At 50.9% G+C, this 1,089,877-nt stretch overlaps 35 protein-coding genes, 2 long non-coding RNA genes, 9 other non-coding genes and 1 pseudogene across 108 annotated transcripts; 28 read left to right on the plus strand and 19 right to left on the minus strand.

Annotated features, from left to right (window-relative positions):
* Positions 1-925: 925 nt before the first annotated feature.
* On the plus strand, positions 926-21,139 carry SLC12A3 (solute carrier family 12 member 3). 2 transcript variants are annotated; one of them, XM_009678394.2, is made up of 26 exons: positions 926-1,591; positions 2,850-2,996; positions 3,388-3,463; positions 3,745-3,840; positions 4,636-4,775; positions 5,609-5,719; positions 6,210-6,321; positions 7,067-7,197; positions 7,717-7,801; positions 8,544-8,698; positions 9,243-9,350; positions 10,242-10,365; positions 10,507-10,608; positions 10,744-10,899; positions 11,208-11,307; positions 11,775-11,886; positions 13,653-13,793; positions 14,208-14,314; positions 14,968-15,050; positions 15,943-16,020; positions 17,098-17,199; positions 17,724-17,835; positions 18,421-18,507; positions 19,310-19,445; positions 20,040-20,107; positions 20,634-21,139. In XM_009678394.2, the coding sequence occupies exons 1-26, from the start codon at positions 1,292-1,294 to the stop codon at positions 20,773-20,775; spliced, it is 3,111 nt and encodes a 1,036-aa protein (XP_009676689.2). In that variant the 5' UTR covers positions 926-1,291; the 3' UTR covers positions 20,776-21,139. The 2 variants fall into 2 exon arrangements, with proteins under 2 accessions (XP_009676689.2, XP_068812185.1); XM_068956084.1 differs by lacking the exon at positions 15,943-16,020.
* A 1,310-nt stretch (positions 21,140-22,449) lies between these two features.
* On the minus strand, positions 22,450-28,113 carry LOC138068402 (uncharacterized). The gene is made up of 4 exons (XM_068955748.1): positions 24,035-28,113; positions 23,513-23,744; positions 23,156-23,279; positions 22,450-22,983 (listed from the first exon to the last, which is right to left on the minus strand). Exons 1-4 carry the CDS (start codon positions 24,071-24,073, stop codon positions 22,713-22,715), a joined length of 666 nt encoding a protein of 221 aa, XP_068811849.1. The 5' UTR covers positions 24,074-28,113; the 3' UTR covers positions 22,450-22,712.
* A 3,274-nt stretch (positions 28,114-31,387) lies between these two features.
* TMEM170A (transmembrane protein 170A) lies at positions 31,388-37,399 on the minus strand. Its single transcript, XM_068955288.1, has 3 exons — positions 37,229-37,399; positions 36,895-37,065; positions 31,388-35,643 (listed from the first exon to the last, which is right to left on the minus strand). Exons 1-3 carry the CDS (start codon positions 37,359-37,361, stop codon positions 35,513-35,515), a joined length of 435 nt encoding a protein of 144 aa, XP_068811389.1. The 5' UTR covers positions 37,362-37,399; the 3' UTR covers positions 31,388-35,512.
* A 433-nt stretch (positions 37,400-37,832) lies between these two features.
* On the plus strand, positions 37,833-111,817 carry CFDP1 (craniofacial development protein 1). Its single transcript, XM_068955296.1, has 7 exons — positions 37,833-37,950; positions 38,025-38,139; positions 38,908-39,133; positions 40,944-41,059; positions 60,559-60,663; positions 104,681-104,839; positions 110,960-111,817. Exons 1-7 carry the CDS (start codon positions 37,896-37,898, stop codon positions 111,048-111,050), a joined length of 867 nt encoding a protein of 288 aa, XP_068811397.1. The 5' UTR covers positions 37,833-37,895; the 3' UTR covers positions 111,051-111,817.
* On the minus strand, positions 111,051-117,377 carry LOC138068515 (uncharacterized; annotated as a pseudogene).
* Positions 117,378-121,476: 4,099 nt separating this feature from the next.
* BCAR1 (BCAR1 scaffold protein, Cas family member) lies at positions 121,477-135,096 on the plus strand. Its single transcript, XM_068955931.1, has 7 exons — positions 121,477-121,611; positions 127,090-127,791; positions 130,636-130,797; positions 131,041-131,145; positions 131,680-132,828; positions 133,177-133,266; positions 133,735-135,096. Exons 1-7 carry the CDS (start codon positions 121,600-121,602, stop codon positions 134,248-134,250), a joined length of 2,736 nt encoding a protein of 911 aa, XP_068812032.1. The 5' UTR covers positions 121,477-121,599; the 3' UTR covers positions 134,251-135,096.
* A 100-nt stretch (positions 135,097-135,196) lies between these two features.
* LOC138068455 (probable D-lactate dehydrogenase, mitochondrial) lies at positions 135,197-137,700 on the minus strand. Its single transcript, XM_068955932.1, has 4 exons — positions 137,593-137,700; positions 137,362-137,474; positions 135,984-136,125; positions 135,197-135,901 (listed from the first exon to the last, which is right to left on the minus strand). The coding sequence occupies exons 1-4, from the start codon at positions 137,653-137,655 to the stop codon at positions 135,653-135,655; spliced, it is 567 nt and encodes a 188-aa protein (XP_068812033.1). The 5' UTR covers positions 137,656-137,700; the 3' UTR covers positions 135,197-135,652.
* A 148-nt stretch (positions 137,701-137,848) lies between these two features.
* On the minus strand, positions 137,849-139,854 carry LOC138068405 (chymotrypsinogen 2-like). Its single transcript, XM_068955764.1, has 7 exons — positions 139,706-139,854; positions 139,517-139,620; positions 139,346-139,425; positions 139,155-139,233; positions 138,338-138,518; positions 138,113-138,246; positions 137,849-138,036 (listed from the first exon to the last, which is right to left on the minus strand). The coding sequence occupies exons 1-7, from the start codon at positions 139,779-139,781 to the stop codon at positions 137,875-137,877; spliced, it is 816 nt and encodes a 271-aa protein (XP_068811865.1). The 5' UTR covers positions 139,782-139,854; the 3' UTR covers positions 137,849-137,874.
* Positions 139,855-140,454: 600 nt separating this feature from the next.
* LOC138068399 (chymotrypsinogen 2-like) lies at positions 140,455-142,436 on the plus strand. The gene is made up of 7 exons (XM_068955712.1): positions 140,455-140,591; positions 140,677-140,780; positions 140,872-140,951; positions 141,064-141,142; positions 141,767-141,947; positions 142,039-142,172; positions 142,249-142,436. The coding sequence occupies exons 1-7, from the start codon at positions 140,516-140,518 to the stop codon at positions 142,408-142,410; spliced, it is 816 nt and encodes a 271-aa protein (XP_068811813.1). The 5' UTR covers positions 140,455-140,515; the 3' UTR covers positions 142,411-142,436.
* A 172-nt stretch (positions 142,437-142,608) lies between these two features.
* LOC138068542 (probable D-lactate dehydrogenase, mitochondrial) lies at positions 142,609-147,173 on the plus strand. 2 transcript variants are annotated; one of them, XM_068956414.1, is made up of 11 exons: positions 142,609-142,723; positions 142,831-142,943; positions 144,894-145,035; positions 145,118-145,259; positions 145,447-145,606; positions 145,697-145,896; positions 145,989-146,117; positions 146,229-146,356; positions 146,462-146,552; positions 146,660-146,771; positions 146,851-147,173. In XM_068956414.1, the coding sequence occupies exons 1-11, from the start codon at positions 142,661-142,663 to the stop codon at positions 147,014-147,016; spliced, it is 1,446 nt and encodes a 481-aa protein (XP_068812515.1). In that variant the 5' UTR covers positions 142,609-142,660; the 3' UTR covers positions 147,017-147,173. The 2 variants fall into 2 exon arrangements, with proteins under 2 accessions (XP_068812515.1, XP_068812514.1); XM_068956413.1 differs by having other exon boundaries at positions 142,616-142,723; positions 145,447-145,896.
* A 407-nt stretch (positions 147,174-147,580) lies between these two features.
* On the minus strand, positions 147,581-180,348 carry ZNRF1 (zinc and ring finger 1). 2 transcript variants are annotated; one of them, XM_068956415.1, is made up of 5 exons: positions 179,469-180,132; positions 151,014-151,109; positions 149,918-150,023; positions 149,575-149,665; positions 147,581-148,923 (listed from the first exon to the last, which is right to left on the minus strand). In XM_068956415.1, the coding sequence occupies exons 1-4, from the start codon at positions 179,893-179,895 to the stop codon at positions 149,608-149,610; spliced, it is 687 nt and encodes a 228-aa protein (XP_068812516.1). In that variant the 5' UTR covers positions 179,896-180,132; the 3' UTR covers positions 147,581-148,923; positions 149,575-149,607. The 2 variants fall into 2 exon arrangements, with proteins under 2 accessions (XP_068812516.1, XP_068812517.1); XM_068956416.1 differs by lacking the exons at positions 147,581-148,923; positions 149,575-149,665; positions 149,918-150,023; positions 151,014-151,109 and adding an exon at positions 157,166-167,516 and having other exon boundaries at positions 179,469-180,348.
* A 130-nt stretch (positions 180,349-180,478) lies between these two features.
* Positions 180,479-234,584, plus strand: WDR59 (WD repeat domain 59). 7 transcript variants are annotated; one of them, XM_068956421.1, is made up of 27 exons: positions 180,479-180,766; positions 186,121-186,170; positions 188,326-188,461; positions 192,109-192,194; positions 193,075-193,155; positions 195,090-195,127; positions 197,707-197,795; positions 198,261-198,377; positions 199,354-199,431; positions 199,883-200,039; positions 202,032-202,111; positions 204,333-204,465; positions 207,619-207,743; positions 208,633-208,797; positions 210,155-210,250; positions 211,543-211,699; positions 213,016-213,085; positions 213,377-213,530; positions 217,893-217,949; positions 224,117-224,250; positions 225,747-225,828; positions 227,991-228,103; positions 229,207-229,354; positions 229,447-229,519; positions 230,878-231,004; positions 231,448-231,590; positions 232,750-234,578. In XM_068956421.1, exons 2-27 carry the CDS (start codon positions 186,130-186,132, stop codon positions 232,983-232,985), a joined length of 2,916 nt encoding a protein of 971 aa, XP_068812522.1. In that variant the 5' UTR covers positions 180,479-180,766; positions 186,121-186,129; the 3' UTR covers positions 232,986-234,578. The 7 variants fall into 7 exon arrangements, with proteins under 7 accessions (XP_068812522.1, XP_068812524.1, XP_068812518.1 ...); XM_068956417.1 differs by lacking the exon at positions 180,479-180,766 and adding an exon at positions 181,202-181,292; XM_068956419.1 differs by lacking the exon at positions 180,479-180,766 and adding an exon at positions 181,202-181,292 and having other exon boundaries at positions 188,346-188,461.
* Positions 234,585-239,976: 5,392 nt separating this feature from the next.
* Positions 239,977-258,881, plus strand: FA2H (fatty acid 2-hydroxylase). The gene is made up of 7 exons (XM_068955946.1): positions 239,977-240,414; positions 248,136-248,225; positions 251,254-251,396; positions 251,529-251,635; positions 254,462-254,634; positions 255,558-255,810; positions 257,222-258,881. The coding sequence occupies exons 1-7, from the start codon at positions 240,166-240,168 to the stop codon at positions 257,299-257,301; spliced, it is 1,095 nt and encodes a 364-aa protein (XP_068812047.1). The 5' UTR covers positions 239,977-240,165; the 3' UTR covers positions 257,302-258,881.
* A 730-nt stretch (positions 258,882-259,611) lies between these two features.
* MLKL (mixed lineage kinase domain like pseudokinase) lies at positions 259,612-268,747 on the plus strand. The gene is made up of 11 exons (XM_068955945.1): positions 259,612-259,975; positions 260,519-261,092; positions 261,321-261,428; positions 261,956-262,130; positions 262,495-262,592; positions 263,219-263,354; positions 263,980-264,064; positions 265,025-265,173; positions 265,398-265,447; positions 265,957-266,097; positions 268,531-268,747. Exons 2-11 carry the CDS (start codon positions 260,630-260,632, stop codon positions 268,581-268,583), a joined length of 1,458 nt encoding a protein of 485 aa, XP_068812046.1. The 5' UTR covers positions 259,612-259,975; positions 260,519-260,629; the 3' UTR covers positions 268,584-268,747.
* A 650-nt stretch (positions 268,748-269,397) lies between these two features.
* Positions 269,398-294,627, plus strand: RFWD3 (ring finger and WD repeat domain 3). Of its 2 annotated transcripts, none has more exons than XM_068955901.1 (14): positions 269,398-269,487; positions 269,900-270,028; positions 271,815-272,190; positions 273,588-273,820; positions 275,578-275,675; positions 275,787-275,984; positions 278,303-278,394; positions 280,607-280,721; positions 285,390-285,618; positions 286,893-287,043; positions 289,358-289,534; positions 290,542-290,756; positions 291,070-291,287; positions 292,899-294,627. In XM_068955901.1, the coding sequence occupies exons 3-14, from the start codon at positions 271,817-271,819 to the stop codon at positions 293,040-293,042; spliced, it is 2,244 nt and encodes a 747-aa protein (XP_068812002.1). In that variant the 5' UTR covers positions 269,398-269,487; positions 269,900-270,028; positions 271,815-271,816; the 3' UTR covers positions 293,043-294,627. The 2 variants fall into 2 exon arrangements, with proteins under 2 accessions (XP_068812002.1, XP_068812003.1); XM_068955902.1 differs by having other exon boundaries at positions 269,409-269,487; positions 269,903-270,028.
* Positions 294,628-306,098: 11,471 nt separating this feature from the next.
* Positions 306,099-395,479, plus strand: GLG1 (golgi glycoprotein 1). 2 transcript variants are annotated; one of them, XM_068955393.1, is made up of 26 exons: positions 306,099-306,441; positions 347,097-347,129; positions 349,460-349,546; positions 352,785-353,000; positions 359,906-360,109; positions 360,762-360,833; positions 362,745-362,928; positions 364,741-364,955; positions 371,931-372,052; positions 372,709-372,810; positions 374,757-374,910; positions 376,583-376,720; positions 378,268-378,354; positions 379,265-379,327; positions 380,016-380,129; positions 380,507-380,595; positions 381,509-381,626; positions 382,608-382,700; positions 383,241-383,378; positions 384,723-384,846; positions 385,223-385,365; positions 385,601-385,702; positions 386,340-386,447; positions 387,115-387,235; positions 389,143-389,249; positions 389,760-395,479. In XM_068955393.1, exons 1-26 carry the CDS (start codon positions 306,115-306,117, stop codon positions 389,925-389,927), a joined length of 3,429 nt encoding a protein of 1,142 aa, XP_068811494.1. In that variant the 5' UTR covers positions 306,099-306,114; the 3' UTR covers positions 389,928-395,479. The 2 variants fall into 2 exon arrangements, with proteins under 2 accessions (XP_068811494.1, XP_068811495.1); XM_068955394.1 differs by lacking the exon at positions 306,099-306,441 and adding an exon at positions 320,564-320,708.
* A 281-nt stretch (positions 395,480-395,760) lies between these two features.
* PDPR (pyruvate dehydrogenase phosphatase regulatory subunit) lies at positions 395,761-425,214 on the plus strand. Of its 4 annotated transcripts, none has more exons than XM_068955854.1 (18): positions 395,761-395,851; positions 396,752-397,055; positions 401,058-401,191; positions 402,186-402,267; positions 402,359-402,522; positions 403,756-403,877; positions 405,087-405,204; positions 406,564-406,713; positions 409,487-409,679; positions 411,229-411,353; positions 414,090-414,245; positions 414,348-414,481; positions 414,894-415,042; positions 416,392-416,504; positions 416,912-417,006; positions 417,655-417,744; positions 418,016-418,198; positions 419,091-425,214. In XM_068955854.1, exons 2-18 carry the CDS (start codon positions 396,826-396,828, stop codon positions 419,493-419,495), a joined length of 2,643 nt encoding a protein of 880 aa, XP_068811955.1. In that variant the 5' UTR covers positions 395,761-395,851; positions 396,752-396,825; the 3' UTR covers positions 419,496-425,214. The 4 variants fall into 4 exon arrangements, with proteins under 4 accessions (XP_068811955.1, XP_068811954.1, XP_068811953.1 ...); XM_068955853.1 differs by having other exon boundaries at positions 395,772-395,824; positions 396,755-397,055; XM_068955852.1 differs by having other exon boundaries at positions 395,776-395,851; positions 396,755-397,055.
* A 3,765-nt stretch (positions 425,215-428,979) lies between these two features.
* Positions 428,980-452,442, minus strand: ST3GAL2 (ST3 beta-galactoside alpha-2,3-sialyltransferase 2). 7 transcript variants are annotated; one of them, XR_011143112.1, is made up of 9 exons: positions 444,426-445,123; positions 441,978-442,348; positions 441,351-441,809; positions 439,188-439,381; positions 434,970-435,149; positions 434,593-434,638; positions 434,039-434,158; positions 433,434-433,540; positions 428,980-433,259 (listed from the first exon to the last, which is right to left on the minus strand). XR_011143112.1 is itself a non-coding variant. In XM_068955292.1 (8 exons), the coding sequence occupies exons 3-8, from the start codon at positions 441,678-441,680 to the stop codon at positions 433,086-433,088; spliced, it is 1,044 nt and encodes a 347-aa protein (XP_068811393.1). In that variant the 5' UTR covers positions 441,681-441,809; positions 441,978-442,348; positions 452,346-452,442; the 3' UTR covers positions 428,980-433,085. The 7 variants fall into 7 exon arrangements, 6 of the variants coding, with proteins under 6 accessions (XP_068811393.1, XP_068811391.1, XP_068811396.1 ...); XM_068955292.1 differs by lacking the exons at positions 433,434-433,540; positions 444,426-445,123 and adding an exon at positions 452,346-452,442; XM_068955290.1 differs by lacking the exons at positions 433,434-433,540; positions 444,426-445,123 and adding an exon at positions 448,356-448,422.
* Positions 452,443-453,662: 1,220 nt separating this feature from the next.
* Positions 453,663-463,145, plus strand: FCSK (fucose kinase). 3 transcript variants are annotated; one of them, XM_068956155.1, is made up of 24 exons: positions 453,725-454,143; positions 454,277-454,428; positions 454,532-454,582; positions 454,733-454,858; positions 454,990-455,062; positions 455,323-455,420; positions 455,683-455,763; positions 455,864-455,983; positions 456,125-456,266; positions 456,543-456,670; positions 456,775-456,876; positions 457,070-457,240; positions 457,339-457,406; positions 457,586-457,953; positions 458,315-458,525; positions 458,674-458,840; positions 459,095-459,322; positions 459,449-459,498; positions 459,587-459,695; positions 459,978-460,097; positions 460,195-460,382; positions 460,697-460,796; positions 461,733-461,956; positions 462,212-463,143. In XM_068956155.1, the coding sequence occupies exons 1-24, from the start codon at positions 454,065-454,067 to the stop codon at positions 462,326-462,328; spliced, it is 3,273 nt and encodes a 1,090-aa protein (XP_068812256.1). In that variant the 5' UTR covers positions 453,725-454,064; the 3' UTR covers positions 462,329-463,143. The 3 variants fall into 3 exon arrangements, with proteins under 3 accessions (XP_068812257.1, XP_068812256.1, XP_068812258.1); XM_068956156.1 differs by lacking the exon at positions 459,449-459,498 and having other exon boundaries at positions 453,663-454,143; positions 459,552-459,695; positions 462,212-463,145; XM_068956157.1 differs by lacking the exon at positions 459,449-459,498 and having other exon boundaries at positions 453,756-454,147; positions 459,552-459,695; positions 462,212-463,145.
* A 403-nt stretch (positions 463,146-463,548) lies between these two features.
* Positions 463,549-481,547, minus strand: COG4 (component of oligomeric golgi complex 4). 7 transcript variants are annotated; one of them, XR_011143317.1, is made up of 20 exons: positions 481,046-481,284; positions 480,276-480,358; positions 479,407-479,521; positions 478,452-478,626; positions 477,537-477,730; positions 476,948-477,053; positions 475,354-475,511; positions 474,752-474,810; positions 472,687-472,820; positions 471,734-471,852; positions 470,617-470,783; positions 469,761-469,926; positions 468,241-468,303; positions 467,651-467,767; positions 467,058-467,148; positions 465,942-466,034; positions 465,549-465,632; positions 465,175-465,276; positions 464,650-464,778; positions 463,549-464,357 (listed from the first exon to the last, which is right to left on the minus strand). XR_011143317.1 is itself a non-coding variant. In XM_068956158.1 (19 exons), exons 1-19 carry the CDS (start codon positions 481,205-481,207, stop codon positions 464,223-464,225), a joined length of 2,361 nt encoding a protein of 786 aa, XP_068812259.1. In that variant the 5' UTR covers positions 481,208-481,547; the 3' UTR covers positions 463,549-464,222. The 7 variants fall into 7 exon arrangements, 4 of the variants coding, with proteins under 4 accessions (XP_068812259.1, XP_068812260.1, XP_068812261.1 ...); XR_011143316.1 differs by lacking the exon at positions 467,058-467,148 and having other exon boundaries at positions 465,175-465,428; positions 481,046-481,285; XM_068956158.1 differs by lacking the exon at positions 467,058-467,148 and having other exon boundaries at positions 481,046-481,547.
* On the plus strand, positions 481,430-514,159 carry SF3B3 (splicing factor 3b subunit 3). 2 transcript variants are annotated; one of them, XM_068956153.1, is made up of 26 exons: positions 481,430-481,595; positions 482,335-482,444; positions 484,147-484,473; positions 485,694-485,866; positions 486,860-487,001; positions 488,115-488,227; positions 489,010-489,147; positions 490,189-490,292; positions 491,514-491,679; positions 492,172-492,267; positions 492,811-492,883; positions 498,262-498,413; positions 498,822-498,977; positions 499,416-499,571; positions 500,519-500,662; positions 501,485-501,607; positions 503,092-503,246; positions 504,421-504,595; positions 505,388-505,593; positions 506,509-506,665; positions 508,117-508,242; positions 509,414-509,626; positions 510,637-510,735; positions 511,201-511,344; positions 512,107-512,211; positions 513,210-514,159. In XM_068956153.1, the coding sequence occupies exons 2-26, from the start codon at positions 482,375-482,377 to the stop codon at positions 513,348-513,350; spliced, it is 3,654 nt and encodes a 1,217-aa protein (XP_068812254.1). In that variant the 5' UTR covers positions 481,430-481,595; positions 482,335-482,374; the 3' UTR covers positions 513,351-514,159. The 2 variants fall into 2 exon arrangements, with proteins under 2 accessions (XP_068812254.1, XP_068812255.1); XM_068956154.1 differs by lacking the exon at positions 481,430-481,595 and adding an exon at positions 481,666-481,975.
* LOC138068546 (small nucleolar RNA SNORD111) lies at positions 484,790-484,871 on the plus strand. The gene has a single exon (XR_011143358.1). It is a non-coding gene; the product is annotated as a small nucleolar RNA SNORD111 (small nucleolar RNA).
* LOC138068547 (small nucleolar RNA SNORD111) lies at positions 488,426-488,504 on the plus strand. Its single transcript, XR_011143359.1, has one exon. It is a non-coding gene; the product is annotated as a small nucleolar RNA SNORD111 (small nucleolar RNA).
* Positions 514,160-517,851: 3,692 nt separating the features above from the next.
* Positions 517,852-526,169, plus strand: IL34 (interleukin 34). 2 transcript variants are annotated; one of them, XM_068956110.1, is made up of 7 exons: positions 517,852-517,940; positions 519,869-520,264; positions 520,515-520,618; positions 521,196-521,273; positions 521,576-521,749; positions 524,903-525,041; positions 525,188-526,169. In XM_068956110.1, the coding sequence occupies exons 2-7, from the start codon at positions 520,237-520,239 to the stop codon at positions 525,205-525,207; spliced, it is 543 nt and encodes a 180-aa protein (XP_068812211.1). In that variant the 5' UTR covers positions 517,852-517,940; positions 519,869-520,236; the 3' UTR covers positions 525,208-526,169. The 2 variants fall into 2 exon arrangements, with proteins under 2 accessions (XP_068812211.1, XP_068812212.1); XM_068956111.1 differs by lacking the exon at positions 517,852-517,940 and having other exon boundaries at positions 520,129-520,264; positions 520,515-520,593.
* On the plus strand, positions 522,564-522,634 carry TRNAG-GCC (transfer RNA glycine (anticodon GCC)). Its single transcript has one exon. It is a non-coding gene; the product is annotated as a tRNA-Gly (tRNA).
* TRNAG-GCC (transfer RNA glycine (anticodon GCC)) lies at positions 523,372-523,442 on the plus strand. Its single transcript has one exon. It is a non-coding gene; the product is annotated as a tRNA-Gly (tRNA).
* On the plus strand, positions 524,180-524,250 carry TRNAG-GCC (transfer RNA glycine (anticodon GCC)). Its single transcript has one exon. It is a non-coding gene; the product is annotated as a tRNA-Gly (tRNA).
* A 2,305-nt stretch (positions 526,170-528,474) lies between the features above and the next one.
* Positions 528,475-532,246, minus strand: LOC104147252 (C-signal-like). Its single transcript, XM_068955913.1, has 6 exons — positions 531,891-532,246; positions 531,249-531,300; positions 530,797-530,984; positions 530,442-530,600; positions 529,777-529,887; positions 528,475-528,689 (listed from the first exon to the last, which is right to left on the minus strand). Exons 1-6 carry the CDS (start codon positions 532,017-532,019, stop codon positions 528,576-528,578), a joined length of 753 nt encoding a protein of 250 aa, XP_068812014.1. The 5' UTR covers positions 532,020-532,246; the 3' UTR covers positions 528,475-528,575.
* A 963-nt stretch (positions 532,247-533,209) lies between these two features.
* On the minus strand, positions 533,210-555,871 carry MTSS2 (MTSS I-BAR domain containing 2). 10 transcript variants are annotated; one of them, XM_068955846.1, is made up of 15 exons: positions 555,745-555,871; positions 549,441-549,502; positions 548,929-549,002; positions 542,851-542,935; positions 542,615-542,706; positions 542,442-542,516; positions 542,028-542,036; positions 541,044-541,201; positions 540,583-540,690; positions 540,399-540,496; positions 539,306-539,432; positions 537,507-537,581; positions 536,843-537,019; positions 536,521-536,686; positions 533,210-535,204 (listed from the first exon to the last, which is right to left on the minus strand). In XM_068955846.1, the coding sequence occupies exons 1-15, from the start codon at positions 555,811-555,813 to the stop codon at positions 534,432-534,434; spliced, it is 2,148 nt and encodes a 715-aa protein (XP_068811947.1). In that variant the 5' UTR covers positions 555,814-555,871; the 3' UTR covers positions 533,210-534,431. The 10 variants fall into 10 exon arrangements, with proteins under 10 accessions (XP_068811947.1, XP_068811943.1, XP_068811942.1 ...); XM_068955842.1 differs by having other exon boundaries at positions 539,306-539,513; XM_068955841.1 differs by having other exon boundaries at positions 539,306-539,516.
* A 3,508-nt stretch (positions 555,872-559,379) lies between these two features.
* On the minus strand, positions 559,380-669,810 carry VAC14 (VAC14 component of PIKFYVE complex). 3 transcript variants are annotated; one of them, XM_068955540.1, is made up of 20 exons: positions 669,631-669,794; positions 664,263-664,413; positions 660,925-661,092; positions 660,185-660,247; positions 658,860-658,967; positions 657,491-657,600; positions 656,009-656,115; positions 654,922-655,056; positions 654,405-654,557; positions 652,509-652,569; positions 642,726-642,870; positions 641,832-641,897; positions 625,490-625,640; positions 609,509-609,641; positions 574,720-574,894; positions 574,494-574,538; positions 572,166-572,284; positions 569,680-569,759; positions 565,330-565,480; positions 559,380-560,440 (listed from the first exon to the last, which is right to left on the minus strand). In XM_068955540.1, exons 1-20 carry the CDS (start codon positions 669,732-669,734, stop codon positions 560,278-560,280), a joined length of 2,388 nt encoding a protein of 795 aa, XP_068811641.1. In that variant the 5' UTR covers positions 669,735-669,794; the 3' UTR covers positions 559,380-560,277. The 3 variants fall into 3 exon arrangements, with proteins under 3 accessions (XP_068811641.1, XP_068811643.1, XP_068811644.1); XM_068955542.1 differs by lacking the exon at positions 574,494-574,538 and having other exon boundaries at positions 669,631-669,810; XM_068955543.1 differs by lacking the exons at positions 559,380-560,440; positions 565,330-565,480; positions 569,680-569,759; positions 572,166-572,284 and adding an exon at positions 573,084-573,178.
* On the minus strand, positions 653,187-653,257 carry TRNAG-GCC (transfer RNA glycine (anticodon GCC)). Its single transcript has one exon. It is a non-coding gene; the product is annotated as a tRNA-Gly (tRNA).
* On the plus strand, positions 666,668-666,738 carry TRNAG-GCC (transfer RNA glycine (anticodon GCC)). The gene has a single exon. It is a non-coding gene; the product is annotated as a tRNA-Gly (tRNA).
* A 171-nt stretch (positions 669,811-669,981) lies between the features above and the next one.
* Positions 669,982-851,471, minus strand: HYDIN (HYDIN axonemal central pair apparatus protein). The gene is made up of 85 exons (XM_068956343.1): positions 851,460-851,471; positions 850,433-850,558; positions 848,628-848,747; positions 844,760-844,894; positions 837,462-837,661; positions 827,589-827,713; positions 813,543-813,744; positions 809,887-810,070; positions 799,688-799,787; positions 792,954-793,072; positions 790,233-790,456; positions 782,440-782,507; positions 778,880-779,115; positions 776,789-776,889; positions 775,056-775,191; positions 774,002-774,166; positions 769,717-769,869; positions 755,480-755,718; positions 752,294-752,549; positions 750,172-750,315; positions 748,298-748,441; positions 746,885-747,198; positions 729,949-730,047; positions 729,654-729,756; positions 726,964-727,080; positions 725,997-726,206; positions 723,743-723,880; positions 721,053-721,230; positions 720,424-720,554; positions 719,175-719,308; positions 717,987-718,123; positions 717,240-717,367; positions 716,932-717,123; positions 716,401-716,550; positions 714,950-715,189; positions 714,501-714,669; positions 713,345-713,536; positions 712,259-712,429; positions 711,463-711,636; positions 710,133-710,326; positions 709,734-709,835; positions 709,205-709,388; positions 708,515-708,656; positions 707,041-707,209; positions 705,622-706,263; positions 704,678-704,890; positions 703,691-703,893; positions 703,278-703,460; positions 702,844-702,963; positions 701,314-701,473; positions 701,038-701,210; positions 700,212-700,410; positions 698,908-699,007; positions 698,230-698,329; positions 697,562-697,730; positions 697,005-697,243; positions 696,546-696,666; positions 695,642-695,846; positions 695,004-695,239; positions 693,848-693,999; positions 692,911-693,103; positions 691,912-692,020; positions 690,985-691,245; positions 690,259-690,401; positions 689,555-689,773; positions 688,215-688,375; positions 687,239-687,351; positions 685,310-685,556; positions 684,392-684,604; positions 683,564-683,702; positions 683,054-683,219; positions 682,090-682,237; positions 680,871-681,078; positions 680,522-680,743; positions 679,752-679,921; positions 678,718-678,916; positions 678,400-678,558; positions 677,025-677,305; positions 676,348-676,567; positions 675,068-675,280; positions 673,408-673,571; positions 672,951-673,101; positions 672,286-672,516; positions 671,133-671,357; positions 669,982-670,588 (listed from the first exon to the last, which is right to left on the minus strand). The coding sequence occupies exons 1-85, from the start codon at positions 851,469-851,471 to the stop codon at positions 670,067-670,069; spliced, it is 15,249 nt and encodes a 5,082-aa protein (XP_068812444.1). The 3' UTR covers positions 669,982-670,066.
* Positions 851,472-889,134: 37,663 nt separating this feature from the next.
* Positions 889,135-900,010, minus strand: CMTR2 (cap methyltransferase 2). 7 transcript variants are annotated; one of them, XM_068955924.1, is made up of 3 exons: positions 899,772-899,877; positions 898,721-898,857; positions 889,135-898,212 (listed from the first exon to the last, which is right to left on the minus strand). In XM_068955924.1, the coding sequence occupies exon 3, from the start codon at positions 898,191-898,193 to the stop codon at positions 895,899-895,901; it is 2,295 nt and encodes a 764-aa protein (XP_068812025.1). In that variant the 5' UTR covers positions 898,194-898,212; positions 898,721-898,857; positions 899,772-899,877; the 3' UTR covers positions 889,135-895,898. The 7 variants fall into 7 exon arrangements, with proteins under 7 accessions (XP_068812025.1, XP_068812023.1, XP_068812022.1 ...); XM_068955922.1 differs by lacking the exons at positions 898,721-898,857; positions 899,772-899,877 and adding an exon at positions 899,931-900,010; XM_068955921.1 differs by lacking the exon at positions 898,721-898,857 and having other exon boundaries at positions 899,772-899,916.
* Positions 900,011-907,486: 7,476 nt separating this feature from the next.
* LOC104147182 (purine nucleoside phosphorylase) lies at positions 907,487-922,266 on the plus strand. Its single transcript, XM_009679660.2, has 6 exons — positions 907,487-907,632; positions 911,096-911,265; positions 912,091-912,194; positions 914,150-914,325; positions 918,052-918,242; positions 919,205-922,266. The coding sequence occupies exons 1-6, from the start codon at positions 907,610-907,612 to the stop codon at positions 919,420-919,422; spliced, it is 882 nt and encodes a 293-aa protein (XP_009677955.1). The 5' UTR covers positions 907,487-907,609; the 3' UTR covers positions 919,423-922,266.
* A 6,337-nt stretch (positions 922,267-928,603) lies between these two features.
* Positions 928,604-938,220, plus strand: CALB2 (calbindin 2). 2 transcript variants are annotated; one of them, XM_068956088.1, is made up of 11 exons: positions 928,604-928,794; positions 933,034-933,110; positions 933,607-933,696; positions 933,981-934,061; positions 935,116-935,172; positions 935,372-935,449; positions 935,707-935,762; positions 936,466-936,505; positions 936,595-936,648; positions 937,173-937,244; positions 937,628-938,220. In XM_068956088.1, the coding sequence occupies exons 1-11, from the start codon at positions 928,704-928,706 to the stop codon at positions 937,742-937,744; spliced, it is 813 nt and encodes a 270-aa protein (XP_068812189.1). In that variant the 5' UTR covers positions 928,604-928,703; the 3' UTR covers positions 937,745-938,220. The 2 variants fall into 2 exon arrangements, with proteins under 2 accessions (XP_068812189.1, XP_068812188.1); XM_068956087.1 differs by having other exon boundaries at positions 928,625-928,794; positions 933,604-933,696.
* Positions 938,221-940,433: 2,213 nt separating this feature from the next.
* On the plus strand, positions 940,434-954,888 carry GOT2 (glutamic-oxaloacetic transaminase 2). Its single transcript, XM_068956424.1, has 10 exons — positions 940,434-940,623; positions 946,248-946,404; positions 947,934-948,062; positions 948,591-948,650; positions 948,771-948,932; positions 949,251-949,355; positions 950,403-950,553; positions 950,841-951,006; positions 952,064-952,214; positions 952,702-954,888. The coding sequence occupies exons 1-10, from the start codon at positions 940,472-940,474 to the stop codon at positions 952,822-952,824; spliced, it is 1,356 nt and encodes a 451-aa protein (XP_068812525.1). The 5' UTR covers positions 940,434-940,471; the 3' UTR covers positions 952,825-954,888.
* Positions 954,889-955,460: 572 nt separating this feature from the next.
* Positions 955,461-965,826, plus strand: SLC38A7 (solute carrier family 38 member 7). Of its 4 annotated transcripts, XM_068955589.1 has the most exons (12): positions 955,510-955,535; positions 956,510-956,615; positions 956,913-957,378; positions 957,635-957,833; positions 957,930-958,074; positions 958,864-958,962; positions 960,215-960,272; positions 960,991-961,105; positions 961,361-961,508; positions 961,592-961,791; positions 962,269-962,323; positions 962,417-965,826. In XM_068955589.1, the coding sequence occupies exons 3-12, from the start codon at positions 957,112-957,114 to the stop codon at positions 962,517-962,519; spliced, it is 1,389 nt and encodes a 462-aa protein (XP_068811690.1). In that variant the 5' UTR covers positions 955,510-955,535; positions 956,510-956,615; positions 956,913-957,111; the 3' UTR covers positions 962,520-965,826. The 4 variants fall into 4 exon arrangements, with proteins under 4 accessions (XP_068811691.1, XP_068811689.1, XP_068811690.1 ...); XM_068955590.1 differs by lacking the exon at positions 956,510-956,615 and having other exon boundaries at positions 955,461-955,548; XM_068955588.1 differs by lacking the exon at positions 956,510-956,615 and having other exon boundaries at positions 955,462-955,535.
* A 6,869-nt stretch (positions 965,827-972,695) lies between these two features.
* Positions 972,696-974,820, plus strand: LOC138068385 (uncharacterized). Its single transcript, XR_011143187.1, has 3 exons — positions 972,696-972,872; positions 973,087-973,173; positions 974,203-974,820. It is a non-coding gene; the product is annotated as an uncharacterized lncRNA (long non-coding RNA).
* A 1,168-nt stretch (positions 974,821-975,988) lies between these two features.
* CNOT1 (CCR4-NOT transcription complex subunit 1) lies at positions 975,989-1,040,277 on the plus strand. Of its 8 annotated transcripts, none has more exons than XM_068955302.1 (49): positions 975,989-976,203; positions 982,855-983,131; positions 988,943-989,050; positions 989,741-989,839; positions 990,408-990,476; positions 990,577-990,631; positions 991,057-991,260; positions 992,776-992,944; positions 995,059-995,185; positions 995,475-995,585; positions 997,134-997,304; positions 997,899-998,026; positions 999,087-999,327; positions 1,000,854-1,000,973; positions 1,002,032-1,002,154; positions 1,002,389-1,002,540; positions 1,008,896-1,009,046; positions 1,010,416-1,010,617; positions 1,011,016-1,011,162; positions 1,012,257-1,012,381; positions 1,013,385-1,013,671; positions 1,015,095-1,015,173; positions 1,016,554-1,016,784; positions 1,018,154-1,018,294; positions 1,019,162-1,019,341; positions 1,020,445-1,020,561; positions 1,020,959-1,021,069; positions 1,021,678-1,021,755; positions 1,022,083-1,022,260; positions 1,022,787-1,022,917; positions 1,023,550-1,023,846; positions 1,024,801-1,024,941; positions 1,025,039-1,025,143; positions 1,025,782-1,025,901; positions 1,026,580-1,026,771; positions 1,027,999-1,028,141; positions 1,028,749-1,028,857; positions 1,028,956-1,029,125; positions 1,029,916-1,030,147; positions 1,032,940-1,033,188; positions 1,033,827-1,033,990; positions 1,034,269-1,034,386; positions 1,034,864-1,034,965; positions 1,035,269-1,035,442; positions 1,036,030-1,036,179; positions 1,037,393-1,037,573; positions 1,037,979-1,038,111; positions 1,038,216-1,038,350; positions 1,039,210-1,040,277. In XM_068955302.1, the coding sequence occupies exons 2-49, from the start codon at positions 983,030-983,032 to the stop codon at positions 1,039,286-1,039,288; spliced, it is 7,131 nt and encodes a 2,376-aa protein (XP_068811403.1). In that variant the 5' UTR covers positions 975,989-976,203; positions 982,855-983,029; the 3' UTR covers positions 1,039,289-1,040,277. The 8 variants fall into 8 exon arrangements, with proteins under 8 accessions (XP_068811403.1, XP_068811398.1, XP_068811401.1 ...); XM_068955297.1 differs by having other exon boundaries at positions 976,068-976,203; positions 1,029,916-1,030,168; XM_068955300.1 differs by having other exon boundaries at positions 976,068-976,203; positions 1,011,016-1,011,147; positions 1,029,916-1,030,168.
* Positions 1,009,374-1,009,509, plus strand: LOC138068550 (small nucleolar RNA SNORA50). Its single transcript, XR_011143362.1, has one exon. It is a non-coding gene; the product is annotated as a small nucleolar RNA SNORA50 (small nucleolar RNA).
* Positions 1,019,867-1,020,004, plus strand: LOC138068549 (small nucleolar RNA SNORA46). The gene has a single exon (XR_011143361.1). It is a non-coding gene; the product is annotated as a small nucleolar RNA SNORA46 (small nucleolar RNA).
* SETD6 (SET domain containing 6, protein lysine methyltransferase) lies at positions 1,040,273-1,047,671 on the minus strand. 5 transcript variants are annotated; one of them, XM_068955307.1, is made up of 9 exons: positions 1,047,554-1,047,650; positions 1,047,063-1,047,161; positions 1,046,596-1,046,757; positions 1,045,596-1,045,737; positions 1,045,031-1,045,225; positions 1,044,685-1,044,808; positions 1,044,038-1,044,218; positions 1,043,679-1,043,821; positions 1,040,273-1,043,131 (listed from the first exon to the last, which is right to left on the minus strand). In XM_068955307.1, exons 2-9 carry the CDS (start codon positions 1,047,097-1,047,099, stop codon positions 1,042,820-1,042,822), a joined length of 1,296 nt encoding a protein of 431 aa, XP_068811408.1. In that variant the 5' UTR covers positions 1,047,100-1,047,161; positions 1,047,554-1,047,650; the 3' UTR covers positions 1,040,273-1,042,819. The 5 variants fall into 5 exon arrangements, with proteins under 5 accessions (XP_068811408.1, XP_068811407.1, XP_068811409.1 ...); XM_068955306.1 differs by having other exon boundaries at positions 1,040,498-1,043,131; positions 1,046,596-1,046,740; positions 1,047,554-1,047,671; XM_068955308.1 differs by lacking the exon at positions 1,047,554-1,047,650 and adding an exon at positions 1,047,289-1,047,446 and having other exon boundaries at positions 1,040,498-1,043,131; positions 1,046,596-1,046,740.
* Positions 1,047,672-1,069,807: 22,136 nt separating this feature from the next.
* Positions 1,069,808-1,072,847, minus strand: LOC138068516 (protein maestro-like). The gene is made up of 9 exons (XM_068956344.1): positions 1,072,739-1,072,847; positions 1,072,552-1,072,685; positions 1,072,305-1,072,451; positions 1,071,822-1,072,004; positions 1,071,523-1,071,675; positions 1,071,201-1,071,323; positions 1,070,950-1,071,052; positions 1,070,756-1,070,821; positions 1,069,808-1,069,977 (listed from the first exon to the last, which is right to left on the minus strand). Exons 1-9 carry the CDS (start codon positions 1,072,845-1,072,847, stop codon positions 1,069,949-1,069,951), a joined length of 1,047 nt encoding a protein of 348 aa, XP_068812445.1. The 3' UTR covers positions 1,069,808-1,069,948.
* LOC138068478 (maestro heat-like repeat-containing protein family member 2A) lies at positions 1,072,734-1,076,857 on the minus strand. The gene is made up of 9 exons (XM_068956089.1): positions 1,076,547-1,076,857; positions 1,076,322-1,076,417; positions 1,075,735-1,075,839; positions 1,075,424-1,075,547; positions 1,075,071-1,075,186; positions 1,074,506-1,074,660; positions 1,074,093-1,074,255; positions 1,073,634-1,073,800; positions 1,072,734-1,073,003 (listed from the first exon to the last, which is right to left on the minus strand). Exons 1-9 carry the CDS (start codon positions 1,076,589-1,076,591, stop codon positions 1,072,859-1,072,861), a joined length of 1,116 nt encoding a protein of 371 aa, XP_068812190.1. The 5' UTR covers positions 1,076,592-1,076,857; the 3' UTR covers positions 1,072,734-1,072,858.
* An 80-nt stretch (positions 1,076,858-1,076,937) lies between these two features.
* LOC138068517 (maestro heat-like repeat-containing protein family member 1) lies at positions 1,076,938-1,080,056 on the minus strand. Its single transcript, XM_068956345.1, has 8 exons — positions 1,080,012-1,080,056; positions 1,079,719-1,079,863; positions 1,079,447-1,079,499; positions 1,078,872-1,078,979; positions 1,078,408-1,078,527; positions 1,078,118-1,078,213; positions 1,077,804-1,077,956; positions 1,076,938-1,077,431 (listed from the first exon to the last, which is right to left on the minus strand). The coding sequence occupies exons 1-8, from the start codon at positions 1,080,054-1,080,056 to the stop codon at positions 1,077,192-1,077,194; spliced, it is 960 nt and encodes a 319-aa protein (XP_068812446.1). The 3' UTR covers positions 1,076,938-1,077,191.
* Positions 1,080,057-1,080,119: 63 nt separating this feature from the next.
* LOC138068479 (uncharacterized) lies at positions 1,080,120-1,081,539 on the minus strand. The gene is made up of 3 exons (XR_011143309.1): positions 1,081,256-1,081,539; positions 1,080,462-1,080,621; positions 1,080,120-1,080,160 (listed from the first exon to the last, which is right to left on the minus strand). It is a non-coding gene; the product is annotated as an uncharacterized lncRNA (long non-coding RNA).
* Positions 1,081,540-1,089,877: the final 8,338 nt, after the last annotated feature.

Genomic DNA, 1,089,877 nt, shown 5'->3' on the forward strand with positions numbered 1-1,089,877 from the left:
CCAGATGTGTGAAAGACCCCCCCGGCCTCCTGCCCTAAACCCCGGCCCTGCCCCGGCCTCGCTCCGCTCGCCTCCGGGGTTTCTGGAGATGGCAGCGAGGCCTCAGCTCTCCGTCGCCACGGCCCGGGGCGCGTGCCGGCCTTCCAAGAGGTGTCCGGCCCCCGCTGAGCCGGCCTGGAAAGGGAGAGCGTGTAGGAAAAGGCTTAAGTGGCTTCCTAAACCTGGGACGTGATACGGGGGAGTCGTGGGCCGAGCCCCGGGTCCGGGCCCTGCGCTGCTCTCCGTGTCCCCGGGAGCCTGGGCCAGCCGTTGCGTTTCTCCGTGCCGCAGGCTCGCTCGTGCCGGAAAGGAGAAGCGGGGACGGGGCAGGTGGCAGCCCTGCGTGGGGACGCAGCGGTTCCCCCTCTCCACGGCGGACAAGCCCTGGTCCCCAGCTCTCAGCATCCTGCTTCTCCCAGGGAAGAAGGGTCATGGGCACCCTCGCCTCGTCACCCATCCACCGCCCCGGGTGTGCCAGCGGAGGGGCTTGCGTTGGCCCACCCTGTCCTCTTTTTTGTCCCCTTTTTTGCCACCTGAGATATGCCACCTCCTAGGAGCTGCTGTCGCTCCTTGTCTGCTTGCCCGTTGCTGCCCCTTTTCAGCCACTCCTCATCAGAGCCTGCCTAGGGACGTCTCTCGTCCCCCAGCCCCGTCTCGTTCCCTCCTTTCCCAGCTTTTTGCTGGGAGGAAGGGGGTCGCTCCTCCGCGCGCGCCCCGCAGCTCAGCTGATGGCAGCCCCGCCAGCTTGCACGGGCTCCGAGGCTGCCGCGGAGATGCCAAGATGGGTTACGAGATCCGTAGAGTTGGGGACAATATCTCAGGGAAGGGCGTATGTGCGTGGGAGCGTTGTTATTGTTTTCCATAATAAATCCCATTGGGAACAGCATGTTCCCTAGCTAGGGCCGGAGGCAAACTTAATGCCACATTTCTCTGCTGATCTGTCCTTGGGACTTAATCTCAAATCTGTTATCACTGCCCCGATCAAGCACTGGAAGTCAGCGATACTGATTACAGCATTTTTGATATCCCTTCAAGCTATTTTTCCCCCCCCGACCAGCTCGGGGTGGTTCAAGCCAATTACTTTCCCCCGCTAGCAATACTTGCAAGTCGGAGGTGGTTGGCTCGTGCTGGTTTCGCGAGGTATAAAACCTGCGTGCCCTTTCGTACGCCGCCTGCACCGTTGCCCGTCTCCATCCCTCGCCGGGGCCGCGTCGGCCGCAGCACCTCAGGAGGCGCCGGGGGCAGAGGCGAGATGGCCGAGCTGCCGGCCCCAGAGCTGCCCGCTGACCCGGCGTGCTGCAGCGGCAGGTTCACCATCAGCACCCTGATCGGTGCGGAGGAGGGCGGCAAAGCTCACTACGGGGCCGCCGAGGCCGCCGGCTACGACAGCGCCCATCCCACCCACCTCTCCAGCAGCACTCTCTACATGAGGACTTTTGGCTACAACACCATTGATGTTGTGCCCGCTTATGAGCATTACGCCAACAGCAGAGTCGTGGGCGACGCCAGGAAGGGGAGGCCCTCGCTGGCGGACCTGCACTCGATCCTGAAGGTAAGGGGGGGCTCTGCTCCACCACATGCGGTGAGGACATCTCGTGGCCTCTCTTTAGCACCTGCTCCCTGGGCCATGTCCATAGCGACCTGCTTGCTACCGCTGACTTCCTGGCTCTGTATCCCTGGGGGCCTGAGATCAGCTCCCGCACGTGGAAAGGTTCGGTAGTTGTCTTTGAATGAGAAATAAAAGCCCAGCCGTCGTGTTCTGTTTTGGGGCTGTTATATATCCAAAAATGAAATGCAGTGGATAAAATCCCTGCAAAGAGCTCGCTGGGTTCTGCTCCCGACTGATCCCAGCTCTGCGCAAGGGCGCCAGGAGGGGACTCGGCTGGCTGAAACCTTCCCGGCTGCCAGACCAGTCAGCGCCCGGCTCCGCTGTGACCTGGAGGGGAAGGTCTTGGCCAAAATGCCCCAGGCAGAGCAAAAGGGCCTTCTGCCGGGAGCAACAAATCCTGGGGATCCCTGCCATGCACGTGCAGGGGGAGCACGGGTTTGTCTTTGTCCTGGACAGCGTTCCAGCAGCCAGGCTCTTCCCCGTGCCTGGGAAAAGGCAGATTTTTTTCCCCTAACATCAGAGCTCGGATTCTTCCTTGAGGAAATCCTGCTGTTTGGAAGGGTGGTGCAGGTCTGCGCTGCCCAGGGCGCGTGCAAAGGTCTCCACGCAGACTCTGCTGAGGGCACCGACACGTCCCTCTGCTGAAACTTGTTATTCCGAAAGAGTTTCACGCTGGTGGATTCGGAGACAAGTTTTTATCCAGATAGTGGAGCCGGTGGGTGCGAGCCTCAGTGCTGCCCCTCGGCTGGGAGCTACCCGTGTGAGGGTAGCCATCTGCACCCAGCCGTGATGCCCATCCCGAGCACCGTGGCTCTCCTGAGGCTGCAGCAGACCTGCAGTTACTCTGTTTCTGCTTTCAAGCCATGCAGAAACAACATGTCTGGATGGATGGGAGCAGAAAAAGCCCTTGGTGCAAGAGTCTCCCACTGGGGAGCTGCTCGTTTGGTCACAAGGCCGGAGTCACCATGTCACGGGCTCGCAGCAGCCCGCATGGCTTTCAGCTCAGGATGGACCGCTTTCTCCCCAGGTGGCAGAGCCCAGAGAGCCCATCCCCTCTGGAAACTGCAGTCCTGACCATTCACTGCCTTTGGGCCTGCTGGGCTCAAAGCTCGAACCTTTGCAATGCGTCAGGGCAGCAAGGTGAGAGGAGGTCCCCCAAGAGCCCTCCCCGCCGTGACCTGCCTTCCCGTTGCCTCCACAGCCTGACACGAGCCACCTCCACAAGCCCGTGTACGAGCCCCAGCGGAGCAACGGCCTGCCCGATGGCGTGCCTGAAGAGGAGGCGGGTGAGGACCGCAAGGCCTCCCCAGAGGAGCCCATCCGCTTCGGATGGGTCAAGGGCGTGATGGTAAGCGTGGCCCCCTCCAGGCTGGAGGAGGCCGAAGAGCATGGCTCGCCCCATGGTGCCAGGGTCTGTCATTTGCCCCCTTCCTCCAGTCCCACTCCGGGATCCAAACCCAACCCTCCAGGTAGGGCATGGTGTGGACTTGGCCAGAATGTTTTGAATTTTTCATATATATATATATATATATATATGTATATATTTTGCAAGTATCTACACTCTTTGAATAATTTGCTTCCTTGATGGGTCATTTTTAACTCCAGGCCACTGATCTGGAGCCACCTGGAAGACTAGGACATCTAACGTGGCTGTCAAAGTTCCCAGGTGCCTGTTCCCTGCCGTATGGTCTGCAGCACCTATGCTCATGGGAGATTGTCCCTCTCTGTCCCCCCTCCAGATTCGCTGCATGCTGAACATCTGGGGAGTGATTCTCTACTTGCGCTTGCCCTGGATCACAGCCCAGGCAGGAATTGGTGGGTGCCTCTCTGCTCTCGCAGTATTGCTTAGGGCAGGCTCAGTCCCTGGTCTCTCTATGGCCCAAAACATACGGGATATAAGGTGGTGGGAGTGGAAGTGCTGGTGGCATTGAGCACAGGTCAGGAGTGGGGACAAAAGAGAGTCAGGGTCCTCGGAGGCACCCTGGGAGGAGTGGGTTGAGGAGGTGGACTGCAAAGGGACTGTGGGGCTGTGCGAGTTTGGGGCAGGCTGGAGGTGCCAACGAAGCAGCGAGCTGAGCTGGTCTCTCCTGCCGCAGCACTGACGTGGCTGATCATCCTGATGTCTGTGACGGTGACCACCATTACCGGCTTGTCCATCTCTGCCATATCCACCAACGGCAAAGTGAAATCAGGTGGCGTCCCCCCTCGCACTCTTGCCCACTTGGCCCACTGCTTGCTGAGTGTCTGGGGAGCCTCGGGTGCTACCCCAGCTGCTAACCTCCGACCGAACCATGGGGAGATGATCTCCTGCAGCCGAGGCTCCTCTTGCCCTGCTGCTCAATGTAGTGTGCTTTCAGCCTCGGGCTGCCCCCAGCCATGAAATCCCTGGTGCACGGTGTGACCTAAGGGCTGGGATCATATAAAGCAGGCAGGTCGGGACCACAGGAGACCACCCTTCTGTTCCACAGAAGGTCAACCCCACCAAAACCACCCTTAATAGCTGGATTTTTACAGCTTCTATTGATGCAAACTCCTTCCAGCCCTTGCCAACTTGATGGCTAGAGAGCCTCACCTGATGAGTTCTGCTTGTCTCCTTCCTGAGACATGCTCACAGTGAAATGCTGAGTGGAAGGGCGGTTTTATCTCAGCAGGGACCTTTGCTAGCGACTCTGTGATATTCAGCTTAGTTTGGGTCTCTGTACTTTGGAATGGATATCAAAATATCATAGAGAGTTCAGAAAGACTTAACAGAAGTGGGCAGTAGCCTAAAAATTGAAGTCCAAACAAGCCCCTCAGGTGGTAGAGATGCAGCTCCATCACCTGGAAATGCCTCTTATTGGTCAAAATTTCTTGGTTCCTCTTAAAACTGTCAAGAACAAGAGTTGGATGCTTTTAGTGAGATGGGGTGGGGGGGAGGACCAGGAGACACATATGGGGACAGGAGGATAGAAAGCAGCTGATTTCACAAGGTGTTTCTGCTGTGTTAGGGGGCACCTACTTCCTTATCTCAAGAAGCCTCGGACCAGAGCTGGGAGGTTCTATTGGTCTGATTTTTGCCTTTGCAAATGCGGTGGCTGTGGCCATGCACACAGTGGGCTTTGCAGAAACTGTCCGTGATCTGCTCCAGGTAAGAAGTCAGAGGCGTGCCTTCGAGATCCCACCCACAGCTTCTCTCTGTCTCTGAGTCCTTCATAACCAGCTCTTGCTGCGGTGCCTACTGCAAACCTGCTTTTTCTTCTCATTTTCACTACCTCCCTCTCCCTGTTTGTCTGCTCACAATGAAGCGCAAGGTCGCTAGGGCAGGCTGGGTGCTTGCAGCACACAGAGCCAACACAAGGGAGTAGTTAAGTTATTTATCAATATTTACGTTAATGGTGGAACATTGATCATCAGCAGTTAAAACTGAGCAAAATCACTGGTGGTTAAGTAAGAGAAAGATTTACTTACTCCTCTGTTCTGAACTGCTCTTAGTTCATGACTAACCCCTATAATACGTCCTTTCCTTTGGAAATCAGAATTAATATTTTTATTCTTTACATTTCTTTTCCCCACTATTTTTGCAGATGACTCCTGCAAGAGTTGTATTCCTGGATGTGCATTTACCAGTTGACAAACCATGATCTGGATAGCACTCAGATTAGCTTAGTGTCCCTTTGTACAGCTGAGAAGAGCTGCCAAGTGCCTTCCTGGCTGAGACAGGAGTGCAGTTAAAGGCCATAGTGTTGCACCATAAAACAGAAGCCTGGAAAACCACTGGATAAAGTGGGTTTAAAGAGGTTCCCTGTGGAAATGTGATAGCTTACTGCATGCTAGAACAAAAGAAAGATGGCTTTGTGCTCCCGCTTTAACATATTTTCTATAAGTATTGATTCAAAAATTTGGAGAAGGCTTGTGGTGAGGGCAAGAGGAGGGGATTGCGTCCCAGGGTGAAAGGACACTGATGTGTGCTTCCCTTCTCAGGAATATAACTCTCTCATCATAGACCCCACAAATGACATCCGCATCATCGGGGTCATCACGGTGACAGTGCTGCTTGGCATTTCTTTGGCAGGGATGGAGTGGGAGGCCAAGGTAAGTCTCATTTCTTAAGGTGAACCAACCCAGTCTTATTCCCAAAGGCCACAGAGTGTATTTTGGCCCATACATAGGCTACTATTTAACAGAGCTTGCTGCTGGTTGTTTCAATAACTGGCGTAGCTGAGCCTGCCTCCCACGAAGGACCTTGTGGAGAGCTGCTCAAGAGGCTCCTGTGGTTGAGAAATTGCTCCCAATTCCTGCATTTCCCAAGGCTCCCACTGGAGACGCTGCTGGAGCCTGTCCCTCAGGCTAGGGGGAAGGACAGGACCATATCACCAGCTCGCTGAAGGCAACAGAACACCACTGCAGCTTGGAAGAGTAGCGCAGGCAGTCAGAAGAATAGCTGGTGGCATGTTCATCGCTTTTGCCAGCTGGCTGGGGATGGACTAGGTTCTCCTAACAGGATTTTCACTCCAGCTAGCATTTGCTGTGGGCTCCTCACCAAAAAGCTGATCCCCTCCTCTGAATCTTTCTGATCTCTCAGGCACAGATATTGTTCTTCCTGGTCATCTTGGTTTCCTTCATAAACTACCTGGTGGGGACGGTGATCCCAGCCACAGCAGAGAAGCAAGCAAAAGGTTTTTTCAGCTACCGAGGTGAGTCTGCCGTGTGTTGTGATTACACTAGATGCATCAAAAGATCAAAGCAAATAGCTGGAGCCTGCTGTTTGTTGCCATTTCAGGAGAAGATTACTATGGAAAAGTGCTTATCAGGTGTGAGAGCTGATGGATCTCTGGTTGTGATTGTTTAGACAGCAATGAAATGTTCCTCTTCAAACTGAAGCACTTTGTCTATAGTTTTTGAAATAATCCTAAATCAGGCTGCTTCCCTGGATCAGAGTCTGCCGGCAGGCATCATGTGTTATGTCAGTACCCATCTCTCATTTTACATGCCCCTGCCTCCAGTTAAAGGATGAAAATAGCAAACCAAAGCCCACGTAATATCCTCTCCAGCTTCTCATTTTTGTTTCCTGCTCAGTCCCAAGTCCCACAGGCAGATCAGGCCAGGCGTGAGCCCTCCTTTTGGAGAGGGATGTTGCTCCTCAGACATTTAGATCCTCCAGGCCTCATGACTCGGACTGGAGCAACTCCTTGAAGCTGTGACCCTCATGTCTTTCCCTTCAAGTAGCACAGTGTGAGGCAGGAGTTGGAGTCAGCCCTGCCTGGAGCGGCTCAGAGTCGTTAAGGGCATGATGTATAACTAACTTTGGTCATGTTACAACGGCAGTTTGCCTCTGTAAGTGTTGTTCCAGCTGGGATGCTTAAATCAAGGGAAAGGTAAATGGGAAGACCCTACTCTGAAGAATTAAATGGAAATGCTTCTTCTTTGTTTCTTCCCCAGCTGACATTTTTGCCCAGAACTTTGTGCCCAACTGGCGCGGACCTGAGGGCACCTTCTTTGGTTTGTTTTCTATTTTCTTTCCATCAGCAACTGGCATCTTGGCTGGAGCCAACATTTCTGGTGATTTGAAGGTATGCTTTGACTATTCCTACCTGAGCAGACATTTCTAGGGGAAGGGAGACTGGCAGGGGCAAGATAGAGCTCTGGAACTGGTTGGGACAAGGCACGGCCAAACCTTAGGGGTCCCTAGCCTCACAACAGAATTGTTTTTTCCCCTGGGAACTGGTTCCAGTTTTGGTCCAACTTGTAGAGATGGTCATTTGTCTACATTTTTCCTTCTGAAAATTTTTGGAAAGGCAATTTGGAAAGTTAATACGTATATAAACCAAAACAGCATGTGTTCGGGAGAGCAGTGTAAGGGTCACAGCATGCTGGCCCAGGCCGTGCATTCATCCTCTTGCCTTCTCGTGTGGCTGTCTGCACAGCTGGCACTTTGCATTTGGAAATCTGCACCCTGCTAGGCCAAGAGTTGCTATGCGGCTTTTGGTCACAAGGAATTATAACTCCTTTCATAAAGCAGCCAGAATTAAATGCGACTTAGTGGCGCTCCAGGAAAGTGTTTTGTAACTCTCTGTGATTCCCTTGGACAGGATCCTGCTGTGGCCATTCCTAAAGGCACCCTGATGGCTATATTCTGGACCACGGTGTCCTACCTGGTGATTTCTGCTACGATTGGTAAGCAGCGAGCTGGGTGGGGATCCTGAGGGCGTGCTTGGGCATGGGAAGCCTGGCAGGATGTAGGTGGTGGATACGGTCTGTGGGAACTGGGAGTGAGTTGTACCGATGAGGGCTGATACTCTGATCCAAGTACTGCAGATGTTTGTGCTCATTCCTGCTCATTCCTGCTAGGTTACAAGGGGCAAAATCCTCTGAGTGGCGAAACAGAGCATTTTGGCGATGACTCGTGACTCTGTTCAGGCTCCTCAGTCCAGTCTCGTGTGGAAGGGCAACCCCACTGGGGCAATTTAGGGGTCTTAGGATACAAAAGGTCTGCAGGGACCTGGGCCTGGGTTGCACGAACCTGCAGCCAGCAGTGCAGACCGAAAGGACGAGCGCTCTGAGATGCCGGCCAGGGTCTGATGCTGTGCACAGCACATACGACCGCCAGGATGGGAGCCCAGGAGCAATAGGCTTTTCGGTGGCCAAAGGCAGCATTACTTCAGCCCTGGAGGGCATACGCCTTGCGGTTTCATCACAGCTGCCTTGCTTCTGGGCTTGGAGCAGGTCTGGCTCTGTGCCGTATTGTGGGGCCCAACTGCTTTACAGGTTTGTTTGAGCTCCTACCCAGAATTTGGGACTGTAATCCCAAAGCACGCTCTGAGCAATAAGAGATGTGGCCCGAGGGGTTTTGCACAGGGACAGACTGCATTGTAGGGGAAGGGAGAGAGGGGAAGGAAAAGGGGCTCTGCTCTCGCAGGTGCCTGCGTGGTCCGGGATGCCTCCGGGAGCCTCAACGACACCATCGGGGCCGGCTCGCTGGGCTGCGAGGGTTTGGCATGCAGCTACGGCTGGAACTTCACTGAGTGCATGCAGAAGCAGAGCTGCCGCTACGGGCTGAGCAACTACTACCAGGTACCACCATGCTGCCCCGGATGGTGGGACACCAGCGAGGCCAGGCTTGGACGAGCTTCGGCAATGTCTCTGGCTGATGGCACAGCCTCTCTGTCACCCCTTTGTGCTCATGAACTCCTCCTCTCTTCATCCTGCCACAAGCAGAAACCCTAGCCCATACCTCAGCGCTGCCAGGGACTATTTATTGCTGGATCCTCTCTTGTAAGAGGCAGATTTCCTGCACCGAGAATGAGGCAGCAGCCTCCTATATCCTGCTTTGACCTGTGCCCAGAGCATCCAGGGAGGAATATGTCACAGCAAGCAGGGAGGGGATTTTCTATTCATGCAATTAAAGGCTGACACGTAATGGGGACACGCGAGGGGGAATTTGTTCTGTGTGGGCAGAGCTCGCTTTTGGACGTAGCTGGACTTCACTCCTGGGTAGCACTGATGGAAATGGAGGGTTGTGGGCGGCACGGAGGGGAGCAGGCTGGGGGGCTCAGAAAGCTTTTGAGGCTGATGTGCTGGGGTGCTGCAGGGATCTGACCACCTGGTTTTCTGGTAGAGCATGAGCATGGTGTCTGGATTCGGCCCTCTCATCACAGCTGGGATCTTCGGCGCTACCCTGTCCTCGGCACTGGCCTGCCTTGTCTCAGCCCCGAAAGTCTTTCAGGTGAGGTGCGGTCCAAAGGACTGGAGGAGCAGGATGCTGCCGGGGGAGGCAAAGGACTGGGAAAAAGCTGCCCGCACCTCCTGTCGTCTCGGGTTTGAAAGCAATGTCCAGGAGTTCGGAGATATAATTAAAGAGCAGAGTGCACCCTGAACCAGGCAGATTTACAGGGAGAGCAGAAAGGGCCATCACCTTCCCATGAGTACCACACACTCCAGTGTGCCCTTCATGACAGAAGGGCAAAGGCTTGCTGGTGCCCCCCACCTGGGTCCCAGCCACTGCTCAGCCAGCTCCATGCTTCGTCCTGCCACCAGCAGCTGGAAATAACCGGCTGCATGGCCAGGTCTTTGCTCATGTGCAGTGTTCTGGGCTCCCGATCCTGTCTGGAAGTTCAGCACGGAGAGAGGCAGCACCCTTCGCTCTTGGTGCCACGCTGTCCTCGCAGCCTCTTTCCTTGGGCAGTGTGGTTATGTTCTGCAGAGTTCAGAGCTTGGGCAAGCCACGTTTGTGACTTGTATTAATTGTGGGAATTGATATAGTGCTGCCGAAGGAGGTGCAGAAAATATATGTCTGCAGGGACAGCTGTCCTCCAGGAAGAGAACGCAGCCAGAGTCTTTAAGGCTTTTTGGGTATGAAGAGGCCCTGGACAAAGATGCTGCAGTTTGTGAAGGTGTGAGTCAAAGTCTGCTCTTGCATCAGGGACATGTGCAGCAGCCCTGAGATGATGCTTTACAGGTTCGCCAAGAGCCTCATCTCGGAGTAGAGCTGAGGTCCCAGTTTCCACCAGCACCCCAACCCTCAGCTCAGACTCTCCCACCAAGCTTGTCTCAGCCGTAAGAGGGGTTGACAGAGGACGCAGGGCTCCTGGCACCTCTCACATGTTTTTTCTTGCAGTGTCTCTGCAAGGACCAGCTCTACCCTCTCATCGGCTTCTTTGGGAAGGGCTATGGGAAGAACAGCGAGCCCATCCGCGGGTACATGCTGACCTATGTCATTGCCGTGGGTTTCATCCTGATCGGTAGGTGCTTCTTGCGGACTCATGCACCTCTTGCCCCCAGCAAGCTGTGTCACAGTTTCCTCGGCCGCCTGTGTAACTTGGCCTCAGTCCGCTTCCTGGTGGCTCCAGGATGAAGGGTTTCTCTCCATCTCCTCCCTGCAGCTGAACTCAACTCCATTGCCCCCATCATCTCCAACTTCTTCCTGTGCTCCTATGCACTCATCAACTTCAGCTGCTTCCACGCCTCCATCACCAACTCGCCAGGTGGGCTGCACAGCACCAAGGAGACAGGGAATGCACCGGCTCCCAGGCATGCCGGCTCCTCTGCCACCACGGGGCTCTTCACCTCTTGGGACTAACAAGAGCCGGGCAGTAGCTGCCGTCTGTTTTTGCGTGCAGGGTGGAGACCGTCGTTTAGGTATTACAGCAAGTGGTCTGCTCTGTTCGGTGCGGCTGTGTCCGTTGTGATCATGTTCCTGCTGACGTGGTGGGCTGCCCTGATAGCCTTTGGCATCGTCATCTTCCTCCTGGGATATGTGCTCTACAAAAAGCCGGGTGCGTAGGAGGGGCTTCTGGCACTGCAGCCGTTGGGTAACACTGGTGTGAGGGACGATGGAGGGATCCCCAGGCAGGAGGTGGTTTGTTCCACCTGTGAACTGTGCGTTCTCCTGTCCACTTGCTTGCTGGGAAGGGAGAGGCTGTCACAGGGCAGTGACAGCCCCCATTTTTTGTCACCCTGGCAAGCAATGAAGCGTCGTTGCTCAGGCGTAGCCCTTCAGTAGCACCCCCCGTGGGAGGCGTTAGCTCGTGTGCTAACCCAGCCCCTCTTGCTTCTCTGTTGCACATGAACACCACCTCCACAGATGTGAACTGGGGCTCCTCTGTGCAAGCAAGTTCATACAACCTGGCCCTGAACTACTCTGTGGGGCTCAGCGAAGTGGACGAGCACGTCAAGAACTACAGGTGAGTGCTGCTTTCATTCGACACCCAAAACTCAGTGGAGGGATGCCAAAGGCAAGGCTATCTCCTCCTCCTGCAAACCCAGGACGGATTCCCCTCTATGGCCACGTCCTTGTTACAGCCCTCAGCACGTCTAGCCCCAGCAAAAGGGGAAGGGCCTGGGCTGACGGGCTTCAATGACCCAGGTCCTCTCTGCACCTTTGGCTTGCAGGCAGAACCGCAGGTGCAGGGAGGACCGCTCTCAGTACCTTTCCCAGCCCAGCTAGAGACAGAAGCATTATTTTCTTATGATCCAAAAGGATCAAAGAATAAGGATGGACCCTCAGCCATATGCTTTTTTCTCATCCTAAAGATGCTTCCTATGATTGCTGTTAGCCACATATAGGAAGAGAGATATGATTCCTTCCAGAGAGTCTTACTGACTTCTTACTGTAAAATAACAGCGTGCCTTCTGCTTTCTTTCTCTTTAGACCTCAATGCCTGGTCTTAACTGGCCCTCCTAATTTCCGTCCAGCCCTGGTGGATTTTGTTGGCACTTTCACCAAGAATCTCAGCTTGATGATCTGTGGGAACGTGCTGATAGTGAGTATTGGCAGAGCTCTGCTCTTGCTCCCTCAGTTAAAGGGACAACAGCTGTGAGACAGGATGTAAGGTCTAGCCAGATGCCAGTATTTGGACATCTGTCCAAGGCTGGTGGCAAGGAAGCTTTTCACTTTGCATACGGTGATATTAAAACCAGGAGGGTCTTTAATATGTACCTAGCACAAAGTGCGGTTCTTTATTTCTCTCTACTCCTTGAGAAAGAGTCAACTTAAGTGGGTGAGAAGAGGGCTGCAACCAAAGATTTCCATTCACACTGTAGCAGTAGATGCTTTTACTCCTAGGTGGCATAGTTTTTTGGCCTCATTCAAGGCTGAAGAGTTGCGTTTCAGGACCCAGGCACGCTGAGTTTCGGACAGCAAGGGCGCTGTGTGTTGGAACTCTGAAGCTCTGCCATGACTGTTGAGCCATGCAGCCATGGTGCCACAGCTGGTGACAGTGCAGCTTGCAAAGTCTTGGCTGGGTGAGAGAGGGAAGGAAATGATTTTAAGCCCCTCTGTTTCAAGATGCAGGTCCCGAGGTATCAGAGTAATCCACAGTCTGATCCTGGTGAGAGCAAGTGAGTACTCCCCCATCCTTTAACAAAATATTTCCATGTAATGGTTCTCATTTAACTAGCGAAAGGAGAAGATCAGGCCACATAAAAAATACATTTGGTTCCTGATCTTGGGGGAGCAAGCAATCTGTGGGAGGTGGTCTAGAAAATGCATTAGAAAAATCTAGATTGTATCTTGATTGGATCGCTGGGCCAGTGATTTAAATATGTGTGCTTATGTGCCACCTAATGATGAATTAAAGCAAGCAAGACTGTTCCTGCTGGCAGTCTCTCCGGCTCATTAAGCAATATTGGCGACGTGCTATGACATCGTTGTGGGCTAATGGCTTCCTGTCGCAGATGAATTGGCAAAACAAATATCAGACATTGCTCTTGTAGGAAAAGGATGCTGATCAGAGGACGGGGTTGTGCTCTAGTGAGTTCAGACCTTCAAGATCAAATAGTGACAAAGAGTTTTTTGTGTTCGCCTGAGGTATAGCAGGAGGAAGACTGCTCATGCTAAGCCAGATTGGCAAGAACATCATCATGCTCAGGTGGAGCCAGTGTCTGGCTCAGGGTGGCCTGGAGCAAGTCCTTTAAGCTGGTTTTTCCAAGCCTGTGGTTCAGGTATTCTGTGTGCATAAAAATCCAGAGACATGCTATCTACAGCGAAGTCTTCCAGCCCTCTCCCAGTATCCATTGAGTCACTTATCAGAGGAGATGTTGATATCCAGGAGATACTAGAACTGTCTCCATCCAGCATAATTGGCATTATTGGCCATTTTTCCACTGAGCAACCACTAGAGTCAAGGACTCCAGGCTTAGTCCAACTTCATGTTGGCTCCTGAGTAATAGCAACTTTTTTGTCTTATACCTCTGGTAGATATTTTGAGACCTCAGGAGCTGATATTCACATCAGCTGTGCAGAGGACATGAAGTATAACGAATTCCAGATGTTTTGCAAGAGGGGATTAATTATGTGACTGTTGGTATGGTATGTGTCAACTGTTAGCTATCCAAGTTCATTGATATTTTGGTACGACAGCAGCTTTCTGTGCATGCAATGGTTAAGTCCAGGACTTACTGATAATTCAGGAAGTAAGGAAATGGAGCTACTTGGTGATAAAATCACCAGTTCAAAGGGGGATCGCCTGTTATGTACGCCCAAAACGCTAATGCTGCTGTTGTGCCCTTTTCTCCTACTTCCCAACAGGGACCACGGAAGCAGAAGATGCCGGAATCCAGGCTGACATCTGATGGCCATACAAAGTGGCTTACCAAGAGGAAGATCAAGGCTTTCTATACAGATGTCGTAGCTGAGGATTTGAGAAGTGGAGTCCAAATACTTATACAGGTAGTGCCTCAAACCAGCTCAGCCCCAGCCTTGTTGGTAACGTGGGTTAGGATTGTTTTCCTCCTTCTTCTGATGGGTCTTCAGTCATTTCAAGAAGGGCAGATGAGGCTTGCTGGTGCCGCTGTATTTGCTCAGGGATGACTGACTGGAAGCAACAGCCATCCTCATACTCTAATTCTTCCTGTCCCTCCTCTTCCATCTTCTGACCACTCTCCCAAACTACCTGACCCCTCTTTACTCCCCGCTCCTTTTTGCAACACTTGCCTGCAGCCCTGTCCCTTCTTCTGACGTTGTTGTGCTTTGCTAGATTGGACCCAGTGCTCTCGCATGTGCAGAATGACAACACCCGTGTCTGTCCATCCCCACAAAGGGTCCTCAAAGAAAATGCAGTAAATATGCCTCCTTTTTTCCTAGGCTTCTGGTCTTGGGAAAATGAGACCCAACATCCTAGCACTGGGGTATAAGAGGAACTGGCAGACAGCCCACCCACAGACCATGGAGGATTACGTAGGAATCCTGCAGTACGCTGGGAAGCAGATGGGTTGACTGCTCATGTAACTTGCTTTGCTGATGGGAAGATTGTGTGAACACAGCAAATGGTGATGGTGGTGTCCATAGATGGTTGCTAGACAGCGAGCTAGATCTGTAGATCCACCACATGGCTCAGTGCCAGTATCTGCCTTCGGGCCCCTCGCTGACTTGGAGGCATGGGGTAGGACTGCTGTAGCACCTGGCACAAGGATGTGGGCTGATGGGTGGCAGGTGGCATGTGTGGGGTGAGTGCAGCTAGCCCCTGCAGGGACACTTCTGCTGCCTGGGGGGAACGCATGGGCTTGGTCTCTCCAGGCTGGTGCCTTCCCTTTGCTGCCTAATGATGATAAAGTGAAGGCAACTTATTTTCCTTAGGAGAGCAAGGACTTTCATGCAAACCCAGGACAGAAACTGCAGATATAGAGTGGTTTAGCTATTGGTCTTGGCTGGAATAGATGGATTGTCTTTCTCTCAGATTTCTATGGGAATCATCCTTAAAGACGATGGGCCTCACCATGACCAGACTCAAAAATTTCATAGAAAGGTTGCAGTCACTGCACGGCATGAACAGAATGCTGCCTGCTTGTGTTGTGCTGTTGGATACAAGTCAGTCAATGTTAACTACCTTTGTCTCTCCTTCCAGCGATGCCTTTGATTTCAAGTATGGTGTGTGTTTAATGAGGATGAAAGAAGGGCTGAACACCTCTAGAGTGATGCAGGCTCACAGTAAGTGTCCACTGGAACTTGCCCAGAAGGGAGGTGCTGCTCTTGTCTGGGCTTACCTCTGCCCGCGGTATGTTTCCCCATCCTCTTTTCTTTAGAGGAGAAAGGGAGCCGGTTTTGGGGCAGTCAGTGCAGCTCAGAGCCAGGGCCTCGGACGCAGAGCCTGGAGTGTGAGTGCTGGCACGTGAGCTGAGTGTGTAGTGCTGTGGGTCACGTCGGACAGCACTGCGTCCCCAGGCAAAGGCCATGGCCCCAGCGCCTCTGTGGGGCGTAAGTCCTGGGGCTGGTACCAAGGCATTCAGGTTGGGTACGCATGCCTCACATCATTGCTTTGTAAATCTCAGCTGCAGTGAAGAGTGGGTCAAGGGCATCTGTGTGCCTGAGATAACAAGGGGCTCCTCTGAAGAGATGTGGGCACACACGATGGGGTGTGTGGGACTCAAGGACATGGGACTACTTGGGACCACCCTAGTTTTGGTCAGCAGTCACCTGAAAATGCTGCAGGATGCTAACGTTGGGAAGGTCCCTGGGATCGACTCTCCTCCCTGGTATTCCTGTGGCCTGGTGACAGAAGCAGGTTTGTCGGTTGGTCCATCTACCGTGCTTCAAAAGATTCAGCACATTCTGGCTAAAGAAGAAATTCATCCACTTGCAAAGGGCTAATGCAAACGTTGGGGTTATTTTAGTCCCCTTGGAACCCTGCAAGGAGCATAGCAGGGGCCTGTTCCTCATGCTGACCTGGAGTGAAGTGAGCGCTACCTAAAGCAGACTCCACATTCAGTGCAAACTCGGTTCTGAGTGCCTGCATGGAGGTTAGCATGGCTGCAGCCCTGGTTTGTCTTTCCCAACTGCTCTGTTCTCACTGTCTTTGTTCTTCTCATTTCATCCCTCCTAGTTAACCCGATGTTTGAGCCAGCAGAAGACGCCAAAGAGAGTGGCATCGGTGGCACAGCAGCCCATGTCACAGGCACATGTCAGTTCTAATTAGGTTCATTATGAAGTGCTTGTTCTCGATATGCAATGTAACTGTGGGGTGATCTATGAGGCGAAGAGAGTGCTGGCACCAGCTCCAGCTCAGAGCATCCCGTGGTCTGAGGACATGTGTTTGGAGGGCTGGGTTTATAAGGAAGGGCAACAGCCTATGCCGAGTCACGTTTTGCCTCCTGCCAAGATTTGGGGCTATTCAGATCAGCACTAGCCTTGGCTCTAGATTGCTGTTTAAGCATTGGCAGGATAAGGCTCAGAGGTGTTTGCAGTGTGGGCAGTAGGCGTGTTTAATGCTCTGAATAGGAACTAGTTGGAAAGAGCAGACAAGTGTGGAACAGAAGCAACAGAAGTGAAGGGCATGGTCTCACGATACGCTTTCTCCATGCAATGGAGCATGTCCCCCCTCTCCCTTGCTGAGGAGGTCCTCGGCTCCCCTTGCCACAGATCTAGCACTTGCGCGATGGGGAGGTGAGCAGGGGCAGCAATTTGAGCTTTCCCTCAGCTCAGCAAGCTGCTCCGACTGAGCCTGCAGCCATGCTAGTGCAGCATGCGGGGCAGGAGGCGACACGTGGGACTGCCCCTGTCGCCACAGCTGGCAAGGGAGGAGGGCTGGGTAGCACCCTAGGGATGCTGCCCTCTTTGCAGCTGGGATTTTTAGTATGCCTTAGAGTAATGAATGTCACATCTTGGGCTCATCTTTGAAGATATTTTGCCCACCTCCCTGAGCAATGCAGGTGGCAAAGGCATGATCTCGCCACGCGTGTCCAGCTGTCACTGTGTGCTTGCGCTCTTCTCTGCAGGAAGTTATCCCCGGGCAGCAGGCTTCCCCCACATAGTTTTCTCCAGGACCTTTTGATGAGACAACCCTACTAATCAGTCTAATGCAAGCTATTGCCTCTCCTTGCCGACCTGGCCATGCTGAGAGCTGTTTTCCTTCGTGACAACCGCTCTGCTCACTCCGACCCTTGTACCACCGACTGTGGGACACCTCTGCTGTGTGCACAGAGCTGGTGGGGTTGTGGGTCTCTCTTGCTCATGCCGGGACGCTTTCTTGCCTTTCCAGTGCACCCCGATGCCTTGGCAGCTGAACAGCAGGCAAGCACCATCTTCCAAACTGAGCAGGGCAAAAAGACCATTGACATTTACTGGCTCTTTGATGATGGAGGTAACCTTTGCCTTTAATTAACACAGTCCCTTTATGAGACAGTCTGGCCATCTAACACAAACCCATCATGTCCTTTCCGTGCAGTCCCTGGGAAGCTCAGTCCTCGTTGCTGTGCTCCCAGCAGGGTGAGGGAACAAACCATGGAGCTCTGTTGCCCTCTCGTTGCAAAGACGCATGTCGTTAGCACCAAGGCGTCTCCAGCGTTCCTGCCCACGTGCTACCAGCGGCTCCATAGAGCTGGAAGGTCAAGGCTCGGGGCTGGGGGCTTTGCCGAGATACGTCCAGGAGGCTGTGGCCCAGCAGGGAATTGCAAGCAGGCTTCTTGTGCTGCAAGATGGGACAATATAATGAGCTTCTGCAAAGAGAGGCTGAGTACAGTAGGAATGTACCAAGAGCATCTCAGGTTGACAAAGCACTAACAAGGCCTCGGGGCCTTCTCCGTCTCTCGCGTTTGGAGGTTAGGCAGGCGTTTGGCCACTGAACGCGAGCGAGCGGGCTGAGCGCCTTGCTGTGCTCTCTGGCAGGTCTCACGCTCCTGATTCCCTACCTCCTCGCACGCAAGAAGCGGTGGGGAAAGTGCAAAATCCGGGTGTTCGTCGGCGGGCAGATCAACAGGATGGACGAAGAGAGGAAGGCGTAAGTGAAGGCCGAGCGGCAGTCGCTTTCTCCCAGACAACTCCTGCCTATCCGCAAGGGCCCCAGGTCCTAACGGGAGCAGGGAGGATCCCGGTCCGACTTGCTTCTTTTGCAGCAACGTTCACCTCATGCGTTAGAAAATACAAAGACATGAACTGTGAGAGTAGAGGGGGGGGAAAATGCAAACGAAAATGCAAACTAAGGAACATGGCAGGATTTTTCCTATGGGGATGAGGCCGGGAGCAGGTTGCTCACGAGCGACCCGAGCAGCAGTGCCCGGAGACGCGGCAGGGCGCCGCTGCAGGGCCGTCGCGCTGCAGGAGAAGCGCTAGCTGGCCGATGCCGTGTTAAACACTGCACCGTCGGGGCGGCACCGCCGCCTGTGGCCTGAGGACACCCCTGTTCGCGGCCACCTGGGAGGCCGGCTGTGCGGGTGAAGGTGTCTTCCTGGGCTTTGGCAGAGCAGTCGGCACGCTTAGTCCGTTTGTTCACGGGCTGTTGAGACGGGTGGGAAAACGCTTGGGAAGATTTCTTGCTATTTGGAGGCCTAATTGTTTTGAAGCTCCCTCCTTTTCTGGCCGGCAGGATCGTGTCGCTGCTGAGCAAATTCCGCCTCGGCTTTCACGAGGTCCACATCCTTCCAGACATCAACCAGAAACCCCGGCCCGAGCAGTAAGGCACTTCCACCGTTTTCTCCTACCCCGTTTCGTGCCGGTGACGGTGTGTGTGTCTGGGCGCATGCACCCGTAGGTGTCCACCTGAAGAGCGCGTGGGTCCCTGCTGCCCCCGAGCCCCCTCGCTCATGACTAACCGCGTTTTGCATAGGTCCCCTCCGCTTTCAGCCCCGAGGGTCATTTAAAAGCGCACAGAGGTAAGGAGGAGGTGCCGCTCAGCGACTGCCCTTCTTGGCATTCGCTTCTGGCTGGGGAAAGGGGTCCGCCGCTCTGCCGGCACCGCAAGGGGAGCGCCGCGGCGGCGCGAGCCTCACCGCGCTGTCTGTGTCGAAGCTGAGCCCCCAGTCTCGGAGCCGTGTTCTTATGGGAAAAACGTGGGTTTTTTGCATATGGGATGAGCGAGTTCATAGTTGTGTTGTGGGCAGGAAACAAGCTTGTGAAGGTGGCTAGTAAAAACAGAAACATCTAAAGGATTTGCAAAATTGGTGATTTTTAAAAATGCTTTTTTTTTTTTTTTTTAAATTTCCAATGTACTTGCTGAGCAGATGAAACCAGAGAAGAACTCATTTCAGGCTGATCTATGATGAAAGGGGCGGTAGTTTTCTCAGCAAAATGGAAAAAAAAAAGGGTGTAGCAGCAGAAGAGCCCACTTTCTGGGGCCGTTGACGCAAGGTGTCCCCTCCGCAGCGAGAACCAACCCCCCCCGACCCTCTGGCGGCCCCCTGGGTCTGGCCGCGCTTCCCCAAGACGACAAAAGCCCCTGGGGGGCCGTTCGCCGACGCCGTGCGCTTGTTTTGCAGCATCAAGCGATTTGACGAGCTGATCGCTCCCTTCAGGCTGAACGACGGATTTAGAGATGAGGCTGCCGTGAACGAAATGCGGCATGATTGTCCCTGGAAGATTTCGGATGAAGAGGTCAATAAAAACAGAGCCAAGGTAGGACTGTTCGCAGGCTTGGCGCAGGGGGGGCCGGCACAAGAGCTGGGTGCCCTGCTGCAAAGGGTCTCCGGATGTTAAGTCAAAATTCAGTCTTGTAGGAAATGGTCACCAGGCACGCAGGGGAGGGGGAGGTCGGCAGCTCGGTGGGTGCCTGGGGGTTGGTGGTTCGCGCACATCCGCCTCCTCGAGCAGCAGCAAGGAGAGCGCGGCAGCCTGGCACGAGCAGAAAGCTCTCTTGCTTCCAATAACGCTGCCGGTGGCAGCCGGGGGACGTGTATTCCAGCAGCGCTTGCGGTGCTGGGGGGGCTGAGGCACGTGGTTTTTCTCAGGCGCTTGCCCCCAGGCCCGTCCCACCGTTGTGCAAGCTCGCCGGTGCTCCGGGAGCCCCGCGCCGCCCTCCAGCGAGGGCTGCGACCCAGCGCGAGCCCATCGGGAGGGCTCAAAGGGGACACAGGGTGGGAGCCGCGGCGTCGTAGCTGGAGAGCCGCCCGGCGGTGGCGCGGGTGCTGGGCCGGGCGCTGGGTGCCTGGGCCCAGGCTGCTGCCGACGTGGTTGTCTCGCGGTGGTGACGTCTCTCTCTTTGCTCCTTAGTCGCTTCGACAAGTGAGGCTGAACGAGATTTTGCTGGATTACTCGCGGGACGCGGCGCTCATAGCAATGTAGGTGGTGATGGGCCTGAGTGCGAACGGCCGGCTTCCCGGCCGCGCTGCTCCCCTTCTCCGCGCTGTCTTTTGGGAAAACGGGTGTGCTGTGGAGCTTGTCTTTACACCGGGGCAGTGGAAACGGTCCCTGTGGTCTTCTCCCTCCAAGCTCGTAGAGCCTGGACGGACCCTCATGCCCTGAGCTGGCTTTGCCCACCCCTTGTAAGGGGCACAGAGCCGGTGCATCCCCGCGCCGCTGCAACCCCATCGAGACGCGCGGCACGGAAACTGCCCGCAGGCAGGTCCCCCACCGTGGTGTTAGCAGGGATTCGGGTGTCACCGTCACCAGCTGTGCCGCTGGCCCCTGCCGGCCTCGGTGCCGTCTGCCCCGGGCAGCGCTGAGCCCCGGCACCGCCTGTACCCAGCTGCCACCGAGGGAGTTGCCACCCAGCTCCCTCATCGTCCTGGGGTGAGATGGTGCATGGGGCTGGCCGAGGGTTTCTCCCGTCTCGTCTTACCTCGCTCCTGTTTTCCGCCTTTCCAGCACGCTGCCCGTCGGCCGCAAGGGTCGCTGCCCCAGCTCCCTCTACATGGCCTGGCTGGAGACCCTCTCGCAAGACCTGAGGCCCCCTGTCATCCTGACCAGAGGGAACCAAGAAAACGTTCTGACCTTCTACTGCCAATAAACCGTCCTGGGTCCCTGCTGACTTGGGATGTGGATTTTTCAGGCCACCTTTGCTCTCTGAGTGGACTTTCCCGGGGTTGTGGGTAATAACTAACTGACGCGGGAGGCGGCGACGGCTTGCTCTCCAAAATGTCTAGCGTACCCCAGCTGCGTCTCTCTTAGGAAAAAACGCATTTGGCTGCTGTCAGTCACTAGCGCTTCCGATGTCACGTTACTGTCCCTGCTCTCGCTTGGGTGCAGGGGCAATAGCGGGAGAAGACCAGTTGGCCCATGTTGACCCGTGAGATGCGCCAAGGTGTTTGGTGAGCGGAGCACAGCAGCCCCCTCGGGTGCCACCCTGCCTCCTGCCCGTGGCTCTGCTTGCAGCCGGGCAGCTTATACACAGGCAGAAAACGGTGCCCGGGCGGTCTGTATCGCTGCATGGGAGGTGAGGCTGGCGGGCGAGACGGAGGGCCCCGGCTCAGCTGGGCCTTCGCCTCTTGACCCTGTGGGCCACTCGGCCCCTTTGCCCTTGCGGCACTCCCCGTCACCATACGCCAACCCAGGGGAGCCGCAGCAAAATCCCCAGTGAGGGTGATGTAGGGCAGCGCTGTAATGCAAGACACCCCCGGGGGGGGGGGGGTCTCAGTCTCTGCCCATGCAGGGGAGGGCGAGCGAGAGCCCTCTGCAAAGCCCTTCCTGCCAGCACCCCGCGTGGGGCAGAGCCCAACGCCCTGCTCCAGCGTCACCGAGCTCGGCCGAAGGGTGATGCCGACCCCCGTGCTGCCTGGGGGTCCCTGCCTGCCCCGGGGCAGTGCAAGGATGGCCTCGCTGCACCTCCCTCCCCGGGCTTTGGATTGCAGCGGTTCTGCTTTGGGCTGGACCTGCTCCATTTTCCAGAAAGCGGGAGCAGAAGATGCCCAAAGGCTGGAAGCTGCCAGGGGCTGCAGGGGCGTTGCTGGGGGGCGATGGGATGCAGCTGGGGCTGGGGAGCAGCAGCCCCGGGGGCTGCCTGTGCAGCTGCAGCCGTCACCCTGATTGCCGCTGGCAGGAGGCAGCTGGGGGCCCCCGGCGGGCGCAGCTGGGCCCGCGAGGTAGGAGCCGGGGAGCTGCACTGCCTTCGTTTTGCAAAGCGAGGCTGAACCGCAGCGGCAGAGCGGAGCAGCCGCACTGGGCGCTCGGGAGCCGGCTCTGCCTCCTTCTGCGGTTGGGTGCTCGTTTCACACGGGACGTGGAGCCCCCGCTGCCAGGAGCGACCCCCCCCCCCATCTGTGTGGTGAGTTTGTTGAGCCTTGGGCAGAGTGAGGTTTGGAAGCGCTGGGGGGGGGGGGGGGGGGGGGGAAGCGAGCCAGTGGCGGCGTCAGGGGTGAAGGAGCCTCCCGCACGTCTGCGCTGGGGTCGCCCTCAGCAGGACGCAGCCCCCGGCCCTGCGCAGCCCCTGTTCCCAGCCCCGCGGCAGAAAGCCGCCCCCTCCGGGGGGGGTTGCTTTCCCCCTTAAAGTCTCTTAAAGGCTGCCAACCCTCCCTTTAAGGCAGAAGGGGGTGGCGGGGGCCTGACCCTGCACTCGCTGCCCTCAGGGAGTTGTGTGGGGATTAAAAAAAGCCCCCCAGCATATCTGCCCTCACCCCCGGCACTTAGGTACTTGTGCGTGCTGCTCTGCCAAGGGCCCGGGGGCCGCAGCTGAGCCGAGCAGCGGATGCTGCGCACAGAAAATGACTCCTGTTGCCACCCTGGGGTTGGCGCAGACAGCGCGGCTCGGCGGCTGCTCGGTTTGGGAGCTGGGGGACGGCCGCCAGGGCTGGCCTCGGCGGGGAAGGCCGGGTCCTTCTGCCCAGCATGCTGCTCCCGACCGACGCGGCTGAGCTCAAACCACGTCTCCTCCTCCTGCCCTGGCCAGCGCTTCAGGCGGAAACAGCCCTTTGCTGTCGGGGGGGGCTTGGGCGTTGAACCGCAGCAGCATCACAGTCTCCAGCACCTATATAAGCTCCCGCATCCCAGGAGAGGCTCTGTGTGCTGCTTTACCCCCTCCGCGGGCACGGGCACGCAGCGCCTGCTGCACGCGCCGCCCCGGCGCACCCAGGAAAGCTCCTCGCCACGGCACAGGCGCTGGAGAAGACGCTCCTCTGACCTGGCCGCTAGGAGCTTGCGTCCCCACGGTGAAAGCCCAGTTGGCTCCAGCTCTGCCTCATCCCGCTCACTTCCTACAAACGCTTCCACGGTGCAGCACAGGCTGCAAGGAAAATATAACACGCAGCTGCATTTCTCCAGGCCCCGAGCGCCCCTCCGGTGCCCACAGCCCGGGCACTATGCCACAGGCACCACCGGGGCGCTTGGGCACACCAGGGGCCAAAGAGCGGAAGGCGTCTGCCAGCTCTTTGCTCTTGCTCACAGCGCTGCCTTACCAGGGCACTGCTCTCCTGCGAAAAGGCGATTCGAGGGGCACCAGCTCCTCCCAGCAACCCTCCCCATCAAGAACTGCAGGGAAGCCAGAGCAATACGAATATCCCGGCCTCAGCTGCCGACAGCCTGCGAAGCAGAAAGGTGACAAGCTGAGAGGGAGAGGCAGGGCAGCCTTCCTCTCCTCGCCTGGCCCGCACACAAGCGGCGGCTGCCGTGGGCTCCGAGCCTGCTCGCAACCTGCCCTGGCCGGCGGAGGCAGCCCCGGCACCGCCGGCCGCTGCAGGGCGCCTCCCCGCGCTGCCCCGACAGAAGCGGCCCAGGCCATCAGCTCTGGGCACGCTGCCTGCGCCTTCGCTCACCGCTTTCGCTGCCCTCCAGCGCTGGCGCTGCACGGAAAGCAGCATCCTGCCGGACGCTCCAGCCGGCGCTGAGCATCTCTCTGGGCTCGGCTGGGAGGCACCGTGCCAAACAGGGCAGGACGGAGGGCTCCGGGGGGCACGGCCGAGGTGGCTGGAGCCAGGGCAGATGCTTGCGGCCACCTGCCGTCCTCAGCAACGTGGCGATGACCTCTGAGCTCCTGGGGCTGCTGGCCTGAAAGCGAGGGGAGAGGGCTCAGCTGGGAAATGACCAAGACTTTTCCTCCTGCCTGCAAATACAGAGCCCTGAAACCCCCCCATTAACCCTCTGATCTACCTGAACAATTTGGGAAACACTGAGGGGGGCTAGAGGCATCACTCGGCCCCCGTGTTGTTGCAAAGTAGAAGCAGCAGACCCCAGGGGCAAACAGAAAGGCATTCAGGGGTCTCTGGGAAGGATGAAAATCCTCCGCAGCCGCTCCTCCATGGGGACAGGCCCCCCGCAGCCCCAGGAAAGCTCCTCACCAGGGCACAGGCGCTGGAGGAGACGCTCCTCTGCCCCATCCCCTACGAGCTCGCACCCCCAGGCCGAAAGTGCAGGCCGCCGCACGGCTCGGCGTCTCACTCCCTGCAAACACTTCCACACTGCAGGGCGTGCTACAAGGAAAAGAAAACACACGGTGCCACAGGGAGCCACACAAAAGGGTAGGAGAAGGCTGCAGAGGCACGTTTGGGGACAAAAGCAGAAGTGGAGGTGACCCGTGCAAGGGGACATCGTTGGGGACATGGCTGGAGACGTATTTTTGGAAGGAGGTGCTCCATGCCAGAGGACATGGGCCCCTGCGGGCACCGCACCGGGGCAGGGACACTGCGAAGGGAGCGTGGCCTGTGCAGGACCCACCGGGGGGGCCAGGAGCTGCTGGGGAGCTGGAGCCCAGGAGGTGCGAGCAGAGGCCGAGGGTGTGGGGCTGCTCAGCCGGGAGAAGAGAAGGTGCAGGGGGATCAGACCACTGCCTGCATGTGCCCAAGGGCAGGGTGGTGAGAGGACCAAGCCCTCGGGCCTGCGGCGGGCTGCGCCAGCCAGCACCAGGCCTCTCCCCACCACGCGCGCGCCGCACTCAGCTCCCACGGCCGGCTCCCTGCGATGCACAGAGCGACCCCGCGCTCCTTGCTCGCCTCATCCCGAGGGCCTGCGACCATGGGCAAAGCCACTGCATCTTCTTCGGACAGTGATGGGCCGAGCAGCACCCCGTTCCTCTCATCCCGAATGGGCTCCAGCCAAGGGGAGACCTGCAGGCTCGACTCCAGCGGGTGCTGCCGGGGCAGAGGTGGGCGCTGCACGTTGCCGGCTGCGTCCCTGGGAGGGCCTCTGGCCCTGCTGCTGGGTGAGCTGGGGGGGCTGAGGAAGCTCAATTTGACCCAGATGGTGTGGACGGAGGGATCGCTCTCGAGGTGGCTCCGTTTTAACCTGCTTTTTCCAGCGTCGCCCTCCCTTTCTTTATCCTCGCTGCAGCTGCCTTGCTCATCCTGCGGCGCTGCCAGGGCTCTCAGCCCTGCTGCCACCTCCCGCTCCGTCTTCAAAGCCTGGTGTCATGGGCCCTGCCCTGCCAGCGCTGGGCCCTTGTGCCCCAGCCCACCACTGCCGCCCGGGGGAGCTGCCGTGCTGGCCGTTTTGGCAGCCCCCTTGCCCCCGCGAGCGTGGGGATCAGGTCCTTGCTGAGCCGCAGGGGCAGTGCTTTTGGCACGCTCAGTGGTCCACTCATGTGCTGTCCTTGCCGGTGGTGGTGGACTGCCCATGTGTGCCACCAGCCCCTGTGGCATGGCTGCACCGAGCTTCTCCACAGCTTCCTCCACATCTGCCTGTGCTGGCCGCCAGTTGGGGCTTGGGCTGACACCCTCAGCATGGCTCGAGCCCCTGCACCATGTCCTCCTGAGCCGCGGCAGGTGCTGCGGGGCTGTGCGGGGCCGGCCCCTGGCTCTCAGCCCTCGCTGCCATGCTCATGTCCCCCAGGATGCTGGGAGCGATGCCGGCCAACTCCGGTGGGGAAGGCGACATGACCTCCTCTTGGGCCACTTCACTGTGCTGCGTGGCCACGGTGTCTTCTCCAAAGTCCCCAAGCAGCACAGGGAGGGCTGTGAGCTCGGCAGCCTCCTCTGAAAGGTCTCCAGCCGTTGCCTGCAACTGCAGGGCAACAGCTGGGGCACATGATGCTGTTTCTCCCTGTGACACCTCTGGGAGGAACCCTTGCGGTCCAGGAAGCTGCAGGTCTCCACTTTGGGATGCTGAGGAGTCACTTAGCACCGAGCCATGGCCGTGTACCACCAGGTCCAAGGATTGTACCTGGGTGTGGGCACCTCTCATAGCTGGGAGCAGCCTTCTCCTTCGCGCATGGGCTGCTTCTAGGACGCCTTTGGCAATAGCAACCCCCACCTGGGGCTGTGATGGCCTTAGCAGCATCGGGCAGGTTGGTCAGGGCTCGTCCTACTGCTTGTGCACTGGCCTCCCCTCGCATCGCCCTACTGCTTGTGCACTGGCCTCCCCTCGCATCACCCCTTCAGCAGTGCTGTGGGTGTGCGGAGAGCCGCAAGCTGATCAGGGGAAGCACTGTCCTGCTACTGAGGCGATTCAACAGCCCTTGTGTTCCCAGCATGGATGCGGCAGAGCCAGGCCTGGATGCAGGAACGGAGGGGATCTGCTCTTGCATTGCCCTGGTGAGGGGGTGAGCATCCCACCTGGGGAGCTGAAGGGGAGGCCAAGAAAGGTTGAATGGCTCCTGTTCTTCTGCCTCCTGAGGCCAGAGCCATCCCAGCTCTTGCCTGAGCCCCAAGTCATCCCAGCACCTCTAGGAGAGGGAAGTTCTCCCTGGAGACAGCTTCTGGGAACTCCTTTGCAGGCCTTTGTCGCACCTCGGACACTGAAGAGCCAGAGGATGCTTGCAGGGGGGCAGCTTGGTTGGGCTTGCAGATGCACGTGCTTTCCCTGTCCATGCCCTCAGGGACACCTGCACCTGTGCTGGTGCCTTGGTGGGCAGAGGCAGCAAGCACGGCCCCAGAGGTGTCCCTTCTGCTGCCAAGCTGCTGCAGGGCTGAGCCTCCCCATGCTCCAGCTGGGCCCTCTGCAACAGAAGCCCCTGAGAAATGGCAAGTTATGGTGCTCCTCCCCCCCGTGCCCCATCCTTCCCAGCTGGCCAGCCTCCTGCAGCCCCCACAAAGAAAGGCACACGCAGCCCCATGGACGTGCTGGCTCAGGCCCAGCACGGGAGGCCCAAGGCCCACAGGACACCTCTGAAGACACCCTCTTGGCAGTCCTGGGCAGAGTCCTGGCCCTCAGAGTTGTTCCGAGATGCTGGGGAGCCCCGTGGGTGCAACCACCGTGGCACAAAGGGAAGGAGGAACCGCAGCACAGCCTGCCCAGGGGCGCTGATCCTGGCCCCATAAGGAGGCTGGAGTAGCTAGTGAAATCCAAGCAGTATGAGTCTCTCGGAGGGTGCTGCCTGGCACGATCAAGTGCAGCACATCCCTCGTCCAGCCCCCTCGCTGCAGGGCCTTGCGCCTTGGCCACGGCCTGTCATAGGGGCTGCGAGGCAGCTTGTGCAAGGAAGGGAGCTGAGCGAAACCCCAGCCTTGCTCGCACATGGCCGGCATCGAGGAGGCCAGGAGGGCTGTTGGTGCCAGGGAGGCACCAGCCTTGCTGCAGGCGCCCTTTCGAAGCTCCAGAGCCCTGCAGCTCCTGGTAACGCAAGCAACAGCACTGCTGGTGCTAGACAGAAAATCGTCACCACTGCTATACATCACCTTCAAAATCTGCTGGTGCTTTTCCCACGTTTGTAGACCAATTGCCAGGGCTTTCGTAACTGGGTCCGTTTCCTCTCCCATGGCCATAGTCTGACCCATTACATCTTGTTTGCTTAATTGCCCTCCTCTAGACACTCTTGTTAACGATTTCTAAGGCCATGCAATTCAACACCCCTGCACCCAGTCCAGCGGCTCCCCAGGTGCTGGAAAGCTCTCTAACTGCTGCTTCTCCAGTGGGGCTTAAGCCACTGAGCATATCAGGGTGGTTTCCATTGCAATCTTACTAACAGTCACCTTGTCCCATCGCATCTGAGGGGAAAACTCACGTGCTTCAGCGGTACACACTGCAAATCTTTCGGGAAATCTTTGGGCAACTATTACTGGTGTCGCCTTAGTGGCAGCGGGAACCAGGGAAACTGCAAAGTGCGTGCTGCCCACGCGAGCCACGAGCTCGACAGTCCACCGGCTCCCAGAAGGAGGCCGGGTGGCTCCCCTGCCTGCGGGCATCGCCCGCCCTTGCTGGGATTCGCTGACACTTTTACGTGGGTGCAGCTGTGTAAGACGCCAGACTGCACAGCCCCTTCCAGGGGAGCGGGATCCTGCTGGGGGCTGGTGTCTCCTCCTAGAACGTGAGCATTAGCGTCTCCGACCCGGCCCGCGTTCCTGCAGAGGAACTACCAACGCTTACACACAACGTCAGCTTGGGCGGGTGCTCAGGTGGATGCCTTGCTTTTTCCTGCCCCGCTAGTGGCTTTTAGATGCCCTATTTAGATCAGTTTAAAAGGCAGCTTTGGCTGAGGCCCATCAGGAACGCTTCTCCACCCCCCCCACCCCCCCCCCAGCACCTTCCCTCCCACACAGGCTCCAGGCAGGGGCGCCAGTGGAAACCGGCTCCAACCGGCCTTGCGGCACGAAGGGGGACGGCTGCTGCGTCCCATCAAAGGAAAGGGCTCCGAGCCTGAGCGCTGGTTGGTTGGAAGCTTCTCGAAGCTGCCAGGAGCCCATAAAAGGCCTCGTCCCCCAGGGCAGGTGGCGACCTGGGTGGTGAGGCTGCGGGTGGCTGTTGCTGCCATGCGCTCTCTGTTCTAAGCGCTGCAGAAATGAAGCTGCTGTTCTGACCCAACATAAAGGGGACCGAGGAGTCCTTCGGCAGGCTCGCGCAGCCTCCCCTAACTTTCTTCCCCAAGGAGTGTCCCTACTACCCCATGTGAGTTGCTGTTCAAGCAACCCTTCCCATCTTGCTTCTACCTCATTCTCCTCAGGTGGATGGGGTAGGTGGAAAGCCCACCTAACTCCACGCCTGAGACACCAGCCTTGGACTAACTTATTTTGAAAACGTGACCTGCCTGTGCCTCTTGTGCTAATTTGGACATTTGTAGCTCTTGGGGCAGTTGCGCAGGAGCAATGGTAGGACCATGTTTGAAGGCCTGTGGTCAGCGAGGGAATGTACCCTAGAGTCCCTGCCAGGTGTCCTGGCAAAAGGCACCCAAACTATCACCGGCCTCAGTGCAAGGTACTCAGAGCCCCCAGGGCTGGCCCAAAAGGGGCAGGGGGGCCCCCAGGCTGCACACAACGGCACCCAGAGGCCCCTCAGCTTCACCAAAAGGCACACAAGGTAGCCATGGCCCACACTGAAAGGCGCACAGAGGACACAGGACGCATCAGAAGGCACGCAGAGATCCCGGGCCCACAGCAAGAGCTGACGTAACACCAAAAGGCACTCCTGGGCCTTCGGCCACCCCAAAAGGCACCCTCGGAGGCCTCTCAGCCTCACCCAAAGGAACCTGGAGGCCCTTGGCCTGCACTGAGCAGTACTCATAGGCACTGCTGTGGCCCAGAAAGGCACCCGGAGGCACCTGGGCTCCCACAAAAAGGTGCTCTGAGACCTCGCGCCTGCTACGAGAGGCACAAGGAGCCCCCAGGGCTGCACTGAAAGACCTTCCGGTGGCTCTGGCCCCCACCGAAAGGCACGCGCGTGCCCCTGGGCCGCACCGAAAGGCGCTCGGAGGGTCTCTGAGCCCACAAAGAAAGGCACACGCAGGCCCCTACCCCCCCTCGAAAGGCACCCAAACTATCCCTGGCCTCACCGAAGGGCACACGGAAGCCCTGGGCTCACCCCAAAACCCACGCAGAGGCCCCAGGCCCACACCGAAAGGCAAGCGGAGGCCACAGCCCATACGAAATGGTAGTCAGAGGCTGCAGGTCCGCACCGAAAGGCAAGCGCAGGCCACTGGCCCGCAGCACCCATCACGGGCAGGCCCCTGGCATGCACCGAAAGGCACGCGGAGGCCCCCGGGCTTTAGCAAAGCGCTCACAGAGGCCCCTGGGCCACAACAAATGGCTCGTGCACAGCTGACGGGGCTGGCAGCCCTCCCAGGGGCACCCATCCTGGCCTTGTGTCAAGGCTGGAGCTGGGAGAGTGGGGAAGGGGAACGCACATGATCACGGTACTGGCTCCCGCCCGGCTGGGCTCCCGCCTCTGAGCGGCCCCACGGGAGCTGGGTTCAGCCTGGCTGCCTGGGGAGAGGTGCTGTCCCCTGGGGGGTTGGTTTGGGACAAGCCCTGCTGGGGGGGGTGCTGGGCCATGGCAGTGCCCCAGCCATCTCTGCCCGCTCCCTGCCCCAGCACAGCTCTGCTCCACGGCACCGAGCGCTCACCCTCGCGCGATGCCAGGCTGCTCCTGAAGACGGGATCTCCCCAGCTGGGCCTGGGGCCCCAGCACCCACCCCAGGCTGGGTGCACCCGCGTTGGGAGGCAGCCGCGGGGCTGCGTGTGGGGCAGGTGCCCTCGGCCCTGCTCAGGGTGCCCTGTCCCCCCGCTGTGCTGCAGACGATGGGCAGTGGGAGGCCGGCTGCGGGGCCCTGGGCGAGTTCCTGTGCTACGACTTCAGCTGCAGGCCCTGCAGCGAGGCCGCCCAGGAGAGGCAGCGACGCCTGAAGGCAGCAGCGTGGCAAAGGCCCTGGGCCTCCAGCGGGCCACAAGCGCCCTCCTCAGCGGGCTCTGGCCTCTGGAGGGGACGCAGCGAGCAGAGGAGACTGATTCCTCAGTGTGGGGGGCTGCCCCAGAGGGGCCTGGGGGCCCCGGGACCCCTCACTCCAGCCACAGCCCCCTCTGACCTCAGGCTTTACAGCCAGGGCGATGAGCATGCAGGGCCAACGCACACCCTGCCAAAGAGAGCCGTCAGCCCCAAGGCCAGCTCCCCCACCGCCCCGGGCTCGCGCACGGCTGACGGGGCTGGCAACCTCCCCGGGGGAGCCGATCCTGGCCCCGTGTCGAGGCTGGAGCTGGGACGGGATTGCAAGAGCAGACAGCAGATGCACACGAGCCAGAAGTGCACAGAGACCCGTCTGGGAAGCCTCCACATCATGGTGCAGCGATCACACGAGGTGTCCGTCCGCAGCCGGGTGGCCCCTGCAGCCCCCGCACCGCTGCGCTCCACCGCGGCCCCCAGGTACTTCCACACAGCGGAGGCCCTGTTCCTGCCGGAGGAGGCCCGGGAGGCCCTGGAGCTCCACATCCGGGCAAAGAGGCTGCAGCACCAGTGGAGCTTGTCCGGGGAGTCGCTGGCAGCACACGTGCCCCAGGCACCGCTCTCAGCCCCCCAACAGCACGGCGTGGAGACCCGCCTCCAGCTCGCCCCTCAGCCTCCGCCCTGCCTTGCCCAGGCCACCCGGCAGCACGTGGAGCCGCGGCCTGAGCCCTTCCCTCCAGAGAAGAACCACATCAGTGGGCAGGAAGAAAAGAAGCACCGGGGGTCGGACAGCCACGGCAGGATGGGCCACCTAAGCGACGCTAGGGAAGCGGTCATCTACATAGGCCAGCAGCTCTCCCTGAGCCCCAGTGCCGTGAGGCGAGCCATCCTCCAGGTCCTGGGGTTATATCGTCTGAGCAAAGGCTCATTCGATTAAACACAAAGCCCCAGCCAGCATCAGGGGAGCAAGGACAGGCGGAAGAAGCCGCAGGACCCAAGCCAGCAGGAAGGAGCACGCTGAACCGGCTGCAACTCCAGCCATCGCAGGAGAGCGATTCGGCTGCTGTCCCCGAGGCAAGACCCACCAAGACGGGTCAAGGAAAGAAACTCCGTTCACCTTAATCATTGCAGAATTTACTGAGAATCACCACCAAGATTAGACGTGTCAGTAGAAAAATAAAATTTACACCGCTTTCTATCCCACAGAGATTTGTTCATGACTGCTGCAGCAGTCAGTTAAATACAAAGTCAGGGTGGTCTAAAGCAGATCAGCGCACAGTAGGTCCACACCCAGAAAGCAGGACTGCGAATCTCAGCTCGAGCAGCGACATTTCTCCAGTGCGGAAGGCTTTTCTTTGACTGACGCTCCTGCCTGGGCCCTCTGGACAGGGCTTCACAGCAGCACCCGCTCTGGGACACAGAGGCACGTACATTTTTGCAATCTCTATACAGCTTTTGACAAGTTGGCACCACAGCGCAGCAAGAAACGTGTGCTTCCCCCAGACAATCCCAGCACGTTTTCCCAGGCCAGAGCAACAGCATTAACCTCTCTAAACACACAACGTTTCTTCACCTACTGCTCTGGCCTGCTCTAGCCTAAGCTGCTGCCTGGAGTTGAGCTGAGAACGAAACCTGCGGAGGCACCAAGGCCTTTGCAAACATGCAGCGTGCTCCAGAGAAAGAACTGGACGAGGCTGGCTGTACCTCACCGAGTTGAGGGGCTCCTTCCCTGAAAGACTCCTCAAAGGAGCTCTGCCTGGTTTTCTGCACAGCGCGAGGGCCAGCCTTCCTGAGTCCTTCCTTGTGAGCAAAGCCTACTGAAACCAACTGCCAAACTCACGCAATTCCTCTGCTTGCCTCACCTGGGAGAAAGGAAGGCCCAAGGGAGTGGCCAAAGCAATTGGAGACGAGGGGAGAAAACTGCCTGAGCGCTGGTCTGGTGTATCAATGCAAAACTACTCTTGCTCTAATTTTGTCCTTTGAGTTTGGATTTGCTTTTCCTGGAGAGAGGGCAGTAGAGAAGGCATGTAGGAGAGCGGGGCCTGCACAGCTTCCTGCTGTGCTCTAGGATCACTGAGGTGATACAGAGAACTCATCCCCCTAATACTCATTAAGCATCTACTTTTTCACCTTTTATACAAGAATTCCCTGAAAATTTCAGTGCACCTAGGCTCAGATAGGCCCCCTGAGATACAACCACCCAACACCCAAATTGTGGCCAAGCTTCAAACTCTTCAAAATGAAACAGACTCCCCTGAAAAGAGATTGTGAGAGACTGCAATAGACCAAAACCAGGCTGTTTTCAGGCAGCCCAGCCCTGAGTGGTGGGTGTCATAAAGTGATTTTTTTTTCATTTGTTCTGAGCTCTTAACAGCAAGGATTTGTGCCATGCAGGTCTCAGCCCTGTTACTGCAGAGGAATCCTCTACTGAGTGGCAATGAAAAGGCTTTTGCAGCCCCCAAGCCAAGACTCATTGCTGCCATGCCGTCTCTGTGACCCCCAAAGGACCTCCAGCAGCGAGGGTCGCAGGTCCCTGCCAAAACTCACACATTCAGGGTAAGCTGCTTCAGCATGGGAACCTGTCCAGCGACAAATCCTCTCCAGCCTCAGTGCTCCCTCTGCACTGTCCTCTCCCACACCTGCGCAGTCTTTACACTGTAACACACAGCACATTGGCAAAGTGCTTTCCCAGTGGCAATCGACTTAATCTTTGCTACACACTGAGGTCACGAACAAAGGAAACACAAGAAGGTGCCCAAGACACTAGTTTCTCGCATCATCTCAAACACAAGACCAAACCTGCCCAGTCCACGTCTCATAAAAGACTTTTTAATCCAGCCAGCAGAATACAGGATAGTTCACATGAATTAAGCCAGGCACTCTGGACATGAGCTGTGTTTGCAGTGATTTGAAATAAAAAGTCGGGAAGGGGAAAGAATTCTCGACAGATCAAAACCCCTACATTCCCGCTTTTTCACTTGGGGCAGAACTGAAGAGGGAAGGAGAGACCCAGCCTGACATCGCTCCTTCTCCCACTTTCTCCAAGGGGACTGAAGGGTAAGAAGGCCAGCTCTCTATAAGCAGCTCAGCATACAGGGCACTCAGAAGATCCAGTGTTTACTATACCTTATATAGTATGCAGGGTTAAAGCAGCATTTGTGTGCAGTTTGAACCTTACCCACCTAAGGAGAAGGATTCACATTAAAGTATTTCCTAAATTGCACAGCTTTATTCCTTGGATTATCACGGGCTATAATTTAAACTAATTTCAGGAAATAGCTCCTGAAGAACAACTTTCTCCACCAGCTGTCAACAGACAATTCAAGATGAGTCTTATCACTTCAAGAGAATTTCTTTCTCAAGATAAATACATCACCCTTTTAGGGTTGTTTCAGCACTGAGGACATCAAGTTCATGGAAGGTAAGTGGCCTTAGAAAATGGAGCAAGTTCAAAAGGCAAGCTGGTTTGGAAACCAAACAAGTTCAGTAAAAACATAGATGGGAAGTGTGTCCTTGGAAGCAGCTGTTCTGCTATGGACACAGCTTGCGCTTTCCTTCAGCAACCCAAGTGACTGTCAGCTGAAAATAGACAAACAAGGACCACGCTCAGGAGCACAGCAAAACCATGGGGATGGCTACACTGCCCAGCAAAATCCTTGAGATTCAACCTCAGCTTCCCCAAGGGCCCCCCAAAAACAAGCCCCCAGAAAACACACAGCTACCTGAGAGCCCTGACCGCATAGTGTGCCTCCAAGCAAGAGGGGAGAATTCAGAATTAGTTAAAAGTCACTTAAAACAAAAATAATTAAAACACTTCACTAGTAGAGACCTTATTGCCTGCTGGTAGAGTCTGTTTTGGGGATATGTTCATACGGCTCATCACTGAAATACAGCAATCACCCAGGCACTTCCTGGGACTCTAGCAGGCAGACAATCCCCTGTAGGCCAAATATTTATAATGCAGCATGCGCATTGCCTCTGCACCCGAAAAACCATGAGTCACGATAACCCAGCACCAGCCGTGCAGGATCTAAGCAAACAGTCACTGATGCAGCATGCTGTATTTTAAATATGCCAGCCATTGACATTTACAAAATCAGTGAAGATCTCCAATTACACAACACCAATGTGAATATTTTCAGCAATTAAAAAGACAACTAAGAAATCCAAAAATACACGTCTTATTCAAAGCCTGAGAAGGAATAGGACACACCCACCCACCCCCCGGGATTTCTATGGTATAGCCCTTGTTCAGCTGTGCTTTGCCTCTCTTAAAAAAAGTGCACAGTGTCTGAAGAGTTTCAGTGTAATAGAAGTTTACAAAAATAGTGATCCTTTTTAAATGGATTATTTCCCTTGCCTTAGCATTCACATCCACAGCTCTCAGGCACAAATTTTCATTTTCATCTATCTAAAATGATTTTTCCTTCTGCTGTTCCCCAACCTAACTATAACCAAGATCTGGCATAAGAAAGATGGGGCCAGAAAAAAACAAATTAAGTTTCTCATTAAAAAAAAATTCACATTAAAAAAGTTTCAGATTCACTGCAAACAAAGCAGCAAGAGGTTGAAGCATTGACTGAGCTCCGAAGACACCATGTCATTCTGTAGTAATGTTTCTACCCCGAAACAGCCTGTGTCACATTTTAGTTTCACTCTGTTACTATCACAATTCATCACCTGTGAAAGGTACATAAGCCTCCTCCAGAAGCCCTTTTCTCATCCTCCAGAAAAATAAAATCTCACTTGGCACTTAGTGTTACCAAAATGTAACAAAATCAACAATTTGTACCTTAACTTCAACCAAATCTAAAGCAGACTGCAGACCCATCTAATGGCATATTCCAGTTGGAAAGCATTCAGTGCTTGCAGCATTGCCTGTAAATACTTGCTTTTAGCAGCACAGCTTCAGCAGTGCTATAAGAGAACTAATCCAGGCATTATGGCTGGTACATAAGCAACGTAAGTTAAAGAAACCACATTCCCCAACGTATGTTTGTGGCACACAACCCTTCACATTAGAATCTGCAAAGGATAGCTTGTCTGTCACAGTTAAGGACTCTGCTACCATATCGGAGGCAGGAACGTGCCTGCACGCATCCTTCAACCAATGGAGAAAGCACACATCAAGGTACACCTCGAGGTGTGCTTCCTCATTATTTGCTTCACAGAGGCCGAGCGTCTGGCACATGCTTTGCTCTTCCTTTGATCTTTGATCACTAGCATCTGAAGAAAAGCTAGAGAGTGGCTAAAATCCGTAGAAAGGAAACTACCACCACACAGAATGTCTGACCCACTCCTAAAATGAGGGCTTCAAAAGGAATCATTTTTTTCCCAGCAGCTCTGTAAACTCCAGCAATAGCAGCACCTGTGTAGAGGGGGAAAAACAGAAATATTAATGTGTGACAGTCAATATGAGATACACACTCTTACAGAGGAAGGAACTGGGAATTCACACTGCTTCATTACTCTAACTTATTATTTAGGTTAACTGGGTTCCTGAATCGCCAAGAAAGTCAAGCACCATGTTTATACTTAACTCAAAGGTAAATAACAGAAAGTAGCAACTGAGATGTACTGCCCAAACCAACAATTATTAGCAAGCTGCTTAAGCTCAACATTTTAAGCCCACTAAATAAGAAAGTTATTTACTTGGAAAAAGTTATCCTGGTTAACTAGGTATTGAGATGAGCAACTTCTTCACTTAACACTGTGATAGCAAAGGCTGCTTAGTGAGAGAAGTCAGTGCGCAAGGTAAGACTATAAGCGGTCGATATCCAAGACTGCCTTTTACACACACACATAGTTGTTAACACCTAAGGAACAGTTTCATTTCTCAGCCTTCCTAGCAAGTGCATTGTCAAAACTGTACCACGAAGGTGGAGGTAATGGCATTTTATCCTGTAGGAGAATAAGAAGTCCCCTTCACCAGACAGATACTGTATCTAGAGCCCATTCAATGAGGGGATGTGCAAGACACTGTTTATAGTGCCAGAAGTCACGGGGAAGGCACTCACTCTACTACAGAAGGGCTGAGAGTCAAGGAATGATTATCTGGAGGGAACAGGGGTGCTATGTGGGAGAGGGATCTGAAACCCTGCGTACAAACTGGGAGAGCGGCAGATATGCCGAACAGGAAGGACCTGTCACAGCCCCCGGCCACAAAGAACCGTGTGCTGGTGGCAACACAAAGGTTTATTGGTAAACTGCTGGCATAGCCCTGCTGAGGCCTCAATAAGGTGCACAAGACTGGGCCTTCTTTGGACACATTCTCATCCTTGTCATGCAATACTCTGTGCCATGATCTTCACAGCCCAAAAGCTGGGAACACCATCCAGTTCCAGTCATAGACACCAAACCTGTAAGTGTTTTTTCTCTGAGTGCTCTGAACCCTGAAAGTCCCCTTGGCAGTCTGGCTCTGCATTTGACAGGCATGCTTAGTACCCTGACAGAGGGTTCAGTAGGTGAAATTGTCTTAATTCAACTCTTTCGACGTGGGGTGAGTGCAAAAAGCTAACTGAAACACCGATCTCCTCTCTACGCAGGGCAAGGAGACCCTGAAGGCAACCCCTGCTCGCCACACGGCCGCCTGACTGGCGCTTCCGGGCGCCGAGCGTACTTGTGAGGATCCCGGCTGTGATGGGTCCCACGATGCCCATCAGCAGGAGGCTCACGGACATGAACCTGCCGTACTTGTGATGCCGGAGCGTGAAGAGCGCCAGCAGCGCGGCGGGGATGTGGAAGGACAGCGAGGACACCAGCGCCCACAGGAACACGCCGTACCACATCTCTGCGGGGCAAGGAGAGAAGGCGAGTGAGGCCCCGCGGCCCGCTCCTGCCAGGCGCCGGGAGGCCCCGGTGAGCGCCGGCCGAGAGCGGCCCCGGGCCTGGCGCGGCGCGGCGAGGGGAGGCCGCCGCCGCCACGGCGAGGCCGCGGTGCGGCCCGGCGGTACCTGGGAAGGTGGAGAGGGGGCTGGAGTAGGTGGTGGTGCCGTTGCCCACGCGGGGCACCAGCCGGAGGCTGAGGATCTGCTGCAGGAGCCCCCCGCCGCCGCCGCCGCCGCCGCCCGGCTCGCCGCCCTCCATCCTGTCACCATGGAGCGCCGCCGCCGGCCCCGCCGGCCCCGCCCTCCTTCCGGCCTCGCAGCCAATAGCGCCCGCCGTTCTGTGACGGGCGGCGCTGCCCGCCAACCGCCGACCGCCAAGGCCCGCCCCCCCACTCGGGCAGAGCCGTCGCCACCCGCCGTCCCCCGCGCCCGCCGGCGAGGCCCTGAGGAGGGAAGGCGAGATTCGCCGGGCGCCCGAGGGAACGCAGGCGTCCGGGCACCGCTCCGCGCTGCCGTGGGAGCACCGGGAGCGGCGAGGAGCCCGCAAAACACGCCAGGCCCCCTGCCGGAAGTGCCCGTCGGCGCGCGGGTCGGCGCCACGGGCTGGGCCCTTTAAAGGCGCTCTAGCCCGCTGCTTCCTCCCTTTCTCGCTGCTCCCCGCGCTCGGCGGCGCCTGGCGGGCGCGCCGCCCCTGCCCGTCCCGGCAGGGGGCGCCCGAGGCCGCGGCCGCCCGGCAGCAGCGGCGGCAGGCGACGCTCTAGGCGGCGCCGGCAGCGGCAGCGGGGCCGGCAGCATGTCGGCGTCCGAGGAGTACTCGTCGGGGGAGGACGAGGACTACGTGCCCTCGGGTGAGCGGGGCCGCCGGCGGGGCGGGCGGGCGGCGGGGCCGGCGCGGCGCGGCGCTCACCGGCTGTGCTTGCAGGTGCGGAGTACAGCGAGGACGACGCGAGCGAGCTGGTGGCGGAGGAGGAGGCGGCGGCGGCGGCGAGCCCGCGGCCGGCCCGCGGCAGGAGGAGCCCCCGCCGCGCCGCCGGCAGGTACGGCCCGGCCCGGCCCGGCCCTCCCCTCCCGGCGGGGGGTCTGCGATGGAGCCGGCCCCTTGGGCTCCGCATCGCTGCCGAGTCCCGAATTAAAAGAAAAAAAAAAAGCCACACTTTTTAAAAAAATAAATACAAGCGTATATGTGTGTATGTATATATTTCGACCTGTTCTCATTTCCTGCCGTGTGCGGCGTTGGGGAGCTGATCCGGCAGCTGTAGGAACAGGCTTGGTTCTCTCTTTTTTTTTTTTTTTTTTTTTTCCTCCTTCCAATTCATGACTTAAAGTTGAGGTTTAAGAGGCAGCGATCCTCAGGACAGTGGCAGGAAAGATACTGTGCGTCTCAGCCCTCACCAGTTGTTAACTGGGTTTTTTAAGTATAAAAGGCTCTTTTGAGAGAAAGAAGAGAGAAGATAAAAAAAAAAAAAAAAAGGCCTACCTATGCTGCCTGTTTCAGGTCGCTTACTATCCCGTCCAGTTCTCCTCCCCCAGTGGTTTCTGCAATGTACTAGACCCCATTATATACTTACAAAGATGCAGATATGCACCAATCCATTTCAGTGGATTGTCTGCTGAAATTTTATGCTTGTGTTTTCAGAGCAGCGTAGGCTTTTAATATGTCGCTTGCCTCCAGGGTTAGGGAGAACTTCCTGAATAGAATCTCCTAGCAGGAAAATAAAATGTTATGTTGCTTCACCCATGCTTACGTTTCAGCTCTGGGATGATGTTGTAGCAGCTCAGCATTCTTTTTTGGCATCTGCTTCCAGGAAGAGGAAGAAAGGAGGTCTCTTGCTAGAGCCAGGTGAAAAAGAGGAAGAAAAGGCTCAGCAAAATGAAGAGGAAGAAGGAGTGGATAACTTAAAGCAGGCCGAAAGAGACAGAGAAGAAGAAGAAGAAAAAAAGAAAGAGGATGCTCTTTGGGCCAGTTTCCTTAGTGACGTGGGACAGAAACCTAAAGCGTTGGCTGCCACACAAGTGACGCAGACTAGCAAGGTAACAGAGGCCTGCGCCTCTGCTGAGTGGCTGGGGGTTGGGTCTGAAGACTTAAAGCACAGAGATGGAAAGTGTCGGTCTAGGTAGTAACACATGTTGGACAGAGCATTGAAAAAGCTGGATTCCCCCATGCCCGTCACTCTTAGCTTGGAGCCCCACCATGGGGCAAATTGGAAGCGGCTGGTTTCTGTGGAAGCTGGAAAGGTCTGTGATCTGATAGTGCTGCTTTTTGAGCTGCTTGTGGGATCTAAGAGTGTCCCATGGTTGGCTTCCCTTCCTGGTCGTGGATTCTCCTTGTAAGACGTAAGCAGCACAGTGAGGTTCTCTCTGCATTGCCCTTGTTGGGCATTGCCCAAGGCTGCGTGGCAAGGCTTGTGTTTTCCTTTGTGCCCTTGAAAGGGAGACTGTGCAAATGAAGTGGGAGAAGAGACCTGTGCTGACATCTCCATTCCTTGCTCTTCGTCATGGTCCAGTGAGGGGGGGGGGGGGAGTGTCTTAGAGATGCTGTGCGTTTGGGTGGACGTTTGTAATAAAAGAAAATCTAGTTTCCTTTGTAACCCCCCTTTTGCTGTCTGTCTGTGGAGGTTTTCTGTAAAGAGAGTGCTTTGTGTAGTTGGCCATTTGAAAGAGTCTTAAACTCATCTGCATGCAATTGCCCTACAAAATCTTTCACGCAGGAAGTGACAGAAGGGAGAAAGGAACCTAAACTAACTCTCTGGTGTTGGAGTTGATTTTTTTTTTTTTTTTGAGCGATCACTCCAAAAAGTCATAGAACAGGAGTCCTGACTCTTGGATCAGTGAGGCATGTTGAACACCAAGTTCTCCTCCTCATTGTATGAAGTTTTTTTCTGCTGCATTTAGAAGTTGGAGGACACTTGTGGTTGTGTAATCATTGCTTGTGGCTTTTAGAGGAAGAATTCTTTCAGCCTGAGCCCTCGGGCTTACTTTCCACCTGAACTGTTTTCTGATTGAACAGCTGAGGCAGTTATATGTAAAATTAGAGAGGGGACGTGGGAGAGAAAAAAAAATCTCTTCTGAGCAATGCTATTTCTATGGGCAGAAAATCCATTCATGCTAAAAACATGAATGGACTTTGAAAGTTCCTCTTTAGCCTAAAATAATTTCTGGACAGATACTGTTCCTCTGCTCTTCTTAGTGAACTTTTTAATTTGGACTTCTTAAGTCATCTTCTTGAAGACCTGTGCAGTGTGTGGTTGATTACAAGCAAAAGTTGAAGTTGTTGCTTTGATGTATATGGAGCCTTTTTTTTTAAAATGTACACCATTAAAAGCTGTAGTTACTGATTAAATTAAGAGGCATTGTTGACGTAGCTTAATCTCTTCAGGGTTTTCTGTGAAGGTCAGCCTTAACTCTTGCTGCTTATAGGTTGCGTTCTCTTCAATTCTTGGTCAAAAATAAATGTATTTCTAGGTAATCTGTGCTGGCAGGATTACTATATGGTTGTGCTTAGTTTGGGATGGAAAAATCAGCCTCCAGGCTTCAGCTTACTTGCTTTTTGAACCAGAGCACTACGTTTATGCTACTTCCTGCATTTAATTACAATTTCACTTCTAGTTTTGGGTCTGTTCTGATCTTTGACCTGCACTGAGAGACTGGAACCGAAGTGGGGAATTTCCTTCTAGCAGCAAGGGCATGTTTCTTTCCTCTTCTGTGTGGGTGACTTGCTTTGTAGAGCAAGCTTAAATTGCAGTGTGTTGGGTCCTTGACCACTTGGGATGGTAACTCCACAAATGCACTTTTTCCCCCCTTTTTTTTTTTTTTTTGGCTTTTTCCTTCATGTATTTCACAGGCTGAAGAAAAGAATGTGAACAAGCTTCAGGAGAAATCAAAAGAGTCTGAGAAGCCAAAAGATGCAGGAAAACTGACAATCACCAAAGTGTTTGATTTTGCGGGTGAAGAAGTCAGGTAAGTTGGCAGATCTAACACCTCTCAATTACTGTAGGCTAAGTGGGGGCGGGGGGGAAAGGATGCTTTTCTTCTGCTGACAGGCTGGACACCTGCTGTAGAGCATGGTGCATCAGCTCAGTTGTCCCGTGCACTTTCCAGTCTGGGTGGTGTACAAAACAGTTGGTAAAAGGAGAGAACTACATATGACCCCACAGGGATGACAGTAATGTGTTTTATTCCTTAAGTCTAGTTTCAGTGCTGTGGTGAGGGCAGAATATCTGCTGGCATTTGCCCTTGGTGATGTGCACAGTCCAATACGATGATCTGAAGAAGAGTAAGAGGTGTTTGGCAAAACTGAGTAATAGCTAATCCCTTTTTTCCCCAAGACAACTGCAGCAAAGGTGATGGGCCAGGTAAAGTCATCCTTTAGACTGAATTTGGCATGCAAGATGCCTCTTGGATGCTCTGCAAAAGGTGCAGGCATGTTATAACACTTAAGACCAGTAGTGAGGGGCCTTGGTTGAACCCCCTTGCTGTTTGCACTGTGACCTCGTTGCGGTGGTTATGGTGGTGCATTTCTTAAGTGTAGCTGATTGCAAGAAACCTGGTTTTGTCAGGCAAAAATGTCACTGTTATATCTTATGTGACAGCAGAGGGCAGCAGTTCCCAGCAATCATGTATGTGCTGGGTGGAGAAGGAAGCAGAGAGCTCGGGTTTCCGTTGCTTTTGCTTTTCACGGCAGCGTTGCTGACTGAGCTGCTTGAAAAATCCGAAGAGAATCATGAGTCACAGTAGCAACTCCCCCATTGCCCAACACAGTCTGGACTGTAGGAATACCCTTCATTCACTGATGAAATGACAAAGAGCTATCCCACTGCTGCTTACTTTTCTCGGAGAGAGTACCTCTGTGTCACATGCTTTCTCTGAAGGAAAAATGAAGTCTTTCTCATGGACAGATAAAAAAATTATAGCGGGATTACAGACAGAAGCCTTGTCTCGTGATACACAATCCCCCGCTCAGCGGCTGGATTGTTATTTGTCCCCTCTTCTCTTGAGGTCTAGGATAAACGTGTTTGGTTCAAATGTGATGCCCTATCAGGTGACGATAGACAAAGTCATAGAATTGCAGGTCTGTGCTACAAAAGCCTTGTTGCGTTCTGACATATCAGGCAGATGCATATGGCAGAGCTGCGTTTCTTGCGCTTTGGAGAAGCGTGAAATCAGTATGCAATCTTTTTTGAAGTCTAGACTTGTCCATCTGTGTGTTGTCATAGATAAATACCATGTCCTAACGTGTGTAGAAGTGTATCATTTAAAGGAGTGGTTTGATTTACAGGCAAACCTGCTTTGTAGGCTTACTTCAGAACACAAGTCTTCCACTTGTGGAAAGGACTCTTGTGCGTTACAGTTTTAAAACAAGGCTCTTTACAGCCCTTGTAGGACCTAGTAAAAATTCCTGCCTTAATGTTTTTTTCTTTTCCTGTGCAAAGAAGCTGCAGATCATTATGGCTGAAGTGCAGAATTACTCAAACCTTGGGTCTAACGTGAGCATGTGTAGTGACAAGTCATAGCTATGACTAGATCTTGCACAATGGCAACAGATGAGTTTTTCCAGTTTTGCCCCTGCTTATATTGGTAATACTAGTTAGGGAAGTTGGGGAAGCTTCTGTCCTGCCAGAAGAAGTGTCTTGCCTTAGGTGAACGTTTTTCAGGGCTCCTCAAACGTTGAGTTTGTGCTTTCAACATCAGTATCTTACTGATTTTTTTTCTTTTTTCTTTTTTTTTTTTTTAAATAGCTGTATTAAGTTTGCAAATTAGGTAAAGGCATTTTTTTTTTTTGCACTGGCTGCTTTTCCAGTGTCCTTTGTGCTGCTCAGTACTGACTCTTTGCCTTAGGGAATTGCAGGCGAATTGATCATCAGTTTCTACTTGATATTAATCAAATAGGCAAAAGCTGGAGCCTGGGTGACAACAGTAATATTGGAATCCTGCAAACCACCAAGGCTTGTCTGTCTGTCTGTCTGCAGCACTTGTTTCAACAGGTTACAGAGCTGGTAACAAAGTTTGCAGCAAGACCTGGAGGACTTCTTTCTGCTGGTGCCAGAATTATAATGTATCTCTCTCCGTAGTGCCTTAATAACAGAAAGATCCCTCATGTTTTTTGCCCCTTTGCTTTTTGTGACTAATGAGCCATAGTCAAAGCTGCAGCTTTGGTGGCGTTTGCTGCATGTATGCTGTTAACTACCTATAGAATATAAGGGTTTATCACTGCTTATAGCTATTGATACTTTTCTTTAACAGCAGTAGGTGAGGGCCAGAGGGCTGCTTTTGCTGTAGACTAGCAGGAGGTTGTCTTTGCGTGACCCTAAGATCTGCAAATGCTCTGAATACCAAATGCTGACTGACTTGCCCCGAGAAGCAGCTGGCAAATTATTGGTTACAAAGAACAACACGCTTTAGTTTTGTGTGTATCTCTGGACTGAAAGAACTGAAATGAGAGCTATGTTGCTCTGCTTTCTAAATGGTTTGAGGCTACTTCTGAGTGCTGCTTTTTTGAAAGCTTGAGAAGAATTTAGATCAGTATTTAAGCCCTGATAGATTCAGGGCACAAATTTTAACAGTCTGCTCGTTGAAGGTCTCAACAGAAGATCGTTTAGTCCTGATATCGTGTTGCAGAATAACTTTTTTTCTTCCTGTAAGAAGATAGTATAACCTCTCTTGCATGATTGAAACAACAGAGGTCTCTCGAGAGAAATCGCCTTCTATAGGGTCATACTAGAATAGTGAAAGAGATTCCTTTTTGAGCTATAGACTCCCGTGTATATTATTGTTGCTCTTAATGATACCCATTCTGCTTAGTCTGTTATAGTACTGCTGTTGCTAGTGGAGAACTTCTTAAGTTCAGTGTTTAAAATAACCAATTATGAAATTACTAAATTTAGTGTTTTTTACTTCTATAAAATACATGGTTTAGTATTGCCTTGTAAAGCCAAAGCTGTTGAATCCTGGAACTAGAAATAATTTTGATAACCGATTTCTGTGTTTTCCAGTTGTGACTCCTCTCTGCTTTTCGTTCCTCTTGGGTGCTAAGTAGATTGGGAGCAGCAGGTGACTGTCACCCAAATGGCTGTAATTGTGGGCAGGGAGAGCAATTTGCAAAGGCAGTTTACTGTCTAAATGGAAGTTAGGAGTCATTTCTCAGTGCCAGAGAAAATTTAAGCCACTTTGTAGCACTCTGTTTTATGAACCTGCCTCATGATGCAGGATGTGTGGCTGCATTGATAGAGCATCACATCCCTGGTGCCAGGCTTTTTTAATTATTGTTTAATATCTGTTGCAAAACGTAAATGCTGTATCATGGTGCTTATTTTTTGTTTTACAGCCCTACTTCTTTGGTCCCTGGCTTTCTTTAAACTGCTGCTGTGCTTAATAGATCAAAAGGGTTCTTATGTGCTCCTGCAGTGAAAGCCAACCTTGTGTCCATCCAGAACTGCAGCAGAATGCAGCTCACATGAATGGAGCTAGCCCAGCAGTTTGATATTGGTCACAATCAGCGTAACAACTTGTAAGGGAAGAACAAAGTCAGGTCATTGAATGTTAGAAGGGATAGATTTTAATTGGAAACATATTTTGTTTACCTTCATTTGACTTGCAAGGGTGTGAAGCAAAACTGAGAGGAGTAATGGTTGTATGGTGCAGGTGCTAGCTTGGCAATGGGAGACCTCTTTTGTCCTTATATTACAAATCCCAAGTAAAGGGGACAAAGCGGAAAGCATCTTAGTTGTATGCATATATGATTCGCTATTAGTTTTTAAAACCAAAACTTTAAGCATTCATGTTACTGTTTGGATGGGAATGCTTTCCTAATATAGCAGGGTCACTATGCTATACTGATAGTGTTGTGCTGTACCGGGAAAACTGGTTTGTGCTGCTTCAGCAGCTCTGCCAGTTACTTCCCAGTGTCTATGAACAAAGCAGCCAGCCAAAGCGGTGCAACAGTAGGGCTCCACTCTGTCTGTCACTGGGGAGCTGCTGTGCTATGTTCAAGTCAGGCGAGGCATTCCTGTCACAGTTCCCTTTACTTTCCCAGAAGGCTGTCGTCTTCAGGAGCGCCAATTTGGGACCCAGAAAGACTCCTACCAGACTGGGCAATGACCTCAGACCTCTTCAATGTGGTCCCTTCCTGTCCAGTCCTTGCCACTGGTAGGTAGCGTGCTCCTTGCAATTAGCTAACTTCTCGTAGGCAGTTGTTACTGATCCCTGGAAGAACTACACGATTTGAATTTGCATTAATCCTTGAGCCTTTTTCAAGAGTCCTTCTTGCGCTTGCATGCTCTGAGCATGTTTCTGTTTAGATCTCTCACCTGCCTGAGAGGTGTGCCTGTGATATGAGTAATACTTGGCTTGTGGCCACTTCTGTGGCCAAAGAAGTGATGAGAGCTGCACCTGTGGCTCCTAGCAGCATGCTGGGTCTGGATTCAGGCAAAACTGTTTCCGGAAGACTGACTAGGTTTCAAGATCGTCTTTCTGTGTTTGCAGTGTGAGCTCTGTTTCTATGTCTAGATGTCGAGATAAATGAGTGCAAAGATCCAGCCAGTGCTTTTTTGCATGCTACATGTCCTCCTCTTGCTAAGCAGCTGACAGCATCATTCTAATTGCTGTGTCAGAAATGGCAGATCACAGGGCTCTGAACCAGAGGGATTTGCAGCCAGAGAGCTGGGGTCTTTACTGTGGACTTTGCATAACGGGTAAATGTTTGCCCAGTGACACTTGAGTTACTTATTTGAAGGTGAGCAGATGGGTGAGAATTGGGTGAAATTGACTGAAGCTCATCTTTTCGGGTTAGGCTTGGTAATCTTTCTTATCTGCTGCTTAAGTGCCTGTTTGTTGATTGATTCAGGCTGCTTCTGAAAGTATTCCTCAGTGTTTGCCTGATTAAAGCTTGCTGCTGCTCTTTGAAACTCTGTGCTGGAATGCTGTGTGCAGTGGGGCGCTGAGCCCTGCATAGTGCTCTCGCTGGGAGAGCTCTCAGGTTAAAATCACAGCTATGAAAATCACCTGACTTAGGGTGGATTTTTTCTTGCTCCAAGGGGCAGATGATGACCCAATTCCATTGGTATTGTTTGCTTTTTTTTTTTTTTTAGACTGCTTCTAAGCAGGGTTTGCTAAGGCATGTAGTCCAGGGGTATACACAAAAGAACAGAAGGCTCTGATGTGTGTGTTTGAAGTCCTTGAAGGCTTTACAGATGTAAAAGGGGGAAAATCCTACAGAACTTTCTGCCCATGTCTCAAAGCACTTTTTAAAGAAGTGCTGTTATTCCCTATTTGGGAATATGGAAACTGAGGCCTGCTGAAGTTAATGGCACATACTGATTCACTGGGGCTCCTGGGTCCCCTGCCTCAGGCACCCAGGGATCCCATCTTCCTTTGTGCATCACTATACCAAATAAAACTAGGAAGGGCCAGGTCCCAAACAAGCTGGATGATGCACAGTGTCCTGTTGAATGTAGAACTTGCTGCTGGATATAATGGATACTTAGAAGTTCATACTGTGTCTTAAAAGGGATTGGGCAAATTTATGGCAGAAAAGTTCATCTGGGGCACCTGAGATGTGGGCTCCGTCTCAATTTTTCCCAGGCTGTGGATTTCTAGAGTTCTGGAACATGTTCTGGGACATTACTGTTGCCTGTGCCAATACTCTTCACTAGTCCTTTACAGTTGGCCATTGTATTTGCTGAATTATTGTCTCATGCTGATATTTAATAGAACTTGCACCTGCTTTAAGCTGTATTCCCAAGCAACCTGGCTCTGAGAAGACCTAGTCTCAGCTGCTGAGGGCTGCTGCTAGCTGTGATCCTGTGTGCAGGCTGTGCCTCAGTCAAGAAGGACATGGGCTGCTGGCGATTGTAGGAGACAGGACTTGCGGCTTAGAAGAACCTCTGGTCTGCCTCCTTATGACTGCTTGTATTTGTACGCTCGCTTTGCTGTGAGGAAATAGTGTGCTGGATACTCTGCTAAAGAGAGTGGAGAGGCAGCTTATATTTCAGATTAGGGGAAATAACAGTTCACAATGGGGCTGTTGCATCTTAAAAGCAAAATACAAAGCTTAGTTCATGTACCTTTTCGATCTGATTAATAACCAAATAGTTGCAAACTTGAATTGTTGTAGTAATTATTGGGGCTTGCACTGGCTTTGAGGTTGATATTTCACCTGCTGCAAGTTAGACATGCTGCCAGTTGCAAGTGCTGGGCGAAAAAGAATCGGCTTTGCGTCTGGTACTGTTTGTAAATGGCAATTCTAGGATATTCCTGCAAATAAACTTACTACTCATTCTGTGTCACTGCTTCATGGGTTTTTCAGCCTATTTTATTTTCAGCCTACTTTAAGGATTCAGGAAAAAAAAGGTTTTTCAGAGGAGGTTGTTCTTAAGTTGGACCTATAGGATCAGTAGGTTTTAGTGGTGAAAGGCATGACCTTTTGAGTGGTAGAAGTCAAGGTGGAGATGTGAGGTGGCTGAGGACAAGCTCTTTTCTGGAGCTTTTGGAGGCTTGCCTATGTTGATAAAAGCCCTTGTTTGGCTGATAATATAGATTTCCTTTGTACAAGAATGCCATTGACCCTGGGAATTGTGCAGGTGGGGCTACAGGCAGTGTCCAATACTTTTTTCATTTTCTTTTACTGTTCCACTCAGTGCTTGAGGTCCTGAGACTTGGGCCTGGTTGTCCTGAGTGGAGTGGTAAGGTCTGAGCCCAGGATGTGTTACTTGTTAGCTGGGCTCCTGGACCTTGCTCTAAACCCTTCACCTTGTTGGTGAAGGTCTCAGGAGAGCTGTGTAGAGCTGGTTAAGGACTGATTTATTCCCTTATGGCAAGGGAAAGTGACCTGTGCAGCAACAGAGCTGAGGTTATAATTTAGTTCTCTGCAGTGATACAGTGCTGCTTTGCAGAGATCTCTTTTCTTCTGCCTCTGATAATCAGAAGATTGGGGGTTTTTTAAGGTCATTGGGTGTTTTTTAAGGTTTTCTGCGTGCTTGCCAAATAGAGAAATGCCCCACATCTCCCAGGCTGCTCACCTGTTTCTACCCCTGGGTCTGCTGTCCTCTGCCAGAGCTCTTACCCCCTCCATCCCTACCCCTTCAAGAGAGCAGATGGGAACAGCTGGAGAAGCAACAGATCAGGCATCTGAAAACAGCCTTCCAAAAATCCTTGCTCAGCTTCTTCCTTCCTTCCCAGTAAGCTGTGGTGTCCTCCCTGCCACCTCGTGTGACAACTGAGGTGGACCAAATATGACACAGCAGCCCTGTTGGGAAAGAAAGGAGGTGCAAGTTGAGCAGTCCTGAAGACTACTTCCTTTTCTTATTGCTTTAACAAAAGTTAAGGTGGCTGTCAGAGCAATAGCCACAGTCAGGGCAAGTGTTGGCAGGGGTGGGGAGAACGCCAAAGATGATCTAGAGTTAATTTATCTCGGGGAGGGGGTGCGGGGGAGCAGGGAATTTACTCCCACAACTGTTAGGATTTAGAGCTGACAGAGCAATTTTAAAAACGTGTAGTTGTCCATCTGCCTCCTTGTTCTGTGATCTCAGCATGGCTCAGATGTGTTAGGCTAATAAGCTCTGATGAGCGAGCATGTAATACCATTAACTCTCTCCTTACCCTGTGATGCTTGTCAGGACACTTGGATGATGAATAGCGAGGAGCTGGCAGCGTGCTTGTAACTTTTGGTCATTTGTGCTCATAGCCTATTGTGCAACGTGAGTGAAAGACGGTCTCTTTTAAAATTAAGAGAAAGATCAGTAGCTTGGATGTACATCTCTTCATTATTGATGTTGAAGGCCGTGCGTGCTGCGCGTCAGTTCATGGCTGATGTTTATGTGCTGTGTTCCATATGTGCCTCTTCAGCAAGAAGCCTTTGTTGTATTGCTTATGTTTGAATGAGAAGATAGTTGAGTGTTAACAGAACCCTTCTTTGTCTTCTGAAGGCTTACGTTTGCAATGTCCTGACTTATCTCCAGGTGGAGAGACAGCTTCATCTAGATAAGGTGTTTAGGTGTGGTCAGATCGGGTAGGGCGGATAGTGAATCGAACTAACTGGGGCAGAGGAAGAAATTTGTCTTTGCTCTCCTTTTTACAATGATTCTGGCTACATCAGCAAGGAAGTGTTAGGAAACATTAGAAAAATGAACGCTAGTAGGCACCACTTGGAAAGCCACTCCAAAGTCTAGTCATTTTAAGGACTGGTAGATCTTGTCTCTTTTGTCTCACTGACGGGAGATGCTAACGTGCTAACAGGGTTTTATCCTCACTCCTCCCTGGCTAAGGGTTTCTAGAGAAGTATATTCTAGCTGCTCCCCAGTTTTCCAGGGATTGCCTATACTTTCTTACTGGAGGTTAAGGATTGCCCCCATCCTCAGACTTGTCAGAGTCTGCAGGTACCACTCTTCCAGCTGGAGAGGGGCTGGACAGTGTCTCTGGAGCCTGGTGTTGCTGCTGGGAATAACATGCTATTTCCTCCACGAGGCTTGCAGAGTCAGAACCTCACCTTTTAAGCACTTCCAGATGTTTAATGTGAATGGTAAGAGGCCAAAATATAGTTTTGTGACTGTTAGCTTTTCTGCAAATAAGCCCCGAAGTGCTGATCTTGGCATAAAGGAGTGTAGGCAGCAGCCTCCCTGTTCCTGTCCTTACAGTGTTGTTATTCTTAGAGGTCAGAGCATGCCTTGGCTATCCACAGTTTATATTGGCTTTTTTCGATTTCAAAAACAGCTGTTGGGATTTTTTTTGTTTTGTTGGGTTTTTTGGAGGCCAGTAAGTGAAAATATGATACCTCTCAAAAGATGCGTGAGAATGAAAAGGTCTCGTGGGCGTGTTCTGATAACCTTTCCTTTGCGTGCATTGATTCCCTGATGCTTCAAAATTTCCTTGAGGAGTCCTAATGCTGTATAATACTGTTTGACACAACTGTGGCCTGGAGATGAGGTCACTAAATGCGAGCTGGAGTTACCTTGTGCACCGCTTCACTTACTGAATGTTTACAGTTTGACCTCTGTGTCAGAAGTGCTGCAGAAATCAAAGCTTCCTAAACAGTGTAACGAGCCTAGCCAGATCTTTAGGCCAGAGCTCCTGCTGGTAAAGTAAATCATGTTCCAGTTTGCAGAGTGTGCTTTGAGAAGGGGAGAGGCGTAACGGACAGCTCCTATCCAGTATTTTCATTGGGTTATTGTAAGCTGATGTTCAGGTAAGCCTTTTGCTTAGATGGGGAAACTGAAGCACAGAGGGGCTGTGACTTGCAAAGCGTTGCCCAATAGGGCCAGCCTTGTTCAGTGCGTTGTTTGGCACTTGAGCATGCAGGTTCCTGTCGTCTTTCCTATATTACCTATGTTTTGAAAATCCCAACGTGGCAGAGCAGATGTCTAACTGAAAATCATCTGATGCTTCTAAACGTGGCTTGATGCTTTTAAATAAATAATTGATGTGTGCTGGTTTCATCTGTGTATTTATGCTGATAATCAGTATGATTTAAAAAAAATGGAAGCTCAGCTGTAATCTTTGAAGGTGGGAGGGAGTCTCAAAGCATCTCCAAAATGATAGCTTGACCTCCACATTAATTTAGGCGTTTCTGGTACTTCCAGACCTGTAGTATCTAGGCTTTGGGAACTGGAAGACCGGCTGCATTCTCCCATGTTCAGTTGGTGTTTCTTCCTATATGAAGTGTTTTCTGCCCACATGATGTGTGCAGTTAATGTGGGAATATTTATCAGAGGAGAAGCTTAAGAAAAAAATTCTGCCCTTCCCCAGTGCATAATGGAGGAGACATTTGTTTCTGTACCTGGCTTTCAAACAATTTTCCAATTTCTAAAAAAACTGGAAACCAAAGGCACTTAGTGAGCTGTTCAGGTCTCGCAGCTGCTCTTTTGCTGTTAGGCAAGAAGAGGTTCTTTTGTCCCTCTGTTTAGGCCTTTGTTGCAGTGGCTTCAGATCCAGTCCCAACATCTCACTGTTTGCCGTATTTCCCTAGCTTTCAAGCTGCAGTCTCGTTCCCAACAGCTCCAGGCTCAGAAAGGAGCTTTTGATGTCTGGTGAGAAGCTGGCAGTCTGCTTTGCAGCCCATGGGCTTGGGGGTTTCCCTACCAGAAAGTGCAGCTTGAGAGATGTGTGTGTGTGTGTGTATATATATATATTTTTTTTTTTTTGTAACTAAGATTCTGAAGCAGGAGACATGTAGGAGCTTCCTATGTTAGCCAAATTTGAAGACAAAGGTGTTCCTCTGCCCTGCTACCTTATTAACACACTGAGTCAGGCTTAGTCTGGCCTTTTCCTCATGAGGTTTCCTCATTCTGGTTTGTAGCACGTAGTGGCTCCTAGTGTGACCTGTGTAACCTTTTACAGCTATGAATGCTGGACAAAGTGCATTTTGAACCTCTGGCTCTTTAGATCCATGGTATCCCTTCCCTGGGCAAGAAAAGTGACCCATAACAACACCAACATTACGCTGCCTTGCAGCAGTTACCGGGTTGCAGAGACCTGTCTTGCTTTTGCTGTATTTGCAACTTGCTGTGAGCAAAGTCAGTGTTGTCACACTGACACATAGAGCAGCTGCATCCGTTCACCTGGACTGCTCAGAGGTGTGTTCAGTAATTTGATATTAATCTTTTGGGAGGTACAAATAAAAATTATGGGATGCCTCAAAGACCAAAATGTTAACTGCATATCAGGACTCTGAGGCAGTGTGGTTGGGTTGAGTGAGGGAATAGTATCCACAGATGTAAGCAGTGCTTGGGAAACTTAAAAGTAGGGTGGATAAAGCTCTAATCAATGAGGAGGTGAAAACTTGTGACCAAGCTGTGGGTCAGCTACTTCAGAGAGCCTTGTTTGATGTCTTCTACCTATTGCAAATCCCAGGGGGTTTAGTAAATTGAATGCTACTTTCCTTTGGATTTGGAGATCCTCTTGAGGAAGAAGCAAGCAGAGGTCCAAAAGGTGGCCTGACAGCTTGGTCAGCTTATGTGAGACGGCAGCGCTATCTGTTCGCTTCCTTTGTGCATGTCACAAGTTCTTTATCAAACAGGAGATGGAAAATTAGTCATTTCCTTAAAGGTTTATGAGGTTAGGACTAGCATAAAAAGTGCTTTTTAAAATACATTATGCTGAAATACCATTCATCTCTGCTTGTTTTCAGATGAATTGGTTTGAGATGCAGCCTGGGCTCACTGCTTGTGCAGCAGCACGCACCTGCTGCGAGGAACTGCACCAGGCAGGCAGCTCGGCCCTTGCCTGACTCCAGGAGTGCTCTGATCAGATTCTTTTCTTTTTAAAGAGCAGCCAGCAGCTTCCATGCAGATAGGCAGCCCACAAAATTATCAGTCATTCCAGCCTCATCTTGTCTGTGTTGCTTCAGGGAGTGGGCTCAGTTTCCCAGGGAATGGCTTCTCCCACCTGCTTTGAAGAGCAAGTTTTAGAAAATGCTGGCTGTTTTCTTGAGGAATTTTTTTTTTTCTTCCTGAAAGGCAGAGACTGATGTTTTAACTTGAAGTTAGGAACTGAGATTAAGCAATGGGGACCTGTTCATTCTAGTTCTAGAGCCAACCTGCCAAAGGGTTGGCTGTAGGGTTCCTAACATAGCTTTAACTAATGTGGCAGTGCATGCCCTGCTGTGGTGACCAGGAATAACAAGGGCACAGAAGTGTCCTTGTCACGTCCTTCCTCAGAGGAGGCTGTGTTGCCCTTGCTCTCAGTCTAATGGGAAAACTTCTGGGGTTTTTTTTTGTTTGTTTTTTACACCAGGTGAGCCAGCATGAAGGAAATACTTACCTTGTGCACAGACAAATGTGGCCTGGAGGTCCAGTTGTGCGAGGACTGGATTCTCTCCTGCAAGGTGCTGAACATACGTGCTTCTGTGGCTTCAGGATCTTGCAGGCGGGAGCCACCAGCCTCTCCTGCAGTACATTGGACTTGGGAAGGCATTTAAACCATGGCACCTTGAGCACAGTGGTGCCCCTAAAAAAAAAAGAAAAAAAAAAAAAACCCAAACAAAAAACCAAAGTGGATTGAGAGAGAATATTCCTATTGGCTCAGAAGGGCTTAGGTTTTTAAAACCCCTGTTGCTGAGTAGTGTTTGCTCCTCAAGTGATCATTCCAGAAGGCTGGAGACTGTTTAATGAGGGTAGACACAGATGGGGAATATTGAAAAGGGATAATTAGCCTCGTTTTTTTCCCCTCTGTCTGTGATTCCCCAGAGCTAAGAACACTAAAGATCAGGTGGAAAGTTTTATAATTGTGTCAGGTCTAAACTGGGGCAGGATTCCCGAGTGAGGACTGACTGTCCTGAGTATGAGTGGTAAAGAGAGCTGGCATTTTCCAGCACTTCCTCCCTTGCTCTCTCTTTCTCAGCATGGAGGTCAGGGGAGATAGTAGCTTTGTGCTGCTGCAGTTAGGGATCTTAATTGCTGCCTTAGCTCTCAAAGTCCCCTTCTCCCCAAATACCAACATGTGCTTTGTCAGCCTGATGGGCACCAGGCATTTTGATTAGGAGGTTACAGTTGTGAGAGCTACCTGGGGGTAAGTTGGAGGGATTTGGGCACCTGGGATGCATAAGGTGGCTCTTACACAATAGACTGTGGAGAAGAGCCCCATGAGCTGCCTTGATATAGCTGGTTCTGTGTCTTTCTCAGCTTTCTCTGTCCTGCCTGCAAGACTGCCTCCTTTTCCCCATCCCTGCACGCGTGCAGCTCTAGGGACATGTGTGGGTCCTTCTGTGAGGCCTTGCAGAGCCCCTTGCTGTTCTCTCCTGAGCCGGATACTTCCCTGACATGCAGGAGCCTTGGTGTCCCCTGTGCTATGCCTTTTTCTGGATTCAGCAGTGCTGTGAGTGGGAGCACCTGGCCACAGTCATGGGATATAACCTGGGGTGTGGGTGTTGTGCTGTGCAGTGGAAGAGGGTGATGTGATGGATTGACCCTCCTCTTCTCACCTAGTAACTCAGCCCCTGGTACAAAGACCAGAAAGCAGGAGAAAAGCTAGCGTATTAGGCTTTCTCTGCTACTGAAATGAAGGACAAAAATTTGGTTTTAAGCTCCTTGGCAGGACACCTGGAGCTCTGTGAATACAGTGCTGGCTTTAAACTGTATTCCTTCTTCCTTTTAGCTGCTTATATGGCTAAGTGGACTGTTGGGAGCAGACAGCAACTGCGTTTGTCAGGTTAAACTCTTGTTCTTGAATTAGGATTTTACAGTCCACTACTAAAAGTGCTGTGTGAAACGGCTTCTGGGACAGCCCATGACAGAATGTGGAAAAGGGGACAGGCCACTTGGGAGGAATACAGGGACGTTGTCAGAGCGTGCAGGGATGCGACAAGGAAGGCTAAGGCCCATTTGGAATTAAATCTGGCAAGGGATGTCAAGGACAACAAGAAGGCCTTCTTCAAATACATCAATAGCAAAAGGAAGACTAGGGAAAACGTGGGCCCGCTGCTGAAAGGGGCGGGTGCCCTGGTGACAAAGGATACAGAGAAGGCAGAGTTATTGAATGCCTTCTTTGCTTCCGTCTTCACTGCTAAGGCCAGTCCTGAGGAATTCCAGACCTTGGAGACAAGAGAGGAAGGCTGGAGAAAGGAAGACTCTCCCTTGGTTGAGGAGGATCGGGTTAGAGATCTTTTGTCCAAACTTGACATCCACAAATCCATGGGCCCCGATGGGATGCACCCACGAGTGCTGAGGGAGCTGGCGGATGTTATCGCTAGGCCTCTCTCCATCATCTTTGAAAGGTCCTGGAGATCAGGAGAGGTGCCTGAGGACTGGAAGAAAGCCAATGTCACGCCAGTCTTCAAAAAGGGCAAGAAGGAGGAGCCAGGAAACTACAGGCCTGTCAGCCTCACCTCCATCCCGGGAAAGGTGATGGAACAGCTCATCCTGGAGGTCATCACTAAGCATCTGGAGGACAAGAAGGTGATCAGGAGTAGTCAGCATGGATTCACCAAAGGGAAATCATGCTTGACCAATCTGATAGCCTTCTATGACAGAATGACTGGCTGGGTAGATGAGGGCAGAGCAGTGGATGTTGTCTTTCTGGACTTCAGCAAGGCTTTTGACACTGTCTCCCATCACATCCTCCTAGGTAAGCTCAGGAAGTGTGGGCTAGATGAGTGGACGGTGAGGTGGCTTGAGAACTGGCTGGATGGCCGAGCTCAGAGGGTTGTGGTGAATGGCGCAGAGTCAAGTTGGAGGCCTGTGGCTAGTGGTGTCCCCCAGGGGTCAGTCCTGGGCCCAGTCTTGTTCAATATATTCATCAATGCCCTGGAGGAAGGGACAGAGTGCACCCTCAGCAAGTTTGCTGATGATACTAAACTGGGGGGAGTGGCTGACACACCAGAAGACTGTGCTGCCATTCAGAGGGACCTGGACAGGCTGGAGAGGTGGGCGGAGAGGAACCTCATGAAGTTCAACAAAGGCAAGTGCAAGGTCCTGCACCTAGGCAGGAATAATCCCATGCACCAGTACAGGCTGGGGGTTGACCTGTTGGAAAGTAGCTCTGCCGAGAAGGACCTGGGAGTGCTGGTGGACAACAAGTTAAACATGAGCCAGCAGTGTGCCCTTGTGGCCAAGAAGGCCAATGGGATCCTAGGGTGCATTAGGCAGAGTGTTGCCAGCAGGTGGAGGGAGGTGATCCTGCCCCTCTCCTCAGCCCTGGTGAGGCCTCACCTGGAGTGGTGTGTCCAGTTCTGGGCTCCCCAGTACAAGAGAGACATGGCACTCCTGGAGAGAGTCCAGCGGAGGGCTACCAAGATGATTAGAGGGCTGGAGCATCTCTCCTATGAAGAAAGATTGCAAGAGCTGGGCCTGTTCAGCCTGGAGAAGAGAAGATTGAGAGGGGATCTCATCAACGTGTACAAGTATCTGAAGGGGGAGTGTCAAGAGGATGAGGCCAGCCTCTTCTCCGTGGTGCCCAGCAACAGGACAAGAGGCAATGGGCAGAAACTGAACCACAGGAAGTTCCATCTGAACCTGAGAAAAAACTTCTTCACTGTGAGGGTGACAGAGCATTGGAACAGGTTGCCCAGAGGGGTGGTGGAGTCTCCTTCGCTGGAGATATTCAAAAGCCGTCTGGATGTGATCCTGGGCAATATGCTCTAGGTGACCCTGCTTGAGCAGGGAGGTTGGACTAGATGATCTCCAGAGGTCCCTTCCAACCTAAACGATTCTGTGATTCTGTGATTCTATGACAGCGTGTGAGTCGTCTTTGAGGCCCGGTGTCCATTTTACGTGACTGAGGCCTTTTCCATGCAGGTAGGCTGCAGCACTTTAACTGGTAAATAGAAGTGAAGGGTGACAAGCTCTTCACTGAAAGTTGGAGAAAGTAATGTACCTGCAGTTGGCATCAAAACAGCACGCTGGGCAAGTACAAGCATGCAGCAACGCTGGCTGCATTTAAAATGCTGGGGTACCACTCCGAGCTCAGCTCAGAGATGAGAGGTCCTAAGACATGCGTATATTAGAGGCACTTAGTGATCTAGTTGGTAACGTATCTTGATTACAGTCACTTTGAAATATGGGAGACCTTCCTATTTCACAGTTGCACAGCACCTCATGCAGTGGTGTTTGTGCTACCAGACACCAACACTGTCCAAAAAAAATTAATAAAATGGTTCTGTGTTTTGTAAGTCTATTTAATAGCATAGTAATATAATGAAATCTTTATGGGGGAATGAGAGACAGTGGTTTTGTGTGTGAATTACAGGGTCTGCGAGTGGGCGAGACACTAACTACTTGTTTTATTGCTGACAATATATTTATTTTTGTGTTTATTCCTGGATTAGAACGGGTGAATAGCATCCCAGTAAACAGTCAGGCAAATAGTTACTTATCAAGTATTTAAAAGTGAAAGGTCTTGTAATTTTCCTTAGTAATGACTGTGATTTCTTCCAGCTGGATTAATGGCTCCCACTTCTACCCATGAAGAGCAAGAAGTGTTTAGGTTTCTACATGGAGAGTTATTGTCTCCTGTAATAACGTAGACCAGAGTGGTTCTCCCCGCTTCTTGGCCTGAGATCTGAGGAAGGATGAAATGTGCATAACCTGAGTTAATACCTTGTAAAGCCTTTTAATATTCTTTCTTTTGTCGCTCCTGTTGGAGTGATGCAGGAGTCGCTGCTGGCATCAGCCCAGCAGCAGCCTGTCTGAGTTGCTTTTGTTTCATTTTATGAGGCAATCAGTGGGTCTTGTGATGGAATTGCCCTGAAAGGTCAGTTTTAATTAGGTTTTTGGCACATTCCTCTGTCCCCAGCTGTGCAGTCCTGGTGGAACAGGTTGCACACAGCTTTGCAGCTCGGGGTTGCTGCGGGGAACAATTTCAGAAATATATTCTGAGCAGCTGCTGATAGGCCGAAGGGAAAAGAAAACTGTGAACCAAGTGTTTTGGTCTGTACGCAGCTCTTGCTGCTGGTACCCTGAGATGGGGGAGGAAGCAAGCATCAAAGCATAAGTAATCTCTCCGTAGCAACCTCTTCTGTGCCTCTGGGCAGCAAAGCAATTTCTTTCTGCTGAACCTACTGTCATTGAAGGGCGATGCCAGAACCTTCCTGAGCGGGATGTTAAGGGGGCTCACAAGTGCAAATCTCTCCTCTCCAACCTTTTCTGGAATTGAACCTCTTTCTGCTCTGAGAGGTGAGACTCTTGTAGTGCTGGCCCAGCAAACAGCATGCTGACCGTACCAGGCTGGCAGCTGGCAAATTCCTAGAACTGTTTTTCATATGCGTCTTAACTTTATGCTTTCCTTTACCTCTCCAGTTAGGAAGGAAATCAGTCCAGTTTGTCTCGCGTTGGAGAAGGCTGAAAGTAGTCGTGGTGTTAAGCCAGGGCTAGGGGGCCCTATCGGCAGATCTTTGCTCTGCCACAGGCTTTGAAGGTTTGCTTCAGGTCATATATGTCCAAATCCTACAAGCTATTTAAGTGCCAGATTCCTGTTGGTTTGTGGGAGTTGAGCACCCAGCACCCTGAGGAGCTAGGCTGTCATCCCTTTAGTTCAGACGTGTGGAGTTAATGGCAACGTGTGCTTTCTGTGACCTCTGCTTCCTTTCCCAACTGCTGCTTCCTCTTTGTCCTCTAGCCTGTCCTGTTCAAGTTCCAGAAACTTGGAGGGTTTAACAGCTAGGATTTAACTCGGGAAGAGGTCCCGTAGCCATCCTGAGGGCTGGGATCTCTTCAGAGGAGGCCAGGACAGAGGGTGGTTTTTTTTTTTTTTTTTTTCCAGGGTGTGTGGTTACTACGCTATGCCTCTTGAATTCCTGCATGCTCTGGGTCTGCCTGATGTTTCTCACGGCTGCTTGCAGGCTTCCTGTGTGCGGGGGGCGAGCTCTGGGTTGCATGGGAGTGCGCGGGGGTGACAGAGGAGGGGGGACCTTGCCAGGAGCTCACATTGTGCAGAATGCATGGGAACTGATCCTGCTCCGCTGCTGGGAGGGAGACTGAGCTGGCTCTTCATGCTGCTGCGTTTAAAAATAGACTGCGGTTGTATTAATCTGAACCTGACACTCACGGCTAGTGGGGCTCAGTGGGGATTTCTGGCTAATTGCTGCATAAGGACATTTGAGTTTATTCTGTCTAAGGAAATTCATGGAAGTAAAAATAACTATTGGTATATGGTTACTGCCTGACATGACTGCTATTGAGGGCTGTGGCTAGGCTGTGCGTTTGGGATATCTTAAATTGTGATGCTACTGGAGCAATGCTTTTGTTTTTTCCTGAACTGCTTTTTCATTCCTTCCCTCCCCTTTCCAGCAAACGCTTCTAAATATTCATTGCATGGGATTTGTCTCAATCGACATGACTGCCACCAGTTTGAAAGGCATGTGACAACAGAGGTGGGGGGAAATGGGGTTAATCTCCCCTTCTGCCCTGAAACAACAGGGCTGAGCAGGAGGCGTTCAACACGAGCACTGATTCTAGTTTCTGCGCGTGTCTTTCCCACTCTACTTGCCCTTCAGGGAGAAGGTGGAAGAACTGTTCCCCTTCCCTAACAGCTTCTTGCTGGATAGTCAGGGTAGTCCAGAGTCAGTGCAGCTGCACTCTGGACCCTGATTCCCTGTCAGCAGGGGACGTGTGCTGCATGGGTTCTGTGCAAGTGAGATTTCATGGCCTCAAGGCCTCTGGGCTTAACAGATAACTTCACAGTGCTTGCTTTGCTGCTAGTTTTCAGAACGGATACCCAGCTGGTTTCGCGGATCTCTGGGTTTCTCCGTGTCCATCAGCTGAATTCAAGCGTTCTGCAGCCAGCCTCTGCCCTGGGAGACGCTGGAGGTGCAGGGTCTGCATTTTTCGCTATCCCAGCTGGAAATTTTGCCTGACTCGCTCAGCAAGAGCTGTGTTGGCGTGTGCGGATAGGAGGGTGGGAAGCAGGCAGCTATGAGCCTGACTTTTAACCAGGGCAGAGCTGGTGACTGACTAGGCTTTTTAGCCTCTCATCAGCATATGCTCTAGACTGGGAATGAGCCTGTCCACCCTTCCTGGCAGCAGATGCAGCCAAAGGCCCAGACTGCAGGAGGGTGGGGAAGGGAGAGTTGTGCTTTCTGGCCCGGGCATCGGGGATTGAGGCTGGGCTGTCCAAACCGTGAGTCAGGCAGTTGCCTTTGGGCCTTTATTCTGTGCCGACAGAGAGTTGCAGGGCTCAGGGGAGGCTTCCTGCCTTGTCCTCTGAGGGAGCAAAACTGTTAGCTTGGCAAACCAGGGCAACCTCATTAAGAGCTGCTGAAAGCCTGAAAAGTGTGTTGCTGGAGGCAGGTCAGTGTAATTGAGGGGGCTAAAGTAGCTGGGATTTTTTAACAATTAATTATTGAATGATTTTCTGGAGATTCTCATTCATATGTTTGTAATTCTACAATACTGTAGATGATGTATTGCTTTTTTTTTTTTAGTTCAATATTTTATGCCCTCTGGGCCTCACACAAAAAGCAGCTAGAAAATGAGAGCAAATTTCTGCCTTCAGCATTGTCAGAGCTTTCTCTTTCATTCCCGAGCCCCCAAGCCAGATTCCTTATTCTGGTTTTGGTTGCAGATGTTGCCAACCCTGTGCGCTGTGGGCTGCGAGACGTGGGTGGCAGAACAGCTGTCACAGAAGAGCTGCCTCACTGACCAGCAAATGAGGAAATCAAGAGCCCAATTAAGAGATGAGAATTGCCCCCAGTGACCTAAGCAGAGTATTCAGTAGCTGTTAGTGAGCCTGTTTGAATGAATAAGTGTTCCTGTTCATTTGGAAAAAAAATCCCTTCCTCCCCCAGCTCTAATTAGCTGCTCTTTTCCTTTTTCTTCCATGTGTGTAGAGAGTTTGTAATTGGAATGAAATCTTAACAAGATGCAAGTTATTCGCCCCATCAGCTACAAGCTGCACAAAAATCAGGTGTTGTGGCCTGGTAGACTAACTCTTGTACTGATTGTCCGCGGTTTCCTTGCTGGATCTTTGTTTTTGCTATGTTGAATATACTGTTCTTCCTTAACCTCTGGTTTGTCCCTTCCCCTTCTTTCTTCCATCAGAGTGACTAAGGAAGTGGATGCAACCTCAAAAGAAGCTAAATCTTTTCTGAAGCAGCAAGAGAAAATACAGTCAGGAGCTCCAGCTTCCCTCCCAACAGTCTCTGGGTGAGTATGGTTTTTTTTTCTGCCCAGGTGTAGGTGGTTTGCAAGAAAGAAGGTGCTCCAATTGATGATTTAAGCTCTACTCTTCAGCATTTAAGCTAATGGATATTTGCTGTCTGCAGGATTTCAGTGGGAGCAAAATGAGGCCTGGAATGTGTGGTGTTTTGCAGGGAGGGATGTGGGGGTGGGGGAAGCAACCCATGAGTCCCAGTGACTCAATTCATAAGATCAGGCTTGAATTTCTCATTTCTCATAAGTCATTTGTCCTAGTAAGCAAACCCTGTTTTGAACATCTTGAGCAGCCTGATCAGACTGCAGGTAATGAAGGAACATGCCTGGGATTGCCTGCAATTCCTTTGGAAGGTACTTCCCTGGACCATAAAAAGCAGCGAGTGGCTGGGGTGTGACTCCTGGCAAACTTCAGGAGAGCATTTGCATGAGATGCTTTTGCCTCTTCAGTGTCCTGAAATGTCATGTCAGGGTGGATTTGTCACTTTGTGTAAGCTCTAGCACCTAATTCAGAGATTATCACAATGATTGTCAAAGGTGCGAAGAGGTCAGGTCCTCTGCACATCTGACATGCCTATCCAGGCAGTTCTTGATGCAGTTCTTGGAAGTTCACCTCCTCTCAGGAATAGATGAGATGCTTCTGTGTTCCAGCAATGAGTTTTATTTAAGTCAGTCATTTGCATTTATATTTGAAAGTCATAAGCTGGGTATAACTTGGTCATGCAGAAACAAGACTCATCAAATAAATACATCGTCTTTCCCATCTGCCAAAGAGCAGTTCTTCAGTGTGAGTTAAGCTGCCGTTCCCTGAGAAGGCTGTTATTCAGTTGCTGCAGCTGGATTGTCATTCATGTTTCCAGTTAAGTGTTGCCTAGCCTGCTGTTAGAGCAGGGTAGCGTAAGCTGAGTGTGCAATGTGATGTGTGACTCTTCTTAACAGCTGCTGTTTCCTGAGATAAACGAAAGCATAGATGAGCATAGTCTTGTTGCTGTTGTTGATGCCACGCAACAGTTTCGTCCCTGCAGAGCTAATTGGAGTTATAACTTGAATTTTGGTCTGGCTCACGGCATTTTGCACTGGAAAAAAAAAAGCTCCTCTTGAGTGGACTGGCCTTCTCGACTAAAGACGTGGTTTAGATGCAGCTGAAGCTAGGACAGCTCCTTGTCATGCAGACTGCCAATGCTCCAGCTTCTTCAAATCTGTGCCTCAATTCCTCCAGCAACAGCCCCTTGCTCTGAGAGCCTAAGCAGGTTCCCCGTAACTCACTAGGAAAGCCTCACGGGCTGCTCACTTTTCTGCGCTGCTGAGAAATCCCTATTTCCTCCTGCCTCTTACTGCTCCAGAGGAGGAGGTGTGTTGCCAGTGGGCCTGCAGCAGCTTAGTCACTGCTAAGATGAATCGCTGCTTGTGCTGCAGTTCAGCTTGCTCAGGACAAATAATTGGAGCCCAGTAATTCTGCCGTGATGGCAGGCCAGAAAGAAAAGCTGAATAGTGTTCCCCTGTTATTGTGCTTGTGTTTTCAAGGGAGGAACCCACATCAGATATGAAAACATGGAATAAAAATAAATACAGGAAATAATCAGTTCAAGAACTCCTTTAAAACTTCTCCAGTGTGATTGTGGTGGGAGCAGCTCAATTACGCGTTCATTCAGCCTGCTGATGTGTGAGGCTTCCCTGGCAGTTGCTTGCCCAGAATATGATGAAGTGGCCTGGCTGTGGGAGAAGAAAGATAAAGATCCCCATGGCTTGTGCATCTTGCCTTTGTTCAGAGTAGCAGACCTGATGCAGCGCAGGCCCGGGTGCCTTCCCTTTCACTCGCCTGCCGCAGAATATCCGGGTTCTGTTGTGCCGTGACACTATGGCGGAGGTGTAGCGTTAGTATTTTGCTCAGCGTGTGGAACAGACCAGCACTTCTGAGGGTTTAGCAGGAAACTAACTGTGGCAGCCTGACCAGTGTGTCCTCTGGTCTGTAAGTGCTCCAGGGAATTTTCCAGTTTAGAGTAGTATCCAAGGCTGGTCTCCGAGACCCTCGGCAAACATGCTTATTTTTGGGCTTAGAAAAGTGCTTCCATTGGGGAAGTTTGCCAGTGTGTTTTCAGATGAGAAAATTACTAAAGGCTTGCCTAATTCTGTAAAGCCAAAGGCAAGTCCCTTATGTTAAGAAAATTACAAAGACATGGTTCTAGATATAAAGCTAAGCCACTGTCCAAGCCTTGACTGGACTCGTCTGGAGCGAAGATCCACCAGCCTTGCTGATGTGCTAGAGCAGCATCTGGGGAAAGATGATGTCTGGTGTAGGCTGGCGTTCCTGTGCCTAGTGCCCTTTGGTTACTTAAAATACAAGTTTTGGGAGACAGAGTGCTCTTTTCCTTTGTGCATTACAAGAAATGCCCAGTCTGGATCGGTATTGTTAGAAGGCACCGAAAAATACATGATTTGGGATGCTAGATGGGTCTGCAGTTCAGATGGGTTCAGATGGGTTCAGATGGGTCTGAACCCGCTGTTCAGTGAGCTGTTGTCAGCCCCCAGCAGTTGTCAACTGTGAAAAGCTTTGCCCTGTAAAGTGCGGTCTAGCTGAGTACAGGGAATTCAAGTAGCTAAGAGTACCTTCTCCATCTGACTTTATTTTCTTCACCTTGCAAGCAGCTTGCTTTATTTCTGGATGCAGCCAGCATACCCTGTATTTATTTAATTTCCTTTCCCTAAACAGATAGAAGTAATCCAGGAACGCAGTGGTCACGAAACCAAATATCCGGTTCCTCATTTTCATGTTATAAACCATGTAGCTAACTGGCCTAGGAGAAGGGATGTTTGGGGCTGAAAGTGCATTTCCTGAATGTGTTTAACGTCCATACCGGATGTACTATAAAAAGCTAGATTTGTGCTTCTAAGGGACATGGGGGGTGGTTGGAGGAGAATAAGCTAAACACTTGGGTGTAATTAAAGCCAGAAGTACAGCACAACCCACCCTGCTCTCTCAGCAGCCTTTGCTAGAAAGGTCAGAAGTCTTTGGTTCCCAGGGATGTGATGGTTTCCCAGCCTTTTCATTACTCCCATCGTGTCCCCCCATGACACCCAGGTTTTGGAGCTGTAATTGTAGGCAGCTGGACAGTGTTCTGTCATCATTTGGTATTGAGTTGCTGGGGGGTTGGGTTGGTACTTTGTTCCAGCTGTGTTTCGGTGGTGCTGTGTGGCTGTATCGGTCTGTCGCCAATGCTCTCAGAGGTATTAGCTAAATGTGGTGAGGGGATCCATTGATTGCTTCTAATTTCCACCAATATTTTGCAGCAGAAAGGCTCTCAGCATTCAAAAAACAACAAAAAACCATTTCCCCACTAGGCTTTTTTGCCTGTCTGGACAGGTGTTTGCTTTAGGACCTGTTTCCTATGCCTGCCACCATACCTGGGCCTTTTGGAGCAAGGAAGAGTAGCCCCTGGCTGTAAGCACGTGACCCAGTGGAGGAGTTGGTCAACTCTGTGGGTGTCTCGGATGCTCTCATTGCTGCTTCTCACTTCCTCCATGGGCCAGGCAGGAGCACCTTGGAAACCTCCTGTGCAGAGGAGGAGGAGAAGGACCCAGCTCACTTGTAATCCTATTTTGAAAGGCCATTTCACGTTCAGAGGATACTAAAAGAAAGCAAATGAAGGCCTTTAAACAAGTAACTGCAAAATAAATGTGTACCTGTGCTCACAGGCACAGAGGAGGCTGAGCTAGAGGCTGGGAAAGATCTCCAAAGGTCTGTGCCCTTCTGCATCAGCGGGTGTGATCTGACCATCCATCCTTGCTGCTTGTTCAAGCAAGTGGCATTGCATAAGGAACAGTTGTTCTGTAGCCATCTTGAAAATGTATAAGATGAAAGAAAAGGTAGTTGACAGATTTTATTGGAGATTCTCCCCTAGGCAGCTCTGTTTGTACACGACCTGAATAAGAGCCAGGAAGAAAAAGGGAGGTTTTCCACTAGCTTTGTTCTTGTGTTTGCTTATTACTAAAACCATTTGTAATTAAACATGGACTTGTTCACTCAGCCCAGCTGTTGCTTTTTTTTTGTTTGATCCTGCCTGAAATTACAGTGGTGGATGTGTGACCTCCTAGGCCTTTTCATGCCTTGCAGGCTGGTATAAACATAGGGTAAGATACTTGCCTTTGAAGCAAGCAGGCACCGCTCCCACTGAGTTCTGGAGGTGTGGTGCTTACTGACCCCTGGGCTGAGTTTGGTCCACAAGGATTTGGACCTCGGTGTAAGATCTGGCAGGAAGAAGCTCTTCAATAAAGCTCTGACCCAGAGACAAATACTTGCTATGAACAAAGAATGTGAGATAAATTCTAGTCTGTTCGTCATGAACGCTTTCCTCCCCCAGTCTACAACACACCTTTCACGTCACTTAATGGTCAGTCTACGTGAACCGAAGTCAGGCCTTTGCTTTTAGAAGCAGTTTGCTCTGTTGCGTGCTAATGTTGGAGTAGATGAATTCCAGCAGGAGGACATCTGTGCGTGGCTTCTCTCCCACCTTAAACGTGGCAAGAGGAAGAACAACGGCCATCTTCACATGAGGATATGAATGGGCCACTTCCTCCCTCTGTCCTCTGAGATCTTGAACTAGTTATTTGCAGCATCCTGACTTGTTAGTGTAATCTTTAAGCTAACCTTCCCTTCAAGCCTGGTTATTCCTAGGAGCTGCTTGGCTTCCCTCCAGAGCTTTTCTTTTAGAGGATGCTCTGACTTGCTGCGTGACCCTGCTGGAGTTAATTGGATCCCTTTGCTATTATGACTAAAACTAGTTTCTTTGGATCTTAATGCAGCATTTTTAGTACGTGAGCCTAGAGCGGGTGGAACATGCAGTTCTTCTCAGGTCTTGGGCCTGCCAGCCTCCCTGGCATGAGGGAGGGTTGGTGCCCCTCTCAGAAGGGGACACCGGTGAGACAGGCACAGGCTGTGCTATTACTGTAAACCTCAGAACGTCTTGAGGAAATGCTGCAACGCTTGCATGTCTTCAAAGAGCAGTTACATTATACAGCAGCCCCTCTGGCCTTTTTTCTTTTGAAAAACAGGAATGTTCCAATGTCCAATTAATGTTCCAATGTCAGTTCTGAATCAACTGCAAGCACAATTATTTAGTTAATGCCTATGCATTTTGCTTGCATGGGGTGAACAAAGATGCAAATAAAGCAAATAATCAAGAACTCTTGCATAGCTATAGGTGGGGTTTTTTTAACAGTCTCTTAAGCGGTTGAATAACTCTGTTCTTGCTAGTAATTCAAGACTTGGCAGCTTTCTCCTGCACTTCCCTTACTGTGCTCCAGAGAGTGCTATCCTCCCAGGCCGGGATGAGAAACCCCAGCCCCCCCCCCCCCCCCCCCCCCCCATAGCCAAGTGTCTGGATGCGAGTAGTACATGACATATTTGCCCGTGCATAACAAGATGAGCCAGCCAGGGGCATTATTCATGTGCCCTAGAGCTAGTTTTACTGATTTCCTATTCATACACTTTGATTGTGAAAGATAAAATGTTTTAAATGTGGTGGTGGCTGCTCCAAGTGAGTAATTTCTCTTCAGGTCTTAGATTCTTTGTTTTTATTTTTGTTTTAATTATTCTTTGTTAGTGTCTGTCTACTGGCTTATGCATATCCACTCTTTGAATCAATGTGGTAATGAGGCTGGGTGCTTTTTCAGAGTATCTTACTTTTATTTGCTTGGTGGACTGAGATCAATTGCCCCATGGGGTTTGGAGTAGAAAGGTGCTTATGCGTGTGGGGAAAGGGGGAGTTTGTCGTTTGGAGAAAATGATGGCTGGTTCAGTATTGAAGAGAGAGGTTTTCATCAGCCACAATAAATAAGGCACTGATTGCTGCACACTTGTATGTAAAGCATGCCAAACAGCCCTCTCCTCTGAACATCTGCCTCCCCTCTTGAAGTCAGCATGAGTGGAGGCTTCTTAGCATTGCACAAGATCAAGCCCCTTGCTGAGCCAGCAGACGGGTAGCTATCTGCTGCAGTGGAGGTTGGAGGTTCCCCGGCTGGCTCGGGTACCAGAGCAGCGAGGACACCAGCTGAGAAGCAGAGTAAATCGGGCTCTGAGTCATGGCCACATTGCCATCAGTGCCTGCACTGGGAGCTGACTGCTACCTGCACGTGTCCAGGGCTGCTGTCACCTCTGAGGGTTAACTGTGCATGGGAGAATTACTGCTGTTTTGGTCTTTGCCCCCTTCTCCGTACAGCTCTTACTCTTGAGCTTATGTTAAGCCTTTCCTAATAAGAAAGGGAGCTGTGAGTGTACGAAGTTTTGTACCCGCTCTCCCAGACTCGAAGCAAAATGTGCACTAAACATCCCCCTTTTGTAAAAGAGGCTCTCAGGACTGATTCTTTCCGGTTCTTGGGCAAAATGAATCAGTGCCTTCTAACCCAGCCTCTCTTTTAAAACAGAGATGAATGAGACTTTCGCCTCCCTTCTGGACTGTCTTGCGGCCCTGCTAGCAAGCATATGGTTAACTTTGCTTGGGGCAATGGCATCTTATTGGAAAGAAGTGCTTGGCTTAGCAGGGCCTGGATGGCTCTGTGCCTTGCTTCAGTCCTCTGTCTTGATGTGGCTAAGCAGAACCTCCAGGCTGGACTAACTGGGATCAGCTGTTTCTTTTTCTAGTCTTGTCTGGGGTTCAGCAGAAAGGAATCTCAGCTATTTGAGGACTTATAAGACAAATGCTTTAGAGAGTATAAAATGCAAACAACCCCCACTAGACTGGGGCCTTTGATAATTCCCCAATGAAAGCTGTGGGGCAGTTTTCCCCTAGGGTAGTACAGGTTTTATGAGGCTTATTTTCATTTGCTTTCATCTCTTAGATCATGAGCATTTCTCTTTTTCCCTCCATTAAAATGACTGAGGAAATTAACTGCTAGTGGGGAATGAAGCCAGCTGTATTTTTATTCCAGACCCCTTGCAGGGTTGCAAAGGGAAACCCCTGTATCTTCCCATGGTAGGCTTGGTCTAATGGGAATGAGAGGTGAGGAGAAGCCTTGTTTAATGGTTAAAGCCTGGGATTGGAGGTGGATGCTAAGAGCTCCTCTTTCCAGCTGTGCCATGGCTTGGGGGTGTGTCTGCGGAAAAGATTGTTTCCACTCCTGTCTATTTTGCTTTTATAGTGCCTCCTTGCATATTAGCTGAGCTGCACCATATCCCTTGAGTGTCTCCACCATACCAGATGCCTGTGTTATATCGACTTGCTTTCCCACACTCGTGTTCCCCGTTCCTTGATGTGAAGGAAAAAAAAGAACTAAGTTTAGCTGAGTCGTTCTTCGTAAAATATGAACCGGCTAAACAAGGCTGAAGTGACAGTCGCAGCAGAACGATACTCCCTGCTTTCAGGCAGTGCTCTTGCCCCAAGGCTTTTGCATACTGGTGGCCTCATTCATGGAAAATTATATACTGGGGGCCTCGTTCGTGGAAAATCAGCACACCCAATACTTTCCAGCGCATCTGTTAGCCAAGACTTTGATCTGCCTACTAGGTTGTTAGTCTTGTGCAGGACTAGGTTTAGAGAGTAGACGTGCCTAGGCTGGCTTGTTTGATATCCAGATATGGAGTCAACCAGTTAGGATTAAATGGGAAAGTTAATGACAAAAATGCTGGCTTTCTCCCTTCCTGCCTTAAAGGAGATCTTGATGTGAATGTGAGCTTTTGAAGGGAGCGTGGTCTCTATTCAGGGCTATAACCTCTTTGTTTGGCAGCAATCTCTGCAACTGTTCTTTTGTTTGTTTCCAGAAAAAGCCCTAGAGTGACTGTGCAAGTTGTGCATCTGCCCCAGCCGCGGGGATTTCCTCTGCTGGTTTTCGGCCATGAGGATGGTTAGCATGGCTGGATTTCACTTTGGCTCTTGTTAGCCAGGACACAGCTCACGTGAAGCCCCTCCAGTTCTTTCCCTCCCCTTACTTGCTCCTGTCCAAAACCTGGAGCCTCTAGTGACCCCATGCACAGGCTGAGCTGAAAGGGCACCTTAAATAAGCTCCAGACTGTCTCAAGCTCTCCAGAGTGCTTTAATCTGGTTTGCCAAGCCATAGAGTACTTTATTTCCCTCTCCAGCTCAGCAAGAAGTTTCAAAGCCTTTCTAATGTGTTGGGTTACAGCCCAGTCTGCTTTGTTCCTGAGAGCAGCGCTGCCTTTGGAGCCGCTGACGGTCCGCTCTTTAGAGCAAGCGCAGTCCTTGGGGCGCTTAACGGTATCGACAGCCCCTCTGCTGAGGGCGATAATTGGTGTTGCGTTGGCAGCCGCCGTGCAGGCTTGCCTCCCCTGGTGTGTTAGCGCTCGTGTGCGTGTGTAATGCCGCTGTACCCGCCAGCGGGCGGGAAGTGGAGGGAACTGATTTATTTGATGCTCCTGTTGGAGACCACTCTGTTTTCTGAAAATACGAGGGAGAGAAGCATTTTGTGCACCACCACCTTCTCGCTGTTCTCATGGCATCCGCTATTGATTTGCAAAGGTAGAATAAATGAGTCTTTGATCTGACCTGGCGTGGTAGCTTTGATAGCCTTTCGCGAACTGTGCTGAGGCTTCAGCACTGTTCCTGTAATCCTCCAGGCAGCCAGTGGGCAATACAGACGTCTGCACCAGGGAGTGCAAGCGCAGAGGAAGCCTGCACCTTTTCTATACTTGGAAAGTACTTGTTGAACGAAAGCAAATGGCTGTTCTTTAGGTGCTTGCCTGAGATGCCTTGTGGCTGGGTATGATTGCACGTCATCTGCCCGTGTACGCTGTTAGCAGGTTGGCTGCGATGTTTGTTGGACTGCAAGGAAGGGGTTAAAGCGAACCCGTGAAGGCTGGCTGATTTCAGCTCATGGCTTTCATAACGCAAAGCCGGTGGGAATTCAGCCGAAGGCTTAGTCTCCCCCTACCCCCCTTCCCTGCTGCTAGAGGCGAGCTAACCTTCCCGACTCTTGTGGAACTGCATCTCTGCCAGTATGGCTCGCGCAGGGAAACACTGCAAAAAAGCAGAGGCGTAAGCGAATGAAAGATGAGACTGTTAAACTTTTCTTGGGAGAGTATTGAAAGGGTTGTTTTCTGGCACAAACTTGCCGTTTCCTTGCATGATGGCTGGTATGCAGCGTGCCTGTCTCTTCATCTATGATCTGCAGATTTCTCATTGCAGGCAATCTGATGGAGCAGCTGGTGTATACGGTGTCTCCAACTCTCTGGAGACTGGTTTGCGGGGAAGTTCTTGGCTTTGTCGTAGACTCTCAGAGATGCACAGCAAGTTACTTAGGCCAGAGCCCCTGAAGATGTTTAGGCTTTTAATCCTGCTCTTCCTTTAAACCTGCGGAAGGTTCAAGCACTTACTCCTGTGTGTATCTTGCCCTTGGCCTCAACACGTTCGTGAAGTAAAATGATGAGGACGGCGGCAGCGTGCTATTGCTTTGCCTTGCCTACAGAAACGTGTAAATCCCCAGAGGTGGAGGCTCACGGTCGTGGTTTGTACAGCACCTGGCACGCTGATCTCTGCTGCAGCCGTGAGGAGTCACTGCAATATAGACCCTTCTGTCGGAGCCTCCGTGTTGCTGTGTTTTGCATCGCAGCAGTGCTAGGAAGACAACGCGGTCTAGGGCCTCTTGTTGTGTAGCGTTCACTTTAAGGACAGCACCCTCATGGTATTTTTTTTCCTAATGTGTAAAATCTCTTCTCCCTCCCTGCTGTTTGCAATAACCCTTTGGAAAGCTGGAATGGCTCTCTGTTTCCTTTCCCGCTCACACGCGTGCACTTGAGAGCTTCGCCAGCACTGTTTGGCTGTTTGCGTTGTGGGGGATTTTTTTTTTTTTTTTCCTATTTTCCCAAGTCAAAGAAGAGTGTGTAGCATTTGTTTTGGAAACAAAACCACTTCTAGAGAATTACAGGGCCTCTGCAAACAGATTAGTACAAAACAGGTCATGTGTTTTGGGCTGTCCCTGAAGACTGTACGAGACAGCGCTCTCCTTCCTTGCTTTATGGTTTCATGGCTGTTGCATTTAACAAGGACTCTTGAGAAACCTTTGAAGGAGAAGTTGTACATGGTCAGCTCTACTAGTCCTACAGCACAGTCAAGATGTGTGGCAGCTTTCCACTGGTCAGTGCTGTGATTGCAGAGCAGGGGTTTGAATCTTGTACAGAGGTTGGAGTATCTGCACTCCGACAGATAAGCAGGGTTTTTTTCCTACTGACTGTGCTTCAAAACCTTCAGGTGTAAAGGTGTGTTGGTAAATATTAGTAAGAGGCCCTTGGTGATAGCTGCTGAAGGATGCTACAGAAGTGACCCTGTTTAACCTTCCTGTGTTGCAAACAAATGTCTCCTGGAACAAAAGAGGAAAAAGAAGTGGGGGGGAACTGCTTTCGGTCTCCTTCCTTTAGCAAGGGCCAAGCTGGATGGGAAGTAGATAGCACTACTGTTAAGAAGAGCACTTTCCTGTGTGCGTGGTGCTGCGTCTGTTCTTGCAGTTGTGTCCCAGGCTGCTGGGGGTCCTTTGGTTAGTTTTGACAACCTTCCGCTCCATGAACTGTAGTGGTGGTGATGTGCTGGGAAGGTGGGTTTTCATGCTGCATTGTCTTTAGCTGCTGAAGTCATCTTTAATGTGTGTGGAGCTTCGTGTCATGTCTGGGGTGGCTTGGGAGGAGGTGCAGCTCTTTTAGGACAACCATAGTCTGGAGAAGAGATCTTGGAAACCGTACAGTGCTATTAATTTATTTGGCTGGTGTCTAGAGTAGTGATTCGACAGTTCTCCTAGAGCAATGGTGTGTTCCCAGCCAGAAATGTTGTGGAGCGTTGGCACGGTAGGCATCTGTAAACAAACGAGTGAGTATCATCTTTGGCCATGACCCTTCTAACTGCGCTCTCCCTTTGGGAGGCAGTGAGATCGTGTTGACAGGACTGGGAATATAAAGTCCTGTGGGCTCTGCCCCAGGTTGTGAAAAACCTTGAGTGCAGTGTCCTGGGGCTTAAAACCCAGGCAGGAATTGGCACACTTGCTTCACGCACTCATCTTTGTGCCAGTGTTTCTGCTTTGTTTGATGCATGGAAAGCGGTGGAAGGGAGTGGTTTGATACAGAAGACTCTGCACTTGCCCTGCCTGATATCTAACTTACAAATCAGGAGAGCCTGGAACAGTCCTTGAAACTCCCGAGCAATGCTCAGGCTAGGATTCCTAAAACAAGCCCCGCAGTTGTCTCTCATCCCACTTGCTGTGCTTTTCCTCCCCCTTCCACACCTCCTGCGTAGCAGCTAGTCTCATGTTGCGTTGTAACATTGATTGCCAGTTGACATATCCTTGGTCTGTGCCGGGTGTGATTTTACTACAGGGCAGAACCATTAACTGGCGTCCTGGCAAGGCAAGCGGCGTTCGCTTTCCAGCAGTCTGTTTCTCAGGCTGACATGGAGGGCTTCAAGGGTGTCTATGCATTTATTAGTGGATTGGCTTCAGAGTTTACACGTGGGTGCAGTACACGAGGGGGGAAAAAGCCTTCGTAATATGCAGGTTGGTTGCCAGTACCTGATCTGTAGGAGAGACAGCTGGAGAAAAAAAGATTTGAGCCCTCGTGCCCTTAGAAACCCCAAGAACTCAGTAGCTGGGAGAGGTTCAGTGGGCTAAATCTTAAATGCTGCTTATGCTGGGATGGAGACCTGTATCGGCTCATATGCCTTCTAGCCAGCAAATGTGCAGGGCCTTAAGTCATACTAAAAATTTATTTGAAGTCAGATCCCTGCCTGGTCTGAGAGGAGTGCTTTGAATGCAGTCCAATTCTGTCCACACTGGCTCCCTAAACCATCTCAAACTTCTTAGCCTGAAGCGGCTTTAAACAGTATATACAGCTGCATGAGGAACACAGAGCCTTTACAAGCCCACCCTGGCCTCTCATTGCTGCCTCCTTCTTTTTTTTTTTTTTTTTTTTTTTTAGATGTAGTGAAAATGAAGAAAAAATGCAAATCTCAATACCCTTTCTTTGCTGGAAACTGGGCTCTGGAGGGAGGGCCCCTAGCCTCATCCTCCGGGCAATTTGAGCAGAAATAATGAGTTCTTGATGTGGGCTAAAGGTACTGATATGGTTACTAGAATAGGTGGAAATGCTCGGACCTGTTCTGTTTGTGTACTTGCTGAGATGCAGTTTGCCTAGTCCTCATCACTGAGGCACAGTGACTGTCTTTATCCTTACTATACTTCCGTGGAAAAGGGTGCACCAGCACTGTTGTCCCGTAGTATAAACGGGAAATCAGGGCACCAGGAGACTGATTTACCTGAGGTTACCTAGGAAGTCTGTCAGATCAGGTTTCCCGGATATGAGGCCGATCCCCGACTTCTGAACCACCTCTCTTGTAGGCTTGCCTTCAATGTAGCTTTCATGTCTGCTAGGTTAAACGCCGCTGCTGCTTTTATGTGAAGAGCTTGGTCATATGGGGAAACAGTTTAAAAAAAAAAATAATCTGGCTCAATTGGGCATGCCCAGTGTGGCAGGCTTGCAAAATAGCTCCTTTGTCAAGTGCTTTCAACAGAAATCTGTGCCTCACGATTAGCTCTGAAGGCCAGAAACGTTTGTGTGCACTCATCTGGTCTAAACTCCTGCACAGCACACTCTTCCCAGTCACCGCTGTGCCAAACCAGTGACCTTGCTTTGTCTTTTTGGTGGAGATTCTCCAGCTAATCTTAAGTCAAAGACCTCAAGGAACAAAAAACCCTTCCCTTTCTTTGAGGATGACTAACCATTGCAACAAGCTCTTGCTCTTAATTATAGATGCTTCTTTATTTTTTTGTTTCAATTTGTCTTCAGTTTGCCATTAGCTCTTTGTATGAAACTGGATTTTTTTCTATTGGAAGGGGACAAGCAAGAACCAGAACAAATTGTTTGAAACAGTTGCAAATACACCAGAGTGTCCCAAAGCATAGCAAATTGCTTAAGCTCTGCTCCCGTGGGTTTTATTTAGATGTCACTAGAACGTGGTACTATTTATCTCTGTTTAATTTGGAATACCCTGTTGCTGCCCCTTGTGCTCTTCAGCTCTCTGTAGGTCAGTATGTTGTACTGAGGATGCGCAGTGGCTGGCTGATGACACTTACCAACTTGACCAAGGGCAAGCTCCAGAGCAGTGTAGCTGTGAGCAATTTATTTATTTCTTCCTCATACATGAAGATAAACATCAGGGTGGGTGTCAGCCGTCTGGCCTTTGTATGTGTGAATCTGGGTTTTTTATACACACCTTGAGCCTCGATTGCGCGAATGCTTTCTTGCAGCGTTTGTGATAATTCCAGAAATATAGATTGTATTGAAAGGAAGGGGTCCCGTTGATTTAGATACTGATACCAGTATAACAGGGTTGTGCCTTTGACAATCTGGGGGCCTTGAAGCGTTGGCTTAGTGATTGGGCTAATGCCATGGGGAGTGCAGTGTTGTGCAAAGTAAAGAAATGGCTTTGCAAAGTGATAATATGCTTCAGATGCAGAAATAATGGGTAGGATCCTCTTGGGCCCACAGGCTGTGCAGAGTAGTATCCACTGCGTGTGCTATGTGTAGTAGACAGGTCAAAGAGAGAGAGTGGTTTTGCGTTCTCCAGAGCAAATGGGAAGGTGGTGGGGCTGAAATTGAGGGAAAAATACAGATTAAGGCTTAGGAAGAGGCCCCTGGCTGAGAGCTTTTTTTATTTACTTTGATTTGTGATGTAACTAAAAAGCAAGCAGCTGTCCAGAAATCCAGGCGCCTACAGATTGATTGCTGTAGAGGAAAAGGTGAAGACCCTATTCCTTGCAAACGTCCAAGGCATGGTGAGTTGGATGGATGTGGTAGGTCATCATAATCTCTGGTGTCTCTGTTTTGAGAGGACTGCATAGTTCTGCTGTGTCGTTCTTCATCAGCTAATCGAGTTGAACAGTCCTCTGGAAAGCATGATGAGGACCAAGAAGCTTTTTTTTAAATAACTCTTTGAGTGTTACTTTCTCATCTCTAATCCTTTTAGGATTTTGGACCATAGTCAAAGTTAATGTGCAGTCATAACCCTTTGTGTTTCTTGAATGTGCAGTTGCCCCTTTTTTCACAAGGGACACACCAAGTGGTTTGTGGATAAACGTAGCGGGTTGTCAGACCCTTGAACAGGCTCCGCGCACAGGGAGCGGACCTGCCAGTTCGTGGAGGGCTTATTAGCAGAGGCACAGCTTTGTGCGGGCTAAGCTGTGCGGCTTCCAAATCCACGCTGGCTTTGTGCCTTGCTGTGCCTGGTCTAATAAGCTCTCTGAGCGGGATTTGCTGGGTAGTGCCTGTCGAGGCACGCAGGCTGTGCAGGAGCGAGCAGAGCGTTGGCTGGGTATTGCAGCCCCCCTTTCCCCCATTCCTGTGAAAATGCGAGCGCTGACTGGAGTGTGTTTTCCTGTGTCTCAGTGCTGACTTTTATGTTAACTGATTGTAATAAGCGCAGTCTAAAAGATGTAACTAGCAATTGGTGATTATTTCATTTTTTGCAGGCTGTTCTAGTTTACGCTATAGCGCTTACTAAGAGATAGGTTCAGGTATGGGGGTAGTTGTGGATAGTTGTTAAGGAGGGTGGCAGAGGACTCCAGAGTACAGCTGGGATTTGCCTGCTCAAGGTAAAGCTGTGCAGGAGAGGAGCCACTTTTTGTCCCATGGCAGAAGAGTCTCGGCACATCCAGCGCACCAAGTAGCAGCGTGGGGGCCTGCTGTTGTGAGCAGGCAGCGTGCACGCCAGCTGCATACGCTGCCCTGTTGAGTTTGAGCACCTTAGCATGTTTAGTCAGAAAGAAAAAAACAAGCTTAAAAAGCCTTTTGATGACTATCTTCAGGTAAGAAAGCAAACCACATTGAGAAGCTGGGGGGACGATGCAACCCAGCCTTTTAATTCAACTGCGGATTTGCTTAATGTCGAGGAAGGCAGGGAGTAAATGAGGGAAAGGTGGTGTTTTGTTTTGTTTCTTCTCTGCCCAATTCTTTATTTAAATATAAAGGCTTTTTCTGGCTACTTGCAAAAAATACTGTTAGCGGAGTAGTCCCATGCATGACACTTCTCTCAGGCTGTGGTTCCACTGCAGCGTACGCCAGGAGATCTCGGTGCTGGCTGTGCTGTTCCTGCTATTCCCCCTGCGCCGACGCGGGACTTGCTGCCTCTTTCGCTGAGGTTTTCCAGCACGCTTTGCTGAAGCTACCCTGACAAAGATGCGCACGTCGACCGCCAGCGTAGCGTGCTAAACCAGCTCCGTATAAAAGCTTTGAGTGCTGGAGCCGATGTCGGGGAAGAAGTAAACGTAGTTTAAATTGTCAAGGAACTTTAGTCTTAGTTGAAAATTTTAGTCTTTTTCAAACGGGCATAAGATACGCTGAGGAAGGATCACCTAACACTTGCACTGTTTGTTGGGGGTGTGGGGGGGTTCTTTTTTCTTTTTTTTCTTTTTTCCCTTCTCCTTCGTGCATGGCCAGTGCTTGGCCGATGCTGGAGACAGGGTCATGGGTTAGATGGGACCTTTGGACAAAGGGTGACTTGCAGAGCAGCTTTCAGAATAGGAGATACCATGTGCATGTGTATTGTGGAAACTATTAGGATAACATCATCGTTAGTTGCTCAGAGAATTGCATGAACAAATAGTTTGTGTCCCGGTAGAGTCTCTCTGCTAGTGCTGGTGGTCTTTATGTTTGTAGCTCACTCAGACCTATTACATCGTAATATCATTTTCTTCAGCTTTCTGACTGAACAGGGGCTTGAATTTTGTACGTTTCTTTCCAGATTTCTTCAAAGCTCTTGTGTTCACCCTCTTCCCCCCCCACGTCAGCTTTCCCTGGTAGATTATAGCCTGCTGGAAAACATAGAGCACATTGTGAAGCCCAAAGCAAAAGCTGACTCAGCAATCCTTTGCATTTAGGCTGCTGCTGCTGTTCGTGGAACAGGAGGTTAGGCTTAAAATACTTCTGCCAAAAAATATTGCTGCTGTAACAGAACTGGTGCCCATTTTATTAGCTGTTACTCTGTCCTTTAACTTTAAAAACAAACAAACAAAAAACACTACTCACTCTACTAGTTCCTTAACATAAATCCTCTGGGAATGAGGGTTTTTTCCTTCTTTTTATATGCTGGAATAATTCTGATCCCCCCCCCCCCCCCCAAATGAAGTATCAGGGATCTCCTTTCCAGATCTCTGGAGAAAGGCTCTGTCTCAGGCACAGCTAGTTTCAATACTAACAGAGCAGCCCCTGCCCTTGAAGGATTTAAAAATTCATGTAAACGGAAGTCCTGGGAGCTGTTGTATCAAAATGAACGGGGCTTGCTTATAACATGAATTTCAGCAAGCAGATAAGCCTTTGCAGGTTCAGGCCCACCCGTGGTCCTTTCAGAACAGACCTTTCTCTCTCCTGTGGGTCATCTGCCAGATTCCATGGAGAGCTGCAAAGAGGCATCCACTTTCTGCTGGTGACCATTTCAGCTCCTAATCTGGGAGCCGTGTAACCTAGCTTATAGCAGGAGCGTCTGCACAGCTCTCCCAAGCTGCATAGGGTCGTAGGAGTTGCTGCTGGAGTCGGTGCTTCATCTGCTGAGGGGAGGTGGAATGGAAATGGTGCTAGTTGGGTCCTTTTACAACAGGCAATGAGCGATACAGGAATAAAACCCCTTCCCCCTTACCGTTCCGATCGTCCTTACTACCCAGAGCAGATGTGCTTTGGAGGAGATGGATATCAAGACCTGAGGTGTGCGCCCAAATATGATCTCACGGATGTACATGAAGCTATGGATGCAAACAGGACAGCAGTGCGAGACTTGCTATTCCAGTAAAGTGCTTCCAATATGAAAAGGGAAATGAACTGTCAAGTTCCTATATTCTCCATAAAGCAACCTGTGATAATTTGGAGTGATGTTTTGAGAGAAAGCAGTTTTTGAGGAGGGAAAAGGCCAGAGAGCGGTGCTTCACACGACGATGGTGGGAACTGTGGGTGTCCGTCATTCCCGGAAATATACTTAAGTGCCCTTTTTCCACGGGGGAATTGAGAAGTTATGCAGACTCGGCCTAGTTTCATTAATGGATTTAAAACAGGTTTTGGCAGAGAGCAGCCAAGCACATCAGGAATGGAACTGAAAATATTCTTCCCGAGTCCAAGAGCCTGGAAACTGCCTCACACACCATCTAGAGCAAGTGACAAATGCTGTTTTTTGTTGTAATCTGAAATCTTTCTCTTCTCTCCCTCCCCCACATCCATCTTGTGCATGAGTGCTTAGGCTATTTATTGGCAAATTTAAAGCCACAGGCCCAGGACTATTGTGGAATCACCCTAGGACTCCTGCACTGGAGGAAGAATGTGTTGCGTTAAAAGGTACTTGCAGAATTCGGGTTTCTTGATTGCTGTGGCAACAGTTTGAGGTACTTATTCATACTTCTCACTTTTAACCCTTATTTCTTCTTCAGTCTGATCTGCATTTTTGACAGGTGATTATTATCACTAAAAAAGCTGACAGTTCTGAAAGGACTTTTGCAGCACTCAAGACTAATGTTATTTTTAATGAGCACGGGTTGTCTTTGAATGTTTGGATAGAAAGGTCGTAGAAGGCTTACACAGTAAGAAATCTATCTGTCCCTCCTGGTGAGAACAGGAATGCTGTATGCTGCTCTATCAAGGCTTACCTTCCATGGTCCGAGAGCTTCTCTGAGATCATGGTGAAAGAGGATGCCTTTGCCGTCAGTGACGAGCACTTCCGGTTACAAAATCTAGAGCAAAATGAGACCAATATCACATGTTCTGGAAAATTCCTTTTGTAGGTGTTTATGGCACTTTCCCTGACTCTGCCTTCAGTGCGGTTTTCTAACTCTGCATGTCTGGTGGGAATACCTCCCTCAACTTGTCCTTCTCCTAGTGTTCCCAGCCAGGCTTCCCTGGTGCCAGGGCACATGCCTGGAGTTGCACATCACTGACCCCAGCTTCTGCTCTTGTTTTTCACAGCAGGTACCTGGTACAAAATTAATCTCATTGGTGAGTTATGTAAGTGACTTCTCCAAAGGAGAAGCTCGTCAGCATCAGACCCAAACCCAGACTGCCAGTGTGTGAATACCTTCTTCCTATGCTGAAAGACTGTAGGAGCACTCAAAATGAATGCTCAGAATATCTTAGTTATGCCCTGTTAAACATTGGGATAACTCTACTGCACGGGCTGTTATAGCACTTGGAGATCTGTTGATGGAAGGTGGCTGACGGATGTTGGGAGTTCTTGGTGGAGAACCTCAAGTACGAGGTCAAACAATTAGCAAGTATTAGGATGAAATTAATTTCAGAGGTTTGCTAACCAGAGGGCCCTATTTTAACTCCATAATTTTTGATAGACAAGTTTGACTTTTTAAAAAAAAAAAATTCTTCATGGTTGTTGTTGAATTTTGAAAGAGGCCTGCCTCGTGCAACAGAGGCCGTTACTTTCATACAGTGCTAGAGCCGGTTTCTCATTGTATGTTTTTTGAGTGTACGAAAGCTCTGAAACTTGTTTTTCTAATGTGCTGTGACTCTATCACTTGCTTCCCCCAGCCTTGGACTCCATCTGCACACTTCAAAATAGTAGGAGGAAGAGGGCAGAGAAAGAACAAAGGCTCATAATACAAATGGAAGGAAACTAGGGAAACGCAGGAGGAAATGGACAGTGAGAAATACAAAAAGATCCGGCTGCGGTGAATGCATGGGGCATGAGTGCATAGGGATGCTTTCTGCTTGGTGTTCAGAAGGGCAGAGCTCAAGACCTGGATTGTTGAGCTGAACTTTCCTTTGAGTCAGTGAGCTATTCAGGCACCTAACAATGTCCATTATGTACAGTCAGCTTGTTTGTTTATGCCCAGCGCTGGATTTTCTTACCTTTTTTCGTGTACAATGAAACAATATCCTCTGTGCAAAGTAGCCAGGCCCAGCTATTTTGCTATGTGAATGCTTGACTGCCTGCTTCCAGCAAGCACCTCGTTTCCCTCAAAGTTCATATGCCTAAATCGTTCCTATGCTGACAAGATGCCCAAGGAGAGCATCCTCTAACAAAAACGCCGTTTCTTCTTGTTTGACTGACAGCATCTCATCTCTTTTTATCCATCCTTCGAAGAAATAGGAAGAGGTGGGTCCCTGCCTCTCCAGGGTACTAGTGATTAAATCAGTACCATGAGGCAGCCTGAAGAGGTAAGTCTGGAACAGCATTGAGATTTGGTGGCAGAGCAGTGGTACCAACCCATCCTTGAGGTTTGCGCTTCACCATGGAGAAAAGACCCAGAGAACCGAGGGAGAGCATGCCCGCTGTGGAGACGCGAGTGGCACTGCAGCCTGTGCCCTCGCTGCAGGATCGGTGGGGCTGTTGGTCCACGTGAAGGCACTTTAGATTTGTTCTACAGCTGTAGAGAAACCAGCTGGCCCGGGTTTGAAGTACAAGGGAGCTCCCCTGAGAGGTTTTGTATGCACACAGCAGGGCTGGGGGCAACAGCTGCATCAGTACCAGAGTTTGCTTTACAACAGAGATGGGCTCTGTGACCTTGGGCAGCCCAAGGTTTTAGCCCTGTTACTAGGAAACAGCTCCCACCTCCGCTACAAAATATAACCCAAGTTGGCATTAGATTCTGTGGCTGCACCCTACCTCTAATTAACATGGGAGCCGCAGTGCAGCTTTCAGATCAGAAAGAATCATGTAAGATATGTTTTGACCTCAGCCTCTACTGTTTTACACAAGAGCATCGTTTTCAGTTGAGAGAGGCGCTCTTTAATCCAGCCCATGGAGAAGCAGCTGTAGGCAGTGACTGAAAGACCTTGAGCTAGAAATAAGGTGTATGTTTTGTGGTGAGAGTAACTTGAGCATTGGAGCAAGTCTGTGCAGGCGACTGTGCTTTCTCCTTGTGGTATTAAAACGGAGAAAGCATTTTGCAACTTCCTTATTCAGTCCTAGGCCCTTATTTAACCACTGCTCATTCCGTAAGAACCACTTAGCAACTTTCATTTTTTTTCTAAAGAAACTTCTTAAAATCTATGCATTCAAGGAAGCATCTGTCATCATTCTGAGCAGAAACCAGTTCAAACAGTCCTTGGAGAATGTGGAAGATCTCCAGTTTTTTACTGCAGCTGTGCAGTTACTTCTCAAAGAATAGACCTGGATATGGAACATAAAGAAGGTGTTTTTAGCCATGCTGCTTTATACATAGAAAATCAAGCAGTGCCTCTTTGAAGCCTTGAATTGTGTGTACAGCACAACACAAAAGGAGTCACAGCTCTGATTGTGATAGACACCCTTCTAACATCAATGTTGGACCAAGATTTTCAAAAGCAGTTAGTTTTGGGCCCGCTCGCGTGTGTTCTGAGGAAATTGCTTTGCTTTAACTCAAGCCCTTTTAAGTGTCTTAAGTTCGGCACCCCAAACGCTAGGCTTTACTAGGCGCATCTGGAAAATGCTGGCCTGAGCTTTATTCTCCTGACTCGTATCCTTGCAGTAAGAACTGAGGGATGGAGCATTTAAATAGAAGAAACTAGCTACAATGCAGCTAGATAATGTCAATCTTGTCGTTGCTTTAAATTCATTGCGAGGCGCAGCAATCAAGCTTTGTCATTTTTAAGTTAAGTAACCCTTAGTCCTAGTCGGCTTCTGTCTATATACATGAAAGGGATGACTGAGCCAACAGCTGCTAAAAGCATATCTCTATTACTTATATTTCACTAGGTTTTTAAAGATTAAGTCTGAGTGTAGAGGATGAAAGGGTTTTTATCTTTATCTTTTAATAAGAAACTTGTATTTGCAGATATGAAAAAATAGAGCATCTAACATGTTCTCTTCCCTGCTGTTCCCTCAGAGTGGGATGGGGGTAGGGGAACGTGTGGAAATCCTACAGGGAATAAAACCATGTCCGTCTTGGTTTGTCTCGTTTACCACAGCCCTGCCCCAGTTCCCTAAATTGATGGGTAAGGATTTGCCATTCTGCAGTTCTCATGATATAGCCATATTGCAATGCAGGAGATGGAGGGGGATACATGGGAATTGTGCGGGCTTTGTATGCTTTAAATGTGGACAGCCAAGGGGAGGATGATCTCTTCTCTCTGCCTGCCTTATGCCTGTAGTGCAGGGACCTTGAAAGATTCCTGTAGTCATTTAGTTTTGCTGTCTCCATTGACTAACAACCCCTTTTTGGAGAAAGGGCGTCTTCATTATTGTTGTGGCACTCTAGCCCTTCAATCAAAAAATAAACATCCTCGAGATCTCTAAAATATTTCTTAGTGAAAGCAGAGAGGACCAGGTTAACATTGTCATATGAAAAAAGCAGGGGAAAAGAGTTTGGAGAAGGGTTTCCAGCTGCCTATATTTAAAAATGGGGGCGGGGGGGGAAGGGCAGGGCACTGTTTCCAGTATAAAATAAAATCAGAAGCTTTCGTGTCTCCTTTAAGGCAGACACGTGTGGCATGAACAAAGATGCTCTCCTTGCAATAGCTGCACAGCCACAGAAAGGAGTAGTGTAAAGATTGTGTTTGCCCCAGCGTATGGTCAGGAGAAGGGTGTGAGCCGTTCCCACGCAACCCCCTCAAGAGCAGCCTGAAACAATATTTAGTGTCCTCCTGCCAGCCGTTCATCTTTACACCGGCAGGTTGAAACAAGTGATGGAGTTGCTTCAAGGGAATTTGCTGGTGAGCTGGCTGTGTGCAGCACGATGGACTCGGCTGATTTCTTGGGATACTTGTTTTGCAGCACGATGGACTCGGCTGATTTCTTGGGATACTTGTTTTGCTTGCTGCTCAGCAGCAAGGTCACTAGCTGAAGAATTGGATGTAAAAAGTTCAGACTTTGCAATCAGCAAACTGGAGGCGGGGGGAGCTGGGCACATCATTCCCAGTGTGCTCTCGATTGCAGAATTTGCATGCTGTGGTTGAGGAAGCCATGGAGAGCTCCAGCGCAAACTGAAGGAGTGTGGCTGCGTGATGGTACGCGTTGATCCTGATAGAAAAGTATAGCAAGGAGCCAGTACCCATCAGCTCTCTTTGGCCCTGCCTCTGAGTTTGCTGTGAGAATTCACTTTATCTCTATGTACCCCAGATCACAGGACGTGCCTCATTCACAGCCTTGGAGAGTAGAGGAGCTATGTCTATCCTCTTCTAAAGTAATTTAACTCTTGGGATGGAAGAGTGCAGCATTGTTTGTTGCAATGGTTTAACCCTGAGAGTTCAGGTCCCCTTTCCCAGGAGACCAACCAATACCACCTGTATTTCAGTCCTGGTGAATGACGCACAGCAGTACAGGTTTTCATGTCTGCAGGAGCATACGTGAAGAAGGTCTGGCAAGCTCTGGGCACGTGTAGTTCTGCATTTATGTACCCAGAGCAAGCTGGGCAGGGAGTTCCAGGCAGGGCTGTGCTCAAGACCCTGGGTCCCACCAGCTAACTGGTGCATGTGGCTAACTGAAGAGGCATCCAGCTGTATTTCATCCCTCTGCGTATGTGTTTGTGCTCTAGCAGTCCTCCTGAGCTTGGAAAGAAATGTTTGGCACTTCTGAGATGCATGCATTTAATGCTCAACCGAATGTGCAAGTTCAGGAAGCCGTCAGGGAAATTGTGCCTTGAACATGAGGCAGAGGAACCAGGTAAAACAAACACCTACCTTCTGAAGTGGTTACTTGAAATTGTACTGATACAGACTTTCCCATCTGCTGAGTCCTCCAGAGAGCTGAACGCAGCAGGGTCTGCTCAGGTAAGCATCCTACCTGGAAAACGTTCCTATGTGAGTTGACTAAGAGGAAAACTGACGGGGTTTTTTTTATTCATGAGGTAAGAGTCTGGCTTCTGAGCTGTGCCTTTAGGCATATATTTAAATGGAAAGCGCTATCAGTTTTACTTCTGTCAGAACATATTCTTCTAGTTGCCGCATTCAGGTGAGGGTGCACTTTGAAAAACGGCTGTCTCTAGTGGCAGTTTCACTCTGTAGCCTTTTGCAATTCAGAATTGGTCTTGTTTAGCTTTGCTCCTGAAAAAGGCTGTGCAGACAGTCTTACTTCACTTGTGTTATTTCTATCCCGAGTCAGCATGGCAGTGATAATAGAGGAGAAAGCAAGCTTCAATTTGTACTTGCACGCTGTCAGCAGACCAGCTATCAAGCTTCAAACATTGGTATTCCCCTGTTTCTCAAGACAGGAGAGTAAATCGGGGTCTCCGGAGAAGGTTTCAGCATGCAGACATTTGTGGTCACCTACAAGCTAGGAGGAACCCGAGTTTGACGCACAGACCTCTGCAGTTCTCTGTATTGCCCCTCTGCTGCGTTCCTAAGTTGTTCACCACGCTGCATCAGAGAAGTGTTTTTCCCGAAATCTCCAGGTTTTCAGTTTTTGTTGCTGTGCCATTACTGACAGCTTTCATACTATGCTTTTGTTGCTCCTCAGAGGACTGGGCTAGCAACTTTGTTTTTCCACACCTTTGTTTTTCCACAGCATTAGACTGCACTGCTCTAACATACAGAAGTCCAGAGGGACAGAATGGTCATCCAGAGTCCATAGGCAGTTTTAAGCCTTCAGCCTTTCTGCTGAAACCCCTAGAAAAGGAGCTCGGTTACAAGCACTGGTTTGGTGAGACGAGCCTTTCCATCAGACTCTCCAGGCTGGGTTGTGGACAAAGCTCACCTCTACTCTGACCAGCTAGGTCAGTTCTCTTGTTTTTGTAAATCCCCCGAGTCACCCAGCATCTTATTTAATTGTAGGAGGGGGTAATGCTAGCTGTGAATGAACTGCCAAGTCTTAAAACATATATTTTTTTAATTTTATTTTTTTCTCAGGTCTTGGAGGAAAGTGATCAGGTAAAGACCTCAGCTTCCTAGTGAAGAAACCAAAGTTTCTAGCTCTCATGACTGGAAAGGAAGGGGAGCTACTTTTGTTAGCTTAACCTAAGGCTTAGAAACTAGGAGCAAATTAATATGCTCTTTCTGTTTTTCTTATTTTTATGCAATGTCTAGCTTTTAAGCTAACCTCAGCTGGAGGGGATGCGGAGGCTGACTCATGACTTTTGAACACTGGAATTGGCAGCTCTGTAGAGCAGTGTGCCCATGTGCTCTTGGTTACGTTAATGTTCATGTGCCTATGAAATTTGGGTGCGTGCTCTGGTTCACAGTGCAGCCCTGCTTGTTACAAACACGTGGCTGGATGTAGGTGGCCTGCCCTCTGTTCTGTAATTTGGCTGGTACTAATATATCAACATGATGCAAATCTGCCTTTAGTTAGCTGTTTCCTTCTTACGTATGTATGACAGTGCATATGGGTTTTAGGTATTCAAATCATCAAGGGGAGTTGCTGCTGGAGGATCATGATTGGCCCTGTTTTAATTTCATGTTTGGAGACAATGCTTTATATTGAATTTTTTTTTCTTCTGGCTCCTGACTGTATCCAGTCCCTATCTATAGTCTAAAAATTTGCTTATTATCAGTAATGTTATTGTCCTATTGGACAATAGAACTAGAGTGCGATAAAAGTGCTAGATACCTTTTACATCTAGACCTTTACAGTCTTGCCAGTTAATCATGGGCTGAAAGCGTGGATCAGCTGTCTTGATTAAATAGCAAAAGCAGGGGAAAGCCAATGGTGTTGCATTTCTTGTCCGCAGTGATCTTTGGCTCAGAAGAGCGCATCTTTGCTAATTGACTGTTAAATGAGAGTGCTTGCTGAGGTGCACTATCTTGCCATTCGAATCCTTTAAGGAGTAACTCTGATCAGCTGTTCATAGGGCTCTTAAATATAATCTGCCGAATTACTAGAGGTCTTTGACCTTCTGCTACTAAAGAGCCAATGCTTTGGGCTACAAACCAAACCTGGGAGATGGCGGGCAGAGCTGCAGTGGTTTTATTTCTGCAGTGGTAATGTTCCAAACAGTCAAGGACTGCTTTTTTTAAACTTGAAGTGAGACTTGAAGGCAGCACAGCATCGTTCTGGAGATACGTCTCTTAGCTCAAGATTTCTAGGATTGGGCACACGTTATTGCATGTCTGGACCACCGGTTAGACACCTTCCTGGCCACAGATCCTCTGTCCCATTTGTTGTGCATGCAAATAACATGTGTTTATGTGCATTTCCCCTGTTTGGAAAAATCCGAGCCCTAAGGGACTGTAGCTTCCTTTTGCGTCCTGAAAGGGGCTGAGGTGAGAGCCAGCTGAATACAGGCTCATTGCTCGCTTGCAGAGATGCTGTTTCCAGGCCCAGATCCTGCAGAGTCTGGGGAGCTTGTGGAGCTGCTGTGCTGAGTGCTCGAAGAAGGACGGTTTGTCATGTTGCTTAGCAAGGGTTCCCACTGCCATTGTAAAGAGCTGTGCTGACCCAGGCCTGAAAGACGGCAGTTTCCGTTCCGAGTCAGGAAGGGCTGGACGAAAGGAGGGGCTAGCTGCAGTACTAGGCAGTACAGGAGGCAGGCCTGCTCTCTCCCCCTCCAAACCCTGTTTTGTTCAGCCCGGCCAGCATCTGGCACCAGCCCCGACAGTGCCTGTGCAGGGGAGGAATGCTCCTTGTTGTGGGAGGCTCAGTGCCTGTTCCCTGCGGTGTGGGGAGAGCACAGATTACTTGGATGCTTTCCGGTCCCGTTCCCCCCACACACACACACACTTGGTTGATCTACATCATCCCAAAGCCTTAATATCATGTAGTGATTGAAGCAGCAGGCTAGAAATGGGAAGAGGGACAAGAATCGCTCTTGCTCTGCTGCTGTAGAGTCGATGCTGCAGGAGCGGTTGGTATTTCATTGCTGATATTAAACCTGGATGAAGGGAGAGGATAAGGAATGTGGCTAATGCAGAACACCTGCCTTTGACAGATGCCCAATCCGCTAGAGACCCAGCGGTAATTTTGTAAATCACAAACAGGTTTTCAGCCCTTCCAGAAATGTGCCCTTTTAAATGCTAGCCATCAAATGGCCTAAATTACTGATCCAGTGGATTAATGCATAAATTGAGGTAGATTTAGAATAGCCATTGGAGAGCAGTGTTTAGTAGGTGGTATCTAGTTCAGTACTCTGTGTCTTGTTATTCTGACTCAATGAATAATGCAGGATCTTATTTTCATTCAACTGAAATATATTGTAGTAAGACTGCTTAACTCAGGTCTTTCTGAACTGTCGCACAGCGTGCATCTCTGGGAAAGAGAGCTCTGCAGGCAGCAACACCACAAATGAGCGCATGGGAGACTGCTGAGGGTAATGAGTGGTCTCCCACCTTGTGCCTAGAGTTTCAAAATCCAGCTTGCCCCTCTATTTTCCCTGCCTCTCTCTCCCTTTCTTGCTCTAGGAACTTGTAACCGGAGGTACTGAGGACTGGTTGTACTGTTTATGCTATAACCTTAAACCAAAGATCAGCCATGGGAGCGAAATATTCCTAACCTGAAGTGAAAGTAAACTTAACTAAAGTAGTCTGTGCTGCACATCCCACTGAGAGGAGAAGCAACTTGACTCATCTCAGAGGTGACATGACAGGATGTCTGTCTGCAGACTTTGGTGGCGTTTTATTTGGGAGGGGAGGGAGGCAATTTCCTTTACAGCAGCAAAGGCAAGAGAGATTGTTAACAAAGCATGGATACTGCAGCTGCTGGCTAGGTTAACAAGGAAGTGCTCCTGCTCTGTCCTCCTGGAGATGGGCCTTTTCCAGCTCCTCGCCATGACCTAGGGATGCCAGCCAGCCATCCATTCTGGTCTCTTTTCCTTTGTGCCACATTTTTAGATGAGAAGAATAATAGGAGAGACTCTTTTCTTTGCAATGCTTTACCTTTGGCTAGGCTCTTCTGCTGCTGGTAATATTTTAGGTTGGGCATAGAAGGAAAGGGCTCAGGAGAAAAAGTACTATAGCAGAGACATCGTGGAAGGGGTTGTCACTTTTTATTTGGTAGTAATTGACTCCAAAGACCTTTGATTCTAGACTCTGAAGAGAACTAGAAATTCAAAAGCTAAGAGATCAGAAGAGGAGGTACAGCTATTATATTAGTAGTGTGTCAATAAGCCTTTCCACCAAGGTGCATGTGTGGAGTAGGTGCGAGCTGTAGAGATCTGAGAGCAAGCCTGTTGAAATGCCAGATTCCAGCCCAGATATGGGCAACAAGAACATTTTATCCAGATTTTACTGAGATTGAGGCAGATAAGATTTTTTTGTTTGTTTGTTTTTGCAGAAGGTTTCTTTATTTCTTGCTGGCCTCCTGGGAGGTTCAGCCTGACCCTCTTGCATCCTGCTATTTACAGAGCCTGGTCTTGATGTTGGAATGCAGCTGTAGTATGGTTTCAAGTCAGGAGGTGTGCGCAGGACCTGGTTGGTCCAGCTTCCAGACGAGCGAAGACTGTATTATGTGGACTTCAGTAAAGTGAATTGGTATCCCTGCTTATGGGATGAGGGGAGAGCATGGAGGTGACTATAGTCAAATGGAGCCACCCATCCACCTCTCTCCACCCTTCGGAGATATTTTTCGCCCCCTTCACTAACATTAGCCTCTGAAATGTATCAGAATTGTCTGTTTGCAGGAAGACAGATTCTCCGCTGCTTGTTATCGGAAACCGCTGTGTGTTATGGAGCAGCTCGAGGCATTCAATTTGACAAGAGAGAACTCTAAATACACGTGTAACTAGATGCTTGGCATCGTTCAGCACGCTCTGTGGGGTGTGTGTGTGTCGGGATATCCTCAGGCAGCTCCTAGGCAGAGCGTGATAGCCTTGACCCTGGATGCAGTTGTCACAGATGGAGTCAAAGAAAAGGAGGGGTTGTGCTATGCATAAGACTCCCTTTCATCCCTCCCTTGCTCAGGAATGCTCTCCAGGAACCGCGAGAGGCAGGCTGGTGACAGGAGATGTGTCACTAGAAGTCTGGCTGGGTAGCTGGGGTACTGCGTGCTGGGAAGGCTCATCTGTGCCTTTGTTTCCCGAGGCACTAGACCTCATCAGGGGGGCGTCGCGAAGAGACTGGTGCCAGGGAAACGGAATCTGAAGTGAACAGACGGCGAAACTTTCACCAGGAGATCTAATTTGATGTAATTAAAAAAAAAAAAAAAGAGTTAGCTAAAGGGTGGTGAGGTTTAGCGGATTGCTCAACAGGTTGGATCAAAGGGAAATCAGCAGGCTGGGTCAGATCATGGAAACTGCTGAAAATTGGGGTTGGCCTGAGTGTCAAAAGGAGGGCAAAGCCCTCCTTGACATGGCAAGGTGCAAAGGGCACAGGCTGTGGTTGTAATAGCAGATCTGTTTGGATGAAAACACTGCCCTTCTTCAAGAAAGAAATGAGCTGGGATGCATGGTCCTGCCGGAAGGAATCAGTGTTACGAGGGACAGACCCTTGTATTTCGGAGCACTGACCTGATCACCTATGAAGTTCAGAGATGTTATTTTTTCAATGCACAGGATTACACAGTTGATTAAATGTTTTATGGGCTGATCTACCCCTGTTTCATCCTCCCCTGAGGCTTGAGGTTTGCTGTATTTCAGCCCGAATGTGCTCTATGCAGTGGGTCATTGGAGCAAACTGGTGCGGGAAAGCCTGCATGTGAGAAGCTAAGCCAAGACCTCAGCCCTGCTGGAGCAGGTACGGTATGAGCAATAGCAGTGGAGGCGCTCTACTCTCTGTATGATAGTAACTGTATGCTTCAATCCCGGAGAGCAAAGAGATGAGCAGAGCACAGCTGTCACGGCTCCCTTTGCGACTGCTAGAGGCAGCAAGTGATTTTTGTAGGTTGGTAGCTGTAAAGTCAGAAGTGGCTGCTGAGCTGCCTGCTCTGAACTCCTGCCTTAGCACGGGTCGTGGCATTTCCCTGAGAGCTCCCTATGAACGCTTGTGGTTGAACTACAGCCTGCATTTTTGAAAGAGGCATCCACTCGCAATGGAAAGACTTACAATTTGGGATCCACCACATCCTTTGGGAAGCTGTTCCCATGGTTAATGCATTTACCGCGTAACTGTTACAGCTCCCTGAAGGCGTCTGAATCCTCAGCTGGCCGAGCGCCTGCCTTATTCAGTGTTGCAACATAGCTCTCTGCCCCCTGAGACAAAAGACTTGTTACAAAACCTAAATGACCTGCCGGAGGTCATGCAGGCAGCCTGGGAGAACTGGGGACCTGAACCTGCTCCCTCCAGCCCAGAGTATGGGAGTAAGTTTTGTGATGCGTTTGTCTGTTCATTCATCAGCAGTCTGCGGATCTCGTCTCCCCCTCTGGATGATGTATGGATTGCTGGTTTGCCCTCAGCAGCTGGTAGGTCACACGGGACTTGAGAAACGGCTCTGGCATCGTACCAAGCAGAGGCTGTGGGACGTTCACCAGTGAATTCCAGAGATAGTGTGTCATGAAAACCCAGGCAAGGCCCCCCGCTGCTGCCGGGGGCTCACGGAGGCGCTGGGAGCCCTGCCTGCTCATGGTCCCCATCTTCTGTGGAGAGCCCCTGTCTTCTCCAGCAGTTTTTGGTAGGTGTGTGTTAACTGCAAAGTTCGCAGCTCTGCTCAGGAGCCTCCCAACTGCCTTGTGTGGGTGGAGGGGAAGCCTTGCTGTCACCCCTCCGCCTGCCTCCCAGCTGTAAGGTGACAACTGAGCATGTGGCTGGGAGAACTCAGCTGTTTCCATGTTCTTCCTCTGGGGACTTGAAATCTATTTCCAGCGAGGTGGGTCTCTAGGAAGAGGAAGGGCAGCCCTTCTAAGTGGCTGCTGCCAAAGCTGGAAGGCACTCAGACGTAGCGTTGCCAGCCGCAGGCATTCAAAATACTTGAGTCAAGCGCTGGAAAAAAGCACAAGATAATCTTAGTTTCCCCTCTAAAGTACGTTTTGAGCTCTTTGCTTTGCCTTCAGTTTGTTACTTTTTGAGCCTTTTCTGGAGCCATCAGCCTTAGAAAGTTGTATTTGAAAAGAACTAGTGAAAGGATGTGTGTTTAACTTTTTATTGCCTGCTTTCTCTTGGGTTGGTCCGCAGGTTTTATATGGCAAACACCTTTGAAGCTGTTAGAGTGTTTCCTTTCTGTCTTTACCTCATGAAATGCCTTCTTTGATCTGGATCATTTGGCAAGCTCTTAATCTGCAATGGAGCAGTTTTGTAGAAGGGAAGGTAATTCTGATGGATACCCTGGCAATGTTGACCCTTCCCAAAAGCAATTAATGTAATCGAGCCCTAATTCTGGTTGTATGCCTGTTTGTAACAGTGCCCAAATGTTTATTGTCCCCCATAGTCCCACATACTGCCAGGACCGACTTTCCACTGGAAGATAATTTATTATATTCAGCCCATGCTATTTATTTACTTGCATGGCACTGCAAAGCAGCTGCTCCGCTGGGCTTCAGGTCGCTAGTTTGTTACCCGTTATAGCAATACATTTATGCTAGGGAGCCCTGAAGCTTGTTCACACTGATTTAATTTCCTGGGAACTTTCCCTTACCCGAGGTTGTCGGGCTTTGCAAACATTGGCCTGTGGAAGGCAGTGCACTTGTTTTAATCGGAGCTGTTCTTACAGCTGTCACGTTAATTGTCGAGAGGAGGAGGGGGTTTCCTCCCCTCTTGTGTCTTGGCTTTCTCACCTCATTTTGATCAAAGCCGGGCATTGATCTGATACAGTAGGAAGCTAGTGGGAGCTAAAGGCCAGGCCGTATCCGAATCATTCGCCCTGGCAGAGCTGCAGCCCCCTGCATTGCTCGGGGCTGGTTGGGAGCTGTTTTCTCAGGCTGGGGGGGTGGGAGGGGGCTTGGGATGTTAGAGCGGCCTACAGCGCCGTAGAGAGCAACATGGGAATCGCACCAGCTGCGGTGCCATCTACGCTCATTCACTTAGAAATCCCTTTAGCGCTGGAACAATTCCACTAGCAGTACTTTTTAGCCGTGATTTGGAGCAGCTTCTCTGCTGGTTAGTATTGAGTCCACGCACGCCAGTCTAGAGGGCTCATCATAGCCGGGACGTTCCCCACGTACTTCAGGGCTGCTCAGAACTGGAGTCTGAAACAAAAGAGCCGCTGTTAGACAAAGGAGAAAGGAGTGAGGAAGAATTTCTCCTTGGTTTGCCAGCAGTTTTTTTAACTGTTCTTTTTTTAAGACTTGGTCACCAGTTAAAACCATGTCATTTTGCAGGCAAAGATGTCGATGTTTTTAAGGTTGCACGGTGAAATAATTTTAGCGCCGTTAGTTCTAGCAGATCTGAATGTTCTCAAACAAATGCCTTTTAAGATAAAAACGGTCCGTGCTTGGTCCCAGCCCAGAGTTGTGGTCGTGATTGTTTTATTTGAAACGTCTCAACTGAACCCGGTGAAGTCAGTGAGAGCTGCAAGTGTTTGAAAGTCAAGTCACACTTATTTCCATGCCTAAATATGGGCGTAACGCAGGGTGTTACTCTGCGCTGCTCCAGCCTATGGCCCGAGATGTAGCCCAGCAAGTATGCAATTTGCCACAGCTACTGGTGTTCAGTAGCTTCTGGCATCTTTCCGTTCATGAGCCTGATCGATCCAGGTACCCAAAAGCACTGCATCTTTTCTTTTTTCTCCCTCCTGTTGGTGCATGTGATGTCTCAGCCTCAGAAGAATGCAAGTTTGCTGGCAACTTGTCTGCCTATGCATCTTTATTGATTTACCTGCGTCGGTTCAAAAATACAAATAGTGGAAATAGAGTACCTCCTCCACACACATAGGAGCAGCTACGCCTTTATAAAAGTTACTTCTGCTATCAGAGATCTTTACTGGAAGCGCTAAGATACCAATTTAAATGTAGCCTACCCCCTTGGAGTGGATCAGGTGTATCAGACTTGTGTTGGTGGAGGGAAATCCATGCAGAACTGGTGCATTTATCATCCCAAATAGTTTACAGAACTTTTGGAGTGGCATTAAATAGATATGAAAAGCATGAGTAATGAGAATATTTTTCTATCAGAAAATAAATGCAAGTAGTGTTTGCAGGTTCAAATTAGTCCGTGTGAAAACAGTTTAGCTCAGGAGTTCTGACGCATGTATTTTTTAACTGGGAGTGTTTTAGTAATTATTTATAAGCTTCCCTTCCCCCCCAGCTATCACAAGCTTATCTATCTAATTGTCAGCGTCACCTTGTTTTTCTACAGCATAATAAACGCGAATGTTTAAAGTACATTGAGAACTTGTTTAGGGGCCAGCGCATATGCAGAAGTTGCATCACCTTTAACAGCAGGCACGGTTGGATATGCTTTTGCGAGGCTTGGAGAGTTACTGCTCGCCTCGAAGAGGGCACGGTGCTGGACCAGGTCGGTGTTCTCAGCACGCTCCCATGCAAGCCCAAACCGCGTTCAACTCTCCAGCAGTTGGAGCAGATCTGTCTTCCCTTACGCAGATGCCCTGGAAGGAGAGCTCGCGTGACGAGTGGCTCTGCCTCCCCGACGGAAGTTACAGCTTCCAGCTGGGAAGGGGCAACTGCTTCTGTGTTTGGCTGCAGTTGTGGTGCCGGGCTGTGTTAACAGGGTCATAGAGCTGGCTGGAGACCAGGTCCCAAGTCACAGGTTCTTACCCGTCAGCAGACTAGCGAAGCCATCAGACAGGGCTGGTTAGCACTGGCTTGGAATCGTTAACGTCTTTATAATATCAGAAGTCATTTGAATGCTGCAGCTCTTTCAATTAAGCTCCTGTTGAGCTCCATACGCAGATACTGTAATGTAATTGGCTGGCCCACTGCAAGTGCATTAGAAGAGTCTGCTACTGAAACAGCCTCCGTCTGTGCTCTGTGCTGGAAAGGAGCCAGAGCGAGCCATGGTCTCCACACAATGTCACACTGATTAGAAGGGTGTGAGATTTTGTTTTTGCTAAAATCGTTCTGCCAGTACAACCCGGAGGGCAGCTGCAGTTATACTAGTACAGAGGGGCTTTATGCCACTCTAAATTGTTCTCGGTTCTCACGGCAGTCGGTGATGCGGCTGGGAGTACCTTTATCCTGCTGTAACAGCCTGTGCATGGCGTGTACTGCTCAACTCCACAAGTGCAACTTTATTTTCTTGACAACCCCATAGCAACTATGTCTCAAAGGCATAAGGAAAATATTTTCCTTCCTCTGGCTGTTAGGAAATGGGCTTTCCATGGCAGCAGTCCCTGCACAAAGGGTTTGGTCCTGAGCAGGAAACTCTTGTCCATTCCCTAACGAGGTCTTCCTGCTGATAAGGGAGCCAGCCTCCAGGTCATGGGCCCTGGCCGAGCTAGTGAGCTCCCCAAGAGCTGATGTGCTTCTTGAGCCTGTCTTCCAAAGCCTGTGAAACGAAACTCCAGCCCCTGCTTCTCTGCCAGGCCTTACAGCGAGGTGCTATATGAACCTCGGTGCCTATAGCATGAGAGCTGCTAGCTCTGGCAGAGCTGTACACCTGTGTTATTGTTGCATGAAAGGGGAAGTAAATGAACTGCATCCTCCCTGTTTGCAAATCTGGGGGAAGTTCTTTCCTTATGTTTGTGATTCAGTGTGAGATCTCTGGGTGATCTGTTGCCTTTCTCGCACCCTGTTCGCAAGAAGGCGTTCTTCAGATGCAGGGAGCAACAGCTAGGAATGCGTCTATGGCTACTGTCTCCTGCTCCTGTGCCAAGGCATCTGATTTGTCCCCTGCTGAGCAAATATGCCTCTTGGTGTACCTGGAGGCCCAACTCTGCCGCTTGCCTGGCCTGGTTGTATTCTGGGAAGAACTGTATTTGTGTGTGTAGTATTGCTCTGCATCTACACTCGGGTCATTCCCCAGTTTGGGGAGCAGAGAAGAAAACAAGATGGTACTGCATCTGTGCTGTCCTGTTTCACAGCATAGCAGCTCTTAGGTCTGTGTGTGTCCAGCCCCCTACTTCAGAAGGGGCTAACCAGCACGATTCATGAAGTGGAGATGAGTGCCAAGTGTTTGTGCGTCTTGGGGAGCGCATGAGAAAAGTTAGTGCCTGGGATCTCTGCTGACTCTCTGCTACGTGATGCTCTGCAAAGCCCTTTACCACATGCCACTTCAGTTTTGCTGTTTGCAAACTGATAATCGTGGCACTTACTCCTCTTTTGAAGGTGAGGTGCAGTCTGCCATAGCAAAACAGCATTGTGCAACTTGTAAAGTTCCACACAAAATCACTGCACTGGATTAATAATAAATCTAGCAATAAAATAATAGTTGGAATATTAGAGCTTAGCCCTTTGACAGGCCATTACTCATCACCACTGGGAGGTGGGAATGACATGGTTTTTTTCCCTGTGACAAATCTCTATTCCCCATTGACTATATTAAGACACAAATGCATCCAGCCTTGACTATGCCCATGGCAAGCTCTGCCACTAGCAGTCCTCACCGAGGTAACGTCAAGCTTGCCGTTAGACTATCACATCTGTCCTTGCCTCTCCGCACCGGTGGAGCACGTGCCACCTTGGCCAGGCTTGATTGCTGGGCTGTTGAGGTGTCACAGTCTGGTTGTCCTTGCCTGGTTGTCCCTTTTATTGCTATCTCAAATTTCTTAAACTCTCTTCCTTGTAGACCCAGCCTGCTCAAGGCTGCAGGAAGGGCAGGCAGGGCGGTGCGTGGGAAGGTGGGATATTACTCTTGGTTCTTGCTCAGCTTCTGCTATGTCCGTAGTTGCTTTTGGGTCCCGAGTGGGTTAATTCTCAAGGGAAAGAAGCCTGTGTGGTTTTGATGGTTATGTGAACATTCCTCTCTCCAACCGCTGCTATCCGCTGGGGGAAGTTAGCATACACACGCATTGTTGTCAGCCTCCTCGTGCATTTGTAGAGGAGTATTCAATGTGGGGCTAAAGATGGCCAGGGCGATTGGAGCTGGAGGATGGGACGTATGCATTATTATTGTTATACAACAATCTCCTGCTGGGCCTAAAGGCTTGGCTAGATTAACCCTGTCATGCCTGGTGCTTTGCAGACGTGCAGCTCTTTAAAATAGGTTGCTGTAAACAGGAGCAGCATGAGTTCCTCTTTCGCTTCAGGCCCTCTGTTTCTGTAGAGTAGTGCCATTGCTATGGTATCTCATAGGGATTTAGAAATTTGCTCTCTGCAGATGCTTGTGCACGTAGAGACTGTTTTGTGGTGTGCGTCTGTGTTGGAAAAAATGGCAGTAAAGCCTTCTTCAGCCCCATGTGTGAGTTACATTTGAGTGCACCTGTGATTGGAGATTGTGGAGGGGAAGAGGAGGTGCTTTTAGAGGTGGACGGCTGTTGCTGGTGGGATGACATCTCCGCGTGGTTCAGGAGGCTGATAAGGAACATCGGCACGTGCAAACACGCAAGCTTGTGGGCTTACCTGGGTGACAGCTCAGGAGCAGGGAGAAACGGGCATCTTGTCTAAAGCAGCAGGGTGTGTTGCTGCACTTTGGAGAAGTTATGCCTTCTCTTGCTTCCATACGTATCTGATAGAAGTTGCCTTTTTTTTTGACAGTAGTTCTACCGCTCTCTGCTGCAGTCCTGGATTATCTCCTTGATTCAGCAGAGTTGGCGTGAAAGACTTCCTACAAGTGGAGAGAAGCTGCAAGCAATGCTGGTTACGTGGGGGTCTTTGTTATGGGGCTGTCCTGAGGCCTGGGAGAGTCCAGGTGGCTGGCCAAAAACAGACTGTCACAAACCAAAAAGGACTCTAGTCTCAGCTTAGCTCTTCAGGTTTTGCCAGTTTGGGTTGCAGCAGTAGTGAGGACAAGGTAACTTGGGGTTAACTTGGGTTGACAGGGCTCATGCCGTCAGCTAGAGTTGAAACCCACGTTTCCTGGTCGTTGTTGTAAGTGCTTCAGGCTGGCCCTGCTGCAGCAAGAGCAGCCACCTTTGGCAGGGGTGATCTTACTCCGGGTATTTCCCCTGGGAGCTGCTGTCAGCAAAGCCCTCCATAGACTTAAAGTAGAAATAGGTTTGTCTCAGTCTGTTGGCAGAATCACACAGCGCAATCGTGTTTTGCCAGCTTAGTTGCGTCTGCTGCTTCATTAGGATTTAGCAATCTCTGCCGCCTGCTCTGTGGTGTCGAGTAGCACTGCGAAATGTTTTTTGCCCCAGGCATGGCTGCTTTTCCATGCTGGTTTGTTGCACGTCACCCTGAGAAAGCAGAGCACGTAGTGGTCTTTGCTATGGAGATGCTGTTTTATACCACAGCTCAAAAATCACCGCTTTTGGAGCGTTTCAAGAGGGCTCGATGCGTGCATGCTTTAGTGATATATATGCTGAGTATCTGCTCCCACCTGAGCAAGCAGAGCGTACGGATGGGCACCAATGCCTGAACTGGCAGTGTGCTCTTCAAACTAACGCTGCCCTGGCCAGACAGGGGGAATCGGGCTGGCCTCTCTTCCCTGCCAGGCCTGGCCTGCGTGAGCTCAGCCCTGGACGCTGCCATCCAAACAGGATCATCACCACTTTTGGCTATCCAGCAGCATCCACCCTGCCTTTTATCTTTGTTTCCTCCTCGTTTGCTTTTTTTTCCACCTGGGATTTAAGTGTGTGTGCGTTTGGCTTTGGGGAGGCTTTCTCTTTTCAAATGCCTGTTGTGACAGGCAGGCTTGAGAAAAAGCTGATCTGTTCTCCACATCCCTCCGAGTGCCTGCTCAGGAAACGGTGCCAAGGGAAGAAAAGCAGCGCTGTTGGGTTTTGTCTGGGAGACTTTTCAGTCCTCATGGCGATGCACGGACAGCAAGCTAGGAGCCAGAACAGGAACTCAGGAGTGCTCTACCTGACTGCCTCAGCCGGGCAGGGCAAAAAAGGGGGAACACTGGGCATTTTGGGGATCTGCAGACCTGTTTTATCGTTCTAGGGAATATTTCTGCAAGCTTGCATGCCCCTGCATGCAGCCAAATGACTGTCGTCGTTTGACTATAGCCTACTTTACTTCACTGACAGGCCCGGCCGGACCATCCCGACCTTAAAGAGCAAATGGGACTGCGCTTCCCTTGTGCTGGTCATCTTCCCCGTGGGTGCTCCTGCTCCCGTGTCCAGGGAGGCAGTTCGGAGAGGCTGGGAGTGAAAAGCAGAGCTGGCGTATAGGCCGTGAGCCAGACTTCTGCGTACGTTCTCCTTGGGTATGATTACAGAATTGCTGGGGTGTGCGTCTTTGTCATACCCATGCACGTTTTTATTTGAAAGGAGGACAGTGAGGTGGGTGATCTGTGGTGCACTGGGTAGGAATCTTCCACTTATTAAAATAAAAGTATTTACTGGCTGCATTGATTGCCCAGCTGTGGTTAGTTTGTATGAGAACCATTTCCTGCTGTTAAGGAAACTATTCAGCTTTACAGCAGTTCATGGGTAGGAATAGATATTACTATTTACAAAACCTTACGTGCTCATCTTTTTGGGCATAGTTTCTCACTGTTGTGTTTCCCTACCATCCAAGTATTTAGGAGAGATCTCCCTGTTTGCATAACGCTCTCTCTGTTGCACACCAGACTTGCACCAGTGCTGTGCCTGAGAGGGAGCTCTCGGCTAAGTGTTGACCACCTGTAGCACTTGCTAAGAGCAACTGTGCCATGTCCTTGATGAGGGCCCTGTGGTGCCGGGAACCCAGCTGCCACATCTGTGCTGCAAGCAAATACTCCAGGCTCTAGTGGGAAAAGGGAGCTGGGCAGGAGAGGGGCTACAGGAAGAACGAAGGCTTGATGATGAACACAGTCCTGCTACCTTTTGGCACTCCATGTCGTTTAATTACTGATATCCTGTTATAATAGTGGGATCTGATGTCCTCCAAAGGGCTGCTCTGCGTCACAGGGAGCCAGCAGGGAAATGGTTCACATGGCAGCTTGCGTATGGGTTGTTTTTTTCTGCTTGAAGATCTGCAAAGCCTTTGAGCAGTACTGTTCACCACACCCTGGTGGGAGTCCAGTTCCGTGCAGAGGGAAAGCTGCCAAGTGAAGACCTGAGATTGGATACCTCCAGCTTGTCCTCTTGTGCCAGACAGTGTAAGTGCTCTTGCCCGTTGCCCTCTAACACACAGCAAACTATTTGTCTATCTTTGGGTGGATTCCTGGCTCTGAACCTCCCTTGAGGTTCAGAACCTCCCTGCTTCATTGGCATCCTATCTTGTGTTCAGTGTTTGCTTCTTATGTACTAAGCCCATTTAAGAAGTATTGATACAAGACAAAAGTAAGACCTTCTTGCTAGAGAAGTTATTTTCCACAGTAAGGAGGCTGATGCAAGGAGGACGGGAGAAGCAGTACAGGATTTGTGGTCTGCCTGCTTCCGAGGAGCCAACAGAAGCAGAGCAGTGGAGAGCAGACGGCTTATGATCTTGAAGGCAGAGGGTACCGCAGAGCTGCTGGAGGTTAAGCTGCTCTTTGGAGCTGAGGAGGCTGCTGGCTCCATGATCAACATCTGAGTAGGTTTCCTTTGGGCACCTTTGGGTGGTGTCAGACAAAGTACTTTCACAGCTCATCCTGCAATCTGAGCCTGCTAGTCCCTGCCTCCTGGCTGTTGGCTTGATCTTGTTTGGCCAACTGGTGCTTGTTCAGCTGCTGAGTTGCCTGCGTAGGTATTTCAGAGAGACAGGAGGTGCTTTCCCCAGTGTTACTCTTCAACAGCTGTGGCATGGTGTTGTGGAGGAGAGAGGCTGATTGGTGAAGGCGTCTGAGATCTGCTGCATCAAAGGAAACATGACGGCAAGTAGAGGTAGCACAGAAGAACCAATGTGAAGCTGTACATTTGGGTAGCAGCAATCATCTACACAAATTGGGGAAGGAAATAACTGCCTTGGCAGCAGTTGAGCAGATCTGAGTGAATCACAGGCTCAACATGAGTCAACAATGTCACACGGTTGTGAAAAAGGCACACATCACAGGGGGCTGTGTAAGGAGTTGCATGTTCCACAAGGCATGTGAAGTATTCCTTTTGCTGTCCGTGCTGGTAAAGCCGCAGCTGGAGCCCTTTCCCGTTTTGGACGCTGCATTTCAAGGAAGAGGTTGACCAATAGGAGAGAGTCCGGGGAGAGCAGTGAGAACAGTCAGAGGGCTGGAAACCATGAGGAATGAGAAAAGCTTGAAAGAACTGGGATTGTTTAGTCTAGGAGAGCGAAGGCTGAGGGGGGATACGAAAAGTTTTCAACGACATAAAAGGCCACTGCAAAAAGTAAGAGAATGATCTGTTCTCAGTAGCTACTAGGAAGAAGATAAGTTATATGCTTAGGCTGAGCAAGGAAATTCAAGTTAGACATTGGGGAAAACTTACGTAAGTGAAAGGCTAATGAAGTACTGAAATCTCTAGTGCGTGTGGGATTGATGTCAGGAGGCCTTTCAGAAGAGAGAGACTGATCTGGCTTGGGCTGCAGGGATGGACTAAGAGACCCTTTTAGTCCTGTTTTCCTATGGCTCTAAGAGTATTTTGTAAAACTAGTGATTATGAAGTCAGACTCACGTTTACGAGGCAGACTCACATTTCCAGAATGCTGCTGACCTTCCTGTTGCGAGACAGCAGAGATTATTTGTGACAGTGCCACTTAATCATTTGTATTGCAACAGTTCTCAAAGATGCTGGTCGGGCTCCTGGCTTACACTGAAATGGGAAGAAATCTAATTGTTAAGGAGAGGAATACAGAGTGTTTTTGCCAGTGTCTGGATAGCATTGGAGGCTTTTGCTTGCTCTTCGTCCCTGTGTCCAGCTGCAGTGGGTACCGCTCGGTCCGTGTCCTAAAGACATTGGATGGGTGCAGGGGAATCCCTCCACCAAGATGGAGCTCGCCAGCGTATTTGTTTACTGGTTCAGGGGCTGATTGGGGATGCACTTTTTAATTGCGGGGAAGTAAGAGCATGTCTTTGTGTCCTAAATAGACGATTGTCCTGATTGTCACCCCCAGGATCCATTATGCTTAGCAAATTACTTTCTCTCTTTTAAATGCCTTAGTGATTAAAGATGCCACAGCAGATACCCTTAATGAGTACAAAAAGGGTAATAATTCCTTTTGTTGGCACTGAATGCAATTAATCAGGCCCCTTTACTTGCTTTTGAAACAGATGAGGCATTTAAGGCCAAGCAAGTTTTTAATTGGACTTTAATGTCTCTCATTTACTTCATTCTGGCACAACCATAGGAATTCCCACCCCCAGGTTTACTGTTGGATTTTTTTCAGGGTGTTGAAAGGCTCAGTGCAGAATGAAGAAATGGCAGCGGATTTGAACATGTCCTTCAGACCATGCCTGGCTCTGTCTCATTGCCTGGCCTGTGCAAAGAGCACAGAATTGGCCAGGCAGGAGCAGAGCTAAGGATAATCTAGCCCAGGGGCTGTCTCCAACACGGGGCTGACACTAGCTGCTAGCAGTATTTTTGGAACAGCCGTGAACTCAAGGGTGTAGCATTTTCCATTAGGCTCCCCTGCTTTGAAGGGACCACTGAGTTGAAATTCTTCTTAAGGCTCTCCAGAAGCTGCTGACGGAGGTGCGTGTTCATATGCTCACCCCTGTAGCTTCAAAGATGAGGTAAATTGTATCTTATAAGGGATGTTCCTGAGATCAATGGCTAAGAGGAGGCATGGAGACCTAGAACAACATGCTCCTCTGCTCCTTCCACCAAACCAGTATTTCTCCTGCAGTCTCCCATGCCCACCAGCTGCAGCTCCCCTGCCCTGTCCTTCCATTACACCTCACCCTGAGATCCTTCCCCTGTGGTAGGAGAGAAGGCTGCACATCATGGTAAGAGAAGGGTGACAAATGGACATGCACGTCGACGTTAATGTACACCAGGAATTCCCATGGGAGACTAAGCCCAGCCTTCGTCCAACCCACAGACTTTGCTCCCTGCTGTGAAGCCCACGCTGGCTCTGCTTCCATCTCCAGGCCCGAATCATCGGTTCGCTTCCCTCCGCTCCTGGTTATCCTCCACTGTGGTTTGAGCAAGGCCAGTTGTCCCTCAGCGTACCCCAGTTTGTGTTTTGTGAAGGAAAGCGTGCTGCAGCCCAGCCTGGCTGCTTGCTGCAAGCAGCTTTTCCCTGCTGACAGCTGCCCAGGCTGACAGCCGGGGGCACTGGGGAAAGACATCAGACCTGGCATGCGTAAGCTTGCCTTTGAGCCTGTTTGTCACTCTGTAGGGCAGGCATTCCTTGAGCAGCCAGTAGAGAGCCCGAGGCTGTTTCAGGTAGGTTTTCCAGGCACATGCTGTCTGTTTTGCAGAGTTGGGCTTTGCCGTAGTGCAGTTGAAAGTGACTGTAGGCTTCCACCTACAGAAAAGCTGGCAGGATACAGGTGAGCTGTGACTGCCTTGGGCAGGTGAGATGGCTCTCTTACTCCACAAGTTCTTTTCTTCCAAACAATTTTGGATGCACCTGGGGACAACTGCCTGTGTCTCTACGTCCCTGTTTCTTCCACTTCAAAGGCAGGCAGAGAAGTGTATTTTTGGATACCTTGTGTTCATTCAAATGTCTTCTCCCCAAGAGAGTTGGGGAAGAGCAACATAACAAGCTGGATCTGACAGAGCACTTCTCCAGGTCTGTCTCTGGACTTCTTTACTCTGTCCTTTGCTAAAAAGCCAAGGTCTCTGGCTGCTGGGCAGATCCTGTGTCATCTCCTAGCTGTCTAGCACGTGGTTGTCTCTCTTGTGCTCAACATTGCCCTAATTATCTCAATGAATTAGCTTTATTCAAAACAGTTGTCTGAGATATCAGTGTGTGGCAAAACTTTGTCTTCCATCCTTTGGAATATCTTCAAATGAAAGCTGTGTGTGTGTTTCTCTTCTCCTCAGCCTTAGTCCCGTGCAGCACGGTGAGCCTTGTAGTCTGTGCTGAGAGCAAAGGCGACAACGCATTTTCCCAGTGCGGTGTAATGAACTGCCTTACGCAAACACGGGGCTCTGCGTTCCAAGCTGTTGCTCAGCGGGGAATGCTGCGAGGGATGCTTGCCCAATATCGTGTTTGTTTTTTCCTTCTTATTTGTCATAGTCCTCTCCTCCCCCTCCCGCCCCCCCCACAATTTGAACACGCATCCGATACTAGATTTGGCAGTTGCGCGAGGCTCACCTAATCATAGATAGCTAGATGTGAGAGCAGAGTCTCTCTGTTTTTATCATGCGATGAGGAGGTTTTTGCGCAGGCTGCTGGGCCAGGTGCCCCCTTGCACCACTTTCCTTTCCCCCACTACCTGCAGATAAGGGCCCTCAGAGCCATCAGGTCTTGCAAAGTGAGGGAGAACTTGGGGGCTGAGCGAGGGTCTGGGTTTTATTCTGTGGTCGTGATATGAGGGCTGTAGACTTCTCGATGTGATGTTTGGGGATAAAGGTGACCGATAAAGCATTTGGCTTGCTCTACGTCCCTACAATGTGAAAAGGGCTCTCTTGGCACATTCCCCTGCAGTGGGCAAGGGGAGATTGGCATGACTGGAAAGAAACGTGACCAGGTCCTTGGACACTTGCTTGTCTGGCTTGGCAGTATGAGGATGGACAGGCAGTTTTATCGAGCTGCTATGGAGCCTGCCAAGGTGCCCTTAGTCCAGGGTCTTGCAACTCATACCAGCAGTGGCAGGGAGCTGCAACCCCAAGTGACCGTGGCCAGTGCAGCCATTCTTGCTCTGAGAGTCTTCTGGCTGAAGCTTATAGAGATGTCATCTTCTTTGATTTAATTCCATATAAACTGTGGAATTATTTTTCTGTAGAGGCTTGCAAATTATGGAAGCATAAACTACTTTAATGCTCCGATAAGGACAGCTTTGGATGCTTTCCCAAGAACAGCTATCCACGGGCAGAGCATGCTTGCTTTCTGCCTGGAGAGTACTAAGCAAGAGCAGCCTGCTGCATTCACCTGGCTGCCTTCCTTGCGCCCCCCCCCCCCCCATCCCAAATTCCTCTATCTCCCTGGAACGAGAATCATTTCCTCTCGGGGTTTTTGCAGAGGCAAGGGCTTTGCAGACCTGAAGTTATCTCTGGAATGTGTGTAAACAGGGAGTTCAATGGGATGTTGTTTGCCCCCTTCTCTTGGGGGTGATTTAAGAACGGGTTAATATGAGTTTGTTTTACTGGTTCCTAGCTCTGAGAATCGTCTTCCTCAGACGGTGACCTAGCTGACCCGAGTCCTTCATGCCATGTGTGTGTGTTTCCCAGCACAAAGCGGAGATTCGGGGGCCCTGCCGCGTGGGTGGAATTTCGGTCCTCGTCAGCGCTGAACAGATGGGAATGCTGCTGTTTCGTGTCTCACCCCGGGCCTGGCAACAGGCAGCACCCCGCTGCCTGCGTTTGGCGTGGTGGTGGGTGGCTAACTGCAAACTGTTCATCCGAGAACAAGGAGATGTGAGCCGAAGCTGGTCTTCCTGCTAAATGGGGACCTGGCAAAAGAGGCAGGATCCCAGCGCACGTGCTTTGGGAATCAATGTGTCACATGATGGTGTAGCTAACGGGATTTATGCTATCCTTGGACAGAAGCAGACAATTGCGTTCAGAAAGATGTCTTACTTGGGGCAGGAGATTACACGCAGTTCTGGTGTCCCTGGTTTCAAAGGCTGTTGAAGCATAGGGGGATAAAATCTGAGAAATGATGCATGGGCTAGGATAAAATGCATTTCAATGAGAGGCATAAAGAGCTCCATCTGTTTGTCAAAAAGAAGATTCAGATGCACCTTCATTATGGTGTGTGAGTACGTTACTAATGAGAACAGCCTGGGCACCAGAGGGCTTTTAGATTTAGAATAAGCAGTGGCAGCCAGAAACTAAAGCTAGACAAAAATCAAGTTGAAATAGGCTTGTTTATAACAATGAAATGGTTAAATCCTAGATGTGTTTTCAGTGCCAGTGACGCAGTGAAGCTGGATTCCTTCCAGAAAACGATGCTTTAAACTGAAGACAAAGAGTTGGGCTTAGCACTGAGGTGATCAGTGGAATGGCTTGGCCTGAGATACGCAGCGGGTCAAACTAGATGATTTAATGATCTCTCTTGGCCTGAAAGCTTTCTGTTCTCTTTACAAGATAAATGAAAAAGCCCTTTTACAAAAAGATAGTGCTTGAGATGGGCATCTAATGAACTCTGAGTACAGGGGTACAACAGAGTAGGATCCGCAGGAAATGCGACTTTGCTGTCTGGAGGCTGCCTGAAGTTGGCAGCCATCTCTTTAGTGGAGATAGCTCACCATCATGAAGGCTATCACTTTTGCGTGTCAAATTTATGAGCTCTGTTTTTAATTGCTAACTGATGTCTCCTCCCTATACTGAAGTAGGCTTTGCTTCCTTGTCTCCATCAGGGTGAAGAGGCCAAGTGGTATGAGCAGCCTCCTGGGAAAGATTGCCTCCAAAAAGCAGAAGATGAGCACGCTAGAGAAATCCAAACTGGACTGGGAGAACTTCAAGGAGGAGGAGGGCATTGGGGAGGAGCTGGCAATCCATAACCGAGGGAAAGACGGGTAAGAGAGACTTTGTCTGATAATAGTCCAGCGTTTCCCACTGCTTCCTAGCATGCTGGGATTTGTTAAGAATTTACAGATATATAAAGGCAATAGCTGTTCCTGGTATCTTGGAAAGACTGGTGAGGTCTGCAGTAGCTGGAGGCAAGCACCTATTGCTCTTTCCAAACAACCTTCATAAGTTCAAGTCCAACTAAGGTGGAGTCTGGCTGTGCTTTAACTGCACTCCTGCTAGTGGCACAGATGCAGTATGAACCAGTCTAGTGCAGCACTGTCATGAGGAAACGCAATTGTCTGCCCTGTTTTTTTTTTTTTTTTTTAAAAAAAAAAAGGTCTCAAATTTGAAGGCATGGTTTTTATTCCATTCTACAAATGGCGTGTTCCAGCTGCATCCAACCTCCCTCCTCCTGTGTAAAGATGTACACAAGCCCAGAACAGCTGGCAAGGTGCATTGCAGATTATGACAGCGCTGGGTATTGATTGTGTGCATCAAGCAATGTTCACTCCAATGAAGTTAATAGAAATATCATAAAAGTAAATGGTGACGTTGTAAATAAAGCAGAAAGTTAATAACATGCACTGCAGGGAAGGATAATGAGATCAGAAGCAGCATTTCCACTACAAGTGCTTTTCTAGGCTCTGGGAAAATATAACCAGCTTAGTGGACAGCTCATAAAATGTATTTTTATTGTAAGCTGTCCTTTTACCCCGTCTGCAGGAAAGCTCAGAGCTTCTGAATTCCAGAGATTTGAGTTTATTTTTCACATAGATATTTTATAACCACTCCCTTTTCAATTTGCTCTTGCACCCTTCCATAACACCCCTCCTCCATTAAATCTATCCTGATCCGTGTCTGGAGACTTGCCGTTTAACAAATAGAGCAACAAAGCTCTGTTGCTAAAGGGATGGAGGCATTCCTTTGAGATCCCTGAAGCCAAAGATGATAAGCAATTTACGTTACATACAGACGTGGCAGAGAACGCATGCGGCAGATCATCACTGACGCTATTGGTGACTGCAGCGTGGCAAAAGTCACGTTCACGGTCCCTTAAATGAGGCTCCCCGTTGAAATGGTCTGTGCCAGGAGTGCGTAGGCAGAGTCAGCTCATGTACTAGGCTGTCTCCAATCAAGGTGGAGAAGTAGAGGGTGGGCTTCTTCCATAGAGCCCCATTAAGAGCTGAAGCCTTCCATAGAGCCCTCATCAGGAGCTGAAGCCATCATCTCCAGGGTTAGGAGGGAAGGGTCATGTTTGTCTGGTTGGTTGATCCTGATGGGATGTGGAGTGAAAATTTGCCATATGTAGACATCGGAGCAGCTGTGAAGTGTATTAATGGCTTTGGACCTCCACTGATCTGGACTGGACTAATACGAGTAGCATCACACTCAAAAACCAGCCATCTCCTATCCATTTTCATTTTTCTGGGACACACTATTCCTCTCCCAAAGTGACACCTTCCCAGTTTGTGAAATCAGCCTGAATTGGGGACCTTTAGTCTTAGCTGAAGTGTTCAAGCTCCAATCCAAAGGGTGGCCTACATGAATATTCTGTGGCATCTCTTTCTTTTTCAGACCTAAGGTGTCCAGCTTTCTTGGAAAGCATTGTTTTCTTTCCCACCCCATACAACCACCCCATACAACCATCCCACCCCATACAACTTTCTCAGTGCCTGGCAAATCTTTCCAGAGATGCAAATGTAATGGTCCTTGAAGGCTGAAGAAGGGATCAGCACATAGAAAAGATGAGCAAAGCAGAGCAGCAATTTTGAGAGTATCTATAAGCTTGAAGAGCTTTGGCTTTCGGTGCCCATCAAATCCCACGCTAGAGAATCCACTGGGCTATGGGCAAGTGGATTTGTCATTAAACAGACAAGAACCGTTAGTGCAATGATAAATTCAGATACTTCTTGAAAATCTGTTTGTGCTAGTCAGGACGTGAAAGAGGAGGGGATCATCCGAGTATCTGCTCACTGTGAATGAAATCCACCTTCAAGGGAAAGAAAGGGAAAAAGGGAGGGGAGGAGATGTGCAGCTCACCACATTACTGGTTACAGGCTACTTGCCAGTGCACGTGATGTGTAACATGCTGCACGTCTACGGAGCAGCTTGCAGGGAGAGCGCACAGACACGGCTGCCGCTGGCTTCGGGTCGTTTTGCATGAGCCTGCTGCCCCTTTCATAGCCTCCTGTTCGTCTTCAACGAAGGCTGAGAAGCCCCTGCTTCGATGGGCAGTCTCCATAAAAACATAACGAGTGGTTGTTAGCCCTTCAAACCAGGCCAGGTGGGAGTGGGGCGCTGCCTGTATCCCTGGTGCTGATGAACTTCAGTTCCCCTTTGCGGTACAAGCCTCTGCTCGCTGTTTGTCACACGTTAAGTCCCCGTGAGCCCTGCTTTGTGATCGAAAAGGTCTGCCTGGGGAGGAAAGCCACAGCTCGCTCCTGGAAAACTAGGGCCCGGACTGTCTGCTGAATGTCACACATACCCGAGACGCTACAGAAGTGGTCGCCATGTGTTGTGAGGAAGGCGGGAGGCACCTTTGGCTGGCGAGAGAAGGCAGGCTGCTTTTATCTTTTGGTGATACCCTTGCAGAAGTCACTGCTCGCAGCTCAGAGCCGCTCGCGCGAGCGGTGCCCTGGACCTCCCCGCGGCGGCAAGCGCCTTTGGCTGGCCCGACAACTGGGCTGCCGCTCCCGTCTCCTGCTAATGCCGCTCGTCAGCTGGTCGCAGCCTGGCCCCCAGGATTCCCAAGGCACAGGGGGACACGTGCTGCCCTGGGGCTATGTCTACCCTGCCCTTGGCTCTGATTTTCTGCCCCTTGCATCACCGTTTCCAGACTGCGGTTTTGTTTTTCCTGAGCAGCAGAATCTGGGCTTGCGCAGCCTGGTTGTGTCAGATCCCGGGGGCCTGTCCTGGTTTTAAAAGGAGAAGCTGAAGTAAGGCGAGGCGGCAGCTATCCCATTTGCTGCGGATCTGTCGTTCCGATGTATTTTCAAAGTGGAAACGCGCAGCAGCCTCTAAGCTGGGCCGCCTTTGTAGGGCAGGCCCGGTGGGGAAGCAGCCCCGCTCTGGGGCCGGGGCAGGACCGGTGCAGTCGCGCACCGCGTGATTGATGGTGGCTGGCAGGGGACGTAAAGTACCGACGCGACCCTCCCCGAAGCAGTTTGCAGCTGCCCTGATTAGCAGAGGCAGCCTCTTCTCCCAACAGATTTACCTTGGCTTGGCGTGGATCACAACTGTCCTGTTTCCGAGCCTACTGATTATTTACAGCATGTATCGATTAGGGTAATGAAGGTTATTTAGACAAACAGATCCTACCGTACAATCAGTGCTCGGGCCTCATTCATACGCTTTGTACTGCCGTTTGGCAGCATGGTGCTGCTGGCTGCTCAGTGACAGGCTGGGGATTGATAACGCAGCTGTGGCTCGTGCAGGGGCACAGAGGGGTAGGGAGGCTGGTGTCTGCCCTGCAGACCTGGTGCTTCCCTGCCCGTGTCCGTCAGCAGCTCCAGCATGAGAGCGCCTGCAGGATAAGCCAAACGAGCTTGTTGTTCCCAGGCTGCCTGCCCCATTAATCCAGGTGTGTGCACAGAGACAGTGGATTGCAATGTCCCCAGCTGATCTGCTGACGCGTTCAGCTTTGGCCCCTACAGCACTTTTCTCTGTCCGGCCAAGGACAGCTCCGTGGAGTCATGGTACAGTTCCTGGCTGATGTAAAGCCACTGGCTATGGCTCTGGGCTGCGAAACAGCATTCCTGGTTTGCGATCCGTATCGCTTACCCCCCAGGAAGAGACTCCCTGCCCACGTGAGAGAGACGAGGCAGCTGCAGAGGAGGAGGAAGGCGTTGACTCCTTGGTGGAGTTGGGAGAAGCAAGTCATGGAGGGGCTGAAGGAGCGGGTGGGCCTGCTTTCAAATTTGGGAGCTCTTGCTCCCACGCCCCATGCTCCGGGCTGTCATCCACGCTAGCCTGGGCCCCAGCGCGGGCTGCCCCGGGCCAGCAGAGCCGGGTGGCACGTAGGCAGCAGCTGAGGCTGGGTCTGTCTGAGCAATGGCAGCGTTTCCCCCCGGGGCACCCGTTATTAGCAGCAATAACCATGTTCCTTGCGTTCTCGGCCGTCGGTCGCAGCGGTCAGGCTAAGCGGTCTCCCCGTATGCGATGGAGGCGCCCCGACTTGCTGCTCGTTTCCCCGCCGGGAGCAGAGGGTTAGCGAGGCAGGTTGGACCCAGACCCCGGATCCGGGGGGCCGTTCTCCTTCCCTGCGGAGCGCCGGGAGGCAGGCTGGCTGTCTAGCCGGTCACACGCCCAGGCAGTATGACACATTGTAATATATAAGGTTCACTATTTCTCCCCCCCCCAGTTTCCTTCCCGTGGCCTGTCCTAGCCCCGCTTCAGGAGCGCGTTACCTCGGCGCTCGCGGGGAGAAAGGGAAACGACACTCCCCTGGCCACCTTCCGGAGCCGGCGGGAGGAGAGAGGGCCTCCTCGGGCCGCGAGGGCAGGTGCTCAGCAAAAGCCTTCTCCGAGACCAGCCAGCGGCTCTCTTACGTCGCGCGTGCCGGCCGGGCCGCTGCCCCTCGCAGCGGCGGAGAGGAGAGGAGCTGACCCAGTTCTGTCCGCGCGCGAGCCAGGCTCGGGCGGAGATGCAGACGGGGGCGATGGCAGGGAGGCGCGGGACTGGCCGCACCGCTCTGCGGTTCGGGGACAGAACCGGGGAGGATCAGTCGTTGAAACGAATCTGAGTTAACTCGTTTCAAACGCCGGCTGGCCGGCTGGCCGGCCGGCGATGCGGCGCAGCGAGGGCGAAGGCGCCCTTGGCCATCGGAGCACCTTCGGTCCGTTCGGACGGCTGCGGCAGAAAGCGGAGGCCTCGTCCTCAAAGGCAGAGCAGCCCCTCCATCCCAGAGGGCCTGTTCCTGCAGATGAGAGGGGGCTTTCACATGCAGTTCGGTCTTCAGGCAGCTTCATGCAAGGTGCCCCTTCCTTCAGCGAGCAGCCAGCCACCCAGGAGCTCCGAAACCCCGCAGAGCCTGCGATATCCATCTTTCCTCCCACCCGCTTCTGAGCGGTTTGCGGTGTTCGATGTCGCTTTCGGAGCGCGGGCGTCTCCGTATAGTGGGCACCAGCCGCTACGCGTGAAAAGCGGTCGCCGGCAGAGAGAAGCCGAACGCAGGGGCTCATGTGCCGTTCCCAGGGCCGAGTGTAATGACCTTGTCAGGACAGCTGAATGTTTGCCGCTGTGGAACAAATGCAAAACAATTGTGATGATTCAATTACAGCTCCTGTTTTGAATTGCAATTTCGCTCCCTCTGTAGGTTAATTAGTAGCACAGCCCCAGGCTATCTGTGGCAAGGGTTTGCAGCAAAGTGCATTAAAATTCAGCTGCGTGTCAGTAATGAACGGCAAGGTGCTTTTCGCAGGCGCACGCGGGCTTGCTTTCTTCCTTGCAGCCGTCTTAGGTGCCTCGCTGGGAGGGGGAAGTAGATATTCTGCAGTGGTTAGGGAGCTGGGCTGGGGCAAGGAAACCCCAGGCCTAAATCCCTGTTGTGCTGCAGACTTGCCAGCTGCTAGTTTGTGGCCCCTGGTGCTCCTCGTGCCTATTGTGCGTTCGCCTTGTGGGTGGTGCTGCTGCGGTCGGGTTTGAGAGAGGTGCCCGGCGGGATAAGCTTGGAAGCAGGGAGCGCAGCATCCGAGCTATCTCCTGCGGAGGTTTTCCAAGGACCGGCCCTGAGCCTGTCCAAGCTGTTGGTAAGGGTCGTTTCTCAGGCGCAAGAAGCGTTTGAGCTAGGAGCACCCAGCGCGTAGCTCCAGGCAGCCCGCAGGCTGCGGCGGTGGCCGACAGCCACAGCTCTGATGTGTCGCGGAGGGGAGACCGGGAGCGTGGCCGCTGCTGTGGGACTGTGCGCCAGGCTGCAGGGTGCGGGGCCCTCGCGAGCCCAGGACCGCGGCTGGGCGCGAGCAGGAGATGCTGAGCGCGGGGATCGGTGCTTGCAGAGGGAGGGGAGACGGATGACGTCTTCTCTTCCTGCTCTTCCCTTCTGGCCTTCCTGCGTCCCAGGCTGGGGGCAGCGCTCGCCGCTGCGGGCGCCGCTCACGGCGTCTCTGCCTCTCTCTGCTTCCCCGCAGGTACATCGAGAGGAAAGCGTTCCTGGAGCGGGTGGATCACAGGCAGTTTGAGATCGAACGCGACATCAGACTGAGCAGGATGAAGCCCTGAGGTGCCCGCGGGCGGCTGCGGGGGATCCTGCTCGCTTCTGTGCCTGAGCGCCGGCTGGGGGCCGCCCGCGAGGCACAGAAACTGTTCTCTACCCAAGACTCAGCCTGTATGTCTTAGCAGGTTTTTTCTTTTACTGTAACAGTTTGGGGAGGGTGTTTGTCGGTGGGCAGGGGGCACTTTGAGGGTTAAATTGCCCAGCAGCTGACAGAAGCGACTGGCATGATTCTGGCAAGCGGCTCTCCTAAGCGCCGGCTCCCGAGGAGTGACTGCGACCCTCGTCCTTTGCCAGCTCCGAGCGCTGCTGGCAGAGGGAGGAGCTGGCACGGCGCCGAAAGCCACGGCCTGGCGCTCGGCGTGGGGAGGGTGGGCACGGCGTCTCGCTCTGGTGGGCGCTGGTGCCCGAGTGCCTGCAGAGCCGGAAAAGCCAGGAGCGGCCCAGCCAGCGTGTTTGACAGCGAGAGAGCCGCTTGGAGCCGCGGGAAGGTTTCGTGGCCGCTGTGCGTGCGCGAGCGCTGGGATTCAGGGCCGGAGCCCTTCTCGAGCGCAGCCAGCCCCGCAGCCTTCCCAGCCCCTCGGTGCTGTGCTCTTGCCCAGACAAAGCCGGACTGTCTGTACTTGTTTATGGGGTCTGACGATACCGGGGGATTTTTAAGCAAGCTGATGAAGAAATCCTTCCTTGTTCACTCTGTCCAGAAGATGGGAGCAGCTGCCGCGGTCAGGACGGGCCAGGATCCGAGCGTTTACGTGAATAAAGTGTTCCAACCCGATGGTGGTGCGCGCCTGCAGCGTGGCTCATTTGGGAAGCGCGGTGGAAACCTAGATCCTCACCTTGCTGGGCGTCTGGGAGGAGAGTTGTCTTGAAACTGCTTCCAGCCAACGGACCGAAGGCATAGCCTTGAGTTTCTAGATGGGGAAAGAAACTAAGGGTCAAATATGGTAACGTGTGCCCATCGCAGACTGCGACTGTGAAAATCCCGGCTTAGAGGTGCCCAGTCCCCCAGGTCCCAATGTGGGCCTGCACAGCTGAGTAACGATGTCCGCCTTGATAGCAGCCTGATGGTTAGAGCAATTGCCCTGAACAGGAGTAAGGAAACCCATGGCAGCGCAAGAATATTCTTGCTAAATTCAGCAGCTCCTGATGCTCGCTCTGTGCCTGTCATTAGGGTAGAGGCCCTTTCCCGACGGCAGCCTCTGAGCCGCCTTGGCGGGGCAGCGCTGGCCATCGCGTGTTTTCGCTGGGCCAGGAGGAGAGAGGCACGAGCCCCATCCTGCCCGCTGCCAGCGCGCGCCGGCGGAGCGAGCGATGCGCGCCGCCGCTGGCCCCTTGCCCGCGGCTCCGAGCACGGCCTCTGCTTCGTGAGCTCCTGGGCCGGCCCTTGGCGGCGCGCGGGCGAGATGGGAACAAAGCAGCGCGTGCTAATGGGGAGCCGCAGCCTTTGGCGCCTTGTTATGCACCGAATAAACTATTATTGACCTGCTTAAACAAGCCTGAAATTTGACAGAAACAAACAAAGCAGCCGATGAAGTGTTTTAAGCTCCAGATGCTATTGAGCCGGCTTTGTCGCCGTTTGAAAAATCCACGGCCCCCCGCCGGCCAGGTTGCCCAGCTGGGCGCGCAGGGAGCCTTTGCGGGGAGGCTGCAGCATCGTGGGCAGCCAGCTGCTCTCTGGCTCGCTCCTGCTCGGGCTGGCCAGCCTGCCGGTGCTGCGCCGGCGCAGAGCCGAGCGGGGGGAAAACTAGGTTCGAAACGAAAGATAATCCTGTGCGTTATAGGTGAGCGTCAGCTGAAGTGAGAGGGAACGGGGGATGTTCGGAGATCCCGCGGGACAGGCCGGGGCAGTCGGTCGTGTAAAACTCCCAGTACGGAGGGCATGATGCAACTTTCCCATCCCGCCTGCGCCTGCCTTCCGGCAGCTCAGGCAAGAGGCCTGTGCAGGCGCCCTGGGCCCTGCTCCGGGTCTCATCCGTCACTGCATCTTTCCTCGGAGAAAGCCCCAAGGGACCCTCCTTATGGCATGGCAGGGACCTCCCTCGGGGACCCTCCTTATGGCACGGCAGGGACCTCCCTCGAGGCCCGTGCTGGGAGCCGAGGAGCGTAAGGCAGCAAGAGGGGAGTGAGAAGCCCTGCGGGGGGTGGCTGTGTTAGTGGGGTCCAGTCCAGCCTCCTCCGTCCCCACTGGCACGCTGTTAATTCGGGAAGGTCGGCAACCCCCAGTTTAAGAGACCCTGCCTTCCAGCTCTGCTCGCCAGCAACGCTCCGCGCTTTCTTCTTCCAATTTTTTTTTCCCTCCTTTCTTCTTTCCTTAAGCTGAGCAAAAGTGGAAATTTTTGAAATCTTGGAAACAACTTGACCTGCTGGAAAGCTGCAGTTGAGTCGCGGTGGCTCAGAGCCGCAGCTCCCCTCTCTGCCGAGCTGAGTCTCCGCGAACGCCTGCTGCTCCCGGCACCCAGCCCCGCCGTGCGCGGCGGCGGCCAGGCCAGACGTCCTCCCCGCGGCGCCCGCCCTCGGAGCCGGACTCGCTCCCAGCACCTCGCGAGGCCGAGACGGGCTGGCGGTGGGCACGGCGGAGGAGGCAGCGGGAGGCTGGGAGAAGAGGTGCGTCCTCAGGAAAGCGGAGGCCGGCAGGGAAGCTTCCCACGGCCAGGCTGGGAGCACAACCAGCCCTTGGGCCTCTCCCCCGGCCCTTGGCCGCGGGCCTCCCCGCAGCGGCGGCTGGGACCCAGGAGCCCAGCCGCCTGCTCTAACCACCCGACCGCACAAAAGCTAAAAATAGAGCTGAGCACCCGGCCGAACCGCCCCGTGCGCTAACCACCAGAGTCTGTTGCGTCCGCAAGCCGGGAGCGGGAGAGCGAGCTCTCTCCTGGCACGAGGGACGGCGGCCAGCTGGTTTTGGGGGGCCGAGTGGAGATGGCGAGCATCACCACCGACTCAGCCGGCAGGCACGGGGCTGACCGCCCGAATCGCGGCCGCAAAGGCGTTGGGCCGTGCCGGCGCGGCCTCCAGCCGGTGCTCCCGCTCCAGGCGCCCGCCGCGCGGGCTGGCGCGCCGGCCGGCCGGCGCACGGGGCTGGCGGGCGCCGGCTCCCGGCCCTGCAAGCTCGGACGGGCTCGGCGCGGCGGCTGGGAGGCAGCTTCCAGCCTTCGCTTGATTCCTGGCTTCCTCCGCCTGCCCTCCCAAGCGGCCTGCGTTTTTTCTCGGTTGAATCATGGATTTCTTGCCTCTCTCTCTCTCTCTCCTGAAGACGAGGAGTGATTTACAGGTCTCCAGAAAACAGGGCCTCGGCTGCTTAGGGGGAAAAAAAAAAAAAAAACCCACTCCCGCTCGCTATTTCCGTCACCCGCCCGCCTTCCCACGAAGGGGGGGCGCTGGGCCGCGGCAGCCGTCTGCATGGCGGGGGAGAGCTGGGGCCTCGCGCTGCTGCCCGGGGCCGCGTCCTCGTCCGGCGTGGGGGGGTCTTGGCCCTCCCCGTCTCTAAATCGCGCTCCCAGCCGCGCAGAGCCCGCCGGGACCCCTGGCAAAAGCCCCCCCGGGGAGGGGGGGGGAGGCTGCGGGTCGCTCTGTGGCGGCCCGACCCTCACCTCGGCCTGCGAGCCGGGCGCCGAGGAGCCGGTCCCCGCCGCTGCTCCCCCTCCCCGGCCGGCTGAAGGGGCCCCTTGTGCGGCTCGGCCTCGACACAAGGCGCCGATTGTGCAGGACGGGTTTCGGGAGGCTCGGCGGGGCCCGGGGCAGGGCGGACAGCGGGCTGCGCGCCCCCGTCGCCGCCGGGCTCTCCTCGCCTCGCCGGGCCGGGCCGGGAGAAGGGGGCTCGCCGCGGCGCTTGGCCGCCCGCGAGGCGCTCACCGCCCGGGCGGCCTGCTGGCTTCGCTTTATCGAGGCGCTGAGCCGGCTTTGATAAGGCAACCGGCGGAGAGGAAAGGGGGCCATCACGGACTGAGAGGTGCTGTCCTGGCCCGCGTTTCAAGCTGCTTCCGCAACAGGCAGCAACGCGCCGGAGGTCAAGAGCGGCTGCCCAGCCGGCCGCGTCCCCGCCGGGCCCTGACAGCGGCAACGATGGCATTCGGGCCCGGCAGAGCCGCCACGGGGCCAAGCCGCGAGCGGCCGGCGCGGGGGGGAGAGCGGCGCGAAGCCTCGCGGCCCGCGGAGGGAGGGAGGGAGGAAGGGAGGAAGGGAGGGAGGAAGCAGAGCTCAGCCCCGTCGGGAGCAGCCCTGCAGGCCTCTCCCGGCGGCAGGAGAAGCAATTCCCGGCGGTGCGCGCGGGGCCGGGGCAGAGCCGGGGGGGCCCCACGGCTCCTGCGGCCGCCGAGCTTCGGGCTCATCTCCGGCGGGGACGGGGATGGCGGAGGAGATAGGCAGGGTCCCGCCGCCGCCGGCACGGGGTCGTCAGTTTTAAAGCTGGTGGCCTGCCCTCCGCCTGGGACAAGAGAGGGCTTTTCTTTCGGCCAGGGGGAGGAGGAGGAGGGGGGGGGACGACGCGCTGGTCCTCTCCTAGAAAAGTGCCGCGAGGGCCCGAAGCCACAGCGAGCGGCTGGCGGCGGGCAGAAGCGCTCTCGGCTCCGCGTCGCCGCCGAAGGTGGCGGGGAAGCAGGAAACAGGCAAGCGACGTGAGCAGAGCGGACAGCATCTTCCCCGCGGGGCCGGCTGCCCGCCCGGCCCCCCCCTCCGCCGCTGCCGCCGCCGCCGCCGGCCCGGATCCTGTTAAACCTTAAAGGACCAGGTCTGATTTGAATCTCATGAAAGGCTTGCGTGTGCCTTTTCCTGCCCCCTCCGTTTCATGTCAGGAGATGAAAAAGCCACCCGATGCCTCGGAAAGGTGTCGGGATAAATCCTTGTTGTGATCCTGTTGGGTCCCATGCTATTACAAGCCAGGAGAAATGTCCTAATTATTTCCAGGATATTGAAGTCTAATAAATCCCGTACTGCCTTATAGGATTTATTTCTCCCTTCACTGCTAGGAGACTCAGGCCCGTGTAATCCTATTGCTGCGGCAGGAGGCGGCTTTCAAACGGCCAGAGCTGGCGGGGGCCGCGCGCAGGTGCCGCCGGCGGGCGGCTTTGGGCCGCGGGGCCGAGCCGGGCGAAGCCCCGGCCCTCGCCGCCTCGTCCGGCCGCGGGGAACGAGGCCCCGAGCGCTGCCACGGTTCGCTTGGCCTTAAACGGCACCGACGATTTTGAGCAGCTCCGGCTCGGCCGCCTCCGTCCCGCCAGCAGCCGAGGCTCCCCGGCTTGCTCCACCCCTGGCTGCACCGGGGAGCCCGTCCCCTCCTGGCATGGCACGCCGTCTCCCCCCGGACCCTGCTTTTGGGGTCCTCAAACACCTGCCCATGCCCGGGCACAGGGGGGAAGGCAGGGAAAAGGCAGGCGAGGCCGAGAAAATCCTTCTCCTGCTTCTCCCGCGAACAGCACGGCAGCCCGCCCCGCGCGCAGCCGGCCGTGCCCGGCTCGCCAGCACGCAGGGGACCCTCCGGACGGCAGTGATGGACACATGAATATGCCTGGAAATTTCGCTGCTGAGTGTTTTCTATAGCAACCGTTGCTGGGGCAACCTGCATCCCGAGCAGCATCGCCCGAAACTCCCCACCGCATCGGCCTCCACCAGCGCCGGCGAAGAGCGGCGACGCCACGAGTTCACCGGCACGCGTCGGGGCGAGCTCCTCCCGGGGCGTCGCCGACCGAAAACATGCACCCCCCCCGCTCGCTCTGTCTGCCGGCTCCGGTGGATTATGGCCGCGAAACGTTAATCCGGGGCGATTAGCAGGACAGAGGGGACTTTGTGCGGCCCCCCGGCCAGGGAAGGCGCTGGCTGGGCCGAGCGCCTTCGCCGTAACTCGCCGCCGCCGGCTGCGTCCTCGCCGCGGGGACGCTCCGGCTGCGCGAACGCGGCTCCGAGCGTATCTCGGAGTCGCAAGGCCCTAATGCTGCATTTTTTGTTTTCTTTTTGGCATTCGATTTTCTTGGAGGTGGGAAAAGCAGAAGGGAAACCTGTCCTTGCCTGTGCCCCCGGCGGGTGCTTCACAGCAGCGCTGCCACGACGGAAACCGGGGCGTTGCAGGGAGCCTTTGCCAGCGCCGGGTGCTCGGCAGCTCCCGGCAGCGATCTTGGCTCCAAAGCAGCAAAAGCGGCATCAAATATAGCCACAGGGCGCTTTGATCTGAGGGGAGCGTAAAATATTCCTGGTGCTTTTAAGCACCAAAGCTCCTGGGCTCGGGCGCTCGGCCACGAGCCAAACCCGGAGCCGCTACCTGCTCTGGGCAGAGGCTCCTGCAGATCCAGGAGCCGCCGGATGCCCACGAGCTGCGTGCACGGCGCGGCCCGGGGGCCGGTCTGCATCGTTTGCGATCTGCTGGGGACCGGGGCGGGTGTATCAAGGACGGGAAAGGGTTGGTGGGGGAGGACGGAGGAGTTAATCGCTGGCAGCGGCCGCTGCAGGCCTTTGATCAGGCTGCCGGCTGCTCCGAGCCGCTCCCCGCGCCGCCGTGCCCGGCCGGCTCCCGACTGAAGCTGTTCCAGCGCGAGGGAGGCCGGAGCCAGGCCCGACCCTCCGGCTGCCCGCGGGCCCCCGCGCCGGCCGAACCGAACTCGCTCCTCCCCAGAGCCAGCCGCGTCCCCCCCCCCCGCCCCCCGCCACGGGCTGGCCCGGGAACTGCTGCTCGCAGATTTATTTAATCAATACGTGACGCCTATTGCAAGCGGCACATCAGCCCGCGCGGGAGGCACCCGCCGCCGCCGCCCGGTTCGGCTTTGTTTGGTGTTTGGAGCCTTGTGGCACCCGATCGCGCCTCGGAGCGAGACTTCAGACGAGCATGAATGAACCACGCTGCTGCTGCTAGCCCTGGCCCCGGCCAGCGGGGAGCTCTCGGCCGGTCGGCGCTGGCCCCCAGGCTGGGGGGGGGGGGGGTTGCAGGATTTGGCCCACTGGCAGCACCCCCCCCCCAGCTCCCCCTCTCCCAAGGCAGTGATTTCCCGGAGAAGCCCCATGGGCTGGCCAGATCCTGCTCCATTAGAGGGTGGCGCTGGGGCAGGTATCCCCAGGCCGTAGCAGCAGGAGCTTTTACGCCGGAGCACCCGGACAGCGTTTCTCCGGGGCTGCCGGGACCTGGGCAAGCGCACAGCTGGGCACAGCTGGACACGGGGCAGATGTGGAGCAGAGAGGCGGCTGGGGCGGCAGGGAGCAGACGCGTGCGCGCGTGTGCGTGTGTGTCCAGGTGTACGCGCACGTCCTTGCGCGTTTATGTGGCTCTGTGTGTGTGTGTGCACACGCGTGTTCGCGTGCACGGCTGTGCGCGTGCCCCGAGCGCCGGTGCATGCAGCAGGCTGTCCCTCCGCCCGGCCACGCGCAAGCAGAGCCAGGAGCAGGAGCTCCGCGGGGCAAGGCGGAGGGGCACGAGGAGCCGGGGATGTGCGAGCCCCGGCGAGAGCAGCCCGGGAGAGGCGTTCGCGGCCTCCCCGCCTGCGCTCAGAGTTTCCAGGGAAAACCCGCCAAGGCCTCGTCCGCTCTGCCGCGGCGGCAGAAGAGCTGGTGGCGAGCTTTCAACTGCGAGCGCCGCGCTGCAGCGCCCGCCAGCTCTGGACGCGCAGACGGAAAAACGGGAGGGGAGGGGGAAAAAAGGGAAAGGAGGAGGAGAAGAGGCCGAGGGCTGCTCCTCGGGAGCGCAGCCGGGGGCTGCACCGCCCGCCGGGGCGCCCCTCGCCGGAGAAAAGGCCTGCTTGAGATGCGCCTGAAGACCCGCAGCTATTTATAGCTTGAGCGACCCTCCTGCCCGGCCCCTCGCTGCCTCTTTTCTCTCTCTTTCCTGCAGGGAGGGCTGGGACCCCGAGGATCCCAAAACGGGGGTGTCCTGGCGGAGACCGGAGCCTGCCTTCGGGGCTGCGCTGGGGCAGGGGCCAGCGGTACGGCCTTGCCCCGTGCGCCGCGTCGGCCTCGCCTGGCCCCGGGTGGCCGCCCGCCGCGGGGCCGGGAGCTGCCGCGAGCCGGAGCCGCGGGACCCGGCACTCGCCGGGGCGCCCTCCAAACCGCCAGCGCCTCCTGTCACGGGGAAGAGGAAACCATTTGCCCGCTGGGGTGGCTGCGGTTTCCGGCGCGACCGCAGCCCCCTGCTCTCGGCGGATGCTGCTCGGACCCGGCGGCTGCTGCCACGCTTCGCTCTGCGCCTCCCGTGCCTCAGTTTCCCCAGGCAGCAGCAAGGGGCAGGGGGGCGACTCGAAGCACAGGGAGCGCCGCCACAGCGAAGCGCCCGTCGCCAAGGGGAGGGTGTCGGGGCGCCGCCGCTGCCCGGCGCTGCTGGCGAGGCCAGGCCACGCGGCGCGAGCCGAGCGAGCCCGGCTCTTGGCAGCGGGGAGGGGGGCGAAGGGAAGGGGGAGGGCGGCGTTTGCAACGCGGCCTCGACGCCGCTGCTCCCCGACAAGGAGCAAAGGTAACCCCGGAGGGTGAGATTTCCAGCGAGGAAATACCATCGCTGGGGAACGCGTGGCCGGGAGGCATGTTCGCGGGAAGAGGTGCATTCCTGGCATGCCGCGGCGAGAGCGCCTGCTCGCTCGCCGCCGGGCCGCTCACGCACGCCGGCCCGCCTGCTCCGCTCGGGCGCAACGCCGCTCGGGGCCGCCGGCCGGGCTGGGCTGGAGGCAGGCAGGGCTGCCGCCTCGGCTCCGCCGAGCCCGGACCGGCCGGCCGTCGGGGCGCCCTGGCGGGGGCTCAGTCCTTCCCGTCGGGCTGCGAACGTGCCGGAAAGGCGCCCCCGGGGCTGAGCGCACCCCTCTGCCCGCGCAGCCTTGCCAAGGCGTCCGGGCTTGCTGCTGGGGACGGGGGCGACGAGGGGCGGCTGCGATGCCGCACCGGCCGGCCGGCCGGCCCCGCACGACGCCCCCCTCGACGCTGCCGGGGCGCCTCGGCGGGAACGCCAGCGCGGCGGCCCTGGGGGTGCCAGAGGGGACCCGGCGTCGCCTGCCCGAGGGAGCCAGGCAGGATTCGGGCCGAATTGCCCTAAACAAGCCAAGGTAAACAAACACACCTAGCGCTATGATGACTTTATCGAGCGTATCGCAGGCCGCGCAAGCTAAGCAACGCCCGTCGCTGGCCGCTGGAGCTCCAGCTGCCCTCCTGCCCTTTACCCGGAGAAAGTCCCAAACGGTTTCTTCCTCCCGACGCTTCCCATCGCCGGCGTTTCCCGGTCTGGTCGCCTCCCCGCCCGGCGCTGCCCGCGGGGGTAACTGCTCCCGAGGCCGCTCCCGCAGGGCGCTCGCTCCTGCCCTTGCTGTTCAGCAGCACGAGGCCACCGAAGGCACGGGGCCGGGAGCCTCGGCGCTCCGCTCCTGCCCGGGACTCGCGGGGCGCAGGCAGAGCACGGCGCGGCTCGGGGCACCCCAGACCGCCAACCGAGAGCCGCCAACCCCGAGCCGCCGTCGCGGGGCGGCAGCGGGCCAGGGCCCTTCCCGGCCGGCGCGTCACCCCCCCCGCGGGACGCCGCGGCGTTTTGGGACGCCGCAGGGCTCCGGCCGCCACCCCCCGCTACCTGCCCGGCGTACGCAAAGCCGTAGCGCTCCCGTTAGGCACACACGCCCCTCGCACGCCCCTCGCACGCCCCCGGCGCGCACCGCCCCTTACCCCGCTCGGTACCTGCCGTGCCCATCGCCCGCCGCCCGCTACAGCCGCGGTACACCTTCTTCACATGCGTTGTGCTTCACACCCCACCCCAACACGCGCTCCCTGTTGTGCGCACACACGTTACACGCACCCTGCCCATTACACACCCATTGCACACACAGCCCCGTTACACACCCGTTACACACCCCTGCCCCTTGCACACGGGTTACGCACACCCTTCCTGTCACATGCCCATGACATGCCTGCTACACACACACACACACACACGCCGCCTGTTAGACCCCCGTCACCTACACCCACACACCTTCCTGGCACGTGCCTGTAACGCGCACGCACTGCTGCCAATTACACGTCGTACACGCGCACGCACTGCCTGTCACACCCCCGTTACACGCCCCGTTGCACACACACTCCTGCCCCTCACACCGGGGTCACCCCCCCGCCTGTTACACACCCCTCGCACACACGCACACCTGTCACGGAGCCGTTACACCCCCGTGGCGCACCCCCCCGGCCTCCACAGCCCCGTGGCGCACACACGCGTGCCCGTGGCGGGCCCGGGGCAGCCCCCGCTGCACCGCCGCTCCCTCCCCCGGCCCGGCCCGGCCCGGCCCCGGCGGCGGCGGGCGCAGCAGCGCCGCCTCCCGCTCCGCGGCGGCGCCGGCAGCCAATGGGCGGGCGGCGGGGGCTGCCGGGACCGGGCTGGGCACCGCGCTATAATGTTACCTACGGCGCGGCCGCCGCCAGAGCGCCGCTCGCCCGCCCGCGCCAGGCCGCGCCGCCCGCCGCCGCCCCGGCCCCGGCCCGCGGGGGCTCCGCGCTAGGGCAGCCGCGCCGGCACCGCCACCGGCACCGGCACCGCCACCGGGACCGGGGCCGGCGGGGAGCCCGAGCGCAACTTTTCCTCCCTGCCGCCCGGCCGGGGCCTTCCCGCATCGCCGCGGCAGGAAAATGAACTACTTGGTGAGCGCGGGCGGCGGGGCGGCGGCGGCGGCGGCGGCGGCGGGGGACAAAGGGGCGGCGGCGGCGGGGAGCGCGGCCGGGCCCGGCGGGGTGACCTTGGCGGCCGCCGCGGCGGGGAGGCCCCGCGCCGCCCTCGGACGTGGCAGGCGGGGGGGGGGTCCGGCCGGTGCCCCCGCGGCGGCGCGTTCCCGCTGCCCCCGGCGCCGCGTGGCGCGGGGCGGCCGCGCAGGGCAGCGGGCGGAGGGGCGCGGGAGCGAGGCCGAGGCGGGCGAGGAGGCAGCGCGGCTGTGCGGCGGCACCAGCGTAACGAGCTCGCGCGTTCTCAGCCCCGCTGCCGCCGGGCTGCGTGCGCGGCCCCGGGCCGGCGGGCAGGGTCCACGGGGGGCGCAAGGCCGCGCCCGTCCCCTTGCTCCCCCCCCCCCCGCCCCGGCTCGCCTCCTCGGGAGCCTTCAGGCCGGACGTCGCTTTGGAGAGTCCCTTTCCCCAGCCGCTGACCTCAGGCCCGCCGGGGCCCTGCCCGGTGCCGCCGGGACCCCGGCAGCGGACTTGACCTTGCGGGCTCGGTCCCCGCGGGACGCGAGCTGCTCGCCGGGGTCGGTGCCGGCCCCCGGGGCTCCCTGCCGCACCGCGCTCCTCCTCCGGGCTCGCGCCAGCTGAGCTGACCCGAGATGCTCCCCGCAAGGCCAGCCCTGCGGTTTCCATCCTGCTCGCCCAGAATCAGGCAGGACCGAGGTCCCCAGCCCTCGTCCCCGGCTGCGGGCCGGCCGCAGGTCCCGGTTTTGTGGTGCAGCGGGGAAGGGCCGTATCAGGGCTGTCGCCTCAGCACTGGGGGTCCCTATGAACCGCCGGGTGTTTTTCGGTAATTGATGGCCCTGCCGGACGGGTGGGGGTGAGGTGGGACCCAGCCGGTGGGACAGCATCCTTGGGGGGGGGGGGTCAGTGGAGGCGGTTGCACCAGCCTGGCTCCCTATCCTGCCTCGGGGCCGCGCCACGCAGCCTGGCCCGCGGCGGACGCTCGGCCCCCCGCACCGGCAGCCCTCGGGAGTTCGGCCGGCCTCCGCAGGAAGCCGCTCGCTGAGGGCCGGGAGAGCAGAGGGAGCTCGGCAAGGCCGGTCTTCCTGTGGGCGTGCGAATGCCCTTCCTGTGCGCGTCAGCCCCGCGGCCCCGCCGCTGTTAATGATTCACCGGGAGCTAATCAGCGCAGCGAGGCCAAGGCTGGGGGACAGGACGGGATGGGACGAGGGGACGTGCCGGCCTTGCAGCACCCTTGCCGTGCTGGGCAGTCCCCGAAGCGCGGCGGCCCTGCGGTCAGGGTACCCGCTGCCTCCCCGGCGGTGCCACCGAGCGCCACCGCTGCCTGGTGCGGGCGGACGGGTGGCACGGGCAGCGTCACCCACGGAGGTGGGCCCGCTCCATAGGAGCGCCGTGGGGGGCTTCGGCAGCCCCGGGGGTCCGTGGCTCAGGATGCGCCCCTCCTGCCTGCTCGGCGGGGGGGAAGGCGCCCGCGCTCCCCTCTCCAGGCAGGAGTTTCCCCTGGCAGCCGGGATGGGCCCAGGCAGGGCACAGTCCGCAGCGGGCGGTTAAGCCAGGCGTCATGCGGGCAGGTTGCAGGCAGGAGGTGGAAGAGCCCGGAGCAGAGTCCTCTTCCCACCCCTTTGCCTTGGCGAGAGAGAAGCGCAGCGCCCAGGACACGCGTCTCTCCTGGAAAGCAGCGCCCAGCGTGCCAAAGGCACCCGCCGTTTTCGTGCCCTACTGGCACGGCTTTTCCCCTCCTCTCTAACGTCGTAGACGTGGGTGCCGGCTGGAGGCTGCCGTCTCCCCGGCTGCTTTCCCGCGTTGTGCCGGCTTAGGGCCCTGGGCTGGGACTTGCGAGCTGCCACCCCCCTCCTCGCGCAAGCTTGGCCCTGTCATTGAGTCTGCCGTGCCCTGGGTTCCCGGTGGCAGCGGAGCGGGGTGGCTCCTGGGGAGCAGCCTGGCTTGCGGCTCGTCGGTCCCAGGGCGCTCGCGCTGACAGCGGTGACGGGCTGGAAAGCGGAGGTGCCTCGGCCGTGCGGTCACCTGGTCTGCTGGGGCCACAGACCTGCCAGTCTGCGGCCAGCGGGTGATGGCAGCGCAGCGTCGGGTGGAGAAGGGGTGCCGGGGGGTCTCGTAGGCCGAAAGCAGCGCTGGGGGCCCTTTTGCTTCTCCGAACAGCTGGCCTTGGACACCTGGGGTGTTTGGGCAGCTGGAACTGGCCCCACGTGGGCAGGCCCCATCAAGACTGTGACTTCTAGCCCTGCCTGTAAGCTGAGCACCCTCTGGGCTGGTCCTGCTGCTCCTTGGGGCTCCCTGCAGGTCCCTTCGGTTGGGGGCCCCCACAGGCGCTGAGCTCTAGGAGGGGAAAGCACCGTGGCAGAGGGAGATGTGCTGGAAGGGTGTCTGCTGTGGGTGCCGCAGGGTGCTGTGCCACGCAGCTGTGGTCTCGGCTGCTGCTAGCCCGCTAGCCAGGCCCCGGCCCAGTGCTGCGCTGTAAACTGTGACCGCACGCCCTGAAAGCCCCTCCGGCCAAGGAGACTGTCTAAGCACTCGCTCCAGCCAGGGACCTGCCTCCGATGGCTCTGTTGGCTCCTGATGGCCATGATCCTGCCCTACGTGTCACAAGCTTGGCGGGCTCAGCCTGCACCTGGCAGGAAGAGCCCTGCGCTGCTGAAAGCTCCCAGCTGGTTGTGCTGGATCTTTCTGGTAGCTGATACCAGTTTTCTACCAACTCTCTGAGCGAAGGGCCAGGAGGCAGAGGGTGAGGTGGACGCACAGCGGGGCTGGAGGGCAGCGCCATGCTCCCTGCTCCGGCAGCTGGTTCAGTGAGCTGGCGCTTTGGTCCTTGTGTCCTGGCAAGGCTGCTCCGTGCTGGCACCCTCTGCCAGGACACAGGGAGGGACAGTTGTCACCAGTTCTGCCCCAGACACAGTCCTCCTGCCTCTCCTGTTGGCATCTCCTACGGCATGACATAGCCAAGTTATTTCCCTGCAAATCCCATCATGTCCCATCGCCCTTGCAGTGCTGAGGACAGGAGCTGGGGCCACCTGCCAGGCTCAGGCCTGGGTCCCCGTCTCTCCTATCCCAGTGTGTGCTGCTGGGGGCCTTTTGGATGGGGTGAACATGGTCATTGGAAAACCCCAACAGCCATCAAGCTAATATGGACAAGGGTCCATGGACCTGTGCTGTTCCCATAGAGATGTGGCTCCTTCACCAGCCCGGCAGGCCACGGTGCTGGGAGTGCGCAGGATGGGTGCACAGGCTTCCTGGGTTGCTTTACTAGCAAGTCACTGGGGCATATATGGGCTGGCGGTGGTGTGGTTAGCAGGGCCAGCCTGGTCGGAGGGCTCGGGTGGCTGGGCCACTGGGGTATCGCATCCCGAGGGCGTCATCCAGGACGGTCCTGGCGCTGTGGGAGCAGAGTCTGGCACAGACGGCCACTGCTCCCTGGGGTAGAGCCTGCCCACGGGGCCGAGCCCGCGGGAACACGTGCCTGCACCGGTCCACGTCTGGGGGAAGCGGGGAGAGCCGGCCCCCCTCCGACACGCAGGGCGCTGCGGCTCCTCTTCTCCCACGCGCTGCGTGAGGCCGTGGCCCCGTCCCGTGGCTTTCCCGCGGCGCGGATTTGAGGCAGCTGGCGTCGGAGCAGTGGCAGAGCTAGTCGCTGGTCCCCAGAGACCCCGGACGGCCGTCCGCAGAGATGGCACGGGGGCACGGCAGTTCTCCCGCTCTTGGAGCGGTTCTGGCAGCTCTCGTGGCCCGAGGCCACTTCTGTCCCTTGTGCACCGGCTCGGGGCTGCCTCCGTGCATGGGAGAGGCAGGTGGTAACGTGCGCGTCCTGGCTCGTGGAGCCGGGCTCCAGCACCTTTGCCCACTGCGTGCCTCAGTTTCCCAGCCAGCCCGTGGGTGCGGTGGGGAGGGGGGGAGTGTGATTGCCGCTGTGTGCTACAGCGGGCAGCAAGAAGGTCCCCGCGGGTGGCGAGGCGCTGCGAGGGCGCCCGCGGCTCTGTCGTGCGGCAGCTGGCTCGGGCGCGGGGAGATGAGGGAGCCCGGCGCGTTTGGCTGTTGGGATGGGGCTCCGCTGGCTGCTCTTTCACGTGGTCTTGCGAGTCCGGGGCAGCTCGTGGCCAGTCCAGCTGGGCCGCTCCGGCACTGGCAAATCTCCGCATGTTTCTGCCTTCCTGTCCCCATGGCTTGGAGGAAACAAGCCGGCGCTGGCTGGGCACGCTCGGGCAGCGGTGGGTGCAAAGAAGCCGTGGTCGTGGGGTGAACGCCGGTGCGGGCAGCGCCCGGGGCAGGCGGGCAGCGGTTGCCCTCTGCGAGCTCTTGCAGGTGCATCCGTGCCACGGCTGGTGCGCGGTCAGGGCTGTAGCATCTCCGCTAGCCCGATGTCTGCCGCGGTGACGGCCGGCGCCACCAGCTCTGTGCTTCTCGGAAAGGGCAGAGCGCCTGCCGCCTTCCCCTGCCCTAAACCCCTGTGCCCGGGGTGCTGCGGTGCTGGCAGGGAGCCGGCCGGGTGTGCTGCAGGCTCCGTGCCCGGCGGAGCGGGATGGGGCCGGCGGGCAGGAAACCGGGTGTGCTCGCGTGCCCTCCGCCTGGCAGCCGGCGGGACGGTGGCCGGCCGGCATGGAGAGTTCTCCGGCTGCGGCTGACTCACCGCCCTGGCACTTCCTGCCTAGCGGGAAGGGGAGGGAAAGGCAGAGAAAGTCCCCAAACTAGGGAGGGACACAGAAGGGTCCAGCATGTCCCCTTCCGAGCACCACCTCCGGGAAGGATGTGATGAACTGGAGCGGGGACGCAAAGTCAACCAGAGCTGTGTTAGGGAGATCTGCCCGGCAGGACCCCACTGCCTCTGCCCTGGGCGCTGGGGAGAGAGGGGGGAGCCCAGGAGTTGGGGAGAGCGTCAGCATTAGTCCCCACGTGCACCCCAGGCAACTGGGCGCTCCTCCACGCTTGTCGCTCCCAGTGCCCTCGCGGCTCGAGGCACCCGAGGGTGGGCAGAAGAGGCAGTGGCAGAGTTGGGAGGACTTTTCCCATGGGCTTTAGCCTGGCTTTGGGGCGCTGCTGAGATCTACTGGGCATGGCCCTTGGCTGATGGGATGATTTTCCCTCCCGGTGCGATCGGGAGAAACCTGGCTGAGAGGACTTTTAAAGGCTGTGAACCTAACAGGAAGGAGATAGGGGCGTTGGGGCCTATACGTCTGCCTACGCCTCTTGGTGAGCCCTGGGGGCTCCTGGCCAGGGCCACCAGGCTTGCGTGGCCTCTGGGACAGCAGCAGGCATCAGCCACCCCTGGGGAGGGCTGAGGAGCAGGGATCCCGTTTACTAGCCCCCTCCTCCCAGTCTGGGACAGGCAGGAGCATCGCCCAACTCCGGTGGTGGGCACTTCGGGCGGGCAGGGCGTCCGCAGCAGGGGCTCGCGGTGGTGCCGGCTCACGTGCCCCCTGTGCGGCTCTCTTGCAGAACGTGCTGGCCAAGGCGCTGTATGACAATGTGGCCGAGTCCCCGGACGAGCTCTCCTTCCGCAAGGGTGACATCATGACGGTGCTGGAACGCAACACGCAGGGGCTGGACGGCTGGTGGCTCTGCTCTCTCCACGGCCGTCAGGGCATCGTGCCTGGCAACCGCCTCAAGATCCTGGTGGGCATGTACGACAAGAAGCAGCAGCAGCAGCAGCAGCAAGCGCCCAGCCCGGGACAGGGGCAGGCGCCACCCCAGCCGCAGCCTCCAGCGCCCCAGACCGCTCTGCCTTATCACCACCAAGGGGGCTACACCCCGCTGTCGCCCGCGTCCCAGTACACCCCCATGCACCCTGCCTACCCACCCCAAGGGGACAATGTCTACCTGATGCCGGTCGCCAGCAAAGGGCAGCAGGGCCACTACTCGGGCTCGGCACCCGCTGGACAATTCCCGCCTGCTCCGGCTAAGCAATCGTCCACCTACCCGAAGCAGACTCCTTCCCACGCCTTCCCCAGCCCCGGCCAGGAGATCTACCAGGTGCCCCCGTCCCTGAGCCAAGTCGCAGACACGTACCCAGTGGGCTCTGCCAGCCCCCCCCAGGATATATACCAAGTTCCTCCCTCAGTTGGTCTGGCTCAAGAGATCTACCAGGTGCCCCCATCATTGGACATGAGGAGCCGGGATGGGCACAAGCCCCAGGGAAAGGTAGGACGGGGGTCCGGGTCCTGCTTTAGGTGGGTCTGAGGGGGTGGCGGGGATGTGGGTGGGGGTTGCTTGGGCTCTGGTTTCTCTGTGGCGCACAGCGCCAAGTGAACGCCAGGGCAGCTGGGCTCCCTTATCAGGCTTACCTCCCTGTTGCTGTCTCTTGGACTGGGTTGGTACCTTATGCCCATCGCTGCGGCTACGTGGTCACTGTTTCCTGGTCCAACGGCAAGGGTAGAGGCAGCAGGAGTCCCTGCTCCAGCTGCGATGCCCTGGTTGGTATGGGCTGTTTGTCTCACGCCTGGCCCAGTGTTTGGCTCTCAGGTCCTCTTGTCTCTCAGTGGTGGCTGTTTGTGCGGGCTCTGCGGGCATCATGTAGGGCACCTCAGCCGTGTGTGGGGCAGACTGGGGGCGCTGGGCGCTCTGCCCGTGCAGCTAAAGAGCTGTTTGGAGATCCCCCTCTGCCCCTTGGTCTGGCTCCACACCCAGGACAGAGAGGTACCTTTGGTACCCAGCAGATGCTGAGATGTTTCTTTGGGCTCCTCGGCTGAGCACCAGTGCCTGTGACCCTAGGGGCTCCCTTCTGGGGGCATAGATGAGGAGCAGGCTGGGCTGGGCAGGGGCCGGTATGCTGTGTCAGCAGGTCAGCCGTGCCAGGGAACGTCTAGAAGTTGCTGTTGGGTTTGCAACCAAGGCCGCTGGGGCGAGCAGCAGGCACAGGTGAGCCACGTGCCAGTCTGTCCCCAGAATATCTCCCTGGCTGCTGGGGCCCTGGCACAGTGCCCTTGAACCCTGCCTTGGCACCGCCTGGCCGGATCCTCCCTTGGGTGGGGTGGGTTGGCTGCAGCGAGGCCATGAGCAACGGAAGGGCCCTGCTGCCACCTCCACCTCGCTCGCGCGCTGCCTGAGCGGCCCATGCCCAGGGAAGAAGATGCATCCTCCTCGTGCGTTGCTGCCTGCCCCTGCCTAGGACGGCTTAGTGGCTGCAGCCTGGACACCTGGTTCCTTCCCGGCTCAGCTTCTGCCCTGGCACACGAGCTTTCTGTTCACCGGGGAAAGGAGTGAGGTGCCTTCACCAGGCGGCATCGTAGCGTGTTTTCCAGGAAGATGGCCCTTCCTCCAGCCCTGACTCATGGCGCTGGGAACCAGCCGGTGAGAGGGGCTGCCAAACCCCGTGACTCACGGCCTGGGCACTCAGCCGGGCAGGCAGCCCCGGCAAGCCCTCGTCTCTCCCCAGCGCGCGCGGGGCAGTGGCTGTAGCCAGCGGTCAGCACGTGAGCAGGACGGCGCTTGGGTGCCGGTTGAGGTTGGGCAGAGCTGGCTGCTCCCAGCCACGCCGTGGCCCAGGGGCCAGGCGGGGGCCGTTTGCCTGCGGCTGCCAGCCGGGAGAACCGTCCCGTTCCCTAGAGCATCCTGGATGTGCCGGGGCTCCTCCGGCTACCCCGCACAAGGAAGGCCTTGCCAGTACCTCTCCCCTTTGCAGGGTTTTCATCCCTTCTTGCCCTATGGTGCCAGCTGGGCAGGATGCCTGAACCCTCCGGATTTGGTTATGCTCCAGCTGCTATTGTGTCCTGCAGCCTGGCAGCTCACCTTGCCCTCGGCCGGCACGGGGCAGGCGTGTTGCGTGCCCTCCCGTGCCCCTCCGGGCTCAGGGCATGCCGTCCCCTGCGCTGCCTGGCACGCCGGGGCTGTCCCTACTGGCGTCACCACCTCTCTGTCCCTGCTCGCAGCCACCCGGTGCTGCCAGCGCCCGGATGCCCAGCTGGCCGTGCCACGCTCCTCCTGGATCGCTGCCAACAGGATGCCGCCACCCGGCGGTGCTGAGCGTCCCCAGCCGAGCCCGCATCCGCTGCTGGCGTGGCGCTGCGGGTGGCGCGATGGAGGTCGGGAGCCCTGCGCTGCTCGCGGCGTGGCGTGGTGCAGCGGGCACCGAGCCGTGGGCAGGGATCTGCCAACGCCCCACGGGCCTTGGCAGATCTCCGGGCCGCGCGTGCCCGCAGGGCCGTTGCCATCTGTGGGGCCCGGCCGTGCCGGCTGGGCTTTGTCTCTCGCCGAGGCCCTGCCGAGGCTCGCTGCTATAAATAACCAGTGATATCATCTCCGTCCCTGGCGTCGGCTGCGAGGAGCGTGGCGACGGCGGCGCGGCACGCGTGGCCGGGCAGCGCCCTCCCGTGGGCATGCACCGCTCGCTGCCGGGCGGGCCGGGCAGCCTTGTCGCGCCCCTCCTCGCCTGGCACGTCTCCGGCACCCGTCCTCTTCTCGAGCCCCCGCCAGGCCTTGGCGTCAGCGTCTGGGGCACGGACCGATCCTCTTTGTCTCGGGGACGCTGAACCCGAGGTGCTGGATCGTTTTGGTGCCCGAGGAAGGGGACAGTCAGGCTGAGGTCTCCGGGACTCTGCCTCATGCCCCTGCCCATTCGGTGGCTACTGTAGAGTGGCAGGAGATGGTCTTGCCCCCTCTCCAGCCTGTCTTTTTGTGTGGTTACAGCCAGATGCCTGCAGGGCTGTGGTGCGCCCTGGCCTTGGCTGTTCTTGCGTAGGTGAATGTCTCCCGTCCTCCCCGGGAGGCTGGGTGGGGAGACCGAGGCATGGAGAGTCTTGCCCAGGGCTGGGGAGGCAACCAAAGGGGATCTGAGCGCTGGGCGCTGGAACAGATGGCTGGGCAGGGGTGTCGCGCTGGCGGGCACCTGAGCTGCGCTGGCTCCATTTAGGTGCCCATTGCCCACCTGGCATTTCCCAGCCACGATGGGCATGGCTGGGCAGGGGGAAGGCAGCCTGGTGGTGACCCAGGGCAACCACTCGAGGTGCCTCTTGGCAGTGCCCACCTCGGCCCCTTCCCTCTTGCCAGGTGCTGGTGCCCACCCGAGTGGGGCAGGTGTACGTCTACGACTCCCCCAAGGGCGAGCAGGATGAATATGACTTTCCTCGCCACCTCCTCTCCTCGGGCTCCCAGGAGATCTACGATGTGCCGCCTGTCCGCGGAGGGCTCCCGAGCCAGTTCAGCCAGGAGGTGAGTCCCTGCAGGGTGGTGGGGCTGGTCAGCTGCCCGTGTCTACCCCCAGAGCGGGAAGAGATGCTCTGGTACAGTATGGGATCCATACCTGGAGGAATTAGGCCTATGGCTGAGCCCGTTAATGAGCCAGAATCCTTGGGGCTGCTTCTGGTTCCTCTGTCCTTCCAAGCAGGTCCCAGCTTCCTTGGGATGAGGTGAGGGCCCATGCTGTTCCTGACTCCCTCTCCTGTCCTCCTCCAGGTGTATGACACTCCCCCCATGGCCGTGAAGGGTCCCAACGGGCAAGACCCAGGGCAAGAGATCTACGACGTGCCCCCCAGTGTGGAGAAGAGTCTGCACCACACTGTAAGTGCTGCTAGCAAACCCCTCTATCCCAGGGCCACCAAAGGGGACATGGCAGAGGCAGAGGCACCACGGCCTCAGCAGTACGGCCATGCCAGCCTGCCTGAGGGAAGGGACACCCATGGGGTGCGTACTCCCTTCCCAGCGCCCCCCGCCTGGTGCGCCGCCCATGCCATCTCGCCTGCTCAGAGCTGGCTGCTGCGTGCACCATGGCACAGCTTAACCCTCAGGCGTGCACACGACTCAGCCTCCCTCCCACGCACGCGGTGCTCCCGCGCGCAGGGCTGCCTCCGACACGCACACGCCTGTGCGCGGCTCTCCCATGCTGGCACATGCCACCACAGGCTGTCTGACGCGCATGCAGGGCTCTCCCACGTGCGTACGTGTGCCTGCAGGGCCGTCTCCCCCCGTGCACGCAGCGCTGTCTTGGCCTCGTACCCCACCCATGTGCAGGGCGCCGTCTGATCCCAAGCGGCGCTGTGGGCAGCCGTGGGGCTGGCGCGGGGAGCCTGGGCGGTGCTGATGGTGCCATTGCAGGTATACGACATCCCGCCTTCAGTGAGCAAGGACGTGCCGGATGGCCCTGTGCGGGAGGAGACCTACGACGTGCCCCCCGCCTTTGCCAAGCAGAAGGCCTTCGACCCCTCCAGACACCCCCTCATCCTCACGCAGCAGGAACCCTACCTGCCAGAGGATGTCTATGATGTGCCGCCGGCAGCTGGGAAAGGTGTGCCCGAGCCATCGCTCTCCCACGAGATCTATGACGTGCCCCCTAGCCTCAAGAAGCTGGGAGGGTCGGCCTTCACCTCCCAGGAGGTGTATGACGTGCCCCGGGACCTGCATGCCCCAGGCAAGGGCTCGGTGGACACCGAGGGTGAGTACATCTATGACGTCCCACCGCAAGTGGACCGTGAGGCCAAGGCCACCGACACCAAGCGTCTCTCGGCCTCCAGCACTGGCAGCACCCGCAGCAACATCTCCACATCCTCGCTGGACATGGTGCCCGTGAAGGAGTCGGCCAAAGGGGCTGGCAAGGAGTTCTCCTTGGACTTGGACGCTGCCATGGAGATGCTGGCCAAACTCCAGCATGGCGTTGGCGGCGCCGTCTCCTACCTCATGTCCTTCATCAACGCCAACTGGCGCAGCCCTGAGCACATGGAGGTGAATGCTGCCAGCATCCATGCGGCGGCTGAGGGCGTCCAGACAGCCCTCCGGGACCTGCTGGAGTTCGCCCGGGGGGCAGTGAGCAACGCTGCCCAGGCCTCAGACCGCTCCCTCTACGCCAAGCTCAGCAAGCAGCTGCAGAAGATGGAGGAGGTGTACCAGGCCCTGGCGCGGCACAGCCAAGCTCTGGACAGCTGCCACTGGGCCCCTAATGCTTTGGTCGGTGGCAAGGCAGGCACAGATGATTTGGAGCTCTTCGTTATGTACTCACGCGGTGTGCCTGATGATACCAAGCAGCTGGCCTCCTTCCTGCACGGCAATGCCTCCCTCCTCTTCAAACGGACAAAGCAGGCATCGGAGGGCAATAGCCATGGGCCTGCTCACCCCTCCGACAAGGCCAGTAGCATCCAGTCGCGGCCCCTGCCCTCCCCGCCCAAGCTGCTGGCGCAGGAGTCGCCCGACGGGCCGTACGAGAACAACGAGAGCGGCTGGATGGAAGATTATGACTACGTCCATCTCCAGGTGGGCACGGGGAGGGGGATGCGATGGCCGAGCACACGCGGTGCGAGGTCAGGCTTGGTCCCCTGCATTGCTGCGTTGTGTCTGCGGCTCCCCACGGTCGCAGGGCAAAGGTCATCAGCAGTTTGCTCCTGGCGAGGAGCCCAGGGGACCCAGGCTGCCCTGCACTGACTGCAGTGGCAATTCTGCCCATGCCCCGCGGGCACATACTGAGGCTGATGTTTCCAGGTCTTGCCTTTACCCTCCTGCTTGAGGGCTGGGGGAAGCAGGGTCATCCCAGTGTTGGAGGGGGCTCGTTCCTGGTGAGGTTTGTGTTGCTTGCCCCACGTCATGCCCTTTCCTTCCCTTCAGGGCAAGGAGGAGTTTGAGAAGACCCAGAAGGAGCTGCTGGAGAAAGGCAACATTATCCGGCAGAGCAAGGACCAGCTGGAGCACCAGCAGGTAACAGAGCTGGGGAAGGCAGGCAGGCATTTCTGCCCTGCATGGCCCTGGGCACAGCTCACTGGGGTCCCGGGCTCAGAGAGCGCAGCGAGCTTCAGCTTCTGCTCTCCCTGCACCCACGCTGTCCAGTCCAGACCATGGCTCCCTCTTCTGTGGCTGTCCACATGGCAGTGTCTGGCATGACTCCAATGGCTGCGCTGTGCTAACGGCGAAGGGCATCAGCACTTTGCTCCCGGCGAGGAGCCCAGGGCAGCCATCATCTGCCTGGGGGTGGCACTCTCCTGTGCCTGCTTCCCCTGGGGCACGGCTGGGCACCTTGGGGCCGCCTGGCCGTGGTGCTTGGTTCTCGTGTTAGCAGCCACAGCGAACCCAGGCCTCCTTCCTCAGGGCTGTGCAGCCCCAGAGGAGACAGTGGTTTGAAGGCCGTCCTGCCATGGCCCTGCGCCCTCATGCCTGTCCCTCCCGCAGCTGAAGCAGTTCGAGCGGCTGGAGCAGGAGGTGACGCGCCCCATCGACAACGACCTGTCCAACTGGAGCCCCCCGCAGCACTACGGCCCGGCGCGGGGCGGCGGGGCCCTGTGTCCCGCTGACCGCCAGCTCCTCCTCTTCTACCTGGAGCAGTGCGAGGCCAACCTCACCACGCTCACCAACGCCGTGGACGCCTTCTTCACTGCTGTCAGCACCAACCAGCCCCCCAAGATCTTCGTAGCCCACAGTAAGTTTGTCATCCTCAGCGCCCACAAGCTTGTCTTCATTGGCGACACGCTGTCCCGCCAGGCCAAGGCCCAGGACGTCCGACACAAGGTCACGCATTACAGCAACCTCCTCTGTGAGATGCTCAAAAAGATCGTGGTGACCACAAAGGCGGCTGCTCTCCACTACCCCTCGCCTGCGGCCTCCAAGGACATGGTGGAGCGCGTCAAGGACCTTGCCAACAGCACGCAGCAATTCAGGATGGTGCTGGGCCAGCTGGCAGCCATGTGATGGCCCCACACTGTTTCCCCCTCCCCATGGCCCTCCTGCTGTCCTCAGACATGTGCCCCCCTCAACGAGAGCCCTCTCTGCCTGGTGTAAACGGACCTGTACATAGATAGAGACTGCCATGTGCACCGGGCACCTGGGGCTCCACTGAAACAGGGGTGATGGGCTGCAGTGATTGTCCCCCTTCCTGTTCTTCCTCTCTCCGGACAGAGGACAAGATTGGTTTTAGAGCTGTGCCCCTGATGAAGCAAAGCTGGGAGATGAATTCATGCCCTGTCCTTCCCCACTGACCCCTCTCCACCCAACACCTGCTCTGCCAGGGCCGGGCTTCCTGGCTGGGAGTGATATGGCTGTGTCCCATGCTGGTCACTTGAATCGAGTTGGGGGCTGCACAGCCCAGCAGTTTGGGGTGATGCTGTGGCTGCTCCTGTCTCCAGGGGGCTCTCGAGTGGTCTCGTTTGGCACATCGGTGGGCAGCTCTTAATGGTGTGGAAGCCACCCTCGCGGCAGACAGAAAACCGTGCTGGGTAACAGCATTAGAGGACCCTGCTGCGCTATGTCCCGCTGTAGGCCAGCACCTGGCAGGGGGTGTCTAAAGGGTCCCAGACTGACAGGGGAAAGGGTGAGGGGTGGGCTAGGGTTGGGGGGGGGGGCGGGTGGGTCTAACCTTTGCATTTTCATGTCTCGGGTTTTGCTACCGTACCAGCTGTAACCGAAACGCAAACTGAAATTGGTGCCTTTTGAACACTGGGGAAGCTTCTGCCGGTTCCTGGAGCTACGGAGTCGCAGCCCGCTGAATCTCAGCCCCGTGTCCCCCAGCAGCATAAAGATTTGCCTAGAATCCCTCCATCTCGTGGGTCTCTCTGTGTTGCACTGCCCCGGGGGACAGCCCCCCCCCGCCCTCCGGCCAGGACTCGGCCATCTCTCCTGAAAGATGGCGTGGCTCTTTGAAAGCATGTATGCAGGCATATTTTATTTGAGGTCTCCAGGATCTGTGACCTACCCCACCTAAGCAGTGGGGCCACTGAGCCCGGAGCGGGGGTCCCAGGGCAGCTGGCAGTGTGGGGCAGTGAGGCTGTGGCTGTGCCAGCCCTGGCCTGGCAGGAGCAGGACAGGGCTGATTCCCTGCGGCTGAGGGACTTTATGAGCAGTCGGGGGCAGCCAGGTGATTTTGGGGTGCCCTGGGGCAAAGGGGTGCCCAGACATGGTCACAGCACCTTCCCAGCGTTCGCGAGGTTCTTGGGGTCCAGTGCTCCTCGCCGGCAGCACCACGCGCAGGTTGAACACGATGGGCCTCATGGTGCTGTAGCACATGCCGTTGACCACGCTGCACAGCACGGTGTCTGCCCCCAGGTCTGGTGCCATGGCAGAGGCCATGGGCACTGGAGCCACCTGGCTGCCCTGCCTACCCCTCCCGGCAGCCCCAGCCCCAGCAACACCCCTGCCCCCCAGTCCCCCCAGGTCCCCCTGCTCTGCCACCGACACCCCGGGGCCCCAGCGCCCGTGCGGTACCGACGGGGAACCAGAGCCCGCTGGCGCGCAGGTAGCTGTTGAGGGCCTTGCGCGTCACCCCGGGCTCCACCGCCACCGTGAAGTCCTCGACGCGCAGCTCCGAGATGCGGTCCATGCGGCTCAGGTCGAAGCACACGCCGCCCTGGCGCCCACGGCCCACGGCCGGCTCAGACGGGCCCGCGCCGCGGCTCAGCCCGGCCGCCCGCGGCGCTGCGGCCCCGTACCTGCACGGCGGTGACGCCGCCCTCGAGGCCGGTGCCCGTGCCGAAGGGCACCATGGGCACGTCGCAGCGGTAGCACAGGGCCGCCAGCTCCTGCACCTGCGCCACGTCCCGGGGCCACACCACGGCGTCCGGGGGGGCGCAGCTGCGGCGACAGAGCGGGCAGAGCTGCCCCCGCCGCCGGCCACCGCCGGGGCGGCCGCGGGGCCCCTGCTCCGTGCCCGGCGCTGCCCGCCCCGGCGCTGCCCGCCGGCCGAGCTGGGGCCGCCGCCGCCACCCGGGGCCGGGGCCGGGGCCGCTCCCCACGGCCGGGGCCGCAGCCCGTGGGGCCCCCGGGACCCGCCGCCTCCCGCGGGGTCGGGGCGCGGGGATCCCGCCCGGGCCGCAGCCGCTGAGCCCCGGCGCTGCCCCGGCCGTGGGGGCGCCGCGCGGGGGGCCGGGCCGGGCCGGGCCGCCCGGGAGAGGAGCCGCGTGGGGGGGGGGAGATGGGCCGGGCCGGGCCGGGCGTGGAAAGAGCCGCGCGGGGAGGGGAGGCAGGGCAGGGGAGGAGCCGCGCGGGGGGGAGATGGGCCGGGCTGGGGGAGGAGCCGCGCGGGGGGGGGAGAGATGGGCCGGGCCGGGGGAGGAGCCGAGTGGGGGGGGGGGAGATGGGCCGGCCCGGGCGTGGAAGGAGCCGCGCGGGGGGGGGTGAGGCGGGACGAGGAGGGGGAGGAGCCGCGCGGGGGCGGGGGGCGAGATGGGCCGGCCCGGGAGTGGAAAGAGCCGCGCGTGGGGGGGAGGCAGGGCAGGGGAGGAGCCGCGCGTGGGGGGAGATGGGCCGGCCCGGGCGTGGAAGGAGCCGCGCGCGGGGGAGATGGGCCGGCCTTGGCGTGGAAGGAGCCGCGCGGGGGGGAGATGGGCCGGCCCGGGCGTGGAAGGAGCCGCGCGGGGGGGAGATGGGCCGGGCTGGAGGAGGAGCCGCGCGTGGGGGGGGCGAGATGGGCCGGGCTGGAGGAGGAGCCGCGCGGGGGGGGGGCGAGATGGGCCGGGCCGGGGGAGGAGCCGAGTGGGGGGGGGGAGATGGGCCGGCCCGGGCGTGGAAGGAGCCCCGTGGGGGGGGTGAGGCGGGACGAGGAGGGGGAGGAGCCGCGCGGGGGCGGGGGGCGAGATGGGCCAGCCCGGGAGTGGAAAGAGCCGCGCGTGGGGGGGAGATGGGCCGGCCCGGGCGTGGAAGAAGCCGCGCGTGGGGGGAGATGGGCCGGGCCGGGGGAGGAGCCGCGCGGGGGGGGGGAGGAGCCGCGCGGGGGGGGAGATGGGCCGGCCCGGGCGTGGAAGGAGCCGCGCGTGGGCGCCGCCGTTGCTTTTCGCGGCCTCGGCGCCGGCCCGCGCCCCGGGCACCGACCTGTGCACGGACTCGTCGCGGCCGTGCTGCTCCCGCACCGCCGCGGCCGTGGAGACGTGGGGCGCCCCGGCCACGGCCCTCAGCGCCTCCACGAAGTCGGCGGGCAGCGGGCGCTGCGGGGCGGCGCGGGCCCCGGTCACGGCGGGCTCGGACCGGCCCCGCCCCGGCCCCCCGGCCCCGGCCCCCCGCCCCGGCCCCCCGGCCCCGGGCCCGAGCCGAGCCCCGGCCCACCTTGGCGCAGCAGCCCCGGCGCCCGCCGGCCCCCGCCAGCCCCAGCAGCCGCCGCACGGCCATGCCGGCGACGCCAGCGCGAAGAGCCCCGGCCCGAGCGGCGGCGCCCGCGGCCCGGCCCGGCCCCTCCGGCCCCCCCGTGCGGCGCCGGCCCGCCCCGGCCCCGGCCCCGGCCCCGGCCCCGGCGCCGCCGCCTTAAGGTGGCCCCGACCCCGGCCCCGGCCCCGGCCCCGGCGCGAGCAGGCGGAGGCGCCGGGCTGCTGCAGCGCTTTATTGCCGGCCTCAGTTGGCCGCCAGGATGGAGTCGATCCAGGCGCGGAGCGCGGTGACGCGCGCGTAGACGCCGGGCACGGAGGGCGAGCACGAGCTGCTGCCCCACGACACGATGCCCACCAGGGTCCAGGCGCCGTCCTTCTGGCACACCAGCGGGCCCCCGGAGTCGCCCTGCGGGGAGCCGCGTGAGCGGGCCGCCGGGCCAGCCGGGCGCCGGGCCGCGGCGGCCGCGCCGGCGGGCACGTACCATGCAGGAGGAGGCGCCGGCGCCGCCCGCGCACACCATCACGTCGGCGATGCGGTACCCCCAGTACTGCTTGCACTGCGCGTTGGTGAGCAGCGGCAGGGCCGCCTGCTGCAGCACCGCCGGCGTCTGGGCGGCTGCAAGGCGACCCGCCGAGCGGCGTCAGCGCCCGCCGCGGCCCCGCCGAGGGCGGCGCGGGGCAGCGGGCGCGGGCCGCCGGCGCCTTACCCTGCGGGTCGGTGAGGCCCCAGCCCGTGGTGACGCACGTCAGGCCGCCGGGGAAGTCGTCGGAGGCCTCGGGCAGGCACACGGGCGACACGCGGGCCGTCAGCCGCGCCGGCGTGGCCAGTTTGAGCAGCGTGATGTCGTTGCGGATCGTCAGCAGGTTGAACTTGGGGTTCTTGAAGACCTGGGGCAGGCGGGCACCGCTCCCAGCACCCCGGCACCCCCGCGACACGGCCCCCGCCGCGGGGCGTCCGGCCGGGCCGCAGCGCCGACCGGGGCCCCCTCCCGGGACTGAGGGCAGCCGCGGAGCAGACCCCGCGACCCGGGGCGGACGGCGCTCCGCGAGCAGACCCAGCCCGGCTGGGTCTGAGAGGTGCCAGGGACATGCGAGCGGCCAGGGCACCCCGGGGACTGACGGGGCCGGACGGGGCGCGACCCCAACGCTCAGGACGGACGGGGGCGCCGGGCACCAGACCTCCCCGCCGCCAGGGCTGGCACAGCGCAGGGACCCGTTGGGCTGCTGATGACCCCGGGAGCAGACCCCAGCCCGGGGCTACTGGGGACCACGGACACCCCAGGGACACCCCCAGGGCCTGCTGGGGACACTGGCGGCCAGACCCCAACCCCAGGCGCTGACGGGTGCCAGGGACACGGGCAGCAAGCAGAGCCCACAGCTGGGGACCGCGAGATGGGGCCGGCGAGGAGCCGCTCTCCTGGCCCCGGCCCCGGCCCCGGCCCCGGCCCCGGCCCCGGCCCCGGCGGGGCTCTTGGCCCCAGCACCCACGCGGGATGCCCGACGCAGCCTGGCGTGCAACGGTACCTGCTTGATGGCCATCACCTGCACGTCCGCGGAGGACGAGGCCTGGTCGTACTCACCCAGCACCACGCTGTCAGTGGTCCTGGGCGCGGGGCGGGCGCTGAGCACCGGTGCCGGGCCAGCCCTGCCCGACGCCCGGCCCCCGGTGCAGCCCCGCGGCTCCTGCCCGGCGCCGCGGCGCGGCCGCTGCCTACCTGACGTTGCAGTGGGCCGCGGTGACCACCCAGTTCTCACTGATGAGCGACCCGCCGCAGAAGTGGAAGCCGTTGTTGCGCTGGCGGGGAGCGCTGCGGTGAGCGGCCCGGCCCGGCGGCCCCGGCCCCGCTCCCGCCTCCCCCAGCCCGGCGCCGCCGCGGGGCTCTCACCTGCAGGGAGACCTGCCAGGGCCAGGAGCCGGGCACCGCCGGCTCCCCGTTGACGATGCGGCTGTAGCCGCGGATGACGGGTGCGATGGCGGGCACGCCGCAGCCTGCGGGGCAGAGGCAGCCGTGGGCCGGGGGCTCCGGCCGCGCCGGCCCCGCGCCCCCCCCGCCCGGCCCCTGCGCCCCACGCACCCGCCTTGGGCAGGGAGTCGGCGGCGCGGGCAGAGCCCGCCAGCGCCAGGCAGCCCAGCAGCCACAGCAGAGCCATCGCGTCTCTGGCAGGAGCAGGCCCGGCCTGGGGCTCGCCGCCCCTTTATCCCCGGGCTCTGGGAAGGGCCCAGGTGCCGGCCTTCTGCGCCCCGGCCTTGGGAGATAAGCGAGCCCCCGGCCCCCGCCGCGGCGCCGTGCCAGGGCTGGCAGAGGGGTGCCCACGTGGCCCAGCTCCGAGATGCCCTGCAGCCCAGGGACGGCTCCAAGACAACCGTCCCGGGGGCGCCTGGCATTGCCCCCGCAGCCCTGCCCGCTGCACCGCCTGCGTGGCCGAAGCGGGCTTGTCTCCCCTTCTCCGGCCTGGCACCCTGCAGCCGTGCTGGCCAGGGCCGCGGCCGTGCCGCGGTGTCGGTGGCCCTGGGCGCGGGGCGCCCCACTCCCTCTGCCGCCTGGTTCTCTCCCCCGCTTTGCTCCAGCCCTGAGGTTCCCGGCCGCCCTCTCTCGCAGCAGGGCTGAGCCGCGGAGGGGCTGGCGGGGTCAGCGGTGAGGGGAGAGAGGAGAGAGGTGTGAGCTGCCTGGTTGTCTTGGAGCCGTCCCTGGGCTGCAGGGCATCTCGGAGCTGGGCCACGTGGGCACCCCTCTGCCAGCCCTGGCACGGCGCCGCGGCGGGGGCCGGGGGCTCGCTTATCTCCCAAGGCCGGGGCGCAGAAGGCCGGCACCTGGGCCCTTCCCAGAGCCCGGGGATAAAGGGGCAGCGAGCCCCAGGCCGGGCCTGCTCCTGCCAGAGACGCGATGGCTCTGCTGTGGCTGCTGGGCTGCCTGGCGCTGGCGGGCTCTGCCCGCGCCGCCGACTCCCTGCCCAAGGCGGGTGCGTGGGGCGCAGGGGCCGGGCGGGGGGGGCGCGGGGCCGGCGCGGCCGGAGCCCCCGGCCCACGGCTGCCTCTGCCCCGCAGGCTGCGGCGTGCCCGCCATCGCACCCGTCATCCGCGGCTACAGCCGCATCGTCAACGGGGAGCCGGCGGTGCCCGGCTCCTGGCCCTGGCAGGTCTCCCTGCAGGTGAGAGCCCCGCGGCGGCGCCGGGCTGGGGGAGGCGGGAGCGGGGCCGGGGCCGCCGGGCCGGGCCGCTCACCGCAGCGCTCCCCGCCAGCGCAACAACGGCTTCCACTTCTGCGGCGGGTCGCTCATCAGTGAGAACTGGGTGGTCACCGCGGCCCACTGCAACGTCAGGTAGGCAGCGGCCGCGCCGCGGCGCCGGGCAGGAGCCGCGGGGCTGCACCGGGGGCCGGGCGTCGGGCAGGGCTGGCCCGGCACCGGTGCTCAGCGCCCGCCCCGCGCCCAGGACCACCGACAGCGTGGTGCTGGGCGAGTACGACCAGGCCTCGTCCTCCGCGGACGTGCAGGTGATGGCCATCAAGCAGGTACCGTTGCACGCCAGGCTGCGTCGGGCATCCCGCGTGGGTGCTGGGGCCAAGAGCCCCGCCGGGGCCGGGGCCGGGGCCGGGGCCGGGGCCAGGAGAGCGGCTCCTCGCCGGCCCCATCTCGCGGTCCCCAGCTGTGGGCTCTGCTTGCTGCCCGTGTCCCTGGCACCCGTCAGCGCCTGGGGTTGGGGTCTGGCCGCCAGTGTCCCCAGCAGGCCCTGGGGGTGTCCCTGGGGTGTCCGTGGTCCCCAGTAGCCCCGGGCTGGGGTCTGCTCCCGGGGTCATCAGCAGCCCAACGGGTCCCTGCTCTGTGCCAGCCCTGGCGGCGGGGAGGTCTGGTGCCCGGCGCCCCCGTCCGTCCTGAGCGTTGGGGTCGCGCCCCGTCCGGCCCCGTCAGTCCCCGGGGTGCCCTGGCCGCTCGCATGTCCCTGGCACCTCTCAGACCCAGCCGGGCTGGGTCTGCTCGCGGAGCGCCGTCCGCCCCGGGTCGCGGGGTCTGCTCCGCGGCTGCCCTCAGTCCCGGGAGGGGGCCCCGGTCGGCGCTGCGGCCCGGCCGGACGCCCCGCGGCGGGGGCCGTGTCGCGGGGGTGCCGGGGTGCTGGGAGCGGTGCCCGCCTGCCCCAGGTCTTCAAGAACCCCAAGTTCAACCTGCTGACGATCCGCAACGACATCACGCTGCTCAAACTGGCCACGCCGGCGCGGCTGACGGCCCGCGTGTCGCCCGTGTGCCTGCCCGAGGCCTCCGACGACTTCCCCGGCGGCCTGACGTGCGTCACCACGGGCTGGGGCCTCACCGACCCGCAGGGTAAGGCGCCGGCGGCCCGCGCCCGCTGCCCCGCGCCGCCCTCGGCGGGGCCGCGGCGGGCGCTGACGCCGCTCGGCGGGTCGCCTTGCAGCCGCCCAGACGCCGGCGGTGCTGCAGCAGGCGGCCCTGCCGCTGCTCACCAACGCGCAGTGCAAGCAGTACTGGGGGTACCGCATCGCCGACGTGATGGTGTGCGCGGGCGGCGCCGGCGCCTCCTCCTGCATGGTACGTGCCCGCCGGCGCGGCCGCCGCGGCCCGGCGCCCGGCTGGCCCGGCGGCCCGCTCACGCGGCTCCCCGCAGGGCGACTCCGGGGGCCCGCTGGTGTGCCAGAAGGACGGCGCCTGGACCCTGGTGGGCATCGTGTCGTGGGGCAGCAGCTCGTGCTCGCCCTCCGTGCCCGGCGTCTACGCGCGCGTCACCGCGCTCCGCGCCTGGATCGACTCCATCCTGGCGGCCAACTGAGGCCGGCAATAAAGCGCTGCAGCAGCCCGGCGCCTCCGCCTGCTCGCGCCGGGGCCGGGGCCGGGGCCGGGCCGGGCCGGGGCCGGGCCGGGCCGGGCCGGGGTCGGGGTCGGGGCCACCTTAAGGCGGCGGCGCCGGGGCCGGGGCCGGGGCCGGGGCGGGCCGGCGCCGCACGGGGGGGCCGGAGGGGCCGGGCCGGGCCGCGGGCGCCGCCGCTCGGGCCGGGGCTCTTCGCGCTGGCGTCGCCGGCATGGCCGTGCGGCGGCTGCTGGGGCTGGCGGGGGCCGGCGGGCGCCGGGGCTGCTGCGCCAAGGTGGGCCGGGGCTCGGCTCGGGCCCGGGGCCGGGGGGCCGGGGGGCCGGGGGGCCGGGGCGGGGCCGGTCCGAGCCCGCCGTGACCGGGGCCCGCGCCGCCCCGCAGCGCCCGCTGCCCGCCGACTTCGTGGAGGCGCTGAGGGCCGTGGCCGGGGCGCCCCACGTCTCCACGGCCGCGGCGGTGCGGGAGCAGCACGGCCGCGACGAGTCCGTGCACAGGTCGGTGCCCGGGGCGCGGGCCGGCGCCGAGGCCGCGAAAAGCAACGGCGGCGCCCACGCGCGGCTCCTTCCACGCCAGGGCCGGCCCATCTCCCCCGCGCGCGGCTCCTTCCACGCCCGGGCCGGCCCATCTCCCCTCCACGCGCGGCTCCTCCCCAGGCCCGACCCGCCTCCTCCCCCCCCACGCGCGGCTCCTCCTCCAGCCCGGGCCATCTCGCCCCCCCCACGCGCGGGTCCTCCTCCAGCCCGGCCCATCTCCCCCCCGCGCGGCTCCTTCCACGCCCGGGCCAGCCCATCTCCCCTCCACGCGCGGCTCCTTCCCCGGCCCGACCCGCCTCCTCCCCCCTGCGCGCGGCTCCTCCTCCAGCCCGGCCCATCTCCCCCCCACGCGCGGCTCCTCCCCCAGCCCGGCCCATCTCCCCCCTGCGCGGCTCCTCCCCTGCCCCGCCCCGCCTCCCCCCCCCGCGCGGCTCCTTCCACGCCCGGGCCGGCCCATCCTCCCCCACGCGGCTCCTTCCCCAGCCCGGGCCGGCCCATCCCCCCCCACGCGGCTCCTTCCCCAGCCCGGGCCGGCCCATCTCCCCTCCACGCGCGGCTCCTCCCCCGGCCCGACCCGCCTCCTCCCCCCCCCCGCGCGGCTCCTCCCCCGGCCCGGCCCATCTCCCCCCACGCGCGGCTCCTTCCACGCCCGGGCCGGCCCATCTCCCCCACGCGCGGCTCCTCCCCTGCCCCGCCCCGCCTCCCCCCCACGCGCGGCTCCTTCCACGCCAGGGCCGGCCCATCCCCCCCCACGCGGCTCCTTCTCCAGCCCGGGCCGGCCCATCTCCCCCCCACGCGCGGCTCCTCCCCAGGCCCGACCCGCCTCCTCCGCCCCCCCCGCGCGGCTCCTCCCCCAGCCCGGCCCATCTCCCCTCCACGCGCGGCTCCTCCCCCGGCCCGACCCGCCTCCTCCCCCCCCCCCGCGCGGCTCCTCCCCCGGCCCGGCCCATCTCCCCCCACGCGCGGCTCCTTCCACGCCCGGGCCGGCCCATCTCCCCCACGCGCGGCTCCTCCCCTGCCCCGCCCCGCCTCCCCCCCACGCGCGGCTCCTTCCACGCCAGGGCCGGCCCATCCCCCCCCACGCGGCTCCTTCTCCAGCCCGGGCCGGCCCATCTCCCCCCCACGCGCGGCTCCTCCCCAGGCCCGACCCGCCTCCTCCGCCCCCCCCGCGCGGCTCCTCCCCCAGCCCGGCCCATCTCCCCTCCACGCGCGGCTCCTCCCCCGGCCCGACCCGCCTCCTCCCCCCCCCCCGCGCGGCTCCTCCCCCGGCCCGGCCCATCTCCCCCCACGCGCGGCTCCTTCCACGCCCGGGCCGGCCCATCTCCCCCACGCGCGGCTCCTCCCCTGCCCCGCCCCGCCTCCCCCCCACGCGCGGCTCCTTCCACGCCAGGGCCGGCCCATCCCCCCCCACGCGGCTCCTTCTCCAGCCCGGGCCGGCCCATCTCCCCCCCACGCGCGGCTCCTCCCCAGGCCCGACCCGCCTCCTCCGCCCCCCCCGCGCGGCTCCTCCCCCAGCCCGGCCCATCTCCCCCCACGCGCGGCTCCTTCCACGCCCGGCCCGGCCCATCTCCCCCCCCCCCCCCACGCGGCTCCTCTCCCGGGCGGCCCGGCCCGGCCCGGCCCCCCGCGTGGCGCCCCCACGGCCGGGGCAGCGCCGGGGCTCAGCGGCTGCAGCCCGGGCGGGATCCCCGCGCCCCGACCCCGCGGGAGGCGGCGGGTCCCGGGGGCCCCACGGGCTGCGGCCCCGGCCGTGGGGAGCGGCCCCGGCCCCGGCCCCGGGTGGCGGCGGCGGCCCCAGCTCGGCCGGCGGGCAGCGCCGGGGCGGGCAGCGCCGGGCACGGAGCAGGGGCCCCGCGGCCGCCCCGGCGGTGGCCGGCGGCGGGGGCAGCTCTGCCCGCTCTGTCACCGCAGCTGCGCCCCCCCGGACGCCGTGGTGTGGCCCCGGGACGTGGCGCAGGTGCAGGAGCTGGCGGCCCTGTGCTACCGCTGCGACGTGCCCATGGTGCCCTTCGGCACGGGCACCGGCCTCGAGGGCGGCGTCACCGCCGTGCAGGTACGGGGCCGCAGCGCCGCGGGCGGCCGGGCTGAGCCGCGGCGCGGGCCCGTCTGAGCCGGCCGTGGGCCGTGGGCGCCAGGGCGGCGTGTGCTTCGACCTGAGCCGCATGGACCGCATCTCGGAGCTGCGCGTCGAGGACTTCACGGTGGCGGTGGAGCCCGGGGTGACGCGCAAGGCCCTCAACAGCTACCTGCGCGCCAGCGGGCTCTGGTTCCCCGTCGGTACCGCACGGGCGCTGGGGCCCCGGGGTGTCGGTGGCAGAGCAGGGGGACCTGGGGGGACTGGGGGGAAGCCGAGCGCCTGCGATTGCCCTTGGGGCTGGCGGTGGCAGGGGAGCGGGGATGGTGCCGCTGGGGCACCAAGACCAGGTGTCCCCAGCCGCCACCCGCCGGTTTCCTGTCTCCCCAGACCCGGGGGCGGACGCCTCGCTGTGCGGCATGGCGGCCACGGGCGCCTCGGGCACCAACGCCGTGCGCTACGGCACCATGAGGCCCAACGTAGTCAACCTGCGCGTGGTGCTGCCGGACGGGCGCCTGCTCCACACGGCCGGCCCCGGGCGCCACTTCAGGTACCGGCGAGGCTGGAGCCGGCCGGGGGGGCCAGGGCCATGGGTGCAGGGGGGCGGCCGCCCTCACCCGGCCCCCGTCGCCCGCGGCAGGAAGAGCGCAGCCGGCTATGACCTGACGTCGCTCTTCGTGGGCTCCGAGGGCACCCTGGGCTTCCTGACGCGGGCGACGCTGCGCCTGCACCCCGTCCCCGAGGCGGTGGTGGCGGCCGTGAGCGCCTTCCCCAGCGTCCGGGCGGCCGTGGACTGCACCGTCAGCGTCCTGCAGGCCGCCGTGCCCGTGGCCCGCATCGGTGGGTCCCCGCGGGGGCCCGGGCTGGGAGCGGGACGGCCAGGCGGTCCCCCGTCCCCCCACCGCCGCTCACGGCCGCCCGTCTCGCCCCAGAGTTCCTGGATGAGGTGATGGTGGGCGCCTGCAGCCGCTACAGCGGGGTCGAGCTGCCCGCGGCGCCCACGCTCTTCCTGGAGCTCCACGGCTCCCAGCACAGCCTGGCCGAGCAGGTCCGGCAGACAGGTAGGGCCGGGGAGCGGGGGGATGCGCCCGGCGGCGGCAGAGCCCGACGGCGCGGCCGGCCCTGGTGACCGCGGCCGGGCCCCGGCGCCGGGCTGGCCGTCCCCGCCGCAGAGGAGCTCGCCCGGCTGCACGGCGGCTCCGACTTCGCCTGGGCCCAGGAGGCGGAGGAGCGCAACCGCCTCTGGGCCGCTCGCCACAACGCCTGGTACGCCGCCCTGGCCCTGCGGCCCGGCTGCAAGGTGAGCGGGGCTCCGCGGCCCCGGCCGGGCCGCCGCTGCGGGCGCCCAGGGCCGCCGGGGCAGGGTCCGGCCTGCGGCGACAGCTGTGCCTGTGCCCCTGCCCAGGGCTACTCCACAGACGTCTGCGTGCCCATCTCCCGCCTGCCCGACATCGTGGTGGAGACCAAGAGGGACCTGGAGGAGTCTGGCCTCACTGGTACGCTGGGGCCACCCACCTGCCCCCCGAGCCCTCCCGTGTCCGAGCCTGGGGGGGGGGTCACAGCCCCCGAGCCGGCCACCCCTGAGCCTCGCGTGTCCCCGCAGGGCCCTTGGTAGGACACGTGGGTGACGGGAACTTCCACTGCATCCTCATCTTTGACCCTGAGGACCCCGACGAGACCCGGCGCGTCAAGGACTTCACCGACCGCCTGGGCAGGTGGGTGTGGGCAGCGTGAGGCCGCGCTGGGGCCACCCCTGGCCCTTCCTGATGCCACACGTGGCCCCTCCTGATGCAGGCGGGCGCTGGCCCTGGACGGCACCTGCACCGGGGAGCACGGCGTGGGGCTGGGCAAGCGGGCGCTGCTGCGCGAGGAGGTGGGCGAGGAGGCCCTGGCCACCATGCGCCACATCAAGGCTGCGCTGGACCCCAAGAACCTCATGAACCCCGGGAAGGTGCTGTGACCGGGCCTGGGCACCCCCAGTCCCGGGGAATGACCCCCATCCTGCTCCCGCCGGGCTGCCGGCCCCCTGTCTCCCCCCCGGGGGCCCCCACTGCTGTGGTCTGATGGGCCACGGACCTTGGAAACCTCAAATAAAGCATGCGTGTTTTATCTCTGCGGCCCTCTGTCGTGACGTTTGGGCACCGTAAAGGGCCTCGGGCCCCGCCGCCGCCGCCTGCTCGGCGCCGCGCAGCTGGAGCCCCCTCGGCCGTGCCAGGCGCAGCGGCGGCGGCTGTGCCCAGCCGCACCAGGCGCTGCCAGCCGCCGCGCCGCCCTGCCGCACGCGGCCCGGCCCCGCCACGGGGCTGCCGCCCTTGCCGCCCGCCTGCCGGCCCGCGGGAGCCGAGCCGAGCCGCGCCGAGGGCGGCGGGCGGGCGATGGGTGCCACGGGAAAGCGCTCGGGCTGCAAAGGTTGAATCGCCCCCCCGCCTCCGCGCGCTCAGCACCGCGAGCGTCGCCAGAGGGTCGAGGGCCCGGCGCTGCAGCCCGGCAGGCAGCGTCTGCTTCACCAAAAAAGCCAGTGAAATAAAATAACAGTGAATATTTTATTGAACATTGTTTTAATACCATATCAAAACACCTTGACTAATGAAGGAAGCTCCCCCCAAGCTCTGAACTCTTGGTTTTTTTTTTTTTTTTGTTTTCCGGTTTCCGGGATTTTTTTTTCATATATAAATACAGAAAGTTTCCCGCAGGGGCACGGCCACCGGCGGGGGAGGTCTCACCAAAGAAAACATGCCCGCCGCGCTGGGAGGGGACGGGGACGGGCAGGGGGCACGGCAATAAAATGACTCGGCTTCAGCATCTCCTGGAAGGGGGGAAACACGTCAAAGCAACCCTCACGGGCCGGATAGGAGGCCACCGGCGTCTGGCCGAGACACTCGCAGTCACGGGGCTGTTGGGAGACTCCCCCCCCCCCCCCCCGCCATCCCCTTCCTCCAAGCTTTCAACTCACAAGGCGACGGAAAGAAAGGGGGGGGGGCGTTTTTGGCAACAGGAGTCCGACGGCGACGGGACGGGGGGGCGGCGGGGATGCTGCGGCTGTTCAGTCTCTGAGTGGTTATAGCTGAGTTAAAGAGTGACCAGTCTGTAAACATCACCGGGGCAGGGAAGCTCAAATCGAAGAACACGCCAGTCAACACGAAGCTTCGTTTTTTGTTTTGTTTTTTTTTGTCTTGTTTTTGTTGGTTTTCTCTTTTTTTGTTGTTGTTGTAAACACTTGAAAGACAGGACCCCCCCCCGCCCCCGCCCAGCGCCTCTGCAGGGGAAGAGCAGCGGCCCCGCTCCCGGCGTGGGGCAGAGTCCCTGGCTCACCCTGCCAGGTCCGGGTTGGCGATCTCCAAAAGGGAGACGGGACAGAGGAGAAAATTCCCGTTAGTCAGTGCAAAAGAAACCGAGCAGAGCCCCCGGGGCGCCAGGCGAGTCCAGGTGGGAGATGAGGGTGCCAGTGAGAAATACCGCGTGCTCCGTTTGGCCAGCTGTCCCCTGGCAGCTTTTCCATTCGTTTCGGGAAGAAAAGCCAAACATCATGGCAGGGTTTTGGCCGAGGGCGGCAAGAGCATTCCCGTGGCCTCCCTGGTGGGCAGGTCTCTCCCCACGCCGGCAGGTGCAGAGGCGAGAGCAGGTCGCTCTGCTTTTCTGACACTGTCTCTCCTGGATGTTATTTTTTTTTTAAATCCTTTAAATTAAAAAAACAAATAAAAATAATAAAATAAAATAAAAAAATTCGCCGTTGTCCCAAGTGGATTCAAGTTTCTGGGTTGTTTTTTTTTTTTTTTTCTTCTTCTTGAGGAATTTAAAGTCAGCCCAAAACTCCAGACGGGGCGGGTGGGACAGGGAGAGGAGGTACAGCAGGTATAGCAAGGTGCCCTGCGAAGACAGAGACAGAGACGAGCCCGTGTGAGCGCGGCCTGCAACGCGGATGCCGGAGCGACAGCCACCCCAGCCCACCCCGGGCCGGCGGGGAGAGCGGGGAGAAGCAGTTGTTCTTCGAGCTCTGCTTTGGCCGGCACCACGCCACGCATCAAAAGCAGCGCGCGTTGGCGGGGGCGCGGAGGCGGACGCAGCCGGCGATCCCGCTCGCTTTGCTGCGGCCGGGCTCACGTCAGAGCACTGTGATCCCTGCCGTCTCCCCGCAGCCTGCCCTTCTGCCCGGACCCCTGCTCGCCCCCAGCAAGGGGGTTTCCTGCTAGTGCAGCTCTCGGCACGTTGCCTGCCCCTCGCTGCCTGCTTCAGACACGTGTCCGTTCCCCTCCAGCGGCCAACACGCTTTGGAGCATGCTTGAAAAAGGACCCGAGACGCTCTACCCTCCTGTCTGCGCTGCGAGAGCGCAGGTCCTTCTACGAAAACCTCTTCTGGGTTAGCGTAGCTAAAAAAGCCCCACCGAAGGCCCAGGGCGAACACTACGTAGAAGAGAAAGCCCTGGAGCTCAGAGCAGTCAAGCGAAACGGGCTCATCACAAAAACAACCGCTCTCCCCATCCCCGCCACGAGGACGAGGCGGCGCGCAGCCAGGCTCACCTTAGAGAGAAGTCAGCAAGCACGCCCAGTGGGTCAATCAGAAGGATGCTCTGGGCAAGATCTGTTCACTTCAAACCATGAATCTATACAGCTGGAGAGAGGAGAGAGCGTCACGCGCCACACCGCACAGCGCCAGCCCTCGGGCTGCCCCCCCAAACCCCTCTGTCCGCTTGGGCAGGCCGCTTGGTGCTTTATGTGGACACCAGGGAGGAGCAGGCAGTGGCACGTGCCACCTGCCTGGCTGCTGTCCCCTTCCCGCAGCCAGCGTGGGCCCTGTCCTGTGTCCCGTCACCCCGGTGTCTCCCAGGACAGAGCTGAAGCAGGCGTGCTGCCTGCGCGGTACCTTTTGTGATAAATGCAGAGGCAGGGCAGCCTGGCTATCGTGTCCCCCTGCAGCAGCTCCTCCAAGCAGATCACGCACTCGCCGGCGTCCTTGGTCAGCACGTCATCTAGGAGGAGAAGAGAGGGGAGCGAGGTGAGATGCGCCACGGTCCCCTCCCGCGGCCGCCCGGAGGTGGGAGGCAGGGCCGCGAGGAGCCCCAGGCACGGCCCTGACGGAGGGGAGGCCGTGGCCACATCCGTGGAGGCAGAGCGGCTGGAAACGAGCAGCCGAGCGGCGGCGGCAGCACTATGCTGGCGGGAGGCCCAGGTGCGGACGTGGAGCGGAGACGGGGCTGGGGCGATTGCAGCACCCCGGGAGGGGGTGCCGAGGAGGGCGCTGTGAAAGGGGGCCCCGGCAGCAGCGGGGCAGAGGTGCGCCGAGGGCCAGCTCGCCCGGGTTTCCTGTTGAGCCGGGCCTTGCTGGTCCCCCATCAGAAGGAGGAGGTTGTGCTCTGTGGATGTGCCAAGCTCCAGCCCAGCGGATAAGCGGCAGCAAACACAACCCCTCTCCCTGGTTTCCAAGAAAGCGTCACCATGGAGGGCGTGAGCATCACCCCTCCCTGAGCAGTCGGGCAGAGCACAGGAGATGCAGGGCAACTGAGCCGCACCGAGCGAGAGCGTGTAGCAGAGCCTGCAGACCCCGCGCTCGACCCACTAGACCTCTCTGCCAGCCGGGCAGGGTTTAAATTATCCCCAGGAGGACCCTTGGAGCGTCAGCCTTGGAGGAGGACACACGTCCCTGCCCTCACCAGGCAGGACGCCCGCCCAGGACGGCTCCCTCCGGCACGGCACGCCACGGTGAGCAACACGGGGAGGGGGCAGCGCTCCCCGTGCCCCAGAGCAAAAGCGACAGGGCAAGGCGAGGAGCAGAGCGGTGCAGGGACCAGCGAGCTGCGGCGGTCAGCTGGAGCACGGCCCTCTTGGCACGCCCGCAGCGCCCCGAGCCGAGCCGTCTGGCCGAGCTGCCTGTGGCAAGCGTCTCTCTCTCTAGCCTGCTCGGAGCCGTCCCAAGCCAGCAGGACGCTGCGTCCCCCGCGCAGCCTGGCGCGGGCCCTTACCGTTGTAGGAGAGGCGAGGTTTGCTCAGACACATGATAAAGTGCATTTCCATCTCGTCAGAAGCCACGGATTTGGAGCAAATGGGGCACTTGAAACCTGGAGGGAGAGCAGAGAGAAGAGCCATGAGCGAGGGCGGGAGGAGAGCCCGGCTCCAGCTCGTCCGCGTCCGGGGAGGCGCCGAGCCAAGCGGCGGGCGGGCGGCCTGCGCCCTGGCCGCCGGCGGGAGGCCGCAGCGGGCAGCCCCCTCACCTGCCGCCTGCATGCTGACGCGCGCGACGCCACGCAGCACCCGCCGGCGGCCGGGCGCATGCTCATCCCGGGCGCGCGGGGGCCGGCCGCCCGCCGCGGCCCGCCGGCCGTGCCCGCGCCCAGCTCGCAGAGGGCACGGGGAGCGTGCCAAGGCAGCGCGCACGTGGCCATCAGCTGTCGCTGAGCCTTAAAGGGCGAGCAGCAGCCACGGCCGCAGCACGCAGGGGCAGCGAGCCCGTCTGGGAGCCCGGCGTTTGGGGGGGGGGGGCACGTCCCCCCTGCCGAGGGTACAGCAGCCGCCTCCGCAGCGGTCACCAGCGCTGCCCCATGCCGCCACACCGGGAGGTGGTCGCAGCCGTCCCGCGGCGGGTCGCTGCTGCCCTGCGCCGAGCCCTCTCCCGAAGGCGGCACCCGCCGCCGCCGCCGGCGCCCCGGGCCCAGCCTGACCGTCCGCCCGGGCTCGGGGCCCTGCCGCTGCTCCGCGCTCGCCCCCCGCTTCGCCCCCCCGCTCTCCCAGCCTGATCCCATCGCCCTCGGCCCCGCTCGCTAATCTCACCCCAGCTCTTTGTCTCATTTCTCTGCTCGCAACCGAGAGCAATTAAGAGCCAGCTGGGAGCTGCGTTTTGCCCTTTGCTTCATCCCAACGCTTTTTTTTTTTTTTTCCCCCCACCCCGTTCCTGGCGGCAGTTTTACACTTGCAGCTCGCAGGCGAGGCATGGCACCCGCGCGGCGGGGCCAGCGCGTCCGCACGCGACACCCCGGCGCTCAGTGCGGCCCTTTGCCCCCGGCTAAGCCCGGCCCGTCACCGGCAAAGCAGCTGAGCTGCGATGGCCTTGCGCAGAGATCGCTGCTGGGGACCCTGCGAAGGGCCCCTGCGGCCAGGGCAGCGCTGCCGGGGCCCCGGCGTCACGCGTAGCCCAGAAAGGCCCTGACCCGCCTCCCGCGGGCCGCCCGTGGCCCCTGCCCGCGGCACGCTCGCCTCCCCGGCCCCGTCCGCGGCGGCGCAGCCAGCGCCTGTGCCCCCGCCGTTAAGGACCCGACTTCTCAAAGCAGATCAGGTTTGACTGCAGTGCTGCTTTAAGAGCTTTCTTCATAGCTACGCAAAGCCTGGCCAGGAAAGACGAGCAAAGGAACGTATACAAATTATCGGAGGATGAATCGCATTTCTGTTTGCCGCCCGACGGCCGTGGGGAGGGCGCTTCGCCGTCCTCGAAGGGAGAAAGGACTCGCGGCTCTAACTGGAGCCGGTTCAGACCTTTGCTGCGCAAAGAGCCAGGATGACCCCTGCGCCCGCTCTCGTTAGCCACAGCGATAAATATAGATTACTTTGCAGTGCCCCGAATGAGGAAGCCTAGGACGGAGACGCCGACCCCCCGGAGGGTGGCTCTCTCCCAGGATTGCCCAGCAATGGTTTCGGTTACGGATGGTTTTGCATTGGGAAGAAGAGGGGGAAATCAGTGCTAAAGAGACCTGCAAAAACAGGGAGCCTCTCGAGTCTGGCAACCGGTGGCAGATAACCCCCAGGCCGGGGGGAGCAGCGGCCCCTCTGCATCCAGCCAGGGCGACAGGCTGGGCTGCAGCTTGATCCGGCACACGGCCACGAAAAGCCCCCCCCCGACCCAACTCGGGGCGGGGGGCACCGTCGCTTCCCCGCTTTTCACGCCGGCCGCCCGCGTCCCCGCCTGCCCGGGGCCCCCCGCCGCGAGTCCTGCCCCGCATCGGCGCGCCGCGGCCGAGCCCCAGCCCAAAGGGCAGAGGCGGGAGCTCGGTCCCAAGCCTCGTGGACGGCAAGGGTCAAACTGTCTTATCTCCAGCCTAAATTTACTCCTGACCGATTTATACCTGTCTCTTCTTGTGTCAGCAGCACCCATTAGCTTAAATAGCTTTTTTTTGCCGCCCAAGTGTTTACCCTGGTGGTATATTTATAGAGGGAGCTCAGGTCGCCGCCAAGCCTGCCTTTTGCAGGCCTGAACTAGCCGCCGCTTGCGAGACACGCTCCCCGGCCCCTCGCAGCCCGTCCCCGGCTGAACCGCTCCCGCACGAACGCAGCGGCCCAGGCGCCGGGCCCCGCGGCGCTGGCCCGGGGAAGTGGCAGGGACCAATTTCCGACAGCGGAGTCCCTAGCCCGAGCCTGCGCGGGCTGGAAAGGGCCCAGCGAGGGTCTCCGAGACCCTCCCCGCTCACCTCGCTGCCGAGCGAGCATCTTATCAAACCTGGAAGCTTCTTGCTTTCCCGTGGGCTCAGGCTGGGAAAGGATTTTTAAGGTCGGCAGCTTGCTGCCAAGCCAGAGCGCGCTTCGGGCTAGCGCTCGCGCGCCGATGCCGCGCGCCGTGCCGAGCGCCCGAGCGAGCCCCCACACGGGACGTGTTCAGCGAGCGCCCTAACGCAGGCCGCCAGCCGTCGGCGCTCGCCGAGCGCCTGGCAAAGCCCCGGCCGGGCGCTAGGGCTGAGCCCGGCAAACGGCCCTTTAAGACCTCATTTTCTCCGGAGCTGGCGGTTGGGAAACAGCCCTTTGTAGCCCCGGTCCCCCCCTTTTTCTGTGCCGATGTACTATTTTGAACAGCTGCCCCAGATCTGCCGGCTCCGGCAGCACCTGCAGGGATCGTGCGAGACGGGCAGCCGGGAGCGGGCTCCGGCGGGGGGGACTGCCGACCGCATCCCTGCCTCCGGTGCGGCCTCGCACCTTCGGGGCGAACCCGACACGCGCAGGAGTCAAGGAAGGAGCACGGCTCTTTGCAGGCACCCGGCGAGCAGCTCCCCAGCGACGGGGGACGCTCGCCTTGGGCAGCCCGTCCGTTTTGCTCGTCAATGAGCAGGTCGGAGCCGAGCAGCGGCAGCGGAGGCGGGCGGGCGGCTGCGAAGTAGCTCCCTTGCAGGAGCATCTCGCACGCAGAAGTCGGAGGCCAGGACGTGCCACGGGGAGGGGTTTCGCCCACCCCTTCTCCCCGGGGTGAACGAGGGGCCGTTGTCCCTCTCTCAGCTCATCCCTCCTCGGGGCTCCGGCCCCAGCCCCAGCGGCAGAACCGATCCGTCGGGGGGGTCTCGGAGACCCTCGCTAACCCCTTGACCACCTCGGCGACTCCCCCGGGGTGCCAGAGCCCTGCGCGGGGCGGGCGTGGGGCGACGCAGGGCCCCGTCCCCCCGCCGCTGGCTCTCAGCGTCGGCCCGTCCGCGGCTCGCGGCGGGCTGCCCTTTCCCCGCGGCACCGCAGGGAAGAGACGTTTCGGGAAGGGGAGGCTGGATAAACAGAGCTCATCTCCCGCCGGGGCTAAAAGGAGCAAGTGAGCCCGGTTCGAACCCAGGACGCAGCCCAGCGGGTTTATTTTGGAGATTTACTGCTGCAGGTCACGTTGCAGGAGGCACCGCATGGACGCAACGGAGCGAGCACGGACGCGCGCACCCTGTACGAGCCCCCAGACCCAGGCGGGCAGCTCCTCCGAACTTATGCCCGTTCGCCATAGGAGACAGGCTGGGAGAGCGCAAAGATAACAGGGTCGCAGGGCCCCGGGATGGGGGGACGAACACCTCCCCGCCAGCACGGCAGGCTGCAGCCGCGGCGCGCGGCAGAGAGCGCCCGTGACCGTCCCCCCAGCCTCTTCGGTGCCTGCCCCCGTTCAGCTCTTTTATCGCACCCAGCTGGCTCAGGCGTCGCCCAAACGGAGGGTGCCACGTTCAGACCTCAGCAGGCCGAGCCACTGCTTTGCACGCGGCGCGAGAAGACGGCCAACCCTGCCGAAGAGGGACCGGCGGCTTGCGTGACGCACCGACCCGCCGGGGCTTTGCCGCACGCATCTGCACTCTGCTGCCCGTGAGAAGCTCTGCGCGTGGTCACAACCCTGCTTTACAGCCCCGGAAGAAACGCACGCCGAGGTCGGTTAGGAGCTCGGTATGGATGCTACGGTAGAAAAAAAACACCCAAACGTTTGACATCCCACATACCCGGAAAACAATGCAGTACAGGAAGCAACGGCACCGCCGTAAATAGGTCCAACCGCTCCCGAGGTCTGCTCGATACCCGTGAAAGGCAGCGCGCAGCAGCAGCGTGCTCCAGCCGGCGACACGGGCTGCCGGACGGCTCGCGGGGCTGAGCCAAGCACAGCCTTTCCTGGCTCTGCGGTTTTGCGAGACGGGGGGGGGCAAAAAAAAAAAAAAAAAAATCTCAGGAAAACGCAGTCGGGCAAATTCCCGCGCCTGAGCCGGAGCGAGGGACGGAGCAGCCGCGCGCGGAAAGCCTTCCAGCGGCAGGGGCCCGCTCCGCGCCCCGGCTCGCCGCGCAAACGCTTGGCATCGCAAAAGCAACCGTTTGCGTCGCCCTCGACGCCAGAGAGGGGACCAGGAGCGGGGCTCGGCGCGATGAGGAGCGCAGCCTGCGTTTCCGGACGCAGGGCCGCGAGGGTCGGCGCGCGGCCCCCTGCGGCGAGGCTGCCGAGCGCAGCGCGGGGCAGAGCAGAGTTAAGCCGCCCTGGGGCTGGCTGGCTGCCAGCCGCCGTCCAACAGGATGTCTGTCCAAAACCCAGAGGTCACTGCTTCCTGAGTGACACGGCGGCTGTGACAAACGCCGCCCCGTGGGGGCCCCGGGGAGCTGGCCCTGCTGCAGCCACCCAGCCAGCGGGTGCGCGGCCTCGCTGGGCTGCCGCCGGCCCCAGGCACCCGCAAGCACCCATTCCCCGAGCTGCCAACAGCCGGGTTGCACGCACCGTTTGGTGGCACCTGAGGCACTTGGGGTGGGAGAAGTGGTCGGGGGCTTTCTATAGCACTGGGAGATACTGGGAGGGACTGGGAGGCAGAGCTATGGCAAAGGGAGGGCTAGAGCATCCCCATGCTTGGTGTCTCTGGGGAAATCACAGGTGGTGGGACAATGGCCTGGAGCTGGTGGCCCAATTAGCAGGATGCCACCACTCTACACCATGCTGGGAGTCTAGCAGCGAGTAGGCATCACGCACATGGAGGGGGTCTGGGAATGCCTGGGGCCTCCGGCACGGCAAGACAGGGAGGCCGGGACTGCTGAGGATGAGGCAGAGCTGATGCTCTTGAGGGTTTTCCCCATGAAGGGATCGGGCTACCTAGACAACACCTCCCCACCGCTTCGTGACAGCCCGGCAAGGGGGCTCGGACCGGCCAAAGAGCGCAGTGGGACTTCCGACCCCGCTCACCTGGCCCCACGTGCCGGCAAACGTGCTCCGGATGCAGAGCGACCTGCAAAGCTGCACGCGCTATTTGTACAGCTACATCCTGCCCGAGGCGAGAGGAAACGGGAGCTGGAGGCACCCCGCGCCCTCGCCTCCCGAGCGCAGGAAAGGGAAGGCAGACGAGGGGTCGGGCTCCTTTGCCCCATCAGCGGGTGACCTTTCAGGGAAGGCGGTGGAAGGCAAACCCCAGCCGGTCAAGCCCCTGGTTCGCAGGGACGACGACCCCCAGGGAGGAAAGGGTGCATCTGCCCGGGGAGTCTCATGCGAACGGGCACCCTGCTTGCGGAGCCAAACAGCCCCGACCACCAGCGCCGAGGCGAGAGCAGCCCGCGGGATCCTGTCTGCAGCTGAGTGGCAGCAGAAAAAGGACTTTGGCCCCGGGGACGCCGAGCCGTGGCCAGCAGGACAGCCGCCACCTGCGTTTCTCTGCCTGACAACAGCACAAGCTGAGCCTGGCACGTCGGAGCGTCCGTCTCCGTTTCAGGCAGCGAGACAGGCGTTGGGGCTGGGTCTCGGAGCCGGTCCGACAGATGAAAGCAGGCGCCCCTCGGGACCGTGGTATTTTCCACGTTCTCCGAAATCCCAGTTAATTTATCCTGCCTAAGCCGCCAGCCCGAGCGACACAGGAGATTACATTTTGACAGCTGCTCATGGAAAATTCAGCTCCCTCCCTCCCCCTGGAGCCTTTTCCGCCCTCCTCCCGCACACCTAAAAAAAGAGAGAGGAAGGACCCAGCTATTTCTGCTCGCCGGGGCCCCGTAGGCTGGTGCGTGGGCTCCGCGGATGCCCGTCACCCTCCTGCCCCCGGGGCCTGCCCCCCCCCGGCACAAGCTGGCACGGCTTCCCCGCGCGGAGGCAGATGTGCAGGCAGATGCCCGCGCGCGGCCGGCGCCGGCCTGGGATGTACGCGCTGCCAGCGCTCCTCCCGCTCGCCCTGCAAGCCGGGCGCCCCAAAGGGGAAGGTGGGCACCGGCGGGGAATACGGTGCCATCCCGCCAGCTGGCTCCCACAAGGCAGAGAGCCCCCAGGGCACAAGCTTGCAAGAGGGGACGCTGCCAGGCAGGAGGGACACTGGTCACCAACAAGACATTGATAGCTGGGGACAGATAAGGAAAGGGTTTGCTGGGGGAAGAGGCAGTGGGGCTGCTCGCAGGGCACCAGCTCCCTCCTGCCCCATTCGCCAGCAGCGGGGAGAAGGAGGAGACAGGGAAGAGGTGGAAGAGGGCATTTGGAGGCAGAGAAGACATGCCAGAGGGGAACAGGAGGAGACCACGTGCCCGAGTGGCCACCCTGCTCACAGCTCTCCGGGCCATTTCCCCTCTGGAGCAGAGAGATCTGGACACAGGCAGCAGGTTTCTCCATGATCTCCCCCTCCAAGCCTCTCTGTCTCCTAGCAAAGTGCCCCGAGTAACCCATAGGGCCACTTCCAAACAGCCTCGGGGCTGGCGGGGACCTGCTGCTCTCGGGTCCTCCTGGGCCCCACCAACACAAACTTCACAGGCGGTCTGTGGCACTCCCAGCTCCAGCCTCCCTCCACCGCCAAATCTCTCCTGGAGCTGCTTTTTCCCACGTGCCGGCTCCTGAAGGACAGATGACCTGTGAACACGCTGGTGGCACGCAGGATTTGAGGACAAGGTACGCCGCAGGAGACTTTGAGAAAGCCAAGGGCTTTCCAGGGCTGCAGACATACATTGGCAGGTGATATCATCTCTCCAATGGCTTGGTCTAGAAACCGTGAGCAAGCAGTACTTACGCTCTCTGAGGGCTAGTGCACTCTGAGTATTTTTAGGAAGGTTAGATGGTTAATTTTAGAGAGCCACATGAAGCAGAGCTGGGAACCTCTGAAGCCTCCACCAGGTCCTAACAGAGCTGAAAAAGCCCAACAGTTAACCCTTGTGGTGCCAAAAGTATCATAGCTCAGGCCGGGGTTGGGGGGGGGGTTAGGGTAGTGGGAAGCTAAAGAAACATTTCCAGCAAACACGGCCTTAAAAACACAGCCAAGGTTATACTTGATTTGAAATGGTTACTAAAGCGGGGATAGGAAACGCCTGCCTCCTCCAGCCTGCCCTCTGCCTTTCTCCACTGGTAGTCCATACCCAGTGAGTCCACCCCACAAAGCTGTACCCCAGCCATGCCCACACAGTGCTTATTAAGGACACTGGCAAGCCCCAAAATGCAGGGCCCCCCCACAGCGACTCAAAGTTTTCCTCGGATGCAGGGAGAAGTGCAGCAGACGGAGCAGTTGTGCTGCCACGGTCGCCCAGAGCCCTCGAGAAGGAGCAGACCTGACGTGGCGCGGCCCTGCACATCTCCAGGCGCTGCCATTGAGTTTGTGCTGACGCCCAGGAAAAGCAACACTTTTGCCCAGGAACACGGCTCACCGTGCCCCTCGTCCTGGGGCATGGGCTGGCCGGCCTCCCACTGATGCAGCCTTCTCCCCACGCTTTTCTCTAGGCTGGGCCACATCCACCTTGCCCAGCCAGGCCTGCTCCTTCTGGCCACCGAGCTTTGGGCCAATGAGGAATGTCTGAAATAAAGAGCTATTTTGGTGCAGGTTATTCTGCAATGGCCATTTCCATCAGTGCTTCAAGGAACTGGCACACATCTTCCCTGGGAAGAGCCACTGCCTGCAACAGGGACACACATGAACTTCTACATCGGTGACATATCATGCAGAAAACACATGACCCGTACAGTCTACTCGGTCCTTGCAACACAAAGGTAGGGATTTCCACGTGGCAGTAAAGCCAGGTCCCCAGGGCGCTGTGTTTCTACAGGTGATGCCTGCAGCAACCCCCATGGCTCAAAGAAGCTACCAAGCACTGTGATGGGGGTCAACTGCCCTCTGGCTGGCCTTCTCCTTCCCAAAGCCCTCGGTGGATGCCTCGCCTGGGTGCCACACGCTGAAAGACCAGAGCAAAACCCCCAAGCCTGCATGACAAAGTGACACAGATGCCATCCGCTTCTTTCCCAGGCAGACATCTGGAAGAGAGCAAACAGGAAGGACGTGACAGCCCATCACCTAGATAAAACAGACAGCGCGGCAAGACAAGAAGCACCAGGCAGCCCTGACAAGAGGATCAGAGGCGAACAGCGAGGAGTCAGCACGCCTGCCACGAGCGCTCGGCAGCACAGGTTATCTCTGGAGATGCAATCTGGGGCACATCCGTGAACGGAGCATCACCTTCACCTCTTGCCCTAGTTGCTGAGCACCAGCCCACACGGCGTCCCGGTTTGCAGCTTCCCCTCCGCCGCGACAGCGCAGCCTGCTCCCTCCGATCCCCAGCGAGGGGTCCCCACCCAGGCTAGCCTTGGCCAGGTCTTGTCGCTTGGGTTCGTTCCTAGCAATGCCAGGCTAGGCCTTGGGAATGGAAAATGCTGTGCCCGACCTTTTGAGAAAGGCTCCCTCTTAGGGGACAAGAGAGATGCCATCCACGAAAGCCGTAACACCATTCCCAACAGCAGAGAAAGGCACATACAGTATTTGCACACACTCTCCAAACCCTCTGTTAGTTAGATGTGCATCCAGATGGCCTATAAATGTAATCAGAGGCAATTTTATTAATAATTCCTTCCTTTATTTCTGAAATCACATCAGATTCCTCCGGAGAAGATGAGGCAGGGAGCTTCCCTGAGAGCACAGCGCAAAGCATCGTGATTATAACCCCTCTGCCAATGCTTTTGCTGTGCAAGGAGGCTGCTCCTTTCTCAGGCGAACGCAGCAGAAGAGCACACAGGATGCGCAGCGGCAAGAGAAAGCCTTCACGCCCACAGGCTGAGGCAGCACCCTCCAGCTGCAGCCCCGTAACCTGGGTACCGAGTCCCTGAAGTAACCTGGCGCAGAGCGCGAGGAGGGGGGTAAAGGGACCTCACAGGGGGATGAAGAAAAGGCTTCCCAACAGTAATATCTTTGGTGGTACCATCCGACACTTTGCCCTTGAAGCTTCACCTTGTGCAGGAGGCTGCGCAGCCACGCAACGATCCCAGGCTGCGCAGGGGCCTCTTTGGTCAACAAGGCCACAAAGTTTCCAGCCTTGCCCGCTGTGCCCAGGCTCTCCATAGATCACTTACAGGTTGAGACTAGGTCACTTCAGGATCATTTACAGCACTGGCAGGAGAAGGGGCATTGCCCAGGCATCAGGAGACCCTGGATCTATTTCTAGCAGATGGTCTAAATGCAGGGAACAGCATCTTCACCGCTGAGCTGCACCCTGAGCTACAAGAGGAAAATGCTCAAGTCAGAGCTTGTGGGGTATGACCAGCTCCGAAAGGAGGAGGAAAGCAGGAATCCCTGAGAAACCTGGCCAGGAGAAGGATGCATGAAACCACTCATTAACCATTTGCAGCCCACAAGCAGATTTGCTCCGTGATGCAAGGTCCAAGCGAACAGATACAACACAGGCTGGACACAGCCAACGCACAGCCTGGAGCCTCTCTCACTTTGGCTCAGCCTGCTGGTGCCTCCTGCCCCAGCCTGCTTGGAAGTGCGGGAGATGTAGGAGTGAACCAGCAAACAGAGCAGGAACTAGGAAGGGCTAGCTCACTGCAGAGGGGCCGGGCATACCCCAGCCCGCTCAGTGCTGGGCTGAAGCTTAGGTTAAAGTGTCATTAGGCACACAGGAGTTCAGCCCCCAGCTCCCAAACCGTTGACGACAGACTTGAACCTCGGTGAACCGTGAGCACCATACAAGACAGCTGTATGCAACAGGCATGAATTTGCCGTTTGACTTGCAGAGGTTTCCAGGTTCAGTCTCCTGACGCATCGCAGGGAACAAGTGAAAGAGCTCTCCAGCGTGGACTGTGGTGCCAGGGAAATCTTCCAACATGGATGCTCAGGAAGAGCATCCCCAGAAGCAGTCTCTGCCCTCTCCAGAATCCACAGGGAGAAGACATCCCAGCAAAGCTGCTGAAATGAGGATCAGATTCTGCTCTGTGCTCTTCTGCAAGGGTATTTCTCATTCGCGAAGGAGCGGCAGCTCTCGCAGCCTTTCGGTACTCGTTGTTCCTTGGAGCCTCTGGGAGTCTGTGCACGGCTGCAGGCGGTTGTGCGACGCAGATGTGTGTACTTACCAATCCCATGAAGTACAGAATAACATTTACAGAAGGGATTACTGACTGCCCAAGATCCCACCTACCGCAGCGAATGAAGCTAGGAGCCTTGCGAGCCTTGCTCAGCAGGCGCTGGCTAAACACACTCTGAAACAAGGCTGGCCAAAATACCCTCGCCCCAAGAGCAGTGCCTGGCAGCCACGTCACTCTCCCTGTGCCCCGTCACCCCATAGGACATGGCAGCAGAGGGACATCCTTTGAGCTCCTCCTCAAGACAGTTTAGGGTAAGCCTCAGGCTTTCAGACGTCTGTTGGAGGTCTGGTAACCTCGGCCAACCAACCCATGTCTTCAGAGAGCATCCTGGGCTCCCATCCATGGGCCTTCCCTCCAGCAGCTCCTTGGCTTCATGGTAGCCCTGCCCATTTACACCAGGTGAGGATCTTTCCTTACCCCTCAAGAGCACAAGTGCAACCCAGCACAGACCAGACAGGCTCTGCTACATCCTAGCTCCATCCCTGGCTCCCAGAGTCCCTGGGGCCTGGCAGGGGTCAGACAGCCTAAGTTCTTGCATATAGAAAATGAAGCACTACACGGGAATGGGAAGTAGTACTGGTGCTGGGACACATGCAGAGGTTTAACTCCACTTTTGCTTTTGCATAGTGGAAGTAGATATAGAAAAAGGAGATGACAAACATGATCAAAACAGAGACACGCTCCAACAGTGACAGGAGCTTGACAGGATCCTGCTGCAGCCCAAGGAGGGAAGTGATCACGGAGGAGTCATCCTCCTTGCTAGCTGAGGGAAGGAAATCGGCAGAGCCAAGATACTTAGACCCAACCTCTCCCACTTGGCTAGAAAATAAATTCCCTATTAGTTTAAGGTGGTCTCATTGTTTCAGAGCAATGGTCCCAGGACAGCACGTGACAAGGCACATGAGCAGAGCACGTCTCCATCAAGACATTTCCAGCACTACAGCAAAACCGCTTTGGCATCGCAGGGATCTGGTAGCTGAGGACCTCCACTGGGATCCTCTTCCTAGAGCATCACTCAACATCAAAGTGACATTCCACCGACCCCTGGACATCTGGCTGGGTCACTGAGTACTTAACATTCAGCTGCAGCTTCAGAGGAGGTGCAGGCACAGCACCTCCTCTGCACCTGGAGGAACAGCCACCAAATGTCCCGCCTAGAGAGGACATCCACCTCAGTCCTAGCTGCCACCCAGCCATCCTCTCAGAAACACTGAGCCTCCTCCCTACCAGCCCCTCATCACATCACCAGGGGGTTCATGACACTTGTTCATCCAGCTACACTCTTGTTAATTCATGCATGGCGTCACAAATATCCACCCAACGCTATCCTCCACCAGTGGCCTTCCATTGAGCCAGCCCAGCGTGCCTTTCCCGGAGGGTGAACGGCATCTCCCCACCAGCTGTCTCTTCCTCTTGTACAATGCATCCTGCATGGCCTCCGTGCCTGCCAGGGACCTTCCCACGCCACTAATCATCCCCTGCTTCATTCTGGACCGGCTCCTTCTCCCACTCTATCAATCACTGTTAAATCAGCTTCTGCGGGGACCTGTTTTCTTATCATGCTGGCTTGACTTGCTGTGCACAGTATTCCCCAAGAGCACAGCTTAGTACTCGCGGGGTAAACTAGCCACCTCATGCAAAGCAGCCCTCATGCAAAGCAGCTCAGAGAACAGAGAGCGGCGTGTGCTAACGGCGAGGTCGGGCAAAGAGCGCAAATCAGGGAGGGAGGGCAAAGAAGGAAGGACTTTCACTACAATAACTTTTGCAGTGACTCGGGTTTCTCCCGGAAGAGCCTCCACCGCAGAGTTTGTTTTCACATCACTCAAAACACTGATACATTACCTGGCCCCAAAGACTAACAGAAATAAATGCTGCCTGGACGAGCTGGGCGGCGCAGCACAGAGCGTTGGCAGCACCCAGGCTTCCCCGGCTGCACGCGCTGCTTCGGCCCAGGGCTGGAGGGCAGCAAATCCCGAGCAAGGCTGAAACTCTGCGGCACACGCCTGCCTTGCTGGGGGAGCAGTGGGCCACTGCCTGCTCATGCAACGCGTGGGAGGTGAGCACAACCCAGCACGCCTGCTTCGGTTTTCGTGAGCGGCAAGGTTCAGCCAGCAAAGCGCAGCACTAAGGAACGAGCGCATGGGAAACCATGCTGGTTCACACCGTTCCTCCACGCTGCAGAGCACCTTTGGTCTCCGTCTCTGCCTAACAGGCAAAAGCCCGAGCTGTTTCAAGATGAAGCTAAAGAAGCTCTCGATCCAGCTGTGCCAAAGCCAGGAACTACAGGAAAAAGCTAAGGCCCTGAGTGCAAGTCAGCAGCTAAGCAGGAAGTGTCTTCATGCCAGTCATGCCCAAGAGCTGAACACAGCCTTTGGGGACCAACAGGCTGAGGTTCAAGCCTGCCCGTGGCCGCGGGGCACTAGACAGCAAGGGAGGAGACCTCAGATCTAACCCTGGCCCCGCCATGGCCTGAGTCACTTCTGCTCCACACACCTGCTCGCTCCCATGTGAGCCGAATTTGTGAGCCGAGCTGGGCTCTCAGCAGCTGCGTCCGCGCCTCCCATACCATCGCCTTGGCCCATTTGCACCCCTGCGGAGCCCGGCGCTGGAGCGAAGCAGAGCAGCCAGCGACGCTGCACCACAGCAGGGCCCGCAATCCTGCCGCACGGAGAGCGGAGCAGCTCCGCGGGGCCAGGGCAACTGGCCGTGCAGGGAGGTGAACGCCGGAGGAGCCTGTTGCTCCAGGGCTCTTCTTGGTCTGCAGAAAGAGCCTGCAAAGCCCTAGGACTGAGCATACTTGCTGGCTGGCCAATGCCAGAGTTAAGAACAAGCATTCCTGGAACAAACGGCCAGAAATGGAGGAACTGGTTAAAAGCAAAGCTGGGCTCTGCTGCTTTGGGCATGTCATTGCTAACTGGAGGGGGATGCACAGTACAGACACATTTCTGCACGATTGCTGGAGTTGGGGGAGGCCAGGAAGCAGCTTGCAGCTGCACCAAGGCCCTATCCTCCAAAATGCTGAGCTCCCTCTGCCAGTAAAAGCTTTGTATTAATTGCTTGGAAGCCAGAGCACTCCGTGCCACGCAGGATCCGGCCTAAGCCCACTTCCCCTTGTGCAAGGAAATGGTATCAGCTGCAAGGTGCAGATGCAGGAGCCGGAGCCTGCTCAGAAACTGCTCCTTCGGCCAGAGCCCAGCACAGCCCAGCTTTCTGCAGGACATGGCGGCGCCAGGGACGCTCGCAAACGCTACGCTGGCGCTTGGCTATTGTGCTGTTGACAGCGGCAGCAAAAGGGTTCACGCGAGCGGCGACACGTAGGCAGGAAAGAGTAAAGCGCTTAAGCAGCCTCATTCACCGGCTCCTGAAAAGGGCCATATAAGTGTCCTTCCTTCCAATTCAAGGTTGCAGGGAGGTGGGGAAAGCGTAAAGAACAGGTCCACAGCAGAAGCAAAACATCCCACTTTCCTGAGCCCGGAAGGGAGGCAGGGCCGCGTGGCTGCCCGCCGGGGGGCCGTCAGTCGGACGGTCCCGGGTGACGAGCCAGGTAGAGCGCTCACTGCCTGCGCCGGTCCCTTTGCCCGTGCTCTGCTTTCGCTGTTGAGACAAAACCGAACTGTTCCTATCGCTGTGTGAGCTGCGTCTCCCAGGAGGAGGCTCTGGCAGCGAAGGCTGGGCAAGTCCCGCAGGGACGCAGCCGAGAGGCGGGACGTCCACGGCTTCCAGCCCCGGCTGCGCGTGAAGCAGCGCTCAGAGAGAAACCCAACGGCGCAGGCAAAGGTGAAAGGGACGGTTCTGCTCCGTCCTCATCCCACCCCAGGGTTTCCTCGCACCAGAATGAGTCAGTTCAGCTGGCTGAGCCAGCAGAGAGCGAACGTGGTTGTAACATCAAGCAGTACCCCAAGGGACGTGCTGCAGACTACAAAGCTGGACGAGGCCCATTCTGCCCTAACGCTCGAGGCATCAGGTTGTAGAGATGCCTCTGCCCGCTCCCACCCACCCTAACCCAGCTGTGTGTAAGAGATGCCGCAGCAAAAAGAGAAAAAGGAGTTGGTGCTTCGGGTATAACATGGACAAGTCACAAGGGCTGCATCTATCCACCGCCAGCAGGTTATGTTAAGGGTTTCCTTGTGCTCGCTCCTCAGTCCCTTACGGAGGGGATGGGGAGGGAAGAAGCAGCATGTCCCATGCACACACCTCAGTTTGGGGCAGAATCTGTGCTGCCTGACAGCTCCCAGCATTTCTCCCTCCAGCATATGCCCAGCACCATCGCCAGCCCTCCTCCTCCTAGGGCAAGGTGGCCTTGCAACCTGGCTGCAGGATGAATGGGGAGACTCCTCCAGTTGGTCCCTGCAGAGCAGGGACGGGAGAGCAAAGGGAGGACAAGAGAAGGGCCACGGACAACACCTGCAAGCAGGATGCAGGATTTGGAGCAGAGCGGATGGGTGGCATCACGTCACAGAAGCCCAGGACCAGGTTGCTGCAATTTAGGATGCAAAGATTTTTTTAGCCAGCTGGTTTCTTATGGGGGTGGCGTGGGAGGAAGAGAAGAAGCAGAACAGATTGCAGTACTGGAGCTGAGGAAAGCCGGAGAGTTGGGAAGGGGCAGGAGATGTAAGAGGAAAGAGAGAGAGCCCCTCAGGGACATTCGCTCTAGAGCATTCAAAGACATCAAGCCTCGGTACTCTGATACACCAGAGCCCCATAAGACACCTGCAGCACTGCACAAGGACACCAAGAAGCAGGAGAGCTATAATAGTCGCATGAAGCATGCGGTCCAGAGCCTTCATCCTTGCACGCATATCCTCAGGGAAGATGTGCAAATGGCCTCTCCACCCTTAGCACCCCTCCCCATGCCTGCACTTGAGTGTTGCCCCTTTTATGGCTGCAATTGCAATTTTTGGCCAAAATCACTGACAGGAGCGACCCAGTAGCTACAGGTGCAGCAAGCTGGGCTCAGCTTTCAGTGCTGGGGCCTCCCCGCTGGGAGCACGCAGCTCTCGCTCCCCCTTCCTCCATGTCTCCAGCCAAGAGCCTCTCTGGGATATGTTGCAAGATCAGTTCCCCCAGCTGGAATGAATGAGAAAAGCAAGCCTGGGGTCACCCTGCCTTTTAGTTAGTCCTATTTTATTGTAGAAACACTCCTCTGGCCCCTGAGAACAAACTTGATAAGGAATAGCATGTAGCCAAATGCTAATTTTAGCATCCCAGAGAACAGCAAGGTTAAGCAGAGGGTCCTTGCTGACAGCACAGCAAAAGCATTAACACCTTAGATGCCCACAGCTGGGCAGCAGGGCTTGAATGTACTGAATTACAAATTCATCTAGGGCGCAAGCTAATCACAAAACTGGCCTGAGGACATTTCACAGAGGACACGGCCCAGAAGAGCTGCAGGGCTACCCTAGCGCTATCTCCCTGCCTCAAGGGATGTCAGTGGCTGGACTCACTGGGCGAGCACTTTTAGGGGGCATCTTTTTAGAGGGGCATCTTTTAGGGCAGCCAAGGTAAGTCCAGCATCCCCTAACACCGGCTGGCTGCACATCTCTGCTTCTCTGGCACAGCAGCAAGGTACCAACCTCTGGGCTCCCAAGCAACCTGCAGGCATGCCTGGCAATTTCTAGAGTCTGTGTACCCACTTTTTTTTTTTTCAGGCACCAGGTATCTCAGCTGTTCCCAAGTCATCCTCCAGCCTCAAGGGCACAGACTTTATATATTTGCTGGTACCTCCAGAATATTTTATGAAGGGAAAGGTCTGACTGCAAGCCCTGCTGAGGACAGCAATCTTTGGTCTGTGCTCATTTGCGAGACTCCTGGAGCCACAGGAAGGGCCTTTGGGTCCCAACAGAGAAGGGCAGCACCGGCTCCGGGCTTGGCCAAGGCAGGAAGAGTGCACGGGATTCTCCGGAAGCCCAGAAGGATGTGATGACTTGGAAAGCAGAACAGAAAGGGAGAGAGCTGGACTTTTCCACTTGGCACGGAGCTGCAACTGGAAGAGAGCAGTAAGATGACATCAGATGGGGAACTGCGGCGTGAGTCACTTTTCTGACTAACCCATCCTTTCAAGAGGAACCCACGGAGTTCCTGTCTGCAAGGTTAAGTCACTGTGGAGCTCCCACGGAAACTCCTACTTTTGGAAAGTCTTAAGTGCAAAACCTGTAAGATCACGTTTCTTTTGGCCTGACTTGAGCCCCAGGGCACGACTCCCAAACCCAATCAGATTCAGTCCTGCAAGGCCCAGCGGCAACTTCCTGGCTACCTCCCTCTTGACCCTTGGTTTCTTTCAAAGCAAAAACGTGCCAAGGAAGGGAGACTTGGTGCTGCAGGGACATGGAGGCACTTCTGCCTCCTGCTCTGCCCTGGGATTCCCAGCTCCCTCAGGCCTTGGCACGTCCCTCCCAGAAAGCTGCTGGGAGATCTGCTGCTGATGGCTCTGGGAGCGGGCTCAGATCACTTCAGGATGAAGGGACGTTTTACCAGAGATGCACAACAGCAGTGACTGTGGCAGAGGGAGCAGGGCCAGGGCTACCGACCTTGCTGGCTGGGCTCCAGCAGTGCCTGAGCACAGGCAGCTCTCCCCAAGGAGCACGCAGGAAAGCTCATGTCAGCGGAGGGGAGACTTGGGCGCCTCCAAAGCCACGGCAGTGGGAGCTGCTGCAGACAAAACCAGCCTGAGGAGCAGCCAACATCTACCCGCGTCCCCCAGGGAACATCTACTGCTCTGACGGGACAGCCCAGGGCAACTGTGACCCGAGAGGTCCTGTTCCAGGTGACAGGAACGCACCAGCTCGAGCATCCCGGCTTCCCTTTGCTGAATGGTTGCAGCCTGTCGCACCCCTGGGGCCCTCAGCCCACATATCCTCTCTTGCTGGGAAGTGATCCCATCTGGCTGCTTGGGAGACACTTGGCAAGCTGCCTCCCTCCACAGGCCCCGTGCATCCCACAGCAACACCGCACAAATGGCTTGCTCGAGGGTCTCCCCGTGGCACTTCATGCCTGCGCCATGGGATGCTCCGCGCAGGTGGCAAGAGTTACTGTGGCAACTCATTTTCATAACTGTGAGCTGCTCCAACCTCCCGGAGAGCGTGGGAAGGACGGAGGTGTGCTGCTCTGGCCGCCAAAGCACTGCTTTTTCAGGGGAGAACACAGAGAAATAGGATTTTTTAATGTGGTAGGCAAGAAACAGAGCACCAAGGTAATGACAACAGGTGCATGGAGAGCCATCTCCACTTGCAGTTGCTCCCAACGGCAGCGCAAGGCTGCGAAATGCTTAGACCAGTCGACATGGGATGTCTCTGCAGTAAGAAAGATACCTTTCGAAAAAAAGTCTACGAGGGCATACACTGCAGAGCATGTCCTCAACCTCACCTGTGCCCAACCCCTTGCGCTGCAGGAAGGGAAGCACGGCAGAGAGAGCAGGCCTTTCCTCCCCGCTCCCTTGCGCAGTGGGACAGCAGCCACCCCGCAGGGCTGCCAGCTGCTCCCCTGGAGGCAGACAGCCCTCTGCAGCAGTCCCCGGCAAGCAGCAAAGAGTCTCTCTGCTGAGGAGCACCCGGTGAATCCCCGCAGGCCAGCAGGAAAGGAAATCACGCAGGGCACAGCCCTTCATGATGCTCACACACCTCTGACTTTCCCCATTGCCCCGCACTGTGCTGGGAGGGGAGGGATGCTCGATACCACTGTGCTGCCACCCCAAGCGTCACCCCCCCCTTCCCAGGGAGCGGGCGGCAGCTTCCCCCATCCAGCTGGATGCTCCTCAGGATGTGGGCTGGCGGTTTCAGAGATATCCTTGGACCACACCGTGCGACTCTCTCTCACCTCGGAGCAGCCCTGCCTTCTCAGCACAAGTGAGGCCTCCGGAGGTGGCTCCGGCAGACAGAGCTCGCTTGCAGACGCGCAGAGAGCCGAAGCCTCCGAAACACAAAGCACAGCATCTCTCTCGGAGGCAGGTTCAGCAGAACAATCCCTCCGCCTACGCCAGCTCCTGCCAACATGATGGCAGGGAGATATTGCCTCAAATAACCGGCAGCAGCTGGACCACTGCGCAGCCAACGCCAGGCTTGCTCGTGGGGTACAGTTACCGTTAGCGTTCACGCGGCGCTCCCAGCCACTAAACTCGACACGCATCAGTCACCGGCAAAGCAGTGTCCTTCTCTGCAATGGAAATGACTTCTCTCCTTGCATAAGGCACGGCAAACGCCCCCGCCCACAGCACCTGCCAGCTCCCCCCAGAAATAGATGCTGGCACCAGGAGCTGCTGCTAGCACAAAGCCCAGAGCTTCCTGCAGGAGACAGGCTCTGCGAGTGAGAGTCAGAGCGGTTTTTACCTGCCTCCAAACCAGAGGCCGTTCTCCAAAGGCAGGCACGCTACGCCGGCTGCGTGCTGCCCATGGCTCATCTCATCTCTTCTGTCCGCTTTGTTTCCCCGAAAGCGGAGGCAGGGGGTCAGGAAGGGTTGTACACCGTGCCGCTCGCAGGAACAACCAGGCCCGGCTCTCTCGCTCTCCGCCCCTGCCTTCAGCTCTGCTTCAGAACGTGCCATCCTCTAACCCGGGAAGAGGCTAAGCCATCTATCGTCCAGCGTTCGCTGGGAGCGGGAGGGAGCTACCGGGGCTGCAGGGCAGCAGAAATCCCAGCCCTGGGATTTCCACTCCTCTCCGTTGGCCTGGGGAAAGGAAAAGCAGCAAGGGCACACTCAGAGAAGCACCGCAGAGACAATCCAGCCAGGACACAGCCCAAACTGAGCCCAGATTAAGCTGAGCCTTCTCCCACACAGTCTGAGACTGAGCAGTTGGACCTGCAATTCCAAATAAAATCTGCCTACTGCTAGCAGGGCTGACTCGCTGGTCTGCCTTCTTGCCAAAGCCAGGCTCGGGCTCAGAGAAGACCTCTCACACAACTGCAGAGCACTCCAGTGCACGCAGCCCAGGGCAAAAAAGCCTGCAGCTTACCCCCGTCTCCAGAGCTGGGCAAGGCCTTGGGAAGCAGACGGACTCCCCCCTTGACACTCTCATCCACGTTACCCAGAGTGGAAGAGGAGTGGGTAGGCTGAAGTGGCGTGATGAGAGCCCACCCTCCAGGACCGGCCGCAGGATGCTGCCCGCACTGTGCCTGTCTACGGGGAACAAAGAGAAGTCAAAGGCAAGTACTAAAACAGGCAGAAGCATAAGATCTGGGCAAACCGTTAACAGTGGCAAACATCAAGGGCCATCAAAGCAACGTTGCAGTAAATAAGGGGTGGACAAGGGCTTCACACAGTGACCACCCTGCTGCCCATGGCACGCGTTGTGTGCGTGCTGCAGCCCTGGTTGGCCCAGAAAGGCAACTAAGAGATGCCAGCAGAGGCCCCTACAGAAACTCCACTGCTGTTTTCTTCCTCTTGTGTTGCAGACAGCTGGCCTCTAAAAATACCCAGCCATTGTCCACGCCGTCCTTCCTGCTCGGGCCAGATTACATCTCCGAGCTGCTTTCAGATAAATTCTTCATCTGTGCCTGCGTGCCTCCCCCTCCAGGACCTGCCCTAGCTTCATTCCTACGCTCGGTAGATGACGGTCTCTCAGGAACCGGGGCCATAACCCGACACAGCCTCAAAGAGCAAGAAGCCAATGGGAATTTCAGCCCTTGGAAAGTTCTGCTAGCATTGCTAAAGCTAATAATAGGGTAAAGGTTTCCATTGCATCTTTCTGATCTACAAAGCACCGTGAGAGCACCGCGCAAAGCGCATGGTCTAGTTTATCCGGCGGCTATCGGAGCAGTGTGATGAAAGGCCCACAGCTGCAGGGCGAGGGTGCGTGACAGTGGAGATCCGGGAATTTCCCGAGGCAATTCAGCAGGTGCCCTTCCAAGAGACACGACACCACAGCTATCCCAGGAACCCAGACCCGTCGCCGACGCGCCGGCCAGCACAGCTCGGCTTTGCGGGTCCCTGGGGCCGTGCCACGCTGAGAAGTCAAGAGCGGGGAAGTGGGGGAAGAAACGTCAGCCCCGCTTTGGAGGCAAATGCGGCAGGAGAACATGATGGAGCGCCACATGGCAAGCCACCATCCCTGCCACCAAACTATATCACGTAGCCAAACGCCAGCCACTCAGGGACACATCTGCTCGAGCGCTGCCGGACACACGCAGTGCTCCTCAGCACTGTTATCTTGCTGGTACAGAGAGAGGGGAAGGGCAGCAACTTTGAAAGCACCAAATGCCTGACACCCCTGTGATGACAGGAGCTCTAGCAAGCTCTAACCGCCTCTTGATTTTGTTCCCAGCCCCCAGGCATTAGCAAGCCTGTCAAGTCCACCCTTTCCCTGCCGCTGCCTCGGCGTCCCCTCCAGATCAGGCTGCTCCACAGAGAACGGCCCTGAGCCCCAACCGTCCCCGCAGTGGGGTGCCACACGTCTCCAAGCCGCACGGAGGGCCAGCGGCACGTCGCCCAGCCCCTGCAGCGCCCCGGCACGGGGCCGTCTCCCCGGTGGGGAGCACCCAGGGCTCGACCGCAGCTCTGCGGGACCAACACCCAGCCCAGCGGCCCGGAGAGCAGCCGCAAGGACCCTCCACCTGCCTGCAGCCGCCTGAGCTCTCCCCGCTGCCCTTCCCAAACCCAGCCCAAGGCCAGGCCTCCAAAGCGCTGGGCGCTGCTTTACTCGCTGCCAGCACCACCTTATCAGGCTGGCACACGTCAGGAGCGGAAAGCTAAATCGCATCAAGAGAAAAGCAGCCCCCGCCGCGGCCTCTCCGGGAGCCTCCGCGGGCGCTGCCCTCCCCTGCACGCAGCTCGGCAGCACCGGAAACCCGCCGGCAGCCCGGCTCTGCCCACGGGAAGCGCAGTGCAACGGCATGAGAAGAGGCCCCAGGCAAGCGGCGGCTTCCTGCAGCTGCACCTCCTGCCGCACAGCGCCCGGCCCGGCCGCGCTCCCCCCAGGGCAAAGGCTTGCCACTGGAAAACACGGAGCAAAAGCACTCAGCGCAGAACGGCTTCTGCAAGGGGACCGCTCCCCTCTCTGGAGGGGAAACAGCTGGCACCGGGAGAGGGACCCGGCCCGGGAGCGGCAGAGCGGGAGCCTGCCCGCATCCAAAGGATGCCCGGTGGGGACCGCTTGCAAGCGAGCCCCTTCGGGTCTCTCACCTGGGTGGAAGAGCGCATCGCAAGGCAGACGACGCTGCCCTCCTCACACGCTACTTCTCCTGGAGAAGAACCCGCTCCATGCCCAGCACGGGCACACCATCGCCAAGCGCCGCGCAGACCGGGGCCGGGGGAAGCCCCGCGGCACGACGCGCGGCAGCTCGGCCGCCGCTCCAGCCCCTTCACCTCCCCCTGCCACAGCTTCCCTCCCCGGCGTCGAGCTAAGCGACCACCCAGCAACGCAGGGGACCGCGGACACGGCACCACGGCCGCGCTCTAACCGCTCGCCTGCTATCAAAAGTGAAAGGATGGCTCTGCCTCTGCGCAAAGGGTCTTGTTTTACCCCGATGCAAAGAAAAATTGAGAGTAGGTGCATAAAACACTCCGCATTAGGGACTGCTGTGGACAGGCTCTTTTACCCCGTCACTCTAACCCTTCTTTCACGCAGTTTTCAGTAGGCAAGTTAAATTCAGCCGCTCGTGCAAATTACTCGCGAGTCCTCATGATCCAAGATTTCGATTTTCAAGAGAAATAAGAGGAAGCCGGCTCACATTCATTCAAATCCACATATTAGGCACATCTTGGGCTTCGACGTAGTAGCAGTCGGCGACGAGATGTGCCTTGTGGTCACCCACTGAACTGCCGGGGTGCCAAGAAATTGCTTCTCGCAGAGGGAATTCATTAAAACAAAGAGCTCTTTGCTGCCTGTCTGATTTGTCACAGAGGAGATTACATTGGAGGAAAAAAAAGCTATTTTTTTCCAAAGTGGATTTTTCTCCCTCCCTGCGACTTCCCTGCATTTCTCTTGAAATTAATTTTCGGCATTTAACAGCTTTTTCCCATGATTCTCAGGGGCTTCTCTGGCTGGGTGCCAGCTCTGGTATCATGCCTCCACCAAAGACATCTGCGTTTGATTGATTCTCAGGCCAGCGAACAAGTGAGAGGAACCCTAATAGCACATTAATAAATAAGAGAAGCCTTTACGGTTATTCCAGTCCTCGGAACAAACTCATCTTAGCAAAACAAAACAGCATGGGATAAACGTACGTCACGGGCCGGGAAGACAATCCTAGCTAGGAAGTGGGTCAGCCCAGAGAGCACGAGAGCATCGTCTGCAGCATCTCTGGAGTATACGTGTGTGGAAGAGGGAGAGCAAACACAGCTCTCCTGCTCTGATTCATGCACAGGTTTCAAGAGGAGCGAGCCAAGCCAAACCAGTTAGCGCGCACATCAATTAGCACCTTTTTCCTCAGCAAAGCAGCCAAGAGATTTCACAGGGCGCTAGAGCGGCAAGGCAGCGCAGCAGAAGCCTGCGCTAGCGCTCGCTGCAGAGCCTGAAGATAACCACTGCTGCTGGCTTCTCATGCACAATGCCACACGTTGACACACTTAAACTTCTGGTATATATTAAAGCGATGTTTGAATCTCCCATTTTCTACCCCTCAGTGCTTCTTTCTTCCGAGGCAGCTGTTGCCTCTTCTCCCGGCCCTGCCACTGGACCAGGGTCCACGCTCTCCTGCGGCCAGCTAGGAGAAAGCAAAAGCAGATGGGGCAACCTGTCTGGATGGCACCAAAACCAGAGAGAAGGCAGCATCCAGGAGTCCAAAAGCTGGATATTGTTAGTGTGGGGCATCACCAGGACCTTTCCTGCACTGCATCCCAAACAGCCTGGAAAAGCTGCAGGTGCCTGACCTGGCTAACAGGTAGTCATCAGCGCCAAGCCAACTAAAGGACTGAGCACAGTCTCCTTTGGAAACTTCTGCTAGCAAGAACAGATTCACAATGGCAAGTTTCTTTAGACCTTGGAGTGTCCTTCCCCTACTGTAGCCTCTCTAGAGGGAGGTGGGTAAACAGGTACTATGTCTGGATGTTGAAAAGTTGGAGCCAGGAAAGTCCATCAGCTGAGTGAGCACGGGCTCCCTGCCCACCGCCTGGCAAGCTAGAATTAAGTCTTCCCTTTTTGGTTTAGAGGCTGCAAAGACAGGACAAGCTCATGAGTGAGGATCATTAAACAGCAAAGAGAAAAGGCTCAGGACTTGAACTTTACAGAGCACAGTAAGGATATACTGCAGACATGCCTCTTCCCCAGCTGGGCAGAGAAGGCCTGCCTGGACTTCCCGACCCAGATGTTGTTACGTACACCTTCAGCTTGTCTTCTAACACGTGATCTTTATTTGTAGTGGATCCTTTACTCCAGAGTTGGATCAAACAGTGCTTCAGGCTTGTTTCACTATCTAACCCCTAGGTGTAGCACTGCCTGCAGAAGGACCCAACCCCTCACCCTGCCTGTTGTCTCTGCTCTGGATGTTTGTCTTCCCCACAAGCACACAGCCCAAGGCTGAACCCTCCTGCTGAGGTCCAGGAGACGCCGAGAACTCAGCAGCTCACTTGGCAAATGAGACCTCAAGATCTTCCCTGGCAAGACTTTGCTGCTTCCAGCATCCCAGACAACAGCTTATTTTGTCAAGTGCACAGAAAGCTTGTGATATTCCTGATGGCATTTCAAAGAAAGATGAGCTAGGCATCTCCTTGGGCTAGCTGACAGACAGGGAGATATGGATTTACTGGAGCTTCAAACACCCAAGGGCTTTGGGTGATGAGGGGGCTTTCCAGATAAACTTAAGCTACTTACAGTCTCTGCAAACACCCTGAGATCCTGTGATGAGGATGGATAACAAGACCAGTACTAAGAGAACCACAGAAAGCTGAAAACATACTGGTAGACCACACGCATCCTCCTTCTGTGTTCTTCCCGTTAGCCTGGGCTTTCCTGAGAAGATCTAGGCGTCACAGGGTCGAGTGCTAAAAGCAAACTCCAAAGTTGCAAAAGCTATTTTGTCATCTTCCACCAGCATAAAACACAAAGCAGATCTCAGAAAGTCTGGGCAACCACGGAAATCCAAGAGCAATTCCAGGTGGACCGCAGCAGTTATTTTGTCTTTTATTTGGCTGGCGGACACACCTAGGAAAGTCCCCCGTCAGGAAACTGGAACTACCTAATAACAAAGGGAGGTACCGTCCCCTAGGAGAGAGGGACTCGATCCAACACAAAGGTCAGAACCCTCTAGCTCACCCTCGCTGTTTGAAAGAGGCATTTAGGCTTCACTAGTCATAAAAGCAGCATCCCTCCTCGTCCAGCTCTGGAAGAGCTAAAGGGCTGTTGAGGACCTAACACTGCTCCTGCCTTTCTCTGTGCCTTGGAAGCTGTGATAGAGCAGAGAGTGATTCAGCAGCAGTCTCTCCTCACAGCACTGTCACGAGGGGACTGAACACACAGGAAGTCATTTCAATCAAGCGGGGCAGCCCTGCTCGCCACGAGGATGTGCAGGGACTGAAGCAAGCCCTCGGCTCATGTGACACCTCTTGGCACATAATAACGCGAGTCAGGCCTCCGTGGTAGCAAGCCATTGCAGAAGGAGAGATGTTGTTATACGTGGCCCCTCCTCAGCAGCCAGGAATATTGATGGAAGACACCAATGCTTGCACAAGAGACATGCTTGTTTTCTTTCACACAATCAGATACGGCAACAGTGCCAGTGTGCCGGGGGATTGGTATTTCTCTCCCATGACTAGCCTGTACTTCTGAGACAGTCTCAATGCAGGAGGTTAAGGGAAGACATCAGGATCTGTTCCTGGGGAACTGCCCCCTAAAATTGATACTGCAGCCCATGCTGGCCCTGGGGACCACTTCCCCACCTCCCTCAGCACAGGCTTCATAGAACGACCCTCCTCTCTCCTTCCCCGCACATACCTGGCTCTACTGCAAGCCTTCCATCATCGTGGGGAGGGGAAGGAGTGACACCAGTCAAGGAGAAGAGAGCTCAGTTCCTCCCCCAGCCCAGTCCTCTTGGTCCCTACTCATGGAGCAGCTGAGCCGTGAAGTAGCTCTATCCCAGCCCTGGGGAGTGTGTGGGAGGGGAGGCGCTGGCAGGGACGGCCAGAGAGACGCACAAAGCCAGCATCGCAGATAAAGAAGGTGGTGAGGCGCCAATCTTATCTGGGTGCTCCTATTACCACGGATGCTTCGCTGCAATGATAGCACCACATCACCAGCGTTAAGCCAGGGCTCCTTATTGCCCCACTGAGGTCCCCGCAGAGCCTGGGTTGCGATTTGAGGCTCCTGGTTCTTCCCCCTAACTCACATACTCCCAGAAGACCAAGACCAAGCATATAGCCTTCCCTGCACGCTGAGATCGGCACCATTCGGGTTTCAAAGCCCCTATTCCTTTCCTCCAGTGCACAGGCAAGAGGAAAGAGGCAGGCAGAGCAAGGATCCGCTCCCTAGGCCTGTTAGCCACAGAGCTTGAGAGGCTCCTCTCCTCAGCACAGCAACTCAGGTGGATCCTCAGCGGGGCCCAAGACCCCCAGCAACTGCAGGGACACATCCTCCCAATATAGCTCAGTGTGTCAGCAGGTCTCCTTATCCCCACTCTCAAGTCATTCTTCTGAGCAAGCAGGGAAAGTCACGCACACCAATGTCAAAGCTCCTCTTCATTTACCGAGGCGCTGCTGCTTCAGCACTTTCCAGTGGCTAATGGAGTGGTTCAGCTCTGCAAGAGGAGCAGGACGATGGGGGAGGCAGAAAGGAAGAAGTGAATACCTCATAACTGCCCTGCTGTAGCTTAACCATCTGCAATGGAAGATTAGCAGGAATTTTAGTAATCTTGAGGTAGCTTACTTCCTCTTTCCCTCTCCCCAAGGTCTCCAAACCATCCATTAACCTCTTGCACGGAGAAGAAAAGCGCAGAAGTTTAATAAGCTCCGACAAGTTTTCAGAATGGTTTAAGTGTCCTCCGCTCCTTCTTCTATTAATTAGCAACAAGGAAGAAACACCACCAGGAGAGTCTTCAGCATGGACTAAACAGCTCTCACCGTTGCCCGTGCACACTTCAGCGCAGCTCAAACGCTCTCAAGGGGCCCCAAAAGAGATACCAGAGAAACCCAGTTCCTGCAGCATTTCCCACAGCCTGCACTGCAATCTTTCAAGGACAGGGGGTTTAGCTTAAGTGTCTCACTAATTCACTCAAGTGACCGGAAAAAACTTACTCTATTTTGCAGTTGGTTTATTTTTAAGAACAGGTTTTGCCTCTCAGAGTTGTAGTTTGAGAACTATAATTTAAACGTAACTGATAGCATCTGACCCGTCACCTCTACATACAAATTAGCTATGCTGCACTTCTCTGATGAAACCTTACAAACAGTAGCCCTCATGCCAGCACCTGGCTTGCAAGAAACCTTGGCTGAAGAGAGGAGAGGAGAGGAGAGGAGAGCCTCTCTCCCCTCTGAGTGGGCTCAGAAGGCTCCATGGCACTCCGAGCACTGCACAGAAGCTTGCAGAATACCTGGAAGGATTCTGCACCTTGATTTCCTTTTGTGTTTAAAAACGAGAGCGGTGGCACAGTCTGTGCAAGGTCACGGATCAAGAAAGTTTGCAAAAGTGCTCAGTCTCAGCTCCCAGTCCCTCACGCCAGCTAGCTCTCTCCATCTGCCAGAGGAACGTAAACATCTTGCTTATCTGAATCAACAGGAACTGGGATTGGGACATTCTGCAATTGAGGTTTCAGTGAGAGACACACAGCTTCGATCTGACTGGTAACAGCAGCCCCAGAGACTGGGTAAAGAAAAAAAAAAAAGATGAAAGTAGGAAAATAGGCCTCAGAAGTCTTGTTTTGCACTTTGCTCTCATCCACTGTCTCGGTTTCAAGCCTTCCTGAAAATGAGGCATTGTCCCAAGACGTATTATGAAATTCCCAGAACCACGTCATGTAACGAGAACACTTGCAGGGTTTGAAAGGGAACACAGGGGTCGGGTGAGAGAGAAATCCCAGACTATTCCAGGAAATACAAGGAGACATCCCTGAAATGACTTCCCCTCCAGCCAGGAGGGGAAGGGAGGACCTCCCACCTCGCTCCCTGTACCCAGCCAAAACTAGGTCAGTGACACAGCCCTGCTCACAGACAGAGCTTCTTTCCAGACTGCAGGATGCAGGTAACGGCCCAGCAGGGAGGGTTAGGATGGGGGAAATCTTGCCCCCTCTCTTAGCCAAACGTGTTTCCTGTGAGAGTGCCCAACCAGCTCCCCGGCCCTGTTAAAGAGACAAGCAGTTCCTCCCCTGCTTCCTCCACAGCACCAGAACGGTGCCAGCTGGCATGAATGAGAAAACCCGCTTCAGCCTCTCCCTGGCCCTTTATCAGACGAAACAAAGGAGAAAAATTCCCACCTCTTATTTCTAAAGGCTTCCTGCGTCCCTTTCCTCAGTATCTGAGATATGAGAACTGCTGTACCTTACTGATCCCCTCACCATTCCCCTTCAGAAGAGGCAGGAGAAGCTCAGGGTGCTTTCCCCCAAGCCCTGGGGGGATGCCACCTCCCCGGCTCCCCATTGCAGGGCCAGAACAACATCCTCTCTCGAGGAAGCCTCCTCTCTTCACAACCTTTTCCTGCCTTGACCTTGACATGAGCGCGGCGTGGGTGCCAGCCCGGGGCATTCGCCCGCAGGGCAGGAGGCGGGCTGCGGCAGCCCATCCTTCGGCTCTGGGGACCAGCCAACCGGGGGGCAACCAGCCTCCGTGGCCAGCCGCAGGCCCCGCGGCCGCCTCCCGCACCCCTCCCCGCGGCGCTGCGGCCTCGGGCCCCCGGAGGCAGGTGGCTGCAGCGGGGCCGGGGAGGCCGCAGCACCCAGGGACCCCCTTTGGCAGAGGGGGGTTGGGATCCCCAGGGATAGAAGGGGCCGGGGAGGGACAGAGGAGCCGGGGGAGGGACGGAGAGGCCTGAGGAGGGACAGAGGGGCCCGACCCCCGCCCGCCCCCGGGGCCCCCCGCACTCACCGCTGTGCGAGCTGAACCAGCGAGGCGCGATGTGGAGGGGCAGCGCGTCGGCCAGCGAGGCCCTGGCGCCCAGGTAGAGCATCCCGTCTCTATGGTGACCGCCTCCCGTCTCCTGGTAACCGTTGCCATGGGCGTACGTGGAGTCGGCGCCCGGGCCGCCGCCGCCCGGGGCCCGCTCGGCCTCCCCCGCCGCCCGCGCCGCCGCCGCGTACAGCCCGAAGGGGACGGCGCCGGCCGCCGTGGGGTCCATGCCCATGCCGGCCACCGAGCTGACGGAGCGGCTGCGCAGCCCCATGGCGCCGCCGCCGCCCGCCCGGTAATGGCCGAAGTGGGGCGGCCCCCCCGGCGGCGGCACGGCGCTGTCATCCGTCGACACCCCCGGGAAGGGGCCCCGCGAGCGGGCCGCCGTGCTCTGCTTGCCCCCCATGGGCGCCGCCGGACCGGAGGGAGCCGAGCGACAGCCCCCCGCGGGGAACGGGCCGCGCCGCCCCCGCCGCCGCCGCTGGGAGGCGAGAGGGGGAGGAAGGAAGCGGGTGGGCGCGGGGAGCTAAGGATTAAAACTCATCCCCGCCCCAGGCATCCCCCCCCCGCCCGGCGCCGGGCCCGCAGGGGCGAGGGCGCCCCGCAACCGCCGCCACGGCCGGCGCCCCCCCGGAGGGGGGGGGGCGGCTAGGGCTGCGGAGGGCGCCGGCGACACGGGGCCGGGAGGGGGGAAGCCGCCCGGGTCCGTCCGCCCGCCCGCCCGCCTCACTTCTGCCTCGGGGCTCGGCCGGCAGCCGGGGAGACGCTCAGCGGCGGCCCATGGAGGGGCAGGGGGGCGGCCGGGGGGCGGCGCGCCCCGCTCCGCGCTGCACCGGCCACGGCCTCCGCTGCCGGCCGCCAGCCGCTCGGTGCTCGGCGCCGCGGTGGAGACAATAGAGGCCGGCAGCACGCATGCTCCCGCCCCCAGCCCCCCCCCCGCCGCGCCGCGCCGCGCCGCCCTTAACCCCCGCGCTGCCGCCGCCGCCGCGCCGCCCGGGCCCCCACGGCCGCGCGTGGGGTGGGTGCGGGGCCTGGGCTTCCTCGGCCTGCCCTGGCCCGCGCCGCGCCGTTCTCCGGCTTTGGAGACGCGGCTGTCGGGCTGGGTCACGCTTGGTCTGACTTTTCCCTACAGAGGCGAGGCGAGGCCGTTCCCCCCTCGCCGCGGAGGTCACCGGGGGGAGCATGAGTGCCGCCAGCCCGGGTAGCGGGGAAGCCTGGAAAGGAGGGCAAAAGAGCACGTTTCGCTAAGGAGAAGCTGCTCTCGCAGAGGCCGACAGGCAAGTCAGCGCTGCCGTGGAGGAGCCGAGGTTTCACCCACGGCCCGTGAGCTCCTCGGCTCCCTTCTCCCAGGGCGTCGCTTCGCGCACCACCACCGAACTCCCGAGCGTCGTGTGAGCCCCCCGCCCCGGCTCCTGCCCCTTGCCTGGCCGCCTCGCGGCCGGGGCCGGGGGCGGCGTGCCCTGACACCCCGCGCCCACGACAAGCCGCTGAGGCTGCTGAGGGCCCTCCCCGAGGGCCCCTCCGGGGGGCTGGGTCCCTGCAGGGCCCCCTCCCGCTGTGCCTGCCCGGGGCAGGCTGGCGGCCCGACTGCCCCGCGGCGGGCAACGGCAGTCGCGCTGCGGCCGCCGAGGACTACATTTCCCAGCCGCCCCTGCGGGCGCCTCCCCGCGCGCACGCGCGGCCCCCGCGGCTCCTCCCCCCGACCCCGCCCGCCGGGGCCGGCGTCGGGGGTTGCTGGGGCGGCGCAAGATGGCGGCGCGCTGGAGCAGCGAGAATGTGGTGGTGGAGTTCCGCGACGCCCAGGTGCGCGGTGGCCGCCGGGGGGGGCCGGGCGCAGGGCAGCCGCTCCGCCCCGGCGGCCGCAGGCACCGCTACCGCGAGCGGCCGGCCGGCCGGCCGGCGGCGCGGGGCTCCGCTGGGCGCCTGCGGCGGCCGGGCCGCGGCCCGCGGGGGCTCGGCTCCTGGTTGCGGGCCGCGGTTGCCGCCCCGGGGGCGGTTTCGCGGTGCGCGCCGCTGCGGGCGCGGCGAGGGGCCGCTCTCGGGGCGGCGGCGGCGGCGGCGGCGGCGGCGGCTGCCTTAACCCCCGTTTGGAGCAAAGCGCGCGCAGCCCTCCGCCGCGGAGGGGAGCTAGGCGCAGCGCCGTCTGGCAGAGAGCCCTGCCCTCGGTGCGGGGGGCCAAAACCGGAGCAGCGTTTTGGCTGCCTCCCCCTCGCCTTTTTTAAAAATCTATTTCCAGACAACTTTCTCTCTTGTTCCCTTTGTTCCCCGCACCCCGAAACCTTCAGTCATGATGGGTGCCCTGTGGCTTGGCCTCGTTTCTTTAGATTTCTCATGCAAACGTGTAGAGACGGGAACCGCCTTAATGTCCGAGGCAACCGGGCCTGCGAAGCTCCAGGTGTGATCTTTTGGGTATGATCTTTTCTGAAACTCGTCACCGCTGCTGCCAGTAAAATGAGGTGTCTCAAACTGAGAGCAGGTGGTTGCTAAGCACTCTGTTATGCTGAACACCTAAAGATAAGTACATATAATTGAATGTAACAAATTGAGGCCAAGTCTATTGCTTTGTGCAGTTGCTGGTTATCTGTCTATTTTGTTAAAGAGGTGGTAGCAGGAGTACGTTTTTTCTTCTCTAGTCCAACCGTATAAAACCTGATGTGCAAGAGAGCTTCTTTACAAGCTCGTGACCTAGCTGCAGTCAAAGCCAGTAAAATTTTAACGTGACTGTTCATTGTTTTTGTTAGCAGCGTTTTAGCAGTAGCAGTGTTTTAGTCTGGCTTATGGGGAAAACATCTTATTTCACGAGGCAGTTTATTTCTAATCTTAATTAGATTTTTAACATGTGTCTGTTTTTTCCAACTATATTGGCAGGCCTAATAGAAGACGTTACTTCTTCCCACACATCTTACCTTATTTTTCCTCTGAGGCCATCACAGCGACTTTCATGGCTGCAAGTATGAATTATTGAATATAGCTTGGTTAGCAGGAAAAGCAGTTTAGGTTTTTAAATAGCAAAAAGGGCAGCTTTTATTTTTGAAGTTGTTTACAGTAGAACTCCCTTAAGAGTTTGCTTATGTGCTTTCTTAGAAGCTATTCTAAGAAACAGAGGGTGTGTTTCTTTCTTTCTTTCTTTCTTTTTTTTTTTTTTTAAGATATTGGCAATTGTTTCACAAAGCTGAATAGAGTATGTGAATTATTTCAGTAAGATATCTAGAAAAATAAAAAACAGGTTTGCAGAATCTCTTATCTTGTAGTTCGTCCTCTTATGCTAAAGCAATATCCAGTCTACGTTCACTGTTCCTGATAGACGCATTGAATACTGTGTTGGTTAAATCCAGCCTACAATTTGTAAACTAACAAGTCTTTTCGGTTTTATGTCTGAAAAACTTTACATTAGTTTTGTTTTCCTCCTGAAAGAAATTCTTCTGTCTTGTCTAGAGACTATGACTCTGTTTTTAAAGATTTGCTCTCAAGAAACTAGTAACAAGATACAGAAGTATTTATTCCTGGATCACAGATTAAGCTCTCATCTGGCTCAGGAAAGTCACGGTCTTATCACTTGATTGCTTATTCATAATGATTTGTGTGTGGGAGCAAAGAGGAGAAAAGAGAGGAAGAAACAGGTGTTTAAATCCTCTTCAGCAATTGGTGTCAGTCTAGCTGTTGTGCTGATTTATGCCTTAAATAGGGAGGTATTTCAGTTGCTTCAGTTTACTCCAATGGTCATCCTTCTAGAATGGCTCTGACCTGCCTGTCCCCTCAAATGAAATCAGAGGGCTTCAGTCTCTTGGGCTGCTAGACTATTGCTTTCAAACTAATCTCATTTATATATGTTTGAGCTTTAGCTTTTTTAGGAGTTTGCATGCATGAAAGATTTTTGCAGAGCGGAAACCTGATCTTCAGAAGGAGAAATGCCTTGGCTGTGATCATGTAGGCCTGAGTTCTACCTATAGGCCATGCTGCCTCCAAAATCCCTATCCCAAACTAATATAACTGCAAAGAGAGTCAAAGAGTGGCCGGCTGTTGCATTTATAGGCTGTACTTGTCTGCAGGAACTGCAGTTACCTTCATTTCCAATGCCGAAAGCGTGTCGTGTGAAAACTACAGCACCTAATCTGCAACACTCCATCCAAGCAGAAAACCTTATGGTAGTTTGGGGCGAATGTTGTCTAGAAGTGACATTTTTTCTATAGAAACCGACAGAGGCAGCAGTCTGTGCTCTCTTCCAATTTAGATATGACCCACAGGCTCTTGTCAGGCTGTCAATACTGTCAAACGGAGAGTAAAACTCACCGTATCTGACTATGAAATCGTCAGAGCAACTCAGCGTGCAGGCGAGAAGTTATACTATGCAAACAGCTGATCTCTCTCACCAACAATTTGCAGTCTAAAAATCAATGTAGCCTTGGCAAATCTGTTGCTGTTCAGGTGAAGGTGTTTTCTGTGACTTGTCTAGCAGAAGTCAAATTAAATGCTAAGGTAGACGTTTGAAGTCTGAGAAGATACTCCCTGGGCTGTAGGCTCAGAGTTGGTTTTAACTGTGCAGTGCTCCTAGCGTTCACAGAGCTGTTACTTATAAACAGCAACTCTAGCTATCCTGATTATTGTTTTAGGATAAAAACTGTTTTCAGGTTGGTTGGTTGATTTTCAACCGCACCTTCTGGAAGGTTGTGCTGCAAAGACACATGTATCCGTATACAAAGCACATTAAATGCTGATTTTTTTTTTTCCTTCTGTTGCCTAGATAAGAGGCTGTAATATTGGAGGAAAGATCTTGCCATAAACTGACTTCATTTCTGACCCAGCAGAACAGCAGCCTGACACACAAAGCTTTCTACTGTCCAGTAATTAGTCATTACTTTTTATGATGGACAGTGCCTGGAAAAAAGTTTACCAGTGTTCATTATTGAAAAACAGTTTATAAGGATTTATGATATCCTTGTGCCAACACCAGGAAATAAACTCCGTATATGCAATTATCAATCACTTTAAATTGACTGGTAGATTTCTCCTATCTTGGGGAAAGATGGCCAAAGCTGAGTGAAATATGTCAGCTGACTAGCTCTACGTCACATGAGAAGGCCCTGATTTCAGTAACGTCTTCAGTGAGCCTCAATTTAATTCATCACAAATGAGATGTTTATCATCTGACAAAACGCTCCTCCTCTTTATTTTGTTATAAATGTAATAACTCACTTAGAACATTTTGCAAACGACATTTCCAGAAATCTGGGAAGCTGGAGTTGTTTCTTCGCCGTTTAGAGGTTTAAAAACTGGCCTCTTATTTAGAACATTAGTTTCAGGACTAGGAAAACCTTGCCGGAGGACTACATCTGCCGTCTAGAAAAAAGCAATAAAAGCAGGTAGTTCCTGAAACAGCAGAACTGATGAAATTTGTCTTGATAGGGTATCGATACAGGCATGTGGTATACTGTGGACTCCTACTGAAACTCTTCCTGGGGCATCTGTAGCTCTTTTCCATGTGCACTTTTGATCTCTAAAGAGTGAAGAGAGAGCTCGCATTGCAGTCTTTCCCTCACCTGGGGCGCTTGCGAGGTAGCGATGGGGCCTCCCTCTTGTACCTGACAGGCTGTTTTCACAGTGCTTGAAAAAATTATGTTTTTGTGGTGATTATACTCCTGTCAAATCTGGTTGAAATGGAATGGGATTGACATACTGTCTGTCTGATTTTAGTGATGCTTATAAGCAGTCACTGTGGAACGTCTTAAAGACTTGTTAAATCTGTACTGAGAATGCTTAGCAAAATCCTGAACAGCAGCAGAGACATCCTAAGCTTTCAGAGAGGTAGCTTTGAAGATGACAGTAGTTAGTTTGAAGTTGAGGCATGTTCTCATTTTTGTACTGTGAAGGCTAAAAACTCCATTGAAGTCAAATCTGCTTATGGGCTGAACTGCTCAGCTTTCCAAGTAAAATTTCCCTTTATTCTCTTGGCAAATAAATGAGGTGTTTGGCCAATACGATTCTAGAGGAAGAGGAGGATGGTATTCAAACAGTTTTTGGTTTTTGAGTTGGTTTTTTTTTTTCCCCCCCTCTCTTGTGGCACTTAAGTGATCTCTCAGCCTTCTGTACAAGCACCTCCAAAGTAAATTCTCATGCCTCTTAACCATCTCTCTTTTTTGGAGATCAGCCATACACAAATGGTTGCACTTTTATCTCCTGGTACATGTATAATTAAATCTGGCTCTGGAATGGAAGACAGAGAGACTGAGAGCGCTCCTGAGGGGGAACAGAGGCTGATTAATAAGGATTATTAGAGGCTGCTGATTGAAAGGCTGCAGCTGTGATTGCCACAGGAGGGAGAATGTAGCAAGGTCTCAGTGCTTACAGTGGTGCCTGCCATGTCTTGTTGATTTACTCTGACCGAAGACATTTTTTCTGTGCTATCCTGCATCCCTAAATCAACTGCTATACCCCATCACCCATCTGTGGTCCTTTAAGGGGATGTTGCATCTGCCATCCATGATGGATATCGGGTTTGACTTTCACCATAGCAGTTTATGCCTTGAAGATAAGCTGGCAGGTTTTCCTGAACTCCTCCCCAAAGCTGTGTGTTTGACTGAGAAGCTGACCTGACAGGTGTAATTTAGTTTTGTTCTCTGTTTCTCTTTAACAGGCAACTGCTATGTCAGTGGACTGTCTGGGACAACGTGCAGTACTTTCGGGGTGAGTGTGATGATTCCTATTAGAAATGTACGACAGCCATTTCCACAAGCCATTTCCACAAGCCAATCGGCGACCTTCAGGCTGACCTCAATTGAAAAGCTGATGTATAGTTTCAGAAAGGTGCAGCTGAATTCTAAGGCTTCACGAAAAGGATTCTGGGTCACGTTTCCAATGGGATACAGAGTTTAAAAACAGCAGCAACAACAAAATGAACTACTGCTGTGGCTTTCCTGATGCATGCTTTCCTGAATCCACTTGCAGGGGAGTGGAGCATCAGTTATTGCTGTTTGGCTTGTGTTTGAAATACAGATTAAAGCATTTCTGTAAGACAAAATTTACCCCAAACCTTCCCATAGTGCATTTGGGCAGAGGAGCCAAGCTCTCTGACGTGTTCCTCTGTTGATTCAGCGCGGGACAGTACTCGACTAGAGCCAAACTTCTGCTGCTTTGGCTTTCTCAAGATTCTTTTCTACCCTTTGTTCTCCCATTTCCTTTTATTCAATACATCTTTGTCACCTCTATCTGAGATGTAAGCAGAGCTGATCTGGCAGTAGCGTGCTCCTGTGAACATTAGTCTTTGCCTTATTTGCCTCTATACCTTAGATAAATCTGCTGTAGAAGGACTTTCTGAGGGACATGGGGTGTCCGTGGACGCTGAGGGACCGCAGTTGTTTTGTGTTGGTTATGGTCTTGCTGCTGAAGATGCGCGTGGTCCTGCAACCAGCAGCTCCAGTCGTGGAGGATCCCCTTTGCATGGCGCTGCAGTAGGTGCTATAGACTTCAAGCTGCTCAAGCTCCCAGGAGTGCTTGGCGTTATGTAGCTACCTCCAGGGCAAGTCTTTAAACTGCTCGGCTGGTGCCTGCCCAGCTGTCACCTTTCTGTGCTAACAGCAACTGCTGTCCCACTGCCAGTGACACAATTACCGCACCAATTAGGATGCTCATTTCACATTCAGAATCATGTGGATGCAGCTGACCTTTGGCTGTGCTCTGTTCCCCCCACCCCCCCTTCCCCAGTCTCTGTTTTAGAGGATATGGGTCCTTTGGTACAACTCAGAAGCCTTCTTGCTTCCATGCAAGCCTCTGTCCCCCAGTTGCAGCTCCTCCTGCAGCATGCTCAGAAGCCCTTTGGAATTTGCCTCCTTTCTTTTAATACCATGTAACAGCCTCAGAGGGCTTATCGTCTTCACACTTTGGAGTCGGGAGCCCTGAGGACTTGGTCTGAAAAGGCAGCAAGGATGTTCTTCCTGTTCCTTTTCTTGAGAAAACTCACAGAGCTTAGAGCTGTTATTTGCTTGCTATACAGGTGACGTACCTGATGCTTTTGCAGTTAGTTGTATATGGTTCAATACATTTTGGTGCTGGTCTTCCATTAAAGTTCAACTGGCTCTCGGTTATCCCTGGGCAGTTTATCTTGCCTGTAGATTAATCACGCTGTGGAAGAAATGAAACCTTAACTAGCTTCATGAGGAGTCAGCCACATGCAGCAGGATGTATTCGCTCAGGTTCGGCAGCATGCAAACGTATCTTTGCTGCGTGAAGGGTTATCTCAGGTAAGTAATCAGTGCAGTGCTGTGTCCATGTTAATAAACTTTGTCTCAGCTGAGCCAGCTCTGTGCAGGTGTATTTGTGGTGTCTGCAGAACCAAGCCCGCTGGACAGTGTGGTGTGGAAGCTCTCAGCCATGTAGAATCATCTTAGGTTTGTGAGGTTCATTAACTCTTGCTCAGAGCAACCTGTCCAAACTGAAGCTGGCTCCTGTGGAGCCACTGCACTGCACTTTCAGTCCTGAGCCACGTCAGCTCTGGTGCTGCACTAGACCAGTGAAGCATATTCATATGTCTTTGCACCATTTCCCAACACTTCCTTTTGTATCTTAGTTATCTGAGTTTCTCTGTGGTCTGGGTGCCCCATTAGATTTGCAGAACCTGACTAATTTCAGTGTCTCTTTTCCTTTTTTTTTTTTTTTTTTTTTTTTTTTAAATACAACCCTTTTTGAAAGATATGGTCGGATGTAGCATTTTCAGGACTAGTATTTTCCTCTGTCTTGTCCAGTGCTTCTCCGGTGCTCTAGGCAGAAGGCTGTAAGCTGCATGTGAGCTCGGAGTTTGGAAATCAGCCGTGTGATGCGGCCGCTTTGTGTCTGTGCCTTGCAGCCGCCGTTTCCTCTACATAGTTAACCTGGATGCGCCAAATGAGGGTCATCGAAAGATCTCCCGCCAGAGCAAATGGGACATTGGGACAGTGCAATGGAATCCGCACGACAGCTGCGCGTACTACTTTGCAGCTTCGGTAAGTTCACTCATTTAAAAGCTGAAACTCTTCGTCTTCCTCAGTCTTTCAGGGGTGGAATTCTGCAGGCTTGGAAGGCTGTACGTAGCTGGCAGAGGCATGCCTCTGTAAATCATATTGCAAGATCAAGGCCTAATTTTGATTTACTACCAGTGAGGTGTTTGGCTTGATGCTTTTCAGTTACTGGTCAGTAAGTGTTGAATCTAGGTGTTGCTTGTTTGTGTTCCGTAGAACGCCTTGTCAAATAAATCAGGCATCCAAATGATCCTCTTCCAGAAGGAAGGGTGGATGGGCTCCAAATGTTTTTAGCCTCCATTCTGTTATGAGATTTGTTTGCTTATTGAATTTCTTGCTCTGAACTGTTTTGTTTTCGGTTCCCTCCGTTACTGGTAGGATGTGGTGCACCAGGCAGTCTGTAAATAGCACAAGTCGATACTGGCTCACCACTGGAACAATCTAGGTTTGCAGAAGGGCCAGGGACCAAGTCAGTGAGGAGTTCTTATTCAGTGTGTGAAGTAAATAAGCTGGTCTGAAGAAGCAGTCATGCAAACCATGTCTAAACAGGGCTGATGTAGCAGTCACCTGAGGGTTGAGTTCAGTTTTTAGCTCTGATCTTTACTTGGTCTGTCGTGCTCTGTAACTTCACCTGGAGTGCCGAGTTTCTGCTAGCAGCAGTCTTTGCAGCAGCGCTGAGGTCGATGGCTAAAAGTACTAGCTGGACACGTACTATTCTCCTGGTGAGATTCTTTTCTGCCATGTTCCACCTGATTTTTTTAGACTGATAATTTTGGAGTAGCTGGGGATGGAGAGGTTTCCTCTTTTTATTTGTTTATATTTTTTTTTTGAGCAAGCTCTTAGCTGAATGTTGTTTCCTGGGGTTTTGGTTCCTTTTTCTTCCTGAACTGGCTACAACTGATATTAAAGATGGTTTTAAGAGTAGACTGGTGTTAATTAGGAACCTTTGCTTGTTAATTCCCAGACCCTCCCCCCCTCCTCCTCCTCCTCCCCCCAGCCCTAGTACATGACTGGCATCTTAAAGGTGCCTTCAGCAGCCCTCTGCTTCTGAGTGGGGAATTTAATAAAACTTGCAGAAAGGTGTCCTTTGGTGCCACTTCTGGATATAGTTTATGAAAATCAGAAGCAAATAAGGAAATGTGCTGTGCTGGCTGCAAGCGGAGCAGGAAAGCTTCTCAAACACATGCTGAAAGCAATATCCAATGATAGTTAATACTGAGTTGAGCAGGAACCTGTTTCAAAGCAGGGCAGTGCTGATCTCACCCCTGCGAGCACCCCTGTCTCTTGCTGCCCTGAGTGGACACAGGAATCTGTCTCGTTCCAGAACGATGATATTGAGGTTCTGCCTGTGCATATAAGCCTTCAGGAGCCATCCTTTGCTTAGAGTAGTAGTAGCTGGCATCAAACCTTGCCGTTCCTGTTTCCAAATGAAGATGTTAAGATGCTCTGGTGATTCAGATGCAGTTGCTGACACAGGTCAAGTGAGGAATCCCCAGGATGAGATCAGGCAGCTTTCCCACTTTGGGTCAGAAATGCCTCCTTCCCAGCCGTCTCGCAGGTGGCTGGCATTTTGCTGTTGCTGCAGTATATGCCTTTCCTGGAACTAGAATTTAGCCTGCCTTGCTTAGAAGGGGAAAGCAGACTTGTACCATACGCTCAGGTCTGCGTGTCCCAGGTCAGGTCTGGAGGCGGTGTGGGTGTGTTATGCAGTGCCATATCTAAGGAGTGAAGTTGTATGGAAAGGCTAAATTAGCTTGGATTCAGCACTGTGGAGATGCAGTTTTGCTACTTCTGGGCTCAAGCTGACTCTCATTCTCCAGAGAGTCTGCTGCTGAGGTGGTCCTGTGGGGCTAGCTCAGGTATACCACACAAATCTTGTAGACAACCCCAGGAGTCCTATCCCTCTGCATCCCTGTAGGTGGAAAAGGGATGTAAAAGACTACCAGTCTGATTGCAAACAACTTTACTGGGTTTGCAGTGCAGTTAATTAGAAGTGGTGCAGGCAGAGGGGAAGTCTGTCCTTGTGTTTGCATAAGGGCTTCTAATTTTTTGGCTTCTTTCCAGCAGAACATCATCTTGCTGTGCTTGGCTGTGATTGCTCTCTGGCTCAAGCACATTTCTGAGGACTCCTAAGCTGTTGTTTCAGAAATGCCATTGTTTTCCCTTCTAGGTCCCTCTTAGTCCTTTTGTGTGGTCACAAATGCTTGAACAAGAGAGTGATGAAACTGTAGGAAGTAAATGCTGATACTTATTATGAGACAGGCTTTTTAGAAAGTGCTCCTGACGGAAGAGCTGTCATTCTCCCACATCTGGTGCTAGAGACAACAATTTGCACATGAGAAGCCCCTCTAAGAGCTTGAGAAGCTTCTGATGATCATTATCTTTTATCATCAACCTTGGAGCTGATGGGGGTTGATTTAGATTGATTTAGATTTTAGCTGATGGTAGAGCTGATTTCACTCTACCTCCTTAAATCCTTCTGTCAATGAGAAGCTTGCAAGGAGTTTTCCTTGCCCCAAGCTTTTGTGCAGCCCTGCTGTGAGCTGTTAGAGAAATGCCATATATTATTGCTGAGTTAGGAGGAGACCTTCCATTTCAAGGAAGGGTGGAGTTTTTTATCCTTCTGCAAGCTCATATTCTTATGAAGTAGCTTTGGGGTAAAAAAAATGCTGCAAGAAAAGGAAGATAAGTCTGTTCTCTATTACCTTTTCCCTCATCTGTGTGTGCACTTGGAAATGAGGGGCTCATGAAGATCAAATTTTGAAGTGTTATTTCTGTTTTGCAAAATCACCATGAATTCCCACAGTGCTTGGTGCTGTATATGCACCCAAAAGGGCGCTTTCTGCTCCAGAAAGGTTAGAGCTGACCTGGACTACAGTGAACTTTGATTCAGGCAGAACATAAATTTAAAGTACAATATCTAGTTTCAAGTAGCTTTGTGTGTAGCTGCATTTTGGGAGGGGTGAGAGCGGTTATTCCTGGAAAGAGTGAAGAAGCCCTAAATAATCTTGTCATTGATCCATCTGGTTTGCTTCTGTTCTTTGCAGTTAGTGATAAGCACTTAGGCTTTTTGGGGGGAGGGGCAGGGGGAGGCTGGCAAGAATGGAAGTACCCTGGAGGAGGTGACCCTGAAGCCATTAGACCATACTGTTCCTTGTTTGGCAGTGGCCCTGATTAGTACAGAAGGGAATGGAGTGAGAGTTGAGAAGGACCAGTGGTGATCCATCATCCCCCTCACTGAAAACTCCAGTTGTTTAATCTGAACAGACTGGCAGGATATTTTTGCAGGGAGAATTTGGCTGCCTGTTGCCTGCAGTCATAGCATGTTGTTAGGAAATAAAAGCTCTGAGAACATCATTTCACAGAAACCTTTTGCAATGGGATTTTTCCCCATTCCTGTTTATCTCCAATTTTGAGTGGATGTGATCAAAGTTGACGCTTTTGAGATTCCTTGCAGTGTGTAGGTTCATTTTTGTTTTGCTTCTGCTTTGAGCGAGGACTTGGCTGTTCACAGGGTGATGCAGCGAGTAACTGAGGTTGTTCAAAGAGAAGGGAACCTGGTCCCGACACACGTGGATTCCTGTCCTACCTTGTTTGCCTGCCACCATTTCCTTTCTTCCATTTAATTTCAGAGCAATCAGCGAGTTGACCTGTATAAGTGGAAAGAAGGTAACGGGGAAGTTTGCACATCGTTGCAAGGACACACACGTGTGATCAGGTGAGGAACAAGCGGTGCTGCAGACTACTGGTTCAGTTCTGGCCCTCCTCAGGCTCTGCTCTGAGAAATTCAGTCTGTTTTTACTCACTTGTCTGACCGGTACTGTTTGCCCCTCTGTCCTGCCTTCCCGTTTGGAGATGATGTCCGATGTGAATCGGTTCACCCTCTCATGGCTCCCACCAGTATATCAAGTTAACCTTTGATGGCAGGGGTGTCATTGCCCTAGGCAGCTGTTCTCATAATGAACAGCAACCGTCATCTGGGAAACAGATAGCAGCATGATTATTAAACTGCATCCCAGCCATGTTTCCCAGTGACAGCAGATTAATTAAAGTAGGTCATCCCAAAGACTAAGTTCATAGCGTGTTACGCTGGTGTGTGGGAGGTGTTTACCAGTGGTTCTAAGGGTGCACTTTAGCTCTGGCCTGGAGATGCAAGTGAAGCAACGTTTTTCCTCGTGTTCCAGCTCCCCACTGTGAAAGGTAGTCACCGTCCCTGAAACGACACTTGCTTGGGCTGAGTGGAGACTGTTTGTGTGCTAGGTACACTTGGTGAGCCCAACAGGAAGGCACGCCAGAATGAAGGGTTCATCAGGCCAAGAATGCCTGATAATTGGGAACTCACTGCTATAGCGTCCCTTTCCCTGTGGAAGAAAGTGCACAGATATGATAGCTGTAAAGTTCAAGACTAGGAGGATTCTTCATTGTTTTATCTTAAAAGTTTACTTAGAGAAATTATTAAAATCTTGCCTTTTACTTAAAGGGGTTTCAGTGGATATTACGGAGTTGACATGAATTTATTGGAGAAATGTTTTGGAGAATTGTGAGAAGTTGATGCAAACTGTACTTTTCTCTGGCCTAATACGACTTTGCATTTGCAGTGACTTGGACTGGGCGGTGTTTGAGCCAGACCTGCTGGTCACCAGTTCTGTTGACACATACATCTACATTTGGGATATCAAGTAAGAATCTGTGCTTCTGCATTGCAGGGAGATTATTGGACTCCTTTCTGCAATTGGTAGCTTGAAGGGCAAAACACCCACTGATGGATGCTGTTTTTTCAGCTACGCTTGCAGGAGCGTCAACTGCTTCCCTTAATCTCAAAGGTGTTTTCGATTCCCATGCTTTCAAGCCAGTTCGGAGTCAATGCAGGGCAGTAGAGTGCTAAAGTTAAGCCACAGTCGTATGCTCTTGACTGGAAGGAATACCAATTGGCTTCACTTCCCACCCACTTCAGAGCTATCCTTGGGAGCTTTTTCTGGATCCCAAGTGTTCAACTTTTTTTTTTTTTTTTTAAGCTGAGTAAATGAGCAGATTCACAGTCCTGCAGCCATTTTCTTTTCCTCTAAATTCAGTGATTGCTGCTGACTCTGCCAACAGTGGGAGGACTGGAACTAGTAATTAGGAACCTTTTTCTGTTCACTCATTCCCTTGATTCCTGGTGTTTTGTATCGTCTGATTAATTTCAAGGTAACAGATCTTTCTAAAACCAGCGATATTAAAACCCAGCATTTGACACCTGAGGAGCAAGGAGCTGGCATTGGGACTCGGGAATTCTCTTGCTGTCTGTACAGCAACTCCTTATGACCCCTGGCAAGTCACTTGTTCCTCTCTGCCTCCCTTGTTCAGTTATAATAGGATAATTATATAACCCCACTGCACGAGGGTGCCCTGAGGCTTGTTTAGCTCATGTGAAGCACTTAGATCCTTGGTTAAATGGTGCTTGAGAATCACAATATATTATTAATGTGTAATTAAAAGACATAGACAGTAGCTGCCGGTTGTATTTTCCCATGGTGCTATCTTTAATGCCAAGCAAACAGACTTGTCTGAAGGTTGTATCAGAAGCCCCTGCTTGAACTGTATTGTGCCCTCCCGTCATTTTGTGTCTGCATGTATCACTTGTCCAGAGATGCTTGCTCATGCAGTCTGACTAGCCCCTAGATCCTACTTGTCCTAGAGGTCCTAGGGCTGCTGGCCTCCAGCAAAGGAACCTTTTGGTGAAGTGGCAGCCTCTAATGGCACCCTAGGGAGATAATGCTGCAGTAATGGTTGCTGGAAACTCCCCACTTCATTTTTCATACAAAATAACTGATTAAGTGGAAATTTTTAAGAGGGAAAGGTGCAGTCCTTTCCAGTAAATGTTCTGCTTTTCGGCAAACCTAAAAAGCTGAAGACCAACTTCCTTATTTTCCACTGACATTTTTCGTTAAATGGCAGGTGACTTTCTGAGGAGCAGAGTCAAGAATTGAGTTATTGCCTTGATCCAAGTCCTGGCTGCTATGAGTTGTCATGATGCCACACTGGCTTATACCGCTGCAGGATTTGGTCTGTAGAGTCTGCCCAGCTGGATTTATTTCCTACTAATGTTGTTATATCCTGGACATGAAGTCTTTGCTCTGAAGTCACTGTTCTGTGTTCCCCGCCTTCAGTCGGGGTCTGCAAAGGCTGGACAAACTCATCAGCAGGTTTTCTGTCAAATTCTCCCACAGCTCTGTTTGTTCTGTTTAATCCTCCTGGGAAAGGCTGTTTTGTTGCTTCCTGCAGCAACACTCAGTGAACCCAGTCTTTCTGTTGCCTGTCTGGTAGCAACATGCCACGCTGTGTGCCTGCCTTCCTCCCTCATGCCCCCTCCCACTCTGTCCAATGTCATACACTTGCTGCTGTAGGTAATGGCAAGACAGAACAGATGTTGTTCTCCAACTGGTCCCCTCTGTGCTGTATTCCCTTTAACTTGATGTATTTTAGCTCTAGATTTGCACTTTAAGTAAGCAGGAGGCATATTAACTTCCAAGGGCCAGCAATAGTTGGTCTTGAAGGAGCAAGGAGCTCACTGGAGAAGCTGGACCTGCGAGGCTGTGCCCTGGGTACTCACATGAGCAATATTGTGTTTCAGAGACACCAGGAAGCCTACAGTCTCACTCTCTGCAGTTGGTAAGTATGGTGTGTGCATGATATAGGCCTGTTTAATACCTACATTTAGTGTCATGTGCCCCTGCTGTTCCTCCTTCCCTTCATGCTCCTACGCTGAACATGGCAAGAGTACAGAACTGCCACCATGTGTAATTGTCCCATGTAGTAGCAGCCTGGGAGGCTGCAGCTCACAACAACTTTTGGAGGAGCAGAATGCAAGATGAGATGTCAATAAAGATGAGGAGGAGAGTTTGGTTTGTTTGTTTTTGGGGGGGGGTGCTACTGATTTGTAGGGGTGGGTGAAGGTACATTAGAGGGATGAGAGCAAGTTGAAGAAAGAGGCAAGTTTCAGCAGTGGCAAGTGAGCAAAGGGGGCCTCAGCCCAGTGACTGCCTGGCCTGTACGTCTCCATGAGCCTGGCAGTGGAAAGGGCAGTGTCCCACTGGTGTGTGCTGAAGGGGAGCTGCTTGCCTACCTGCCAACCAAATAGAGTTATAGGGCTTGCGGTGTGGAAAGAGGAGGCAAAATGAATTCATGGGGATGATTTAAAATGTGTGAAAAGAGTGGTAAAATGACGGGGCCAGGGCCTTCTGCAGGCTGGCCGCAAGGTGGGTAAGCCCTTGCCCCAGGTTCTTGTCTCAGCTCTTATTGACTCTCCCTTAAGCCCTTATTCAAGTTGCTTTTCAGAGTCTCCTATGGCTTAGTGCCTTGCAGTGGGACTGCCTTTGCTGTGTCTCCAGCCCTTGGATGTCCCTGGGCATGGAGAGCAGTGGCAGTGCCTGGGCTGGCTGTCCTGAAATTGGTGGGCAGTCACATTGTAGTTGCGCCATCTAGGCGTAAGCAGCTTCCGCCCTGCTTAACCACCCTGCTGCACTGCTCGTCTTCTCTGTGTTGCCTGTTCGCAATTTCTCCATGGCCTTTTGTGTTTGAATTAGCTGAGAAACTAAATCGCACCCAAAGTTGTGGTTTTGAATGATGCTGACTGCCCAGCCTGCCGCCCTACTTGCTGAGGGATTGGGTACATTAACAGGCTGTGTCATGCTTCTCTGGAGCGCCTTCAGCATGCTGGAAGCTGCAGCAATAACACAAAGGTGCTTTCTTTGGGCTGTACTTGCTTTGGAAAGGCATCTGTCATGGCTGTCAACAGCATGACTGTTCAGATGTCTTTAATACCACCTGCTGGCAGGTGCTGTGTGGACAGTCCTGACCAGCTGTTTGTTGAAAATGGGCAAAGTACAGATGACCAGAGGAAAACATGCCCTTTTCCTGAGTTACCGTTCCTGCTGTTACAGCAATGCTCCTAACACTCATTTCTTATATTCTGCTGCTTGGATCTCCTTAGGGTACACATTTGCAGTGGCTCCCCTTTCCCCCTCAGCTATTAAGTCACTGGACCACAGTGATGCAAAAAACTTACTGATCCGGAGCGGTGTTCTGTTCTTGTGCTTGGGGTGAAGTTTCATGAGTCAGCTGAGCTAGCCCAAGAGAAAGATTCCCTCCTCCCATGCCTGATTCTCTTTAGTGCTGGTCCATTTGTGTACCCCTCAGTGAGCCTGGATCAACTCAGTCAGCTGGTAGCCTGTTTGCTTTCCCCCACCCCCGACTAGTTTTTTGCAAAATCAGCAGGACGAAACAGCTCACCATGCAGCAGGAGGTAGGTAGTGAAGGGTGGGCATGGCAGCAGGCTGTGGGATTCGCGTTCACCTCTCTCATGGACCTCACCTTTGGTGCAGCTTTCCGATAGCTTAACGTCTTTTCAAAGTACTGACGGAATAAGAAGATAAGGATAAGGGAGCTATGTGTATTTCTCTTGCAATATCTGGACAGTCCACATCAACCTAAGCCTTATTTTGTTTCTCATTAGAAACAACCAACTTCTGATTTTAGGCTATTCCCAGGTCCCTCGTGGTATCTTGGACCATCATCCAGTTTCTTTGCAATTCCATTGATATCGTTGTTTTCTGTGTTTTGGCAGTGAGTTTCTTAGAGGGGTTTTCTCATTCACCAAGAGCCACCCATTGTGCACCCCTCATCTGGCCAGGCATGTGATCGACCTGCACTGTAGCCTTCTCTCACGTCTGTATTTTAGTAATATACAGGAAACCAGTGTTACTGGTCTAACCTCAGATAGTACGGAGGGAGTTGGGAGGTACAAATGAATCCTAGAGCATCAGGGAGTAGCTTGAATAAAAAGGGAAGAGATTTGGGGTGGGATGTGTTTGATGCAGCTGCAGTTTGTGTGTGGAGGAAACTGCTCCATCTGAGTTAACGGAAGTGAACGTTTTAATCGGGTACAAGCCATGGCTAGAAGTTGCAACGGACATTTCTAAGCACGTATGTAACTGCAACATGCTGGCGTTGAGGTCTTTGGGACACAAACGCTAAGCCGCAGAAGCAAGAACTAGTCATTTTTTTAAAGACAGCAGGATGCTGCTCGTCCACTCCCAGGCCATGAAGCAGAGTCATCTTTCACACCGACTCCTGGGATGTCTTTCCTCTGAACTACCTTTTCAGTGCTAGGGAGAGCTCTGCTGACAGGTCAAGGGTTTACTGTGCTGCTTTCTAATTGCTTGTCTTGACCTGCTCTCTTTGTGTTGCAGCTGGAGCTTCCCAGGTCAAATGGAACAAGAAAAATGCCAACTGTTTAGCAACCAGCCATGATGGGGACGTCCGAATATGGGACAAAAGGGTGAGTTGAGGGTCTCTTGAGCAGCCTGTGCATGTTTCCACTTAATGAATACAGGCATCTCTCCGGTTACAGATAAATACCCAAGGAGAAAAATGCACATCTTCATCTCCCATCTCTCTTATGGGTGGATTTAAAGTAGAGGCACTTGGGAGCCCAGGATATTGAAGAGAGCATATAGCCTCCTTTCCCAGAAATTGTACCCATTAACGTTTTGGCTTTGATTCCACAATACTTAACTATTTTACTGAGTATAAAGTATGGTGCAGGGCTGTACTTGGTGACTGTGGAATTTGTCACTGCCTTTCACAGGACCTTTCCTTCAACTACTCTTACTGAGCTATTAGCCTTTCCCCAGCAGGTGGGTGTTCTACCTCTTGCCCTTGTTGAAGTGTGTCCTTCTACACCAAAGAACTAGACCAAATTTCAGGAGTCCTGTGGTGAGAAGGAAAACATCTCTCCTTGCAGAAACCCAGCACTGCAGTGGAGTACTTGGCAGCTCATCTCTCTAAAATCCATGGTCTGGACTGGCATCCTGACAATGAGTACACACTGGCCACCTCCAGCCAGGACAACTCTGTCAGGGTAAGTGTTGCTTCTGGGCCTCCTACTTGGAAGATGTCAGGATGGTGATGCAAATCCCTTTCTCCTCCTGCTGAAATCTTTAAAAATGCTTGATATTGGCAAGAAGAGGATCAATTTTGTTTGTTTGTGTCTGCCATTCTGTGTGTGTGTGTGTGTGTGTGTTGACCCAGGGGTATGCTCCCAGAGCAAGCAGAGAAGTCATTGGAGGATGGGTGCACATATGCTTGCCATAGTTAATGTAGCTGTGATGATTTGGGCAGTACTGAAGCTGAAAACAACTGCCTCTGCCTGTCACTTGCCAGAGGGGAGCTGGCCACGCATGTCAGAAGAGTCTTCTCCCCAAAATCCAGTGACGCCAAGCCTCAAGCTGATTCCAGCAATTTGGCAGGAGACATACTCCAGCCCCTGAGGTTCCCAAATTTGTGTCAAATTGGGTTATCAATAAGAGACTGCCTGCAAGTATTACTATGCAGGGCCTTTTACCTCAGGGGAAATAGCATGCTTGATATGTCAGCCAGCCTGAGTTCATTCACATTTAGCTAAGCTCAGAGGTGAAACCAATTCATGTGTATTCTAGCAAAGCAAAAGGTTAGATTCTTCATTACAAAATTAACAGTAACAGCAGGGTGGGTCTGCCTCCAGTCTGGACTGGCACATTGGCTAGAAGCCTGCAGGGTACCTTTTCGATTTGAAAGTCCAAGCAGGCTGCCTGTCTCCCCGCTCTAATCACTCAAGCTAAGATCACTGTGACCATGACCCCAAGTCACTCGTTGTCTAAAAGATGCTGCTAGATGCTAATAGCTTGGTATTCATCCTTTGGGGCCATCTCTGCTGTTAATGAATGAGGTTACTAATGATGCTGTGAGCACGCTGGCATGTTTGTGACTCTCTCCTATCTGTGAGTCACATGGAAACTGCAGCCTGAAAGTATAGCCAGCTGACTGGTGCCTTGGCTTGTCTTTTTGCTTTGTTGAAGTTCTGGGATTACCGTCAGCCTCGGAAATACCTCAATATCCTTCCCTGCCAGGTTCCAGTCTGGAAGGCAAGATACACGGTGAGTGAAAATCGCCCACCAGCTGTGCTTGTGCTGTGAGAGTAAATGCGCAAAGGGACATTAAATAAAGAAGAACTGCTGAAGGGCTTCTCACCACTTCTGCTGCCGGACATCGTGAATTTGATTTTGAAATCCCTCTTGGTGCTTGAAAGGCCTAGAAAAGCAATGCCCATGACGGGGCGCTTGGGAGAAAGAATTACTAGCAATGTGAGAGCCCAGGCTTTGGCATAGCCCTCCTGTGGGGGAACCACCCCTGTGCAGGTGGCAATTGCCTTGGACCGCCCCCCCCGCCCCTCCGTCCTTGTTTTGAGCCTGATTCTGTTTAATGCTGAGCTCCGTTAGAGCCCAGGCGTTCTCGTCAATGTGGAAGGGAAAGAATTACAGAAAATGATGATAGCAGTGTGGGACCGTAACTCCCCAGGGCTGACCGAAAGGGTCTTTCTCTCTTAAGCCTTTCAGCAATGGGCTGGTGACAGTGATGGTCCCCCAGCTCCGTCGGGAAAACAGTCTCCTTCTCTGGAACGTCTTTGACTTGAACACACCTGTCCACACGTTTGTGGGGCATGATGACGTGGTGCTGGAGTTCCAATGGAGGAAGCAGAAGGAAGGTGAGTTCAAGGCTGAATGTGCTCTCTCCCCTGTGCTGCTGCCCTTGGCTTGCTGTGGGTGTGTAGGCTTGGCCCCTGACTGCAGTGCTCGTGCTATCACCCTTTGATCCTTCCCTTTCCTTGAAGTACCTCCTATCTGCTTTCCTGGCCTCACGAAATTACAGCTGCTTTGTACTTGTGTGATAGCAGTGGCCGCAGAAACATTACCCTATTGTTTCCATGCTTAAAAAAAACCAAATTTTTTTTGCTAAAAGCAAATCCACTGAATGCCGAGTGGGTCAACAGTGACTCTAATTGCCTCTGCTTTCCTTTGAGTCTATTTTAAATAGATCTTTCAGAATGAATTGTACAAACTATTAGATGGGAACCCTCCCCCTGTTCAGAGCTGCCTGCCTAACCAGCAAACCCCTCACATAAGTGCTTGAGTCAGCAGCCTCAGGCATGTCCTCCACCAGAGCACCAGTGAACCCGCCTTATCTGTGTGCTGGCAAAGGTAGGGAGGGGAGAGCATGGGATACAGAGGCTGCTGTCAGTTCAGTCCTGACTAAATTTTCCAGTGTAGGCAGTTAAATATAGGAAATTCCATATTAGGGGTTGGATAACCACACAGAGCACAGCTTTGTTGCCAGAACCTCAGCTGTCATCGACAAAACAAGCGCGTCTGACTTTGGTGTCCCCTGCGGTACTGCTTTGCAGCGCTCTATGTTAAAGTGCACGAAGCTAATGGGAGAGTCCAGATGAGCAGCGTGTTACCATGTGCCACACACAGCACCACCGGGGTGGCAGGACTCTAGCTCAGTGTTAAGCCCCCAGTTGATTTCCTCTCTGCACTATGGAGCTATCTGTGACTGCAGATTCCTGTACTAGCTCTTAGAGATGTTCAGTAATGTAATCTTCCCTACCCTTGGAGCCTGCACACCAACCAGTTATCAGTGGTGAAGGTGACAGCACTGGACTGGGATTTAGGACAGCTGAGTTCTGGTCCAACTCTTCCAACCAGCTGCTGGGGTAATTAAGTCACTTTTTTCTCTATGCCTTGCCTTTTTTTTTTTTTTTTTTTTTTTTTTGCAAAAGAGGAGAACAGTACAGACATGTTAGTATCTGGAGGCACGGGGTAAGACAGCTTGTGTGAATGTTCAGAGAGGCTAAACCCTAGTTGTGTTGTCTTAGGTAAGTTAACAGATAAATATCCAGGGCTAGTAGTCACGCTCTTAAGCAACGTGAGTCAATCATATGAGCATTCAGAGTCCGCTTTGATGCCGAGACTACCGGTAAAGATAGCTCAAATCAGAGCTCAAATAGAGTCTGCTATGCTGTGCTGAATTAGATAGCCACTGTGTCTCAGCTGAAAGGCGTAGGAAGCAGCTGGGCAGTTGTGAATTCTTAAACTGCGGCAGCTGTTTGACAAGGGAAGCTTTAGCTGTATCACATTGCCTAGACAAACAAGTCCGTGTACCTTTGTGCATTGATAGATAGTATGTGGCTTGATCCATTTCGTTACACCTGAGCTTATCTTGGCAGCATCCAGGTCTTTCAGAAGGAAAAGGGAGAAGGGTAGAACCAGCTGTTCTTAGCTTAAAAATGTATTAAGATGCCTGCATCTTAAAACAGTTATGAACTAGATCATATTTTGACTTTACAGTTGTTTTAAATGTAAATCCATTTCTCAGCTGTTATTTCTTCTGTTCAAATAGGTGGTGTAATAGATGTTGTTCATTCCAGATTTGAAAGCTGACATCACATTCATTATTTTTTCCATTGTGCTTTTCATCTGTAAACCATACCCCATTTAGAGGTGAGGTAACTGTGGCACAGGGAGGGCTGATGCATGTAAGTCAGTACAAAGCAGAGCAGGACTCGAGTTCTGCCTTCCCATTTGATGCCTTGTTCACTGGACCTCCCTGATGGCTTGCTGCAGCTTGTTTACACCAAATGCAGGGTTGAGATAATGTGTTTTCATCTGGATCCATAGGTTGTTTCTGTTCTTTTAAGGTTCTAAAGACTACCAGCTGGTTACGTGGTCCCGTGATCAGACTCTGCGGATGTGGCGGATTGACTCTCAACTGCAGAGGGTATGTAAACGCATCTGTTAAATTGTAGACAGATATCTTGCAGGATGAATTCACCTCCCTTTCTTTGCACTCCTGGTCACTCCTGTATCCTAGAACTGCAGACAGAGCAGCCAGCTTCCTCCTCAGCTCCAGCCCAGCTCTGTGCTTGAGGCTTCTTTGTGTCTGTCTCTCGAAAGCTTCTGCGGAAGTACAAGGCTGCTTGGTGGTGTAACAGTGAGTGGGCAAGTCCTTCAGGAAAGGGGGAGAGCAGTTACTGTCTGCATGGCCTCTGAAGATGCCACCTCCATGGCTGAAGGACTCTATGACTCTTTTTGGGGCATTCCAGGTATCAGATAAATGCAGAGATAGTGCCCTCTGCTTCCCCCCTTGTTTCCATTGGTTCTTGGCCCTGGTGCAGGCAGTGTGAATCCTGTTGTTGTGCTGTCTGGCAGCAATTACAAATTGGCTAATGTGGTTACTAGAACAGCTATGCTGGGTCAGACCAAAGGTTCATATAGCCAAGGTGGCCTGTATTGGCCCATCTATCTCATCTGCAGCTGTGGATATCTTGGAACAGAATAAGAATGAGGCAAGTGTGTAGTGACACTTCTCTCAAATACCCTCCCAGCCTCCAGTAGCTTGCAGCTTAGAGGTTTCCTAAGCCTTCTGTCTTTGTATTTGGTAGAGTTTGGTGGACTTCTCTTCCATAGACTCGTCCCATCTTTCCTTCAGCCTGTGTAAATTTTTTTTTATCTTAAACATCCTGCAACAAGGAGTTTCATAGCTTGTCTGCATGTTGTGTGGAAGAAACAGCTCCTTTCATTTGGTGGGTTTTGTTTTGTTTTGTTTTTCTACCTGTTAGTTTCATTTGATACATCCTAGTTCATATATTGGAAGAAGAAATGGGCAGCCAATCCTGTACCATCCTGTCTGTGCTACTCTTCATTCTGTAGATCTCCATCATATCCCTCAGCTTCCTCCTTTTCAAAGTCAAAAGGTCTTAGCTTCATCCCTTGTACAGGAACTCTGGTTTTTCTTGTTGCCTTTCTTGACCTTTTTCCAATGCCACTATATCCATTTTGGGATGGAAATCAGAACTTTGTTCGTTGTTTCTTCCCAAAGAATTCTGAACATTCAGTTTGCTTTTTAGATCATTGGGCATAATTTGATGAAAACATCAGCTTAGTTTGACCTCTACATCTCAGTCAGAACTTGCCATTTTTCCCTGTATACATTGCTTTATATGCATCTGTATTGAAATTCTTCCTCCGTTTTAAATGCAGTCACTCTTATAAGGTCCTTCTGTGATTGTTTGCGGTCAGCCACTCTCATCAGTACCCTAAATTACTTGGTGCATCAGCAAACTTGGTCACGTCACTATTCACCTCCTATTGCAGGTTTTTAATGAATATGTTGAGAAGCATGTGTCCCAGCACAGATCCTGCAGGAGTCCTGCAGGTCTGTAACCTACCTCCCCTGTGAAAAATAACTCTTTATTCCTAGCTGATATATTTGTACCAATTACTTTTCTATCCTTAAACCAACTGTTTATCTGTGTCGGAGCCTTAACTCTTCCTCTGCCCTGCCTCTCCACCCCAGTTTTTGTTCTTTGTCTTTGTCTCAGCCAAACTACACGCATGATGGTATGATGCCTGTGACCAAGGCTGTACTTTGCTATGTCACAATTTTACTCTTTCTTCTCCCTAACCTTGTTCTCCTCATCCTCCCTGTTTTCTTGTGCTGAACTTGAAACACAAGTTTTTGTGGTCTCTCTCTTTTTGAGACCGTATCTAGAGTGCTGGGCCCTTAGTATGTATCTGGGCCTCTAGATCTTATTGGACTGTAAATATCAAAATGAAAAGCATGCTACTATCGTATCTGTTCAAAAAAATGAAACAGGTTTTGACACACACTAATTCAAGTAATTACAAAAGGCAAATCAGCTTTAGTTTAGATTAAAGTAGAACCTCTGCTGTCCTAACTGGTCTTGTCAATTGAGGGGCTTTGTAAGTGAGCAGGAGAATTTGCAGACCATCTGAGGTGACAGAGATGAGGAGGCTGGAAAGTGGAAAATAACCTGTCTTTGTCACAGAAACTGTGCCAAGGTCTTAAAGCCATGACTGTTGCATGGACAGACCTACCTTGCAAATCCGGCTCCCTGGAGAAGTGAGTTATTTGATGAGGGCTCTTCCTGCAGTTTGGTTTCTGTTGTGCAGCGTGTGTCTGTGCTTGTTCTTTTCAGCTGTGTGCTAATGATATCCTGGATGGAGTTGATGAGCTCATCGATGGGATTTCTCTTCTGCCAGAGCCAGACAAGACCCTTCACCCCCAGGACTCGGAGCCCCAACATAACTCTGGACACGGCGATGAGGAAGGTGAGGCAAGTGATGGCTTGTGGAACTTCACCCACCAGCTCTTTCAGTGTTGGGAACAAGATGCATCTTGGCAAAGAAAATAACACTCTAGGCAAAGCACAAATTGATGCTGTTTCAGGGGTTAATGGATACCGTGTCTGGGAGGAGGGAGAGCACAAGGGACTTCTCAGGATGGTCCTACCAAAAAGGTTGTTTTTCTCTAACAAGATGATGTTAAACATTCTAGCTATAAATCAAGTCTTTTCCCTGTCACTAGTAGCTTTAGTTTCATTGTCTTTGGGTTGTAGTTGTGTCGTGCTGCTGAAAAAGTTAGATAACCAGAAAATCAATTCTGCCTCTTAAGAATTTAGTTCAATTTAAGCTGAGAAGTAAGCCCCAAGTAGGAAGAGGGTGTATGGATAAGGCACTCTGACACATGCTGGTTACATCACACCTGTATTTAAACATTTCTGTTGCAGTTACTACATGAACTGATAAAAGAAGGATGTGGAGTGGAAGGAATGTCTTTTCCCATCTACTAGAAGCAGTTTGGGGAGGTCTCCCACATTTTTGTTCATTTGTTGATAAGATATGTGGTTGAAGGCTTGCAAAACAGAGGGGGAAGGATGGTATCTCTAGCCTGTGAGTGCCAGACAGTTGGATGGGAATGGGTAGAAGCATTGAATTGGCTTTATGGAAGAGAAAGGGCAAACAGTGAAGCGATGTGAGTGAGGGTTTGTCTAGTTAAAGCTCTGGCCAGGGAAAACATTCAGGATGATGGTGTCTGAAGAACGTAAGTAGGAAAAATGAGGCTCACTCGAGGCCGGAGTAGAAGAGGTTGTAGCAGCTGAGGCCCAAGGTAATGATGCGCATGTGAAAAAGCGCTCTAAAGAGATTTCTGTATCTGATGCTGAGGAAAGGCAAGAAGAATTGGGTGCTCCAGTGCATGTGTGTCAGCCTTGACTTAAATGGACAGTTCCCTTATGCATTGTAGTAGGATGCTACAGTAGACTCCCATGTGGTAGTTTCCCATGGGAAAGCAGAGTAGCTCTCCCTTAGGAGAGAGGCTTGCCAACTAGCTGGATCGAGGTGGAGCAGGTGGTCTAATAACTGTCCTCTGAATAGAAGGAGCCAGCTTCAAGGTGCCTTTGGGAAGGCAGCTCTTCTTAACTGGAAGTTTCCTGCCCAGCAAATCCCAGTGGAGTTCTTCTCTGCTGCCTGTGTGGCAGCAGTACAAATCTCTTCCTAAAAGCTGTCAGTGTCTCTGTACACGTGAGGGTTTTGCAGCACGGCAGCAAGAGCCCTGGTTACCTGCGTTCACCATGCACAGCACTGCCTGGAAGCACAGCATCTCTTGCTCTAGGTGGGAGCCGTAAGAGAAATGTTCTCATTCCACCTGCCGGATCTCTCTTTTTCCATGGGATGGAGTTAACTCTTTCACTTTCCCTGCTGAGGTCACATTCATATGTCCTGTGCGGTCTGGGTTTAGTTCCGTCTCGTAAGGTTTCCTTTGTGGCCAAAGGGAATGAAAATTGCTTTTCTGTAGCAGAGTAGATTTTGCTGCAAATCCTCTGCAGGATCAATGTGCAAGCACGTCCCTAGGTAGGAATTTGAGTCCTTTCTAGCCTAAAACCTGTTGTGGGCTGCTGATGTACACTTAAACACTGCTGTTCACCCTGGAGGTGGCTTCATTTCGGCAGCAGACAAAGTCTCTGTGTTATATTAGTAGAGCACTTTGGGGGATCTTTGTAGCGAGCAGGGCTCTGCAGATAAGTCAGAAAGCCTACCAGCTGGTTTTCAGAATAAAACTCTCCCCACAGGCTGTTGTCTATAAAGGATCCTTAGGAATCTAGACAAATATGTAGGTTTTTGAGGATTTAAAAACTAATTGGAAGGGAATGGGGGAAGAAGAGGAAGGGAGGGCACTTCCCATATTGGGAACCTCAGCGATGGCATTTCAGTGGGTTGTATTGTATCTTGAGCTAGAAATAATCACTGTCTTCTCTGAGAGCCACTGATCTTCTTTTGATCCTTTTTTCAGCACCCTATTGTGAAGTCTATCTAAGCAATATAATAAAAACACAAATAGGAATGAGGGAGCTAAGCATCCTACCCAGTCAAATCAGAAGCCAGCTGGGCAGCAATAAAGCTAGATATGTTTGTCGCAGCAGCAAAGTTGGTAACTTTCAGGTAAACTCTTGTAAAAGGACAACTTCTTGTACTCCCCCCGGGAATAATCTGTAAAATATCAAGGAAGAGCATGACAGCTGAATAAATGGGACTTTCCTTGTGTCCTTGGAGCTATCATCAAAGGCTGCTTTTGGCCTCCTTAGGAAAGGGTGCCACAGCCAAAGCCCCTTCAGGATGAGGTGTCCCTGCCCTAATGGGGATATACAGCAGGAGTCAAGGCAAGCTAGGCGCAATAATAGGCAGAGAGCAATTATTCTGAAACTCAGTAAATAATTCCTTGTGTCCTGCAGGACTTGCCTCGCTGTTTTAGTGTACCCTGACTTTGAGGGGGTTTTTGTCCTCCTGAAAACCTGCGTTAGGAGAACTTGTCAGGTAGACTCAGTGTTTAGATGGGTGTGGAAAGATTGTTCACTAGATTGCTTTGCAGCATTACATGCAAACTGCTGCTACAAATGAATTAAGCCTCTCCTAGGGCCGGAAACATCCTCTTCTCTCTTCTGAAACCTTATTCATTAGATCGATTTGCAAGCACTTTCTGAAAGCCAAGATCAGTGGGGTGTGAATCCCGAAGACCAGAGCTCCTCCTGGAGAGTGCTTTGGCAGCAGTTTCTTTCCTGCTAGACCAAGAGGCTGCAGTTCAGTTGTTTGTGACTCTGGCAGTACTGCATGAAGAGGAGAAGGTTTCTCCTTCTCCTAAGTAGAGACAGACCATTTAGGGCCATGCAGGCTTCAGACAGCTTCTGCAGCCTTCCTGGGAAACCAATGTGCAGCCAGATTTGCTTCTTCAAAGAGCAAGGCTTCGCAGCCTTCCACTGAACAACAGCTGTGACTGTCTAGCTTGCAGGTCTTTCTCTGGTAAAACTCATACCTCCATGTGTCTAAAGAGCAGAGGAAAAGCTGTTCTCTTGGCTGCCTCCTGGTGTTGCATGCTGAAGGATCATTTATTATACCTTGTCTCAGCCTGTACTCCATCTTTCTTGTCAGCCTTAAAAGAAGATTTCTTGAATGACCTCCTGGTAGGAAAGAAAACAGACCAGCTGGGACTGCCTCAAACACTGCAGCAGGAGTTTTCACTGATCAACGTGCAGATCCGAAATGTCAATGTAGAGGTAGAGAGTTTTCTTTTGCTGGCTTAGTAGGAGGGGGATGTGGGTGGGCTGGCTCGTCAGAGCTTTTTGAGGGGAACCTCTTTGCTGTACAGTGACTGTTGGCTGTAAACAAGATTTATTTTGGGCTATAGAGATCCTCTTGGCCAGGGGTAATAAGAAAGAGTTTAATCCCAGACACCGGAGGTGAGGGAAGTATTTCGGCATGGTAAGTACACTGGCTCTTGTCCGAAGAAAGCTGGACCGTGTTTTCCTCTCTGTTTAGACTCCAGAATGGAAAGTGAATTGTTCCAGTATGTGCAGATCATCTAGTTTCAATTTCTTCTGAGCTCAGTCTGCTGAGCCCTCCCTGTCCTCAGTTTTGGCATCTCCCTTGCACAGCAAACCCTCCTCTGTGCATGGAAGCTTTTGACTGGAGACACAGCGCTGTTCTGGGGTGGGAAACTTGAGGCAGCCGCCTGTCTCCCTCCCTGCTCTATCCGATTTTACAGCTCATGGCATGCTCCTGATGCAACTTTTGAATCAGTGGTTTATGAACTTATGTGCAGCTTATTAGTGCTCCTCTGGGCCTGGAGCTCGCCACGGCCCAGTGAAGTGGGCTGGGGTGCCATGGCTGTTGGGAATGGAGCCTGATGCCTGCCACAGCCCCCTCAGCAGGCTGGGCTGGCTATAGTCTCCAGATGGTTGGTTGCTGGACTGGCAGTTTGCTGGCGAACACTGGCGCTGTCTCTGCCTGGTGTTTTTGCTGTCACTGTGTTCACTGCCCTTGAGAACAGCATGACTTCATCTTATGGGTGTGTAGAGGAATCAGCCCCTCAGCATGCATTTAAGCTACTATAAATTTGAAGGTCCTTGGAGATCTAACTACAGAGCATTGTTTTTCTTCACACAGATGGATGCAGTGAATCGTAGCTGCACAGTGTCAGTGCATTGCGGCAATCACAGAGTCAGGATGCTGGTGATGTTCCCTGTGCAATATCCCAATAATGCTGCGCCATCCTTCCAGTTCATCAACCCGACCTCGATCACAGCTTCAATGAAGGCAAAGCTGCTGAAGGTGTGTGGGGAGTGTATGCAGGCTGTATAAATATGCACAGGCTAGACACTTGACATCTAGACTTCTGGCATAGTAAAACGTTTGGCCTCCCAAACACACAGGTGGGCTGCTGAAGGCATACTGCAGAGCACTGCTTGAACTGTTATATTGTGGAACTTCTAGGTTGAGTCTTTGTTGGCCTTGCAGCCCAGCATTTGTGTTTCTCAACTGATGCTTTTTGAACACGTGCTCTCCAGTGCTGCTGTCTTCCTCTTGGTGATCTGTATTGCCTGAGGATCCCTAACAGCTGCCTCCTCATGCGGCTACATCCAACCATTATAGATAAAAAAAAAAAAAAAAAAAAAAGCTCAGCACTCTGCTGCAGAAGGATATTTCTGAGCTTGGATGTTGATTCCTGTACTCCCTTTTCATAGACTGCTTTTAAAATGTGGGGATTTTTTACATGGGTCCTGTTAATTCCAGACCAGGTGTTTGATCATCTGGTGCAGGAAGTCCTATTGCTGCTGAAATCCCCTGTCCAGCAGCAAGAGCTGCCATCCCTTGCCTCTCCTATAATAGTACTAGGAGCACACCTAGCACCTCTAGTTACCCTAGAACTGGGGAGAATGGGTGAAGCGGTGAGCTCTCCCTTCATGTAAAACAGATAAGGGCAGTGAGGTAGAATACTGCTGACTTTGTTGTGCTTTCATTCACTGTTTCATTGTATTCTGCCCTCAAAGCTGAGGGAAGGACATTTTCTGTTGTGCTTGCAGAGGGGAGAGAAGCCTTTTTTTTTTTTTTTTTTTCCACTCTGCTGCAGACCATGGGAATGGTCAGTATTTACTGAATGGAAAGGGATAATGAGAGTTGAGGAAGCAAGGACTAGGGATTTCTGAGTTTAATACATCAACGCATCTGGGTGCTTCAGATTTCAGTGCTTCCGTCCTCACAAATCTAACAGTGCTGTGTGCTAGGCCAACAACTGTGCTGACCACCTTGAAAGCAAGTTTAGCCTCAGGCTGAAGCTGAGTTTGGCCTCAGGTAGATGGATCAATCTAGTCTCCTTCCTGGAGCCTAAATCCTTATTCTGTTTGCTACAAATTGGTATGGGACATATAAGCTATAGTGAAATGGAAGCCCGAATCCTGGATCAGTGTGCTGAACCTAGGTGAACTCTCAGTGCCCTGACTTACAACTCAGTCTTTCCTCAAAGCAGGTAGCACATCTTTGGACCAGTGTGCCTCCATTTGGTGTTATCGGGTGGCTTTGACCGTTCAGGATCTCTGGAGCCTGGCAACTTAGCTGTTCTGCAAACAAAAAGAATGTGGGAAGATGTGGATGTAACCATGATTCAAGCTGCATCTTGTCTGTGTTCCAGATACTGAAAGACACTTCTCTGCAGAAAGTGAAGCGGAATCAGAGCTGTCTAGAACCCTGTCTGCGTCAGCTGGTCTCCTGGCTGGAGTCTGTTGTGGTATGGAGAACTGCACGGGCTTTCTGCCCCGGTTTGTTGTCTTCTCCCACATCCTGTGTTTCTGACTCTGAAGTGCAAGTCCAGCCTTGTTAGACATGTAAATAGACTGTTGTAACTGGCCATTACGTTTTGTAAGCACTTGTAGTTAGCGTTGGAGAAAGCTGATCAGACAATCAGTTGCGTTTTGTTTCTGAAAATCAGGCCCTGAAGGCTTGCCGCTTTGGGGAACTTGGCGTACTCACTAATATTCATGCTAGCAGGAATTACTGGGGGTTGGAACACCCTAGTGATGTGCGGTAGCTTCCCAGCTCTGAGGTGATCATACAGGGCATGGTTGTCAGCTGTGAAAGAAGGTGGGAGTCTTCAGGGAGCTGATGGTTTCATTCTCGTCTGAAAGGCACTGGCAGATGTCTTTACCTCCTTATTTCTAGCTAAAGATCCTGCTAGTCCTATTCTAGGGGTTTTGTTTTCTTCTTTTAAACAAAGCTGTGAAAATCTGTTTTTGCTGAATCCTTGTGCTGAGGTTTTGTACTGATGGTACTGCAGATAAATTGAAGTCACACTCTGCCCTTAGCTGTGAGATCTATGATACCTACTCAGCCTCTCTGTGTCAGGTATCAGGTCTGTGTGTGGGTGGAGTGTACTGGAAAGGGTGCTTTAAGCAGGAGAAGGCTAGGGAGTCTCCTCAGTTTCTTTTCCAAGAAGCCTTGTTTTGGTCACAAAGTAAGGACTTTTTATGGAAAGGCTGATCTTAATGTTGTTTGGTTTCAGCAGTACCGTTTTAAGAATGAGAACTGTCACCATTGTATGGAAATCTGATGACTTGAGCGCGATGCTGCTGCCTTTAAAGAATTCCTTTAGTCCTGAGCTGTAGTACTCTACCATACGTGCAGACTTCTGCCAAAATTCCTCTGGACAGGCCTGAGGTCCCCTGGTATCTCACAGGGGACAGTATTGTTGTGTGAGATATCCAGGGTCTGAAGGTCAGATTTTCTATACAGTCTTGCCTTGAGGCTTTTGTTCCCCCCACTAAGTTAAGCTCTGAATTTCAGCACAGCTGTGGTGGGAGAGCAAATCTCTGAGCAAGCAGCTGGAGAAGCACTTTCCTCAAAGGTAAATGTGCTGGTGAGTGAAGCTGATGTTGCCTTTGTAGCCAGACCAGTAGCCATGCTCTGTGCTTGATCTCCTTTGGCACCTGCCCTGAGGCTGCTTGGCATTACGATGCACGGTGTTGCGACTGGATTTCCTTTCTGTGGCATCAGGAGCGTGACCTTGGGTAACTTTTGTTTCAGAACCAAGAGGACAGTACCTCCAGCAATCCCTACGCTTTGTCAAACTCTGTAACACCCCCCTTGCCCACATTCGCCCGGGTCTCCAATGCCTATGGCTCCTACCAGGACTCTAACATCCCATTTCCACGGACCTCTGGAGCCAGGTTCTGTGGTGCAGGTTAGTGCCATCGCTGATATGTTTCAACATCTGCCAGGGGAATGGCCCTTCTAGTGTCTTGGGGAACACTTGCCTCTGAACAAGGCAAGGCTTTGGTCACTGCCCTACAAGAAATTAAGAAAATGTGTTAGAGTGGCTGTACTGTGATAACCTTATAGACAATCGCCCTTATTAGTAACTCTTACAGGAAGTGTGGCATGGAGTATTTTAGTATCTCCATCTGGAAATCCAGGAGTAATTGAACAGATGGCCTTTGGCTTGTGGCATGCCAGAAGCGTTGACAAACCTCTGTTTTGCAGAAGCTTGGGAGTTAGTATTTCCTCGTCTAGTCCCCTTCTAACAGCATCAAACTGCTGGACATGCTCTGGCTCTCAGTCTTCAGAAAATTCCTGTGACTTAAGGCTGAACTTACCCCTTGCTGAATCAGTATTTGTGTTATTAACCACTCCTTTTTCATTCTGCATCCTTCCCCTTGTCCAAAATAAATTTCCCGGGAGGTCAATGGGAAACTGTTCCCCCAAATGGAAGTTAGGGAACAGCCATGTTCAGGTTTCCAGGAGAGTGTGTACAGTGCAGAGAGCATCCTTAAGGAACCAGTCAAGGTGTGTGTAAGAGTGACTAAGTTTCACTGAGCTGTTTCAGATGCAAGCATGACTCCTCTGGATCTGACCACATTTAAATTTGAGTATGTTTTGAAAGATGCTTTATGTTCTTAGAGGCTACACTAGATTCCCAGCAAAAGTGAAGCCAAATAGTGCATTGAATTGGCTCAGGAAAACCTACTAAGCCCTGAAACTCTTTACAGCGGAGTGGGTGACTGGAGACATTTGAGATGCTAACAAGTGGGGTAAAGCATGTGAGAGCATGTTTTGGATTTGGCTTCAGATGACTGGGGTTATCCTTTTGAAGAGAAGAGTCTTACCAGCTGTAACAGTTTCTCTGCATAGCTGTTTATCACCACACTTTCCTGTGGAGCATCCAAGTGCTTGACAAATTCTGGTGAAGAGTTATAACACAAGAGTATGTACTTGTTTGCTCTTTTTCTTTTGCTTTCTTTTCTCTAACACCTGTAAGCCACTTGAGTTAGTGCTTTTAAGACAGTCACCTCCACGAAACGTGCTCTTTAATTTAGTGGGTTTGAAAGGAGAGGATTTGGCTTGAGAAAATTGGATTGTCCACTTGTAGTTTAGAAGTGCTCAGGATGATGGACAGGCAACCACCTGCCTGACTCTGATACCTTAAACCACCGGATTTCCCTCTGTAAACCACCCCTGCTTCTTGTTGTGTGATCTTCATGCAGTGTTCTGTCTCTGCAGGGTACTTGGTGTATTTCACGAGACCGATGACCATGCACCGTGCGGTGTCACCCACGGAGCCTACGCCCAGGTGAGTATCTTGTGTCACGTTTGAGATGTGCCACTGTCATGCCACAACCTGACGATGGCAATGGATGAGAAGGCAGGAGAATGTCAGATCCTCCACTAGAGCTCTACTGACCTTCAGAAAGTATTGACCTTCCCTGTGCCCTGGCCTCGGAGAGGCTGGGCCCTTCTTTCACTGGCTCTCAGCAGAGACCCCCTTCTTTCTACACGCCAACTGACAGCGTGGTTTATTGGAGCTTTTAACTCCACTACAGTTTGGATGCAAGCTCCTGAAAGTGTATGCTCTTGTTTCTAGGTCTCTGTCAGCTTTATCAGCATACCATAGTGGCCTCATTACTCCAATGAAGATCCGTACGGAGACTCCAGGCAATCTGCGTTTGTACAGTGGGAGTCCCACACGTAGCGAGAAGGAGCAGGTCTCCATTAGCTCCTTCTACTACAAAGAGAGGGTAAGTACCAGACCAAAAATCCTTTCTTCATGTTTTAGCTTTAATGACATGCGTTCCTTTTGTATGGCTGTGAGCGTTGCTGCTATGCAGCGTGCAGTAGTAACAGAAGCTTCATGTTCTTCTCGAGAAGGCACCCTTTTGTAAGCAGCTCTGTCAAAATGTCACATTGATTTGTCTTCTTTTAGTAACTTCCTTACTAATCCTCTCTAGCATTTGACCTGTTTATTTTGATATCTGTCTAGACTGACCATCAGAGCTTCCTTCAGTGCTTTACACTGTCTCCTCTTGTGTTACGTAGGATTAAAATCTCACACTTAAATTACAGTCTCCAGTTAAATACACATAGGCTGTTCTGCTTTCCTCTGCCCTCCCTGATAGTTGGAAAGGTTTGGGGCTCTCTGCACCTTACTGACAACCTCTCCTGGATTCCAGGGGGGTGTATTTGGGTTATTTCTGTTACAGGTGTCTTTCAGGGGCATGTGCCCCTTCAGACTGTTGTAAACAAAAGTAATTCCTACGTGATTCCTGCTCCAAAGAGCTTCCAATCCATGTACCCCTGTTTTAGGTATAGTTCTTGTTATCATTGCTGTGTACAAGTTAGACTTGGGAAGAGAGTGGGGTTGTTCCCTTTTGGGAGATAGGGGGTGAGGAAGACCAGCTGGTAATTGTAGGGTGGCCAAATAGTTCTGAACCAGTTGAGCGCCCAGTGTGCCTGGAGCAGACGCTATGGGAGTAATCGGCCATGCGGTTTGCTCAGAAACAAACTCTCTGCGCTTCAGCAGGGAGGGGTGTGGAACGGCTTACAAAAATATGGTAAGCTTCTTCCCCTGAGAGCCTGAGAATTCAGGACTTTCAAGTAATCTGCTGCCTGTCTGCATTGAGGAGGGTATATGTCTTCTGCAGTGACAGAGTTTCCAGGTATCCCAAGGAAAGCCAAGTGCTGTCTGCAGTCTGCTGCAGTGGAGCCTGGGAACCCCTGTCGTGGGAGCAGAGGGAGAGCCCTGAGCTCTTGTCCTTCCTTGGTACTGAAAGAGGTCTTGATTTTTCTGTAGTCTTGGACTTGACAGCTAACCCCTCTGGGGCTGTCCCCTGCTTTTAGTTGATCTGTGTCAGTCAGTATATCTGCCAGCCGTGGGAAGAGCCTCCATCCCCGCTGAAAGCTTTACCTCCGCACAGACTCCAGAAGATTCTTGGAGTCCCTGTCCTGTTCTTACTCCACACACACTTTTGTGATGAGAAAAGAAAATGGTGCTTGCCTGATAAAAGAATTAGTCTGATCTAGTCTATGCAGGAGAGTTTATTTAAAGAGCTACCTCTATCCTCTGCAGTGTGCTTGTCTCTGACACGTAGCTCTCTAAGATGACAGACAAGGCTAAAAATAACGTGTGGAAGCAGCTTGGTGCAATTTCATGTGACCTGTCTCCCCAGCCCTTGTATTGATGGTGACAAGATTTTTGTTGGGGGGGGGGGGAATCTGCAGAACAAAGCATATGTGTAGCCATGTCTGCTGAAAGCCAGAGAAAATTCCTACATTCCCCTTCCCCTGCCAAGCTGTCTCTTCACAGGTTATGTTAGAAGAAGGATAAGGGCCCTAACAGGGAGCTAGCTCAAATGTTCTCGCAGATGAAATCGTTTTTAAAAAAAAAAAAACTCTATCTCCCTCCAACAAAGGCATGGAGAAAGGTTTCCTGACTCTTCAGGAGTTGATCTCACAGCCTTTGTTAGATCAGTGCTAAGTATTTTTATATTGTTTCTTTGCCAGGATTTTAAGCCTTTAAAAAGTCTGAGTCTTGTTAGCTCCTTTCTCTGAAGCTTGATTTTTATGCTTGTTATTAAGTAAAAAATGAAATTTTGTGTGGTCAGCTATCATGTTATGTAACTTTAGCCGCAAAGCTGAATTTCTCCGAGAGAGAACCACGTGTTTAAACCTAAATCCCCTGATAACAACCACTGGCATTGCTACCATTAACAAAAAAAATGTAATTTTGCTAGACAGGAAATGTTCTCATGTTTCCGTAGAGGCAGGTGAGCTGCTGAAACCACCAGATCTCCACAGTGATCCAAAATGAAACTAAATCTGATGTTGAGCCTCTCTGTGCTCATTTAAATATGCATACACCCCCCCCCCCCATTTCACACATCCACACTCCTTTCTTCCTCCCTCTTTTTCACTCCTTCAAAGAAAAAAACACTGAAGAATAGTAGTCAGCAGAAAGGAGAACCTATATCTATACTTTGGCAATGCTATCAGGATTTCAAACCTAGATTTCTCTTAAAGAAAAATTACTGTTGTACTTGGTTACTGGGAACTAGAAACCTTAGCCAGGAAGATTTCCTTGTGCTGGAAGCTATGGTAACATATAGTGTTCTCCCTGAGAAGCTTCCAGAGAACCAGCCAGCTGGACTTCTGCATGGCCACAGAGCAGAGGTGCGTTTGCACAATTGGCGTTACAGGGCTGGGAAGACAAAAGAGCATTGCTCCTATGGAAAGCCAGCTCACTCCTGTCTTTGGCATTAGGGCTACTAACTGCCCAAATCCATCCCAGGTATAGACATTAAGCCCCCTCGATGCTCACAGGATGGTGAATGCCTTTTCCTGTGTCGTTTCTCCTAATCTGACAGCCTGCTGCCTGTTGAGTTTGAATCAGAGTTAGATGTTGGCGGTGCCCAATACTGTTGTCATCTCTGATAGCTCCCTTGCCCCTTTTGGGCAGAGTCTCTGAAGCCAGGCCATGAGCCATGCCTCTGGTGCCTTTTGGAGACAGAGTAACCATTGCTTGTTGCTGCACAGTTAGCAGGGCGTGGGTGCAAGGCTGTGCTTTTCCCCCTGCGCCAGTTACAGAGTAGTGCCAGTAGGAACCTGGGGACATCTTGACCTTGCCAGAAGGACGGCCATACACACAGGTGGTGACTGTGGTGTCCTTTCTTGGGCCTCCACATCATGCTTCTTCGCTGTGTGGAATCTGGCAGGGCCTGGAAACTGCTGCTTCTCAGGACTTCCCTCAGGCTTTGTCCTTGTGCCCACCTGTTTGCAGACCTTTCAAGCTCAAAGCCTGTGGGAGGGTAGCCATGAGTCCCATGGGCTGGCAACAGTGGGCTTCCAACAGGAGAATAGGACTTTGTGGGGGGATAAAGTTTGGTTTTGCTTGTGCTCTGCTATATTGAATCTCTTTCTACTAATCCTTTTCTCCTTCTCTTGTGAGTCGTGGTGGAGGAACACGCAACACAAGGTCTTCTCCTTGTCTCTGTTTCTGCAGAGCTGTACAACCAGCAGCCAACCAGTCCCTGAATGGAGCCTTGACCCTAGGCTCCCTGCCCTGCAGGGTTCTCCCAGCAGTGAGATGCAAGGGAAAGTAGAGGTTCAAGGCTGATGGTGCTGACTACCTGTTGTCAGCTAAAAGAAAAATTGAAATACATTGCACATCACACAAATAAGCCTGATCTTGCCCTTTTTACTACATTGTCTCTTACTGAACTATAACAGAAAATATTTTTTATTCAAGTAAGCGCACAATGTGCTTTGAAAAATCCAATTTGTTTTTAGTAGCTTTAAATACTGTGTTCAGTACTTAAATGTGCGCAAGTTTGGAAAATTAAAACCTACTCTGGAGTTATTCTGCATAGTCAATCAGTTAGTTTGATTGCTAACCCAGCTTGAGTAAATTCCTCAACCTGTAATGGCAATTTTCTCGTTGCCCTGCCAAGTAGCAAGGTCTCTAGATCCTTCCTAATATTCTGGCATTTGGCTTTTGTTGTTTAAAATGAAAGTGAACAGTTGCAGCAGGTTCCAGTGAATGAAGTCCTGGAGGATGCTGGACTTTAAAGGGAACGTCTGAGGAAGCAGGAGTATTTGTTTAGCTTGCTGCAGATCTCTGTGCCATGGCACTGGACAGCTGCAATAAAAACGATAGGACTGGCATAGCACTTAGCTGCCTGCCTCATCAGCCAGGAGGGAGGAAACTGGTTAAGGCAGGAGCCTGGCATGTGGAGCACCATGGTGTTGTCTTCTGCTCCACCACCGATCCACTGCAGTTCAGCGCTTGTTGCAGTGAAACAGCTCCACGTGGAAGACTTCATTCATGCTTGTAGTCGCTGAAGTCTTCCACAGAGGCTAGCGTGGGGCACAGACACAGCAGCCCACGCTTTGCCAAGGCTGTAGGTAATGTTGTGCAGTGCAATTGTGTGTGGATGAAAGGGGGGAATCTTGGTTTGCAACTGTCCGTTGTGTAACAAGAACCATTGGGAATGATGTCTTTTACTCTGCTGGTTCAGGGCACTTTTCATTTCAGTTTATTTACCTTTGTCTTTAATTTTCTTGGTGTCTTTCTTCCCTTTTCTTGGGTATAATGTTTTCACATACAGATGTCTCCTCGCTCTGCCCGGCGACGTTGGTCCATACAAGCAATTAACGACTTCCCGGTACTGTGTGCTGTGCTAATGCTGTCCTTGATATAACCCTGTCTTCTGCCCAAGGGCCCAAGAATAAAGTGCCACCTGCCTGACTTTGAGTAACCTGTACAAGAGGTCATTTCACTATTAGAATCAGTGCCAGAAGACAGACTAGGTCACAGAGGTGGGGGACTTGCACTCCACACAGGGCTTAGGATTCAATAAGTGTGCATGCATGTATAAGTGGACAGGAGCAGACACTAGTTGGAGGGTTACAAATCCTGAATTGTAACATATCTATTGTACCTGGCCTCGCAGTCAGGAAAGGATGCCGTGGAGTAATTTGAAGTGTAAGATAGGATCAGCCTCTCAAGAAGCAGAGTGCACTGCAGAGAAGTTAAATGATTATTATACTTCATCAACCAACTGATGAGACTGACATTAGAGCACCTCATTTCTGAAAAAAAGGAAGCCCTGCTGGAGAAGGAGTTGTTGCTGGAATATAACGTTAAAGAGCAGCCAGCCACTGGCTGGCATGGCATCCCATAAAAACTGGGGAAGAAACAAACTGATTGAGTTGCTGACAATGATCTGTCATCTCATTATAATGAGCTGCCTATTCTCAGTGCAATGCACCATAAACTCTTGTTTCCTGGAGCAATAAATAGAATTTCTCCCTAATTTGTGATCTTCTCCCAGCCTTTGGAATTGCACTGCCCTGCATTCTGTTTGAGTGGCTGCAGTTGCAGCTGCCCTGGCAGGCACTCCCTCCTGCTGGCACCTGTCCTTCCACAACTGCTTTCACAGACGTTTTCTATGAGTCAGGTCCACATGTCCCTCAAGTTTGAATTTCATTCATGTGAATGTCTTGATGACATCAGCATTGCTCAAGCTGTGCTGTAAATTTGTGCAATTACCTTCTCATCAGTCATCTGCCAAGCACAGGCAAAGCTTAGAAATCTCTATTTCAACTTAAAGATGATCTCTTTAGGTCCTATTTTCTTAATGTCCATGTGAACAACTGTTTTTTCACAGCTGCTGGCCTTCCTGCTTATCTCTTTATAAGACAGCAGGGAATAAAATAGAATCCTGTAACACCTGATTGAACTCGGTATAATAGGATCAAGCCTTCCTAATTGCTACAGCTCGAAGACTATACTGGTGAGAGAAACCAGAAGTAATTTACTTGACTCCATCAAAGGTTTTCTTGCGAAGAGCTAATAAAGAAATGTGAGCACTGGAGGCAAGAAATGAAGCTCTGTCTTGAATCAGGAATTGACTCCAAGAGAGGAAACCAAGCAAGAAACTTGCAAGCTTTTGATGTGGTAAACTGTGGTGTGCAAGCAGCCGCAGTTTAATTCACTTACCACTGATTTGGAAGGAAGAGTGTGTAGTGATGTGATGAAGTTATTTTGTGTAATGCATGCTTAAAAATGATATGTGAGTGAGTCAAAACCCAAAAGACCGTATTTGTGACGAGCCTTTGGAAGAGCCTAAGCCTACTTTGTAAGTGGGCAGTAGTGGCCAGGACGATGACACGGGTGTGCATGAATGAAGATGTGGGTTTTTCATGCAGACAAGGGTGCCTTCCTTCTGGAAGAAGAGCTCAGCATTGCTCAAGGTGCTCAGGAAAACAAGAGCTTAGCAAGATGAGAAGCAGAAATAATTCCTTCTTCCTAGATAATGACTAGCCTCCAATTTAGAAATGCCTGCGCTTCAGGGCATGTAACAGCCACTAATAGCTAGAAGCTCTAAAGAAATATTCCTGCTGTGGGACACTTGATTCAAAAGTGCCTCAGATTTCTAGCCCTTTTGTGGAAGTTGCCTGGTACTGTGGGAGATGCTGTAAATAGTAAATGTTGGTTATTTTTAAGAGAAACTCCAGACAGTGCTGCATCACCTACACAGGGGGTTAATCTGTAGACACTTGTTCAGAGTGCCAGGAAGATAGCTTTTGCAGGGAAGCAGCAATTTTTAAGCATAGTGCTCCTCGCTAGAATTTTTTTTAGAAACAGCTTGAACCTGATTTTGAGCTGGTTTAACTCTTTTATTTTGCAAATGCCTTAACGCAGCTTAATCTTTGGCATCAAGTCTGTACCCTTCTGTCCGCAGCCCTTCCCTTTGCCCTACTACTACCAGTTTATACCATGAACCCGGAAATTTTGCATATAAATTGTGAAACAGGCGCTTCACAATTCACGATGCTCCTTGCAGCACTGCCTGCCTCAGCAGGATTCAGAGACACACACCCAAGCATTCCGCATCCTTTCCAAGCAGGAGGGCAGCGTTTTGTAACCAGTTCTGCTGAGTGTGCAGTGATAATGGTGGTTGCTACGAAGCAGTTGGTGGCTTATTCTTGGGCTGTCTGTTTCTACATGTAACCCATTTACTGCCATCGTTATCACCTCAGATTGCAGCAAATTACAGCCTTGGGTACAGTAGTGCAGGTGCAGGCTGGCTTTTTTAGTCATTATTCAGTGCTGTTCCCTGCTGTCACCTCCAACCCTGTGATTGTCATAAACGCTCTGGTTTCTTTCTTTCTTTCTGGTGCTCTGCGGAACTGATGAGTCTTAATTTGCTGTCACTTACAGCTATTTTCTTTCTCTTCTTCCTCTCCTCTTAAACTCTCAGGAGCAGCTGGGTAGACGCAGTTCTCCCTGGTGTGGATTCTAGATTGCAGAAACAGCTAGAAATGCTGAGGGCAATACAAAAGGCCTGTGTTTTCCACCTTTAGCAATCAATAGAGTTAGCTTGGTGCATGCATGCTGATTTCTGCTTTAGCTCCAACCATTATGTTCCCTGCTCCCCTCCATGACCTGCACTCCAGCCCATAGGAAGAGATGTATTTTTTGTTCTATCCTAACACGTGAACCTCAGGGGCACTTTTCGATAAAGCCATAGTGAAAAATTCTGGGAGAAGAGGTAGGGCAGAAGGGGAGAGAGGAACCTTGTGGTGAATCTTGAGTGGGCAGGCCCAAACTAGAGCTCTCCTTGCCTCTGGTAACCCCAGTTAAAAGTACCCAAACACTGCCTGGTGGAGAGCTGCTCTGGTAACACACCAGTGATTATTTGGTTCAAAGTGGAACTTCCTCTGCTGTTAAAGGTGATGAGCTTTACCTCACCCGTGATGTTCCCATACTTCTGATTGTAGTTTTCTTCCCTGCGTTTCGTTGCTGTATCTATTGGAGGCAAACCTGAATTCTAAAAAACATTGAGATTTTTAGTGGTGAATGTACATGCAGCCTAATGATTTGCTCCTATCACAGCTCCATGGGCAGGAAGTGGTGGTCATGGAAGCGCAGAGTTGAGGGCATATGGCTGTTGTCTAACTCCACCCTTGGAGCTGCACCAAGAAAGAATTAGGGCTTCCCTTTCTGCCAATAAATAAGCACTGCTAGAAGGAAGAAATGAGGAAGATTTGGTTGAGAGTCCAAGTTTTCAAGAGGCTCTGATACATTTAGTGTCTTCATTTGTCTGGTGATATGCAAACAGTGAACAGTGGAAACCATTCACGGGATCTCTTTTTTCCATTCTCACCCTCATCTGTTGTCGTTCTCCTCAAATCAATAAGTGACTGAATTACTTGTGGAAAGTGATATGTGTTGTCCGTGTTTCTAGTCTTTGAAATGCCTGTCAGGAGGCTTCTTCAGTCCGTTCTTGCTGAAGGCGGGAGCAGGTTGGATCTGTTCCTGGTAAGAGGGCAGTGAAACTGCCTTGGTCAGAGGGAACTCCCCATCAGCTGTGGGTGCAGAGTAGGTTGAGTCCTGGGGGGCAGCTGGCTTACAGACGGTCCAGGAGGTGGCAAGTTGCTCTCCAGATTACCTCCCAAGCTACAGAAGGCCTTGGTGTTAGACTGGCAGAACGTGGTTCTGCTTCTACAAGCCTGGGTCCAAATACCTGTGCAGCGACAGCACAAATGAAGGCTTTTGATGGGCAGTGTTGTGAGTGAAGCCCGCTAGCCCTTCCGGGACAGCGTCTGCACTCTTGCTCTGCTGGCATGTTGTCGTGCTGGGGTTCTCAAGCTTACTTTGCTTAAGTATTGTTTTTGGCAGCATCAGCACATAGGAGACAGCACTTGGCTGCTCTCACAGGGAATGGGTACAGGTACCACAGTTATGTGGGAACCTTGCTGTAAAACAGTCCACGTCCTTCAGCATGGAAGAGGTAGCTGTTTCTAGATACTTTCAGAAGAGGTATAGTCTTCCTACCTGGGTAAGAGTCAGAGCTGATCCAGACAGTGACTTGATTAGAGAACTGATAGTTTGAAGAGAGTTTGACCTCCTCTCAGATCACGTTCTAGCTCACCTTCCACTGCATAGTCCTGTTTGGGTTGAGTGTTGTAGCAGGTAAATACTGAAAGCAAATTCTGCCTGGATTGGTTAGGACTTGAGGGGAGGTAGCTGAGAACAGAATTAGGCCCTGGTCAGCCACCTTTTCCGAAGCATTGAGTGCTGATAGTCCTTCTCCCACCAGCGTTTAGTGCCTCTGAATCCTGGGCAGCATGTGTGCTCTGCTCCTCTTTACTCTGGGGAATGGTGAAAAATTCCCCCCTCAATTTCTTCAAGTCTAAGACACCTCCTTTACTTACTGTCAAGCCTATGCCTAGGCCTCCGAGCCTCAATCACCTGCAGTGTCCAGAGCAATGGAAGGAACACATGCTCTTTGCTTCTTGTGGCACGTGCTAGCAGTATAGTCAACTATGTCAAAATTTCCTCAGCACGTTGGCCTAAGCTTCTGCCAGGCAGATGGTGAGGAAGGAATTAATTTCTTAAAATTCTTTGTTATGTGTGTGTGGTTTGGTGTTTTTTTTTTTTTTTTAGATGTTTTGTATCTGTGATATGCCTGCTCAGGTTCCTGTAGGATGGCAAAAATGATAGTCAAAGGCAAGTTGGCACCCAGCCATCCCAGAGCCTGCCTGGCATCCACAGTCCAGATGACCTTCCTTGCAGGCCCAAGTTCTGCTCTTCTTCTAGTCCAGCCTGCTCTTCAGGAGCATTGAGGTATTGCCTGAGCGGGCTTTGCCTGCCTTGCAGAGCTGTTGGTACAGGGATGCTCTGCTAGCCTGTTCAAAGGGACTGTTCTGCTTCTGATGAGGTGTAGGAAACCCCACCACAAGAGCATAGGAGACCCTCCGTAATTGACTACTACTAGGAAGCTCTTCTGTGTAGGAGCATCAACACCTTGTGTCAGTGAGAGAACACACCACAGGAGGGCGTTACAAAGTGTCCTTTGTTCTTCCTAGGAGCCCTGCGTAGCAGCCAGTGCTTCCCTCAGTAGATCTCCAGTGCCTTCTGCCCGTCATGCTGCACCATGTCCTCTCTTCCCTCCTCACCACTGTCCTAGAGAGTGAGGGGCTGGAAGAGGCCAGGATGCCAGCCAAATACTCTATTGTGTTTCATATGGCCAAGGTAACTTTATGCAGCTTGGCATAAGATGGCCTCTGTGTCTATCATGGGGAGTATTTGGGATCTTGGCTTCTTGTTTTTGTTCCCTTGTGTTGATTCCTCTGCTTCACCCTCCCCCACCCCCAAGTCCTGAGCCAGCAATAAATTACTCTGTGGTAGCTCAGCATCTTTGCTAGGAAGACCTGGGCCCGGCTTTATCATCTGCCAGTTATTTGTTTGAAGCTGTTGATAAAGCAGGAGAGGAGGGAGTCTTGTCCTGATGCTAAATAGAGGTGTACTCAGACCTTGAAAGCAGAGACTGAAAGAGAGAATCTGGACCTGTCAGCTTGTCCTGAAGCTCCAGGCTGAAGCTAATGGCAAACAGAAGCTGCCTCCTACGTGTTTCTGTGCTGAGTTTTGGCTGAAGTCAGTGGTGGCCTGCGTGCAGAGGGTTCCCAGACCAGATCTCTAATGAGAACAATAATTGAATGATCCTCCTGTCAAACCTTTCTGGGTTTGATTGGCGTCCTCATGCTGATTTGTTCTCTTATTGGCTTTCACAGGGGAACTCACAAAATATTTTTTTAAGTGAGTTAAACCTTGAGCTCGCTGCCTTGACCTGCTTTTCACTTCCTACAGATGGAGGTGCTTGTTCTCCTGGGCATGTCATGGATGTTTTCCAGGGTAACACAGAGCCTTCTGAAAGGCAGGTTTGGGTGCTGCTTGCATTATTCTTGACCCTAGTGCATTGTTCCCTGGCCCAGGAAGCCTGCTGCCCTGCTCCCTAGTAATACGTTGCCATTTGTTCTGCAGAAATCAAGGAGATGGAAAAGCAAGCGAGAAGGGACAGATGCCAACAGCCGACCAATCAAAGCTGCCGGGAAAGTTATTATCCAGGATATTTCCTGCCTGCTGCCAGTGCACAAGTTGCTAGGAGAACTCTACATGTGAGTACAGGCTGCGACCCTTTTGCGAATGAAAGCAGCCATCAGTGGCACTGCTGTGCTTTGTAATCCTGAATTGAGTCCGCACCGATCTTTGAATGTTTCCTTTCCCTCGTCCTCTGTTCCTGCCTTGCTGCTTTTTATGGTCTCTCTCTGCCTGTGAGAGGGGACTTGTTTCTTATAAATCTGAAAAGTGTGACAGGAAATTAATGATGGTGTATTGTATTCAGAGCTTGTAGAAGGGCTCCGGCATAATCGCTGCAAATCTTACAGGTTCAGATTTTCATCAGATAAAGAGAGAAATTATCAGTGCAAATTCTCTTGTAAAGTGTCACGTTAAAGAACTCCACAGTTAAATGCACAGGTTTAAAATTCCCTATAAATGCATATTCTCATACTCTAAAACTGTTCATAACGCAAGGATTTTTAACTTCAGAAGTTTTTGGGATGCCCCCTACTCTTGGAGATTTGTTTGTACATGCCAGCGTCTATACTGTGGGTTCTCCCACTTTAATCAAAAGGATGGAGAAGTTCTGTTTTTGAACAAGGAGACTCTTTTTCCAAAGTGTCCACTTCAGCTACTGAAATTCAAAAGCAGCAGCAAAAACAGTTAAACAGTCTCTGTTCCTCAATTCTTACTTCCTTAGCTTTGGTAATACTGTCTGGTCCTTCATAAAATTTTCCAGTTTGTACACATTCAGGGAAGAAGCAGGCTTCCCTTTTTAAAGGAAAAAAAAATTGAGAAACTCTCTTCCTTCTCTCTTTCCTATAGTATTAAAAAGATAGTCCTTCAAAAAGACCTGCTGGAACTTTCTTCTGGAAATCTCCTGTGTAAACTGCCTGACTTTGTTCTGTTTGCCTGTAAGAGTAAAAGTAGTAAAAAAAAAAAAAAAAAAAAAAAAAAGTAGTAAAAAGTAGTAAAAGTTTCAAGTGTCCAAGGAACATTTCTGATGAAGAGCAGGAAAGCCCTTGTGTTTCCTCAACCCACCTTACCTCCCTCTCCATCCTGTCAGGAGAGGGAGATGTGTTATCCTGTGCAGGATCAGGCTGAATACTAGCCTGCTCCTCCGTGGTGAACAGCTGTCTCCTTCCAGGTCAAGCAGAGTGGATGAACAGGTTGATGAGAACTGTACCTTGTAATTGATGGCACCAGCTTCTAGGGGCAAGAAAAAAATCTTGGCTGGATAGTATGCTGGCACAAGTTTGATGCGCCACTTCCAAGGAAATATTGCATCTTAGGATCAATCTCAGCTAGTCTGGAGCTGGACTTGATGCAATAAGCAGTCTGTTAGAGAAGCTGAATAGTGCGATTTGCCAGAGGGAGGGCAGTGATCCCTGAATTATGGGGGGAGGAGGGATGGGATCCTGATCATCTTGCAGGCTCGTATGGAGCAGGGAGTTCTGGTCTATTAGCTCTTGCCAGTACCACATCCCTTCCATCCCTCCCTGTTTCCTAGGTAAAATGCCAATCGGAGCTGAGCTATCTCCTTTCTTTTTAGACTGAATGTGAATAATATCCAGGAGACTTGCCAGAAGAATGCTGCCTCAGCCTTGGCAGTTGGACGGAGGGATCTCGTACAGGTATTACGTTGAACTGGAGCACTTTCCAATGTGGTGTGCTAACCTCAAATGGCTTACACTGTCACCTCGATGCCAGAACCATTACACAGCCAGGCGAGTGCAGCGGTTGTTCCAGGGAATCTCTGAAACGGTTGATAAACTGAGGCCTGGGGAGCAGCTGAGGAGGAGATGTTCTCCACCTCGTTGACTCTTGGCATCAAGAGATCCCTTGCCAGGGCTGCAAGTCGATTGTTTCATGCCCTTTGACAAACTGATTGAAGCGCGTTTTTCAGGGGATTCCTGCAGGCAAAGCTAGGAATGCAGCCTGCTTTTGAGTCAGCAAATGAAGTAACTACACACAATTGCCTAGCTGCTGTCAGCATTTTGATCAGTGATTTTCTATTACTTATGTAATCATTCCTGTTGTAATTAGCTCAGCATTCATCTGTGCTGGCACTGGGTGCTAACTGCAGCTAGCTTCTCCCCAAGAGAGCTTACAGTCTGAATCTGGGGACCCAGCTGCAGGAATGGGTTGGGTGATGACCTTCACCTAGTAATATGAGAAAAACGCCTATTGTGGCCCAGCCTTTTCCAGATGACCAGTCCATCGCAATGTGCAGCATATTTGACAGCGCTCAGGAGTGCCTTGAGAGATAGGAGTGGGCTAGTGCTACTAGAAGTTAAATGCTCCTGAGCATTTAACTCTCCCTAGATCGGGGAGAACAAGACATAGAGCCTAGAGCCTGGCTCTCCCTGCAGCAGGGAACAGGCATAGGCTTGCCTGGTCTAAGCAGAAATAAACTCAAACTGTCGTCTTGCTGTGGGATTGTTAGCTTCATGGTGGGTTCTGCTAGACCAGCAGAGAGAGGCTAGATCTAGTTTCCCTTTGTTTGTGCTTCGTTTTACTGTCTGGTTTGCCCATAAGTAGTGACTTTAGGATATCTAGTTCCTTCTGTTAGCTGCTTCAGACTTTTCCCTATCTTGTAGGTGAACTTTCCCATCGATTGAATTAAAAACAAGAACTGATGTTTAAGCATAAGACCTAGTGAGGCTACTTTTAGTGTTTGAATGTCAGTTTGTGTGTTTCTTGATTTGCTCAAAATATTAAAAGATCCAGTATGTAGTCAAGGGAAAACTAATTACTGGAATAACTCCAGCAAGAGTTTCTGTGATATCTCTGCTCCTTGCTTGTTTTCCCTGCCTCATGTAACTTAAGCCTGTATTGCATCTTGCCTTTTTCCGAGGCTTGAGCTGTAGTTAAACTTGCTCTGTAACAGCATAGGAAGGGGCCATCTTTGCAACTTCCTTTCTGTGCTCTCTTGTACTCAGGCCTGTCCTTGTGTTGTTTCTCTGCTTTTTTTTCAGTTCACAGTGAGCAGTTGGGGGCTTACTGTTCTGGGTGGCTGTTCTTTGTACTTGGAGCACTTCCTTCTTCTCTACTACTTTTCTGTGTTATCCAGTTGTCTCCTCTCTAATTCTCTTTCCAGCGCCACACGCCTTTTCCTTTCCTGTTCTTTTCTTGTGCCAAACTAGGAGCTTTGCTCTTCCTGGGATAGCTTGTACTAATTGCCTTATTTTAAAAAAGCATAGCAGAAAAAAACAGTTCTAGATTGAATGTAGTCACACACATTCAGTGGCATAGAGACTGAGAAGAGGGAACTTTTTTCAGAGGAGAGGGAGATAAGCGAAGGAGGAACTTGGCATATGAAATAGTTAAACTGTTGGGGTAGAAATGACAAACTGTACTCCGGTCTACACTGAGCTGCACTAGGAGAACAGAGGTGTTCAGTAACACTCACAGTGAATCAAATGATATTTTTTATGCAAGTAAGGATTCACCAGTAAGCTTTCTGCCACCAAGCATCTCTGAACCCAAGAACAGTATCAAATGTAAACCCTTCTGAGGTTTGTGAGTATAAAATACACTAATAGGTCTATTAAACTAAAGACTATTATTTTTCAAAGTTTAACCTAACTTCGAAACAAGTGCGACAGCGAGAGCATTTCCCTCCTGTTCATGTTGTTCTATATATTGTCCACCATAGAGAGGCTGGAACTGCTGCCTGTTATAGCAAAGCTCCATTATCTATCCGTGAGTAAATTTGTGTACGCTGATGCTCTGGGAGACTGGCTACTTCCTTTTCTAATTGCAGGTTTAATGCTTTTTTTTTCCTGTTTACCAGGTTTGGTCGCTAGCCATGGTAGCCACTGATCTCTGTCTTGGACCAAAGTCTGACCCAGATTTGGAGATACCCTGGGCGCAACATCCTTTTGGACGTCAGTTACTGGAATCCTTGTAGGTCTCTGAAAGCTGGGGAGGGAATGGGGGAACGTTCTCTGAAGCAGAGCCTTCATAACTGTGTACATAGCACAGCAGCATTTCAGACTTGGAGCCCTGCTGCAGTTTGTATTTCTTCTCTCTCAAGCCTGAGATGCATCAAGGAGCGAAGCTGCAGGTGCAATTTATGGGAAATAGGAGGCAGCAGTTGGCCTCTTATCAAGCAGCTGGTTGAGCAGTAGGTGAGGTGCGGCTGGAGTTCTGCTTTGCAGCATGTCCACAAGGCCTGATGTAGAAGTTACGGTTTTGGTTTTCCACTCGTCACCTCTTAAACGAGCGTTTTGGTTCAGCTGCTTGGTTCACCATCAGATCAGATTCACTGTTGCCATATAGCATATTGAGAAGTCATTCCACTGGTCTCTCGGATGAGTATTAGCCACAAGTGTCCTCCTGCCGGTGAATCTGTTCAGGAGGGGGAATAATTAGTAACTAACATTATCTGTTGATAGATTCCATTCAGAGGGGCAGGATTTGTGTGACGTGCTTTACATACTGTTGCTTGTCCTAGCCCTCTCCTGCTGTGAGGCACAGGTGGGAGAGGAGCACAGTTCTTGGTCGCTCTCGAACAGTCTTCATAGCAGACTTCATAACAGTCTTCATTCAGAAAACCTTTGGTGGAGTTTTGCCTTGTGACCTAGATGGGTGATGCTTGTGTGTCTCGGGTCTTCTCAAAAAGATGTCGTGCCTGGGAGTGAGTCTAATGGCTCCAGATTTACATCCAATTAAAATCGCTTTTGTGGTCCTTGTTCTTGAAGCTGCACAAACCTGAGATAATCAGGCCAACCAATACTGCAGAGGAATAAGAGGAAAAGATTAGATGCTCAGAATCATCTTTCTCCCACCTGTAAGGCCATGAGTGTTATCAGAATGAGGATTCAGCTTCTCAGGAGGGTGACTGAAAAGACAGCCCGGTCCTGCAGAGCGCATGTGCCTCCTGCGGGCAGTAATGTGCCCAAAATTAGTTTATGCAACAGGCTTGAAGTTAGTTACACTGGATTCTCTCTGCTTTTTCCACTCAACTCTGCCCAGTCTCATACTCTCTGTCTTTTTTTCTTTCCCAGGCTGGCTCATTACTCGCAGCTACACGATGTGCAGACCCTTGCTATGCTATGCAGCGTGTTTGAAGCCCAATCCAGGCTACAGGGATGCCTGAATTCCTATGGCCCCTTTCCTCAGCGTGCCTCCAACCTGGCCTCCCACAGCCGCTATGTATGACAGCCATTTCTTTCCTGTTTGTCTTCAAAATCTTTGAACATCTGTCATGTGGATGACGTAATTTCCTCTCCTTTCCACCTCAACAGCCCAGCTTTACTTCCTCTGGCTCCTGTTCCAGCATGTCAGATCCTGGACTTGGCACTGGAGGCTGGAGCATAGGTACAGAGACGGGGGTAGTAGACAGAGGAATCTGCCTCCCTTCTGGCCTAGGTCTTAGATGGCTCCTGTGGTGGGGAAGGAGGGGAATTAGTACTGGCAGTGATTGCAAGTGCTTTCTGCAGCTGGGCACGTGGGGTACCTGATGCAACTCCTTGGCCGGAAGCGAGCAGAGCTTGCAAACTGCGTTGATGGTCCTGCGTTCCTGCCCCTTCTGACTTCTGTAGCATATTCTGTCAGACTGAGTTTTGGAGGAACTGCTAGAAACTCTCTAGACATACTGAGCTAAGCCCCTGGATGCCAGATCAATCCAGAGCCAAGAGCTGCTTCTGCCACCTTTTCTGGTTGAAAGCAAGTAAAGAGAGAGACCAGTTTGTGCCATTTTGCTTCCAGCCTGGCTATAGCTAGCGCTCAGGGTGACTACCTTATTGCTCTCTGGTGACATAAGCTCTCCCCTGCCCTAGCACTTGCACGGTTTGAGGTTGTTAACTCTGTGCAGTGATGCCATAGTTTTCAACAGGTAGGATGCTGCCAGAGGGCTACCTTCTCTCCTGTTGCACAGGGTTCAAGGGGGGAAAAGATCTCTGTGCTTTCTCCAGTTGCTGGAACTCAAACATCGGCAGTTGGGAAGGCTGGGTTGTTGGTGACATGGATACCTGTGGGCCTAAGGACGTTTTTTGCTGAGCTGTAAACGTATCAAAGACAAGTCACTCTTAAGGACGCCTGTGTCGGAGAGAGCTAAAGCTGCTTACTGATTCCTAGTGATAATGCATTGCCTAGGGCAGCATCAGCCTGTTAGCAGCAAATCTGCAACCTTTCAGTGTAGTATCGAGGCATCTATGACATAGGGAAGAGTGCAGAGTTAATGGTGATGGTCCATCAGGTTAATGGACCTGATGACGTCCTGTAGCAGTTAATATCAGTCTTCTCCCTGCCCCCAGGGCAATGTCTTACAGACCAAGGCCCCTTTACGTTGACAGCGGCCCCGATGATGATGAAAATCCTCCCTGTCTGGGGAAGAGGAGCCCAGGCTGGGTTAACCTTGCCAAGCAAACTCCATGAGATTACCTGAAGTGGAAGGCAAAAGGGGTTCCTCCATGTTAGATTGATGAACCCCATTCCCATGCTATCATCAGGAGCCCAGGAGAAGCATTGGCAAGTAGAGAGGTTAGCTCTTAGTTTTCTGAGATGGAGTAGTGTTTGTAGGGGTGCGGAAAGTGATACAACAGTGTCTTAGAAAACCAGAGTGTGCGCTCTTCCGTTTGACTTTCACGTCTCTGCCCCCCGCCTCTACTTTTGACAAGATTGTGCTCATGAGTATTATGCTTTATGGTATGCTCATCGTCTTTTGATGCCTGCAGCAAACAAAGACACAGAGCAGGCCTCCACTCCCTGGTGCGAGTCTTCTCCAGATGACTTCCGCTATGGAAATCTAATGTATCCTGATCATCGGGAGCGTGAGAAGGATCAACATGAGAAAAACAAAAGGTAGCTTATAGCATGCCTCCAGGTTATTCAGGAATACGTGACTCCATGCTCAAGTCAACCAGTCTATAGCCAGTCACTCCTGGTGCTGTGAAAACTAGCAGAAAGCAAGTAACAAGCCTGCTTCTAGACCTTTTAATTCAGTAAGTAATTCGGAGAAGTGTCATACTGCAGATCAGTTCTGATAGGACTGCATATGATAAGTCTATAAGATGGCTGTGGTGAGACCCCGAGAGGACAGTCCACCCATATGGCACACCCTCGAGCATAGAACAAACGAAGGGCAGACCAGTCGATGTGTTAACAGTATTTCAGCAACACATGGCAAGTAATATGCTGCTCTTCTAGTGATGTGAGCTGGTTGTGTAGCCATCGTTGCGAAGAGTATTGCAGCCAGGGTCTCAAAGAGTAAGTCAAGCGGATGACATTGCAGTCTGTTCCCCCAGGCTCCTGGACCCTGCCAACACCCAGCAGTTTGACGACTTTAAGAAGTGCTATGGAGAAATCCTTTATCGCTGGGGCCTGCGAGAGAAGCGGGCCGAGGTTCTAAAGTTTGTCTCTTCTCCTCCTGATCCCCACAAAGGAATCGGTGCGTGCATGCTTCTGTCTTCTCCAGCTACCCAGGCCAAATTGCGACTCTGCCTCAAGGGTTTGGGAGCTAGCAGTTGGTGGGCATGATGAAAGTTATCTATGAGTCGGCACAGAGGTCAGCTCTGCCAGCAAACTATCAACTTCTTTGCAGCTCAGAGTGGAGATGAGATTTGCAGATGTTGGTTCAGTGGCTTTGTAGGCTGTAACATCTCTCTAGCGCACCTGCAAACACATGTACAGCTAATCTAGAGATGTTTGGCTAATTATGCTGGTGGCTGTTCTTTATTTCCTCTAAATAGGAGCACAGGCGCACAGTACCCTAGTCTCTGATTCTGGGTTGAGGTGTTCTTATAGTTCGTGTGTAAAATTGCAAGATCTCTAGCTGTGGGTGAACTAGACAGGAAATAGGCAAATAAAACGTTTCTTCCAAATTATTTTCAGCAATGTAGCTGCCCAGAAGCGCTACTCGAGGGCAGTTGCTAAAATATCTTCTTACTAGGCCCCTGGGAAAAGATGCACTTAGCCTGGGAGGAGAGAAGCAGGTGAAGGATGCCAGAGAAGCAGCGGTTGCTTGTTTAGCTCTTGTTACACTGTCTCACCTTATAATGTGGAATTCCTTCTGGAATGAAAATTGGTGACTTCAGCCGTTGCCTTTGCTCCTCCATGGCCAGTGGTCGCAACACTGATAACATCCACATTGAGTGTGCTATGCAGAAACAAAGGCTGTTCCTGTTCTTAGCTGCACTTCAGAGATGTGGGGTGCAGATGAGAACAGCTGGAAGCCTTCGTCTCCACAGCATGTGTCGGTATATCCCAAGCTAGAAATCTGAGGCTGAGGCACATTCCCAGCAGACAGCTGTTTAGCTGTCAGGGGAACTGGTGGGCCAGTCTGTGTCCCAGCACACTAATTGCCCATATTAATAGTGGCTGGCGATATCTCTTTGCTCCTCCTTGGAGGTCAAAATGAGATCTGTAAAACATACTGTTCTCCTACTCTGAAGGAGGATCCCTTCTGGGCTGATCCGAGGTAAATCTCTTGGGCAGTGGGTTCAGGGGGCTTTTGTGTACCTGCTGAATGTAGGGTTGAATGGAGGATGTTTTTGTCTGCAACTCTGCCAGGCTGATTGTCTTGCTCTCCATTTCTTTCCTCCTGCCAGAGTTTGGTGTGTACTGTAGCCACTGCCGCAGCGAGGTGCGAGGCACCCAGTGTGCCATCTGCAAGGGCTTCACGTTCCAGTGTGCTATCTGTCACGTGGCGGTGCGAGGCTCCTCTAACTTCTGCCTGACATGTGGACACGGAGGACACACCAGCCACATGATGGAGTGGTTTCGCACCCAGGAAGTGTGCCCCACAGGCTGTGGATGCCACTGCCTGCTCGAGAGCACGTTCTGAACAGTCGTGAGAGCAGAGCGCCCATGAACTGGATTTGATATTTAATTCCCAAGCCATGTTGAATCAGCTCTGCTGCGTGGTGTCTGGAGGAGGTGCTACAGGCTGCTGCACCGAGATTTCCTGGTGGTGCACTGCGGTGGTGTTTACGCGTGCTTCCAGTATTCAAACACTTCCCAGGTTGCTTTCAGACTGATTTGACCAAACTCCCTGTGTCCATTGCTGGCAATGGATGCCAGACCAGAAAAATCGCTCCCTCCTGCAGAAGGATATGTGAATATTGACTGGTCATTTTTTGGGCTGAGGGGATGTTTAAAAAGTTCCTTTGGAAAACACTCAACGGGCAGAGCCAAATTTGCTCCAGCTACATAGTGTCTTTCCAGATACCTCCTGACAGGGGCGGAAAGTGAGCAAAATAGAGAGTGGTCTTTGCACAATGAAGGTGGAAATAATTCACAGGCAGCAGTGAGCTAAAGAGGCTAATTACAAACTGTGTTTGAAGAGCACATAGTCCGTGGGACTTGCTCAAAGTTACTGAGGCGACAGGGTCCTTAATTTGCTGTTTACAGTGCTCTGGTTGTCCCATAAAACACAAGTATCAAACTACACTTTTCAGGATTATTTCCTAAATAGCTTCCTACTCACTGGTCAGTATCTGCAGCTGGTATCAAAACCCCAGCCATGTGGCCAAAATTGCTAGGATTAGTTGTTTTCTTCCAGCAATTTTAATAGTGTTACTCCTAAGGTGTCTCCGTTTTGCTGTTCTGACTGGGTGATACGATGCACTTTAACTTGCCCGTCCCTGCCTTGTCAGTGACACGTCCTGGTGGCTGGGAAAGGCCATCTGCCTTTTGATCTTTGGATCCACACGGTGTTTCCATGGATGGTGACGCTGCCTCCTCTGGTCCGGGCCTGGGTCTCTCGTTGTGCGTCAGGGAACGTATGAGAGCGTTTTGGAAGGCCCGTCGTTTCCTTGCCAAGAAAACTCGAGGGAGAGGCTCTTGGCCATGAAACTCCTTTCAGCTATTTTCTCCAGGCCAGCCCACCCTGTTCGTATGGGGGATCTCAAGGAGCAATTTGAGATTCGCTACCGAAACTGAGCTGTCGGTGTGCTTGAGTGACTAGGCCGGCGGGCCGGGGAGGCAGCAGCTTCAAGGGGGAAAGGGGTTTTGCCGGGTGGTGGGATTCACAGAGGCGAGAGGTTTGTACCTCTTCTCTCTGTGGCGCTTCGCTTTGCGAATGTGCTTGCATGGGCCGTCTGTTTTGTGAGGCTCTGCCTGCCGGCTGCTGGGATGCTGTTGTGCCGCTGTCCGTGCAGTTGTGCGCACGCATCGGGCGTGCAGCCCAGGCCTCTCCTAAGCAGGCTTCCGTCTTGAGCTTTGATTTTGGGCAAACGTGTGGTCAGGGGCTGACCCCCTGGAGTTACCCCCTTCCCTCCGCTGGCACCGGTCCTTTCCTCCTGCGCTCGCCTGCTGAGCAGGGCCGCCTGCTGCGCCCTCTCCGACCCCTTGCACCGACTGAGGCGGTGGGATCCTGCTGTCGAATAAACAGATGGTGTATCTTAAACATTAAAATTATTTTTGTAAGCACTCTTCTGATGAGAACTGTTGTCGCTGTGCTGGTTCTCCCTTCATGGGGAGCCCTGAGCGGCTCTTCCTCCCTGCGCAGCCCGGCGCCGCGTCGGTGGTGCCGCCAGGCTGGCCCGTGGCCCCCAGAGCCCTGCCGTGCCCTCCCTGGTCCCCTTACGAACGCCCGTGCTGGTGCCGCACGGTGGCAGCAGAGACCTGCGGTAGCTGGGGGGCTCCCTGGCTGCTGCCAGCACCCTCAGCCCCCTCCGCCTGGCTCTGGCGCGGGCCCTGCCGCTGGGCCGGACCGGGCCGCGTCGGGCCAGGAGCGATGCGACGGCGCGTGGGCACGGCCGCGCCTGGGGCCCCCCTGCCCGGCCGCGGCCTCCTCCGGGAGCTGCCCGCAGGCTGCGATGCAGCTCTTGCAAAACGAAGCCATGTGGTTTCTGAGCTGTTGGCCAACCCTGCATCTTGCGACTCAAACAGGCCCCGGATGACATCTGTGCCGCCAGCCTTCCCAGGACGGAGACGGGCCCGCTGGGCTCCTGTCTCGCGCCGTGGCCCTGGCGCGGGCGGGACTTCTCCCCATTGCTAGGCGAAGGTGCTCTGCTGGGAGCTCCTGAGCCCTCTGCCTTTGCAGAGAGAGGGCTCCCTGCCTCTGCCTCTGTACGTGGCAGCCCTGCAGCTCGGAAACGTTTTCATTTCCATGCTTGAGCGTGCACGTAGGTTGGAAGGGAAAGGAGACTTGTCATTTAAGGCGATGGACTGACAGATAATGGTACTTATGTGCATTATTACAGTTCATTACAGCATGTCTCTGGTATCTGAATACCTTCAAGGTGGAGGATGGCCGATGCTCCAGAGGAAGGCGGAAAAGCACTTGCCGTGGCTGTTTGTGCAACTCGGCATGTGTAGGTGGATTTCTTCCCTGTCGCTGTAGGCGTTTGTCTCACGCCCCGCAGCAAGCGTCGTGTGTGCTTTGGGAGTGATCTTGCTCGACGCAGAACGGACTACTGCAAGGAAACGGGAATGGCTTATTCTCGCCTGCATGGAGCTGGATTAGGCCAGAAGCGCATTGCCTTAGCTTGACACCCCCTGTCTGGCATAACCGATCAGAAAGGGGGCTTGCTGCTATACCCACACCAGCGTGTCCTGTTTCTGTCCTCTTACCAGCTGGCTATTTGGAATAACCTGATAAAGTGCAAAAAGCTTCACAAGCTGGCCGCATTTTAAATACTGTCTGAATTTCAGGCTTTAGAGAATGCAGCACCAGCGTTTGGCTAACCGGAGAGAACTGGTGGCATCCGAGCTGAGCAGTAAGTTTGGGAGGGCACTCGCTGTTGCAGGAGGGCAAGAGCGGGTAGTATCGTGTCCCGGGCAGGCGCAGCTCTGAGGCTGCGGGAACCAAATCTCCCGGCACAGAGAGCAGCAGCATTGCTCCCAACAGGCTCTCGGGACGCAGGAGCAAGTCAAAACAGGCAAATCAAATGATGGCGATTAAGAAAGGAACAGAGAATGAAATGAAAATACCATCATGTGAGTGTCTAGTGCGCCTGTATCTGGTACGGTTCTGCCTCTCGCATCCCCAGACCTGAATGCAGTTTGGGGGAAAGCAAAGGGCTGCAACAAAGCGTCCATCCAAGGGATGACTCAGTAGCCCGGGATGTTGCAGTTGGGAAGGACACAACAGGGGGGAAACAAGGTAGGGGCGCGTGGAGCAGGAGGCTCAGCTCATGGTTTCTGCTGGCACAAGAGCTGGGGGGGAATCAAGTTAAACTAGTTCGAAGCTGGTTGAAAACGAGCAGGCAAGAGAGTTCCTCGCACGATGTGTAGGAAGAGTAGGAAACTGCTTCCTTCGGGGCATTGCAGCCTCTGCAGGTCTGAGGGTTCCCGTAGACAAGTCCATAGAGGAAAACGATCCGGAGCTGGCAATGCTGCTCCCCTGCCGGGGCGGGAGAGCCTTGCCCACGCGACCCCGAGCTGGGAGCACCTGGGGGAGGTGTCGCTGCACTGTCAGCCTGTTTTTACGCTCTTCCCTACCCATCCGCTGCTGCCGTTGCAAAAGAAGATGCTGAGCTTGATGGACCTTTGGGCTGACCCGGAGCAAGTCCTTTGGCAGGATTTGCTGTGAAATTGTAGCAGCTCCCTGCTTAACACATGTGCAGGGGTGTTAACAGCGGCGTTAGAGCAGATCTGCTCAAGGATGATTAAAACCAAAAGCTCCCACGACAGCCCTCTCTGCCCCCGAGGTCGCTGTCGGCTTTTAAACCCGTTTTGCGCAGTGCAGAGAAATTAACAGGTTCTCTGCGGGACGAGCATGGGATCTGCTCTGCTCCCTTATTCGGAGAAACACCTTCACTGTTCTTGCTGGAAAGAAAAGCCGTTCTTGCTCCCTAGAAAGAGCAGGGGAAGTTTAATCCCCTGTCATCAAAAGTTTGGCGGAGGTATGAGCAATGATGGTATTGCAGAAGGTGCCAGGGAAAACCCAGCTGTAGGTAGTGCTACTGGCAGTGGCTGCGTGCCCGCCGAGCAGCCAGCGGGAGGGCGCAGGGCAGGACGGGGTGCGAGGACAGTGTGGGTGGCCGCAGCGCCGGGTGAGCGGCACCCTGCAGCCTGGCGCGGAGCCCTCCCGCAGCCTCGCTGCCCAGCAAGCTTGTTCCAGGAGCCACCCAGTCACCTTTGCTCCTACACCGCCGCGGCCCTGAAGGATGCCTTGGACCCACACCCTGCACGGCGCCATCACAGAGTCCAGCCGGGCTCGGGTCCCCGGCGCTGGCAAAGTGCCGTCTGCCAGCACCGTGCGTTGCTGATGGCCGCGGAGGGGGCTGCGTGGGGGCAGCCGGGGCCTGGGCTGCCCGATGTGGGGTTTGCACGCGAGCGCGTAGAGCCACCCCGCGTGCTGCCACTGCAGGCCCCAGCTCGCCGGAGCGGGGCACCGCGCAGGCCTCCTGCCACCCTGCAGCGTGGCCGTGCCCGCTGCGTCGGCAAGGCCTCGCACCCCCGGCCGTGCTCGGGGCCGCCGGCTCCAACGTGAGGCCCCAACAAGGGAGCCTCTTTCTCCACCTCGGTCTGTGGTGCACGGTGGGCAGGGTGCCTGCCTGCCTGCCCGCGGGGTGCCCCGGCTCTGGGACGGGGCCCGGGGTACCCACGGCCCTGCTCCCCTGCTCCGTCACCCAGTGGGAAGCAGGGACCTCCTTCCCCGGTGGGGACGGCTGGTTCGGGCCTCGCGCTGCTGCCGCCGAGCGAGCCCGGGGGGCCGGGACCGGCTGCGGGCAGCGCGGTGTCAGCGCTCCCGGGGCCGCGTGGCCGTGGCACAGCCACTGCCGCCTGTGACACTGCTGGTCGTGGTGCACCCAGCAAAACGGGACGGGAAGAGATTTGTGTCAGCATAGGGCGGTGGGTGTTCCCGCTTGGTGGCCGCAATCCCCTCACCGGGATCCTCCAGGTCCCCCCCCCCCATCACAGGATTTATAAAGAAACAAGGCGGTGAAAGAGGAGAGGAGCAAAAAAATCAAAATCATTTAATGGAAAATCAAAGCAGAGGGCAGGAACCTCCCCTTCCCCCCCCCCCCCCCCAGGCTGGAAACCTCCCCGGCCCACGCGGAGAAATTCCTGCGATGTCTCAGCGGGCGCCTGGGAGGAGACGGGCCCTGGGCTGGGGCCGGGCTCCCCGTCCCGGCGCGGCGGCAGCGCCGCGGCCGCAGGGGCGAAGCCGCATCCGCCGCTCCCGGTGACGAGGCGCTCGCCTGGATTCCGGGATTAATTAGAGAGGACGTTACACGGTGGCTAATGGGAGCCTTTTAAATCATCCCGACCGGCTGCTTCGCCCGGAGCGCAGGCTACGCTGGCGTTTTCTCTTTCTGCGTCGGCGCAGCATCGTTTCTGCTGTCAAACCGACAGCGCCGGCTCGGGGAGGCTGGCTGCGACGCCGCGGGGAGAAACGCCGGCCGGCGGCAGCCGAGAAAATACCCGCGGCGTAATTAAAAGGTTGCTAATACGCGGTTATCGAGGGAGCAAACGCGAACGCGCTGGGGCTGGCGGCGGGTGGCGAGTGCCATCCCCGGCCGCCCGCGCGGCCTCCGCGCTCCCGGTCCAGCGGCGACCCTCGTTTAACCACCCGCCCCGCCGGCTCGTTTGCTCGTAGCCTGCAAAAAAGAGGCCAAAAAGGGATATTGCCTTGGCGCAGGGGCGCCCTGCGGGTCGGGAAGCGCCGCCGCACGGGGTCTCCAGAGACGGCGGCCCGGGAGGAGGCGTCCCACCGCCGTCAGCCCTCGGGGGGACCGATGGGGCGACGGGGAGGGCTCGGGGCAGGCGGGAGCCCAGGGCGCAGGCGGGGGGGGTCTGAGCCGACGCTCGGCGCCAAGCCCGCTGCCGGGTTTCGCACCCGTCTTTATTAAAGGGTTTGTTTAACGTCCGGCCAAGCGATAGCGCCGGCCGGCGCTGCCCGAGGGACGGCGGCGGCTCTGCGGCGCCTTGGCGAGTCAGCGGGGGAGGCCTCCAGGACGCTGCCCGCGGCGCCCTCGGGCTGAGCTCGGCCGCGGAGCAGCCGCCAAGCGCGGCCTCGGCGCGCAGACCCGCGGGAGGCACCGGCCGGCGCTGCCCGACCCCTGCGGCCCGGCGCGCTTTCGCTCTCCCCGTTGCGTTTCCAGTACTAGACTCGGCGGCGCTCGGACGGGCGGGCATGGGGGGTCGCTCTATACCCCACGCCATACCCCACCCCGGGCTGTCCCCGTACCCCCCTCCGTTACTCCACCGGCTGCCCCATAGCCCCCCCCCGTTGCCTCACCCAGGGTGCCCCCCACATCCCCACCCCATTACCCCATTACTGTCCCCGGGGTGGCCCATATCCTCCTCCATCCCTCCCCGGGGTGCCCTATACTCCCCCATTACTGTCCCCGGGGTGCCCCATGCCCCACATTACTGTACCCGGGGTGGCCCATATCCCCCTCCATCCCTCCCCATGGTGCCCCATACCCCCCCCCATTTCTCCCCGGGGTACCCCATACTCCCGCGTTACTGTACCCGAGGTGCCCAATAACCCCATTACTATATCCGGGGTGCCCCAAACCCCTGCCATTCCCCCTTGAGGTGCCTCATACCCGCCCATTAGTGTCCCCGGGGTGCCCCATAACCCCTCATTCCCCTCCCAGGGTGCCCCATGCCCCCCATTAGTGTCCCCGGGGTGCCCCATACTGCCCCATTCTCCCCCGGGGGTGCCCCATGCCCCCCATTAGTGTCCCCGGGGTGCCCCCCGGGTGCCCCCTCACACCGCTGCCCTCTCCCCGCCGGCTCCCCCTGCCCCAGCCCGTCCCTCCCGGGCACTGCACCTGCCGCGGGGCGAGGCCCCGCCCCCGGCCCCGCCCCCTCCAGCGGGGAGGCCAATGGGGCGCGGGGGCGGGGCGGGGCGCGGCGGCCGCATTGAGGGGGGTGTAGGCGGGTGAGCAGGTGGCGGCAGTGCCGCGCGGCGTCGGGGCTCCGCAGCGGCTCGGCTCGGCTCGGCTCCGCAGCGGCTCGGCTCGGCTCGGCTCGGCTCGGCTCGGCTCGGCTCGGCTCGGCTCGGCTCGGCACCGGCACCGGCACCGGCACCGGCACCGAGAGCGGCGCGGCCGGGCCAGGCCATGGCAGCGCCGCGCTCCTTCAGCGCCGCCGAGGTGCGGGCGCGCTGCGCGCAGGGCGCCTGCCTGGTGCGCTGCCGCCGCCGCCTCTACGACCTGACGGCCTTCGTGCGGCTGCACCCCGGCGGCGAGCAGCTCCTGCGGCGCCGCGCCGGCACCGACGTGAGCGCCGCGCTGGACGGGCCGCCGCACCGGCACTCGGCCAACGCCCGCCGCTGGCTGGAGCAGTACTACGTGGGCGAGCTGGAGCAGGTACCGCGGCGCGGCTGGGAGCGGGGTCTGCGCCGCGGTGGGGGTGCCCTGGCTCTGGTGTCTATGGGGCGTGGGGGGTATGGGGCACCCCGGGTCCAGCCTCTGCAGGGTGTGCAGGCTGTGTAGGGCGTATGGGATGCCCTGGGATGGAAAACTGAGGGTCTGTGGGGTGCAAGGGTTCAGGGTGTATGGGACCCCCCCGGGTCCAGGGGGGTGTATGGGGCCTGAGGTGCACAGAGTGCCTAGGATCTGTGGGGCCTGAGGTGTGCGGGATCCAGGATGCACAGGACGTGCCCGGGGTCTGGGGCCTGCAGGGCCTGGCATCTATGGGGTAGTGTGGGTGGGTCCCGGGTGCCTGGCTCCGCTCCCGCCCCACGGTCACGTCTCCACCAGGGCGCTGGCTGCGCTGGGGAGGCAGGATTGCTGGGTGCCCCAGGCCTGCCTGGGTGGCACGGAGGTGTTGGGGCCTCTGCATGAGGCCGCGCAGCTGGGGGAAGGCCTGGCATCGCTTTTAGCGAGACCACGCGGCACGGGGCGGGCGGTGGGGCGGGACACCTGCAGTGGTGCCAGCGCTCCCGGCCGTGGGGACGGTCGGCTGGGGAGCGGGGCTGGGCCCCCGCGCGCTCTGGGCTGCCTGGTTCGCCCACGCCACCCACGCGCCATGGGTGGCCGTTGCTCGGGAGAGGTGACGAGCCGCTTCGTCACCTGTGCCGGAGCGGCGCCGCGTCCTCGCCGGCCCTGCGCTCCGCCGCGGGAGAGGCGGAAGGGAGAACGCCCAGCCGGGAAGCGCCGGCAGCCGAGCTGGCAGGCGGCAGCGTGGCACCGAGCGCCGCGGCTCTAATTACCGGCCTTCGGGCAATGGGCGCCGGCGGCCGGGACCGCCGCAGGCAGCCTCCGTGGGCCAGGATGGATTTGCGCTTGGGCTGGCGCCTGATCTACCCCCGGGCCTGCCGTCCTTGCATGGAGGCCTGGCTGATGACCTGCCCGGCACCCAGGGCACCCTTGCCAGGGAGCGCTGGCCGGTGCCCGTCGCCCGTGGGGGCGAGCTGAGCCCCTTTGCCAGCACAGCTGATACTTTTCTTTTCATTTTTTCCTCCCCCCGCTCTCATTCGGGGCCTGCCATCGTAGGACACCCCGGCGTGGGTCAGTGACCGGCAGGCTGTGCCTTGTGTCCCTCCTGGGGTTTTGTTTGCACTCGATGATTTTTTTTTTTTTTTTTCTTCCTCCTGGCCCTCGCGCCCAGCTCCGAGCGCGCCGCATAAGCCCGGCTTTATCGATGGCTTTATAGACGGGCCTTTGTTCGCTGCGCCGGAGGGCTGCTGCGAGCGTTTGATGCAACGCTCTTCCCCCGGGCTCCCGGCGAGGGTAACAGCTCTGTCGGGACGCCCTTGGCCGTCTCCCGCCGCCGGTGACTCCTCGCAGGCCCAACGAGCCCGACGGGTTCGGGTGAATGAAGTTACCGGCCGAACGAGTTCTTGCGCTGCAGCCCCGCTGGAAGGGCAACGCTGCTGCGCAAATGCAAACACGCGGCGTGATAAAGCCCGAGAGGAGAGCGCCAGCAGCGCTGCCTGGCACTAGATAAACTGTCCCCGCGCTGTAACCGGGGACAAAGTTGCTCGCGGTATGGCGGGACTCGCCTCTGCCGCGTCTCGCCGGCAGGCAAATTACAAAATTATACGGCCGGGCTCACAGCCCCTCTCCTAGAGACCCCGATAAGAGGGTTGTGGCAGAGGACCCCCGAGCGAGGGTCCCGAACTGCCGCGCTCTCCACGGCCTCGAGCGCCAGGCCGGTGGCTGGCCGGCACCGACCTCCTTGCACCGCGGGCGCCGGAGGCTCTCCGAAATCTAGCTGAGGGCCTGCAGGCTGCACAACAGGTTGTGATTAAACCAGGCGTGAAGCCGCCAGGCTCGGGAGCCCAGGGAAACCCAAGTTTATTAAATAGGAGCCTGGCTTAATTACAGAGCCGGACGGCTGGGTCGCTGGGGATGGCGTCGGCCTGCGGCTGGGGTGCCCGCGCCGGCCGTGTGGCAGCAGGCACCTGTCCTGGATGAATCACTGAGCCCAATTGTGCTAAACAGAGATTAACCCTGGGCTTATTTTTTTTAATCGATGCAAACAGCGTTTCAAGAGATTAAAGCAAAGTGTGATAATTATCCGAGCTAGACCGTGGATTTTAACAGCCTCGCTAGAGGGGAGACGGATCATATAATTATCCCTTCAATTTAAGCCACGGGAGACTTTCATCACAGCCTCTCTGGGGCTGTGTGACATATCCATGAGTCACTAAAACTCTCCTTTCCCTCTTACTGGCTACTGTCCTTCCTCTCGCCCATCCTCTTCGTGCGTAGGCTTCGCTTGCCTTTGCTCTCGTTCACGGCATGATCTCACTTGTAGGTAGGCGCTTGCACAGTATTTGACAAAGTGTTGTAATAATCAACCGTACATTTTCTCTCTTTATTTTTTTTTATTGGTTCAGCTACCTTTAACCTCCTTTCAATAGTTCGGCTGCACCCAGTATTTAATGCTGAGCCCTGGCATGGGGGAACCGCCGCTCGCGACCGGCAGAGCCACCGCCACCTCCCCGAGCGGCGCCTGGCTGCGCCTGGAGGCCGCCGGCTCCGGCTCGGTTTGGGGCCTCGCCAGCCCTCGCCCCGGCCGTGGGAAAGCAGGTTTCCTCGCGGGGCCGCCGCGTCCCGGGCGGGCGATGCAGCAAGGCGGTGGTGCGTGGGTCTCATTTTCCCTCCGTCGCATCAGGCCTCTTGCGAGCGCCCGCCGGCAGGACCCGTTCTCTCGGGGATGAGTCGGGCGGATGAGCATCACCCGGCCCTGAGCCGCGCTGGGCAGCGGCTCCTCGTCCTCCTCCGGCTGCCGGGACTGGGAGCAGCCACGGCGCCCCCGAACGCTCCTCGAAATGCTTTTGGGCAGACATGTCTTTGCCCGTTCCCGAGGAAGGCATGCGGGAGGGTGACGCGCTGCGAGGCGGCAGGGTTTCTGCAACGCCGGCTGCGTCTCAGCGCTGCGGCAGCAGCCGCGCCGTCTCCCGTGTGAGCTTCTCGGGTGCCAGCTCGGTGCTGGTTTTTTTGCAGGCACCTGCAGCCAGATGTTGGTAAAAATCCAGCTAGCTTGCATTGCAAAGGGCTTTGGGTGCCTAGCTTAAGCCTCGCTAGTGGCCGCCCAGCGACCCGCTGCTCCTCGCCCAGGCCATCGCCGCTGCACGGGCGCCTGCATCCTCGCCCTGCTGCGGGGTTCGGACCCTCCTCGCCGGCCGGCTCCGGGGCCAGGGTGCCCGCGGGGCAGAGGCGGCAATGCCAGGGATGCTCGGATCCATGTCTCGCTGCCGGCCCATGGCAGGAGGTGGACACCCCTCTCTGCCGGCACCGGCCGGCCCGAGCTCCCCCAGCCGCCTCCCCGGCCTCTCTGTCTGCCCCCTCTTTTTTTTTTTTTTTTTTTAGCTGTAAATTCCCTTTCGCCATCGCTCAAACGCGCAGCCGGTCTGGACGGGGTCGTCCCTCATCCTTCCCACCCTCCGCACTCGCCCTCCTCGAGCGGCCGCCGGAGGCTCGCGTCTGGGGTGGCGCGTCCCGTCCCCCCTTGTCCCAGGGAGGTGGCAGGGGGACGAGGAGGAAGAGGTGACGAGGAAGGGGAGGGGGCAGGCGGGGACGCCACGTGGCACGGCGGTGGCACCCGATGTTTGTGTGGCACCCGCGGCTCTGACCTGGCTGCAGCGTCAGTGGCTCCTCTCCTCCTAGGACTGCTTTTTTGGGGTGTTTGGGATTTTTTTTTGGTTTGTTGGGGGTCTTTTTGTTTGTGTTTTGTTTTGTTTTTGAACAGATCACACCGAGTCGTAGTGCAGGAGAGCCTCGTGCAGGCGGTGAGATTTTGGTTGCGTCGCTGGCTTGCAGACCCCATGGCAGCAGGGGGGCTGCCGGGAGGGGGCTGCGCTAGCCCCTGTCCGAGTCCCCCGTCATCCTCCCTGACTTGGGATACCCTGGGAAAAAGCTGAAGGTGCCGAAAAGCAGCCTGGTCCCTCCAGGAGGCTGCCTCCGAGGCAGGAGGAGCCGCCTCTGCGGTCCCGGCGGATGGGCAGAGCGAGCGGTCCAGGGCGGCTCGATTTCCCCGGTGAGGTGCACAGCTTGGAAGTCGCCGGAGCTCGGCTAGAGCAAAGCTGTGCTCAAGTGCTGCCTTTTAATCGGATCTTTTTTGATGCACGTAGCCCATGGATCCAATATCCTTGGGCAAAGCCGTCCGCTGCTTTGGTTGCTCCGGCTGGAAGAGCCGGGGCGAGGAGGTGCAGGCTGCCGCCCGACGCGCTCGCGTCTGGTGGAGGGGCCGCGTTCAGGGACGATGCGGGCAGAGGAGTTGCGGTCACAGGGACGTTTCGGAAAGGGCAGGAGAGGAGGGATGCTGGGCTGGTTGCATCAGCCCGGCTTTCTTAAGCATCCTTCCTGCCGGCGGTTGGGTGCAGAGGCAATCTCGCTGTGGGGCCGACGGCGCAAGCGTCGAGGCCGAGAGCACGGTCCCTCGTATCTCGGCGCTTCCTCTCCGGCATGGAGAAGCCGCCTGTATTTTAAACCAGATTTTTCTCCCAAAGCATCTGTAGGGAGCAGGGTAACCACAGCGCAGCTCTGCGGGGATAACCTGTAACTCAGCTGCCCGCCCTGGCTGCCTTTCAAGGGATGTTTCTCTCCTATCTTTGCATCTCGGCATGTGGCTGAAGGAAGGAGCGTGGGAAGCGTGAAATATTGGTGGAGCCCTTTGGAAACGCGAGGAGGGAGTTGTGGGCAGTCCACAGCGTCGGGTCTCGCTCCGAACCGGCGTCGCAAAGCACTCGCGTTAAAATTGCTGCGTGCTTGAGGCCAGCCTGGCGGGAAATAGCTGCTTTCCTGCCAGCGCCCGGGTGCCTCGAGGCAAGGGGCTGCCTCGGGGCTGGGTAGTGCAAGTCGCCTACCGGTTTTGCACCTTCTGGGATGAGGCTTAAATTCTGCCTAGCCGCGGAAATGGGTTGGGAGCCCGTCCGGCGAGGAGTGTCTGGTATCGGCAAACAGTCCCGAGGCCGTGCGTCAGCGTCGCGAGGAAGTTACGGGGTAAAGTCCTATCCGCCCCGTCAAGGTGACGCTGCTACTCCTGCATCCCCGGCTCCTCCGCGGCTGCTGGGGCTGGTCCTGCCGCAAAGGGGCTCGGAGCGGGGTTGTTCCCCTGCGGGGCCTTTCGGTGCCCGGTGCCGGCTCCCCTCGCCTGCAGCGGCTCCCCGGCTTGCTGGAGCAAGGGTTTCCGCGGGCTGCCCGTCGCCCCTCTCTCCCCGTCCTTCCCATTTAACTCTTCTCCCTGCCCGCTAGGATACGTGCAGCCTCGCTCTGGCTTAATTGCGGAGGCGAAACGCCTCCGAAGGGATGCGGAGGCTCTTGCTGTCCCCGCTCACGTGCGGGGACCGTCCGGCATCTCGTGACGATGCCCCGTCCGGGAAGGGCCGCCCAGAAAAATCCTTGCTCTCCGCAACCAGCCCACCTGGAAAACCGAGCGGGCACGGCACAGCCGGGCTGCTCGGCCGGGCCGGCCCCGCGGCCGGGTTAATGGGTAACTCGGAGAGCTGGAGAAAAGGCACGTTTGGCATGCCCCGTCTCGGAGCCGGGGCGGCTGGCTGCGCCCCCGCGAGGGGCACGGCTGCCTGGGGCTCGCGTCGGCAAAAGGCCGGGCTTGGCAGCGGCCTCGCCAGCAGGCGGGCAGGTTTCTCCTGGTTTTTCCATCTTGAGGCCGCGCGCTTGGACCGACGGGTCCTTCTGGGGCAGCTCGGCCCGGCGGGGGCCCTGAGCTGGTCGGCGGGGGCCCTGCGGGGTTAACGCCCGCGAAGCGCGCCGACGGCCCCGGCGAGGGCGCTGCCATGCGGCGCCGGGCGCGGGCGGCCCCTCCTCGCCCCGCTGGCGATTAGGGAGGCTTTGCAGCCCTCTGACCTTGACGAAAGGTGCCCTTAAGAGCCGCTGCCGGCTGCGAAGGGCGCTCTGCCTCCTTGGCCGCTGCGCGGTCCCGTCGCCGCGCTCGCCCGGCCCCCTCGGGGCTCTCGGCACCCCCCGGGGGGGGGGGGTGGCGGCGCTGCACGGGCCCGCGGGCTGGGGGGAGCGAAGCTTGGGCCCCTTTAGGGTAAATACCGGCTCGGTGGCGCCGAGCAGCGCAAGCCGGGCTGGTTCGGACTGGTGCTCGCCGGGCTCTTCGCCCGCGGGAAGGTGATCCGCCGCCTCGCACCGGCGCCTGGAGGAAGCGGCAGCGGAGCACCGGCAGCCTCCCCGCTCGGCACCGCCGAAGCGCCGCCCGGGGCCCCCCGGCACGGCTCTGCCGTGGGCATCGCCGCGGGGGGCGGCCGGCTCGCGCCCTGGCGCCCCGCTCTCCCCAAAAAGGCAGGCTCCTGCCGCGCTCGGAGCTTCCCCGCCCTTCGCCCGGTTAGGAAGCGAGAGGGACGCCGAGCCGCGCAGACGGGGCGGCGGTAGCCTCCCGCCCGGGAGCCCCTGCGCGCCTGGGAGCAGCGTCGCTCCTGCAGGCGCCGGCTCCGGGCAGCGCGGCTCCCGAAAGCGCCGCCCCTTCCCCCGAGAGCCCGGGGCGCTGGCGACGGGCTGTGCCCCAGGGTTCAAAGCGTAGCGCCGTGCGCCGCCGCCGGGGACCTGCCCGCAGGGATCGGGCGAGTGACACCGGTCAGGCTTTTCCCGTAGTCACTTGGCGGGCCTTTGCTCCCGGCTGGCCCGGCTCGAGCTCGCCACGATCCGAAACCGCGTTTGCCGCTGCCGCCTTGCCGCTCGAGGCGGGGTGCTCGCACCTCCCCTCTTGTTGCGGGGGCTCTTTTTGGGGTAGCTTTTTTTTTTTTCCCTCCTTTCTTTTGGGCTGGGGACTGGAGCGCTTCGCCCGCGTGGCCCTCGGCGCCCTGCCGCCGCTCCGCCTGCCGCAGGAGGACGCTTCGGCCCGAGAGCGAAACAAGGGGCCAATTGTTCCCGGGGCGTTTTCCAGCGGGGCGGCAGCCGTTCCCGCCCGCCTCGTGCCCCCCGTGGGGGTGTTTGGCTGGAAGATACCTCGCGTTTTATGCTCGGGTAACAAGGCAATCCTTTGTGGGGGGGGGGGGGGGGTAATGGTGAACTTTGTGGCTAGGCTTTTTTTTTTTTTTTGCAGTCTAAAACCAAACACAAATATTAAATTAACTCTCAGCACTGCGAGTGTGCAAAGACTTTGGACAAGTCTTGCTGGGAGCGAGTGCCCGGAGCGGGGAGCCGGCCCTGCCTGCCTCGGTGCGCCCCCCCCCTTGGTTTTAGGTGGCGAGCGGGATGGGGCGCGTGGGGGAAAGGTGCTCTCGGGCGCTCGGTGTTGCCAGAGCGAAAGCCGGAGCCGGGAGGGTTGGCTGGGCCCGTGCAGGCACTCTGCTTCGGAGGCGACGCGGAGAGGGTTTTGCAACCCGGCTTTGGGCTGCCTCCCGCCCCCTTTGCAGGAGCGAGGAAGCTGGCAGGGCGCAGAGGCTTCCCCAAAGCCCGGGTGTCGCGCGGGGCAGAGCTGGCGAGCTCGGCTGCGGCTCGTTCCAGCCCTTTCGTCCGCCGGAAGGGCAAGACGGCACGGGAGCGTGGAGCGAGGCTTTCCCAGGCGCCGGCCCCCGTTCAGCCCGTGGGGGAGTCTCGCCTTGGGGGGGGGGGAGACAGCGCCCCAAAAACGCAGGAGACCCACGGCGTTTTTCCTCTTTTTTCTTTTTCAGAGCCTCCTCGAGGAAGAGAAACTAGCGGATGTCGCGCCTCAGAGGACCAGCAGGATGGATCCGCGGTGTAAAACGGTGGATCTGGACACGGTAAAGGCTGGGGACGGGTCACGAGCACCCACGGGTGCCGGCACAGCGCGGTCTTTGCTGGAGGGCTCTTGCAGGAGCCCAAGAAGTGAGGGCATCGGTCCACGATGGCTCTGGGAGCTGAAATCCTGCCCGTCGCGAGGGTGCGGCGCTGGGGGAGGCTGCGCTCCGGTTTGGGCCCTGCCTCCCGCAGGGAGGCGAAGGGACGGGCGCCACGAGCAGGGCGCCACAGCTCGAGGAGGGGACGGTTTCTGGCCCTAGGACGGCAGGCGATGCTTCGGAGGGTGCCGGAGGGAACGGGAAGGTGAGGAGGGGGCCGAGCTCGCGGGACGGCGCGGGGCCGGCACCGCGCGGGCGATCCGGGCTGCGCCCGAGCTGCTCGCGGCCAGGCTGGAAACACGTCCGGGGCGCTCGGCGGCGCGCAGGTGGGATTGCTCTTGCTGTATCGCCCAGGTGCGGCTAGGCGGGGAGGCTCCTGGAGCCCGAGCGGGTGGCTTTCTCGGACAGCGGCTTCGCCCTTGGAGGCGGTCGGCGCTGCCAAGCCTCGCGCGCCTGCCTGAGCGCAGGCACGCGGCAGGCAGCGGTGAAGAGACCGCGTGCCGGGTGGGCTCGCCCCGGCGGCGTCGAGTGGAGGAAGGTTGAGCCCAGCCGTTCGGGGACTGAAAGGGGCTGGGAGTGGAAGCTGGTGCCGGCCGGGGCACCCGTGGGTCCTGCCGGTGGGTCTGAACTTTGCCTCTTCCCGGCTCGCTGGAGCCGGAGAAACCTGGATCTGCAAATCTCTGCAAGCTCCGGGTTGGGATTGAAGCTGCTAATAAAGCACAAGCTGAGCTACCGGTTATTCAGACAAGCAGCGCGACGGGTTGTCTCTGCGGCGCCCCTCCGAGACGCGACGGCGGCTCTCCCCCGAGGACGCCAGGCGTGGCTTTGGCAGCACGCGGGTGTCAAGCTAGCTCTACGGAGACCGGTGGGGCTGACGTCCCTCTGACCGGCCGCATCCAGAGCTGGGCTCGTCGGGAAGGAGCCGGGCTCGTTTTTTGGGATGCACGTGAAGCTGCCCTCGCTGCGGGCTCCCCTTGCCCGTCGGCCGGTACATCACCTGGCAGCCGTAGCTTGCACGGCCACAGCTCTTTCATGAGCTTCGGCGACTGTTTTATCCCTCGAAAGGTTTTTTGAGGGAGGCAAAAGCTTTCACAAGCTCATCCTAGTGCTTGGCCACTGGTTGCCTTTGAGAGGAGAGGAAGCACCCGTTGCTGGGGGAAGAGAAAATCTTCCCTTTCGGATTTTTCCCAAACCAGCTTTTTGGCTCTGGAATTTTCCTCTAACCCACCGTGGCTGGCGGAGGGCATCTCCGTGTCCATCCGTGCGCTCAGCGCGGGCTGTGGTTGTTTTGGCCCCGCAAGAGAGCGTCCATCCGCCCCCGGATGCCTGCTGTAGGTATGGGCGCTGGCGGCCGAGTCGGCCTCTCCCCACGCCTGCTTGTGGCTTTTTTGGCCGAAACGCTGCGTTCTTGCTAGGCAGCAAAGCTGTCTCGCTGCCGCTGCAGCGCTCTTCCCCGGCCCGTGGCGGATGCCCGCAGCCGGACGCCAGCCGCACCGACGCAGCCCAGGGCGCGCGAGAAGCCCGTTGAAGCCTTGATTGCCGCTTTCCGCCGGGAAGCCCGGTTCCTGGAGGAAGGGCTGGCGGAGGCCGCGCTTGAGCGGCGCTCTCCTTGATGGCCGACTTGAGCAAGTGGCCGGTGAGTCAGGCGGCAGCGACCCTGCAGCCGGGCGTGGGAACGGCGCCGGCGCCGCGGGCTCAGCTGGAAGTTGCCACATCTCGCCGGGCCCGCGCGGCAGGAGCAGGCGGTGTTGGGTGCTGGCGTTGCCGCTGCCGGATTACTCAGGGCGCAGCCCCGGCTGCGGGGTTCCTGCCTCGGCCCTCTCGCCGCTCCGAGTTCCTGATGGAAAACTGGCGGGTCCAGGGCTTGACCGCGCTTGCGCAGTATCTGTCCTGGGGCACAGGCGGGACGGAGAAACAGCCTTATCTAGCTCGTTTTGTGGAAGAGGCATCTTGGGAGCTGTTGAGCAATTGCAAAGGCTTCGGTAGGCAGCGTTGCTGGTTGGGCCTCTCTATTTTTGGCCCAGAGCTGGTTGCACTTGTGTGCACGTAATGGTGTGCACATACGTGCACACAACCATGGATGCCTGGATTCCTTCTCGCTTTGGAAGACGGGTTTGTTAGGGGCATGCAACCGTGTGCAGCGAAGAGTGATTTGAATTTTCCTTCCCGTCCCATGTCCTCTTCCCCCCCATCCCTTTTTGCTTCGCTCCTGGCAAAGCGAAGCAAAGCAACGACCCCAGGCCTGAGCGCACAAGAGTACTAAAACGGTTGTAGTCACTGCGTGCTACTGGGCCTTCTCCAAGGAGAAAGGTCCTTGGCTGGGAGAGCTGTCACAGGGACGTGTCCTTAGTCCTCCTGGCTGCTTGCCGGCCCAGCGACCGAGCAGGGAGTATCTCTGGTGGCTTATTTGACCTTGATAATTCAAGGGGAAGAGAGCTGTGGTTGCTGGAGCCGCCGCTGAGCCCCGGCAGCGCGGGGCAGGCCGGCCGTGGTACGGCGGCGTTCACCTTGAGCCGGCGGACGGTACCGGGGAGCGCAGCTCCATCTGCGCGGGAGGAAGAGCGCGTGAGCCAGCTCAGCCCTGCCTTTGCGGGAGACAGAGCCAATGTTTGACTCTGCTTGGCCGCTTTCTGCCTCTCGCTAGTGCTCCCGGCCAGGACCAAAACCCCACCGGGGTGCTCGGGGCTGGTTAAAGCAAGGAACAGCCGCCGGCTGGGAGCAGGGCGGCCACCCCCGAGCGTGGGAAGGCATTTGGGCCCCAGAAACGGCGAGGATGCCATGAAGCAGCCCCGGCGTCGCTGGCGGATCGCACCTGCGAGCGGGACCGTGTTTTCCGGGGCAGCGCAAAGCGGAGGGTGGCGTCGGGCGGGCGCAGCCACGCGGCTCGGTAGCGGCACCGGTAAAAACCCTGCCCCGTTCCCTGCTCTCCCAGGACCTGGTGGACTGGCGCAAGCCCTTGCTGTGGCAGGTGGGCTACCTGGGCGAGAAGTACGACGAGTGGGTGCACCAGCCCGTGGATCGGCCCATCCGCCTCTTCCACTCGGACTTCGTGGAGTCCCTCTCGAAGACGGCATGGTGAGTGCCCGCGGCCAGCCGGCTGCCCCTGCCCGCGGCTGGCCCTGCGCGGCGGGAGGGTGAACTCTCCCTCCGGGGACCGGTGCTGGAAGCTGCGTGTCGACCCTGCTGATGTCTCCTGCTATCCTCTAGGTACGTGGTCTTCATGGTGTGGACTCCTGTGGTGCTCTATCTCAGCTGGGTCAGCTACACGTCCCTCGCTCAGGGCAACACCAGGCTCTTCTCCTCCTTCACGACAGGTATTGAGCCTGCAGCAGCGCGAAGAGCCGGGCCCAAGCCGCGGCGCCTGGGCAGCTGCAGGAAAGCGTTGGGAGGCCAGCTCTGCAACAGGAGATGTTACCCTGTGGGCCTGGCTGGTGATAAAGGGGTGGGAAAGTGGTGGCGGGGGAGCTGACGTGTTGGCATCGCTTCCCCATCGCTTCCTTCGCTGCATGTTTGTGAATAGTTGCATGCAAAAAGCAGTGAATTAACCCCCCTATCCATACCCGGCTGTCGCCAGCATGCAGTCTCCCGCACGGCATTGCCTGCGCCGGTTTAGAGGCCGAGGTCGCCTGCCTCCGTCGTGTCCTCTTGCCTGAATGTTTCCAGCTTGCGCCTACGCCCAGGGCTGCCTGCCAGCTCCGAGCTCCCGCTGGGAATGCTGCCGGTAGGGACGGGGCGATCCCTGCAGACGAGGAGAGGGAGGATATAGGGATCAGTAGCTGGCACCGTGGGCTCACGTGCAAGAGCGAGACCCAGAAGTTGGGAAGAGACTGCAGATCTCAGCATCCTTTCAGGGGTAGGGAGGTCCGCGCCTCTCCCAGCACAGCTGTCCCCGAGGTTTCACGATCAGAAGTGCGGGGAGATCTCTCTCGTACTTCTTTCCGCCATGCCCGAGTAGCCCTGGGGGCCTGCAGGGCCCGGCTTGCCGTCCTCCCGTGTGCCACCCCGCGCTGACGCCCACGGCGGGCGGCAGCTGAGCGCGGCGCTGGGAAAGGGAGGCCGGCGCGCCGCGGCGGGGGAACAAACCCGGCTCTCAGCGCCGCTGGCGGGGCCGCCGGCTCGGCACAGTGCGGCGCTTGTTTGCCCCGAGCGCCTGCCCTTGAATCTGCCACTGTCTGCTCGGCCGGGAACAACAAGCGCCGCGGCGGCGGGGCGGCCGGGGGCAGGCTGTGTCCTTTGTTTTTTAGCGCCCTGTTTGCAGCCCCGGCCGCTCGGCTGCTTTTTGCGAGGTGCCACGCGGTGCCAGCGGCAGCTGTGCCTTGGTGGTGGGGGGGAACGACCGGAGAGCCGGTCCCCTCTCCTCGCCGCCGACCTGCCCCGCTCCGGGCACGCAGAGGGGTGCTCAGAGATAGCCAAAAATCAGAGCTGCTGGAAAGGGGCTCAGGGTCTTTGCTCAGCAGGTTTTGCTGTTTTATATTCCTTTTTGATGCAGAGTTAAAACCAGGGCATCTAAGCTGCTTGCAAGCCTGCTTTCAGGCAGGAGACGCCTTTGCTCCGTTAGCCCAGCGTCCGCCGCGGCGGCGCGAGATGAGAGGCAGGTTGGAGTTGCTCGTCCCCAGAGTATAAATTTTTGAGCCCAAACTGAGCGCAGTCAGGGTCCGGAGGCAGGACCTGCCACGTGCCCGACCGTGAGCGCTCCGTCACCCCGCGTCCCGGGCTGTGCGAGCAGGCTCAGCGAAGCCCAAGCGCTGTCAGGCAAGGGACGCAAACTGCGGATGGGTTTTTCTTTGCTCTTGAGATCATCCCAACCCGCAGGCCTCGCTAGCGTGGGTGAAAGTGGTGGAAAGGGTCTGCTAGCCCTCTCCAGGTGAACGCTGAGGCATCGTAGGGCTCAGAGGAGCACGCCTGCTCTAAGGAGATGTGTGTTTACAGGCAGGGTGGCATTGGTTTCTGGGCTGATTTCCTAGAAAGACATGGGAAAGGCAAGCTCAGGGGAGGAAGCAAAGGGCCAGGTGCTTGGTTTTGTTAGCATGGATCCCATAAACATCGGAGGAGCTGATCAAGAGGGGAGCGTTCGTCTCTCGGGAGGCAGGGATGAGGGTGGATGGGGTGCAGCGACCCTTGGAAAGGAGGCTCCTGCTCCATGGAAAGTGGAGTGGAAATGCCATGAGGAAAAAAGGGCCTCAGATCTGCGCGGTGGCGTGTATGACGGCAGCTGCAGCCTCCCTGCTCCGTGAAGGGAGAAATCGGCATCTGGGACCTCGCTGCCAAAAGCTTATTTTTTCCAGCTGCCAAAATGTACAGATTTGGAGGATCAGAAGTTGCTAGTGAAGAAGCAGGGCTGGCAAGGAGGAGGTGGCTGAAAAACACTCTTCAGGGGAAAGCTCCCAACAAAACCATTCTCTGCAAAAAGACAAGCCAGAAATACTGTCTTGCTATAGTGTGCGTTGGTTCTGAAATGTCAGCGTAGGTTAGGTACCTCCTGCTTGGTTTTTGTGGGCAAAGCAGCTTTGTGAGCACCAGGTTCTCCCCCGAGGCAGTCAGGGCCCTTCCGGAGCAATGACAAACCCCATATTTGGTGCATTTTCCCCAAAAGCTGCAGTTCTGGCCCATTTAGCAAAGCAAGGCTCTGGAGCAAGAGCCACTTGTTCATGAGCATATCCGGGCTGCCTGCTTCTAGCCCGTTTGGTATCTGCGATGTCAGGAGAGCTTGCCTGGGGGCTCCTTGTTGCAACAAGAAGTTTTTGCAAATAAATTATTGGGACCAAGCAAAGGCGTGATCGGGGCAATGCTTGGGGAAAATAGTCCTCCCATCACCACTGGCTGGGCAGAGTAGCTGCCTCCATCCATGTGCGGGGGGATCGTGACACTCTCTGGCGTGGCTGGAGCATGCCCAGGAGGTGGAAAGAGGCTGGCACAGATGGCAGGAGCTGCCATCAAGCTGTAGGTGAGGCTGGAAAGGCCTCTCGCCAGGTGGCCGGGGGGATCTCTGCTCGGGGAGATGCCGAGTGCTTCCTGCTGGGAAGACAGTGAATCCGGGTGCTGTGCAGGAGGGATGAGGGAAGCACTGAGGTGCAGAGCAGCTGTGTCTCCAGGGCTGTCCGTCTTGCTGGCTGCTGACTGCTGCATGTCTTGTTGTGTAGAGTACTCCATCCCCGTGCACAAATACTACTTCCCCTTCATCTTCCTCCTGGGGATGTTCCTGTGGTCCCTGCTAGAGTACCTCATCCATCGCTTTGTCTTCCACATGAAGCCACCTGCTAGTAACTACTATCTCATCACCCTGCATTTCTTGTTGCATGGCCAGCATCACAAGGTGAGTAGCTATGCCTGTGCCGGCTGCCTGCTGCCACGGGGAGCCCCGGGCGTGGGAACGACGGACTTTGCTCAGGCGGAGCCTGTCTGTGCGTGTTCAACGTGACTTGTGGCATCTTTGCCCTGAGCGGGGCCCTTACGTAATGCTCGGGAGAGATGGGCTCGGAGCGACGAGCTCCCCGAGAGCCAGAGTTAAACCTACCAACTCTGCTGACAGGGTGCAATGGAAAGACATAAAAGCAATGGGCTCCCTCTAGCTTCGTTGGAGGAAACGTCCCCGTTAGAGCTGGGCCGACCTGCGAGCCGAGAGCCGCCAGCCCTGACGGCCCCAGCCACCTTCCTCCTGCATGGGCAGGGGCTGATCGGCTGCCAGTCTCACCCCTAAATAAATCTGCAGGGAGAGGCTTCTGAGTGCTGCTCTGCTGTTGGCTTTTCTGAAAAAAAGGAGCGTCCTAAGTGCACGTACATAGGCCCGGTCCCTCGGCTGGGGTAGGTTGGCGCTGCTTTAGTGCAACCAGAGGAGTTGTCCCCTGCAGCACCGTGCCTCGCACTGGAGCCTGAAACTGGGCTCTGGTTTGGGGTTATCTTAAATACTTGCTGGTGCTGGACTGCTGTGTTCTCCCCTGTTTTTTTTTTTTCCTTCTTGGGACCGCCAGCAAAACAGTTTTCTGGGAGGCCACTGCTACGACTGCAGTGAGCTCCAGTTTGAACGTGCAGTGGCCAAGAAAGAGCTGTTTGGGGACAGGGTTTGCCCTGGGCTGCCCCAGTCCTGGCTGGGGTCCGCAGCAGGCTGTGCCCGATTCCCCGGTCGTGCTTTGCAAGCCGCCGGGCAGGACGTGCTGGGGGCTTGGGAGGGGGTCAGCCTGCTGATCGTGGGCTGGGTAGCTGGGAGCTCACTTTCTCACCATCTCTCTCTGCTTCCAGTCTCCCTTTGACAGCTCCCGCCTGGTCTTTCCTCCCGTGCCGGCGTCGCTGGTGATCGGCTTCTTCTACGGGGTCCTCCGCCTCCTGCTGCCCGAGGTGCTGGGGCTCTCCGTGTTTGTCGGGGGGCTCTGCGGCTACGTGGTCTACGACATGATGCATTATTACCTGCACTATGGCTCGCCAAAGAAAGGCACTTACCTGTATGGGCTGAAGGCTTATCACGTGAAGCACCACTTTGAACACCAAAAATCAGGTAATGGCGTGTTTCCAACACGCGCTGGTGTGGCAGCCCCATCGCGGGGGGAGCTCAGAGGCGTTGGAAACCACGCTTGCCTTCGGTCCTGCGGATTTAGCTGACACACTGAGATGTTTGAAGCTTAGCACCCGGTTGGGTCTCTGGGCTGGGAAACGCTGCACAGAGATGCCTGGCTGAGCTGGGGAATGGCGTGGGCTTGCAAGGGGAGGTGTGGCGTACCTGTGCTTCGAATTTTCCATCCGGCGTCCCTCATAGAGGCTTGTACTTGGGTTTATCATGCTGCTCTTCCAGTTTCTGCTGCAAGGCTGAGGTTAAGGTGTGGGTTCCCCTTTCTCCTCCCTGCCTGCAGTTACCCGAAGGGATGGCAGGCAGTCTGCATGGCTTGGGGCACCCCGGCATGGGCACCCCATGGTCGAGCCTTTGCTGGCCAGTGCAAGTGGGCACCTCAGCACTCGCAGTGCAACGCTAAAGTTAAATTTAGGAGCTGGTGAGCGTGCATCTGATTAGCATGTCAGTGATGCTCTCGGGGGGTCACGTTTGTTGGGACGGGGGGGGACGATGTGCTCCTTAGTCTTCCCCAAGAATCATGCATCAAAGGCTTGAAACCAAGCTTGGTTTTGGAGTCCTGGGTGTGCAGGTGGGGTATCCGGACCCAAGCGCTGCACCGCTTGGTCAGCAGCGTATGGGATGACATAGCTGCATGAGCCCGTTTATCGGCCCAGGAGCTGTGGGAGGGGGAACCGCAGCAAAGAGGCTTCTGGGCAGAAGTTTCCCTGGCGTTTCTGAACGTGTCAGCTCGGTCAGCGTTGAACGCGAGCCCGCAGGGCACGCTGGTGCGTTGCAGCGGCCGGGCGGGAAGCCTCTCCTCGGCCTGGCCGGCCGGGAGCAGCTCTTCTGCTGGCCGGTGCTGGCACCTAGGGGATGCCGTCGCGGAGGCAGAGCCCCAGGGCTGGGGGAGGCACCGTGGAGAGGCGTCGGCGGGTGCAGGGTGAGGCCCCGGGCTTCCCTCGGCCTGCCCCGCACCTTCCCCGGGCCTGGCACTTACTCAGCCTGCCCTTTGCCCGGTTTCCTAGGAGAAGGCACCCCGTTCAGATAAGTTATCGTGAGTGGGGCTGGTGGCGTTTCCCAGCCACCTCCTGCGAGCAGCCTTTGTTCCCCCCGCTCTTCCTCCTCGCCCTCGCTCGTCACCCCAGGGCTGGGCCGGGCTCGCGCCGTCCTCCCTCCCTGAAACACCAGCCTTCCTCGCCCGGCCCCCGGGGCAGCCGCAGCCGGCAGCCTCTGCGCCGAGCCGGGGACCTCCCATTCCGGCATGTGCCACCCCTCTGGGCCTCAATCCTCCCGGGGGAGGGCGGCGGGGCCCCGTCGGCACCGCCGTCCCCCTGAGCGCTCTCTCCCCCCTGCCCCGCAGGCTTCGGCATCAGCACGCGCTTCTGGGATCGCCCCTTCCAGACGCTCATCCCCGAGGAGACCTTTGAGAAAGAGGACTGACCGCCCCGGCGCGGCGCCCAGCTCGACAGCAGCGAGCGAGCGAGCCGCCTCCTCCTCGTCCGCCCCGCTGGCATGGGGTTCGCGTCCCTCCCCGGCAGCCGAGCGGCGCCGGCGGACCTCGGCCAGCTTGCGGTGAGGCGCCCTGCGGCCGGCCCGTGCGAGCGGGGCTGGCCCTGCCTCTCCTTCCCCCGGGGCTGCATGGAGAAGGTCGTGCCCAGACCGTCGCGCACCAGCCTGAGGGCGCACCGATGCCCCAGCCTGGCCTCCAGCCCGCCCGGGGCGGTACCGCCGAAACCGCTCAGCGGGTGGCCCTGGGTTTCCTAGCGCGGGCTGTGCTAGGGACCAGGCTGGCTCATCCGCCCCGTGTCCAGCCGCCCCAGAGCGGCGGCAGCGTCGTCCGGGGAGCCAGGAGCTGCTCTTGCCGGGGTCCGGCAGAGCCAGGCGGGGAAACACTGTGCTGCTGAGGTCTTTCGCCGTCTCTCGTCTTTCCCCCTCGCCCTTCCGGCTGCTTCTGCACTGACAATGGGGAGGAGGAGCTCGTAGGACTGGGCTCAGCGAGCCAGGGCACGGGCTTCCCCGACGCAGCCTCGCTCCGGGGCCGGGCGCTTGCCGTGGTTCTCCTGCTCCGCGTGAATCCCTGGGGCTGCTCCTGCCGTGCCAGCGTGCCCCTGAGCCCTCTGCTTTCCTCCCTGCCCTCCTCTCTTGTGCCACTGATGCACGGGCAGCTCTATGGCCTGGCAGCTGCCCGAGAGATGAAGTGCCAAACGCTTCTTGCTCGCCAGCCTTTTCTCCTCTGCCTTGCGCCTCCCCGCAGACGCCTGGAGCAGGGGCCCGACCTTGCGGCTGGGTTTCCTCCTTGTGGTGCAGCAAAGCCTCTCGCCCAGCGCTGGGGTGAGCAAAGGCAGCCGGGGCCGCCCCGAACCGGGCACCGGCTATCCTACCCTCGGGAGGCACCAGCAGATCCCTGCTCCTCGGCTCCCTGCAGGATGGAGGCTTCATGCTGCTGCACTTTTTTTGGGCTGAAGCCCTACCGCTCGCTGCCGGCCTCCCGGAGAGCAGGCAAGCTGCTGCCATGGTTAGCACAGCCCCGACCCACGGCAGCAGCTCCTCGCTCCTCCTCGACGCCCGGTCCTGGGTGTCCTCCCCGAGATGTACAGCACTCTGCGTTTCACAGCATCACTTAACTCTCCCCAAGGGGCTTTCATATCTCGGGTCAGTTGAAAAGCCAACGTCTCTTGCCCTGCTCCCAGCGTAGGGTTTTCCGGGGCCTGCCGTTCTCGGAGTGGGGATAGCGCAGATCTGTATTTTTGCCTTTTTTCTAACCAGCGCACTGTATCACTATGCCAGATTTATCATGTTAATGTTTTTTGTAGACATTGACTACTTGAAACTCAAACTCCAATGAACAGAATTGCTAAGAGATGCCTTTTTTGCTGATCCTGTGATTTGTTTTTTTTTTTTTCTTCCTAATGTTTACTGCAGATATTTAAAGGTTTGGAATAAAGTTATATATAAAACTGTAAACATTACAATTGTAAATAAACTGTATATTTTGAAAAATAAAACCTTTTAAAAAGGGCACGGCTGCGAGCATGGGTGAATGTAGCATGCAGGTACCACCCACCAGCGTGGCATCCAGGCACAAGATGGGCTTTTCGGAGGCTTTGGAGCTTGCGTTACACCCAGCTGCGGAGCTGGAGATGGTTTTTCCCGGGCGAGCAGCTCTCCTTGCGCAGGAGAGCCTCAGTGAACAAGAGTGACCTGAGTTCTCATTACCTGGAAGCTGGCCAGGGCTGTGGTTCCCTTTCTTGATTTCTCCGAAGTTATGCAAGGGCGTTACGTGCTGCCCTGGGCTTCCCAACATCAGGCCGTCTTTCGGATGAGCTGAGACGCTGAACTGCAAAATTTCCTGTGCTCCCGGCAGAGGTCAGACACCATTTCCTGCACTCATGCGCATGGATGGCCCCAGGCTTGCGGGAACCTGGGAATGGTGATCAGCACCCTGTTTCATCACTTAGTTTGATGCTGAGCAGTCCAGGAGCTAGTGACAGCAGGAAGGTCACAGCAGGGACAGGAGGCATTGGAAGGTCCCAGAGGTCTCTGGCATTTTACTGTCCAATATCCCTCGTGTGGGGACGGGTTTGGTTGCTTGTTGCTCAGCATGGAAAGGCCAGCAGGGTGCAGAGCTGGTGCAAAGCGTGTGGCAGGGCCTTGGATAGGCCCCATCATGGCTGGTGGGAAAGGGGGTGCAAGGTCCCCTGAAAGCACCACGGGCCCTATCGTCCAGCAAGCGCCGTCCCCCGCCGAGCCAGCACGGGCAGCGCAGCAAACCCCCAGCCCCTTCTCCCTCCCGGTCTCTGCTGTGCTTCCTGCGTGCAAGTCCTCCTGCTACGTAAAAACTGATGCAAGCCGTTTGGGGCTCCCACGGGCGCCAGGTCTGCCTTGTCCCCTTCCTCCACCACCGAAAGCAGCCTTCCTGGAAAAGCGTGGCTGCTCGGGGGAGCCGGCCCGCAGCTGAGGGCAGTGCGAGAAGCCGCGCAGGCTTGCACAATGCCCCTTCCGCCACCCGCAGGAAGAGCGGCTTGGGAAAGCACCCTATAAACTTACGTTTGCCCTTCGTTTCCTCCGCAGTCTGCGGCAGCAGCTGAGACGGAGGCGAGCGAAGCGGGGCCAGGTAAACTCGGGTGCTTTATCTCGGCAGGGAGCGAGCCTTTTACCTTGGGGGAAGTGTTGGAGGGAGCCGGAGGGGAAGGCAAAGCAGTCGCAGCCACGGGAGCACGCAGAGAGAATTTGTTTTAAAATCCAAAGCGGGCGATGCTGCGTGTGAATCCAGCGCAAGGCTGCAGGGAGAAAACACGAAGAATTAGGTGCGCTGGGGCTGCGAATGTATGACCGCTCTAATAAGGTGGGCACCGAAAGAGAGAAACGTCAATTAGGAAGGAAAGCAGATCTTTATATGTAAGATATATGTGCTGCAGGCAGAGCCGGGGAGCGCTGCCTTGGGATGACGCTCCTCATGCTATCGCTGCCCTTGCTTGTCTGTAGGTGAGCTACCTGGGTGTTGTTAATACTAAATTAAGTCACATAAAACGAGCACGTGCTCTGGGGGACAGGGTGCCGTGCTGAGGCTTTACGAAGGTAGCGAAGCAGCCGTAGGAGATTCAAGGGGCGATAGGAGACTGGGAGGGTTGCATGCCACGTTAAGGCTGTTCCTTAGGGCCCACGAAAAGCCTGCGGCTTGGCGTCCCGCTTATCACCGCGCGGTGCTGAGGCTCACCCCCCACGAGACACTGCTGGCCGGCAGCCCCGCTGGGCACCCACTTCGCATATGGACATGGACATCGTGGAGAGGGTCTTCGTCGTAGCCCAGGGCATCTACACCCAGTTCGAACAAGTGAAGTGCTGCAAGCACCAGTGCCAGCGCCTGGTGGAGCGCATCCACATCTTGCTGGAGCCGGTCAGGGTCCTCAGGGCTCAGCCAGCAACACACATCTCCCACCACGAAAAGGAACTGCTGAAGAGGCTGCTGCGGGTGCTGGGGGAGGCCCAGAAGCTGGTGACGAAGTACAGCCAGGCGAGCTGGATCCAGAAGTTCCTGCGAGCCCGCAGCAGCGGCGAAGAGTTTGTCTGGGTGAACGAGAGCCTGGAGGATATCGCCCAAGGGCTCTCGCTCCTGCTGCAGGCAGAGCAGAAACAGGCTTTCCTGGAGGCCTTCCAGGCAAAGACCTGCCGCTGGCAGGACGCCGAGGACCTGAGAAATGACAGGGATTTCTTGGACGAGGTGATTGCAAGTAAGTGTGCATTCAACAAGTGTTTTTTTTTTTCCCGAGAGAAGAGAGGCCAGCTGGAGATTGGCATCCCTCCCCAGCCACTGCTCAGCCTTGGCCTCCTGGTGATGGCCAGGGAGAGCCGAAGGGCTGGTTGTCTGAGCAGAGCTGCACTTCAAACTGCCAGAAAGATTAACAGCGCCCATCCTGCGCCTTCATCTGACATCTGTTTCTCTGCCTTTCTCTCCACAGGTACCGAAAACCCCACGGATGTGGACATCCATCTCGATAGGCAATGTGTGGAGAGTAAGGTAGACTGGATGCAAAGCGAGCTGAATAAAGTCGTGCACATGATGGAGTGTAAGTTGGTGGCGTGCCTCTCTGTGTTCTCCTCCCTCCTGCGTTGCTGCCATGCTCAGAGCCGGCCGGCGGCTCGGCCATTCCCACCGCGCTGGGTACCATGGTGCAGCCGGGCTCCTGGCTTGCTCAATCATTTGGCTAACATTGCAAAAAGGGAGCAGAAAAAGCCTTCTTAGAGCAAAATGCTTCCTCCCAGCTAGCAAACGATGAGCCAGCAGGTGATTTCATCTGCCCAGTGGATGTGCAGAGAGGAGAGAAGTGCAACTGGTTTCTCTGTCCTTAAGTGCATCAGAAAAGAAGGTGCTGGGGCCATAAACTAGGAAGAGATCTGTCCCTGTGCAGTGTCCCAGGCCTTTCTTCTTGGGGAAGAGGTCTGGGTTGACCACATCAGCACCACCGAACACTTTCCCCATCAAAAAGATTAAATGTCTGTGTAAGAAAACATACTCTCTGGCCGGCCTGAGCTGTGGCCTGTCCGTCCTGCTGAGCACTGCCTAACCTGGCCCTTGTTCCCTCGTGGGGAGCAGGTTTGAAGAAAGTCGATGTAGGTAAAAGAGAGGACATCACTGAGATTCAGCGGGAGCACCTCACCTTCCGCCGGCACCTGCAGGACACCAACAGCTACGACCTCTATGAGGGAGAGTATCTCAAGTACCCCGTCGCCATCAAAACGTTCAAGAGGCCACTGACCACCGACCCTGCGTGAGTTGGCCGAGGCAGGCTGCCCTGTCGCATGGGAGCGGAGCCAGGCAGTGCAGGGTGTCTAGGATGGTGGGGGGGGGGGGGCAGCTGCCCTGCTGCTGCCCACACCACTTTGGGTGCCACTGGCAGAGGTCAGCGGGAAGGTGGTGATGCTTTTCCCAGGGCAGAGCTGTGGTCCAGAGGGGAGAGAGGTGCACGTGCTGCAGAGGAGGTACCTCCTTGCAGGGATGCCTCGGCTCACTGGGACGGGGATGTTCGGGCAGGACGTGGTTTCCTGCAAGCGTTGGGGTATCAGCCAGGGTGCCAGGCAGGAGCAATGTTGCATCTTGCTCCGGGACACTCACTGTGCTGCAACTTTCTGCAGGAAGGTGAGGGACATTTTTGAGAAGGAAATTCAAACCCTGAAGAAGTTTGAGTCTCCAAACATCCTGCGCATGTATGGCATCTGCATCGAGGAGCAAGGTAAGGATGTAGCCTTAATTTTGCCCTTTCTCTGCCCTGTCTGTCCCTGACGCTGGCTGGCAGCAGACGGCTTGTGGCGGCATGGTCCCGCCCGAGAAGTGGCACAGTGGGCACAGGGGTGCTCGGTGACTTGCCTCAGCTTCTCCCCCTGGGAACGCAGTGCCTCCCGCACCCTGACAGAGACAGGGCAGGTCCTTGCCATCACCCAACATTGCTATAAAGTGCAAAAAATATTAAAAAACCATATGGGCCTAACTTAGCCTGTGGGGGCAGAGCACGACAGCAGCAGAACCAGATCCCCAGTGGACTGATGGTTTCATACCCACTCCACCAATAATTTCCACCATGCCTTTCACTAAGAGCAACACTCACTCTTCTGCATTAAGTGTCTGGGATGTTGCTGGTTATTTCATACATAACCTGAAAATACATCCTGGGCCAAAAAAAAAAATCAAATGCACGTGGCCAGTTCTGCTGTGCCAAGTGGAGCCCAGGAAGCACTGGCTTGCCCCGGGTGGCGCAGACCCCAGGAGATGTGGACGGCTGCCAAAGCCACCACCTCACTGGCTAGTCCTGGGCCAGCTCCTCCTCAGACACCACCACCAATGGACGTCTCTTTGGGACAGATCGGAGCCCTTGTTTCTCCATTGTTATGGAGTACTGCGAGCATGGCACACTACGCGAGGTGCTCAGCAAGCAACAGCAGCTCTCCTGGGAGAGGCGCCTTCAGATGGCCCTGGGAGCCGCAAGAGGGCTTTACCGGTGAGTTCCTGTCTGCGGGCGAGTAAGTCTGCTTCAGTCTGCAAGCCTTGCTTGGATCTCTGACACCTGTAAGCCAGCAAAGTGGGCAGTTAGACCCCATTTCTCCCACTTGCTAGGCCTATGACATTTGGAAAGGTGGCTGCTGGAGGCGTAGGAGGTGGGATGGGATATGGCAGTGCCCATCTCCCCAGGGTTGTTGGCCCATATGTATGCCTTGAAGCCTGAAAAGCCCTGGAAGGAAGAAACCTCCTCTCCTCTCTCCTGCTCAGTACCGCCAGGCAGCTTTCAGGAGTCCCTGCAAAATAGCAGTGGCAGTTCCCCAAACGGGCACTAAACCTGCTCAGCTGTTGCCCTCTGACAGCAGGCTGCTCCTCAGAGCCCCGTGGTGCCCTGCTTATTCTGCACAAAACCTCTGTGGCTTGTTATCTTGCATGTGGCAGCTCTTGCAGGGGTTGCTGGAAAGGTCAGCTTGGCAGGGCCATTGCACTGAAGCAGACACTGCTGCTAGCTTCCCGGGGCGCATGTTGGTCCGTCTCCAAGGCTCTCCTGCGCGGGAGGAGGGAGCCTGGAGACAGAGACAGGTCCATTACCAGTACTTATTGCCCTTGGCTCTGGCTGGCCGCAGGTTGCACCAAACAGAAAAGAAGTCCAGACTGCACGGATGCATTAACAGTAGCAAGTTCTTGGTGGCTGGAGATTACTGTGTGAAGGTAAGGACCACGCTCTGAGAAGCTTCGGGTAGTTTTGTATGTTTTTATGGATGTTTCCTCCCACTAACACAGAAGAGAATTATCATAGTCCAGAATAACAACTGGAGGAGATTCATCTCCCCTGTCACCTTAGACACTTAGGTCTCAGTTCATCCTTTGGCTCTATCTTACCACCAGTAGAGAACAGGGAGTGTTTCTGAACCATCCCCCTTGGGGTGAGATGGCGCTAGGGGAGGTGAATCCCCTACCTCCAGCTCAGGTTTAGCTGACAGAAAGAGCTGCGTACCCAGCAGCATGCACGGCTGCCCAAGGAACCTCGCTCCGTTTTCTCCAACTCAGGTCAGTCCCCAGCCACGCCAGAGGTTTCTGCACTGGGTGCTGTATTATAGACGCTGCCAGGGGTCCTGCACCTCTTCTGAAAATCAGGCCAGCTAACAACGATTAAAATTAATTTGTATTTTTACCAGGGGCCTGGCTCAGGACACTGGCTCTAGGTGCAGAGTAGAAAGATGGGGAGGTTACATTTAGCTGCTGACCATGAACATATGTGCCTCAAGGGCTGGCCTGAGTGCAGACGTCTCCATGTCAGCTGTCATTGCAAAACTGCAAGAGGGTTGTGTCCCTGGCGATCAGGTGTGTATCCAGGCTCACGGGGTGCAGCTGCACAGAGACGCCAAAACCACATAGGGCTCTCTGGCCATGGCTGGGTGCTGCAAAAGCAGTGCAGGTCCCGGAGCCACGCTCCAGGAAACCATCCCTGCAGCCTGCCACTGGTAGCTGCGGAGACCCGCCTGCTCTGCAGTGTGTCCCTCAGGGGAAGCCTGCTCTACTTGACAAGGGGAAAGGGAAGACCCACCACGTAACATAACCCAAAGGAAGTCAGGCCAGAAAGCTCAAGCTAAGAACCGGTGTCCAGCCTAGAGTTTATCCCTCTTTTCCCTTTCTCATCCTCTCAATCAGCTGTCAGGATTTGAGCTGTGTGAAACAGAGTCGTCCATCAAGAGGAAAGCCAAGAAGAACTGGAAACAAGTCTCTATGTTGGCTTACGTTGCCCCTGAGAACCTGAAGGACGTCTACTACCCCTATAAGAGGCCCTGTGAAATATACAGGTGGGTCTATCGCAGCCAGGCCTCTCCCAGGAGAGGTGGCCGTAAGCAGCTAGGTGTCTGGCAGAGCAGCTAGCAAGCTGTGGAAGGAGGCCATAATCAGACATGTACCTGTCATGCAGCCATCTGAGGTTGGCAAGGCCCGGCAGTCCCCTCCGTGAGAAGGGAGGAGGCAGGACAAGGTAGTGGGGGTCATTGCTGACGAACTCTTGCTTGTCTCGTTTCAGCTTTGGGATCGTGCTGTGGGAGATCGCCACCTCCAAAATCCCATTTGAAGGTGAGATAAAAGCATCTGGTCCCCCTGTGTGAAAGCAGCGGGGCCCAGCTAGATCGCTGGCCAGGGTCAGATACTTGTGCTCCATTGCAGAGCACCCAGAGGCATGTGGGTCCCCATGGCAGTGCCCAGGATGCCTGGGTCTGCCCAACCTGCAGCACAACAGCCTCTAAACGTGGCTTTTCCCAGGACTCCAACTCCAGCACAGTAAAGCTTTTCAGCACATGCTTAAACCACAAGCGTGCAAATGATTCTGTCTCTGTTTGATGCTCCTATGCGCTGAAGCATAAACACATCGCCTTGCTTCACTGGAGCCCAGTGGCGTTATGGCAGAGAAGAGGGGTTCACTGCAGACACAGTTCGGGCGGTTTCTGTGCTGGCTCCTCTGCGCTGTAGGCTGCAGGAAGGCTCTCAAAGTGGCCTTGCACTGGCTTCCCTGCCCAGCAGCCTCCTGTGGCAGCAGAGCTCTGCCATGCCGGCCTGACGTGGTTGGTGTGTGTGTGTTGGTTTAGGCTGCACTCCCCAAGAGATCAGGGAGAAAATCTGTGAACACCATTATCGGGAGCCTGTTGGGGAAGACTGTCCCAAAGACCTGGAGAAAATCATTGACCAGTGCCGGGCCTTTGACCCTTCCCAGCGCCCTTCTGCTGAGCGTAAGTGTTTCTGCGCGGGCTCATCTCCCTAGCTGTCTGCTCCTTCTTCCAGTCCCATGCTACCACATTTCCACATTGCTGGGCTGTCCTGCACTTCCGCTACCCAAGCCGAAGGGACCCATGTCTTCTGCTGCTGCAGCAGATGATGGATGTCTGCTCAAGAGCAGCAGTAACGTGAGCTTTGCCCCCTTGATGGGTGTGTGGGGGGGGGGAGGGGGCGAAGACAAATGCCCAGATTTGTCTTCTTTTCAGCAAATAGCTGAGCCCAGCTTTCTCAGGGCCTCAGGCTGCCAAGGTCAGCAATGCATTTAAAAGGGCTGTCCTGCTCTCCTGTCCCACTGGTGTGTGACACAGGGCTGATGGTCCTATGCAGATAACCCTCCTGCCTGGCCATGCTGCTTGCCTGACTCTCTGTCTTCTCAAAGAGCACGCTTCTCTTCGCAACCCCATCCATAGCCTGTTTCCTGGACAGGACCCGGTTGGGAAGGAATGGAGGATCAGTGGCAGCAGCTAACTCAGTGCTGTGGCCCCTGAGAGCACCAGGGCACCCAATGTGAAAGGGTTTTTTTCAAGTTGTCCTGTTACCCAGGGTGCTGCAGCCTTCATTGACCGGTTGAGTGAAAGCACATACAGTTTTAGGGCTAGCCTAAATCCTGCGCTTTCCAGCCTCTGTTTGCATGCAGACGTGTCGTGTAGGTGTCTCCAAGGATGCGCTTCCCGTGCTTGCTCAGTGCCAGCAGCACTCCAACTCCTCCCTGTCCAACAGATTTCCCAAGCCGACGGCAGCCCTGCAGCATAGGAGACCAATTGCAGGCAGGTGCCTGAGGCTGAAAGATTTTTTTTTTTTGCTGTTCACACTAGCAGTGGTATTTAGTGATAAACTCAGTCCTTGATCTCCCGGGGCAGAACATTTGTCAAGTGAGGCCTGGCCATCAGAAGTTTCCAACTTGGGCCAAAGGAAGAATTCTTACTAAGCATAGTCTAGATTTTAAACCCAGGAAAAAAACGCTGTGATCCCTGATCCTGTGCTCTCAATAACACAGAGGGTCAGATCCAAGAATTCCCTTGACAGGATCCTTTTAAAGGGGTTGTCCTGTCATGTCCGAGAGCTTTCAAAGGATGGCAAATCCATTCTGTCGCTCAGTGGTTCACAGAATCACAGAATGGCCACGGTTGGAAGAGACCTCTGGAGAGCATCTTGTCCAACCCCCCTGCTCAAGCAGGGTCATCTAGAGCACATTGCCCAGGATCACGTCCAGGCAGGTTTTGAATATCTCCAGAGAAGGAGACTCTTAATTTGTCCCTTTCTGCTTTCTATTTGAATTGGACTGGGTTTCTCTTTCAGCCATCACTCCTTGTCCTACCTTGTTATGCTAAGGAGTCCCCTAGCAATAAAAGTCTCTTTCTCCTGTAGATAGCATGATGGTTCACCCAGTTAACATTTGTCCATGCCATGAAAATAATCACTAGGCTATTCATTAGGCATCATGAAAGAGTAAGCAGTCTGTCAGACAAGCACTGGGCTAGGAACAGGAGCCATGGGTTGATCCTCGCTCAAATCCTGCAGCTCCTGTAAGCTGGAGGAGCAGTCACAACACAAGACAGGAACATTTCCTGCCTTGGGCTTTTAGCAATAAATTGCAATTTCAGGAATTGTTCTGCTCTGGGGATGATTTCACTGCCTCTGAAGCTGGTCTATGTTTGCATCAGATAAATAATTGATCTCAATCATAAGACTTAACAGATGCAGCAGAAAAAGATAAAGAAACCTTTCTGCTGTGCTTGAAGGCACAAGTGACTGAGATGATAGTACCTTTTCCTCAGTCCATCATCTTTCCAGGGGGAGAAAGCGTCCTTTAATCACTCCCACCACTACCAGCTCGATATCTACACAAGAGATTTGGAGAGTTTGGGTAAGAAACCCCCCCCAGCTCTTGCTGTGCTCTCTGCATCTCAGCCTCTGAAGAGTGGTTTTCTTAGGAAACCCTGCCTCAGGGAATGGCCCGCTCTGAGAGCTGCTGCTAGGAAATGCTGAAAATCCTCAGGTTTATTGGCTCCAGCAAAGTTAAACCGAAGACACACTGTGTCTTCAATACTCTAGTCCTACCCCATGCCCCCAGCCCGTTGCTCAGCTGTGCCTGCATGGTGCTGAGCTGAAGGAAGTCTTCTCACAGCTCTTTCCAGGCATCTGTCTGTGTCTACGCCTGCTTCTCTCTGAACTGTGCTCACGCGTGCCTCTCCGTTCAGGGAAGTCACACCTGCAAGGAACAGCACAGGCGCGCTGGCGCAAGGCGGCTGTTAGGCTGGCGCACAGAGCGATTTCACCTGCTAGTTTTTGTCAGCCAGGAAGAACTATCTATCTCATGAGAGAAACCCCCCCCCTGCTGACAGCGGATACTCTGTTTCCATTCAGACGGTCCTTGTGTTTTGCAGAAATCGTGGACTGGCTGGCTGACCTCAAGAGAAGCAGAAACCAAGGAAGCTAACTGCAAAAGACAGGCTCAAGTGACCCCAGGAAACCAGCCAAGCAGCTTCAAAAGCAAGAGAAGAGCAACGGTGTGCCTCCCTCCCGTAGGCCTGACGCGTGAAGCTTGCCCCTCTGCCCCCTAGTTGCAACGATCGATTGTTCAATACACCTTTTATGTATTTATATGGCAAGACTCGCAAGTCTGCAAGTAGTCGTGCCTGCTAGTTTGCGCCTTGGTTTCGCCACGGAGGTGGCTGGCGAGCGCTCGGCCACTGGCTTCCCGGTGCCTCCAGGTTTGCCGGCGGCAGGCCTGCGCCACGCTGCGCCAGGGAAGGCCAGGGGCCTCCGAGAGGATCCTTTCAGCCCGGGCGAATCAGGGGACCACGATGCGGCCAGCTCGGGGCTCCCTTCGCCGAGGAAACCGCGGCAGGCGCGGGCCGCGTGTCCTGGGGGAAGCGCCGCCACCGAGCCAGGGGCTCGCGACGGGGAGAGCGGGCCCCGCCGTCGCCATGGCAACGCCCCCGCCCTCCCGGCCCCTGTTTGAATCCGCTCGGGCTCCCGCTCATTTCGTCTGAGCTGCGGCTCCTCCAGTGAAAACGCACTTCCTGGCTCTTGGCCGGCCCCCCGCCACGCGCTGCCCAATCAGCACGCCGCTCCGCAGCCCCCCTCCATCGGCTGGCCAGACACCCGGCCAATCAGGGCACCAACCGCCTCTCCTCCCCGCCCCGCCCCTTCTCCCGCTGTCTCTCGGGCAGACGGACAGAGCGGCTCGCCAATAAAAAAGGCTCGTCTGGCTTCGGCTCGCCCAATAGAAAGCGTCTCTGCAGGTGCGGGAGAGGCAGCTGGCCAATAGGGCGGCGGGGGTGGTGCTCCAGCGGCGCGGCGCTCCAGCGGCGCGGGAGGGGCGGTTGGGGTCCCGGGAGGTGAGTGCGGGGCGGCCCGGTCCGGCCTGGGCCGCTGGGCCCCCCTGCAGCGGGGGCGGCCCGGGGGCGACGCCGCCCACGCCGCCGCCCTGGCAGGGCCCTCCCGGGCCTGGCCCCGCCGGTGACCCCGGGCCGGCGCGCCGCGAGGCCTGGGCGCCGGCTGTGCCCGGGGCGGGGGGCTTCACGGCGGCCGCAGGGCCAAGGGGGCCCGGAGCGCTGCGGGCCTGGCGCGGGGCGCGGCCCTGGCGGCGCTGCCGAGCGGGGCGCAAGGCCCCTGCCGCCGCGGGGTTTGTCCCGCGCCTTTTGCCAGGGCCCATCGCAGTTGCAGTATCCCCTCAAAAGGCACAAAGAAACCCCGTCATAGAGGTCGAGTTTCGCGGCGTGCTGAGTTTTGGTTATCTTTGTGTTAAAGCAGCCGTGGAGGAATAAAGGCTGGCGATGTGGAGGCAAGCCTGAAGGTCCGTCAGAGCAGCACGGCGCGCTGCGGCGGCCAGAAGCCCCTGCGCAAGGGGAAGCTTGTGCTTCAGCGTTAAGCTCTCGGGTTAGTATTACAGCCGCCTGTGTGAAGCAGCCTGCTGTGCTGGTACTCGGGCTTCTCTGCGCGAAAGCGCTCCGACTTTTGTGACCTGGGCCCAAGAAGCTTGGCTGTGGGGACATGTAGGCCCTCCCTGCTAGTGCCAGGTGACTGGCTGTCACGGGGAAGCACTGATCTTTACGCCTTTCACGAGGCTCCAAGGTTTAATGGTGCAGATGCCAGTATTACCTCGTCTTTTATGAGGAAATATGAATGGCGAGTTAGCCCAGGATGGTTAATTTATGTAATATTTTTAAGCCTCAGTGTTAATTTATGAGAAAATAAGGAGTCTCTTGTGCTTTTGGGTGGCAGTTTTATGAGTTTAGTGCTAGAGAAGCAGTATAGCTGAATGTTATCACAGGAACATGTGGTTGAACTTTATTGTATCTTGATTATATGACTGTTTATTCTCGTGGGGGGACAGGGTTTGGCATCTCCTCTTTGCCTAGCTTGGGTCGAAGTGTTATTTAGGTTAAGACTTATAAAATGCTTCATAACTTAGAGTTTACAAAAAGGTTTATAAAAATACATTACCATTAGTACATCTCCCTCTAGTAATTCATGTATATATTTTCCTAGCTATCCCTTGTGCTAGAAGAAGTCTTTGCTCTGTTTGCACACGGCCTAGCCTAATAAGTTTAGGTGTGTGCTTTGGGCTCTTAAATTTAAGGCTAAAGGTCTACCATCTTCAAGGCCTTTCAGATTTATGGTTGCCTAAGTATCTTTTGAAGATACAAATAACCTTCAGCATTTTGCAGAACTTGACCCACCCTCAAAAAAAGAGGATTGTTTGGTATACTTAATTATTCAGTTGAAAAAATCTTGCTTTCTTGTGTTGTAAGACTGCAGAACCACAGGTCAGCTAATGTGCTCTAATTCTGTGGCAGCTTGATTATTAGCAATGCACAGCCTTTTGCCTCTTCTTTTTTCCTTCAAAGCCTAACATACTACCTCTTTTTAGGAGGTTACCTGCCGTCTTCATCTCAAAGGTGTTTGGAAGGCAACCATGCTTAAATAACACATGAGTTTTATTGCAAAGTTTTATGTTTTTTTAGTGTCAGACTGGATATGGCTCCACAAATACTGATACTGTAGGTGCCTTACTATCCACGGTGTCTCTGTTTTGGGTTCTGGTATAATAAATACCCTTATTGGATTTGTATGGTGTTGATGAAGTAATTAAAAGGTGGGTAAGGTTCCCAGTGAGCTGTTATTGTAATGGAATTTTATTTATCTATGAAAAAACTTTAAAAAAAAAAAAAAACTCTCCTCCAGAAGGAGCAATGCAATGGACAAAGGACTGTGCTGTTCAGCTGGTTTCTGGCTGTGTTTGTAGGTGTCTGTGTAGCGCCTGTCGCTGTAGAGACTTTAGAGCGTGAAAGCATTTTCCAAACTCTGTACTCCAAGACCCAAATGTGTTTACCAGCAAGTAGATGATACCAGCAAGAAATCCCTAACTGTCCACTTTCATCTGAAAGCTAACTTAAGTCGACTAGGTAGTGTTGAGCCAAGGGCTTCAAAATCAAGGACCCTGGGAGGGCGCTGCCTTCTGTGTCAGCTAACATACAGCTTTCGACTTGAGACAGCCAGTTTAGCTTTGCAGCGTCTCTAAAGCAAAAGGACCTATGCTTCTCTAGTCTGAATTCTAAAGGTTTTTGTAGTGACTGACTGATGCACCCAATTCATGCCACCATAATGCTACAAGCAGGCACAGACTTGCAGGTACTAGTTGTTTTTTATCAACTCTTTACAGAAATGGCTCAAGAAGAGATGGAAGTTGATCTGCAACCAGTGGCTGGTTACCACGTAGAGAACCACCGGGCGCTTCTCTCAGAGCCCTCTCATCACAGAGTACCACATACTGCAGCGCACAGTGAAGAAGGAGATGTTGTTACAGTTCTTCCTGCTGATGGAGCTGTTGTGATATCAAACGCTGATACTACAAGGACTGCTGCTGACTCTGACCAGCGGTTGGGTTCTGCCTCGGCTCTCCGTGGACTGCAAAGGCTACGGGGAGCATTTGATCAGCATCAGGTATTGCCTGGGCTGCAGATCACGCAGCGTCCGCAAGTAAGAAGAGCTCGCAGGCAACAAAGAATTGGTGGTTCCCAGAGGACAGTCAGTAGCAGGTAAAGCAGAAATGGAATTGGGTCTGAACCCTGTCTTATCACACCTGTGATACCGGTTTAAAAAGCGTTGTGCTTCCCGGCTTACGGAGCCCAGCTCGGTCCAGTGTGTGATTATGGCCGAATTCTGTGCACCTCGCATCTTTTGACCTGTGTAATGGCACACTGTTGTCTGATCTCTTCTTGCAATCTTTTGCTCCTCATTAAATTAGTTCCTCGCTGTCTCTTAGGTTGGCAGTGTTATTGTTGACTTTTGAGCCCTTCCACTCTCTCTGACTTGCAGAGCTGCTGCTCCCTGAGATCTCTCTGCCCTGCCAGATTCCTGTTGGTATATCCTGCAGCAGTACTGACTCTCAGCAGTACCAGCCAGCATTTAGCTCAGTGGCGTTTGTACTGTTTTACATTTCATCTCTGATTTGGGATTGTCGGATTTAGGTCTTCTGATGATGACTGCAGAAACTTTTACAGACACTCAAACTAATATTTTTTTGTATAGTTTTTGTTATCTTCAGGCAAAGAAAATAATTATATGCCCAATACCATTTGTGATTGACTTTAAAGTGTGATGAGTGGGGATGCAATCCAGCTACAAAGAAATTCCTGTTTCTGTTTTTTGTTTGTTTTTGTTTTTTTTCCTTGTCTTTGTATCTCTTGTAAATGCCAAGGGTGAAATTCTAATTAACTGGAGAATTGCTTTTAAATTCAGTGAGGCCAAGATCTCCTCTCCTCCCAGACAATTAAACATAGCTGTAGTATTTGCCCTTGGATTGCTTGTGAAGGTCACTGCAGTTCTCAGGGCTGGAAGGCAACCTGACAGAGTTCTGCTTTGAAACTGAAGAATAACTGAGATGATAGCTGAACTGATGGAGGGGAGGGGATGGTGTTTCTTCCCTGGGAAGAACAATAGAAAGGAGGAAGATGGAAAAACTAGGCATAAAGTAGTAAATGGGATGAGAGTCTGGTACAACCCACGTGTATCTAGTATTACCAGTGTCTACAGGAGCCAAGTTGGAGTTCCAGCTGTAAGTACAGGTCAGTAGTTTTGTAGGCTATTAATGAGCAATACTTATGTCTCCCTCTCTTTTCTTTGCATCTCTACTGACCCCACCATCATGCCACCACAAAAGAAAACAGTAGTACTGCTGTAATTTGAAGGAGATTTTTTTTTTTGAGCTGAGCAAAATGAATGATTGCACTTCACTGATAAAGTGGGCAGTTCACTGTAGGAGATTGTTTGGTTGAGGGGCAAGGACTTTTTTTGTACATACGAGGGTACCACAATTATCCAATCAGCGCCTAGAAATCTTACTGCAGATTCACTTAGAGAAACATACTGAGAACATCTTCAGTTTACCTGAAATAACTATGTGGCTTTTGTTTTTTTGCTTTTCTGGAATCAGGGCAGCATTGGACAGTTACTTTCAAATCAGCAGGACTCAAGAGCCAGCTGCAGTATCAGTTCCACATCTGGAGCCTTCGCACATTCCAGGAGACAACCAGGAACACAGCTCAGATGAAACGATAGAAGTGAGTGACTCTGACAGCAGCACTTCTGAGGAGGAGGAAGAGGTGGATGCTGGAGCTCCACTGGTACCATCAGCCCAGGAGACACCTGCGCCAGCTAGCTTAGCAGGTTTGTGCTATATTTGCATTGTGTGGAGTCTTAGTTTTAGAAACTCGTCTCCCTGCTCCCAAACTCAGCAGGGAAATCCTTTTGAGCTTCACAACAGACGGTGCTAAGAGATCGTTATGCCCACAGCTGACAGGAGCAGGTTGCTACCACAAGGCTTTCTGGCAAGCAGTTCCAAAGAGCAGTAGCAGAAACGGGTGATTGTTGCTGTAATCTTAAATATAGTCTTATTCCTATTTGAAATAATAATAATCATGGAAATGTTGAAAATAACTTCAAGTTGAGAGATTGTTACTTAGAACACTTCCTCCTTTATTTGTTACCAAGGCATGTTACTGAAAACATCATCACATCTCTGGAGATGAGCCATGCTTTCAGTTTTCAGAGAAGGATCTGATCCAGAATTTTTTTAAATTATTTGGGACTTCATCTGCTTCAGTTAAGAGTTTTCTCTTCTTTCCTGTAACTTCTTGTAACACTTAGCTGAGGAGATCCTGAGGTACTTAGGACAGTGGGTGTTTTGTTTCTCTTCTTTCATCAGCTTTTTCTGGCTGGCAATTTGCAAGTCAAACTTATGTTCAGACTTCCACACGCTTTAGTGAAAATAAGAATGACAAATAGTTGTTTTGGTATTCAAGGTTAACTATGCCCAGAGAACATGCAGACAAGATTTTCTTTACTTCAGGCTCTAAGGAATGCCTCTGTTCTTCACTTTCTGCCCTCAGTTTTCCTTTTGATTGGCCAGCTCACCTTGACACCTTTTTGGGGTACATCTATGAGGTGCCTTTTGAACAGATTCATGCCAGTTGCTCTGAGTTAGTCTTACAAGTGACATGAGCTCAAACTGTTAAGTGATGTCATGTGCATGATACCACGTGAACATATGCTCTCTCTTGGGTTCTCTGGAATCCCCTTGTCTTTTTTTGCTTGTATAAGTACTGGTTTCTGTTCAACCAGAACTACAGAGGCTGAAAATCTCTTACTGACCTTAGCCAGGGTAAGGTGATACCTCCTTGCTGATTTCACAGGATCTGCCTTGGGTACTAATTGTGACTCATCTTGTGTTCCATCAGGAGATGGTGGGGAGGAGGCAGTGATTTCTGCTCCTTTTTTAGTATGCTAGTGATGATAACCCAAATGTAATGCTTCTGTGTGTCTGTGCTTCTGCAGAAGGGCTAACAGAGGCCAGCCACAAAAACATATGGCCCAGCAGAATTGATGGTTCAGATAACTCCTAGCTAGAAAACTGTTTAAGATAGGGTGAAGGAACAGACAGCACATCATAAATGCTTTCTGGGCACAAGAAACGTTCATGCTTTGATCTCCTGGCGAAGTAACTTCTACATATGGGCGCCTGTCTTTGGGCACAATGATCCAGGGTTGTAACCTTAACATCAACCTGGCTGTAGGCCTATATGAAGATGTGCTTGTTTTCAGCAGGTCAGGAAAGTCCTGATAACAACAGCTGCCTTTAAAAAGACCTCTCTCTTGTCAGTGAGCATGCTGTAATTCTGCTTCTTTCTATAAAAGAAAGCACAAAGTTCTTTAGCACTAACTTTGCGTAATAGAATGGCTTACACACACGCACTGCCAGATCTGCTGTATCCAGAATGTTAATCTGAAGCTTTGTATGTAACCTGTGTCATTATTGCATGGCTTGTCTGGATGCACTCATGATTACCAGTCAAGTCAAGGAAACTCTCCCCCTGAGAGAATATCTGTCAGTTCAATTAATGCTTTTCAATCAATGCTTTCTTTAGTTTCCAATCAGGGCCAAGCAGACCCACTTCCAGCTCTGCCTTCCTCTGCAGAACATGGAAGTCATGAAGGTGAAGAGGCTGACATCCAGCGAAAGCAGGTAAAGTTACCTAAATACTTTTAGGGACAGACTAAAGATGGTAAATACTGCATTTGTCTAAATTTTTCTCTTTTTTTTTCCTTTTTTTTAATTTTTATTTTTTAATCTTAGAGAACTTCACCAAAGAAACTGGAACCATTGGTTCCTGTTGCACCCTTGGATGAGGAAGAAGGTGATACCTGCGCCATCTGCTTTGAGCAGTGGACCAATGCTGGGGGCCACCGTCTCTCCGCATTGCGGTGTGGACACCTATTTGGATACACCTGCATTGAAAGGTGGCTCAAGGGACAGGCAGGAAAGTGCCCTCAGGTAAAAATGGACGTGTATGTGCGTTGAAGAGGACTTGCTATTGGGTAACTTTTGCTCCAGGCATGATCACAATAATGATTACAACTGCTTGCTGCATAAAGAATCCACCTTTGCATGCTGTCAGAAATAACAAAAATCACCATTATTTTGATGCAACTAGGTCAGGAACAACTAGCACTATTTGAAAGGGAGAATTTTACCATGGATTTCCTCCCTGAAGTAGAGTATTTGTGAGTAGCAGACTCAAAAGTTTGAGAGTTCAAGTGCTAAACCTGTTACTGGTTTCACAGTGGTCCTGGAGTGTGGGAATGGGAGAGTACACAGATTCCTAGAAACAATTAGTTAAGCATGAAGAATGTGTTATTGGACTAGAAATTTGTTGGAGGGAAGCATTTGCAGTAGATTAATCTTCTATTTTGAAGTGCATATGCTTTTGCAGCCTTTAAGCACGTCAGGTTGTTTAGGTAGTTTACAGAGAGGGAACTGAGAAGCAAGCTGCATCTTTTAATGTTCGATTGCTTTTTTTCCCAGGGGGGTGTGTGTGTGTGTGTTTTTTAGACTTATTTTTTTGTTTGTTGTTAAAGTTTTTGTTTGTTTGTTTCTGTCTTGAGTAATATTGATCCCTTTTGAGTAGGTCTACGCTCTACTTCCATTCCTAATTCCTTTTCTCTAGAAAGGAATGCTAACAAAAAATAGGCCAGAGTGCCTTGTAAATAGAATTAAATTCTGCTGCTTTCCAACTCTGTGGCTGGAAGCCCAGGATTTCTCTGGCTTTTTCATTTTGAGATCTTCCATAGCCTTGCCTGACTTTCTGCAGGATTTCCTCCTCCGAACAAGAAAATTCCTGACATGCGCTGTGGTTATACGTAACAAACTGCTGTTCTCATAGCAAAGGCCCCAGATCGTGTTTTTTTTTCCTCATACCTCTCAATTCTGTGTAAGTTTTTTGGAGTTCTGTGACTTCTTTCTTCTCATTTATTTACTCCTATTTTGAAATAAGGGGAAGTGCTCCAGGAAACAGCGCCACTGCTATACTGATTCTGCTGTGTTTTGTCAAATGTAATGTGTTGTTAAATAATCATCTGAGGGATGAACCCTAACAATTCGTAAGGGGTACTTGCTACCTGTTTCTCTTCTAGGGATGTAACTACTGAAACTTTCTTCAGATAACTTCTTGTTCTGGAGGGAACCTTGCAGCTAAGTCATTTTCTCTTCATTTTCAATTGCTGTTCTTTGAGTATTCTCTAATTGAATGGCAGAAAGTTGCTGTGCGTGTCGCTCTGTGTACTAAGTGGCTTGAGTGCAAGTTACTGTGAAATTGCAGCATGCCAAATCCTGCTAGTGACAGCTGTCGGCTGCCAGGAGAGCTGTCTTAGCCACTTGCTGCTTTACAAAGCAGTTTCTTGGGGGGGGGTGGGGGGGGGGTGGTTCAGATCTGGGACTACAATCCATATCTTCTTGCTGCTAAATAATAGATAAGTGTACCTTTTAAGCACACATAGTAATTCAAGGTTCAGAAGTAATTTAAGGTTCATTTGATCTCAGAGTTCACTGCCTCTTTTGTAATCAATAAAGCTTATTTTTGAAACAATAGACTTGCAGATATCATAATTTTCTCCAGGTCCCCAATTCAGGGAGGTTTTATCTCATTTCTGTAATAAAGAATCTAAAGTACTAAATGGTCACAGCCAGATGCACAAAAATCATTTAAATATCTGAACCCCCTTATATCACTGAAATTGGTGGGAGATCAGTGTTTCATATTGACATAAGAATGCTTTTGTGAATTTGGGCCTATGGGATTTGATCAAAGGAGTATAATAAGCAAATGATGGAGTTTAGATTCAGGGGTGCCTGAATCCTTGTCTGTTCGGTCGGAGCAGCCAGTCTTGATGCTCTCAAAGTAGAGGTAAGACTGGTCTTTTGTTTTGGACTTCTTTGTTTGACTTGTTTGTAGAATTTGCCTGACTATTCTGTGTCCCTGGTGCTTTAGCAAAGCAAATTTAGTGGGAATCAAGGAGATGCATTATTAAACATACAATAGGATATAGGACCTAAAATGTTGTAGTAGCCCTGATGAGAGCTCTAATGCTCTAATGTCTGTGGGAAGAAGTGCCTAGTAAACATCATGTGTTACCTTTGTTTCTATGGTGGTTTTTTTTGTTGTTTGCTTTTTGTCTTTTTTTGGTAAACAACCTCTCCCTTCAAAACTATAAGGCTATCAAAAGAATACCTAAGAGCTTGTAAGGCTGCGTCGTTTGGATTTAAATGAGATGTTTAATTCTTGTAGGAAAAGCTAATGCTTTCTTTTATTTTAGTGCAATAAGAAAGCAAAACGTTCGGACATTGTGATCCTGTATGCTCGAACTTTGAAAGCGCTGGATACCAGTGAACAGGAACGCATGAAAAGGTATGGAATCTCCACTCACAGATAAATCCTCACCTGAGTAAAGATCATACGTCAGGCTGCGGCTTTCTTTGACTCTTACTTCATGCTTTAATTTGCTGTATGTTCTATTTGTGCATTCCCTAACTGGGCTTATCATGAGTATGGCTTTCATAGCATACCAAGATTTTGCTATGTTTTTCTTGTGTTACTTGGAAGGAAAATTTCCTTTTTAGATAGGAATCATGGTACCTCATGGCATTGGAGTTGCAAAAGCTATCTTGTGCTGTATCCTGAAATGCCACCACAGGAGAATAAATGCAGAGCTGTTGCCAAAAAGCTGTATGTTGCTAATTCATCATTAGATGAGAAAAGCCAAGCATACATAGAAATGTAAGGAGGGTGAATAACTGACCTTTTCTGCTATCTTTTTCTGTATGCATTAAACATAGTAATCTCTCATATGAATCACTTTCCATCTTGCTTTGTCAAACTCTTCAAGTAGCTTTACTTGTAAAAGGTCAGCAGGCATTACTGTGACTCTGCTCCCCCCCTCCAACTTAAATGTAGACTCTTTACTGAAAAATGGGAAAAACAGTATAAAAACTACTACTGATTTCTGCTCTGTAATTTATGTTGCTAAACTTTGGTAAGACGCTGTCACAGATACTATCCTGAAATTAAAAGGCTGCAAATTTCTGAGTTCTCCTGAATCTTGTATTGAATAGAATTTAATTGGGGTCTTAACACGTGTCCCTAGGCACACGGCTATTCTTCTTTCAACATGGTCTGCATTTAGAGTACTACGGATATAGAAACCTCGCTATCCTAGTAATTATTAATTAGAAATATTTGTTCTGTCCAGCTTGCCACTGCTTGATGGTGTTTGAACTGTACCTTTAGAGGGATCGTGCCTCTTGTACTGGAGGAACGTCACAAAACAAACCATAAACAAGATTCTTTTCAAAAGGACAGAAGGCATTTGGGTATTTAAGTCTTGTTATTTCTCAAGGAGAGTTAGTTACCCAACTGCTGCTAATGCCTCAACCTTGCTGCTGCTCTTCCCCTTATCTTTGCCTCCTGTTTCTGCTGGTAGGCAGACAGCAATAACTGGCTGTCAGTCCAGCTAAGTTGACAATGGCCACTTTGTGGCACATAGCCACAAGTGGAGGAAGAAGGTGAGCGTTAAGGAAAAAACACATCAATATTTAGCCTCGAATAAGGTGTAAGATCCTGGTTTTGTTCCTCAGATGCAGTAAAGCACCTCTTCAGGCTCTGGGTACTTGTGTAAATAATGTATTTGTGATGGTTAAATATAACATTTCATCTGTTCTGAAGAACATAAAATGCATAAATGCAACAAAATGTTGCATAAATGCAACAAAAATCATGTGAAGAAGCTATAGTGAAATGGCAGAATCTTGTGCTGGGTAAACATGTAGGATCAGGTCTGCATATTTAAAAGGTGCTTAGGCAAGCCAGATCTTTCTGCACGTGCAATACTGAAATAATTGAATTACTGCAGCTTTTGAAGCGCAGAATGCGGTGGTTACGGTTGTAGGCCAAATGTGCAGATAACCTGAGGGAATCCTGGCATTTCTCTTCCCCTCTTTAATCATCCCTTTGTATGTAAAGCATATGTGAAAGAAATTGAAGTATGTTATCAAAACTACTTCTGTAACATTGCATATATGTACCTTTTAGGTTTGAGGTGAGGTAGTAGTAAGTATGGCTTCTATATAGGCCTTGCACAGAGAAATTATCTGTATCTGTATATTTTCTGGCACAGCTGTATCTTCCTGAGATACAAAATTACTTATTTGTAGTAGAAACAAGCTTGAAGAACTTCCTATGTTGTGACTTGCTGTATTGCAGGCCTAGTATGTTACATGAACACTGATGGTGTAGAATTTGCTGAACTGTTTCTGTAGAAAACATGGTGGTTTCTTTCCTCCCCTCCTCACTACTGAATTGGCATGTTCAGAGAGGGTGAGGAGAAAGGCTGTTCTTTCTTTAGAACAATACTTGAGTGAGTCATTCAGTACAACTGCATAACTGAGAACATCTTGAGGGGAATGCGCTGGGTGAATGTTGTATCAGATTTTCTATTACTTTTAAATTTACCTGAGCGTGACCGGTGTTGAAACAAAGCCTAAGGATGGGGGCCAACAGCCCAGAGAAGCATTCTAGGTAATATCTAGTCCTAAAGATTTCTTTTCTTCTTTTCTTCCTCCAGTTCTTTAGAAAAGGAGCAAATGTTGCGGAGACAGGCTGAGCTGGAATCTGCACAGAGCCGTCTCCAGTTGCAGGTTTTGACAGATGAATGCAGCAAACTCCGCAAGCAAGTTCAGGTGAGTCTCGCTGCTGCTGCTAATAGTGGGCTCCCTTCGTCTTCGACCTCTCTTCTTTCCTTGCTTCTTTAGGAGAGAGAAGGCAGGCTTCCAGCATTGACAAATGATGAGATTTAGTAAACAGAATTGGTGAATCATCAGGTGTATCCTAAGCATCCCAGGCTGCAGCGCTCTTATATAGCATGTGACACTGACTTTTGTTGCTTCTACGACTTAAGGAAACCTGCAAGTAGAGCTTAACAGTAGGGTTTTTGGGCTGCTGCTGCAGGTCCCTTGGGCTTTGTGGATTCCTGGCAAGTCCTGGTAACACAGCACCAATTTATTCTTTCTTTATCTTTCTCTAAATGTATGAAAATAGCTTTAAAAATCTTCATAGTAAACCTGCTGATGGGACCTACTATCACTAGATAGTGGAAAGCCTTTGAGAAATGGTTTATAAAGAAGTTTGCTTGTGGCCAGTTACAAAAAAAAATCTTGTAATTTTCTACTGTAAAATGGCTACTGAAGCAGACTACTCTCCTGCAGCATAAAGATTCCTATATAAAGTTGGTTTTTAATATCTAAGCGCCTTCCGTAGGTGCTTCCTTTCTTCCTTCAATTCTAGGCATCATCTGCTACCATCAGACGTGGGCCTGTTGTTAGAGTAGGCTGTATGTATAGGTTTGTGATGGTTAAATATAACCTTTCATCTGTTCTCTATGCAAAAAAAATCACGTGAAGAAGCTACAGCTACAGGCTACCTGCTAAGAGGCACCTCCATCCCCTTAGAACACAAAGTACTGAAAATAAACGGCAGGTTGCAAAATGACTACTTCCTTTCTGGATCGTGCAATACAGTGATACTTTGTCACCTGTCACAGCTGCTTGTGCATGTTTCCTATAAATTGTGGACTTTTCTGGTTCTTTCAGCAGTGAATTATCTGGCACGTTTGACCAGTATTAAGTTTTTCCAATGGCCTGCTTCACAGACAACTTACTACTTCTTGTATGTTGAATGAAGTAGATTATATCCTGTCTGATCTCTTGCTTAGTTTTATGCTGTTCTCTACAGCCTCACTGTTCATGTCTGTCCATTAAGCAGCATCCTCTTTGCTGAAGTCTTCCTTTGCGACGTACCATAAGGCTTTATACATTAATTGGCTAAATTCCTGCGTAAGGTTGTACGCTTATCGGGGCTGATGAGAGAATTGGCCCACTTAAACTTTGGCTTAAGAAAAATGTGACTAAGGTAAAACTGCAGGTTCCATAAGGTCTTTCTGCAATTCTATTGGTGTTAAAATGATAAAGTATCTGGTTTAACTGAATTGAAGTCACATATTACAAAGATTAAGCACCTTGTGTTCTTAAGCTCTGTTTCGGTATTTATACTGCATTCATCACTGTCCTGTAGTGGTTAATGTGAATGCTGCAGGCAATTTTAAGGTGCTTGTTTAGGCTATGAATAAACTGTTTGCTGGGGAGCAAGAAATCGGAGGGAAGCCTGGTATAAGTTTCCAGGCTGTTCAATTGTATTCTGAGCATATGTATAACTAATTCCTTATTTTATGAGAGGTCATCTAGTAAAGCAGCTATTTGCAAAGAATTGTTTAGGTTGGATGGGATTTCTGGAGGTTTCTAGTCCAACTCCCCTCCTGAGGGCATGGCTAACTTAAACATTGGCTCAGGCTACTCAGGGCATTGTCTTGTCAAGTTTTGAGTGTTTTTAAGTAGCTTGCAGAACATCACTGGGCAATCCGGTGTTTCGCCATCTTCACTGAAGGGGAAAATGTTTTTCTTTCCTAATAATCTCATCAGAATTTGCCTTGCTGCAGCTTGAGCCGGTTGCCTTTGTCCTTTCAGTAAGCAGTGTTACTGAACGCACAAGAAAACATGTTTAATTGTTTTCTGTGTTTGTTTATGACTGTGTGTGCCAAAGTGTTGTGTGGTTGCAAAAGAAATCCATGAAATGCCTTTATGTCCAGAGGGATATTCAATAATGCAAAGTTCAATTGCGTAGAACGTTATTGAAAAAAATTACACTATGTTCCCTGGTTGCACACAAGCCTCAGTATTTGAAGTCTTACGGAAAATAAATGCCATCTTTTTCCTCCAGAAAGTCATTGTGTGAACCCTTTTTTGTTACTAATATGTTTGAAAGCTGTGGCTCATCAGCAGTCATGTTTGACTGTCCAGTGTGCTAATGAAATTCTGTGTGCCAAGTCGATTTCCAAGGGTAAAGGGAGAGTTCCGCTTAATTTATAAGACCTGTTGCTGAAGTCTTTCAGTTTCAAGAAGACTGCTGTTGAGCTGAAAACTGAGTCTTGGAGCACAGAGCTTGGGTTTTCTTGTGTTTTGAACATTAAAAATTGTTAGAGAGTGTATTAATTAGCTGTTAGTATGCATAGCAAAGAGAACTCTACTTGTCAACTCCTGCCTTTTCTCTTTATTGAGACTGTGTCTACAGTAAAACTTCCTGCTTCTCTGAGGTTCATCCATTGCATTTAAATGTTAACCTTGAACTAATAGTCTTTGCATTTTTAACTATCTAGCTTTCTTTTAATGAATAACTTGCATATGCAATTCACAAATGACAACCCCAAATCTTGAAAATTCTGCACAGTTTCCTGTGGGGGCGGTGGGTGGGTCTCTCTCTCTCTCTCTCTCTCTCTGAACAGTCCGCCTTGGTGGTGGGAGACCCGTTAATTATGACTTTTTGTTCATTGGTATGCTTTTACCCTCTCTTGTCCATTAGTCACAAAAATAATTTATCTTCAGCTTTGTTATAAAAGTATTTAAGATGATTTAGACTAGAAAAGGAACATGGCTTTTTATCTTTAGGTATATGGAAGAGTATGAGGGAAGGATCTTTTAAGTTGCAGGGAGAGAGAGTAACTATAAAAGCTCTGGAAAAAAGTTCTCGACAGCGTTGCTACTGCAAGTGAACTTGTAGAGGATGCAGTGCTGAGCTATACGCTGCCCATTGCGTAGCAGGTCCAGGCTCGAGTTTTGGAAACGCTGCTGCTGAAGCCCTGCTTTTGCCAAAAAAACTTGTCCTCTGTTAGCGCAAAGGTAACATTTTCTCTGGGGATCAGATGTGAACTACAGTAGTACTCATCCTGATTCTGCCAGAATTTTTAGTGAAAGTTAGTTAAGGATGATAAGGAAGCCATCTCTAGCCTCCAGCCTTAATACCCAGTCGGATGGACAGGAGTAGGGGGCTCATTTTTGAGGGTGGGAAGCAATATGGACCAGTCAAGGGAGGATTGGCAGGGAGGTGCCAGGAGACTGCAAGCTGCCGTAGAGAAGACAGCAAGCGTAAAAGTAATCCTCACAAAGGTGAGTTTATGCTGCAGAACTGTGCTTGATGTAACAGAAAAGCTTTTACTTAGAGTGAGGCCTATTAAAAATGCTCTGTGTCCCTTTCCTGACTTCCTTTGAACCTGATCCAAAGGGAAGTGTAAGGTGGGTAATGCCTGTAGTGTGGCAGTGCAGCTTTAGGTTATAGGGTCACACACTTATCTCTAATCACAAGGCTCAGGCCATGTAGTGCGACATAGTTGGCGTGTCCTCTCTAAGAGGCCTGTGGGAGCACAGCCGAAAAGTGACAGTTATCTGTTAACTGCCTTTGTCTTCAAAGCTTCCTACCAGCTATTGAGACTGTAACCAGATGCGCGAAAGCAAGCTGTCTTGAATTTGTTGTAGCTGTTTCACTTTTCTTTTCAGTGCACTGTCCTGGATCTGCTTCTGATTCACACTCCTCAAAGAATTTTTGAATATCTTTTTTCTTTCCTTCAGCCATCTGACTGTGTTCACTCATCACAGCAGTAGTGTATGCAGGCAGAGATGTGTGCCTACAGGACCTTCAGTCCACAGCAAGAATTGGGAAAACTCTTCAAAAAGTGTTTTAAGGAACAGAATAGACTTATACTACCAGAAGAGCACTCTTTTGGGCAAAGTTGAAGAGTTAACTCATAACATGCCAATGCCACTACTCCTATACCCACCTCACCCCTGATGTGTCTATGGAAAGAAGAATTCTGGCCATACTGTGTTAAGTTGCTCTTGGTGGGCTACCAAAAGCTCTCCTTGACGTGGGCTCTGCTGAGCATCCTTGAGCGTAAATCAGTTGAGGTCAGGGAGAGTGGCAGGAGAAACGAGGCTGGAGCTCTGAAAAGGGGTGTCATTCCTAGAATTTGGCCAGGGTTTACAATAATAGGGTCATCTTCCTTGAATAGACTGACTTGTTTCCTGCAACACACTTTGTGTTGAAACTAGGAATTTTATTTTTTTATGGGATAGTCTGGGAAATAGTTCTAATTGACTTTCTCTTGAGGTTGGATTGCTTGTAATACTTGGCAGCTCTTTAAACAGCACTGATCTGGTAATAATTGTTGTTGACTTCTATGTGTTGCCCAAGAGCCCTTTCTTTTTCACAGGGTCTAATACATACAACAACAGACTTTGAGTAGATTTTTGCCAGAACTTGCATAGCTCTTTGGATGCTTTTGTTGCTCTCATAGTCAGTGGACTTGGAAATCCAGTATTTCAACAACAGCATGGAAATGGGAGCAGTCCGTGTTCTCTGCCCTAATCTGGGGACAAGTACACTTTGCATAGCTGGAACAGGTAACGCACAAAGTTACATCTCTAGTGATGCATTAAAGCTTTCTGGGGTCTTTTTCTTTGCAGGAGTTGAAGGCTTTGGTGGCCCAACACAGCGTGACTGCTTCTCAGCAGCCTGGCAGCTCCCGCACCTGCTTCCCAGGTGGTCTCCCCTCCAGTCAAAGCCAGCACAAGTACCACTTTGAGAAGGCCTTTGTGGTGTCTCAGGCTGGAAGCTGCAGGGTTATGGCATACTGTGACTCACTGAGCTGTCTCGTGGTATCACAGCCTTCTCCACAGTCAACTTTTATTCCTGGTAACTAAGCAAATCAAGATTTGGGGGTTTATATGTGGTATTTGGAGGCTTACAAAAATTAAATGTGTTCTTTGCTTGCTCCCCACTTCCCTCTTCTCTAGCCTGAGCTTTACACTGCCCTGTAAACTGGGAGTGCTTATAAGACTTCCTCTTAATTGTCTGGCCCCTGCTTTGGTAACTCTTAACTAGTGAGGTGACTTGTCTCCCCCCTCGCTTCTGTGGTAGACTGCTAGCAGAGGATCTCTGACTCTCTCTTCTGCCTAAATATCATCTCCATAGGAAAGCAAAAGGTATGTCTGGTACTTCTTGCAAAAATGAGTCCTCTGAAAGAAGAGGCCGGTACACAAGGGCATGCGGAGAAGTTTTCAGTGCTTGAATGAGAAACATTGCTTTTCCAGTTGTAGGTGGATTGACCTATGTGCCACAAATTGTAAATGCGCTCTAAAAAACTTTTTAAAATGAGTGAATCAAAGCAGTTTCCCAGTGGGGAGAAAGAGGAAGCCAAGAAGCCATGGACAGCCCCTGTTTCTGACTTACTGTTGTGGCCATGGGCAAGTGAACTGATGGCTAGACCTACATCAACTTTTTGTTTAAATGAAACAAATGTAGCATTAGAAGTCTGAGAGACTTTAATTGCAAAGTGTTTTGATGTTTTCTGAATGATGAAACTTAAAGGTTTGTTTTGTTTTTATTTGGATAACGGTTTGGAAATTGATATTTTATCTGGGCATGAGAAAATTGTTCCCTTAGTTCAGCTGACGTTTTTTTCTTTTTCTTTTCCCTCCTGGCTTTTTGAGGCAGGGAACCGTCTTGACATGAATCTCTGAATGGAGGCTTTGTGGTGACTCTTGTAGCACACAGGTTAAGTTCACCTGTAACTGTTCTCTGCAGTGACATTTTCTCTCTTAAATAGCCAGCTAATCCCACTGTGCATGTATTTATCTAGGCCAGAGTGTCTTTGAAGGAATTGAGTGAAGAGCAGAAAGGCTCTTGTAAAGCTATTTGTGTTACAATTCTTGAGTTCTCTCCTGCTGGTTGGGATCCTTAAGGATTTTGTGCTGCTGCCATTCAAATAAAAGAATGATATATGTTTTGGTTCCTGTCCAGAACAACAAACAGATTTGACATGTATATCCCACCACAATTTTTGTTATGGGCATTGTAGTTCTGACATGAGATTGCTAGTTCCACACTCCTCAGCAGTTGATTGTGGGTGGTGTGCCTTACACATATATAGCTTCTCAGTAACCTGCTTTATCCTTCTCCTGTGACAGGTTGTGGTGTTAAGATGATGAGCGCGGCCAACCTGAAGAGCAGTCAGTACATCCCTATCCATAGTAAACAGATTCGGGGACTGGCTTTTGGCAGTCGAGCAGATGGCTTGCTGCTGTCAGCTGCTCTGGACAACACTCTCAAATTAACCAGGTGAGTCCTGCTGGAGAAGAGCAACTTATCTCAGCTGAGCTTTGCTCTGTACAAGAGGCTGGATTTTGTTCTGTGTCACTCTAAATGTGCTTTGCAGCCCTTACTCTTTGCTTTTTAAAAGATGCTGGTAAAATGGCATTAGGGCTGTGTATTCTTCTTGAACATGGGCACTAACAGAGGCAAAGCCTTGCCCTTGCTTTCTGATCTTTTTTCCTGCTTCTGTCTGAAGTGCTGTGGAGTTACCTGTCTGTGTGATGTTCTCCCCATGGAGAACTCTGTGGAAGACAAGTAATTCAGCACAGATTGGCCAAGTTATGTTGAGACACAAGCGTAGCATAATGCATAGATGTGCTATTTCCTGTCTGCTTGGTTGTCTGTTGCTACAGTGAAATGTGGAGCATGGGGACTTATATGGCATAAAACAAACTGCTGGGAGGTGGTTTCTTTTCTTTTAGGGGAGTGTCTCTCTTCGTTGCTCTAATGTTGATTTCTCTGGCTAAACTTCTGGTAGATCATGGAATTAATCTAGCATATGAAGTGTGTTTGACAGGATCACTGAGCATGTGCTAGAACAACAGTGGTTCTGTAGAGCTAGAAGAGACTTAAAAGAAGCACGTTGGAGGCTAATTATACAGATGCTGAGAGAGAAAATTCTCCAGTCCTGGTGGAATTTACGGCAAATTAGTGTATTTCTTGCTAATCTGTACTGCTCTTCAGTCTTAAGATGCTTCAAAACTTTGTTGGCTAACTGAATCTTAGTGAGTTACAGGAACATCTTTATGCATCTCTGCCTGTCTGTTAGGATAGGGTTAGGCAGGATATGTGTCTATTATGTGAATGATTAGTCCCAATTCTTTCATGTGAGCATAAAGGTAACGGAGAGAACTTAATTCTGCAGCGAGAATTTCAGCAATGCTTGCTCTCCCATTCCTGTTGTCATGTCGAAATGTTTGCCAGGCTAGTTCAAAGTAAACCGAATGGCCTGTCTGTGATGCTAAAGCTGGCAGGTCAGATATTTAACTGATGAGTTTGGCACCTTTTCACAGCTTAATCTGGAGAGCGGCTTCTCATCACAATATCTGTTCAGACACTTGACTCCCAAATCTGCCTCTCATGACCTGATTGGATGTGCCAGAACTTGTGGTTTTCTTGCCTTTGCGCTTAATCTCAAAATGCGTTGGAAATGAGTGCTTGCTTCAGCAGCGCCTTCATACTTCTTTCAGTTCCCCCAGTGATGCTCTTGGTTCTGTTGCCTCTTTCTTCTCTAGTTACTAGGAAATTCTCTAGTGACCTCCTATTTCCATATTTCCTGGTTGTGCCACCAAAATGAATTATCCAGCATATCATTAGGTCTCCTGTTCTGGCCTTGGTGTTCTTCTGTTGTGGGTTTTTTTTTTTTTTTTTTTGCTGATCTGATACCAAAGTCCCCGTTATTATTTTTCACCAGTTAGTTTTGTCTTTGTGGTTGTTCCTCTTATGCTTACCTGGGAGCAATATCTGGGAAGTTGCTTCTCTGGAATTCTGAACGTAATCGTCCTCCCCAAGGAGAAACCTACATGTTGTAAAAGATATCCAGATTACTTTGTTAACGCACTCTCTTCTGTCTCGCGCTAGTGTCAATGCGCTGAGCCTATATTGATGATACCTCCCTTTAGTGTCAAAGTAGAACATATTTGCAGTTTCATCCACTATTTTGGGTTGTGCCCCCTATATACGTGCCCCCCCCTTTTTTTTTCCAGCCTTCCACAAATTGAATTTCTAAAGATTTAACAGTATACATTGAATGCTTTTAACTGTCTCTCTTTACCCCACTTAGTGGCTCACTCTTGTTTAAATTGGATTCTTTTGAGACATAAGTGCTGATCCTCTCATACAAAAAGACAGAGGGAAACAATTAGCGAGAGGCGTAATCCAAAGAGATGAGACCTGTGATCTCAGGAATATGCAGTATTAGGGGATTACACTAGAGTGGCTTCTCCTAATTGTTTCCAGAAAAGTAATTTAACTCTCCCTTTCCGGTAAGGCAGCTCAGACCCTGCTGTGAGATTTCCTTTCCCAGTCTCCAAAGATCAATCTGAAAAAGGAAGTATCCTCTTAGAAGAATTGTAAATCACTTGACAACTTCAAAGTGATGATTCTGTCTAGATTTTTTCAAATTCATATCTGGAGTACTGGAGGAGTTAAACTCAGTCTGAAGAGAGATATGCTTCTTTCTAAAGACTTTAAAAAGCTGCGTTTACTTACCTTAATTATGCTGTTTTCCTCATCAATAGATGCTTGTGTGAAGGGCTAACGCTTGGCTTTCCTCCTGCAGCTTGGCAACAAACACTGTGGTACAGACATACAATACTGGTCGTCCTGTCTGGAGTTGCTGCTGGTGTCTTGATGATACAAACTACATCTATGCTGGGCTGGTTAATGGCTCTATCATGGTATATGATTTGAGAGACACAAGCTCTCACGTCCAGGAGCTGGCCCCTCAGAAGTCCAGGTAGGGCTTAAGAATTTTTCACTGTCTCTCAGCTTCACTAGCCTACATTAAACACTGCTTCCTCCGTAAATCATACAGCAATTGTAATAGTGTGAATTGTTTTACGAGCATGTGCATCTGTTGTTCAAAAAAAACCTCAAATGAAGCACAGATGTGCCAACGCTTTCATAAGGTCACATGGTACATGCAGAATTTAGTATGAGCACGTGGCTCCTGCATCTTGTTAAGGCATGCAGTGGTCAGAAATGGACTCACCAGAGCAGCCTAATGTAGTATTACTATTACAGTTCTACTACTTTATGTTTGGGAGCTGGGTCTACTGTTTAATTTGGCGGGGACAAATTATAAAGAGATCTGAGAGACTCTGGCACTTCCATCTCTTGTACTCAGGGGATCAAATGCTGATTTAAAAGTGTATCTCGGAGGGATTTCCTGTAAGCTGTGTGTGGATCTACACAGTGCGAACACCAAAGTAGGCTGGCTTGCCAAGACGGAAACGGGCTGAAAGATTTAATACAAGGCAGGCTGAGGTGAGTCTCTGAGCTGTCAGAGATTCCCCATTTAAACCTCTTGCAGGAGCTGCTTTTGTCACTCAGTCGTTGGCCTGCCATTCATTAAAGGGAACACCTACAAGTACTGCATTGATGACTGCTGGAGCCTGCTGTCCATTGCACAGGTCTAGGGTGTTAAAGCTGTGAATTGTGCCAAATCTCATGTATGCTGTATGATGCTTCTTAAAAACATAAGGTTCAGTAGTAGTACTGAATTCCATAATCTTATTCTTGACAAACCCATTGGAGTTCCTTTCTCTAAGGGCTGTTTTGTAGCCACTCGTCTTATTAAGAAATGAAACCAACCAAATTAAATTAGGGCACGCTTTTTCTTCAAGCGTGCTGTAGATCCCTTCTCTGTAAAGTCGTTGGAAGGAGGGTAGCTCTGAAGCGGCGAGGCAGAACGCTGGCATTCCTGCAGCTGGCAGCACTGAGTCCTGCCTATTGTACTTCCAGGTGCCCCATGGTGTCACTGTCCTACCTGCCACGCATGGCCTCAGCATCATTGCCTTATGGTGGAATAGTAGCTGGGACCTTGGAAGGAGCCTGCTTTTGGGAACAGAAAGCTGGCACCTCTTACCGGCCTCATCACTTGCCACTGGAACCTGGAGGATGCATTGATATTCAAACGGAGATCAACACACGGCACTGCCTTGCAACATACAGGCCTAGTATGTAACGGGATGCTTCTACAGCACCTTTTTGGTGTCATTCTGTCCTGCCATTCATTGAGTTCAACAGCAGCTTTGGTGTGAGGTGCAGCGGAAATGTAGTACCTGCCTTGGCTGCAGTAATGAGCGTCTGCCCATAGATCAGAAATGGGGGGGAAGGAAGCTGCAAGGTGGTGATGCTTGTATTCCTACTTAACTCTGCATTGGCCCTCTCTTCACTGCAGTTTAACCCTTTTGCTGGGTTTCTTGTGCGAAAACTTTTGGGTTGGCAATGAAAATTTTCAAAGACTGCCTTTTTATTTCTACGACACAGGTAAAAATAATCCTTGCCTGCGTTGCGTGATGATGGAACTGACCTGCAGCCCACTGACAGAAGCCTCTGAAGATGTGGTGTGCTCCTCTAACCCAGTTCAGACTTTCAGTGCTGGGCCCACTTGCAAGTTGTTGACCAAAAATGCCATTTTTCAGAGCCCAGAGGAGGATGGCAGTATTCTTGTGTGTGCTGGCGATGAGGCCTCTAATTCTGCCATGGTATCTCATTTTCTTTTCAATGTGGTAGAGGGTTTTTTTGCAATGTTTAGGGGCAAGGCCTTATCAGGCACAGCATTAGTGTGTTCTGGTGGCAATTAGCTTGGCAAAAACGTCGCTGTGTGCAGGTTGGCAAGTATATGGGTTTTTCCTGCTTGCCTATAGCAGAGTAACTTCCTAATAGCATGGGATACCCGATATTAGCCAAGGCCCACTGTCTGCTTTCATGGAAACAGATGTAAGCAGCGAGCCCCAGCTGTATATCAGAGGAACACAACTTGGGCACATTGACATAATTGAGTGCTATAACATCACTGGAATAATTGAGACGTGGCAGGATAGCTAATGTGGTAAGTGCTGTGATGGATGGGTGCAGGCTCTTTGGGGAAGACAAGGTTGGTTGCCATTTATATGAAGGAGCAGCTCGGATGTTTAGAGGATGGACTGCATGAGAGGCTTACGAGTCAGGATCAGGGGAGAGGCCAGTAAGGGTGACATCATGGTGGGAGTCTGTTACAAGCCACCAGCCAAGCAGGGTGAGAAAGTGAACAAAGTAGTCTTTAAGTAATTTGAGAGTCTGCAGATCACAAACCCTGGTTCTTAGGGAGACTTTAATCTCCCTAATGTTTATGGGAAGGGCAACACAGCAGGGCTCAGACATTCCAGAAAGTTTCTGGAGAGCATGAGGAACACAGTAACACAGGTGGTCGATGGGTTGATACTTGCTAGGTCTGTACTTCAGCAAACAAGGAAGAATTAGACAGGGACGTGATAATCAGCAGCAACCGTGGCTGTAGTGACCCTGAAATAGTGGAGTTCAAGGTCCTGAGAGGGTATGGGGAAGGCAAGTAGCAGAATACAGAACCTGGCCTTCAGAAGAGGCACCTTGGCTTATTCAGGAAACGGGCAGAGAACTGATCCTGCAGAGGTGGCTCTTTAGGACAAAGATGGTTGGGAATGGCAGATTTTTAAGGACATCCACCTCCAGACACAAGATCTGTTAGTCTCAATGCTCAGGAAAATTAGTAGACAGGTTAGAGGCTGACTTGAGCTCAGTTGTGGGCTCCCTGTTTAGTCCAATGCAAAAAGGACCTTCAGTTCTAGTGCAAACCATTAAACGCTACCTTTAAAGCCCGTTGAGCCAGCCAGTTTATCAGCCATATAGACTGTAACATCAGGTACTTGCAGTTTGGGTAGAAGAATGCTGTGAGAGGCTGCGTCAAAAGCCTGCTAAAGTCAAGGTAGGTGACATCCGCTGCTCTCCCCTTAGTACAGGGGAGATTTAGTCATGTCATCGTAGAAAGCAATGAAGTTGGTGAAGCATGATTTACTTGTGTTAAATCCATGCTGTCAGTACAAAGGTACATCTAACCCAGGCTTGGGCAGGATGGCCCAGAGTTCCTGCCTTTTGCTTAGAGATCTCTCGGAGGGGCTAATGGCAACGTTTGCTCTTCAGGGGCTGAGGGGAACAGCACGGCACTGCCTCAGGGTGAGCAAGGGCTGAGGAAATGGCTGTGCTGTGGGGGGAAGGCAAGTCCTTTCCCTAGAGAAAGGGAGCTGTGTTTCGAATGGGAGAGGAGGATCCAACAGTCTTCGACTTTTTCTGTCCCCCAGTTATGGGATGCTGGAAGTGGCACCTTACTGCAGAAGCTGCAGGCTGACCTACCTGTGTTGGATATCTGCCCCTTTGAAGTGAACCAAACCCACCTCCTGGCTACGCTCACTGAGAAAATGGTCAAGATCTACAAGTGGCAGTGAAAGTAGTCTGCACACCTTTCGCAGAGGAACTTTCCAAACATGCTGCTGATTAACCAGCCCTGTTGGCCTACAGCAACAGCACAGTCCCAGATTTAGCTTCCCTGCACGTGCTGCTTACAGGAGATGGGAACTGCTGCAGCACCTCTCTGGCAGTAGACAGCAATTGGGACACAATGATGCCTGGAGCACTTTTCTTCTTCCTCCATCCTCCTTTTTAGGTCTGTCCTTGTTTCTTCTTTGGTCAATTTTCTTCAGTCAAACTCGGCAATTATTACTCAGCACAGTAGTAATTCTTGGACTCTCTCCAGTGTGCGTTGCTGCAGTCTTTTCCAGTGTGAATACAGTACAGGGACTTGCAAATCTCCTCTGTGCATCAACAAAATAAAAGGAACTTGAAGATCTGATGCTCCCACTGTACTTTCTCGTGGAGTCCTGCTGTGATTACTGGGTAATGAAAAAGTAGCGATTTTCGCATCTCCCTTGAATTGTTGATACTTAATGTTTAAAAAACAACAAAAGCCACCACCAAGTTTGCTGCTTTAGAGAACATAGTCCTATGTTCTTCCTTTGAAGGTCTATGGCAAAGGAGGCTGGCAGTTCTTTGCTCATGGGGAAAGAGCTGTCTTGCAGCCATGGAGAGGACAGGCATGGAAAATCTAGAGGGAATCTTTTTGTGTTTTGTCATGAGCATCTAATTTGCACTGTATCCCCTTAAATGTCTGTCCCCTGTTTACTCTCCCTTCTCCCTCTCCCCAACAGCCAAGGAAACTTGGACAATTCGATTGTGGAAAATGAAACCTCTGTAATACTAGAGAAATACAGATAAAAGGAAGGAGAACTTTTTTGTACTTCTGGCTGTTGCATCCATGATGTCCTTTCTTAAAGACACTGATGTACTGAAACAGCCAGTAACATGGAAAGAGAATACTAGCTGCTTCCCCCCAATAGAAACTAGTGGAAACTCAGGAATTTCATCAGCTTGCTTTCGCTGACTCTTTTTTTGCCTTCCTTAAATCATAGTTGTCAGCTCACCAGCAGGTCACAGACAGCTTCCAGCTATCTTTGCGTGCAAGCGTGCTGCGCTCTTGCTGGTATAAATCTGAGAGACAGTCCCCTGTAGAGCATTGGGTGGGATGACAAGTCATGAGATGAGTGTGTTGGGCAGCTACAGTGGGTTCTTAGCATCTTTACAGTAAACGTGCTATGGGGTATGAGAATGTTTAAGTCAGATCATGAAACAGGATTTATGTTTTGTTTTTTGTTTAACAAAAGCGAAGTTGCAAGAATCTTAACGTGTCTTGCAACTTCTTTCCCTCTACTGGAAGCCTCTCCCTCGGCACTGCTCTGCCCCAGCTGTGGAAAGCAGCATCTCTTGTTTTCACGTTCAGTGTTTTACCACTTAAACCAGCAGAACATTTTTTCTTTCTGAAATCTGGGATGTGCAGGTTACAATCCTGCTTGTTTTACCTCTTAAAAATGAGATTATGGGAAGATTTCTGCTTAACTTTATATATTTCTGTGTAATATTTTGTTCCTATATTTTTATATACTATAAAAATAAAGCATTTATAGTTACTAAATATAACTGGTGCTACTGTACCTTATGCAATGAATACTGTTGAGATGAACTTCTATCCTGTGAACATAAACAAGCCTCCCTGTATTCAGATAAGGTTTCTCATGTTTTGTAATATTTCCAGGGTGCATTGAGCTTCAGGTTGAAATGATATGGAGGCTTTTAATGACTGGAAATAGAATCCTCATCAAGCTGTATTTCTTCTCAGATCAGTTGAGGGGAAAAGAGAGGGCTGAGCAAAATCAGGTCTAATGGGTGTAAGAGGACTCTGTCTTGGGAGGATCCTATTTTCCTTTCTAGGCCTTTTTCTACGGTGGATACGTGGGAAAGGTAGGGGGAGGAAGGAAAAAACGGACAAATCTCTTGAAGCAGGCACGCTCCAAGTTCCCTGCTTATCCCTTCGAGAACGGTGTCAGCCCCTTCTCCTGTCCCAGGTTTCTCCTGTTTGGGAGATGGAGAGGGGTTTCCTGCAAGCTTCCTGCTGAAACGCTCTGGCTGCAGTTCCCACCACCTCATCTTTTGTGGAGGAGGCTGGTGTGAGTGTAGATCCCACACACACCTAAGTCTTGCTGGACTAAAACTCATGCAGATACCAAGTCTTTTCCTCTTGCTGCCTTGCCAACTCCGGCCTGGCCAGAGCCACCTTTTGCTGGTTCTCACAAGCCCGCGGGAGGTTTGGATTTCTGCTGGCGGAAAGGGAACCCAGCTCCCAGCACGTCCACGCGTGCAAGGTGTATTGTTGTCGCTGTTCCCACACAATTGGGGCTATGCCGTACCCCTGCCCCAGGTGCAGAGGCAATAGGAGCTCTCCTGGTGACCCATTACCAACCTGCCTGCCCTCCCTAAGGAGTCTCTCTGCGGTAGCTTTGCTTTACTTGCACCTAGGACATCCTTTTAACTTCCACTAGACTTACTGGCTTGAGCCTTTTTGGCATTTTAACAGTGATAGGAGCAAATGGTTAATATAAAGAATAATACTGTCAGAAGGGTCTTGGGTAATGCCTAAACTAAGCTAAAACGGAAGGGGCAGGCTGCTCTCCGTGAACTCAGTGCAATGAGCTTGTCCTTCACAAGCATCATTTAGTCTTGGTCCCATCCAACCCTTTCCTCCCAAAATTGTGAAAATTGAAAAGCCTATGGGAAAGAAAAGAAATAAGGCCTCCTAGCTTCTGATTTTATAAGTAGCACTTATTTTCTATGCCCTACAGGAATAAGAGTTAAAAACCTAAAGTCTGTTAAAAAAATAAATGGAAGATGATACGTCAACGTTTCAATTTTCAAACCCGGACTTCAAGAAAAATTCCAAAAATTTCAGACAGAAGGACATTGCCTTGTAACATTGCCTGAGTCGCAGGTTTGCAGCAGGCTCCCGAAAAGACACTTCAGTTGCATGCGGGAAGCTGTTAGCGTCAAGGAACGAAAAGGACGAATGAGTTACTTAAATATTTGCTCCTTCCAGCAGTCAAAGGGGCAGAGTCTGTAAAAATCAGCACCTCTGCAATATTCAAGGTGTGTGTGAGTAGAAGGGGGGGGGGGGGTTCATGGGTATTGTAGGCAATAAGCTACTGCTGTGGATCATTCTGCTTCTAGCTCTGCTGGGGAAGGTTTTGCTATCAAAGATCAAGGTGGCCCCTTTGCAATTCCTACTGTAGATTTGATGTGCAGGGCAGCACTGCGGTCCCGGCAGGTGGTGCCTTGCTGTTAAACTGTGCCTGCACGTGCCCGGCTGTTGCAGGACAGCACCTTTCCTGATTTTAGTTGCAAAAACGCCGGCTGTGGTGCGAGCACGGCAGGAAACCTGGAGGCCCCTCTGCTGCTTCCACACGCTGTGCATCAGATTGGAGATGGGCAGTCCCCTGTATGGGCAGCCCATCTTCGTCCGAGAGCCCATCCAGCAGGAAATTTGGACAACTCCTTGCTGATGAACCCACTCTTTGGAGCAAATAGATGGTTTGTAGCTGCTATGTACATGAGCAGAAATTCTGCTTGGGCTGGAAATACCGTGGTAAAGAAAGAAGAACAGGAAAAGGATGAGTTTTGCTTTAGCCTGGGAGGATTTGCCAAGCGAACGGGAGGCAGCCATCTTCCTGCCCGTTCCTGTTCTCTGCTCCCCGAGGACTTCATAGCATCACACCTCGTGTCTTAGCTTTCGGCTTGCAGTGACTCAGTGGTGAGATTTCAACAGAAATAATCCAAAATGTCATAGGTCATAAAAGAAAGTAGCTCTACAAGTTAAAGCAGGCGGCTAAGGAGTGAGAGCAGCCCAGTGTGCATGCGCGTGAGCCTGCTGCTTCCCGGAAGGAGGAGAAGGGGCTGCTTTGTTACGTGTCCCAAATCGCTTTGGATGAAAACCGGGCAATGCAGTAACTGAAATGAGAAGCTTAATCTGAATCTTGTTTCACTGAAGCAGCCAGAGCATCCTCCTGGGAGCTGGTTCTCCTTTTGTGCTAACGTAGATTAGTAGATTTTCCACTCATTTAGTGAATTCCTAAAGAGACCAGGTTTGAGGTGTTTTATGATGGATAGTGAATGTGAGGAAAAGGAGTTTGGGGAGGAGGAAGAGGAGAGAGGAAAAGGAAGGACTGAGCAAGCAAAAAGAAATGAGTTTTCTACTTGGTCTGACCCACGTCACCTCTTGGCAGAAGTGACAAATGCTACGGCTAGCAATGGGGAAAGGGCGGTTGTGCAGCAGAGGGTAGCAGGAAGGGAGGGCAGCAAGAGCTCCCCGCTTTGGATAGCATCAAACTGTTCTGTTTTCTTAACTCTTCAAGAATTGCAGGCTTCACCTAGGGCAAGAAAAATTTGTTTTGGGGGGGGAGGGTCTTTGGGCTATTCATGCATTTTACCTGGTTAATTGAAAGTCAAGGGTGACCAGTCTCCAGTAAAGGCTTTTTCCATCTAAAAGGTAAATTAGTTGAGTTGTTAAGATACCATCTGAGTCCAGCTACATCCCTCACCCTTGCAGAGGTGCCCGAGTCCCATCGCCTTCACAGCAGCACTGCCCCAGGAACAAAGCTGCTGTCGTCAGCGCATTAGCGTCAACATTTGAACCACCTTATCATCACTTAAGTTAGTTTTACTTGCTTTTGAACGGTCAAAACATAGTTAGCGATAACGCCGAGAAGGCAGAAACGCCTCTTTCTTTGTCTACTTGCCTTCACCGGAAGCTCAACAGCTCCCAGGCGGCCGGTAGAGCTTTTGCTGCTGGCAAAGGGGCTACCTGTGGGATACTCATGCTCAGGTACTTAATTCATAGATGAAATCTTGGAGATGGTAGTGGCATCTTTTGGGAGCACGTAGGGGATGGGGGATGTTGCTCCTAGTTGCTCCGCGCCCTGGGGTGCTTATCTGCAACCCTCGGGGCAGCGACAGAGTGAGCGGTGAGTACTTAGAAGGTGCCAGCGATGGCCAGGCTGTGCCGGTCAAGAGGGAAAATGCCTCAGACTGATTTCTGTGATTATTCCACCTACTGAAGCATAATTAATTTGAAGGTGCATGAGGGTCAGCCTTGCATCAAGTCCGATTCGATGTTTCCGCTAGCGGCAGAGGTCAGGGAAAGGAGAGGAGCCCCGCCGGCCTCGGAGAATGGCTCGGGAAGAAAATTGCAGTTGTGCTTGTGAAGGTAAAAGCAGCTCCTTTCTGCTCTGATGGGAGCTGCGCAAATGCAGGTGGGGGGCAGCGGGTCCACGGCCAGCAACCTGGGGCTTGCGATGCTCTATGGAGCGGAGATGTGTCAGCAGCGTCGCGCTTTGGTGCAAAATGCAAATGTCATGTCAGGCTGCATAAGCAGTTGTGTGTAAGAAGCATGAAGGTCCCCCTTGTACTTGGCACTCGTAAGGTTGTAGCTGCAATATTGTCTCCTGTTTGTCTACAGGAAAATAAATACTGCGATGGTCTTCTGATTATTTCCTAACAGAATGAGGCAAGGTACAGCGCTGTGGCCTAGGAGGAAAGCTGAAGCAAAATGGGGCTTTTTGGAGAAGGGGGTAAACTTCCGCGTGTTCTGCAAATAAAACAAGAAATGACAGGCTAGTGCTACAGCCTTTGTCATCGAGAAAAAATGTTGAATGTTAAGGGCAATGAAGCACCAGAGGAGGTTAGCTGGGGAGGCTGCAAAGCCTTCATCGTTGCAGAAGGTCATCGGTCAGGAACGGTACCCACGCAGCTGAAATTTGGATCCAGAAGGGTCTGACCCAAAGCTTTGGAGAGGGAGAGTCGAGCTAGGTCTCCATGCAAAGGAGAGGGCTGCAACAGCCCGTCGCTCCAGAGGCTGCGCCAAGATGCTGAGCGGCGCAGATTGCTGCAGGGGAGCGAGCGGTCTGCATCCAATTAAAAATTGGAGCCCTCCTCTCCCTGTAGACTGAGGAAGAGCTTTTATTTTCCCCGAGGTGGCAAGCTGGTGAGAGAAGAGATTGCTGGGAAGGAATGAGATGCATTGTAACAAATAACAAGGGGCACATTTACCCCTTCCTCGCTCTAAGTTAGTTGGAGGCTCGATAAAGGCGTTTTATCACTTAAAGCAGCAACTGAGACTGGCATCTGCTGTGCACTGCAAAAGCGGATGACTGCAAGCACCTAGTGCAGCACCTGGCCTCCGAGGGCCTTCCTGGCAACACGCTTAAAATGTTGCGATAAAGGAATTTCCACCGAGCCTGTGCCGAAGCGGAGGGTGCGCAGCTGCAGTGAGCTGCCGGGGCTCCTGCATGAGCAGAGATGTCGCTATAAGCAAAGAAATAACTCTTCTTTGTTTCACTTGCTAGGCGGACGCAGCGAGCATAGGGTTCTTCACAAAATGCTTATTTAACGCTGGATTACGTGGTACGTTAAAACAAAAGATTGGGGAAGAGGTTTCCAATGAAGCTTGGCTGATGAGCTGCTCAGCCAAAGGAAGCAGGCGGCTGCTCGTCCAAAAGCAATTCTCCGGCGAGCTCCCAGGGCTGCAGGACCCCAAGGGAGCCTGCGCTCAGGCTCTTTGCCCCAGGGCTCTGTTTTCCAGCTCTCTCATACCTTTTGCAGGAAAAAAAATGGCCTAATCGTAGTGTACCGGCCAACCGGTAGTTTTGATGCTGTGCTCGCTGCTGGGGCCAGCCCTCGAGGAAGGGAACCCGCAGGGGAGCCCCGGCCAGGGCTGGCCGCACGCCCCATTGCGTAACCCGGCTCTGCCACTCCCCTCCATCCTTAGGGAGTTTCCGTTCCAGTGAGTCCAGACGGCGTCTTTGTCCTCCACCACGTTGCAGCCTTGGCCAGAACAAGGCTATTCTGGGCTATTTCCATGTTGTCTTCTCTTGTGCTTCTCTTTATCCCTCCCGATGCTCGTGTTGTGCAAACTAATTCCCAGGGAAGAAGCTGCGAAGCGACCTGGCCATGGCTGCTGGCCAAGCAATTAGCCTGGGAAGGACCGAGGAGGTTTAGGGCTCGCGCCTCGCAGGATTATTACCATTGCCATAAGTGGCGCTGAATAAACGTGACCTTGTCGCGTCCCTCCTTGCGCTGGGTCTTCTGCACAGCTCGAGATGGAGCGGTCAGGGCCGCGTCGTCCAAAGCCGAGGAACAGGCTGCACAAAAAAAGCTTCTGGGGTCCTGGGTCACCCTGAACCTTTGCTCAGGAGAACAACATCAAACGACCCCATGGGACAGTGCAAAGGACTACGGCTGTGCCCCTGTGCGGGAAAGGGGAGCCGAGCCCTTCCGCTGAACTTCCCAAGAGCCATCAGCTCATGGACGCCCACTGGGAGCGTGCCAGGAAGGCAAGCGCCAGGGCCCAGGGGCAGTGGTGGGTGATGACGGGCTGGAAGATGCTCGATACAAATGTTGAGGGTGCTTATCCACTGCCTTTCCCTGTTTGCACAGGTGCTTTATTCCACGGGGGCATGGATTTGGTTGCTGCTTTTTTTTTTCTTTCTTCTTTCTTTTTTTTTTTTTTTTAACAACAACGATTGCTCCCTTTCCCTTCACATATTCTCATCTACGTGCAGCCTTGGAGCTTGGAGCTTATCAAAAAAGAAAGCAGCTGTATAGAGGTTGGTCCCTTTTGCAACCAGGGCAGGAAAACAGAGTTGTTCCTGTTCTGCGGTGGGGGGCGAGGGCTAGGCCAGGTCCCCAGGCCAGCAGGCGATGGAGGCCTGGCCACCCTTTTTGCAGGGCTACGTCAGCTCTTTTGGTGCATCCTATCTGCGCTCCGGCTCTGCATCCAGCTGCCCCAGCCGCTGGCATTTCGGACCAAAACCAGCCAACGTGACCCAGCGCTGGAACGAGGGTGAATTAGTCATCTTGCATACAAAAGACAAATTAAGTATCACAGCCAGCCCTGGCAGCTTTTTTGTAAAAATTATTGTATCACCTTGTACCCGGGGATAATAACACCGAAGCAGTCTCGGAAAGCTTTTTGGATTGGTCCGCTGGGTCTTGGGGGGAAACACAGCTAAAGCAGCCCTCCTGCAGGCTGGAGTCCTGGACGGTGGCCGCTCAGCCTGCGCTGGCGGGGTACCTGCGCCCTGAAGGACACGAGGGCCACACCACCTCTGCTTCTGCTATGGGTCTCCCGAGCAATCCTGCTGCAAACGGTCCTGGCATGGGTCAGCCCGGCTCCTGCTCTCACTCGTTCAGTGCAGGAGAGCTCCCAATCAGGCCCATTCCTGTGCTGATTTGCACATCTGCGTTGTGCCTCCAGCTCCCCAGGCACTGATTTTATGGGTTTTGTTTTCATTTTCTTTGCTAGCTAGACCCAGGGAGCTCCTACCCTGCGTGGCTGCCAGCAGTGCTGCAAAAGGGCTACTGAAAAGAGCCTTTTGCTCACTAGTGCGTGCTGCCTTGCATCGTGCGCGGGCAGGAGCTGGGAGCCTCGTCCCAGGCAAGCAGGTCCAGGGCTGACGGCCAGCAGTGAAGGTCCAGCGGCTTCAGGCCACTTGCGAGGGAAGTGCGTCAGGTCTCAAACCTAGGGCCAGAATGGGAGCAGCCCTGCGGCTGTTGGGAACAGAGGCTTCCTCCCCGCAAAGCCGGGCATTGCGCCTCCCCGAACCGTGCCAAATCCACCAGATTCCCAGAGGGAAGGTGTCTGTGGTCAGACACAGCCTTGTGCTGGGGAAACCGCTCCTGGAATCGATGGTGATCTCCCCCCATCTGCCATTGCCTTGTGACGGTGGAAGCAAAGCTGAGGTTTCAGAGCAGGGATGCAGCCAGCGGGGCAAAGCCTGGCCTGCGAGGTTGCCGTGAACTGGCCCGGCACGATCCTGCCTCTGGGCGACTTGGAGGACACTGGAAAAGCTACGATTCCTGAGCTGGCGGTGGGCCTGGGGCTCGCTGCTGCCGACCCATCCCTGGAGATGAGGGCCCGGGGGGAAGCTGGCATCTCGGGTAAGATGCGTTTGTGAGGTTATGGAAGGTTTCTTTGCGCTTTACAAGCATGTGCTCAAGGCGAGGCGGCTTTGAAGCCTCCTATTGCATTGCAGATGTTACAGGGCGACAAGGCTTCGGGGCGGGGAAAAACAAGAAAACCCCCAAAACTAACAAATGAAGCCCCCCCATAGCAGAGCAAGGGGTACAGGATGGCATTAGCCCATAGCCCAAAACCTTCCCAGGGAAGGGGGCAAGCGCCAGGCCTGCTCTTTGGCTGGGCTTTAACCTTGGCTCTGAGAGGCGGCTGCTTGCGGGTCATTTCGTTTTAAGCAGTGCTCGTTAAACATATTTTTGTGAAATTCAGAGGTTTGGCTCCTGGGAAAGAGCATTACCAAAACGGTGCTCCCAAAGGAAGCTGAGCGGTCGCCAACGCTGCTTTTAGCTGAGCCGATGCTGAATTTAGCGGGTGACTGGACAGGTTGTAATCGGGTGCCACTCAGCCCAACCAGCCATTTCGGTTAGACGGCTTTGCAGAGATTAAACCGGCAGCAAGAAGGGGAACGGCCAAAGCTTTCTGGGGAGCTGCCGAGGGGTCCCGGTTAGCTCCGATGTTTTAATTTCTCAGCTGGCAATACCAGGATAAACTGCCATATGGGGCTGTTGGGAATACTGACACTCTCATGTGGGGAAAGGGCTGTTTCCTGGGGTGGGAAAGGCTGCAGAAAAGAGCCGTTCGAAAGTCCTCCAGCTGACATCTGCTTAACGAAACAGCCCCTTCCCAAAATAACAGTGGAAAATTGCGTTTGCGCCGATTTCTTGGGTGGCAGCAGGTCTGGGAGGCGAGTGTGGATAGGAGGCAGCACCTAGTGAGCGGGAGGTGGCTTTGGCAGGCTTTTTGCCGTGCTTTCCCCTTACCTGGCTGCCCTGCTCCGACGGGACGTGAGCTGCGGGGACCGGCCTGCCAGCCGCAGAGGGGCAGCTGCCCCCAGCCAGCGGGAACGCGTCCGTGTGAAGCGCTTAATCCGGAGGGACTGCTGACATACGCAATGTGGCAGCCCGTTTCCCGGATTTTCACGCAGCCTCTTTATCCATCCAATTAGAGCCCTGTCCAAAGCCTGGGGGAGGGAGGCGAGTTGCACTTTAACTGCTACTAATCGCTCTCTTTTCAGCTCCTGAGCTTCATAGATCCTCTTTGTTATAGCTCCTTCCCTCCTCATTTCCGAGCCCCTGGTTTGATGGCTGCCTGTGCACCAGAGCTGTTGGCCAAGAGGAGGATTTGCTGCTGAAGTCTGGGCTGGAAAGAATACAGCTTTATTTCCAAACACCGACAAAGCAGGGCAGGCAGAAATCCAGTTTTTCTGTGAGCTGGCAGCACAGAGCCCGTACCCTGAACGTCCCAGTCCCTTTTAGGTGGGCTTTTTCTCGTGTCTCCCACCTTCCTGTTCTCGCACTCTCTGTAATTGCTTTCTTTTTGGCCCACTTTATTTTCTCTTGCAAGTGCCTTCCCATTCCACCTCCCACTCAGCAGGGCACAGCTGATATCTCCAGTACATGTCTTTTTTTTCCTTTCATCTTTTTACCCAACCTCCTTAATTCACATGAGACTTGAAGTCAGGCTGACAGGATTCGTTTTGCCTGTCTTTCAATGCTGGCATCTGGGCAAGTCATTTTGACCCCCTTTACAGCCAGCGGAGAGACCGGGGACCTTCTAGAGCTTGACTCCTCTTAGGTGTTCCAGATCCCTGCCTTGAGCGCAAGGCGAGTGCCGACTCTCTCCATCACTACGAAGGAAGCCTGGACGGAGCCTTAATGGAGCCATGATAGAGTGAGAAATGCCCAATCCCAGCCCAGAAACCTGGAAAACGGAAATCCCATCTGTTTTACACTGGTGTTTTACTAAGAGAAAGCCCCTTCCTGCTGAAATACCTCAGAGGAAGACTGGAATATGCCAGCTTTTGCGGCACACAGCTCTGGAGCTGGGTGCTGTCTTCTTCCTTGGCTCAGCGGCTCTCCCAGTGAGGACAGGGATGCCCCCAGTCCAGCCCCTTCCTGCAACAGGAGAGAGCTGCGGCCCAGCCTGGCAGGAAGATAGATGCTGGTCAGGGAGAAAATACCAGTTTGGCAGCAAACGGGCTCAGTAAACCTGGGTGATTTGCAGTGGAAAGGTGTCTTGCCAACAGCCCAGAGCTGCCCCAGCCTCATCGGCTTGCAGGAGATGCCCCGTGGCCGAGGCTTTTGGGCCAAGTCGGCTGTCCCGTGAGCTGAGCAGCTCTCGGCCGCGGAGCCGCGGCGCAGAAGGGCTGTGCTGCCCCTGCGCCCGCATCCTCTGCACCTCGCACCCCCCAAAATCTGTGCTCTGCCCTGGCTCGCGTGCCTGCTGGTTGGGGTTGCCAAGGTTGCAGCCGGCCGGGATAAATCCCAGCTCTCCCGCGTCCCAGCCCCTGCGGCGCTGCGGGCCCGCGGAGGGGCCGAGCGTCTGCTCACCCGTCCCTATGGCTGCCGCCGGCACGAGCAGAAGAGGACAGGAGTCGCGAGCTCAGCACCTCGAGTCAGGAAATGCCAGAATTAACGTTGTCTTGTGTCAATTTGTTTTGCCGCGTCTCTCCAGGATGATGCGATCTCTAATTGTGTGATTGCATTCCTTGTTTTTTTCTTTTTACCAGTGCCCTTGCCCATAAGCGTCCTGCTGGATGGCAGTCACTTAATGAGCAGCTATTCAATATTTTGTTTTTTCTTCGTTGTCCAGTATTCGGCCCCAGGTTTTGTTTACTGCGCGCTAGTCAAACCTTCCTTCGAGCACCAAATTATTCATTTCCTCATGGGCTTTCCTGTGGCCTCCACCAGCCTGGTAGCCAAGTGCTTCACAAACTTTAATTAATCTCCACAACATCCCTGTGAGGAGAGTGGGTGGCTATTGTCGTCTCCATTTCACAGATGGGAACTGAGGCGCAAAAAGACTGAAGTAAAAAAGTCTGGACGCTCGGCGCGGGCAGAGCTGGCTTGGGCGCACCCCTTCCCTGCCGAGCCGCGCTGGGCTCGGCCCCGCTCCGCTCCGCCCGCCTGGCAGGGGCCTCTCGCCGAGCCATCGCTTTCCTCATCGCCTCTTCTTGCCTTTACTGCCAGTCTTCCCAGGAGCCGCTTTTTCTTTCCTCTGCTTCCCTCCTCTCTGGTTGTAAATACAGCTGGACCTGGAAAGCTGCAGATTGAGCGCAGGCAGGCTTCCAGGGCGGGGAGAGCGCCTTCGGGAAGGAAAACAGCCAGGCGCCACGTCTTGATCATTCGGTTTCCCCGCAGCGAGGGAGATCGCTGCCCTCACGGCACGGGAGGTGAGGGAGTTGTGGCAGGGCCGCCGGCCCCAAATCCGCCCTGGCCTCCCCGAGCGACTTGGGCGGCGCTGAGCTCCCTGCCCTCCGGGCCCGGCCACGACAGAAGCGGAGGCGAGGAGCTGCCGCCGGGCCGAGCGCGCCGCGCCGGGTGCGCAGGCCTTCACGCCGCCCCGCTCGCCCTCGCGAGGTTGGCTGGGCCGAACCGATCCCGGCGCGCCGGCACCCGCCGCGGCAGGCACCCTCGCCTCGGCGCCGGCGCGACACGCCTGGCCGGCGGCTCCCAGGGCCGCGTGCGGCCCGCCGGGCGCCTCGGGGCCGCCGCCGCGCCGGCTCGCGAGGGCGGTCGCGGGGGGTTTTGGCGCGCGACGCGCCCGCGTGAAGGCGCCCCGGGCTCGGGTGCGGCGGGGGGCCGCGAGGAGGCGAGGGTGGCGCTGGTGCCGGCCCGGCCGGGCGCAGCAGGGGCGGCGGGTGCTGGCTCCGGCCAGGCCGGGGCAGCGGGGGGGAGGGGGGCGAGCGGAGTCACCCCGGCTCGTGCCGAGACACGGCTTTGGCACGAGCAGCAGGGAGGGGCCGGTGAAAAAGGGGGGTTGTGCCCTAAAACTGCAGCCGACGAGGCCGGGCACGAAGAGCGCCGCAGAGCAGCGCGCCAGGCTGCGCCCCGCAGCGGGGCCTGCGCGGCCGTTGCCGGCCGGGCGCCCGAGACCGCCCGGGCGGTTGGGCGGCGGAGCGGGGGGCGGGGCGCGGGAAGCCCCCGCCCCCTTGGGGGTGGAGCTAAATTTACATACGCCGTGCGTGCGGCGGGGCGGGCGGCCGCGCCGGGGGTGGCGGATCCAAGATGGCGCCGTGCGGACGTGTCCGGAGCCGCTGGCCGGGCCCGGCGCTCCTCCTGCTCGTGGCGCTGGCGGCGCGGCCGGCGGCCGGCGGCCCTCAGCCCGCGGGGCCCGCGGCGGCGCTGGCCTTTGTCCCGCCGCAGGGACAGGCGGCGGCGGGCGGCGGCCCCGCGGCGGCGGGCGGGCGGGGGTCCCGCGGCGGCGGCGGCTCGGGCGGCGGGTGGAAGCTGTCGGAGGAGGCGGTGTGCCGCGAGGACGTGGTGCGGCTCTGCTCCAAGCACAGCTGGGCCAACAACCTGGCCGTGCTCGAGTGCCTGCAGGACGTGCGCGAGGTGAGCGGCCGCGCCGGGCCTAGCCGCGGCCGCCCCGGCCGGGCACGGCGCCGCGAACAAAGAGCCGCCGGGCCGGGGAGGGCAGCGCCGCCGGGGCGGCGAGCTCGGGGCCGGCGCTGGGCCAGCGGCGCTTCTCGGAGCCGAGCCGGCGCGGGCCCGAGGCTGCCGCTGTGGAAGGAGGCGCCGGGCCGGGCCGGGCCGCCGTTGCTTGTGGCCCCCAAAGGGGCTGTTGGCCGCCGCGGTTCCGAGGGGGCCAGGCCCGGGCCGCCGCCGCTGCCCTGTGGTCGTGCTCGCACGCGCCTGCTCGTCTGTGTGTGTGTGTGTGGGGGGCTTCTCGCACCTCTCTGTACCCTTGGGCTGGGGTCCTGGCGGCTCCCTCCTTCGCAAACCTGTCCCTCCCACAAGGAAGGAAAGAGTTGTAGTGCAATGGCTTCACCCCCCCCCCCCCACCCCACACTTTGATACCTCACAGGTTTATTCAGCTTTCAGAGATCTTGGGAGAGTTTGGCAAGAGGATCTTTTACAAAGATCACGCGCTGCCCACTTAATGCCGAGGAGAGGTATCTTATTGATAGCAGTGGCGACTTGAGAATACTTTTTCAGCGTTAGTTTCCCACCTTCGCGTAGAGGAGAGTCCAGCTGCAGAGGTGACTGCCTTCTGCTGCCGTTGTGTGTTTGTGGATGTATGAAATTAGATATCCGAGCTTTAGGCCTGGATTAGTTTTTGCAGGGAGATTGACTGGGGCATCTCTTTTGTTACTAAATATCTGTCATGAATGATTTAGATGTAGTTCAAGAAAGAATTAGTTGTCTTCTCTGAGTCTTTTCTAGCCCCATCTTCTGACTGATAGTTCTTCCCCAGATCGAAGAAGCTTTTGGAGGAGCTGCCTTTGAGCTAAGGAGAAAGGAAGATTCAGTGCTGCGTCTGTTTGGTTCTTGGCTTCTCTGCTGTGAAGTCCAGGAATGTCAGGCTGCGTCAGTTCTAATGGTGTTTTATCAAGTGGAAACGTATTCGGGAAAAACCTGTGCTCATTTCTCATCAGTTATTGCAGAGACAGCAGATGGCAGTGACTTAATGGTTGCGCTCATCAAGGGGAGTCTTGAACTAATATGTCAGTGATTAATTCCTGACTTAAAGAACTTAGATTTTTATCTAACTTCACATTTTCATTGTGGACAGATATTTTAATAAGAGTCATGGCAGACTCATTAAATGAGACCTGATGCAACACTTATCGCAGTTCTGAAATGTTCTGGTATTTGCTTATTAGTAACTTGTCCCTTATTGTTTCTTCTGCTTGCTGCTGCCTGGAAAAGACCCTCTGGATTCCCTGTCAGGGAGGCACTGCCTCTGAGATAATCTCAGAAACTGTACTTTCAGGAGGTGCAGTGAGCTAGCAGCCTGCCACCAAAAGGACAAGGTCTTGTTGTTTGTGTGTGTTTTTTTTTTTCTTCCCCTTCCCAGTTGTGTGGCCACTCCTCTCTCTATTCATAGTTCAAGTACTTCTTGGTTATCAGCCATTTTAGTGAAGTAGACCTTTTTCTGGTCTAGCTTATCAGCTCTCTGCTGGGATAGTTTTGTTGTTTTAGTGAGTTGTATGCACTCCCGGAGGAGCATGAGTGCAGGAGCTAGTGCAAAAGAGTGTGCAGAAGGAAGCAGAAGATGAAGGGAGGTCTTGCATCACATTTTTCAGCGGATGCAAGCCCGTATGTTGGCTCTGCATAGTCTGGTGAAACTCCACTTTCTCTTTTAAATCTCATGTTGGCTTATGGTTTTCGTTTTTCAAGTTTCTTTCTCTTTCAAAGTTTGCCTGTATCTCAATGGTTTGCTTGTTGTTGATCTGATAGCCAGTGTGGAAGGTGAATCCTTCACTGGGGTGGTATCCCAGACAGCGGCAGGACATCCGGGGATTGTTTTGGATTGAGATTTCTCTCCTAAGGTGCCTGTTTGCAGCCACAAAAGACTCTTGTCCTTATTTGTCTTTCAGCCTGTAAAAAAAAATGTTGTCAGCTGGGCTTAGACTCAACAGTTAGCCTGCTGTAAAACTGTTCTGATGGGCTCTATCCTGGCATAAAAATAACTTCTGCAGAGTGCTACTCCGAGAAATGAATTGAAATAACTAACTTTTTTATATTGATATTGTTTAACTATGGGTACTTAAATTCTGAGTAAAAGTAATGAGTTGTCAACATTGGGTGGCACATAGTGTAAAGTGGAATGCATCTGTTATCTTCTCAGGCGTTTCCTTTGTGTTGGACGCAACACCTGAGGAAACGGTGATCTCTTTTTAGCTGTTATTATTGAAACAATTTTTAATTTTTACCCTAGGCCGTCTGACAGTATGTTTGGACAGTCCCAGAAAAATGATAGCTATGTTTGAAAACTGATGCCTGGCAAAAGGTGTGGGGGGGAACTAGTCTTTGCAAGTTCTATGAGCCCATATTAAAAAAAGTCAGAGTATAGTAAATAGCAACTTTCCAGAGTGTTTTCTGTGTGTGTGAGAGAGAGAGAGAGCGCCTCAGTGGTTTTGGACAGTCAGAGTTTTTGGACAGTACTTCACTACAGGTAGCAAGAAAGACTGTAAATACAATTTGGCTGCAGAAGCAGCCTTTTCTTCATGGGCTGTGTAATCTTACTTTTCTCATAATGAATGTTCCTCTAAAGTGGATATGCTTTGAAACCAAGAGCTTTTAAGCGCCTCAGTTGGTTTTTCTTCATAGTGTGATATGGAAGAGTTAGAACACTTTTAAATTAGAATAATTGGGTGGCGCAACTACTTAAAACTTTTTTTTGAGTTCATAAACTATAGGGGAAAGAGAAGATGTGCCTGTCTTGTTAGTCAGTGTGAATGTGATATGAACACTGCATTTCAGTATCTGCTGATTTGTTACCTTGGATACCTTCGAAGTAAGTCTTCCTGTTTTTTGCTGCGTAGTTCTGAATCTAAAGAACCAGGAGTGTTGAGTCCTCGGTAGATTAGGAGGATCTCTCAGCCTTTATAAGGTCAACGCTTGAGAGAAGCTGTTTTACACAAGTGTTTAGCAAAGAATAGCTTGGAACAAGATAGACTAGTCAAAACCAAATCATGAAAAATTTAAAACTTAGGCTTTTGAAAGGTTACTGGTAGATTATCAGTTTAAAGGATTTCTTAATTCACATATTTAAGCAATACACGTTTTTAGAAACGGTTACAAAATCGGACTATCGAACTGATTCCAAATCCTTTACCACGGATTTAGTGAAATGCTAAGTTGGCCTAGACCATTTTCCTCTTTTGCAGGTGCAGAACTCTTCTTCATTTCAGGTTGCTCACCTGTTTGAAAGCTAGACACGAAATGGTAATCATGCTTTCTTGCTTTCCTTTCTTAATACATGAATGAAAAGGGTGCTCTTAAGTTGGAGGATATGGTGATCAGAACTGGCTGGCTTAATCATCTTTATAATTGGTAAATGGAAGTAAAAACATGTTTTGAGTTTTCCTGCTGAATCTATTTTCTTCTAGTTAAAATTTTGTGCACTGGATGAGTTACTGTTTTGAGTTGCTTAAATTTTGTCATCAGTTTAGTTTCTACCTGAATAATTTTATGCCAAGATATAGAAGTGATAGAACAGGGGGTGGCGTACACTTTTGCTTTTGAAAAAGGTATTTTAAAGTTGATTTCAAAGTGTTCTGGTTGCCACTCTGTTTCTAGAGAAACTTCGGAGCTTGCATGTCATTTAGCATAAAAACTGCAGTTGTTAAGCCCTTTTTTGTGCCATGCTTATTAAACTAATTTTCATAGTGGTTATAGTATAAACCCATGAAATATTAATATATTTATTAGGTAAAATTTTTGCGTGATTAATGATGTTTTGCATTTAAAGCAGAACTAAGCTGTTAATGTTGAATTTTGAGGTAGGAAGATTTAGCAGGTATGAAAATATCTTAACCAGCGTAGCCTGCTTTTCTGGCTTATTAGTGAGCATAATTTTACTCTTAAAACATACCTTAAACTGATTATTCAGTGAATTGACTTGATACCATAATTGTTGAGCTTTCTTTGCTTTACGCTTGCAAAGATTATGTAATATTTAAAGCATTTTTGTGGGATAGCAATAGCAGTATATATTCATCTATATAATGTTACTGAGGCAGAAGGCTAAATAATTTTTCTGCCATCAGACAGTTGTGGCTAAATTGGGATTAGAGATCAAGCTCTTGGCCTCCTGCTACTTTCTTCATCCTGAATGGTTCTGTTTCCTTTGTAGCAGCTTTATGGCAGTGACAGTGTAATTGAGTCTAAATACTGTGCTTTCTGGAAAAATTATGTCTGTCTTAATGTTGAGGACTGGATTGAGAACAAAATAAGTTAATCTTACCATTGTGTGTTTTGAGAATAGTAATTTTCCTATTTCAAATGCACAGTCTGTGTCAATGTAAAAGGTCGGAATGTTCGTTTGTTGCAACTTAACAGCACAGAAAGCTTGTAATGTTTGGCAGGGGGCTGGGGACTGACGCTTTTCTTTCACGTAAAGTTGTATTCCTTACTGTTTAAATACCTGGCTCTTTAAACGGTCCATTACACTTCTGAGATGCCAGTGAAGTTACCAAGATCTTAAAACTGTAGACGGAAAAGAGTGCTTTCATTGCTCCAAGCAGTAATGCTCGCTTGGAATCTCCATCTCTTATGGTAAGACTGTAGTCGTCGAGAAAGGTCTTGTGCCTTCGGTCTGCATATATGTTGTCTAGTCTTTCTCAGCTGGAAATTTGAAGGCCTGCCTGGGTAGTACTGTGAAGTGGATAAACCTGATCTCTGGTAGCTTGATCTTTTTCTTTGCCCTTTTTTTTTTTTTTTAACCTCAGCAATTCGTCAAGTTAAAGGAGGTGGTTTTGTTTTGCATCGGCATCCAACATCTTCTTTTATTTGAGCAAATACTGGTGTTATTTCAGCTTCTTATGGCTTGTACATGCACAAGTGGTGGCTAGACTTTAAAGTGTATTTTTGAAACATCTGGGCTGTGGCAGCAAATGACTGTTTACCTGTCCGAAGATGTAAGTATAATTGAGGGTTGTGGATTAAACATAGCACATGGGTGGGTAAGTTTTAAAAAACTGCACATTGTGAAGACTTACCGTTGACTGAATTGGCCATCTCCTGCAATGATTGTAGTTCATTTTATGCTATTAATTCTGTAGGTGGCAACAGTCAATCTCACTTGCAGGTGAGCCCCTCCAAATAGGGGCATTTTCTTTACGGCGGTAAGTCGATAGGTGGGGGGTGGGCGCTGTTCTGGTTCTCTGATGCTTACTATTGCAAAGGAGAAGGCAGTTAGTATTGCAGTGATGGGCTCACAGTGCTTACAGCACTATCGTCTGGTTTGGATATCAACACACACAGGGATTTTTTTTCTTAAGGCAGCGATCAGAAAGCTGGGAAATATACTTTAAGCCTTGCCAAGGGCTTTGCTTACCCCCTCACTTTTTCTAAGGGAGATTGACTTGGTGAGGATCCAAAGCCACCTGTATGGGGCGCAGGGATTTGGAAACTCTGACATCCCTCAGAAAAAAGGGATAATTCTTTCCGATAGTTGAAGTTGAGCTAACTTAGAATAAAAATACAGTGCAATTTTAAGAAATGTTGTAAGTCAATTACAGACTTGTAACCTGATCCTTGATTCTCTATGAGTTAAGTCTTTGTTTGCACTGGAAATCTCCCTGCAAGTTATGATTCTAGCTCAAACGTGCAGGAGTTTGAACAATTCACAGTGGTTTATGGCACGCGTGTATTGGAACAGTCAGAATGGTCCCTTCTGCTTTTAAAATCTATAAAATGGGAGAAGGATCCACCAAAGCCTAGGGAAGGGAATGATTGGGCCTAGGAGAAAGTGATTGAAAAGATTAAGGTTTGAAAACACAGGAATGGGCAGCAACAAGAGGAAAATGGTGGAGACAAGGTTAGAACAGCCCCTGAAGCTTTTCTCCTAAGGCTTGGCGGCTTAACCAAGATTAGCCAAACTCTTATCATTAAGCTCTTGATTTTTTTTTTTTTTTCTGGTGCTTAGATAGTTAGATAGTGAAGGCCAATTTATTACTGGCTTTTGCAGCTAACTCTTACAAGGTAAAACTCTAAATACATTTTAAAAGTCTTATATGTAGTCGAATTACTTCCTTTGCCATCTGTGTCTTTGGCTTACGTATTGCCACATTCTGAGATGAAAAGTACCCTTTTCACCTCCATAGAGCTGCATGTGAGCTGACTAGAAAGCAGAGTGTAAAACGTTCTCTTGCCTGCTGGATCCTGCACGCTTGTTTTAATGTGAACAAAGTGTTAAGCCTAGGTTCTTAGTTTCCCCTGTCCTTAGCTGTCTAACAGCTTCTGCACTTCTACTGGCCTGGGATGTTTCCTTTTTTTTTTTTCTTATTTGGTTTTGGGGTTGGGTTTTTTTTTTTTTTTGGAGTTTGGTAATGCTATTGTGCTGTTCTTGGCATGCTGCTGCTTGTGGTAGCTGGTTATTTACCAGTTTGGCCTCCTGGGCTGTTTGGCTTAATAAAAAGGATTATTTAACAAATCTCTTTCCTTTGGTGAACTGGCACTTCTTGCCTCTTACAGTTCTTTGGAGGAGGATCAGGAAATACTTCAGGCTGAGTTTATGGCAGGGATGAGCTAATATAGCACAAACCACTTTGTATGACAGGTTTTGCGTTAGACATGTTAGTGGAAATGCTGCCTGAACGTGGAAGCAGTTGGAGAGTACGTAATGGATTATTTCAGGGAATTCCTGTAAACTTGGTGAAAGGCATGTTAAGTGCTTTGAAACGAAGGATAAAAGCTGCCAGCGTGTTTTTTATTTGGTTTTTTTTTTTCTCTCAGGTGTGGTCATGATAGGGAAAACGGGGGCAACAGGAGTGGATGAATGTCAAAGTAAGAGATGAGATGGAGAATGACTGCAAGAAACAGTAGGAGTAGAGAGCAGACTGAAAGACCACTGAAAAGAAATGCACTATAAAAAGTAGTGCTGAGGAGGGTGGGAGAAAGATGCTAATGTAAGTCGTAGCGGAGAGCAATGGGAGAAAACTGAAAAATATTGCAGAGGAACAGAAGTACAAAGGGAGAAGTAAAATTTGATGCAGGGAAGAGTGGTGCCAGCTGAGCAGTCCGAACCTGGCTGGCCTCTCTGGAGGGACAGAGGCAGCTGTGTTACGTGGAGCTCCTGCTATGAGGAAAGTGATTTTTTTTTTGGCCGGACAGTTGAATGTATTGAAAAGCAGAGACTTGGTCAATTATGAGAGTAGAAATAGATATTGGATAGTTTGTGGGCGTTCCCCCCCTCCCCGTCTCACATTCTCCTTTCCCTGAGGCTGGAGGAGCTGAGATCTCAGTGTCTCTGGTTCTGCTTTAGGTTGTCACAGTTGGAGTTGAGTGATCTGAAGAATTTCATAGCCAGATTGTGTGCTGTCCATATTTTCTGGTATGAAGATGATGTCTAGATGATCTTTATTGTACTGTAACTTTCCTGCATATGAGTATCAGTTTTCTCAGTGGACTCTGATTGTTTTGGTCTTTGGAAAACGTGCCCCTACTGTTGAAAAAGCTTTGAAGTTGTTCTTCCTATTTTTTTTTTAATGTGCAGAAATTAATGAAGCCCAAAGAACTGGATGAATAAAATGACTAAAAATAATCATTTCATTTTAAATCTTGCTTCAAAATATTTTTTTAAGCTTTTGACTGAATTAGTTTTAAGGCCTGTGAAGTTGGTTGCTGTTGCATAATTTTTTTTAAATTTTCTTCTGTTCTATTAGCTGATGGTTTTCAGTGATCACAGGATATTTTCACTTTCTGGTATGTTTAGTTCGTAAGTATCCATAGTACTGTCTTGGGTTATGAACAGAGATCCTCCCTTCCCCAGGTACCAGGTTATAGTGTAATGAAGCCCTCCTCTCCTCATCAAGACAGTACACGAAAAATCATTCTTTTGTTTTTGAAACTGCTACTTCAGAGCAAAGGTAGCACTCCTAAATACTGTGTCCTGGCATGCTGGTGTCTGGAAAACCTGCAATTTGGAGCTGAGGAATTTGCCTTCAGTAGTTAGAGAGTGCTCTTTCTTTGTGATGGTGTATCTTTTGGGGGTGAGGTGTTAATTTTATCTTTCCTGTAGATAAGTGTCTCTCTCTGCCCTGTCAGCTTTGTGACCCTAGATTTCATGTGTTTACATTAGAGAACGCATTACTTGGTTATAATATCTAAATTTTTGCCTTAACTTGAAATGTACATTTGAAATATTTATTGTCGGTGCTGTGGTTTAAGAGAAGTGGAACGCATCTGGTGTCTTTTATGCCAGACAACATAGGGACAAACCAACCTAAGAAGACCTAGAGGGGAATGTATACTTTCTGCGTTTGTTTTTATTTGCACCTTTGCCTGAAACAATGTATAAGAACTGCAGAGGTGACAAAAGAGCAATAGTTAATATATAAAATACTGGTGGTTGCTATACATGACTGCAGTTTTTTTAACCCCTTTTAAACTGCCAAAAGAGTAGAATTGTGTACTGTTCTGTGAAAAATTTCTTGTCTGAACCGTACAGGTGAATTGCTGTTGCCTAGATCTGCTGGGTGACAACTTTGCTGTCTAGAACTCTTGAATCTTACTTGGAGGCTTGCCAGCCGCCTTCATGCTCGGTAGTTTGATTATTGAGACTTAATTTTCTAACTTTTTCTAAATCCAGTCCTGTTAGTGCAAGGCAAAATACTTTCCACTAAGTGAGCTGCAAAACAAACTCAGCGGAGCATGCATTCTTTTAAGTGTTGAAGCAGTTGCCCTACAAAAAAGTGTGGATGGAATTAAGAAAAAAAACCCCAAAGTTTGGCTTGTACACTTAGAGTAACAGTCCAGACTTGATTGGAGCTGAGTCAACTTTTGTTACGCTATTCTTCAACTGAGTTGAAATAAGATTTGGAAAAAGTTGACAGGAAGTTCTTTCATTATCTGATTTATTTTCACTTGTTACACTGTCTCTCTGTGGACTATGTACCTATGTCCTGAAATCAAGAAAACTAATCATCTTCAGGTAAAAACCCTGCAACAACTCAATTGTCATAATTTACAACATGAATTGTATGTGAACTTTAACCAAGTTCATGGTGATTTAAACAAATTGATATCAATGTAATCCTTTTATTGTAGAATTCAGACAAGCTAGACAAAATCTGCTCTCCGTTGGTGCAAATGAGAGCAGTCTGAACTCTGACAAATATAACTTGCTGTAAGCCTATTTTATATTGTTATTCGCATAGGAAGTTATGTTGACCCTGCTACTTTTTAAATTCTGAATTTTGAATTGATGCTGTGAGTCCTTTCATATTTTCAGTGCTTTGATATTTGAGACCCATTACAGATGGGAACCTAGGCCTTTCACGATAGTATTGCCATTCAAGTTCAGTATGAGATACAGCTCGGCTGCATTAGTGATAATGGGAAGTACACGTTGATTGTATTTTAAGATGTTTTAATGAAGAATTTCCAAAAGCCAAATTTGGCTAAACGGCTATGTAGCTAATACTTGCTAGGTTCAAGGTAGAATTACAGTTGCTTTTTGAAATTTCATTATCTTTGCTAGTAGATAAAAATGCTACGCTTTTCCGTAAGTGTATTGGTAGTGCACTGTGACCAGCAGTACAGAGATCTTAGAGCTTAATTTTTACTGAAGTCCATGGAGTTGATTGTGCGTAAGCAACAAGTATGCTGATGCAGTTTTTTGTGCTGCCAGTCGTCTTCGGTCTGCTTTTTAGTAATGGAAATACGTTGCAGCTAGTGGTGGCAGAGAATTGTGGAAAAGTCTTTGATTTACATTTTATAGTTGACAATCGGAACTGCGTTCTTAATGACTATTGTATTGCACTATATATAGGAAAACAATTGTTTTAGTGTGGAGCTGGAGAAATTCAGTATGCTGTAAAGTGAAATGTGATTTAAATAGGAATTTTTATGGCAACTTTAAACATCCATTTTTTTCTCCTTAAAATAGCAACAATGAATCTTCTGCAACTGCCTGCGTTTCAGACAAGGGTTCAGCTAGGTGTCGGGTTAGTGCTTGCTGGAGGGATATAAAGGTTAGAAAATGTTTGAGGAGAGGCAGTCTTTGCTGGAAAGTACAGAGCTATTTGAGTTGCTAAATTGTATCACTATCTGCAGCACAAACCAAAGATCTTACGAATGTAGTAACACTGCTTATTTTTTAACTGGAGACTTCCAGATAGTGACTGGCGGCTGTTTTCACTTACTTTTTTCCTACTTGGTTGTATGAAGCAACCCTACTTTTTAAAGCAGAAAAAGCTGAAACGAACTTATGATGTGCTGCTTCCCTGCGTCTTAATTGAAGCAAGTGAGTACTGGAGTGAGACTGTCGTGGTGAACCGTTGTCCTGTGCCTGGAATTCCCATCACCTGTGAGAGCAGCATCGTAGAGGAAAGTGTTGCTTTAGGGAAATAACCCTTCTTTCAGCAGCATCACAGCTTTTACACTGTATGCTCCTTTCAATGTTATTGTCGATAGTCTTAATTAAAAGTATGTATGTAACATACTAAATGGAGGAGAGAATTGATTCTGTGCTCTCTCACATAGCACTAACAAAACCTGCCTTACTTTGTGTTTCATGCTCTTGCTTGATGGCTCTTTACTTGTGCTTTAGCAGGAAATGACTGTATGATGAACCATCGCTGATAATGCTCTCATCTCTGACTAGAGTAATAACAGCAGTATATAGGGCAAACTTGCCTTGAATAATGCAGAAGTTCTAGCTCGTATAGGACTCTTTCAGCAATGAGGCTTGGGCTTGTCCACATCAAACCCCTTCTTGTGGCCTCTGAAGCTACATTGGCTGCCTTTCTGTGAGCTGCTCAAAGGTAAGGCCGATGCAAAGGGGAAAAGCATGCAACAAGGCAGCAGCCTACCAGGTGTTTTGTTTCCCTCGCCTCCTTCAGGCATTTGTGAACTCTTCCAGCGTCCTGTTGTATAAAACTGTAGTCTAAACTTGTTCTGTTAGGGAGAACGCTGATGGAATTTAAGATCTCCTCTTTGTATGTCAGCTCTTCCCAAAATAATTTCCCAAATAATTCCCTCTCTTGAGACCTTCCAGTGAAATCCATCGTGAATTTGTCATGCCCTCAAAGGTTATTAATAAATGGTGTCTTGTAACGTCTGTTTTACTCGACGGGGCTCACAGCATGTTAAAGTTAGTGTACTGGCAGAAAGCGTTTTCTGCCAACTTCTTTACAGTACTGGAAAGCTCAGCTAACCTGGGTGGTATTAGCATGCAGCTGGGATGAGTATGGAACATGGAATTCTCTAGTGCTTAATTAAAAGAATCACTGTACAGTATTAGTGCTCCAGTCACTTTCCTTGCTGGTCGTTGGCCTGCTACAACTATATATTGTCTAATGTGTGGTCTGAAATGGATTAAGACAAATAGAAATAAGCAGAAATCCCCCTGTGGCTTGCAGTCGGATAACATGAATAACTTGAATTAACATGGCAGCCTGTTGTTGCCTTCCTAAGAGAAATTTTTGATAATGGTCTCTTGGGAGATGGAGTTTGATCTCTGACTGTAATCGCTTGTGCATTAACTTAAAGGGATGACTGAATTGGAATTCTGTTCAGGTTATCAGAGGTTTGGCTAAAAAAAAAAAAAAAAAAAAGAAAGCCCCTCTGTAAACCTAATATTGAGTCATTCGAGCAGAATGATAAAAAGGAGGGGGCTACAGACAAGGTAGCACAGTTGGTATCTAGCCGCTCCATAAGTTAAATATTTGAGGTTCTCTGTATATCTTCAACATTTGATTGCCTCAAGTGTGAGGTTTTTAAGTTTATTATTTCATACACCTTGATTGTTCAGATCTCAAACTGGGCCAGAAGAGTCTTTCCCAACTGGACTTTTGTTCTCAGAAACCACTTAAAATAAACTTGTGGATGTTGTCTGGTATTGCTCTTCGCTATCCTGGGGAACCATATTACTGAAAGCACTTCTGAATAACCCTTTTGGGGTTTGATGTTGGTTTTCTTTTAGCTCTTTGTTTGTATGTTGCCTGCTTTTCATATCATTAAAAGCCATAAAATAAAATTAATCAAGAGGTCATCTTTGAAAGGGTATCTAAAACAATACCTCAGAGCTCCTGAAACGTTCTATGCAAGTAATCTTTGGACAGTGTGAGTACAGTCCTATCTACTTCCATATTTACAGAACTCATTGTTTTGTTTTGCCCTGTAACGGTGGATGCTTCTGACACGTTCGTTATTTTGGGTCCCATCCTTTGATAGAACTATTTTGGATATGTTTTACTACACGTTCAGGGCTGAATCCAGGACTTCAGCACTGGGCTTCCTGTCTGTGCACATTGAACCTCAAGTGTGTGTAGGGTCGTCCAGAGAGGTGAGCTGTACCTAGAAAGCCGTAGGGACTGTCAGTAACCGTGTGCTTCTGGGAACACATTGGGGTGAATGAGGAGTTGAACAGCACTGTCGCTCTGCTGGGCCTGGAGCCTGCCTTCTGGAAGCAGAAGGAAGATGTTGGGACATTTGTTCTTCTCTCTGATCCTAGAAGCCTTTGGGCAGAAACCAAGAGGAGGATAATTCTCAGTCAGGCTCTGGTCTCAGGCAGGCACTGCTCTTTGCCACTGCTTCCTTACTGGGACTTTTATAGGATAAATGAGAGCAATGAATCGGTAGGCTTGTCATGCTGAGCATTTGGGCTTGTAACAGGCTTAATCGTCAAGGTAGACATTGGTTTTTCTTATCCCTTATTATTCAAATATCAAACCAAAGCTTTGCTAACCAAATCATCTTAAGTCTCCCCAGGACGAGGTACAGGAGCTGTTTTTCTAATTTGGTCTCATGTGGAAAGGATCTGTTTTCTTAGAAGTAGATTGTAATGTTCTATGAAAATCAGGTAACGTTCTGATACTGATGAAATCATAGAACTGGCCTGTTGACAGTAAATGCAGTAGTTGGAAAGAATGGATGATTTCACAGAGAAGCAAATAAGGTTTCTACTAGAACATCTTAATTTTTGGATTGCCTGGAATGTTGCTGGGATTTTGACCATGGAATTATTTGTCTTGAAGTTCTAATGTTTTTGGTTTTTGGCTGGGTATAATAATAGCAGAAAGATGCCTTCTGTCCCCGGTAGAGGTACGTGAACAGTTGAATCTGCTAGACTAATAATTTGGATAGGATTTCTCTTTTAGCTTTCCAGATAGCGGAAGTTGTTAGCAGCCACCTTCTAAAGCACACCCCACATCTTGTTCCAAGGATGGCTCTAGTCTTGGTGCAAGGGAAGAATAGCTTCTTCCACATCAGTTGCAATTCCTGTCGATGTACCCTGTGGATGGTCTCTGTTTGGGGCCTTGTGGTTGTTTCTGGTCTTATTAGATTGCTTGCATTTGTTTTTTTTTCCAGGTCTGGCTCTCCTTGCTGAAAAGTTACTGTAAATCTCAAAGGGCAGTGACATAGCTGAGGTTGGTAATGTTTTTTGGCTGGACTTGGATGAGAACCTCTTTTATGGTCCTGTGTTGCTTAAGGAACTGGGAGTTGCTGGTTAAAACAATTCTGCTTTGGTATTCTCGGCTACAGTAGTATAACGTACAGGCTGTATGCTATACTTTAGGCAAAGCAGTGAGTCTGTCTTGGCCTCGTGAGAGGAGGTGAATTTTTTCACTTTTCAGTGTTACAAATTCCACCGAAGTTGAGCTTGGCCTGTATAATCTTTGAAATGAGTAGCATCTCTCAATGGCTAGCAAATGGCTATTTTTTAAGACTAGTCTCTCAACTGAATGAGAGGTGGTAGCTATATTTGTTCTTCCTTGCACAAAAAATTGAACATATGCTTAATTCTTTTGCTTGCAAGTCCTGCAGTATCAAAAGAAAACTGTGCAGTGCACGAAGATCTGAATTACTTGATGTTTCAGGTATTATCTTATTGTCTGTTGCTAGCTCTAACGCATAGAAAGGGCTTTGCAAAGAACACGTAAGAGCTGCTTTTGTCTGTAGGCTCTGAGTCTTAAGTACATTGTGTGGGATTGAGATGTTACTTCACCCTTTTTTTTTTTTTTCTCCTTTGGAGCAAAACTGACTTGTTTTAGTCCAGCAGGAAGGAATTCTATGACTAAAAGAACAGCAATATTCTACATTTGTACAAATGCCTGAGGCGCTCATCAAAGAGAACTGCGGTATGGAGTAGGCTATTACTGCCCTGAAGAGCTTATCTGTTCCTAGCTCGGATCCTCACGTGCCTGGTAAGTATTCAGGATTCTCTCATCCTAGGCATTTGTCCTTCAAGAAAAACTGGAAATTCTCCTTTTAATGGAGTAGAGAGCCTAGGAGCAGCTGGCGAGGAGGGAAGGGGCACAAGCAGTTTGCCCACAAATTCTCCAGGTGAAGTTTCTTGCTCAATTTGTCTGGTAGCTATAGTAATGATGTCTATAAAGTCTCACGTAATCTGTAACAAGCTGTGGATGTGTTGGAGATGGTAAGAGTCTGCAATGTATGTGGTGAATAGCAGTTATGGCTTGGAGAATATTGTAACGCTCCGTCCTCTGCTTAGCTTTAAGACTGTTGAAATAGTTGGATAGCTTTATGAATGAAACTTGGAACCCGTTAGGTTGAGAAGAAAGTGCTTATTGAGAAATACAGCAGATTATCAGTTATCAAAATAACCCTTGCTCTCTGGAGAGATGCCAAGGAAGCGGAGAGGAAGGCCTCTCAGTCGGTTGCATTTGAATAACATGAAATAACGTAACATAAAGCAGGGTAGGATAAAGGGAGCAGGAAGACTAGACTTCCAGCCCCTCAGGCTTGCTTTGTATTTACAGTTTAGTCACTTGGGTGGGGTGTGTGCGATCTGAACAAAAAATTAAACATAACAGTTTTAAATCTTGGCATGTATTGGACTTGTCCAAGCTTAAGTAAATGGAGTATAGCATTAAAATGATGCAAATCTTTCATGTGGATGTTTTGTAGTTGACTACTAATGTGAGGCGACCTCTATGACTGCGGCCTAGTTTTTTCCCCCCTGAATTTTTACTAAAAGTCCTAACGAACCTAAGCTGAAATTTTCTGAGATGTTTAATATATTACTGTGTAAAACAACGTAACCTCCTGACTGACTTCGTTTAGACCATGTTTCTCTCCATCGTTAGAGATGAGGAATTAACATCCTGACTGATGATTTTGGTGGGTGTTTCAACTAGTTTATGCTGTAATTTTGGGGCAATCATAGCAGATAACATGAGGCATTGGACCTAGCTGTGAAGTGGCATGAGGGGGCATGTAAGCACACCTGATTTTGAATATTGCATCTAACAGTAGGTAATTATTATATTTAAGAGCTATGTAAATAATTACAGCTAAATCACTGTGTGAGGATTTGAGATTTCCCCTTTCCCATAAGAGGAAACAGGATTAGGTTGGCTTTCTTTATTAATGATTATTATTATTTTTTTACTGTTTCGGGAATAAAATGGCCTGTCTGGTCACTCTTCAGAAATGTTTCAGTGTAATAGTTGCTCAGCTGTTCTCCAAGGAATGATGTCTCTGAATAAAATGCTGCACGTTCAGTGTAACTTCCAAGTTGTAGATGTAGCTCGTGCACCCTAAGATCTTACTGCACTTGACTTACCTCATTTGTTCCCAGGCTGTTTTATTACAGTGCTTTTCTGTTTTAACACCCATTTTTGAAGAAGGGATTATCTCAGGAATGTATTTGGCTCGTAATGAGGATGGGAGGATAGCATGTGTTTCAAATTAGAGAAAACTTAATTTTTGCTCTTTGTAACACTGCGTTTGAAAGACACTGAGGTATTCAGTAATGACAGTAATATATGGGCTAATTATACATACATTTTTAGGTTTTTCCTTTCTTGGCTGAGCATTCTCTTTGTCTAGTGTTAAAGGACAATTAAAAGGTTTTAATCAGCCTTCCCTAGAGGTTTTCTGTGCTTCTTTAAATGCCTTGTTTGTAAGGTCAGTGTTCTTCGGGGATTTGCATGCCTCAGCTAACCCTCGATATCTAGCTCTTGTCCCGCTTCTTAGGTTGCCTTTGAGATGGGTTAAAACCTCAACATAAGAGCGTTCTCCTAAAAGCCGTGTCTCGCTTTATTCCGTCATACTCCCAGGAAGAGTGTTTTCAGGGATGACTCCAGTGTGATGGCTTGTTTGGTATGGATGAGGTTTGGTGTGGCCACTTCGGAGAGCGTGTAATGTGGAAAACCCTGCTCGGTACTCTGGCAGAAAGAGCTTCAGAGCTGCTAGGATAGAAATGAGACAAAGATGCTAAAAAAGATCTGGTCTCATTAGCATGAGCATCTGTATATAGGGAAGTAAAACTGAGGCGAGATCCGTTTGTGGCCACTCCATATTATTAACATAAATCATGGGGACAGGGTGCACTCAGGTTAGTATTTGACGCAGTTGGTGAACTGAGCACTGATTTGACTCTCAGATGCAAATTAAATCTGGGAGTAAAAAGTTTCTAATGCTTTGCAGTAGAAATAGAGTCAGGATCTGGTGAAGCCTTGATGGGAAAAGCCACCCATGGTATGGGAAACTGGGTGTAAGGGGGTTAAAATTTTGCACCTGTCGCACAAGGCTCCTGCAATGAATTCAGATTAGGTATCTAGGGAGGCTAATGGGAAGCATGTTTTAATGAACCCTGGCTAATTACTCTAACTTTTTGATCAATACACAGGAGACCTCAAACTACTTGTAGATAGTTTAAAATATATATATATATAGAGAGAGCGCGCAGAATTTTTAATCTTCTGCATATAATCAAAACAACTGGAGGCCCTTGGCTTGCAGTTTTCTGCTTCGCGTGGCTTTATATATTTGGAAGCCATCTGTAACTTAAAGCTCAAGACTTAAACACTTCCAAAAATATCAATTGTGAAATTTTTGACAGGAAACTCAGATGAATAAATGAGTTTGAGAGAGCAGATAGGAGAGAATGTGAGGTTTTTTAGAATAATTTTTCTGTTATAAATGTGCTGAAATGTGTGGGCCTGTTTAACTGAATTGTTTTAACGTGGTCTGTTTTCTGCTCTTGTGCTGGAACCTGTTTCCTATGCTCAGTGTAGACCAAAACCAGGCAGATGTATGTGGTTTTCTGAAAGAGGAAATAGGTCTTGTAAATATTTGCTTGTATATGTTGCATTCTTAGTGTCTATATTAAGGACCATCTCTAACATTGTCTCAAACTTGGTTTCTCTAGACTTTTGTATATGGATTTCAGTGGACTCAACGTTAATATGAAATAAAAATGTGTCAGGCAAGCAGCCAATCCTTTAAGGGATGAAGTACTGTGTTTAAATTGGTTTATATTTAGGAATATGTTTAGACTTTTCTTGCTGAGGTAATTGGCAAAACTGTATTGCATATTCATAGTTAATACATCAGTATGTCCAAAGGGATAATGAACGCATAGCTCAGATTCAAGAAAAGCAACCTGTTAGCAAACAGCTTACATCTTCCTCTCTTACAGAGTTTTCTTTCGTGAACTCTGTGCAGAATTCGGTTAGAAACGCCAAGTCTGATGTCGCACAGATGGCTTTTATGCTTGCGTGTACTCAACCCGTTGCAGCTTCTGGTCTGTGAAGCTGGTAGCAGGGCTGCAGATTGTATCAATAGAAAAGTACCTGTGCAAACTGCTTTGACTTGAATTGTGACTACGTGGCTAGGTAGACTACAGGTTTAGGATCCCTGTCAAACACGTTAATGTTACACCACTTAAAGGCTTGCCCTTTTCCTGTACTTCAAGGGTGGCAAAGGGGTAGGAGAAGAAAGGAGCCTTATGAAAGTAGTTAGGAGCCTAGTGGTCTCATTAAGGGAACTCCAGGGAGAGTGCTCACTCTCTAAGTGAACATCGGGTTGTGCTAACTTAATCACGTGCACGCACCTCCACTCCGTTGTGGCTCTCGCTCAAGATTATAAGCCCTTGCTGACTCAACTAAAATGATTTTGCAGTTAATTGACTGAATAGATCCTCTGCCCTGGAGCTTTTCAGAATTGAGACTGGTAGGCCACTAGAGGAGTGCGGTTCCCATAATAGGAACAGTCCACTTAAAAGCCTGTTTATTACACCCGAAGAGTTTGTTATTGTGGTAGAAGCCTGAAGAGGGAGGCTGTCGTTTGCAGCCAGTGTGATGAGCGTGGCCAGAGAAAGCAGAGCGTAGCTGGGTCACAAAGTTTATAAAGGAGGAGTCCCTGGAAGCAGGTGGTGTTTGCAAATGGAGTCAAGAGATAGCATGGAAATGACAGGGATTTTTTTGGACAGAATCCAGTTTTTCCTCTTGCAGATAACCAAACATATCCTGTCCGTAATTTGAGACCCTCCTGTCTGTACTGCCTGAGAGTAGCAGTTGCCTAATGTTATGTTAGCATACTGTTTCCTTGAAGTTTTCGGAAAGATCACCACACTGAAAAGGAGCAAGCGTGCTTTATTCTCTGTATTCCTTCAAAAATGATAGGGGGAAGGTTGGAATTCTATGCTTTAGCGTAGTTGAATAGTATATTTTCCTTGGTCTCTTATCTTCCCTTAAGTATTTTGCTGTTGTGCCTAACACTCAGTGTGCTTTGTTTCATTGTTCATACAGCTCTTGTTGGAAAAGCTGTTTTTATATGTTATCAGGAGATTGTTTAAGCGTGACTAGAGATAAAATTACCTAGCAAGTCACAGTGCTGTGCGCCCTGAGGAGTGGCTTGAAATGATAGCACACATTTCCATGCTCAAAATGACCATAGGCAGTGATATAAAAAGACAGTTACAAGAGAAGGAGTGGGCAAGGAGTGGAACTTCTCACCCAGTGATGGGTAAAAAAGGATACGATCCAACCTTAAAAGTAGTTTGGTGGAAGGGTGCCTTTTTATGCCCAAGTTTAATGAATAATTACTCTAGTTATCGCTCCTCAGTGTTTTCCACGCTCGTACGAGGCTTAGCTGATCTGGCTTGTGGCCTGGTTATTCAGCCTGTGCTGAACAGCTTCAGTAAACTATTGCCATCACTAAGGAAGCGTTTGTTTCCTGCAGTCTTGGAGTTAGGTGCTGTCAAGAAGGTGGGCATCAAATACGATGAATTGGTGCTTAGTAGCATTTTTTTTTTTTTTTGGTTAATACTCTTTTCACTTAGGTTTTGCAGGCTGTGCTTAAAGGAAAAGTAACAGCTGTTGAGCTGTGGAGGGTGTTAAGACTTCAGCTGTGCTAGGAAACTTTTTGAGCACAGGTAAACCCATTCCAGAGTTTGACTGTGGTAAGTACCTAGTGTAGATCCCTTATACTGGCTGAAGGATTTTCTCCCTGTGTAACTGGGTGTCTGCTTAGATTCTGACAGCACAGCTGTGCTGGCGAAGAGTCATTTGTCTAGTTCATGTCATCCTAGCAAAGATCTAGAAAGCAGGCATGCCATAGTCCTTCAGGCCTCGAAGGAGCAGAAGTGATGACATTTATGTGGTAATAGTAAAGTACTTTCATATAAGGAGCTCCGCTTGCTTTTTTCTCTAGTTCCTGGCTGATGACAATTCAGTTTTCATTTTTCAAATACCTTTTAGGTACTTGAAACAAAAGCAGATTTTATTTAATCTATTGTTGGCCATTGTATTCATTAATGTAAGCATTAACAACGCAGCTTTGTGGTATATTGATGGTTGTGTTCAGAAGTCTACTTAATTCTGTGTTAAAATCAGGTGCCTGGATGTGTTGCTGTATACAGGTGCTTTTGCCGGCTGTGTGTATTGTTCAAAAGCTGTTGCTAGTTGAACCACGCAGAAGCTTGCAGCCAGCTGACCTGGCATAAAGTACTTTCCTTGATCTCCCAGCAGCTTTTTATCCTCCTGCAAGGATGTCCTGGACCAAATAATAGGAGTTCACTTAATGCATTCAAACAGAATATACTTAAGTGAAGTGTCTTCTTTGCTCATGCTGGTTTAAGAGGTTCCTTCCTCTGCCACAAATTGCTGCTGTGCGCTCACTTACACCACCAGTACAGTGGAGTAGGGTAGATGCTTAAGCCAGCTTTGTCATGGAAGCTATGAACTGTGCTGTCTTTTGAGCTGCCTCACTTCAGATAGTTTGGTCTCCAGAGCAGCAGGCAAGATCTAGCGAGTCCCACACACATGTAGTAGTTAGTGCAATCAAGGAGCAAACAATTCCCTGAGATGGGGATATTGCTTTCGCAGAAGTGATCGTTGTGGTGTGCTTTGACATCCCTCCCTGGTTCCTGAACAAGCCTCTCTTACTTAGTAGAGCACGTGTTATAAGCGTGCAGGTGTATGTGAAGCTCACCATCTGGAGGTCTTATATATGTAAAGCCTGTTGGCTATGACTTTGTAATAACTGAAAATTAAAAGTACAACGTAATGTTCAACTGTGATATAGCCTTGCAATAGTCTTGCTCTCTGGTGTTGAGCCATGTGTTTATTGCCTAATAACTTCAAGTAATCAATCCTGGAGCTTCTGGATAAAATAAAGTGGCTTTTCAAAACTTGAGGTGCCTGTGAGGCTCACATGAGAGAGCACAGCAATGAGTTAGCTCTATTAGACCTGGTAATGTAAGACCCCTAAACTTCAGCTGAAGGGGCATTTGATTTATGCCATAATACTACAAGCATTAGTCTCTGCTTAATAATTAGAAACTGCATTTCCAAGAGGTTAAAATGTCCATGATGCCTTCTTTCCTTGCTTCTGCCTCTTCTCTTTATCGTCAGTGAATGTGAAAAGCGAGTGTAACTGGGTGAATGTGCAGACTTGATAGTTGCACCGGTGTAACTGCTTGCGAAGCTTTCACAGTAGCATAATTTGCATACACTTTATACTTAATTCTGTTTAATTTTGCACTTTGGTGAAAGTAGGAGGCTTTCTGGCTGGAACTATTTTGCAACCTTTTCTCTCGTCTATTTATTTGCTTTTCAAGTCTCAAAAACGTCTGATCTTAGCACGGTTTTAGTAGTCTGATACGCATGTATTGAAATGGATGTTCTGTCAACAAAACGAGTGCTTTGATTTGCGGTGAACTTTTGGGTGATTCGCCAGCAGATGGAAATAAGCTTAAAAGGGATATAGACTTTATGAAAATACTTCCTTGTCCTTTCTAGTCAATGTAGGAAGGTTGTCTGCAATTTTCTGGTGACCTATTTCTAATTAACATGCAAATTAACATGCAAATTAACTGCTGGGTGCTGGAGACCAGGTTTGCAAATACTAAATGCTAATGTGTATTAGACTGGGAAATCCCCGGCATATGTTAAAGCACCACCGCTGTCTACCTTTTTTTTGCAGCAACTGGGTATTTTCAACGCTTGTTTTCAGTGCAGAAATGAAATGAAGGATAGTGCTACCTCTAAAGAAAATTGTGAGCTTCAAACCACTGTAATGTGGCTTGTGGGAGATGAAGGAGCACTTAATGTGTGAATGGTGAGTGGGAAATGTTTAAGGTTTTAAGAATAGGATTTTGGTGGGAGGTACAGTGCCCCAAGTACGCACCGTGCAGTTTTATGAAGGCAGAACAGTTGCATCTGGAGGAAGGGAACCAAGGCAACTTGCTATCAAACGGCTCCTGTGCTTCGCTTTGAAAAGAATGATTTTTAATCTTATGTTTGATGCTTATGGCCTCCTGTAGGGAGTTATTTGAGTGTATTTCCAGACTGGTTCACCAAAACTGGCTGTAATGAAAATTAACAAGAGGGACTGCTTTAAATAGCCTCTCTGGAGGAGTTGCAGTTTTATGAAGTAACTTATTTTTTCATACTGGTGTTTCTACTTCAGTTGGCGTTTTTAGCGTATTCATTCCTGTTAGCGGTTACTTAACGTTTAATAAAAACTCAGTTTTGATAACGCAATTTACCTTCACTAAGCGGCTTTGATTTGACAGGTAGAGACAGTTAATTTAGTGAAGGAACGGTCCAAAAGTGATGATGTAAAAATAGCACCTTTGTCCTTGAGGCATTTGCTTATTTTGATGTCGCAAAACATCTCGTCTTTCCTCTGCAGCACCCTTGTGCCAACATTCCTCCTTACCAAAGATCGTAACGGGGGATTTAGTAACATTTTGGCACAAAGTGTATAAATATAATAAAGCCCACCCTGATCTTTTCAGGTCAGAGCTTGTTTCTAGTGTTGACTCGAGCAAGGAGAGGGTGGCAGGGTGCAGCAGGGCCAAGAGAGGAGGTAGGACTGGGCAGGCTGCACTCAGATCGGCTTTAGCACCCGCGTCCTCCTTCACACCACAAAACTGCACATCGCCACCAAGGCAGCCAGACGTGAATCTGCCTGCAGCTCTCTGCTGACTGTGGGACAGTGCACTGTATTGATAACATTGACTTGTGTCAAAACTTGTAGCTCAGATTAGGATAGAGACTTTTAGTGTATCTAATTAAAAGGAGAGAAATCTGAAAGAACGGCGAGAATGACTCTTAAGCTCAGGGGTGTTCTTGCATAGACTGTGCTTCATTTATTCAGGAGAGGCCTTAAATCTTCCTTCTAAGAAGAAATAAAGCATTTCAGCAAACTGCCTATCAGCACTTTACATTACAGCGCTGCTGTGTAAAGCCTGAAAGCCGGGCAGCTTTCGCGACTCTCCTGCCTTTCTAGTGTAAAGCATCGCTCTACTAATCCTACTTCCGTTGAAACTTCAAATAGAAGTTGTGGAAGAAAGAGCAAGTCTTCTATTCAAATAATTGATGGATTAACTCTGATTTGCTTATCTCCAAGGGCTGTAAGAACTGGCTTCTAGCTGTGAGCCCCACCTGCCTGAGTAGGTCTGGCTTGTTCTGACAAGGTTTCCCACCGCACAGCAGAGTTGCTTAAGGAGGCACGCTTCCAGAAACGCGTGGGAAAGCACCTCGTTTTTTTAGAGCATGTCTTAACGCAAAACGTCAGCAATCTTTGTGTCCCATCAGGAATGGAGTCTGTGAAATTGCTCTGGTTTTGGAGAGATGTATGGGAAGTTGGCCGCTCCAGATGCGCTGTAGTTGCTTGGAGAATCTCTTCCTCCAATTCTGAGGCCAAAGTGACCTGTTGTGATAGACTTGCAAAGCCTGCTGTTCTGAGGTGAGCTGAGACTAGCAGAGTTGTTGTTTGTCCCTTCAGACTGGACAGATCATGTTGCACCCCCCTGCCGCCCCCTTCCCTGAAGGCAAACCACAAATAATCTGTTTGCAGAAGCAGTTTATATTACCTCGCCACTGAGTTCTCATCGGCATGCTGCTGTGGATGCCGTGTTCAGCAAGTTACCCTCTTTTGGCCCTTTTAGGAATGGAGAGGCTGGACTCGATCAAGGACTGTTGACTGAAAAGCATTGGGGTCTTTAAGAGAGGAGTACATACTTTAATAGTATTTTTTTTTTCCCCTCAGTTCTGCGTTCCGCAAACGAGTAGAACAACTCAGGTTTTCTGAAAGCTGTTCTCTTGCTGTGCGGTAACAATAATTACTGGAGGATGCTAGGGCTGTCATCACTGAAATGGTGAGATGATGAAAAACACGGGTTACGCTCTGCGAAGCGGCTTTGCAAGTTCAGATGGGCAGAGGCCTTTCTTGTCCTAAACTCCTCCTAAATGTGTGAACCTGTGGGAAACTACGGTGATAGCTTGTGTAGGAACAAGCTTGGAAGCCTAGTCAGATCAAATCAGGCTCCATACTGCAGTTCTGGTCAGGTTTGATGTAGGGCAACGTAGCGGTTGCCTGCAAAACACTAGATTTGCAAGTCTTGGACTCTAAAATACGATCACAAATGCAACTGATTAGGAACAAGTTAGGTGTATTTTTTTTTAACCTCTGTTTTTTTAGAGGAACGCAATACACCCTGCACAGGAAAACGTGTACAATATTATGGTGAAGACTTCAGAACAAAACCTGAGATTTCCTAACGTTAATCTGTAATTCGCTATCACTTCTTGTCCAGATTGCCTGAGAAATTGGCAGCAGCTCTGGCAGAGCAGGATTTTTATTTATAAAAACTATTCTTTTGAGAGTCAGCCAAGCTGCTCTGTTGGCCAGTAAGTGTAATTTCCTAGCAAGATCGGGCCCTTCTTTGTTCTCTTACGATAAGAGCTGCTCCCAGGACTTGAATGTTAACATTGCAATTGTCTTATTGAATGTGGGAATTTTTGCTATCTCCTTGCCTCCTGTTAGGCTTTATTTGGGTATGTCTGGCTTGTGTCCTGTCCCCTCCCCCCCCCCCCCAAAAAAAAAAAAAAAAAAAAGAGGGAGGTCTGTGACAGCCCAGGTTGACTGAAGTTAGTCAGTCAACTGCCACTGTCCTGTGTCATTCTTCCCCGCAGCAGCACTGACTCTTGTTCAAGTCTGTTGTGAGCCACTTCAGCTCAGCAGAAAGCTCCTCGCAGAAGTTGTTAACTAGAAGGAGGAGGATGGTTTTGTGTTTTTTGCTGACATAGTCAACTGATGCAGCTCATAGGTGAACTGTTGTAAAACTACAGCTTGAGGTTTTGATAGGCTTCACCTAAATGACCTAAGTAAATCTAAAAAGAACTAAAGAAAAAACCCAAACATACTAAAACCCAAACAAACTTACTTTGTAATACAGGTACATCCAAAGCTCGTACCACTGAGAATGGGTGCGTGGACACTTAATTGTATTGCCCCTCTGTACATCTTGGTAGGGATCCTCCTGGTGTTTCCCACTGAATGCATGTAGCAATGAAATGACAGTGCTTTAACAGTGTGAGAGGCATGAAGACAATAGACTTGTCTAAATTCAGATTCTCTGCAGGACAGTTATGCCACTTAGTGACGTTGAATACTTTATGCATATCTTAATTTGGAATTAATTGTTTTACAGTGTGTTATGGAAATAGGATAAGCTATAATGGGAGACTTCCTCTTGTGCAGAAGTCGATTGAACTTGAAGTTACTCTCGGTATCTTCTCTACTGACACCAGTGTCAAGGCTAATTTAGTAATTTGCTAGATTAATAATATTAAAATAATGTTATTAATTTGGTTACTTCAGGTAATCTGGTACATGCTATGTTATTATCTACAAATCTAAATCTGAATTTACTGAATCCAGTTTTGCAGGCCTGAGGAAGCCTGAAAATGTTGCTTTTGGAATTCTTGGCCCGTGATTAAGTGAAAATTGTCTGAATGTGGCAGTTCTTAACTTGCTTTAGTGTGTTTCTGTTCTTGCTTCCTGTATTTTTAAGAGCAGTGAGGATGGAGAAAATATATTACTAAGCCCTACAGACTGTCTGGGCCAGGACAGCCAGCCATTTGTGTTGGTACCAAGCTTGGCAGTCATGGTGAGCTACACTTATTTTCAAAATGCATCTGATAACACACTAAAATCTCGCTCTCCTGTGCAAGGCTGTAATGTCTCCTTATTGCACCATCTGAGTTAAAATGTAGTTTATTGAAATCTGCGTGCAATAACTTTGCATTTGTTGGGGGATTGCATCTGAATGCTCAGTGATCACTGGAGAAGATCTTGCTGTTGGCTTTCTCCATCTGCTCTCATTTTCAGATGTCTCAAACTCTTGGCATGGCACTGAGCTCTTGCCCAAATGATGCTAACGGAGATTAGAATGCTCAATTCCAGTATATATTTTGCTGAGGCTTAGTTTTCACTTAATAAACAAACACAGTAGCACGTGTGTCATAACAGAGGTAGTATTAGCTGTTTCTGTGCCCAGTGTTGCTCTTTTGCTTACCGTGTGTTGCCTGGAAATATCAGACTTGTTTCGGGAGATCAGGAGAAAAATAGTTGCTTTTGGTGGCAACTCCGACCTACGCCTAAAGCATTCAGATCTCGCCTTGTTGTTGCAAAAGTTGCACTTCTCCACCGTTCTCTTCTTATCATTCGGCTAAAATCTGCACACAAGGGCTCGCATCGGGCAGAAAACTGTTCAGCTGAGAATATAGCTGTCAGCTTTTCCCCGGCAAGTCCCCAGAAGTATGTCACCGCCTCATTTTGGACGTGCTACCCACATTGTATTCTTGTGCTGTGTGATTAAGAATAGATTAGACTCAAAATGTTAAAGGGAAAACATGGAAGTGATTGATAGGAACTTCATTCTACTTTGGTATACTGAACTTGATCTTCAAGTGCTGTTCTCAAATGTCTGCTAAGGAAAATATGCTCGATTTCCTTCTTGGTCATGACAAAATAGTCTCTCCGTGCTAGCAGGTCCAGCAGTGGGGGCCTTCTCTGGACTTTGCCATCAACATAATGTGTAGCCATAAACTTGTTGTTAATGCATTGCTGGATACAGATCACCACCGTTGCCTGGAGGAGAAAATATTTTCTATCAAGTGACCATTGTTACCTACATGTGATAATGCTTAACAATTCTGAAGTCCTGCTTTAGGTATAATTGAAAAAGCAAGATATGGCAAGAAGTAGGTCTAGTGTTGCCCGTGCACTCGCCTGCAGCCCTGCTGACCTACTCTTGATGATACAGGTGACTGGGTCCTTTTAGGCCTATAATTGATTTTTTGCTGTTTGTCAAAGGTCATCAGCAGGAAGAATAACCAACTGATTCTAGAGCAATTGAAATGTTGATTGAATTCCAGCATTTTGACAGGTGAAAACTGTTCAGCAGTGATATTCCTGGTGATAACTGCTTGCTCTGTACCAAGACGCAATGCAATTCTCCAATCTGCAGTGGCAGCGTAGCACGGCAATGAGATTTTTGCTTTTTTCCTCTGTGCTTCCCTCCCCTGTTATTTTCGCTCTATAGGTATTAGCAGAGAAGCTGGAAGTACGCTCAGTGTTTTTAATTGTGGTTTGTCTTTATTCGTTCCTAGCTATTTAAGTAGGAGTTATGGAAACAGTCATTTGAAGGATTTGCATGCAGCTGTCTGGCTCCTCTGCCTAGCAGTAAGGCATCTTTTAAACGTTTCCTTCCAGAAATCTCTTTAAGCTCACTTTTAGGATCCATTATCAAATAAACCTTTTTTTTTGTTTTTTTGTTTAAGCTGCTCATCTGTGTAAAACTAGTTAGATATATTTTCTTCCTTTACCCTAAGGCAAAACTGTTTCTGATCTGGCTGCTTACCATGGGGTCACTTTAAATCCTCTGAATTACCATTATATTCCGAGTTTTAAAGCAAAATGCTTAGCTGACCCTATATAGCTATTGAGCCAAACAGTTCAAGCTGAAAAAGCCTAGTGCTCTTTGGAAAGGAGCTCTCAAAAATATGAAATCCACCAAAAGCTAAGCTGCTGAGCCAGAGGGGACAAGTACCTCCAGGGAAGTGTGCTGTAACTCGGTGCTCCTATCTTCTCTTGGGAGTGAGGCTAAATCAGACCTGTCTGACCACTGCAGGAAGTGCAGAGCATATACAGGGTTTTTTTTTTTTTTTTTCCATTGTTTTAATTCTTTTCTCTCTCCTGCTGTTTCTGTAGATAAAATATTTTCTTAGACCAAACTCGGTCAAATGACCTCATGTCTAGGAGAAAAGTCCATGCTAACGGAGAGGTCCTGCTTGGCCCCACTGAAGACAGGGCTTGCTGCATAGGAAGGCTGCAGTGTGTAAGCCCCTTGTCTCAGGGTGACATCTGCACTCTGAATTTGACTACTGCTTTCTGAATAATGCTGTGGTTATTAAAAGAAGGAAATAAATCAAAGGAAGAAGGTTTTAAAGCAGACTGTTTAATCAATATGCAGTCTGGCAGACTGACGAAAGAGCTTGGCTTCAGTACTGTGACAAGGCTTTTGTTTGCATGCTCTGAAGGCAAGCAGAATTTCTATTTGGTAGTTTGTTAATAATCCCATGGAAACCTTATCTTAGCAATGTCTCTAAAGACTTATTCATGTTGAATTTTCTGTTGAACAAAATCCAAGCAATTTAAACCTAGGTTAAAATAAACATTAGAATTTGCTTTTCTTCCAGTAATTTAAAGAAAACAGCATGATTCACCCAGGTTAAAAAGTTCTACCGACAGCGAGTGCAGTACCGCACTGGTGCTGTGCTTTTGAAGAAAGTCTGCCTAAAAACAGAAGACGAAAAACAAATGCATTTAAAGTAGTTTGTGTTTACATATAGTCTCTTAAAATGACTTGTAGCTTGCATCTGCCTTTTGCTTGTATTGTGTACGCAGATTCCTAAATAGCACAAATGCACAGTGTGCTCTACATCAGTCCTGCCAGTAGGTTGATGACTCACTTCCTTGTTGGTGCAGATGTGTATAGTAAAGGTTTCTGGATAACTCTTTTCACATGAAATGCAGTTCCCCTGTGAAAAGTGAACAGATAGCAATCACTTTCATTCTGTATGCCCCAGTACTCATTTCTTCTTAAGAAAAGCCCAAATGTTAATGCTTACTGAAGGCCACATGCTTAGTTCATAACAAATGGTAAGTCTTGCAAAGCGCTGCATGATGCTGCTTTAGGGTTTTTAGTCTAGTTTATCTTACTTCATTGTGAAGCTTAAAAACAAGCTGCCATTTATACCAGCACAATTCTTCTTCTGCTAAATGCTCCAAGCATTTATTTAATCCAGTGTTTCTTGCTTTTCAGCAAGTGCGTCTTTTGAATGGAGTGTTCTCACCTTTTGGCCGGGTAGAAATGAAATAGCACTATATTCTTCACTTCAGTAAAGGCATTAACTCTGTCGGCTTAAAAATATTTGTATACTGGATGTATACAGTCTAGGTGTGCATTGCTGAAGTATGGTGGTATAGCAAAGATTCGGCCATTGTGTAAAAAAAAAAACAAAAAACAAAAAAGGCATTAGCCATGCAGCATTGAATGAGCCTCCAGTTAAAAAAAAGTCCTTTCTGACTTTTATCCTGCTGTTGAGCACTGCAGCTGAACACTCCCCCTAGCAGTTCTGCTGTGTGCCCGAGGTCCCCTCTCACTGTGCCTGCCTGTGACCTGCCCAGTTGGCTTTCCTTGGTTAGATATTCAGAACTGGGTTTAATGTTGTAATGTGTAATCTGTCTGAATACAAAATCCCTAACGATGTTGTGAATCAGCTGATTTCACCTTGTCTTTCTGGTCTCTTCCTCTTTCAGTTTGTGGCTTTTAGAAAGGAGAACCAGACGCTAGGGAAATCAATTTACCACAATTTTTGTGTCTCCCAGGCAGATTGATTTAAGTAAGCAAGAAGCTTAGATTTGAATAATTTCAGTCTTGCTTGAATACTGTAGTAATTTTCTAGAGTTTTCTAGTCTAGTTAATTATTTTGTAGCTAATTTTAGCTTTTATATCTAAACTTGGTGTTTATTTTTGCTGACTAAATTGATATGCATTGTAATTGTTTAAGTGTTTGCATTTTAATGTTTACATCTTTAATGCTTCCATCTTTTTTAATATTGTTTAAAAATGACAAGACGTTATCTACCGGATTACTTTTTCATGCATCAAAGCTGCTCTTGGATAGAAATGGAAATTTAATTAAAATGCAGAAGAACAGTATTGTTAAAAGTAGAACTGAAATACTGGGCTTAACTACCGAATTAGAAAAATTGTTTTCTGTGGGAAAACTTCTTAAACTTTTACATGTATCAGTCTAGCTTTCTGGTCATGATGACCTTTGAGAGTTGACAGTAGCTAATTTTTTTAAAAAATGGATTAGGAACCCAAAAAAGTTTTTTCTATGTGGTGTTCAGCTTTGAGATATTGAACTGAATGCCATTGTCGCTGCAAACGTGTTTTGTCTGTACATGCAGAACAGGCTTATGTTTGTCAAAAGTTGTTCCTCAGTTCCAAGAGGAAGAAACTAAAGGTTTGAAATGGCAACATGTTCCTGAGCTATATACCGATGGTTTTAATAAAGAATAACCCATGGCGAGTCCCCTGTGACTTAGCTGTTCTGCTGCTAGTGCTACAAGAAATGTATTTTCACAAGCATCCTTGTGCGTTTTCAATCTGGTGTGTCTGCCTGGTCTTCCAAAGTTGGTCTTCCTGGTTTCCACAGTTGTCATTTATCAGACACTGTTCCAACCTAGGGTCTCCGTTTCTTGGAGCCAGTTTCCTTAATGCGTTCCCCCTGGATCTGTAAGTTGTGCTTTCAGTGGCATGTTTTAGCTCCCTTGTTTTTGTTTTTCAGTATACGTAGAAAGAGAACTAACGCTTCAATTCCTCAGTCAGAGAGGGGTAGTAGCTACCTTATCATGGCGAAGGCTTCTGTTGGCAGGTCAAGGCTGACTTCTTTTGTCTGGCTCTGTTTACGTTTAGCTGTAGTTCCTATTTCTGGGAAGAACTGCAAAAGAGGTAGCCAGATTGGTTTAATTGTGAATGTGCCACCAAAGGTGCCTTGCTCTGCAATTTCAAGGTCTGAAACTTCTTACATGCCCGCTCATCAGCTCTTTATAATGATGAAAGACAAAATTGGTGGTGGATTGTTCTCAGTTACCGTTTGGCAAACTCGACTCAGTACTGCTCTCTGAAATTGCCTCCTGAAATGCAGGAGAGCAAAGGGAGCAGGAATTCTTTTGAAACATATATTTCCCGACAGCTCTTCTAATATGTGATGTGAGGAGCTCTAAATGGAAGCAGGACATTGTGCGGTTTCTAGCACTGTCTAAAAATAGCCTACAGGCTTTTCCTCCGAAGTTCAGCTGGTGATGCTGAGAATCTAGCGAAACCAATCTCATGTGGGCAGGCGCTAATTTACGGTTGGAAGTGTCCTTTGAACCGTCAAGGCAGCGTTTAGCTCTCTGTTGGAGGATGTGATGCTTCTTGCAAGCCTCCATTGTGGGCTATGCTGTAAACCCTAATGCCCATTAACACTTTGTGCTTATTCCCCCTGTGGAGAATGGCAGTACTCTTCCTTAAAGGAGTTTATAGTAACCTTTGTCTGCAGTTTTTGCCTTTATGTTGTAATAGATGGGATGTGCTTTTTTTGCATAACCCAAAAGTTAGCTTTTTGAGTTTGTTAACAAGGTGTTTCTTTAGGAGGATTCAAATGACTAATGTGGGAAGTTGGCTATTTTCTGGCAGAGGTAATCTCTTCAAGTATTTTAAAACCCAAACTTATAAGTGGTGTTGAGTCAAAGAGCTTGCGTGCAGCATGACTCTTCTGAGCTTCCACATGCGTGAGAAACCTAAAAATGTTTGACACGACAGACTTTTCTCATGTTGCAGTGTGCCCTACCAGTGTTTTAAATTGCTGTTCCCAGAGCATTCAGATGCCTCAGGCCATCATCGTGTTTAGTGGGGTGGTATGTGAAGCATTTTCCAGTGAGCTTGCAAGTGAAGTGTTACAATAAAGTAAGAGCTTGTGGGTGCTTGTGGATTCCTGCTGTAAATTCTGTCACGTTTTGGCTGGTACTGTGACCGAACTGACACTTACTGGTAGTCATAAAGTGGGCGATGATGGTTAACCCTGAAGCGTGAGAACTGCAGTTGGGTATTGTGACCTGATTATTGCCCTGCTCGAAGGTCCTTCTTTACCTGCCTGCCGCTGTGGAAGAGAAATGAAGGATGTGGTGAGGCCCTGCAGATCTTCTGAAGAAAATTCCAATGTTTTCTTTCAAATCCAGCTGCTGGAAATGGCTGGAGACTACCTGTGCAAAGGCTGCTCTTGCTTTTTCGGCCACGGGCATAGCACGTATTCTCTCAGGAAGGTGGCTGGACTGACAGCCGGAGTCCAAAAGACTTCCAGCTTGCAGGAAACCTCTTAGTACGTCTTCCCCCCTGCTTTGGTGTTGCAAGATAGGAGGTTGTAACAAAAGAGATGTTGAACATTGCAAGGGAATTCAGGGAAGCAAACTTTATATGGAAAGCTAAAACACTCCCTTTCTTGTAGCAGTAAAGAACGTGGCCTTGTAGGTGTGTGCGAGAGCGTAAGATGGGATGAAGAGAAGTAGTGTAAGTACAGCAAGTACTATGGGCCTGGACTATCTGCCATCAGAGTAGGACTGTGGTTTGGCATTACACTTTTACATCTAGAAGGAGGGGTAGAAAGACTGCTGGAATAGGGGGGCTGGTGCTGAACATTGTGCAAGAACCTGCAGGCCTGTTTATCCATTTATAATGTCCAGCGGTTTATGGAAGTACTGATGCTGAATGTAATCATTCCTTTGTTGCTCTAGTGTGACATACTGATAACTCTCCTAGAGGTACCTCAAGCCTTATTCTGTCTCTAGCCTTAAAGAATTGAGGGGAAAAAGGAGAAAAAGAGTAAGGATCTTACTGGTGTCCTAAAGGAAAGAAGTAAGACTTCAAAATAAAACCACTTCTTGTGGTTTGTGGTTAATGTTGGAGCAACTTCTTTGAGGTATTTGATTTCCATTGCCTCTAAGTAGAAGAGCTGGCAGGAGCTAAAATTAGCATAGTTTACTTCCCACCTGTTTGGATGCTTCTCTTATTTTGGTTCTGAAGTGGAATGTGTGAATATAAATCAGGATTAAAGCCCTGCTGGTCTTGCCCCGAAAGATAGGCATACGAGATGCGTATCGTGTCTTGGTGAGGACAGAAGCCCTGATTGATTAGACAAATGGATCCTGCTGAAAGGGTGGTGGTGGGTAAACGCTCCCGAGCGTCTTGGGGAAAAATCTTTGGAAGCAATCTCTGGCTTTCAGTGTGGAAAACAGAAGTCACGAGGCCACAGGTTGAATAACAAAGATAAATGTGAATATCGGGTAGTTGTCTGTCTAGAGCGTTGTTCGCTGCTTATACTGAATGAAGCAAGAGGCTTTGGTGTAGAGAGGAAGCATGGTAATGATTAGGGATGCTATCGAAACGCACGAGCACTGGGAGGAGAATGGAGGTGTCCATGAATCGTGATTGTCAGAACTTGATTGCTTTACTTTGGGGACGGGAGTGAGCAGAGCAAAGCTCTGAAACCTGAAATTGGAAGCGCTGCACTTTATGCCTTTGGGACACGTGGTTAAATTGTAGTTTAGTATGAACTTTTCTCTTAGCTTCTGTACAAAGCTAATTTACCAAGGATTTTTGGAGATCCAGACCTTGTGCATCCAGAACGTTGTTCCCTGATAAGTAAAGGAGTATATTGAAGGCAATACACTCCTCTTGGGAGTTAGGGCTCTGTCATGCTAGCAGCTTTATATTTTGTGAAAAAACTGAATCTTCCTTATTGAGCTCTCCTTGGCTTTTTGGAAGTTTTATGTAGAGTTAAGCTCAACCTGCATTCCTACAGAGGAAACGCAATTGAAAAATGTGCAATCTCTGTATTGAGAACTAGAGATGAAGTTGGACTTACTAAGAGTTGATGATAATTACTTACCTAATAAGCACTTTTTCATTAGCTGTTACAATGCGAATAATTTGCCTGGGGCTCCATTCCTTTCCTAGCTACACTCATTTCTTCGCATCCGCCTGTGAGACGCTGCACAGCACTGGTGAAACCTATACCGTTCATTGTGCCTCTTCATTGGAAGAGTTATTCTGGGATGTTTCTGGTTTGGAGTTAAGGTGGAGTGTCTTCCTGGAAGGTAGTTTCAGAGACAGGGTGTCAGTGTAGTTGCATCTCTGCTTTAGCAGAAATATGGTCTTGCAAATGCTGCAGGTGGAGATCCTCACTGTCTCCCATCACATCCTCGTAGGTAAACTCAGGAAGTGTGGGTTGGATGAGTGGCCGGTGAGGTGGATTCAGAACTGACTGAATGGCAGAGCTCAGAGGGTTGTGGTCAGTGGCACAGAGTCCAGTTGGAGGCCTGTAGCTAGTGGTGTCCGCCAGGGGTCAGTCCTGGGTCCAGTCTTGTTCAATGTATTCATCAATGACCTGGATGAAGGCACAGAGTGCACCCTCAGCAAGTTTGCTGATGACACTAAACTGGGAGGAGTGACTGATACTCTGGAAGGCTGTGCTGCCATTCAGAGGGAGCTGGAGAGGTGGGTGGAGAGGAACCTCCTGAAATTCCACAAAGGCAAGTGCAAGGTCCTGCACCTAGGGAGGAATAATCCCATGCACTAGTACAGGCTGGGGGCTGACCTGCTGGAAAGCAGCTCTGCAGAGAAGGAGCTGGGAGGGAGTGCTGGTGGACAACAAGTTAAGCATGAGCCAGGAGTGTGGCCTTGTGGCCAAGAAGGCCAAGGGTACGCTGGGGTGCATGAGGCAGAGTGTTGCCAGCAGGTGGAGGGAGGTGATCCTGCCCCTGTCCTCAGCCCTGGGGAGGCCTCACCTGGAGTGGTGTGTGCAGTTCTGGGCTCCCCAGTCCGAGAGAGACGTGGCGCTACAGGAGAGAGTGCAGCAGAGGGCTACGAAGGTGACGTGGGGAGTGGAGCAGCTCTCTTATGAGGAAAGGCTGCGAGAGCTGGGCCTGTTGAGCCTGGAGAAGAGAAGACCGAGAGGAAATCTGATCAGTGGGTACAAGTATGTGAAGGGGGGGGGGTGTCGAGAGGCTGGGGCCAGTCTCTTCTGCGTGTTGCCCAGCGACAGGACAAGAGGCAAGGGGCATAAACTGAAACAGAGGAAGTTCCGTCTAAACCTGAGGAAAAACTTCTTTGCTGTGAGGGTGACAGAGCACTGGAAGGGGTTGCCCAGAGAGGTAGTGGAGTCTCCTTTGCTGGAGATATTCAGAACCCGCCTGGACGCGATCCTGGGCAATGTGCTCTGGAGGACCCTGCTTGAGCAGGGGAGGTTGGACTAGATGATCTGCAGAGGTCCCATCCAACCTCAGCCATTCTGAGATTCTGTGATCCTGCTGTGCTTTCCCAATATTGGCACTGGTCGGACTCCTCTGTAAGCCAATTCTTGCTAGCCTGGCAGAAAACTATAAAATATAAATTTTTCTCTTGAGTTGCTGGAGTTTTTGGACTTTTCTGTGAGCCAGAGCCAGCAGAGGAGGATGATGATGACTGAGCAGAATCCTCCTCACCTTCTGTATCAGGTTGGTTTAGCAGTCTTCGGTGACTTCACCCTAATCTTGAGTCAGTCCTCGTTCTCTTTTCTTCCTTTTTTTTTTTTTTTTTTTTTTTGACGCTACCAATGCCTGTGTTTAGATCTTTGGTAAGTGTTTTTGCTAGCTAGTTTTGTAGGATAGCTTTCCAGGCCCAGATGCAGCAGCCTCCTTGTTTTATCTGGACCTCTGTGTCAGTGCTATGCTTGGTAGCAGAGCTCTGCTGTGGAGGAGTGTTACGGGAAATGTTATATCTGGAAACAGTGCTGCCAAACTTCTGTGGCAAACAAATAATTTCAGTGTCTTGCTCCACGATGCATCAGAACTGGCTGGAATACCTCCAAGAGGATGATGAGAGGGGAGTCAGGGCAGAGCAAATGGAAGCATCTGCGATGAGTTTGCTTTGATCATGCTGAGTGCTAGACGTATTGAGATGCATGAGTTGGTGTTGAAATGAAAAAGATCCCTGCTAAGAGGGCTTAAGGGCTTGAAAGTCCCCTGTGCAGGGGGAGACAGAAGCAACAGGGACAAGAATAGCTTGTGTGAGAGGGCTGTTCTGCACACAGCTTTTCACTTTGTGCTTGGAGCAGCTGTGGCAGCAGTAAGCCTCAAACAAACCACCTTGCAGCTTTTTGCAGCAATAGCTGCAAGAAAATGACCTGCTGGTAATAAAGGATCACAATCAAAGATGTTTTGTTTTATGTGAGGTTAATGGAATCGGTGTATTTGCTTTAATTGCACCATAAAGTGTGGTCAATCTTCATGCATTGGAAATAAAACTTATGCATTTTCTGTCACCATCTTTTGTATTATGTATACAAAGTTCTGTATACATTCAGGAGGCGGTTGTTTGGTATTTGCATATAACTTGTATTGCAGTATTAGGTGTGCATAAACGAGGAGTGCCTAACCAAGGTGAAGAATGATGATTCAATCAAATGATTTGCAGCACTGCAGACCTTAGCTCTCTGTTTGTAGGTGGAAAAACTTACTTATGTGAAATAACCAAAGTATATGGAAGCTAGGAGCTTGATAACTTCATGCTAGTGCACGAAATATGTACAGTGTCATACTTCAGACTGGCTCTTTTAAAAACATGAATGATCAAATTTAGAGGCTTTTTGCTGACACGACAGCGTGTGGAGTTGTTTTTAGTGTTAACAGTTCAGTGGCGTTAGAAGATGTCTCAAATGCACCTTAGCCAGTTGAACTTGCATCATGTACTAAGCATAATTGAATGAGTCTTTTCTCATCTGTTTTTGACTTGAATATTATTGCCGGTTTAACTTTATCACATGTGACTCTTTCAGTGCTGCAGGATGTGTGAAAATGGTTTACCACAGCCGTATGCTTGCTGGTGCAGCACTCCAGCAGGTTTGAAGCATGAGGGGTTTTGTGTGTGGGGGGGGGGGGGGGGGCTTTTTTTTTAAGCTATACTTTTTTTTCTTGCTTAGAACACTATCTGTTCATGTTTCCCCTGCCTAGTCCGTATCCAGTGGTTAACTTGGGAAGAGAATTGGGTTTGGATCAAGTTTCCTGTACTGTAGGTCCCCCAGATCTCTCCTTGATCCCAGCCTTGCGTCCAGCCTTGCATCCAGCCTGTACGCTTTTTGGGCATCGTAAGCCTAAGATAGGTTGATACCTGAGGGTCGGATTGCCCAACTTACTGTGAGGTTTCCCAGCCTGGCAAGGTGCGTTCAGTGCAAAGGGATTGCTGTTGGCTGTGGGAAGGGCACAGCCAAGAAGTTATTTTCCCTTTCGTCAGCTTGATAGCCTCCTTGGTGGATGTTCTATGTCTGCAGGCCTGCTCTGCCATATTCCTGTGGGTAGTATTAACACATGTTTGCCTGTTTAAGTGAGAGTGGAGAAATGCAACTCTGGCAAAGAACTGAGCCGCCTGTACTGCGTATGCCTTGTGCTCTGCCGTGTCGTATATGTAACAGTGCAGTAAACTGGGAAACCCCCACATGCTGGCTGGACTTGTACCTGTCTTCTCTGTTATTGAAAAGTAGCTGGCTTCCTTTCCTAATTGACCTGTTTGATCTCTCTGCAATCTATTTCTGAATTTAAGGGAGAGAGCTGCCTGGCCTCCTGTCTGCAGCCAAATTCCCTCTTATTTTGTTGGTTTACTCCATGCTCGTTCTTGTTGGTTCTTGTTTGTGTCAGTGCAAAATGCATGGTCCTCAATGCCTAAAGCTTATCCATAGTTAGTATGTGCTGAGATATGGCTGATCGTTCTTTTCCACCAAGTGTACTGTTACTCTTGCCTCAAAAGGATAGTAGAAATGGCTGTTGTCCTCCCCTTTTCCCAGCTTTAAGAAGAGATTAAGATCTGGGAGTGAAGGCACCTGTGCCTTCAGAGTCTTCTATTTGCATGATATTTGCAAGGCAGTGAGGAAAGGAAGGTCAGGTAGCTGCCAGTGATTACATAGACAATTCTTCCAAGACCTCAGTGTTTCATCCACAGTAGCTGGTTATGAACCTTGCCTGCTGCCTTTTCAAAATCTGTCAACGAGAATTGTTTTTTTGAACTTGAAATGAGAAGACTAAATCAAGCCTCTTCTGTATAGGCAGCTGAAAGGGACTCTGCCTCCCAACCTGTTGGGGTGACAGTAGCCGCGTCCCAGGTGGTATCTTCACTAGATGTTAATGCCTGACACTGGCTGGTTCATGATATAGCTGTGACTAAATAAGCATTATTGGGTACCAGCATGACGATGGTCTGCTTCTGAAGCTGAAACACAGATGCTTTGTGCCTCTTCTGTGCTTGGTGGTAGCTGGCTGGTTTTGCTGTGTAATTTTGACCAATTTTCTCTCTGCTTCAACAGAGTTCTTTAAAATAGAGATGGCTGCTTTAAAAGGCCGTCATGGCTTGTTGTTTCAGTGAGTTGAGATGTGGATGAAAAAAGCCACCTTTAAACGTAGCAGCATTGATATCAATCTTGTCATGATACTACTTTATACAAATGTTTTGGTTTCTCTTTAGTGCACAATGCTAGTTCAGTATAATTTGTACCTGTTATATATGATTGGGTTGAAAGAAATGCTTTTCCTGTTCGAGTTGCCTATAGCTGGTATTTGTCCTAAACTGTGCTTTTTCTGGGAGGTAGGAAGCAGTATTCGTAGTTTGGAATATGCGTGTTAGTATGTGAACAAGTCTGTGGAGAGCTTTTTAGAGAAATGCAAAGAGATGCAATGTCATATGCCCATCAAAGCCGCTAAGCAGCGAGAGCTCCTGGAAGCCCAGCGGGGTATGCGTTTTCTGTAAAGCCTGTTTTTAATTCTTCAATTAGGAGATTTTAGAGGAGTCCTCTTGGCTCACTAATTAGTAGAATGTTCTTGTTTCCATCAGCCTCCTGCCCTAAACTGCCTTGTCTACCATGAAGTCCTGGTCTCCACTGTTCTCTTCCTTCCCCCCCCCGCCCCAGGGATCTCAAAGCATTCGTGTTTCTCAGGCTAACCGCATGGGAATAAAACAAGGCAGCTTTTCTTGCTCGTCAGCTTTTCTTAATAGTAATTTGAAGCTGATCTTTTTTCATGACTGTTACTTACTGCACAAGTTCCTGTTTGGAAACTGCTCGCGTGTGGAAGTTTTCCTGGGTGAATGAAGCTGATGGAGGGTCTCAGAATGAATATCTCCTTAGAAAGGGAGAGCTGGTGGTTGCACTGGGGAGGCTTGCTTTGATTTCCCCTTCCTCAGAATCAGTCCTCTGGTATATGAGAGAGAGAAAAAAATTAACTTTTATTTTGCTTTACATAAATTGGGAGGATCAGGTCAAGAGTGGCCCTGTACCTGCCTCTCCTACACTTCTCTTGCAATGGTAAGAGGAAAGGATTGGTTATGAGCTAGTAGGTGGTCACCTTATCCCACATTTACAGGGTTATCAGCTAGGTCTTATGTTTTTCTGCCTTTAGTACTACTGCACACATTCAGTTTAGTCTTTTTAAAGATCAGATAAGTTCCCATTTAACTTCCCTTACTGTTCCCAGAAGAGTAAGACTTGATTTTTGCAGAGCTGAGGTTTACTGCAGAGTACAGGGAAGACCAGTACTCTAATGCTGTGTATTTCAATTAAAGCTTGTTTAAATTTCCTACCTTAGTGAGAGCCACTGTTACCTTCTTGGGTTCGTCTTCACATAGGAGGTGAGCCTGAATCCTTGGTGGGTTTGAAGCAAAGGTCATGAGGCTGGAGCATGCAGAAACAACTGAATTGACCAAGAAGCATTTTGGGAAGGTGCTCTCTGGCCCTTGCAAATTCTGCAAATTCTGCAAATTCTTTCACTTGCCAGACATGTTGGATCAGCCTTGTCCACTGCAGGAAAATGACAGTGCTAGCCTGTATCCTTTTACAAAGAAACTGTCCTTGACTGAAAGACCAAGACAGCAACTTCAGTCAAGGGCATTCTGACTCTCTGCTTTTGAAATTAGCTTGGTCTGAAACTTCCAGCTGTTGCTGAATGGTTAGGATGGGTGCAGAAAATCCGGGAAAAGTCACCTTGTAAGGAATATATGTTGACCTTGGAGAGGTCCATCTCTGGATGCCTTGTTGTCTTAGCTTTGAGTTTCGAGCATCAGTTCTGCAGTCTGAGGATAACGAGCAGGCTTCTGTTGGCCTTTAAAAGAGGTAATTTTCACATTAGCAAAACTTTGGGAAATACTGTTTTAGATGGCAGCAGCCTGAGCAAGCTGTAATTAGTTATGTGATCCTCCAGGTACTGTTTGTTACTTGTATTCTAACTGGAGAGGTACTTTCTGCTACTTCCTGCTATACACAACCAAAGTGCTTTAGTTAATAATGGCTGTAATTAAGGACTTGGAAGCTTCTACTGTGCTCCTTTTTTCCCCATAAACTTCTGTTTGCTTACTCTGAAGCAACAATAGTGCAGGTGTTGGCATAACATGTCATGCAGCAGGCGAACGCTCAGACTGAAAAGCTCTTTGGGATGTAGGCTCTTTGCTTTCTGAAACATACTGAATGCTAGTTCCCTCAGGTCAAATAGCTGAGGCCTAACGTGTTAGTGTCAATGATGTTTTTAACTTTTGAATGGTTTTGAGTGTCTGCTGAAGAGCATGTCTGTCATGTTGAGCGTCAGTAGAAATCAACTGAGCCTGCGTGGTCAAGGTGGGCAGGTGATGGTATCCTGTGTTTGTACTGTTTTGCAACAGAGAGGAGTTAGGGATGTGTATAACTGGAGAAGGGCTCTCCATTGTGAGAGAGCAACTCGGGCTGAAAGGAGAAGATGATTTGTAATCAAACCTGTTTCCCAAAGTGGCTCCCTTTAGAGAGTGGATGTTTTCTGTCGAGGGCGTTAACGGAACGGGTATAGACCGTGCAGTTGTACTTGTCACTTGGATTGTCACGAGGACTTACTATCTTTATTACTTTAAAATCAAAAATGCAGCAAGTATCTTGAAAGGATGTGTGAATATTGGATGTTATCAGTATCTCAGCGTATATCTCAGGTCTATCTCTTTTTTCAGAGATACAGATGAAACTTACTTTTCTTTAAAACTCTACTACAACATCTTTGTTTTCCCACAGATGCTTTTTGGCTCCTTAGTTCAGGCAATTGGGCCAAACACAAGTGCATCCATTATGTCTGTGTTTTCTAATAAATGCAACTCTTGTGCAGTTTGCATGCTGTAGAGTAAGAAAGCATTGTGTCTAAAGTACCTGCTATTTCTATCTTTTTGGTACTAAGGTATTATCACTCTTATTATGCGGCTCTTAAAATTTCGTATTGCTTGTGTCAAATTGTTTCTTAGGTTAGAAAACAGTTGACACTGTATTAGTTTCTACAAGTTGATGCTCTTTTGTACCTTAAGTGCATCACATCAGTAGCGAACTGACGCTTCTTTTTTCTTTTTTCAGCCAGATAATGAAATCTCTTCAGACTGCAATCACGTAAGTATTGCTTTGCTTTATTCAGTCTCTAGTTGACTGCATTTGCACCTTACTTCCCTTATCCGCCCTAGATGTTTTGCATAGAGTTTGCAGAAGGAATTGGTACACTTTTGAGTTCTGGATGGCCCTACAGTGGAAGACAACCAACAGGGCAACTTCTTTAACCCGGTATAGCCAATACAGCTTTATTGGAGACTGCCGAATGGAATGTAGCTAAGATCTTTATACCTTACTTCTGTATCAGAGAGGAAGATAACAGGCATCTTTCCTATTTTAGGGGTGGAGGGTGGTTCCCGTGAGTTACTGGGAGCAATGCAATATGCTCTTTTTGGGAAAGATGTGAGCAATACTGAATTTAAATGCTCTTTAATTTCAGCTGTTGAAGATTGAGCCTTCTCTATTGCTTTCACAGCTGCTAGATTCTTAGGTTCACTTGGAAAATGCTGGGAGGGGGGTGTGATATTTAGAGGCAGTTTGAACCACTTGGCTAGTTTTAGAACAGATTTCCTCCCATCGCCTTATTTAACAGCAAGCAAACTGTTAGGCAGTTTTCAGCCTGTCGAGCTGACGCATAAAATCCTGAGATCTACTAGAAAAAGCGGTAGTAGATTTCCTTTGTCCTCCCTCATTGGCATTCTGGTAGAACGCACCACATCGGGATCCTTAATTGTTTGCTTAGCCCTGGACATGAACAGGCAAGCGCACACCTCAATGACAAGCTTAGTTTCAGATGTTTGAACAGCTATATTTTGGTTTATTGTTGGAAGATATACTCCAGAAATAAACCCAGCCATGCTGTACAACTGGTAATTTCCAACTGTGTTTATAAATTAACCTTTAGCACTGTGCTGCCTGATTTTGTGGCAGTTATAATTCTCTGTTGCTGGGAAGGTTTGGATCAGGTGAAGGGCACATAAAGTTTCAGTTTTAAGTTCTTGTGATTTTTGGTTTTTTTTTTTTTTTCTCTTTAAGAGAAGACTTAAGTATTAAAATGTATCTGACATGTAATTCATCAGTTATGCCAACAAATTACCTGAATGAGGGAAAAAAATGAGAATTTTAGGAATCAAAATTGGACCTTTCTTCTGCTAGATTAAAATGGCCGCTGCTTTGTCACAAGACACATGTTAGGCTATGCGGATTATAGAAGCCATTCACAAACAGGGAGTGTGGGCAAAGTCTTAGCCTCCCAGGCAGAAGTTGATGGGGAATGATTGAAAGCTAGATCACAGAGGTAATTCCATATCCAAACAATAATTTCTTTGCTTCTTTCTGCAGTCTTTGGTAGTCTGGGAAATGTTTCTCTTGGGAAAACATTGCCTACGTTTCATGTACAATTCAAATTTCATAGTCAAAGTTTGACCAAACTATTTACCATTTTTATATTAATTTGTTTTTCTTACAAAGGTAGAGTTATTGAAATGAATTTCAAAACTGACTTATCCTTTATTTTCATTTAAAATGTTTAAATGTAACATAGGTTCCTAGAGGGAGAAAGAAAAAAAAAAAAGAGCTAATAGGTGAGATGTTGCCCAAGAGACCCTCTATTAGTTTGCTGAGGTTTAGATATCCTGCCTTGTGTTTTTCACTTTGTGGTGCCTCAGGAGGAAACCTGGGACGTGTATATACATGCAGAGTGCAACTTGAGCAAAATTAGATGCATTAGATCAGTGTGCAAGAATTAGACTTTTAAATGAGCTAATCTCGTGACTTTTAGAGGAACAGTCATCCTTACTGAGGCGTTTTGCAGCCTAACATCTAGTGTATTGTGCTTAGCAAGACAGGAAGCCTATAGGTTTAAAGTATGTCTGTGTCTAATCACAGCCCTTCAAAGAAGGAAGTGAATAAGGGGCCACCTGCATTGTCTGCTTCCTTTTATGATAAATTTTTGTTAGGTTTTCAACATGACCTCTGCTCATGTCAATGGCATCCATTTTTGGTAGATCAAGTGTTGTGCAAATAAGCCATAAAGCAGGAGGCTGTGGTGGGCTAAAGATACTGCTAAATACATAGCAGGTGGCAGGCTAGGGCTTTCATTGTCTTATCCTTTCAGTTATGAGAGTGACTTCATTAGATATATTTTCTTTAAATGAGTCAGCTCATGACCTGATGGAGAGAACTTTAGCAGTCTGAATGTCTTCAAGATAAAATTACTGTGGAAATAGTTGTTGTCAAGGAGATTTTGCTTTGCATTGATTGTTGCACTGTAGAAAGATGATGATGATGCAGATTTGGAATAACTGATGTTTCATTCTTCTCTGAAACAAAATATCTATTCTTTCTCAATGGGAAGCTCTTAAACCTTCTTCCTACAAACAATCTCTCTCCAGCTCTTATGGAACTACAAGCTGAACCTGACTACAGATCCAAAGTTCGAATCCGTGGCCAGAGAAGTCTGCAAGTCCACTATTGCTGAGGTGAGCTGGAGAAAAGGAACGGACGCTGTTGCGGCATTGGGGGATTTTTCCATTTCTTTAGAATTTCTGTGGGATGGTGAATGAGAAAAATATTTTTGGGCTTGGGAAAGCTCTAGCCTTATAGGTCAAATTCCTGGGCATACTATACTTCATTCAGTCTTCTTCCAAAAAAGTAGAAGTCTAGTTTTGATTTTTTTTTTTTGTCTAGCAGAAAGGATAGACACATAGACATAAATAATGAGTCAGCATACTTGTTTATTCTAAGTTCAAAGTAAATTACTCCAGGGACACTATATTGGGTATTTAAAGTAGGCTTCCTTAGAAGAGAATTGGTTGCATGAATGGCAGGTTCTCTCCCCAGCCTGTTTGTGTCAGCAGTTTATTTTCCATCGGTCTAGTTTTCAGCAGTCGCTTGCTTGTCACATCAGCCTGTTAGGCATAGGGAATGTGGCAGCGCTCAGTGTAGATTTAAGACAAGTAGTTTTCCCGAGGCCTCAAACATTTGGAATCGCCTTCCTTGTTCCCTTTCCTTTACAGTGTTTTCGGTTAATTTGAGAGGAGCACGCAAAGCAGTCTGGCTCCAAAAGTTTGGGAAATAGTAGTTTAAGTGAGGGGTACTCAGTAGCTAGTTCCTCCTACCCTGTTTAGTCTTGTGCTTCCACTTCTTTTAGCACCATTTGAGTTGCAGTAACTGTAACGTTAGGAGGAAAACCATCATTTAGAAAGCTAGAAGATTAAACAGTGGCAGGTAAGCAGCTCACATTCAAGGATTATGCTGTGTTTGGAGTTCAGTAGCTCCCAAATGAAAGCGCTGCCAAATCTATTGAGTCTCAGTCAAGGAAAGACAAATGTTTTCTGTTGGCAACTTTGTTTTATGTCATGGAACTGCTGCAGAATTTATTTTGCAACCTAGGCATTCTTGAAAGCGCTCTCTTAACAGTGTTTAGTTACCATTTTTGTACAATGGCAGCCTGCTATTATCATAAACATTGTGTGCCGAATGTTGGATATGGTCTCTAAATGCAGTGGAAAAAGCACAGAATTTTAGCTATCTGCTAATCACCAGTATTCCTCTTATAATATTTGGTGGTGAATGATGGCCTGAACTGATATTTTGCCATTTGGTGAGTAGTTTTCATTTAAAAAAAAAAAAAAAAAAAAGTGAACTGGATAAGTAACAGTAATTGTAAATGCTTGATCAGTTGATTAATACTGATAAATGCTAAGGCAAGTGCATAAACCATTCCACTGAATAGTTTTTAGTAGAAATGCCTTAAAATCTTTAAGAACTAACGTGCACAATACTTGCCTATTAACATTTTTATTTAGTTCAAACTAACAGGTAGGTATTTTCTTGTTGTGTGACTGAGCTATTGATTTTAAGTATTGTCTCTTTTTTTTTTTCTTAAGAACAAAGTACAGCTAGAAGAATAAATTCTAATGATAGTCACCTGTGAATTACTGACTATCTCAATTCAGTGCTTTCTGAAAAGCCCACCTTTAATATTATCAACTAAATACCAATTTAGTGTGAATGTAAACATTGTTCTCGACTGTTACAACTTTGTGACTTCTACTTCTGGCTATAGTTTGAATTCAGAATTACAGTTGGCTAGCAGATAACGGCGGTTGCTTTCAAAGTGGCCAGCCAATAGCACACGTGACTGCTTGATCTTTTACACAGTTCCCTGACTCAGGCCGTAGAGCTCCGGATCTGTTTCTAATGCCAGGCTCTTCTGAAAACAGCGTGTGGCCGTTGCACGCTGGTTTGGCTCGTGATACGTCTTCTGAAGTAGGGCCAAACCCAAGACGTAGTTTTCTCAAAGCTTGCTCAACTCTCTCCCTTTCACCCTGCAGTGAACCACATGCGTTTTCACCTAAAGTAAAGATGAAGTTTATGCTTCCTCTGTAAGAGGAAGATCAACCTTTAACTACGTTTTTCTGATATGGATTAAATAGAAAGTGGTCTACCAGCCTATGTCTGCCTTCAAGTCATGTTTTTAAAATGTTGCATGACTCTTGTCTCTTTCTAGCAAGATCTTCCCCCTCAGCATAGAGATTCCCACTTGGTATTTGAGAAACAGATAAAATGGTTCACTATATGCTCTCTTAGCGTTATCCCTGTTTGGCATCTGAACAAGCCCAGCTTACTGGTTGTCATTGGTCTCCTTTTAGTTTGAGCCCTTTAGTATCAGTACAGGAGCAAAAACTCTGATGTAATCAAGTCAACCCCTGTATCTCTTGCTTGAAAAACTGTAGTTTCTGAACTCTAGTCTCTACTCTTTCTGCTTCATTCTTATGGCTTCGTTTTCCAGCATCCTCCTTTAATAGGGGACATCAGAACTGGACAAATATTTCAGAACAGGGTCTTCCTGAGGTTCAGAGAGGCTGTGTAATCCTGATGCTTCTTGGAGCGTAGAGCAAGGCATTGCTTTACTGCTCCTGATCGCAGTATTCCTCTGGGAGTGTCCTGAACAGATAGGCAGCTGTGTTTTTCCACGGCCTGTACCTTTTAGTTCTAAAGGTGACATTTTGGCCTTGTTGTCTGCTTTCCTGGGCAGTGCAGACTGTGATTTATATTGGGGACCTGTCTGTTTGTGTATACTTCTCTCCCAGTCTCTGCACAGCTTTCAGCTTTTATTAGCGATGATTTTTTTTTCAGACCACTGAATAAAATGGTTTAGTACCAACAATCAGCCTCTGTAAGAGCTTGATAAAAACAAACTTGATGAGGTTTTTCCTTTTAAGTAATGTTTTCAACTTCTAGACAGTTATAAACAGTTCAATAAATATGGTATTGACTTTTGAATCAATCTCACTTCTAGCCAAAATGTCGTACTGTACAAGGTCAAATGTTAATGGGGGCCCAAGTACAGTTTAGTAATGCTATAATATGCTCAGTTTTCTAAATAAAGGTCGTCAAAGTAGCATTTTTCCTACCAATCCACTTGATTGCAGGGATTCAGTATGATTATTACAGAAGATGATTATTGGGTCAGAAGACTGATAATCTTCAAGGTCACTGCATTTACATTCTCCAGATATTGGCACAAATGAGGCATTTCAGAAATATTCAAGTATTCTAACTTGCTGAAAATGAACCTTAGGTCTAGAGAGCTCTTTTGCCAGCAGTTTTTGAAACTATAGATGCAAGTTTCTATGCCTGAGGATATTTTAAGATGTTTAAATTCACTAGCTGCAGCCACTATAGTCTTAATTTTTTTTTTTCTTTGAACAGATCAAAGAGTGTGCAGATGAACCAGTTGGTAAAGGTTTCTTGGTGTCTTGTTTGGTGGATCACAGAGGAAACATCACTGAATACCAGTGCCATCAGTACATCACTAAAATGACAGCCATTATCTTCAGCGATTATCGCTTGATTTGTGGCTTCATGGATGACTGCAAGGCTGATATCAATCTCCTGAAGTGTGGCAGCATTCGACCTGGAGAAAAGGTATCCAGAGAACGTGTAGATTGTCAATAGGCTTGTAAAAGTGATTCGCTTGAAGAAGCTTACACGAGTCCTGCAACACTATATTATGGTGGTCTTAACTTGCAACTGTGAAAATCCATGCAATACTTAAGTTGTATGAAGAGGCTGATGTTGTGATTCTATATAGTTCCTTTATAATAAGGTGCATTCGTTGCTTTGTGAGGAACTGCTGTTCAAAGAGATGACTTTCTTTTGCCTGTTTTTTCCTTACCATACCACAGGTAATCCAGTAAGTAGTTGTCTTTTTGGTTACACTTGCTTAGGCTTGCCTTGATGTGATGAATCCAAACAATAGATTTAAGTGACCCATTGCTAAACTTATTTCAGTGTTGTCGGGTCTGATGGAAGAAAGTGATTGAGGTAACGTGGCCTGTGCTAACCTGTTCTGCTTTCTCCATTTGTAGATGATAGAATGGATCAAGAGTCTTTTACTTGTTCCCTTTCCTTTCCCCTGTCCACCCAAAAAGAAAAGGGTTGAAGGGCACTTAATCTCTAATGTCAGATTTTAGAAGTACTGAGGCTTTAATACTGTACTGGTTTTACTGAATAAATTGGTGTCCTTTTGCCCTATAAGAGTTAAGTGGAGGTCTGTTGCTGTTGGCTGTGGTGCTCTTGTAATTCTGCACTCTATTTCTAGAGTTGCATGTACCAGTTTGACTGTCCTTGTGTTTATGTTCATTAGTCCTCATTAAATCTTTCAGCTTCTGCAGCAGTCCCATTGCACTAGGAAGCCTCACAGGAAGTAAGGGGCAGTGCCCAGTTTTGAAAATCTGTATGTGTTAGGTATGTTATTTAATGACTGCACAGAAAATGCAAAGAGTTTGTGGTAAATAGAAGCAGGGTGATTTCAAGGCACTGCCTTTCCCCCTGTATTTCAGTGTAGCTAATGCAGGCATAACTATGTGATGCTGCGTGAATGAGTGGCTTGTTTTATGGTAAGGTTTTATGTTTAGGGATAAAGTTAAAATTAGACTATAAACTTTTTACAATGCTTTTTAATTATAGCTCTTACGTTTTTAAGAATTAGGTTCTTAAATCAGCTGCCAAGAAGGTGAAAAGCTTTAATGAAAAATATACCAGTTTTTTAGATAACAGAAATTGGATGCATCGCTATCTAATTGTTAGAAATTTTGTTAGAGTGAGAAATTCACTGCTATAAGCAAGTGCATCCATAATGTGTTAACCTGAAGTGCAAAGATACTCCGAAAGACTTAGCACAATTCGTGTCAGCAGAATTGTTTGTTCTTTCAGAAATGGGGATATGTGGATACAAAACCCTACATATGTCTATACTGCAGTATCAGAATTCAAATGTAAAAAAAATACAACACTACTGTTACCTGTGGTCCTGATTTTAGCTTTATTCTGTGCGCACATTGGTATCACTTAATTGTGCAATGGTGTAGCGGTTCACTTCTGCACTGCTTTTGCTCTTTTCAGTGCCCTGGATACAAGCTGGTATGTGATGAATGAAAGCTTTATGCGGGTTCCCCGCCTCGCTGGCTGCTGACGTTAAGAAGTATGGGAGTAAGACTGGAGGCTACAGCAAAAAAGGTGGCCTGGGTGGCTAAGGTAGTCAGACGCAAGGCATCTGGGAGAAACGAATGCAAACTTCTAGTCACCGAGTTTCTGTGGGAGAGCAAAACAAGTCGATAACTAACCTTTTACGGGGATTTGTGCAGTTTGTGCACTTTCCTCACTTTCTAGTACCCAACCCGGAATATTTTGCCTTGGTTTGTAAAAGTGCGAGTCTGTCGTATGATTTCTTTTGTTATGTTGTCATCTTTGGCACTTAGAGCAATTGAAGTATTTTATACTGCTATGGAAACAGCTATAAATGGCTACGCAAGCGTTTCTTTTGTTGATGTTCTGTTCTATCTCGTTGCTGCTTGAAAGAAATCTCATCTAATTTACTCCCATCAGACGCTCGTTCAGGTTTTGCCTCTGTATTGTAGCTTCTGAGAGTTGCCTGTAGAGAAATAGTCAATAGTCCTTTTGTGCGACTGAATATATCTGAGCACCTGAGGAAGAAGACGGGGGGAAAAAGATTCTTCTGGTGTTCATGGAGATGAGCACTGCTAGACCACTAGCTCCATCAACATCAGGCTACTAGTAGATGTTTCCTATGGTAACTTCGTGGTAACTGGGATAAACTCAAATTTTAACTGTAAAAGGCGCTTCACTGGGTGTCTTTTGGAATTACGTTGCCTCCTCAAGCACCTATGCTAGCTAACGATTTCCTATAATTCCTTAGTTTTTGTCTTAGGTTTCTTTCTACTTCCTAATTGAATATTGTTCCTGGTGGTGGGATTCCAGTGTGATGTTTCCTGTGTTTTCCCTTCCATGTTTCTTGTTGGCTTTCTGTTCTGTAAAAGCAGTGAAGTAGAGCTTAGTTAAGCTGCTTTAGACTGCAGACTTCGTTTTGTTGTATATAGTAGAAAGGATGTAGATGTGGTGTTTGAAAGCATTAAGTATCTTTTGTAACATGCCTGCTTTTTTTTTGGCTAATGGAGAAATGCTTAAGAGTGGCTTCTGTCACCCCTCCAATTGCCTGTTGTGCTTTTTGTGAATTTGGTCTCCTGGTATTTAAACCTTGCTTTGTTTTCATGCAATAGGAATCTAATTTGAAGTTGAGATGAGTAATTGCAGCTGAGCTTTTCTTGAACTGCCTCTCAGAATGAGCTTGTTGCTTTCCTGATGCTGGTACAGTAGAGGGGTGCATCAGTTTGATGCGTTTAGTTGGCTAGCTTGGATTTAGCCGTGCTGTCTGAGCTGGAATTGATTATTTGCCACGTTAAAAGGGACATAAACTTAAATTGCACATCTGTCATAGCATTTTTCCAGATAATAGTATTTTCCAGATTCCTAAAATGGATGCATTAGGAGAGCATTGTTTTCTCTTGTTTTGTTTTTTTCCCCAAGTGCTTTGACGACAGTTGGCCTCACTCTTTCCCTGGTTTCATAAAAGTTCTGGGCATAGAGGGGAAGCACGTCGAAATTGGAAGGTGTGATAGACTTTAGTTCGGTCTATTTACTTAGCATGGTATTACAGCGGTGTACTATCAACGCAAGTACTGAGAATTACCTAATCTAAGAGCAATCCCTGTAATCTTGGCCTCCCAGTTAGCCCCGTGATGTGCCAAAGTGAAACTTGAGATACAGCCACTAAGTACAGAGGCTACTGGTTTCTATAGCCTGACTGTTCTGCTTCCAGCAAGTCGGCACTGGCTGCTCAATGCAAGATGCTATTTGATAAAACAGGTCATGTTTTACCCTCCTGGGTGCTGCTACTTTGTCCTCTGACTCGTGTCTGTTCACTTCCCTAGTTTATCTGTGTAACTCTGCAATGACAACAATAGCAAGCTCAAGGCATGACAAATTTCAGACAGAGTAAAGTCTTTCTGGAGATCTTCTGAAAATGACAAACGGGAATTGCAAAGCCTAAACTATATTTAAAAAAAAAATCTCATGTGAGAGATCCCCAGACCAGGGATAATTATCAGGGATAATGTTTTACAGATCTCCGCATCTTTCAGACAAAATTCTCTATTTAAGAACGGTAGTGCTGGTGAGGCAACAGTTAACTTGTGTGGTTTTTTTTTAGACAGAAATCTTCTGTATTTCAGTGTGGTTTACTGGAGAAATGAAGCCTAGACTGTGTCAGTCCCCCACAGCAATTTTTGGAAGTCCTGACCTGTGAAAACAACTTAGAGATGGAAGTATTGAGTGTTATATAGGTTTTCTGACAACAGGGTGCTAGGTAGAAGAAAAGCTCATTAGAGCTCACCGGATGGAGGAGCTGCAGCAGACCTTTACTCCTTATTATGCAGCAGGGAGCTGGTGCTGGAGCAGGATGGCGAGGGCTCGCGGTGGGAAGCCGGCTCCCTTGGCATCGGCACTCCAGAATTTGAGCTGGCCCTGGCAGGACCGCTAGCAAGCGGAGTGCAGGTGGGAGTATGTGGCTGTGCGTCGTGCAGAGCCCCTGAAGAAATACAGTCGTTGCAAATGGGTGCCAGAGCTGTTGTGCCACCCTTTGGATGAGTCTGTCAAACTTCTGAGTGCCAGCTGCTGCGGAAAAAGATGGTTGTGTGCAGCCATATGCCCGTGTTTGCTTTCCCCTCCAGACTGCAATAAGAGAATGTACAATCTTAAATACAGTATATGTTAGCCTGTAATTAAAGCCTTGTGAAGTGGAGAGCAGTTATAATATACTTCAGTGTGGTAATAGGCATACGTCCTGATTTGGATTTTTATACGCCTTTTTGATCTGCGGTACAGATACAGTGATCTGGCAGTCTTTCACCTTGCTCAGAGCTCATATTCAGTATTTAGTTATGTTCACTCATGCTAGGCATTTGAGCGCAAAGCTTTGAAAACTCAGGTCACTTAGTTCAGTGTTTAAAACTAGTAACTGAACTGATGGCTCTCTCCAAGCTGCGTTTTAAGTCTTGTCTATATTCTTTGCTTGACCAGTAGCACGGCTGCCTTTGTGCACTTTTGAAGAAACAAGACTGCAGGTCTGTGATCTCCTTAAGCTGATGTAACTTGGTGCTGCCTCTCAAAGGAGTATGCTGTTCTGGTCAGTGCTAGCTCTTAGGGACCTGATCGGCCTGAAAATGAACCCCAGCTTAGCTTAATAAATCTCCCGAACGCTTGTCAAGTGGGCACAGGAACACTAGTGGCACCGTGAGAAGGTATGTGAGTGCTCAGGGGTAGGAGAACAGGCAAGATTGCCTCTTTCAGGAGCCAGCTATGTGGTCTTATATATATTTCCATTTTTACTGAGTCTAATATGTTTTTAAATTACTGTAATACATGGCAGCAGAGTAGCCAGCACTGCAAGATGATCTACCCAAATCTAAAAACTATATTTGTGAAATCGTGCAAAAAAATTAGTGATTTTATACTGTATCCCTGGAACGCAGCAGTGAATGCTCAATATCCTGCATATATAAATCAGCTTCTACGAGCTTTTACTTTCATGTACAGTATGAATCTGTTGACTAGGAATCTAGACCCACGCTGGGAGAAACCTGGAAACTCCTGCCCTTCCTAGCAGGAAAAGCTTGCCTCGTGCCCTCCTTGCTTGGTTGCAAGGGAAAGCCTGCAGGTGAGTGAATAGTCTCGGCCTGCCTTGCCTCCCAGCTGCAAGCTCAGCTAGGCTGGAGCAGCAAACTGCTGGAGTTTGTTTTCAATCGTTTAGTCCTGCCAACTTCCTTGCTGTAATTACTACGTATGAGTGACCACAAGGGTTTGAGAAAAACAGAGTTTGTGTTTGACGTGGTTATGGATAAATGGCAGTTTTAAGTAATAACATGGCAAACTTACTACTAGAATCTGTATATAATGAGATTTCTTTGAAGGTGCTGATGCCTGGCCAGTGTGTACACTTGGTAAATTCCCATTCAAAGCAAAGAGTGAACCAGAGTAGGATTTTTTTTTTGTGTAGTTTATTTTTGTTAGAAAACTTTCAGCTCTTAAGCTGCTGATACTTGCGGATTTTGTTTATTACACTGTAATTGGCCTATTCTGCTTGCGCTCCTCATGTAGCAGAGTCAAACTGGAATCACAGGCTGCCTGTCTGAGAAGTGTCACAAAAAGACTTGGAAGAATTGCACAGCTTTGAATAGTCGTGGCCATGGTTTATGGAGACTGTTCTCTTGCTCATGCTGCTACGGCAGTAATGGATGAATCTTAAATGGTTGCTGCAGATGCCAGGTTGAGTGATTCAGATGTATGCAAATGTTCGTGCTTTGTTGCATCCCTCAGATAGTAGCAATATCCTCTCACAGCAGAGCAGCATAAGTTAAGGAGTTGGATTTAAAATAGAAGATAGTCCTTGTCACACACACAACTTGCAGAAGCTGTGAGAAAAGATCTGTTCTGGAAAAATTCTCGATTTTAGAAGAATCAGACCTTTTGTAGGGATATATGGATTAGTTCTCTTCCTAACCACGTCAGAAAGATGTAGGAAGCTAAATGGAGTTTTGGTCAGCTTTATGCTGCCTTTTCCCTGTTTTTGCACAAAGCACAAGCTTGCTAAGTTTATCTGCAGTTGCTGGTCGTAGTCCGAAGTTGTCTTCAGGCTCTATTAAACTTGCAGGACAGCGGGCATGGGTTATAGTATGGGGTCAGAACTGCTTTGTCTGAGACTTCAACTGCTGCTGAATGCTTTGAATTTTTTAATTCCCTTTAATGGAAGAATTAGCATTGAGAATCCTAGATTGGTCAGTGCTTCCGTGTGGCCTTTTAGCGTTGCTAATTATCACTGCCCAAACTGACGGCTTGTCCCAGCGTGGAGTAACTATAATTTTTTTTCTCCCCAAGTATGTTCTTAATGTGATGCTGTTGCTTGCTGTTGCCATGGTGCTGAGAGTGCTATGTCAGATTAAAGATAATTTGGCCGTTTTGGTAAGCTGCTCTGAGCAGTGTGACTAAGGAGTGATAATCTCATTAAGTCACATCAAAACAAGCAGAGCGCATTGGAGGGGGTAATAGCACTCTGACCATCAGCAAGATGGTGATATATAAAATTGGGGGGGGGGGGGGCAGTGCAGGTCAAGGTGGTTGAAATAGGTGGGGACGGTGAAAACACAGTAGATCATCTTTGTTTGTTTGGCCAGCCGTGGCTTGCAGCGTGGCTGTAACTCCTCAGTTCTGACTGAGATGAGGACTCTCTCATGAGGTTTTTTTTTTAATTGTCGTTTCTGTGCCATGCATGAATGCACATGCAGTAGGACTGACATGTTCAAGTCTGAGTAGATGATCTGTCTGTCTGTCTATTTCTGTGGTGCTTATCTGGACTCATGGATCACTTGTTCGTGTATGTAGTCGGTTACAGGTATGCTCTTTCTCTTTTCATGTAGGATGCACACTCACAAGGAGAGGTGGTGGCATGCCTGGAAAAAGGCCTGGTGAAAGAGGCAGAGGAGACTGACCCTAGAATTCAGGTTTCTGATCAGTGTAAGAAAGCTATTCTTCGTGTAGCTGAGCTCTCTTCAGATGACTTCCACCTGGACCGGCATCTCTACTTTGCATGCCGAGATGACAGAGAACGATTTTGTGAAAATGTGAGTATTTTCCTCTTGCCTTCCATTCTACGTTAATCCATTAAAAAGAAATGGAAAAAGAATGGAATCAGAGTGGAACCTGAGCACGATTTTGTAATACTGAAAACTGGCACCTCTTAGCTGTCGCTTTGCAATAACTCTGGTATTCAGTTCACTAACCCAACAAAAGTGTGTTACAATTTTTACTGAGTTAATGAACTGAATTAGCTTATAAATGGTTTGATGGGCATCAGATTTGGAGTGAAATGTATGGAGCCGCTCGAATGGGTGAGGGAGGCCAGGGTGAGCAACTCCCACTTTCTGCAGTGGTAAGCTGTTGCACAAGATTAACCTCTTCTGACTTTACTTGCAGCACTCCTTACCACTGGAGCGATGAGCTGGAAAGCTGCATTGTTCAGTCTGTATTAGCTAGTATCAGCTGAGGGGGTTTCTCACTAAAAGGTTGATGAACCAGATCAGAGTAAAAAAATAAAAAATTGTCAGCAAGATTTTTTTTTTTTTCTTGGTAGTACAGAAGCCACCACAATCGGTTCAGGTGCTAGCTTTAATATATTTCTAGCTTAAAAAGAAATCTTTTTGGCATAGTTCAGCCTGCTTGTTAAGCATAATGTGTCTTATCCTTAATGGCTCATGTTACTGTTCTGTTTCACAGACTCAGGCTGGGGAAGGCCGAGTTTACAAGTGCCTCTTTAACCACAAGTTTGAAGAATCAATGAGTGAAAAGGTAGGTATCTGTCTCAGTGGGACAAATTCTTAATGCAGAAATGATCAGATCTTTCATCAGTCCAGACTGCATTGTTATTTTCCAGCGTTGAGGAAAATCTGTCCATCACCTTCGTGGCCAGATAAGACTATTTTAACAGATGCCTTTGCTGTGATAGGTTTTTGTTTCCAGCTACATGCTGATGGCTTGAATTAATTATGTTCAAGTTACAGCCTTTAAAGTTTAAGGATGTAAATAAATCAAAGCTTCTCTTGGGTGGGTAATTTGGGAAGGTAGACTTGGAGCTCAAGTAGCAGTGTGGTGATTAAGTGTTTAAAGTAGAAGTAGCATCATGCTGAGGTAAGCCTTGTATAAATCTTATACTGTACAGGTTAGAAACAAATTGTCTAAATGTCTCAAGGTAGGAAGCTGTATGGGTGTTTCACTTTTTTGTTTTCTAGGCTATAATTATCTGACTATTAAGTAGCAAATCATGTGGGGAAGATGTACAATTCAAAGTTAATGGAGTTGTGCTTAGGCTCTTCTACCTGAAGACACAGATTTTAACAAAAAAGTTGATCTGTAGAGTCAATCCCGAGAAGAGTTTCCTCATAGCTGTAATGGTGTGGGTGTTTTAGGAAGGCAGCAATGCCTTCAGTGATTCAGAAGCAGCATCATAGTGATAGGAACTAAATAGAACTATAGTCTGAAAGGATACGAAGCTGTATATCTGTAAAGCCCTTCTCGAAGAAGCTCTGCTGAAGGAGCCCAGTTCAGAGGCCTGCAGGGATCGGACTCATTACCTTTTCTTTAAATGCATTAGCTATATGAAAGCTTAGTTCCAATTAACAAATTCAAAACTGAAGGAGGAGTCCCTGACGGCTTGAAAAAAAGTTTCGTTTTATACAAGGATGGTTCCTGAGAGGGAGTGCTATTTTTGCTTAGTTTGTTTTTGCTTGTAGAGAGATAGTATTTTGCAGTGGGGTCTTTTCCGTGATGAGCTGTGTTACTTAAGATATGAATATGAAATGTTAGGAGTTTGGACAAAGCTGTGGCAAATTACCTGATAAGAAGAGAGAAGTGGATGCCCCAGGGTGGAAGAGCAGTTTGCAGAGCAGGAGGAACACGCAGTCTGATTTTTTTTTTTTGACCCTCGTAGCTGCCAAGGCTGGACCATGTGCAAAGTCTCTTCAGTTCAGAAGAAGCTGTTAGTAAAAAATTGCTCCTTGCTGATGGTGTCAGGTGCTGCACACACATAGGAGACAGTAGTTGATTGGTGGGTGACTTGTTTTGTTCAATTTGAAACTGCTCACCAGGCTCTTTTTTGAGACTCTTTTTGAATGAAGTTAGGGGATTGTTCTTGCAGCTCCTGGGACGTGTGGGTCAGGTTTGGTCACAGTGCATCCTCCTGAGTCTCACCAGGTTTGGAAAAATGGCTAGAAATTCCTGTGGGTAGACTGCATATCTGTGCTGTCATCTGTTTGGCACATTACAGTACAAATCCAAAGAACATACTCCTTTGTAAATGGGACTGGAAAAAAGTTGTTTCTTGAGGGCATGGGGTGAGAATGTACCAGAGCTGGGATAAATGTCAGCTACTGATCTTGGTTACTGAGAATGAGTCATGCTTTCAGCCATAGCTCTTCACAAAAAGCTAGATGAATGTGCAGTTTTAAAGGCAACAGTCCTCTGCAGATCATTTCTTAAAACCCTTGATCTGTTGACCTCAGATGTGGATTGTTTATTGTGCAGCTTCTATGAGACGACCAAACTTAACTGCAATCCAACTTAAGCATGTGAATTGTAGAGCACCTAGAGTTTTTTGAAATGCAAAGAACTTGAAAACCTTATCAGTAGCTGAGCTAGCACTCTGGCAGGAGCTGGCACGAGCGTGCTGAGGCTCATTCAGCTGTCCTAACGTGTCTCCTACAGTGTCGTGATGCGCTGACAACCCGCCAAAAGCTGATTGCCCAAGACTACAAAGTCAGTTACTCACTGGCAAAGTCCTGTAAAAGCGATCTGAAGAAGTATCGTTGTAATGTGGAGAATCTTCCCCGGTCTCGGGAAGCCAGGCTTTCCTATCTGTTGATGTGTTTAGAGTCTGCTGTGCACAGAGGTAAGAGGAGCTGAACTGAGTGATGTGTGGTTTACTGAGGTCTTGATTTTAAAAGTTTGTGTGAGACTTTGAACTAGCAGCTTCAATAGGCCTTTGTAGCCACCTTCTCCAAGTAAGCTTCTTTAAAGTTTTGGGTCAAAGAAAGGCACATTTCCTCATCGTGCTTTCATCACTGTTATTTTGAAGATTATCTAAAAATAGCTGAGGAAATGTCTGACAACAGCTCTTATTGTGTAGGCAAGAAGCTTAAAATGCAAAATAGCAAATCCCACTTGGACTGATGATGTGTAATTGCAAATCCTTCTATTCACTGTGAATTCAGACAGGCTTTTTCCCCCTCCTTCATGAAGTAAACATTAAGTATGCTACTAGTTTAAAACAGAGTAGGCCACTTGCTCATCATCACTCAGTGAAAGCCAGGGATGTTCCATCTCATGCCTCTTATGTTTCTTCAGTAGCTTGAGTAAATGCTTTAATTTCTGTAGCTCTTACCTAGTTTTTCCTGTGTAGAAGGAAAGTAAGTGCAACAGTGCAACGTTTTTTTTTCTATGCGTTTAAGTTACTGCAAGCTAGAGACATCCTAATGCCCATGGCCATCCCAAAGGCATTAGAGGGCCCTATTACAGTAGCACCATGTTAAACGTCCTCTGTGAAATTGTTGTAATGTGTAAAATGACACGTATTATATCCTCTGCATCTGTATTGGAGAATTGTTTGTTGCGAATGAAGGATTTGTGCTTCTGTGGCAGAGCCGCGTGCTGCAGTGCTGCAGACGCCGTAGGGAAAGGCTGCCATAGCACCGTAAGCAGTCTGTGCGTCTGTGAGTTTGATTAACTCATCCCTGCTGATTGATGTGTAAATGATGTGTGCTGTCTGTGGGGAAAGGTTTTTCTGCCCCCTGCAGTAGAGCAGGTGCGTTCCCGAATTACGTGCAGGAAACTGCTCTTCGGTTATTAACCTCCGCTTTTGCAGTGGAACGGGTTCGGCAGCGCATGGCTCATGCGTGAAGCGTAGCCCGAGAGGAGCGCTGTTATTCGCCTCCCCTCCACTTATTGGTATTACAATATCTGGGAGCCCCTGTAGCGGTGCAGGACCCCCACTGTATGGGGATTGTACCCCTATGAATAGGTGAGGAGGCACACAGCAAAAAGCTATCCCATTCCTTTTGACTTAAAACTGTTTTCGTGGGATTCTAGTAAAGCTTCTCAGTAGCAAATATCAGTATATATTAAAGCTAAATTTCTGTATGACTACAGTTGATTTGTTTCGGTTATGTCTTTGCTTTTGTTTCTTGGCTTCTGAGCAAGCGTGTGTTGTTGCTCTAGAAAACTTTCCTCTGTGTGGGAGCGTTTAACCTGCTGTCCAGACTAATTCCCCCTCGTTACCTAGAAAGCTGGAGGTGCTTCCGTTTCTACAGTGAAAAAATGATCACCTGAATGTACAGGGAACAGATAACCTGTACTACAGAACTAGAGATCCAGTGAGGGTTTTCAGTTATTCTTCAGAAGCAACTCCTGCCTGTAACGTAAAGTCCGCAAGAAGATTCTCCTAATCTTCCACAAGTTCTCTCTTTGAAAGCCTTGCATTGAGTCCAGAGAATGATTCGTTTACAAGTTGTATTAAGCGACGGAGCAGCAGTAGCAATTGGCTTAATCTCCAGCAAGTCTGCTCAAGTATGTTTGCTAGTCTAATATTATCCAGAATGTGGACATGGTCCCCAATCTTTTGATATTAGGGTAGCACTAAGACCCCTGATCAAGAAGGGCTCCGCTAGGCATTACTGCTAACTCATGTCTTCCTTTCTTGGCTTAGGTCGACAAGTGAGCAGCGAGTGCCAGGGTGAAATGTTGGATTACCGGCGCATGCTAATGGAAGACTTCTCATTGAGCCCAGAAATCATCCTGAGCTGCCGAGGGGAGATCGAACACCACTGCTCAGGCCTGCATCGGAAAGGTCGCACTCTGCACTGTCTGATGAAAGTAGTACGAGGAGAAAAAGGAAACGTCGGGCTGAATTGTCAGCAAGCAGTAAGATGCTTTTCTGTCATTTCAGTTCTAGGTTGTCAAGCTGGTAGAAGCAGTGATTTGTCTGTTAACGTTTTGCCTTGCGAAACTAGAGAATGCTGGAGGCAGTTGTGTAATTATCGTGGTATGAAGTGTGACTTGGTATCTAGCTGCACATTAGTAAAGCTCTTTTTCTTAAAATTCTTTTTCTGGTCTGGATTTCATGCTCGATCTCCAGTAGTTCTTTTCCAGCAGTTCTCAAGTCAACTATTTCTCTCCTGGGTGTAAGATATGGGGAAACTTGTTTATGTAAAATTTAAAATATTCTCTCCTCACGAGCCCTTTCCTTGAAAATGCACAAAATCTTCACAGAGCAACTTTCAACTGTTTTGACTTTTTTCTATTTCACTCCTCTTGAACGATGGGAATGGAACTTCAGTGACCGGTGTGATGAACTGCTGTTCATCGTTTCAGTTGCAGCTACTGAAAGGAATGGTCATTCTTCCCTAAAATACTTGTAAATAGGGCCTTTTGGCCTTTTTAAACTTCATTTTGACCCGGATTTGTCTTGTGTTTAGTCTTTTTAAATTGAAAGCAATTACTTCATATTTCTTCCAACTCATTAATGCTACTTCATGTGATTTTTACCTTGGGACTTAATACCTGTTTTTAATGACCCTTCAGCCTGTGTATATGACATGAGCCTGGAAAAGGGACGCCAATGCAAACATGGCAGAGGAGGGATGTACAGAATCTGTTATTGCTGATGCAGCAATTTGAGGAGATATATGCTCCTGACCATCTGCAGCATACGGAGCCACTGCAGCCCATTTTCAGTTTAAATGTAGCTTAAAGCCTGAGGCCAGAGTATTCCCGTTGCGTGTGTGTGTGAGCAAAGATAAATTAATGAAGAGCTGATGACATTTTATTTTCAGGCATTGGATGATTTTATGCTGAAGCTTATTCTGTATAAACACCAGGTGTATCGGTGCAGCAGCTGTGTGTTTTGAGTCATATCTGCAGTGAACTATAGTGAGTGATGCTTTGCAACATTTGTGTGGAAAAACTGGATACTTTTTTCCGTTTTTCGACTATGAAGCAGAACTTGCTGCCTCAGAACTGGCTTATCCAAAAATTATTAGAAGATTGGTTCTGCTTGGGAGTGAATTGCAGACCATGAAATGCATGGTGAGAGTAAGTCCTAAGTTAAGACAGGGAATTTCCCAAAGTGGGAGATTTCAGACTTCTGGGTGGAGAAGAATCTCTGTAGAAACCTATAGGTTTTTTTTCCAGATCTCTTATTAAAATACTACTTTATTTTTGTACAGGAAGTTGATGTGGTAGCAGGGCTTGCCAATGACTATCCTTTAAACTGAATGACCTGTGTTCTGTTCTCTGTACAAAAGACAGCAGGAGCAAATTAAATGCTAATTTTGTAAAATATGATTAGCTTGTCCATATTTTTGTGGACAGGAGGAAATAGATGATTGCAAGAATAAGATAAATGTTCCAATATTCTGGGTTCCTGAGGAGTGACATAATGCTCTTACATAGCTGCCTTCAACTTCTGAAGAACCTAAATCATTTATTGTTGATATTTTGTATGGGAATGGTGATGGCTGGACTGGTGATGGTTGTCTCAGCTGTCAGATTTTGTTCCATTATGATTTATGGTGCTAGAATGAGCTTCCCTGCTTTCACCTTTTGCAGTAGGTAAATTAGTTTCTGTGGAAGAGAATATTGTCTGAATGGCTTCCAGCTTCTGGCCTTCTCATGCGAGAGACTTGAACTCCCCTGTCGTTTGAGACTGGCCCATGTGACAGGCCACGAAGGTGGCACCTTAGAAGTCCAGCCCTTCCTAGTAGCTAGAACTACTTGAATTCTTTTCTGATACCTCAAGGGTCCATTTGATGATGGATAATTCTGCTGAGCCACTGCTGCTCTTTTGGAGTTGCTTTCTCAGATTCTTAGTTCGCGTGTATCAGTTGATGGTAGTACTGCTGCTCTGTGGTATCTCTACCTTTCCACCTGTGGAAATAGAGGACGACTGAGCAAAGCAGGCAGCGAAATGCTGGGTTTGGGTTGGTCGCGGGAGAGCTGGCTTCCAGTAGTGCTTTGAGTCCATCTCCGAGTATTGTCTTTAGTCTGCTGAGTCCAAATCTTCTCTCCCAGCAGAAGAGCTGGATAGTTCACCTCTGCTTTTAGTTGCTTCATAGGTAACACTAATACAGCATGCGCGTCTTGCCTAGCTCAAAGTGGTAGGGCTGCTTCTGAGAATTTTCGATGTAGAAGCTGTATGACGAGACCCACTTGCCTAGAAGGCTCGCTCGAGAAATTTAGAACTGGAAGTGTCTGATCTGGATCTCTTTACCTGGACTCTCCGGAATCTGTCAAGATGGGCTCTGATTCTGCTTGCCTTGCCTGATGAAAGGAAGATGTTTGTCCATCTACGCAAAAACAACAACAACAAAAACCCCAGTGCTTTTATTTTTCTGCAGGGGCATCTGCTTTCCTGCATTTGAGTGATTCTTTGTGCTTAAAACTGTCAACTAAATGCACATAAGGCCTTCTCAAACCCTGATTTCTCACTCTGACGGGTTTTGTTTCTTGTGACGTACCCCAACCAGACTGATCTCACATATGGGATTCTGTGCTCACAGTTAACCATAGCACTGTGAAAGAGGCATGCCTAGCCCCAAACTTCTAAATTGTGCTTTCCCCATCTTTGCTTTGCATGGTGAACTTGCCAAAATGCTGAAGTGCTCTACGTGGCAGGAATGGTTGCTTTGTGTAACAGAAATAAGACAGCGTAAGTTCAAAAAAAATTCCTGTTCTTTGCTCAGCCACCTTTGCCTAGCTGTAGGCCTGAATGTTTTGCTCACCCAAGGGTGACGCGGCAGCGTTTCACAGGTACGCTCCTGCAATGTGCCCTCGTAAGGGCCATTTTGCGGTTTGGCTCTGCCATTGCAGTGTCCTGTCAATTCAGAAGTGAAGGCAGGGACCGAATTTGAGGGTAGGGCTCCTGTTACTTTTTAAAAGTTCCTTGTCCTCAACAAGGCAACAAATACTTTTGATGTAGCTACATAGTAGCATGCATTTTATTAAAAAATAAATATATTTTTATATATATATGTAAATCTCTCTCTCTCTCTCTCTCTCTCTCTCTCTCTCTCTCTCTCTCTCTCTCTCTCTCTCTCTCTCTCTCTCTCTCTCTAAAACTTTTACATACATGTGTGCATTTGTTTGTCAAGAGGAGATGTTCCTTCTAGAGCATGCCTCTCAGGACAAAACAAGCTCTTTGCTTTGGGGATACGTCTAGAGCTTGGGTATACTCCGGTCATTAGGTTGTCTTCTGCAAATAACATTATGTTATCATTTGCAAAGGAGTTCCTGTGCATAGGGAGGGTGGGTCTGGGATGCTGTAGCACTTGGGCCATAGGCTGTAGGTCACTGGGAAACAAACATACGTGTCCCCTAATTGTGAACACCAACCCATAAAGGGTCTACAGCAGCCAGACGTTAGGTTACACATGATGATGTGGCTCCATGGAAGTAATATTCTGTACTAGAGCCACTGCTGACAAACTCCTTTTCCAATATGTTTTCTGTTGCTCTGGCCTCTGCTTTGTTTTTTCTGTTTATCCCTTGGGCATGAAAAACTATAGTTACTGCTAAAAGGGCTGATATCTCTGCTTTCAGCTTCTAATGCAGCTAATAAATTGATAGTTAATTGTTAATTTAGCTTCAATTCAGGATGAGAGTTCAGCGGATTATAAGGCTTATTCCAACTGCATTTCAGCAGCAGGCTAATTGTGGGAGGGAGGAAAACTCTATAAACTTCCACTTTTATCACCAGTGCCAAATTACTCACCTCGTCCCTTATTCGTGGGTCAGGGCAGCTGGCTCCCTGCAGTTTGCACTTGGTTGAGAATTTGATTCAGGAACCCTACGGTAGTTCCTGAAACGGCATTGCAAGGAGAAAGAGTTGGAAGCAATTTGGTACCTCTGAAACGCTGCCTCGCGGCCCGACTGCTCCCTATTGGGAAACAGGCTTGGGAGAACCGTCAAGTCCTTCTGCTCGTCCGGTTCGCCCCATCAGGCAACCGGACGGTTTCGTGAGCAAAGGAGATTCTCTGCGGTATGAAAGCTGTGATTACGAAGGCCATTTTTGCAGAAAACGGTATTTCAAGGAGACACAGATTTTGAAATGCCACATTGGTAGGACTGAAAAAAAGTGTTTTTAGGTGCTTGGAAATTGCTGGGTAAAATACTTTTTTCCAACATTGTTTGTGCTTTTCTTTGTATACATCTTTCATATCTTGCCCTGGGTTCTTGGATAAAAATAACCATAAACACCTAGAGGACTCGACATCAGGTGACGAACCTAGCTTTATTCAAGCTTTAAATGCCTCTATTTCAGATCAAGTATCCCTTTTAACTACTGGGAAGTGACTGCATGGCTATAAACCTGCAAACTGAATAAATGAAAATAATGCTAGGTTTATCTACTTAAGCAGTGTTTTCCTGGTAGCTAGACTGGTGCAGAGTCACGGGGGAGAACAAGACTTCCCTCTTGTTGCTCTTCCATTTGCAGTGCTGCAGGGAGAGGGAGCAAACTCTATACAAGCAGCTCATGGGAGCCTCCCTGTGAATTGGTATCCCAAGACAGGCCCGGTCTTCCCTTAAATGTCCAAAGTATGAAATTGTGACCTTCCCTACGTAGGGAAATGTGAGCGTATTGACTCGTGCAGTAGGATAAGCTATTTTAAATATTGAAAGAACTAAGAGCAGGGGTATGCACCTACATTTGCAAGTAAAGGTTGGGAGACTCTGATGGAGACGAAATACCCGGACTATGGTTGTAACGGTTTACTTCAACTCTACCCAGGGTATATTCTCTATTCACTTTGGCCTCTTCCACTTGATAGCAACCAGAATACTTTGAGGAGGAGTCTTGCCTATATAATGCTCTGATACACTCCAACTAGGTGGCTTATGTAATCTGCGCTTGTTAGAAAATGTCAAGTTTAGAGGTTTTATTCTTCTGTTCCTCCTTGAAGGAGTAATTCAGTAATTGTAATACTTGATCCCTTTTTATATTTAAACATGTGGCTTGAAGTGATCACAGCATTTTACGTACAGTGTGTGCACGCCAACAGAATTCCCGTCGTCTTCGCTATTACACTGACTCTTCTGAGGCTTTTAAGGTTGTATCACTTCTCAGTTCTCCAGCTGATTAAGGTGTATTTTTCTACTGTGAAGTGGGTTTAGATCCTGTGCTCTCTTCTATTTGACCCTGCCAGATTCATATAAAACTTGGCCCTTTTTTAGTGTTGCTCTTTAAAAAAAAAAAAAAATAATAATAATTTTTGCATCAGCACTTGTTTAATCTGGTTTGTGCCTGCCAGACAAAGTTCTTTCAAGTTGCCTGCGTCCCTTGGAAGCTGAGACTGGGCACAATGAACTTTGGGCCAAGAAGTTGCAGGGAAACTTATGCTCCTCCCAGGCAGTATGTAGTCTGTCTTCTCGATTACAAGCTTCCTATTGGATCAAAATAGTAATGCTAGCTTTTTTCTGCACTTCTGTGATGCTTTGCTCCTCTGGGTTCTGTGATGCTAGGGCCTTGCCCAGCTGTGCTTTTGATTTAGTGGGAATGAGGGCCAGTGACGAAAAGTCATGTAAGTAATTGTCCGGATGTTAAGTGTAGACCGTTTGATGTTGGCACGAGGTTACCTTCTAAATAAGCTCTCGTTTTTTTTACTCTAAATTGGTTGGCTAAAAGTGCTTGCCTGTAGGCTGATGATATCAGTCTGCCCGACATCTGTTTGCTCAGTCTTTGACAATTCATGGCTTGGTGGGAAACGAAGTGAGGCAGGAGTATCCAGGACTGCGTGGTGGCAGAGAAGGCTATCCTTCCCCTCCAGCACTGTCACTGAAATGTAATTCTGAGCTTCATCCAAATTCCATTTCCCTGTGCCCAGCATATCCTTCCCAAACTCGCGTTCAGATGCTGTGGGCTGTGTGAAGACCACTTGTATCAAACCTCATTTTGAACTTAGTGCTGTGGTCACTAACTGGTGTTTCTATGTGGAGACGGTTTTTTTCCAAAGCTTTCATCAGAATAACTGGCAACAGTGAGACAACTTGATTAAGTTATTCATACTGTACTTACCTATGAGAGTTTAAAGTATTTAGCGAGAAGACAGAGGTTGCCCATGGATATCATAGCATCCTTGATCTCTGAATCTGTGAAAAGTTTGCTTTCACTTTTGACTTGCACCATGACTTCTGTTAACAAGTAGTTAGAGATGGAAAACTGCTGCCTTTCTTAAAAGAGCGTATATTTTGTGTAGTATAGACGAAATTATGGTTACCTTGGTTTCCAAATGCTTGAGCTAGCATCCCTGAGGAAATCGTACCTTGTAGGTCTGCGGAATGGGACTTCGTATCCTGTATTGTCAATGAAACTTTTGGCTCCCCTCCAGCCAATTCAGAAATGTTTTAAAGCTCGGCTTAAATTTAAGCAACTGGTCTTTAAATGTTGATTTAGGTTTCGGTTCAGAACGGTAGGTAAGTTTCATGGAAACGTAGCAAATTTGCTTTTTTTGGTGTTATCAGCCTTGGTCACAACCTCATCCCATAAGATGGACCAAACCCACAATATTCAAATTTTACTAAATCTGTTTTGTAAATTGGTGTATAACAACATCAGGTTCACAGTTAACCTTCAGCACCTAACAGGTCTTGTCAAATGTACCCGGGCTGCTTCATAAGTAAAGTTAGGATTCAGCAGCCCTGGACTCCTGTGTCTTACAATCAAGCGGGCAGTGCAAAGTTTTCTAGTGCACGCAATTTGCCAGCACTTAAGTAACTGTAGAATAGAGTTCATATCTGCTAGTGTCATCATCAACATGGAACTGCCAGATTGAGAAGCTTTCAAGCATTCTGATTTAGAGCTTTATAATTCATGTTCTCCTGTCCACGTTTCTCCTCTTCCAGCTTCAAACGCTGATTCAAGAAACTGACCCCGGTGCAGATTACCGCATTGACCGAGCTTTGAATGAGGCTTGTGAATCAGTTATACAGACTGCCTGCAAGCACATACGGTCTGGAGATCCAATGTAGGTTGCTGTCTGTTACAATTGATTTTGTTTCTGTTGGGCATCCGTAAAGGTTATGTGGCTCACCAGTATAGATATTAATCTGTCCAGAAATGAGACTCCAAGCTAACAATTCGCACAGAGCTGAAGATGTGAACCAGGTTCTATCTTCTGTTCTTGCTGCATAAGCAGGCTAGTGTGTGTGTGGCAAGGCTGGTTTAGCAGCGGGGAAGGATGTAGCTATCTTAGGAGCTTAGATTAAATTCATAACACTTAATGTGCTGATTTCCTCTTACTATGTTAGTCTTTAGCAGTACTGCAAAGAGAAGTAACAAGCCTTGCAAGGCTAGTAACCCATATTGCAGAGACACATCTCCTTTATCTCAAGTCTGATATATATTGTCTTCTGAGCTAAATTTTGTATGAAACGTTCTTATGATTTTATCACATGTCAGATTTGAGTTAGTTAAATCAGTGGGTTTTAAGAGGGTGTGAATGTGGTATGTTGTTTTTGATGTAACCTCCTTCTTGAAGGAGGAGAAAGATTATCTTTGCTGTGTTTGAACCTCTTATCCATGGTTCGTGGGAAAGGCTGTTGATTTGGCAGCACCAGCTATTATGAGGAAGCTCAGCATGATTCGAACAGTCTCTTGCCTAACTTCTTCGTCTGTTTGCAGGATTCTGTCTTGCTTGATGGAGCATTTATACACGGAAAAGATGGTAGAGGATTGTGAGCATAGGCTCCTGGAGCTCCAGTATTTTATATCGCGTGATTGGAAGTGAGTACTGTAAAATAAGATTAATTCTTACTTTTCTTGATGCCTGTATCTAGCATGCATATGCATTAGCAATTCCTTGCATACTTGTATAGCTTATTTGTCTTCAAATGAGAAAGAGCTCTTTTAAGCAGGCCAGGTCTCTAGGGTATTAATATCTGTCTAGAACAGTAGAAGTAAGGGTGATGCCCGCTTAAATCAGATACTCATTTAGAAGAAATAGTGCAACCCTAAAAAGCCTCTCAAGTTTGAGCTCTGAAGTTCAATGCATGTTTAAAGCAAGGTTTTGGCTGAAGGTAAAGGTCACTTTCTGTGTAGGAGGCAGCTAGTTTTGTCTGCTTTGCGTGCTACTGCATGGGAGTTAAGAAAACCAAGCTACTAAGTGTAACAAAGAACTACTGTCTTAAGAGGTTCCCTGCTTCTTTCTGCCTTGTTTCAAATCCTGTTGGTGTTATTGCTTGTGGAGTGGATGTAATTCCCTTCAGAGCACTGCTTTTCAAACTTTTTTTTAATCAAAATATTGCAGTGCTTTGTTTTAAATATCCACAGAGCCCTTTGTGTCTGTTTGGGTTAAGATGAGTGGGAGGAGGATATAAATTTGGCATATTTGGTAAACGTGATCAATGAGGGAAGAATGAACGTTTGGCTTTTCTTCTAAAGAAAACTGAGAGGCAAGGAAGTCAGAGTACATCAAATGGGGTTGCCGCAAGGAAGGGAATAATTGTTCTGTGACTCTTAAGGAGTAAGTCAAGAAGCCATTGCCTTAAATTGCTGTGCAGGGTGTTCAAAATAGACATTAAGAAAATCTGACTCATAGCTGTACCTGTGGGCAGCGTCGCCAGTGGTTAAGAGCTGACAGATGCTCTGCAAACCATTTTTAAAATACAGGAGGTTCACAGACCACAGAATTTAGGGCTTCGTTACTGTTTGTTTAGTCATCTTGATAACTGCCTACTTTTTTTTTTTTTTCCTCCTCTCTTCTTCCCTGTTTCTTTTCCAAGGAAGAACCTTGCACGTTCCTCCTGCCTATGCCATGTTTCTGGCAGGGAATTAGTTACTTGAGCCCAACTTAAGTGATCGGAAGAAGGAAAACTGAGTGTTTGCATTTTGCTAGGAGTAAAGATTATTCTAATTCATATTGTGGGCTAGGCAAAATGGGCTCAGCTTTGTTGTTTAACCACTGTTCCCTAGAGCGGACTAACAAAAACCTTGATTTTAGACTTCTAGAAAGAAGCAGAGAATAGAAGTCTTCATGGTTCTTTTTACTTACTACTTTTATAATTATCTGTGTAACTTTATTCACAGATCCCACCAGATGTTTGCCTTCTAAAGTATCATAGTCTGAGGCTTGCATTTCAAACAGTTGGCAATATCTCTCTTAGGTTTAATGTAATTAAACATCATCTTAATCAGAGCAATTTTCTTGCACGCAAAAGCGAGGGGTGCTGAGTCTTCAGTTAAATCAGCCCAAATCCAGAGGAGAAGATAATTAATCTAATTCAGATTTTTATGAAACTGACATTTCAAAATGGCAGCAGTACAAAGTACACATAGGATATTATACAAGCAAAATGCTATGTACCTGCCTTTCTGCTGCTGTAGCACATCAAGGAGATGGTGTTTTTTTTTTTTTCTCATGTGTCAGCATTTGGCTGGCATGCTGTAGGAAAAAACAAGAGGTGCTTCAAGAGGTGTTGAAGATTTGATTTGTAATTAAAGATCCTAGTATATTTTTGCAAGATTAGGAAGGTAATTTCAAATTGAGTGACAGGCATTTTGCCCCCGATGGTTCAGTTGGCTCGATACTGTTGCTAAATGATGCAGCGGTGTGCAAAACTTAATGGGTTTATCTGCATAGAAAGTGTTTCAAAATATGAAAAACATGAGCCGCTTGAGTGCAGAAGGCACCACAGAAATTGAAGTGCTAGTGATAACTTTTCTGTTTGCAGGTTGGATACGGTCCTTTATCGTAAATGTCAGGGAGATGCCTCGCGACTCTGCCATACCCATGGCTGGAATGAGACTAGTGAGCTGATGCCTCCGGGGGCTGTTTTCTCCTGCTTGTACCGGCATGCATACCGCACAGAAGAGCAAGGAAGGAGGGTGAGCACTAGAGTTCAACTCCCTGCTGTTTCATCTGTGGTGTAAGAGTTGGATATATATTTGGAGGCTGGGCACACTGTCTACGAGGGCTCACAAAAGCTAGTTAGAAGCATTTGCTGTAGATATTTCTTGCGCTAGTGCACATGCCCAACTCCTCTTTCAGTGTGCCTTTGAAGGCTTATGTTGTTGTTCTGATAGGGCAAAATGGCTGGGTCAAGATGTGACAATTGCCTGCAGTGGAAACTGTGCTGACAGCTGCTTGTGTGTTAAGACACTGTGTAAACCCCCCCCCCCCTTCTCTTTCCAAAGAGTAAGTTGATTCCTTGCAGCTAGCCAGCTTAGTTGTAAAACTGCTTTTAAAGAAAAAAGCTTTCCAAGCCCAGCTTTCCTAAGCTGTTTCGAGTTATGTTTTGATTTGAGTGCAACTTAAGATTACACTCTATTAAACTCTTTCTGCTGGTGTAAAATGTTTTCAGTTCTTTGTACTGTACTGGTAAATAGGCTTATGCTGTCTTTAAAGAAGACAGATCTGCCTTGCAGTCTGGAGATCTACACCATAACCACATTTGTTTGGTTCAGAGCTTCTCTTTTCAAGTCTGCTGCCCTCTCGTGTCTCTGTCAAGGCACTGAGCCTACTGAGCCTCCAGCTCAGTACTTGGTTCCATTTCTTTTGGCGTTGTAATGTACGCAGCTCCTTGGAGTTGGTGGGATTACACAATGGCCTGGCTTAAAAATTAATTCCTACAGCTTGATATAAAAGGTCCTTTGTGGCAGAGGTCAGCTATCGATTGAAAGCTTCTCTTTTAGGAATAATTTTTTTTGAATGCAGTCTCTTAGTGTGCTGAGTTGACTTTTTAATTCCATTTTATATAGTGCTGACCAAAGAAATCAATAGCCCCCCTGCAAATAGTCTATCAGAGAGAGAGGGAGCGAGAAAAGACTCTCAAATGTATTTTTCTTGTAGAAAGTAGGCTAAGGGAGCAGCTGTCACTTTGAAATTTAGCATCTGAAAGCAAACTCATCGGATCAGAGCTGTCCTCTTATTTCCAGTGCTGTCTACAAAGTACTAGATAACTTTCAGTGCTTTGGATTTTTGAAATATGTCAAGTTTTTCGCTTCTGTCATTGCCTTTTAGGTCTGGCGAGCACCGTACTAGTGTCCCTTGATTTTCTACAATGTGTCTCTTTCCTTTGTCTTGACAAATACTGGCTCTGCTATGCTGCAACGGGGATTGCAGGAAGGAAATTGTAGCTGGACTATATTACTTGGTACCCTTTTGGTATCGAGGACGACATCAGCTTTCTTCTCCACATGTAGTCTGTAGCTCTGAGTGAAGGTGGCAGTGCAGTAGTTAGTTTAGGGACCCACTTTGACATCTCGTTTAAGAGCAAAGTGAAGGTTTAAGAATATAAAGTTTCCCTTACTGGAATGAAAGGAGCCTTCCTCCAAACTACAACAAAAGTCCAAACTCTTTTGGAGTCTGGATTGTTTGCCTGGGTACCGGTGTCATGTAACCAGTAGGCTCATGTTGAGCAGTACCGGACCTTTTAGGTACTTTTTGGGGTTGGTGGTAGCGGTCTGTGGTCACTTTCAGTAAGTCAGCTGTGAATATTTTGTGTGTGTTGTATGAATTTAGATACACCGTATGCTAAAAGCTCTTTCCTCTTTGCAGCTATCACGAGAGTGCAGAGCAGAAGTCCAGAGAATCCTCCATCAGCGAGCCATGGATGTGAAACTGGACCCGGCCCTCCAGGACAAGTGTATGACTGACTTGGGGAAATGGTGCAGTGAAAAAACAGAGACGGGACAGGTATGGCATACAGTACAACCATTTTGTTTGCAAAACTTAGTGGGAGGGGAGGGTGAAAGGGGGATGAAGGACCGTCTTGTAGCTAGCTGGGCTCTTTATAGTTGAGAGTATATTAAAAATGCATGCGTTTTGAAACGTGAACTACGTTGGACTGAAAGATGGCGGTGATATAAAGAAGCTTTGTACCTACAACATGGTTTCAGTATATTCCAATGTGTAGTGGAATGAGATGGGGAAAGGGGATAGTTAACATGAAGGACTTTGCTTCAGTAAAGCAATGCCGCCCCCCCACCCTGATTCTTATTTGTAATATCCTATTACAAGTTTGACGTTTCCCACATAAACTTTATCCCGTTTCCATTTGGCAAATACTGACATGCTTCCTGTGTTTATAAAGAACTGAACTAACATCTGCTGCTCTTTAACAAAGTTTCAGCAAATACTTTCACGTTACATCGCTCCGCCCTAGCATAGCTGTAGGGAGAGAACCATTCGATAGCAGATGCAGTAGAGCATTACACCACTGTCTTTTTGAAGCGTCTGACACAGATTGGTAGTTTGGGTAGTTAACCTTCGGTAAAGATAGTGGCAAAGGCAAACCGTAAGTGGCGTTCCAGAAGTGAAAGCACATCATGCAACTTTTGAGAGCAAGCTGCAAAAACATCCTAGCCTCACCTCCTCAGTCACTACTGTGTTTGTATCCACCCCTGTGCGAAACAAACCAAAATAACATTCAGGAGACGCTAATTAGGGAAATTCAAACTGGCATGGTTGCACTGTGTTTAAAAAGTTGTGTGTGTGTGTAATTGTACTTATAGAGGGGGGAATACTTTTGCATTTTTTAATTTGAATAGAAAAAATATGACTTTGCTTAGAGATGATATTATTTTCAAAGAGAAAAATGCCACATTTCCCATATTCAGAACAGTTTGAATAAACACATTTATTGAAGCTATGAAAGAAATTGCTTCAAAACAACCGTTTAACTGCTTTCACAGAGTACGCTATTTTGGGAGGCTGCTGCTTTTAGAGAAATGAAGGATCAGGACGGTGCTTGAGCGCTAATACGTACATTGCTAGGGTGCAGATTTTTGCTTGTAATATTGCTTGTAATCCTCAGTTTATCGTGGAAAAGAGGATCAGTAGTTTTACAACTTTTCCAAAGGATCTTGTAAGACACACAGGCAGGAAAGAAAATGGTACCAAGATACTGGTTGCAGAGCCTGAACTATGAAAGTGATGCTGTCTGAGGAGGATGATGAAGAAATGTCTTAACATAGTTCGTCAGCTCTGAAATTCTCATCAGCTCGTTTAAGTCTTTAGACCCTGTTTAAGGCCCTTTGCTTTTCAGATCAACCCAAACAATAAGATTTCCTGTCGGGGAAGGTCGCCTGATGCAGTGATTGTTCTGGGAGTGCCGGTCGAGGGGTAGAATTAAATGAGATTCTTCGTTTTTCAGAGGGGGGCAGTTTCACCTATGTGACTATTTCAGACCCAGATTTTGAATTTGGACTCTCAGATCACATACTAAATGATTGTCTTTATAGGAACTAGAATGCCTTCAGGACCACCTTGATGACTTGGTGTCTGATTGCAGAGACATAGTGGGAAACCTTACTGAGCTGGAGTCTGAGGTGAGCAGTTTTCAGCAGAGGATGAAGGGAAGAATAAAGTATGCCATTTTGAAAATGCTGGGAAAAAAAGAGAGATCAGAGTAGCTGCAGAAATGCAGCTCGCTGGGTTGAAGCAGGGGCCACCCTTTTTATGCTGTACAATTTTAGTTTTCATGGGGGGTTCCTGAGGAAGAGAATTGAACAACGGTTAAAGATTGTAAGCAGGAGGAAAAATGCAAGCACCAGCCTAAAAGTGGTGATGGTACTGAAGCTAAAATTTTTTGCACAGATGTTGACTTGTACTGAAAACAGGGTTATATGTTGGGGGGATTTAGTTTTTGGTCTTACCTGCAAGAAGTTTAGTACCATATTGCAACTTCCTTCTCCCTATCTCAAATGTTGTGCAAGAATAACAGCTAGGTGCACTTAGTGATGTGTGTGTTGGGGGGGGCGGGGGGGGGCATGTGTATGTGTTTGTTTTTAGGAATTTGGGTATTTTGAGTATCTTGACCAAAAGTGTTCCCTGTATATCTTAACTTTTACCTTGTGCCGTAGGGGGCACTTCCTTCCAGTGGTTACAAACCATTTTGCTCAGAACTATCATTAATTTTTAACTCCTGCCCCGATCTAATGGGGTTTCTAGTGGTGTAGTATGAGGTTTGGAGGAGGCTGGCCGAATTACCTGAGCAGTGAGTTTCTATCTGTGGAGACCAGGTTCTTCCCTTCAGTTGGAAGACTTGTCTTGCATTTGCCACGTTGTTGACAAAAGCGAACCCTGGATATTTCAGAACTGAAGAGTGAAGCTCTCTGGGTTGCATCTTAAAGCCCTGTAAACTGAATTGAGTTCAACTTGGATTGCAGTGTGGCAGAGCAGTTTTCCTTGTGTGCTGTCTGTTCACTGTGAGAATGAAATATTGCATGTTTTCTGCAGGACATTCAAATTGAAGCCTTGCTGATGAGAGCGTGTGAGCCCATCATCCAGACGTTCTGTCACGTGAGTTCTCTGTGATAATCTGAGTGGTACTGGGAAAGCACGCTGTGTGGAAAAGACTAGAGGTTTTTAATATTTGGTTCCTTGGTGTACTTCCTCCACTTCAGAAGTAAAACCAGAGGTAAAAGAATCACAGAAGTCTATGTTTAAAAGAAAAAGGAAAAACCCTAAATTGAGAATTCTTGGCTCCATGCGGTGCTGCTGCTGCTGTTGCGGAGTCCTTGCGTGGGGGCTAGAATAAAGGTGCCCTGTAATTAAAAAAAAAAAAGCTCTTCATAGTAGGTCAGACTACTTTTTCCTTCCCTTCTGCCCCCAAGCAGTGTGTCTAGCTGCTCTACTTTGTGCTGCTGCTCAACATTGCTGACGTAACTTCTTACATTGCTGTAGGATTGAATAGTCAAATAGCAGCGTAGGCACTGAACTGTAATACTTCATGTAAGCATTGACTCTCTGCACTGTGGTCCCCTGTCTGAATCTAACATGTGCATGTGTCTGAGATGATTCTTTTCTGAACTGTGTAAGTATATGCATGCAGCCACAAGACAGTTAATGGTGTGCACAAGTGCACAATAGAGTGGGATTGTAAATTCCATTGCTCTGAATTATTCCCTGGTCACGGTGGACTAAAGGAATACAAAAGTCATGGCTTGTAAAAGTAGCTTGTTTTTTAAGCCTTTCCTCCATCCTTCAGGAGGTTGCAGATAACCAGATTGATTCTGGGGACCTGATGGAGTGTCTGATACAGAACAAACACCAGAAGGAAATGAATGAGAAATGTGCAATTGGAGTTACTCATTTCCAGCTGGTAAGTAACACTTTTCTACACTATCAGCTGAAACTTATTGTGTTCATTGAGGTTGTTGATGGGAATTAGCTACTTGAGAAGCTCCTCCTTTTTTCCCCATTTTGTTAAAGGTGGTTTTCTGAATTTAGACAATAGTACTGGTATGCCTGCTCATAAATGGCCGCTTCTGGAGATTACTTCTTTTCAGGCCCTCCTCCTTACTGGTGCATGGTAGATAGGGTCCCAGCTTTCTCAGCAGTGCAGCTTCTCCTTTGCTTCCCCACAGATAAGTTGTGGCATTTACTGATTTTTGTGATTCAACAAGTGTTCTCTTGTGCAGCACTGATTTTTCCCATTTTTCCTACAGATGACCTCTCCTCGTTTCTCTTCTCTTGCAGGTTCAAATGAAAGATTTTAGGTTCTCTTACAAGTTTAAAATGGCTTGCAAGGAGGATGTGCTGAAACTTTGCCCCAACATCAAGAAAAAGTAGGTAACGCCTGAGCAAACAGCTATGTGATTATAGAAATGCAAAATAAGGTTACAACATTGCTTCCTGGTCTGTCAGGAAACCTTACACTTCCTCTACAGACTGGTGCTTTGTGTGTGTGTGTATTTTCCTATAGTGACTCTGTTCTGCAGATGCTTAAGGTAGAGGCATTGCCTCCCTCTTTATAAAAGTATTTCTTTTTTAGTCTTACATAAGATCATGTCCTCTTAATTGTCCTCCACTGGCTATTTTCATAGCAAAAATAATAATTAGTGGTCTGCATGCCCCAGGATGTTTTACACCCTTGCTAAATTCATTGTCTTCTAAGATGCAAGTTAAGTGTTACAGTTGCTGGTCTGGGAAAGGAGAAATCCCACTTGTTTTAGCAGACTTGTTCATTTCAGTAAAAGGATTTCTTGTTTAGTAGCCTAATCCAATAATGTAGGCCTAAACTGCACACAGGGTCAGTCCTGTTTGTGGATAAGACTGTATGTGCATTTTATGATATAAGCACCCTTCCCATAGTGCAAAGGGCTGTTTGCAATGCCATGTGTGTATCCGCTGTTGTGATGTATTCCTGAGATTAAGACTTTCTTAGGTGTTTCTGTGACTCAAGGGCATGTCTGCTGACCCACACTACAATTAAGACATCATCAGGTTTAGAGGGTTTATTTGGGATTCACATCCCAATGTGTATTACTTCACATAAAGCTTTACCCAGGCTAGAAGTAACCTTTGCACCAAGACTTTATGCTGTGTTTGGATTCCTGAAGTCAACTACTTTCTTCTGTAATGTGGGGATCCAATGTGTCTGTCTCCTCTCCCCTTCCCCCCCCCCCCCCCCCAAAAAAAAAAATCTTAGTTGATATAAATGAAGACTATATGAATAAGAAACTGTTTTATTTTCTGCAGGGTGGATGTAGTGATCTGCCTGAGCACAACTGTGCGCAATGATACTTTGCAGGATGCCAAGGAGCACAGGGTATCTTTGAAGTGCCGCAAACAGCTGCGTGTTGAGGAGCTAGAGATGGTAAACATGCATGAAACTTTTGATCTGCCTGCACTTCCAGTGAGGTCTTTCAATTATAGCTTCCTGTTTTGTCCATCTTGGGGCAGGGGGAAAGCTCATTCATAAGATGTGCCTAATCCATTTTTTTCCACTGGGAGAAAATCTTCTAACGACACCAGGCTGAGTTGCCTTTCCACAGTGAAAGTAATGATTGTCTGCTTTAATACCCTAAATATAGTCTCATGTTTATTGTTAGAGAGCAGCATGCTATGCTTGCTGACATCCCCAAGTCCTCTAGAATATAAGCTTCACTTTACACAGTGAGGAAACAAGCACAGATCAATCATTTTGACTACAGCTGCTGTAAGGTGTTCAGCGGCTAAAGAGGAGCATTTGTTCTGCTGGGTGATGCTGTCTCTCAGCTTCTTGGTGCCAGTACTTGTGGCAATAAACTCCCGAAGCCTTTGTCCAGTAGATTTTCTTTAAATGTTAAAGCTTGACCTTAAGTAGGCTCACCTCTGAACAGACAGCACTCTTGTCTTTGCGTGGAGGAATTTGAATGCTAGCCATCACTAAAAGCTGGAGACTCCATTCACGTACTTCAGATCATACTACAAATGGATGACTGTCAATACGTCCTTTCGCTTTCATCTGAAAAGACTTTAGCTATCTTAGACCTCTGTGTTGATGGAAAGCGGTGCCCTTTTAGGAGTAGTGAGAACAACCTGCCTGCTCTAGAATTTTGTTTAAATGGAGAATCCTCTCTTTAGCAGAAAAAGAAACTGATCCATTGCATGGATTTGCGTAGCTGATTTCCCGCTAACCCCTTTTTTCCCTTCTTACCCCCAAGACCCTTAAATTCAAAGAACCTGACCTGCCTGTTGTAAAAGTTGCTTGCTTTTTGTGAGCAGCGGGTTCTAGTTAGTAGACTAACAAAGCAAACTAGTCATCTTTTTTTTTAATGTCCTAATTAAAAGTTTGTGCTGTAATTTGGTCCTGCAGACAGAGGATATCAGACTTGAACCAGAACTGTATGAGGCTTGTAAAAGTGACATCAAGAATTACTGCCAAAATGTAGCCTATGGCAATGCTCAGGTAAGGGATCTTATTAATAATTCAGTTTAATTTTTACTTTCATTTTGGAAAAAATTCTGAAGAACGCTTTTGTCTCTGAATGCAGCTTTGGATTTTCATTTTTAGATATCACTAAAACCTTTTGTCAGTCTTGGAGCTTTTAAATGGTTTTCTCTGGTTCACAGGCAATAATAGTGAATGTAATGCTGTGAGCAAGGCATTCCTTCGTTAACATTAGTTCTAAACTATTAGCTGCTGGTTACTGCAAAGATTGTTAAAGAGATCTTAGCTGTAATGTCTGCAAAATGAGATTTGGGATGTGAGGAGTAGGTCCAGGTGGTCACCTGGACCACCTCTTCATCTTATTAAATCTCTTTGTAAGAAGAGGTGAGCTTTAAAACAAGTGCTCGAAATCAGCACTGGTCGTGAATTTTTTGATAAAAACCTAGGCATTGGAAACTTCAACAACTGCTGTCAAGGGAGCACAGCAGTGTTTTTGACTAGCATATGACAGAATCATGTCAACAATACATCTATCTTGGTTGTAATACTGGGTTCTAGATTATTGAATGCTTGAAGGAAATCAAGAAGCAGCTGAGTACCCGGTGCCACCAGAAGGTGTTTAAACTGCAGGAGACAGAGATGATGGATCCAGAACTGGACTACACACTCATGAGAGTCTGCAAGCAGATGATCAAGGTGATGGTAGTGTGCTGACTTAAAAGGATGAAGTTGGGTTATAAGAGTGTATTGGTGTTGTATCTTAAATTATCGGTTTTGAACTTCTCATAAAGACTCGTTCCAAAACTGCTAGGTTGTTTTGGAATATGACTGCCTTTATGCAGAATAACCAGATTCTTAACTCTGAATCAGGCTGAGGCTTCTTCAGGGCACTTCTCTTTCAACTTTACTTCCTCCAGATGCCTGTCTGATTAAAGCCTGTGCACAAACATATTTGTCTCTCCAAGTGCCAGCAGCATTAGAGGAGGAAGTCTGTGCTGAGGCTTCTAATACAGCTTTGATCTCATCAGTCCTCTTGCGGCAGTAGGTTGGCTTTTAGCAAAGGTAGAGAAGTTATCATGATTACAGAGGGGAGTAACCTCTAAAATTCACTGTTGGCCTAGTACAGACTTTTATCGAACTGACAGAGTAGACAAAATGATGCAAAAACTTTGATACTTAAGATAAGAAATGCTGGCTTAAAGTGGTGCCATGTAAGAAACAGCCGTGAATGTTAATACAAAACACTTCTGCACCCTGGCTAGAATTGCAAGCCCTGAAAAACTGCTGAGTATGTGTGTACTCGGTAGAGTACTTTGACTCCTTATTGTGGCTAAAGCATAATATCTCGAGTTTGTGGCTCTCCAAAACAGATTTATACTTTAAAAACCTATAACATCTTCAAAGGTGGTGAGGATTATCAGAATGCAGTAGCTCTGTCTTACAGCCACAGAATTAGTTTTGAACAGAAGGAACAAGTGACTCTAGTCTGAATTTTCAGTCAGCTAACTCACTTATGACTCTGGTTTAGGACAGGAATGGACAAATTAGTGTCAGGGAGTTGTTTGCAGCTCTCTGGTGCTACCCGCTCTTACCTTGTCCTGAGCGTAACCCATGGAGTATTTACCTGTCACTTTGTCCATCCAGCTGTTACAGAGAACAGCAGTATATGGAGTTAAAGCAGTAGTATATGAGAGATGATTTGATGGTGGTTTCTCACAAAGACACGTGGTAAGTTATGAATGGAGAATAAAGGCAAATTGCTTTTGGTACTATCAGTGCAAACTACAGCCTAGAACCTTAGCTAGTCAAGACTCTACTGCTCAGCTCACGCTCCATAAATGCAGATGTTCATGTCCACAGCAAGTTTAGAGAATGGCACTGTTCTTCCTAATAGGAGATGTTGGGGAGAACTGACTTCTCTCTATCCTGCAGGTGGATATTCTGTTTCGTGAATGTGATTTTTCAAGTGCTCAGTGATGAAACTTAGTCGGTCGGTCTGTCTGTCTGTCTCTCTCTCTCTCTCTCTCTCTATTTTTGTAGCGATTTTGCCCAGAGGCAGACTCAAAAAACATGTTGCAGTGTTTGAAACAGAATAAGAACAGTGAAGTGATGGATCCTAAATGCAAGCAAATGATTACCAAGCGCCAGATTACACAGAACACAGGTATTCTCTTCTTGTGGCAAGGGGGAAAAATTAACTGCTTGCCTGAGCTGATGGGTGATCTGCATGACTGGAGGACTGTTCCCTTCATTTTATTCTACTTCACAGTTGTCAGTGCACGCGCTTCTCTTCAGCCTAGTTGCTGAGAGCCAGCGTGCATTACTGAGTGAGAGCCAGCGTGCATTACTGAGTCTGCTTTACTCCTCTGAAGCACTTATTGCCAGTTAAAATTCTTCTGTAGGGGGAAAAAAATATTTTTTCCCCCTAAAAACAATGTTTCTGAGACATGGCCATTCAGGAAGCTTCTGTTAAAGCTTTTTTGGAGCGTTATGCTCCATCTGCAGAGATGAAGTTCTGCTGTGTTTTCTTTCCTGGTTAGATTATCGCTTAAATCCAGTGCTCCGGAAGGCCTGCAAAGCAGACATACCCAAATTTTGCCAAAATATCCTGAGTAGAGCCAAGGATGATACAGAGTTGGAGGGGCAAGTCATCTCATGCCTGAAGCTGAAGTACGCGGATCAGGTGAGTAGAGATGATGCGCATAAATGGAGACTGTGCAGGAATGTGCTGAGTGACACTCATTGAATACCAAATGAAACGTGGACTTGTATGTTCAACCTATGTAATGTACTGTATCTAAATGAGGTTTTATACTGCTGTACAGTTACTACAGACTGCATAGATTAAAATGCAAGTTGATTGATTTATGAAAAGAAAGCTCTCATGGAGTGGGTTAATGACTTTCTCCGCTTAATAGCGTCTCTCTCCAGACTGTGAGGACCAAATCCGAGTAATAATCCAGGAATCAGCTCTTGATTATCGGCTGGATCCCCAGCTTCAGATGCATTGTTCTGAAGAGGTAGGAGAAATAACTCCTCAGCTGCTTATTCAGGGTGAAAACTCTCCTCGGGAGCTTGGAATTGAGAAGTTTTGTCATGAAACAGACTTCATGTTTCTTAAAACGTGAACTCTGCTAATATAAAAACAAACAAAAAAATTTCAGCTGCTTCTAGCTAGTCAGGTTCTCTGCTTGTGACCTTTGCCTAATGTGTAAGAATTGCAGGTTCCTGTGCAGTACGAGTATGAAGTAGAGTTTGGCATTTGGCATCTCATCAGTACTTAGAACCATGGAAATATGTTGCGTTACTGTTGTGAAAAATGGGTATGTTCTCTGGCCTTGTCGGTTTTAACGGGAATACAGTCAGATTTTGAGCTTTTACTTTTAATAGCCTAATAATCCCTGTCTCAAGTATTGCTTATTTCATGTCTTAACAATATTTCTGTGCTGTTTTTCTCCTCGCCTTCCTCTCAGTACAGCGATACTGACTTCTTGCTGTTGGGTTAGGAAGGATATGCGTATTGAACGAGCCAGGCTGTGTTTGGCTCTGGATATTAGCCCTGTGATGGGCTAATGTGTTGAGATAAAAATGTGTTGAAAGGCAGAACGATTGTTGTGTACGACATATATTAATATTAAAATACTTCTTTCAAAATAGATTTCCAACTTGTGTGCAGAAGAAGCAGCAGCTCAGGAGCAGACTGGGCAGGTGGAAGAGTGTCTGAAAGTGAATCTGCTGAAAATAAAAACTGAAATGTGCAAGAAGGTAAAGGAATTAAATTGAACGTATGCCTAAAAGGCATCCCGGCCCTGCAGAAGTCAGTGTTCTTAAATAGTCTTCCAGATCACACCCCAGACCATGTTCTAGCTAGTGTGAAGCCAAAGCTCTGCAGACTTCTTTGCCCATCTCAATTCTGGCCTGCAGCAATTCAATTCAATTTCAATTTGCCAGTGAAAATTGTGCCTACAATGCAGTATACTTTGCTGCAGTATACTTTGCTGTTCCAGAACTTGGATCCTTTCTTGATTATGGTTGCCAAAGCTTCTTGTTACTAATCTGTTTTCTGCTGCTGTCTCAGTTGCAAGCTTCCTGAATGCTAAGTATGGCCTAGGCCCTGGCTGTGATCAAGTTGTGTAAACTGCCCCGATAGCTGTGGCATTTATTTCAATTCTAACTAAAGTAGCTCTGGTATACTGAGTTTGTATCTTACATTAATATGGGTATTTAGTGAACTTAACTATGCTCACCCTTATAAAGCAGGACGTTTAATCCAGCCTAGACCAGCATTTGTACTCTCATCTGGTAATGGCATTGTTTTTCTGTGATCATGGATTAAAAGAGTTGATCCACCTTTCAGAAACATTGAGTGGTATGATCTGTGTTGTTTTGTTCTCCCTCCTTTCTTGAGATGCACTTATTTCTCCTTCCCCAGGAAGTGCTCAACATGCTGAAGGAAAGCAAAGCAGATATATTTGTTGACCCAGTGCTTCACACAGCCTGTGCCCTAGACATCAAACACCACTGCGCTGCCATTCCACCAGGAAGAGGACGCCGTAAGTGTTTGTGCTTTACTCATGCAACCTGTTTATCCTGAGGGCCTTAAGCTGTATTCCCTTACCAGCATTATCTTAAGTGCCAGATATTTCTGCCAATCCTTTGCGGGTGATGCAGTGGAACGGCTCCAGAGGTGGTAGATGCCCTTGTTCGAGTCATGGCACTAGAAGGGTTGTCAGGAAGTGTTCTAGTTCTCCTTTGTGTCCAAGGCGGGAATCAGTTCTTCAATCCTAATATAATATCCTTGCAGGCTTATCTGCAAATTTAATAAGTACATGTTCCCTCATTCATGTCATTACTGAAAACAGTGCATGATACCAAATCTATAACCCTTCTGTAAAATCCCGTCTCAGTAAATCCTTCTATTGAAAAATGAGCTCTTAAGTACGTGGACTGAATTTTTCAACCATGTTTATCTCCACTGTGTATCAGTTTCATATAGGATACAGCTCCCAGGCTGGCTTATAACAGTGCTATATCAGACTCTCGAAAGCTTTCCTGGAATTAAGTTTTTCCTCTTTCAGAAGCAAGTCAGATTGGTTTCACAAGATCTGTTCTTGGCAAATCCCTCTTGATCCTTCTTTGTGTCAATAATTGTTCCTAGTTTGCTTTTTTGTTTCAGAATTTTTGATAGATAAAATTAAGTTGAAGTCTTTTTTTGATCCTCTTTTTTCCCTCCTTGCTTAAAGATGCATATTTTTTCTTCTCCAGTCTGCCAGAAGATAGGCAATCTTTCCTATGTTTTCTAAGTTCATGTAGCTGCTGAAGGCTTGGAGATTTCATCAACCATTTCAAGTCCCCTAAGACAGAGTTCAGCAGCTTCAGGCCACTTGAAACATCATTTATCTAAATATTTCCTAACCTGTTTCTCTTCTGTTTGGGATCACCCTCTTGCCTTTTGTTACTGCTGTTGTATTAACAGCTAGTATGTATGGCTGTTGAAGAAAAGCTAGTGCCAAAAAAAAAAAAAGTTTTAAACATTTCTATCTTCCTGAGTTTGTAGTCACTAGAAATAGCAGGCCACGTATTTTCCTGGTCATTATCTTTCTTTTATGATGGTTATTGAATGCCTTTCTGAAATTTTGCATTATCCTTTGTTTATTTCTTGTTTTATCTTAATTCTTTGGTGTGTGTTCTGGTGTGTTTGCACTGAAGATATGCAGAAGTCTAGCTTAGAGAGGGATCTGCCACTGGGTGTTTGAACTAACAATTGTGTTTCAAAGTCTGGGGTTAGTTTAAAGTTTACAGCCTGTTTGCCTGCTATGAACGAAATAACTCTTCATTGTAAAGCAGAAAACATCCAATTAGGGATTATTCAAGTAAGGCAGCATAAGTATAAAGGACACACGAAATGTCAGTGTCTCATATTTGAACTCGTAAAAAAGCTTATGAATTAGCCAAGACGGTCTGTAGGCACCCAGTGCGTTGTGATTCCGTTTCCTCTGCACAGGACTGTGAGAATGCAGGAAGCGAAACCTTTCCAGAGCGTTCTGTTAACCAAGAAAAATGCCTAGCAATCCTAGGCAGATCCTGTGGTTTTCTTCCTGAATTGGATCTTGGTTCTCGCTAAAGGATAGTAGCACAGAATTTGGAGAACAGCTCAATAAAGGTTCACGTTTATAACACTTAACCTCATATAAATCATATCAAGGATATATAATGTCAGACTCTTGGAAGTCAAAATTCCTTGCCTCTCAAAACATCTTAATTGTAAATCTTTGCTAAATTGCTAGCTTCAAGAGTAAAACAGGGTTTGGTAGACAGTTTATCAGATTAGCTAGTCTGTTTAAAAAGCTATGTAACTGTCAGTCTTTAGAATTGGAATGTCCCTTTCTGGCAGCCTCTTCATAGCATACCACTGAAGGCACTGTTTCTAGTTTATAATACTATCTTCTACACATTGCAGAAATGTCATGCTTAATGGAAGCTCTGGAAGATAAGCGCGTGAGGTTGCAGCCTGAATGCAAGAAACGCCTTAATGATCGCATTGAGATGTGGAGCTATGCCGCAAAGGTGAGTATGTAAAGCATTTCAGTAAACCATTTTTTTGGCATTGGTTCTTTCATTAAACCGATCTGTTGTAAACTGCTTATTAAAAGCCTGAGCTGAGCTGTAGTGAAATTCATGTGTCTTTGAAGGAAGTACAGCATTGAGTTTTAATTCAGAAATGTGAAATCTGGCCTCCTTTTTTTACTTATTTATATATTCTTTTTCTCAGTGTCTGGGATGCATCTGCAACAGTGCAGAATTAAATTGTCTTCTGGGCATGCAGGGCTTGGTCTCCTGCAGAGAAGGTCTAGGGCAATGAATGGGGTCACCAGAACTTCCTGTTGGAAAGCTGTCTCCCTGAGTGGTTGTTCACTTAGATGAATCATTACAGGCCCGCTTGTTTGTGGTTCAGGGCGAGTTTGACTGGGGGAGGAGGCAATAGCGGTAGCAGAGATTAAACCTCATAAATGACCTGTGTGAGAGTCCCGTGCAAAGCACAGTTCTTTGGCTCATTTGTTCTCTTCTCACCACTAGGTTGCCCCAGCAGAAGGCTTTTCTGACCTTGCCATGCAAGTTATGACCTCTCCGTCCAAGAATTATATATTGTCTGTGATCACAGTGGGCATCTGTGTACTCTTCCTGATCGGCCTGATGTGTGGACGCATCACCAAGCGGGTGACAAGAGAGCTCAAGGACAGGTAGAGCCTGGATTGCCTGCTGAAGAAATGCCTGCCCAGTGCCCAGTTTTGTACAGCCCTCCTCTGTATAGTCTACCCACCCCCTCTTGTGAGAGGAGAATAAAAAAAAAAAAAAAAAATAGAACAGCAGCAGGTGTTGGCTCAGTTTTCCCATCCTGGATCTCATCCACGGCATCTTCATCCTATGAAAGTTTGTGTGCAACATTGGCAGCCCAGCCAGCAGCTTTCGTTACCCCTTTGTTAGCAGACTCTCGTTTACCTGCCTGTAGACAAGTCTCTATTGTACTGTTGGAACTGCCTTCACTCTCCAAACCAGACTGACATGACCTGCAGCTCAAGCAGTTTTTAAGTAAATTTTTAAAGAAAGACATATATCTGCATACCAACTATATGATTTAGGTAATGGTTATATAGTCATTCTCTGTGGCTGGGTGAAATTGAGGCAGGAAATTAAAGGGTAAATTGCATTTTACACCACAGTTGGCCTTGTTTTGGACATCTTATGTTATGTAAAGCATCTTCAGAGCATAGTCTTGGACAACCTAAGGACACCAGTCACTGGTGTCATCCTCTAGTGACTATCGTGCTTTTGTTACTGTGGATTTTTTTGGCTGAAAAGATGTCCTCCCTTTCGTCCTCTGCCACTCGCAAGATAGAATAAAATATTGACCAGGATCAAATACCGTGCGAGCTGTACAACTTGCATTTCAGTAGATCAAAGACATGGTGTAGACACAAGGCATATAGAGCCTGTCAGTAGTGTACAGTGCTGCTGTCAGTGGGCATTAAGTGCCCTGATCAGTTACTCAGTCAACTTTATCAGTGATGATGCAGACAAATTTTAACACTCCATTTATTTTACTTTGCTGCTGCTAAGCTGTTACCCTTCTGAATTAACTGTCTACAGATGGTATTGACATACTGGCAATAGTGCGCTTTGCCAGTGATGTGGGACGTGATTGAACGCTCAGCATCTCTAACTGTAGAACAGTTGCTTGGGGGTTAGTGCAGTGGTTTGTAACTGACCTGTCTGGGTCTTAATTGCTTGAACTGAAGCACTGAAGAGTATTTTTAGTTTCCACAGCTACAGTTGATTAAGGATAGAAACTGGCATTTCCTGGGATGTAGGACACAGGTGCTGGTCTAGGATATCAAGCAGGAGAGGAGGGGGAGATTATAGTGTTGCACGAAGGGCAGAAACATCTGGATCTTTAAGGGAAATAGCTTTCGAGTTGTTACCACCAGTGCGCACACTTAGGCCATATATAGTTACACTTCCAAAAGCTGATAGTCATACCTGAAAGCCCAAAGAAGGTGTCTTGAAATAGCTACACCTTTAGTTGTGAAAGCTACTTACCACCATCTCTGTTCCTCAAATACAAGGAGTGGAGGTCTTAGACCACATGCTGTGGTTGAAACCTGAGGAGTTAGGCTGAGTGTGGTGCTGAAACCTAGAAGTGACTGCATGAGAGTCGACATGTACAATAGGATGTACATGTACAATAGGATGTTACTAGCCTTTTAGATGTGCTCACTTGTGTGTGCTGCAGTAAAAATCATGTGCCTGAAACTGTCCAATTTAGGCTGAAGCTTGAACTTGTCCTGAAGCTTAGGCTGAAGCTTTCTTTTCCCACTTAGTGCACTGCTAGGTAAGATCTGACATTTCCAATCCTCTGTGCTGTTCTCTAGAGGAGCAGCAGAGATGATCTGAGACACTTTGGATGTGGACCAGGATGTGTTAATGATGCTGTGAGTACAGAACAATGCGTACAAAATACTGTGATGGCTTTTGCTGCCTTTATGAAGTGCTAGAAAGGTGTACAAAATTAAGTTATTCACCAAACAGGTCTTTGTTGTCCCGCTCTGAGGATGGACAGCAAATGATTAGCGATCTAGCCGTAGACTTACAATGGGAGTCTTTCATGAGCTCTTCTGTTTTTAAGTCAAAGTGTTATGAACGCAAGGCAAACAATAGAGAAACTCTGAGCAAGGAAGATTCAGCAGAGAGCTGGTGTGTATGATAGGATCCCAGTTAAGTGGTAAGTAGAACAGAAATTAAGCCTCAGTTCCTTCACTCACCCCTGTTCCCTGGTGCCTAATGCAGGTTAACTGGCTCTCTGTAAACATGAAGTGGAAGAGAAAAGGAATGGTTGATCACACCTCTTGAGGTAGCACAGGGGTGTAACACTCAGATGTTAGTTTGGTGATTATAAAAGTCTACAGTTTCACTTGACAGTCAAAGTGCTGAAATGAATTACTATTGTAGAGATGGGGAGCGTGTTCACAGAGCTGCAGGGAAAGGAAATGGAATCTGTGCACAGAGTCTTGCTTGCTTGGCACAAGTCCTGCTTTTTGAACATCTATCAAGCCTAATTAACTTGCTCTTCAGTGGGGGAGGGTTTAACTGTTGTGACTTTTGAGGAAGTGTTTTGTAACCTGATTAGCCTGAAAAGCCTAGTTAGGTAGTGTATCATCTAGAAATAGCGTTTTTCCCTAAATTTCAAATGGCACCGCAATGAAGCGTTGCAAGTTTGTAGCCATAGTTCTGAACGTAATCCCTGTTTAGCTCTGAAAGTAACTGCTGTCTTTACTTTCCGATATAAGGCCTCTAGTTATTTGCTTTTTAATTGGAAGACGGTTAAGATATAGGAAGCAAGTTTCCTCTGTTTTTGTTGGTTTTGGAAACAGTGCAGTGATGTATTTTTGGCATGACACTTAAACGTTAGGTGAGTAAGAGCGGTGCTCTAAATGGTTTTAGAGTATGTGTTATTCCCCAGAACGTGTGGCTTCTTCTAGCCAGCACATGCAAGCCCGTGCAGTCGTGTTCTTTAAAGCAGTATTCTCAGTCCTTAACTGCCTGCAGTCACAATCCCTGCTGGATGACTTATTGCTGAGACTTTCCTCTTAGCTGGGCCTCTGTACTGCTAAGGAGATTTCTTAGCAGAGTTTCACACGGATGGAACAAGCAACAGACTGCCCCGGTGCCTGGGGAGCTGTGTTAGGAGGCTCCAGTCTGCGGTGTTTCTTACTGTCAGTAGGTTCACCTGGGAATTGGGTTTCACTGAGAGTGCTCAGTGGTGTTATGGGTATGCAACAGGAGGCCTACAAAGCAGAAGGTAGAATACCAAAATTTCTGCATGATTCCCTCAAATGCCCATTGTTGCCACAGGGGCAAAGACCCACCTTTTAAAGGTACGACCCTGGTCAAAGGACCCAGGCCATTTTGTCATTAAGCATTACACTATTCACATTTTAGAAAAGGGACCTCCTGACACTGCTGATGACCAAGTATGCTTTTTTTAATGACTAGAAATCTACCAATCCCAGTCTAGAGATGTTTGCCTACTTTTCACATATACCTAAACATCTAGAGGTCTTAAAAGCACAAGAAAAACCCTCACACAAATGCTCTTCCAAAAATAACCTGCTTGTGCTGTTGCCAGCACAACTTCTTGCCTGCAGGCAACCACTTTCCATTGCAGGAAAGAAATGCATGGTGGTAAGAAAGGTTGCTCTTTAGCTGTTAATTTAAGGAAGCCTTTTAACTTTAATGATCTATTTGAGTACTAGAAATACCTGTGTCATCCAAGAAAAACAGTTGGGGCAAAACTTCTGGTCTGCCTTCCTCCTTATGACCCTCGCCTCTTAGTGGAGAAGGCTGTGTTCCACCACATACTGCATGAGTCTCTCCCTGTCATAGGGACACCTTCTGTTTGAGAGCTTATTCTAGGTATGGTTATGCTGATGCTCCTGGGGATGTATGGAAAGGGTAGATGACTGATAACCAGCATGGCATGCAGCTCTCCTTTTCCCTCCTGCTACAAGGGCTAACAAGTTAGCTTGCATTTCCTAATTGACAGCATGTGTTTAGATGACATGGGCAAGGTGGATTGTGCATCATGTGCACCTCATCACTCCACTCTGCTAGCCCTTTAGTGTTTGTCCTTGTTGACTTTAAGGAGAAAAAAAAACCTTATTTATTGTTTACCTAGTCGGTCAAATCAAGTTCTTTGCCTTCGTTCCGACTTTGGATTCCCCTGCCTTGCTTTTGTCATTCAGGCTGTTGTAACTGATGTGGATAGGAACCATTTTTCTTAGACTTCGTGTAATGTCCAGCTAGTCTGAGAGTTGAGTACCCATGTGTCTGTGTCACAGAAAAGGGTCTGAAAAGCCCTCTTGAAGTTCAAATAATCCTCTAGCAAAGTCATTTAAGAATTTTGCCTGGAATCTGACATTTAAAATCCACGCAAATACAATCATCTTGCTCTGAAAGAATCCACAGTAGGCATATTGTGTGCAAATATCGGAGAGGGCTCTGGCACAGCAGTCTTCAAGTCTCAGCACAGAAACTTATTGTGTGTGGGTACAGTAGGGAGGAAAGCGTGACAGGTCCGAGATCCCTTGAATCTGTTGTGGAAGTGTGTTCAGGGTGGACGGTGACTTCTGTTAAAACACAACTTGATTATTTAGTTGGAAGGAGATTGTAGTGCTTTTTTTTTCCTTTGCCAGCTTTGATTTACAAGGGTAGTTTTGAGGTGTGTGCGTAAGCGTGGTACAAGATCAGAGCATTTCGTCTAACACTTCTGTCCCCATTAAAATAGCTCTGTGGACTCCCAACTGCTTTAGCGTTGGTTTGTATAAAAATACATTATTGCGTATGGTTTTTAGACTCTTACGAGCAGCTCCCAGGTACTGATCTTTGCACAGGCTTTCCACCTTGAGGCCAGAACTTAAGCTGATGGGTCCCTGCGGCAGGGCAGGTACGAATACCCAGGACCCCGCTCGCAGCGTGGGCTCGCCCGAGCGGGCAGCAACACGGACCCGCTCGGCGCGGCTGTCCCTGCCGGACGCGGGTCGCGCTTTGCCTGGCGTCGGCCGCGCGGGGCCCGGGCGGGCAGGGAGCGTCTCGCCGCTCGCGCTGGCGACGAGCAGCTGCCACCGCCTCTCTGCAGAGCGGCGGGGCTGGAGGTCGGGGCCGCCCCGAGGAGCGGTTCCTGGGCGGACGGCGGCACCCGAAACCCACCGCGCTGCCCCAGAACGATAAAAGCGCGTGCGTACAGAAACGGGCGAGGAGGGAAAGGCCTGACTTCTGCCCGTAGATGATGCTTTGACGCTTGTGCGTGCCGAAGGGGAGGTGATCGGAAACTGTGACTAACGTTTGTGTTGGACCGAAGGGGGGGAAATACCAGAGAAACTAGAAATGTTTGTCTGTAGGGGAGGGTAAGAGGGGGGTAATACAGGTACACTTAGTGATCTGACTAGCGTATAGGGACGATATTGCGAGCCTCCCCAGCTAGTGTACAAAAGAGACCCAGCAAATTCATATTGTACAGCAAAAGCTGTTTTGAACTTAGTCTTTTTTTTTTTAAATGTGACATTAACAAGACTTTTTTGTAAATTGTTTTCCTTTCTGTGTATAAAATCCTGGCCGTTTCTTGTTTTTACATGTTCATGCTGTGTAATTTTGAGATGTTACTGAGATTCTGAACATAATGTGCATTTTTTTCTGTACAGATGAAATGGGAGAATTTAATAAAAAGAGTCTGCAGGTTTTTACTTGTTGTTTTGGGATTTTATTTTTAGTTTTAATTTTTTTTTTTTTAAACGAGTCACCGCCCCTTGAACCTCAGCCTGGTCCATCTCGCTCATGGTTTAATTGCGGAAAGCCCTCGGGCCTCTCTAACGGCGCCTCCGGCCTGTCCAAGGGCGCCGCGGGCGGGCGGCGGCCCCTCGGGGCGGGGGAGGGGCCGGTCTCGCGTGGGGCGGGGCTTCTCCCCCCGCCCCCCGGCAACAAGCGCACGCGGCGGGGGGGAGGGGGGGCGGTGGCGGGCTCGGATTGGCGCTTGCGCGGTGACGCAGGGCGGCTGTCGCGCCCCGTGTGCCGGCCGTAAAGCGCGGAAGGTCAGTCAGGCCTCCCCCCTCCCCCAGGTGAGCCGCCGCCCCCGGCCCGCCCGGTGCCGGCGACGCGTACCGCCGCCGCCCCCCCGCCCCGGGCCCCGCCGCCCCCTCACCCGCGGCGGCTCCTCGGCGCTGGGCCGTGGGCCTGCCCGCCGGGGGCCCAGGCGAGGGGGCGGCCCCGGCGCGGGCGGCCTGCGGGCACCGCCGGGCACCGCCGGGCAGCGCGGAGCCTCCGCCGCTGCCCCCTGCCCGCGGGCGCTCGTCCGAGGCCGTTTCTCTCTGAACGCGGAGGGTTGGAGCGGGGCGCCGGGGGCAGGAGCCGAGCGCTGGATACGCGCGGGGGACAGCGGTAGCCTGGAGAAGAGGAGAAACGGGATTTTGGCTGCCAAATTCCGGCTTTGACTGCTGTCAGCTGTACGCTCTTGGCGGGCTAGGAGTCCCTGGGTAGCATCTTGCGAAACCAGCGCTGTCGGAAAGCGCCTCTCCAGCCCCTTGCCCTCGCTGCTGAGATCGCACCGTTAACGTCGCGCTTCTTTGCTCCCTGTTCACCTTAGCCTTTTAAAGAGAGTCCGTGACGAATTCCAGTGTATGCTCTGTGTGTGCTCATTGACCCTCTCTAATCTACCTGTTATTGGTATGAGAGCATTCTTGCTCCTTTTTTTTCAGCTCTCGTCTTGTTCTTTGGTCATTGTCAAGTTGTGCTGCCATCAAAAATAAAGGTGTGATACTCTATATCCATTACTTGATCTATCGAAGTTTACATTTTAAAAGCAGTACTGTTCCCCGGGGACTAGATAACTGCTGTCCTGTTTGTTTACTCATCAGCGTTCACATGTTCGCTTATACCCAGTACACCATGTGATATTTGCCACTGCCAACCTTGTATATAATAAGACAAGCAGGAATGTGATTCTCGTCTTTCCTTCCTAGAAGGAGTGGTACTGAGCTAACGTCTGAACGCATCTAGGGTGGTACTTTAAGAAAACTGACCAAAAGCTGCCAGGATGTTTCTCCGATTACTGTCAGATGTCCGGTGGCGGGCAGCTAACCCAAGATGGAGAAGAATGACGACGTGCTCCCGGCGAAGTACCTCAAGTACAGCAGAACCTCACCCACTTTCCTTGCCAGCACAGGCGCAGGTTGTCATCTGTGGTGGTGGAATCATGGGCACATCAGTGGCATATCATCTTTCCAAGCTGGGTTGGAAGGATATAGTCTTACTTGAGCAGGGCAGGTAAGGATTAAGGTTTTCTCCTCACAGAAATAAACAGATAGAATGTGCATGTATAGCAGCATCTTACGTAATGTGTTATTTTTACCTGTTATCTGGTATTGGAGCCACGGAATAGGCTTTTACTGAACATTAGTAATGAGACTTACTGCTTCTTCACACGCACAGGGCAGACCTGCCACGCACAGGGCAGTCTTGCAAGGTAAAGGCTATCCCTTGTATGATGAAGCCATAAAGGTTGCTTCTAAAAAATCCTGTCGCTCCCTTTTCCCTCCCCTCCACCAAATGAGACAAGAGGTCACAAACTAAAAAGACCTGAAATCTGAGCTTTCGCATTCCCACTAAGCTTCTACTCAACCAGCATTATGATCTTGCTAACTTCTCAACTGACTCCTAAGTAAAGAGACTCAGAGTATAAGGTATTTTCGTTTACTAGACTTTCCTCTGCAGACTCCCAGCCGTGAATGTTGAAGGTACGTGCGTGTAGGCGTGGGAAATAACAGGACAGGCAAAATTACTTGCACTTTTTAATGTGTGTATACGTTTGGAGGAGGTTTAGATTTACATTCAGGCCTGCCTGATGTAAGAATTTGAGCTGTAAGAATTAGAACAGCTTACATGCTTTTGCCCTATGAGAAACATACTGGCATTAGGAGTAGCCCAAGAGTGATATGACTGAAGTTTGTCTGTGTTTTACTCACAGGTGTTGAGTGTGCCAAAAATAAAAATAAACATACACAGCTTGCAAAGATGGAACATTTTAACAAAACATTTATAATGAAGTTAGAAGACCTAAAAATCTGTAGACACCATGCAGCCCCTAGTGACCTTCTCTATAACTGGGCTGGGATAGGTAAATGAAATGTGACACCACTAGCAAGACTTCAAAGAGATTGCAGGAGATGTGGAGGTTATACTGTAGAAACAACCTAACCATAGCCCTGTAAACTGGTTAAAAGCTTTATTAGAGGGATTTAGTGCCTCTCTGTAAAACAGTTAAGCCCGTTACAATTTGGTTGAATACAAGGTAGAAAAACGACTTTGTATACTCTTTGGCAAGTTGGATCTGAAGTCTGTGCCAGAGTACACAGGTCCTGTTTCAAGTTTGCTGTCTAGCCTTTTCCTGTTGTCTAGATTTCTGCTTCAGAAGTGAATCCTTGGTGTTTTCGTTAAGGAGTCTGGGGACTTTGGCGTGAGATATCGTGCTAACTTGTGTTTGGGGCTTTCAGGAGGTGTTTACCACAGCAGCTTCCACCACCCTAAATACATGCTGGACCGAGAATTTTTACCTTCTAGCTCAGAGCTTCCCACCTGATGCTGCTTTCAAGAGTAATTAGCTGTGGCTTCCTGACTTTGCGTTGCTGGGAAGCAGGGAGCGTCAAGGTCTTCACAGTTGCAAAGACAGGAAATTGGGTAGTCTTCTCTGAGACCTTGTAAGCAGTGTGTTTCTGAGTGAAATTAGCTGCTAAACTCCATTTGTGAGGGAATGTAGTCCTTACTGGTTTAGGTTGGGGCATGAATACCCCATTATAGCTCTTAATTGAGTTACATGCTGCACAAGCTCAGTCTATGTGCATGCTCGAGGAAGAAGAACAATCTTGCGTTAACCAAACCTTTAGCATTAAATTATGGTACGCATGGTTAACCATGCTTCCACTGTTTCTGTTGTGACTGACTTAAGGACATAGGAAAAAGAGCACTTTTCGCAACTGATTCTTGTGCTGAGTTTCTGTAAGAATGTGCAGATGCTAGACCAAAAGTAATGTTGTCAAAGGTTTGTCTAGCAAACGGGAAAGTACAGGATTGCTCTAGCAACAGGTAAGATGGCTTGGAAGTGCTGTGGAAGCAGGTTGAGTGAGAGCTATGCCTCAGTCTAATTGTCTTGTCTTCACTTGTTTCTGCTGCAGAGAGTTTTTGGTAGGTCTTCTATCTTTGCAGCAGCTCTTCACCACATAGTTTGATAGACAAGCGTTTAAGGGCAGTTTAATGAGAGAAAAGAAATAGGTGCATCTGTCTCATGGTAATTGTTGCACAGTAAGAGGGCCAGCAGAGATGTAAGACCCAAAGAAACCCAAGTTTATTTCCATTCGAAAGAAATCCCACTTTGGAAGAAGAAACAATCAGGTAGGCTTGAGCTTATGATAGAAACTTTTCTGTGTAAAATTACAGAAGTGAGCTAAACCAAAAGCGTTCTAGAGGTTGCACCTAGCCCTGCATCATCCCACTTACAGTTTTTAAGTTTCTCCCATGTGACAGACCTGTCCTGAGAGGCAAAGTTGACTAAACTGGTTAAGCAGTGGCATCATTTGACTGTACATAGTGGTATTTAGCTTGCAGTATGGACAAAGGTGGGAATACCCTTTTTCCTTCTTTTAGTTACTTCATTTTACTGGTAGGTACTTGGATATTTGTGCTTAATTAATGGCATTCTTTGTTTATTGATCTCCTTTGTGTCGCATAAATTTGCGGTTAGGGGAGACTGAGCAAGGGAGAGGCCCGGTCTTGAAGGGTGATCGTTAAGTGCGTGTTAGTCAATACGCTAATGTGTTTTTAACCCCTACTATAGTTAAGGCAAAGTTAGCACCAAGCTTAAGTCATGCTTTAGACAAGTCTAAGCAATTTTAAACAGAATTGTCAAAGGCTCAGCTGCCATCTTAGAATCTAGGTGTCCTGGGTTTCAGCATCTCTGTCTGCTTACATGCTGCTCTCCCAGTGGTATTCGCTAATGGTCCCAGCTAGTCTCAACTGACACCTTACTGCGTAAAAGAAGTAATGATATAGTACTTTTGTGACTGAATTGGATGACTGGAGAAGGAATTAAACACATGAATTAAAATAGCAGCAAATAGAGGGAGAAAACGGCTGCCTTCATTCTTTTTTTCCCAAAGGAACTTGGATTATGCTTGAGTACAACATACAACTTTTGTTCCAGGCCCGTGATTCTTTATATATTTTGTGTTGCTTGCTTGTAATAATTTTCTTTCAAGTAGAGGGTAGAGTTTATTAGTGTGTTAAACTCTTATCACCATAATTTGGTCTCTGAAGAGTTTATCTGTATGCTAGCAATTCTACTTGATGCAGTTTATGTGAGGCTATATTGTTTTCCAAAGCCCCTCTCATGTAGCTTGGCCTTTGTGCTTTGTGTTACTCCATGGCACAATGGGATGCTTCACAGCTAACTCAAAGTCTCTCTTGCTTTGGCTTGAAAAGAGTTAGGGTTTTATTGCCGTAGTAAACAGGTATCTGAAATTTGCTAGAGGTGACTGCTTTTCAACTTGTTAATTCTCAGAGGGGCTTATTTATGTACTCCTGGCTGTGAATTTCCATCTCTGTATTAAGTAGGTGCAGTTACAGGGTTTCATGCTTCTGTGGTGGACTCCCAGGCAGATTGTCACACTTTGGATTTTAACAGGGGAGCTTTTTGCAGTTTGCACCTGAGAAGTTGTCTGTACTGTTCAGTGCAGTGGGATGCTCGCATAACCGATTCAGGAGATCTGTGCTAGCCCCAAGATCACAAGGAGAAGAGCTGTCTTGCTTGTAGCGTTGTGCTGCTGTGGATCTGTGCCTGCACCACAAAAACGCCCTGGGCTAGGTTAGTAAAGGGGAGATGTGTCCACAGCAAAATACGAAGCTACGGGAGAGCTGCTTTTATCTGTAACAAAGAAAAAGTCTCTTTCCCATATACAGCTAAAACTAAGCTGGGTGTCAGGAATGCGTGAAAGATTTCACCTTTATCTGGGAGTGCAAGCATCTGATTATGGTATCTGTGGCTAATAGTGTATTCCAGAGGGAGAAGATTCTTGATCCATGATGCTTTGTGTAAGCTCCTGCCACCTGAGAACAACGCTGTCTGCTTCAGGGACAGTTTTTGGCCTCATACCTTTGAGGGAGAGGTTGTTGTTTGGCTTGTGCCGTCAGTAGAGCTGCTGGAGCAGCATCCTTGGGGAGGTTTGTTTGCTTCCCCACGTTAGCCAGATGAGGCCTTCTTTGCAACTTCTCTTGCAGATTGGCTGCTGGGACTACTCGATTTTGTGCTGGCATTGTGAGCACAGCCAGGCCAGTGTCCATAGAGCTCAAGATGGCAGACTATTCCAACAAGCTGTATCAGCAACTGGAGCAAGAGACGGGAATAAAAACAGGTACTGAAAGTGTAATCTTTGTGTAATTGAGGAATCTTTGTGAAGTTCAATCGAAGCGTTAATACTGAAATAATGTAATTTTACACTGTCTTAGAGTTGGTAGTTCCTGTTCCAAGATGATATACTTAGCCTGAATCAGATGCAAAGGAACGTTACTGATGTGGTTGGAAGAATGGGAGGAAGGGTATCAGATGCTCAGACTGAAGGCAGATTACTTGCAAACTGTGATCATCTTTTTCTGTTGTTTGTAAGGTGGACAAAGGTAGATGAATTTTTTCAAGGAGACTAAAAAGTGTACTGCAGAGACTGGAGCAAATGACCCAGTTTCTGCACCAATTCACTTGTCAGAAAACCAAAAGGGTTAACAGAAGTGCTAAACATAGGCAAAGCAAGTTACTATACCCTAGTCTCACTCCTGGAAACCTCAAGGAAACATTGTGTTGAAGTCCTCCCTCTCACTCTGGCCAAAATGCTGAGGCACACACCTGATATGGAGAACTTCAGCACTGATAGTTTCCTGGTTACAGGGACTTGTGATATGTGTCAAACTCACCACAGGTTAATAACTGTGCCTGTAATTAAGGTTAGTATTTAGAGGTCAGTATAATCTATTGCAGCTGGTGGAGTTGCCACAACATGTCATGCTTTTAGTTCTTAAGGTTTTCTTCTGATTGAGTAGTTATTAGATGACATTTTCTCTTTTTGTCAGTAACCTCTCTTCTCTTTTAATTGGTAGCACATGTGCAGTTTAATTGTTTTTATAAACACAAACAAAGGTAGTGCAATGGAGGGTTAGAACATAAGTCAAAATTAAGTTGCCTTTTTGAAATGTTGACTAAAGTTGTTGTTGATTACTAGTTGATGAGTGAACGCAGGGATCTGGGTTTCCCTGGCTCCTGCGTAATGGAAGCAATGGGTCTAAAGCAATGGGTCTGAGATTGGGACAGGATCTTTGAATTATTTTAATCTGACTTATCTTTGGTCATTGTCATAGGGTACATGAAGACAGGCTCTATTTCACTGGCTCAGACTCAGGATCGACTAATCTCTCTGAAACGCATTGCTTCATCGCTGAAGTACGTATAAGCAGGAAATATACCTGATCTCGACTTTGCACCAGCTCTCCTGCAGGACTAGTGACAGCATTTTCCTTGTGTTCTGTGGCAGTGTAATGGGAATACCTTGCGAAATTATCACCCCAAAGCAAGTGGCACAGCTCCACCCACTTATCAACATTCACGACCTTGTGGGGGCCATGTATGTGCCAGAAGATGCACTCGTGTCATCTGCCGATGTGAGTCTGGCTCTGGCAACTGCTGCCTCGCGGAATGGTATGAGGTCTTTTTTTAAATCTATAGAATGCTCTCCTGCGTGATAGGTGCCTTGTTTCCAGAAAAGAATATAATTTTCTGCATGAGGGTGCCATTGGTTTTGGGGCTGTAACTGGGCGTCGAAGACCAAAACTTGGTTATTTCTGTAAGGTTCATATTCTTTAAAACTCATTTTTTTCCTCGAACAAAAGCCAGGCTGTTTTTTTTTTTTTTCCTTGACATTCTCAGTCTGCTTTGATGGATCAAGCACCAGTTTACTGTACTCATTGCTTACATGTTTTTTTGAATAAACACACGCTGTTTTGTCATAAATACAATCCTTAATAGGACCTTAGTCAAAATTTCACATCAGAAGAGTTTAGTTATCTACAAAGCAAAAGGCATGAGACTCTTGTTGAATATTTCATTGGGCACATATGCCTTCAGTGGGTTTGGAAGTGAAGTGGTAAATGCTGTTTGGACAACACTGGCAAATTTGGAGAGGATTGGAGAGGATTAAAAGTGGAGTAGAGCGTAGATTCAGTGGCAGGGATTAGGCTCATTAAGCATGACAATCTGTCAGATTGGAAGAAGCTACCTTGGAGGAAGTTAGGTAGAGTCAGCAGTGGAGACAGGCATATAGAGCATAGCCGTACTATTTCCTGCATAGGGACTCTTGGGGCTGAAAACCAGTTGCTTTTCTTGCTCTTAAAGTGTTACTCAGCTTATGTGCTTTTTGTTGGGCTTTGGGGCTTTTATGACTTGATGCCCTTCTGAGGGAGGAATAAATATTTGGAGGCTAAAATGTTGCAAAGCTTTTTTTGTTGGCTAGGTTTTGTGTTGGCAAGTAATGGTCTTTTAGTACTGCTTTTTTCTGAATACTGTTAAACGATTTTTTCACAAAATGACTGACTTCCCATAAAAGAGCAAGCAGTCTTGCCACCTGAAGCCTCAGACTTTGTGGCATAAAGGAATTCTTGTTGAAGGAAGTCTATAGCTTAGAGATCTTTTTGTCATGTTGTTGATACTGGGGTGTATTTATCACCCAATGTCACATGGGAAAGAACACTGTAACTCTTCACACCCTAAGGCTTTCAATTATGCCCGTACAAGTTACGTGTATGCTGCTTTACAAATGACAGGGTTTCACTTGGGAATTATCGGGTCAAGCGTAAAAATTTTGTCTTAAGGAGAATATAAGCTTTTAAATTGGATCTAAGCTGGTGGTACGCTGACTTTCTTATGTCTTCTCAGGCGTCCAGATTCATGAACGGACAAGTGTCAGTCATGTCTTGGTCCAGAAGGGTCGCGTGACTGGAGTAGAGACTGACAGAGGACAGATTTCATGCCAGTACTTTGTCAACTGTGCTGGCCAGGTAGGATTATTAACATTTTTCTTTCTTTTTTTCCCTTTGGTTTAGAGTCTTCTGTATTATTAAAGGAGATCTTTCAGAGAACTCCAGAAAAAAATTATAAAGCCACTTTCTTTCCGTCAGACTCGGCAAACTACAAGCCAAAACTGTTTGCTCCACAGAACAGAAAAATGTCCATTTGTAGATCAGACTACCAAAAGGACAATAGTAGTCCTCCCACAGGACTGCCAGCATGTTGCAGTCTGAATTAATTCTTGGAGTAGCCACAAACGGTTTTAGTGTTGTCTCTTTTCCTCTCTCTGAAGAAGCGTTGCTCTAATTAGTAGAACTGAGTTATTGCTGCATAGGTACTGGATTCGAGCAAATTTTCTGTAATTAAAAAAAAGGAAAGAACACGTGCACGTTCTTCAGAGTGGATTTTTTTTTTTGTACTGTTTGTGCTTTGGCTTGATTTATTGAAGTACATCAAAGTCGTGTTATTTAGCTTCTTTGAGCAGCAGGGGTGTAGAGGAGGAAAGCAAGCGCTTGCCGTTTGCTTGGCATCATAGAGTGGATGTTAACCTGCTGAGGAGCACCCTGCAGTTTGGTGGTGCAGCTCTGCCTTTGTCCTCCCTCCTGGGAGGGACGCATGCTTCTGCCTTGAAGGATTTTGCTTTAGCCCATAGTGAGACAGTTCAGTCTCTCCCTATCCTTCATCCCACTGCAGGAAGCTTTTTTTTCTTCTTTTTTTTTTTTTAAATATTGTTACTTCTCTGCTGTGAAATCTGACAATTGCTGTTTCTCAGCTTGCAACTGGCTGTCTAGTTAATATGGGGTCTTAGCGGTACAGGCACCTAAATCTTGTCTATTATGCTTTTAGAGGCTGAGTGTAGTGTTGACATTGCTGTATAAATCTTATTTGCTTTTGTATTGTAAGTTGATGTTTCCTAGTCTTGAGTCAGGGCCTTGCTTTTCTAAATGTTATATGACGAACAGAAAAACAATTTTTGTCCCAAACAGTTCAAATTCTAAGAAAGCAGCAGAAATCTTCTTCTGTTTGAGGTTTAAGGGACTGAACCAAATCCGATTTGGTCTTTTATGAAAGTGAAACCACAGAGGTGATCTGTTTACTTGCTTTCTTTCTGCCTTTTTAAATTGAGTAATTGAGTTAGTTTTCTTTCTTTGTGCATTCTAACATGCTTTTTTTTTTTCCTTCCTCTCTTTTTGTTTCAGTGGGCCTATGAGTTGGGTCACTCTGGGGAGGAACAAGTCAGTATCCCAGTCCATGCCTGTGAACACTTCTACCTCCTGACGTATCCTTTGAAGGAACCTCTAGCAAGCAGCGTACCAAGTAAGGATTCTTGAGCTCTATTCCACTTTTCTTGATGAATTATATCTGCCTTTCCAAGAGGAGGTAGGTGTATTATGACAAAAAAACGTAACTAAGGGCTATCAGTTCTCAGCTCAATTGGGATTGTGAAGAACATTCCAGCTGACTTGCTCTTAGTGTCCTCTTTCAGTGGTAGGAAGAATCTCTCTCCTTATTCGTGGGAAAACTTTTACTGCAGGAATTGAGATTTTCAGAGTTTGTCAGTTTAGGGAGGAGAATGACCTTAACTCTAGCTTGACAAGCCAGTGTGTTTGAGACTTGGATTGTTGCTTTTGTCGGCTGGAGAGAGGGTGCTAGCCTTGCCACTATGTTTTCCTTTCAGGCTGCTGTCCCCAAACGGCCCATCTATTCCTTTCCTCCAACTGAAGCTAAGGCTTTACAATGGCATTTACATGTCTTTGAGCTGTAGGGGCAACCAAAGCACTTGAGGTAATTGCTCCTCCTCCCCCATGTTCTGGCTTTTGGCTTTCTTAAAGAAAAGCCCTTGTGCTTGAAAACTGTGATTGGGAAGTGGAAAGCTTTGCTTATTCACTCTCAGTCTTTAGCAAGAGCTGCTACTTCTGGGGAGTAATGTTTATGCTCTCCAGGGAATTCAGCTCTCTGACCAGAGGCTCTGAGTGCTTTGCTTTACTTGATTGTGTAAATTAAAAAAAAAAAAAAATCAACTTTTCTGTATGTGGAAAAGCTAAAATGGAACATATCAGGTGGAATTTCAAAAATGCTTCCAAGTTGACACTACCACTGAAAGAAGCCATCCTCACCTGGCTGCTTTTCCTTACCCCAGTGCTGCCCGCTTTCTTTGTGCTGGTATCCCTGCAGCAGCAGACTGGATCAGTGACGCGTGGCCATTAAAATTAGCTGTTCTTAACAAAAGAAGAAAAAGAGGGGGAGGACAGACTTCTGTTGGTGGACGGTCTGGTCTTGGGTGCAGCTCCAGTGGAGCTAAGCCAGTATAACAACTTCTTGGCGCCAGATGGATTATGACTCCCTTTTGTGTCCTCCTGCTCCTGGTAACACTGTCCTGCTGGCTTTAGTGCTCTTTAGATTCAATCCCACTTACTGTGCTGCCCGAAAGTTAACGTGCATGGTTGTGAAGGGAGTTAATGCTGGTTTAGTAACCTAAACTGGCTCACTAGAGGGTGACATGAGAACCAGAACTGATGTGGAAGTGGGGGGCTGGGGAACTGAGACTATCCCTTCCCATGGCTGCTAGTTTGGCCCAGTCTATCACCAGATCTCAACACAGTGTTTGTGCAACTGTGGTCTGAGGTATTTATCCCTCTCTCAATTCCCTTTGCACATCTTTTCTTTCCTCCCCAGCTATTGTAGACCCAGATGGCAGGATCTACATACGCAACTGGCAAGGTGGCATCCTCTCAGGAGGCTTTGAGAAAAACCCCAAACCTCTCTTCACAGAGGGACGGAACCAGCTGGAGATTCAGCACCTCCAGGAAGACTGGGATCATTTTGGTATGTCAGAGGGAAAAGAACCACTGCAGTGAAACATGTGGCTTCAGCAGAAGGCAGAGTTAGCAACAGGCAGGCTGTTACAGACCAGTTAGCATGTGTGTCTGCCTTTATCTGAAAGGTGTGGGAAAGATGAATGTTCTTTCAAATTCATTTATCTCTTCGTTTGTCAGTAACCCCTTTACCAAGGACTGCAGCAACATCTGTGTAGCATTTAAGAACACCCACTCACCTTCAGCATATATTTGTTTCCTCTAGTGCAGTGAAGTACCAAATAAACTTTCCAGCATTGTTCTTCCATCGCATTTGATTTTTGACTGTCAGTGCTGCCTGCAACTCCTCTTGTGACCCTGCTGATGAGCGCTGGTGACCTGCCATGTAGCCCTGGTATTTTGTTTCTGCAGCTCTCTTCAGCAGTGACTGCCAAGTGTGTTTCCACTGGTGGAAGTTTCTTTGTGGGTAGAGCTGTGTGGTGTTGCTTCCCAGACTTCATCCCACCATTGACGATATGGTGGTTTGTTATATTCCAAATGTTCTGTCTTCTTCTCCCTATATTATTTGATTCTATTCATATATTCTGTACGTACTTCTAAGGAGAGGGCTGTTTCTGTAGGAAAGAACATAGCTTGGTCTTTTTTTCCTCTCTTATGCCTCATAAGTTCACATGTGCCCTCTCATCTTCAAATTTGCCTTTTATTTAGGGGCAGAGATCTCCGATTCCCTTCTGACTGCCCATGCCTTTGTCTGTGACTCTAAGCACAAACAGACTTTCACTGAGCTCTTTCTGCATTCTTGCAGCTTCTCCCCAGTTTAAATTGATTTATCTTACTTTTCTGGATGGCACATACCTTACTGATACCATAAACAGCTTGAACTCCAGGGTGATGGGGCACAGCCAGAATGGGATGTGCTTTTGTGCTGGAATATGCTGAAAATGTTTAGATTTACAGATGACTACAGGCTAGCTTGAAGATACAGTTTCACTCATGAGTTGCTTGAGCTCTGCTCCCAGTTCTTCCCTTTTGATTTTGTAGATATTACTGAAACAAAAAGGCACCGCTCACTGGCACCCACAGATCACCTAAGTTTTTTGGAAGCAACTGCATGCTGTATTCCGCCATTACCCTTTTATAAATTCAAACATACTGGCAAGTTGAGCAAAGTCATAACTTACTCAGCCACTATTTGATCCTTTTCTAGGGCTACGGTTTCCGTGGTTTGAGCTCTTGTATTACTGCTTTGATCTCTTTGGTTGGAACACCTTTTGATTTTTAAAATAGCCTGCAAAGTTGTTTAAACATTGAGCTGGATATAAGGACAAATTTAACGCTGATCCATAACTTCAGGCTCTCACTCTAGAATTCTGTGCGTGAGAGAGGGAAGAAAAAGATCGGGTCAGAAAGACTATTTCTGTTTGTAACTTCTTAGGTTATGTGAAATCTGATTATCTTAGTGCTTGTATCTAAAGCAGAGGAGTGTTATTAGTGCTGAATCCTGAGAGCTTCTATCTAGAGTATTAGGCAGAGGTAACTTCTGGACAAGAAGAACAAAGCAGGTAGCTTATCCCCTTATTAATGCTCTCAAATATCAGGCTGAAGATTTTCAGAAGGACCTTTCAAGCGTGACTGGGTGATAAAGCGGCAAGGAAATTCAATGAGGATAAATATGAAGTGATGCACATGTGTGTGTGTGGTGGGGGTGGCAACGATCTTCAGCATACAAACTGATGGGCTTTGAGCTGACCTTGGGGTTATATTAGCTCCATGAAGACATCAGCTCAGTTAAAGCAAATGGCATGTTAAGAATTACTATGAAAGGAACAGAAAACAAAATAGAAAACCTCATTATGCAAGTCGAAATCCTTGGCTTGCCAGATACTAGGTAGTGTTCTAGGCTCCGAACCTTCAGAGGGTATCGTGTTACTAGAAGGGCCTTGAGGAAGGGCAGCAAGAAGATGATCAAAGGTTTGGAGTAGTTTCCAGATGAGGAATGATTGAGGGGGCTGGGAAAGAGCGATGACCAAAGGGAGGTAAACAGAGGTGTATGAAATCTTGAGTGAGATGGATAGAGTCGCTGGGGATCTCCTGTTCACTGTCTCTTCTTCTTTGTCAGCTAGGGGGCATCAAACAAGTTGAGCATGACTTTCAAAGCCAAAGGAAATGATTCTTCAGATAACAAATAGTAGACCTGTGCAACTCCTTGCCAATAGGTGTAAGATATTTTTGTGGGTTTGGGGAAGACTGGTCAAGTCCTTGGAAGGGAGATCCATTAGGGGTCGCTAAATAGACAAACTGTATCAGGCTTTTAGGAAGTCCTCTAAGCTGAAGGTAAGTGGAGATTGGTAGAATATGTGGGACAAGTGTCATAGATTTACCTGCTCTTATTCTTCCTGAGGCATCTATTTATGATGTCTGTTCCCGTTGTTTTCCCTAGCAAAACTAAGCACTCTCCTCCACTGTTGAAAACAATACTGGGCTAGATTAACTCATGGTCTGAATCAGTATGGCTGTTTTAATGATATGCTGCGTGATCCGTTTTGGGTAGTTTGATTAGGTCTGCTCATCTTCTAGTACAATCCAGCTGGTGCACTGTTTATCCTGTGAAGGTATTGAAGCATGGAAGCCATTTCCATCTGTTCAGATAATAGCATGCCCTCTTTGTCATGGTTTATGTAGACTAGTTTGTGTCCAGTTTGACGATGAAGGTGAAATAGCTGAAATGCTTAGATACTGAAGGCGGTGACTTTTTGGGTTTTTTTGTTTGTCTTTGATACCAGAGCCACTTCTGAGTGCCCTTCTGCGCAGGATGCCAGGTTTGGAGGCTTTGCAGATCATGCAATTGGTGAATTGCCCAGAAACCTTCACGCCAGATATGCGGTGCATCATGGGAGAGTCGCCCACTGTGCGGGGCTACTTCGTTCTGGCTGGAATGAACTCAGCTGGTATCTCATATGGTGGGGGAGCAGGCAAGTAAGTGGTTTATCACTCTTATACGTATAAGTAAGGTTTTAATGAAGAAAAGAGGCTGCTCAGATGATCCTTCTATGTAGACTGTTCTGGTCAGTATTTGAGACCTGTTCTCTGCTACAGAAAGAAGACTTTTTTTTGTTTCCCACTTGAGTGAAGGAGGGGGACAGTTGCCATAGTCTGATTATGTTCTCCTGTGTGTGTTCCAAATCGGTGTTGGACTTTTCTCCTATCCTGTACACCTCTCTTTAGGAACCACGTTTCAGTGGTCAGCAGTCTGCTGAAGACTGATAAGCTTCTTGTGGAGTTAGCTGGTTTAATTTTTTATCTACTGCAAAGAGATAAAATTCCCATATTCTCTCATCTTCTGTACTTCATGATCCCCTTTAATTTTTTTAATTGGCTGAAGTCCTTACGGCATTCAAGTTGACACTACAGTTAATTTCTCTGAAAACAGAGTGAACCTGATGCTAATGAAACACTGCATATGCCATGCAAAGTGCTGCCAATATAGTTAAAGATTGTCCTCTGCCAGTGAGCAAGGAATGTAATCATTTCCCAAAAAATCCAATTCCTGTGTTAATGCAAATACTTTGACAGGCGTATAAGTGCCATTCAGCAGCAAAGCGGCCTGCAAAATGGTCATGACTTCCTCTGACTGTCATTTGGTTTTGGCAACCCAGCATCCCTTCTGTCATACAGTCTTCTTAACAAGCTGCTTGTTTTCCATGGGTGATCTCAGTATGCATTTGTTTACACTAGTTTCTGTCTGTTGTCTAATAGCTTAATTCACCAGGGAAGGAAATCATCGTTTTTCTTTCTCGTAATAAAGTACAGAGAATCTTTGCAGTGAGGTTCTCTAAGAATTAGAATCACTTTTGAAGGTAAAACAGTACTTGTCCATGTGTTGCTACAGCCTCAAGATAAGCAGCTTAGCTTGCTAATGTAACTTTTAATGATCAGTTTCAAACCCCTTTGTTTTTCTGTTTACTGACTGTGAACAGATCCTTCTGCTCTGCTTTGGTCTGAGCTGCCTTTGTCCTTTAGCTCTGGAGCATGCCTTCCTCCTTCACTGCTAGAAGTGTAGCTAGACATAACTTGGCTGGTACCTCGTGCTGAAATGAATGCTGTCACTGATGGTTTGTGGCTGAGCCTACACCAGGTACTGAAAAATGACAAAGCAGTCGGCCTCCTAACTCCAACTTAAACATATTCAGCACTCCCTTTTGTAGTGTAGCCTGAGGACTTGACAAAGTGTCTGCCAGGCTACCTGTCCAGTCTCTGGCTTCATTTACCCTGTGTCCTTAACTTCCTGCTTTTCTGTACGTTTCGTCTTAATGGGAGATTAGTAATTTGGATATCTGGTGGATGGGTTTTATAAAAGGGAAACCTTCCAGATTCTACTAGTGTTTAGAAAACCATGTTAGTTGTGTTCTCTCCCTATTGCAAGAAATTCTCATGCCCAAATTGCCTTGCTTCTGGGCTTCAAGACGAGACTCTTGTTCGTAAGACATTGACTAATATATCAGTCTTTCTTTACTTCTCCAATCAGGTACCTGGCAGAGTGGATGGTAAACGGTTATCCCTCAGAAAACGTCTGGCCTCTGGATTTGAAACGCTTCGGTACTCTCCAGAGTAGTCGCACGTTCCTCCGTCACCGTGTGATGGAAGTAATGCGTAAGTGAGGTCTCTCTGAATTCAGCACTGCTTGCTGCGCTGTCTCCCCTCTGTCAACTGTCGTCATTCTGAGAACCATTTTCCTTGCTCCTGCCCTCCCTTGTGACAGTACAGCCTGTTCCCAGGAGAAAGGGAAAGGACGGTCTTGTTGTGTTAGCAGCGTTCTTAGTAACCTTTAATCTTAAAGAGATGCTGTTGGTACAGTGCTTTTTTCTATTTATGCGCTATGCCTTTGGTATGGGGCAAAGTTGTACATGTCTGGGTTGGACTCCAGCCTAATAAAACTGTATCACGGTCTTAACTGGGAATGTTATGCTGTCTCAAGCATCCTTATATTTTGAACATCACAGCAATGTGGAAATACCATCATGTCTAACTTAGGAATGTGTAACCCAGTTATTTTAAATGATTCAGGGAGTCTTGGTAGACACGTTCTGCTTTCTCACGTCAAAGTTTGTGATAAGTACCTTGCAGGACAGATTTTAGATGTCATTGTTCCTGTCTAAAGCCAAACTTAGTTTCATCCTGTTTGATTATCTTTCCTGAAATAACCTGGATGCTTCTTTATGAGCTTCTGTTAGAAAGTGTGAAGTACGCCATGAGTAGCAAAACAAGAACAGCTACTTGAACGCGAAGTCTGAACAATAATGGTGTGTTCAGGTGGAGGTAGAGAAGTTGGGTAAAGCTCTTAGACCAGATATATCCACGAAACAAAACAATCATGCTTTTGCCTTCCTCCCTTAAAAAAATCACTTTGTACTCTCTTGGCATTGTTCTGCAGTTGCTTTTCAGTAAATCTTGATTCTGATAACTACAGAATCTCTAGCCTTTACAAGGTAAGTACTGTGTTCAGTTTTGGTGTTGTGTTCCCATACTAATCCATACTTCCCTTTACCCACTCTTTCAGGGATAGCAATCCAATACCAAATAATGATAATAAAATAATTAGTTATGAGGCAAAACAGTAGAAGTATTCAGTAAGAATTATTGGGCTATCTCGTCTTCAGTCTTAAGTAGTTTTTGACCAAAGGAGATCTAAGTACAGTCTTAACATTTATAAAGCAGTATTCAAGCATCCTTGAGTATTGAGAACTGTGGATTGAGAACTGGCTGGATGGCAGAGCTCAGAGGGTTGTGGTCAGTGGCACAGAGTCCAGTTGGAGGCCTGTAGCTAGTGGTGTCCGCCAGGGGTCAGTCCTGGGTCCAGTCTTGTTCAATGTATTCATCAATGACCTGGATGAAGGGACAGAGTGCACCCTCAGCAAGTTTGCTGATGACACTAAACTGGGAGGAGTGACTGATACTCTGGAAGGCTGTGCTGCCATTCAGAGGGAGCTGGAGAGGTGGGTGGAGAGGAACCTCCTGAAATTCCACAAAGGCAAGTGCAAGGTCCTGCACCTAGGGAGGAATAATCCCATGCACTAGTACAGGCTGGGGGTTGACCTGCTGGAAAGCAGCTCTGCAGAGAAGGAGCTGGGAGGGAGTGCTGGTGGACAACAAGTTAAGCATGAGCCAGGAGTGTGGCCTTGTGGCCAAGAAGGCCAAGGGTACGCTGGGGTGCATGAGGCAGAGTGTTGCCAGCAGGTGGAGGGAGGTGATCCTGCCCCTGTCCTCAGCCCTGGGGAGGCCTCACCTGGAGTGGTGTGTGCAGTTCTGGGCTCCCCAGTCCGAGAGAGACGTGGCGCTACAGGAGAGAGTGCAGCAGAGGGCTACGAAGGTGACGTGGGGAGTGGAGCAGCTCTCTTATGAGGAAAGGCTGCGAGAGCTGGGCCTGTTGAGCCTGGAGAAGAGAAGACCGAGAGGAAATCTGATCAGTGGGTACAAGTATGTGAAGGGGGGGGGGTGTCGAGAGGCTGGGGCCAGTCTCTTCTGCGTGTTGCCCAGCGACAGGACAAGAGGCAAGGGGCATAAACTGAAACAGAGGAAGTTCCGTCTAAACCTGAGGAAAAACTTCTTTGCTGTGAGGGTGACAGAGCACTGGAAGGGGTTGCCCAGAGAGGTCTCCTTTGCTGGAGATATTCAGAACCCGCCTGGACGCGATCCTGGGCAATGTGCTCTGGAGGACCCTGCTTGAGCAGGGGGGTTGGACTAGGTGATCTGCAGAGGTCCCTTCCAACCTCCACCGTTCTGGGATTCTGTGATTACTCCCCAGTAGTAACCAGGGAGGCCATTAAATGTTTATTGATGTAACTTTTTTTTCTAAATAAAATATTGGGTGAAAAGGTGTAGGAGCCATTTCGAAAAGATTAGAATTGGAAAGAGCTGAGCTGCCAATATTTGAAGAAAGTGAATTAGATGATCCTTGTAGCAGTGGGCTGTCTGCTCTAGTGTTGATGTTGTCAGAATGATCAGAGGCTGCTACAGTTGTCAAAATGATCAGAGGCTGCTACAGTATGCTGTCAGTGAAGAACTAGGAATAATTAATGCTAGTCAGCATGGCTTCATGGGGTAAAAAAGAGTTCTGTTAAGTTATCTTGACAGCATTGTCCTGAGACCACAAGTATTTGTCAAATGTAATTGTTTTGTGCACATATTGTTACTCTGATTTTGAATAGCTATAAATGGATCAAAACAGTTTTGCTGATTTCCAAAAAATAAAAAAGGAAAGTCAGAAGTGTTTTGAGGGAATTTCATTGATGGTTCAACTATAAGTAAATATCTTTATAGGTAATCTGGAAGAAAATTTTAGGTAAAATAATCACTTTACCTAGTAATGGATCTTTGTGACTGTTGCAGCTCTCATTTGTGATCTGAAAGTTCCCCGTTGGGACTTCCAGACTGGCAGGCAGCTGCGCACTTCACCATTGTATGACCGTCTGGATGCACAGGGAGCTAGATGGATGGAGAAACACGGGTTTGAGAGAGTCAAATATTTTGTCCCACCTGGGAAAGGTGAGATCACATTTTCCTCTGCCTAGTGCATCCATATTGGTCTATGTGAGCTTTTAGTTCATTGAGTTTATGAATTGTCCCTTTGATTCTTCTTTACATTAGATCTACTGGATTTGGATCAGAGCAAAACCTTTTACAAACCAGACTGGTTTGACATTGTGGGTTCGGAAGTCAAGTGCTGTAAGGAAGCAGTTTGTGTCATTGACATGTCATCTTTTACTAAGTTTGAAATAAGCGTAAGTACCTCGGAAGTAACAAAGCTTCAGCCTCGTAAAGGCGGCCTTTTATTTTGCTATCAGCTGCTTTCCTAAAATGCTATGTCCTATTGACGATAGATAGAGGAAACCAAGCTGTATGACCAAATCCAGACTGTGCCACAAGATTTAGCTTAGAATGTTTTTTTCTCGTCCATCTAGGACTTAGTTTATAGAAATACCAGCTTAGTCTAAAAATGGAATTAGACTGACCTTTCTGAAAGCTTTGACACTCTGTCACCGTTGTATCCTATTAAGCTTGAGACATCAGTGTCCCGGTCATTATCAATTGAAAGAATTTGGGCCAAAATTTTGGGGCGATCGTAAACTGCCCCAGTGAATTTATATTGCTGAGGCAGCTTGTCTGACTTTCTCTCCCTTTCAATTCATGTAGTCCACAGGAGACCAGGCACTGGAGAGTCTACAGTATCTCTTCTCAAATGACCTGGATGTGCCAGTTGGGCATGTTGTGCATACAGGCATGCTTAATGAGCAAGGAGGTTATGAGAATGACTGCAGCATAGCACGACTGAACAAACGCAGGTATGTATGCACACAGCGTCTTTATCTGTCCATCACCCTTTTGATGTTAGGACCTCCAAGAGCCTCTTAGTGAAGATCGTTAGCTTATTTTTTTTCACCTGTAGTAGGCTTTTGCTTTTAAAAAAGTATTGATTCTTTGCATACATTCCTAATTCAGTAACCCAATGAAAGAGGGAGCCCCTGAATTTACCATTATTGGGAAAAATGCACCTTTTTCTGGTACCACAGGTAAAACACAAGATTTCTACAAAGTGTTAGGCCTTCAAATGTTTCTCAGTTGAAAAGGCAAATTGTTTTCAGCAGTCATTAGAGTTACTAATGTATGTAATCATTTAAAATGCAAACAGAATGTTTACATATTGGCCCCTGGGCATTAATCTCATTGGTATTCCATGCTGAAGGTGCTTCTTTGTGATTATTTCAAGTTGTGTTGCAGTGTGGTTACTCTGATTCTCAGCTCTGCACACTCTCGTGGTTCTTGTTTGTGCTCTCTAATGCAAACTAACATGATCACCTGACCTAATCATTAGATTCACTGCTTTGGGCTCTCTTGGCAATTTAATAAAAGCCTACTCGTTTTAAAAACTTTTTCACGGTCCAGCTCAGTGTTGGTTTTATTTCTCTAGCCCATTTTCTATGTATATTTTCACTGTGTTGGTGTAAAAGCATTCTCCTTTGTAGCTCTTAGAAACAGCTTTTCTTTCTCTTCCTCTTCTGTCTGTATTCATCTATTACTTGAAAGTATCATCCTACTCTGTGTGAAACCCTCAGCTTTCCCCCTTGTTAATCATTTCTGGAGATGTATTGTCTGTGTCAATAATAACTGTGAGCTACAGCATTACATGAAAGACACTGTAGAGACTTGCACTACAAATAACTGTCATTTTCACATAACAAATGGAGTTCTGTTTTGGCAAACTGTTAATAGGCACCATTGTGTATGAAAAGATTCTTGCTGAAACGAGAAATTGTTCTGAGAGCGAAGCTCTCTTTTTGACAGAGTAGCTAGAACCACTGGTCTTAAAGAGCTGCAAATACTTTTGCAAAATGATTGTGACTTTCGGGACGCCCTTGGTTCCTCAGAACTGCCTGCAGTCCATTCCTAGTACTTCTGTTCCCTTTTGTCACCAGGCTACGGCTGGTGCTTGAAGGCTGGGATTTGCTGTCGTGACATGCGATGACGTTGGTCCAGAGGGATATTATTCATGGTCATAGCAAACCAGCTTGTTTTGATCTCATGTTAGCTTAGAAGTTGCTGAATGGCTCCAGTAGATCATTGGCAAAGAATGAAATGAATCATGTTGTGGCTGTCCATTCATTGTTTCCTGGTTTCAATTTTTCTATTACAGCTTCTTCATGATTTCCCCTACTGACCAACAAGTCCATTGCTGGGCCTGGTTGAAGAATCACTTGCCCAGCGACAGCAACCTGACTGTGGAAGACGTGACCTGGAAGTACACGGGTAAGAAATCACCAAAAGCACACCTTGTTATGCCGACTGAAATCACAAATGGTGCTTTGTGCTGCATGCCAATTAATTGTTTAAGGTGTCTACAGTGGTACTTGAGTCTCTTTTCCAAACAGCTGGATGAAAACAGCAATTCACTCTTCCTTCCAGACAGCACAAACTGTATGACAGCTTTTCTTTCCTGCAGACTGTCAGGAGAGCCTAACTGAACCCCGTGACTCTTTCCTTCATTCCTGAATGTAAACATACCTATTATTTCGGTAAACCCTAAGACTTGCCCACGGCACAAGCTGCACAACTTCCCAAGGAGCAATAGAAATTGGGGCAAGGATATACACAAGTCAGAGACCTGGTAAGACCTGTCTGCTCTCATCCTAATACCCTTACCTTCCTCTTTCTAGCTCTCAATCTGATCGGTCCTCGTGCTGTGGATGTCTTGTCAGAGTTGTCGTATGCCCCAGTAACTCCAGAACACTTTCCCTCTCTCTTCTGCAAGGTGAGTAACTGTGCTTCGTTTCTCCTCACCCTATTAGGTTTTTTGAAGCATGGGTGGGAGAAGGGGAAGCATTCTGTTTTGGATAGTCAGAGGTGAATTTACAAACATACATATTTACTGTAGTAACTGAGCTAAATTGGTCGTGAGCTCACTAGGCTCACTTTCTTAACTACTTTTCTTTAGGTTCTATTTGCTAAACATACAGGTGAATACAAAGTTGTTTTAAGTATTGCCCTCGCTGTAGGCCGGGTGCTGTTTGGTATCTTGGCATATTTCATGTAGTCAGTTATGAAGCTATCAGTCAGAGGGGCAGCTGGGATCAGCCACTGTGCAGTCATTGTCTCCTGTTAGCTTAAAAGGCTAAGCAGATATGTATTCAACCTCTGTCTTGTCTTTAGAATACAAGCCTTTGTCCTGACCTAGTTCAAAGGGTTACTGCTGAGCGTTATGAAGTGATTATGAAGTCTGAATAATGTGGTTTCACTATTTAGATTCTTAAATTTTAATTTTTTGCACGTAGGCCATTGGTAAACTGCAGTGAGGAAGGGGCAAGGGCTGGTCGATGTGGTTTGCGTGATGGATTATGCTTCTTCTGGATCTCTGTACTGTGTTCCAGTTTGGATGTTTTCACCCCCTCTGATTCCGCAGGAGATGAGCGTGGGCTATGCTAATGGAATCCGCGTGATGAGTATCACTCACACAGGAGAACCTGGATTTGTGCTGTATATCCCTATAGAGGTAAGAGTGCACTGTAGCTGGAGCTACTTAAGGCAGTTCTGTGCATGCATAATGAGTAACGTTTTCAAAGTTGACTCAGGGTAATGAAATGCCTGCTTTTACAAGGGGAGAAGTCAAGCGGGAGGGTTTCCATGTTCTGTACTGCATTCTGACTGGCCAGACCTCTTGGGCTGCAGAGGCAGGACGCAGTAACGTCAGTGGTGGTGTGTTAGGTCCTGTCTGGCTTTCCTGGTGTTTGTCTGCAGCTCTGTGTTTTGCCCTTCACTCACAGTACGCCCTCCATGTGTACAATGAGGTGATGAACATGGGACAGAAGTATGGGATTCGGAATGCTGGTTATTATGCGCTCCGCAGCCTTCGCATCGAGAAGTTCTTTGCATTCTGGGGCCAGGATCTGGATGCCTTCACCACTCCTATGGAGTGTGGACGTGAGTTCCAGGTCAAGCTGGAAAAGGTACAGTGGAAACCTGACACTAACTCCTGCAGGGGGGTCTGCCAAAGCAGTAGGGATGGGCAGAAGAGCCAGACTACTAGACTGAAAGGCTACCATCTAAGGGGATATATCTTTTTTGTGGTGGAGCGATGTGAAGTGCCTAGCTACTTTATAAAGGTGCTAGAAGTAGCAAAAACAGTGTCTTCCTGCTTCTTGTGCGACTTCCCAAGCGCGCATTCCCATGCTGTGTAATGTGTTCTGCCTTGCTGATGTGCAGAAAGCTCAATAGAGTGGAGGTGCTGTTCAGCTTATAAGTGCTCAGAGTTCATGTTTCTCCCAGCTGTTTTCCCAAAAGCCAACTTGTGCACCGAGTGGCATTTGATGAAGTCAAAATCGTATGAGGGTAGGCACCAAGGGTAGCAGTTCTCTATTTTTTCTAAAACATGGAACAACATGGAGCTGTATCCTGCGTGTTTGTGTAGGCAGATGCCATCTCTCTCACTTGCTTGTTTTCTTCATTCTCATATCTTTGGACCAGCCAAAGCAATTGCTTGCATCAAATAATTTAGAGAAGAAAATGTAGTGGTTAGGGATACAAATTTCATGTGCTGTTACTGTTTTCCTCTAATTTTTAAAACATAGTGTACTTCAGGTGCCAGTAATATGGTGAAAACTAAAATGAATTTTTTTAAAGGCCCACTTCAAAAATATATTTTGGTGTCTTTTGACACAATTCAGTATCTGTAACAATAAACATGGCTGAAAAACCTCTGTCTGAGCTGGGTTTCTTGCATATAGAAGCAACCTGTCTTGACAAAGCATGAATACCGAGCTTAAATTACCTTGTATCAGTCAGCAGCAGCTGCTACAGTTCATATGCCTTTCATCAGCAGATGCTTCCTTCTCTCCATAGGGAATGGAGTTCATTGGCCAGGAAGCATTGTTAGAGCAGAAGCAGAATGGTGTGTACAAGCGTTTTACTATGTTCATTCTTGAGGACCATGACACAGATATGGACCTCTGGCCCTGGTGGGGGGAGCCCATTTTCCGCAACGGCCGCTACGTGGGCAAGACCACCAGCAGTGCCTACAGCTACACTCTGGAGCGCCACGTCTGCCTTGGCTTTGTGCACCACTTTGATGAGAAGACAGGAGAAGAGCTGGTGGTGACAACTGACTTCATCAACCAGGGCGACTATGAGATCAACATTGCTGGACAGCGCTTCCAGGCCAAAGCCAAGCTCTACCCCTTCAGCTCTCTCTTTACACACCGTCGCCGCAAGGATGAGATGGAACTGAGTGGCTACCAGAGGGAGTAATGCTGACTAGACCCATTCTTTTTCCCAAGCTGGAGTCTTCTGCCGTCATCTTCCAGGCCCTCTCCTCATCCCATATTTCTTTCATCTCCTTTCTGGTCTTGCAATTTTTAAACTTTTTCCAGTGTGTTGCATTTTGTACGTTTTAGAACTTTTAATTTTCAAGCTTTCTCAGCCCTTTGCCCGGTCTGTCTCCCTCCTTCAACCCTTCGCTTGCCAGGCTCCCCCCTGCCCCAGTGGATGAAGGGCAGTGTTGAGCATGCATCCAGAAGTCTACGGGAGTATACAGCGGGAAGCCTGTGTAGGAGTGAACACCAGAGGCCCTAGCCTTATGGTGATGGGAAGGGTTGAGGTGAACTCCTGAGGACTGTGCCCTTTCTGCCTCCTCTTTGGTGGAAGGCTTGCAACAGCAGGTGTTTGCTGCCTGTAGTTCAGGTTTCCTGTCCCCTTGGCTCAACTCTGTGTGACTTCACCTTGCTCTCCACATATCGCTTTGTAGAGGAGTCAGTGCATTGACACACACAGCAATAGAACGATCAGCTACCTCACTGGCACAAGACATAGCATTGCGTGAGCAGCAGCGAAGAGGCGGGTCTTGGTATATTCCAGCCTGTCACTGCCCTCATTTGTCCATCGTTTTTTCCCTAACAGGGAGTCAAATAGAGTTAATCATCAGATCACTGAAGTGACAGTAGTGCCGGTAAGCTTTTTGATTGTTATTGTTCGGATTGGGTTTTTTGTGTGGGGTCACTGAAACTAAACGGCTTTCTATAAACATAGTTGAAGATCAACATGTGTGTTCTACTTCTATAAAGGAATAGGTTTTCTGGAGTTTTTATTAGCAGAAATACTTATTTCTAACAAGGGCAGATGTTAGTCTTTAGTATTAATAGCACTGTTGAAGCGCTGTTTCTGTGTCAGCTGCACAGCGCACAGTCTCTTTGTGGATTCTCTTTCACTCTCTTTTGCTTATGTGACTCGATCAAGCCCCTCTGGCAAGGTTCATGCGGCAAATGCAAGTTTCGTATGAAACTTGTGTTAGTTTGAGGGACTTGAGCAGCAGGAGGGAACAACATCTTGTGTTTTCAGCTCACTGTGGCTATTTTGAAATTAGAGCAAAAGACCCAGCATTTGTCTCACCTGTGGTGCTGGTAGTACAGCAAGAAACGCTGTGCTTTTTCTGGGGGTGAGAGAGCATCTCCTGCAGGACTCAAGGAAATTGTGTCCTGTTTCTCCCCTCAAGTCTGTCACACTTCTTACCTCTCAGTCTTGGTAATACCTCAGCTGAAGGGAGTGAGTTTTTGTGCCAGGTCCTGAGTATAGAAGAGGAATTTTAAATTGCTTTTCTTCAGTAAAGCTCTTTGCCGTCATGCTCATAGAGATGCTTCAGACTCTGCAGTTGGGATTCACTCCTCCAAGTGTCAAACTATGCCCTGATTGAAACACTAATGGCAAATGGCAGAGAAGTGGGGGGAAAGCCATATTGTACTGCACAGATTTGCCTCTCTTTTTTTTTTTTCTTTTTCCTCTTCCCATTGTGAGCTTAATCAAAAGCAACGATTCTCTTTATTTACTTGAAAGAGATCTTTTGAACATTTTCCCTGTCTCTGGCACGTGCTTATTCTCCTCCTTATTCTCCTCCTGTCAAAGCTAACATCCTTCTGTCTGGAGTTCAGCCTTGCACTGATGTCTGCCCTGTCAGCCACGTGAGCTCTTTCCCCTGTCATCTAGAACCTTTTTTGGGCACTTCCTTTTCCACTGAATGGGGGAGCATCAGTAAGGTAAATGGGAGCAGATCAGTGCCCAAGACCTTACCAGGTTCTTGTTGTTTTAAGTTTGTTTCCTACTGTTTCAATTGCTTCAGATCATGCCTTGAGTTGAGTCGGATCTGCCAGTATGCAGTACTTATGAGCTAGACGTTCTCAGTATACAAAGGGGGTTGGATGGCTTTAAAGGCAGAAGAGGTGAAAGTCCAAAACCTTTACGCCTTATAATAGGTTGTCAGAGCAAGCTCCCCCATGCAGCGTGATAAAGAAGCTGTGCAACCTAGGAATGAAGAACTGGGGAAAGGGTGTAAGATGAAAAGAGAATTAAGGATTCAAGCATCTGGTGACAGGAGATGTAATACGTTGAACATGGATGTCACCTCTTTGCGCATGCTCTCCTTTGTAAATAGTGGATTCCTTTGTAGTGTGTGTCATCGTTAAGGATTTCAAACTTGTTTTCAAATTGGTTTGTAAAAATTCCCCTACCTTTGAAGTGCAGTGACTATGGTAGGATAGCAGTTTGAGAGCTCACAGGAAAGAGATGGCCACATGACTGTAGAAGGTGGAGATTCAACTTGAGTGTCATTCCTTCCAAATTCCTCTGTTACTGCTGTCTGAATTGAACTTCTGCCTGCCATGTCAGGATTAATGGCCTGTTTCACCTAAAGCGTCATAAGGCATCTAATAGCAAGTTAAAGTCCAGAATCACTTTTTTCCTGTCCTTCCTCCTAGATATTACAATCCCGCTATTTCCATCCTGGGTATGTGTACCAAAGAGGGCCTCTGCTCTACCAGCATGTTAGGTGGGAAGAATGCACAAGGTCTCAAAAACACTTGTTGGTTCTCTCCTCTCTCTGCCTGTTACATGGGACATTGCTGTGCCTTCCTTATCCAGGCAAAGAGGTGATAGACCAAAGAAAGAGTTTTATACTTGCCACTTAGGATGTGTCTTAGAGCGGCCCTTCAGATTAGCATTTATTGGTCATTTGTTGTCACTGGTGAGACATGATAGTTCTTCAGGAGAAAATAAAGTGTATTTCTGAGGCAAGCTAGAGTACTTAATGCAGCTGCTGACGAGAGATGTTAGCTTAAACCGTTCAGTTTGTTCTCTGGAGAGTTATGACTAGTTAAGACCAAACTGAAAAGTTAGCAGCATGTTGTCCCCTAACAACCATTCCTTCTTGAAGTATCTTTTAAGCTACAATCAGTTACATTCCTTGCTTTTCCTAAATTATGGGTGCCTGTTAGTACCTCACGTAACTCACATAATGTTACATCCCTCCCTAAGCTGTCGCGTTTTGTCGATTCCTTGAGTGGGTGCTGAAAGACTTGAGTAAAATCTGTATTAGAGAAGGACTCTATTGTTCATATTTAATGATCTGAGGATAAAACTAAAGCTGTCTATTTAGGAATGATGTTTTCTGTTTCAGGAAGGTGTATTACAGTGATTTTTTTCACATCTAACTTTGCCAGACTTATTTTCTTTGTCTTTTCTCTGTGCTGACTCCCAGTGTCCAGATTTGATGTGACTTGATGGGCAGTTTCTTCTTTTTATTTTGTGGCAAGGAGGGGAGGCTATGCAGTACTTGCACCAAGACTTGGAGATGAAGTGGAAGCTTGTATTCCTCCTTTCTGCTGTAGCGTTCAAGCTGTCTTAGTGCTTGTTGCTTTTTCTGTAACACCTCTTAATTCCAGCCTGTGGCTGTTGTAGATCCTCTTGTGAGCAAGGTTCCCCTCTTCGTTCTACCTGGTGCTTCATCATCTGAGCTAGGTTTGCTCTAAATCTGTCTCTTTGTGTCAAGCTTAAGCTCTTCAACTTTTCGATGCTGCGGATACCAGTGTCGTGACTCCCATGTGGATTTGTGGCTGCTGTCACCTGCTCCAGCAGGCCCTGCTCCGAGCTGCTTTACCCTGCAAACCTCTTCCCCGGCGGCTGCAGAACTCATTGTGTGGCAACCTGGACTGAGACCTGGTCGAGGTGAAAAGTAACCTGGAAATTCTTTTAATCATATCGGTTGCTTGATTCAGTCCAGCATGCAGCCTCTCTACTGGCGCAGGCACAATAAAAGAGGCATCTGGGGATGCCAAAAAGAGATCTTTTTAACAGCCTCAACCTTTTCATTCTGTTCCCGCCACCTTCTGTAATATAGGCCATGCTTCCACTGTTTAACCCTGCCTTCTTCCTGTGCTAGTATTTTCCTGCTGTCCTTAACACCTTTTTAATGTCCTTCCTCTGCTGGTGGAGCACATTAATTCCTTTTGCCACTCTGAGAGCAGGGCACGACGAGGTAGAAACAGAAAGGGGGATGGAAACCAGATGAGGTGAGAGGGAAGGAGAGGCATGATTGCAGTTGCGTCCTTTGTCCATTACTCATCCTCAACCACTTAAGACCGGTCTTGGAGAGACTACCAGCCATGATTTCCCGCTCAGGAAACGTGTTGCTCTGCAAAGCTCTGCAGACTTAGTGCTGGCCACACACTGTGAGTGATAGCTATGACTATAGACAGAATCAGGACAGCGTTATCTAGGAAACAAGAATGGCAGTGGCATCTGTTTTCCAACATAAGTTTCGCTCTATCACTTTTCATTCAGAAGAAAGTAAGCACGCCAAACTGGAGGCAGTGGTGAATTTGTGTAGCAGATTGCTTGAAGTACTTGTCTCTTTGGCACGTTCTTGCAGGTAGCGTCTAACTGCAAATGTACAGCATTGACAGTTGCATGCCCAGAGCTAGCCTTCGCCTTCCATCCCGCTTTAACTGAAAGGTCTCTTTTTCGTGAAGAACTCTACAAACAAAGTAGTTTCCATGTTTGAAAAAGAAAGTTACTTGCAAACACAGAATTCTTTCTAGTTTCAAAGCCACTAGTAAAGTTTCTAGCCACTGGTAAAGTTGAGCAAAAAGTTCACAATCTTCAGATTTGTCCTACCAAATGATTTTATTATAGTACCTGTTCAGGTTAATTTTAGACCAGTTTGGGATGTATTTCTGTTTTAAACTACCTTTTCCTTAAGCCATTGTTAGTTTGTTTTTGTTTGTTTGTTTTTAATGGAGGCAGGGAGCGGGGCTGGGGGAGGAAGGGGTTAATGTCATCAGACCGCTTCCACCTGTCTGCAGAAGGCATTTGGAAATTTTCTTTGCACTTTAAACTTTTCTTAAAACATTGTAATTGCAGCGTGCTTCTAACCCTCAGCAAGACTAGTCTTTGCGTTAGATGAGGGAAAAACTTGGAATATTTGTAAATGCCTTAAAGCTTTAGGTTAGGTACGTGTGCACTGATGGTATGTGCCATTTGATTTCTTACTGAAGGTCGGTGCTCTGAACGTACAGAGCAGATACAAACGTCAGCAGATATTTTTGAGAAAACACTGGGGAGGGTGGAAGCTAATGTTCTAGTACGTTGCTCATCTGCAGACTGGCGTTTGTCTTGACCTGAGATAAATCCGTTGGGAGACCCTGTGTAAATGCACCGTTTCTGTGCCTGTGCGACTTGTTTGTGCTGACACATGTTCCCCTTTTTCCCAGAAATGTATTTATTCAGTATATTGCTCATGCTGTAGTGGGTTTTATCCTTTGCTTAAAGGAAGAAGCCCTGGTTGGTTTAGAGTACGAGTGTCTCGTGGCATTAAAGGAAACAAAATTCTCTGCTTGAATGCTTTCTTTGCTGTATTAGCTAACATTTGCAGACCTGAGTCAGGAAATGTGGGAGCTAAGGCTTTTTCAGCAGTGGGGATCTTTTTGTGTTGCCCTTAGCGTTTGTTCAGATGACTCTGAGACTTCTCATCTCCTGTTTGTTTTAAAACTCTCTTGTATGGCTAATGTCAGGTTTGCTTTTGAGTGACAGTGTAAAACATACCACTTCTCTGCAGGTATGACAAACTAAGCTTTGTTCCAAAAGTATTGCCTGTTCAAAATAAGGTGTCTTCATGAAGAGGAGTGGGAAATTATAAGGAAAGAGGCACTCGAGAAAGGTGTTCACGGTCATGTTTATTAATTTGTTGATACTGATAAGAACTGATCTTCCCACACAAACACTTGGTGCCTGCAAGTTTAGTAGTTACTCGGAGCTGTCAGCCAGCCCAACTAGTGAATTATTCCATTTTGTATCTACAAAGAAAAGTCCTAAACTTTAGCCTTTCACTGTGGCACAGTTGGGATTTCTTCCGTGCTACAAATAGTTTTTCCTATGTGAGGCCAAAATCTGGCTTTCCTGTGGTGAGACGAGTTACATTTATACCTTTATCCCTACGCTAGCGATGTAATCTGAGGCAGATGGATTTTCCTGAAGTCGCTGGCTGATTCGTTTGCATCTGTGATGGTCAGAATTATAGCAGGGTAGGTGTCTGATATCCTGTATGATCTTCTGCAAGACAAAGGACGCAAGCTGCATTTGGGGGAAGCAAGCCTACTTCTGCTACTGAGCCTACTGCCTCCCGGTCAGCTGAATGATAACAACGTTTTGTGGCTCTTTACTAACAGTTTGGGAAAGCCCCTTTTAGCAAGATGTGGCCCAGATCGATTCCTTGCTGCTCTTAAGACAGCGTGCTTTCTTTTTGCCACTTTCCGTTCTGCTCCTGGCTGTGCGTGTGTGACGGCTCCCACTGCCGTTGACGCTGCTTTTGGAGGAGACCTGAGTTGTGTGGGAGAAGCACTTCCCGTTCTTTGACAGATGTCCAGTGTAGGATGTTAGTCTCCTGAGCAGAGACTGCCATCTTGCGAACCGCACACAGTACTGGACATCCCTTCTCAGCTGATAATTTATCTGAGTATCAGATGCACCTTGGTTGCCCAAAGTCGCTTGGTGCTTTTAGCAGTCTCCTGAGAGCTGATGTTAAAGGGCTGGGAGGACTTCTAAAATATTCTACCGCATAAATTTTAAGAACAACTGAAGCTTGAACCTGTGAAAATATTTTCTAGTGCCTTATTCTTGTGAATGTTGTGCAATTGATGTAACTGAGATGGGACAGAGCAAGGAGCAACTTCAGGAACGTAATTCCTGACCCACTACAAACACGTCCCTCTCCCCGTGCAGGGTCTCAGCAAGCAAACACCAACAGATCATTTCGGGCAGTACAGTGATGCTTTTTAATCCGTTTGAACTTTGGGATCGACGTAATGTTAGATTGTACAGTATCGCGCCGCATAGTCTGCCTTTGTGAGGAGCAGTAGCCTCACTTCTGTTGGTTTTGAATTTGAAGGGGTTTATGGAGAGACAGAAGCTGCTTTGATTATTGGACCCAGTTGGGGGGGGGGGGGGGGGAGACATGGACAATTGTTCCCAAGCGCACAAATAAGGGTGAGCTTGCTGCTGTCCACTGAGGCCATGTTATTATATATGCTGTATTTATATCATGCTTTACTTCATTTAATATTTTTGGTTGGCTTCAATGTTGCTCGGTTTGTATATTAATAAAGGGACATTTTAACTACTCTCGCTACTGGATTTTGACTGGCAATTTGTTACTCAAGAGCCTTGTGTATCTCTCAGGATCCAAACTGTGCGGTATCTGGATGGTTTTCTGTAGGGAGGCTGGGCCTGTCGCAGGCTCCCTGCTCCTGCCGTTGAAAGTGTGACCTGGAAGGTGGAGCAAGCCTTGGCTCTGCTCGGTCACCTCAGGCAAAGGGGCTTCCTCTGCCTGCACCTCCTTTCAAAATTACTTCCTTTCAGCCTAGTGAATCAGTGGTGGGGTGAAAAGGGAGGGCTTCAACACCGTCCTCCCATACACGTGTAATTCTGCTCCTGTCTGTGGCACAGAAGCCAGTTCTGCCTGCCCCCCAGTACCCACCACGATCGCTGCAGCAAGCTTGCGCTCTGCTATATCTCAAGAGGCAATAACTAGTGTAAGCCTCCTGGCTGACACTGTTCCCCCAGAGGAGGCTTGGGAGCGAGGATCCGCTTCAGCAGCGTCCAGGCTGTTATACCCTCTTGGCAGCATCCTCCAAGAGTTTCTCCATGACCTACCTATCCTGAGCTCATGCGTGCCCTGCTGGGGCTCAGGGGCATGGGCTGCGTGGGCTCGGCGCCTCAGGCAGGCTGAGCGTGGCAGGCTAGGACCACCTCTGTGTCTCACTGCAGGGTTTCAGCCCCTCTCTAGGTGACGAGTGGCTTTGCTTGGCAGGAGAGCTCTGTTCCCTTTCTCTCTGCCCATTTCAGAGCTCTTGAAGCAGATCTGTTACTGGAGAAGGCTGTTGCCCTCTGCCAGGGCACAGCTGGAGCAAACCTCTGGAGATGGACGTGGCATGTACCTGCTGGACCCTCCACGTTGAAAGGTGAGCGCTCTTTGCCACCATGAGGTGAGCTGATCACTGAGGTTGGAAGGGACCTCTGGAGACCGTCTAGTCCAACCCTCCTGCTCAAAGCCGGGTCAGCTAGAGCAGGTTGCTCAGGGCTGTGTCCCGTCGAGTTTTGAATATCATGGATGGAGACTCCACAGCCTCTCCAGGCAACCTGCTTCAGCATATGGCCACCTTCCGAGCAAAAAAGCTTCTTCTTATGTTTAAATTAAATGTCCTTTATTTCAGTTTGTGCCTATTGCCTCTGGGCACCACTGAAGAGGGTCTGGCTCTTTTCTCTCTCCCATCCCTAACAGGACAGGAATGGACGTTTGAGCATCCCTAACCAAAATCCAAGCTGAGACCCCTTGAGAGCTTGCTGACCAAGAGATGGTCCTCGGCAAAGGGCAGCTCAGGACGTGGCTGGTGCTATGAGACGACCACAGCTCCAGTAGGAAGCAGGCTGGGAGCTGGGAAGGGGCTCAGTTCACTGCGACACCATGACCTCAGCTTTGGCTCTAAGCTTTGGCTCACTGGGCACCTAGGTTGCAGGGAGCTGGGTTGGCTCCCTTGGCCAGGGATGACGGTGGCAGCGCCCGGGGCCAGCTCCATGTCCATCCAGCCTCTGTCCCCACCAGGGAAGCTGCTGTGGCACCCAAAAGCCCCAAAGAAAAATCTCCAAAACTGTTTCTGAGCCAGCAAAAAGACAAACGCTAAAGTCTGTCTCCCAGGGGAGAGGTAGGATGTATCTCGTCCCTCCACACGTCTCTCCCCTGGAAAAATGGACTGAGGATGGACACAAGCCCACTCAGCTGCAGGTCAATGCAGCTGCTACCTGGGGTAGGCAGACTGGGGACTGGGGCTGGTGCCAGCTGCCTTCATCCTGTGCCCTGCAAATGCTGCCTCCTCTTTCTCAGGCACTGAAGAGGGCCAGGAGGGCCGTGCAGGTCCTGGGCTCCCAGGGGAGCTGATCACAGCCTGCGGCTGATGTCTGGCACAGCCACAGCCCGCAGGAGAGCATCGTTCCTGCTCCCCCTAGCCCTGCCACCCCCCCGTCCTTTCCCCCTCCCTATTGCCCCCCCAGCCCCACCAACGGGCCAGGCTCGGGGCCAGGCATGCAGCTCCCGCAGGATGCTGCTGGGGAAGGTGTGACAAAGGGGACCGTCCTTTTGGCTCATAAGACTGTTTTTCCCTTGCATCAGACAGCAGCAGCTTCTGGCCACTGAGTCTTCAGGGGAGCTCGACTGCCTGCCAGAAGGCACAGACAAGCTTTTGAGCTGTACAACACAGAATCAAGGTAAATCTCACATTTAATTTCTAGGGGACGAGACAAACCGCAACTGCCAGCTCCCAAAACGCACCGGTGAGTGCACAGCACCCTGGACCTGAGAGTAAGGTCTAGCCCACGGGGCTGGGCTCCCCGCCTGCCCCAGAAGGAAAGCACAGCGCAGTTCTGATGCATGGTGTTTATTGACTAAAAAAAAAGGTTGTTTTAAGACAGTTGTGTGCAGAAGTACCCATGTAGACAGAGGCTATGGGAAAAGCTACCCAGCTGCTCCTAGCCCTAGGTCAGAGCACTGGTCTCCCTCTCCCAGCATGGCACCACATGACAAAGATGACCCCAACCCTCGGTTTCTCCCACCGTGCCGGGTGCCAGCGCGGTGTGGGCCAACCGCTCCTCCTCTGCGGGGAGGGCAAGGCTGGCAGCCCTGCGGCCTGGGGGACCCGGCTCATCGGCCAGAGAGCCAGCGGCCCCTGCCCGGGGTGCGCCTCAGCCCGAGCCCGACGGAAACCCTGGAAGCGTGAGTGCCGATGGCGAGAGAGGCCAGGGATGGGGAACCTGGCGCAATGGCTGGCGGGGGAGGCCTGGCTGACCCCGGGCCGCCAGCGCTTGCACCTTCTCCCACCCCGCACGCCTTGCCCGTAGCCTCTGCCTACATCTCCTCTATGTACAGTACAGTGGTACTCGTAGGCAAAGCGCCCGCGGCCCCCTCCCCGCGGGGCTTGCAGCATGCTCGTGCGTGTGTTCGTTGGCCACTCTGCCAAAGAAACCGAAGTGGTTGCAAGTCCTCATAGCAGGACAGTTTAAAAAAAAAAAGGGGGGGGGGCAAAGGAAGGAAATTAGCTGAAAAATACTGTCTGTGAGGGCCTCCTCTTTGCTGGGTGCTGGGCACAGCGCGGCACACGTGTTTGGCACCCCATGCCTCCTCCCAGCCCATGATTGTCTGGCCTAGCCTGGCTCAGCTCAGGCAGAAGCAGGCCCAGCCTTGTCAAACCTCAACAGCTGGATCCCCAGCCAGCTGTTCCCCCCAGGACGCCCGCTCTAGCAGCGTCTCCACCAAAGAAGCAAAGGTGCTTTTTTGTCACCCCCTCCAGCAGCATTTTCCAGCTAACGTCCAACCCAGCAGCACAGGGATAAGGAAGGAAGCAGATACGACTGCCAGATAAATCAGACCAACGCCTACAGCCCCCGCTCGCAGGGCAGACCAGCCCAGAGCCAGCGGGAGGAGCAGGCACAGTCCAGCATAGCCAACAGGAGATGGTCAAGGCACTCGTTGTTGCTCATGGTTTTGTTTTTTTTGTTCTCCTAAAAAAAACCCCTAGGACGGGTGGAGACCAGCAATAACCTTGCAATAACCTGCCTCTGAGTCCCAGGGTGACAAGCCAGGGGAGTGAGGACTGCGTTGAAGGTTGACCATCCTGACAGTCCTTCTCCGGAGCTGGTCTGCTCTTGTCCGTGCGGCCGGCACCGGGCAGGGGCAGCCAGCCACAGGGCATCACAGAACCTCTTCAAATAAAAACCTTCCGAGAAACTCGTGGATTTAAAGCCCTGTGGACAGAAGAAAAGACAAAGGTCCCCAGCCCAGGGGATGCTCAGTGCCTGTTCTAAGTGACCTGAATGCTTGTGTTTCATGATTGCAGAGAGAAATCTCAAAAAAGAAAAGGGAAAAAAAAAACACTGAAAAAACAAACCAAACCAGTGAGACAGGTAAGAGGTTGTTACAGAAAAGCCAGATACAAAAAGAAAAAAACTCAAGCCCAGAAATTATGGTGCTTGTTCCTTAAATAACTATTGCAACAAGGAGCTGGGGGCCAGGCAGGGCTTTTCTCCAGCGACCCCCCCCCCATTCAGCTCCAGCCCCACCGGCTCCGGCAGCCTCCCGTGCTGGTGCAGTCCGCTCTGGACAGCGGTAGCTTTGCCCCGGTGGCAGCGCTGCCATACCAGGCATCCCCGGGGTTTGCCCAACCCAGGCAGAGGACTGCCATTGCCTCATGTCCCCAGCTGTGCAGCTGAGGGTCTTTCTCCAGGAGAGACCTGGCCATGATATAGAGGTGCAGGCTTTTTCTGTTTGATCCCATTTACCACGATTGCCTTTTTATTGAACCTTCCAGCATCTCTGAAAGACATCTGACTGATTGACCGAAAAAAAAAAAAAAGTGTTTTCAATCACAGTTTCCCTATGTGCTTCACCCCTGTCCTTCCCGGAGGCTTGGCTTGCAGCCTGGCCCCGGGCTCTGCCTCCCTCCTGCCCTGCACCCACCGCCAGGATCTGCCACCTTTGCCTGCGACCCCAGCGCAGAGCCCTGACCTCTGGCCACGCTCCCAACACGGGCCCAACTGACCCCAGCCCATACGTGGGGATGGCAGCGTTGGCCCCAGGGACCGGGAAAGTCTGGGGCACACCTGTAAAACACTGCTGTAAAAGAGCCCGTGTGCCTCTGCCGCTCCTTCCCGCAGTGCAGCCAGGGAGCCTTTTCCACGAACCTCACCACAGCCCAGACCGACACACTCAAGTCCAATCCTGCAAGTCGTCCATGATTAAAAATGGAGCAAAAACTTTGGGAATACAGCTTCTTGACAAAGCTGTCCATTTATAACAAAACAACAACAACAAAAAAAGCACATTTCATTCACCCACTAAAGCTACCTCTAATCTGTTTTTCCCATTCTGAAAGCAAAAGGAAATCTTAACTTTTTTCTCCCCCTTCACTTGCAGCGCAGGCGAAGGCCAGCCCCAGCCTGCAGCATGTGCCCTCAGCATGGCCAGTCCCCACTGTCGCCTCTTGCATCCTGCAGCTGGTGCATCCCACGTCCCACAGCAGCATCCTCCCAGTGCCTGCGGGCAGCTCGTGCGTGCTGGCCCGCCTGCCTCTGCCGGGACGAGGAACCGCAGCAGCTTGAAGATGGTAAGTGACCCCGTGTCATGTTGGCCCCCCTCACAGCACAGGCACGTGGGACCTGATCCAAAGCCCTCCCTCTCGCGCCCTGGCTAGCCACGGCTGCTGTGCCTGGGGTCCCTGCCTCTCCTTCGAACCTTAGGATTGCCATAAATCAGAAGCAGGTCCTGCAGAGATTGGCTGGAGGGATCGGGACACCAGTCCTGTGGGATTTTAGCTGCCTTTTGCCTTTCCCCTCTAAACCGTCCTACCATTAATCAATCCTTAGACAAGGGAGCGCCCGTCCCGCTCCTGGCAGGAGGGGGAGACGCTAGCCCCTAAAGCAGCGTTTCTCCCGGTTCCTCTCCTTCCCTCCCAGGAGGCAGGTACCCCCTCAGCTGCAAACACTCGCTCACGCCAGCAGACGCCAGTCTGCAGCGGAGCATCGGCTTGGAGCCAGTGGCCAGCTCTTGGCTGGGCCGGCTTTGCCCTCTCGCCGTGCAGGAGTATCTGAATCCCAGATCCTCCTCAGCAGGCTCCCAACAGTCTGATGCAAACAGGCCACAAGAGTCCAGATCACCCCCCCCCCCACCTTCTCCAGCGCCAGAGCCAAACGATTGCAACTGCGCATACAAACAGATGTCTCCAGGACCTGATTGTACAATGGGAGGCTTCCTCTGGGAAAGCCACTGCGGCTGCCCAAGAGGGAAAAAAATCAAAACAAAGGAAGAACGAAGAAGCCAGCTGCTGCCACACTTGTGCTCAAGGACCAAGCAGAACCGGAGGAGGTCTCGGTGAGCTCAGCAGCAGCACGCGGGGTTAAATAACTCAGCCCCTTTCCTCAGGTTAGCCAGCGCTGGTGTCTGTAAGACACTAATGTCATTGCGTTGCGAGACGGTGCCATCAGGGAGGGGAAAACTGATTGTTCAAAAATCATTTCTACCTTGTCCCGGGACATGATTGCTTGGAGTTTCCCCAAAGTCGCCGGGTTTCTTTTTTTTTTTTTTTTTTCTTGTTTTAAAAAGAGCAGCATTTGGTTTGACTGTAAAGAGATGCAAGTCGGACGCTCCCGCCGTCCAGTCAGTCACTGATTGTGTTTGTAAATCCTTCTCAGCTGAAACAGGTTTCTTAATAATAATAATATTAATTAAAAAAAAGTCTCCTTTTTAGCTCTGAACCTGATTGGCTGGAGGCACCAAATACCCCGTGGGGCAGCTCCATCGCCCGGGGCTGTGCAAGGGCCACGCTGCCGATCCTTGCACTCCCAGTGATTGCTTGAGGATGCCATGGCAAGATTCACCCTCTGCCCTCGCCAGGGCAGGCGGCTGCGGGAGTCCCCCCGCGCCACGGAAACCTGATTGGCAAAAGCAAGCTGGAGGACTCGCAGTCGTCAGGCCCCTCAGTTGCCCCGGTAAACCTCGATCTTGCTGGTTTTGGCCAGCATGTCGATGATGTGAGCCTCGAAGTCGGCATCGTGCACCCCGGTCTTCCTGAACTCCCCGGCGTAGCGGTTGTTCTCCCAGTAGTGGTGCCAGTTGCCTCGGCTGTCAGCACCGAACCCGAAGACGTTCACCTGCCGGTGGCAAGGAGGGGACGGTCAGCCACATGCAGCCCTGCCGGCCCGGCGGGCCCCGGGAGCCTGGCTGACCGGGCAAAGGCACTCCGCAGGCGATCTGCTTGCTAAAGCCAGATGCCGGTTGCTGAACGAGCATCCACTTCAGTGTGGGGGCAGGATTTGGCACTGTACCGCGGGAGCCGAACATGCAGTTTCCCCCACACGGCCTTCCTGGATACCGCTGAAGCTTTAAAGATATTCACAGGCTGCCCATCGGCATGCTTTTAGGCAAACGGACCCTGCAAACAAGACCCTGCTCTAATTTTACCCTACAGCCAGTGCTGCCTCCCTCCTTAGCCCTGCAACAGCAGAGGCAGAGCTCACCCCTTCCCCGGGACTGACCGGCTGGAGCTGTGGGTGTCCCGAGGCAAGGGCCCGGGTGCTGCGGTTACGGGGGAGCTCCAGGAAACAGCTCAGAGGGTCTCAATCAGTGAGCAACGCCAAGGCGATGGGCCCTGGAGGGAGTGCTCTTTCCCAGACGTAGCACAGCAGGGAGCTGCCCGTGTCCAGAGCAAACCCACCCTCCCAAAGCAGGCCACTGCGCAAGGGTGAGCCTGGTAGAATCGGGGTGACCTTAGCAATGCCATGGCCCAGGATCCTGGTCAGGATCATGCAGGCCCTCCTGGCCTGCTCATCCCTCCCAGCGCAGCATGCAGGATGACGAACGTCCAAGAAGGAAGCGCACCAAGGAGCCCCATGGCATACGCTGAGCTGTCGGGGCTCAGGCCGTGACCTACCTCATCACAAACATGAAGCGCGAAGAAGAGCACCAACATGCCGGTGGAGGGGTATCGCCCATGGTGCTCCGTCCAGCGGTCGTGGATGTACTTGAAGAAGGCAGGGTTGTAGATCTGCACCTAGGAGGACAGGCCGAGTTAAGCTCTAGAGCAGTGTGTGAGGACTGTGGTGGGCACAGACTAATGGAACAGCCCAGGGTGCTGTCCCTGGCCACCCCCAGCCTGTCCTCCCGAGGGAAGACCCTGGCCACTGGGCCGGCCCAGCACCACCTTCCCTTCCAAAGCCAGCGGCTCGGGAAGGAGAGCCAAGAAGTTTGTCGGAACCCAAGGGGAAGATGCAGCTACTTCTGCAGAGCTTCTCTGCATGCGGGGAAGCCATGGAGAAAAGTGGGCTTGTGCCAACCTGGCAGCCCAGGCAGCCGCAGTCCCTGGGGAAGAGCTAAGCAGTGGGGCTCATCTCGGGAGGAGGCAACAGGCAGGACACTCTCCTGAGGCTTTCCCCACCCCAGGCAGCTGGCATGGTGGAAGAGAAGAGCCCGTGGAGTTGGCCTTACCTTTTCTTTGTCCACCCGCAGAAAAGGCTTCACGGGTGCATACGTGCTGGAAAAAAAAAGCAGAGACAGGTTATCTCCTTTGGGACGCAAGCCTACCACAGCCCCGACCCAAGCTAACAAGAGAAGGGAGACGCTTCGGTACAGGCGCTCAGATGTTCCTGGGGGAAAGGAGAGGAGAGAAACCGGTTGGAGCCCCAGCCAAAGCACCAGCAATGCATATTCATTGCTCCCAGCACGGTGAGCCAGTGGAAGAAGCTACACAGCCACTAGGCAGTGCTGCCTGCATGATCTAACACGGGGAGCATACAGAGGCAGGTACCATGAAAACCTGCGGCCAGCCGGGGCTGTTGCTGCCCCGTGCCTTGCCAGGTACTTACAATCTGATCTGGCCAGTGGAGAGGGCACTCGCAATCCAGAGCAGGTCCAGGGTTTTGAAGGGCACCAGCACAAAGCTGACATTGGCAGGCAGGTTCTTGGCACTTTCCGGGTACATGAAGTGATGAGTGGTCCGACTCCCCACGTCGCCTTCGAACCCCACCGTGGGGGCCTGGTTCATCCTGGGGAGAGTCAGGCACATGGCAGACACTGAGGAGGAGGATCTGGGCACAGGAAAGCAACGGGGGCCATCTACACGTGGCAGCTACATTTGGGCACGATCTGCATGCCGCTTGTGACGCTCGGAGCACCCCGTGTCTCTGCGTCACAGCTGCAAAGTGATGGGGCATCGCAGGCAGCGAGCGAGCTCAACCTCGAGGTAGGTTCAAAGCCCAGGGTCGCTTCTGCACGCACCGTGGTCCCTGGGGACGGTCTGCCGCACAGGAGTTACCTTTGCGGCCGCCACGAGCGCTCGCGTGGAAACGAGCAGGCACGGCACTTTACTACCCTCCCTCCTCAGTGCAGCTGAGTAATGAGGAAAAAAAAAATCACATCTGAGTATAAAAATTTACACCCAGTTGTGCCTCAGTTCTTCACGTTTCATTCACTTTTCTTTTCTAAACAGCTCCCATTTAGAACCAGGCTTGTGCTGTATTTCCAGGCACCGACTTTTCAATTGCATGTGGAAGTTTTAGGAACAAAAGAAACCTCAGCCATGACACAGACGTATTATGAGCTGAAAAATGGCAAAATTGGTACCAATACCGGCATGGAGACACATTCAGTCTCTGCTCTGTGTTTGGCAAGCAGCAAGATGATTTACGCTTCCCACCCAGGTGCACTGAAGTGCTTTCTAGCCCATTAGCAAGGGAGGAGGATGTCAGATCAGCTATGAGAGATAAATATTTAAAATCAGCAGGTCTAGGCTCGGACCCAGGAGCTCAGCTGATGAGAATTTTTAATGAAGAGCAGAATACCAGGGAAACTGGAGGACACTGCAAGACAGCTTGCGTTTCATCGCAGGGAGGGCGGAAGCAATGACCTGGATCTGGCTGGACAACAGAAATGGGAATGGGATGAAGGTGGATGCATTAGGGAGGCCAGTGATCCTGTACTGCACACGGTCCCGAGGAAGATGGGGTGGCAGAGGTCAGGATACGGGGCACAGGATGGGGCAGGGCCTCCCTGACGTGCTCTAGGGAAGATCTTGGGTTTTGCTTGGGAATGGTGCTGGTGAATCAGACACCAGAAGCACTGTGCAGCACTTGTGGGCTGGGCTTTTAAAGGAAAAAAAAAAAAAAAAGAGGACATTCAGCAATCCAAAAGTTGCAAGAAAGTCATAAAAATAATCTAATGGCGCTAGTGCCCAGCAGTGAGAAATGTAGAGTTTAATACGGCTCACCAAAACAACTGAGAAGTGGCTTGATTACTGTGTATGGAAGCCCCCATGGGAAAAAAAAATACAAATCCTGGAGGGCTCTTTATCTAGGGAGGGAAGGCAACCTCAGTCTGAGCCAAAGCCAAGCTGGGAAGAGGCACATTTTTCTGAGACTGCAGAGGAGGAACAGCCGGGCCCAGCTGTTACATCTCGGTGGGGCTTTGCAGGGACGTCTTTCCTCGAAGATGGATGTGTTACAGATACGAGCCGTTGAATGCAATCAAGGAGCGCTTCCCCAGATGGCTTATGTGCAGGGGGTCATGAGTTGAGGTAAGGGTTTCCTCCATCCTTTGGTCCCTTGGAGCAAGAGCCAGACGGCCCTTTCTGCCAGCCTAGGGGACCTGGCAGGCTCCCAGGACCAGGCTCCTGCCCCTAGTCCAGCCCAGTCTGATTCCAATTTCAAGCTACCTTTCACTGTTGCAGCCACTGTGGGGCAGCATCGGCGCTGGAGCGAGCCGGACTGGTGTGAGAAGCTGGGCCACAGCCAATTTTGGTGTCAGCAGAGGTCCTTGTTGCAGGCTCCTTGCACAGTCCTTTCCCCAGCAGGGCCTGCATGCACTGCCAAAGCAGCTGGCAGAGCCAAGTGCTCACAAGCCAGGGCATCGCCTGCATGCCACATCGTTCATGGCTTGCAGACGCTCGTCAGAAGACCTCAGGGCACCCTGTCCTTCTGCCAGCACCCCAGGGCTCTGCCCCGTTCCAGTGCCCAATAGGCCGTCAGGCTTCCTTGAACAAGGGGCTGTTACCTGAGCTTGTCCGGCCACAGTCGAGGCGATGGGAAGGGGTTCCCGTGATTTTCACATACTCTGCAGGAGCGCTGATCTTGGCCCAGTCTTTGCATCTATTCAAATGCATCTCCATGCCGTGGAGAAAAGCCTGCCTCGGACGTACAAGAGATCTGCCTCGCTGCAGGCGACAGGCACGCACACGGTCCTCACGTTCCAGCCCTGCTTAGCAGCTTGCTTTTGATATTCGGGTGAAGCAGGGGACCCACCGACCTCTCCAAGAGATTTGGGTTGGCAGAAAGGCACCGATGTCCCGAGGTGTTTTTGGAGCTGGGCTGTTGCTGTGGCCACAGCGTAAGGCACCAGAACAAGCTCCTACATCTTTTGACTGTCACGTCGAAGAAGGGGCCGTGCAGAGGGCCTCAGAGGCACAGCTGCACAGGAGCACCTCGTGCCGTGCTCTCATTAACCTGGACCGGTACCGCCGCCGTCCTCGAAACAGGAGGTGTCTCAGGGCAGGCACCAGGGTCCAGCTTGCAACATCCATTTTTTTGGTGCCGGGCAGGGCCAGAGCTTTGCAGGATGCCCACAGAGAAGCTGCTGGGGTGTGGAGCAAGGATGCTCAGCACCAGATGGTTCAGCAGGAAGCCTGCTAGCATCACCTGCTCCCTCCTAGTAAAGTCAGGGCTGCAGCTGCCAGGGGAAGGGAAACCCCACCAGAAAGACTGCTCAGGTCAAAGAGCCACTGAGGCTCCCGAGAGGCAGGAACAAGCTCCCCTTCCTGCACGTTTTTGTGACAGGGCTGTGACTTAGGAGCACGCTCCTGCCTGAGCATTAGTACGGTTGGGGCTGACAATCCCACACCAAGCCTGGAAGGGAGCAGAAGATGCCATCACACAAAACTAGCACACAGTTTTATTTTGGGAAGCGTGGGAGGGAGCCTACAGCAACAGTGCTGCCGAGTCCAGGGGAGTGGCACAGCGAGCCGCGCACAGAGCCGGGGCTGCCAGTGGGCGCTGCCATGCCAGGAGCAGCAATTCAGGTCACAAGGATGGCTTGCGTGGTTACGGGAGGGGTGGCGGGAGGCTGCCCAGCACTGCATGGGAGGAGCGGGGTCGCCCAGCGCTGCTACCCTTGTGGGAGCGGCAGGGAAACTGAGGCAGGGGCCGGGCCACGTCCCACCTTCAGATGTGAGCCCTAACTGAGATGCTCTGGGAGGGTTTTGCAGGGTAGGAGGGCCCTCAGTCAGACCATTTAAGGATGTCTGGCTTTGTTTCTTCCCTCCAGCTGATGACTGCCAGCTGGGTGGCACCTTCTGTTCACCACGTTCACCACGTGCAAGCTGGGCTGCTCCCGGCCGGGAGCAACCCAGGTGAAACACAGCATCAAGGGCGCTCCCGGGGGCTGGCCCACTTCAGCAGCAGCGTGCCTGACTGCCGCAGCTCCCACAGTGAACCCAGACAGCTCCGACGCCAAATCGGGACGAGCGGGTCAGACGCCTCCCGTGGGATCAAGGACCAGGTGGAGAAAGGCACCCCGTCCAGAAGGTAGGATCACAGGCCCAGTGCACCCCGCTGGTGCCGCATCCTGCTGTCACAGCCTTCCCGGGGCGGGGGGAGAAGCTGGCCCTGGCCAAGGAAACCTGTGCTCCTTCCTGCTGCCTCCAAACAGCCAAGAAACAAAAGGATCCCGCTAAGCGATCTAGCTGGTTTCCTTCTGTGCTAGCGCTGGACTATGCCCGCACGCGGTAGTGCTGGGGGTTAGCCGGCGAGAGCTAGCTCAAAGATACAGATGCAATCAAAAAAAAAAAAAGGTCACGTTTCTCCTTTCCCACTGGGCCTTTTGGGCTCACTTTTAAGGCGCGCATATGACGGCACAGTGTCAGCAAACCCCGTTGTCCCTCCCCAGGCTGCCACCTCCTCCGGCTCGGTCAGCAGCCTGCACACCTCCTGCCTTGGCGTTTGGCCGGATTGGAGGAGCGGGGCTGGCGACACGCTGCGGCCCGGGTGTCGCCGCCTCGCCTCCCACGCCGTCCCCGCCGGCGGCGCAGCCCTCACCTCATGATGAAGTCGTGCGCGTCGATCTCTCGCCCGTAGCCGGAGCCGCGCAGGTTGCCCGAGTTGCCCACCACGGCGCAGCGCCGGCACCGCCGCGGGTCGCGGGAGCTGTACGGGTTCTCGCCAGGCACGATCTGGAAGAGCTTGCTCAGGACTTCGTGGGTGTTGTGGGATTTGAACTGGGGCTGCAGCATCTGCGAGGGGCGGAAGGAAGGCGGTGGGATGTCAGGTAGGGCTGCGGACGCCCCCCCCCCCCCACCAGCGCAGACAGCTGCCCTCCCCGACCCTGCAGCCCCGGAGGTGCTGCTACTTCAGCAGGATGCTCTAGGAAATGTGTGGCCAGCTACAGGGCCCCGAAATAGCCCCAAATGGGTGATGGGTTTGGGGCAAGAGAGCCTGGGCAGTGAGCACAACAGGCCATAATGAAGAGATACCCTTACTCCCAGGCCATCTCGCGCTCGGCCTCCCTCCTGCTCATCCCTGCAGGCTGGGGAGGACTTAGCAAGGCCCTCGGGTCCCTCGGCCGGGCTCTTTCACTCAATACTGGATTAAAGCCATTGACGAAGGAGATGCCACAGTGCCCTGAAGTATTTTGGCACATCCTGTCCTCCTCCCCAAAGCCTCCAGGCTGCTGCTGCAGAGCAGCGTCAGCATGGAGCTGCTTCACCAGTCCGGGAGGACACCAGCGCCACGCCGAAATGCTGGGGTTTGTCAGCTGGGAACCGGTGGCCTGGGGCAGGAGCAAAGCGCGACGGTGGGGGAAGCCGGACTGAAAACCCTGGCTCTGCTACAGAGCAGCCGCACGCTTAACCCCCTGCCTGGCAGAGGCAATGCCCGGCTCTGCCACGACGCGGAGCGGAGCAACTCGCCGGAGCGCGCAAGGGAGCTCTGCGGGGCAGCGGCAGCCCGAGGGATGTCACCCGCCCGGCTCGCCCGGCCCAGCGCTTCGGGGAAGCCAGCTGCAAGCCTTGGGAGCACGAGAGCGCTGGTCGGGGGGGACGAGAAGGATGCGCCGCCCTTCCTCCCCGCTAGTGCCCAGCTCTTCATCGCTGGCACCACGTGGTGACAGCGGGCTGAGGACGGGGGAGCAGTGCTCAGACTCCGTGCCGAGGCTCAATTTCGCCAAGCTTTGGGCAAGCAGCCCATCCCAGTGGCGCCCCACGCCTCCAGCAAGAAAAGCCTTACATTTCGGTGCCACCTCGATGCCTCCGGCAGGAGACCCGTGAGGGTGCCTGCCAGCAGAGGGAAAAGCAAGCAGAAGAGCAAGCCAAAAGCCTGAAGAAGCTGCAAGTGTAAAAGAAAAAAAAAAATCCAAAATGTTGGGCCTCCCCCACACGACAATAAAGCTGTTTCGAGCCTGCACAGCAGCCAGCAAGGCATGAGAAAAGTGCTGCTGACAGGAAGGATGAATTTTCAAACAAGGAGGGAACCGGGACTGCCGGGACCGGCGATCCCACGGACAACGCATGGGGGTGGAAGCGGAGAGGGGACGGCCAGGGCTGGGCTCGGGACCCGACTAGCCCCGCTCCCCGAGAAGGTCCTTCCCAAAGGCTCCTCTCGCCCGTGGTGCAGCGGCATCTCGCCGTGGCCGTCCTCAGACAGCTGCGACTCGCTCAAAGCCCTTCTCGTTGCCTGCAGCCGGCCACCCTTCGAGGGCTGGATGTGCTTTGGCCCAAGCGAGCGCTGCTGCTCCTTGCAAGTAGGGGGTTTTACGTGGACCAAGCTGTGGCTGAGTGAGGGGAGACGAGAGGGGCCAAGCCTGCTCGCAGAGATGGAGATGAACCCCCAAAGGAGTCGGACGAGGGGCTTCAAAGCCACCCCTGGGGCTTGGAGCTGCCCATCTCTCTCCTGCGGCACCATGCTGGGACAGGGCTCGTCATGGGGAGGGCTGCCACCCGCCACGGCGGGGGACACCTCCCGCCCGGCTCTCTGGAGAGGCGCCCATGCTCGCCACGTCCCCGCCGCCACACACCCGGGCTCCACCGCGGCAGCAGCTCAGCCGGGGGCCATCCCGGAGCTTCGGACACCAGGGCTACGTGCTCAGCAGGGCCGGGAGCAGCGCGAGGCGCCCGGACGCCCGCCGGGCCGGTGCAGCTCCTCTCACAGCCGGCGGGCACGTCGTCCCGAGCTGGCGAGAGCGATGCGCCGGCGGCGCTCACTCACCATCCACCACCTCTGGACGTCCAGCGGCAGGTCCATGTTCTCCTTGGTCCACACCGGGGAGATGTTGCTGTCGTAGTGGCTGTCAAACCACTCGGAGGCTCCCGCGTCCTCCGTGCACCGGCGGCAGGCGCAGCTCTTCAGGTAGAGCCCCGCTTTGCTGAGCCGCTGCATCCCCGCGTAGCCGGGCACCAGCTTGACCCGGTGGATGCCGCTCAAGCCGCCGGGGTCCAGGTAGGTGATGCTGTGGTGGGAGTAGGTGAAGAGGAGGGACATGATGAAGACAAGCAGGAAGGCCGTCGAGAGGAAGCAGAAGCGCAGCGAGCACTTCATGGTCGGCAGGCAGGCAGGGACGACGCTGCCGGGCCGGGGAGGGCGTCACCGAGGCCCCCGCGGGCTGCGGATGGGCATAGGGCGGCCGACCGCGGTCCGGCGATGGAGTCAGCCAGCCAGTCCGGCTCCCTGGAGGAGAAAGAGCCTGAAATCACCGCGAGGGTCTCGCGGCTCGCCGGGGCCGCAAGGCCGGGCGGCGGCGTGCGGCCAGCGAGGAACGTGGGTGCCTCGGGGGGGGGGGGGCGGGTAATGCGACGCGCGGGGCCGGGGGCGGCCTGCCCGCACCCCGGCGCCTACCTGGCTGGCTGCAGCTTTCCATCCGCCTGGCCCGGCGGCGGCGAGGGCCCCCTCCGTCCCCAGTTGCCAGGGAGACAGCTGAGCGCCCGCCGCGCGCCACATCTGCCGCAGGCCGGGGGAGCAGCTGCCTCTCGGCGCGCGGGGGGCCGCGGCGGCGGCGCGGGGAGGGCTGGAGGAGGGGGCGGCCTCAGCCGCGGCCGCGGCTCCGCTGCTCGGCTGCACCGCGGGCTTCGAGGCACGGCCCCGGCTGGCTGGCGGCTGCCACGGCGCTCATCCTCCCCGGGGACGGCTGCCTAGGCCTTTAGCTAATGCGCTGGCACTCGGCCCTCGGCCGCTCGCTCGCTCGCAGACACGTCCGCGGTGATGCCGGCCTGCAACGGCAAGGAGGGGTTGGGGGAGGGGGGGGCGTCGAATTAAAAGACAGCTCCGGGCGCGCGGCAGGGCGATCCCCGAGCCCCGGCTCGGACCGCCCTCCGAAAGGGGGAGAAAGCCGAGGGGGGCCGGGCCGGGAGGGAGCAGCAGCAGCAGCAGCAGCAGCAGCAGCAGCAGCAGGAGGAGGGCTGCCGGGGCCGCGGCTCGGCGCGGAGCTGGCACGCGGTGCCGCGGCCTCCCCGTGCCGCCCGTTTGTTGCCCCTCGGAGACTGGGGAGAGCTCCCAGGGCCTCCCCAACACCGCCCGCGCCGCCAGCCCCCCGCGCTCCCGCCAGCGCGCCGCAGCCGCCCGCCGCACCCAGCCGGGCTCCCGCGGGGCCCAGCGCGGCCGCCGCGAGGGAAGGCCCGAAACGCCCGCACGCCGCCCCCCCGACGGCAACGGCCCGGCCGACGTTGGCTGAGAGAGTTATTCACGACTTCTGGGCGCTGTAGGTTCATTATATTTGGCCGACCAAGGCTAAGCCATTAACTTGCCTCCAGAGTCGAACACCCAGCTCCTTTCTGTCGCAACCAGCAGCTCAATCCTCCTTGGCCAGCCAAACGCAATCGACCCTCCGAAACGCCGCTCGCGGCTGTTGCCGCCGCGCACACCGCCGGCGCCAGGCTCTTTCCCGGCGCCGCGCGTTGCGCCGTGCCCCGTGCGGGCGAGCAGCAGCGTATCGCCGATTGCCACGCTCGCGCCTCCGAGTGCCGCAAAGCCACCCGCCCGGGCGTCCCCGGGGTCGGGGCGGCCGAAGGTCACCCGCTCGCTCGGGAGCCCGCCGGGTTAAGAAGAATAGCTCGGCCACCAGGGGAAGAGGAGCACGTGGCGAAGGCGGAAAGGACCGACATCGCCTTCTTGAGCCCGGCGCGCCAGCCGCCGAGCCGTCGCGGGCCCGTTAAGGCGGCGGCGAGGCCGTCCGCGCCGGCCCCGCTGGCACGGCTAACGAGGAGCTGGCAAGCCAGGGGTGCCTCTTTGCCACAAAAAACATCCTCCGGAAGAAGCTGTTTGGCTTAGCAGAGCCGAGGGCTTCCTCGCCCGCCGCCCGCTCCCGGGGCTCTCCAAGGCGCCGCGCCGCGCGCCACAGAGCAGAGCTCGGGGCGAAAAGCTCCCCCGCCGCCCCCCCAAACCAAAGCCACCGCTCGGAGAGGACCAACAAAAGAAGCCCCATGTACCCCGGCCCGTCACCTCCTTCCCGCCCGCGGCAAAACCAAGCGGCGGCGCTCGCGCGTCCGCAGAGCGAGCGGGCAGCCGGCCGCGCCGCTGCCTCTCCCCCCGCCGCGGCGCCTGCCCAAATTATTAACCCGCTTCCAAATATTTGCCTACACTTCAGCAGCCTTTAAACGAAGGAGCCAAAAGGTGGGTCAACACCCCCCCCACCCCCCCCCAAAAAAAAAAAACCTCCGCTCCACTTTCGCAACTGCTTTGCGAGCATCTTTCCGGCCTCAGCTGAGCACGGTTATGGGGGGGGGTAACCCCCCCTGCGGGGCACACGCATCTCCGCGGAGCAGCGAACGCTATTTTGCAGGCTCAACGTCGGCGCTTGCTCCCGCGCGGGACGAGCACTAGGTGCGTGCGCGCTGGGCGCCGGGCCGAGCAGCGCTCTTTGCTCGCCCCAGGGTGCACCTGCAGCAGAACAAGCTTCGGCGAAAGCACTCGCCCCCGTTCCCCCCCACCCCGGCCAGGAGCCAAGATCCTTCCCCAGCTCCACATCCCCGTGCGCGGATAGCCCAGGGCTGCTGTTGGCCCCCGCCAACGCCTGGAGAGCGGCGTGCAAGTCGGTTACCGCACGAGCACCAGCGAAACGGAGAAGCGCGGCGCCGCCTCAGCCCTGCAGACTCCAGCCGCCTGCTAACAGCCCCAAAGCGTACAAAATCTTGGGCTGGGAGCAAGCGCAGCTATTTTCACGTTGATTTTGCCAACGGAAAAGTGGCGGCGGCGTTTAAACAGCGGGTTTGCATCCCGGGGAATGTGGGATAAAGCCGTTAATAAAAAAAAAAAAAAGAAGAAGAAGAAGAAGAAAAAAATCAGACATACGATACTGGAGGGTTTCGAGCAGGGGAAAGAAAACGTGGGGCGGTTGCGCCGCTGAAACGGCCTGCGCTGCGTCAACAGCGGGATAACCTGATCCAGCCTCCCGCCGCAGCCGCTTCCCGCTGCTCCTGGGGCACGAAGGACTTCGCGAGGCGAAAGGAAACGGCGCGGCCCGTGCCCAGGCCTCGGCGGTTCGTTGCTTGGCCGGCCGGCGGAGGAGCGGCTCGCCGAAGGCCCCGGCTGTTTCCTCCCTCGCGGGAACCTGAGTCTCAGAGCCAAAACAAGAAGCACGAAGCAACGCCGGAAGTGACGGCTCCTCGCCGGCATGGCCCCGCGCTCGGGGCCCCCCCGGCTGGTGGCTGCAGCGCCGTCTCGTTCTTACAACTCTTTGAGCAGAGCTTGGCAGGCTTTTTTCAGACTGAGCCGTCCCGCCGAGGCCGCCGAGCCTCTGACCCGAGCGGGGCCTCTGACCCGAGCCGGGTCGAGCTGCGCAGAGAAACAGCGCGTGCACGCACGGCCCTGCGCCAGCACGACCCGCGCGCCCGCCGCCAGCTTCCACGGCCAGCGTTGATCGGGTGGTCACGTCTCGTCAGCTCGCTGCTTTTTTAGGGGGACGGCGATCAGACATTTGCCAGGGCCGCGGCAGGAAGGAAGGATGTTAGCGTCCCTTCTGCATCGCTCTGTCTGCAAGGCGCAAACGAGGCCCGGGCAGGAGAGGGGGGCCGGGCGCAGAGCCCCGCGCGCGCTCCTCGGCGGCCGCCGCCTGCAGCTCCCGGGCTGGCGGGGGGCCGGCGCGCGAGACTGCGCCGGGCTCCGGATGCTGCATGTCGCCGAGCCGCGCCTGGCCCCATACGCATTTGGGCCTTCCTGGCCCACGCGTGCCTTGTCCTCCGGGGCGCTTCGCCAGCCCGGCTCGGGACCTAATTAAACATTTATTTTAGCCTTGCCGTGCTATATGCAAAGCTCGGTCGCAGCTCATTAAAAAGGAGCCCCCCCCCCCCCCCCCCCAAATCCAGCCGGTACATTTTTTCCCCATGATTTACATTTTCCTGCCTGCTAATTTTGGAAGCCAAAACAGAACATGGGAAAGAAGTAGAGGCCCTTTCTCGGCTAATTGGCGCGTTGGCGTAACGGCGCTGCTCCCGGCGCACGGAGCTGAGCGATCCCATGAAAGATTTACGGCCGACCGTAGCTGGGCAGCAGGTATTAAGGCGCGAAGCCAATTTCATGGGTTTAAGCTGGGCTCCAGCAGCGCCGCCACACCGTAACAGAACCGCGAGCCTGGGAACTTCTTCTTTGTCCTTTTTAATTAATCAAACGCTTATCATCCCGCTCCATCAGCTAATTGCACTAAGTTAAATTGGTTTCCCACGCTTTAAACCATCCTTTCGCCCTTATTGGCAACACGAGCCTCAGCTCGGGAAGTTTTATTTAAGTTCCACCCCGAAGCGGTGGGGCAGGTAAGCAGCACGGGAGGCCAAATCGCCTTGGTTTGAGTAGTGCCGGACCCAGCGCGGAGAAGGACACCAGGGCGAAGCATTCGGGAACTGCCCCGGAGCAAGGGGACGGACAGACCCTCCCCAGCCCCGGAGGAGAGGGGTGCAGAAAACAGGCAATAAGGTCAAGGAGGGAAGTATTTTAAGCTGCAAGAGCGTGCCGGGGCGGCTGCGGCATGCTCCTCCTCTGCCCGTGCCACCGGGGAAGGCTGCCGGGCTGCAAGCACCGTGAGCGCGCGCGCACGTTTCGCACAGCAGCGAAGCTGCGGGAGGCTCGGAGAGGCGGTGGCGCAACGGCAGCTGGGACGCAAGCGCCCGGCGGTTTTTTCCCGCTGCAAAATGAGCTGTTTTGCCACCTTCGATGAATCAGCCCCCGGCGTTCACGTTGCTCAAGAGGAGCCGAGGCCGGCTGGGGTTGCAGCGGCCACGGGGTCAGGCTGCCCTGCAGCACGGCCAGGTCGAGCACCCCGAGCATCACCTCCCGCGCAGCCCCGGAGCCTCTCCCCGAGCCCAGAGAGGTCCCTTCCTCAGTGATTGCGGGGTGAAAGGGAGCTGCCCGGTGTGGACAGGCTCAGAAGGGGGTTCCCGCTGGAGCCGGGGTGGGGGACGAGGCTCGAGGGGGCTGGCCCAGCAGCGCCCCAAGCCACCCGCTCGACTGCAGCGGCGCAGCGCGGCGGGGATGCCGTAGGCGCCCGTTCCTGCGAGCCCAGCGGAAATAACCTGTGCCCCTTAGGGGCAACGTGCAGGGACGCCTGGGTGCAGAAGCTCCTGGGTCTGAGACCCTGCCCAGCTGCCTGCCCCCCCCCCCCCCACACCCATGCTCTTACAAGCAGAAGAGCCACCGAAGGAGCCCCCAGTGCTCGCACACAACTAGTCAAGACAGGATTATCCACGCGCACACAGCCCCCGCAGCTCCTATCCCATCGCCGCACAGGCAGACGCCTTAAGAAAGGACGCGGCTTGGCCATCTGCCAGCGCCGAGGCCGAACAGCCCGCTTCCCCCCGGCGCGGCCCCCTCCGCCGGCGCCCGGCCAGCCCTGCATCCTGCGTCCCCTCCACGCCCTAAAGGAGGGGAGCTGCTCCCCGGCGCTGCCGAGCGGGGCCAGCAGCCGGCCCGGGGCCACGCGCGCAAGCGAAACGCCGGGGAAAAGGGGACACGCAGCCCCCGCGCCTCAGCTCCAAGCGGACCTCGGGGACCTCTCCTCCCCCTCGCAGGCCGATAAGCCCAAGGCTGCGCTCGCTGCACGGCCCCTTTGCCTGGCAGCGACGCCTCCCACTGCAAGGACGAAAGCAGAAGCCTCCTCCCCGAGATGGGAAATTGCACAAGAGATGGGAAAATTCAGGCACCGGAGGCAGCCTCCAGCACCCACCACCCCTGGCCAGGCTACTCCCACGCAAGCCCCGGCCAGGAGGAAAGGGGCAATTGCTGCTCAGCCGGATAGATCAGGGATCCTCTCCCCGCCCCGACCCCAAATGCACACAAATGCGGCCAACCTGGCCCTGCTGCCGGCACCCCCAGGCACCCAGCCCAGACCCCCGTCTGCACCTAGCTGCCTGAGCTAGGCTGGGTACCGCCGAGCTGGGTACCACCGAGCTGCTGGATTGGGTACCACCGAGCTGGGTACCACTGAGCTGGGTACCACCGAGCTGCTGGATCGGGTACCACTGAGCTGGGTACCATTGACCTGGATACCACGGAGCTGCTGGATTGGGTACCACTGAGCTGGGTAACATTGAGCCCCCAGACTGGGTACCAGCCAGCTGGGTACCACCAAGCCTCCAGATCGGGTGCCACGGAGGCAGGTACCACTGAGCTGGGTACCACCGAGCCCCCGGATCAGGTACCACCAGCCAGGTACCAGCCAGCCCCCAGATCAGGTGCCACTGAGCCGGATACCACCAAGCCACATACCTCTGAGTCTCCAAACCGAACAGCACCGAGCAGCGGGTCGAGGTGGCTCCCGCGAGGGGGCCGGCAGTCCCCGGCAGCGGCAGCAGCCCAGGCAAAGCAGAGCGTGCAGAGCCTGGCGCCGGCGGTCTCCCGTGCTGGAGGGAAACGCTGCCTCGGCGTCACCTCCGGCATCCCCCGCGGCTCCTTGGGGCGGGAAGCCCTGCGGCCTCCCGGGGGCGCGTGCATCTGCGGGGACCCCGCTCCCGGCCCGCTTCCCGTTTCACGGGAGCCCGCCGTCGGCGCTCGGCTCTCGCGAGCCGCTCTCCCGAGGCGCGGGCGGTGGGGAACGGCACGCCAGGGAGCTGCTAACGGCAAGACGATGCCGCTTCGGTGCTAAAAGCAACCCTTCCCCCCTTTTCCGCTCCCTCCCCACACGGAGACCCGCAGCCGCTCGCCAGCGCGCTTCGGCAGCTGGGAGAGGTGGCAGCTGTGAAGCCACCCTGCTCCAGCATCCCACGCCCTGCTGCATCCCCGCCACGAGCTCACCAGTAGCCAGGGGACAACGTAACCCTTCGCAAGAGCAAAACAAGCTGCCGGGAAGCTTTTAAATACGACCCTGTGGGCTGCTGAGGGCCGTTTACGGACCTTGGGCTCAAAGTCTGTCTCCCTCCTCCATGGCAGCAAAAAGGGGCGTAGTTCAAGATCGATGCAAAGAACTGCAAGCTCAGTGCATGTGCTTCCCACCCCACGCCGCCTTGCCCACCTTTGGCAGGACGGCACCTTAAAACCAGCCGATTTCAGCCGCTGACAGCAGCGGCTAGAGCACTTCCTCGCTGGGCCTAACGCTTTTTCCTTTCCTGAAGAAGAGACCTGCGTTAGCCGAAACCCTCTCTGGTTTTTTAGCCTCTTCCTCCAGGCTCGGCAGAGGGGGAGCGGGCGCAAGGGGAGCAGGCGATGACGGCGGCGGGCGCGAGCGGGCAGAGGCGGCTCGTTCCTTCCCAACACGCTCCTTCAGCCGAGGGTTGCTCTCTTTCAGGAAGCGGAGAGCACTGGCGGCAGAGTGTCCTCATTAGGAGAACTTTATCTACGCGATTTCATGCGGGTGAAGCGATGAAACGCTCCCCTGGCAGAAGGGCGACAATTGCGACAAAGCCACAAGTACTGCCGGGGAGCCCATTTCAAAAGAAAACGAGATGAGCTCTACTCACAAGGGAGGCCGGCTGCGGAGAAGACCCCGACGGCCGTTAGCTGGAGACCAACCCATCCTCTTCCCACCTCCTCGACGGACGGCACGTGGCCACAAAGCCATCGCGTCAGCAAAGCCCCTGCGGGCGCCAGCCTCTAATTTGCTCGGCTGTGACTTGCACTGAGCCGCGTTCACGCAAGAGCGGGCGAAAGGAGCCCAAGCCTTGCGCTTGCATGTGACTTTTTTTCCTGCGGTAGCGGAAATGGCTTAGAGCGATGCTGCTTCTCCTGCCAGCAGGGCTTGGGCGGCCCCTTGGCAGCCGGGCAGGGACTCGGCGTGGCCTCCCTGCATCCCGCCCCGGGAGCTGGGATGGCGGCGGGACACGCGTCCGGAGCCTGCTGGAAGCAAGGAAGGAGAGAGGCACCGGGATCCAGCGTTTTCCCATGGCCCGCGGCGGGATGGGACGGCCACGGGGATGCCTTCGAGGTGCCTCTGCTGCTGCTCCCGCCAGCCTGAGGTGCTCCGGACAGGTGCTCCTTTTCGAAGGAAGCAGGTAGCTCGGCTGTCGCTTGGCTGGGGAAAGGAGCAAAGGCTCCTCCGGGTGAGTGTTTTTGCGACACTCCTGCAAGGCGGATGCGTGCGCCGGCTGTTTCTATGCACGAGCTGAGGCTCCGCTCTGGACACCCAGGGAGAAGTAAGGAAGGGGGAGCAGTTGCATTTTATTAATTAGCTAAATTACCGCTGCAGCTCAAAGGCCCTGCAGTGGATACTGTGTCGCTGGGAGCAAAATGACTGTCCCAGCCTTAGAAAGCGGCTCGCTCCAGTTTCTGAAGAGCTACTGTTTCAGGTTGCGTTGCAAAGCCTCAGCACTGAAGTATTCATGCAATAAGAAAAAAAAAAAAACATGCATATATATTATATGTGTATTGATCACACCTATATGTATTAATTCATGACCTACGTTCACCGCGCATCCCCGTGCGTTTTCGCGCGTGCCGGCGGGAGCCCCGTGACGCAGCGCCTCGCTCCCAGCCGGAGCATCCCGCCATCAGCTCCCTGCACGCGCGGCGCAGGGGGGAAGCGCTCGCCAGCGGCTGCGAGGAACCCGCTCGGTGGCCGACGGAGACGGACGGGCATGCGGGCCGGAGGAGGGTGGCCGAGGCGGCCCCCCCACCCCGCCCCGGCGCAGCCCCCGCATGAGCGCCGCCACCCTCGCCCCGCTCCCGCCTGCCGTCGCCGCAGAGGCAACGTCTGGCCCTGACGAAAGGGGAAAGGGAAAAAAAAAAAACCTGCCGAGCAACTTCCAAGCTGCACTTCCCGTCCCCGCTGAGCCGCCCCGGCCGCCGCGGCAGGCGCTGCAGTTTGCGGCGGGGAGGGCGGCGCGCGCTATCTGGGCCGAAACAGGCCCCAGTTTCAGGGCACCCTGCAATCGCTCTGCATTGGGGCGACAGACGCCCAGGCAGGCGGGATGCGCAGCCCGACTTCATCTGACGGCAGCGAGGTCTCCTGCCCTGCGCCCCCAGATGGGATCGGGTAATGCGGCAGTCCCAAACACCGCCCCCCCCCCCCCCGAATTCAGGCCCGCTTCCCCGGCGATGCCCCGCCAGCGCCCATCAGCGCCCGCCGCTAGGAATTTTTTGAACTGGCTGGTCACCGTCCTCCAAATTTGCCAGGGCGGAGAGAGTCTCCGAGATTAAATTTCCAGCTCAGAGGCAGGGAAAGATGAAGCCGGGCAGAGCCCAGCCGCGGTTTCCTCCGCTGGCGGGGAAGAGGTGAGGGCAGGAGTTCGCCCGCCCGAGGCGGCCGGGAGCCACCGAAGGAGGGAGGCTGCAGAGGGCGGGCGGCCGCCCCGCGCGGCGCGGGAACCCCGGGAGCTCGGAGCCTCGTGAACCAGCTGCCTGTCTTGCTGGAGGGAGCTCAGCGAGTTCTGCTGGTTGATTTATTTTTTAAGCAAGCTTTTTTTTTTTTTTTTTTAATTTATTTTCAACAGGAGGGAGCGTGTTCCCTCCTACGGCTATCGCAGCCCGTCAGAGCACGCTGGCTTGCGCGAGGGCCGTCTCGCCCCGCCAGGACGGACAGCCGCCGACGCAGCCGCTCGCTCCGCCGCCGTGCTCTGCCCGTTGGGAGGTTTCCAACAGCCAGCCCAGCTCTGCTGCCGGAGCCCAAACAAAACCTGCTCTTCCCGCCCCAGGACGAGCGAGCACAGAGCTTCTGCTCAGCTCAGCACAAACGCCATCAAACACAGCCCGAGCGCCCTTGCAAATCTCAGCCGGAGGAGGTCACGCTCACCAGCAGGTCGGACGCTGCTCTGAGATCGCGCAAACGGCCGTGCTGGCGCCACGAGCGAGTCCCCCTGGCCACGGACTCGCAGAGCAGAGGACATTGCCCTGCCCGGTGACACAACGTCCTGCCCCGTCCCCAAGGATGCTCGCGCCGCGTCCGTGAAAACCTGGCTGCCGCCACCCAGGCAAGGGACGCCGTGTGTCACGCCGCCTCTGCGGGACCTTGCACGCTGCCAGGCACCAGTGGGGACTGGGGGTTCCCGGTGGCACTCGCATCCCCAGACACCTACTGCACAGCCAGCGACGCCCACTGCAGCCACCCCAGTGTCCCCAGTGGGGGTCCGAGCCCCAGAAACGCAGCACCACCCCGGGGTGCCCAGCTGGAGATGGGAGTAGCACCACGCAGCCCTGGGGTGCACCCAGCCCGTCCTCCCCAGGGCCAGCGCGTCCTCCCAGGGCCAGCAGCCAGGGCCAGCACATTCCCCCGTGGCCAACACCAAGGGACGCAGGCCAGCACCGAGGGCCAGCGCATCCTCCCAGAGTCAGCACCCCGGGCCTGAGGCCCAGGGCCAGCACATCCCCGCGGGGCCAGCACCCCCAGACCTGGACCAGCACCTGCGGTCAGCCCATCCTCCCCAAGGCCACCGCATCCTCCCTGGGGCCAACACCCACGTCCTGTCTCCCCAGCCCGTAGCCTGTGCACCCTCTCTGGGCCAGCAACGCAGGACCCGGGCCAGCACGGAGGGCCACAGCATCCTCCCAAGTCAGCACCCTGGGGCCGAGGCCAGCACCCAGGGCCAGCACCCCGCGGCTGTGGCTAGTGCATCCTCCCCGCGGCCAGCGCACCCCCCCGCGGCCAGCACCCCGGCCAGGCTCCCCAGCCCGTCGCCCGCGCCCCCACCCTGGCGCCGGGCCCCCGGGCCCCGGCCGGCGCACCCCCCGGGCCAGCACCGCGGGGCTGCGGCCAGCGCATCCCGGCGCTGCGGCGACCGCATCCCCCCGCGAGCGGCAGCGGGGCCGCGCCCGTTCCCCCCCCTCCCCCCCCGCGCCCGCTCGCCGCCGCGGTACCTGGCGCCGCTCCCGCATGGCCCCGCCGCAGCGCAGCCAGAGCCGCGCCGGGACCGCCCGCCGCCCGCAGCCGCCGCCCGGAGCCGCCCCGCGCCGCGCCGTGCGGGGCCGCCGGCGCCGGCCGGCAGCCTGGGAGATGTAGTCCGCCGCCGCCGCCCGCCGTGCGGGGCTTGTGGGACTTGTAGGAGGCCGCGGGGCCGCCCCCCCCCCGCTGCCCCGGCGCCGCCGCCGGCACCCGCCGCCCCCGGCGCCGGCATCCGCGCGCCGGGCCAGCCGCTGCTCCGGGGCGCAGGGGCGCGGGCACTGGCCCGGCCCGGTGGGGAGCAGGGCTGAGGCCGGGGCCTGGCAGGGATGACCAGCAGAGCTGAGGCTGGGGGTGCTCGTGGCAGCAGTGACCAGCAGGGCTGAGGCTGGGGGTGCTCGTGGCAGGCAGGAGCAGCAGGGCTGAGGTGGGGCATGGCAGGGATGACCGGCAGGGCCAAGGCTGGCTGTGCTCATGGTAGCGATGAGCAGCAGAGCTGAGGCTGGGGGTGCTCGTGGCAGCAGTGACCAGCAGGGCTGAGGCTGGGGGTGCTCGTGGCAGGGATGAGCAGCAGAGCTGAGGCTGGGGGTGCTCATGTCAGTGATGAGCAGCAGGGCTGCAGCAAGGGAGGCTTGTGGAGTGGGTGAGCAGCAGGGTGAGACTGGAGGTGCTCATGACAGGGAGGAGCAGCAGGGCTGAGACTGAGCATGCTCATGGCAGGGATGAACAGCAGAGCTGAGGCCGGGGGGGCTCGTGGCAGGGAGGAGCAGCAGGGCTGAGGCTGGGGGTGCTTGTAGCAGACAGGAGCGGCAGGGCTGAGACTGAGTGTGCTCATGGCAGGGATGACTAGCAGAGCTAAGTCTGTGAATGCTCGTAGCAGAGATGAGCAGCAGAGCTGAGCAGCAGGGTTGAGACTGGGGGTGCTCGTAACAGGGATAGGCAGCAGGGCTGAGACTGGGGTTCCTTGTGGTGGGGAAGGAAAGCAGGGCTGAGACTGGGGATGCTCGTGGCAGGGATGCCTGGCGGGGTTGAGGCCAGGCGGGCTCGTGGCGGGGATGACTGCCATGGCTGGCTGGCCAGGGGATGCACAGGAGGTCCCCATCAGCTGGTGCCTGGGGGGACCGTTCCTCCGGCACCGCCCCCCACGGCCGCAAGATGCAGCACTGCAGCCCGGGAGCAGCGGCGGCTGGGTGGGGCGGGGCGGGGGGGGGGGGGAAGGGGTTGCGCTGTGCCTTTAAGGGGCCGGCGGGCCGCGCGCCGCAGGGCACACTGGGAGTTGCAGTCCGGCGGGGGGCGCCCGCTGCGCGAGGAGGGCGGCGGAGGAACTACAGCTCCCGGCAGGCCCCGCGGCGGCGGCAGCGAGGCCGTGGCGCGGCGCGAGGTGAGCGGGTTGCGGTGGGCTACATGTGCGCTGAGTTTGCTTGTGCGCAGCTCGGCTGCTCCTCCGCCGTGTGTCCGCGACGGCCGCGTCCCGGCGCTCGCTGCCAGTTGTCTCCCAGTGCCTGGTCAGGGCCGAGCCTGTTCCCCGTGGGTGACTGTGCCCTGGCGCCTCTGCGGCTTTTTGAGGCCAGGCTGACGGTTAAGGTGTGAGCAAGCTGCTCGGGCGCCTGGGTGCCCTGCGCCTCCGGCGGCTCGCACTGGCCTGCGCGTTTGGGTTGGAGGGAGCTGGCTCGGTGCAGCGCTGCTGCGGCGCCCCGATGGCGCCCGACGGGGTCGACTGGACGGTGATCGTGCTGACCTGCCAGCCCCGCGACTGCGTCTCGGCCTTCCAGCAAGGCAGGTGCACGGGCCGGCGGGGCCGACGGCGAGCCCTCGGCGAGCGGCCGTGGCTCCCGAAGGGGCGGCCGGCGTGGCCCGGCCCGCAGCTCCGGCGTGCCCGGCCTCAGCGTCGCGGCCTCTCGTTGCGCAGAGCTGGAGACGCGCCAGCGCCGCGGTGCCCTGGGCCGCCGCGCCGTGCTCCTGGCCGTGGAGGACCCCTCGGCCCGCGTGGGCAGCGGCGGAGCCACCCTCAACGCCTTGCTGGTGGCGGCCGAGCACCTGAGCGCCCGGGCGGGCCGCACGGTAAGCGGCGCGCGGGGCCCCCTGGCCTCGCCAGCAGCGCGGGGCGCGGGGGGGTCGGGCCGCGGTGCCGGCGTCGCCCAGCGTGCCCGTCCTGCCCGCGCAGGTGGTGACTGCCGACGTGCTGAAGGAAGCCCGGATCCTCGTCCTGCACATGGTGAGAGCCGGGCGGCGCTCGCCCCCACCTCGGTTAACGGAGCCAGCAGCTCCTCGGCGGCGTTTGGCGTGGGGCCCGTCCTGGGAGAGGAGCGGGGGGCTCGGGGTCCCCCTCAGCCGCCCCCCGCCCCGAGCATCCCTCTCCCGCCAGGGCCGCGACTTCTCCTTCGACGACTGCGGCCGGGCCTTCACCTGCTTGCCCGTGGAGGAGCCCGACGCCCCGGCCGAAGCCCTGACCTGCAACCTGGACAGCCTGCTGGAGACCTTGACGCGCCGGGTCGGTGGGGCCGGGCCGGGCTGGGAAACCTCCCGCCTCCCTGCCGGCGAGAGGAGGGTGCCGGCAGCCCCGCGGCGGTCGAGCCCCGTCTGCGCCCTGCCTGAGCGCCGGCGGGGCCTTTCTCTTGGCAGCTCTGCGTGGGCTCCCCGCCGGGCATGTGGGTTTGCAGCACGGACATGCTCCTCGCCGTGCCCTCGGTGCCAGGTGAGCGGGTGCCAGCCTTGCCCGGGCCCAGGGGACCCGGCAGCGCTCCCCTGCGCCGCCAGCTGGCCCCGTTTCGGCTCGGGCGCGCGGGATCGGCGCCCAGGCTGCCTGGAGCTGAGCGCCCCTCTGGGGCAGCGCTGGGAGGGCTCGGCGGGGCGCTCGGCACCCGCGAGCCTCGGCGCGCTCGCAGTGGGGGCGCCGCTGCCGGCGGTCCGCACGCCGCCCCAGCGGGGCGCTGGTCTCGCTGCTCCGCTCCCCAGGGATCGCCTGGGACGGCTTCCGGGGCGTCCGAGTGATCGCGGTGCCCGGCAGCCAGGCGTACGCCAAGAGCCACGGAGTCTACGTCGCCGACGGGCAGGTCCGTAGGAGCCGCTTTTCGGAGGGGGCGTCCCCGGCCTGGCGCCCCGCCGTCGAGGGGCCGGCGTTCGCCGCCGGGGGCCGTGCTGGGTGGGTCATGGCGGGCTTCTCGGGTGCGTTGGGATATGGGGAGGGCAGGGACTTCTCCCCGGTACCCCCGTCCTGGGGGACGCTGCCCCTTCGGACCCGACCGGCAGCCCGTTGGCCACCGGGGGTTGGCTCCGGGCGCCCCGAGAGCTCACGGGGGACCGTCTGGCTCCCAGGGGATGGTGAGCAACATCGTCTACAGAGGTACGGAGGCCCAGATCCAGCAGTGCGCGGGCCCCGACGGGACCGTCCCGCTGGTACGGCGCGGCTCACGGTGTCGGGAGCCCGGGCGTTGCGTGGCCGGCGGTCAGGCCGGCCCGCCCCGGCGCGCGCCCCAGCCCCGCCGTGCCCTCGCAGGTGTGCGGGGTGGTTTTCTTTGCCGCCGACGCTGCCGAGCAGCTCCTGGCCACCCACGTCATCCCTCCTTTGGACGCCTGCACCTACATGGGCCTGGACTCGGGGGCGCCACCCATCCAGGTGACACCCGCTCCGGAGGGCCCGCGACCCCCGTCGCCCCCCCCCCTTCCCCGTAGCAGCCCTGAAGGGCTCGTTTTCCGCCGCCGGCCTCGGGTGGCAAGGGTGGCCGGGGTGCACTGCGCCGGTCCCTTCTCTCCCCAGCTCTCGCTCTTCTTCGACGTTGTGCTGTGCATGGCGAGCGGGGTGACGGAGGAGGACTTCGTGCGGGGGGCGGGCGGCGCCGACGCCAGGAGCGCCCGCTCCGTGCTGTGGAGGGCCCTCCGCCCCTTCCCTCTTAGCATGGGTGAGCCGCGCTACGCCGGGCGTGCGGGACGTGACCCGTCCTGGGGCCTTTCCCCTGTGCTCGGAGCCCTGCATGGGGAGAAACGGGGTGCTTTTTGGGCTGGGTACCCCGTTGTTTCACCCCTCCCCGACAGCGTGTCCCCAGGTCTTCTCCCCTGCTCCAGCTTCCAGGCAAGGGGTGTTCAGGCCCGGCTGCCTCCCTCGGCTCGGGCAGGGACCCTCTCCCGGCCCCATGTTTTGCCACCCGCGCGCTGAGGGCTCTCCCGCCTGCCCGCAGCCTGCGTCCCCGACGGATCCTACGACTACCTGACGGCGGCCGCGAGCGACCACATCCGCAGCCTGACCTTGCAGCCCGGCTCCGCCAGCCACCTCCGCTTCCGCAAAATAGCCCACTCCCACGTGGACGTAGGTCTGCCCGGCCCTGGCCTCGCTCGCGCCTGCGGGCGTGCTCGGGGCGGCGCGTGCGGCCGGGCGAGCGCCGAGCCCACGCGCCTCCCCGCTCCCCGCAGCAGCCCCGGCTCCTGGCGGACGGCTCGTCGGTCACCAACTGCCTGCTGGAAGGAGCCGTGCGGCTGGCGGCCCGCAGCGTCATCCAGCACTGTCACCTCCAGGTGCGGGGCCCCCCGAGCCCTCGGCGCACCGAGCGGGACCTCCGCCAGGCCTGGGGCGGAGGAGCGAGGCCTGCGCGATTTGCGGCGCCCTTCCTGTCCCCTTTTGGCTGCCAGCTGGGGACCCTGGCGGCCGTCACCTGGGCGAGGTGGCACCACTGGGCTGCCCCTCAGGGCCCTGCCGCCATGTCCGCAGGGTCCTCTGGAGATCGGCCCCGGCTGTCTCCTCTCAGGCCTGGCCGCAGCCTCCTCGGCGGCCCTCCGGAGCTGCCCGCTGCGCGACGTCGTCCTGCAGGGCCACCACGTCCAGCTGCGGGACCTGCCCTGCCGCGTCTTCACGCTGACCGGCCGCCTCGACCGCTGGCAGGTGCGGGTCCGCCGCGGGGCGGGAGGGTGGCGCGAGGCCCCTCAGGGCTGTCCCTATCACGCCGCTGCTGCGTAACCGTCCTCTCCGTCTCCCCTCAGAGCCCTGCCGAAGAGGCCACCTACTTGAACGTGCCATGGCCTGAGTTTTTCCGTCGGACGGGCGTAAGGTAGGGGCCGTGGTTGAGCCCGGAGGGCGGGAGGAGGGCCGCACTCAGCACTCCTGGCTCCCTGGAGCGCCAACAGCATTCCCGACCTTGAGGGACAGCAGGAGCCGGGACAGCCACCCCGACCCCTGCCATGACGCCCCGGGGCCCGGCGCGGTGCTGACGGCATCTCCCTCGGGCAGGGAAGGGGAAGTGTGGGACGCCGAGACGCCGCCGAGGAGCCGCTGCCTGCTCAGCGCCCGCCTCTTCCCCGTGCTGCACGCCTCGGAGGCGCTGGGGCTGGAGGACGTGCTGTGGCTGCTGGCCCCGGCGGGGGCAGCCGGGCGGCTGCAGCGCTGGCGGGCCGCCTGGCGCATGTCCTGGGAGGAGCTGCTGCCCTGCCTGGACAAGGCGGCTGAGCTGGGCGCCCGCCGGGCCCTCTTCTTCCGGCAGGGCCAGCGCAAGGTGCGCCGGGTGCTGCTGGGGCGCCAGGACGGCAGCCTCCTGCCGCTGGCCCGCAGCGCCGTCCACGAGGGCTACTACGAGGCCGTGCTGGGCACGCTGGACGAGGGTGAGCGTCCCGGGACGGGGTTGTAGGAGCAGAGCGGGCACCGGCTGCAAACTGCTTCTGGAGAGCTGTCACGGGGGCTGCTCGTCCTGGGGGGGCCGCTCAAGCTGTCTTGCGTCTCCGGGTGTCAGGGCTGGTTGTTGCAGCCCAACGGCTCCTATAAACCCCTCCAGGGCTAGCAGCCCCTTTGCGGGAACGTGCCCACGGGGATGCACCTCCAACGGGTCCAACAAGCCAGGGTTGGGCCCTCTCCTTGGCAGTGGGGGCTGGAGCCAGGCCCGTTGCAGAAATTTGGGCCGCACGGGCTGGTTCGGAGCCAACATGCAGCCCGGCTACCGCCTTGCGGCCTCCCTTTGCTTTGCAGTTGCCTCCACAGCTGACGACGCAGGCATTGCGGCCCGGGCGCTCGCGTGCATCGCTGACGTGCTGGGCTGCATGGCACGAGGGGAAGGGGGCTTGCGGAGCGGGCCGGCTGCCAACAAGGAGTGGGCCTCCGCCTTTGGGCGCCTGGAGAGTGGGGACATCGCCGGGGGTGTTCGGGAGCTGGCCGCGGAGCGGAAGAAGTGGATGAGCAGGTGAGATCAGGGCTGGCGAGCAGAGAGGCCGGACCTGTGGCCACTGCCTGAGCCCGTCCTTTCCCTTCTGACCCCTTCCCGGGCATCGCCACGCTCGGAGAGGTGGTGGCAGGACCCTGCCTTGGCCTCAGCGCCCCTCTCTTCCCAGGCCGGCCCTGCTGGTGAGAGCGGCTCGGCATTATGAGGGGGCTGAGCAGATCCTCGTGCGCCAGGCTGTGATGTCCTCGTGCCAGTTTGTCACCGTGGGGCAGGCGGAGCCACCGCCCTTGGGATGCTGGGTGCGGGTGACATGTCCAGCCCGCCTGGACCTCTCCGGTGAGTGCTTCTCCCTGGGGCAGAGGATGCTCTTCCAGCCACCTCGGCTTCATCTGATGTCAGCAGAGAGGAGTTGGGCTTGGAGCTGGTGGGATGGAGGGGATGATGAGGCTGGGGGGTGTGATCCTGGCTTTCTGCTCCTTGGCACCATCTCAGAGGTGGAGAGGGTCAAGCCGGCAGGTGATGCTGGGAGGTGCCGGGAGGAGGGAAAAGCCCCAGGGCTGCCGCAGGGGACTGACAACGTGCCTCGGCAGGCGGCTGGAGCGACACGCCTCCCATCACGTACGAGCACGGTGGGGCCGTGGTGGACGTGGCGGTGCTGGTGGACGGGCGCCGGCCAATCGGCGCCCAGGTCCGGCGCATCGGCGAGCCGGAGCTGCGCCTTGCCTACGTCAGCGGGACGCCGCGAGGCGAGGTGGCCATGGAACTGGTGTGCCGCGAACTGGAGCACTTGCAGGATTACTGCCAGCCGCACGCGCCAGGTGAGATGCCGATCAGCTGCAGGGCCTGGCTCTGTATCCGGGTCTCCATCCAGGGGACGGACACGCATGTCCCCAGGCAGTCCTGCAGTGCAGCAGATATGGGGTTGACTTGTTGTGCCATGCCAGAAGCAACTTGCTCGTGGCCCTTGGGGACTAGAGCATTAAGGAAGCAGCAGGTAAAGCAAAGCTAGTGCCTTCTGTGCTTTCCGTTCCTCTTTTTTTTTTTCAGGAGCCTTGCTCAAAGCTGCCTTCATATGCACGCAGATCGTGCAGTTCCCCTCGCAGAAACCCTTACGAGCCCAGCTGATGGAGAGCTTCGGTGGTGGCTTCGAGGTGCACACCTGGTCTGAGCTACCCCACGGCTCTGGCCTGGGTACGTCTGCTGGGAAAGAGCTGGCGAGGGCAAACCCAACCCCTGCCAGCGGGTTGGGGACGTCCCGTCTGCTCCAAGCCCCAGGACAGGGCTTCCTACTCGCTGCCACGCGGCCGTAAGCTCAGCCCCGGCTCTTGCAGCCTGGCACGTGGCTGCTGTCAGGCCCAGTGAGCCTCTGTGCTGCCTCCCCGTGACCCACCGTGCAGCCCAGGGAGGGTGACGCGGGGATGCGCAATGCGAGTGCTGCTCCCTGCTGCCCTAGCCCTGCTGTGCTCCCTGCAGGCACCAGCAGCATCCTGGCCGGAGCGGTGATGGCATCGCTGTACCGGGCGGCTGGGAAGGCTGCCAGCACTGAGTCCCTCATCCATGCCGTGCTGCACCTGGAGCAGAGACTCACGACAGGTAGCGTCCGGGAGGAAGCATCCTTGCCCTTGCCCGCAGGGCAGGATGCGGCCCGTCCATGGCAGCTAGCAGTGGCTGAGGACCCTCTGCCTTGCAGGAGGTGGTTGGCAGGACCAGGTAGGTGGGCTCGTGCCAGGCATCAAAATCGGGAGGTCGAAGGCCCAGCTCCCACTCAGGGTGGAGGTAGAGGAGATCCCGGTGCCTGAAGGCTTCGCCCAGACCCTGAACGATCACTTGCTGCTGGTGTACACGGGAAAGACTCGCTTGGCCCGCAACCTGCTCCAGGTAACGCATGGGGCCTGCGGGCAATTTGGGCTCTGGCCTCTGCTCCCTGACAAGAAACACAGGTTGGCATTGCTGCCCCTCAGCCCCTTCGCAAAGTCCTGGCTCCCTCCATGGTCTCCGAGGCAAGATGTCATGCTTTACCCTCTGCCTGCGTGGCCTTTACATTTGGTGCCCGTCCCCTTTTTTGCCGCAAAGCTACCGTGTCCCACCGGGAGCCAGCGCTGAAGGCATGGCCACCGCGGGGGCCCAGGTGCTGCCAAAACCGGCTGCCTCCAGCAGCGTGCCCGTTTTGCAGGACGTCTCCTGTTTTGCAGGACGTGGTGAGGAACTGGTACGCCAGGCTGCCCTCGGCCGTGCAGACCGCCGACGCGCTGGTGAGCAACGCCGAGGAGTGCGCCCAGGCCTTGCGGCAAGGTACGGGCCCCCCTCCCCGGGCCGAGCGGGCTCTTCGCGCCATGGGGCCGCTTGCCTGCCCTCTGCTGACGGGGTAACGGCACGGCCTAGGAGGGAGGTGGCGGCGTTAGGGCCGGCCGCGGCACGCGGGCTGGCTCGCCTGTCCAAGCGGGGCTGGCAGCGGGCCAGGCAGCTCGGAGAGTCTGCGTTGCCCTCTGGGCCTTGAAGCGTGAGCCAGGCGATTCCCTGCCCAGCGCTGGCTCCCCGCGACGCCGGCTCGCCTCCGCTGCTTCCAGCAGCGCTAGGGAAAACCTGGCAGATCCTTATTAACGAGCAGAGAAGCACAAAGGCCCCGGGGGAGACTCAGTGCAGACCGCGGATGGCGGAGGCGTGGGGGCGCGCGGGCGATGCTGGCTGGCGGCCGGGAGCCGTGCTCAGGGACTGCGGTGCCGTGGGCTCTTGCGGCCGCTCTCCCTGCCCTCCTCCGAGGACTCCCCAGGCCCGCCAGCGTTTTTACAGGCAATGCCCTGAAATTGAGGCCACAACTGAGATGTGGCTGTTTGGGTGAGGGGGGGCGGGTTAGAAAAGACCGCAAGGGACAGGCTGCGTCTGATTGATTTTCTGCGAGTCGCCTGTGATGGGGCTGGGGGCTGAGCATTGCTTGTGAAGCAGATTCATTTGGCCTTTGGCTGCTGGGGTGTTGGCGGGGTAGGGGGAGATGCTGGAACATTAAAGCAAGCAAATCCTCCCCCTGTGGAGGATTAAAAATAAACAGCAGCTCAATAATGTTGGGTTTGCTTGCATGTCTAGCAGAGCCGGGAGGAATAGGGTTGATGAGAAGGCATAATTTAGCTCAGATTGAGCAGGGGAGGCATGCTCAGGCCTCTGCTCCTTGGGAGGGAAACGGAGACAAACCCTCTCTGTCTTGACGTGTCTGCCGTGTCCTCTCTCCACCAGGTAACCTGCCGCTCATCGGCGAGTGTCTGAACCGCTACTGGCAGCAGAAGAAATGCATGGCCCCCGGGTGTGAGCCGCTGGCCGTTGGGCGCCTGATGGATGCTCTCCAGCCTTATGTCTATGGGCAGTGTTTGGCTGGGGCTGGTGGCGGTGGGTTCCTTTACATCTTAACCAAAGCCCCGCGGCAGAAGGAAGCCTTGCACCAAATTCTAGCAAAAACTGAGGTGAGATGTGCGCTCCCACCCGGTTTGCTGTCGCGAGAGCCGCTTGCTCCTCACCAAAGCCTAGCAATGCAGGCAGTTGGTGGAGCCTGCCTTACCTAGCGGAGGAGCTAGGAGCATCTCCCCCTGCTGCCAATGGGGTGAGATTGCTTCCTGTCCCCTTGGCCCTCCCCCAGGGCCTTGCAGGCATGAGCCATCCTGAAAGGCCATGCGAAGCTCCCTTGCTGACTCCTGCCCCAACCCTTAACTCTGTTCCAGGGCTTGGGCAACTTCAGCATCCACAGCATCAAAGTGGACACAGGTGGTTTCTCTGTGGAGGTGGGGGGAAGCGATCCTAAAGGCAGTGCCCACCCTGGAGAGGACATGGCCTTGTGAAGGTCTTCAGCCCTGGACTGTTGCTGGTGGATACGTGGGGCAGAGGGAGGGAGCAGCCAGCTGCCCCTCCGAAGCAGCGAAATCCCCATGCTGGAGTCTCAGCAACCTGCACCTGCAGCCAGGACTGGTTCTGGTTTGTATGCTGGCTCACTGACTGCGGGACTGAGAGAGCCAGAAGCCCCTCGATTCATTCCTGTACACCAAGGCCAAGCCCCATCCAGGTCCTGACAGCAGCCCAGCAGAGCCAGGGGTACCCCTCTTGGGAACGGCGGCTGGACCTCAGTTACAAGTCAGCCGGAGCTGCCAGCCCTCAGCACAGGGTCCTGCCCTATCTGCTCTCTCCAACAGCACTCACATGCTGTTTTAGAGCCTGCTCCTTCAGCTGGTTCCAGCGTGTGCCTTAGCCTTTGATGTGGCCTTCTTGTGCTGATATCTGCCCCAACACACACTGCAGCTGGAGGAACTGTGCTGAGCTGGGCAGGAAAACCTTCCTCTGAGGAAGGACTCGGTGGACAGACTGGCTGCTAGCCCCGCAATCTGAAGAGCTCCAGGCTGATTCTGGGGGTTTGACCCAGGTTTTTAACGGTTCTCCAAAGGAGGAAGAATAGCATTTGTGACATACCCAAGAGCAGGAGCAAGGTTATTGTTACTGCTGGGCCCTCCTGTTGTTCCAGCAGCAGTGGCCCATGCTGCCTGTTAAGGGTGCACCAAGGTCCACCCTGCTCATTTAAGAGACGGTACCAAGAGATTATTTCTGCAGTGAGTTCCTTATCCCTGCCACTGTCTCTTTGAATAAAAGATTGCATGTTCCCAGTATACGTTTATTCCCCTCTGTCCCTAGCAGCGCTCTGTCTACCACTACTCCATGCCTGCAGGCCAGCAAGGGCCTGGGAATGCTAGGGCAAAGCTCAGCCCTCCCAGCAGAGGGTAAGGCAGAGATCACAGGTGGGTGCTGGTCATCTCCCGCTACGACCCCTGCTTATGGTGGGGGGAGGTGGCCTGGGAGCGCTTCTACCAGAGGTAGCGGAGCATTGGGCTGGCAATGCTTGTACTGGTACTGTCTCAAGGGTGTTTGTAATCACACTGTGCCAATGCCAGCTGGCAGGCAGGGAAGATCCTCCTGATGCCATGGCACAGGGTAGAAGAGAAGAACTGGCAGTGGGCTTGTCTACCTTCTCTCCAGCTCCCTCCAGGCACATGTGCACACATACCACCTGAGGTTATTGTTCAGCTGGGTGAGATTTATTTAGGGAGTATCTGTACAGGCCACGGAGAGCCAGCAGGAACAACATCCAGCACCATACCACCCCCTTACCTGAAGCAAATCATTTCTTCCTCTCAGCAGTCTGCCTCTTCCACAGAACAGTCCCCACCACCAGGGAGAGAGGCACTGCTTGGGATTTTTGTAAGACTGCAGTAGCTAACTAACTCAGAAACTATTGCCACTGGTGCAGCCTTCCCATAAAAGTCTTCGGGCAGCACAAGATGTGTGGGGTGCGGGCAGACCCATATCTGGGCCCTACCACAACAGCTCCAAAACTTCCTACCCCCTCTGTGGCCACCCAAAGGAAAGCAGAATAAAAGCAGTCACAAGCTAGCACCAGCTCGTCTCTCAAACTAGCAAGTTTTTCCAAATTAGTGTCACACTACTCTCAACATGAGAGATTTCTGCTGCCTTATTTCTGGTCCCATAAAAGGTTTGAGGCTCTTCTTCCCAGACCAAGAAAAGCCCTTTGCTCTGAGAAATATGAGCAGGATGGCAGACATCACCAGGCAACTACACCATATTACTGCCAGCTAGCCCCAGGGCAGGATGTGGACAGCCTCCATGGTTGTAGTGTTCATGCCATTACGTCCAGGGTGGTGCTCATGTGCTGAAGAAAGCACAAACCAACTACAGGCGCAGCCGCTTGATGTCCTCACTTCGGAAGTCAATTCGGAGAGCCAGCACCTGCCGGACCTCTGCAGGAGTAAGGCGCCAGGTGAGCGGGCCTGAGTTTGGGCCCCAGTAATCCAGGATCTCTGTCACCTGAAGAAAGATGAGAGCTGCAGGAAGGAACTCAGCAGAAGCCGTCTTCACACATGCATTCAAACCCTGCCTAAGGTTGTGGATGCGCCACGGAACAGTGGGGGGATGAGGGCTGGGCAGTATCTCCTGCCAGTAACCCCTGCAACTAAACAACCATCAGGCATGGGGCAAATTCCCTAGCTGCCCTCCCACAGTATGCATGACAAAATTTGGACAAGGCCAGTAAATCCATGTGGAATCTGGCTGGGCCTCCTGCAGTCCCTGTAGTAAAAGCAGACAAAGTACAGCTTACCCTTTCCAGATTGAGGATGGTGGCCATCTGGGAAAGGCGGGCAAACTTGTCACGGATAGTCCAAGTAGTGACTGTGGTGAGATAGGCGATGAGAGATCTCAGCTCCTTGTCAAACTGCAGACCGCCAAGCTGCAGGGACCAAGGAAGCTCTGTTAAGTCTCCAAGCACACCTGGGGTTGTGCCAAACCATGCACTGAAATAGATATTACAGTGGTGGTGGTGGTGGGGGGGGGTGTCTCTGAATAGTTAGACCTCCTGCTGTTGCAGATGATAGTGGCTCCTCTTGCACCCACCTAAGAGCTAGCCCCTCCTCTTGAAGCAAGCCCCATCATTAAATGTACCTTTTTCCTGCGTGCACTAAGGCAAGGCCTCTTTGAGCTGGCTACCAGCCATGGCAGAGCATTTCTGAGAGAACTATTTGCCCCTGCCCTGCCCCATCCTTTGGAAGGTAACGGAGGGTTTCATGGTGGAAGATTTGCAGACCAGCCAGACTACGGGGGAGAGGACAGTGTTTGTTTTGCTTACCCTGCTGAAGGTGGATTTGAGAAGCACTTTCTCCAATTCGATGGCTATGAGACTGGTCATAAGACCAGTGAGGGTATCATAAATCACTGGAGACAGTCCAGCCTAGAAGCAGAAACCTGTGTCATTCTTCTCAGGCTAAAAACTGAGCAGAGGGCCCCAAAACCCATGCCTATAAGAGCTTTCAAATAAAGACCCATCACTTCCATGCTCAGTGAGGGGACAGCACTGGCCAAAGCCATCGGTTTCCAGGAGGCCTGCGAGGAATCAGAGAACATCACTGTCTACTGTTCCCCTGAGCAGGGAGGAAGAGTTAGAAGATGCTGTGCAAAGATCTAGCTGAAGCCCAGCAGGCTGCCACGTCTGCTTCCCCTCACCTTGAACTCTGTCATCTGCTGTTCCAAATTGATGATGAACTGCTGGACCCAGGGATCATTGGCTTCATAGTCGCTGAACTCTTCCTGACATTGAAAGATAAGAAAAAAAAAAAAGTTGTTTATTTGGCCTATTGTCAACAGCAGTAATTAGCCCTGAGGAAAGGGAGGGTGGTGCCTCCTAGGGCAGCACTGCACCCCTTCCATTTTCTTAGGCTCCTCTCAAGCCAAGTGCCGCTGGTCAGGATGGGATGCAGAGCAAGTTCTGGGAGTTTACCTCCTTTTCTGTGCTGAGGAAACAGCAGAGAATGAGAGAGTGGTTGCTCCGATTGCACTGCTGTTCAGAGGATGGACAGTGCAGGAGTACAGCTGGAACGAGAGAACGCTGAGCCTTACCTCCTCGATGTTATGGGAGACGGAGAGGAACAGGTTGATCCAGGGCTTCACCTGGGGTTTGATGGCTGTGCTGTTCAGCTCATTGAGACCTTCCTGGGGGGGGGGGGGGGGGGGGGGGGGGACAGGAAGAGGACATGAGAGCAACTGAGCATGCTTAATGTCCAACAACACAACTGAGCCAGCCAAGCCATCCTGATGCTGCCTCACATCCTCCCTGCAAGCTGAGGAAACCGACCCGCAGACTTGCACAGGAAACTGAACCCAGGTGTCCTAGTGCCAGATCCCACATTCTTCTGATGCTGGATGGCCCCAGGGACATTACTGTGGCAGAAGGTGGAAAGATAGGCCCAGAAGCTGCCCTTGTGTTGACTTGCAGCCTGTCTGAAGGATTCATACTTCCCGTGCAGCTGCAGGGGGTTTCCCAGCAGGAGAGAGGCGCTCAGTGCACATCCCACTGAGACAGGAAAGGACGCAAACACCCGCATTTCCATTCAGTGCCAGCCAATAGGACACTGTGATTGCACTCAACTCATACCTCTCTCCTCCAGTGCAGCTTAGCTCAGTAGGAGGAAGCTAAAAGAAGAGATAGAAGCTGTAACCACAGTTAGTTCCCTAAATTAATCATAACCCTAGCACACGCCATCTCCCCCGAGCCGCAGGTTGTCAGCAAAGGCTGTTCTATCTGCTCTAATGCTATAGAACTCTCTAAAAACCCTCTCCTGCCAACCACCCCCATTTGGCTCAGCAAGATGTCAAGAAAGCTCACCCAGCATGAAACCATTCAGGTACTAACACTGCCTGGCATTTGATGAAAGTTTTTAACTAAAATTGGCGTTTCTGAGCAGGCCGTGCTGGCAATTGCCCTTTTCCAAGGCAAATGCAATGTGTGTGACTCAGGCAGTGCGGGAACTGGTTGCCTAGCATCTTGATTACTTTGTAGCCAGTTTTAATACTGCACCAGCACTAGACTGGAGTTTTACTGCTTATTCATGAGCTGTTTGGTTTCAATATTGACCAGGAGCCTCAAGAGGGTTCACCTGCAGTACCAGTCTGAAGGCATCTGATTGCCATGTAAAAAATTGTCTCGCCTCTCTGTGAAGTAAGATGATAGCAAACCTGGTTCAAAGTGGTCTCTTTTGCTTGGCTTCTTTCCACAGGAGTATTGGGCCTTCCTGCTCCCCTTCCTGTCAGAGACCACTGTGAAAGTCTAGAGGAAAAGGTTCCAGCATGCCACATGAGAGAATGACTTTAGCCAAAGCACCTTCTGTCCTAACTAGGGGAGCATTTCCACTTGGGGAAAGGAGGTGGAACCTGAGTGAAGAGCAGCTGCTTCTCCACCACCGTCCCTTCTAGAGTGTTGACTAACGAGGCTCCGGACCTCTCAGCAACATGCCAGACCACAAGGGAGAACAGAGTAGATGGGAATGCTATTAATATTTCTTATCCTTGAAATGCTGAAATGGCTACTACTGTGTACTGAGCGAAGACAAAGGAACATCCCTTCCGGCTCTGCAGCTGCTTCCAGAGCTCTTATGCAGCTCCCCAGCCAATGTGTCTGTACAAAGGGGCTGGATCTGTTCACAGGTCCCAAAGTGGACTGATTTGCCTCCTTCTGTCCCCCTACCCAGGACTCCTGGAGTCAGACATGGCCCAGGCCATGATTCCTGCCACCATGTGTTGGAGGCCGGCAGTAACGACAAAATACTCACTTGCAGGAGGTCACGGAATTTGTTGGAGACTGCAGCCATGTCAGAGAGGCAACTGTCAATCTTGGCCTGCGCTTGTTCCCCCCCAATACCTTGGCTGAGCAGTTTGGTGCAGTCACTCTGCAGGGAAGAGATCCATGAGCAAGTCGCATTAATAACCTGGGTTGCTTCTATCCCTTCACACTGCTGTGCTCTGGCTGCCTGCCAGCATGCTTGCAGGCATGGAGAACCACTGAACTCTCACCCTTGTGAAGGCAGAAGCTGCTGGCTCCAGCTGGAGAGAGAAGAGTGGGAAAGAAAGCCAAGGGCCATGCAGCCCAGCACCAGAGAACCATAACCTCTCAATGATGCACATTTTAATCAATTGACTCCTGTGCCAGGTTGGTCAACCTGGAGGAAGTGGTACTTCCAGCTAGACCAAGTTACACTACTAAATATTAGCTAGAGCTTGCTCTGGCAGCCCAAAACCGCTTTCCTAAGGCAGGAGGGCAAAGATCTCAGGAATTTGGGCAGAGGGAAGTCCAGAAGGTTTATTTGACTCCCTCAGGCAGGTTATGGTTACGGGAAAAAACAGTAAAGAATCCAGATCGCACCTCCAAAGTCTTCTTTAGGGTCATGATGTTGTCACTGCAGACTTCAACATTGTTTAAGGTCACCTGGGGGAAAAAAAAATAGAATTCACTGAAGTTTCTCAGCACATCAGCCACAAGTCTGCACATTTACTCTATGCCTTGCTCAGTCTACAGACTGAAATGCAAATGTTTAGGGGGACAGAGGTGCTCCCACGTGATCAAATCACTGCAGATTCAGAGAGTTATGTCAAGCTGAACCACAGTAATGGACCATTTGTGTGCTGAACCTGTAGCTGCTGCAAAGTCTGAATTAGTTCGGTCCACTTCTCTTCCTCGCCATTCTGCCTATGATGTTGCAGCCAAGCCCCAGTCTTGGGTGACTGACAGAAGAGAGGATGTACCCCCAACTTCTTTGCTCATTTCTATGACAGCGTCATGAAGAAAACACGCCAGGAGCAGCTGGAGATGATGGATTATACGCAGCACATCCAGAGAAGCACAGGCAGCAGGAAGGCACTCTCATCTAGGCAGAAGGAATATCTGTTCTTCACTGAACAGGCTGTTCTTTACCTGCTGAAGCTGAACTAAATGTCAGCATAACACTGGGGTTTGTGCAGACAGGGAAATGCAGCAAGCTGACAGGTGAATGAGGAATCCAGTGGGAGAACTGACATTTTAAGCACTTTGCTTCAAGAAATCCAGAGACCTGTAACCAAGAGTTTAATGAAATGAGTGTTCAGTCCATCCCTCTCCCTTTGCTGGTGCCTTTGGCGCCTTCTCTCCTGGCACAGAGAAAGTCCCAAGGAGCCTCTTCAGCACTGGCTGCTCACAGCAACTTACAAGGAGGGGGACAAGTCAGCGTGAGCCAGCCCCTCTTCAGTGCTCTCAGCGTCTCTGCCCACATGTCTGCACAGCATCAATATGCAGCAGGGCTGGCTGAAAGGAGACAGCAGATCTGGACAGAGGACAGGAGCGACAGCTCTTCAAATGCTCTCCCGCAGCCTGTAACACTCTCAGCTGCGCTCAGGCCTGCAGAGAACTGCAGCGCTGCTACTAGGAGAAAGTAACAGGAGGATCTTGCACACTCAGTGGAGCAGAGAACCCTGCTCTAATAGTAACTCTCTCATCTGATAAGCAAGGATGAAGGAGCTCTGAGCTTGGATCGCAGAAACTTTCCCATCCAGGGGAAGATGTGGCTGAGACATGCTCCCACAGCCTTTGTGCTGAGCCTGTGAAGTAAAAGGTTGATGGCCGTTTCAAAAGAGCAGAGACTCTTCCCTAGCCCGGAGCATTATCACAGCAGCCTAAGAGGCAACCACAGGTTCATGCTTGGACAGGCCTGGTGTGTAAGCCCTACAGACACGAGGTGCAGTAGCAGCATTGACCAGATGTCCAAGGTCAGGCCACCCATCACACCTCAACAGCTTTTCGGGTTCTCTGAATATGCGATAGTCGCATATATCCTTCTCTCCTGCTCCCCATCGTCATTGTTTTCCCCCCTACCCCAACTCATCGTACACCAGGACAGCTATCAAACCCACCAGAAAGGACTGCTTGGCCTCGTCGGTGCTTTCGATGCCTTTGGTATCGAACTTGCCCTGCTGGAGGCTACTGTGCATGATGCTCACGGCACTGGTCACCCCTCTCTGGAAGTCCTGGAAGGTGGTGGCTGGAAAGCCCTGCTTCAGCTTGTTGTACAGAACCTCCCTATGGGGCAAGCAGAAAATACCAGGGCTCACAGTAAACACAGCAGGCCGGGACTGAGGCAGCCATAGTAAAGTCATGCTCTGTGACACAGGACAGCACTTTGCCTGAGCTGTGACCTGACCACGGAAGTGGAATTTTTAGAAGGGCAAAGGAAGGCTGGCAAATATCTAAAGGATGCAAGGCTGAAATGGAAGAGAAATAAACAGCCCAATTTCTGAGCTTTCCTCAGAAAGCTGTCTGCAGTTGTCTGCTGAGCTCAGTTTTCCACTCCCACGTTGCAATGAAAAACAAGAACAGGCCAGTTCTGCGGGCTCACTCCAAGGTACAGCAGGCAATCATTCAAGTCAAAACAGAACAGCAGTCTTAGGCAACCCAGAGAACAACTGGCAGCGACCATGTACCATCAAGCCGCATATCACTCACCAACATTGTGTGGTGCCTCAATCTCACAGGGACTTCGGGTCTCAAGGTTCATCCCTGTTTCTCTTTTAAGCCTGTCTGTCCTACAGGTGACTATCACTGCTGTGACAAAGGTATGCCTAGCTTCAGCCTGCCACACCAAACCTAAGCCTGCTTCCTGCTGGCATCTTCCAAAGGCAGAGAACACAAGGAAGGCCGTTTGACATCAAATACTATTTGCAGAACATCAGGAAGAGACAAGTTACTATGAATCCAGTGTCTTTTCATTACCTGAAGTCGGACTCCAGCTCTGTGGTGGAGTGGTTGATCATGGCACAGAGACAGTCTATGCTGGAGCTGGATAGAGCGCGCCCAATGCACTTTTTCACGATATAAAACACATCATCCACCATGCTGGAGGTGAGCTGGCCCTTCTCGTAGCTGTCCATGGCAACAGCCTACAAGGAAAGCCGTCTTAGTGCTCTGAGCTCAGCGAGTGAAGGCACCTTCTCAGAGCAGTGCTGTGAGACCAAACTGTAAAGAACTGCCAGCCTTCTTGTTTCACCCTGAGCTAAACTGAACCAATGTGGCCTGGCACCACTCATTCTAGTTTTCAGTAGCCCATGGCAGCTTGGGGAAGATCTCCAGAACCTCCCACCTCTATGACTGGTCCGAAAAGTCTTTCCACTCAGTAGAAGTAGCTCTTCTGAAGCCAATAAACAAGCATCAACTAGGAAAATATGGGCTTGCAGAAGTGTTGCTCCTTCTCCTGCCAGGCAACAGTTTGTCTTGCTGCAGCCTTCTCACTCAGATTCCAACTAAAAACCCAACACTACACTGCTTAACGACAAGAGCCAGGTTGGGGGCTAGTCCACCGGCGTGGGCATTGCATGGCACCGACTCTCCCCACAGGATGGCAGCTGGAGGACCTGCACTTCCCATTGCTAGAGGGATCTTCAACCTAAGGAGCCAGCCTATCTCACAAGCTACATTTGGAGCAGTTACTTTGTGCCCTCCTGAAATAGCTCTGGCTCTGCAGCTCCTGGTGCAGCGTAACCCTCTAGCATAGGAAGCAAGGAAGAGCAGCGCGAGGCTGACGGAGGGACGTGACTCGAAACAGTAGCTACATTCTGCCAAGCACCTGGGAGGTGGGTCTGGCTGCCAGCCCTGCCCAGGCACAGAACCAGCCACTTTCCATACCCAAGGGTATGGTTTGGAGGCAAAGTTCAGAAAGGACTGCTTGCTTTACAAGGCCAAGGGAAACAACAGGCCTTTCAAACTGCTGCAGACCTGCGACATAGCCGTTTCCCTCCCTCAGGGCGCTAAGCACAGGACTGTGGAGGAGACACGAAGGCCTCAGGCCCTAGCAGAGAGCCCAGGCTGCTGCAAGCAGCAGGCTGAGCCCTACCTTGTTGACAGTTTCCCTCATGAAGTATTCCTCCATGGTGATGTAGTAGCCAATAAGCTCTTGCATGGTACGGCTCAGCAGACAGTTGTTGAGGAGCTTGTCCAGGTATTTCTGATGCTCTACAGAACACAAAGGAGAACTATCAGCAGGGATTGTGCGCCAGAAATGATTCCACATCATCACCTTGTTGCCTAACAAGCACCCAATGGACACGTACTTGCAAAGCCCAGCCTGCAATAAATCACAGGTCTTATCTGTGGATCTGAAAGAGCTGAGCTGACTTTTGCAGGTGACAGAAGAAGTGATTTCTAGAGCTTCCTGGAGTGCCAAAACCCCCAGCGTGTTTTCCCCGTGGCCTCCGCCTTTAGGATCTGTGCCTGCAATTACCAAAGGGCCTTCCCTCTTTTTCGGGACCTTGTTTATTATCCTCTGCAGTCATTGCTATGAGGTTAGTTTTGCTCTCCTTTTAGAGGGGAGCAACTTGATCCGTCGGACTAGAAGACTGAACACTGAATATTTCCTGTACCAGTGACATTAACTGTTGGTCCAGATCCTTTCCCAGAGGGTTACCCTTCTATCTGCCCTGCTCCACGGTTACATGCTTCCTGAATATTGCTTTTCTCATGCAGGCATCTGATGTAGTGGTCACAGGAATTTTTTCCCAGCAGAACTGTAGTGGCCTGTGAAGTCATGACTTAAGCAGCTTCTTCCCCCACAAAGACGTGCCAGAGTATGAAAAGCCCCAGTGCAGAGGATGGTTATGGCAGGACTTTGACAAGAAGCCCAGTGCTGAAAATGGATTTGGGGAGGCCAAATACTCTTCTGCAGAGTGCTCCCACAGTGCCTTTGTGGAACCTGTGCCACTCAGCTCTTGACACTGACTCAGACACGTCTCCTCTCTGAGCACCTTCAAGGAGCAAAGAGCCTGCAAGTGTTGGTATTCAAGGTGTTACCTTGCTTTACCTCCTCTGAGGCCATGGAGTCTCCCACCTCAAAATCAGATATTATTCGTCTCTTGATAAACCTCAGGTAGAGCTCACTGCGGGCATTCATCAAGGTTACCTCTGTTAAAATAGGGTCAAGTTCCCTGCAAGGGACACAGAAGGCATAAAGGTAGCAAGTCTACAACAGGAGGGGCACTAATTTAACTTGGTAAAGTAGTGCGTTCTCTGTTCTCTCACTATGAGATTAATACCGCCCATCTCCATCTGTGCCGCTGAGCGGCAAAGCTCAGCAAAATCACTGTTACGTGCACGTAGTCTCAAGTCTGTTTTCAGATATCCTTGGGAGTTTGTTTCTGCTGAGACTTGCTTCTAGCCTTGACAGCTCTCCACCATAAGCTGAGTTAAACGGAGACAAGTTATGCTGGGTAGCAGATAAGTGCTGCCAAACGGATCCGATCAGCACTTCATCTCGTCAGTCACACTGTGGCAAACAGGGGCCAAACACCACCTGTTTCAGAGAAGGGTTCCCCGACTTAATTTGCTTGGCAGCACCAGCATTTCCTTGCTCTGTGCCTAGCCACATGGGGGCACAGGACTCGCACCTGCCTGACCACTTTGAAGCAGACTGCATGCTACCAGCATTGAGTACCACAGCTTGGGATCTCTACTGCGGAAGAGTCAACAAAAACCTCCAGTGAACAAATCCCAGAGAGATCTTCCTGAATAAGAGATGCTAGTCCACCTGGGGGTTACTTTCCCTTATTATAATCATGGTCACCTGGACAGCCCCCATCCAGGGGATTTGTTATGTACGCTAAACATCACAGATGTACCTAAAACCCATAACTTGTCAAAACAGTCTCTTAAAAATCATTACAGAGAAGCTTCTTTTTTTTCTTCAACGATGTAAGCACAGCCATATTAAAATGACAGTAGTAAGGACTGCAAGAGTCCGAAGAATCTGATCCAACTTCAAAATTAGCCCTGTTTTGAGCGGGAATTTGGTCTAGGACCTTCAGCACTCCCTTCCTACCTCTATTTTGCTATGATTCTATGAGCCTTACATGCCAGTGTTAGAAATTCCTGGTCCCTGCCACCTCCATACATGAATCTGGACACAAGAGCACATGTTTGTCTGAAAATGATGAAGGATCTGTTTGAGCTCAACAGCCCAAGAAACGTGAAACCAAAAAAGCACGTGACAATGCTGAACACACACAGTGTTCCAATCAGAGATGACTTCGCATTTAACAATGAAAAGAAAGACTGTCGCATCAGCAGCTTTTTCATCAGTTTGCACAAAAGCACGTTACAAACACTGCTCAAAGCCTCACAACAAACAAGTGGGGTAAGGAATCCTTATTTTTATTTTATGGATGAAAAAGCGAAAGCTCAGAAAGCCTGAGATGCATCCACAGTTACCCAGAGCAAGTAATAAGTGGTTTCGTGTATTACCACAGAAGTAACTGGTCCTATAGGATCACAGATAGATCTTGCTTTAGGAATGTAAGCCTTCTTTCAAGGCATGTTTAGAAGCCATACAATGCCAGATGGGCTGGATGCGTTTTCAAATGGCCTTACTTTAGGACTTTGCAAATTCTCAAGATAAAAAGAGGAAGAAGGAGACTGAAAGCAGTTCAGCTCATTACCAAGAAGTTGATTTTACAAAATCTCTACAGCAGCAGTATAGATAAGTAGGACCCAAAGATTTACTCCTGATTTTGCCACCAATTATTTGCCCAGGGAATTGCTCCATTTCGTGGGCTCCAAGGATTGTACTCTGACCATCAGCAGGAGGTGGGCAGAGCCATGTAAGTCTCAGTCCTTTGTGTGCCATGATATTCCCAATCCTCCAGCAATGACCAGGGCCATGACTTAAAAGTAATGAATAAGCAAAATAAAGCAGCACTGAAGCTGCCCTTATACAAGGGCAGTGAAGGGCACCTAACAATTGGATTGTATGCTTTAGTAGCCACAAAGCCTCTGGAAGATGGGAGAGTTATCTAAATGCTAAGTAGTGTTAATGACAGATCAAGGACGGAAGGTTAGAGAGCAGAAAGGGTTTTGTTTGTACCTTGGCTCAATCTTCTCTGTAGAAGAACTTCTCATCATGCTGTTCTGAACCTGCTGGAACTACAAGCACAAAAACGGGAGATTCATCAAAATCTTTGTTGGTGAAGAGAACAGCCCCTTCTCATGCTATAGCCTAAGGAGGTGCCTGCTCAGGGATGGCAACAGGAATGCTCTGTGGGAAGCACCGCCAGGAAAAGGAACTGCCTCCCCTTCAAGACGGAGCCCAGCCTGCCAGGAAGGGCTACAGGACGGGAACTCCAACAGAGGCACCGAGGTGCCTGACCATAAGACAGCTACAGCAGTCCTGCATCTCATGGGCAGGAGACAGCTCGTGGGCAGCCACAAGGCAGTGGGGAAGGTGGGCTGAAAGCACCCTACAGACCTGCAAAGGACTCTGTGCCCAGGGTCTAATTATTGTGCTCGCAATGAACCCTTCCCTGCAACAGAAGAGATAACTACAGGCTGGACTCCTACAGTCATCAGTGCAGATATGGAGCGAAGCAAGATTTCTCTCGACGCGCACGGCCAAACTTGCCACCTCTGTGGCAGTTGAAGAGCTGGAGGCTGCAGCTGGCTGTGTCAGACAGCCTCATGCACTCTTACCTGCCTGTGATAGTCCCTCTGTTTGATGAAGTTGTCCACCACCTTCTCCACCTGCCGGTCACACTCCACTTGCAGGTGCTTGATGAGAGTGTACAGCCTCCCTGGACCATAGTAAGTCTCCACGATGGGTTGGTGGGTCTCCACAATGCGAGCAATCCCTGCAGGGAGAGGGGCAGCCGTGCTGGGGAATCTGTTCTGCTCTCAGGCACATGAGACAGCCTCAAGCGAGACAAATCCCATCCAGTCTGGACCCAGAGCAGAGCTGTAGGGGTTCTCAGACAGGGCTTAACATAGGATCATTCATTCCCCAGAGGAACAGTTCAGACTGCCCAGCCACTCTCCAGTGGCCTACCGGAGGTCAACCATCACCACCCCCTGTTCCATGGCACCTTTATCTCTGCATATGGTTCCCTCTGTCCTCTCCCCAGTTTATTTCAAGGCTATAATGCAGATCTCCCGGGGTAGAAGCCACCTTTCTTCTCAGAGAGCTCTTGCCATGGGATGTATGTCAGCTGCCATGTTACCCAGAAAGATGCACGGTGTTCTGAAGATACGAAGCTTTCCCAGGAGAAAGCCACGCTTTGGAATCACCAACTAAATCTGACAAAGGACAAAACTATCGTCCAGATCTAGTCTCAGCTGTCAGTACCTGCCAGGTTACAAGAGAAGAGCAGTGATAGGAAACTCAGCCCGGAGCAAGCTCTGCTCTTACCCATCACATAGATGCCCAAGAGAGCAGGCATAAGTGAGGGCTGAATCTCCTTGGAGAGAAAGCTCATCTTCAGGGAGGTATCTCTCTGAGATTGCTTTCTTCTCACCAACTCTCTGCTCCAAGAGGTAGGAACATCCCCCCGGCACTCCTGCCAAGAAAGCCCCAGCAGCTCTGAGGACCTTCAATAGCATCAAGGGTGCCAGGCTGGGAGAGTGACTTGGCAGTGGTGCAGCCTGGAATTACAGCAGACATAACAGAGAAGGCAGTTAATCACCACGGGATCTCAATGACTGTCTTTGGTGACATTCCCACAGAGCGCTCATATGCTGCCGTGCTGCTTTCAAGCTGCCATGGTCCTCCTCGGAGAGCCAGGCCAGGAGGCAATAACAGCTGCTCAGTCTTAAGGGATCGGATTTGTTTGCCTGGAGAGCTGCAGGTCTCAAAAATCCTTTAGGGAACAGCCATTTGTTTTTAGGATGAAGGAGGTGTCTGATCCAGGTCTCATGAGATCCTCAAATCCAGTGGGTTATCTAAGGAGAAATCTACAACTCTCCCAGGAAAACACTTGTGCAGACCCTTCAGCTGAGAAAGCTCTTTATGTCATGCAGAAAGCCTGCCTCCTGAGGACAAGGGCGCCTTTGCAAGTCCACTTTGTATCTGCACAAGCTGAACAAAGGAAAGCTTATTCTAATGCCCTCTGCTGGCTGGGAAAAAGCCCATTAGTCGTGTCTCTGTCCCTCTAACATGACATTCCCATAGCTGGAAGGGGGAGGAGGCATTTTGCACCATCTTGGAGCTAGAATTTAAAGCTTTGAAGCTGATGGACAACCTTATCATGGATCATTTTCCATCCATCAGCAAAGAAGTAAAAGAGAAGATTACCTTCAAAGAGCAGTGTCAGGGTATCTGCAAAGATGACAGCAGCTCGACGGTCACTCATGTCTGTCCCCATCACCAGCAGCAGGTTCTCCTCTGCTTTGCTGGCCACCTGAATGACAACGGGACCAGTCAGCTGGTAATACTCAGAGATATTCTTCCTCCCATAGAGTGCTTTTGCTGGCCCTCCCATTGCAAGAGCTATTGCTGTTTTCCCTCTTGAAAACAGGGATCCTTTGCTCCTTCCTCTCACATGCAAAACTCAAGGATCAAGGGAAGGCAGAAACTTGTTCTTCTCTGTCTAGCCATAGTCAGAGCATTGCTTCCTTGTATGAGCTATACAGCAAGCCGAGAGCAAAACAGGGAAGGACAAACTAGACAGCCAACCAGTGGGATCTATATTCAGACACCAGAGAGCCCATCCTAAGGCACAACAAGCAGAGAGAGAGTTGAACAGACCAGTGCTGGTTTCAAAGATGATTAACATGCCAGAGCCAAGATCTCATTCCATAACAACTATGGACAGAAATTAGATTTCTCTTTCCCCTAAGAGACCAGCCAGGTCTTAGCCAGTATGTGTCACAGAATGTGTCACCTGCTTGCAGAGGTACTCCGAGAACTTGCTTAGCCCCTCTTCATGTAAGCCTAGCAGAGGAAATATCTTGAAGAACCGTTCCACCTGGGGCAGGTCTCCCTGCCTCATAGCCATGTCAAATTTCTCTGTGACAATAGTCTTCAGACGCTGCTCTGCTTCCTGCAGGAGCTTCAGGTTGGCATCAATTATGCCCCCTGGTCAAAAAGTAGGAGAAGAAAGGGAAAGATGGCAGGACAATGTTAGTGCTGTGTCCAGTACTTATTGACCCAACGGAGAGATGAAAGCTGTGCAGTCCTGAGGTGACAATCATGAGGCTGAAGGCCAGGAGGGCAGCAGGCACACTGGAATTCTTCTCCAGGCCATAACAAAGAGAGCTGGGTCTGTGTGTGACGTACACCCCTCTAATGTCACGGTCTCACATGGAGAACGCAAAGACGTCCACAGGATACCACAAGAAAACTCCAGCCCAACCCAAATTGGCAAATTACACCCTAGCTCCAATCCAGGGACATTTCTTTTAGGCATCAGGCAATTTCTTCCTTGTTTCTTCATGTCCAGCTGCTTTGCTTGGAATCGCACTGCAACACTGCAACAGCTCCCAGAGCCTTCTCTGTCTCACTTCTCTCCTACGCATTTTGTCCTTCACCCAGTCAGCATCTGATAAGTTACTGAGGCCTTCTGCCAGGAACTGTCCCATCAATTAATGATAATTCAAACCTAATGACACTTCAAAGCTTTCACCCCTGCATTACTATATAACATATTAATATCTTTGGCTAGCATTGGATCTTCTGCTTTGGTCTACCAGGCTGAGGCAATCTGTCATAGGAAATCAGGCAGTTTCTAGTTATCTTACTGGAAAGTAAGAAAGTTATCTTACTGACTTATCAGCTCCTCCTCATGACCAGTACTCACCTTCCTTGCCCTGTCGACTGAGCTCAATGACTGATTTATCCAGAGACAGATAGCGATGGATATGAGCTGCTGCTTGTTCATAATCTTCATTTCGCAGGGCTGTCTGAACTCCATCCATGCAGAATTTTAGGTCCAGGATGTCATCAGCTCTCTGAATTGCCTGATAGAGTCGATTCTGCAAGAAAAGCAAACACTAAGGTTTCCTTCTGATGGCTGGACGAGAAGAATAGAATTATGAAGACGGCATGGAAAAAAAAGAGGGAAGAAACAGATCAAAGTGATACTTCTGTACAAGATAAACAACTAAGTAAGCAGAAAACCCCAAACTACTTAAAAAGTCATAACAACGAGGACTCTGAAAGAGGAACAGCAATTTCCTATCGAAACTTGGCTCGATCTCACAGGCTATACTCCAGCCTGTGTCAGGTAACAAACAGGGCAAAGACTACAGACACAACCACACATGCTCTGTTTCAATTTGAGCAGAAGGTTTGCTGGGTGCTGGGTCTTGAAGTCTCTTAGCCTATCTCTGTACAAAGAACATGACAGCTTAGATTCCTGCTCAGTCTCAGATGACTACGACCATCTCTGCTGTCCTCAGTGCTGCAATCGCTGGATGACAGAAGGCTAATGAAGACTAATCTCAACTTATTCATCATATTTCACCAGGAGCTGCAAGGAGAGAAGGGAATATTGAGGAGTCAGCTGCTGTATAAAAAATCACATGCATTATTTACTCTTGTATCCTGCAGTGTCCAGGAGCCAGCAAGACACCATTGCCTAAAAACACTAGATAATGCCCAAGCAAAGGATACAACAACTTCCAGCCTCTCTGCCCACCCAAGAAAAGAGCACATTCCTCTATTTGACACTTGTGCTGTGAGGACATGAGCAGGTGCAGAGGCAGAATATGTCTCGGTGCTGACAAGCCCCAAACACCCGTTGGTCCAGTTACCTTGGCAAGGTCAAGCTGACGGACTTTACTGCTGACGTTCTCAGCCAGGTTGCAGGTGAAGGTGATCATCCCTGCCAACTGCTGGGCATCCCCCTCAATAAGCTGCAAATTAGGGCTGGAAACACACGCAAATTGAACACATGAGAAGCAGATATGAAGTAGTAGGATGGTCTAGAAAAGCCAGATGTTTCTTTCCCCAGACCCAGTTGCTCCTGTCAGCAATGGTTTCTCTCATTTCATACCCCTCCTACACGATCAAATCCCCCAAAATCAAACAGTTTGCTTTGGAAGAGGCTGAACAGATAGACTAATCGCTATCTCAACACCAGTAAGAGCATGAATGAGCTGCTGAGGGCTTAAGGAACTGTCCGCTTCTGAAGTGGAAGATGAAGTCTGTGAACTTGAGCTCTAAATTTTTGCTAGACTTGAGGCCACTTATAATGGCTTTCCAGACTGCTAGCACAAACTCATCATAAAAGAGGCAGTAAGACTTGCTCACGCCTGCAAACAGCCTGACACAACACATCTGATCAAAGGGCTGATTCTGACACCTGACAATAGCGGGGGTGAGATACTGTCTCACCTCACTGCTCAACCTACACCAAGAGGGATCAGTCACTGTAAGGGAGTGTAAGGCATCTACTCTGTCAGTCCTGCTGAGAACTGAGAGTCCTGGGTGACGATCCAACTACTCTTCCCTGCCACAAGCTGATTTATGAAAAAACAGTTTATTTAAACTCTCTCACGTCAGATATGAGAATGAACTGGTTTCCCTTGCTGGAATGAATTTTCACATCCATGAAGCAAGCAGAGAGATGCTGAAAAGTGCACAGCAGCAGAAAGTAGGGGAGGGTACAGTGATCACTAACCCCATGCGATGAAGCGCTACCATCTTGTTCTCTATAGTGCTTTGCTGTTCCAAGAGGGCATCCAGCTCTTCTTGCACAACTTTCTGAAAAGAAAAAGAAAAAGAAAGTCCTGAGTGACTTTGAGTCCTCTGTAGACTAGCAACAGTTATTACAGATTGCATCAAGCCACAGACACGCAGCTAGCAAGGTTTTAGCACTTGCAAGAGCTCAAATGACAATGAAATCCTCCCTAAGTTCTCATTCGAATCTTGCAATATTTATATTCATACAATATTAGAACATCAGTTATAAAACTTCCTCTTTTTCAACAAAGATAACCCACAAACTCCCCCTGAGGCTGGACTTTCAATATGCCAAGATCCTAAATCAGCAAGCGGCTTACAGTCCCGGGATACAAATTCCGCAGAGGTGACACCACACTTCATCGGGCCTGGGGCTATGGGTTAAGGCAGCATTTAATATCTGTGTGAAAGATCTGGACAACCGCGGCGGCTGTGACAACGAGGCGCCCGATCTCCCTGCCACCACAGCAGCGCTTCGAAGGGAGCTGGGGCGGTGGTGACCAAACTGGAGCCCGGCTTTGGCGAAGGAAAGCTGAGGTCAGAAATGAGAGCATTTTTCTGCTGCTGACCCCGATTCTGTCTAAATTTCTAAGGCATAGCACAAGCAGCGGGGAAGGCAGGCAGCGCCGGTGCTTGGTGCGGAGGCCACGTCGCTCGTCGGCCCTCCCCGCCGGGGCACCGCCGCCTGACAGACCCGGCGCCGCACACCTCCTCCTCACACAGCCGGCCGTAAGCGGCCTCCAGGTCCGACAGGTCAGTGAGCGACCGAATCCGCTCCATGGAAAGGGAGGACGAGGACGAGGACGAGCCGCCGCCGCCGCCGCCATCCCCACCCGGCACCCTCGGCCCCGGCCCGGCGGCCGCCGCCATCTTGGAACACAGGTGACACCGTTCCTGCCACCGTGGGACCACCCCCCCCCTCGGGTTGTCCCAGACTGCCTGAAAGCTGGCGGCCGTTCGGTTCAGCCTGGCGGAGCGCGAAGCTCATCCCTCCCCGGCGCTCCGTGGTGGAAGAAGTCTGAGAGAGTTTTTCGGAGGCTGTGGGCAAGGGGAGCGGCTCCCATTGCCCCGCGGCTGTTCAGGCGCCGCGGCGGGCAGCCGCTCCCCTCAGGCCGCGCGCGCGCCGGGCCTCGCAGAAAGCCCCGGCGAGGAGGCGCGGGAGGGCAGCGCGCAGGCGCGGGGCTGATGGCGGAGCGGGCCGGCGGGGCACCCGCCTAGGCAGGAGCCGCATCCGCCGCCATCCGCCGCCATCCGCACGGTAGGGGCGGCTCCACGGCGCCGCGCCCGCCCAGCGGCGGCCCCTGGGCCGAGGAGGCGCGGGGTGGGCCGCCGTTTCCGGGGGGAGCGCCTCTCGGGGCCTGGCCTGCCAGGGGCCGCCGGGCCGGGGGTTGGGCCGCGGCCGGTTACCGGAGCCTGCGGGGCGCGGGAATCCGCTCGGGGCCCGGTCGATGCTGGGCCCCGGCTCTGGGAGAGCCTCGGCAAGACCCAGGACGGCTGCGGGCTGGTTCCCGCTGTCTCGGGGCTTGCAAAACTCGGCGAAGCGAGCGCGGCGGCGGCTTGTGCGGAGCTGGGGTTCCCTCCCGCCTTGTGCCCCGGGGAAAGGCACTCGCGCCGAGCAGCTGCGGGTAGCCGGGCGAGGTCAGTGCGGTGTAACGGCGTAGGGCGGCGTTATGAAGATTCGCTGGCTTGCTTTCTCCTGGTTGTGGAGAAGCAAAAGTTGTAAGTGGCAATTAGCTAAAAGTCCTGAGCAATTACATGACCGTCAGGGATTCAGCTGACACATGGCAGCCTTGTTACCTTCAGGAGAGTTCCTTGCCACTTTCTTGCTCTTATTAAATACAAAATAATTGGAGGTAGTTGAGTGGTAGTAAGTCCTCTGATGTTGCTGGAAATGAATAAAATTATATATGCTGATAAATGAAGAGGCCAGCAGTTCTCTTTCATATGATAATTTGTTTTTCTTTATGAAGTATATGTTTTTGTTCTATTTGTTGCAGGCTTAGTGGCACTAATATACAGTGAAGCAAACTCGTCAACATGTTTCTCTACAACCTAACGTTACAGCGTGCCACTGGCATTAGCTATGCTATCCATGGCAATTTCTCAGGTAATGTTTTCCTCTCTAAGCATATTTTGGCTTGAATTCTTTCAGGTAGTAGAAGGAGTAAAGTACTTGCTTTTGGTTTTGATTGGGTTTGGTTACTGAAGCTGATCTGCTTCAGTATAGTGTTAGTTTTTTATTTTTGGTGGTATATTATCTTTAGCTGTGCTTTCCTGATCACCTCCATCCCTGGAAAGGTGATGGAACAGCTCCTCCTGGAGGTCCTCACTAAGCATCTGGAGGACAAGAACGTGATCAGGAGTAGGCAGCATGGATTCACCAAAGGGAAAGCATGCTTGACCAACCTGAGAGCCTTCTATGATGGGATGACTGGCTGGGTAGATGAGGGGAGAGCAGTGGGTGTTGTCTTTCTGGACTTCAGCAAGGCTTTTGACACTGTCTCCCATCACATCCTCCTAGGTAAGCTCAGGAAGTGTGGGCTAGACGAGTGGACAGTGAGGTGGCTTGAGAACTGGCTGGATGGCCGAGCTCAGAGGGTTGTGGTGAATGGCGCAGAGTCAAGTTGGAGGCGTGTAGCTAGTGGTGTCCCCCAGGGCTCAGTCCTGGGTCCAGTCTTGTTCAATATATTCATCAATGCCCTGGAGGAAGGGACAGAGTGCACCCTCAGCAAGTTTGCTGATGATACTAAACTGGGGGGAGAGGCTAACACACCAGAAGACTGTGCTGCCATTCCGAGGGACCTGGACAGGCTGGAGAGGTGGGCGGAGAGGAACCTCATGAAGTTCAACAAAGGCAAGTGCAGGGTCCTGCACCTAGGCAGGAATAATCCCATGCAGCAGTACAGGCTGGGGACTGACCTGTTGGAAAGTAGCTCTGCCGAGAAGGACCTGGGAGTGCTGGTGGACAACAAGTTAAACATGAGGCAGCAGTGTGCCCTTGTGGCCAAGAAGGCCAATGGTCTCCTGGGGTGCATTAGGCAGAGTGTTGCCAGCAGGTGGAGGGAGGTGATCCTGCCCCTCTCCTCAGCCCTGGGGAGGCCTCACCTGGAGTACTGTGTCCAGTTCTGGGCTCCCCAGTACAAGAGAGACATGGCACTCCTGGAGAGAGTCCAGCGGAGGGCTACCAAGATGATTAGAGGGCTGGAGCATCTCTGCTATGAAGAAAGATTGCAAGAGCTGGGCCTGTTGAGCCTGGAGAAGAGAAGATTGAGAGGGGATCTCATCAATGCATACAAGTATCTGAAGGGGGAGTGTCAAGAGGATGAGGCCAGCCTCTTCTCCGTGGTGCCCAGCAACAGGACAAGAGGCAATGGGCAGAAACTGAACCACAGGAAGTTCCATCTGAACCTGAGAAAAAACTTCTTGACTGTGAGGGTGACAGAGCATTGGAACAGGTTGCCCAGAGAGGTGGTGGAGTCTCCTTGGCTGGAGATATTCAAAACCCGTCTGGATGTGATCCTGGGCAATATGCTCTAGGTGACCCTGCTTGAACAGGGAGGTTGGACTAGATGATCTCCAGAGGTCCCTTCCAACCTAAACGATTCTGTGATTCTGTGATCTGTTAAAAGATGCTGCAGTGGTGGGGATAGCGGCATGTTATGTGGTGGGGTAAGTTGTTTGAGTACTTCCATAAAAATAAAAACTCCGCTTGCAGCGGTCATAAAGTTTTCTATTTCTTATAGTGCTCTTTGAAATTGCTTGTTCTGCTGTGCTGTTGCTAACTATTTTTTACGTTTTGGGTTCTTCAGGAACCAAACAACAAGAAATTGTTGTTTCCCGGGGCAAGATCCTGGAGTTGCTCCGCCCTGATCCCAATACAGGAAAGGTTCACACCTTGCTGACAGTGGAAGTGTTTGGAGTAATTCGCTCCCTCATGGCCTTCAGGCTGACAGGTGGGACCAAAGACTATATTGTTGTGGGCAGCGATTCAGGACGCATTGTTATTCTGGAATACCAGCCCTCGAAGAACGTGTTTGAGAAGATTCATCAGGAAACCTTTGGCAAAAGTGGGTGTCGCAGAATTGTTCCAGGCCAGTACTTGGCTGTAGATCCAAAGGGCCGAGCTGTCATGATCAGTAAGTCAATTTCTGGGCTTGTTTGTTTTCGTGGTGGTGGGTTTTTTTCCTGTCTTGGGATATTTGTTTTGAGGCTGGTTTCTGCCAGGTGTAATTGCAAGTGTTTCTTCTCTGGCGCACGTTAAGGAGAACGTAGGCATTCAGAATTTTTCCTTGACAATCGATGGAATTGCCCAAATGAATTCTTAACACTGAGCCAAAACAATCTGGAAAGAAGCCTGCTTGCCTGAGGGTGAACAGACACCTGACGTGCGATGTCTGGAAGAAAGTTCAAGATTGTAGGCATTCGTGCTGTAGCATAGTCAGTCAACTTCTGTAGCCTGAAATGATGATATGAATTCATGTCTCTTCTCTGAAATGTATTGTGGAGACAATTAAATGCATTTCTGATCGGGCTTCACAGATAGAACAGTTGGGTTATGTTGTTTTATAAGATTTGCTGTCTTAGTGACTTGGTTTGCTCCCCAGTATTGCTAGCAGCTGTGCTTGTGCAGCCAAAGGGACAATTAACTGCAGAGTGAGAACCGTGGTATGTGAACTTCTCCGCCTGCCAAGGCTGGCTTTGTGTGACGTTGCTTCTCTAAATACTGAGAGCAGGGACTTGTAATGATAAGTAGTTTTACAGTTTCTCTGTGTTCGATATAACTCATTGTTTCCTTTCTGACTACTTACATTTTCACTGTTGATAAGGTAGTGCAATCATATTTGTGCCATTCAAATTGAGAGCTAAGAGTGTTAGATGTGCAGTAGGCTGTATAAGAAGTATATCAGACAAGAATGCATTTTTCAGTTAAAGTATTTCTAAGGAAATCTAAACAGTGTCTTCTTGTCAAGTGGCTTTCGTTAACCAATGGATCATCTGGCTGCTCTCTTAAATTTTCTCTTGCCCCCCTGCAGTACATCATACTCTGTGTGGTGCAACGAGTGAGTAGATCTGCTTGTAGCCATTGGACTGGACAGACCCTGAGTCTGATCAAAAAGAGTCGTTCTCCTGCCTTAAGGGCTGTTTAGAGACATTACTTGTGCTTTCAGCCTGGAACACTTGAATGGAGATATTTAAAGTTAAATAGGTTGCACAGATATAAACACCAATGGTTAGTTTCAGCAGGAGAACTAACACTGACATTCTCTTGCAAAGTTCTCAGTTTGTGTTGGTGTGCAGCTGTCCTTAGCTTTCATCAGGATGATGTGTCTTAGCTGCTGTGGTCCTCTTCTGGCAGGTGCTATTGAAAAGCAGAAGCTGGTATACATCTTGAACAGAGATGCTGCTGCTCGTCTCACCATTTCCTCCCCGCTGGAAGCCCACAAGGCCAATACCTTGGTCTACCATGTGGTGGGAGTTGATGTAGGATTTGAAAACCCAATGTTTGCATGTCTGGAAATGGATTATGAGGTGAGAAGAACTTGGTCCCGTTTGCTGTCTTCTGGGCTTTGTCGTTCCCTTTCTGTTCTTTCTACCTGGTCTTTCTGTGGAGGCGCAGAAAGTTGGCTGCCTGTGCTGTGTGACATAATCTTCGTTTGTCTAACTTGCTTGCCTTTAATCTTACCTTCAGTCAGAATAGTAAAATCTCTTCTTGTCATGGTGATTCTTATTCAATTTTGGCTGTTCAGCTATGAATGTACGTGCTTTCTTCCTTTGAAGCTTTTTTGTACATCTTTCAATAAGTCTTCCTTTTGACTTTGCTCTAGTGTTATTTAAAACCGTTTCCTGATGCGTTGGCTTCGCACCTCCTTTAGTCTCTTTCTTGAAAGACACCTTGTTTGCATGCCTTTCGTTGGGGTAGTCCATGAGGACCTTTCCTTTTTAAAATACTGTCTGAATTCTGAGGAGGGAGTTTTGTCTGCTTTGGTCTGTGTAGCCGTAAGCCCTCTGAGTAAGCACATGAGGAAGAGTGCCTGGGTACCGAGGCTAAAACTTTATTTTGTTAAGCCAGACCTTCGTGCTGTAGTTTAGATGTGCCCTAAAATCTGTTTGATCTCAAGAGTGGATGGAGGTGTGATTGCCAGGTAGAAGTTCTAATCCTAATTGTACTCTAGGGGGGGATATCGGCCGGTGTCTCTCAGTACATCCAGATGCAAAAGCTGCCGTTGCAACACACAACGGTAAAAGTTTTGGTGATTTTACAAGAAGTCTATGCTGCCCTTGTGTTTAATGGCAAACTTTGTTATTGTACGGTGGCAGACTGGTGCTGACGATGATCTTGCTCCGTGGAGATATGGAGCTCCTGCTGCTGCAGTAGGCTTCATCCTCTGAATGTTTTTAAAATGCTACTTTTTTGCTTATACCTAAAATATTCCTGACATGTTTTAAGTCTGAAGGTTATTTTCTCTACCTGAATGGATGCTATCATTGGCTTGAATGAAATATTCATGTGCTGCATTTTAGGAAGCAGACAATGATCCAACAGGAGAAGCAGCAGCCAACACGCAGCAGACCTTGACGTTTTATGAATTGGACTTGGGTTTGAACCATGTTGTTAGGAAATACAGTGAGCCCTTGGAAGAGCATGGCAACTTCCTTATAACAGGTACTGCCTACCCAGTCACTACATCGTTTTATTGTTGATCGACTTAGTTCCGGTTCCCCAGGGAACCAGTATCGATATACTATAGCCCTTAAGAGTTGTTTCAATGGTAGTCTGAGCTATTAGTATGAATTAATTCATCTTGGAGTCAGTAAGGACTAAAGGGTCACGCATGGAAATATGCAAGAGTTTTTAGAGATACAGTTGCAGCTTGGAGAGTGCTCTCTATCTCTGTTCTTTGAGGTTTCACCTGGAGAGTCTCATCAGTCGGAAGCTAGGAGATGTTAAGTGGTAGCTTAGTTAACTGGTAGCAAATTCAAAAGAATGTGTTTTTATGTAATGCATGTGTAACACATGCTGTGGAACTCTGTCATGTGAGATGCCAGAATTTTATATGCCTTTGAAAGGTTAGCAGATAACTCCATGGACTAAAATCTCACAGGGGTTGGATGCAAAGCTACTACCTTTAGCTTGGAAAACTTCTGAACTGTAGATGTGCTCCTGAGTAGGATGGACGCTAGGAGCTAGAGCATCCCTGTATACTTGCCTTATTCTTATGTCTTCTCTAGGCTACCATCACGCACTGTATACTGGGCTAGATCTGACTAGCGTTACAACTATGATGATATCCTCTGTTATTCTGGGATAGTAGAAGCGTTTTTTAAAAAAAAAACATACTCTAAAAATGAAAGATGTATCAGAAAAACCATCTGCTAGATTTTTTTTGACAGCAAGAAGTATGTCAGTAACCCAAGAGTTGTATTCAACTGACAAGTTGCTCATATGGTATTTTGAGCATGTCATGTCTTTCTAGACAAGAATAAGACATGAAGTATAAAAACATAAGCAACTTATCTTTCCCTTTTGTCTTTCCTGGTCCCTTAGTTCCAGCTGTCCTAATGCTGATTTTGATGCTGCCCCCTTATGTTGATACCAGGAATTGTACTCAGAGTTTTTTGTCTCTCTCTTCAGTAAGAGCTGGTTCGTGTATGTAGGGGAATATAGAGTAACGTGAACTATGCTGTTTTAAAGAAAATTGAGATAAAGGTGTTGCAAACAGTAGTCAGATACGTGATAAGGCCTCTTCTCACAGTATGTTTCTCTGTTGCATTTCAGTTCCTGGTGGCTCTGATGGCCCTAGCGGTGTGCTGATCTGTTCTGAAAACTACATTACCTATAAGAACTTTGGTGACCAGCCTGACATCAGATGTCCAATTCCCAGGAGACGGGTGAGAATTTTGGGATTCTTACCTCTTTTAAAAATTACTTTTGCCAATGCTAAACAAATATTTGGTATTTTCTTTTTTGGGGTTAAAGGCATGAGTGACGTTTTCAAGTGAGGGAAAAAATGCCTGTCTGCCTAAGGTAGATGGTAATCTGTCTTACTGGCTGCGTTTGTTTTCTGCGAGGGAAGGCTAGGGTAGGTGCAGCCTGAAGTGATGAGTTTGGTTCATGTCTCTTCTCTGAGATTTGTGCTGGAGATAGTCCAATGACTCTGATCAGGTGCCAGTGTGGCAGCAGTATCTTATACTGCCAGTATAAGATAGGATCGCTTGAGGTAGCGAGTCATGATTATCATCACACATGCAGGTGAATTTGATAGCTGCTCTATTGCATCTAATGCTGCCTCCTTCTCCTCCGTTATTGTGTACTTTTGCTGGTGCTTAAAGCACCATCAGAGGGCAGGTGCGAAGAAACAGCTTTCTTTTGATTGCAGCCCTCACCTTCTGTGGTTAGGTTTGATATGCAAGAGTTGTCTGGGGAGGACAGTGAAAGAAGTAGGGGGAATGCTTAGGCACGGTGCCTTAGAAGTGTATTTCTCCCTGGAGGAGAGGTCTACTAAGGCTATTCCAGGTGTGACAGAGGGGATGTGATTTGAATTGAAAGCCTGAAAACCTCTTCACGTACTCTTAGGCACCTGCGAAATGGAAATGCTTCAGTCAGTGAGACTAAATCTGTACTTGCCAGCTAAGTCTTTTCTGCCAATGACCTCCAATTTTTTTCTTGACAGAATGATTTGGATGACCCAGAGAGAGGTATGATTTTTGTCTGCTCTGCTACTCACAAGACCAAGTCCATGTTCTTCTTCCTGGCCCAGACAGAGCAGGGAGATATCTTCAAAATTACTCTAGAGACTGATGAAGACATGGTAAGCATCAGTTGAGGAGGAACCAAAGCACTCACTGAGAAGAGTCCTTAGTCCATTGTTCTGCCTCGTTCTCTTAAGTGATAAATGTTTAATACTGTGTCTTTAGCTGGTGTATGTTCTATATGATTTATAATACAGTTGCGCCAACAACTATAACTTCTGTTTGTTCGTATAGAGAGGTAGGGTGAGGTTTACAAAATCATGAGATTAAAGCTACGCTGTCACTTGGGCATATTCTAAATGTTCTACAGGCAGTCCTTTCTCCAAAAGATGTATTGCAGAACATGGCTCATGAACCTCTTAGAGGGTATTCCGTAATTTTGGGGAGCTTAACTTCACTTGATCACAGTAGCTGCTTTCAGTTTCATCTCTTAATTGATTATTTTCATGCTGCAATCAATTTTCCAAAAAAATTGATGTAGCTGTCTTGGTAGAGGTAGTCCACATGTTGAAACAACAAACTGATACTGGAGCAGCTTTCTGCTGCTTGTCCTAGTATTTGGCAATAAAAAAATCTCTGTTGCAGAGAATCAGTTGAGTTTTGTGATATTAGTTCCTCTTCCTCTAAACATATCAAATCTGGTACAAAGGTTGAAAGTGTAGCACCTTTAATAAGTGGCTTTGTATTGTTCTTGGATGCTCTGCTGAGAGCTATTATGACCATAGTGAATGTAGAAATTTGCTTGGAACAGTTACTTTTCCACGTGTTGGGGAATGGGTGATGTTAAATGCTGTAGAAACTGCAGAGGATTTCCTCTTCCTTGAAGAGAGCTTGCTGTCTTCGTAGCTGTTTCTTCAAACTGACTCAGCGTTTCAAAAGACAGAAAATTTTAGATAAAAGAAGGCCTGACTTGCACATTCAGAATAATCTGTTGAGTTTTGTGAACTAGAACCTGCTGCTCCAAACTAATGATATGGTTGTGCTTGAAACACTCTCTTGCTTCCTTTCTTTGGAGATGATTCCTGGGAAGCTATTCGTACTAAATCATGCTCTAGTATTTACATCACTAGTGCAGTCACTTCTTTTTTGGACGTTTTCAGGTAACAGAGATTCGACTGAAGTACTTTGACACTGTTCCTGTAGCTGCTGCCATGTGCGTGCTGAAGACAGGGTTTCTCTTTGTGGCATCTGAATTTGGGAACCAGTGAGTAAACAATTTTACTTCAGTGCTTTCCTCCTGAATCTGACTGTTTCTGTTTATGACCGCAACCGGACCTTTGACCTTACTCAACAGATAAAGACAACACCTCTGTTTCAGTAGGTCACTCAGTGCTTTGTTCATATGCTTTGAGCGGAACGATTGGCTTAGACTGTGACTGAACGGGGAATTTTCTTGTCTTAACACAAACTAAATATTGTAGCACAGGGAACAAAAGAATACGTGCTCAGCTTAATAGGTTTTGGAAGGCTTGAACACTTGCTGTTCACGTAGTTTTCAAACCATTCTGATTGATGCAGTATCTTTAAACTAGTTTGATCAGCTTTTACCTGAACTGTCATGTGTATTACATGGTCTCTCAAAACGTTATGACCGACGCAGAAGCAGATAGGTTTTTTTAATCAAGTAGCTACGTGGTGCTTTGCTTAATAGATGTGTTCTCAGGAGCTTTCTCACTTCATATTTGGCAGTCTGGAGTGTTCTTAAGACTCAATGACTTTGCATGCTTTTGAGCGTGACTTAATGTGCAAATGTGGGATTCACTTGAATGGAGATTAATACTGTTTTCCGACTACCTCTGCGGAGTCAGCCAGCTGGGGGAGCTCCAGCCAGTTTACTAGAGTGAATCTAACTTCAGTTGCATAAACCAAGCTTTTGAAGAAGCCCTATTTGATTGAGCTTTATTAAAAACAAGAAGTAAATCACTCTTTCTGAATTGATTTTTTTTTTCCTCCTCTGATGTTTAACCTGATGATTGTAATATTTAGGCTCATAAATTGGAATAGGGAGGCGTTTAAAAATAACGAGGTGAAAGTATTCCCATAAAACACCTAACTGAGGAGATGGAGTCTTAGCCACTGGCCTTGCTCTTGGCCGATTAGTGCTTTGGCTCTAACACAAGAAAATCTGGAAGACTCAAGGGTAAGCAGAGCAAACACTGGGACTCTTAGCTACCCTGCCCTGACAGCTACAAATGAGGAAACTTTGATTTTTCTTGCAGGCATCTTCTCAGGTTCCCTTTTAACGTTCTTTCTGTCACCAAGGAAATGATCTTCAAGGCTAAATGTTAATAACTATATAACATAAGAAAGGATTTTTTCCTCCATCCCCGCCATCCCCACCCTGAATATTTGGCTAAGTCTCACTTAGAGAAGGTTTAATGAGCTTTGCACTGAATATCCTGTTGCTCTTGCTTTCTGTCTGAAGCTACCTGTACCAGATAGCTCACCTGGGTGACGATGATGAGGAGCCGGAGTTCTCTTCTGCCATGCCCCTTGAGGAAGGAGATACTTTCTTTTTTCAGCCACGACCTCTCAAGAACCTGGTGCTGGTGGATGAATTGGACAGTTTGTCTCCTATTCTATGCTGTCAGGTATGTTGTCCCATTTACCCAGTAAATAAATCAGGGCAACTGATGATAACTAGGTGATTTTGTTATCCCCACTTTTCTGTGGGGTGTTTGCCGGTAGGCAGTGTAACCAGAGCTACGTTGTTCTGGGTTTCCAAAAATACTGTACTGTACTAAATACTGGTAGAAAAGCAAGTCTGCTAAAGTCTCAGGCAGTTACTTGAGACTGGTGCCAGGCCTGACATCCTTTGGTTCCTGCGACAGTAAATGTGCATTTGGAAATAGAGCGTGAGCCAGCGGTCCTGTGCTGGTCCTCTATGTTGACTGTTCGACCAGTTCTCCATCTGTTATGCAGAAAATTTGGTTAAAATTTGGCATTATTTCAGTGCAGCAGATGGCACATGCTGGCATCGTCACTGTTTTCAGTGGTTGCATTCTAAACGCAATAACGTGGCATATATAGTTTGATTTGATTTTCTTTTCCTGTGGGCATTGTTTGACACTTTCTCCATGCAGATAGCAGATCTGGCCAATGAAGACACACCCCAATTGTATGTGGCCTGTGGTCGGGGGCCCCGGTCATCTCTGAGGGTTCTGAGACATGGACTTGAGGTAAGGCTTCCAGTGCTTAGCAAGAGCAACTTTAGAGGTATGGACATTGGAAGAAAATCCTTGAAATAAGGGTGCTGAACTGAAAGGGATTCTTCTTTGCTGTAGTCTGGAAAGAGAGCAACGTTCTCCAGATATGCTTCCTGGAAATAGAAGAGTGTTGCTGCTTACTCTTAGTCTCGAAGGCTTTTTGTTTAGTTGACTTTAATCACGTGCATATGATCTCTTCTACTGTTTGAATGCTTTGAGTTGGAACATTCCAGGTGTCTCTGCCAGCTGCTGCTGCTGATCTCTGCTGGCGGTGGTTGAGCTTGTTTGAAAGCCGATCATTGGGAGCTTTAATATGAGACTTTATAACCTCTGTGATGAATGTATTCTACCCTGTAGCCCATCTGGCATGGGGAGAGTATATCAGAACTAAGGATTTGTTACGCTTTCCTGCCTAGTTGTGTAGAGTACTAACTGCTGATTGTTCAGTGACTTATTCGAATAAGTTTTCATCTGAACAGCTGTTCTCAAAAAACACTGGTTCTTGTTTCTTCTTAGGTATCTGAAATGGCTGTCTCAGAGCTGCCCGGTAACCCCAATGCTGTATGGACTGTGAGGAGACATGTTGAAGGTATGCAGTATTTCCCAAAGCGCAGAGAGGTGATAATATTTTTCTATCTGAGGAGACGGGAAAGGGGCTGCATGATATTTGTGTGCTGTAACAAAAGTTCTGATCTGAATCAGTAACCTCCAGTTTGTACTTAGAAGCTACCCTCTGCTCCCCTAAAATTGTCAGCTGACACTTGGACAAAGAAGCACCTTCCTGCAGCTGCATCTGTCACCCAGTGTGCTGCATCACATGTGCATTTCCAGCCTGAAGCTGCTGAACTTCTTATCCTTTCCCACTTCCCATAAGTTCTTGCTCTGACATCAGTAGGCGCTGACTGTGCTTTTTGTTGGAGCATACTTGCTATTCTGTATGTGCGCTGACAACTGCAGTAATCAGCTCTTTGTGAGAGAGTGGGATTCAAGTTATAGAACAAAGAAGATAAGTAAATCGGCAACAGTATCTGTATTTTATTACTTCCCTCTGTGCATATCTGCAAAGAAAACATTCTACTTAGGCTAGGACACACTTCCTATTCAAAAACCCAGCAGTGTATAAGATGCTACTAATTCCAGGAAGGTCAAGATTTGAAATGGGCAGAATATATATATATTTTTTTGTTCCTGATCTGAAACAATGGGTTTGTCTTACTAAAGCATAAGAGGAAGTATAATCTCCAGTCCTGCCTTTCTCTTGGAGGCAAGAACAGAGTTCCTCAGATATAAAAGCCCAAAGTGAAGTTATTCTGATTACTGATAGTCTCCGTGATTATTTCTGAGGCAGCACTTTGTAAAAATCTTGCAAAGATGTCCTGTAATTTCGTGCACCAGATACAGAAATGTCACATTGTTGCAATGGAGACCTTAGCCTGCTGTGGTGACATGATAGCTTGTTTTAAGCAGTCTTAGCGAGTAGCATGTCTTCCAGTGAGCCAGGAGCCCTGTAGGAATTCCAGGTACTGTTGTGGGATTTACCTTGCCATCTGAGAACTGCCTTCAATTCCTGTACTCATGTTCTGAAAGTAGTATACGGCCTGAACAAACCCAGGCTCCAGCCTTCTGGAAAATGAGTTGGTAACATTCGTTTCCTCTGAGAGACTGAGGCTTCTGGCATCGCCTTTGTTTATAGTTTAAAATGTTTTCTAGTGGGTCTTCAGAGGATGGCTTTGACTTTTCAGGAGATAAGAGGACCGCTGCTAATACACATAAAACAGACCAGTCTTGCTCCTTTTTTTTTTTTTTTTTCCCTTCCCCCCTCCCCCTTTCTTCTCTATTACCAAATTCTCCGGGTTCCAGCATGAAGTTCTTCTGTTTTCTGTTTGGAAAGGCTAGAATCTGTAGCTGTTGACAGCCATGCTGCTTTTCAAATGTAGTTTGTAGTTTAAAATTATGGAAAACTGTTCCCCAAGGTTGGCTTCTGAAACAGTTTTAATGGGCTTTATCCAAAAAGACTGCAGAACCCAACCCTTTTGAACACGTGTCTAATCTTGAAACTGCCCGAGTGCTGTTTCTTGAGTGTTCAGTTGGCAGTATCAGGTCGCCTGGCTTTGCCTGGATGCCACAGCGTGCACATGCTGCAAGGCCTCTATAAGACACATACGGGTTTGCAGCCTTCAAAGCGAATACTAACCCTGGCTGGTACGTGGTGATACACACTACCAATACCAAGCCTCTTTTTCTCTTCCACAGGTGGCTGGTGGTGGAGGTGCTGATCACCACAGGTGTGTACTTACTGCTAGGGGCTACTGTGCTGTCCCGCAGGTTACCCACAGAAAGTCCCAAAATTGTGGGGCTACTTTTATGCTGAGCTTTCCAGTAAATGAATTCCAGGAGCTGTTGTGTAGTTGGAGATTGTTGCATTTGTACTTCAGTAGCTGAGAAATATAAAACGACTCCCATGCCATTTCATGATTTTTTGGGAACAAAATAATTGACTCTCTCTGCAGAGTAGGTTGTTTTTTTTGTTTTTTTTTTTTTGTTTTTTGATAAAAGTGGAGGTGCACGTTTCAAGGGTGTTTTCAGCTCCCTTCTAGAGTTAGAGGTTGGCTTCCAACCAGTTTGTACAGCCTTCCAAGAGAAAATGATCAAGCGTGCTGTGAGCATCTGTAGGGATTGCTGGCATGAGGTTGCCCTGTGTGCCCTGTGGTTATGTGATATGCCTGTCCATCAGACAAAGAAGTGGTTGGGAGATGGACTAAGCACTCCTAGTCAACTGCAGTTGCAACTGAATATAGAAGTCTGGGGAGTTAGATGGCTGTGTGCGCTCTACTGTGCGCATGTATGTGAGCTGAGGCTTAGCAGTCTGTGCTCGCTACCTGGCAGTCCAGCATGAAAAGCAATGTGCAGTGAGTCACAGCCATGGAGTCTCCATGAAATGGTAAACAGAAGTCCAGGAAAATGTGCTGTCATCCCATCAGAATCTTGAAATGAGAATAATCCTGAATTTTGTCACTGTTCATCTATTTGTTCACTGAACCTATCTGAGCTAGTGGTGCCCGCATTTGTATCAGCGCAAACTCAAATGCTGTGACGCATGTAAAAACTGGAATGGGGCATGGCCTGGCTTAAAAGAATAGAATTCTAATGGGAAAACTCAAACTGAATTCATGACAAATGACAAAAAGGACGGTGTATAGGTCACAGACTGAAATGTGATGTTTTCATAACTGATCACGACGGGTCCATGAAGCTACAGAAAAACTTGTAATGAAGGCACAAGAGAATGAGTCCAGCTGTGATTCTTGAGAGTCATTAAAATCTCTCTCTTACCAGCTCTGTGTGCTGAAAGGAGCTAAGTGGAGCAATTATAACCGTAATAAGCATCACTGCAGTTTTGTGTCTGCGTACAAAATAATGTGTATCTATTCAGAACTCTGGGCAGTGTGATGTTATGCTTGGGATTGTGCAGAGCTAAGTAGATATCTTTTCATATTAAAATAGATAGCTCTTTTCTTTTTCTAACTGAGAATACTTCTCAGTGTGCCCCAGAGGTTTTAGTCCCCTTAATTTTCAGCTAGGCTGCTATATTTTCTAAAGCAAAATTGTATTGTCGGAATCGAGATGAATGCATCTTATTCACTGACTTCATTCTGCTAAATCAAACCCTTTATTTCAAAGGCTCCAGCAGAGAAGGCATTAAGCAGCACTACTAGACTTCAAGCAAAAATGCACTTGTCAGTATTATTGACACAGAATTAAAGGCGTGCTCTAATATAACGTAGACTGGTGAAAAGAAAGAGCTAAAAGTATTAAGAGGTAGGAATGAGTTTGGCTTGAAGTAGAACTAAGGGAATCTGTTTCGCTTTCAAATGGGAGTTCTTTGTCCTGCTCCAGATCACATGGCTAAGCCTCCAGCTGGGACATGGTGGTTTATCATGAGAATGACAGCCCCCAGGGAGAAAGGCAGCAGCTCTCAAGAAGTTTGGAAAACAATGATCTTCTCTGAAATGGAATTTTTAGAACATCCTTTCTACAGGGTATTTATGAATTAAGGGCTTAGCCAGTAAACTATTAGAATTTCTTTTAAAAGCAGTCGAGGAATTCTTGTACACCTCTAGTGAAAATACATGCAACTTTCAAGAGGAGCTGTTAATTTAGCATAGAAAATAAGCGGTGTGTAATGGTGGATGTTCTACTGATCTCTTACCATCTGCTGTTACAGTAGAGAAATTGTCCTGTTAAGCCAAGTATTTAAATAGCTGGCCTTACCAGTCATTTTCTGGGTACAGACTCAGATTTTGCTTTCTGATCCCAGAAGTGGACCTACTCCTGTTTGTGGGGTTTTGGAGCAGCCTACCTACATGAACCACGTTGTAGGATTTAGGCTACAGTCACTTAATAAACTACTAATGGAGTTCATGCCACAGGCCAGTACTGGAATGGCTTTAATTACATTAAGCTCTTCAGTCTAATCAGAGTTGTGGCCTGTATACCAGATGTTGAATAGAGATCCTTTTTTTTTTTTTTTTTTTAAACTTGCATATTTTCAGATCTATGTAAGAACTTTTTCTTCTAAGTGTGACACAGCAGATTTGGCTGTACCTCCCTCTAAACAGGGTGGGTAAGAGAAGGATCGGTTCCTAAAAGCGTTTGTTTCAATTAACCCTGTTCAGTTTCTTCTAAGCTGCTTTGTGGTATTTGCTGGCATCCTGTATTCATCCCTGTGAGAGTTCTCTGTTTTGTCTGCACTTAGAGGTTCATAAATCACTTTTGCATATATTCCACATGTGCCAATTGTGGGGAAGCTCTGCTCAAGGGCCAAAATTGTGACAGCTCTATTGAGCTCTCACCTCTGCTAATTGTCTTGTACTGTGATGTATAAGTCTGAGGTTTGGGGTGAATCAGTTAAACTGGGGAATTCCTCCTTTTTAAGAAACAGTGATTGCCTAACAGCAGCATCAGAAGGGTCATGTTGCTTGTCTGAGGCAGTATTGCTTCTCTACTGAGGCTCCTGGCTCCGTTTCCCAACAGGCTTCCTTGTTTCTGTTACTTTCGTTATTCTATTTTAATGAGGCTGTCCTCTCCTTCTCTTTAATCTCTATCACTTTCTGCAGAATGAAGATGGACCACAGTAGACAGGGACATCCCCTTTATCCAATCCTGCTACCCTTGTTTCCATGTTTCCGTGTGAGCTCTTCAGACTGTTTTGGTTAGCATAGCTCCTCCACCTCCAAGTTACTGTGCTCATAGCTATCCCCTTTGGGAGAAGCCAGCACTGGAGATAATAGATGAAATACTGTCACTTATTCCAGTAGAAATAAAGGCTAATGTTTGCTCTGTTTTTAAAACAGTTTCTTATCCCAGGAGCATGTAAGGGTAGCTTTATGACTGTAAAGTAGTTTAACTTCTGAATGAGGATAGAGCAGGCGAGCCCCGAGCTTATGCTCTAATGGCTCGTTCTCTGCAGCCTTTGATTGCGTGGGTTCTAGATGGAGAGGCGGTCCTGCAAACTGCTGTTCGTGGGATCCATGGTGCGGTTTCTGCAGATAAATTCTGTGTGTTGAGGTTATTGGAGCAGACCATTTCATTTGACTTCACTGGGTGTTAAATCTGGATTCAGTTCCTCGTGTCAGGTGGGGCATGTGTCTTAAATGTTTCTGGACCTTTTGCTATCAGTGAAAAAAGCAGACAGGAGTGTTGTTACCAGAATCCAGAGTATCATGAGTTGACCCTGTATCTGAATCATCATTTGATCCCTGGCTCAGTGTTGCTGGAGTTTAGCGGTGGCTGGCTTTTGTGCAGTGTGTCCTAGAACGAACTTGCATAATATTGCTGGCAGATGTAATTATTGCTGGAATTCTGTTGAAGAGTAACTGCTAAACATCTGTCAGACTTCTGATTTTTGTTGGGAGACTTGACATTTATTTAATCAGCAGCCTTTTTTCCCCTGTTTCCTTTGACCAGATGAATTTGATGCCTATATCATTGTGTCCTTCGTAAACGCCACGCTGGTGCTGTCTATCGGAGAGACTGTAGAAGAAGTGACTGACTCTGGGTTCCTGGGTACAACGCCCACCTTGTCCTGCTCCCTTCTTGGGGATGATGCTTTGGTACAGGTAATGAATAGCTTTTTTTGACACGTCTGCTCGTGTCTGCCACATCTGCTTGCTGCAGTGCCATGATTTCTACAGTAGTGCAACACATGTCATGCCAAAAGTTGTGGATTGGTGGAGAATGCCACTTACTCAGGTTTCCCCCTTTTATATCTCGCTAATGAGGCTGGACTACCTGAAGGTGGTCCTAAACTTCAGTGAGAACGCAGTGGTTCTTTGCTGTAGTTCAAAGGTGTGATGCCTCCAGCTGGGAGGGCCTTTGTCCTCGTTTAGCCTGTATTAGAACTAAGAGGTCAGTGCTGCCAGGAGTGGTATTTGCCTTTGGTTTTTCTGTGTCAGAATCACAAGTGAGGTGGGAGTTATAAAGGGATGGTAAATGCAGGAATCAGTGTACGACCTTTTCTCCTTTAGGTTTATCCAGATGGCATCCGCCACATCCGAGCAGATAAGCGGGTAAATGAATGGAAGACCCCAGGGAAGAAAACCATTGTAAAGTGTGCTGTGAACCAGAGACAAGTAGTGATAGCACTGACTGGAGGAGAACTGGTTTACTTTGAGATGGACCCGGTATGTGTGCTAATGTTATGAACAATTTCAGAGGAACAAGGCAGAACATGGGGCAGGCTACAGATTGATCCTCGAGCAAACCTGTAGAAGAGGATTCTGTAGTGAAGAGTCCTTCTAGGATGGGTTGATCAAAGCCCTACACGGTCTGGGTTGTGACTGTCTGATTTAAATGGGTTAAACTTCAGAGATTTTAATTAGCCGTTATAACTGAGGCTGGAAATCCTGAACCTCCCTGTTGCTATTCTGATTCTCCCAGTTGTAGCTGAAATGAAGCTGGAAAGAAATAGTAAAAAAAAATAGAGATATAACATAAATTTTATTTTAAATCAAAACAATATCTTAAGCAGCAGGGGAGGGGAGGCTTAGAGTTGTCTTGGAGCTAGTTTGCCCCATTGACTAGTTAGTAAGTTTCTAGTGGTTTTGTTTGTTTTTGCTCAGTCAGGACAACTGAACGAATACACGGAGAGAAAGGAGATGTCGGCCGATGTGGTTTGCATGAGTTTGGCCAATGTTCCACCTGGGGAGCAGCGCTCCCGGTTCCTTGCTGTCGGGTTGGTGGACAACACTGTCAGAATAATTTCTCTTGACCCTTCGGTGAGTAGTTGTTTTGGTTTTGCCCCTCTGCCTCTTCCATTGGCTTAAAATCTTCAGATTGGTATTCTAGAGCTGGACTCTGTCTGTCCATGTTCAGCTGGATGGTCAGGAATGAATAGCTTGCGTATGGCCTTTTTCCTCTGCTGAGTTGGATAGAAGCATGGCCCTTGAGTCTATTCTGTAACTGATTCCTTTGTTTTATCCAGTCTTACCCCATGCCCAGAGGCTCAGCTGATGAGGAGCAAAAGCATCTTCTCATTTCTCTATCTCACTGTTCCAACCTGTAGTGAAAGCAGACTCGTTCTGTAAGCAAGTTAGCAGCAATTCAGCCTTATCTTTCCTGTACCTGCAGCATATGAGTGTTTAAAGGATAACTAAAACAGCGTCAGCTTTGCTCAAGTGTCTCCATGCTAAATAGCTGTAAATTTTATGCCAGGACAGTTTGGAGGTCTTCTAAAATCTTGCGTTTTACTGCCCGTCTTCAGCTGAAGCGTTTGTAGCTAAGCCCTGTTTTGAAAAGCATTCATGCTTGGCTGGGCCCAACTCCTTATCTTGCATGGCCCCCAGGGCTGCTACCGCTGTTTGCTTGCTTGCCAAAATACACAGAGCCAGCAGAGCTTATTAGCTTCCCCTAACTCAGCATGCTATGAGAGCTGTCTCCATGGTGGATAACATTGAGTTTGAGGGGTGGAAACCCAGTGTAGCGTAGTTCGGGACTGTTGGGCTGGCTCCCATTAGTGAATAAAAGTGCTTTCGGAGGTGCGATGAACCTGCAGCCCTTGTGTGCTAGGAAACCAGAAATAAGTCTGTTGTGATTTTTCTGTGCTGAATACTTCCTTCTGCAGATCTAAAAGGGAATCTTTAGGTTCCTTAGAAGCAGCTGTGCTCCTCTCTGGCTGTGGCAAGCCTTGCTGATTTTTGTGATATCTCTTTTCTGCCTCCCACAGGATTGCTTACAGCCACTGAGTATGCAGGCCCTTCCTGCACAGCCTGAATCACTGTGTATTGTGGAGATGGGTGGCACAGAGAAGCAGGATGAGCTGGGAGAGAGGGGCTCCATTGGCTTTCTGTACCTGAACATTGGACTGCAGGTGAGAGATGCCTGCCTGGTTCTGAGAGGCCTGTCTTGGTGAGCTTTATTTAGCTTGAAAGATGTGTTGCTAAATAGCCTTGTCATCACGCAGTGAAAAACTATAAAGCCTGACTGTTCCCTGTGTGTTTCAACATGCTTAACAACTGCAAATGGGGAATTCACTCTGACTTAGAGGTGCAGATTTCCTCATGCATTCCTAGCCTTGAGACTAGTCAAAGCACAGCATATTCTTTCAGACTTAATGTAGGACGAATTGTACTTTTTCCCTCCCAGAAAGAGGGCAAGTCCTAAACGTTTCTGGGTAAAATGTTGTTGCCTAGTTTTTCAGAAACTGCCTGTAGAGCAGAGTATCAAAGAAGTGAGTGCCCACAACTACAGGCTCTGCTCTAATAACTCTGCTGTTGCACAGTTGTTATTGTATCCAGGACTAAAGCTGTGATCTTTGACCAGAAGAAGTTTTGACAATCCAGCATATGGTAAAAATAATCGGAGCAGTCTAAATTCTTTCACGTGCCTTGCGTGTGATGTCAGAAAGCAAATTTTTCTTAAGCAGCATTGAGATTTTGGGTAAATGCTTTGCAGTGGGAAGGATTAGGGTCTGGAGTCAGTCCCCAGGTTCTTCAGGGCTTACGTGATGTACTAAATTTTTTAATATTAAGAACCAATTTAGATACAGCGTGGTAGAAGTGGGTTGTATCAAAAGCCAGGAAGATAAAAGCATGATTCTTCAGAAATTACTTCTTCTGTTTTGACTAATGTAATGACTATAGTATTTTTTCTCTGTAATTATGACCTAACCTTCCGATTTACTAATGTCAAGAATGGTGTGCTGCTGCGAACTGTCCTGGATCCTGTTACTGGTGATCTTTCTGATACCAGGACCAGATACCTTGGCTCACGGCCCGTGAAGCTCTTCCGAGTCCGAATGCAAGGCCAAGAGGCGGTGAGTGAAGCAAGGATCCCACAGGGTGCAGATCTGATCCCCAGGCACGCTGTCCCAGTTTTCCTCAGTGGTGGGCAGGGTGGGGACGCATCCTTATAGCACAGCAGGACCCTCTGGGTAAGGGTGGGAAGTAGAATGACTTCATTGTGGAGCTGCCTGGCTCGCGGCTTGCTCTTTCATAAACAGCCTTGTTCGTGTTGGTATTCCCCTCACCGCTTTGGAAGCGACGAGTAGTGCTGCTCTGCCTTCTCCGAACCAGGACCCGTCTGACCTGTAGGTTGTGTTTGCAGTGTGCCTGCAAAGCCCTGAGCAGACTCTTTGAATTAGAGACGCTGAAAAGGCCTATCTCACTTGCCTCAGTGCCCAGAGGCTGAGGAGGCCCGTATAGACGTTTTCTTAGTCCTTGACTGCTTGATGATGCAGTTCATGGTCATCTCTGAATGCTGAGAATGGTTCAACCAAGGGCTACTCAGCTGACATGCATGGTTCAAGGAAAATATTTGCAGGATTTGGCATAAAGGGAAGGACATGTTTCATCAGCAGTGCCATTTGCAGCCCTCCTGATGTGACACTGGGGAGATCAGCCACCTCTTGCTTGACTCATTTTTGGATGACACTTTCAGGGTTGAGAAATACTGCTGGTCAGTGTAGGGGGCTGCATCTGGAAATCTGAGCTCTGCTTTAAGGTTATGGTACATGGTGTGAATCTGTTCAGCCTGTTCCTGCTGATCTGCCAGCTGTAACTTGGAAGTGAGATGCTCCGCAACCCTAGTAGATAATGCTTGCAGAAAAGCTGAATGCTTTTCTGCTTTGAGACCAGTCTCACTTCCTTGTCTTACAGAATGGAAAAGAACCATATTGCTTGTGGCCAGTGAGTGATGCACTCAGAGTAGCCTGCGAGTATTTCAGTTCAATTCCAGCTTTTATCTCTCGGGCAGAGAGTGAGGCCGTATTGAAGTCGATTTGGCCAAATGTATAAAGCTTGAAGGGCTTAGAAGTGCTTAACTTGATTGAAAACAGGCCATTGATTTCATTTTTCAGTTAAGTTTCACTTATTAAAATGAAGCCCAATGCTAAGGCATTGGGATTGTAACAAAACAGTAAATATTTATTTTAAAAGACCTATTCCCATTTGAATGTGTTACTGCAGAAAGGAGAAAAAAAAACACTATGGAAGTATTTGTTGATCTTGGCGTTTACAGATAAAATAGTTTTCATAGCGTCTTGGTGTGAGTTTCCATTGTCTTGATAGTAGCTTCAAGTTCCTCTTTGTGCCATACACAATTTCCAGATTAAACTATCTCTTGAAAGCAAGCAGTGTTTCTGAAGGTATGCTGTGAGCAGGGTGGAGTCCACCTCTAAGAATTAACTTTTTCTAGGGGTAAGAATCCAATTACTGCGCTCTGCATTCATCCATATTGCAAGGAGTGAACTTGCCCCATTCCTAGATTGGATAAATTTGCTGTATTGTCTGTCTTTCGCAGGTACTGGCTATGTCAAGCCGCTCCTGGCTCAGTTATTCCTATCAGTCACGTTTTCACCTGACCCCTTTGTCTTATGAAACGCTGGAGTTTGCATCCGGTTTTGCTTCTGAGCAATGCCCAGAGGGCATTGTAGCCATTTCCACAAACACACTAAGGTAAGGACTGATGGGGGAACACTAACATTTCTGAGCTGGGGTGCCAGGCAGAGGGAGAGGTGGTGATCTCCGACTAGACGTACAAAAGGATAAAGGGAAAGCGTCTTGCCTTAAGAGCAAAGGATTTGCAAGGTTATTTGGTTTTGGGTAATGAAAGTTCTAGAGCAGAAACGCTTGAATGCGTTTCAGAAAACGAATGGGAGACAAGGTAGTCATGCTGTCAACAAAAAGTAGGATGCGCTGCACTTCCCTGATTTGTATTTTCTAGTTTGTTTTAAGGAACAAATGTAATTCAGGCCATCCTTAAATCCTCTAATTTTTGGAGAGGGAAGTTCTTAATATCTGTGAATCTGTTGTGTATTAGGATCTTGTGGTTTATGATCTGAAATGGCTACTTTGCAGAAAATAGGGCATGTGATTTAAGATATCAGAGGCGTGACAGTAGTGTATTTGTTGCCTATTTTACATGTCAGCTTAGATACTTAATAAAAAGATAACTGAAAATAATAAGGGAGCACAAATTCAGGAGCTCTGCTTTATGTACTTGAACAGGCACTTTTTTCATATCTTTCCTCATTGGAATATTGCAGCATTCATTGCTTTTAAAGGAGTCTTTCTTCCTTGAGAGACTTGTGGTTTTTTGGTCACCAAATGCCAGAAGAGCTGGCGTTTCAGCTGGCAAGTCGCAGGAACTTGGCCATTCAGGCACTGGCGTTTTTCATACCCTTGTAACTAAAGCTCCTCAGAGGAGGATTTGATTACTTGCCAGACAGAGTCTCTGTCACGTTTAGGTTCAGATGACGTGTTCCCCAAAGGTGCCCTTTCGCCCTTTAATGTGCTTTTTGTTCCTCTCGGGATACATTTGCTTCAGCAGCACAGTACTGTGCCCAAAAGGGACGAGCGCTCAGAACCTGCCCTGAGACAGTGAGAGCGCCCAAGTCAAAGATGTAGGACTGCAGGGCACACCTGTCCGACAGCATAGGCTCCTATTTAGGATGCTAGTTTTACTCCACTTACTAGAACTGTTTGCTAGTGGCTGTCTGGCCTGAGGGAGGACTAGCGGTCATCTCCAGCACTGGCTAATTTCACGGACCTAAAGCTCGACTCCAGCCTTGTTTTCTTGGACAGTTGCTTTTGGAACGTGTTGAACGTGTGTCACATCTTTGCCCCCCAGGATTTTGGCACTGGAGAAGCTGGGGGCAGTCTTCAACCAGGTTGCCTTCCCCTTGCAGTACACACCCCGAAAATTTGTCATTCACCCTGAGAGCAACAACCTGATCATCATTGAGACAGACCACAATGCTTATACTGAGGCCACCAAAGCCCAGAGAAAGCAGCAAATGGCTGAGGTAATCGGGATGGGGGATGAGTACATATATCCTTTCCCCAGAGCTGACTTCTGCAGCTAGTCCTCAGCTGCCGTTGCCTGCGAGCTTTTGTGCCCAATGGGAATGCAGGGTCGGATGGGAATGCAGCGCAGTGCTGGTGCACAGGTGTAGATGTTTTGGAAGCTCAGTCCTGAGTTGTCCCCCTCTGCGTAGGGGGGAGCTGACTGCATTGTGTGATCTGTTTCTCAGTCTGCCTGCTGTTCAGCGTTAGTTGTTTCTTAATAGCAGACTGTGGCATCACATTATCTGGCCTCCCAGTTCTTCTGAAGATCTGTCTCAAAACCCAAATTTCAGCAGAATACGTTACTGCTCGATGCTCCTTTCTTTGCATGTTAGTATGGCAGGCTTTAAGAACCGCATATCAGAGGACAGTCCTGCTTGTGTAACGCTATTCCCTGGGTATTCTGTGACTGAGGATGTTTGAATTGCAGTGGATTATTTTTTTCAGTTTCCCCAATGTAGTTCCCAGAATTGTCGCTTTGGAGAAATAGTTCCCCAGACAAATTCCTTGTGGGCAGGGAAGAGCTGATAGTCCTGTGCTGTGAGCTTCAGAGACCTCCTTGGGAATAAGCTCAGGGCAGGTGGAGTCTCTTTAGAAAGCCTTAGGATTCAGTGGCTTTCATATGCTCAGAGGCAGTACCTTGCCTTGGATTGCCTGCACTTAGGGGGAGAATCTTCTACATGGCGCCTCAGTATGTCTGGAAAAGGAATTCTCTGAGCTATTTCTTTTCCCCACCCTTTAATGTGCCATAGGAAATGGTGGAGGCTGCAGGTGAAGATGAGAGGGAACTGGCTGCAGAGATGGCTGCAGCCTTTCTGAATGAGAATCTTCCAGAGTCCATCTTTGGTGCTCCCAAAGCAGGAAATGGACAGTGGGCCTCTGTTATCAGGGTGATGAACCCCATCCAGGGAAATACGTTAGATCTAGTCCAATTGGAGCAGAATGAAGCTGCCTTCAGGTAAGAAGCCATGGCAGATGCAGCAAGGATCTCTGTCTGTGATAAGTCTTAACGTATTTTTCTTTGTTTTGCTCAACTGTTAATGGCTTGAAAGCCAAATGTACATGTTATCAAGAGACAGGGTTTAAATGCCAGAAGTGATTTCCATGTGCTTAAAGCTTTTGTCTTGCCTTTCCTTCCCTTCCCACCCTGATCTGTCCGCATGTTGCACTAAGAGCTGGTGTACCCCTCCAAACGTGTTCCCTGGACTGCAGTGGGTGAAGAACAACACTGGGATGTGAATGATAGATAAGAGAACTGGGAACATAAGAATTTGCTGCTATCCCTCACTTCCTCCTCTTTTCCAGATCGTCTGAGGATAGACTAAATGGGAAGGAAGTGTTGGAGGGGCAGGGTAGAGAAGGCCAACACAATTACTGTAAAGAATAGTGAGTGGGTAGGAGGGAAATGCTTCAGCAGGTGGAGCAGAGTTAGATCACGCTAGTCCGAAAGGCTGACTCTGTCTTGTTTTGTCCAGGACTCCCAACCTGGCTGAGCTAAGCACTGGGCAGGAAATATCGCTGATGTATGTATGTGCCCAAATTGGAACAGCCTTTGAAAAACAGTTTCTAGTGCAGCCTTGTACGCTGCTGGGCAGCGTCCAGCCTGTAAAGGCATCAGAGTAATGCGTTGGGCATATATGACAGTTGGAGCCCATCTTTTCTATGGGGAGGAGGGAAGAATGAAGGAGTGGAATCTGCTTTAAAAGTTTCTGCAGGGGTGAAAAATGACCACTGAAAATTAAAATGTCAGTGCTTGAAGGTTGGGCTTCCAAACCTCTGCCTGGCCAGATGTGAGTCATGCTGTCAGAGAATCGGGTCTGTGTGGCACTGGTTTCTGTGTCCAGATCACACTGCTGTGTCTTGTCATCCCCAGCGTGGCTGTGTGCCGGTTCTCCAATACTGGTGATGAGTGGTACGTGCTGGTGGGAGTCGCCAAGGATTTGATTCTGAACCCACGCTCTGTTGCTGGGGGATTTGTCTATACATACAAGCTGGTGAACAGCGGTGAGAAGCTGGAGTTTCTGCACAAGGTGAGAGGGATAAACAGTTTTGTTTGTGTCTGGGGTGACTGGGACATTTGTGGGCAGAGTGTTGGAATAGCTATTTCTTCACCCTGAATGATACAGTAGCATTGCCGTACTCTCACTGAATCCTGGGTAAGATTGTCGGCGTTACACACACGCGCACGCACACAGGAAAGAATCTCAGAGGAAATAAGTTACCTCCTCCAAAATCGATTGGGACATCTTTTGCAGAGCTGGGATTTGAACAAGGATCTCCCGAGAGTCCCAGCCCTTTGCCTTAGCTACAGTCTCATCCATCTGATTGGTAGCTGGGACAGAAGCAGTGTTTCCCATGTCACAGGGAGAGGAGAGAAACAGCTCTGTTTCCATTTGGGAACATGAGCTCAGAGAGCTGCTGTGAACATTTGTTTACAAAGGAAATTGGGCCTTGGTGATGAAGGCTCTCAGTCCTTGGCTCAGCACACTGAGCTAGTGTGATCTGTCATCTTTCCTGTGATGCTGTTTTGGTTGCTTGTAGAAATAATTATTCTCCTAGTGATAAACTCACTTGGTAGGTCTCTGGGGCTTTAGTGAGGGTTTCAGCAAAAACTGTGTTAAAACAAAATTCTGGTTTTTTTTCCCCACGTGCTTCAAGCTCGACCGGGACTTGAGCAGATCAGCACGTGGAAAGGAATGTTGTGGCTTCCTTCACTTCCTATGGTCCTCAGGCAACAAGTCTGTTCCGTCCTGGAGCGGGGCCTTTTCTGGTGCCATTGAACACCCACTTTGGAGTTGACAGAACTGATCATATGAAATAACTGGTCTTAGCTAATGCAGTCAAACTAAGAACACTGTAACTGGAAACCCCCAACAAATTCGCTTTCTCCACTGTGGCTGATCCTTTTGGATTAATTATGAGTATGCTCTAATGATAGGAAATTTTCAGCCCTATCTGAGTTAGTATAGCTGTGGGGACGCTGAAATTGTTCAGATTTAAGGCTTTCTTCTGTGGCAGCTCCAGAGCATCCGTGACAGATGCTGAACTAGATTCATGCCTTTGTTTTAAAAACGGACAATCTGGATGGATTTAGGCAAAGGAGAAAATCTTTCTGTTGAGGATAAAGTAAAGCTAGCAACTGACGTAACAAGATCTTCCTCACTTTGCTGCCTGTTCAGCGTGACGTTCTTGCAGCAGTCCTGTACTTCGTTTGAAGGTGCACTGCCAGAATTGTGTTGTCTGTGTAGTACCCAGAGCTCTGTTAGAACCAGGTGTGGTACGTGCCCTTGTTGAAAGGCCTGCAGAGGACTGACCTGTTGCCTCTCCTGCAGAAAAAGGTTATGATTAGCCTCTTGCATTGAAAGCCTTGGCACAGGACAGTGAGCTTCAGCTGAGCCACTGGATGGATCTGGTCTGAAGCTTGGTGTGGGGTTAGTTTTGGTAACGGGGTCTCACATGTGTTCCTCTTATCTCTTTGTAGACACCTGTGGAGGAGGTTCCTGCAGCAATTGCCCCATTCCAAGGTAGAGTCTTAATTGGAGTTGGAAAGCTTTTGCGCGTATATGACCTGGGCAAGAAGAAACTGCTTCGGAAGTGTGAGAATAAGGTAATGGCTTATGTTCTTGGCTAGGGCTGTTATTAGGAGCGAGTAATGCCTTGCAGCATGAGTGGAATAAGGCTTTAGCTGCTGTTCCAGCCCACGTGAGCCTGTGCACTTAGATTTCAACAAGGTGCCTGTGCAACACAGGAATGCCTTGGGCATATGTATCCAGAGCAACATGGCCGCTCTGGTTGGACAGAACTGTTATACTGCCACTTCGCATCCCAGGCACGCATCATTTTTCCCGACCGTCCAAATAGTTGCATTTTCTTTTTCATACCAGCTCAATGCAGGGCTATTAATGGAGTTGTGCAGGAGTTTCACAAGTCTGCAGAGGGGATGGCTTTTGGCCATCTGCTGCTATCCTGTTGTAAATGTGAGAGATGTTATCCAGATACAAAATGATAACTGCTGGAAATCTTCCCTTAGGTTAACTGAGCAGTAGGCTGGGAGCCAAAGTTGGAGGATGCATGAGAGTTCCTCTTAAGATCACCATAGTCCTGAAAAGGGGCTTTGTCCTCTTAGAAATAGGTGGTCCTTCTTGCTCACCTTCTTGGATATTTTAGGAAAAGAAATTGCAGAGCTTGGTTTTCTAACACTGTTGCCTGCTCCTTCCTCCCTCAGGCGAGTTATACAAACCTGTAGCAGTTGCTGCTTAGCCACTACAGAAAGGAACTCCAGCAAGCCCACAGGCAGACTGGGGTACTCCCCCCTCCCCCCCCCCCCCCCCCAAAAAAAAAAAAAAAAAAAAGACTGAGAATACTCATGACAAGTTGAAGCTTTCCTTCTTGGGTCCTTCATGACCAGAGCAGAGAAGGGACATAAGCAGTGCTTCTGACCTCTGGCCTGCTTTGTTTGCAGGACTGTCTCCAGCATGTCTTCACAGGCTTACCAACAGCGTGTGTTCTCTGGGCCTGATTCATATAAAGCTAGCTGAGAATGATGCCTGGTGGATATTATGTTGCATGGGCTCTGCATTGACAGTATATTTGGGTTGGAGCCATAGTATGCCATAAATGAGCAACTGGTGTTGGAGAAAGCAATGGGGAATGAGGGATGAGCCATATTTGAGAGGGAAACATGGTAAAAATTGAATTGAGTAGAGTGGAGTTCGTAGGTAGTGGAACGCCTATGCTTCCCTCTTTGAAGCGCTCAGGTCTTGTCTTTCTCTCAAAAGCACATTGCCAACTATATCTGTGGCATCCAAACCATTGGGCACAGAGTGATTGTTTCAGATGTTCAGGAGAGTTTCATCTGGGTGCGCTACAAAAGGAATGAGAACCAGCTCATCATCTTTGCTGATGACACCTATCCCCGATGGGTCACTACAGCAACTCTCCTGGATTATGACACAGTGGCTGGAGCAGACAAGTTTGGCAACATCTGCGTGGTGAGTGCGCCTCTGAGTAGTTGGGGCCTTTCGGACGCAACACGTTTTTCCTTGGAACATCCATGATTCGTCTTAAACGAATGAGAATCTGCATAGTTGGAGACAACGCCCTGTACCATTCACTTGTTTTTATGGGATGACTAGCTTTTAAAATCATAGTGGCCTGCTGGAATTTATCAGTTCGTTAGTTAAAGCAAACAAGTTAAAAACCTCAGCAGGTCAAAAAACACTTTATTTCTGAAGCATTCAATAACTTGTGTTTTTAAAAAAAAAAAAAAAAAAAAAAAAAAAAAAAACTTAAAGCTTAAAAGCCCTAAAACTTGCTGTGAATGAGCCTTGAAACCAAGCTTACAGCTGTGAAAGAGCCCAGGAGAACTTATATTAAGGTTATCAGTCTTACTTTCCCTGGCTAAATCTCAGCTCTGGCATTTAGCTTTCTCTGTCACTTCCTCTTGAAAGCTGGCTTTGTCTGTGCTGATACTTCCCCAGTTGGCTGAATTTCAGCTGGGGAGGAGGACAGAATAGATGGTTTTTCTGCCAGAACTTTGATCTCTTTCTGAAGCCTGCTTGGGTGCTTTGGAGTTCAGAAAGGGCCAAATGCTGCACCTGCAGGATTTGGCCGACTCATGTAAATCCATCTTCTTAAGTTTTCCTGACTCACATCCATCAGACTGTTTCATTAGTGGGACCTACCTTCAAAACAGTACATTTTGACCTTGCCCCCCAGGCTGATCCGCAAATTCCAGGCTAGGCAGGGGCCAGCACCTGTCATCAAGTCCTGTCCATGTTTTTTTGCTCTTCTGAGCTCTTGACAGCATGGTTGTCTTTCAACTCTAAAGGCTTTGTTGGAGAGGGGATGAATGATCTTACTGTGAGTGGTTTATAAGTGACCCCTTTAAAAATGATTCTTTTATAGTCCACCAAATGGGTATATTCAAGCACCACAAGGATTTTCCAAAAATGAGATGCTTCTGCAACTGGCTATCTCTTTTCTTCTCTTTCCAAAACAGGTGAGACTGCCGCCCAACACGAACGATGAGGTAGATGAGGATCCCACGGGCAACAAAGCTCTCTGGGACAGGGGGCTGCTTAACGGAGCGTCACAAAAGGTAGTGTTTCATGGGAAGCCTGTGGTTATTGGGGGGGGGAAAGGAATGTGCTGCTTTTCTGTGAAGTCCTCTGCAGTGGTGTCCAGCAGATGTCCTGGCAGTTCTGTACCTACCCTGCTGTGCTGTGGATGATCAGTCTTCATTGTCGCTGGGAGCCAAGTTCTGTCTCTGAAATCATGGTCAATGCCTATTCAGTGATGTTGGATTGAAGCAGCATGTTCACTTTCTTTTCCTGCTTTTCTTCATTACCTGTATCCGTTTGTCAGCTCAAGAGGGTAATTCAGCAGCATGCTGAGTTTTGCCATCTGGTCACAGGTGGAAGGCACTTCCTCTTTAGAAAGCAGTCTCAGAACTAGCAGGTGGTTGAATTTATTCTGCTCTCTTCTCTCAAGCCTTTAGTCTTTTGATGTTTTTATATAAGCTAAAGAACAATGATTCTTGCTGTCTTTCTGTGTTGGCTTGCAGGCTGAAGTGATTATGAATTATCATGTGGGAGAGACAGTGCTTTCCTTACAGAAGACCACACTGATCCCAGGAGGCTCTGAATCTCTTGTCTATACCACGTTATCAGGAGGCATAGGAATCCTGGTCCCTTTTACATCCCATGAGGTAAGCAAGCTGCATCATTTTACTGCAGACTTACACTCTTCCGTGCATTCCTCCACAGCCAGTATATTATGTGCTTTATCTCTTGAGGGTAACTCTAGGGCTCTGCAGTGCATTAAAACCAGGGCCGCAGGAAAGCTTGCATCTGTGGGACAAGTTCAGATGCAAAGGGAAAGAGAAGGAGCTTGTAAACTGTTTTCTTCTACATCTGTTTCTTTCAGCATTGAGAGCTTTTTGTGTTGCACTGCTGTTCCAAATCTGTTCGTGTTCCAGAGGAGTAGCTCTTGGGTGACTTAGTGTCTATGAGGAGAGTGTCTTATGGCCTGTTTCCTGTGTAGGGGTGTGTAGCCTGTAAACTCTACTGACCACACACTGGTGCCTCTCAACTCCTATTGTATGGACTGCATTCACTGCTCAGTTTGCTGTGGCCTGCTGGAGCAGCGTATGCGAAAACATTTGCTCCTTGTACTGCACCTCCAGGCTGCACAGCCGCTATGCGTTCCAACTCATGGGAGTCTGAGCTTGGCCACAGTGGCATAGTGGCTCTTGAGCTCTGTTGTAAGTGCTCAAAGGGTGGAAGTGGTGAGGGAGTAACTTCTGAGACCAGAGGTTGGCTGCAGTGTACAGGGGGCTGCTCTGGCAGAACCTGATTGTGGCAGTGTTATAGCCAGCACAGGAATGCCTGACTGATGGGCATATTGCCTTGGCATCAGCATGATAGAAGCGTATAGCAAACTGTTCTCTCACTGATTCTTGTCCCCTCAGGATCATGACTTCTTCCAGCATGTGGAAATGCACTTGAGGTCTGAGCACCCTCCTCTCTGTGGACGAGATCACCTCAGTTTCCGCTCCTACTACTTCCCAGTGAAGGTAGGCCTGAGTGTTTAGGATCAGTTGATCACTAGGGTTCAGAGGCTTGCTGTAGGACATAGATGCATTGCATAAGCAAGTCAGGGCTGCTGTTTAGTGGGGAAGACGGGGGCATTGTAAACCATAGCTGATACAGCAACTGTGGCAGTAACTGGAGCTAGAGTAGCACTCTAGCTACTCTCTAGCACTCTCTAAGGAGAGGAGTATAAGCACTTCATACAGTGTCTGTTTTGGTTTCTTAACCCTTATAATGAGTCTTCTGAGGGTTGGTTTTGAGACCCAAGCCCAGAGGTGCTGCTGCAGTGCTGCTCTGCCTGCCAGAGCATCTCCTTTTTCCATCCGAAAAGGCATTACATAGCTTTTTGTGTGGCTGGGTCAAACTGGATGTTTCCTGGGGGGTTATACTTTTTCACCACGATTGAAAAGCTTAATCTCCTCAGAAATGTGCAGGATTAACTATTTCTTATTTCAAGGAGGCATGTTTGAAGCTGTCAAATGCTGCAAGCAGAGTAATGTATATAGTAGCAGTCAGGAAACTGGACAGTTTCAGTTGCTGGAACAAACAGAGAGGGCGTTCTTGTTCTTGATGGCCTTGAGGCCGATTTGCAACATGCAGGACTTCAGAGGCCTTTGACATCTCACTAGAGATGTTTGCCTTTTGCTTATCTTTTCCAGCCTCCTCCATCAGCCTTTCCAGCACAGTGCTTAGACCCTGTGCTAGCTGAGGCTTGCTGGCCTGTCAGATCTGTCGCCTTTTCCCTTGTGATTCTTCAGCTGAACCCAGGCTTTCTGGGTTTCTCCTTCGTTAATCAGGCTGGCCAGTTTGACACTAACTGCTGCTATTCAGCAGATGAGGTCACTGAGCATGGTCTTGTTTCCAGGATGGGATTAAGAAACTCTCGGGAACAAGCTGTTTGTTGCCGATTTTCCCCATTTAGGTAGGGTTCAGTGCCTCTTGTGTTGTGTAGATTGAATGCTCTCCTCCCTTGTCCCTCCAGAATGTGATCGATGGGGACTTGTGTGAGCAGTTTAACTCCATGGAGCCTAACAAACAGAAGAATGTGGCCGAAGAACTGGACCGGACCCCACCAGAGGTGTCCAAGAAGCTGGAAGACATCCGCACGCGCTACGCTTTCTGAGTGGCAGCTGGCAGGAGCGGAACTTCTTGCTGGGTTCCTATGGACTCTCTTCCAAGCACAGTTGGAAGGAGGAATGTGTGCTTTTTTTCCTTTTTAAATAGTGGTTTGCTCCTCTTGGTTTATGCTCCAAAGTAACGTGATTCCTGTAAACACAGTATCAGAAATTAGGTCTCCCAGCACATCCTGCTGCTTATGTGAAGGCTCCTGACCCTGGGGTTCCAGCCAGCCAGACTCCCTCTTGGGAAGTGCCCAAGGAAGAGTGGAGACTGACCCTCAGCCCCATCTCTGGGTCAGGTCTGTGGCTCCCTTCTCCCTTCCGAATGAGGGAGTCTGAGGCCTCTTGTGCTGGCCTTTCAGCGGCCTTGCAGAGGGGACCTATAGGGCAGATCCAGCCGAGCCTCTGGGTTCAAATGGATTTGGGAGTTTCCCAGCTTTTGGGTAAAGGAAACAGCTGCAGCCTGACTCAGGGTTGCCCAGGCTCATTTTAGTAGTTGGTAGTGAAAGGATCTGGGCTTCCTCTAGCCCTAAGAGCAGCCTATGGGAAGCCTGGCTGTGTGTACTGTGTGTGACTGTCACGCTTGCCCTGAATGTTTCCTTTTGAATTGCAAGGGATTTTCAGACTCGCCATTTTTGACTGTTTTCCCTGTAAATAGAGTTTTGTACAATGTTGACTCTCTTGGGGGTGGGGAAGAGCAAGGCCTGAGTCTGGGACTTGATTTGTTTCATAATAACTTTGGCAAAAGCAAAGTCCTGTCTCCAAGCTGTGACTGTGAGCAGCACATGAAGAATAAAAGCCTGTTTTTTAACTAGTCTGACTCTGGGGCTCCTCTCCTTTGCAGCAGCTGTTCCCGACCTGGTGGGAGCAGATGCAGGGCGGAGGAGTTGAGCAAGAGCGCAGGAATCTGCACACCCTCAACCCTGCGCGTTGCGTGGATGCTGGAGCCCTGCAGCAGCCCTGCAGGTGGTAGCTTGAAAGCCCCTCTCCTGCCTGCTCCACCTGGAGCTGGCTGCAGGCTTGGCAGCATGTCCAGCAGCCAGAGCTGCGCTCCTGCAGTGTCTGCCTGCCCTGGCTGATTTTGCTGCTTCCGCAAAGTAGCGGAAAGTGCAGGCCAGGGATAGGATGTGCACGGAGAGAGGAGAGAAGGAGAAAAGATGGGAAAAGCATCGAGTGGGCTGGAGAAAGATGGAAGGAAGTGTCTTTCCTGCAGCTACTCCTTCCCCTGTCCTTCCAAGGCATGGCTGTGGCTCAGGGCTCCTTGCGTTGCACTGCGAAGCAGCGTGCAGCTCCAGGAGCAAGAGCCGGCTGCCAGGATTGCTGGCGGAAGGTCTTTCTCCTTGCTGCCTGCTACCTCACTTCAGCAAAGGGGCTGGGTTCCTCCAAGCCCATTGCCACTCCCCACCTTGGCATTGGAAATGGGTCTAAGCCCCTGGCCCAGTCACCCACTTGAAACAAACTGTGGTTTGGGTTCCTCATTTGGCCTGTGTCTGCAGTACTGGGTAATGGTAAACACATACCAACTTACACTGTCCCTTGGACCCTTTGCTTTGCTTTCCTGTTGCTTCGTTGCTGCAGGACTGTTGGTTCTGATGTGTCACTGGTTCTTTACCACCAATTTACCAGTGCTTCTGCCTGGGCTTTGAAGAGCTCTGTACTGTGTTCATGTGCCTTATTGGAGAGCGCTACATGTGGAAAGCTATGAATACGCGAGCTAAAGCTGGTGTGGTGCCCTGAGCTGTGGTCCTGCATGTGGCTTGTAATGCTCTGGGAGTGTGCTTGGGTGCTGGCAGCACCCAGTGCTCCCACGCCTGTACTTCCCATACTCATCCTCCAGCAGGCTGTGGCTCCCGTTTGGGGTCAGAGAATACTTCCTCAAGGGCCCCAGCAGAATTCAGCATTTGACACACCACCTCACCTGAAGTCAAGGGTGAAATCACACCTGAGGTGGTTCTGGGTGTTCCCAAACTGGTTTCAACACAAGGTTTGCTTCCTTGGCTGGGCCTAGGTAAACATCTTCCTTTAGTACAGTGCAGAGCGTGGTGAGGAGGAGCGACGAGGCAAAATGCTGATTGCAGTACGGAGGGGACGTCTGCCCTGTTCTGGGCCTGTTCCCCTGGTCAGGAAGGGTTTCAGAGGCTAGATGTGTCTCTGCACTGCTGCTCATCTTCCCCCAGTCCTTGCTGGGCACAGCGAGGCTCCAGCCAGGGACCCAGGAGAGCCCCTGGGAGCCAGGGTGAGCTTGGAGAGTTGAGGGCTCATCAGAGCAAGGTGGGATGACTTTCCAGATGAGAGGAGAGCAGTGACTGAGCCTACAAGTGTGCCCTTGGGCTACCTTCACTGGGCAAGCTACTGCAGGGAGGGAGGGAAGGCGGCTAAGCAGTGCTGGGGTGATGGTGTTTTGGGGGCCCTGACCAGGGGAACCCGAGGACCCAAAAACGCTCACAGGATGAACTCTGCTCCAGGAGCTGGCTGAGCCTCCTTTGCCTTTTCCCTGGGGCTTCCAGCAGAAAAGACCTGGGGATGCACCAGGGCGGCGGCAGCAGCGCGGAGAGGCGGAGGCCGGCTGGGGTTTCTCCCCTGCCCTTTGCACACCTGCAGCTGCCCCAGCTCTGCTCCTGCTGCTGCTTGAGAGAAAAACTCCCAGGGCTCCTGTTGCGTGCCAGAGGTGTTGCATGCTGGCTGAGGCTGCGTGGCTTGGGATAGCACCAGCGGTGATTTCCAGCCTGCTGCAGCCAAGCAGAGCAAACTGCCTCCAGCACCATACTGTAAAGCTCTGCGTTTTTTCCTTCTCTTCCTAGCAGTGACGGGGCTGCCAAGCCAATGACTATGTGGGCAGAGGTTACTATTAAATGGTTTCCTCTGATGCCTGCAGCAGATGCTAGGCTTGCTGCAAGCAAAATCCCTGTGGATACTGAAACAAGCTGGAGCTGGTCCTTCCCCTGCTAGGAGACAGGAGCCTTGCACCTAGCTCCCGGCTGCCCCTTGGGTCTCCCCGGCTGTGGCACTCTGGGAGGTGGGAGCTGAAGACGGGAAGCAAGGGCTGTGCCCAGGAGCTGGCCGGGGCTTGGGGAAAGCTTGGCAGAACAAGGGCCTCGGCCCTGACTGGGTGCCAGGGGAATCCCAGAGCGCGCTCCTCGCATGCAGAACCGCATTCCTTCCCACGCGTTTCCCTGGGAGCGCTGACCTGCTCTAGGATAGTTTGGTTCACGGAGCCCTGGCTCTCGCAGACCCACTGAACACCCAGCAGCCATTAGCGCGGAGGGCAACAAACTCTCCCAGGGGCTTTTCTCGCGGGCGGGGAGAACAGTGTCCGTCCCCTCGCAGCTCAGACCTGGCAGGGATTCAACCGGAGAAAATAGCATGGGCTTAGGCTGCAGGGAGCAGGTCTCCTTTTGGCCTCCGTTCAATGCCCCCTGCCCCTTTGAAACAAGTCTCCGCGGACGTGGCCTCCCTCGAGCCCGGCCTCCCTACAGTCTGTCCTCGGCACCGACGCGACTTCGTGCCCGGCAAGCACCATGCCGGCTGCTGTTTTGCGGCCCGCTGGGCCTCGCTGCATCCAAAACGCCCCCGCGGGCGCTAGCGAACCCGGCGGAGCTGTGTTGGCTGGGGCAGCTCCTCCTGGCCCGGGGATGCGGCAGGGCAAGCCCGGCTTTCCGAGGGCCGGAGGCAACAAAACGCGGCAGCGGCAAAATCCAGCGGCGGCTGGCTTGCCCCGTGCCTGCGGCGCTGCTCGCCCAGGTCGGTGGCGCGGCTGCGCCGCGGTTGGACGCCGTCTTGCCGGCAGCTGTCGCGGCCCGCGCCCGAGGCTGCCGAATCTGCCCATCGTTTCGGGGCTGTGTTTAAAGTCTGGCCGCCGGGCCGGGGCGAGGGAGAGGGGCCTTGGGGTCTCCCGCCTGGGCTTCAGTCGCCCTCGCCCTCCTGAGCCGGGCTACCACCCCCCTGGGAGCAGGTGGGTGCTGAGCCAGTTCAGCCAGCCCTGGGGAGCGTGTGGGCGCCCAGCCCAGTCAGCCGAGCACCCTGGGGCACCCAGCCAGGTGAGCTGAGCAGCCTCGAGGGGCCTAACCTGGTGGGCTGGGTGGGCACCCCAGGGAGCACGTGGGCACCCAGCCGGGACAGCCGAGCAGCCGGGGAGCAGAGGGGAGCCCAGCAGGGTTAGCGGAGCACCCTGAGGGCACCCAGCTGGATTAGCCAGGCATGCTGAGGAGCAGTGGAGCACCCAGCTGGGGGCAGCTCAGCACCCCAGGGAGCAGGGGGGCACCGGGCTGGGTCCGCTGAGCACCCCGAGGGCATGCGGTCGGGGCAGCCGTGCACCCCGGGGGCGAGGGGGCGGGGGGCACCCAGCCGGGCCAGCTGAGCATCGTCGGGGCGCGCAGCCGGGCCGCTGCCGCGCCGCTCTCGGCCGCGCCGGGCCCTCCCGCGCGGGCGGCGCCCTCCGCCCGGCCTCGGCGGCCGCCCCCTCCCGCCTCCCGCAGCCGCGCCGCGCCGCGCCGGCCCGGCCTCCCCGCCCGCCTCCCCGCAAGCGCGGCCCCGCCGCCGCCGCCGCCCGCGGGGAGACGCGTCCCGCGCGCCCGGGGCCCCGCGCGCCGAGCCAGGTGGGTCCGCGCGTCGCGTCGCGCGTGGGGCGGGGCGGGGCGCGCGGGGGCTGCCGCGCGGCGAGGGGAGGGCAGGGGAGGGGCGGGCGCTGCCGTGGATGCCCTCCCCGTGGCGGCCGCGCCACAGCACCGGCAGCGAGCAGGGCCGGGTGGCGCCGGGACAGGGCCCCGGGGCAGGACACGGGCCCCGGGCGCGGGGACACAGCGTGGGGGCATGGCACAGCCCCCTTCGCGTGGGGACACAGTGCAGGGACACGGCCCGGCCCCTTCCCGTGGGGATGCCTACAGCCTCCTTCAGGTGGGGACGCGGCACAGGGACATGGCCCGGCCTCCTTCCCATGGGGACCCAGCATGAGGACACGGCCCACGCGGTGTATGGCGACGGCGTGGCCCCTTTCACCAGGAGACACGGTGCAGGGACATGGCACAGGTCCCTTCACCGGGGACATAGTGTGGGGACATATCATGGCCCCCTTTGCATGGGGACACAGTGCAGGGACATGTCACAGCCCCCTTCAGGAGGAGACACGGTGCAGGGTCATGTCACGGTCCCCTTTGCATGGGGACATGGTAAAGGGGTGTGTCACGGTCGCCTTGGCATGGGGACACGGTGCAGGGTTATGTCACAGTTCCCTTCACCAGGAGACACAGTGCAGGGACATGTCACAATTCCCTTCACCAGGAGACACAGTGCAGGGACATGTCACAGTCCCCTTCACCAGGAGTCATGGTGCAGGGACATGTCACAGCCCCCTTTGCATGGGGACACAGTGCAGGGACATGTCACAGTCCCCTTCACCAGGAGTCATGGTGCAGGGACATGTCATGGCCCCCTTTGCATGGGGACACAGTGCAGGGACATGTCACAGTCCCCTTCACCAGGAGTCATGGTGCAGGGACATGTCATGGCCCCCTTTGCATGGGGACACAGTGCAGGGACATGTCACAGCCCCTTTTGCATGGGAACAGTGCAGGGACATTTCACAGTCCCCTTTGCATGGGGACTCGGTGCAGGGACATGTCACGGTCCCCTTCAGGAGGAGACATGGTGCAGGGACATGTCACAGCCCCCTTTGCCAGGGGACACAGTGCAGGGCCACGGCCCGGCCCCCTTCGCATGGGCCAGGCGATGCAGGGCCACGACGCAGCCCCCTCGGCCAGCCCCGTCCCCGGTGGAGCGCAGCGTGCTACCGGACTGCTGCTGAGGCCGCCGCGCTCGTCACAGGCCGGGCGCCCGCCGCTGCTGCGTCTGGACGGCGGCGGGGCGGCTGCTCCGGGACCTCGCAGCCCCCGGTGGCGCGGCCGCCGCTGGCTCCGCTCCCCCTTCCGCGGGGGCTCGGGCTGGCGCCGGCAGGGCGCCGGGCAGCAGCCTCTCTTTTTTTTCGGCGGAGGCCCTTTTTGCCGCCGCTCGGGCGCCGCCGCTGCTGCCGCCGGCCGAGCCGCCGCTCCCCACCTGCTGCTGGCGCGGCCCCGACGCACCCAGCCTCCCTCCCTGCCTCCCCGCGCCGGGCTTTGCCGTGTCTGTGCCCGTCTCCCAGGGGGCAAAGTCCCCGGCTGCGCTCCCCGCCGGGGCAGGGCTGACGGGCATGGGCCGAGCCCGCAGCCGGCCCTGGAAATCCCCTTCCTCTCCGAGTGGGCTGGCGAGGGAAGTCCTGCCCTGCGAGATTGGGTACCTGCGGGCGCCGCGGCGCAGCCAGAGCCGTCCCCGGCCGGGCGGCGCGCGCGAGGCGCCCGGCAGGACTCTGCACCCCAGCGCCTGCCTCTGCCCCTCGCGTGCCATGCGACGCCCGGGCCGGCACGGCGCTCCCAGCGCAGCGCCCGAGGCTCCGTGAGCGGCGCGTCGTGTCCCCCCGCCGGCCGGGGCCCACGGCTCCTGCCTCGCGCCCGCCCTGGGTCTGCAGCCGGGTCTTTCTCGTCTCGCGTCGCAGCTCGGAGCGGGCAGAGCTCGGCGGGCGATCCTGCGCCTCCAGCCCATGGAGCACCTCCGTTCCTCCCCTCTCGACACCCTGTGATGGACCGAGGACCTGCCGCCTCCCTGCGTCCCACCGGAGAGCAACCGGAGGCCAGCGCGCCCGCGGAGGGGAATTAGCCCCTCCACCCATGGAAGGGGGCAGCTGCCCGCGGCTCCAGCAGATCAGCCCGGCCCCCCAGCCCCGCGCCCGTCCCCCGGCACCCCGCCGCACACAGAGCGCTGCCCAGGAGGCTCCTGGCACCCGGGAGGCCGGTTGCCCCAGAGCGCTTTGGCCATGTAGGTCCAGCCTGTGGCTCCGCTGACTGCCGCGACCCGACTCTCACCATGCAGCAGGGATACGTGGCTGTCCTGTGTGAGTACAGCGTGGGGAGGGGGCCTCGCGTACCCGGGCAGGGGGGCAACGGGGCAGCAGCTGGGGCTGGACCAGGGCAGCGGTGCTGCATGGCTCCCTGCTGCATGCCCTGTCGGGGGACATAGCCCATCCACCTGGCCAAGGCAGCGCCGCTGAGCTGTGCTCGTCCCTGCCTGTCAGGGCTGTGCAGGGGCCCTGCGTCTCCCCAGGGCCGGCGTGGGGCTGACACTGCTCCTTCCCGGCTGCCCAGGTGTCCTGGCTGTGATGGGGCTGGAGGCTGCTGCACTGGACGAATGCGAGATCACCCGACTTCTCCAGGACAAGCTGCAGTACGAGATGCGCCTGCAGTACATGGTAACCCCTTCCCTGTGCCGGCGAGCCGTTCCCCCGCTGGCCCAGCTCCCGCCGCCGGTGCTGCAGCCTGGAGGGGCTCAGTTCTGTCCCCAAGCCCTGGCTTTTGGCACATAGCTGGGAACCACGGGCAGATATCTCTGTGTGGTGGCCCTGAAGAGCTGACCGGAGCCAGCCCCAACTTTTGCGTTGCAGACCCAGGACTTCTCCTGGATGGGGAATGCCAGGGCCAAGCCCTCTGCTGCTGCGAGATCTGGGGCTTGGGGTTGGTGGGCACTGGGTGATGTTTCTGCCCTGCTACGGTTGAGCTGTGCTGGATTGTGCCCAACACTATCTCTGCTGGTGCTTCTCATCTTGGAGCGGTGGCCAAGCCAGAGGGCTCCGTCTCTGATGCTCCTTCCTTGATGTCAAACTGCAATGGGTGTTGTAGCCTTCAAACAAGTCCAAGGGCTTTCCCACTGTTTCCCCTTTTCAAATGAGGCTGGTGGCATGTTCCTGTCCCCACTGGCACAGCCCAGAGGACAGGCTAGAGACCTTTGCTCTTTGCTGCCAGCCTCTGTGCTCTCTCTCGCCTTTCCAGAAACACTATTTCCCCATCGACTACACCGTGCAGGTCCAGTACGAAGAGGTGCTGAGGCCGTCCAACATCACCCACCTGGTAAGATGCCAATGTTGGGCCTGGCACGACAGCGCTGGGTCCCGGGGTGCTGAGGCTGGGGGTGCCCCCCCTGCCATGTACCAGCCCGGGCGATGGAGCCAGCCGCTAGTTTGGACTCTGGTGGCCTCACCAGCATCGGGCAGGCACTACCCTTGCACTGGGTCGGGCAGCAGGATGGCCCCACCGTGTCCTCAAAGCAGGGGGCGCTCCGGGGAGGGCGCTGAGGGGCTGCAGGCGTCGGGGCTCTCCCGTCCTGCTGGGACCCATCCCGGCTCTGACGCGGGGCATCCTCTCGCCTGCAGCGCAACGGGACAGTGTCGGAGGCAGCGCTGCGGTACCTCTGGTTCCACGTCAGCTCCCAGGCGCTGCTGAGGATCCGCGAGGTGCTGCTGGAGAAGCACCCGTCCTGGAAGTACACGCAGGAGCTGTGCCAGCTCTTCGACGCCCTGGGCAGGGAGTACAGCAAGTACCGACAGGTGGGGAGCCCCCGGCCCATGCCCGACACCCCTGCCCCGACACACGTTCGCACACCCGAGAGGTGCATGGGTGCTGTGTGCACACGTAGTGTGCAAACGCATGGTACCTGCACTGATGCATGTGTGGTACATGAACACACACAACAGTTGCTCATGCACAGATGTGTTTGGCCCATGTGCACACACACGAGTGCTTGGTACACGCAGCACCGACACGTGTGTGGTGCACAGGCACGTACAGTACATACAGTACAGGCGCCTGCATGGTGCACAGACACAGTGCATCCATGCACAGCGCATGTAATACAGGCATGTGTGTGGTGCACAGGCAGACACGTGCACAGAGGTGGTACATGGACACGCACATGGTACATGCACGCACATGGTGCATGCACAGGACCACACATGGCACCCAGACACATTCGGTACATGCAACACAGAGCCGTGTGTGGAATAGGGACACAGGACAGTACATGTGCACGTGCTTGTGGCATGCAGACCCACCTCCAAGCGCAGGAAACGCACCCCCAGGGCATGTCACCCAAGGATGGGACATGCTCAGACACACACACTACATACACATGCACAGGACACACAGAGTCAACACAACACATGGCACAGGCACGTGTGTGCCACACGCATACGTGGTCCCTGCACGCGTGTGGTGTTTAGTGGCGGTGCTGTGCTTGACCAGGAGTGTGTGTGGGGGGGGGTCCCCAATGCCATGTCCCTGCCATGCTTGGGGCAGCAGCTGGCATCTAGGGCACCCGAGCAGAGGGGCCGTGGGGCAGCTGTGCAGAGGGCTGCACATCTGGCATTGGTGGTTCAGTGGTAGAATTCTCGCCTGCCACGCGGGAGGCCCGGGTTCGATTCCCGGCCAATGCAGCCCTGCTTTTCTGCCCTTCACCCGTGCCCCTCCGCCTGGCTGGGCTGCCCCACTGCAGCTGTGCTGATGCTGCATCCCAGAGGCAGCAGCGTGTTTTGGTCCTGGGAGCCCTGGGAGCGGTGGCTTGCAACTGTTTGGGCTTCAGCGTGAGCCCAAAGTGGTGGTGTTTACCTTGGGGGCAGGTCCTGCAGCCCATCTTGGGGAGCCTGGGCTTGACGCAGTGTTAGCTCTGGAGCTGAAGGACAACCCCGTTAATCATGGTGATGTCTCAGGTAGCAGAAACTGGCTCCTTCGTGGCTTGAGCCCCTGGAATCAGACCTGTCTGTCTGTGTCCCCCTCTCTGGGGGCTCCCAGACAGCAGTGACCATCCCCACTGCCCTCAGACCTGCTGCCCCAATGCTACAGGGCCATTCTGCACCCAGAGGTCATCTTTATCGTAGACAGGGCCTTTCCTTTCCTTGTTTCTTCTCCTGTTAAAACACCCCGGTGCACAGGAGGAGAGGCCCAGCCTCGGCTCCAGCGGCTGAGGTGGGAGGGGAGGGCACGACTTGCCGCACCACGTCCAAGAGGCGCTGGAGCTGCTCACCCTGGGGGTGCACGGGGTCCCCTGGTTCTGCGCCTGGGCAGCAGCAAAGGGCCAGCAGGACTGCATAGCTGGCAGGAAAGGCAGCCTTGTCCCTGGTCAGCACCAGGGGCGTGCAGGTGTGGGGCAGCTGTGCAGAGGGCTGCACATCTGGCATTGGTGGTTCAGTGGTAGAATTCTCGCCTGCCACGCGGGAGGCCCGGGTTCGATTCCCGGCCAATGCAGCCCTGCTTTTCTGCCCTTCACCCGTGCCCCTCCGCCTGGCTGGGCTGCCCCACTGCAGCTGTGCTGATGCTGCATCCCAGAGGCAGCAGCGTGTTTTGGTCCTGGGAGCCCTGGGAGCGGTGGCTTGCAACTGTTTGGGCTTCAGCGTGAGCCCAAAGTGGTGGTGTTTACCTTGGGGGCAGGTCCTGCAGCCCATCTTGGGGAGCCTGGGCTTGACGCAGTGTTAGCTCTGGAGCTGAAGGACAACCCCGTTAATCATGGTGATGTCTCAGGTAGCAGAAACTGGCTCCTTCGTGGCTTGAGCCCCTGGAATCAGACCTGTCTGTCTGTGTCCCCCTCTCTGGGGGCTCCCAGACAGCAGTGACCATCCCCACTGCCCTCAGACCTGCTGCCCCAATGCTACAGGGCCATTCTGCACCCAGAGGTCATCTTTATCGTAGACAGGGCCTTTCCTTTCCTTGTTTCTTCTCCTGTTAAAACACCCCGGTGCACAGGAGGAGAGGCCCAGCCTCGGCTCCAGCGGCTGAGGTGGGAGGGGAGGGCACGACTTGCCGCGCCACGTCCAAGAGGCGCTGGAGCTGCTCACCCTGGGGGTGCACGGGGTCCCCTGGTTCTGCGCCTGGGCAGCAGCAAAGGGCCAGCAGGACTGCATAGCTGGCAGGAAAGGCAGCCTTGTCCCTGGTCAGCACCAGGGGCGTGCAGGTGTGGGGCAGCTGTGCAGAGGGCTGCACATCTGGCATTGGTGGTTCAGTGGTAGAATTCTCGCCTGCCACGCGGGAGGCCCGGGTTCGATTCCCGGCCAATGCAGAGCTGGAGTTTTTGCCACTTTTTCTGCGGAGAAGCTCATGGAGCACTGCAGGCCCCCATAACATGGACCGGAGCACTGGTGCCTTCCTGCGCCACCTCTTGCATTTGGGGCCAACAGGGGTGACCAGGGTCAACCCAAGGATGCTCACCCTGCTCCCAAGCAGAATCTGTCCCGGGCATCCTGGTTTTGCTCCCCCCTCCTTCTGCCTACCCCTGCAACTCCTCTGTGGGCACACAGGGCTCACAGCGTGGCATCAACAGCCAGGCAGAGCCAGAGCTGTCCCTCAGTGCCCCTCTGTCAGCCAACATGGCTCCTGCTGGGTTGTGGCAGGGCTGGGTGGCAGGGAGCATCCCTGGTTTGGTGGCAGTGAGTGGTCCTGGCTCAGCGGCAGGGAGCTGTACTGGTAGGGGGACAAGGTGCTGATGGGAGGGAGCCGGGGACCCCATCCTATTCAGATAGGGGTTTCATCATGTGGATGGACACTGTGGTGACTTGCATATGCAGGTTCTGTTTGTCCACGGCGCCTGCACGGGAGCCACCAGAGACATGGGCATGGTGGCAGGTGCCCTTGGACCTGGCGGGGGCCCTTGGTGGCTGGGGCGCCCAGCTGCAGAGCTGCCCCCTGATGTCAGCTGTGTCCTGTCCCTGCAGACGGATGTGGACGTGGTGGTGGCCGACCTGGTGAAGCAGGTCCACAGTGCCAGTGCGGATAGCCGGAGGAAGGCTGTGCGCCCCAAGGCCCTGCTGGACAACTGCCTCAAGGTCATGAGGATGCTGTATGGCAGGCCCTGTAAGTGGGACCGGGGAGCTGGGGCCAGGGATGCTCCGAGGGCAGGAGGAGCCTCGAAGCGGGTCCTGGTGGCCACGCTTGGGAGGGTGGGGGTCCCAGGGCTGGTGTCCTTTCGTGCGCAGTGACAGGTGCTCCCCTCTGCCCAGGTCGCTGGGACTCCACCTAATGCCGTGGAGGGCAGCAAGCTCGCCGTTGCCCGCCTTTGCCCTCCGCACAGCTCGGTGCCTCCCCTGGTGCCTCGCCAGCCCACTGCAGCGAGTGCCTCCCTCCTGCTTCCCTGCGCTGCCCCGGGGACCCTGCTTGGCCTCCAGTGAAGAGGAGAGGCTGCAGCGAAGGATGGAGGGGAGCTGCAAAGAAAACATCTCCCACTGGTGCCCGTCCCACACGACGGGCTCAATGCCTTTTGCTTTTGCTAGGCATGAAGAAGCTGCCTCTCCTCTCCTGCCTAGCGGGGATGTGGCTATCCAAAGAGGACATTTTGGGTACCCCTCTCCCTGGCTGTCCTGGGGGCATGCGGGACGCCTGACCCAGCCGTGGGGCTGCAGGCCTGCCCTCCGCCTGCGCCCATGGTTGTTGCAGGGAGGGAGCTGCTGTGCCACGGCAGGGAGCCATAGTACCCTGGTCCCTGGAGGGTGCTGGGGACCATGGTCACCAGTTCCTCGTCCAGCTCAGCTGCCTCACCCTGCCCACAAATGGAGGTGCAGAGGGGCACCGTGCCACCCTGGGAAAGGCCACCCTATGCGGGACCCTGGGACTGTGCATGGCCAGGGAGGCTGTGACACAATGCCCAGCTGCTGTCTGAGCAGCGTCCGGTGCTGGCTGGGCTTGATCTGAAACACCCAGCAGCCCTGCAAGCACCTTGCGGTCCTTCTGCATGGGTGCAGGCTGGAAGCGGGGACCCAGACCCACATCCTGTGGGAAGGGGGTCCCCAGCCAGGTTGAGAGATGCCGCCTTGTCCTGTTTGCAGTGGGTGTGATTTTTATCACCAGTTTCCTGTTGTTTTGTATTTTTCCTCAGCTTTCATTAAAAAATGAATAATTTTCTAGCGCTCATTGTTGCAGATAAGCTTCAGACTGGGTCACCTAAAAGCTCAAACCTTAACTGAAATAAAAGACAAGCAGACAGAAGCCCAGCTGCCTTGGCTGCCTCTTAATTTTGGGAGTCATTTTCCTCCCTCGGCTTTTCATGGGGGAAACATTCAGAGCACTCGCTCTGGTGACGTCTTGTTCCAGGTCTAACTGGCGGAGGCAGGAAAATAGCTCCCCTTAGCATGTGTCTGCTGCAGCAAACTGATTCCCTGCGGCCTTGGTGACAGCAATGGGGCCACCGGGGCCGAGGCTGGGCTGGCGCCTTGGCTCGGCTCTCTCCTTTAGCAGTGCCTCCAGCACGTCGTGGCAGAGCTGTGCGGGCGACAGTGGCAGCCCAGCCTCCTCTTCCTCCTGTCCCATCCCGTCCTGTCTGGACAAAGGGCCGAGCCGCTGAGCTTCCTCCTTGCCTCTACCCCAGCAGCCCCGTTCTTGCTTTTTCCTCTGTAAGAAAACATCTGGGTTTGGTTTGTTGTGTTTGGCTGCGTGAGCTCAGAGGCACGCTGGAGGGGAGAAGGGGCTGGCAGACACTCACCGTGCTGACTTCCCCCTCTGAGGTGATTGAATTAGCTTAATCAGCTATTATATACCTTAACTGGTGTAGTCCTTGCTCCAGGCTGCTTACCCTTAACGATCTTCTGCCGGTGTGCAGGTGAAGCTTCATTAAGTAATGGCCTCGTCCAGCTATACTTGCTTTTCCGAAGTCCTTCCTGGGGGATCCCAGTGCAGGGCTATGTCCAATGCCCCAAATAGGACGCTCCCGTAGTGCCTTCGCCTTCACAGCCGCCCAGCTCCGGGTTTGAACACCTGGAGTATTTTACTTTGGGGCTGGGGGAGGAGGATGTTGGATGCAGAGCCACTCTGCGGCCCCTGCCCAGCCGGAGATGGACAGCTCGTGGCGGGGGTAGCTGCGCACTGATCCCTGGCATCTCCCCCGGGCACCTCAGGCTGCAGGGCTGTGAAGGTGCCGTGGTGCACCGCCTGGCACCCTGGGGACCAGCCTGGGGTGCACAAACCCCTTGGGCCTGGCTCCTGGCAGGAGCGCTGCGATGCTGCCTGCTCCAGCGGCAGCCTGGATGCCAGCACCGGCATTGCTCGGGGCCGCTTCCTCCATAACCCCCCCGCGCGTTTGCCAGGAGCAGCCCTCGATCCAGCTTGTGTGGCGAGGCAGAGCCAGCCACGGGCAGAGTCAGCTGTCCTGAGGCAGCAGAGAGATAGGACGAGACTAAAACAGACCTCGCCACGGGGAAACGAAAATGCAAACTAATTGCTTTGGCGACCCGAGCGTTGCCTGTTCATTGCCCAAGGGGCTGCGGGGGAGCCGGGAGGCACAGGGGGCTGAGGATGGAGGCCAGGAGCTGGAGGCGCTCCAGCCTGGCCAACCCCCCAGATTGGGAGCTTGGATTAAATCCACGCGGCCTTAAATGCCATTTCCTGCGGCCCCCCACATCTCCGGGGAGCCCGAGCTGCCACTCCGACCGTCGCCAGCGGCCTGGGTGCTCCCTCCGCCTGCCATCGTGTCATCGGGTCATCGTGTGCCACCGTGGGGAAAAAGGAAAATGCCCCAGCGTGATGCCCCCGGCCAGGCTTCCCAGCGTGCCGCGGGACCAGACAGTTTGCTTCAAGGCCTGCCAAAATGCTCCAGCTCAAACACAAGTGCCCACTTGAGATGTTGCGACATCTTCTGGCCCCTCTTTCTAGGGAAGGTTGCAAAATGTCAAGTTTCTGCTCCACCCAGAGTCCAAAGCAGCTATGGAAACACACAGATTGTTTTTTTCCCCCGCAAGGCAGGGAGTTATAACTGCCCATCTGCAACATCCTCTGCTCTATCTTGAGAAGTGCCACAGGCAGGGAGGACCTGCCCAGGGGAAGGTGCTGAGGCCTGGCTATAATCTGATCCCCAGCATGAAACCCTCTGCTCCTCTTCCCTGCTTTGAATTAGCAGAGAAGAAGAAAAAAAAAAAATCTGCATCATCAGTAAAACGAGAGGGACATTAGAAGGCTTTCTGCTTTCGGGGGAGCTGGGTTCAGCGTGGTCGCACCACGGAGCGAAGGGGTGGCCAGGAAGTGGGATTTCCCAGATGCACACGGGACTGGTTTGGGGGACAGTCTGCTAAAAAAACAGAGTGGGGCTACAAACTTTCCCAGCTCGTTTTCATCTCTCAGCTGCCACCTCCAAAAAGAAGCTAAAAGATAGGGTCGCTGATTTGGCCTGGTGCAGAAAATAGCCGGGACAGCCACGGCTGTTTGCACCTTGCGATCAACAGTGCCGGGATGCTCCGACTTCTTTACAGCCCTGGTGGCTATCTGGGGTGAAGGCAGAGCTTTCTCACACCACAGAACAAGAGAGGCTAGAAAAGGCCTTTAATCAGGTTTACAGAGCTTGAGTGGAAGCCACTAGCACACCACAGCCAAGGAGGATCGCCACTAAAGCGCTGGCGCTGCTCCTCACCAGGGAAGGCTCTGCCCTTTCCAGTCCAAGAAGGTCCCGTTGCTGGCGGCTGACAGCGTGGCGAGCACATTCAAGATGCCCTGCGTGCTCTCCTCCATGGTCACGGGGCCCTGCGGGATTCAAGGGAATTGGGAAATGAGCCAAAAACCTCCACTTGGCCCTTCAGTCCTAGGGTTAGTTACAGTGGAGGGGTGGGATGACTGGTGGACACTTTGGTTTGGGTTGACAGAAAGCTCCAGGGGATGCTATTCCTGTAAGGAGAAGCTCCTGATTCCTGTTTGGGGCATACAGGGAAGGGTGCAGCTGGGGCAAGCCTGGGAGAGAAGCAGAGCCTTGCCGGAAATATTTTGCAAGCTGAGCAGCAGAGAGGCCTCAGCACCAAGTCTGCCTGGGACGTGGTGGAAATCAGGCTTTGCAAAGTTAATCTGTACCTGTGGCATAATTTGGGTGTTAAGTTCCTACAATCCAGCATGCGTTAAGTACAAACACAGAGTTTGCGGCTTCAGGGTAAAGCAACACGAGTAGGAAGAAGAGCTGCTGCTTTGCAAAGTGCTCGGCTGCCCCTGCTCGAGCTCGCCTCTCTCAAGCTGAAGGAAGAAGGCTGTGAGTGTTAAGATCTGCTAATGATTTAGTTTTATTAGAAAGTTTACGTAATGGGTAGTAATGAAAAGTGACTCACTGTTTTCCTGTGCGAGCCAGCACTATTGGGTAATATCTGCCCGGCTACTGCTGCCTTGACTGGTCTCTAACCTCAGCTGCCTTCACTTGGCCTTTTCAAAGCCCAAAACCACTAAAGCAGAGGTATTTTACACCGTGTCTTTCTTGCCCACCCTGTGCCTAACCTTGCCGGCTCCCGGGGATACCCAGGGCACCTTCGCGGTGCTCCGGAGGCAGCACCCTCAGCGCTAACCCCCAGCTGGAGCTGAGTATGGTGGGCCCGGGGTGCCCTCTGCTGACACACACACACACACACACACATACAGTTGTTATGGGAAATGCTTGGCTTAAAATAGATTTTTTTGGGGGGGCAGAGCCCAGGATGGCCCCCCGGCCGCGTGTGGAGGGTGGCCCGGCGACCCCGCGAGGCGGAGGTGCTGCAGGGAGGCAGCCGGGGTGATGCCCCTCACTTGCCGTCCCTGCGGGGCTTTTGCAGAGCCGGGGTGGTGGCGGTGGCTGAGCACGTGTCCCCTTGCTCACCTTCTCCCATGCCACGGGGGGCATCACGCTGCCGGGGTCCATGGACACGCAGAGGATCCCGCTGCTGCCATACTCCAGGGACAGGCACTTGGTGAGCATGTTCAGAGCGGCCTGGGGGCAGGGGGAGCGTTACTGTCACCGTCACCATGGCTGGGGGCAGTCCCACCATGAGACCACCGCGGGCGTCCCCCAGGGGACAGGAGAGTTGAGCCAGCAAGGGGCTGCACAGAGGGACGTGAGCTGAGCAAAGGCGGGGGGGGCCTGAGAGCCAGGAGCACCTTCTGGCAGGGCAGTGCTGGAAGAGCTGAGCGAGGAAGGATCGTGGGAGTCGGGGGTGATGGGACACAGGAGAACAGCTCCCACATCTGTGAAATGTGCTATTAGGAGGAGTGGGGTGAAACTGGCCAAAAAAGTGGGGCCTTTGGGCAGGAAAAGTGTGGGACCTGAGCTGCAGCAGGATCAGCTGGTGCCTGGTGAATCTGCCACCCGTCTCTGCAGTGACGGGGCCCGGCTAGGACAGATCCTGCCGAAGGTGACCCAGGGCCTGTTCTAGGCACAGCGGGTCAAGGGAAAGCTGGGGTAGCACTAGAGGGACTCTGTGAGCCCTGGGGCCGCACGAGTGAGCGAGCCCTGAGGCTTCCTCCCCATCCGCCCGGTGGCAGTACCTTGCTGCAACGGTAGCAGACGTCTTGTCTCTGCTCCCAGGCTTCACCCGCTTCGATGGAGCCCAGGATGCTGGAGATGTTCACGATGGCGGCTTTGCTGCAGCTCATGCCGCTCCGGCTGTTAGCCTGGGCAGCCTCCTTCAGCAGGGGCAGGAATGCCTGCGGGCATACGGGGTGCCCAGCTCTGAGTGGGCATCGGTGGCCCAGCTTGCACAGACGGCAGGGAACGCGCCTTCCCCAGCCTCACCACCGCAGCGGGGTCATCACATCTCCGAGAGCTTGGTGGGAGGGACCCCTTATCTGAGCTTTTTGGGATGCCTATGGGGATGTTGTCCCCCGTGGGCCATGGCCTTACCTGGCTGATCTGCAGAGGCCCGATGGTGTTGGTCGTGTACGTGAGCATCATGTTCTCCACGGTCTCGGTCTCCAGGGTGCTTTGCCGCGTGGTGCTGGCGTTGTTAATCAGGAGATTGAGGCCAGCACCTTGCACATGCTCCTCCACCACCTTGACTGCGGCCTTTATGCTGTTGGGGTCTGTGGTATCTATACGCCCCCCCCACCCCCCAACCGAGAAGCGAGGGATCACAAGCAGCCCGGCAGCAGAGCCATCTCCCAGCTGGACCCCTGCCTGGAGTCCTTAAACCGAAGCAGCATGGCTCCTGGCCTCGGGGAAGCCTCCCAGTCCCAGCAGCAAAGGCCAGGTTTGGCTTAGTGCGAGCGACAGCCCCAAGCCCTCCCGGTCCCTATGTGGACTGCTTGATATGGGGCAAAATCAAGGGGTTTTGGCAGAGCAGCCCCAACACCTACCTAGAGGCAGGACCACGACATTGGGGCAGCCCAAAGCCATCTCATTTATAGCCTAAAAGGAGAGAGGTTCACAGAATCACAGAATCACAGAATCATTTAGGTTGGATGGGACCTCTGCAGATCATCTAGTCCAACCTCCCTGCTCAAGCAGGGACCTCTAGAGCATATTGCCCAGGATCGCATCCAGACGGGTTCGGTCATGGAGGGGGGCTCGGCAGCGCTGCAGCTCAGGTTTGGTGGCTCAGCTCCCCACTGCTGCCCCCTCCGTCCCTGCGCCTTCATCCTGGGGGATTTTGGTGCCCGTTTGGAGGAAGGGTGCTTGGCACCGGCCTGCCCAGGGCTGGGCGCACGCCTCGGCTCGGCGCGCCGTGGGCCAATGCAGGGGACGGGTTTAGGCGCGCCACGGTGGGTGCCGTCGGGAGCGCGTTGCTGCTTCTCCGCCCCCGGGAAGGGAGGAGGCAGAGCCCCTCGGCTCCAGGGTGCGCACCCAAGGTGGGAGCCCTCAGCATCTCCCCTGTACCCAGGGTCTCCTGCTTAGATATGCCACCGGGGGGGGGGGGGGGAGGGACTTTGCGGTGCTGGCTCAAACCCGGTGCCTCCTGCCCGCTCTCCGGGAGCGTCGGCCCTCCTGGCCTGTCCTACCTTCCCGTCGGGGTCCCGGCAGGCGGCGAAGAGGTGTTGGGGAGGCCTGCGCTGCTCCAGGAGGCGCTTCACCAGCCCCAGCCCGATGCCGCCGTCGCAGCCCGTCACCAGCACGCTGCCCCCCTCCATGCGCGGGACTCGTGGCGTCGCCGGTGCCTCCGCGCCGCCCGTGCGACAGCTTCTGTGGCACGGCAGCCAGGCGGGATTGGGAAATCGCCGCTTGATTCGCAGGGCGGCGGCGCTGCAGCTGCCAGCGTGGCGGCCGGGGGCTGGTGTTCGGCAGCGCCGAGGCAATTTCGGGGGTCCGGCACCAGGGCGGCAGCCACAGCAGCGGGGACAGGGACCTGCCTGACCCCCTGTCTGGGCCAGGGCTCTGCAAGCCAGGCTGGACCCTGCTCGGTGAGGGGCTGGGCTGCTGGGGGACATGCGCCACGCCGGCGTCGGACCTGGCCCCCCCACCATGGCCCTCCCCGCCACGGCGCTCCTCGGGTGCCTGCGAGGCTGGGCCGTATTAGCGTTGTATTAATCTCGTAGCACAGCGAGGCTATTAATTACAGTACAACTTTTATTAATACTGGAATCTTCACAGTGCATTCGTTACTTGTAGCAGTGACTATTCAAATCAAGGGCTGGGTGGGAAACAGGATAATTACCACCAAAAAAAAAAACCCAAAACAAAAGGAGGGAATAAAAGAAAGAAAAAGAAACCCGGATGAGGGAAGGGGAGGGAAGCGGAGGCAGAGACAGGAGCACTGAGGGGAAAAAAATAAATTAAAAAAAAAAAAGGAACAAGTTAACAACAGCACCAGAAAAGTTACTTCGGTCGAAAGACAATTTTTTTTTCCTTTTCCAAGGAATTTTTTTTTTTGTTCTCTGTACAAAATGAGAAATAAACCCAAAAAAACCCAAACATTTGTCACTTGTCATCAGCATTTCTGGTCACGATGTGGGGGGGGGCGGTCATGGAGGGGCGGGGGGGAGGAGGATGGGCGAGGTTATAACTAAATTGTTATTCCTAAGCCAGAGTAAGAAGGGGGCTGCGCTGCGACACACACCGGGGGCGGAGGGCGAGCTATGTACACGGCGGCGGCCGCCGGGGCGGAGGAAGGCGAGGTTGTGCTTTCTTCAAGGCTCGTCGCGCCTCCGCGGGGCAGCGGCGCTGCCGAGCCGCGCCGGGAGGCTCCGGCCCCCGCGGCGGGCGGGCGGGCGGGCGGCAGAGCGGGGCCCGGCGGCGGCGCGGCTCCCGCGGCGGCGGCGCCCCCCGCCCGGCGCCGCCTCCCGCTGCCCGCGGCTCCCGCCCTCGGCCCGGCCGCCCCGCGGCGGAGCAGAGCCCCGCGGCGCCGCCCGCTCCCGGCCCCGGCCCCGCCGTGCCGCCCCTCCGAGCCGGGGAAACCCGCCCACGCCGCCGGGGGAGGCGGCCAGGGGGCAAGGGGGAAAGAGAAAGTGCAAGGAAGAGAGAGAAGGAGAAAGAGAAAAAAAGAAAGAGGAGGAGGAGGAGAGAAAGAGAAAGAAAGGAGCGAGAAAGAGCAAGAAAGAAAGGGAAAAAGAAGAAAAAGAAAGCAAGAGCAAAAGAGAAGCAAAGAAAGACAAAAATGAAAGAATGGAAGAGCAAAAAGAGACGCTGCGAAAGTGAAAGAGCAAAAAGAGCCAAAGAAAACGAAAGAAATGTGAAAGAGTGACAAAGAAAAAGAAAGAAGTGAAAGAAAGCACAAGAAAGCACAAGAAACAGAAAGTGAGCAAGAGAAAACAAAAGCAAGAGAAAGTGAAAGAAAGAGCAAGAGAAAGCAAGCAAGAGAAAGCGAGAGAAAAAGCAAGAAAATACAAGAGAAAGAGGGCAAGAGAGCAAGAGAAAGAGCAAGAGCAAGAGAGCAAGAGAAAGCAAGAGCAAGAGAAAAAGCAAGAAAGCAAACGAAAGTGAAAGAAAGGAAGAGAAAACAAAGGATCAAGCACACAAGACTAGAAAGAAAGAAAGGAGGGAAGGAAGAAGGAAAGAAGGAAAAGATAAAGAGAAAGAAGGAAAGGGAGAAAGAGCAAAGGAAGGAAGGAAGGAAAGGCAGACGACAGCCAGCCCCTGCCAGGAGCAAGAGGGAGCGCGAGGAGGCTGTGCGATGCCCGCAGGGCCGTCAGCGCCTTGCTGGGGGCCGGGGGGGCTCACAGGGAGAGAGGCCGGTGACCCCAGCGCGTTTGGGCTCCGCGCCCCCGCCACTGGGGACCAGCGGCTGGCCAGAGGCCGCGAAGAGCACCGGGGAGGCTGCGGGCGAGCGGGAGGGGCGAGGAACAAAGTATAAAACGGGCTCCAAACCCAGTTCAGCGCCTAGGCTGCGTCCTTGCGAGTTTGCTAGCGAAGGCTTTCAGTTTCCGTGTAAATCCAGGCTCTGCCTCTACCTCCGAAAAGTGGCTTCGGCGCTGCGGTTCCCGACGGCGTCTCTCCTCCTCGGGGCGCTGCGTCGATCTCCCAGGGACGTGGGGAGCAGGGCGGTGGGACGGCATGGCACGGCACGGCATGGTGCGGGACGGGGCCGGGAGGGACCGGGAGCTTCATCACAATATCCGTGGGGCCGATCTGTCGTTGGTGATGGTCCTCCGCAGGCGCACCCCACGCCGGATGGCCACCAGCATGTCTTCGGCCGGGGGGTCCATGGAGGCCGCCGGGGGTGGAGTAGGTGTCTCCTCGCCAGGGCCGGGGCCCGAAAGTGCCGTAGGGAAGGGAAATTGGCCTTCACCCAGGGCATGGGCACTGGCCACCAACTCGCCAATCTTCTCCACCAAGCTGTGCCGGTTGGCTGCCAACTGCTGGTCCTCCTCTTCCTCGGCGGAGAGGTGCTGGCCAGCACCAGGGTACACAGCGATCTCCATGACATTGCTGCCCCAGGCGGTGTTGGGAAGGCTCAGCCGCTTAGGCGAAGCTTTGGCAAAATCCATGGTGTTTGGCGAGCCATCGTCAGCGTAAAACACGCACTCTTCGCTGCCCACTCGCGTGGGGCCGGTGTAGCTGGGGGAGTCGGGCACCGTGGGAGTCTTCACAGGGACAATGGGGGGCCGGATGGGGATGGGGCCTGCGTTGGAGAGAGTGCGGCGGACCGAGGGCTTGGTGGAAGGTGTGCGGCGGATGGTGGCAACCCCCGGTGTGGTGCCAGCTGGCAGGTTGGTGCCCGTAGGCAGCCCGGCAGTGGACGCGGGACGCTTGGTCTGGATCATGCGTCGGTAGTTCTGGGCAATGTTGCTGTTGCGTGGGATGGTGGAGGACTTGTCGAACTCGCTCTGGGGGTCGCACTCCACGTCGCCGTTCACCGAATAGCAGTCGTAGTCAGAGCCTGGGGAAGGTAAGTCCAGTCAGCGCAGCTGAGTGGGGTGGTCACGGCCCACCTGCCACTGCCTAGCCCAACTGCCTCCTTTGCGGCGTGATCACCGTTGCAACATAACCACAACCAAACCCAACGGTCACCACTGCAACATGATCACAATCAGCCCCAACCATTGCCATCGCAGCTCGACCACAAATCCGACCATCACCATCAATGAAATCACAGCTGGCCCCAACTGTCACCATCACATGATCATTACTATCATGTGATCACAACCAAACCCAACCATCACCATCACAACCATCATCATCACCATGAGAACGCAATTACACCCCACCACAACTGTCCCCATGGTTACTTTATCTCCGGCCACCACATCTGTTGCTACTCCAATCCTCTGGTACAAAATCACTGCGCACAAACACATCGCCTCAAACCATCCCCTTCACACAACGCGTGATGCTGTCATAGTTACACACTGCCTGGCATAACGGTAGCCATCAAGGCACACACAGCACAGCCACAGCCACCATATGTAACAGTCATTACTACTACAGCTGCTGAGCTACCGCACCATGGGTGACCCAACCACAACTGGCCCTCCAAATAATTGGGAAACAATCATGGTTCTGCTGCACGTTACATGCCACACTACAACTGCACAACACTGTTGCACACCCAGCTCCCAATATGTGTGATCATTAAATCTGCCCAGTCTTAACACAGGCAGCCCACGCACAGTGCAACCACAGCCCAATGCTGCAACGCTCAGCGTGGTCTCAACCGCCGCACAACACAGCCACGAGACCACAGCTTCTCCACCCCCAGGCAGCTCAGGCCCAGGTTGTTCAGCAGGCAATCCCGATAATCATGCAACGTGCCCAAACCCCTCATCCTACACAACTGAAATAACCTGTTTTGTGCTGCAACCAGGAAAATGTTGGCTCACAGAATTAACAACACGCTCACACCCACTTGGGAAGCAAGAGCGAAGCCAAACAGCCGGGCAGGAACGGGGCCTGGTTGTGTCACTGTGCAGGTGTTGATCACAACCCAGTGGAAACATCCATGGGAGCCAGCAGAGAAGTCAGCACGCCCCTGTTCAAACCTACCTACTGCAAGGGAGGACCAGCCCAACATCATGTTCGCCCAAGGATACCAACAGCACTGAGCAAAACAGCGCCTCCAGCAGCACAGCCTCTCAGAAGGGCTCTTGCCATGCTCTTCCCCTGGCCTTCTGCTGACCCTCCAGGTGAAATACTGGGCTGCCTCCACTCCATGTCCCCCTTCCCACAGGGGATGAGGCAGGCCCGCAGCGCCGCTACCTTGCGAAGGGATGGTGTCCTCAGAGCAGGACGGGGTGGTTGTCTGCGTGCTGTAGCCGCTGGAATACTGCAGCGAGTCCCGGCTGCTCTTCTGGTGCTCCAGACTCAGCCCCCGGGTCAAGACCATGGCCAGGTCGCTGGCAGCAGGGGACACCTCCTCGCCGTGCTATGGGGGGGAGAGGAGCCACCCGTCAGTGCCCCGATGAGCTGGCCATGCTGCCATGGTGGCATTGGCCAGGTCTCAGAGCCACATGGTCCTCCCTGAAGAGCCCTTTGCCTTGGTGCTTGACCCCCCAGGCCCTCAATCCCCAGCAGCTGGTACCTTGGCAGCAATCGTAGCTGGCGACATCCGGGGCCTGGGAGCTTCTTCGACACTGATGCCTGGGTACCCCATGGCAGCCGAGGCCATCTCTGCTTCCCGCAGGTGCTCCACGCGGTCCTTTCGCCTCTGCAGGGTGTTCACCACGGGCTGGTCGTAGGGACTGGCTTTGGACCAATCCTGCAAAAAGCGAGGTGCCGGCGGGTGAAGCCAGGGTGCATCGGGGCAGGGGAAGGATCGGCGGGGTGGGAGAAGCGAGGTGGCCAGGGAGGCAGGGACAGCAGGGAAGGGGTTCACGAGGGGGGTCCCTCTGGGCTCCCCTGGGGCGATCCCTGCTCTGGGGACCCCAGGGAGCGGTGGTGGCCGGGATGCTCTGCCCCACAGGGCTGCGGCATGGGGCGGGGATGCCGGCGCCGCGGGCCAGCCCGCAGAGGGGCACACGCCGAGGGGCGGCAGCGGCCGAGGGGAGCCTGGTACATGTCCCGTGAGGTCCGGGCAGCGCTCCGGGCCACCGGCGGGGGACCCGCGCGAGAGACGTAAGCTGGCAGGATAGAGGGCAGAGTCGGAGAGAACTGGGGAGGGGAAGAGAGGAAGAGGACGACTTTGCTGATGAAGGCTTCACCTTTTCGCCACCTGCCCGTGCCCCTGCGGTAGAGCTAGAACTAACCGAGGTGGGGGAGCTGCATTCGCTAACTGACTGGCAGGTTTCCGAGGCCTCCGAGGATGCCGAGCTGGAGGACTTCTGCCGTGCCCGAAGGCCGAGGAGCGGCAGCGAGTCGCACAAACACAGAGAAGGGAGAGAACAGAGCTGGTTAACAAGCCGGAGGCATGCAGCAGGAGGAGAAGCCGAAACGCGGCGCCAAGCGGCGCCCAGGCACGGCCCGCGCGGTCCATGCGCCGGGTTAGAGGCAGCACGTGCAGGCGGGCACGCACGCAGCAGCACACGCGCGCGTGGGTCCCCCCCACCCCCCCGCCAAGCGCAGCCGAGGGATGCCTGCAGCCGGCCGCGACGCAGCTTCGCCCGCACGGCGGCCCTGGTGCGGGCGGAGGGCAGGGTACGGGCGCGCTGCCTGAACGTGAGCGTGCTCGAGGGCGGGCTGCCTGCATGAGCATCGCTGCGCGCGGGGGACGGCTCCTCCGCAAGGCGCACGGCAGGGGTCCGCGCCAGCGCAAAAGGGCTTTTGTAGGTCCCGTGTTGCAGCTGCGCCGTAAATCCCGGCACGGTGCATGGTGCTAAGGGGATCTGCCTTTGCGTGGTGATTTCCGCAGCAGAAACGCACTCCCACGCATGCTCGCACCCTGCCTCCTGCCCTGCCGCCCACACCCCCTTGCCCACGCATGCCCCCGGCAGGGGGGGTGAGCAGATTTGTCTCCTTTTTGCCCCAGAAACAGGGATGAGGCGGTGCCCAGCAGCGTGGTCTGCAGAGCGCAGGGAGGTGCAGGATGGCTGAAGCCCTCCCAGATGCTCAGCTCCAACCCAGGCCTGCTGACCCTGGCCCTGGCCAATGCCTATAGGGTCCAAAAGGCGTTTCGGAGGGTTGGAGCAGCCCCTCAGCCCGCAGAGTTTTGGGGGCCGCCAGCTGCCCCAGGCACGGTGCTCCCGTGGGTGCTCCCGCCTGCTCTGCGCAGGTGCCGCACCAAGCAGCGCCGCGGCCGCGGCAGCTCGCGGCTCGGCGCACCTAGCGAGTGCGAAGCGGAGCGAGACAGAGCGAGAGGGGCGGTGGGGCATGGCGAGGCCAGTCCTGGCTGCCTCCGCGGCTGCTCAGGGACGGCACCTGCCTCCGGGCTTGCCAAGGAGGGGAAAGCACCCGGGTGCATTGCCCCGAGGTCTTTGCCAGCAGCTAGCTCCAAAGCAGGGTTCACATGCCCACACTTTTGGGCAGCCACTATGTTTAAGGCTTGCTCCTGCACTGCTCCGGTGCCACCGACGAACCCGGGCAGGCACCAGTGCAGGCAGCCAGCGGCCAGGCACGCGGCGCGGCTCAGGCCAGCGCTGACGACCGCTCTCCGCCAGCATCTCGCCCTCCTCGGCATGAGGGATCCGCGTCTCCGGGCGTCGCAGGATCCCAAGGATGCAGGGCCGAGGAGAAAGCCCTGCTGTCCACCCCGGGCTGCCCAAGCACTGCCGGCCTGGCCTGGGAACGGCACAAAGTGGCCTCTGGCTCATTACAGGGCTCAAGGGATTGGGAAATACTCCGTTCCCTGGCTATGGGGTGAGCGGCGACCGCCTTGCCTGGGGGAGCAGCTTTGCTTGAGCACGGTGGGCATCCCACATACGTTTTTCTCCCGTGATGCTGATGCCCACCCTCCGCACCTGGAAACATGCCCGGGGGTGTCAGGGATACACCGCTGGATGGGATCCTCGCATTTCACCTGCTCCTTTTACGGGGGGGGGGGAAACTGAGGCACAGGGCCCCAGGGAGGCTACGCCGGCCTGAGCCTCGCGCCCGCTCCCTCCTCCCTTACCTGGCTGGTGATGTCTGAAGGCATCGGAGAAGGCGGCTTGGAGTAGGTGGCGTCCTGGGAGATGAAGCCCGAATCGTGCGAGGAGACGCTGGACAGACGCGTGCTCGTGTTGACCGGCTGCGCCAGGCTGCGGTAGCGATAGGTGGAACTTGGTGAGCAAGTTTGGGACCCACCGGGCCACGGGATGCCACCCTTGGCACCGCTCACGCTGCTGGGGTGGGGTGGGAGGGTGGCGGGGGGGGGGCGGGAGAGACGATGCACGTTAGCGGGGGGAGAAGGGCAAGGAGGACAAAGGAAGGAAAAGACAGTTTAAGACAAAGGTTGGCTACACGAGTTCATCTGGGAGAGGAGCCGAGCGTCAGTGGGAGGGAGGGACAGAGGGGCGAGGCAGGGGCCGGGTGGCGGGTTCCCCTTGCGGCACGCGTGGCCCCCTGCCCGATGTCCCCGCCGCGGGGGCACGCTGCCCACCCGCAGCCCCCAGCCCCGCTGCCGCGGACCATGTTGGGGAGGGGGTGCTGCCGGCGGGGTGTCCCTGGGTGAGGAAACTGAGGCACGCCGCCCTCGGGACGTCCCTTTCTCTGCCGGAGAGCCCAGCCTCAAAGGACGGCGGCAGGGGACAAGCCGGACACCCTGCCTAGCCAAGGGGACCTGTCTGCCCTGAGCCCCTCCGCGCGGCTCACTTTGGCCCCCCCCCAGCCTGCAGCCAGACCACTGATTTAGAGCATCGTGCTGGCTGCCGATCCTGCCCGCTGGCAGCGCTCAGGCCCTAGGGATGCACTGGCCCTGCTTCTGCCCAAGCAGAGACCAGTTACTTGGTATTACTGGGCACTAGCTGGGCACTTGGAGGCTGAGCATCATCATCTAAGTATCTCCAAAGGGTCATGAGCATCATTAGCCAGCTGGGTTAACGAAGGCCCAGGGGCGGAGGAGGGGATGATTGGCTAAAGGAGCTGAGCCCAGCCCTCGTGGCCTGGCCACTGCTCATGGGGACACCCAGCTGCGTCCCCAGCCTCACGTACGAGCAGCCCGTCACGCGCTGGGGGACGGGCACGTCCGCTCCCGAGGCCCCAGGTGCGCGCGCACCCCGACCTACCTGCACATGCTCGACTTGCGGGAGCTGGAGCTGCTGGGAGAGGACGGCGGGGTCTGGTAGGACCAGCTGTAGTCAGAGCCCTTCAGGTCCTTGATCACCTGCAGAAGAAAGGACCGGGTTTAAGCCCAGCAAGAAGCCTTCACCCTCCCCCGCTCGCAGGGCCAGCGGCGTCCCCGGGGCTCACCTGCTCGCTGGCGGGGGGCAGCTTGTGGGGCTCAGCCGTCAGCACCACCAGGTCGTCGATGATGCCTTGCAGGTGCGTGATCTCTCCCAGCATGGTGATCTCCCCGTTCTGGAGGCAGCAGGAGGTGTCAGCACCCTGCCCTCGGGTGGCAAACGCCTTCCGGCTCCGCTCCGCTCGCCTTGGAAAACCCTCAGCCCCAGCGCCCCACAGCCGGTAGGACACCCCGGTAGCGCCCCACGCTCCCCACTCCGAGGGCACAGATGGGATCTCCATGCCTTTGGGTGTATTTTTGGGGGTCCCCTGCAACTCCCAGAGCTCAACTGAGTCAGACCAGCATAGAGACGAGCTGGGGCCGTCCTTGTGTCCTTGGCCAGGCTCGGAGACCGGGGCCGAGGCTGCACAGTCGGGACGTGTCCCCATCCGGAAAGCCCCGGCCGCGGTGCCCCAGCCCTGGCACTTACCACCACAGGCTGCAGGAAGGTGATGAAGGTGCAGAAGCGGCCCCGCTCCTCAATGAGGGCCTTGCGCACCGCCTGCTTCTCCGTCTCCTCCAGCAGCAGGTACATGTCGTTGACGTCCTGCAGCGCGTTGTCCAGCTGGGGCTGAAGGTCCCCCTTCCCTGAGAGCAGAGAGAGGCGCAGAGCCATCAGCGCCGGGGTGCCGTGGCCCCCGCGACTGGCTCCGGGCTGAGCTCTGCCTGCTGGGCGCCCTGGGAAAGGCATGGTCACCCCGGGGTCTGGCTCGTACCCCGGCCGGGCCGGGCAGAAAAGCAGTGCCCAGGTCTGGCTGGCACAGCACCATGTCCCCGCAGCCTGGGGCTGTTCCCCGAGGGGCAGAGCGGTGGGTTCGCCCTGCGCCCGGTTCCCCAGGAGGGTTTTGGAGCACCAGGACCCGGAGGCGTCGAGCGATTCCCGCACGAGCCGCTCACCCTGTGGCAGCCGCCCCGGCGGCATCTTCTCCCTCCCCGTCCCCGTCCTGCCCCGGCGTTCGGACCAAGGGATTGGAGCCCTTCCCGAGTGCCACCGCAGCCGGAGAGGGATGTAGCCCGCTCCGACAGAGAGAGCCACAAGCTAAGCAGGACGAGGAGCCACCGGCGAGCGGCACGAGAGCGCGCCGGGGAGGAAGAGCGGCAGAGGGCCGGCGGGAGGCTTCACGCAGACAGACAGACATACAGACGGGTGGGTGGATGGGATCAGGGGGCGCAGCCCCCGGGAAGCAGCCCGGCCGGAGTCCCCGCGTGCGGGGAGGGGACGGGCCACCCCGCGGGCACCCAGCCGCCCGTGCCCGCCGCTGCCCGGCCCCGGGGCGAAGCTGGGGACTTCGCTCAGCCCAAAGGGGAGACACAGATGAAGGAAGCAGAGAGGGGGCAAAGGCGGGGTGGGGGGGGCGCATGGCCGGGAGCGAGCCGGCGAGCGAGCCGGGGAGGGCACCAGCGGTTGACTTACCCAGTAGCTCTACAGGAAGGATGTGGAAGGGAGGAAGGAGAGAAAGAGAGAAAGAGACAGAGAGAGAAAGAACGTGTGAAAGACAGGCGGACGTCCCGGCGCCTCTCCTCCGCCTCCCCGGTGCCCCTCACCCCGACCCTGGCCACGCTGGCGGGCGCCGCTGCGCGGCCGGCGGCTCGCGGTGCCCTTCGCGCGGGTGCAGCAGCAGCCCGGGCACCCCTCGGCACGGCCCCGCGCGCCAGCCCGCTTCCGTGCCCGCGGCCCCCTTCCCAAATCCCGGGCCGTGGTGGGGGACGTGCCGGCCCACGAGCGCCCCGTCCTCGGGCCCGGGACCCCGCCAGGACGCGGGGCCAGGCTGCTGCGAGGGGGGACGGGACCGTGCCCCGGGGCTGTGCAGCGCGGTAGCCTCTTTACCTTTGCGGGCCTTTTTCTGGAGCTTGAGGGTGTCGGAGGATTTCTTCTTGATCTCGTGGCGGGCTCGCTTGTACTCTGGGGGCACAGAAGCGGAGTGAGAGCGCTTAGCCCCAGGCCCCGGCCCTATCTCCTGACCGTCGCCTCGCCGTGCGCCCTCCAGCCTCCACCACTACCTTTTGCATGGTCCTTGTCCAGCTGGTTGGCAGTTTTCTTCCAGTCCTCGATCCTGTCCTGCAAAGGGTTTATGAGGCTCTCCATGAGGGCGCTGGAGCAGGGAGAGAAAAAGCGAGCACGTGTGAGTGAGCAGCTCAAGCACCAAGCCCTCAGCCGGTCGCTTAGCCGGTTTCCTCCTTCAGAGAGTGAGAGCTGAGCCCGGCCAACTCGTGTCACTGGTGCCTGGCGGCCTTACTTGGTGAACTGCCTGAGCTTGGCCTCGATGCTGCGGTGCCTCATGCACATGCGGGTCAGCGCTGAGCCGATGTCCCTCGTGGCCCCTGGAAGGCAAAGCGAAACGCCGCTGAGCGCGAGGAGGCAGCACTGCGGGATGCACCAGCGCCGGCCCCGGCACCGGCCAGGCTGGCGATGGGGAGAGCCCGCGCTGGAGCGCCCCGGGCTCCTGGGGTGGTTTGGGTCAAGGGCGGCTTGCGTGCGCCCTTGATAAATCCACTAAGGAAATCAATCAATATCCACTGATAAATAAAGCCATAAATACCACTTCTCGTTGCTCTGTCAAGCTCGGCAAAGCCAAATCCCAGCGGCACGCTGCCGGCTGGGGGGATCCTGCTCCGCAAACCTGCTCCTGGGGGCGCTGAGGACTGACCACTTCCTTGCCACAATGCCCAGCTCTGCGCGTGGCGGCGGCGGCTCGCCTGCGCAATGGGGACCGGTGGTCCAGCCGGGGAGCCTGCCCCACTCTGGGCAGACCCCGCTGTCCCGGCCTTCTGCCTCGCAAATACGTTTGGGCCCCGCAAAAGAACAAAACCTGCCTCCCCTATTTCACCTCAAATCCCTTTGCCAGCCGCCCTCCACCCCGCTCTCTGCCCCAGGACGGCGCCTGCCCTGCTCCGACTCTGCTGTGGCTCCGGCTCCGCGGGAAGCCAGGCTGCCACCGACGAGCAGCCCCAGCACAGGCTGCAAAGCCACATGGCACCGACGCTGGCTGGGGACGCCTCCGTGCCTCGGTTTCCCAGGTGGGGAAGAGGATGCACGCCGCCTTGCCGCGGGGTGGTTCGACAATGCTGGAGGAGTCTGAGCCGCAGGATCTGCGACCCCCAGCCTCTCTGCCCTGTGAAGGCACTGGCAGCACGGAGGTCCTGTGCACGGGACGCTGAGGATGTGCTTTCCCCCCAAATCCGATCCCCCCTTAAGCTCCTGGGCGCCTTTCGGAGGATGTACGGGTCCATTGGCTCTCCCACGCCTTTGCCTGGCAGCTGGGGGTGTCCCGGAGAAGGAAGCGGTGAGATAAACCGGCCGGCCCTGAGCTCCAGGCCGTCCCTCCCCAAGGCCAGGCTGAGTCCTTCCCCTCCAGGCTCAATCATGAGCTTACAGAAAGGGCGGCAGAGCTCCCCTGGGGCAAAACATCCCACCAGCACCGGCGACTGGTGCAGGGACGTTTCCCAGCGATCAAAAGCAGGAGCGCCCCCTTGCCAGTGAAACAGCTGCTAACTCTGAAGCCTAAGGATGGCCACACAGTGGCAGTGCTGCGGACAGAGGTGCTGCCAGCACATGCCGGCAGAGGAAGCAAGGTGACAACCACAGACTCCCAGGGTGCAGGCAAGGGACTCATATTCTGCCCTTCTCTCCCCAAAAAGTTTCGAGAGACACCGCTCAGCCATCCTGTGACTCCCCGGGGCTGTGGACAGGTTTTCCTGGAGCACCGAAGGAAGGCGATGCAGCCACGATGAGAGCCGGACCCCCGTCGCTGCTCGCCAGTGTGCTTCCCGGCCCCGGCCCAGTGAGCCGACCCGCTGCCCTGGACACGCTCCTGGCCCCACTGGCGCCCTGCGGAAGAGGGGCTGCGAACCTCGGCCCTTCCTCCTGGTGCCACGGCAGTCCCTGCTCCCTTGCTTGGGGAATTCTCCTAATCTGACTCCTAATGCTCTTATTCCGGATCCTCCTGCTCCTAATCCGATTCCCTGCCCTGTGCTCACACATGGAGGCGGTCAAGCAGTTATCGAGCACACATCGGAAAACACCCTGGAGCAGAAAGATGGTGGGGAGGGAGCGAGGGTCAGGCCTGCAAGCCAGGGCTGGGCGGGATGCAGCCCACCAAGCCATTACCCTGCGACGACCCCCCCCCCCCCTTATCAGGGTGTGAGGCTGCCCGGCCACCAGTTGTTATCACCCCAGCGCCAGCAAGCCACGGGTGAGCCTTGCTCCCTGCCTCAGTTTTCCTACGCCAACAGCACAGCTCCATCTCCCAGGAAAAGGGCAGAAAACCCATGGCTGGAAGGAAAACTTTGGACGATGCACAAAACCCCAGGGACTGTGATTCAGAGCTGCAGGATGGCACTGAGATGTTGCAGCCTGGTTTTACTGGGAGGGCAGGGGGGTGGTCTGGAGCCTGCAGGGATAAAATCACTGCCCTGCACAGGGCTCCCTTGGTGTTTCCGCCCGGCATGCTGGGAGCACCGTCCGACCAGGGGCTCCCACGGGTGTGGGGGAGGACCAGCACCTTGGCTCTCCAAACAAGTCCAAGTTGTCCTGGCGAAAGCCCATGCCCACAGCCAGCTTCAGCAAGTTCTCCGTCTGCCACTGGCCTCCCTGCCCTGCTGCTTCCTTTCCAGCCTGGGGAAAAGCATCTGCTTTCACATCACAGTACTGCAGAGGTAGTGCCATGAAACCCAGCCGGCTCAGCTGTCAGGGTGGCCCGCTGGCTGGGGGAGCTGGGCATCCTCCTGCTACGTCTGAAGATGCTACATCCGAAGCCTCTTGCCTTACTTCGGCACTCTGTGCCAAAAATCTCAAGCAAAGGCATCCGGCACCCTGGACCATCAAACCGAAGGTACAGACAGCCCCTGTAGGAGACATCTGGGGAGCTGGGGCCATGCACTTTGAGATGTGGAGACATCTGAGGAGGCAAAGCCGGGAGGACTCCAGGCCTGGCAGGGAAGCCGGGGAAGCTGAGAGGCCCCTTAAGAAGCTGGGAACTGGAGTAATGCAGCGTTGTCTCATGTCCTGAGCTGGCTTCAGAGCATTAAGTGCTGATCCTTCTGCGATGGGAAGGGCTGGCACTGCCCTGGGGGCTGCCCGGCTGCTGGCTCCCGCGGGAAACTCACCCTCCGTCCCGATGGCGCCGCTGCCGTTTGGCTTCCCTTCAGGGTGCTGGATTCGCATCGCTCCCCAGGAACAGAAAAGTCAGGCTGGAAGAGCCTGCCTGTGGGCATCCTCCTGCAAGCACCGAAGGAAGACCAGGAGCCTCCAGTCGCGGGGTCAGAGGAGCAAGGCTCGGCTGCCGGGCGCAGAGCTGGAGATTCCCACTTGCAAAGGCGGAGGGTGCCCACGGCCAGGGCTCAGCCTAGGGACCGTGATGGTGGCCCTGGGACGTAAGTCTGGCTCCTCCTGGGCCAGATCAGCTTGCGAGGGACCATTTCCCCCGCAAAAGGGCTCCGACGTGCTGCTCGGGGGGGGGAAATCCTTGGAAAGGGCTGAACAAATGGCCTGGGGTGCTGCCTTCCCCATCGTCCTGGTACTGCGCGCGGCAGCGCTATCGTCTCCAGTGCAGCCCACCTGCCAAAGCTGGCCACCGTCTGGGCCCCTGGGTGTCCCCTGGCCCGCATCCCATCACTCCAGGCGCCCACCCACATCCTTAAGGCCCCTTCCCAGCCCACGCCGCTCCCGGAGGTTCGGCGTCTCTGGGTGCAAGGTGGGATGGGGATGCTGTTTCTGCCTTTCCGGCTAATTGCCAAGGTAACCGGCTGAGCAAAATATTGCATCCTCCTCCTGCTTCCTCTGCCCAGCTCTAGAGCTGTGCCAGGCAGGGGAAAAAAAAAAATCCCTGCTGTGCCTTGCTCTGCATCTCCATCCTTCCCAGCCAGACGGACCCCGGGCTGCACAGCTCCCTGCGCCCCAAGCAGCCTTGCACGGGCCGCGTCTCTGCTCCACGAACAGCCAGGCATCCTCCCCCCCTCCCCCTGGGGCTGCTGCCCCCCTGCATTTCTCCTCCCAGCCTTCTCTTTGGGCACCAGATGTTGCCCGCTGCCTGGTCCGGAGGATGTGGGGATGGGGTGAAGGACGTGCTGGCAGCCGTGGCACCCAGCCAGGCACCCGAGGCAGCGGAGGGGAGCTAGGGGAGCCTTAATCCTCGTGGTGCAGTAGGCTAGTGTGTTTGGAGACAAATCTGATCCCTGCTCAAGCTGCCTCCTCCTCCTCCTCCCCGCACAGCTCCAGATGGCCTGCATGCCACGAGTCTGCAAAACAGGCCGGGACCATCTGCTTGGCAGAAGCCGAGCGGTAGGAAGCGGGCGCCTGGCTGCCAGGGTGGGAGCGGGCACCCCAGCGAGGCTGCCGAGGCCTGCTGTGACAAGCAGGGCAGAGGTGGGTCCGGCCCCACAAAACGCCCCCGCAGCAGCAGCCATGGTCCTACAAGGGCACAAAGTTACCCCAGAAAGACTGCCATGCCGGGGCCGATGGCAGCACGGGAGCGTTACAGACAATGGGGGGCCAGACCCACAATCTCAGCTTTTCACTCTGCCTCTCACAGCTGGGGCTGAGGGACAGATCACCCTCACAGTAGACCTCAGGGTGGGCCCCTGTCCCCAAATCCTCCCTCTGCAGCTCCATGACCACCTAATTGCCTAACTGCCTCCCCAGGAGTGGCCAGGAGCCAGCCGGTACCTCCCAAAGTGAGAGCAGGGAGCAGCCCGCCCCGGGTCTGAGAGCTCGGCCTCGGTGTGACCGTCTCTGGCAGGAAAGCGGAGGCAGGAATTTGGGGGGAGCCACGGCCCAGGTTGCCGAGAAGGTGGCTCTGGTGGCCAGGCCACGAGACCTGTGCTGCCCTGGCATTTTTCCTTAGCCCCGCAGAGAAGCATCTGTATCCCAGGAGCCGTGGCCTTGCCGCAGCCAGGAAAGGAACCGAACTGAGGGAAAAAACACGCGGCAGGACCTGGCTGCTGAAGCGCTGCGCGGCGGGATGCTCAGCCCCGCCTGCACCGGCCACCAGTACTCCTGCTTGGGCCACGCTCTTGCCTCAAATCCCGCTCGGCTGGGAAAAACATGGCACCGCTGCTTCCCTGCTTGGAGGAACCAGCTCCGTGCACCGGAGCGAACGGCGTTGAGAGCCCATCAACGCTCAGCAGGTCGGCAAATTGCCACACGGGGTTCGTGGGGTGCCCTCGGCTTGGCTCCTCCGGCCAGCTGCGGACACTTCATGGTACCCCCACTACTGGCCTCCGTGGCTCCCACACCGGCCCTATCGCAGGCGAAGCCCCAGTCGCGCCGCTGTCTCCAAAGCGGGTTCGCTGGCCAAGCGGCAGCCAGCGGAGCAAATCCCGACAGCTCTGCGCAGGCAGGAGCAACCGAGCGGGCGAGGAGGGCCGAGGAGCTACGGGAGGAAAGCTCAGCCTGACACCTGCCCAGGCCAAATTGCCAAGGATGCAATTTGTCAGGACACGCTGGGGACTTGGAAAGGAAAAGCAGGGTCGCTTCCAGGGCCACCCCATCCTTATGCCTGCTCGGGGCAAGAAGATGAGCAGAAAGAGGTGCAGCAGCCAACGGTGGCCCGCGGCAGGCTCGTGTCACCTCAAAGCTCCTGCCCACCACCCAACCTGGCCCCAGGTGGCTAAGCCGGGGGGGAAGAGCCCTGGGGCAGCGAGAACCAGCACCCACACAGGTGTCCCAGATGGTGCGCCCGGTGCCCAGGGGTGCCCTCCCCAATTTCCCCCCGTCCCCACTCCCCAGCCTCAGCTGCAGCTGACCTCTTTTCCCAACCACAATCCTGCTTTGCTCGCTCCCTGAGTTCCCGCACGCCAATCTCCTGTAATCATGCTGCACATCTGCATATGGCTTCCCTTAATGCCTGCAGAGCTCGCAAGGGGATGCTCCACCTCGGGGGGGGGTGGTGCATGGTGGGCACAGAGGCAAACGCAAGTTCAGCCCTGTTTGCGTCTCCAGCGCTAACGCCAAAATTGCTAAAGCAACTTGTGTTGGGAGGGAGCGGGGGGAGCCCAGCCCCGGTTCCTGGGCAAGCTGAGGCCACAGAGTGCCTCGAGGGGCAAAGCCAGGATGGGGACCCAGACGCCCTGCCTGGGGCACCCAGCCCGCGCCCAACACGCAGGGACGCGGTTCCTCACTGTGAAACCGTGAGCTCACCTTGCTGAGCCGCTTGGGCGCTCGTGACTACGGCAAAGCTGCGGCACGAGATGCACCAGCCCTGATGCCCCTTGGCCACGGCAGGGGACAGCCCCGCGCAGGAGACACTCGCGACCCACGCGATAGGCGATGAGACCAGCAAGCCTGTGGCCTGTGGGGGTTTCCGTCTGGGACCTACCTCGGGTGTTGGTGGCCATGTCGGCCACTTTCTGGAAGGCATCCAGGAAGGCGACTGCAGCCAGCACCGTAGTCCTGGGGCGGGAAGAGAGGGACAGAGCTCAGCTGGCCACAGAGCAGGCACATGGGCAGTCTGAAAATGAGCAGGGTTTGGGCCCCCCCCCAGGTCTGGGCCATGCCCGTGGAAAGGGGGAACCCTGGGGGGACACAAGACAAGGCGAGACCAGAGACCCAGCGGGGAGGTAGGTGCAGCAGGGTGCCCGGAGGAGCACCCGAGTGGCCACCATGGAGGGGCAGGGCACCGATGGGCTGTGCGAGCCCAGCCAGATCATGGCTCTGCCTCAGTTTCCCCTCCTAGAGCAAACACCGAGGCAGGGGCCGCATCCAGGCAGGCTCCCCCGGCTCAGCGCCGTCCTCATTAGGAGATGAAGGTGGATCGAGGCTGCTCAGGGACGCCCCGCAGCCCAGCGAGGCCAGGGATCACCCTCCTTGCATGGGCTTTGGGCCACTCACCTGAGCTGAGAATGCAGCTTGGTTGCCTTGGAGTTGAAATCTTCCCAGATCGGGTAGGAGCTCTGCAAGGAGGGAAGGCAAGCGTGAGGCAGAGAGGAGCCGCCGGCTCGGAGTCGCTCGCCCCAGGCACCCGCGCCCCGGGCAAACCCCCCCGCCTTGGGGCACACGGGGCTACCAGCTATGGCTGGACGGTAGCCAGAGGTGGCCGCAGCCACCAGGGATGGTCCAGGTCCCCACCTCCAGGCCATACAATGGTATACGCCAGCAGGCCCTCAGAAGCCAGCTCAGCTCGTTAGCCCAGCAGTAAACGAGCCCGCTGCCCCTCCAAGGGATCACTGCCGGAGGAGCGAGCCGAATCGGCTCCGCAAAGGGCCCGCAGGCTCCCACGGGGGCGACGGGGGCGAAGAGGGCGCTTGAGCGGCTGGCGGGACCATCGCCCCTCCGACCCCTTGCAAGGCCTACTGGGACGAGGACAGCTAGGTCACCGCTGTGGCCACGGGCAGATATACGCGGGCACATGTGGATTCTCTGATGGCTAATAAAGGCTGCGCTCCTCCCTTCTTGCTTTTCTCTGCTGGGTTTTTCCCGGGCTCCAGCCCAGCTCGAGGGACTTTGCCCCAACACAGCGGATGGTTCACCCTGACGGCCCTCATCTGAGCGCAGGCTACCTGTGGCACTGCAATGGGCTGCCAAAAACCACAGGGGCAGGCATGGTTGGCGGGGGCTATCCCTATCAAATTAAGGTGAAAGCAAAGATGCTCCCTCCACCACCCCATTTCCATGCTGCCAGGTGACAGGATGCAGCAAAGGCGGGCATGCCCATTCCAGCGAGGGACAAGTGCTCACACAGGCAGCGCCCCGAAACCTACGGGGAAAATCAAACTGACGGCACCTGCTGCTGGCCTGCAGGTAGGGAAACCGAGGCAGGAGGCACGAGGTGGCTTACAGCCATCAGCACAGGGACGGGGCTGGAAGGAGAAGGCTGGGCCCTGGGAACCTAATTCCTGCTGCTGGGGTCCGATGGCAAAATCCAGGTAAGAAAACCCAGAAAAGGTGAATAAAAAAAAGGCCACTCGTGAGCAAACCCATTCGATTTGCTCAGGCCATCCTGGCGCAAAGGGCACAGTGCCTCTGCCCGGCGAGCGGGGCCCCCAGCATCCCGACGTGCCTGAGAACCCCCCGAGCCCTCCATCCCACATGCCCAGTGCCCTGCACCCCATGCCGGCAGCGGCCAAAGCCTTTGGGGGCCTTCAAGAAACACCCAAAGGCCAAGTGGGGCTGGAGAGGAGGTCGGGGGGTCTCCCAAGCCCTGAACGGACTGGTTGTGGGGTCAGAAATGCCACTCGTGCTGCCCCGCAGAGGCCAGCCCTTGCTGCCAGGTGAACAGGGGACCGGGACGGGCAGCGGGTGCTGGAGAGGCCATCCTGATGCTCTGTGCAAGGCCATCCCGGCAAGACCATCTGGGTGCCATCACGACATTGCTGTCCTGGCAAGGCCATCCTGCTGCCATCCCAGGAAGGCCAGTCCCAATGAGGCTAATCCCAGTGCCTCCTCCGGCGAGGCCGGTCCCGGTGCCATCTTGGCGAGGCCATCCCAGTGCTGTCCAGTGCTGCCATCTCAGCAAGGCCATTCCCAGTGAGGCCACCCAGTGCTGTTCCAGCAAGGCCATCCCTGTGAGGCCATCTGGTGCTATCTTGACAAGGCTGATCCTGGTACCGTCCTGGCGAGGCCATTTTGGTGCTGGCTAGCATCCTGGTGCCGTCCTGATGCTGCCGTCCCGGCAAGGCCGCGCTGGCGCCATCCTGGCGAGGCTATCGCAGCAAGGCTGTGCTGGTGTTGTCCCACTTAGGTGGAAACATGTGCAATGAGCTCCAAGGGCAGGGGGTGGATCTGCTCTGAGAGCTGGAGCAGCTCCAGCTTTTGCAGGGGCTGGGAGGTTGCTCCCCTTGTGTTGCCTGCGTGGTCCCCAAACCCCGAGGACGATGGCCTGTGGCTGTGCTGCCTGCCCCGAGCCCTCCAACCCGCCTTGAACAGGCCTCCAGGGCTGGTGTGGTACCTGGGTAGCCGGGACCCCAAGCTGCAGTAGGGCTGGGGGCCCACAAACCCCCCAGGCTGTCTGCCAGCCCGACCAAGCACCCAAGCTCCTGCAGAAGGCTGGCTTTCAGGGACGCTGCTGGGTGCACCGGGGACTTTGGGGGCCTCTCGAGGTCACCCTGCACCAGCCTGATTTTGCTGTTTTTTTTTTTTTTTGAGACCGGCCTTGCAAAAGCCCCGATTTCACCGTGTGGGGGGCGCTCAGCCCTGCTGGGGCAGCCTGAGCACTGCACGGCGCTGCCGGCGGCTCTCTCAGCAGCCCGGATACAACGCATGCCCTTTAAGCCAAAAAACAGGTCAATAAAGGAGGGCTTTGAGGCTGCCGCTTTGCATGTGATGTCCGGCCACTTGTGGCAGCAGCCTGACACACGGCTGTGAGTCACAGGGGGATACGGGGACTGCTGTTGCTGGAGGGCAGGGGCACCATCCCTGGGGCACCCATAGATGCCCTGGCCCTTCCTAAAGTGTCCCGGGAAGGGAGAGCGGAGGCGTCCTCTAAACGAGCAGGAAACAGGATGCCAGGCAGTGATGGCCTCCAGGCCACCCTCCCACCCATGCCACCTCCCGTGCCAGCCCTGCGTTTCGGTCCTTGCGTGCCAATCCGGGACGCCGGATGCCGCGGCGGGGCGGCCGGGGTGGTACCACCCGCTCCGGCAAACCCATCGGGACGTGCCGGTGTCTCCCGCTCCCCCCCGCAGCAGAGCCCCCGGGACAAATTCCTCTGCAGCAATGGGCGCCGCCGTGATGCTCAGCAGGAGGAGGACCAACGGCACAAGGACACGCCAAGGTCGCCCGGGGCCGCCGAGCAGATAGGAAGAGAGGCAACGGGAATGAAGCGGGCTCCGGCTCGACTCCTCCCGAGGGGAGGCCGTGGGGTGCCGAAAAAGCCACCTACCATCCCCTGGCCAGCACTGAAAAGCAGTGCTTTTCGGCCCGGGGCCACGCTCGGTGCAGAACTTGCTGCGGCCGACGGGGTTAGCACGGACCGGCAGCGCTGGCAAAGGGGCTCGGCCCCGCGCGGGAACCTCTGCCGGAGTGGCAGTTCCCGCGGCACGGGGGGCCGGCGGCTGCCCTGCGCGGCCCGCGAGACGCTGGCCCGCTGCCTCCGTGCTTCGCAGCGTTCGATGCCTTAATCTCTTTGCAGCAGGTTATTATTTCTCCCCATCCCCCCGACTACGATTTAGCCGCAAACAAAAAGCTGAGAGACGCCACAAGAACGTCCCTTCTCGGGAGAAAGGGCATCCCCGAGCTGGGGCCGGGCTCGCTGGCCACCCCGGAGCGGCTCCAAAGCAGCACCGGGTGGCTGGAGCCTTCGGCCTCACACGAACCTCGGCGGAGCGGGGAGCTCGGGGAGCGAGCATCCCCGCGCGCCAGCACCCAGGGGCTGTGCTGGGCAGCGCAGCCCCCCGCTTCGCCTCGCGGGGCACCCCTCCACCTCGGCGATGCGCCAAAGAGCAGCGCCGCAGGGTGCTTCCCGTTAGCCCGGCACGCCGTTAGCCCTAATTATGCTGCCTGGCCCATAAACAGGAAGCGCCCGCAAAGCTTCCACCGCCTAGCTCAGCGCGCCAGCACCCCTTCCTCCCGGGGCTGGCTCCCCGAGGACTGCCCTGCTCGTGACACATCAAGGCTGCCCCCCCCCGCGCCGCCCCGCTCCTGCCCCAGCCCATCCGGCCGCACCGGGAACCCCCCGGGGCCAGCGGCCGAGGGCAGCTGCGGGGGGGCCGCGCCGGCCGGGGGGCCGGGGCTGGGGCCGGGGACGTCCTACCTTTGGGACGTCTGCGACACGGACGTCCGCCCCCGCCTGCGGATCCGGCACCGGCAGGGCGAGCGCGATCGCCCGGCAGCTCGCCGCCGCTTTCCGTCGGGGCAGCGCGGTGCGAACCCGGCACAAACCCCCACTGCCAGGGTTAAGAAATAAAAATCAATAGGGATCTGCCCCGCTCCCCACTGCGAAGGCTTGAGGCCAGACCGCGGAGCCGGTGCTGCTCCGAGAAGGCTGGGGCCGCGCAGGATGGGAGCAGAGCGTAAGTTGTAACATGATTTACAGCACCTTTTTTTGTTTTTTTTTTTTTTTTGTTTTCCACACCAACAAGCAACGTGAAGATGAAGCCAGCCCGGCTTCCCGCCGTTGCTGAAGGAGTGAGCGGAGGCAGGGCCTGCCGGGGTGGGTCTCCGCCGTGCCCGCGCGGGAGGATGCCCGCTAGCTCCCTCGCTGCAAGGGTGAGGGTCTCCATCAATGCGGGGAGGGGGACAGGATTCTGGTTGAGTCCTCATCCCCCTGTCCCAAAAATGTCCTGCCGGGGCTGGACTCCCTGGCCGCATTGGCACCAGCTGGGCCGGTTCGACCCTGCCGCAGCCTGTGCCCCTGTCGCAGTGAACACATGGGGAAACCGAGGCACGGGGTGTCCCACCGCCCTGGAGGGTGGCACCTGGGTACCAGCTCCGGGCGGATGCTGGCCGGGCCTCCGTCAGCACCCGCTTGCGCCTCCTCCAGCTCTGCGGAGCCGGTGTGGGGGAGGCAGCGGAGACCCCACACCAACTCGGGTCCCGCTCTCTCCCCTCACCCGAGCATCCTCAGCGCCGCCACACTCGGGGCCGTTTCGAGGGCACGGGGCACGGGGCTCGGGGCGGTTGTGGGTGCCCGGCTGAGGTGCCAGCGGGCCCCCGCACGGTTCTGGCATCCCTCGGCTTCGCGGGTCTTCACCGAGCAGCTCTGCCGTTTCCAGCCGGCAGCCCATCACTGCTGACCGCCATGGCGCGTGACGAGCGCCCCCGCTTCCTTGCTCCCGTTCCCCCCGCCTCGCCCCCGGCCGAGCTCTCCAAAACCAGCCGGGGCCCTGGACCTGGCTGCTCCCCTCGGCACACGGGAATCTTGCAGGCCGCTGCAAAGACCGGCTCAGCTTTCCCAACCTTCCCCTCCTCCCCTCCATCATCTGGGAACCGGCTCCAGGGCCCAGAGTCACCTGGGGACTTTGCACCCCACACACGGAGGGGGGGTGTGCGTGTGCCACCCTGGGGTGCAGCGGCAGCACCCCGGCACCCTGCCCCGCCAGCCCCGGCCTTCCCGGCACGCTGCCGCCCTGCGGCCGCTGGCGCCCCGGGGCCAGGCTGCTGGGAAAAGCTTGGATTTTCACGCTCGAGGGCTTTTTTCCCACCGCCCCCCTGCCCAGCCCCTCGCTGGAGCCCAGGTCCAGCATCGTGAGCCTGGCGGAGACACCGGCCGCCTCCGAAGGGGTTAATCTCTTTCTCAGCGAGGCTTTTATTTTTTTTCCTCCCCCCTCCCCTGCTTTGGCAATGACAGCATTGTCTGGACTCAGGCTGCAGCAAGAAGCTAGAGGAAGAGGAGGAGGAGGAGGAGGAGGAAGAGAGCTTCGCCTCCTGAAGCGAATGTGGCTAAAAGAAGGCAAGCCCAGAGGCAGGAAACGCTGCACCCCAAAACCCTCCACACCGAACGATTCCTGTCCTCACCCCCTCCGCAAGGAAAAACGCCCCCAGCCCTTCATTTCGCCTCCTGCCTCTGCTTGGGTTCAAACCAAACCAAAACAACAACAAGAAAAATCCCCGTTTTCAAAGGCAGCCCCATCCTGCCCCCCGGGGAGGGTGGCGGCGATCGCCCGCTGCCCCGGCTGGGGAAAGGGGCACCGAGGCACAGAACCGGCCGAGGAGCCGGGAGCCCTTTTTGTTTGCTTGGCGCAAAGCCGAGCGAGTCGCTCGGGAGCGGAGGGTGGCAGGGGGCAACGCGATGCCGGGAGGGGCCGCGACGCTCGCGGTACCCAACGCCGGCCGCGACAGCCAGCTGCGATGCCCGACGTGGGGCTGATAACCACCACGGGACCCCGACGACGGGGCTGATGCGGGGCTCCCATACCCCAACGCGGGGTCCCGATACCGCCACGCGGGGCTCCGAAACCCGGTGCGGGCCCCCGACGTGGGGCTGACGCGAGGTCTGACACTTGACGTGGGGCTCCGACACCTGATGTGGGAGCCAGACACCTATGGCAGGGCTCCAGCCCCCGGCGCGGGGTTCAGCAGCGGGACCCCGATACCCGCCGCGGGGCTGCTGCGGGGCCCCGGTACCGGTGCGGGCTGGCAGCTGCCCGCCCGCATCCCCCGGTGCCGCTACCCACCGCCGCCCGCTCTGCTGCCGGGGCGCCGGCAGCTGCTGGGGAGCGCTGTCACGACGAATTTGGGGCGGGGGGGAGAGTCCTACCTTCATGTCGTTGATGATGGCTTGGAAGAGGCCGCCGAGGGCTCCGCACTCCTTCTCCGCCGTCTCCATCGCGGCGCGGCGGCGGGCGCTGCGGCAGCCCGGGGCGGGCGGCGCCGCCGGGGGAGGCCGCGGCGGCGGGCCAGGCTCAGCGGCGGCGGGGGGCGGGCGGCGCCCGGGCGGCGGCGGCGGCGGCGGGGCGGCAGCGGCGAGGCGGCGGCGGGGCCGGGCGGGGCGCGGGCGGGGCGGCGCGGTGCATCGCCCCCGGGCGCCCGCAGGGCTCAGCGGGCCCGCGGCCCCGGGCCGCCCCCCTGGCGGCGGCGGAGCGGGCGCGGCGGGGCGCGGAGCGGAGCGGCGCGGAGCGGAGTGGCGCGGAGCGCGGCGCCCGGGGCGGTGGCGCGGGGCGGAGCGGGGCGGGCTCTGCGCGGCACATGCGCCGCCCGCCCGGGGCCGGGGGCTGCGCTGGCGGGGGGGCGGCCCCGGTGATGCTCGGGGGCTGCCCGGGGAGCAGCGCCAGGAGCCGCGGGAGGGGGGCCGCGGGCAGCGGGGCAGCCCCGGGAGGTGCTCGGGGATGCCGGGTGTGGGGGGCAGCCTGGGAGCCCTGGGGGAGTTCCGGCAGGGCATGCTGGATCGGCGGTGGGGGCAGCACCGGTAGCCCTAGGGGATGCTCGGGAAACGTCACTGGGACCCCTGAGGCATGCTTGGGGACCCTAGAGCTGGGGGGAAGCCCCAGTGGTCCCGGGGGATGCTCAGGAGGGAGCCCCGGCAGCCCGAGGGTTTGCATGGGGGGCAGCGGGGGAGCCCCAGGGGCTGCTCAGGGCATGGGGGGCAACTGCCACAGGAGCCCCAGGGGTGTTTGGGGGTGCTGGGCCCGGGGACAGTGCCGAAGGGGCCTGCCTCCAGCCCAGGGCTCTGTTTAGCCTCTCTCCAAGGGCTGTTGGCTCCCAGCTGCCTTCCTTACCTGGGATGGCTCATGCCTAGGCGTACTGCAAGGAATCACCTTGGTGTGGGTTTATTTTTAACACCCTGCAGGGAGATTGTAAGGCAGCTCTGAAATGTTTGCGAGCACTTGATTCCAGGACAACCTAAAACCCGTGGGAAATTCACACCCTCCCTGTGGACAAGCCCTTCCCCAAATTGTCCTCCCACCTGCAGGGATGCTGGAGAGCTGGAGACGCAGCAGGGCTGTGCAGAGCCAAATCCAACAGGCGCTGGTGGCAAATGCCCCTCTGCTCCCTGGAGCTGAGCCCCAGCCCCTGTCCCAGCCAGTGCAGGGTGTGGGATATGCAGGTGTTGAGGAGCACCTAGCACCCTTTCTTTTAGCACCAGCCTCTCTGCAAGCCCCATATCCACCCTCCAAGCCTGCCTGGTCAGGATTTGGGGGGCTGGGTTGAGCCCTGATAAACCGAGTTGTGCCTCAAGGTGAAGCGTTACTGTGCAGGCTTGAGGGGGCCGGCGGAGGGGTGTGAACAGCCAGGCATGCCCGGGAGGAAGGCTAACAGCACCCAGGGGAGCAGGGACCAACTCAGGGCACACACCACCCACGGGAGCCTCCGTGATGGCCGCAAAACACCACGGCTCTCCAAATAGCATAATGCTGGCAAGCCTGGGGCTGCCGCGCTGAGGAAGGGGGGGTCTCACTCCAGTCCCCCACAGCAACGCTCTCCTTCCAGCCACCTTTGGCAGTGAGCAAGGTGCTCCGGAGGCGACCCATGCCCAGCAGCCAGGCCACCACGCTGCCGGAGCAGGCAATGGGCCCTGCGCCCGGCTGCAGAGCTGCATCTGTAGGGATGCTCACTGGGAAGCGTGGGCACCCTGGGACCTGCTCGGCCTCGGCTGGGACGGTGGGGAGAGAGTGGGGCTGGGGACCCCTTTTCCTCGATTCTCTCCCAGCTTTGGGATGCATCCATTGCCCTCACCGATGCCCGGCTGGCGAGACGTGGCTGGCGAGACGTGGCTGCCTCTGCTTTCCGGGGGGAGGACGGACCGCAGCGGTCTTCTTCCCAGCTGCTGTCCACAGTCTTCCCTCCCCAAAGAGCCCTTTGCATCCGCTTATGCCTGCTCTGGCAGGCTGCAGGGAGGGCCCGGGACCCAGCGTGGGGAAGGTGCTCTGGGCCCCTTGGCCCATCCCTGCTGCTCTCCCGTAACCACAAGATCCCTTGTGCAAATCCCGGCTGTGCACAACCACAACCCCGGCTCCTCGCAGGCCTCAGGGTTACAGAGAAGACAAATCCTGCCCGCAGCTGCAGCACAGCCCCCAGGCACGCTGAGCATCCCAGCAAGACCCCGGAGCAGCCCGCCGTCCCGGGCCCATGTCTGCTGGGAGCACTGGAAATACCCTGCTGCTCCTACCCCTGGGTCCAAGTGAATGGGGGGGTCAGTGCCCTCCAGTTCCCCCTCCTGCTTCAGGCCGTAGAACCAGCCCTGCTCTCCTGCTGGCAGTGCCCCGGCTGCACCGGCAAGCGCTGGTCAAGAGACATCCATACGGAAATGATTAAAGCTCGGCACTCTGGCAGCCGCCTGGAATTTCTCCCCATAAACTCTGTCCCTCGCCAGCCCCGTGAGCATGGAAAGAGGCCGCTGGCGGAGGTGAGCCCGACGGGAGGCGTGGGGCTGCGCCGGGAGGCTGCGGCACGGCTCCGGGCAGATCGTTGGCCCCAGCAGCAGCCCGAGCCCGCGCTAGCTGCCACTGGCGGCAGCCGGGGACAGCCGACAGCATCCTGCACGCAGTCCGGCCGCCCTCTCCGCACCTCGGGCGATTGCCAGGCTCAGCAAGTGAGATCCCCCCATGCTGAAGGGCTGGCTGTTAAAATTAACCTGCCATGACCGGGTTTGGAAAGCCCTTTCCCGGGAATGACAGGAATGTCTTTATCCCGGCCAAAGCAACCCTTGGTGCAGGGCTGTTAAAGAAACCCACTGCCAGAGCCCAGCTCTGCTGTAAACAGGCCAGAAGCCATAAAAGCTCGAGAGAGGCTCAGTGCATTCCTCCGGCCCCCTCCGCGGGATCAGGTGAGGGCCTTGGGGGCAGGGAACGGGGTTACAGCCCAGAGCCCTAAATCACAGCACCCCAGTGCACGGCTCATGGTGTTTCACCCTCGGGCCCCCACTGGGACCGGGTCGGACGGCGCTACGGCCGTCGCAGCTGCTCGGCGCAGCAAAGGAAGGCAGGTCCCGCCGAGCTGCTGGGCAGGCGAAGGCAGCGCCAGGGGCTGCAAGGGGCCAGGAAAACGCTTGTCATTGCACCGCGGTTCTGCGAGCGCCGGCTGTTAGGAGCTTTGGCAGCGAGAGAAGGCAAGCGAGGGAAGCCCTGCTCGCCGGCGGGGTGGGGGGATCAGCCGCGGGGCCAAGGCGGCAGAGCGGGCTGGAGCGGGGCAGCGCAGGCGGGCCGCAGGCACCGTTCGGGACGCGCGATCGCGGCCTTGCAGCTCGCCCGCCTCCCTGGGCACGCGCGGAGCCGCGCACTGGGAGGAACCGCAATCCGGGCAGCAGCGCCAGACACGTGGGGAAAGGGCCTGCTTGTCCCCGTCACGGCGGGCCAGATCCGAGATCGGAGCGAGGGTGCAGAGACCCGGCCGGAGGCAGCGAGAGCCGTCCCTGCTGCGGAGGCCTCCCCCAAGGAAGAGCACACGCCACGGCCATACTCTGCATCGCTTTTTTTATTTTGTCACAGGGAGCTTAACATGGGAACAAAGAATCGATTCCCCGGGCTACAAATCGGCCGTGGAGTGAGAAGGTCTCATCCATTACACACGCACATAGCACTCTGGGGGCAGCTGCGAGTTAAGGCTGCGTGACGGTCCGCGCCAAGAGGTGGGGGCTCGTGAGCGCGCGTGCGCACGTGGGAAGCGGCGGGGGGGGGACGACACACAAGCGTCACCGCCGGGAACGCGAGTCCCGGGGCCGGGCGAGATGCCGCAGGGGGGCCGCGAGCACTCCAGGCAGCCTGGCCTGCGGGCGGGAGACCCAGCACGGAGACACCGGCGGGCAAGGGGTGCCCCAACATCCCGCCGGTCCCGCAAGCCCACGGCCACGCGGGCTCGTTTTTTCGGCAGGGAGCACGCAGTATGTTCCCTTCCCCGTGTGTTTCCCCTCTGGTCTCTCTGGCAGGCGGCTAGGCCCTCAGCTGACAGTCACGGGGAAGGCATTAGTAAAGCAAAGGGGAGCTGGCTCACTCTGTCTCAAAAGAAAACACGTGTTCTCGGCGCCCCCCCCCCCCCCCCCCCAGCGACCCTTCCCCACGCGCTTGCTGCAGCTCGCATTGAATTTGGGAGAAGCTGGGCACAGCCCGGGCTCTCTGGGGGTCTCCCCATGTGCACACCCACCCACACACCCACACACACGTGTACACACACACCCACACCCACCCACACACACAGAGGCGAGGGAAACCCGCCCCTTGCTGAGTGCTTGCCCATCTCCGTCTACTGTTAAAACCATCAGATCTTCTGGATCCGGCTGCAGCGAGCACCGTCCCTGTGCCCTGGTCCCTGCCCCAGCGCTGCAGCCGCGCACGCCGGCGGCTGCCTCCGGGGACGCTCAGAGGACGACCCGTCGCTCCAGCTGCTCTCCCCGGCCAGCCCGCTGGTGCCGCGCTTCCAGGTGCTTGTTCTGCACCTTCTCGAAGTGCTGCAGCAGCTCCGTGTAGTCGATGTTGGACGCCGCTGACCTCTTGAAGCCTGCGCTTGACTTGGTGCCGTCCCTGCGGGGAGGAAGCAGAGTGTGAGCGGAGGGAGAGGCACGAGTCTCCCGTATCGGACAACTGGAAATCACTCGCGGGCAGCACCGAGCCCTCGTGCTCTTCCTTAAGGAACCATACCCAGCTGCGATCAGCTCAGGAGTTGGGCTGGTTGCGAGGATGCCTTCTCCTTACAACACCCGCGCTGAAGCAACCAAATCCATGGCAGAGGGTGAGGAACCGACAGCACCCACCATGTGCCGGGGTGCTCAGGTACCCTCCCTGCCTCCATCCCACGTCCGAGCCGGGGAGGCTGGGCAGGGGCATCCTCCAGCAACAAGGGCGAGGAAGGAGGCCCCACCGGCACAGCCAACACTTCCCTGGCCATGAGACCTGGGGAGCTGCGCCCACGCTGGTCAAGGCCGGGCCTCAAAAGACCTAGGGGCTGGACCCCATTAACCCCCCCCCCCCCAAATGCCTCCCAGGATCTGTTTCCCAAGGGAATTAGTTGTCCCTCTGGGTTGGAGCCCGAGAGGTCCTGGAATAGGAGAGAAGGGAGCTGCCATGTCTGCGCCTCTGCCTCGCGCTGTTACCGAACGTGTTCATGGGGCGTCCTGGGAGGCAGCGCCCAGCCCTGCACGCTGCTTCACCGCCGCGGCCGGGGAGGGCAAGGCGTGAGCCGTGGCGCAGCATGGGCTGCAAGGCATTTCCTGTTTGGGAGGCTGCCCCACGCCAGACGAGGAGCGAGGCAGGAGCTGCGCCGCGGGGCAGCATGCGGGGCGGCGGAAGGAGCAGCCTGGCCTGGCCACCCTTCCCGAGCTGCCCCGCTCCCCCCGGGGCTGCAGCCTCTGCACGATCCCATCCACCTCGGCGACGCACATCCATCACCCGCCGCAGCCTTCCCCGTCCCTGCTCGGGGTGGCTGCCCTCCCCTGCATGCTCCCAGCCGGGATGGACCCCGGCTGTTCTGCCAGCTGTGCCGACATCCTGGCCTCCCCGGCCACCGAACCCTGCTGGCGCTCGCTCCGGCCAGCCCACGCTTGCTCACTCCCTGGAAAGCGTTGGCGGGGGGCAGTGGCTCGGGATTTTGGTTTGAGCTCATCCCCCAGCGGCGGTGAGCAGCCCAGCGCGTCTCCCGCCGCCGCTGCAGCACTTGGGCCGAGTCTCCCCCAGGAATGGAGGCCCGGGCTCCTTCCCCATGCTGCCGTCCCGCGGGAGGAGGGAGAGCACCCGCCAGGCACCTGGCCATACGCAGAGCCCCGCCAGCCTGGCTGGGAGCCTCTGAGTAGCTGTGGAGTCCTGCGGAGCACAACTAAGCAGTGATGCAGGGTGAGTGCGGCGACCACTGCCACCCCAAAGAGAAGATGGAGGAAGGGGATGCCCAGCCCAGGGATGTACGGGATAGATGCACCGCGCTGGCAACCTCTCTCCTGCTCCAGGCTGGATGCCGTGATCCCACCCATTTCTGCTGAGGGGACAGAGGTGTCCTGGTGCTGGGCCACAGCCTGGACATGTCCCTTGGGGACTGCATGCCCGTAACAGCCCACCCTGCTGCACCGGTGGCAGTGCCTGCTCACGTGGCAGGAGAGATGCTTCCTGAGCAATCGAGGCCACCATGCTCAACCCTAAAGTGTCTGCACTGGTTTGGAAAGATGGCCAGAGAAAAAGAGGGTGCAAGCTCGGGAGCGGGGGGGACTATCTACCCTCTCATGGGAGCCTTTATCGTTTGGGAAATGTCACTGGAGAGGGAGAGAAACTCCCTGGAGTGCCCCCTCCGGCACCCTGGGGACATCCTGTGCTGAGGGGAAGGGAGGTTAGGGGATCCCACAGTAACAGAAAGATGCAGTCAGGCTGTGGCACACGTTGCACAAAGCATGGAAAGCATGAGGGGAAAGGGCAGAGATTCAAGGCATTAACAGGCTAGTATTAAAGGTAACTTTCCAAAAGAGCAGCAAAACCCCTGCCCCTCTCCTCCTCTCCGCACCCCCAGCTCACAGCCCCACTGCCTTCTCTCTGCCATGTTCAGAGAGTGTCCCCTCAGCTTGGACTGGGCCCATCCCAAACCTCCAAAGAGTTTTTTCTCCTTGGGATTAGAGGGATTTGGGAGCCAGAGGAGCCTGGTTCTTCCCCTGCCAGAGCAGGGAGGGACCACGGCCCAGGAGCTGATGGGAGGCGAGGTTTCCCCTTGGCAGGATATTTTTGGGATGGAGGTCACTCCCTGGAGCCTTGCATTTGGCAGTTCAAAAACCACACAGACGCATATGCACACAAAGGTGATTACAGGGCTGGGGAAGGAAAAAAAGAAAACAAGCTTGAATATATGGCTTGGAGAAACAGGAATAGTGTCCTGCCTTCGAAGGTTTAACCCCTCCATTGCAGATGCCCCCCTCGCCCCAACCCATTCCAGCCAAAAGCAGAGAAACCGTCCAAAATTGCTCCCCCAGTCAGTGCCACGTGTCTGAGCTCTCTCCACGGCACTGCTCTCCCGGATCAGACATGGCTGAAGAACAGTCTTCCTGGGAGCAGGCTGCAATCTGCCCCAAAATGTAGGAGCCAGGCTAAGAGGTGGTGCTGGGGAGGAGGAGCAGGGAGCCTGGTGTCCATCGGGACGGCACTGGGGCTTGCTGCCCTCTGCTCCCATCAGCCCAGGCTATTGCCCCAGCGCAGGCTCCCCAGCCAGAGCATCGCCCGCACAGGCTGGCAGGAGCTGATACAAGCACGGCCTCTGGCTTCGCGGGGCTCTGGCGAGGGTGGAAGGAGCTGCTCTCCGAACGTGGCTGGTGCCGAGCTCTTCCTCCTCAGGCAAGGCTCTTCCACAAATGGTCCTGCACCGAAACCCATACTGCTGGGGAAAGGCAGCTCAGGGAGAGGAATCGAGCTTGGAGAAGTGAGATCTATGCCCTGCCCTGGCTGGGTGACCCGCTACTCCATGCCTCAGTTTCCCTGCCTGGTGTACTGAGAAAGCAAAGCTATTTTCTGCGCTTCATCTGGCTGCAAATGGGAAAGAAGTGCCTCTACGCTCAGGATGAGGGAGGTGCTCCAAAGGATTAACGGCCAGCACATGGACAGAGCCTGGGAAACCCGGGGGAATTCACAGCTGGGGATGAACCCAAGTGTTGGCTCCGAAGGGAGGCATGTGGCATCACGCTGGGGGCCACAGGAATCAGACACATGAGGACAACATGTCCCAGTGCTGGGGGACACGAAGGAGCCCGCACGCTGGGCGTTTCTGCTAGGGCCAGCGGGTCGGTGCCTCCCCATCGTGGCTCGCTCTTGACCCCCCGATTTTCCCCAGAGAGGGGGCAGCCTGGACTCGTCTGTTATGAAAGCAGGCTTCAATGTTTAAAGGAATGTAGGTCAGAGATAATCAGATGCTCCGGCTGTCTGACAGCTTTGATTGCACTAAAAACCCGGCTGTCGGGGCCAAGGAAAAGAGGGAAAAAAGGGGAAACAAGCACATGTGCAACTCCCCCTCGCCCTCCAATTAAAATCAAGTGCAGGACTGTGGGCACGAGCTCAAACTCCGGAGTCCACAACAGATAAAAGCCAGCCCAAGGGACTAGTTAAAAGGAACGGAGTGAGGCTGGTGGGGTTTTAATTCAGAAAGCTGCACATCTTGGGAACTTTTCTTTTTTTTTCCAAAGCTTTGCAAAGGAAGATTAAGCCTTTAATGTATCCAGAGGCGTGCGCCATCACCGGGGAGCCACCTTCCTTGCTCATTAGCCAAGGCCTGAAGAGCAGCCCTACTGCCAGACAGAGGAGTCTGGCCAAGCCAAAAAGGGCCAGCCAGGCAGCAAATCAATGCGCGTAGCCGGGGAGCACTCCTTCTTGATCTACTGGAAATGAGGGATTTAGGAATATCCCAAGAGCTGTCTCCAGGCAGGTCTTGGAGCCTGCATAGACATCACCTACTGGAGATCCTAGTGGGCCAAAGACTTGTGATCCACCACGCTTCCCCGGCCCTATTTAGCTTCAGAGACCTCATGCGCAAGCACAGAAGTGGGGTAGAAGGCTGGTCTGTGACCCCAGCCGTGCCTCATTCCTTGGGGTTCCCTGCAATCCAGCCTCCTCCAGCAGGACCCTCCTCTGTCAAGGGGCTGAAGATGTTCCTCCTGCCCCAGCACTGCCAGGGCAGAGCCTGCAGCCTCCCGCCAACACACACACGCAACCGCAGGCTGAGCAATGCATCACAGCAAGCCCTGCTCTCTGCCTCCACCTCGCTACCCAGGACCAGTCCCCCCTCCCTGAAACAAGGCTGGCATGAAGCAGCACTAGAAGAACGGTGCTCATTGCTAAGCGCTTTCAAAAGGCCACTGCTGGCCCAGGATGGACAGCCCAGACCTGGCAGGGCCATCCCTGCCAATGCGCGTGCGGGTGACCAATCCCAATTTGGGCAGGGGGCTGAGGCTGGGGCCAGCAGAGCCTGTCACCCTGCACAGATGCCCACCAGCCCCGGCAGCCACAATGGCTTGGCTCCGCAGCCCACGGGGACACTTCCTAAGCATCCCGTGGCAGCCGCTGGGAGCTGTGCCTTCTCTCGCCGTAAACCTCCTTCATGGCTCTGCTTGTTTCCATAGCGACCCCACAAGTGAAATTTTCCATCCCAGATGCCAAATGCCTGTGGATGAGGCACAGCCCTCCCAGGGTTACCAAATATAGACAAAAAACCCCAAGCGAGCGCTCCCGGACACAGGGCAAGGAGCAGCCACATCCACAAAGGAGCCACGGTGCGAAAGCAGACTGTGGGCCTGACCTCAGCTTTCTAGCGAGGCCCGGAGAGGAGCTGTCGCTGCAGGGCGAAGCCTTGTTCTGCCACTGCAGAGATGGCGCCTGCCCGGCCAGCCAGTTGTACATCTCGGACAGGAGCCTGCTGCACATGCATGGCATCCGGCTGCTCCAGCCACGGCACTTACGCAGTCTGCATGAGCTCGGGGTTGGGCACGCACTGCAGCCGGTGGGAGAGGAGCTGGAAGGCACTGCTCTGGGGCAGCAGCATCAGTAGCCCGTAGAGAGCCTTGATCAAGTAGGGGTTGTTCTTCACATCCAGCAGCTGCAGACGAAGATCTGGAAGCAGAGAGGAAGAGGGTAAGGAGGCAATGAAAAGCATTTTGCCTCCATCCAATGGAGCAGACTCTTCCCAATCTATTCGGATGGTCCTGGCGAGGTTACAAGCCTCTGCCAGTAGGTCTGAGCGCACCATCAGCATTGCTCCAGCCAACCCTTTCCACTTATCTGCCTTGGTGTCCCAAGCCCCTGTCCAAAAAGCCCCTGTCCTCAGCCACAGCTAACAAAGAGGGCAGCAGCTCCCCAATCCTCCATCCCTGCTACAGCAGGGCAAAGGATGTTCATCCCAGAGCCTCAAGGCTACGGGAGCTAGGCTAGCTACCTAAAGGGCTAGTTAAAAGGAAAGCCTGCAACATGAAATTGCTCCTCAGCTTCTGCACAATTAGCAAAACTACAAGCCTGGAGCACCACATGTCAAGAGGGCTGTGTTACACCCTTCCGTGGCCTCAGTGGAGTGGAAGGGATCCTCTTCTATTCCCCCTTGGGCAAGTCCCATCCCTGCCTCACCTAACAGCAACTCACACTCGCTCAGCAAAGGGAAAACAACCTTCCTGCTCCATCCCTTGGGGTACTCAGGGGTGGAAGGACCTGGCTATCTCTATAACAAGATGTAGATTTTGTTTCCTTCCTTTAGGACTCATTTTAGCAGCATGTTTGCAGGGCATTTTGGGAGGGAAACCACACGATTCCTTCTGGAGCCCTAAAGACAACTAAGCCATGTTCCAGCCGGCCACAGCTGCAAGTGCAGCCCAGCCGTGCAGACGCCTGGGCAGCCCCACACAGCAGAAAGGGTGCTGTGCAAAGAGCTTCTAGTACCGAGTGCACCCAGCTGGCTAGACACCCACAGGCTCCCGGGGCGTATTTTGTTTTGCAGATGGGAGCCCATTTGGTTTGTCCAGCCAACACGAGCATGAGTGCTAGCTAAAGGCAGGCAGTGATTCACTTTGAAAGCAATGTCTACTCTTGGTGGCCAGCAGCTGAATCCTGGTTGCAGATCCCTGCATTGTTCCATGAGCATCCACCTGCTGTGGTGAGTGAGCTGGGTCAAATCCCAGCTGCTGTGTGGCTGAAGCAAGCTACCATCCTCCTGGTGCCTTAGTTTCCCCAGCTGTGATCCAGGGAGCAGTAGGGCATCCCCCACGTCCATGGGGTCCCATGCGCCAGGGGCACCTCCCAGCCTGATGCTCCACTCCCCAGCCTGCCTGTCCCCAGCCAGGCCAGGGCTGCAGCAGCGGCATCGGTGCTGGCCTCCTGGAAATGCTCGTACTTCCTGAGCTCCTGCACAGCTGCCACACTGGCGAGCTGAGCATCTTTCTCGTCAGGCTGGGTTGCAGTGCACAGCACAGGGCAAGGCTTCCCACTCCGTGCCAAAGCCAAATTCCCTTCCTTTGCCTGCCTCCTGCCAGCTCCTGCCATTCCCTTCCCAGTGACAGACCCTAGGAGCCCACCACTGCTTAGTGCTTATGCTGCTCCCAGCTTTCCTCCCCACCTGTGCTGAAGTGACTGCAGTTTTCAAACAAATTGGTGACCCTTTAATTTAACCCAACTCCTCTCAACCCCTCTCTCCATTCCCAAAAGCAACCAAGACCCTCTTCCTCCCATTCACCCTCTCCTCAGCTGGTGAGCCACAGTCCTGGATGCAGGCTGTGGCGCAACTCCCATGACAACAGGCTGGCATGCTGCGAGCGAAAACCCTGCTTCTCCTGCCCGGCCACAGATAGCCAGCAGAGAAGACACCCGGGGCTTGGCCAGCTTCCCAACGGCCCGAGGGGCAGCAAGGACCCTTACAATCAAAACGTAACGTGGTGCATCTCTGTGGGGCTGGCGTGCAGAGTAGAGGCTGAGATCCTATCAGGATACAAAATCCATCTCCTCTGTGTGCTGGACATGTGGCAGAGCTCCAGATGGGGCACATGCTGCTTCCATAATGCCCCGAGGCATCCATTTCCCAGCACATGGTGCTGACACAGCCCTGACTCCACATCTCGGCTATCTCACACAGCTTCTCAGCATCTGCTGTCCCACAAACACGTGAGTTTTCTTGATTCTGCCCCAGCTTCAGAGCCTCCTAGTGCAAAAGGACCACCATCCAGCTGCCACAGCAAATACAAAACTCAGGTTCATGAGCATGGCCCTGCTAGCAGCTCAGGAACTGCCAGCAGGAAGGCTTGATGCCAACCCTACCTTCAGGGCAAGAACACAGCCCGAGGCCACGCTGTAACGCTGCCCCATCAAGGCATGCACGGCCAGGCTCTGCAGACTCAACATCCTGGTGGAACGGGGCCAGCAAGGCAAAATTCAAAGGTCGCGCTGTGCACGGCTTGAGCAGTGATGCTCGGCAGTCTGCTGTGAAGCACTGGGGCCGGTGCTGCAGGAGAGCGGCCGCCGGGGAGATGTGCCAAGGGCAGAGCGGGGCCTGCGTCTGCCTCCTTGTGTCTTTGGTTTACACTAATTTTGAGTCACCATCTGACTCTCTTCCTCTAGAGGAACATTTCTGTCCCCTACACAGAGATGGCGTCACTTGGACATTAATGTGAGCACTCTAGAGAACCTCCCAGGAATAGATTCACTGGGTCTTGAAGATGGCTCTACCCTCTGGTGGTGACACCCACAGTCACGGGCATAACTCTGGGAGATACCTCCCTGGCACCCCAGGGCTTCCCCAAGGCTAGTGTTGCCATCACTCCTTGCTCCTCAGCTTGCAAACCTGAGAGACCCAAGGCTCCTCCTGTGAGTGGCGGGAGCAAGACCTGCTACCCTTGCCAAATTTCACACTACAGCTATCTTGTGCCTGGCTGTAGATGCTTCCCTCTGAGCAGGGGACAATCTCCCCTTGAAATCACTCCCATATTCCTCAGTCACAGGCCTGTGGACCAAGACCACTCAGCGCCTCCACCTACAGCCCTGCTGTAAGAGAGCGTGAGCACCAGTGAAGGAGGGTGGACTCTTCCTCTGGTCCCTACGTGCAGCGCCACCGCAGCCTCCTGCAGCACCACTGTTAGAGATGGCAAAGGGGGACAGAGATCAAGCAATTGTATCGCCTTTGCTACATTGTGGGCGGGTAAAACAGATACCACATTGCTAAGGCTGACCTAACGCCTAAGGGCACAGAGCTTTCTCCTTTCTCTAACATCACAGGAGGGAACATGACCAAGGACCAGCCCAAGTCTCCACTGCCCATCTAGTCTAGTCTTCTTCCCACAAATACTCTTCGGCCTTGGAGCTGCATAGTCCTCTTCCAAAGTCCTTCCTGGGAAATTTTCAAATGCCCACAATGTCCAGCCCACACAGCCACAGCCTTGAGGGAGAAGAAGCTTCAGGACCAAATCAGCAGGTGGGATTGCTCAGCACTTCAAACACTTACAACCTTCAACCCAGCAAGGACCCATTGCCCTCACACGCTCTGAGGCTGGGCTAGCCTTCCCCAGGCCAAGAGGCAACCAAACACATTTGCTGGTATGAGAAAAATACAAGCCAAGAATCACCCCGTAAGTTCCCATATTCTCTCATTCCCACTCCATCTTCCCCTATCCCATCTCCCAGCACAGCACCCCCAAGCTCCATGTCCCCGAGTCCTTGGCCAGGCTCCCACAGAATGGCCAGCTCAGCTGGCACGAGCAGCTCACGGAGAATCGGGAGGCTGTGTTACATTTCAGTTTTCGAGGACTTATTCCCTGTTTCTAGAAGAGCTGCCTTCTTCAGAGAAAAGGGCCACAGCACCGCTTGCAATGCCACTCCACTATAATATCCCCATGTGTACAAAGGTATCTGCTTTGCTGTGCCATGGCCTTGAGTGGCTTTCTACAGCTGATGCCCTACGCATGCACCACTGGAGATGTTCAGTCTGGCCCCGACTCCCCCTGTCCTTTCCCATCCTTTTGTTCTGTGCCAACGCTGCTCGCTCTGTTAACCTATATATTCGGGGCAAGCTGCCTCCTCTGCAGCCAACCAGCATGCCTGCTCCTGATAGACAGCTCTAGCGGAGGTCTCGGCACAGCTCACAGCAAAAAGTCTCATAACTTCTGCTCTATTTATTTGTGCTGTGCTGCCACTTGCAATGAAGGAGTGGGCAGGGGACGTGCCTGCGGTGACTGAGCAAGCGAACCTGCCGCACGCACTCGCCGTCCCTTCCCCAAGCTCCCCCCAACACACATTCAGCCTCTCCAAAGACAGCTAGAAACGGTTGGTTTGAGCCTTACATGTGAATATTGGACACTCGATGAGCTGCACCAGCTTGTCCACCTCGGTGAGGAAATCCACTGTGACCTCCAGATCCCCGCTGGACATGGCTGTTAAGGATGCTATTTTGGAAGAAGGTAGCATTTCACAACCTCTTCTGGAGAGCACCTTCCCTGAGCTGACCTGTCTGCTGGCAATATCATGCAGCAGCGGCTAGCTCTCCCAGGAGATGCCCGCTGTAGCAGGACCCCAAAGAGTGGTCCCCCACACTGCTCTCCTCCACGTGGGCTGACAGGAACTGGCTTAGCCATGTGCACAGACCTGATTTGTGCAGCACACCAAGCAGGGGCTCCCCTGCTGCCGCTTAACCTCTTGGTTATTCTCTGTGCCAACATTCCCCTGAGCCCATGGTGACAGCTCTCCCAAACCCTCCCTTGCATCCGCAGCTCCTTTGCTTGCAGGAAGCAAACGGGCAGGGAACGTAGGGCTTGCACGGAGGCAGCGCAGCAAGGGGAAGAAGCTGCCCTGCAGGATAGAGCAGCATGGTCAGCTCAGGGCTGAAAGGTCTGCAGGGTGGTCAAGGGCAGATGGGAGGAAACATGACAGTCAGACAGAGATGAAAGAAAGTCAGGCTGCCCTTCAAGCCAGCAGCAGCTTTTACAGTGAGCAAGCCTTACAGATCACTGCGACAGAAAGAGGAAGCGAGAGGCGAGAGAGTACACTTGCTTTTACACCACTGGCCCATGGGGACGGCACCGAGCTGATGCAGAGCGCTCCTGTCCCTCAAGATAAATGCCAGTGTACATTAGAAAGGGTAACTGAGAACGTTATTAAGCTTTTTCGTATGGAAATATACTTAGGGAGTCTCAGATTTTGCTGGCACATGAAAATAATCATTACACTCCGCACAAATGGTGATCTCACTGGAACTGCTCGAGAACCACACAACGCTGGCTGGGGTCTGGCTGCTGCCTCTGCCTTGCATTTGCTAAACAAGGATGCGTTTCTGAGAAGCTCACAAAAGGTGCCAAAAACACAGAGGGGCTGAGTTCAGAAAACCTCCATTTAACAGACGATGGAGGCTGCACCCTGGCTGGAGGGGAAGGAGCCAGGATTTCAGAGGGAAGGGAGGTGACTTGGAACACACCTCTCCTTCCTGCAGCAGAGTCGCAGAAAGCCGAACAGCAGATCCAGTGAGATCCCAAGGGGCCAGCGGGCTCAGCTGATACCATGGGAGGAGAAACAAGTAAATGTGACAAGAAAAGGGGCATCGGTGTTTCGTTTGTCTGCGTGAGCAGAGGTGGGAGCCCTCCTCCATGTAACCTATGTGGGCCACAGCCATGTTGAGTCAGAGCACCAGCTCTGGAAAGGTTGCCTGGAGGTATCCGCTGCCCCCACACACATACTAAGTGCCTGGCTCTACCGTGATGGCAGTGATTCGGGGTCAAGCCTGTGCTTTCCTCTTCTGTCTCTGCAGAGGATAGCAATCAGGGCCTGGAGTAAGCTACAAACAGGAAGGCAAGGATCGGCACAGCTGCTGCAGAGCCCTGAAGCTGAGGTTCAGCTGGGAGCTGCCTGATGGTCACTTCTTGGGGTGCCCCAAGAAATGGATTGAGGGCAGGGGTTTTAGGGAAACACAGGGAGGTGGAAAAGGAGAAGAAAAGAAACCATCTCCTCTGCATGTGTTACTGGACATCGGCCCAGGAGGCTAAAGCCTTCATCTTCCTGGGAGGAAGGAGGTGCTAGGGAGCCTCCCCTTCTGAGCTGTTCCTGGGAAGAAAAAGGTCAGCACTCAGCCATCACATGCTTTCCTCTTTTTACACCACAAAAACCAACACAAGGGAAAGAGATATGGCCTTCATCCAGGAAACGCTGTCCTGTCCTGTCATCAGCCTGCTGGTGGAGGGACGCGCCTCGGTAATGATGGGCTGTGGGAGGGCGGCAGGCGAGAGGCTGTAGAGCCTGGGCCAGCCCAGTGGGTGCCCACTAGACAGCCCAGAGGTACTATGGGTCAGGCAGGGCTCCAGGGCTGCCAGGAGAGCTCGGGGCCCTGCCCAGCTGCTCGAGTGGGCAACGCTCCCTTTGACCCTGCCCCTGGGTGGGCACCACACTCCAAGCCATGAGAGACCAAGAGCAGAAGGCAAACCCAGCTCTGCTTTCAGGGAGGGGGCACCGGTGATGAGGGGTGTTTTCTTACACCCCCATGGACTCTGTTTAAAACAACCAACTGGAGTCTGGCATCTTACTGCCGATCCCTTGGCCACAGTGGTGAAGCAGCACATGGAGAAAAGCAGCCTGCTCCTGACCCAGCGCACTGTAACCATCTTCACCTGGAAGCTCCTGAGCCCCCATCCAAATTGACCACCCTGCGACAGCTCCAGCCTTGGAAGCCAAGGTCTGCAGCCTGTGATGGTTACGGGCTAGTCTCTGCTGCCTGTGGGCTCCCTCTAGCCTGAGTCTGCTCCCCTCCATGTAGGTGTCCTGCAGAAACATCCTCAAAGGATACAACTTCTGGATGAGGTCGTAGGCGTGCTTGTAGTTTTGGGTAAGGAAACACAGGGACACAGTCGTCACAGGGTTGTGACACCAAGAACGGTACAGGCAGCAGAACAGGTTACGGCTCTCCTGGGGAAAGAGGAATCAGGAATCAGGGGTTAGGCCACTAGCTGGAGCATGAGACGACTGGATATAGGGAGCCACAGGTCCCCAACACCGACTGACACCACCAGCCCAGCCAGACTTGGAAGCCACAATCCCAGCCCTGCCAAGGTACGACGGGACATTTCTGGACTTCTGAATATACAAACGGGCTCTAAATGACACATAAACTGACCACAGACCTGGGTCACAGTTGCCTTCATATTCCTGACTGCCCTCACAGCAGCTGCTGTGGCTGGACATAGGCTGACAAATTCGGGAGATATGAAAAAAAGTGGTGTGTGTTTGTGGGGGAGGGGGCAGCTGGAGATGCAGCCCCTGGGACGCCTGTCAGCACACTTCCTCAGCTGCCATGCACACCGGGGGACACCTCACGGCCCACAAGTCAAAAGCTCTGAGGAGCCAAGTGGCACCCTTTTGACTAGATTTTAGGTGTAAGACAGTGACACAGCTCCCAAGCTCCCAGATACGGGCTGCAAGGACACACCTAGAGATAAAAATCCCTGAACAAGGGGCCTGAAGGCTCAGCCAGCAACCACACAGGGCCACCAAGACAACGGGCTGGGGGACTGCAGCTAGTCCAGCCAAGGAGAGACTTGCGCTCGCTGGCCTTCAGCAAAAGGCCTGCGGTACCTACAAGGAAAAGGCCTTCTGCCTCTCTGCCTCACTTGGACTTTACCATTGCTGGCAGCAGCAGCAGCTGCTCTGGAAACACTGCAAGCGTTCTCCAGGGATGAACAGCTGAGGGACCATCAGGGCTTTGCGGGGAACTCGCCTGCCGTCAGCTGTCTCCTAGTGAGCGTGTTGGGGGCACAGGAGGGAGGTGGCAGCTGCTCGAGGGCTCGGGTGGCCATACAGGAGCTGCAAGAACACGAGGACTTTGTGATCAGCTTACACAAGGACTGCTCTCTGACGTAGGGGGATAGACCTGAGTCTCCCTCAGGGAGAGTAAAGCAGACTTGGACATGTCCTCCTAGGGCCCCTCAATCCATCGTGCTTGCCTGAAGCCACTACACACTGCTTCTTGGAGAGCATGACTGTGCACCGGTTCTCACCGCCAATCATTGTGCACTCAAATACCTGCCCACAGAACTCGCATCTCAGCCAAGAGCTGGACCAGGACTCTGGGGAATGGGAGCTCAACTGATTCCCAACCAGCTTCAGGCAAGTCTCCTCTCTGCCTCAGTTTCCCGTCTGTAAAATGGAGCTGTTCTGTCCCTGCAAAGGAGCCTGGAAACACCGTTATAATTCAGGACAGGCAGTGCCCAAAAGGAAGGTGTTCAAGAAGGGAAGAAGAAGACACTGCTCCGTTTGGAAGAGCTGAAGCATGGAGAAACTGATTTTTCTCCAGGAAAGCAAGGAACATTCAAAATGAAGCTAAGATGAAACATCCAACAGCCCATCAATGCTCAATAACGTTGCCTTTAGTCTCCAAAGGCTCTGGACCCCGGCCCATGCAGCCTACCCCGGAGTGAATGGCACTGGAAAGTTGAGTATTTTGCGGCTGCTAATTATCAAGGATTAGGTTTCACATTCAGGACAAGCCTTTGGGAGGGAGGCTCATGAAGCACAGGAATGGATTGCTGGGCAGGCCTGGCATCTCCAGAGCTAGAGATTCGTAAGAAAGCATTAGATAAGCATTGAACCAAGAAATCTAGCCAGTTCTGTTTCAGGGCAGGGTGGACAGCCTCCCAGACCCTCTCTGGCCATGCTCGCTAGGATTATTGGCATTCTGGGCAGAAGACAGTGACATGCCACCACAGATCAGCTGCCAAACTCACGTGGGAGCCATTCCGCCTTTAAGCAGTGGCAGGGAAAAGTTCTTCCTTTGTCTGACAAGGGCCAGATGTTCGGCATGTGGATGGCTTGCCACCCAAGGTCCTGCAGCACTTTAACATGAGGCCTCAGCTGTCTACCAAAGCTTGAGCAAGCCATAAACTCATCCAAAACAGGCAATTGCCCTGACCTCCTCTTAAATCTGAATAGCCCAGGGAAATGCTGGGGTCAGGTCCAGGAAATCGGAACCTTAACTACTGCATGCTCACTTCCTCATCCGCTGCTCCTCCCTCAACTGTGCCCAGCTGGAACAAAAGCATTGAAGCCACAGAGTCTTTGGTGCATGCCAGCAGACAGCCATAAGAAAAAGAAAAAAATACAAGGACTCCCAGGTTCATACTTCTGCAATCCAGGTGGAGAGAAGATGAAAGTGCCCCTCTTCCTTCTGCAGAAAGAGAGAAGGAATGAAGGAGCCAACCCAAGGTGAGCTGTTGAGATCAGCCAGACAGGGACTAAATGCAGTCCCAGGCAGCTTTCAGTTCACTGTCACCCTCATCACATCCCCTGATATGAGTGTAAGAGGTAGCTGAGCCTGCTCTCACAGATAGTGCTCCCACTCAACGTACCGGTGTCTTCAGGTCCTTCAGTTGATTTCTCAGCTGGAAAAGCTCAGAGGATGTCAGCAGGATGGTGTTCAGGGTATGGACCATCGTAGAGGCAAACTTGAGGTCCTCTTCGCGAAGCAGTATGTCTGCCATGGAGTGGAAGATATTTTCTGCATTCAGAAGTAGACAGAGCTGCCTGTGTATCACAGAGAGTTAAAAAAAGGGCAGAGGGGAGGATGGTTAATTAGTTCAGCTGAGAACCTGAGACCATACATCATATCCTTGCTGCAAAAAGGTTCATGAATGATAAACCTGGGGACATTAGCGGCTGGAAAAACTTGCACACTGGCATCACAGTTGAGCTGTTACAGGGCAGGATCAGACTCTGTGTGTATAGGGTACAGATATTCAGACTAGGACAAAGCCAAAAGAGGAACTGTGCCCCTTCCTTCTTGCCGCTGAGACGCATCCTCAAACAGGCAGGCTGAAGACCTCCCTGGCACCTGCTACCACGGCTTGGTGCCGACTCAAGGTTCCCGTTGATCTCTCTAGAGGCGGTTTTCAGCATTGCTTTCCAGTCTCTACCCTGACATCTGCTAGGAGCATGCAGTAGCATGGCTATGGATGAAATTTTAAGATCCAGCTAGGCCAGCATCCCTCTGACACCAGCAAACTGGTAGGGAGGAAGCGTAAGCACCGTGATAAACCTAGAGCAACCCTTTGGGAGTATTCCCTCCCAGCCTCCAGCACTGTGAAATTTGGGACCTCTGGAGCCACAGACCGTCTTTCTTTGTACAAAATCCCTTTCTTAAAGCAATCTGCTTGCTTTTTGAACTCCTCCACACTCTGGCCCCACAAAATCCTGTGACGAGGAGTTCCAGAGTTCAAATCAATGAACCTGGAAGATGCCTCTGCTTTGAACATGCCTCATTTGCTGCCTCCCAGCTCTTGTGAAAGGCACTATTGTTCCTTGCTGACACCCCCACACCACCGCAAGGGCTTTTAGTCCTCTCTCATGTCTCCCTCTCTGCTCCCTTCCGCAGGCTGAAGAGTCTAACTCTGATTTTGCCTTGGGCTGAATTGCTCCAGGCCTTCGAGCTCTCCCTATCCTGCATCTCTTCCAATTCTACCAGGCCTTTTTTTGTAATGGTGGTGGGAAAGGGACCAGAGCAACGCACAGTATCCAGGGCGCCAGCAGGCTGGGAGTTTATACAACAGCGTAGCGATATTTTCCGTTTTCTTTGCTACTCCCTCTCTAATTACTCCCAACACTCGATTTTCTGTTTTGATCGCTGCTGAGCAGTTCGGCTGACGTTTCCACAGAGCTAGCTACAACAACTGCACGCTGTAGACATGTAAGCCAGGACTGTAACATCACAGGCATGCACCAGATTAGTGGTTAATGCTAGCTGCATTAGGACAGCCCTATCCAGACGCTGCAGAAGCGATTAGGCTTGTTTTACAACCAGGGAAACTAAGGCAGAGGCAGGGCAAGTTGGAGAGGAGCCAAGAGCAGGGTCAGCAGCCCACCCTGCAGTCCTCGGCAAGGCCCACCAGCCCAGGGGTCTCAACAGATCCCAAAGCATTGCGTACCCGGCATTGCAGCTCCACACCGCTCTGCCTCTCCTCAGCTCTGCCACAGGGGTTCGGCAGGTCACAGCAGGAATGTTCTGCTTAATAAACTGAGGCATTCTCAGGGTTTTAAACATTTTAGATGAGAAACTGAAAACCAGATTTTCCTCAGCGTTTGTTTGGATTTTATAATTTCCTGTTTTTCTGCACCGTGGCTCTGAGGCTGCCGAGCTCCTGTGTTTTCAGATGGTTTGTCTGAGGACACCTGAAACGCTGCCCATTGCGGGCTCAGCCCTTCAGGGCTAGTGCCAAAGAAATTGGGGAAGGCTGATCCAGCTCCTCCAGCACCTACACTTTGCTGAGCCCCAATGGAGAAGATTCTTGTCTTATTCTTGGACAGAGGCCAGGGATGCGTGTAGTTGAGAGTGGGGAAAGGGAAAGAGCCTGGGATGATAAGAGCTTCCAGACCTCTGCAGCATCCCTGCACACACACACATTCCTGAGCATGGGCGTCATGAACTCCCATCTTCCAAAACTGGGATGCTCCATGTGCATCAGTGCTGGGGGCATCACCTCCTCTGCTAGCTTGTAGGAAACCTCTGCACCTGGGAAAGGCACTGGCTTCCCCCAGAGCTCCTGTGCTTCTGCCCCAGCTGCCTACAAAGCAGCGTTCAGCATCAGATAATCTGAACTGGCAACTGAATTCCCCCAGGGGCATCTTAGAGGAATTTAAGAGGGAAAAGAAGCAGCATCCACTTTGCCAGGCGGGTGGGAGAATAGCGAGGCCCTCGCTGGCTGCTCCGTGTGTCGCAGTTTGGCCAGCTTGTCACGAGACACGGGAGGAACACCTGAAACTCCTCCAGGGCCAGGGCTGGGGTGGTTTGCACCCTGAGGAAGGGCAGGAGGAGAGTTTCCAGCCCTCCACCACCATGGTCAGTCCTGGGGCAACATGTGAGACCTGCCAAGAGCGTGCTCTGGGCATGCAGAAACTATTGGCCTCAGTGTCGTGTTGGCAGCCACAGGAAGAAGAGCCACTGATTGCTGCTGAAAGCAAGGACTTGCCAGCATTGCTTAAACGTTTCCCTCTCACCAAACCTATAGTGTGTTTGGGGCCATACAAACTTGTACTGCATGTAGCTCCTGCTACACAAACAAGATCCTGGCTATAAGAAGATATCTAAGACCATATCCTGAAGCGTGATATTGGCTAGTAGGTGTTTTGGGACTACCAGCTAGAGGCTGCAACCACAACTTGTGTAATTATTCCTTTAGGACAGGTCACATAAGCTTTCAGAGTGCTGGAGTGCCCCTTCCAGCTTAAGAAAAAGGTTGGTTCTCACGGGTGGAAAGAGCACCAGCCGTGCTGGTGGCCAAACAGCTTTCCTGCACAATGTGAAGTCGGCTGCGAATCAGCCAAATGTGATACTTGAGGTAGAAAGTCCCCAAACGAGGTCAAGAGCCTAGTTCAGAGGAGGAAGCAGTGGTCAATCTGGTTTCATGCCCTTCGCAGAGTCACTATGGGCAAAGGACAGAGGAGAGCCTCGTGGGAGGCATGATTTACTTGGATTGCCACAGGCTACTATGGGAATAAACCCAGCACAGTGGAAAGCACAGGTGTCCTGACATGCATCCAATGCCCTCAGAAACCCAGCAGCAAGCGGCTGCCTCCGAGCACAGGGGGGTTAATAGTGCGGCGCCCTGGGGACCAGCTTTCAGTGAATTAATTACTAATTTGGAGGAGGATGCAGGCAGGGAGGTGATGACACCTGCTGCCAAGCGAGCTCCTCCCAGCATGAGAGCAGAGAGTCTCTGGGGCCTCCTGCGTTCCCTCAGCATGCAGAGGCCATCAATTAGCACCGTCCTTGAAAGCCAGGACACAAAGAGCCCCCACGGGCACCTCAGAAAAGGCTGATAAAGCTGAACGGGGAACGGAGAAATGGTTTTTCTGTCCACCTTTGCCCACAGCTCTGCCCGCTGGGTGCCCAGGCAGCTGTCCTTCAGCTGGAGCAGGGAGGACATGGCCCGCAGACAGCCCTCATGCTGGAGGATGCCCGCGGGCTGCCGAGCTGGTGAACGTCAGGCGCAAGCTGAGCGCATTGAGCCCTCCTGCCTGACGCTTTCGTCGCACCCGAGTCCCTGCGAGATTTTGGAGAAACACGTTCAAAACAAGGTGGTGGGGGAAGAAACCCCTCGCATCATCCTCCCAATTCCTGGCTCTAGCAAGCAGCTTTGCATTCCCAGCACAGGCTCTGCAAAGCCCTAGCACCCAAGAGGCTCCTCTCCACCAGTGCATGGCAGCGGGGACGTGTGGAGGGAGCGAACGGGCCCCACTCCTGCAACTAGTGACGCAGCCGCTGCCTGACAATGAGATTCACTGTGTGGGGGTTTATGTAACCCAGTCTAACATTCGTTATGGATTGGGTTAAAATAGAGCGGGCAGTGATAAATAAGCTCATTTATCCCAATTATTCTTACGTAAGTGGCTGCATTCACAGGCTGCTGGGATGAAACGCTTCCCCAACTTCTCGCAGCTCCAGCACGGACTTGCTGGAGGACGGAGAGAAATGAGACAGTGAAATGAGGCATCGAGGGAAAGACGGGGAAGAAGAGAGCAGCCCCTGAAGGAAGTGGCTGGGAAGTACCTGAATGTGCACCCAGCTGCCCAGGTCTAAGGGTCCTCATGCAGCAAACAGGAGCTCCCAAGAGCCCCTGAAGCTGGTGGAGAAAAGGGAAACCAGCCCATTCTCTGAGATACTTTTAGTCCAGCCCGATGGAGCGAAAGGCAAATCAATAGCTGAGTCCTGCAGCCAGCTTCCCCAAGGAAGCTTGGCATTACAGGCGGGCAGGATCGCTCGGCAGTGCTGTGAGGGTGGAGCCAACCCAAAAAACAAGTCCAGCCTGGGCGTTTCCAACCTGAGCACGTGACTGTCAAGCAGGATGTTTCAGTCTCCTTCATACCCTTCTCCAACACCCCAATGTCCCATGTCCACCCTCCCGGATGATTAACTGCGTGCCCAAAGAGGGGATGACTCCTTCAGACCCACAATCCAACATACCCAGGGAGAAACAGCGTTTCCAGGACATTTCAGCTCTGACTGTTCCCGAGACCACCCTGCAGTTTAACGATGAGAGAGTTTTTAACAAGATGAACTTGAACAGGACTAATTGCAAAGTGTTGAACATCTTCCATCTCTGCCTCTGCAGCCAGTACAGCTGGGAAACTGCTCTTCTGCTGCCTGCAACCTGTGTGTCTTGCTTCCCTGCAGCTCCCTGGCTCGTCTCTGCGCCCACCCAACAGCTGCCTTGAGACACACAGCTGAGCCTAGGTGTGCATCAGCCTGGAGAAAGCTCTAGATGCATCTGTAGACAGTCTAACCCAATTAAATCCTTGGAGGAAAGAGGAGGAAAGCCCAGGCTTAAACTTTCCATCTCTTGGTCCTTCCTGCCTCTTGCTGTTGCCTCGGCTGCAGAAGGACATCATCCCTCTTCTCCACCCTGCCAAAGATAACCCAGCAGACGCAATTTAGCAAGGCTGAGTCCACTCTGCTTCACAGGGCCAGTGGAGAGCCTGTTTTTTATAGCTCCCAGGCATAAAGGCTACGAAGCAACTCAAACGAGTGCAGCCAAACAAGAATCAGGCTGGGAAGCTTTCTGGGACGCTCTCAGCAAAGCACCAGGGAAGGCAGCTTTGAAGGAACTTCAGTGACCTCCAAAGCTGCCCTCATACGCCTACGCTCCAGAGCAGGCATTTTAAGGAAAATATTCTGGTCCAGCCCCCATTCCCCCCACCTCCACCGTCCCTTGATCAAAAATGAGGAATCATTTTCCATAAATAGAAGCTCTGACATTTTGCTGGCTAATGCCTTGTTCCCAGCAAGCAGGAGTCTGAATACAAACTGCTTTCTAATTTCAGGCCTGGTTTTGATTAGTGAGGAAGGATTTTTTCCCCCCTTTTGGTGGCATTGGGAAATTGGAAAACATTATGCATTAAAGGAACAGCTACGCACATCGGATCACCCCTTCCCCCAGCAGAGACCCACGTATCCACCTTTGTTTTATTTCCTCTTTCCTTCACCAACTTCTGCCTAGGACTTAGCTTAAAGGTGGGAGAGGAAAGCTCCAAGGTGTCTGTCTGTGGGCTCTGTCTGGGTTTTCTTACACAGAGCGGGGAGGAAATTAAAAGCTCTGGAAGGAAAGAGCCAGCCCAGGTGAAACTGGGTAACCTCAGCCCCTGCTCAACTCCTGCCTCACCTTCCTGGCACTGATGGAACGTGATGAAGCACCAGCTGCATCTAGTCCAACCTTCTTCCCTCTCCTGGGGAAGAGGTGTCACCCCCAATCTGTCCGCCGGATTGGAGTGCTTTGGTAGCGGGAGACCTGCCTGGCTCCCGGGCGATGCTGCCGCACCAGGGTGCCCTCGTTGCAGCCACTCCCATGCAGGAGCTCTGCAGGAACCCGTTGGAGGACGCCCCCCAGGCTTCTACCAAGTGAGTTTGCCCGTTCTCAGTACTCGGAGAACTGTGGGCATGAGAAAGCCAGGACAGACGGCAGGCAACAAGACAAGGCACACGCCAGGCACATACTGCTCTGTCCCACGCACCGCTGGTGCAGCCAGATACACGCATGTACGAGCTCTGGTTTCCAGCCTGACCGGCCGGTTTTGCTCCTTTGCTGGAGTGGCTCAGGTTTACATTCCTGTCCCTCCAACCCAGCGTTATACTAGCTTTACAGGCAAACCCTCAACCCTAAGCCAAGCAGCGTGCCTGGAGCTCGCGGGGACCGAAGCGCACGGGCAGGGGCTGGCCCAGCGCCCCGTTTCACAGCAGCCGGGAGGCTCCTCGCCCCCCCCCCCCAGCCCCAACCCCCAAAAGTGATGGGGGACTGGGTGGCAGAGGGGACAACTGGCCAACCGCGCAGCTGCCGGCCTCTGTGACAGCAGCCAGCAGCTGAGGCCAACTGCCAGGAGCGGGCAGATCGCGTGTCGGTGACATGGGAAACGCCACGCGGTGCCGTTCCCGGGCAGGCTTTCCATGGCGCGAGCAGAACGCAGGAGGGAGGAGGGCAGGCGAAGGGGGCCACAGGCGGACAGGTGCCTTCGACTAAGCAGGCAGCAGCCGAGATGCCAGAGGACGCCGGGGGCCTCTGCAAAAGGGGCCGGGGCAGCGGGCATGAGGGACAGTGCTGCCTTTGCTGGCTGTCCGCAGCCTGCGTCAGCAGCCGTCGACTGTGGCTAACAGCAGGAGAGGGCAGGGAACCGACCGCCTGTGGCATCCCAGCTCTCAGCTTGCCTATGCCAGCTTTTGGCTCAGAGCGAGTGAGAGCCACGTCTGGGCTATCTGCCCCGCTCCCAGTCCCCCCCCAGGCCCTCCCAGCACAATGCATAGCCCAAGGCAGTGCTGCAAATTGCTCCTCACCTGCAAATTTTAGGAGCTTGTTGCCCCATATACATCTCCTGCAGCAGGAAGAAGAAGAGATGCACCTCAAACCCTTTGCTCTCCCCTGTCTGCTGGAGCTGGAGGCACCAAGGAGCGTTCACCATGGGGCAGGTGACGGGTCCCCAGCAGGCTCCAGCACAGAGCCGTAAGCAACCGGCTTCTTAGCTTCGTAGACCCAGCACATCCTGGAGCCAGCCATGCCGAACCACGTGCTGACTTGGGTCACCCCCGGAAATCCAGACCTGTACTTGAAGCCATGATTTCTACTGACTTTTCAGCACACGAGGCAGTTACTTCTGCTGCAGTGACATCAACTATAACCAACCAGATGTGATTTTTTTAACAGCTGTAAGACTTAAAAACCTAACTGCTTTCTTCCCTGGCCCCATACAGAGTAGCGCGGCTGCCGGCAGGCTCAGAAGTACTGCATGCTGAGCCGTGGCGCAGGAGAGGAACGGGCTAGACCTCGCGCGGGCTCTGTTGCTTTAAGGACCACTTTCAACCCCCAAATCTGTTCAGCAGGTCTGGCAGCGGGAGTCTCAGCTGCTTGTCATTTTGCAGCTGGATCAGCCAGCAGCAGCTCCTGGAAAACTCTGCCTTGAAAGCTTGTTTCAGCACAGCTTTAGAGGCCTGATAAGACGTTTCATTATAACAAAGCAAACACCGCAAACAACAGCCTGCAACGCCTATGTTGCCTGAAAGAAGCGGTGAGCCCTCAACAGCCTGGCTTGCATGCCCAGTCCAGCCCCTAGCATGGACCTACAAGAGTCACGACCCAGGCAGTGCTCGAGGGAGGGAGATCGCGTCTTCCAGAGGCATTTTACGTCTGCCTCATACAACCCATCTCTGAAACCAGAGGCAGGGGAGGGAACTCATGGCCACACAGACGCAGCAGGGCCAGCACAGGCACGCTGGGCCTGCGAGGAGCCGCCATCAGATGTGTCAGCATGGTACCCAGCAAGGCACCTCACCAAGTGTTGCAAGGAGCCAGAAGGTGAGCCCAGACGAGACTGAGGGTGCCCCTGCAGTGCTCTGCCACGAGAGCTGCGGGCACGCGTGGTGCCCCCAGCCCCTGTTCTTGTCCTGCCCACCCTTGTCATGTGTGTCTGCCAGGAGAAAGGCGGCCGTGAAGCAACTCACCCACAGAGCCCTTCCTGCTGGCAACGGGACGTAGCAAACTCTGTCCTGCCCCAAGCAGCAGTGGATAAACTCCAGCTACCCTGGCCCATGTGGCTGAGATGCAGTGAGGAAATTCCCCTCCGGTGATCAAACGTGCCACCTATGGGCATCACGGCTGCAATGATACCAGACTCAACCTGGCCAGACAGCAGCTCCTTCATGAGAAACTCTCCTCTAGCTGGCATTCATGTTGCAGACATCAGGAAGGCGACAAGGACATGAGCAGGGGCAGCCAGGAGAGCCCAACAAGCCCACGTGTGCAAGGGTGCAGCACAAAACCTGCTTGAGATCCCCAGGAGATGAGACCCTAGGGATGTGGAGCACAAGCATCTTTAGTAAAAATGTTTACTCTCAACAGCAGACCCGGGCTCAGTCCGGCTGCTCCACTTTCCAAAGTGCTCCAGGTGGGAGCAGGGACCACTGGAGAAGTGTGATTGCATCAGCTGTAGCATTAAGTGATGCTCCAAGAGAAAGCACCCTGTAGCTGAAAGGCATTGGGACCCACTCATGCAAGTTCCAGACCATCAGTTTTGGTCTCAGATCCCCACGTCAGCGCCATTTAGTGAGCAATGTACCCTGTGCCTTCAGAGCACGCAAGCGAGTTGTTTTCCTCTGGCCATCCTGCGCTCCGCTAATTTCGGCCAAAAAACCCCCAGTAACAATACACCCGAGATGCACGCCAGGCACAATCAATTCCTAGCTACACACCAAAGGAGCTATTAGCCCTGTCACAAGCCTGCTCCCCCAAAACACACATGCGTGCACTGTTCTTTTTTTTTTCGCTTTGCTGCCGCAGGAGAACAGTGTGTGAGAGGTGGTGGGAGCTGGACGCGGTTGCCTGCGCTGCATTTCAGCCGGCTATTAACCACGCTGGCTGCAGCTTGCCCATCGATCCACCTGCCGTGCGATGGGAAGCCGCAGGTGCTCCAACGGGCCGATCGAAGGGCCCGTCTAGTTCCCCTGCAGCATCCTCCCGGGCAGCTCCTGCATCGCACCCAGCAGCCCTGCTGCATCCTTGCTCCGTGCCACAGCCTTATTTTCTGAGATTTCAAGGAAATCACCCAGCTGGGTGACAGACCTCAGGAACCCCCCTGCAGTCTCTGAGAGCAAGGGACTGATTCGAGAGGGGCGAGCAAACGAGACACGTGCGCTGTAAACAGGAAATCAGGTGGCCGGCCCCGGGGGCTGTCTGCCCCAGCAAGCCCCAGGGATCTGCTCCACGCAGGGAAGAAATGCCCTGCTGGAGGCTGCAGCCATGGAGAGCCTCTTCACACCGCACTGCCTTATTCCCAGGAAGCCGTGCCCACTAGGCAGCCATCAGCTCTTCGGCAGCAGCAGGCACATGGCAGCAATAATGAAGTATGGTATTTAGGCCATTAAAACGTAACTCCTTAAATTAAAAGGGTTTGTCAGCCTTTTAAACAGAGACAAGGCAAACGGCTGTGGGCAGACGTGGCGTGGCAATGGGATGCCCCCCTGCCCATTGCCTTGGACTAACATTGAAGCGCCAGGGCAGCAAGACAGATGGGGGCTGAGCAGCAGCAGGCACCACCCGAAGGATCAGCATGGTCAGCCAGGTCCCAGCGGGTCACCTGCAGCTCTGCGATACAGAGGGGACACCATGGCCAGCTACAGAGGCTGGAGGGCTGGAAAAGGTTGGGTTGCTGGTTGCAGAGAGGCTCTCAGGGCGAATGCTGGTGGCTGCAGCATGCTCCCAAGTGCCGGGGGTGAAGCATTTCCCTCTGCTCCAGAAGCAAAATTCATGTGCAAATGGGAGCTTATACTTTCAAAGGGCATGGTGAGAAATGGATGCACAGAATGTGACAAATCCTACCCTAAAGGACCCCTCTCCAAGATGGGCCTGACCACAGGAAAAGAGACATGGAGGTCACCACCCACCCAGCCAGGATTTGGGCGCCAGCTCTTCAGGGACATCACTGTCCCAGTGCCTTCCAGCACTGCCCTTCATCAGGGCATGTCCTCCAGCACCTGACCTGCATGGTGCACCCAGAAGAGATGAGGGAGAAGGTGGAGGGACAGGCGAGATTCCCACAGTCCCTGCCTGGACCTGGCTTGCCTTGCTGGTGACGCAGGTACCCGGGGGTGCGATGGAGCTCTCCTTGTGCCAGCTTTGCAACAAAGCTATGACCGTGCTCCGGCAAGAGCATGAGAAATGTAGCTGCGGCGGTCCCCCCTGGCAGAATAAACATGCTGGCAGCGGACCAAGGCGGGTAATTGCTCAGCAGCTGGGCAGGGAGCGGAAGGGAGTGGAGAGGGCAGCCTCGTGGATGCCGGGTGGGTGCTGTGCCATCCAGCCCTTCGCCCATCCTGCCTGCCCTGTGCAAGCAGCACGGGTGCAACAAGCCATGCGTGCCGTGATCCAGCTGGAGGGGAGGGATCACTGTTCACAAGGCCACTTTGTGCGAGTCTCAGACTAGCACTGCTCTGCCACCCACTCTCGATGGCCTCAGGGCTTGGGGACCATGCAGCAGCAGGACCAGATCACTAATCGAGGCAGCTAGTCGCCTTCTTTAAATACAGCAGCTCAGAGACAGAGCTATGTGCTGTGCCACTCTCAGGCAGGAGTGAGCCCTGGGCTCCTAATGGGTCCCCACCTCGACCCCAGGCTACACTCAAACATCGCTCTAGAGCCAAATGCCCCGAGATTCAGAGGTCGCTGAGTCTCCAGTGCTACAAAGTCAACTGTAACAAATTCCCATCAACCTAACGATCGCTTGAGCAGTAAGCCCACGGGACAGGATTATGAGGGGCAGCCTGGTGTCACTGTTTGCCTATAAACACTGGGAAAGGGCAGAACATGAGCAACGTGACAGGGCAGGCAAAGCCTTTGGGGACCAATGTGCCCGGGATTTCCCTCCCATCATCCAAACTAACATGTGCTGTATTAACACCTCGGACAAGGAGGTCGCTTGCTCCCATGAGGGCCACGCTCAACCTGAAACATTCAGGCGATGAAGGCTACAGCCAGGAACCCAGAATGAGGGACGTCTCCCGGCAGACAGGAGGACTAGCCGTGGCCACTGTGCTCTGTCACGCAGTGCCCCTGAGGCTCAGAAACAGTCCGTGGTGCTGCTTGGGCAGCCGTGAGTGGCAGGGAAGTAGGAGGACTGTGCCTTAAGCCAGTGAGGGAAGGACTAAGGTCCGAGAGAGCAAACATCAAGTGGAGCATCTCAGATGCTTCCTCAAAGAAGGAACTGGATGGATGAACTAACTGGGGCTCCAGGGGGGAAGGAGATAGGCAGAAAGCACAGGCAAAGGGAAGGGAGCTGTGGAACGGCACACCAGGACGCAGGACAACTTCAGACCAGAGCTACAGGCAAAGGTAGGACCTACCTAGGGCCTCCCTGCTGATGGGGTGAGCATGCAAGGCCTGGCTGGCGGGCTTAGCTCACGGGCCAGTGCTCACGGCATTGCAGCCCAGCTGTGGGAAGCTTGCACCCGTTTCGTCACTCTCCCACGTGGCTTGTTGGAGGACCTGCAGCCCCCACCATGTCTCTGCCCCACCACACAGCCCTCCCCGGGGAGCAGATAACCACCGGGAGGCCATCTCGACAACCCTGTCCTCCCCCCATCCGTGGCGTGGGGCTCTGAGACGGCTCGCTGGGATCAGTCTGGATGAGAGACACATCTCCAATTAAGGACAGAACCTGACTTCCCTCCCAGCCCTGTTGCTTTGACAGCGCAACGCCTGGAAACGGGGCTAATCTAAACATTGTTGCTGTGAGCTGTCAGAGCTCCCATCCCCACCAGCTCGCCCCTTTAACCGCTTCGGCCCCTCGGCCCCCGAGCGCAGCCACCCCGTGAGAACGGCGGCCGGCCGTGCTCTGCAAAGGGCCGGCGGTTTGAAGCAGCACAAAGCTGCCCAAAGGGGCCTCCGACAAGGCTGAAACTCTGGTTTCCCCCAAGGGAAACCCTGCACACATTGACCAAAAAACCCCACCCCTAGCGACGGAAACACCTTCTCCTCTCCCGGGCAGCGAGAGCTGCCGTGATCCATGAGTCCCGCAGGGTGGAAGAGGGCTGCTCCCCCCGTCCCCGCCTCAGTCACACTCAGCAACATCCTTCTGCATTAACACAACCGCAATTTTCATTTTAACGCAACGAATCGCTCCGGCATTTTATTACTAATCGCACCATGACAAATATGCAGCGACTGTAATAAAATACCCGCAGTCCTCGCAGCAAATTCCACTTAGGCTCCCCCCCTTCTTCGCCACATGCTTAAATAAAGCAGGTGATTCTTTATTAAGTACCAGTTAGTGCTCCAGTAATTTCTTTTATTAGTGCTATATATACACTGGGGGCCCAGCATAGATAGGATAATTTCTTGCCCCACTTAAAGCAACTGGGACAGCATGCTGTCACACTGGCGCATGGAGAGGGGTTGACCTGCTTGCCAGCCCCAAAGTGGGCAATGGAGGCACGAGATGTCCCACCGCGCTGACCGAAAAGAAGCAGCCATCAGCGGCTGGTCCGGCTCTGCTTTCTCCGTGTCGAGCTGCCGGCATATCCGTGACGCCGGCAGCGGCTCGCAAGGCAGGCCCATTCCCTTCTGCCGTGCTGGAGCATCTTGTGCTCTGCTGCGAGGAGGGCAGTGCCCTGCCGTGCTTCCTCCCCCACCCTCCTCTTCCTGTGCTCCCTTTTCCTCTCCTCCAAAGGCGTTTTGCCACCCTTCCTCCCCGCCATAGCCAGGGCAGAGCCCTCCTGCCATTTCCTCCCTCCTCAAATTGCTTCAGGCCGGACGGGCTGCCCTCGCTGCCGGGCTGCCCTCGCTGCCGGGCTGCCCTGGCTTGACCCATGTGCCTGGGACACCTGCAGCCCCGTGGCCGCACGCTGCAACGCCAGTGTCAAACGCAGGGCAGAGCAGCTCCATCCCCCCAAAGTCATCCTGCTGGGAAAAGCGGCATCCGTGGCTGGCTCAACAGCTGGGATCCTTTAGGAATTTGCAGAGGAAGCAGCCTTCAGAGCCCAGATAAAATTAGGCCGGTGAGGGGAGGGGAAAGGGAGGGGAAAGCATGAAAGCTGGGATGATGCTATTCCCCCTTCCTTCCCCACTGCGGTGGAAAAAAAATTCCAATCCTCTATTTTTCTCCCCCTTTCCAGAATCAGTCCTCAGAAGCGTGCTCCTCAGGGCAACGGAAACCATGGCAACCCCAGCAGCTCATGCTTTTAAAAATTCATAGTGCTTAATGCAGGAGATTTCTAACCACTTTGAAAGTTTAAGAGAACTGGGTCTCATTTTGCAGGCCTTGGAGAGGCAGGTCTGGGAGGGAGAAGGGATTCTCTGCCTCCCCCACCTCCTCTCTCCCAGGCACCAATTTACATCTAAAAGCCTCTACCAAACCTGTGCCCAAATGAGCTCTGCTGCCTCCTTCAAGCTAGGTGCCACTCGCTGCGGCCCCCACGGGGTCTGCCTCCCAGGGCCGAGCCTGCAGGTGCCATGCGCTAGGATGGAGCGAGAGTGTAGCCCGCATTCCCAGCAGCAAGCAAAGACAGAGGGGCAGGTAAGCAGGAAGGCAGCGAGCGGCATGGGAGGCTCAGGCACAAGTCCTGTGTCTGTTGTCTTGCCCCAGGAGGTGAGAATCAGCCCCAGAGTGGCAGGTAGATGGACAGGTTACATCTATATCACAGTGGAAGGCACAGAGAGGAGGAGGAGGAAAGACCAGCAAGATGTTGGATTGGGAGCGCTGCATCCAGAATGGCATCTGCTGGACCATGGGAAGATCACCAAGTGTGACCCAGGCAAGTAAAGCAATTGGGGCGGCACAAGCGAGTCCTTCGGAAGGACAGCTCTTGAGCTGGAAGCTGTCACGGCTCTCCCCAGATGACCAAAAAGCTTGCCCAAGCCACAGGCGGCACCAGGAAGACAATGTGAGCAGAAGCAGGACTCATGCCAGTGGGTGGCATGAACCTCCTTCTTCATGTGGTTTTTGGACTCTTCTTGATGTCTTGAGATTGAAGCCCTTGGGCTTCTAACAGCTTAAGCCTTGCTCTTTAAGATGTCAGGTCAACTAAGAATAAGAGCATTAGATCAAAGGGAGCTGATCAATGGGAACAGCGAGTGCATTTCTGGGAGACCTAGTTTACCATGCAAGTATCAAGCCCAGCAAAGAAAGACAGAACTTTTTTTCCCCTATCACTACGTTACAAGCTCAATCCCCACCACTTGCACTGGTCACCCAAAGCCATGCCCTGCGGCTGGCACTTCCCGGTGTACAAACCATCCAGCTTTCCCCAGGGCACCCAGGTGCTTCCTGGCTGGCCAGATTGCTAACAGCTTGCGACAGCCACCTCCTGCCCAGCTGCAGCCCTGGAGGTCAGGTAGAGATCAGCTTTCTAACGCTAGCCTGCCTTTGTGCATCCCGGTACAGTGAAGACTATGAATGCTGCCTCCTGACACCCTTCCTCGACAGCTTCTTCCTCTGCTGCTGCGGCCACTGTATCTCTGCTTTCCGTCTCTCCCAGAGCCAAAGGCATGTTGGATGTCTCTTTTCTCTGGGGTACTGCATGGGGCAACTTCTTCAAGAAATAAGTCTTGCTGGGGTGACTCCTGGCATTAGCCACCGGGGCTTCCTCCAGCCAGACCCTGTGGAAGATAAGACCCACGGCCAAAAGCTCACCATCCTAACCACAGAGCATCCAGCTTGTCAGGATGACTATCACATTCCTCCGGCAAACTTAGTTAAACCTACGGCCTCTCTTGCCACCAGCTTGGGCCTGGCATTGCCAGCCTGAGGACTGACTGACCGCAGCTCTCCAAGCGGCTGCCAGGACCAGCATGGGGAGAGATCTGCATGCTCTGCCTCCACGAGAGGCTATGTGCCAGATCTTGAGAAGCCAGAGACAACCTCTAAGACAGTTTTGCTTGAAAAAGAAAAGGTGCAGAGTATTTCACGGCAAACAAGAAAACCCTCCCACGGAGTGTCTGCTCCGGAGAAGTCATTAACATAACAACTGCTGAACATGCTGCAGTGCCAGCTCAGCGCTGGGCCAGAGCTGTCTCCTCCGTAATGCACTCCGCAGGGATCCCCAGCAATCCCAAAGCACAGCAGAGAGGAGCAGATGGAGCTCCCCAAGAGGAGCACAGCTACTGCTCACCTCCGCTGGTAGACACCTCCGCAAACACTCCTGTGGCAGCCAGAGCTCCTCTCTCGTGGGGAAGAAGGGCAATGCTAAATGGTGTCAACCACTTGCAAGTACCCAATCAGACCCCACCTTTCTCACCTTGCTGCCCTCCCCTGCTTTCTCCCTCTGCCTAGGCACTGCGGTCCCTCTTTCCTACATTTTCTAGGTAGCACATGGCAGTGCCTGTGAAAGTGCGCTTTGAAAGCGCTCACCAACACTGCAGCCTCGAGAAAGACAGGGGCAGTAAGGCTGACAACTTTCTCTACTATTAGCCAAGGGCTCTGCAGCCCATGGCTTGGCAACCACCGCAAGGCAGAACTCCTTTCCTAATGCAACATATATATTCAACTCTAACCACCACAAGCAAACTTAAAAGCAGATGAAAAGCTAGCGGATATCTGGACCCACAGTTGATGGGCTTCTGAGGACAGGAGCCTGTTCGTAAGGAGGCAAAAAGCAAATTCACGCATGTCACAGAGCCACCTGTGCATGGGGACTTTCTAAGAGATTCTTTTCATCTGATGGAAAATCTTGGACTGCACAAATTGAAATCCACTGGTCTATATACAAGGATCACAGATTCAAGCCCAGTGAGGCCAAAGCTACCCTTTGTCTTCCTGCAGGACAAATGTACATCAGCCTTTTGCACAAACCAGCTGAGAGTGGAGGTCCTTCATGCTTCACACAGACGTGACGACAGCACAGCCCCTCAGCGAGGCTGACCTGGTATTTTATCTTAAGCCGTTCATGAAACTCACAGAAACCAAGTCTCTCAGATACTCACCCTGTCAGACTTGATTGGAACCAACACAGTCAGGAGCTACTCACAGGAAGGAGAAAGATGATGAATCCCACAATGTGACTGCATAATCCTTATTTCCTATGGAAAACAGGCTAAATCCAGCCTCCCTGCACACTTAATGTGCTTGTAGCAGCTTGCTACCCCAGAGACGGTTCAGCAGTGCTAGGCTGTGCTCAGATAATACTCTGGCAGTTAGAGAATTGCAATACACATGGACAGAGTCATGCTCGAACCTGCTTCGCTTCAGCTAGCTTGCAAAGAGCAGCTATGATAGCCCAGCCCTTGCAGAGACGGATTTGAAGAGAAAGAGAGTTTAGCTAAAGTGGAGAGCGCACATCTGCCCTGAATCCTCTGCATGGAGAAAAAGGGGGATTAAGGTTACAACTGAAATAGCTTCAGTGAGATGCTCTACTTTGTGGTGCCTCCTTGCAGAGCCCTCTAAAGGGCTCTATTCCCAAAAAAGCCTTTCCACTTGCATTTGCAGGGTCAGGGCAGAAAACTGTCATACCTTGACAAAGCGCAGTGAGTGCTGTCTCCAGCGGTAGCTGCCTGAGTTCAGCTAAACCAGGTCAGTTTGCCGGAGGCCATATGGCAAAGAACTGGTGTTCAAGGACCTTGGCGCCAGCGTGCAGAGGGCAGCAGCACATAGAAGCCTTGCTTCCCGGAGGTGAGCTGGGTTCACGTGCCGGTCCCACAGCACAAGGTGCTCTGTGCCTAGCAGACCCCTCAGGAAGGCAAGCAAGTACAGTTGTGCCCACCATATGGATGGGCAAAACCAGGCAGAGGCAGAAACAAGTTGTTTGTTTTGGAAATGAAAACAAAATCTAGGTCCTGCAGAGCCTCAGTCCTTTGCTTCTGCTCCTTGTTAGACTCTTCGCTGACACCAAACTGCATTGGAGCTCAGCTAACCTGCCCCTGAGCACCGTCCTGGCCGGCAGCACGCTTTCGCCCACTTCCCATACGCTTACAAAAGGTGCGAGCATCTCGCAGCCCACCTTCACCTCTTGGCTACGCGCACCTTGACTTCAAACCCACAGAGCTGTATCAGAGATTGGAAAGCAGCAGACAAAACCAAACTTGTCTCCACCCGAGAGTCCTCCTTCGACTGCCATGCGCAGAGCCCCTTTGAGTTTTCCCCAGTGGCACAGAAACGGAGCAAATGTCCAGAGCTGGACTATCCCCGAGCAGTACTTCTGCTCCCAAGGGCTACACTGGCTGGGGCACTCAAGGAGATTTAGATCTCAAGCAGGACTGTAGCTAATTGCAAAAGCTGTCTTACTGAGCAGCAAGGAGGGGCAGATGCCTGAAAGCACTTGCTGGCTGCCACCTCCACTGCCAGAGCAAGGCACTGCACTGAAAGATGCCAAGTACATGGCAATCAGTCAGTTTGTTTTGATCTTTTGGACTGGAAGAGTCAAGGAACAGAAGGTACTGAACGGGGCAAAGATAAGCATCAGCCTGAAAGCTCTTGAAGTACTGCTGAAAGCCCTTGTGGAAGTATTTCTACTCAAACACAGGGAGTCCAAAGCACATGCCTTGTTGTTCTCTAACACACAACAGCGCCCTTCCAAGAGGCCATTTTCAGTTTATAAAACAGATATCCAGCACCTCCAGCTGATCAGCAAAATAGCCACAGCTCCATGCAGAACAGGAGGGGAAACAGAACTATACCAAGGAGAAGAAAGAGCTTCTTCAGAGACAAAAGCACAGATGATGATGACCAACTGCTAATATCCTCTCAGATAGGCCAGAAGCTAGAAGATAACTAAATTTGGAAACGTAATGGTCCACTCCACCCAAAACATCACTGAGACAGCTGTAACACAGATGAATGCAACAACCCCTCCAAGGTTGAGCCCACACATTTAGAATCACCTCCAGCTGCCCAAATTCATGTATCCCAAGAGTACACGCTCAAGGAAATCTTACAATGACCCAAGTATAAAGTTACCCTGGCTGCAAGTACGCAGTGGTCAAAGACCTGTACATCTTCCAAGATGCTGTAGGAATAGCTGAGCACCTACAGAAGGCTCACCGGTAAAACAGGCAGCTGTTACCCTCTGAACCCTCCAAGAAAGCAAAAAAATATAAAGCTCGAGACATGCCTTCTCTGATTTTTAAACCAAGCAGATACTTGACAGCAAACCAGGCAGCAAGATTCATGCCCAGAACCGGGGGGGGGGGCGGCAGGATTTCAAACTTCACATTCATAGGAGTGTTCGGTAGTCTAATGTGGTCACTGAGAAGAGAGAAATGTTAACATTAGCAGGTCCCAGCAACGACCTATGGCATCTACCACAGCTAAGGAAAGCTGATCACCTTGCAAGTCTTGCCGCCACTAAAGAAAGCAAAGTGACAGTTTGCTGGTAGTTGAATTCAGAGAGGCTAGAGCACTTGCACCATGCCATAGCAAGGCATGCTGCCCAGGGCTCTTGGAGTTCAAGCTACAAGGAGGAGGAACAGATGCAGAAGCATTACAGCATGTGCCTGGCAGGGCTGAAACTTTGGCTCCAACAACATGTGCCTGGAAGAGCAGAAACTCTGGCTCAAAACCATCTCCCCAGGTGAGGAGAAATGACTCATGTACAATTGAGGTCTCCAGAGCACCTGTCTGAACCCAAAGGGATACTTAAACCAGCCTACTTTGAACACACAGAAATGTTTTTGGGGAAGCATAATGCTTCACGTACCTTCGTGATGCAAGTTACTGCTACAAGACGCTTCTCCTCCCCTTCTCCGAGTTTCTTTCCTTCCACTTGAAGGCACACAACCCTTATCTATTTTTAAGGGGATGAAGGGCAGGGGGATGGGAGGGGGAGATGTGTAAAGCAATGCAGCTCTCAGAAGATCCTTCCTTTGAGATGTATACTTCCTTTTCAGGCTGACAGCTGTGGCCTAATTTTCAAGAAAACTGACAAGCGTCTTATTTCTACCCCTATAATTTCTTTTCATTGCAAATAAAATAGGTTAAAGGAGCGGGCTCAAAGCTATGACAACAAGAGCTGAGAGAGGCTGATCCAGTTTTGGGCGTGCACAGATTTTAGAGATGGGAGCTGCAGTCTCTTTACTCGCCCTCCCCTCCCCATCACTTTGAGGAGAAATAAAGAGAAGAAATAAAACACGCTTGCTCCTTCCCATGGAAGCGCAACCGACAGCCAGACGGCTGCGCTTGTTTTTCCGCGGCTCTCTGCAGTACAGTGAGGAGCAGATTGCTGTCCTAGAGGCAACACGCTTGAAGAGTTTCCGCATTCACCCTGTAGGGAAAGTTAAATTTTCTCTTCTCAGCCACAGCGTGGAAGGAGGCGAGCTTCCCACTGTGGGGTAGAGAGCAGAAGGGCCTCTCATGGCTGAGGAGCTCACTCCAGTGGCTAAGCGCAAGCTAGGACATGCCTTAGGGAGCTGAAGCCAGGAACGGAGCTGGTTCCTCTGATCAGGAACTGGAGACCAGGATGCAGATACAAGCCGAATGGGGCTATGGGCCCTCCAGCAGGAGGAGGGTTGGGTGTGATCGACTGCAAATGCTGCCCTACAAACTACCTCAGAGCAGGGATAAAGGGTGCCTATGCCCATAGGAACCTCAGCTCAGCCCAAAGGATCGCTCTTCCCATCCACGGGGGAGTGCTGGGGCCCGAGCGCATCAGTAACCCATGCAAGGGGGCCACCACGTTCAAGCAGTCTGCAGCAGGCTAGGACTCAAAACTGCTGCTCAAAGAGCCGTACCTTTCTTCAGCTTAGGCCAGCAGTTTTAAAGCTCAAGAGGCACCAATGGATATGTTGCAACTAAAATTAGGGGGCAGGCAGGCTGGCTTTGAGCCCCCCGGGGTGGAGGCTATGGTGCTATTTCGCAGAAGATGGGCAAAGATGGCATCACTAGACCTCCAAAGGCAAAGGGAACGGTGCAAACCATAAAGACAGAGGGTAAGAAGACAAGGGGAATCCCATGGGAGGGCTGGGCAGCAGGCATGTCAGCAGCTCCCCCAAAAAAGGCCCAAGTGTTGCCTGGCCTTGGGGGAGAGGGGGCTCTGGCTCTGCTCCATCCCTCCCACCAGCTCGAAAGCCTGATGGCTAGCACACGCTTGGGAGGCAGAAATGGGGGAGGGGGACCAAGCAATTTGGAGTGGCAGGCTGGGAAGGGAGCTGGCAGGCAGGACCCAGCACAGCGCTGAAGGAATATTAAAATGAAGCAGGCTGTCAGGGCCTCAGTCACTGATGGCCACAGAAGCAGAGGATTTTGGCAACGGGAACAGTGCAACGCATTTGACAGTGAAGCTTTCTGATGGCTTGTGCCTAGCTAGAAAGACTGGGTGCATTGTCGGCCACCACTTTGGGGTTAATGGGTCTCCCGGCGGGAGTCACACAAAAGCCAAGAAGCCCAGAGAAACAGAAAAAGAGAATATACGCCAGCGGCGCTGAGCGTCATTGACAGTGTCACGCTGGTGGCGGCAGGCAGGGACCACCAGCTGTGTAAGCTGCAAGGCTGCCTGTCGGACGTGGGGCTCTGGGACGAGCGTGCCCGAGGACAGCGGCAAGACTAGGAGGTGGAATTATCACCCGGAGGCCACAGGCATTGGCCAGGCACCAAAGGTGGCCGATCTGGCACGGAGAGCAAGAGCACGGGATCCAAGAGACCGCTCCGGGGGAGAAGGAAGGGATATGCCCCGAGATGGGTGTTGTGCTGTGCAGAGACACCTCTAGCCCTTGCTCAGCTGGAGGACACAGCAGGCAGGACAGGTAGGCAGGCACTGCAGAGATGAGCGCCAAGTAGGCGCTTTCTGGGCCTTTCCTGCTATCACCTGCCACCACGAAGGGCAATGCAGGCCTACAGTAGGGCCGCCTTGATTTTTAAAATCAAGCTGTTGATAGCTAGGATGCCTCTGTGGCTTTGGGACAGACTCCCTTCCCTGTGGGAGAGCCTGAAATTGGCTGGTGGGATCACGTGAAGGCCAGCTGGGGGCAAGGACCACCTGCCTCCTTGGGCCACCCATAACTAAGTGCCTCGCTGGGGCTCATGGAGCACAGAGACGAACTCGCACCTCCAGCGCTGCCGGCGGGGAGCTCAGTGGCACCGGATCATGCCTTCTTGTGCTGAACAGCAGGCAAAAACCTCTGCTCAGCAGCCATGAAGCTGGAGCAGGAGAGGGGTCAGGAGTCCTTGCAGCGCCACTGAAAGCAGCCACTATTCCTGCCTACAAACTGCGGGGTACCAGTGAGGACGATGCCAGCTGGCGTCTCGCAGGCCACGGAGCATTGAGGGCCCCCAGGTGGCTGAGGACAGCAGGCAGGGTGAAGTACCCCCAAAGGGGCACAACTTTTCTCAAGTTGGTTTGTCCATCGATGGGCCTTGCTTGCCCAGGAGCAGGCTTGCCAGCCGGGATGAGAGAGAAACAGCAGGAAGAGGAAGCTGAATAATGTTCAGTCCCTCCCCATCCACAGCTTAAATCCTCAGCAGAGTAGCTCTTTTCTGCCCATATCCTGACTCTTCTCTTGCTCATACCTAAACCCCAGAGCCTCTGCTGACCTCTGCCTTGCTTAGGTTGAGCAACAGGAAGTTTCAAAACGGCCGAATCCTCGTTCTTTCCCACTCGTGCCCACCCCAACCCCAAAGCATCTGTCCAGATTTGCGAGATTCCTTGCAGGCAAAGGGGAGGGAGGATATCAGCTTTCCTGAATCAATGCAAGCTCACGCGCAGTCGCCACCGGCATCGCTGCTTGTGAGTACTGCACACGGCACAGTCTGATCACAAGATAAGAGACACTCCTGAGCTTTAACTGTTACTTGGCTTATGCACTCATGCTAGGCCCTCCGCCACCTCTGACTCAGCCTGCCGCGCTTTGAAGCGAGCGCTCCTTTCTGCAGAGTCATCTCCTCCCACTCGCTGCAGCTGTTACTGGCCCCCTGGTCTTGCTGATCTCCATAGCACTTGCAGAAGCTGGAAAAAGGCAGAGAATATGGTAAACCCTCTGCTTGGTTGTGTAAGTCCTAGTGACAGCTCTCAGCTATCAGTTCATTTCAAAGGAAATCACTTTCTTGGCACAAGTAGAGTGTGAAGCACTTGTGCTACCAGCTTCTTTTAGGAGTGCTCCTCTATGGCGACCCAAAAGATGCTTTTCCTCGCTGCAAGGGGAAGTGGGACCAGAGATAACGCTCTGCTCTGGGGGTGGCAATGACTGCACAATGGCTTTCTCGCTGCAAAAATAGTGTGCCTTGCAAGGGCCAACGGAGGAGGAGAGGCTATGGACCGCTTTGCACCTCCTTTCCCTAGGGAGCACATCGCAAGAGAGGATGAAGCAGCTGCTCAGCCACACACATCAACTCAGAAAAATGTCTTTCAATGACCCTTCTGCACCCCATGTCGAAGGGTCAAATCGCACCGTTCCCGTGCATGAGACCTTGCCTACTCAGTGCATGGGGCTGCCTCTCAGTCCCTTCTCCCATTCCACCATCTGGGCTACTGCGTCAGCCTGATCTCTAGCTCTTCTAAGCTGAGCGAGGCACAAGAAAAGGATGTTCCCCAGACATCTCTGAATCAAGCCACCAACACAAGGTCCCCTCAACCCCAGAGAGCGGATGTGCTGACCTACGCGATCCAGTTTGCTCTCTACCAGCCCCTCCTTTCACATGCATGCTTTGGATGGGGAGCCCACTTTTGGGCCACAGCCTCGCTGGCCATACACGCTGACAGCACCTTGCAGGGGAAGAACCAGCCCCATGCCAGGCATCTGATTTTCTCTCTCCTACACAGAGACGGCTGACAAGGCAGGCTAGGAACTGTCTGAAACCTCCTTTCATTATCCACTCTGACAAATGGGAATTTCCCCAGGTTTTATATTGTTCATTCAATTATTGCAATCGCTCCCACATTCAGAAGAGAGGGAAGCATTTCTTTCCAGTACATCTATTTATCCAAGAAGCTAACAGCTCCAGAGAAGCCATTACCATCTCCAATGCAAACAGGCGGCTGAGCTGTACACGTTCTCCCTATAGACCACACCAGCTACTTTGCAAGCAGTTGAGGCCTGCCACGTAAAACTGGATTGAGGGTTTTTTCCCATCTTGGTTAAGGTCTAATCGCATCAATGGCAACAGAGACCACTTAACTAACTGCCTGCATTTTGCTAGACCAGAATCAAGTGCAGATACACCTTACGTGGTATTAATCCTTGCGTGACTTTAGGGGAAGGGATGATAGGAGCAGTAGGAGTGGGGAGATGCAGGCATTAGAGCAAATCTAAGGGATCAAAAAACAAGGTATCTGTAATTCTCTGAAAGGTACTAGGCTGCACTCTGGACTCCAGGCAAGGGTTTAGCTAAAAAACATATATATCCTTGTTTGCAGTGGCTGCATTTTAGGACCCCCAGATGTTATTGCAGTGCACGCGCTGCTGGGCTTTCCTCTGCAGCTGCCACCTCTCCCACTGCAGTGGCACAGAGCCGTGCCAGCGTGCAGTGCAGAGCCACTGCGTGGCTACGGCTGCGTCTGAACCCCCCATCAGCCCCATGGAGGACAGGGAAACCAGCCATGTCTCTCCAGCCACCCTGGCTCCCTTTCAGCATTGCACAGTGGATGAGAGGTGGGACTAGGTGCCCTTCCTGCTTTTTGAGGACTCCACGTCAGCTGGCTTCGATGGATCTTACCTAGATGGACACCAAGGGGGGATGCAGCCTATCATACATCAGCCTGGTTCCTGTGGTCCAATGTCCGTATGTAACTGGACATACTTGTGAAGCTTGAGCAGTTGGCTGCTCCCTCCCCTTCCCTGCAGTGCCGGGACCCTCCCTGCTCTAAGCTGGAAGCTGTTGACCTAGCAAACCCCACGGCCAGGGCAGAGCGCAAAACTGAGAGCGTTTGGCATCAAAGAGCCAAAGGGGATTTGCTCAAGTGAATGCACCGCAGGTGCAGCTGAGCAGAGACCAAACACATAGCAGCTCACATATGCGAGACATGTAAGACATTCAAGGCATGGAACCGTTCATAGAAAGTTATACCAAGAGAGAAATGTTTTCAGCTGGGAGTTGGACATGTCACATCCGGAAAGCTAGCAGACTTTACGGATAGATAACTCCACCAGCAAGGGCAGTGACTCAGAGGAAGGGTGAGAGGGGCTCCTGCTTGGCAAAGGGGAGAAGGCCAGGCAGTGGGAGCAGACGCCCAGGCAGATGCACCAGCAGGAGATAAGGAGCCTGCTGCAGAGGCGAGCGTTTCCTGGGGCAAGCATCTGGCCTTGAGCAGAGCCTTCAGGTTTTGATCGAGACCTTCTGAAAACTGTGATTGTGGGAGATGCCAGAGCATCCTCAAAAGAGCTGCTGCAGCAGCTTGCCTGCCTGCCTGTTGTGCCTGCAATTGGTCGGCTATGCGTGACGAGAGGGGTTGTACAGTAATCTCCAGCTGAGAGCGATGGGCTGGGAGATGCTCAAAAGCAGCCAGGAATGGAAAACCTTGATGAGACCAGCAGACACAAAACACTCACTCAGCTTTGCCTTGAGGTTTTTAACCAAGCATGCCCTGTACTCGCAGGATAATCCTGGGCAAGATCCCCTGTAAGAAAGACACAAAAATATCATTATTCGCTCTCTCCCAAACTGCCTGTTCTGGCTTTTCACTCCATGGTGATTAATAAGCCAAGGAAGAGCAAGGAAGAGAAGAAAACACAACCAGAAACTTCAAGTCCTGACAAATCAGATCAGATTAGTAACTTAACAGTTAATGCAGAAGGCAAACCCACTCGATTGTACTGAACACCGTCTCTGGCCCCTTGTGAATAACTCCCCTAGGGAACTGCTGCCTGCCCAAGATTATGGAAGGAGTCCATTCTCACACAATTAGCCAGGCAAGGAAAGCTTGGAAGGTAGCTTGAAAGTCACTCGTGGGAACTTATGATTAAACTCTGCTTCAGGGAAACGAATGTTTAGCAGCCCAGGTGCAGCTCCTCCATGGGAGCCAGCCGCGACCCGGGCTGCAGTCAGGAATGGCCAGCACGGATGAGGGAGGACTCAGGCCTGGTTTAATCTTGCCTGCATGTGGCCAAACTCTGTTAGAAGTTGCTCGAGCAAGTGGCCTCCCTCCCCAGCCGCAGGTCAGCTCCTTGAGCTCCTCTCTCCATTTGCCAGCCCACCTTTTCCTGGAGCCCCCTTTCCCAGCACGCTCATCCGGACCTCATGCTGCACTCCTGCTGCGATCCCAGGGAAACCACTGGGAGCGACAAAATGTAATCATGCAGGACCTGCCCTTTAAAGGAACTTGGACATTTTGCAAGGGTTTTTTTCCCCTACGCACACTTCCTCTTCCTCCCCTCCACTCTTGCTGACCTTAATTAGTCCCAGCCCACTCGGACGCTGCTGATCACATGTGTTTTCCATTTTTCTACAGGAAAACGCATCGAATTCTTACAGGCAGCTCTGAGTAATCCGGGTCCCAGAGCAGCTTCAGTGTGTAGGACAGTGAGCTCATTTCCAGATCCCGCTGGGAGGCTTTGGAGAAGGAGCCGGCCTGCATTGCTCCCGCAGCAGCGCTATCCACGGCTCCCTTGGCTTCTCCTTCTCCCGAGAGGCTGCCTGTGCTTCCTGGGGGAAGCCCGCAGGACTCTCCGGGGGAGGACCAAGCCCAGGAGGGGCCTCGCATGGGGTGGCCCAGCTGCTTTTATCACTGCAGGCATATATGCTCTAGGCAGGGTGACCAGGCTCCTCTGGACAAGGTCACGCTGCCGATCATCTCCAGTGCATTATATACAGACCTCCTACATCCAAGTGCTAGACCTGGTGAAACAAGGGGTTTTTCCCCACCCTCCCCTGGGAGGCCTGGGATTCTTCCACTCACCCAGGGAGTCTCGCACTAATTTGAGCTCTGCTGAGTTGATGTTGCCCCTTACTGCTCCCTCCCTGCCCCACGCACAGGCCGGCTGACACTGCTCTGTTTAAGAGATCGTGCTCGGTTGCCATCAGGCTATTGAATAACAGCTTCCCACTCCAGCACACGCTACAGGAGGCCACGGAGGATTGAGGAGAGCTGAGCACGGTGGCGCTGCGGGCTCCCGAGTGCCCACCCTTCTGCAAGCGTGGCCACCGGGACTGCACAGCAAATGCCTCCCTGTGAGATATCTCCCCTGGAGACAGCGTGAGGACTTGGGTGCTGCCTGGTTAAAACACCCCTGTCTCAGCAGTGGTGCCGCAAGGACTAGGGAAATTAAGAACTGGTTTGGCACTGGTTAGGCACATGCGCTCCTGGGCTCCGGGCTTGCTGAGCCCATTGCATCACTGAAAACAGCCAGTTCAAGAGTTGGGCCTTTCAGAGTTAAAACTGAGTTCCCGACTCCCACCCTGAATTACCATAATCCATCAAAGCCCAAGAGGAGCCATTCAAGGCATTCTCCTGGCGAGCCTGGAACAGCACAAGCAGCAGCAGGAGAGGCATGAAATCAGAGGCCGGTTGTCACAGCGCCACTTAATAAGCACCGCTCTTTATCCACGGTCGCCAGGGCTCGGGTTTCTCACCACTGCCCAGTGGAGGCAGTGGTGAAAGCCAGGGAGAGGAGTTCCTGGGGAGCAGGCAAGGATTGAAAAAACGTGCAAGGAAATGAATCTGAGGTGAGAGATCAGAAGAAAACCAGGAGCAACCAAAGTTGTTAGCCTGCTACGTTTGCGCCGACACAACGATTAAACAGGAACATCCATTCAGGGCAAGAACGTGCCAGCCCTGCCGAACTGCAGATTCCCCCCAATTAATTCATGAAAAGCAGGTTCTTCTCACAGAGCAATTACAAGCGGAGCCAACTTCTAAACGACATGAGCATAACGCACGGATCACTCCCGCTTCCCTTCGCCGATGGGTTGGAAACCAAGCCAGCCTCACGGCATGCTAATGGCTCTTACATAAACACCCAGCCTTGAATATCAGCGTTGAGCTGAGAGCTGACCCACACAGGGGGGCTCCGGGGCAGGCAGCCTGAGCTTGGCAGCTGAGTCTGCTCCAAGGAGGGTCCAAACCAACACAAGGTCTAAACCTGAATCGTGCTGACACCTGAAGAGTCACGGGACCCTTCATGGGCTGAACATGACAGCCTGGATCTTCAGTCCCCAGGCTCCGCCTCTCTATCCCCATTCGAAGACCTCAGCTACCCTCTGATTTTGACGATGCCTCTCCATGCCCGCGACTTCTAATCCCCTGCAGTGCACACTCCACCCCATCCGGTGGGATTCCCTGACCCTATCCTATGCCCTGCAGCTCACTGCACCAGCCTGGAGGCTTTGGAGGAAGGGAGGATTGCTTACTGTTTTTAAAGCAGGAGCAAAAAAATAAGGGTTTTCTCCGGTTACTCCTTTCTGCAAGGCAACAGGAGAGGGGGAGAAAGTGCACAGTTCATTAAAGCAAAAGGGCAGTCGGCCAGAGAGCATCCTGGCAGGCAGAGTAGTGTATTTTCACAGACTTGCTGCCTCCCAACACAGAAGCTTCTCTTGTAAAGATCACAGCTGTTTGGATTTTACCCGAGTTCATATCACAGTTTATCAAAGGGACTAGTTTTTTTTTTTTTTTTTTTTGCACTTTACTGAGTACAAGCAGAACAGTTCACACAAATACAAACCCAGGTTTTGTTCTGCATGTCGCAGTTTGGAGGGTGGGAAAGAGGAAGAAGTGACACGCACAACCCCCCTCCCTGACTCACTTGCCGATGGGGGCAGAGGGAATTTCTGTGCACGGGTTTCTTGACGAAAGCACTAGGCTGAAGGAGGCATCGTGGTACCAACAAGCCCGAAGGAAGGAGGCAACAGGAGGTGATCTCACGTCACAGCTCTGCCAGCTTCTAGCGCAGCAGGAGGCTGAAGGAGGCTCATCAGAACGTATCAAAACGTTTGGCCAAGCAACTATGCCTTCAGAGGAGCTGCCAGAGCCTGGGAGAACGTGAGGGCACACATGAGGATTCTGCACTGGCCTCCAGGCTGCTGCAGTCATGGACAAGAGCTGGTTGAGCTGCTGAAGACAGGCAGGTGATGAAGCTGGAGAGTGGGACAGCAAGCCAGGAGGAAAGGAGAGGTTAACAACTGAGCAGGGGAGCCAGGACAGGGACGGGAGACAATGCGATGGTGGATCACTGGAGATAGTGGCAAAACAGAGCTTACACCACGCCTCCTGGGGCTTAGGCATCCCCTAAACACCAGCTGCCTCCATCCAAAGCAGGCATGCTGCACAAAAGTTGCCCTTAGAAAAGCAACAGCCTTTTCTTCATCCCTAGACCCAAAGCCTCCAGTCAGAGGGGCCCCTGCAGTGCTCTCAGTGCTGGAGAAGGGTCCAGCTCTCGTAGGTCCCTCATCCCCAGCCCGGTCCTCATGTCCATCCCTGCAGGAGGGCATGCTCTGCCAGCTCCCTCCCCAGAGGCTTTGGCACTGTGCGCTAAACCAAAGAGACGCACGCTGTCCGGACCTGTGCAGCATCCCCAGTGCATCTCTCATCATTTGAACCTGCAGAGCCAGCAGAAACCAACTAACCCACCAAACCCCAGGCCCCTCGTCCCACTCACTCCCAGGAGCCTTTCTCACGATGATACTTTTGGGCTGCCCTTCCCACCCCACCCAAGCAGACACAGCCATGGGAAAATTACACAGACAGAGCAAAAAGCGATTTAACATGCTCCTCACTCCCCATCTGCCAAGAGCATCAGATGTCTACACAGTGGAGCAAATCCAGTTGCTTCTCTCTCTCACTCCCTCGCCGCCTCCCTCAAACTCTCCATCTTGGTTAGCAGGTTGAGCCTGCTTGGCAGTCTTTGCTCCCTTTCTCCTGCTTTCCCCTTTTGAGGAGAAAGTGGTGCTTCAGGGCCAGCCCCAGCCTCTCAGCTTTGCTGCTCAGAGGCAGAAAAGTCCCCCCTGCCAGGAAAGAGGGGACAGTCAGCTACAAGGGAATGGCTTCACCCCAGCCATCGGTACTGTAAGAGCCTTTCACACACCCATAACATGCTGGAACAACACAAATGTTTGTCCCCAGCTCTGCCCTCTTTGCTATCCCACAGCTAGGATTTCCCCAGCAGCCATTGAAGCCATCAGGCATCTTTAAAACTCCCTGCCCAAGCCCTTCCAGGCTGTGCATTGCTCCCTAAGTGTCCCAAGCCATGCCGGGTTGCATCAGGCTGGCTCCCCACTCACAAGATCATGGCAGGACTAAGAGACTTCAAGAAAAGTGCAGGATTTACAGCTAGTTCTGCAAGTGAACTTTTCCCTTCTGCATTAGCAATAAACGAGCAGCCCATCAGGAGACTCGGGATTTCCAAGTCCCCCAGCTAATGCCGTAAATTGGCTGAATAACCTTATTTGCGCTAGCCTATGTCTGTCAGAGCAGATGTAAAACCAAGCCTCCCGCCTGCCCCCCCCTCCCCCCCCCCCCCCGTGTTAAAGTGTCCCCTAGAGCTAAATTGAAATCACGGTAAAAGCCAAGCCAATACAACACCCTGGTCAAACATCAGCTCCAGCAGCTTCACTGTCATCTCTGCTTCCCACCCAGCCCTGCAGCATGTTCCTTTCCATCGCTGATGAGGTGGCAGAAAGTCACCCCCGAGTGCAGTTCAATGCAGTTTAACATCAAAAATGCCCTCCCCATCAGAAAGGTGCCGCACAGAAGGGAATTTTAATAGATCTGCAAAACAAGCTCAAACAACGCGTGCGAGTGGGCCCTCTGCCCACAGGTGCCTGGAAAGCACACTGCTGACTCAGGCACCTCTCTTGCCCGAGGGTGCGATTGTTCAGAGACAAAAAGGCCTCCACAGGCTTAAAACCTAAGCTCTGCACTTCAAAACAGCCACATGCAATATGCACAGGGACATCTCCGACCACTAAAAAACATCCTGTACACCCAGAAGGGTTCGTTTATTGACATAGTTTAATTCTGCAAATCTATACTGGCCACAGACACCTGGGCTAATTCATCTCAGAAGCCAGCCAAAAGTTTGCTGCTGTTGTGACAGGTTCAGCTTAGGGAGCTAAACGGGCTCCCAAAAGTCAGACAAACTCCATGGGCAGGAGAAGGGCTGCACAACCAGGACTGAGAGAGAAGATGGCTCCTACCAGCAGCAGCAAGCTAGTAGATTAGTCAGCCCTTTCCTCAAATTGTGCTCTGAGTAACAAAATTGATGTTTAGGGGGTCGTGCAAACACTTTCACTTAATCTCTGCACCCCACAGAGATGCTACCAACAGGCAGGCCTTACATTCAACCCCCTAAATCTTCTGATGGTGGGGGCTGGACACCTAGGTACCACTTTGTGCTCAGTTGTTTGCCTCCCTCCTGACCCAACAAGACTTAGCAGAGACGCTGTTCCTCTCCAGGGTTCTTGCTTTGAGGATGGCTGCGTGGATCCAAGGAGACATGTGATGCTTTGGAAGCTCCTCTGCATTTTTGTGCTGCTCCAAAGCCATAATCAGGAGGTCAGCAGCTGAATGTGAATATTTTGTTCTTGCTTAAGGGCTTGGTTGAGTCCAGGACTGCTTCAGCTAGGGCAGAGAGGCAGAAATCTCCTAATTAGTGGGAAGGCTGGAAGGTCTCAGGTCTGCACATGGAGGTGAGAGGTAATAATTGCGAAACTGCAAAAGATTGACGCTCCTGCCTCGGACAACAATTTCTGAGCTACCTCCAAACGAAAAGAAATCTGGACTGAAAGGAAGGGGCAGCCTTGGAATTCAAAACAAGGTTTCTAAGGCAGAATAACTTTACTGGCTTTGAGCCTAAAAAAACCCACGAGTGATAATTAGAGACACCAATCCCCATAGGAACCCCCTGTCTCCCAAGATGCACAAAACTGACTCCAGGCAAAGAAATCCTTGGAAGAGACCATGAAGTCAGGTTTGCTGCCTTTCTGGTTCTTCGAGGGGTAGAAAGTTTGAAAAGGCTTTTCTTCTCAAGAGAGAGTGCTGTGTAAATAAATATCCCTTCTGGTCTTCTCCGGAGGATTCTGGATGATTATTACCACTGTAGCTCCCTCAATGAAGCAGCAGGAGTCCTTGCACAAAGAGGGTCTCTCTCCTAAGTGGTTATGAGGCCCCAGAGTCAAGTGTGCACTAAGCAGCTTTGAAGAGCCTGGAAGAGCCCTTTCCCAGATGCTTCGCTTCCCTTCGCCTTCTCCCGGGGCCCAGCCTGGCTCACCAGCTCTGCCGTGGCCGCAGGCTCGCGAGGTCTCCCGCGAAGAGCGAGGCCTCCTCGGGCACCAGCCCCGCGGCACGGGGCCGAGGGCAGCGAGGACCAGTAGCTTGCGCTGTGTCGCATCCCTCCAGGGAAAGGCAGCAGGTCAGGAACGGGCGCCTTCCAGGGAGATGGCATTTTCCTTCATGCTGACGGCACTGCGTTACCAGTCAGCCTGGCACGTGGGGGCCAGGGAGAGGAAGCATTCTGGATTTTTCGCTACGAACTGCAGAAGCTTTTGGGGCTGCTTGCCAGTTATTTTAAAGATAGTCTGTGCTTCCAGTTAGCTCCACCCTGTCTTCTCTGGCCTCCCTGGAAAATCTCTCGAGTTACCGGTGGGGTGGGTGACCGCCTTGCACCCTCAGGCAGACCCGCTGTGCTCAGTAGAGAGCAGCAGGTAATGGGGGAGCAGTGGCGGCTGCCAGGCGTCCCCTAGTGAGACAAGGACAGGAGGATTCACATGGATCTTCTTTTCTACAGGAAAACCCAAGGGAGTGGCAAACGAGACATGGTCCAAGGACTGCTGTGAGCATGGAGGACGCGTGGCTGCTCCCCAGAGCACCCTGCCTGCCCCAGGAGAGCCGTGCAAGGCCCACAGCACCCCCAGGAAAGACTCAGGGAGAAACTGGGTCTTCCCTATCTGCACAGATGGGTGGCAGCGTCAGCTTCTGCAAGGAGATCATAAGGCAACCCTTGTGCATTAGCCCCACTTGACAAAGGCAAAACCACCCAGCTCCTTGGAGGGAGATCCAGCAAGGCTGGGGATCAAATCACGTTCCTGGTCTTCAGGCACACAGCGTACCATAACCTCTGCCTCTGGGACTCCGAGGACCTATCAGAAGAGAGACTAAAGTCCTTTTGGAGTCAGCAGCTGGACATCAACAAGTACGAGTTGGGTTACAAAATAAACCACCTTTATTGTGGACCCTCCATCTAACCTCATGGACCTTCATCTTTGCCCAGCCTTGACAGCACTGGCAATACGACAGGAAAAATTGCTGTGCTATGTTTTAAAACTCTGTCCCATAATTCCTTTTCCACTAAGCACTTATCCCTCGACTGGAAATAATTGCCTAAATTTTACTGGTTTATTTTCCTTCACTGCTGCGCCAGCCTGGATACAGAGAATTGCCAAGCGGCAGGTTGGTCAAGCTGCGTTATTCCTGCGCCTGCTGGCCATCAGAAAAGGCATCAGTGATTTCACTGAAGAGAGGAGAACGAAGGGCACAAGGGGAGCAAAGACACTTGTATCAGCTGGAGGGAAGGATCGCTCTTTAACATAGCCTGTTCAGGTCTCGCAAGTATTCACTCTGTGCTCTCCAGGCAATGATGAAAAATCATCAGCATCTCCCAAGTCAAACATCAGGCTGGCTTCTTACCCCACCCTATGTAACAGCTAACTTGCTTGCGGACAGTGGCGAGAGATACTGTAGGAAAACACATATGGCTTTAATTTGAAAAGTGGCTAAAAATAGCACCATGAGGCTCCCACGTTAAGTGGGTCTCTCTGGCAACAGATCAATCTTTTCCATAGAGTCCTGCAAACTTTTCCTGTTCTATTCCCATCTTGCTTTTTTGGAGGCAGCAGAGATGTAGTTAACACCAGCATTTTAACAGTTTTCGTTAGGTTTCAGAGTTAGTCATGAGCGCCCGAGGGCTCATCCCTCCCAGAACCACCACTTTGGATACACACCAAGACACCCCTGGATCTATTACACGCGCACCACAATGTGACTGACTTCAGACAAAGACTAGAGTCTTTTTTTTTTTTTTTTTTTGCACTAATCTGGATTTTTTGCAAGTGTGGATTCTGGAGCATTGAGTCATCGCTTGCTGAGCTGCCGTGAGCTGGTCCAATTACACTGCTGGCTATGGCCTGGGAACAGCCTAGCCTGCCTTGGTAGCCAAGGGACTTATCCTCCTGGAGCTGGAGGGAAGAATCTGAGATGACTGCGATACAGGAGAACTTTTAAAATGCGGCACGGTCCACGCTCACTTTGCTCACCAGACCCAGCTGCCCTGCCCATTTAATGAGAAATAGGACCACTTTGCCTCTCAAGGGCCGCTCATTCAAACCATGGGCTGTGCTTCCATTTTGCGGACCGCAGAGAAGAGGGAGAACGCTAAAAATGGCATTTTTTTTCTTGTCCTATCCTTAGATCCCCATGTGATTAAACTCAACATTTCCAAACTCATAAGAGAAGGCTAAAATCATATACTAAGCTAAATTTTTTTGTTGGGGGGGGTACTTTTTTCAGTGGGTCTTGGGGATAAGGCACAAAATTTTAATGTAAGAAGGTGGTGGGGGGAATCTCCTAAATCCCTGCACTGCAGATTAAACAATAGTTGCAATCCTGCCCTGCCCACATTTCATCTTGTTTTTGTAGCAGTATTTCACATCGCAATCTACCACGCTTCATCTCAACATTAATTGCTCACTGAGATGAATCTAGCGCTAACTTTTCAGCGCTTTCAGGCTGCCTGAAGACTTGGGCACAGATTGCTGCAGTGAGTCAAATTCAGGACACATTGCTAATACAAAGCAGTTACATCTTATTACCAAGTTTCCCTTAGCTCTCAGCTGGTGAGGCGATTAATCTTTCACTTGGGACCCTTGACCAGTACTTTATGCATACCTCCCCCCTTTGAAGAGGCAGCTGTCTTCTTCCATGGGAGGGTGTTTGGGCTTCATGCTCTTTCAGCATGTTTCGATGCCACCTCACTGAAAGCAAGGAAGGAAAAATACAGAGTCCCGCCCCCTTCTCCCCCCAGACTCCTAACTGATTTTTTTTTTTTTTGCCTTGACCGTTAAGTCAACTATTTCTGAGCTGAGGAATTTGCATCCCTTGCCCCAGATTTCATTGCATTAAAGATTACATTCTGCCAGCTGTCCCGAAGCTTGTTTTTCCGGCATCCACCACCTAATCATAGCTCCTTAAGAAGTGGAATTAAAACCTGCACGAGAGACCGAGATGTTGACTACCCCTCCTCTCCTACCCTTTTCTTCCCTTCAAGCGACAAGGCTGGCCTGGGGCTACCAATTGCATGACTTCGTGAATCAAAATACATGGCTTTCGTGGATGAGGGGCTTCCACTGTGCAAACGTCACGTGCCCAACACAAGTTGCGCTTATTTGCGGCACCCTGAACCGACCCAGGTGAAAGAATTCAGTTGACTTGACACTCTGAGTAAAAGCCTGTCTTCATGCTCCAGCTGGTCTGTTTGTGCCTTAACAAAACGGGATCTGACAACACTATTTAATAAGGAGATACTTTGCCTCAGGGGATGGGAGCAAAAAATATGGTGTCTCAACACGTGAAAGGCAAGTCCATTTGCTCTAAAAACGTCAGCCTCGACTACCAGCATGCCAAGGAGGCTTGCAGACATGGTTTTGGCTCCTGGTGATCCAAGAGAGCTCAGCACTCGCCTGGACTGTTCAAACCCTTCCTCCCCGGCCCACCCTGCCAGGGAGGCGCTTGAGGGTTTTGGCAAAGCTCGAGGAGGAGCAGGGCACTCTGACCTGATGATGAATGCTCCTCTTGTCTCCAGGAGTTTCCGCTCGCTGCTGAATCTCTTGAGCAGGTTGATCATGAACTTGTAGAAGTAGGAGTTCATGGTGGGGGTGGAGGGAGAACACTCCATGCCTTTCGTACCTGCATAGAAGAGAGGGAGTTATGGAACAGTCAGGTTAGGGATGTGAATGCAGTCGGGGTCAGAGAGCGGACCCCCAAAACACACTGACCAGAGAAGGGAAGGGGCACAAAGGCAAGATTTCTAAATGTTCTGCTTTGTTCAAGCAGAACTATCCTGGCCACAGCTCTCTCCATCTCAGGAGAAAGCATCTCGCAGTGTTGCCAGCCCGTGAAGAACCAGCAAACAGGTCCTTTGGGGAGACTGCCCCCAGGGATGTTCAATTTTAGTAGCTCATAGGAAAAGGGGTGCTCGAGGTTCCACATCAGCCCTATTAACAGCGAATCCCATATCTGTGGATACAGCATTTACACTCTTCCCCCAAAACACAGATTGCTTGTGAACTGCAGGGGTTTTTAATCCAGTCCCCACATGTTTCAGAAGCCCCAAACACAGCGTGCACATAACAGCGCATAGACACACAGAGGTCTGGCTCACAGGAAGACTGCAGGTTCAAGTTCAGTGACTTTATTTCCTGCAGGCAGGAGCCAATTGATGCACCAGTGCCACATGCACATGTCCCACGGCTAGTGCGGAAAGGCAGGAAGTACTGGCCAGAAGCAGGAGAGAGCTAGGCTTACACGTTATACCCAGAAATGGGCTCTTCTTTTGTTTTCTGTTTGCAAAAACCCTTTATAATAAAAGCAGCTGTATGCGGGGGAATGAAGATCACGTCTTGAGGGATAGCATCCTCATTTCAGGAGCACCTTTTAAATCTGATCTGTCCAGGAGCTCATTGGTATGAGAAACCTTCAGAGCAGGACACAATCCTGTGCACTGCTTTTATAGCGTCTTCTAGGGTTTGCCCAGAGCCTTGCTGAGAACAACAAACAAGACTTCATTTTGAGGCAGCAGCTATTACAGATCACATTGATAAATCTTAAAAGAAGCAAACTGCAGGTACTGAGCGTAGTCAGACTCTATCTAAGGAAGGTACAAGGAGGTCCACTGGCAGGGAGGTAAGGGTCAGGGTCTGAAAATGGGAGGGTGTAACCAAGCAGAGGAGAGGGAAAGGAGAGATGGTGTGGTCAGGAAAGCTCAGATTCGCTTTGACCTACCAGACAAGTATTCCTTTCCCACACAGATCTAATGCATTTCCAGACTTGTAAAGGCTCTTTCATGTTTTCTCCTTAGATACCTTGCTTGGGGCTGGACAATTTCCAGTAGTACAGCAAAGGGAGCAGCGCCCTCAGTACACTCGCGTCAGGAAGGACATGCAGAGCCGGCACGCCTCTGCTCACAACCTCAGCACCAAACTGCCAACTTCCCTGGCCCATGCTACAACATGTCTCAATAGCTAAATTCAAGGCCATAAAATCCAGTCTTTGGAATAAAATTCCAACTACCTGGAAGCTGCTTGTATTACACTAAACAATGGTCCCAACTTGTGAAGCCTGGGTGGGGAGCAGAGCACTGCTGACCTGGGCAGCTCTCATGGATGTCTGTCCAGCAAGACCCAGTTGGGTGTGCCAGAGCTGCCCAAGGCTCAGTGCTCCCAGCTCCCCTGTAGATGCTTATGCGTACCCTGAGGGCAGCTGCGCCCTTGTCAAGCTGAACTGAGAGGTTTAGGTGCTTCGTTGAAGGGAAGCAGCCTGCGTGGACGCTCCTCAGCTCTTCAGAGCACAGGCAGGTCAGCTCAAACAGCCCTCATGGACAGGTTAGGCTAGGGCAGCTGACAAAACCCACTCACATCCACTCTGCTGGCTCCGCTGCACGGGAGGGCAACTTCCACCCCGCTTCTGGCCACGGCCACAGACCATTTCTGTAAAGTCACTTGGCATCAGCCCCACCGCACTTCACAATGCGCTATGAGTGCTGCACAGGAGAAGCTCAGACAGAACAGAGTACAGTAAATTCACAGCCCAACATCTTGCGTGCTAGCTTTCCTTCCCAGCTCCTCTGCACATTCACTTTGGGACCTGCAGCTATGCCTTACAGCAGGTGTTTTCTCTTACGCTCTCCTTTTCAGGTGGAACTTGAAACGGGCACCTCCTCTTCCTACGCACTTGCACACTGCCTAACTCAACAGGGCTCCAGGCTCTGCCCTGCTCCACATCTTACCAAATATTCCCGTTACGAGAATGGAGCTCTTGTGACTGGTTAACACCTCCTTACTGCTGCCCACATTGCAGAGGCTTCACATAGTCATTAGGAGAAGCCTCAGGTCACAGAACATAATCTCACAGAGCGAAAAGTTGTAACTCGATAAAAGACTACTTGCAGGGCAGGTAGCCAGAGAGGGGTGAAAAATGCATTTCCTACTTCAGGATACTCAAGACAGCATTAGAAAGAATACCACTCGGAAACCAAAACTGAAGTGTTTGAAGTGCAGGGAGTTGACAGGTAAAGATTGTTTTTCCCACAGGGAAACTTTAGGGGAGATCATTTATTTAGCAGGACAGTGCTAGAAGCAAACGCTTGACACTAGCCTTTTAAAGGGTGAGGTTGCAACAAGAAGAGATCGCTCCCTTAACTTTTTATACAAAGAGATCGAAAAGTGTCTAACCATAATACAAGCCAGCATACACAACCACCACACGGCTATTCCCAAAGAGTCCAGAGAACAGTCAGCAGTTCTGTATTTCCATCCCATCGCCAGCGGAAACTCAAAGAGTTTGATTTATGTATGTTGTCTGTTTCTATTGAGACTCAGCAGAGCATGGAGCAGCCAATTAAAAATGCAATCAAACAGCCAAAGCTCAGGTTGACGGCAAAGTCACCAGGCTGGTTTGCACAGTGCCTGTCCCAGTGCGACGTGGAGAGGTGCGGACGTGGGCGCAGACGAGGCAGCGCTCGTGGTCCCGTCGAGCGGCACGGCCGTTTCCCTGCTACGCTGCCTGCGTCCGTCCGTACTCGTTGCGCGGCAGCGCCCAAGGCGTGGGAACAGTTTGACAAGCGAGCGCTCAAGGTAGGCAGTGCCAACAGCAAACCCAAGGGGACGGCGCTGAGCGGTGAGGGACAGTGGTCACCTCCACTGCCTCAACTTGACCCAGACTAAGACCTCCAGAGATTCCACATCCAAAAGAAAACATACAGAGAACAGGGAAACCGTTTTGCACCATAACCTGCCATAGAGAAACGGGTGCCTCTTTCCCACTGAATCTGAGGATTAAAATTCCCTCTTGGTGCACGTGAAACCCCAAACCGTGCTTTGTAACTGCCATCTTCCAGAGAACAAATGTTAACTGTAGCACTGTGTTTCCTCTCAGCTGCAGGTAAGATGATCTGGACAAAAATATTATATTGCTGAGACGATATATGCCAAAACAAAGGTGCATTTGTTCAAAGGTACAGATTACCCAGAGTGAAAATACAGCCATGCTCTACATGTAATCATTACAGCTGTTCAGCATTGTTTAAAAGCAGGTTGAAAATAGAAACAGTCCAGACAACACCACATGCAACAGCTCTGCTTTTAAACCACAGTGCTCTGCAAGTTACACTTTCTGCCCATTACTCAGTGCGGTTTACAGCTCTGGTTTGCATCTCCCAATCTGTAAAACGGGCAGAGCCTCAAAAGCAAACATTGTTTGTCTTTCTGGTGGGGAGGGAGGGAAGGGGGAGATGAACAGCAGATGGACGCCTGCTTTTAAAGCTGGAGAAGTTGATCTTTTTTTTTGTTTGTTTCTTTAAGTAATGCCAAGATATGCAATCCAGAGGTGCATGGAAACCCAAAAGCTAACAGCAGGCAGGAAGGACATCACATCTTCATTCCTATCAGATATTAAGGCCCTAACCTTGAAGCTGTCCAGGGGAAAGTCTGACCTTGAGGTTTCTCCCTTCTCGGGACTCCAACAAGGGTGTCTCCGATCCGGCTGTTGGACCCTGACAGCTCCAAGGACTGCACTGCTACCGGGGCTGACCTTTCCTAGCAGCAGCGCAGGTAGCAGCCCTCCTGCCTAGTTCTTACAGCAGATCTGGATTAACTCTCACTGCATGGCAAAGTAAGCTTTATTTCTTATTGCCTTCTTGCACGACTTCCAGTGATAGCTATTGAAAGTCAAAAATATTGCAAATCTTAAATGTATCCCAAGTAAAGAACAGGTGGAGGCAGCAATTTTTATGCTACCCAAAGGTGCAGCTCTCCTGTTGCTAGGGCACCAGCAGTGACATGTACAGGACAAAGCCAGAAGACTTGTGGCCAAGCATGCAGGCACGAGACAGGTCAGCGGCTGAGCTGGAAGCACCACCAAATCAGCACTCTGGCGTGGCGCAATATCTCCCACATCTCACACTGGAGACTTGGAAAGACCCTCTAGAGCAACTGGGCATCCAAAAGCCAGAATCACCTTTGAGATCAGATCAGGCCTGCAATCTGCAGCATTATGAAACTCCAGGCTCCAACTCTGTCGTCTTCAGCCTTTGAATCACAGCTGGGTACAGTTTGCCAGAACTTTCTGGGTATGCACATCAAATGCAGATCACTCCTGGGGACTGAGCAGGGGAAGCAGACACAGCCTGTACTACTAACAGGCAGAAGCAATGGATTTAATAAGCAATTTGCTGTGCTAAGTAGCCCAGAGATGAGAATTAAAGCGGTACCTGGAAGCAAGTTTAAAAGTCAGCCACTAAGGTAGTTAACTATTTTAGTCCATGCTTATTCAGAAACAGTGGCTCCTGAAAAGCAACATCCCTTTCCCTTGGCAGGCTACTACCTACTACCTTCCTGCTCAGTTTGGAGGAAGCTGGCCAGGGGGTGAGGGAGCTGGGAGGAAAGGGGAGTGCAGGGGGACCAGGACACAGGGTTGGCAACAACACACAGAAGACTTAGCCCTGTTTTCTCAACAGAAGAAAGCGTGATGTTGAGGTTTGCATGCCTCAGGGAACTTCTCTTATCCTTTGCCTCTGGGAACATTGAGACCGAATTCAAAAGGGAACACACAGTTAGTACATCCTCATTTCTTCAGCAAGCTTCAGCTCTCTTGCCTACCTAACGCGCAAGCAGTTATGTGCATCCCTAAGGAACATTTCCACCAGAGCATGCCCCAAGTTTCAGAGCAGCACCCTGGTGGAGCAGTCTATCTTGCTAGTGCTCCCGAGGGCCACTCAAAGCAGTCAAGCATTATCTGCAGCCACTATTAAGCTTTTTTATGGGAACTGCTACCTTTAAATATGAAGACTCACTTTCGTAGCAATGAGAGGTGAGTTCAGTTGGGTCTCCAGGCTCCTCTGCAGGAGGGTTTCCAGGAGGCAAATGCTGGGGAGTTTCACCACACTGGCCGTGTGTGATCTTGCTTAAGTGCAGCAGAGGTTCACTCTGAGCTCCCAGTGCTGGTTAGGCATGTCTTCCCCTGCCCTCTTCCCCTCCTTCTCCGAGCTGCACACAGGTAGGCTCGGAGGGCTCCCACGTCAAGTCCCGCAGCAGCCCCCATGCTGCTGCCTTTCACTCACTCACTGCCCTACAGAGACGCCACACTGCAATGCCACACAGCAGCTCTGCCTTCAGGTTTTGCTTTGATTCGCAGGACCTCAGGGAAGGGAGCCAGAGCAGATTGCTAGCCTGCACCCACACATCAGCTTGACATCGATAGGGACTCGACAATACTTCTGCAAGCAGGCTGCTGTGCAAGATGTTTCTCTTGCAAAGGCTCCCCACCCTCCAAACTTCCCATTTGCTCAAAAGCCCATCTGCCCTGGATTTACAGGACATCTAGGAACTGGCTCGCACCCTGTTTTCCATCATGTCACCTCTAAATGGAACTTGCGGCCCAGGGCTTGGAGTACAGCTCTGGTGCTGCTCAGGCTGTGGACCCACGGGTTACCGTGCAGCATAGCACGACTGCTGTACACGCAGCACGGCAGAATTGCAAGATCAGCTTTTTGAGCATTTCTATGAAGCATGAGAGACAAGCAGAGAGAAGTGTTAAGAAAACTGTGGCTTAATTAATTGAAGTTTGCACCTCCCCCCTTCTCCTAAAGTGAGACTTTGCAGATTCGTAACCTGGCAGATCGGCTGCTAACATACCATACCACAAGCGGGGCTGATGAAACACGACGGCTCTGCTGTCTTTTTTTTTTTTTTCTTTTTTTTAATTGGTATGGAGGGGGAAGCTGGGAGAAGAAAGATCCCTGCTCAGAGGAATGACAGAAGTCATCCCTAGATATCAGCTGTAACAGGAACAAATGGGAATTTTTGGCGCCCAGGAATATCAGAGCAGTGACACTAAGCATGGGCACTGCGTGCAGTCCCAACTTCTTCCTCTCAGCAGAGCTGAGAGTCTCCAGGGCAGATGCACAGTCGCATCCCAAACAATTTTTCTCCACCTTCCCTAACATGATTTTAAAAGGCTACAAAATGAACTCATGGGCCAAGGAATTCACAACTGCTATGGCAGAAAGCAACCACTGAATGTGTGCTGAACCAGGCCAAACCAGTAGTAGCTGCAAGGAAGGAGAAAAGGAGGTTTAGCAGAAGATAAAGCTTTTTCATACCCCTCCCCTCCCCCACCTGAATGCAAAGGCTGTAGAAAGCACGCCTCCCCCTTGAAAGGGCTGATCTGCCTAAGACCTGAAGGTTAAGACTCTGGAGCTGCCGGAGGAGAATGGAGCTGCTGCTCTCCCCGAGCCCTGGCCCACTGGAGCCTTGAGCTCACTTTCCCATCTCTCCTGGTCACAGCAAAAGGCTGCTTCTTGCAGCGATGCAGCCCACCAGATCACTGCATGACTGTGGCAAAGGGCACTGCAGGTTTCTATAATGCTCCTCTCCCCTTTCAGCTGCCTGCAAGACTCGGTAGAAACAGCCCTCGAAAGACGCGTGAAAAGTGCGGCGGCCAACTCCTACAACCACCATATCACAAATTAGTCTTTGCACCATGCCGCAAGCTGGGATCCTCATTGCTTTCCATGTGACAGACCCAAGATACCTCCTAAACAGCCCATCTCCCTGCTCGCTCGCCTGCTGAGGTCTCGTGCAGCCTGGGCAGCTCCACAGGCTCACCTGTGGTTCATGCCATTGGTACACTCCAATCGCTCATGTGGCCGCGTGATAAATCAAAAGAGACAGGCAATTAGGAATCTATATTAAGGCCCTTATAAATATATATTGTATAGCCAACTAGAACGTTCAGACAATTCGCCGGCTTGATGGACTGAGCAGTCTCAAAACCTACAACGGCCAAAGCAGCATCCCCGAATTGCTCTTGGAGAGGCCCGACAGAATCAGACATTAACTTGTTTTTTTTTCCCCCTTGTTCACTAAACACCAAAGTTCACCACTGTGGAAGACACAAGTTCCACTAATTTAACCGTAATTGGTTTCAAACTGGTCTTAATTAAAACTGGTGTGGACTCGCTTAATGCCATTTAAAACAAATTTAAATGAGATTTGACTAAAATTGATTCCTTTCTGAAGCGAGCTAAAGCTGTATAAGCTGTTTAAAGAATATCCACAGGGGCACTTGCAGCGGTTGAGCTAAAGTGATTTACCTCAACCCATAATTGAAGCAATTTCAGTGCAGACCAGAACTCAAAAATATGGGCGGTATGGGGAGAAGCCTGGTTTGTTTTAATGCTTGCATCTGAGAGCGCTGTTAGCCAGGATCGAAGCTGCCCAAACGCTCCTCCGCAGAGCCAGCCCCAGACAAGAACCTCTGCAGCACCCGTTCATTAGGGTAGGGCAGCCACCAGCCGAAACCAGAGGGTAGTAGCAATAGCAGGTGGGTGCTCTTGCCCGCTGGCCCAGACCCTGCCTTTCACACGGGTGGCAGAAGGGTGAGAGGTGGCATCGGAGCTGCAAAGGCAAGCCTGCAGCTGGGATGTTGGGAGGAAGCAGCCATCCCCGCAAACCGCATCGTGCGGAGCAGATTTCACCCCAGCGCCAGCCTCGAGGAATATGGCCATGATTTGAGGAAGCAGATTATGTGTTTGCAGGGATTATGTAGCTCTGGCTTTCCAAAGCTACACACAAGCTTGCTCTGAGCTGAGAGCAGGCGTGGTGGAGATCAGTGAAATTAAGAGCTTGGCAATTCTTCCCATTATGGGGAGCGAGGGAGCCAAGGGCACCCACATGGGGATGTGTGTAGGCCAGAGCGGAGTGGATGCCGCATCTATATTGTCACGAAAAGGTTGGAAGGGCAGTATCTCAATCCTCGGTGATCCTCCTGCCACAGCACTGCTCAAGAACCAGGCAATCCTTAATGCATTTAACTGCAAGCCCTCTGTAAAGCGAGGATGCGCCTTCATCCTCATCACTACCAGGAAGAGATTAAACAACTTGTGCAATGTCGCACAGGAAGCCTGTAGCCCGAGATCGCTCCTTCCCCTGCTCACACCGAACATCTTTCCTATCCAAGCACCTTCCCCAAGGCCTCACACTTCCAGCACGGCCCTGAGAAGAAACTCCTTTGGCTCCTCCATAAGCAGCCAGTCCAAATATTCCAGCAGACAGACCTGGTTGTGAGCATTTAACACATGCAGAACCCTGCTCCAGTGCCGTCGCCGGCGTGGGAGTCAGTGCTGACAGATGTTGCTAAGTGAAACCCAATGTGGAGACATGAGAATCTGCAGAATGTCTCCCCCAGCAGCCTTCCCCAGGATGTTTTGAATTTTAGCTTTTGCAAATACGACGCAGAGAACCCTCACAGAGCAGGATAAAAATAGAACTGTAAAAAAGACAAAACCGAAAAACCCAGCGCAAGTCATAGTTACAAACAGATGCAAACATGTCGGCAGCTCAGCTGGGCTCTGAGAAACGTCAGCTCTCCCCTCTCTGCATCGCAGGATGCTACTGAGGAAATAAACCCACTAGAACAACTGACCATGCACAAGCTTAGGGGTTGTGCTCAACCTATTTCTGCAGCACATGCGTTGCTCCCTATGCAATGCAGCCCGGGCACACAAACACTTCTCCCCATCGCTCCTGGCTGCCCTTGGGAGCAGAGAGGTTATGGGTCAGTTAAATGCCTCGCAAAACAGGCGCTGTTTGCAATTTCTGAGATTTCAGCATCACACCCACATTGTCAGAGACACAATGGGCAGTCCCCAAACTGGCCATATAGCCTCATTTGCCAGGAGGACCGAGACACGGAGGCTCGAGGTGCCCAGGCCCTCCCGTGGCCTGCGGATGGGCCTCATCTCGGGCGTTGCAAGAGGTTCGGCACTGTCTCTAGGACAGAAGTATTTCTGCTTTCAGCAAGATCTATGCAAAACTTTTCTCTAGCCCTAAGCCCCCTCTGTACAGCTGCTGCAATTCCCCCGAGCCTTGCACTTTACTTTGCCATGTTTTTGCAAACCTTTCGTGCTGAAGTGGCTACCAGACCTCCTCTCTGGAGTATAACGCACTGGCTTTCTCCCCACTCACCGCCTGGACCCTGACGCAGAGGCCTGGTGAGCACAGCACCCTCCCCAGCAAGAGCATCAGGAAGTTCTCAGGCCAGCAAAAAACATGACCTCGCAGTCACCCGGTGACGTCAGACCTTGACAGCTACATCTCCTGCAGCTTGAGGGGAGGAAGCAGTGTGCAGGGAGAGATCTTCCCGTCTGAACATATTGTGACAAAGTGCAAGAACAGGGCTTTCCCTGGGCTGAAGGTCAGGGCAGGGAAGGACATAGAGGTATTTTGACAGTTTTTGCTGCACTGATCCTCTGGATCTCCCCACTCCAAGGGTGACAAGCAGAGACTCCACCTGACCGTGCCTTGAATGAACATAATAGGCACTGATAGTGCTTATCTTGCCTAGGAAATCTATTTGGGTCCGCTCTTGGGTCATTTTTCTTTGTCAAGGTAAATCAATAAGCAAGAGTGCAGCAGGGGTATAGCTCAAACAAGGTACAGCAGAAGAAAATAGCCAGCAGAGCTGCAGGAAGGAAAGCTGTTAAGTGTGGTGGTGAACTTAAAGTGGGCCAAGGCTAGAATCACTGTAGTATAGGAAGGACTAGAGAAGGGACGCCAAAATCCACAGGTCTACATAGAAAGGTGAAGCACATGAAAGACAATCAACCTGCAAGTGGGAACGAGAAGTAATGGGCTTTTTCGGGGTGTTTCTGATCTACACTACAACCAGGAAAAATGGAAACAAAGGTCACAGATCTGCACCTGAAGGAAAATCCCTTCCCGCCCATTTGAGCTCTATGCCAAACTGTCATCTTCCCTTCTCTACAACAGGGAAATACGAGAGTTTCTCAACACTTTATTCCCATGAACCAATGTTTATTTTGCTAGTTGAAATGTGAAACCTTCACCTTATTCCTCCCTCCACCTCCAAATTCTACGCTACTGCTGGGGAAACTGAGGCAGCCCCGCAAAGCATCTGCACACTGGGTGTTTGGCTGGAAGTCACAGGTATCTTATCTATATGACCAACATCTCCTTAACGTATTTCAGCCTCTACAGACCAGTAATCCAGGCCAGCACCACTGCTTTCAGTGGCGAATCCCCTCCCTAAGTTTTCAGCCAGCAGTGTGCTGTCACAGTCAGTCTTAGGAGGGATCTAAGCCTGAAGGCACGCCACATACATTACAGCTACTACGTGGACAGCTGTATCTCCTGGAGTTTTCCATGGCATCCTATCACTGCTGTTCCAAAGTATTATCTTGGGCAGTGCCAGCTGGGAACACCATCACACAGCACTGCCGGATGCTGTGATCTCCTAATCCTCTTCTCTGTTCTCCACATTACACAGCAACCCCTCACTGTTGGGAGTCGTCATCTCTCCCTTGTTCCACCTTGTCCACAGCAGGTGAAGTCCTGCAGTACTAGTAGCACCCTTTTCATCATGGCCTGATTACACTAGCACCTGGAAATAACAGGAAGTAACATCTAATAACACTTCATGGTGTTTCACTAGGATTTCTGAGACCCAAGTCCAGTTTCAATCAGATCAGCTCCATTCAGAAACTTCCCAGGCTGGATTAGCCAAAAAACAGAGAAGGGGTCTTTGCGAGGCCCAGAAGAGCATTTGCAGCCTGCTCTGTGCCAGATTTCAATGCTGCTAGGATTCTTCAAGAGCCTACCTCACAGGGAAGCAGTCAAGCCAATAGTTTTCAACTCTGAAATCTGCAGACCCTCTAAAAATGTTCCCGCCATTGGAAACCTTAAGTTCAACAAATCTAAGCCAACTGACAACAGGCCAGCTTCTCTTTGCTACCCTTCACAGACCCCCAGCAGCCTACAGACTCTTGCCTGGTGTTTCCAGATGCCAACCTAATATTTTCCAAACCCTCTGGAGGTGGGACTTTGTCCTACACTGCCACTTCCCCAGACCTGTGAATTACACAAATTGAGAAGCCGGGTGACAGAGAAGTTGAAGTGAGTGGTTTGGCTCACTAGGAACTGAATCCCTCAGAAAATGTGCATGGGAAACCCTCATAATAGCAATTCTCAAGTTTTTTCTGGGCTCTGGAGTCCTGCAAGTTTTCCAGGGAGCATAAAGCAAGCTTAAACTCAACAGACTAGCTTTCTCAGTCACTTTTAGCAGTCTCCTGAGGAGTAATCCACGGGCTCCTGGGATGACCATGGACCACCAGTTGAAAGCAATGACCTAGAGCATATTAGCACACCCACACATCAAGTCAGCCTCCCAGTAAACATCCTATACTGTTGAATGGTCAGAGGGTACGCTACTGTCCCTGAGACCTCCGGCAGGAAGCCAGGCAGGAGAGAATGGAGCAAACTTGAGAGGAAAGTGCCTCCTGCAAAACAAAGGGCCATAACTGTTTCTCCTTACAAAACTCTGCAGACAGGAAGGAAGAGATGCGTGCAAAGGAGTTAACTGTATACGTGGCAGCAGGCGGTGCCGGCATCCTTTCGGGGGGGGGGGGGGGGCTCTCTCCTCTCATGCAGAACAGAGCTGGAACCTACACTGGAGGGCTCACACCTACGTCATCCACGGTGATAACCTCTCATGGGCCACTGGCTGGCTACTTGACTTCTGCATGGTTGGCAAAACACTCCCAAATAAAGCTGGATTTGCACCATGGGGAACCTCTTTGTGCAAACCAGACGGGTGCTTGTACCATCACCCCAAAGAGGTGTGGGGAGCCCTGCCGCACTGCTTCCAGGGCACAGCCCCAGCCTCTCTCCTGCAGGTCTTACCGCTGAACTCATCATGGGACCTACTTGCCACTCTGGGGCAATCCTGGATTTACTGCCCTGACCCAGGAGACCATGGCACTTGGGGACAAAGAGCATTTGGTGAGAGGGCTTGTTTTATCTGCCAAGTGGTATTTCAGTATCAGGTGTACCTCTCTGTTTATCATCTTACAAGGCTCGCTCTCCAGGCTCCTGAGGAAGCAGTCCTTGTAGCTGGGCTGGGTATGCAAGTGGCATTTGCTGAGTCTGTATCCTTCTTCCCTGCAGGGGATATCGTGAGTTACCAGGCCAAGAAAATTACCTCCCAAAGATCCAGATACAGACCTGTCACCAACTATGTGACATTTGGAGCTTTTCCCTAGGTTTTGGCTCCAGTCCCTAAACCAAGATACCTGATGCATTGCTAGCCACCTACCTCCATATCGCAGGTAGGTGGCTAAGGCCACCAAGAACAAGTGGACACCCCAAGAGTAGTTCAGATGTTTTGGATGAGAATTGTAATAAGTCGCCATGAGCAGAGCCCTTCAACCTGCTGCGCTGTAAGTGTCCAACTCCCTTCAGCGTCAGAAAATACAATTTTCATTCTAGTTTTCTCCAGCTAGGTCTCCACAGAGTCCTGGGAAAGCCAGGCAGGAGATAACTGAGCACAGACTCATGGACCACGTTACATTTAGTTGGCCAAGGTGAGCAGTCACTCATCCTCCCAAGGGCAGCCAGAGCAGGTCTTCCTCCATGCAGCTCCGGAGGAGGGACTTTGGGACTCACACGCACCGTGCAGCTCAGGCTCCTCGAGTCTCCATGGTTCATTGTGTTTGGGGAAGCTGTCAGAGGGCAGCTAACCTTATGTAACTGCAGAACAAAGCAGCTAAATAAAAACTCAAGCTGGGAACGAGCTGCGGAAGTGGGACACTGCTTTCCTGACTAATCAACGAACGTCTGAAGGAAACCAAACTCAATAGCAGGGAAACAACTGCATAAACACATCCTGAGGAAAAAAACGGAGAGAGCGGAAGTGGGGGAAAGACCACAACATGGCATAGGCCCCTTTTGCCTCCCTTGCTGCCCTTACTGCTTGTCTTGGGGGGCAGAGCTTGGAGTACAAACAGTGATGGAGCGTGCACAGTGAAAACCTGCTGCGAACTCAAGAGTTTTAAAGGGTGTCCATGTTCATTACGTACAAAGCCACCACCAACACACTTGGACAGGCCTTAGATCGAGGAGAGGAGCAGATCTGAGATTACTCAGCCAGTGTAACTGTCTCTCCTCCTGCTGACATTTCTGATGGCACGTCAGTCAAAAGCGTGCTGAAGGGAATGGAGCAATTTAACCTTGGGGAGAAGCACTGCTACCTTGCAACCTTCCCTCCCTTCCAATGCTAATGGTACAATAGCATCCTGCTTCTGAGAGTACTACAAAAGTACTCAAAGTACTACTCAAAGTGCACTGCCTAGCTGCACAGAGAAGTTTGCTTGGGGAACATTCTTGCATGGTCCCAATACAAATCTAGTCACACTTGCACTGGTGGAGTGGCCCAGCCACTCAGCTCCTCACAGGGTACACCTCCTCTTTGGTGGTGCCTGACATCATGGTCTCAGGTGCCTCTTTTCTCCCTGGGAAAGGTCGTACTTATGTACTCCTTGGTCTGCAAGGCAGAGTTTGGATTCACTCTTTCTAACAGTACATCATTACCCTGGGAACATGCACAGACATAGGAATTTCTACTAGCCACACTCCCACTTAAAAACAAAACAAAACCTCCAAACAACAAAAACCGCCTTCTTCAAGAGCCTCCATTCTTGTAGCTGAAATCCAGGAGGGTCCTAGCCTAGCCATGACCCCTCACTCCTCTAAGAGCTGAAGCCAAGCAGCCAGCATTCAGTCACCAGACTTGGGTGAGTATGAAATCTGGGTGGTCAGAGTCAGATGAGAGAGGGGCCATATTCCTCCCCTATAAAAGTCCAGGGTAAATGAACATAACTGGCTCATTTTCCCCTCCCCAAAAGCATCTACTTTTGGGTAAAAGCCAACAATTTTGCAAAGCTCAGCCTGAAATAACTTTAAAAAAAAAAAATCAATTTTCTGATGTGTTACAAGGAAGAGGAAACAGGGTGACAAAGTGAGAGCATATTACAACCTGTGTGGCGTTTCAGCCATTTCCACGCTGGGGCAACTGGAGCTTTGGCTACAACAGATCTCCTAAACGTGGAGAGAGACAGATTCTTTTCCAATGTTACACTTGAATAACTGAAGCCAAGCTGCTCTTCCAGATAGCTAAAAGGGGCCACAGCAGCCGTTAGGATATACGCCATCCAGCACGCTATTTTTAGATAATCCACAAGGAAGGAAACCTCAGACAGCCATCAGCATGATCTAAACTGCAGCTCTTCAGCTGTTTGGCCAGCACTGCAGGAGCTGCTCCACCCACACCGTCTGACTTCTGACACCAGAAGGATCAATAACACTTGCAGAGCGCTTCATTAGGTTGCCAGCACTGCACCCCCGCCCCTTCATCAGAGAGGCCAGCCCGGCTATGGATATAAGGGTGCAAGCGTAAGTCGGGTAGATCTGCCAAAAAACAGCCCAGGGATTCTCAAAACCTGAGCTGGTTCCTAATACGGACCCTTTCAAGCCCAGGGAGCAGCAAGGTATCTGTGACCTTTGAAAAAGAGAAAGTCCAGGGAGGACTAAGGGCAGCAGACTAGAAGCTCTCCATTGCTAGTGGTGAATTTGCAAGGCACTGTATGAGGAGAGTCAGCCTTGGCTCTGCTCCGAGTTTACAATCCAAAGCTGACATGAAATGTGTCTTTGGCCAGGAGGACCTGGCTTGCAGAGTGCAATAGGGAGGCTCTTAAATAGCAGCAAAAGAGAAGGGACAGCCAACCAACTGCAAAGGATGAGCCACAGACAAGGGAAAGTGAAAAAAGTTCTTGATGTGCTAGGATGATTATGAAAGGATTTTTTTTCTTCTTTTTTTCTTCTTCTTTTTTTTTTCTCCGAGTCACCAAACAATAGAATTGTCCCTCTTCATCTCTTCTCACCTCTTACCAGACACTCAGAGCAATGTAGCAGTTTGTTCTTCACGTCCGACATACGCAGCCTCAAACAGGCAACACGCTGCATGCATCACAGGCACAGGCTAAAACCCTCTGTAAAAGTGCCTAGGTTTTTGGGCACCTTAGCTTGCAGACCATATCTTGACCCAAGCCACCTTTAGGTGCTCTGAGGACTTTTACAAACAGTGAAGAGAATAGCACCCAGGGTCAGGGGACATCTTCAGTGATTCTGACCTTTGTGTTCCTGGGGCACCTGAGACATGGGTGGCTTCCTCTCTGCTTTCTCCTAGTCCTGTGTGCAGGCAGGGCAGTAGGAGCTAGCTTTATGGAGGACCATTTAGTATTACAGTAAAAAAAAAAAACTGTCCCATAATAAAGGACAATAATGGTATCCCTCCACTGGCATCTGCAGTATACTGCTACTAAACAGACTCTTACTGTGATCAAACCCCAAACAGGGAATAAGAAACAAGCTAGAGGAAAGAATAATAACATAAAGACAGTTCCCTGTCCCGCTTCATGGCGGACTCCTTAATTCCCAAGTGATGGGAATTGAATGGCCTGAATTGATATATTGATTTGCTAGTGCAAGAGAAGCCTTTCTTTCTGCCAGACCACATCTGACAGGCAGGTGCCACTTAGCATCAAGCGCAATGAAGTAACCTGGAAGCAACAGCATACTTTGCAATTTAGATCATTGTCAGCGAGATGTAACACGGAGGGCACTTACCAGAGGAGCTCAGCTGGCTGGCTTTGACGGGAACATGGAGCTCCACCTGGCTCGATCGTGCATCAGGGCCATCAGAGGGGCCGTGGCCCTCCGTCTGACCTGCAGGAGAAGAAGCGATCTCAGCCAGTACTTCTAGGTCCTTCAGGATAACCTGCAAAGAGACAGATAGTGCATGGTGAACAGGAACAAAGCGACAAGGAGGCAGGCACAGGGTGAGCCTTCTTGTTCAAAATCATTGCTAGAGCAGGTGCGACTGGAAGGCCAGAACTAAATCCCTGCACATCAAGAAAGGTGGCCCTGTTTTCCCTTCATCTACAAATTTCAAAGTGTGAATTTCAAACAGTTGCAGAGGAGATGAAGCAGAAAAGAGAAAAAGGAAAAAAAACAAGAGTTTGTTCTGCAAGTCACAAGGGAACACGTGAACTGAAGCCAAAACTTATGCAATCAGCACCAAGGCTTGCTTCTCCTGTTTCCCACTTAAGGGAGGTCTGGGTTTTGCTTTCTCAATCCCCTTCATAACCAGAGAGTTGGGATAAACTCGACATGCCGAGCTGGATGCTCTCTGTGGCAGCAGCAGAGGTAACAGGGCAGCTGCATGAGAAGCCAACATTAGAGCAGAGCGAGACGTGTGCTGGGAATGTCCCTACATCCCAAGACCTATCCAGGCATTTCAACTATTCAACTATTTTTTTCTTTCTTTAAACAGCACATTTTCTAACTGAAACCCTACCAGCCTTGCTGCCTGCAAAGGAAAACCTTTCAAAGCATGGGCCAGCACAAAGCTGTCTCAACATGTGCAGCCATACTTCATACAGCTACAAACTGCAACCAGCTCTGAAGGCTAGTGACTGCTGTCAAACAGCCAGTATTCGCTCTCAGCTGACGAGCACCCAGCAGAAGGGCATCCCTAATGCTAAGTGCAGCCTGTCAGGTGGAAAGGATTTTACACTGCATGGCAATTTTGGGCTTCAACCAACACCAGCTTGGTTATCTGCCTCCCCGTGTTCCCCCATGGCCCTGGGCAAGGCCTACTGGCTTGGACCACCGTCCCAGCTCACCCAAGCCTGCCTGACAAGGGCTGGGGCACACGTTCGGGGAGGTATTCAAGACCAGCACACCCTGCCACTCAGCAGTCTTCAGCTCAGGATTTTGAGGCAGAGTTGGCATCTATATTTAATAGCTCTTTCCTTCCAGAACAAGTTAAATGAGTCTATGCTACCTATATATAGCATTTCTGGGGAAGTTGTATTACAGAGTTTTTTTTCCCAACTCTTCTCATGTCTCAAGCTATTTTGGGTCCATCTTCATCTAAGTGTCCTTGGGCCTGCATGTTTCATCAGCCCTCCCTGACCCTCTGAGTGTACCAAGCATACATGGAGCAGACAAGCTGCCAAAAAGGGCTGATTGCCACGTCTAACCCATCAGCATTTAGTATAATACATTCCCGAACATCCCTTTCCCACCAGCACAACATCACAGACTTCTTATGTGTTCTCACACAGCCTTGGGCATCTTTCCGATGAGATGCAATTCCTGCAGTTATCTGGGAATTTTAGCTTTAGAGCTATCAAAGAGACCTCCCTGCCAAACAAAAAAAGCCAAGTACATCTTTTTGGATTGTGAACTTGAAAATGTGACTCCTAAGAATCTGAAAGATAGAAATCTCTAGTTTTCTCTGTTGTACAGATATCTTAAGCCATTGACAGCAATGCAGAATTTTGTAATTCCAGTTGATTTGTAAGCCCGCAGCCCTCTCTGAGTATGCAGGGCAAGCAGATCTGTGCCCAAACGCTGGAGGACACAGGCAGGATGGGAACAGCCATGCTCTAAGGAGAGAAAGAGGCTCTTGGCACACAGAGGCAGGAAAGAGGGCAGCTCCACTGGGCCTCTGCCAGGGTGTCACCCCCTTTCAGGTCTCTCACCCTGCTCCCCCGAACAGGCCAGCCTTATACTCCAGGCAGAGTTTCTCCTGGCTGTGTTATTTCAGCCTGATTCAACCATCACCAGCTGCGAGGAGCACAGGCAGGAGATAAATTGAGCTGATTTAGTGAGCACATGAGTGGCAGTTACTCTCTGATTACAGCCTGTGTTTCCTTTTACAAAAGCCATAACAGCAGCCTTGGCTAAAGGGGAACACAGCTGACAAGGTACAAGTCCACCCACGCCCAGCAAGACCCATGGCCCAGGAGCAGCTCAGCTCTCCTGCGGCCCCAGCGGGCAGGGAGCCGCGCAAGAACTGCTCTGCTGCTGGCTCGCCAGGAGGCCCAAAACACGAGGAGCTCTGCAACTGGACTGCCACCTCACCAAACATATTGCCCCTTTGGATAAACTCTTATCTCTTGGTCCTGCTGGGTCATATCCTCTCCCGCTCTCATGCAAACACCTCTTCTGCATCAGGAAGACTGTGAGGGAAGGCAAAAACACCTGGTGGCTGCAGAGCTGGCTGTGGGGAAAGGCTGGAAAGAGCCTATGAACCGTCAGCACCAGCAGCTCTGCAAGCTGATAAACAAGAGGCCCCAACACGCTTGGGAAGCCCCTGTGCATACAAACATTATTAAGTCACAACCTGCAGTTCCTCTGGGGAGGGAATAAAAGACAACAACAACTTTTGCAATAAGGAGCCACACTGCTGCCCCCAAGGACAGGAAGAATACAGTCCAGCTCCTTTAGCCTATGGCACTTGCACGACCCCGTCAAGGATGGGAGCTCATTGCCGTCTTCGGCTCTCCTCCTCTTACGGGGAATGGAGGCCACAATCCAGCTCAGCCCACGTCCATGGGAAGCAGAGAGGAGGTCTGGCAGCTCTGTTTGGTGGTGACCCTTGCAGAGGAAAGAACTCATTCCTATTTTTCCTCCTGGTTATGCAGGTTAAAATGAGGCTGATTGTGTTTCATGTAAAGCAGAGTAGCCCTCTGAGCAGAAGAACTTATAATGCCTGGTTTCCTGAAATTCATGCTTATATAGATTCTCTGGTGTCTAATCAGATGGTTCAGCTGAATTTGCAGCTTTCAAACAGGGGAAGGCGCTAATTTGAGTCTCAAGTTCTCACAGCTGGATAAATAACATACTTGGAGATTTCCAAGCCTCATCGTATTTGGCTAAAACTGGCAAAGAGACACAAAACTTATCAGCAGCATGGGAATGGGAAGAGGGACATAGACAGTTCTCATAGCCTCACTGTTTGGAAACTAGTCTAATAATTGATTCCTTCGAGGAGGAGGAATTTGAGAAAAAGAATCACTTTTAGTCTCACAGTAAATTATGCTTGGGCGTCTGTTTCAACACGCTCTTCGCATCCCCAGCAGAACGTGGGCCTGCAGTAATAACAGTAGTATGAGAAACAAAGCTAGCACGATTTTCTCGCGGATGCAGACAAGGTGGTGCAGGACGAGAACGCGGCCAGGTCACAACACTGCTCACTCACTCTTGCTTGTAGCACACGGGGCCATCCTCAAGCCTTGCCAACGGTACGTATTAGCAGAGCATCAAATAGGACAAGGCTTAGCTATGGGGGAAGGTAGGTGGGTGACAGCTGGGATGTGAGCTCTCAACGTGCAGGCTGCCAGGCAGCTCTCCGCTTCCCAAGAGGAAGAAGCTGCTTTACCCAGCCAGCAATAACAGTGCCTCTGGAGCAACCTGCAGGCTGTAAATGCGGGTGCTCCCTCCCTGTGCAGCAACCTCTCCTGGGGAATACATGGAGGCAACACGGCTAGCTCTGAATTGATCCCCCATAACCATGACGGCAGGGCCCAAGACGCAGGCCAGTGCTGAACACCACAGCAGCTTGAGGGAAGCAGGGCAAACTGTTTCCCAGCTCCTACACAGGCATGGAGGTGCTCTCCCAGGGCAGATCCTCTAGCCTGGCACCAGCAAAGGGCAAGCAAAGCTCACCCTTCCCAAGGGTACACTGATCCCCATGCAAGTAGCCAGGCTGAGGAAGGTATGAACACATAGTGGTTTGGAGGTGCGAGGAAATAAGCAGCTGCTCTGCAGACACAACTGTTTCATACTACTTATTTGCTAGCACCCAGCACACGTGCCCGCACAACCAGGAGGGCATGTTCCACTGGGCCAAGGCTGTATCAACACACAGCTGATTTACGGCACGAACCAGCCACGTACCATGCCACCCTGCTGTATTCCCTGCTGCCACAATGACCCTCCTGCACACCATCCCAAAGCATCCCCGCCAAAGGTGCGCTTGCTCCAACAAACGGCACAGAAAGGGAGACATAGATTTGAGTGCAAGTGCCTTGCTTGGACGATTGCATTAGCTGCCCAGAGTAGCAAGAGCAGAAGCAGACTCAAGATGCTGAACAACCACATTTCTCTGCAGAACATTGCTACTCACAGAGCCCTGCCTCGTTTGGGTCTTGTCCAAACACCAGAATAGCTCAGCCACCATAAGGATCAGTTAACACTGCCATAGGCTGGTGCTGCTCTGCAGGAAGAGGGCACAAACCACTACAAGTGCTGAGACCAAGTTGGGAATTACGTGGCCAAGAGAACTACAGTCCAGTGCAGGTGCCATCATATACCTCATAGCCCTGACACTGTCTGGCCCCAGCCGAGTGAATTAAAGCCATTTTCCACTGGTTGCACAAATGTGCGCATTGTTGTAGCGCATACTGGGACAAAAGCAGCAACCGGTCAGGAGCACAGGTCAGACTCAGCCCCCAACTGCTAACCAAAGCACTGCTGCTAAAGGTACCTTCCACCCGGTCGAGCACCCCGGCTCATATCCAGCACAGGCAGTATTTCACTACACAAGCAGCTGCTGCAGTATCAGAAAACAGGAGCAAGACACTGGGCTGAGCAGAACTAAAATCACACCCGTTGCCTCCCAAAACACTAAGAGCCATATCCTGTTCCATGAGGTCAGATCCTTAATCCGCTAGGGAGCCAAACTCCCAGCACCTCATGCCAAACCCTGTCTCAGTGATGCTCCCAAGCCTTGGGATGCTCACTTTGGGTGCAGATCAGCAGGCACCTTGGACCTGCACTCAAGGGTGCTGTCCTTGGGAGCAGGACAGTAGTGAGAAGCAAGCAGCCACCTTACAGGTGGTGACTGGACCTCCTTGTGGGCACCCGCTGTGCGTATGGCTGGAGTTTCCCTAGCTTTACAGAGGTTAAGGGAGAGGGTGTCCCCCAACCTTACTATGTGAGTTACAGGCAGCAGGCAGAAAAACCACATGGGCTGGATTTCTCAATTGAGAAAACATGGAGGAAATAAGAACCAGGAGGGAAGGGTGCATGAGCACCCAGAGGAACAGGCAGCCACAAAGACCTGGGGTTTACCCATCTGCGGGAAAGAGGCCGGAAAGCCTGTCCTGTGCTGCTGCTTCCCCATACGGCTCTCTGCGCGCTCCAGAGGCAGTTCCCAGCCTCTGGGGAAGCAGTGAGGGATGGAGGAGAGCCCGGGGCGTTTGGTATGCACTGCACATCCCTGCACAAAGCAAATCTGGAGCGCTTGCTTTCTTTGTGCGAGCGAGAATGGAGTGAGGAGGTTATAAGAAAGCAATATCCTGCAGGAGCCCGAGCTGCCTGTGATTGCCATGGCAACGGGCTGGCTGCCGGGGAGGAGTATGAGCCGGTCCCATCCGTCAGGAGCTCAGCTGCCATCAGAATTGACATTATTGGAAGCAAAAGGGCTGGAGCCATTTTCATCTGCTGGGCAAGGGCACGCAGACTTTGAACTCTAGGTTCCTGCACCCAGGAGAGCCACGTGATGGACGTGGAGGTGAAGTGCTAGATCCCTGAGGGATCCACTTCGGGAATTTTTAGATGCTTTGCACCCTTTCCAGCAAAGATTACTGGAGGATGAGAACTGCTTTGCTTCTCTAGGATCCGCGTGAGATGGGTAGACCACAACCCTTCCTCTAGACGGGGATTATAAACGCTGACGTCAAAGAAGCATCGCCCTAGTGCTTGCAGCCATGGCCCTGGGGCACAGCTAGCAGAGGCCGCAGCGCCGCCAGGACAGACCCGTGACATGACGAGGCGAGACTGTGGCAGAGAAGCCCCGTCGTGCTGGAAATCCTGCTGAACTGGTTGTCTCTTGCTTAAACATAAGTCCTCCTGCCAGCCACCCGAGCAAATGCCAGGGCCCTTGCTGCCAAGGTCGGCGGGGAGCCTCTGCATGCACCAGCCTTCCCCGTGCCCCGCTCGGTACATGGTGCTTGGCCCAGCCTCAGCTCTCCCTCGCACATCTTAGGTCCAGGCAACAGTCCCTGCCTCCTGAGCTGGGCCTCTCCACCTCAGCACCCCACTCGTCGCTCAGGTGGTGGGGACCTCCATCGGGCGCAGGACGGTGGTGGCAGACCTGGCACTGGGATGCTGCTCCCGCCTCTTCTCAGGGGAGATGCCTCCCTTACCCGTCTCTCTCCTCTACATGAACATAATCCTGAGAGCCAGACCAGAAAAAGAGCCACTGAGCTACTTAACAGATTTTCCCAGTCCTAGTCCCAGACCGATTTTCATGAAAAGGTTTCCAAGAGGTGATGAAATTTAGAGTGGTGCATTCCCTGCTCCGGGCTAAAGTCGTGCTTATTAGCATTAACTGGAACTAGCATCTAAAGGAGAACAAGGCTCGCAGGAAATGCAGTTTTATAACCGGGCCAAGCCGTACGGACAGACAGGGAGAACCTTCTGGCTGACATTTAATGCTGGCCTGTCTCCTATTAGCACAGCCCAGCGCAGGGGGATTACTGCAGTGTACTCCAGAGGAAAGCTTACTCTTCCGCATGGCTGCGGACAGCCCTGGGGACAAGAAGTCGATTATAAGATAGGGTGGTTGTTATAAACAAGGAGCTAGGTCTCTGCAACTAGTAAAGATTTCTCTCTCTACATTGTCTCCACTGATTTTTGAGGCCACAGAAACCAGGGATTTGTAGGTCCCTTCTGTTACCCAGATCTAGGTCAGGTTAATTTGCCTCTTGTTCTGGTTGAACTGATTTGATACCAGCTTCATTGCCTTCTGAGTAGACTCTTTGAGGCAGCGTGCAGAGGAAAAGCAGCCCCCACTTTTCTCTTTCCCCTTTAAAAAAAGGGCTTCACCCTTCCCTCCAAAGTAACGAGCCATGACATGTCAGCCATTCCCCAGCGAAGCAGAGGCACATCCCACCGCCCTGGTGGGCAAGGGCGAGTAGGTAATCCCAGCAGCAAGAAAGGTCCCATTGGCCACTTCCTGGCTCATCAGGCCCATAGAGGACTGCTGCAGCTCGGTGGTTTGCCGAGAGGCACAACATGGAGGAGGCTGGCTGCTGCGCAACAGGCTAGGCTTCAAAGTGGCTTTGGGCCGAAACGAGCCCGTGTCCCCCACAAAGGGAAAGACGAAAGCCTATTGCCATCTCGCCCTCTCTCCAGCCCCGCTCCCAGCACAGTGTTACCTGAGTGGTGTAAAACCCAGGGGCACAGGCTAAATCATGCAGAAGGAAACAGGCTGACCCAGGATGTGATGTTCCCTAAAGGATTCTTGCTTAGCCCAGAAAGCAGCAGCAGGAAGGTGCCGACACAACCCCTGGCCAGGTCCACGAGCTCAGAGCGCTCCTGGCATGCCTGGGGCACCTGAGCTAAGAGCAGTGGCTCCAGGACACTTAAGAGACTCCACCTAGGGCGTTCACTGGTAGTGCTGAGTTCAGTTGGTGCTCAGTAACCACCACACCGCTGGCTGGGGTATGCAGTGCCCCTGGTCAGACAAAGGACGTGCCTGCTCCACCTTGTCCCTGCTCTCAGCTTACTACCCTCTCCAGCAGGGCCTGTGCAAGAGGTCTGGTTCCCCAAGCTATCGCTGTGCTTCAGGCCATGCACTCCCAAACTCATCTGTCCCCTCCTTGGGGGGAGAAGCAGATAAAAGAGCACTGGGGAAGCGCGCCATCCCATTTCACCTCTGTCCCCACACACTGATGCCCACCACACTCTCACATCAACCCTACCTACTTCTCTTTCCAGCCTGCTGGGAATGAATGATTGGAGAGCTGCACTGAGCAGAAGAAAGGCACCCAGGACCTCTAGCGGCCAGTGTGCTGGTGGAGCCCCACCATGGTTAAAAACCAGGGCACACATCAGGCTGAGGGTGCTGGGCTATTCATCTTGCCGGGAGGCTGCCTGCTCTGTGACTTGAATGCAGCCTCATTCTGTAGCAGTGTGCAACGAGGACTCTGCAAGGCACTAGGAGGCCTGAATTTATTTTATTTCTTTCTCCCTCCAAACCTTTTAAATGCAACTGGGGGACGGGAAGAAACCATGGGAAGGCAGCCCCAGAGCCAAGAACAGAGAGCAGCAAGGCTGGCGGGGCCCCAGACAAACACAGCGTGAAAAGTAAACTTGTGTTCCCCCTCCCGCCAGCTTTAAAGACAGAGAGAAAACAAAACAAAACAAAAAACTCCAGCTATTAATCTTCCCACATGGATTTAACTGGACCTCTTTTCAGGTCTCCAGCACCAGGAAGACAGACAACAGCAACTTTTGTCCTCTGATCCTTCCCAGACCTTTTTACGGCCACCAGATTTCAGCCTGCAGCTGAGATAGGAAAGGCAGAGGTGAGCGAAGGCAGCGTTCTCCTCTCCCCCATAGGGACCGCTCCTCAGACCTCTGTAACATTTACTTAAGTTAGCACAGGGGAAAAGAGGGCTGTTCTCCCTGCTGAGGGCCAATCCTTCCAAAAGACATGCAAAAGCACACGCTAACTCACCTTCACACTGTCACTTAAGACAGCAGGCAGTGCCAGAGACAGCACGGCCACAACCATCTGAAACCAACCTGAAAGCTCCCCCATCCTTCCTCCTGCGCCCACAAATCCCCAATTTGCACCTGCACTTGGGCGCAGGGCATGCAAGCCCCAGGCCTGAAGTGCGCTACGCAGTGGGAGCAAGAGCGTTTTGTCCCCGGGAAGGTCGTGACCACCTCGGGCCTGGGACAAACCAAGCGGTCCCCAAGGGAACACATAACACTCTGCCGAGTTGTCACATCTCAGAGCAGCTCTTTCAATGTGTTTAATTAGCGTACGGGGAGCTTAACACGCCACCTGATGCCAGACGCTGCACAGGATGCCTAAGAGGTTGTTTTTTCCAGCTTCTTCATAAGGGAAGCAGCAGCCTGTTACGGTGCAAGGAAGGAAAGGAGGCACAGGCAAGGAGGGAGGAAAGCCAAATCCAGCAATGGTCCCACAGTGTGACAGACCCAGCAAGCAGGATGGGGCTGGAGGGAGCTGTGCTGTGCTGCTCTGTGAGCGACGTTGCAGGGGGCTGAGTGCCTGCCAAGCCTCACCAGTCAGCAACACCTTAACTTCTGGGACTGGCAGCTGGTACTGAACTTTATGACAGGCAAAGGGTTTGCTTTCATTTGCTATCCTATCTCCTGTCCAGCACCTCCCTCCAGGCCCAGGGAGCCCCTTCAAGAAGCAGCTTTCTGCAGATAGTGAGGCTAGAACTGGACAGCAAAGGCTGAGCACAGTATGTGCCCCACGTGACAGGTTAGGCACATGCTACACCAGCCCGCAGAGTGTCTTGGTTTCTTAAACAGCCAAAAAATAAGCACTTGCAGGTCCCTTTGGTGAGCAAGGAACATCTTCTACAGCTTCTCTCTCTGCTCTTTGCCTCTGACTGGGAGTCAGCACAGAAGAGCCCGCTTAGTCAACTCTTATCCCAGGGCACACAGACATCCAAGGATTCCCAAAGCCAAGCTCACCAAATCCTGTGTCCCTTATCTTCATCCTACCTTGAGCAAGCTCGCTGGTGCAGGGATTGCCTACCATTATTTGTACAGCAACTGGCAGAGCTTTCCCTTACAGCTATATTGAGACATACCTGGAAATTGCCTTGAGTCTAGACTGCCAATGTACATATTCCAAACAACCTGTGGTAGGTATAAACTGCACGTACCGCAACCCTTTTTTTTTTCCAATCAATAGCAATGTAATTACAGTCCTAACCTAGTGTTGAGCCAAGAAGCTCCCTGCAGATCCTGGTTCTCCAAGAAACTTCTTAGTCCTGCATGAAGAGGTGCACAGATTATCTTTCAAACCAGTACCCCTGTATTTTCCTTGAGTCCCTATGGTATGGAAGAAGTATCACTCCACCCTGCTGCATCAGTCAGAAAATTCTCTGCTTAAGGGCTGCTTGCAAGTATGCAAAGTTGGACTGAACATATTATCCATGATCCAACCTAAATTACATACCTCTCTCTATGCCCCACCACTAAAGGCAAAACCCTAAACGTAACTTCCATCTTGAGAACAGATAACCTCCCAACCTCAGTATCTAGTAACTGTGAGTCTCTCTCCAGAGAAGCTTTACCACCAAAAAAATTAGAACAAAACCCAAACACATGGGTTGATGAACTTCACATCCACTTCTCATCTAGTTAGCAAAGCTGCATGCAGCTGAACCAGAGCACAGCTCTGGCAGCGTTCAGCACCTGGCCTGAGGGGAGATACCGTACTGCAGCTGCTGAATGAATCACGAGCTCACATCAGCTGCAGCAAGATGCGAGCTTACCTCCTCCTTGCATAAGCAGGAAATTATCCCACCTCAGTACAAAGTGAGCCTGTGCGCACACTGTCCATCCCAGCAGCCGAGTTAACCAGCCCCATCTGCTAGCTTTCATGGAGTCAATCACTTTCTGGCTGTTTGTTCTCACTCCCACCCAGCAGCCTACAGGTTTTGTTTGGGACAGGATCCTGGCACATTGTCACCGAAAGCGCTTTAGGTGCCCCAGCAATAAATAAAGCTGTACCCAAGGCTTGAACAAAAGAGCACGGAAGTAAATTGCAGGTCATGTTAAGTTCCCCCATGTTCTCTTCGCACAGCCTTTATTTTATGCTCCTTGCTTTGCATGAGGTCGCAATACTTCGGCCGTGGCAAATTAAAGGCTGAGAGCTGGAGCATAATGGACCTAAAACCAACAGAGCAAAACTAAAAACCAAACCAAACTAAGACAGCTATTCACGTTGGCACAATCTTTTGTTCCGCTTCATTGTACTGGGAATCAGAGGCACAATGGGAGAAGTTTGCCAGGATTTAGTGTGACAGCAAAGCTCACAGAACAGGCCAGAAACCAGGTCTTTGCAGGAGTAAGACATGTAGGAAGGGGGCTGCAGGGTAGAGATGTTAAAAGTAAAGGAGAGATATGGATATTGGTATACCGCCATATAGAAAAAAATCTGATGCCTCATCAAAATGTCAATTAGCTGGGATTCCTCCTCTTCTCTCCTCGCCTCCTAATCTAATACTGGCAACCTGAAAGAGGGACAAAATGTTTCAGCCTGTCGTGGAGACGTTGGCTTGAGCACATGAGAGTTATGCATACATTCAAGATCATCATTACCTTCACAGCAAGAATGTGAAGTCTGATGGATGTGAACTAGCCACATTAAACGTGACATGCAACAACTCCCACTTGGCTGTGTTGCCCTGCCTCAAATACCACCATTGGTTTCCAGCTCCAGCTCCTCTTTAAGAAGTTTCCAACTCCAACAGAGATCAGAGATGGCAGAAAGCTTGTGACGACAGTGAAGGACTGATGTGGTGAGAAGTGACAGAGCCAGGCAGGTAAGTGCAGGATGCAACTCACAGCAGGATTTCCTGGCCCAAGAGATCAGCACTGCTGGCGCACTTCTCTGGACTCCTTGTCTGATCAGGAAAAGGCACGTGTTGCCACTTGCTCCTTTTTGACACCACAGCCATTCTTTGGTGTCCCATTTCCTCCATCCTGCTCTCCAGTCGACCAGCTCATGTGACAGAGGAGAGACTGGCATTTGCAGTACTTCCTGTACTCAAAGCTATCTCAGCGTTTGTCTTCACATCAGATTTCTGCCAATGGGGAATAAAATACACACTTAACTTATCCAAGACCACAGCAAGTGCCTGTGGCAGGACAGCATCTACTTCTGCCCAGGTTCAGATAACCCCTCTCAGTGAAAGGGTACCCGCTTTCCTTTGTTTTAATGGTGCCAGGAGCAGTCTTCTGAAGGTTGGTCTGGGATATACAGTTACAAACAGCAAGCTAAGAAATCATTCGGCTCTTCTTGCTGTATTCAGAGCCACTGCATAAATGTAGGTAGGTTTTCAGATTAGCAGAGCTTAGAGGAAGCCAGGAGTCTATCCTGCCTCACATCACACACCAACTCCACCTTCAGTACGTCATTTCTATATGAGTCAGACAAAAGTTCCAGCACAGCTTCCAACCCACACCAGGATTGATGGGAGCAGATAAGGAAAAAATGAACGTGTTCAACGGTAGGGAAACAACTCAATTTTGGAGCTGGAGAAAGGGAAACAAAGCAAACCAAGAAAACGAAAAATGCCATTGTTATAAGTTTTTCTCAGAAATCCCCACGCTGCCTACTGCACTCATCCGGACACAGTGTCTGTGATGCAGCTGGGGGGAGTACCAGGTGAACTTAATAGCTATATTAGAAACTACCTTTGCGATAGGTGCTTACAGAGGCAGAAAACCTAAAGAGCAGGACTTCCTTTAAGCAGTGCCCATCAAGCAGCAGTGCATTTAACCTGAGAGTGGAAAGGTCCAATACATGTCTTCCCAAAGGGCATTTGGGTTTTGACAGTAAAAATCCTCCATTTCACTTTTTCTACCATCTCCTTTTCAAGCTCGCACAAGCAGGTGTCAGGGCTGCAAGATCTACACGGTACTACTGATGGAAGGAACAGCTTGTGCAGAAAAAAAAGCATTTTCACCAGAATTCTGTTAGTCTTGGATTTGTAGGAAAGTTTTTAACCACATCAAATTTTAACCAGTGCTTTTAAAGACTGCCTTCAAAGCCAGACTTCAAACATATGCAAAAATGCAGAAAAGGGCATCTCCCTGCCAAGGAAGTACGTGTTGAACCTGTGTGAGGTGACGCAGTGCAGCAGTGTAAGATCTTAGAGCTACGAATTTTGTATCCTGACTATTGTCTGCTGCTTCCTCATATCAAAGGGAATTGCTTGCTTCAGCTTCACTCCAACTTTTCTGTGCTGTACTGCATTTCTGAATCTTAACTAGATCTCTTGACCATTTCTTTACTGGCACTAGAGAACTGGGTAAGAAGAGGAACAACAGAGAAGGCAGAGATGACTCAGTACGCTGCAGATGTCTCATGAGATACTGGCCTCTTCAGCATGGTGGAGGTGGTGCAACACCTTGTGCTACTCAAACATTAAAAACATGCGTGACAACTTAAAGGGCATGGATCCAGCTCCATTCAGCGCGAGTCTCTCCTTGCTTTGGGCCAGATGATTTGTGGCAAGTGCACAGATGATTGACTCGGAGCAGCTCAGGAAGACCAGCCTGAAAATAAGGCACCCAGGCTTTCAGACTGACACCAAACCCTGATTGACACTGACTCCCCAAAGCCAGATTCTCCTTTGGTAACAAGCTGGTGAAAGATAACCGCTCCAAAACATCTCGAGCGTGCATCAGGAGAGTGTCAGCTAGCCTTTAAACTGTGCAGGAGGGTCAGAGGCTCTGCAGATGCCCCAAGAGGATGTTCAGCCTTGCTAGAGAGAACACGGAGCTAAGTTCCCTAGAGGAGGGCAGCCTAACAGGATGAAGAAATAGCGAAAAAGCTCAAGGTGTGTGTACACCTGCAGGAAATAACACATGGAGCATAACCTGGAAGAAGGATGGATTTCTACCACAAAAATCTGATGGGGAAGCGCACACAACGCTGCAGACAAACCCCCCACACTAATCTGGCAATCCCCAGTCCATTAGCTAAGAGCTCCTGGGATCCCAATCTGCTCCAGAACAACCAGAGGATGCATACAGATACTGTGAAGTTTCCGAGAACAAGGAATAACCCGAGACAGAGCTATCATGGTTTATAGAGCACCCAATACCCCCAATTCCAATAGGCACAGACATTTCAGGTTAGCTTTCTCAATTTATCCTCATTGCTACCAAAAATGCCTACCCCCCAAAACCCTACTATTTTGGTCATTTCTATTTCCTCTATAGAGAGCAGCAAATCTGGTTGGGAGCCAGCTGAGCCATGATGTTTAATGGATTGACGCTTCTATGGATTTCCTTAGAAAAAAAAAAAAAAAGATTTAAATAAATAGAAGACAGGATTAAATAAATCAGCTTAGAATTACTTTTGAGCTATTCCCAGTTATGTCACATGGAGGAAATACATCACCAGGGTCCTTTCTTCACTGTTTTTTTTCAAATATTAATAAGCAGTGTAATTGCAACATGACTCATTGCAATCTCCTGCCAAGCTGGAGAGACTATCTGCAAGATGCAGGCTTTCTAGAGCATTGCAAAGGCAGATGTGTGCTTGGGAACTCTTTTGGAAATGTTTGCATCGTAAGCAGCAGGGTATGGAAAGTGGCCAGGCAGTCACTTGCCTTTGCAAGTGCAAGTCATTCCCTTGCTATTACTTAGTCCCTTCCCCCCCTCTCTCAACAATCCCCTTATGCATGGGATTTATTGTGGGTTAGGGTACTATGCTCTGAGCATGCAATCCAAAGCAGATATTGCAATAATTTTTAATCTACCAGCAAAAGTCTGGCCTGAGAGGCTGTCAAGGACCATTTGCAGCTCTGTGCAATATGTATTTAAATGCAGGCCAGCTGATGGTAGAAGTGCTACCACCGTCTGGGCCAACTGTGTGCCAAAACTGCCAGTTACTCTGTCCAAACACTATAAATGCTCTAGAATGTGATGGGGAGGGGGAGAAAAAGAAAATGAGTTTTGAAAAGAATGGAACGAGAGAAAAGGGGCGAGAAACAAAGGAAAGGAAACAGAAGAGCCACGGCATCTCAGGAAGGGGAGCATCCTGAGACATGCGAAGCACCGTACCGGGAACGCCAAGGCAAGCACCAGGAAGCAAATCAGGGAGCCAAGAAAGCTGAGCCACAGCAAGGGGCCAGAAGCTGGGCCCTCACTTATCAGTAACTGATTATTTTTGCTCACTTCTGAGCTGAGCGATTGCTAACCAACCTGATGTCACTGCAAATTGAACGGAGAGGTGGCAAACAGCTAGCCAGGAAACTATCTCCTAAAGCACGGGGCCACAACAGGCTTGGGGCAGATCATCACAGACTGAGATTTATTCTTAGTTTAAGAACTTCAAAATGGAGCACAAGAGTTAAAACCCCATCCCAGTCTCCCCAAGGGGAGTTCATAAAGGGGTGAGGATCAAGTATATTCCCCATTTTCCCCAGGAGCCAGCATTTGAACCCAGCGCCTGAATCTCAGTGCTTCCCCTCTTCAAGGGGGACCGTCCGTTTGTGTGATTACGCTGGCCATGGGTCCCCTCGAGCAAGGGGGCAGCAAACTGGCTCCTCTACCCACTTTGCATAGGTCTACCCACAGAGAACGCCCGCTCGTAAAGCGCTATCTAATGGGTAAATGTAAGCCCCAGACACTCATGTGACAAGTTCTCCTTAGCTCTGCTCCAAACCTCAGTATGGGGCCAACACAACTGTGTTGGCCAAGCTCTCCCCTCACGTGGCTGTTCACACCAGTCAGGCCCAGCATGGTTGCTCAGAGGATGTCTCAAAGGCATGTTGATACAGACTATGAGGTAGCGTCTGATTTCTGAGTCAAAGGACACTGAAAGGGGCCTAAAGAAAAAAAGTGTAACCCGGAGCATGAATCACGTGGGTCTGAGTAACGCCTTGGGCATCACAACTCTCACACTGCATGCAAGTGCTGCCTTTTCTGTCAAACTGGAGAAGGGGCACGTGTCCTGCTAGCAGGGTAGCTCGGCAGCAAGTCTCTGGGGAAACCCAAGCAGAGACAAGGCTCTTTGGCATTTACTACAGCTCCAGACAGGCAAAGCTGATACTGTGCCCTGCAAGTGGTGGGCTCTGCTTAACTACCTCACATGAAAAGCAGCAGTGCCTTGTCTCTACTCAGATTTTAGCAGGAAACACTTTCCCTGTCTCGATCTCGAACTGTCATAAGGCCATCCAAATTCCCAAACTCACCAAGAATCTGACCAAGAATCAGCCATGCACCTGGCACCTGGGACTTGAATCCCAGCCATAGCTGTTTTTCCAGAACAGGCTGTGGCAAAAATCAACTGTTAATAGCAGGCTTTTAGGGAAGAGCGCTCAAAGGAGGAAGGCTTATGCAGTCAGACACACGCTTGTCTAACTGAGACAGTAGGACTTCCAGCTGGGTATGAGTGCAGCCTGTTACCTGTGGGCTCAGGGAGGCCAAGATGCATTGCGTCATGCTTCCTTCAGCCAAGAGGTCTAAACTCCCCAGTGCCAACACTGGCCAAATCCCAGGAAAGCCCTAGGTTCAATCCAACTGTACCAGACAAAGCTGATCCAAAGTTTGGATGGATATAGAGGTGGCAAGCTCCCAGGAGGACTTCTGTAGTACTCACCTCATCTGACTCATCTGAGAGGGTCCGTAGCAAAATGGGGAAGAGGCTGTCGGTGTGTCGGAACATCTGGAACCAGAAAGATAAATGGCATCTGTCACACAGGCCAGATCACCACATGCCAAGGACCCCCTGGCACCATGGGAAGCTGGGGAAAGCTTCATCAACATTTTCCATCTTCCCTGGAAAGCTCCTCTCCCTTAAGCTAGCTAGGTATCTAGCAGCCTCTGCTAAGAAAACCTTCACAGAAAAGGCACGCAGACAGTTGGTTATGTTGCTACCAAGATAATTACAGCCAATTCAAAGGCAAAATTTTTAGCCTAGGATACAACGTCACTTCCTTCCCCTGCCCAGGAGGGATTCACAGTGATTTCCTTTCTAAAAACTTGCACTGGGCCACATACAGGAACTTAGGCTGTTTGGGGTACATCTGCAGACAGACCTGCTTTTGGGGCAGCGCAGCACAGCTGTACCAGTTACGTGTTCAGAGTGATAGCCACAAGGCCCATGCTCGAGAGTTGCTAAGGCTGATAATTAAAAGGAGGATCAAGAGCCATCACCGGAGCCAAGCGTCCAACTCTTTCCCTGTACAACTATGCCAGAGCTATATCCCACTGACTGATTTCAACCTTGGGGCTTATTGCCAGCCCCCCACAGTCCCACATTTTATTTCTAATCCTCCAACAATGCTGTGCTACTCCAGCAATGGGTGCCCCATGGTGATTCAGCCTGACTCTTCACCCTCCTGTAGTATCTCCAGGTGCTCCAGACCCAGGTCCCAGCGGAGCAAAGACCAAAGGCTGAGTCTGGGTACCCCTCTCCATCACAAATATGCTGGGAGGCGTAGCTCAGCCCCATGAGGAAGCAACACGCTCACATGCCAAGTCCCAGACTTACCTTACGAGGAGTCTTGATGTACAAGTGATAGAGCCATTTTAGGACTGCAATTCTAGTCATCATCCCAATAGACGTGTCATGAAGATGGCAATCTAACACCTGAACTATTCCATCCAGGTTCAGGGTCACTGGGATCCTCTCGGAGCTGCACAGAAAGGAGAGGGGAACTAGGAAAAGAAAGTTGCAACACACAGATGGCTACAGTGAATAGCTCTGGCCTGGCTGCCCTAGCTTTTTGACCCCTCCAACTATATAGCCTCACCCACATTTGGTCTGCTGCTCCCTACCGCTGCTATTCATGAGTCTTTACACCTTTCTAATATCTGCTCTGGGCTGAAGGGAAGTACATGAATAGCAAAAATGCCCTAAGTCAAAAGAGCATAGATACACCCATATAAGTAGTTTCTGACTATAGTTACAAGAATGGGAAGCACAGTGAGAGATATAGCAGCACACCAAAAACAACAAGAATTTAGAAGAAAAATTAAGGTCCAAAAAAATGCATTCCGAATCCAAGTTAAGCTAACCAGTTCAAACATCTCCAGAGAACATCACCTCAAACTTCACCTCATGGAGCCACCCAAACAGGCAAGAGCATTCAGTTTCCACTAATCCCAGCACACTCCCACCAAGGGTTGCAGATGGTGCCCTGGCTGTCAGTGGTTTGGGGGATATAACTCTTGGCTACAAGGCTGCTTTGAGAATGTCATCTTGTTTCCCAAAAGCCACTGCCAAGGTGAGTGATGAGGACAAGTTTGGGCATCAGCTGGGGACAAAAGTGAACAACAACTTCAGTTCACCAGGACATTGCTTTCTTTATAATGCTTATGGAACTGCAGACCCTTAGGTCACACTGTGCTGAAAAACTCTCCAGTTTTTCCCCCAAACAGTTGGGACCCTGTTAACCAAGAGCCTGTGTTTAATTTGGACAGGAAATCCCAAAGCAGAAGAGGTCATGTTATATTATTCGTTTTCCAGCTTCTGATCCTTACGTCTACTGTACAGTTTTTGCAATGCCTCCTACCCCTGCAGCCCACGTCCCTGGGCCTTTCTGCAAGGGTCCTACAAAAGCCCTTGCAACCTAGGAGGTGGGAATTACTTGTTGCATGGGATCAGCTGGCCTCAACAAGAACTTAGTTAAGACAAGAGGGTTGAAACAGACCTCCAAGAGTTAGCTGCATTGAAGAGCAAGGGCTAAATCACTTCTGTTACCTAAGCTAACAAATTGCTCAAAGCTGGGCTGAACTTCTGCAGACTTTCTAGCATGTGCAGAACTCCTCTGCATCTTGTTTGATAAGAAATCCTAAAGGGCAAATTTCTCATGCTATAATTGGCAAGTAAAACTGCTGCTTAATAGGAGTTGATCTTCCCCAGGACACATGTTACAAGGGCAAGACGATGAGGCCCTGTCCCCTAATAGCTCTGCATATATCAGGCTCCTTGATCTCTATCACGTAACAGATGTTTCAGCCTTCAAATTGCATTTTGAGTTTGAATGAGTTTAGCTTTGATGTTGCAAACAACAGCCAAGGGCCAAATGATCAAACATTCAGAATCAAGAGGAAGGAGGGCTGGGTTCTGGCCATTTAGGAAGTTTCCTGTTAGAGGTCCCAATACAACCAGAGTAAGCGGAGCTTGGAAAAGGGGATCTCTAAGGGAGCAGCATCACAGGCAATTTGGCCAGTCTTAACCTACATTTCTGAACCTGCTAAAAAGAGCAGTCCGGCACATCTTCCTCTCACCCCAGCTCTGTATTCCTGCTCCTTCCCATCTCCTGGCGCTACTGTCCACGCAGCCATGTGGCAAGTTCAATCGTGAAGCTGATCTCACAAAGCCATTTTTGGTAGGGCTAGTCTTCCTGCAGAATCAGCTCCCTTTTACAGCAGCGGAGCCTGTGATCCACCTGACACAAGTGAGAAGCTCCTGACTGAAGAGGAGTACGAATCCTTGACCTGAGTACACCTCTACACCAGAATATGCTTTGCCTGTGCATGATAGAAAAGTCCCAGGATAACAAGGGAAACGTGCCCAGTATTTTCAGAGGAAAGATGCTGGAAAGGATGGTGCGGGGAGGAGCATGTGGGTCACGAGGCTGGCTGATTTTGCCCTCAGCACTGCCACATCTATCAGCTCTGTATTGCTCTAAGGTATGCAGAGAGGATGGGGGGAGCACAGCCACTGCTTGCAGCACATTTTGGTGTGCGCCACAATTAAAGGAGGAAACTACTTCTGTCAGCACAGAAACAACAACAAGCCATTTCCAGGCCTGCTTGTACAGAAGGCTTTCAGCTCACCAAAATCCATTTCCAAGTGATGTGGCACACACAAAGGGCAGTGCTACGGGCAGAGACGGGGTGGCTCAAGTCAGGATCCACCTGCTCAGGAAGCCATTGCAGACCCTAAGAGGTGGCAATGCCACCACTGAGGCTCCGCTGGGGCCAGCCAGCCCCAAGCAGTACGACACACTGATGTGCAAGGCTAAAACCCAACACCACACACCCATGGGCCTGCAGTTCCTCTGGGCTCGGCCACTGCCAGAAGACATCACAGCTGGGCAAAGCTCCACACAACAGCCTTCATCGACTATTCACTCCCTCCATCTGTCAAAAGAAACAGTCCTTTTGGGGGACTGTGGGCAAAGGGGAAGCCTATTTAGTTAGACCTGAAGACAAGGTCAGTTGAACATCTGAAATTCAGCTAAGATTTATTCTGTCCAGCAAGATTTTACTTCTAGTAGGCCTCTGTCAGCCCTCCCCACAAGCCCCCAGCATGCTTCCAGTGACTGTGCTCCTCCACTGGGTGGCTCTGAGGTGGAGGGGCACTGGATTCACATGGGCCACCGCCACTCAGGGGAGGAGGATGCCAGCCAAATATAGTAAGTGCTGCTGCAGCTCTGAAGCAGGCTCCACAGCTTGCTTGAGCATCCCCGTTCTTAATCTGCAGCCAGCCTGAAGCAGGAGCTTGAGAACAGCAGTAATGGCATTGCTTTAATACGATCCTCTTGGCCTGTCACACAGGCTTCCAGCGTCAACATCTGTGGCAGGGCAGATGTCAGATGCAATCGCTTCCGTCTAACCCACTACCCTAGTTTCTGTTCTGCTGCTTCAGAGGGCTAATGCAGCCCTGGCACCTCCTCCAGGGTTAGCGTGTTTCAGCGAGTATGTGTCTGCTGGTGATTTTACCAACGGTGAGCTACACCAGGCTCTCACCTCTGGATCCTGGTGCCTTCTATTCAAGCTGGGTGGTGGCAGGGTAACCTCCCAGCAAGTCCCCTGATCTCAGGAAGCATCTTCCAGCAATGGGAATGGAGCTCCCTTTCCAAGCGCATTAAATCCCTCCACTGTAAGCAAGGTCTCCCAGTAGGTGCCTTTGGTGGCACGTAGCTGGCACCATCTGGAAGGGAACGCAATCAGGCTTTCCAGCAAGCTCCTTAACGGTGGTGGCTGTCCAAGGGGACCAGCCCTACCTCCCAGCTACTTCTGGACAAGGCTTAACACTTTCAAACAAACCACTAGTGTTATGCTGCCCTCCCCCTGCAACACTGCACAGCAACATTTTTCACTCCGTTTCCCTCATCAATTCATTTTCTCAGTCCTTCACTTTATTCAAGCGCTTGTGCCATATCGCTCTTCAGCGGTTGTTTTTTCTCTGCCAATGGCTGAGCTGTCATCTCCCTGCTGGCCTGCTGCCCTGCCCAGCTGCTTTCCTGACCTCATTTGGAAGTTAAGGTCCAGGCCAGGCCCTAGCCTTTAAGCAGGCCCAGCAAGCTGACTTGCCAAGGGTGCAAATATCCAGATCCTTTCGTTGTGGTCCAAGTCACAAGGGCATTTCCCCTAAGGGCTGGCAGCTGTACTTCTGAACCGGCTTGAGCCAGTGGCCAGGAGATAAATAGCAGCTCTCTGCTATTGGTCCCACAAGCTGTTACTCTCTGATACTCTGTCATTCTCATTTCAGTGCTCTTGGCTTCTTTCTACTTACCGCAATTTCCAGCCTCCAAGTATTGGAAGTGCTCATAAAACAAGCACTAGCTGCCCTCCCAGTAAGTTATGAGGCTCAAGGGGAGGTCGAGGCAGAAGCACCCAGTCCAAAGAGCTCACGTGGTAAATCAAGACAGCAGCTGGGGGTGAGGTGCCCATGGTCCCCTGGCTGGGTATGGGCAGAGCTGGAGTCCAGCTCCCTGCTCAATGCCTCATCCACTCGACTGGCAGCCGGCGGTTGTTAACTCTTCAGGATAGAGAAGGAAATCCTTCTTTTTGGTCCAAGCTGGAGAGGAGGGACAGGTGGAGTCTCCTCAAGAAGCTACAGCGGACCCAGAAGCTGCAGCAAGGCCTTGCAACTTGTGTTGCCTTGGGAAGCTGACACTGAGAGCAGGCCTCCAAGGCAGGTGTGGTATGAGAGTACAGAATGAGCCACTGTGCTGCCTCCAACCAGCCATCCCCATTGTGCTCTTGAGCAGCTGGTCCCATTCATACCATTCACCTCTCTTGCACCGTCTCAAGCACAGTGTGTTTGCCACCTTGAGCCTTTATTCAAAGAGCTCTTGCAAGCTGCTATGGCATGGGCCCATCGCTTGCTGGTTGCATCCTCAAGGCATGCAGGCCTCTGGCCATCAGGCTTCAGCCCCTTTCAGCAGCAATTTTAGCTTCGTACTGAGCCGTAACTACAGTAACTAAAAAGTCCCATCTAAGCACAGCCATGGACAGTTCTGCCACATGGCAGCAATTTGCCCTCTCCGCAGAGCAACACACTGCGAGAATGACATCTGGCCATACTAGAGAAGACAGTGTTCCCAGTCCCTGGGGAGACAGCCCATGATGCTTCTTCTCACAGCTTGCATATGGGGCACTTGCATTTCGAGCTTCCCAGAAGCTGGCAGCTCAGCTCAAGGGGCATGTCAGATCACAGTAATAGGCTACTGAGCTGGGATCTGAAGCAATGTCCCAGGGTTACCAGGCCTGCCCAGGTAGGCAACACAGTCCCAGCTGCAGGGCTGGGGAACAGCACAAAGCAAGAAGACAAGAGACAACACCACATGCTTGCCAGCCAGCGCACACAGCAAGCTTAAAGTGCCTGGATGATTCAAACTGTGTTACCCCAGATTGGGGAGACAAAAAGCTATCCACCCAGGGAGCACACCCCCCTCTGAGGCCTTGTAATAGCATGACTAGACAAGTCAATTGGGGCAAGGACTGCAGGAGCTCTGAATTAGAGCCTTGTATTTCACTGCCTACCCAGACCTGGGGCAATAGGCTATGCCACCTGAGACCTCCTTCTTTCAACGCATCGCTCTGCGTGTCCATGTAACCCTGAACACCACCCAAAACAGAAAGCCTTCCTTGAATCAGTAAGAACCATAAAGGCTGTTCTGGAGGGCCCCTGTGCCTTATCTAGCTTAGCGTAGGATCGTGGTCCCATCACCCTTGTTTAACTTCTCTGTATCTAACCCAGGCCACACCAGCAGCCCTTCTGAATACTTGCCAGCCATGCCAGCCCATCGGACCAGCAGCCTGGCTGGGAAGTGGTCTCAAACTGATCAAATCTTGATCTATTGAAACACTGTGCTTTAGGCTATTCTAACTGCAACAGTTTCCAGCTGTTTCGGTCCAGAGATGCAGGACAGACATCTGTATCTTCTCTTTTAGGACTTCAGACCGAAGGAAGGAAACCAGGATTCTGTTCCAGCAGCCACATTTTGACCTCCCTTTCCTCTTCTGGGCTCAGATAGTCATCTCTGGACCAAGAGTGTTACTTAAGTAACACTCCAGTTTCTCTGAATCACAGTTCTGGTTCACTTAGATCAAACTACAGTTTCTACAGAAGCCAGGAGCAGGGATCCCAACCCACTGGGGTAGCCCTCTAAGCCCCTCCAGTCCTCCCTGCACAGCCAGGCTCTCCTGGGAACCAATTTCTGTCTCAGCAGAGAGACAGTCCCAGTTTTCTAGAGAATGCCACCAGGAAGCTCCCTCCAAAGGAAGCTGGCAATTGCTGTGGAAGCATTTTCGATCGCCAACAATGTGGAGTGTGTGTGTGTGGGGGGGGTCACTTTGTTGCCATAGGAACATGCCCAACATCCGTCTATCAAGTATTCAGACCTAGTCATTTTCTACATTCTTGGAAAGCATCTTCAGATGCTTGGACGTAACGCTATACAGTTTTCTTCTGCTCCTCAACTAGGTACTCCTCCTTTCACTGTTACTTCAGTGTTATCTTCCTAAGATGACTGCATGGGGAGGTAGGAGAAGGGGGCGTGAGAGCTGGACATTTGGCACAGTGCCACGCTTCACCACTTGCTCTGGAAGAGGACTGGGGGAGGAGGGGGGAAACTATCAAAAACAAGCAAGGAGTGACTTCAACTGAAAAGGCAGCTGCAACTTCCTCAGTTTGTACACTTTCCAGCTTTTAAAAGGAACAAAACTGTTTCCTGCAGTCCTGCTTTGACACCCAGTGGGCATTCGGCATACAGGCTGTTTCATTTATGGTTACAGCTGCCTACAGGTGCCAACTCTCTCCTTCCTCCAGCTCAAGGTCCAGGCCAGACAGCCTGACCCTGCAAAGTGATAGCACTGGCATGCACCTGGTCCTGCAGGGCACATCAGCAAGCACAGCATCGCAGAAACACGACCATCCTGTTCTAGCTCTTGAGTTAACTGTGCACTACTGTAAATGCATGTACCAAATTACTGAGCCCTCCCAGAGCTCAGGGGAACATGGAGTCATGGGATCTCTGGAGATCTACAGATTTCTGCTCCTGCAACACTAGATGCGCCCGTCAGCTTAGCACCAGCCCTCACATGTTCATGCTCCCAGGAGTGGTCAGATCCCTCCAGTTGGCCGATTCCCTGCTTCCTTGGAGCCAGAAGCAGAGGAAAAAAGCAGGTCCACTGCAGATGAATGCCCCATTTCAGATGCCCACCAAACCTGGGGCAAAACCAAACCATGGCTGCCTTTGCCCACAGCTTAGTAGCACAGCACAGCCCCAGGAGCCCCTGTAGGAGCTGAAGCTGCCTGGGAGAGGCTCCTCAGTTACCAATTTGGAGGGCCACTTTGGCAAGTATTTGAGCAAACTCCTGACTCCAGAAATTGCCCAAGGAGGCTTGATTTCAGTCCTGTCCATAATAAAGCCCAAGCTCTTAAGAAGAAATGTTCCTGCAAACCAGAAGCCCTAGTTTTCAGAGCCTGAGCTACCTCAGCAGACAGGTAGGGAAGCACCAAGGTAGGAGCAATATTTGAGCCAGAGGCAAAAGACAGAGCACCAGGCACATACCCAGGAGTCCTGCTGGCCACTTACAGCCCCCATAACCCCTTGCCAATCCCCCACAACTCGTGCCCCACGGAAATTCTTTTAAGCCCCTGCCTTGGGCCAGCAGAGAATTCACACAAGACGGGGAAACAGGTTTCATAACAGCTAAGTGCCATTATAAAATCTCCCTGGTATCTCCTGTTTAAAAGGGCTTAGGAGAGCTCATATACAAGTCTCCTTGCAAAACTAGCTCACTCATCTTCACTCAGCTAAGGCAGATCCCTGCTCTGCTGCCTACATTGCTTTGAAAAGAGCTCACATCATTGTGTGGTTAACATCATCCCAAGATGATGCAGAGCAACACGCAGCATTCTTGCTGCGTGTTGCATTAACACATGCACACTGGTCAACAGGGATGGGAACCCTCCTTCTGGAAGCCAAGGATACCCACACTGTAAAGGCAGTCACCAAGCATGGGATATAGGGGCAACAGAATCACAGAATGGCCAAGGTTGGGAAGTGACCTCTGGAGATCATCTAGTCCAACCCCCCTGCTCAAGCAGGGTCACCTAGAGCACATTGCCCAGGATCGCGTCCAGGCGGGTTCTGAATACCTCCAGCGAGGGAGACTCCACTACCTCTCTGGGCAACCCCTTCCAGGGCTCAGTCACCCTCACAGGAAATAAGTTTTTCCCCATGTTTAGACGGAACTGCCTGTGTTTCAGTTTGTGCCCGTTGTCCTGTTGCTGGGCTCCATGGAGAAGAGTCTGGCCCCATCCAATTGACACTCTCCCTTCACATACTTGTAGACATTGATGAGATCACCTCTCAGTCTTCTCTTCTCCAGGCTAAACAGGCCCAGCTCTCTCAGCCTTTCTTCAGAGGAGAGAGGCAACAGCCTCCCTCAGGCATCTGGTTAGGTTTAGAGATGCAAGGAGGCCTCTGAAGTAGCCGTGCCTGCTGTCACTAGTGGTTTTCCCTGATGCTTGGGGACCCAGCAGAACGCTTCAGCTTGGGCAGTTATTCTTCTTCTGGCTCTGCAGTGATGCTGTGACCAAATCAACTTCAGTTCTCTCTGCTTCTGTCCCCCTTTAGCCTTCACTCTCTCTCTCCCCCAGGTGCAAGGTCTCCAGAACAGAGACTCCATTAACACAAGAAGGAGAGGGTCCATTCGTGTCCTCTTGATTTACTGCCTCTCTTTTCCTCTCCCTTTCAATTTCAACCTTATGCACACCCACTTATGCACCTGCTAAACTTTAAGGGCTGAGTCTTCAGCATGGTGGGAGGCTGGCAAGCATTGCAAGGAACAGGGCCAGAACTCAGTGATCACAGTAAAACTGAGGAAACCGTTTAACAGCCATAAAATGAAATCTAGAAAGACAAATGAAAAGATGTGTACTTTTGAAAGAGGAAAAAAATTAAGTGGACCAGTAAGAACATGAAGTAGCTGGGTAGGTAGCAAAAAGGCAAAAAAGCACTATTGCAGGAAGGCAAGCATTGCTCTGGGATGCGTTAGGAGCCATACTGTGTGTACGACATGCTAGTGAGGATGCAGCTGGAGTAACGCATCTTATTTTGGGCACGACAGCAAAGGATACATATAGACATCAGAGCACAATAAAGTTTTGAAAACCATGAACCATGGGGAAAAGAACTGCAGGTAACAAAAGAAAGGAAAGATGGTTACAAGAACAGAGGGATTTGCCACCAGATCCACTGACAGCTGGATGGGAAGAACTATATTCGTGGGAGAAATGATTTAGATGAGATATAGGGAGAGATCATGCTGGGTGTGAAGTTGTTCTCTGCAGGCATGAGTCTGACTGATGCCACATGCCTGGCAGGGGAACAGGCTGGCAGCAGGTACTGCCAATACTCCTCGTTTCTCAAGCAGCTGGAGTTGGACTGCACTCAGCTCAGGTACATCCAAACACTTGACCTACAGCACCATGCTGCGATGGGCTGCCAGGACTGCACCACTGCTCAGAGAGGTTTGTGGTGGCAAGGAATGGGGAGTAACACTATCTACACTCTCTAGCCAGATCTGCATCTTTGACTGAGCACTGCAGAAGCCAGACTAGCGCACAGCCATTCCTCTACTTTGGAGCACCGTGGTTCCCTGCAAGGGAAGGAGGGAACCAGGTTTTTCCTATTTTGGCCAAGCTAGAAGGGCCATACTTGAGCTAACCTTCCACCTTCTCCCCACCTTCACCCTTTCCACTAGTTGGAGTGTCCAGGAGGGGGCCTGAAGGCAGGAGAGGGTGCAGCACCCCAAGTGCATGAGACACCCACTGCCTCACCAGACCTGCTCCAGGAAGACAGAACTGAGACATTTTGTTGCAAATACATCAGAAAAACCTCAGGGAGAAGCAGCCAATCCCTAGAGCAGCCCCAGTCATCCATCCCACTTTGACCCATGAGAACCCTCCGCTTTCCAGCCCAGATCATGATTCACCCACAGCTTTGTCATCTGTGGTGTGTACCCCAAGAAGTCTACAAGTCTCTTGTTCTCAAGTCACTATGAAGCAGTGAATAGACTCTACCTGGTGACTGTGAAGACACTGGTGTTGCTGAAGTTGGAGTCACTAGAGGCATCCAGAGATCCTGGGGGAAGACAAAAAGGAGGCACAGTTAGTGGGATGCAGGGAAGGCAGAGAGCAGGACTGGGAGGCTAGAGAGCAGCATGGCCTTGTGCAAAGACATCATCACCAGAAATCTATCAGCAAGGGGCTGTTGGGATTTTCAGAGAGCTCTGGTTCCTAGTTGTGCAGTGGTGTACATAGGACTGCTAAGCAAGTAAAGAAGCCTACGCTGGCCACCATCAGCAATTGGGTCTTATAAGCATAGTGACAAAGTGTGACAAAATTAACTTGTCTCTTTATGCCCCCTTGTGCCAACTGACTCTACTTACACACAGTGAAGCTGCCACATCAGCAGAAAAATGGAGATGAGCTGAGATTTTCAGCTGTAAAAGCATCAAAGGTTTATCTGATCCGGCATGCTTCAAGGTGCAGTATCATCTACCCAAAGGAGAATAACTGCAACATTAAAGCAATTAAACTTTGTGTTGGTATTTTTATTACAAAAGCTGTTTTCCCAATGCTTGCATTGAAATTTAACAAAAGTAGACCTATTCAGGACAATTAGGGAATTAAAAACAACTCACTGCTGCAATATGGCAATAATTTTCCCCTCCATCCCTTCAAAAAAACCTAAGCTTTTGCATTGGCCGGGAATCGAACCCGGGCCTCCCGCGTGGCAGGCGAGAATTCTACCACTGAACCACCAATGCTGCGCTGAGAGCACTCCCTGCACCAGCCACTCTGCTCAGACGGGGTGTCCCCGAGGCAGCTGGTGACAGCCTGCTGGGGCACATGCAGCCCCAGGTGTCTGCTCCTTAGACCTGGCTGCCAGTTTACAAGAAAACCTTTCAGCTATTTAATTTACACCTTCTTGCTCCCTCTCACAAAAGGGTTTTTTCAAAAGCCATTCACAGGCATGTTACAGAGAAGCACTGGCCTGAACATGCAGAAGGAACTGCAGGAGAGTAAAATGGATTGGCCAGTGTGATTTAAATGTTACACGTATTTCATATGCTTGGCCAACACAGATGTGCCAGAAGCAGCATGCTACCACTTACTCATCCTGGGACAAGAGCATCTGTCAAAGGGATGCTGGAATGCTAAAGCTGCTGCTGCCTCCAGGTGTCAGCCCACTAGGACCCTCTCGGTGCAGTTTCTTTTCACTTGAATACTCCTCCACTCCTCCCACTGAGCTGGTCACCTTCTGCCTTTTCTCTTCCCCTATAGCCTTTTGGAAATTTCAGAAGGACTGGATGATACCTGCCTGCAGGTCTCAGGAACATCACGAGTTTAGAAATGACCAAAAAAAATCTTCTCCCTTCTGCTCTCTACCTCTCTGCAACACACACCTCCTACATGCACTTGATCATCTCTGACACTCTCCCAGGGCTAACACATCTATCTGAGCTCTCCTTTAGTTGAGGTTAGCTCCTCTCAAGCCAGCCACTGCAGGATAAATGGGCTATTCTCTCCCCCTGTGCATTGGCTGTTGTGTAGACAGATCCTAAACGTGTAACCCTAAATGATTTTTTTCAAGTCAGCTTAATTGCTAAGCCAAAGTGAAACGTGGTGAGGAGTGGGGGGTGCTTACCAGAGAACGCAGCGCTATAGTACCACTTGGACTCCAGACCGAATCAGCAACCCTGCTGTGCAGAAAGTTAGCACCAAACACATGTTTCTGTCTCACCAGAGGACCATCTATGCCACAGGACTCCAAAGCTCAAAGCAAGTACAGTGGCCCCACGTGCCTGAGCTGCCCTAGGGAACCAAACCAACTCAAGGACTTCTCTTGAGGACTCCTCCCTTCTCTTAGCCTTTGCTGCACACCTCAGATGGCCCAGGCAAACAGGGACTCACCACCAGAGACTGCCTCTGACTTGGAGAGGGACTCCTCTGAGGCGGGCTCTGCTGGCAGGGTCATCGACTGCTTTGCCTCATCCATGTCGTCGTCCTCTGGGATGACCAGCTTCATCAGACTCTGGTTGCACACGTTCGCCACCTCTTTGATGTCTGAAGAGAAGCAGTGTAAGGAACACGCAGTCCCACACGTGGCTAGGTACCATATCTGGCCAGCCATGGAGAAGCCATCGCAACAAAACCAGGGCTGTCCCAGCCCAATTATTGCAACTCCCCTCACGTCCAAGGGGACACTGGGGCTTTTAGCACTCAGGAGGGAGGACTCCTCCTAGCCTGCTGCAGCAATCAGCTGCCCTTCTGCCTTTGTTTTTCACAAGGACAGGAGTCAGAGGCTTCCCTGCTGGTTGCTGTAGCAGGAAGGAGAAGCACTGCTGTTTGTAAGCTCAGATGTTAGAGCTCGTCCAACCTGCACTGCAACGACTGTAGGCCCTACAGCAGCTCAGAGTTACAAGGATACTTTTCTTGCGGTCATCATAGGAGAGGCATGGCAGGACAGCGGTCAGGATCCCTGAGGAGTAAGGCAGCATCACCCGGCCGGCCAGCTGGATGAACTCCCTCATCCAGCACATGGCTGTCAGCTGGATCAGATCATCTAGAAGACACAGGCCAAGCAGACATGAGGGAAAGCACAGCACTGCCAGCTATGAAAACTCAACAGGATAAGTACCATGTGAAACTAGAGAGCTGACTGGACTCTAGCAGCACTCTAAAGGGGCTCTTTTCCATCTCCCCTCCAGTTCCAGCGAAGCTAGACTTGAAGCTGCAGTGAGGGTAAGAGATTAAATGCAATCATCAGGTTACCCCCGTTCAATCCCCGAGAGCATTTTCCTCATTTATAAGTATTCTGTCATGCTCCCCATAGCATAAGGATATTTGCTCTGTCACTACTGTAACAGTTGTGTGTCTGGGTCAAGCATCACTCCTCACTCTTACACCTGCGGATTTATTCATCTCTCCGCGTCCCAACAAAGGGAGCATTTCACCATTGGGACAGTTAAAGGATATAAGGGCAATTTTTAGGCTTAAGCAGCATGAATTCATATAAGCACAATGACAGAGAGTCCTTTGTCTAGTAAAGTTAGGAGTAACCTGTTGGGACAGAGGCATCAGCAGAATCCCCACAGGCAAAAAGCAGTGCTATGCAGCCTCAACAAACTAACATTGGATCCAAGCAGCCTCCTCTAAAGTGTTACCACCTGCCAGTCATAATCACATGATTCCCTTCACCTCAAACATACTGCATACCTAAACAAGACAGGAATTACCAGAGCCCTGAAGGAAAGCTCCTTCTCATTAAAAAAACACCTCTCGTGACGCAGGACTCTGCAGAGGTCCAGCCACAAGTCTGTCTACCTTAGAACAGCGCCGCGAATATTGGGGTCTCCAGTGTCTTCTTCAGACACAAGGAAACTGCAAGTTTGCAAGCTTGTAGCATGGTTGGTTAACTGCCCATTAGACAAGTCTGGGCCTGAATCTGTGGTTGGCTCCAACAACACGGAAACAGAAACTACAGCTCTGTGACGATTTGGCTGCTGCACACTCACCAGAGGCCTGGCAGTGGATCACTAGGATATTGGCCATTTCTGCAAACTTCACGCTGGAGGGGTTCTTCTTGATCTCCTTGAGGAACTCCCCAAGAGCTACCTCACACCTGGAAAGAGGCAAAACAGCCAGTTGGCATTCCTTTACTGTGGAAAGAGAAGTTATAGAGACCAGCCTTCTACATGCATATGAAGAGAGGACACTGGTGACACGATGCGTATACATTCATCCTGCTGGAGAGGCTGGTGCTGTCCCCCTCTTCCCCAGGCCCAGATCCTCACTACAGGACAAGATCTGTGCCTGCACCTCAGTGCAATGCCCAGCGTTTTTGCTTTATATTCACTGTGAAGGGGGTCTAGGTCAAGATACTGCTCTTGGGCTGGGGACAGGGGTACACACTCCTCTCTGCCACCCCAGTTAGGGAATGCAGCCTCCACACAGGGGCAGGGCCAGGAAGAGTGAGGGGGATGCAATGTCATCATCCTCCATTTGTCACAGCACTCGAGTTACACAACAAGCTCACTCTGCCCCAAACCAGAGACCACAGATCCCACAGGGCGTGGACACCCACAGCAAACGAAAGCCTTACCCAGATGCTAGCTGAAGGACAGATTTTGGAGCAAGGGCAAGAAACGGGTTAATCCTAGGCTAGAGACCCTGGTTTATCTACTCCATTTTTGGTCCGAGTACACAGGATGGAGGGCACAGAGGGGAATGGGGCAGAGGTGAGGGGAGGAACAGACAATCCCTTGCATTTTCAGCACTGCAGAACATGTCCCCAGACATGTGCACACTGGAAAACAAAGAAGCAGGGAGGATTCAGTAGGGCCTGGCAGCGGCATAGACCTAACCCAGTCTCTCCACTTATGCCCTGCAAAACAGGTACAGTTACTCTCTCCCAGTGCACAGAGCCAAGGTGCTCTGATCTCACTGAGAACACTCAGCCATTCCTGCATTTCAAAAAGCCTCTCAGTTTGGAAACTCAGCAACAGATCCGAACAGCAAGCTTGTAATTCTTGCTTCTCCTTCACCACCCAGGAGACTCTGGTTTGGTGCTGTGCCTCACAGAGAGAGGCCTTTGTGCTCCAAGCGTGTTCACTGACTTACCAGAGCTCATGTCCCAGCCTAGAAGCGCAAAACAGCCTGTACAGCTCAGATACTGTGTGCAAGGGCTGGGAAGGTAATGAGTGAACTAAGTGAAAACAGGCAGTTTGTGCCACAGCCCCAGCAGACCATGACGTGCCTCCGGCCGCTCCAGCCACAACAACTTGGGGAAGGGAGACCCTTGGCAAGGACCCTTTGATCCACCAACCAAGCCAGCTTGATTGCTCTGCCTCCCGCCTCATATGGTTTTGCTACAGTTATAAACATGAATTGCAAACAAACGAAGTGACTGACAGGCACTGCATCAGCCTGGGGCAGGGAAACACATGCTAGCTCCAGAGCAAAAGACAGCCTTGCACCTGGCCTACCTCTGTACTCACATTTTCCGTATCTCTTTGCTGTTGTCTCCCAGGATCTGGAAGAGCCCATCAAGGATTTCTGGCAGGTAATCCAAGAGGTTAATGTCAGGCACAGACTCTAAGACCAGGATCTAACTCAGAGAAGCAATAAAAAAAATAGGACAGGTGAGTTTCAAAGAAGCTAACACCACCAGCACAAATCTGGTAAAGTACTGAGGAACACAGAGGCATTGACTGCAAGAGCTGGGCCTGTTCAGCCTGGAGAAGAGAAGATTGAGAGGGGATCTCATCAATGCATACAAGTATCTGAAGGGGGAGTGTCAAGAGGATGAGGCCAGCCTCTTCTCCGTGGTGCCCAGCAACAGGACAAGAGGCAATGGGCAGAAACTGAACCACAGGAAGTTCCATCTGAACCTGAGAAAAAACTTCTTCCCTGTGAGGGTGACAGAGCATTGGAAGAGGTTGCCCAGAGAGGTAGTGGAGTCTCCTTCCCTGGAGATATTCAAAACCCGTCTGGATGTGATCCTGGGCAATATGCTCTAGGTGACCCTGCTTGAACAGGGAGGTTGGACTAGATGATCTCCAGAGGTCCCATCCAACCTAAACGATTCTGTGTGATTCTGTGATTCTGTGATTCAACATTGAGCTACAGTAAAAAGGGGGAGCATGGCTGTCTGTGTGGGGCTGGGAAGGAAGAAAAAGAGGATGGTATGGAGCTGCCCATTTCCGGAAAGATGCTGGCCTAGCATATGAGGCAAGTGATTGTTCTGCAGAATTGATGCATTTCCAGTCATAGCTCTGCCTGGTCACTCTAGAAAGCAGAGCAGGGATCAGGAATGACTGCCAAAATACATGCAGGAAGACCTGGAGTTGCAAACTGTATGGCTGAAAGAGAGAGCACAGAGACACATGAGGTCCCATCTCTCCCCAAACCCTGGTCTTTGTAGGAACCGAAAGCTCTTGCCTTGCAGAGAAATGAGGAAGCAAATGGAGATATCTTGTCTCCTTGAGAGCAGCATCTCTTCATTGTGGCTTGGTGTGCAGCAGTACCTTAATCTTACAATCTGAAAGCAAATAGCCTGGCACTGCCCATTGCAAGACTCTAGCCTCTGGACCACAGTGTATCCATTTATATAAGCAATGCTGAGACTGTAATTCGTTACCCTGATGTGCTAAGCCCTGAACTAGGTTGGTAGAAGTACAATATGATGGGGCTTGGCATTTTAAAGAAAGAGTCTGCTGGCTTGAAAAAACTGCCCAAGCAAATTCAGGTGCCAGTGTTCACACATCACTGCAAACATCTGCTGTACGCCCAGACACAGGGTGCTGATGGGCCGCAGCTGCTGGAGAGTTTAGGCTGGCAGGCACACATGGCACCATGCGTACTTACCCAGGATATGATGAACTGACGGGCGTACTGGTTGTTGGAGTAAATCCTCTCACGCAGCAGTGGGATAAAGCCTACCAGGTCAAACTGGTTACTTTCTGTCACGATGTCCTGCAGAACCCAAGCAGAGAGGGTCAGAAGGGATAGCCAGCACGTGGTGCACTCCCCACACCCAGTCACCCCGACTCTGCCTTTTTCAAGACACGTGACAGGAAAAAGGTCAAAAGCAGATGATGCATGGATCTGCCAGAGAGCAGCAAGGTCTCCAGGCTGTTGGATCCTGGGAGAAAGAATCATGCGGTTTGCTCAGGCAATGAGAAAGGAATATCCCCTCTGGCAGCAAGTAACACTGAGCTGTATCCACAGAGGAAGGCTCCTACTTGCAATGTGCCAGCCTGGCTGGACAGAAGGGTAGTAGCTTCTTTGATTCATGCATCATTGGTGTGCTGCACACATGATCAAACAACTTTGATATAATCATACGTGTCAGTGGTCAGAGAGTCCCCTGGCCTTCCTTTAAAGCTCCTCCCACACACTTGGTGGATTTTGCTGCACAGCTAAGTCACTTGCTCCAGAGCTGCAGAGCAGATTCCCTGCTCTGCAGAGGGTCTCCCAGCAGGAAGGTTTGCAGCAGGCTATAGGGCACCTGTGTTAACGGCTCTGCTAACAAGGAATTGGGGGCAGGACCTGGCAGAGAGCCATTTACCTCCAAGGAGCAGAAAAGGAACTGGGAGGTCTGTGCAAGCAAGAACTCATCAACAGATAGAACAGAACTGAAGGCACCATCAGAAGCAGCAGCTCTGCTCTTCACAGAGCAGCTCAGCTCACTTCTCTTGGCCACTCTTTTAGGCAAGGGAGAGGGGAAGAAAAGCAGAGAGGAGGCAAAGGAGGCAGTTTTGCTGCCTGGGATGGGGGCCCAACCCTGCTCAGATGGAAACCTTGCTTCCCCAGAGATCTGGCTCCCAAGAGCTAAACACACGCATTGCATTGCGAGCCCCTCAACCCAGCCGCCTGAGATTGCCACCAAACTCCGTTAGCTACCAAACTCTATCTAAGAGGCTAAGGCCAGTGAGAGAAAGAAACACTTTAAAAGTAGCCACAGGACCAAGCTATGGGCTAGCTGGGATGAGCTTAGCAGCTGCACCCTCAGAGTGTCAAGACATCCCAAGAACTTTGTCCAAACACACGCATCAGGGAGCGTGCAGCTCTGAGGCACGCGCAGACACGGGTGCAGGCTGCATGTCCATGCCCGTACTTGCCAGCGGTGCCTGACCCTGCAGAGTGTCACAGCCTGTACCAGGGCTTCTCAGCTGCAGGCGGAAAAATACCTTGAGAAGTCGATCCAGGAGCTCAGAGCCACTTTTGACATTTGGGTCAGGATCAGCAGCCAGCTACGAACAACAGAAACAAGAGCCATTACGAGAGCAGGTCCCAGGCCTTCTCCCAGAGCGAGTTCATCGGGACTGTTGCTCCAAGTTGGCATTGCTGGGATGGACAAAGAGAGAAGTCCTTTCATCTCCAACTGCTAGTTACCCTCCAAGACACTCCTCAGAGAGACTTCCAAAGGGGGAATGAAGTGCTCATCACCTTGCCAGGCTGGGCAGGTTTTCATGTGCCAGCAGCCACGTTCTCAAGCGGCAGAGAAAGAAGTTTCCAGGGATAGGCTGCAGACACAGGCACGTGCAGACATGGTTCTGACCCTATAGACCCAAAAAAGCTGTAGTGGTGCAGAGACACCTGGCCTGCAGCAGTTCTGTCAGCCTCGTTTCCTAGAGCCACTGAACAAGGAGCAGGAAAACACATCCTGGAGGTAAGGGTGGACTATAACGTACTTTAAAGCGAGCTCTAGCATCCACAACACCAACAGCCGGTATGCTGTTGCAGAAACCATTCATGCAGTCCTTCAAACCTGCCTGGATCAAAGCAAACCAGTTTGCTTGAAAAGTAAATCTTGGCTAATTTGGTTCATTCGATCCAGAGAGAAGAGGAGTACTGAACCAGCCTTAGTACTCTAGTGTAGTAAAGAAAAAAGCAGGGTAAAGAAAAAGGTTGAGAGCAAGCTTCTTACCTTACTGAGGCCATCAAAGAGCACATTGAAATGTGGGAGGACAGAGCCCCTGGCCACCTTGACAATGTTATAGAGGGCCTCGCAAGCATAGTACCGCAATCGACTATCAGCATCGTTGAAACACGTCAGCACTGGCTCAATCAGCTCCTTCAGGTAGAGCCCAGAGTCCTGATGGGTCACAATGAGACTGGTTAGTTCAGAACAACATCACAGGGAGACAGCAGAGATGGCACTGCCACAGTATGGGCCCTGGAACAGAGCACACTGCAAAAATTCAGGTCCATGATGGCTTAGTGCCTCTATGCTGGACAGGCTTGGCCCAATATCACTGCAGTTTTGACTCGCTCTGAACCACAAAGGCATCCGATTTTGGAGGATGCCAGGCAGGCACAGGCTTCTTGCCTGAAGTCTCAGTTTCAGGAAAGTATTAGTGCATTTTCTGGACTGAAAGCACACCTCATCTTGGCTCCTCAATAAGGCCATCAGCAGTATTTACACTAGGCTTGACTTACATGCTTGAGAAAGACACAAAAACGTCCTACTTCAGGACAACAACTAGCTGCACTGAAAAAGCATCCCTGTGACACACTGCCTGCATCAGGGGAGATTGCATGACTGATGTCCAAGAGCAGATGTGGCTGAGTTTATGCCAAGAGTAGGCCAAAACCAAGCAAGCACCTCTCTTGTAATTCAAGCCTGCTACAGAACTGGATCCCAGGTTATTACGCCTTTACACCCAATTCATCAGTAATATGCACTCTGATTTTATTCTCCAGGTATGGTGGCAGTCATTTGAGCAAGTCAAGAAAAGTGTCAAGTAATTACTCCAACCGCATGCGGCTAATTTTGATTCCCAGAGATATGCAAGTCTATGGAGCTGTATCATCTATTTCAGCCACCTGCTCCAAGCACCTTTCAAAGCAAGAGGGGCTTTCTTCCACCGCAAGCCATTCCTCTTCGCTGGAGGTAAGCCCACAGAGAAATCTAGTGCTACTTTCCTCTCCCCTCCAAGCCAGAACAGAGGCAGATTCCCAGTAAAGCCAATGATCACCAGCCCTCACAGCAGTCAGTCATCAGCCAGGATTTATGTCACCTGCCTATACTCAGGCCAGCCGGTTTCTTTGTAAGCCCACAGAGGTTTTTAGGGCCAGAGAGAACATCCCAGACACCAAACAGCAAAGACCAAGTCTAGGCCCACCTTCAGTTAAGCAAAGCAACGCACCTCCCAGCAGCTGGAGCTGCACATATCAGAACCCCTCAGTCTATAGGGTTATTCTTTGTAACACTAGAAACTGGACAGCACGAAGGCGTTGGTTATACATATATACATATACCTATGTATATACATATATACATACATTTATATACATATATACATGCCTTCCTGCCTTATTGACTCCAGAAACACCAACTCAGCTGGGGCTCAAACTACCGGAAAACATGCAGTTTCAGGGCGTGCAACTGCTTTAGGACAGGGAGCCACAACAGCTGAAGGGGTTAAGTGAAATACATTCTGTAAGATGAAGTTTGTCCTCTTGCACCATAAGAGAGCCACAGTAGGCAGAACTTGACTCTGCCCACAAGTGAACAAATTCACTAAATAGCCCTCCCTCCTCTCCAAAAGACTTTCGTTTAAGGATTTGCCAGCAAAATAGGAGTTTCAGACAAACACATAGGTGGAGGCAGGAGGCTGGCTTGTTTTGAAGTTAACAAAACCTACTTCGGAGAAACAGTCAGCATTTACTAAGCATCTAGCAAAAGGATCGGTATGAAAATCAACAGTGTCCAGACTACCAGATTAAAGAGTTCAACTCAAAGTTTTATCAACATTCTTCAAGGCCACCAAGAGCAACTCCTCCATCCCTTGGAGCTAGCTGTGCTGGCAGCTTTTGCAGCACTGACTACCCTGACCCAGTGCTGTGCTGTGCGGGAGGTGAAGGTGGGTTACACTTCTGTCTGCACCTTTTAGGCCTTTTTGGGGTGAAGGCAGAACATAGCATTGCTGATGCAGGAAAGCAGTGTTTTGCTATAAGTCTCAGCAGCGTGAACAGCTGAGCTCTAACAAGAGGATGAAGACGAGAACATCGCTCAGAAGCACACTGTGATCCAATTAAAGGCAGTTAACGTAAGGCCTCAAAATATCCTTTCCAAACAAACATGATGCTCATTGGAACGGAATTAAATGAATTGAAATCTACCTCAGCTCTTCCAACAGGGGTGGTCTGCTCTTCCCAAGTGCTGCGCTTTCTTTCACATATATCCTACTCCATACCAAAATCACTCCTACCCTTGCAGGCATTTTTGAAAAAATCAACCACATGGTTTAATTTCAAAAGCCTGACAGAGCTCTTCACCTGCAGAATGCACACTGTCCTCAGTAGGCATCTGGAAGCTCTGGTCGAGCCCTTGAGGCAACTTATGGAGCTCGCTCTTTTTAATGAGAGGAAAGATACAGATGAAGCCCTTAAATGGGATGGAAATCAACTGGCTTCTCTCTACATGTGAGGGATACAAAGGGCATCCATACAGTGCCTCCACAACTGGACTGAGTGATCCATGCATTCAGCAAGTCCAAAAGTTTAGCAAGTCTTCCCTGTTAAGTCCAAAAGCAAGTCTTTGGCTATGTGGCTATGGGTAATGCAGCCCTACGTCTTACCCTGAGTGCTTGCTTAGTCTGACTAAGACTCTGGCACAACTTGGCTCATACCTTAACCACGCTTCCCAAAGGCCTGGCCTGTGCTGCAGGAGTCTACTGAGCTGTGGGTAGCAAAAAGTAGGCTCTGCCTCTTGTCAGGTCTTTTAATACAGATTAATATCCCACATCTACCATCTTGTGTCCAGACACTGCCAAAACCAGCTGCACATGCAAAATGGGAGACTACGTCAGCAGTCTTCAGCAGATAAACATATTTGTCTTTTGCGCTTTCAAAGGACTTAAAACAGGAACAGAGGTTAAACAGGAGATTATCTGAGGTTAAACAGGAACAGACTTCAGCTGCAACATGTTGAGTCTAGTCCTGTTTTCAGCTCAGCATCAGTGTTCACTCAAAACATAGCTACTGGACAAAGGATAGATGGATGCACTTAGACCATTTCTGTGGAGCTGCCAAGATGTGACCCAGGCCTGCACACAACCCGGTGCTGAAAGGACATGGCTGGGGCCATTAGGAAAGCTTTCAAACACCCTTGTCACATGATGCAACACAAGATGCAACTCTCACATGTGGAAGGAAAGGGAGGCCTTGGAGTAGCGAGTGTGTCTCTTCCAGCAGGCTGGCCCAGAAGGAGTAGCGGTTCTTCCACTACAACGTGTGCAAACCAAAAATGCCCATGCCTACCTTGCCCAGGGCGATGGAGCAAGCAGCCAGGCCAATGAGCCCTCCTTTTCGGCTGTGGGGGTGCTGGGAAAGTGCAAACTCCTGCGACAGGATCTGGATCACATGTTTGATCTGGGATGTGTTGTTCTGAGCCACAAACTCTCGCACCAGCCTGGGGAGAGAAGAGAAAAGCAAAAGGCAACTTTAGATTCTACCTGATGCAAATACCTGGGCCGGAAAGCCTAGTTCAGCAAGCTAGATCGCCTCACGGGTCAGCTCCCTGCTTCCTTCATCCAGAAAAATTCCCTGTGGCTGTCTGTAACAGGGATTTTGAGCTTTGGCTGTGACAAACATCAAAGCACAAAATGATACCAGAACAGGTAACGTTGAAGGAACCCACAAATGAAACCTTCCTGTGCCAAGGCGGAGCTCTTCTCACCTACCCTTTCATGTTTAACTGAAGTTACCCATCCATGTACTGCCCCCAGACCTCTGGAAAGAGTGCAGGGGGCTGTGCCCACAGCTGCAGCCTCATTTGCAGTTTGTGAACCTGCAGCCCAAGAACTAGAGTCCTGAATTAGCTCAGTATGGGCGCTTGAGGGCCACCTCACCAGGGCTTCATGCCTGCTGCAGCAGCACTTTCAAAGGCGGATGTGAAACCAGGCCCGAGCCAGAAGTGGGATTTCTTCCCCTCACAAGAGCCAGAGGAGAAGTCACTATGCCCAACAGGGCTGTACATAACGTCTCAGGTTGATGCTGGGAGAACTATCATGTGCCCCCTGCCCAAGCCTCATCCAGAAAAATGACAGCATCCTCTGCTCAGGAGGACCACCCCAGCAGAGCCGCTTCACAGGAGCATGATGATTTAGCGTGACAAGAGTAAACAAAGACAATCGCTTCATTTGGATGAGATCTGCACATGCTCCACTTGCCAGGGACCCGCCCATAGCAACTGGGAGGCTGTGTCCAACTGAGTGTGTAATCACACTGACACTAGCATTTTGCACGCAACAGCCCTGTAGGTGGAGGTTAACCACACTTGCATGGAAGTGATCCCGGAGCCCAGTCAGAGCTGCACAAAGCATGGAGGAAGCCGGTGCTGCCCAGGGCAGCGAGTGGGCGAGGACAGAGGATCTGCAGTGCCCACACTAATGGGCCCCATCTCCAGCCTGCACCTGGGCAGTTCTGGCAGCAGTGGAGAGCCCGTCCCAGCAGCAGCTCCAGCTGCCTTCAGGTTTCCTCCTCACTCTGGAGATAGCGGGAGAGATGTGCCCTCCTCTCCAGGGCTCCTGGAGAAGAAGAGCTGCAGAGGATGGGGACAGACATAGGGGGCTGCAGAGGAGAACAGGGAGTCCACAGGTCGCAAGAGGGTGCTGAACGCCCTGGCTGAAGAACTCAGCTTAAGGAGAAACCTTCAGTGTTGGAACCCTTCATCTTAGGAGGGTCCCAACCTAATCAGGTTTGACCCCCACTTTCCCTTCTCGACATGCTCATCCACCTGCACCCTGAAGGGTGCCACTAACACAGTGATACCGACACCAAGGTCTTCAACTTTCCTGCCAGCATGCTGTCTCCTGCGTGGTAGAACAGGCCAGTCTGCCATACAGTTATGCCAGCAAGCGTCCCTTCTCCAGGACAACCTGCATCCGCACTATCAGTTGCATCAGCAAGTCCTCAATCTTGTGCAAAGCCGAGGACAAAGCTATTAAAACACAAGTACCTTGTGAGGGGCAGCAGTGGCTAGTTAGCTCCCTGCAACTGCTGCAAACCCAAGAGCACTTAGAGGAAAAAGGGGAAGGCTCTGCTCAATCCAGACATGTGCTGTTCTGTGGGTTACACGGGCCATCACCCCTGATCCAGCACCAAAAGACAGCAGAGCATTGCTTGGCACACACTGGGAGCATTGGTTGCACAGGGGCAAAATTCTTGCCCACCAGCCAGGATGCCTGGGTTTGACATCTGCCCAATGCAAAGGAAAGATTTTGGGCCCTTCCAGCTGGCCACCCACTGCTTCAGCTGATAGTCCTCTTGACATTTTTAACATGCTATTGAAAAAGAGACCAAGATTCCCGTCACATGCAGCACTGTTCTTAACAATAAGCAAACAAGATTAGCGCATGAAATGCCTACTCCTCCCCAGAAACTTGCAGCTCATTGCCCAACTGCATTTAATGCTTCAGCCACATTTAAATCCGACCTGAAACCCAGAGAGCTCAGGCAGAGCCACTCCAGTCTACACAACTACTGAAACGTCCCAGGGCGCCTGCCCTGCCCTTCAACCAAGGCTCTCCCTGCTCCCGACAGCTTCTTCCTGCTCCTCATGCGCATTGCAGCCACATCAGACCCACCAGCTGCTTTGTGATACTGTGGGAGATGCTCTAGTGCAGGAGCTGAGGCAGCTGTGCACACAAACACCCACAGCTGGAGCATTGGTGGTTCAGTGGTAGAATTCTCGCCTGCCACGCGGGAGGCCCGGGTTCGATTCCCGGCCAATGCAAGAGCATAATCTTTTCCTTTTTTTGGGGCCTCTGTACAAGAAGCATGCACGTAAGTCATACAAATTTAGCCTAAACAGGGATCATGTTAATCCCCAATGAAGGCACAAAAGCTTCCAACATCTAACTCTATAAATGTCTTGCTTTGACACTACACTTAATTCAGGCAACTTTGACATGCAGTATTTCACCTAGCAGCACTCTTGAATTCACAGACACTCCTCATGCGTTAAAACCTGTACTGCTAGGCCTAGCCCCAGCCACACAGAGCCAGAAAGCTGCAGAGACACTGAAAAATATTGCACTGTCCTCTCCTAGATGGGCGTCACTAGCCAGTCACCCACTTTGTAGCCCAGGAAGATCATTACAGAACAGGTTTACGAAATTTTTTCCCCGCAGGATTAAGACTAGCTCCGTTCTCACCTTGCTTTGAGCAAAGCCGTTGCCCTCTTTCTCCTTTAGGGTATCATGAAGTCTCCCCCTCACGCTTCCCCACCCAGAAGTTGAGTTTTACAATAGCCCCAGACTGAACCACTCTCACAATCTGCTGTCTTAGGGCAAACAGCTTTGATTTCCAGTCCTACCCTGACACATGCTGAGCTCCAGCAGCACAGACCACCAAGACAATCCTTTAACAATCTGGAATTAATGAACACAGTATTTTCTTTTCTTTGAACAAGAACAACTTTATGTACTTTCCTCACAGTGTAAAGGGTAAGGGAAAACCTAACCAGCAAGGCAAAAAGTACCCAACAGCAATGTACCATGTCAGAGTCTGCATTTAGTAGGAGCTGCTCGCACAGCGCTGCTCAGAGGACTAGGAAGGTACCTTAGCTAAGTGGGAGCAAATTCTCCCTCACTCGATGCAGTAGACATAGGAGCAACATTTATGGGGCTGTTCTGTGACTGATTTAAGCTGATCTAAATCTGTGCAGCTGTGGAAACGGTTGGTCCTCCTCATACCCTTCTCAAACTGGGTTTTCAGCTGGATTGGCTGAATTAGCTGGTCCCAAAAGACAGGACAGCACTGCCACAAAACAGTAAGTACTAGTGAAGAGGCTGTGGGAGGCAGGACTACGCACATCAACAGAGATTTTGGTTGGCTTAAGCTCATCATGAAACCATCACTCTGGGGCAAAATAAGTCAGAGTAGAGCTGCTTGGATAAAATTAGCACAGCAGTACCATCCTGAGCAGCAGCAAAAGGGCAGTTACTGAAGTATCCTTGGGGCCTGAACTGCTGGGACAGTGCAGCACATTTACCACAACTCATCCTGAGGGAACCATTCCTGTGTGGGAGGGAGAAAAACAGGAGAAAATAAATATGCAGAAATAGAACAAGGGGCTGAACGAGATAGATTAGTACCTGAGCAAATGCTTACCCCATCCTCAAGAGCCATTTTTCTCTGCTGCCGTGACCCACCCTCCATTGAGAGACCCTCTACATTAGAGGCACACCACTGACACCTTGCATCTCTCCCACGTTTCCCATCAAAGTCTCCGTAAAGCGGCTCTATCGTCATCTCAATCACTTTTCCAGGTGGAGGCTGCTATGAAGAGTTGGCCTCTCTCCTCAAAGCTCTCTCAATAGCTGCATCTCCCACGGGAAGTTCAACTACAGGTTCAGATCATCGTTCCAGCCCCACACAGGGCTGTCCCTAGAGTAGACGTTTTGGATCTCCTAGATGTACCGAGCTCCCAGGTGTAGCCAGAAGGAGATACAGTACTTTACAGGCAAAGCCATGGACCGAAACAGCACAGGGCACCCAGCCCAACACAGTGAGAAGTGCGGCTGTAAGACAAGTGAGGAATGCAGACTGATAACACTAGAGGGGGCACAGCAAAGCCAGCAGACTCCTGCAGACCTTTCCTCCCGTGCTTTGAAAGGAAGGCCCAAGTGAGATCAAAACAAAGATGACACAGGAAGAACTAAAGGAAATGCCCAAAGGCCAGAGGTGACGGGAGGAGCTTTCCACCTCTGCAGCTCAGAATGAACACAGGAGGGTTCAGGCCAGCTCAAGCAGACCCTAGACCGCAGAGCGGAGATTACATCTCACCGTCCTGCAAGCAGGGTGATGAACCGGGTATGTTCACAGGTCAGTCGCATTAACACGGCTCTGCACGCTGACAAGAGAAGGGCTCTGCACGGGCACCGCTGCTCTAGTGCCAACCTGCTGCCCCTGCCAATGATCCTCCCTGCAGCACCGTGAGACCCCAGTGTGCCCCAGCCATGGTCCAGGGCCGCGGCGGGCACCGAGCTGGCTACCCGTGGGTGCCTCAACACGTAGCAGAAGAGCTAACTCTGCATTTCTGAAGCTTTGACAGGTTTCTAAAGTTACACTGCTCACGTGTTTCTTCCGCACGATGCTTTAGCTATGTTGCACAACACAGCGAGGGACTTCTGGTCAGAAAAGGCCTTTTGCAACGGGTTCACTCAAACAACTCCTTTCCCCAGGACATGTTGTCCAAAGTGGCGCATCTCCCGTTGCACCCAGAAACCAACGGGCTCGGACAGAAACTTAACCCGGCGGCGCAGGGATGGGGAGGCACCGCACAGCTTCGGGGCAGAGCCCTTCCCACCCGGCCGCCACCACTCTCCCCTGGTGCTGTGTCCCCGTGTCCCTGTGTCCCCCGAGTCCGCCTGGGTCCAGGCTGGTGCCGGGCCCCCACCCTCCCCTGGAGCCACCTAGCTCCCCCCGTGGCCCCTCGTCTCCCTGGGCCCCCAACGCCCCCCCCGGAGCTCCCCATCTTCTCGCCGGGCCGCCCAGCTGCCCCCGGGCGGCGCAGGGAGCCCCGAGCAAGTCGCTCCGGCCCCGGCCGCGGTCCCCTCACGGAGCCCAGCGGCCGCTGAGCCCCGGCGGCCGCAAGCACCGTCCCGCCGCGGCCGCCGCTCACTTCTCGATCTCGAGGGCCGCCACCTTCCTCTTCTCGTAAAGCTTGTCGTTCAGCGCCCGCACCACGCTGGGCGCCAGCGGCGCCAGGTCCCGCTCCGCGTTCATGGCGCCGCCGCCGCTCCCGCCGGCTCAGCGGCGCCCCGCGGCCGGGCGCCCCGCCGCTGCCGGCGGCGGCCAGGTCAACCCGCCCACGTGACCGCCGCCCCGCCCCGCCCCGCCGCACGGCGCCCCCGCGCGGCGCGGAGGAGGCGCCCGGCCCGGCGAGCGTCCTGCCCCTCCCACCCCCGCGAGCTGCGCCTCCGAGCTCCGTCAGGGCCTCCCGCACTCCCACCGCGGCCCTTGGCTTCCAGAGCTTTATTGCAAACATGCCCCCATACAGGAAGGAACGGCAAACCGGGTGCCCCGCCACCAGCCCTGGCCTCCGGGACCGGGGCTTGTTAGCGATCTCCCGGCCCCGTGCTGCCAGCAGGGCACTTCTCGGGAGTGATGCCCCGCAGGTAGTACACCCAGGAGACTTCTGCCCCCAGGCCGGCTGCCCGAGCGCAAGAGACCACCAGCTTGCTCGTGACGGGGGCCTCGCTGTCAGCTGGGTTGCCCTCAAACGAGACAGTGATGTAGACGGTTTTCTTAGGGCGTAAGTTCGTGGTAGCCCTGACGGTGAACGCTGGGTTCTCCACGTCGTACCTGAAGGCCATGTGCTGCAAGAAGACATTTTTGAAGGGGATGGAGGTGCTGCAGCCAGCCTTAATTTGGAAGGGGCCCTGCGGCTTGGGTGGGACGGAGAGGCCGAAGAGTGGGATGCTGTACTCCCCGCCGAGCGGGGAGGAGAGGAGCAGCGTCGCTCGGGATTCGCCCAGCTGGCAGGGCTCATAGGTCACCTCCAAGCACACCTCGGAGCCTCCCACGCTGGCGGGGGCCACACTGATGGTTTTCTCGGTCTGGAAATCTGCACAGTCGATCTGCAAGGGGGATGGAAGAGATGATGGGGGGGGGGTCACAAAAGCACACCCAGCCTCAGGGCCCGCAGCTCTGAGGGCAGGAATGGAAACACCTGGGCAGAGGCCAAGGGTCCCCCACATCATGCAGCACACTGGCTGCAGTCGCCCTGCTCCCGTTCCCAACCTCAGGTGAGTGCCCATGATGAACGGCTATATGAACACCCAAATGTTCCCAGTAAGGACAACCCTGCACCCCAAACCTTGGGGGACCTTAAACCCCAGAAGTCCAAGCTCCAGAGGACCTGCAATAGCAGCTCCAACAAGAGCATCTGAGAGGGCCTGAGAGGGAGGACAGTGCAGATGGGGATAGGCCCAGCTTTGGTGGGAAGACCCTCACGCTCATATGGCCACCCTGGTTAGGCCAGGTCAAGCTAGAGGGGGCAAGATCCCCCAAAGGAGAGCAGTGATGCCGGCAAGATGAGCTGCCTCCCTCCCCTGCTGCCCAGCAGGGCTCCTTCTCTCCAGCAAGGGCCCGGGGGAAGCGCACGGGGCAGGCTGGGGGCACCTGGAGGACATAGTCTGTCTTCTGGCGGGCATAGTTAATGAATTTGGTGGTGATGGTCTGGTTAGAGCCCAGTGCGGTGCAGAAGTAGAGTGGCTTCTCAGGCCTGCTCGCAGTGGCTTTCAGGTTCAGGTCATAGTAGAAAGTGCCCAAGTCGCTGCTCTGGAGCACCAGGCGCCCGGTGCTCTCCCCCGTTTTCAAGGGCTGGTACTCAAAGACAAGATTGGCCTGGGAGGAACAGAGGGAAGAGCTGCTGAGTCAGGCAGAGAGGGGGGAAGCAGGGCCTGGGACAGGGGGAAGGAGGATGGCAGCCGAACACCCTTTGTCACTCCAACTAGCAGGGTAGAGCCATGCTGCAGCTGGGGGATAATTTACTCCAGGGACTGTCCCCAACAGACGAGAGCCCTCCAACACTATCCCAGCAGCTTCCCACCCTGAAATACTCTTCATCCATCACCCCCGCATTAGGAAGCTCAAGTAGTTGTCCCCTTGCTGTGCTCACACACCGCAGCCCCAGCCCAACACACCTCTGAGGACCCTAATAGCTCTGCGACCTTTGCCATCTGTCAAATTTGAGTTTCAGAGAGGAATCTGAGGCATCCCAGCAGCCTTCCTCAGGAAATCAAGGTGAAATCCCCAACTCCAGACAACATACTCATGTGTTTCAGCAAGCTCTATGGTATTAGAGTAAGATTTTTATCTTTAGAGCTCATTTCCAACTGTTCTTAGGAGGGCTGGACAGCCCTAAAGGCAGTGCTGGTGAGGCTGGCACAGGAGGGCATGGGAGGCCCCACTGACCCTGCACAGAGGCCCTGTCCCAAAAAGGAATCACGAATAACACTCGGGTGATGACCTGTGGGACACAGGTTGGTGTTTTTGCATATCACAGAGGGTAGCATGGCAGACTTGATCAGCGCAGGGCAATTCCCACTGGGGATGTTCTCACACACTTCTTTCCTCTCCGCTTCAGTTTGATCCCAATTGTGTTAAATCTCTCTTCTGAACAAACTATTAGCAGGTGGGAACTGTTACCCTTGAAAAGCAGCCCCATATAGAGCATGGAGGGCACCACTCAAAAATCAGGACCCTCAGAGAGCACCTGCTCCCAGAAAGGTTGCAGAGAGAGAAGAGTGTGTTGGATGAGCTTTGTGCCTACCTCTGACAAAGCAGGAACAGTGAACAGTGGGGGAACGTTAATGTCAGGCACTTTGCAATCTGTGGTAAATATCACTGAGACAGACAGAGGGTTGTCCACGCTGATGGATGAGGACACGCTCTCCCGAATAGGGGTGACCAGTTCAATAGTGCTGATGGGTCCTGAAGCAGTAGCCTTGAAAGTGGCCATGTAGAACAAGTATTCCTCGGTCACCTCATTGAGGAAGGTCACCTGAATCAGAGTGAAATGGAAGTACGAGTCACTGTGCACATAAAAATACACTGGCTGTGTTGAGCCAGCCAAAAGGGCCTCTAGCTCAGCACGCTTTCCTCAAGAATGGTTGCGAGCAGCCACCTAGGAAGAGCGCAAGACCAGGGCAAGCACGTGTGGTATTTCTGCTTTGTATTCTCCCAGTTGCCAGCTGCTTTCAGCTCAGAAGCATCCTGACCCACATGTGCTTAGCAGCCCTCAATGAATCTCCTCTCCTGGACCCTCACTGAGGCTGACAGCATGAGAGGTTTGTGCAGAGAGGAGATGCCTTCTGTTCAGTATCGACCTGGGATCTACAATCCCACAGGTGGGCCCAGAGGTATGAAAACAGACGCCTAGCTTCTCAGTGAGCAAGCAGCTCCATGAAGGACCCAAGGCCCAGTGTCCATGTTTACCATTGTGCTAAAGACCCCTTCCTTGTAGGAAAGGAACGTGAGCTTGTAGTCCTTCTGGGTGGAGCCAGGCACATCAATGTATTCCAGCCCCTGCAGCACAGAACTGCTTTCCAGCTTTTCTGGTTTGAGTATATCCACTACCACGAGAAACCTGTGGGTGAGAAGGATGTGGGAGAGGTCAATGGGACTTTCACAGGATACTATCACATAGGGGTACAACACAGCCCCTCTCATCCTCAATACCTGAGGGAACCAGCTCTGCCCTACCCTGGAGAAGAGCCCTCCAGACGGGTCTTTTTTAGGCAATACATGGGTAGTATGATCCCAGACATCTCTGGCCAGAAATGGCCAAGGACAGTGAAAAACTTGCTGGAAGGAGCTTCCAGGTAGGGGAAAGCCCTTCCTTGCACGGCTGCAGGGACTGATGGTGAGACGAGACTTCCTGGCCCTAACTCACCTCTGTGGTCTGTTCAGCCAGTTGGAGACGGGGATGAGCTCAGTGTAGGGAGTCCTGCACGGTACCTCCCGGAAAATAGATCCTGAACACTTTGGGGCCTCAGCAATCCCCTGCAGGAGGTACTGCAAGCCTGTCCCATCTGGGAACGGGAAGAAGATGGAGCCCTAGAGAGAAAGAAGAAAGCTGGTGAGCTCTCCTGCTTTCTGTCCGGACCTGTTGCTGGCTCTCGAGCACACCCAGGCAGCCCCATACCTCAGGCTGTCTCTCGAGTGGCTTTGACCAGGTCCAGCCGGCTGAGCTGTGACTGCAGCCCTGTGGCCTGTCCAGGTGGAGGGGGTGGTGTGGTACCCGTTAAGGCTAGCACAGCCATAGGGAATGGAGACAGCATGTCCGAGACAAAGCAAGAAAACGCTGACTCTGCTTTTGGCCCTGGCAGCAGAGGTGGTCTGGCCCACATGAGCTATATCCTAACACCCCTTTTCTTGCCTGCCTAAGCTGGTCACATCAGCTGCCAGCCCCCTCTGCCCCTACAGGGACAGCTGTGCTAAGGGGGTGGCAGTCCCTGCTGAGCCCCACTGCCCAGATATCAGTGCTGGGACTGTGCTGGCTCTGGCTTTCCAGCTCTGTCACCCTTCACTCAAGCCCCAACACTATCACCCAGAGAGCAGCTGTGGGCTTGCACAGCAAATTCCTGCCAGCCAGGGTAGGCGATGAAAAGTACTTGTCTCGGATGCCCATGGGTCACAGCCAAGTTCCCTCTATGGCACCTCCTTTGCCCCCAGAGGGGCTGATAACCGTGGGACTCAGTGCAGGGCTGTACAACGTTAAAAGAGATGCTGAGCACACCCAGGACAAAGCATTGTTCAGCACCCTTGAGATTCCGCCCAGAGATCTCTGGCCTCCTTCTCTGGCCTTAATTCTGGCTTACTGTAAGGTCAGCTAGAACAGGGAATGGGGCAGGTACCTGACACACACCTCCAGTATCCCAGAGCCAATCTGGACTGACCCTCTTAATTTAGAGGCTGGTCCCCGCTCTGTCTCAGAAACAGCCTATGGAAGCAGCTGGGCCAGTCATCCCCATCTGCCCAGCCTGAGACCTGGAGGAAGGGCTCTTTCCAAATCCCCCACATTACCAAAGGTGATGTCAAGAGAGATCGCTGTATCGTCTCCCACTTGACAGAGTACTCTTAGCCAGGGCCGTACCAAGAAACGGCAAGGCAGGTTGGCCCCTCTTGCTGCAAAAGAACCCTAAGCAGCAATGGGGTTCAGCAGGGCAGTGCTGGCCAAACTGGCCAGGCCAAGGGCTTGGGGAGCCTGCAGAGCCCACAGGGCTGAGCACAGGGGTCTCTGAGCCCCCAGAGCTACACAGGCAAAGACGAGGAGCTGCACAGAACAAACTTTCACTTCCTGGAGCCTTGGGCAACCTGGCTTTTTAGCTTAGCTCCTCTGATATATCTAGCTGTCAGTGCAGACTTCCCACCTACACTTTCCCTATGTTGAGCCTCTAGCCACCAAGAACTCCAGCTTCCAACATAGGAGCATAGGGTAATTCAGGCTGGAGGAGACCTCTGAAGGTCATCCAGGCCATACTGCTGCTCAAAGCAGGGTCAACTACAAGGCTCATATTATGAAGTTCAGCCTGCTGGCGCAGCTCACGTACCTCATGTTTCTTGTTCTCGGAGGTCATAGTTAGGGGTTTGTAAGTGATCTCGTAGGGCTTGTTTTGTTGATTGGCATCTAGATGGAAAAATTCAGGCCCTTCCCAGTGTTGCCCCTCGATGACAGGCTGCATGGTCCAGGCCTCATTGCTCGGGTTGGACAGGAGGATGGTCTGGCTCTGCTTCTCGCGCACATCACATGTGAAATTCAGTGTCTGCAACAGAGGAGCACAGATGCTTGGTCTTATTGAGGAATCCTTCCTGCTCTCACGGGGCTGGTACCTCCTCACCCCCTGGCGGAGATATGGAAGGAAGAGAGGCAGAACTTGGAACTGGGGGCGGAGCTGTGGGACAGCCAGTCTGATTTGACTATTAGCCCCAGCTGGAAAGGGAGCCCATGCTGCCCAGGGGTGCTGGGAAAGCTGGAAAGGGCTTGGACTCACTCTACACTAGGCCCTGTAACAGAGGGAAAAGCTTTTCCTAGTCATATACAAAATTTTGCTTTGGGTCATGGTTTTCAGTGTGAATCCATTTGTTTGTTCTTAAAGAATGGCTTGACAGAGATTGGAGAGGAATGAGTCTTTTGCCTGCTAGGTGAATGGGGCTGCAGCCTGACAAGGAGCAGAAGAGAAAGAAAATGGGGAGTCCTAGAAGAAAGCCTCCCCTGTATGAGGACAGGACCACTTCTGCGGCTGGTGCCACACAGCCGGAGGTGTGCAAGGCCCCTGTTGTGGGCGGGCTGAAGAGCAGGTCTGTGCTCTGTCTTGGGAGCTTGAGCCCATAGCTCCCAGCTGCACCCTCCTGCAATGCCTGTGAGGGCGAGGAGTCCTCCACGCTGCCTCCCTATGCCCCAGGAGCCGAATGCAGATGCTTTGCTCACTCCTAGTGTTGAATGAAAATGCTGTGCACTGTCACTGCTCCCCTGCCCCGACAGGGAGGAAGAACATGGCTGTAGGTGGATATTGTGGGTATATCTGGTAGCTCCATGAAGAGGGAGCCTCTAACAGCCTCATGGGGCATCCCCACAGCAGGGGTGTCACAATGCAGAGCCAGGACAGCCGAGGCACTAGTTGGAGGAGCAGCACTTTTCAGCAGGGGAGGAAGGAAATGAAAGGGCTCCAAAATTTTGGAAATCCTGCCTGATAGTTTTTTCAGCTCTCTGGGATACCCAGGCAGGATGATAGGTAGGAGTGTACTTGGCCTTTGCCCTTCCCCAGGAGAGACATGGTGTGGATGCTGAGGTTGGTGGGGTAGGACCCGTCCTGACTCTGCTCCTGTTTACCTCTTTGGTCGCTGGGACCTCCATGCAGCATCCTGCCAGTGTAAGCCGGAGCGGCTCACTGCCTTGGATGAAGCACTGCAGGCCGTCATACTGGATAGCCTGGCTTGTCTTAGAGGGGTGGAAGGTCACAAGGAAGGGGACATCCATTCCTGGGGAGATGTAACCCCTTGTGGGGCTGATGGAGAAATCCGGCTTGAAGCTCTTGACAATCCACTTAAACCTTTCCAAGGAAAGCACAAGGACAGAAAGGAAGGATTAACAACTGGGAGGCTGCAAATGCAGCATGCTGTTTTCTAAGGGCTTCAAGCTGGGCAAGACCCAGCTGCACCTATTTGCAAACAAGCATTTGGTGTAACCCAAATGCTAAATCCCAGGGCTTGACTGCATGGCCTCTGAGCAGGCCTGCAGCACTGGATGTCCCCCAGCACAGTGCAACTCGGATGAGGGTTCTCAGGAGCATGTGCTGCAGCAGAACTGGCTGATGGGCAGGCTGAGTGTCCTTTGCAAGGCTCTGCCAGCTGGCCCCAGCTCACAGGCTGGTCCTTTCCAGCCTGCTGCCTTGTCTCTGAGAGGATAAAGGAGAGGAGAACAACTGCCTGGGCAGCCACAGCCCCATCCTGCCCCCAGCCCTCATCCAAGCTCCCAGGCACTTAGGCAGGGGCAAGGTTTTGCATTACCTGACTCCTATGTCGCCTGTGTTCTGCATGATGATGCGTTGGCAAGCACAGCTCTGCTGCAACACCGCTCCAAAGTTGATGTGTTCCCGGTCCAAGCTCACGCTGATGCCCTGGCAGGAGCCCTGTACCATGAAGAGGGAGCGCACCAGGCCGTGGCACTCCAGCATCACCTCTTCAGTGAAGGGCAGGATGCGGCGCTTTGGGGAGAAGATCACCTCCACTTTACAGGTATCTCCTTTGGGCTTCAGACTTATTTCATTGGTGGGGTTCAAGCAGAGAACCTGTCCAAAGAAATGAATGGAGGCTACTTCATCTGGCAACTGAGCAGTGAATCCTTCAGAGCTAGAGTTAGAGGAGATTCTTCCAATCACGCTTAGATTCGTTCCTGTTCTGTCCCCACCAACATTACTCCAGTCTTGTTCAATCCCTGATATGCATCCTTAGGTAGCAAAGATGTTCTCTTGTAAGATGTCCATCTGGCCATGGGGAGCTGGACTATGACTTCCCAAGTCATTTCATGTAAGCCCCAAGAGAGCTGTAACTCTTTGTCGTTAAAGTTTGGTTTACTTCCCTTAACTTTACATGCCTAGAATATATGGCCACAACCATAATGTAGGTGTCTGAAACGCGTCAGAGGGATTATGCCTACTTCTCACTTTTGGCTATTAAGCCTGAAACCTAGCTCACGTGAGACATCTACGTTGCAAGCATCTACTGGTAGATCGTTAGCCTGGACAGCATGCAACTGTAATCAACCCTAATTAAACCATCCCAGTCCCATCTGGTAGCAAACATTACATAAACCATTGAACAATATATTTCTGCAGGTGAAAGAAGATATTCACTCTCAGCTTCAGAGTTTCTTCTCTATGGGTCAATGAAACCATATTCTGCTTTAACCCTTTGGGATCTTTGATTACTAGTACCCACAATGGGGGGAAAATTTCTTCGGAAAAAGGTTTTGGGCTATTTTTGCCTGAGAGAATATTGATATATTGGATAGAAGAGGGCTGATCAGTGCTGTTTTTCCCTTACACACTACTATGTCCAGAAAGGCAGAAATCTGATCCTGGAGTCTCTAGGCAATTTTGATTCAACTACCAAGTAGATTCTGGGGATGTCCATGAGGAAGCTAAGGACACACGACCTGCCTGTACCCCAAGCTCTCTGGGTCTGCTCCAGCCTGGAGCTTTGTAGTCATTTTTACACAGTGCTAAATTAGAGCTAATAAGCTCTCATGAGTGAAGGGAGATGTTAGCTTGGACACAGCAATGTGCTAGAGCAAAGCTAGCTCCTGTCCAGAGGGACTCACAGCTACCTGCAGACATCCCTGGAGGCACAGTAAAGTGTTCTCCAGTGAAGGAAGAGGCCTTACCCCAGCTTCTTGCAGCTCTGGCATAGTGTACATGAAATTGAGATTAAAAGTGAGAGGGGCAGCACTGTTGTTTGCTATGGTGACAATCTTCTTCACTGTTTGTCCGATGGAGAGGGCTCCCAGCTTCACCACCTTTCTTCGCGGTTCCACAACATCAACCTGAGGCAGGAGGGATCAGTATGAAGTGAAAGGAAAGAAGGACTCGAGTGGCACAGAACCAAAACATGGCAGATTGGGGAAGAGAGATGAGGAAAATGAGAGAGAAAGCCATGCTGGCTGGCTGATATCTGGAGTTTTAGGATTTGGGTTTTGTCTCACCTTCATTTCTGTGCCCCTTCCTCGGACTTCAACAGTTTGTTGGGAAAGACCATTGATTTCAAAAGGGACAAGCTCATGGTAAGACACAGCCTCTCTGGGATAGAAAGTGATGGGCACCTCCACTGTCCCTCCTGGGGACAGCACGTAGCCTGGGAAGTCCACCTCCAGGTGTGCGGTGCTGGTGAACAAGCAATTCAAACTGGGAGAAAGCACAGCAAAGAGGAGCAGAGGCGTCACAAGGTTGTGAGCTCAGCAGGCAACATCAGGGCTTCCTAGGGCTCTCCTGTCCCCTTTCACTGCTGTCTCCTTTCAGGCTGTCATCCACAAGTGTCATTAGCGCCCACTGGCTGTGTCCAGGGGTCTGTTTATCATAGGAGCTGGCCATCTTCTGCTCAACAGACAGGGGGAAATAATCTGAACAGGACCCTTGTGTGAACAGCACGCAAGGAGAAGTAAATACAGGCAAAATGAAAGACTCAAATCAGCCTGGGCCAGCACAGTTGGGGCATGAAGGAGGCTGGTAGTGTTACATACTAGTGTAAAGCAGCTCATAAGCTCAATGAATAGATGGTGTCTCCCTGTTGCCAAGCAGGATGCCCATGCTCAGCATGCCACCTGGGATGGGGAGACCTGTGCTGAACTGCCTGCTCTGCAGTAGCCTCCCTGTGATATCCTGGCCAGGCTGTTCTGGGCCTTGCTCAAACTCAGGTAACAGAGGACTGGAGAGCAGAGTGATCCAGCCTCCTTAGCTTGCCTGTGCTGCCAGACCCTGTCTTCTTATACAGCCAAAATAGATGTGTGGGCACACAGGTCAGGAGGACTGACACAGGCATGCAGTCCCCACTGGCTCCGAAGGTCTGGCTGCTGCGAGGAGTCAGTGGCAACGCTGTCAGTCCATTGAGCCTCAGGGCAGGTGGTCAGAATACGGCCCCGCTTCCTCACCTGTGGTACAGGCTAAGAGCCCTGCTCACCATGAGGGCATGGACCAGTCACGTGCTGAGCAAGGGCCAAAGGAGTGAGCAGAGAAGGCCTACCTGACATCCTTGTCTGCCTTGTTAGTGATGATGAGGGTCTGCTGGGCAGGCAGCATCCCGGCGTGGTAGACAAAGCAGGCCCCAAAATTGAGTTTGGTGAAGGAAAAGTGGACAGTGGGCACCACCACAGTAGCCAGCAACATGCAGATGAATGTGGGGCCCTTGCTAATCTGAGGTGGGGGGAAAAGACAGCATGAAGACAACATGAAGAGGCGGGAATCGCACCTGGAGTGGAAACTGAACACCAGATATGGCTGAGGAAGGGGATGGGGACTGCTGGTTGCAGTGACAATAAGGGAGAGCAGGTGCCAAAGGACCCCAGAACGGATGCAGAAAGTGAAAGGCTTGGGCTGAGGGGGTAAGGTTTTAGGAGAGTCATGGCCCTGCTTTGTACGGGTGCCTAGAGCTGCCATTCAGCAGCATGGCTACATGCCAGCAGGGCCTCTGTGAGCTGTGGGACTTGGCTCAGTGGGGCCCTGGCAGAGAGGAACAGGCCCATCCCCGTGCACATCTAGGGTTCCCCCTCCCCCCCCCCCAAATTAGGGGCAGAGAGGGCCTGGAGGAAATGTCCTGCCTCAAAAGCAAGTGAGCCTGGGTCAGCGCTTCTTGCAGCATTCACTTCAGGAGTCAGGCTCTTCAGTTTGGTGGCAAAAAGCCTCTCTGCCAAGTTTGGCTCTTTAGTGATGGAGCTCATGCCTATCTGTGGGCTCCTGCTGCCAAGTTGGTGTGCAGGGAAGGAGAAGGCCACATACTAAACCTTAGCCCCTCACCTGCAGTGTCAGCTCTACATCCTTTACAGAGCACATCTTCCGTGGGTGGAAAGTCAGCAGGGCCTCTGCTTTCCCCTCGGCCTCCACGGTGCCCATCTGAGGGGTAATGGTAAGGAACTGTTTCTGAGCTGGGGGGCCGCTAAGTTCCCATGAGAAGGTGAAGCTCAACTTCCCGGTATTGCTGATGGTGAAGATGTTTTGAATGTTTTCATTTAGCTCCACCTGTGGGGAGAAGGCAGTGGGGACTAGGTGAAGGAAAAACATTCCTTCTTCTTCAAGCATATTTGCAAAGCTTCTGGTTAAGAGACAGCCTTGCATGGCTTGGGTTCAGGGAACCAGTGCCACTCACCTTCTTGAAGTCAATGACGTTGGTCTCCTGTGCATTGAGCTCAGCAATGCAGCCATCACTGTCCTCAAACCTGACAGTTATGTTCATGCTATAGGCGGTGGCCTTGATGTTCAAGGAGAGGGGTTGGGGCTTCCTCTTAACATCACACATGAGGTTGAAGACCACCTCTCCTTCTAGTATTGGTATGAAGAAGATTGTAATGGCACACCTGGGGAGAGAAGACCCTTACTGCTCCATTCACTGCTTCTTATAACTTTCTTGGCCCCAAATTGTTTGGTTCACAGGAATGCAGGCTAGGGTGGGACCCTAGGCCTGGGAGAAATCAGGAGCAGCGCCCTGCTGTATTGGCACCTTCTCTTATGGAGCAAATCCTGGTGAGAGCTCTTTTGGGTATGATTACCCTAGGCAGTGAAATGACAGAGGTTATAACAACAGGGAAACGATCTCTGAACTAAAGAGGAATATAATGCTCTGTCCATGTGACATGGGGCAGCATCACGCTGAGATCCCTCTTTTGTCCTGAACACAGAGTAGGGCATTCCCAGAGACCCCCAATCTTTCCCTATATGACAGGGATAACGCCCTTCTTGCAGAGAGGAAACATCCAGTTCCCATGGCAGTTGGCAGTGCAATGGGGACTCCCCTGGACTGCCTCTTTGTAATTTCTTTGTGGGGCCTGGGTACATGATCTAACACCATCAAACTGCAGAGGCTTAAGGAGTTGGGGCTTGTCAGGTGAGCCACAGTAACTGATGCAGATGCTCTCTTATCCTGCACTCAATGGCAAGCCAAAACGCAGCAGCTTTTTAGCCACAACAAAGATGCCCGGAGCTCATGCGTTCTCTTTACACCCAGGCAGGCTATGAGCATGCGTGATGGGTCCTGTCACTAAAGCACACTGTGTCACTTTCACACTTAGGGCTGCTGGCTCAGGGTATCACAGGGTTCAAACACAAAAACATGCAAGATCCAACCTTGAATTTCTCCAGAAAGGGGGCCTAGAAGACCTGGTTACCCAGACACAGCCATTTTACAGAGACAGCAACAGTTAACTGTGCCTGCCTTTTGGGACAGAATTAAACAAGGCATATGTCTGCTACTGCTGAGAGTCCCCTGGTGACTGCAGGGGGGAGACCCTCAAAAGCGAAATCGACAGTGCAACGTTTGGCACTTCGGAATCTGACTGCGAGCCCATGATGGTGCCTGTGAGCCCTGGTACCTTGAAAGGGGTGCGATGGAGCCTTGCAGGGGCTCTACTTTCAGGGAGGCGTTGCATCCCTCTGGGAAGAAAGAACTTTCTCTGAAAGCAAAGCTGAAGGCCTCTTTCTCGCTGTTGATCATGTAGATTGTCTGGTACATCTCGTGCCCTGGGGTAAGGACAGAGCAGCAGCTGAAAACCCTCAGTTTCTCTGGCAACCAGGCCACCAATGCACAACATGCTCCTGCCTGCCAGCTGAGCCAAGCAGGCAATTTGCACCAAGGGGCACTGCCTGCAGCGTGGCACGCTCAGGACATGGACACACTGCCTGTGACAGTGGCCTGCCCGCTGGGGTTAGCTCCAGCACCTTCGGCTGTGCACTCAGAGCTGAAATCCAACTTCCTCTGCTTTTCCTGAGCACCCACCAGCCACCACAGGATCAGTAAACAGTAAAATCTGAGATGTTTGAAAGATAATTCAAAGAAACCATCTTCGAAAGGCCTAACCCCCAAATAGTTCTGCCCCTACAAGAACTGAGATGCTGCATAGCTGGTCAGGACCCCACAGGGCAGGAGTATTATATCCTTCAGGTGAAGGCATTTGGTGGCAGCGGAAAGGCAACAGTCTTCAAGGACATCCCTTCCAGGAGAAGGCAGACCCCATTTCTGAAATCCCCTCCTCACACTCACATGCTCCAGGACACCAGAGCAGTGACATGGGGGTTCTGCCAGGCTGAGGTGGCTCACAGGTACTTCTGACCTCACCAGGATCCACTGCCCTCTACCCAACTCTTCCCTTGGAAACAGCTCCAACCGCATGCCTTCCTCCTTTCCGCTTCCTCTCCCTCATACGCTCGGGTGCTGGCGGATCTGCTCATAAGTGCTTGTTTCCACTTCCAGCTTCCTCTTTGGAGCCTGCCAGAGTAACAGGACTGCGGGGGTCCTGGAGTGGTACGTATCTGCAAGGCTCTCACTGTGGTACTCACCGACTAACAGCGAGTGGAAGTTCAGGTGGGATCTGTCCAGAGACACTAATGGATCAGTGGCATTGCCCACCAGCAGGAACGGGATTGAAACACTCTGCTCAGGGATTGTAAAGACCCAGAATGATTCTGTGATGTCCAGGTGCTGAGGGATGAATTGAAACTTGATCTGGGGGAGAAAGAGGCAAATGAAGGGTAGCTGCTGCCCATGGCAGGGGTAAGGAGAGAGGGCTCTACCATACAGAAACCCCAGAAAAGCTCCATCTTTTGTTGCCCATGTGCTGCCAGCTCTAAGAGAGGCCACTGTGCCACTTACAGCCCAAACACATCAAGACATGGGGCACAGCAGGAGAATAGGTTTCATATTCTGCCAGGTCATTACTCTGTAGTCAAAGGTTTCTTCAGGAGCTTGGCTAAACCAAGCCCTGGGTTTTCCGAGGAAGTGTAGACACAGCTGGTATTAGACTGGCACACATGTGAACTGGACCCACCTTCTTCATTTTTCGTACCCACCTCTACCTTCTTCTCTGGCTGGATCTGACCTCTCTCTGTGAGGCAGGAGAAAGCTGGCTGTTCTCTTGGCACTTTGGGGTCTTGGCAAGTCCACTGGAAGGAATACGTGCAACTGGTTGGGTTCATAAGCAGGAAGGTCCTGGGCACACAAAGCAGAAACAAGTCTAAGGTGGGTTTGAGTTGTTAATGAACGTCCTGCAGCAGACATCAGGCACTGCCAGTCCTGGACACAACACAATCTGGAAGGGGTTGTTGGGTATGGGCGGACAACACTGGGAGCATGGATGCTTCATCTGCTTCTTGGGGGCCCTGTTTGTCTCCTGGCTGGATACAGGTAATAGCTATCAAAAAAGGAATTAAGCAGGGTATAGCTGAACTCTTGCACCTAAAAATGGTAAGATGCAGTAAAATGAAGTCTAAAGAGACTCTTTTGGGAGACGGCATTCGTTGCTATGGTTGCAGCTTTCACTGACCCTGCCTGACTGGTACCTCGAAGGAGCAAGAACGTCCCAAGGACACCTTCCAAGGAACAAAGGATGTACTGGCCACAAAGCTGGGGATATGGAGTCCTCCCAGACTGACCCATCCCAGCTAGCAAACGCTGCCAGCTGCTCTTTTTGAAGGAAGGAACAAAGAGAGCAAAAATGGCCAGTTAGTCTTCGCTGACCAGCTTGTTCCAGCCCCAAAACAGACTGACGGCCAAGTGCCAACAGATTACAGACAAGGTACAGATATGTTGCGGGGGCTTGGAAGAGGGGCTGGAGAGTTCTCTGGATAAGGGAGGGTGACCAAGCAACCATCAACAGGAGAAGCCATGTCCACACCTACCTGCTGTTCCTGCTATACACGCCAACTGCTGAAAACTCAATCACTCTTGTGTTGGGATCTAACGTTGTCCCCTGAGGTCCCCGCAAGTCTGGGTTGCGTCTGTTTGCAGTGACGTAGTCAGAGTCTTCCAATTCGAAGTGGCAATGTGGCAGCAGGCTTCTCCCCCTCACAACCACTTCTGGGCCCTTCTGATTTGGCTTCAGGTTAGGAATACTAGGCAGAAAGGGACCAGTATTAGCCACGCTAACACTTCCAGGCAGCCAGCTGTTTATCTGTCTCCTTATACAGCAAGCAGTGTTGCATCCTCTCTCAGTACAAGCATTGCTCAACAACCAAACAGTCCCTGCCACAGAGGCAGCAGAGGTGAAATGGCAGAAACACGAATAATTATGTATCTAGAGACCAAAAGCAGCGTGTAGGTTTCTATGTAGATAAGGAGGCTGTGCTGGTCTGGTAAGGAGAAATAGCTAGGGACCAGCTGGCCCCTTGACAACCTTTCTGGATCTCCCAATCCAGATTTTGCAACCCCCGGGCAACCTTGTACACTTCTCCAAAAGCCAGTGTCCAAAGATCTAAACCTTATGGGGCTGGAGGGATTCCCCAAAGCTGCCCAAAGATGATGCTAGTCACAACATTGCACCGATATAGCACAGAAGAGAATGAGGAGTTATTTTCCATTCCTCTGAAAAAGGCTGTGTAAGAATCCCTGAAAGAAGGTTAATGTTTCATAAAATGTCTTTTCCCAATGCCTCTGTACCAGCTTCTACCAAGCCAGATGATCCTCTCTCTCTGCTCCTATGTGTTGGTTGTTTCTGCTGCCTCTCTGGGACTGGCTCTTCCCACCTCTCTCACAGGCAATACCATGACTGTCCTCCAGCAGTACGAGTCAAAAAGTGACTGGGCCTGGACGTTTCTTACCTGCAGAGCATACAGCTCTCAAACTCCCCCACATCCACTGGAGAGAATTTCATCTGGAAGAGCTGCTCCTGACCAGCAGGGATGGTGCCACTGCAGGGCTCGACAGCAAACTGTGGAGTGGCGTTGACAGTGCTCAGAGAGGAGCCCAGAGAGGAGGAGATGTGCTCCAGAGTGCAGCCCATCTGGCTGGAACAGCAGCTGGCCTGGAGTTTCACAGAGGCACCAGAACTGGAGGAGTGGAAATCCCCTGTGATGAGGAACAAGTTAGTGGGACATCTTCCAAGAAGGAAACCCTCTGTTCTCAGCACCTTTCCCTCCTGCTTCAGAGGGAGGGAAGGGAAGCTGGGATGCACCTGGCTTAAAGCCGTTGGCAAGGAAACCTCTCTGACCAAATGCTTTCCGCAGGAGGATTCCCACTGAGAAACAATGAGAGCTGTCAGGTCACTTTTTGCTTTTCCTCTCTCACTGCTTACTAAATTCTGATCCCAGAAAGTCTTGGGGGATAGGTGGAAAAGTGAGGACAGGCAACAGACAGCATTGGAGTAAGGGGGACAAACGTAGTGAAGAAGTCCAGTAGAGACCCAGAGAACTGCTTATATCAAAAGATACCACTGAACATCACTCTGTGCAAGAGGCTTGGATGAAGGCCAGGAAGCTATGTCTACGTTAGTAAAATAAATGGGCCCAGAACTGAAGCCAGCTGCTTCAGTCCATGCAACTAAACTCTCTCCACCTCCAGAACTGGGGAGCTAGATGCAAATTTCTCCCGGGGAATAGCTCCTGGCCAGTGTTAATTCTCAAACCATGTCCAGGAACTGCTGGGAGAGTGTCAGTTGGCTTGTGTCAAAACTGCACCAACTAACAGCACAGAGGACCATCCAGGAAAATTCTTGGGCACTGTTTCATGTCCTGGTATAGACAACCTCAGTGCTTAGGGACAGTGCTAAGTCCTGCTCCCCTGTTGCCTACAGAACTGAATTTAGGTTGTTGTGCATGCTGGAGAAAAGGGTTAATGGACTGTTCTTTATACCTTCTTCCTCCTTCCTCTTTATCAGACTCTTCTAACTGACAACCAGACAGCTAACAGCACAGCCAAATGCTCCAGCTTCAGTACACGTGTGCCCTCTGCCAGGGAAGAGCCAACACAACAACCCACTGGGGAGGGAGTTAAACACATTCAGGGACTGGGCTGGGCTCTTCCTTCTTGACCCAGCAGGTCAAGAAGGGTGTCAAGATGCCTGTGCCCAGAAGCACGAAGCTTGACAGACCTCCCCATACCTATTTCTGCTGAGATGTCTTAGAGACCCTGTCTCCCTGCAGGAAACCACTCTGGTCCCATGTGCTCAGACACAACCACGCTAGGGCAAGTTTAATGAGTCACTCCCCAGCTGCTGAGCTCCAATAGCTGCCTGTGAGCGGGGTATCAGCCTGTGGCAAACACTGCTGTGACTGAGTCAGGAAGGTTAATTTTAGACAGTGACTTTGCATTTGCTCTGGACTGAGGAACTGCATGCAGAGAGTGACTGCAGGCCAGCTGATGCATAGCAACTCATTACACCATCGTGGCTCTCTGTCTTGATTTTCTTAGTCTCTGAGACTTCCCAGATAGATGCCCCGATGGTCTCTTCCAGGTCTTGATCCACCATGTGGCTCTACCCTGAGCCAGCTTTGAGCTCAGCCTGGCTCTGCTCCTATCAGGAGTGCAAATGTCAGAGCAAGCGTAGGACTGTCTGAAAGGGAGAGGGGGACAAGGAGAAAGTCTTCAGCTGCAGTTTGGAAGATGCTGATGATGCTGGAGGCCTGGACAACTGAGAAGAGGCAATTCCTGCTGTGGCGTGAAGTGTCTGGACTTTTCCTTCAGTCAGCTGCTCTCAGCAGCTGACTGAAATCCTGGGCAACCCCAGCTAGCACACAGAGATAGTGCCTTACCTTCAGGGCTGGTCAGGAGCAGTTCCCCAGTATAGCTGACTGCTCTTTTATCCTCCACATCTGCCATCCAGGTGTATTCTAGGGCCACATTCCCTGTATTGGACAGCTGGAAACTGCAAAACAGGGCAGAAGGAGAAAAAAAAAAGAAGAAAAGAAAAAAACCCCTATACATGCTTGCTTAGCATGTATAACATGCTAAGCAAGCATGAGAAACAACAGTGTAAGGTGGGCTCCTGGCACTCCGTTCTTTGGGGAAGGACATACTCCTCAGCATAAACAGCTGTACTGTGTCTAGTACAGTAGAGGGGGGCTGCCTGGAGACAAAGTATTTACATGTTTGGCAGCTAAGGAGTGTCCAGACACACTGCCATGGGGCTTATTCCAGCCTTGTACCTCAATTTAACATTGTTTTGACTGCAAACCTCTCCTCAGGCAGATAAAGACAGGCAAGATGCAATGAGGGCAAAACCACTGTTGTTCTCAGGAAAAAAGGCTGGTAGAAATGGACCCTCCTGACACATCTGGGGCGTACTTGGCTTTGTGTGCTTTGTGCACTCCAGCACCCAGACAGGACTCGGAGAGGACAAAACAGTAAATGATTTGTTTAAAGGGAAGAACAGCATGTGAGGCTGGAAGTAAAGACCTAAAAGGGATTCTGGTCCAGATGTGAGGGATCTGCAGGCCTTTGGTCTGTGCCAGGGGATGTGTGGAAGCTGAGACCTCAGACCCAGCAGGCAGCAGCATCCCAGTCCAAGGCTGATTAGCCTGTTGGATATCAGAAGAGGTTTATTAAATGGCCCAGCAATGAGCATGTCAGTGTGAACCTTCTACTGGCACAGAAGCATGGATAGAGGGAAAAGCAGCGGCCACTGGAGAGCGCATTGTGGCTCTGGGGGAGCAGAAACTGCCTGCGTAACAGACTCCTGGGGCAAAGGCAGTTTGCACTTGCTGGTCCTGCCTGGCCTCCGTTACTCACGTGAAGGTCCTTGTTTGGAAGAGCAAGGTCTCCTTGAACTGAATCAAGTCCGTATCCAGCTTGAACTCCGCATAATCAACGACAGCGCTGAGGCGAAGCTCCACCTCGCGGCTGCTCTCCTCCAGGACAGTGTGAGCTGGCTCCGGGTCTGTCTCAATCACCTCCAAACAGAACAAGAAAGAGAGGGAAGAGCCACTGAGCAGAGCCCAGAAAGCCAGACTGAGCAAGGAGTTCTTTGGGTCAGGTATAGGAAGGACTGATCCCCTTTATTTCCCTGGAAGGAAGACAAAATCTGACTGTTCCTTCACAGCATTCATTCCTCCCTCTCAACCAAAGCTATGGGGAAGCATGAACCATGACGATGACTGTGAATACATCCATGGGGAGTGTGACCAGGTGGCAGTCCCTGTGCTTCAATCCTGGAGAGTGTCTGATCTTTTTTCTGCCCCCCGACAGAACCATCAGGCCTCTAAATTGGAATTAAGTCCCCCTGCTGGAGCTCTGTGGATGGAGAAGCCCAAGAATGAATAAACCTAGAAAGCATCTTTTCTTCTTGTTTTAGGAAAAGGTTATTCACTGATGTAACGTGTGGGGCATTATCCACTTTGGGGCGGACAGGCATTTTGGAATGAGAATGAACTCACTAGGAAAGTCACTGACTGCTGGTGCTGTGATGGAGAAACAGCTTACTTTAGAGGTCTTACAGTGGTCTAGAAACTAGGAAAGAGTCATCACCCAAGATGAGAGAGCTTGACCAATAATGACAGTAAAGAGAGTTTCTGGAGACAATACTTCTCTGGACTCCTATACGACTGCCATAATATACCTGGGCATAACGAGATATCTCCTGCTTTCCAGGAACCACATGTGAAATTTCAGATATCGTTGCAGACAGAGCTCACTAGCCAGCATACACAGAAGGGAGCTAGTGTCAGCCTTCACTTCAAAACGAGAGGCAGAGCACAGTGGGTTTAACTCCTTGTTGGTGCAAAAGGCACTGAATCAGATGGAGAGATTTCAACACTAATTAAGTCACCTTAGGAATCATAAAATGTGACTTCCAGTATAACACAGGCTGCAACACTTTCAGCACTGCTTTTGGTTGAGACCAATAGCTTGTGCTTGACTGAAGCATCTCTTGTAGAAAGACGTTTCATCTTGATGGATATCAAGTCATCATGTATCCAACTCTCCCTTAAAATGCACTGCTAGTTAAGCTCACTGATGGATTAAATTTCAGGAGGAAGCAAGACCTGCTTAGCCAGCAGAGAAGGCAGCCTGCTGCCATGGGCAGCTCTTTTCTTGTAACCTACGTTAGCATTTGCTATCTTGCTTCTTACCTTCTTCTTGACAGGCCACACAGTTGGCTGGCTCCTTGTGGCATCTACCCACTTGACAGTGTGCAGGCGGTCGTCCCAGTCAGGAACCTGGTCTGCTGGCAGCTGGAAGGCGATCCTAGCCACCTTACACTTCACAGGGTGCATTTTGAAGGTGACTGCAACATCTGATTTTAAGGTCACTGTGATGTCCTTAGCACAGCCAGCATGGAGGTGTCCCACCTACGGAGGGACCAGAGAGCCAACACCAAATTGGAATCGCTAGCAAGGGCATGACTGGCAGCAGAGGAACTGATATGGTGAGCAGCTTTGCCAAAAATTCTGCATTTTGCTATGTATTTATCTGAGGTAAATTCAGGACCTCTGTCACCTATGTTTATTTACAAGCTGGGAAAAGCTGGTCTTTGCTCCCCAAAATAACCCCTGAACCAACAGGAGGAGGCATCTTTAGGGACTGGACTAAGGAATTCACCTGGGTTCAATGGAGAGATGCACAAACGAATGATACCATCTCCCATAACAAGGAACATTTTCTGTGGGATTGGCAGCCCTGCCCTTGCAAAGCTCTGAGCCCAGCAAAGCCAGAGACTCCTCATGTGTGGCATTGAAATGGGCTCTCATCAGTATGTGGTAACCCCCGGCTAGCTCCAGGGAACCCACCTGGCAGGGTTTGAGCAGTGGGAAAAGGCAGAACTGTCCACACTAACCTGGGGGGAGAAGTGAAATGGGGTGCCTGCCATCCACTCAAACCGCATCGCCTCCATGCTGCTGTGATTGGTGATCGTGAAGGTCACCTGGTAGGGTGTCCCAATATGACAGCCCCCAAACTGGATGTGATCCGCTCTGGCAGCTGTTAAGAACGAGGGCAAGGGATCTCAGTGTGCAGTAATGTCCGTCTGTCCCCCTCATGCACACACACACATGCGTGCCCAAGCCTTCCTCCCTCTGGAAGATGCAATTCCTTATCCTCCCTCTGTCCTTCACAAAGGTATACACTGACATATCCTTAAACCCGGGGCCATCTCTATGCAGAGGGACACACGTTACAGCACACACCGTATCTCTGCACAAAGCAGGCAGACGCACAGGCTGCCAGAGTCAGGTGGGTGACAACATAGCCTGTTATGTATATGACATGCATTTTCATATATGGTCTTCATCTCCATAGGATACCATGGGCTGACAGACTTTCCATGTGCCTTTTAGAGATACTCAGTTGAATGCTGGTAACTGTGACTGTTCTTTCCTAGCCTGCATGCTTTTCCCTTGACACAGGACCTTCTCCCCTATTTTCTCAAGTGTGGCTACTCTGCAGCCTACAAAAGGCAGCAGGATCTATCCACTGAGGCTGGACTACAACTGCACTGGCATAGGACAGACAAACAGGTATTTTCCTCTTCCTTGCTCCATCTTGACAGCTTCTCCTCTCTTACCCTCAACTATGTCTTCCTCCAGATTGTCCTCTGTGTTCTCCTCATCGCTGTCTGCCACTAGTCCATGGATGTTATCCAGCGTGAAGTCATCCTGGTAGCCTTCACCCACCAGCAGAATGTTGGTCTCCTCATAAGGGTTGTCCACTACGGACAGGCGTATCTTCCCTTCCGCATGTTGGGTCAGGTTGGGTTTGAAAAGCACATCAAACTCTGCTGATTCCCCATTGTTCAGGACCAGGGAAATGGTGTGAGGCTTCCTCCCTGCAGAGCAATGGAAGTCAGGGACAAGTGATACAGCCATATATAAGAAATATTCCCATGGGGTATAAGAGGCAAAATATGTTGAAACTGAGCTGTCTCTAAACCCAGGTTCTCCCAGCAATGGCTCTGGACTCTCCTCCTATGTTCACAACACTATGATGACACCATGCGTGTTGCTGCTTAAGTGTCTTAACTTCAGGTTAACCCCACAGTTTTACTCAGGCTGCCTCCCACCAGCTCTTACAAAGTTGAGTCGAACGATGTTTTCAGCTTCCATACGCTGACTGGGGGCTCAAGGGCTGCCTCCATTCAGGCTGGCAACACCCCCCCCCCCTCCCCACAGTGATGAACCCAGATGGCCCATTCAAGTGCTTATAGCCCCCCAAGGCTTTCCCACAACTCATCCCACTGTGTCCAGAAGAACAGAAAAACTCCCTGCAACTCACTAGGAAGAAACTCTGGAGCAACACAACTCTCTGCAGTGCAGAGTCTACATGGAAATCCGGGATGCAGAGAGCCCCAGGGAAGAAACCATAAAACTAACGTTTGGCTGCTGCTGCTGAGGCTTGGCCCAACTGAAACACACATCTTTCCTACACATCTTGCCAGGGCACACATCTCCCCCATCTGGATGACCTAGTCACATTTCATGGTTAATGCATTTACCTTTTCCAGCAGAGCCCTCCTTTGTGCCTGGAGCCTGGGAGATGCAGTGTGTGGTGGGCCTGGCTTTCAGGAAGAAAACTCCCTCTTCATCCAACAGGTCTATCAGCAACTGAGAAAAGGGAAGACAAAGCATGACCATACTGGTGTGGATACGGGACACCACATGAATCAACAATGTCCTGGCTGCTGGTCCACTGGGAACCCAACACACTACTTCATTTCAAACAGAAACTCTTAGCATAAAGTTTATCTAAAATCAGACATAAAGAAAAATGTGTTCAAAGGCAATGGAACAGAACATAATTAAAATACAATCCAATGGGACAGAAAGTATTAAAAAGTAATGAATAGAACGTAATTAAACTTACAACTGAGTTTAATTAGAATGTAGTAAAATGTGATCAAATAAAATGTAACTATGACATAACACATTCCCACAGGACAACCAAAACATGAGAGGACAGAGAGAGAAAAAAAACCCTGTAACTTTCTTGTGTTGTTATTAACTGAAAAGGACAGACTGGTGAAAAAAAAAATCACATTTCCAAGGGGAACACCATTATTGGAAAGTAGAAGTCAGTGATTTATTTAAACAGAGTTTCTGAGACCCATTTCCACAGTGTTCATTAAGGCACAGAGTGGAAAGATAACAACGCAAAACCCCAAGGGTGGATTAAGACTAGAGAATATGGCAGCAGTGTCTGAAAAGGAGACAGGACAAGCAGTGAAAGGCTGATGGAAATGCCCTATAGGGATTTGGGTGAGAAGTGCAAACCTTTCCACTGGTTTGCCAAAGCTTTTTCCAGAAAGTAGGAGGGAGTTACAGTCCTGCGATGGAGTGGTTCTGAACTAGAGGGAAAGGATTTCATTTGGTGTGCAATTGCACACACAGTGTAAAGACATGTCCGTGCAGGTCTACCACGTTCTTCAGGGCCTTTCTTCCATGGGACAAGGACTTGTTCCCAGATCAGATGAAGCATTCCCTGGGCAGGTCCTCACCTGGACAGGTATGATGCCACTGTTATGAAGGATCAGAGGAAGTTTCTCCGAATGACCTAGCAGCAGCTTCTTAAAGAGGAGCAAAGGGTTCCCTCTCTTGTTGTGAAGGACTGGGCGCAGGATGGTCACCCGGGGCAGATTCCCATCTCCACTGATAGTGAATGTCAGGCTTTGTGGTTTAAACACTACAGGGCTGTGGGAGGGGCAGAGAAGAAATTGTTAGAGCTGGCACTAACCCCTTTTCCATGTGGAAGGCAATGAAGAGAGTGCTACCCACTGTGTTTTCCCTGCCTGGCCCAATAGCACTCCTGCCCCCCACTGCACAGCTCCCCCTCTCCCTTCCCCTTCCAGTCAAATCAGGGTCATGCACAAGAGTTTAAGCAATCTGCTTTGAAGACACTGTGCCTTTCAAAATAACAGTTAAAAATCATTTCACTTAGTCAAAATTTCACTTAGATGCATCTTATCTAAATTCAGTGATTTATGAGTTTGAGAAGAACCAGTTAGAGCCACTGCACAAACAGACAGAGGATTGTCCCAAGTTTACACCCAAGCCTATCGGATATGATCTTCTCATCTTAATATAAACAAGGTGCAAATAATGTATACTGGCCTCCTGACACAGAAGCGGCTTCATCTAACCCTTTGCCCTCGGAAAGCCCCAACTCAGCTGTTTCACAACTCCATTTTTTTCTGATTCACTAACTTCTGATTAGCTACCTAATGTTAAGCTGTCTTCATAGTTACTCATATAGGCTAAACTACGACTCATTCTTCTGCTATGCTATATCTAGTAGTTACTGCTTCCTGTATTATCTAATGCTAAGTCCTCTATCTAAGCCTACTAAAAGAGTTAGGATTAATGACAGGTCTACATCCTCCTAAAAGAGAGCGAGCTATCAAAAAGTTCACCCCAGGATTTTCTGGCATGAATTACCTTGCCAAGACATCAAGGGAAGCCTCAAAAGTGCACTGGTAGTTCTGCATTGTCTGTGGAGTGAAGGTCACTGTAGCAAAGGCATGGGAGCGACTGGGCACGCACATCCGAACAGGGTCCACCTTAAAAACGTCGCCCACGTGGGTGCTAAGCTTGGGGGAACCCACAAAGCAGTGTTAGGAGGAAACACCCTTCAGTGTGATGCAGTCTTACCCACATGTGCATCATAGGGAACAGCCCCAGGACAGCGTCCTTCTTCCTGCTCCCAAGACACATTAATTTCATCTCAGGGTGATCCCAAAGTGGTGCTGCCCTTTTACAGGGAGCTGCCATGAAGCCCAGAAGTGCAACTGCTTGCTCTGAGCACTGGCAATGTCAGCAGCCCTTCCAGCATACACGGGAGGTATGGACTGTACAGAAAACCCTGCAAATAATCTAGAACTGTCCTCTAAAGAGAAGGAAAAGGCCAGAGTCTCACGAAATGGCCTGCTTTGAGTCTTGGCAGGTCAGCACAGTAGTGCCCCCGCTCTGAGTGTGCTACCACCAAGGGATATTCACAGAGCAGTTCTGGACTCCCTCTGCAGACCCAGAGGGATGAGCCAAAACCTTGCTTGAGATCCACTGAATTCAACCCAACTGTCACCCTGGGGTTGCTGCTCTCCCCTATAGTTCTGCCTGCACTGTCTAGCAATAGAAGTCATGCCTGAAGGATGGTAGCCAGATTGGCCCCTGGACTTTTGGCTTAACCCTGTCACAGCATTTGACAGCAGAGGAGAGAGATTAGGGGTTGCCACCAAAAGCATCTGGGGCATTGCCCCCACTGCGGGAGGTGGTGGCTCCTCTTCTCTCTCTGAGCTCGTGGGAGAGAGGGACAATTCCTTCATCCCCCTACAGGAATGTCCCAGTTTGCTCCTCCTCTTCTCAATGAGAGATGACAGCTTCTCTGCTGCCTTGCGTACCTACCCAAGGGGAAATTGAGAGGCCCCAAAACTTAGGATTGGCCCAAGCAGAAGTCTGTTCTGAACAGCAGTAAGGGAATGATGTGCTCTTGTTCTGAACTGGCCTAGACTGGGCAAGGTGAAGCAATGAATCTGGAGAACAAGGCAGGCTACCATGAGGTCTTAAAAGAACAGTCACCTTGGCCTCTTATTCTTACCTTACTGGAGGTCGGTTTGATGGAAAGGACCACGTCGCAGGGGATTTTGTCCACATTGCAGATCTTGAAGCGAGCTGTGGCCTGGTGCCCAACCAGAACATTGGTGAAGATGAACGTGTTCTCGTCTGTGACAAACACACCCTTGTCTTGCACAGTCTGCAGGATGTGGCAAAGGTTGATGTTGCTGCAGATACGATGCTCCTCGAAGATGGACCCTATGTCGTCAACCACGAACGCTGTGAGCAGACAGAGGGAGGACTGAGATGGAGAAGCCTTCCTGCTGAATTTATCTGGACTCTGTTGGCCTCACAAAAGGCTGGACCAGCCCTTTCTGCACAGGTCACTGCAATACCCACCCTGGAGGAGGAAGTTGGCTGTGAGGATGGAGCCCAGTCACCCTCAGTCTTCAAGGGTATTGCTTTCCTTTCATCCTTCCACATATCCCTCCTTGCCTCTCCCCACAGGGACTGTGCCCCCACTTTGAAAGACACTGGCTGAGTGGAAGAGATCTGGAGCCCTTGTGGATTTTAAGATGGGACTTTAGGGTCGGGGTGGCTCTGTGTCCCAGCAGTGAGTTTGGATGCAGATCGGCAGCAGGTCTGGCCATGAGAACCTGTGGATGGGGTGTACAGGCATACCTGGGAGGCAGGATTCGGCAGCCAGGGTATAGGGGATGCCAAGGGGATTGTCCTTGGGATCTCTGTCACTGATATCGATGGACAGGTATTCTTCACACGTCCCCAGTGGATCTGCGTAGCAATCCACCGTGATCACCTGATGGCCACCCGGAGAGATGGACCCAAAGCCAGGGTACACCGTGAACATGCCTAAAGTGATGCGAGCCTGCAGAAAAAGTCCCAAAAGAGGCCAATGTCTAATGGCGTTCCCTTGAGCATCCCTAGCAGGGAGTATGCCACTCCTCAGCCTCCAGCCGAGCTCAGGCCCCCAATCTCAGGGCAGGGAGAGATGACTCGACAGCCCAGAGGCAGGACATGGACAAGCTGGGAGGAGGCACTGGCTTGTCCCAAGTAGCATAGAGGAGGGGGTTTAGGTGTAAAATGTGAGGAAGGCAGTTGGGATCCTTCAACCTCCAGAGGTAAAACAGGAAAGCAGACACAACTAATCTGGTGAATGTGAGAAATGACAGGAGAGTGGGGAGCAGGAAGAGGGAGAAGAAAACAGAAAGGGAGAGAGCAATTGCATATCTACAGACTGCGAACAGGGACAGGGATGTTCTGTGTCTGTTGTGCTTGTGGACCTCTTTTGCCTGGCATCGACCAAACATGGGACCTGGCTCCCTCTCTTGGTCCTGCTCCAGGTCTGAGCCAAAGCATGAATTTGTTTGTGGGACAGAGCAGTCTCTTGCCTCTGCCTGTGGGTGGGAGATGGTGGCTTTAGCCCTGATCTCAGGACCTCCAGCTGCCACTGCCTGGGCCACATGGACCATGTCCCATCCTGTGGTGATGAGCCCCCAGCCCAGACATAGCAAAGTCCTCCCACACCAGCTGCAGCAGCGTGTGTTGGGAAACTGGAGTCACCCACCTGTGTAACAGGGTTCAGGTCCTTTTGCAGAGAGTCAGTTTGCTTGCTTTGCTTGACAGAGGGAAGGATTTTGCTTGAGGTCTCGCTTTCGTGGGAGCGGGTGTATTTCACTGGAGATGTGCTGAGAGGAGAAAGCAGAAATATCTGTCAGGCTGGGCTCTCCCCACCATTCTCCAAGGCCAAAAGCTGGCCTGAGGAAAGCCTTCCTGAATGCATCTTCCTGATGGCCCCAGGAGGGCCGCCTGCAGCACCTACTGCTATAGGTTACGGATAGACCAGCCGTATCATTAGCTTTGTCCTACACCTGGCGATGTGACTGAGGCACTGCCCCCTGTTCACAAGTCAGTAACACAAATAGACAAGAACCCAGGTGCCCTGACAGCCTATCATATACTGTCGCACACCAGCCACGCTGTCATGCCTCTTTGGGCAGAAAGAGTGGTGTAGGGCTTCTCTTACCCTTTCCTTGGCAAGATAGGCACATCCCGGATTGTTCTGCAGATGAGGAATTTAAAATCGAGGATGCCTTTGTTCTCCAGTGTGAAGGTGCAGCTTTTCTTGGTGCCGCTCATCATGGCACCAAAGTTGATGACTGAGGCAGGGTAAATGCTGTACTTGGTGAACAGAGCATTTGCTGACACCCTCACTGGGATGACAGCGATGATCTCTCCTCCTTCACAGACATTGGGCTCAATCAGCTGCAACCGGAGGAGGGGTTGGCAAATAGAGCAAAGAGAAGAACCCCTACACCTGTCCCCTAAATTCACCCCCAAGCCCCCTTCAGCACATCCCCCATATTTAAACACAGCTGTTCAAATGCTTCCTCCCAAACTAGCTTTTCAGCTCCGCTTAGGAAGCATCACAAATATTTCCTAAAAGCCTCTGCCATGTGTGGGTATGAGAGAGCATGTGTGTGTGTGAGGTGTCACTGGATTCCCCAGCTAAACCCTTCCTTCCAGAAGACACATGTCCTGCTTACACCCAAGGCAAGCAGCAGCCTGCCTCAGGTACCTCACCTGGCATTGCAGGATAGGTTTGTCCTCAATTTTTATCTCCCTCTTGGGGTGGAAGACCATCTGGACCTGTGCGGGGCGCTCAGAGGCAGTCAGCACACCCTTCTGTGGCTGGATACTGAAGTGTGAGGTCAAGTCTGGTATGTTTGTACCCGCAGTTTCCAGTCTGAAACTGGGGAGAAAGGGAAGGAGTAAAGACCTCTCCACTTAAAAGTACCAGTGCCAGTAGAACTGGCAGAGACCAGCACAGGACCATTAAAAAAAAAAAAAAAAAGAGTTCAGCTGTGCTTGGGGAAATCACAGCACAGATCTTTTCACAGACTGCAGACTATGAAAAGTGCTGTAAGCTTACTTGGATACAGATTTTTTTTTCCATTTTGCCCTTCAAAGAATTTCATAAAGAGAAATAAACAGACCCTCAAAGTAAGGAAACCAAAGCAGCGGGGGACTTAAATTTCAATGCCTCTGCTTCTGGTTCCTGCTGGACAGTGAAGATTGCTGGTATCTGACTGGATTCGCTGTTAACATTTGAGATCGGAGAGCCCTGATTTTGTATTTACCCTGTCTGCGAGCTAGCCAGCATGCAAATGGTTTGAGCCATGAGAACAAGGGGAACACAAGCCTGGAGGCACCATACATTTACTGACCACGAAACTGAAACAGTAACTTACCTGTATGCAATCTCGTACTTCCCTTTGTTTTTTAGATTCAGCGTTATCTTTGCTTCATCCATGACTTTAAGGATCCCAAAATCCAGATTACTATCTGCAACTGCAAAAATCCCAGAGAGAGAGGTAAGAAGGGGTGAATATTTGAGTTGCTGTAGAATACATCTAGCAACAAGATTCATATTTGAAGTTCTTAAGAGGCACAAAGCCCTTCTTAGAAAGTTTCCCTTCCTGGAAGTTATCTCTAGTTATTTCGCTGTCCTTTCTCTTACTCAAAGAATACCTGCAGTGCTTAGCAGCTAAGGAGCTCAGTTTCCATATCTTTGCTTCCAAGCACAGATTGAACAACTCTATGTGCAGTTCTGAGCCTTCAGGAGTTGCCAACTACTTGGTCATGCTGCTGTCATTTCAAGGGACCCAAATCAAACAGCATGGCCTTCTTTTTACAAAATAAATCACCTCCTAAACAGGCAGCTTGAAAGCACGTTATGCTGAACGCTTTGGAGTTAGGAGGCAAGAGACTCAAGGCTGCTTTAGGCCCTGACAGCGTTCCCACTCCACACAGCTTGCCAGACACGCTTTACTGCCATGCTTGCACGCTATCCCATCCCCATTTTGGTCGCATGCCTACCAAGGTTATGCGAAACAGCTGGACTACTTTGTTTTGGGGAACCCACTGACCTTTTGGAAAAGTGATGTTCAGAGCAACATCATAGGCCTCCGCAAAGATTTGGATGTTTTCAATCTGAACGATCCCCAAGATGTTTTCTGCGTCTGAAACCTGAGGCAGTGAGAAACAAACACTGATTAGACTATTCTCCCAAAATCTTTCAGTAGATGACGTGCAAGCCCTTGTCTCTGCCAGTTGCCTCCCCCTGGGTTTCCTATGCTTGGCGAGTGCTTGGGGACTCCCAAGCCTCCCTATGCTGCTGATCTCATGGGCTGACCCAGCAGGATTCTGCTGTAGTACGAAACGTGATCAGCCTAACTCGTCACCCCTACAGCAGGGAAAACTTGCTGCTAGAGAAGACTCTGAGAGTCCAAGTGATGTGAAAACAACCATGAAACGTGGTTGTGGAACTGTCCCACAACACGTGGCATTGATAATCAACCCTCTCTTCTGAGCAAATGCTGTTCCCATGGCTTGGACTTCCCTGGCTCAGAGATTGGGATCCATTCTTGGATGGCTCTTATAACCCAACAGTTGACCCAACGGTCAGTTTCCCTCAGTTGACCCAACCTAGGGAAACTGGGCTTGCCTTGATCCTGGGTCGAGAGATGGGTGGGGAGAGTCCACTGTGGAGACCCAAGTCTATGTCTAAGCCCGTAAATAAAACAGGCCAGAACCTGTATTGTAGCCCTAAGGGCAAAAAGCATACATATGGCTATATTCTTTTCCCCCTCCACTCTAGAACTGTGTGTGTTCACCTGCACAGCCTGCTGGAAGCAGTTCCTGGCCTCTGTTAACCTGCCTGCTTGTTGTCTGGCAGGGTGCCAGGGAGTGTGCCAAAGTCTGGACAACCAAGAGACCGCACTCAGCTTTGCACAGTGGCCCTGTCTACTGCAGTAGAAAGGCTCAGGATGCAGCCTCATGATCAAGACTTGAGCCATGCAGAGTTAGTACCTGGTTGTCCGGGGTGGCATGGATGCTAAGGGATGCATGACATATTCTGGCAAATACAGTTTGAGGCAGTGGAAGTTGGGGAGGTAGCACCTTTGTTTCTGGCAGGTACATCTCTTCCTGACTCCACTGTATACTTACCTAATGAAGCTCAGCTACAAGGGCACCTTTGTGGTTGCTTAGTTTCCACAAAACTATCCTTCAGCGAGAGTTCCCTGCTGCTAATGGTCTGGCCCCTCAGATGATGCAAGAAGAAAGGAATCTCACTGAAGGCCCATCCCTCCGCCCTGTTTGCAGGGGACCCTTCAACTACAGAGCCTCCATCCCTAGAAAAAGGTGGATAAGCAGGCACAATCCACCTCACCTCTAGTCGGATGGTTTTCTTAACATTGAGAGCCTTCGTGGCCTTGAAATGTAGCTTCAGACTAAACTCCGTATAGGGGCCAATGGTGCCGTGGTCTTGTGACACAGAGAAATCCTCGCCAAGGCTCTCCATCCCACAAAGCCTCCAGACCGCAGGCAGCGGGTTGCTATTTTGCAGGACCAGAGTCTTGCTGGCCTTCCTGCAGAGACAAGAAGATGCTCAGCACTGGTTCCTCGAGGGTTACTTTGAAAGCAGCTTAGAGGCAGCCCTATCACATGTACGAAATCATCCAGCCTCACAGTAGTTAAGTGTCTTCTGTTTCCACATAACAAGCCTGGGAGGTGAGGTTCTGGGAGAGAGCTTGGCATTAAAATTGTGTCCAACAGAAGGGAGATAAGGAGGAGCAACCGGCCCGTTGCTGTGTTGTATCTTGTCTGCTGGTTCAGCTCTGGCTCTCCGATTCCCCAGGGAAACAGAGCGACTCTGAAGCAGCTGTGGGACAGGGTGGCTCAGATCCCATCAGAGCATATGGATGAAAGATTCCTCCAGCTCGTCTAGCTGGAGCGAACTAATGTGAGCTTTGGAGTACACACAGCTCTGGTGTGGACAAGGATGCCCATCCCAGAGTGTTCCTGGGGGGTACAGAGCCAGGGGCCATCGTGGCATATCCAGGCCTCAGTGAGGAGTGGTTAGCAAGGGACTGGGAAGAGCTGGAGGAGGAGGGATGTCAGTGCAGCCTCCAACCCAAGCGGCCGCACAGGCAGCAAGAGAAGCTAAAGAGGAGCTGGCTGACAGCTGTCATCCCAGGCACAGTGGCCCATGTGACCTGTGCAGAAGCAGCTTGTCAAAATGCAGCTGTTTGCAGTTGACTCCCAGCTCCAGCCGCACTCCGTGGCAGCAGAGGCGGAAGACCACCGGCTTAGGGTTGTCCTTAATGCAGCAGACAAGGTTGTCTTCCACGATGCCAGCGGAAGTGGGGTATGCCCAAATGGTCAGCTCCTGGTCCAGCCCCCCAAAAAGAAATAGAGAAATGCATTCAGTGAGCAGGAGGAACAGCTGCCGGGCTGAGCTCCTGCAGCCCGCCTTATCTGCTTTCTCCTACCTGCTTCTCATTAGGTTTCAGCGTCATCCTGGGAGGCTCGAAGAGGAACGTGTCTGCATTGGCATCGTGCTCCAAGAAGAAATGCACTTCCGCTTCCAAGGGGGTGATGTTGAGGATGGTTATCTTCTCACAGTTAGCAGGATAGCAAAGCGCCTTGTAGCTGCCCGCAAGAGGAGAAAGGGCTGCAACAGGGACCCTGGGACCGTTGCCTTCCCCACATATCAAGGCAAGCACCATGTCTTGTCAGCAGGAGGCTGCTCTGAATAGCCTCACCAGGAAGACCCTGGTCTAACAAGCAGGCTAAAAAAAAGAAGCACTTTGGGGGGGCACATTGTGCTGTCTCTGTGTGCTGCACCCTCTTCCTTTACTTCAATGTCTGTACCATTACCAGGTGCATTTATCTCAGAAGCGTGACACAGGCCACTTAAAGAAAGAGCGTTTTGCAAAATACAAATTCAGAGTTGACTGGAAAATAAAAATAAGTCAGGCACATGGGGTTTTTTCTCCTTCTCCTTGTTTGGTTTCCTTCTCTGCAGGGTATAAAGAAATGCTTTTGAAAAGAGGTTTTAAAAATAGTTTAGCTTTTCTGCTTCAGAAAAGAAATGAGATTCCCTTATGTTTCAAGGGTTTTCTCAAAATCTTATGGGAAGAAAAAGAAAGGATGCATTCCCAGGAGGACTGCTGAATTTAACAATGCCCCTTTTCTGAAGTGTAAAATAGTATTTGGAGATAAATGGTTAAAAAAGCAAACAGAAGCCCAAGTCCATTCATCAGCCTGGCTAAAGATCCTCTTTTGTTTTTAAACGGTTTTGATTTCATTTCCTTGGATTGTCAAAATACCACTAGCTCTCCAGGGCTCCCATGAAGACAAGAACGTCACTTCTAATACTAAAAAAGTTAAAAATAGAAATAGGCCAGCAGCCTACGATGACAACTTTTTTAGGCAGACTTTATCCAGTAGTGAGGATCAGGAAAATGTAAATCTCATTTTTATTCCTCTGCAGGTCACACACACACACTGGCAGGCCAAATCATAAAGTCTCACTAATATTAGAGATTAATCAATGGTTTATAACAGCATCAGCAGAATAATTGCTACTGCAGTCTATCAGTAGAGCTCAAAACACTTTTAAAAAGCACCATAAGGTTCATTTCCTAAGTGGGGAAGTGAGATATGGAGGGAGGACACAAGTTGCCCCAACCATTAGGCTGGAAGGAGAGCTGGGACCCAAACAAACCTTGCAGGTTGCAGCATGGTGCTCTGGTCCCTGTGACACCCCACCAGGTAGGAATATCAGCTCCATTGCTCCCCAGCTCCTCCAAGACATGTGCACCTGCTATTTGCTAAAGTTTACATATCTGTGGCCCTTCTCTGTTATCTCCCAGGTCCCTTCCTGGGCCCACCCCGAATTCTGCCATTGCATCAGCCTCTCTCCAAACGTATCCACCACCACCTGGCAATCCCCAAAGCTCACTCTGAGCAGGCTGCACATTGCGCTGCTCACTAGTTGGCTGGGGGGAGGCACGTACCAGTGTCTTGACTTCCCGCAGAGCAGTGGCCCAAAGTGGAATACGCCTGTGTCCATGACATACTGCTTGAAGATGATGTCATGATGTGCCTTGCTCTTCCTCCGGTGAGGAAACACCAGCCTGGGGAGAAAAAAAACGGAGATGAACATAGGTCAAAAACCTGGTCAGAAGGCCATAACCCCGTTCCTTAGTATTGGCTGAGCTCCAAGCATGGGAAGAGATGCTTGGCTGCTCAGGCAGCACACGCTACCCAAACTGCCACTTCCGGCCTCCCCAGTGTGAGGTGTCAGACCAGATGGGCCTGTCTCTGGGAATGGGCAGGCCAGAGGGCCTCTAGGGAGACGCAACATGGTGGGGAAGGTGGTAGCTGAGCTGCAACCTCTGAGTTTGGGAGGATCTGTCTGAAGGAGGCAGTGCAAGCAAGCAGGCCTTACCGTGGGTCCTGGCTGATGGTGGGATACATGCACGTGCCCCTGCAGTACAGCTGGTACAGTCGGTGTGTCCCCAGGATCTCAAAGTTAAACGTCTGATCAAACTGTCCTGGTATGATGGAGCTGAAATGTATCTTCAGGACAACCTCCCCATGGGCTGGCACAATCCACCGGAAGTCGGTCAGTCTGGCCATTTAAAGAGAAAATTTCAGACCTTCTTAAGGAGGAGGATTGCAGACACACCAGCCCCTGGCCCAGGCATCTGCTCATCCTGCTGCCCTAGCATCAGAGTGAATGGCCTGGCGGGAGCAGCCCACTGCAGAGGGACTGGCAGAGGCCCCCCACCTAAGCTGAGGAGACCGGCCCAGGCGGGACAGCCATAGGGACCATTTCCTCCCTCTGCTCTCATAGCTCACCTGACAATTTTCCCCAGGGATGAGTCCCTGCTGACATTGCTTTGGTCTGCATCAGGGTGACGTGCCGGCACTGCCGACGCCGGTCCCTGCAGGCCTCTCCTGCCCCGGCCGGTGCTGCGCTTATCCCTCGAAGATTCCCGGCTGCCCTCCGCTTTCTCCTTCCTCACCCTGCCTCTTGGGGGGGTGATCTGCTCCTCTGGTATCTTAGCACCACAGGGGAAAAGACAGTGGGAGAGAGAGGTGACACCAGCCCCGAAATAGCCCCATCCTGGAGAGGAAGGTGCAAGTTTGTTAACAAACAGAGGAGAGAATAAACAGCCAGGCTCTACTCCACACTGGTTTCATGTTTCCTGCCCAGTTCTTTGTTCTTCCTCATCAGACTTTGTTCTGCCTAGGAGAAATCTTTCCTTGCCCGAAACCTCTCCTTGACCAGGAAACTCAGCACAGAGCTATGGGGCTTCCTGTGCATTATTCTTGAAGTGATTTGAATGTTATTCTGCTTTTCTTCCCTTTCCAATCCACCCCTACCTTTGTGAGCTGACTTTGAGAAACTGAGCTAAACCACAGCAGTTTTGGAAAGGGAAGCTGACAGCGGGTTTCGGTGAGTTTCTTCTTCTTTACAGAACTGCCCTATGTGTCAAACAGAGCTGCTGTTCTCAAACAGAGGGTGACATCAGGGCTGAGGGGAAGGGGGGAACTCAGCTGGCCGTTTTGGGCCAGTTGGGCACCCAGCCTGTGTCCCTGTGAAGCTGCAGCTACTGTCCTCGAACTGGGCAGCCAGCAGCTACGCGTCGGGGTTTCTGGTCACGCCAAGGCCTATGTCCTCCCTGAAAATTGAGATTGAGCTCTTCCAGTTGAATCAGGCCATGCTGATGCTGGCCTGGATCCTGGCAAGCATGCAGCCTGGTCATTTTTCCACTACTCATCTCCCTCTGCATCTCAACTGCCCCTCCCTGCCCCCTTCCAGTCTGGCCCTCATCCTGCTACCTTTGCTGCAGGCGTGACAGGGGTATCCACGAGACTCTCTGTATCCTTCTTCTCTTCTTCTGCAGTCGCACCTTCTGGTGCAACAAAGACGAAGTGCTGGAGGGCTTCACCCACCGCAGGGACTGTCCGCTTCTCTGGGTAGTGGATCACAGAGTAAAAAGCAGTAGGAGGAATGGGAGGTCCTGAGCGACCCAGTCCCAGGCTATCCAGGATCTAAACCATAAGAGAAAAATCCCATTAATACGCCAGTCACCATCATCCTCACGCTTCTTCCTTAAGGCACTGAGCTGCTGGGGACATTTTTTAATGGAGTACGGTGCTTTTTGCTGCCTAGTGAGGTGGACAGGCTCCAGAGCAGTGCCAGGATCTGCCAGCGGGACCTAGAGAGAAATCTCTCTTTGACTAACACAACTGTAAGAACCGGCAGCCATGACTCGCCCTGCCCTGAGACCATTTCTACTGATTCCTCGACCGCGAAAGCCCGTGAGGGAGGAGCAGACAGGATGCTTGAACAGAGAGCGTGGGGCATGAGTAAAGGCAGAAGGAACACAGAGCGAGCAAAGAGGCGTGTGAGGAAGTGGGGAACAAAAGGGGAAGAGCAAGGACTGGGATGGTGATAAACAATATCACTTCTCACTCATCTGAGCGGTTCAAAGGCCTGTCCCATCTGGGTTAGTTTCCTCATCCCTCTGTGCCAAGACAGCTACCATTTTACACAGGGAGATGAAGCAAGACCACCGTTGATATGCCATGTTCTCAGCCACACAGGGCAACAAGCTCTCCCTTTCTTCCTCTCTAGGTTTGCTAAGAACTGCTCCAGCCACATGGCTGCTGCAGAGCCCTTATGGAAGAGGATCAGCAGCCTGGACAAGGCTCTGCACCATTTTCACCTGCCCAGAGATGATGTGCCAGAGCCTAGATGATGGCTGGCTTGGCATCCTTACCTGCTCTGCGTCTGGCAGCTTGCCACTCTCCAAGATCCTCTTCCCACTGGCATCTTCCGAGCTCAGCACCTGGATGTCCAAGCAGGACACCCCAGTATCCTGATCTTTGCCTGACCCTTCTGCACCTTCTTTTTCTTGCTCAGATAACTTGGAGTCCTCAAGGGCCTTCAGTTTTTCCAGGCGCTCTTTCTCCAGGCGCTCCTTCTCCAACCGTTCCTTCTCCAGCCGCTCCTGACGCTCCTTCTCTCTGTCCTTCCGGCTCCTGCGGCTGGATGAAGGATGGCGCTGCTCTTCTACCTCATGCTGGACCTCCTCTTGGTTCAGAGGGGAAAGCAGGATACCCTTAACCCGGTTCCAGAATGACAAAATATGAGTGATGTCCTTCTGTGAGGCCTCATAGAGCTTAAACCTCAGGGCCAAGCTCTTCTCTTTGTCACTGAGAGCCTCTTTTTCAGTTTCGTCCTGTTCTGGGTCTGCAGGTGACACAACCACCACTGGGGAGGCATCTAGCAGACCAAACTTGTTCCGCTTTTTCTTATCTTCCTTGTTGACTGGAACAGAGTCTGGGTGCTCCTTTGCAGACCCCCTCCTGTCATCCCCTTCGTTCAGCTTGATATCTGAGCTGGTGGAGGTGCTCATACCCTGGGAAGGAAGAGCGAGGAAAGGAAGTAAGCATTTCAAAGCACTAACTCAGGCACCGTGGGATGGTGATGATCTCTGCTATAGTGTCCCAGAGCCTCAGGTGAGGACTGTGCTATATGCTGAACACATCCTGATTCAGAACGCAGTCCAGTTTACCTCAGCTGAAACCAAACTTTCCCACAGCCAGATTGATGAGGAGTCCTGCAAACCAGCTGAAAAACAGAAGAGCTTTCCCAAACCAAACATGGAACTTAAGACAACTCCTGTTCCTAGGTAGGACTCTGGGCTCATTTCTGGAGTGCTGAGCATCCCTGTGGCTGGCTGACACTTTGGAAAGTCTAGCTGCTAACGAATACCCAGGCCTGGCAGTATCTCCTGCCAGACCCATAGGAAATAAACACCATGTCCCAGACAGATCATGCCCCAGAGATGTAAGCCACTTGCATGTGGAGTGGGGAAAAAGGTCAACTAACTTGCCAGGACTAAAACTATCCAGGGCTTGAAGATGAATGTATGGAATTACGTGTCATGACTCAAAGCCAGCATGATCCCAGAAGAGAGCTCTGCTACAAAGATGGGGGAAAACACCCTCAGTGAAGAAGCAGCACTAACACCAGCTGCTGTTCCCCTGCAGTCCCACATCTTGCTCACTGCCAGGGCCCAGCACTGTGTGTGACTGCTTGCAAGCGACTGGGCTGTTGGCTTTTTGTGGAATGGGGCAACTCAGTGGTGAGGTCCCAAGGACTGTTACTCATCTCTATAAACATAACCACCCACCTGCCTGACTCCAAACTGGCTTTTCCTCCCCGAGGTATTGTCTTTTTCTTTTCCAAGATCTTTCTTCCACCGCTTAGCCTTCTTCTTCAGCTCTTCTTCCTCCTTCAGGCGTTCTAGTTCCTGCTGGTGCTTCTTTTCCTCAAGCTCTCGAGCCAGCTTCTCCATCTCCCTTCAGCAAGTCAAACAGAAAATATCCCTGAGAGTCACCACTGGGAAATCTAGACTCGTTCAAATGCCAGCTGGTTATGGGCTTCGTTCATTGACCCTGCAGCCAGGGAAAACTGTTAGATCACCTCAATGGACTTCCCACAACCTGGGGAGGTTGAGTACAGCCAAACTGAGGCACCTCCGGGGTCAGCAAGTCCCAGCCTTGCTGTCATAAGCTCTAAATTTTGCACCTCCTCTGATAAGGTTGTGCAGGTCCACCTGGACACCTCCAGCGCACTGCCAAAGACCAAGTCACCATCTGCACTGCTGGCTGAAGCCCTCTCTTGATTCCCAGTCTTACACCAGCTCACAAAGCACTAACAACTACTTATCCTGGCACCAGTACGTAGTTGGTTTATCCAGCCCTTCTCCTTGGGCATAGCCTGCTCCTTGGTGAGAATAATCATATCACTTCAGCCTTAGTTTTCCAATTTATTTCACTCATTCAAAACAGGCTCTGAACAACCAGGTTTCCTGCCAGCACTCAGCTGTTAATGCTGAAAGCTTGTGCTCTCTGTCCTGGAAGTCACGGCAATTTGAAGTAGCCCTAGTGATCTCCTTCAGCTTTGACTGAAAGAAGTGCTGAAACAGATAATCATGTAAGCAGGTCCCTGTGTTCCCCCTAATTTTGGTGAGGAGGAACAATTCAGAGGAACAATACAGGCTTACACTTGCCATATACACCCTCCTGCATATGGCTGCTTTGCTGAGTGAGAGCCTCTCCCATCCTCACCTTTGGCTACAGGTATGTTTTACGGCTGGCGTTACTCACTAAGGACAACCCCATGAGACCAGTATTGCAAGGACTTAACCTAGGGCAGGACTCGTATCCAAACTGAGCCAGTACAGCAGCGCCTCACAGGGACCCATACCAGGATCCCTTTTGTTAGGGGAAGAAGGAGAGATGGGGAGTCAACATAATTGACTTAGAGACGTCCAGCAGCAAGGCAAGCACAATGCCCAGCTCTCTGAAGCCAGTGTCTAAGGCAGAGGGCTTTCGGCTACACCAAAGAGATGTTTCACATCTCACTGGAGGAAGCCCTTCCCTCTGTCAGGAACCAGTGAGGTGGAACAGACCTTCCTTGTGCCATCTGTGAGAGAGGTTTTTGGCCTTCCCTCCACACCCCCTCTGAGTCCACCCAAGGTCTCTGGCAGACTGGCTGTAACCAGCATAGCACAAGGAAGGGAAGAGGGGAGCAGGCCTATGCTTGGGGCTCCTGTGCGGAGACAGGAACGAGTGCTGGGAAGTTACAGAAGGGTCACAGACCTCTTTTTCCTCTCACGCAGAACATGTCGCAGCTCATTATCAAACTGACTTTTCTGCTCCTCGGTAAGGGCATCGTATGCTTCCTCATCCATGTCCTGGAGACGGGCCTTCTCCCTCATGGCAGCTTCCTGTTGCTCCCGTTCTTCAACACAGACCAGAGGAGAAATCATCAGTAACAGCAGCCAGAGCTTACTGTTCTGGGTGGGCTGAGGATTCACAACTTCTGCCCAGCCCCAGCTCGTCATCCACCCGTAACCCTGCTCTGATTACTGAATCCAAAGTTCAGTTAATCCCCCAAGCTGTTTCCAGGCAGTAGGTTCCTGTGCCTTGTCTGACTCATGTGCAGAGCCCGGAGACCATGGGACCCGCCTTGCTCCGTGGACTCACCTGGACCAGCACCGTGGCACAGCTGGCCTGTGGCTAGGTATTAAGCCACAATAGTTTGCACTTGTGCCCGACCTTTAAAATTAGAGACTATGAGATAAGTCTTACAGCCTCACGTCTAATGCATTCTGCACACTGTGAAGCTATATTTTAAGCAGCCATTGAAGGATGGCTATGCTGAGGCAGAAAGTTGAATTACAAAAAAAATTTCTTAAGATCTCTACTGGTAATGTCCAGATAGACACATGGATAAGGTTGATGGCTTGAAAGAGAACGTTTGAGAGGTACTGAGAGGAAGAGTCCCACCTTCCTGCTCTTTTTTGGCCTTCTCCTTGGCTTTCATGGTAGCATAATCCTGGAATAGGTTCACAAAATAGATGTAAGGCCGATTGTTGATAGCTTTGAGCAGGCAGAGGAGAGCAGAAGGCATGTTGTGTGCAAAGAGGGTCTCCAGGCCATCAAACACCACTCCCTGGTAGCAGTCACTCAGCTGTGAATGAGGTCAAAAAGGAAGAGAAAGTCAACAATAGTGCATGTGTGCAGCTTTCAGCTAGCCAACAAAACCAAATGTCAAAGGACATGAGCCGTCATTGTCCCAACTGTACCAGCTCTGACCTTTCCCTGCATGCTACCAACTTACAGCACAGTCTGAGGATCGGTGCAGCCCAACTCCCTTCATCCATGGCTCCCTGCACTCAGCCCAGGACTCCCACTGCCAGCGAATACAGACCTTTTCTCTCTGTGCCTTGCTGTCCTGCCTTGTCTCTCTATAGCAGGAACATGTTTATACCAACCACCCTGACTTAGATGGCAGACCAGGTGAGACCTGCCATACCTGCATCCTCTCCGAGAGGATGGTCACCAGCAGGTCCTCAGGAAGCACACAGGTCCTAGCAGCCATCTCTCCTGCTATGCTGGCATTGGGGCTGGGTGAGGCCTGCAACAATTATCACAATAAAAATAAAATACTTTTGAGAACCCCAAACAATCCCAGCTGCTGTGTCTTCTGGCCTTGGAGCTGGTATCTCTTGCTAGTGAGAGAGACCTGCTAGAGGCAAAACTGCGTGCCAGCAGCTCCAGGAGGGCACATCCCTGGACGAACGTGGACAGAGGGCACTCAGGCTGGGGACTGCCCTCACTCTGAACAGCCTCTTCACTTCTCAGTGCAGTTCAAACGCAACTGAAATCTCCCATGGATTTACCAATGCAGACCCCTTTTTGCATGTGAGCCAACCTGATCCGTTTGGAGCTGCTTTTGGGGCTGGGGTATGTGGCCCTCTGTCTTCCCCTTGCCCCCTCCCAGGCTCCCCGGGCCTCGGGCAGCGAAGGGCTGCAGGCTGGTTTTGCCATTGGAGCTGCACGAACTGCTGTTGGGGCTGCGCCTGGCCTCTGCGCCGAGTGGCAAGCTGCAGAGATCTGCACGTTGACCTGCAGAGGAGATGATAGAGCAGTTAGGAGGGTGGTGATGGGTGCTGCAGGTGGGCGCTTCAGGATAAAACCTGGAGTGAGCAGGCATGTTTCTCCACGGCTTTGCCTGCTCATATCCCAACCCAGGACCCTCGCAGAGACACAGCGAGTGCATCCTCAGTGTCTGTTCCTGGTGGGAGGAAGGTCTGCCAGGCACTAGCTGGCTGCCAGCATCAGGGACTGTGTAGAGATTAGCCCCTGAAGCTTTCCAGAAGAAGCTCCCAGCCTGCTTCCATTTTTTTCAGCACGATGAAATACACCACTGGATACTGAGTTGTAAAGCCAGAGACTTTTTAATGCTCCCTCAATCATGAGATCAGAGTTACAAAAGCCAGTGTGAGCAGGGAAACAGCAATGGAGAGGGAATACACACATGCTTATTTGTAAGGCAGTCATCGCCCTTGCCTGGAAACCGTAAATCAAAAGGAAATAAACCTTACTGGCTGGCCAGGGATCTGAAAAGGGCCTCACCCTGCAGGGCTTGGAGCAGCAACTGCTCACTAAAAGTCACTAGGCTCATGAGGAAAACAGCATAAGACTCATGAGCCGCATGACCCGGAGAGCATATATAGGAGCACTGCGGAAAATCTCCGGAGATGGGGAAAATAATTGATCTGCGCTTTTAAACTATATGTCTCTCATCTGAAACTCCTCAGAGAGGTTATTCTTCGTTTCCTCTGATGTTTGTGAAACGACAAGGTCGGTCATCTAGCGCTTAATGAGCCACTTCAGAGGGGTTTTCCTTGTTAAAATGGGCAGCATTTCTGCCTGATGGCCATGAGAAGCAGACTGGCTTTAGCCCTGAGGAAATACAAAAATCCCTGAGAAAAAAATAGGTGTGCTTCACTGCTCTTCAGAAAAGGAAAACAGGCCAAATGCTGCATGAAATTAGGGGCAGGAAAAGGTGCCCCTATACAAGTCCCTAAAATAAGAGAGTTATTTTATTACCAGAGATAGTTTATGAAATGGCTTTGCATGTTTGCAGACACTGCACCACTGTTCCCCAGGACAGGCAGGAGCTGTCAAAAGCTCCTTCTCCTTATGGGGAGAAAATGGAAAAAGTGGATGATCAGTGAAACACTGGGCTGAAGGCTTACCAGCATCCTCTGTGTCCTTGTGGGCCTGACCTACTGCAGCCCTGAAATACAGCTCCCGTGCGTTGAGCCCTGCCAAAGTGGTCCTCTCAGAGATGGCTTCTTTCACCACCGAGTCGATGGACAAGCAGGCAGCACCATAGTATTTAGACAGGGCAACTGCTGCTGACGTCTTTCCTTTAGAGAGAGGAACACTGCTTGGGGACACTTGTACATGAGGCATTTTCATGTACATACACTCGGAGAGGTGCTCTGAAAGGCCTCGGAAGAGGATTTCAAAGTTTCAAGGGTAGTCAGAAAGCAATTGCCACTTTAGGAGAAATCAACAGGGAGGTGGCTAGAAACATCATTCTCCAGAGACATGTGGACCATCTCCAACTCATGTTCAGCTACTGCGACCTGAGGACATTATCACTTGGGGTTACCTCAATCCTGGGCCAGGGCCTGATTTCAAGCCCTATCCCAAAGTCACCCAGAAAGTTTACTAGCCTGCACCAATTGGCACTTTCTCGGGCAATGCCTGGGCATTGTTTGGGGGCCAGTACAGGCTAGGGACTGCTCCCAGTAGGCAGTTTGGACATGACCACCCTGTCTGGAGGAATGAGAGCTTAGCTGCATGGGCACAAGATCTGCTGTGCCACTTGCGCTGGCTAGACAAAGGCCTGCGACCTTTTAATGGACTAGCAGAGCTGTGGTCTACCTCACTTCATGCTGAAAGAAGTCAATCAAGTGCCAGGGCCCACCAGGATGTCTCTTGCCCTGTCCCCTTTCTCGCAGCTGAGGGCTACAGCCCACACACCTGTCAGGGGCGCCCCGTGGATGATGACGACGATCCCTCTGCGGTTTCGGGCCGCACGGCCTTCTGGAGAGATATCGATGCCAAGGTGGCGAGCAATGGCTCTTGTGACAGGGCTGTTGTCTAATTCTCCCACGGCCTCCTTGCTACTGGAGTGTTTTTGCTGATCCTCCGCTACAGAGAACCAAGTGTAAAAATGAGCCTCCTACATACCAGTGATTCTGATCATCTTTCCCATCCCCTCAGATCCTGGGGAAGTAACTGGGGAGAGGAGACTCTGCCAAAATCAGTGTCACACAAAGGACCTCCCTCTGCCGTTTCCTTAGGCTTATACAGATCAGGGTCTGCCCTAAATACTGTCAAAGATTCCTGTGCTGGCTGTTGAAGTGTAGTAAATGGGGCAGCCAGAAGGGGAAAGAACAGGCACCCAGCAATACCTAAAAGGACTGGACCAAATCTCTTTCTACAAACTGGTGCATTGTCCTCATGTGAGTTTTGGCTTGGGACCTGCTGAGTAAGTGGGGGACATGCAGAACCAGGCATTTTAAGCAGTCACAAAGGAGAGGCTCTGTTTAGGGGACCAAGTGTTTCTCCTATCAGGGCAGGCAGGCACTGGGGACTTCTCCCAGCACAAAGCAGCTCTCCTCCTGCAGGGCTCCTTTGCCATAGAGCTGGATGCTTCAGCACCAGGAGATCTGACTGTGCTTTTATTTTACAATCAACAGCATGTGCAAAGAGCTCTTAGGAGGCCACTGAAAGGCATCTCGGTTTGCAGTATCATATAGGACAGAGAAAGCGCTGCCCTGCCTAGGACAAGGTCACTCTGAGCCCTTTATTGCCCAGCAGGGCAGAGGTGCTCATTTGGCAAATCTGAGGAAATCCCCCCCTTGCCTCCCACTTGTTCCTGCTTCAGCCCCTTCCCAGAATCCTACATGGCCTTCAGATGCAAGAGAGGATTCAGGGTCACAAGAGCAAAGATGACACAGAAGCAAGGCTGCAGTGAAGGGATGGAGATGACACTTGAAGTCCTCCACTGAGGTCCTTTTGCCACAATTCACTTGAAACAGGTGAAAAGCTCTGGGTTATTACCTGGCCTGCTTCTTTTCTCAACATCTTCCTCCGCCTCTTCTTCATGTTCCAATTTAAAGTCCACCTTGTTCAACTTGCTTTCATCAAAAAAGGAGGAGGGAATGATTGAGGTGTGGGATGAGACAGTACGAACAACGCCAGCAGAGTCCTTTCCTCCTTGATCTGAGAGAGACTGAATGTCTTCAGAGTTTTCTGAGGAGAGAGGACAGAGGGAGAGAAGAAGATTATGAGCGTGGCCATGCAAGGCTGCTCTTTGCCATTTGCCACTGCACAACTGCATGCAAAATATGGAACATTTCCCAATGGGAAATGGGAGACTATCAAAGTGCTCAGAAGCCTGTCCAGGCCTCAGCTGGAGGCCTCTGCCTTTGGGGGAATTTTGGTGCTGTGTTTTTGTTGCTGGGAAGGAGCAGATACAAAACATGACAGCTGGTGCTATTACACCTGATCTTACAATTGGCCAAAAAACTCAACCAGTCCTACTCTTTGTGCCTGAGAGACACAAGGGAATATTCTGATCCTTCAGAGGTTATTTTCCCAGTACACAGAGATGAGCTTGCTCTGGTGGCACTCAAGGCTGGCAGGATGCATATTACAAGCTATCGAGTTTCACCCTGGAATACTCCCATCAAGCCCAAGTGCTGAAGGCAGACAGGAGCGTGCCTTGGAGACATCAGTAGAGTTTAGCAGCATTTGCCTGGTGGGGTTTGAGAAGGCATTTTTTTTTTGCTAGTAGCATCTCTTCAGCTGGCTGCTTTTTGTGGTGTGCAATCAAGCTGCCAAAGCTGTCCTGCCACCCCAAGTGATGCTCCACCTGTAAATGCAGGGAAGTTTCTAGTGTGCATTGCCCTGTGGGTCACAGCAGTGTGAGGTACCACACTTGTATCTCCTCAGTGTGAAGTGGGGAGGTGTCTCTGCTTGAGCACCTACAGGCTCAGAGACAGACTCTGACCTTCATACAGGGGGTGCATCACATGAGTGCCTTGCAGACCCATTTTCTAGCTATGCCTCAGTGCTTCCTTCCACAGAGAAGAAGCTCATGGAGAGCTCAGGGTAGGTAGACAGCACTTTCCTCTGTGGCCATGTTCAGGACAGCCAGCACTATGCGTGTCAGCGCTCCCTCACAGGAGACACAGTGGCTGGCTCACACCCTCACCATTCTCATGACCGACTGGTTCCACAGGCTTGGACTTTGCCTGCTCGTCCTGCTGCCTCTTCTGGTCCTCATAGTACTCCAGCACCTCTGGGGGCAGCTTCTCGCCTGGAGCACGGGGCGGCAGCAGTAAGGTATTGTGGCAATCATAGTCCTTCAGCATCCGCAGGATCTGTGCATGCAGGGAAGAGAAGCCACAGATACAAGATGTGCTGCTTGATCTCCATCACATGAGAGAGCCCCCAACCAACCTATCTTCTTCCCTCTCCTTCCTTCCTTCCTTCCTTTCACCAACATGGACTATCCAAGTCCTGTTCCGCTAGCACAGCTGGCTGACCCTGCAAGGCCACCAGGCTTTACCCTAGAGCCTGCCTCCATCTCCCTGGTGCAAGCCTGGGAACGCTGGAGCGCTGTGAAGCCAAGGGAGCCCCCAGTGGGGCGTCTCTTCTCACCAGCTCCTCAGCAAGGTACTGCTGGTCGAACTCCAAGGAGTAGAACTCAATGGGAAACTCGCACGGGTTCTTCACCACCACGGTGGCCTGCGCCCCGCTGCTGTATGGCAGCAGCGGGCCCAGCTCGAGCACTGGGGGGTTGAACTCCAGTCGTGGCTCCAGCCCACGCCCTGAGAGCTGCAGCTCGGGGTGCTGGTTGCTCTTGCAAATGTTAATCTTCAGATGGGTGCTGTAGGACCTCTGGGAAGAGAGAAATGCAAAATACTCCTCCATGAAGTCCTAGGTAACAGGGATTCAAACCCAGCCCTTACCCAATGCCAGAGGGGTTATCAGTTCCTCTGAGGTGAACAGGAAACAGATGTTCCCTTACAGCATGGGGGAGGTGGCCTGCAGCAAATAGCATCTGCATGCCGGCTCTGCGTAACTGGGATCAAGCCTGGTGTGAAGTGTAGCTGGATACCTGCGTAACAGATGGATCTAAAATGGTCTATCAGATGATTTCACCAAGTCTGGAGTGAGTGCAATGTGGCACCCAAGAGAAAGGTCCTCAGGAGGTGGGCTCAGCTCCCAAATGGCTCAGGGGCTGCTTCACCTCATCCCTAGAGACATGTTGCCTAGACACAGGGTTGGCACTGCTGTATCAGGCAAACATCAGCTGTAAGATACAGGCAGATGAGCTCACACTGGCTAGAAACAAGGATCTTCCACTCTACTCCTGGCTCTGGTCAAAGCCAGAGACCTCTCTACTAGCACCTCTCTACTAGTAATTGAAACATTACTGGGACTGTTCCCTGGTGTAGCAGTACCTGTGTCCACGCTATCACACACTAACTTTCCATACCACAGTGGCCATGTGGAAAGCGTCTTTTGGGAATGGTCCCTTTCTTGTGCTGACTCCCAAACTGGGCCTGGGAGTGCCTGGGAAAGTGTAAGCTGGCCTGGGCCAGGACAAGAGGGGCTGTTCTGGCAAGGTAACAGCACAGATGACTGTACTGCAATAGAGCCTGCAGAAACGCGCCTGGATGCTGTTTTGTCTACTCGTACCAGCAGCGGGGCTCGCCCAGATCAGCCCTTCCACGTTTATGACCTGAGCGTGTGCCAGCTGGTTTGCACAAGCACATTGCAACCTGCAGATATACCACTGTGAGGAGGAAGGCTGCAGGAGAAAGGGGCAGATTTCCCCCACGGTCCCCCCATGCACTGAGAGGTAGCCATAATTGCAGTGTCTTGCAGCTCTCGGTGCAAGTTCCCCAATGAGATTTCAAAGCACTTCTCAGAAGAGAGTGCAGTGGGGAAACTGTGGCATAGTGGGTATGGGACACTGACTTGCCCAGAGCCGCATGTGGAGGCAATGACAGCAGTGGACCCAGACCTCATCTTCTGCTGCCTGCACTGGGCTCTCGTGACCACACTGCCCTTCCTGTTCTCTGAGAGACATCCACCAGCCTCACCTCTTCACTGGGTGAAAACCTCACTTGGAGGTTGCATCGCTGTCCTGGAGTGAGGTTTCCAGATGAGGGCAGCACCTGGAAGACGGGGGTCTTGGTCTTTAATTCCTGATGCAGCTTCCGACGCAGGTTCGCCGGCAAATGTTTGTCCACCTGAGTACACAAATCCATCCTGTGAGACCTCCTTGGTCTACAAGGACAGACCCTCAGTCACAGGAACAGTGCTCAGAGCCCACACATTCAAACCAGCCATAGCCACTGCTTGCCTAGAAGCGGAAGCAGAACATGTTAACAGCACAGGCCAGTCAGGCAGACTGGGAGGCACTCTTCTCGGTTAAGTAGGAATGGGGGGGAAGACTGCAGAGGAGTCAAGCATTAGTTAGCATACAGGTCCAGGCAATCCAGCTGAGCTTTGTATCCTAAACCGCTTCCTCATGCAAGCTCTAGCCCAAGCACTCAGGTAGCAATGGGGCAGAAAAGGCAAGAGAGGTGAAGGAAATGCAACCAAGAAGTTATGTGTTGTCTTTGCTTTACCTTCTTAACGTGCTCATTCGTGCTGATGAACCATTTACAGGCGATCTGGAGCTGATTGTGGAGCTGGATGGTTTCTTCTTGACACTGCCCACACTGGACAGCGGAGAACTCCAGTTTGTCACGGGAGAGGCAAAGGGATGGCACGGCCACCATGGCACGAAGGCATATGTGAAACGTAGGTCCTCCTGTTACCTAGTGGACAACAGAGCAACCAGCTGAGAGCCCAGGTGAGATCTGCTGCCATGTCTGACCTGCCATCCACCCTGAAATACAGTGCAGGTGCAGGAGGGCAAGGGAACATGCGGTACCTTGATAGGCAGGAGTGCTTTCACCTCTCCCAGGGGCAGGTTGGCGCTTTGTGAATCAAAGTGCACTGCGAACATTTCAGTCTCACAGAACGGCAGCTGCTTCACATGGTGCAGTCCGACACTGAAACCTTGAATAGACGAAAGCAAAGCAGCTGAGCCACATGACCAACACAAAATGTGTCACAAACAGTCTAAGGCCAGAGAGGGGTCCTGGCCTTTAGAGAGGAGATGGCCAGAGGCTCTGTAAAGGAGACCTTTGTCTCTTTGGTTTTTCCCTTGTCACCTGATGTCTACCACACAAGGAGAATGGGTTTTTCTCAGTCAGAAACCAAGGCCCAGAGGAGACAAAAAGAAACAGATCAGTTGAGGCGCACCAGCAATTCCTGCACCAGGCATCCCAGGTCCAGGGGAAGGATGCACAGATCTTCCCAAAGGAGAACTTCTAACAGAGATTCCCTGATGCAGTAGTGTTACTGGGAAAATAACTTAGACGAGGCAGTTCCCTCTGGCACCTGACCCTCTGTCAGCCCCAGTGGGTCATGGTTTGATGGTACTGCAGCCTTACCTGAAGGCCTGTTTTGGAAACCCTTTTTGATATGACAGGTGACCTCACAGACTGTTTTCTCACAAAAGGACAAACAGAAGTGCTATGACATTATGAACTCTGAACCCAAGCACAGGCCTAAGAAACCTGTCAGACAGAAATAGCTCCTTCAAGGCCACGTGAGGTCTCCCAAAGACCATTACCTGTGTCACGCAGGGCCCGTCCATCTGCATGGAAGGACACGGGGAAGTGGCCGGTGTTGGTGATCCTCACGATGTGCGTGTGAACATTACCGGGAATGATGTAGCCCAAGTCCAGGATATACTCGGGCAGCTGAGCTCTGAAAGGAATAAGGAGAGTCCTTGAACCACAGACTGGCTACGTTTCCAAGTGGATGGAAGAGACAAATAAAGTGGATATTTCCATATTCACTGATGTAGAAACTCAGCTCTAGCCAATAAAACCCAAGGCCTGAATGTCTCGTAATAAGCCTTTGGTAAGTCACTGGGAATCTAGGCCCTAGGTTTTATCAGCTAGCAATGCACAAAAGCAAACTGGTTTAAAATGGCATAAGTGTGCAGGTATACTGGTCACAGCTCCTGTGCTATGAAAAGCCATTGTGGCCAAGTCCTCCAATAGAGGGGACCTCCAATGGTCTGAGTGAGACTTGCTGAGCCTGGGGCACAGCCAAAGTCTGAAACTGCTTCAGTACATTGTGAGAACATTTGCCCCCCAGAGGAAAGCTACTCTGTTCTACAACCACATTTCTCCACAAACAAGCACCTGTAAACACAGTTATCAACACCTACAAGATCCACGGGAAGGTCCTTTTCCAGAGCAGTCCCAATTAGGAAAACATATGAATCGTGTTTTGGAACCTCTTCTTCCAGAATTGGGGCCTACTGAAGATGCCCTTGCCTCATCATGCAGGAGTAATGGGAAGGACCAAATGCAGTCCCACCAGTATCCAAGCCACTTGGCTTAGGGCTTGCCAAGCCAATTTCTGCATGATTCCCAGATCTTTTGGCTTACTGTGGTCTGTTTCTCTGCTGGGAAAAGAAGCCCCTTTCACAGCTGGTAAGTAGTGATGGTGCCCACACTGTCTGGTTGGGATTGATGGTCTGCACTGGACCCCACCACAACTCCAAGAACAGAGCCTGTCATCTGCAAGGTGCTGAGCACCCCCAAAGCTCAAGGGTAGCACTGTGGAGGTGAGGACACTCAGCAGCTCCCAAGGGAGTATGTCAAAGCTCTTAGGATCAGACCACTTCTGAAGTCCCCAGCTATTCCCAGCCAGCTCTGTAGACATAAGGAGCTCTCAAGAGCAGAGGTGCAGCACTAGGTGTTACTCCAGAGGCAGCTGGAGGTAAAGTATGGGAGCTCCCACTAACTTGACGAGCCTCTGACGAGCACGTTGGCCAAAGGCAGGATCCTCTGTGGGACAGGAGGTAAAAGCTTTCTGCACCTTCAGGGCATGTTCCTCTATGAGCGCCCGCTCCATTTCCATCAGCAGCCATGTGTTAAACTGAGGAAAGCAAAGACAGTGGCTGGTTAGTGATGATCCTTCCGAATGCACGGGCTTGCCTGTGAAAGAAGATCCCACCCCATTCTTGCTGAGATTGGTGATGGGGGTCCTCCAGTCTCACTGCACCGTGCCTGCAGCACCTCCTGTTCCCTCAGCCGGAGCCTTATCTCAAGGGAAATGAACTCCAGCATCTTTGCCTGCCCAGTCACTATTATGAAAGCTGATCCAGGCAAATACGCAGGCCAGGAAACTTCTAGGCCTCCAAGTACTTGCATGTCCCCAGTGAGTGCCAAAGCAGCCTGGACAAAAGCTCACTCTAAAGGAAAACCCTGATAAAGCTGGCACCTCCTGGAGATGAACATCCACAGATGAACATCCACAGCACAGTCCCAGAACAGAGTCAGGCAGCTGGGTGGAAATCTGTTCACCTGCTTGTGGCCAGTGATGAGCTTCCTCCAGCAGTACAGGATCTCATCTAATCTAATGCAATGGGACTGTGTTTTAAATGCTCTCTTACGTTCAAATAAAGAATGCACTGAGAAGAGAAGGATCTGCAAACTGGCCGGCAATCCTGCAGTGTCCTGGCTAACCAGGAGCAGGGGAAAGCAGGGAGGCAGAGAGATGCTGCCACTGGGGTGCTTGCCGGGAATGTAAGTCCCACCCTGAACAGCTTTTCACTTCACAAGAGACAGTGAGGAGTAGCTCGGTGGGGACGTGGGACACTCTGCTGAGGGCACCAGGGAAAGTGCTCCAATTCCACAGTGAGGCAGATACTCTCAGACTAATAGCTACTACTAGACTGCAAAAACCTGTCAGGGTTTGGGTTGTGAGCAACCAATATACCAGCAATAACTTGTTTTTCCATCACAAAGTATCATGTATTCAATGACACAAGTATGGCCTTCAGGATCTCTCCCCGCATTCTTCAGGAAGCTTGTGCATCTACGGCAAGGACTGCTCACAGGCCAGGAACTACCCATGAGAGGATGATGTGCTGCAGCATGATCTCAGCCCAGCACCAGCAGGGCATAAGCTAGCCTGCTGCAGGGTGCGAGGGGCACAGCCGAAGCAGCAGGAGGTTAGCACGTGCCAAACAGAGCACCAGCTGTTCTCACCATGGAGTCTGAGTCATCTGTGTGCGGCTCCACAGCCGTGGCCTCCCCCAGAAGGACTGCTTCCTCTCTCCGATTGTCCTTTTCCAATTTTTCTTTTGCCTCCTTGAGGAGCTTCTCATATTTTTTATTTCCTAAAGGGAGACATGCAAAAACACAAGTGTGCAAATAGCACTGATTCCACTTAATCTGGGAAGCCCCACTCAGCCTGATGTTGTCCTCTCGCACTCACATGCTCTGCAGGAAAGCTACAGAAGGTTGATGCGTCCTCTCCTCTCTGGATCATGGTGGTCACTGCCATCCATTTTCCTCCCCAAACAGATACATCTCATCCCCTCCAATCTGATACAACTCTGTCCCTGCCAAAATCCCTACCACCTTCTCACAGCTTTCCCAAGCATTTCTGTCCAGCTACAGTCTTTCCAGGCCTCTGTCAGATAACGTTAGCAAGCTCTGCAGCAGGGTTCTTGGGGCACCAGCCATCTGCTAGAGGCTCAAGAAGCAACCAGAAGGCTGAGTGTTGGTCTGACAGTCCAAAAACCTCCAGACTTAGTGGAGGTAGGTGTGCAGCTGCCCTATGGCATGGGAGAAAAACAGGGAACCCTTCTGGGGAGCAGATGGGCAGCACTTACCTTTGATGTTTCTTGGCAGATCCATGCAGATCCTGGGAAAGACCCCCTCTCCTTTCAGGGAGATTTCTTCTGGCTCAAGGTGACCCACTTGGATCCGGAAAGTCCTGTAGAAGTCTCCAGGCACTCCAGGCAGGTAATAGACTTTCAGTATTTGTTCCTTGCCAGACCCAACGTAACCCTGCAGAGTGCACGAAAAGAGGGAGGGAATGTGGTTTGATGGCTGGGTAGTCCACATGGTAGACGTGCATACTGAGAAGGGAAAGTAGATTCTCAAAGATAAGAAAATGAATAGAGTCAGACAGTGCCATCTTCTAGATTTTTTGCATCCAAAAGCTCCAACCTCTTAGGCCAGGATGCACCACCCTGAAGGGCTGTACACCCTGGGAGCTTTCAGTCTCATACTGCAGATCACCCAGAAATAACACTGGTGACTGGGGCCAGCACAATAACACTGGTCTCCTGGGCCTTCTAGGCTGGATACAGCAGATCCCAGCCTCACAACGCCCCTATTCCAGTACCCATGTTGAGGGAAAAATCACAAGAGCAGAGGAGGGATTGAGTTCCACAAGGTTATTGTGCAAAGCGACTCCCCTTGCCTTTGTAGATTCCCCTCAGGCTTGGGAAAGGGATAACTAGGAGTACGTGTTGTTCCTGCCAGAGTAGTCGGATGGATGTGTGGATGTGCACAACAGTGAGGCACAGCCAGTCATGCCGAGGGCACAGTGGGGATGGACATACTCATCGCACTTGATGCACATGTACCGCAGCAATGAGCTGTGCACGTCCTTCAGAGGAGGCGTGAAGGTGGAGTCACTTTGCACAGGCTCAGCATCAGTATAGGTCTTCTATTAAAAATGTTCACCCTCTGCCACCCAAAGCCAGACCACAAATAAATAAAGCAGCTTTTGCCAGCTGCTATAGAGGCCAAGCAAAGCGCCTGCGCCTCTGCAGGGCTGGCAGCTCCTGTCACAGCACGGCAGTGGTTCCCAGGCTGGGTAAAGGGGCCGGACGCTGTGTCTGAGCCCATATTGATAGATCACAACCAGAACGTCTCTTGCAGCGTGGCACACTTAGGGCGCGTGAGACTGAATTCGCAGTGATCTGTAAATGTATCTCTCTGGAAATGTTGGAGCAGAGCACAAATTAGGACAAGATCAAGGAGCAAAAACGTTGCAGAGACAGACACCTCCTCTCTGGGCTTCCAGAAGGGTTGTTTGAACACTGAGCTGGGCTAATGCCAGCCAGGCAGAGAGCAAATGCAAGCAGACTGCTACATTGCTATGAGTGACGGGATGCTTCCGCAGGTTTTCTCGGCTTGCATGCTGCAAGCTGGGCCAGGCAAGGCAGCCCCCTGCTCCCTTCTCCCCTCCTGCACTGCAGGAGGCTCTCCCTGGCAGGCTGCAGGGAGAAGCAGCTGAGCAGGAGCAATGCGGACACTTGGTAACTGCTCATCTCTGAAGCCATTTCTCCATGCCTCACAGCCCCCTGGAGCTGTGCGCTGTGTGTGCGCTAAATTGGGCTGGCACATAGCATCTAACCAGGCAAAGAGCTGTGGAGATCGCAGCAGGATGAGAGCGACAGCAACACACAACACAGCTGTAGGGGAAAAAAGCCCTGCCAAGCAGGCACTTGGCTGCGTTGGCTGAATGGCGGGCTGCCAGGGCTGATGCTGTTACAGCACCAACTCTGTGCGGGCCCAAACAGAGCTGTGTCTCCAAAAAGCCCACAGCCAGAGGGCATCAGCGTCTCATCCACTAAAGGAGACGGGCATCAGTGAACTCAGGAGTGAAAGCAATTTGACTTCCTATTGCAAAAAGGGACACGGATAGGGAATGCTGCTCCAGCACAAAGGTATCTGTGCAGCACCAAGTTGCTGGGGAAGGGAGAGACGCTCTCTGGGCTCTCAGGGCTCTCAGGGCTGCTCCAGCGCACAGAGCCGCACACTCTGCTCCCCATGGCGGTGGGATGCTGCAAACTCCTTTCCTTGCTATTTAAGCCCCATTCCTCCTTGGCCACCTCACTTGCCGTAAGGTCGGAAAAGCGAGAAGTGAATCAGACGGCGCTGATTTCTGCTGCCTTGAGATAGTATGCAAGGGGGAAACTGCACCTAGGGAGTGTGCCAGGGAGCATGCCTTTGAGCAAAACTCCTGCCCTGGGGTCCCACACCAGCCATGACTGGTGTAGAGCTCTAATGCAGGGTATCAGCTGCGGTATGATGCTACCAACATGCAGGGGGGGAAGACAGAGTCAGGCCTTGAAAGAAAGGCTCCTGCTCAGCATGTCAGAACCACCACTGAAGTCTCAGCTGCCACAGTTTGGTATGTGCAGGGGCAAGGAGTAAATCCTGTCTGATCGCACTCCTGGGTAAGGTGACCCTGAGAAGAGCCTGCACCTTCTGGTTCCAGTGTCAGCACAAACAGAGAGCTCAGCAGCCAGGGCCCAAAGAGCTACCAAAGCACTTGTGCCTCCTGCTGTTTGCTGTTATATGATAGCAGAGCCACCCACTGCTCTGAGTCCATTAAGAGAGTCTACTACGGACAGCGCTCGCTTGACCTTCTCTGCCCTCTCGGCCACAATTGCTTGCATCCTCTCTTTCCTGGTTGGTTTTATAACCCCTCTCCCGGGCAGCACAGCGCTCTCCCACCACCTTAAGGGCCAGGCTTAATCACTCGGGCTGCCTTCATACTCACTGTAGCAGGCACAACCAGGGGCACGCCAGGCAGAGGGTTGTCTGCAGAGGCCATGCTGAGGTTCAGCACCATGTACTTGAATCCCACCTTCCCGCTGTTCTGCAGGGTGAGCTTCACTTCAGAGACTTCGTTAAACAGCTGGGGAGAAGATGGAGGAGTGGGAAGTTGAAGACCCAGGTCTGTTGCTGGGAATCCACTCCCGCTTTCTATAGTACGCGATCAAACAAATATTTAATGCAAGTGAGAAGCAGGGAATTTAGAGCAGGTACAGGCACGGACCCTCCCAGGTAGTACGCTGTTAACCTGGGGAACCCACTGCCACAGGGCACTGCTGGGGCTAAGAGCTCCACAGAGGAACAAGCATTTATGGGAGCGCAGAGGTGCGATAGCAACTGCGTAAAGATCTGTAATAAGGAAACCAAAGAGGATACAAGCTCTCCAGCTCTAAGGTGTAATTTAAGAACTAACTGAAACACAGAGAAGCAACATTACTTCCAGTGGGAAGCTTATTCTGTAACTGGTTCCCCCAGTTCAGGGCAAGGGGTACCCAACAGTCTGGCTTCTCCTTTCTAGCAAGCAGCCTTTAACTAGCAGAGACAATCTGCTTTGCAAAGACCCTCTCAGCCTCCTGTCTGTCTGCAGCAAGCTTTGCTCCCCAGGGCTTCCTCTGGGGCTCAGACTGCTCCTCCTTTTGGGAAGTAGTCCTGCTTTGGGACCAGCCAGAGCCTCTGCAAAACCTCCACAGAAATTAAAGACAGATCAGGGCAACTGCCCCATGCAGCAATGCCAAAACCCAAGTGGCTGTTCTCCCAGTCTTTATCCTTTGACTCATTCTTAAGATGTCATTTATCTTTGGCAAAGTCACACATGCATTGTGATCCCTGGGTTCTCCTGTCACTGTCTGAAAGAAACATAAAGACGTTTCAGAAGAAAAGGCACTTGCAGACAAGTATTTGCAGAGCTTGCAGTGATAGGAGAAAGGGAGACAGACAGTGAAATACATACAGGGCAAACAGCCAGAAATATCTGTGGGGGTTTTAAGCGAAGGTAAGTAAAGCAAGGATTATTCTGGGGTTTGACTATGAGGTCTGAGTGTCCTAGGGCTAAAATTACTGAAGTCTAAGCCCAAGGGGCTTTCCAGGTTACCACCTGCCAGCTTAACCAGCAGCACTGGATGCCTGGGCAGAACGTCTGAGATCTGAGCAAGTCATTAACTGAAATGTTGCTAATGCACATTGCCATGCAATGGTAACGTAGGCTGGAAAAGAGACAGATATGCTGCCCAGCAGGGGGAGGAAACAGGTTAAGCTGCTGCAAGTGGATAGCTTTTGACTGTGCCCCTATGAAATACACTGTTCGGGCGAGAAGGCACAGCAAGAGGCAGAACGGAGCTAGAAAATGCTGACTATGTAGCAGGAAAGAGGAGAGCGCATATCACCAGCTTGGAAGAGCTATTGATCTTGCCCAGAACAACATGTGCTACTAAACCCCTCTTCTGCCTGACTGCCACTGTATGGCCTGAAGACTTTGGAAACCCTAGGACTTCCCTCATCTCGAGCAGGGCGTGCCCACGATTTTCCTAGCAAAGGCCTCTGTTGGGATGCATCTGGGAGCACAGGGCTGGTGAGAGGCTCCTGACACCTCCCCAGCTATGCTGCAGCACTGATCCAGACAGCACCATTGACGAAAGGAGGACACAGAGCAAGAGGTATCAGCCTTGCTGCAACTTTCCCAATCAGTGCTTCAGCCCTCGGAAATTTCCTCCAGCTTCAGTGACCGGGAAGCCTAAGATAACTTCTTTACAGATTTATTTTGGTCATTATCCAAGCCTCTGCAACCCAAACAACACATCTTTGGGCCTCACACTGAAGGAGCAGATCAGTGGATGGATGTCTTGAGGACACGTCTCTCTCAAAATCACTGCTGGGATCCTTTTTGCCCCAGAGAGCAGCAGAGTTACGCCACCTGCCTCCTACAAAGCCAGAGGAATCACACAACCTTGAAGGGTAGGAATTCCCATAGGACACTTTGGAGAGGCAGAGACAGCCATGAAAAAGAAACAGTCCGGATGCAAGGTGTGCTGTGCACAGGCTGTCCTGCCAGCAGCCAGAGGAAGGCCACGAGGAAAGCAGAGAAAGTGGTACACTGGACTGGAAACAGCCAGAAAGGGAGGAGAGTCTGAGAAATAAGTGGGGAGCAACAGGACAGAGGTGGTTTCAAGACAAGGACCTCTCCCAGGAGAAGTGCGCAATACCTGCAGCCCGCAGTCAATCTCCTTTACGTCAAACAGGTAGTTGATGAGTGAAGCCTCCCCACTCAGCGCGATCTCATAAGTCGGGCCACCCTCTACCTTGCACTGTGCCGTGACATGGGCGACAATGTTCGTGTGGCCATAGAAGGTGAACGTGACCCGCTGGCTCTCACCTGGCTGCAGAACACCATAGAGCGGCAGGATGTCAAAAACCTGGAGGCAGTGGAGGAGAGGGGAGATCGAGACGTTGAGCACCAAGATGGGTGCAGAAGAAGAGCCACCCTGCTCCTCTGACTCTTGAATGAGGCAGTGGGCTGAACGGCTTGGCTTGGAGCAATGGCCAGACACGGTTAGAGGGACGTATTCCTCAAACAGACAAAATTATCCTAATCTTTTCCTCCATCAATTCCACCCTCCAATGGAGGGACCATGGGAAAATCTTTTCCCATACTCACTAATTAATTAATGCATTTATTAATTAATACACTGCATTAAGGCAACTTGGGAGGTCTCTTGGCAGCAATAAATTCTCTCCGCTGTGGAACCTGCTTTTAGCAGCACATTTTACTGTCCTTAAGAAACATGAGACACGGATCTGACAGTCCTCGGAGCCAGGGGAGGACTCCAACCCAGTTCATTTGACCCCTGATACATCTCATTCTCTCTCTGGCTTGCATGGTGCTCTCCGGTAAGATGCTACAGCAAAATTCATTGCAGAAACTTCCTATTTACCGCTTGCTTAATAACAACAGGATTAATAATGCCCTCCACATCAACATGCCCTATGCAGCCTCTCCAATGACCAGCTGCTTCAGTGCTGGCAGCACAATATGATGGTGCACTTGGAGGAGTGTAAAGCCACACTGAGAGCAGCCCTGAGGGCCAGGAACTTGAGTCAGGGGCTATATAACTGCTCGCCACCCTGGAAACATGGAAGTGAGACGCAGCAACCAGTGAGATTCCTGCTTACCTCCTCTACCCCTAAGGTGAATTGCTCTGTCTCCATGACTGGTAGCAATCCCTCGATCTCCACTAGGCTCTGAGTCTCCACAGCACTTTTTTCTTCCTTAGTAGTGGATATTAGCAGCTGCAAAACAAGCACCATGAGCTCTAGTAAGCTGACTGCTGGTCCAGGTGAGACTGCAACACTGCTGTGGCAGGCTCCACATCTGCTTCCCACCCGCAGCAACTCTTCGCTGAACCCACTGAGATGACTCCTGTGGGCACTTTGACATAGAAGAGAGAACCTAGTCAAGCCAGGAGCAGCCTGACATGGTACCTGGGTGCAAATTTTGTAAGCTCATGCCATCAGCTAAGTGGGGGGTCCAAGCCCATCCTAAGATCAGGCACCACTACCATCCACTCTTGCTACACACAAACTTGCATGAGGAGGTGGATATATGCAGCGTTTACTCATGGCAGAGACATCCCCCCCCCCAAGGGCATTTTGCACCTTCGCACCAGTCTCGGCTCGCTCATTCATGCTGTGTGCATGGATGGGACACAGGCAGCATGACAGTGACAACCTTGAATTTATTCCTGCAGTTGTAGCATTGCTACTTCCTGCATTCTCAGAAGGACACAGATTAACACCGAACAGGGGAAGGCTCCCTTTCTCTTTCTCACTTGACACATCAGCACCTAGCTTGCACCCTACAAGGAAGATCCATGTTAGACACCAGTTTGGGTGATTCTGCGGTAGCCATCTGTTACCATCTGCCGCCTTCGCGACAGCAGCACGCTGACTGCTCGCACTTCAGATGCTGCATGGGGAATGCACCAAGAGCTCCAAACCCAAACCGGTCAGGTTTTCTCTCACAAAAATGGCAATGCAGCTGCCAAAGAGAAGTATTAAAAACAGTAAAATAAGGTCTTAGAAAGTGCTTTGCACGAATCTCCTGTTTCAGATGGTGCTTGAATCTCATCTGATGCACTCATCAGTGCCAGAGAGCTGAGGACATTTTTGAATGGCACCTTTCTGAAAAGGCACCTGAGATATTTTTCTGTCTTGCAGTGACTGAGAGCTGGTTCAGTGGTATTTCACCTCAAAGGTGTCATCTTGCAGAAGGACCTTGTCCCTGGGCTTTTGACTCCTATTTATAAATGAGGGCTTTGTGATTGCTCTTGAAGTTTAAGAGTATGTACTAGGAATCTCTGTGTTTCTTTATTAATGTAAAGAAGTGCTTTGTACTGTGGCCTTGACTTCAGTAGTGTCTGCAAGAATATTCATGGGTCAGCCTTAGACCCATTGCAGGCTAGACCTGCACAATAGACAAGGCACTGGTGAGGGCTAGGTCTTCTCACATTTGCTCTTAGGAGGACGGAACTGCAGAATTTGGCAAACCATGACATACTCTGAAATGTATGTATGTGACACACCACTGAAAGTTTTTGGCCTTATTCAGCAGTTAGGTTTTCATTCTACAGTTAAGTTACAGAGTTTTCAGCTAACGCACCACCACTACTGTTAGCTTTAGTAACACAGGGCTCTGAGAATAGCACTGACAACCTATAGACTCTCTATCTTTTTCCTTAGCATTAACTTACAAGAGGAAACAATACATGGATTATTAAAGGATTATTATCCTTTCCTGACCTACCGGGACCTCTCCAAACTCACAGTCCCTCATGTTCTTCTGTACTGCACACACTCCTTCAGGTTTCACCACCCTTCTGTCATCCCCCAGGTTTTCAAAACTAGCAAAGCTCTGCCAAGTGTATATTCCAAGAGACGTTAACCACACCTTTTCTAGGCTTCTGATCGTCTGTCTCCCCAGAAAGGTTACACAGATAGCACCTTGACACAGTAACATAGACAGCAGAAGAAACAGCAATATAGATGTACCCCTTGAGGCAACTTTGTATCCTACTTAGCCATGTCCAGGTGAATGTCCCTGGTTTCTTTGGGCATACACGGTAACAAAGTAGGAAATAAGGCAGACTTTATGCCTCAGCCCAAAAACATTCGGCTGTACTGTTCTTCACAGCCAGAGTTAAAATGTTAAGACTATCAGTATTTATATGTGAGCAGGTGCAACCCTTCTCCTTGAACTTAATGCTAACAGTAGCATTTCCTGAACCTCTCCTGCTTTGTCGCTTATGCTTTAATGCCCCAGAAACAGTCTCTATCCCAGAGGATGTAGAACAAGGAGCCAGTTCCCACTAACTCCTAGGTCAAGCTCCAAAGCAGTGAGGTTCACAGGGAAGGTCAATAAATCAAAGTGCATTTTCAAAGCCAGAAAGAAGAGCCAGTGACTTTGCAAGGTCTCATTTCATAAAAGCACCTGCCAGCTCTGTGGGGACTCAGACGAAGGCAGAGGTGTGAGAATGGGCAGCTCTGGCTGTGGTTGCGCCAGTGGGCAGTACACAGAGGCCAGCAGCTCGTGTGGCTCTGTGCAGACAGAATGCTGGAAGCCTCATGTGATGTTGCAAAAAAAAACCCCAAACAGTAGAATCTGAGCGGACTCCTCAAAGCAAGCAAAAGTGCCCTATTTTGCCCTTCCCAAGAGTCCAAAGGTGTGGGGCCTCCAGCCCTATTGCCAACCCCACTCTCCAGGCACAAGACAGCAAGACAGTAAAAAGGGAGGTTGGCTCGAGTGCAGTCCTGCTGTGGCAAGCTAGGGGAGACAACACAGGCGGCAGGCATACAAGAACATTTACCTTCATGTCTGGGGAGTCCTCTGTGCCTGCAGGCTCTTGGACAGGATCCCCCGCTGCCCCTGTGCCATCAGTTTGCTTCTCCACATCCACATTCCTGGAGCTTCTACAGGGAAAGGGAGGACAAGGTGAGGCTGCCAGCCCCCCAGGCTTTGCATTTCCACCCCCACGTGTGTATCTGAAGGAAGGCATCTCTGCTGCTCCCAGGCACGGGACCTGCTCTGGAAACATACCTTTCAGGCCACGGCAGTGCCCCAGAGCCCTCTGCACCCTTCCGACACAGGATTTCAGCACTAACCTCATAGAGCAGTCGTCCTCTGCAGCCGCTGAGCGCTCCATCTGGGCTTCCTTTGGTGGTTGTAGTTTGATGAGAAATGTAGGTTTTGGAGAGCTGAACCTGGAAAACAAAATGAATATGAATGTGGGCCTGCATGAGACCTCCCAGGCATAAGCCCACAGGGCCCCTCTGCAGGAAAAGTCCCCTGGAAGGAGCCTGGCAGCTCCAAAACCCAAATGCAGCAGCTAAGCAGAGCACGTTAAGGCTTTGGGCTGCAAAGAGACCCAGTGGAGCCTTGACTGAGAGAAAGCCCCATGTCGTTCATGTGTGCCCACGTGTCAGGTGTACCCTCATGTCACGAGACATCCTTGCAACAGGCAAGGCCACCAATGACATGGAAATCCATGTCAAACAATTCCAGGCAGAGATTCACAATTAACCAGGCCGTTGATCCCTGTAAGTGAGAGCTAAAGCAGCAGCAATCAGCACTGGCTTTAGGAAAGGAAGCTTTGGTCATTTTTGATCAATGGCCTGCAAATCTCATTTGATGAGATTCAACGGCTTGCTGCTCTACAGGTAATCCCTACCTGTGACATCTGCTGTAAAATGACAGCTATAGCATCACCTTTCTTTAAAAGGGCAGCAATTCTGTTACAACAAGGTTATAAACTACATAGCAGTCACTGCTGGTGTGATTACCTCCCTAGGAACTGCACGCAACAGTTCCTGCAAATGCAAATTGTTTGAGGACCAATTTATTAAACGATTCAACAAACCTGTTCAATAGCTCCTTTCATGAAAGCATCCAAGTTTTTGGTTGGGCCAACAACAATCAACAAAAAGTAACATTTAACAGTTTCACGTCTTTCTAGATGACTTAGGAACTTGAGTTCCCAGTTTTACATTGTGCTCACAGTCAGATTTGTAACTCTGCTCCTATTTCTAATATCGCAAGGATGCACCTGGAGGGATATACTCAAACCATGTCTGTCTAGCAGTGACAGTGCCTAATTGCAAGCGTTCCCCATAGTCCAACGTGGCAGATTTTTAAAGGAATCCCTATGCTTACTTCCCAAATGGGAATTAGATGCCTAACTACCTTGACGACATGCTCCCGGCTGACTACTTCTCTTGAGTTTTGTGGCTTGTTAGCTAAGCCTGGTTTTTATTTCCAGATTAGCACTTAGGTGTGCAGCTTTGATGCACACCTAGGCAGGCTGGCTTAACATGCTGCTGGAAGCACTCTGGGAGCAGCCGGCTGACTTTGCAGTGAAGAGGAGGAACAGCATGGAAACAAGCTGCCTAGGGGTGCACAGATTTCAGCTCAGGGCTGGTACAACTTGCCCACGCCCGGAGCTCCTTCAAGTGCTCCAGGCAGTTCGTCCGTGCAGCAGATCAGTGCGTTGCCTCCACAGGTCTGGCTGTCACCATGATGGCTGTGCCTACACTGCTAGCTGCAAACCATCCTAGCAAGGAGATGAAGCTGTGCCTCTTAGAGCTGCCTGTGATAGACAATGCAGGTTAATAACAGCTCCAGAGGAGAGGCAAAGCCATGAGATGGAAAAATCCATAATCGTTTATTAAATTACCTTTAGTTTCATAGAATGGTTTGAGGCAACTTCATGGGACTACAGTGCCTAGACAATAACAATATTTTTCATTCTAAAGTAGAAGCCCTCTGGGAACTGGTGCTGGGAGATGATGTGATTAGTGAGTCCTCCTGAGGAGACGCACAAAGCACACTGAGTGACTTTTACTAGTGGGGAAAAGTCAAAATGAATAACAAGAAGTGTAACATAAAACAAAGGGAGTGAGACATATGCGCACACCCCCCAGGAATCGAAGGTGTTGATAGAGAGGTGCCTTATTTCTGACTGCCGGGACAATAAAACTCCTTGGCGCTGAAGGCAGGCATGTTGTCTTAGAAAAGCAGAAGGAACAGGAAGGATAAGAGGCGAAGATAACACTAAAGTTACTCATCACGAGCCCAATCTTTAGCCAGTTCTTTTTCAGAAATGAATAGGGACTTTCCGGGCATCCCAGAAGCAGTCGCGAACACAGGAAAGACAGTGAAGGGAAGAAACTGGCTCGTGCACTTGCATGCCTCTGCTGTGGAGAGGACCCACCCCGTCCCCAGAGAGGGGCAGAAGGGTTTGGAGGTGCCTGTCGACGCACCAGCATGGAGATATGGAGCCTCCTGATTTAAGCACATCAGCCTGAAGTTGGAGGGGTTAGAAACTAGGCGTTCACTTCCCTGTGTCCATCTCCTCCAACACTGGTCACTCAACAGCCCCAAGGTTCAACCGGTTACTCAGGCTCCTCACGTTGGACCAGGAGAGAGGAAAACGGGCCTCATGTGAACACAGACCTTGTGCAGCCTAGTGAGATGCAACCTTGCTCTGGCAGTCCAGCACGGCCCTGTGGCCATGGGTTTCAGCTATGGCTGTAGAAAGCCAAAGCTCAGCAAGGTGGACATGAGCCCTTCATCCCTGATGGTACAGCACCCATACCTTCCTTGCGTTGTTAGGGAGCTGAGAGAGAAAAAGCATCCAGAGTAGAGATTTCACAGGCATGAAGGCAGACAGACACCAGGGCAAGAGGCATCCTCCCTGCTAGGCTAAGCTCTGGGATGATTGCGTGCTAGCCACCATTGCCAGCGGTGCTTAGAAAAATCTCAGTTTGCCTCCTGGTTTCTGAGCCTGTTAAGGATACAGCTTCACACTGCCTCCCACACCCTTTCCCCAAAATAGAGGAGCTGGAAATCACGCTGCTTCATAAAACCAAATGTGAAGATTCACACACAATGATGCAAGCCTGCCAGCTCCGGCTGCACAAGAGCAATCGGATGTTGGGATAGGTGCCTGAAAACTGCAGCGCTGCCCCACTAGCCAGCAGCAAATGTGCAGGGCAGAAAGCAATCACCTGTTTCTGCTAAAAGGTAGAGTTGAAATGACTTATAGTCTCAGGTAGTTTTACCAGCTACATCAGTCAATGTCCTACGTCCTGGGAGACGGCAATATTCTGGTTAAAACTTCAAGAGGCTAAAACAGCAAGAGGAGAAGTGCCAGCACTAAACAGACCAGGATGCTACTCTAACAGCTGGGATTTTGGGTTAATCAGCCTCCAATGCCTTATGATATTTTCAGCTCCTGCTCATACAAAATCTGTAAGACTCCACAAGGCTACAAATTTAAACATTAAGGAATGTACACTTTTTTCTGTTTACATGGAAAAAAAAGGAAAGAAAAGAAAAATAAAAGTGGCAATTCTAACGCCCTGAAGATAATTCCTTTGCTAGGGTAAGTTCACAGAATCACAGAATGGTTGAGGTTGGAAGGGACCTCTGGAGATCATCTAGTCCAACCTCCCTGCTCAAGCAGGGTCCTCTACAGCATATTGCCCAGGATTGCGTCCAGGCCAGTTTTGAATATCTCCAGCGAAGGAGACTCCACTACCTCTCTGGGCAACCTCTTCCAGTGCTCTGTCACCCTCACAGTCTAGAAGTTTTTTCTCAGGTTTAGGTGGAACTTCCTGTGGTTCAGTTTCTGCCCGTTGCCTCTTGTCCTGTCGCTGGGCACCACGGAGAAGAGACTGGCCTCATCCTCTCGACAAACCCCCTTCACATGCTTGTACACATTGATGATCACCTCTCAGTCTTCTCTTCTCCAGGCTAAACAGGCCCAGCTCTCTCAGCCTTTCTTCATAGGAGAGATGCTCCAGTCCCCTCATCACCTTCGCAGCCCTCCGCTGGACTCTCTCCAGGAGTGCATGTTTCTCTTGTACTGGGGAGTCAGAATTTACCTCCCTCCACCTGCTGGTAACACTCTTCCTAATGTACCCCAGGATACCCTGGGCCTTCTTGGCCACAAGGGCACACTGCTGGCTCAGGCTTAACTTGTTGTCCATCAGCACTCCCAGGTCCTTCTCAGCAGAGCTGCTTTCCAGCAGGTCAGCCCCAAGCCTGTACTGCTGCATGTAGTTATCACTCCCTAGGTGCAGGACCCTGCACTTGCCTTTGTTGAACTTCATGAGGTTCCTCTCCACCCAGCTCTCCAGCCTGTCCAGGTCCCTCGGCATGGCAGCACAGTCTTCTGGTGCGTCAGCCACTCCCCCCAGTTTAGTATCATCAGCAAACTTGCTGAGGCTGCACTCTGTCCCTTCCTCCAGGGCATTGATGACTACATTGAACAAGACTGGACCCAGGACTGACCCCTGGGGGACTCCACTAGCCACAGGCCTCCACTAGAGACTGTGCCACTGACCACAACCCTCTGAGCTCGGCCATCCAGCCAGCTCTCAAGCCACCTCACCGGCCACTCATCTAGCCCACGCTTCCTGAGCTTGCCTACGAGGATGTGATTGATGGGAGACAGTGTCCAAAGCCTTGCTGAAGTCCAGGCAGACAACACCCACTGCTCTGCCCTCATCTCCCCAGCCAGTCAGCCCATCAGAGAAGGCTATCCCGTTGGTCAAGCGTGATTTCCCTCTGGTGAATCCATGCTGACTGCTCCTGATCACCTGCTTGTCCTCCACATGCTTACTGAGGACCTCCAGGATGAGCTGTTCCATCACCTTTCCAGGGATGGCGGTGAGGCTGACAGGCCTGTAGTTTCCTGGCTCCTCCTTCTGGCCCTTTTGGAAGACTGGAGTGACAGCAGCTTTCTTCCAGTCCTCAGGCACCTCTCCTGTTCTCCAGGACCTACCAAAGAGGACGGAGAGTGGCCTAGCGATAACATCCGCCAGCTCCCTCAGCACTCGGGGGCACATCCCTTCAGGGCCCATGGATTTGTGGATGTCGAGTTTGGACAAATGTCCTCTAACCCGATCCTCCTCCACCAAGGGAGAGTCTTCCTTTCTCCAGACTTTCTGTCTTATCTCCAGGGTCTGGAATTCCCCAGGGCCGGCCTTAGCAGTAAAGACTGAAGCACAGGCAGCATTCAGCAACTCTGCCGTCTCTGTAGCCTTCGTCACCAGGGCACCCACCCCACTCAGCAGCGGGCCCGCATTCTCCCTAGTCTTCCTTGCGCTATTGATGTATCTGAAGAAGCCCTTCTTGTTGTCCTTGACATCCCTTGCCAGATTTAATTCCAAATGGGCCTTCGCCTTCCTCGTCGCATCCCTGCACACTCTGACAATGTCCCTGTATTCCTCCCAAGTGGCCTGTCCCCTTTTCCACATTCTGTGCACTTCCTTCTTCTGCTGGAGTTTTGCCAGGAGTTCCTTGCTCATCCATGCAGGGCTCCTGCCTGCTTTGCTGGACTTCTTCCTCAGAGGGATGCACTGATCTTGAGCCTAGAGGAGATAATACTTGAATATTAACCAGCTTTCTTGGATTCCTCTTCCTTCTAGGGCCCTACGCCATGAGATTCCCCTAAGTAGGTCCCTGAAGAGGCCAACGTTAGCTCTCCTGAAGTCCAGGCCTGCGATCCTACTTATTGCCCTGCTTCCTCCTTGCACGATCCTCAACTCCACCATCTCATGGTCACTGCAGCCAAGGCTGCCCCTAGCCTTCACATCTCCAACCAGACCTTCTTTGCTTGTTAGTACAAGGTCTAGCAGCGCACCTCTCCTCATTGGCGTCTCCACCACTTGGGCCAAGAAATCATCATCAATGCTTTTCAGGAACCTCTTCGTGCCTAGTTGTGCTGTGTTCCTTTGCTAAGAAGAGATTTGCGTATTTACTGAATCATCCATTGAAATTCAGACCAGGCCGTGAGTGGAGAGACAGAAAAGAGAATCAGCACTGCTGCAGTGAGTCTGAGTTTTCCATCCTCTGTTTTGTACATGCTGGAAATGATTAAACTGGATTTGGTGCTAATCTGAATGCAGTAAGTGGTCCTGTGGCTATCCTACTGTGACCAAGTATTAATTAACTAGCAGTTAATATGCGGTTTTAAAAGAGTCTTACTCAGCTGAGTCAAAATGTTACCTTTAAGAGATGAGGGAGAGTTTTTATTTCTTTCTACAAGCAGAAATTGTAGGAGAGAAGTAGGGACACTGCTACAGAAAAATAAGAGAAATATGCCATGTTCCTGGGTCAGCAACCAAAGCTCTCCAGTACTGGTGAGCAGGAGCTGCAGGATTCGATTTTTGGATGCACTGAGCATCCTCAGCTCCTGCTGAAGCCCACAGGAAAACCAGGTGCTTGGCTGCATCTGAAAAAAATTCCAAATCTCAGCTGTTCCTTCACTGTCTATGCTAAGAATCAGGGGAGGGTCTGGAGGCCCCTCAGTTCCTTCTGAAATTATACTGTGCAAGGTACAGACTTTTCTGGGTTTTGTTCCATTTATTGATTTGCCTGCTCTGGTTGCACAGGGCTCAGGCACTGGAGCTTCTCAGCCACCCGAGCTTCTCAGCCACCCTGGCCCAACGTAAGCTGTCTTGAGCCTGGCTCAGCAGCCAACCAGCAATCATAGCCACTGCAGACATGAGCTAATCTCACTCTGCATATGGGCATGAGGAGAAGTGCCGGAGACAGAAGCTATCCCTGCTCTTTTTAGGAGCTCCTTCCCCACAAATGCTGATATCTGCATGATACTTTGCTTTGCCTCGCTGCACTGCAGCTGTCCTCGGTGATCCCTGACATGGTCAACTTGGAGTTTAAATCTTTTAGGGAGCTCATCCTTATAAAGCAGTATTTTCTGCTCTCTTCATATCCCTGACAAGTTGTATCACTAGGAGATGTCTCCTCTGACTTTACTGGAGTTATTCTGACCTGCACTGACTTTACTGATGGCAAAACATTACCCATCATGCTCTGCACATCAGCCACATGACTGAGGTAGGAGGAAGTTCCTGGAGAAACGCTTCTCAATCAGACTATGGCCAAAGGTCTCTCTGAACAAATCAGTTGCTCTAACAATAAATACAGTCTGTCATCTTTGTTCAAAATTACAGAAGCCAGGACAGGTGTAATTGGGAGATGCTATTTAATCAGCCACAATTGCAATCTGACCAGCTACTCCAAATTACCTCTGGTACCACCTATATAGGTGATGTACTAACTCCTTTAACCGATATCAAAGAGGGAAAGATGTGCTCCAACAGCCTTTGTGTTGGGGACCTGGACATTAGCCATTCAAGAGGCCAAGTGCAGAGCGCTCAGCAAACAACGATGGACATGGTCACGACCACCACAAGCATTCAGAAGCAGGGGGCAGGCAAAGGACTAGCTAAGCCTAAGGCCACTATTGGACTGAGAAGGGTAGGCTAGTCCTGAGTGCTTTTAGGTAATTAGGAGAAAGCTCCTAGCCATGGGAACAGAGATGTTGTCTACCTACCCTCTCCTTAGGGTAGACAGAGAATCCTTTGTCCTGCAGAAGACCAGCAAGTTGGTCTCAACAAGTTTGTGAAATGGATGATAGAGGACAGAGCCTAGGATTGCAGGGACCAGACTCAGTGGGCTTGGGAGGCCTGCTCATCCTACAAGGATGAGCCTACAAAAGCTCAAGCCTGTGCTGAGGCATCCCGTGGGGCGAGGGCAGCATATACCTGCACCACTCTGCCAGTACTAGCTCCCCATGGCCTTCCTGCTTACAGCTGCACCACAGGAAAATCCAGCTGCAGACAGAGCCTAGGGGACAATCTGGCACAGCTGGCAGCCTTTCTGCCTGCTAGCTAGCATGACTGTCCTCCGCAGTGCTGAAGAGCAATAAAAGGAGGGAGATGAGATGATGGAGCATGTCCTGGAGCCAGGCACAGTTACAGAGCTTTCCTCACCTAGAAGGAAACATCTCTGCTCAGCTCAACCACTTCTGCTGAACCCCAGAAGGTGTCTCCATTGGCACACACTGATCCATGCTCCCCGGCACAGTGTGCCTCCACTTGTGTCTCCTGTCATCACATCTCCAGTGGGCAGTGATGCCTACAGACCAGCACCCACCCTTAACCCCATCCAGCAACTGCTCACTGTAGGGGAGGGCAGAAGTGATTAAAGAAAAAAAGACAAAGGAAATACAGAAGAAAAACCAAAACCAAAAAGAAAGAGACCTCCAGTGCATTTAACATATTTCCTAGGGTCACATCCCAAAAGAAATCAGGCAGATGCTGAAGCTCCACCCTGCTGAGCATGCCGGCCTCACAATCCATCCCCGGTCCAGAAGGAGCAGAGTTCGTCATGCCAGCAGAAATTACAGACAGATTTAAGACTGCGTGTGGTTTTTACTGAGATTTATATGGTCTGTGTAAATGGTTAGTTAACATCACTGCTGAGTTATTATTAAAGGTCACTTCCACAGTACAAGGTAATTACCCCCTGCTTTACCAAGAGCAAGACAGACAGATTCCTAGGAAACGTGCTCACAGTCTAATGGCCCATCCTTGCTCACACTGAGCTCAAGGGGATGGTATGAGGGATGACAGAAGAGGATTGGCCTGGCCCAGGAAAGACAAGGGACAGCTCAGGACACATTTAGGCAAAATTGGCAGGCAAGCAAGGCAGAGAGCATAGCTCCCACCACTGAGGCAGGAGAAGGGTTTCCAGGGAAGCCCTAGATCAGAAAAATAGCCTAGGCTGAAGGATGGCCAAGGATGTGGCCCTGGCTGGGGTAACGGGCACAGGGAAGGACAGAGACGCTCTGTGACAGGGATCGAGGTGAGGAGGAAGAGGAGTGGCAAGGGGAGCCGCACCCAAGCCTAGGCCACCCCGTGACGGCAGAAGCTGCTCTCCTACCCCAGCTAGTCCTTCCCTCAGCCAGAGCCCTACAGAAAGCACCCACACAGCCCTGCTGGGCTGATGAGCGCACACAGGAGCTGCTCAGTGCCTCTCCCAACCTGGCCAAGGGAGTTAACAGTCAGGCCATAGGAGCCAGGAAAATCAGGGGTGAAGGAGAAAAGGGGGGTGGGGGGGATCTAGCACCTAGGAACTTTGCATCCACGGTGAGCAGCCACTTCAGGGGAACTGATGGGGCTCTGCTAAACAAGCTCACATTTCAAAAGATTTCACATGGACAAGAAGGAATGACCCTCCTGAGGGCAGGATGGCTGAAAAGGAGGCATCAATTAAATTAGCCACTCTTGAAAAGCAAAGGCACACCCAGAGAGACCCTTGGGGCACCCGACACACCCCAGTCGTGCCTCCCTCTGCCATTTTCCTGGCAGCAGGATGGTCTTTCTGGAGGCACAGACAGTGAGGGAGGTCTCACATCATTCCCTTAAGCCCGTTGAGGGCATTTAATCGGGGTGCTCTGGCTCTCTCCCTTGCCACACATGCAGGGATGGGCACAAGGGCCCTGGTGGGGCCATGCTTCAGGCCAGGAGTGTGGGTGGGCACTGGAGAAGGTGACCGAGCATGGTGCTTTTATCTTCTGGAGCGTCACGCTCTTGGCCTGATGTAAGGGACAGAGAGGGGAGGAGAGATGGCCCAAAATCCGCCCCCATCAGTTTTTCTCATCCTTTGGAAGGGCTGCACTGCAGGCCCTGTTTTCTGGGAGGAGGAGGTGGCGTGTGGTTACCCATGCTGGTGTCCCAGTGCTCAGGCCATCCACCAAGCCTTACCCATTTCTGAATATCGTCCCACTCTTCCTGGAGCCCCTTTAAAGCTCCCTGTGACATTGAAGCTCTCTCAAAGCTGCTGGGCAGCAAAGAGCAAAAGGTTTCCTCTCTTCTGCAGCCGCCTCCCTCTCTGAGACAGGACATGTAGATTTATGGCGATATATCCCCTAGGTCCCCAAAATGTTCATTTGGGCTGTTTGGATACAGGCTCCCCATTTTATTAGTCCAACTGCTACTTGATTTCTGAGTTGGCAAAGACAAGCCACCTGCTTCCGAGTGCAGCATGGAAATCAATGCTCCTGCACAGCTACAAGGCAGTTCTGCAGATTGTGACTGGCTAGTTTCAGGGCTGGAGAGATGGGCCAGCTAGATGAGAGATACTATTTTTTTTAACAGGGTCATTTGACAGACTTTATCACAGTGCATGCTGGCTCCTTGCCTAAAGCGTGTGGTCTCAGTGCCATGGTCTGCCAGGCCATTGCACCACTTCTTCCCCGTTCAGCATCTCGCCCACAGTGCTTCATCTTAGCACATCTGTCCTGGGCCCAGAAAATGCTTCTCAGCTGGGTTTGGTTGGGGTTGGCACTGCCTATAGCTCTAGCACAGGTCTCAGTCCCATTGCAACATTGCAGAGCAGCTTTTTAAAGCACAAGATCACCCCTAACTTCACCCCGTCCCACACCCTGTTGAGGTGTAGGTTTCAGCACAGGTAGGCAGTCACTTTTGCACAAGGTGCCCAGTCAGTGCCTTTGGCAACAAAACCATCAGCAGACAAAACGCAGCTACCACAGGGGATGAAAGGTAATAGCTCCAGAAATGTTGGGGTAAGTGGCATACATCGTGACTGCCTTGGCCACTCGGCTTTTAGAGGACAGGCAGGCAGCGCTCCTCCTCTAAGCTGGGACAGGCTCCTGCTTCCTTAGTAATGCAAAGGGAAAACAAAGCACTGGCATACGCCTGGCAGATCCAACTCATTCTGAATAAGAAATGTGTGATGATGCATCTTGGGAAACATTCTTTCTGACCAGTGCTTTCCTCATCTGCCTTCAAAACGGCCAGTAAGCAGCAAGGGATGCAAGCATGCTGTCTATGCACCATCCCCAAGAGAAGGAAGAGCACCGGTCGCACTGTCCAGTCTCAAACAGGGCAAAATCCCAGTTGTCTACAAGGGTTTGCAGGAAGCTCCCTATCACTGTCTGACACAGGCTAGTCTGGCTGTCACGGCAGCAGCCGTCTCTAGGCTGAACACTGAGCCCACAGGAGCGTGGGACTCTCTATCATGCCTATGTTGGTAGGTATCTTTGACTAGAAAGAACTGGAACTAAAATCCCCAGGAGAGATTTGCCCTCCTCCCAGAATACATTACACTTTGATACCCGGATTGTAATACTTTGGCTTGAGTCCCATCTCCTAAACGTTTAAAGGCTACTTAGCTACCATGTGACAACAGGCCTGAGACAGGAGAAATGAGGAAAGAAGGCAATGATAGCAGAAACAGTACTCAGGCAGAGCGATGCCAGTGGATTCAAATTAATTTTCCCTTAAGGAAAACTGTTTGATGCACACTCTGCACGAATTAGGAAGAGATAGCAAAAGGAGAGAAACAGCTGAAGAAATTAAGAGAAACGAGGACTGGAAGATTATGCCACCTTACTTGTCATTGCTATGCACAGTGACAGCAGGTCAACTAACAAACAGAAATAAATGCCATACCCTGCCACTTAGATTTCATCTGACAGCTTCCCTAGTTAGTGCTCAGATAGAAACAAGAAGCGAAAGAGACCGCAGGGATTCCTGAATCAATGCTCTTGCTCAGCCTCAGCTAGGCTGGATACAACAGCACACTGTTCCCCAAAACTGAAATCAAGATTTTGTTTTGTAAATAGGCAGCAAAGCAAGTCCTGCCACAGGTCTGCAAAGACAGGCCTCGAGCTGCAGCCTCCTGCCCAGAGGGGATTAAAGCCAAAGCCACCTATATAACAGAGGCATAACGGCATTTATATGGAGAATGATGCTGTTTGCAGTGCAAACACAGCATAGGTGCCCGCTGTATGTCTTCGATAATGAAGATGTTTAGAAAGCAAATAAGTGCTCTTCAGGTTAGCTACCTTCACATTCTCAACAGATAAAAAGTCACTGGCCCAGGAGCAGAGAAAAGTCACCTTCCAGCCCAGCATCTTCTCCCTGGCTAAAAACAGAAGGCAACACCATCATCTAACTGCAGCTTACTCATGGCATGGACGACTGCTCTGCCTTGAAATCTCCCATGTTTCACCCTGATACTTTTACTCAGCCCTGGGGAGGCCTCACCTGGAGTACTGTGTCCAGTTCTGGGCTCCCCAGTACAAGAGAGACATGGCGCTACTGGAGAGAGTCCGGCGGAGGGCTACAAAGAGGATGAGGGGACTGGAGCATCTCTGCTATGAAGAAAAGCTGAGGGAGCTGGGTCTGTTTAGCCTGGAGAAGAGAAGACTGAGAGGTGATCTCATCAATGTGTACAAGCATGTGAAGGGGGTTTGTCGAGAGGATGAGGCCAGTCTCTTCTCCGTGGTGCCCAGCGACAGGACAAGAGGCAACAGGCAGAAACTGAACCACAGGAAGTTCCACCTAAACCTGAGAAAAAACTTCTAGACTGTGAGGGTGACAGAGCACTGGAAGAGGTTGCCCAGAGAGGTAGTGGAGTCTCCTTCGCTGGAGATATTCAAAACTGGCCTGGATGCGATCCTGGGCAATATGCTGTAGAGGACCCTGCTTGAGCAGGGGGGTTGGACTAGATCTCCAGAGGTCCCTTCCAACCTCAGTCATTCTATGATTCTGTGATTCTGATGGAACAAGACAAAACAGGGAGGCAGTCAGTTATTTGACAGTATCTTGGATGGAACGTGCAGTGCTTTTAATCAGAGCAACTTTTTTTCCTTCTGCTTCCCTATCCCATTCCATTGTTCTAACGTCCTGGGATCCCTAGTCTACCGAGGCAAATAAAAGCACTAGGGGTCTGTTGCCCTTGGGTACTCGAGGAGGCCCAACCTCCCAGAAAACTCAAGTGTAATAGTCAAAGCAATTCCCATGCAGCCATTTGGGGTTCCAGTCTGGGTAGGTGTCCTCCCTATGTGCATCAGCATAACCTGTGGTCAGAAACTGGCTTACAGCACTGGGGCAGAAAAAGCTGGCTCAGATCTGCAGTCACGTTCCTGCGAGCTCATGCAGGAGAGGCTGAGCCCAGGCCTGAGGACACCTGGCTGACCTGCTGGCAAGCAAGCTGGGAAAAGAGCAGCCTGGTGCTGGAAGAGGCACGGTGCCGCAGAGTGCGCAGTGAGGGTCGCTATGATGAAGAACCCAAACGTAAAGTTAAAGGAGAAGCTTACAGACATGCCACAAATAGGAAATTAGCCTCCCTCTTCCCCCTCTTAAGCATCATCATCCCACACCAAGTATCTGGGATTAGGTCTTTAATATAAACTTGGCAATTAGGTACATTTGCTTACTCCTGGCTCCAAATCCCTCCTAGGTGCTCATATTTTATCTATTTTTAATTCTGTCTGGGGGGAAGCAGCAGTAAGTTTCCAAGGGTCTCCCTCTCTGCCCATAGATCATGACGCTTCTCTCGGCTCCCCTGCATCTCTGCCACAAGCACGGAGCCTCTCATAAGCCTCCTGAGGTTTCCTCTTGACATTCGTGGCATCCAGATTGCCATTTCCAAAGCAAAGGTAGACTGACACCCAGCATGTTCGTTACGTGAGACTATCTCTGACAAATGAAAGACCATTTCCCTATCACACTGATCCATCAACCTTCTCCGCTGATGTCAAGACAAATGCAGTTGAATGATGCCTTCTGCTGGCACATTTCCATCACCACTCAGCCCTCCTCTCCTCTGTCCTCACCCTCTAAATTGCTCATGATTTAAGCAGGAAAAAAAAAATCAGCATCCATGGGGCTACTAAAGCCCAAAACATACTGCCCCAAAGGAGACTGTAATCTCAGAGACTTAGCATAGGCATGATAGCACCTGGTAGCAGTGGGGAAAAAAAAATGGGGTTTATGCTACTGTCTGTCTGCTATGTCCCCAATACCAGGGGCACGGTGAGCATGTGTGTTTCTGATGTATATTCTTGCTGCTCATGTTGCTACCTCTCCCCGCTCCGGTGGCTGACAATGCATTATTGTCAGATTTTTGCCTTGCAATATTTTTCACTGCCTATATTTTCCATTTCTTCTTTGTTATAAAAACAACAAAGTGGAGAAAAAAAAATCTAAACCGAACAAAGAATTGTTTTTGTCAGTAACAAGGCTGGAATCTGGCTCACAGGGTCCCTGCAGTGCAACCCGCCAGGGGACATGCAAGGAGAGAGGGTAGAGAAACTCAAAACTATTAATTCTATAAGGAACTCTACTTGGGAAAGATTCCTAGGTTGTGGCAGAGGAAATCCTAGATGGAAAGTAAAGACAGTCATTTTCTACATGTTCAGCTCAATAAACCCTTTCCAAGAAGAATCTGCTGGCCGTTCATTACACACGATTTGTAGCCAAGAAGTTCCCATGCTCTGGAGGTGTCAGACCAACACACGGAGTGGGTTTGACATGTGCCGCAGAGGTGCAGAGAGTCCTGCTGATCTGTCCTGGCACCTGGAGCACATGGCATTGTGTTGCACCCCAAGAAGTTTTAATCTGGCTCACAGGAAGGTGGTAAAGACAGGGACAAAGGGGTTGGGCAGGAGCAGCAGTGCTCAGAAGAAAGCTTTGCCATTTACTTTAACAAAGAATGGAAACTCTAGAGAGCAGCTAGAGTTTCCACTGACCTCTACCTCTAGAGCGTAGGCTTTAGCAGTAGCCCAAGGGGGGATTTGCTCACAGGTCTATCCAGTTATTTAAGAAGAAAACCCTTGCACATTGCTTGGATTTGATGTCTTTGTTTTGACGGGAATCCCAAACAGTGCTGAGAAGCAGGATACTTCTCTTAGAAGCAGGGATAAATCAATTATCCTTTGCAGGAGAAAACTTTAAGATAAGAAACAAAATGAAATGTTTGTATCTGGCCCTAGATTTCCTGCTGGGTAGCTCTAGAGGTCCATTCCAACCTAGCAGAAAATGATCTGGATTCAGCTTTGAGCTACCACAAGGTCCAAGGGGAGGGGAGAGATGTTCTCAGCTTGTCTTTAACCACGCAGGTCTAGAAGAGAAGTAACAGCAAGAGATTTATAGCTTAGCAGCATCAGAGAAGGAGGCATGAGTTGGTAACCTCACAGCAGTGACTGCACTGTGCTGCTTATATGTTTGCTCTGCTCACGGAAGTAGCATAATGACTAAAAAGTGAGAAGGGGGAAAAAAAGGGCTGAACAATTAAAGGGAAAAACAACAACAACAACAAAAATCTAAGCACAGTGTGTTATCCAGGCAAGGAAATAACATTTTTCTCTCCTGGCCAAAATGCTTTTATCTAATTAATGCTGGAAGTCTCTGATGATGGGTCCTGGTGACAAGGGATGGACAGTTAAATTCCATTGATCTCACCTTCATGGGACCTGATGTTTATCATCCCCAGTGTCAGACTGAGTTAGCAGCGTCTCATAATTTAGAATGAACAATACCAACAGTGCTTAATGTGGACCAGAAATAATATCTGACATGCTGCTCTTCTGCTGGGCTCTTAATGAGCAATTTGAGGTGTTAATAGCTTAGAGACTATCTTCATTTCCAGCTCTGCCATGGAGGATCACGTGGTGTCTGCTGAGGAACCCGGAGAGAGTACGTTACTGCTTAATTAACATGCAGAGCAGAAAAGGGAGCTGTCGAAACATCCACATCACTAACAAGCCAGCAAAGGGGCTACGCCAAAGCCCTTTGGAGCAAGGAGCACCATCCTACCAGATGTTCAGGACGCTCAGCTGCTACAGAGTCAGTGGAGTCGGGTGACTCAGCATCTGCTGGAAAAACAAGCACCTGCAGGCTCAGGTCCAGCCAAGCCAATTTAGGTGGAGATGGGATAATTAAAAGCTGAAAACTGATTCAGTATTCACATTTCCAAAAACATACAGAGGTTTTAAAAAGTAAAAGTAACAATAAACAGGCAACCGGCCAAAGAGTGGTCCCAGAGGAAATTAATTCCACATAGGCTTTGCTGTAATGTGCTTGTTTCTCTGTTATTATAAAATATAAGCATTTTTCTATAATCAAAATTAGATTCTCCCTTCAGGTTGTAATTAAACCCTAATCTAATTTACTGGGAGATGACAGGGGCCTTCAAGCAGAGATTACAGCCCTGCTCTTCTCTTCCCTACCCACCTCCCTCCACCTGCTTTTGCAGACTTTCCTCTGCATAACTAGAAACCTTTAGGGACTGTTCCTGAAAGCATCATGCGTCAAGAAGAGCCCCTGTAAGGACACACTCTTGCTTGGTAGGACCCACCTTTCCATGAACTACCCCAGTGCCCAAGTCTTCTCCCCCAACCCTTTCACATAACCATAGCTGATCTCCACTTCCCAGTCTCCTCCTCTGGGCCAGATCCCAATTCCCTAAACAAAACTGCTATTGATGATCTGTATTATTCAGAGTAGCAGCACTTCAATAACGCAATGGTTAGGTTTGCTAGGTTTCCTAGGGCATTATGGAAAAACTATTTGCTATTGTAATTAAAATAACTGCCCAGGCTAGGCTTTTGTACTATGCACAGAGGCCACAGTGGGAAGAATCGCTAGGGATGAGTTTATAGACGCGCTCCAGCATGACTGCAAGATCACTCCTGGGCTTGGAAACCCACAGACCAGTGCTGGATAGCTCTGCCCCCCATGGATGTTCAGACAAGTGCTCCCCCCAGCCATATGTAGCTGCACCTACAAACAAAGCAGAACCCACCATTTCATTATAAAATACTAAATAGCTGTTTTGTGAATGTGACATGCATGTTAACAGATGAAAATTCACTTCACCAAGGTGGCATTTGCCTCGGGCCACGAAAACCTGAGAAAGCAGCTTCCCAAGCTAGCTTCCCTTCCCAGGGGAACCAGTACGGGACCACAGTAAAATAGCAAGAGACTTGGGATAGCAACATATCATTCTGCTGCTGGCAGTGCCCGTGCAGGTTGATGGCATGAAATAACAACAAATAGGGTTGGCAGGGAAGGGAAGAGCTCACATTTTATATCTGCTTGCCCAAGCACCTAAACCTAAGCCAATGCACAGCTCTGTGGCTCCAGAAATAAGAAAGCATTATGAGAAGGACTGTGAGCTAATACTAGAAGTGCTAGGAGGCCATCACAGTCTCAGCTTGGCCCCTGCACAGCTTCAAACTGGTGGAGGTCACCTGTCCTCTGAGCGTCCACCCTGAGCACAACTGGTAGGCACTACTTCCAGACAGGAAAGTCAAAAGCAATCTGTCAGACCCCAAATAGTCTCAGGCTTTGCAAAGATACAAACAGCGCACCAGGAAGGAGAAGAGCTCCAGGGAGAGTGCAAAGCTGCACATACCTCATCTGTCTCACATGGCTATCTGTCAGGAATGACCAGTCATAGCGGACAGGAAGTGGGCTGCAGTTAGTCATCTCGATGTAACGCACATCTTCAGTGTCATTCAGGATGCAGCCAAAGTCGAGGGCCATGGTCTGGAAATGGAGATTTGGAAAGTACACTTCTCCTCGAAGGGCAATGCACTCCTCATGAGAGTGCTCAAGGAAGCGTATCATCAGGACTGCCTTTGCTACCCGGATATCCAAACCCTCGTGATAAGCAGGGTTAAATCTGACAGAAAGATGAAGTTCTTCCCCTACTTCCAGCTTGATGGCCTGCAGTGAGAGATAAAGAGGTATTAATCATCGGCATAATGAAGTTCCAAGGTCTGATGGCATGAAATGCGCAAATGCATGATGTTCAAATTGGGACCCCAACGTGGGCTTCTCAGTTCATCCTTCATTTTCTTTACAGTGTGCTTCTGACTGTTAGCACCACAGTCTTGTCCGAGACCATCTCAGGCTCTCATTCCTGTGCTCTGCATCAACACAAGAGGGAAGTAAATTTTGTTCTACTGAATTCTAGACCTTCAAACGCTATACAATAAAAACCAAACTAGCTCTCTGGCAAGCCTTTGGCCCCGACTCTGAGAGAACTCCTTCATCCTCACACTCAGCACATGTGCAACTGCATTAGACTCACCCTTGCGGTGGAGAAGGAAAATATGAGCTTACTTACATGAAAAATCTTTCATGCTCAGGAAAGTCTCCAAGAGACTTACAAAACTTCAGTCTTCAATGAGCTTGCCTGTCCCTGCCCCAAGTAACACATCTTGCCAGGAAACAATGTAGAAACTGGACGTGAACTAGTGTTAGGGTGGTGAGTCAGCAGACCTGAGGCTGACCTTGTCTGTCCTGGCTTCGCTTCAGTGCAGCTCCACTAACTTCAGCACAGTGCTAGTCATTGGCATGGATGTTGCTGAGCACAGTAGTGCCTACAGCAATACGTGCATAGCACAGCCTGCGTCCAGCTTCTCCCACCGGCAACGGGGCAGGTGCCAGGCAGCAGCCAGAGCACTCTGAGCCTTCCCCAAAGCAGAGCTGGCCTCAAAGAGAGCAAGCTGCTATTGGGGTGATCTGAGGATGGATACCAGAGCACTGTGACAGTTTCCCAGGAAAGACCATTACTACGTGGCTTGCAAAGAGCCACTTGGCAGCTGTTCTCCTTCTCATGTGCTGTCTTAGACGCAAGGCGTATTTCCCCCAAATCAGACAATATTTCATTTTCTTCAGCAGTTCATTTTGAATCTGATTTAGTTCAGGCCTGCTGACACTAAAGAACAAAATTCTCTACCAGAGGGCCTCCGGACCACAAGGTACCACCCCACTCCTCCCTCTTCAAACCACACCAGTAGGGAGGTTCATGGCTGCTCACCCGATCATCTACACAGATGGGCTGCTGGTCCACATCACAGAGGGAGAAGGGATGTTCTATGGACAGGACAATGTTGAGTGGCAAGGAAGAGATGTTTTTTAAATCAAGACACTTAAACTGAGGAGTTAGGACATCACTGGCTTCCTGTAGAAACACAGGAGAGGACAAAGAGAAAGAAGACCGAGGGAGTGGTTGTGGATCGCCTTCTTCTGCTGCATTTCACATCTTTCAACTCCACAAGAACAGACATCTCTACTACTCTTACCGGTTCCTGCTCTTCTAGAAGGCTTTTCTTTAAGAATATCAAACACCGTGTTTAGAACCCATAGCACCCCCCTCAAGGGACTGGGAAATGTTACCGTCTCATGAACAGATGAGGGAATAGGATCCCTAGACGGGGAAGCTGCTTGGCAAGGTGAAAAAGGAAAGAGAAAACAGATTGTTTGTCTCCAGTTTTGTCTCCTCTCCTGCGCTGAAGGGCACAAGACATTTCCACTCACATACAGTAACCCTTTACAACCTTATAGGCTCAAGCAGTCTCATAAAAAGCAGTGAGGCTAGCCAGAAGTGTAAAAAAAGCAGGTTTTAGCCTGTAGAGGAGAGACTGCATTAGCCTAAGGTTACGTTTAGACATTTGCACACACATCCAGCTGCCTACAAGCCTGGACAGCTCAGCTGCAAAGTGTCTCCTGCTGCCCCTGCTATAGTGACAAGCTGTCTATAGACTCCAATCTAAGATCTAGTCTAAGCTACTTCTTCCTGTTTATGTGTTTCTCTGGGCCTCCTGTACGGTTTATATAAACTAGATAGTGTTTGGGAAACTAGTTCTAAATGTATTGATATCAAACAGCTGCTGCAGTGTCATTGCACTCAATAAATCGGAGCGCGCGGCATCAAGCAGACTGCAGGCAGACATCAGGGATAGCTGGAAAGCATCTAATTCAATCTGAACTGCCTCCTCATAGGATTTTGTGCTACTCTGGGAGTCAGGGAGCTAGACCTGAAAATGCAGAAACTAAATTTTGACATATTTTCTCTTTTTCAGACACCTCACAGGAGAGGGCAGGAATCAGGACCTAGAGAGGAGAAGGGCAGCTGCTTTGTGCCAGTGTTATCACCACTGCAGCTAGAGAACTTCTATGGCTCCTTCAAACACTGTGAGGTTTGGGGAAATGCAAAGATCTGTTAGCGCTGGCATTCGTACCCACAGCAAAGAGGGCAGACAACAGACAAAGGGTGACAATTTTTCCTGTCAGCCTGAGAGGCTGACAAGATCCTCGATTTTTCTCAGCTTCCCTACAGGAATAATGTTCAGATTTCACCATGCCTTACAAGCTGCTGGTAAACTTCTCTTTATACTGGATATGGAAACCAGCGGCCATAAGCCCCCTCTACAGAGGGCTCAATTTTACGTAGGCAAGCAAGTCAAAAAAATCAGTCCTATCTCTAAATAGGTCTGCACCTACTTTGCACAGAGCTGCACGAGGGGTGAGATGGAGGTTTAGCATAGCTCAGCTGCAGCGATCTGCTCTCTGCAGCCCCAGGCTGCCACACGAGGTGGCTGTGCAAAGCTCACCCAGCACACCATGCTCTCACGGGTCCTACGTGTCTCACCCTGCACCCTTGGGTCAGTAGCTCAAACAATTCTGTCTCTACGCCAAGAAAGGCGGAATCAAGCTGAAAAGGCTGTCCAGGGGATGGAGGAACTGACATAAAGATCTAAGTACTAATGGGAAAAGCTCGGTCCCACTCAAATCAATAGCCAAAGCCCCACAGATTTCAGAAGAAGTTGTTTAATTTCCTTGTTTAATTGCAGGCTTTCAGTCACGAGCCATGCTGCCTATTAAATGGCAGAAGGCGGTTCAGAGACTTACCTTCTCTACCCGGAAAGTGATTTCCCTAGAAGAGATTTGCAGAACAGGAGCAATGAACTCGCACATGACATCCACTTGCATTATTTGTGTCTTCCCTGCCTTGCTCCCTACGATGGCGTGACACAGCAGTCGCTCCTTCGCTACCTGTAGGCAAGAGAGCCACGCATGACCCAGCGGATGCTAGCAGGGTATCTCAATAACACACTGTAATCGCCAGCCATCTGACTACAGACGTGTAGGATTTTGGCAGCCTGAATGAAAACCTTGCCACTGGATCTTGGCAATCATTGAACAGCGGGTATCATAAAGATACAACCACTGGTCATCAACATCTCCCCTTTCTTCTTATGCTGCGCCCCGTTTATTCAGCACTCAGATGTCCATAACGCTACGGCATACACAGAAGGCACTTGTGAGTCATGTGCTGTCTACAATCATAATAATTACTGCCTCAAATGAGTATTGTTTTCATATGTTCTGCTGCTAAACATAACACTTCCAGGAAACTGTAGGAAATCGCTACAAAAATAAAATAATTGTATGAAGGGAAAGAGGCAATGAAAAGGTCCAATGCCAGCAAACCTTTCCTTAGAAGCTTTGTGGAAAGGATGCAGAGGAAAAACCCAAATAGCCAACCCGTCTTTAAGTAAAGAGAGGCTCACCCATTCCCAGGAATGTATTGGGCCTGGTTTGAAAAAAAACCTCTCCATAAAAGAGGTGTGTCTCACTTCATACGGAAAGCCTCTGCACCAGCCAGAAGCTCTTACATCCAGATACTTTCCTGATTTCTCTCATGGTTTCACTCCAAGTTCCTCCCCCTCATTTCTCACTCTTCCCTATGGTACAACACCACAACACAACTCCTCCTTGGAGCTTACATCCTCCAAAATCAGCTGTGTTACATGTCCAATGTAGGGAGTTGGGCTTCCAACCAACCTAAAGGGTATCAAGTTCTCAATAAACAAGGAAGGTAGAAAGCCTGCTCCCAGGGTCTTGGCTTTGACTCCAGCAGCCACATAGCCAAAGCTGAGCTCACAGATCTGCTTTCAGCTTTCCATGCAAGACATTTTCTCCAGCCCTGATCATTTTGTTTCCTTTCTGGTGCCTTTTCCCTTCAGCAAAACCTTAGGGTTCAGAACTGCACAGGGATATACCCGGAGAGTCCCATCACAGTCAACTGAGTTATCAAGTCTACATCAAGCTACCCCTGAAGCAAGCCCTGAAAACACTTTCAAAAGCACTGCTATTAGCAATGGTATAATGCAGATTCACTCCTTGTTCACTTGAATGGCTGTGACCAGCGGTTTTGGAGCAAGGCAGCACAGACCAGCACAGCTGGTAGCTTCTTGACAGAACTGGATTTCCCCTGGAAGGGGGCTGGGAAGGAGAACACATAGCCACCCTCTTGCATCTCCCTCTTTGAGCTGCAGCCCAAAGGTGCACAACCTTATCACAAGACTTGGCTGCCTTTGGGATGCTGGAGCTGGCTAAGAGACTGGGGTGAGCTGCTATGGAAATATTGACAACAGTCAAGCTGTCAATTATAATGATCTCTGGGAACAGTCTCCCGGGTGGAGAATGTCGCTCTGTGATCATTAGAGCTAATGCATTGTGTTCATTTTTCTCTTCCAGGACTCAGCACTAGACAAGCCCTCGGCCTGTGTTTATACAGAGAGAAAAAAATGATGCTGCTCCCAGACACTCCCTCCCTTTGCAGGTGTATTTTGGATTACTCCCTGCTTCCCCCAGATATATTACATTTTTCTATTTACTTTTTGCCTGTGCTCCTAAACTCTCTAAACAGCTCCTTCCTCTGCCCTTCCTTTCTGCCTCAGCATGTGACACCTTATAAGCTGTCGCTTGCCCCTGAAGTAGCACCTTCTTCAGCCCATATTTTGGTATTAGCAAGTTGGGTCTATGGTAGCTATAGTAACAAGAAAAGCCTTAGCAACTAATAGTGGCCAGCAAGAAAAGCAGCTGGTGCTGCCATGGTAACTTGTGGCATTAAAACCGTTCTTGAAAGCAATTGCTCATTTTCTCAGGCATATGTCAAGGGGCTACTGAAGAAGTCCAAGCGGCAGTGATCTGATGGGAAAGGCTTGTCTCCCGCGCAGGACCTCACCTTGGGAGTCCTGGAGAAGCCTTCCAGCATCATGTCCATAGTCTTGCCCGGGGTCAGCTCCATCCTTAGCGGCCGAAGCTTAAAAACAGGAGATGCAGGTCTGACGCTCCGGGATAAATTTTTGCTTTTAGTGTGAGTGAGAGAAGGGAGATGATCCCGCTGGCGAAATGGGGCAAAGCCTTCTGTTGTCCAGTAGAGCTGATGGGTGCGACGTCCCTGGTTCGTTATCTTGAAGTGGTAATAGCAGGGTTCCTGACTAGAAGAGAAGCAGAGATGGGGAACGTTGTGGAGGCTGAAATTTCTGTGTTCAGCCAGCTTCTTCACATACTGCAAAGAAAAGTTTCATGAAGAATGACATCTCCGGCCCCAGGGCAACCCTGGGGGCAGGCTACCCTAGAGACAGAGCATCACTGGCCTTTGGCGCTTAATACTCAGAGCGTCTTTCCAATGGGTGCCCTGCAGGTCTTGCTGCATCAGCTGCTAAGCTCATCCCTACTGGCTGTAAGTGGAAGGCAGAAGTAGCTTGCTGCCATTTCACCTTTAGGAGCTGCTGACCACAAGACAAGGCTAGAAGAGATGCTCTGATCTCCAGCTTTGCCTGCTCCCTCTCTAGTTAGCATAAACCTTTAAATAAAGCTCAGTTGCCTGAAGGGAAAAGATGGAACCTTTGGCAGTGGGGCCATGAAGAGACATCACCTGAGCTGCAGTTCTTAACCGTGAGGTCTTGGCATTGCCTGCTCAAGGGCCTCGACCAGCCTTTGCACAACGGTGAAGAGGGGGCAAGCTGGTCCCCAGCTTCCCCTGCTCCTCGCAGCACTGCCAGAGAGGAAGCAAGGGCTGACCTCAGCTGCTCCATTTCATGGCATAGCTCCAGTGGTCCCCAAGACGTGCACGGGCACTTCGGCTCTATAAGGAAAAACGCAGCGTGCATCGATGCTGTTTTGGAGAGGCTTTTGTCAGCCTTTCCTTCACCTCCTCAAAAACGATGGCCTTTCGTTAAGCTGGTCAGCGCATGGCAAGACGGGCTCACAGGGCTTCAGTGTCTCCTGTGAAGATGTGATTTGGGGGCTGGAAAGTACGTAGACTCATCTGGCAATCTGGACTCTGGGTTGACCCTGGCTGCCACTGGTGAGCCTGCCCCATTTGCCTCACTGGCAGCGATGGGATGGGCCTCAGTCAGCGAGTTGCCTGCCCTGCCAGCCATGGCGTTGTGCTCAGCTCCAGCTCCCTTCCCTTCGGGAACAGCCAGCCCTTGCTGCTCTGGCAGCTCCTCTGCCTGCACAACACAGCTGGTTTGGGGCTTTAGGAAGATAAGGGTACTGTGAGCACAGACTCACTCAATGGAAGTTTTTGCAGGTAGAATGTGGCAGCAGGGCCAAGTCTAGCTATTGAGGCGACAGAGCAACATCAGGAGATAAATAACCAGAACTAGACATGAAACAAAAAGAACATTCAATGGAAATTGATTCCTTTATGTAAAGGAACACTAACTGCAGGCTAGTCAGGAGTAATTATTTTGCCTTCTATAAATCTAACTATGATCAGCAAAGAAATTGTTCCTGGAACAATTATTGTCTGTCCTTTTTTTTTTTTTTTTTAAAGGTACAAAATATGAAGCTTAGAAAATGTGTATCTGCCATAAGCAGCTAGACACCAACACAAAAGTGACAGTATAGAACAAATCAGTCTTTGAAACAAACTGTTAAGAGCATTTGATGTGCACAGGGTTAGCATGAAACTTTTCATCTTGAGGACAGCAACAGATCATAACTTTGAGAAGCTCTGGGTAGAATGCATAATTTCTAGCTCTTTAAAACCCCAACTTATCTGCCTGTGTCCCATTTCAGCTCATCTGGTTGCAGCTAACAGCAACGGCAGCTGAAATCCAAAACAAGACTGCAGGCTAGGATGCAAAGGGGGGCAGAGGCTGATAGCATGAATCATGTTGACCTGGTCTTGTCCATCATGCAGCCAATTTGTAGTTGCAGGCAGCACATGAAACGCACTGGACAAGCACAAACCTGTCTGCAGGGTCTCGACTTAGGACAGTGCCCGTTTAAAGCCCAAAATCTATCCTAAACATTCAAGGTAGAATTCATCTGGTCTAACTTAATGTCCAAAAGTTGGATTTTGAAATGCTGTGGACTTTCTTTATAGTCAGGGAAAAGGAAGAGGCACTTTCAGAAGGTGATTCCTCTCACCATGACAGGCCAGGTGAAGAGCACTTTGGAAAGTGCTAGAGGACCCTGCTTGAGCGGGGAGGTTGGACTAGATGATCTCCAGAGGTCCCTTCCAACCTCAGCCATTCTGTGATTCTGCGAAAGGCCTATTTTTCTCTTTATAAAGAGATGGCTTTGGACATGTGTGCTTCGATCATTGAACCCTCTCCTTAGAGCTAAGCTCTTTCAATTAAGACTCTCGATTTATCCCGCCCAACAGCCTGAGTCAGTGGACTTTCCTCCTCTCATTTTCGAAGCTAGTCTTTGCAGCCATGCTCCCATGCCTATGCCAAGGGGAGTGCATTTCTCCCACCAGCCTGAACCTCAGGCCTGTGCAGCTTTGATGGAGGAGATGAGGAGGAAACCAGGGAGCAGAAACAGGGAAAGAGCAACTAGGTTTAATAAACAGAAGCTCAGCAGGGCAGCCAGGAAAGACAAGCGAACTGTGGGATGATACAGGGCAAAGACAAATTCGGTTGCTCTTCCAGGACTCCTGGGCAGGAAGGAAAGAAAGTAGCATCATTAATCTAGTCAGGGAGTTGCTAACAAGCTACCATCAGGTTTTCTGCTGTTGTGAAATGATGTTCCACAGTGAGTGAAAAAGCAAGTAACATTACTGCAAAGGGAAATATGTTTATATTTGTAATGTAGCATTTTGCAGGCAGAGGCTTCCCGGACCTGCTGTTTTGCTCTAAATCCTTATTTGATAAAGGAAGGAAATAAATGCATTATAACCAAGGGCAAATTGGTGACAATTTAGCAACTGGTTTCCATGTTGGTAGCTTTTGAGGGTGAAGGTTTAATGACTCTGAAACAGTCATAAAATGTTTCTAAAGGAATTCCTGTGGCTTTTGTTTCAGTGAAATGGTGCCAGGGCCTTGAGTACTGCAGGAGAATTAGTCTGAAGGACTACAGCAAAACTTCTTGCTAAGCACATGGGAGAGACAAGAGCTGAGAGATGTCCTACCTGAAGTGGGGCCCCAGATTGAGCTCTGGAGCAAAGGCTTTGTCAGTGACGATCGTGGTGCCAATGCCAACAGCCTGGACTGGGATCTCATAGGGGCTGTTGTGCTCTATGAACAAGTTCACCTTGTCCTTGAATTTCTCGGTATCATCCAAGTGGGCTATGACAATCACAGACACCTCAGTCTCAGGGGGAACCACTCCTTCGCTGGGTTCAATCCTCCAGCGCGAGCATTTGTCAGCCTGTAAAACAACACAAATACTAATTTATGAAAGGAACCACAGAGGAAGGATTATAAGATATGAGAGAATAAAAAGCATAGAGGGTTAGTATTGCTAAATCCAAGCTGTGGCAATGGTGTCTTGAAAAAGCAACTCTCTGGAATCTTCTGTAAGCTATATTACCCCCCCCCCAACCCCGTTTAGCAGACTCACTTCATTAACCCAGTTTTGCCCAACCTGAGGGATGTTCAGCCTCAGGAGAAGGTATTCCCCTCCAGCCTCTCTTCTGGAGTAGGCACCAAGGGAGCCTGCTTTGTTTCTCCTGGCTTACTGACAATGGCCGGGTTTGCATAAAGGCCCGAGGACAGAGGAAGCCAGGACTGCTCAAATCCCACCGCAGCAGCCATGTGGCTGGGGTATACTGCTGTGAGCCTGAAGAATAACTGCAAAACTAGTTGATCAAAATCCCAAATCCAAAGTCATCTTTCTCAAGAGTTAGATAGTGTTTCTCAACAGAGCCTGAAAGACTGAAGCAGCCAGTTCCTGCTAATCATCAGCCACTGGTACCCCAGAGCCCAAGGCTTTGGAAAATTGAGCCATAAATGTTTATTTCTTTACTGCCCTGAGGTAAGCAGAAGGAAAACTGAACACAAGATGTGTGGATTTGTGGGCACAGCCTGGGCTTCCCACAAGTTCCCTTCCACTGATTTCCCACAGACCTTCCTCTACAAATGGGGCAATAAGAGCACCGGACCCCGGCCTACCTCAAGGAGGTAAGGGAGCAAGCTTCACAGGGAGCAAGCTTGCAGCATACCAAAAAAAAAAAAAAAAAAAAAAAAGCATACAACAGCCCCTAACCAGCTCTAAATGGAATCAGGAATCCCTGAAGACCGTGGTTACCTCTGTAAGTGTCGGCAGACCTCATGCGAGCAAAAAAGGATGGGCTGGTCGTTCCAGTCTGCCAGCCGTGAACTGATACCTTCAAAGGGAAAGATGCCTGCAAAGTCCTCTGCAACACCAATACCCTCCAGCTCCTGCATGAAGGCAGGCCATGCGTTCACACAACCCTCAGGAGCTGAGAGACTAAATCTCAGTTACTGTTTGCTTATAGATTTATCATTTCCAATACGGATAATATGGAAGAGGGAGGACCACAAGCCACGTCCAAAGGTACTACTGCTGGGACTGGTAGCGCCGGGCTGGGCCACGTACCACTTTGCAGCAGCTGCCGTGCTGTTGGTGGTACACGTATCCCCAATTCAGGACTGTGCGTTCTGGAAGCCAGGCACTAACCCTACCCCCAACTATACCCAAAACACCAGAGTATTGTAAAAGAGAACATTTTTGCTTTTCTTTCTTTTCTAATGAAAAGCGAGAATGTGCTCAGAGGCCTAATATGATACAAGCAGCTGCTTGATTCAAGTGCAAATAGCCTGATTTTCCATCCGTCAGGCTGGTGGCACAGGGCTCAAACAAGATGCCAGCCAGCCCAAGGCAGAAGAGTATCAGGAAACAAAGGCAGCACTTCAAAGTTGGGGAAGGCATTCTGAGTAACCCCCCTGCAACTGACCCTGGCTAACAATTAGGGTAAGACTAGCTAGAGGCCAGAGAAGCAACAACATACTGCGTGCTCAGGGTCCTGGCCTTGCGCATAGGTGCCCAGCTGTGCTAACTCCTTCCCCAGGGCTGACTGCACCCCACACAGCAGCAGGCCAGGTCTCTGCATGGTGGTCCCAGACTGAGCATGCCAAAGGCATCAAAATTATTCCAGCTACATCACACTGGCAAAATGAATAAACTCAGGCAGCTCCATTTATTTTTTTCTCCAGGGCTGCAGAAAAAGAACGTCTTTAAAAAAAGTCTTGCTTCTCCATGAAGAGCAGGCTAGGCACAAGCTAACTACCTGGCCTTTTTTTCATTCCTACACCTTTTACATTAATTAGCTGCAATGTATTCTCCATTCTTCTGGTCTGGGATCTCATATTCCCCCAGTGAACGTTCTTATATTCCCTTTGAGGTCTGACTAGTTACCATTTTGTTTTCTACACCCATGATGTTTCCTAGCCTTGCGTAGGGAGAAGCAGCAGTGCTCAAAAAGCAGCCTGAACACAGAGGGCATGCAGCTAGATTGGAAGATGGCAACCAGAGCTGCAGCCCCACTTGACCTGCTTGTCCAGAGAGACTATGGTTACCATAGCGGACCTCCTGAAACTCCATCAAAAAAATCACCACCAAATGCACTCTCATCCCAAAAATGATAACCAGTTACACGCGCACAACCACAAGCAGGTAGAAAAGAGAAGACTGACCTCACCACACATCGTCCCACCCACCCTCTCCCATTTTTCCTGCTTTCCTTGTGGAGCTGATCACTAGACTAGAGGGATCCACTGGGCTGCAATGAGCCAAAGGCTCTCCAGAGAGCACATTCATACCAAGGCAGTGGGTGTTAGCTTTTCATTGACATTAACGTACAACTTTTCCTCTGATTCATGCAGACATAAGGTAGCTAGCTTGAAAAGGAGATCTGATAGCTTTGCTCCAGAGGTGAATCTGCAAGTCTGCTACCTGACAGAGCTAATTTATCAAAGCCTGGCAATAAGCCAGGCAGTAAATTGCACCCAAGAAACTTATCACAGAGGAATAATGATAGGCTGTCTAGATGCAGCCAGAGTTTGAATTTCCTAGCGTTATCCAGTGCAGACCCACCATGTCCTGGCAGGCCAGCAACTGACTCCGGAGGACTAAGATTTGCATCCTGTCCTCATTCCTTTGGTTAGCATTTGGTGTGGGTCCAAGGGGCAGCATAATGTATCACCGAACAGAGACCTGCCAAGACCAAGAGGTTCTGCCAGGCCAGATTCGCTCAGGTTTCTAGGTCAGCTCTGCCAACACTGATCCAGGCTGATTCCCAGAGACGGGAAATCTCCTGGAGCTGGAAGAGGTCACCACCTCCTTTTCCTGCTCTGTGGACTGTAGAGGTTGAGAGAAGGCCACAATCACTTGGTCAGAAGACCGTCATGACCTGACTGCCTGGGGACACAGTGGGTTTCATTGCTGGATTCCCTATAACCCTCCAGGTGAGTCTTCAACTGTTCACAAAAAAAAAAGTGTCCCAAGTCACCATGCATTCTCCATAAGGATTACTCTTGCATAAGACTGAGGTTAAATATGTGCAGAGAGCAGCAAATTACCTGCTCACAACTGAGCATGGGGAAATGCCACGCTGACAGCACTCAGTTGTTCACCACGCAAAGCGGCTGGTTCAGTATTGCGATCAGACCAAGAACCTGGGCTCTGCTGCGAGACCAGGAGCTTTGCTGTACCTTGGATCCTCCAGCTGAAGAGAGGATTAAAAAAAAGCCTCTTTCCTCTGTAAAGGGTTTGGAAGCAATTGGTCTATGGAAAAAACACCGCTTAGGAGACCGAGTAATATCTGACTTCTGATGACATCCCTGCTACTTGCTTATCCCTGAATGCTCTGTGAAATGACGCAATAGCTGCATGCATACAATAGACAAAGATGGCGGCTATTTTTGTCTCTGTAGGAGCTTGCATTATTGGGCATCAGAGTCGCTGAGTGCTAGTCAATGGTTGGGATGAAACATTTAATCAAGAAACTCAATACAGAGATCATTAGCTTCTCCCAGGACAGACTTGCATTGTGAATAAAAGCTGCCAAAATCTGGTTATAATGAACACCAGCATGACCCTCTGACATGGATGGCAACCCTTAAGGAATGACTGGGGAGCCACCATACTCACTTCTCTTGAAGCAGCTTAAAGCTAGTTAATTAGAAGCATCTGGTCATTCTGGCCTTGCACAAGCAAAATAGGAAGCAGAACTCCATAGTCAAAATGCAGCTGTATTTCTTACCCTGCCATATGTCTAGTGACAGAGCATTCACATTGTGTTGGGCTGACCCATCGTTCCTTGTGGATGCTTCAAATGAAGAGGGAATAAATTCCCATTCTACATCAGCTGTGCACAGAGCTCTGACCCAGGTATTTTAGCAGTCTCAAGGGGGGGGCACTGGGAGCCTCTCTCAGGGCCCCAGAGGCAGTGCCAAGAATTCAAAACACATGGATAACAGTACCTGCTAAACATAAGCACCTTGAGCAGATGGACAGCTCCAGAGTAGCTGCAGGACCATCCCTTCCATCAGCCATTTTTTAAGACCAGTCAACTGAGCAGGGATGAGGCTGATGTTTTATTAGGGCCAAATAGGATCTCAGCTAGGCAGGAAAACTGCCAAGAAAACATCAGGGGTACTGTTTTCTGGCTACAGGTGCATAAGGAAAGCAACCCTGAAACAGTGCCTCCAGGAACTCAGTATTGTCTAGGTAACAGGTGAGGTGCTGTTGAAAGTATCCCTACATACATATAATTGTACATACCATGTTTTTCCACCACATAAAGCCCTAGAATTTTAACCAGGAATATCATCTTTCTAAAATCAGAGACATCTAGTGTAAAAAGGAAACTGCTTGCTCCATTCAAAAAATCAAATTCAGGAGTTTGTCTCCAAAATTTTAGAAATGCCATGGTAAAAGGGCATTCCTGCACTGGAACGACACAGACATGAGCCAGGAACGACACTGCAGAACCGGTACTGCTGACTCAAAAGGATCTTCAAGTCCTCCAAGGGAAAAATGGCAGAAGGAACCATCACATCATGTTAGACCTGTAGCAGAGAGCACCTTCCACTGCCATAGCTCCTTACAGCTATGCTACAGAAAAGCCTCTCTGGCTCCATGAAGCAACAACGTATTCCGCTCACTGCAAGCAGGGGAATGGGAGGAAGAAAAGGGAAGTGGAAGTGGGTCCACAAACTGGATCTGACAATACCAGAAGACCACTGAACTGCACCAAGAGGCCAAGCAGGAGGCTGTAGATCGGGGTGTGAGGCTGGTTATCTGTTCTTATAGACAATTAGCCCGCTGCTGCCACCTCAGCAGCAGCACCTTCATGTCAAAAGCACGGGGAGAAACCTCTGGCACGGAGCATTACCTCCGGTGGTTTCTGAGGATTTACTACCTTGGCTTCCACTCTGCCTGGAAAGAACAGCACAGGGAAAGGAGATGAACTGCTTTAGTTTAGCCTCTGCCCTAGTGCATGATCAAGGGGATGTGTTACAAAGGCAGAGCATCTAAAGCTAGTAAAAATCAAAATTAATACGTGGAACTCACTGCCACTGACAATGGATGCTAATTTGTCGTTCTTGGTACAGCTAATAGCACACTGCTCTGTGAGAAACAGAGCCAATGAAGCTTGACTCCATCTGTGTCCTCTGCCCATAGCTCACCCCGCCAGATCCTGCCTGCCCTCCCCACTGGGCAGGAGAGATGCACGCGGCAGCTCTGTCAGCACTGCGCGTGTTCTGGTTAGCCAGCAAGCACAGCTCGGCTGGCTGCTGCCAAGCATAGCATTTAATAACCAAATTCTTCCCGCCTTTCCTTTGAGAAAAGCACTCATTTGAGCCACTGTCCCTTGTAGGAACAGTCACCTTTAAGACTTTGACCTTTTAATTTGGTTGATAGCGGCCAGTGAGTGCAGGAAAGACCGTGACAGACAGTCAGCACTAGTTTCCTTAGGTGAGCAGGGATGACAATCTCTTCCATTACTGGAAGACAACAATTTTGAAAGGGCATAAATTTATCCAATGAGACACCTACTATCTCATGTCATAAGAACTTCTCCCTGTGGCCAGGTTTTGTGCACTTTTCACAATGTCTCCTTCTCCAAATCTCTGCTCCCCTTTTAAAAAGCCACAAGCCCTTGGCCCAAGCCCATGCTACACATACCCTAGGAAGGACACAACTTTCCACCCTCCTCAGCAAGTTTTGGTACAACCAATTGCCAGGAGACAGGTTACCAGGTCGGGCTGTCCACTGCTGTGACCGGGGAGAGCAGCCTCTGTGGTATAACCTGTGCCTATGCACTTCATGAAATTTTTCCTGCATGAGACTGGAAGTTCCCAGCTTTGACCCCTGTTCGTGCCTGATGCTACGTGTCGCCAGACACGGCGTCCTACCCAGAACCATTCCCTTCTGCAAGCCTGGATCCCAAGCTAGGCATAATTCAGCAAATTGGTACTGCCTTACTAGCAAAACACAACCTTTAAAAGCTGAACAAAAAGGCGAAGTCTAAGGTGAGGTTTCAGAGCACCCTGCATCACGAGGGTCTGCTGTGACAGCTCTGGAAAGAGTTAAGTCTATGATCTTATCCTCTAAATCTCTGCTCACCTTCTAAAGGACCACATACTTCAGGGCCCAGGCCAGGGCTGCCCATACCCTGGAAAGCCAAATTTAACACTCATTTCCAAACAGCACTGCAGGTATCTTTGACTACAAATGTTTGAAGGACACAGCCCTGTCTGCTTGTGTTGCACTAAGAACAAACACCAATGAGCTGGCTAATTATTCAGATGCCTGGGAGGGGGAAAGAAAAAAAAAAAGTAATTTACTGTACATTTGCAAACAACCCACTTGCCAATTCAAATCTGCTCCAACTTCAGTGAGAACAGTTGGAGAGAGCTAAGAACAACACGGACACTCTTCAAAGCCTTCCCTCCCTGCAGCCTGCACAATTCGCCCAAATGTTAACAAAATCTTCAATCAACCAGAACACACAGCAGAATCACTAAAGCAGCATCCATTTATCTGCGCTGTTTCTACGTTTATCTCTGTGTTTTGCTCTCTATCCATATGGTCATTTCTTTATTAAAGGGAATCATGGGAAAACCTTGAGATAATAAGGGGGGAATTAGTAAATGAAACTGCTGCAGTAATGAGGAGAGAAGCAAGTATGTGCCTAGGAACTGCATGTTCTCACCTCACTCGCTCTCAATTCGACTAGAAGCCTTTATATGCTGCTCTGAAAAAAATTAGTGATTTTGCTCCTGTGAACTTCAGTTAAAAGCTAACTGGTTATGGCCTTTTTTCCCCTTTCTTTAAACAAACAAAACTTGGTTCCTTCTGCAATATCAACTCCAGTTGGATCTCCAGGCAGTTCACTCTCCTGGCCATCAACTCTCTCTCCAAAGGACACATCTCCTTCAGAGGTGGCTTCTAGCCTGACCTGCTCATCAAATGGCTTCAAAGCACAGCTAGGTCTGAACGCTGGAATGTCCTCAAGCAGCTGGGTCAAGAGACATGGCTGGAAGGGCTCCTCCTGCCATGTGGGGAGTATGAAAACCCCCTGGGATATGCCCTGGGGCAGCGAGCTGGGGCATCCCCCTGGCTATTTGGAAACCTAAGGGCAATGAGCTGCTTCAGGGCAGTGCCCCGGATGAGGAAGGTTGAAGATCAGGTCAAAGGAGACAGGACCCCAAATTAGGAGGCAAAGCACCATCATTAGGAGAGGAAATCCCAAGAAAGGTTTTCTCTCTCCTCCCCAATTATAAGGCGCTACAAAGCCAACATTTGCCACCCTACAGCGGCTCAAAATAGACCCAGCAGGGTGGTTATACAGGGAGAAGAAAGCTTCCGCTGATTAACGAATTACATGCTAGGCTGGTCTTTTCTGATCGCACAGGCGTGATGTACAAGCACCTTCCGTGATGCCAAGAGATGTCATGATTAATAACTGACTAAAAGATCCCTGAGAAGACAGAGGGACAAAAGACAAGTAGCAAATGATCAAAGAGACTCTTTTCTAACACATCTCTGCCTTCCTGCAGCAAGAGCTAACACTTCCACTAATCGATACTACTGTTTTGCACTTGTCAATACAGTAAAATCATCAGACACTTAAGGAAGCAGGAAAAGATGATGACAGTAGCAGAAAGGAGGAAAAACAGCCACCTTTTTCAGCAGGTTCACATCATTCTCCCAGCAAAGCTGCAACAGCTCCTTCATGTTGACCTATTCCTCCAGCATTTTTATCTAAGGCGGGGAGGGGGGGGGAGATAATCCTCCCCCTTTCTTTTAACAGTCCAGACTGTCTGGCAGCTGACAAGATCATCATCATCAGACAGGTACAGGATTTGATGGATAGAGATGGGTTGACACACTGGTCCCATGGGGCACAGACCTGCAGACATCCTGGCAAGCAGGGAGCGATAAGCAAATAGAGAACTACAGTATGATGCCCTGTGCTCCACTTCAAACCCAAAGAAAAGCCCCATTGCTGTCCCTATGGCCTTGTGAAGCAAGGGCAGGAGAAAATGAAGTTACTACCTACAAATTGCACTAGTTCAGCCCTTCCTATCACTACCTTATGTTTCACACTTTGCCACCCCAGCTTTCCTTTGGATGCTCAATTGCTGTGTGGTAACTAAATCAGCTGGCAGTTGCTATCAGCAGCATTACAGAGGGAGGGAATCACAGGATCCATCCTGTGATCCATCTCCCCACACCACTGGTGCGGAACTGTCCTGTCAAAACAAGGAACACAAGCCAGTCAATGTCTCTGATATCACAGAATCGTTTAGGTTGGAAGGGACCTCTGGAGATCATCTAGTCCAACCTCCTTGCTCAAGCAGGGTCCTCTACAGCATATTGCCCAGGATCGCATCCAGGCCAGTTTTGAATATCTCCAGCGAAGGAGACTCCACTACCTCTCTGGGCAACCTCTTCCAGTGCTCTGTCACCCTCACAGTCTAGAAGTTTTTTCTCAGGTTTAGGTGGAACTTCCTGTGGTTCAGTTTCTGCCCGTTGCCTCTTGTCCTGTCGCTGGGCACCACGGAGAAGAGACTGGCCTCATCCTCTCGACAAACCCCCTTCACATGCTTGTACACATTGATGAGATCACCTCTCAGTCTTCTCTTCTCCAGGCTAAACAGGCCCAGCTCTCTCAGCCTTTCTTCAGAGGAGAGATGCTCCAGTCCCCTCATCACCTTCGTAGCCCTCCGCCGGACTCTCTCCAGTAGCGCCATGTCTCTCTTGTACTGGGGAGCCCAGTACAAATATCCTAAGTACAAGTATCCTAAACTGCAGGGTTATAACCACTTCCCCGCCACAGTCAGGGCTCCGGTCACTCCTCCAGCTTGCAGAGCAGCCCCGCCGGGGACACAGGAGCATGCAGACTTGGCACTGGAGCAGTACGGACAGGACGTTGAGACCCAGCGCAGACAGCGTCAGGACTCAGCAGCTACAGCTGCACTATGTTGAGCAGACTTTCTCATCTCAGGCCAGCCACACCTCCAACATTTCCACATCTCCAACATGTGCATTACGCAAGTTCTTACTTTGTCTGGGTGATTTCCCCCCTGCCTGTAACCTTGTCTAAACACGTGTTTGCTGTACTGCTGACAGCCTCTACTCTTAGCCATGTCCCCCCAAATTGATGGTATTTCTGAAACAAACATGGATTTAACTCAGGAAAAACCCGAACTGTTCAGTGCAATCAATCCAAGTTTTGCTAAACGCTGGTGCCATTCGAGCCTTGCTTCCCAGCTGGTCAGAGGGAGTCGCGGAGCTCAGCGTCGCACCTGAGGGCAGTGACAGCCTGGTGCTAAGCAGCTTTTTGGCTGGAGTTCATCCTGCAGGAAGAAGCTCGGTTTATTGGTTTCGTCCAGCTTCCCACACCCCGTCAGTGTAAGCTGCAGTCTCATGCAGAAGCAGTGCACCACTTCTCCGTCTCACACCACTCTTTTCCTCCCATTCCCTACCCTTTTTACGCAGGTTCCTTTGTTTTATTCATCAGCGTCAACGTTTCTAGGGAGTCGTGGGGCGACTGCATAAGTACACGCAGTTTGCAAAATTATCTCTCAGCAGCCGGTAGCAAGATCCCTGATCTCCTGGCAGCGAGCTGTTTGAAGTCCAGTAAACAGCCTCAGCAGCTCTGCCTCTAACACGCATGGCAAAGGGAAGCAGGAAAGGGCTTTTGTTCTGTGGATAAATCAGGAGCTCCAACTCATTTGCAGAAAGCTTTAAGTTCACTTCCTAGGGATCACAGAATTAACCTCAGCCCACTGCCTCTTCCTCTTTGCTCTGGGTGCTCCAGGAAAAGCAGCAAGTATGGAAATGGCAGGGGCAAATCCCAGATGCTACCAAGATCATCATTTCAGGACTGCCCTCAGTGCTGAGGACTGCTTGATCCTTTGCTACTAGTGGTAACCTGACATGCTCCTAATATATCCTCCAAAGCTTGCAGGAGGTAAGAGGCATATGAACCCAGGTGCAGCAAAGACTCTTCATTTGGGAGGGGTGGGGGAGGTGCAAGATCCTCTTCTTTACACTCTGCATGCAGGCAATCCTCTAACATCAGGGTGAATGCGAAGCTTCATCTTTCAGGAATCTCTAAGTATCTGCTGGCAAAGCAACTTGGCCTACTTGGGGTGTCTGGCCAGGGCTCCACCCCAGACAGACAGAGACGATGTGACCCATTGGCACGCACAGATCCTGCCCTCCTCGGCAGCCACACTCTGCTGGGAAGCCAGCTTATATAGGGGGTACCCAAGGGAGAAAATGCCTCCCATCCATCAGACCACTGGATATGGAGCAACTGAAGACAGCAGAAATGTAAAACTTGGGCATATTTCTGCTGTCTTGTGGGGAATAAAATATGCTATGGGGACCACTCTCTACTCATCCTCCCCAAGGCCTTGCGCACTCAGTCCTTGGCATACCTCTAGAGAGGGTACCCTGGCAGACCAGGGCTGACCTGTCCCTGAGAAAAAACAGTAGCCCCAGGCCATTACTGAGGGATGGTCTGCATCTCTGTAGTCAAGATCAGGCTGCTCTGATCTGTCTAAAAAGGGAACAGTAGCAACTTTACAGGAGTTTGTGGAAACTAGGTCTGTGCTCAGAAGAATTAATACAATTAAAGAAGAATAGCAGGAGGCAGAGAGGACAGAAAGGGAAAACAATCTGTGCAATCACTTCCGAGAAGCCCATCTCAGAACCCAGTTTCCTGTGTGCCAATGTACCAATGCAGCATGTGTCTTATAGGTATGTACATACACACACGTGTGCAAAAAAAAACCAACAGACCACAGGCATTCACAGTCTCATATTTTCAAACTAGTATTTTAGCACAGAGAGGATCTGCCTGCCAGCCAAGACAAGTGATGCAGCATCCCATGCTAAGCCTCCAGTCAAAGTTCTCCATGCTCCTCCCGAGCTCTTCCAGACCTCAACAAGAGGACAACACTGCCTCTTGTGCTCAGATCCACAGCAGTTCTTCCATACTGTTAGCTTTGTGCAGCCAGCAACCACTTTGGAGAAAGGCCCACAATAACCATTCCCTATAGGCGGCCAGAGCTGCCTGATCTCAATGTACAGCTTTGAAGTTAGGGGTTTTTTTGTTTGTATTGTTTTTTTTAATTTCAGTCTGACTTGCCTCTCTTCCTGGTGGGGACACATGAGCTGTCCGGCTCCTCTGGGACACTAATGTGCAGTTGCAGCAGAGCCGCGCATCATTCTGGCACAGAGATGCTCAGTGCTGCTCCCAACAATTCACCCAGCGTAGGGGGTACATAGCCATCCACATTGCAGCATTTTCCTTTTCAGTTTTGAACTAGACCACCTACCTTTTACTCGCCCTATTGTCACCCCTTAATCTAATCTCATTCAGTTTGTTGAGCTGCCAGTCAGTGCATTATAACATTGCTGACCCAATGCTCTTGTGAAAATTTCAATCAATACCTCTTTCTTTCAAGTGTGACTGTGATCTATAAGCCTAACTACAAATACACTAAGTTTCAAGATTAGCCATCAAATGGGAGACAAGGAAATCACAGCTCATTGCTCAGCAGCAATCTCCAAGCGGAAAATCCAAGCAGCAGCTCTGGCATCTCAGGAAATGCAAAACTTTTGTGCAGAAGCACGAGTGAATGAAGGACGCTAAAGTCACCCACCAGCGAGGCTAAGGGACAAGCTTGAGCTGCTTCTGCACCCCATGGACATGTATGGTTCACCCTGGCACCCAAAAGCCCTTGAAATTTTAGCTCCAAAGTTATTCAAGTCCTCTCTCCTCCCTGCCAATAAACTGCCAGGCAGCCTAAGGCAGCAGCACCTGCTTTTCGCAAAAGGCAGAGCTCCAACTGAGGCAGCAAAACAGCAAAGTAGGCTGCTGCAGAGGGCAAGAGCAGCTTGATTACATCTCACATACAGCATTGCCGCTCCCGTCAGACAGACTGAATATCACAGTGTTGAGGAGTCCCTACCTGAAGAGTCCCTGTGTAAATGACTGATCAAGCAGGTTCCCAGCACCTGCTTTGTTGGGCATCTCCATGACCCAAGCCCCTGTGCTGAGCCGTCCTGAGAAGCTGAGATGCTGACCATGGGGTTAAATGATTCTTGGGGGGGGGGGGGGTCATAGAGCCCAAGCAGGGGGACTACGTATCAGTGGAGCTCATCTTTAGCACAAGAAAAGGGATTGTCCCTGAACCACTTTGTTGTATTGTTCTATTTATTGATGTGCCACAACACTTGCAGAAATTGCAATGAACCAGGGTAGGATTTATCACCCAATTCCATAAATTAGGGGGCGGAGGGAATGGAGAGGCAGATACAAGAGCTCTGCAAGCCCCACTGGGGTAAACTGCAAGCTGCCCCGGGACAGGAAGGAAGGCATTACATTGGGACAGCAGGACCTAAACGTGGCTCTGTGCGCCAGTCATGGGTACAAACTGTATCAAAACAGCACACAAAAACCAACACTTAAAACCCCACGGCACCCACCCTGGGGGGCTTTCTCTCTGCAGAGATGGAAAGCAGATTTTTGTGCTGGAGTTAGAGCAAACTACCCTGGGAATCCTTCACTCAGAGGTTACATTTATCCACCTGCGCACAGAAAATGGAGGAAGACAGCTGGAAAACGAGCAAAAGAGACAGGGAAATTCAGCTCCTCTCCTCCTCAGCTCAAAAGCCTGAGCCTGTGCTCTCACACTGCCCGATGCTTTATCCATGGCAGCGGCCAAGCCTGTGTCTGTAGTACTGGCTCTAGGTTAACCAGCCTCAGAGGTTCAGCCTGCCTAACACAGACAAGCTCAACCCTCTTCTGGGCCCCCTGTTTCCAGCCCCCTCAAATCTCCCCTCCAGCTCTGCCCAGCAGGCAACTGGGATAAATTTCGTTGAAGAACAGGGCTAAGGATGGGGCTTGGGCTCTTATCACAACCCCCTGCTTTCCGTGGTTAGGACAGCAGAAAAGGCTCGAAAAGCAAGGCCTCAAATGCTCCAGGTTCACAAAAGACATCTCTCATTGAAAAAGCAACAAGGAAAAACAGCGCCTGACGCAGGGAGACAGCAAAAATGGCATCAATTCACACAGCCACCTGCCCCCAGATGCTGAGTAAACAGAGGGCAAGGGGCAGCGTGGTACGCACCCCAGCTGCAGCATGTAACCCCTTCCCAGCCACATCCACCTCACTCTCCATGCCCTGCGAGCAGGCCGACTCTTCTGCTACAAGGCAGTCCATCAGCCGATGCAGCCTCTAAATTAAATTGCCTTTTTCCGCAGCTAATCTCCAGAGATGCTCTGCAATGCTACAGAGTCCACAGACCCATACCTCACTCTCAATCAGTCCCAGCTGGCATTTCTTAGAAATAAAAGCTTTTTTTTTTTTTTTTTTTTTGAGTGTAAAAACCAGTGTGACCCCCCCCAGTAGGTGTGAAGTTCACCTCATCTCAAGCAGTTTAAGGACAGATCCCATTCTCTAGCTTACACGTTAACAAGAGTTTGAGGAGTGAAGGGCAAACCAGATGTAGACAGAATACGGAAACTGCAGAAACCCACATCCTTTCAGGAACCAAGGGCCACAGGGTTCTTTTGCTCTCATAGAGCTCCAAAAACTTAACTAACAGAGCTAAATAACTTACCCAAAATAAAGGAAAAGTAGATAAAGATGATCCAGAGTCACATCTGCTCACACATCTATGCAAATTCTCTTCTTTATCAGAGGGTACCCAACTAAAACTGCACACAGAACCAGAACTCACCGTGCTGCATTATAAGGGAGCATTTTGCTTTCTCTCTGAGATAATCATACGGAAATACTGTATATAAAATCAGGTCACAGGCTGCTACAGACTAGTCACATTTTGTTTGAAAATAGCCCCACATATACTTACCATCTGTGCCCAGAATGATGCAGGGATGACAGTTTGATTGGAGAGGTGGAGTGTCCGGGAAACATCTCGTAGCACTTGGATACTGCCAAAATCGATCTTATTTGGATGCACATAGACAACTGGGCCTTCTCCAGTGCTCACTAAATGAATCTTCTGCTCGAGAAAGCAGGTGGAAAGGACCAAAAAAGCAAAGAAGGTTAAAAAAAATTAGATCATTCTCAGGGTACTTTTAGACTGAGCTACAGCTGTTTGAAGCTTTTGGTGTTTAATACTGATACAGAAGACCTGGAGAAAGCCCAGGATCTAGAGTGATCTCAGCTGAAAGACATAAGCTCAGAACAGCATCATCAAGGAATAAACAAATCCAGCTTCCCACGCTTCTCACTTTCTTCACACTTGCATTCACACTTCCTCCACACTTTCACTTCTTCCTCTACCCTGTGCCCACTCCCACACCTTTTACTGCTCAGTCTTGCCCCAAACTATCCCCTCTGGCTTCTGCTGTTGCACAGCCACACTTGGAGAGGAACTCCACAAAAGTCAAAGCTACACCTGTGAAAACAAGCACAAGTCAGAAGCAAAGCAGGCTCCTCAGAGTAGAGATCATGCAAGTCAGTTGACTCTGAAGAGTACTTTATGTGTATTTGTAGTGCTAGATGAATAAGAGGCATTAATAATTAACTACATCCGTCAAACTTTATTTTTCTCTTTTGACAATCTGAGGCCCTAAGATTTCATTCTTGCAGCGCTGGAGCAGATTCAGCCATAGGAGGAATGTGGATCCCTTTGCTAAATCATCTTCTCACATCATTAAAAACAATGAGAACTTACCCAGTCTTGGTGGATTTCATTAGACCCAAACATCCAACATACAAACAGGACTTGAATGCATAAAACCTCTGACACCAATAAACTACTGTATGCTTCACTGGAGGGCACAGAGTACGATTTAACCACAAGAAACCCCAGCCTCTGTGATGGGAACTCTTTAATGATGTCTGACTCAAGGAAACAGCATTGACAGCTGTCAAAACTACTAGTCCCACTCAGCCACAAGGAGCATCATCCATAAATACTGGTGTCTCTGCAGGACATTACTGTGTGCAAATAAAAGAGCCTAACAAATCATGTACCAAGGGCGGTACCTCTAGAATAACAAGCTGAAGCCATCCATGATGATGGACCTTTTAGCCCTCAAGGAGGAAGAAGGTACAGAGAGCTGGTGTCTCAGTGACCTTGCCCACAACCTCTTCCTGGGAAGGAAGAGCTGGGGAGAAGGGGAGCTGGAAGAAAGAGTGGTGCCTCACCAGCCGGCTTTACCTCTGAGCAGTAGCAAAACCAGAGGAGCAAAGGCAGGGCAGAACCCTTCCGAGATGAGCAGACTAATGAGCCAGTACTGCCGAGCTGCCATCCCACCCAGCAGCACTCTGCAGGATGTCCAGGCTACCTGCAAGCCCATATGGGTTCAACTACAGTGCGTATTATAACATGGCACAGCCTCAGCAAGGAAAAGCCTCACTAAAAAAACCCAAAAACTTAAAAGCCTTCATCCACAGTCTTCTTGAAAGGAGAAAGAAAAATCCCACTTAACATTTGCAGGCAATGTGTTACACAGAGAAAGGGAGTAAAAGGAAACATCAACTTTGACATCAGTAATGTTGCAACACACACAAGAACAGCCTTGCTGGCTTTGTTGAAAGCTACGTCACTTCATATTTGATCATTTGGGAATGAAGAGCATCTGTCCCTTGGCAGCCAGCTGTGATTCGAGCGACCACCTATTTTGATAGCAGCCAGCTGCCAAATCCACTGCCTGTGGCATGCATTAGGCTGATTTACCAGAGGTAAACCTTGTGCCATGTTTTACCAGCTCCTTAATGCAGGAGATTATAAATAGCAAATTGAAGCTGGCATGCAGTCACTTGCAAACAAAATACCAAGCAACAGACCCACGACACAGACACAACTAGGATGAAAGATCTGTAAAAGATTTCACCCTAAAAGTCTATAAAGACTTGATCTCAACAGCAGAAGGCACAACCTAAGTCAACAGGAGCAAGCTCATATTTTTGTTTTATTGGGATATATTGCAGTGACTCCACTGAGGTCAACAGATTTATACCACTTGACCGATATGGCAAGAATTTACCTGCGGTACAGGATGTATAACAAGACAGTTAGCTGTCCTTCTAGCCCAGAAAGCTCTGGATGAGGGAACTACCAAGGAACTACTGAAGCCATACCCAAATTGCAGAGCAGTCCTATCGAAAATGCAAACTTAGCACCTAGCCTGGCAGCAAGAAATTCACGTATATGCTGTCTATATGCCCAGCAAGGTTTCTGAGCGCTCACTGGGTGCTAGCAGCAACTGAGCGTAAACGCTGCACATTAAGGATTGACTTAATGGGCACACAGATGAGTTCAGTCTTCTGCTATTCATTTCTTTAGAGACTGTTAGGATTGTCCAGTTGAAATGTTCTCCCTCTAACATGTCAATCTTTAGCCCAATCTCCAAAAAAAAAAAAAAAAAAGATTGTTAAGATAAGGCGAAGGCTGAAACTACAATTTGTTAACCCAAGGGTAAAAGCTTTACAAGAGCACTGTATTTAAAAAACAAACAAACCAACATTTAAACAACTGGGTTATTCTAGAGGGGAGAAACCCTCCTTTTAAGGGAAGTACGCCTTACATTTATGAGCAACTCCTTTGTCAAACTTCAGGCTTAACTGCAAAATTCTCCCTCCTGCATTGCCTGGTCTTCCTGTTCAGTGGTTTACATTCAGATCCACAAAGGCCCAGGTTGAGATGTTCAGTGCTGTCCAGGGGATTTAGCAGCATCTTTTCCATTCATTTTAATGAATGCTTAAACCCCTTGGACTGCTTTCAAAATGCCAACCTTCCCTCTGTTACGGAAAGCTTAAGGTTCCCAGCAATCCTCTGACATCCTATTTCATGCTCAGAGAGACGACAAGACATTTTAACGTAGCTACTTCAAAAGTTAATATCATTTTAGATTAAAGTTTAATTAACTAAACTTGCTCTAGAACTCAGCTAGATGAAGCCAACACACAATATCACTCTTCTGCCTATGTTTTGTTGTTACTGGTGTTGTTGTGTTTGCCTGAACGTAAGCAACATCTTTTAGGAGGCTTTAGTTCCAGAACGCTTTGCCCTATCCAACTCAAGTTTGGTAGAAAAAAAAGACTCTCTGTGCTCTGAATGCAGGCTGTGTGGAGACTCGCACGTTTTTGGTTTTGGCTTTCGGCAGAGAAATATCACAGAAACTTCTCAGACGTGATGGGCCTGACTTTCAGAAAAGCTTAAATCTGGTCTTGCTCAGAACATCACTTTGGCAAATGTTTCTTAAATATTGCTTGCTTTAGCGGGATTCAGGCATGTTCCTGCATCGCTCCTGAACTGAAATTTTAATGAAGCAGCAGTGGCTACTCATCTAATATCACAGCAGAGTGAGAGATTCAGGGACTGTTTTGCATTTTGGACTGGGCCTATTATCCTTTATCACATATCCACGAGAACATGCACTGTCACACATTTTGATCACCACATGTCAAAGAGGAAATTATCTTTCTTCTTCCCTAGGCATTAGCTGTTGCTTATGCCATGAATGTTGGACTCCTTCATTCACACCAGTCATCATATCTGACAGTCTTTCTGGAATCATCCTGGTTATGGCTGGTTCTGATACAATGAGTTTTACAGTTAAACTGTTGAGTGGGATTTTTCAAAAATTTCAGAGGCGGAGTTTGGTGCTTTATCCCGTTGACTTTTTTTAGCTGCTTGGGAAACTCTGCCATTGTGGCTTCACCATTTCCTTGAATGGTCCTTTGAACCAGAACTATAGAAAAAGATGTATAGAAAGGTCCAGTTGACCTTTCCTGAATAAAAGAAATAAATGTTGTAAATTCATCTTGGAAGACCCAGACTGGTGAAATGCAGAGTTCCTGCTACTTCCTCTGCTTCAAGTAGAAACAAACAGTCCTCAGCATATAGCAGCATCTGGCCCCTACCCATGTTCTCTCCCCCTTACCTGATTCTTTCCAGACCGTATTACTGATTCAGCAGCGCACGTGGCCAAGAAACATCCAGTTTCTCTCACTAGTGAAGCAGCAGGCAGGAATATTTGCAGTCCTGCCGCACAAGCCATTATCATTCCAGCTCTTGTTTCCACAGAAAGAATCCTTGGCATTAGCAACCCTCCCAGTTCACACTACGCCCTGCCAAAACCAGTCACACAGACAACAGGCATGTTTCCTCTGGGACTCACCAAAGGGGATCCTTCACTCCCAAAAACCGCGATGTGAGCGACTGTGTCCTGCTCTCCCGTCACTTGGGCTTCCAGCATAAATGGGACCGCCACTGAGCTGCGAGGCTGGATAATCCCACAAGGCAGGGGACTGAAGTACCACACAGCAGCAGCATCCTTGTGCTCCTGTAAGGGACAGACCAAATGCAGCTTCAGAATGACCTTTGGGGAAAACTCTAAACTCCTTGACATTTACACCAACAACAATTCAACACACATTTTAAAATAATTCCTAAGGGAAAGCAGAAAGATGCAAAGTTAGATGCAAAACTTCCATGCATTTGACGTTCTGAGGGAGTCCAAAAGCAGCTGTGGGGAAACACAGCTTCTATCCCACAGCTGAGGGTGCTCAGACTGCTCCATCCTCTGTTCTTGGTGGCTGTGGCGGGAAAAGCCGCAATCACCTTCAGCACCCTTGGGTGCTCTGGCTCCCAGGAGCTGCAGCCTGCATGCCATTTAACACCCCTGGGAACAGGAGGTATTCTCCCTTGTGATAAGAGGAGCTTAATTTCTCTCTGCAGTGCTTAACAAAGTCAAACAAGAGATGTCCCCCCATGTAACTCATATGGCTACTGAAACTCTCTCTGAGACTTCTTATCACCCCATGAATGACACAGAGCAGCTGTCAAAAGGCTGCACACTGTCCCCCTTTTACACCTCAGCATCCCCAGGAGCCAACCCTTCCCAGAGGCCTCTAGGAACTTTTGCCTCTTTCGCCTGGTAATTCCCTCTGTCAAAGAGTCAAGCTTTGCCAAAAAGCGCACTGTACCCATAACTGCCCACTCCTGCGCTGGGAGACTCTGTGGCAGCTTTTTGTGAATTCCCTTGCACAAAAGCAAGGACTAGAATATAAACTTCTTCAAGTCTAATGTAGATAGTTTTTTTGTTTTGTTTTGGTTTTTTTAGCAATAAGGATTTGGGCAACACTTTGGTGTCCATTATATTCCGGAAGGTTCCTATTCCCAGCAAACCCTACAGTAACGGGTGAGAAGAGGTGGCGGATGCAATGCCAAACCTGCGGAAGAACTCCATAGCAGCCTGGAAGATCACTGTCATTCACAAGAGTCAGTGTTTGCCGACAAGGGAATTTTAGAAAGCACCGTCCAAACTTCACAACGGGGTTGAGCACCCGCAGCGGAGGAACTATACATCTAGACAAAAAGACGACCAAAAGAGCATTAAAGATACCAAGAGAATGTAGAGTTTGTTTACTCCCTGAATAGGCTGAAATGAAGCAGAACACATTTGTCACTGTCAAATAGACATTTAATACCCCTACCGCAATAAATCATCTTTAACTTCTTTTTATTCACTTTTTAAATCAGCAGCCTCTCTTAAGGGAGTGACCAGCATGGCTCAGCATGGCAAAGGCTTGTCGGCATGGCTGAGTGCTAAAGTGAGGCACTGTGCCCCATCCTGGACAGCCTACTGGTGCTCAGAGCCGTCTTACAGACCCCTCGTCCCCAGCATGCTTGGGAGGACGCCTGTAACACCAGCTTCCTCCATGCTGAGCCCCTGAGGTGCATCTCAGCAGGGTGCAAGCTTTCTCCCAGGGAAATGGCCCTCACCACACCAGGCGAGGTTCAAGGGACATGACACTCCTGTGTCTCAATAAAAGCGACTCTTCTTCTTCCATAGAGCAGATGCCCTTGCCTGAAGATTCAGTCATTTGTCATAGCAATGGAGGGCATAACCCAGCACCTGCTTTACACAGTGAGCGATTGCCCATTCCTAGTTTCTATAGCTACCCTGCTCCCTCACCCCCATGGGTTCGCTGTCTGTTCCTTTTGCCCTTATTTATTTCATTTGTCAAAGCTGCAGCCCAGGCATTGACCAGACGACTCTGCCTTGGAGAGGCAGCAGCATCGCTGAACCCCTCTGCAACCGTGAGAGATCACCAAAGCACAGAGGTGATTTTTCCGGACATATAACCTCACAGAAAACCCAAAACCAGCCGGAGTGCTGGCACGAGCAGGCAGCACATCGCAAGACACTGAAAACTTATGAAAATAACATCCCTCTGGCTATTAAGCCCTCACAAATAATTAAATACATAGGGTTAACTGCATCCCTCTTGTAATTAAACTGACACCTCCTGCAGCACAACAGGATTGATTCTCTCTTTTAGCTGGCTGCAGCAAGAACAACTTTTGGCTTAAGTCTGAGAACATCAATGGTCAAAAGAACTGGAGGAAAGCAGAGAAACCTGAGTTCCTCTCTCATAACAGGGGAAAAATTTCCCTTCAATAAGACCTTGCTTTTATTTTTCCTTCACCACTTCTGCGACAGGCCTCTCCCCCATTTGCATGTGCCTTCATTAACCGAACCCAGCCCCATCTCTCAGCAGGCTGCCAGCTGTATCCCAAATGAGGATGAATGTTGCATTCTGGTCACAACCCAGTACAAGTTCAACGCTGGCAAGGGGAGGTGGCTCTTTGGCTAACAGTACAGGAAATCTGTTATACCTCAAGCATGGAAAAGCGGGCCAATAATGAATATAATTATGGTTCCCTTCAGAAAAACTCAGGGCCATTCCTGTACGTTGAGCACAGGGGCTTTTCGACATGTGCCGCTTTCAAAATGCTGCTGTTCCTGCATTCGATTTAATGCTAGCATCCAGCTAGGTAGAACAATCTCATTAAGTAGCTATTCTCGTTTGGAGCTGAACCCAGCAGTCTCTGTGCAAGGCAGCGCACTGGTGGCAGAGACACAACAAAGGAAGAGGAGCTGCAAGGGAAGTGCCAATACCTCGCTGTGAGGAGTAGCGCCAACACCTCCTTGCCAACACCGTCCACATCCACCACCAGTGCCAGCTCGTATTTTTTCACGGTATTGGAGCACAAGGTTACCTGGCAGAAGAGAAGAGCATCAGATGCTTTGTCACTCCCCAAAGCCATCCTCCACAGATGTGGAGTGCTGTAGCACTTGGGGATCACTGGGTGGACAAGGACTTTGCTCAGGGAAGTGTCACAGGCCCATACTATGCAGAACTCCCCCAAGGATTTGGGGACCTTACTGGTCTACAAAGCACTTCATTGCAGACAATTAAGGAAGCATTTTGGGAGCAAAGGGGTAAGGGACCAGAAAGCGATGTAGATGCTCCCTAGAGAATTCTCTTTAATGAAGTGATTCAGTTTTACCAACCCACATGGATGACAATAAGCGAAGAAAGACAGCTTAGAATAATTGCAGAATGGGAAATTAAACACAGACGGGCTTTGGAAGTTTATCAAGGACATGGCTCTCGCCATTAGCCTTGCTATTCGGGGCACAGATGCTCCCAGTCTCCTGAGACAGGAAGAGCCACGCTGCCACTGTGGGTTTCCACTGCACGAGGTGCAGACTCCATCTCAGAAAGCGCTACCCACTAGTCTCTGTGCCCGCAGTCATTTTGGCATGACACAAGTTGGGGAAGTCTTCTTGCCAGTTTGCCCAATACACCATCTCGTCTGTGCTTCCCACACAGCAAGGGCAACGCTTCCTGCCGCCAAACTTATTTGATAGCTTTTACTTGCTGCTCAGTACGAAAGCAAGTGTGCGGCTTCCATCTGTTTGGGGATGAGGTCACAGCTGAATAATACCTTAAAGTTTCCTGAAGATCAGAGATCACGCAGAGCTCTCAGTGGGAAAAGTTAGTCCCAAGCAAAAACATCTATAATCATCTCTCTCCTTTTTCTTTTATTTTTTTCTTTTTCTTTTAAAAAAGATTGACGAATGACAGATCTGAAATGCAGCAGACCAAACCTGGCTCTGTGTTACACAAGGGCTTTCACAGAGGGAATATCTGCAGGGAGCCACTCGACTGCCAGGAACGCCAATTCCAGCCGCATGTTCTATCAGTTGTAATAACTAAATCCTCCCGCCCAGGGTTTGCGTGTCCCCAACGTCATGCTCTGCTGGGCCAGGCAACCAGCCCAAGGGCCTCCCTGGCAAATTCTGCAGCCTGAGATGTTACAGCATAGAGCAAAACAAGAGTGCGCTACACAACACAACCCTGACCTCCCCCCCCCCCCCACCCCGAGTTGCCCTGCCTGCGGCAAGGCAGCTCAAGCCCTGACCCTCTGGTCCACATCCCATGATAAAGAAAGGGAGGATTTTGCCCTAACTCTTCTGCTGGTCCATGTATAGTACGGGGTCTCCGTGAGTAACAAAAGCCTCTGATAATCTCTGAATTGTTAAATACACCTAGCAGTTACCAGGGCATATGTAAATCAAATTAAAGCACAAATAGCTTTTCTCTTTGTATTCAGCACTGTTTTAAAACTAAGGGACCAACTTTTGCTTTTAACTACAACAGCACAGATCCAGAGGAAATCCATTGACTTTAACTGAATGATTTCAGCTTCACAATGGGAAGCCGAGACAAAACGTGGCCCAGCAGATGCTAGGCAGTTCACGGCCGCCACAGCTTTTGTTGTCCCCATTAGAGATCACTGCGGTGAATGTGACTTCCTCTGCTCAACAGGAGAGCGCAAACAAGCCTGGGAAGAAAAGATGACTCTTACTTTAAACAATGATATTTCTGTTTTCAGTGGCCACCTTCTGTCCTCTTTCTTCCTCTGCCCACTTTAAACCAAAGAAACTGCTCTGTGAAGCTCTCAAAATACATTAATGGCTTCTGTATTTGTCCATACTACACATGATCTTCAGCTTATGATTTTGGAAACAAAACCGTACTCCTTCAAAAATGTCCCAGTGACCCAGGTAACAAAAGCCTCACATTATTGTATACATCCTACTCGCATTAGGCTTAAATCCAGCAGTGCTAAAACCCTCCAATAAATCAATGAAACTTCAGCTCCACCTGCTGAGATACGCATAGCTAGAGTTTGCCCATACCTGGATGTCCAGGAGTCCCTGGGAGCGGACGGTTCCCCTGCAGGGTGTTATGGTAAATTCTGTTGGCTTGACATGACCTCGAACTCCTCTTCTCCAGGATGGCCTGGTGTCATCTGAGATCTGAGCAAAACTGCTAACACTGGGTTCTCCAGGGCCATCCCCAGGGATGCGAAGGGTGAAAGTCATGGGTACCAAGGATGTGTTATTGAGGCAACAGGATAAGGTGCATGGAAAGCCTATGAAAATGACACAAATGTCAATTTCTGCATAAATTATCCCTCGATTACTAGTGTGAATATTCCATTATGATAAAAACTGTGCTTGGAATTTTAGCTCTTTTCAATCTGAATTACAACTAATTGAGAAGCTAAGCGAGTAATTAACCCTCGCTTGGTTTCCTTTTCCATTGATCCCAGAGTGCTTCGCTGAGAACTTTCACTCTTAGTGATGTCTTACTGAGCACCAGAGGTTTTTATTTCTTTAACTGTGAGGAGCTGTTCCCCTGCCCTCCCCTCAACCAGCACCAAGTATTACTCATGTATTAGTGTACATCCAGAAAGACCATAATAGGTTTATTCTGAAAATTTAGCCAATAAAATCCAAGTTCTGCCATCCTTGCTCAAGCTGAATACTACCTTAACTCAAAGAGCAGAGACAAAGTTTTGAATATATAAAAACAGTGTATTGATATTGGGTAGAATCTGTGGTGAAAGAAAGGAAAGATGAAATTGGGAACTACAGCAACATGCAAAACACCCTGTAAGCCAGCTTCTCCTGACCCTGTCACAAAATTGTGATCAAATTCCACTCAACTTAATTACAAGTATAAGTAGATCATTTGCGTTCAGTATGATCAACGATGTCAAACCGTCTTCCTGTTGCCCACTGAAAACCGTAACCAAGGCCATCTGAACCTGAAGACGATGTTTCTACTGAGTGGTTCTGCCTGTGCTGCCACGCTGCTGCCTATTAATGTTCTTGCATATACAATATACTCATTGCATATGCTTCTCTGTGCTCTGCCAGCATCCCGGTCTGAAGGACATAAGCAAGGTTCCTCTAGTTAATCACTGCAAGCGGAACACTCCTAACAGTGTTTCCTCTTGACTGCAAATTGAGGTTTATAATATTAAAGCATAGTAATTAAAAATGCTAGCTCAGCCTGATCAAACCTTTTTTTCCCCTATCACTAATCCACCACAGTTGGATTAGCTATAGGGATTAAAATTGGCCTATAAAAAGCAGAAACAGTACCTGCTGGTAGGGGTAAAGATCTTGGTGCCTGGGCAAAGAATGACTCAGAATATGAGAACAGCCCTAGTGGGTCAGACCAACGGCCCCCTACCCGATTTCCTAACTCGGAAGGTGACCGACAGCAGATGTTTTCTGGTCTTCTCCTCCCTCTGATCACCCTTGTTCTTCTCTACCTTTCAAAGGTCTACTTTCAGCTCCTGGAGATGAGCGTGTCCCCAGACACAAACGTCTGCCCAACTGCTGTCAAATGGCTTGCAGTCTGAGCTGGGGCAGCAAATAATACCACCCCATTCATTGGTTTTCAGAACCTAACAGTGACAGTGACTTGAAAAACCATTTTCTGCCTTGTGCTGGTCAGAAAACTGCTGCTATTCCTCTATGACACAGAGCTAACTGTACAGCTGGGTCAGTTGCTGCCACATAGGCACCAAGCGACATCTTAGATGTGCCACAGGCATAGACGTGTGGGGCTGGAAAAACATAATACAGATCTCATGGGACACATGGGCCCTTCTGGAGGAAGGGCTGGAGGCAAGGCTGAATCTGTAAGGCATCTTCTATTTCGGGGCAACCAGACTTAGAGCATGACAACTTGTAGCCCACTCACAGGAGGCGAGTCTGATGTTAGCTTAGAAGTTAGCAGGAAATGTGTCTCACCTTGTCTAACAAGTGAGCACATCACATCCACACTGCAATCTGGCTTTGATTACTACCAAAGGCTTAAGCTTTCCAGTATGCGTCAGTGATACAACCACAGATGGCAGGGATGTTCCATCTTTCTGCTGAGATAGGCCCATAGCTTTGACTCCCAACACGCTCTTGCTTGGCTGGCCAGCCCTGAGAGAAGGGCCGGTCCCTCACAGCCTGGTTACAAAACGTTATTTGAATACAGATGAGGAAGAAAAATCAACCTGAGACACAGAATGCAATTCACCCATCACCGTTAACAGCGACGGGTGCCCACCTCCAGCAATTACTCTAGCAATCTAGCAGGGAGGCAGGAGGTACACAAAAAGGACAGGGAAAGACTTCACAGAACACCAAATGAGGCCAAAGTTGCCAGACACAGACAACAGTTAGCAGCACAGTTAAAAAGAAAAAAAAAAAGGCAAAAGTCTGCCTCTTCTGGCTCAAAGAGCCTTATTAAAGAAATCAGATTAAATAGGATGAAGCTTGTATTACACAACCATATTTCTTGTTTTTAGTGGGAGCTGTCTGGTGTGTTTCTTGTTGTTTTATTTATTCAAAAGGAAATAAAAGTGAAACAGTGGTGATGTAGGGAGAGAAGGAAACTGCTCAGGAAAGGCAATGAGTTTTCTTTAAAAGTCCATGAACAGCATGAAAACACAGAGGCATCTCCTGGGTGCAGAATGATAATGGCCCTTCAATCAATCCACAATTGATTTCACATTTAAACTTTAGATCATCTCAGTAAAAAGCCTGATTCTCCATCTCAGTCTCACAAAAGAATTTGTATTTCAATGGAGATGCTCTGAATGCTCAGACACAGGCTATGTCAGCAGAGCTCGGCTTTTAGCGGGGAAGGAGAAGGATCCTCTAGGAGTCTCTAAGGATAACAGTGCCTGCTGCAGAACTATTGCTTGGGTACATTACCTGGTATGTGACAATGAGGTGCCTTCACAGCACAAATTAACTTCTCATATTAAAGGACAGCTGGGTAAACTGCGTGCTTACCTTGCAACACAAACATCTACCCAGAAGAGCTCTAGGCTAGTACAGTTGAAATTCCTTTATCTTGTTGCCCCATTCCCTAGGCCCTTCTGGGACAAGGACATTCACAGTCATTCTGCTGCCAAGGATTAGGAGCCTTGGGTTAAATAGACTATGAGGGACGCTATGAAACACTGACCTTCAATTCCTTCTGTCATGATGGTCTTCACCTTCTCAAAACAATAGTGAAGGACAAAGTGCTCTCAGCACTAGCTCCACCATGATTTTATTTCCAGAACTCTCTGTGGCACAGTGCAAACTGGTGGGAATCACCAATACAAGCTGTTTAGTCATAAACCTTCTCCATCACCTAAAACCTTTAAACCTTTTGGACACTGCTGTGCTGGAGGTCTGCTCTTGCACAAAACCCAGTGTCTCCGTGTTTCAGGTCAGGAGCTCTGTTCAATGACTGCGTGTGCGGCATTTATGGCAAAAATATCATCTAAGCAACCAGCAGTCCTACTTTTAACACTCTGAAGCCTGCTACGGAGGAACACCAGTGATGGATGTTCTTATGCTGAAATGCTCCATTTTGGCAATCCACAGCCAGTGGACCAAGCTCAGTGCATACTCACCAAAAGAGACATCACCAAAATGAAGGGAAGGTACATTGAAGTGAAAAGTCGGTCCGATGACACAGCCCCTATGAGGACAAAAACAAGCAGGGGAAGCACTGGTTTGGTTAAGGAGGAGTGCACAGTGTTTAGTTCCCATTATTGCGCAGATGGATAAAAGCTGGTCTCAGAACCACTGCAGGCTTCAATCAACACATCACCCTTGCACTCAGCACAGCATCAGTGTGGACAGGAGACAACCTCAGCAAAGGAATCGACAGCTGTTAGCAGCGATGTGCCGTCTCTAGCCCCGTCATCAGCAATTCCTCTCTCCCTTGTTGAGGACAGTGAGATACAACAGTTTCACTCATCCCTGCCTTTTTCTCGCAGCACCAAATGGCGCAGAGCTCCCCTAACCCAGCAGCGCCACAGGAGAGTGATGTGATTCATGGTGCCATGTCTGGCAGGGCGTCAGGGGGTCAGCTGGCTTGCTGAAGGACCCTGGACAAGTCATGGCTCTGTGACTCAGTTTCCCCACCTGTAAAATGAGGACCCAGAGGCATATATACAAAAATACAGGAATTATTACTGCAACTAGCTTTCCCAGCTGCAGGTTCCCTGTTGCAGTATTTCTTAATTGGAAGTTGTGTTTCCATGGAGCATATGAACATTTTTCCCTCAGGGGATCTTGATCTATGCAACAAATACCCATGCAGGATTTTGAGGCATAAATCCAGGGGAGCCCAAAACTCCCATTGACCACCACCTGAAGAGCAAGAGTTCTACATAGTAGGCAGTCTTATGGAGAAATACGGCGTCCACAATTTCCAACATCACTTTCCAACCCCAAAGGAACAAGCACCTTGCAGATTGGTGACTGAGTAAAGAAAAAAAAAAAAATCACCTACAGCTTGGGCATCTTTTGAATGCAGCTGGAACGCATATGGTTAAAAAGCACTCAGAAAAACCTTGTGTAGCTCCAACCCAACTCTAATTCTCAATTCTTGGAGCTGAATCTGGTCCTGAGAATAAGCCAGGCAGCAAAGCCCTGCTTCTGACGAAGTTCCCTCTCCAAGGAGCTCACATCACCAGACCTGACCTCCCCAACCCAAACAGCTTGCTTTGGATGGAGCAAAGGGAACAGGCATGCTTTCTGCCACAGCACCTGCCAGATGACGATGGAAAGCCACCTCCAAACCAGCCTTGACTGGGGATCACACTGGGAAAATGCCAAAGATGTGCTTTGCCAGACAAATGGGGAAATGACTGCTATTTCTGCTGAGTGCACCATAGCTGTGCTCAAATAAGTTAGACCTGAACGACTGCCCAGAAGGCTCAGGCAAGGAGCCAACTCAGAACTCAGTGCACAACAGCTGATAACAGTAGAGCTTGCAAGAAACAAGGGAAAAAGCAGTGGTTTTGGCAACAACTGTGCCTTACAGTAGGATCAATTAACGCACATGAGAAGGGAGAGCAGCGTCCTTGCAGAGCCCGAAGAAAAACACAAGGTAGGAGAGGAATCACTTGAGCTCTCATCTCCACTCCTTCCTTTGCACCAAACTCCAGTGCGGTGTCCCATCATCCAGCTCTCCTCCAGTGAAAACAACTGAGAGCTTCTCTCCATGGAGGACTGAATTCAACTCACAAAGCCTCCTGAAGTAGGCTAAGCCTGAGCTGGTGGGTGGACATCTCAGGGGAATTTGAAGACAAACAGCTTGAGTTATGGGGCTAGAGAATGAGAGGTTCCAGCATGGGATAGGGATCCCTGAAACAAAGGCAAAATAGAAGTCAAAGAGGCAGACATCATCTCAGGGAGAAGTGGACTGCAACAGAAGCGCTGAGAGATGGCTGCATGGGAGCACATGGAAATGCTGGGGTTCCATCAGATGAGCTGCAAAGGAGCAGTCACCAGGGAGGAGTACCACCAGGATACAGAAGAAAAAAGCAATAGCAATGCTCTTTCACTGAGGTATAAGGTCTGCAGTGAGGCCAGGGCTGTGCTGGCACAACGGGGCAGACAGTGGCCACAAAGAAGGGGAGGAATCACAGAATCACAGGATCGTTTAGGTTGGAAGGGACCTCTGGAGATCATCTAGTCCAACCTCCCTGCTCAAGCAGGGTCACCTAGAGCATATTGCCCAGGATCACATCCAGACGGCTTTTGAATATCTCCAGTGAAGGAGACTCCACCACCTCTCTGGGCAACCTGGTCCAATGCTCTGTCACCCTCACAGTGAAGAAGTTTTTCTCAGGTTCAGATGGAACTTCCTGTGGTTCAGTTTGTGCCCATTGCCTCTTGTCCTGTCGCTGGGCACCACGGAGAAGAGGCTGGCCTCATCCTCTTGACACTCCCCCTTCAGATACTTGTACACGTTGATGAGATCGCCTCTCAATCTTCTCTTCTCCAGGCTGAACAGGCCCAGCTCTTGCAATCTTTCTTCATAGGAGAGATGCTCCAGCCCTCTAATCATCTTGGTAGCCCTCCGCTGGACTCTCTCCAGGAGTGCCATGTCTCTCTTGTACTGGGGAGCCCAGCACTGGACACAGTACTCCAGGTGAGGCCTCCCCAGGGCTGAGGAGAGGGGCAGGATCACCTCCCTCCACCTGCTGGCAACACTCTGCCTAATGCACCCCAGCAGACCATTGGTCTTCTCGGCCACAAGGGCACACTGCTGGCTCAGGCTTAACTTGTTGTCCACCAGCACTCCCAGGTCCTTCTCGGCAGAGCTACTTTCCAGCAGGTCAACCCCCAGCCTGTACTGGTGCATGGGGTTCTTCCTGCCTAGGTGCAGGACCCTGCACTTGCCTTTGTTGAACTTCATGAGGTTCCTCTCCGCCCACCTCTCCAGCCTGTCCAGGTCCCTCTGAATGGCAGCACAGTCTTCTGGTGTGTCAGCCACTCCCCCCAGTTTAGTATCATCAGCAAACTTGCTGAGGGTGCACTCTGTCCCTTCCTCCAGGTCATTGATGAATATATTGAACAAGACTGGACCCAGGACTGACCCCTGGGGGACTCCACTAGCCACAGGCCTCCAACTTGACTCTGCGCCATTCACCACAACCCTCTGCATTTGGCCATCCAGCCAGCTCTCAATCCACCTCACCGGCCACTCATCTAGCCCACACTTCCTGAGCTTGCCTACGAGGATGTGATGGGAGACAGTGTCCAAAGCCTTGCTGAAGTCCAGGCAGACAACATCCACTGCTCTGCCCTCATCTACCCAGCCAGTCATTCCGTCATAGAAGGCTATCAGATTGGTCAAGCATGATTTCCCTTTGGTGAATCCATGCTGACTACTCCTGATCACCTTCTTGTCCTCCACATGCTTACTGAGGACCTCCAGGATGAGCTGTTCCATCACCTTTCCAGGGATGGAGGTGAGGCTGACAGGCCTGTAGTTTCCTGGCTCCTCCTTCTTGCCCTTTTGGAAGACTGGCGTGACAGCAGCTTTCTTCCAGTCCTCAGGCACCTCTCCTGATTGCCATGACCTTTCCAAGATGATGGAGAATGGCCTAGCGATAACATCCGCCAGCTCCCTCAGCACTCGGGGGTGCATCCCATCGGGGCCCATGGATTTATGGATGTCAAGTTTAGACAAAAGATCTCTAACCTGATCCTCCTCCACCAAGGGAGAGTCTTCCTTTCTCCAGCCTTCCTCTCTTGTCTCCAAGGTCTGGAATTCCTCAGGACTGGCCTTAGCAGTGAAGACTGAAACAAAGGCAGCATTCAATAACTCTGCCTTCTCTGTATCTTTTGTCACCAGGGCACCTGCCCCATTCAGCAGCGGGCCCACGTTTTCCCTAGTCTTCCTTTTGCTATTGATGTATCTGAAGAAGCCCTTCTTGTTGTCCTTGACATCCCTTGCCAGATTTAATTCCAACTGGGCCTTAGCCTTCCTTGTCGCATCCCTGCACGCTCTGACAATGTCCCTGTATTCCTCCCAAGTGGCCTGTCCCCTTTTCCACATTCTATACACTTCCTTCTTCTGCTGGAGTTTGGCCAGGAGTTCCTTGCTCATCCATGCAGGTCTCCTGCCCGCTTTGCTGGACTTCTTCCTCAGAGGGATGCACTGATCCTGAGCCTGGAGGAAGTGACGCTTGAATATTAACCAGCTTTCTTGGACCCCCCTTCCTTCTAGGGCCCTACCCCATGAGATTCCCCTAAGTAGGTCCCTGAAGAGGCCAAAGTCAGCTCTCCTGAAGTCCAGCGTTGCAATCCTACTCATTGCCCTGCTCCCTCCTCGTAGGATCCTGAACTCCACCATCTCATGGTCACTGCAGCCAAGGCTGCCCCCAACCTTCATGTCTCCAACTAGACCTTCTTTGTTTGTTAGTACAAGGTCTAGCATTGCACCTCTCCTCGTTGGCGTCTCCACCACCTGAGTCAAGAAATTATCATCAATGCTTTGCAGGAACCTCTTTGACTGTTTGTGCCTAGCTGTGCTGTCTTCCCAACAGATATCAGGGTGGTTGAAGTCTCCCATGAGAACCAGGGCCTGTGATCGTGAGGCTTCTTCCAGCTGTCTGTAGAAGGCCTCATCGATGACTTCCTCCTGGTCAGGTGGCCTGTAGCAGACCCCCACAACAGTGTCACCCATGTTACCCTGCCCTTTAATCCTTACCCATAGGCTCTCAACTTGCTCTTCATCCACCCCGAGACAGAGCTCCATACATTCTAGTTGCTCCCTCACATAAAGAGCAACTCCACCACCTCGCCTTCCTGGCCTGTCTTTCCTAAAAAGCACATAGCCATCCATGACCGCATCCCAGTCATGTGAACTATCCCACCATGTCTCTGCAACCGTAATGAGATCATGGCCCTGCGACCGCACACAGATCTCCAACTCTTCCTGCTTATTCCCCATGCTGCGTGCATTGGTATACAGGCATTTCAGAGAGCCACTCAAGCACGCAGGCTTCCCAGAAGAGGTGCAAGAGGATCCTCCATAGCCACGTTGCATGCTGTCTCCCCTGGTTGTATGCACCCGCTGGAGGCATCCTGACTTGAGCGGTGTTTTACTGACTCCCCTGCCACTATACCACTCCCCTTCCCCCATCTTGCCTAGTTTAAAGCCCTCCGTACCAGGCTGGCCAATCTGTTGGCAAAGACACGCGTGCCCCGCTTGGTAAGGTGGATCCCATCGCTCCCCATCAGCTGTTGATCTTCAAACAGGGTCCCATGGTCATAGAAACCAAAGCCCTGTTGCCAACACCAGCGGCGCAGCCAGCTGTTAACTTGGAAAATTCGTCTACTCCTCCTCCTGTCCTTTCCCCTCACAGGCAAGATTGAGGAGAAAACAACCTGGGCTCCCAGACCCTTGACCACCATTCCCAGAGCTCTGAAGTCCCGTTTGATGGTTTCCAGTTTGCCTTTCGTGTCATTAGCACCCACATGGAAGATCAGCAGAGGGTAGTAGTCCGACGCGTGGACAAGCCTTGGCAGTCTTTCCACGACATCTCTTATTCGAGCCCCTGGCAGGCAGCAAACCTCTCTGGACAAGAGATCAGGTCGGCAGATAGGTGCCTCTGTCCCCTGCAGTAGGGAGTCACCCACAACAATCACTCGCCGTTTCTTCCGGGGGTTCCTGCACGGCACAGGGTCTGCCAGGCCAGTTGCCTCCCTTGGAGCCATGCCCAGCTCCTCCTCGGCTTGGAGGGCGCTAAACTTGTTCTTCAAGGGTAAGTCTTGAGGAGGAGCAAGAGCCTTTCTCTTTCTACGAGAGGTCACCAGCTTCCAGCCCTCTTCAACAGCGTTATGATGCACCTTTACACACGGTGCTGAGCCCTCTGACACCTCCGCTGCAGTGGGGACAGGGGACTCCCGGAGCTGAACAGTCTCCGAGAACGCCCTGTCAATCTCCCGCTCATCCTCTCGGATGCTACGCAGCCTACTAACCTCCTCCTGTAACTCCTTTATCTGGTGACGCAACTGGTCAACCACAGCACACCTCACACAGGAGAGGAAGCGCTGGCTTCAGGGCAGCAGGATGCTGCAGGGAAGTGGGGAAGCCAAGACCATTTCACTCAGATGTGGGGAAAACAAAAGACAACTATGCCTTGGACAGCTGTTTCCTTCCTCAGAAACATGGCCATGGCAGGGCAGAGACAGTGGGCAACATCTGAGAAAAATTGTATTCTACCTGTGATAAGCACATCTTTACAAACAAAACCTGCCCTTGCTCAAGGAGAGCGCTGCTTATGTAAAAACATCCCATGACCAATTTGGGGGAGGGACAGATGAGAAGAAGTTATTTGATAGTGAAATGTTCCCTCTTGATTTCCAAAAAAAGCAGCACTCTCCCTCCAAACAAAGCCAACATAATTGTTTCTCTACTGGAGGTCAACAGACCTACTCACCACACTCTCTGCAAAGTAATAATGGATACATTCAAATCCACCTCCCTTACCTCACTGGTGAATTGACCACAGATTCCTCTTCACCTCACCACTACTTGGTCCAGTGCTTTACCTCAGTGTCTCCCAGCAGCAGCAGCCCAAGAGGAGGTATGGCCAGCCCCAGAGCTCCTGAGCACCCAGCATCAGCTTAGGATATCATCCAAGATATTTCACCTCCTTGCCCATGGGGAGGAGCAGCTGGGACAAGTTTGCATTGCTCATTCTCTGCTCTGGTCCTGAAAGGCGAGCTTCACATTGCTTATTTTTGTTAGCCTCTACTCTGACAAGATGCACTGGAGTCAAAAGGATCCTCTGAATGCCACACTGCACTCCCCAAGCCTGTTTTTCTGTGTGTGTTTGTTTAAAGTTTTGGGGGGGGGGGGTGGGGTGGCTCTGTGAGGACAAACAGCAACAGCCTACTGGATGATCTTTTCAAACAGCAACAGCCTACTGGATGATCCATGAGTCCTTGTGGAGCTGCAGTGCTCCTGGTTTCCTGCATCAGCACTTTCCCAGCTGCAATAAGGAGGTACTGCAGCATGCACTACCCAGGAGCGAGGAAGACAGCTGGTCCCATCACGTTAGCATAGGTGATGTTGCTGAGGATATCGCTACCCCTTTTGTATGGATTATCAATGCCGGATATTAAAACATTGCTTCTGACTGCAGAACCACCCAGGCTGGCCTGTTCCTCAGCCACCTTTGAACAGCCTGTTGCTTCTGCTCACATGGTGTCCCTTCTCTGCATTTAGGTGGGATGACCAACACTATCCACTACCCAAGCAAGGCTGACATCATCACCCTGTTTGCCATGGCCTGAAGGAGAACATGAGATACTTGCAGGAAGAAGTCACTCCAGTTCCCAGGCATCTGGGACTGGGCAACAGGCATTTCCAAGCAACCAGGCCTTACATCTCCACACCTTTCCTGTACAATCTCCAGTCAAACTCTTCTTTTTTCAGCAAGGGCAATGTCACTAAAAACCCCAGTCATTGCAAAGCGTTACAGAAGGAACTTGCTGCTGCTGAATTCTGTGCAAACACTATCCTAGAAAGTCAGAGGTCTGCCCTGGCTTGACTGCAAAGAGAATACTGCTTCCCAGAGGGACCACAGACTTCCATAATTAAACTGGGTACTGAAAGCATAGGAGGCACAGTCACTTCCTCTCACAGACAGCTACGCTTCATCTGCTGCTGGCAAGCAATTGCAGGGTTCAAATTGGAGTCAAGGTTGAAAAGTCTTGGCTTTGAACCTGGCATCCCAAATATAAGACCTTAGAGACTTCCTCTTTCTCTTCTCTGCTCCACCGCAAATGAGGATACTGGTACAAGTCTCTCAGTAGTACTGGGAGAGAGAATTACCCACAGACAGCAAGTGCTACAGATATGCAAACACACAGCTCCTGTAACACTCCTTACCTGATAGTCAAGGTCACAGCTTCAGGGGATCCATTCACGCTGAACCTGAATTCTTCTGTGAACTCCCCCAGGACAGTGGACCTGAAGGAGATCTGTATGACCTGCAGCCCCTCTGCTAAAACGATGCCCTCCTGGGGGTGAAAAGTGAAGCAGGAGCCCAGAGCCGTAGCTGGAGGGACCAAGGTAAAGAAAGCATCGATGGCTCCTTTGTTAAACAGGATTGCCTACAGCAGCAAGAAAAGTAAAATGAAGAAACATAAGGAATCTTCCTTTCATACAGGAGGCTGATTTACAGATGTTAGTTGTTTAATTAGAAAACAAAAGACAGAAGATGCTGTGTATTGCTTCCTGGCAGAAACCAAAGCAAATACAGGACAAATTTTGCCTTTGCAAAGCAGCAATAACACTGTATAACAGAGTCACTCCAGGTTTATTCCAGTGACACAGAACAGTCCACTGTATTGACTTGCAGTGCAAAGTAGCCATCGGCATAACTGAGTTGATTCAGAACAGTTCCTAAGAGTAGAGTGGGAGCAGTGTTACTTGTGAATCATCACGTAACTGCTCGTGGCCAGATAAACCCAATCCCACTAAGTGCCAAACGCATTCAGCTTCCCTTGCAGCAGCCTACAAGCAGAGGTGCTTGTCACCTCTCAGGACTGCATTTGCTGGGGTATCACTTCAAAACACACTCACTCCTTATTTAAAATTGGGAACATAAGCCCCATGGCAGAGAGAAAAGCGATAGAACCTTGTGTTCTACAGCTGACGGGATAGATTAGACAGAAATAAATACAGCAATACAAGAGCAAAAGAATGATTTCATTTTGAGGGATGACCTAACAAAACACTCTAGGAACTTCATCAGTCATGCCTTTTGCTGGGGATTGGGATCCTTCTGTTGAACATTCCTGTGTTGGTCTCACTTTATCAAGTGCTTCAGATGAGAGAGATTATGGTGGAGCAGGGCAAAAATACTATACTCTCTTTTTATTTTTTCTTAACCTACTTACTTTATCGACCAGTCTTCTGCATATAAGCACCCCATATTTATTGCATAAAGCAGAACAAATACTAAGATAGCATGATAGCTAAATTCAGAAGCATTCTCAAACTCTACTACAGCACAGGTTTTAGGCTTCTTACCATTTTTCTTTAACCTGCTAATTCTTTTGTCTTTACTCAATAAGAATCGTCAGGAAAGAAAACAGGTGCGGGGGAAACCAGCTCTACTTGTTCTAAATAACTTGTTTCATAAATATTCACAGCCACCAACTTAGACTTCAAATTATTTGCAAGAAAATGCAAATTTAGAACCAATGCCATATTGAACACTCAAGAGATCTACTGCCTTGAACATGCCACAAGTTGCCCAGTGCTCCTTCAGCTTCAACTCTTTTCTACTGGTCAAGATATGTTCGCTTCTGCCAGCAAGTACTGGCAGTATATCACTGACAAACCTGCCCGAAGCACAGCTGTACATTTTCTGATTGCTGCAAGGCAAAACCCTGCCAGTTCAATGGACTCCTTTCATCTGTTCTGGGTTTCTTTCCCCTACCTTTTGTCCTTGCAAAATCTGGCAGAAAAATTTAGAAAGCAGCATAGAAATGTGCTTTGTTTTTAAATTTTGCAGCTGCTGCTGAAAATATTTTCACACATTCCAACTCCTCGACAGCAACCTGAAAATTACTCTCTCATGTATTTTACATCCTAGTGACAAATGGCACTTAGGAAGGCCATGCTGAGCTGAGGTTTACCCACAGTCTAGCTGCTTAGGACAGCACTAACAGCATCATCCACTTATTCATATTTTCTAAAGTAATGAAAATAATAAATTGATATAGAGAAAAGCAATAAAGTATCAACATTAAAAATGCATTGAGAGCAAAATATTTTTGTACGGAAGCACCTTAGCATGCCCTTCCCTGCCACAGTCAAGCTTTTGAAAATGCCTGGCATGATGTATTGCCTCATTTACTACCTCTTCAGGTTGCTTTGTTTTTCATTTTTACAGAGATTTGAGGCCATTGTGGGGGGTAGATAAATTGAAGTTTCCTTTGCTTCATTTGCAGAAATTCTCTATTCTTTCTAGAGCCTGAGATGCACCAACCCTGAAGTGTGGTGAGACAGAGGCAAGGGAAAGCACTCCCAGTTCATTTGCAAGGGACAATTTTAAGGCAGGAGACTGGATAGCATTCCTCAGACTCCAAGGAATTAGTAGGATGCACTTAAATGAAGACTGTTTGCAGTGGACTTGAGTTCAAATGCAGTATGTTTGCTGTAACTGCTTTTTAGCAGCCAGAGTATACAGGTGCATCGCATTCAGGGCAGAAACAGCCTTTGAATGCTTCCCTTATGGGCCCAATGTTCTTTTCATGTTTCAAGTTTTTTGTGTGCTGCTAAACACATCTGATACAAGACCTCCCAGCTGCCCTCAAAAGGGAGCTGGCCAAGAGAAAGTCTGCAGGGAGAAACAAGGATGGGGGCTTTGTGAACAACAGCTACACCTTTCAGACCTCATAAAAAATGCCCACAACGTGTCAAAACCCCTGAACGTGATTATTATGGGGTGCTAACTCCCCTGCCCATAATTGCACGAGTCTCCAGAAATCTTGCTGTACATGACGCTCACTGCTCCGCAGGATGCGGTCCCCTCTGGCTGCATGGCTGGACAGGGAGAGCCAGCATCCCCAATGAGCACACCGATGGCCCACCACTCACCTCATAGCTGTGTGCTGATCCGACAAAAACCTTCCCGATGTCAAGCTGGTTAAAGCTAAAGCGGAGCCTGGGTCCTATGCCTTCCCCTCTGATGCGCAGGGGAAGCCTGGTCTCGCGGCCTGGGGAGAGATTTCCATTTCAGAACCGCCATCCCCTCTGTTGCCCTGGATTTTTCCGATTACCTCAGCCCGAAGGCCTAGTGAGCCCCGGATCCCATGCTGACAGGGACCAGTTCTAGATGCTCCAAGGGAAAATGAGAGATGCTTCCCATCCCTCAGGAGACATGCAGGGAATAAGGTGCCCCTCGGGCTAGGTTTCTGATTTAGCAGTTTATACCCTGAAAAAAGGGCACTGAATTTAAAATATCATCAGCAAATTTTTTCCCATTCATTTAGATGAGTTTCGGAATTCGTTCAGTGTCTTTCACTGGCAGCACGAAACTCTTGAAACGGAAATGAAGATAAAAATATGCTGTCCATACTAATGCAATATGAGGCGATAGCATAGGACTTGAGAAGCATGAGCCCAGGCAAGGCAAAGCCCCCTGTTAACCTCGATATGTGCCTCTGAGGGCTAGTCAGAGCAGGCAGAACACCTCAGCCTCCACCTGTGCCCATGCACGTATGGCTCTGTACCTGTGTGCCCCAGGGTTTGCCTCCCATAGTAGCCCCGAAATAAGACAGGGCCTTCTGATCTCCAGAGGTGGGAAGCACTCACCTACTCCCACCATGACACCAGAGCCCAGCTCTGCAAAGACACTTTGCCTGCGGCATGCTGAGCAGTTATGGAAAACCTGCCTATTCATTACCAGCAGTTAGGTAACAGGGCATGCGTGTGCTGCTAACATGCACTTCCCTTGCTGCAAAGGTAACTGTGAGAACCCAGGTAAGATGCTAATTTTCTCCTGTAAGGCTTAAAAAAAAAAAAAGATATCACATAGTACCAGGTCTTTTAGTCTGAAGGCTGTTCTTTGGGCTGGAGCAGCCCAAAGTATCCGAATCCTAGCTGAAGTTTGGGTTGGGTCTCTCTGCCATCGCATTCTACTCTGCATGGAAAGTGAGTAGCACAAGAGGGAGATGAAAGCCCAGAAATTGTATATGATCTTCACTGTAGTTTTTTGGGGGAAAAATATTCTTCCATCCTACAAGCTTCTTTTGTGTGATGCTCACCATTTATTAAAGATGAGGGATTAAATAGTTGCTTAAAAAAAAAAAAATCAGTTGCATAGTTATTCAGAATATCCAAAATGGCTTTCTCTTGGAAGGAAGAACCCAGATATGACAACATGGTGACTATATCACAACTTGAAAAAACTCTCCTGGAATAGCCTGGGCCCCTTCCAATGATTACTGACTTTTTGATCTCACAGCCATGTTTGATAGCATCCACAGTCAGAAAATAATTGCTATGGAGATTTTGTTACATTCAATGTTTAAGTGGATGTAGTCAAAGTCTGGCTGATAGCAGAGATGAGAGTTATATTCTACAGTTTGGCTATTAATTGGAGAGCTGTGTTTCTATTTCATGGATACTGCAAAAAAGGCAGTATTTGGTGCTCACGGTCAAAAGACTTTTCTATCTTGGATCACATGTGGTTTAATTTTCATTAGAAAGAACCTCAGGTCTAAACCATCAATGCTCTTGGGAACAGGCAGAGACTTCCAAGGGGCAAGTTTTTTTCCATGATCACACTGTAAAGCTTAAATGCACAGATCAGTATGAGAGACTTGTCCCATGGCCACTGCAATCAAACAAATCGGTGGCAATTCTTCTCCTTCTGGAGCATGTCCTCAACCTCTCTTGAGGGTCCAAAGAAACTTTCTACCCCTACACTGATCCTGGAAATCCTAGACATTTTGCTCTTCTTCCTTCCAGCTGAACCTCAGAGTGGGCTTTTCCCAATGGAGGAGGAACAGACTAAGCTACAGGCAGGATCGCTCAGGACAGCTGAGAGGAGATCAAATGAGAGTGTGTCCTCCTCCTCTTTGCTAGGAGCTGGGGCTTGCAGGTGCAACCGAGCCTGCGTAGGGGTGAGCTGTGGTCCTGTGATTTTCTCACCGTAGCATGTGGCCTGAAGCACACAGACTAGCATGGACCACAGTGAGGGCACGAAGGGGCTACAACCCCCTGCTTGCCCCCCATCCCAAATCCACATCCAGCACTGGAGGCAGAAGTTGGATCTGAACAGGAATGACAGCTGGGTATGTGATACAGAATGCATGATTTGGCATTACTTTCCTACAGTCATCTCCTTGCTTTCAAATACTTGGAGGTGTAAATGGCACAACAGCCAAGGACTTTGTCGTCACTTAACTTTCACTGCTTTCTAACACCCAGGGTCCTGTTCACAGAACATCCCAACATCGAGTGACTGGTTTTGAACATGATTCTCACCTAACCATTTCACTAAACAGAGGCCCATATCTTCATATTATCAGTAAGTCCCATCACAATGTCACTTGGGATTTTGTCTCTCTATCTACAATAACCCAACACTGAGGGCATGGCCCAGGCCTATGAGAGTAGCTTAGAAGGCTTTCTAGAAGATACTGGTCATAACCCATAACTACAGGGAGTAGTTGCTGCACTTTTAACTATGCACCTCCCTAAGGACTAGGATTTGGAAATCTGTCATGTGGAGTTGATGCGAAAACATCTCTGAGTACAGTCAGACAAACTTAAAAATGAATTTTATGTGACTGACCCACACCCTCTTGTGTGCTTTCTTCCAGCACTCAAGACCCACGGTTTTATTTGAATAACTAGGAAAGTTCATTCTGAGCTTAAATATTTGCCAAGAGCAAATTTCAAATCATTTCTCTTCCTAACTGCCAGATTTGCAAGTTGCACAGTGCTGATTAGCTCAGTAAATCACCTGATGCAGAAGCATCTGCTAAGCAATTTCTGGAGACACCTGCAAAAAAAGTAGAGACCAGCAAAGCCCCTTTCCTGTGTGGGGGGAAGATCCAGCTGTATAATTCACACTGCTGCATTGGGGCCTACTGCAGCAAAACTGACAAATATTCTCAGCAAGGGGCACACAGGCCATCTGCAAATCACACTCCAAAGGGATTTGTGACTGGCAGGCAAGATGCTGGAGGAATGCAGTCACTTCTTGGAGGGATCAAGCAGCAAAACTAATTGACATCCTAGTTAAAGATCATTATTTTTCTTTAAACTTTTTGCACCAAGGGACCTTGCCTCTGACTGTGACAGTCTCAGAATCACAGAATCGTTTAGGTTGGAAGGGATCTCTGGAGATCATCTAGTCCAACCTCCCTGCTCAAGCACATTTCCCAGGATCACATCCAGACGGGTTTTGAATATCTCCAGTGAAGGAGACTCCACTAGCTCTCTGGGCAACCTGTTCCAATGCTCTGTCACCCTCACAGTCTAGAAGATTTTTCTCAGGTTTAGGTGGAACTTCCTGTGGTTCAGTTTCTGCCCGTTGCCTCTTGTCCTGTCGCTGGGCACCACGGAGAAGAGACTGGCCTCATCCTCTTGACACCCTCCCTTCAGATACTTATACACGTTGATCAGATCGCCTCTCAGTCTTCTCTTCTCCAGGCTCAACAGGCCCAGCTCTCGCAGCCTTTCTTCATAGCAGAGATGCTCCAGTCCCCTCATCATCTTGGTAGCCCTCCGCTGGACTCTCTCCAGTAGCGCCATGTCTCTCTTGTACTGGGGAGCCCAGAATTGGACACAGCACTCCAAGTGAGGCCTCCCCAGGGCTGAGGAGAGGGGCAGGATCACCTCCCTCCACCTGCTGGCAACACTCTGCCTAATGCACCCCAGCAGACCATTGGCCTTCTCGGCCACAAGGGCACACTGCTGGCTCAGGCTTAACTTGTTGTCCATCAGCACTCCCAGGTCCTTCTCAGCGGAGCTGCTTTCCAGCAGGTCAGCCCCAAGCCTGTACTGCTGCATGTAGTTATCACTCCCTAGGTGCAGGACCCTGCACTTGCCTTTGTTGAACTTCATGAGGTTCCTCTCCGCCCAGCTCTCCAGCCTGTCCAGGTCCCTCGGCATGGCAGCACAGTCTTCTAGTGCGTCAGCCACTCCCCCCAGTTTAGTATCATCAGCAAACTTGCTGAGGCTGCACTCTGTCCCTTCCTCCAGGGCATTGATGACTACATTGAACAAGACTGGACCCAGGACTGACCCCTGGGGGACTCCACTAGCTACAGGCCTCCACTAGAGACTGTGCCACTGACCACAACCCTCTGAGCTCGGCCATCCAGCCAGTTCTCAAGCCACCTCACCGGCCGCTCATCCAACCCACGCTCCCTGAGTTTACCTACGAGGAGGATGTGATGGGAGACAGTGTCCAAAGCCTTGCTGAAGTCCAGGCAGACAACACCCACTGCTCTGCCCTCATCTCCCCAGCCAGTCAGCCCATCAGAGAAGGCTATCCCGTTGGTCAAGTGTGATTTCCCTCTGGTGAATCCATGCTGACTGCTCCTGATCACCTGCTTGTCCTCCACATGCTTACTGAGGACCTCCAGGAGGAGCTGTTCCATCACCTTTCCAGGGATGGAGGTGAGGCTGACAGGCCTGTAGTTTCCTGGCTCCTCCTTCTGGCCCTTTTGGAAGACTGGAGTGACAGCGGCTTTCTTCCAGTCCTCAGGCACCTCTCCTGATTGCCATGACCTTTCCAAGATGATGGAGAGTGGCCTAGCGATAACATCCGCCAGCTCCCTCAGCACTCGGGGGTGCATCCCTTCAGGGCCCATGGATTTGTGGATGTCAAGTTTGGACAAATGATCTCTAGCCTGATCCTCCTCAACCAAGGGAGAGTCTTCCTTTCTCCAGCCTTCCTCTCTTGTCTCCAAGGTCTGGAATTCCTCAGGACTGGCCTTAGCAGTGAAGACTGAAGCAAAGGCGGCATTCAATAACTCTGCCTTCTCTGTAGCCTTCGTCACCAGGGCACCCGCCCCATTCAGTAGCGGGCCCATGTTTTCCCTAGTCTTCCTTTTGCTATTGATGTATCTGAAGAAGGCCTTCTTGTTGTCCTTGACATCCCTTGCCAGATTTAATTCCAACTGGGCCTTAGCCTTCCTTGTCGCATCCCTGCACACTCTGACAACGTCCCTGTATTCCTCCCAAATCATGGGAGGATGTCTCCATCCCGTTCATACAGAGGATCAGCTCTATTTTATAAGGGACAGAGGGTAGCCTCACAATTTAAATGACCTCCTTGAGGTCGTCCAAGGAGCCAGTGGAAAAGCATGGAACAGAGCTAAGTTCTCCCGAGGGCCAGTCTGGGGCCTTAAAGAGCAGCCTCCTCTTACCAAGTGCCGATTGTTCGCTCAGTTCTGTCCCCATAGCTCCCAGACTGGCTCAAGACTTGCATGCAAGGTACCTTCCAGTTTCTCTGCAACACAAAGTCCTCCTAGCACAACCTCTGGGTTGCTACCCTTGTAGCAAACTGATGGACGCTCCCATCACCAGAAAAAGAATCTCAGACTCAGGAGCACAACAGCACTGAGGGAAGAATCCCTTGGGAACATCTCTTTCCAAATACAGCCTTTCATTCCCCAGCTCTAACAACTGCAGCTGGTGGGCAGGAAGACAGTTTGTTAACACAAGCCCTGTGTAATTACCGTAGGTGACATTTGCCAAGTAAACCCTATGCAATTACTGTATAAATAAAAAGCTGTTTCCTGACATTTGTATCTGTCAGCTTGGAGCACTAAGGAAGGCAACAAAGCAGCCATGCTAGTGATTCCACCACCCTGCAAAACAGGAGCCTGGATGCTAGAGGACCATGGGCCTCGCATATCTTCCTATTAGATATGGAGGAACATAGCGAAACCCACAGCGTTCCCTGGACAGATGTCTGCTGGTGAACTCGCACTCTCAGAAAATACCTTAAAAAGCATCATGCTGGAGCCCGAGCGGAAGGGCATGGTAACACAAACCGCACAGCCTGGTGCAAGCATTCCCTGCCCCATGCCAGCACAGCAAAACAATCACCTCCAAAAGGGCAAAGGCAATACTTTTGGGTGAGTGAATAATTGCTCCCAGCAAAAGTTGTGACAGCACTTCTGTCAGACAGGACGAGCATAAAGCTTGCCTAGCACAGACTGCTTGGACTACAGTTTCCAGGGATGGTTTTCACTCTGCTGAGTACAGCAAGCTCTATGCATGGTTACGTGGATGCGCCATAGACCTGGAGTTACAAGGTGACAACTCCCGTGCAGGGAGAAAAGCACTGTGCTGGCAGGAGGTGGGGGCTCAGCAATGCTCAGCCACCTTAGGCCAGGCAGCGCCTGGGTAGCGGGAGGTGATTGAGAGTCAGAGAGCACGTCTGCAACTCTCTGCTTCTACTGCCTCAGGAATCTGATTATATATCCCCATAATAAAGACTCATCTTTGATGTAAACGGTCTGTAGAGGTTTAGTGCGTTCTGCTAAAGCCATTCTGCTGGGTGGTTCTTTGTTCTTTACACACACAGCAAAACAAAAGCTGGCAAACCCATGGCATCAAAATTCACCTCTTCACTGCCTTAGCTGTTCTGGGGTCAATGACAAGCTTGGAAACCAAGCATCCTGGGCCCTGGTGCCTTGGATAGGAGACTACCTGGAAATTACAGGTACAGCAGACGTGTGCCAGCACAGCCCTGCTAACCACTGGCACTTCCTGGCAATCACACAAGAACTGAGTGGGCTAGAAGACTCTTTTTGTGCCTCCTGATCACAGCAGATAAGAAGAGAGGGAGGAGGGAGTTGTACCTGAGATGTTACAGTAGACAGTTTGTTGATAGACTCTGGCCTCTCGAGGTTTAAAGATCACATTAATTTCAGCTGTAGAATTCGGCCAGACATCTCCCTCCTAAAACAGAAGAGGACAAGAAACCGTTTATCTTCAAATGTTACATTTCATGTTTTCAACCACAGCCTTATAGCCTATATTTACAGTGTCCATAAAGGGCAAGGAGCAAGTGAACGTTTGTCAGTAACATTTACAGAAGAGTTCGAGAACAGCTGCAAGAAACTGTTCTCAACCCCTTACCTTTACTAATTGCTGGCAGAGGCCTTTTGTTAAACCAGGGGTATAAATGGAAGCAAATAAGCTGGTTCACACACTAGGCCAACTTTCTCCAGTGGTACCAGCTGGTACAAAGAAGAAAATACATCCTCTCTCCTGCAAACCTTCTCTTACATCCTTGTATCACATGAATGCTTTTACTCAGATCAGAAGAGGTTTAACAATCAAATGGATTTTTCCATTCTTTCTTAAGAATATGCTACCTCCCATACACTTCACCTCTATGTGCCTGTGTGTGTATATACATACATACGTATATGCATATTATGTAGCACACAAGCGAGTCAAGGGCACTCAGCACCTAACAGAACAAGCCCTCCTGCCTGGGAATCGATGAAGAATCCACTCCTTCCTGCTGAAGGCTGCTTCTGCCCTCAGCCACAAGCCAACACACAGGCTCCCCCGGTTGATATAAGATCTAAAAAAGGACTCAAGAGTCCGCTACATCCCTGTTTGCATCCACAAGATGCCTACATTTCTATTTCCCTCTAGACAGGATCAAGCAAGAAGAAATGGGGTCTGCTCACAGCTCCACACTTTCAGCCAAAACTCAGCGAGAAAAGTTCTCCTCTTTGTCATGCTCTTGTTCAAAGATTTAAGTCTGGGCCACGCTGCCGGTGCTTTGACAACTGTTTGCTGCTTCCTTGGGGTCTTCTCCCTCTGCTCTTCTCACAGAGGAACAGAACTCCCCACTCAATACCTCGTCCTGGCACTGGTACTCTCCATCCCAGGGAACCCACAGCTCAGCTGCACCCAAGCCTCGCTGTGCATTTTGGGAGGCCTCTCTGGTCGGTAAAGGCACTCACTCGCTTCTTCCAACTATGTTTAATTGTTAAATAAAGGCACCACTTACATCCCCTCAGCCCCACTTTCACGGGCGTCTGACTCAAGCCCTAACATTACAAATAGCTGCTCATGCACTTATTGACATAAATATATGCGCCTCTGACAACTGCAATAATACTCTAGGAGAAATGAAAAATTTATCTTATAGAAAAAGACAAAGAACGAACCAAGTTATTTTTCTACCAACAAAGTTAGGCCTGATTTTGCTTGCTGCAGGGTATCCTTAGTATTTTGTCCAAAAGTGTCTTGAACTGACTGGAGCCGTCGGCACTTCTGCCCTATAAATATTAAATAACCATAATACCTCGCATTGACTTAGCACTTGCAGCTTAGAGGACTGTCCCCACAAAAATTAAAGAACTATGACACAGTGAGTTATTAGGCTGCAGCTCCAAATAATTCCCTAATGCACAGTCTGCTTGGAGTGAACAGAACAGAAAGGAAAGAACAGGCTTAGAAAAAACCGTTCTAAACACTGACAAAGGATCACCACCACAATAATAAGGAAAATCTGAAACCATAAGTCGCTGGAATTCTTCTTATAACCTAAAGCAAATAAATATTTGCCAGATCAAATGCACTTTGTGCTGTAGGTTTCTATCCAGCAAGCAGTGGATGAAGATGAAGCATTGTTATATCTCAACACACTTGCCTGAGGAAGCATACAGCACAAATCAGGGAGCATTAGCCTGCAAGCCACAATCCACATGCCTGCCTATCAGAGAGCCTTTTGGTCCCACAGGGATGCAGCACAGACTCATGAGCATCCACAGAGTTACCTTGGATTTACGGCAATACAAATATTCTGGGGGCTCAGAACAACATAAGCTCGACTATGATGCCTGGAGTTACCTAAAACAAGCCACTGAGAAGAGGCAGTTGGATGATAGATTTTCCCTGGCTTAGCTAATCAGAGTCTAATAACTCACCAGTGCTCATCACCCAGCTGCTCACTGCATGTGTAACAGAATGAATTCAGTCATCTCACCCTAGGCAGACCGTCCCTGGGGAAAGGGGCGGGGGGGGGGGGAGAGGGATGCACTATGCAGCTGATTTTGTTTGCTTCAAGCCTACTGTCTGTAGCCGAATGCACATCTCAGCTCGCTGGCTTTGTGCATTTCTCCTTAAAGGGTGCTGTACAGGCTGAGCAGTCTGGCGGTAACATTTGACTCTCCCCATCTGGCTACTGCCAACCTCAGCCTGGAGAGCTACAGAGATCACTCGTGCAGTTCCTGAATGGCAAAGGGCCTCTTGCCTGGCTTATTAGCACCATCAGCTGCACAAAGACTCAGCTGCTGCCATGCTGACGAGGAAGCATTACCAAAACGCTGCCTAGATCAGAGTGATGGTGAGGCCTGAGGTCTTCATCTCATAGAGAGGTCTAAAGCAGAGAAACATGGCATGTCCTGAGCTTTACAAACAAAATACATTACACCTGGCTTTTGGTCTGACCCCCTGAATTGTTCTTATACTTATCTAGAGAATAAAAACACGAACAATATTATTTCTTGCACTTATCCCTGATTTCTTAAGATTGATCCTTTAAAACTTCACAGAAACTTTTCAGTTCACAGTGTAGGCTGATCAGCAACACTGAATGCCTTATGTGAAAGCATTCAAGGACATCAGACATTAAAAGTCCATCCATCCTCTCCGCCACAAAACTGAAATTTCCACTACAAAATGAAACTAGTCTGTAGTTTCACTTACACCAACGGCCCTCCAACTGTTCCTGGATTTGACTGTGGTTCTGCAGTCAGGATTACAAGGGCTGCATGCAGCCAGGTTACCTGGGGGCACACAGCTTAGAGTTTGCGCTGGCCATCAGACAATGTCTACCCTAAATTGAGCACTGGATTTCCTGGGACTGTGTATTCCATAGATTTGCAAGGAATAAATCTGAAAAAGTAGAATGAGATTTTATATCATCTGGCCAACACTGGCTGCCCTAAAGCACAGTTTATAGCTGGAGAGAGGACAGCTTCACCAAGCCAGATCATGCCTGCAACGTTTAGAACACGTTCTTCCTTCCATTGAAGCCAGAAGACAAGCTCCGCTCCTTTAAGTGCAATGGAGCAGAATCAGCTTTTCAGATCAACTATCTAGCTAAGTACTCTTTTGATGCTCACTTCTGGATTACAGACTGATGGTACTCACTAGTCTATTTTTATGCACCACAATCAGACGTATCAGCCCTGTGGACCACTTAGGGGCAGTTTGGTTATTACTCAAAGGTTTACAGAGGCCATACATCTCCCATTAATGGAAGCAAGTGTAATACAATTCATAAGCAAAAACAAACCTAAGCAGGAAAGGGAGAAAATTAAAAAGAACTGTTGGCCTGATGAATATGTATCTGCTAACAACAGCGCCAGTTTTACAGCTGAGTTTAGTTGACTTTGGGATTTGATGAACTCCAAAGCCAGCACATCTGTGATAAAAATATGACTGACTGATTTTAGCCTACTGTTTTGGAGCAGAGTAACAGCAATAAATCACAGAGGCAGTGATAGCGACAGACTCAATGGCACGGGGACCCTGGAGTAGGGTGCGGAGCCACAAGGCACAAAAAGCAATGGGAGGCAGTTCAGAACAGCACATGCTTTATGCTCATGGCAGCTCTGTCTCGCTGTGAGCCACACTCAGATCAATTGTCCTTCTTTAGTCCTTGCTGAGAGACTTAAGTTTGGTGAGAACAGGGCTCCAAGGGCAAATTTATCTGTTTCCCCCACTACTGGCAGGAAGCTAGCTCTGGTAGCCAGCTTAGACTCGCAACTCTGCATGCAGGAACTCCTAACTCAACTTGCACAGGAACAATCCTGGATACAGCAGTGAACGTGAGCAGGAAGACATTGCAACTACAGCAAGGATGGACTAATAAAAAGAGAGCTTCATAAAAAAATAACGTTTTGGTGAATTCTACCGCCCCGTTTTACAACATACAGAAAGGGAGACACAGCAAGGTTTTTGCCCACAGTAGCAAAATGCAAACGCTACTGTGGTATCTCCACCACTCCTCTCAGCAGCCCATGATCTTCCAGGAGCCCTCTGTGGCAGGACTGTTTCCCAAAGGAGTTCCCAACCTATAGAAAGAGTAAGGGCTAAATCTTAAAGGCCTGAATGCCTAAGCATTCCAGATAGCAATGTGAATACCTCATGTCTACGCTTTATACATCTAACTTGAATCCCCTACAGGGAGCCACGGGATAGTTCCCCTTGAATGCAGGAGATGCTGAACAGTGCAGGGTCTCCACCAACTCGAGCAGGACTGGAGACATGAGGGGACTCTTAACTGAGACAGGAGCACCTTTCTGATAGCCAGCTTGTATTCATGATCCTTCAGTGCTAAACCAGTGTTGGCCTTGTGACTTATTTCCATCTAAACATCTTAATGTTTTATTACTTACTGACTGTAGGTACCTTCAGCTCAATACATCTAGATGCATCTTAGAACAGATGTAAAGTCAAGTCAAAACAACTCGAGCTACAACATTGCTGCCTCAACTGCTTCTTTTCAAAAAGAGACTACAAATTATCCTCTCTCAAACTATCTTTGTTCTCTCACCCTTGTTCTGAGTCAACTTACAAAGCCATAGATGATCTATCCCAGAGGGGCAAACCTGGCACAATTGCTTGCACAGCAAGCTTCTAGGCATGCCCACCTCGATGGGACCTCCCATGCTGCTTGCAGAAATGCCTGTGGGCAGCCCCAAACTGCCTGGCCATATATCACTGCCTCACCACGGGTATGGTGTACTAGCCCCAGGAGTGCAGGGGTACGTGGTGTTCCGCATGGACTGCAAAGCAGCCTCTGCAAGTGCCCCGGGCTGTGCTTGCAGAGTTACGCTGTGCAAACACTGAGTTTGATACAGAGTTGCCCCTTGGAGGAAAGCCATCCAGTTTTAGCAGCTTTGGATTAACCTGATTTGGGATTTGAGACAACAGTGCCTACACTGAACCTGTTCTCCAAGGTCATTTTCTTCTGCTGTGAACAGGTGCAATTACTACCTCTGTGGAGCTGTAGGTACTTTCAGTCCAATACATCTATCACAATCTCAGAATGGTTGAGGTTGGAAGGGACCTCTAGAGATCATTTAATCCCTGTCCTTGTCTAACCTCTGTCCCCAGCAGTCTGGGCACATCTGTAACAGGCATCAGGTAGCCAGATCACAGCAGAGCCAGCAGGGATACCTCAAGTCCCACTCGGTGCCAGGTCTTGCACCCAGCAGGTCCTGGAAAGAAAGCCCCACGCATTTTCATTTTTGCAGAAAGATTTTTGGAGACCAGCTCCCAAAGGAAGACAAGCCCCACACTACTGTTTTCCCAGCCTTAACTGACTTGCTGTCCAAGGCTACCTCTACCCTCTACTTAGAGACAAGCAGGCACAGAAGGTAGGATAGGAATATCAGGGCTTTGAATGTGCTCTGGCTGCCTGCTGGTCTCCACTGGGAAATGAGATGTTGCTTACAACACAGGAGGCTCTAACTGTCCTGGGCTCATCCCATCCCTGCATTGCTGCTGTTGGCAGAACGGGGACTGGAGCTGGGTCAGTTCTGGCAGGGTATTTATCTGGGTGGGCTCAGATTCTAAAATTTGATCCTGCCTCTTGGCCCAAAACAGCCCAAATTGAACATCAACGTGGTGACCTCTGACTAGACCCAAAAATACATCTTCAGAGACAGCCTGGGAGAACGCTGCAAATTTACATCTCCACACAGTAAAGGAGTGGAAATGAGTCTCCGCAGGCCTTACTCTGACTGGCTAAGTTCCTGATGGGGTGATTTGCTCAACGCTACAGAGACCAGAGTGACTGTTGCAATGTTGCTGGGATCTGTCTGTACCCTGTATAATTCAGTGTGTCCAAAGCTCTAGGCTCCCTAACATATGTCATTTCTTCTTTTAAAACCTAAATAGATGAGAATCTGCACACAACGCCCTTTTGCGGGGGTTGCATTCTTGCCATGCTCCAGGAAGCCGTTCAGTGACGCACCAACATCCTGATAAGGGACATATCTCCATAAACCTGAGGTGCTGCTAGATCCCACAGTGCAATCAGATGATATTTTCTTAAGACACCAGAGGAAACAAGCCTAAGGACTAGCAGTATAACTTGCATTTTCATATACATCCACATGGCTCCCTAGAATAATTCTAATGTAGTATTATTGCTGGAGTCTTGCACTCATGTCCTCTCACAAGCAAACCTGCACCAGTACCTAGTAGACTCAGTCTCTTGAGCTCCTGATAATGAAATCACTGTTCTGCAGGATTTTGTGTATTTGCAGGGAAACTTCTGGCAGTATGTACACAGAAGATTTGCCTGTACTGTCAGTGAACTTGTAAGCCAAATAGCTGGACTCCAAAGGTCAAGGACAAGAAGAAATAATCAATTATATATTATTCTACTATTCCATGACCAAACCAAATTCTGTAAGAAAAGAGATATCTATTCTGGGTCATTTTGGTCTTTTTCCCCATCATTATTGCTATATGTCAGACTATAAAACTAGAAAATATTGTGAGTTATTTCTCCTGGGAAATTAAAATAGGCTGTTGAAGATGATCCTTACATCCCTGCCACCCCATGGGAGAATGAGAACTGCTGGTTAAAAGGATATGCTTCATTACCCATCCTTTAAGGCTAGCTGCTACATGTGTACGAGCCTCGAGCCACCTCAGGAGTGAGCGGTCTGCCTGGGCTGGCATGTTCTCTACAGGACAACAGTTGAGTCAGAGCATGGAAAACAACTGTGGATATTAATCAGGACAGAAATAAAACATACAATGCAGTAAATAAGATATTGCAACACTTCTGGCTTAATGTCAGCCTCAGGCTACAACTGGCAGGTGGCATAAAATAGAGTATGGCTGTATGACGATATAGCACAAAAACCATGCAACTGTTGTACCTTGGCTTTGCTACTGCGTAAAGCAGTGAGATATGGAAGGGGATGGCATGCAGTACAACTGTCAGATCCAGAAGTGATCTCTATGCAAGAGCCTAGCCCTAGATACCTGCAGACCCATCTTCCTTCCCTCAGACTCTAAATACTGAGAGCCTGTAAGTTCTCCACTAGCCTGAGTAAGAAAAAGCTGCTCTTTGGCCTGTTGGCCAAATCCTCTGCTTTGTTTTGCAGAGAGGGAAGGTGAGCCAGAGAAAGGAAATCATTATTCAAAGCATACATAAAGAAAAGACAAAGCTGGCAATGGAAGTACAGAAATGACACCCAAAGCGCATCCTGATAGTTCAGGGTGCTTATCATGAGAAATGCAGCACCAAAGCCAACATCTGCCTGCTTCCATAAATAACTGAAGCCACAATGAGCTATGGGATGGTCCATTGCTCCCCGTGGAGATGGTGTCTTCTGCCAAAAAATGAAGTGCTCTGTAGTAACCTCTTGTTTGGATGGGCATCAATAAGCAAGTGCAATATGCTTATCACTTGGTTCTCCAGCTGAGGTGGAGATTTACAGAAACATAATGTTGTTACTTCTAGCCAAATGAAAAATAGTAGCAGTTTCACAACCTGGAAATCCTGAAGACCACCCCCATCAGCTCAGAGTTAACAGATGACACATAGGAATCACTGCAAGGCAATGACAGGACAGTGATGACTTGTCAAGGACAGTGCAATGGCAGCAAATCCTTGTCTTCCATTTCCGCTGGTGTCCATTTCCAAGGAGTCAGCGCCCAAGCATTTGCAATGTGACTCACAACTGAGCTGTGGTGGGGGGAATGCAGTAAAAAGCAAGGACATTGTCCTGTGGTAGCCACCTGGGCTTCTATCACAGCTGCTTCTGCTGACATAGCATGTCTATTTGCAAAAATAAATTAAACCAAATTTGAGATGCTCTCAGAAAGTCAGAGTTGCATAACAGTCTTTTTCCCACAGGCTTGGAAGGCTGCTCAGAATGTTTATGGTCACATGGTAATTCTGAAATCATTGCCTTTCCTCCTTTTTTGTTACTATTTTCATCAGCAAGTTAACCTTGTACAGACTGAAGTGTTCTGCCGCACCTTCCACAGATAGAAGTACCTGAAAATACTGACAGATCTGCAGGTCTCATCTAGTGGTCCACTTCCACAGCAAAGCTTCTGTTCAAACCTTGCAAAGCTACCCTGCCCAGAGAAAGTTTCCAGGACTACCATCCTCCATCTGCTTCCTAACGTCTGGAAGCAATTCATTCTGAGAATTTTTCTGACTTGGTTAACAGTAACACATCCTTCCTCCAGTCGCTTGTTAGAAGAGTTTATTTCTATACGGTGCTCTCAGAAGTCACGGGTGACAGGCAGTAAGCAGAGAGTAGCCACTACCTTCAGCCAGGTTTGGCCCCCAGCTTCGAGGGCTTCCTCCGCAGATTTACATGGCAATGTAAGAAGGATGTCTGCCAAGAAGGTTACAGGGTCATCACTGGAGGGGAGGTTATGGAAGGTGGGGACAGTTAGTTTTTAGATAAGTATTTTTTCCTTTTTTATCAAATACGTAATCAGCTGATGTAAAGGCAATGATAGGCCACAGGGAGAAAAAGATATGAACAGAAATGTGGATGTGAAGTTGGAAACTTGATAAGGTTGGACAAGACAGAAAGGGAGAGACTCATGTAGGAGTTCACTTACATTCAATCCTGGAACAAACTGTGTATCATTAACATAGCCAGTTAGGAAAGATTTCCACTCAATACTTGAGGCCTGGCTATGTTTTATGTCCATACATGATGATGCAGAGTACCAGGACTCAATAGAGTGGGCAGTCAGGTCTCTGGAAACCAGTCATCTTAATGCATTTCAGGAGCAGGTTAAGCTGTCTGCGTAGACATAGTCTGACTGTGCTGAAGCAGAAGCCCTGGGATACGCTCCAGACACTTCCCCAGTGCAGCACAGGAGGCTGTTAACACTCAGCTGACCAGTTCCCAATCTCTGCAATGTTTCTACCGACCTTACCAAGCTGCTGTCAGCTACAATGATGTGAAACTGCAGTAGTTCTGCGGACAACCGTGGCTCCCTTAACCATGTACAGGCTGTGGGAGTAACCAAGAGGACCTGTCCCCCCCTTCCTTGGAAAGATTTAGTCTCACCTATTTTAAAAGAAAGATGTTGGACTTCATATTAGAGTTTACTCCAAAGATGAGAAGAGATTTCACATGGCTCAAAGACAGCAGGAGTTTTGTTTCAGAGCACGTAAATACACAGAATCAGAGCTTTGGTTAACTGGAGGATGTGGGTTTTGTTTGTGTAAACAGAAAAGCATGATTTTTTTCCATAAGCAAACACAGTAGAACTCAAGACACCTACAGACCTCCCAGGCTTGTGTCTAGGCTCACAGACGACACTGGAAAAGAGATTCAGATGATGTGCAAGTCCAGGTTACGTGAAAATTGGTATTTCCATGATTAAACCTAGGCTGAAGTTGGCCTCTTTCCCACAAAGGACCATTTTGCTTTGGAGTCAATACATGAAATGACGGCGCTTTAATCTCTTTTGTTAATCTTCATCGAGCATATGCAAGGTGTGTCCAAACCAGTACCTCCCTGAACAATGCCAACTTCAAGCAAAATTCATACGAGTGCATGAATGAAAGGAGCTCATACTTAGAAAACAATAGCTAACTTCAAGTGGCATAATGCTGCTATCTTGCTTTTACAGAGATCTTCTAAATCACAAGGGTGAAAAGAGTAATTTCTCTTTTCTCCATTGCGCAGTAGGGAAAGTGAGGTACAGTGAGCCAAAGTGACTTACCTGAGATCATACATCAGGCCAGAGACACAACTGAACTGGCTGCCAGTGATGTGCTCCAGCCATCACTGTAGCCATGCTGCCTACAAGCAACTAATTCACAGCTCTTGCAATAGCTTAGCTTTAGGCTGGTTCTCACTGCCTCTTGGGAGTCCACAGTTCAGAAAAGCTTTTTGCAACAAGCTCTCCCAACCTCGCGAGGAACCTAGAGTTCACTCAACACATCAAACCAGCTGATGCAGTGATCTGCCAAGCGACCTCATTCAGGGAGGAGGAGGAAAGAAGGTTCTCAGCTATAGCTTACCACTGGCTCAATGCTGAAGATGTCATCAGAGAAAAGCATGGAGTCTCCTTTCACCTTTGCCTGGTGGCTCTGGAAGGTGCGGGAGAGAACGGAAAGGCGTTCTCGGAGAGTGGGGTCCATATTGCACTCCTTGAGAAAGCGATCAGTCTCATCCTCTTCCTGGCTCTGCAGTTTGCAACACAGCCTGAAGCCACAGGGAGAGATAAACCAAGCAGATAATTTGATAAGCAACATATTTCCAGAGGCTGTCATGTAAGTGCAGGGGCAGCAACACGCTCAGAGGGGAAGAGCAGGCAGCAGCAGCACAGCAAGGGGCTTACCCAAAGCCAAGGGGGTCCCAAATTAATTAGGTTATTGGTAGTTGTTCACTGGCACGGCAGGTAATTTTACTTCATGCTCGCAAGCTGAGAAGAGGTTTTTTGAAAGCTAACAGCCCTCAAAAGAGCAGGAAAGTTCCTCCTGACTCAAAGCCACTGCCACAGCTCATGGGAAGTCCAACAACCACCTCATCTGACTTTTCCTACCCACAGAGCTGCACTTGGGAGCCAGATAACAGGAAGATCAAGTTTTACTGACAGGAAACTACCGCAGCACTCATCAGAAAGGGGAGGAGGCAGGATTTCATCTGTGATTTACTGCATCAGTCTTTTCTCTTCCCTTTTGAGCTTACAGTGATAAGCACACAATATCTGCTTCCCATTCCCTATGCTGCCTTCCACCAGAGGATCCCAGAGCACTTCTAAACCAAACAAACAAACTGAGGCATCACCTTACCTTGAAGTTGATAGTATCATAAGCATAAAAACAGAGGCCCTGAGAAAGGGAGGGTCTTTTTCCAGCATCACCCAAAAAAGAAGTCAGGACAAGCACATCCGAGTCCCAACTCCTAGGTCTAGCCTTGAACAACCTGACTTTTTTTCTCTTCTGGGCTTTCTCTGGAGAACTCAATCTCTCCCTTAGTTGGCAATCAGAGCAGAAACCATTTTCTAGCACTTAAGACATTGTGCCTGAAAGACAGGGAGGGCTTCTACAGAGCAGTTGCTTCCTAGCTGGATTATTGCTGTCACCTCTTCATATTCCAGTCCTCTGGCTACGAAGAACCAGTAGGTGACAATTCTAGGGGAACAAGCAGAGGGCTCCATATGTAGCAAACTGAGACAATGTAGTATAAATAGAAGGATAATCATCACCCAGCTAAATTCAAATGCAATTAGAAAGGAAGTACAGTCAAGGCCACTACTAGCTGCACACAGACAGAGCCTCAGGCAACTGCTGCCACCAGTGCCAAAAATACTTTGGTGAGCTCTCTGTACAGTTCAATAGGAAACGTCTCTCTGTGGCTGACCTACAATGCTACGGATAGGGAGCGGTTCCAGGCACTAAGATCAGCAGCCATGAACTGAACCTCCATCAATGGGCAATAATTCCACCATTATACCCCAGAACGTCCTGCAGGATGGAGACAGAGCAGATCCCAGCTAGTCCTTCTAATGGTCCAGGGTATACTGGTTGATAACCCAGTGCTGGGTCTTGCACCATCTTTGCTGCTTCCTCTACCTGAGGCCTAAAGAGCTTCTCTACTAACAGCTCATTCCTTGATTGTAGCCAAACTGTGCAAAATTCATGCTTACTAGGCATGGGCTCAGAGCATGCTGACACTGCCCAGAAATCCCCGTGACAACCCTGAAGTTGATAGATCAGTGCCGGGGTTTACAGCTCAACCTGTGGAGTGCCATCTGAGTTCAAGACTGTTCTTAGCAGAGACAAGTTGTTGAACATCTCCGAGCATCCAACCCTGTGTGCCTAATCCAACTCCTCATGCATTTACAGATGCTTCTTTATCCCATCTATTGGCCCATGGATCCTCCACAAGAACCTCTCTGAAGAAGCCTACCCTTTGAGACTGGGTGAGCACCTGGCAAGGCAAAGAAGCAGGAACAGGGGTACAGGAATGAAGATGCAGCTAGATTTCTGGCTTCTATAGTTTTGAATCCAACTGAGTCAGGCTGGACGGCTCCAATAAGAGCTCAAACTGGCCTTGATGCCATCACTGCTATACTCTTAATTTGAAGAAGCTGCTGTCTCTTAGGGACTCAAGCACATGCCTCATGAATGGATGTAACTAGTACCTGACAGAGGCTCAAAGCTTTAAGTACCTTGCAGGGCTGGGATTTCTCCACAGGTCACAGCACTTAATTTTGTAAGGCCCCTATATTCACCTTCCGGAACGGACAACCTCAGCAAGCAGGGGCATATGTTACTGTGTGTGTAAGAAGGGCAAAGGCTGAGTACTGGCCTTTGAGCTATGACCATGCCTAAGACTTGCCACAAGGAAAAGGAACATCCTGGCCAGATGGCCAGAGTCCAGAACAGAAATTAGTACAAGACCAAATGTAATGGGGGGGGGGGGGGGGAAGGTTGATGTCCACTGTGGGGAAACCTGGCTGCTTCTGGGGGAAAAAAGGATCACTCAGGGCCCAGTCTGAGATAGGCAGGTAGGAAGAGATGGTAAAGGAATGGTTCAGGGAATTACCAAGAGAAGGTCATGAGATTTTCCTCTAACAGTCTGAGCTTGCACAGAAGTCACACTGTGTAATTAAAAATAGAGAACAGTGGAAAACTAGTTTTGGCCTTCAAGGCATCACTGACCTAATTATGTTGAACTTTATTTGCTCAGAAACCCTTAAAAAGGGCTCCAGTTTAAGGCAGTTTCCTGATCAGCTGTGGGTTCAGTGCATAACCTCTATAAACCCTGGACTCATCCAAGTTTGAAGAGTCACACAAGAATTCCTAAATCACCCAAGCTTTTAAATACAATTTCCAATTCATCCTCAAGTTACAAGTGTTTCTCTGCTGCCTGAAATGGGAATTTCAAAGCTTCATTGAAGAACATCCTTAAAAAACTTTCCCAGCCCTTGGCCCTTTCAGTATTACTATTTTTAGCTGCCCCATGGCTGTGTTAGCACCTCTCACTGCCATGAAGACACAAGGAGCTGAAGCCCAGGTACTCTTCCAGTCTTGTGCTGTCCTATCTTATCTTCCCCCAAAGAAGAGTCCCTCTTCCACCTCTGAACTCTCTTCAGACTCCAGAGAAAGGCAGAAATACCACATGTGCTAGAAACCTGGATAGCGCAAGTCAATTGGACATCCTACAGCAGGACTGCCCAAGCTTTCTGGGCCAATTAAGCACTCACTACCCTCCATATCTACTGGATGCGTGCCTGCCATCTTACCATGAAAGCTGAAACTCACTACATTGGTAGCATAACTATTATGATATTCAACAACTATGTTAAATGCTACTACTTAATGTAGTCCCAGGTAACAACTGCTGACACTTTCTTCAGCCTCACAGACCCTCTGTAGCTCAAGGATCTATGAACCTCAGTGGTCCATGCTCCCATAAAACATGAGTTTGCCACCTGAAAAAGCCAGTTATTGCAACCAAACTTATTATCCCCAGCCAGAAGAACTGGAAATAGAAAGTGCTGAGCTCCATTACCCTGGAGTTCAGCATATCACACCCTGAAGCCTTGGATGGTTAGAGTAATAGGTTATTTGTTCAAAACCATTCTAAAGCACAAACACCCCTTTGAGGCCATAAATTAGTTTTACCCATGGCAGAGTATCATACTGAAATGAATCTTTAGATGAACCTCATTTTCTGATGATCCTCCTCTTCCTGAGTAGCAAAAGCCTTCCACTGGAAGTGGGCTATGATTTCACTCCTATTGTGAATGACCACAGCTCTGTGGTTTGCCAACATGAGGTAGGTCTTCTCAATAACCAAGGAGTTCTTATCCAGCCTGATGTTAACATCTACAGCAGCTCCATAAAGGCTTGTGTGAATATCTTCACCTGAAACAAAGGAAAGGACAGTCTTTGCTCAGCACATTTGTTGCTGAAAGCACAAGGAACAGAAAAAAGCAACAGAAGAAACGTTTAGAACTTTTTGTGGAATTGCTGATCCAGCTAATCAGAATGTTTATCAAATCCTGATCGATACCCTGTGTACAACAGGAGGATGTCCTGGACAGCACCTTAGTTCTGGATGTACTTCTAGAGATTTATTCCCCAAGGTCAGTATTTACAGTGAGATTTTCAGACGTGTTCAGGTGGTCTTTGGGCTGCAGGGAATTCTGCATCTAACTCATTCAGGTGCTTCTGAGGAGTCCCACCTCAGTCACTGCTTGCCCAGGGTATCTCCTGCAGGCTTTACCACAGCAAAGCTAACCAGTATTGTGTCGCTCCTCCCCAGGACCTTTCTGCTGACAAGCAAAGATGCTGGGAAGGATGTGGCAGGAAAAAGGGGAGTTCAGAGGAACATGTGAAGTGACAACCCAAAGAAAACATGGTGGGACACAGAACAGAACTCCACTACGTTACCAAAACAACGCCATCTCCTCATTTGCTGTGGTTTTGTAGGGATGCACGAAAGTGATGTTACTTGGACAGGGCCCACACCAACCTGCCCATTACAGTCCTGCAAGCCCATTTCTTTGGCTTTCATGCTCTTGCCTATGCCCAAGCATGCAAGTTTACATTGAGTATTCCCAAACTATTCAATGACCAGAGTAAGGTCATGTTTGCTTTCCACCTCCATCCCAACTGTGAGGGGGACAGAGAACCCATGGCTGTGCACATCAGCTGATACATGATTCCAGCCTCGATGGAGTACCTGCCAGCATTTCACCCTGCAAAGACTCCCACCACAGACTGCCCCATTTCCAGAGCTTTCAAAGCTTCATACTCCCCAGTTAAGTAACTCCTGGGGTTCATCTGAGCTCAAACTTCAGTACCAAGCCTATGCATCCTCCACTCTTCCCATTGCATGTTATGGTTTTCCAGGTGAGATGCAAACAGTGAACAATAGACATTCTTTGGGGAAGGTCAGGGCCATTCCGACTCTCTCCAGAAATGGTATTTCTCAGGAGAATTGCCCAAAGCCTCAGAGACAGGCCCAAGCAACAAGTGCAGCAGTCAGGCCATATGCAGCAAAGGGGGATTCTTCTCCGCACCACACAGGTAACAGCAACTAAGCCAGTGGGTGGACTTGAAACAGCTACTGCACAGCAACACACGGAGAGGGTATGAGTGCTGGATGGACTCCTTAAACCCTAAGGCAGCCACAACACAGAAGAATGGCATTGATTCTGGAAAAGAGACCCTCTCCAACAGAACTAGGGAATGAAGTCAGGCTCATCTTCACAGGAGGGGATCTCTGCAGTCATTCATCCTTGCATGTGTGTCATTTGGAGCAGTTTGCCTTCCCAGAGTCACCCTGCCTCCGAGTCACCCTTTGCACTCCGAGGCTCTTCAACAGGCAGTCTAAAAGTTTAGGCTACTAAACAGCTGGACAACTTGACAAGGGGTAGCAAAATGACTACCAAACAAACAAATAGAGATTAAAATAGCTTCTACGTGTTGTGATGCCCTCCTGGAATACAGGCCGAAACTAAGATCAGTCCTACTTTTGCCCTACAGCTCATGCATGTTATCACCCAGGCCTCAGTGAGTGGAGAATTCAGGCTTCATGCTTAAACAGCCCTTACTTTCCCCACTCTCAAGAGTCTGCAATGGTGAGAATTTAGGCTCAGAGATGAGTTTACAGTGCCAGAAAACCAGCAATATTTCCAGTGGCTTAAGAATCTGTTTTCTATAACAAGCAGCTCAGCACATAAAAATATAAGTGACATCCAGAAGAGTCTTAGCGGTGAGCTCAGCGCTTTGGAAGTATTGCACTTTCCCCCCGCCACTGAACACTTAGGGCATGTCGTCAAGTAAAGGAACCCAAGAAATGAGTGAAGAAGGGTATTGAGCTTTGAGGTTCATGGAAACAGGAGCTAGGACTCTGGTCAAAAAGGTAAGCAATATTAGGAACTATTAGCGGTGGTCTCTTTACTTCATAAAATGATGACTACCCAACTGACAATCTGTGGCCACACGTATCCTGAAATAGTGGGTATAGCTCTGACCTGCAGATCTCAAAAAAGTAGAAGAATTTGAAAAGACAGAAGGGCAGAAAGAAAGATTCAAGTACGGAGCAGCTTCTATATGAAAAGAGATTGGCTAGGATTCCTCAACCTAGAAAACATATAGTCAACGGGGAGATAGATGAGAGAAGTCTGTAAAAGCATGAATAGCCTGGAAAATGTGCATAAGGAAAAATTTTTCATCATCTCATCATAAGACAGGAACCGGAGGGGCTAAAATAATGTTATCAGTCAAATTACTTTTTAAAAGGAAGTACTTTCTCAGGCAGCACTCATTCCCTTGGAAAATACTGCCACAGGATGCTGTTGAGGCTAACAGTTATAAATCCAAAGAGCAACTGGACAAGTTCTTGGAAGATAAAGCCATTAAAAGATATTAAACAAAGATGAGAATAAAGCCTCCAGCACAGAAAACTGCTAACTCTTGAATCCATGGGGGATAAAGAATATGCACTGCCTCTTTTTATACGTGTTGCTAAGCATCCCCTACTGCTACTCTGGCAGGCAGGAGCTGGAGACACAGTCGCTCTACAGTCTTAAGCCCGTGCCTGTACAGAGCTCAGACCTAGCTGCAAGCACTGAGGAATCTTCCAAAGGCTGGAAGGTTTGTAGGAGCACCTTCTCTACTACAAACGGAAGGGAAGCATTTGGCATCATGCTGGAGGTATAAATCCACAAATTGCTCAGCACACTATAGTGTGCACAGATGCCAGTAAGTCAGGAGGAAGCCACAGATCTGTCTGCTAGGCAGATGAACTGACACAGAGTCTAGCCGTCAGGGTTGGCCAAGGGCAGCTGCATACTTCATGTCTTGGGCACCAAACTAGATGTGACATTTCATTTAAGACTTTTTTTTACTTATATATTAAACAACCAAATCTCTGTACTGTAACAGTGATGTAGTGCTAGGAATTTCACTTGACAGGGTAATGTCCATGGAATGCAGTTTGAGATGCTGTGCTGCCATGAAAGCACATTTACTGAATTTAGACAAATCCGCCCTGTCATTATTTACACCACACAGCCTTATTATAGGCTGTCAATTCTCTCACTCTTAAAGGCTTCTGATACGTTTCCTACAGAGAGCAGAATGCAGCTTGCTCTGCAGCCTGAATGCAGCAATGCCCAAACTTGAAATCAAAAGAGACTTTTCATATAGTGCTCTGGTTTGTGCACTCCTGAAAGACACTCTCTGACACAGCAGAAACACCACTAGTTTTATTCCAACATCTTTCTGCATGACTATGGACACAGATGTCTTAGCGTATCATGACATTTTACTATCTTAAGCAGCGCAGTATTCAGTCATCCTTCCTGGGGCCTATTCTGTAGGAAAACAGACAGAAAAGGAAATAACAGAAATACTAAAATCTTTCAGAATTCTTCTAATACTACAGGAAACAGTCTTTGCAATGCAAGAGGGAATAGTTTTTAGAGCATCACAAGTTATCCTTAAATAGAAAGGTAAATTTTGCTTAACCTGAAAGCATAGCTCAATCAATGGATGAGCAAACCCTTGAACAAGATTTCAAAATGAATTTTGGGTTTAAAGAATACTTTTCTAGTAATTAACAGCTAGTACTTCCCTTCACTGATTACTACTTTAAATATTAGGAGATTGGTAGCCAGATTAGACTGAATAGAAACAAAACAGCACCCTGTTGCATCTCATCTTCACTGATAGGTATTCTTCCCTTGCTCGTATCACTTCTTTTGCTGAGGTTTGTTTTTTAAATCTTTTAGGAGAGGACCATGGGCAAATCTGGAAAGTTTGGGTAGCATGGAAAGCCAGTTACAATTTCATTTGTCCAGCCTGTCAGAAGACTGTCTTACTCATTTCTTCTACAAATGCAGCTGAAGAGACCTAGGTAAGCTAAAGTCCTACTGTTTTTTCCACTAGAAATATAAGAAAGAAATGAAGGCAGAGCTCTTCACTCAAAGAATGTTATTGTACCTCCATATCAATCTGGGTTTGATAATTCTATGGCTTCTGTTACTATCATACCCCAGACCGCCTCACCACTGCCTGTGCATTCTCATTTTTCAATGACCTGCAAAGTAGTGCTCAGTGCAGAACTGAGTCACTTCACTAGTCTAAGTGATCTCTTAGAAGTTACAGAAGTCATCTATGACACAGCAAGAGCTGGATCCAGCCCTCCCCACCATATGCTTCTCAGTGTGCTTCCCCCAGAACTACCACTAGATCACAGGCAGGAGCATTGCTTTTTGCTGTTTTGCTGTCAGGGAAGTGAACGGCATCATTTACAAGGTGCAAAGGGTCTCTGCCGGCCTGAGAAAAGGCCATCTGTCAGCTCCCATGCTTGTACTTCCAGCACCAGAGCAGAACGCAAAGCGGCAGCAATTCTGCAGGCAGGTCATTAAGTGCTTCTCTGAGCCTGCGTCCATGAACTACCTTCAGACATTGCTAGATCACTGCCTTATTTACTCCAGCCCTCAAGAGCAGCTTGGTTATAGCCTCATCACTAAATAACTGCTGATGAAAAGAGTACTCCTAAGAAATCATTCCTGGGCCAAAACAAAGATCAGAACATCCTTATCAGTACTACTTCTGTATCAATTATTGCTTTAACAGCCAGAAGTCCCAGGCATGGGCCAAGCCTCAGCAAAGCACACACTGAGCCCATACAGCACGTCACAAAAAGGCTCCATCCTAAAGACATGACAAGAACCACGAGATAAAAGACAATAGAAGGGGACAGACAGGGAGACAGGAAGTAGTGGCAAGTCAGCACAGGTCTATGTGACAAGCTGCAGGCTCTTAAGACCGCTCTTTCACACGTTAATAATCATTTCATTTACAAATCATGTAAAATAGACTCCTCAGTGACAATTTTTCTGTAATGGAACACCCAAAGTATTACCCATTACCTCCTCTGCGCCCTGCTTAGGGATACCTGTTTGTCTGTTATCGGATGAAACGTTCAGGCACAGGAATTACCGGAGCCGGCAAAGAGGCTTTGTTCTGCCCAGCGCGAAGGAATCTCACAGAATACATTGAAGAAAAGCACAATGAAACCAAAGGATGATAAAAGACAGTGCTGCAACATATCCAAGATGCTTCAGACTATTTTTAATCATTCTTGCTACTACAAGAATGGTAAGCTGGGGTACCAACTGGCTCAAACATTGTTTTTGGCCCAGAGGGAAAACAGCACAGTAACTTCCACAATGCATGCACAATATAACATTTAATAAATCAGTCACCCCTCAAGCTGCTCTTATGCTTCTCAGCAGGTACCGATTGATCCACAAGGAAGAGGCTAACACATGGTCAGTTCTGCCCTGAAAAGCATCCAGAGTTAATAACACTTAATATAGTTGTGATTTCCACTGATGACAGGTTAAACAAGCTATAGTCAAGGATGACCTACAATAAAAGATGAAAATCACATTCTTCAAGAAATCTTTCATGTGATGAAGACTGGGGATGTAGAGTGACATAGAAGTCCCAGTTTCTGTGGATATCTGGGGGATGAATGAAACTGTCAAAAGGAGAATTCAGCTTCCAAATAACCCTCGCTGTAAAGGCAACCCAGTCTGTGTTTATGCAGTCAAGCCAATGAGTTGTGTTATCAAGGTTTTGGGGGGGGGGGGGGGGAAGAGGGGTGGTTCTGTAGTTGCAGAGCTATAGAGTTGTGCCAAAATCTGAAATCGAGCACAAACTTAGGTTCCCTTCACCTGACCTCCAAGTGACAGACCATCTGTCTTGAAATATAAGGTCCTGGAGAGGGGCAGAGGTCTTAATCCGTCTGTGACAAGGAGAACAAAAACAGCATAAAAATTATTACTGCAAGTAGTTCTAGGAAAGGGGAGCAAACACAGGAAGCATTTGTTAACTACTTGCTGATTGATGTAAACTATCACTTTGGAGACCAGATGCACTCCAAGTATCGTATTGATTAGGACTATAAAAGCCCATAACCAGTCTGTTGCATAAAGGATTAGTCCCCCATTCTTGGCCTCTTGCAGTGCTGCCACTATTAAGATGCAGCAAAGACAAAATATAATTGCAGTTACTCCTATTTACATCATACTTATCTGCAATGTAGGCCTCCCTCCACTCACCTACATCTCAATTACTTTCAAGCAGACATACAAGAATAAAAAGAAAAAAAAAAACAGATATAGAAATCTGTCATGCTCCTGGGAATTCTTACCAACGAAGGAAGAAATATGCACTCACCACCTACAGCATGAAGAAAAATCCCTCAGTAAAGTTTTAAAGCACCTTTCAAATATAATTCAACAAAAAGCTAGAGAACCCTCCTAACATAAGAGCTGAAAGTGTCATAGGAGTCTGGCTTACAACTTAGGACAACACAGGAAACAAGATCCTCTTTGAAAACTTACAGAAAAAACACATTTTTAAACATGCCAGCACTGAACACAAACTAAGAAAAAAAAGTGCATCAGTTAGTGCACTCCAGTGAAACTTCAGAGTCAAAAGAAATTGCTGCTTAGGAATCAGATTTTCCGACTCTTCAACACTTGTAAGAAGCTCCTGTAAATCTGCCTGGTATTGAAGGAATCCAAAATTGCATTAAGATAAATAACTATAGACTTCAGTATCAACCCACACACACAGCTGTGACCATCAGAAGCTCAGAGTCCATCACTAAGTTTAGCTTGATGGTAACTTTTAGACTACTCGCAATGAACTGGCAATCCCATTGCTTCTCATGGCCAATACAGCAGTGCCCATTCCTATAACCAGCAGCAGAGGACCTCCTGCATCAGGAGCCATGTGACACTGACTTCTGCAGGTGATTCCCGTGACCTCCTGATTTCCACCCTCTCCACTGTGCCTGCAGTCAGGAGCCCAAAGTTCACACGTTTCTCACTCAGAGGGAACCGATAGACACAGCCCCTTTCAGGCTGCAGGTGTTACCTTGGCTTTTCATAATGGACAACTGCTATTGCTGGTATGGACAGACCAAAGCGAAAGGGCTTTTGAAACCCCTTTCAAGGACATGACCAAGTGTAGAATAGCAGCATAAAGTATCAAGGCTATCAAGAATATCTCAGTGTCAAAAAAATCTGTCTTAAGATCTCTAAATCTTGCAAAGCAAATGCTGCAATTTCTCTCCAGCTCCTCTGATAAATAGTTCATAAGGGGCCCAGTTGCAGACTGACTGACATCAAGATCAGAAAGCGATTGTGCCAATCCCATTCTGGTCTCCTGCACAGCATAGGGATCACTCAGATAAACATCTAAAGTGGTTGTGAATTTGCTCAGGAAAGTACTGAGCCCTTCTTCCATTCTTGCTGAAGTCACTACAAATTGAGAGCACTCACCAACTTGTTTGACTGGCTTGAGTGATTTCAGGGACATAAAATGCAACACAGCAAGGGCTCAGTCTGTTAAACGCTATTGCCTATTCACATCCATCAACAGATTCCAAAAAAAGAGTACCATGTCAAATAGGCAAGGCAAGACTAAAGCTCAGTCTAGCAACTAAATCAATAGGATTTTCATTTTGTTTTCAAATAAGTTCCTGGAAGCCATTGATTGCGGTACCAGCCTTGCAAGACAGATGACAAAGGCCCTTGGTAGGAAGAAGATTCTTAAAGGAAGCAGAAGAGACATGCAAAGGTGTTTGTATTCTCCGAAGTCTACGCAATAACACAGGGGAATTTCACAGCAAGGCAGTGCTTTTTTTTTTTTTCCAGATGCTTTATTCTGGGTAGCTACGACGTTCAGAGGCACACCCAGGCTACATTCACTTTTTTAGCCACAAACAGCAATGAAAAAAGGCAGCTGGGGTTTAACGAGTTTTCTGCACACATACAGTGATCGCTAACACACCGTCAAGCTCCTGCATAGGTGGCCTCATTTACTGAACTAGGCAGATTAAGCCAGCACAGGTTAAAAAAAATACGCTGAAACAAGGGATTCAGCATCCCCAAATGTTTACGGTATTAGCTGGCAACCCCATGCTGATCCATGCTGGAGCTGAACAATCACTTTAAATACTGTTCTCAATTCCCCTTTGCCCATTTGTAATGCAACAGAGTCTCTGCTATAGTTTGTCACTGTGGGTAAACTGCACACGTTTTGCTTCCCCTGCTGCCAGTCAAGCACACTAAGTTCTGTAGTTACCCGTCATCTACACCAAATCCAAATGGCTCTAATATATTATGTCAAACTTGCTGTCATTTTGCAGGAGACTCAAGAGCTCCATGGCAGCTCCTTAATTAGGCATTTTTAAATATGCCTTAATTTTTCCTGTGATCTCATGTCTCATTTTCCCTATTTGAAATTAAATGTCAAAAATGTTTTCTCAAATTGGCAGGTATCACACATGGCTCCATGGGCTTCTGCTGCTGCAATGTAGTGCAGGAAAGGGTCTGTAGGTATGCTGAGAAGGGCAGAGGCATCCCAGGGCAGCAGATCAGAGCACCCCATACAGGGCAGCAGGCCTAGATCCACCTCTGATATCACGGTCTTCTGTGGCCCTGAGTATTGCTGCAACACAAAGTATAAAAGTATAGCTTTTTTTTTTTCTTCTTTCTTTTTTTTTTTAAAAAGGAGAGGGGAAAAAAATCTATTACTCTGTTCCAGGCAAATCAGTATCTATCCTACAAGCAGGAAAAAAGAAAAGATCAGATTCGCAGATCTCTCTCACTCCAGACACTAACACAGGTAACAGCTATAGCAGCAGTCCCACAGAGGTAGAAATCAGTCCAACCGTGTTAACCCTGCAGTACTCAATACTGAAATCCCCTGCAGTGATGTACTAAGCACCTGGCTATCAGTTAACTTTGGGGACTGCCTTTCTCCCTGCAGGGAGCATAGGGACCTGTGAGGCTTCCGACTGACTACGAGTGGAGATTAGGGCACCAGGCAGGGGTTGCTGCGAGGCTTCCAGGACACAGCAACCCACGGCCCGGAGAAGCTGGGTCTGGGTCAGACCTTCCCATGCTCCCAGAAGGGCAGAAAAGGCCCGTCCAAATATCTGTCTGGGCTCCTAGCAAAACTGCCTTAGTGCTTCTGAGACATGCTATAATAGGTGTCTCAACCACAGGCTAGGGTTTAACTATATATTTTACACATTTAATAAAAAAAAAAAAATCAATACAACCTAGAGAAACTGCCTCCCGATTTCAGCAGTATGCCCATCTGTCATTGCCTTGGGACTAAAATCGCCCCAGCTGCCTCCAGCACACTGGAAAAAGCACTTTATGGGGGAGATGGGAAGACTTTTGCTTCCAGATCTGCCAGAGAGTTGGGAGCAGCCCAGCAGGGAAGAGATAGCATGGGCCAGGCTGTGCTGCTTCACTCTGCAGCTCCATGCTGGGAAACACAAGGCCAACAACAGCTTGCCCAGCACTTAGCAAGGAGCAAGCAGGAAAGGATATCGAGAACCCAGCAGTTCCTAGGCCAGGCAGCAAAGCTCAGAGGCAAGGGGAAACAAGGCAGCTAGGCTGCCCTTCCCAGATCCAGGCAGGGGAAAACTAGCACCATGCAGGGTCCAGCTCCTAGCGCACAGCACTGGAGAAACGTACTTAGTTGCTCTCTTCTTCTGTACAGGAATAACCTGAATTTGGCTGAGAGCAAATTTTGCCCCAGGGCTCAGGAGGGGACACTGCTTCATCTGCTTCCTACAGGGAACCCAGAGGCTGCAATAACTAACTCAGGGCAGCAGAACTCATCCAAACTGATTGATGACTACAGCCAGAGGAAGACACTGCCACCAGTCCTTGAAGCAGTTAAGCAAGGAGCTGAGGCCAGGCTGCCCCTTCCTTGCTCTGAGCACGCAGAGCCGCAGAGGAATGCTCTGGGTCCATGATCCACAGTGAACAAGCTGATATTTGCTTCAGAAGAGCTCTTGCTAAGGGATTGTCAGTCCTCCAGTAAACTGTGTTGGAAGCCAAGGGAAAACAGGGTATTAATCTGTCAACTACCCAGATGGTTCCTCAGCTGGCTTTTAGCACTAGGCTAGAGGCTTCCAGTGGGATTAAAACCACGGAGAACTACTGCCTGAGCCACATGCTGCCTCTCTTCTGGGGAAGCCGCTTTCCGGAGCTCTCCATCCAACAGGAGGCAGGACAGCAATGGAGCAGACGCTGCTGCTTGAGGGCTGGCTCTTCTCAGATATGCTGTCTCCTAAAACTCACCTGCAAGTCCTGTCTCTGATCTTTTACTTTGAAGAGCATGATGATCCTGCCCCTAGGCTTTTGCTCCTGCATTAGTGTCTCAGAGCCACCGAAGGAAAGTGATCTGCATAATTACTCTTCTCACTGACAGCAATAAAAGCATCTCAGCACATAGCGGCTGTCAGCCATGCACTAGCTCCGTGGGGCTCTGCTAATTACCGAAGTTTCCTGTGCTGACAAAGGAATCCCAAGGGATGAGGGGGTGGGGAGGGGGGGGAGGACACTGATGGGTAAGAGCTGCACAGAGAAATCTCAGTGCTGCACAACAGATCTCCCAGACTAGAAGCACCTTGCAACAAGGCCCTGCAGTCACAGAATCAGGTCCTACACCTTGAGGATCATTCATCATATTTTAATCAAGCTACTGTATCAGGAAGGAGTTTAATACAGATTCAGTGAGTTCTGAGCAGAGAAGCAGTTCTCCTTCCACACTTCCCAAAGCCTCTCCACCACCTCCTTTCTGCAGCAGGTCTGTCTCTGGTAGCCACCTCTACCTCAGTGGAGCACCTGCCAGAAATGTCATTGTTTCCAGACACTGTGGGACCAGTAAATTTGCTTTCCATCTCTGGCATGGCTTTGAGAAATGTCACACGCTTTCTTAGCCATGTGTTTGGGAGCACAGCTCACTCTCCTACACCAAGCTTGTGCCATACTACTAGGTTGCAGCAAACACCATGGTTGCAGCAGACTGGATCTGATGTACAAACAGCACTCAATGGAACCCGCTTGGACATCTCACTTGAGCATCACTTGAGAGCTAAAAGAAAATTCAGCCCTCACGAATATTGACTTGCCTTCGGACTTCACTTAACACCGTAATTTTTTTTTCCCCACTTCCACGTGCTGTGGGCTAAAAGTCACCTGGAAAAGGCTAAGCCACCAACTAGACTTCTAGTGGCACCGAGCGCAAAACTGCTTCCAAACCAGTCAGTATGTTTGCCAGGCAGGTTGCAGAAGCCTTCTTGATGCTATAACTTGAGGCTTAAAATTAGGGTGATGAATACGGATGTTCTGAGCTACAGAACATCCCAAGCCATTTTCATTTCTGTTTGGGGTTGGAATAATCCCAGCCCAAACTCATTTACATGGGGGAATTTGAGGAGTTTGGACATGGAAAGGATTAAAGGGCAAGTTTTCCTTGTAAGTGATTATGCTCTTTGCAAAGACGTTTTCCTCATACTTGCGCAGCATAAAAAAGTTTGTACAGCATACCCAAGGTCAGTACAGACCTTCCCAACCAGGACAGTGTAAAGGACTTGTAGTTTAAAGGCAACCAATTAATATGTAAAGGGAAAACTACAGTCACAGTGAAGCGCTCCATGTTTGCTTGAGCAATGCAAAGGACAGATTTGACCCAATGTTAGCAAATAATAAACAATATAGCATACAACTGATCCTGTTCAAGTCACACCAATGCCAGCATGATCCATTAAGAATTACTGCCACTTGTGGGTTAGCAAGTAAAGACAGACACACAGTAAAGCAAGGAAAATGCCTCCCAACATCCAAAACTGCCGTTTTGCTCTTAGCACTTTATGTCACAGTAAACAGTTTGTTGGTGGTTCTGAAAGAGTAGTACAGCTGCTTTTCATATGTGACTTGCAGGGAGCCTGACTTTGTGCAGGACAAATTAGCTAGGGGCTGCCACATGAGGTCATGTAGTATTGTTTGGTGCTCTGCACTGTACCTGCAATAGGCAGCTTTTAAGACCGATTGAAACTGAAACTTTTAATCAATTCTGCAATTAATCTCAGCAGCTTACTACTTATTTGCATGCTTCAAAGCTAAAGAGATAATCCCTTAATTCGTCCTTTGCGCTCCTTCTCAATTTGGTACTTAAGAACAAAGGTAGTACCATACTGATATTCAGGAAGTCCTGGGTTCAGCCTCTCAGGTGCACATATCACTCCTAGAAGCAGGCCAGATCCAGGGAGGTTGCCCTTCTCTTGGGCAAGCTGCTGATTTGATTACTGTGGCCTATCCATGCAAATCCCTTTCACAAAGATTGACTATGAAGAAACTGGGTGTTTCCATCTAGTAAGAACAAGATCCACCCATGTCTTCAAATCAGGCCGTGAAGATCCTGGCCCTGATTCTTAGCTCTGGCTTTTCATTCCCAAAATATAACCCCACAGCCCTAGCCTCTAGGGTAATCAACCCTGAGTTACAACAGAGAAGAACCTGTCTGTAATTTATCCTGTACTTTCTCTAATAACTCCAAAGGACAATGCCCACAGATGAGGCACTTTTTTTTGCTTGTCTGGAATTTCAGTGGTTTTCAAGAAACACTGTGATCCAAACCCATGAGCTTCTTGGACTGAGCATGAACTGTTCTCTGTGGGTATGTGAGAGCCTGACAAATACTGAACAAAGCTGTGACATCCTATAAGACTACGCAGATAGTTTGGAAGATACAGGAGCATTTTACAAGCTTGCACAAACTCAAGATAAACAACAACCAAAAACCCCACACAAGTTCACTGCTGGGCTAAAGCTTCACAGTATCAGCTAGGTTGAGATATCACACTTCCCAGGATGAAGGATCAGGAATAGGGACAAAAGGAAAGCTCTCCTCCAGGCAAAAAAAGCTGCACATAAAATACTTGGCTGCAACTGAGAAATTCTCTCGTTCAGCATCACAAGATTCTTCTGCTGAACAAAGGCTGGCAGAAACATTTTAACTGGTCCCACTTTGAGTTTTCCCATTCACTCTTAAAATAATTTAAAAAGCTGATAGCACTCCTATGCCTGACCTTGGTTTCTCGTATCCCCTTATGAACTTTACACCTGATCTCAGGAGGAAGTGAATACTTCCAGCCAAATCCCGAGAGTCCTCAAGTCCGCTGTACTTTGGATCTGATGTTGTGAAGCATAGGATGCACATGGGCAGAGGGCAATGTAAAAAGGTCTGTGGCAAATCAGAGAAGTAGTATATGGCATAGAGAGGTATGAAAGGCAGCAGGTACTGAAGAGAATGCGATAAGAGACAGGTATTTTCTATGTTACACTTCAGATACACAGCATTATCTAGGCATAAAACCACATACATGCATACACACACTGCAAAGGAGAATCAATATTTCCCTTTCCTCCACTCAAGAATTCCCAGCAAAACAGGATTCCAAGATCTCATCATCAGAAGGACCCATTTTGATGACTTCTTTATCACCAGCTACCTTTGCCTTCACTTCTATTCGAGGTAAGTTTGAGACAGGACAGGTACACCCTGACAGGTAAGCATGCTGGCTCGTAGATTACTGTCATGGGCAGGGGGTGGGTGCAGCATAGACAACATGGCGCTGACATAGGGGACCCCTAGGCAGGGACCAGGGCACAGTGGCACAGGACATACAGAACAAGGACAGACTCAGCCTACGTCCCTTAACTGCTCATTTCTTAACACTGAAACATTCAGAGGTTCTAAAACAGTTTTGGAAGTTGTTTGCAAAGCAAGCTTAACGTTATTCCGGTCAAAAAAGGGCTCCGTTTTGAAGTAAGTAGAGCGTTCACCATGCACTCACCAGCACTTACCTGTGTCATAGTGGACTATCAGGGCTCTGAAATGATCCCCGGCCTCCAGTGGGTGAAAGTCCACTGTTACTTGCATGATCTCACCAATCCCTAGAGTCCCAATGGAGGGATCGACAGAGAAAGGGCTGCAACACAAAGATATATTAGGGCTATTGTGGGAGATCTAGAGACTGCATACCTCAAGGTCTAGGACTGGTTCACTTCGGCTCACCTGTGTAAGCAAGGAGCAAACAAGTTAGTGGAGCTAAGACAAAACATATAGGATCAGAAACAGACCTCACTGACTCTCACTTCTGAAGAGACCCAGCCCTCAAAAGATCATATGCTTTAAAGTGGCCTGATGCCCTGCATCCAGTTCTATCTCCATGCAGTGATGTTCAAGAGTCCAATCGTTAGCAGTGGTAAAACAGCCACACAATCAGAGAACTGCTTTTGAAGAGCAAAGAGATCACAGCAGCTATTTGCAAAACTTGACAATGATTTCCTCAAAAGTCTTCCCAATCTTGCAACCTATAAACCTCACCTCAAAAGATACAAACATAAGTCCACATCTGTTCCAATGAGATTACAGCCATCAAATACAGAGATTAAGTCTCGCTAGAAAGACCAGAGAGAATAATTAGTATTTGCTAATTTACAGAATTCATTCTTTTTACTTGGAAATTCTCCTGTCTTAACCTAAGAAATAGCATGCTTTATCAGCATTTCAACAAGAGTTGCTGTAAAGAAAAGGAACAATCAGAAAAATCTGAATCGGTGCAAGTGCAGATTAGAGCTACTGTGATACCACAGCATCGAAACAAGACACACAGAAGAAGTATCCCATTTACAGCCTGAATGATTAAACCTCTAGCTAATGAAAGGTTATTAACAGGAACATATCGTTGTGGGTTTAACAGGAGGTTGTTATATGCATTTACAAGCAATGGAAATAGACTCTAGATTGCCATCCAAAATGGTAACTGCATTTGCTTGGCCCACTAGCCACATTGCAAGTTCCATGCAATGTGTTAGAAATTAATTATGAAAATACGTTGGCACACCTTGGACATACCATGAATGATTCTGATTTGTCACCAGGTAAAGAGTTCTTGGTCAACAGATGTAAGACTCCATACTTTAATGCCTAGAAATAGCTCTCTGGACAAGTCAGATGAAATGTGTTTCTGGATGACGACAGCTTGGTTTCATGGCTCTTGCAAGGCCCCATTTGGAAGACAGAAGTTGTTGGTTTTTAGTGCTTTACTGGTGGTCAAATTAGATGGTAGGCATGCTCTGGCCTACTTTAGATCCCCGAGGAACTGAGCATGAAACAGACTGCATCTCCTACATCTCAACCCATGCTCCATCCACAAGGCAACCCTGTTACTGCTGGAACAAAAGTTTTGTTCCCTCATGCTCACCTGAGTCTCCAAGACCCAAAAGATGCAAGCTCCATAGTTAAACTTGACTTCTCTAAGCTTCAGTCAGCACCATCAAGCTGTTCCCAGTAATCCACAGATAAAATTTGTTGGTAAGGAAACATCCCTAACTGACACCACATTGTAATGGCTAAATCAAGATGAAAACCATCGGCAAGAAATGAAGCTGTCAGGCTGAACTTTGGAGTTTTACGCATCATTTGTGAGCTGTTCTTTAAGAAAATTCTGGTCCTCTTAGATGTATCCTTTTAACAAATCGCAAGTGATCCTAAAAGGCAGAAAATCTTTTAAAAGATAACTTATTAGCTTGCTTTCTTCTGGCACACTTAAGTATATCTGTTTGCTTGGTTGTACATCCGAACTTTGGCAGGTCCAGAGCTGAAATCTCCCAATGGTCCCTTGCAGCCAGAATTAGATCCCCAGCTTGTTTAAATCAAGCTAGCCATACTATTTTAGAAGAGGCCTTCTGATTGGCACCTGCTGAGATCCAGCCTCTTATTGCTCTCCAGAAAGGGATCAATACTGGATTCGTAAACAATTTCATAATGAGATATTTCGGCATTTACATCCCACATACTTCCACCAGGCATCAGTTTTCTTTCTTTGCAGAACTGGGCAAACGCAATGTTCCATGAGGATACCAAACACTGAATACTCCTGACATAATTTAGGAACGTAACTGACAAGAGTGAAAAAAGCTAGCAAATTTATGAATCAGGCTTTCAAATCATCTTGCCACCTTTTCTCCTACAACCATGTTTAGCAAATGCATCATATAAGGAGAATACAATAACCCTTTTCAAGTCCTACCGTATGTTTAATCTACTACCATCTGCCTTTTGCTCTGTCCCCAAATTAGCTTTCTCTTTCTAATAGTGCCTTAATCTGCATTATAAAAAGTCATTTGAGTTCGAGGAAAAAAAAAAATCTGCAGCCTTTTGTATCATTTTATTGAGAGCTACCTCCTGCCCCAAGGAAGTCTCTAGTGCCAGTAAAATCTACTGGTAATTGAATGGCCTTATCTGTCTATTAAGACCTACTGGAGGAAAACCTCAAAGATCATTTAATCTGAGAATGTATTAATTTTAATAATGCTAAAGCTGTCAAAGTCGAGCAATATTATTGCTTCTGTTAGCGGAGCCTGTTGCTCAGTAAAGTATCCAAGACTCCATCTCTGTGCTGAAATGTGACTGCATGCAGTCAGCATCATCCAGCTGTCTTTCCCTCTTTCTCTGATTAGGCACCAAGTGCTGCAGAAAGGCATAGGGGAGGGATATCACAGGGTACAAAGAGCATCCAAGGATATGAATCCATGTTTAGGAGGCTGAGGGCTCAAAAATGTGAAAACAGAACCTAGAGGCAGAGACTGGACAAAGCAAGAGGTATCTCTGAAAAAGAGATTTTGAACGGAAAGAGAAAGTTTAGGGCTGAGCTTCATAACTGGACTCAAATCCGTTTTCTCTTGCTGGAATGTCCTGATTCTTACTTGCTACATTTCCCTGTGGCATCTGGCTAATTTGGTCAAATGCTCTCTTCCCTCATGCAGTGGAGCAATCACAACTCTCAAGGAGCTGAGGGGGCTTTCAAGGAGCACTAACTCCAAAGAGGACCTTAAATGTCTTTTGTTTGGAAAGGGTGATGAGGATGCTTGCAGAACATTTTTCTGAATGCAGTTGTGTACCAGAAGGGGTCCGCTGGGCCTTCTCACACAAGCTCATAGGTCTCTTTGGGAAAAGAGGAACAGAGACCTTGAAACAAAAACACTTTGCAACTTCTTCCTAAGCTATTTTCACAATGTTAGCTCTGCAATCAAGTCCAAGAAGAGTCAAGGCTCCAGCTGCAGTCTTGTGCCTTCCAGAACTTCATATTTTCAGATGGTCTGCACCCTGCACATCAGAGGTGGGAAAAAGAAACAAAGGCAAGAGCAGCACATGAGTATTATAAAGAAGGATGCAAGCGGGCTCCTGGTTCTGTGTCTTGTAGGACAATTTCCTCAGCTTTTCAGACTTTGGTAGGAACATTCCTAAATGGAGGTGCCTATCACTGAGTGATCCTCTCTAGCCCTGTAGTATGGCATAGCACAGTGCCTGCAATGTCAAAGATAGAGTTAAAAAGGCAGTGCTGCATAGAGATCTGCTTCCAGACACCATTTTCAACTCAAATGCACTGGAATGACATTTTATCTTCCTGAATGTCATAGAGAAGAAACTCATTATCCTGCCTTAACAATGAGAAAGGGAAAGGGAGAGAGTTTCTATATTTATACTATTATTATTTTTTATTACCAAGCTATGCAATAAGAACGGTGTATGGACAGGCAGAGCACAAGGAGATGACAAGACAATACCAGACTGCATAATGGATTGTTCACCAGTGGTCAAGATGTGTCATGTTCTCTGGTAGGTACCATGACAAAAGGAGAGCTCTGCAGAAGGAACTGCAGTCAGCCCCATGGATTTGCTTGAAGAGCGCTTCCCTGGAGTGAAATGCACAACAGAAGATGAATTTGAGTCCTTGCATAAATGGCCAACAAGTGCGGAACGTCGTCATGAACTGACTAGGTAAGAGCTGAGCTCTCGGTACTGACTAAGAGGAAAGGTGAGGAGGAGAGGTAGGCTGAAAATGCTTTGAAGGCAAAAGCAGATAGCTCATGCTTGATGCCGTAGAGAAGGGAATCCACGGAAAGGATGAAAAGAAACATATGAGCAGTGCAATGGACTAGGAAATAGTGGCATCTACAGCAGACCTGTGAGTGGACAAGAACCTGGATTTGTCCAGGCCAGAAAACAGAAATGGCAGTAACAAAAACAGTTTCAACTGTGTGAATGCATAATAAAGGCCATATTTCAGAGAGCTAGGCAGAAGGAATCCATAAGACAGGGGTCAGCTGATAGGTCTACACGTTCACAGAATCACAGAATCGTTTAGGTTGGAAGGGACCTCTGGAGATCATCTAGTCCAACCTCCCTGTTCAAGCAGGGTCACCTAGAGCATATTGCCCAGGATCACATCCAGACGGCTTTTGAATATCTCCAGCGAAGGAGACTCCACCACCTCTCTGGGCAACCTGTTCCAATGCTCTGTCACCCTCACAGTGAAGAAGTTTTTCTCAGGTTCAGATGGAACTTCCTGTGGTTCAGTTTCTGCCCGTTGCCTCTTGTCCTGTTGCTGGGCACCACGGAGAAGAGGCTGGCCTCATCCTCTTGACACTCCCCCTTCAGATACTTGTACACGTTGATGAGATCCCCTCTCAATCTTCTCTTCTCCAGGCTGAACAGGCCCAGCTCTTGCAATCTTTCTTCATAGGAGAGATGCTCCAGCCCTCTAATCATCTTGGTAGCCCTCCGCTGGACTCTCTCCAGGAGTGCCATGTCTCTCTTGTAGTGGGGAGCCCAGCACTGGACACAGTACTCCAGGTGAGGCCTCCCCAGGGCTGAGGAGAGGGGCAGGATCACCTCCCTCCACCTGCTGGCAACACTCTGCCTAATGCACCCCAGCAGACCATTGGCCTTCTTGGCCACAAGGGCACACTGCTGCCTCATGTTTAACTTGTTGTCCACCAGCACTCCCAGGTCCTTCTCGGCAGAGCTACTTTCCAGCAGGTCAGCCCCCAGCCTGTACTGGTGCATGGGATTATTCCTGCCTAGGTGCAGGACCCTGCACTTGCCTTTGTTGAACTTCATGAGGTTCCTCTCCGCCCACCTCTCCAGCCTGTCCAGGTCCCTCGGAATGGCAGCACAGTCTTCTGGTGTGTTAGCCTCTCCCCCCAGTTTAGTATCATCAGCAAACTTGCTGAGGGTGCACTCTGTCCCTTCCTCCAGGTCATTGATGAATATATTGAACAAGACTGGACCCAGGACTGACCCCTGGGGGACTCCACTAGCCACAGGCCTCCAACTTGACTCTGCGCCATTCACCACAACCCTCTGCACTTGGCCATCCAACCAGTTCTCAAGCCACCTCACCGGCCACTCATCTAGCCCACACTTCCTGAGCTTACCTAGGAGGATGTGATGGGAGACAGTGTCAAAAGCCTTGCTGAAGTCCAGACAACATCCACTGCTCTGCCCTCATCTATCCAGCCAGTCATTCCGTCATAGAAGGCTATCAGATTGGTCAAGCATGATTTCCCTCTGGTGAATCCATGCTGACTACTCCTGATCACCTGCTTGTCCTCCAGATGCTTAGTGATGACCTTCAGGAGGAGCTGTTCCATCACCTTTCCAGGGATGGAGGTGAGGCTGACAGGCCTGTAGTTTCCTGGCTCCTCCTTCTTGCCCTTTTGGAAGACTGGAGTGACAGCGGCTTTCTTCCAGTCCTCAGGCACCTCTCCTGATTGCCATGACCTTTCCAAGATGATGGAGAGTGGCCTAGCGATAACATCCGCCAGCTCCCTCAGCACTCGGGGGTGCATCCCATCGGGGCCCATGGATTTATGGATGTCAAGTTTAGACAAAAGATCTCTAACCTGAGATTCAGATCTCCACTTCCCTTCAACTCCATTAATTCCTCTACTTCTCTCATACGCATGTGTATTTGTACATATCAATAAAGAAGCTACTATGGGATGTTAATTTTAGCTTTAACACAACACTGCGTTCTTACTCAGCAAAAGTTAAAAATATATTTAACAAACATTTAAATTTGTTGATGAACAGGAATAGACCAAAGCTTTTCTGAATTTAAATCTTTAAGCCCAGCACTCTTTCCCCATAGCACCTAGGCTATAACTCTTGATTACTGCATATCATATTTACACTTTAAGCTCTCCAGGACAGGAAACATAACTCATTCATTTCCAAAGCTCCCGGCACAATTTTAAGTGTTCCATGATGATAATTAATCATCATCATCATGTTATTACTAAAGTCATTCAGGGGAATTAGTGGCACATTAAACCAAATCTTCACCACCTCTGCTGTTAATAATGATGCAGCCTTTGTTACACTCTCTACATCAGGGAAATTAATCCCCTGACATTAGCAGGGGAATGGCCTGTCTTTTATGGAAGCCTGTGTAGACATATTAGTTCAAAGAGAATGGCCAGCTGATGATATATTAACCTACAGAGCAGTGTATTGGCCTGATTCTCTAGCCAAGTTGTCAGACATGCTGGTGACCAAATCTTTTCTGTTCAGGTTTCTAGCACCACAAGCCTTACCTGGGAGCTCAGCACTAGGTATCTGAGCAACTCCTCATAACACTTCAAAGCATGGAACCGAACCCTGATCATTGCTAACAGAGGTAGCAGAGACTCAGTAATGCAGCAGTTGTCATGGACATAGAATAAGGCCCAGAGGCACTACCTGAGACTGCAAGAGGTGGTACAACACAGTGATGACATGTCAGATGACATGGTCCCTACTGCTGAACTGGAGTGACCACTTTTGGCACATCAGAGGCCTCAAAGACAGACATAGTCACCCAGACCTTGGGCTGCAAGGTCCAGGACATCAGGAAGGAATGCTCAAAATTTGTTGGATGATGCCAAATTGGGGGGAGCGGTCACCACACTGGAGGGCAGGACTGCTGTTCAGAAGGATCTTGACAGGCTAGAGCATGGGCCAATGTGAACTTCATGAAGCTCAGCAACAGAAAATGCAAAACCCTGCATCAGTGATGGAATAACCCTGAGTAGAACTACAGGCTGGGTACTGACTGGATAGAGAGCAGCGCTGCAGAAAAGGACCTGGGGTGCTGCTGGACAACAAGTTAACCATGGGTCAATAGTGTGCCCTTGAAGGGGAAGCAGCCAACCACATGTAGGCCTATATTAATAAGAGTGCAGCCAGCAGGCTGAAGGAAGGAATTATTCCCCTCTTCAGCACTTGATACCAGTGCTGGAATACTGTGCCCAGTTTGGAGCTCCCAGTATGAGACATTGCTGAGTAGATGAGTCCAGCAGAGACCAAGATGCTTGGGGGCTGGAGCACAGGACATATGAGGAGAGATCAAGAGAACTGAGCTTGTATAGCCTTTGAAAAGGAAGATGAAGTTAGATCTTATTGCAGTCTACAATTCCTCCAAGGGTAGGTGCAGAGAAGATGGAAGCAGGCTCACCTTGGAGACACACACAGTGACATGAGGGAAAAATGAACAAAAGTTGCAACAATGGAAAATCTGATTAGATATTAGGGAAAAAGCGTTACCATGAGGGGATCAAAAACTGGAACAGGGGCCCAGAGAGGTGGGAAAATAATCTCCATCCTTGGAGATATTCAAAGCTCAGCACAAAAAGGCCCTGAGCAATCTGACCCAACTTTGGTTGGTCTTGCTTTGAGCAAGGTGTTGGCCCAGACGATCTCCGGAGGTCCCTTCCGAACTAAATTATTCTATGATTCTATCTGTGACACTTTTAAAATGAGTCACATTCTTCTTCACATATTCCCCCAAGCTTCCCATTACATTTCCTATACTTCTGTGTATATAGGTGTATAGGCAGATGGTAGGTAGACAGACACTACAGGAATTACATTTGTAAAAGCTTCTACTGAAGAACTCTTTATGACATTGCACTGCACTCATGGAAGGCAAAAAAAAAAGATGCAGAGCACAAACACAAGAACTTCTCAGTATTTAAAAAGAAGTCTGAAAGAAAGCAGTATTTTCTTCTGATTAAGAAGTGGCCACTGCTTATATTCAAAGATGTAAATGAACTTTTGAAAACCAGATTGGAATTTCAAACAGATGATTATGAAGTGGAAGACATGACAGATTCCCTCAACTTTGACTACAAGGGAAATCTCATATCAGCTTTTGATCTTTGTACACATGCGATCTGGTTATTCACAAGTCTGCCAAGTTTTGTGTGTAGTCTGAGACTATAAAGCTTTTCTAATGCGTCACATTTCCTCACTGCAAATCAAGACTGAAACATTTGATTGCTGAACTCAGGAAACCATTTCTAAGTCCTTATTAAGCAAGATTCAACATATGCTATATCATTGACTATCAGAATAGTCATTAAGTATTGAAAAACATGTTAGATACTTACTAGGTGTTTATTTAGGTGGTAACAACTGGATCTGGAAACCCCAGAGGAAAACTGTGTATTGATTTACAAGTTCCTGCTATATTTTCCATGCTGAAAAGACACTTGGGTGCCTTTTCTCTAGTTTAGATAACCACTGGCCCTACTTGGGCAAACCCATTGTTTCTTTACCCGCTTTTCTGTCCACGTTATCTTTTTCCCCTTGCTATAAGGTTTCAGCAGAAGCAGCATATAAATGAGACCCACAGTAGGATCTTCTCCCTTTTGAGAGGGCATTATGCTCCTTCCTTTGTGACTTGATCCTTCTAGCTGAACAGGCTGATCCTTAGGAAGTGACCACAGAGAAGGAAAAGCAGCATCCCAGAAGCCCGCTCCACTAGCCTTGCCAGGCTTTGGTGGAAGCTCCTCAGATCCTCTTGGGTCACAGGAGAGCAGTAAAGTTCTTTAAGCCCTGTTTTCCTACAGCTGGCAAGAGGAAGAAACCGAAACAACTTAGGTGCACCCAGACAATGGTGCCACAGAATATGGTGCCATTTGGCTGGTACAATTGGCCATAGCACTATCTATTTCAGGCAGGTACTTACCAGCAGGTGGCTGCAAGTTAGCTAACATTTAGCACTCTCCAGGAAACCTGGGGGAGATAAAGCTCTAAAAGAAAAGGCTCCCGCTACGCACCAGATTTTTGCTGCATCTTTTTGTCTGTGCCCTCTTTAGCATTCTGGTTCAGAGCTGTAAGGCAGTTTCGAAGCATGCGCCTACACTTTTCCTGCAGTGGTCCAGTCTACAGAGCAGTTCTGCTACTTGCAAACTAAATTACTGGAAGTTCCCTCCAGGTGTGCAACATATTCCAACTCCTGAGGGTCCAAATCACTGATTTATCTTTCAGTTTCAAACATCTGCATGAGGAGGATATTCAGTCCAGGGGACCAGACCAAACATACTGCAAAGTCAAGCCCCTGGACCACAGAGTGCTGATGTAGGGGTCTCAATATCTATTGCTTTGCCCTACTGATCTCTAACTGCACAGAATTATTTGCTAACATAGACACAGCTGCTAGCTTAAATGGCTCTTTCACCAGCTTATAGCTGGCCATTTCCTAACGCTGTATTTGGTCTGCATGAACTCGAGGTCCTAGCATTATCTGCCATGCAGGATCCTAGCCAACCAAGAGCAGTCAAGCTCCCTTCCTATGTTTGTTCCTTTCAATCCAACATGATCCAAGATGCTGAGTGGTACACACACCACTGGTTTAAAACCCTGCAGCACGCAAAATTTTAATCAAAGTTTGTATCATGCTTAAAATGCAGTGAATGACTGCAAAACCCCACATCTCTGACCCATTACCAGCTAAGGCTGCAACACAGTAGCTCACACTCTTTAGTTCCTTTTTATTACTCTTGGCTAGCTCTGTACTACCATATGACAGTGTTTTGCATGGACAAGATGCCAAGCTCCTTTACCTCTGAGTGCTGATGCAGTAACGGGCCTCTCTGTTACCAATGTTGCGAACCAGCAGAGTTTTCTGGGTAGTGTACTTGACTGGACAGACAGAGAAGTTCAGCTGGTCAGGGAAGTCCAAGATAGCTCGGGCACCTATAGCTCGGATAGGCACAATAAACTTTTCCCTCTCTGTGATGCAGGTGACCTGGTGGAAGTAATCCTGCAGGGAAAGAAACACAGCCTCAGCACAGTGCACTCAGTACTGTCCCCAGGGCAGGAGGAAGCAGAAGGAAAACTATTTTTTGTGACTCCATAACAGCAGCATTTAATAATGTAATGTATTAGTACTTCGTACTTTAATGACCCTTCACTCCAGCAGCATGATGTGCGTGGGTCTGTTACCTTGCAAAGGGGCAAGATAATCCCATTGATTCACGTGCTTTCACAGCAAGCTGGCAGAACCAACTTTATGCAGCCAGAGGACAAAGTTATCCGATACTTTGATTCTGAAACACCAGAATAGAATAATTTCACATATGGGATTACAACAGTAACAAGAACTTGCTTTGATCACTACAGCAGACTTAACAACACTACTAAAAACTCAGCTGTGCTACAGCGTAACTCCAATCCCTGCAACGTAGTGGCATCTTTGTAGCTTCGCTGGGGATATTCAGGTTCATTTTCACAAGGACTCAGCCACACGCATGTTCAACAATAAGCCTTTGGTTTAGTTCTGAACACATTGGATACAACAGCAGTTGTATGGATGTCAAGCAAGCATAGGGTGCATGTGCGTTTTTCCCTCTAGAGTCTTATCGATGACAAGGCTGGGGGAAGGGGGGGAAAAAAACCCAAAAAACTTAAAAAGGCTCTCTGATCTATCTCCCTACCCCAGAAGGGGCTCAGCTCTCTACCCAAACTATTTCTCAGAGATGCTTGTCTGACACATACTTAAAAGCACTAGCAACTCCACCCCTTCTCTCAGCAGCCTCTACCCTACCCTTACAAAGAGTTTTTCCTGCATCTAATCTCAGGTTTTCCTTTATATCTCAACCTAGCCTTAGGGGACAGAGAAGATGGTTTCACTTCTATGCAGGAAATTCTGGCATGGTCTACGCCTTAATCATGTCTCTCTTGTAACTTCTCTAGGCTAAGTGACTTGGCATCTTGTTAGAGTGCCTACCTGAGGCAGGCGGTAGGCTCAAATGCCCCCCCATCACATCAAATTCAACCTTGCTATTTCAAGTCATTGCTTGTTCAGAACAGGGCTGGACATTTAATCTCAACTGTATGGCATTCAGTGATGACAAAGCAAGTCAAACCATCACAATCATTTCATTGTAGGATTGAGCAGACCACTTTGGTCTCAGGATGTATGGTGTAATACCACTATGCTGAAAATATCTTCCTTCCACTGAAATGATTGGTCAAACTGCTGCGATAGGGCCAGAAACCATTTCTCCCAGTAGCTTTGTTACTGATAAAGAAATTGCATCTTATCACTCACACATGCTGTTCTGATCCTTTTTTCTGGGTGCTTTTAACTCATTTGAGATAGCCTTCTTGCTGCTTCAAGTAAATTATGAAGATTTGATTTAGGAATCTCACACAGCTGCAAACTGTCTCAACTAGAGCTGCATTTAGATTCCTCTGCACATGGGGTTTCTGCCTTCTCTTACCTGTGCTAAGGTCCCTGAGCCCAGAAGGGACATTCAGGCAAGGGAGGCACAGACACATACAACTGCACTAAAGTAGCAGGTAACAGTCACAACGCCTACTGACTGCTCTCATCGCACACCGACCACCTGCTCAGCTGGGGTTTAAGGTTCCAGTTACAAATGCTGTCACATCCAGGACAAGACAAAGAAAAATATCTTCTATGGACACAGATCTCAAATATTCACACTGGAAACTGCAGAAGGGCTTTAGCTTCTCATATCTAGAAGGATAAAATACCAGGAAGGGAGCCATAGCAAGCTGCCCACAGAATTGAAGACTAAATGCACTGCTGAAATGTGATATTCAGCAAACCTTCCTGAATTTGCAATTTTGTACTCAATCTTGCAGCAGCCTAACTCCTCTAAAATAAAAGCTAAGGGCAGCCCATGTGAATTTAAAGCACCCGTTACATGGGTACTTTATGTTCTGGACTGTTTAGATTTTCAGAAACTGCATTAGCAACTGAAGAATATATCTTAATTTTTTTGTCATTTTGGCCATACTACTATAATATTGGCATTGTAAATCCAATTGAAAGGTACATGCCTTAAGTCTTGGCATGCCTCGTTTACTTATCTCTCCCTTCCAGACGCAAGGTGGACAGGAGGCTGCAAGGGGTTCAGATCAGCAGAGGGATAAAGAAAAAAGAAGTTTCTACAATTTGAGGTATTGGGGGGAGGGGGGGAATCAATCATTTTCAAATTCATTGTCATTGCTAAAGAGCAAGTGGATCAAGAGCAATGTAAATAAGACTGCAAGGAATAAATACCTCCCTCAGGTATAAATCCCCTCAGCGCAAACATAGGCCACCTTCCCGCCTTCATTACTAGTGAGGGGCTTTGGGACTGCCTGTACAGCAGCGAGGGGGGGTCTGCTACAGAGAAAGGGACTTTTCTGGGTACATGAAGGCAAAGTTAAGTAACAAGGATTCAGCCTCATGGAGATAAGCCTTGAGAGGGAAGGATACCTCTTTGCTGTTCGGCTCCACACATGAGCAGAGAGGTGCATTGGGTGCTGAGTCCCTTCTCCAGGGCCTCCCAGGACTTCTGACACAGCCTCGACCCAAAGTCCCTAAGTGCCTGCTAACCCTCCAGCCATGCTCTGGTACCCCAAACTGGGCAAGTGCAGTGTCAGGCCAAATGGAGAGAAAACCAATGGAAGAAAAGTACTAGACAGAACGCTACTATTAATTCACTGTCCCTTTAAGCTTTTAAAAGGGGAAATGACCCTCCCTTGTGTGAAAATGAGGGCTGCAGTACTCCCTGTGCTACCAGCACACCAAATTTGCGATGCATTTAATACAACGCAAGTATATTGTTGAAAGCAGCTTAAAATCCACGTTTATTTCACAGCTGCAACCCCCTTAAACTGTTTAAAAACAGGCTTCTAGTTAAGCATGCCTGGATGAGACAGAGGGATTGCATCACTTAAATACTTTATAGTCTAAATCAGATATAAACACAACTCTTAGATTTTCATGAAAATACGACCACATCCTCCACACACCTCCCCCAGTTCCTAGGAAAATAAGTACAGATCATTGTATGATGGCACATCCCCTCTTAACATTCAGTTCTGGTAAGCAATAACTTGCAAGTTTTAGCCTTCAAAGCATCACCACTGGCATTTGAATTAACAGCCACTGAAGTGAAAGTAACGGCTTGTATCATAGAGCTGTTCCAGGCTCTTTGCAAACTTGGACTAACTTTATTGTCCTAGTGCGATCAACCTAACTGTTCAATATGCCAAGAAACAGAGATGTCAGTTTAGCTGCATAATTTAATGAAGTATTTAGCATCAGTTATCTTTGCAGTTGCCTGCTTAGGAAAAAAAAACAGCTTCTAGCATGAGGTAATGTAGTAAGTCAAGCAGGGAATGCTGAAAACTGCCGAAACCATAACACCATAAAGGCTGGAAAATAAGGGACATTAAAAGAGAGGAGAGACAGACACTGGAGCATGAAGACAGCCTTACATGAGAATGGGTTCCCCCCCTCCCTTTACTACCTCCCTCAGCAACCAGTTCACAGAATGCTTTGAAATTAGTCATTTGCCCCCAGTTCACCTTGTGCAGGGTCATTTGCCTTGATCTTCTGTCCCCTCACCTCCTCCACAAGAGTCTTATCTCAAAAGTATACTTGGAATAGCTTCTATATGCTACAAAACATCTCTAACAGGGCTGAACTGAATTTTAAAGCAGTTAATTTCAGTAATGCAATAACTCATTGTCCTGTCACATTCCATATTAATCAGTGAACATTAATTCAGTCTCCACTGGGCATCAGTAATGAATTTCGCAAACCTTAGGCTGAACTGGTATTGCCTGAGTGCCATTGCTACAGCAAAAAGCAAGAGAAACAGAATAATCTGTGCCATATTTTTATATGTCTCTTGCTTCCTTCTTCCCTTTAAGGTAATCTATTAACAAACCTGAAGGACACACATAAATGTAAGCAAGCCTATCTGTTGTTTATTTGCCAGTCAGCTCTGCAATGGTTTCCAATTAGGCAGAGACTGTCAGACCATAATGCAAAGACACCCGGGAACACACGGTGGCACGAGAACACCCACACTATACAACTGGAGCCATAAAACAGAAATGTGTAAATCAGAAGCAGCAAGAGTAACTAATTGGAAATGTTGCCCAACAAGAAAATCAGCATTTCATATTTATAATGCAAGTGCCAATAAACAAAGATACATGTCAGCTATTTATTTACTTACTGACAGCCCAATCATGTGGCATGTTCCCAAATGACTACGAGACAATAGGAAATGGCTCGTTTTTCAAGAAAGGGCTCCATGGCACATGGCATTTCAACCACTAACAACTCATGTTCCTTTTATTTAGGGCTTAGCCACAGTTCTGCTCTGTGCTTTACTCCCATGAATCAGGAATGACTTCACTGAACTCAGACTTACCCCAGAGAGGCAATAGGGGTAAAGGGTTGTGCTCATAAGCTTTCGACAACCAAACCACACATCTCTTCCACATGCAAAGAACTGCAAGCTCAACACAGATGACTTCACAGAGCCATCTCCCATAGCCTGCTTCTTTGCTGAAGGGTTTTGTAAAGTGCTCTGCACCTCTTGGCCCCACTACTGATTCGTTTCCAGCTGAGCTGCAGCACTCCAGCGCTTTGTTGACTCATGCGTCAGCAAGTACAAGATAGTGTTTGATTTCTATAAAATTCTGTACAAATTGAGCAGCACCTCTTTCCTGATGTTCTCCACAACCACTGCAAAGAGCACAAAAAGGACCAAGAAGGTAGTTCAGAAGAAGGGGTGTGCTGCAGGGTGTTTTCTATCCTGAGATACCCCATTGGCCGAAGAAGCTGCCTTGGACTAAGCCAAGGGACATATCTGACCACCGAACCTGCTGCAGAAGGTGACCTTGCAGGTGGTCAGAGGCACAAAAGTTCAGCATGCTGTGGGCAGCCAAGTTTACCACTCCTGTTTATTGCCTAGATATCTGCCAGAACTGCAGTGGCCTCCCACTGGCAGAGCTCCCCATTTCATACTCTGGCCATCTCAAAAGCAAGACGAGGGACAGTGTTGAACATTACTGCTCTCTGGATTGAGAAGCGAGTTATTTCTCTCTGCTTCTATTTGCAGTGATGTTTGCGTGTTGCTCTGCTGCCTCTCTGAACTTGAACAGCAGTACTTTGCACTTCAGGGGCAGCAATTTACCTCTTCCACCCCCAAAATGAATACCCACTAATTAGTACTAATAAATCATATTTTAAAAGCACCAGAATACTTTGCAAAGTCTACCTCGATGAGATTAAGCTCTTGTGTCATTTGGATAGTTTGGAGAACTGCCCTAGGCCAACATACTTTTCACCCTAAATATTAATGATATTAAATAATTTCGCAGTCCCTCCAGAGGAACAAATTATTCCACAGGCATAGGGAGATGGGGACCTTGGGGCATTTCCTCTTTAATTTTCTATGTCTTTCCCATCCTCAAACAGCATATAGTGTTACATGAAAACCAAGCAGCAAATGAAAGACAAGAAAACACTTAGTCCCAAAGAGATCTTGCCCCTCTGTCCTCATGTAGGAATATTAGCTGGCTCAAAACTACCCCCAACCTTGCCTCTCCAATGAGGCCATTGGAAGAACAGTGCTAGGAATTAGTAGGATGCTGGTATAAAAAAATTTGCCTGCCTGTCTTAGTCTCCCTGCAATGCTTCCCCCACTCCTTGCTACATGCTAAATCCCCCTGCTGTACAAACAAGCCTTCAGATAACAGTATTGACCCTTCTCATCATAGCACTGAGGATCAGATTTGCCAGGGGCACAGCACTAATACTCACACCTCAAAACCGTGCTTTAGTGTATGTATGGTGTGGAAGAGGTGTCAGTTGCTAGAGCAATCACCACAATATGCTGCGTCTTCGTACAGGTACGCCAGTATTACTGGCCACAGGCTTTGGGGCAATGTGTGTTTATCTGTAAGGACACAGCAGGGCAGATTGTACCTGCTCATTTTTCCTTATACATGCTCTTTCAGGCAGATGTCTCCCAGAGCCCTCTGCAGCACATTGACCTCCCGCTGAGTTAAGGACACCTAGAGCTCAGCACCTCTGTGCTAGACTTGCTCCCTGCCATAGGCACAGCACTTCCTCTCCTAGACTCGCAGCTGGATTGCGCATAGGCAAGTGTCCTCAGGGACAGCACAGCTGCAAGGCTTGAAAATACAGGGCTTGAGAAAGCTTCTTCTTTTCTCTGGTCCAGAGTGAGGCACAGAAGTGGTTGCCAGATGGCAGAAAGAAAAGCCTTCCCTGGTTCTATTTGTTCCTGTAGTATTTTCTACCATAATAAAGCCCCTACCACTGAGTAGAAGGTTGGCTAAATTACTTTTTCCACATCCCTTGTCTTTTTCCTGTGTTCTGTGTGCATCTTCCCTCTCCAAAGCCCAAGTTCCTCAGGGAGAAAAAGCACAGCCAGCCAATCCCCCTGCAGTGTCTAACAGCATCATGCAATGCCAAGATGCAACTAGCTCAAGATCTCACAACCAGTCTACAGCAGACCTCCTCATGCAGCAGGACATGGGCTGTAACCAGCATGCATCAGGTTAAAAAAAATTGTGACTTTAGACCTAATGTTCAGCTGTCTCACTACTGGATGCCCAATACAGCAGACACTAAGCTGACTCCAGTTTTCAAAGGTGGTGACCCTCCCCCAAATATCAAGTTCACTCTGGGTCCTTCAAATAACAGGTCACAAATATAGATTTTCATTTTTATAACCTGGGGAACAAACCCAGGACCATGCAACAATTAAGTGAGGCCAGAAACCAACACTTAGAGAGGCCCCCTCCATGCACAGGGGAGGACTTCTCACCCCCAAAGCCAATAGACATTACAGTAAGTGCTCCAAGAATAAAGAACAGCCTCAAACAGGTAAGAGAGCCTCCAGCCTGCAAGAGGCTAGTCTTCACCACGGGGAGAGTTCCCCCTGTTCCGGATCCCATGCATCTCCACTGAAATTAGGACAGTTCCTCAAAACCCATGCCACATCCCCTTTCTGAATCCAGCCCTGCAAGTTCATATTCCATTGAGGCACCAAGCTCTCAGGACCTGCAGTCTCACCTTGTTCTCCTCAGGGGTGAAAACTATGCGGAAAGTTGAGGGCATGCCAGGTGCTACCTTATGACACACGTCATTGGGGCTGATCAACTTGAAGTAAGGTGAACTCTCCAAGACCACCTTCACCAGCCGAGGAATCTGCGGAAAAGATATGAAATGCAACCGATGTGGAAACAAAGAGAAAGGACTTGTCCATGCCCAGGAGACATCCTTCTTCCTTAACCACCTTTCCAAAGCACTTTTGGCCCCATTGGTATATGCACACAATACACAAGGATGGACTTGCATCCATCCCGCCTAAGCAAGACAGCTCTAGGCGAGGGGCTATCAGGGCAATGCCCTGCTGAGAGGAAATTCCCATCAGGTAAGGCACGCTGGCAGTATGGAAATCAATTCAGTATCTTAATCAGATCATCCACTTGTTCAACAAGCCCAAAGCACCCGCAGACAGCTTGATTCTGCCTGTACACAGATGCAGACATGCCTCTAGCTACAGAAATACTGCTTTGGCTTCAGATAATATATTTGTTATGCTGGGGCAAGGAAGAAATTTCACCTCTAATGCACTGGGTTTGAGTGGGGCAGCCAAGCTGATGTACTACAAAGACAAGCAGACAGACTGGCAGGAGGAGGAGAACACAGACATTGTGGCTTTACTGGGAATACAAACAAGCTGAGGGAGAAGAGTAAAAGGAGGAATACAAGAAGGCAAAGAGACAATGCAGGAAACGGGGAGAAGGAGTTGCTGCTGTAAAGCAGCAAGCGAGAAGAGGCATGACAGTCCAGGGAAGAAGGAAAGAGAGGCTGATCCAGAAGATGAGAGCAGTTGACTTGCCAGAGTGATGGAAAGTCAGACTACAATTACCTCCTACCCCCCTAGGCTGTGCCTACCAATTATGGGCTTGAAGGGCAATTTCTGCCTTGAGATACATGACCAGCACTGACTCATAGCGTGGTTTCATTATTAAAAGCCAGTCTCAGCTCTCCAGAGGCTCTTGCTGCCTGGTGATCATAGCCAGGCAGCTGTCAGTACAGGCAAACCAGATTTCTGGGTATTCCTCCCAACACCCAAGAATCCCTGCAGGCACCTTTCAGCAACTTCTGCCCTCCAGGACACTAAAAAACACAGAGGAAGCAAACAGGGGTCCTGCAGGACCCAGATATCAACTCCAGAGCACTGAATCTCATCTGGAAAAATTGCAAACAGGCAATTTTAACTGACAGATAACTTCACTGATAAACAACGAACTCATGTGAGATCCGAGGAAAATAGGGAGATTCAGTCTGTGTCACCCACTGGAGCCTGGTAACCCACAGCCAGCATGGCAAAGGCAGTCCTGAACTCTTTGAAAGCCCTCTGCTCTCAGCAACACCCTGGGGCAGTGAGTTCTAGGAGTCATTTCACACTGCACACGTCTTGGTTGCTGAGCCCCTTGGAAGGGGATCACACATGCCATCCCACCAAGACCTTCAGAAAAAGCCACTCAGAACGTCCCTTAGAGGGTGAAGTGATAAGGAGTAGCCTGAGGACAGAACAACAATTTTCCAAAACACAGATAAGAGCAGTAAGCATAGACTGAATCACTTCTGCATTTGAATGGTTACATAGCCTCCATTTGGAATACAGTCTGCTGTTAGCTGGATTTATATAGAGCAGACAAGCTCAGGCTGCTGTGCAAGTCCATATGATTTGGAGGAAACCTGGAAAACCAGTGAGAAAGTTTTATGAAGCAGTAGAGCTTTTTCTCCAGAACATTACCAAAAGCCAAAAAATTAAAATGCAATAACCACTCTTGGAATTATCATCTTTATCTTGTGTACTAAAACACCCCAAGGTTCTTCCTTAGGGCTAATCTTGCCTTTACACCAGTGCTGTCCAACGGCTGAGGTCTTACTAGCATAAAAAAAACAACTAATTCATTTTGGGGGAGAAAAAAAAATTAACAATTCACACATTGTCTCCCCCCTTGCAGAAGATGTGAATCCCAAGGTACAGCTATACAAGTTTATTATTTTTTACTGGGAATGGCAGAAATGTTGATGCAGATGTTCTTTTCCACTTGAAGAAGCATAAATAGTACAAGTTAACTGTTTGCCTGTTGGCTGGTACTTGGCAAAGACAAACATTTTGAAGTGCTGCACAGATAATGGAGTGTCTAAGGGTCAAAGGATTTAGTGGGAAGGGAGCAGAGAAGCATAAGAGAAACTGAGGCATGTTTTGTTGGGAAAGAGGATACCAGCATCAAAGAGCATCCCAGATCACAGTGCAGAGTACGTGAAAGACATCCTTTGGGAATCTGCTGCATCTTTTCAATATGCCCCTGCCAAACCCCAGGCAAGGAAGGGATCAGTACTCTCCAAGAATAACTAAAGGGGCTGCACCTGCATCCTTCCTTGCCAAAGGGTTTTCCATTTTCAACCATGTCCCTGTCAAAATCTGTTATCTCAGGGTGTACTTTGACTTCTCTTGTTTCTCTCCCACCTGCAATATCCCTTGATAAGCAGACAGACAAAAAAGTTATTTTCTCATACAGGTAGATTTGGAGGAGGGTTTATTTTCACCGTCTCCTGTACACTTCCCCCAATTCCCCTATAGTCCTCCTCTCATGCATACATCTTGCATTTGATTGCCCATTATGCTTTTTCATGACAGAACAGAATCTGATTACTTTTTACACCCTTCTTGTTCTTTCATGCTGACCTTTCTCCACTTCCAGTATACTTATTACTACGTGTCAAGCAAAACCTTTGGGTGTACAACATTCTCTCCCTGAGCACTTCCTAACTCAGCTCCTTTCCTCCCTCCTGTCTTTTCCCACCAGCTTGCCCTTGGCACATGCCTCATTTGAGCAAATGTTTCCCCCGCTGAAATTCAAAAGGTCTCAATTTTCTTCTTTACACTGGAACAAAATTGCTGACATTTTTCAACTTTTCCCTTCTTAGTTTCTTGGGAAATCTCAAAATGATCGCAAAGTTATTTCAAGTAAAGGCAAAGACCTTCAAGAGCACATCACTCTGGATGGCTGTGGCTCTCTGAATGGAAGGCAGAGAGCCACATTGCCTTAGAGAAGCCTGAGCCAGAACTGAATTAAGCTTAGCGGGGCCTAAAGTGGAACCTAAAGAACTCCCATTGCTTCTGCTAAATCAGTCTTTTTCCACTGCTGATTCAAATTACCTTTTCTGGACAGATAATGCCACTATTTGTAACTTATTTCAGCATAAGGTAGAGAAGGATCAACCCCTGTACCTGCCAATAGTGAGTGACATCTAACAGAGGCAGCATACAAACCATGCACTGTCAGCTCACATCTTGAGCCATGGTTTTGAACCATTTCCTGGCCCAGAGAGAGTCTGTGGACCAGAGTGTGTCCACAGGAGGACCAGTTCCAGGGGAGAGTGCCTTTTCTCAGCGGGGACTGTTGTATTCCCCCCCAGTTCAGTGACACTGCAAGCAGCTGTTAAATAAGCTGAGAGGCAGAGATGCCCCGGCAAAAACCTAGATAAACTGAGCCTTCTGGACACCAGACAGTGCATGCTCTTGAGGCAGGGCATGATGAAGGCAAATAAAAAGTGTGTAGCTCTCAACATTCGCATCAGCCCAGGGATTTCAAGGGGAAGGGTGCTAAATGGGAAAAGCCCCTTTGGGTTAAATCCCACCAGTGAGTGGTAAAAATCAGAGGGAGAAATCCTTTAACAACATGGAAGGGCTTCCACCCTCTTGTTTAAAAAAAAAAAAAAAAAAAAAAAAGAGGGTGAGATTTTTATTAGGACATGCTGCATGTAGTGGATAACTTGCTATGCTGTATGCTACATGAGTTAGGCTGCTCTCCTCCTCTAGCATGATGCTAAACTTCCACATCCCAGCGCTCACCTTGTCATTGTTCCTCAGAATCAGAGGCACTTCGTAGATCTCACACGGAACGTAGTTCTGAAATACCACCTCTGACGGGAAAGGCTGAAACAAGCTCTGTTCCAGGTCAAGTGCTGAGAACTGGAAATGCAAGACAGACAGCAGTGAAAGGTTCAGCTCCTGGAAGCATGATCCATGGATGAGAACAGTGAGGTGCAGCTTCTTGGTGGGGAGGTCTGTCCAGTTCACTCTAGGTAAACTGCAGTTCACCTGTGTTCAGAACTGATCAAGAGCTACCAGACCACATTAAGCAGGCTCAAGTCAAGCGATTTTGGCAGGTGTCTCTCTGGAAAGAGAACCAGAATTTATGTCCAGCTCAGCCCTGTGCTAATGTGGTCACGCAGCTCCAAAAATACTTACCAAAAGAGCCACGAGTACTCATGGAACAACTGAAATGCAAGAACATCTTTGGGACTCCAAGGGAGACAAACTAGGAAATAGTTTTACTTTGGAACAGGTCCCTAATATCTTCTTGGAATAGGAAGCCTAGAGACCAGCAGGCAGAGAACATTACTGCAAGAGGGAAGGTCAACAGGTAAGCAACACAGTAGTTAGGAAGAAGAGGTGAATGCTGGATGCCCATAAGGTTCGGCTCTTATCTCAGCACTACTGGACAACTCAAGAATGGACTTAGTATCTCCTTTTCATGAACTCTAAATTGGAGAGAGAAATGCTCTATTTCATTCCATTACAGTTGCTTTATTTAATACTGCTGCAGAAGCACATCTGAAAAATATATACAAACACAGAGCAAAGGGTTGCAGGGCAGAGAAGCATTATATTGAGAAAACTCCTCCTGCTCTTCCTCTACTTTTTCAGTTGCAGTGTTCCCACTGCAAGACACAAGTGGATCTCTTATGCCAGGACGCATAGAAATCCCAGTCAGGCTGAAATCAGTAGCTGCAGCACACTGCCAGCTATTTGTGCGCATCTGATGTGTTCTCAACCTTCTGTGATGTCTATGACAGTTGTTAACCAATTTGTTACAGGCATCTTGCTGGCAATTTTCTGCTCAGTAGTCTACCTCTGCAATTATTCCCCCTTGGGCTGTGTGTTATATATTGAGCAGTTCTTTAAGGAAAGTAGTTTTAAACATTCATCCCACTAAACGTTCATCCAACTAAAGCACATCTATTCACTCTGTCAGGGGCATATTCCCTTGTATACCTTATAGGGCCCTGTAGCCTGCAGATCTAATACGTTTTATGGTCTCAACATTTTATTCTAGCCCAAAGCATTAATGAAATTATGGCTTTAAAAAAAAAAAACCAACACCAACAACAACCTTGAGCAATGACCACACAGCCTACAGCCCTCTTTCTTCAAAGGTCAGTGTTGCCACTAGTGAAGGGGAAGCTTATGACCCTAAGTATTTGATAGTGACTACATCAAAGCAAGAGAAAGGGTGGCTATTTCAGAGGAAGGATGAGAGAATGGCAAGGTAAGCCCTCATGCTCTGTCCTATCCTCCCGCCCCAACACTGGGCTTTAGCAAGGGTAGTGAAACTCCAGCAAAACCCATGGATTTCAGTAGAGATCTTTTATACCAGCTGAATGCAGGTTAGGGCTGTCCCTTCAGCTCGTCAGCAGCGTGAGTGTCTTGCCTCTCCCCCAGCACAAGGCAGGAAGAATGCCACCACCGTCAGCAGTTTGAAAGGACAACAAGGCCTAGTCAGTGAGGTATTCAGAGAAACCGCAGGCAAGACTGCCAACATGCATGCACTCTAAACGTCACAAACAGCAAGGAAAAGGGTAGGAAAGTGCTACCTTTTGATGAGAAGTTTCACTCATGTCTAGAAGCTGGACAATCCGGGGCCGCCTCATCTCGTGAGTGCTGGCCAGTCTCTGCTCCGTGGTAAGAGACATCTCCTTCAGGAAAGCAGAGGGAGTCAGCTGAAACACAAAGCGGCAACAAGAAAAGCCTTTCTCAACATAGACATTTATACAGCTCTTGCTGGTGAAGTGCTACTGATGAATAATTTGTGATCACAGCCACTAGGATAGTCCTGGAAGTCCTCTGAGTTACCTGCTGAAATATTTAACACCAGTAAATTAATTATATAGAGCAGAATACACACACTCTAACAGAATGGCTCTATCCTATTAGCATTTCCTTCATGATTTGATGTGACATGAATGGGGATTATTGCTCTTTTGGCATTTGTTTCCTCTTTAGCTTTACTGGATTGAGCTAGTGACCTTTGAGGAGAGTTGGGGGGATTGCCAGAAATCCCCCAACTCCAACTTTACACAGTGCTCACAACCAAGATGCATGTGGAGATATCACCGCTGGGTGAATTAGAAGAAAGTAGAAAAGCCGTGTTGTGCCAAGGGCGAGGTGGAGAGGAATGGGTCCAAGTTTTCATCATGTCATTTTAATAAGTGCTTGTTTTCTCTCTGGTTTGGCCTCACAGACCCCTTCGCAGAAGTCTACGGGATGTCCCCTTGACAAAGGCTTAGTGCTGGGTCACCTCCAGTCAGGTGAGCTCCAGTTAGCAGAGGGGGCAGGTGGGGATGGGGAGGAGATTGCCCTGATTCCACAACTGTTTGCAGGGCTAGATCAGTGCTCGGCACAGCATGTGAGAGAACAAAATGACTGGTTTGGAGCCCATCCTATCTTGGACCTTGCTCCCTCAGTCTTAAGGCAGTTTGAGCAGTCCACCACATACCCTGCTGCCTCGAGGTATGGTCAGAGCAGCACTGGCAAATATATCTACATGACTGAAGATGTTACTGCCCACATAGCAGATGGGACAGAAGGGAGCATGTGTTCATGCTTCAGCTATTCTAGTACAATGTCCAGCATGTTAGCTTAATTATATGACTCTGGAGCCAAGACCCTGGACTTTCCCTTAAGCAGGACACAATCCATCCCCCACTGCACCAGAGTAGCCATCTCCAACAGAAACATGGCAGGAACCAGATGGGGAGGTGGCATCTAGCGTCATGGTGCTGCTAGACAACATGAGAGGAAAGGCAAAGGAGAGATACAGTGGGGACTGCCAGCCCTAACACAGCTCCTACTGGATAGGACACAGCAGGTACTTACAGTTACAGGCTTCTCTGCCTTTTTGACCAGCTTTGGATTACGAGGTGCCACCACTTTGCTCTGGAATCCATTAGGCATCTTGGAGGACACCACGGATTGACGGAGCTTGCTGGTGGCCATCTGTCAGCTTTCCTGGAAGAAGCAGCAATGTGACTTTTAAAACCCAGAGGGAACTCAAACTGCAAGATCTCAGTGCCAACACAGACACACACCAAGAATCACATCTACACTGTCGCCAGATCATGGTGCAGATCAAAGGGTAACGCTGAGCCTGAGCGGGAGCGCTTCCCATGCATTTGGCATAGGAGTAAGCAACAACACAAAGCAGCCCAGAGTCCCCTTTTAAAGTCAGTATTTGAGCCTCCAGACCAGATACTCCTCTGGAGCTTTGAGGTCATTATTTCAACTTGTCTAAGTCAGCAAGGTTACAGCAGGGAAACATCCACCAGAAGACGGTCATCTCCCCTAGTAACTTGCCTTATTCACAGTTTACCCAAATGCTACCCTCCACCAGTACAGAGCAAAGGCTGCAGTTAAAAAGCAGCATTCAGGAGGTTATCTGTACTTCTCAGGTGTCAGCCAGTGAGCTCAGGGAATCACTCCAAGCTCTTACTGATATAAGAGCTCAGTGTGTGCGCAGCTCTTCTACACAGATACAAACCATCTCATGTACAACAGAGGAAAGCATACAAAGTTGCAAAGGCCAGTGGTACTGGTGCAGTCCTAACAGGGATGGGAGAACAAGATGCTAGTATCTGACTTCACTTAAGTGGAAGAATACAGGAAGCACATGCTCAGCTATCCCCATCAGTAAGTGGGTCTGCTCTCCTCTTATCTGTGCTTGTGGCTGGAAAGAAAACCTAGCATCAGCTCCCAATAGGTTCATACTATTTTAAAACCCCCACATTCCTGCCACGGGTGACTGAGAAGCATGCCCTCTCCTGAACCACACAGGCAATCTATAGTCTTAGCCGGCTTTCAGTTTTGTTGCAGATCTTGAAGGGTCTATTCCTAGCACACACAAAGGGTATGCCTCTGTCTCCCTATTGTGGCATCCTTCAATAGTGGGGGGACTAAGACTCACCTGCTTCATGATTAGACCATATTTATATGGCAGAGTTAAGCTTCACAGAAGTTAAAAACCCCCATAGACATTCCTTGAGCTGAAACAGAATCAAAGAAGCCTTTTGCTGTGGGTGCAGTCTCATGAGCTCGTCGAGTTCACTGTAACCATACCAGGAGCCCGCTCACATTTCTCATCCTCCCTCACCCCTGCTATGCACCATAAGTCCTGCCCTGTTTTCCCCTTCCAGCTCTGCCTCTCACCTAACCCCTTGTTGAGGCAAGCCAGCTTGCTGAGCTGACAAAAGACTATTTGTTTATTGGGTTAGTTTTCGGCCAGGTTTTAAAGCTGAACCAGCTTGTGGAAGAGTTCGAGCCAGCACAAGGGGAAGTGGCAGGAGTTCCTGTGCCAGCAATCACTGCCCAATTCAAACCTCTCGGGGGATCAAAATCGCAATGGCCCAAAGCTTAAGATGACCACCTTTGATTACTCAGCAGCTTTGCTGATCAGCCCCAATAAGCCAAAACCTCACCAATAATCCACCAAAGCAGTTAGATTCATCCTAGCTAGCAGCTTTGGAAAGTCACATTGCCTTTCCCAGTCCAACATGCACGCTTTGAGGTTTCTGGGAAGACCATTAAGCTTGGAGTCTCATTTACTGGGATTGGCTGACCAAATCACTATGAATGCCCTTTTTACTCTTGTAAAGTTTTAGGGTGAGAGCAGAATAAGGACAGTAAGTGTCACTTAGCCACTTCATTGTGTAAAAAGTAAAGAGTTGAACCAATATAGCTTTATATCTGACCTTAACTGCTCAGAATATTACAAACTGCCTTGAACCTGGGAATCACTGCAGTTTCAGTATTAACTAAAATCAGGCCACTTTCTTACCTTTGCAAGCCAAGTTTCCACCCTTTGCACAAGGAGCCTTGTGATGCTTCCACCTAACAGAGCATAGAGACTATGAGCTCAATATTCTGATTAGGAATTATAGTTTCTCAAGCATAATTTGGTTGTTTTAAGTTGCAAAAGTTATCCAGCAAATATGACTCCTTCCAGGCATGAAATTACCACAGTGCCTAAGAGCATTTCTCCATGGAAAATCAGGGCCCTAATTTTCACTTACTAACACCCAAACTCAAGGCTCCCGAAAGGCATCACAGAGGCTATCATAGTAGAAATAAAAGCAGGAAACCATTACAAGAGGAACATGAACAATTAGCTCAAATATAAACGCAACATATGTGAAAGCAGAGCCATCTTTCAAACTTTCCTAACAGCAGTTCTCCTCCAGCATCCTCATTTTACAAGGGGCATGCATCCAGTTGTTCTCACTGTCTCCCTGCTGACCACCCCTCTGCATATCTCAGACTGAAATGTCACAGGGCGGGCGTGCAAGAAAGGGCAGGAAGAGAAGATGACTCCAGAGAGCAGGTCTCGAGCACTGGCATAATCAAAGATAAGGTATGCAGCAAAGGTGCAAGGAGGTTTGCCCACTTATTTTCTGGGATCTGATGGATCGTTATCTCTAGAACCTGGCTTTACTCTAAAACTCTCACATCCAGATGTCCAGTAAAAAATAAAAATAAAAAAAATCAGGGAGCATATTCCCCCTCTCCTACTTCCACCTGTTCTGCATGGGCTTCCTGTACAAGTAGAAGGACAAGAGACATCTATGTCAAAGCTGATCATTCCCTTCCCCTCACATTTTACCCATATCCTCCGAGAAAGGAAATAAGCTCAATCCTTTAGTCCCCAAATAACTACGCCATTTGTAGCTGTAGTGCCTGTTCGTGGTTCAGGGCCCTTTATGCTGTTAGGGAAGGGCAAACATACGACTCAATCTTGAATTCAAGAAGCACAAGGAGATATACAAGGCTGCTGTTTCCTTTTGTTTCTGTGCAAGGAAATGCAATAGAGTAGAGCACTGCCCTACAGACACAACATGCTACAGCACGACTGAGAATATAAAGCTGGAAATTATTTTTTTAAGAGAGAAATCTTATAGGAATGGTACAACATTAATCTGGATTTCAACAGTTTATTACTGGGTCTTGAGAATAACTGGATTATTTGTTCCAATCTTCTAACTGTAATTTCACTTCACTTGAGATTAATCCTGTTCATCATGCCCACAATGCTTATTTCTCTGGTGCTTCCCCACCTCCACCCCCATCCCTCTGCAACAACTTCCCCTGCCCTCCAGCTCTGAGTAAGACACATTCACAGCCCCAGGGCTCCAACTTTCCTCCTGCTTCCTAGAGCCCCTCCTCCCAGCTGAGATAGGAAGGAGCAGAACTAAATCAGCTACATCTCCCTATAGACACAGGGCAAAACAGGACAAACAGCAATTGCAATGCAGCACACCTCCAGCCCACCGCTCCTGTCTGGGGGGCCCTCTTGTCCCCGGCCCACCTCTACCCATCCCAGAAACATAAGGATGGATTGCAACTCCCCCTCTGCTCTAGGCTCAGGGCACATGCAGCTCTGACACCTCTCCTTTGGGTTCAGAGTACAAATGCCCTGAGCCTGGGCAGAGGAACTCACTGTGCATATGCTAGCGCAAGACAACTGAGAAGACCTAAAAAAGCAATGAAGAAAACTGCCTAAACTTGGGGTAGAGGCTCCCGACGTGCCTCCGGAAGCCCAGATGCCTTAGAGCAGTAAGGGCAGAGCAGAAGATAAAAGGCATCCAACCTTCAGCCTTCTTCCCTTTACTTCAACCTCTACAGCTAAGCCAGACATCTCTACCATCATCCCAAGTTGTAGTGCAACTTCATAACTCAGTAAAACCCTTCCACCACCACCCTGCGACTTGCCCCGAGACCAGGTACACAGTTAAATCCTGCTGAACATCACATAGCTGCTCCATCCCCTGCTGTTGGCCTTCCTGCCTGCAAAACTCCCCCCTTCTGCCCAAGTGTTGGACTACCTTAGGACAGATAATTCAGCCTCCTCTGGGAGGATTCACTGTGTAGTGCCCATGCTCTTGCTTCCCAAATCCCCATGGGCTGTTGGTGGCCATAGACAGCCTGGAGGGACAGGAACAGCAGGGAACCGTTGGTGTAAGCACACTTCTGGGTTGGTGATAACTGACACTGAGCTGGTGGCTTCCGAGAGCAACAGTGGAACCTGGAAGGCAACCGATGGGATGCAAACAGGGCTGCCTGGTGTCCTTCTCCTCAGCCACTTGTTACGGCCTTGTCCAGCAGAGGAGGTGCTTTTCACTGAAGCAAAGCCTCAGGGAAGGGGAGAGGTCAGTTGACAGAGCTCAATGGTAGCCAAAGTCAGCTAGTGCCTGCTGATGAGTTCCCTCCCCTGCTCTAAAGTAGGGAGCTACCTCACTGCCAAGTCTCCTGGGGTACTGTGCAGATAAACACTTCTCAAAACACAGCATCATATCCTGCAGAAAAAATCGGGACAGTGACAGAAATAGTTTCCTAAAGGTTTTCAAGAAAGTGTTTCCATTGCATTCCCTTCCCTGCTCACTCTGCCCTCCTCTGTGAGCACCACTGATTCCCTATCAAACTAGAAAACACCAGCATGGACAGGAACATACCAACTGCAATTAAAATTAAACTCAGCACCTTGCAAGTAACATAGTAAGAAAAACCCACCTACCCAGCAAAGAAAGTGGAGGTTTACTACCTTAACCAGGTTCACAACAGGGGAACAGATTCCCCTGTGCTTGTACAGGGCTGTACAAGCACTTTTGGCTTTGGGATTTCTTCAGCTCTAGCCTGGAGTGGAGACTATGCCTTCTGCCTTGAACCTTCACAGAAAGCTATTATAATTGGTTGACTTAGTCTCTACTCCTGTGGTGTACAATGTCATGGAAATCCCTTGACAGAATTACAGCCTTGTAAATCACTGTAGCCTATCTATTTCTTAAACATCTCACTCCGCAACGAACAATTGCAGCAGCATTAGAGAGAATGCCTTAAAGTAGCATTCGTTAATGATCAGAGAAATTAATTTAGTTACTGCAGCCAAGCTAATCATTTCTTTGTTTAAGGAGTAAATAAATGATTTTGTTCACTGAGGGAGGACTCCAATCATATCAATGCAAAAGGCAGAGCAGGCAAAGCACCTTGTCACTGCAGCTCCAACAATGCCTTGGGGATGTCCTCTGTTGTTGCACCTGGTGAATGCCCAATCGGTGAGCTTGTTCCAATTAACTGTGCGCGCATATGCGAACACACACACACACACACACCAGCCAAGGATACTCAACTTCACAAAAGCATCTTAGCTGCCAAGGAACTTGCAGCATTTTCAGCACAGCATATGCTATAAACAAAAGCTTCTAATGAGACTCTCAGCCACAGGCAAACCAAATCACATCTGTTGGGGAGGGAACAAGGACTCCTCAGTTTGAAAACCAACAGTCATTATTTAGGGTTTACAATGCAGTCAGGGAGGGTTTGAGTCTTGAAAACAAACTGCCTTTCCAGCTAGCCAATTAATATAGCAAAAATCCAGCTAGCTTGCCAAAATTCATTCCAAAACATCTCCCACGTGGCACCCAGTCACAAATCTGAACAGGAACTGGAGAGCTCAGGCAAAGCAGCCTCAGATGTGACACTTTCATCTGCTCAGAAACCAACCTGAAGTTGCTGTAAGGAAAGAAAACCTGATGGTGGGTGATGCTGCCCACCATCTCAGGGGACTGAACCTAGAGACAATCATCAAGATGAGAGCCATCAAGCCTCACATGCTTGCCCTGAGATGTGCTCATAGTCTCACCTAGTGATCCTTCCCAGCAGCTCCTGCATCTTGGAAGCAATGCTGGAGCCTCACCTGCCAAGCACCGAAGTGGCTCTTGTCTACTGCAAGCAAGTAGCTCACCTGGAGCATGGCTTCATGCTCAGAAGACTTGTCAGAAGTGTTGTGCTTCCCAGATGACCCTTGCCCATCCCCTGGGCATCCCCTTGTCATGGGACATACAAGGATCCCTGGGGCACCAGAAAGCCAGCAGGTCTGAGTGGGACTCACCAGCTCAGAGGCCTCCAGTGCTTAGCAAGAGAAACTGCTGGCTGCAGGGCGTCTTCAGAGCAGCATGAAAATAGTAACACCAAACCCACACAAAGTAACACCAACTCACCAACCCTGGCACTGGTACCTCAAATCTGCTGTCACTGACCTAAATAACCTTGCTCCTATGCTTTACTTTGTTACTCTGTTAAAAACAGTTTCCTCTCTGTGGCCCTGGTTCAAGCCCTCCTGCCTTCTCAGCCAGGGAGATGGAGGGGGTCAAAGCCGTGCTGGGTAATAGATTCCCATGTTAGCATGAGTTAACAGCAATAACCCTTTAGAGGGTTAATAATACTAGTTCAGAGAACACTTCCTCAAACAGGTTCTTCATTCCCACATTTCAGGGGATGGCAAAGGAATATACAAGGTCACTGATACAGCCAGATTGTGACCAGGAAGTGTGAAAGGGGAGAATTGCCCTTGTTAAATGAAGGTAGGGAATGTCGATTGGCAGGGAAACACCTGTCCCATCAGTTTAGTGGCACTCAGGAAACCTATTCAGCTTTCCATTTGGATGCATGCTTCCTGACTATGAAATAAATTTAGGGAAAGTCCTCATCTAAAGCAAGATTCACATGTTTTGGTCTGTACCCAGAGTCACCCAAGCCTGAGCCAGGCAGCAATCGAGCTACAAGCAAGGCAGTGCTTAGTCCTGCACAGAGCCTGGTGTGAAGTACCAGGGCAGGCACCCAAGTTGAGCACAGAGCAGCATCCCTGGCTGTGTGCATTCAAGGCAGAGCCCCTGTGCAACTGCCTGCTGGTGACAGCAACCCACTCTGGAAGTGGAAGAGCTTAGTTCAAAAGTTAGCCTCAGTCTGTAGTGATTTGAACCCATATCTCCCAGAAGGGTACCTCAGCCCACACAAGTTCACTTCCACATCTCTTAGCAGCACGTGCTCTCAGTAGTGAGAGAAAAGCCCTGGCTGCTGGTCGCTGCTCCCTGGATTAAGGAGCCTTTCAGCTAGTGATTATTTCACATGTGATGCATAAGCAGTCCCTAGAGCAAGTACCAGACCAGGATCATCTTCAAAAAGAAAAGGAAAGATTTGCCTCATGGCTCACAGTTACAGCACTCATACTCCCCACTTCAGATTACGCAGAGAAGGGGCTGAGCAAGAGCTCCCTTCTCCCAGGTGAGAACATGAACTACATTAGGAGCAGAGAGAAATACCTTTACTCCTTCTCTTTAGGGCAGCAAACTCTGAACACTAGCTGGTTGTCCTGAGATAGGTTGGGGTCATATAGCCAGAGTATTTAAACAGACCTATAGGCACAAGGCAGAGCTGCATGCAGCTCATTTGTGCCAGGACCTGCAAAATTCAGAAGGCTCAACAGCACAAACACAGGCACAATGGGGACCCTTCAGTGCCTGTAAACTAGGCAAGAGCTGTGTTGAGGAGAAAATGCATTCAAGCACCTAAATGTGACCCTAAAGCATCCAAATCCCTTTGTGCATCTGTGCAATGGCTTTCCTCTGTAAAGTAAAACTAACAGCTCTCATGCCTCATGATATTGTGCTGAGGAAGACAGGAAGTAGGGGATAAATAGCAAATTTCTCAGTAGACATTAAGAAAAAAGGGGGGGGGGGTTTCATATAGAAGCACAGCTCCATGATGATAGAGATTTTTGTGGCTGCCACTGTGCCATGAGCCTATTTCAAGAGATCCCACGTCACTTGTGCTGAAGCAATAGCACCAACCTCTGAGCTGGTCTGATACTAACTGATCACCTCCCCACTCCAAACCTAATTGCTGGGGATGCATCAGCACACTATCTGCATCAAAGTATATGATATCTAGCTTCTCTTACAGGAACACAGACTGGTAGCTGAATCTTTTTTCTATATACGAATAAATCCTCTCTCTTCTTCCTTCCACAAAGATAAACCACCTCTCTGGAGTAATTGCCTAATTTGCCTTTCTATTACACTTTGCTAGAATAGTGAGACAGGATATCTGTTAAAACCAAGAATCAGGATGCTATTTGAGCAATTCTGTGCAGCTAAATCATCTTGCCCCCATTCAGGCTGAAGTAGCAAGCTCACGTTTCTTGCTTAGAAATCACCTGCTTAGCTATAATCACCATACAAACAGCATTCTCCAGGAAGCCAGGAAAGAAGAAGCAGAATATCCAGGACTAACCTCTTGCCCCTCCAGCCTGCTATGCAGCTGAGTGCTTTCTAAATGAAGCCTTGCTACCCAGGAAGCCTCACTTGTCACCTTTACATTCCAGTCCCTCTACATTTTATCACTTTGGTACTGTCATCCTGCAATTCATTACAAAAGCTTTGCCATAGTGGAGATGATTGATTAGAGTTCTTGATGTATACCTTCCTGTTATTTCTTCTAACAAACTTTAACTCTCAGCTGACAGTGAGAGGGACCCAACTCTTCCATAGGTCCATTGAATATTCCACAGCTCCACATACTGTAATTAATAACTGCGGCCCCTTTAAGTATTACAGTATTTTCTCTTCCCTCCTCCTGAGGGTCTGATTTCTGCTCTTCTGGCTTTGCAACTTGCAGCAATCTCCCTTTCTATTTACTTATTATCTGGCACGAATAAAAGCAGCCAAACTCTGGAACACATTTCATTTGGTTTGCAACGCATCAGAGCTTCCATGCGGCTAAAAATTTGGAGTGGAAAAAGCAGAAGCCAACTGAATACTAACAGATCCTCAGGTCAGAAGCAAGCAGCACTATACGTGGCAGGTCAGGACTACCTCTGCAAAGGCGAGTCCGGAGGAGCAGGTTAGCAAAGCAGTACCACTCTGCCGAGTGGATAAGGTCTGGACAGTAGCCAAAGTATGTAGAAATTACAGGAAGGCTCCCATGGATATCAGACTGTTTCCACGCGTGATTTCCTAGTCTACAGGAAGCACTAGGAAACACGACTTACCTTAGATCTCCTTCGTTGCAGGCTAGTGTAAAATGAGCACTTTTGCATTCACAGGGGACTTAGAGCACATGAACAGTAACCACAGTTTTGCTGATACGCAGAAATTTGTTAATCCACCGTCTCACTGTCTCCCCAAGCTGGAACAAGGGACATTGCCAGCATCCCTACAAGCACTCAATCCTAACCTTAACTTCTGCAGTATCAATTTGCAGCAAGTGCCACAGGCTGCAAGATGTCCGCATCCTAACTAGCTGCTTTCACCAGCTGTGACCCTGAATGATCAGGTAGCAGCTGAGCTGTCAAGGACCACAACTGCAAGGAAGTGTTCAAGTCCTATGAACCTCAACCAGAAGTAAGCTGTTTTAACCTCAGTCTTCAAAAAATTGTCAGTACAATAGATGAAGTTATAAGTATTAATACCCAGTGCTCACAAGAGACTTTCAATCTCTGGAAGAACATAAACATCAGCTGAATTCAAAGATGCCAAACTGGAGATGGGTAAACAACCAAAAGCAGAGAGAGGAATATTCCCCCCTTGGCTGACTAGAGCCTCATGCTCGATTCTCCAATACACATGCACCACTGACTGCCAGGACGGTAAATACATCTTGGGGTTACAGCCAGTGAGAGTTATAGAGCAGACTTGGGCTTCACTGTGTGATCTCCTGTCCTTCAGTCAGGAGGCATGGGCTAGAGAAACCTGTTATGAGTTCTCACCCCTCTGTGCACTCAGGGAAGTCCAGCCTTTGTATTTTCTCTAGAGGCATACAGAAACCACTTCTCTGAAAGTCACCTATGGATTTTAACATACAAGGAAAAGGCAGTCAAAGTGAGCTAGTTTTGCAATCGTTCTCACCTATGGCATCCGTTGCCTTTTTTATCACAAGTCTCCCAGCATTTTATAGACAGAGCAAGAATGAACAACCTCATCCCACATTTACAGATAGGGCAACACAAAGATTTAAGGCTAAAACATGCCATTGAGAGCTTCAGACCCTGATGCCTAACATCATACACCCAGGGCTTGCACTGCTCTTGAAGAAACCGGCACAGACATCCAACTGTGGTAGGCAATACAGGACTGCCCTTCAGCTGCCTTAGTGCCAGCAGCATGCTCCAGACGACCAGGGCCAACCCAGCCGCAGAGAGGGAGTCAGTCCCCATACTCTTCACAATTGATTCACAGCCAGGTGCAGTCACACCACATCTCGGCTCCTAAATTTACCTGTGTTTGTGCTCAGTCAGAGATGACAGGAAGGGAAGAAGTTTAAGTTGTTTCCCTTCATTTGGGGAGTGAGGTTTGCTCCCTGACTCTGCAGGAGGAAAAAGGGCTCCAAACTCACAGCGCCCCCGCCCCCCCCCCCCCCCCCCCCCGCTGACACCAACAGGACCAAGGCAATCCAGAGGAGCTGCTGAAGCAGCCGCGTGCCTCTCGCCCAGCATGAGGGTCCCCAGTTCCCACGCATCGCTCCAATGGCCACCCCCAAAATCCCCTTAAAAAGGGGGCTCCGCTGCAGGGAAACGGACCCTGCAGGAAGAGGCAGGTAACATGTTGCCTCAAGGTACAAAATGCTCCCCATGCACCCCCGGCCCCCCACTTTCCCCTCACACAGGCATGTGGCCACCCCTGAGCTCACACAGTCCCATTAGGGTCAGCCAGGCCCAGGTCTTCACACAACCAGCCACCCCCTCCCAAGCCCTCTCACCTGAGGACAGGCCTGAAAGCTCTCCCCCCATTTTGGGGGGCACCCCCAACCCTTCCCGCTCCCAAGGAGGCCATGGGGAAAAGCATGGGGCCACTTACTCACTCGCCGCCACAGCCCCAAGCTCCACAGCAGGCCAGGCCGTTACCCTTGTTCCCAGAGCAACCAGGCCTGGCAGGCAGCCAACACCACCATGGCAACGGTGGACGCCTCGAGGGGAAGAGGCAGTGGCTGCAGGACAGATGGCAGATGGGGAAGCATAGCTGGTTAAAGGGCCCCCTTTAAGAGGGGGGGGTTGAACCAGGCTGAGAGGAGAGGCCCTGATTTCACAGCACTCCAGCAGGCCTCGGCCTCCTGCCGGACCTCAGCCCCACGTTCCCCACGCGTAACCTCCTTTGGGCAGAGCACCAGCCTGCCCAGCATGTGGAGGTCGGGACACTCGGTGCCCAGCCGGTGCCAGGACGGACCCTGGTCTTGCCCAGGCCCAGTGCAGCAAGCCTGCCTGTGACTCGGTGTTACATGGCTGTTTCCTAGTGCGGCACCGCAACGCAATGACACCGCCTGTGCTCTGGGGAGACTGCACAGGTGAGCTCAGCCGAGGGGGGGGTTACTTTGACCCATCTCAAAGTAACAGGGAAATCACATAATGGCCATGCCAAGCATATAGTAAAACTTCCTCCAGCAATCACCCTCCCAGCCTCAGCATAGCCACATCCCTGAGTTTGCCATCCTGAAACACACCTGCAATAAACTTACAGCAGAATCCAAAGTGCTTCTCCCAGACCTACCAGCTGTGCTGGGTCCAAGATAGAAAGGAAAAAAGCCACATACCACCTAGAAATACAGAAGACACTCAGTATGTCAGCAAGTCCTAAAAATCAAGCCCCAAGAAACACAAAGAGATGCCAGAATTGCCCTTAAAAGGGACTATCTGCTCTTCTCTCCTTGTACAGGCACTCCTCTCCTGCACATTGTCATAGCACAGACTCCAGTCCAACTGGGTCACTTGCTTTGCTGGCCTCTTGCACCTCTCAGCCTGCCCTTGACACAGACCTGCAATGCATGAAACAGCACAGATGACCTAGTAACTCTTAGGGAAGCAGCTCTTACTCTTGGAGGTGCTGTAAAAAAAAAAAATAGGCTCTGATGGAGAAGGGTTTTTCTACCACACAGCTCTAAACTCTTTACTGAACCCAGACGTTCCTTCACTTTGTCACTTAGAAGCTCCAGATGGCCACTGAGCTCCATCATATTGGGCATAGCTGTGGTCCAAACAGATATACTTCACTTGGGTGCCTCTGTTCAGTGCGCTTGCACAGGGTTGTAAGAGGGGGTTAAAGCAAGCTCAGTCCTTGCCAAGTTTTGTTTGGATTCCTTCAGTTCATTTCAAGGCCACAGATGCTTCTGCAGGTAGGAAAACACAACTGATTGACAACTCCTGTACAGTGTGCTCTAGATGACCCCGCTTGAGTAAGGGGGTTGACTAGATGATCTCCAGAGGTCCCTTCCAACCTCAGCCACTCTGCAAGTCTGACTGACAAGATTACAGTGGAAGATTGCGTTGCATAAAACAGCAAATCAGAGTATTTCCAAATAGGAATCTGGACATCAATTCCTCTTTCAGTGAGCACCACCACTATTTCATTAAGAGTCAGTCCCAGACATCTTAAACTGGCCCTTGGGCAAATGGCATAGGACTGCAAAGCCTGAGCGGGTGAAATGAGCACCTAAAAGAGCACATCATATGTGCATTTCCCTCCACACTCCCTCCCTTAAACAGGCTTCTGCCTAAATAACTAGAACTAGGAAGGTGTAGTTATTAACACATTTCACCTGAGAACATGTGTGTTGTGCTCCTGGAAAACAGAAAGAAAGCTAACACTTTCAGGCAAGGCTCACCCTGCACAACAGGAAAAGGTTATGTAGCTGTGTATTGTCAGTCTTAGTGCAAATTCTCTTCCAAGGATTAGGCACCATCGTCTGGCACTTTGCAAAAGATAAGAAAAATATTGCAGGAGGAAAAACAAAAACACAAATCCTGGCAATCTAAAATCTTGGCAGGCCGGCACTCTGCCCTGATGCTGCCTTTAGCCTAGGAAGGAGCGGGCTTGTTCTCCTCTCACCATACTTTGACCTAGGAGTTATGTTACCTGTGGGCTCATTCATTTTTCCTTATGCTTTTTAGGCCATACATCAGAAGTAAGCACATCACCAATTGTCAAAGGAAATGCATGGCTCTGAGATCAGGTTACCAGATTAAAACATGAGTTACAAGTCTTCCTTGCTGGCATTTTCCTTCCATCAACCTCAGCTCAGCAGATGAAGGTAAGTTTATTAATGCCCACCTAGTGAAATGGTGATGGAGATGCATATGCAGTAGCATGGTGTTTTCACTGTATTTGCTCATCTGGATTAAGACTGTTACCTGTCAAGGCCTCACAGATGTTAGCGTTTAGACAGGATTTCCCCCTCCTCCCCCTTCTTTCACAGGTTCATTTCAGAGTAAAGCAGAGTTAGCAGTGCAAGAGAAGCATGGGACAGGGGAGCTCAAACATACTGAATCTCTTACATATCAAGGAAAAACAAAACAAAACAGAGCATCTTCTAAACATGGCCCTTGACTTTAAAGCCTTTTTCTCCTCGGCTCCTCCTCCTATATCCAGGTTCCTACACAGGACTGCAGATAGTCAGTCACAACTAAAAGCCAGTGTCACCTTGGGAGCTGAGGTGCAGTGGTGCAGACACTCATGCAGCTGAATGATGCAAAGCCCAGGACAAGCCTATCCTACTAGATAAAGGACAGCACATGAGTATTTCTGCAACATAACTCCTTTACTTGAACTGCAGGACAATCTCCAGCTGGTGTTTGGCAGCCCTAGGGCACCAGGCTGAACTTACTCAAGCCCACCTACTAGAGGGCAACCACACTAGCACACACAGCAATATAGTTTATCACTGCAAATTCCCGATTACAGTATTTAAGAGGTCACCATTTTGTAACACGCACCAAGGCAGTCTGAAAGAGCTCATTTAAACTGCCCAGGCTAGGAAACACAAGCATCCAGAAGGCTCCATCTCTACACACTTGGCTCAGACAGGCTCTCCAGCCTTCCTGCAATGCCCATCACTAGAGGGAGCCTCCTCTTCAGCCTGGATCACACTTGCAAAACCTGCAGCCATCCCTTCCTTAACCTGGCCTGGGAAGAGGCAAGGTCCCTTCACAGAGACCTTAAACACCCAGATAAAAATCTTGCAGTAAGTAGGGAATAACTGAAATAGTCCTGGAAAAAAGAGTGCTCCAGGGCCCCTGGTGATTAAGCAGAAGAGAAGACGACTGCGTGCTCTCTGCAAAATGCTGCTTTGATTCTCTTGGTCTTTGCACACAAAGCCCTTGGGGACTCTGGTGTTTTGCAAAACACACGTTCTGCCAGAGCTGCTTAATTTTTGAGGGCAGGGAAGGTAAACATTGCAGCCTATTTTTTCCAGCTGACAGGGACTTTGAGGGAAAGGAAAACACTCACTTCCAGAGGACAATGGAAGATGGGGAAACGTCACTGGAGGTGTACACTGTCATCCAGACTGCCCTCCCGGGCTGGCAGCTGAGCAGAAGGGCCACAACCAGCTTGTCCCATAGCTTCTTCACCAGAACCATGGTTCTTGATGGCTACAGACAGCAGGCACATCAACCCTGCCAAGCTGCTATTTTTAAACAGCAATAGACCTGAAACTAAAGTTGATACAGCTGTATGTACTCTGCCCACACACACACACAAAGTTCAGGACACCCTGCAGGATGTGAAAGACTGCAGCCTGTACTCTGACCTAGCCCAGGGTCTCACTGTGCTTGGAGCTGGAAAAGCCTTTAGTGAGAGACCACTCCTCATGCAGATTTCGCTGACCAGACAAACAGGCCTCGCAGAGACAGCAAAGCAAAGGGAGAGCTGTTTGGGGGCACACAGCTAGTTTGGAGAGGAGCCAAGCCCAGTCCCTGGGCTCCCAGTACAGTACTCTACATATTGAAGCAGTTTCTCAGACCAGTTTCAGGTTCAAGGCCTCACCCATAAGACAGGAAGCCTCTCTAAGATCAGAGTTGCCTCCTCCTTGCTGACAGAAGAGCCAAGCGGTGTAAATCAAGACCTGAAAGGATCTGGGTGGGCTCATCTGTGTCACAGCACAAAGCGCAGCCCAGGGATGGCAGTGGAGTGATACGTTGGCCAAGCCCTCCTTGCTTCCTTGGAGCACCACTGCCACAAAAGCATCAACCCTGCTAGAGCAGCTGGCCTGCTCACCCACATCAAAACTGGAACTCACAGAACCAAGCCTCTTCCAAGCTCCTTCCTCAGGACAGTTCGTCAGTTCCACAGAAACGCTTGCAAGCTAACCAAAAAATGAAGCGTCTGTAGCGTCTACAGACGCTTTCAAAAGGAGAGCTCAGAAACCAAATTTATAACACTGCTGGATGCTCAGAACTGTGGGCTCATAGGAGATACTGGGTTTACATCACTGATCTCTCTCCCCATCCCAGCTGCCTTCTCATTCCTGGGGTTGGGCATCCCCACCTCTCTCCTCTGCTCCCACAGGGATTAACAAGTCCATCTCTTCTTCTCTTGCTAACACCCTTCAGGAATCCACCACCGTCTTCTTTTACAATATCTGATTCTCACCATGAAGTTCAACTTGAAGCAATCACTCCTCACTCATCCTTGGCTCCCATTCGGCTGCTTGCAATTTTGACTTGAAGGACAAGTTTCTAGTAAGGTCTGTTTTGTCGTCTCCCTCACTGCTAGATCAATTCATCTTATCAAAAATGTTACTGTTCCCCACACTGTGCTTCACTCTGCCCCAAACAGCAGAGACTGTAGCTAGTCCCAAGGAACTGGAGAGCGGATAACACTTGTGCACAGCCAGGCACAGAAGCAAACCTACCATTTCCCTTCCCACCCTGCTCCCTCAGCACTTCAGATGAGTCAACCTTCCCCATCCTAGCAGGGTTTGGCCAAACTAAGCTGTCGGCTCTGGTCCCTTTAGAGGTGCAGATAATTGCGTTAGCCCATGCGAGGAACTGCTCTACAGGGCTGAGATTCCTCCCCCTGGCCCTTGGGAAAGGCTGTTTACACAGCTTTTTATCCTTCTGCAGAAGGAAATAAGCATATAGCTGAGAGCAATAGGCAGGCGTGTTGCATTATTAACCTCTCCCTTGCTGCAACATGAGAAGGATATGGAGCACTATCAGTCAGCGTCCCCCAGAAGTCCTGCCCCCATGCTCTGGGTTGAAAGACCTGATCACATGGGCACTGTCTAGCTTATGAACACCCAAGCTAGAGGACCTGGGTGGGTTTGAACCAGGTATGTCAGAGCTGTACCCTTCCTGCCAGCAATATTGCACTAATCAGATCAAAATCACAGAGGAAACGTACACATTCAGTGTCTTGCAGAGAATAGAGCTGCAAAGGCAGAGACAAGGGCTGCAATGAGGATCGAAGGGGAGGACAGAAGTGCTGGCACAGGCACCTCACAAAGCAACCACAGGGATGCAGACAGGAATATCCAACTATACCCATTTTAACCCATGAAGAAACTCTAGTACTCAGGTGAAGAGAGTACACTCCTGACCACAACACTCATTTCATAGATGCCATCAAAACATTCCCTACTGAAGAACTGGAGTGAGATCACTTACCCATTTGCAACTTCACAAAATCCCAGATTTGTAGCCCATAATCCCCTACAGTCCTGGTAGGCTTTTTTTCCTCCTGAGAAGACGAGGGGAAAAAAGTTGTCTTCTTTTAGCCATGTTCTCCCCTGCTATTTACCCTCTTTTGAGCAATGCAATCCCACATTGCAGGAAAGAACATTGACTTTTTGGCAGCACAGACCTTGATACACAGCCCTGGGCTTGCTGTCTCCCTTTTTAATACCATGCTGGGAATCAATTTTGTTTCCTCACTTTTTGCTTACTTTCCATCTCACTTCTAAACTCTCAATAGCTCCTCTCCCCACTCTTCTCTAAATTAACATAACATTTCAAACACCTACATTTTGGAGACCCAGATATTAGCTGTGCAGCCGCACAGCCTTTAAATTTAAGGAGTAGATTGCTTTCTCTCCATCACCCTTTTAAACACAGCAAAGCCCATGGACCCCATGACTACGATGCCTCTTGGGTTCCCTTTTCCCCTTAATACTATGAAACCATTTAATCTAGCCAGCTGTCTTAGGGTATAAACACAGAAGAAAAATAAATTTTAAAACCTCAAAAAGTTAATTACAGTTCAAAGGAAATCTTTAATGTGGAGGTTAGCAAGCCAACAACTGAGACTGATCATCAAGGGATGACATCACAGGAAGACAGGCAGATTTTGGACACAGGTTCAGGCCTGATTCAGCAAGGTTATCACATAGTATCTCAGTCTAAGCAAGAGATGAGACAGACATCACAGGCACTCATCCCCCACGGTTACCGGATGGCCCAAGAACTTTTCTGGAGGTTGAAGCTACCTTCACCCTGACTGTCTTGGCCCCATGTTTCCTCTGGTGGCTAAAAATCCACCTGAAACCTCTGATGCTGATGACAGAAAGGTGCCACAATACCAGACTGTTGGCCCAGGGTCTCTCCTCCCTATTGCACAGCTCCTCCCCCAGCAGGTCCTGCCAGGGCTCTCCATCCCACCCAGTGCCACATGGCACCACAGGCAGGGGACCCCTTTCAGCACCTAGTCACGCAGTACCTCTCCTTTTCTTCCTCACTCTCCTGCAGAGTGGAAACAGCACTACCAGGCAGAAGAGGGGAGGAGGATGTGTCCTGTCTCCAGCCCCTCTCCCAGCTGTAGGGACAGGGGCTACAGGTAGCATTGCTCCAGGGAAGGGAAAAAAGTAGGAAGAGAGATAGCCAGACTAGGCAGCAACACCCCAAATCACAGAACTGGCTTCCAGGAACATGAGTGCTGCTTGGCATCACATTTAAAGTCGTAATACCTCAGCACCCATAGCCCAGCAAGACCCTGCCATGATCACTCCCAGGACCACACTGCTTCCCTCTCCTAGCTTCTCCTCCAGACCAAGGAAAAACTCTTACTTGCTTAACCTGGTCCACAACATCTTCCATCAGGATTTGCAGCTCCCAGCATCACTCGACAGCCCATTTGGGGTAAGATTGGTCCAGAGCCCATGGGGAAGGTCCCCTTAGCTCCTGACTTCACAGGACGTCTACCATCCATAGCCCAAGCAGGTTTATTATCTCTCCTGCAGAGCACTTTCAAACACCAATTCTGTTATTTAAAGCACGGGAGAGAGAGATAAGAAAGAAAAAAGCTGCAAGTGGGACGCAGGGAAGAGGTGAGCCTTGCCTGCGACATACGTTTCAACCTGAGCTCACAGGAGCTCCTAGCTCCACTACAGCAATTACAGCAGCTGCGAAGCACCATGCAGTATTTGGAAGTAGTGCTATGAAAAAGAGTAGCTCATTTTATTTATCACTTACAAAGCACTGAAGGAAAAAATAGTTTTCCTACACACAACACAGCAGTAAGATGCTGGAGGCAGTCTGCAAGCACCACACTGCCCATGAGAGCTGCCAGCTCTGCTGTGCAAGAAAGTCACAAACCAAAGCACAGACCACAGAAGAGCAAAGCTGCACGTGACCTTACTTGCTCTCAGTAAGTTGCCTTCACAGCCCCCATGTACTCACACAGTAGCTATCTCCAGACTGCCATAAGGAGTTTGAATTCATGCGAAATCCCAAGGCAATTATTGTTTTGCCTAAGAATGGACTTCTGGATTGCCTTTTATTAGTCAAATATTTGACTGTATTTGCATCTGAAAGTCTCTTGCCAAAGAGACTGGGAGTTTTTGTTAAACAGCCACACAGAGGCCACGGTGAGCTGGAACCTGAGCCACTGGTTTCCAATTCTTAAACACAGGTACCTGGTGCATCCTTAAAAAGAGGCTCTGCTGTAGAAGCTTTAGAGCCTGATGTCTCCACACTAACTCCCAGCACATCACATTCTGGTGGGGTGAGGATGGGGGGCAGTTTTATTTTCCACATACAGATGGTTCAATTCGGTTTGAAGAAAGTTAAATCTGGTAATTTAACTCCCCTCAGGTTCTCCTTTCAACCTCTCCCCATCCTTCACAAGTCCCAAGAACAACCGCAAAAATCAGATTTTTGTGAAAAACAGGAACGGCCCCAAACACCTGCAGCAGTTTCTCCCTGGGAGAAACCTTCCCATCCATGAAAGCCCAGCTTTGTAATAATTGTAAGGTTCCAAAAGCAGAGGTGAAAAACCCTCAGAACAAAGCAGGAGTGGAAAGAGGAGTTGGTCAGAAAGGCTGAGTGGTCTATGCAGGAGCAAAGGCCTGAAAGAATGAAGCTGCCAAGTCACTGATAATTTATCATTTAAGACAGCTGGGATTTTAGAAGACAATAGCCACAAAAAAATAAAATAACAAAAATTTAAAAATTAAAAACAGGCACAGAAGGTCCAGGTCTGTATTTGTGTCTGCAACCAGAGGCACATCAGCACAAGCAGAGCATCCATCTGCAAGGCAAGGCTCTAAGCCACAGGACCAACTCACCTGGCCCAGAGCCGCCAGCCTTGCTATTTCTGAAGCCTCTTCCTGCCTCACCACACAGTTCTGGTTTCCCATTATCGGGTCTGTTATAGGAGCAGCTCAAGAGGGTGCAGGCTTGATTTGAGCAGCCTCTCTGCCAAAGATGAGAGCAAGGACCTGAGTACCCCATTTGTGACTTCCTCTCATATTGAAAAATCTTCCCAATGCACTCAGGCACCTGATCTCATTATAAGGCAAAAGAGGGAACAGATGGAAACACAAAAGGAGCTGTCAGCTGTCAACCACTGACCCCATCCCTCTCCCCACTGCAGTGGAAGCATGATTGGCTGCTCTGGAAAGGATGACAAGGACAGCAGGCAGCAAGGAGGATTTCAGGTGGGCAATAAACAGCAGGAGCAGATGAAGCTTTGGTAAATAAAAGTTCCTCTTGTCAGGACAAAATTCACCCTCAGTCAGGAACGAAAGGAGACACATGAGGACTGTGCATGTCTGGGAATTCTCCCCTCCCTGCAGACAGGGAGAAGTGGTGGGACAGCTGAACCAGCCATGATGCCGAAAGCCCACTCGGCATGCCTCAGCCTCCAGGTACCAGCAAGTCCAGGAGCACAGTCCAGATAAATGAGCTGGGATCTCCAGCAAGGCCTACAGGAATCTGGCAGATCTCAGACCTCGTGATTTGGGTGCTCAAGCGCTCTCCTCAGACTCTGTTCCTGTCGTACAATCCAGGAGAGTAAGAAAAGGTACATGCCCACCGCTTTCTTCTTCTAGGTGTCTGCTCCATTCCCATCCTCGCAGGGCCCACCTCAGGCAGAGCGCTGCACAGCTTCCCTTAAAACAGGGCAGCATGGGGACTCCCAGGCAATTGGGCCAGAGAGAGAGAGCCTTCCCCTATTATTAGTGGTTCAGAAGTTTGGCTCTGCAGGCATCTTGGGTTACTCTTAAAAAAACACACAGCAACCCTACACACGCACTCCAAGGGTTTAAATTGTAAATAAATGCTCCATGGCAGGGAGAAGCCAGAACCACTCCTCTTGACCTGGAGGTCGTCACATTCACCAGACCAAAGACTTCATTCCTAACTCTTATGGTAGAAAAAAATATCTATTTCCTTAACCAATCCAAATTCTTTTCTTCTTTTAGTTCAGCTGCCACAGCACCTTAAGCACTTTGTGTGCTGCAGTTCGAAGGAATGGTCAACAAAGTGCTGCCCTATTAGCTTAGGGACCTGAGAGTTGTAGATAGAAAAAGTTACAGATAGAAAAAAAAAGATTTCCTTCCATGACAGAAACAGTGCATTAGGCAGATCAAGGATGACATAAGAGGCCAGGAACTTGCATTGATCTAACTATGGCTCTGCTAGGGACCAGAAAAGATATTTGATCTCACTGGGACTCAACTCTCCTACCTGCACAGGAAGTCCAATAGTATTTATTTGGGAAACGGCACAGTCACGAGGGGCTAGTGAACAGCTTGTGTTTACACAGCGCTGTGAATACTACAGTGCTCATCTGGCCTCTTACTATGACATTTGAACAGTTCAGTGCCTTCCATCTAGAGAATAAGGTTTTTTGGTAGAGAAGCATCTTTTATGAGACTAACAGAACCGAAATAAATTACTAAGAAAACTTAACCTGCCAATATCCTTAGACCATGCTGGCTATAGCAATGTAGCATTAGAGCACGTGAATGCAGTAGTCCTGAGAGGTAGGAAAGAATCTCAGTTTTACGGATAGAGAACTGAGAGGCAGATATTAACTGTGCAAGAAAATCAAGGTATCAGTTTACCACACATCAGCTTTTCTATGGGAACTGCCCACAGGCAGGCTCTTATCCCATAAGAGACACAAGGTGACATACTCCACATTTGCTGTGGGGCCAGATACCCAGCACATTCAGTCAGGTACAGCTGCCTACCTCTTGCCTCTGAGAGCTGCCTAAAAACATTGAAGAAAAGGGCAGGGAAAGGGAAAGGGCACTGAGTGTCCATCTGGTGTCTTCAGCCCTCAGCACCCTCCATCTCTAAAGAAAAACAGAACAGCACACAAAATTACATCCAAGCACCATGACCTTCTGGAGGCATCAGCTGAACTTTTAATTGAGAAACCAAGGTCTAACAGTTCCCCTTCAAAACAGCCACAAGGGGAATATCTTCTATTAACATCCCTGACTGCTGCTTCCACCTTTCTAATTAGGAACTGGATGCTAATTGCTCCCAGAGCCACAACATCTTGCTGGGCTGAACACAGGAAGATGGCTTGGGTTTAATTTTCCTACGGCTAGGAGACAGAGGGTTTCCAAGCCTGGTTGGAAACCTGTTTTTTCTAGCTGATCTCATCAGCCCTGAGAGCTCCTTTTAGAAGGGATATCACATGAAAGATACACCTGGGATTAACCACATCAGCTACCACAAACCTTCACAAGGAGTAGCTGGGCTGGAAGAAAGAGCTGAAGCAGCTCTCCAAGAAGCAGATTCAGACCATTTACCCAGCAACAAGGCTGGAGAGGAAGCCAACTCGTGAGTAACATCTCTCACCTCTTCACCAGGAGCCCAAGCAGCAGCAGAGCTTTGCAGGCTGACATAGCTCCTGCTCAGCTGGTTCACAAGCCCTCCCTCCCCAGACAGAGGCAACAGATTAAACAACAAACCTCTCTTCACACAGGACATTTGAGTCCTTAACAGCAGCTGGGGTCCCTGGGCTTAGCTTCTCTCCTCTGCTGCTCAAAGTTTTTCTGCCTCATTGGACACACTGGTCCCTCCCTCTCCTGAACTCCAGAGGGGGACCCTAGAGAGCTCAGACCAGCCTCTACACGCTTTCAAGCTGGCTGGGCTGCCCTTTTCTGCAGCCCATAGTCCCTGCACACAAGGGCTGCCCCTTTTTCTGTTCTCACTGGCAAGCTGAGCCAAAAAGCAGTCAGGGAGGCACATTTGTTTGGGAGGGCAGGATCTCACCTTCCCAATGAGCAGTGCTTCCAGAGTGGACAAACTGATAAATATGTGCACAGGGCTCTGAAGGCGGAGGACCCTCTGGAAATGCCTGTCACGAGTCCAGCTTTTCTTGGCCCACAAGGCTCATTTATCTTCCACAAAAGCTAACACTCACACACATCCTGTCTCCCTGGAAAGTAATCCCACCCTTGTCCTCCTTGATTTAACCACCCATTTGAGCCCACAGCAAACGGCCAAGGCCCAGGAACAGCCAGCCTGACACACGAGGGTCATAAATCAAGTGCAACTTCTCCTGGCCATGAAGCAGCTAAGCTGCCTTTCAGAGAAGCAATACAAAGAGCTCTCCAGGACATCACTCCCAAAGCCCTGCTCGGTGGCCCGCGAGGGCAAGGGCTGCCACCAGTATGGGGCTGCACGGGCTCCTGAGCTTCCCAATTTCCCCCCTCGCCACCCCGACTTGCCCCAAGCTGCCCATACACATCCATCTGGCAGCATCACAGCAACAGCAGTTGTCTCTCCAGTAAAACAGATACATCTGGAAGGGAGAAGGCAGCTAGCATCTGCTCCCAGTTGGAGGAGGCATCAGACAGATATGCTACTACATTTCTACATGTTTTGTAACACATTTTTCTCTTCCTTTCTCTCACTCCTCACAAAGCAGACAGCACAGGTCATGAGTTGGACCAGGAACAGAACTGCGAAGCAGTTTAGGTGGAAGAGACTTTTAGATGCTTCTGGTCCAACCCCCTGTGCAAAGTAAGGCCAATTTCAAAGTTCAATCAGGTTGCCCAGGGCTGTATCCAGCAGTGTAAGTATCTCCAAGGATGGAGATTCCCCACCTCTCTGGATCACATAAGCCTGTACCTGCCTTTAAAGCTACCAGACACAGACAGGTTTGTCCTTGACTATGGCATAGAGCCTGGGCGGAGAGCTGTAGCATGTTGCGATCCTGTGGAACATGTAACAGTTCTGGCCCGTCCTTCTTCTGGAGAAAAATTAGGCTTAGCACATGCCTCAAATCTTTGCCTCCTTGAATAGAAAGTCTCCTGACTTTTTTAGCAGCCATCTGCTGAACCACAGTCTGAGACTGAGATGCCAGCTGCTTCACACCAAAGCAGGAAGCCAGTGGATAGCTGAAAGGCATTGAGGTTATCTGCCTTGTGCATACAAGTGCCAGAGGATGTGCAACGTATCAGTAGTCCCATGGAAATAAGAAACACATTGCCCTGAGAAGAGATCTGTGGCAGAGTTTACCTGGGCACCCATTAAGCAGCCTGCTGGGAGGCTGGGTCATCAAAGATGAAGGGCTAGTGAAGGGTGAGGCTCACCCCAGGCACAGCATACAGACATCAGCCAAAACCAGGAGAAGCAATAGGCCTGAATGCACTCACATGTTGAGCTGGGTTCCTGTGGCAGTCTATGACTCAGACCAGTCTCAGCATTTCTGTAGTCTGGAACCCCTGGTCACACTACAGCCCGTCAGGCAGCCAAGCAAAGCTGAAATATCTGCCCCTATAGTATAAACGGGGGTGCCCTTCTCCAGCAAAAAGCAAACCACGGCTGGATTGTCCAAACTATGTTTTGATGCTGTTCCTCCACCACTGAGCAAGCTGTATCATGACTCACAATCCTCTCCTGACCATCCATATATTTAATGCACCATAACTACCAGGTGATGAACCCCAGACAGTGGCACATCTTTGTCCCTTCAGCTATAATAGCTGCCTCTTCTAATGGTCTTGCAATCCAACAGCACCAAGATGGCCAGTCACTGAGGCCATGGCACGAACACTAGCCCACTCCTCTGCGCATAGGAGGTGACAGGGAATGGTGGGCAGAGAAGCCCTTGGTTACACACCTGTCAAAGAAGGTGGAAAAATAATCAGGGATCTCAAAACTAAGGACAATACGCAGTTGGGAAAAGAATAATAAGTGTCACTGTTTGACAGAATAACTAGTTCTTTAACTAGCAGCAAGAAACATTGTATGGGCTGGATTATCTAACAGGCTCCCATGACAGTCTTTGCAGCTTGCCCTGAAGGAGTGGGTTGCAGCCAGCACAATGGATTAACTAAATCATTACTTCAGTCCAGACTGGCAACCCTGTGCTCCTTGTTGGGGCGTAAGCAATAGTGATCCACGAGTTATCCCTGTCACTAATGCTGAGTCAGGCGTGAGCATGTAACCAACAAACTCCTGATATTGGCAATCAGTTTTCAAAGGATCCTTCAATTCAGTTCTGCTGCTCCTGCATGGGAGGTACCAACCATCTTTAAGTACATTTGATTGCAACAGACTGGTGCACAATTATACCTAGTCTGAGTAGATAAGCCACTCTAAAGTGCAGTCTGCATTGGGACCTTTCCAGTAAGCAGTGCAGGAAGACATGTATTTCCAGACTTGTCCAAAAGAGAAGAGGAAGAAGCTTCAGTGTGCCTGTGACTACTGCTGAACAGAGGAAGAGTTTGATTTCCCCCCCCCCTTCCTTTTTTGGTATGTTGTGCTACTAGAAGTGCTTCTTCTCTTTCCTAAAAAAAATTAAAGGTGATCCTTGGAAGAGTAATGCAGAAAGGACAAATTCTAAACTCAGTAACAGTTGCCTATGTTACAGGAACTGTAACTTCTGGTCTTCCACAATATATCATTATGAAACCACCCAGAGCACCCTGCAGTGGCAAGAGGGGGGTTAACTGCAAAGACTCCTGTCCGCCCTGCTTCCTGGTCTATCAGCTGAATACAAACACACAGCAAGAGATGGGCACCCAGAAAGACAATTGCTGATACAAACCAGAGGGTTTCAATTCACACATAGTAAAGAGAGGCCAGAGAGTCCTAACCAACCTGGCAGGCCTTATGGTAGATGGGCTGATAAAACAGAAATAAGGAAAGGGGTTCCTGAAACATTCCCACGTATAGGTGAAAAAAGGCAGGGGAAAAAAGGTATCATTCCTGAGAGCTAGGCCAGCCAAAAGTAAAACCCAACTCATGAGCTCAGAAAGGTAGAGTCATAGCATTTAACAAGTGCCAAGATTTGCTCTGCTAATATATGCTGAAGCCCTCAATAAAACTGCAACTCTTTTTCCACTGGATGAATAATCCTTTCTATCAGGATGCAATCAGGAGCCTGACTCTGATTTGGCTGGGATAGCTTCTCCTCTGATTAGGAACTTGGAGGTCTCAGCTCAGCCACTCAAGAGTCTTGCTTCCTGGCAGATTGCTTACAGCAGCCCAGGGGATTAGGCACAACAGGGCATTCACTGCAAATCAAGGCAAAAACAGAGCTGCTGTTTGCCTGTTCAAACTGCTGCAAAATATTTTAGTTGAGGAATGGAGGAAAGGATCTCTTTTTTTGCTGATTCCTTAACAATGAAAGGTACACAACTGCTTTCCACCACTCATTTCTATGCCAATTTAAAAGGTAGAGTACTCATTTCTTTCAGGGGTCAGGGCAAAATAACAGGGACTGGTCATCTCCACATGTCCGATATGAGAGTGCACTTAGGACTTGTCCACATGTGACCAGCACAACCACTACAATAAATCAGTGCAAAAACAATAGACTGCCCTAATGCTTGAAAGTCTGCAAAACTACAGCACATGAAACAGCAGGACCAAAGCCTGAAACAAAGATCTGCCCAGTACATGGGAAAGAAAGGGGAAGACTATGCAATGCTGGAAGCATTGGGTTCCTGAGATTAACAGCAGCATGAATGTTACCTAGATAAAACCTCTATATTGTATTCCCATTGAGTAGTCAGTGGGGATGTCCAACTTGCTAAGTTTTTAAGCATGTCCTGTACCTTGCTAGAACATGGCTTGCTAGAGGGGTAAGTCTCCTACAGATCTGCAGCACAAGATGTATTTTAGTTTGCTGAGCCTAGGCAAAACAAAGTTGTATGCTAATGAGAAAAAGCAGATTTGAGTTGAGTGTGGAATGCTGTGAAAGCCACTGTCCAAAGTTCAGGACAGAAGAGTGGAGGGCTTAGGCCTCCATCAAAAGGGGCTACTTCCAAAGTGTCTCCCACCTTCTGGTCAGTAACTTGCAGACCAGCCACATCTTTGAGGAATAGTCTGAAACCTCTGCTCTAAACACAAGACAAGCCCTCAGCTGAGGCAGAGCAGGGGCAGAGTTATTCATAGCCAGGGAATTAGCTAAACTTAGTTTAACACATTAGTAGTGCTTTAGGTGAGGCAGACAAAACTCCCTTATTTTGATCTATCCCGCCAGAGAGATTTTAATCCTTAAGACCCTAGATGCTAAAAAACATTAGTCAAGAAAGAATTTTTATACCGATATACAAATATGATCTCCTTTGACTTGTCCATCATCCCTCCCAGCTCTTACTTGACAAAGGACTCGTTCAGTTCCTTCTTGTGTGACGTTTGCTACAGTACTCACTGATCAGCAAACCGCAGGCGCTCTGTGAAGCCCAAGAGATGGGTAGTTATTGGGAGATTGCTATCAGTCACTACAGAAGACACAAAAGTGCCCTGTGGCACGTGGCTTGCACAATGCACTGGGAGAGGGTTGGTCAAACCATACAGGGAACATCTGCCCACTTGCATTTTCTCTCTCATCTTCTACCAAGAAAACGGCAAAAGCCTGCACAAGCTTTAGGCCAGCCATAACCAAACCACACAGACGAGCAGTAACCAAGCACTTTGGCTTCGGACTGTCATCCAGCAGCCCATCAGTTATCAGAAACACAAGCAAAGCCAGGAAGGGAGTGGATGAGGAGCAAAGGAGCCAAGGGGCAAACAGGACACCAGCCTGACAGACAGGCAGCCAGCTCATCTTTTCTGCTTTCACCAGCCTCATTGAACATCTTCGCACAAGGAGGCCATCCTGGCCTAGAGAGATTAAAGACAGGATGAGGGCTTGGAGCAGAATGAGCAAATCCTCCTCTGCACTGAACCCAGCATTCTGGGTGCTAGAAGAGATAACTCTGCCCTGATCCTCCATACATCACACAGCCTGAATTTGTCTCTGCAAAAAAGAAAAACAGAGCGATTTGTTATCACAGATTCCTTGGTTTTGAGGCCCAGTATCCCCCTCCCAGAAGACATGTCCAAAGATACTTGGATTAAGGGAAAGTTCCTTCAACTGCAAGTAGGAACAGAGTAAATCTTCAAATTTTTCTCCTGCTTGGTCACTATAGAGCTGCCCATCAGCCCCTAGCCAGAAGGGCCCCCATCCTAATTAAAGGCAACATGTAAAAGGCCAAAGCAACAACAGAAGTAACAATTCATTGGTGGCATTTGGCAAGTGACAAAATACAGAAACTTTTGTTAATATCTTTTTGAAGGGAAAACTAAAGTTTATAGGCATCACTGCTGGAAGGCTCTTAGAGGAGAGAGTTAAATACTGCCAATTGACAGATTTAAGAATTGTCTGGGAAATGTCAAATACTGTCAAGATAACGACAAAGCACTCTGCAGCAAAGCCTGTAGCGACGACTCCTATGGGCTTGTCTGAGAGTGCAGGCTGATGGTCATTAGCCCCACCAACAGAAAAAGGTTTATTAGCAATTGGCACAGAGAATTCAGTGCCCTCAAGAGAGAGGTCAGCCCATCAAGAGAATCAGCATCTCCCTTCAGTACTTGCAGCTACATTTGCAATCCAGTCCTGCTGTCAAGAGTCCTCTCCCAGACTGATGGGAGGTCAGCACTCCCAGGCTCCCAAAACTAGTCTTTTGGAAACTGCACTCAGGCCATTTCGGGGGGGGGGGGGGGGGGGGAAAGACATTCCTTAACTCCATCAGAGGATGACTTCCGGGAATTGTCACTGCAGGAAAAAGGAAACCAAAAGGAACTTTGTTTGATTACTCAGAAGCAAAATAAAACCAACCACTGCAACAGCGAGACAGCTATCCCTGGAGTACAGATCTTCACAGCCATGAAATAGCCTTCCCTCTGGACTCCAGCTGCATGAAATTGCTTTATATTACCTTTCACAAAATCCAAAACAATGTGCCTCCTGCAAGTCAAAGAAATGACATTAAGGTTGCCCATATGATTATGCAATGGCTACTAACCCTCTATTACCTTCAGTACCTACAGCAAACCTCCAGGACTGATTCACCCCTAGCAATTTGGATTGTTTTTCCTGAAACAGTAACATTTGTGCCTTCAGCAGGATCAGAGCTAGGCCCATAAGACTTCTCTGCTATTGGATCAAACCCTGTTATCTCTGGCCAGCTTAATTTCCACACTAGCTATGTGGCCTGCTAACCGAACAGCTCCAGATCCTGACTGGAGGTACATGGCAAAGCCAGAGGGAGAGAGCCAGTTGTGAAACAGTTTGACCAAGCTAGGATAACACCAGAGGCTGATAGAAGTTATGTCCAACTGTCCACCATCCCTTCAAGAGAAGTCTACCCCTCTGACACTACAACTATAGGATCAAACACTCCAAGAAAAAGACAGATACCCCATTATTTCCAGCATCCTTGCTTGACAATTCAAGAGCGAGGTGATAGACACCTTAACTGGGTATCTCAGATGTGGTGTAAACACAATTATCCCTTGAGGGAAAAGAAGGGAAGGGAGAAAATGTGGCGCAACATACATTACCAGTGAGATTAAAAGAATCAGAGATCCATGAAACCAATCTAATCCATGATCCAGACACTTTGCACCTCCGCAGATGTTACTGTACTCTGAATGGCACAATATTAAAATCCGTGTTGCGGGGAGAACAGAATGCTTTAGAGATGAGCACATGCAAAGTCTTTAAAAGCCAGTGGAGCACACCTCCTCCCGGGGGCGGCCAGCTCTGTAATTGCCACATTGCTTCACTGTAATGATAAGGGGAAGAGTCAGGACAGCTGCAAAAATTAAATGAGACTTCTCAAAGGGGAAAAAAGAAAGAAAATAACCAAGATCTTTTTACCATACTGTTTGTGACAGGAGGCATCAAAACACAACTAGTGATGGACAGCTGGGGAGAACGGCCAGGATTAGATAAGACAGTTAGGACTGCATACAATTAGGAAAAAACCAAAAACATTCAAAAAGGTTCAAAACCATTCCTTTAGGGAACCTCAGCGTCCCCAGGCAACTGTTCCATTTTGCCACCTAGACACAGGCCACAGCCACTCTTTTCCCAAAAGAGCTTGTAGCAGCTCTAAGGGGAAGGGAGGAAGGGACACATCTCTTTTTCCAGCTGGTGAGCCTGGGCAAGAGGAGCTCTCTCCCGAGACAACACACTTGCTCTTCCTGCATTTGACAGGTGTTACAATGGGCTGTGTTGCTCCCAATCACATATGGTAGGATGGGCAACTGCTCACAGTCCCGTCAAGAGAGTCACAGTGGAAACTGCATCCAAAGCTCAGTAACCTCAGCCTCTCTCTTCTGCTCTGGTTTTATAGAGGCAATCTAAGTTTTAGAAACAACTCCATAGGATTTACCTTTTGTGCTAGTGATCTTCATTAGGCTTTGCCCTCTGTCCGTAAGTAAGAGGGAAAGGGTACATGTGAGTGGACAGAATAAATTGCTTACCTTCTGCAGGGGGCATTCCCTCAGCCCTCCAGAACCAGGAGCCAAATTATCTTTTGGTGCAAGTGTACAAAGTTCAGTTAGCAGAGAGCTTGGCTCAGGTCTCCCTTCTTGGTTACACTGCTTTTTAACAAGTGTTTCATTGCCGAGCCAGGATAAAAACTAGGAACCCACATGGAGAAAAGACCCTGGCTCCCACTCCCTCCTCCCGGCATCCAGGGCAGACCAAACACCCAAGAAAAATACGATCTGGGAGTCATTAGACACAACATCTCATTTATTCCTCACAGCTGCCCCTGTTCTCCCCCCCCCCCCCCTTTATCATTATGGCCAAATTACACAGCAATTGAGCTCCCCCCCCCCCCCCCCCCGCAGGTAACATTCTCCACTAGGTTTTGAAGTGCAGCTCTGAAGTGCAGCTCCATCAAAACAGCCTGATTTGAGATCTGCATCCTAAAGCTCAGTGGGAAGCCAGCAAGTTAAGTCCACAACAAAACATCAGCCTGCCCCAACAGGCCATCCAGGATACAGATATTCCTGCCCTTTGCCCTGTGCTCTAGCAATTGCATTTGTCACATCAAATGCCTGCAACGCTGGATGGCATAACCCAATAAATTGCTCCCTCTTGTTACTTTAGAGCACTCCTGTTGCCGCAGCATTGCCTACAAAGTTTTCTGCTTCACCTACAGAAGGAGACAGGTTACCCAGGCACTTAAGCATCAGACAACAGGTTTGCCTGATGCTTTAGTCAGCTAAGGTAAAAAACCAACACATACACCACACCAAGTCCTGTACAATTGACAGCGCTATCAGAAAGAATGAAGCACCAAGGCACCAGGCCTCTCTCCAAGAAGCTCAGTAGCACTGAGGAGCACTTAGCCCTTCATAAAAACATGTCCCTGACTGCTTTTGAACATGGGGTGCCTGGTGTTTTACTCACTGCAGCCCACTTAAAACAAGTTCTCTTCCGCTGCCCTTTGCCATTTATATACTACATGGTACCAATGTGTTCATAGGACAGAACAATTAGTGAGTCATCTTGCCAGCCACACATAGCTACACTGCAGCCAGTTGGCCAAGTGTGCTTTCAGGTGAAACAAAAATGACTCCAGATTGTGTTAAACAGGAAGCCACGGCCTCCTTTCTCCAGGCACAGCTCATCCCACCCGCAATAGCCCCTCACATTCACAGTCCGTCCATCAAGCCTGAAGATACATTTTCCACTGCCCCCGAGTTCCAAACCACAGGAGTTCCTGTTCTCTCCTTTCTCCAGACCTTCATGTACCCCAGCTATTTTTAGCAGCTCTGAGCTTCTGAAAGGAGCCTTATTCAGACTCCTGCCCTGCTGCCTGGACTCTCCTCCATCTCCATTATTCAGAGAAATGCCCCACATTTATCCCTCTCCCCTTCTCACTGCCCAAGTATTCTTAGCTGACCAGCACTGGGTTCATGTCTGCTTTTCTAAGCCTTTTTTCTAGCTCCCCCAAACAGCTCACCCAGATACATGCAGCTTTTCAGAAGAAAGTGAGCAAAGGAGTTGTACTTCAGATCCTGGAGCTGTCCCCAGACCCTTCATAGGGCCAGCTGCCCATGATACTTGTACCACACTAGCACAGTGGGTATCAAGTCCCTAACTAGTGCCCACTAGCATACAGTAGCAACACACTAGTTCTTAAATAAGCAAAGATCTCACGCATTTCTTCTTAGTGAGGAGGGGTGTGGTTTTTACACAACAGTTTTCCAGCCTGCTCACTAGAGCAAATCAGTGGCCTCCATTTCCCAGAACCTGCTGGGAACTGATTTCCTGGATCAAACAAAAGAGCCCCAAAAAATAACGTGCTTTAGTGCCCTGCTTTGGTTTTCCATTCCCAGCTAGCTGTTGGGGCAGCCTGTGTAATGACTCCTTGTGCAAGGACCATGTGGTTTAAAACTGATCCCAGTTTTATGACATGAGATGTCCCATTTGGGCTCACAGATGGTAAGTAGCAGAGTGTATCACTGATTTCCTGAGTTGCTGTTGTCCTGGAAACCCAAATCAGATAAGACTTTGCAAGAGGCACTGTGATAGCCTAAAAGGGACAACCCGTGCCCCAGAATAGTCAGGAAAAACGTTATCAGCATGATCTTAGATGAAGACATCTTTTTGCCATGAACTGCCTAATCATAAAAGAGCACAAATCCTTAATGATTTAAAAAGTGGACCAGATCTTAGACTCCAGGCCAAGGCTAGAAAGGAATGCTCTAAGGATACACTCAGAGGAGAAACTGGCTACAATAGAACCTGTGGAAATAATAACAAAAAAAGTCAGATAGAAGCTTAGCAATTCTTCCATTTAGTTCCCAGAAGTCCAACAGCAGCACAGGATTATTCAACTACTTACTATATGCTTTTCAACACAATAGCTTCTGTAAGTTTGGGGTAACTCAGTCGAGCATTTGAGTATATGCACACTCAGTGTGTACAAGCTTGTAGTTGGAAACGTTGCATCCTTTTCACGCATTTCAAAGCGTTTTGACCTCCCAACCCCAAACTATGGCTGTGCAAAACGTATTTCCCATACAGTCAAATTACAGATTAAGGCATACCCCATTATCTGTTGATGTGATCTTGAAAGTGTGACTGTTAGCAGTTCAATTTCTCATAAGAATCAATGGGATAGAGAAGGTGCGCAGGCAGTTCAGAAATGCACATAAACTAAATACACAGGGACAGCATACATGGCACAGAGGACAGAGAGACAGAAGTAAAACCCCTGGGGTTATCAGCTGCCAAATCAACATCGGATAACGACAGAGAGGTAAAGGAGATTGACTCCTTTAAAATGCCAAGAGATGACTGCTTACTTGCCTGATGTTTAGCATGGAAGATCCCTTTACAACACAAAGTTAAACTTCATAATGTCCTGGTGACCCTGCCTGACCCATCTTGGAACAGATCACTGTTCTGAAAGGTCTCAGACACTTCACCTGTGAGACTGAAGTACCTGACAAATCTTTCACTGCAAGGGATGGATCACTTGTGATCCATTACATTTTCACTGTCACCTTCAGATGCCTGCTGCTCATCAAGGTCGATGAAGGATGGAAAACAGTCAGAGCAGGGCATTAAATAATCAATAGCAGAGCTCTGAAACAAAGAGGTGACAAATAGCAAGGTGTTACTGTATATAAGTTTGCACAGCACAAATACAGCAGATACTGTAAGAAACCCGGTCCCCAGGTCTGGAAAACTCAATCCCCTCATCAGCAGCGCTACACATAGACCTACAAGGTTTCTTTTCCATGAAGCTTTAAGAGAGAGGGGCTCCACCTTGATCCAAATCCAACCCACCCAAGAGTTATATTACCATTTTGAGGTGTCTCCACAGCACTGAAGCACAAAAAAAAGAAGTCCTACATATAAGCATGCAAAGTTAGGTGGAAGGAATCCAGACATGTAATTACTCCAAGCACAAAACTACATAGTAAGAAACACTGGTTTATCTTCAGAAAGTTTGCAGTAAGTTCTAGCAATACTTCTGCTACTGCTTTTCCTTTGCAGAACTCCTTCCCATACCCACTGTTCAGTTCACTGAGCAGAAAGTGTGTACTCTGGATCAACCCCTCCTTATTTTCTTCTCTTTCCAGTATTGCCAGTCCTAGGACAGACAGTGCCCTCAGTCAAGATTTCTTTTAAAAATACTTTAAGATTCTTTATTTGCTGTGGGATTTTGTGCTGTTAGGCTGGTGTTTTCAAACTTTTTGTTTACTCTCTGCTAAGAAGCAAAGCAGAATGAAAAGCTCTCAATAGTAACATCAATAGCCAGGGATCTCATGAAAAGTGAGGAAAATGTGAAACACTGCCCTCTCCTTCAAGGAGAGCCCTCAAAAACACAGCAGAGCCATGAAGGGTGCCATCAACACCAAATACAACACCCTTATTCTTGCCTTGCTTTAAAAATAAAAAAAAGAATGAAGATCATATGAAGATCACCAGACCATCACCATACATGCCACACCTCAACAGGGACTTTCACATATCCATACCTCTTCTACTTAGTTTGCCAACAAGGCCCTATTTAATTAGCATCACTGAACCTAGTCCTGCTCTAGTGGGTCAAAAATCAGCACATGGATTTAACCATGTTTATTACTTAATGCTCTGTTGCAGAGACCTACAAGGGTCCCTGGGAAAGGCTGCTGGTATAAAGACAGCTGCTCTGAAATTAAGGCATTTTAGGCCAACATAGGACCAGGCCTTAAGATTTCAATAGGAACCAGGATTTCATGTGCTGGCCCTGTTCCAAAAAACCTTACAATTCCTGCATCACATGCACTAAACTCAAACTTCAAGCATTAGGGTTTAGCTAATTTTTCCTGCTCCGTGCACATTTCTCCATAGGCAAAAGAAACAGGCTTCTGAATTTGAAATGGGATCTCCGAAGTTCCTGCAGCAGAGCTTTACTTCCCAAAAAGCAAATATTTACATCCACTAGCACCAGCTGCTTCTTTTCTTCCTCCTCCATTTCATTCCCGGATACATTGTTGGTGCATCTGCTCTATTAATTAAAGTTGATTTACCCAAGACAAAATTGAATCCGTAATACAGCCCTTCAGTGGGAACAAATGACGTTCTAAAATTGCACTTACGTCTTCCGAAATTCCCATGTCCCATTTTCTCACCTTCACTGTTTGAGAAGTGTTTTGCTCTGTTCAAGTCCATAGGGCATTCCTATAGTTGACACCAGAAAGAAGACAGCCTAACCTAACCCTCCCAATGGGCTCTAAGCTCCTGCCATTAATGATTACATGAGGGGAAGGCAGGGGTTGTTCAGTTATTTGTTTTCACGATCTGATCATTTTTTGGGCTGATCTTTAAGAGAGCAAGGATAGGTGGTATGCTTTGGCTTCTCACCTAAATTGACCTTACAGTGCTCAGCAAGGCATAAAACAGCATATGGCTGGTAAAGCAAACTAACATGACAGATCCAAGGGGCAAAAAGCATTGCCACCATGCATCACCATCCCAGGACCGCATCCCTCTTCCTTGGTATAGTTATTGCCCTCTAACTCCCGGGTTTGCCACGTGTTAGTGCTTCGACCTGATGTTAGCATTAGACTACCAACTTAGCACCCCCTTTGGTTTCTTAAGGGGGAATAAAAAAATACCCAAGCATTTTTCTCCATCTCCTTTGAGATGCTTTAGTAACAGAACACATGGAAAGTCAGTTCTACAAACAGCAGAGTCCCTGAAACCTTGCTTCCTAGAGACGTGCGTCCAGGTCAACCACAAACATCACCTCTGAGCCACAGGAATGGCTCAACTCACACCTTCAGCAGGGACACTCACTGCATCTCATCCTTCTGATCTAGTCTTCCTTTGTCACAACATTTGTAGGAACTTGACATCTTCCACACATTGCTCAGTGGGTTCAAAAAGACACGGGATAGGAGGGAGGGAAGAGTACAGAGACAACATAATCAATTTTGACTCCCTCTGGAAACCAGACTAAGTCCTCAGCGAACTGCAAAGGAGGTTCTGTCCCTGTTTTTCCTGGTTCCTACTACATCTGAACACCTTCCCAAGATCCTGCTGGCTATTTTAACAGTACCAGTCTCCCAGCCTCCGCGTGACACTATTAACCACAAGGGCCAACTCAGTCCTCATACCTTAATGCTGGATTCAGTTTCACCTCTGCTGTGAAAAGCCACAGTAGCAGAGACCTTAAAACTTCATCTGCCTTCGGGGGGAATAAATACACAAGCTTGCTCTAAGAGCAGATGGTGTCTGAAGAAAACCATGATAATTAGATTCAGAGCTGTAGATTTCCAAGGGACTTCTACACTTCAGCACCAGACCTCTAGGCCAGAGCAGCAGTTATTAAAATTATAAATTTCACCACATTTTATTAATTGCTAATTACTGCTTCATTACTTCCACTTATGCTCCTGAGACTGCTGCTGTCACCACTTCCTTCAGGAAGCAATTCAGCTCATTTCAAAACTGCAAGAAGTGATGTGATGATTACAGTCAGGTACCAAAACAAAGCCGGTATTTTCTAAGCTTGCTACATTTGCTTATCCCCAACCCTACTCAAAGGACTGATACACATGCTAAATGCACTTTAGCAGGATCATACTAGAGGACTCGAAACAGAACCAGCCTAAAACTACAGTTCTAGCTCCACTTAGCATACCAAGACCATCTCAGCATCCAGCCTGAGGAACGATTTCTGTCTCATCCCCTCTGCAATTCACAAAGGGACAAGTCAGTAATTCTACACCTGGGCACGATTCTCCTTCTATTCAGACCCCCATAGAAATCTACCAAGTAAAATTAGGATCTGGTCTTTAGCCTCGTTTTCTCACTTACACAAGGAACACTCACTCCAAATGGAAGGTGCGGGAGCTGAGTTGGACGATATCCAGAGATTTGAAAAAGCTTCCAAATCTGAAAAACTGAATTCAAGTACAGAGGCTCATGAACTTCCACAAAACTAGTCAAGAAATTAAGAACCTTTTATATGAATATAAATTTACAGGCTTATACTACCCTGCTTCATAATGGAAATACAAAGCTAATTTAGGTTTTATCCAGCTCCAGTGCTATTAGCTGTGCATCCTAGGCATAACTACTTCTCTATAAACCTACATTTTTATTAACACCCTGAAATCAATTACTTTGTCATTTATAGTTAAGGCCACAGAACTGACAGTTATTAAACACCAAGTCTACTTTGGCTATTTCCATACAACGTGCAAGCTCCAATAACTGAAAACTAGCCCTTTCAGCAGTCTTGCAGAGCAGAAGTAAGGTTTAGATCTAGCCAGGGATGCAGCTCTTTCTCAGAACACCTTGACTGGATCCAGGCCCCTTTTAGTTCATGCTAACGCTCATTCAATGCCAGTTCTAAGAGATACACAGCTGCTAATGTGTTTTAGGTGACAGCAAGCCTCCACAACTGATCAGCACCACTGCTACTGGCCAGGAAAACTGTGGCAGTCCCAGGCCTAAGGCAGATTAGCCCCAAACACACCCTGTACTGCTGACCTACTCCATACAGGGCTTTAAAAACTGTCTGCCCAGCTTGCAGCGTGGCTTGCTCAAGCTAGCAGAGCTGGGGGTACCAGTGTAGCTGCGGTAAGGAAGGTAGGGAACCCCAATTCCCATACTGTTCCCACAATTCGGATGTCCCCATCAGTAGCAGTCCTACTCCAAACCCACGCTCCTCCGCTGAACGCTGTCATCTTCAGACAGCAATGCTCTTTGACACAAATGTGGAGACATTCAGCAGCCACCTTGGCGTTTGGTTTAATTGTGACCCCAAGACAGATTTCATTACATTTCAACTCAAGAATTATGAAGTGCTCTGTCATCAACCTGGGGCAGTCAACTGATTATAAAGACAGTATTTAATCTTCTTAATTCCCTGGAGACTTAAATGAAGGCACTTCACCACCATAGTCCCTTCATTCTTCAGTCTAATTGAGGGTTCATTACCGACTTGCTACTGGGTCATTGTTTTTGAGTCACAGGTACACGACAGTTAAGGACCTAAGGGTACCTCAGCATGACCTTTCATTTATACGAGGCAGCATTCACCCACTTATATTTCTTAGCTATACAGATAATGATCTCTAGCTTTAGCAACAAATAAGATTTGAATATTGATTCACTTCCCCGCTATCACCCAATTCAGATAAAATCAATTTGCTAACAAGTGATAATCATCTTCATTTAATAATGCACTCTGAAGATACACTTTAATGAATGCATTTTAGCTTCCTACGGAGGAAGAATATTCTTTTAATGGAAGTGGCCACTGAGGTGCACTAATTGCCTTCAAGTACGAGGAGCTGTATTACAGAAGTTTCATTTCTGCGGTTTCCCTTGAGGACACCAAGAGCCTGATACAACACAGTAAAAGTACTTGCTAGATCACAGAATGGCCAAGGTTGGAAGGGACCTCTGGAGATCATCTAGTCCAACCTCCCTGCTCAAGCAGGGACCTCTAGAGCACATTGCCCAGGATCACATCCAGGCCAGTTTTGAATATCTCCAGTGAAGGAGACTCCACCACCTCTCTGGGCAACCTGTTCCAATGCTCTGTCACCCTCACAGTCTAGAAGTTTTTTCTCAGGTTTAGGTGGAACTTCCTGTGGTTCAGTTTCTGCCTGTTGCCTCTTGTCCTGTCGCTGGGCACCACGGAGAAGAGACTGGCCTCATCCTCCCCTTTTAGATACTTGCACACGTTGATCAGATCGCCTCTCAGCCTTCTCTTCTCCAGACTGAACAGGCCCAGCTCTTGCAGCCTTTCTTCATAGCAGAGATGCTCCAGTCCCCTCATCATCTTGGTAGCCCTCCGCTGGATTCTCTCTCCAGTAGTGCCATGTCTCTCTTGTACTGGGGAGCCCAGAACTGGACACAGTACTCCAGGTGAGGCCTCCCCAGGGCTGAGGACAGGGGCAGGATCACCTCCCTCCACCTGCTGGCAACACTCCGCCTAATGCACCCCAGGATACAGGATGCACCCCAGGATGGCAGCAGTCTTCTGGTGTGTCAGCCACTCCCCCCAGCTTTGCATCATCAGCAAACTTGCTGAGGGTGCACTCTGTCCCTTTCTCCAGGGCATTGATGACTACATTGAACAAGACTGGACCCAGGACTGACCCCTGGGGGACTCCACTAGCTACAGGCCTCCAACTTGACTCTGCGCCATTCACCACAACCCTCTGAGCTCGGCCATCCAGCCAGCTCTCAATCCACCTCACTGTCCACTCATCTAACCCACGCTTCCTGAGCTTGCCTACGAGGATGTGATGGGAGACAGCATCCAAAGACTTGCTGAAGTCCAGGGAGACAACACCCAAAGACTTGCTGAAGTCCAGGGAGACAACACCCACTGCTCACCCCTCATCTACCCAGCTAGTCATTCCATCAGAGAAGGCTCTCAGATCAGTCAAATAACGCAGCTCAGTTAGGGAGAGAGTTGACTTGCACTATGGTCAGTGATTTGGCTTAGCTTTCCACACCACTTAAACTCTTGAATAATCTAGCAAGCATGCCAGCGTATTAAGATCTACCAAAATTCAATAGGATTTATAATCAATGTGGTATATAAAGTTACTTTAAGGATTGAAGAAGTCAGTGATGCAGTTTTAAAGTTTGTAACAGAATGGAAGGCAGTGTTTTTCCCTTCGTTTCCAGTCTGTCATTTTATATGTTTTCAGGCACTGTTTTTATACAGTAATATTGGGAACGCAAACATTTGAGCACTGCTTAGTGGTTTGAAGACTATTTTCAGCATTTACATTTACCTATAATGCAGTAAAACCACATTTAACAATGTTTTGACCAAACTTGACTTGACAGTCCTTCTAATAGGTTCTTCCAACCCAGTTCCCCATTTCAAAAGAACTTTCATTTACAAACTCTTTGCAATCCCCCTAAACATATTTTGAAGTTATGGTCAATGCTCGCTGCCTAGAATTTATCATTAAAGTCAAGGGAGAAGACACTGTCCTTTATTTCAGCATATGTTCAACACCACTTCTAGTTTAAGAATTTTCCCCAACAGATACCAACTGGCTCTAAGAAAACTAAGGTATCAGAACAGTATATAGTTCTTGTATCACATCATACCTCTAGGACACACGTTGGTCTTCCCCAGCTCCATAATATGGAGTTTTCCTTCACTTCCAGAGCAGAAAGGCAATAAAAACATTAGCATTAATAATTTCAATAAAAACTAGTTAGCAAGCAGTCCCAGGACAAATCAGATAGCCAAGTCAAAGAAAGTCAGCTGGAACTCGTTAGTACAGCAGAACTGACCCTGAGAAATAAGGCATGCAGCTTTTTTGTTTAATAATACAATTCAGTGAAGGCAAGAGAACAAGAAACATAGATAAGCATTAATAAATTCTGCTGACAGAAGTATATCACCTAATGGTCTACTCATACCAAATGGTCTGTTATAGCCAGGAGAAACTGAAGACCCTTAAGACAAAGTCCTTGCTGTTGAAGTAGGTTACAGTAACCACACAAGGAGGCATAGACTGTAAACGTTGGTAATAAGGCCAAGAAAGCTCCAAAAAGGCCTTCTACACCCTGCTTTGACCATGTTTGCAACTGAAGCCTCTCCCTGAAGCAGTAAACTGCTAAGGCAAAGACAGTTAAAGAAAATTTATACCAAGCACCCTCCATTAAGCAGGCCGTTCAAATACACCACTAGCCTTCATGCATTAGGATGGATCCACTTGGCAGGATGAAGAAGTTTCTGCTCAGGTAAAAATTGAAAGTTGTAAAGCTTCCTTTCCCAGTGTTTGACACCTCCCCAAGCTTCTGCAACTGTATTTCATTGTTTTGCTCCATGTTTCGATAGACAGACATTTAAAGTAATACTTAAAACCCAAAATAAAATGCTTTATTTTCCCCAGGTAAATCATTTTTCCTTTCTTTTAAAAAGGCCTTTTAACACTCATTTCCAGATCAAATGAAAAGACACAATCGCCATGTAAACCAACATCCCTTAGCATACTTATGCAAATACATACATCCTTCAAAACAAAAGCATACATTGATTAGTTATAAAACAAACCTAAGCAGAAGTGTCTGCAGCTATCAGCTAATTCTTATAACAAATTTATCTTAACATGTGGAATCAGTTTTGGAATTACAAGGAGTCACATACAAGAGCTTAATGGCAATCCAAATTATTGCCTTAAGAGTAACCAGTGAACAGCCATGGGCTGAAAATGCATTTCTGGAATAAACAGGTAGCAGCATGTGATCTTTGTGTCACCTGAAATAAACGAACAAAGAATTGGGGCTAAGGATATCAGTATGTCACTTCCAGAAGTAGCTGCAAGAATGAGACTGAGAAACCATCACCAGACAGGCAAAAAAAAAATGCGATTTCCCTGTCTTCACTCAATAATGTGCTTAAAAAAAAAGTGCACACGATTTTCAAAGAGCACAAGCAGAAACTTGGAAGGCTCTTGTTCAAAGTGAGAAATAGGGACAACTAGTACTGATAAACAAAACAATTTAGTTCCACCAAAAAAGCCAGGACAAATTGCACAGGATTTCTCCCTCTTCCCCCTTAAAAATTAATGTTCTGCAAGACATCTATAAAACAAACAGTAAGATGTCAAAAGACAGATTTCAGGAATGGTAGCAGGAAATTACAAGGATCAGAGGCTACAGCTTACTGGTCCACCTTTGCTTCCAGTTGAATCAAGTATTCAATAGTATTCCACATCCTAATTTACCCAGCTAAGCTGCCAGAAATCAGGGGTTTTAATTCCTTTTTCCAGCTGTCCAATATTAAGCCCTTCCCTTAAATCCCAAGCTGTTTTTGTAATAGACAATAATTCTGCTAAATATATGGTTTTTTTTTTTTTTTTTTTTTTTTTTTTACAATCAGTAATTTGTTAGAAACAACTTAAATTAATACGAAGAGACACAAATTAGTACCATTTTACAGGCTACTGGATTTCATACTATAAATCTCATTATGCCTTGTAGAAATTAAATTGGAAAACTAGCGGCAAGCACACATACAAGCTGTACACATCCAAATGCACCTAAACACAATATAAAATTAGTAAAGACAAGTGGCACATCTCTAAACTTTAATGTACTCAACGAAAAATATATATATATATATGTATATCACTATTTACACTTAGTGGAGAACCCAATTTATCTAACCTTCATGTGACTACTTACTCCAAAATATCATGCTGGCTTAGAACAAAACATCCAAAAAGCTTCAGAAAAAACAATGGAGCTCCTAGCTATCAGAGGGTCTAGATACCAATTCTTCATTGTGCAGTGACCATGCTGGTCTGTGTTTCCAAACTGAATTTACCTCAAGTTTGCATATTTCTTGATCACATCACAACCAACTCATTCTTTTCCCCACATGAAACTTGAAGATCCTAAATATGAAAGCCAGTAGCTACTACATCTTCAAACCGGTAAAACAGAGCAAGTTAAAAGCAACCAGGATACAGAAACATTTAATCAGGTCTCATCCCAAATCAAGTAAAAATTGGTCAAAGAAACTGCCAGCATCAAAAGCTGATGTCATCAGAGCCTCTCCAAAAAAAGTTAATGCACGCTTCCCTTGCATTCTTACATATACCAAAAGTAATAACAGAAATTAAGTGTTTTTCCTTGAAGACATCTTTGGTCTAGAGATAGCTATGACAATGCAGCATTTTCACAATTAAAAGGACAAGTATCATTCCTAACTTTGGAACTCCTGCCACGGAAAACTAAAAAGGACAAAAAAAAAGGGAAGGACTTGGTTTGGCTAGGTTAACAGAAGGGGCAGCTGCTGTCAAAGGATATTTCCTGTCATCTCCCAACATGCGGCAAGGAACAAAAAAGACAAAGCAAACTGGACATCAGGGTCCCCACCACAGTAATTCCCTTCATTTTAGGGATCTAGTTTTTCATAGCAGAGTGCACACAGATCTTTTTTGGTACTTTCTAACAGAGAGATTACATTTCTCCCCTGGCTGAGAGACTATGACAGTCCAGCATATCCTGGAACACATAGTCTTAACTCTGCCGGAAGTTTTGTTGCCATTTAAAATGTTTCCTCCTAAAAATTTAGGAAAAGAGGAAGACTGCCCAATGATATTGGGAACAACGGGATAGGAAGGAAATTCAAGGAAATCTGCATTGTCAGATGTACAGAGCAGACAGGAAAATTTGAAAAAATAAATGCATTTTCTCTCATAGACTGTCAGTCACCTCAAAATTTTACTTTACCTATATAAACAATAGTTAAAAAAAACAAATCAGACTAACATTAGTGAGGAAAAAAGTTACTTAGGTTTATCTACTGGATGAGATCCTTCTCTAGCCTCATGACCTCCACAACAGATGTTCACAATGTAAGCATCTCTACACACTTGAAATATATCATTACCTCTGCTTTAAGTCTTACAATGCTTCAGCTCAGCAGGAGTTTCAGAAACATTAATCATCTCTGAAACAGCAGCAATGAGGTGGGGGTGCCTGGAGTGGACAATACCTTTATCATGCTTTCTGTCTCAGAAAAAGAAGGCTTTTACAGGTGGTCTTTGATACTGTCCTGTCATCCATTCTTCCTCTAAAATCTCTTTCCCCTTCCTGTTTTAGTGATCATTGCTACTTTTATTCCTCAGAGAAATTTATCTGTGGCCCCGCTTGCACTCTTGAGTTAGGAGGTTCAGAAATGATGTACAGAAGAAGCTATGACAGCCCTGTATCACAATCTGTAGCCTCCCTCTTCCTGATCAGGAGGAAACATGACTCAGCTCCCTGCAAAAAAGTAAGTTCATTTAAATAAATTAAAGTGGACAATGACCAATCCCAGAAGCTTTTGTTAGGCAGATTTCTCTGCTTCTATTTACAAGCAACTGTAAAAAGCAAGATCTTTAGAAAATGTTATGAATTAGTCAGATTTGAGCCACAAACTCGCTCACCTATCAAATCCTTAAATAAAAAAATGAACTCTTAAATGCATTAAATTCTGCCCCGATCAACGTGGCAAGAAAGCCTATTAAATGTGCAGCACCTCCAGACAAAACAGTTTTTCAGCAGTGCTTTCAGTCCTTCCTAGTGATCAATTACCCTTCAACCTCCTACATCATATAATTAGGAGTGCTTCCAGAAGGTGACTGGTAATTAATCAGGGGACTGTATTTTCCTTTTTACTAACTGCACTCTTTCAGCCTTTTTCTGAGAGATCTTGCGGATGCGGATCCATCAACAGTAAAGCCATTTCTCCTTTAAACGCCATTTCTCCCTCTGAGCAGGTTTTCCCATGTAAACTATAAACGTAAAACTAAATGTTAATACACACAAGTTATATCTCAAAATTAAGGTCTTAAACAAGCAATATGAAAAATAAAACTGATTCCCTTAAAGGAACACTATCAGTTACCAATTTCCCCATTTTTATCCCAAAGGGGAACCAAATTAAAAGTTAACCATAATTTTCTAAAGAAAGTAGCATGCATTTTTCCAGCTTAATGCTCCTTCAGTGCATTTGCACATCCTCATTAATAGCCATTACCATTAAACAGGGGCGAGTCTGACTTTCACTCAGGTGTCTCAAGACAATTTAAGAAAGATCCCATAAACCATTTAAAAATAAAGTTATAATGACCCATTCATTCATTTGGGGGAAGGGATGGACAAGGCCACAAAATGACCTGTCAAAAATACAGCATACACAAAATTAAAACCTGCTTGCTCACAGGACATTTTTCCCAGTACGCCTTGCATCAGACTTGCATACTGCCAAGCGTTCTGGCCCAAACACCACATTCTGGCTTCCACAAATCCTGGTAGCTCAAAACAGCATCCCAACACTACGAATGCCACGCCAAGGTTTTACAATGACATCACAGCCACACAGCAGCGTTTCTCACAACTTCTACCTGCCTATGAAACAAGCTCTAAGAGCAGGAACTTGCTCAATTCTAAAACTTTAGAATGAAATATCGCTAGTCATTTGCTGCTGCTCAGCTTGCACAACCAAGTGGAGTTGTCTCTTTGCAATGACTGTGTTCAAATCCCACAAGAACTCCAACAGCTTCCCCTGGAGGAGAACCTCCATTGGCACAAACTGCAAAACCTGCTGCGGAGAGTCTGAGTCTAGCAAAGAGCTCATTAGTTTATTCAGCTGGTGCAGATATTCAGCAACTGGATTTGGTAGACCCTGGTAACTAATGCAGAGCAAAACAGCACAGGTCTTCAGTGGTTCATGGGAAGTCGGACAAGCAAACGTGATGCATCTGAAACAGTGATGCAGTATAAAGATGAGGCCAGCTGTGAAGCGTGTAAAGCAAGAAAGAATAGGCAGAATCAATGCATCTCCTATTTCAAGTTCATTCAACAAATGCAGAACACACTCCAAAAGCTGCTGCTGGTATTTTGGTTCTCCATCATAAAACAAAGAGAAGCTAAATGTCAGCAGCGTGGCTGAGTCTAGGAGCTTCATTTCCATGTTGGGTTGGCTTTCGATATCACAAAGGGATGGAAAGTCCACCACAAGGCACTTGAATTGGTCAGTACAACTTGCATTCAGGACCTCCTGGTGACACCTGGTAAGACTAGACAGTTCCGCCAGTATCACTTCCCCAGGAAGAACCTCACAAGAGGGACAAGGCTGCAGCATTTGTCTGCTTTTCAGCCTGCCCACTACCAATCCTTTCATAGCTTCATTAAGGCTTTCTAACACTTGACCATCACAAAATGGAGAACACTTTACCATTGGTAGCCTCTTTCCTTCCAAAATATACCACAAGCTACATTCAAGGTTAGAAGATGATCCTTCCAAAATGCACATTTTACCGGCATTATTTAAGCTGTGCTCTTCAGCCCAGTGATTAAAATAGCCCTTTGCCATTTTATCATTCCATGTTAGGGTTTCTAGCATCTTCCTTTCATTGTACGTACTAAAATACTTGTTCCTTTGCCCAAACCATTTTGCATTCATGCTGCAACCAGCCTGAGATTTCTTCACCAGCCAGTTATTTCTGGCAATAGGTTTCATGCAATATCTTTGCATAAAGAACTCCACCGCACAATCTCTTAAGCTGTTCAGTTTTGTCTGCTCTGCTTCTTCCATACACTTAAAGAGCTGGATGTTCTCAGAGATGGTCTCTACTTGGCACTTGTGGAAGAATGTGCAACATTCTTCGTGTATTTTCAGAAAAGATTCTGGTATCATATGCTGGGGAAAAAGTGCTTGGTTGACCATCTCTGATCCAAAGTTCTGTATCATCTTAGAAAGCAGCAGGTGAATGCTCTCTCTGCCCAAATAACGAAGACAAATCACATAGGCCTCTGAGTTACCAGCTTTGCTAGTGGCTGGCTTAAAGACATGGACCTCCTCAAAAGAACAGTTTAGCAGAAAGAGCAGATTGGTAGAACAGTGTTCAAACAACGTGAACATCTTCAAAACAAAGGATCCTCCAGCGCTCAGGATCATTAAAGCAGTGACTGTTTCACAGTAGAGCAGGGGTGAAACAAGAGCTTCCTGTTCACCTGGGTTTCCCTGGCAGTCAAAACTACCATCAGCAGTTACCAAGTGAATTGTGGTCATATTATTTATGAAGTGCTGAAGTCCTGTTAGATGTTTCAATGTCATCACATCACCAGTGTTATCTGGGCCAAAGTACCACCATGGCAAGGTATTTGCAATAAGACGGTCATCCATAATCATCACAAGGGTGTCATTCGCTTCATGGTATGGGTTTAGAGTATTAGCTACCCAATTCCAGTCACAAGGGATGTGGTGGGATTTCAGATAGTGATTCAGACTGGCTATAAAAGCTCCAGGTGCTTCACAGAGGTGGACAGAATTCAGTTCTCCGTCCTGAAGAGCTTCTTCAGGGAGAAGAGGAAAGCTGCACAGGATCTCATGAAACTTGCACCAAGCCTGGGTACACAGCTCAGCATTCAGAGATTTCTTCACATGAGGAATTATTTTCCCTGCTTTATTGGTAAATGAGGTGTGCTGATGCCATTCATCCAGGTTCTTATCACTCAGCTGATTCTTGACTTCATTCATTGAGTCCTTCAGAGCAAGGAGTGAGTTGAATTCCTTGTGATCACAGGTAAAAGCATCACTGGGATCTGGTAGTTGCCATTCATTATTCACAGGCTTAATGTAAGCAAACTTCTTTGCAAAAAGCTTCTCAATTTCAGCAAGTATATCAGGACTGAACTTCTCAAGTTTTGCAGTCTGGTCAACATAAGGCTTCTTACATTTGTTCATTCTTGGATTGATTCACCACCTGGAAGACAGCAGGAGAAAAGAAAGATTGTTGTTACAATTCTTATATATATATATAATAGGCAAAGTGAGAGTGTGAGTGTATCATGTATTAATGTGAACAGTAAAATAGATCACCGTTATCTTGAAAAAGGCTATTTGGAAATCAGGAGGTTCAGAGGTCCACAGTTACCCTTTATGCAACTTTCATAGAGAAAGGAAGGCTGACTTAGCTGAACTCTGAATATTCCACTTACAACATAGATCCAAACACTGATTCAGTATCTCCTCGAGCCACAAAAAAGAGTATGTCTCAACCTACAGAGGTTAAACAAGTGGGCCACAAACCTTTTCAAGGGATTATGACAATATTAACTCAAGATAGTGAAGTACAAGGAGTATGGGGAACAAGCAAAGGCAGCTTTTGAGTACAGCTGCTCCCTCTATTTCCTCCTAACTCACAACGGCTAATATTCATTCCCCTTCCACCAAACTGAGTGGGACATTAGGAAAGCTCCCTCATTACCCACCTCTGACTACAGCCACTTAGTTGATGATTCCTCGGTGAGAGGTTTAACACACACAAAACTCATATTCTGCGCTCAGCTTCATGAGCGCACACAGTTTTGGCTAGGCCACTTCAAAGCCTTATGCCTAGTTTTCCCTCCTGGAAAAGCAGAAGGGAATCCGAAATGAGAAAATAAGGTTTTCTTGGCTATTTATGGTCAATTCTAACTCGTACTTGATGTTAACAGAGTCGTGGAAAGCACTGCGCTCTAAATGGATAACGCCAGGCTAACATAAGCACGTTCTGCACAAAGCTAACAAGGCTGCTGCCATCTGCTCCATTAGCACAGAGCATGCGAGGGAGAATTTCAGTTCACTAGTGAGACAGTCAAACTTAGATTTTCAAAACTCAGATTTTCATTTAAGCAACATTATTTAAGGTGACCACAGGAGACGGGAAATTCCTTCACATACCATTTTAACCTTCTCAAAGACATCATTACCTCAGAAGAAAATGCAACTGCTTACCCCCTGAAGGGAAGCATATGGTTAAGCACACACGGGTGATAGTTCAGGCTAGACCTGCAGAACTTCACCCCTCCTTTTCCCGGGGCAATCGCCTTTTGACGGAGGCAGAAATCAGCTAGTTTCACTTTCCCTTAGGAGGCCTTTTTTGGCCTTGCACGCTGTCCTTCCACTCAACACGTCAAGAGTGGGGGGAAACTGAAGTTTTCCAGCCCTTCTCAGTACAGGCAAACACTGTGCCCCAAACTACCTTTGGGAACACCAGCTATAAGCATGGTCTTTTATTAAGGCTCGGGCCAGCAAGCCCCTAAACTGGCCGCCCAAAGCATGCGAGGGAGCAGGCAGCCGGCTAGCTCACCAGCAGCAGCCGCCTCCTTTCTCACACAGCCCGCGCGCTGCTCTCCGGCAGGGCCCCGAGCGGCGCCCCCGCCGGGAGCCAGGGTCTCCGCCGCCGCGGCCGCACGGCCCTGTTCCCCCGCGCCGCGCCGCCCGCCCGTCACGCGGGGCCGCGGCTGCGGCGCGGCCTAGCAGCCGAGGCGCCGCTCTTACCCGGCGGGCTGCGGCGGCGCGGCGGGAAGCGAGGCGGGCCGCAGGCACCGCGCCGCCCCGCTCTGCCCCGAGCCTCGCCCCTGCGCTCCCCCTCCCCCGGCAGGGCTGTGCCTCGTCCCTCCAGCGGGGCGCGGAGCCATTGGCGGGCGCGGCGTTCACCTGAAGGCGCCTGCCCTGCGCCTCCGCGCCGCTCCCCCCGGCAGGGCCCGAGCGGAAGCAGGCTGCTCACCGCCCATCGGGCGGAGCTCCGTGCCCGGCTGAGGCGGCTCGAGTGCCGCCTGCTGCTGCCCTTACTGGGAGGCGGCAGGAGCGGCTCGGCCGCCCGGCCCGGCAGAGTGCCCTTCTCTTCACACACAGGAGAACGAGGCACCTGCCAGAGCAACGGGGAACAAGCAGACAACAGCATAGTATGAGTTAGCAGAAAACCTTTAATGCCAAGTTTATTAACCTTAGCGCTCTCATATTTCTCTCTGGTAAAGTCTGATCCAGGCCTAGAACAGAACGAGCTTTAACACTTCAGGGATATGAGTACAGGGGAGTCCAGAGTTAAGGCAACTAGAGAAAGTTTTGCTGGAAGCTAAATAGTTAAAATTCAGCACATCCATTTTAAGGATCACCAAAGTAATTATTACTCCATAGATAATTAACCTTTTATCCCACTCAATGAGAGATCATGTTCCATAAGCATCAGTTAGGTACACTAGCAAGTTCATATATTACATTCATACCTTGAATGTATACATCTATAAACAGGCAGCCTCCCTCCTCCTCTTTGAGCTACTTAGTTTTTTTTTCCAAATTAAAGGAATACCACTACAGAACAGAAACAGCCATAGGTATGCTGCTTTCTGTGTAAGCAAATGCAGGTTAAAAAGCCTCACACTGCCTGTAAACACAGGCACGGGACTACTAAGCTTTTGTTCACTAAACCCCTTGGATGAAAAAGGGAAACAATTCCTCTTCAAACTCAAGCTAGCATATTCAACGCTAATACATACAGCATAACAGAGAGATACTCACAAGCTGCCCCTCAGGAAGAAGCTTTGCCTAACAAGACACAGCCCAGCTGTGGAGGGGAGATTTATCTGTGTGTATGTGGTGCCTCTTCACCCTTTGATTGGCTCCTTTGAAAATTGTTGTCTGATCAATCAACATACATAGTTTGAGGGGAAAAGCCTGAGCAAATTAAAGCAGATAAACCACTAGCTGGTTGGGTAGGTAAGGTTTTAATTAGCTCTTCGGTGTCTGTGGTGGTCTATGATTGTACAGATCATGCAGTAACAGTAATATCATTGTTAAAAATCTTACCTCGTCTGAAAGTAGGACTTTTACCACGTCAGCCCCATTCTGCTAGGCTTTCAAGGTAGCTCTTAACACCTCTGCACAACAGTCTGCTAATGTGAGCCTGAGCTGCTGAGAAGAGGGCTCTCCCAAAATACAATGCCAAACTCTTCATTGCTGAACATGCAGCGCTACAAGATTCCCAGCTCAAAGCAACACAGGCCAATAGCCACACTTAAGAAAAATAAGTTGTTTTTTTTTTCCTGAATCTGTATTTATACTGTTAAATCAGCTTGCGAACTTGGGTTTCCTCCAATCTTTTCTTAACATCTCTTCAAGTTAAAACAGAAATTCAATGAGGTGCTTTGTGCCGGATTCTAAGTCCTTTTTAGGACTCTTTGCTGTCTCTATGAGAAACTCAACATTGGAACATAACACTTGCTTACTGGATTAGCCCCACTTTCATGGGGCTAAATTTCTAGCAGCTGATAGAGAGCTCGTCTTCTGTCCTCCCCACCAATCATATGTGTGCACAGCTGGAGCACTGACAGCCCTGAACAGAGGCATTTGTCCTTAAACAGACTTTATTCACATAAACATTAGAAGTCTTCAAATTAGGAATTAAGCTAGTCCTATTTGTGCCTCTGACTTTTTTTTTTTTTTGATTTATTTAAAATAGCAGAGTACACATGCAGTCTAACCATGCTAATCCATGTAGTTGAAGGGTCTTGTTGGAGGTTTGGGAGGCTTTTTTGATCATATCAGATATGCAGGAACGGGGCCTGAAAGCATAAGCTGAGCTCTGGAAGAAAATTAATAGATTCTACAGAACACCCCGTTCTTCTCACCCTATTTCTAAAGATCAGTCACACAAATGTGTATTTTTGGATCAAGGCTCACCATGCTTTTAGCAATCATTGTATAGGATGTAAAATATCCATCAGTTAGGAAGATAACATTAGCCTTCTTAGCGGTAGGCAGGCAGCAGCCTTTTTATTTTTTGTAAGGTGCAGAGCAGATACTGCAGACCTTGATACACATTAAGGAAAGACTTGCTGTCTCCCACCTTCTCAGCCACATCTGGGGCTCTGATTTACATTTTACATGTCTTGTGGCTTTTAGCTGTACTAAGAAATTGGGATGTACCATGTGAGGTTGGGAAGGTTGGTTGCTCTTAATATAGTGGTTTGGCATGACCTTAGGGACCAGTCAGTCAGGGCTCTCATTCTGTTTTTTGGCTTGCAGTCTAAAGTCAGGCAAGTTTTGCATTTTGATTCCTTCATCTGAAGGATTGCATCTGTAATCTGCTGCTACAGCGAAAGTGTGTTGTGAGACTTAAGTCAGCAATGTGTAATGCAGAACATTAATAAAATGATCTGCAGTTTTTTAACCTTCACTTCTTAACACAAAAATCAGTGAAATGGAAATAAGAAAAACCCTGTAGACTGTTCAGTTTTGTGGCATTATTTCGTCGCAGATGAGACAACGAGAAAGCGTTGGGCCTGTTGGGGCAACGTAAATAATACCTCCTGGTGGACTGTGGTTACAAGTGATAATATGTTCACCTAGTGACCTGCAGAGAGCCACGTTCTCCAAAGAGGGGTTTTGGGGAACTGTATTTGGGAACACAGCCCAGGAGACTGGTGAATAGTTTGGACTGGAGCTCCTCTGTGTGAAACTATTATAAATTGTTGAGAGAAAACTAAATGAGAGCAAAGAATAAACTTTTGTCCTATGTGGTCTAAGTACAGGGAAGTATCCTGATTATAGTCATATTCTTCCTATGGAGAAGTATATGCAGAACTCCGGGCCAATGGTTAGGTGCAATGCCAGGATATGAACTGTATTTTACTGTATTGGACTGGAGGAATGTGTCTATTTTCGATGATCATTAGTGATATATATAATTCTGTTGTACCATTTAACCATTTGCAAATTGTTTTCTTCTATGACAGGGCTGTATAAGTATTTCTTCCTTCTTCCTTATGATTTTTTGTTCTTTCTTTTCAAGTTATTTGTGCTTATTGTAGGCCAGAGGGGTATCTGGCCTTTTGTAGTCTTTAGTCGACTAACTTCTGTGGTATTTTTTCTACATATCTTTACTAATACTTTGTTGAAAGACTCCATCGTATTTTCCCCTGAGCTATTTGATTTTTCTGCCTGCCTCAAAGCACATTCACAGCACAAAGCACATCCATTCATCCCAAACCCGACCTGCTCGTCCCCAGTTGTGCTGTTTCTATCCCTTAAGAAAGTGTGACCTCCTCTCTTAAAATCTGAAAAAGATCCTTTTCTTTTTGTCTTGGTGCTACTGAGTTCCTTGACAGGAACATTTCTGTTGTTTCCCGCAAAATTCTGCAACCGTGACCCTAGGCTTTTTCTTTAACCTTTGATGCCTCTTCTGGAGTTGGAAAGTGGGTATGCTGGCTAGTCTTAGGACATCCGGGCTCTTTTCCAAATTTCTATTGTGTCATTTGTTTTCCAGATTTGGGCAAGTCACATTCTTTCTGCCTCAGTCTTACTGACACGGGAAAGTACAGATGCTCAGTGCGCCTCATACAATCCTTTACATAAACTGATCTCCGTTCCAAAGGCCTTTTTCCTTTTCAGGAAGGAAAGCCCCTTTCAGAAGGGCTGTCCAGAACCTTACACTTGGGTAGCTAGAAACTTTCTTCTAATGTCTAGCCGGACTGAAGAAGTATCTCCCCAGCTTCCTGGTGCCAACACTGTCTTTAAGTTTATGTATCTCTCTTGCCTCTGTGGCAATGTTTTTACAGACTGCCACCAGAGCATTGCTTAGTTTTCATTTTGTTCCACTAACAGAGCCAAGCTCTTTTAGCTTCCGGATCTCCATTCCCCTGGTCATGCCTTTTTTTGCAGTCACTATAGTTGGAGTTCCTCTTTCTTGAAGATGTATAACAAGCAGTGTACAAACCACTTCAGGCAGATCTGCCCGGAGATTTCTATTAGAAGCCCTCTTTCTCTAGACAAATACCTTTTCTGGTATATTATTCGATTGTATTTACCTTACTTGTGGCTGGTGACACTCCTGTGACTGTCTGGGATACCCAGCCTATAAACATGATGAGTCTCCCAAAAGATGAGTTTCTGAATTACAGTAGAAATTCTGATTAGTTCTTAGATTGCATTTAGTTCTCTCCTTTGCCACAGATTCCCTGTATGAGTCTGGGGAAACCACTTGTGAAGTTTTCACCCCCTTTTTTTTTTTTTAAACCTGTATTTTAGCTCATGCTCTTCCCATCTGTACACAAACTTCTGACTAAGCTTGGGGGAAGCGTTAAGTCAGACTAACTTAATTGGGTGGGAGGAGTAGTGTTACACTTTGAATCGAATCTGGAACTATACTTTATGAAATTAGCAGAGAAACAAAACCTTTCCAGGTTTTTTCCATTTCACATTCCTCCAAAACACTGACTAAGATGGACTCCCAACTTTCCTAAGTACCAGAGAATCAGGAAAGTTGTCCTCAGATGGAGATAAGGCTGAGCACTGCACCCATGATGGCACAGTAAAGCCAGTAAGTCTTTGCTGTAGGGATGCAGCAAAGCCTCGACCAGGCTTACTCAGGCTAGCTACACAGTTAAGAGACCCTGTTAGTCTTTCTGCAGCTCAGTTCTCTTTCCCAAAATGCTCATGGTGTGGTACACGTGAGAAGGCTACAAGGTAATTTGATGCTGTGGTAATGTGAGCATAGAGGTACATGGGAGACTTACCCCAAAGCATTAACGAAATATTTTGACGAAATGCTTCCCAAAAGTTTCACAACACTTCCTTAGATAGAAATTGTTGTAAGAATGTAAAGCATTATTTCAAAATTATTCCCGCTCATTGCCATGCCTGCCTGCAGAAGCAGGGCTTGAATGACACCCAAGTCAATAAGATTGAGATTATAGATATATTTTGCTGCAGACACACATACATAAAGACTAATAGAAAGACTAATAGACAACTGAGATTCTTTCCGAATGAAAGACTGTCAATACTCTTTCTTTGGGACTAGGTGATCTATTCAATAACTTCATCTTTAGACAGATCTACTTTAGAGTGCTTGTACAGGAGCTGAAGTTTAATTAGTTTTTTCTCTTCCTTTCTACAGTATTATTGACATGAATGCTCAAATGCTCAAATTAATTTTGTCTAGTAGGGTGAGCCCAGCTGGACAAGCATAAAATAAAGGCACCATTACAGATTAAAACTCCAGTCATTTTTGTTATTGTTAAATCAGACCATTGCAGAAAGATAGATAAAATGGTGCCTTTGCGATAATCCTGTTTGCCATATAAATCTAAACTAGGGAGGAGATTGTCTTAGACAGAAACAAATTGGAAAGACCTCCCAGTCTGTCTGATCTCTTGTCTGCTTTGCAAAAAAAAAAAATATCAGATTAATGAACGTAATCAGATCAAAGCTAAACAAGGAAATAGATCTATGGGCATCAGAAATCTGCTGGTACCAAAGAACTATATGGCAAATCAACATTAAGGGCCTAACATTGCTCCGTCGTTAATTTAATGGGAGCAAGTAATGGCTTTCAGAAAAGTCCTGAGTGCTGGCAAGAGAAGCACGCATCTCCAGCAGGCAGAAAGACTGGCAGGAACAGGGAGGGGGCTGTTAGGCCCTACCTTTAGGCAGGTGTAGTTTGCAGTGGCCTGTGACTTGCAGAGTCCTTTGGCATATTGGCAGGGCCTCTCTGAACACAGGGCCTGATGCAATTGCGTCTACCTAAAGCCATCTCTGCAATCAGCTTAATGTGTTTTATACAAAAAATGATGATGAAGGAAAAAGTAATGAAGGGAAGGGAGACTGCACACAGAACAGACAGAGATGGCTAGGGTTCAGAAAGACAGGAATGAGAGGTAATGATAGAAAGGGGGTATCTGAAAATGGAGGGAAAACATGGTAAGAACAGAATGAGGAGGGGAAGAGAAGAGAGGGGATGGAAAGGAAAATAAGTTTAGTACTGCCACAGAAAACTACCACCAGACTGCACTGCGCCAGTGCAGTCATGTGCAGCTCCTGCTGCCTGAAGTGGTGGAGGGGAAGGACAGGAACTTGTGGGGAAAGGGCGCTTGTGATTTCTGTTTGGATCCACTTTCTAGTATCTGGCTACTTCAGTGCCATTTGTACCTTTCAACAAATAGCTCTTACTGACAGAACTTACTATTACACGATGCCTACACCCTGCATGTTGTTGTGGACTCCCGGCATGTGCTGGAATCGAGGAGATTACTGTGAGTTTCTGCCTTGGAGCAAGGGTCTTCCAACATGAAGTATATCTCTCTCTCTCTAAAAATGACCAGGCTTCTTATTGTTTGACTTTGAAGTTCTCTGAGAGAGTTGCTTGGGGCAGCCTAGGAGATTTTGACGTGTGGCCTTCAAGACCAAGAAGCAAACATGCATAGAAGGAACCAGACCTGGAACTGGGGAAGTCCACTTTTCTAGGGATTTTTATTATGTCTGGCTGATTTGTCTAAGAATTCACAAGCTCTGATTGAGGCTTTCTCCCTGCTTGGGACATTTATAAGGGCTGTTCCCATGAGGCTTTTCTGGATCTAGTAAGCTATGAATGCATATTGTAGCCTTGCACCTGGAGCAGGTATACCTCTTGTCTACCCATCACCTATTCCCATACATTTTTAAGGCACTTTATTGTCTTGGAAACATCTATGGCTTTGTTAAATGTGGTTCAAATTAGCTGTTGGGATCAGACATTGTTGCATGGACAGATACCTATGCCAAGATTGTTTTAAGTTTTCCATGTAAAACAGAACTAAAATTGGAGACGCACATGCTGGGATGCTGATTTTTTCCAGTGTCTTCCATAACATAAACAGTTGAAGAGAGGTGTAGAATAGTTCGAAGCAGTATTTTCTGTTGAGATGGGTATGACAATTAAATGTGAGTAAAAAAATTGGGGGCCCTGAAGAGACATCTCCCGCTCATTGCCATGAACGAATGGGAAGATAATGATGTGAGATGCAGAAATGTCTCATTGCTTGTCACAGGAATAGGTGGTGCAGATTGTCTGGCAGACTCTGCAGACTGCCAGTGAACTCATGGCCCACTCCCAGAGGTTTGAATTATAAAGGAGCAGGTGACTAAAGCTGCTAGCTGGTTCTCAGTTGATGCAAGTATGTGCAAATCTATGCAGATTTATTGTCAGCTGCTGTACTGTTAGGGGCTGCTAAAGTTGCGTGTGTGCATGTGAACTTTCTAGGCTTAACCTGCATTGTAATGTGAGCACACGCACGTATGTGTGTGTGCGTGTAAGCTTTCTGCATAGATCTGGAGCATATGTGCAGTGGGGGTGAGACCAGAAAAGCCGATGTCCCGAACATGCCCCTCCTACTCCAGGATTAGAGTTGCTCCGGGGAAGGCAGAGACAAGCTCGAAACACACCTCCCTGACTCACTGCCAGAGACGGCGGCAGCTTCTGCAGGTTCAGTGGGCCTCTGCTGCCTGGTCCTTCCGCCAGGCTACAAGTAAAGCCTGCAGCTCCATTTCCATCCCCTTCTTTCAGTTAACCAGAGAGGAGGATGGCCTATGCTGAGGAAGACAGGTAAGGGGCTGTGAAACAGGGGATGCATAGGCATCGAAGCTAAAAAGGGGCTAGAGGAATTGCATCACTTTTCCTTGCATTGTTTTTCTCTCCTCCTTCCTACTGGGCACTCAGTAAACATCAGGCACAGGATGCTTAGAAGTAAACATTTTATTACTGAGGAGGAATCTGGCCATCTGCCTGTGTCAGGTGCTGGTATTATGAAATATGGCAATGAGCAGGTGACCTTGAGAAAGGTTATGGGCCAGAAGATACAGGATATTGAAGAGGCAAATATCGTTGTGTTGTTCAGTGGAGACAGAGATGCATACACTGCAAATACATAGGCCATTATGACCCTCTTCAAAATGTAATGCCTTATCTGTTTATTGGGACATGTCAGCCTTTTACATGGATTTGCTTTCAACCAGCCTAGAAGCACAGTGAGAGATTTCTTTTTTTTTTTTTCATGCCATAAAAGATCTGTCATCAACAACAATCCTGTGTTCTGCAACAGATGTGTTTCTCCAGTGGGTGACAGCAATCACAATAAAGGGGATTGGATTTTCAGCTGATCCTGTGATTTAATCCAAAGCGGTGCTACTGAGCACTATTATTAGGTGTGCATTGTTGGAGATGGAATTGCTATAGGGGGGTTTGTGCTACATGTATTAATGCACACTATCAAAAAGCTTGCATAGACCTCAGGGTCATGCAGTTCCAAGCTAATTATTGCATTCGCTGACCCTTAGGGCAAACTCTTCTTCCTCTCCCGCTGAGCAAGTGTCTTCTTCCTCGCATTTAGAAATTCTCAGCACCTGCAGGTCCCCTTTAATGCTGTGCATCCAGAAGATTTGAGAACTAAACAGAAACTATTGCTGTCTGGGCACCCCAAATTTATACTCACATTTTTTTTCTATTGGTGAGTCATTGTGTGCTCAGCACCAGAGACAGCTCTGGGATTTTTGAAGTCTTTGGAGGCTAAGATGGCTTCTAAGGCCCCTTCATACTTGCTGTGGCTCCTTTCCGGCAAGTAGTTACACAGGACTGGAGTTTTATTACCCACTGTGGATAGGAAAGATTTTAACTTCTTTATTCTGCTTAGACAGAAAACATCCCTCTGAAACTCGATGCAACTCAGTCAATCCCACTGTCTTCAGCTCTCATTGAATCAGATTCATCCCACACTCCCAAAATTATTGGGGATATGGGACTAGTATTTTTATGTTATTTTGCAAGGGTGTATTCACTCTTTTTTAAAAAGGCACAGCAAAAATGGAAGACAGGGGACTAGGGAGCAAATGACAGAGCAAATACTTGGTGACCTCAGTTCTTTCCTCATGTCTGCCACAGGCACCTCGTGAGCTTGGGTATTATGTTTAAACTCTCTTGGTTCTTTCAGATTTCTGAATAAGGGTTACAGTTACTCAGAGGAGAAAGTATGAGGAATCATTCATTAATGTATGTAAAGCACTTTTAAAATATTTGTCTAGGAAAGCTATGGCTGGGAAAATGATAATATAGTCAGTCAAAGGTAGGCCTAGTTAATGTTATTTTCATATCTTTTGCTTATTTTAAGAGCTTGGAGACAGTATACTTGGAGAATGCAAAAATAAGTTATGTTAAATTAACTCTTTCTCATTCTCAGACTTTTCCTTTGAAAAATATTTCAGGTAAATATGAATTTCCATTTTAATTCATGAATATGGAAGTGATTTTTTTGTTTGGTTGGTTTTTGAGCAGATCATGAGTTTATGACATACTCTAGGCATACACGGCATCACCATTCCTGACTAGGAACATAATTTTGATGTAGCAGATATTGGACAGGACCTATTGCAGGAGCTGGGCAGCTAGGAGATGAAAAAGCTCACAGAAGATACCCACGTATTAGCTACCTGCTGTATCAGTACCAAGAAAGAAAAATGATTTTAGAGTTACCATTCTGCATTTGAATATGTAATGCTCCAGTTAGAGGAATTAGATGTACATCATCATTCAAATCCTGTTCATCGATGGTCTGAAATCTCCTGGAGTATAGACCACCACTTTGAAAGGTTTTGCATATGTGCAGCAAGGCTGCAGAAAGTGGAATCCCATTTTGGGGAAGGTTTTTTAGAAAAGGAATATCTAAGAAATGGATGCTGCTTGTCAGTGTCTCCAGTCAATTTTACATCACCTTCACCCTTGCAGTATCTGATCTTTTCACCCCTTAATAAGCAGGTCGACTTTTTACATGCAGAACATGCTGCCCCTGTTTGGGTGAGCTCACTCTGTGACCCAGTCCTCCACTAAATACCATTACTCCATTAATCAATGGCAACAATTGAGTTGCCATCAAGAAATCAAGAAATACTATCAGTACCCCTGCTTTTGAAGAGAATTTCCAATCGACCTTGATATTGACTTTCCGAAAGTATCTTCATTGTCCTATTGGAAACAGGATTATAGGATTATTCTTCTATTGATTGTATTTCAAAACTGCGATTAGTGCATCTGAAGAATACTGGAGTGACAGGGCTATATATTGAAGTCCACTCTCTTTCCATGAGACAGATACAAAACAGGCAAGGTAATGCCAGCTCCTCCTATCCCCCCTTCTAGCAATGTGCGTCAGCACGGGATAAGACCTATGTTTTGGCAAGGTATCTGAGTAGCCCCCCCTGAAATTGAATAACACAGGCCCTGGAGCCCAAATTCCTGCTTTTAATTTCTATTTTGCCATGGAGTTATGTCACCAGGCTTCTTGCCTACGGCAGACTAGAGGTGTGAGCCACTGCCCACCCTGCAGGAGAGGAAAGGATGAGCGAGGTCTCTGTGTCAACCTCCACTCGTGAAATCACGAGGTATCAAGGAGGTGGATGTTTTAGAAATGTTACCATCTCCAGAAGGAGGCACTGGGAGCTGAGGGCACTCAGCACTTGGGAAGTTTGGGTTCCCTATCTCTGTAGCTGATGTGTGACACCACCCTGCGTAGGATTACTGCCTACCCCATCGCAGGGGGATGGTGACAACTGTCTCGTCAACACAGCAACCCGGTCGTGTCGTACAGGTGCCCCTGCACTCGTACCCTCTCACATTTCCCCATCCCAGGTCAGACATCCCCATGCACTGACATATAGTTCACAATTTCTCAGACGAACGATGCTTTCACATCCCTTCAGTAGCTGCAGAGAGACCAGTGCTCATCAAAACATGAATGGTTATGCCTTGTGAGATTTCTGTGACACAGATATCATTAGCCAGTTTTTCACTGTAGAATGAAACTGGCACTGAGAATTCAAATGATTTGCCTGTGGCCAGAGCTAAAATATATGAGATTAAAAGTGGTTGCTATAGAGAAACATCTATAATAATAGCAGTGAAGCGCCTATCATTTTAGTCTTATCAAAAAAATTTTTTCTTTGCACCTTTTGGGGACTTTTGTCCTTTGAAGTTTGTTCTTTGGATGGGTTGATAGCCTCACTGACCTGTTCTTCTGCAGAAATTGCTATGAGGTGTATAAGGAAACAGCAGATTGGTTACAAGCCCATACTGCTCAGCGCCCAAAGACTGCCATCATCTGCGGATCTGGACTGGGAGGTCTGGCTGATGTGTTGGATAACAAGACAATCTTTCCGTATGAGGATATTCCTCATTTCCCACGGAGCACAGGTTAGCACAACCCAGGGCATCTGATTATTTGTAAGAGATGTTCAGTTTCCCATCAACAACTTGTAACAGAGCCCAGTGTCATCCCCATAGGTTAAGACAGCTCAAAATGGCATACACAACATACATGTTCCGCTCTTGGCACCTGACTGCAAACAGTCCTTCAGTGGTGAGATGAGCCTCCACAGAGCCACATCTGGACTTTAACTTCAGTGTCTTCTCTATGAGCCCTAATCCCAAATCATACATCAGTCTAGGTGATAACTGTAAACTGACGACTTTGCTATCACTGCAAAAAGAATTTATACTCGTTCTTAGATAGAGGGGAACTCAAGAAATGGTCATGTTGTCAGCTGTTTTTCATTTGCCAGCTGTCAATACAAATTTATCCCTGGTTGCTTTTTCCTAATATGCCATGACTTGATAGGGTCCCATGAGAAATGATGTTCTTGGACCAACTGCTAGCGAGCAGAAATCAACGTCTCTGAAGCCATCCGTCCTCACGTGACCTGACCCTCTTCTGAAGGTCTCAGCATGTGTTTGTGCCCCTGGAGTTTTCTCCAGAAGTATTACTCCAGTCGAGTTGAATGGTAGGACAGTACGGGAGATTTTGCAGAACTCAGAAAAAGCTGCTGAGCATTTTTTTCCAAAAAATCGATAATCTACCCACATATTTCTGCACGTTGACATCAATATTTATACTGAACTTTCAGTTCCCAGCTTTGCAGCGCTTGCCCTTGCTGTAGTGCATAAGCATCAATCGACAAACCCCTGCAAAATCAAAGATCTGAAGACCTATAACAAGAATGACACGCTCTTAATTTACAGTTGCAGGGCATGTTGGCAGATTGGTGTTTGGGGACCTGAATGGACATCCATGCGTATGTATGCAGGGACGTTTCCACTTTTATGAAGGATACTCTCTCAGCACGGTGAGTTTTCCTTAAGAAAATCATTCGCAGAGCAGAAGAGATGTATTTTTACAGAAAGGCAAAATCGACTGCTTGCTTTGATAGGTAGCTGCAGGAGGTTAGCTCTTGCACTGAGCATATAAAGAGCTTAGGCTTAGATTTTAGTCTGCTCCTAAAACCAAAAAATTGGGAATTCAAACTAAGAGAGAAGTCTGCTAGCTTTTGCCAGATAAAGCTGATGCTATGCAGCCATACAAACTGGCTAGCCCTACAATACTTGCAGAGTGAAATAGTATATCATACCAGGCAGATTAATTTACGTGGTTCAACTCAGTCATTTTAATCACAGTTTAAATCAACAACCAGGAAACTTTGAGTCATAAAAATAATCTATTTTAATCTTCTTTTGCATTTATTTATTTTAGGGTTTTCTTTCCCCATTAAAAAATACCTCATTGGCTAGTATAGATTGGTATATTCTCCCAGTTAACGTATAGAAACTATATGTAAATTCAAACATTTACGTAACCTAACATGCAGATGTTTACAGATGCATGTTTACAGATTTCTGCTGGGAAATGGAAATAATATTTCTTATTTACCGGCTGCTGGTTTTATGGGTTCTTTTTTATTTGGCTAGGTTTAGAATTTTGTTTGCGGCTCAGGGCAGTTTGTGTTTGGATGTAAATTGTAATACTTGGCAGCACTCTTACCTTTTAACAAAACAAAGCTATTTTAAACGTACATAATATGAAAATAGGTTTATCAAAACATGTTATTCAACTAAAATTAACTCACTTGTTAAAGAAGTGATGTTCATAGGAAAGAAGTGATGTTTATAGTTATTGCTGCTTGCAACTACCTTAGTTCTAGTTTTAGAACTAGAAGATCTCTTCCTCATTCCTTCCTGACTCTTCAAAATCAAACTTTCTTGATTTTTCAATTCCCAGTAGTTTCTTGATTTTGGATAAGCTGGTCGTTGCAGTGAACTAATGTGAGTAAACTGAAATGAAGAAAGTAATGTCTATGATTCTGCAAAATACATTGTTGCTATAAAAAGCTGGTTTGTCAGTTGAACTCCAGGTCCATGTGCGTAAGTAGTTACTTAACCAGCACAGTGGTTTGCTTTCTGCAAGACTTTGGCAGCAAGGAAAAATTATCTGCATATTCTTTTTGTACTCTGTTTATTTAACCTTAGTGAAACTGTAGTAAATGTGGGCTTAAATTTTAAAGGTACTTATTTCTAAATTAGTTTTTAATATGTTTCCAAAACATCAAAATGCTTTTTATTTAAAGTAGGGAGGGAGTTTTAAATTACAGAAAAATTTGATTTGTCTCCTCATAGGCTCACATAGCCTCCTCACTGCCTGCAGAGATGGGAAATTCCTTACTTAGGTGCATGGGAGGCCTTTAGTTCTCCTTCCCCTGCAACTAGGAGGCTCAGAAACAGATCTTTTGCTTAAGAAGGAAATGCTTTTACACAGCTATGGTATGTGAGGATCTACAGAGCTAAACTGAGGAAAAGTGACTCTTTTGAAGTCACATAGACTAAAATGGGGGAGGACTACTGCAAAGATTCTTTCTCTCCCCAAACAAGGTGGGCAGAACATTTGTATTCTACAAACTCCCCTTCTCCTTGCCTCCCCGAGAAGGCTGGCTCGCTAGCTGCTTCAAACCTTCTGCACTGTTTCTCCTTCCGCTCATCCTTTATACCCTCTTAATGCTGTTGATCATAGTCTTCACGTCTTTTCCTGCTGCTGTTTTTAACTGAGCAAGAACAATTGACCAACTACTTACTGGCTGCTCCAGCTCTGTTTTCATCACAGCTCCATCCCTCTCTGAAAAGATGCAAGAATGGAATGGAAGATATCCCACCTATGCAAAGACCAATCTAGCACCGTGCTCCTGGAATACCAGACATCTGAGCTAAGAACTGTCTTATTCATTGCACAGATGTCTTTTTTCGGTTCTTGCAGGTCACCTTTCCCATCAGGGTGTTCTATCTCCTGGGAGTGGAGATCTTGATTGTCACAAATGCTGCTGGAGGACTGAATCACCACTTCCAAGTGGGGGACATCATGTTCATTAGAGATCACATCAACATATTTGGCTTGGGAGGGCAGAATCCACTGCGTGGACCAAATGATGAGAGGTAAGAACGCATCCTCCCTCCCAAAACTGGACAGCATGCACATGCAAGAGCAGAAGAGCATTTCTCATGGTTTTATGAAAGGTTAATAGCACTAGCTTAAAGCGGCTGTGTGGCAGGTTCTTCACAGACTTCCCACACAGCTCTGTCACTGGCCCTTGCTCCTGTCCTGCTTCATCCCCTGCTGTTGCACAGCTGAGTTCCAAAGGTGCTGTGGCAAAGCAGTCTTCTCTAGTCCCCAGCTGGCCCCATGGCCCCCACATTGCCAATGCAGCCTTTCCTGCTCCAGCCTTGTGCTGAAACCACCAGGCATACCTGCTGGCAAATGTTAACTGAGAGTTAGTGTTTGGATCCAGATACCAACAAGGGAATAGCTAAAGCAATAACTGAGCGTGCTGTGCCACCTGCCCTGCTTTCCCCAAGTGCCTTCCCTGGTTGTTGCTTCTATTTTAAGTCTACAAGGCGTTTATATGCAAACCTTCAGAAGGTTTGATTTGTGAAAGCAGAACCCCGATCCTTCTCCTGACATGGCTTGCCATTCCGGCTGCAAAACAGATCTGTTGCTGTCTCTTCCTGTCAGTCCCTCTCTCTGCCCGTTCCTTCTAATTGAGTGATCTAGTGAACTGCAGTGTTTCCAGCCTGCATTTATTCTGGTGTGATAGAACTGTGACACAGCAGAAGCCAGGCAATAAGTTGGAAGAAGAGTAAAGATGAAAACTCAGAAGTTTCTGCTGACCTTTCTTATATTCAGGCCATGAAACTGAGATGCCTCTGTTAATATCATGTATTCACTGAAGGCATCAGTACAATGAGAGCTGGTTGTCTTGGCAGCCTCTCCAGAGACCTCTAGATCTAAGAGCATGACCTGCTGCTGGTTGAGCTGGCAAGTCAGAGTCTTACAGAGCAGCAGGCCAGGATTTTTGCTGTACACATCCACTGGAGCTTTGGCCTGAGCAGAGGAGAGAGCTTCAGGTGTCAGGAAAGTCAACCAGGAAGCAGGAGAGATCCAGGGTTGTCTAAGTCTTCTCATGATTTTTATGATAAGGAGGTAACAGCAGAAAGAATGATTTCCTAACCAGACAGGCAGAAAAGAGGCCAGATGAAAGCCAGGTGTGTAAAGCCAGAGGACAGGGAACAGAGGCGGTGAAGGAGGTGGCAGTTTATGAGCAAAGAGTGAACTGAGATAACAGAACACCCAAATCTCATGTTGGATTGTTAGTACCTTCATCTTAGTAAAAGGGACATGTTTGCAGGACAGACACCTGGACTCTCCTGGGATCTTTCCAGAAATTAAGTTCTGGTTGAGAGCAACATGTTCTGCTTGGTTTCCAGTTGAAGTTATTTCCTTCCTGGTCTAACATCAGATCTGGCTCCTGCTTCTGAAGAAATCTGGAAGGTGTGAGCAATTATCTCAGAAAAAATAAATGCTGTTCTACAATTCAAATGGCAAGAGGACAGTACCCATCTAAAGCAAAACATCTTTACATCTTTATAGTTATTAGTATGGGCTGGAAGAAAGACTGATCAAAAGCAAAGAAGCCACATGGAGGAATGTTGACAGCTCTCTGGAGTTGCATAATCACTCAGGAATGGGAGGAAAAACACCAACCAAACAATAACTTCATTTGCACAACATTCAAAGGCAGCATAGTTGTCTCATTGCCTCCTGAGAGCAGCCACCCAGTGAAGACTGCAGTGCTCTGGGAGATACGCCTTTTGTACTGCTGACCAGGGCATCAGAATGGGCAAAAGGACTTTATGAATCAGCTTTCAAAGTGTCACAGAGTGTTGCTTCAGCTGAGCAAACTCCTGCTAAAAGCCAGTCCAGCTCAGCCACCAGGAAGGATTTATCTAAGCACAACAGAGGGAGACTAGATGCAACGCAGGGATGTGAAAAGGGAACTTAGGCAAGAATATGAGGAGTGCATTTAATAAATTAAAGAGGTTGGCCTGTGCATTACGGGCCATCCTTCAGGAAGGAGAAGAAGCAATTCTTGAGCTGATGAATGCTTATTCCCTTAGACCAGACAGAAAAGGTTATTTTTTATTTATAATATTTTAGTGCTCACAAACGTAAAGTAAGTCAGCTGCTGCCCTGAGCATTCAGCTGGAGAAACATGAAAGCCAGCCAGAGCTTTAATAGTCTAGGTAAGGGACCAGATCCATTCCTACTGAACCAAGTTGAGGAAGATGGCTAGAAGTTTATTTTGCAGCAGCAGCAGCAGCAGCACACCAGTCCCTGACATCTACTTCTGCTCTTCTTGGGTGCATAGTATGATTTACTCAATCAGGAGCAGGACTGAGCTATTATTTTAAGATCTAAAGCAAGCTGGAGACCCAACCTTGAAGCACAGGAAGAACATTACCTAAAATTTGTCCCTGGAGCTTTAAAATGGGCCCCTTTTCCTGCAAGAGAGGGTACCAAGAACAGGACACCATTGCCTAAACATAAGCATTTAATAGCACCTGAGCCTCCATGGAGTATCCAATACAGAATCACAGAGCGGTTGAGGATGGAAGGGACCTCTGGAGATCAGCAAGTCCAACACCCCTGCTCAAGCAGGGTCACCTACAGCACGTTGCCCAGGACCATGTCCAGATGGCTTTTGAGTATCTCCAAGGAGAGAGGCACCCCAACGTCTCTGGGCAACCTGTTCCAATGCTCAGTCACCCTCACAGGAAAGAGATTTTTCCTCATGTTCAAATAGAGCTTCCTGTGTTTCAGTTTATGCCTGTTGCCTCTCAGGAGCTGGCAATTACAACGTAAGATCTACAGGATACCTGCATGCTCTGGAGTGGCAGCTGGGGGACTGGCAGGACCTACCAGGGTATCTCACATGACTCTAGAAGCCTATGGTTAGGCAACTAAATTCAGTCATATCCTAGAAAAGTGAACTGCCTTGTGTTTGGTGTGACCCTGCTGTGCCAGGAACCAAAAGCTGAATCAGGGGCTCTGTCCTGGGGTATGTTTTCTGACTAGCAATCTCTGTTCATCTGCAGAATAGGCCTTCCAAAGAAAGCCACTCCTTGGAACCTTCAAACTAGCCTAATGTAGACAGTAGAGGAGAGAGACTCAAATCTCACCTGATTTCTCTCCAACGCCTCCAACTCTGTGTTTCTATTTTCAATGTGTGGGTGTTAATGAGGCAACAGAACAGCCCTTGCTGTTGGAGAACAGGGTATCCCCGGAGCTGAGCCTGATTTAACAGCTGCCCGCTGCAGGGACTCTTAAATGTGTAGTTACCAATACTCCACCAGGCCCTGCTCCAACCTCCTCACTGGGGTAGCCTTTGGGACTCAGTTCCCCGGGGAGCCTCTCTGCCACCCAGGATGGAGGAGAAGCAAAGGGCAGCAACTCGCTGATGCCCGATTTTTGAAAGTCACTATGACCAGTTATTGGGGAGAAAGAGAATTGGCCATTAGTGTTATCTGGAGTTAGAAATTCTTGGAAAGACCATTACCGCTGGACTTGTACTGTAGGAACACAATGCCAGACCTTCCAGTGGCTATAATCTCTGCCATGCCGAGGGTCTCAAGGGATTAGATCTGGCAGGAACGTTATGGTGACAGAAGTGTCTGATGGTGAGGCTGGGATGAGACAGACTATATTCGTGGCAGGTCTGCCCTTAATCTTTCCCTTTTTCCCAAATGGTGATCATTACTGAACCCTGACGGAGAGAAGGTAGCAGTAGCAATTTCAGCCTGGCTGTGTCCTTTCCTGCCTTACAGGTTCGGAGTAAGGTTTCCCTGCATGTCAGATGCCTACGAACAAGAGCTGCTCAGCCTGGCGAGGGAGAGCGCACAGGAACTCGGCTACCTGGGTTTCATCCGAGAAGGAGTGTACTGTATGCTGGCAGGTCCCTGCTATGAAACCATTGCCGAGTGCCGCGTGCTTCAGGTCCTGGGAGCAGATGCTGTAGGTAAGCTATGTGGACCGGGCTTGTGGAGTCATTTGGACACTTTACAATGGGTTAAACAATGAACTTGGCCCCAGGCTGACTCTTTTCATTCTTTGTCTCCCCACCTGAGTCTCTTGAGCCTAGAGAAACAAGCTCTCTGCATTTCTGCTTAGTTCTGTAGTTACTTAATGCAGCTGCTAGGACCAACCTGCAAAACAGTTCTGCCTGTTTATGGCTGTCTGAGACAAGGAGCCCAACATAATGTTCCCTTTATTTTCCAAGGAACAAATTTCCCACACTCAAACGGCTTGACTTCAGTAGGAATGAGGGGAGCCCAGTCAGAAGTAAAGTGTTCTTCAGTTATTTTCTTAATTCTGACGCTCTAAGGATTTTCCCTGTGCCTCTTCAGTACAAAGCAGCCCTCCACAAGAGACTCTTGGTGCTTTAGGGGTAGCAGTTATGGAAAGCTTCCCAACTGCATATGAGGAAGGTAAGCATTATGAACCATATGATTCCTCCAGCTTGACACCTGGGTAGCTGAAGCAGCTTGTGGAAGTCTGTTCATTAAAATCTGCAGATGCCTTGTGTGTGAGGAAAGGAGCTCAGCTTCTCAGAAAGCTCTTTCTCCTGGAGATATTTTTTTAGCCAAGGAAGAGAAGAGCCAAATGACACAGTGCATCAGTACTTCTCACAGCAGGGCTACGAGCAGCCTGCCACGAGGCACTCTGTCTTAGGGACAGAGACACAGCACACAGGAATCAAACATTATGCAGAACAGAGTTGTAACTGCAGTGCTACAACTATTGCAGTCTTACAGCTGTTACAGCCTGAAACGTTGCATTGCTCAGAAAGAGAGCTGCCGAGAAATGAGACAAGGGCATGTGCTGATGATGGAAAAGTGGTTTGGAGCTTTAGAGAGATTTTGTTTTGGTGTAAATCTTGACTTTTCTGACTCACCCTTGTCCTTTTGTCTCCTACTGTAGGCATGAGCACAGTCCCGGAGGTGATTGTAGCCAGGCACTGTGGCCTCAGAGTCTTCGGGGTCTCCCTCATCACCAACAAGGTTGTGATGAGCTACAACAGTGAGGAGAAAGCCAGCCATGAGGAAGTGCTGCGCATCTCAATGGTTCGGGCTGAAGCCCTGCAGAAGTTGGTCACACACTTCATTGGCAAGCTGGGGGAAAATGCAAACTCTCCATGACCTCCAGCAGTGAAGCTGCCTCTACTGCAGCTCTGCGGGAGATCCTCAAGCCGTTCATCATAACGTGATGTGAACACTAGCAAGTGTTGGGGGAGAGCCATCGGTGAAATTCTCCCCTTCTGCTGTCTTGCTTTTGACTATACCTTTGATCTTTGTCCCTATGGTTTAGTTGGTCAGGCACAGAGGTGTGCTTTGAAGTTTGCCAGAATGATCCCCTTGTTAGTAGCCAGCCCCCTTGTTACCCTGCCAGGAAATGCCAAGACAGCTTTCTGGCACTTAAGGAAATGCAGCCTGATGGTCTCTGGCAGATTCTCAACCCCAAGTGTCAGCCCTGAGCCCCTCAGTAACATGAGCTACAGCTCTACTCTCTTTACTCTGCAGAGCATTTGGCATCTCTCGAGAGTCCATGGGCCCCTGCCTCTCTCATCTCCTGCTGTGATTCTCCTCTCCCCCATTGCACTGAGCCCCTACACTATAATCAATTTTGAGAGGTTGAGAGCTGGTCTCAGGGTATCATGGCTGCTGGGAACGCTGTGTTAGGACCTGATCCAAAGCCAATGGAAGTCCACAGAAAGATTGTCTGAGGCTTGGATGAAGATCTGGTACATAAAATGGGTTAGGCAAAAAATGAGATTAGTCTGGAACAAGCAATACTGCATAGTAGGCAGATTGCAATCAATTTTACAGCTTCAAAAGGCACTGCATCCCCATGCATTCAAATGGGGTGTGTGTTCCCCTAACATCCCCTGGAGGTCTCACCACAGAGCCCTTTCTTTGCTCGCTTCCAGGCACTGCTCTTCAAGATCAGCTGCAGAGCTGAGGACCTGTTCAGCTACAGTGCCGCGTTCCTGCAACGCGTCCCCCTCACGCCTTGCCACTCCATCTACAAGGTCAAATCAGTGTTGCCCTATTTTACAGACAAGGAAAGTGTAGCGCAGATAAAAGATGACTTTTATGCATCGTGCATAAGTGGCCAAGCTGGAAACAGAATCCAGGTCTCACTATGCCTGACTTTGTTCATTCTGTTTCTAGATGTCTCAGAGATCATTAGTCTGAGCCAATTGCACTGGCTGCACCTGAGGTGTGTTACCTCTTGTTGTCCCAAGACGGAGAGAAAATCACTTCACCCCAACTTTGTGCTGTTGCAGTCCCTGCAGCAGATACTGGAACATTAGTAATTTCTGGAGTTTAGTGATGTGAAATTACAATGGAATTTATATTGGAACAGGTAGGATATTTTTCTGGTTTCTCTGGTCCTCTTTCATGAAGAAATTGAACCTAGCTGTGAGTAAAGAACAAACAAGAGAGGCCACCGTGTTCCCTTTTACCAGCATGCCACTGATCTATCACAGAGACGTGAATATTCACCAGGACTATGCATTATTCATTATTCCCCAAAGGTCAAGGTGAGCAGTGGATGCAGCTGGATGTGAAACAGTGACTGCAATTATTAGGTAACCTTTTCCATTCATTTATCTTGGAATTTTCTATAAAGCTCTTCACTGTCATAGTTAAATGTTTTCAGATGACACAGTGGTCTAAACTGAAGACACCCAACTTGTCATGGAGAGCTTCTAATTTGGCTTCCTAAATTTAGCTGATCGATTGCTTACCATTGATGCTAGCCCTTCTGTGACATTTCTTCAGTTAAGGGTATGAAAGGACGCTGTGGCCTAGTGAGTTTTTCAGATGGCTACTATTTTGAAGCCCTGCATCTTGCAATTACTGGTCTCAACTACTGTATTACTGTTGGTGCTGATGTTGTCACCAGGAAGAGAACAAAATCAAACCATGCATATCTGGCACCATTTCATCAAATGATAGCACCTTAGGCATAGAAGAGATCTGGAGGAACTATCCAGTCCCATCCTGTTCCCCAGGGCAGGATTACCTGTAATCATTCCTGAGAAATGTCTGCCTAACCTGTTCTTTAAGACTTCTGGAGGTGGAGGGTTCACTGGAAGTGTTCTGCTGGCCTAGTCACCGTTTCAGTGCCTCTTTGCACTTGGACTAGGCCCTCTGAGACAGCACCTCTTTCCGTCCAACTGGTCTGACTGTAAAGATCGTCTCAGGGACCAATTCTGATCGTAGGCAAAGCAGAACAGACTCCAGCTCCTTCTTCTATAAGTCTATTGCCTTTTCAGGTCTAGCGGGATTGAATTGCTTGTCAACGGCAACAGCATAAGCGAGGAAATATGAAAAGTAGCAGATGTGCACAGAAAGAAGGAACCATTTTTACCTGCTGCCTTTTCAGACTACAACTCGTTGTAATACATGCTTTTTACAGGGCAGAAGGAGACCAGATAATTTCCCCTGCCTAGGAAATGGTACTTCACATTCATCTAATTAATACTTGGTAAATACAAAGTCTCTCAAGTGAGAGTGGAAGGCAGCTGTGCGGCTAGCAGTAACTAGCGAGCAGGCAGAGTAGCTAAGGCTGGGATTTCAGCAGGCTCCATTAATTAATCAGAATCAGGCTTGACTGGATCTTGACGGGAAGCATCCAAGAAGCCCACTGCTGTGCCAGTGTTCCTCAGGCTGGGCTTGAGATTAGAGGAGTTTGGCAGCAACACCTGCCTACAGTACACTCAATACGCTCCTCTTCCCAGTCAGTCCGAAGGTAGAGTGTGAGACAGAAAAACACCTTTCAGCCCCTCCCTAGGGGGAAGGGAGTATGTACTAACATCTCAGAGAGAGCTTTAAGGTGAAAACCAGGTATATAAATGCCGCACACTTATATTTGAATACAACTTAAAACTTAATCTGAAATTTTCTTCCATATAGTCAAATATGTTTACCAAATTGTACCCATTTTTAAATAAATGCCTTCTAAATAACACTTAAGTTATTTTTTTATAAGTTGTATTTTTTTATAAAAGCTGGGGGCTCTTCTTTCTGTCATCAAAGCTTGACCTGGGCAGCTCAAATTCTGTATGAACATCCAGCCTGTTGTCCTGGTTGAATAACTAGATGGACTATGGGCACTTTGGAAAGGATCTTGCTCTTGTCTTGGGGAAGAGAGGGAGGGATACAATTAACAAGTGGATTTGTCTGGTTTGCAGATTCTTTTAATCAAATGCTCTTTTTACTGCTGCTGGGTTTCAAAATGCTGAGATATAATGAGGCAAGCGTGGGGAAGATGTGTGGGGAAGAAACTGGGAGGAAATAAAACCTGCTGGGATCCTGGAAACAACGTGTTTGTTTGGTGCGCCAGGACTGTGGATGAGAAGGGAAGAAGTCCCTTAGCCATAGCTCCTGCCTTGGACCCTGCAGCCAGGAGAACAGAGCAGCAGAGCCTCAAAGCTCAGGATCTGGTCCAAGATAATTAGGACCACAATCTGACTAATACTTAGCACAGGTACTTAGCGCAGCTGATCCAGCTGAGCACTTTCATTTACTTTTGAAGTTGTGGCTTTTATGGTCATTGAGTTAACTTGAAAGATGCGAGAAAAGCTAAAGAACTAGCAAGTAAAAGGAAGAAACCCAAATTTCATGACAGGGAGGGTCGGATTTTGGCTTTTTCAGCGCTTTGGGTCAGCAGTGAGCACAGATGCCATCTGGAAGTGAGCGCCATCAGCACAGGTCATACCTAACTGCAGTTCACCCGTCCCAGGAGACTCTGGCCCCCTCTGATCCTCATGGCAGGACAAGCTAGGGGAGACGTGTGCTGTGGTTGCTGCCAGGTGGTTCATGCCCCTTACTGCAGAGCTGGTACAGCTAATTCTCTACTGTCTAGCAGCGACCATTTTGGGAGCTGGTCTCAGCCATTTCCTTTTACTTGTTCATCAGCACAAAGAAAATTTTTCAGGGCCGGGGGGTAGTCACTGAGTCCTGCTGCTTCTACTGCCCAAGAGAAGACAGAGACATTGGGGTGATACCACCATGTGTGAATCATGTGTGTTGTCAAGGGGGGAAATCGCCGATAAAACCCTTGGCCAGATTGCACTACTGAGTTTTTAGGAGAGATCTCTGCTGTTATCTGAGAAACAACCACACAACCCCCCCCCCTCCCTCCAGCAAATCTGACAGTGTGATCCAGTCTCTGTTTGCTGTGCAAGGCTCAGTTTACCACAGTATTTCTTTTACATGAGAATCATTGTTTGCACTCTTTTGCAGAACGTAAAAGTAAACCAAAAAGCTTTTAAAAAATATACTTTCAGTCTCGGCTCAGTAACTGAACATAGGCTTTGCCTTCAAGTTATCAAAGTTCCTTTAGACATTTCTCTTTACCAGAAATCTGCATTTGAATTAAGGGGTTTTTGCTATGTGGGTTTTTTTTTTTTTTTTTTTTTTTGCCTCCAAAAAGCTTTAAGTCTTCACTGCAACGATTTAGTACACTAGAAAGAATTAAACCCTTCCCTGCCATGCTGAATATGTGGAACAACAGAGAGCATCCCTCTTCGTCTGATATCGTACAAGTCAGGGCAGGCGGCTGAGCTGAGTTTGTTTAGTTTAGCTGCGTAAAAGGTACAGTTGGGACAGAAGGGTGGCTCAAGCGCTTTGCTGAACTAGAGCTCGAGGCAGCCTGACTTTGCAAGCAGAGCGATTGGTTAGGTATTTCCAAAATCTCACTTCTAGAAAGGAATTAGTTTATGGGCTGGGCCATGAGTCCGTTGGCGATGGCTGGAGGGATCCATCCAGCCCAATTTTCTCCTCGCCGTTTCCCCTCCTCTGCCAGGCTGTGCCCAATGCCTGAACACCCCTGCCAGGAGACTCCTCTAAAGGGAAGAGAAACTCCCCTTGCTTTCCTCACTAGAAGCTGCTCTTTGAGGCTTTTTCTCAATCCAGATGAAACATTTGCAAAACTCCTTCCCAGAGTAATGAACTCTTGTCTCTCAGGATGCTTCACAGAGGTCTTTCGCCCCATCCCTTTGCCCTGTCTTGGTGCATGGTGGGGGCTCCCCAGGTGCCCAGCAGTGCCTGGCTGCCCAGTGAATTTCCTGCCCAGAAGGCAAGAGCATCTTTACCAGACCTGACCCTTTTCACATGTCAGAAGTAGTTAAAAGAGAAGACAAGAGAGGGAGGAGGAAAAGAAGGAAATCAAAGCTAGCAAGCAGCGTTGGGGCCTGTTTCATCTGACTTGGGAGTCCTGCTGGGTGGTAAATGCAGCTGCAGGCAGGAATGGGGGCTGCAGCCAGCCCTGCCTCTGCCTTCTCCCAAACAGCATCTCAGCCATGAGGCCCCCATCTCCCCCTCCAGCCCCGCAGCATGCTCTCCCCTAGGAAGGGCCATCTCCTGCCAGGGCGCAGCTTGGGAGAAGGGGGAGGCCTGGCACTAGGCCAGGCAGAGTGTTGCCACCAGAAACGCACATTTTGCCTACAGATAATGAGCAGCTGCTGAGAGTTACTGGTGTCTGTACGAATGGGGAGTCGGTTCAAGGTTGTGGTAGCCCGGGCTTTGAGCAGCTACATGCCGGATGGACCTGAAAAAAGCAGTAGGTCCCTGCCCTGGAGAGCTCCTGGTCCAAATCCTTCCAAAAAAACACATGTCAGGGAATGCTGGGCTGCTGGGCCAGAAATGTCAGCTCCTACAAGCAGCTGTGGGCTCCTTCAGGTGGCAGGAAGCTTGAAAACGTTCTTGGCTTGGGCCGAGTCTATCTGACACCAAAGAGAAAGGAGAAAAAATGGAAACAATCTAAAAATTAGCCCTAGATTTTCCACTAAGTGGCCAGTCCAAGTCCAACCTGAGCAGAGAGGTGGAAGTCCCAAAGGTGGGTTTCAGTTAAAATGTCAACTGATTTCTTGGCTCCTCTTTCCAGCCCAGACTCTCTTCTTCAGCTGCCCCAGCACCCTGACCTCTCTGTGTCCATCAGTGGGGTGTCCCAGAGCAACGTGATGGTGGCGGGCTATGGATCCCAACTGCACATTGAGCCACCGCTGCTGCGGGGCTGCATGCTCAGACTCCAGTCCCCGCAGCAGCATCCCCCTCACAGGGGTGACCCACTTGCCATGTCAGGTGGGAGAGCTGGAAAACCCTGGCTAACATGCAGCGATAACCTCATTCCCAGGCAGATTTGGGAGCAGGGGCTACAGCAAACTGGGAAAACAGGGAAAATCAGCACAGAAGGGGCTGGCTACCAGCAGCTACCAGCCTTGCAAAGCAGATCAGGGGCTGAGGCTCAGGACCTGACACTTCCCCATGCCCCCCACTTCTGTCCCTGAGCTGCTGCACACGTGGGGATGTCTCAGCTGAGTCCAGCCCTTGGGATGCAGCAAGTTTCCGCTCTCAAACACCAGGAAAACTTAACTCTGAAGGGAGAGAGAAGGAAAAGCAACAGGCTCTGGCTGATTGGGGTGGGAAAAGTGAGAAAATGTGCTTCAAAGGTAAAAGAAAGCTTTTTCAGGACTCATCTTCGTGCCGGGCAAGCTGAAACGAGCACCTAAGACACCCTCAAGCATCTCCACGTGTGATTGAAGGGTGCTTGGGGCAGGCAGAGCGGGAGGAAAAGGCCATCCTGTCACAGTCACCCTCCCAGCCCGGTTCTCCCTGCAGGATGCTGGCACAGCTTTTCCTTTCCTGGGCCGGGCATCCATTGGACCATCTTGCGCCAGCCCTGCACTCAGCAGGGCACAGGGCAGCACAGCCTTCCCGCAGCACCAAAAAAGCCCCTCTGGCCACAGACGCCGGGCTGCTAGCGCTGCTCTGACTGCCAGCTCCAGGAGGGAGGAGGAGGAGCGGATATGCCAGAGAAAGGGTCGCTCTGCTCTTTCACACCTTCTCTCTACCAGGTACCGGCTCAGATGGAGCTGGGCCGCCCAGCTGGTGAAGCTGTTCCCACACACCAGGGCTAGGAAAACCCTGAGGTCCTGCTCAGGCAGCTTGTCCGTGCTCCCCGCGGCGCGACTGTCCCTGCTTCCTCCCGTGCCCTTAGCCACGCGGACGGATGGAGCCGCTGCTGTCACGCCTGGTGCTTCGGCCCCAGAGCAGCTCCTGAACGGGCTGCATGCTGTCCCGCTTGCCTTGCCACGAGCAGCCAGGCATCTGCTGAGAGACAGAAATAAAAGTCCTCAACACCCGGTATGACGTGAAGTCCACCGGATAACTCCTGGCAGCTGCCTGGCGCTGATTACGTCCATGCTCTGCGCGCAGCTGAACTTCTCTATGTTCTTCTCATCTTTAATTAAGCACTTTTATCTGCCAAACTGTCTCTCTGGATCGGGGCTTTTTTTTTTTTCCCCTCTCCCCATAACCATGGCAACGTTCCCCCCCCCTCCCGACAGGTTGCACTGGAGCCAATGACAAACCCCACATGTTGCTGTTTGTTTGGGTCTGGAAATTTCCTGGCAATTTAGGGACCAGGAGGCACCAAGAGGCAAAACCCCTGACCAACTGCCTGGAAGTGCAGGGTCACGGAGTGCGAAGTGCCACCGTCCTGCCCCTGTGGCCAACTGCAGTGGCCAATGCTGCTACCTTCCCTTAGACCAAACAGCCCGCTAGCAAGGATGGAGAAGCTGCAGAGCACCAGTCCTTCCTTGCAGTTTGAGGCTGCTTCGGCTCCACGCGGCCAGCTAGGAGCAGCCCTGCAGGGTTATTCAGCTCCTGCCTGAAAGGCAAAAAACAAAAGTCTGCGAGATGCCAAACCTCAAACAGAGATTTGGAAAGGCATGTGAGCAAAGTAAGGATGGGAGCACAGCAGCCCGCATGTTTCTGTGGATAAAAATTTCACATTTATCTAAGGACTCCTTGCTTATTCCTGCAAACAGTCAGTCCTGCCAGGAAGCCGCTGGCGAGCCAAAAGGCAAGTCTCTGGGCGCTGTGCCCAGGGCTTGCCTCCCTGCTCTGGCCAGGCTCTCACAGGTGACGGCCCCACTGCAGGCGTCATTTATGCAGCGATGAGACCCGCCACCCCCGCCAAGGTGCTGGGCTCCTGCAGCCAAGCACCTGCTGCCGCCAGCTCCACAGGACCAGGGTTACTTCCACACTGCTCCTCGTGCCTGGCCCAGGAGATCATTAGCCACAAAGCTGTTCACTGCAGCCAACTTTCCAAATGGCTGTAAATCAGGGCTGGGGGAGCTGGAGATGGCAGGGGGGCCATGGGCCAAGCACAGACCCCATCGGCACCCACCGGACCGGGCAGCATATCTGGGTGTGTGCCCCACATGTGTGTCCCCTGTACTCATGCCCATGTGTGAACGCACTCCTGCTGCAGGTGCTCCAACGTGCACCTTCCCTCCAGCCACCCCCCCAGCCAAGCTTGCTTCCCGGGGACAAGGGGTGGCTGATTCCACATGTGGAGAGGACATGGGCTGAAACAGCCTCTCAGGGTTGGCATCAGCCTCCAGCAGGTCCCAACAGTAGTCAGACCCTCTGGCACCAGGGACCAGAGCCGCCAGAGGCTGGCTCATGTGCTGGGCGGGCACATGCCTGACCTGCACCATGGATGGGGGGGTCCTTCCAGTGCTCTTGGTGCTGTGCCTAACACTGCTGAGCTGCCGAGCTGGAGCCAGGGACGTCCCCATGTCCCTGTGATGCTGCACAGCTCCCTCAGCCACGCTCGGGACACCCCCCCAGGGAGCACTGGGGCACCAGGACAGGGTGCATAAAACATTGCCAAGGCTGCTGTGGGCTGCCTGGAAAATGCCTCCTCTTCCTGGCCCCAGGAAAAGGAGCAGTGATCCAGGGTGGGGGCGTTTGGATAGGACTGAGAGGGACCGGGAGAAGGACACCCAGGGCTCCCCAGCAGCACAGCACAGCTCCTACGGGCAGGATCGGCTCTGCCACCCTCCTTGGGAATGCAGCATCCCCGCTGGCCCTGAGGATGCTCTGCTCTGGCTCCCAGATGTTCCCATGGGGTACGAGCCCCAGCGTCCAGCTCCGGCACATCCATCCCCATGCTGGAGCAAGTGCTGCCTGGGGTGGTTCCCATAGGGGTGGGTGATGCAGCAGGGATGGGTGACACAGGCAAGGACGGGTGACACAGCAGGGAGGCAGTGACAGGGGGCAGGGAGGCAGTGACAAGGAGCACAGATCCAGCGACACAGGGCCTGGCTGGCTGACGGGGCCAGGAATGCAGTGACAAGGGTAGGGTGACATGGGTGACGTGGGCAGGGCTGGGTGGCACACGCAGGGATGCAGTGATGCAGGAACGGAGCGAGAGGCCGGGGGCAGGTGCCGGGGCGCAGGGGCAGGGCGCAGCCCGGGGCCCCCGCCCGGCGGTGCCGGTGTGCCGGGGCCGCGGCGCCCCCTGGCGGCGGTGGGCGGCGCCGCGGCGGCCGCTGCTATAAAAGGCGGCGACGGGCGAGCGCAGACGGCGGCGGGCAGTGAGCGGCGGCACCGGGAGCATGGCCGGCCAGCAGCCCGCCCCGCACCTCCACCTGGCCGAGCTCACTGCCTCGCAGTTCCTCGACGTCTGGAAGCATTTCGACGCTGACGGTCAGTCCCGGCGCGGGGGACACTCGGATTCACTCGCCTCCCAAAATCGCCGCCGCGTCCTGGGGTGGGGGGGGCGGCGCTGCGCTGAGCTGAGCTGAGCTGAGCATCCCCGGGAGCGGTGGGATCGCGGGGGCCGTCGGGGCGGTGGGGGCCCGCGGCTGCGGCGGAGGGATGCGGAAAGCCCCGGCACTAGAGGGCGGTTAGTGCCCCGGTACCGGAGCCCCGTCAGGAGCGAGCCCCGTGACTGGGGGGGGATAACCGGCCCCCGAGACCGACTCCCATCTGGGCTCCCCCGACTCGGGGGATGCCGAGCCTGGGGGTGCTGTGGGTCTCCCTTTAGCTTCCCATGGGCCCCAAGTCCCCCCGAGGGCTGGGTGTCTCCTGGAGCCGGCAGCAACCCTGAGCTGTGCTGGGGGCAGTGGGTGAGAGCAGGCTGGGGGGGGGGGGAGGGCCTGCCCTTCCGGGGGTGCCTCAAGGCAAAGCTGGGTCTACCTGGCCTGGGGCTACCAGCCCAGTTTCCCCCTGGTTTGCTGGGGGGAGTGTCCCTGTGGTGCTGCTGGGGGAGGCCTGGGCTGTGGGCCCCCCATTGGGCTCATGGCAGCAGGGCTGCAGCCCTGCTCTGCTCCATCCACCACCTTGGTGGAGGCCCTTTGCTTGTACCCGGGTTGCCCAGAGGTCTGGGGGACAATGTGGATGCAGGCTGGGACCTCGAGACATACTGTCCCCTAGAGGCAGGGGATGGCAGAGGAGGTGTCCCTTGCCCCAGAGCAGGATGGGGAATGGGCTCTCCCGTGGCTCCCGAGCCCTGCTGGGCAGAGAGCTCTGTGCCATGGAGATGCAGCAGCCATGTCCCTGATGGGGACCTCTCCACTCTGCCCAGATGGCACAGTGCTGGCTGGGCATGCTTGCTACCACTGTGCAGCTGCATCCAGGGTGGGCAACAGGGCTATTGGTGGGTATCCTCTGAGCCAGCTCTGGGCAGGCCCCAAAACCAAGATCAGAATCAATCCCCGCGCTTCAAAAGAGGCTGCTCAGCAAGGACCAGTCTGGACTCTTGAGCTGGTCTGTGCCCATCCCAGCCAAGGGTCCCTGCTGGAGCTGGCAGAAAGGCTGCATTTGTCTTGCTGATGAAAGCGGGGGGGGGGGGAAATCACATCAGAAAAAAATCACTTTGCACTGAAAAACTATTTTTCTGGGGCTGTGAAGCTGGCTCAGCTGGGGCTCTCTGGGGAAACCAGCCCTTGGAAAGCTCTTGCCCATCCTTGTGCCTCCCCTCCTTCCAGGGCTGTTTGGCAAGGGAAGGGGCTGGGGCTCTCGGAAAGGCTGGCCAGCAACAAGCCCTCCTGGGAGCTGTCACGTGGCATCCCCAGCTGCTGGAGTCGGCGATCAGCCTGTTAGGTGCTGTGCAATCCTCCTAGCTGGGTGTTCTGGGCCCCTCCTGCGGCACCCAGGGAATGGTGACTGTTCCCTGCCCTGCCAGAGCAGGGACCAGATCCAGGTCATGTAGCTGGAACATCTATTGGCTGCAGCTTGGCAGGATGCAGGAGTCTGTGGCTGTGCTCATAGGGTGACAGTCACCCTTTAGTGTTACCGCTTGCAGAGCTGGGGTTTCCCCCTAACTCACCCCGCTTGGGGTGTGGGAGTGCTTGCGCGTGGGCTTTGCTGGGGCAGTGGCAGCACCCGTGGGGAAGTCTGAGTGCCACTGCCACACCTGGCTGACTGTCCCCCCTGCGGGGATAGCCCTTGGAAAAGGAGATGTCCTGGGCAGGGGATACGCTATCTTTTGCAGTGTGTTCTGCTATGCTCTTGGATGTGCTCCGTCATCTCCAAAAGGTGCAGTCAGACAGGATCCCTACTTGGCCAGCAGCCCTGAGGCAGGGCAAGGGGGGCAATTCCCCTCAGGGTCCAAGCTGCTCCCTGCTCTGGCCTATTCTTAAAACCCTCTGTGACAGGGACACATCACCACAAAGTGGTTCTTCCCACTCCGTCCGCCAGGGGTGTGGGGATCTGCTCTCCCAACAGCTGTGACCTTCCTCTCTGGCCTGGCTTTGCGGCACCAGGCGCCCCCACACCTCTCCAATGGCATGGTTTCTGGGTGCCCCAGCTCCTTTTCCAGGCCCCAAAGCAGAGGTGGGATGTAAGATGGTCCCGTTTGCACATGACTCCCGTGAGCCCTTCTTAGGGCTTTTTGTAGAGCAGGTGGCATGCGGGGATTTGGGCAGCTGGGGAAATAGCAGCCCTGGCCACGCTGCTGGGCAGCAGAAAAGGCTTTTCTCCACGAGAAGGATGAGGTGATGAAGTCCTCACTTTCCTGGCTGCCAGATCAGCTCAGGGGATGTGCTCAGGGTGTATCTGCTGGGGGGCACCAGCTTGTGAGATGGATGCCTGGCAGGCAGGTCTCCATGCAATGCTACCAGTCTCTGCTCTGAAGGGGGCATAAAAAGCCATACGTGGCCATGAGGCCTCTGGCTGGTCCTTTGACGGATCCCACAAACCTGCGTTGAGGGTGCTGCAGAAGGAAGTAGCCAGCCCGGGGTGCTGTGTGGCACCCCATGCTCAGATGCAGGCTGTGGCAGCAGCTTGGCCGTCCCAGGGACTGCAGCTCTGAACAAGGCACTTGGGCAAATCAGGACATGACAGAGCGCAGCAGTGGGCTCCGCAATGCGGGGAGGCTCTGGGGTCAGCAGCACAGCTGTACAGACCGGCCATAGCTCTCCAGAGGGGCCGCTCAGTGCAGCCCTGCTTACAGCAGGTCAGACGCTTGCTTTAGGGGAAATCCAGCTCCTGGCCATGATATTCGTTTGGGTTATCCTTCTCCCAGCTCAAGCCTATGGCTCTTTTTTTTTTCTTTTTGCAATGAAATTCAAAGGTGCCTGTGGCTCTCCTGCACGCTTTGCTGTGAAGGAGGAGGACGAATAGTGCTGCCAGGCATTTTGGGAGAAGCAAAAATCAGTTTATAGGATCTGAGCATGGGAATAAAGTAAGTGTGGAAATATTCAAGCGTCAATGGTGGGTGTGGAGGGGAGAGCAGGCATTTATGTGCCTTTTGGCTCTGGCCTCCTCATGCTTTCAGGGTAGCTTGGACCAGGCAGGGAAAGGACAGGATGGGTGGATGGAGGGTAGCAGAGGAAGGGATGGAGAAGGCAAGGTCAGCTGGTTTCTGCTGTCCCTCAGATGCAAAAGCACAGCGAAAGTGGAGCTCTGTCCAAGAGGAAAAGCTCATTTGCATCTCGGTGCGCATGACCTGCTCCCAAGGCAGCTGGGAAGGAGGTGCCATGGCTGTTCCCTCTGCCAGATGTGGGAGCCTGGCAGAAGCTGGTGGAAAAGGAAGCGTGGGGAGAAGGGGCTGTCAGCCCATGCTAAGGTGGCCACATGGCTCGACCGCTGCTTCAGGTCACTCCTGTCACCCCCTCGGGGCTCAGAGGAACCAACAGCTGCTGCCGAGGGAGCACTTCATTAGAGCTTTGATGAACCTTCCTCCTGCTACATCTCCTGAGCACAGAAAAGCACCCTGAGTGCAGAAGCCTTTGGAAGAGCAATTATAGGGAAAAGCGCCGAGATGAATCGGGCTTGGAAGAGAAGATGACTGCCCGGAAACTAATTGTGGCGGTTTCATTAAGGCGAAGAGAATGCCCCGTTGCCATAGAAACCACATCTGGACACATATATTAGTGGTGAAGGCCATTAGGTATATCTTGTGTGGCAGATGGCAGCTGGTGGCGGGGCCAGCTGCCCAGCCCGCTACCTCGGGGAGGCACCCAGACGCTGCTGAGGAGCCTGCTGTGGCCATGGGGCCTTCCTGAGAAGAAAGCTGCGGCTGGGGAAGGGGATGTTTCAGAGCCCTCAGTGCCTGGTGCTGGGTGCCCAGGCCTGTCCCCGCACCAGGTGCCCTGTCTTCTCTTCCTTCCTCAGCCCTTGGGGCTGTGCAAAGGTTCATTAAGGCACCCGACTAGAGCATCAGGTGCTGCTGACGCAGCAGCGATGGCCAACGCTGGAGGCATACGAGCCAGGAGGTGTGCAGGGGGAGAGCTGGGGTTGTGCCTGCCCTAGGGTAAAACCCAGCTGTCTGGGGCTCCTGACAAACTCAGGCAGGCATCACCAGGTTCATAATGCTCCGTGGTGGTGGTAGGCACCTCTTCCCCACGGCCATTGCTCTGGCCACAGAGGAGGCCCTGCGTGCCGCCTTGCCCCAGAGCGTCCCTTGCTCACCAACACCTCGTGTTTCATCTTCCTCCCCAGGAAACGGCTACATCGAAGGCAAAGAGCTGGAAAACTTCTTCCAGGAGCTAGAAAGTGCCAGGAAAGGGGCTGGCGTGGTAAGGCCCTCTCCTATTTTTGTTCCCTGCTTCCCTTCCATCTGCTGTTTCAGGCTCACGTCGGCGCTGTCTCGTTTGGGAATGGCCCAGATGAGCGTGACTGGAGCTGGGGCAGAGTCAGGGTGGGTTCGGCGAGCCGCGAGCATGCGTCTCGTTGGTGTGTCCTGGCCAGGTATCTCCCCAGGACCTTGCCACTGCGTCCGAGCCAAGGGCAGTGCCCTCGCTGCCATGAGGCTGGCAGCAATGGAGGCTCCCAGAGCCCGAGCACCTGGCTCTCCAGGGTTATCTGTGCCCATGAGACCCTGCAGGCAGGGAAGGGGCTTGCATGCCACCAGGTCAGTGGGAACTTGGAGTGAAGGAAATCACTCCAAGTGAATTAGGATTAGTGAATCCTAATCAAAAACATGACGGATGGCCCAGGCAGCTCTGATTTCTCAGGGTGTTTGTGGTGGGAGGATAAATGCAGCTGACTCCCGTGCCTGCTCTTTGCCAGCAGGACTCCAAGAAGGACAACTTTGGGGAGAAGATGAAGGAGTTCATGCACAAGTATGACAAAAATGCAGATGGCAAAATCGAGATGGCAGAGGTGAGTTACACTGGCTCCCAGGGACCAGCTGCCCCTGCCCCATGTGGAGGGGACAAGGCTGCAGGGCCAGTGGGTTGCCTTCACAGCAGGCAAAGCTTGGTGGTGGCAGTGATTTCTTTGGGGTACCGTGAGCAAGTAGAAATCTCCCTCTGTGTGCAACAGGCTCGTGCTGTGTCTGGGAGGGTGAGCAGGGAGCCACTGGCACCTGCTGGGGACCTATGTCCTCCTCCTGGGATGAGATGAGGCTCCTGGGGGTCCCCACTGATGCTCACTGTCCCCCACAGCTGGCTCAGATCCTGCCCACGGAGGAGAACTTCCTGCTGTGTTTCCGCCAGCATGTCGGCTCCAGCTCGGAGTTCATGGAGGTGAGCAGGGCAGGGGCTCATGCTGCCCTTATGCCGTTTCCAGCTGCAGCCTGTCGAGCATGTTTCAGTCCCCAAAGTTCTGGCACCCAGCTCTGCTGTGGAAAAATGAGCGGGAGCCAGGCTCAGGGCAGGAGCTTCCTGGTCTCCTCCAAACCTTAGGCCCAAATTGGGCATTGGTGCCTGGGGAAGCCTGGCCTGGCCCGGCCCCTGCCTGACGCAGGAGATGAGCTTTTCCAGTCCTCTGAGCTCCTCTGGCAGCTTTCAGAGCAGCTGGGCATTTCATCCCAGTCTCCAGACCGAGGTGAGCTGCCAGGACTGATAGCTGCTTCCCTAAATTTCCCCTCTGGGATAGCCGGGGCGGTCTGTCCTTAGCGCCCTGAATAAATGGGCTGTGCTGGCCCTGCCAGCTGCACCCCACACCAGGGCTGGCCACATTTCGGGAGTGAGAGAAACAGCTGCTGCATCCCTTGCCCTGCTCTGGAGGGACATGCCAGGCTTGGGTGGATGATGCTGCGACTGCCAAGCCCTTGTGCTTAGGGCAAAGCCAATCCCAGACAGCCTGGTAGAGAAATCCTGGCCAAGCTGGGTTGGGTCAGTGGTTCCCACAGCCCAGCTGGGGGCTGCCAGGCAGCGCCACACAGTGGGGGGCTTTCAAGCCATGCTTGGAAAAGCAACCCTGTGTCCAAACCACTGGCCGAGGCTGAAAGAGGAGCAGCTGTTGCAGGGCAGCTGCTAAGCGGATGCTATTGTCCACCTGGGGGATGCAATCAAATATTAAAGCCCTGCCTCACTGGCCGCTGTGGGGGATAATAACGCGCTTGAATTCTTGCCATGGTGTGTGGCTGGGCTTGCTCAACCGTCCCCTCCCGAGACAAAAGCTGGGGGGAGCGTGCAGTGCCATGGCTATTGGGGCTGCCAGTGAAATGGGAGCCATGCGATGGCCCGATCCTGGCTAGGGTGGCAGGGGGTGCTCGAGGGAGCAGGGCTAGGGCGAAGGGGGAGGTGAACCTCCCCCCCCCCCCCCCCCCAAACACTTGTGCTGCCTCCTTCGCAGGCCTGGCGGAGGTACGACACGGACCGCAGTGGCTACATCGAAGCCAACGAGCTCAAGGTGGGCTGCGAGCTGAGTTGGGGGCGGGGGGGGGGAATGCGCGCAGGCCAGGGGTGCTGGTGGGCTGTGCCGGGTGCCTGCTCCCAGTCCCACAGGGCATTGCCCCCTGGGATCCTGCTGACAGGCCGTGGGGTGCTCGGCCAGGGTAGGGACAGCCTGGTGGGACCGCACTGTGGCCACCGCCTCGCTCTCTTTCCAGGGCTTCTTGTCAGACCTGCTGAAGAAGGCGAATAGGCCCTATGACGAGCCGAAACTGCAGGAGTACACGCAGACCATCGTAAGTGGGGACCCTCGCCCCTGTACCTGGCCCTGTCTCTCTCCCGGCATGGCATGGCACAGCCCTGCTCCTACCTTGGCATGGGAGTCTCACCACCCCTTGGAGGAGCCTGCCGCAGACGGAGCGAGCACGGCCTTGCAGGGGATCCTGCCACCTTTTGGGGCCGAGCTCCAGATCCCCTGCCTTTGCCCACCCTGCTGCGGGAGGGAGGGAGGGAAGAGACAGTGGGTAACTGGCTGCTGCTCGTGTCCCGACAGCTGCGGATGTTCGACATGAACGGAGATGGGAAGCTGGGCCTCTCAGAGATGTCCCGGTAAGACCTCTCTCCTGCCAAGAGAGCTGGAGGCCGCAGGGTGGGGATGTCTCCTCGGATACTTTGGGATGCAAAGGGGCTTTGGGACCACGAATTGGGCTGCCCCTCTGCACCTCGGATCAGCATCGCTGTCAGGATTTGGGGTGCAAAACAAGCAAGTGGCAAGGAAGAAAAACCTCGAAACGTTCACATCTAAGTTTGTTTTGACATTAGCTACTGGAGGAAAGCAGGTTTTCCTCTTCAATTTGCTCATGCTGTAAGCTCACGCTGGCCACGTTCCCACTGAGTGGGGCAGCCTTGCCCTCTGCCCAGCCTCCTGCCCACAGCCTGACTCGGCTCTCGAAGCTCATCTGGCTCAAAGCTAACCTGGAGAAGGGAGGGGGGGGAAGTGAATTTTTGGCCAGATCAATTCCCTCATCTGACTTCTGCTGCAGAAATGCTGGTGCCAGGCAGGAACCTGTGGCTGGGTGCAGAGGCTCTGACCTGGCTCAGCTCTCGCCTAGCAGCATCAGGGCAGCGCTCGGCCAGGCCAGGCAGCTGCCATGAGAGCGCTGAGCCCCACGAACGCTTCCCTGGGTGTGTGGCTGACGCAGCAGCACGGCACTTGTATGCCTGCTCTGCAGCAGTTTCCTGTCTGTTGGGACACTTGGCTCATTGTGACCTGGTTGCTTCCTGCTCATCCTCTGGCCTTCTTGTTTTTCAGACTTTTGCCTGTGCAAGAAAACTTCCTTCTTAAGTTTCAGGTAAAAAAATGAATAAATAAAACAAACCATTCCTACTCCCTGTTTGCAGTGGCCTCTTTCCCCTCCCTCACATCTGTTTCTCTTGCCAGGGAATGAAGTTGTCATCAGAGGAATTCAATGCTATCTTTGCCTTTTATGATAAGGTAGGAGGGCAGCGGGAAAGGAGGACAAGGAGGTTTAATCAGGTAGAGCTGATGGCAGGGAGAGGGCTCTCAGCGCTGGGCTGGTGGTGAGCTGGGTCAGGCTCAGAGCAGCAGCAGGCTGGGATGGAGTGACCCACAGGCCTGGGGGAGCCCTGGCCTCTCATCTCTGCTTTGCTGCCATATGGAAGATGTTTTGGGGAGGCTCTGGGGAAGGTCACCTGCTTTCCAGGGGTCTCCTAGTTTTCCCATCCCCTCTACTGGACTGGGAGCAACTTGACCTGGAAGACTGCTCCAGCCAAAAATAGCTCGGGGGGGGAAAAAAAAAAAAAAGCCTTTGGATCAATTCCCTGCCCTGATGCAGGGAGGGAGTGCTGGTACCTGAGAGACAAGCAACCAGGGCAGAGACCCTGGCTGCATCCAGCAGCCCTCCACAACCAGCTGCAGGGATCCAGCTGCTGTTCCCAGGGGTGGGCTTGCCAGGCACATGTCTTTCCCTGTGCTCACATCCCTCCGTTGTTGGCCAGGACGGGAGCGGCTTCATTGATGAGAATGAGCTGGACGCACTTTTGAAAGACCTGTATGAGAAGAACAAGAAAGTAAGTGGGGAAGGGCCGGGTGGGAGGGAGAACATGCACCCCTCGGGCTCCCTGCACCTTCTCTCTGCCGCGTCGCTCATAGCAGGACTCCTCCCTTCTGCACATCCACGGGGACATCTTCCACCCCCTGTGTCCATGTTGCCCTCGGTTCAGGATAAAAGCTAGTCCTGTGGCCCAGCACATACAGCCAGAGCTCCCATGGACCACATTTGGGCTCTGAGGGACCAGGGAGGCTTTACTGGAGCAGGAGAGAGGCCGCAGCACCCAAAGGGGACATCGAGGGTGCTGGGGGTCTGCTGGAGCCCAGGGCCAAGGCAGTGCATGGGGAAATGTGGGGGCATAGCCAGTCGCTGCTACAGCCCCCATTGCCCCGCTCCTTGCAGGAGATGAACATCCAGCAACTCACCAACTACAGGAAGAGCATCATGAACCTCTCTGATGGGGGCAAACTCTACCGCAAGGAACTGGAAATTGTGCTCTGCAATGAGCCCCCCATGTAGAGTCCCCTGTGCTCCCTCTCCTCTTCCTCCTCCCTGGTCCTCCCCCTTCACCCCATCACTGCGCCGAAAGAGAGCACGAAGAGGGGATCACGGCTGCCGCAGTGCCGGCCGGGAGCTCTATGCCCACCTCGCCATGCCCTCTGCCGATGTTCGCCCACCTGCTTCTGCCTGGGGCCTGCCCCCCCCTGCGCGGGAGGGGTGCGCTGCATGGCCTCATCCACCCGTGGCCCCTTCCTCACCCTTACACGTTGCACAGGGGGCTAGCGCAGCTCTTCTTGGGTTTCTTCCCCTCTCCCTAGTTTGCCGTAGTTTGTTTTCCTGTTAAAATCCCTGCTGCTGGCGTGAACTTTTATTTTCCTCATCGGGCTGGCTGGTTTTTGTGGGGGGGGGGGATCTTCTCATTCGTTTGGTCTCTTTTGCGTTTTTATTGTTTACCAAAGAACAGTTTACAAATAAACTCAAGTACTGCTACCAGACCCCGTGCTATGCCTTGGCTGATTCGTCTCCTCTGGGTGGGCACGTGCATGGCTGGGCCCTTTGCCAGGGTGCAGCAGGGACCCCTGGGCTGGCTGCCCACTCACGCTCTCGGCCACCAGCATCAGACAGACGGCTTGGAGTGCTCTGCTCTATTTTGTGGGCTGTTAGATCAATACACAGCATATAGCTGTAGTAGGGTGGGATATGGGAGACACCTCTCTAATGATAGGTAGGTGTGACTCCTTTACTGCTCTGTGAGCTATCTTCCTCTCTCGTCTTCCCAAAGCGCTCTGAATGCAGCATGGAGAAGCTTAAAGCCTCTGGCTCAGTGGGTGCTGGCTGCTGGTGGTGCAGCCGATGGATGGGGAGCTCTTGGACAGCAGCAAGGAGAGACTTGGTTAGAAATGGAGCTGATGGAGACATCTGGTGACTTTCTCAGCTTTTTCAGAAAGCCCCTGAGCTCTGTTGAGGCTAATTGAGCTGTTATAGATGGCGGAGAAAAAAGCTTGCCAGGAGTAGATCAGAAACCCCATGCCATGGCAGAAGGGCAGAGCCATCCTTGGTGAAATTCTGTTCGTTAGTGCTGAGCTCTCCATCCTACATGTGCCCAGGCTAATCCCAAATAAAGGCTGAAGCAACAGCCTTTGCTGGGAACGTTGCGTGCTCTGCTGAGCCATGCATGAGTGCAGCAACAGGACCCAAACTGATGTACAGAAAAGCTTTAAAAACACAGGGAAGGCAGACCCACAAGCATCTACCTGGCTGCCAATGTGGCAGCAGGTGCCCTGAGTGCTTCTGGCTCAGGACTGCCCATGCACGAGGTCCTTATGTTCCTATTAAGCTGGGAGAGAAGTGAAATGGGGTGCCTGGAGAGCCTGGGAGGGCAGCAAGGCTATCCCAGGCTCCCTGGGTCTCCCCTTGACCCCTGCTGTGTGTGCCACCATCCTAGGCAAATGCTGCCACTCGCAACAGAAAGGATGGTGAAGGTATCTTCTGAGGACAAGCCTGTGGTGTGGACAGGGGTTTAAAAAAAAAAAAAAAAAAAGACACCATGGCACATTTGGCCTAAGGAAAGAAAAGTTACTCAATTGTTGCCTTGACCTGCTCAGCTCCTGCTAACTCCTGAGCCCTCTGCAGAGGGACAGCAGGAAAGGGCAGAGACCACAGCTGGATTCAGTCCCTGTTGGGCTCAGAACATTCACCCTGGGGCAAGGGAGGGTGAAAAGGAGAAGTTAGAAAGAGAAGTTAGAAAGGAGAAGTTAGGAGTAGCTTTACCCAGACCCTCAGACCTCAGTCCCACAGCGAAACGCCCCCTCCCCAAGGGCCTTGAGCTGTATGAAACCAAGCTTGAGGTCTGATACTGGCAGGACGTGCGGCCAGCGGGGACGTCTGATGGAGCCTTGTGCTCTGCCACCCTTGAGTGGGACGACTTCCTTGGCCCCACAAGCTCCGTCCCGGTGTTTGGGACAGCCGCGCTGCTCCGCGCTGCTCTGCCCACCGGCAGCCTGGGACAGAGCCCCGTCCTCTGCGCCCCTCGGCGCCCTGCGCTGGTGGAGTAGCAGCGCCACCCGCCGGTGCAGCTTCCCAGCCGGGGAGCAGGCGCGCTGGGCCCCCGGCTGCGCCAGGCGGGGTGCTGCCTGCTGCCGCCCAGGGCTGCCTCAGTCTGGTGCCCTGCCCCCGCCCCCCCCCGCCTTGGGGCAGCTAGTGCATGAGGTGCTGGCTTCAAGGCCGAGCGAGCCCTCGCCAGCCCCAAAGCCCTCGTGAGGGGAAAGCCCCCCCAGTGCCGCCTCGCTTGGTGAGAGCCTGCCGGTGAGACGGCACTGCCCTGCCTTCCGCCGCCCCTCGTAAAGGAGGCTGAGGGCTTTAACAAGCCAACGAATGCCGGGTAAAATGGCGTCGGCGTGAACGCGGTGCAAACGGTGTCACCACGAACAAGGTGCAAGCGGTGTCAGTGTGAGCATGGCGTGATCGGGGTCGGTGCGAAGGCGGTGCACACCGGTGTCCGCAGGAAAGCGGGGTCAGCGCGACGGCCGCGTAAGCGAGGTTGTCGGGAACACGAGGTGTGCACCACTGGTGGGGGGGGGGGCAGCGCGGATGTGGTATAAACGGCGTTGATGAGAAGGCGGCCCCCGAGCCCCGACGGCGCGGCAGCCCCAGCCGGGACCCGCCGAGGCGGGCGGCGCGGCTGCCACGAGCCCGCCCGGCCACCAGGGGGCGGCGCGGCACAGCGCAGCGCAGCGACCGCGGCGCATGCGCGGGGCGGGGCCGGGCCAGGCCGTGCGCGAGGCCGGTAGCCGCCCCCCGCTGCCTGCTGCCCACTGCCCGCCCGCCGCCATGGCTCTGCTGCAGTCCCGCCGGTTCCTCGCCGCGCCTCGCCTCGCTGCCGCCGCCGCCCGGGCTAGGTGAGGGCTGGCGGCGCTGGGGGTCGGCTCTCCCGGCTAGGGCGCGTCTGGCCTCCCTGGAGCGTGGCGGGGCGGAGGGGCTTCCGCGCGTCGCGGCGCCGCCGCGTGCGGGGCCGGTGCCGGGGCTGGTGTCCGCGTGGGGCGAGGAGCCGGGCCGGGCAAAGGGACTCGGGGGAGGCTGTTCGCGGGGAGGCAGCGTGTCCCTCCGCGGACCCTGTAAGTGCGGGAGAAGCCAATGACCTCCCGACACGCGAGGGGAAGAGGTTGCAGGAGGCGGACGCGCGGATTGGCTGGGTGAACGAGACGAGTCGGGGGGCGCGCGCCGTGGCCTCTCGCTGTGATTGGCTGCGGCCGGGGCCCGGGGCCGCCAACCTGCCCTTGAGGGGCCCGTTAGAGGGCGCAGCGGGGGGGAGGGGGGCGCGTGCGCCGTGCGGCGGGGCCGGGGCCGGGGCCGGGGCCGGGGCCGGCCGCGTGCAGTGGGGCCCGGCCGCTCTTGCCCGGTATGCAGTGTGCACTGGGGAGCAGGGACCCCGTGCACGGTGAAATGGGGCATGCATGTTGCCCAGCATGCACTGTGCAACGGGGCTGGAGGGACTCTGTGCACTGTGAAATGAGGCCGTGCTGGCACCGCTGCCTGGCGTGCAACCTGCAATGGGGAGTGGGGACCCTGTGCTCTGTGAAATGGAGCTGGGATGCTGCTGCCTGGTGCGCACCGTGCAGTGGGGCCAGGGAGATCCTGGGTGCTGTGCAGCGGGGTGGGAGCTTTGCTATCTGAAGTGCTGTGCTGTGCCAGAGCCACGTGTTGAGGTGTGCAACACCAGCCACGGGGAGGGGGTGGGGATGAGGGTGTTTGCACAGGACTCACTTTTGCACTGCCGGCTCTGGACTCTACCAGCAAAGAGATGGAGTTAAGGACACAGGGTGCAGCTGCAGCCCTTTGAAGAGCCCGGTGTGTCAGTACTCAAAGTACAAGTGATCCCTATAGCTGATCTGAGAGCTATAGGACACTGGCTGGGGGCACCACCATGAGCAGCACTTGGTTGCTGAGATGCAAAGTATGCCCAGACCTGCAGGGCCTTGCTGCTTTCCAGAGCCCTTTGAAGCTGACCTTGGGTAGCTTTAGGGAGGACTTCCTTGTCAGTGCTGCAGAGCAGTTCTCCCCCCCCCCCCCCCCCATTCCAGCAGGTACAGGCGTATTAGACTTTGATTAACCCTCTTTTGTCCAGCATGGCCCCAGCCTGCCTTGTGAGCTGAATGTTCCTACTCCATGCTGCTTCTGAGGCAGCGTTCTGGCTCTTATCAGCAAGTAGAGGAGCAGATATTTAGACCCTGTGTTTTCTGCCCTTGGACCCCTAGGTCCTGCACCTTTTCCATAGGGGGCCTGTGGAAGGTATGTAAGCCTACTGGCAATAGCTTTGCTTTTCTCAAGTTTGCTGTACGGCAAACTGTAGGCTATCAATTCAAGCATAGGTCTCATAGAAGAGATGCAGACCATCACTTTTGTAAGTAAAGGCTCTTTCTGCAAAGGTCAGTTGTTCCTATGCAGTAAGCTTGAAGAGTGTTTTGTTGTCAGGTAATAGGAGATGCCAAGCAGTGACTGATGGTTGTCTACATCCTTGTCTCCAGTACCTTAACGCAGCGTTCAGAGCTGTTACGATTTCTCTGTGCTGAAAATGGTCTCTCCAAAATCAGGACAGAGGTAAAGAGATATGAAATGATTAAAGTGGATCATTCGACACACAACTACTAATTAACGATGGAAGAGCAGACTGAAGGTTATCGCCCGATGTATCGCGAGACTACAATTTCAAATGCTTTTCTTAGTGGGACACTTACCATAGCTGACTGGGACAATGAATTTTTCAGGCTTGAGAGGGCTGTGGCAGCAGGAGCAGCCTATTGGCATTGTTCTCGAATAAATATTTGCTTTAGCAGTGAGATCACGGACAGAGTCGCCTTTGGCCTGTCCATTCTGCTCCAACTTGCAGAACTGCTGTAGGAGCCAGCTTTGGCAGAGGTTTTGAAATTGAGGATCTTATAGGGCTGTACCTCAGCATGTGTGTTGGATCTTTAACAATGGAAAACTCTAACGGACTTGTAAACACTTGCCTACCTCGAGGAAAATGTGCTGTATGAGCCTGGCCTTGCTCCTGCAAGTGCCACATGCATTTCCGAAGGGTGCTGCTGTCTTAGGCAGTTGCTGGCGTGCGTGCATTCCTGCTCTCTCTGTCTTCTCTGTCACATCATGCATGCAGCTCTGCACTGAACTGGCTCGGAGGACTGACCTGGCTGAAAAATAACATCTGGCAAAAACTTGTTTTTCAGCTGCATCAATTGTTTGATCACCTTTTCACAGACTGGTTGGTGGTGGGGGGACAGAGACTACTTGAGCAACAGGCCTGCTCAGCATCTAAATACAGCCTCAGGCCACCTACGTTCAAGTCCAGAAGCTGAAGAAAATGCTGTTTTTGGCTTACACTTGATGTTCCTCCAGTAGTTCAACCACAGCTTAAACTTGTTTTCCTTTGGGTCTGTGCACTGAAATACCTCCAGCCCTCGTGTGTAGGCAGAGAAGACGTGCAGTTCATAACTCTGACCTTTATTTAACAGCAGCACTCTTTTAATGGCTTGAAATAAAATACAGTGCAATGCAGAGACACCACATTAAAAAATCAGGTGCTTAGGATACCCCGGGGTAGCTATATATTACAATGTGGAGCCTTGGATCCCTATTAGATTGCTTGTCCTAACCCCCTGTACAGAAAGCTTTCAATGGGTGATCTCTCTGTGTATCCTGATGTGTTTGGACAACTCAGCCTGGACTGTTTTCTCATCTCATTGCCCACTCAACTCCCTGGAAAAAGCAGAGGAGTCTTTCTTTAGCCTTCACCCCAAAACCCTTGGGCTAAGAACAGGAAAATCAGCCCTAAACCTACCCTTTGCTGTCTTAAGCTGATAGAAACAGCAGCTCAGAATGAAAGCACTTAACTCTCAGGAGTACTGGAGCTTAGGGAAACGCTGCAGGATCAGCGTTTGTTGCAGCAGTAGCATGTTAGAGCCCAGTGACCTGCTTAAGTGTTTGCAGGACTGGGACCTAAATATCTAAAACAGTGTAAGCAGCTTAGTGAAAAGCACAGTAGGAAGATGGTACCGTCACTATTTTAGAAGCAGCAGCTCTTTGAAATAGATGGTGAGGCTACTGCAGCCCTTGGTACCGAAATAATCTTAGACCAGGTCGACTCCTGTAGAGGGGTATGCTCGCGTGCAAAGTGCATTTCTTTTCTCTCCCTGCCTCCTCCGTTGCCAGGGAGGTAGGAGAGAGTTGCTCAAAGCAGCATTGCGTGCTTCCTAAACTCACAGCAGGTTTTTGCCCAGGCAGCCCCCTCAGTGGCCTTGTCCATGTCCTGGCTGGGTTGACTCAGCTCCCTGAGCATCTCCCTCACTGCTCGCTGCAGCCCGTGTCCCTCCAGAGGGTAGGTGTCTGTGGCGTGACTGACTCATCCTCCTTTCTAAGTTGATCCTGTTCTTAACGAATCTTAATTACCTCTCTGGTTAGCGATCTAGAAAATGCTAAACGCATCTTCCATTTTTAAACTGCCTGAGGTGTCTCTGCCTGCACATGTTCACTGCCTTTTTCATAGGAATACTATAATGATGAGGAGAGCAATTAAGTTTGAACAGGACAAATGATGTCTGGGGCTCAGATGAGAGGCAATCTACATGTACATACATGCAAAGCAGGTATATACAGTGACTATACTGGCTCTAAACAGAGCTGAGTGGTGCCTGAGTGGCAGGGGAAAGTGACTTTATGAGTTCTGCTGATCCCATGAGCACTAGGGCCTTCTGCTGCCTTAACCCACTAGGCCATGCTGTCTTCAGAAGTGCTCTGCTGTTCCGTGTGTCTCTCGGTACACCAGAGTACACACAGGGTTCAACAGGCGATCTGGCTGGTCAGGGGGGTGGCTTGACGGCTCCTGCATTGCCTGCGGCAGAATCTGATCCCAGGATACCGTTCCCATATAACGCAAGGCTGTTATCTTCGCGTGAGGCTGCCTTCCCCAGGCCGAAGAACTCTGGCTGTAAAGCTGATTTGTGGTGGTGTTAGCTGCAGAAGCAAATTCATTTTGTCCTCCTCCTTTCCTCCTTTAGCTCTCGAGACTGAATCCTCCCCCGAGGGAGATGAACCACATCTGCCCTGTGCCACGTGCCGTGTCCCGCCGTGGAGCTTGGGAGTCTGGATGAGTGTCTGTGTGATGCTGGGTGCCAGGACAGTCAGAGCTGGGTTGAGTCATCTTCTGTAGTAATCCTGTGTTCGAGAGGGGCCTGCCTCTGTCGGGCAGGTTAAAAGCTACCACCCCTCTTCTCTTGCAGCATCTACAGCTTGCAGAGGTCGAGTATGGGACTGGGTAGAGACTGTGGCCAAAGAGAGAATAACAGGGTTTCTTTTTATAGCGTGGACTAGCCTGTCCTTGACATTAAGAAAGCTTCTCTGTCTTCAGGGTGGCAGTCCTGCCAACAGGATGGAGGCAGGTGGTTTGCAGAGCGGCTCCTAGGGAGTGAGGAGCGCTGACTCGGGACTTGGGCAAAGCTCCTGCTGGCACAGGGAGGCTTCACTGCGAGGGAACGGACCTTCGAATCAGAGCTTGTCACTTGTCACCCTGGCATGGAAGAGAGCGTCCTGTGCATGTTCCAGGAAATGAGCATTTAGCTACAACATCCCTCTCAAGGGAGCCAAAGTTTGTAGGGAGATATCTTTGTTAGGTCAACCAACGTTGCTGAAAAAGCAGATTAGTTTTCATGCCCGAGAGCCCTTTCGGGAGTTCGGAAGAGGCTCTGTATTCATGTTTCACACAATTATCTGGATCTGGACAAGGTTCCTTAGGGAGAACTATCCTGCAGGAATGACCCAGTCCTGGAGAGGTGGAAGTTATCAGAGTGTAAGAGGCTTATAAGGCTTCTATTTCCGGGGGGCCCTTATGGTGTCAGCACATAAGGAAAACAGGGCCATTTCTACCCATTAATGATTTATAGGAAGCCAGTTATTTTCAGCCACATTGAACTGAGGCTCTTTGCCCATTTTGCAGTCTAAAATGCACTGCCAGGTAATGGAGCATAAGGGAGATATTTTCCCCCTGGATAATTCTCTTAGCAATGCTTGTACCTTTCCCAGTAGTTAAAAAGCAAAATTTCTCTTGACGTTTTCTCTCTAGCTGTGTATGTCCTGTTGGTACACACATGAAGGGTGTTGCTTAATAGCTAATGTGTTTGTTGTTGTGCCTGGTTGGTGTGCCGCTGCCCGGGAGGGCAGGTAGGTTACCCAGCAGCACCGCACCAGCTATTATTCATCAGGCAAACCCACCCACCTTGTCAAACTACTACTGATGTGCTACTGGGTTAACTGGGGAACGTGCTCACTTGGACTCTTTGCAGACCTAGACCTGGCTTGCATGGAGCAGGAGGAAAACGTGGGCTGCTCACTTTAGGAACCAGCACCTCACTTGGGGTATTGGGGAGCCTGCTACTGCTGAGCCGTTAGCCAGGGTGTTGTGAATGGTGCTGGCTGCCAGGCCTATAAGGAGCTCAGTTCCTGCACCTAGTCCTTAGCTTGTTTTTCTCTTCAGCTCATGGTGGTCTCACGTGGAGATGGGTCCCCCCGACCCTATCCTGGGGGTGACGGAAGCTTTCAAGCGCGACACCAACTCCAAGAAGATGAATCTGGGCGTGGGGGCGTACCGGGATGACAATGGGAAGCCGTATGTCCTGAACTGCGTTCGCAAGGTGAGCCTGCTGCTGGTCACGGGGCAGGATCAGATCCAGGTGCCAGGCATCCTGGGAAGGACAAGGAGCAGGAAGGCCCCCGCATCCTAGACAAGGTTTCCCTGGTGGTCCTTAAAACATGCTTTGCCTCTAATAGAGCAGGACAGTGTTGCTGAATATCTCCATTAGCAGTACTAGTAATGCTACTGAAAGACAGCTGAGCCGGCTGTTCCAGTAGTAGGGAGAAGGATAGGGAACATGTGTCTTGCTCCCATCCAAGTAAATCTGATGTGTTGTTGCCTTCCACAAGCTCTCCAATTCAGCCGTCCTCTGAACTTAAAGGTGTTTCTTGTGAATAGCCTGATGTTCCTTGAGCCAGCCCACATGGGGAGGAGAGAGCTGACATTGTCCCTTTATTGGATTAGAAATTCTGCTGAGCCTTTCTTACCGGTTTCTCCATAAGCCAGTCTGAAACTAGCCAGGGAAGCTGGAAGCGGATGCTGCTCTTGAGGGGATTATGGAGAAGGTGGGGTAACTTTGCGTGGAGCCTTTCAGGGCTGTAAGTACAGAAATAAGCTGTTAAATAGCTGGCAGCTGACATGTATGGTGACTGGCTGGTCCCTTTGACATAGGGAGGATATCTTGTCCATGTTTCTTGTCAGCGTGGGATTTAAAGCAGTTCCTCTGCTTGCAATCCCTCGCTTTCCCTGTGTCAGAGCATACTGTAGCTGGGTCACAGCTTGGAAGCCTGTGTGGTGTCGCAGAAGTAGCTTCCTGCTAGCATCTGAATGCTGCCAGACTCTGTCCTCTAGGAGCCGGAATAGGGTTCCCAGCACACTTGGGGTGTGTTTTTCCTTAGCATGGCTTGTTGTCCACTGCTCTTGCTGCCATTGTCTAATCCTGTGTTAGATAAGAACTGGGATTGTTTTCTGATGCTAGATCTACTTGAAAAAAGTGGTAAATCAAAACTAGCTTAGTGGGTTGGGACTGAGACGAGCAAGGCTAGGGGGAGCCATGTTTAGGAGACAGGTGAGCCAGCTTTCAGGCAGGCTGCTTTCAAAATTGGCTGGGTTTTCTGGATGTTTTTTTTGACAAGCTTCACTTAGTTTGATGTCGTTACCAGCATAACAAGGCCCTACAAAGAGCTTGTTACCCTACCTAGCTTTAGGATGTGTCTCCCTATATAGAGCCAATCGTTGCTGTTCAGTAACAATCGGGTCTCTCCTTCCTGCAGGACAATTCTAGCTTAAGCAAAGAAACACATGTCCCTGTGCAGCAGCGTTAACTGCTAATGAGTGCTCTCCTCTAGCACCTGGTTACCTAGCTCTGCTGTACTGTGTTAACAACCAGTGTGGGCTCTGGTAGTTGCTGGGAACTTTGCCTTCATGGTAAGAGTGAGAAGTGTTGCTGGCTTTGGATAGGCCCTGATCCAAAGGGAAGCTCCTGTCAGACAAGACCCTTTGCCCACTTTGAGTGGCAAGTGCAAAGAGAAGAGAGCGAGCTGTGTACTGGTGATGCCTTCCATATTGAATGTGTCTCCTTCTTTCCAGGCAGAGGCCCAGATAGCGTCTAAGAAGATGGACAAGGAGTACTTGCCCATTGCAGGGCTGGCAGATTTCACCAGGGCATCAGCAGAACTGGCTTTGGGTGAAAACAGTGAGGCTTTCAAGAGTGGCCGGGTAAGGAGTGGGCTGGGAACCATGCGGGTGGGCAGTGCTGCGCAGTCTGTACGTAGGTGCCCAGGAGGAGTGGAAAGACTGGTGTGGGTACTCATGTCTCTGAGTTGCAGGCTGGCTAGACCCAAGGATAACTGCTACCTCTGAAAGCTGTGGGAAACCAGGCCTTCGCGAGGGTTCAGCCCTTGCCTGGATCCCAACTCCCTGCCCAGTTAGCATATTAACCAGCGTGGACTCAGCCTCAGAACTCAGCTCTGCTGTGGGAGATGTTTAAGGAGATGCATATGCTCATCCTGTCAGGGTTGGGAGGAGAGGGGGAACCCACATGTTTCTAGGACAAAGCTCTGGGTTAATGAGGACAGAGTAGCAAATTGGACTCACTGATCCATCCGATCCCTTCCAGTCCCATGTCCCTATTTGAAGGAGCTGTTGCTGAGGAGTGCATCTTCCAAAGCTGATGTAGGAAGCTGTTCCATTTTCTGTATTGTGCTGTGTCTGCTCAGAATCATGTATTTGTGTCTTCTCTTGCAGTACGTCACTGTGCAGGGTATTTCTGGGACTGGATCTCTGCGAGTTGGAGCCAATTTTTTGGTGAGTCTATGGCCAGTGGGGGAAAGAAAGGAATCATTTGACAGGAGCTGATGTTTCAGATTTTTCTAACTGCTTGAATCTGTTCGATCTACTTGAACGTGCTCTCTTTCTCTTGATCAGCAACGGTTCTTCAAGTCTAGTCGTGATGTGTATCTGCCCAAACCATCCTGGGGCAATCACACGCCCATTTTTCGTGATGCTGGCCTGCAGCTTCAGGCTTACCGCTACTATGACCCCAAGACATGCAGCCTTGACTTCTCTGGAGCCATGGATGACATTTCTGTGAGTTGTCTTTAAGGCCTGGATGCATGGAGGTGGTGTGGGGAGGTGCGTGAGCTTTTTGCTTTAGCCCAAATGTGATTGGGAGCCTGATGACATTGTATCAATGCTGAAGACCCTGCGTTGCTGGACCCCTCCCTTGTTAGATGCACGGGAGTAAGAGACATCTTGTATTCTTGCTCATCCAGGGTTCTGGCATTGCAGGGCCTTCTGAACCGTCTTTGTGGCTACACATGTGTCTGGGTCAGTAGCCTCATCTCAGCAGCTGAGGAGAGTGCCTAGATATCGTAGATCATTCATTCTCTGTAACATCTTCCTTAGAAAATTCCAGAGAAGAGCATCATCCTCTTGCATGCCTGTGCTCACAACCCCACCGGGGTGGATCCTCGGCAGGAGCAATGGAAGGAGTTGGCTGCTGTGGTGAAGGTGAGCAGTGGAGGGTCCCAGTGGTGCTGTGCGGTGCTGTTCTTGGAGAAATCGCGTCTCTGGGATTTCACGGGTAGCATCTGGTCTCTGCTGAGTTACTGGCTATTCCCCTCCCTGTAGCCATGATGGGCATCTTGTTCCTGCACTAAAGACAGGAGCCAGCCGAGCATACCCATTTGGGTCAAGCTTCCAGCTGACCACTGGGAGTCTTAATAGTCCAAATCCAACAGCCATTTTGCTGGCACCTTCCTAGGGAGGTGCGGAAGGGGCTGCAGGCTGAAACAGCAAGCTGAGTGGTAGCTGGGGGTTCTCCTGATGCTGCTGTGTTAGAAATGCTGGAATCTCATGTGCTTGGTGTCTACTCACGAGCTTCAGCTGCAAACAGGGGCATACTCTTCTTTCATTCCCCCCCCCCCCCCCCCCCCGGACTGTAGCCAGTGAGACTTGCTTGGCTTGGACATGCCAGGCCTTAGCCATATCCTGGTTGTAGCCTATGGGGACTACAGATAGCTGCAGGTCTGCAGCCCAAATGGAAGTGCATTTAAGTTATCTAGATGGCTAGAGACCATTGGAAGAGCTGGCACCCGCCCAGAGCGTTCCCGAGTGGCCTGGGTCAGGCTGGTCCATTACAGCTCAGCACATTTGCCTGGAAGTGGAATAGGATCCGGTGGGTTGCAGGAGGGGCAGCTCCTGAAGTGGATGATGGGTGGGGGAGGTGAAAAACTGGACTCTTGGAAACTGGTAGTACAGGAGACACTGAAATGGACTGATCCATTACTGCTAAATCCACTTCTCCTTCCTGGGCCAGGCTGTATATGCCCTACATGCACTGGGAGAGTCTGTGTGTCCTATTCTGATGCGTGGTGGGTAGCTGTGGCTTTTAGGCTGCCTTTCCTGAGATAAAGGGAATGGCTCTATGTGTGGAGGAGCGCAGTCACAACTGAGCAGGCTGCTGCCTATATGGCTCTGTTCAGCCTGCTGCCCTGCTTCCAATGGCCTGAAGGGATTTTCAGCCCCCATGACGCTCTCTCCCCTCTTCACTGGCAGAAACGGAGCCTCCTTGTGTTCTTTGACATGGCGTACCAGGGCTTTGCCAGTGGGGACATCAACCGGGATGCCTGGGCTGTGCGGCACTTCATCGAGCAGGGCATCAACATCGTTTTGGCGCAGTCCTATGCCAAGAACATGGGGCTATACGGTGAGCAGAGCGGCAGAGACTGCTTCATCCAGGATGCTGGGGGGACCCTCTGCCTTCAGCTATCGGCCAGTGTCTTTCTAGATATACCTGGCAGTCACCCAGTCTCAGCTGCTCCTTGTGCCCATCCAGTAGTATTGAACAGGGCGCAGGAGGTAACCTGCTGGGAGCAAATGAAGACCCTCTGAGAGAAGGAGGATTCTCATAAGGCTGTGTGGCTTTCAGACAGGTCCTGCCCCAGCCCTTGGTATCCAAGGGCAGAGGCTGGGACCTGACTGCCATTTGTTTAGGGGAGCGTGTGGGTGCCTTCACGGTGATCTGCAGTGATGCAGAAGAAGCCAAGAGGGTTGAGTCGCAGTTGAAGATCCTTATCCGCCCCATGTACTCCAACCCTCCCATCAATGGAGCCCGCATCGCCTCTCTCATCCTGAACAGCCCTGACCTGCGGAAGGAGTGGTAAGAGGGAACCCCTAATGTTCACGGTAGCAAGATGTGAAGTCTCTCTGTGCTAGCCTTGTGGTGTGCTTGCTGCTTGGCAGTGTCACAGGCAGTTCACCGCTTCAGGGGTACAGTCAGAAGCTTGTGCCACTCCTTTGCCCCGGAGGAATGGGAGCCTACTAAGATGCTTGTGTCCTGGCATCAGCTAGGATCAGTCCAGCCGAGCACATGTGGGTTCCCCTTGTGTTACCAGGGCAGAGCACACTAAAGGGGATAAGGCTCCACCGGGATTGAAGGCTGCAGGAGCTGCCTGTCCAAGGAGTGCAGAAGGCTGACTAACGCATTGTAGTCACTTAATATGTCTCACATGGGGGATGTGGAAGTTTAAGTCCCCTGGGAATAAGACAGAAGAATGTAACCTCCACACCCCAAGCCTGCTGCCTGGCATCAGCCTGTGCTGCCCTCCCAGGCTCTTGGTGTTGAGTCCCTGCAGGAAGCTGGCCCTGCAGAACAAAGGCTCGCTGTGTATTGTGGCCTTGCTGGGAACTGTGCTCCTTTGGCAGGCTGACGCTTGTGCCTGAGGCAGGGCCTGACAGAGACATCTCCTAGGTGTGCTGCCTTGGAGCAGGGAATGTCTGCCTGCTCTGAGAGGTCCCCCGTCCTCTCCATGTATCCCCAGATACTATCCTATGTGGTTTTGGACAGTGCTGCCACGAGCCCTCCAGGTCTCCAGCGTCTTTTGGAAGTGAGAGGTGCTGAGACCCTGTTAGCACTGTGCAGCAGCTGTGGAATAAATAAATAGCAGTCACCTCCAGATACCAGGAGAAAGGAGCAGCTCCCCAGCTGGAGCAGTAGGTTCATGCTCTGAGCTTTGCTCACCTGCCTACTGTGTGTGCCACCTAGAGAACGTGTGCCCGTGGACAGTGGTTGGGTTATACATCCTATGTTTTTGGGGGGGGGGGGAGGGTGAGGCTTCCTCAGGCTTGAGGAAAGGTTGCTTCCCAGGCAGTTGGGGAAGGAGCAGTGTCAGTGCATCCCGGCTGTGCTCTGAGTGGTTCCTGGGTTGCCTTCTCAGGCTGGTGGAGGTGAAGAGCATGGCCGACCGGATCATCAGCATGCGAACTCAGCTCGTGTCCAACCTCAAGAAAGAGGGATCTTCCCACAACTGGCAGCACATCACTGACCAAATTGGCATGTTCTGCTTCACAGGGCTGAAGCCTGAGCAGGTAAACACTGTTCTTGTGGCCTCAGGGTGTTTGTGATCCTTTCCAGATGGATCTTGACTGTGCTAAAATGAGCCCATATGAACAGTCCCCCCTCCATGAGGACCATCCTCCAAGCCTGCAGCACTGGAGCATCTTGGAGACCTGTGTCCTGCCCTGCTCCCTGCTGTGCTTATGGAGGTTGAAAGCAAATGTAGCCTGCTTATCTGTCAGAGGAAGCGATCATTTAATGCCACTCTGAGGTGACCTTGAGGGTCAGCTCAAGTGAGGTGACTGTCCTGGCTGAACATCTGAAGTGCTTGTGTGTTGCCCAAGAGCTGAGCAGCATCTTTTTTTTCCTGACATGCACCGCTGGCTCTGCAGGTAGTTGGTGTGGGTTCAGCGCCTGCTGGCATTCGGTTGCTTTTGTTTCTGGCAAACTGGATGGATTTGGACTCTGTTAACAGAGTAGAGCTTGGCCTACCTTTTGAACTCTGCTCTTTCATCCCAGGTGGAGCGGCTGACCAAGGAGTTCTCCATCTATATGACGAAGGACGGCCGAATCTCTGTGGCGGGAGTTACATCGGGCAATGTGGGCTACCTGGCTCACGCCATCCATCAAGTCACCAAGTAAAGGTGTGCCCTGGAGCTGTTGGCCTTCCCTTCCCCTGTCTCTTGTTGCTGATGGGAGAACGGGAGAGGAAGGAAGCAAGCAGAATACTTCCAACCACAGCACTTAACGCCGCTGCTGAATGTATCTTGTAGATGAATTGTTGTAGAGGCCTAGTCAAAATCACCCTACATTGCTGAGTGGGGGCACCATTGCTGGCTTCTACTCCCATCAGAACCATTCTCCCCTGCTGTTCATCCTTTCTCCATCTGCCCCAGCACCCCTCTGCAGTGGAGGAAGCAAATGGTTAGCACCCTGCTATCCTACCAGTGTAGGCACAAGTGCATCCTCACACTCATTTCTCCATGAGAAGGCTTTGTAAGGCTGTTTGCCACTTGCCAGCAGTGGAGGGGCAGCGGGGTGGGCTGAGTGGGAGAGCTGCTGAGGTGCACTCCTGTGACTTCCCCAGCCTGTCCCCGCTGTCTGCAAGTTCTGTCCTCCTTCCCCCTTCTGCTGCTAGGCTTTGGTCTAGCCAAGGGCCAGGCAGCACTGAAGGCTGCCCTCTGACAGCCAGCACAAAGGCTTTGAGGACTTTTCACTACTAAAATCTGCTGCATTCTTGGCTTAGCTCTTTCCAGCTGGGAACCTCCTCTCAGGTGTCATTCACAGTGGTGTTGGTGCGTGAGGCAGGCCAATGTCATTTCTCTAAACCTGCCTGGTTCTCCTGGCTTCGCTCCCATACTCCAAGGTGAAACAATTACTTGCCCCTCAATAAGAACATACTCTGAAAACTACTCTTTGTTGGTTTTTGCCTCTCCGAGTTTCTGTATCAACCCCATCAGTCCTCCCTGCAAAGAAGAGTCTGTGTATGTGTGTGTGTCCCCCAAAGCCATGAGCCAAGATGTGGGGCCAGCCATGTGCACCCTCACATGGGGGTGTGTACCATGGTGTCCCCCTCTTGTCTGCTGTGTTCAGCCAGACTTCGGGTGCTGTTAGAAAGCAGGGAGGAAAGATCCTGAGGGAAGTCTGAGAGCTGGTGACTCAAGAAAACGTTCTCTCTTTTTAAACTGAGACTTGAGAGGGCAAGGGCAGACCCTGCCTATAGGGCAGACCTGGACTCCAATCTTTCATCTAAAGTAAGCTGACACATGGCTGTGTTGAGTTCCTGCTATAATAGTACCGCTGGATCCCGCCCCTTCCACGTACCAAACATTCCCTCTCGGGGATGTGGCAGCACAGGGGATCTCATATGGCCAGTGAAACCCTGTCTTTGAAGGGTCCCCCACAAACAGTGCAGTTCCCACCCAACCTTGTGTCCTGAACGCGCCAGGGCACGTGGACTGAGACTGCTCCAGGTGGCAGTTAGGGTCGTGCAGCTAAAATTGCAGCCTACTCAGCTGAACGTAGCTGTTGTGTTTCTTTTTTTTTTTTTGTTTGTTTGTTTGTTCTCTCTGGGGAGAGTGTGAGTGCGCAAAGGCAGTCTGCCCTGTGCCCAGCCACTGAAGCAAGGTGGAGTTTTTGCTTGCAGCAAGCACAGGTTGGTCCCTAGGCAGACACCAAGGGGATATTTTTGTACCGAAATGAGCTTTCTCCACCCTGTGGCTCTGATCTCCCAACTGACATCTTTCTCCTTTGTGGTTGCACTAGGATGTTTAGCAGAGCAGTCCTTGTTTTTCCTTCCTTACCAGTGCAAATTTGTTCCCCTCAGAGCTGGGATGGGTCTGTCTAGCACATGCTGTCACTGCACTTTCTGGCAGAGGAGGAGCTGCTTACACAAGCCACGCAGGGCTGGAGCCTCCCGTTGCCCCAGAGCAGACAGTTTGCACTTTAACTGCAATGATTGTTTACATGGCCCGATGCCTACAGCCTCTGCCTCTCTCCAATTTGTGCAATAACCGCTTTCTGTGCTGCTGCTCTGGGTGCTGGCCCATCGTGCTGTAGGATGGTGGGTTCTTGTGCTGTGCTCCTGCGTTCTGCCCTGCTCTGGAGCCTGTCTTCCCTGGTTTCGGAGAGCCTTTTTACCCTGTATAATCATTAGGCCTTTCTGCAGCCTGTTCTCTGTTACAATAAAAATAGAGCTGGAGCACGGCGGTTGCTTTCTGCCTGTCCTTTGCTGCCGCCTCCTCTCTGAGCCACTGCCTAGGTGACGTGGCAGTGGCTTACGTTTCAGCCATAAAATGGCAACGATGGCACAGAAGAAGCTGTTTTTAGCAGCTGGGGGGGAGGGGGGGGAGACGGACTGGTGTTTGGGGGTGCTCCTGCTTCTCCTGGCCTGAGGGGCAAGGGGGCTTGGGGCCGTGTTCCCAAGGCCCTCGGATGCTGCAGCCCTGCCTGTGCCGGCGCCAGCAGCAGCTGCTTGTGGCTGCTCCGTCCCAGGGGGCAGCAAACAGAACAGCCCCTCTGTCTCCTGCCCTGCCGATGTTGAGGCCGGGCTGGGCCTGGGGGTGCTGCCGGCCTCCGACACCACACACGGAGGCAGGAGCCAGAGCCGCGGCGGGGAGCGAGGATCGCGGCAGGCAAGGAAGCTGCCTGCCCTTGCTGATGCTGCGCCCCGGCGAGCGGCTGGGAAGGGCCCCGGGCGGGGCGAGCGCGCCAGGCCCTAGCCGCGGGCGGCGGCGGCGGGCGGACTACAACCCCCGGCGTGCAGCGGGCCGGGCGGTGCCGGGGCTGCGCCGCCGCGGGGAGCGCCGGGGCCGAGCGGGCCGGAGCGGAGCGGCGCCGCGCCGGCCGCCCGGGTGAGTGAGGCGGGTAAGGGGCGTCCGCGGTCTCTCCGCCGCCGCCGGGCCGGGCTGGGCCGGGGGGACAGCCAGGCCCGTGACCGTGGGGCGGCGCGGCCCACGCCAGGGCAGAGGGGACAGCGGGCCCGTACGAGGCCTGGGGTGAGCGTGTCTCCTGCCCCGGAGCGACAGGGCAGCCGGGCAGCCCGGCCCTAGTGGGGCGGCGGCGGCGGCGGCGGCGGCGGCGGGGCGAGCCCCTCGGCTGCCAGCGCCTTTCTCCGGCGAGGAGGGAAGCGCCGGCCGCCCCTCAGCCAGGCGGCAGCTAGAGCCAGGCCCCCACGGACCCCACGCACGCCAGCCGACCCGCCAGCCTGGCGACTCGGCATCTCTCCCCCTTGCGCTCCTCCTTCCAGATGAGAGTAGCTGTCGTCCTTCTCCCTTTGCCCAGTTCTGCGGTTCTTCCTCTTTTCCCAGAAAGCTTTGAAGAGGATCTGTAGCAAACGCACGGCAATAAATTGGTTCACTTGGTCAGGAAGAGTCGAAGGAAAAAGAGATTTCTTGTGGCTCTGAAGGTCCCCGTGAGGTCCTGCCAGGCTCCCTCAGTGTCTGCGGAGGGTTTGGAGAGCTGATCTTGAGCTCAAAGAGGCAATGGGGTTAGATCTGGACTGTCCAACTCCCAGGGTCTTTAGTGATGGAAACACCAGTTCTTCAGGTGTAGGCTCTTCTCCAAACGCTTCTGAGACATCTTGTGCTGACGGTCATCCCATGGCAGGCTGGGTGCACATGGGGAGGGGAGGCTGTTTGCGGCAGCGGGTGCCGATCCTGTTTTTCTTGGTTACATGATGTGCCCTGCTGTGTGTGCGGGTCGTTCTCATTGAGCCAGTTCCTGAACTTTACCCAGAAAGCACATGCATGGCAGCTCTTGCAGAGCTTGCAGAATTTGGGGCTGGAAATCAGGAAGTGAGCTGTGACGCTGGGTCTCGTGCCTGCAGAAATGTGAGTCCTGTGATGAGGTCCCAGCTCCCCAGCTGTGTGACCAGGGCGCAATCCACTATCAAAAGGCAGTAGCGTCCTCAACCTGAATTCAGAGGACAAGAGGTGAGTTCTCCTCCTGTCTCCCTCCATCCTGTAGCATCTTTGCTGAAATTAGGGTGCCTGAGTGCAGTGGCCCATGAGCTGAGACCCAGTGAATGGATTTCATGTGTGCCCCTGTCTGATGCCTGGGTTGCTTCCTGTTAATGTAGACTGCAGGACACCAGAGGCTTTTGTGTTGATCCCGTTGGGTTGCCCATCCCCAGGCACAGAGGAGGGGGGAGCCTGCATGACAGCAAGGCATGACGCAGTTTTCCGACAATCCTTAACCAACTCATTGGGCCCCTTTTGTGTCCCTTCTAGGATCAGCAAAGGGATCTTCTGTACTTCTGCACTGCTGTGGTCCCAGCCTGGTTGTTGGCTACTACCCTGCTTGATGGAGCTAGTGCTGCTGGAAACGCTCCTCATGGCAGTTGGCTGAGCCTGGTGTGGGAACACTGGTGGGACGCAGCGGGCAGCGTGTGTTGCAGTAGGAGGGAAGGATCTTGCCACCAGACGGAAGATGGCTCAGGGCACCGGGAGCATCAACAGTGACTACAAGGACTGGGAGTGGAGTGCTGATGCTGGGGAACGGGCCAGGCTCCTACAGAGCCCCAGTGTGGAGACGGTACCCAAGAGTGGAGAGAGCCAAGGAGACAGTCTGGGGGCCACCTCCGCTCTGGGAGCTGTCTTCATCGTGGTGAACGCTGCCCTTGGGGCTGGGTTGCTCAACTTCCCCGCTGCCTTCAACATGGCTGGTGGTGTGGCTGCAGGCATCACGCTGCAGATGGTGAGAGGGCAGGGAAGGGAGGGCCCCATGTTCCACCCTGGGGAGGGGTGCACGGGTGGGAGCTGGAGATCCTGGTGAAGGATGGGAGAGACTGTGGGCCCCTGAGAGGGAGCTCTGCTTGGTGAGGTGTGGGGCAGGGCTCTGAGGGACACCAGAGGTGCTGTGTATGTTTGGGGCTGGGTATCTGGGGTGGCTTCGGGGACCTTGGCATGCCATTCCCTCACTGTGCCCCCTCCATGTTTCCTCCCCTCTCCAGTGCATGCTGGTCTTCATCATTGGAGGCCTAGTCATCCTGGCGTACTGCTCGCAGGCCAGCAATGAGCGGACGTACCAGGAGGTGGTGTGGGCTGTGTGTGGGAAGGTACCCGGAGTGCTGTGCGAGGTAGCTATCGCTGTTTACACCTTTGGCACTTGCATTGCTTTCCTCATCATCATCGGAGATCAAGAGGACAAGAGTAAGTGTCCTGAGGAAAACTCCATTGCCCTCCGTTCTCCTGGAAAGGGGAGATGTCCTTGTCTTGCACTCTGACAGCCTCAGCTCTCCTCCACAGTCATTGCTGCGCTCGTGACAGAGCCTGAGGGAGCAGGGAGCAGCCACTGGTACACAGACCGCAAGTTCACCATCAGCATCACTGCCTTCCTCCTCATCCTGCCTCTCTCCATCCCCAAGGAGATCGGCTTCCAGAAATATGCCAGGTAGGTGGGGAGAACCCTCAAAGGCTGCGAGCTGGGACAAGCTAACAGCCTGGGCCAGCTGGAACCCTCCTGAGCATGGAGACACCCTTTCTGGCCCTGACTCTCTCACCAACCCTTGAGACTTTGGACATGTCCTTCTCCTCCCTGTACCTCGGTTTCCTCACCTGGGAAACAGAGTTGCTGCTGAGCACTGTGCAGACATAACTTAATTCCTTGGGGCCTTTGTCCCTCACTTGTGCTCTCTGGAGGGAAGAGCTGGTCTCAACTGCTTTGTTTGCTGTCTTTGGAATTTGGCCACCCAGCAGAAAGGAGGGCCAGTAAAGGTCCCCTGGGACCCAGGCCCAGGCGGTCTGCAGGCCAGTGTTGCTCTAACTGCACATCCTGGTGTCAATCAGGCTGCTGGAACTGGACCAGGGCTGCCTAGAAACACTGTAGCCATTTGTTTAATACTTGCCCCTTTCTCCATCCCTGTCCAAAACCCAGGGTCAGCCTGCCCCTTTATTTGGAGCATGTCTGCTCCACAGCACAGCCCCAGGGCACAGTGAGGTTGTGTGAGCATCTCTTTGGGGGACAGTGGGTGACAGTGCCTGGCATATTTGCGTTCTCAGTAAGGAAGGAGATAGAGAGGGCAAGGGGTGGCCCTGGTGGGAAGGATTGGGGGGGTCCAGGCTGCACTGGGAGAAAGACAGGGCTGGAAAGGCTGGGAAGGAGACCCTCTCCAGCTTACTGAGAGTAACAATAGCTGACTGAGAGGCAGCGCACTGACAGGCCCACTCTCCCCTCTTGCAGCTCTCTAAGTGTGATTGGCACATGGTATGTCACTGCAGTCATTATCATCAAGTACATCTGGCCTGACAAGGAGCTTGCGCCTCTGGAGATCCCCACCAGGTACGTGCAAGAGACGTGTTGCTGGTGGTGACCCTTACTCACTGCAGAGCCTAGCAGGGGTGCTGAAATGAGGGATGCATAGATGGGAGACAGTTCCTTCCCAAGTCCCATCCCTGGTCCCAGGGAAGCTGCATATTTCTGCAGAACTCCATGAGGCTGTATTGCTGCACCTTTCATGGGAGCAGGTAGTGAAGGAGAGGAGAAAGACCTGTTGGAGGCACCCTGTCCTGGTCCCCTTCTCCCCTTCTTCAATACTACAGCATGAGCTCAATCCTTCTTAGACATCAGAGAATCCTCATCTGCCCTGCACTGAAGCACGTCTTGCAGGCTAGTGAGGAGTGGAGTAAATCCCCAAAACCTGGGACCTAGGAGACCACAGGGGCTAGAAGGACAAAAATAGAGAGGGGGCAGGACTGCCCTCATGGTTACAACTGGCTGGACAGGTAGCCATCCCTGTGGACTGCAGGGGACACTAACCGAAGGACACAGTCACAGCAGGACCCATTGGGCTACCAAAGGTGGCTGCCAACCCTGCATCCTTTGGGGGTTCAGCGTTGCACAAAGGACCCCGGAGATGTAGTCACAGTTGGAGACACTGCTCCTACGGGATCCGTGGTGCCCCTGCCAGTGGGACCCTGTCCTCTCAGATATCTGAGTCCCCAGAGCTCCATGAATGCTTTTGCCAAGGGCTAGTTTGATTTTAGCTTCGATACAGCTGGGCCCAAAGTTCCTCTTGTGGTGTTTGTGCTCGCTCGGAAACGAGGGGCCTTTTTAGGATGATTTTGGTTGTTTCCTTTGTTGACAAAAGTCTGAGTGGCTTCTCCCCTCCCTCGCTGCGTGGAGCTGTTTCTGAACCCAGTGTGGGCAAGACACAGTTATCCCAGGTGTTTTAGGGCAGGGTAAAACTTAGACCAGTTTTCAGCACTGCCCAACAGGTCCTTATTTTTTTTTCTACTGATTCTTTTACTTCAGTAATTCCTCAATTTTGGACATCTCTGACAGCTTCTAAGAGGGCCTGGCTTTATCTGAGTGAAAGGCCCTGGTCTTCAGAGTGTGCCAGATCCTGGGAAAACTTTGATCCCTGCAAAGGCGACATCCCCCCCAAGGGGGAAGTGGTAACTGAGGAGGAGGCAGATCTGCTGAGAAATGAACCCGTTACCTTGTCGTTCCTCTGAAGGGACTCTGTGAGTGGGTGTGGGGGGCCCGTTCCTTCCCTGCACAGTGTGACTGGTGGGTCTTTCTCTCCTGCCAGCCCCTCCACATGGATGGCTGTGTTCAATGCTATGCCTACCATCTGCTTCGGATTCCAGGTAAGGCTGCAAGCCTCATGGCTGCCTGCGTGTAGGACTGGTCTAGTCCCCAAAGGAACTGAGGGATTACAGCGGATCTCAGAAATGAGCGCTGGCAATCCTCCAACCCTCAGACTGTTCACCCTTCGGCCAGCACTGGGCAGCTCGCCCCTTTGCCCATGTCTACCCTTGTCTAGTCAGTCCAGAGATGTCCCAGTGGTTAAACTTTGTCCCTTCCACAGGAAACAGCTATGCAGCTAGATGCTTTTTACTTTCAGAATATTTCCCTGGACATTCAGATGGAAGCTTCTCTGTGCTCTCAGTGTATGTTTTTGCAAGGTGGCTGGAACCAGTTTTAACATCTCACCACCCCTGGAGGAGAGGCTCCCCACTCTTTGCTTTCTACCCATTGGCTCTGCAGCTGCCTGGGAAGCTAGTTCAGCTCCCTGTACTGGCAGAGAACTAACCCTGGCAGAGGGAGAGTAGTGTTTTGTTAAGCAGAGAAGAGTTGGGCTGTGAACAAGATTGGATGGGAGACATATCAATTTTATCCTAGCTGGGGAGCTGTCAGGGCCCCATCACTTTCTCCAGCGACAAACCAGGGGGCTCATGATGTCTTCGCTTCTCGGTAGTGCTTTGCTGTAGCCACGCCTAACACGTGGGAGGGATCCTGCACAGCTCTCTTTCACCCCGGCTCACCCCACCCTGTGTCCCCATGCTCTCTTTGTGTCCCTGGCAGTGCCACGTGAGCAGCGTGCCCGTCTTTAACAGCATGAAGCAGCCGGAGGTGAAGACCTGGGGGGCAGTGGTGACAGCAGCCATGGTGATCGCTCTTTTTGTCTATACAGGCACTGGTAAGTGAGGGGACTTCACGGTGGCTTGTGTGAATATGGCATGCTCCCTGGAGGGGCTGTCAGGCCCTGGAGGGCAGAAATCCCCTGGTCAGCAGAGGGTCAGCAGGATGGAGGTACAGAGAGGGAGGCAGGGGGTTCACCTGACCCCCCTCGACAGTGTGTCCTGTGTGTCACATCCCCCTGAATCTTGTCAGGTGGACACAAGTGCAGGACCCTCTTTCCCTGTCCCCTGCTAATTGCTCCCTTCTCTGGCAGGTGTCTGTGGCTTCCTCACTTTTGGGGCCAGCGTGGACCAGGATGTGCTGCTCTCCTACCCCTCCAATGATATCCCTGTTGCTCTTGCTCGGGCCTTCATCATCCTATGCGTGCTGACGTCCTACCCGATCCTGCACTTCTGTGGCCGGTGAGCAGTGGGAGGTGTTAGGGACTGGCATGGGCAGGAGGGCGTTGCCAGGAACCCTCCTACCCTTGTGTTTGTGTCCACAGGGCTGTCCTGGAGGGCCTCTGGCTCCGCTACACTGGGGTGACAGTGGAGGAGGACGTGGTGCGGGAGCGGCGGAGGCGCCTGCTCCAGACTGTCAGCTGGTTCCTCCTAACTCTCCTCCTGGCGCTGTTCATCCCTGACATTGGCAAAGTCATCTCTGTCATCGGAGGCTTGGCCGCCTGCTTCATCTTTGTCTTCCCAGGTATGGCCCCATCATTCTGGGACACTTGGCGGCCAGCAGAGGTCTCTCATCCTTGTATCTCAGGCAGGGAGCGTTCAGGATGGGGGCACAGGAACCAAGAGCCCTTTTAAGAATGATGAAAGTGCAGTGTGAGGCCGGTCAGTGTGAGCCCAACTACACTGACCTGGGCTCTCTGCCCCACAACTGGGAGTGTGGGAGAGGCAGGAGGCTGAGTGAGTCCTGGAGGGGAAATTCCTACCCCATCTGCTAGCAATGTGCTTAGACCCTCTCCAGAGCGGGCTGGGAGGTGGCTGGGGTTGCCCTGGGGTTCATCTACCTGGCTGGAAGAAGCCAAGGAGAAATAGGAGAGCACATGTCCCTCCTGCCTTCTGCAGAGCAACTCTTACCTCTCTGGATGAGCAGCTCCCTGCAGGGTGTCTGCTCAGGCTCCAGGGGACAATTCTCGTATGGATTTAATTTGCCCTCTCTCCCTCCCAGGGCTCTGCCTGATTCAAGCCAAACTCTCCGAGATACAAGAAACCAGACCAGTCAGGTAACTGAAATTCACTTCCCTTCTCCCCACTTTCCCTGCAGGCATTGGCATACAGGACTCCTCTAACTGCACCCTGTTCTTGTGCATCCACAGCTGGTGGGCCCAGGTCAGCTATGGGGTGTTCATGGTCACACTTGGAGCTTTCATCTTTGGACAGACCACTGCCAATGCCATCTTTGTGGATCTCACAGCTTGACTCCTCCTCCAGGCTGGTCCATGCTGCTGATGAGGGGAAGTAGATTTCCCATGGGACCAGAGGGGCGGGGAGAGAAAAAATTTTGGCATATTGGGGACATACAAGAGGAATGTTATAATTTGGGGCTTTGCTGAAAGAGTCCTGCAGTGACTTGTATTTAACTGTCTTAACTGACACCAGGCAGTCAGACTTGGCTTTTCAGCCCTGACTCTCTGGTAAAACCAGAGCATCACTACAAGGAGACCTCGGATCCAGCGGAGAGGAGTGCACCGTGAAACCACACGGTGGAGAGCCCCGCTCCCTCCGTGCTGACTTCCAGGTCAAATCTTTTCTACTGCTCCAGGGGCAGACATCACTAAGGGATCATGTTTGGGATTTGCACAGGCAAGTACACTGCTCTTGCCTGCCTACCTCTGGGTCAGGAGATCTCCTCTCCAGCACTTTCACAGTTTAAACTCCTTGTTCTGACGGCAACGTTAGAGGGAGACAGTGTATCTTGTATAAAGGGAACTACTATCCATGCTTTAACTTGCAGTCAGTCAGGACATGCTGTGGTCAGGAGAGTGTAAGACAAATGGTGCGTCTGCAGAAAGGGAGAGTTCTGCTTTGGCAGAAAGCAAAGGGCTCTTTGCCCCACTAAGCAGTGTGGGGAAGATGGGCCCTGGCTGGTTTGAATAAGCTATAAAGTGAGTGAGTTTTACTGTGCCTGAGTGCAGCAATTCCTCCACCATGTTAACGCCAGTAGCTTAGACAGGGTGATACCCCTGTAGTCCTCTCCTGCGTCTGTGTTTTGTTTGGTTTGAATTTGGTGTTCCTGTGACTCATCTCACCAGTCTTCTGTTCCAGCTCAGTGCTGCAGAGTTACTGTTACATCTGCCTCTGACTGGGCTACACTTTCTGTTAGAAAGTGGGAATTTTTTTGCATCGAGCCTGACGCTAACATGTGTCGTTTGCGGAAGGAGGGTCAGGAAGACCCCACGGATAGCGACACACCAGTGCAATGTTTACACTGCCAGCCCCTGCCTCCTGGCACCGAGGGGTTGCTTACTCACTATAAAAGGTGCTGTGACCACATTGACTGACTGGAGACCCTAGGCTAGAGCAAAGCTCTTCTCTGAATTTCAAATCTTGTTCTTCCAGGGTGGGTGTTGGAGGAATGGGACTGGGCCAGGTGTAGGTTTAAAGGGATGCTTGGCGGGGTAAAGCAGTCCATATTAATGCCTTTTTATATTGTCCCCTTGGCCATTTACGCTCTGTGTGGCTGATGTTGCTCTGGGCTGTTCCCCCTTCGCCTTTCTGGACAGTTTCACTTCTGTTTCTGAGTGCTTTCTTTGGGTTTGGCAGTTCCCCCAGCTGCAGATTCAGCTGGGGGTAGTTAAACCTCAGCAGAAAACTGTTCTTGTTCAGTCTTTAAGCTTCCTTGTTCTTTGTTTGGCTTCCAAAAGCCTGGGGGAGGGAGGGATTTATGTATATATATTGCTGCGTCTTTGATAAGGGTCCAGCCCACCCCGGCTCTGGAAGGGAGCTTTCTGCACATCTGGCTTTGCTCCTTGCGCGTCTTCTCGAAGCAGTGCACTCGGCAGATGTGGCACCTGGCCCAGCCTGTTGTGGTGGGAAGGTGACTCGTGATGTGTTTATGTATTTCTAACTGTGTTTCTTTTCCTCTGTGACCAGCCGGTGGTGGGTGGGAGGACAGCATGGGGGCATTTTCCAGTGGAAACATTTGATCTCTCCGTGCCAACGCTTGCTGTGTATAAATGTGCTCTCTGACAAGAGGTGGCTTCAGCCTGGCTCCCGTGTTCATCGTGTGCTGTCCCCAGCAGCTCCCTGGCAGTGCAGCAGGGCTAGCCCAGCTCTGGCTGGCCTGCCATGCAGGGGGGAAGGGCTCTGTACCCAAATACACACATTTCTCCCCAGATCCTGCTCCATGATTTGAGCTCCCCTGCCCCACCCCCAGCTCTTAGAGATGAGTTGGGGAGATCCAGATGGGGAATGAGAAAGAAATCTCATACACAGCGTGATTGTTTTGAGGGACTGTGCCAACGGCACATGTCCCTCCTGCCTCCTCCAAGGTAGCTCCAACCTTCATGCCCTTGGCTTGCGACAGAATCCATCCAGACTCCAGCAGCCCCCCACCTCCTGTTCCCCTGTGTGCTTGCCCAGGAACAGAGAAGGGTTATCAGCATGCCAGGCTCTCTTGAGATCACGTTGTGCTTCAGGAGGTACAGAGGATGTGGTGTATGTGAGCAAACAAGACTTGCTTTTCCCAGACAAAAACAGGAGATGGAAGTTGCTGCTGGGCCTCAGGTTAATGGATGGCTTATCTAAATACAGTCCATCCGTGCTCCACGCAGGACTGTGAGTGCCGCAGGCACCAGCTGCCTCCCAAGCCCCTTCCCTTGGCTCCTGCGTAAGAGCCAGACACTGGGGCGCAAAGGACCCCACTTGCACCTTGGGGTCAAGAAGAGGGTGCCCACCCACTGAGACCTAAATGTGCTGACCTGTCCTCATGGACATGGACAGCACAGAGCCACCTCATCTCTGTGGATCCCAGCAGGGATGGGGGAGCTCGGGGTTTGGCAGATGCTAATGTAGAGGTCCACCAAAGTGTTTCAGTGCCTGGTTCTTGTCAAGACAGATGGGAGTTTGGCGCCCAGTGGCTTTTGTGGCTCTGGCCTTCACTAAGTGGCTTTTGTGGTGCAGGGAGGTCCCGCTGCTGTCTTTTTGCTGAGGCACCCCAGCAGCCTCCTGCACCCTGGATCCTCCTGTCTTGGAAAAGCAATGTCTCCACTGGGTTTGCAGTTGCAACAGCATGGGCTCTTAGTGGGGAGGAGAGCTAAAGTGCAGGGTTAGGGCACTTTCCAGGGACTTTGGCTGGTACAAACCACGCTTGGGCCCAGGCCAGACTGTAGGACTTCTTTTTTGTGTCTCTCCACTGGAGTGCAGGTAACCAGAGATGCTGCTTAATTTTCTCCCCCACCTTTTTCTTCACCCCCCAGTCTGCTCAGATTGAAGTAGAGGTAGCAGAGCTGTGTCCATCGCAGGTGCCCCGTGTCTTTGATTGTCATGCACAAATACGGGGAGTCGCTAGGCTCTCTCATATCCCCCTGAGGTGACGTGTGTTTGAAAGCAGGGGTGTCTGCTGCCCCAGCAGTGGGGTAATAAGGTGATGTGGCTGTTTCTCTGTTTGCCTTACCACTCCTGTGACCGTTTACAAAACAATGGACTTTTATGTATTTTCTACGTGCAAAAATGGAAGACCTTAACTTAATAAAAGTGAAGTTGTGGTGCGTATGCCAGGCAGGTATAATGTGGTTGCTGGATGTCCACGGGGCTAGTGTTGATGGTGCTGTGTTGGGGTAGGGAGGTGTTCCCAGATAGGGCTCAGGGAGGAGGCTACATCCCAAAACGCCAGCCAGCCAGGCTCACTGTGACTTTTCTGTGCTTTAGCGCAATGAGAGCTGAGGGCTGGCAAGTATTCACCGGGAGCTCTCTGTCTTCCCTTTGCCAGCATGGTGCTGGCCGGATCTCTGCACTCCTGAGCAGCAGCTGTGCTTGTGCGGCGGCAGGTCTCAACCCTCTCATGCACGGTGGTGATGCCACACATGGTTTAGCAGCATGAGTGCTGAGGGGAGCCACTGTTCCTCCTTCCCCATAGAGGCTGTGCTTCCTCCGGGGGCTGCTCCTGCCTCCGTGCCAGATGCAATTGCTCGGAGCTGTGAGGCTGTGGAGTTGAGCCCTGCTGGTTTAAGGGCTAACCCTCTCCAGAGCCAATGCTCTCCAGGCTTCTCCCCTTGCCCTTAGGCCAAATTCTTGCCTTGGTGATAAACATTTCCTCCCATGCTAGTTCCCAGCTGGCCTTTATCTCCAGCAGTGCCGTCCCCCACTGGTCTGTAAGGGTTTGGGACAAACAGCGGCTCTGATGGTCATGGAAAGCTGCCAGCTGGGTCCTGGTACCTGCAGGGCTTTTCTGTATGAGGAAAGGCTAACAGCCTGCTAGCCTCGGAGAGAGCTGCAGCAGCCAGTTCCCTCCACCGGGACTGTCACTGATCCGTCTGGGCTCTGCTACCAGAGTTGTTCCTGTGCTTCCCTGGAAGTCCTTACAGCCCCTGGATAAGACAACTGAGTGTCCAGGGAGTAGCTCACTCTCCTGCGCCTGCTGTTGAAGGCCGTCTGTCCTTGGTTAATCAAACTCCATGTGCCTCTGGGCTGGGCAGGAAGGCCCTGCTCGGGCTGTACAGCTGCCATGCAGGTCCCAGAGGTGCAGAGAGATCAGCCTTGGGCCAGGGATGAGGAGCACCATGGGGAGACCATTGCATGTCCCTGCACTGGGATGGGAGGCAGCCTGAGAAGAGCCTCTGGCCCCTGAAAGAGGTCAGCTCTTTCTGCTGCATCTTCAGTTCCCCCCAAAGCCTCTGGGGACCCCAGCACCCCAGCTCTGCGTTGGAGCGATTGCACTGGGGCCTGGCCTGGCCCAGCCTCTGCACAGGGAACTACCCGTCTCCCATGGCATGGCATGGCATGTCCACAGGCATGGGAGCTGGAGCAGGCCCCCTTGGCCCTCTGTTTCCCCCTTTTCCAAAAGGTTTCCAGCAAGCCACAGTGGGAGAGATCTGTGCCCAGGCCGTACAGCACCAAGCACCTTCGCTGGGGACACAGAGCCACGTCACCTGCCCCGGGCAGGCTGAGATCTCCTCCCTGCGTGCTGCAGGAGCAGGATTTTCTCTGCCTCCTCCAGCAAAGTGACATTGGAGGCGGATCCCCTCCAGGGCAAACTTCACATGGGCAAGCCAGGAGCTGGAAACAACCACTCGGTTATCGCTGCCTTGGGTGACAAATGAGATCACAGTAACTTTTATCTCAAGCAAACAGAGCTCTGGTGATAGAAGGATGCTCAGCAGCACAACATGGGGAGCAGAGCGTCACCATGTGCATCGTGTGCAGCTCCATGGTCATGGGCTGCATTTGCCTAGGCTTGGTGGCAGGGCAGTATAGTCCTGACCTGGTCACCTTGGTGCCAGGCCTCGCTGAGACTCCCAGCTTCCAACAGTGGTCAGGCTACCTTGCTGCAGGATCTGACCAATGCTTCCACTACGGTAAGCGCTGGGAGGGCTGGAGGTGAAGCCAGAATAACTTTGGGGTAGCAAAATACGATGATGAGATGGGAGATGGGAAGTGTGCCACCCCACGCTAACTGCCGCAGGCACTCTGGGCAGCCCCAGCCCCCTGGCCGGTGTGACTGGTTCCCCATCCCTTTCCTCCTTTCCTTTGAGTCCTTATGGGGCACCAGTGCCCCTGAGCAAGGCAGGAGCTGGGTATGGGGTGAGATTTGCCATGCCAAGGACCATGGACATCCTGGAGGAGAGCAGCCCTAATTACACACCTGCACCCCTGCAGCTTTGACAGGGGGCAAAGCCTCCTGCCCAGCTCGTGGATGGGCCTTGGGGCAGCTTGAATCACAACTCCTGCAGCCCGGCCTCTTCTCACAAGCTCGATCCTGCTCTACCCCCCCAAGGTTTGTGAAATGGCAAGGCGATCCTGCCACCGACCTGCTGGTGATCTGGTTCAATGGAGGGCCTGGCTGCAGCTCCATGGAAGGACTCTCGGCTGAGAATGGCCCCTTCCATGTGAGTGAGGGGTGACATAGGGCCTGGGACCAGGTGCCCTGGAGGGGCGCAGGTGTCTTTCCCTGTCTGACCTTGTCTTGCCTTGGTATGCTGCCTGTGCTACACAGTCTGTGGGGTTTTCTGCCTTCCGGCTCAAACCCTGTCATTGGGGCTGTGCAGGGGAGCTGGCCTGGCTGGAACAGCTCACTGTGGGTGCCCCAGCACCTCAAGGTGCCTGGTATGTGGATGGGCATGGGTGACTTAGGGCTTTAAACTAGGAAAGACGGGGGAAGGGGAGTGGTATAGAGACAGGGTAGTCAGTAAAACGCCGCTCAAGTCAGGATGCCTCCAGCGGGTGCATGCAGCCAGGGGAGACAGCATGAGATATGGCTGTGGAGGATCCTCTTGCACCTCTCTTGAGAAGCCTGCATGCTCAATTGGCTCTCTGAAATGCCTGTATACCAATGCACGCAGCATGGGGAATAAGCAGGAAGAACTAGAGATCTGTGTGCGGTTGCAGGACCATGATCTCGTTGCAGTTACAGAGACATGGTGGGATAGCCCACATGACTGGAATGCTGTCACGGATGGCTACGTGCTTTTTAGGAAAGACAGGCCAGGAAGGCGAGGTGGTGGAGTTGTTCTTTATGGGAGGGAGCAACTAGAATGTGTGGAGCTCTGCCTCGGGGTGGATGAAGAGCAAGTTGCGAGCTTATGGGTCAGGATTAAAGGGCAGACTAACATGGGTGACACGGTGGTGGGGGTTTACTACAGGCCACCTGAAGAGGAAGTCGATGAGGCCTAGAGACAGCTGGAAGTAGCCTCACAATCACAGGCCCTGGTTCTCATGGGAGACTTCAACCACCCGGACATCTGCTGGGAAGAGAGCACAAAGAGCTAGGCACAAAGAGTCAAGGAGGTTCCTGCAGAGCATTGCGGATAACTTCTTGACCCAGGTGGTGGAGACGCCAACAAGGAGATGTGCGCTGCTAGACCTTGTGCTAACAAGGAAAGAAGGTCTGGTTGGAGACGTGAAGGTTGGGGGCAGCCTTGGCTGCAGTGACCGTGAGATGGTGGAGTTGAGGATCGTGCGAGGAGGAAGCAGGGCAATAAATAGGATCGCAGGCCTGGACTTCAGGAGAGCTAACGTTGGCCTCTTCAGGGACCTACTTGGAGAAATCCCATGGGTTCGGGCCCCTGAAGGAAGGGTGGTCCAGGAGAGCTGGTTAATAGTCAAGTATCACTTCCTCCAGGCTCAAGACGGGTGCATCCCTCTTGAGTAAGAAGTCCAGCAAAGCAGGCAGGAGCCCTGCATGGTTGAGCAAGGAGCTCCTGGCAAAGCGCCAACAGAAGAAGGAAGTATCCAGAATGTGGAAAAGGGGACAGGCCGCTTGGGAGGAATTGTCAAAGTATGCAGGGATGCGACGAGGAAGGCGAAGGCCCATTTGGAATTAAATCTGGCAAGGGATGTCAAGGACAACAAGAAGGGCTTCTTCAGATACATCAATAGCGCAAGGAAGACTAGGGAGAATGCGGGCCCGCGGCTGAGTGGGGTGGGTGCCCTGGTGACGAAGGCTACAGAGACGGCAGAGTTGTTGAATGCCGCCTGTGCTTCAGTCTTTACTGCTAAGGCCGGCCCTGGGGAATTCCAGACCCTGGAGATAAGACAGAAAGTCTGGAGAAAGGAAGACTCTCCCTTGGTGGAGGAGGATCGGGTTAGAGGACATTTGTCCAAACTCGACATCCACAAATCCATGGGCCCTGAAGGGATGTGCCCCCGAGTGCTGAGGGAGCTGGCGGATGTTATCGCTAGGCCACTCTCCGTCCTCTTTGGTAGGTCCTGGAGAACAGGAGAGGTGCCTGAGGACTGGAAGAAAGCCGCTGTCACTCCAGTCTTCCAAAAGGGCCAGAAGGAGGAGCCAGGAAACTACAGGCCTGTCAGCCTCACCGCCATCCCTGGAAAGGTGATGGAACAGCTCATCCTGGAGGTCCTCAGTAAGCATGTGGAGGACAAGCAGGTGATCAGGAGCAGTCAGCATGGATTCACCAGAGGGAAATCACGCTTGACCAACGGGATAGCCTTCTCTGATGGGCTGACTGGCTGGGGAGATGAGGGCAGAGCAGTGGGTGTTGTCTGCCTGGACTTCAGCAAGGCTTTGGACACTGTCTCCCATCAATCACATCCTCGTAGGCAAGCTCAGGAAGCGTGGGCTAGATGAGTGGCCGGTGAGGTGGATTGAGAGCTGGCTGGATGGCTGAGCTCAGAGGGTTGTGGTGAATGGCGCAGAGTCAAATTGGAGGCCTGTAGCTAGTGGAGTCCCCCAGGGGTCAGTCCTGGGTCCAGCCTTGTTCAATGTAGTCATCAGTGCCCTGGAGGAAGGGACAGAGTGCAGCCTCAGCAAGTTTGCTGATGATGCAAAGCTGGGGGGAGAGGCTGACCCACCAGAAGACTGTGATGCCATGCCGAGGGACCTGGACAGGCTGGAGAGCTGGGTGGAGAGGAACCTCCTGAAGTTCAACAAAGGCAAGTGCAGGGTCCTGCACCTAGGGAGTGATAACTACATGCCTCAGGACAGGCTGGGGGTTGACCTGCTGGAAAGCAGCTCTGCTGAGAAGGACCTGGGAGTGCTGGTGGACAACAAGTTAAGCCTGAGCCAGCAATGTGCCCTTGTGGCCAGGAGGGCCAATGGTCTGCTGGGGTGCATTAGGCAGAGTGTTGCCAGCAGGTGGAGGGAGGTGATCCTGCCCCTGTCCTCAGCCCTGGGGAGGCCTCACCTGGAGTGGTGTTTCCAGTGCTGGGCTCCCCAATACAAGAGAGTCATGGAGCTCCTGGAGCGAGTGCAGGAAAGGGCTGCTAAGATGATGAAGGGCCTGGAGCATCTCTGCTATGAGGAAAGGCTGCGAGAGCTGGGCCTGTTGAGCCTGGAGAAGAAAAGGCTGAGGGGGGAGCTGATCACTGTGTATAAATACATGAAGGGAGGGTGTCAAGAGGAGGGGGCCAGGCTCTTCTCCGTGGTGCCCAACGACAGGACGAGAGGCAACGGGCAGAAACTGAAACACAGGAAGCTCCATCTGAGCATGAGGAAAAGCTTCTTGACTGTGAGGGTGACAGAGCACTGGAAGAGGTCGCCCAGAGAGGTAGTGGAGTCTCCTTCGCTGGAGATATTCAAAACTGGCCTGGGCGCGGTCCTGGGCAATGTGCTCTAGAGGACCCTGCTGGAGCAGGGAGGTTGGACTAGATGATCTCCAGAGGTCCGTTCCAACCCCAGCCGTTCTGTGATTCTGTGATTCTGTGACTTTGGCTAGCCAGAAAGGAGCTCCAGGATGGCAGGGTGGAAGTGATGACAGAAGCTGTCCTAGGAGGGCACTGCTGTAGAGATGCTCCCAGCGTGATCTGCCAGTGATGCCAAGGAGGCTCTGGCTGCCTTTTCCCAGCTCGCAGAGGAGAATTCAGAGGCGGTTGTATGAGCCTCAGCCTGCACCAGGTCGCCTTATCAGTCCTCCAGTTACGTGATGATGGGAGCCTCTATATGATCTGTTTTAGCTGGAATAAGGTGGCCAACACGCTCTACTTGGAATCGCTGGACAATGTTGGCTACTCCTACTCCTCTGCCAGTGCTCAGTCCATCAAAGACAACCACATGAGCCGAATGTCTATGAGGGAGCTGGGGGCTACCCCGAGTCTGGCGGCGCTGCCTCCAGCGAGGCTGGTGGTTGGGGATGCTGTGAACAGGGCAGCCAGGATGGAGACCAGCCTCAGCAGCACATCAGATATCCTCCATTCCCCCTGGTGAGATGGTCTGCCCCCACAGCCAGCCATGGAGGCTAGATGAAGCCAGTCATGAAGGCCACATTGGTGGCCTTCGAGGTGGCAGGGAGCAATTACCAGGTGCTCCTCATCTTCTTTGCCAAGTTCCCCAGCTTCATCAGCAATGATTTCTATGTTTTTGGTGAGAGCTACACAGGGGGGTCTACATCCCCATGCTCAGTGCCAAGATCGCTCATGGATCAGCATCTATCAACTTTAAGGTATGGTTAGAGGGGGTGACTGACTGTGCAGCCCAGGCGGTGCAGCTGAATGCTGCTTTCTGCCCCAGCTCGGTGCAGGAAGGTGTCCCGGGGGCTGAGGCAGGGGTGGGCAGCTCCCCACATGCCTGGTGCTCCCACAGGGCTGAATGTGGTGCTAGGATAGCACAGAAATGGGGTGGGATTTGGGGCCACAGAGGGGAAGGACGTTTTGTGGTCCCTCTTGGATTACACATGCTTGGTAGAGCAGGGCTCTGCTGGTAGGAGGTGGCACATGTTGTCCCTTATGTTTTATGTCCCCACCACATGGGATTAGACCTTGCGTCCATGCAGACCCTCAGGGAGCTACTCATACCGGGGGGTTGGATCCTTCTCAAGGCAATAGGGAACCCACCCAGGATATTATCAGTTCTCTGAGCACTGGGATGGACATACCTGCTGTGGCCTGGACGTAGCTCATGCTGCCTGCACGGCCCATCATGAAGAGGGGAGCATGCGGGGCTCTCCCTCCATGGGAACGACTCTCCTCCTCTTCCTCCTGCAGGGCTTCGGCATCAGCAATGGCATGAGCAGCTACAGTCTCAACGACCTGATGCTGATGGAGTTCTCCTGCTACCTCAGGATCATGGGGGATGAGTGAGTGGGGGAGAGCAGGACCTATCTCATCCATGGGCCACGGCTTAGCTGCCTGGGACCTGTGCAAGGAAGAGGCAAACAGCAGGTGCTGCAAATGGGGGAGAGCTGGGGGGAAAGGGAGAGCAAAGAATCCAGCTGTCTCCGGGTGCGTGGGGGACACAGGGCATGGGAGGAGGCATGTATGTGCCTCGCTGGGGCCCTTATGATGGAAATGCTCATCTCCGGTAGCGGTGGTGTGGCGTGTTCCTCCTCCACCATGTCCCATCTGGGGGTATCACCTCTCCCGCCTCTGCCCGCAGGTGTGAGCTTCGCTCAGCCAACACTGCCGTGCCAGTGGTGTCTGCAACTTCTTCAACAGCAATTAGAAGAGTGCCTGCATGGCCACGGTGAGCGGCGGGCTCTGCTCGGGGGTGCTCGGGGCACAGGAGGGGATGGGGCGGCTCAGTGTACGGCACGTCCCCTGACACCCACCTTGTGCAGAGTCCCTAGTGGCTCTGATGCATGCAGAGCCCTGACAGGGGGCTTCTCCCTGCCATGGGCTAAGCCCGGCCCTTCCCTCACGCTCTCCCAGATAAAGGAGGTGTACGGGATCATCTGTGGCATTGACCTCAACATTTACGATCTCTACGCCCCCTGCTATGGGGGGGGGGGGGGGCCGCTACCAGCAACGCTCCACGGCCAACTTCTCCAGCGTTTTGCACCGGGACCGTTTTAATGTCGAGGGGCTGCTGAGTAATCCCAGGCTGGGAACATGTCACTGCCAGCCTTGCACTCAGATTTATGCCAGCTGTGAACAGGCACCACTGCAGCTCTGCTGGGCCTGCCGTTAGCAGGCGGGGCGCGGGATTGCCCCTCCTGCCTCTGCGGAGGCCCTTGCCAGGCTTGGCGGTGCTGGGCAGGGAGCAGCACAGCCTGTCTGAGCCCCGACGCCCTTGTGACACTTGCAGGCAGGCAGGGGTGCTCTGCAAAGCCGGGGCATTGGGAGGGGGGGCCAGCTGCCTCTTCCTGGTAGGAACAGTTTGGGGTGCAAAAAGATAAAAAGAGGAGGAAGGAAGAATCTGTTGGAGCAAAGCGCTTTGCAGAGGAGAGCGGGATCGCCCCTCTGGTCCTTCTGCCTCATCCTCTTCCTCACACCCTTGTGCCCTGGAGAACGCCCACCACCAGGTCCTGGGGATGCCTGGGGACAGGCTGGCAGTCTGGATCTCAGGGTCCGGAGCCCAAGGTCCTCCTCCGGGGACGCAAAACAGGTGCCACAGGGGCTGAGGCATGGAGAGGAGGCAAGAAGGGAGCAAGCATAGTGCAAGCCCTGAAAGCAGAAATTCAGGGGATTAGAGAGAGAGAGAGAGAGGGGGGGGGGGGGCTCTGGGAGCAGGAAGGTCCAGAGGTGAAAAGCAGCCCTGAGGTCATTGCTGCAGCAGGTGCCTCTTCGTGCGGTCTGCTCCGTGTGCTCGTCGCCAGAAAGCCAGCTCCGTCCCTGGCGTGCCGGCCTGCCTCGACGCTGCGGCCATACACGTTGAGCTGAACTGTGTCGATGTCCAGGCAGCTCTGCACGTCACCCGCCACCTGCCCACCTGGGAGCTGTGCGGGTGAGGCGGCCGCCGCAGACTCCCACCACAGCTGCATTCGAAGGCCACTCTCTGGCTCTGCCAGCCCTGGTACTGCAGCGACTGGGTTGCTGGCTTCTCCCAAGAGTAGAAGAGAGCAACGTGAAGGTAGGTGCTGTCCCTGCGCGCAGGGCTGCCCCAGGGCCGGGAGGGGTGCTGGCCTGGCACCGCCCTGCGCCCTGATGGCACCTGTCGTTTCCCACCTGTGCGGGGTTTGGGGCACACGGTGCAACATGTCTGGCCTGGCCGGCTGCTGAAGATGTGCAAGAGTCTCCTGTCCAAGACCTCGCACGTGTGAGTGCCCTGCACTGCCTGCTGTGGGGTCAGGCCAGCTGCTTTGGGCACCCCGCCACCGCACGCTGCGGGGCAGGGGTTCAGCTCACCTGTCTGTGTATATGTACATAGGAATAAATGTGTTGAGTGGGCAAATGGAGCAGTGGTTTTGGCAGGGATGCCATGGGGGAAAGGCAGGGCAGCCCACCTCCCTTTCCCATGCAGGACAGGGCAGGGCCCAGCACAGCTGAGGTCTCTGGGGCAGGTTGGCACAAAATGGCCTCCGTGCGCACCCCTGGGAGGGAGCCTGGGCCACTGCACTGTGCGGGGGTGGGGGGTGCAAGTGCATGGAGCTGAGTTGCTGCACTGCGGGGAGTGCAGTGGGGGAATGCAGTGCATGTGGTGGGGGGAGTGCAGGGGGCCATACCACTGCACTGTGGGGGACATGCTGCAGTGTGTGGGGCTGTTGCACTGCCAGCCAAGGGGGAGTGCTGCAGTGTGCAGGGTCATGCCACCCAATTGCAAGGGGGATGCAGCGTTTAGGCCCCATACCAGTGGATTGCGAGGGGGGGGGTGCAGTGTGTGGGGCTGCAGCACTGGACTGTGTGGGTGTGGGGGAAGGCAGTGTGTGGGGCCCTATCAGCACAATGCAAGGGGGAGCTGCAGTGCATGTTGCTGAGGGGGAATGCAGCATGCGCGGCCGTACCACTACACTGTGGGGGGGGGCAGTCCAATGCTTGGGGCTGTACCACAGTCTTGAGGGGGGTGCTGCAGTGCTCTGCATGGAGGGTCTGGACCACAGCGGGCAGCGGGTGGGCCGTACCACTGCGTGTGCTCGCGGGGAGGGAAGCCGTCCCGGCGGCCGGCCCCGGCGAGGCGGGCTGCGTGGGTCCCCAGGCGCCCCCCACGCAGGCGGGTGGGCCCTTCCGGGGTGGCCGACACTAGTGCGGGGGGCGGGCGGGCGGAGGCGGTGCTCCCCCCCATGACTCCGCGCGCCCTTTGGCGCTCCCCTTCCACTTCCCCTTCCTGCCCCGCCCCCAGCGGAGCGCCCTGCGCTCATTGGACGGCCTTTCGAGCCTTCTCCTCCCCTTGCGAGCGCTGATTGGCAGCTTATTGCGCATGCTTCGGTCAGGATGCCTTCCGGCTCTGATTGGCCAAAGCTGTAGGAAGGACGCCTCCTCCTTTCGGCCAATCGGCGCTTGGCGCTTACTCCGCGCGGAAGGCCGGGGAGGGGGGAAGATGGGTGAACGTCCCCAAGAGGTCGCGCCGTGCTGATTGGGTAGACCGAGCGCGGCGACGCGCTCTGATTGGGTGAGCCCCTGGCGAGGGGGCGGGAGGCTAAGTGGCTGCTCCTCTCCCTCCACGCCTTCCCTCCCCCCCCCCGCTGCCGTGCCGCGAGGGGACGGGGGAGGGGAAAGGCCGCGACGTGAGCGCGCGACCCCGTCCGCCATTTTGTAGCGAAACCAGCGGAGGCGAGAGGATAAAAGCGCGAGCTGCCCCAGCCCCCCGCCTTGCTCCGGCCCTGACCCACCGCTTGAGGTGAGAGGTGCCCGCTGCGGCTGGCCTCGCTTCGGCCCGCGCCCCGGCAGTCCCAGTAGGCGGCGGGTGGGGGTGGGGTGGTGGTCGGAGCACCGGAGCCTCCGGCGCGAAGGGGGGCGGTGTCGGCGGTGACCCCCCCCCGCCTCTTCCCCCCCCCCCCCCAAGGGGGACTGGTGGGCCGTGGTGTGGGCCGCGGCGAGGCCAGGCCCCGGCGGCGGTGGGAGCAGGGTAGGAGGCGGCGGGGCCGGCAGGGGGAGCCCGCGGGGCCCGTCGTTTCCGGGGTGCGCGTGGTGCTGCCGCTGGGGCGCCCGAGGCCTGGCCTGCCCCGCTCCCTGCCCGCCACTGTCCCGGTCCTCGCGTCCCCGTTGCTGCCCTTGCCATTTCTCGAGCCGGCGTCCCGCTGAAGGAAGCAAAAGGCGAACAAACTTTCAAGGGTCTCACTTCCAAGGGTTTCGCCTCACTGTCGGCTTGGGCCGTGCATGGTGGTGATAACTGATGGGAGCCGCGAGTGTTTTCAGGTCCGCGGGATGCTGCTTGCGGTTCTCGGCGCAGGAAGAAAAGCTCCACGAACAGACTGCGTTTTGATCGCTTCGAGATGACAGCGAAGTCTTCAGCCATTTATTTTGTCTTTGTTTCTGTCTACTTTCTACTTCTGTAGAGTTGATCGTGAAAGGCGAAGCTGTGAGAAATTTGAAAAGGAGCAGGCGCTGGGCCTACCCATGAGTTAGATTTGGTGACCTCCTTAGAAGATCTGTGTTGTTGTGACTTGCCCAGTGAAAAAAAAGTAATGCGTAAACAGTGGAATATAGTAGTACAATCTGGTAGTATATCCTTGCTGCAGACTACACGGAAGAGATGCATCTCAGCACTGTCATCTCGTTAAGGGCACCCTGCATAGTAGCATAGACTTGCTTATTTGAAAACTAGGATTATCAACAGTTGGCTGTTTTGACAGATACTATTTTTTTAGAAATAGGTCCTTTGCAGTAGTTGTCTTACTCTGAGTTAGTGTTACATCCTCTGTATGGATTAAGGTTAGTGGTCAGTCACGATTTAATTTCAGCAGACCACAAATATTTTCTTAGGTTGTACTTCAAACAGAAATGAGATAATATGGAAAGTTTTTGTGTGTAAATATAATGAATAGGGACTCTTAGCCTCTCACTGTGTCACAAGTTTAGACAGTGTCTGTTTCTGAGTCTGACTTTTTAGAAGGAAGTACAACATATACTCCCTGTGCATCTTGGCTTCCTTTTTTTTTTTTTTTTTTTTTTTAAGCAGGTAACAAAACAGGTATGACATTTGACAAGTCATTCTTGAGGCATGTAACTTAAATGCTTCCTATTTCTAAGGTAACTGCGTTGTCATTGACTAAAACTACAGGTAGAGCTAGTCCAGATGAGGTAACTGTGTTGTAAGCAGGAAACAAAGTTAGCAGGTAATACATAGATGTGCTTGTCCCTTCTAGAATAGTTATTTCCTTGGTTCTTTTGTCCTTATGCTTATAAGTAGGCTTTTAACTACTGATCCCATTGTCCTGATATCCCTAAACCAAACTCTTAGTAAACTTGGTGTCTGCCTATCTCCCCTCTTTGGAGAAGGACCTAATCCTTTCTATTCTTCTGGCATAGTGTTCCGAGATACATAATACTTTTTTTTTTTTAATTGATGCTGAAATGGTTACTTTTGGTATTCAAGGCAATACTGAATAAGGTGGAACAGAGACTGTGCAGCTATTAATGAGCAAAAGTGGATAGTGAAGCTTTGTGACCCTGTGATTGGTCATCAATAAATAGTGGGAGAATTGTACCACTGAGAATCATCGTTGAAGTCAGATCTCTGTTTTGTTTCATAACCCTGGCTACTCTTACAAATAGTGCAGTTCTCATTTACTTCTTTGTTATAACACTTAACTGTTCTAAAACATTTTTTGGATGGAAAAAGCAGTCTACTGCCTTTGAGAATGGGTCCTTAATTTATCTAAAATGGAAACTTTATGCTGCAGTGCCTAACTGAAGGGAAAGGAGGATGTGAAAGTTTCTTGGATTTTTTTTTTTTTTTTAGTGTAAAATGTCCTTGTTGAGATGTGAAAATACCTTGTTGAGATGTGTAAAGTTGCCATGTCATGATGTATGCCTGATGTGTTTGAGGTAGGTTCTGCACCTGAAACTTAACTGGCCTTAACTCAGGAGCATAAGCATGTGTGCTTAGTTCAGCTGTTATCTCCAAATTAGTTACCATGTTTAATCAGCATCAGTGACTTCCAGTTGATTGGAGCTGTGTGTAGTTACACAGTAAACAGAATATTCAGGTGGTTCCTCTATGTGTAAATACCTAAATTTGAACAAGTGGAATTCAGCTGTAGCTTACTGTACTATTAATGTGACCAATGCTGTAAGGTTTTCCTTTGCGTAGTTTTCATAATGACTGCCTGTAATCTAACTTAACTGTAATGTGGTTTGAAACCTTCCCCCTCCTCCCTTTAGGAGTATTTCTAACATGGGTCTCTTGAAGCGTGCAGTTCTTTCATATTTTCTATTTGTGCATGGATTTTGCAGAAATGAGTAAGAGACTTATTCTGAAGAGCAGGTTAGTGGTGTTGCTCATAGTATATTTTAGAAGATGTTTTTTGACAGGAACTTATAACTTTACCAGTGAGCCTGATGCTCTTTCAGTCACTTGAGCTGTTTTACCCTCTGCATGGAATACACATGGCCTTAAATCTGTACAGCTCTTGAAACCCAATGGGAGTAAGTTATTTAGCTTTGCAAAATATTAACAAACCAAAGGCTAACTTAAAGAAGTTTTTAAAATGATTTTCTTTGTAAGGCTGTTTCTGAATATGTATAGAGGACTTCAGATTTGTTCATATCATCCTTTGTAGTAAGACTTAGTTGCCCCTAGTGATCTGCTTGGGGTTAGTAGAGAATGTTGTATGCAACCAAGCATCATGGAGTGAGTGTTTTAACTTGCTGGGCTTGCAGATCTGTGCAAAATTAATACTAAAGTGTTTTTGCCAAACCTGACTACTGGTTACCTATCTGCCTGCTCCATTTTGTGCTTTTGGATTCTTCCCTACAAATGCATCGAACTTATTTTTTAATACTCCAACAGAACTCCACAGTTATAAGAGAATCTGCTGGAACTTCTCTGCCAAATGTTCTAAGGATGGCCTGTTGATTTCCTTACAAAGTGTTCAGGCTAGATAATACTGTGGATTTCAGTAAATATTTTTTACCTCTTTAAGATCAGCTGTATTGCACAATAGACGGTGGGGTAACCTTTTAAGAGCTCCTGAGTCTTGTGGCTGGTAGCTTAATCTATTGCTGCATCATAGGAACTGTAATTTAAAGTAGCTAATTTTATAAATTTTAGAATTAAAATTTTTTTTTTTTTAACTGGCTGAGGCCTAAATTTTCTGAACCTGTAAAGATTGCAGGTCTGCCACATGGACTGAGAGCCTCTTGAATTCTTGAAGCCGGTATAGCAAGTTTCATTCCCGTTAAGAATATATGCATCTAAAAATATAGTCTGCTTTGCGTAGCATTCATAGCTTTCTTAATCAGCACCATAGAAATTGAAGTTTAACTTCACATTGAATGACCAGAAAGATACCTGTCCACTTCCACTTTTTCTGGCAGTGCTCCCTTAATTACTGTAATTTTATATCCCATTGTAAGTTAGGTTGAACAGTTTGATGCCCTGAAACGTTGCCAGTTTGGTGCTTTTGAGCATTTGTCAAATTCTTCCCTGTGGAGCAGGGTACGTATTGTGCAAACAGTACATTTAGAACATAAATAGGAAATACTTCCTCGGACTATTGTGTTTTGTCCTTAAGTCACAATATCTGCTCAGGCACTCTAGTTCTGCTTCCTTGAAAAAGAAAATCCCGTTCTGACTCTAGCTTGGACTCTTCTTTGGCATTACCAGATTTTGCAGTTAGAAAGTGGGAACGATTGTTGTGATTCCATGCAAATAAAACATGTTGAAATGCTTTTCTTGGGAGAAAACAGTGGATGCTAATGAAGGGATGAGTGTCAGTGCTGACTGTAGGGTATTGTATAGTAGCAGTGAGGATCGTATTTACATTAGATACTGTATTTTAGCAGTAGGCCTGAAGTAGAGTTCCAGTACCTAAAAGCTTGGTTTTTTTTGTTGTTGGTTTTTTTTATTTATTTATTTTTTGAATGGAGTAGGTGTGATTGCTTCACTGTTTATATCAGTCTGAGGAACAATGGCTGGAGAAGCGTGGGTCTTCGCTTCCTAGTGGCCAGGAAGTCAAACTCTTGTTTCTTCAAACTTCAGTTATTGCCTTATAAGCGACTGCATCAGAATTTTGATTTGGTCTTGTTCCTGAATCTTGTGCCAGACTGGTGGCTGAAATCTAGTGCCCTAATAGGGACTCAGTTGCATTCCTCTTGCCAGTTGCTTAAAGTACTTTGTGGCTTTTGCAGGTGTAAGTACAAGGGAATGGCTATCTATCTCGTTGATATTTAACAGAGGTTTTTCAAAACCCTTATGTTGTCCCAGTGAGAACTGCTGAAAAGCATATACTTGCCATGCTCAGTGACACTTTATGGGTGATTCCAAAAGGGGAATCTATTTATCAGTTAGAAAGCAATCAGCTATGTGTTTCTGATGACTCCTGTGGCTGCCGTTCTTCTTAAAACACTGTTTTGCAATTTATGGGGTTTTAAAGCTTTAAATACTGGTAATGAATTGTAGCCTGTAAGATGTACAAAAGAGAAGAATTGAAAGAAGCTTTCTGCAATTCTTCTTGCTGCAAGATTTTTAAACGTGTTTAGAAGTTCTTTCATAATACAGCTGTCTTGTCTTTGAGGCAAGAACTCTGTCAATATTATAAATTTCTTGAGTTTTTTTCACCAGATCTAGGCTTTTTGCTGAAGTATATTCTCTGAAACTTTATAAGATCATACGAAGAACCGATGCACATTTTTACTTAATATAATAATCATTTACCAAAGAACAGAACAGTCTTCATCCCTGTGAATATATTTTGGCGCTCCTAATGGTTGTGTGTGTGTGTGTGGTTTTTTTTTTTTTTTTTTTTTTTTTTTTGTCTGGGAGTAGAAGAAGAAGAGAATTTGAAGTTTCCATCGAGATGTTGTGTATAAACTTGCTAACCTTTGCAAAAAGCATCTTGCTCCCTCTCCCACTGAAGTTATCACCTATATGGATTCTTTGGTGTGTGGTAGGAGAAAACAGTGAAAAATATAGGCAGATTGTGAATAAGCTGTGATTCTTAAGTGTAAGGGAATAAATACCTTTATGGTATAAAGGGGAGGGAAAAGAGTTCTATTTCTGATGAGCGGCACAGCCTTTGCAACTGATATTGGTACTATTGCCCTTTCTGATGCTTGCAGAAAGATGGCAAACATGTAGAGCCAGGCTGCTACAGGGATTGCTTTCTAAATTGTGTTGCCACGAGCATTATGCCCATCAGATTAATGCATCATTGGTGTAAACCGTATCAGCGATGAGGCAGAGGCATTGGAAATACTACTATTCTTGGTCATACTGCCAAGGTGGTAAAGCAGTAATTTTTATTCTGGAAAGGGCATCTTCAGAGTTGTGGCAAGAAGCTAGTGACCTTTATTTTGATCAGGAAGAGCTTCAATATAGTGAATCTTCAGCCTGATTCCACCCCTGATAGGTCACAGGGCTGCTTCTCAGAATACAGTTTCTGTTGGGACTATTACTCTGACCATTGATTATGCAGTTCTTGTTTTGGGATGTAATTTTTATCACATTGGTAATCTGCGATTTAGCACTTAAAATGACATCTAGTTTGTTAAATTTTGTGTTGTCATAGAAATTTATTTAGCTGGCAAGCTGTGCTATTCCAGCACATTGGAAAGCTACTTTGGTATAAGCCAGATGTTAGGATTAGCTTATTGCAATTCTTTGCATTACTCATTCACAATAGTTTGTTTTGGTGTGTATGGATGAATGCAATACTACTTTGATCGCAGTGAGACAAAATATTGCAGAGATGGTTAAATAGGACATTTTTGGGATAAACTTGTGATTGATGCTTTCAGTGATTCTGACCTCTGATTGTTGCTCTGTGGTATCTAATTTATTATGCATCTCATTTTCTTCTTTCTCACACTACTGAAAGAGTAGTCATTCTTTTGACTGAGCTGTTTGCTAGCTCTTCCAGTCTGGCAAAATGCAGAAATGAATAAATATGGTTGGGTAACGTGAAAACAGTTAAGCTTGTGTTGTGAAAACTTGATTGTGTTTCTTTTTCCTAGTGAACATAGCTTAACTATAGCTGAACAATTTGACATAACTATCAAAAATTTCCTTATTATAAATTTCTCTCTTAAATTTTATTATTCTTTTGCAATTTATCTCGAAAACAAAAAAATGAAAAACTCCAAGGCATGATATCAATTTGTCTAGGTTTTAATTTTCTACCCTGTAGTGTTCTAGTGGAAGCAGAAAATATAGAGACCCCATTAACTGCTTCAACATCATAACAAAATTTTTTGGGTAGTTTTTATAGAAAACTTATTTTAAATGTAGAATAGTGTTTGATGGCAAGATAGCAGCCTTTCAGCAATGCCTGGAACATAGCTGTAAAGTTGCTACAGAAGCTAAAGCGAATGCAATATTGTCTTTCAGGTGCCATGTTTCAGAACGGAATAAGACAACTGAGAAAGAAGAGCTGAAGGAAGTAGCACAGAAACAGATACAGGCTAACTGGGGGAAAAAAGATTAACCTGTCTCTGAGGTGACTAAAGGGGAATAATGGTGATTTTGCGCCGGGCTCGGCCGCCTGCTTCCGCCCCAACCAGCAATGAATCTTGACTCGCTCTCGCTGGCCTTGTCTCAAATCAGCTACCTGGTGGACAATTTAACCAAGAAAAACTACCGAGCCAGCCAGCAGGAAATACAACATGTAAGTAAACCAATAATGCTACGAAGGAAATCTTGGAAAGAAAAATGGGAATGTTAAATGGAGTTTGTCTCTTTGCTTGAATTGTACTCTACCGCATTTTCATGTGCATTGCTATGTGCCGTTTTCAGTACTCCAGAATCGCAGCTCACATCTCTGTAGTATTTCTGTTGGTTTCCACAGTCTGGCTGTGGAAGCAGGCAGCTTTTCCCTCCTCAGAGCTGAGACCATTACTAACTTTGTAGCACCGTATTAGGATTTAACTGCTGCTCTTGAACTGTGGTATGCAAAGCTTTCCTAAACTTCTTCAGGTCAAATCTTTAAACTTCAGTAAAGTTCCGTAAGAACGTCATGGGGTGGGAGAGGGAAGAAACAACATATATTTACTGGTCAGAGTTGTTGCATTGAAAACATGAGTGCAGTAAGGTAGTGAATTAGTTGTAGAACTTCTGGTTACATGCAAATACTCTTGCATACCTTGGATAAAAGTTTTTTGCTCTATATCTCTCTTGATGAAGAGTGGCTATCTGATGAGCTAGTCAGGTGAGGTTTCTTGGTCCTGCTTTTTAGGAAACAGGCAGAATAACTGTAAAGCTAAACGAAAAGCCTAGCCTGTAGCTAGTGGAGTCCCCCAGGGGTCAGTCCTGGGTCCAGCCTTGTTCAATGTAGTCATCAGTGCCCTGGAGGAAGGGACAGAGTGCAGCCTCAGCAAGTTTGCTGATGATGCAAAGCTGGGGGGAGTGGCTGACCCACCAGAAGACTGTGCTGCCATTCAGAGGGACCTGGACAGGCTGGAGAGCTGGGTGGAGAGGAACCTCCTGAAGTTCAACAAAGGCAAGTGCAGGGTCCTGCACCTAGGGAGTGATAACTACATGCCTCAGGACAGGCTGGGGGCTGACCTGCTGGAAAGCAGCTCTGCTGAGAAGGACCTGGGAGTGCTGGTGGACAACAAGTTAAACATGAGCCAGCAGTGTGCCCTTGTGGCCGAGAAGGCCAATGGTCTGCTGGGGTGCATTAGGCAGAGTGTTGCCAGCAGGTGGAGGGAGGTGATCCTGCCCCTGTCCTCAGCCCTGGGGAGGCCTCACCTGGAGTGGTGTTTCCAGTGCTGGGCTCCCCAATACAAGAGAGTCATGGAGCTCCTGGAGCGAGTGCAGGAAAGGGCTGCTAAGATGATGAAGGGCCTGGAGCATCTCTGCTATGAGGAAAGGCTGCGAGAGCTGGGCCTGTTGAGCCTGGAGAAGAAAAGGCTGAGGGGGGAGCTGATCACTGTGTATAAATACATGAAGGGAGGGTGTCAAGAGGAGGGGGCCAGGCTCTTCTCCGTGGTGCCCAACGACAGGACGAGAGGCAACGGGCAGAAACTGAAACACAGGAAGCTCCATCTGAGCATGAGGAAAAGCTTCTTGACTGTGAGGGTGACAGAGCACTGGAAGAGGTCGCCCAGAGAGGTAGTGGAGTCTCCTTCGCTGGAGATATTCAAAACTGGCCTGGGCGCGGTCCTGGGCAATGTGCTCTAGAGGACCCTGCTGGAGCAGGGAGGTTGGACTAGATGATCTCCAGAGGTCCGTTCCAACCCCAGCCGTTCTGTGATTCTGTGAAAAACATCTAAGATTTGGGCTAAGTTTTTGTTTGATCTCCGCTTTTAAAAATAGCTCTAACTAGAGGGATAGACTAAAAAGAGTTATCCACAGAGGATTAGTTAGGAGGAAGTGAATGTTATAGAAACTAGTTTTGTTCAGTTCTCAGCAGGCAGCTGAACTCTCCCCCACCTCCACGCTCTCCCTTGCCTTTTAATTATTATTTTTTATACACTATGGAGTCCTGCGGTGATTTGAATCAGAGTGGGAGGGCAGAGGGCTTAAGCAGTCTCAAATTCTGGTAACAAGTGATTTTTTTTTTTTTTTTTTAAACTGCATTCATTACTTTTTAGGTCAGAAAGGGTGGCTTCAGCAGTATTCAGTGCAACTACTTAAAATGATCTTGTAAGCTATGGAAATGGAATGCATCCTTTGTAACTTACAGTTGTAGTAATCAGTGATGATGCAGTATTCTCAAGGAGGAGTATTGATGCCATTTAAGTCATGAGTTTCCATTTTTGTGAGTTCAGTACGTGCAAGGGGTCACCTGAAATCATGCTGTCCTTTAAATCAATTCTATTTTCAATATAGTACTTTTGCAGCAAGGTGTGGCTGGATCATGACTTGCAGATATGTCTTGAAAATTTGCATAAAGGATAATAAATATTTCTTTGGTTCAAGAGAAGTTGGCATATAGTTTTTTTAAATGGAGATAGATTGCTCCTTAGGCTTAACTGAAGACCTCTTAGAGTTACCGTGTTAAGAGACTGCAGATGGATCTGTGGAGATGGTTGGTTTGTATATATTCACTTGTAACATGGATCTTCTGGGATTTCAAGACTAAATTCCTAAGATCTCCATGTTCCCTTAACTTTTTTAAAACTAGCTAGCATCACTTAACTTGTACCAGCAACTACACAAGTATTCATTAGATAGTTCAAGAGATTATACCTGCATGCTTTAACTAACTGCCTTTGTCTCACGGTGTGCTGCTTGGTGTAGTTTTTGGCATAACACGCTCAATTTTACAAAGATTGCATCTAAGCATACAGAGTAAGTGAAGGAAAAACAGATCTGGAGCACTTCTTTGACAACCGATAAGTGAAAGTAGTTTCTGATTTTAAAGCTCCAGGCTTTCCTGCCTCTTGCATTTCTGACCAAAATGACGCATGCATTCACAAGCATAACAACTGTGGCAAAAATTCTAAGTTCTGCAACTAAGTTCTGCTTTAACATGGTTTTGGTCATCCTTTGCCGTAGGTGATACTTTAAGACTGCTTTAAGAACGTGAAAGTTTTATGTATTTGTCAGCTGAATCCAAAATAATGGGTTGCTCTGCAAAGGTTTTTGTGGTCTTTCCCTCTTTCCTGAATTAGTGGTGAGGAGATCCTGGCTATGGAGGGGGGAAGGGCTTTGCAGACAGATTCATATAGGAAAGCAAAGCTTTATGGATGTAGAGGAGCAGAGTTATTTTTAACCTAACCCTCTGTTTGCATAGACACAATCCAACTTACCTCTGTATGATAAATCCAAATTCAGGTGATTCAAAGTTAATTCTTAACTGTAACAGTACAGCAGCTTTGAAAAGAGAATCTAAAGGCTGTCAAAACAAGCAAATCGGAGTCTTAACAGGCTTAGTTATGTTTTTGCTCAAACTTCATTCTTTTTAGTTGGTGTGAAAAGATGTACTGGCAGTTCTACTAACTATAGACTAAAACTAACTCAGTTTAACAGGTGCCAAAAGGCATCTCTTAAAGGCTTTCTTGCAAGAGCTGGATGCTGACATTTTCAGAGCTATTCAGCTGGTGATCCTCTACTTTTAATAGATCTTTTTTTGTCCCAGAGCTGATGCTTGGAGAGCATGCATGTAGTCTGAAATGATTAAGACGGCAAAAAAGCAGTCAGGGAGTAAACGTATTCTAATAGTTTGGCTTTGCCAGACTCCATTCTTAGTGTGATGTAGCCAATGCTTAGCCCTTTCCCTGAAAAACCTGCCAGGTTTCTGCTTTATTGCTGTAACGTGCTACTGTTGTTGAATTGCTCTCGTGAGATGAGAGTTCTGCTGTAACCTTCAGGGTTTAGCAGAAAACAAGCTGTGTGAGTCAGACGTTTCTTGTAGGACAGTTGCTCCTTACAGGTCATTCACTTTACGATCAGATAGCCTGTCTTATAGATGGGAAGACTGGCCAGTGTGAAGGTGGTTTTTTCCTAGCTCTTCCTACAGGAAAACTAGTAACTTTTCTGTTTCCTGGAAAAGCTTTTACATGAGCATAGTTAGAGTTGAAAGATGCTACACTGAACTTTCAGCCTTTGCTTTTTTTTCCTCTCCTCCCGTATGTTAAATTTTTCAAAATGATTAACCTTCTTAAGCTACTTGAAAACAAAGAAGCAGTCTAATTCTGATGCAGAGAAGTTGCACAGATGACTTTATTATGGAATTTTGCTCTGCTTCCATCTGCTTCTATGAATTCATCTTCAGTAGTAGCATCAAATAGGTCACTGAACAGCCAGGAGGTAGATCCTGCTTCATACCACTCTTGTTACCATGTCTGAATTTTGATGTTTAATTGAGATTGCCTGAAGGACTTGCCTATTTTCTGAAGCCTGAACTAGGTAATATAACTTGTTGTCGATTCTGTTTTGCTGCCTTTTGTACAAATCTGAGCTCCTTATTACCTTGTCATGGGAGATGGTAGCCTTACAGGCACTGGCAACGTAACTGAAGTGGGTTATTTACTCTGGGCTGATATATCATGAGAATGTGTATTCTAGCCTCTGGTCAAGATGCAGAGCTATCCCCAGATAGGGATGCTTCTTTCTGGAGGAACAAAACTTGGCAGCCACTGGAGTAAGTAAATGGGGGTGGGTACAGGAAGCATAGCGTCAGATAACAGTAGAAGAATTGACATGAGAACAATCAGGAGAATAGCAGAAGCTGAAGAGGATACAGCCTAAAGCAATACTCTTTGTCCCTTTGCACAAAAACTGCAGGGAAACAAGGATGTATATGACAGGATAAAGCAATGAGCTTGACAGAGAATCAGAGCATAGACTAGTGCGTACTGGTGTGCACTTGCTTGTTGTCTGTTGTTCAGTTAGAAAGGGGGAAACAATGGCAAAAATGTTGCCAAAAAATGAAGGTTGGGTTTGATGTTAGCTGTTACTGTTTGAATAAATTATGTAAGTTACTGATGATTAAGTGACTTCAAGCTTCTGCCAGCCTGGATTTATTTAAAAGCAAGTAATGGCAATCGGATACATGAAGGTGGTGGTGAGGGGAAACAAAGGAACAAAAAAAAAAAAAAACCCGCCACACTACAGAAGCAGCCTTGAAGGTGCTTCATGCAGCCAGCTGCTGAGCTGTTCTGCAGCCAAGAGTTAATTTTAAGGCAAATAATAGGGGTCACTAATACGGTGTTGTTAAGCTCTAATAATGAGTGAGATAGCTGTTGGAAACTAACAAATGCAGATCACCTGTTTATGACTGAGGTATGGCATTCAGTTTAATGAGCAGTGATGACAGAGGAAAGACTTGGTAAAGATGTCTCAGCTGCAGTTTTTCAGCATATGATATTCAATTTTAAAGCTTGCTAAAGAGCAAGTTTGAGCTGAACTTTTTTCTTTAGATGGCAGAAACCACTTACTGTATAGTGTTTCCTTTATGTCTTAAAAGACCCTGGAATAATGGTGGCAAAGTCAGTAATGACCAGGAAACAAGATAGAAGTTGTCTGCCAGCTCAGTGAAGATGTTGTAGAGTGGCCAGTCTCTCTGTGATAAATTCATGCTACATAGGCATATCACAGGGACGCCAGTCATTCCAAAGCTATGCTCTCGCAAACTTAGGCACAGGAGCTCTGAAAAAAATGGGTAAGAGTGAGGCCATGGCACCATATGGATTCTGGCCTGCTTCAGTGACAGAGAAGCTGGAAGTCCTCAAGGTGATTTGAAAACCACTTTTTTTGTAGGAACGCTGCTCATTAAATGCATGACTTCTATGTCAATGACTTATGTGTAGATTCTTTTCCTATCTCTTTTTTTGACGCTTTGCATTTGCAGGTAGGGTTAATGACTTATTTTATAGATTACTGATTAAAAAGAAAACACTCTCAGCAGTTTTGTTGAACAGTAATTAACTTGCTAGTGAAATTACTCCTGTATCCACAGTACTGGTCTGAGATCGTGCTCTGTAATGACTGTTTGTTACCAAGTTGGTGTTTTTTGGATTTGTTTTCTCAGATTGTGAATCGGCACGGTCCTGAGGCAGACAGGCATTTACTACGCTGTCTATTCTCGCACGTGGATTTCAGTGGCGATGGTAAAAGCAGTGGCAAAGATTTTCATCAGGTAAAATTTGCACTGAGGCGTCTGCCTTTTGGTTTTGGTTGCTAGAAATCTGCAATAGGATATGATCCATTTTAAGCATAAAGGCAGGTTAGAGATAGTAGCTTCAAGCAAACTTCTATTATGGTATATAGCCTTTGAATTACAAGCACTTTTCCAGTCCTCCAGTCAGAAGACTTAGAGTTGTTGATCTCTGACTCTTAAAACACTTTTCATCTGGAAAAACCTCTGTTCACCACATGCAGTACTCTACTTTGAAAGCCTTCATTTGTTTGTTTGTTTGTTTGTTTGTTTTTTTTTGAACTTTGTGCAGATCCACTAACTGGCGCTTTTGGTGTTGGATATGTCTGTTATTAGGAGTGTTTTTTCCATCCTTAAGCAATTTTTCCACAGACTTTTTTTTAGCTCTTTAATAAATAAAACCCAAATATTCTTGGATTGTCTCATAGCAATGGATGTAGGTGCTTACAGCAAATGAAACATAGCATACTTGCAAGTTCCATTTTCTTTGCCTTTTGATGGGAAATGTTTGGTCGCTTTCTCAATCAGAAAATGTTAATCAGAATTTGGACACTAAGAAGACATAGATACCTTTTCAGCTTTGTTTGGTGCTACTGCACATAGAGTAGAAGTTCTATTTTATCATTCTGTGACAAAACAACAGGGGTGTTAAAGTTACCTTGTTCTTTTCAGACTCAATTTCTGATCCAGGAGTGTGCGTCGCTGATTACAAAACCAAACTTTATCTCGACGCTGTCCTACGCCATTGACAATCCATTGCACTATCAGAAGGTTTGTATGCTTCTTAAAAAGGATCTCGTATCAGAATCTGTAATGAGTTGGTCTGTCAGAAACCAACCACTTTTCCTTCTCAGTTTCTCAGGGTTTTTCTGGCGAAGATTGGTTGTAGTAAAGTCTTCAAAAATTAAGCTTGCCCAGAAGTTTTGTTTTGCTAGATTAAGCAAGTTGTTCAATCTCAGAATCACTAAAGTTTAATTTTAAAGCTTACTGTGATATGAGTATAAGCTCATGGCTTGTTTGTGACAGCCAGAACCAAGATAAACCATTGGTGCTTTTGTGTTTCCTTTGGTGTAAAAGCTTTCATGAGGGTTTAATACTAAAGCTAGCTGAAGAGTGGGATATGTGGGAAGAAACTTCTAGTGTAGGTGTATCCAAAAATAGCTCTAGAGACGTTTATTTACCAATATAGGCTTCATGTGGAAGTACAGCAAATAGTTACGGAAATTCCATGCTTGCAAAGGGAATTCCATGCTTGCAGATAGATTCTAGATTACCTGGCACGTTACAAATGAGACTGATCACGTAAGCAACTCCATTTAACTCTTCTTACCTGTTTCAGAGTCTAAAGCCTTCGCCCCACTTATTTACCCAATTGAGTAAAGTCATCAAATTAAGTAAAGTTCAAGAGGTGGGTGAACATCTATTTTCAAAATATTAAAGTGTCTTTATGACTGACCTTGTTTGAAAGGACGGTTTGCTCTTACTGTGATGTCTGGCTTTGTTTATAGGTGATTTTTGGTCTCGCTTTACTGAACTCTTTCAGCTCAGATCTACGAGGTTTTGGTAAGTGAAGTTTCTAAAATACTGCAGCAGGGACACTTTTTATAGGAATGGGCTAGCAAGATGGGTGGGCATGTGCCTGCATGACCTGAGGAGGCTGCTGGATTGGAATCAGTGGATCCACTGAAGTCTAACACTGTTTTGAGAGGGGCAGTAGGCAGCGTGGTTGTTTTCCCTGGTATGAAATTGGAGGTCTCTCCTGTGACTGACTTGATAGATAATGAGTGAGATTGAGATATTATGATATTTTACCATTTAGTTGCTTATTGACAATTGAACTCTGAGGTATGGATTATGAGACTTCTATTTAAATCTAAACTGTTAAGGCTTGTGATAAACAAGAGCAAAAAAAATGCTATCTAACTAAACTGAACCTTCATGTTAAAGAAATTTTAGGTTTTAACTCTCACTTCTTTTGTGTTCAAAAGCTGCCCAGTTTATCAAACAGAAACTCCCGGATCTTTTGCGCTCTTACATTGACGCGGACGTCAGTGGAAATCAAGAAGGTGGCTTCCAAGATATTGCAATAGAGGTCCTGCACCTTCTCCTCTCCCATCTCCTTTTTGGGCAGAAGGGAGCCTTTGGGGTAGGACAGGAGCAGATTGACGCTTTCCTCAAAACATTACGTAGAGGTAAGTGTGGTGTTAGTCAGGAAGCCTGACTAAATGCAAACTTTGAAATGGGTTTTTGTAGCTTACTGTGCAGACTGCTGAAATGGAATAGAGGCAGATGAGGTGGAACTCTTGTCAAAATGTGTTCAAGCAGCTTTCATGGCTCTAAACTGAATGAGAAAAATGCTGCTTTTCTGGCATCTGGCTGTAATGTAATATTTTTCTCTTGATGAGTAGTGACATGAGACAGCTTCAAGGTTTGGATTTTTTAATAGCGTGCTTTTTGATAAATATTTGTAAGTGAGCAATATCTCAATCTGTGTTTGGTTGCTCATGTGAGATGATATTTGTGGATTTGACTAAAACAACCTCATGCACTGTAGTTTAAAAACCTTGAGCACTCTGTTGTATAAGAAATATGCTAGATTAAAATCTCACCTCCTTGAAATGATAATCACTGGGCTGTGTATATGGGATGCAAAACTAGGGGAAATGCTTGCACAGCATGGGAAGCGGCTTCGTAAGGCTGGTTTGTTTTCTGGAGGCTACCACTGTCCTTATGTGATGGCAGGTGAAATTTTCTATAGCCTATGACCTGGTAGTCTCCTCCTTTTCAAACATATGTTACCTGCAAATCCTCCTTACTTTGAAGGGTTTACACTCAAGAAGCTAAGTGAATTTAACTGAATCCACTCCTTGGCTCTACAGAGACCTAGAGGGATGCACCCTACATACAAAAGCAAAAAGCTTCTTTTTCTTTTGATATGTGTATCTTAATTAGAGCAGTGTGATCGAAGAAGATTCATGTATTAGCTTCTTTAATTCCCTTCTCCTTGTTTTGCTTGGGAAAGTTGGGTACGCTTCTGTGAATGACCCCAAAGGATATGGAGGCATTAGGCTTCATCTCTCAGATCATGCGGTGTGAGGAAGGCCCACCCATAATGTGTCTTTACTCTGCTGCTTTCTACTGTGAGCAGAACTCCCCGTTGCACGTCTGGTTTTCTCATTACCTTAAACTTTGCTTCCCTGAAAGGAAGAAGGAAGCATTCTCTCTCCATCCTCAGATCTCTGGTTTAGATTTAGCTTACTTTAAGCTGTAGGTTTAATAGCAGCTCCTGTTTTCTAACTTTCTGATTTGGAGGAGAGGTTTGCTCTACTTGCTGTATTGTTTCCTGCTCTGTGTGGTTTTTTTGTTTTGGTTTTTTTTTTTTTTTTTGAATAACTGCTCTTAGTGACAATCTGTAGTTCTAAACTTACCTCCACCACGGTTGCTAGCTTTTTGAGCAGCTCCAGTGAACCTGTATCAGCCTAGTGTGTTTTACATTCTTGTTCCATTAGAATATGTAACTGGCAGTAGAGAACCTGAGAGGTGGGATGGAGGAGTGCTGCATGAGTGTGCCGCCTTGATCTCTGCTGCAGAAGCAGGGAAAAAAGTGCACCACTCACATTATTTCTAATAGTCACTTGGATGCCATTGGTGCTTTTGGGTTTTTTTTGTTTTGTTTTTTGGACACTGATTTTTACTCTCATCTTTAGATTTTCCCCAGGAGCGTTGCCCTGTGGTGCTTGCACCACTTCTATACCCTGAAAAACGGGACATTCTAATGGACAGGATCCTGCCTGATTCTGGAGGGATAGCCAAAACCATGATGGAGAGTTCTCTGGCAGACTTCATGCAAGAAGTCGGCTATGGCTTTTGTACAAGGTTTGTAAGAAAACTTTTGCTTAATTTATTACAGGGAATCGAGCATCTTAGATGGTGGTTGTTTCCTTCTCTTTTCTTGAGACAGAAGATAAAGAACACTTCTACTAAAATGGTTGGAATTTCATTAAGTATTATGAGGACAGGAGTTTTGATTTCTGCTTTGTATTTTCTGCACTTCCAATGTTGTGTACAGCATATTTGTTGACACTATGTAAGATTTTTGCTATGGTAAGAAAAGCATTCAAATTCCTCGTGAAAATTCTATAAGAACTTGTCCTTCAACATCCTTTATTTTTAACAGAAAATGGATAAGTAAGACTGAATTCCAAATAAGTCCTACCAGCTCTTTGGGAGCACTTTAGTCTTATGACAGACTCTTGTTAGCTTAATGTCCACATGAAGTAGGTTACAGAAGAATTGAAGGCAGAATGTCACTTCAGGAGAGCTGACCAAGAGCAACTTTCTGTTATATTGGGTTTTAATCAGGGTGGTAGGCTCTGTGATAGAGATTATTTGAAGCTATAGAATCTACTCATGATACTGAATTGCTAACAAGAAAGCGGATGTTGAAAGCTGCTTTTAAAGTCTTTCTGCCCCCTTAGGCAGGCTTATTTTGGTGCAAAAAAAAAAAAACCTCGCCCTTGCTTTGTTTTATATTTGTAGCCATTCTTCACCTACATCTTCAAGACAGTGTTCCATATTCTTCTTGTGCTCTGTCCCTTGTTTGAAATTTTAGACGTGCAGATCTGTTAACTTGACCTGCTAGAGCCTTGTAAAATGGGTCAACGTTCAGAGGGCTGTGTGGGCTTGCCCGGGAGTGATATGAGCAATACTAAAAATCTTTCCTTATAGCACCTAGCACAAGTATTGTATTGAATTGGTTATGTATGTTACATAGACGCATGAAACGCTGAATAGGAGTAGTTATCATGAAAGCAGAAGAAGCCAGATTCAAATCAGAATGCGTCTATTGGAGAGCTAGTTTGAATATACTAAAAGGTTATTTCCTGTTGTAAATCTGCTATCTCTGCACAAATCCTACTTGATTTTTGAACGCAGATTTTTAAGGATGAAGGATAATCTTCTATTGCTGGTAGTGATAATGTGGGAGCTTGCAGGCAGGTGGCTGGTTTTGAAAGGGGACATAGTCTTAGCCCTTGCTAAGATCTTTTAAAAGAAGATTTACTTGAAGCCCAAGCTAAGAGAAATAAATGATTCTGTATTTGAAAAGAAAAAGAAAACTTTTGATCACTTTGGAGAAGTGATTGGAACTCAGACTATTTTGACTTAAGTTTCTGTTTACGGAGTGAGATACAGAAGCAGACAGTATAGATAGCATGTTGGAGGTATTGAACATGAATTCGCTAGTTAAAACATGCCTATTAAGACCACATATTTTTGGTCTACCCTGATGCTGTATAAATCTTAACTTGCTGGCCTATTTATGCAACGTTCACATAAAGTGAAACAAATACTGCAAAAAAGGCCTTCATTTCTAAAATAAGTACTTAACCATCTGCTCACCGTTTGCTATTTTGGTTCTGTGAAGGTTTTTGCTAGTGACCTCTGATTGGAGAAGCTATGGCTTATGATGGTCTAAAAGGCCTACTTTCACAACCTAACTTTTCCATAACGCACATAGTTTGAAATGCGCGTTGCTACGGCCTTTGCTTCACTTTTAGCTAGCAGAAAACTTCATTCTTTGAAGCTCTATGTTACAGATCAATGCATGGACCTGCTTTAATAAAAATCAGTGCCACTCCTACTCTGTATTTTCACTTTGACAGAACGTAGCCTGTAAAACATCTTTCACTGATTTAAGTAGACCTAGCTTTGAATTGAGTATTTGGCAGTATATGCTTTATGGAAAAATCATGAACTTTCTACTGAATTTCTTCTTGCTTGTCCTAGGAATTTTTTGTTAGGTTGGATCATTTGGCTAATATAACTATGAAATTGAGTATATTTTCATATTTTGTAGTGTGTGCAATTATTTTCTCCCTGCAGTCTGTCCTGTCTCAACTGTATTTACCGGTCATGTTTTGGTCCATCTGTTGTATGTCATAGTAAAAGCTGCTTTAGTACTAAGGTATATGTGTTTTGTTGTGTCTTAGTGTTGAAGAATGTCGCAACATAATCATGCAGTTTGGTGTTCGGGAGGTCACAGCTGCCCAGGTTGCCAGGGTTTTGGGGATGATGGCTCGAACTCATTCGGGGTTGACGGATGGCATTCCATTACAAGTGAGTGGCCTGCTGGTTACGTGTATGTTAATAAACAGGACGTGGGGAAGTGAAACTCTAACCTTAAATTTAAACTTTTAAAAATATATATTCAGTGTATATATACTTAACTGTTCTACAATAAATGTCTATAAAATAGTCTTGAAAGACGTTCTTGGGAGTGCACAGCTGTTATCTTTACTAATCTGAACCTATGCTTTCCTTCATGGTGCAAAAAGTTCTGTAGCTAATGGCTTTTATGATTGCTCTATCTTTAACTAGTATCTGACTGAGTCTATTTAACTTGCAGTCTATTTCGGCTCCTGGCAGTGGGATTTGGAGTGATGGGAAAGATAAAAGTGATGGAACACAAGCCCATACCTGGAATGTGGAGGTCTTAATTGATGTTCTTAAAGAGCTGGTAAGTTTGGTGAGCATCTTGCTCTTTAATGTAGAACATTTGAAGTTAGGTAGTATCTCAGTATGAATATAAGGCTTATTAGGCTCCTAACAGCAGCCAGAATGACTTTGAATCTTATCAATGGAACTGCTCTGCTGATCTTAAATGATTTTTTTTTCTCCTCCTCTTGAACAAGAATGTTTTGAGGAATTCTGTGGGAAACAAAAACTGCCTGTGCAGCTGACTTGGGTGCGAATTGAGATTTATTGCATAATGTTTGCTCTCATGTACTCCAGCGTGTGGTGTTTGGGTGTTTTATGTTTGAAGAACTTCTCTGTGCCAGTGGAAAGAGGTTGTGCAGCAGGCACCCTGCTTTCAAAAAATTCTTTCTTGTAGGCATTCATGATGAAAATGTAATGTTTTTGTTCTGTTTCTAAAATTCTAAACACTTCTTGTATATGATGAGAAATTTCAGAAAAAGGAGAAATTTTCTACCACTTAATAAATATCAACTGTTATAATTAACAGTGAAGCATAAATACTGCTTCCTCCTTTGTCTCCTTTGTGTCAGGTATTTTTCTATGTGTTCTCCTTAATCTGTGCAGGAGTTGTGCTTTCTTAACCTTAGAACATATAGCCACCTTCTCTCCATTAGGTAATAATATCTGAATCCCGTTCTGCTTTATAGATACTGGTAGGCTTTGATTGTTAATTTAGGTGTACTGTTGTAATTATTACAAAGAGCTCTCTATTCAAGAAAACCGTTTGTCATACAACGAAAAAAATTTATAGCAGAATATACATCTTAAAGAAATAGCTGTGGCTGTAGCTTACACAAATGGGACGTGCGCTCTTGTCCGTTCCTCCTGTTGTCTGGAAAGTATTTTCTATTCAGACGCTTCATTCTCTGACCACCTTCCATTTGTATCAGCGTTCTGGAGTCTTCTTTCACCCACCTGATGTGCTTCAAATTTACATTGTGTTGTATCAACTTGTCAGGAAACTGGCAGGATGAGCAGCCAGTAATTCCGGGTGCTCACCAGCCTCTAAAAGGAGGGTTCTACGTTCCATAATGGCCAAAGTTTCCTCCATCCTTGTGGTTTCATACTATTGCTGAAAATACAATGCGTGCTTGTATTACAAGTATTGGCACGGTAAATTCTTCCATAGGAAAAAAAAGTTCTGCTTGCCAGCTGGTCAGGCCCCATTGGCTCTTATTGGAGAGTGCAAGTTTATCTACAAATGGAATGAGCCAATAGGTTATAAAAGAAATGTATGTTTTTGAAAACTTAATAATTAAACATTTGGAAGGATAGAAGTTTTACAGCTGCTGACTGTAGCGCTTGAGGAAATGCAAATTCACAGGCTAGTTTTGGACATTATTAAATTGTATGAAGTTCTCAGAATTATTTAAATCAAGTTCTTTTTAAAACAAGAACTTTACTTGCAACTAAGGGTCAGATGGACGTTGTGCTGAGCAAAATACTCATGAAGTGGGGTTCTCGCTAGAAAGTACTGGAAACTAATGTTTAAATGCTGACTGATTTCTCTTGCTTTTACTGGTTGCAGAATCCTAGTTTGGACTTCAAAGTAGTAACCTATGAGTTGGATCATCCAGGATTTCAGATTCGTGACAGCAAGGGCTTGCAGATTGTAGTGTTTGGGATCCAGAGAGGGCTAGGCATGGAGGTCTTTCCCGTTAATGCCATATACAGACCTTGGAAACATGCAGAGGGCCAGGTGAGCCTACCAATGTTTTAACTATGTTTATTCAACGCTTAAAGTTGCAGAACTTCTGGAATGGAGAATTCAGGTTGGTAATGAAAAACCTAATTTCTAGACAAAGCGAATTTGAGAACTAACAATATATATAATCATTGATCTAGAACGCATAGGCCTCAGGTATATTAAAGTACAGTCTGTTAATTGAACTGTGTCTACACTGTTTGGGCGGAGTTCATCTTCACTTACTCTGCTTCTCTGACATTGTCTTCATTGTTAGTGGTGTTCTGATTTGCAGCTGGGCTTGGAACTATTCTGTAATGGCTGTGTTCTGAGGTTTTTACCTGGTTAGACAAAAAGGCTAGAGCTTTGCCTGCAAAACACAACTCTGAGCAGGTTCCCTGGGTACAGCGGTGATAGTCATCCTCAGAAATATTGAGGAGAAATTCTTTCTCTAGTGAAATTCAGTCTTACTGTCAAGGTGTTTTACATAAATCTTGGCTCACTTCTACAGCATCTGTTGATTTGTATCCCTCTTGGAAATGCATGAGTTGATGAAGTGGAACCTGAAACTGTGAAGACCTAAACTATTTTTGATATCGTTTATTCCAGCTCTCCTTCATTCAGCATTCCCTCATAAACCCTGACATCTTCTGTTTTGCTGACTACCCTTGTCATACTGTTGCCACAGACATCCTGAAAGCACCACCAGAGGATGACAATCGAGAAATTGCAACATGGTAAACCTGCTCTCTCAACCACTTTTCTTGCCTAGATTTAGAGTAAAATTACTTTTCCGGCTCGAATACGGCTTTATCTTCATGCAGTATGAGTTACTGTAGCTATGTGTACATTCCAGTAGATCAGCCATTAGTACTTGTTCTATATTTGATTGGGGAAAGCTCTTGTATTATCAGAACTTCTTATGTATTTCCATAATATCCAAAAATGTACTGCCCGTTGTTGCTTTTATTGGAGTCTTCTGATTGCCTGGAGAATTCCTACTAATATATTTTGACAGATGCTATGGGCTGAGAGGAAGGCTAGAGTAAGTATGAATTTCAGCTGTCTTCCCTAGGATGACATTAGAGAAACTTACTCCATTTATATGAAATAAGTTATGGGTTTTAAATAGTAAATTTATATAGCTATTGCTCAGTTATTGCACAAAGCTGGATAGCATAGCTTTTTCTGAGCTAACCTTTACATCCTATCTATTGACACAGTGTATGAGGTTAGTATCAAAGCCTTGACAGTTAAAAGCTGCATTGCGTTTTTCTGTCTGTAGGTTTCGTAGCTGATTGCAGTGAAGATTTGCTTCTGTTCCTGTAGTATGGACCAAAATAGGGAATCAGAGCATATGGGTAAAGTGGGACAAGATAGCAAAGGTTACTTGTCTGTGAAATAGATAAAGCAAGTAGAGCATCTTCAAGTTTCAGAGATGAGGACCGTGAGGTGTAGGAAGAGTTCCCTTTCTGGAAGTGTATTTCAGGTTGGAATTATCCAGATGACCTATCTCAAGCTAATTTTTTTGTCATTGGTGTTCAATCTTCCTTAACAAAATAAGCAGCTCTTGATCTCTTATTGATTTGTAAAATCTGAGTTACGTTTCTTAAATAAGAATGTTCTTGTAGGCTTAACTGTATGCAATAGGAGCTCCATTATTAGGCTGTAAGTCACTTGCAATGCATGCTAGTTTATATTGTCTTGCATCTGATGCTACAAAATGCTTGAATTCAGGTTCCTGTAAGTTAACTACTATTTAATTTTGGGGGGGGGGTTGTTTGTTTTTTCTGTTAGGAAGAGCCTGGATTTGATTGAATCTCTGTTACGATTGGCAGAAGTGGGACAGTATGAGCAGGTTAAGCAGCTCTTCAGTTTTCCCATCAAGCACTGCCCAGATATGTTGGTATTGGCCTTATTGCAGATCAACACTTCCTGGCATACCTTGCGCCATGAACTCATCTCCACGCTCATGCCAATTTTCCTTGGCAATCATCCCAACTCTGCCATCATTTTGCACTATGCATGGCATGGACAGGTAAGTGTTTTCACTGAACATGCATGTGATTTGCTCATGTAACTGGAAGCTTGTTAAATTGGTTGTACAGTCAGAACAACAATGCCCATATTTGCTTCTAAACAACAGAGTTTAAAACCCAAGAAGTGAATTATCAGCGCTTTATGAAAAAATGAGTTGTTCCCTCCCCCCCCCCGCCCCTGAGGAAAATTGCTGTGATTTGATTTTCTTTGGGAAAATTTATTCAGAACAAAAAGTAGTCAGAGCTCACTGAGCAGAGACTCCTGGAATACTTTTTTTTTCTTTTCTTTAAAATGAATGAACACTAAAAAACATGTGTTGAACATTTAGAAACTTCAAGCAGTAAGAGGTGAGAAGGCTTAAAATGAAATAGTCTCCAGTGTACTTGCTAAAAGATGGAGGCTATTCTAGGTAGAAAGAAACTGCTTATACCATAAAAAGTTTCGGCTATTATCCAAAATCATAGGACTGACCACAGACTTTCTTAAAGGAGAACTTCCATGCAGAGACAGGGTACTGTATATGCAAAACCTGTCCTTTTAATGGGTAAACGAGTTGGTTTTTATGGACTTGCCTTTCTCTTACAGTATAGCCTTCATCATGGTTTCCACTGGTAGTTAAGCAAATGCAAATGACAGGAAGAAACTTATCCCAGAGAAAGCCTCTGGGGTGGGTGGCAGGAGGAAATTTGCATTAGAAAATCTTCCCCTGCTCAAGCACAGTAGAGTTAAGGATATGAAGCTTGACCTCAGAGTGTCTTGCTCCACGCTGAAGCTTGACCTCAGGGTGTCTTGGTCCACATTCATTGCAAAGTCATGGTTGATTGCTAGCTGAAGTGCTACTAACTCCTTATATTTTTTCCTGATACAATTCTTAAGAATGGAAGGGGGCTGGTTCTGTGTTTGGGTTTGAGGTGATATGTTTTGTTGCATAAGGTCTTGAAGTGGCAGAATGTGCAATTTTTCAGCACTGTAGGGTACAGGTCAAAGTGCAGAATAACACCGTGTGTCATGGTGCTGCTTTACAACTTGAGGAGGTTTGACTTCCCCAGATGAGGGAACCTTACACGAAACCCTTCCTGCCATCAGAATCTTATCTGTGTTGTAATTGAAGTTTGCCCCTGTGTGAGCAAAGAGCAAGATACTGTGATTTTTTTACCACGTTAAGGTGCGGTGTTGAAATTCTCACTTAACGAGAGCAATGCAGGTATAAAGTTTTATAAGTGGTTCATGTATTTCAAAAGCCACTTTTCTGCAGCTGAGGGGAATTAGGCTTGTACAGTGTTAGGGCTAACATGGGGTATGTACATATTCATTGTTCATAGTCATTCTACATCCTTTAATTGTAAGCTCCTGGATAGTTTTATTATCTCATGGTAAGAGCCAGAATAAGAAACTGAATTCCGAAGCTAGAGGGTAAATATGTTTGCATGTTAAGATTTAGAGGTGAAATATCCTACTTAATGTTTAGATAGCTCATCTTTTTTCTAGAGATCTGAAGTACAATCCTAATTTAATTCTCCTTAGGGTCAGTCTCCTTCGATTCGCCAGCTTATCATGCATGCAATGGCAGAATGGTACATGAGAGGGGAGCAGTATGACCAGGCAAAATTGTCACGTATTCTTGATGTGGCGCAAGACTTGAAGGTGAGTTTTGCAAAACACTGTCATTGTTTTTAGCTCTGGTGTCTTGTGCAGACTTGTTCAGTTTATAACAAGGCTAAGCTTAACTTAGACGTGACTAATTTAGTAAGGATTGCTTCGTTTAAACATGTCTGAGTTCAGTTGTTGCTGTGCCTAGTCTTAAGAGTGTGCGCGTTCACATGCTTGTAAGTGCTGTTCAGCTGAGTTGTGGCATCTGACTACAGCTGCTTTCTAGCCTGCCCAATTGTGAAGCCAAGACATTTTCGCTTGGTGTTTGCGCTAGAGTGCCTGCATTAGTTGGTTACCATGGCTTAGCTGACAAGTATCTCGGTAAGCAGTATAGCTCAACTGCTTGCTGTATGAACATACTCTAAATCCAGAAAGAGCTTCAGCTATTCTAACTTTGCATACTTTTGAAATGGGAATGTAGAAAATATCCTTCAGAAATGTGTGCAAAGGTGGCACTGCTGAGCTTACTCAAACGTGGCTTTCTTAAGAATACTGCTTGCTTTTCAATTGTTTACAAGTTCACGGACGAGACTGGAAAATATGACTGATTTCTTTGAGGCCTTTATCACCCGCTAAAGATGCAAAATAATTGGGTGTCAGCACCAGCTGCTGCTTCAGATCAATTTAGTCGCATCTGTTAACTGTGTTCAGAGATGAGCACTTTGAACAGATAGGCTCAACGTGGCTCTGAAGCAGTTGGCTTCTGTTTGCAAGGAGGTGCTAGGCTATTTTGATCACTTTTGTTGTCATAGAAACTTCGTAGCTCTTGGCCACTTGCTGGTAGATTTTCCTATAAAGAACCTAAAACCACAAGCACAAGGTCACTTCAAGACAGTAGAACCATGCTTTCAGGACTAGAGCTCTTGCTTATTTGTGTTGCAAGTGAGCTATAAGTAAGTGAAGCTAATAGCACTAATCTTTTTGTTGACTAAGAAAGCATAGCAGCATGTGGTAGCAAGACTTCTTACTATAAAGTACATGGGGATTAGAGCGAACAGGAAAAAGGATATCCTTGTGTCTTCACTAGTAGTCTTCTAATTTTTTTTCTTTAGGCCTTGTCAATGCTGCTAAATGGTACTCCATTTGCCTTTGTTATTGACCTTGCTGCACTTGCCTCTCGACGGGAATACCTCAAACTTGACAAATGGCTCACAGATAAAATTCGGGAGCATGGGGTAAAGCAGGATTTTTCTTTTTATTTCTGCACTCTTATTATCAGTGACTAATTTAAGTCACTTTAACGATTTTATAAGTGGTGTTGAAGTTGTGGAAAGTGTCCATGGTCTGATAGTTCAACATTTTCACTGAACTATAATAGCTTCGTGTGATTCTTTCCACCGTGCAATTGCCAAGTTTGAAAGAGTGTCTTGGATGCAGTTTGGGAGATTAAGATAACGCTTTTTCCTCAGGAGCCCTTCATCCAGGCCTGTATGACTTTCTTAAAGAGAAGATGTCCATCTATCCTGGGTGGCTTGGCTCCAGAAAAAGATCAGCCCAAAAGTGCTCAGCTTCCTCCGGAAACCTTGGCAACTATGTTGGCTTGTCTGCAAGCTTGTGCTGGGTAAGGAAAATCTTGCATGTACTGAATGTGTAATATGCTTGAAGCTTGATTGTTGGCCTTGTATTGCATGTGTTCAAAGCTATTTTGGAATTTTGTATGGAAAACAGTCGCTGGGAGTTTGCAAGCTTGCATGGCTAGGTTCAGTAGCACGTTTAACTTTGCAATGAAACTTCTGTTGTAGGCTTAGACACAAGAGCTTGAGAGAGCATTGTTGTCTCTATAATCAAACAGGTGAGGTGATCTTGGTAACTGAGACAGCTGGCTAGTCGGATATTGGCTTGTTAATGGCTAAATGATACAGGGCTGTAATTCGGACAAAAATGAGTATAGGCCATAACTATAGAATGGGATGGCATCTTGCAAAGCAGCGATTATATAAAGGATTTCATGATTGCAATAAGCAAATGCCTCTGTGTGAGTGGTTATTACCCAGCAGCAAGGGCTAATGAAATCCTTCAGTGTAGGGAAAAACTTGATGGTTATAACTTAATTGGGACTGAAACTAGAAATACATAACGACCATTGTCTTTATTTGAAAGGCTGACAGTCACAAAAGGTAGTCAAAGGATGGAAAGCACCGAAGATCTTATGTAGTTCAGTTTATTTGCCTAAAGTCTAAAAGGAAAAAATGCTGGTCCTAGAGAGCCGCTCCATATCCTAGAGGGGAGCGGTAGACTACAGAAAGACTAGGGAAACTTAGTGGACAAAGTAATTTTGAAATACGGCATCAGTGTTTGGTAAAAGTGACTAAATTTTGAAAAATATTCAAGTGGTGTCACTTCTTGATGCTGCCAGATCAATATGATATTCATTGGTGGTAATCTTTCAGAAAGCTGTATTAGGCTACTGCAGTGTGACATGTGAGCCAGAGAGGCTGGAAGCTGTCAGTGGTGCTGCTTTTGGCCTTAAGCTCTGGCCCTAAAAGGAGCTGGCATGCAAGAGTGCATGTTACCTGGTCTGAGGCCTGTATTGTATCCCAAAGCGTATCCTTTGGTGTCTCGACAGATGTAAGAAACGTCTTTAGACGTACCCAAGAGGTTCCTTGCTCTCATGTAGACACCAGGGAATGAGTATCAACACAGAACTGTCAAGATTAGTGTTTGAACTGGAAGGGAATGTAGGAGTTACCTGGAGGATTTCAGGAGAAAAGGCTCTGCTGACTTCTGCTGGGACCACTGCAGTTAAACTTCAAAATGCTGTTGAAATATTGTTTCTAAAATGTAATTGTGTAGTCCATCTTTTGGACCGATAAGATCACTGTTACTTTTCAACTCAGAGCACGTCTTATTCTGGGACTGTAGTTCACAAGTTAACTTAAATTCCAATATTTTGCATGTTACCATGTTCAGGCTTTTGAGATCTAAGAGTTAACTGTAGACTTGACTTGCATCCAAGTTCACTGTGTTCTGAATCTTAATGTGTTACCAAGTTTTATTTGTTCATTTAATTCCAAAAGCCACCAGTTCTCTACTGGCACAGTTTTCTCAGCTTTTTGTTTCTTTTTATGGCTGCTTGTATTCCCTTTTATGCAAGAATGTGACCCACTTGCAGTCATTTTCTATTAGTTATTCTCTTTAAACTGTACAGAGAAAATGCTTAGATTTCCTTCATGATGCTTCACTTTGATTAGCTTTCTGTCACCAATGGAAATAGGCATTGTAAAGATTAGAAGATTAAAATGACTATAAATATTAAATATGGCTGAGAGGGTAACTCCACTACACCAGCTGAAGTCTGCCATTATGGGTAGTTGATTTAGGAGCAATTTCTTTAATTAGGTTGTAGATATTACTTGTTCCATTACGGGTCCGGGGAGACACTTTTCTTAGTTGCTAAGACCCTGCCTGTTACGAGAATCTTTATTTTTATGCAACTTATTTATCATTGGTGAGCCCTGCAGCTGTTGTGGAACGTAGCAGTGGAGCTTCAAAAAGAAATAAGCGTTCCTTTTACTTGTGGTGTTTTTAAATTGAAGTCAGGGTGACTGTAAGCACTGCAGGCTGCCTTGTTGAACGACCATGTGAATCGAGCTTTCAGAGGTTTTGTAACAAGCTGCTTAAGAAAAGTCTTCCACCTCAAGAAGTCAGGTTGAACTGAAAAGTAGCAGTAGTACCCATTTCATACAGCAGTATCTGGGATAGGCCCATGTTTGTCAGTGCAGAGCATGGTCATCCCTTCTCAGTCACTGCCTCAAGAACAGAAGAAACTTCTGGTTGCCTTTGCCTAGGAGAAAGAAAAGGCTTTTTCTCCTTGCCTGCATATTGGGTCCTCTCTGAAGAGGAAGGTGATAAATGCTTTTTCAGGGAGGGCTTAGAGGGCTGAGAGAGGAAATAGGAATGCGCGCTAGTGGTGGAGATGGCATATATGGATAAAGTAAAGAGAAATCAGAAACAGTAAGCAGATAGGAAAATAAATGAAAACTTGTTCATCACTGGCTTGGATGAAGGGACAGCCCTTCAGATGAGTACAGCCTCAGCAAGTTTGCTGATTAAAACAAAACTGGGAGGAGTGGCTGCTACCCCAGAGGGCCGTGCTGTCATTCAGGGGGACTTTGACAGGCTGGAGAGCTGGGCAAAGCGGAGCCTCCTGAAGTTCAACAAAGGCAAGTGCAGGGTCCTGCACCTAGGGAGTGATAACTACATGCCTCAGGACAGGCTGGGGGCTGACCTGCTGGAAAGCAGCTCTGCTGAGAAGGACCTGGGAGTGCTGGTGGACAACAAGTTAAGCCTGAGCCAGCAATGTGCCCTTGTGGCCAGGAGGGCCAATGGTCTGCTGGGGTGCATTAGGCAGAGTGTTGCCAGCAGGTGGAGGGAGGTGATCCTGCCCCTGTCCTCAGCCCTGGGGAGGCCTCACCTGGAGTGGTGTTTCCAGTGCTGGGCTCCCCAATACAAGAGAGTCATGGAGCTCCTGGAGCGAGTGCAGGAAAGGGCTGCTAAGATGATGAAGGGCCTGGAGCATCTCTGCTATGAGGAAAGGCTGCGAGAGCTGGGCCTGTTGAGCCTGGAGAAGAAAAGGCTGAGGGGGGAGCTGATCACTGTGTATAAATACATGAAGGGAGGGTGTCAAGAGGAGGGGGCCAGGCTCTTCTCCGTGGTGCCCAACGACAGGACGAGAGGCAACGGGCAGAAACTGAAACACAGGAAGCTCCATCTGAGCATGAGGAAAAGCTTCTTGACTGTGAGGGTGACCGAGCACTGGAAGAGGTTGCCCGGAGAGGTTGTGGCATCTCCATCCTTGGAGCTATTCAAAAGCCGTCCGTCCGGACATGGTCCTGGGCAATGTACTGTAGGTGACCTTGCTTGAGCAGGGGGCTTGGACTAGCTGATCTCCAGAGGTCCCTTCCAACATCAGCTGTTCTGTGATTCTGTGGAAAAAGTATTTTATTGTATAAATGGAAAAAAAATTAGTGTAGGTAGGGTGAAAGAACAGTGAGCTTATTTTTTTTCCAGCCAGCTGGAGCTTCCATCTTGTGGATGCTTTTGTTCCTCTGGAGCTGACTGACTGTATAGTCTGTGTCTCTCTTCCTTTCTCATGTTTCAGAAAATTCTTCTTTTTGCTGCTTTCCCTAGTTCTCTTCCTGGAATAGTTCTGATTATGTAAAAATATATAAAAGCATCTAACATAGAATTTGAAAAAGTGAGCATCTTGAAGATGCAGTTTGATACAGAAACTTTCACCTACTTACTGCTTCGTACCCTTTGTATCAAATGCAGCTTTTGTAAAAACCTGCAATTTTTTGCTATCAAAAAAAATTGATGTTTGCATCTTCATACAGCAGCATGTCTCTTGATATAATAAAAACATTACTTTCAATCTGTTTAGACGGCGTGCCAGAATAAAATTGGTAGTTCATTCTGGAGAATGGGTGGCCTAGCAGGCCAATATAAGCATCAAACTTTAGGATTGCAAGCCTTTCTCAGGCTTTATTTTGGACTGTCATATTATCAGTAAGCTCCAGCTATAGCAGATTGTAGAATTTGTTTTGCTAAAACATGCTGTGATATTCAAGAATAAAAACTGCAAGCTTGCTGCTACCAAGAAAAGGGAGGGCAAAGATTGAGGGTGGTAGCGGTTTGAACTCAGCTCTTGCATCCCCAGTCATGTTCTCGGGTTAGCTTTAGCATTTATTGTATGACCGTGGAGAGTAGTATCTCCTGCATGAAGAAACCTGTACCTTCTTACGTGTTAAGTAAGTACAGTTAAGCTTTGAGATCTGACACTGTGATACTGAGGCATAGGCAAATATGTATTGTAGATACTGAAGCAACCACATACTATGCTCAGAACTCTGTCTTCAGGTCTGGTTGCACTTTCTTTCAAGAAACAGAAGGTTTTCTCTTTTGGCAATTCTTATGGTCTAGGAAACAGTCTGGTCACATATCTTAAATGACAAAAAAGAAGAAATGTCTTGCTAGGCATTTATAGCAGATGCATGACTCGCAGGGTGGAAGCAGCTATAAACAATTGAAGGCTTTGTTTAGTAAAGCCTCCTAATAGTCTTTGGATTTAGAGACGGACATGAAGATACAGGACTTCTGTTTCCAGGGCATTTCTAATGACCCCCGGATGATTAGAATGAGGTGATCTGTTTGCCCAGGGTACTTGACTGTTTTCTCAGCTTGATTAGAAACAGCAGAAGTAGATGACGTTTTGGAAAAACGTAAAGGTGTTGTTCACTTTTGAATCAAGGAAGAAAGCTAAGTATTTCCATGTTTGAGCTTATTTTGAAGGTAGGTTTCTGATCACCTTTTTTTAATGTGACGTTCTGTGAAGTTCTTGACATTGGACACTAGTGAGGGAATACTAAAACTTCTAAAAGAGTCAGCTTGTGAAACTGTTGATAGAATGCATGCTGCCCTATATGTAAATTTGTTCATGTACAGTATCTCCACAGATTCTCCCGTTTGTCCTAGTAGTGCTTTTTCCTACACTGCTTTGTGGAGCACAGGCTTTAGATGGCAGTCAGAAGCCTTTAGCTCTGAATAGTCTATAACGTGATGTGATACTTGCGCAGAACTGAAGGCTAGTCTGCACTTAACTTTCCTGCTGTAATTGTCAGGATGGCTGCTCTTCCTTTTTCCCCGTGTCCCAACAGTTGTGCGGTTAAAAACTCATGAAGATTCAGTAAAGATGAGGAATGTGAGGGCCAATTTCTCAAAGTAATGAGAGAGATGTTGGTGCAGTTGCATCAAGGAAGGGATTTGCTGCTTTGGCTGTACTCACCCAAATGGCAGAACTGAAGTTCAGGAAAGCCATAAATAATAGGTTGGTTGTGTTTGCCAAAGGTGAAATGTTAGCGTTGTGTTAGGACGTTTATGGTTAGGTATGTCAGCAGCAGAGGTAGCTCTCCTTCCAGTTTGGGAACCTGGTGGTCTGATCTAGAATAATTCAGAAAGAGATGCAAAAAAACTGACTGTACAATGACTTTAAGCCTAAGTTTGAGTTTTCTGTTGGCTTTCTGATAAAATTTCCTTGAATAGTTAGTTTTCCTGTCTCTGTTTTGGTTAAACTTTAAAGTGTGTGAAGCATGCCTTTCAGCTTATGGACACAGATGAATTTTAGGGGAATCGTTGTGTGGGGATATTACCTCCCATCCTTTTGTTTTTGAGTGTCTGTAGTCCAAGCTTTAGTCTTGAGTCTCTCCTTTTAAAGAGACCCTGTGTATAACAAGATTCAGAGCGGGAACAATCATGAACTGTAAAGTCCGGGAACAAGAAGGAGCCTTGAGGCAGAGGGAGCTGATTTGAACAGAGGATTGCAGCAGAAGCTATTGTGTACTTAAATTCATGAGGCTGAGCTGCATATAGCTCATAACATGGACAGCAACAGGCAAAAAATATTGCACTTAATCTGCTCTTCTGAGGGCTGGTGGAACCATGTAGAAAGCTGGGGCATGTTATCTATCAGTCAGCACTTGTCTGGATATCTGTAGAGCAGTATTTGAGGTTTCTGAAAATCCAAGGATATTTCAGAGGCATGTAATATATTAGAAGAGGACTTGAAAATGATTGAAGGAATATACTACTGGAGATGAATTTTTAAATTGACAATTAAAAAAAAAAAGTTTTTAAAATATAGCTATCTTTCTTGGGACAAGGTTGAATGGAAGCTTTGCAAAAATAAGATGCATCTGTTATGTTTGTTTTGCAGCCTCTAGATAAATCTGGAGTGGACTTGAGTCACATAATCCCAAATGGACATTTGTGAATGGATTTTTCTAAGGTTCTGATAGTTGTGTTGATGAACTAATCATTTGTGAAATGTGGCCTTGTTCTCTGAAGAGAGAATAAATTGGAGGGGAGGGTGTTAGTTTCATGAGTGTTTTATGGCTTACTGTCCTACTCCTCTGTTTTAGGAGTGTTTCTCAGGAGCTGTCAGAGACGATCCTCACCATGGTAGCTAACTGCAGTAATGTCATGAACAAGGCTAGACAGCCACCACCTGGAGTCATGCCAAAAGGCCGTCCACCTAGTGCTAGCAGCTTGGATGCCATCTCTCCTGTGCAGGTAGATAAATAACATACTGCGGTTTCAGAAAGTGGTGATGATTAGCATTAGTTTTGCTGTGCTAGTTGAGCTCTTTCAGCAGAACCAAGTAAAACATCATCTGGCTCCCTTAGACTTTATGCTTGCACGTCTGGATAACTTGCTTATTAACTACAGAATAATGCCTGAGGGTTATAGTTCAGAGCTCTCTTTCACCTCACAAATGTTTGTAAGAAGTAACTGAAGTATGCCAGGATGGGAGCACTAAAGAGTGATAGAGATTTGGCTTATTTAAAATAACTGAAGGTTTCTTTAAAGTGCTAAAATTTACTAAGATTCTTGAGGATTAAGCACTGCCTTTGAACCTGATGTGTCTTGTTTGTAGCTTCACGGGCCAAGCAACAGTGCTAGAGCGTAAGGACTTGTTATAACTGGGGCTCTTCAGCTCTCAACTGAACTGCTCTTTAAAAGACAAGGTACATTTAAGTTACTCCCTGCCACTCACCATCCCTTCCTCCTCTGGGAGCAACACATTACAGACAGATTTTGCTTCTAGCAACTGCATTCAATGGCAAATTTTAAGAAACGATGGCAATTTTTCACGTAAAATAGTGGCACTTCAGCGTTTAAGAATGTCTGAAGCATCAATAGATTATGTAGGCTAACTATATAGAGCAGTTTCCCAGTGATTTGTTACTTTATTGAAGTTGCTCATCAAGTGTCACCAAATTTCTTGGCAACCTGCTGCAAAAACTTGATGTGAACAAGTAGAGCAGCAAGTGTTAACTCTATAGCCTTGTCATCTTTTGGATACGTAGTGCAGTTTTCTGCTGTTCCCAGTCAGGAGCTCTTAATTTATTGCTGTGTCAGCTGATACTATGCCTTTCCTCCCGCTCATCACCCAGATCTTGATGCTTTTTGTTAAATATTACATTCAGGTATCTAGCTATGAAAACTGGACATAGTGGGATCCTTCAAACAGTTGAAAATAGTCTGTAAGCTTGACATGAAATAGCCTTTGCAAATCTTGTGGTGAGATCTCAAAGTAGAGAGCATAAACTGCTCTAGCATAAAATAGTTGAGCACTGCTTCTTATCTCGGTGTTCACTGTTGTTACACTTAACTAGAGACTATGGAACAATCAGCCTTTCTGTCAAACCTTTAATATAGAGTGAGATTTTGGGGGACTGTAGAAAAATAAGTGATACAGCATTCTGTAGACAAATGGATCTTTTAGGGTAATCTGGATGACTTCACAGTTTAAAGTGACCGTGCAGAAAAGCTCCTCTCAGGAGTGTTTTAATATGTAGCTGTCTCTGTACAAAACCTGCCTAGAGTGGGCTTGATTGCAGTTTATGGCTGTCTGTATAATCTTCCTTTCTTCGTTCAGATCGACTCGCTTGCAGGAATGGCATCCCTTAGTTTAGGCGGCTCAGCTGCTCCTCATACCCAGAGCATGCAAGGCTTCCCTCCAAACTTGGGCTCTGCATTCAGTACTCCTCAGTCACCAGCAAAAGCATTTCCCCCTCTTTCCACCCAGAACCAGACAACGGGTTTCAGTGGCATTGGAGGACTCTCTTCGCAGCTTCCAGGTACTGCTATGTGGTTAGAGTGTTTGTATTTTTGACACATCAGAGCTAAGGCAATGTCACTGCCATGATTGGAAATACTGGACAAAAGCAGCCCTGTTCTGTGCTGCATGGGAGTGGATTATACAGCCCTTGCTCCTAGGTCACTGCTGAAATAGTACTTCAAAATGTTGCAACTGCTATAGATTGGGAGTTTGTGTGTCAGGAGGGTGAGTGTTTTGACAGACTAGCAGGATTGTTTTAGGGCAGAGATGAAGAATTGCTTGAGATGAAACTGCCTGATGTTGAATAGTTGTGAGGTTGCATAGCTCTAGGTTCCTGGGAATGGCAAGATACTATGGCTGATAAGTGCATGCTGTGAACGGGGCAAATGAGATGACAATGCCTTGTTTACTCTTCAGTAGGTGGTCTTACCACGGGTAGCCTGACTGGTATAGGAACTGGGGCCCTTGGCCTCCCTGCAGTGAACAATGATCCATTCGTGCAAAGGAAACTGAGCACATCTGGACTGAACCAGCCTACATTCCAGCAGAGTAAGATGAAACCTTGTAAGTGGTAGTGTTGTCTGTGATTGTGAAGTATGGCTGTGGTCTGCAGTTAATCTGCATTTCCTTCAGGGGAGGCTTGGGTCTGTAGGTGGTAAATGTTAGAAATGTGGCTCTTGTATTCTGCCATTAGCCTGAAAAAGATGCTTCTAAATTGCTATACTAAAGCTCGCCAGGTAGCCTAGAGGGGAGTTTTAAATAAAGCAAGCTGTTTAGCACAGTAAATACTACATGTTATGAATTTGTGTGACCAATGTGGTGGTGGTGGTGTTATTTTGTTGTCTTGAGCAAAAGCGGTACTCTGCTCTTTACAGAGGATTGCATACATCTTGTAAGAGCTGCTTTGTAGCAAGGTTAAGAGGGGGAAGCACTGAGTTAGACTGCAGCACTGGGAAGAAATAGACTAACAAGTTGATGGGAAGAATAAGGAAGGAATAATTTGACCCCTAGCACCTGTAGTCTTTAACTTGCTTATGCCTCTGAAGTATGCTCACAATGAAACGCTTAAGCGATCAGACTTTTCCTTTAGGAAAATCAGACTTTGCCTTTGCCTTTAGGAAAGCTGTATGCTAAACCTTCCATGTTCCTGTTACATCTGTCTTGTTTGGTAGCTCCTCCGTAAAAGCGAAGTTATAGGTCTCTACAGGTATGCAGTGGAGATTGCTCAAGCCCCTGAAGAAAAACAATGGTCACTAAAGCTCTCAGTATAAATTTGCTTGAAGCTCACTGGCTGGCCTGAAAGTTTGTGTGAAAGGTTGTCTGCATGTTAGTGTTGTGTAGCATGCTTTATTCTAGTCTGTTCTGCATTCATTTTATTTAGGTGTCAGTTGAGGTTAGCTTGAGATGCAGTGTGTTCTAGGAATACAACTGTATGTGGTTAATCCTTTCTTAAGGAATTAGTTCCGATGCATAAACACAATTTACTAAAAACAGATTTTAAATAACAATTTGTATCTACTTGAAAGAAGAAGTGAAATGTTTTTAGGAGAGCACACAGGTTCTGTAGAGACCTGTGAAAGAGCTGGAAAGGGGCTAGATAAAATCCTGACTGACTGATGTTGTTCAGAGCGTGACTCCTGTTCCGTTTTCTTTAACAGCTGACTTATCTCAGGTGTGGCCAGAGGCTAATCAGCACTTTAGCAAAGAAATAGATGATGAGGCAAACAGCTACTTTCAGCGTATTTATAACCATCCACCACATCCAACCATGTCTGTAGATGAGGTGAGTTTCCTTCTGTAGCACTTGCATCAGCTGTCTAGAGACTTGCTATATAGTTGACAGGAATTTTTTCTCCACATATTAGTTTTGGTGGAAAACGATAGAGGGCTGGTGGTAGATGCTTGCAACATTGCTTTTTGTTTTACTGTAGTAAATGAAATAAATGGAAAGCATGTGTTTTTAGAAATACGCAGAGAGCACCCTGAATTGGTCATTGCATTCAGCTTTAACTTCTGAACTGAGGATTTAAACAGTCTATTTAACTCTCCTAAAATGATGCTAACTTGGGATGACTTTAATGTGAAGTGGAAGCATGTGTGTTCAAAATAAGTGCTGAACTGTCCCTTTAGGCAGTCTGCATAAACGGTACTTTTTATCTTGAATATTTGGTGTTACAGTATCTAAATATGACTACCACTTCCACATCTATAAAAGTGTCCTCAGTTCCACTTCGTACATTTCAATACTCACATTTCCCTGTTCTTCTTGATTGCTGGTCATCAGCTAATCAGCTATGTTTTTTTTAATCTCTTGAGGGAAAACTGGTTGTAAAACCCCTAAAACATCAGTCTCAACTAGCGTAATTAACAGTCTGTGGTGAAGTTGCTCTCTGAAGTACTTTTCAAGTCTACTTTAATATATTTGCATGGTTATATATTATAAAAGACACTGAATATTTTTGTTTTTCTGATTTTGAATTAACGGGGTAGGACTTGGCAGAAATAAGTTGCACTTGAAGACAGTTGCTTAGAAGAAAGGGGAGAAGACTAAAGTCTGAGATGAAACTTGTGCTGCAGAATCCCCTGGCTAAAACGAGTGTGTGTTTGTGTGCATGTGTATTTTTTTTTGTTTGGTTTTTTGTTGTTGTTTGAAACTGTTATTTTGCAGTCTGGCTTGTGGTAGTGCACCTTAAATGTTAGTAGTTAACAAGTGCTCTTGAACCTATAGGTGTAAAAGGGCAGAACTGAAGTAAATCTGTTGGTAACAGTTTCTGATTTCTTTGTAGGTGTTAGAGATGCTACAGAGATTTAAGGACTCCAACATTAAACGGGAACGAGAAGTGTTTAACTGTATGCTGAGGAACTTGTTTGAGGAATATCGTTTTTTTCCCCAATACCCAGATAAAGAGCTGCACATAACAGCCTGCCTCTTTGGTGGGATAATAGAGAAAGGACTGGTTACTTACATGGCATTGGGCCTGGCCCTGCGCTATGTTCTTGAAGCCTTACGAAAGCCTTTTGCATCCAAAATGTACTATTTTGGTATTGCTGCACTAGATAGATTTAAAAATAGGTGAGTGTGGTTTTTTGGTAGTGCTTGTAACAGTGCATGTAATGTCTTGTTAAACTTGGGCCTGCTCTAGATGTGTGATACAAGATTACTTATACGTGCTAGAAATGTGTACGTCTAAACTTTGCAAGTTTACTGCAGGGATATGCTGAGCTGAAATGAAATGTGCTAATTACAAGGCAACTAGTTTTTTTTTTTTTTTTCCAATCAAAGTGTTAAATGCAGTGCCTGTGTAAACCTGGAACAAATTGAGATGCTGAAGCTACTTAGCAGGCTTTGTTTATGGAACTGAATGAAGTATTGAATTGACTGAAGTTGCCAACTTGTTAGAAATTGAATGAGTGTGGTTATTCTTACCAGGTGCACTCTGATGGAGTGTCACTTGCGTTGTTAATGAGTGAAAGACTGGCTAGGAATTTGGCATTAGGACTTTGATTTGAGATAGAAACCTGAAGTGTGGCATCTCAATCAACTGTCGTTCAGAATAGTCTTCATTAGCTCTGTATAAGATTGTAAAGAATGTTACTCCAGCACTGAAATTCTCCAGAAAGTCCAGTTAGTGAAGCATTTAAAGCAAACAAACCAAAAAGCTTTCTCCTAGCTTATAGTGGACTGCGGATGGAGAGACTCTCCAGGCAGGCTGTCATAGTAGGCAGGATTGTAAACCCATAGTGGAAGACCTTCCTTTTTGGAATAAGATACTTGAATTTGAGAAATACTGAGAAGTTTCTTGAAATTAGTGATGGAGATGTGACATGTTATCTTCTGTTGTTCTCCTTTCATAGTTCATCTTGTCCTGCAATATTTTAGCTGCAATAAAGCTGTTGCTTTCAACAGTTTATAGCTAGATATCCTGTTGTGAACTTAGCCTAACAAAATGAATAAACACACTTAAGACTGACATACTTGAGTCTTAACCACCTTCTTATCCTTTTCTTTTCAGGTCCCACTTTAAGTGGGACCTGAAGACTTTACTTTCAAAATGAGTGATAGCATCTAGCATTCATAAGTAGAACTATAATAATCAGCATGCCTAGTGAAGTTTCTGTCTTGGAAATTAGGGGCTGTTCTCATCTGCTGTTTCAAATGCACTGAGCCAGACTACAAATTACTTATTCAGTAATCTTACTGAAAACAGTGCATACAAATGCAGTTGTGTACTCAGTCAGAAGTGTAGACCTTTAGGATAAGATGGGTTGCTGTGAATAAATAACCTTATGTTGTGCTGTTAAACCCATTTCAAATGGATTTTGCAACAAACTACTTTGTAGAAAATTGTTTATAGCACAGCTACTGTAAACAGTCCAGAAGCAACTCTGATGTGATATGGGTGTGACGTACCAGTGTTAAATTTGTATTGCTCAGTAATACTGTTTTTATCACTGGGTACGTGCTTTTGACTAACGCATACTTTGTCTGTTGATAGATTGAAGGACTATCCCCAGTATTGTCAGCACTTGGCTTCTATTAGTCACTTTATACAGTTCCCTCATCACTTACAGGAGGTGAGTGTATTTATATTAACACTAGCTTTCTATGACGTTAAATATTCTTGACCATATTGCTCCTTTCCACTGGAAAAATAGTCTGAGCTGTCACAGTTTTAGACAGTGGCCATCTGCAGAAAGACAAAAGAGGCCCTCGTAATATCTTACGAGCAATTAAAAATTCAGATGCCTTTTCTTAAAGGTTTTGCCATGTGATGGGGGCAGTTAACTGGTACCTCTTCTGTTTCTGTAAGCCTATCTGGATTTTTTGTGTTGAAATAGATGCTTGAACGAACTGTGTCATCCACCAGGACATGTGGCTGTGCACAAAGGTTTTAAAGTATTTCCCGAGGTTCGCTTTCTGATCCCTCCTTAAGGGCTTTGGGTTTTCTTGTAAAATAGAGGGTGTTCAACGGTATGTATATGTTTTGTTACTCAGACTTGCTAAAATACCCAAATAAGGGTCAGAAGAATTTTCTTCCTGAATGTCTGATCAGAGTAATAGAAACATCAGGTAGTCCAACCAGTAAAAGCAGAGTTGATCGTGTTGTGTCCATCCTAAAGGCGCTTTCAGTGGTAGAAGAATTACAGAAAAGGTGATCCCAGTGGCAGTGCTTGCAAACATAGTCCAAATAGGCAAAAATAAAGTTCGGTCAGCTCTGACATTAACCTCTCTCTACCTTATCTACTAAGAAAAGCTGTGAAGTTCACTGGCAGTCTCTTATTTCACTTATAGGTCTCAGACTTGTCCCTTGAACCAGTATGCTTTGTCTGATGTGTTATAAATTTCTGGGTAAATGTACTGCAATGGGAAAGAAATTTTTTACTGTGGAGTTATTTTGGAAGATATAAGAAATTTAAGGTTGGACAATTCAGAACAGTTTCTGCATGTTCATTGTGAACTTCATACTTTACTATTTTTATGTTGTTGAAGGAGTCCTTGAGGAGGACTTTTTACCTACTTTGTAGCAGGTCTCTCAGCATTCATGCACCACTTTGGCACACTTTCTCCTCCTCAGCTCTGTTTCCCTAGACCTGGAGGGTTGGGGTTACTGGGTAGTGCTCCTCAAAAAAAAAAAAAAAAAAAACCAAAAAAACCAAACAAAAAAAACACCCTCCCCCCCCCTTTTTTTTTTTGTAAAGATGTCAAGCCCTGTGACACTTAACATCAACGTAATGGAGTCAGGTAGTGCTTAGGGGTCTTCTCCAGTAAGAAGGGAAGTAAACAATGTCAAGACGTGTTTTATGAGGGGGTATTTTGCTGATTCTCTGAACAGCATTGGTGTTAAGCATTTTAAAAACTTGTCAGTAAACTTTTATACTGTTAATGCTGTAACCTAGCCCATAGTTCTTTTGCTGTATGTGAATTTCTGTACGTGCTTGTTTTCCTTACTTTAGTACATAGAATATGGGCAGCAGTCCAGAGATCCTCCTGTGAAGATGCAGGGTTCAATCACCACCCCTGGAAGTATTGCACTTGCCCAGGCCCAGGCCCAGGCCCAAGTTCCAGCAAAAGCTCCTCTTGCTGGCCAAGTCAGCACTATAGTAACCACCTCAACTACCACCACTGTTGCGAAAACCATTACAATCACTCGTCCAACTGGAGTCAGCTTCAAGAAGGATGTGCCGGTAAGCATTTTGGGACACCAGTGCCCTTACTGGAGATGTAAAGGTGCTAAATTGCTGATCTGGATTGAGCACCTGGAGACAGAATCCTGTTCAATTTCTATATTACAAGTTTTCAAAGTCTGATCCTTTTTATATTTTATATACATAGCCTATAACCATATTTTATATACAAAGCCTATAACCTTCTTAAATGTGACCAGCCTTTTTTTATTGCAAAGGCTTTTTAATCAGGAAACTATAAAATTACTATGGAGTTGAATAGAAATTTATTTGTTGAGAGTTTAATTCTCAAGACAATTACAAAACCATAGTTTTTCCTAATGACTTGCAACAGGACTCTCTAATTAGTTGCAGTTTTTATTCTTGGAGCCTGAGATCATGGATTGCACACTCTTGAATCATAGTTGACCTAGCAGTTTTAGCTGTGTTAGATTTTTCTAGTCTTTAGTCATTTATGCAAACATAACTCTAAACTAGTCTGAGTTACTGCAGGGCTGGCAGATTGATAGTATTGGCCACTGTGCAGAAAGTATGTGGGCGCAGTTGGTTACCCCACAGTAAGATCTTAAGACTTTGTTTTGGGGAGGAAGAGCAGTCCTCCATGTATGCTGAGGATGTATAGAGCTGTTACTGCAGGGTAATTGATGCACTGTGAAGTCAAGTCTTCTCTTGCTTCCCAGAACCCTGTGTATTGTTTTCTACTAAAAGAAGCTCCTTGAATTGGTAGCCAAAATTGTCACGAACCACTTTTTTGGGACAGTTCAGTGTAGCCGTTAAGACTTCTTTCACGCCTCGTTATGTCAAATAAATAGTTCTTATTCTGAGGAGTTTACACTGCCTAATTTTATATGGAAGTCATGACTGATGCATAAAACTCTCTCCTCCCATAATTGCAACGTGCCAAGTGCTAAATGCTTTAGGTTCAGACCTGCAGCTGTAAGAACACGGGCTGCATTCCTGTGACTTATAGTTGGCGTGCTTTCTCATAGATGCAGCTGTGAGATTTCTCATTCCTGATTTAATACTGAAGTGTTCCTGGAGATTCACTATTGTACTGTGACTTTTCCCATGTAAGCAGTGTATGCAAGCTGTTAGCCTAATGGGTGCCGCTGCAGTGGCACCTATTATATGCGAATGGAGACGTTAAAGGGTTTTTGGTAGAGCAGTGTTCTGCTGCTGAATAATGATCACCCTTTGTAGAGGAAAGTCACTTCGCTTGATTAGGGTGCTGCTAAAAATGCATCAGACAGAGCAGATGTGACCTGAAAAGGCTTTTTTGTTTTTCTCTCACTTGACAAAATGGAGCAAAAGTTTATTTTGATCTTCCCTCTTGCTGTTGTCCGTTCTTAACTTGTTGTTCTTGCTACAGCCTTCCATTAATACTACTAACATAGATACACTGTTAGTAGCGACAGATCAGACTGAGAGAATTGTGGAACCTCCAGAGAATGTTCAAGAAAAAATTGCTTTCATCTTCAATAATCTGTCTCAGTCAAATATGACACAAAAGGCAAGTATAATAAAATAGTAATTTTAAATTTGGTTTTGTTATCTGTTTCCTGAAGTTCATTCTAACGTGAAGGGTGATGATGTTTCTACAAAAACTCCAACTTGTAAGAAGGTTGGGAAAAGCACGCTCTAAGGAAATAGTTTCCTTCACTTACTGCTTAAACCTCTTTGGATATATCCTCTTTCAGGGAAAGGAGAGCCAGGCAAAATGATAACTGCTTTTCATCTGGCTCTTTCCTGCAGATTTCCTTTTTTCCTGTAGCCAAATCCTTTGAACCAAAGTTAAGTATTGTAATTCTGAAGGCTTTGTTTTCAGGAAAGCGCTTCTAGTAGGTGGCCAAAATAATTGCTGGATAGTCCTTTCCAATGCCGTTGTCATGTGGAGGGACTGGAAAACATTAATACAAGTTGATCTGAACAAATATTCCCATCATAAAGGGGTGGGGTACCATTTGATATTGCAGGGTTAAGCTGGTGGACTCTCACATTTCAAGCTGAAATCCAGGGAAGGTTTTTTGCACTAGTACAAATGCATGGTACTGCTGCCACTTTTGCTCTCTGTCTTATGGACAGATAGCTTTAACATCAGATGCTGACCAAAGCTGAGAAGTGGAGGAGAGGTAAATCATTGTGCCTCACTCACTCTTTGATTACGTTCTTACTGATTGACCTAATCCTTAGGTAATCAAATATAATAATTTCAAAGCTATTTTTAAAGAAACAAAAAACCTTGTTTAAAAGCAACTGACTAAATGTGGCTGCATGTTGGGCAGAGCTGACCCCTGAAGTTTGTGGTGATCATCTCATAACTTCTGTGGTATGTGTTGTGTGGTTTTTTTTTTTTTTTTTCCCTCTTGTATGGAAACAGGTTGAGGAACTGAAGGAAACAGTGAAAGAAGAGTTCATGCCTTGGGTATCGCAGTATCTTGTCATGAAAAGAGTCAGTATTGAGCCAAACTTTCACAGCTTATATTCCAACTTCCTTGACACTCTTAAGAATCCAGAGTTTAATAAAATGGTTCTGAATGAAACCTACAGAAATATCAAGGTGCGTAGCGCAAGCTTTCTAACACTTATTCTATTTTTAAGATTGTTTAAAGCTGTGCTGTTCTCCTTAGGCCGTTTGTTTACTGTGCTCCTGGCCTTCAAATATGGACTATCTTTAAAATATCTGTTTACTAGCTTACAATTAAGCTCACAGGCTACCTATATGAATACTAGCATTCTTGTTTTCGATCACAAGTGTACCTAGGACTTCATTCTAATCCTCTATTTAGAGAGCAAGTCTGCATTTGACGCTTGATATAGGCAGACTCTAAATTTGTGTGAGGCTTTGAAATTGCAACCTGGGTTCTTCCTTTTCTTTTGTGTGTGTGGGAGGGAAACAAAGATAGGAAAAGCACACTTTTGGCCAAAGAAGATTGAGGGGAAAGGGGAGGCTTTAAAAAGTGAGGGTTTAAACAGGGGAAAAGATAACTAAAATTCATTAGAGGGCTGAGATCATAAGAAGGTGAGGAGGAGGAAGATGTGATAGCCCAGAAGAGATGAGTGGGCGAAGTAAGATTGTCAAGCAAGCACTATTTTTAAACCTCTTGGTGGAATTTCTTACCGCCACGGGTTACGCTGTAGTGCAAAAGAATTTCCTGGTTCTTTGGAGCATTGCTGACCTTGCTCTGTTCAGCTGATGCTACTCTGAAGCGAAGGAACAGAACTAACAGCAGAATGCTGTGATGTGATTAAGAGTCTTGAAATAAGGCCTAAATAGTTTTCTAAGGAATGCAAGTTACAGCCTTCAGGTCTGTGGTGAAGCATTAAGGAGAAGGGTTGTCTCCTGGTTGTCTAGAATTCATAAGTTACGCTTTGCAAAGAGTAGTCATAGTAATCCTGGCAGGGTAACTGGTAAGGTGTGGAAAAGCATAACCCTCTTTTTGTTTGTCTTGAAAGGAATTTTGAAATCATTACAGGATAGATTTATGGGGCTGCTGTCTTGAAAGGAAGGCTAGCATGAGTATCTCTGTTGTAATGTGACTGAAGCTCAGAACTTGGTGTTCTAAAACAGTGTCTGCTGTCTTAAAGTCAGATCAGCTCTTTGATTCGTCTTTGAGTATACGATTATCTTCTCGTTGTTACGTGGATTGCTTCTTTCATTAGGTGCTCCTGACATCAGATAAAGCTGCAGCCAACTTCTCAGACCGTTCCTTGTTAAAGAATCTTGGTCATTGGCTGGGAATGATTACATTGGCTAAAAATAAGCCCATCTTGCACACGGTGAGCTTCTGTTTTTACAGATTTGTTTGGTGCAAGCTATTAGGTTGTAGCAGGCTATTCAGGAAATTTTATCACCTTGTTGGTCTCATTCTTTGCTAAGTTCAAAATATAATTCCAGAGTTGGTCATCTAAGACTTTCTGGTAACTTTTTTTTATCAGAAAAGTTAGTAGTTAAGTTCTTGCTAAAGTGAATGAGTTAATTGCATGCACAAATGTGTATTGTCAGTCTTTGTTCAAAAAATAACTGCTTGCTTAGCACTTTAAATTCAAGGGCTGTCTTGATTCAACCTTGCTATTATGTCCTATAAGAAAGTGGTATACAAGTAGAATTTTTGCAGTGTTCATGCTGTTTTCTTTGTCCTCATCTGCTTTTTTAATTGTTGATGGTATTTTTCAGGATTTGGATGTGAAATCACTGCTTCTGGAAGCATATGTTAAGGGACAGCAGGAATTGCTTTATGTAGTGCCATTTGTTGCCAAAGTCTTAGAATCCAGTGTCAGGAGTGTGGTAAGTGATTGCGGATGTGCTGACAGAGTTGTTGCTCAAGTGACAAAATAAGTTGCAGAAATGAATTAGCTTTTTCTGCAGTTAAAATTGATTTAATTTCATGGTGGGAAAGAAAAGGGATATAAAGGCTTAAAAGTGAAAGAGTTCCGATTCAAGGGAAAGTACTTGGCTTGTGCGTTTGCAGTCTAAGTAGATGATGTTGGCTTATGGTATCCTTGAACAGAACTCTACTGAGAAATGGAAGCGTGCTGTTAAAGGGGGTTTAGGACCAATTTATTCTTTGATTTCTTTTTTTATTGTTTTATTTCCCCTCCCCTGCCCCTTTGGTCCCTGATCAGCTGTCTTGTCAGTTCTGTTTGGCATAGAGCAACGGATCTGTCAGGAGGAACAGTTGATTGTGCTTCTAGCTCAATGTTCAAGTCTTGTAACTCACTTCCTGATCCAGTTCCACTCAAATAGAGTGCTAAATTGACTCCTAACTGCTGCTGTGCAAACTTCACTTTTCCATGGCTGTACATACGCGTTGCTGTCCACGTTTCACAACTTCCTGGTCATATGTTAACTGTTCAAGAAGTTTCTGTAATGCTGCTCTGCTTTTTCTCTTATAGGTGTTCAGGCCTCCAAACCCCTGGACAATGGCCATTATGAATGTTCTAGCTGAGCTGCATCAAGAACATGATCTAAAAGTAAAGTATTTTTTGTTTTGTTTTGTTTTTGTTTTTTTCCCCTGTACTTACTGAGCATGAGCTTTTTCTTGACATACCAGTTCTAGAAAGATGTCGTTTAGGACTACAGTTTCAGTTTCACTTCTCTAGTATGGAGAGGATTAGGTATTGCTTGATTTGGTAGAATTTGCATAAAACTCTGCTCCTGTGAAGTCCACGTGCAGGATATACGTTGCTAGTAGTGTCCAGAAGACGTGGGAGTAGAATGGGAAGTTTGGGAATCAAGTGGCCAATAAATGTTTGGGATTTTTTTTTTCCTTTGTAACTTAAACTGGAATTGTTGTACAGTTGAATCTGAAGTTTGAGATTGAGGTGCTCTGCAAGAATCTTGCACTAGACATCAATGAGCTGAAACCTGGAAGTCTCCTGAAAGATAAGGATCGATTGAAAAATCTGGATGAGCAACTGTCTGCTCCAAAGAAGGATGTGAAGCAGCCAGAAGAGCTACCGCCCATCACAACAACTAGTAAGTACTCCTCAAATTGAGCCAAGAACCACATTATGCAGGTGCTAATAAGATAGGTTATACAATTTTAAGGGAAGAATATGAAGTAATGTATCCTCCTATAACAGTGTTGAATGCTTGAGAATGCTCAGACAGTTTTGCAATAGAACCAAACACTGTGCGCTTGCAATTAGGAAGGGAAAAGAGGCCGTCTTGAGGCATAATTCTGCATGTGCTGCCTGTGATTACTGCTTAGTAGGTGGGGGCAGCAGAATGGATGGTTAAAGAGACTTGAAGGTTTAAGCTGTGGTATAACCAACAGTACGGATAGCTTCCCCCCCCCCCCCATGCTAAAATGTAGTGAAGGTACTTGTCACAAAGGGGAGATGCAAAATAAAAATTGCTTGATGAGTTTAGGGGGCTTTACAGTCAAACTGCAAGACTTCGTTTCTTAACCATTTGTTGATTTAAATGGCAAGTGTAGACTTCCGTTACAATCACTTGCTTTTCAGTAATGGTTCAATATGAACATTTTTATATTCTATAGCTGCTTCTACAACTCCAGCTACTAACACGACTTGTACAGCAACGGTCCCTCCGCAGCCTCAGTACAGTTACCATGACATCAATGTCTACTCTTTAGGAGGGCTGGCTCCACATATTACCCTAAATCCAACGGTAAGTTTTAGAGTTGATTTGGTTTGCTAAAGTAATTCTTGCCACCAGCAAGAGTTAAATCGTTGGTAGGCAGAGATCTTAGGTGGTGGGAGCAGCATCTTGCAAGTTGAGGTTGGAGTTGAAGTTTCTGGGAGAGCACCCTTTCAAACTTAACGATGAAGATGAGTGCTAACAAACAGTCAGATAGAGAACTTTATGGGTTATCAGTAGTTATATTAGCTAGCAAACTCTCTCACATGGTCAAATGTTCTTGTGCTGTGACATGCAGGTTAGCATCTAATTTATTTCTGGCAATAAGTGTCAGTTCAGGACAATTACCATCACACTTCAGCTTAGAATCAGCTTAGAAAAAGCTTCCTTGCTTATTCTGGCCAGTCAGAGACTTAGCTCTTAATTTAGTCTTTGGATTGTGCTCAACTCAGACATTTGAAGAAACCAGTCAGATGTCCCCAGTCTCAGAATTATCAAATAGATAGTATATTGAGCTGAATGTGGAACACAGGAATGTGATACGATGCAATTAAGCTGTGACAGTACATTTAAAAGTTGTTTAGAAAAAGTGAGTACCTGGGGCAGATGGGATTTTTGTTTACTTTGTCTTTTCTGACTTAACTTTCCTAATCCTCTTCCAGATTCCACTGTTTCAGGCACACCCGCAGTTGAAACAGTGTGTGCGGCAGGCTATAGAGCGAGCAGTGCAAGAGCTGGTCCATCCAGTGGTAGATCGGTCCATTAAGATTGCCATGACTACTTGTGAGCAGATAGTCAGGAAGGACTTTGCACTGGATTCGGAAGAGTCAAGAATGCGTGTAGCCGCACATCATATGATGCGGAACCTGACTGCTGGGATGGCCATGATTACCTGCAGGGAGCCTTTGCTGATGAGCATAGCTACCAACTTGAAGAACAGTTTTGCTACTGCGCTGAGGGTAAGAGTCACTTCGTATAAAGCTTATTTTCCGCGTTATAGAACAGTAGACATCCAGCATTAATAAATGAGTTCTCTACACTGTAGGCTGCTTGATTAATATTGTGTGGCTTAACTTGTGTGGAGATGCATTTGGCGGATAAAAGTCTTATGACTTGTGGAAGTACATTGGAAAAAACTGTGCTGAAGTAACAGCTCATGTCAGACAGTCTTAAGATGTTAAGGTGGATCTTGTGACGTTGCACGCAAACTTCCTGAGGACCTTTGTTATTTCTCCTGATCATCTGTTTGACCTAAGTGTGCAGTTAGCAACAGTACAAGAGAAATGGAAACTTTTTTGTTCGGTTTACCCAGGTTTACTGCGAGCGTTTTGCTGACGTGATTCTGAGGTGTTAGGTACCTCTGTATTCAGTTTCCAGTGAGAGTTGCTGCTTTGCACCCTGGAAGATCGATCCATCTGTTCAGTGTTCTATTAAAGCAGACTCCTGAGAAGACGATGAAAAATCTCTATCAGAAGGCGAAGCTGTGGAAAAAGGCTTAGGACTGCTGTTCTGCATTGCTAGTGATGCCCCCTTATACCTTGTGATTGCAACGTAGGAAGTGAAAAACTTAAGCCGTGATATAAGGCTTGCTTTTCCTGCATTAATACCTGTTGTACGTGCATCAGCCCAAAGCAGGGCTTTATTATTTCCATGCCCTGGAGATAGGTTGGTGAAGAACAGGGGGAGCTTCCTGCTTTTTTGTTCCTTGATGGAACTATTTAGTGTTTTCTTGCCTATGTGTTTGATTGAAAGCTATGCGATATTAAACTTATTATTGTATATTCCATGCAAAGTGAATGCACTTCTAGGCTCATTGCTTTTTAATGCTGATGTTATGCTGGTGGTGGTGCAAATCTTGAGACTGTATCCAGTGAAAATTTACAGCTTCCATTGATTATCCTGGTTTTCAATAGGCAGCCTCCCCACAACAGAGGGACATGATGGAGCAAGCAGCTGCCCAGTTGGCGCAGGATAACTGTGAGCTCGCGTGTTGCTTTATTCAGAAGACAGCTGTGGAAAAGGCGGGCCCTGAAATGGATAAGAGGCTAGCGACTGTAAGTATGGGGCTGCTGTCTTTCCAAAAGCTTTACCTGCGCTTGTATACATGTGGGCTCAGTGTCAAACGTTTAATGTGATATTTTGTTTTTCCAGGAATTTGAGCTCAGAAAACATGCTAGACAAGAAGGTCGTCGGTACTGTGATCCTGTTGTGTTAACTTACCAAGCCGAACGGATGCCAGAACAGATCAGGTTAAAGGTGAGGATATTAACTGAGTTCTATATTCTGATGTTGCTTTTCTTCCCCGTCCTGATAATGAAGAGCTGATGGCACAGCTTTAGCTGAGCAATCTTATATTTTACATGTCTTGTTTGACAGTGCAGCTGCTCTTAGCTTGATTAGTAGCAGAGACGCATTACAATCTTGTGTTTGAGTGTTCACGTTGCTTTTCTCAGTTCCTTGAGGACGTTAAAAATCCTTTCTTTTAGTCTCTGTGCTGTTCTTTTCACGGAAAGGTCACTAGTCTGTTTCATCTTCTCTTCTCCTTTGTATTTTGTTTCCTTTAAAGCGTGTACCTGTATTTTCAGCAGAGTACTTCTCATGCGCATCAGAGAAGCGTGAAGTCTCTATTCAGTTCTTTCCGTTTCTGGCAATGTGAGGTGCAGTTTTATGGCAAAATCCTCCTGTTAAAGGAGGTCTGGCAGGGGAGATGAGACTTCAGGACAGAGAAGGCAGAATCCTATCTCTTGATGTCTAGACCGCTCTGCTTAAAAATGTGTTTAAGAATCTGTTTAAGTTTGTGCAGCTACCTGCTACACAAACTGCCTTCATTCCTGACTGCCACAGTGCTTAATGATGAGATTAATGTCTTCCCCCGCCCCTTCTTTATTTTAAAGGTTGGAGGTGTGGATCCAAAACAGCTAGCTGTTTACGAAGAGTTTGCTCGCAACGTCCCTGGCTTCCTGCCTACCAATGATTTAACTCAGCCTACGGGATTCTTGGCTCAGCCTATGAAGGTACAGGTTTCTGAACTAGATTGGTGTGAGGGTACTATAGCCCTTTGAAAGTTGCAGAACTTGCCTTTTTTTTTTTTTCTTCCCTCCCCCTTTCTCTCTCTTCCTCCCCCCCCGCCCTCCCCCAAGGCGAGCAAGAATCAGGCATTTGTAGTGCTTGGGAATACTGATTGAAAGATGCATTAGTCTTAAAAGACAAACTGATGGCAACGTAAAGCTGTCTCCATACACTCAGTCTGTGTGGTGTTGGGGAGAGGGTGGTTCTTTTCTGTAGGGGAGGTTTTTTGTGATGGGGTTTTTTTGTTTTGTTTTTTCTTTTTCCTTAACAAAAACTGGGAAAAGATTTGCAAGTTGCAATTACTACACGTGCTCTTTTAGTAGCAGTAAAGCATGTTACTTAACTTTCAGGTTACTTTTGGGGAAGGTTATGGATGGCACGCACTGATTTTTGAGATAATGAACAGGTCCTTTTCTGTGTATTTGGTCTCAGGACTGTTGGTTATTTCCACAACTAATTTGCTTGTAATACTTGTGTGTTGCAAACATAAACTGACAGCGATAGGGCAGAAGACTACGTTTCTCTGATGCTATATCTTCTGAAGCAGTCGAGGTCAATCGGTATTCAAGTTTCACAAATACAGTCTATGCAAAAGTCACTTGCTCCTGCTTTCTCTTAATCAGCAAGCCTGGGCTACAGATGATGTAGCGCAAATCTATGATAAGTGTATGACAGAACTGGAGCAGCACCTGCAGTCCATTCCACACACGCTGGCCATGAATCCTCAAGCTCAAGCTTTGCGCAGCCTCTTGGAGGCTGTGGTAGTGGCCCGTAACTCACGTGATGCTATTGCTGCACTTGGACTGCTGCAGAAGGTGAGTATTGACAACTCTTTTCCTGTTGTAACTTACCTAGAATTTATTCTTTATTACTGTTCTGGCTTGTGTATTGTGTTGGTGGTGACTGCATATCTTCATGCATCCTATGGAACCTGCTTGGTGAACAATGTTAAACACGTGCTGCCTTTTGAAATTCAGTGAGTAAAATGGGAGGAGGGGCATGTCATTCACTTGGCATTGTGCAGTCTCTGGCTAGGCTGTTGGGGGAAAGGAACAGGTACAGGTTGCTGGGATGCAAGGCAGTCGGTTTCTGTGGGGCGAGTAGAGCTGTTGCACTTAAGAGTAGTGTCTAATTTTGGAGTGGTTTGAAGCTAAAGCAAGACATGTGAATTGCACTTGTCGGGGTAGTGTTGAGCATAGTACTGGATTCCTAGTGGCAGGCTCTTGTGTTTTGCAATAACTGATATATGGGTGTACCAGTTAGGAGGACTCAGGTGGGGAGTATTACAGTGAGCTGCATGACTTGAGCTAGCGTAAGTGCCTGTGTAGTAGTGCAGAACATAAAGTGACGGATTGGGGATGGGGGAAATGTTTGGGAAGCGGTAGAAGGACACTGAACTGCCTGCACTAGGGTTAAGAACAGTGACAGAGCAAAATTAACTGAAAGCTGGAAGCCACTCTAAGGAAGCTCTCTGTTCTTGACTAATAGTGCAGATTACTGTAAGATATACTCCTGACTAGGACTTGACATTGTGCTGCCTCTGTAGAAGACTTGTCTTCTGTTTACTGTAGACTAGCACATATGTATCTTAAACCGTGATTGCTGCTGATCTTTGTCTAAAGAATTTGAAAGCTGATGTCTGATGTGTTTTGTTAACCTTTCTTCCTGTGTTGTTTGAGTCCTATGCAGAACTGCTCTTGAAAAGGCATTGACTTATAGAAGCTGCAGCACAAAATAACACAGGCTTTAATGCTACTTGGTGCATGTATAAAACCAGTGGGCTGTAGAGAGATTGTAGACTTGTTTGTGGTAGGACAGTTGTGGACCGTGAATACCTAGGTGCCTTAATAGCTGGAAAAATCTCATGCGATCTTACTAACAGGGCCAACATGGTGACCAAACTGTTTGTGGGGTGTTTGTGTTTTGTTTTGGTGTGACTGCCAAGTCTTCTGGTGGTAACTGCTGATGACTTGGTTTGCGGAAGATTTGGAAGAGGACTTGTTTTTTCCCCTGCTAATAGGTTGCATTTGCATCTGTTCTAGGCTGTTGAGGGCTTACTGGATGCCACGAGTGGGGCAGATGCTGACCTCCTGCTTCGCTATCGTGAGTGTCATCTGCTTGTGCTGAAGGCTCTGCAGGATGGCCGTGCATATGGTTCTCCATGGTGTAACAAACAAATTACTAGGTCAGTTATGAGACAATAGGTATACTGATGTAGCTTCACTCATCGGTTGGGAATTATTGTGTTATTCTAAATCACTTGCCTTGCTAGTATTTTGCACTGCTGCATCATTTAATTTGGGCAGGTCAAAAATAACTTTTTTGGCATTACAAGTAATTAGACTGATAATGCTACTTCATCCTAGAACGCGATGGGAAACTTTTATGGAATGAAGCATTAAAGGTGCTCTGGCTTTCTCATTTTATAGAGAATCTCTCTGCTTGCTGTCGCAAACTTAAGCGATACGACATGTCTATAGCAGAAATCCTAGTGCTTTGACTAGACAGATAGGCTGCTTTGTCCTCGGAAGAGAGGCTTCTTATGCTGAACAAACTGAAACTCTTAAAGGGCGGTTGCGACCAGTGGTGCAGGGCAACAAATGTTGGAGGCGGGTGACCATTTCTAAACTGTAGCATTACCTTAGAGAATGCTCCAGAGGAAGTTTCTTTTGGAGCCAAGTAACATACCACAGTTAAGTGCACAGTTTCTAGACTGTTAAATTTGAGTCATTTTCCCTTAAGATGTGTAGCTAAGTTTTAAGTACATATGAAAAGAAATCCAATTCTTCTAGGTGCCTGATTGAATGCAGAGATGAGTACAAGTACAATGTAGAAGCAGTAGAGTTACTGATCCGCAATCACCTCGTTAACATGCAGCAGTATGATCTTCACTTGGCTCAGGTAGGGGAACTTACTCTTGGAGGAAAAAGTTGTATTCCGTTGAGCGTAAGACTTCTGCTTGAATTTCATAACCTTGATTGCCTCTTTCATGTCGGCAGTCAATGGAGAATGGCTTGAACTACATGGCAGTGGCGTTTGCCATGCAGTTGGTAAAGATCCTATTGGTGGATGAGAGAAGCGTTGCCCACGTAACAGAGGCAGATCTGTTTCACACCATTGAGACGCTCATGAGGATTAACGCTCACTCCAGAGGAAATGCGCCAGAAGGGTGAGGCTGAAATACTGTGCAATGTTGTACTTCCCTGATATGATCAGTTATGATTTGAAATCATTTGTGATTGAGTGATATGACACTATAGTATGCGGCTTTCAGCTTCCTGTAGAGCTGCAGTCCTATGTTAAAACTATTTTCTTGTTCTGATGTCATTCTAATGTAATTGCTTTGATTTGATGTCAAATTGCGCAGTGCATGCGAGTACGCTTAGAGGCAGTTGCAGCATGGCTTTAAACAGAGCGCCTGAGCAGTAAAACCTTTCTTATGCACTGTGCTCCAAAATACCGTGGTACTGTGAGAAACTCACCTGAATTCCTGATTCATCTCAAATTTAGGCAATATTCTTATCCTTTTAAATTTTAAATATATATATGTTAATATAAGTTGGCTAACCCAAGTAATTCATCAAATTTACTGTCTTGTTGCTTTAGACAGTTTCCTGTTTAGAGTCTACAAAGCAGCTATCAACCAATCTCACGTGGTTTGTGGTCCCCCAGCAGTAACTTGGGCAGTGAATACTGCCACAACATCTGGAGATATCTGTGGGTCTTGAAGGTTTCCTGTTACTGAGGTGGAAGCAATTGTTGCTAGGCCTGAGGGATGTGGATTGGAGCTTAGAGAATTCTTGTCTCTTGTGAGAGCTGCCAGCAGCAGGCTAGTGGTGATGGCAGTAGCTGCTGTCATCACCACCAACTGCTAGTGGGAGGTCCCAAAGCTAAGATCATGGATGGACTGTCCTTGCTGTATTGCTATTCTAACCCAACTCTCTGGTCTGTTGTGTTAGATTACCCCAGTTGATGGAAGTGGTCCGATCAAACTATGAAGCAATGATTGACCGTGCTCATGGAGGTCCCAATTTCATGATGCATTCTGGAATATCCCAAGCCTCTGAGTATGATGACCCACCAGGCCTGAGGGAGAAGGCAGAATATCTACTGAGGGAATGGGTGAACCTCTACCATTCAGCTGCAGCAGGCCGTGACAGTACCAAAGCTTTCTCTGCGTTTGTTGGACAGGTAGAGCTTTTGGAAAGAAAGGTGCTTTTTATTCAACATAAGTAGGGTGTGATGCCCTCCATTTTAAAGCAGTGTTATAACCAGTGTTAGACATCCTTTTGAAACTTTCAGGTGTATGACAGTTGCCTATTAATATTCTCTCTTACTTTGTTGGCAGTAAAGAGTTCTATAGACACCTGTACCTGCAGCAAATAATGTGCTACTTCAAAGACTGTAGCAACAAGCTGTCAGTTCAAGCTGTGATTCTTGGTATAAATCTGATGGGAAAAGAACTTTGAGATAGTTGCAGGGAATAGTTCTGACTGTAATGAAGCTTGGCTTTTGTTATTCCCCATCAATAACAGTGAAGGCTCTGACAGACCTACAGAGGTCAATTGCCGAGAGGTAGAGATGCAGGTGAATTGTTTCAGACCACGTGAAGAATGGATACCTCTTTTTAATTGGAACCCTTACTGAGTGAGGAAAACATTGAACTTCATTAGCTAACACCTGGATTTAAAACAGCCAGACCCCCCTTGACATTTCACTCCTGGGCACATTAACAGGTGTGGTGAACAGCACATGTCTGCCATTCAGGTGTGATGGAGAAAGGAAATGCACTCAGTAGCCCAACATGGTACCGAGTAACCAAGCCTGGTACTGACTCTCTATGTAATATTTGCAGCCATCTTGTTGAAACTGTATTCATATCAGTTCCTTGGCTGCAAGGAAGCCCTCAGTTTAGTCTGCCTGCATGGTATTCTCTTTCAGATTCAGCACTATACCACAGAAATGCTACAGAGCTTGCAGCTGCCACCCAAAAGCAGTTCAAGCTGTAAAGTCCAATAAGAGTGGATGCCTCACTGCTCTGAAAGCTCTTGGTCCAGGAAAAGTTGGAGAGCCCTGATGGGGGAGCTTTTGTTTTTTGTTTTGCAAGTTACCACTGGATAGGTAGTTAGAAGTCTCTATTATAAAGTTAATTCTATTTATATCCCCTCTTGCTTGTCGCAGATGAATGGATAAAGGAAGCTCCTGTTGATAGGTATTGCCAGAGGTGTAGTATAGGCTTTGTGTACTCCTTATTTTAACTACAGGCAATGATACAGAAGAATAGTTCTGGCTGTGCTTGTCAGCTGCTCCCAGGAACTATGTGGCCTTGCTAATGTCTACTGTATCAGCTGTTTAATTGCTGGCCTGGCTCTGAACCCTGCCAGGCACAGAGGGATAGCTTGCGCAGCTCATTCTCCTGAAACACTAACTGGGCACTGTTGTCCCTTCCCTAATGGAAGGTTTTCCCCTGTTAGCTGTAAAATACAACATGGTTCACCTCTTCAGTGTGGTGATGGCAGCAACCCTCCATCTTATTGTAGCTTTTCCAGAACAAGGATTTTCTGAGCTGGAGAAGAACTGCTGGCAACTTCTGTGTGGTTCTGATGCACAGATTTTCATGCAACTTCCTTGTGTGCTGGCTTGCAGGCTTGTAGCCAGCTTTCTGTTGGTCTGACTTCTGCTGCATAGCACTGCCCCTCCCCCCCCTTTTGGAATGCTTTTATGGGTCTTGTGTTAAACTGACTTTCTAAAAGAGGCTTTACCCTTACTGATTCACACTTCACGTTACCTCACTCTCGATTTTATACCTTAACGTACGCTCATAAAGTGTACTGTAGTATGGGGTCTTTGGAATGCTGAATGCCCTTTGCACTACTTGACTGTCAAATTTGTTTGCTTACCTTTTGTGAGTACTTGATCAAATTTGAAATAACTGAAATAAATGAAATTAGCGTGTGTGTGTGTGTGTATATACGTATATAACTTTTTTCCTTACAGGCTACTGGTGTGGGTTTTTTAAAGGAGCGTTTTAAAATTTCTGCATTAAAAAAGGTTTTAATATTGGTCTTAGATTGGCCTTAATTTTGGCTGCTTTCATTCCAAAGAGTTGCTTCCTTTTCAGTACTTCCTTAGGTCAAGAAGGAGCATAGTATTTAGAAAGCAGATATGTCTTCCCTTTTTTAAAAGCTACTCCAGAAATACCAGAAGTTTTCCAAAAGTTAATAATGATGCTGTTTATGTAGCTTCATGTTTTATGCAGTGGGAGTTCTAAAGTAAGATTCCTTCTCCAAAAGCAAGAGGCTTCCTGCAGCGTAACTTTTAGATTCAGTTTGATGGCTTTGATATTGTGGTAATATATAAAATGAGGTTTCATTATGTTTGTTATAAAGAAAACAAACAAACAACAAAATATAAGCCAAACTTGTCTTCCCAGAAACCCCCAAACCCCAGGCTTTCTTTGCGCAGTCTTCCTGTTGAGGAGAACTTACTGTCCAAATGCCTCTTGCTTGTAAGAAGATTTGCAAAGACGATTTGTAAACCAACTTTCTAAAGACATCCACTGTGGTGGTAGCTGAACTCTGCCCTTCCCAGGAACTTGCGTGCACTGCGTGAGCTCCTAAAGGCCTGACAAACTGAACTACTTCTGCCTCTTGCTTTCCTTCATGCAAGGTCAAGTACTTATAGCAGAGCTGATACTGGAACAGGCTCTTCAGCTGTGCTGATGATTGAAAAAAAACTGAGCTCAAAAGACTAGTTACTTGGGAGCAGATGCCTTTGCTAACATTGTGGTGCTACCTTTAAGTTGCCTAGGAGACATCCATCTTGGAAGAGCAGCAGAGACAGCTTGCTACCCGCATCTCTTGAGAGAGTGGTAAAGGTTAATTCTACCAGGCAAAGGGGATGCTTTGTAAAGTATTTGAAGTAAGATGTATAATGAACTTTTTCATATTTGCAGTTCTGAAGGTTTTTCTTTTCCCTGCTAGATGCACCAGCAAGGAATCCTGAAAACAGATGACCTGATCACTCGATTTTTTCGTCTTTGCACTGAAATGTGTGTTGAAATCAGCTATCGTGCTCAGGCTGAGCAACAGCATAACCCTGCTGCCAACCCCACTATGATCCGAGCCAAGTGCTACCACAATCTGGATGCCTTTGTGCGACTTATTGCACTGCTAGTGAAGCACTCTGGGGAGGCAACCAACACAGTTACAAAGATCAACCTTCTGAACAAGGTTGGGAACTTTTCTGCACCCAGTGCATTTAAAGTGCATAATTGGTGTATCTCTGCTTGTATATGTGAAATGTAGACCTTAACGCAGGCTACAGCTGAAATGGCATATGAGGGCTTGAATAGACTGGTCATTAAAAAGAAACTGAGTGGAATGTCAGGTTGTCAGGTGGCTTTCTTGCTCACAGAGATTTCATATCAAACTCTAGAAACCAGTTCTCAAGTTTGTGCCCTGAAATGGAAAACAAACAGATGTTGCTTTGAGCCACGAGAAGGTATGGTTAAGGTGGATTTCTTCAGTGTCTGCTTTGATTTTTGTGAGAGCCTGTATCCTTAGTTTCTGGCTTATGGCTAGGTGCTACCTAAGACCTTCCAGAGACGCTGCTCAATCAGTCGTTGTGACTGTGGCCCATAGGACAGGGAGAGCAAAGTATAGTGGTTGGGGGGGGGGTTGCTGATGTAGATTAGAATAGTCATTTATACAACTAACTGCTCTCCAGCTGCCAGAACTTTCAGTTCTTACTGGGAGTTACTAATTTCTTTTTTTTATTTTGGTGGCTAAAACGTTATCTGTGATCTGACTTGCAAAGTAATTCTTGCTGTCAGCCTGAGAAGTGTATTAAAATGTGTTACTTTCTTTAGGTTCTTGGTATTGTGGTGGGAGTCCTTCTGCAGGACCATGATGTCCGGCAGAGTGAATTTCAGCAGCTTCCTTACCATCGCATTTTCATCATGTTGCTGTTAGAATTAAATGCTCCTGAGCATGTGCTGGAGACTATCAACTTCCAGACACTCACAGCCTTCTGGTATGTATTTGAGATTGGCCCCCCATGCTCATCTTTTCCTGACAGGATCAGGGGTTTTCATCTAAAAGCTATCTGACTAAGCTACCAGGAATGAACAAATCACATTTGGAATAACTGGTTCTAATGTAGACTGTCCACTTGCTTGTGTTAAGGAAGGTCACTGGTAAAACCAAGATGCTAAAATGCCTTGCTTTTAGGGCTGTGTATGTTTTCCCTCGTTGTTATGAAAGGTGATCTTATTGCTGTGCACTTTTAACCTGCTCTAACTTTTCTTTCAGTAACACATTTCACATCCTGAGGCCTACAAAAGCTCCAGGTTTTGTTTATGCCTGGCTGGAACTGATCTCCCATCGGATATTTATTGCAAGAATGCTGGCACATACACCACAGCAGAAGGTGTGGCTGCAGTTTATCTTTCCTAAATTAAAAAGCTCACACAGAAGGGTGCTTCTCTGGTGTGATGCTGTTTCACATCTCTTGAAGTGCACTAGTAGCATGGCTGTTCTGTTTGTGTTGCCTTCCATATGCATAGTAAGCTAACTGCATGGAGGAGAGTCTTTATGTCAAACTACTGAAGATGAGGTGACTGGAAATAAACAAACATGCGTTTGTCAAATTGCTTTTAGAGCTGTAGTCTAGACTGAACTACTGCCATCTCAGTATGGCATGCTTAGTGTTCTGAAAACACCTATAGCCTATGATGTGCAACTGAGGCCCTTGAAACTGGAGCTGTGCTGCAGTCACTGATAGAACTAGCAGTAGAACTTGCTCTCAGTACAGATTCAGATGAAGACCACTCTAATGATGGCTTTGAACTTAAGACAACTGCTCTTCCTTGCACGTTCTTCACCTGCTGTTTTTTCTTCTTGACAGGGTTGGCCTATGTATGCCCAGTTGTTGATTGATCTTTTCAAGTACTTGGCTCCTTTTCTTAGAAATGTGGAACTCACCAAACCTATGCAAATTCTTTACAAGGTAAAAAAATACACATGATCTAGTAGATGCTATTTTCAACACAACCCTTCTGAAAATAGAGGTGGATTAAAGTGGCAAAACTTGTTCTGGTAGCAAAATAGGATTTATTTTTCTTTTACAGTCTATATATGTATATATCTATCTATCTATCTCTGTGGGACAGAGACTGTACCTTACTAGATTATTTCTTCCTGTTAGTCTTAATCATGTGACAAGGAAGGATCTCTCTGCAAGGTCTTAGGACTGTTTCAGCAGGAAAAGTTAGCATCTCTTATATTGCAGGCACTGTTTTTTCTTTTGCAGGGCACCCTGCGAGTGTTGCTGGTCTTGTTGCATGATTTCCCAGAATTTCTTTGTGACTACCACTATGGGTTCTGTGATGTGATCCCCCCTAACTGTATCCAGCTAAGGAACCTTATCCTGAGTGCCTTCCCACGGAACATGAGGCTTCCAGACCCTTTCACCCCCAACCTAAAGGTAGGACTTTTGTGAGATCTATAATAGGAGATTGACCAGAGGTGTTGATGTTATCTGACTAAATCCTTGGGCATATGCCAGTCTCCTAATTGTGGAATGACTGGTGCAGGGTGAACTTTCTCATGTTTCTTTAACATTGTCCTGTTTTTCTTGATCGCATGAACTGCGCAGCATGGCAGGAGTGAAGCTGTAGTACTCACTCAGTTAGCTCTTGCTGAGACTGAAGAAGGCCGTTACTGACTTGTACGGATAGATGTTTGTTCTTTGTAAAGCTACTGAACTGTGTTGAGTTTAGATTAGGAGATGGTGACTGAACTCCCCCTTGGCCTTCCCCCTTGGGTTCTTTATCCTCTAGCCTCAATTCTTTTGAGACAGTACTCACCTACCACAGTCTGCACGTAAAAGAAGAGACCAGTTTCGTCTGAAACCTGAGAAGGGTCTAGTGTTTCCTACTTACTGCTGGTAGAAAAAAGCTATCCACAACAGTATTTGATGTAATATCACTTACAGATCTGCTTTTGAACTTTGCTCCTTTTTTAAGATCACAGATTACTTACTGTTTAGCTGACTGAGTTTTCTCTTGACAGGTGGACATGTTAAGTGAGATTAATATTGCTCCACGGATACTTACCAATTTCACTGGAGTGATGCCACCTCAGTTCAAGAAAGACTTGGATTCCTATCTCAAAACCCGTTCTCCTGTCACTTTTTTGTCTGACTTGCGCAGCAACCTACAGGTGAGTGGCTGGTTCCTGAGGGTGCTGAATACAAATAGTCTTGAGACAAATGATCTTATCAGCTGGGTCGTCATCCTTTCTTGCAGGAAGTATGTTGCTGTATAGTGAGCACATGTTCTAGACAGTAGAAAAGCCTCTGAAAATGCACCCTTCTCTGAATATTTCTTCTCCCAGGGCCTAGCAGGACACTAAGTCGCTGTGCTAAGTAGTTTCATCAAGGTTGGGGGGGGGGGGGGGGGGGACATAAGGAAACAGGAATGTTGACTTTGGCAACCCTGCAGTGATCTAATTTAAAAGCAGTTGGTTTTATCTACAGGTTGTCTTAAGGACTGACCCAGAGTGGCCAAATCTCATAGTGCAAATATAAGGTTATCTAAACCTTTATGATGCTTCTGCTCATGCCTCTGCCTCTAGTACACAACTTTACAGATCTTAAGCAGAGAAGACTGTAGTCAGAGCTGATGGCATCGAGCTCACTTTTCTGTCCCCTACCACTGAGTGATGAAGAATTGTCTGTGGCTTCCGTCACAAGTCTGGCACTATTTACCCAGGACGTGTCTGAGACTCAACATGTTTTACTGTACTTTGAGACTCAACATGTTTTACTGTACTTTGAGACTCAACATGTTTTACTGTACTTTGAGACTCAACATGTTTTACTGTACTTTGAGACTCAACATGTTTTACTGTACTTTGAGACTCAACATGTTTTACTGTACTTGACTGCAGTTTTTCAGAATCTGATTAAATTTTGTTTCCAAGTGAACTTATAGTTGCTATTTCTTGCAGCCCATGTATCCACGTGCTGGTGCTTCAGGGGAAAAAAAATTAGCTAAGTCCAGGTCAGAGTTATTGGCCAACTGCCTGTACTTAGTATTCAGGATTGAAGTTGAACTTTCTCAGGAAAATTAATTACAATTAGGCGTTCATGCAGGTGGTGTTTTTTTCAACCAGTCTGTGGTACCACTGGTGAATTCGGATGCATTGATCTGATTGTTTTCAGTAAGGAGTGCGGAAGTTGTCTGTCAGGTCTTTCAATACTTTGCTGGTACCTTTGGGTATATACCCACAATATTACAAAATGGCAAGTACCAAATTGAATGTATGGACTAAGTGTGTTGCCTTCTGCATAATCAGGAAGATATCTGAACGCTGCGCCTTCGATTGCTGAAGGCATATAGAATATTAATGCTTCTTCTGTCTTTGCTGTTAGGTATCAAATGAACCTGGCAACCGCTACAACATCCAGCTCATTAATGCACTGGTGCTCTACGTAGGTACTCAAGCTATTGCGCACATTCACAACAAAGGCAGCACACCCTCTATGAGCACCATCACCCACTCGGCTCATATGGACATCTTCCAGAATTTGGCCGTAGATCTGGACACTGAAGGTGAGCTGGAAACACTTCTAGTACATGTGATCTCTCATTTAATAGCAGATTGTCTGAGCTATGAGAAGTACGGAAGGTGCGTTTTGTGTAGCTACTAGTGAATCCGTAGTAAGTAATGATACATTAGAATATTAAATTCTAAATACAAGAGAAATATTAACAGCAAATGTTCAAGATATGCAAGGGAATGAGAAATCAGTTTGATGAAGAAGAATCAAATTTCACTGTTCCATCAACTTGGATTGATGATGTTTTTTCATATCTTCAGTTGTTTTTAATTATGTTTTGTGTAGCTGTATAGGACAGACTCACAAACCTTAATCTTCAGCAGTGCTAGTTGTTTCTTTATTCCTATTTTGTGTGTTTAAGGAAAACTATATGTACTGTACTATTCCTCTTCTGCAGGTCGGTACCTTTTCTTGAATGCAATTGCCAATCAGCTGCGATATCCCAACAGTCACACCCACTACTTCAGTTGCACCATGCTTTACCTGTTTGCAGAGGCCAACACTGAGGCTATCCAGGAGCAGATCACTAGGTGAGAGGGGGAAGGCATTTAACTCTGCCTGCATTCCTCTTCTCTTTTTCTTCCCTGTGTAGTTCAGATCTTGAGCTCTAACTGTTTTTACTTTTGGACTTCAGGGTTCTCTTGGAACGACTGATTGTAAATAGGCCTCATCCCTGGGGTCTCCTCATTACTTTCATTGAGCTGATAAAAAATCCAGCGTTTAAGTTCTGGAATCATGAGTTTGTTCACTGTGCTCCAGAGATTGAGAAGTGAGTATACTTTAACTGTTAAATCACTAAAACAATACATCTGAAACGGGTTGAGTTACACCTTGAGTTTTTGGAGCTTCGTAGTGGAGGCACCAATTGCGGCAGTAGTAAGAGGAAACATAATCTTGGGGCAAAACGTAAAGTGATTATTTGAAGTCCAGGAGCTGGCTACTAGTTTTTTCTCTGTCCCTTTGGCTATACATACAGTTTGTTTCCATATAACTTGCTTTTCTGTTACTATTTTATGAAAGTCAGTGCTGCTCTTCCACAACAGAGGGTGGTTTTGGAAAATCCCAGGCAGAGCTACTGTCTTACAACAGTGACTGCACAGCCAGCTGGACTTTTATTACTGCTTCTTCACAATAGCATCTGATATAATCAGATGTGTTCTTCAGGAGGTGAAGCCATCTGTTTGTCCCAGCAAATCTGAAATTTGTATGAAAGCTTTTGTTCCACAATGAGGTTTTAGGTTGCGGAGGAAATCTTAGAGATGCATACATGATAGTGGAACTGGGAAATTGGTGGAAATGATACTGCCCCCAGTAACTCGGTACAGATGGTTCAGAGTCGCCTCCTACCTAATGTGAACAGGGTCATTCATGGTGGTAGTGCACAAAGATGGCACCTGGCTTTATTTCTTGCTGTTCCCCCTTATTCTTATGGGGACTGAACTGAGGCCATTGCATTTCTGTGATGTAGTATCCCCCAAAAAGGGCCAAGTCTGGCCCCTTCACCCAACACAGGACTTGCTAATTCACATGCCTTTGGGAGTTTATCCTATCCTGTGGTGATGGGGACCACAGTCTCCAGATGGAGGGTACACTTAAAGCACCTAACCCTGCTTTGCTTCTGTGTTCAGGTTGTTCCAGTCAGTTGCGCAGTGCTGTATGGGGCAGAAGCAGGCCCAGCAAGTAATGGAAGGGACTGGTGCCAGTTAGATGAGCTGCATCTTGTATTTTAAGCGTGCCAGCCTGGAGGTCCCCATCCCATCGACTGACAGAAGAATCTGTAAGGCTCTTCCTGACCTTCCCAGCCCCCCGATTGGGTACATGCAACAGACCTTGGGTGAAAGTCTGTGTGGGCGCGTTCCAAAGTTTGAAACAAATTTTTGACTTTTGGCCAAAATTCAGAAGATGCTGTGAATATCATTTTGAACTAGTGTAAATACAAGGAACAGAAACGTTTGTCTGGACTTTTGGGTTTGTGCAAACTGTGTAAAGGCAGGTGGGTAACTGGTGCCTGTCCAGCTTGTAATAAAGGGGCAGCTGCTGATGCCAAGCACTTGTCTGGGGCAGACCTCCTTGTCCTGACATTCCCAGACTCCCAAAGAATATTGAAAAGCCAGTTATAATATTATGTAACTTATTTTTTCTTTATGTGGATGGGGGACCTTTAAATCACTAAGTTTTACAAAAAAGTGGATGTGTTTGGAATATGGGAATACTATGGAATAGGGGAGGGGTGAGGGAGGAATTAAGGTTCAAAGTTGCTCTCCCCCCCCCCCCCCAATCAAATGCTGACAGACAGCAAGGGGAGCAGCAGTCTGAGAATGCCTCCTTTCTGTTGGAGAAGATACACCTCAGGCCCTTTGGGAGAGGGTCAGCTGTTTTTAGTAAAGAAACCAGAGACCAGGCCTATAGTTTTTTTTCTTTTTTTTTTTTTTTTTCTCCTGACACTTGTAAATTTTGGAGGGGGGACTAAATCTAGACCTCCCCCCTGATGGCCACACAGTATAAGTTTGTATTTAAAAAAAAAAAAAAAAAAAAAACCAAAGGACCAATACAGCCCATTTTGTAAGGATTTTGAATGTTTTGTAAAGTATTGGTCCATGTGTTGTATTTTGTAGCCTTTCTAGTTCTTGGGCTTTAGTTCTCCCACTTCTTGTATGTATGCATACTGTAGTTACACATTAAAGTCATGACATGCAGCACGTGCCACTGTACTTATTCTCTTCAGTTCCACCCTGCTTGGCTAGCTGATGTCTTTCAAAGTCTGTTTCGCCCCTCCCAAAATTTGCAGTCTTCCAGTGTGTTTTAGCGGCTCCCTATCAGGAGGAATAACAGAGCTTGTTTTGTGGCATGAGGCCAGAGAGAAGAGATAGAACCTTTGTTTCAAATGCACAAGGAGAGGACTCAGTCTAGCTTCTTGGGGAGGGAAACATTTTAGTTGCAGGTTCATAAGCAGAGTTTGTCTCTGAATGTTGTGTTGGAGAGGAAATGTTAATTCTTCCAGCACAGTACTTAGTGGAGGGATAAAGAGAATAGATAAGACTTCCAGCTTCATTTCTAATGACTTTTGCTCCCTGCTATACTTTCTTCAGTGTGAATCTTTGCAAGTTTGCTAGTTAGCTGTAACAAGGCTTAGGTGGCTTTAGCATTGCTAATACTCTGAATTGCTTTAGGCTATGCCTTACAACTTATCAGATACTAGGAAAAAGAGCTTCATTGCTTTCTTTTTAGATAACATTTCTAGTTTGTTAAATCTAGTTGACTGCTATGGTATGGGTAGAGAGATCAGGGTTCCCTGCTTAGCTCTAAGGGACTGTGTCTCTGCTGCACAGAGCTTAAACTAGATCTTGGGCACCACTGAGCCAAATGTGCCAGTAGCCTGTGGCTCAAGGGGAATTTTCCACCTGTTTCTGGGCAGTGTTTTGTCAGTCCCCTCTGTCTAAAGGGGACAGAATCTCTTGCCAGTTTCTACAATCGCCTGGGCCTCCTGTTTGGTAGGTGAGCAGCTGTGCTGAAATTGAGCCTTTAAAGTAAGGATTTTTTGGTTTTGGTGCTGCAACTCCAACTTGCTCTTCCACCTTTGTTGGATTAGGATACAAGGACCTATCAGTAGTCTTTCCTCTAGTCCAGATTCTGTGGGTGTGGTTTTTTTCTTTTTTTTGCCATTTATATCTAACCAACCATAGGCAGAGCTTATTGACTATAAAGTAGTGTCCTGTCTTAATGACTGGTACTGAATATGCTAAGGCTCAAAGGTCTCTTTGGTTCTGTACTAACACCACTGTATATGCCTTAAGAACTGTTAGGGTGGGTGTAGAGGAGGGTAGAAGGTAGGACGTGGCCAAGATCCCATTAACTTCATACAGCGTAGGTTTGGTTGGTAGGACAGAGTCTCCTGCACTCTGTATCCTCTCTTAGCCAGTACGTAACCTGCACCTGAGCCTGTTACTGTCAAGGTAAATAGTGTTTGTGTCAGCTCCCCAAGGATTACCAAAGAGTCCCTGCCACAGCCGAGGCCTTGAGTATAACGCACCTCATATTTAAGGAGAGAAGGTTAACCTTTCAATCCACTGTATGCCTAGTTTGAAATCTAGCCTTTTGGAGGAAGAGAAAAGCCAAGATGGCAGACTGAACTCTAAACAGCCACTGCATGCTCCACTGTGAGACTGAAGAAGGAAGGAAAAAATAAAAAATAACCCAGGTAATGTTTAAAAACTCTCTGGCCTCCAGCAGTGCAATTAGGGCTGTAAGTGACCCCTTTTATACAGATGAATGCAGTCTTGGTTTTGCTCGTTTGCAATACTTCTAGCTCTGCAGCAGCATCAGGAAAGATCTCTTTTTAGATAGGACTTTCCACCCTGTTGAAGTAGACAGCATTGGCTGGGTAAGAACTATTGCTTTTATTAAAGGTAGCTTGGCCTGCAAACCTTCAGTGTTTCCTCATACAGGAACTGCTGAGGGGGAAAATATTAGCATAGCTAGACATGATGCAGAGCAAAGCCTGATTTCAGGGAAGAACTGTTATCTACTGGAGGGTGTATATCTAATGCTTAACCTACAGCAGTTGCAGAACTGTGACAGTGCCACTGTATAGCATATATAAACACTATGGGCCTGAGCTGTTTCTGTGCAGGCCCAAGATATATTCCATATGCTTTTCACAGAGGTAAAAGGAAACCTCTTGCTCTACTGATCCCACATGGAAACCAGACAGATGGATGTGCTGGTATATTCCTATACTGCTCACTACTAATGAAGTACAGGGGAGGAGTTTAGTTTGACATACCTATCTGCCAAATGTTTACTCTGTAAAGTAAGAGTTACCAGATGTACTTCTGCCCTAGTTCATCTGCACAAGGAACAGCTCTTGCCTTAAATCACTGATGCTAAATGAGGGAACAGGCTCATCATTGTGACAATTTATCTCCATCTTCTGCAAGCAAATAGTAGCAGATCTGGGCATTAATAAGTTCTCTAGAGGAAGATTCTCCTCCTGGTGCTGGCTGTGCTCCAGAGCTCTCACTGTATGAAAACCCTGCCCCACCCCCCAAACTATTTCTTCTGCCATAACTGTTTAAGGTTTTTCTTTATACAGAGGTAGACAAAAAGCCAGATGCCCTGGGAGGGACAAGTGGGCCCAAGTTCAATCTTGCTTTCTGTTCTTGCTGTAGTAGAAGAGATGGCCAGAGGCCCTTTCTGAGCTCAGTTCCAGGCAGTAGATTTCAAGGGGTGGTCAGGTTTCTACTGTATCAGCTCTAGTAGCTGATGCAAGATCCTTTTCTGTCCATAGCGCACATGCAAAGCGAGCTGCTCCCTTCGACTCAGTCTCTTATAAGCCTCCTCATTATTTAGCAAGTCCTGCTCTGCTTTCAAGTCTGACCTGTAGGACTCTAGAGTCAGCAGCACGCTGTCGTAAAGGAGCTTCTTGCAAGGGTTTTTAAGTCTGGAGAGAGCTTCATTAGAAAGGATAGAGTTCTCTTCTTCCTCAGTGTCGTCTTCCCAGCCATCTTGTTCCTTATACTGCTGGAATTCTTCTTCTGACATGCACAGCACCTGTAATTACCCAAGCAAGGAGACAAGTCACTGGCTGTGTGAGTACATCAGGTTTTCCTCCCTAGAAGAGTACAGTCTAAGGGCTGCGTGCAACAAGTGAATTATTCGTCAGCTGCAGTAAAGGTCAGATGTTTAAAAGACTTGAATGCCTAATCACAAATAACTTGTGGGTCAAGAGAATGTTGAAATGGTAAACCTGGGTGCTGGGAACAGTCTCAAAGGACATCTTAACTGCTACCTATAAGGGTGCAAAAACTCTAGAACAGCAGTAGCCATGAAGCCATTCAAGACCAGTACATAAGTGTGTGGCTGGCACACACACACAGGAAAGGAAGACAGTAATGCAGTACCTGAAGTCTTGGGGGGCTGGGCAGCCACATCCCCTATCACTTCTTATGCAGGAGTGTTGGTACCAAACTGCCTTTATATGCTTGTCTTCCTTCAGTTAACCATTTTGTGGTGTAGCTGTTCAAACCAGTGCGCAGTTAGTCCAGGTTCTTTCCATCATGTAGCTTTCACTGACTGGTAATCACTCAGCACTGCTCACCTTCAGGGTCATGGACAGCTCTTCTTCTGTCAGCACCTCATCCCAGCCAAGCACAAAGGCACCTTCTTCCCCCACCATTTCCAGCTGGCATAGGAAGTTCCACTGCTCTGAGACCAGCTGCTGCTCTGCTTCACTTTTGGCACCTGTTTTGAAGAGAGGAGCACATCTGCAAACCCCACCCAGCTTCCACTGGGAGGACAAATGAAGAAGGGGAGGCAGGAGACAGTAAATCTAGGCATAACCCCCAGCACCTCAAATGCTATGCAAGGATCTCATTTCCCTCTCACACTTGAGCCCTATTTAACAGGAGGGAGACCCCTGACCCATCCTTTCCCAGCGTGGCTGCAAGTGACACTCACGCTGCAGTGCTGCCTTGCGCACTGTCACCATCTGGATGTCAGCTGTATCATTGGTGTTGCCAGGGTATGGCTCTGCAAAGCCATACATGTGTAGGAGCTGCCAGTTGGCCATCTGCCCATAGGTGTTGAAGATCTCCTGCCCTTTGCTGATGGGTTGTGTTGTGACCATCTGTAAACATTTCTGCAAGCAGAGAGAGAAGCAGCTCTAAAGAAGTTATTGCAATCCTACCAGTCTCAGGAAAATGATGTTTCTTGAGGTTATGGTGGTAGTATTTCCCCACCAGAGGCTGCCAGCAAACTGATTCAGGCACATGCCATCCCTCATATACGCTCCTAGCAGGTGGTACTCTCTTCATGAAAGTAAGAAAAACAAATCTCAAGTCCAGTGCTGCAGCAAAAACATCTTCAAAGAGGCTCAGATGACCCAAAAAGCTCTTTCTAGCTAAACCAAGCAGTAGGGCAGTATGTACAATAGCCTCATACTAATGACACCCAGGCCAGGCTAGCTTGCTGTTTTCACATGGGAGTCATGCTCTCCTGGCTTCAAACGGGGAGATAGCCTTGCTACAGCACCAGTCCCAAAGGCCAGCCCTGCCTTGCAATGAACAGGCACCTGACTGTGCTGTGCGCACTGGCTTTGCACTCACCGGAGCATATTCCAGGTTGGCATTGTGGTTGGCCACATGATTCAAGATATCTGCTACTGGCACCATCATTGGAGGGTTGGGCCCCTTCTCGTCTTCATCATCTTCCTCCAGAGGCTCCTGAAAGCTAATACAAGGGAGGTGAAGACAGGCCAGTTTTACGCCTTGCAGTATCGAGCAAGCTTCAGCTTTTCCCTGAAAGGTTGCAGTACACACCAGAACGTAAGTAACACAGGCTCTGATCATTTCCTGCTCTGTAATCCTACCACTTGTCCTTTGTCAGCTTTGTATGAGATCCTGAGCCCTTCCCTTTGCTCCCCCCATTCACAGTAAAGCCCTCCCTTCTCACCTGTAGGCCATGACAAACGCTACTAGTTCCTTGTACAACTCCAGTGTGTGGAGCTTGGGGTCAAAGATGTCAGGATGGGACTCAATGAAGGGCAGGATGATGGAGCTGTACTCCAGCTGGATGTTAACTAGGTCCTTGTCCACTGCTTCTGGGATGCCTGTGCCCTGCAGAAGCCTTGTTCTCTCCTCTTCAGGCCTGTTGCAAGAAAAAAAAAAATAATAGCAGGTTTCTCTCCAGTTGCCACAGAGGGAAGAGTCTATAAATTCCTCCCTTCCTCCCTCCCTCCCTCCAAAATCTGAGCCTTGCGGGGGTGGTCTACTGATTCCTGTTTTCTGATTGCTTTCTGGAGCCAGCTGCAACCCTGTGTAGTACCTGGGAGGGGCCCTCAGGCTGCTGACACTAACAGCACAGGGCTGGAGTAGAGGAGATGGCAGAGTCATCCAGTAAAACCACATCCAACCCCCAAAACGAGCAGGGCTGAGCTAAGTTTCCCTTCCCTCTTGACAAAGCCTGGATTCAGCTGCCCACTTCACCTACTCCACAGAGCCACTTGGTTTCACTTTACCAGAACATGGGGTGATCCAAGCTCCTGAAGTCTTGCCAGAGTGAGAAATAAGGCTGCCAGTGGGAGTTGCTGTTTGTATATTCATGTAGCAGGGCCAGCAGGAGAGGCACCCAGCCAGACTGGCTCTGCAATGACTCTCGGGCTAAGGAATCAAAGAGGATAGAACAGGGTTGAATGTACACTGACTGATCTGATTTTTGTTCCTTTTCCCTGAGAACGTGGTTTTCCAAGTATCAAAGCTCACCATAGCAGCTCAGCACAAGGAATATCAACCTAGACTCAGTATCTTAAGCTTGGTGAGGAGTTGTGCTTTTAGTCCCTTAGATCTCTTAAGTCTCAGCTTTGGCCAGAGTTGAAATGGAACCGGAAGCTGCAGTGCTCTGTAGTTAAGGTCCAGCCTGTGTTGCTCTTCCCCCTGCACCACGCTGCAGCCTCATCTGGGGCTGTAGGTGCTTGGAGCAAGAAAAATAACAAAAACCACATACTTCCTCAAGGCAGATGATTCTGTTCTGGGCCTGAGACACCTTGAGGAAAGTATGGTCTCATTGGAGTAATCAGCTCTTCTATCAGTGCTCTTTGCCAGCATGGCTCCGGCCTGCCTTGGAAAGGGATGGGGCACTCAGCTCTCTCCCTACTGTCCTTGGGGAAGGGGAAGATACTCAGGCTCTCCCAGGCCACCCCTATCCCTCCTGTTCACTAGCAGCCCCGCAACCTCCTGCTCCCTCCACCTCCCGCAGTCAAGGCACTAGCTCTTCAGGGCCCTGCTTCCTGCTTACAAGGTCCTCCACTATCCTGCACAAAGCAGGAGCATTCCCTAGACTTTATTCCCAGACCAGTTTTATTCCCTTGAAAGGAAAAGTGAGCAAATGCAACTACACTGCTGAGAAAGACAGCAGGCACACTGGTAAGAGGAGGATAAAGTAGCTAGACAAGCTCTCACTGCATCCTACCCACGGTGGGGGGCTGAAGCCAGATTCCTCAGGCCTGCCCTTGTGCTCACCTTCCTGCAAGAGGGTCTGGATGGAGCTGGTGTACTGGGACAGCAGTGCAGCACGAGGGATGGTGAAGAGGACCTCTCCCACCTGCAGATCCTCAGTGGCCAACATGCCATAGTCTGCCACCGTGCCCTCCCTGCTCACGCAGACCTTGGGTGAGAGGTAACCTGTCAGGAGCGCAGGGGAGGGAAGCATGGGGCAGGCAAGGCTATGGCTGGATTCTGCACAGCTTGGCAGGGATGGCATGCAGCACAAACCCAGGCTGGGTTTGCATCACCCTCACCCCCCCCCCCCCCCATCTCATCTCTGGTGCTACTCCAGCACGTGCAGAATGTATCAATGCTCGCAGCCTCCCTGCTTGTCCCATCCCTCTTCTGACCCAGTCCATGGGCAGGTAAGGCTGGGTGGCTCCTGCTCTCCCAGCCCCACGGCCAAAAGGGTGCCCAGCTGAGCCCTGCGCCACCCCGCTCACCTTCGGGCTGAGCTCCAAGCCAACCTTCTTGCACCATGCCAGGAAGCCAGAGATGGGATCAACACTGCCATTCTTAGCGGTGCTGCTCTCAGCAGCCACCTGCAGACAGAAATATGAGGTCAAGCACAGGGAGACTCCGCAGTAAGGAAGAAAGATGGGACAGGAGGGACCCGTGGTGCCTCCGCACGGCCCCTTTGGAGTTCTAGGACCAATCAGTAAGTTCAACCTGCAGCCTTGGGTTCCCTGGCTGTCACTGAGGTACCACTTCAGCCTCCCCCGTCCCAAAGCGCGTTGAAAACGGGGAGAGGGGGCCGGGCGGCGCAGGGCCCCTGTCGGCTCTACCCGCGCCGCCCCAGGCGCGGCAGTGCCCCTCCCCCGGCCCCCCCGCCGCGGGCACAGCCGGGGCCGCGCCGGGCCCCGGTGGCGCCTCCGGGGCGGGGGGGGGCGGGGTGGAGAGGAGGGGAGGGGGACCGCGGCCGCCGCGCCGCTACCTTAGGCCGCTTGGACGCCGACGCCATGGAGCAGCGAGCACGTGGTCCGCGCCCACGTGTCCCCCCCACCCGCTCCTTCCGGGAAGAGGCCAGCCCCGCCCCCACGAGCGCACCGTCCGACGGCGGCCGCGGAGGGCCAAGCGCGGCCGCGGAGCAGCGGGCTCCGCCCCCCGGCGCCGCGCCTCTCGGTGCACCGCGGTGGGGGGTCATGGGGGCCCATTGCGGCTCGCGCCTGCCGGGACAGTTCGTGCGCTTTGCAGCCCGCCCCACAGGCCACCCTCCCCGCCACGTGGCAGAGCAGAGCTTTTTGCCGCAGGTAGACTGGGCAGGTTCAGTCTCATGTTTGAGATGATGCAAGAAACCTGCATGATGCAAACCCTTGCTGTTGAGAGCTCTGCACTTCATGACAGCACTCAGGGCTGGGCTGCCGGAAAACAGCCAGTTTTGGGTCCTTTGCAATCTCCCAAAATCTCTTTTGAGGGGAGTCTGCTCCACTTTGAAGAGTTTGAAGCTTGGCCGCAGTTTGGGTGTTGGGTGGTTGTACCACCCAGCCTCGTCCAGTTCTTTCTCTGAAGTGCGCTGCATGTTTGCAGAGGCCTTGGTGCCTCTGTAGGTTTAGTTCTCAGCTCAACTCTAGGCAGCAGCTTAGCCTAGAGCAGGCCAGAGCAGTAGGTGAAGAAACGCTGTGTGTTTAGAGAGGTTAATGCTGTTGCTCTGGCCTGGGAAAACGTGCTGGGATTGTCTGGGGGAAGCACACGTTTCTTGCTGCGCTCTGGTGCCAAAAGCTGCACAGAGCTTGCAAAAATGTACGTGCCTCTGTGTCCCAGAGCGGGTGCTGCTGTGAAGCCCTGTCCAGAGGGCCCAGGCAGGAGCATCAATCAAAGAAAAGCCTTCTGCCTTGGAGAAATGTCGCTGCTCGAGCTGAGATTCGCAGTCCTGCTTTCTGGGTGTGGACCTACTGTGCGCTGATCTGCTTTAGACCACCCTGACTTTGTATTTGACTGACTGCTGCAGCAGTCATGAACAAATCTCTGTGGGATAGAAAGCGGTGTAAACTTTATTTTTCTCCTGACATGTCTAATCTTGGTGGTGATTCTCAGTAAATTCTGTCGTGATTAAGGTGAATGGAGTTTCTTTCCATGACCCATCTTGATTGGTCTTGCCTTGGGGATAACGACCGAGTCGCTCTCCTGCGATGGCAGGGGTTGCAGCCGGTTCAGCGTGCTCCTTCCTCCTAGCTTTGGTCCTGTGGTTTCTTCTGGCTGTCCTTGCTCCCCTGATGCTGGCTGGGGCTTTGTGTTTAATCAAATGAGCCTTTGCTCGGATGATATAACCCCAGGACTTTGAGGAAGGGTTGCCCCACAGCCTCCCTCCTACCTGACGGCATTTGCTGGAGGTGCTGCGTCAGCTGTGCAGGGCAGCCCAGGCCGTCAGAGGCAGGAGGAGGCTGCTGCCCCAGAGTAGGGAGAGAGCTGTGCTGAGCCATCCCCACGGTGTCCAGCATGGCAGGGCCACGGGCAAAGGGCTCGGGAGCACGCGCAACCCTTTGGAGCTGCTCTTGCCTCCCCATACAAACCCTTTGTGACCACTGTGCCCTGGGACGGGGACAGGGCTGGGACAGTGAGGTCATCAAGCACATCAGAAACGCCTGGCGGTGGGGACACCCAGGAGTGGGGGGCTGAGGGGAGGCAGGTGCCAGACACCCAGCTGCCACAGGGACCATGAGGAAGGGCACAGAATCACAGAGTGGTTGAGGTTGGAAGGGACCTCTGGAGATCAGCTAGTCCAAGCCCCCTGCTCAAGCAAGGTCACCTACAGTACATTGCCCAGGACCATGTCCGGACGGACGGCTTTTGAATAGCTCCAAGGATGGAGATGCCACAACCTCTCCGGGCAACCTCTTCCAGTGCTCGGTCACCCTCACAGTCAAGAAGCTTTTCCTCATGCTCAGATGGAGCTTCCTGTGTTTCAGTTTCTGCCCGTTGCCTCTCGTCCTGTCGTTGGGCACCACGGAGAAGAGCCTGGCCCCCTCCTCTTGACACCCTCCCTTCATGTATTTATACACAGTGATCAGCTCCCCCCTCAGCCTTTTCTTCTCCAGGCTCAACAGGCCCAGCTCTCGCAGCCTTTCCTCATAGCAGAGATGCTCCAGGCCCTTCATCATCTTAGCAGCCCTTTCCTGCACTCGCTCCAGGAGCTCCATGACTCTCTTGTATTGGGGAGCCCAGCACTGGACACAGCAGTTGGACACCCTGTGCCCTGGGCCTGCTCTGCAGGCAGGACAGCCTACTTCTGGGGACCCACCTCTAAGGGACCCTCATTGCAACCTTTGGGCTTTCCAGCCACAACAGGTCACATCTTCAAGTCTTTCTGCGGACAAGTCTCCTCCTGTCCCTGAAAGCAGAGGGTGTCGAGGAATTGCCTGTGGGCAGGGCTGAGCAGGGAAAGGCCAGAAAGATGCTGGCTCCAGCAGGAGGGAGCAGCTACCCTTGGTGCTGGTGCGGCAGGTCTCTGGCAGAGGATCCTGGAGATGCCCACGGAGTGGGAGGCGAATGCCCACTCCCAGCCTGCGGATGGGTGTGCAGGAGCGCAGCGAGGTGAGCGATGGGGCTGGAGGGAGAGGCAGGCAATAGGGACGGGACCCACATGGTGAGCATGAGGCTGGTGGGGAAGGGTGGTGAGACAGGCAGCCCTGAGCTCCGGTGGTGAGGGGAAATTTCTTCCTGGCCCTAGGGATTTTCTCTCGGGCAGAGCTGACTGAGGATATGCCATGGCCCTGGTGAGCTCTGCCCTGAGAGGCAGAGAGCAGTTCTGGGCTGAGCTGAGCCTGGCTGTGCTTGGCCATGAGCTTCCCTTTGCAAATGTGGCTGGGGTTTTGGGCACTTCAGGGGCCGCTCGTGCCACTGCAAGTGCCTTCATTGAGCGCCTCCTTCTCACGGGTGGGCCATTGGGAGCCTGCAGCAATGTGGTGCAGCCAGTCCCCAGCTTCGTCCCACCAAACGGACAGGCTACCTCTGCCCCGAATGGAGCAGGGCGGGACCCATGACAGCAGGCTTTGAAGATGGAGCAGGAGGTGGCAGCAGGGATGAGAGTCCTGGCAGCTCTGGGGGAAAAGCAAGGGAGCACGACAGAGGAGGAAGGAGAGAAGGGGGATGCTGACAAAGGCATTTTAGAAGGGAGGCAGGTGGAGGAAAATGCCACCACCTGCATTATCAGGATCAGATCATACTGAGCTCCCTGAACCTAATGGTGCCCTACTTGCCTGGCAGCAGGGCCAGAGGCCCTGCCAGAGAAGAAGCCAGCAATTTCCAGCACGCACCTCTCCCACTGGCAGTGCCCACAGGAGCCAAGCCAGCAAATATGCCCTTGGCTGGAGCTCTTCAGGATGAAGGGAACAGCACAACCATCACCCCAGATGAAGAAGACCCAGTGGCTTTGGCCTTGCGATGAGGTGAGCAAGGAGCGCGTGGTCAGCTCTGTACATCCCAGGGAGCCAGATGTGGGAGCTGTGTGTGGTGTGTGCGTGATGGGGAGATGCCTGATGTTGGCTGGTGCAGCCTGCCGCAGGCACAAGGGCTGACACCCCCTGCGTGCCCTGCATAGCCTTCAAGCCTGGGGGACAGGTGCTGAGTGAGGAGGGAAGGGGCTGGCCCCAGCAGCAGCCCCCGCACCCCCTGCGAGGCAGCCCTTGTCTACAGCGCGCCCGCCCGGCTCCATTTGCCACTGGGGCCTGGCGCGGCGCCCAGCCCAGCCCTGCTGTTGTGGCCCACCACAAGCACTGTTCTGCTGGCGTGCCAGCTGCAGGGACCTTCCCTTGGGAAGCATCCCAAAGCCCTGCACCATTCTCCACACTTATCCCATGAAACCAGTGCCCTGAGCATCGGAACTGATGGCACATGGGGGATTTTTTGCTCTCCCTGTGCAGATTGCATCTGAGCACAACCCTGAGGCAAATTCAACCTCATCGTTCAGAACCATGTCAGAGGCTGACCCAGGTACATCCCCAGTTTACATCCATTCTGGGACAGTTACTTGGTATCAGGTTGATCTCCAGAGACAGAGCTGCAGAGAAATGTGGTCAGGCGTTCACAGTCCCAGAGCGGTCAGGCTGGGAAGGGCCTGTGGCAGGTTTCTGCTGTGACCTCCTGCTGCAAGCGAGGCCAACCAGAGCATACTTCCCAGGGTCGGGCGCCGTCGGCATGAGACTGGCTCCATGGATTCCCCCACGACCCAGGGCCCCCAGTCCAGTGCTTGACCACCTTTAGGCTCCAGTGCTTTTTCCTGTCTTGGATGGGAATTTTCCCCACTGCCGTGTGTGCCAATGCCCCTCGTCCTGTCTCCAGGCTCCTCTGGGAAGGTTCTGCCTCCATCCTCTCACCACCCTCCCGTTAGGCACATGCAGGCAGCAATCTGATCCCTCTACACCTTCTCTTCTCCTGGCTGAACAGCCCCATGCCCTCGGCCTGTCCTCGCACCTCCTGGGCTCCAGCTCCCCACCAGCTCCCAGCCCACCTCACGGTGGGTCGTGTACAGGCCACGCTCCCTTCGCGGTGTCCTTGCCCCGGTGCGGGTCCCCCACGGGCCACAGGCCCTACACAGGCATACCTCCTCTGGCATGGAGTGCCTCCTTCCAAAAGTACATCTCCAGCCCTGTCCTCAACAATGTCACAGAATCACAGAATCGTTTAGGTTGGAAGGGACCTCTGGAGATCATCTAGTCCAACCTCCCTGCTCAAGCAGGGAGGGTCCTCTAGAGCACATTGCCCAGGATCACATCCAGACGGGTTTTGAATATCTCCAGCGAAGGAGACTCCACCACCTCTCTGGGCAACCTGTTCCAATGCTCTGTCACCCTCACAGTCAAGAAGTTTTTTCTCAGGTTCAGATGGAACTTCCTGTGTTTCAGTTTCTGCCCGTTGCCTCTTGTCCTGTCGCTGGGCACCACGGAGAAGAGACTGGCCTCATCCTCTTGACACCCCCCCTTCAGATACTTATACACGTTTATGAGATCACCTCTCAGTCTTCTCTTCTCCAGACTGAACAGGCCCAGCTCTCGCAGCCTTTCTTCAGAGGAGAGATGCTCCAGTCCCCTAATCATCTTGGTAGCCCTCCGCTGGACTCTCTCCAGGAGTGCCATGTCTCTCTTGTACTGGGGAGCCCAGCACTGGAAACACCACTCCAGGTGAGGCCTCCCCAGGGCTGAGGAGAGGGGCAGGATCACCTCCCTCCACCTGCTGGCAACACTCTGCCTAATGCACCCCAGGATCCCATTGGCCTTCTTGGCCACAAGGGCACATTGCTGGCTCATGTTTAACTTGTTGTCCACCAGCACTCCCAGGTCCTTCTCAGCAGAGCTGCTTTCCAGCAGGTCAACCCCCAGCCTGTCCTGAGGCATGTAGTTATCACTCCCTAGGTGCAGGACCCTGCACTTGCCTTTGTTGAACTTCAGGAGGTGCCTCTCCACCCAGCTCTCCAGCCTGTCCAGGTCCCTCGGCATGGCAGCACAGTCTTCTGGTGGGTCAGCCTCTCCCCCCAGTTTAGTATCATCAGCAAACTTGCTGAGGGTGCACTCTGTCCCTTCCTCCAGGGCATTGATGACTACATTGAACAAGACTGGACCCAGGACTGACCCCTGGGGGACTCCACTAGCTACAGGCCTCCAATTTGACTCTGCGCCATTCACCACAACCCTCTGAGCTCGGCCATCCAGCCAGCTCTCAATCCACCTCACCGGCCACTCATCTAGCCCACGCTTCCTGAGCTTGCCTACGAGGATGTGATTGATGGGAGACAGTGTCCAAAGCCTTGCTGAAGTCCAGGCAGACAACACCCACTGCTCTGCCCTCATCTCCCCAGCCAGTCAGCCCATCAGAGAAGGCTATCCCGTTGGTCAAGCGTGATTTCCCTCTGGTGAATCCATGCTGACTGCTCCTGATCACCTGCTTGTCCTCCACATGCTTACTGAGGACCTCCAGGATGAGCTGTTCCATCACCTTTCCAGGGATGGCGGTGAGGCTGACAGGCCTGTAGTTTCCTGGCTCCTCCTTCTGGCCCTTTTGGAAGACTGGAGTGACAGCGGCTTTCTTCCAGTCCTCAGGCACCTCTCCTGTTCTCCAGGACCTACCAAAGAGGACGGAGAGTGGCCTAGCGATAACATCCGCCAGCTCCCTCAGCACTCGGGGGCACATCCCTTCAGGGCCCATGGATTTGTGGATGTCGAGTTTGGACAAATGTCCTCTAACCCGATCCTCCTCCACCAAGGGAGAGTCTTCCTTTCTCCAGACTTTCTGTCTTATCTCCAGGGTCTGGAATTCCCCAGGGCCGGCCTTAGCAGTAAAGACTGAAGCACAGGCGGCATTCAGCAACTCTGCCATCTCTGTAGCCTTCGTCACCAGGGCACCCACCCCACTCAGCCGCGGGCCCGCATTCTCCCTAGTCTTCCTTGCGCTATTGATGTATCTGAAGAAGCCCTTCTTGTTGTCCTTGACATCCCTTGCCAGATTTAATTCCAAATGGGCCTTCGCCTTCCTCGTCGCATCCCTGCATACTTTGACAATTCCTCCCAAGCGGCCTGTCCCCTTTTCCACATTCTGGATACTTCCTTCTTCTGTTGGCGCTTTGCCAGGAGCTCCTTGCTCAACCATGCAGGGCTCCTGCCTGCTTTGCTGGACTTCTTACTCAAGAGGGATGCACCCGTCTTGAGCCTGGAGGAAGTGATACTTGACTATTAACCAGCTCTCCTGGACCACCCTTCCTTCAGGGGCCCGAACCCATGGGATTTCTCCAAGTAGGTCCCTGAAGAGGCCAACGTTAGCTCTCCTGAAGTCCAGGCCTGCGATCCTATTTATTGCCCTGCTTCCTCCTCGCACGATCCTCAACTCCACCATCTCACGGTCACTGCAGCCAAGGCTGCCCCCAACCTTCACGTCTCCAACCAGACCTTCTTTCCTTGTTAGCACAAGGTCTAGCAGCGCACATCTCCTTGTTGGCGTCTCCACCACCTGGGTCAAGAAGTTATCCGCAATGCTCTGCAGGAACCTCCTTGACTCTTTGTGCCTAGCTCTTTGTGCTCTCTTCCCAGCAGATGTCCGGGTGGTTGAAGTCTCCCATGAGAACCAGGGCCTGTGATTGTGAGGCTACTTCCAGCTGTCTCTAGGCCTCATCGACTTCCTCTTCAGGTGGCCTGTAGTAAACCCCCACCACCGTGTCACCCATGTTAGTCTGCCCTTTAATCCTGACCCATAAGCTCGCAACTTGCTCTTCATCCACCCCGAGGCAGAGCTCCACACATTCTAGTTGCTCCCTCCCATAAAGAACAACTCCACCACCTCGCCTTCCTGGCCTGTCTTTCCTAAAAAGCACGTAGCCATCCGTGACAGCATTCCAGTCATGTGGGCTATCCCACCATGTCTCTGTAACTGCAACGAGATCATGGTCCTGCAACCGCACACAGATCTCTAGTTCTTCCTGCTTATTCCCCATGCTGCGTGCATTGGTATACAGGCATTTCAGAGAGCCAATTGAGCATGCAGGCTTCTCAAGAGAGGTGCAAGAGGATCCTCCACAGCCATATCTCATGCTGTCTCCCCTGGCTGCATGCACCCGCTGGAGGCATCCTGACTTGAGCGGCGTTTTACTGACTACCCTGTCTCTATACCACTCCCGTTCCACCATCTTGCCTAGTTTAAAGCCCTCCTTACCAGGCTGGCCAATCTGTTGGCAAAGGCACGCATGCCCTGCTGGGTAAGGTGGATCCCATCTCTCCCCATCAGCTGTTGATCTTCAAATGGGGTCCCATGGTCATAGAAACCAAAACCCTGCTGCCAACACCAGTGGTGCAGCCAGCTGTTAACTTGGAAAACTCGTCTACTCCTCCTCCCATCCTTTCCCCTCACAGGCAAGACTGAGGACAAAATGACCTGGGCTCCCAGATCCTTGACCACTATCCCCAGAGCTCTGAAATGCTGTTTGAGGGTTTCCAATTTGCCTTTTGTGTCATTAGTGCCCACATGGAAGAGCAGTAGAGGGGAATAGTCCGATGCATGGACAAGTCTTGGCAGTCTTTCCATGACATCTGTTCTTCGAGCCCCTGGCAGGCAGCAAACCTCTCTAGACAAGAAGTCAGGTCAGCAGATAGGTGCCTCCGTCCCCTGCAGCAGGGAGTCACCCACAACAATTACTCGCCACTTTTTCCTGGTGTTCTCGCATGGCACAGGGTCTGTCAGACCAGTAGCTTGCCTTGAAGCCATGCCCAGCTCCTCCTCAGCCTGGAGGGTGCTAAAAACTTGTTCTTCAAAGGCAAACCTTGAGGAGGAGCAAGAGCCTTTCTCCTTCTATGAGCAGTGACCAGTTTCCAACCTTCTTCAATAGTGTTATGATGTACCGTTTCACATGGTACAGAGCCCTCCGGCAACTCCACTGCAGTGGGTGGTGGGGACTCCTGGAGCTGCATGGTCTCCAAGAATACCCTGTCAATCTCTTGCTCATCTTCTCAGATGCTACGCGGCCTAATGACTTCCTCCCGTAACTCCTTAACCTGGTGATACAACTAACTGATCAACCACAGCACAGCACCTGCAGGAGAGCTGACTGTCAGCCCAGGCCTCACGGAGAGGCCCTAGGCACTCCCTGCAGCCTGACACCTTACAGCTGCATCTGCTGTCAGAGGGTCTGTCTGGGTTGAAGCTTCAGACACATGCTACTTCCTCAAAATATGTGCTTTTGTCCATTGTATCAGCTACCTATCAGCCAATTAAGCTCTGCTAAACAGAAGCCTAAAAATCTAGACATTGAGCAATAAAATGGATTAAGACAACCTTCTTCAGAAAACCGACGGTGCTTGAAACTTGATAAAAGAAACTGCACCACTGTCAATCGTAAATTAGATTTGATTGCTAATCAATTTTTAAAATGTTATCTGAATTTTGTATGTTATTCTAATCCATCAAACACTGATTTAAAATATAGCCTTTTTGTATAATACCTCATCAAATATTTAATCAACTTGAAACTAAGCACAATATATCAAAAACAACATAAAACTACTATAGTTTATACAGAAGTAATTTTATGTAAATTTTAGAATAAAGTTTATATACTTTTTAAAAAGTTTATATACTTTTTAAAGCAAAGATTATATTAAAATAACTATTCATAGTTTATATAAAAGGGAATAGTCTACTTCATTTTGTCAAGTGAAAAAGAGTCAATCTCTGTGTCTCTGAACAGCTTCCAAAAGTCAAGCTTTCACATGTTAGCCAAAATTACTCACAAATATTTTGCAAGGCTTTGGTGCTTTAAAGGCAGCAGTCTGCTCACAATAAATTTCAGAAGGCAATGAAACATAAAAAAGGGCCATAATGATATGCTACACTAAAGATTTAACATCAAGAATTACTCATTCCTCTGTTCTCATTTTATAACTCCACAGGAAACTGTGCTAAAACAGTTTTAGCACATAAATAAGAGTAGCCATTTTGTACAGCGTTTTTTTACCTGTAACAAGTAGTTCCATAGGGACATTCAGGCCAGCCATCACTGTCATGTTGCGTTACTATGTCTGTCTCATGATAATCATCACCATTAGGGTGACGGAACTGCTGAACAAGAATGGGATTCTTCCTGTGAAACAAATACATGGCAAGAACTGACTATTTCATTTAGATACGAGAAGTGGAGATAAGAAAGGAATTATACTTATTTTTCTGCAGTTACGTAAAAAGTAACCTTTAACGCTTAACTTCATGCAAAATCTAAGATCAGGTTCAGGATAAAGAGAAAAAGAGTTTTCTGTTTTAGCACATTTTATAAAGGAAATTAGAATGGGAATTTTCCTATTAGCCTTCAGTCTTAAATTTCAGACATCAAACATGCTATATGACTGCTTCAACAGATCTTCAAACACTGGTGTATCACTTCAAATGCAGCAGTTTACTGGATACTACATTGATTCTGTGGCCAAGCTTACCTCAGCTACCACAGCATTGTTTGAAATATCAAATCCCAAGCTGAACAATGACTCAGGACCTCAGCCTTGCCCAAAGGCATGCGTGGGCCCTAAGCCCGCACTGAACAGCACACAGTGGCCAAGAAAGATGCAATGAGGCACCTAGGCTTGCACAGAAAGGCACTCCAAGACCCATAGCCCACTGTGAAAGGCTAGGGCTTGTCTCGTTCTCTGGACACTGGCCTCCCTCACATCGCCCCTTCAGCAATGCTCCAGGCTCCCGGCAGACAGGAGGAGTGTGTGGAGAGACATGAGCTGATCGGGGGTAGAATTGTCCTGCTACCACAGTGTTGCAACAGCCCTGGTGTTGCCAGCAGGGATGCAGCAGAGCCAGGCCTGGCCACATGCATGGAGGACTTGCTGGAGTGGTCCAGGATGAAAGAGGGCTCTTGCGCCCAGGAGACCACTCGCTGCATGTTGTCTGTGGTGGCCAAGGCATTTGCCCTGCCTCTGGCAGAAGAGCCAGAGGATGCTCACAGGGGAGGGGGCTGGAGGGGCAGCTCTTTTTGTTAGAGATCTCGGGAGGCTGCTAAATATTGGGCTGTGGCACCTTCTGTTGCCTTCTGGCTGCTGCCAGGCAGGTTCTTTTGGGGAGCCACAGGGATCCCCGGTTCCTCCGCAGCAGCGAGCCAGGTCCTGGCCAGTGTTTGTTAGGTTGGAGTTTGCAGGGCAGAAGCCTGGCCTGCACCCTGGGGTGTCACAGAGAGCTGTGTTGGTGTCACCCTGCTTCTGCTCTCGTCTCCTCACGAGGGGCTTGTTTCAGCGCAGGCGACGCTGTGACTTTGCAACCAAGTGCCAGAAGCCCCCAGTGAGAAGCACAGCCCTGCAAATATGGGGAGTGAGGGAAGATGGGGGCTTGGGAGGAGGCATTCAGTAAGTGCCCCGAGGGACAAATGACCACAGCTAAACCCCAAAGTGGTTTGGGGGGCCTGAGCATGCCCCTCCCGGATAGTAGGTTGTGCCTGGTGCATCCGGGCAGGAGGGCTCAAAAGGGATCCCTTGCTGCCTACCAGAGGAACCGTTAAAACTGAAGAAGGAAGTCTACAGAATGTGGAAAAGGGCCCCTCAGGAGGAATAGAGGGATGTTGTCAGAGTATGCAGGGATGCGACGAGGAAGGCGAAGGCCCATTTGGAATTAAATCTGGCAAGAGATGTCAAGGACAACAAGAAGGGCTTCTTCAGATACATCAATAGCGCAAGGAAGACTAGGGAGAATGCGGGCCCGCGGCTGAGTGGGGTGGGTGCCCTGGTGACGAAGGCTACAGAGACGGCAGAGTTGCTGAATGCCGCCTGTGCTTCAGTCTTTACTGCTAAGGCCGGCCCTGGGGAATTCCAGACCCTGGAGATAAGACAGAAAGTCTGGAGAAAGGAAGACTCTCCCTTGGTGGAGGAGGATCGGGTTAGAGGACATTTGTCCAAACTCGACATCCACAAATCCATGGGCCCTGAAGGGATGTGCCCCCGAGTGCTGAGGGAGCTGGCGGATGTTATCGCTAGGCCACTCTCCGTCCTCTTTGGTAGGTCCTGGAGAACAGGAGAGGTGCCTGAGGACTGGAAGAAAGCCGCTGTCACTCCAGTCTTCCAAAAGGGCCAGAAGGAGGAGCCAGGAAACTACAGGCCTGTCAGCCTCACCGCCATCCCTGGAAAGGTGATGGAACAGCTCATCCTGGAGGTCCTCAGTAAGCATGTGGAGGACAAGCAGGTGATCAGGAGCAGTCAGCATGGATTCACCAGAGGGAAATCACGCTTGACCAACGGGATAGCCTTCTCTGATGGGCTGACTGGCTGGGGAGATGAGGGCAGAGCAGTGGGTGTTGTCTGCCTGGACTTCAGCAAGGCTTTGGACACTGTCTCCCATCAATCACATCCTCGTAGGCAAGCTCAGGAAGCGTGGGCTAGATGAGTGGCCGGTGAGGTGGATTGAGAGCTGGCTGGATGGCCGAGCTCAGAGGGTTGTGGTGAATGGCGCAGAGTCAAATTGGAGGCCTGTAGCTAGTGGAGTCCCCCAGGGGTCAGTACTGGGTCCAGCCTTGTATGGGTACTTTTCCTATCTTATGTATTTTGGTATTAGAATCAGTTTATTTTATAGTGTTGTGCAAATTTTAGGTTTGTGCTTACTCTTCCTGTGCTTGAAGTTTTACCATTGTCTGTGATAAAGAAGATTGCTTGGCCACTTCAGGCTTGCACCAGCTTTTCCAGATGCTTTTCAACTGCAGTGAGATAAGCTGGCTCAGACAATAGTGGCATGGTTTGTATGCTTGTATCTCCTATCTCATGGACAAAAATATCAGATGGCAAGTGGATATTTGCATGAGTTTAGTACGTTTTTTTGAAAATAACACATGGCGTTTTATTCTTTACTCTGTTGCTTTTCTGTGATCCAAGTCTGTTCTAGAATTCCTAAGTCTCCGTCAAATATCTTATTTGAAAGCTGCTGAAATTTGCTGCACCATAGAATGTTAACATTGGAATTACCTGAGTAATAAGTAGTAGCGTCCTGATTTGTATTCTCCTCCCCACATTTGGAGGCGTAGTGATAAAATGAAAACAGGGAATGTATTTTGGTATTAAAGGTACTGAAGTATATTTTAATGTTTAGAATGGGCATTGTGGTAAATTATTTCTACAGTATTCCTCACCCCTCCATAGCATAACATTGAGCATTGTGTATACAGGAGTGTTTTATATTTTATCTGCATAGTTTCATATCTTAAGGTTTCACATGTTCTTTTTATTTCTTTTTTTTTTTGTTAGGAAATCCTGAGGTAAACTTGTAATACTCTAAAGCAAAAAGTCTTGTAATGCTCTAAAGCAAAAATTGCAAGAATCTCTGTTTTTTGTCTAGACCAGCAAATCTATTCCTAAGACACACAATTTTTGGCATGTGTTTTCTCTTGAGGTTTGGAGACAATATAATCAAAAGTGAATGTGAGTTTTTATTTTAAAGCTTTTCTAGTCTTTCATATTCCAGTAATTGGATTCATTGAAAAAAACAAGGGAATATACTGTTTGTAATTTGTCTGTTCTTTAAGAATTCAAAGAGGCACTTTGATATATTTTTAGTACTTTTTTTGATTATTGCTTTTAGTTTTTTTTTCCCCACTTAAAATTCCAATGCAATAAACAAGACTTCAGAGTAGAACAGTTATGGAAATATAATGCCATTGTACTTTAAACAATCTAGATTATGAAGTTGCTTAAGGAGAAATTACACTTATTGAAGCAACAGTGTAAAACATTTAAATTTTTTGCAGTACTCACTCTTAAAATGAAAATATCAGTCTTGATTACATTACAGCTAGGGGCGGAATGGTTCATAATTGTACGAAAAGTTTACCTGGGGAATCTCTCAGGATTCAGTCACTATAGAACAACTTTTTTGAGGTTTTTGTGCTTGTAAATACAGCACAGTCATTGCAGCATTTACTTAAAATAAAAGATTGACATTTTAAGCAATCTCAATGAATAATCCTACTGCTAGCTTGTACTCTATCCTGACTAATAATTTTCTTTTCTTTAGTAACTGAAAGAAAAACCTGACAGAGAATATCAAAGAATGGTTAGTATGTTCTAAATTTTTAAATGGGCATATCAGCTTGGGACATAACTGATCTGCTTTGTTTTTCAGGCACTTGAAAGCACTGGAGGTACTTGTTAATACTTCCTTGAGGATAACATCATTATTTTATTTGAGTAGGACCCTGCTTACTTTTGCAAGTGGTGTAGTGCTGAAATTGAACTTTTGCTGGGCTTCCTTGATGAGCACACCTGCACTTCTCTGGACACAGGCCAAAAAAAAAAAAAGAGTACCTTTTAAGTTGGAAAGACGTATGTGGCTATACCAACTAGCCTTTTGTTACATGAGGGTCATAATAGGTCAGTATTTCATCTACAACAACTTAAAAGTTGCTCCCTAAAGATTGATTACGTCTGAAACATTAAATATTCCTTTGGCATTGTGTGGACCTCTACAGGACTTCCAAATAACGTTTGTGAATGTGCTGATGAGCTTTTCTAACACTTACTATGGGGTATCAATGCTTCAGATAAGATATTGATATTGGCTTGTCAGGGCTGAAGTGTAGAATAAGGTTAATACCTTTGAACTGGGGACAGCTGTCACTGTAAACCAAACTGTATATCCTTACTTTACTTTCAAGTCTTCACTAGAGATCATATGCTAGCGCAATCAGGTATTAGTTTCTCTTGGTTATGGAAACTGTAATACTGTATATGAATAGCTCTTCTGTTTGCTGGCAGTGTGCCTAGCTTGTTTTGCTGCTGCCAACAATGTTCTGCCAATGCATTTCTGTTGTGGGTAGACTTAAAAGGTTGCTTGTATACTTTCTACTGAGAAATCTCTTTCCATCCAATTTCTCTGCCATGTAGTGTGCGCTTTTTGCTATTGTTAAATGCTTAATGTGGTTGTACCTTTCCACCTGCCTATTTTGAGGCATAGTTGTTATCTGTACATTTTTGCACATCCTATGACGCATACCAGCCCATCTTGGTCACTGTTCCCTTTTAGAAGGTGTGCTATAACATGGTGAAAATTGTAACAGTATTGTAAGGACAATGAGTGATTAAGATTTTATAATGAAACAAGCTGGACTGGGTGTGTATCTAAAAGTCCTCCTCACTCTAAATACAAGTCCTGAAGTTTTTAAAATTGTAGGTGTGCATTTCGTAAAAGCACCTTACTTACCTGAATGGTAGATACTGTGTGTATGCCAACTGGCAGCTGGTCAGCAAGAGAATGGCTATGTATGGAAAAGTGCGTATCTTGTAAACTCCTAAAACTTTAACATGGACATCAAATTCAATGTGTCAAATTCAGTAAGAGCAAATTCTTAGTAAGAACCAGTGAAAAATGGATGTTCTGTAACATGGGGGGAAAAAAGCAAATTCATTAGTTGAAGTACTGCTAATTTGCTGGTTCTTTTTACATGTCTGGTTGAATGACTGGCTTAGTTTTCTTAAGGGCAAAGCTTGTAAAAGGTTAGGCTCAGCCTATCCATGTTGGAGGCTGTCCTACTGAGTTACGCAAGGTTTCCATTAACCATTATTATGTGCTATTTGGCACAGCTTTGCTTACTGTTAAGCATAGCAGAGTTGATATTTCCTTATACGTGTAGTTAAACTCCACCAACCAAAACCAGAAGGGTACTGACTACATGACGTTCGACATGTTCAGACTAATTGCTACCAGAGGGTTTGCAACAGCCTGCAAAGAATGAGGCTTATGCTCTGAAACATAAGCTAAGATTAGTTCACTGGGGAATGGCTGTAGGGGAGGAAGCAAAAAAAAAAGTCAACATTGATGTTGTTGCTGAATTATCACTTGTAACTTGTCACACTAAATTGTCACTATTTGGATGAATGACCTGCTGTGGCTATGGGCTGTACAGAATGCTCTTAACTTTTTTGTAGTTTTTCTAGCAAGCTAATCCTCTAACTTTCAAATATAACTCTTTGAGAGAGACGGTCAGTATCCTTTCTCCCCACTGTGGAGCAGGCACTTTCAAAGAAAGTGTCAAGGTCATCTTGCTAAATGTGGTACCAGAGAAAAAGCAGAATTGTGCTTAATGAGCTGCTTTGGGAGCTGTAGGAATAAATAAATTTTAGCAGGAAGAGGTGGAGTGTGAAGACATGGAGGGAAAACATTTACTGCTGAAATCTAAAAGCACTGAAGTATGGAAAAAAACATCATAGTATGCTCAAACATTTGTAGCAGAACAGCAAAATATAAATAGTTTGATGGAAGTAGTCAGCCTTTTGCCAGAATTACTAGTTCTGCTGTAAGAGTTGTTATCTATCAGGACTCCGAGGTCCAGCTCTGCAGAAAAGGACCTGGGAGTCCTGGTAGACAACAAGTAGACCATGAGCCAGCAGTGTGCCCTGGTGGCCAAGAAAGCCAATGGTATCCTAGGGTGCATTAGGCAGAGTGTTGCCAGCAGGTCGAGAGAGGTGATCCTGCCCCTCTCCTCAGCCCTGGGGAGGCCTCACCTGGAGTGGTGTTTCCAGTGCTGGGCTCCCCAATACAAGAGAGTCATGGAGCTCCTGGAGCGAGTGCAGGAAAGGGCTGCTAAGATGATGAAGGGCCTGGAGCATCTCTGCTATGAGGAAAGGCTGCGAGAGCTGGGCCTGTTGAGCCTGGAGAAGAAAAGGCTGAGGGGGGAGCTGATCACTGTGTATAAATACATGAAGGGAGGGTGTCAAGAGGAGGGGGCCAGGCTCTTCTCCGTGGTGCCCAACGACAGGACGAGAGGCAACGGGCAGAAACTGAAACACAGGAAGCTCCATCTGAGCATGAGGAAAAGCTTCTTGACTGTGAGGGTGACCGAGCACTGGAAGAGGTTGCCCGGAGAGGTTGTGGCATCTCCATCCTTGGAGCTATTCAAAAGCCGTCCGTCCGGACATGGTCCTGGGCAATGTGCTCTAAGGAGAGCTAGATTACCTCCAGAGGTCCCTTCCAACCTCAGCCTTTCTGTGATCTATTACAGTCCCATGATCTGTTTCCGCAGAACCGCAGATAACTTAGTGTACTTTAACTGTATTGCAAGAACAGTAGTTGTGAAAGTTATGAAATCATATTGTTGTATTTTATTTACTGGGGGAAAGGGGGCGGGGGGGGGTTGTATGTTAACCATGTAGTATCTTTGTCTGCCGGGAATGTGCAGTGCCTTACCTGGAGCTCTGTGTAGGCTGTGACATGGTGAAAAGGCTTGGATTCCAGAAAAGAGCATCAAAGATCAGATGTGCTGAAAGCATGATACATGAGGGGCAAATTAAAGAATGTGTAGTCTAGAGAAGAAAGGATTTGGGCGAAATATTAAAGGCATAAAAGATACTGCAGAGAGAAAAGGAAGAAACTTCTGGCTTCACTGTAAAAAGAGACTTTTGTTAAAGCCATTAAGGAAAACTTTCTAAGTGAGCAGACAGGTTAAGCACTGCAGTAGGTGTTTGAGAGAGATGGTACAACTTTTCATGGGATTCTTAAAATAAAGCTAAAAATTGTCAAAACTGGGTATAGTGCTTTAGTTGAGCCTTCCTTTTCTTGAGGAGAAAGATCAACTAGGTAGTCTCCTCAAGGTCTTTCTATTTCTGTAGTGATGATTCATGAATATATTCTTTTTGTTTTCCCTATAGGAAAAAAGGGTTTTGGAGGAAGACAGTGACAATGGTGGTGAACCAAATGAGTATGATCTTAATGACAGCTTTATAGATGATGATGAAGAAGAGTGCAAACCTACTGATGAAGATTCTGACTGGGAACCAAATTCAGAAGAAAAGCATAATGAAGATGTTGAAACTTAATAACATCAAAAAAACTCCCTCTGCAGTTGAGTTAAAACATGAATGCATGACAAGGGGAATTGCTTTGAAAAATGTTTTTTCCTCAGTGATGTAGGCACTACGGGAAGAATTTAGTGGGGATGATACCCCACTAAATACCTTTCTTTTCATATATATTATTTTGATCTTTGTTTTCTTAAGCTCTGGTGGCATCCAGTGATTGATCTCTGTGATTATATTCTGTGGCAACTGAAGTAGAAGTTTTTCAAATGGAAATTTCTCATCTGTTCCTTTCCAACACTGTTAGCATCTCATAGTTTGAAATACAATTTTAAAGTTGTTATGCTTCATCAGTCTGTGCTTGAAATAAATATCAGCATTAGGAACGACTTTAGTTTTGCAAAGCATAATATGTACTGTGCTGAATGAGGAGGAGTTGCACATCACACGTGCAGTAGCACAAACTAAATATTGACTATCAGTCAGTGGGGAATCTGTCTAAACCATTTGTTGTTGAGTTAGTGTAACCTTAAATTTCATGAGTCTGCTAATAGCAGACTAGGTGTTATTTCTTTGATGCTCTTGATGTACAGTAGCTAAATACAGGCTGTCTAAATAACTTGGGAACAATAGCTAAGTGTACCGAACCTCTGGTCATGTCCCAACACAAATCATGGAGTATTTGCTCTAATTACAGCAACTCTTTCAGTATGTGTGCATCACTGGTGGTGTGTTCAGTTTTACAGCAAAGATGAAATTGTAATGACTGTTCTTTTACACAGAAAACAATAAAACTTATAATTGGTATTCTGCAGGAAAAATTTGTAACTGTGTCTCTGCATGTGATTTCTAAAGAATATGCTGTAGAAACTTACCTTCAGTGTGTTCACAACTTTCCTGAACTTTGTAAAAAGAAAGTTGGTCTGTCTTGAGTTAAAAATTTTTAGTATGTTTCAGGGCAGATCACTCAAGCCATTTCTAAGAACACCATTAGGAGAAAGTAACATTTTGCTGTGTTGATCTTCCACTTTGTTTTGATATATAATACTGAAATTTGGCAGGGAAAAACATTCCTTTGTGCCTCTTGATATCCTTTGAAAATCTGCCCAATTATGGTGGAATAACAGGAATCCAAATATGCTCAAGCCTTTTAGGTTGGTGGTGAAATGCTCTCTGCAGGTGCATTTCAGGGAATACGTGTTCCCGCTCTCCTGCAGCCCAGCTGTTCACGCAGCCCATCCCTGCAGCATAGTTGAGCATGCCATGTTCCTGGGCTTCAGAAGCCCAACTTTGTAGTTGCCTCTTCTGTGTGCTGAGGCTGCTGTACAGGGTTTTGGAGAAGAAGGCCTTCTTTTTCTGTATTGTCAAAACTATCCCAGCCTGTTCTGCTCTCTTCTTTACTTGCATTAATTATGAAGCCAGTGTGGGGGCGGTGGGAAGGACATGAACTAACTGAAATAGAGGAGGCTAAAGATCAGAGGAAAGGCAGAAAGGAAACTGGAGAAGTGATGTGGAGGTCAACTAACACAAAAGATGTGTGTTCAATTTTATATTTGAACTGGCAATGAGAATGAAACTAGAACACTGAAGATCTCCTAGTGCCTGTGTGTTATCCTTAGAGACTGCATGTTAATGCCTTCCCTCTTTAATATAGTTTTGCAGTCTTACTTCCTGCCACAAACGTTTGTATGTTTGCACTGCAAGCTGATTTTAGATGGAACTAATCCAACCAAAAAATAGTTTGTTCTAACCTGAACTATTGTCCTGATTCATTTTGCTGTACACATGCAATGGGAGCAATGGTCCAGTGGTGGCTTTAGTTTGGACTTCATGAGGCTGAGACAGACGTAGACTCTACAGCATATTTCTGTGCTCTTTAGTTCAAACAACAGGCAAGTTTAAGAAAATGAATGGTTACTGAAGAATCATATCTTATATTGAAAAATGCTGATACAATCATTCTTGTAAGCGTGGGAAAGTTGCTGCAATTCTTTTTATTCAGGGGCAGATTCCACTCCTTTATTGGTATTTATGATTAAAGAACTGATACGTTCACACATTAGTTACACCTTTACAATACAGGCTAAATTTCTTTTTTCTCTTGGAACATGGGAACTTACCGGTTGAGCCAGAAGATATGAAAAGATTATTTCACTTAAAAAAAAAAAAAAGCGTAGTACCTGATCTGGTATTGGTCTCTGAGGTGTTTTGAGTGAGGCTAATTGATGACTGACATGAATCTCATTTTTGATTCTAGTTCGAATTCCAGTTGGGATGTTGTTGGTGTTTCTTTTTACTGCTGCCGTTTTTTAGGTCTTCATCTTTCTCCCTTTGGAGGCAGACTAGTGACCCGGGCAGAGATAATATACATCTTTGTGTATGAAGTGAAGGCAGAATAATTTCTCAGGTTTCTTTTTTTCTGACTTTTTAGTCAAATAGTCTACTTTTGTCATTTGTACAGTACCTTGATGGTGTATCTTCTAGTCTGGTCACGAAGCAGTTTCACTGCCCGTTTATGCCACAATTTTTTGTTAGATTTAAAAGATGACCCAAGCGTTTCCCACGGCCGCGTAAGCCCTTGAATTGACACGAGGCTCAGTATGAGAGCACCTGGCCCCCATGATTTAAAAAAAAATCTTCCTGTATTATATGAAAACGAGGAGAAAAAAAAATGTTTTTCAACCTAAAATGTAGATGCTTCAATTACGTATTACTGCATTAAGTTCACTGAGAAACACGGGTGTGGCCCTTTCAATCAATATAGGTGGATATACCAGCAGTCTGATGTATACCATCAGCTGATGGCAAGAGGCTATGCAGAAATCCGAAGTGAGTGGAAATAATTTGCACTAATGGATTTTGTTTTGCTTTGCTTTGCCTTGCCAGAATGTCATAAACCAGCTACTCTTTCTCTGTGATTGAATCAGTGACGGTTTCCTTTGTAAGCATTGCTGGCTGCTTTTCTTGAAATGAGGTTGAGATGCAAAGTGAACTAGCTGCAAATTACTTTGAACGTTTACATGGGCCTACCCAGACTAGGAAAGTGAATGAGGTTAGTCTATAATTGGCTGCAACAGTAATAGCTTTATTTGTTTTTCTAGATGTTAAAAGAGAAAGTCCTGAGCAATAACTGAAAACTGCTCTAAAGAAATCATCTGTGGAAACGTTCATCCAGAGAGCCCATGTTCTGTTTCAGCCAAGACAGAGGTGCACACCCAGCCAATGGGGTGGAACTTCTCCATAGGTAAGATGGGAACGTTACATATTTCCACTTTAAATCTTCGCTTTGATTAAGGCTTTCTTACAGGGCCTTTCTTCATGTTCTACAACTGAGACCGCAGAGATGTCGAAACTGCCTCTGCCAACAGGTTGGGCACTTGGATAGGGATTACACAGGGAGAACTGGAAGTGCGAGGGTGTTTTTCCTCTCTCCTCTCATCTTCTTTGGAGTCCTTTGAGAAGTGGGACACAGCGCTTTGCAGGAGTGGAAAAGGAAAGCTGGAAAGTGTTCTCCTGCCAATTTCAAAACAGTACAGGATGTTATTAGCCGTCTGCAAATCTTCTCCCCCACCCCAATAAATTAACTCACAAGTTGCGTGCTGCAAGGAAAATACTTCATGACGTCCCTCTAGTTCTGTGTATATGCCTGAATGCTTTAATTTTATGGTTGGAGCACATACCCTAGCTGACTGCATTTCCCTCGGCAAACCACAAGGCTCTGGTTAGCTCTCACCTCAGTTACTAATAAGCAGGACTCAGTGTAGCACTGATCCTATTCACCTGACACTGAAGCTTGATCTTACTCCTCTGATATTCTAGGATTCTCCCCTGTGCTCTACAACACGGAAGCCCTTGGCTTTTTGGCCAGATGCATACTGCTCATAGATGGATTCATTTCTTTTTTCATATCTTCTATTAGAAAATATTCTTAGAAAAACTCCTTTGAGAGTCTGCACGGTTACCCCTCAGTTAGGGATTTGAGAAGACGACAGTCGGGATAGTAGCTGGTAACTTCTCAGCTGCATATTGCTGCCCTTGCAGCCTAAACCTTTCCCCCCCCCTCCCAGCGCTCCTTCCTTCCTCCCTCCCTCCCCCCCCCACCCCCGCCGCTCTTTTCCCCTCTCTGAATAGCTCATACTTGCCAGTTAGCTTAGTCAAGATTTCAGCAAGAGCTACTCTCGTGAGCCTGTGGAAACTCCCCTGCCCTACAGATGGCAGTGGGCCCTCAGCTTCCGCTCCCATTCCTCCGAGGTGAAAAAGGCAGCTGGTAATGGGACTCCTGATGATGGGAAATGAATGGCTCTTTCGTGGAGCAGATCTCTAGCAGTGACTCTTTGGAAAGGAAACAGGTTCCTCGGCTGCTGAGCTGCAGAGGTTTTTCCTCCCTGAAATTATTCCAGAGAGGCAGCCGTGCAGGTAGCGATTAGATGGCAGCTTGGAATTTGCCTGGAGTCTTCCTGTCTCTCTCTTCCTCTCTCTTCTTTCTCTCTTCTCTCTTATCTCCTTCTCTCTTTCCCTCTCTCTCTAGCTCTTTCTCTTGCCTCCCTCTCTCCCTCTTTCTCCCTTTCATTCTTTCTTTGTTCCTCCCTAGCCCTAGCCCTCTGGCATGCCCCTAGCAGCCCCACTCCACAGGGGGCTCGATGTTTTCTCTCTCTCCTAACCCCAAGCCTAGCCCTAATCTCAGGCGGGGCCTGAACCTGAGCCCACCAGGCCTGTTCTTGGCCTGAACAAAACACGTGCGCTGGGAGCAGTGTTGGTGCAGCTGGGCATTTCCTTTGGCATGCCCCTAGCAGCCCCACTCCACGCGGGGCTCGACGCTTTCTCTCTCCCCTGACCCTAAGCCTAGCCCTAACCTGGACTCCTTTCCCCCGCTGCAGAGGTCCCCGAGCAGAGGTGCCGCTCGTCTGGAGTCCCCCAAGGAAAATGCAGGTGATGCTCACCACGCGCTGGGCTGCCGCTGCAGCCGGATAGACAGTCCTGTGGCCACGGCCCCCATCTGCTGCCCCTTCCTGGGCAGGGCAGCTGCCGCTCACCCGCAAGGTCCTGCGGCTGCTTTTGTTTCTCCAAGGTGAGACTCGGGGAGCTGCTTCGCATCACAGCGATTTCACCAGGTTGGCAAAGGCTGCAAGAAGCAATAGGCTGCTTGGCAATACTCTCCATGGTTCCTTTGCTCTGGGTCTCTCTGTTCCTCTCTCTCTCTCTTCTTCCTCTCTTTTCTCTCTCTCTCTCCTTCTGTCTTTCCCTCTCTCTCTAGCTCTTTCTCTGGCCTCTCTTTTCTCCCTTTCATTCTTTCCTTTCTTCACTTTTCTCCTCTCTCTTCTTCTCTGTTCTTTCTCTTTCTCTCTCCTCTCTCTCTCTCTCGTTCTTTTTCTTCTTTTTCTCTCTCTCCCTCTCTCCTTTCCCTTCCCCTTCCTCTGTCCCTCTCTTTTTCTCCCCCAGCGCCTGGGCCGCCATGGGGGCGCCAAGCGAGGCAGGGAGGGAGAGAGGGGGCGGACAGCGGCCACGAAGGACCAAACTGCACTCTCTGCACGCCTGTGGCAGCCCATGCATGCGCCCTGGCGCCCATCCCACCCCCGGCCCCGCCCCCACCACCACCTGTGTCACGAGCATCCACTGCAACTGCCGCCAGCTGCGCACATGGGCCTCAGCTCACCTCCGCTGAGCTGCAACAACACCGCAGGGAGGCACCGTGGGTGCTCGGCCACCGTTTCCCCTGCGGCCCCCGGTGCTCTGTGGCGCCGGACTGGGGGCAGCTTTCCCGGCCAGGAGCCTGGGGACCACACAAGTCCCCTCTCCCCGTGCCCCCTGGCTTTCGGTGCCAGCGTCCTCGGCCTGGCACCCGCGGGGCCTCTGGACAGCTCCCCAGCCCACAGGGCAGGAGCTCAGTCACCGTCACCTACCTCCCCACAAGAACGCCAGGTCCCACCGCTGGAGCCGCTCAGCTGGCGCCATGTCCAGGAGGATGCCTGGCACATGAGAAAACGCAGCCATCAGCGCACAGCCCTGGCCCCAAAACCAACCTCAGCCCCGAGGCCCAACCCTGACCCGGGGGACACAGCCAGGAGCAGCATGAGAGCCCGGTGCTGTCTCTCACCCAGGACGGTGATGGCTTCCGCCTGCGGTGCCTGGTAGCTCCCCATGCAGCAGCTCCGGGCTGTGCTGCAGAGCGTCTCCAGCAGCGCGGGGCAGTCTTGGGCCTAGGGCAAAGCAAGGACACAGGTACTCGTCTCCGGCTGCAAATGCCCCTCCGCCAACCTGTGGCCAGGCACCTAGGTGGCCCTGCGGTGCAGGAGCCAGGGTATGGCCGCCCACAGGGCCGCGGGCCGCGTTGCAGCGCTCGCTCACCAGGTGACCGCAGACCTTGTCCTGCAGCTCAGCCACGCTCAGCCCGGCACCTGCAGCGATGCGTTGCTGCACCCTCTTTGACCCCAGAAACGGGGCACACTGGTGCAGAGCGACCTTGCACGCCTGAAAAAGAGCATCGGGCCCTGTCATCACAAGGATGCTGCACACCTGCCCAGGGCGCCGATGGAGAAACTTTGCTGCCACGGTGACAGTGAGGGCCTGTGGAGATGCTGGCAGCCCTGCACGGGTGGTAGTGGCACCGCAGCTCTGCCAGCGCCGCAGGGCTTTCTGCAGCTCCACAAGGAGCCCCGGGAGCTCTTACACTGGAGACGGCTGGGGCTGGGCCCCGGAGGTGCAGCACGAGGCTGGGAAATGCCTCCTCCACTTCTCTGCTGAAAAAGGACCTCCTCCCCAAGGCAGACGAGGCCAGGGTGCCGTAGAGGGCAAAGGCTGAGAAGCGCAGGACCTCTTCCTCCTGTGACCAGTAAAACCCATCTGGCAGGCCGCTAACGCGGGCACCGCGTACAAACTGCTCTGCACCAGTGGGGCGCTGCCTGTGGGGGGCGGAGGCCCCAGGACGGCTCTCGCCTGCCCAACAGGAGAACGAGCGGCTTCACTTACCGCCCCCAAAAACGCCCGGGTGGACCTGGAGATGTCTTCCAAGGCCGAGCCCATGGCCCTCGTCTTCAGCCGCCCCAGTACCTTCGTCAGTGCCAGCAGGCACTCGGCAGCCACCTCCGTGCTGGCCGCGTCCTCCAGGCCCCTGCACAGCACCTCCATCACGGCCGCCCTGTGCCTCCGCAGCTGCAGAGCGACAGGTGCACAAGCTGCTCACTATCCCTGCCTCCCACCGCTGCCCTTCACCATGGCGCCAAGGGCTGCACTTGCTCGAGCAAGCCCAGAGCAACCCCCTGCCTGAGGAGCCCCGCTTTGCATCCACTTTCCCCTTTGCTACCCTGCTGACATCAGAGCGAGGAGCGCGGCCTTAGCACAGCCCCACGTCTGCCTCTGCTCGTCTCTCCAGGCTCCGCAAGCCCCGCACACCTCTCCACCGGCACCTCTTGAGTTCGGACTGTGCTCAGAGCGCAGAAAAGGCCGTCTCACCTTTGTGGGTGCTCCACTGGCCATGTTGCCCACGCCTCTCATGGCCATTTGCCGCACGGTGTTGATGGGGTCACGTGATCTTTGTAGTAGGGCCTTCAGCAGGGGCTTCAGGAGCTTCTTCTTCTCCACCAGATGGTCCTTCACCAGCTGCAATAAAGCCACGGGTCCACTAGCATCAGGACGCGATTCACGCTGGGCAAGACGCAGGAACTGCTCTGAGCCCGCCCCGCCCAGCCTGCTGCCTCACCTCAGCAAAGAAAGCCGTGGCCGTGAGCCGCAGGTTTGCCGAGGGTGAACCCAGCCACGGGAAGAGGCTCTGCACCAGGCGCTGCGGGACGAGCTCCGCGCGGAGCAGCACACTGCGCACAAAGCACGAGCAGGCTCGTGACACACAGTCACACAGGACGGCCACGGGCCGCGACTCCCAAATTTACCTGCTCCAATGCAGATGCTGCTCTGCACCTCAGCAGAGCTCCCGGGCATGAAGGAAGGTCCCAGCAGCCCTTTCCCTGGGCATAGCCCCCGCGACAAGGCAGGACACATCGTGGGGGCTCTCACCTCGCCAGGAGACACACGCCGGCGGTGTGAGCCTGGGAGTCTGCCAGGGACACCCACACTCCCTGCTCCCGGAGCAGCCGCAGCCAGCGCTCCTCCAGGCACCTCGCCAGCACCAGCTCTAACGCCTCCACAAAAAGCCTGCTGGAAAAAAACCCCAAAGAAATCTCCAGGCACAGAAGTTTGGGGGCAGATTTCTCTTTGGCAGAGCTAAAGCAGCTCAGCCACTTGGGGAGCTGTTCGTTCACTCATCCTAAACTCCACCGAGGGACAGGCAAAGTACTCCTGAAATGACGCTCCAAGGTCTTCAAGTCTCAAGCTAACTTAAAAACTGGCATTTTTGCCCTTTGTCCTGCCCCTAACCCACAGACGGCAGGAGAAAACCCAGGGTCCCTGGGCTGACTCCACGCCAGGTGCCCAAGGCACTCCCCAAGTGCTCTGCTAAGCAGCACTTTGGGGAGAGTGCCTTGTAGGTGGCACACAGCACCGATTTGCTCCTGCCGTTGCACAGCAGGAGCGTGGGCAGAGCATGGTGCTATGGGGAACCCCGCGACAGCCCCCCCCAGTTGGCAACACAGAGTTTATGGGCAGGAACGGCCCATGCCCACGCCATGTGCGGCGAAATGCCCAGGTGCACTGCCCTGCAACGACCGGTCCTGCCTCCCCGCGGAGGCAGCCCAGGGCCACTGGGACAGTCGGGTGCGCCTGCAGGCCACAAACCACATGAGCAGAGACCTGGGGCACAGGCCAACCCCTGCCCCTGCTGCTCCTCACCTGCCCGGCGTGTCGTCGCTCCCCAGCTCCCCAAGAGACAGTGTCATTTCTTCCCCCAGCGTCTCGCTGACCTGCCCCAGGAGGCTGGGAAGCAGGGAGGGAAGCAGGCGCTGGACCAGCGTCTCGTTCCGTAGGACTGACACCACCTCGAAGAGGCTGCAGGTGATCTACAGAGAAAGTCAACCAAGAACCACCTGGTAAAAAACAAGGGCTTTTCCCACCCTCCACGTCCCCCCGCTGGCCTGGGAGGCTTTTTGTCTCCAATTGTCACTGCGGCGACAGCCTTGCGGCCCGGCAGCAGCAAACTGTCCTGGCTCCCCACACTGCTATTGCTGCCACTGCCCCAGCACCCCGCCAGGCTCCATGGGTGCTCGCAAAGGGCATGAAACTCCCTTGCGCTGAAGCACGAGTTGGAAAGCAGACGCGAAGCAGCACAAATGCAACTGCTGCTGACCATACCGTGTGAGGCTCCAGGGCAGCCTGGCTGCTGCCCAGCTCCTGAGTGCAGCAGTTGCTCCCATGGCTGCTCTTTCCAGCTGCCCTTAATTTTTCAGTTAAGTGCACCAAGATGTGGCATCCCAGGGCACTTCTCCCCAGGCTCCTCCACAGCTCCACCGTGTCACTGCAAGGGAACAGACGCTCGCCTGTGAGCCCCTAGCCTCGGGCACCTGCAACGCCCTCACGAGAGGCCAAACGCCTTCCCTGTCTGCAATGGGGCGGGCGATGCCCAGGTCAGGACAGAGACATGAGCCCACGGTGCTGCAGCGCTCAGCCTTTCCCAAGGAAAAACCACCTGCTCCCTCGCGGGACCCCGCAGGCAGGCACGCCCTGGGGCTGGCTCTGACTGCAGAGGGAAGGGCGAGGGTACAGACCTGTCCGTGGGCAGGCGCCTCTGGAGGAGGCTGTCGAGCACCGGCTGTTGGTGAGAGCGGGCCAGGAGGAACATTGCCCGCAGCGCGAACCCCCTGGGCGTGCTCTGCCGCGTGCTCCACAGGCAGGGGGAAAGGATGGTCACGATTTTGGGCACCTGAAAGCAGGAAGGCAAGAAAGAATGGCTCGGTGTGGCCTTTCCCCATCCTTCTTCAGGGCCAACAGCCAGCAACAGAGAGCAGCCACAGGCAAATGGAAAAAAACGCCGCTCTCTGGAAGATTTGCTCTCTGCACTCCCCCAGAAAGGTGAGCATCCACTGCCCAGCGGCCCACGCACACACAGGCCTGCCACACAGCAAGCTCTCCAAAATGGTACTCGTGAAGTCTGTGGCCTGGGCTGGGGGGAAATATTTGCAAACAAGCTGGGGAGAAATCAGAAACAGAGGAGACCACGTCACAGGTTGCTCGGATGCAAAATTCGCGTCCTGACAGCAGCGCTCTCATGTACATGCACATGCACACACACACACACCATGGCCCCCTCCCCACTTTTCGGGGGCCAGTTACCTTCGCAGTGTTGGCGGAGGTCACGAGCAGAGACTCCGAGCTGATGGTGTTGAGCCTCTCACGCAGGCACCTGATCTCGTTGGGCCAGGGCGCCACGTCTGTGGTCTTGGCTGGAGCTGGGAGAAAGGAGAGTCACATTCATGGGGAGCGAACCTCCGGCCCCGCATGCGGATAAAGGAGGACCTGGGAGCGTGGCAAAGGCCACGGCGAAGGCAGGGCCCCCCCGAACGCGGCGCAGCAGGTTTGCTAGCCAGGCGAGTGGCCGGCTGCAGAGGAGGACGGTCCCTGGCGCTGGGGACACGATGTCCTGCCCTCAGACAGCAGCAGGGGACGGCCCTGCCTGCTCTCCTCACCTCCTATTTGGAGCAGGCGGCCGAGGCAGGTCGCTGCCCACCAGCGGGACGTGGCTGACGCATCGCACGTCAAAGGCCCCAGCAGTCCCACCAGGGAGCCGAACTGCTCGCACGCATGGCCTCGCTGCAGGAGCAAGAGGCAGGCAAAAAGGTCACCGGCAGCCCCCACAGCTGCTCGCCCTCTCCCGGCCATGCTGCCCCTGAGCTGTGGCCGGGAGGGGGGCAAATGAGGGGCTGCCCTGCAGCCCCGGGAGACCCACAACCCGGCACCTGCCCGGGCAGAGCTCCCTGCACGTGGGGTCCCTGCTCACCCTGTGCTCGCATCGCTCTTCATAAGCACCCAGCAGCTGGACGCAGACCTGCAGGGCCCTCTCCCGCTCGCATGCGTGGGCCGAGGTGAGCCAGCGCTGCAGGACCTGGGCACGGGTGGACCCGTCTCACCACAGGCGTCTTTCCCGCCAGGGCCCCCCTCTAGCCCCTCCCTTCCCAGCCTTGCCGCCTCCACAGCCCCAATCTCTCCGGGGGCCCCGGCCCCAGGCGAGGAGCCCTTCCCTGCGGGGCCTTACCCGCTCCAGGCTCTCGCTGTGGGCACCATTGACTTGTGTAGCACCCCTTGCTCACAGCTGCTCCTGGGGAGAAATTCTGGCTCACCTAGGAGGCTCTGCAGGACACTTTGAGCTGCCTGCAAGCAAGCTGCTGCCGTTGGGAAAAGCTTGGATGCCAAATTAGGCCAAGGGGGCCTGAACCTAGGACCATTTGCCTATTCGCCAAAGGGGGGCATTGCACCTAGTCACAGGGAAGCTCTCCTCCTCGGACCAGCCCCACGGGCAAGGATCCCCACGGCTCTGCTCCACTCTGGCAGTGGCAACACTTTCCCCGCCACCCCGGGGATACTCACCTGCACCATGTCCTTGAAGCAGACAGGGGCTGGCTCTGCCTGGAGAAGGGTTGCCATGAGTTGGCCCAGTGCTCGCAGGGACGGCGCATGCACACCCTGACACCAGAAAGGGGGACTGAGGCTGGGCACCCCACACAGACACCAGCACAGCCAGTGGCTGCCAGAACGCGGGGAGCCTGGAGCTGCACCCCCACCGAGGGGCGGCCGAGAAGGGCCAGCGGGTACCGGTGCGCACGGAGCAGCTGCCGCTGTCTCCCCTTCCTCATCCATCTGCTCCGGGTGATGAAGGCAAACGACGCCCTGGAAGCACTGAGCCAGGAGGTTGTGCTTTTCCTCCCTCCTCAGATGGGGCTTCACCTTGCTGTCAGGAGAAAAAAGGGAGAGGAGACAGAGAGCAGGCTTACTAGCACTCTCCAGAGCGAGTCAAAGGACAACTGGCTTTGTCCTGATTGACAGCCCCAAATCCAATGCCCACAGCCCCAGCCCAGCCCAGCCCAGCCAGTTGGGCTGGGACACGCAGCGACTCCCACAGCCCCGGGGACAGACCCTACCTCAACTGCTCGATGGCCACGATGGCCCGGGGGCACACCGGCGACTCCTGCGGCTCCTCCTGAATCACCTCCTGCAAGTTACAGAGGAGACATGCGCAAAGTGGGCAGTGGGCAGGGGCACAGGAGAGCCCTCCCACCTGCCCCAGCCACAGGCTCTTCTGCCAGACCCTGCAGACACCAGCCCCACCACCTCTGCAGCTCCCACAAAGGTCCCGCAGGACGAGACGGCGGCTCGCCAGCACCCAGACACACCGCACCATCCCCCCTGCCATGGCCTCATGCGCCAGCACCCAAGTGCCCCGCCACCCGGGGATGGGGCTCAGGGAGCTCGGGAGCTCACGTGCTGCCCCAGGAGACCATCCCGCCTCTGAGCAAACCCACCCCACGGCAGAGCCCACAGCTCCTCTGCGCGACGGCCCTGGCTCCGGGCACTCACCAGCAGGGTCTGCAGCAGCTCCCGCTTGCGGCAGAGCTCAAACCTAGGGCAGGCGCCCACAGCCCCGATGGCGAGGCTGATCTCAGTGACGCTCTGCACCAGGGAGAGCTTCAGCTGTGCGTCCTTGATCCCAGGGGAGGAAAACATGCTTTGAGCTCTGCAAAGGGCCGAGGGCAGAAAGCAGCGGGGCTGGGGAGAATCTGCCTCCAAGCACATCGCTGGGAGACCGCACCCTCCGGGAGCCTAGCGGACCCCAGCTTGGCACCTGCACCCCAGGAGGGAAACCTCCTCTCCCCTCCTGGGAAAGAGCCTCCCACGGGGAGGGAATCAGCTGCCCTGGCTGCCGGACAGAAAGACCCCTGCGGACCCTGGCCCAGGGGAGCAGGGCGAGCAGCGCCGGCACAGCTGCGACGGGAGAGGCGCGCACAGGAAGGGCGAGGCAAGGCCGGAGCTGGTGTCACCTGGGTGGCTTTGCCCTGCGCCCCGAGCACCCACCTGGCAGCCCTCTTGGTAGAGCCACAGGACGTTCCCTACGATGTCTCTCCTGACATGGGCCAGCAGCTGCTCCCTGGGGGCGCGCAGTGCCATCCTGCTGTAGACCACCATGAGCGCAGCACGAGCAGCGCGGGTCCTCACCAAGTTGCTCTGCTGGAGGTTCGCCAGAGAAGCACTGAGTCATCAGCCCACGGCCCCAGCTGTGCCCGGGACTCCACGCACTCCCAAGGTGGGAGTTGCCCCGCATCCGACCGGCGGTTCGTCTCCCCATGCACCTCCAGCAGCTCCCCGCAATGAGCCCCCAGGCCCTTTACCTTCTGGTGTTTCAAAGTGCCCATGAACGCCTTCACCGAGGACAAGGCCAGCTGGAAGTGGCTCTCGGCACAGCGGGACACAACTGAAATCATTCCCTGCAATGCAGCAGAAACAGGGAGTCGCTCCAGCCCCAACGCTGAGCCCTGGCCAGCTCCACCAGGACCTTTCCCACGGGAAACAGCAGTGAGCAGAAAACCAGCAAGGGCTGGAGCAGGCCACACGGAGCCCCTCTGCCCTGGGGACAAGCCGAGGACACGCGGGAAGGCAGGGCGACACAAGGAAACCTCACCTGTGCCTCCCACAGCTCCAGGTAGTTGGCTTCTTTTAGATATTTCTGTGTCTGCTCTTGCACGTGGCTGAGGCACCCACAAGCTGCCAGGGCTGTGCCAAGAGCCTTGTACAGGAAGCACTGCAAGAGAAGAGGCCGAGCCCTGGCTGTGCGGACAGCCTGACCTGGCAGGAGAGGGCCAGGCCACGGCACACCCTCCCGTGCTGGGACCTGCCAAGACGCCTGCAGTACCAGCCCCAACAGCAGCCAGCGAACTGGCCACCAGCTGGCCACTGGCGGCCCCGCCACCAGCTCAGCACGGGGGGGAAGCGCCTTTTTGGGAAAGAGAGTGGGCAGCAGGAAAACCAGCCCGCAGGGCAGAGCGCCACTGCCAGCCCTCACCCCAGGCTGAGCCTCCCAGGGCTCTGCTGTCGCAGTCCTCGGGCGCACGAGCGAGCAGCAGCGACGCCGCACAGGGAACAAACCTTCTCCCAGGACAGGCGGGGAGAGCTGCTCAGCTGCCGGCTCAGCTCCTGGCTCAGGCCCACAGTCCAGGCCTCATTCTCAATGAGCTCCAGCGATGGTTGCAGGAACTAGGGCGAAGCAGGAGATGAAGCAAACGCTCCCCTGCCCTTTGCCGAGGCCTTTGCACATCCAAATGGCCCTGGAGACTGTCGGGGCGGAGCTCCCCCTCATGGCAATCTGTCTCCCCTCCCCCCTCCCCCAACCACCCCTCCTGCAACCTGCCTCTCGCTCTTCCCCAAAAGTGCCACTCGAGCCCCCTGGGCTCGGCACATGCCAGAAGCAGGTGGTGCCACGGCGCAGGGCTGCTCCGGAGGCCTCTGCCCCGGTCTCTGGCTGCATTTGTGCTCAGCTATGCCCAACGCGCCGAGAGCGGCTCCTCTGAGCGCGCAGCACCCATGGCTGGGGCAGGCGCAGGCTGCTCGGGAAGCGCCCGTGCCATTCAGTGCCCAAACAGGGAGCCCCCAGGTTCCTCCCACCCACTTTTCCTGTCCCCTCATTTGCCCCATCCAGCTGGGGCCCCACAGGGACACTGTACCTTAAGCAGAAGGCTCTCCCACTCGGCCACGTGCAGGGAGCTTGCGGTTGTTCCTGCAAAGCCAGAGGAAGCAAAAGCCCTCGCCGTTATTCCAGCAGGCTCCACAGCAGAGCCCAGGGGTGGTCTTTGCCATCCAAAGCCCCACAGCCTCAGGCCAGCGGGCTGACAAGTGCTGGCAAACCCGGGACCATTCCCCTCCACCAGGCTGGGGAGCTGAAGGCATTTTCCTGCCCCTCCGCCCCCCCAGCCTCTCCCGCCTGCCAACACTTTACCTGCCAGGTGCTGCAGCAGCAGGGGGATCTCTGCGGCCCACTTTGCTCCCACGGCTCCATGGATCGTGCTGGGGAGCGCCTGCAGCAGCTGCGGGGCCGCCGCTCCACGGCCACCGCTCGCGTGCGGAGACACCGCCGCCACCACCTAGGCCAGGGCAGGAGAGAGACGGGCTCGCGCCTGCCCCAAGAGCCGCAGCTGGCAGCAGGCAGCCGATGTCTTCGCCTGGGCACTGCTGTCCCCCAGGAGAAGCAGGAGCCCCCAACAGGCAGGGGAGGCTTAGGCTGCCTCCAACAGCTCCTGCCTCCTCCCGGGGTGCCGGCACTGGCCTTGGCACCATCTCTCCTGGCCTCTCCCCTCAGCCCGGCCACAAAAGCTCTTTCCCCGGGGACCAGCTACTCACCAGCAGGCGAGCCAGCAGGGCCTGGGGAGCCGGCAGAGGGGCTGCGGGCAGAAAGAAAGGCTGTGTGAGACGCCCAGCCCTGCCGGACCTTGCCCACGCCATGTCCCACGTCCCACACCCCCACGCGGGGCTGCAGGGGACCCCGGCCGCGCCACCTCCACACCGGCCCTGCTGGGCTCCCGTGGCTGAACGGCTGCCGACGAAGGCAGCTCCGGCATGGCAGGAACCAGCCCCTGGACCCCCAGTGAGAGCAGGCTGAGCCCACGCAGGGGGTGCCAGGGACACGCACCGCCCTAATACCACCCAGCCTGGCACAGCGCACCAGGACTTTCTGCTCCCTACCTTGCTCCACAGGCTCCAGGGCCTCGGACGCCACCTCCTCTTCCTCACGCTCTGCGCTCTCCTGTCTCTCGGCCAGGGCACACAGGCAGCGGCAGAGCGGGACCAGCATGCCAGCGTGCTGGGCTGGCACCACATGCCGCAGCAGCCTCGGCCACAGGAGCTGCAGGCAAGAAGCAGGCCGTTGGGCATGCCGGCATTTCTGCCGCTCCCTCCCACTTCCCCTGGCATGGCTGCTCCTCCGGCACCGGCCCAGCCCCTCGGCCTCGGGTCTTTCCTAGCTCAGGAGCTCCGCTCTCGCCCTGGCTTCCTCCTCCACCTTCTCTCCCTCTCGCCCACCCTGCTTCACACCCCTTTCGCCTTCCCTTTGGCTGCCCGGTTGGGGAGAGCTGCCGGCACAGCTCCCCCAGGGGCAGGTCACCCCCCACGGCAAAGGCGCACAGGATCCCTATGGCCCCACCAGCCCCTACATCTCATGTATGGGACGCAGCCAAGACGCGTGCCCAGCGGGGCTTGCGTCAGCCACAGCACGTGCTGAACGAGCAAGTCTGGCCCCAGAGCGAAACCCCAGCTCTTCGCTGCTGCTTTAATGGCTAAGATGGGGGGTCCCAGCGCACACAGGGAAGCCTCGGGCACGCCCAACCCCACCACTCATGCAGCGCACGCACGGAAAGGACGGGCGCGTTGGCGTGAGTCATGCGCGCTCCGCAGCGTGGCAGGGGAGAGGTTCGGGCCACGGGGAAGGCGAGCAAAAGCATCCCCAGGCAAGAAGCAGCGGCAGGCGGAGGACAACTCACTTTGGCCACCCCTCCGGCAGAGACGTCCAGCGTGCCCAGCACGTGCCCGCACAGTCGCTGAACAGCCCTTTCTTCCCGGGCTTCCACTGCACAGAGGCTTCCCCGACGCCTGCGAGACAGAGGTGGGAAACACCCGTCACTGCCCCTTCCCAGGCCCCGCGGTGCCCGGTGAATGCAAGGCCACGCCAGTGCTGCGGAGGATCTGCTGCGCCCGGCTCCCCGCTGCCAGCGACACCCACGGCAGCGCGGCACAGCCGGGACGCGGAAAGCAGCCTGGGTGTCGCGCTCTGCCCTTACCAGTCTGCCCGAGGCCCGGCTGAACTCGCTGAAGATGTGTGCCACCACGTCCCACGCTGAGCAGCCCGGGGCACTGGAGCGCAGCAGCTCCCCGATGAAATGCAGAACTGCCATCTGCACCTGCCACCGAGGCTCCAGTTACCACCCCGGCCCAAAGCCCCAGGGGAGCTGCCTTTGCAGCGCTGCAGCCCTTCTGGCCGGGCCGAGACGACGAGGGTGCAGCAGCAGCCCACGCTCCACCATCGCCACCAGGCTCTCACCCCGGACCCTGCCTTTGCCTGCTGCTACAGCCCCGCCAGGCTCTGCCCCAGGGAAAGGGTGGCTCTGCCCCTGCAGCAGCACCCTCCCTGCCCAAACCAGCTCACCTGGACCGTGGGGTCCCCGCACACAGACTGCACCAACTTTGCAAACAGGGGCAGCTTCTCCCTCGTCTCGGTGGCTGCAAGGGACAAGGAGAGGTGTGCGCTGAGGCCGAGCCCCCGTTTCCGGAGGGATTCCTCACAGCTGCCCAGCTTCTCGTGCAAAGCAGGGCCAGACTGCGACATCAGAGGAAGCAGCAGCACCCCGGGGGAACTGCATTTCTCTGGCCTGGGCCACTGACCTGCAGAGCGGACCAGAGCCTGCAGCACTTCCACAGCTGCCACGCGATCAGCCTTGCTCCTGCTCCTCAGCTTGCAGTACAGGAACACGATCGTCTCCTCTGGGCAAATTTGGGCTGCGGGGAAGAAATCACGCTCGCCATTAGCGACCAGCCTCTTCCCACACGGGCAGGTTTGCAAGAGAGCTGCCAGCACACGGCAGCACGGCGCGGCCTCTCCTGCCCTTACCCTGCAGCACAGTGCAGCGGCACAGCTCTGCTTTGTGCTCTGGGCTGGGCGGCTCGATCTCATCACAGAGCTGCGGGAACAAGGTGCCGTTCAGAGAAAGCCGGATCGGCGCAGAGGGATGGAAAGGAGCCGCGCTGTCAGCTCTCGTCTCACGGGCAGCTCCGGGCGCGGACCCACGGCCAAAGCCCAGAGCCCCGGGCGCACGCAGAGCTTTGCAGCAGCTGAGGCTGCCCGGGAGCCGCAGGCCAGCGACGCGGCGTCAGGCCTTACCTGCTGGTGCACAGCAGCGTTGATGGCCAGAAGCTAGGCCCGGGGCACGAGGGTCCGAGCGCCCACCACGGCCTCTAGGAAGTAGCTGAGACTCTGCAAGGCAGCGCAAGAGGGAGAGGGGGGCTCTCACCACCAGCTGCCCGGAAAGGGAGGAACCGGCATCGCGGCGAGATGCTGCGGCCTGAGCCCACGTCCAGGGAAAGCCCAGCTCGCACGGGGCTTCTGGCTCTCCCCCCTTGCTGGTTTCTTGCAGCAAGAGCCCGCGAAGCCTCAGGCCCTGGCTCTCGCGCTCGTGCCCAAAGGGGCCGCAGCTCCTCCGGGCACCCCGCAGCTCCCCGACGCCTGCCCGGACCCCCACGGCCCCCGGCCACGCCGCACCCCACGTCACCCCTCACCGTGGTCACCGCCAAGGGCTGCCGCACTTCTCGATACTGGTGCAGCAGCCAGAGGAGCTGCTCCCAGGCGCGCTGGCAGTGCTCCTCAGCGTGCAGCAGGACGCCCATCATGGCAGCCGTCACTCCAAGGACGGCCTGCTTGACCTGCCGAGGGACGGCGCCGCGCCGCGGGCTGAGGGTCTCTCCAGCGCTGGCCTGCCCCGGGTGCCCGCCTGCCCTTGCCGCGCGGGGGCTCGGGGCGCTTTCGCGGCCCGCCTGCTCCCTTCGACTCCTCGCCCAGCGCCGCCCCGCTGGCCCCGGCCCGTGGCCCCGCGGTGGTGAGAGCAGCGGCGCTCACCTCTTCCTCCTCGCAGCCCCGCCACTTTCGGCTCGCCCAGCGCAGGAGCGGGGAGATGGGGGCGCAGAGCTGGGCGGCCCCCAGGCGAGGGAAGGCACATTTCTCCCGCTGGCCCAAGTACGCGCTGACGCCCCAGCACCACTGCTCCACAGCTGCAGCACCCGGAGGGAGACGGGATGGCAGCAAAGCCTCTGAGCGGCCAGAGACCTGCCTCGCGCCAGGCCCCAGGCCGGCGGGAGGCCCCCGCGCCAGGCCGGCCAGGCCTCGGCTCAGGAGGAGAGCTGGCTCCGGGGAGGCGTCGCGCCACGGCCGGCGACGCCGCGGCCGCAACATGGCCTTCTTCCTGCCCTCTCCCGCCCCCACGCACCGCTGCCTCTGCCCGGCCTCGCCGCCCGCGGCGGCCCCGGCCCCTTCCTCCCCGAGCGGTCGCCCCGCAGCGCCCCCGCAGGGCCCCGGCACCGACACTCACCGCCGCAGCCAGCGCGCAGCAGCCGCCCGCCTCACTCAGCGCGCCACCCAGGGCCGGCAGCGTCGTGGCCGCCAAGGGTGCGCACTGCAGGGCTGCAGAGAGGGCAGGGCGGCGCCTTTGGTCTCCGGCGCGTGCCCCCCTCCAGCCCGGCCCCGAGCGTTTGGGGCAGGGCGAGGAGCCCCTTCTCTCGCCTCTCCCCCACCGTCACCCGGAGCAGCCGGCCGGGGGCCGTACCGCAGCGGGCAGCCAGGTCGCGCAGGGTGACGAGGACAAGCTCCGCCGCCGGCTCCTCCAGGGCCCTCGCGTGGCCCTGCAGCGCCGACACCACGGCAGGCAAGCGGGAACGGGCCAGCGCCACCAGGACGCGGCTCGCGGCCGTCCTCGCGGCGGCCCAGCGCCGTCCGCTCAGCATCACCAGCGGCATCAGCGGTTCGGGACGAGGTGCGGCAGGAGGGCAGAGGCGCCGTGGGGTGACACCAGCCCACGGCACCCGGGGAAGCCGGGCGCTGCAGGGAGCCCTTGCAGCCCCGCGGGACGCCCCCCTCCGCCTCACCTCAGCGCCTTGCAGCCGGTCCAAGAGAGAAGTCACAACGGCGGCAAAGGTAGCCGTGGCCCCAGGGACAGAGCCAGCCGCCCTGCCGCCGTCCTCGCCCCGCGCAGGTCCCGACCAGCGACCTACACGAGGCAAGAAACCTGCAAGGAGAGCAGCGGAGGGCTTGCACCGCTTTGGCAGCGGCGGGGATGGCCCCGAGTCAGGGCAAACGTCTGCCCAGCTGGAGGGCGGGGCGACTGGAGGGGCTGGTGGGGCCGGCTCGGCGCCGCCTGGAGAAGAGCAGCCCGGGGGCAGCTTGGGGCTGGCCCCAAGCGCGTGACCCCGGCTCTCCCCGAGCCGGCCGCGCGGGCGCCAGCAGCTCCCCGTCCCCCCCCCAACAACGGGCCAGCGGGGCGCCCAGCGTGGTGCCGGCCCCCACCTCGCAGCGCTCGCAGCACCCCCATCGCGGCAGGACTCCCCAGACTCTCACTCTTTCTCTCTTGCTTTCTTGCTTGCCCTCCCTCTCTCCTTCTCCCATCCCTTCTCTCCCCCTTCCTCCCTCTGTCTTTCTCTGCCTAAGCCTGGCCCTAATCTCAGGTGGGGCCTGAACCTGAGCCCACCAGGCCCTTTTCTGGCCTGAACAAAACCAGGTGTGCTGGGAGCAAGGCTGGTGCAGCCCTGCATTGCCTTTGGCAGGCCCTTTGCAGCCCCTCTCCATGTGGGGCTCCACACTCTCTCTCCCCCCTAACCCGAGGCCTAGCCCTCACCTGGACTCCTCTTCCCTGCTGCAGAGGTGCCGCTGGTCTGGAGACCCCCAAGGAAAATGCGGGCCATGCTGCCCATGTGCTGGGCTGCCCCTGCAGCCTGACAGAGGGTCCTGTGGCCACGGCCCTGCCTGCTGCCCCTTCCTGGGCTGCTGCTGCTCGCCCACGAGCTCCTGCAGCTGCTTTGGTTTCTCCAAAGTCAGCCTTGGGGAGCTGACCCCCGAGGTCAGTCTTTCCCTTTTCTTCTCTTTTCCCCCTTTCCCTTTTCTTCTTGTGTATTTATTCCTCAATATTTCTTCTAGATTTCTTCTTCTCTTTCTTCTTCTACTTCTCCTTCTTTCTTTTTCTTTCTCTGTCACTCTTTCTCCCTTTTCCCTTTCTCCATCTCCCTTTCTCATTCCATTTTTTTCTTTCCCTCTGTCCCTCTCTCTCCTGTTTCTCTCTCCCATGTTCTTCCCCTCTTGTTCTCTCTAGTCTGCCCTCACTCTTTTCCTTTCTCCTTCTTTCTTGTTCCTTCTCTCTCCCTTTTCTTTTTTCTTTCTCTTCTCTCTTGTTCTCTCTCCTTTTCTCTGCCCCATCTCTTTCTCTATAATTCTCACTCACTTCTTCCTCACTTTTTCCTCTTTTCTCCCTTTCATTCCTTATTCCTTTCCCTCCCCTTTTCTCCCTCCTTCTCTTCTCTCTCCCTCCTCATTCTCTTTCCGTTTCCCTCTGTTTCTCAGCATCTCTCTTGCTCTTTCCTACTCCCCCTCTCTCCTTATTTCTCTCGCTCTCCCTCTTCTTCCTCTCCCTTTTTTTCTTGCTCCTTCTCCCTCTCTCCCCCTCCTTTGCTCTCTCTTGCCTTCTCTCCCCATCTCTTTCCCTCTTTCCCTGTCCCTCTTTCTTTCTCCTTCTCTTCTTCACTCTTCCTCTCTTTCTTTCTCTGCCACCCTCTTTCTCCCTCTACCTCCCTCTCACTTTCTCTCTTGTTCTCTCCTCTCCTTCTCTGTTCTTCTCTCCCTCCCTCTTTTTGCCTCCTTCTCCCTCGCTGTCTTCTCTTGCTCTTTCTCTTCCTCTCCTTCCGCATTGCTCTTCTTCTCTCGCTCTCTCCCTCTCCTCTCCCACTTTCTTTCTTCTTTTTTCCTCTCTCCTTCACTCTTGTTCTCTCACTTTCTCTCTCTCCCTCTGTCTTTCTCTACCTCACTTTCTCTCTTTCCCTGGTCTCTCTTCTTCCTCTCCTAGCTGGCCATCCTTCTTTCCCCTTCTGCCTTGCCCTCCTTTGGCCTCTCTCTCCTTCTCCCTTTCATTCCTTCAACTCTTTCTCTCCCTTTCTGCCTTTCTCTTAGTCTCCCTCTTGCTCTCTTTCCCTCTCTGTCTCTCTCTCACCCCCTTCTTCCCATTTCTTCTTCTTTCTCTCCCCCTTTTCCTCCCTTCCTCCCTTTTTCCCTCTGCCTTTTCCTTTTCCCCCCACTTTCTCTCCTGCTTTCTTTTTCCCCCGTCTCTTGTTCTCTCTTCTTTCTCATTCTTTCTCTGTTTCTCCATTTCTCCCTCCCTCTTTCTCTCCCTCTTTTCCCACTTTCCCTTTCTCTTTCTTTGCTGCCCGCTTTCTCTCTCTCCTCTCTCTCTCTTTCTTCTTTTCCCTCTCTCCCCTACTTTGTCTCCTCCTTTCTCCCTCGGTCTCCCTGCAGAGCGGCTCCTGCGGCACGCGAGCTCCCTGTGCTGGTGAGGGCTGGGGCCAGGGATCTCTGGGGGACCAAGTGCCCTGCGCCCTGGGGAGGGGGATTTCTGGCAGGGAGGAACAGCAGTCGCCTGTTCAGTTGTTCCTCCTCTTCAGATGGAGCTTCCTGTGTTTCAGTTTGTGCCCGTTGCCCCTCATCCTGTCACTGGGCAAACTGACAAGCCTGGCCCCAGCCTCTTTACAGCCTCCCTTCAGATATTTCAACACCTTGCTAAGATGCCCCCTCTGTCTTCCCTTCTCCAGGCTGAAGTCCCAGCTCTCTCAGCCTTTCCTCATATGGGAGATGCCGGGCTGGACAGAGGGGCCCAGACCCCCCGCCCCAGAGGGTGGCTCCTGTGCAGTCACGTGGCTGCACTCCTGCGGGGACATGCAGGAGTATTTTTCTGCTCCTTCCTATCATCCTAATCAGAGCAGCCCCCAGGCAGTAACTGCACCGCAGGCATCGCCAGCCCGCTTGCACTTTGCCCGTTGTTTCTCTTGGAGGAAGGGAACACCACGTCCTGTGGGTCTGCTCATACCCCCAGCAGCTGGTACGCTGGCTTTCACGCTCGTCTTCCATTTGTTTCTAATCGAACTACTTCCTGGGAGTTCAACCCAGTTTGACTGACTCTCCTTAAGTGTTTTAGTACTACCAGAGTGGTACTTTATTCACCACTTGCTCACCAAAAAGCAACCCTCCTGGTAGGCTCCACATTTCTTTCCTTTTCTGACTGGGCACTTCTCTCCCACAGGCTCCATTCTAGGTAATGTAACTTGAAAGACCCATGTACAATAATCAAGTCACTTCAGGGTCCCTCTTAAGATTGCAATATTTTAATAAGAACAGTTCATACAAGTAACTCACTTCCGTACAATCATGGAGTACAAAAGCTTCCCTGTCTCTAGGTACTATAGGTACTACTGCTCAGCCTTAAATATCTCTACAAACTCTTTAGATCGGTCATCGGGCATGTCGCACTCCTTACTAAAAAAAAAAAAACAAAAAAACAAAACAAACAAACAAACAAAAAAAGGGCACAGTAACAATGACACAAAGGTTATTCTACTAAAATTTAACAGCAGATGCTAATCAGGAAAAGCCTTTCATCTAAGTGGCTTCCTGACTCCTGTTCTTAACACCTGCCTCACTTGTGACAGTTAAAACAGACAGTAGCCTCCAACTGCCCTTCAGGTTCCACCATAGTCTCATGGACAAGGTACTGACAACTTGGGACCTAGCCGCCTAAATCCCTTGAGCAGGCCAGCACACTTCTCGCTTACGCACAGATTTTTATCCCGTTACTCGTATGAGCGCTCTCCTCTCCCGCTTGGGAAAACATCTACTCCTGGAGACTCTTGTACTAGCCGAACTAGCGGGAGCAACTCAACAGCTAAACAGCAATTCACTTGGCCCCACCAGCACATTCCCCATGTCAAAGGAGGCCTGCAGTTGTGAACAACAGTGACGTTTAAGCGACGGCAGAGAAAACAGCGCTGCTGATGTCTTTGGACCAACAGAAAGCTCTTTAGAAATGTTTCCACAGGAAAATGCTGATAAGCGGTCTTTCTACAAGGGGCTTTGTTACCCTGGCTTTTTCAGGAGAGCTCAAGCACTGCTTTTGGTAAAACGTTTTTACAAGCCCCAAACCAGCCTGCTGCGGCCTGAAACTGCTCTGGCACGGCCTGGAAGCTGCCCTGCCATGCCTGAAACCGGCCCACCGGGCCTGGACCCAGGCTACCGCAGCCCAGCTCAAAGTCACCCCCACCACCAACTCCAAAACCCCTCTCTCCTCACCCTGCAACTCCTCCCTCCGCTGAGCCCAAAACCACTCCCCTCCAGCCTGTTGCATGTTTGTAACACTGGTTTACAGCAGACAACTTGAACACCACAAACCCCAGGACAACAAGCGGTTTTAGTTAGTAGCCTGCAGCTGGGCAGGGAAAGAGCACTAGAGGCTGCCCAAAGGCAGCACCACAACTCGGGGAGGGAAGCAGAGCATTTCAGAGCACGACCGAGGAAGAGGCACAAAGCCCACAGAGCACAGGGACGCCTAGGGGAAATGGCCTCCCATTCTCTGAGTTGCCCCAGGCACCCTGCAGCACAGACCTGGCTGGCAGCAGAACCAGAGACCCAGACTTCTCCCTTGAGGCAGGCCTGACAAATGAAGGTTTTCCAACAGATGACCAATATCAGAAAGGCCCAGCAGGGAGCACAGATTTTGTTAGCTCAGTGCTCTCAAGGCAGCCCTTGAATTTGCTTGCTTGTTCCCTCATCATACCTTAGGGCCTGGGGTCTCTGGGAAAGCTTTCAGCTCCACAGGAGGCTGAGCTGGGGCCCCCTAAAAGGGAGGGCTAAACATGGGGCAGGGCCTCCAGGGGCAGGAGGCTGCACACTCTGGAGAAACACAGCTCTGACATGCTGCGCTGGAGCTACCCAGGCTCTGCCTTCCCTGGCCAGCATTACTGGTAATTAGGTAACCAAAGACAGAGAAATGCCATCTCTATCTTCTGAAGGGGTTGCGGAGGGCCTTGGAAATACACTTTGCTGCTATAACTGCGTGAGACTCTGCTCCACGCTTACCGAGGGTCAAACAGTTTCCATTTAAAAAAAAAAAAAAACAGCTCTGCAGGCATGCAGCTCCAAGGCCAAAAGAACCCACTCCACCAGGGCACAGCTGCTCAGGGAAACACAAAGAGCCCCTGAGCAAGCCTCCTTGGCTTCCTTTTGGTTTTCCCCTCTCTCATTTAGGCTTCTTAAGCTGGTGACAAGTAGTCAGAACTGACTGGGCTCTCCTGCCAAAAAGGCTTTCACAGCTCACCCAACACCTGAAAGCTGCACCTAGCCTATACCTTCACTGGGCAAGCACCACTCCTTCAGGGACTCAGGAGGCAACCTCAGGAAGAAACTTCCACCCAAGCTTACCAAGCCTCCTGCTCTGCACAGGCAGAACAGACCTGTGCCCACCAGGCTTGGAAAGAGTCCCAGGCTTAGTGCAAGGCAAATTCATATCACCCACCCAAGCTGAAGAGTCTCC

The sequence above is a fragment of the Struthio camelus genome, chromosome 10 (genome assembly GCF_040807025.1).
Source record: "Struthio camelus isolate bStrCam1 chromosome 10, bStrCam1.hap1, whole genome shotgun sequence".
NCBI classification, from domain to species: Eukaryota; Metazoa; Chordata; class Aves; order Struthioniformes; family Struthionidae; genus Struthio; species Struthio camelus.

Bases quoted from the DNA above. Each gene is read 5' to 3' on its own strand.
- SLC12A3 (XM_009678394.2), top strand. From the start codon at position 1,292: ATGGCCGAGCTGCCGGCCCCAGAGCTGCCCGCTGACCCGGCGTGCTGC. The intron at 16,021-17,097 runs GTCAGTTCTAAT...TTGCCTTTCCAG, and splicing joins AGCCCATGTCACAGGCACAT to TGCACCCCGATGCCTTGGCA. The intron at 17,200-17,723 runs GTAACCTTTGCC...GCTCTCTGGCAG, and splicing joins CTGGCTCTTTGATGATGGAG to GTCTCACGCTCCTGATTCCC.
- LOC138068402 (XM_068955748.1), bottom strand. From the start codon at position 24,073: ATGGGGCAGAGGAGCGTCTCCTCCAGCGCCTGTGCCCTG. The intron at 23,280-23,512 runs GTGAGCGAAGGC...TCTGCTTCGCAG, and splicing joins GCTGGAGGGCAGCGAAAGCG to GCTGTCGGCAGCTGAGGCCG. The intron at 22,984-23,155 runs GTAAGGCAGCGC...TTTTCCTTGCAG, and splicing joins CGCAGGAGAGCAGTGCCCTG to CCTGTGCTGCACCGTGGAAG.
- TMEM170A (XM_068955288.1), bottom strand. From the start codon at position 37,361: ATGGAGGGCGGCGAGCCGGGCGGCGGCGGCGGCGGCGGCGGGGGGCTC. The intron at 37,066-37,228 runs GTACCGCCGGGC...CTTGCCCCGCAG, and splicing joins CCCCCTCTCCACCTTCCCAG to AGATGTGGTACGGCGTGTTC. The intron at 35,644-36,894 runs GTACGCTCGGCG...CCCTCTACACAG, and splicing joins CACAGCCGGGATCCTCACAA to GTGCTGCTATTGCTGGAGTT.
- CFDP1 (XM_068955296.1), top strand. From the start codon at position 37,896: ATGTCGGCGTCCGAGGAGTACTCGTCGGGGGAGGACGAGGACTACGTG. The intron at 37,951-38,024 runs GTGAGCGGGGCC...CTGTGCTTGCAG, and splicing joins CGAGGACTACGTGCCCTCGG to GTGCGGAGTACAGCGAGGAC. The intron at 39,134-40,943 runs GTAACAGAGGCC...TGTATTTCACAG, and splicing joins AAGTGACGCAGACTAGCAAG to GCTGAAGAAAAGAATGTGAA.
- BCAR1 (XM_068955931.1), top strand. The intron at 127,792-130,635 runs GTAGGACGGGGG...CCCTCTTGCCAG, and splicing joins GGCACAAGCCCCAGGGAAAG to GTGCTGGTGCCCACCCGAGT. The intron at 133,267-133,734 runs GTAACAGAGCTG...TCCCTCCCGCAG, and splicing joins ACCAGCTGGAGCACCAGCAG to CTGAAGCAGTTCGAGCGGCT.
- LOC138068455 (XM_068955932.1), bottom strand. From the start codon at position 137,655: ATGGCCGTGCGGCGGCTGCTGGGGCTGGCGGGGGCCGGCGGGCGCCGG. The intron at 136,126-137,361 runs GTCGGTGCCCGG...CTGTCGCCGCAG, and splicing joins CGCGACGAGTCCGTGCACAG to CTGCGCCCCCCCGGACGCCG. The intron at 135,902-135,983 runs GTACGGGGCCGC...CGTGGGCGCCAG, and splicing joins GCGGCGTCACCGCCGTGCAG to GGCGGCGTGTGCTTCGACCT.
- LOC138068405 (XM_068955764.1), bottom strand. From the start codon at position 139,781: ATGGCTCTGCTGTGGCTGCTGGGCTGCCTGGCGCTGGCGGGCTCTGCC. The intron at 139,234-139,345 runs GTAGGCAGCGGC...CCCCGCGCCCAG, and splicing joins GCGGCCCACTGCAACGTCAG to GACCACTGACAGCGTGGTGC. The intron at 138,519-139,154 runs GTACCGTTGCAC...CGCCTGCCCCAG, and splicing joins AGGTGATGGCCATCAAGCAG to GTCTTCAAGAACCCCAAGTT.
- LOC138068399 (XM_068955712.1), top strand. From the start codon at position 140,516: ATGGCTCTGCTGTGGCTGCTGGGCTGCCTGGCGCTGGCGGGCTCTGCC. The intron at 140,781-140,871 runs GTGAGAGCCCCG...GCTCCCCGCCAG, and splicing joins CCTGGCAGGTCTCCCTGCAG to CGCAACAACGGCTTCCACTT. The intron at 140,952-141,063 runs GTAGGCAGCGGC...CCCCGCGCCCAG, and splicing joins GCGGCCCACTGCAACGTCAG to GACCACCGACAGCGTGGTGC.
- LOC138068542 (XM_068956413.1), top strand. From the start codon at position 142,661: ATGGCCGTGCGGCGGCTGCTGGGGCTGGCGGGGGCCGGCGGGCGCCGG. The intron at 142,724-142,830 runs GTGGGCCGGGGC...GCCGCCCCGCAG, and splicing joins GCCGGGGCTGCTGCGCCAAG to CGCCCGCTGCCCGCCGACTT. The intron at 145,897-145,988 runs GTGGGTCCCCGC...GTCTCGCCCCAG, and splicing joins CGTGCCCGTGGCCCGCATCG to AGTTCCTGGATGAGGTGATG.
- ZNRF1 (XM_068956415.1), bottom strand. From the start codon at position 179,895: ATGGGGGGCAAGCAGAGCACGGCGGCCCGCTCGCGGGGCCCCTTCCCG. The intron at 150,024-151,013 runs GTAAGGGCCCGC...TTCTCCTCCTAG, and splicing joins ACCTCGCCTCTCCTACAACG to ATGACGTGCTGACCAAGGAC. The intron at 149,666-149,917 runs GTACCGCGCAGG...TCCTCTCTCCAG, and splicing joins CTCTGCATTTATCACAAAAG to CTGTATAGATTCATGGTTTG.
- WDR59 (XM_009679513.2), top strand. From the start codon at position 181,821: ATGCAAACGTGTAGAGACGGGAACCGCCTTAATGTCCGAGGCAACCGG. The intron at 188,462-192,108 runs GTAAGTTCACTC...ATTTAATTTCAG, and splicing joins CGTACTACTTTGCAGCTTCG to AGCAATCAGCGAGTTGACCT. The intron at 229,355-229,446 runs GTATGACAGCCA...CCACCTCAACAG, and splicing joins TGGCCTCCCACAGCCGCTAT to CCCAGCTTTACTTCCTCTGG.
- FA2H (XM_068955946.1), top strand. From the start codon at position 240,166: ATGGCAGCGCCGCGCTCCTTCAGCGCCGCCGAGGTGCGGGCGCGCTGC. The intron at 251,636-254,461 runs GTATTGAGCCTG...CTTGTTGTGTAG, and splicing joins CTTCTCCTCCTTCACGACAG to AGTACTCCATCCCCGTGCAC. The intron at 255,811-257,221 runs GTAATGGCGTGT...CCTGCCCCGCAG, and splicing joins CTTTGAACACCAAAAATCAG to GCTTCGGCATCAGCACGCGC.
- MLKL (XM_068955945.1), top strand. From the start codon at position 260,630: ATGGACATGGACATCGTGGAGAGGGTCTTCGTCGTAGCCCAGGGCATC. The intron at 263,355-263,979 runs GTGAGTTCCTGT...GGCTGGCCGCAG, and splicing joins GCCGCAAGAGGGCTTTACCG to GTTGCACCAAACAGAAAAGA. The intron at 265,174-265,397 runs GTGGGTCTATCG...GTCTCGTTTCAG, and splicing joins AGGCCCTGTGAAATATACAG to CTTTGGGATCGTGCTGTGGG.
- RFWD3 (XM_068955901.1), top strand. From the start codon at position 271,817: ATGGCTCAAGAAGAGATGGAAGTTGATCTGCAACCAGTGGCTGGTTAC. The intron at 278,395-280,606 runs GTATGGAATCTC...TTCTTCCTCCAG, and splicing joins GAACAGGAACGCATGAAAAG to TTCTTTAGAAAAGGAGCAAA. The intron at 289,535-290,541 runs GTAGGGCTTAAG...TTGTACTTCCAG, and splicing joins CTGGCCCCTCAGAAGTCCAG to GTGCCCCATGGTGTCACTGT.
- GLG1 (XM_068955393.1), top strand. From the start codon at position 306,115: ATGGCGCCGTGCGGACGTGTCCGGAGCCGCTGGCCGGGCCCGGCGCTC. The intron at 372,811-374,756 runs GTGAGTACTGTA...TTCTGTTTGCAG, and splicing joins TTTATATCGCGTGATTGGAA to GTTGGATACGGTCCTTTATC. The intron at 380,130-380,506 runs GTAAGTAACACT...CTTCTCTTGCAG, and splicing joins GAGTTACTCATTTCCAGCTG to GTTCAAATGAAAGATTTTAG.
- PDPR (XM_068955854.1), top strand. From the start codon at position 396,826: ATGTTTCTCCGATTACTGTCAGATGTCCGGTGGCGGGCAGCTAACCCA. The intron at 401,192-402,185 runs GTACTGAAAGTG...TCATTGTCATAG, and splicing joins AGAGACGGGAATAAAAACAG to GGTACATGAAGACAGGCTCT. The intron at 415,043-416,391 runs GTATGTATGCAC...TTTCTATTACAG, and splicing joins GCACGACTGAACAAACGCAG to CTTCTTCATGATTTCCCCTA.
- ST3GAL2 (XM_068955292.1), bottom strand. From the start codon at position 441,680: ATGAAGTGCTCGCTGCGCTTCTGCTTCCTCTCGACGGCCTTCCTGCTT. The intron at 439,382-441,350 runs GTGAGTGAGCGC...CGCCCCTCGCAG, and splicing joins ACGTCCAGAGGTGGTGGATG to ATGCTGCAGCCCCAGTTCAA. The intron at 435,150-439,187 runs GTGAGGGCTGCG...GACTCTCCCCAG, and splicing joins GCGCACGACTTCATCATGAG to GATGAACCAGGCCCCCACGG.
- FCSK (XM_068956155.1), top strand. From the start codon at position 454,065: ATGGCGCCCGACGGGGTCGACTGGACGGTGATCGTGCTGACCTGCCAG. The intron at 454,583-454,732 runs GTGAGAGCCGGG...CTCTCCCGCCAG, and splicing joins GGATCCTCGTCCTGCACATG to GGCCGCGACTTCTCCTTCGA. The intron at 459,499-459,586 runs GTAAAGCAAAGC...ATATGCACGCAG, and splicing joins GAGCATTAAGGAAGCAGCAG to ATCGTGCAGTTCCCCTCGCA.
- COG4 (XM_068956158.1), bottom strand. From the start codon at position 481,207: ATGGCGGCGGCCGCCGGGCCGGGGCCGAGGGTGCCGGGTGGGGATGGC. The intron at 468,304-469,760 runs GTGGGTTTGATA...TTTTTCCCCCAG, and splicing joins AGGCCAAGCAGTCCTTTCTG to GTGACCTTAAACAATGTTGA. The intron at 466,035-467,650 runs GTGAGTATTTTG...CCCCCCCCCCAG, and splicing joins AATTCCGTGACCTCCTGCAA to GAAGGTCTCAATGAGCTGAA.
- SF3B3 (XM_068956153.1), top strand. From the start codon at position 482,375: ATGTTTCTCTACAACCTAACGTTACAGCGTGCCACTGGCATTAGCTAT. The intron at 482,445-484,146 runs GTAATGTTTTCC...TGGGTTCTTCAG, and splicing joins TATCCATGGCAATTTCTCAG to GAACCAAACAACAAGAAATT. The intron at 506,666-508,116 runs GTGAGAGGGATA...ATCTCTTTGTAG, and splicing joins AGCTGGAGTTTCTGCACAAG to ACACCTGTGGAGGAGGTTCC.
- IL34 (XM_068956110.1), top strand. From the start codon at position 520,237: ATGCAGCAGGGATACGTGGCTGTCCTGT. The intron at 521,274-521,575 runs GTAAGATGCCAA...TCTCGCCTGCAG, and splicing joins CGTCCAACATCACCCACCTG to CGCAACGGGACAGTGTCGGA. The intron at 521,750-524,902 runs GTGGGGAGCCCC...CTGTCCCTGCAG, and splicing joins AGTACAGCAAGTACCGACAG to ACGGATGTGGACGTGGTGGT.
- LOC104147252 (XM_068955913.1), bottom strand. From the start codon at position 532,019: ATGGAGGGGGGCAGCGTGCTGGTGACGGGCTGCGACGGCGGCATCGGG. The intron at 530,985-531,248 runs GTAGGTGTTGGG...GGGGGCGTATAG, and splicing joins TGTCGTGGTCCTGCCTCTAG to ATACCACAGACCCCAACAGC. The intron at 530,601-530,796 runs GTAAGGCCATGG...GTATGCCCGCAG, and splicing joins GGCCTCTGCAGATCAGCCAG to GCATTCCTGCCCCTGCTGAA.
- MTSS2 (XM_068955841.1), bottom strand. From the start codon at position 555,813: ATGGAGACGGCGGAGAAGGAGTGCGGAGCCCTCGGCGGCCTCTTCCAA. The intron at 542,517-542,614 runs GTAGTGGTGGAG...CTGTGCCCCCAG, and splicing joins GGACAAGGACCATGCAAAAG to AGTACAAGCGAGCCCGCCAC. The intron at 539,517-540,398 runs GTAGGTCGGGGT...ACCCCACCCCAG, and splicing joins CGCAAGTCGAGCATGTGCAG to CAGCGTGAGCGGTGCCAAGG.
- VAC14 (XM_068955540.1), bottom strand. From the start codon at position 669,734: ATGAACGCGGAGCGGGACCTGGCGCCGCTGGCGCCCAGCGTGGTGCGG. The intron at 654,558-654,921 runs GTATCCTTGTAA...GCTTCTCTTCAG, and splicing joins CTATGATGACCGCAAGAAAA to ACATCAAAGAGGTGGCGAAC. The intron at 641,898-642,725 runs GTAAGTCTGGGA...TTCTGGTTCCAG, and splicing joins ACATCAAGACTCCTCGTAAG to ATGTTCCGACACACCGACAG.
- HYDIN (XM_068956343.1), bottom strand. The intron at 782,508-790,232 runs GTAAGGAGTGTT...TTGTCCTCATAG, and splicing joins GCTGTGACCTTGACTATCAG to GGGCTGTGTCATCGGACCGA. The intron at 683,220-683,563 runs GTGGGTACGAAA...TTTCTCCCCCAG, and splicing joins AGCCAGAGAAGAAGGTAGAG to ATCAAGTTTCAATTCATCCC.
- CMTR2 (XM_068955922.1), bottom strand. From the start codon at position 898,193: ATGAACAAATGTAAGAAGCCTTATGTTGACCAGACTGCAAAACTTGAG.
- LOC104147182 (XM_009679660.2), top strand. From the start codon at position 907,610: ATGGCCTATGCTGAGGAAGACAG. The intron at 912,195-914,149 runs GTGAGTTTTCCT...CGGTTCTTGCAG, and splicing joins AAGGATACTCTCTCAGCACG to GTCACCTTTCCCATCAGGGT. The intron at 914,326-918,051 runs GTAAGAACGCAT...CCTGCCTTACAG, and splicing joins CGTGGACCAAATGATGAGAG to GTTCGGAGTAAGGTTTCCCT.
- CALB2 (XM_068956087.1), top strand. From the start codon at position 928,704: ATGGCCGGCCAGCAGCCCGCCCCGCACCTCCACCTGGCCGAGCTCACT. The intron at 936,649-937,172 runs GTAGGAGGGCAG...GTTGTTGGCCAG, and splicing joins TCTTTGCCTTTTATGATAAG to GACGGGAGCGGCTTCATTGA. The intron at 937,245-937,627 runs GTAAGTGGGGAA...CGCTCCTTGCAG, and splicing joins TGTATGAGAAGAACAAGAAA to GAGATGAACATCCAGCAACT.
- GOT2 (XM_068956424.1), top strand. From the start codon at position 940,472: ATGCGCGGGGCGGGGCCGGGCCAGGCCGTGCGCGAGGCCGGTAGCCGC. The intron at 948,651-948,770 runs GTGAGTCTATGG...TCTCTTGATCAG, and splicing joins GAGTTGGAGCCAATTTTTTG to CAACGGTTCTTCAAGTCTAG. The intron at 951,007-952,063 runs GTAAGAGGGAAC...TTGCCTTCTCAG, and splicing joins CCTGACCTGCGGAAGGAGTG to GCTGGTGGAGGTGAAGAGCA.
- SLC38A7 (XM_068955590.1), top strand. From the start codon at position 957,112: ATGGCTCAGGGCACCGGGAGCATCAACAGTGACTACAAGGACTGGGAG. The intron at 961,106-961,360 runs GTAAGTGAGGGG...CTTCTCTGGCAG, and splicing joins TTTTGTCTATACAGGCACTG to GTGTCTGTGGCTTCCTCACT. The intron at 961,792-962,268 runs GTATGGCCCCAT...TCTCCCTCCCAG, and splicing joins CTTCATCTTTGTCTTCCCAG to GGCTCTGCCTGATTCAAGCC.
- CNOT1 (XM_068955297.1), top strand. From the start codon at position 983,030: ATGAATCTTGACTCGCTCTCGCTGGCCTTGTCTCAAATCAGCTACCTG. The intron at 999,328-1,000,853 runs GTAAGTGTTTTC...AATTCTCCTTAG, and splicing joins ACTATGCATGGCATGGACAG to GGTCAGTCTCCTTCGATTCG. The intron at 1,021,756-1,022,082 runs GTAAAGTATTTT...ATTGTTGTACAG, and splicing joins ATCAAGAACATGATCTAAAA to TTGAATCTGAAGTTTGAGAT.
- SETD6 (XM_068955306.1), bottom strand. From the start codon at position 1,047,580: ATGGCGTCGGCGTCCAAGCGGCCTAAG. The intron at 1,047,162-1,047,553 runs GTAGCGGCGCGG...TTCTGTCTGCAG, and splicing joins CGGCGTCCAAGCGGCCTAAG to GTGGCTGCTGAGAGCAGCAC. The intron at 1,043,822-1,044,037 runs GTGAGTGTCACT...TCTTCAAAACAG, and splicing joins GCGCAAGGCAGCACTGCAGC to GTGCCAAAAGTGAAGCAGAG.
- LOC138068516 (XM_068956344.1), bottom strand. From the start codon at position 1,072,847: ATGTGTCCTGCCTTGTCGCGGGGGCTATGCCCAGGGAAAGGGCTGCTG. The intron at 1,071,053-1,071,200 runs GTGAGCGAGCGC...GCTTTGCCCTAG, and splicing joins ACAAGGTCTGCGGTCACCTG to GCCCAAGACTGCCCCGCGCT. The intron at 1,069,978-1,070,755 runs GTAGGTGACGGT...TGCTTCTTGCAG, and splicing joins CCTGGCGTTCTTGTGGGGAG to CCTTTGCCAACCTGGTGAAA.
- LOC138068478 (XM_068956089.1), bottom strand. From the start codon at position 1,076,591: ATGGATGAGGAAGGGGAGACAGCGGCAGCTGCTCCGTGCGCACCG. The intron at 1,075,548-1,075,734 runs GTGAGCAGGGAC...TTGCTCCTGCAG, and splicing joins AAGAGCGATGCGAGCACAGG to CGAGGCCATGCGTGCGAGCA. The intron at 1,074,661-1,075,070 runs GTAACTGGCCCC...TCCTGCTTTCAG, and splicing joins CCTCCGCCAACACTGCGAAG to GTGCCCAAAATCGTGACCAT.
- LOC138068517 (XM_068956345.1), bottom strand. From the start codon at position 1,080,056: ATGGTGCCAAGGCCAGTGCCGGCACCCCGGGAGGAGGCAGGAGCT. The intron at 1,079,500-1,079,718 runs GTAAAGTGTTGG...CTGGCTTTGCAG, and splicing joins GCTGCTGCAGCACCTGGCAG to GAACAACCGCAAGCTCCCTG. The intron at 1,078,214-1,078,407 runs GTGAGGTTTCCT...GCTGCATTGCAG, and splicing joins TGGAGCTGTGGGAGGCACAG to GGAATGATTTCAGTTGTGTC.